Genomic DNA, 1,023,604 nt, shown 5'->3' with positions numbered 1-1,023,604 from the left:
AAACATGTAAATTATAATTTAACCCTGATCATTTAAATCACATGTGTATAACAAAAATAATTGGTGAGAACGGATATTTAAAAAAAAAACTTGAAATGAAATTAACAGTGGCCAGTGCTGGCCACTTCAGCTAAACTCATCTAGTCCAGTGTTATGTTGTCCATTCTACGTTTATCCTACCGTTTTACAAGAAGTCTTCTTGGCCATTTGTTGCCTATGGGACAAAGTGCAGTATGTCCTTGGTCCTTGCTGCCATTTTTCTTTCTTCTGCCTTCTACCAGGGATGCCTCAGGTTTGCTATCTGGGTTGTTGACAAACTACACATGCATTATCTCTATTGTTTGGGTTCCCCTGTAAGCTGTTTCTCTTCTCTAGAATATTCACCCTAAATCTTTTGTTTTGCACCTATTTAGGAGGTTCTCTGGATCCTGTTTTTTTTTTTTTTTACGGTGAAAGAACAGAAACATTAATTACTGCTTTTAGTGGTCTAGTGGGGGCCAATGGCTTACAGATCAAGGCATGGAACAGGAAATGGGTAGGCCACAGGGAGATCTGCTGGCACTGTGCCTTCAGCAGCAACCTACAGTACTAATACCGCCACTGCTTCACTCTTACAATGATGTCACATGCTTCTTTTTGTGCTGTAATCCATTGGTTTCAGTGTGTCTTTTCCGAGCATGCAACCTACAATAGTTGTTTAAGATATCTGCAGATTTTGTATAATTTTGCCCAGGTTTCATTTTCATCCAGTATGTTAATACAGAGCATACACATTGCTTAAGCAGGGCTGGTACTCTTTTCTGTTAGGACTTTCAGCAGCCCAGAGTGCAGAAGCAAACATAAAGCACTTTTCTCCATTTCTTTTTACATTTCTGAAATCCTCTTTTAGAAACAGTCACATTTCCCCACAAATATTCTCAAGTCATTGTTTATTACATCTGAAAGTAGGGTAAGCACTTCTCCTGTGATGCTCATTCTGTTGCTCCTGTATTTTAAGTGTTACACTATAAACATAGAAACAGAAAATACCTATAACCAGCTAACAGGTATGGCAGTCCCATTATGCCTGGGGTAAATCTTAAGCCTGAGTGGCAGTTTGTCTAATCAATAATGTAATTTTCAATCATTGGATGAAGGGAAATTGTCCCTCATTCATGAGATAACAGCAGACATATTGACATGGGACAGTGATCTATGATTTTCCAATGTGACAGACTCGAGTATTAAATTCACAAATCACATCTTTGCAGGCCAAACTAATTCCACTCCTTTTCACATCCAGCTGAGACCTATCAAAAGTTCTTCTCTCCATCCACCTTAACCTCCCCACCCCACTCCCCCAAAATCCAGCCCCCACCCAGAACCTTATTTTATGAAAGAGAGAAAAAGAAATGAATTATGCATTGAGAAAGATTGATCGCATTGATTTTCAGATGGTTACACTTTTCTTTATCACTCAAGTTGTCAACTAACGATGTAGGGTTGTCAGAGCAAACTAAATGTTAGTCTTCAAAGTTTTTTCTTCACTGAGTTAATAAAAGTGATACCAATTATATAGTTTTTTGACGTTAGTATATTGTGCACAATTCAATGTTTGAAAGAAATCCCTGATAAATAGCATTAGTTTATAATCTATATTCTGTGGATACAAAGTGCATATCTGAAAAATGACTTCCTAAACTGAACTTCTTATCTCAGTTATGTATTTAATTTGCAAAAGAAACCTAACAAATGATTCTATAAATGTATTAAATCTTTTTTATTTGAAATAGGCAGAGCCACCATTCCACCATTAAAATGGACACCGAAGGATAAAGGATATCACATGTGATTCCAGTGCAATAAATTCATACTGTAAAAATTGAGCCAATTTATCCTAAAGATTACTTTTCTTCAATGATTTGGTTTATCCCAAATAAATATGTTCTTTGCAACTTCCAGCATTTCATACAAAACATTCCCTTGGAAGTAGAGCTTTTCTTAGAATGTCAGTGTCATTTAACTGATGGAAAAGGTGTGAATCGATCAGCAAAATAAATGTATTCAAGGTGTTTCCACAGAGGAATTCCTAAAATGCACAGAATATTTATTGCTTTGAGTGAACACATGAGAGTGAGATTCATCGTGTCCTTTTGTGTCTCATATCGTGAGAGACAATAATTTGTGAGTTTATTTTGTGACTCAAAAGGAACCATTTTGCCAAGGTGCAAACAGGAACTCAGCCTTTCAAATCCATGGCACACATTCCCTTTTCCACTCCGATAAAAAAATGTATTCAACCAATAAAAGATGAATTTTCCCTGAAGCTGTCCCACCTTGGAATCTCATTAGCTTTCCAAAGGCAAGCTAAGTTGACTGAGAATAGTCTGACCTTAGATGTTGCAGAAACTATAACCTCTGAATACTTATACTACATCAATAATAATGTTTACATCAAGCAGGATACTGACATATACAGCATACATACAGTATTAGGTCTTACAGTGAACACCTCTCAGATGTATTGAATTTTAAGAGCATGCTGTCTTAAAATACACCATAAACCTGAATAGATACTCAGTAAGATACCGTAGATACAGTACATGTGTTTAAGTTATGCTGTGCTAATGAGCCCTAACAAGGACGAACCACAGTCTGTAGCTGCTAACTTTGAGATTATATATGCAAAAGGCAGAATTAGAACTCTCTTTAAGTGGTTCCACCTCCCTCAACATCGTGAAACTGTAAGAACTAATTAACATTCATTCCCATAATTCATACACATTAGGTCAATACACAAGAAATACTGCCACTTACACAGACAATTGAAAGTAAAAAAATATAGTTGTTATAAATGCATGAATTAATTTAGGTAGCCTGTAATTTAAATCAATCATCCAGCTTCAGGAAGAGTAGTTAAAGCACTAATTAAAGAAATAAACAAATAACAGAATTTGTTTAAGTTTCAAGTCATTTTAAAAACTAAAATAACCTTATCTGTAATATACATGGGCCATTTTGTGTTTCTTTTCTCTTGGTTTCAACCAAGATAATAAAGTAATAATTTTTATTTCCACTCAATAAACATTTCACATAGCATAAACGTGCTCTGCTAAAGATCACTAAGTGATCTTGCTGCTATAGCTACAGTATCACACCCTACATGTGTAAACCTGTATATTCAACATTAACACCAGTTGATTTCCCATGTGCTGTTTCACTGGAGTCCAAATAATTAATATGAAAATATTTGCAAGTCGCTTACTGTATTATAGGCCCTTGTGAGACATAATGCTTAAAGTGGTAGGTGCATTAAAATATTTTCATTATGTGCAACCTTTAACTATGCAAAGTCATCTGCATGCAGCAGTTCCATCATTAATAAGTGAGCAGAGAGTTCATGATTTGGGTTGGTAAGTGTAATTGCCTTTTGTTAGTACAAAAGGCTGACCAAAAAATGAAAATATGAACTGTTCATCTTCTAAAAAAAAAAAATAATTCCTCCACAGAGAAACGTACAGTTAATTACACAATTACTCTAATCTCATGACTATCTGCTTTCTTTATAATTTGCATTAGAAACATCCAGATACTGTTTTTGCATACACTACATTAGCTTTTTACTGAATTAGAAAAGTGTATCCTGGGAATACTCCTGTTTTTTTAGTGCTGCAGAAATGCAGTTAGAGCTTTCCTCTGTCAATAAGCTGAGGTGGGGGTTAAAGATTTGAATATGCATTGTATATTGAAGTTAGTACAGTAATGAACATTTATGCTATATCATTTTTAATTGTTTAATTAGCAGACTGTACTACAAAACTATATTATGGCAAAGTTAGATATTTTGACCCAATGTCTTTAAGAATATAAGATGATTTAACACCACAGTGTTATGGAAATGGTATGCTGCACAGCTCCAGGGTCCCAATATGCTTTCTTTCTGGATCTGCTCTTGTGTGGAGTGCCCTGGTTTCCTTGTACCTCTCATAAAACCTCCTATGTTTGCCAGGTTGGCATTTATTTCTGTGACCTAGTGCTTGTGTAGGAGCACTTTGTGTTTTAAAGACATCCTGTATGGGGTTTTGTCCTGCCTTACGCCACAGCTGTAAGATTGTCTGATTGACTCTGTGTTGCTGTGATGCTCAGCAAAATAACCAGCTTTCAGGCAATGGATAGATAAATAAAAGGCATACAAACAATAGGAGGATAATTGGGCCATGCAGATTATCGATTGTTAAAAGATAATTAATAATTGCCACCTCTTGATGCATCCCAAAGTATCACCATTTTGCTATTTGATATTCTTAGGATTCCTGTTGCCAGTGTTGATGGTGAGCCAGTACATGAACCCCTTCCCTCTGTAATTTTTCATTTTAAACCACTCCCCAAGTATGGTGACAAGGGACACTGTACTGGAGGATTTGCTATCCTTAGGATGAAGAAACATCTTTGACATTAATGATCGCATTGAATGTGAGTCCAGAAAGCAAAGCACTCTGTAAAGATGAATGCGAACACAGGAAGAAACTCCACACACAAGACACTATAGTCCAGGACCCAGACATTTTGTGTGAGCATCGCTAATTACAGTGCTGTGGTGCTGTCTGCAAAAAGATAAGACGTCAGTTTTATGTATTGTAGCACCAAACCTAAACTTGCAAAAAACTATTTGCTTCCATAGTGCCATGTCTCTGAGACGATGACTCATGGACAGTTATATCCATTCCTGATAATACATATGATAAGTGGTAGTTTACATGGACATAAACCAGAAGATATATTTAAAAAGGAATAATGCATGACATAGTGTGGTTCATGCTGCAGTAATGATATGCTCAGGTATTTGGGGCCACAGGCGATGGACATTCAACATTTTTAGAAATATTGTTATCCCAGCTCCATGCACATCCTGGAGCGCAGTATAAATGGCTTGTTCTGGTAAAAGAAAGAAACATAATCATTTCCTTTGAGCTTTTACAATGCTTTTGCCATATAACATAGTGTCTGTCTTCCTTCTTGGTTTTGGAGATGGAGTGTGACTCTTTAGATGCTACATGCTATGCCTAGCGATAAAGGTTTAGACTTATCAGAACATCATCTGTGGTGTTATGACAGCATAACATCTTGGATCCATTAATATTCTGATCAATCAGAAACCAGAAATTTCCCCTTGCAATTAATTCTGTCGATGAAGCTCGAGTGGGAAGCTGTTGCAATGTGTGTTGGTTGCGAGGGATTAAGCACAGGTTAATTCCACACTGAAAGTTAAGGAGAAGTAACACAAGATTTCAGCTCTTGAGCCATTTTCAGGTGTGACAACTGGCTCCCACCCGAAGAATACAAAACAGCCGAAATTTTACTTTTTAGTGTGAAATTAACCAAATTAACCAAATTACTTGTTTATAATTCTGCAAATCATCTTTACTGTTTCACTCAGCAGGATAGGTAAAGTGTACTGTGATGATGTCTGAGAGAGAAGTGGGGTAAAAAAAGCACTTTGGCTTGAAACCACGTTTGTCAGCTGATATTTGTTTACTAAACCGCACTTTCACAATGAAAAATGACCAGAAAATAAATTTTTGCTTCCTCAATATTCATAATGTAGACTTCTTCCCATACAATATGAATCTGGGGAAGTCAGGTAAAAAATATCACAGAATGTTTTCAGGGCAAGCCCTTTTTACAAAGTGTTTTAATTTTAAGGTAATTGAAAGCTTATTCAAAAGGGCAGAACAGCAATTCGGTTTCAGTTGAGACATACAGTACTGAGGAATATTAATTTGATATAATTTTGTGTACAAATACTTCCCAGCCGTTATATCTTAAATATTTATTTATTTAAATATTTAATGCTATAGGATGGGAATAATGTTTTTAGATACACAGGATTAATTAATATTTTTTTAAGGGAAGGAAGTGTGCTGCTTTCCTCTCTTTTTGCACCCAGATGTATATAACCAGATATATATTTACATTGTATATATTTTAAAAAGTCCAGCAGGTTTTTGTTTTCAATACCAACAGTGGAGATCAGTTCAACATGTCAGTTAGCTATTAATTCCTTGCTCTTTTGGGCATCAGTAAGTGTTTTAAAAACCTTTGATAAGTAGATATTACAAGATACAACGCTTATTAACCATTAGTGCTTGGCATAGCAAGACATCTCATGTACTTGAAGCAGTGACTTTCTGGGAAAAATATAAACAATTCCATTTTATTAAAAAACAAAAGGAGATGAGGGCCGTCCTGGGAAGAATTGTGCTCTGCTATTTAATTATGAAACAATTTAGCAAAGCAATGAATCCTTTGTTGAAACTTTTCATATCAGGATATGGCATTTGATTTTGCGTTTTTTTTAATAAAAAGAAAAAAACTTCTCTCTGTATGAAAATGGCAGACTTAATAGCTGGAAGTAAATAATATCCAGCATTACATAGTCAAAGATTTAAGACCTGGAAACATTTCACAGCTTGTCAAATCCATTTACTAAACATCTGACCTCACTTGTCATTAACTTTCATCATGGTATCAGTTCCTTCCTGCTTTTATTTCTATCATGCAGTGCATTTTTCCACCAGATGGTGCTGTATGTTATCCGAAAAGGTCTTCAATACACTTTTGTTTTCCATTTTGTATTGAACAATTTTGTTGAGCTGTCTATAAAGCAATGGGAAACATGTCTTCTCTTTATGATGATGATGATTATTATTATCATCATTATCATCATCAATAATGCAACAGTCAGAATAAAGGAAATTTCAGTAAAATAATGTTGATTTTCATGGCACAACTATAGTATGTACAGTAGCACTATGGTCTTACCCAAACCTGCAGTGATAATTGCTGTTTTCCATGTAAGATTCTACAAATTTGCAAAAGATATAATCGCATTTATTTTTTATCAAGCAGACAATCTCTCAAAAGAATCCAGCAAGCAATTAATGAAAAGCAAAATCATATTTACTATTCTATTATTCACATATTGAAGGAGATTAAGACTGTACTGATACAGTACAATGAATTATTCGGTAATCTCTTAGCTGGGTGACTGTTAATTAAAACCAACAATACCATATAAATTGAGTTTATTTATAATCAGTAAACTGATTATTAAAAACTGAAAGTCTGTGGTAGAATAGAGGTTATTTTGTGATTTTCTTTGGCTTCTAAATCTAAAATTGACAAATATTAAAGACAAAATACATCTATTACATTTGGTAAAAGCAATAATGCATTTGTCTTTTTATAAATGCCCTTAATATTGCCAGTAGATGCTGCAGGAAAAGTATTTGTAACTTGGAGGTAGGAAACCCATTTCATCAATTCAATTTATGTTCCAGCAGCTAGTCAGAACACATAAAGATGACAATTCGGGGCAGATCATTGCTGGAATGGCTTTTACAGCGAGTTAAACTTGTGAAAACATAGATAGGTGTTATATGAGGGTATATGAGAAGAGGCCCACTGATACTGAGTTTCCTTTCTGCCAGTCAGCAGATACTGCAGTGAGCACCTTATTTCGAAGCTGACAATGGCTGTAACAGGCTCTTCATGTTTATAAAATGCAAAAGCATCTCAGAAAATTCTTCTGAGGTGTTTTTTTTTGATTGACATAAAACGTTACTTATTTCATACCTATAAATTACATCTATTTTTTTAGTAGATGTTTTTCTTAAGCAGATATATTTTTAAGATTATGAAGGTTGCTATCATGTCACAGTCACAACTGGTTGTTTTCCACTCTTTGCAAGCATTAGAATGCCTGTTTGCAATGTTTCAGAATCAGAGCCAAATAGGTCTGTTATCCTTTTATTTTGGCATTCATTTTCTCAGAAGAAATTCAATAACATCCATGCTATCATTATACCTACCACTTATAGCATACATAAGAGAATAACTGCAAAGCATCTGTGGGCTTTGGGGATCTATTTTGCAATGCTGTTGTTGCTTTCAATATAGCTGGTAACTGTCTCTCCAGCCAGTAGTTTTCTGCATAAAGTTTACTGCATAAAGTTTACTGCATAAAGGTATGCTTTATGCAGTAATGACATTGAAAATAAGGTGTCTTGAAAGGCCAAACAAGCTTTAACTATTTTTGTGGTATACCACTAAGGTTATAGAAGACTAAAATTGTTGTTTCTTTTATACAGTATATAATATAAAACAGAATATTTTGTGGTTCTAATGGATGGTCTTTGTGGTTAATTTTACAAAAAGAAGATAGTATCTGTTAATTGTTTTGTTTTTGACATGCATTTTAGTCTTTTAATAGAGGAAAAACAAGAGTGATTGATATTCTGAAGTCACGATAATGTACTTCGGCACAGTGTTTCTTAGCCCCCGTCCTGCTAACACTCCTGATTGCTCATTCATCCAGCACTTCATTATTTATTTAGTTTTCACTGCTTTGCATCGGAACAATCATCTTCTGGGACCATCACTCAACATTTTTTCTCCAAATTACTTTGAGAATTTGATACAAATCAGGACTACGTTTGGAGTACACAGATAATGTCCATAGATTGTTTCATAAGTGGAATTCTTGTGCATTAAATGAGTTTCATAGCACATTAATGTGAGGCCACACATTATTAGGTAGTGGAAGTCTTCAAACAATAAGTACTAACTGATGTGTAGCTGGTAAATTTAATCTGGCATCTTACAGCGGTAGCAGGAGCATACTGAACTTTGTTTTGGAGAGCATTAAGATACTCAGTTGTCATGTACAGTATGTGAAAAATGCTTGTATAACAGATGTGAGTTGCATGTCATTAAACAAGAGAGAAACCCAATTAATTAATTATTTTCATTGCTGTCCAAACCATATCAATAAGATGATATTGTATGGACTACTGGGCAAATATCCTTGCAGTTAAATCAAATCTCACCCAAGGCCTGTGCTTTATACAGTATTTTATCTCAGCTATTATACATGAAAACGTATTAAGGCACACTGTTCAAAGTAGAGTAGCTTGGGCTGTGATGAATATTTAATGTAGGAAAATGCAAAGCATCCTGTCTTTCAAAATCCCTCTGAATGGGTTTATATTTGCACCTGTCTGTAGATGTTATTATATTTTAGGAAACAGAAGACAGGTTATGGAAGACCTTCTGATATAAAATGACAGCTTTTCCCTTTTTTTGCAGACAACCTAAAGCTAAGATTTATTTTATAAGATATTATTTATTTATGTTTAAGAGAATAAGAAAACCCAGATCTCTGTGCTTTAACTTTTATTCACAGGATTTTATACTTGAAAACAAAGTGTTGTTTTTAACTTTCCTACTGTACAGTACATTACAGTTTTCTTGATGGATGTGAGTAGAGTAGGGTGCATTTGAGGGTTAGCTGCAGAGATGCATATACAGTATAAGGGTTCTGTCCTCAATTTTATTGCACTTGTGTAGTTTTTCATAAACAAAGAGTACATTTATAATGTTGGGAATAAATTTGGTGTGATGCACACTTGATTCCTGAAGTTATGGGTTAGGAATCACTACATTTAAATCCCTGAAGTATCTTTATAGTTGCCCTGTGAGTCTGTATGGTTTTGATAACGTTCTTTTAAAATATTTCAGAACATCAGAATGTTTAAAAACTCTTTGGAGATTAAATTGCTGCATATGCGACATACTGTAGGTGCACAAAGGTCCACTTCCTTTGGTTTTAATCAAACCTTGAACTGCCTAACCTTTACCTTTGATTTTAAGGAAGAGTTACTACTAATGCTACTAATGCTAATGTAGTTTCAAAAATGCAACAAATGTAGGAACTTCCGTCAAAACACTGCAATGCTCTGCTAGAAATATTACGCTGTATTTCATGATTATTGACTTATGGATTTTTACTGCACTTCAATGTGTTAGGCTTTGAAAAGAGAAAGAAGGTAACATTGGAACATGCTTCTACTGCTGTTGAGAATGTCGGCATTTAACTGTTTCAGGTGTTCATCACAATCAAGTGTTATTGCCTGATGCCACTGCAAAAACAGTGGGATCTTCAAAAGTATTTCAATCAAAAAAGGACCTATTCAAAAACTTTATACAGTCAATCTGATCAGCTAATTATGTAAGGGACCATCCTTTACAAGCAGTAATCTCTAATTTAATCGAGCTAACTTTACCTTTTTTACAACAAAATCAAATGAACTAAGCTCTAAATTTCCTCATTTATTCTCTTGTCCTGACACATCATCCTGCACACTGACCTCCAAGAACTTCTGTATAAAGACTCTGTGTCTTTATAAATGTTCTGCACATGTGTTTTTAGACCTATTGATTTTTTTTTCATGCCATGATTCCAAGATGAATACAGCATATTATCTGTCAATTAGATCAGAGGGATTATTGTATTGCACAGACCGGCTGGCTGTTGGACAGTGACAGGGGTCACTGTTGTATTGCAAGTCAGAGATACTGAAAGCAGAGCTCTACCAAATTGTGGCATAACTGGGAACACTTTGAAATCGGAAGCAAGTGACACTGGCCATAGTGACATTTAACTAAAATACTTATACTAGACAGAACATTTTACCAAACAAGTCTCTTACAAATCTATGTATGTAATGTATATTTCACATTATTCCATGGTACAGTAAATGTATTTCTGTATCTCTATATTTCCCAGCCAAATGTACTGTAATTCACCCTTAAAATATGAATTGAATGAGAATTCCTTTCATCTGCTGAAGAACAAGCCGAGAGATCATTTAGATATTTACCAACAGCAAAACATTAATAGTTGCAAAGGAACAAGTAAAGGTTTATTCCATGCTGAAAAGAAAAGAAAGGAAACACAACGTTTCGGCAGTGGAGCCTTTTCAGCATGGAATAAACCTTTACTTGTTCCTTTGCAGCCTGCACATACTGACACAGATACCCACCTGAACTATATTTAATAGTTTAGCATTTTCAATTTTTGATTCATTGTGACCTTCATTAGGGCACTCAAATACCACTTGAAGCAAGCAAAGTCATCACAGCTACTGTCATATCCTTTCTATTGCTTTCCTTGAGCACCTGATCCTGGGGCATAGAGGGATTCTAAGACATTTGCTTCAGTTTCTAGAAGAGTTTTGAAGCTACTTTCTTTTATAATTCTAAAAAGTAGGACATTGAGATATTCATGCTTGATCATACACAAACCCTTTGTTATATTTATTGAATGATTGATGTAAATATATTAAAATGTGCCTAAAGCTGCACATAATTTAAGATTTGCTTAATTAGGATCATATATTTATCCTATAAAGAAATTAACGCTTTGTGTTTTAGTTGCGAGTTCTTTGAATGAAAGAAACAAACAAACAGTAAAGGGATTGTGTCAAGAATCAGTCCTGAAAATGTCACAATATAATTTTTTAAAAGTTTACTTCTGTTGAGTTGTTTGGTCTTTAAAGCTTCTTTAGTTTTAAGAAAGGAGATTGCAATTAGCTAATCATGTTTTTTCAGGAAACTAAATCCTCAAAATCTTCATTAAGTCTTAAATCCAAAACGACCAAGTGATGTCCAAGAATTATTTGTCTATTATATAATTCCATGGAAAGAGCTTTCCCTGTTACTGCCAAATTTGGCAGTTACAAAAGCTAAGACAAAATGAGGGCTAAATGAAGTATTTTTAAAAAGGTAATTATGCTGGATATATGATACATCTTCATCAGTCTTTATTTTAGAAGCTTTTGGTTGCAAATGAATTTAATACAGTATTTCAATTTCTGTAAGTGCTTATGTTAGCTGCTTTTTTATCATGTTATACAAGCTGTGATTTGCGTTAAATAGAAGGCTTTTGCTATTCATTTGAGGAATCTCAACAGCTAGTTTGTCTCATTCAATTCCAAAGAGCTTATTTTCAAATCCAATAGTCTGATGATTTAACAGACCATGCTGTAAAAAGAGTGGCTTACTTGAAAGGCCAAAGATATTTACTCAGCCACTTTGCAAATAAAATCCCTCAGTACCTGTTGTTTACCCAATTCATGTATAAATAAGAGATCAATCATTCTTATTTCTACAATCTGGCTAAATACATTTTAAATAGTATCTAATATTCCCAGTTTCTTGGCAGTTGAAATATAATTTGTCTCTGTTTTCTCTATGCCTATCAGTTGATAGTTTGAAGTTGTTTTGGAAAACATAGACAGCAACTGGCAGTCATGGAATAAGTATTATGCCACCATATGGCCTAAAAAGTAAAATGTTTCCTTGGTGAAAGTGACTTTATTTCAGAAACAGGAACCAAGGGCACAATTGCACAAAGAGAAAATGTATTTAACACTACAAACAAGAGATTTTTTTTTACTCAAAGGTTGAGGTAGTCTAGAACAAGTTATGCAACTATGTCGAGAAGCTGATAACTTTCTTCAAGAAATGGCTGAAAAAGACCTCTGAATCCATCAGCTACTATCAACCAAGCAAGTTAGAATGCACACTTGCCCTCCTTGTGTTTCTAATCTTTCTTATTTTCTCATTTTCTTATGTATTATGCAATTCGAGTGCGTGTTTTTGTTCAGTCCTACATCCACTTTTCTCTAGGACAGTTAGTGAGATGGGTGCTATCTACTCTTTTCAAATGGACCATACAGTAATCACATTTTTAATTATATCAGTAATGCTCAAACCACAGGTCTACTCATCTCCAACATAAAACAGATCATTGTATTACGCGAAAAGGATGGTAAAATGGAATATGTTATCACTTCCATTGGTTAGAGGGAGGGCAAGCTGAGCATTCAGTTTTCTCACTTATATTTAACCCAAACAGTGATAAATGAAGGACTATATTGAATGTGTGAATTAAATAAATCAAAGTAAAAGAAACCCCTGCACTAAAAGTAATTTACCACAATTCAAATATCCATACTTTTGCCCTGTAAAAAAGGAGCAGAACCACTTTTGTCTTTATTTTGTAATAAAGTAATGATCTACAGTCGGTTTCAGGTTCTTCAGGACAACAGTACACGAAAACTAGTACTGCACAAGGCACTTCAAATATTCATCACACTGTATCTTTGCCCCACACTGCAGTGAAAAATATTAAAAGCACAGTACAGCAAGGCTTTTGTTCTAAAAGTTATAATAAATCAGTCTACCTATATAAAAAGACCTTGAAGGGGGGCAAAATATGTAATTTGAACTACACAAGTGGAATATTTATCATTTTCTTTTTGCTACATGTGCACTTACCACCTTGGAGGAAAATACTGTGCAGACTGAGACCTTTATCATAACATTTATTTCCACCACAAAGCTTTGTAATCCAAGCCCAGGATTAGAGGTTAAAGATTTTACTAACTACCATGATATAAATGTTTGTTTATTTATATGGCAATTCAAATTTTCAGATGCCATTACAGTAAATATGCCTAGGTTGTCTTACCACATAATAAGAAAAACACCTGGAAAAAATTATTTCATTTACACAACTGTAGAAAGTTCCAAAGCTATTAAAATGCTTTTTTACTGTTTTAAATGTTTGCATTTACTGTTTAAACAGAAATAAAATTGGGTTCCAAAAATGCTATTTTTTTTATTCTTTACTTAATTAATTTGTTCACAATTTGAATGACATCTGAAGAATTCAAGTGCACTCAAAAACAAACATTGAGCCTTGACATTTCAAGTTTTGTTCTTGTTGGTATGTAAATGAGCCAATGTGAATTGTCAAGAACCCAAGTGCAAAATGTTCAGCTATGTTGTGTATAACCATGGTCATTGGGGATTACTATGAAAATCATAAGCATGAAATGCATGAGCCCTTTTAATTTAGCAAATGAAAAACTACGCATTAATACAATTCTGAGGGGCTCTCTGGAAGCAGTCAAAGGCTTCTCACCAAGAACTAAAACAACATGGAGGCTGATGCAGTGAATCAAATGTCATTTGTGAGCTGTGTTCAGGGCAGGCAAGTGGTTACACTAAAATTGTCTCAAACGAAGCCAGCACCTTACAGGAACACACTCATACATAGGACAAATTAGAGACACAAGCAACCTAGACAATATACGATTAGACTGTGGAAGGAAACCACAGCACCTGTCTAAAAATGGTAGCATGTCATGCCTGAAGGGTTTTACATTGCTATTTGTAGCTGTGACTGCCCTTTTTGATGGCACTGTATCTGTGACAAGTGCATTCCAAGATGGGAGTGTAAGATGAGAAGTACATGACTTCAGAAGAGCAGGGTAGAGCTGACAAACAATGCTTCAGGTAGACAAGTGCTGATTATCACATACTGTACAGGTACAGTAGCATGAATTTCCATCTATCCCATTTTCAATAATCACTTAGTTCAATACACAGTCGCAGTGAACCAGCGCATAACCCCACAGACACAAGGTACAAGGTAGAATACACTGTGAATGAGTCCCTTACAGAGAACACACATGCATGCGTGGGACAGCTTAGAGACACAGTCAATCTAGACAATATAACCACACAGCCACTGGAAGAATGTTTGAATACCTCACAGAAAATAAACTTGGGTGAAATTTGTTTTTGTAAAAAAGTTCTTCTTGTTGTGTCTTTGCTTATGACCATGAAGAAAAATATGTCTGTTTTCCTGGGACTTGTGTTTCCAATCAGGATTACACACAGAGAAACATTTTTTTTTTTGCTCAACTATAAATATTGACAGTTTAATTTAATTGAATGGGTGACATCCTACCTTCCTGGAGAGTTTTAAATGTGAAATGTGACAAAACCCAAAATATCCTTGCTTTGCATTTTTTAACGATATACCCCACAGCTGAGTCAAAGGAGCATTAAAAAATGATATTGTGCTGAGTTCACATATATGCAAACGCCTCTGGATATCTTGTTACAATAAACTTTATAGGCCCAGTCCCAGAGGTGCCACAACATAACACTACAATAAACTTCCATAAAAATGTAAGGTATCAATTTTCTCCCAAAAACAAACAATTAATGTAGGCATATAAATTAAACACTTGATTTTTCATTACTGAAATGGTGATTTTGGACAAGCTTAACCTATTAACAATATTATATATGTCATTTCTATCATGACACTTGTTAGAAAGAAAGACAAAGTGCATGGTTGGTAAAAAAAAATATTTTGACCAGAAAGGGAGTGATGTTCAAAGAAACTGAACATACTTTTATTACAAAAAATGTTTGTAATTAAAAATGACATTCCAAACAAGCATTTTACTCAATTATATTTAAATGTTAAAGTTTTTCATATACAGTATACGTATAATGGTTACTTTGGAAGCATCAGTTATAACTTACATACAGTATATTGATAAATTAATGTGATTACCTTTGAAGAATCATACTTTCATATATATACAACAAATTTAAATCTGTGATCCATATAGTCTATATTGATAAAATAACATTATTTGATTATGTACAAAAGCCACTGGACTATGCCAAAATGTCTCCGTTAGGTTTTCATACAGCATAAAACACAGCAATGAAGGAATTTGATTTGAGAGTGAAAACTCTCACACAGCCTGCCGAGTCAGGGAGCCAAAGGGCATTGGATTAGTGAAATTATTGAAGGACTTGTCAGAAATGACATTTTCAGCCTTGTTAACAATGTATGAGGACCACAGCACAGTACTACAGAACAGTTCTCTTTTCTTTGGTTGAAAAAAGCTAAGTACATATTCTAAGCTTTATCTTATGAAGTGTGACTATCGAGTAACCTTGTATTGTAAAAAACATATTCCCTTTTCAAAAATGAACTTTGATCAAATATGGTAATTTTTAATTTAGTTTTTCCCTAAATGTTTCCTTATATCCATCTGTGATATTAAAAAAAAACTATGCATAAGGATCAGGGTAAAAAAGTTCAGTCAGTACAAGTACTTTTTTCTTTAAAGAAATAATTATTTGTATTTATCAGGGCTTTTATTGTATACTTTAGCGGCTCCATCTCTGTATTAGCTATGCGCCTGCAAGGTATTCTGGGAACAGCTGCCGAGGGACAGGACTAGTGGTCAGTGTGCTGACCTGGGACTGAGATTGCAGTGTAAATAGTTGTAGTGTGTTACTGAGTAACCCTTGTAAATAGTTGCTGGTGTTTATTGCTTTCCCCTTATGTCTCTGTTATCCACCATAGAAATCCGTGCCCCTTCCTATTTGTTACCCTGAAAGGGAAAACCAAATTGTTTCTAGAAAGTTCCAAATTTCCATTATATCTGATGGGCAGAGGTTCAATCAACATGGTGCCTGCACAATAATTAAATCTGAATTTTCATACTGTATGTTCAGCCTTTTGTAAACTCAGACAAATATAAAACATCAGTTAGAGATGCTACAGTATATCAAATTGCTTGTGTGTCATCGTGACTTCTTGAGAACTAGTTGTTGTGTAAATCTGACTGGTAAACCTGACTGATTTTTACCGTATTTTGCCCTTTGGGGAATTCTTACATTGCTTTTTTCGGTGTGCAAATCATGATTTATAAATAAAGTGGTTGCTATGATGCAGCTAAACGGCTCACTTGCTGTTGTTATTGCAGTGTACATGCACCTAATGAATAATAAAAAGCATCCGATCTCATGCTTTATACAGAATCCAAACATGTTTGTGTCACAATCTACCTCAAGAAAGCTTGCAGATGACTCAAAACGTAGGACTGAACCCCATCCTTGACAAATAATGTCAAGAGGGAGATCATTGGACCAGTGCACCGGAATGGTAGCCTGAGGTTAGAGCTTCAGCTGCCTGTCACCCTGTTTGTTGTTTCTATTATCCCCTCACTGCTTTTTTTTTTTCATTTCTATCTGTTTTTGTGTTTGTGTGCCATCCAAGATGTCGGGGGACTCGAGAAAAGTTTGACTCTTCTCCAGCTTCTCCCCCAATTAAGAAGAAACTGAAAGAATTCGACTCTCCTGAGCAAGCTAAAATGGCCGCACTGCTCCTGCTGTCAATGGAGCAGCAGACACTGCTTGTTAAAAATGTTGTGAGCTGTGAGCCGATGGATTACTGTGATAGGTGTGGACTTGCACTCTCTTGCATCAGCTATTCAGAAATTGGTCTTGAAACTGGACTTTGTTTCAGGTGAACAATGGGAACAATAAAGGCAGTGGATACTTACACAGTGAAACTAGAGATGGGTGTCTACTCCTGAAGTATCATCTGTGGTTTCCTGATCAGATATTATACTGAATTACTTATACTGTATGTGGATTTGACAGAGCTATTTTGTTAAGCTTTGAGATTTTCTTATAATTTGTAGATATTCCTGCTTCTAGATCAGTATGGGGTGTATTACTGTCAGCTCCTGTACATATACACACCACGTTTGACCTTTTTTACTTTTATAGATTATACATTTTGGACATCCAATGATATTGTAAGAGGTTTGACCATTCTCTTGACTTTCTCCTGTGGAGGCTGCTGCAGTGGAGAGGCCTTCATCCCTGTTTGCAATATTGGAAGCTATACAGGACATAACAAAGGCTAAATCACCTAGCATTCCTCTGGAATTCTTTCTGACCTATTGGCCCCAATTAGTTCCCCTTCTGCTTGAAGGATACATGCTGCTACTGTGAAAGGCTCATTTTGGAGTTACAATAACATTGACAATTTATTTCTGTTGCTGAAAACAATAATCAAATCATCAAAAACGTATCCCATCTCTCTGATCTTATTTGTCGTATGCTGATGCAGGTTATATATGAAAGTGCTATCATACCCGTTGGAGACCATTATAGCCAAATTAGTCCCTTTCAATTAGACAGTCCTTAATGAAAGGCATTTGATAACATTTGCTTCCTCCACATTATACATGCAGCTACAGAGATTCCCGTTGTGCAATTCTTACGTTGGATACCGAGAAAGCTTTGACCCGTTCTCTTACTTTATTTCTACTTCTTTGTTTTAATATCACTGAGTGGTTTAGTACTGATGCTCCTGTATCTTGGACTCCCCTTTAAAAAAGTCTGATTTGGCTTTCGGAAGATATTTCACAGATCATATAAGGCATAGTATCCCTATTCTTCATACATGTTACCTATCATATACTCTGTATAGGCAAGTCTCCTTCCTATTTTTAAATTTGGAAAAATTCACACTCTAGCAGATAATTTGGTGGAGTATGAGATTTTTCTCCTTCCAGGAATGCGAACATTCATCATGAAATGAAATACCTAACTGCTTTCTTTTTTACCTACATCCCTGGTCTTCAATGTCCCATCCACTGGGCAACAAGGCCATCTACATAACAACTGCTTAATCTGCTTATTTTCAGGTGAAATACAAAAGGATTGGCTTCCTCTTTTTTAAATTTTCTGTTAAGAGGCTTCATACAATCCTTTAGCAGCTGTGAATTTGACTACTTCTTGATGAAGACCTTTGGTGGGATAATGTTTAGTCACTGTCATTGAATGGTTTACCTTTTTTTTTGACAGCGAGTACTTGAAGCTCTGTCATAGAGGCTTCCATGGAAACTTGTTAATAGTCACTTGTGTGTGCTCCATAGGAAGTTAATAACAGATTATTATATGGGATGTGTTTTAGATTACATCCTGCTGGCAAAGGCATCTATCTGGTAGATCGTCTTGATATAATATTAATGGCTAGAGAGGGAGAGTAATTAATCTTTAGAGATTTGTAGTTCAAAAGACATTTAAATGCTGTTGAGTTTGTTAGCAAGATGGACAGATATACTTGCTGAAATGTGCACTGGGTTTTTATGATGATTTGGTCATGAATATACTGATCAGGAAAGTTAGACAAAAACAGTTGAACAACAAAATAATTTTAAATTTTTCACGTTCGTTTACTTTTAGAGTTCGTTTAGAGATTTTTGTTAGGAAAAATAATAGATACAGTAATTGTCAAAAAAGGAGATCAAGAAAAGTGAGAAGAGATTTTTGCCTGCTAACATGGGTGTGTGATTATTTTTAAACAGCATTGTTACAGTCGGTTGCTTCTGTTAAATTTTTGCATCACAATCTTCATTTTTACTCTTAAGAACTTAGAATGTAAATCATGTGCCACCCTTGAAGATAATACTGATTGTGCAGCTACTGAAGGAACTGTTGTGGAACCATTAGAATAATGAAAAAATGGTAATAAAGCTTTCAATATTATCTTATACTTCCCCAGACTAACAAACTGTTTGTGGAAGTATTTAAAACATTAAACTGATTTTTTCTTTCAGTTTATGAAAGTGTTGTCTCCTAGTTTATTTTAACCTAGATATGAATACATTGGCTGTCAATGTTTATTCCCAAAATGCTTAACATTTTGAAGGCAGGAAGTGTATATAAAGAAGTGAATAGTACAGGAGCTTTAAAAAAAAGACAATTAAAACAACTTCGGTCTAGATGAGCCAAATACTTTTTCCCAGTCAGTCTATTGATTTAAATCCTACCCCCAGGATGTTCCAATTTAATAGAAGGCATATGTAGTGAACACATAATGTTTTACTAACACTTTCATATTTTTATGACAGAAAATATTTTTTCTACCCTGTCTAAAATGTGATATACTGTATGTTGACCTTAGCAATTACTACAGTGACCTGTTTTGTTTTCCTTGCTGAACTATTTCTATCTATATAAACTGGTTCCCTCTATACTGCTAAAGACTGCATGTTTTGCTATTAATATAAAGTTGTAATCAGCTGTCTTAAAACAATAAATGTCACCCAAACAAGCAACATTTGGTTCTACAGATAAAGGTCTTAACCTTATAAATTTCTTTCATGTCTGACTTTGGGAGTGGGGGATATATTTTTGTAATTTATCAATTGTTCTACATTGCATCTGAATAAAGGTAAATGTTTTTTAGATCTATGTTTTTAATCCATTCCTAGTCCCTAGTCCCTCAAGAGCCCACTTCCTATAGTACACTTTGCTCTATTTAATCAATTGATATGAGTAACTATTGTTCAGTCCAAAACCATGCTCATCAGAGCCTTAGCAACTTATTTATAATGAGATTAGATGCTGAGCCTCAGTAGATGGTTTGAGTTTCATATTTATTTATTAATCATGCATGAGGTCAGAGAGATAGTCCCAAGGTCAGTTCGCTTTCCTGCCAGAGGAAAACTGATTAATCCTGCTCCACTGCATTGCCTTTCATCAACACTCAGCTGGGCCAATTTATTTTATTTACTCTGTGGTGCAACAATGTGCATGCTTGCATGTTGAGATATTTTAGGCAAAGTAGTTCAACAGGGGATACATTTTCATTGCCTTAGAACTTCCAGCTATATGCAACCTTTTTTTCCCAAAAAACAAGTACTGGATATTACAAATTAATTAGTTTCACGCAGATACTGTAAGTTATGACATCTCTTAATTCATCGGGGAAAAAAGTCACTTTTAATACTATAAAAGCATCAACAGATGAAAGTGTTCTTACATCAGGAGCAGTGTACTGTAGTTAGCAAAATGCGGTACACCATCAAACAGACATTAACAGCTTGGCGTGAATTCGTATACAAACTATACACCTCAAAAGTAGTCAAATATCCTTCAAAAAGAATACGCTGATTCTGAAATAGTTTGATTTTCAAGAAGCATGTAGAGATGTCGTTCATTTATATTTACATATACTGATGTGTGACCTACAGTAATATCCAGCTATTGATTAAAGAAAGGTTACGTTCTGCTTTTAGTATTTAGTGAAAAGACCCCAAGCCAAATGTGTTCTTGAAAACTCTAACACAAAGTCAGAATTGGGTCCTTGGGGTAGAGTTAGAGGGGTTCTCACCCTGGCAATACGGGGTATGATGTATGAGAAAGGGTATATCTGGCTGCAGGACTCTGATAAAGTAACTTTAATCATCTGTTATGAATAACTGTTGATCAGTCCAAAACCATGCTCATCAGAGCCTTATCAACTTATTTAGAATAAGATTAGGCAGTGGGTACAGGCAGTGGTATCTGTACTTGAGAGAGAGATGCGCCGGCAGCTGCCAGTGAACACACTCTGGGACTCGAGGATGAGGAGCCAGGAAGTTGTGAGATGTGAACGTTATGAGCCTGGGTGCGCGGTTGAGGCACTGGAGACTGTGTCATAGTGTTGTGAGTTGTTAGTGTTGAGGATGCAGAGAAAGGATTTTTTTTTTCATTTCCTTGGTTTTTATTTGAGTAAGTTCAGTTTTATTCAGGCACAGACGTCGGCGACTGGAAGCAGACCTGGAAGTCCGAGGCCTGAGTGGTGAAAGGCGAGTGAGCCAGTAGCCATCGAGACAGAAACATCAGGGAGAGGCTCTGAGAGCGATGTGTGAAAGGAGCAGGAGGCTCCGTGTGTGTGGTGTATGGGGGCAGGGAGTCTCCTATACCACGACGGAGACATCGAGGTGCAGGGAAGATGTACAATGCGATCCAACCTCAGTTGATGCCAAACAGGCCCGTCGGGAAGGTAAAGAAGGTGATAAAGTGGGCCCAGCCAAACGGGCATGACTGCTACTCCCTGAAAGTAGCAGTCCACTGCTACTTTCCACTGCTACTCCCCAAAAGGCACTAGAATGTGAGAGAGAACCAGAGTTGAGGTTTGTTGAGCCCAGGTACTGTATCTGCGAGGAGGTTTGAATTACTCTCGAGATGATCTCGGAGGAGCCTGATGTTGATCGCTCAGAGAAACAGTAAGGCACGCCTTGTGTCCTGGTTGCCCAGTCAAGGAGGGCATATAACAACACCACTTTTGGAGGAGAGGACATATAAGTTGGGGGAAAATGTGAGAAAGTTCTCCAACAGGCTGTGAGGGGTGTGTAAGGCACTATGGATGTGCCTTCTATTGTACTCTATGGTGTTTTGTTTGAAATTTGCTGGAACTATTCATTTCCAATTTTTGTTTGGTACTGAATCCTTTTAAATAGCATAAAAATGTTATTTTCTTAGAAATGTGCACTTCACTTTTTTGTTTTTTTATATAGTCAAAGGTTGGGTGAAGCACTTTTTCTAATGGATATACATCAAACAAAAAAGTAAAGGCTTTTCTTCTCAGCACTGAGTGCCTCAGTGTAAGCACTCACAACAGTAGGTCAGGTTCAACAGCCTTTTCAAAATAGGTTAAAATTGTTAATATAAAATAGCATAATGTATGCCACATACAAGCTGTGAATCAACACTTAAAAAGTCAACAAAATATATCTAGAAATAATAATATTGTGAACCACTCCTGGTGTCTAATCATCTTTCCTCTTTAGCACAATTGAGCTTTGAACATCATATGCACAATCACCTAGAAATCTTCATGAATTAGATTCAAATTATCTCTTCAGGTGGTGGATTTGATAGCGTGAATGAAAAGGTAATTTCCATGTTAATAAGAAGGGACTGTATCTGAAAATATGCAAATACCAAGCTAGTGGAGACTGTTTATTTTTGACACGTTGACAGTCAATAAATGAGGACAACATCAAGACCTCACCTTTATTTTCATATTGGGTTCACAGTGTCACATGTCAGTATAGGTTTTTTATGAGGAGGGGGAGGGTGTACATTTATCCTTGTAGTTGAATTAATTTAAAAGAACAGCCCACGAATGTGTGTTGTAAATTAATGTACATATCTAAACCTTCATGGAAGCCTTCACTGAGGAGAAACAGGAAGTCGCCATCATGTACCAGATTTAGCACATGATTTGCAATTGGTGGATGAATAATAATAATAATTATTGCTTACACTTATATAGCGCTTTTCTAGACACTCCACTCAAAGTGCTTTACAGATAATGGGGACTCCCCTCCACCACCACCAATGTGCAGCATCCACCTGGATGATGCGACGGCAGCCATAGTGCGCCAGAACGCTTACCAGTGGGGAGGAGTGCAGAGTAATGAAGCCAATTCATAGATGGGGATTATTAGGAGGCCATGATTGCTAAGGGCCAATGGGACATTTGGCCAGGACGCCGGAGTTATATCCCTACTCTTTTCGAGAAATGCCCTGGGATTTTTAATGACCACAGAGAGTCAGGACCTCGGTTTTATGTCTCATCTGAAGGACAGCGCCTGTTTACAGTATAGTGTCCCCATCACTATACTGGGGCATTAGGACCCACATAGACCACAGGGTGAGCGTCCCCTGCTGGCCCCACTAAGACTTCTTCCAGCAGCAACCTTAGTTTTTCCCAGAAGGTCTCCCATCCAAGTACTGACCAGGCTCACACCTGCTGAGCTTCAGTGGGTTGCCAGCTGTGAGTTGCAGAGTGATATGGCTGCTGGCCATATGCTTTTCACATGTCAGATTCCAACACAGTTGACAACTCAGATTCCAGAAAAGCTGAATTGATGTTTTTATTATTATTATTATTATTATTATTATTATTATTATTATTATTATTGTAATTGACATTCTCAGAATTTGATCTGCTTTGCCACCTTTATTTCTTCAGCTCCATTTTCTGGAGGATTTTCTAATTGGCCATCTTATCAATTAGTTCTAAAAAGATCGATAGTGTGTCCATTAATGGGTACTCTATTTTATGAGACTTTTATGTGCAGATATATATCAGCATCCTATGAAAGAACAAAATCATACTGGGGGGGGAATAAGTAAGTGCATGTGTTATTGAACTGATGCTCACTTTTATAAACTAACAGCACAGTGAAGTTTACTGCTGACTCAGCTGAAGTTTACTGCCTTTCAGCTAAAGGTCTGCACTTTCTTTTTCAGAATGTGAACACTTTGAAAACAGTAAAGAAAGTTATACCATCATATTGTCACAAATCAGGAAAGTTATAGGATGCCTCTTGGTACAAACAATAACTAAAGATCATAAAGGATTTTTGTTGTTGATGTTATTGGACCGTAATTTCTTTAATCATTTTCAAGATATAGTTGAATGAGAACTTGGAATCAACACCAAACACCACAAGAAACCAAATGTACTTGCCTTGTATGCAGACATTATTATGTTTCTTACAGTCTTTACTATTTATTTATGTTTATTTTTATTGTGTTGTGTTTGTTCTTGGATTGTGGCAACTTGTAACAGTTACTAGCTAGCTGAAAAAGAGCCTTTTCAGTGGTCTCCAAGCCCTAGATGACATGCATCATCCTAACTCATCTCAGATACCTTATGTTGAGTGTTGCTTAAGTCTGGCATGTAAGGTTTGCACAACATACCTGTCCCATTTTTATCTTGCAAGGAAGACATTGTAGCTTGAGGTTGTGAGTTGATGCTGTCACATCAAAATGAGTGCAGCAAATGAGGTCCCAGGATTTGATCAATTTGGCACCATACAGTCAGGTTGTCATCAATAAGTACAAGTGAAATTCTATTGCAATTAGGTACAACTGCCTAGGACCTAGGACCTCGTACTGTACTTGGACCTTCCCATTGATCTTGCCAAGGTGTCAGGACTCATGTTCTTCAAGATTGTGATCTGACATTGACAGATAGTGCTTGGCTGGAACACCTTGCCAGGTTAAGATGTATTGGCTGTGAACACAGAGCAAGCAACTGTACTGACTTAGTGTAGCCTCCAACATACTAATGGCAATTCTCATGATAAACAGGAAAAATCACTTCCTTTCAGTGTTTTTCTTTCACCAGGCTTTCACCTGTCAATCTTACTCAACATGTTAAATCTGTTCATTACCTAAGCTCAACCGAACCTCTCACTGATGAAGTGATTAAGTGCTTATGTCAGAGTGTAAGACATTTGAGTGTATCAATTAATGATTGATTAATTTAACTGGTCTCAAAGACATTAAATATATATCCAAAGTTCACATACTTTAATTTGCCAAACATACATAAATACAGTGATACATTTCTTCTGATGTTCTGTATAATTTCTGTATACATACAGCATGAACTGAGCTTCATATTGGAGTCTGGATTATGTACAGCAGGACATCCTGTAAACTAACAAAGAGGTGTTTTCTAATGGTCTGCTTTCATATCATCACATAGCAGCCATCATTTCTCTGCTTCTTTTTAAAATTCATGAAGCCTTGATTTATTTTAGAAAGGTTGCTTATTCCTTTGCTTAAAAGATTACTCTTGGTCTTAACAAAATTCTTTGGTTGGATCTTCTATTCTTAGTAAGATAAAGGAATTATGCTCATTTGTAAAATAGGCTCCCACAAGTTAACATTACAATCTTACACCCTTCATTTACATATCTCTTTGAAGTTACACCACAGCTACCTGGGTAATGATTATGTTTTAATCCCTAGAAATCCCTGAATAACATGAAGAATCCAAATGGAGCTAATATGAAAAGATACGTTTGCAACTAAAGGATTTTTTAAACTGTGAGGACCAAAGGCCCACAAACTTTCCTCGCTACAATGAAAGACATCTTTTAAGCCAAGCCATCTTTGCCAAGTTGCTCTTACCCACAATCCAAGAGATATTGTAGTTATATTAGACTTTAGAATTAATTTACAATTCCTGCCTCAGCTGAATGTCTAGTCAAACACAGGCTTTTGATTTCTTTTTGAATTCGAACACAGTAAGCTTGGGTAAGAGCTGGATACAGGGGAAGTGAAGAAAGTGTACGGCCAAGGTCTACAACCTAAAAATTGCTGTATAATGTTTTCTGCATGCTTCCATTGATCTTAGTCAACCCAGAAAGAAAAATAATGGATGATGCCTCCCTACACCTTATGCAAACAGGGAATATCCCTATTTAGAAAAAACAAACAAAGAAGGGACTTGTGTCCAAAACCTAACCACCTCTGGATATTTCCAAAAGATGTATAAAGGTGTCCATGTTGTCCCCCAGACAGACCATGGAAAGGGGACAAGGGACATCATATGATTTTGTCTACCACTGGTTGAATACGTTCCTTGGAGGAAGTTTAATGGATCATTAGGATCATTGGGATTTTCTGAAGGCAGAACATACTTAATCTCTTCTACTCTCCCTAAAACTGCATTGTCTATGACATTCAAGTCTCAAGTGCTAATAGTAACTGCTACTAAGTGTGTGTATGAAACATGACATAAAATACATAAGTAGAGAAACCCAGGCCCCAGAGGTCAAATGAAATGGGAGTGTAGACAACATTGCCTCCCAGAGGACATCATAAGCACACATTGCAGAATAGTGATGAAGACAATGAAGACCATCCGTCCTTATTAAAAAATATCTGCTGTAATGTGAATGAATCCCTTTACTACTTCAGTGTGAAAAAGAGAAATGGGAGTTACCTGCAAGACATTTATGAAGAGTGAAAAAAAGGAAAGTGGGCCTTCCATGTCTTCTATGATGTACTGAATCTACTGAAGACCACATCTTTATTGTGTAATTACGGGGAAAAAACAATATCTAAAAAGGCATCAATTGTATAAATTACATTTTTAAGTCTGCAGTGAGAAAGCACGCTTTCTCTAAGCAGAGGCCCTGATTCAGGAGTGTTAGGGTTAAGCCAAACAGTGAATGCAAAACTAAAGAGTAGAAATTAAATTTAAAAATCTTACATTCTTCTTCAATACCCTAAGGGGTGAGAGACAGAAGTCATAGACAGAAAAAACTATGAATTCATTCATTTCTATTATAAAGAGATGAGCTTCATGAGAATTGGAAAAATGTGTCTTCGTGTGGTTTTGGAACCCCAGCAGAGGACATGTAAAGATTTTTACAGCTGGTACAAATCCGTGGAAAAGAGCTTGGTGGTCTATTAGTGGCATTAATATATGCCTTGTTTACCATTGTAAAAAGAGTTTGGGAGGCAAAAATTTAATAAATTCTGAAGGATGATTTATGTCCAGCTGAGCAAAAGTCAATTCTTTAACTGAGGGGTTAAATACACACCGTTCATTTATCTACCACACCCGGCTCAGCTTTGCAATTTCTCAGTGCCAGAGTCTGGACTTTCGTCTCCTTCAAATTTGATCTGTTGAAAATGATTCATGACAGTATATGGAACTCACCTGGAACAATGTCAAAATCATCACGTTCCAGCAGGGATTTGGACAGCAGGTTCGAAAATCTGGTTCAAACGCCATTAGGACATAAAGTGAAACATAAACAGTTTATTTGGAATATTGGGTTTCAAATACGTCAGTCTCCCTAATTTATCGCTTACTAAACCCAATATAGAAATGTGATCATTCTTTCGTTGTGCATTTAAAGACTCTTTTGTTTTGCTCTCTGTGAAAGACAATTTTGCCACATAGTTATGTTTATAAGCAAGTCTACAATGTTTTTTCAAATAACACTCCTGTATCATGGCAACATCTATTATTGTCTTTCACAGCAGCAAATCTAAACAGCGAAATTGATGGGAAAATCTAGCCCAGGACATCTTCCAGGACAAAACAAAAAACATTAGTTTTGTGCATTAAAAATCTAATTCAATGTCAAATGGGAACTAATGACTTGAATAACTAAGAAATACATATCAGGTGTTAAGCAAAAGTGGAAAGATGGAATAACTGCAACAAAGACAGAGTTCATTAACAGAATGAAGTTTTATTCTGAACCACAGAAGAATTTATTTTTCCAGCCATGTGACAGGATCATCACGTTCAGTTCCCTCTAAAAAGCCCAGTTGCGGACATTATTCCATCACGAGGGATCTTCCAGCTCAGCTGTCTCACGTTCCAGATTTCCCTGACTTTTTTATGCCATTTGTTCACCTGAGACAAAATCCAATTTGGAGACCCAGCTGTCTGAGATTTTATGTTCTCAATCATTTCAGCAGTCAGTGACCTCTTTGCCACCATTTCAGTTTTGACAAACTACACTTACTGTTTCCACAGAGGAACCATCTTATCCAGTTCTGAAGACTCAAACTCTTTCTATTTTTTTCTGAGCCTGGGAAGGATCAGGAGACAAATCTAACTTCTTTCTTGTCCCTGCCATATCAGACAGACCAGGGTACTCAAGCATGAAGGAAAATGAAACAAGAAAGAAGAGATTGTCAAAAGGAACTCCAAACTTGGGTTACTATCCAAGTATACCATTCATGTAATCTACATGAAAGCCTTTGTCACAAATAATACATATAAAGTTTAACAAGTAAAATATATCCGATCCTAGGTGTACTGGGATAGAAGTTTAGAAACACAGAACATGAAACTTTATTGTTATTCTAGCAGTCTAAAAATCCACATATTACACAGACCTAAATTAAATATGTAGGAGAGCTACATTTCAGGAGAAACTAAAAACAGAAATCAGTCATTTCTGACATTGTATTTATTTCATTAGATACTAAAAACATTATATAAATCTGTTTTAATAAGTAATTAAAAATCTGCTTACTCTTTCATGCAAAATGTTTAGTTTTATCTTCATTGCAAAGCTTAATAGACTATCAAAAGGGACGCTTAAGATATAATTGCTTCTAAACAATGAATGACTTTAAATTTTTGTATCAACCACCGTTGAGAATAATGAGATCATATAAGTTATTAGCCAAAGGTCCAATGAATACGACTGGAGAAATGGTTTGTAATGGTAGGAAGGGTTATTTTTAAAAATAAAAACAAAAACATGACATAAAAGATAGTGGCTTTACAACAGCTGATACATGTACTTCTGTACCTCATTCAGAATCTTTCCAAAGTAAAGATCCATTTCTCAGAATATGTCCAGAGACATAAACAACAACAGATGCCCATTCATTTCCAAATGGAATTAATAGGTTCAAGTCTGTTATTAGCAGGAGTGTTAGTTAAAATGAATTACCTATATAGTTCCTGCATAACAGAGACCTCAATGCTGAGCATAGTGGTGGAAACTACAATGCATCCATCCGTGTTCACTCCGCTTTTCCTGGTGAGGGTCGCGGCTGGAGCAGGTCAAGTAGACCAGCCCAGACTTCCCTGTCCCCAGCAACAGATTCCAGCTCCTCCCAGGTGCTGGAATTGGAATTGGAATTTCTGTTAAATTTAAAGAAGTATGTCAATGTTTTTTCAAAGCAGCACTTACCTTCTGTTTGTCTTTCTTTCTGAAGCACACTAATGACCAAAATGGAAGTATAGCCTGACTATTCTGCATAATTACCCCCAAAAGTTATAAATCCCCAAAAGTTCCTCAGTTTGTCAGCTGTTCTTCACCAGGACAAACCGTTGCAAGTACTTTGCATCACTTCAACATACAGTAACCACAAAGCACATTTAAGAATAACATTTAAGTAATTATGGCCTATTAATGAAATTATTATTATGTATTAATACATTAATATATATATATACAACAAAACATATTTAATAATTCTAGTAATGGAAGATCTATACAGTACATACCTCAGCAATGTTTTCTGTATTTAAGAAAAGTACCTGTTCATTTAACATCAGGCTTTTTCAAAATAGTGTTTTGTAACACTATAGTGTTTAGTAAATAAAAAAACATTTTGCTAATGTTCTCACTTTTTTTTCAGGTGTTCTTCTTACAAAAATAAATGTTCTTGTAAATGATGAAATGTAAATGTATTATTTAGTTTTACATTGTATATATATTATTGTCTTACATCTTACACAGTCTCCAAGGACCAGTTTTAAATTAAATAAAATATAAAAACTTGCTATTAAGAAAAGTACCTTTCTTTCACTGTAACATTATGGAAAAGAGAAGACTTTCTGAAAAGATTCTGGATGTTTGTAGTTATTCTCTGGTTAAAATGGTAATAAACTCTTGGTAGCACTAAAAGCCTCCTCCATTTCAAAAGAATCTGAATTTCTCAAGCAACATTAAAGTTGGGTAGCTGTAAAAACATAAATTAAAATTTGTCATTTTAAATTGCTTTTTTGCTAGCTCCATCAATGCAGATATTGAAATTCTTACTAAAAGCACTTATCTCATCAGGGGTAAAATTATAATATATGAAATACTAATTACAATATTATGAAGACGGCTGAACTCTAGAATGACATTTTATCTCTAGGTTGAATACTAATTTGCCTCCTTTTGGAGACAGAAGCCATGTGTCATGAATAATAGTCTTTTATCGCAGCATTTTTATTAAAACTTTATCTATCTGTAATTTATTATTGTGCATGGCAACACTCTGTAGGGGGCAAATAGTGTATTAATGATTATGTCAGTGTCACTCATAGAAATCCCCACATTTTAAAATGAACTGGAGACATATTGCAATCTTGCATCTAAACATAAATTTCCAAGAAAGTCAGCTTTGCTATCCTGCAGCAGGTGTGTGAACCTTGTTAGGACAGATGTAGTAAAATTATTCTTTGGCATTTATATGTGTGTGGTTGTGGGGCGAGTTGTGTTAGTATCAGATCAATGTGGGGACAAAAATCTAACAAAATATTCCTACAAAGTAACCCTTGACAGACAATGTGGGAATGGAAAGATTTTTCATAAGCCAAACGGCATCTTTAAAATCTACTTTTAAATCTACAAGTGCCAAAAACATTTTCTTTGAAGTCAGTTTTCAATCCCATTTGGAGTTCCAGTTTTGTGGGAATTGCAATTGAAAATAAAATAGAATAAAAGTCAATTGAGAGTCTTTGGACACAAACATACTGTAGGAATATAGTGTGAGTGTGAGTGAATATGTGTTTATAACTAGTTCTATGTTTTTCTATCTATAGTATCTTTGATATCACGCTTTACTAAAGAAAGATTTAAATTACTATTTATACACAAAATTCTGTGCTGAAATAATTTTATTGAGTGGAAACAGAAATATTCATTTGAACAGGAACTGCGACCCTTGAAACAGAGTTTTTTCTCTCTCTTTAGTTTCTTAATCTTACAAATCACATTTTCATTTAAAGTGCAATCTGAGGAGAGAGGAAGAGGTAATGGAGATTTGTTTTTTGAAGCCTGAGGATTTAGAGCCTTTCCAGACTGTATTGACTTTGCTAGGATTAATAAATGGTACGGGGCCCCTGATCTTCAGCCCTGCTGTTCTCTAAAAGAATGACGTGAGTTTTTCTGTGAGCATGAAAGAGACTTGACCTTCAGCTCCTTTCATTGTTACTCAAACACATGAGAAAAACAGTAAACAATACTATCTAGCTTCATGGACTCTAGTTATTGTTTCATACATTTCACAGGTTTATTTGTCTGCTATGAAATACATGAATTGGAATATAAAATGTTATTGAAAACATTTTTGATAAATATATATTATTTGAGATTAATAGATTACATTTTTCTTCTCGGAAAAGCAGAAGAGTGGCATTACTAATTTTTAATACAGTTCTTTGAAGCGCTAAAGGTTTTTGATTTCTAAGACTTAGGTCCCTGCAACACATGCATTGTTTGTTTTTTTTTACTGCTTTCTGGTCAAGCATTCATCTAAGATAAAAAATGACAGATGAGAGATGTGCAAGGTTCATGATTCAACTGAGATGGCATATTAAACAGATTAAAGAGGCAGGATTCTACTGTTGCATAACAGAGCTCTATTGACATTTAACTTTTATTTCTTTACTCCATGAAGCAAATAGCTTTCCTCATTCTTAGGATAAAAGTAGTCGTTTTTAAGATTATAAATCAGAGCCATACCCGTGACACGAAGGCTTGACATTTCAGACATCTTGGTAAATTCAAAGGTGCCATTCAATGGCACTGTTGGGAACAGATCATCCTGCTTTTCATGTACTGTCGCCAAGATGCTGTTGCTTAAAATAAAATTGTCAATACTATAGTTCCTGCACAGAGAGGAACAGGAAATATGAAATTTTGCTTTGCAAACTCATTCCCAATCTGTACAACCGTGGTGAAGTGTCCATCAGTACTTAAGGATGGAATGAATGAAGTGTTGCAATAAACATGAGAGATCATCTCTAGACAGCTACCAGGTAAGCAATCTGCTTATCATAACTAAAAGGCATTCACCATATGAAAGCTTTAAAGCCCACTGATGCACAAATCCTGATCTTTATTAACAAAATTTTACACACGCACAAGCTACACTTGCAGTCACATATCTTCGTGATCAGTAATTGTAAGTTTGAAATTTCTGTTATTCAGAAATTACTGATGGCTATGTGATTTCCTGCTCACATCCACTTTGTTTTCTAAAGCACAATTTAGGCCTCTGAAACAATTCAACTTGACAGGAAAAAAATCATGACGTAATCCTGTCCAGTAAGCAAAGGTCTCTTGATAATGCTGTATATTTCAATGTTATTGGTATTGGAGTGTTAATTTGTAAATCATTACTACCGTACACACCAAAAGGGACCATAAATCTCAAGAAGTCATTAGCTCCTTAAATTTAGATAGGTTGCTTACTAAAGTTATAGGTAATTTGTCTGGAATATATGAGGCATTATCTTCACTGTATGGTACTGTGTTTCCAATGACAGTTTTGACTTTAGTTGGTCTGGTTGACACTATAAATGAATGATTTAAGATTACATGGTTTAACAAAATCCTTATTGTAGGGCTAATTTATATTTTTAACCTTAAGAAACTTTGAATTAGAAGTCACCCAACTGTATTCATCCTGATCATTGCAAGGTGGTATCCCTAATTGTGTTATCAATTCTTCTTTTTGCACCTAAGAAGAACTAAGCAGCAGTGTAACCAGACCTTATACTTAATGAACCACAAAAGGAGAGTTCTTATTGAAGCCAATATATCTTACTGAATGGAGAAAATGTATGTGGTGCTCATTCTCACTTAGATCATTTAATACTCACTCAAAAAGTTGTGAGTAAGAAATTGTTTTTTGCTACCAGCACAGTAAATGTTGTGGGTTCATATTTATTGCACAAGTGCAAGGTGACATACTGCCTTTTAATTTCCTTTTAATAAGCTGAAACTGCTGCAACACTGTGAACTGTAGAGCCACAATAATGACAATGACATTACTTTGTAACATAAACTTTGGATTTCTTGATTTGAACTGAAAAATTGAAACGGAGTTGATACCAAATCCTTACTGAGCTGCCTGCCCATTTAAAAATTCAGGTAATTAATTCTCTTGAACCTCTATTCCAATACCAAGTACTAAATTAAAATTAAACTTTTTAAGTATGCAAAGAGATAACATGAAAGATTAGCCTTTCTGGTTAAAAACCTTGATTCTAGGTACCTTTGTTTTTTCTGCTACCAAGGCAAAATAAAGGTGTTGACCCTGGCAAAGAAAACTGCTGAGACTTGGGAGTAATTTGATAATCTCCTCTTCAGGAAAGATTTCATTTTATGCTCTGATGGCAAATGACACTAGAAGCCTGCTTTGATTTTTAGATAGCACCACCTTTAGCCTCCTAATAGCTTCAGTGTTAATTAGTGGATGTTGCTCTGTAGAGCTACTGTAAATTATTGTTTTATACATTGTACCTGCAATAACACTGATGACAAGTCATTTTTGTATAATTCTTAATTGGCAGTTGCAGAAACTGAAGTGAAAGATGCATCTGTTGTGGTTCCCTTCAATCTTTTTGTTTCTTTCTTGTTTCTTTGCATATACTTTTACATTACACCTAAAATTGTTTTTTCTTCAATATATCTGTATGAATTTATCATTGTAATACATTTTACAGAGCAGCAATGGCATTGCATATTTGTCCTAATTTTATAACTGTATAGAATGTGTGACAGAATATCATAGAAAACCATAGGCTAGTCAAACAATTCTGTTCTTGCATTAAAACTTCCTAACAAATTCTGCTTTTCTCTGCACAGTTACTTTCTCGATTTACAAGCAGATTAGACATGTCCGTCTAAGAGTAAGACACAGATTTTAAAATCACAGCCCCCTTACCCTCCATTAACAAATCATTCTTTAATAAGAATTAAAATGACCCAGCCCAGCCCACACCCACAGGCCCTGTGAATAGACTTCCACATTCCAGAACATTCCAGAATGTTCTCACTGTGGTCGCATGGGCTTTTACTGGGTTCTGGTCTCCTAAAGACAATGCTGACTTTGTTAATTATAATAGAATATTATGTGCTTTTATGTGACTGGCCTCCCATTCATGAAGTAGTCCCAACATTTCTCCTAGGCTTTCAGGTCAGACTATACGTTGCCTCAGCACTTGCCAGACAGACTTTCTAATTATTTATGTTTGGATGGAATATGACATTTGATTTAATCACATTTGAAAGGTATATCCATATAGATTCCTTAAGACAGAAAATAATGTTTCTTCTGTAGTAACTAGTTCTTCATTCTAAGAATAGTATATTATAAATTTAAATATTTTGATATTGAAGAAAACAATGAAGAAAAGTATTTTGATCCACCCTTTAAATGTTGTCAAGATGACAAGAATATCATTTCCAATCTTGGATTTTTTTTAACTCCTCTGTGATCTCCCTCTTCATCTTGGGTGTCCTTTTTTTTGAAAGGCAAATCAAAGCAAATATCATGCAGACACCTGTTTTCACTTGTCTGTAACTCTTTATTAATTTATTAATCTTTTAACGTCTGTCTAAACGCTTTTGCATTCACTGACCTTCACTGAACTCAATATTTACCAACATTAAGCTATAAATTAAAAAAGGATAGAAGTGACATACTACCATAAAGAAATCCATATAAGGTCTTAGCACCTGTCTGGAACAGAGTTATAGCAGTCTTGCTGGTCAATAGCAATACACTCCCTTACATATTGTAACTTTTATCTGTCTAACGTGGCGAAGAAAGGTCAACAGGATGTGAAAAGGAACAGCATGGTTTTCTTGCTCTCACTAACTGTCAATGTGTCACAATCGTGACATAATTTAAGGAACCTCCTGCACTTGTATCCTTTTCTCAGGATGTGGCAAATAAAGAGAAGGTGACCCACTGTCACATCAAAGGATATTTACAGACCCAGATTAAGGCTTATGGTCCTAAATTCCTGGTGAACATAACAAAATTTGTGATGATTCCCATTTGACCTGCTGACTACCAAACAAAGATGGATAAACTTGTAAAATATGCTAACAAAATAATGCTAAGATTTAAAAAAGGGAAAGAAAATGAATGTTACTGGAAAATTGAATACCTTGTCTGGGACTCAGCACATCTGGTTTGCATTAAATGTTTCTGAAGCATCTCCAAGGCTTCTAAAACTGCAAATTTACATGTATATTGAGTTCCCTGTAACAGGAGTTCATAAGGTGATGGGGGAAGTGTATATTTGAATAGTGTTTTAGCATTTTATAGAGGTGATGCTATCAAGTTGAAATAGCATAACTCGCTTATGAGTTTAGAAAGATTAAATTTGTGGTGACAAAGGTTTGGAAATCTATTTTCCATCCCTTGATTACTTCTAGTAGTCTTTTTCTCTGCTTGCCATTCTGTTGAGCATTTCATTTCTGTCAGGTTTGTTTAATAAAATTCCCTAGAGGTCCGTCGTTACAGAACATCACAGTGATCTCTGTTGGACATGACTTCCTTTGCACAGAAAATAATTAAAGCTCTGATTTTTATCTCTCTCTAACTTTTTGTAAAGCAGGACATGCACAGAAATAGCTTACAAGGGATCTGTAAGACAGCACAGAGGATTCAGCTCAACCTCTGTACTATTTTAAAATAATAGTCTGTGATACATTTTGTTTTGAGTTATTTGATTGACATTATAAATTTACAGATTTAATTTTCACTGGTTATTTTCATGTTCACTTCATTTTTGATACCATATTTTTATATGAAGTTTTTAAGACTCATTTACCATCATTTATACCTAAAGTACACATGACTGATTGTCATTTTCTGAAGTGTTAGCTCCAAAGAGATAAACCCAATCATAGAAGAAAACATTGTTTTCTTCATTGTCTACATTGTTTTGTTTTTCTATGGAAATGAATAGCTTTGATTCCTACCACAATTAGTAGAAAGCAGATGTATTCTTTTTTTATTCATAAGAAAATCTTGAATCCCAGTACAAAAATCTGTGATTATTAAACAGAAATGTGTTTTTTTGAGCTTGTGTTTCCAGATCAGTTACGTAAATGGCATAACAGTAGTAAATGGTATGGAACTGGGTTTTTCATCTATAATTCTGAAATGCAGAACTGACAATTTGACAAGTTTACAGAAGTGATAAGAATGTGTGCCACTTATATTTAGAATTGAACTCCATGTGAACTTCTTCAGTCCTAGTAAACACCTTGCAAAGAAAGCTAAAACTGAAGAAATGAGGAATTCTTGAGGAACTGAGGAAGTGTCTTCAGCTATAACACATTAGGCTCTGATCTTGTTAGATCACAGAATCGTAAGAAAGTCTGGGTGGTGGCAGGGTTGCATCAGGAGGTATTCATGCATAAACATGGTGCTAACTTCCACAAGAGACAGGAAGAAGACAGGGGTTGCCTGCTCAGTGTCACTTCACAGTACTCCCCGGTTTCAGCAGCCTATATTCTCAAAGGAAGTTACTCTCTGATTCTTGCAAGAATGAGCCTTTTAAATAAACAAGACAAGTTGTGGTTACCTGTGTGTTCTGGAATGTAACCTGAAACACTCTGAGGATCATTATCGATATATAGACAAGTTCCCTTTGCTTCACAGAGTCCAGTGATTCATTTTGTTGTACAATGCAGGATAGCACCTTATCTAAATCACTGTTTATTTGTAATTGTGGAGTTTTGCCAAGAGAACAGGAGGTGTTTTTACACAAAGAACAGTGGGAGTCCATAACAAACTACCCTGTTGTGTTGTTGAAGCTTGAATCATGTTGGTCTGGCTTCCTTTAGGAAATGACTGGATAAGATCCGCAAATGAAGGAGCTACTAGCAATCATACAAGCTAGGTGAGCCAGATGGTCTCCTCTTGCCTGTAACGGTGTTTTGGGCAGCAGTATATAGCAATGTGTAGGTCACTGGACTTATAATTAGAAAGATGTGGGTTCAAATTCTGGGTGCTCCAACACAGTTGCTGTTGTACTTCATGTAATAATATGCCTTGCTGTACAAAAGCAAACTGACATAGATGAAAACATTAGATAAAATCAAATTTTTAATATGGATTAATAACAATTCTAATGCTCTTATTTTCCTGCTACAATCAGAAGGGGAGGGAGGAGGGCTGTACAGCATATGCCTACACATATAATGATGAGTCATCCTTCTTCATCCACAGGAGAGTTAGCATCGAATGGAGCTTTAATCATACTGCAAGGGGACTGGGGGCTGGCATCTCACCCTTGTGGAGCAGGCTGAGGATACCCTGCCTAAAAGAAGGAACTCTAGGCAGCAGTGGGGTTTAGCCAGCTGTGCACTGCTAACCAGGGCTTCCACTAGCTTCCGATAGGAGCAGAAATCTCAAGCTTCAGTCAGGCACAGTGGAGAATCTATTCAGATTTAGCTTCTAAATTTTTAGTCTCTTTCCGCAAAGTTTTCTAAGGCAAGAGTAGGATTGCATACTTTTTTTCCATGCTTTACAAAAACTTTTTTTTCCAACAATTTCTTTGACAGCACGTGCATTTTATATTTGCAATAAGTCTCTAAATCTAAATGTGTATACTTCGGCTTCCCTCTGCATCTGGGTTCCACTTCTAAGCACCTGTTGCGTGCTATTAATTTATCCTACACTGGTATTTTAATTAATGAGCTGTAGCTTTACCATGTCTTTTCAATTAGTTTTCTGAAGTACATGGGGAGTCTAATGTGAATCCCTGAGGTCAAGAACAAGAAAACCAAAAGGCTTGTGCATCCTAAACTGTTCTCAGTAGTTTGGTTGTATAGAATAATATAAATTCATTCATACCTCCAACATTTAAGAATTGTTCACTTCCTATAATGAGACATTTAGCAACAATACCTTTTATTCCCATTCCTGCTAGTATTTTTTAAATGAACAGAGATCTTCAGGAGCCATGAGGATACCCTGTGATTCTATCCATTTGCATTCATGGCCCTATATTAAGAATTATGTGAAGCAGAATGCATTATGTTTGTGTGTGTAATCAGAGGCACCCTGAAGTAATTCTAACATTATGGAATTAACAAAGAACACATTGCTGCAAAATGAAGGACAAGGTTAATAAGAGCTGGGAGCACAGAATATACTTAGCCCTGGAGTATTCCACTATTTCTTTTCACAAAGAACAATTTTATTTCCCCCATTTTAGATGTATTAAACATTTTTTTTAAAACATCATCTGTCTATGTATCAATCTATCAACCCTACCTTTTGATTAGATATCAAACAACAGCATACTTGTGTAATACTGTACCTAATGGATCCTAACTTTCCTTTCTTCTCAGTCCTCTTGATATTGTACCAGACCTCTTTAGCCCATTAATGCATCACTTGTCAAATAAATGAGTCAGATTCTTTCCTCTTTCTACACGTCTAAAGTAGGACGTTAGTTTGATATGTCCTGAAAAAAAAAATGTTTTTAATCATTTAAATAGACAGAAAGACAGTCACCCTTTCACTGATGGAAATAGTTTAATCTTGTATAAATCTGTTCATGATTTTGTTTTTTTTTCATCAGATCTGGAGAATCTAACAGTCAGAGCTGTTGTCTGTTAAGCATATAACACTAATGCCATATATACAACTGTGAGTCATGTGCAACTTTTCAGTTTCTATTTGTTATTTATGTGTGGTATTTTGGCAGGCTCTTTATCATTATATTTTGTATGTCAGCTCTCCCACAAGAGAGTAGTGCTATTTTCTTTTACGTTTTGGAATTTGCCTCTAAGGTTTAAGATCATTATCAGTGGATTGCTAAAGCATTTATAAATGACATCTCCTGTTGATTTTTTGAGAACATAGATGGTAAGTGTTGAGTTTTGACCCCAGCGTGAAGAAAGTTATTGGAGATCACACAACATTTTTTAAAATACATTAGCACCGCTTAAAATTTTAATTTTAACTGAAATGATCAGATGCCTAAGAGAAAATATATTCATTAAATATAAGGTAGCATATTTAACAGTGCATTACAAAAAGCTAATATTGTTTATTAAACCAAAACGAAAGGATAATTGTGATTTTGATTTATATGAACTTTGCATAAATTCTAGTTTGAGTGGTTGCATTTGGGGATTTAAAGAATTCACATGCTGTTTGATGAAAAGGCATTAGACGTAAAATAGTTAAATCAAAAGCATTTAACCACACATTTATTTAAAAAATATATCTGCAAAGATTTAAAGCTAAGCTTGCATCTTTAGCCCTCTGTCCCTTTCCAGAAGCTGCTTTTCATCTCCAAATAGAACTTATAATCTCATTAAACTTCAAACACCATTCAACAGTAACACCTCCCATGTTCAGTGAACTGTAATTTTGAAATTGGACTGTTTTTTCCTCAGAAGCAATTGCAATTCTGGTTGCTAAACCTTTATACTTCTCCATGAATTTGGAAAATATTCACCATTGTGGGGGTGGAGGTTTGCAGGTCTGGTGATCTCTATGATCTTGTTTCTCAACTCCCTGCTGGGACAGAAAGAGACTCTGAATACAATTAATCCATAATAGTGATTGTTATCCAATAGGTGGTCTTGAAGCTGAAGTGCAATGACTTAATGACATTTTATTTTTAAAGGCAGTTTTCAATTATAAGTCAAATTACAAGGTTCATCACTGGTGTGAAATTAATTGACTGAGATCATTATTCAGATTTCTAACTGTACTGCTGGTGTCCACAGGGCTTATTGTGGTATGGGGCTAATATATAGAGTGTAACTACTTGCGCAACAATTTTAAAAAACATACCCATGCAGGAACTTATTTCTTCAACCAGCCTTAATCACTGTACTCCATCATTCATTGTAATTACAGGCAGGCTTCACTTCAGAAGATCTTGTTTTAAGGTTATCATTTTTTGTAGTATGGAAATGAATATATAAATACAAAGAAATGTGAAGACATTAAAAACTGCAATATATTTGGACAGAATGATTGGTACTGTACACTGGGCTTCTCAGTCAAGCAGAACACTCTACCATTATGATGAATGGATGACAACAGTCCTTTTCCAAGGCCTGCTGTGGCCAACTGGATCCCCTCCTGTCTTTCAGTCAAAAGCTATATCCTTCAGTGGGCCTTCTGTTGAGGCAGACTGCTTAGCATATGCAGCCTCGCCTGCCTGCCTAGATCCGGATAGCTCATAAAAAGAATTAATAGTCTCTTCTCTTTTATGGATGTTAAATTTCAATCTTTCATCATCAGATCTGGATTCCCATGACATTAAGACAGAAGGTTTGTAGGAACTGTAGAAAAGAGTGGCTTCGCTTCAAAATGTTCTCAACAGGATCAGAACACAAATGCAAGCTGATGACGTGTTACATTCTAATATAAAATTTGGATATTACTCATTGCAGTTTAATTAAGCTTTTTCAGGTCTTTAGGTCTTCAATACGTGAAGGCTCTTTCAGGAAAAAAAAGTGTATTAAAGACTGTACTGCCATAATAAAGCTTTGAAACAAAGATTATCTAATGCTCTAACATACAGTATATTCAGATAGCACAGGTGGATAGGTTTACAAAGATGAAAAAGAAATACATTCTGCTTTAACACACTGGTCAGCAATAACATTGAAAATCACCTCATAGGTAAGGAGCTGAGGTCGAACCGCCATGAAAATATTGTATGTCTGGAAATGAGCTCCAAGAACTTGTTTGATGAATTTGGTGGTATTATAAAAAAGTTTATTTGTAAATGTCTTTTATTCTAGCACATTTAAAAACATAAACACCTCCCAACACAGCCAAACTAAATATATATACAAGTAACAACTCCCTGGCCACTTCACCTGACTTGCAGTAGCTCTTTGGCTCTCTCCCATTAGTGTTGGAGGGGGGGTGGTTCCAATATCCTTGTCCTCATGGCCAGGCTGTCATTCCCTCAGCCAAGGAAATCAATATCAAATCTGTACCAAGCTGCTTACTCAACAACCTATGCAATACAGCGTGGTCTGTCTCAAGATATTGAAGGGAATGGTGCCGCTAGATTGATGTCTGAGACTTCTCTTTAATTATCATTATTGTGTAGTGCTTCATGATAAAGATTTTATTCTAATTGCAATTAAATCAAAATGTTTATTAGAAAAGTTAAAAGTTCACATTTGTATTGATTTTTCTTTTATGCAATGTGTTTAGATTCATTTGTGGCAGGTTTTTCACTGTCTTATATTCTACTACGCTTCTCCCCCCTGGTGAAAGTACTGAAAGTATACCGAGTGCTTGCAGGTAAATGTGAAGCTTTTGCCAAACAAACAATTGCTACACCTAATCAAGAATCATCTATCCAGAAATGTGGTCAGGCTTGATACTTTCCCAGTGTTGATTAGTGGAATAAAAAGCCAGCAGCTCCTCCTGTGCCTTGGATTGTAGCCCTGCATGCTAGCAGTGCCATTCCTGACCTCGAGGCTTATGTTGTCAATAGGATTAATTAGACTCAATCATGTATTCTTGTGCTTTTGTCGAATTCAGAAGCATTGTTTTGACATCTGAGCTTGCCAAAGTGAAATATGCTGTTCCTTGGATAAAAAATCTCCAGCTCTTAATTTAACCCCACTCTCATTCCTGTTCTTCTCCGCCAGTGCAGAAAGAGTTCTATACCTTCTTAGAAAAAGTTTGTTTGTTCTGAAGGTCAAGAAATAAATGGAGCCAGAGGTGTGTTAATCTTATAAAAAGCAATCAAGTCATTAAAAAAAATGGAAGATTTTTTTTCAGATTTTGTGCAGACCCTGCAATGAAATCAAGGTATACATTAAGAGCAAAGGGATTTAAAGAGAGGGTTTGCATGCACATTGCTGAATAAAATTTGATATATTTAAAGAGATCAGTTCCTCTTTGTTGACTCACTCATAACTCATAACTGTAATGTTGTGGATTTAAGTGCCCTGCTTCAGACATTGTTAGTATATCCTTGCGTAGGGTACTTTACCCCAGTTGCTCCAGTCCACCCAGATGTATACGTGAGGGCCAATATTACAGGTGGATGATCCCTGCTATGGACCAGCAGTCCATCCAGTGGGGGAGTCATGTGCTCCATAGTCTGCCTAACACTATGGAACACTATGAACTCTGACCTGATGAGCTACTTTGGCTTTGGTATGGCCTTTTATTTCAATATCCTAAAATAATAATGAAATAATTCTAAAATATTGTGGAATGACTGATTTAGATTATCAAAATGAAGCTCTTAATCATTTTGCCTGGATTATTTTTTATCATCAACAATACACAAAGAGGCCTATTTCTTCAAGCATTTTATATTAACCATAGGCCATCCAATTATTGGAACTAAATTTATTTCAAACAAGTGAAAGGTTTTTATGGTTAACAAGCCTTTGACTTTCAATTTCTCTCTTTGCTTGAATCTTTTTGCCTTAAACCTGTGTTTCCAAGGAGGATTGTTGCTGATTAGCACTGGTGGGGTTCCCATTTTTAAACACATTTTTTTTTTCTAGGAACCACAGGTGTATAAATGGATCTTTTTGTACAATTTATCCCACAGGTGCATAAATGGCAAGTTAGCACACTGGGTCTAACTGTCACAGTATATATTTAAAGAAAACTGTATCTCTTGAAAAACATTCACACAGGAAAACAAGTTTTATCATCCTTAAATAAAAATTCAAGGTATTAACGTGCAAGGAGTCACACCTACTGTACTCTACTATCTGTTACCAAGACCACCTTTGCAAAAATTCAGTGAAATGCAATTTATTGACTACATGTATAATTTACAATCTGATCTTCTACCATATTTTGTCTATTTACTCTAGGTGGAGGTCTAAATATTTTATTCAAGACGCAAAATTATTTTATTGGCATAAATATATGTAACAGAATTATGTAAAACAATTACAAAGTAAATGACAGCAGGGTCTTCAACACCATTCCAGCTGTACCTGTTTCAGAAATATTGATTCAGGAGGTGTCATGATTTAATTATGCATGTTTCACAACTAATGGACTGGAATTTTATTATGTATGTAAGGTCATGGAAATTCCATGCCACCTTTTTTTGCCACCTATTGGTGAATGTCACTGCTACAGCACAAATAAGAAAACAGAGAATGAGGCTCCTCAGACATCCATTCCATAAAACATTTCATTTCGAGAATTTTAATAATTTGAAAGGGGATTTTACATATAATAGTTAAGTCTAGTTGTGAATCTTTTTACTTTGGATTTTTGTCAGCATCAGATTAATATTGCTTAGACAAGTGAGTGTGATTGAATGTTGCATACTGCTGCTGTCAATTTAGAAACAGGATTTGTGAGAGTAGAAGTGTTTCTAAAATTTTCAGCAGCAGGTGTCCTGTTGGTATTCTTCAGTCCTGAAAAGCCTTGTGACAAAGAAAAGTGCATATGGTGAAGTATAATGGTCACCAGCACTGAGCTAGCTCGCTACGCTTGATTTTGAATTCGTTTTTGCAATTTAAAAAAAACATTTTCTTTAAAGCAGTGCACACAGTGTGTAACATTAACAGCATGAAAAAGACCTGGCTGCACATGAGGATAAAAATTTATCACAGCAGTCAACAAACAGAGATGGAATGACGATTGATACAACCAGAATTTAAGTAGGCTTCAGAACCAACATGGCCTCTAAAAATGTCAGTACAGAAACACATAGATAATGTGTGTATATGTTGAACTGCTATCAGTGTTTTGCCTCCTTTTAGCCTTTACTCATTATTTCAATTTTTGTGATAAAAAATCTTTTATAATAGATTTTTGAAATATAACTTTAAAAAACGTAATACTGCTAAAGTGAATTGTGGCCATCAATGTCATTTTTTCCTCTACCAAAATATTTTTAATGACAGGACTCAGTGGCACTAACCTTGTTGCAGAAGTAATGTCACCTCTTTGGAAGCTAGACACTGTAGAATTCTCCTGCAACAGATGGGCCGGTCTTTTGGTGTAGCAGAGCTTTCCATTGTCTAAGGAGTGGCACTGTGTGTACTTTGAACAGTGACTGAATCCCAGCAGGGTTAGAGCACAGCTGCACCAGTCACATATACAAAGCATATAAATAACATTTTCTTTAATAACTCTCAGTATATTTTATCTTCCTTAGGCAGAGAATATCTATCAGCTTTTATTTTTAACTCAATTTTTCAATGCTCAAGAAATTTCCAATGATCTGATATGCTTTTATTCTTAAATGAGATCATGCAAAACATTTGCAAGCATATGGAAACAAAAAATGAAAAACAAACCAAGGCTACAGTCTCTGCAGTATAATATTTATATACTATATATAGTATTTTTGCATTTCAGCCAAGGCAAAGTTCTAGATGACCTCAACATCTAGGCAGTAAAATTTCAGGCATAGTCAGAATACTTACAGAATGAAATAGCTATATATAATTTTATCCTCTGGTTATCATTTTTTTTTATGTCTGCACTACTTTTTTGTTCTCTAAAATGGTTCCTTTATCTTAATTCAAGAGTGTTTTTGATAAAAGCACTATAGAAATGACCTACTGTAAAACTGCATGAACAATTATAACAACATCCTTTTTAGAATGTTTCAGAAAACATCTTTCTGTTTGCTTAGAAAACACTGCTTTAATGTGCTTATCTGTCAGTTTTATTTCAAGGGAGAGGAGCCATTAAAATGAACGGGGCATCTCATTGATTCTGTCCTCTTTAACATATGCACAGATCCAAAGTCAAAATCAGGTCACTGCTGACTTGAGCCTGACTAATTAAGGAGCAAATTGATTTTTCAAGCTTTGCAGTGTTGTTTTTATTTAGTCGGAGGATACAGTATGTTACTAACAGAGATAATTGTGTGGCACCTTTCTTGGAAACTGACACTGTTTTTCCAGCTGTTACAAATGTCCTAGGCTCTGTTTCCCCACACATTATTTTCCCAGCTGCCTCCTCTGAATAGGACCTTCAAATGTAAGCAAACGAAGGAATTGCAGCCATTTCTGTTCGCCACTGATCACTTTGTTTGAAGGTGGCCTGTCATTATGCCTTTCTGTCCATGTACATTTCAGATTCTTGAACAGAATGGTAGACAGGAAAGTGCCAATGTGATTGTTGTCACACTCAAAGGGCTCCCTTTAGACTATTCTTATTAGCAACCATGATTGCCAGGAAGACTCTGAATGTGATCAAGGCAACTTCACACTTCACAGGCCTCTGGGAACTACAGAGAATATACTACATAAAGACTTTTAACCTTTTACCAAAAAAATGAAAATGAGATGCACATGCATACCGCTCCCAGGATTCCTTGAAAACTGACTTACCTTTTGTTTCTGTCTAATGAGAATAGCTTGTGGCATCCTGGAGTGTTAAATTAATAATGAAAGGAATGATTCTATAAACTGACTTTTTCAGCATTATGGCCCAAGCAGTTAAAATACTGTTTGCTTTATTTGCCAGTGTTGTAAGAAAAGTAAATGTTTTTTTTTCTCTTAAAGGCCACAGCATCAATTATCATAAATCTTAGAATCTGTACAACACTAATGGCTTCCTTAGTATACATTAGAGTATTGCTTTCTGTTGTACCGAGGGCCTTCATAAGCCTCTTCACTGCAGTTCGTGCTTGCTGGGTTGTTAAGAAATAGGAAATATGTCAAGCAAATCTCTAATATGAAATAACAAAAACAGGCAATTAAAATGTAATTTTCAGAACCATCACAATAAGCTTGGTCCTTTGCCTGCATGACAAGTTGAACAGTCTAATGAAAATTTGTGCTTAACTATTCTTCTACTTTTTCATATTATTTTATATTACTTAATTATATTTTAGAGTAATGCATTCTCTGCTCTTTGTCTGTTAATATCTGGTGTGTAAATAAGTAAACCTTTTAGGTCAGAACAGTCTTTCTTCTCACTACAGCTCAAGTACCTCTGATTTTATGTGGAAGTCTTAGACCAAGAATACTTTTCCTTACTATACAAACTTGTCCTTTAATGGACTGGTGTCTCATCCAAGGTGTATTCTGCCTTGTGCTCGTTGCTTTACAGGATAGATGCCTGCTCTCCTGCAACCTTGAATTTGAACTTCTAAATGGGTTGGATGGGTGGATATTAAACAAACAGATTTTTTATACAAGTCCATTAAAATTCATTATTAAAGATTTATAACTAGAACATTTTTGTGAATAGAAAATTAAGTTAGCCATCGCAGAGCACAGTTAATTGTGAGTAAATTACTTCTGTAAAGCTTTTTTACACAATTGTTACCGTTTCAGTGATAAACGCATTTAAAAAACGTATGTGTATGATTATACTCTGTTGGTATTTAAGTGGTAAATATTTTTATATTTAATATTTTTAAAATGTAAACATTTTTCTCTGGTTAATAATTGTATTACAGAGAAGAGAGTTTGAAAATAATGTTCCTGGCCAGCGACATCCTTAACACATTCTTCTACCGTAACAAACGTTTGGTTGTAAAATAGTATTGCTGTCACAGACATTTTCTGTTTTTTATGTCATCTCATAAGGACCCTTCCTGATTTTGTGGGGGTTCTGTCAATATTGTCTGACTGAAAAAAACTAAATGAAAGATTTTCAAACAGAGTTCTTGTACTATTGAGTTTATTGTTTTTACCTCTCATGAATTTCCTTTCAGTTCCTGGCTTTAATAAAAGATGTACACTTTTTTGTTCTATTACTTGGGCTTTACTTACGCAAGTGCATTGAATGTGTTCCCTATTATCCTGCTTATTAGTCAGTACCACTTTTTCATGCTGGCATTTTGCCAGAAACTCTCTTAATCTGGCCAAGTATTCAGAATAACAGTACTTAATGGAAATCTAACAGGTATATCTAATCAAAGAAAACAAAAGGGAACATTAACTTTGCATGTCATTGATTGAACTTTTTTTCCCTAGTACAACTGTTTATAAATTAGTGGCTTGGGGAATCTTCTATGTTTTCAGGTTTAAAAGAGTTATTGGTATAGCATATCTGAGCTCTGCTGGGAAAGAGAAAAATACCTGTGTTACTGTACTACTCCTGTGCAGTAACCTGGACATTTTCAAAATGTACTGTAATTAGATTTAAGCAGGGATTTTATGTAGTGCTATTTCTGTACAATAAGGATCAGATCAACTATTTATAAAGATCTTTTTCTGTTGTTTGTTTCATTGCTGGGCTTATCTCAGAAATAAATTCCTCAGGATTACTACTTGTGACTGTCACTGTCTCAACCCTGGATTTGTCCACACTGACCCCTGTGTCATAACAATCGGCATTAATTTATCTTAAAAAATGACTGAAAAATATCAGCAAGAAACCAGGAACTGTCATTTTGCCTGTTATGTGACATTTGGTTGGATTATTATACTCTAGCAATCATCACGAAGTGTAAAACGCTTACATGACATATGGTACAATGTGGAACTTGAATATGCCTTCTCTTGCAAAAATGATACAGCGCATGGAGTGACAGGATTACAGGGAAACACTCTGTTCACCTTATCTAATGAGCAAATGATATGTTGACAGCTTTTCAGCTATACAAGATATTTAAAAGCCTCTCCCATTGTTGAAATTCCTTATGCTTGAAAAGTGTTTTAGGATAATGACCTTCCTCTGAACATGTCAACAAATGTGTATATTATTAATTAGCACACTGTGTTTACCTTGTTCATACTACAATTCTTTCATATGTTACTGTGGGCTATATAGTATAGAAATACAAATAGATAAATGTTGTAAGTAGCTGAGGGGAAAGAAGTTCAAGACTTTTTTTGTTTGTTAAAAACAACTTTATTTCTAAATTATATTTGATTTTGGAAGTTTGTTCAATTGTGAGAAACAGCTAAAGCAGCAGCTGAGCTGTATCATAGGTATACAGCTCCTCACAATTAAGAATGAAAATATCAGTATGATATTTGATATGTGTTTTTTTATTTTTTTCGTGGCAGTTCCATATGAAGAACATATTACTATGCAATAATGTAGGAATATTTGGGGGAAGTTTTTTTTTGTTAATAACATTTATGTTGTATGGTATTGATGATTTGAATATCAGTAAAAGGTTTCTATTTGCTGTCCAAGGTAAGATATGTAATGCTACCATAACCCAACGCTCAAATCCCACTGAAAAAATATGAACCCATCTTCAGCTAGTTGCCATTGACATATCGACCTTGTACCTAAATAATAACTGTGATTAGCCATGTAGCTCAGAGTCCGTTCACTGGTTCACAGATAATAGTTGCCACATCCATACCAAAATGAATATCCATGGCACAATTCAAATCACATGGTCATAATTCAGGAGAATTTCTTTTTTATTGAGAATTAGCTTTAAAATTGACAGTACTGTATGTGTGTACATCTATATGTATTGTGTATGGTAGTACGTTGATTAGTTTTGAAATATTCTGAAATTACACTGCCTATTAAAATTAAACTTGTGTGTTGTGCATGTGGTCCAAAATAGCACATAAGAATCATAACCAACCTAAAAAAAACTTTAGCAACTTAGAAACGTAAAACAATTATATCTGAAACATCCAGTGACTTTTGACTAGGACGACAACATTGTTTGGGAACTCAAAACTCAGTGATATTATTTTTAAGATATCCACTTTCAGCTTCTTTTTAGGAAAACCTTCAGTATAGTCGGCACACAGACCCTAGAGTAAGTTCATTTCTCCAGACCTTTGCCGTGACATCTCAACAGTACTTGTGCTGCCCTGGTTCTCTAATGCTTTGCTTGCTGAGAGATTTTACTGTGGGCAGCTTCAAGGATTGTCTGAAAACAGTATCTCTGCAATCACATTATTGGCAATTGGAGGAGAGGATTGTTGTTTATTATGCTGTCTGGCAACAAAGAAAGTAAACAGGTGGATCATATTCTGCCTGGTACCAGAACTGTGACAGAATGAGCAAGTCAGTGAAAGGGATATGTATGTTTAAGTCTCATTTGGCCAAACTGGAGAATGGAAGGGTTGTATTGGTATTGGGAGTGCCCTGAAGGAGATCATTCCATTTTTATTTTGTGTTAATATCTACCAAATTGGTTACCTTAATTGGTTTCAATCAGTCTCATTGAATTTTTGAGGGAACACAGAAGCTGTGACAGTTCTAGTGCACACAAGGACATGCCTCATAACATTATCTTTAAATTTCTGCACTATATTGATCAGCAGCTAATCCTTCGGGTGGCCAGAAAATTAGATGCATGCTCAGCGTGAGCAATTTATATTCTTGATTATTTGCATTATTACACTTTCCTTATACAGCTCACAAAACGTTTCAGCAGAGAGCAGAAATCCATTCAACAGCTGGGACTCCTGAGTTTCTTGTTTTAACCAACCAAGCTGAATATCTTTCAAGGTAGCCATTCCTGTCTGTTATACAAGTCCATGAAAGGGAAACATGTGCGGTGGAGCAGTTGAAAACAAATGCCATGTTTATGAAGCTGATACACTGGTGTGTTGTAAAAAGCTGGAGTCAGATTTTGTTTTCTGTCTGCTCTTTCCTTTACATGAAATCCTTCTGCTGGAACTTATTTTTTGGATTTCTTTACAAGTGATCTGACTCAGTGAAATGGAAATAAGGATAGGTGAGTTTTTCTAGAAGTCTGCAAAGGGGGGCATTTGTTTTTGAGTGGTTTTTATATTCTACATTATAATTCCATTGCTTCAGGACAATCCGCTTGAAGTGCATTTTCTTAGGCTTTTTGGCGTGAGGTTGCATTTTTTATATTTGATCCTGTTATCTGTTTCATATTAATTTCAGAATATGCTAATTTATTTATTTCTCTCGTTCCTGATTTGTTTATGTTACTTATGTCCATTTCCAATGGATTAGATTGTCTTTCACTGCTGTGTTTTTAAACCTCTTTAAATGACAGGCTTATATTGTTATATCCTGCGACATGTGCAGCTTGAATTCACCCATCAAGCATTATGCCAATAAAATCTATTTTACAAGGTTGGGAGGAGAGTGATACTCTTATACCACACTTGGTTGCATTCATTTGCAGAATTTGTTCCTATGGAAAGAAGCATGGCTACATTATATCTTCTCAGTGCAAAATCTGTGACAGCTTGGTCAGATGCTTTCTCTCATTTTCAACATTTGTTTTTGTAACACCCTTGTCACCCCTTTTCTTCTCTTTCTCTGAGCTTCCTTTTTTCCATTTTTTTTAATTTAATTAACAAATTGTTACTAAACACTGAAACTAAGAAGACCTTAAACCTTGTGGAAAGTGTATCTGAATTAAAAGGGCTTTCAAACTGATGTACAACCACACACACACAGGCACACACATACAGCGTTTGAAGTCTGCACAAAAGCTGTAGGAAGCACAGTGAATCTTGGATTATGTCAGCCTAAATAACTGACAAGATTTGTTCTACATGTCAGTTTCCAGGCTCTTTACTAGATGGAGGATTTTCAGATCTTCCATCTGATAGCAGTCCTTGCTGTGGAGGGGCTTAAGTTCTGTCATTGTAAAACCGTTATTGGCATTGTGCTCCAGGATTCAGAAAGTTTGCTGCCTAAAATCCTTTTATGAGACCTACTTGAAGTAGAGGGTGAGGATATCTAAGCCTTTACTAATATATTTTTAAACAAATATAGAACATGTACAGAATTTTTTCATCTCGTAGATCAGACAAAAAATATTACACAAATTATTTGAACTGGCTGTGGCACATTTCATACTATTCAACCATATTTTTCAAAGGTGCTAAAAAATGTCCACATTTCATCGTTTTGCAACTGTAAGAATCAGAGGTCTAAGCATACAGGCCAAAACAGCAATTTAAGCTCTGTCTAACAGTTTCAGCAATAGGTATTTTAACTACCATCTGAATGGCTTTTGTCCAAAACATTCTGAAACAAATTATATTTTAATCTTTTAAACCTTGTGTACAAACTAAAAACCTTTTCTTTTTCATTATTTTAATTTGTACATGCAGTTCAACCTACTCTTATACTGTACATACAGTACATAATCCTTGCAAACTCTCCTTTACTATAAAATGAAATGAAAATGAAAACAATTCTTCTGTCTTTACCTGGTCGCTATCTTTACTATTTTAAATGGCTGAGCTAAAGATAGAAGGATTTAAGCATCAAAGACCTAAAATGCAGTGATATGATGAGTAGCCTTATTACATGTTATCTTGGATTTTTCCTGGCTTTGCCTCTGTCTTAACTTTACATCTGCACCTTTATTCTGCAGTTTATGATGACGTACAGTATAAACAAGGGCATGTAATCCTGGCAGTTCCTTTAGATCACAGAACTCCTACGCAACCAGAACTCTATTTATTAAATCCACACGGCTGCTGGATATCACTTAAATAATTAAGAATTTTCCGGAGCAAGGCTTGTGTACCCCTAAAATATTACAAAATATGCCAAACTTATACTAATACGTGCCACAGAAATCAAAACTGCATAGTCCCTGACCACCATCTGGCGTCTGCCCAAGACTCCTCAGTTTAGACAGCACCTGTGATCTCTCAGCTCTCAGCTGTATCATTCAGTAACCCTTACAGTGTATTGCACTTATGTTTTTAATTTTCAAACTGGTAATGTAATTTGCTAATTTGCTAATTGCACTTGCACACTGTTAACACAGAAATCATACTGCTTGTATCCACACTGTTTGTATATTGGTTTTGATCTTACAGTTGAATTTAGCTTCATGCAACACTTGGTTTGCAATTCTAGCTTTGTTCTAGCCTTTTTGTTGTTTTATTCATTTATTTTATTGTACTTCATATTTTAAGGTAATTCATCCTGGATGTGGATAATTATCAATAATGCACCGAATGCAGCCCTATTTTGGAACTTCTCCTAATAAAAGGAGATTTGTTTACAGGAATTTCCAATGGCATTCTACACACTCTTCAAGAGGGGAAGCAGTTATCTTTATTAGTATTGGTATTTAGTACTCAGGGTCTTGCCCCTGACTTCCACTGCCTATCCCTGCTCTAGAGAGTTGAAAAGGGGTTCATATAAAGTATTCTGCTACTTCCTTTAGCATGTTCTTTGTTCTTATGTTCTTCATTCTTCTTATCAATGATGCCATTTCAAAGAGTTTTATTTTATTACAGGTTTGGGTTTTTTTTTTTTTAACATCCGATGAAGGTCCCTTTTCTAAAATGTCCTGGAACAAATGATTTTTTATTATGTAATAATGTTTACCATATAAGATCTTCCTTTCCTCTTTTAGTACAATATGTATAATCTTGTCTGTAATGACACGTTTGTTCAGCAATAGGATTGCACTATACTGTTCAAGTTCCATTCCTATTGTTCTTGTATTGTTGGGAGTGATCAAGCTTAATGAATTTTACTTGAAAATCAATCTCTTTTTCTAAGTCAGAAATGTATTGCATATCAATATTGGAGGAGGCTGGGTTCAGTTGTTTATTGTACAGTCCCTTTTGATGACTGTTGTGAAACAGACAGGCTCAGTTAATCTGAGAGACCCAAGGCAGTGTTGTATAGTAATAAACGTCAGAAATGCAACAGGGCTAGATAACAGCAATGCAAGTGTTTCCATAGAAGCACATCTGTTGCCTAAGATGTCATCTAGTTTTTTTTTAAGGAAATGCTTATCGGCAAACAAAAAACATCACAACAAAATTCAATAATTGATTCTCGGTGGTCTACAATATGTTTTCATTTAAAAATGAAATAAATTCAAATGTAAATGTGCACAAAATATTTCTTGCTTGAGACACTTGTTGTGACATGCAACACATAGCTGAATTTTGGTTTCACCAGTTTGGTAGTGTTTGTAATTTTCTTATGTGAAACCTGACCAATAATCTTATGTTTTTTAACGCGAAGCAAGGGTGTTGTTGTTCCGCTTTAGAAAAAAAAATATTGATCTCTGTAAACCTGCTGCAAACTGTGTTTTTATTCTCCTTTTTATGAGGTTATCCCCTGGAACGAAACCCTATTATATACTAACCTTTAAAAACTCTTATTGAAAGCAGTAAATATTCCAAAATTGGCCTTAAATCAAATTTACGGAATTTTGTACTGTAGTCAATAAGTACCTTTTAGGATATATAAGTGTTCTGAACTATAAGGCCTGCCCTATAACCATCTTAACTTTTGCTAACCATGATACAATAACCATTAGAAAATTGTCAAAATCAGGTTTTGTTCTTCTGTACATTCCATGTTTGGTTATAAAGTCTTGTACTACAAAACCATACTAAGCAACAACTACAAAGACATAGACATTGAAGCATTATGAAAGTCCATGACAACTATGTCACCTAAACAGATTCTTTTTCCTGCCACAAATGTTTCCATTCTAGCCACCTGAAACAATTTCTCAGCAAATCAAATCAAAGTTCAAATCAAAGTTTATTTATCAAATGTACAACAATACAGTGTGCAGCAGTAGTTGCTGGCAATGAAGTGTCTGTTCCGCGAGCTCACAAAAATCACAACAATCACAGAAACCATAAAAACCACAAAAACACAAAAATCACAAAATTGAGGTTATGAAAATAAGTTTACATAATAATAGATGTAATAGTAATTGAATAAAACTCAATGTGAGTAGAGCTGTTATGTGTCCATGGTGTATGCAATATATACAGTACAAGTAGTGCGGTTATGCTGAATACAGTGAAAACTGTGTGTCCATGTAGCCATTACAGGTGATTTGCTAAAGGAGCTGCAGGTTGGCAATTTAGCAGTCTTATTGCCTGGAGGTAGAAGCTGTTCCGTAGTCTGTTGGACTTGGATCAAATGCTTTGGTACCGTTTACCGGACGGTAGGAGGGAAAACAGTTTGTGCTGGGATGACTGGGGTCCTTGAGAATGGACCTGGCCTTCTTCAGACATCTAGTTGAGTAGATATCCTGGATGTTTGGCAGCTCACAGCCGGTAATGAGCTGGGCTGACTTCACCAACCTCTGCAGTACTTTGCGATCCCGGGTGGAGCAGTTCCCCTGCACTGAGCTGCTAGTGCACTGAGTGTGTGAAACAGCAGTAAGGGGGCTTCAAAATCAAAAAAGGCCAAGTAACAGGTTCTGAGTCTTTCAGCTTTGAATGAAGATCCGTCCATCCATTTTCTAGCCACTTCATCCAATCCAGGGTCCTGAGGAAGCCAGAGCCTGACCCAGCAAGCAATGGGCACAAGGCAGGATATACCCCTGATGGGACACGGGTAAATATTTTTAATACTGTTCCCGTTCAATACTGTTACCAAAGAAATAGTCTCCCTCCTGGCATTAAAGCTTCCTGCTGTAGGAAACTGAGCACATTGTCCTCAGGCCTTCCTATCAAGAAAGCCCAGAAATATTTGCTCCAGGTGTGAAATGAAATAAGCACAAACGGTTATGAGGCTGCCTGGGAATTTCCCTGTGATCTCAGTTGGGTATTTCAGCCAACTCTCTCACTTTATTTAACTTTATTTACTCAGTTGTTAAATCTCTTACCATCAGTCTCCCTTTCAAGCAAGATATGTTCAAAGACAACTTTGGTTGGATTAAAACCCCATGTTTATTTTACTAATGAAATTCCTTGTTAGGTAAACAAAGTCCACTTTTTTTTGTGCTATCAAGCATATAGAATAATTTAGATTCAAATTTAGGCTTGTCATCTTTCTGATGACACGTTAAAGTCCAGACTATTTGGTCAAGGGTAAGGGTGCTAATCCTGGTCTATTAGTTAAATTCCCGTCTGGATGGAGCTTTAGCCTACCTAAAGTTTCCATTAAATTCAGCCGGTGAACCCATTTCACACTTCTCTGCCTGATAAGTCATGTAGTGGAGCTGCTCTTGCTGAATGACTGTTGCTCATGCAGATGCTGCACATCATGGTAGATTAAGAGGTCTCCCTCTATATTTAAAGTTATCTGGCATGAAGGCTTGATGTAAGTGCATTTTAATTATCATGTAACAGGGCCACCATGTATCACTGATACAGATTTCATTTTCACTCAAATTAAATTTTTGTGCGTCTACCTAAACATACAACTATGCATGTACCAAGCCTCTGCACACTTACTGAATGAGTTTGTCCCCCTTAACAAAATAAAATCATAAACCATGTACTGTATTCATGTACGGTGCTCAAAATGGAAAACGAATCTCTCGCTAAACTGTTGCTTCTGTTCAACCATGTCTGTCATTCTTGAAAAATAACTTCAATACTGCAGGGGGATAAATGATTTGTTTAAATAATAAGGTGTCACTGGAACTGATTAATAACACTGTGCTTGTCCTATCTGGTTCAGTAAATGAAAATGCTACCGGAGTGCCATAATTATTTTATTTGAATAATAATGCCTCACACCCAGGAACCAAAGAGAAACAAATGACCATCCATTTGCTTTCAAGATACAATATAACCTGGGTAATCATGGGGGTGTGATGACATGTTCATACAAAACAGTTTAGAACATATTTTTTTCATATTTATTTTCATTTCAGTTTAAAAGAGGCACTGCATTTGTACTTTGCATGGATCATCTTTTCTTCTGCACCATTTGTCTTCACCAGTCTGATTGCACGTTGTGCAAAACTGCAAGAAATGCACATTGTGATTTGAGGTGAAAGCCAATTAATGGGCATTTTTTTTACAAAGTGTAAGCAGAGTTTTAAAAATGGAAACTGAAAATGGTGTTCGATAAAATTGCTAGCCTTGTTTTGAAAAAAATAACACTACATAACACTTCTATTGTAACAAAGCTTTCCATTTAGATATATGGATACATACAAAGTGGTAAAATTAGGCAATGATTATTACTAAATTAAAATAGCATTAGATTTTCCTGAACCTTGTACTGGGAATATATAAATATAGTATATCCAAATTGTTACTTTTGTTTTCGTATTGACGGGGGTTTAAGGACACAGAAAAATTGTATCATTGTATCATTCAGTGTGTGAGGAACCTTAAAAGATGTTTTTTTTCTTCCTGGCTATACTGTATATGTTCTGCTCTTTCATAACATAACGTAACCATGGAAACAAATGCAGCTCCTGTTATGTCAGTCAATATACACAGCACAAATAATCTACATTTAAAATCCTTTTTTCTTTCCCAAAAGTACTGTATGTACAACTGTATTAAAAATGAAACAAGCTTTATCTGTGAAGTAGGTAATAAGAAGACATAAATAAAAAAGAGATGTATTTAAAAAAAGCATTGGCAAAAAGGTTACAAGTTTTCCTCCCAAATCTTAAAATGTGTAACTTATATTACGGTTAGTAAATAATTAATTTTCTCTAGTTATTTTAAAAGGGTTTAATACCACCACTGATTAACCAGGTGGTTTGTCTCATTTTTACTACACTCAGACAGAAGTAAGCTTCAACTGTGGAGGAGAATGAGCGCACTATAAGTCGTTTTTTTTTCAACTATGGGCAAAGCCCCCTCTCCCCACTGACAAGTTCACTGTAGACTCAAGAGCCCTTTGTCATCTCTAAATTCCAGACTGGCTGTGATGGAGGAGAAAATCATCACCTTCTGATGTGCAGCTGAGTTCTACTACTTTACAAATCTGAATGGTGAAAGTAAGAAGTTATAAACTGAAAGGAGGTTCAGAATATCCTACTAATTAATAAATTTGATACAGATAGAAATCATCAGTAATCTACTAAATATCTATTAGTACTGTAGTACTAAAAGTCTCAGAGGGGCTTTATTAACTCAATCAACTTACTGCTGAGAAATTATATTTAGCAATGAAAAGCAGAATGAGAATGCATATCAAGTACAATACATGTATATAACAAGTACTGTACAAGCATAAACTGAGCAGCATTTCTTGAGAAGCCAGATGTCTTAAATATTATTATATATTATTTATTATTGAAACGATACATTTACACAGCATCCTCACCAAATCAATTTAAATGTTTTGTTCTCTTTAATCATGGAAGGTGGGAATAAATACTATTTTTACATTGAAATTTGTTTTTACCAAAGAAGCGAAGTTCTGAGGTGTTTTTTTAGTTTCAATATAAAAAATTAGAAACATCAATTAAGATCAAAGTGCAAATATATCTCCCTATATTTGAGATGCAATACATTCGGGTAATTGCTTTAAGAGCACTTTGCATAAAAATTTGATGTCTTTTTTAATTTTTATTATCTATTATTTATTATTTCAATCTCTCCATGTTGTTTAAACAAATGCCCAAATGTCTCTTGCAGTGCTTTGACTTTTTAAGAGAGTTCACAACTGAAGGCCGTGTAGTTACATGAGCACTGTCTCTCAGTAAGTGCCATTGCTGTAGCTCGCTGAGCTGTTCACTGAGTGTTTTTTTTATCATTCCCTCCATTAAAACTCAAAACTGTTCTCCTCCCACTGAAAAAAAGGTCTGACAGAGGCAAATAAATGGAAATCCTGTGTGTGGCCTTTTGGCTGACAGAAGTCATAATTTCCCTTAAAAACCCACTGTGTAAACTTGTCTGGTGGCTCATACACAACAAAATAACCTTTGTCCTTTAAACAGCAGACTATTTCTATCAGTAATACACTCCAGTACACCGGCCTTATTTGCTGATAGTATAATCTGTCTTACAACAACCACACATAAATTCACTACATCAATAACTGTTTCTCAGGGCTATTTTCTTCCAATCCTTACAACAGTAAATTGCTTTTTTCTCTCTGCCACATACCTAAAGCCTTTATTTTTCCATTCTATTTCCATATAAAAAAGATTTTTGTACAGTTGGAAATCTGTTGCTTTTGCATCTTTGTCGACTTAGTGTTTTTAGGTAACTGAATCTCTGTGACTGTGCCTTGATCATCAATTATTCTCAGGGGAGCCCACACTGAAAAGTACATTTTTATTGCTGTTGTTTTTCTTTTGTTTGTGTTTGGTAAATATTTTAATTATAGTAAATATAATGTGGTAACTACTGAAAAGTACAGGTTATACAGTTGTAGCAATTCATATTTTCTGGGACAGCTAACAGGCTGAAACAAGACTTTGTTTATTAACTTTCCCCTAGTAGAATTATTACAATCCTAACAACTTGACAAATAATATTGTTTTAGAAACACATCTGATGGATGCCTTAAACAAAGGGATTAACCACAGAAACAGCCAAATGAACAGGTAATGGAAACAATTATTAAACTGTAATAAGTAGGACAAGGAGCTTGATTTATTTTGTGGCACTTTAAAAAAAAACTGTCTTTGGTTTGAAGGAGGCAGTGGATTGAGGACAGCCAGCACATACAGTACAGTATATGACAAATCAACAACAATGTGAATCATCCAGACACTGGATTCTCCTTGCTGCTGGATTTATTTTGCAAAGTAATGTCAGAGATTGAGCACTCAATGAAATGGCATAACCCAAAGTGATATTAACCTGACAGCTATCAAAGGGCACAAACGAAATGAGTCCATGTGGCCTCACCCCATGCTCGCTGCATGTAGCTGAGTGTCTGCAATTGGCATTAACTTGATGAAGTGACAGTGGCAGGCTCTGGTAATTAGGATAGAACAGTCTAATATGCTCATTAGCATTGACAGGGGTGCCTGTGAGTAGTTCATGTGCATTAATGAAGTAAAAGCTGTCCCATACAATTGTACCCTGCTAGTTTAGGAATGCACAGCAGCAAGAAGCAAGGCTCTCTAATGACCTATGAATTTGAAAATGCAGTTAAAGATTCAATAGGTTTGCTAGAAAATAGCTTTGTTCAAGAGCTATATATAAATATTATGTGTACCTTATATGTGTTTTGGGCCACTGCTTGTAAATTAGATAAATAAATATTTAATAGCACTCAGTTTGATGTATTATGTTGTAAAAACAGATAAAAATAGAACTATTTCTCTACCTATATAACATGCAATTTCAGTGTTTCTTTTTCCTATGTATATAGTTTGAATATTTACCAGGGTATATTTCAGTTTTATGTGGATATATATCATTTGAGTTTTGTTTCGCGACCTTGAACGATTCCGCAAGGCAAATGAGTTTTCATTTGTATTTTTTTTTCTCAAACATGAGGTCATTCCATTAGATCTTCCTGTCAACATCTAGAGACTTGACTACGAGTGGCTTCGCCTCATACGCCGTAGATGAAATTCTTTGCTTTTGATAGTCCTCTGACATTTTGCAACAACCCCTGAAATGCAAATCTTTCCTTTAAAAAAAAAAATGCCATCACATTTGAAAAGCCAACACTTCTAGCCCTCATACAGCTTTTCTCACCTTGGTAGAGAAATGGCAAGACACAGACCGCTTTTCACATCTGGAGGGTGGCTCTCTGGCCATTCCATTTGAGAAGCAACATTTTGTCACAGTGTTCTTTAGATCTCAGTTTGGGTCAGTGGTGTCTGTGGTGTAGGTCAGCTGTGCCTACTCCCATCTGTGCAGCACGCTGTCCCGCTGCCTCCAGACACACACAGCACACAAGCGACGCTGCCGATAATATGAAAGAGGGCAACGGCAGGCTGTATCATCTGCACTGAGGGCCTTTATTCATCCGTGAAAGAAAAAAATTCCACCAAGGCTAAGCAATACTGCAACAGCTGAGGAGGCAATGTGGGCACTTCAGGGGGTCTGTGCATACAGGAATGCCTCTGTTTATTGGCACAATTAACACCTCCTATTTAACTGAATTCAATGAGGCACAAATATAACTTGTGGGAAACTGGCCCAGTGAGAATAAGCTCTCCCTGGCTGAAACCCTCCAAGTCCTGTCTAATGTTATGGGATTTAACCCTTCAAGAGAATCAGGGATAAAAGACAAAGCAAACGCTTCATTTTATTGTAGCAATACTGCACTAGATCAGATGAAACCAAAACTTTCATGACATTACTGTTAGGAGAAAAAGATCAGTGTTCTGGGGAAAATCAATAACTAAATATGGCCTTCTTCCGTGGTTTTTTTCTTTGTTTTTGTTGAGTGTGCTGTAAAGATGTACAAATGAATGAGAGTCCTTGACCCTCAAAACCATGGCTTGATCCAGATGACCAGTTCAGTCTTTTCATCTCTTTCCAAGACAGCAAAGCCATCATTTCCACCAGAAAGAGAACTGGCCATCTGCAACTGCATGCTTACAGTAAAGTCTTAACATTGCCTGTTGTTTCATTTTCATTGACAATGTCCTTCACAATGGAAATTGATTTTTGTCACACGTCATCACTCGGATTGTTTCAACAACACTAAGCAGGAACACCATTTTTCATTATTACTTGTAAAAGTCAAATGAAAAATATTTATTTTGTCACACATGTCCCACTTCCTCCACAGATGTACCTGGAAACGAATGATTTCACTCAATGTCGTGTTGACAAAATAGATCACTTAATAAAGTCAATATTGTATTATTGTTTTTATTTACTGGTTTGCATAATTTATTTAGTGGTTTGTATTATTGTGTTAGTTCTTGACAAAATAAGGTGGTTAAGGAAACAGAAATTACTGTATTGTACTATATGTATGACTTATACATAAGGAAGATGACTGCTGTGGCATTGTGGTAGGTGTGTGATCACAGACCATCTCAGACAGTTCCTGAAGTAAGTGCAACAGGCAAAAAGACTGCTGTTCCAAAAGGACACCTCTCAGAGACAGAGGAGATCTAAAGGGAATGATGTCCCCATCACAAATTTATTACACATGCACAGTGCTCTTAAAGGAGCACATTCTAGAAGTTTCTTAAGTTGAGAGGTGTATTTCCTAGTTCCCCCAAGTGAACGTGCTGCCATTGCATAAAAGCCTGTTTGTGAGTCTAGGATTTTACATTTTTTTCTTATTGTGTGACCTACAGTAAGTGTTCAACTGTTTCTTGTCAGCTGACTATGCTTCTTCTCTGCCAGAGCTTTAACAGCTCACACAGTCCCCTTCCCCATCGACCGGCAAATTACAGCATTTATTTATTTCTATCATATCTTGCACATGGGTAGTCCCAGATTTGATAATATTACAACATCTTGAAATGCTATGCTGCTCTTGTATGATAGACTCCATTTCAGACACTCTAATCAAGGTGACTCTGCTGCAGTGCTGAAATCGAAGAACTTCCTCTGTTATCTGTTTTGTGCATCATGCCTTTTAATTATTGGGCTGATTATATTTGGCCTGAAATCAGAGTTTTCCTTCTGCTAGAAAAAAAAACCTCTAGAGAAAGGTGCCAGAGAATTTTATATGTAGCAGATGGGACAATTAACAGATACATGGGGCTTTTAGTTAACTAGATGCTGCATGAAAAATAATCTTCTCTGATACCTTTTAGAAATAGGACTTGGCTCTGTGCAACCAGTTGATAACTATGACTGCCACAGTCTTTATTTAAATGAATCTGCAGAGCACAGTAGTGTTTCATATCAAATATGCCCTTTATAGAGGCCTATGTACTTCTCAGTTAATTTATTTTTTTAAGCTTTTCTTCCTAGATGATTTCATGAAAGAAATGTCTCAGGAGGTCTCAGTCCAAACCCTAGTGGGTTATTTGTCACAGCCAGCCATCAAGGAGACGTGAATGAGGTGCCAAGGACTGATAAAGAACATGGTAAAGCATTTTACACAGAATTAGTGAAATACACTGATTCAAGAATAAATAGATATGAGAAAACAATGTTGAAACCCTGAGAAAAATCAGAAGTAATTTCCACACTGAGGCTGTCCATCCAAATCTCAAAAATCTAATTAATCAAGCCAGCTTTTTCTAATGGCTCATACAGTAGCTAATGTGTCTCTGTAATGAGAATACATTTTGCATCTTGGTGTTATGTGACTGAAAATGTAATAACCCTCTCTTTTTCAATTACTAAGTTAAAGAACTGTAATTACCTATTTATTGCAAGAACATATTTGTGATATATGGGGATTCATTCTGTAGTCATGGAAATTCAATAAGAAAAGATTGATCTTCTTTAATAACTTGGAACATAAAAAAGACATTTTGATAGGGTATCTGGAATTTTTCTTAATAACAGGTACTGTATACTGCCACCCCGATGATGTTTACAGTAGGGTCAGATGCATGCCAGTGCATTGTGAGAACATGGGTGTCAAGTTTGAATTAGATCGGCTTTAAAATCCCTACTTCCTGTCATCTTGAGAAGCATAGTAAATTAACATTGACATTCACCTTTGATGTCCCCTGTCTTTTAAGGCAGGGGATATATTTTTAAAGAAAGCTGATGAGGTGTAAAACTGAAATGTTTATATGCTAGAATGTAGAATGACTAAAACTCTTTGTTACTATGGATTTTGTATCTGTCATTATCAATGTGTGTGGTATATTATGTATGCATTTTTAAATTAAATAAATTAAACTGTAACAATCCAGTGCTGTGAAGGAAGTAATTTTTTTTGAGTCAGTGGCCGAAAGGACCTGAGTCCCACTTGAACTGTAATGTATAATTACAGGGAAGTGACTCAGCACACCCTTGAAAGAAAAGAATGTCAATTTCTAAATATATACACGGTGTCACATGTTGTCGACTGGTTGTCATGGAAATTCAAGTGTTTTAAGTAGTAACCTGCTTAAAAGTGCCACGAGGTTTGGCTGTTAAGAATAATTAGAATAAAATATCAAACTTGTTTTCTACTATTACTATTTCTACTATGTCAGTCTTGAGAAAAGTAAGGTTAATTGCAGTAATTGTTGTGGACTAATTGCTTGCTTTGACAAGAAAAGAACCCCTGCTAGAGTGACTGATAAGAAAGAGCCCCAAGCGCAAATTAGTTCTCAACGGGAAGAATCACTACTTTTCAATAGGAATATAAAACCAATTCAAACCCATGCAAGAAAAATTGAAAAAAAAATAAAACACAGGGATGCTGTCATCACAAACGCATTGATCTTGGAGTAAAAACTATAATCTGTGTGGAGTTAAAACTATTACCATTTTTTAATGCTGTTGACAGTTATATGAAATTAATAAGTACTTCCTAAAGCTCTTAACAGATAGTTAACTTGATGCCACAGAAGATCCAGTTTAATTCCTAAATTTGAGAACAGTGCTGTAATTTTCCTTCAAAGTGAGTTTCACACCACGAAGCCACTAAAGCACTGGGAAATCAGTGTAGGGAGAGCTCAGAGAAGCTCATCTTGTGCCTCATAGTTAACCGTTTATGACTTTATGAACCATTACAATAGCTGCTTAAAGAATTCTGGGAAAGTTAATGTCCCTCAAAGATTTTGCATCTGCACAGCAGGTCAATATAAGAAAGGGTGATTTTTATTTACAAAACAACAGCATTACCAAATTGTTTTTTTTCCCCATCTGATGCTACTGTAGTGTTAGCTGTTCTCATGTTTGTTGTAGAAGAGTTATGCCACTGGGAAATTAAATTGTATAATGCATGGATATAGGCTACTGTACCATTGTTTTGTCTTTGGGTTTACCAATAGACAAGATGAAATTCATTATCTATAATTTCAAAACATTTTAAACCATTTGTAATGGGATGGGAAATGTAACAGGTTTGTACGATTTTGTCATGCATTTTGTATTCATTTTTTAAACTAGGGTATAATTAGAAGTATTTGACAATGATTACTATTAATTTTATCAAGAAATCCTTTCATGTAGCAAATCTATGCTTTTATCAAATTGTTTCACAAGTATTCTACCTGTGAATTATTTTATCTTTGCTTATTAAAATTCAGAGACATTTTAGGGAGCTAGAATTTAAATATTTTCATGTTCTGCAAACATGTTCCTTCCAGCACAGTAAAATATGATATTTAGCATTAAACATTTTAATTCAGTCTAATAGCGATTTGCATTTAATTATATGTATTTAGATGAGATGTTGCACGGAATGGTTACATAACTTACAATTTAGAGGGAAAGACAAGACTCTTTGAAAGACAACAGCCCAATCCAACCTGCTTTGCATGGCAAAGAGATGTGTCACATTTTGTATATTGAAATCCCTGGTCCAGGAAATGATGTATTCATATCACTTTGACAGCATATATTATACAGTGTGTCCTGTATAATGTTGGGTAGATTTGGATTATTTATTTTAATTAAATCATTGCTGTAGGAAATTTTGCATTTAGATTGGCTTAGGGTAATTTTTAAAAATCTGGCATGGAGAAAAAGTCGACACCCTGCTGGAATGAACTGAAGCTGAGCCAAATTGCATCGTTAATGAGAAAAAAACTACAAATGTTTTTCTTTTCTTATTACAGTACCATACGTTGGACATTAAGAGAATAGATTTGGGAGGGTTTTGAGGCCTATTTAAAAAACAACATAATTAAAAGCATGATAAACAAAGCGGCATACCATCCATAAAAGCTGCATGGTTGTTGCTGACATTTTAATAATACTAAAGCTTTAATGGTTTTAGGTGTGACTGTAGCTTTGTAGTTCATAAAAAAACTTTTTCTTTTGTTGTCCTTCTGAAATAATATTCAGATGATACATTGTGTTCTACAGATGATTGTATAACCACTTTATGATTGACCAATATCCATGCCACTGTACTACAATATTTACAGAAGCCCAAGGGGCAATGTGCATTTCAACACAGCTTGCTAAAATTCATCATACACATCTTTAGTCACTCATTTCAGCAGGAAGAAACGGTCAGACGTGTGGCACATTTGGGGTTATAGGCTTGGGCAGGATATACAAGCATTCAGATTCATAAGATTTTATTGCAAAGAGAGCAAAAATAGGTAAACATTTGCTAATTTACATTCCTTGTGAAAATTTCCTAAAGTGTCATATACAGTACCTACAAAAAATAAAATATCCCCTACCTTTCAATAAAAACCCAAGATTCAGAATATTAACAAACTATTGTTTCCAAAAAGTGCATACATTTTGTAACCAAAATCAAATTTCAGACACAATTGAGTGGTAATAGTGAATTATGGTTTGCATTTCTAATGTCACATGCTTATTTTAAAACAATTCAGTACTGTTAACATTGATTCCCAGAGAAAGTACAACACATTATCCACTGGTGGTTAATTAAATTGCACTTCAAATTATGCAGTTTTTTTAATGGAGGTTAAACCTACAAATATGCTGATGGAGAGTCGCATAATTTTGGTAGGTCATGAGCCATTCCTGCAAAGCTATAAATCATCCTGTGTTTTCATTTTTTAAACTCAGAATAGCAGAAGCTTTCCAGTCTTGAGACAATTAGCTGCGCTCTTAAAATAACACATCTCAGACCAATGTCTGGGTAACATTAAAAGCGCAAGGTTTAAAACTTGAACATTACAGTATGAGACACAATTAGAATAAAATGTGTGTGGTTCTCTTTGGATTTCAAAAGTTAGTACAATGTAAAATTGTAGGAATGGAAACTGTGACTCGACTAAAACAAATTAAAATGTTTCTTGCACAAAATGACTTCAGTTTCATAAAGCCTTTTGAATACTCTTATTTAGAGATGATAAGAGAACATGTGTTTTATTAGATGAGATATAAGGATTTAGGTTAATTTGCTAATTTTTACAAAAGGTCATAAAATGTTCTCTACTGGAACAGTATTTAAGCCCACAAGTTTCCTGCCCTGGTGGTTTTGTTCCATCTGTGCTTGTTATGTTAAGATGGCTCCTTACTTGCTTTAACAAATTGCTTGATTGGTACCTTTGCAAATTACTTTTTTTGACTCTAGAGTTGGAGATCTTAAATTACTAATAACATGTGACAGTTTACAGTTAATTTCCAACAAATACAGTACAGTATAGAAGTGGACATTGTTTAAAGGTTTCAAATGAATCTTATTATTAGTTTAATTATGTTAGCTCAACCAGACGGGATACCAGCAGGTGTGTAGGTTCTCCAGTGCCAGTATTGAGAACCCCAGTTCTAACCAACCAAAACACATTTTATTGTAAGTTTGAAGGGGATGCAATATAGATCTTTTTTTTGTTGTCTATTTTGAGATCCAATTAATTCATGATTGTCTTTTCTGCTTAAATTTAGACTAAATGTTAAAATATGTAACGGGAAAATAGAAAAATGGATACTTAAACTACTGTACAAGGGATTATACATATATTTCACTTCAGGCTTTTGTGAACATACTGGCATGTTTGACATGAAATATTTACTGCCCCAAATACAGCCATCTTTTAGAGCATAGAAGCTCACTGGCTAAATTGTTTTCCATTTGTGAGTGCATTGCATAATAGCATTTTATGTATAACATTAACACATACGGTAACTGTGCCATATTTCTGGATGAGATTCCTCTGACACATAGATCAAATCTTTGGAAGCACTATGGCTAATATGGAACATAACATCTCCTTGCCATATAATTCAAAACTACTGTGAATACTTCTGAAAAATCTAAGTGTGTTTGTCAAAGAGATTTTTTAAAACAATTTCTTTCATTGGGAATATCAAACCTAAAGGAGCATCATCTTTAAAACTTTGATAATAGGGCTAGAGTTTAAGTGACCAACAATGTAAGATATTACTTAGTTTTCTGCATATCATTATAAACTGTCTAGATATTGAATACATATTATACTAATTAAATTGAGGCAAACTAAGCCAACAACTAAACTATAAATAGATATTCAAAGCTGTAAAATACTCATTGAAAATATTTTAGGATTTATCAGGAATAGAATTTTATGTCTTAATTTTGTGATGCTGGGAGTATCCTCTAAAGTAAAACATATAGGTTTATCTCCTTTGCCACTGGAGATATTACAACTGCTTCCTTCAATATGAAATTGAATCTCATTTCTTCCTTACTCTGCATCTTGGCTAACATAGATACAAGGATGAAAGGCTGGTCTCAGTAAAATTGTCTGAAAATGGTTTTAAGCAACCTTATACCAACTATGATACTAGGTTAGGTAGTCCCGAGATTGAGACTGTCTGGGGACCCCAAGAATACTTATGGATTTCAAATAAGGTTCCCTGAGATCCTTTTAAGAACTGTGTGATTTATTTTTCAAGTTAAATTCACACTGTTGTCTAGGGAAAAGTCTCAGCTTGAGATCAAGTTGGAAGTGTTCCAAACACCTCCAGGCTCAGCTGAGTCCTGTGTAGAAAAAAAAAGAGAACGATGGGATTAAAAAAAAAATCAACACATCAGCAAGTCTGTTCTTTCTGTCCAAAGTGATTTCAATTTCTGTTAACAACTGTAGAAGGGCTAGGAATGTGTGTCAGAATCATGGCTAAAAAAGAAAGCCTTTATTTTTGCACAGAACTTACACATTATGCACTTACACATGCATTTACTTCTCAAACACAAAAACTGACTTCCACTTTCAAACATTTTATTAAAAAAAACTATTTTAGGTAAAATTCTAATAGAAGGTAATCACTATCAACAGAACTATCCAATGCGTGGAAATCATCACTCATTTTTGAAAATGAATTTACAACCTATTCAAAATGAATGGTGGAATGCATCTTTGGTTTGTCCTCATTTATTACAAAATAACAGATGCCAGATTATTTAATAGGTTTAAAAACAATTTAGTTGCCCATATAATATTATCTGTAATCTAATAGTTCATTAATGAGTTGTGATGCCTTTAAATCAGTGATCCAAAAGAAAGAAGACGCTTTGCATGAGTCTTTTCTATGATTCCAAAGTACTGCTGAACATATTTGAGCAGTATAAACCGGCTAACTCATGTCAGACTCCCAATACTCTTTTTAAGAATGCTTAGTATAGCACCTGCGTTCAAAGACAAGCATGCCTGCACCATCACTACAAAACCAGACAGTGAAAAATAACAGAACAAGGAGCCACCAAAAGCTCAGCTGCAGAACATCAGCTGCAGAGGTAGCTTTTTGATGTGCCAATGAATAATGTGCTGCCATTGCACAGGAAAGGTAAGGAATAGGAATGATTATTGTTTAATAAGGTAAATGTGATACTTGACTGTGTTTTAGACAGAACCTTTAAAAAATTAAATGAGACCTCTGAGATTCTTACGAAAGGAAATGGTTCACATTCTTAGAGGTTAAACATAACATAGTATTGAAAGTACAATAAAGGGAACTGGGATTTCCGGATAAATCTGGATTCTTTGCTTGTATTTAATATTAAATTATTCCCATTGCAGAGTTATAGCGAGCTCTTATAAATATGGGAAGACAGGAGGGGAAGTGTGGAACCTCTGAACATCAAAGCTCTAATATACAGTATAAGCTACTAAGATACTGTATATACTGTATGTTATTTAATATTAATACAACTCTCATTTTATGATAGAATGTCCATACCAATTTGCTTGTCTCAGCAAAGGAGACTGGGATCAAAATCCTACAGGAATGAAGTCTCTTTCTCAACAGAAGCACAAAGCTTCTCCACAGTTGCATGGGCTTGTTAACAGGCTGTACCAGGTGATGTAGCTGCACTGTCATCTGCTTTACATGTTAGCCTCCCTTGTTCGACATGGGCATATCTTCATTAATGTAGATTTTTACTGATGCTTAAGGTACACAGAAATCCACTATTTGGAATGTTTCCTTCACTTCACATTAACCATTATTATAATTCAAAAGAAGGGAGTGGGCACAACCTTAGTCTGCCCTTGTTTTGTCCCAGATAAAAGACAATCTTTTACTAACTTATTATGTACAAATTAGACAAAATATATCCTAATTTGAAAACCATGCCCCCAGCCCCTACACTGCAATTTGTATGTATTTTTAATTACAAACTTGGTTGTACAATTTCTCATTGTCTGAACGCCAGGGTGACATTTATTTGGATTATTTCTTGTGTATGACTATCTGCACTAGATGTTTGAAGCTGCTAAGATAGCTGACATTGCTTTTTCTGGTAGAGACAGTCAAATATAAGGACATTTGTTACCAGGATAAGCGAATGATTTGTTACTTCAGTGCATTTTTACTTTGCTATTATTTATATACAGAATTTTAGTAGGCTTCATGCATTTTATAGTCATTATTTTTTATTTTAGGATGTGTTGTGAAAATCTTTAAACATATTGAAGGTGGCTTGCCTTAGATTCTTATTCTTCCAGCTGCTATTACAAGGCAAGACAGTAATCCTCAGTATTTCGTATCCACATTTTAGAGCAAGGCATCTAATCACAGCTTAAGATATGGGTTTTTCATTTGTTATGTTGCACACTGTCACTATGTATTTTCTGCATGTACTAAGGCTTTCAATAGCCAAGACTAAAAACAACAACAAGGAAAAGGAAATGAAGTGCAATCAACCAGTGAAATGCCTCTGAGATTCTAATAATGCTTTTGATTGAGGTGTTTATATATGAATGGTTTCAAACAGCTGCCTTGAGTGTTTTTATTTTAAGTAATGATATTGGCAGATACTTTTTATTCTCAGTTCATAGAACAAGCAATGCCTGTAGATATGCCAAGGTCAAATTTCTAAGATTTGAATTACATATATTTTTCTGTTTGTCTTTGGGGGAGATTAAGCAGACTTTCTAAATGTGTATTTAAATATAGCCAGTGTATCTAAAGAAGCAGTTGGGCATGCCTGCCTAATAAATATTGAGAAAAGAAAATCTACAGGGATCACAGCTGACACGTTTGTCAGACATAAATATTGTACTGTGGTGGATGTGGAAAATAGTGATTCTTTGTTTGACTTTTTGTGGAACAGTTCATTTATGTCTGAGGAATGGCATTATACTGTACTTTTGTTATTTAATGTTGTTTAATGTTATAAAAGCTAGAGGAAAATCTTCATTAAATAAGTCTTCATGTATGTCCCATGCACTGAAATAAGAAAAGAACTAGAAACTATGTGGCCAGGACTAAATTCAGGGGAGAGCTCTGGCTCTTTAGGAAGCTGCCTCAAGCTTAAACATAGTACAGAAGGAGGCTATTTGAATGTTGCAGGAAGAGAGGATTTGAAATTGCTAGAGCTCTCACATCAGTGAAATGGTTTTGAGGGAGGCCAAGGCTGGACTCCAGCCTTCCCTTGCAGTAAGGCGAATTGCATGTAGTGAAGGGTGTTTAGAATAAATGATCCTGAAGGGACTAGTGCACTGGTCTTGGGAGACCCATATGTCTTTGGGTTTGACCTGCTTATTGATTGCATTTTTCTGTTTCAGATATATTTTAAATATGACTTTATCTCCTAAAAAGTAGAGTGGGATTATTAAGTCCTCTAAGATTCAAACCACTCTGATTTACCCTCATGTGAACTGTAATCAAGTCTGTTAAAGGAAAAGGATATGTTTCTAGACAAATAGGGGAGCAAAAGGTGTGAAAAGATTGCATAACTTCAGAGTGCAGAAGTTGTTGGAAGCAATACTGTATGCCTGAAGCAGGCTATTTTCAAAACTAAGGACTCAGTGCAGAAATGGACAGAAATTCTAAACCAGCAGGCAGATTAGTTAAATGTATCAATTAGCACCAGTGACTTTGAGCTTGGCTGGAACAAAAACCGAATGAGACAGGGTTCCCTAATAACTGCTCTACAGTGTTTAAAGGTTTTCTTTTCAGGCTAATATTTCAGCTTTTTGTTATTTTGCTTCAAGTGTTGTTTTGACTCTTAAGTTCAGTGCCTCATTCCACTCTTAGCTGAGACTTCAAAATGCTGACATAACAATATATTAAATCACTCATACTGTATATGGTACAATAAAGAGTTTTTTAAAAATTAAACTGCAAGCCATAAGAGCTAAAATTTAAAATATTGATCAAGTTTTTATTTTGTTATATTTACTTTCATCGACAGTATATTTGGTAATGGTACTTTGCAATAGGCAACTAACTTTACTTGGCCTTTAATAACTTTACTAAAAACCATATGTGAGCTCAAATAATGAAGATGTAGGTATTTTTTTTTAAAGAAATCAATTATTGTGCAGCAGATGAAGGTTTTGTGGTTTAAAAAGAATTTAAAATTATACTCCAATCCAGCTGCATCCTAATTACTGCATTATTCAATTTCTGAAGTTCTTCTTTTTCTTAATTGAGCAATTCAGTTTTAGAATTCAGACAGAAGCACTCATTAAACAGTTCTTTCTGCTTGAGTTTAATCAGAACACGTTTGTTCTTAATTAACACAGCAACATTTTTGCTTGAAAAACAGAAAGAGAGGCCAATTAAATCTCTCCTAAAGTCATAGTCAAACATATTTACCTAACTACATGTTGGATAGAATTGAACTGGACTCAATGTACTCATTCCATGTGTGTTTTTGTTGTTAGGAGTTGTTTTTTTTACCAAAACATTTTAGTGATCTATTATTTAAACTTATTCAGCTATAAATCCATCTATCCATTTTCTACCCACTTTATCCACTCCATGGTCTCAGGGCACACACAACAAACGCAAGGCAGATTACACCCAGGACGGGAGGCAGGGTACACACAAACACAAAAACACACACACGCACACCAGGGCCACTTTTTCCAAAAGCAAATTCACCTACCAGTGTGTCGTTGGACTGTGGGAGGAAACCAGGGCACCTGATAGCACCTCAGGTTCAGAACAGAACCCAGGTTCCCAGGCCTGGGAAGAGCTGGTTTCTTCCCACAGTCCAAAGATATACTGGTAGGTTACTCGGCTTCTTAGAAAATTGGCCCTTGTTTAAGCATACAGTATGTGCGTCTGTGATTGTGTCTGTGAAATCCCTGTGATGGAATGGCTTCTCATCCTAGATGTATCCTGCCTTACTCCCATTGCTTGATAGGATAGGCTCCGGCTTTCCCGCAACTCTGGATCGGATAGTGTTACGCTGGAGACCAGCTAGTTGGAAAGTGATGGATCCTATGCGGGTGACGAGATCACGAGGAAGCCATTAACAGGATGATCAGTGAAATCCAAATTCAACATCTAAAGACTAGCAAAAAGGTCAAAAGCCAGAAGAGAGACAAATCATAAAATACCCAAGACAAGATCCAGAAATCGGTGTCAAAAGACACTCCAAAAGTCCATAAACCAAGAAGCAAACAAAGGAGAATTACCCAATACTGAGCAAGATTGGAGCGCAGGGTTTAAGTAGGCTGGAGAGGGGGGAGCGTGGTGACGAAGAAGTACTAGGATTGGCTAATGAAGTCCGGTAGATCTATGCCTCCTCTGAGTAGATGAGGTAGGCTGTAGTGGTATTGGTGCCCTCTGGTGGCTGGATGCTGGTACTGTAACAGATAAAGCTGTTTGAAGATGGATGAATGGAAGAAAGGTGGGACAGCAGATTCCAAAGTAAACCTACGGTAGCTTTGTCTTAAGTGTCAGCCTGGAAAGTGTGAAAAATTCAAAAACTATTGTGCTGCCCCAAGAATCTAGAAAAAGTGAAATTTTTCTAAAATATTTTCTATGGGGCAATCATTTGCTACAGTTTTTCTAACGTGTGCCAACTTTAGAATGTAACATTCAAGTTATTAGAATAATCATTTTCTTTCCAGAACAACATTGCTTCTCTTGATTTCCACTGTTAAAGTTTTACAGTAACTTTTAAAAAGCAGAAAGAAAACTTTGCTCCGGAAAAAAACTAACTTTCTGTAAAACACACTTATTAAGGTAAGCAAGCCAACTGAAAAAATATTACCCTGACTGAGGAGAGCTAAAACTGGGGTTTTGTATTTCCTAGGATAGCTACTAACAGGGTGCATGCATCACATTTTTTACACATTTAGAGCCCCGCATTTACAAGCCACAAAATTTCAGTCCCTGAAGGAATTCAGTTATCCAACAAATGCAGCAATATCAGTGGTGCACTGCCTTAGCAACCGGTGTTGCTAGCTATATTGGAGGATGAAACCCTGTCCAAGCCAGAAGAATATTTCCACATGGATTCAGTGTACTTACTACATTTTGTTTTCTTATTACCTCTGGGACTTGTATGGTGTTTTGATGTAAAGCCTAATTTAAGGTTGTATATCCAGAAATAGTGTATTTGTCAAAAAGTGCATACTTTTTAGAAGGGAATTTCAAGGCAAACTATAGGTGAGGCATTAATAAACTAAATTCCCTGTAGTCTGGATGCCCAGGGCTATTCCCCTGCAATAGGACACATTGAGACCATAAGAAACTCACAGCTTATGAAAATCAAATGGTTTCAACCATTACATTCACTTTTTAAACCACATTTAAAGCACAGGTAAAAGCAAATATAAATCGCTAGATAAAGAAAATACTTTTTCTATATACTGTATTAACACATTTTAATTGTATTGCAGAAACATTTGAGTTTCCTTGGTGTATGTTGTTTTTTTGTTGATTCAAGTGAAAGTTTGAATTAATCTGCATAGGATTCCTACCAGCTTATAAAGTATGCAATTCTAATGATAACATTTTAATATATATTACATCCATCTTATAGTTTAACTAGACAAGCTATTAAACAGCTTACCAGATTTAGACATCTTCCAGCCAAATTATTCAGAGCATCTCAATATAAACTATATGTTTGTACAACCAATATGAAGTATTGTAGTTGCAAATCTTTCACTTTTACCAATCAAATCTAATTGTCTCCTTGCCACTTGTGCCTTGTCATTAAAATCTTTTATTCTCTACACATCCATAAGGCAAAAAGTCTGTTAATCAAAACCAGAATTTGGCTAAGCTTTAAGGTTAAGAAGACCACCATATATATTTTCTGCATCAAAGTGAAAAACACTGATTAAGAAAGTATAATAAAGCAAAATGTCTAAGACATTTGCAAAGTAGCATAAAAATATGACATCCGTATATTAAAGCAATAAGGTATAAAGTTATATTTGTTCAACAGTGTTGTGAATAGGTGCTGAGAAAGCTGTTTGTTTTACGACTAGTAGCGCAATACAATTTTGAATTAAACCAACACATTTTCTTTCACAGACTTGATATCTTTATGTTTATGCATTATTCTTCTTGTCAATTTTGAAGTCTCCATCTGAAGGCTGAAAAGCAAAAGTGCTCTGTAATGCCTTTTAGAAGACGTGAGATTAGCTCATACATGTTTATAGGTCAACAGTTCCACTTTGAGACACATTTTCACTATCTAAAACTGATGCATTAAGATGTATAATACCTGTGTGTCTTGGATCAGTATAAAATCTACTGGTAGCAGCCAAGCAAGTTGCCTTAATGTCAGTTATCTGCTTACTGATAAGCCTCCCTAGTGGCAGGTCATTAGCCTTAGTGTCAACATCATTGAGACAAGGGATTGGGTTAGCAATGGGCTTCCTTTTATAATGGAAGCAAAAATCTGAACGGCTTTTGACAGGACTCCGCTCATAGGAGCTTAAAACCTTAGAGGTTCAGAACTAAGACACAAAACAGTAATATTGTATTGAGTCATAATGTGGGATGTTACATATCATCAAATCTAGTGTCTAAGACTATATGTTGGAGGTGTTTTTGCATGAATAAACCTTAATGTAGGGTTTAATGTTATTTAGCATGGTAATTAAAACAGAAGAAATACCTGCTGTATGAAAGCCTGGTTTTATAGTTGGATTATAGTCCAGGGACACTCAGAAATAAATATTCCTCACTGGCTGAGAAAATCATTCACAGTTACTCCAGAACATTAATGTATTAAGGTTATGGTCAACGTTAAATCTTAAAGATATTTTATACTTTTACCATTGCAAAAGTAATCTGGTACAAAAGATTTTATACCAGTTTTCCTGGTACACTCTTACTTACCATCTTCTCAGATTTTGTACTCCCGATACACAAAAGGGCAACACTGATTTCAATGGTGTGGATTGTCTCATTCATATTTGGAGTCAATCCTATCTTGATGAGAAATACAGCTAAATTCCAAATCCTGGGAATACTAAATTTAGTAAAAATACTACTGTAAATATATTCTAAATTTACTTTCTAAATCTGCTGTCTACCTTTTAGAAAAAACATTGTCCACCAGACTGTAATGGAAAGAAGGTTTTTACAGAATTACAGCATTTAGGCACTTGACGCCAATCGTCTACATAAATACAAGCAATCCTTCTCATCTGTATCTCTTTTTTGTTGGGAAAAAAATAATTCAATTTTATCCACAGTCTTTAATGTCTTTTTTAAAAAAAAAACTTTGATACCTTTAAATGCACGTGTATGGTTCTGCATTTCAAACATTACACAAGAATCTAGAGGTGGTGCCAGTAACAAATCGATTATAGCTCGCATTTGTGCTTCAAGTAACCTGTTTAATAAATGTCATCGGTGCTGACTTGGGCTGAGCCGTGACTTAATGCAGAAGTGGATTTGTGCATTGACCCTTGGCATTTGACACTGCTAGTCAGTTCCGATTATGAAATCACTGGACCTCTGCAGATTCTGCTACTTGATTGGGACAGACAAGATGCTTGTTATCCTCGCTGATGAACACAGATCATCTGCCTCCCCAGAGCCAGAGGATGAAAAAACATAAGGAAATAAAACCAAAACCTCTAAAGCACGTGTTACAAACACCTGTACACTACAGTAGTTATCCTCTAACTGTATATAGAAAGTGTTTGGTTTTACTGATTAAAAACCTACAACACTTTTTTCCATCATTCCCAAAGTGGTGATACTATCAGATTGAAATAAAGCAATTTACTCTACAGAGATGAGAGGGTACCTGACATTTGGACCTGCAGAATGTGATAATTGTCAGTCTTAACAATGTACAAAATGTAAAACCAAGCCAGCATAAACAAAGAAATTGAGTTGGCCTTAAACAAAATCTGACTTGTACAAATTGAAAAAAAAATGTCAAAAGAAGCTATTACTTCTTCATAAATAAAGTATATCACTGTATTTTATTCATAACATATTGGGTATTAAACCTAGACAGCTTAGCCATAGGAAAGTACAGACATTCTTTAAATAGTTGTGAATGAAAATAACTTATTACTAAGAAAAGCTGCAGCTGAATTTTCAAGAAATACCTTGGATCAATCACCTATTGGTCCATAAATATGTATGATGATCTGAATTTTACTCCTTTCTTTCAGAATGTCCTATTTTTTCATTATAAAGTACGATCACAAGAAATGTTTCTTTATATTTATTTGTCCTCTAGATCACAATGCCCTCTACAGTATATCTTGAGTGACTCTGCAAAAGCTTTCATTTCACAATTTTAAATTACTTTTATATTAATTAATATATATTGTTTATAACAGTAATGCATAAAAACAATTACTCTTTACGAAACAGATCTAAAAACAAAATTAAAAGAATAAAAAATATACAGATCAGAAAATGAGGTGCATTTTCACAATTCTGACACTTTTGGAATGACAGAGTCAGAATGAAAACTTTACAAGGTGTGGACTGGATATGACATCCCTGAGAATTAGCACTATCCTGGCAATCCTGGCCAAGCACAGCCACTTGTTGGACCTTGACTGTTGTTTTCTGTTGACAGTATTGCAGAGCTACAGTAGGCCCACTGAAATTCTAGAGCAGTAGTTCTAAACCCTGTTCCTGTGTCTGCTGCTTTTGTTTCACCATTGCAAATGGATGTATGGAATTGATCTGCTTGTTTGTTTAGACTTTTGCATTCAGCCCTTGATGTCAGAAATGTTCAAGTTATAGTAAATTATTTCCAACAAGTTCAGCAAATATACCTTTATGCTATTCAACTTGCTAATTAAGAATTTGCTCCCTTCTATCTGACTAAAAAGCAATTGACAGGCAATCAATTTACAATGCGTAGACACAGGTGCCAATAACAGTGTGTCAAACACTTTTTCCACAGTTAGCATTTGTTGCAGCTTCTGCTTAAGCTTAATTGGTTACATTTCAGCTAACTTAACTGAAGAGAAGAGTTCAGAAACTCAGCATAGTATAGTGTTATAGTCTATAGTGTTGATAACAACTGCAATCCCCATGCATTTTTTAAGAGCTGAATTTTTTTTTTGTCACTCCTTAATTTGGGAATTAAAATCAACTTGTCAATCATTAAGAACTTGACTGGAGCAAAATCTAGAGGACAATGCAGTCCAGGGTTGGGAATCACTGTTCTAGAGAAAAAGCTAGCCAAGACATTTCTTTTTTTGAAGATGTGCCATTGTAATCCCAGCAATGTGGGGTCTTGCATTGTCCTGCTAGAAAATCGATAACAGACATGTCCACTTTCATTTGAAAATCTGAAGGGCTGTTGGCTCACGGACACCATCAATGTATCAGGAAGCAGTTACAGGAGATTGCTCTCCACAGGCATTCTTGTTTGAAAGGAGATTTTTTCCCCAGACCATAATATTTACACCACTCCACTTAACCAACGCAACAATTAGCATAGTGCTCACCATGATTGCTCGACACATTGTATTCCGTTAGTCTTCATCGCTGAACACAACATTCCACCACTACTGCTACATTATATTTTCTCTGCCCTATAGAAAACACAGATATGTGGTCTCTCTTAGCCATCAAAGTTACTCCTGAATAGCCTGTGAGCAAACAAATAATTTTTCTGCCGATGGCGAACTACATCATCCTGCTGATACTGTACAGTACATGAGCTTTTCCTTGTGCTGTGGCCCCTGTGAGTAGAAAAGTGTTGCATAGAAGGATCAGCTTTGGAGACCCCTTTTCTTGCAAGGACATATCCTGTCCTTGTCCTGTTTTCTGTCTTGCAAGGACATTTCCTGTCCCTCAAAAACTGGGGTTCTCTGGACTTATCTGCTGATTGTTAAAGTCGAGCATCTCATTGTTGGGTAACATTTCTCTTAGACAGGCTGTCCACACCCTGCTGGCAGCAACTAGGCAGTCTTCATCACTCAGGCAGGGCATGATTACATCTTTTGCTGCTCTAGCATTAATTAAATGCGTGTCTTTTTGAATGGCTATTTATACAGATTCTTGATCAACTAATTATGGCAATTAAAAATGTATTAAACAGAAATAACATTGTGTACCGTATGTGCGCAATGAGCTATTGACATGTAAATTAGACTGCTGCATTTTATCAGTATGTATTCTTGTACACTGCACATGGTTTGGTATGCAAGAAGGGGGAATATTTATTTGCAAATTTAATATATCTTTTAATGGTAGAATGTCTATGCTTTAAACTATAAGACGCGTATAACCTTAAATATTGATGTCAGATGTTTTCATTAAACTTCTTTACTACTGCATAAATAGTCTGATGAATTTCAATTTCTATGATACAAAGTTTCTTTTTCTGCATTCATTTTACAAAGATAAAAAATACATACAGCACTATGTTTTAAAATACTGCTGAAGCCACAGTAACTAAACTCACTACTCTACTAAAAAACATCTAACTAAACACACCACAGTAACAAAACTGAACCGTGTGAAAAATAATGACTTTCAGAGAAACCTAATCCCTGAATCCCTCTTTCAGGCAGATGAAAGGCAGATGTCCTGGTCACTGGATTTAAACATATTAAAAATGCACTATCTAGAGAGGCAAAAATGGAATTTCCATTTCAATATAGAAAAAAGACCTTTTCATACATTTCCAGAAATGCTCTGTTTTTTAAATAAATAACTGCCCTTAGAATTAATCAGCAGTTGAAAAGTTAAATTACAGAAAGAGTAGAAAGAGGCACATTTTCTACTCTGACCTTTATGTGTACTCAAATAAAAAAGTAGGATCATCTCAGATTTTCTTTCCTTCACATGCTTGAGTAAAGAAAATAAAGGTGTCAATATGATATTATACAATACTTACATAGTGCATCATATACATAAACTGGTGCGCACTACAGAACATGCTTAATGAAGTTGAATATAATAACTGAATATATATATCTAAGAATAACTGGATCATTGGACATTGTTCTTTTCCATCAATTTCTTCTTCTCTTTTTTCTTCTTATTCTCATTCCAAATTCAACGAATATACACATTAAAAAATCATCAATCCTTCCCAGATGATCAACATTTTCAATAGGATCACCAAGTCTTAAAACTAAAATTATTTAAGTTCTGTCTGTTAGACAACAACCTGGATGTCAGAGCCACAAAAAATATATGGTTCTTTGTTCCATTTTCACATGGTAAGTGTCTACGGTATATGCAACTTAGGAACTCAGGAACTTCATTCTCTGCTTGTTTACATTGTAACACAATATCCAATCACATAAAGACAAATGATAGCACCACATTCCACACCATCTATTGTCAAAAGGCCATGTCAAGAGGAACAGGTGTTGCCTTAGTATGAATCGCATGCTTTGTTGTTCCTAAATTAGTGTTCTGACTGCTGTACAAAATTCAAGGCCATCTGTATGAGTCATTGTAAGTGTTAAATCCTAGTAAGACCTCTTGTCTCAAGTATCCCATGACTTTCTTACTGGGAAAGGTGACTGACTAAAGATGTGCCACATTAAAGTAATAAATCTAGCATTTGTAATAACTTGCCAGATAATCTTAATTATTCAGTATTCTTAAAGCTAATGTTTCTGTGGCCCAATATAGTTAGTTTGAAAATAAAATGCACAACTTTTCTGATTGCTCCATTTCATCAATAAATGGAAACTGACAAGTAGCTCAAAATTTATCTGAACAAAATTTTCCATTATACACCCTTTGGGTGTGAATTATATCCCAGGACATCATATTGTAATCTGTGGTAGAGCTATTCTGTGTAGCTGGAAATAAGAGAATATTGATTTTCATTTTCACATGCACTGAAACTTGTCATTTTATGACTGCCATGAATATGTTCTCCTGTCTCTCCTCTGTTGTTGCTCAGATTCCATTCTGGTTTAATATGAGTATTTTTCTAGCTGTTGAACTGTTCAAACTTTTATCATTTAGAAGATCGTTAATGCAATCTTTGTCTGATTTATTGAAGCAAATGACAACAAATATTCTGCATGGGATTTGGTAAAGAATTATTATCTTATTTATATATTTATTAAATTACACAAGGGTGTTAATTAGATAAGAAGGACACTGTCTGAAATCAGTAAAACACCCTGAAGGCAATCCTATCAAAATATATTGGTTGATTATTTTTCCATTAATGATATAATTGTCTAAGAACAGCTTAGATTTTGTTAAATAAAGTGTGTTTTTCTGCTGAATATTGCAGATACAAAATTAATCAATAGATTGTAAAAGCCTCATTCTGTAGGTGAGGACAAGATGGAGTTTTCTTGTTTGAACCACATTGTCCAGTGAGCAACAGGGAATGACCGACCTGCTCAGTCAGCTGACCAATTGAAGTAAGGTGATTGGCTGAGTGACATTTAAAAACCTGAAAGCAGGTGGCCTTCAGGAGTTTTAGTGTCTAATATGTGACAAAGATGTCAGGCCCTCTGTAATTGGCACCAGAGTGAAAGAAGGGAATAAAGTATCCATCTGATTGACTGACTATAGAACTGTTCACAAATGTGAAGTTTGAATTTGGTGAACAAGTCTTTGTGAGTTTGGATGATTGGAGGTTTTTCAGATTTTTTTTTTAACCCTGTGAGCATCTTAACTGCCTGACTGTGTTTAGAAAGAAGGACATTCAAAGAAGTGTAGACAGAGAACAAAGAGAAATTTGGGGTATTGTTTTTGAATATTTTTCTCATACTGTAAATAAAGGAACACTGTTTTTTACACTTAGCAGATACATTTGTGTGACTCAGTTTCTTGAGACCTGCCTGTCCAAAAAGGTCACCTTGCTCCTGGGTATGGGTATTTTTATCACCACTCTCATAGAAATCTATAAAAATCTACACACTTCAGAAACAATAACATGGCTCTAAAAGGTGAGGTGCTCTGGTAGTGTCTCTCCCACTGCTGTTTCTTTAATGGTTCCCAAGGATATCTACCCATGTTTTGTCACATTCTGTCCAGGTCCCACTTCCAATCCTGACTTCACAATGTAGAGCATCTATTGTGGAGGGTCAAAGCATTAAAGTAGTACAAGAACTGCTCTAGTTTGGCATCTGTTGAACTATGAAATTACACAGTACTTGCCTTACTTCCATCCTGTTGCCTTTTACCAACTTTCCACTGATGGAGAGATCCCCTTTTACTGCCTCATGTACTGTACAGTTTCATGTCATGGTTGTGCCCATACTACCTTCACTTGCTCTGAAAGATAGCAGTTAAATGCTAACAATGCAATTATTTTGTACATTTCAAAATCGGTGATGGTATCTTCACACCGCAAGCAAACACACATACTTCAAAGTAAAGGCATGCATTCTCATAGAATGTCAAGACTGGCAGAGACAGGTGATGACATATTTCTCCTCTGCCATCTTTAGTGGATATGCTCTCTTTTAGAGCATTGCCTTTTTAATATATGTTTTCTGCAGTGATTTCATCTGCATAGTGTCAACCCTGCTGCCAGGACTGAGATTGGAAATTGGACGAAAGCAGGATACAAAGTTTCTGAGCCTTTGGAAATAGCCTGAATGGGAAATGATCATCTTTGCGATCCCTTTAATCTTTCATCAATCATGTCAAAATAGAATGAGACTCCTGATCGTATTACCCTATAGAGAAACCTGCTGCTCCCATCAAAAGACAACATGGCAATTTCCTATAGTATTTCACTGCAAAGAGTGGAGTGACAGAAGACTCTTGAGTAACACATTTATTGAATTATTTGTTGGCAGAAATGAAAAATTAGAAGTAAAGTAAAAATGTATGTATATTCCTAAACAGGCCTTCAATTGCTTAATGCAAATGGAAGTGTTTGTCTTAGGGGATGGTGATATCTTATTGAAGAAGGATGGTCGATCTGATTTGATCTTTTTTTTTTAATTCACTCTTTGGCAAATATATATCCCTAGTGACTAATTCATGCTAAGTGATAGCACTATCCAGCTAATGCATCCTTAAGAAAATGGTCAGCCACTTATTAACTGCAGCTGATGAGAAAAAAAAACATTTATTATTACTGATTATTATTATTTTCATGAAAGGATCACTTCTAAGGGATTTTATGTATCTCCAGTATATAGTTGCCTGTTACATGAAATAAGGCATTATCAAACTGTTTCAGAGCACTTTTTGTAGTTGATAAGACAATATTTTTTTTTATTTTAGCTGTAGTCATACAATAGAAATTACTTAGCATTATTCTTAAGATCTGTAAATGTAAATATTTTTAGGAAACTGCTGATTGGAATTGTTTCTCTCTTACACCATTTCCCTGTCTCTTAACCTTCACATTTTATCATTATTCTTTTTTAAATAAAAAAAACAAATTTCATCATCTTCTGTTCTGTATGAGTTTCCCTTGGCGGACATAGAGGCAGATTTATAGGTTTTCAAAATGGAAGCAAAGAGTCCCAAATGACAGCAATAAATTCATGTAGCATACCTTTAAAAGTTTGTCTTCAAATCATTAACTTTTGCCTAAGCCCTTGCAATTCTAGAAGGTGATACTCCATCAGTATTCTCTGATACAACTTTATAATGCATATTATTACACGTATCATTAAAACTCGCAAATAGTATTTGAGGAAAACACATAACTGCTTGCTTGTACAAATGCAATTACAGTTTTGTAACATGTGTCTCCCTGGGTCATTGTAGTCTCAAAGTGTCATTACTATGTGGTGTGGAATTTCCAGAGTACTATAGGTTTGAGCATTTAATTAATGGAGGAAAAGGAGACCAAACAGCAAATAATTTGGGATGAAAAGAATTTATGGGGCATGTGATTTAAGTCTATCAAAATAATAACATACATTTAAAATGACACTGTGACACTATAATTTAAAATGACACTGTGACACTGCACTATAATTTTTGTTCTTTTCCCCTTTGTTATCTAGCTGTTGGATATTAAACCTCTGTGAATCCAGTAACCTGAAAACTTTCAAAAAGCACATACAAATGAAGACTTCAAGTCTGTACTGATTGTGGGGAAGAACACAAACTTCTGAGGCTAATGAAAGGTAGGAGAAATAACTTTGTAATATGAGTTGTGATCTTGGACTCTCAGCTTATCAGCACACATTTTCAACATCATTGTCAGTGATCTTCTCATACGCTCTGCGGTGAGGTGAGCCATCACTAGTACAGCTGTATGAAAAGGTACAATGCCCCATTTTCCATACTGTCTTATATATAAGACTGAAAAGTTGCATAAATGCATCTCATGCAACTTTAATAAGATAACAAATTAACATTTTGGTAGCAGTGTAAGGATGATTGTGTAGTATCGCTTGCTGTATGTTCACGGCCAAGTGTTGAAGTCAGTACAGTTACTTGGGAAAGGAGACTGATGACAAGTACTGCTGACTCTCGCTCCTCTACGGATTCACTGAACACATACCACCTACTATTCGCTGTAGTATCTCCATTTACAGAAGGGTATTCTGAGCTTGAAGGGCAGTGTGACATGAAGATATGGTTGTTTTTACTTCTTAAAGGAGTTCTCACTTTAAAAAAAATGCTCTGCAGTTCCGCATGTGTAGAGATGAAAGATGAGGTGAAAGAAAAGTTGCCTGACAGCACATGAATAACTTAAAGCTGTGTATTTGATTTTGTCTCTTTATTTCGGAGGATTTTTTCGGTTGTTGTTTTTCACATGACAGTATGAACAAATACGATGTGATAAGAACCGCTGTGCATCTCAGTTGACAGCAAAACCGTGTAGCGGACTGTGTCTGTCCTGTGTGACTTATTGCTGTGATATCCAGGGAAAACCAGGAGTGAAACTGTTCAAAACAGAAAGCCAAGGACAAAATGTTGCATGTTAAAACTCACAATTGAGCCAACCCCCATAAGATTCAGGCTCTGACTCAGCATGACTAAATCATACAAGATTAAATAAACCAGAAGTGTGTATTCAGAATTTTAAAGTCATTCTACAGTCATCTTAGAAAGAATGGCATTTTAATATGAATGTTTATGTTTAAGTGTGGATTCTCTCAACTTTGTTAACATACATCTTGCATAGCTTATAATACAGTATATTTCACTCTTTCTGTATATTCACTACTGTATATTAGCTAGGCATAATGAAGTTGAATGGGTTGCCTGGATCCAGAAACAAGTGCCTATTACTCTTCTGAGATTTTAGCAAGGTCTTGCTTTTGTATTACATTATGGCACAGTATGGTTGCTTTTATGTATGCTCTCCGGCTTGGCCAGAAATTACTATGAAGTATTTTAGGATGTATTATTAAGCCCTAGGATTTAATGAAAGGTGACATACAAATACAAAGCTGATCCACTCCTTCAGGGGTGATAAGACAATACAAAGACCAGAGAGAGGAACTCAGGACAGTTGAGGAATAAAAGGTGCCTAATTATCTATATAATTCAAATTAAGGAAAGAAAATTGGATGCTATTTAAAGAGGAGCTAGCCATGTCCTATTATTACACAGTTGCCTTTAGGCAGAGCTACCGTCTTTTCTGTATTATATGGAATTGCATAAAGACTGAAAATGATATATATGTTTCTTTAGAACTCTCTTTTAAAGAAGAGATTTGGGAAGAAATGCCCTGCCTTCTCCAAAAAGTTGTAACCATATCATCATCATACTGTAATATGTCAGACAGCCCAAAAAAGCAAGTTCAATGAGATGATCTAAAAAAATGTAAAACTATAATTGATAATGTCTGCCCTTTGGTTAAAGTGACAGGAAACTTATAGGAAGGGCTTTGTAAGGGGTTTTAACAAGAGATAACAAGTCCTATGTTTACAAAACAGGAATAAAAGAGCTTCTGGTGTTGTGAAGGGTCCTGCTTTTCCTGGAATTCAGCCATTGGATGTTATTATACTAACAGTGTGTAGTTTGAGGAACAGATTTTAAACTGTGCAGTATGAGGCTCTTTTTGACACCCCCTCCTTTTTTGGCTCCAGATGTTGTAACTAAATTTCAAAGCATAAGCTCCACAATTTAAAGAAATAAGGAGATAGCCTTTGATGTTTCCCAGGGAAGCTTGAAATTAAATGTCTTACTGAAAGTAATCCCTTCTTTATGATACAGTCAAAAAACTCAATTAGATTTCTCTTTTCTGGGGAAATGGTTTTTGATAACAAATCCAAAAGTCATGAAGTGATTAAAGTAAAAACATTAATTTACAGTATATATTATTTAAGGAATACCAAACAGGAAAGAACATGTTACCAGGAAATTAAACCTTTTACTATATACTGAAAAATACTGTATATAAACATGTTCTTTGTTCACCATCAAGCATACTGTATGGCAGAAACGTACTTCATGCTGTTTAAATGCTACTGGTATTTTATTATGAAAAACCTCTTATAGGCTTTGGAAACAAAACAGGACTTTTCTGAGGTGTCATTGCTTTTGAGCACTACAGTAAGTGGGCGTTTCCTTTATCATTTTAGATAGATAGATAATACTTTATTAATCCCGTAGGGAAATTGATGAAATTGATTTTATTAGATGTAGGTTTGTGCTCATGGTTTAAACTTTAGAAAACCCTGAAGGAAATATTCTATTCATTAAAAATAGTTCAACAAGGGTTAGTTCTGCAACTAAAACTGGCTGTGGGCAAAACATTTTCAGTTCTGCAAGGCAAAATGCATTACACTAACTTCCTATCCACATGTAGTGTACGTACTGGGTTAAGTGCAGTAACGACATTTTTAAGGTTAACAATAACCTTAACATAACATAACAGTTGGCATTACATGTATACAAAATGTGTATTCATATACAGTGTTTAACATTGTGATTGTTTGTCAATAAGGAAACAGTATCTGGAGCCTAGGGATTTTTCTTCTGTTTCTTTGGATTGCATGCTTTATTAATTGCAGATTGCTGACCCAAACACCTACACACACACATATATATATATACTCCCACATGGGTCCATTAATAATGAATCCAGTCTTTTTCTCCATTTGCCCATGTTGAGGGATCTTATCCAAATCCCACATTAACAGAATTCTGCTCCCAATTCATTCCTGCAGTTTTACATTTGAAAGAATATTTAACTTTTCACTCACCCATTCACAGGCAGTCAGTGGTAAGACCCTAAGCCTGGCCAAGATTAGCTTTAAGGGATAATGCACTGAATCAGACCCACACACAAGCCTCTGCCTGGCTTCCTTCTTGTTCTCAGGGCAACCAAAACATACTTCCAGGGAAAAGCACTTTTGACCACAGCTTATAACCTTCTGGGGAATTTTGGCATAAAGAATGAGTTTGATATAGCAGAGGATTTAGTAAGAGGACTCACTTAAATGAAATGGACAAACAAAAGCAGGGCCAGGTGGAATAACAAGAGAGCTTTTTCTCCTGCAAACCTACCACACTCCAGCATAATATGATTCCCATTCTCTACATTCCTAAAATAGTTTCCCTTGACTTTGACTTCTAAGCTTTTGGTTTCTTCTTATTTCATCTGTATTTGCCGTGTTATGTTTTAAATTCATCATCTGTGATAGCAATGCAAAATCATCATCTGCCACAGAAACAGTCAGTCAGTTCTAGGACTCTATAATTTTATATATAAATATGCTATAATGTGACATTTGTGTGCACATTGATCAAGTAATATTTTTACAGGTGTACATGAAATTTCAAACAGCAACGTTCTACTGAAAACATGCATAAAGTAAATGTTATACCTTTCTGTTTCAGCACACACAGATGTTCATTCTGTATGATTTGGAGCCTAGAGGGCATGTTAGGTGGTAACAGTCAATGTTTATCAGAAAAGACAGACCTACTGTACCTTTCTGATACAGCGAAGAAAGCAATGTGATAGAAGGTCAATCCGTGCCAACTGGATATGTCTGTTTTTGCTAACTTAGCCTGAAGTTCACACAGTTTGCCGGTTCTCATGTGCCTTATCTGTTCACTTTCACTGGAAAATCTTTGTAACATCTCTCCATTTTAATCACAGTCATGCATCAGTTTTACACAGCCGAAATCATCTCCTACAGCTAATCAAAATGTCTGATTTGTAAACATGAAAATACATTAAATCTTTTTTTTTTTTTGCAGAGATAACAATTGATTGACAATAAGGTTAGGCATGCTCCATTATGTAAAGGAAAAATATCTTTACAATTTAATTTTTATAACTGTACAACTGCACAAGACGTAATTCATTTTATCTCTTAAAATGAAATGCCACAACATACAAGCTACATATACATAAATTAACAAAACTTCAGTCTTGCCTGTCTGTACAATAACTTGCTACTGTGTTAAGAAAAATGTAAATACCAAGTCTCAGAAAGACCCTTGCGCTGATATGATTATGTATGTTAAACACAAAATTGTAGTAGTGGGCAGTTTTACAGAAGCAGAATTACAAAAATGCTATAAATACTGTCTCATGCACTTTAGACATGATTCAAGCAGTTCTACAGATGTGCTAACTTTTGCATTAAGGCTTTATAGACCCTCTGAGTACAGCAGTCAATGGTTCTCACTAATGCATCTTTTCCTTCACTTAGCCTTTGACTTGGCTTTGCAAAGAAATCTCATGTTTCTTTGTAATAATGAGGCTGCACATCGGAGAAATGGATATTGTTTAAACTTGTGAAAACAGAGGCAATGGCAACCTAAACATACAGTATATGTGAATAAAGGTTCACAAAATGTGATGTTCTTACTAGACTGTTGCATATTAACATAATTAAGTCATTTTAATGCATAGTAACTAATCAGCTGACATACCATCAGTGCTAGTATTATGCTTGTTCTGCAGCAACATTAATCTCTGAGGATGAGTAAGTACCATATATACTGTAAGTAATAGAAGACATAATATTAACATCTCGGATTTCTTATTTTAGAGCGTATTTGTTGCACAAGTGTGGATTATACAGCCTAGAGCTCATTGGTAAAGATAACGGTTTGATGACTATTGAATTCCAGATCAAATTTAGCGTAACAATGAATCAGGCGTAAATTTCCTTTGTTCAGTCTTCGGCTATGGATATTCTTGTCATCTTATCTGTGGAAAGCAATCAGTGCATTTTACCAGAACTGATTTTGAATTGTATGACCCCTAATAAATGACTACAGAAGCATACAGAGCTTTTCAGATTTGCATATCATTATTTCATTAAAAACAAAGTCTGACGTTGTATTCCAATAACACCTTTCGTACTCTTCCATGGCACTCAGACTTAGGACTGTTTAGAAGGCACTTCTATTAGGTTGGTGCTCGCAAGGTACGCTGGAAAATCCCCTGAGAGAATTCCACTTTTCTGGTGTACACATTTCTGTGTGTGCAATAGATTGCATCATGAAAGTCAACAACAACACGGAAAACACGCATTCTGCAGAGAGGAAAAAAAAATCTACCGCTTAGATATGGACGCTAAGTGTATTGAGTAGTATGCTTTTTTTTTTACTTATACGTGTATGATTCTGCTGCTTAGGTAGTGGTATACATGCTCTATACCTAAACTTCGCAATTTATAAACAACGGTTCTCTCCCTTAAAATTCAAAGGGGTCAAAATAAGCATTTCACATTCCATTACCTCGCAATACAGCACAAGAAATGCCAAGGACCTGTGGAATACTAACGAGACAATACTACCGGTACGATTCAAATAAGCAGCAAGCATCCACATATATAAGAAATACACGAGTTCATATAGTGATGCATTATTGTAAAAGGAGTGGAAGGAAACCCCGCTGGGAACGTGTGATTGGCGTATGCGTTGGTGAATAACGCCAAGCAGTTGTAAAACAATAGGCTTTTAAAATAAATCTGGACCAGCTCCCCATCGTGACCCGTGCTATTTTCATAAAGAGATTTTTTTTTAATTATCACTAATCACAACACGTAAAGGTGCTTTACACTAGCACCTTAGTAAGATGCAAACTCTTGGGCTTCAAACAAGTCTTTCCAAACACAAACTGAGAAGATACCTGCAGGAGGTCTACACCCCCCTCACCTCAGTGGTACAGGCCAGTCCTCAATGCATGTGTGCAGGCTGTCATGCCTAGGCACTCACTGTGCTGGCTCCCTGCCTCCCCATTCAGACAGTCGGTGTGTGTGTACTGTATGTGTGCTTACTGAAGCATCAAGCATTTGGATTCAGCATTGCAAATTGGGGGCTCTTTGGACAAAACCGAAAACGACCTGATGTGTGATGAGAACCCAGGCCATCCTGTGCATTTTTATTCATCTTGTGGCCGGCTGAAGGAGATAGGATTCCGTTTGAATCCCCCTGCTGCTGTTCCTGCGTCTTTGCGTTTTTCTAACAAGCAAATGATGAGAGAGCCCATGTCTTAAACGCGCTGCAGCCGAGAGAAAAGACATAAAAATAGGAAATAGTGGCGGTGCTTGTGTGAGATATTGCGAACTCTTCAACACCAAGGATACACGCTGGATAAGCCTTCAGAATGGTAAGCTTGTGATTCTGTAAGAGGGGGGAAAAAAGTGCTTATGTTCCTAAAAAAAGGTAGCATACAAGCATCACGCTGCAGATGTTTGCGTTCAGCTTGCTGTAGCATGTACACTACTCAACACGATTCATAACCACATCCATGCAGATATTGCCTTTCTCTCTGTAACCGGAGTGCGACTTCTATCTACACTGTGGTGTGCAGTGTCGGAGGCTTTTGCTGTATGTATCCTAATTCTCCACCTTTCCTACCTGTCTTTTCGGGCTTATTTGAACAGTTTGGAACATCGGAGGGATTTCTAGAGTAGGCAGAGGTCTTGCGAAGGCAAATGCGGACACATCTCTCGACATAGGCAAGTCTCGCAGGCTTGCTTCGAGTTTGTCAAACGGCGATTTATGGGACGGTATTCCGTTTTTATGTGTTGAATCATGCGGTTTTCAGGACAGGTCTCATTTGAGTACACAATTTTCTACTGAAATTACACAGTCGGATAAAATTGAAAATCACGAGACGTAGAATTACACTCCATGGTTGAAATAAGGTGATCTTTCCCTCTCAGACTGTTTTTATTAGAGTAATTAAAGTTTAGTGATCAGTATTTAATGCCATGTTTCATTTCGACGTGTGTATTAGGTTTAATCGCATTTCTTTGTTCTTATTTTGCATTTTGATTCGTAGTAAATGTTCTTAAAAGCTTCCCGTTTTACATAGTGGCTTTGGTCGCCTGGTTGCTGTTGTACCTTTTTCAAAAGGGAATAGAAAATCAAAAAGAAGTCGTAGGCTTAGTCGAAAGTTTTCTTACTCTTTCTCTCTGAATCTTAGGTATTTGTATGTGTTACCTCTTCGGCATGTTTTAAAGCTGACACCAGCTCTCCATATCAGAATAGGAGTGTAGCGTTGAAATCATTAGTTACAAATCAAGTTACAAAATAGATTAAGATATAGCGGGCAATAAAAAGATCGGATTGTTTTATCAAACAAGATTAGTTATAATGCTGGGTCTTAATTGTATCTCAGTTGTACGAGTCAGTTATTTTTAAATAAACGGTACTACTGCTATATTGTTACAATATACCGCAATAGTTTAGAAATGGAAAATTGTTGTACATTAGCATTACATGTGCATAACCTAGTACATTTCAAGCGGATCATTTAATTGGAGTAGTCTTCTACTGGTACTGTATTTTTGTAAAACGTTTGTGAGCGTAATACACAATGATGAGACCCATTTTAAAAGGCAGATAGACTTTACACTCTCGCTGGTGCAACTGAATTCATTTGTATTGGTGGGCTGTTGCACTGTCTTTGGCTTGCTTAAATTGTGGCACTCCAGTGAGTGGTTCGGGAAGCAGGGAATTGCTGCTCTGTTAGCAATTGACTAATCCAACGAAAACCGAGTTGGATTATTTAGAAATCAATAAAACGACGCACCTGTTTGTTTTAAAAAGTTAATGAGTGGATGTGTTATCTCCTTTTCTCTTTTTTACAGTGTGTATCCGGGCTTTTGAGGTTAATACCTGTATTGTCTTCCTGGTGGGCCAAAGTTATGTGCCACCTAGAAAATATTTGTGAATAAATTTGTCAATTGTTTTATTTCCTAAGAACTAGCTGACGTTTCTTTTTCACCTTGCTTTTCTGCTAATTTTCTCAACCATCCCTCCTTTCCTCCACCTAGTCATTGCAATCGAAGTTGCACATACCTCGAGAATCCTGACAAACTTTTTTTTATTAAAAAAAACATTCTGCTCTGATCTGTATTAATTTCATTTTCATCTTCATTACCAGTTTCCTGGTAAGATTTTACTGTAGTTAAGTTCAAACAGCTGGGGACGTTAGTTCACCATTTGTAAAATCGTATTATTTTATATCTTAAGGAGTTTGTAAGGGCGTAATCTTTCTGGAAGGTACTCTACCCTCTCTCAGGTTGCTTTTCTGACATGAATCCACAGCACCAAATTATACTGTAGTTTCAAATGGCGTACTAATATACTTAAATTTTGTTTTTATGTGTTAAAATTTTAAAATGTATCTATGTTTGTGCACCCAGACTTTGATATTCCTTCAGGTTTTACTGTATACATGACAAACTCTGCCTATATCTCGCCTGACTTTTTTCTCACAGTTTCCGCCTGGAGTTGAAAGAAAGTTTTGTGCATATCATTTGTGACAGTTTCCAATTTTCCTCACAAGCTTGACAAACGTGTCACTTCTCTATTTCCTTTGATTTGGCGAAATGCTGGTCTGGAATTTAAACTACCAGTAAGTGTGTGAGTGCTTGTTAGGAAACAATAAGCTTTGTGCTTTCATCCACCAACAGCTTGTACTTTAGTTGTTTTCTTTTCCCTGCCTCCTCTGCATTTATTTGCATTGCTGCCATTTGTTTCCTTGTAGCTTTTGACTCTTAATGCATGGGAATATTATGGGAATAATTGACTTTTTCCAGTTTCCCTCATAGAAGACTTTTTCTTGTGAAGGGTAACTACATGTATATTTGAGCTCTTTCTTCGGATCTGTGGTAATTCACTAATAGCCTTTCAGGTTTAAATAACTGGGCAATCAGCTACTGACGCATTCCAGACTTGAATATTGTTCTCATGTATCCAGGCTTATTGAGTGAATCATGTCCTTTCATAAGGATAGTTGGTTCCATGGCAGATACAGCAATAAAATTCTAGTAAAACATATCCAGTTTTCATCTGAAATGGATAATGCATAAGACATTTTTATATCATGTGAAATGTATCTATATTGTATCTGTCTATATGTTGAGATAAGGTAATTCTTCACTACAAAGTGAATGTGAAATGGAGAATGCATAAGACATTTTTATATCATGTGAAATGTATCTATATTGTATCTGTATATATGTTGAGATAAGGTAATTCTTCCCTATGAAGTGAATGTGAAATGGAGAATGCATAAGAAGTTTTATATATGTTCAGTCAAGGTAATACTTTGCCCTGCAAATGTTTAATTTGATGTTATAAAAGTGGTGATTTCTTTGAATGTTAAATGGAGAGAAGGAGAGAAGTTATACTGGAGTTTTTTTTCTTTGGTTATTAAGCATTTAGCACCTCCTTTGTCTCGATATTTTATTTAAAAAAAATGGAAGGTTTTTTATAAGATTTGCTATTAGAGTACAAAGTACTTGTACGTCAAGAAAAACAGAAAATCTTGTTCCTTAAAGATTGCAGTGGCTGTAGCCATGTTGGAAAATAAGTCTAAAAAGCAAGTTTAGGAGTTGCATATGCTCACTCATCTATCTGTTTGAAATGCAGTGAAATCTGGCCCATGTCACAATATCCTAAAGCTATTCTAAAGGTTCATGCAAATCTGCCTTTTTAGTAGGTTCTTAGTCAAATGCGATATTCCCCCTTCCATTGAGTCACCCTGAGTGCTTTGCTTGAATCCTTTGTATATTATAGGACTCGCAAGTGCTCCAATGGGCTATAGTGAAGACTGTAACCCCCATTTGAAAACAACCGGGGTTAAATCTAATGCAGTACAGAGGCCTCTCTCAGAGGGTATTGAGAATTTTGCAGAGGCAGTTATAGGAGGGGTCTGAAGTTGTTTGGTCTCCATTGAATTTGACCTTTTTGAGTATAGCTCTGTATTCTCTAGCTTGTCAGTGCACAACAGGATGAGTACTACAACACAAGTGATATGCATGAAAGAGCACAGACAACAATCTTTTTATGATCTGAATCATAAACTTAGGGGTGGAATCCCACGTTTCATTTATGGAGTGCTGCTTGTTTCCACAAATACCTCACTCAGGGGTTGTATGTTTGCTTTCTTGTTTTAGGGTGGGGTTGCAAAAAGCAAATTTGAACCAATGAAACAATTCCAAAGTAGAATTTTGTTATCAGTTATCTAATTTACAGAAGTGTTCTATGAAACTGTTTAGCCACATCACAGAATTACAGATCTCGAGAAAGATTGTGTGATGGAAAGATTGAGCCATTTGATGTTGTAGTGACTCTAGATATGTAATGAAAATAAAATTGGATTTTAAAAAGAATAATGTGGGAGCTTTTAGTTGACTTCATTTTATGTGACCGACAGATAAAATGTAACTTAGTTAAGTTCAGCCATGATACGATTACAAGAAACAGCTGGATAAAATCCCTGGAAAAATTAGCTATTTATGGGTTAGATGGGCCAAATGGCCTTCTCTTGTTTGGCACCTTTCTTATGTTCTGCCCACTTTGCTTTCCCCCCAGAAAACTTAATACAAATGTGTTCTTGTAAAAGTATGGGAATCATTTTCCCCAGTCATACAAATGCAATGTTTCTTCCAAAAAGACATTTAAGACCTACTTTTGCCATACATAAAATAGAAACTGTAATAGTGAAGCTAGTGATAAAATCAAAATCTACAGTGAAGTTTGGCTCTCATTTTTATGTATCGCAGAGCTTATAAACCTGGCTCTTCAAAATTTATTGAAAACAGACTCCACTAGACATAGAGGAAAACGTTGAGATCAACATGTTGTATTTGATTTCAACTTTGTTTCTGTGTCCGTGATAGTCCTTTATTCCTGGAGGTTTAGAATCCTTCTCATTGAACACATCTGTTCTTACAGAATCTGATTGACAGGATATCGTTCATTTGTGTGTGTCCTTAGACTTGGGTTGCTGTGAGTGTTTTCAGATTACTACAGCAGTGTTCATCCCAGCTGTGACCAAGGTGTCAAATATTACACTCAACTGGAAACACATGCTTTATTTAAGCACCCATGGTAAGGTGTCATTCTCGCATATCAAAGTTTGAAACTCAGAGGTTGTTGCATCTCATATACAATGTTTTTTCAGCTTCATAAGGCAGACTGTTAGCGCTTAGGGTTTTCTGCTGATCCCTGATGGTTTTCAAGGCTCCAGTGTAAAAAAAAAAAGCTAGTTCTTGAAGATCTTTTAAAGGATATCTTTTAAAAAGTAATCATACCAGGAACCTCATCTAAACATGTCTGGTTTTCAGTTGATTAGGCATTATTTTAAGTTTTTTGATACAGCCCTTCTGATATGCATAATTCGTTATGTGTACTGCATTGAATTCCTCTCCTTCCCATAAATTTATGGTAACAGTTTGGAGCGTGGTATGGATTTAGCTGACATTAGAAAACTAATTTTGCAAATAGATTTGTGTTCCGCTGGCTCTAATGTACCTGTTACAGTATTCAACTGACAGAGCAGAGCGTGTAATCCTATGGTCTTCTCCATATATCAGTGCCACATGAGTTGGGATTCAAAATCTAGCAAGTTGTGCGAGTTAATGAATTGTAAATGGAAATCCGCAATTTGGCAAGTTCATCCTCTCAATTTCTAGTCGATATTTTAAGGAGAGGTGAGAGTAAATGGAAAAAAATACTCTATGTTCTCAGCTGTTTTTCATGTAACTGATGCAATGAATAAATTGTAATGAATAGTGTTATGTGGTGTAAGCCCTACTAGGTTTCCTCTTCTGCGAAGGAGCTGTGGTCAACAGGCACTGCAGAAGCAAAGCAGGTTCAATGGAATGCACACACCCTGATCCTGTTTCTCTTTAACATTCCACTTAAGGCCTGAGTGCCTGTGCTATTTAAGACCTCACCTCTCTTCCTTCTCCGCCTTTGTACCTATTCATCCTCCGTGCTGAAGGCTGAAAGAAAATGGTAATCATGATTAAATGGAAACCTTTGCATCTGAACCTGCAGAGGAGAAATTATATATGCTGATTTCATCCTCTACTTGTCTTTGATAGCTCTGAGCATCAGCAGACAAATGAATGGACTTATTCTTGTGCAGTGCCATTACAGACCCCTGTTGGGTTAGAGATACAGTTCAAGGGAGGTTATCGTCGTAATTGTGCAGAAATTTACCTTTCAGATTTCCAGAACTCCTCTCTGTAGTAGCACAATCTTTAGCAGCTGCTCACATGAGGCTGCAGTTGGTTGCCTATCCTTGCTGGATTGTATTACACATGTCTTCTCACCCTGTGAGTCTCCTGCCCACAGCAGGAGAACAGTAGCTCAATTTTAACAACTGATTGAAAAATAATGACCTCATAAGACTGTCTTTTGGGCTAGCTGTATTGTGATCCATCCGTAATCGTTCCTGAAACGATTTCTTTCAACTGAAATCCAACTTTCATGAAAATATTTAGTGCATGAAATCCAGTCTTGTAATGACTTATTCATTTGAGTCATTGCTCTACAGCTGGAAAACCAAACTGAAGTGGATGGATGAAGAAAATATAAGAACAATATTGGCGCAGTTTAAAAGAAAAAACAGTGGAGGAAGGTTGTGACCTTTTTTATTTTTTCTGTTATGACCTTTTGAAAGATACTTGATACTGATCCCAGTCCTGGCTAGGTCCTTAGATGAATGCTCATTAATATGGAGGAATGAATCAAGCACATTTTCTATGCAATATGAATGGAAAGAAAACAGGCTATGTTCTCATTCTCATAAGTTTGTAAGAATTTGCAAATTCCTTATTGTTTTCTGTATTAAAAATGTCATTACTAAGAATTATTTCATGAATCTTGCCTGTCTGAAAGCAAACTTATTTTTCATCAGAGTGGGAAGCAGATATCCCAAACAGAACAGGTGGGGCTGAAGGTTTATAATTGCTATTCAACTGGTTTCTGCAAAGTCATTATGACTCCTGGAAAATGAGACAGAGGCAATCAGTGAGGCTTTATTGAACCAATCCCTGGGTCACACTGCAAAGACTTTTACAAGAAAACATAAAAGTGCTATGCAGTTCACTTTGCTACCGCTGCAATTTTATTACTTTACCGCTGGGTTTCTTTTAGATATGTGCTTGGTGCAGATGCTGCAAACTATGTGCAATCAGCCACTGTAAAGCTGAAAGTGAGATTAAATAACATGGTCTTCTCCATATCTCAGTGCCACATGCTAGGGGTGGGGAGGCTTTGTGGGAGCCATTTACTCTTCCCACATATGCTTGCCAATATGCTGTTCATTTTAAACCATAAATGGCACAGTAGCATATCAATCACACTTGAATAAAAAAGGTTTGCATATCTCTTTAGTTCTTTCATATGTGCTAATCCTTGATTATTGTTATTATGTAAAATGTATTGTCATTATCGTATGGCTTGAGTAACAGAGCACAGCCAGGGATTAGCTTTAGTCATCTGGGTTTTACAGTGACTAATATAATTAGTAATTGCTTGCGTTTATATAGTTCCTTCATCCTGAAGGATTTCAAACCGTGATACATATAGGAGGGGTCTAGTTCATCCACACCCGAAGAGCAGCAGCCACCCACCAACAACCAATCATGTAGGGAATGAGAAATGACTACAGTAAACGGTTTAACAGTCTTCTCTTTAATGCACCTCGGATTTAATGGACAAAATGTGCTTAAAGAGAACGGTCTGGTCTGTAAAATCAGAAACAACCGTCTTTCCCCACAATATCGAATTGTTTACAATTAATGTTGTTTATGTTTTGCATGCTTTAGCAAATTAAAAAAAAACGATTTAAAAAAATACACTAACATGCTAAGAATAAGTAACAAAAGGTCCGTAAAATGAACACATTATAAAAGGAAAGAATAAATACTTAGAGGGTTTAAAATTTAGGAATATCAATAGTGTCCTGTAGGGGTAGGTCCATTGCTTACAATGGGTATTGGTTGTGTTGCGTATGCAGTTAATTTGATACAGTATATTTAGGACACATGAAATAAAGAGCTTGTATATTTATGGTCAAAAGGAAAAGGATCAATTTTTATTGACTTTATTGATACGTAGTATGTATTTTCTCATATAATGGTTTGTTTTCTGGCTGAAAAAATGTCCCTCATGATTTAATGAGCATTCATCATTCCCTGCTATGAGCCCGTTAAACTGAGAGTTTACTGTAATGAAATTAATGGGAAATTTAGGAAGGTTCGATGGGCGTAGAATTTTAGATACAGCATTTTATACTGTATATGAAAAGTATAATAACACTGCTGTTATTATTTTTTTTTAATATACAGTATGTTTCAAGTGTAACTGTCATTCACCTTATGGGTATTTGCACTGAAATATCCTATCCTATGACAAATAGTTCTTGCAATGATTTGTGAAAGCTTTTTGCCAAGAAATATATAGTTGCTAAAGAAAAATGGTTGATTCAGGGCTTCTGTCAACTGGATACACTTCAAGGTTTTTACAAGTTACACAACCAGCATCTCTTCCTTCATATTACTTCTGAGAAGTTATATTCTGTAGGTGTTTTTGCTGAAATTCTTGGGTAAGTGATTGTAGCAAAACAACATAAAATCTCATGGAATGTACAGATATGAAATTGTGCAGGAGTAAAATGTTTTAAACTACTCCCTTTAAAAAGTGTATAAGCAAATGGATACTGCCGACTGAGTCTTGACTAGAAATATAACTTATTTTCTTTCATTAACCGGATAAAGTCGATTAAAAAAAATCTAATCTACAGTGATGACCTGTATATCAGGGCATTTACTGGATCAATCTTCATGAATTATCTCAAGGTTACAACACCAGCAAGATTTGAATCCACAACCCACTGGTCCAGAATCTATATGGATGGATGTTGTGAAGAAAAATATTTGAAGCCTGAATGAAGTCACCTTAGTTATTGTCGGTCTGTAAGTAGGGCTGGGCGATATGGCCAAAAACATTATCATGATAAAAAATTTCATATCAGTCGATATCGATAATTATCACAATAAGTGTCAAATCATTATTTCTTTCAAGTTTAAAGGCAGATTTTTTCTCCTGAGTGAAAGTTGAAGAAACCAGACAGTTAATTGGTAAATTAAACAACTTTTTATTTTAAGAACACAACACTTGCCAAACAGCAGAAACATTAAACAAATCTGTTAGCTGCCCGGTCTGCAACACGCACGCGCACTCGCGCAAAGCATAAACATATATATCGAACATTTATCGAACTTTTGTTAAAATTATATTGTGGAAAATTATATCGCGATAATTATCGTTATCGAATTATCGCCCAGCTCTATCTGTAAGTTTGACTCAGTGTCATATGCTACTAATGGTCACCACTTTAAGAGTATAGTCATTCCCTAGTTTACAAACCCCAGTTTACTAATTTCTGCTACAATGAAAACACTACATACTGTATATATTTTTTTCTCAAAAAACAAACATACAAACAACATTTTTACTGCAACAAATTAAACCTCTTCAAAGGCTGCAAACTGAACATGGAGGAACATGTCCAGAGGCTCTGATTGTACTAGGAGGCGACCAGCTTGTTGTGTTTATACTTGTTTGTATAGATTGTGTTGAGGTGCGAGCAAGCTCTTTGGTTGTATTTCATCATGCAATATACGTGCACTTGATATCACGGGTCCAAAACGTATAGCAAAATCTCAAGGTGGTGCTGAGAAAGCATTAAAAGCAATATCCATGGCCCAGAAGATGGAAATAATGAAGTGCCTGGATGAGGATTAGTGACCAAAAGTCAATTGTGTTTCAATGAAGCTGGTTTCTTTAACCGTCTGTAAGATCTTTTTTGCAAAAGGACAAGATAAAGACCATGGCAGAATCTGCTGTTGGTGCTGTGAAACTGCATAGCCTTATGACGACAAGAGGTTTCTTCTTTATTTCCACATTTTACGGATTAAATTAAAGCTTGAAAAGTGAGAATTATTTTTATTCAAACGTGAAGTCCCCTACAAAAACGACATAACCTTTCTTAAGGGGTCCAGTTGATATTGAAGCAACTATCAGGAGAGCTTTGTGAAATTGAGAGTTTTCCAAAACTGTTTACAGTCTGCCAATAATGCTTTTTATTATAATTAATATATTTTAATATTTGAAAGATACCTTTTCAGCAGACAGGGTATAATTTACATTCGCAATGTCTTAAACCCCTGCATTGTTAATACTATTTGTCATAGTTCAGCGTTAACAGAAACACAAACTCTTGAACATGGGGCTCTTGAGACTGGTGCAGTTTTGTACTGTGTCCCTAAACTTTAATTTTACACAGCTCTCATGACAGTCACTCCACTGTCAGTTGGATCTCTTAAGAAAGATGACATCATTTTTTTGCAGGGGACTGGGTGAGATGAGCTCTTAACCACTAACTCAGGCTCAGCCTGAACTCACCTGCACAAATAAGTAAAGTTATCCAGCAGAGTAATTATTAACCCTAATTGGTTAATATGATTTCACTGTGTGTTTATTATCAGCTGGTGTCCTAATTTTGGGGGTGTCAAATATGAGTTGGAAACTGTTTTCAGTATACGAGTTAAGTTTGTAAACTGAGGGATGACTGTATACAAGGAATCACTAGAGAACGGTAGAGGTGTTATCTTCATTGCTAATATCCCTACTGAGAGAGTTTCTCATTAATAAATAGTCATTTTGAAAAGATGGGGAAATAAAACCAACAGAAAAGTCAAAAGTGTAATCTCAAGGGTCTAATTTTCTTTGTCTTTTTCTTTCTTAAACCTCCAACATATTATCTCATGGATTTGAAGCTCTCTTCATTTATTAGAGGTCTCTGTTCACATCTGTACAAAGTGTCATGAGTACCAAGCACTTTGAAAACTAATCATCGACACATGACATCCCTTATCTCAAAGGCCGCCTGAAAGGATTTTTAATTTACCAGAGGTATTACTGCTTAAGGCCTTAACATGGTTTAATCCCTGAGTTTCTTGTATGTATTAAATTACAGTCAATTAGTTTTGTTACAGTAAGTGATGATAATATAATGGGCAAGTAACTTGACTTGACTTGGTTAATATTAAGCCATAGGTCACTGGATTCAGCAGGAAATTAAAATGAACAAGTACGCAGTTTGTGTTTAGAAATTAGTGCACTTATTTGAAATAACTATGGTTCAAATCAAGCTAACCCAAGGAAGTGTGAAACAGTATTCACACCCAGTTCTGTTTACTGAGAAGAATTAAGTGGTGTTTTCTCTGCTTAATAATTACTGTTAAAATACATTACTGGGCTCTGATTGTTTAAACTGAGCTGAGCAAATTGCCTGTCTGATGCTAATGTTTTGTTTTTCAAAACCTGTAAGAGATGTCTCAAGTTAATTCTAGGCATCATTAGTCAGAGTTTTTCTTCATAAGAATCTCTACTTTTTTCATATGATGCTTAATAGACAAATGTCTGTATGATGATGGAATTGTAGTTGTTCCCCTTAAGTAGACACCCTGGATATACTGTAATATGATTAGTTTTGAACAATTTTCTTAAAAGTGATGTGATTATACCTGTGTATGAGTATAATGACAGTGACCTTGAACTTTGGGGATTACATTCATATTGGCACATTATTCAGAGATCTGTTTTGTGTGAGTTTTATGCTTTACATTTTCAATGTGTCTCAAATCCTTTTGCTCCAAAGTTGTGGTTTCTATAGTCAGGAAATTGAAATAGAATAGGGTGCTAGTCCATCACTTTCAGAGTGGATGAAGATTACATTCCAAACTATAGTATTACCAGTATCATACAGAAATCAACAAAGTTACCCCTCCTCCCATTAACAAGCTAATCTATACTTCTAAGGAATCAATATCCACTTTGTAAATCATGTCAAATCCACAAACTGTTAATAGTTTTTTTTCTTTAATTTACACAGTTTGAAGGTGTAACAATGCAGAGATTGCAGAGAATAGGTTTGAACACATCTGAGGTTACCCTGAAAGCACATATGACAACTTTCTGTCTAAATAAATCACATAATTTGCATGTCTGTGCGTTGTTGTATGTTATGTTCTGTTTTCACACTGGAGCAACAGTCTTTGTTTTACAAGTTATTCAAATGTGATAAATTTACACCTGCAGAAGCAAGTCATTTTCGTATTTTCAGAGTTAAATGTTTGATGTTTGCTTTTCTTTCTGTTGCATCTGGGTATATCAAATATCAGAACAGCTGACTATCTGTCATATCATTCTATAGCTGTTTGTTTACACTTTATGCTAACTCTTAACACCTTGGCTGCTACTGAAAATAAAATCATGGTTCTGAAAGAATATACAAAATTAAAATGGGTCTTTTCATGAGATTCAAAAGGGTCTGTGCTGCAGAAATATTTTCTAAATATATATTTAGGATTTTATTTCAAGTATTTCAGTAGCTAAAAATGTTTGCAAAGTTAGTAGCAGACAGACCATGTCTAAGCTCAGTCGCAATGCCTGATCAGATAAATCATTATGTCAGATTTGGCTGTTAATTTATTAACCTGCCAACAAACCTCTTACCTCCTCTCTTCACCGTCTCAACATGGAAGCCATTAACAGCAGCAATCAGTAAATAAAAAGCAAATGTATGTGGTGCCCTGAAGCACTATGTTTTGTTGAAGCTGCAGTCTGTCAGTCAGTGATTTATAGAAAGCTGGAGGAATGGGGAACTGTTGTGATTTGCTACCTGATATCAGAAGTGAAAAGCTGGGAAGTTCATGTTCTTCCAGTTCCTATACATTGATGACCCAGTACAGTTGTGGTACTCTACTTTATCAAAGGTATAGTATTGTACACAGAAGCCCCTCCTCCACTACTTACCTTACACATTTCAGATTCAGTGGTTTTTACAAAGTTAACAGTGAGTCTGTATTTGTTGTCTTGCATGAACCAGAACTCTGTCCGTTGTGAAGGAGAGTAGGCAGAAAGTTTTAGCATTCGATAATTGATAATGGTTCCTAAAACAGTGATTGTATACTAGGACGTCACAAGAATATTGTTGAAAACATTTGTCTTTAAATATATTTAAATAGGTTTTACAGTCTGAAAATACCAGAAAACCTGCGTCGCAGTTGGTTGGGACTTTGTGAGGCATTATATAGTACCCTAGAAAACCAGAAGACACATTATTGATATTTAGATAGCAATTGAATTGAAAAGAAAATGTGCAGTTCATATACTGCTCCACCTTTTGTAAATGGCATGTAATCTGTTTCCTGATTGTAGATGATTTGTAAAAAGCCAAATCAAGGAACTTGAAAGCAGTTCCTTTTGGTATCACTTGTAGATTCATTATATCAACAATGTTGAGTTTAAATCTGATTTAATTTCTTTGAACTCTGGTTCATAAAACACAACCCTGTTGGGTTTTAGTTTGCATTGATTTACAAGTTCTTTGAAGTTTCAGTTGCTGTTAGTATTACTCAATGAGAATGCTTTACAACACTTTGGCATAAAGGGCCTGGAACTGTAAAGTTCTCCGGGAGTGTGGATGGGCAGTGCTTTAACAAGAAATGACAGCTGATTGCTTAAAGTCACACAATAGAAGGCAGTTTCCTTCAGTTTGACATTGATGCTGAAAAAAATTACTGAAGGCCTTTGAACACTGTGAAAGCTGTCAAGCGACTGTTTGCTAGGGGCAAAAACTCTCCCAGAAGAAAATAAAGCATTTCCTTTTCCACATTTTGTATTAGACCCACTGTTTTTAATGGATGTGTGACCTGCACTTGAAGGAAGAGTCATTTTTAGGGACTATATGTGTGTCTTCCCTGTGTGTTTAATTTACTTTAAAGAGCTAATGAAAGTATGTCCATAGCATCATAATACAATATAGAATTTCTAAATGTAATATGTCAGCATTGAGTTTGAACGACATGCTTTTAGGTTCAGGATTGTTGTTAGAGAAGGTTTTACAGATTATATACAGTATGGATACCCTATTCTGATTGCCATTGTATTACAGTGTAAACATGGATTGAAACAGACAGCTTTTCAATCCTTTCTTTGAAACATTGGAGAAAATTCCATTTGAGAGTAAAATGTTTTTTGTCCAGTTAGGTATGTTGCTTTCTTGGAATGAAGTTTATTTTAAATATCACATTTGTATCATTTATGTTTTCAATTGAGCTTTTATTTAAGCCTGGTTCTTGCACAGAAAGCATCATAGAACTCTAGTCATGAAATATTAACACCAACCAATTGCTGTTTGTTTAAAAAAGGTACTGTAACTTATAACACAAAGTCACCTTAATGTTTCATGTTATATATCTATAGTATAAACAAGACTTTCATAGCGTAAGCAGCTTCTTCAAGCTCAGTGTTTCCCATTTTGTATCTGTAGTTTGTTTTGCATGTAATGTTTTGCACTTGTGTATATTAAACATCAGTGGGTAAAACTATCATCCTAGTAATCTGTTGCATGATTTTCACCTTGTGTTATCAAAAATATCCTAATTAAGGCTGTATCAGGAGAACACAGTTGACCTTCTCTGTGGTTGAGAGGACAAAAACTCTTCTCATCCCTGAAGGGGAAGACCTTGCAGTGCCTTAAGCAAGTTGAAAGTAAAATGAAATTAATTTGAAGCGCAGGGTATTTGAGGGATACAATACTTCACATTTTTTTAGCACTGTCAGCAGACAGTTTTTAATATTCAGACTTGTTTTTGAATTTTTGTTATAGCAAGCTACCTTTTTTTAATTTGCAAGAATCTGGGTGGGGGGTTAAGTCACGCTATTGAACACATATATTGATTTTGAATTTCCAGATGCTGAAGAAATCTTGGAATACATCTACAAATCTTTAAATATACAAGAGTCAAGGTGACTCTAAGAATCGTTAAAAACATAACTTAATTTTTTGAAGCTTTGGTGATTTTTAAATGGTCTGACAGTGCTCCAAATGGTGAAGTGCTCATGCATTTGAGAAATTAGAATATTTTTAAATTATACTAGTGCAAAACCATTTTATTTGTATTTTACTTATTAGCACAATAGAAACTTGCAGTTGAAAGTTACACTCCTTTATTCTAAAGAGAAGGAATAAATAGCTGGAAGATACCTTAATTTCTGTAGATTTGCTTTCACAGGGCATACTAATGTTCTTTTAAAATTCATGTTTTACACGTTGTGATATTTCAAACCTTTCAGAGAAGGTTTGTTTTTCTTCCCTGCAATCTCGCTGATTAGCAGCCGTCATGTTTTTTTGGAGAATGTTTTTCTATTAAAAATGCTTATTCATTTTTGAACAGGTTCTCCATGTTTACTTATCCACAAAAGATGACCATACGCATCATATTAGGGCAACTGAGTTAATGCTAAAACCCAGGCTTGGTACACAGCAAGAAAATAAAACAATTCTTGACTGTAGGTTTTCATCTATTTTAAGCTGCACATTCAAGACAAGAAGGAACAATGATAATCCATGCAGAAGGAGAAGGTTTAAAATATTAATTAAAGCCTGCCTGGTTTGGAAATATGGATTCAGTCTTGGACTAGTAAAAAATGCATTAGATCCTGCGCTTGCTGATTTTATGTTGCCTCTTCTATTAATATGAGTAAAACTTTTGATCAGAAAGAAAATTAGACTAAGGGGTGCCCTGAGGAAATCGGCACCCATTTTGCTGTATCATCTAATTTATTACATTTGAAGACAGAGAAGTTTCCTGCAGTGTTCAGATGAACAATAACTGCAGGACAAAAGTTTTAAGACAACTGAATTAGCTACTCACACAAGTTTAACATCCTTAAAATGTCTTGTAAGCTACCCAGGTGTTACCAGATGATGGTTACATTTTGATACTGGAGTATCTAAGCAAAAACTCATGCCTTGTCCTTTTATACTATTGTTAATACAGAGGGATTTTATTAGAACACTCAGAGATTTGTTGATTATTGAGCTATGTCCATACATACACAAAAGTCAAACGTAAAGGTATGGATTGTTGTCTGCTTATTATCCTCCCAGGTTCAACAGCATGAAGCAGATCTCCAGGCTTCAGAAACTGTGCAGAAATTGCGCAATTTGTGGCCACGTTCTTTTTCCACTTACTGTTTTAAATTAATTGCATGTGTGACACATTAAAGGCATCAATTAAATTAGACAGTAAATTGGCAGTTTTGACATTTTCTTCCCAGGGTGTTCAACTTACTGTGTGTTGCTGTAACAAATTAAACCTACAGAAGCAGTGGGGTGCTGTAATACATTTTCACACCTCTACAGAGCTCTGCCCTATTAAAATAAACACTTTAACACAGAGATACCAAGCACAAAGCAGAACACACATAAACACAGCAGTGTTTGCAATTTTGACCTTGTGTTGCAAAGGTCCTGACCCAGATGCCCAAGCCTGTTTTATTACAGTGTGTGTGAGGGGGACATTTTCTTGTGGCTGCTTTATGTATATATTAAAAATAATAAATGTGTGAGGATAAACATTGCTTAACCTCGGATATCTTCGGTGTCATTAGACAACGTCAGTCTCTACCTTGTTGTGGTGGGGGTGCTTCTCTTTTTGAATATTTTATGAAATGTTGCTTCTGAATGTAACAGCCCAAGGTATTTTCCATTCACAATGACAAATGTCACCATCAAAGAGCGAGCCTGGGAAATCTGGAGGATTTCAGCCTATGCAGCAAATGTATCATTCTTACAAGAAGCTGCAGAGTTATGTATGAGGGAGACAATGGAAAGAGTCAGTTTCCTGTCATTCCATAAGCTTTGCCATAGTGTTTTAGTTCACACTGGTATTTATTTATTTTTTCTTTTTTCATGTCTAATGGACGTGTTGAATGAGGGATTCTGTATTTTATTGATTTTTAGAAACCTTTCTCCATTCATCCATCAGCCCTAAAAGACATTTATTTGATCTCTTTTTGCTGAAACTTTTAACCCACCCGGTTCTGTCAAACCTAGATGCTAGGGCTCATATTTCCTGTCCTGGGCTGGCAACAGTGCGTGCTTTGTGAACAGACCCTGTGATGTACATGGTACAAGATTTGAGACATGAGTATTTACATGGTAGAAAAATGAACCAAGACATCTGCACAAGATATAGTGGAGACCTCAAGGATTTCATGAGCATTAACTTATGGGTTACAGATTTTGAACCATTTGGGTTAGATAATGTTCAGAAATAATATCTCACCTTCAGTGCAACGGTGGTCTTGCATACAGTTTTAATTACTAATTACAGGTGGTGTACACGTCTAGCAAAAACTGTCTGTGATTCTGCTGTGATTGCCCTTGGAATGTAAAAGCAGTACCTGTTTTCACACTTTACAAAGCTTTGCTTTTGTAAGCAGTCATCTTAATCCTGTAAAAATTACTTTAGAAATTAATTGAATCATCAATACCAGTATGTCCTCAGTATTCACATTCATCCCTTTTGAGGTAGACTATTACTTGATGGTTTAGAAGCTATAGCTTTTTATGCAAATACTTAAAACCTCAAGCACTCTATTGCTAAAACAACAGCAAAGTGGCAGAGTTCTTAAGTGAAGCCCCATGTTGACAGCTTGAACTATACGGTCCCATGATATTTCCTCATATTGCGAGGAAAGCAGTACGAACTAAGCATTTTGGCCTAAGCAATAAAACAAGAGGAAGGACTGACATGAACACAGAAATGTCGTCCTAATGACGAGCAAACTTTACATTATGCTTTCACATCCTATGACAGGCATCACGTGTAGTACTCCTATCAAACTAACAAACAGGCTTTGGAATTTTCTACATGTGTAGCTTTTCCCAGAAGATGTACCTCCCATTTGGTATTTCATCATATGCAGGGTGATCTTATGCAAGAAGGTGAAACGACAGCTGCCTCACTTAATTTGCAGATAATTAAGCTCTAGTGAATTACAGTTGATGGGACAGTACATCTATGGTTTTTATTTAAATGTCAAAGAGCCATTATGTCAGGAAGGTTAAGAATAACACTATTGAGAAGGATAATTGCATACATTTAACGTTTTCTTTTTCTCCAGGTTGAAGACAGATTTGTCTGTTATTGTGGTGTTTGGCCATTAATGATTTTGTATGCTTACATCAAGAAGCATAATTTTATTTGCGATAATGGCAATGTGCTGCACCATATGCGTTTCTCTGAACCTGATCTGATTTTGGAGTAGAAGGCTAAGCAAAGCTATAATAGAGCTAGGCATGGAGATGTAAAAAGCTTTTAGTGGATCTAGAAAAACCACTTTGCCTCCTGATGTTAACCCCATCTCCACACAAAATACGACATCGGTACCCTATTTACTCCAATTGCTCTTTCCCAGTTTTCATCTTAAAAACAGGTAACAGCAAAGTGTGGAGATGTATCTCACTGTTGAAGTACTCCACATAAAGGAAAATTTACACATGTGTACTTATTAAACTTTTGGACTGTTTCCTACAACGGTTTTACAGTTACAGCCTTGAACCAGTAGTATAACTTAAATTATGCTCTGTAGGGCCCCTAAAAAATATTGCAGATGTCTACATAATCTGCCAGTTCAATGAACTTAACCAGGAGGGAGCTCTAACATGACACTCTGAAGGCCATGTGGCAGTCTAGGACTGGATTTTCAGATCTGTTGTTGAAAGGACGTTGGAGGTACTACAGAAACAGGCCTAGTAAGCGAAAAGGCTGATCTCATTTATGCTGTGACTACAACAATTTCATAGTGTAATGTGTCATAATTTAATATTGTGTCATATGTATCTATAATGTGTACAACTGGAAAATAGGGTTTCGCTTTTGAGAATACAAAGATTATTTTACATTTTTCATTATCAGATAAAGATACCATCTTGAAACAACATGAAACGGTGCTTTCTGTGGATTCTAAAATGATTGTGGTTAAATAAACCAATCTTATCTTTCATCTGATTGATTAGAAGATCATATTTATGCAGATACAGTGTACATCTTTAATTACATTATTAGACTTCCAAGTAAAAGTAGAAACCTATAATGATTGTAAGGATTTTTTTCTCCATTTTTGAATCTGCGCATTTGAAGACCAGACAGCCGGACTACTTCATAGTAATCGGATTACTTGGAGAGATAATTTACTAAGAAGTTGGCCTCGGCTGTGTATTCAAAACCCTTTTGAAACCTTCTCCTTAGTGACTAGAATGATTGTTTCCATGATTATTTTTACACCCTTCAGTAGACCACAAACTTATTTCTGTTATTTCAACATCATCATTCATTATATCATTCAAAGGGCTCTTGCTCAAAAACGTTTTGGCCAAGTAACTCCACATCTGGATGTAGGTATGTGGTATTTTTGTTGTGCTATAAATTCAATACAACAACATAGGTGTTCTGTATAAGCCCGGTGTGCCCACTTGACCACCCTGTGTTGTGTTGATAAATATCCTGTACCACAACTTGCTTCTGAGCAAAAACACCTTTACCAATTAAATTCAATCTTTGAAGATATCATACTAGGGCAAATACTATTTCATGTATTGAGAGGTATTAAAAAGGTGACAAAGTAAAATCCAAGGCGAGCATTGTAATAAATTGATTGTATTGAAATTTGGAAGGTTTCATCAATGCTTAAACCTGTTTGGAACTTGATATGGATACGATATGGGTTATGTCCATATCATGATTCAATATTATGAATTCAAATCATATCAGTCAAAAGGCATCCTACAGTGCCTTTAGTTTAGCAGTTTTAAACAAAAAGTGTGTGGCCAAGGAAGTCCTGACTAAGTAGATATTGTTATATTAGCAGTACGATAAGTCTGGGGTAGTTGGTTTTCTACACAAACCAAAATGGATGGAACCTGGTTCAGTTTTCTGTAACACAGGAACTTCATTAGATGCTTTCAAACCAGAAAATGCGATGCTGCAAAATGCTCTGATCCCAAAAGGAAAATAAATGTGATTGTCCTGCTGCATAGTTATTATTATTCTGCTAATGTACTTCAATTATATAGACATCACTGTCACTTAATTATGGTTTGCTTAGATCATCACTGCTCTCTTCAGACTTTGTTTTGTTTAGTGAAAATACTATTCTGTGGTACTTCTCATTTTGTGAAAGTAGTTTGGAGACATTTTTAAAAGCCCTTGGCAAAATGTATGTGCTTCACACGTTTTCAAAGATTGTAAAGATAACACCGATAATATTAAATCTTAAAAATAAAAAAAAACAATTTCTATAAAGTAGACTGCTGATTCAATTTTGCAAAATACTGCAGACTTAAAATTTTGTTGTAGCCAGTGTGATGAAATGTCAGAAGTTACATGACTAAGCTTTGTAGTGAAATACGAGATTTTGAGCAGGAGAGAATTTTTCACATACTGTAAGTGCTAAATCAAAGTACTAAAATTCTTCTCATTAGACATGCAGTAAGTAACACAACTGCAGTATCCTTTATCCATAAAATGTACGATGTGCATGAAATATCTATGTCCATGATGTTGATTTACTTTAGCTTTAAAAGCATCATGGGAGAAGTCATCTCATTTGGACCAGTTAACAATTAAGCAAAGACATTTTGGTTTACTACTGGAAAAATATTTTGTTGATGCTTAGTGTAAAGACAAAATGAGGACCTTATTTTACTTATTTCATTCTAGTTTTTTGTGTGGCAGTGACAATAGGCTTTGTCCAAGCTCGTTTCAGTTCACTTTGTTCTTTCAGTGATACGTGTTAATGATCTTTAATAACGATTGCTTGATTTAGCAAGACAAAATACTGATATCAGCAACTTTTCGAGTAAAAGGAAAGGCTATTATTTTTATTATATGTTACTTAATTTTTATGTTACTTTTTATTTTATGTTTGCTTTTTGCATTCAAAGCTTTTCTAAAAGTCAGAAGTAGGTGGTCATTTTAAGACATTTGAAAAAGGAAGGGTCACTTGCGTGTGCTAATAAGGTGAAATATTAACAAAATGAGATGGACAAGGACTCTGCATGATGTCAGTTTGATACAGACAAGTTGATGTCTACAATGAGCAAACAAGGGAAATAACAAGCAATGCAAAGGCTCAATGGAAAACAATGAGAAAAACACAAGTATAGTGTTTTGTTTTAACACAGACGGAATGGAAGGTACTACAGCTTTAATTGTCTTAGAACCAATTGTTGTCAGGATGTCAGAATGCTTTGTTTATGAGCTGGCTGTGCTGCTTTTGGCAAAGCCGGAGGTAGCTGTGGGCTTCTTCAGCAGCCTGTGCAGGCCATTGTCAGCTTTAGACAACCTTTGAAATCTGCCTGCTGAAATCACAGGTCTGCGAAGGAGAGTGACCCACAAAAATATTTTTCCAGCGGAAATTGGAGTGCGAACTCTGCTCTTCATTTTTCAGGCAGATTGACACAGCTGAGAGATGAATTCTTGTTCTTTTGGGGTGTTGGTGGTAGAACTTGTCAGGCATTGTGATAGTTTCATCCATCTTGAAATACACCAGTTATAAAGAATCTACTCATTATCCATAGTAAACATTCTTTACCACATTCAGATTTATTTCAGAAGGCTGAGCTTTTGGAACAGAGAATGCTGTGAAATGTGTATTGAATTTGTGACGATTCTGCCTTTTGTTTATTCCATATCAAGGTGATAATACTTTACAGTATTTTCCATTTGTGTTTACTTTTCTTCAATCATGTCGTATAAATTAACTTTTCAGAACTCTGGCTATCCCCAGACTGCAGGTACCAATTGTGGAAAAAAGTGGAACCTATTCTACTGTGTATCTACTGTGAGCAAATACTGGATAACCTGCCCTTTTAATCCATTTTTTATATGGAGCTGACATTTTCTTTACAGTGGAAAATGAGGACAAGCTGTACTTTTAACTTGTATGACACAGGATTTTGTCTTTCCTCTCATGCATGATTTCCTTCTTTTCTAAGCCAGGGCTGAAGGATGTGTGCTTACAGTGCTTGTCTTTTGTATCTTAATCAGTACACTGTAATTTTCGGTGCCCTTCAAACACTGAATTATGGCTTCCTCTGAGATGGTGAATGTTGGTAAGTATGGCTTGTCAGATTATTTGAAAATACTACACATCCTGTAGATAACATCATGCAGAGGGCTGCTTTTTTGTGAATGAATGGGTTAATTTATATTGTGCTGTTGTTTGGGTTTCTTTTTTATTTGTTTGGAAAAAGTTGGTAGACCTCCATTCATTAAAAGTTTCACAAAGGGGCCTCTACAGAACGCTATTCAGAGGCTAGCTTGGCATTGTTCCTTTTGATCTGACACTTGTCTGGAATGCACAATCAAATATGAAGATGGGCTTTTAACAAGGCCTTGAATATTAAGCAGGCTCGCAGCTTGAGAGTATTTGTGTTGCAGAGAAACACTACAGATGTCAGGTTTAATAGAATGTCTAATGCTGATTCTCTGAGGCCACAACATCAGAACCTATTGCTGTGAGCAACTCATTTTAATGATGCCATCATAACTATTTTGTATTGCTATGAGTATCCTCTCTAAATTTAGATAATGTATGCAAATGTTTTAATCAGCTCCTGACAAAGGGTTAACAGGTCAAAGGAATGATCAGATTATGCCAGCATTAAATTTCCACCCCTGGTGCTGTGCAATCCTAAAATCCTAAAAGTGCAATAAGCAGGTAGCATGATCAAATGTGCACAAAAAATCTTGAATTAAGCAGAGGTCTCACTGTGTACACAATAAATATACAAACAGTATACGTTATATGTAGTAGTATTAGCTGTATTGCTCTTGGTAATACACATGAAGACAATTGAATCTGTTTTTTTCATTCTTTGGTGCAAATTCTTCCATCTTTTTCATTATTTTTGGAGAATCGTAGCACTGTTTTTTTATTCTTTGGTGCACATTCTTCCATCTTTTTCATTATTTGTGGAGAATCGTAGCACATTTGTAATACTGAGCGTTATACGAAAATATGGTTTATTTGAGGAAGGTAATATCACTGTCCTTTGTTTTCTCTCTTTTCCCATTTCTCTGTGGCGGTCAAAATCTGAAACTACATTCTGTGAGAATACCTTCACTATCATTAACTAGCTGCAAAATAAAAATAAAAACTTTCTTTGTGGCCACAGTAAGCTGGCGTAGATACAGGAGCTTTGTTGAGCTTGCTCTGGGAAGCTTTTTAGAGCACGGAAGCGCTGAAAGAGAGTTGTCAATATCTTTTAGTGAGTATTATGCAGCAAAGTGGACTTTAGTGATAGCACTCTGGGGACTGCCCTTAAGCAGTTTTTCTATAAATATTAATAAGACCCACGGGCTTGCTTTAAAGGTAACTAATGGTTAGGCCCTGTCAGTGACAGTGGTCTGAAATGACAAGCTCTTAAGGGAGAGACACAGGATGACACTTCATCATGCGACTTGTTTTTTTTTGCCATGATTTTTAATTCAAATACAAAATACTGCCTCAAGCCCTATGACCTGAAGTAGAAATGAACTACATTCCTCACTGGAGACATGCCATAGCTGGAAGAGCTTTGCCTTGTGTACCTCCCCCTTTTTTATTCTTCATTTTAGTGAAGTAGTGGACTGTACATGTGATCCAAAATGAATTGATGCAGGAAACCGGAAGGTGGGATGTCATGTTAGACTCTTGCCACTGGTAGGGTTTTGGAATTGGCTGTAATGTAAACTGCAATTCACTGTTCAGTACTTGGCCATCACAGTCAACATGTTAAAAATATTACACATGCTTGCTGTAGATTTCATAACCAGAATATTTGTTACTGTATATTAGGAAAGACTTTGCTTTGTCATAATAAAGCCTAACTATATCAACTTTACTCTAACAATGGTTTGAAGCCTCGTTTTTTGTTTACAACAGTATGACCTTGACAATCTAATATGTTGTATTAAAAGTGCTTTTTTTCCCTAGACCTGCTCATCCCTTTTGGCATTTAATAAAAGTTCTAGTAAATGTCAAAGTCTCCTGAACTTGCGTCTGCTGTTCTTGACCAAAGTGTTTAATTTCCGTATGTGCTTACCTCAGACGGAGCATGAAGTGCTTTTTTTTCTCATCCTTTCAATTACCCACACCTTTGGAAATGTATTTGATGGACTATTGCATATCATGCTTATCTGTTCAAAGGCTGTTTTTTTATTATTCTACAGTGTCTAGACTGTGGGGAAAAAAAGGCTGACTGTGCTGGCCTTGTGTACAACACAAGTTCCATCTTCGAGGTCAGAAAGAATGTGATGAATTGAGTGATTCTTTAATAAAGTACTCTGCCCTTCAGCAAATATATGAAAGACATTGTATAGATATACAACATTCAAATAGTCTGGATCTTTCTGGTATGCAGCTCATTAATATCAAAGTACGTGGATGTTGCCTGCTGAGTTTTTTTCTATTTTTCCAGTCCTTTCTTCAAATTGCAGAATTGTCCCAATGCAAATGTGGCTCGGTTGCCAGTGCAAGTACTAGATTTTAAAGAGATCCTCCTAATTTACACGTTGCCCTTTCACTCTGACCAGTCTTTCCCAAGCATCAGTGAAAGTGACTGAGGTGTGCTGGCCTTGGGTGGGCTCTGCATTCCATATAGCAGCTGTCCACTGGGATTGAATGAGTTGCAGTCTGTTGTAACATTTCAATCTCTGTGATGTTCCAGACACCTGCAAGCATTTAGTGTCACATATATGAACATATTGCATGTACATATGTGTGCCTGTGTATGTTGTAACCATATCTGAGCTGGAGTTATAGAATGGAGGTTGCTTGTGCCGAGTATTGTTCGCATCCTATACTCCCTGTAGGACCGAGATGAACAGCTGGTTTTATGAAAAGGGTGAGACCTAAACCCACCAGAATTCCACAAGCTTTCATTGGGCCAGCTATAGAAAGCCCTTTTTCCATGTTTCTAGTTTAAAAGACTTACGTATGCCTTCAGTTAATAGTGTATACACAGTAAAAGGGTATGTATAGCAAGTCTGGGAAAAGAAAGGGAGAAAGAGAGGGCAACTCTTAAGTTTGCTGCTGGCAGAAAAAAGAAACATGAAGGGTTTGAATGCTTAAAAGACGTGTTTTTTTTTCCCCTCAGGGAATTGGATTTAGTTAACAAGTGCGTACAGTGGTTGGTTGGTGATTGGTTAGTGGTCAAAAGTGGAGTGAGGACTTTGTTTTAAATCTTTCTGTTTGGTTTAATTGTGTTGTGTTTTAACCATTCGATTAGAAGTAAAAATCAAAAGAGTTACAAACTTATTCTTTATCTTATTGAACTTCCTTTGCATTAGGAGATCACTCTTGAATCTCATGACTAAGGAGGGGGGGGGTGATCCCATATTGCCACAGTATGGGTATAAATACTGTACTGCATGTATAGTATGCTACTGTATATAAAATACATGCAGAGAACAAGAGAGAGAAAGTTTAACAAGTTTTGTATTTTGTTTCACTTATTTAGTTTTATAGCTTTCATAAACATTAAAGTATGTGTTATTTTGTATCCTCTCTCCTGGTTTCCCAGCAAAGGCAGCCAGCTTGACTGTTGAGGCTCTTGACATTTTTCCTGCGCAATTCGCATAGCTGGGCAACCTCTTGGTTGCGACGAACATTTGGCTATGGGTTACCATAAAATTCCTGGCCCAAGGCGTTCTTGAGGAGAGATGTTTGTATTTTGAACTTATTTAAAAAGAAAAACACGCAAATGACTACAATACACAAAGCTTAAGATTCAATAGTCATTTCATCTGACAAACTGTTTTTAAAATGCCTCATAATCGAACTTCAATCTGTGTAAACAACATGGACAGGGGTTTAGCCAAACCTTTATAGGTTTAAACATGTATCAGATCTCATTACAAATTAATCCAAATTAAGTACTTGAGTCTTTTGAAGTTCAGATAAAAGTGTGATCTGTAAGTCTTAATTTTGTAAAGGAACTCTGCTTTTTTTCTGTCCATAACATCTTCAATTTTATTCTGTTTTATTAAGCATTATAAATGCATGGCCATCATTGCATCTCCACAAAGTAGTGCATCTTTGGATTTAAACATGTGTTGTAATAAAGAAATTCATTTTTAAAAAGTGTATTCTTTTTGCACTGCAAAGAGATTTTAATATTAATAACTGCATATACAGCACATCAATTCCTTACATTTTATATCCTGTTCTGTCAGAGAGACTATAATTTGTTATCACTAATCACACAATCTTTCTGTGCATTTCATATTAATGGAAAGAAAGAGGAGTTCTTTTATAGATTTTTTTTTTTCAACCACTTGCTCAGTAGCAGGACAATAACAATTAACTTGAGAAATGAAACTTCCTTGTCACAATCTGAATTGTCACTCAAAGACATTCATGAGTTGCTTCACCAACTGAAAAAGAGACATTGTTCACTACTAATTTTTTTAAATAGGTCTATGAAAACCTTATTTAATATGATTATTAAATACAGGCGAATCAGTGTATCAATGCAAATACAGTAATTGTGAAGAACAAGGATCATTTGGATTAAGATTTGTGGGAATGTTGTCTGTAACAGTTTCTCACATCTGTAATTATAGAACACTTTAGCCTGATTAGATCGACATACTGTACATCTATTTTATCTAAGGGGATTAAATTTGGAAAAAGATGGCCTATCCTATACCTCAAATAATGAAGACAATCTTTGAACATTATACTGATATGCACACATGCATTTTTGTCTTAAAGTAATTATCTTTGAGTAACTGCAAGCAGCTGTATGATTAGGTTTTAAGCAGTTGTTTAGCGCCAAGCGCTCAAGGCTTTTGTTCGGTTGATAAATCTTGTTGTTCGAGGAATGTTTCTGCACTTTCCTTAGTTGGCTCCAGTTTGTGTATGCTACATCTGAGCTCAAAAGAAGAACGAAATGACGATTAGTTCAGTGGATAAAAGTGCCCATTTTACAACAGCCCCATCTGGAGAAAAAAAAGAGGCCGTTATTGGTAAAATAATCACAGTTCTAAGCTGACAAGGTCGCCTTTCTTCTGCCCTTGTGAATTGATAAAGCCGTATGCAAATGAGAGTTTGGAGGAAACACATTGAGCTGCATGTGTGGTCCTGTGGAAACCTGCTGTTCTTCTTGGCTTCTTTTTCGGGGGAGTTTTGAGATCCAGCCCGTTTATCTTTTTTTTCCCCCCACCAACTTAAAGGGCTCTTTTTCAAGTGAAAGTATGAATACAAAGTTTAATTGTGTCCAGAACCATTGGAATCACTCTATTATTTGAATTAGTTTTGGAAATGGCGAAGAATAGCTGTTGAGGGTAAAATCGTCCCGACAAGAGCCCCGTTCCTTTGAAAATGAGGGAACATTTAGCATTACTCAACTGGTGCTGCATGGCACAGTGGTGTATCTTCACATGTGAGAAAATCTAGTTCAATAAAGTTCAATATTGTCTCTATATATATTTATTAGTTATGTGGCGTAACCAAAGTGGTGTGTTGCACATTCAGTATATAGGACTGGACATGCAGGAATTGTGCATTTTTCAAGTCTGATGGACATAAAAAGTAGCAACTGAGAACCTCTGAGAGTGGCCGAGTAGGAGCTCCATGTTCACTTCCTGCTAGGGTAAACTCAGACTAAATATTGAAGTATTTGTCTTGTTTATACTATTAATAAGAATATGGGTGGCACACACAGTGTGAAGGAGTGATTAGCGCTCTGAACCTTGAACTGGAGGGTTATAGGTTTAAACCCCAAGTAGGGCCATCCTTTTGTACCCTTGAGTAAAGTACTTCACTCAGATGGTTCCAGTTAATGCACTGCTGTATACATACGTCTCCAGGCCACCACTGGAAATGAGCGTTCTCAATTGACTTTTTTGAAAGAACAAAAAAGGTTAACACCCCTTTTCAGTGTCCCACTTTTTTTTCCCATCTTAAAGCTTCATGGCACTACCATTTCACACTAGGAAAACATAAACATCAACATTTTAATGAAAACACTAATGTGATGTCTTGAGTATATTGCAGCAGGACACACATTTAAGCTCGTGAAAAGTAATAAATAGGAATTTTATTGAGTAAAATAGACCAAATTTATTGAAGTGAAAAAAATGGGCTGTGGTATATTTTTGTTTGAGATGTGTTGTAGCAGCATTGTGATCTTTTATTGAATTTATTGAAGCGCTTCTTTTTGCTGCCAGTGAGTTTTATGCATGCATTTGCTAGTCATATTCTCACCTACACATGCATTCATTAGTATAATACTATCATTACATTCCCATCCTCACCTCTGATTTAAGGTGCATATTTGCATATGCCTGCTCTATCATTACAGCCATGTTGATGGCTAAAATGTCTGTGAAGAAACAATATGGGTATACTAAAACCTGTGACAGCTGCAGCAATAAAAGCATCCCTTTTAATTTTCACTTATAATAATGAACACAAATACAGAAATACAGTTCTCAGTATTTTCAAACTGGTGTATGTCATAAAAAAACACCCACTTTGACAGTGCAGGCAACAGTGGAATAAATTTGAACAGATTTTCACACATCCATATACATCAATCCATCACCGGAAACGGCTTATTCCTGGTAGGGGCTACAGGAGCTAGGAGTGTAAGCCAGAAACATAGGTTGCAAAAAGGGGCTATGTTCTAGGTTGCAGTGGGCACACATGCAGGGGATGTGTCACATCTTCACTGAACATTTCACATTAACAGCGAGCGTGTGTTACTATGGATAGTACTTTTGCAGGCCTTGTTTGACCCCCTCATAGTCCCATTTTTTTCCGTCCGACAGATATTTGTTCCCATTTTTTCTCCGCGTATAATCAAGTCCACATTGGACCAACCCTTGTTGGAGAAGGCTTTACTATACCGCCTAGTCTAGCCAGGGTGTCTCGGGAAGGTGCAGGAAATCGGAGGACTCGGCAAATACTCATGCAAACAAGAAGAGAATTTGCAGGCTTCACGTAGTCCAGACTCCAGGGCTGGATTGAACCAAGGCCTGAAAAGCTTTGAGAGAGCTGCTCTAATCCTCACACTGCCAGCCTTGTGCTGATTTTATATTGGAAAACTCCTATCCCTGAAAAGGCTCAGTCAACCCGCGGATTTTTTCCTTAAGTGTCTGTGTCTCGATCCGTGGTAAAATAGGGCATAGCCACACTTAGGGGCAAACTAGAACAAGCCTATGGACCTGCAATATTTGAAGTGGGACCTGCGAGTCACCAGCCGTCCAGTGAGCAAATGAAATTAAATTGGAAAAGAATGAAAGAGAAAGGAACATCAGCAAGAGACGCTGTATGTTTAGTGCCTTTAGAGTACTCTTGAGAACTCTTGATGTAAAGCAGTATAACAATTGCAATTTCGTGCCTGCTTTTTGAGATCAACAGTTTATTTTATTGAAAGAAAATGTGATGACAAAAACACATGGAGCCAGAAATTCGAGAGCTGCATACACAAATACAGGAAATCAATAAAGCTGCACTAATAGTGCTGTTAATTGATCATTCTTACAGATGACTGGTGAGGAAAGCAAAGACAAGATCTTAACTTTGTGACACCTTTCTGCCCAGAAAACAGTACAGAATAGACATAAAAAATAAATGCGGGACTGCCTGTCTGTACACAAGGATAATTTCATGATCACATTGTATTACATCAGTTATATCCATTGTTATCGCACCTGTCAAGTTAGCTGATAGAACAAGACATTCAGGAGAGCAAGAATTTGACTTCAAAGTGCACACTTAAACTGAACTGGAGTTTCTTCTAGCTCCAAACAAAGATCCCAGTGGTTCTGTCTTGAGCTGGGAAGAGGCTTCAGCAGGCGAGCCAGTGAGTTGAACTTTTGACGAGTCTTCACGACTTTGCTCTAGACAGGCAATCACTTCCTTTAGCTCAAAAAGCAATTAAAAACAGAGAAAGCAACACCAACATGGACAATTAATTTGAAAAGCAGACTTCCTCTGCGGTCTGGTTATTGACCGGGCCTGCTTTCTTTACCCTCCATTTGAGCTTCACCCTGACGAGATGACGAGAACATAGTGACACAAGAGAATATGATTTACTGGTGTTTACCAACTGCATTCTTCAACTCTTAGTCTTTTTTGCATTTTTATTTTCCAGGGTTTTACTTGACTTTCTGAGTGTTTATGTGGCTCAAAGTTCAAAAGCCCTTTTAAGTGTTGTCTTCTCTTTGTCAACTAACTTGCTTTATTGGTTCACCTGTGGAATTTCGCAGTATCTGTGCCACTTTACAATGACTAAGAAGATAAAAATGGGCCAAACTTCTGTGTTATTTTATATTCACATTTAATCTTTCATTCGATAACCTGTTTTGAATTATTTTTAAATACATTTTTTTAACAGAATGCTTACTGCACATAGAGTGAGAGAATTTGAAACATCTCTGCTGTCTGCAGAGAATGAGATCAAGACAGAAAATCTAAGTATTGTTGTGTATATGTCTTTAACCTCTTCCTCTTATTGCAATTCAGAAGTGACATTGTTCAGAATTGTGGTGATTTAATAGTGTGTGGGTGCTTTAGAATTCCCTTTATTGAGCGGAGTTTAATTTAATTTGAAAGGTACCATGAAATCATCCGAAACACCACTTTATAAAGCACAGGGAGTGCATTTGTGCTGAAAACCGAGAAACTGAGTCACACATTTATTTGAATGGCTTTTGCAACAAACCAGAGACTTCATTTTGTTAAAATATTTTCATGTCTTCTTGACTTTTAGGTTTTTGAAAATGGATTACTCAATATGTTACAGCTGTTTGTGAGCTGTAATCACTGGTTCAGTAGAAAGATGTGGCTTTCATAAGCAAAATAACTGTTTTCTACAGTTTTTAAAGATATCGTTTTCTTTTTAAAATGTCCATCTTTTGAAATGCACAAGTAAAATCATGATGACAGAAATGCAGTGACATGTTTTGCTGTCCCTAGCAGAAATCTATTTTAAAGCCATTTTATGTTTTTTATTTCCAAAATCATTTTTAAAGTGCTCTTAAGCTTGACTTTCTCTCTGATTTGGCATGTGATACTTCTGCTTGTCTTAATGTGGTGGAGGTGCCGAGTAAAAAGGAAATAAAGAAACCATTTAATGTGCAGGATTATTATTTATACACCAATTCAGTGTCTCAAAAATGTCATATCCCAACTTTTGGATACACGCTGTGACTTTAACTCCTGCTGAGAGGTGAAATGAAATTTCCCAGGTACTAATGCATTATAGGATCTGAACATTCTCTGTGAATGTAAAGGACAGCTTAACCCCTTTACTTTATGTTACAATTGCCTCACTCTCCCTCAGCCATCAGAAACGTTCTGTACCAGGTAGAGCTCTTGAATGGCACGGGGGGAGACAGGATCACAGCTCTGCACCAGTTTACAAAGCGCTTGGCAGAAGCTGTGGAGAGAAGCTTCTGGCTACACACCAGATCAGTCTACTGCAAATGGTAGGTGGTCTTAATATTGAGGCCTTCCTTACAATTTACAACCCCAAAAACAGTGACAGTCTACTAGATTGCATGAAAGGGTCTCATTGTTTCTGTTGCATTTTCATCTGTAATCATGTCCTTTTGGAGACAATGACAGCTTTTTGCTGGTTCTAGCCCAGCTCTTTTACCTTGATTTTTTGTACAAGTAGATTGTACTTGTGTCTGTGTTCAGGTCTTTCCTTTCTCACAGTGGTCTAAAGCTTATTGTATTCGTTTTTTTATCATGTGTTTGATGATTTCACATTACATCCGTACATATCTTCACAGTGGAAGAATATTTTTAGAAGAAAACAGAATTATAGACCATTATTTGAAACTATTTTTGGTGTTTTTTATGCTACTGTTTCCCCAGGTCCTCCTTGAAAACAGTTCTTAAGCTCAGTGGAATTCTTAGTAAAATTCACATACAAGAATGGGTGAAAGACTGCAGGCAATAATCACTGTTTAGACTTTGGACACCTTTGCGGTAAAATATTTACTGTGGGGAAATGCATCAGCATGTGAACCACAAAGGAATAATTAGTTTAGTTCCACCGTTAAAGGAAAGAAAAATCACACCGCAGCTGTATATTGGGAAATGAAGGAGAGAGAAGAAATATATGACAGAGACAGGGGTGTGTTAGAGAAGATGACAGAACATGGGAGTAATGGGTAAGGGGGTTGAAAAGGAGGTTAAAGAGATGTAAGTGTGAAAGGCAGGAATCTGAAAATGAGAATGAAGATATATTGAAATTATACAGTTGTTGAGTGGACTGATGTCTTTCTAGTTCTCTCTTTTCTCATTAGCTAGTTTCTGCTCTTCCCAAATTTCTATGTAGAACCCCCCCTTCTATCGATTCCTAATTTTCTTTCATGTTTATTACAATACCTCATATTTGCCTAATATTTTTGCTCTTTCTTTCCACACACATGAAAAAAGGTTCACCAGCCAAACACGTCTACGTTAAGGTGCCTTAAGGAATGTCTTGTATTTGCACTCGTATAATAAATTAATCACCTTTTCTGTTCTCCTGACAGTTACCTTTCATTTTTTTTTACTATATTCACTGTCTTCCATCCTGTTAATTAATTTTTAGAAACAAAATCCATAGTAAATGTGGAATATTCAAGAATATTTTGGAGGATTAAGGAAAGAAAGTGTATTTTTTTCCCTCCAATTGAGGAGAGAATCTGTCAAGTATGAAGCAGCGCATTTAGCAACCCTTAAACAAAACTGACATTAGGGCGGAAGACGCTGCCAGCAAAACCAAGTAATACTGTTCTCCTGTTAAAATCTGGCATGTAGATTTTTTCAGGCACTGACAGTCAAAACCTAAAAGAACAAGGCTGTGCCATATTCTGCTTCTCACAAAGCATTGTGAGCATTGTAAACTGTATATCTGAAGTCAGCCAGGTGTGTTTGAAAAGAATTGCTTTTGAAAAACGTTATTATAAATATTGTGAATTTTTGCCTGCAGATGTGGTTAGAAAATTATATTGTTTAACAGGAACTCTAAAATGGTGTATGTACTTTTTATTGAATTTTTAAAGAGCATAAAGCCTTCCATAAATGCTTACTTTTTATATGTAGCAAGTAGTACATTCATTCTCACCACATTATTTTCTGAATGGTAAGTTCTGCAAAGAGACTGTTTTTAAAACTGTTTTAGGCCAGTTTAAAATAGCACAAGATGAAACACAGGGGATAGAAGTGTGAGTTCTTAAGTCTGGGCCCCCCATCAAAAACAGTGATGGTCAATGATCTCAGAAGTGTTTTGCTATCATTGTAATAAGCCAGTAATGCATTTTATTGAACTCTATTATAATGGGTTTTACTTCTCTTTCTGTTTAGAAAAGGGAATATCTGTACTGTATGGTATGAAAACATCTTTAGCAAATCTTCACCTTTATGAGGTAGTGATTTAGAAGAAAAGCCTCATGGTTTTATTTATAAGGGGATAGCTTTGTCTTTTAAATACTGTAGTTAATATTAAGCCAAAAACGTAAATATATGTACTGTAGTACAGGAAAAACAGCAGTAAATGAAGTTTTATTGACTTGTGCAAAATGTTGATGTATGTGTATTTATATCAAACCCATCTGTCATTATAGATATATTATGCATCTGTCTCTCGATACACGCAAGAGATTTCTATTCAAGAGTGAATGAACAAATTAAGGCTGATGGAAAGACAAGCTATTTTAAACTTTGGAATTTTAAAACGCAAAGGCAGAATAATATTTTAAGATGAAACGCATACTTTTATATCTCTACTATGCATTTATAGTTTATATTTCCCTACAGTCCACAATTAATCCAGATTCATGGACAACAAGGTAGGGTTAGAAGTGGGTAAGGGCTCAAAGCACCCTTTAGTAAAGTAAAATATTTAAAAGTTAATATTTAAAATATTAATGATTGCACTGCAGTCTTCTACTGTGGTTGGTTCTGTGGCTACTTGGCTTTGCTCTGTGCACTTTATAGTCCCATTTATCACATTTTTCAGGCTATAAGACTTACTTTTGATCCTCACACAATTCTGCCAGCTGTTTTTTCCTTTAGATACAAACCAGTCAGCAACACATCATCGTGCAAGAGAAACATGTTTGGGAGGCTAGCTTTAGTATAACATTTTGTGAGATAGGTACCACTGCACCACATTTTTCCTGCTAAGGTCAGGCTAATTAATTTCGAGCTGTCAGCAGGTCAACGTTTTATATTCCAGTCTAGTTCAGTACTGAAGAGTGTCCCACAAAAAAATGGTTTTTAACCATGCTCTGTTTCATTGTTTTTAGACAGTCACTCCTTACCTTAGAATTCTTGTCTTTTCTCACAAATTATTTAATTAGGATTTGAAGAAGACCAGTTCCTTATCAACACGTTACTTAGTTTTGTCCATTACATGCTTCTTTTTTCTGTGCTTCAGCAAATGCAAAATTCAATGTTAATGAGGCTGACCTCAATCATTACTTTCCTATCAATCAAATTTCCAGGAGTTGCCCAGTTCTTCATTAATCATCATCTATTACATTGTTCAGTAGAGTTTCTCACAAGAGTTGAAAACACAGGAGGCTGGTTTAAGTGAGTGACAATGAATAGGACTTGAGTGTATTGGAGTTGCAGTATATTTAAATGTGTGTACAAGGCCTGTAAGTTTGGCAGTCAGTATTTATTTTGTGTTTATGTGGCCATGCGTAACTGTGTTTGTCTGTGTATACACAATCATACAGCTTAAAGGAAAAAAAAAAGTTTTTGAGCCTTATGTTTCTGGATTTGGAAAATAAGCTTCCTGAAATGATTCAGTGTTTTATTTATCATTCATTGAAGTAGCAACCCAGATGGACTGTGCTATCGAAGTGTTAAAAGCATTGATATGCCAGTTTTAAACTGAGAGCTTACCCGTTGTGCTTGGCCCAGTTGTTCAGTGATTCTTTTTACCAAGAAAAAAATGCCTGCAATCCCCACATGAGACTAAAAAGCCACGTGCTACAAGTCAGCAGGCTCTATTCACAAAGGACTGGTAAAAAAGCTCTTTCTGTAGAACATGATTCAGGATGCTCCGTTAAATATTCATCAGGAACATTACTGTACATAAAACCACTGTACTTATATATGGTATATATTTTTGAAATCTTTTTTTCATTTATTTTCAATGAATGTCAGGGTTTGGGACATATTTTATTAACCAGATAAGAAATTGTTGTGTTATTTCTAGTTGTTAATAGAGAAATGTGGTATTGGCAGTAAGGTTTGCCATGCATTCGACAGTGTAGCATCAAGGTCTAGTATGTTACTACCAATGGTGCAGAGCCATAGCATTTTGCTTTATTTTTTCCCCCACAGAGATGAGCACATTAACAAGGGCCCTGTAGCACATTTGGCAGTTTACATTAATTGTTAAGTAACTTTAAATATTTCTGTGAGCTGTGGTCATATGGCCTGTGGGATGAAACAAAATGTGTTTTTAACTTGGCAAGCGTTTAGGTTTGAAAAATTCAAGGTAACGGTGAAAATATCCGATTAGCTTTACACAGAGACCCTGAATTATGTTGGATGAATAGGCCTGGTAAAACTATATTAATATTAAGTGATTAATTATTTAAATACATTAATTCAATGATCTGCTTTTGCGTCATTTAAAATCTACACTAAGTGGTGTTTTTAGTACTGCTGTAGTGCCTGGAGAATTGTCACGTTTTGTTGATTCGTATGTTCATTGTCTGCATGTCTTAATTGAATTGTGCTAACATTGGGTGAATTACAAATTTATATTACAAATATAACAAAAGGTGATTTTGTGCTGTGGCGATGTTAAGTCAATACCAAATCAAGTATTTGATATCATAAGTAACAAGGGGGTGTTCTTCGTAATAAAATGCAGTCTCCTGTATTGTAAGCAGTTTTCTTGATCCATATCACCTCGCATATTGGGCACATCAACTGTAGCCTTTATAACTAATCCACCTTGCTTAAAATTCATTAAGATTTTAGATTTTCAGAAAATCTCATGGTGAATCTTGTTTTTCAATTAACATGTTATTGATAATTCTTACCTTAAAGGGCTGGCATGTCAATCTCTTAAGTGCATCCCTTGTCAAACATCACGTTTCTTGTTATGTGAATAAAACTTCAGAATTCTTTCAGTGCAGAATCATGCTTGTGCACTGTGGTCCTCTTTTCTGCAAAATGTATAAATGGCAGCAGTATCTTATTACTATATAATGGGGTGAAGTGTGGGAGATGGCTATGATTGACAAATCAAAAACGTGCTTTTGTAGTGTTGCTCCGGTTCAAGTGAGTGGGAGGATATGTCTCTTGGGTTTTTTTTTCCCCAGCTTTGCCTCTACCCCCACCATTTCTGCATAAACACTCATACTCTCTCTTGAAGGGACAGTGGAAAGACCATCTTCTCCCTTGTTGTTTTACCAAAGCCCTGAATAAATGCAAACTCCACCTTCTGCTTCTGTATAAATATTAGGCATCCAAGCTTTCTTAGGTTGGCTAAGTGACTGAAAAGAATATTGGACGTGACAGAAAGGGAGATATAATTCTGCAGAGAGAGGTTTTGCCATAGAACACTGAGAGTAATGTCAGTAATAATTAGCCATAGGTCACTGAACTTAACTGTGTAGAAACTTGTTGCCTATGCTGTAATACAGTATGTAATGAGCATCAAAAGAAACCTGTCACTCTATGTATGTGTGTTTTTAGGGAAACAATAGATTTTGGATAGTGATTAAATGTTTTAGTCATAACTTGAATTATTTGTTCATGGTGGACAGAGAGACACTTGAGTGACTGTTGCTTAAGCTCTAAATCACCTCATTACTGGAAGAGTTGATTAGGCAGAGGTGAGGAAGTGATTTGATCTGTTGAGTGTCAAGCCTGGTGAAAACACAAACAAAACACAAAAGGAAAACCCACTGTTGCCTTTGGTAGGTTGGAGCAGCACCTCAGATGGTCTCACCAGCATGGAGCCAAGACCTCTTTAGCAATGAATCAAGGTTTTGTGTAGACCACCCAGATGGACATCAGCAAATGTGGCGCAGATGTGCAAAACAGTATGCCAGTTGTTGTACAGTAATTGGTTAAGTGTAACACGCCCATTAATCAGTGGGGAGGTCCATGTATGAGGGTCTAAGCAGGGGTGTCTGGTGGCTACAGAACTAGTGATTAAAGGTAACCCGACTGCGTGTGCATCATTGATCACGTCCTGGGACCACACCTGTTGCCCTTTCTGCAAGTGTATACAGGATTGTCAGCATTTCAGCAGGGGAAAGAGTATTCTCATCCAGCTCATGTATTGTTGACTTTTGGGAAGATGAGAAGGTGATATTTCCATCATCATTGCCATAATCATTAGCCTTGACCATCTGTGGGTTCAGTTAGGATGAGTTAGGGAATCTACTGTAGGGCTCAGTGACTAGGAGACAGCCGATTTGTGTACAGACTCCAGGAAAAGAGTGGTACAAAGTCCCACAAGATAGCACAGTTGTAGATGCACAGCTTAAAGTGCCTATATTCATGGTAACATGATACTAGCTTGACCTTCACAGCAGACCTTTGCTGATCAGCCTTGTTGGTGCCAAATGTTAGCACGCATAATGGTTTTATCTGTGACATATCAGTTCACTTCTAAAAATGATGGTCATTTTGCTAATGATAACATTATGAATTTGTTGCAGTTACACCGTAAGTGTTAATCTTCTTATGATTCTCAGTACATACAGTACTCTATTGCCAAGTACATATATCCATGCTTTTGGCTAAACAAAACAATGAGTATAGCAAGCAGAGTAGAGGAAGGCTTGTAGTGTTTTAAAAATTTAGCTTATTTACTGTAAATTAATAATTTGTTGTTTGTATTTTAAACAGCCTTGTGTTTCATGGCATATCCTGCCGAAGATAAAAGCTTAATCTGTTAACAAATTGATGCCATTTTCTAATTTTCACTGTTGGGAAAAGAGAATACAACTAAGTGACAGTAATTAGGAGGGAACCAGTCAAAGTCACTTTTTACTTTTCAAAACTGGGCTAGTTTTGAAGTCCTATTGCTCTTATACTTTATTATGGCTCTGAAGTTGTGATTAAGGACAGTGTCACTTTGATCTGTGGTTTTTCATTTCCCTTGTTCTGGTGCAGAGATTGCCAATAAATGGGATCATAGTTATACTGCATGAATACATTAATTGTGGAAATGAGAAGTACCTACCATATTAAGACTCTTTTGTCAAGAATGAACGGATAGTCATACAAATTCTCTATACCGTGGATCCCGACTTTTCATATGAGAGGTCTTGTTTCTTCAAGCTGTTTACAATAATTGATTCAGAAAATGTTGCCATTCCATTTGGTGATGTCATTTGTCCATTTCCTGTGTCTTAAATAATTGCACTATTCATTTAAATCTCCTGCTACCTAGAAGAGATCAAGTAAAGTGAAATAGAATTAAATATTTAACAAAGCTTTCCCTGTGGCAGTTTCTTCTCATTTCCACAATTAATAAATGCATATCTGCAAAAGCTGTTATGTAAGCACTTTAACTTGAAGCTAAAGTTCTTGTGGGTTGCTGTTGTATCTTCTATAGATTGTTTTAAGAATGCCTGTAATGCATATTCTTAGAATTCCATTAGAGAACTGAGTGCCATCATTTTCTGTTAAGTAAATTGCTTAAAATTGAGGGAAAAATGGCTACATATCTATACATATCCATTCAACGATATTCAACATTGCTTCACCAAATTGCAAGCAATAATTACTCTGGTCTACATTTTTCAGTCGGTAATAAGTAAGCTTAACATATTTTGGAATTTGTATGAAGTGACTTCTAAAATGAAGCTGACAGACAGTTATTCTTTTTGTTGTATGTTTCCCCTCAACAGCTGTATGTAATATGCAACCTTTGTGGAATATCCTCTCAAATCATTTCATACACTGTGAGTAAGTCCTCAGCTTCATGGACACACGCTTGATCGAAATCAGATACACAGAGCAAGCTGTCGGCAGCCTTTAGTGATCTGCTCCCTCCATGCCTGTGCTTATGATTTGTGGCTCAGCAGGAGGTCATCTTGTATTGGTCTGTCTTCAGCACCATAATCAGAGACATAGGAGGCTGTATAGAACCTCTTGGGTTCATATGTGTCTAATGAGTTGGCATAAAACCCTTTAACTGTATCATCACTTAGTTTCAGATATTACGATTTGTTGTTTATTATATTTCAGTATGTTAATTAGTTCTCCCAACTTTTTTTTTATTTGGTATTCTTTAGGGCTCAGTCTGTTTTTATTTGAACAGAATATTTCATCATTTCCCAAAAACAGGTTGGCAGTGCATAAACAAAGTATACGATACAGCTTGGGTTTTTTGGACTATGGTTGAATTGCTTCTGAAGGCTAGTTTATCATAATTGAATAAATAAGAAAACAAGAAATTGTAAAAAAATCACAGTTAAGATAGGTAGTTGATCAAACTTAGAAGTGATTATTCGCTTAGAGAATGTAATCAAATGCTTTATGACATAGATTCTCGGCATATAATGGCAACTCATGCTTTATTAAATTTTTCTTATTGTGCTAGATTATTCTGTTTAACAGTTATACTTCATGAGGGAGCTGTCAGTCTTTATTATGAAGATTGGTAAGATAAAATACCATAGTATGCTCCTTCACCACTGAGGTACAAAAATAAAAAATTGCAAAGATGCAATTGTTATCAAAGCTTTTAGTGTTGTAAATGTATTCTGAAATGTTACTGCAGACACATTAGTCTTAATCTATTTTCCTATTATGCTCAAATGAGGACCAGAGCAGGGTGTCTGAGTATGATACTCCAGAATTTACAGCAGATGCAAATCTGGATGTGATGTAAGGAGATCTGTTTACTCTGTGTGAGGAAGGATAAGATGGTGTGCTGAGTGCAAATTGGTATAAGTTATTTCTTTGCTTTTACCTGCAGATCTTGTTAAGAGAAAATGAGTCACAGCAGGTGTGCACCAGACACTCCCAGAGCTAAAACTGTCAGTTCAGTACTTGGTAAATCTACAAATGAAAGCAAGCTCTTTTAAGTGGAAGCTGGAATATTTGTTTAAAGAATCAATACAATCTGCCTTAGTATGCAGTTGAGATTTTTCCTAGTTCACATTGTAATATTCCTACACATCTACTTGAAATACAGCTTAGAATGGTGTTAATAAATGCACACACAGCTCAATATCTGAAATTAGCAGCGTGACCCAGTCTACTCTGACTGGGCTCCTAGTATCTCTATATCCCCACTAGTCTTAAATAATCATTGATCCCATTGGGTTATCTGAATCCACTTCTTAAGAACAGTTTGATTGTCATTTTAAAACATTATTATTTCTCTAATTGTATTTTTGGACTACAGATTTTCAGAATTGGGCAAAGTGCCTCAAAGTTGTTATTTTAAAGGTGTCTGTTAAATATCCTCAACTGTAGCACATGAACATTGGATTTGGAAAGCCCCAGCAATCATTTGGTACCTGTTGTGGCCTGGTTTGTTCCACAGGACAAGGACTTTGGGGGAACAGTCTATTGCTGAAACAGTAATGTGGTTTGTTTGGGCACTGTAACAGTTTCAAACTGGTAATAGCGTTTTCCTCTAGCAAAGACCTGTGATGACATTTGCACGGAAACCTTTCCTTTCAACAAACCTTTCCACCATTTATTTACTGTATGTATTAATTTATTTTCCCGTTTTGCATTGCTGTAATATTAAAATGAACTGAAACACTTATTTTTCAGTGTTACGAAACTGAAACTGCTTGGCATTTCCTTGTAGGGAATTGACTACACATCTCCTACACAAGGAGATGATATGTCACAAATTGATATTACATTTTATTATGAGATATTTTAATATAACAAACTATTGAACAAAAAATTGTGGTAAACAGAACCTAAAGGGTGTATTTAGTTTGGGCAGCAAAATGCAAACATATTATTGGCAGGCATGACATTCAGAAGAGCACATTTGCCTGAAACCATAGCTGTGTTCCACTTTGAAGTAGAATGTCAATATGGATCACTGCTATTCTCTGAAGAGAGCCACTAGCCTCCTGCCAGTGTCTGTGAATTCCATAAACAGATGCAGCAACACATTTCTCTCATGTTAACTCTGTTTCCTGAGAAAGAAGCACTTCTGCTGATGTCATATACCAGCCCCACAGCACCCTTAAACACAGACTGAGCTCCAGTTCGGGGAAATAAACAAAATCCCTGTTGTGCTTCACATTATTTTATATGGACACACATGGATTGACTGAAAAACCTGTTGTGTGAGAATTGTGGCAGGTATTATTTGCTGATATTTAAAAATGGAAAATATGAATATTAAAAAATGTGTATTACTTAAAGTGACATACAATATATAAATACTTCCAGAGTTTTTTTTTATCAAGCTGTGTTTCTTCTCCATGTCTTGGTGGCTACAGGCCCCACATTTTCAAGTGTGTCCACTCTAGCTGTTTAGCAAATGGCACGTCGCAGTTTTCTTTTACAGAGCTTAAAAGAAATCACTAAGGAAAACATCCTGGCAAAGTGTGATATCTGCGTCACTGTGATCAGTACAGAAAAATCCCCGCCAGGTTTAGTAATATTTGCTGCAGCCTCAGTGAAAAAATGTTTAAGTAGCCTGTTGTGAAGATTGTGACATTTTTTAACTTATGTATTATTGATATATTATAAATTGGTACTTTTGCTTTTAAAGTCCTCTTTAATGTAGTTTTAACAAACAGTTTAAAAGCCAAAGGATGGAACTTGACAGAAGCAGCTGTGGGGTGGTCATTCCAGTTCCTGTAAATTGGCTACTGATGTCCAAGTTGCTGAACTACAATACTGTTGTGTCTAGTTGATAGTATAGCATTGCAGCTTTCCACTGCCTTCTGCTTTAATCAAAGCTGGTGCAAGCTCCTGTCTTTGCTCCTGTGAGTGATTCTGCCAGGGAATAAGCCTTCATTTATGGCATATGGAATTTACACCTGTCCTTTTAAATATCCTCGTTCTGCAATAGGGAAAATCGTGGTAGAAAGCAGTAACTTACCTTGATAAAAACCACTGAGCACATGCTCAGTGTGTTAAACACAGTGATGGGGTTTTAACACTGCTTGTTTTTCCATGACTTGTGGTTAATTTCCCCTCCCTGCTGAAACTGCTCTTTCCTTCCGGTGTCTTCACATTGCCAGGCTTTACAGCAGCAAGCTGAAAGAGCGGAGACTTGATTGCAGAGCGGCGGATAAGCAGACCCCTTGGGAATCTCAGGTTACCAGCATTGCATCCTGCACCATTAGCAGGGCACTGTAAAATAACAGCCTGCCATCTGGAGCTGTGCTGGGGCGAAGGAGAGATGTCGTGGTCCAATCTATCTTTTGTCAATTAAGTACTGTTTGTTCAGGGACTTTTTTCCTAAGCAGTTTTTTATATGGTTCTTTTAGTTCCCCTTCCATATAAATAATGCCTTCACCAAGCATTCAAACTCTGACACCATGCTTACATTGCAATATGTGGTGCTTTTGCAATTAAGGTATTTGTTCTGACAATGTAATCATTTTCACCTGGTATTTCTAATCTTCCCTTGCGCCGTGTGTATTGTGCCTGCAAATATCTATTGTTTGTTTTCTGCGCTTTCTAGTTCAAATAAAAGTAGAAAAGGGGTTGGCAGCCAAGACCAGGAAAGAGCTCCTGCTTGTGTAAGATGTTATTTTATTAAACAAAAGCTTTGTATGCTCACTTCTGTAAAAGTTGCACAATTACATTTGATCAAATTATTTGGAGTTGAAGAAAGTGAATATGCTCTTTGTGACTCAGTTCTGATCTGTTGCATGTGAAGTGTTAGAACTATGGGGCTGCGTGTGGGTGTAGCCTTGTCTGCAACTCATGCCAAGATCCTTGAAGATCCCGCTTTGATAGAAGAGAATGAGAACATTTACAAAGCCCTTCTTCTTTTAGGACCCTTTTGTGTTTTTTTTTTTTATCCCCAGATTGCTGTTCTGCAGTTGAGAAGAGCTAACCTTTTGGCGCTCTTTGCTTCTTAGGAGGGGGTGTATCTCCAGTATATGGATTTTGCTTTCTATTATTTGAGCTGGTGTTATTGAGGATTTCATGCAATTAATCCATCACACCAGAACATTCTGTGCAACTCATATTTTAATGAAAGTATAAAAGCAGCCTACAGGATAATGAAAAAGGAGTGATAATCAGTATCCTCCTGAGCCATGTCTTCCGACAGCTTCATTGTAGGTGTATATTGTGGAGACGGACATGTTAGATCTTGCATATAATTGGCTCTTAAATTCCTTTTCTGGCCACCTGATTTCTAAAATAAAATATCTGACATGCTACATTTTTAAATGGGTGTTCTTTAAAATATATTCCAGAAGAGCATACACTACTGAAGGTCCTTAAGGGCAGTGCTAAACGAGTTTATTAATGCAAGTAAAGCAGGAGGAATATCCTTGAAACTAATCACATTCAGCCTTGCAAACGGCCTTTTCATTACTGTCCACAGCCAACCAGAAATACAAAGCTCAGACCCAACAGTGCCCTACGCTGTGTCAGATGCATCTTTATGAAATGGTGTCTCTGTTTTCCTTACTTTTCTGTTTGATATGATGTACCTATATGATATGATTCCACCTCTGCATGTTGTGGTTAGTGTCATTAAGTTATTGTTGGTGATTGGAGGCACCACACACCTGTCTGAAAATCCCTATTTCTTTTGTTCCTCTGATGTGATCAGATAAAGTGCCTTTACATTTCTTAAGCAGATATAGTAACCTTACCTGCAGGGTTTTTCCTTAATGACTTTGTAAGAATATTTAGAATTTGCTCCGACTCTGTAACGTTGAAAAACTGCTGACTCTCAGAAGATGGAAGTGGATGTTGATACAGTTTAAGGAATCTGGTATTTAGCAAAACAGGCGAATTTAACTACACCACCGATGGAACCAAATGCAGGACTTTGCCATCTGTTGTTTTTCTGAACTATCCTTGGTCCTGAACTTTTGAGGTTAATAAGCTTTGCACTGGCTGTTGCTCTGTGCACATTTTCTTTATTTGTTCGAACATCCTGACAGGGAGTCGAGGGCCTTGTGTTGGCTCTGTGCACTTTAATTCAGCACTCCCTGTTAACAAAGACAACAGGCGGCTGTGGACTGCTTAACGGCCAGAGACTGATTTCACAGGAAATTATTCGCAGCTGTAGCTATTTCTTTTTCCTTCAAACAACGGATATGAACATAGATTTTTTTGTTATAATTTCAACAGTAGAATATTATTTCATCCTTCCGTAATCCTCAAAAAGACCCTTTCGTACGCATTATTTGACTTTGGTTTTTATTTAGTAAGGATCATAATGAGGACAATTTATTTCATTCAGTGAAAAATAAAGAGGGGATTATTGAAGTAGTTGTACTTAGTTATTTGAAATTTACTTCATCCTCTCTTTCTATTATTAAAATAGAAATCGGAATGCTATGTTATATGGCTGCCAAATTGAAGTCGCTCTGTAGTCTTGTATTATGGAAAACAAAATGTTATTCACTCAGTCAGATTATCTGAAAGGATCTTTCTTTTCCTTCAGTGAAATTAGACTTTCTTGACCTGCTAGACTCTGATTTATCTAATCTGGAATTTGAAGTACACAATTTTCATACACTTAAATATTTTTACTGAACAGCTCTTCGGCTCTTCAAATCTGACACAGGACTCTCAAATTCACTAGTTGTAGTGGGATTAAATGCTGAACTCAGAACTGTTTACTCTGTGTCAGTTTGGTTAATTGATACATTAAGCACCACGATAAAAAAAGACTAAGATAGAGGTTCATGTGGTGTTTGTGGTGAACAAGCTGTGTTAATTCAGTGCAATTTATTACGTTGGCAAGAGAAGAATGTCTTGCTGCCTGCTTGTCGTCTCCTAGGGACCTGCTCAAACTCCATTCCCTCAGCATCACTGGGGCTCACTGAAGTTGCTTCATGTTAAATATTGCTCATGTTTGATGATGCAAGTATGATGTAAAGAACATAAAGGCAGTTTAGATGAGATGGCCATAAGTTTCTAGAAGTAATGACAAAAGCATATCAATACAATACCTTAAGGTCTTCAAATGTAGTAAGATCTTAAAGTATTGTTTATTAATTTATAAATAAATATCCTGAAAATCACGTATTTGGAGACCTTAATCCTTACTGTAATTAATGCAAAGCTATTATCAAGAACATGTATTGAAACAAAGTGAACACTTAAAATAGTCTATGCAGTACAATAGGTTTTCATTGTTATTTGATTGAAGAACATCTATGGATCTAAGTTACTCATAGCCTCTGCCAGAGCCCCTATTTCACTTTTCACTTTCATGTTGAGACTGTGGCAAGTTTCTTATAATCTATTTACTGTGGACATTCGTATGAAAGTTTAGATGTGTGCTTTTTATGCATAAAGCTTCTAGTTTATATGAACATTTTAGGACTGTCAGAAAAAAATGAGATGAGATAGAAGCTACTGCATGTTATGATGTTAGGGTTAGTAATGCAATCATAGAAACGTGGCTAACCAGAGATTTGGAGAGAAATGTAACATTAATAGGTACATTTTGTTCCGGAGAGACAGAGATAGAAAGATAATAGAGGGGAAGGTATTGTACTATATATCAAAAATAGTATTCAAAATAAACTACAGGACTTAAAAGTCTCTGAATCTATATGGGTCAGAGTCATTAAAAACATTCCCAAGGTGTAGTGTTAGGACTATGCTTTAGGTAACCAAATGCAGATGTTGATTATAATTCAACACTTCAACTTTCCCAACATAGACAGTAACAGACCTAGCCGAATGTTAGCAGCAAAAACTGAAATGATAGACATGGTTAATGACTGCTTTTTTTCCTCATTTTGTCAGAGCGCCTACAAGATAAAAACTTGTATAGATCTTGTCTTTTCAAACAATCAAGCAGAGTGAGTCAAACAGGTGAGAGAACGATTAAGGACCTTTGATCATAATGTTTAAAGTGATTAAAATCAACATAGTCCAGCTAATGAAAAAAGTACAATGAATTACAAGTAAAAAAGGATTTAAAAAAGAAGTTTAAAATAAAATAATTTCAGTACAACAACAGCACAAGAGCCATTAAGGATAAAGTATAATCCTATCTGGTACAAAAATGGAAAAGTTTTAGGCAGTGAAAGGGAAATGGCTGATGTAAAAAATGAGTATTTCAGTTAGGTGTTTACTAACAACAACATGCCTCAGGTAGCAGGACAGAATACTGTATTAAGTAGTATCAGCATAGAGGCAGAAGTGTTTCAGATACTAGAAGCGCTAAAGATTAATAAAACTTGATAGCCTGATGGGATCCTTCCAACTTAAGGAAATGAGATGTAATTCAGAAGCCACTGGAGTTATTAGTCTTCCAATGATCAGGCAAAACAGATGTGGTACCCAGACTCTGGGGAATTGCTAATGTAGTACCCAGAGACAAAAAGGCGAGAAAGCTGAACCAAGTAATTGTAGAACAATACGTCTGACAGGCTGAAGGAACTGAACCTTTTTAGTCTTTAATACAGAGCATTGCAAGGGGGCAGTACAAGTGGAAACTACATGGATATGTATTTAAAACCAGTAAAAGAGCTACTTTACATTAAGAGACTTTGGAACAAGCATTTAGCCTGACTTTATTTCAAGAAACCACAGGAAGAGATCGTTGAATCGGTTATCTATTGAGCGTGTTAGGCTTTCAGTGATGAAATCTGTGGAAGCCTTGGATATTTGCATATTCCATTGTTTTGTATGTTGCATTACAACATATTTATACCATATTGGCTAGATATGTCATGCTCGGCCTTGCTGGAGCACTGTCAAACTTGCTGGCATTACCAGGACAACGGTGGAATCACTTCCCACCTATTATCTGGTTGCCTTGACTACGTGTGCATGCAGGAAGTCTATTCCACCTGTGTTCTATTAACAGCCACACCTGTCACATTAGGAATATACTGTCCACGATCTGCCTTGACGGTCCTCTGTGCTCTGTGTAGAGTTTTACTTTGAGCCTCAGAATCTTAGTGTCTCATTTTGCATTCCCTGCTTTGTGTAACTTTCTGGATCCTTGCTTCATTCCGACCTCTCTTCCCAAATTATCCTCTTTGTGCTTTGAACTGTGATTTACATTGTGTCATTGATATACTGTTTTTGTGGCATTTAGGCAGACTGTTACTAGATAAGTGCTTTTCTTGTTTATTTTCAGAACTTTATTTGGGGAAATACCTTACTCTCTACAACACACTGTATATTACAGTTCTCTGTGCCATCCAACAATTTAAGATGTAACACTTTTATCAAACTGAACTTCCCAAGAGAAACTACTGACTTTTAGCAGACATCATTTCCATTTGCTGCTGCCAATGACTGAAACATTCTGCAGAGTAAGCTGAAACTATCCGTCTTCATATCTGAGGGCATTTTCAGTTATAAGATTAAATATTTTCTGCCTGATACTTACGCTTGTTAACTGTGCCACATCCTGTTATGTAATTTACATTTTATTGACTTAACTTTTCTTTCGTTCACTGCTTTGTCATGTGTGCAACAATGCTTCTTGTCCAGGTTATCATTCTAAATGAGGATTTATTCTCAACTGACGTATCTGGTTAAATTAAAGATTATTATTACTTAGAAGCGCTGCAGTTGTCCTTGTTTTACATTTGTATTCTACTGATATTGAATTTCTGAAGATGTTTATTATTCTTTACTAATTTTAGCCTTCCCACATATCGATTTGCCAGTCTTGTTATATATCACTTTGTCATGTTTTAATGGTCAACTGTAGAAATTTTGCATGACAAACCAATACTGTAGCTTTCCACCGGGCATATTTTAATATTAAAATACTTAGCTTGGGTGTTTTTGATATAGAAAGAGATATTGCATGTCTAGCCAGAATGTTTTGCCCTGGAGGTGTAATGAGGTTTCTCTTTTTGCTTTATGTCCCTCATTGGGAGTTTTTTTTAAAGAAATGTCTTTAGGTCAGGCAGGGCTGGATTCCCCTTTTAAGTTCTGGGAATGCATAAAAGGAACTGGGAATTGACTTGAAGATGGAATTGGAAGAAAAATGGAAAATGACCCTCAAACCTGTAATCACCCAGTTATACCTTCACACTAAGCATCAGATAAAAGAATTACAGAAGTACAGATAGTTGCTTATTGACACAAGGATTTACTAACTTTATTCCCATGCTGCTATTTCCACTGTGGTGATCTAAAGTAGAAAACTCTTCATTTACTCCTAAAAGTTACAAAGAAATATAAACTGCATTAATTGTATTTAACAGAAACAGAAAATAGAATGCTTCCTGAATATCCAGTTTATGTTGCTTAACGTGAGATCCAAACCAAATAAATCAGGGATGGAATACTAATGTCAATAGGAATGCATATTTTAAAATAAGCCTTTTTACCATGCATCTGTTTGAATTTGTGCAAGCAATACATTTATTAATTTCAAACATCTCGTAAGTTGTTGATCTAAATAATATCTTTGCTGAAACACCCAAAACTTATAGAATCTTATGGAAATAAGAAAAAGCAGCCGATAACAGACAGCAAGGACATATGCGTGGAAAAAAAGGTTTAAGCGGAGACACATTTAAATTCACAGATATTTGGGTTTAAATGAGATAGACTGTGCAATCTCTTTAGAGATATAAATGGTTTCTGTGGAGACTTGCTAGATAACCTATGGCACTATCAAGCTCATCATTCCTTTCAGAGCTTGGGAAAGAGCGAATGGTTTGTTCCACCCAGGAGGTGCTGTGAGCAGTCTGTGCCAGTGTTACGTATGGAGGAGAAAGGGAGAGCTGTGGGTCATCAGGTACAATAAACTCATAACAGTACACACATGCTGCTAATGCTGTAACTGCCTGCAGTTTTACCCTTTGAAGTTTTGGCTACTTTTGTTCTGGTCATCTCTGAAAGGCTTATTTAGTACTTTTGTCTTTTTGTAAAGCCAAGAAAGGCTCTTTTAATGCACATTGGTGTGATAGTATTTGGGTCCTGTTTTACAAATATTCACAGTGAGAGTCAGGAGGATGGTGTCGATCTCTCTACATGTTTCTGCTTGAATCTTTTTTGTGTTGTCCAGTACATTTCGCTGCTATGTCACTGTGGAAATGATGTTCACCAAGGACAGCCGTGTTTTTTTTAAAGAATCATGAAAAATTCAATTGCAGCTGTTATGCAAGTGTAAAAAGGGAATTACAAGATGATGACATTTTGTGAGATACCACTAGCAGCCAAATACTGTATACAAACATAAATCTGTTGTAAAAAACCGAGGGAGTACCACTAGTGACATTACTCTTTAGTCAAATAACAAAGGTAACTTGGGGCTTAAAATCCTGAAAAAGAAGTCATATCTTACCTTCATTTCCAATGATACCAACTTGAATACTAAGTGACATTTGACTTTAAATGGGTGTTCATTCACTCTCAGCTTAAATATTAGGGTGGCAATGTTGGTATTAGCTTTCTTAATTTTGTGACAGGAATATTACAAACTGATTTAATTAGAGAATGCTTTACATGAGCTAAGCTTCATTTCACATAGGGCTTGCCATGTAACACACCGTCTTTTGTCTGTCAGTGAGCTTTATCTTAATCTTAGCAGTGCCATCACACATAAAAGAGGGTGCAAAATTAAACTTCAGTCTTCCATGTGATAAATTGCTTTGGTGTTTTAGAGATAATACATTTGCTCTGTTTTAACACCAATGTATAATACAGTCCTCTAAATCTTTTGTGACATTTTAAGGTCTGTGCCAGGAAAGAAGAAAAATGGTAAGATCCCCTGTATACAAAAAAAACAAGGAGCAAAAATGCTTTGAACCTGGAAAAAGGAGGATGACTCCCAATTTGCTGGTTGGGTTTCTGTAAATAACCTAGGGAGTACTGTGACGAGTGCATTTACAGTATGATATCTCATCAATTAACTTGACAATCGGGATTCTGTTTGACTAGGGGAGACTAGATTGCCACAGTTGCTGTGCTTTTGAGTCAGATCACAAGTTCTTTCCTACCCATACCCATCATAGTACAGTTCCCCTTGGAAGGAAATTAATTGTAGCAGATCAGAAGCTGCCCTCGAGTCTGCAGACCCCTATTGTGATGGAATTCTAATTAATTTTCCGATACTCTTGGCTGTACCAGCACACTTGCTCCATCTAAGTGGGGCTACAGACTCCCTGAAGTATGTTTCTGGCTAGGAGACATCATTTAGAAACGGCAGCTCCATAGTTGCTGGAATGTCTGAATTGCAGGACTTCGTTCACTGGCATAGTGTAGAGGAGGTTAAGGAATCACTGCAGGGCAATTTGTCAGTGTTCGAACATCATAAATTCAGTAGTACAAATGGCCATTTTTATATAAAGAGCATTATTTCAAGGATTTTTGGTAAAGAGATTCAATGTTTGATCTGCACATGCCTTTAGTCAGAAATAAGGCTAATGAAAAATGATGCATATTTCCATCCATTTTCTAACCACTTCATCCTGTTCCGGGTCGTGGGAGAGGGAGAGTTCTTAAGCCACAGGTACAAGGCACACCTGGTATGGGATGCCAGTCTTATCGCAGAGCAGACAAGCACAAACACAGACACTCACACACACTAGGTCCAATTTTCCCAGAAGTCAACTAACGTCCCAGTATGTCTTAGGATTGTGGGAGGAAACTGGAGCACCCAGAGAAAACGCACAAGAACAAGTGAGAACAAACAAACACCATGCAGATAGCACCCCAGGTTCAGAAATACACACCACACCCCAGCGCTGTGAGTGAGCAATGCCACCCCTTTATGCATTTTTAATTCACTTTTTGAATAATGGAAATGAAAAAATAGTAAAACGATATATTCAGCAATCCAAAATGTAACTACTGAAAATAAAAGTATAAAATAGGATCAGAGTGCAACTTATTCTGTATTGATGGCAAATGCTATAAAAGTTCAGGTGGGGAGCTGCGTCAGCATGCGCAGGCTGCAAAGGAACAAGTAATAGGTTTATTCCATGCTGGAAAAAAAGAAGAAAGAAAACGCAACATTTCGGCCGTGGAGCCTTCTTCAGAGGCTCCACGGCCGAAACGTTGTGATTTCTTTCTCCTTTTTTTCAGCATGGAATAAATGCTATAAAATACCTTGCTAATTAGATCTTTAATTTCTGTGAAGGTTCTAAGCTGTTGCCTTTTTAATAAAATAGGCCTAAAACGATTTTTTTGTCAAAATAAATGTCAAATGAGATTTTGGGGTTAACGTAAAATGCACTGTGTCGTTTTTGATTGCAGCCATGCACCTTAAAGTTCCTGGCTTTATTTGAAGCATATGTTAGCATTTTAAAATCAATATTTTGCTGTGATAATCTCAGCTGCTGAGATTGATGAAGGTAGCATGTTGACAACTGGTCAGACAAATAGAGCCTCTTGTGCATTGCCTGTAGATGTGAAAGAGACCACCCTGTCTGTTTGTTTGATGAGAGGGGTTCTTTAACACTGTCCTCATCAACTCCATGTTCCTGTGAAACCGTATGGCAGATCACTAATAATTTCCAGTTGTGCCGTTGTTTACTTAGTGACTGGGGCACCTGTTGGATATAGTTGGGGAGTGACACGACAGATCTAGTTTCCAAAGGAATACAGTTTTAATAGGTGGAATTAAAATGTGGATAGACACTGATGAGACTAATACGAAAATTTGTAAGGTTCACTAATCTGGATAGGAAATACATTCATTTTACGTTGTTGTGGAACTATCGGTACATTAACAGAATAAAGGCAAAGGCAAATTTCTGGCAACCCAGAACATATGATGGAAGCACAGGGCTGTGACTACACCCTGAATGTGAGGCTGTGTCTAAGTAGATGCAACATACTGTAGATAGAGGTGAATAGTCTTTTTACATTTTGAGCACTGTATGTGATTGGTGATACGTTTTGAAATGAATGCAGTCCCTGTAAGATCCGGTTAATACATTCTTACTAGCCTCCGTTGCTTCCAGGCAAGAATTAATGTTGTGGCCTTTACAGTGCAATGTATTATTCTAATATTCTGGCAGATGCAAATATCAACTTGGCTGTCACCGTGGTGTTCTCGCTGTAATTTCTTCACTGTCTTTTCTAGCTGAATTTCTCTTCATATCCAATATTATTTGCAAAAATAGGCAAGTGGGAAATCTAGTTCCAAAAGCAATGTGAAGTCTGGATCTCTTAAAAATTGTTCAGCAAATTTTATTTTGCAACAAAGATGGTTTTCTTTTTTTGTTATGGAACAATGTTAAAATCATATAGCAAAAATACAAGCTGAGTTTAATACTTTGTTCCGTGCAGAAGGCTGAAGGTTAATGTGTCTTTCGTAGATTTGTCTCTGTTTTGTCCTTTCAAAGTTTACTTTTGTAAAACTTTGAGAAAGTTCTTCCCCGTCTCTAAATGATAACTTCTTCTGTTTTGAATTGTACAGGTTAAAAACTAGCCCAAAGCTTTTAATCCACAGTGCTTTACTGAAGCTGTGACACAGGTCACCAACGTAAAGTTAGTAATAACTGCCACAGTTTAAAAGCAGAGTTTGCTTAACCTGTATTCATTTGTGCCAAATGTTTTGAGTTATGTCAAGAACAGCTATTTTCTTCAGTTCAATTTAGTGCAAAGTGGAAAGGAAACTGATCATTATTTCATAAGTATGGCAATTACTTTTGAGGTAGTAATAGCCTTTTTTCTCTAAACTGTTCTTCTATAATTTAGCTTGTTTTTGTATGAGTTTTACTTCCTGGAAAATGAATTCTCAGGTTTATTATAATACTTGTTGAAATTCTTCTTCTAAAGGCTTAAAAAGAACATTTAAGAACATTTATTAAGCCTTTTGTGATTTGAAAGCACCACAGATGTTATATTGTTTAGTTCTTATTAATCTTATTGAATTGAAGGACTCTGTGTTCAGGATTATTGAATGCTGTTTATGTTGTGCTCAGTTTTTTACTTTGTGTAAAGTACGTGTCACATTGCAGTATTGTTGAGAACATTCTGAAAATGAAAATGCGCTGAAAGAGGCATTAGGACAAACAACTGTTCTAACAGGGACTGGGTGATTTCATCATCCTAAATGTAAACAACTCAACTACTGGATATTTAAAATGAGGAAGACTAACTACGAAAGCTTTTCAAGGTTAAACTAGAACTTCACAGGCAGTTCAATTCAAGGTCTAGCTGTTGTTTTCTTGTATTTGTGAAGCCTGGTGCTAGACATATACACAATTAAGAGGAGGCACATGGAGGTTCTGTTTCTTGGTAAGGTTCTTTTACTTTTTAGCTTATTTGGCTAGTGTATGCAGTCCTGTGGGTTCATCATTACCTCTTCCCTTAGAGACAGGTGTATAATCCGTGTACAGCATCCTGATGAAATAATGTGAAAATTATTACACTTGCCTTCATCAAGCAGGCTTTTCTTCAGAACAGCAATGACAGTAAGAGACATAAAAAATGCAAATGAACATGAAAATCTCATGAACCTTAATGATTTGGAATGAGAAACATATTTAAATGAATACGTGCAAGATAAAATGTTCCATCAATGTTACGAATGTTTTAGGTCAGCATTTAGAATATATATGTAATGTTCATCTTTGATTTTCTGATTATTTTTTCACTCCAGGATAGTTTTTAAACATGGTTCTGAATTTATTTTCGTTTTTTTATATTATCGTGGTGTTCTCCTAAACACAATAAATTATGTGGTAACAAGAATATGCAACACAGTCCCACTGTTTTAGCTCTTAAGATGATGTACTCCCAAGTGTGGAGTAATTTCATTCAGAGTTATCACGCCAGCCCTGGGAAGTCTTGATCCTTTTGAGCAGTGCTGAATTAAATCGACATGTCAAAGGTTACATATGTGGGCCTTCCATGACAGTTCTTCAGCACAGGGGATTATGGCTAGTTGATTATTCCTTAGCTGGATATTAGGATTGGTTTTCACCCTTGCATTTGCTATAAATCAGCTCCAGGTCTTGCTGGTGGTGGATAATGAGCTATAATCACACCCTAATGAGTAACCGTGACATTCGTAATGACCCTTCCATCTACCCACGGTGTCGCATTTTTAAAACAAATAACTATAATCTGAACCATAGTGCTAGGACTCCTTTTTCGCCCCTCTATTGATATTGTTGAGTCAAGAGTATTTATGTCACCCAGTGTAGATTTAGTGGAGTGTGGTTTTTAACATTATCCCCGACCCCTGGCTTACAAAGTTGATATATTGCAACTTTCCATTCCACAGTGCAGTTAGTTGTTTTTTTTTCTCCCTTTCACAAAAGTTACTCCATTGTTATTACTTTTAGCATTTTCCTGAGATCTGTCAAGGTCAAAACTTCACATTACGGGGAAAAAGGAATGTATAAATGTGCGTCTTCGTCCCATTTTTTTTTTTTTACTGGTTATTTCACACGGCATTACCTTCTTTTCCATTTCTGTCAGCCTTTACCTTGAATAGCAGAGTGATTAGTAGCCGGGGAGGCACAGCAGTGGTCTGGGCCTACTTTTGTTTGCGTTAAGGCTTTCTATGGATTCTGTTTTATGTGTGGCAGGATTTCCTTTTGATCCCAGAAGGAGGTGGATGTAGCCTGTGCGTAGTGCCGAACTCCAAGGCCCTGTGAATTAAGATTCAGTAAGCAAGCTATTCAGGGTCTCCTCGAGAGCTTTCACTGCCCTTTCTCTTTTTAGAAAATATACCTTTATTTTGCGTTTTCTGTGAAGGGAGTTATATGAATGATTTCCAAAAGAATGTAGTAGCTTTGCTTCGCTGCTTTGGCTAGTCTTAAAAGCTAGCAGTGACATAATTCTGGTCATGCTTAGGAATTCCTTGTTTTGTTTTTGCTCCATTGTGAGCGTGTGTAAGTAGGTGTGTCAGAGATGTATACCAGTGAGAAGCCTTCTCAACTGAGGCTGGAACTGGGAGTTTTTGAACAGAAAACCCAGAAAGTGCCTCACAGTACTAATTTGGCAACAGATGTCTGTAGTGCCGTTGCACTTATGTGTTGAGGAGCGTGTCATTTATTCGTACTTAGCATATATAGATGGCAGTTGGAAATTGCTATTACATGAAACGGAATTACATTTAAAAAATAAGTAACACAGAACTAGCAAGCACATTTGACAATAATAAGTGGGTGCAAAGTTAGTAATGTTGAATCGTGAGTCAGAGTTCCTGTGTAACCAAGTGGCAAAAATAAAGAACAAAATGATTTCCAAGTACAAGAAAGCAGCACATAAAAGTAATAGGAGCACAACTGACAAAACTTCACATTTCTCCTGGCAAGGGATCGTAATTATTTTCTTGCAAGAAGTGCATTACAGGAGATTACACATGGACTCATTACTGACAAAACCTTGTCTGTAATGCCTTCTGTGCGGCATACTGCTGCTTAATTGCTTTTATTTGGTGTGAAAAATCCAGAAAGACTCAATTTACTCCGTCGCAAGAATCTTCCACCTTGCCCTCTAGTTATTTTTAATGAGAAATATAATATAAAAAAGATTAATTACAAATGTGAAAATACATGGGCCCTGGGCTGTGGGTTGGGATGTTTTTTTATTATTTTTATTATTAAAAGCCAAAATGTAAGAATTCTGAAAGCTCTAACATGCTAAGGTGTTTTTAAGCGAAGTGATTAGCAGGGGGTTGTGACTTAAAAAAAAACATTTACTAGAGTGGAGAGAGGTCAGTGTGTATCAGAGTTCTGCAAGTGAAAAGGTTTCTGTAGTTTGGACTCTGGTGATTATCTCCTCTAGGAATATGCAACAAAATATCAGGACTATTATTTTATAATAATGAAGCTTTTGCTTTAAGAGAGCAAATAGAAGCATCAACTGTGGGAACACAAATTAAAAGAATATGAAATTATTAAGTCTTGGCAAATGGAGTGGATTTTTTTGTACAGTAGTTGTCCTGTAGAAACATATAAGGTATAGTTCAATTTAATTATTTTGAATTACAACATCATTTAATTAAGTATTTTTTACTGTTACGAATTTTTGGTTTTTAGTATTACCTGTTCTAATCCATGTAGCAGCAAGTGCAAATATAAAACCTTTTTATGTTAACATAATTTGTGTCCCAGTACAGCAATAGAGGTATTTCAAGAAAACTGAATCAGAATCCACTGTATTAGCAACTTCCACAAAAAAAGCAAAATAAACACAATAAAACAATAATAATGCTTAATATACTGAACATTATATTGAGAACCTATACAGAAACTTACTACTTATAACTACAATTAATTCACTGTTATTATCAGGATTTTTTTAATAGTAGGTACACTGGCATTATATTGAAGAGACAGAATGTACAGTGCCCCCCCAAAAGTTTTGGGACATGGTTTGTTCTAATATGACTAAATATATGCACTTACCCAAAAGTAGAACATATTGTTCTTATCATTCATTTTAAACTCTTTATTACAAAAACAAACTGGTTGTAAAACAGAAAAGTAAAGTTTTGACCTTGCTGTAATTTATTATATTAACATTTATCATCACCATGGGGGTCTACAGTGAAAGTTACAGGCTAGTACCATTGTAATAGATATACATTCCATATCTGAATTGGGATAACAAGGGCATTCATGTGTACCGGTCAGTCAATGCTCAGGTCATCAGTTCAATGACACCGAAAACATTAATCAATATCTAAAATCTATATACTTTATTTTTCTACATTACATCTATGAGTAGAATATTATTTTTCTTTTGATGCTCAGTATATTTTAAAAAGTGCTGGAGAGTTGTATTACAGAGGCATAATTATCCATGTATATGGTAGAGTGCTTTGAAAATTGTTCCAGTTTAATGAGAAGTTTACAATAGAGAGGAAATTCATATTTGCAGAACAGGAAAAATATTCAGAATGGACTGTAAAGTAAGTGGCCGTGGGAGTAAAAACAGCAGTGGGCACTAAACTGTCGCCTCTCCCAGGAGCTCATAAATAACTAGAAAACTAATTACTTGATGAATGGCTGAGTGCAATTTGCATTTATATAGCACCTTCCAACAGCTTGGTGTGTTAAATCCTGTACTTTTCAAACGTATTTTTCCTGTAGATAATTACCAAAACAACCGCCTCTGGTTCAGCCACCTCTAGGATGTTTTTTGCAAAAGCCATTTTATGCCACCAAGCTTGATAGCAGCTTAATAAATTAATATTATTATATATTAATATAAATTAATAAATTATACTGTTTTTTTAACAGAATGTATATTTGTGCTTTTGTGCTGAAAGTGTGTGGAGTGCAAGTACAGTCTCCGTGTAGCTTGAAACTACCAAAACTCAGCTCACAGAGGCACTACAATTTGGGATTATGGTTTAGGACGTATGGTGTTCTAACCAATGCCAGGACACATTCCCCTTCAGAATAACACCAAACAAGAAATGGAATATTTTGGAATTAATTCAACTAGACTTGTTTAAAACTGCAAGCTTTAAGTGCTATCTTGCTTCATTACTGATGAACAAAAATAAGGCTGATTAACAATCCATAATTCGAAAAGGGAGAGTTTATCTCCCTCTTTGTATGAAGTGGAGATAATCAAAGGAATGAGTATTTGTTGATAGAAAGCACCAGTACTGCTAAATGGATTTTAGATTAAACGCCGAGGAATGGAATGCAGGATTTTCTTATGCCGTTTTCCACCCAATTAGACCCCGTTGAAAGGTCTGCAAGCCAGAACATCTTTGATTGCATTTCACTTTGTGACTCATTAGTATGAATTCCATACAGAAAACGGCCTTTTGCCTATGTCTGTATTTGAACCCTCAGAAATATTGTTCTTGTGTTGTCATGCACATTAAAGATAATTGTGGAATGATCACCTACGGTAAAATATCTTTTAAGAAATATTCAATTCCAGTAATATATTGTACTTCAATTCAAAGCATGATGACTTGATTGCAACTATTATAAAGTGGGTGCATTGATCTCACATCAATTCACTTATTACATTTTTCCTGCTTTTGATGGGTTTGTGACAGCTGTTGCATGCCCTCACTGTATGGCCTCTGTTGAGGTCTTTCATATACAGTTTAGACGCCGATATATTTACTCACTTATTTTCAAATATTTACATTCTGTGAAAGATAATGTCCTTTGTTTCTAAACATTTGCGTTTTTCTATTTTGGTCAAAAGTGTGGTTAAATTCATCTATGTATTGGTTGTTTGTATTTTCTACTTACCTGTTGTGGATCCAGAGTGTTGTCATTGACTGTTTCACCATTTTATGTGAGGTTACAGAGTCTGACTGTAATGAAGGAATACTTGTCAATGAAGAGGGTATTTATCCCTATACTTATAGTGTGTCAGTCTAGTATTTACCTAGTCTGTGTGTATGTCTGTCTGTGGTGATAGCTGATACACACCTGGGGTGCTTTTAGTCCTGCTGTTCTGAAATTGCTAGTGAGAAATTCCGTGGAGAAACTGCAGTCTTTATTTTCTCTTGCTCAAGCACACTTTTAAGTAAAAAGACACTTTATGCACTAGTCTTGTTTATGACTACTGCAACCATCTCAGGTCTTTAGTTACAAGACTCACATTAAACAAAAAAACTTTGCAAATCACTACTTTGTATTTGTATCTGATGACTCCTGTTTTGTTTTGTGATTGACTTTTCTTTGTTTTTGTTTGGGGAAAAAGTCTTACATATATTTATATTTGTAGACTTATGTTTATGCATTCAACAACTAAAATATTTTAGTTATGAAGGAACTAGATGCTCTCTTAGTCTTTAGACATGTGGTACCTCCTCTCAGGGGCTAGGATAGTATATTCTAAAACAGTGGATCAGAAGGATCATCTAAGATTTTATGTGTACATCTAAGATTAATAATACGTCTCTCGGTTAAACATTTGTTTGAGTCTAAGGATGCGCTGCCAGGCTTGCTTGCCAGGCCTGATCACTTTGTTCAACTTGTTTCTCCTCTTCAAGGACAAGGCTCTAAACACAAAAGGTTAGAATGCTCTGAATAAACCTCTTCTAAAAAGTGTCATCATTGTGTTTCTACATTAAAACTTCTAAACTTGCTTAAAAAAATTGTAACCAGAAATTTGTAGTCATGTATTTATTGGAGTGCCATGATTGAGGTGCCAGGCTCAAAGGCACACCAGAGATATCCAGTGCTGGATCTGAATTCACAGCTTTCCAGATAGAAATCTCTGGTTTGTCGCGTAACATTTTTAATGATAAACTTAGCTTAATCTTGACTAAAACAGTGACATTGTTTCCATGTCACTTGTTGCAATGAGCAAAACTATGTAAATGCCTTTTGTAAATATCAGGACAAAAGATCGTCTTACGGTATATTTTAAAAGAAGAGCAAAAAATCGCAAAATGGAAGAAAATACATTTAAAAAAAAAGCTTTTTTAATTTATTGATTTACAGGATCTGCAAAGTCAAATTCGTCAGGTATCTCCTCTAAACCAGTGAAACAGATGAGTTTTAGTTTTTACCACTTATTCCTTTAACATCTTCTGCGATGTGGCACCAAACCAGCCAGTGTTCTGTCACTAACTACAGTTCATTTTTGCAGGACCTGTTGTGCTTAAGATTATGCCTGGTTTTTTACTCTTTTACCATTCAATCAAAAGGGTAGTTTCAATAGAGCTCTTCAACCCATCTCTTGCAATGGATCATGGTATCATACATTTGTGAACAATCCTTTACCAATAAAAAAGGTTTTCTTTCTGTTTTCCCCAATTGAAAGTGTCATGGTTTTCAGTTAAGTTATTTAAAAAAAATGATTAAGTGTTTTGAATTAGTTCACTGGCTGTTTTTGTTTTTGTTCAAGATATGATACAGTATCTGGACTTCCTTTAAGACGTTGACACAAAGTAGATAGCTCTGATTATTTAGAAATTTGTAAGTAACTAGACTGGAACCTTTCTTTACAGCCGAGAGATTCTGCAGGTGAAAGTACATGAGTTCCTGATGTGGTAATTGACAGCCAAAATAGGAATTCAGTGGCATGTATTCAGTAGGAAATTATACTGTTGTATTGGATGTCAATTGTCAAAATGTTTATATTGCCTGTTGCCTTTCTAAAAATCTTGTCCCACAGTTCCCAGGGTCTTTAAGATGGAGAACTGGGCGTACCAACCAATTAAAGCAGAATAAAGAGTATGCTAAGGAGACGTCGATGTTTCAATGCGACTCACTCTTTTGTGACTAAAACAATGTGCCTACGCATAAAGCTCCCTTTTGCCTCTGGTAGAATTTGCATAGGACTGAAATCTCTTGGGCAAAAGGTAGAAAATTAGTAACCTGGAAGCAAGGCTCCCTAAATTACTCCCAACAAAGCTGAAGTGCATTTTCCATCTAAAGGAGAAAAGATGTTTTTGTTGACGGTGGAGGTTTTCTTGTATGGAGGGTTGCAAGTCATTAATCACTGGCATCTTTTCAGCTGTCGATCTGAACAAAAAGGTGACTCCCATACCCCACAAAAGCGTCTTTGTGATACTGAAGATCTTTTTTTTTTTTCACAAGATGGCCCAGATGCAGTTATCCTTGGTGTGCCATTTGGCCCAACAGCATGCATTTCTAAAACTGGGTTTGAGAGATCAACGAAATGGAGAGATTTTTCCCCTCTTCGACAGATTTCCCATTTAGGCAAGCAGATTAATCTAAAACTGAATTGCATCTGAACACAGATTTTAGTGAATTCAAGATTTCCATTTATCTGGACCGTTTTGCACTGCAACCGGGAAGCTATCTTTTATCAGTACTGAAATGTATTTTCATTTTGAGCCATTCAAGTACAATTGAAAATGGAACCAAGATAACCTATGTCAGAAAAAGTAAAAAAGATATGCTATAATTTTAAAAAAGTGCCAGGCCTTTTTTCTTTCTAATCATACTATCAGAAATGGGAATATACGGTACAACCTTTTTTGGTGTCATGAGAATCTTTTCTGAAATTATTCTATTTTAGCCTATTCATATATGACTTTGTTTTAGCCAAAAGACCATTTTAAATATATGACTGCATTTCTTATTAAATTAGTTAGATTTAATGTGTCTGCAGTAATATTTTAGACATATAAAAGGATTTATCCTTTTAGTAACACCACAAAACCAGAAATGAAATGGGTAGGAGGAGACGAGGTGAAAACTTTGTATAGTTATCAGGTTCCCCGATTTCTGATGCAAGCATCAGTGAGGAAAATCCACTCTTACCTTTGTTAAGCCTTTTAGAGAAAACAAGGACCAAAATGCTAATCAAGTTAATAAATCTGCATTGACATACTGTCAGACCACCTGACAGTATGCAAGCTGAGGACTTAGCTTTTGTTGGGCTTGAAATACTACATGCTGCAAAACATTTAGCTAATACCAGTGTGTTTAGAGGTGGTTGCTCTGATGCTTTTATCATCATGATATAGACCGACTAGGGATGGGGCTCAGAACAGAACATTTATTTAAGAATGTCCCGTTTAGGTTTACACTGTGGCGCAGTGGTTAACATCGCTGCCTTGCAGCGCTGGGGTCCTGGGTTCCTGGGTTCAGTTCTGGACCGGGGGTGCTGTCTGTGTACTGTATGTTCTCCCTGTGGTTGACATTGGGTTCTCTAGATGCTCCAGTTTCCAGTGTCTGTCTGCCCTGTAACAGTGGCATCGCGTACAAGGTGTACCCTGCATTGCGTCCGTTGTTTAGTGGGGTAGTCTTCGGCTCCCCCGCCACCACCCTGTACTGGGAGAAGCAGTTAGAAAATGAACGGACGGATGTTCAGGTTTACAGCAAATATCTCCAGCAGTCTCATACTCCTTCCAGAGCAATGAGATGTGCAATATCTACAGTACGTTGTTGTTATTCATTTCTTTATACAAGATACTGCATTTTAAAGTAATTTTTATATTCCTGAAGGCACCTATATTACAGCCCTAGTTTTGAAGTTCTTTCAATAACAACATTTATGTGGAGTTCATAAAAATGTGTGAGGGATGCAAAACTGTAACAGTAAACTTAAGGGCAGACATTTTACCTTGCAATACTTAATTCCAGTTCACTCTGGCAGTTCTGCAAGGACTCTTTTTATCTGGAGCTGCTTTATAAGTTGAAAACCTTTCAAAGAAATTACACAATCACTAATCCTGACAGGAAATGAGATGTGTTAATACAGTCATTTAAAGATGGAGTCATTGGACAAAGGCACACGTCCAGTCCTGTGAAAAATATTGAGTGAATTTTTAGTTTATTCGTTTTCATTAGCTATGATTCTGGTATAGTAAGTTCAGCTATATTTAAAAGAATGTATTTTCTAAAAGTTCTTTAATTGCAATAATTTTATAAGTCTGCGTTTGGCCTATAGGACTACGTTGAGCAAGGCTTACAAGATATCTTTTCTTAAAGTCTTTGGATAGTACTTTCAGTCTATCACTACAAATGTAAATTAACATATAAGTATGGAAACCTGAGAAAAGATGGATTTCCAAAGTACCAAGAGAGCAGTCTGTTCATGGGTTTTAGAATTTTACAGAATATTATAATGACATAGTAATGTGGTTTCCATTGAATAATCCAAACCTCTGCACACTACTTTGTTTTAGACTTTTTTTGTAAACTAATCTTAATACTGAGGGGTGGGACAACATGACCAAAACTTATTATTAAATGTTGAAAGACAATGTACAGCACATGTACAAAACTGTTGAATATATCCTGCCAAATTCATTCATAGAATGTGTTGTACTTAGAATGATTGATTGTTTTGGTTTTCCAAATGGCTTAAAACCTAAAACACCTTAATTGCAGGTTAAATGAAACTTGGCGTCTTGAAAAATAATCTTTGGAGTCTCTGTAGCTTTAAAAAAAAGGGTAGACGTCTGTAAATGCTTCTACCACATTACCTTCAGGACTGCCCCAGAAATTGATTTTAGAAACCTTTGAAGTCTCCTGAGGATTTATGTCAGTTACCCATTGAGCATATCTGTGCTACTTCATTAGGAATCATAGGTATAAAGCCACTGTTGGTGTAATAATTGCATTACACTTTAATTATGGTATTAAAAATTTACAAAGTATTATACTGTACCAATCATATACTGGGAATGTCCTGTAACAAGATATGACAACTGATGATTAATAGATTGTAAATCTGCACCTTCACCAGACAAGAGACTTATTCATTTATTGATATTTATTTCAGAACAGAATATGTTGCTACCAATTTAAATTCAGACTTATCTTTTGTCCTGTTTTACTCAGAAAGATCAGTATTTAAACTACACAACCTGTGCTATTGGCCTGCTTTACAGCAGACTGTAGTGAAGGAGGAATGGATTTTGTACAAAAGGTTTTGAGTTAGTTGTCAGAATGCAGTAATGGAATGGAAAGGTCAGTTACAGCATTATAAGACTTTCGGTTTGAATTGGGCACCTTCCATTTCATTGGGGACGCATGATTTATTGAAGGCATTCTGACTAATTCTGAAGCATGGTATACTTCTGAAATATGAGAGCTGAATATTTTGTTCCTGCCATGTGCCCTCTTCATAGCAAACACAAAGCAAATTGCTTATAAATGCTACTGGCTCTCAAATGACCTTAACACTGTGCTCCGTTTTAACTGCAAGTTAAATTGTCCCTAAGAAATGCAAGTTTTCTTTACAAAGACACTCGACCGTTCCAACAAACTAGCTTATGCAGTGACTTACCAGGGCAGCAGGAAGGATTATTTTTAAAAGAGGCGAGCGATCAGACATGTGCTTGCAACAGATTTGTAGGTGCAAATGTGAATCTTCGAACCCATTTCTGGAGACTGAAGTGCTAGATTTTTTAAATTCAGTGTCACTCTTGGTTTTGTCTCATGCAAAAAAAAATCCATTTGTTTGAAGACAAAAACCCAGCTTTGACTAGAAATACAACTTGTTCTGAAGCTAGAACTGCCAAGTTGACGTTTGTGATTTTTTTAATATTATGCTGCTTGAGCTGCTCGTGATTTTTTTAGTCTACCTCTCTTCTGAGCTATACTGACTGCTGTGGAATCTTAAAAAGCATTTTGACAGCAGCCGTATGGTATTGAGGAATGCAGAATAAATTATTTGCAGTTTGCTTTGACAAAAAGCAAGTCCTTGTGGTGATTTAACTTGAGTGAATATTTTGTGTAGCTCAGTGATGTTATTTATTGGTGTTAATCTTTGCCCATATTCACTGGTTTTCTCCCCATTCCAAGTGCACATGCATGAACGGGAAAAAAATTTTTTTTATTATTTAATGTGCAGGAGGTATTTTTTTTCTTATAATCACAAAACCAAATTAAGTAATGCAGATCAAGGTAAAAATAAAATAGTTGTCTAGTATTTTAAAGGAAATTAGTGACCCCAGGGGACATAGTTGTTTAAACAGTTGGGACTAAATTGTGTGCATGTTAGAGAAGGAAAGGCCATAAATAGCTTAGCCAGGGTCAAGTCTGCAAATGAAGCTTTCAAAGGGTGCATTTAAAGCAACACAGACTCTGGTTTCTTGTTCTCTTGCACATCTGATGGTCTGTTTATCTTCTTTTGGAGAAAAGCCTAGTCTATAGAAGCTTTTCCAAGCTGTGTAGTTGAAGTAGTGTTTACATTGCTGGACCATTAAGCTCCTGTCTAAGTGGATCCTGCCATCTTGTTTATCACTACAAATAAACGATGAGGTCTCTTTATCCCAAACAAGTTTCAGTCTTGGGTTTAAATGTCCCCTTTTCAGTTTTAGAGATGAACAGGCTTAAGCTCTCCTATTTACCTTTTGTGACTTTTAGTTCCTGTTATATTGAAATAAGATCATTTCTAGAAGAAAAATAGGGTTGTTATATTTGTAGTCTGTTACTGTTTTGCTGTTGTCAGTTATAATTTAAACTGCTGCCCCGATTTTACATTCTTACAGTATGAAGCATTACCATTATCGCATAATATTTTCTGATAATCGTGACTGTTGTTAGTTTAGCTGTAGATCTAGACTCTACGATATTTTCATTTTTAACACAATATGAACTATAAATATAATCCAGTTCCTGAAAATTTTTGGGGGGCAAAATTATTGCTTTAGAAGGAAGTATTTCTACTGTTAGCAAAAATATGCATTTTGAGGACATGTAGCACTGATAACATTACCATAACATTAAAACATTAGTAAAATGGCAGTTGTAGACTTGAACACTTATTACTCAATGTATTAATCCTTTAATTTCATAATCAGTATTGCAGTCTCATTAAAAATGCATATGCGCTCTGTTCCTTCAGGGGCATATCAAAGAAATTATTTTTTGTTAATTAAAAAGTCCCTTTACTTATGATCTATCTGTGACATTCGGTGCATTAAATGTCTGATTTTCCTTTCCAGATTATTTTTCAGAGATATCATTAGATAGTAAAGATATCAAATTCAACTGAAATGCAATAATAAGTCAATAATATGAAAGGATCGAATACTGCAAATGCTGCCCACAGTCTCTGAAGCATGCAAGTGAATGTGTTTTTTTTGTGTGAGGGAAAAAAAACAGTTGACAAATGTATTTATTTTTTTCCCCCTGTAGAATCTTTGGGACTAACTTGCCCTTACTGCCAACTTTTAAAGTTGAAGATCGAGAAGAGGCAGCCATGGATGTGAAAGAACGAAAGCCTTACAGGTCACTGACAGCGCGGCGAGACGCGGAACGGCGGTACACGAGCTCATCAGCTGACAGCGAGGAGAGCAAGCTCCATCCCAAATCCTACAGTTCTAGCGAGACACTCAAAGCCTTTGACCAGGACTCCAGACTCGTCTATGGGAACCGAGTGAAGGACATGGTTCACCAGGAGGCTGACGAGTTCGGCAGGCAAGGTAAAAGACCGGATTTTAGCAACTGCGAATAACCACGAGCTAGATGATTGTGCGGACTAAGCTGCAGGCCTCGTCTTCACGAATCAATACCACGTTTATTCCTGTACGGGTGCTGGTGCGCCACTTCCACACTTTCGTTTTTCAACAGTCAGATTGGTTAAACAGTTAGGTAGTTTATTTTGCCGTTCTGTATTATGCTGTTCCAAAACTACAGCATACGTCAAAGAATTCTAGGGAGAGCGCTGGATTTCTGCATGTGGAATACATTTTGGCAGTGACATTGCCAGTGGTACACCTGTTCAGATCTGCTTGTGATCTCATTTGCATTCAGGACTCTGTGTTGAGTGGTTTTAAATGCCTGCCCAGAGGGTTTAGATTTATCTGCCCTTGATGAATCAAACTGTTTGTATGTTGTTTATGGATTAAATACAGAATTTAGCTCATTAGATAAAGGTGATCATTCCAAGTGCAGATGGGATTCCATGATCCAGACATCAGATGTTCGAGCTGGAGTCATGTCACGAGCTGACTGTGGCTGGGATTGTGACCTAAGCAGTGACTTAACACAGTTAGTTCCGTTCAGATTGTCAATATGCACAAGTGCAATGAAATACTTATTTGCATGTATGCTCTGATACAGAGACATTAAGGAAGCACCAAATTTCAAACACTGAACAGCAACAGCAACACCAGCAAAGTTAAATAACATACCGTTTAAATAAAAGTCAGCACAAGCAGTATGCAAAAAAAAAAACAAAGAGCTGATTGTCAATTTTAAAAGAAGGGTGGGGACAATCGTTAGCTCATTCTGACATTGCTTCTAGTGTGTCTAGTCTTTACATTCCTTTGCAGTGTAAAGAGATCAGTGGTACATGATGAAGACAGCAGTGTTCGTAGATTAGCTAGGTTTCTGCTTAAACAGTCTGCAGTGAAGCATGCAATATTAGCAAGTGCTGTTTGATAGTGGTTTGAGGTTATCACCCTACAGTGGAAAATGGGAGGCATCCAAGTAAAACAGCTCTGAAGGCTGCCCTGATAAATCCTGTAAGTCAGCAATAAATAGGTTAATCCGCAACATAATCGCCAATAAATAAACACAAATGCAGCCAGTTTGGCTGAATGAGGTCTGAGGGAGAAAGAGTTTATATGTTTATTGGCTCCAGATATTGACCGTCTTGAGTTCCCTCTCCTTAAAAGGGCAAGCTGAGAAAGCAGTATGAAAATCAATGCATTTCATGACATTAATTGAAAAGACATGAGAATTTCAGCTAATTGTGACAGTCCTCTTTCATTATTTATGAGCTTTCATCATCCATGTTAAATGAAGGAGATTTGGGGGGGCTGCTCCCCAGCCATTAACTTTGATAATGTTGATGTCGTTGAAACAAAGGGAGAGCAAGTCTGTAGATAATGGAAAGTGCTTATGTAGTGACATGCATGTCTAGATCCAGAGTTCAAGGTAAAAAATCAAAACATCATGGAAAATGGTTATCCACCTGTACCCCTTTGTTTTTGTCATAATCAGCTTCAATTTCCCAGTTTCAATTTGAGATTTACTGTAGATATTGTGTTTGTAACATACTGTAAGTCTTGGACCCACTATCAGGTTTGCCTGTCACCGTAATGTTGAAGCCCCGATCTGATTAAATTGGCTAACATTTGATGTTACATGGCACACCTTTTGCAATTTGTTGCAAAACATTTGTTTTTTTTATGAGATAAGTGAGTAAAACCTTGCTTTTCAGAAACCACCATAAGTTAACTTGCATAAAAGAATGAACTTGCATGCAGAAAAGAACACAATGCTTAAGTAAAGCTTTAAATGCAGTATTCTCACCACTGAGGTGTTCTTGTCAGATGTGCCGTGATCGAATAACTGAAACATCTGGAACAACATCTAAATAGATTACATAAATCTGTTAAATGCATTGTGTAAATGTGATTTTGTGAATGCAAATTGTGAATTTGATAAACGAAGCCTAATTTAAAAGCTACATGGGAATAGGTTTTTAAACCTGCACCCATTCTTTGAAACACAATTAAAGAGGACTTACCAATATTTCTTATATAGTGCTCTCTCAACATTTTATCACTATTAATACTTTATCAGCATCAAATATCGTATGTATCAACAGCAACCTTTTATTTCTACAGCATGTTTTGGAACAAGGCGTTTTATAATCATATTAAAAAACAGCCAGGAACCAAGTAAATGTATAAAATACTGTATGTAAATTGAAACAATCTACAAGGTTAGTTGGAGCTAGGAACCAAGTTATAATAATTTGTCTTTAGATGAGATTTAAAAATCAGAATTTGCAGTAGAACTTTGGCAGGGCATGTCAGTGTCAGGTGCATTAACACAAGGACCCTGACACCCTGAGTGTGCAACATGGAGTTTGGCACGAGCTGTAAGCTAGCCACAGAGAAAGCATGGATTGTCAGTAGAGACATAGGGAGTAAGCAGATTAGCAATGTAAGAAGGCGCTGTGCCATTTAAGGCACAGGTTAGCAGTGCAGTTTTAAAGGAAATTCTAATTTTTTCTGTGTCATCGAGAAAATACAGTTGAAATACAGTCATAAGATAAAGTTAGAACAATATTTACATTATAGTGACTATGTTACCTGCTTAAAATTTTTGTTGGGTAAGCCAAAGAGCTTTATTATAAAGCTTAATCACAGAATATGATAATACAGTTTTGTGGCTATGAGTACATGAGCTACCTTTCACCATCTTTTAATGGCAAAAGTGGTCATACTGTAAAAGCGTAGTATTGTACAAGTGAAAAAAGGCTGTCTTTGGAACAGGCCATACATGAGGCTCAAAAGTCAGAAAAGGATCTATGGTATCATTTTTAATATTAGAACAGAATTTGTGATTAGTACTATCTTAACATTGAGGAGTAACTCTCCCCACTTGTTTCTTTAGCAGGTTATTGAGAATCCAGTGTTTTATATTAAGAAATACAATCAGACAAGATGGAAACTGCAATATCAGTGTCTTTTTTAAATACCTGGTGGTTCCTTCCATAATAAGCTAATCAGGGTATTTTTTTATTCTGTATATTAGTTTTAGGACATGTGCACACATTCTTAAACCTTTATACAATATGTTCAAATGTTCAATATGTTCACTCTTAAGATTTCTGTACAGTATGTCAGTTCAAAACAGGTTTTTGTCTGTTGAAAGGTGTATTGATGTATCTTAAGCCCATCTTAAGCATCTTAAATTAGAAATAATGCAAAAAAATGCACGAAGAGAAGAATATTATACCAAAGAAACATCCTTTTGCTCAATGATAGAAATGGGTTAAATGTGTATATAATATAAGTAATTGTTCTATGTGTTTGTTTTTATTTCTTTCTAGGAAGCTTAAGAAAAAAAATCCAAACAAAAGACTAGCCAAATATCCAGATCCTTAAGGAAAAGTGGATGAATTGCAGTCTTGCTTCTAAAAAAGCATACAGCTGTACAGTGCAGAAATGAGAATCCAAAACACACAGTGCTAAGAACACTGAGTCATGCCAAGAATACTGTCATGTAGCTCCAAGGCTTCTGTTTTTCATTGTTTGGTGGCTAGTAATGGCAATGAATTTTTCCTTGTAATTATATGACCTCAAACGTATTAAAAGTGAAGTAGTAAAAGTGGCCCTAAAACATCATTGCAAGGTTTTTAAAACATTTCAATTTACAACAAGTGCATCAGACTCAGACATCTAAGACATAATTGAGCTCATTGTTTAAATGAACTTTGACTTATTGATTGCAAGGAAACTTGAGGTTCTGTTTTGGTAGTTTTTTTAATTATTTTGCATAGAAAAGGAAAGAGAAGAAAAGAAACACAATGTTTCAGCTTTACTAGTTCTTTTGCAGTTTCCACAATCTGACACAGCTTCCTACTTGAACTAATCTGAAGTGTAGTGCTATATTTGATAATATAATCCAAGTAATTCAATGTAATCCATCACACTGACTTCTCAAATATAATGGACACGCTGTATATTTTAAGGTGTTTCTTATGAATAACGTGTTCCTTTCTACACAACCGTTAAGCTAAAAGGCTTGTGAATTGTTTAAAGAAGGATTTACTTAAAACAGCAGACTTTTACACAGCAGAGCATCTTAAGTATGGTGCCATAGTCAAAGAAATTCATAACATATAGCTAATGTGGGCTGCAAAGATAGATTTAAGTCCATTTTATAAACATAAGATGCTTCTAAGTGAAATTAGCTGTCATGCTCTGTTTAAAATTAGAATCCATTAGCTGTCTGAAAAATTAGATTTTCTGTGCATATATTTGTTGTTTTTGACCAGTGTACAAATCTCCCAGTTAAATATTACATGCATGGGAAAGGAGCAATGTAATTGTATTACTTGTAAAATCATCATTGTAAAAACATCAAGCTAAGAGCATCACAGGATGAAAGGGGATTTAAGTTTCAGGTTTTTAAAGTGCTGTGTACTTATTTTTTCCATGGCTTGCTTATGTGTTTTTTCAGGAACAGACTTTTCCCTTCGAGAACTTGGGTTTGGCGAGGGAATGCCTTTGCATGGGACAAGCTACCGGACAGAGATCGGACTGCCTCACCGTGGCTTTTCCATCAGTGCTGGATCTGACGCAGATACGGAGACTGACGGGATCATGTCTCCAGAACACGCCGTCAGACTCTGGGGAAGGAACACCAAATCGGGCCGCAGTTCCTGCCTGTCCAGCAGAGCTAATTCCAACCTAACGCTCACTGACACAGAACACGAAAACACAGAAAATGGTAAGGAAGAAAACACTTGCACTCTCTCCGATGGTTTCGGAATCATCCTTGCGCTGCAGTTGGAGTGCATTTTCTGATTTGTGAAACATGATCTGTTCTTATATGTTCTTTCTCTCTCTCTTTCACGATAGGATCTAAAATGTAAAATGGTTCTGATCTTCTTTTCTGCATATAAAGCTATTTTTCACCATCAGTCAATCCATCTCCTCCATCGGTCAGTCCAAGTAGTCCAAAAGCATGGCTTATAAACAGATGTCATGTTGTATGTCATTATCCTTCATTTTTGGGGGGATGTGAAGTTGATAAGTAAGTTTATAAGAGCTTCAGATTTAGACAGATTTAATATTGATTATAAAATATTTAGAAATCCTTAATGTGTACATATAAAATTAATCAAATGGGTCCAGTTCTTTGGTATTATGACAGCATTTTAGCAATACTGCAAATCTCTTATTTAATCTAGTGTAATGCAGGGATTTTAACTTGATATTGTAACGCTTACGGCCGACAAGCACTGTGTGTAAGAGCCGGCGTACCAGAGCGGGTGACGTCACCGCCCTTCCCTGTGATAGCAGGACCACAGCTACTGGGCTGTGGAGAGATCTCTCTTTAGCTCACGGGGCTAGGTCGCTGCAGAGAGACGCGGAAGTCCCGGGTTCGAGCCTCCAGTCGGGATGGGGCCGACCAGATGCGGCAAGGGCGCCTGCCTGAGCCCCCGTTGCGTTACATTGGTGTCAGAAGCGGGGTGGGATAGCCCTTTGCCGGGGACGGCGATTTAAGCGGGGGAGAATGTAACGCTTACGGCCGACAAGCACTGTGTGTAAGAGCCGGCGTACCAGAGCGGGTGACGTCACCGCCCTTCCCTGTGATAGCAGGACCACAGCTCGGGATGGGGCCGACCAGATGCGGCAAGGGCGCCCGCCTGAGCCCCCGTTGCGTTACAATATTAACTCACTTCAAATATTCTTTCTAAATATAGCAGACATATCACATGCATTCAGTAAATGTAAATTATGAATGATTTTCAAGTTGTTTCATTTAATATCTGCATTTGTTGTCATATGAACATACTGTAAATGAATTTATAATAGATCTTTTATCATTGAGTTTTGATATTTCTTCCACAAATTTCTCTAAATTGTTTTTCTTGAAGCTAAAAATCAATTTCATTTCTGTGAGTGTGCATTGAGATAATTTTAACATAGCTGTTGGGGTAAATATTTTAACAGCTCAATTTGTTTTCTTCCATGTGAATAATTAACTACATTGCTTTAATACTGGGAAGAAAAGTATAATAAATCTTACATGTGTACTGCTTTAAACTACGTGCTGGGGAGAGTTTTAATTACAGCATTTGTTTTAATCTTTGCTGTTTGTTATACAGTATGGGTTGTATTGTCTTCACATGGCAACTGTAGTACTGAACAGCGAAACTGATATGAAGTCTAATATGAAGTATGTTCCAAAGAACTGAAGCTCGAAATATGTATTTATCAGGTGTGTCTACTATGACACTTGCTGGCGGTCACATTAATGCCTTGCAAATGGTAATCATCATAACAAGATCCTCTCGAGTGTGTTGGCCATTTTAAATGTTACCCGAGAGCCCTGTGAGCTCGTGTTCTTTCAGTGAAAGGTCATTTTGAAGCTGTTGGTATTAAGGATGTCAACTGCAGATATGATCAAGCTATGGAGTGAAATACAAATACTGCGCTTCATGCTGAAGAATTAATTACTGTATTTAATTGTTTCTAACGTATGGTATATGTTTTTATTGCCTGGAGAGAAAAAGTATGTCTTATTTTATGCATTAGAAATTTAAAAGAACATCAGATATTTTGCAGGATTAGCTTTTTACGATTCAGTGATATACACAAGGAAAAACATTGATCCAAGAAAATACTGGTGTACTGATCTAACGCATTCTAATGTTTTTAACTAGTTAATTTAATGTAAGCTATAATGATGTACAGTGTGAATTGTGAAATGTATTGTAAGATTTTTACATTTACATGACTCATGACAAAATGTTACATGTAATGTATCATTGCACTTGCTTTTCTTGCCCTCTGGAAAAAGTGCAAAAATAGAACGTTCTGTTTCAGCATGTTTCCCTTGTCAAGTATAAGGGATTTTGTATTTCAGAACAATTTAGGATGTGTTTTAGGTTAACACAAGGGCCCAGGTCCTGCTGCTCTAATAACATCTGCATAGAGCTATTCATTCAGAAATCTGCAGACTTGTTTTCACATTTCCTGTTATGTCATCAGAGATACTATCAACAGATGTGCTAATGGATAATTAAAAGGCTGTGTTACCACCCTGTTGCCTGATCTCCTCAGATCTCCAAAGCTAAGCAAAGCTGGGCCTGGCCAGTAAGGAGAAGGGAGATGTCTAAGACAGTGTTTACCATTCCTGGTTCTGAAGCTCCACTGTGTCTCCTGGTTTTCATTTCATTCAGGGTTTTCCTTCATTAAGTTTACTGAACATTTCATTTAGCTATTTGCTTTTCTTAACAATTTCAGCTCTATTGGAGGATAGGCTTAGAAATTAGCTAAGCCAGTGCCAGATGCTAAGTTTCAGGACTTTTTCCCATTCAGGATTATTTTTAAACAACCAGATGAAACTTGACAAATGTCTTTATGTCACAAACAATGGTTATAATGGGAATATTTGACATGGTGTCATTCCCACCTGTTTCTGTACATTTTTATTTGATAACCAGTTAAGAGGATTTTTCTATCGGAAAGTATGACCTGAATGCAAAATGAGGTAAAGTCAAACAGGTAAATAAATTAGTTATTTGATTTTAATTTAATAATACAATTATAATTTAGATATCAGTTTAAACAAAAAACAAAAGAAAGGTATTCTAGGACCCAGATTAGGAATATCTGGTTGCTGCTGCATGTGGTATTGGTGGAACTGTAGGTTGATCTCTTGCCTCTAAACCTCTTACCTCTTACCTCTGGGCGGAGCAGTGGCTCTGTGGCTCAGGATCTGCGCCTGTGGCTGGATGGTTGCTGGTTCAAATCCCGCAGCCGGCAGAGGAATCCTACTCCGTTGGGCCCCTGAGCAAGGCCCTTAACCCCAACTGCTCCAGGGGCGTTGTACAATGGCAGACCCTGCGCTCTGACCCCATGCTCTCTCCCTATCTGTGTGGCTGTGTGTCTCATGGAGAGCAAACTGGGGTATGCGAAAAGACAAATTCCTAAATGCAAGAAATTGTATAGGGTTAATAAAGTGATGTTAAACAAGCATTTCCAAACCAGTACCCTAGTATGGGGGCACAGTGCTGTAGGAGATGTTGTCCTTTGCATTAGACGTTAAATCAAGTTTCAGATTACTTTGGTTTTTATGATCCAGTGACACTAATCTTAAGAGTAGAGTAGTTAAGTAGTTAACCCTGGTGTCTTGACTAAATTATATTCTAAGCCTGCATAATTACATACCTAAATCCCTTCCTTTAATTAAATTGGTGAAGTATTATTTTTTCTCCTCCTAGTCTGTAGTGTGGTGGAATGAGGTTGAAGTACAGTAATGCAAGTACAAATTCTTTTAAATCTGATTTTCTTAAGTTTGTCTGGGGTTTGATGATAAGAAGATAGCTGTCTATAACATTATAGTACCGTTTCAATGTCCATAAACAACAACATCACAATATTTTTGTTGGAGAACAGTGCTTAGTTATCGCAGAACTCTTCTGCGCCATGCTGTAATTATTTCATGGTATTTTCCAGGTCTCAATGTTGGTGTTAAATTTGTGTTTCCTTTGGAAAAAGGATTCCTCCTAGTTACAGTGGAAGAATGTCATTGTTTTTATTTTGTTCATCTCATTCACTGTTGAGTGCTCTTCTACATGACCAGAGTTCACTGGCCTTGCTTATAGAGAGATGAAAATTGCAGTGTTGATAACATTGAAGTAGTAATGGAAACATGAAGCAAGCTGCTTTATAAAAAGAAAAAAAGCATACAACAAGCAAGTAAATAAAAATGAAATGAGTAAAATCAATTTGGCTTAATACAGACAAGACGTGATAATCCTTGTTATAGACTATTTCAAGCAGCCTTGCTGTATTCGTTACTCAAATGATTATAAAGCTGAAAATCTTGTTGTGCCTTTTTTATTTGCCCCCATTTTTCAGAGTTCTTTGCGTATGAAGCTGGGTTAAGCCGTGGCAATGTGTCCGCTAGGGAACTGACATCTTCAGGTTTCTTCAAGTAGTCGTGAGGTGCTAAGCATCCAGCCATTAGCGATTTTTTGTGTGGATGTCTTCCAGCATTGGTAGATCGGCTGGCCTGTGCATGGGCTGCACCTGATCCCTAAGGGAATGCCCTCAAGAGAATTCAAACACAGCTCTGGAGCAGAGTCATAAGGTTTCTACACAGCTGCATTTGCCGTTGTAGCTAGCTTTCATGTCAGCTCTGTCAGTAAGATGTATAGCTTTATTGTGCTAATCAGACAGGTCTATTTTAGATCCAGACCCTTCCTGCCCCTTTACGGTTTGATTGAAGAGTCATTATTGTTGTTTATATATTTTGGTAAATTAAGATGGATATATGTTTTCTTTTGAATCTCACCAAGGCCCTCACTTTCGAGTTGTGCTGTGAAAAAAAAGCTTACACAAAATCCGTACATGTATTTACATTTTAACATTTATTTGTGGATGTACAAATGTGATCAGCTTTAGGCAGTCTCCATCAACAGAATTAAGATTGGTAAATTGTTTCTCTTTTGTTGTAGTAAGCAAATGACCACTTTGGTTTTAAATTACAGAATGATAATTAAATAATAAAATATTAGTATCATAGAGTGTTAGAGGGCTTGACATTTGTTTCTAATTTCTCACTAGTAAGAAAATATCATTATTTTGCTTATTCAGTTCATTCCATGAGAGTTAAGCACTGTGCAGTGGATTTATTTGAGTAAGAAATTTTGCACTTTAATGTTACATTTCCCTATAGATAGTCCTTCAATTTGGATTGCTAAAAGTGCTATCTTCCAATCTAAATCTTGTGTAGGAACAAGTACATGTTAATTCTGCACTGAGAAAATTTTCTTTCATCTTGGAATTAGTCTTTATATGTTCATTTCCAGCTCACATGCAACTCCCACCTTTGTCTGTCCTTTAAAGATGTTTTTACATACACACACATATGAAGTCTTGTTGGTTTAATGTAATTAGTTAATATCTACAAGGCTTCATGCCGATAATTTTTAGACACACTCTGTATTTAACAGAAGTATATTCTTGCTAATCATATGCAGTCATTATACGAGAAGCTTCATTTAGAATAGATGGTTAATTCTGCTGATCTCATTAATAGTAGCTTCCTCTTTGACCTTGACCAAGAAGCAGTATTACATGAAGGATGATAAATGCAGTCTTGCTGTGTTGTTTGCAGAAGTCTCAGTAATAGTCTTATAGATTATTCTAGTTAGTTTTTATTAATCTCTTAGTTTATTCAAAGAATCCCTTCAACCAAGATTATTACATTATTTCCAATCCTGGAAATGTTTTTTCATGCTCAACCTAAAGACAGTTCCCTTTATACAAAGTTTATACAAATTAATAGATCAACAATGATTGTTTTTGACTTATTATACCTTATTTTATACAAACTGCACTGAATGTGTATTTTACAAGCAAAATACAAACTTGCTTACAAACAAAGGATGCCTTCTATATTTTGTGTGTATGGGATTCAGTGTTTCTTCTTCACTTCCAAAGGGATTTAAAGCTGGAATTACCAGTAATTCAATGTAAATATGTATCATTATTAAACTTTATAATAAAACCACCCTGTGCTTATTTTGTGTTAACATAGTTATTTTCATATTGCTATTCTGTACATCTGTACAGGAACAGTGTCCATATGACTCCAAATTCACTTTAAGCCAGGACAGGATTTGATTGTGCACGTAAACTTAAAGACATGAATTAGGCTTTTGCTGGGATGGAAATTTGTCTTCGATGTCTGTATATAAATACTGGTCGACACTTGCTATAAAATCCAAAAATAATGCTTTTGAACAAATCAACATACTGTAGTTCAGCTGTTTAACATGGTCTCATCTTTGGCCAGAATTGTGAGTCACAGATCAGTATATTAATATATATATATATTAATGTTTATTGGAGTATTAAATTAATAAGGAACAAGAAATAGGTTGATTCCACGCTGAAAAGAGAAGAAAGAAAACACAACGTTTCGGCTGTGGAGCCTTCTTCAGGTGTCATTTTCTTTCTTCTCTTTTCAACATGGAAAAAACCTATTACTTGTTCCTTTGCAGCCGACGCATGCTGACGCAGCTACCCATCTGTATTAAATAATTTTTTTTTTTAATTGAGTGTGTTAAATTATGTTTTAAAGACAACAAACAGGTTGTGTTTATAAACAGTGAATACCTGGCTACAAAGCTATTTGTTTACATTTTTTTACCAATGTTTATACTCTTCCTTGTTTTCCTGATGGAGAAACTATCAACCTTATTTCCTGTAGACCCCAGGAGGAATAAAGCCCAATATGTCTGACAACATGTAATATGTACTGGAGCAATATAGAGCATGTCATTTGTTGTTAAGATCCTGATTCTGTAGAGAATATTTTTTTCTCTTCTGCACAAGCCGCTATTAACTGAATTTCAAAACATACTACCAGATGTACTGTAATTTGCAGCAACAGACTTAGTAAATTTTAAAAAAACATGTCAATCTCCTTTGTTCCTTAGATTTTCTACATATAAAACAAGTTGAAAGCTTTCCTCATGCTGGTGTCTGGAGATTGACCACTGTTTTTAATGATTTTCAGCCTCAGCAAAGACAGTCAGAAATCCCATTACATAAGCTATGACAGTTGTCTGTGGCTGAAGTTTATTGGGGAAGCTCTCGACTGGTGAAGGACTGAGCTTTAAGAGAAAGACAAGTGTAGTGATCAGTGGGGCTCTACCCAAACATATCCAAAATCTGATTCAGCTTCAAGTCTGCTCCACTTAATACTCTCCCAGTACTTTTATATGTGTTTCCAAATATTATGCACCCACGCACGTGTGTTACAGTACTGACAAGAAAAAAACAGAAGCTTTAAGTCATCTTGGCTTCTTAAAAGAGTATGTTTTAATGCTTCTTGTTCACACTGTAGTTGTCATCATTCATTTTAGACATCTAGCCTAATGACAAAGTGGTGGGGTGGTACAATAAAGAATAAAAGTAAAAAATACCCAGAGGAAGAACTTTTGAACTCAGTGTGTACTATATGACAAAATAAATTAACTTTGAGCTATTCCAAAGCATTGTGTTGGAAGGGGAGGTGCATTCATTTATTTTTATTTCCTGTGTGGTCTTAGTTATAATATTCAGTTTATTTGTTCACTTATGACTTATTCATTCATAATTTAGGTTTGATGTATGCTGTAAACTCCAGGTCGTATCTAGGACTGGTTTCAATACCAGCACCAGTTGGCAATAAGAAAATACTGTACACAAACACTGGATTCCTTTTACGTGTAACACCGAAGGATACCAACCACTCCCCTTGCCTCTAGAAGGGGTTCCTCGCCACCCAGATAGACATGAAAGAAAGGATATACCAAACTAGACAGTGGTCAATGGTAAGGTGTATGGAAATTGCTAGAGAAGGAATATAGTTTTTCTCCTAAATTGTTGTGAAAACGTTCTTAAAGGACTTATGTGGGCATATCAATATAATGTTTTTTACCTGTACTTATTTGCTACTGTAGGATCTCCAAATGGTTTAATCTGATCTAGTTCCTTCACATAATTTAGCATTTTGAGAGCATTTTTAGTATTTGTTTATGTGTTTACACCCTCAGTTTATTTCATAGGCAAGCCACCCTTAATCTTCCTGAAAGGACCAAATCCGTGACAGCACATTACCTTGGCCATCCATCCAGCGATCATGCAAATATTAGTAAAAGAAAGCAACAGCCCCTTTATTACAGACCATTTAGTTATATGTACAGATCAGAACTCTGTTGTTTTAGCTTGTTCTCTTCATGGAGTAAGTATATTTTTCTAAACATCTGACATCTGAGCTAAATGTTTACAGGTCTTATGATGCATTTATTTTTTAGGAATAACAAGTGTATTTCATCTCTGTAACAACAGAAGCACACTTATGTTTAGAAATGAAATGAAAAAAATGACATTTAAAATTTCCCTCCAGAGTGGGGACACAGACAAGTAATTAAAAAAGACTCTCTTCTTCAGACTTTGCCAGCCTACCTGAACTGTTTGGAATACAAAAATCATTTTGATGATGATCTGCATAATGGAATGTGTTTACTTTGCCTCGTCCTTTGCCACCTTATTCTATAACAGTTATCCTCACTTCTGTTCCTGACGGAGCAACAGCATAATAGTATATTTTGGGAACTCAAGCTCCTGTATCATCTAATTCATGGAAAAAGTTAAAATAAGTTGATTCAGTTAAGTCAGTAAGAGTTCAGATGGAATGAAAACATGGGAATATTGTTATTCTCCAGGGACAGGAATGAAGATTGCTCTCCTACAGCCTCACCATCAGTTGAAGGCCATGGTAGATTGTGAAACTTTAATCTGACCTCCTTTTCAGACATTTTCTGAGTAGCACATGACTCATGCTTGCTTACGCCATACTTTACAACTGTTGTCCTATAATGGCAGAAGACACAAAGGCTGCATGACCCTCTGTACGTAAACATTTAGTGTTATACTGCTGTAGTTTCAAGGAAGGTGTAGATTATAGATTATAGACTTGTATTGTGCCAGGAGAAATTTGTCAGTGAGCCTTGTGAGTAAATAAAAAATAGACTTTATAAAGATAAATTTGTTACTGCACATACACCTCTTTCTTAACGTTGACATCCCCACAATGGAAATGATACTACACACTAGTGTGGCCTTTGGTTTGTGATCATTAAATGCTATCCGTAATCTCTGTTAATTCCCTCTGCAGTACTTAATGCTGCTTAATTGCTATGTAGTGTTGTAGGTCTATACTACTAAGTATACAATGTACTTCACATAACTGTGACTTTTTGTTAATAATACACTCATTTCAACAGTGTAAATAGTTCAGATTTCAATGTCAGCCTATTTAGGCAATGGGATGTGTTGTTCCATTTTTTATGGAGGCAGTATGGAACCTTGCATTCAGATGTGGTACTGTTTAGAGTGCATTGGAGGTATTTAAAGTCTATTTATTAAAGTTTATTTCCATGCTCCATCATAGTTCATTTCTCTTCTTGTGTTAAGAGTGGTATACATTCTCTTGTGGAGTGCACAATGTAGTTTAAAAGGTAGAAAAACAACACTTAATGTCATTAGAGAAATACAGACTTTGGCCATGGAATTGTGCTTGCTTGTTTGGTGGTACTGCACTTCAACTTGTGATTAGCATGAAAATTCACTGCCTCGCTTACTAGCTAATGAGTGCTTTCAGAAAACATTGCAGAAGATGTCTCATAGGCCATAAAAAAAACAATATGAGCCACCTGCAGTCAGCTGAATTTCATATCCTTCTTATTCAGCAGACTCAGATAAAAGGCACAAATTAGGTTCTTGGGTCTCAGAATTGTTTTTCCTTACCTTATTGGCATTTTTCACTCTCTGACAAACACTAAACAGGGATATCCAGTGTAGTCTCAATTAAATTAAACATTACATATGCAAACTAAAACATTGCCTACTTTGGTCCAGTCCAGGCTTTCCTTTAATTGAAATTACAGTTTATACATTCCATGGTCCCTGAATGCTTAAATCAGCACGTTTTTGTGATCATCAATGAAGTTGGCAGTATTTTTGCCGTAGAAGGAAGGGAACTATGCTTCTGGTCTATTTAAGATCTGAACCAATTATTTTTCGTACTTGATTGTTGAAAGTTTTATTAGAAACCACAAATTAAAAACATTAAACACATTGGTCTTTGCCAATCAACGTATTTCTATATGTACAGTGTATACTGTCTAGTATTATCTTTAGACTTTCGTCCCTAAAGCAATATCCTAAACTGCTCAATAGAAAAAAATATTTTTTTCAGCTGCAGGAATTCACTTCTATTGCTGCAGAAATAAATTGGTTTTCTGAATATAACTAGATGAAGTAAATGTGTACACCAGTGGGACTTCAGATAGATCAGAAAAATAATCTAAATAAAAGAATTTCAATTTCTCATGACTGTACAGTTTGGGTGACTCCTGTTTCAGAAAGAACCTCTGTATTTGCACTTATACATCTGGATGAACTAAAAAAATCTAGATAGGTCAATCTGCTCCTCCAACCCAGAACTTAATATGAATTCTGTGGATGTAAAGTTTTTCTGTTTACTAGCTTAAACACCCTTTTCTATTTCCATAACTATGAGCCTGCTGTAGAACGAATCACATGTTATGCATGGTAAATATGTAAGTAAAACATTCATCTTAATTTCTTCTCGCAAAACTATTTTTTTTTGGCATTCAAAAAGCTGGGTGAAAGGATGCCATGCTGGTTAGTGTTGCTGCCTCAGAGCTCTAGTGTCTTGGATTACAGACTGAGGTTCCTTCTGTGTCGACTTTGCTTGTTCTCAAGGGTTTTCTTTAGGTCTGTCGTTTGCCTTGGAGATTTGGAATGCTGCAGCATTTCCTTCTTTTGCGTATTGAGATGACAGATGGTGAACTAGTGGCTGCCAATATGTCCCAGCAGCCCCACTATGCAGCAGATCAGATGGAGCCGTGCGGCATGAATTTACCATTTGAATGAAGGGGGAACTTTAGGTAGATCAGAATATTAAGCCTAACGTGGATTTTAGCCAGGACACCAGCCAGGGCTAACCACCCCTACTTTTTTTAACACCGATGTGGGATCTTAATTACCAGATAGCCAGCACTCAAAAGATGGCATCTCGTACAGAACAGTGTGTCCAGTCACCATACAGGGGCATTGGGTTGAAATTGTAGTTCAGAGATAGAGTGCTACTTAAAAGTCTATCACCAGCACTCACAGCAGCATCCTCTTTTCCTTTATAGCTCTTCCATCCCAGAAATGAGCAGGCCCAGACTTACTTAGTTTCTGATATCTGATGAGCTCAGACGACAATATACATACATACTGTACATACTGTGTATGTTTACTGAGGTAGGTCAGAGAAGTGATTGGCTTCTTTCCAAACTTTATGATTAAAAAAGACATGACAAAAACCAACATATGCACAAGGTACACAAAAGGCCTGTTCATTTGAATTATGCTTGAATTTGCAGTTCAGTCAAGTTGCTGTTTCATTGAATGATGTTGTAAATGAAATATCGCTTTCTCATTCTAAAATAGCAAAATGGGTCCAGTCAAGCAAAGGAGGAAAATACCAAAAGCTATGCAGTATGTAAAGATCACGATAAATTATATATCTTAGCAAAGGAGATTTATTGTAATAGCTAGGTATTACTTTATATTTTCTATTCTCCTGCATTGTTGGTGTTATCATGTCACTGGCTTATTCAAAGGGCCTAGCGTGGCTTTATTCAAAGATAATGTATGCATTTTCAGAATCTTATTACGGAATATAATTGAATACACAGAAGTAAACTACTTTTTTTAATCCTGACTTTGAAGCTTATTTAAAAGCAATAGAATTCGACTGTAAACCAAATAATTTCCAAACAGAATTCACCAGACCCATATAAATGATTATTTCTCTTTTCTGTTGAAGTCAAGCTACTTCCTTTTGCATTCGTGTCTGTCAGTATAGGTGTTAACGAACCCGATACGTTAGAAAATAAGTGAACATTACGAATTCCTAGATCCCTGCAGTTCCTGAACAAAAATCAATTTAACATTCAGCAAAGCACTTAAGAATGAGCCCTAACAAATTTTAAGCACTACTCCAGTTGCAACTATTCTTACTGTATTAAGTTATAATAAGCCTTTATTTATACAAGTGTGTGTGAAGAAAAAATCAAAGTGCTCTTATTATAGTGTAGCATAGCAACCACGAGAATCCAAATTTATACAGTGTGTTATAAAGCAAGCAAAATAATATAGCATTACAACAAATACAATGATGTATCTACATTTGCTGTCTGAACAGGTGAGTTGAGAAGTGGTGTTATATATAAGTTTAAATGACTTATAAACAGTACATAAATGTTAAAATAATAATAATGTACAATAAATGTTAAATAACATATCCCCCTACATGCATCACTTCTCTTAGTGTTATAGCCAAGACAGGCTTACTAGGATGGCTAACTTAGAATGCTTACTGTAGTGCTATGAATTTGGGCTCAGGTCTATCCTGTACTCTTGTGGGTCAGAGGAGCATACAAACTTAAACACGTGGGCTTTTAGTTTAAGACCACTGTTGTTTGTTTAATTTGCTGTTAGCATCGCTGAAATAGAAACTGACTTCCTCTTATAATAGTTGAATGCTGAAGCGCAAATATGACTTTTTCTTAAAGCTCGGATTGCAGTTCGGCATTACTAAAACCTATCAAGGCTAGCTGATTATCTGCTTTCTTCCCTGGGAGAAAAGAAATGAAGGTAATAAGCTTGATATTCACATTAGCTTTATTAGTTTCCACTATTACTTTGACAGGCATGGATCAAAATAAATAGAAACTAACAAAACTACCCACCCTGAAAATGAATTCCATTGATAATAGTCTTGCCTTGAGCTGTAATGGAAATAGGTTTTATTTTAATTCTGACATAGTTTGGGGCACATTATTCTTATGGTAAAACATAATGTACTTTATTGAGGAAAAATGTTATTTTTTTGTATGTGAACCTTGGATAAGGTTAGGTATAAAAATGTATGTTATTTTTTTTCCATGTCCCAGGCTTTCTTTTATATTCGACATAAAGCTTCCCTGCATTTACTGTCCTTCATATTTTTTCTGTCTTTTTTCCCTGTACTGTACTTCTGTTTTTGTTTCCTCAGCAGGGATCCCTAGTCCTGGTCCTAGAGGGCCGGTACGTCTGTCAATTCGTTTTCAGTCCCACTGGGAACATATCAACCTCTATAATGAACCTATCAGCTCATTATTGGTTTAATTGAGCCAGTTCTCAGTTGTTCTTCATGTACTGGTGTTTTAAAGACAGACACACTGTCACTCCAGGACCAGGCGTTTCTGCTGTTTCAGGAGACACATCTTCCATAACTCTTGCCAAAGTTTGACAGAATTGACCAAGGTTTACATAAGAACATACCAAATGTAAAAAAACCAGAAGCAGTCATTTGGAGCCATCTTTCATGTTTCATTGTGTTTCATAGTACTTCACCTTTTGGGAACTGGACATTATATAAGACAGTTTAATCCACCTGTACTCTGTATCAGGAATTTGCCTTGAGAGGTCTGCTCAGTCAGAATGGAACCTTGCTTCTTGAAAATCGAAAATGGCATGGGAAAATGCCAATGGAAAAATATAAATCTAGGATGAACAGTAAAAAAGGAAATGCCAGAAAAACATGCTGTATATATATATATTTAGTTGAACCAGCTTCAGTTAAGGAGGTTTTCTTATCTTTTAGCAAAGATTAATGAATAAATAAATTGAATGGATGGTCTCAGCCTTATTTTAGTTGAGCATTTTTGGAAACTAAATTTGGTTTAGTAACATTAATTACACGTATCTAATGTCTGAAATACACATAAGAGTTGTAAGATTTATGAATTTTGTCTCTGGAATTGCTTTTAGTTTTTTTTGCTTTCTCTGCTTCAGCTCAGTTTACTACCAAAACTTGAATCACAAATCGTTGGTTTATTGACTTAAGGACAAACTCTTGAAACAGATTCAATGTGCAATCAAAACAGAATTTAACTCTTGCTGCAGGAAATTGTCTGTATCCCGCGCCTGTGGATGTTTTCTAGACGAGTGCCTGATTTCAGAGTTAGAGCAGCTGCTATGTTTCAGGTATGTCTTGAGGCCTAACAAAAAAAAGTGACTGTTGCTGTTGTATTAATGCACTCCATATGCTCTGTTCTTTTAATGGTTGTGCAAAGATGCATTCGTTTTTCAAATAGTATGTACATATTGTTTTGTGCTAATGCAATATCAGTATAAAAGTATTGGGTGTTTTTTTTAAGTAAGGACATGTAAAACAGTTATATCAATTAGATAGTTTCTTTTCCTGGTGAGGTCTGTTTAAAAGTGCTTTTTCAGAGTACTTCTAAAATACAGCAAAGCAAAATCAGTTAAAGAGCACTATAGACAGTACCGAAAAGTCATTACACTACACGACATTACTAGACCATAGACAACTTAAAGCACGCTACAGGTTTTTCCCTGTTCTGAATTATGTACTGTACATAAGTCTCTGTGCTTTATTGTGTCTGCTTGAGCTACAGTAAACTGGGAAAATATGTAATGAACGTTTGGAAACTCTGTCACAGAAAATGCAAAATGAAAAGGACAGGGTCAGCTCCATGTCCAGCATATGTAGAGAAAAGTTGTAAGAGCAAAACCAAAAACAAAGCTATCTTTCAAAGCGTGCTTACAGTGTTTGCCAACTGTGCATTTTGATATGTCGATGTGACTTTGGTATATTCTTTCACCTTTAAAGTGAGAATCTTTGCATTAAACATTAAAAATCTTAGAAATCCTAAAAAAAACAGTGATAACAGGCGTTTTGTAATCATTACTATTTGGTAAAATGTAATGAAGACATGTAGAGTCTTTTAGTAAAGCAGACTTGCATAAAGCTTAAACTTGTATGTCATTTTCAGAAAACCTCCTAATGTTAGGTCTTGGGTCACTTAGATTTGCTGCTAAAATGAAATGTGTTAACTTGAGTAAAGGTAGTAATACATTAAATTACAGTAATGGCAGGATAAGTGTGTTTTGGAGTCAAGAAAATGACCTGTAGATTTTTTCTGCTGAAAATGAAAATAGCCCATTTTCAAATAGACATGTAATGGAACAACATGCCTGAATACGTTATTTTCTGCTACAAATTGCTTAAACCATTTGAATTCTGCTGTGCAGAATGTACTTACCTGGCAGTATGACATTTCTGTGGAGTGCTGTCTGACATGTGAAATGAGTCTGGAGCTTTGTCCTGCAATTACAGCCCACAGTGAAACAGCGCGGTACCACCAGGGATCCACAATCTGTTGCAGAGTTTTTTAATCTGATTCTGGACGCTTGCAAAGGCTTCTAAAAAAATGTTGGATATATTTGACTGATTTCCAGACTAGACCTGAGTGTGTGACTGTATGTGTATATTTACAAGTATATGAATACTTTTTTTGGAAATAGGAATTTGAACGGTGCGTTGCACAGTCCTTTTTAATTCTGGCCTGGTCCTTTTCACAAACAGTGTATCAGTGTATCAAAGGGCTTTTTACTGTTTGTGCTGACAGCATCATTTTAATAATAATAATAATAATTGCTTACACTTATATAGCGCTTTTCTGGACACTCCACTCAAAGCGCTTTACAGGTAATGGGGACTCCCCTCCACCACCACCAATGTGCAGCAGCCATAGTGCGCCAGAACGCTCACCACACATCAGCTATCAGTGGGGAGGAGAGCAGAGTAATGTAGCCAATTCATAGATGGGGATTATTAGGAGGCCATGACTGGTAAGGGCCAATGGGAAATTTGGCCAGGACGCCGGGGTTACACCCCTACTCTTTTCGAGAAATGCCCTGGGATTTTTAATGACCACAGAGAGTCAGGACCTCGGTTTTACGTCTCATCCGAAGGACGGCACCTGTTTTAGAGTATAGTGTCCCCATCACCATACTGGGGCATTAGGACCCACATGGACCACAGGGTGAGCGCCCCCTGCTGGCCCCACTAACACCTCTTCCAGCAGCAACCTTAGTTTTTCCAAGGAGGTCTCCCATCCAGGTACTGACCAGGCTCACACCTGCTTAGCTTCAGTGGGTTGCCAGTTGTGAGTTGCAGGGTGATATGGCTGCACGATTCTCATGGTTTGGTCTTTGAATAATACGAACATATTTTTTTAACTTCAGCAATGAAATCTGAAACAGAATTTGTAACAATTAAGCTGGAAGTGTATTACAGTATTGCTCGGATGAATTCATTGGGGGAAAAAATAGTTTTGGTAAATTGTCAAGAAAACACACCAAAACATTGATGATGAGATCGGAAAAAATTCAAAAGACAGTTGTATTTGATTTTGGATTGTATGTGTGGGTTCTCAAGGAGATCCTTCCCACTTTTGTTCAGTCCGACCTGGGATTTAGAGTAGAACAGTGGAATTGGAGACATACTCATCTTTCATGTCTGCTTCATGCATCTTCAGTAGGGTGCTCTGGATGATAGGCTCTAGTTTCGAGACGTGAATTTATGTAATTCACGGACCCTAATATGTGACTCAGAGCTTAAAAACTGTATTGTTAGTATTTATTTACTTCTCATGGGCCTACAGGTCTCAATGTATAATGCAGGGGTAGCAAAACTCTTAAGTCATCAGAGATTTTAATTGAAAATCAAGTACTAAAGCTGGCCATTCTTGACAATGAACCACTTAACTTAGTAAATTGATCCATGTTTTCTACATCTTTACAAAGTGATGATTTCAGGGTTATCTATAAGACCTGTGAGGTTTCGGCTCTCTGGAGGCAGGACTGGTCACCCCAGTGTAATTCTTAATGTGGGAAGTCACATATGCACTGTGTTTATAAAGGTAGTGTGATGCCTTTCAGTTTCTGGTTGTATACACATAATCGCTTGTTCATACCACAGTTGTATGACAGACAATATTTCCATAAATGAATCATAACACATCTGAGAAAAGGACAGAGAAATTTATCTTGCTGACAATAAGCAGGGAACACAAGTTCTTTGGGCAATCACTTTTTATTAACATTAATTATATATGAAATGCCCTTTCCTTAATAGTCAGAAAGATTGAGAGAGCGTCTGTGTTTCTTTCAATCAGTTCTAATGATAGGGTACTTATCAATACCAAAAAAAACTTTGGATATTGGCTGTGTTTCTAATAATATCATCCAGGTATTATTTCAGAGTAGTGAAGACATTTGTTTTGCTTTCTTATTGTACAACACCAGTAAAAGAAAAAGGCACGCAAATCAAGGAGGGTCATTGTAAAGCTATCCTGTCTCCACTGAGAAATTGCTCAGAATACTGGGTCAAGCTGGGGTGTGAAAAGGATATTGTCACGCTGCAAGGAGGGAACAGCGAGACTAATCACAGACACAGAGGATATTACTAACATGGAGGGGTGAAGAGATCTGAACCTTTTTTATCTCAGAACAAAGAAGACTTCGAGAGATTTGAATGGAAGATCCTGCTGGGATTTGGTAAAGTTAGTCCCAGTCATTTCTTGCAAACCCAACCCACAGACCACGATTATATGACGTATATTATTTATAAGCTGGGCATTGCTAGAAAGGTGGACCCATGTAAAACATTATCAGAAAATGTTTTGCTCCTGATTAATTTCAGATTCTTTGAGTGCAGCCCGGATTACATTCTGGGATCAGTTTACTTGGAATTCATCGTGAATGAGTACAATTCCAGACAGTTTCCTCTTATTTGCAGTCTCTCAGTTCACTCTGGTTGGTCTACAGTATGTTGAAATATTGGCCTTTGATGATTCTAGGCCTTTCCGCTCATCACAAGAGTCCTACTGCCAGCTTTATTGTAGGTTTCCAAAAAGTGAAGTGTACCAATGGAAGGGAACAAGTACAAGTACAACTATATGGTTTTTATAAGATATTGGTTCTGGAAAGGCCAATCATAATTTTAAAGTATTTGTTACATTAACTAATAATTTAAGAAGGAAGTTATACACTTATGTATACACCTGGACTACTATGATAGTGGTATTATTAAAATAATCAATTGCTTGGCACCATGTTTAGAAATTTGTATTGATTTTAATCATCTCAAGTCTTTGTCATGAACATGTGGATGGTTGATAACATGAACTGTCAAAAAGTAATCTAAGCTGTTGCTCGTGAAAGCTACTGAGAACCAGTAGTGTGACAGAGTGAAAAGATACGTTTCTTCTTTAAGTAGTAATTTGGTTTTTCATATGGTTTCTAAAAGTAAGGAGCTTTAGTGTCCCTTGAAGAAAAACTACAATAGTATTCAATATTGCAGCAGTACTAAGCATTGTTATCAAGGCATTGGGAAAAATAGTGTCTCCGTGGCTATGTGGATATCTAACCTAGATGGTGCTAAGAAACAAAACATTTGTAGATGGCTGTTATATTGGTCCTGGTCTGGCTTTGTATTAAATGCAAAGGATGAACAATACCATGACAGCAACAACCTCCCTGAAAATTGATTATATTAATATTGATAACTTTATTAGATTTCTCTCAGATCATTAGGGTGTATTTTTAATGATCAGTTTATCACAAACTCCATAAACAGATGGCCTTGTGTTAGCAGTGTTTACTGTTTGTTCAAACTGTTATTGTTAGGAAGAGTGTAGGAGTTGTAAAGTGTTCTAACTCTGATAATTGTTAATAGCTGTTACCAGAATTTCATTTCAGAATCAGTTCATAACACATTACTTGTCAATACATTTTGGGGTAGAAATAATGAAATATTGTTTCAAATTTAGTTAATATTTAATATGGTAAGTATTCATGTTTATAGGATTTGTCATTTTAATATCAATATTCTCTTATGTGCAGTTTTAGTAAGCAGTTGAACAGATGGCATATTTTCTGTAGTGAAACAGATTGGAGTGCTGTGACTTGTTCACAAGTAAAGTTAAGACATAAGGAATGATAAGAGCAAAAGTGTTACGTGGAACATTAGCTTGGCTGAGCCAGTGAAGTCAGAGAACTCTTGTAATCACTCAGAATAAGCAGGCTACCCTAATCACAGCCTTTCAGTTCACAAAGTACAAAGTATTCCTTTTAAACTTCTTGTGGTTAATGGCTTAATATATTTAAGTGATGCTGTACTGGTTCCAGTGCTGGAAAGATGCTCAGTGCTCAAAATTAAATGCTTGTTATATCATTGCAAATGTAGTTAAATCTATTTAAATGAAAATTCATCTGAAAATGCGGCTATTTCAGAAGTGTGTATTAGATGCTCTACGTTATATCAGACACATAAAATGTAACAAATATCATGTGAGCATCCTTGACCATCTCATGCTAAGCAATTTAAAATGCTGATTTATTTTATTAGGAAAGTAAATTATCAACCTGAAAAGAAAATATAATTTAAATAATATTGACTAAACGATACTTTGAACAACTTACAACAATACAGCAACCACTCTGAACTACATTGTTGTATTGCTTTTTAGCTCTGTAGCATGAAAAAGAATATGTACTGTATGCTGTATTAATAGATGCCTTGGTGGGGAACTGGATTCAACCACTGGAACGTTATCTCTTATTGGTGTGTCTGGATTGTTTTTCCCCTGAAACTATGGGATTCTGTAAATAATGCTGTTTGAATTAATTTGATGTGTTTGGATCGCATTTGTTTTGAGCTGATAGGCATACTGTATAGGCAAATACTGAAGATAGAAGTGTCCAAGATTAGTCTTGAAAGGATGCCTCACTTTGTGGTTGTTAAATGTTATTTTATTAGGGACCAATGTATTTTCCATTTTCTCATAATGGGCATCCTGTCAATAAAAAAGCATTTATTGGTATTTTGAATTTGTTTCTCAACTTTTATGTACATTTTAGTGCCTGTCAAATATTATGCTATTGATCCTCTGTTGTTTTACGGCTTTTGTCAGATACAATTTATTAGTTTTCCATTATACATCCATTCAGTAATCCATTTGTCAACATATTCTATTCATGCGGTTCTATGGCAAGAGATATGAAGTGAAAGAGTCTGTGAAATCATTGGGATAATTCAAGTCTTCCACACATCACTGGCCAAATGTGAACAGCAACCTTTGAGCATTACAATTTTTACTTAGTCATTTTGTCAGTTAGTTGTTGAGGGTATTTCTTTATATGTGAAATCTAAGAAAATCTTAATGTTTGTTTTCATCATAAAATGTAAATGATAATAATCCAATTGAAATATTTTATGTACCACATACTGTGCATTCTTTGGATAAATTACATAACACTCAGCCTCAAATCTTTCAGCCACTTTTCCTATGATCTTCATTTTGATAAATCCCAGGTCATAAAAATCTGATATCTGTTAATCTGATATTTTTTAATTTCAAAACAGCAGACAATTACAATAGCTTAGTTTAGGTCAGCAATAAGCATATGCAAAACAATTTTTTTTTAAACCAGTTTTACACTGCTGGGATTCAAAGTGCTTTCTACAACTCTGTTTCCTGTTTGGGCAATTGAAATAGAATTTATTTATTTTGTGCGTACTATCTGTCAGATTATATCTACACAGGTATTTCATTTTCTCTTATGCATGTGATCTAAAGCAGATTATTTTTTGTTTAAATTGGCTTTCATCTCCTTCCCAAGCACAGGTAAAAAAAACATAAATGGAGAAGCTTTAATGATGAATGAAAGGGGAACTAGTCGTTTTGCCCCCTTTTCAGTTAAATAAGGCTCATATCCTAGATCTTTTAATGCTGAAAGGTAATTTTGGAAGCTGCATAATTTTTTTTAGATTTTTAAAATAAAAAGGTGTTTTATAGATTGATTTGAGGGAAATGTCTGAGAGATCTTGTGTGAAGCATATACAGGTTTGGTTGGTTTGCACAAAGCTTTATATAAAGTAAAGATTACTCTTGGCACTTCCATGATGTGTTATGAATAAACATCTACATAGCAAATGACAGACACATGAAACAAAATCTAAACATCTGACAGATGTTGGGGAGAAAAAAATGTTTGTTGAAAAATTACACATAATTACATAATTAGATCATCATGGAAGTCTTAATAAAGGATGGAGATAACTGAATAATTAAATAACACAATGATAAAAGATACAGTATATATGGATTATTTCGTTAACAAAATTAAAAACCAATAAAGAGTTGAACAAACTTTAATTAAGAAAATCACATAGCAATTATCCTGGTGGTACCTCCTTGTGCAATAATGACTTCAACTAGATATGTCTTATAACTGCTTCTCAGTCTTTCGCATCCGCTTTCATGACATTTTTCTGACTCTCCCTGTTTGAAGTCAATGACATTTGAGGGTTTCTTTGCATGAATGGTTTTTGTCAGGTCCATCCATAGCATTTCATTAGGGTTTAGGTCCAGACTTTGACCTATGAATGCTAAATTCATAATTATGTTCTTCATTATTTTGTGGAACAGTGTGTATGTTTAGAATCATTGGCTTGCTGCAAGAACCACATTTGGCTAACCTTCAGCTGATGAATGGGTAGCCTAATTGCTGCTACAATTCTAAATTGATGATTCCATCAATTATAGCAAGACTTCCAGTTCTGAAGGATGGCAGTGTTCTTTTAAGAGAACATTCTGTTTATTCCTGCCTATTCTTCCATGAAAATAATTCCTCTTCACTTTTTTTTTTAAGGCTGAGGTATGAACATTGATATTATTTACAATGAAAGAGGCCTGCAGATCATTAAATGTTCCGCTGGGATTCTTTGCGACTTCCTGGATGATTTGTCTGGGATTTTCTTGGGGTAATCTTGGCAGGACGACTTATTCTGGTAGAGTCATTCTTGAATATTTTCCATTTGTAGATTGTCTGACAGTTGGATATATGGAGCCTCAAATGTTTAGAAATGGGTCTATAACCCTCTCTAGACTGCTGAACATCATTCTTCTGAGATCCATTGAAATCTCTTTTGATTGTGGTATGATACAGTATCTTTGCACAAAACTCCATGCTGAACATCAAACTCACAATATTCCTGACCATTATATAAGACAGGACTGCCAAAATCAATCCTTCTTAACTTGACTCTTAACTTTACCACTTGACTCCAATGCACCCTTAGTTGTAACTACGTAAACTAGGGATTTACGTATTGTTTAAATACACTGATTTTTTTTTCTCTACTTCGTATACCATTTCATGTCATAAAACACTGACTTGGTAAATATGAACCCTTATTATACAAGGATATCATGGAAAGAAATTGTGATTCCTATAATTATATTGGAGTTTCACAAACCTTTTCCCAGCACTGTTTCTTTTTTATCCTTGCACTGGAATAGAAAGTATTACTTTACTGTAAGATGGAGGAAACAGTCTCTTTGCATTTAGCTGATAAAATAAAAGTATAAGGCAATAAAAGCCATGCAATTACATTAAGAAGCATAATCTGTTCAAAGGTCATTAATTGATCTGGAAAGCAGTGAGGAGGAATAATAAATAACAGGTGAAGCTGTTCAGCAAAACAAATTTATCTTGAAAATAACAAGATGATAAGAACTTAAAAATAATTCACAAAGAAGAGGAGGCCATTTGACTATCCATTTAATGTCTATTTAATAATTAGGAACTAATTGATACAAGGAAATCATCTAGCCATTTCCTGAATGAAGTGAGGGTATCGGCTTCAACAACATGGGTGGATCTTTTGGCATTGTGCTTTGCTAATCCTGGTCTCAGCTGGCCAGTGTCAAAGAGCCGGGCTTGAACCTGTGATCATAGAGCTACAGTAAACCCAATCTTGGGCAATTGGTCTTTACTGGTTGACAACATGTTTACTTTGTCATATATTAGCTTTTTTAAGTTTGTTGCCTGTTTTAATTTAAATACTCTTGTTAATCTGTTACAAAGAAGAGCTAGTGACACCACTTTCTTTCTTTTTTCTTTGACTAGTTCTATCAGGGAATTTTGAAACAAAGTTTTGGCACATTTTTATATACTACACTGTGTGGAAACATTCATTAGAAAGTCACACACTCAAATGGAATTAATATGACTAATCTGTATATACCGTAATAAAATACTTAAAAGTAACACGACAACAACACAAAACCATTCACTGTTGAATTCTGGAATCCTAATGTTTACAATAAATGCAAACTTTAACAGTTGCTAATGAGTGCAAAGTACATGATATCTTCAATTTTCTGTGCTACTTGCCTTTTAAATTTGCAGGTTGTTAACTTAAGCAGTTGTAGTAGGGGGAGGTCTAGATTTCTGAAACTAACTCTGTTAGTTAGCAAGTAAATGCTTCATTACTGTCCAGTAGAGCCATAGCAAAGGATTAAAAATAACATTCCCATTACAGTTCCTTAAATCCTTAGCCTATCCAATTTTAAAAGCTGTTTTATTATGTTGGGTTTTGATGAGTCATGAACTACAGTAAAGTAATACCGAGAAGGATAAGTGCATTCTATTGGAATTATCTGTGTTCATGATTCATTTGTGTTTTTATCTCATTTTGTTTTGTCAAAAACTACTCAACCCACAAGCTTTAAAAGAACTAAAACAAAATCCAATCTCCTCGATCTTATCTGTGTTTATATTTCTTGATCAGTAAACACAGCCTTTTGATGGATTAGTTTACCCATTTATTGAGAAGATAGTAGATATATGTCTACTCATGTCTTCACCATAGCCTACAGTGTTTTAATACATCTATTAAAATAAACATTAAGAATAAATAATATTATCTTTTTAGCTTTCTTTGTGCAAGTCTGTTGCGGTTTCTTTAAGTGAAATGTCAAGGATTTACACTCTACCTGTTATTTTTTGCTGTATTGTTCTAGGGGGTTTGCTATCAAATTTGTGAGACGTACATGACTAGATGAAATCCATTTTCGGAGGTAGATAGTTGTCTTGGTTGTAATTATCTTTTTGTACTTGCGATGCTACAAGACATAAAGGCTGGTAACAGATGTTTTGACATCTGTATTTTGTGATGCTTCAACATACAGTAGCTGAAGGAGGCAGATGCAGGGATGTTTAACTCTGGGTTTTTGTCAGTACTACCACAACAACATTGCCATTGACCAAAATTTAAAACCCTGCCTCTTTGAGCTTTGGAGAAATTGAGTATGCCTGTCACAGAAATGGAGTAAGGCTATTTCCCTCTCGCCCTTACAGCTGAGCACACAGATGCGTTGATGTAGAGAAAGGCCATATTTACTATGCTGTGTGTCTTAAATATATGTGCTCTAGGATGGAAAAATTGTAATCAAACAGACTACAGATTGCCTACTTTTGCTTGACCTTTTTGTATGCATAACTTAATAGAGTTAGAGAACAAATCATAGTGTGATGTTTAAAGATGGCTGGCTCTCCCATGCCAGATAAACCCACTTTGATCTGAACTGAATCCTGTGAATTAAAATGACACTTGGACTCTCACTTTCAGTAGCACTTGTCTTGCTCTCTTCATGCACAGTTTCTCCTGCTGCCCTTTTTAAGTTTTTTTCTAATTTTGCAGACTCTTCAAAGCTGAATGAAATGAAATGGATGCTTTTGTAGGTTTAATAAGCGCTTTAGTAAAGTAAATGAGGGCATCTGTAAGCCATTGTTTACTTGAGGGGCTTCCACTCTAGTATGATTTGTTAAATATTTATATACTGTAACACAGCAGACACACAACATGTACAGTGCCTATAGAAAGTCTACACCCCCCTTGAACGTTTTCTCATTTTATTGTGTTGCAGCATGGAACCATGAAGTATTTAAAAGTAATTGTGTATTCACAAAGTACTCTTAAGTACTCTATAATGTAAAAGTAAAAAAAAATCCAGACATTTTACTAAATTAATTTAAAATAAAAAACAGAAAATAATTGAATGCATATTCACTCCCCCCCCAATGCCTTTGACATTTTCTTATATCCTTGCCCTGACTGGTATTTTACAAGAACCTTGTCTCAGATCTGCTTGGAATGTTCCTCGGTCTTCATGGTATAGTGTTTGGAAATGCATTAGCTAAGTGGGGAAGCTCCCCGACACAGGTGCGTGCATTTGTTCTGAGATCATGTGAAAGACCTCAACTGCACACAGGTGGACTCCAGTCAAGTAACTGTGGGACTTGGAGAAGAGAGTCAGTTACTTCAGAGATAATTATGGTGTGTCAAAGCAAGGGGCTGAATACTTATGTATTCAACACTGACCCATTCTCCACCCATTGTTAGATCAACAAAATCAGCATAATCTTTCACATTGCTTGTCCCCTGTTGATGCATTCATTCTGGGATCAAGGTAATTCACAAGCCCATTGCATCACAAGCCCATTGCAGTCTTACCTTAATCAGGTACCTGTAGGAAGAGTTGCTTTGTCACATGCATCATTGTCAACATCAAAATTGCATTGCTGATCTGGCAGTTCCTTCACCGATGGAATGGAGGAATAACCCTGTGGTCTGTATACAGTTTTATCTATTTGTGTACTGTGCTTTTTTATTTTTGAGCTGACAAAAAATACCCAATAATGATCTCTTATGTTGAGGTAACTGATTTGAATGAACCCTGCATTAAGAGTTGGAAATCTAGTTCATTCTGGTCTTAACATTTATAATGTCTATGGGACATTGCGCAGAAGTCTGCATTATGAATTTAATTTGTGTTCTGTATGGCCTGTTGCTTACCCATTGAGTTAATTGAGCAATTAGTTAGAAATTGTTCAGTATCTTGAACCCGTTGACCACAGGGTGGCACTGTGTACCTTGAAGGTTAAGACACTGAACCTATTAAATTTAAGTATTGGAAATAAACTGTGGCAAAAATAAACACAATAACACATTATTAAGCAGGTTTCTCTCCTTGACCTGTGTGTTAAGATGATATAGAGTATTTGTCTTGACTTGTTATCTAGATTCAACTTCAAGAGAAGGTTGAATGATGAGAGCTGACAGCCTCAATACAGTAAACAATGACAAAGAAACTGTCACATGTATTTCTTGCTGAATGAAACATCATTAAAAATGGAAAGGAGAATTAATATTTGATTTCAGAGCTGAAACTGAATATTAACTGAATAGAGTTAGGTAAGTATCAAAGAGGGAAAGTACTTCACATTTTATTTTACATTCCTGTATATGGTTGGAAATTGCTTTCAGATTTAACTGCAGTATGCAGTCACAATATATGTTTTTACATTTGCTTTATTTGATAAAATAACGTTTAAAAAGTACAGGTGTATGGTCAGTTAGCAGTGGTTTGCCGTATTTTGAAGTTGTAGTTTTCCTTCATAACATCCATTCCAAACGTTATCAATAATACAGTTACTTTTTAAGGTGGTCTAATTCCCCCACCTCCACTACCACCATTTCAGGTCAACAAAATTTAATAATTTGCTGCATGCATTATCTGTATTTTTAAATTAATGAACATTTTACCAAATTCTGTGCTCTTGTCTAATAGTTTTAAAAGAGGCTTTCGTAACCGCGGCACAATCGCATAAAATACCACACACAAAAGCAAATGGATCCTAATGACATAATTTACTGAGTCCCTTAAAAAGCTTCAGAATGCTGGGGCTGTGCATTACTAGTTGAAAGCTTTATTGATGCAGACATTGTTTATTATATTAAGAGCCGATGCTTATTGAATTAGTGGTCGCAATGCCTGTTGTTCAGAAAAGAAGTGAAATGGTCTCAAAATATAAGTGGTCTCAAAATGTTATTATGAAGTCCTTACTTATTAACTCATTTTAATACAGGTGAAATTTATTTGAAAAAACCTTCCAGTTAGACATGAAACCCAAGCCATGGAAGATTTGGTGCTGTGATTTTTAGCATTTGTCCTGTGCTACATATTTGGTTAACTCTCCCAGGAGGCGGTTGAAAGCAGTGAGTAACCATGGATACCGCAGTTCTCCCTACCTGGTAATCACCCTGCCTCTGCCCGTTTGTTCAGTGAGTCAATTAATTAGGTTGGTTATAAGCAGATAAAGCATTTCGCTTGGGGTGTTGGGTTGAATTGGGCCTTCAATCTCAAGCAGTCATCACCGAGGCCAGTATGTTGGGCCTCCAGGGACTAGCTGTCTAAAACTTAAACTAGAGAACACAGTCAGTAGACCTTTAACTAAAGCTCCTTTGCTGTTTTAATATGGTGACTGAAAGTAAAAACAATTACACCTGGCAGTTGACAAAGCTGTTCTGTTCCTCCTAACCAGCTGTTTTGTGAGAGCGTTTAATACAACATGGAAATATATGAAGCATAAGATAACAGGGATTAATTAAAGGCACTCCAATACACAACAAAACTTTTACCTACAAAACCACCTGCTGTGGCAGATCCCTGAAGCATTCAGATTTAGATGTTTTGAGTTAACAAAAATTCTTCTGGATGTAAGATACACAGTCAGCAATTAAAGTCAGCATTTAAAGTAAGTGATATTTTTGGTGATATTTGTTGTTTTTTTAGGTATTAGTCTTATACAAAGTGCAATGCACATGATATAGTCTTTTAAGAAGCACGCAGATTGTGTGGCTCAAGAGCTCATCCATCTATCCATTTTGTAATGGCTTTATCCAGTTCAGGGTCACGGGGAAGCCGGCCTATCCCAGAAAGCAATGGGCACAAGGTGTGATACACCCTGGATGGGAATCCAGTCCATAACTGGGCACACACAGACAAGCACACACTTACACCAGGGCCTGTTTTTCCAGAAGCCAGTGCAGTACGGCTTTGAACCATTTCAAGGAAACCAGAGCACCCAGAGGAAACAGGGAGCACATACAAACTCAGTATTTAATCTTTTCATGGATTTGATTTTTCCTTTGTGCTGCCCAAGTTTCTAGTATTAAGATGATAAATGCCCAATTCTTTCTTACTTTACAGAAGACAAGGACTCTTTGACTAAGTTCTATCATGATATGATGTCTGAATGATGCCTTCCTGACTTTTACTGTCCCTTTCTGAAATTTGTAGATGCTACACAGTGGGGGAAAATGGGGTATAAATCCAAATGCCTTAAGACATTTTTCATTTTTAGAATGAGTATTGTAATCATTACAGGTTGAAGAAAATAATATTTTTCACAGATAAACTGTATAAGGCGCGACAAAAGCATTATTTTATTTTTTATGAAGTAAACAGGTATGCTTTAAAATATTATGAGGTGATGGGGAGAATTCCATGTGAGTTGCTTTCAATCTAAAATTCAATCTAATGACTAAGTGACAACAGCAAGTGTAATAAGTTTACAAACTCAATTTCATAATTGTTTCTGCTTCAGTGCACCGTGTAGTTAGAGAAATGTCAACAAGGTGGTGGAATAATTATTGCTGTTCAAGAATGTAAGAAAGCTTGCAAATTAGATGAAGCCATTTGGCACATCTAGTTTGTTTAGTTTTTAGTAACACAATGATTGTAGGATCTTATCCAGCCATCTCTTGAAAGAAGTGATGGTATCAGTTTCAACACCATGGTTGGGTAGCTTGTTCCAAGCTCCCACAACTCTTTGTGTCTATTTTAAATGTACTTTCACTTCATTTCCACTTAGTCCAGTTAGCATTTCGTTGTTGATTAGGGAGTCTATGAGTTAAGTTTTTAGAGTCTCTGAGACTAACGCGATTTAGTTATTTAAGCCTGTCAGAATGGCACATTCCTTTCAAGTCTGGGGAATGTACTTTATCTGGTCTCTCTTCTCAGAACTGACTCCAGAGCAACACTATCTCTTTCTTTCATTGTGCTGCTTATTTTAGCAGCTCAAACGTGGGGCTTCCCTCATCCTTTTGCAGTGGTGGGGCACAGTATCCAAATGTTAATTACAAATTGTGGAATTATGGAGTGCAGTGATGTAAAATGAGAGATAATAAGTTCTACTGGAGGATGATAGCATGGAATAAAATACTGCAGACCTCACCAACAAAAAAAAAGAAGCTGAGTGATGGATGCATGAAAGAAAATGGAGATTATTTTCTGTTTTGCAGTGAAACTCACAAAAAGTATGATTTAGTTTTTTTTTGTTTTGACAGCATAATGATTTTGTAAATATTGTAATTAGTTCATGTACAAGAGGTAACACTTGATTTTTCAATTATATTGTTTGTGCAGTTTCCTATGTTTCCTTATTTAAAGAATGTAATGTACTGGTACTGTATGACCTTCAGATGAACAAATCTAGCGACATGATTATTTATGTAAATAAGCTTTGTATACTGCTCCAAGTGCTGACTTTGTCACTTTTATAAATGGTAAATGATGGTGCTCAAAAAGAATTTTAATTAACATAAACGGAGACCTAGACTCAATTTGACTGTTGTTTTACTTCTTTGAAAATGCAGACCCAGGGGCACAGCAATTGCAGGAATTTTCTCCATGGTTACATTGGTTCTGCTGGTTCTTTGTCATTTTTAATTTATATTTGTATTTCCCTATGATGAACTGTCTTCCATCTGGCAAGTCTGCCTAAATATTGGCTGTTGTTTTTTGTTGATCTGAATTTTAAAGGCCAGAATTTTAACAACATCTGAATGAAAGATATGTTAAAAGGTATGTTAACAAACATAGACTTAATTCTCTTCAGTAATTTTAAACACAAATTGAACTACAATAGATTTTGGTTAAAAAAAATATAATACATTTTTATTTGATTCCCATTCATTCACAATGCAGTAGGAGTCCTTGTTTCCAGTGGATGTACAATTATCTCCATTGTGGCATTTACATCTGCAATACCTAAGCAGTGAATAGTGCTATTTAAAAAAAATTATTGATACAGAAATATGGTAAGGTGTGATAAATACAATACCCAAGGAAGCTAAGAGCCAGATTACTAAGGAACAGAGTCAGAATCATGTCACACATCAATTGGAAGTGTCGAGTGCCGTGATACACAAATACAATGAAACTTGTTTTAAGAATCATTTTCCAGAGGTAGTTCATCTTTGCAGTTAAGCACTTGATTAAGGGTGGAGTTGCTGCATATTTGTAAGTTTCTCAATGTTAAAATGAAACTAAAGGCGACTGCAGTCGTGACACTTGAATTGCACTCATTTTGCTAAGAGCTGTGGAAACCTGCAGCCACCCCACTCTACACACCTTTAAAGGGCGGTGTGGGAATAGACTGTCTTCTGAGCAGCACGGAGGAGATATGGGCCACGGCCAGAATGAAGGATCCATAGGATGAAAAAAGAAAATATATTTCATATTTCACTACCGTTTTCCAGTAATGTGAACACCAAATTAAAATAATTAGGATCGGTACTGGGTGATGTAAAACATGCCCTGGAGCCTTTGACCGGAGAAGCCACGGTCTCCTGAGGGGGTGAAAGTATTATCTGCTCTGCATGTTCTTGCCTCTGGCACTTTTCTATTGACTGCGGCTGTAGTTGCTGACACCTCCCAGCAGGGGCACAACCATCATAGTGTGCCTGTATTATTGAGGTGTCCAGATTTCGGCAGACTTGTTTGGTGGTGGAATGCTGCATGCCTTCTCCTTTTGAGTTCTGAACCTCAGCCTTGAACCTCGTCTTGCATGTTTTGTGTTGTCTTCCTCTGTTGTGTTCCCTTGAAATGTGTGGTTTATTTTTCCCCTGTGTTGTTTCTGTTTGTGGTCCACAGGTCCTCCCCTGCATTGTTCATCTGCCTCATCTACCCCAGTTGAGCAGTCCCCTTCCCCTCCCCCTTCCCTTGAAGCAAATGAGAGCCAGAGAAGGTTGCTAGGTAACTCTGTGGTTCAGCCAACCCCGGATTCTGACTCCGAAGAGGAGTTTGCCCCTAATTCATTCTTAGTTAAAACGGGCTCTGGGAACCTGTGTGCTCCTACTACTGCTGCAGAAGGTGAGTTGGTCTTCAAACTTTTCTTGCTTGCTCAGTGGGGACACAGTTCTTTCTCATACAGTATTTGCTCATAAGATGTACTCCGCTGTGCCATGTGTTGTAGAAATCCAGGGGAGAAACAAATCGGAGACATCACAGTATCTGCAGTTTCTGCCCCCAGGTGTTTCAATGAGAGATACTCATTGGATTGAGGGGCTAAGTGAATGACACCTTAATTTGGCCAATGAAATATTTAGCTTTAGCCAAGGAAATGTTTGTCACCAAGTGATTGATTTTGCAGGAGCAGCATGCTGACAGGAGGCGAGTAGTCATTTATATCCTTTGTGGGTGTTGGCAGTAGCTTTTCATTTGAGCAGTGAAGATTCAGGTGTACTTGAGAGAAAATGTTTGCATTCAAGTGAATTAATTGAAAAGCCTGTTTTTCTTTTAAATAAACCTCAGAATTGAATGCTAGGTGTCTGCTTGCTTTTTGTATCTTCTATTTTGAGATTAGGAACTTTAGCAATGAAGTGAAAACAAATTCCTCAATAATGACCTATTAAAATCTATTAATCTTTTATATGAGGTGCTTCTGAAATATATAAGAGTCTAACATTGTGCTCATTTTTCATACTAATTACAGTCTCTTTATTTTTATGGGCAACCAAGGTTGATAACACTCTATAAAAATGCAGGTATTGTAAGTGATCCTAAAATTCTTATGAAATTCAAGAGGCAATAAAGTTTCCAGCTAGAACCAACAATTACATTTGAATGGTGCCAAACAAAGGAAAGAAAAAAATCCTGCTTTCCTTTGAAGAGATTAATTTAGTTGTTGATTTAACTAATAGAAATAGAAATGATCATAATAAACTAATATAAATTTTCCCCAATGTTACACAACCAATACGAGACTTTATAACTGCATCCAGGGACTCAAAAGAGTAATACAGTATAGCACTTTTATCACAGTTTTGCAGTGTGTTGTCTTACCAGCAAATTTGCACAAATCATTTTGAAACATTTCAAAACTTTAAACATTTAAACTGGTGTTAAAAAGACCAGTGAAGTGAAATAATTCAAAAGAATCATCCCTTTACCCCTCTACAAAAATGTAACTAGATACCACTCAAGATTGAGTCAGCTTTGTTCAGATTGTCATCCAAGAGTTACCGAGGATGAGAAATAAATGAACATTAATTTGGCAGTTGGGATCAAATTATTATATTTGATTTATTTCACTTGTATTAAACAATTTCTGGTTTAATTTCTATCTTTATATAGTATGTAGATGCAAAAAGCAGTACAATTAATATGTGCTGAACCTAAAGTCATAGAGGCTCTTTTTTAATTAACTGATTCACAGGAGGATAATTCTATGACCCCTGCAATGTTATTGATAGGGTGTCCAATGAACAAGGGATTGAAGGTCCCCTGTGCCTGTAGCCATTTGGCCAGAAACAAATAGACTTGTGATGACGACAGTGATTTTCAATCATTATGTACCTCATAATCATACTAACACACATAATCAATCATACCATGGAGGTCCTGACTCTCCATGGTCATTAAAAATCCCAAGGCATTTCTTACAAAGAGTAGGGGTGTTACCCTGGTGTCCCCCTGGCCTTTACCAGTCATGGCCTCCTAATAATTCCTATCTATAAAATTGGCTTCATCACTCAGCTCTCTTCCCCACTGATAGCGGATGTGTGGTGAGCATATTAGCACACTTTGACTACTGTCACATCATCCTGGCTGGTGCTACTCATTGGTGGTGGTGGATGGGTGTTCCCATTATAAGCATTTCATTGGATTTGTGCCAAACTGAACTGATTAATGGTATATAGTATAGCACTAATATAATGTATACAATAAGATGATGATGATTATTATTATTATTAACCTTTTTCCTGTGACGCCCAGTATCCGCTTACTTTCCATTATCTTACCCGATAAGACATAAGAAAGCTGACCTTAGGAGTATCATTCATAATTTGAAAGAAAGTAACCAGATTGTGTTTGAGATTTTCACAATATTTTTAAATCATTGAGTCGCTCGTCTGGCTTTCTTTTATTTGCAAAATAGTATGTATGGGATCTGGTGTCTGATTTTTTTATGAAAAAGATCCTAATATGGTTAACTCCAAACAGATTAAAGCTCAGAAATCTGCTGTAACTAGAAGATATAGCTATTAGGTGTTATCAGAATATGTTATATCAAAGACATGTAATGCATTAATTTAAAAAGATTTATTTATTTTTTTACTTGTGGTGTTTTTATGAGATTTGTTTTTCTTCTGTTATGTGTTTTGTTTGTACTGTTTATAATGGCTTGAAGCTTTTTGCAAGGCACTTAAAATAAATTGCATTATCATGATGATGAAGAGGTGGAATATGCCCTTTGTTAGCTAGGAATATTTTTTGTCCTAAAATCAGGAAGTTATTTTGCACTTCCATCCTTCTGCTTCTTAGCATAAAAGATTATTTCTTTTACAGGTTTACAAAGTAATTTAATCATATAAGGTAAATGTAACTCTGTAAATGAGTCCTAAATTTCAATTTGATGTACTGCTTTAAGTACATTTTCTTTGTACTCTGTTTACAAAGGTTGATTTCAATGCTGTTTATCAACTATACACATCTTTATTATGATTTAACCACAGAATATTGCTGTAAACATGTACACATCAGAGGTTCAGAAGCAGAAAGATATAAGCCAAGATGAACACATTATGTCTTTCAGACAAATGAACTGAATTATGGATCTGACCCCACCCCAAAAGAACCTTTGTTCCTATGTGATATTTTAATAAATCTATGATCAACCCATTTGGATTTAAGTGGAACTATATGTGCTCTTCAAAATCTAACATGCAGACTGTATACTCTAACTGTAACTAACAAAAAAATATTGTAGATGTGTAATTTTTAGACAAATGTGTTGTGCATTTTTAGTTGGGGAAAATCATCAAGCTTGTTATGTAATACAGCATGTTCCATATGGGTATGAAATGGATTAGCAGGTCAGTACAACACAAGCAGTGATTGTTGTGTTCATTTTTGATGTGATATACTGTATCTTATTTTCCTCAGTGAACATATTTTAACTTGTGGCTGTTACAGCTATCACTTTAAAGAGCCACACCCTTAAGCATCCCTTGCAGGCTTGCAATATGCACAAAATAGTGTAAATAATTGATTGGGCTTGACAATTAATTGAACCAAAGGCTGAATTTAAATCAAACATTAAAGTGTTGCAGCTCAGAGACTGTCAATAAAATAGTGATATTTATAGTATTATGATGCAGGCCAAAATCCCCTTAACATCTAGCCACACAGAGGCTCCAAGTGGATTTAAATGAAGAAGAAAGTAGAGGATGTTCGTTTCTAGGTGTTGCATCAAATGACAAAGGTTCTTATTTGCATCGAAATCTGGGCTGCCTCAAGGCTCTCAGTATGGGGTAGTGGGGGTGTGAGAGAGCTTTTCCTTTCATTTCAAGCGGTTTATGACATGTTTGGATTTTTGTGTGTACTGTACCTCAAAGCATTTTCCGAGACTGTCACGTCTGAGTACAAAAAAAGAAGGCTTCTGACTCGTGGTTCTGTTTCTGTATTCAGACCACCCGATTTTCCTGCTTTCCAGAGGCTGTGTTTCTGCTCGTTTTGCCGGACAGTTGACTGTGCTTCAGGGCAAAGAACGCTCGCTCAGTTTATAAGATAACCTCTGGTCCTGAAAGCAGAACTGGCAATGTCCATGATGAAATGTGCTCCAAAAGAACTTTCACCTTTTATTCGGCTCATATGTAAATAAGCAGGGAATTATGTAAATCGTGCTAGCATAAAGATCTTACACAGTCATTCCATATTGTTTACCAGTTTTACCAGCATAGGACTGACAGCACATAGCCCAATTTCCATAATAATTCTGTTTTTAGTTTTACTACTTTATAAAGGAATGCTTAGTAAGTCTGTGATATACCAATCCTTTAATTACTTCTGTAGTTTGAAAGCTGGTCTATTTATATTCAGTTTGTTCCCTGTTGTCTCCCTTTCTTTGTCCTCTTAAGTGGATCCATTAAATATGTACATTAAGGCATCATGACTTTGATGGTATGGAGACCCCCCCCCCCGGCTAGATGATCTTCAGCTAGATTCCAATTCATTGCCAGAAGAGAACCAGGGAATACACGAGCTGTTCTCAATACTTTGATTAGTCACTGTTACAAAACACTCTGAGCAGGGAGGTATGACACATCTCTTTGAAAACAATAGTGTTAGCTAAGCTTTTGAAGTTTTACTACGTTGCCTGCATGGTATTGTTCACAGCCAACGCTTTGCACTCAAACAAATACCTCTTTAAGGAATGTAGTTTATTTGTGCCAGACCTCTGTATTATGTGCTGTTTTATGATTTCTCCTTGGAATATGACTTTGTTTAATAAAATTGTACTATGGTATCTCTTAGCTTGTATTTTATATGAAAAAATTTCTTAAGGTGAAAATCAGAGAGTATACTGTATGTCTTTACAAACTGTTCCAGTGACTGTTCCGGTGTGTGTACATTGTACAGAAAAGTGAAGGAAGGTTCAGTCTAGTATGAGTGATATCTGCTCTTTAATGTCCCCAGAGTGAAAACATTCTGATCAAAGTTAATCCAAGGCCCTTTTAAAGGAAGGATAATGAATCGTTTAGTTTGCCTGACACCGTTTATAGTCATAACCTATTGAATTCTGACTTAGATGTTGTCAATAACAAGTGAGAATCTTAGTCACCAACTACAGTACAGTACAGTGTTAGCTGCAGATACAGACATACCTTTTCAAATTGAAACATGTAAAGCAATTGGTAAAAATTGTAATTAATTGTTCATCCCTGCAGAGTATAGAATATTTTAAGGATGCAAGTCATGCTCGCTGAAGATTGTTTGGAGGTACTTTAAAATGCATCATTTTTTTAAATTAAAATGCTCTGGCTGTACAATGCAACATTTATTTGCAAATATATTCAGAAGACGGTTGTCCTCGTCTGTGCAACAGCATATGTTTTATTTTTCAAGCCTGTAGTTTTCTCTCCAGAATGTCTCCCCCTATCAAGCTGACAATATTATCAGAATCTTAAAGGTCTGGTCCCCAAAGATTCTTGGACATTCTACAGGACATGCGCTTTCCTGCAGTCCCTGGCTGTCTCACAGGGGTTGGCAAGTAAATCCTTCTAGGGGAATTTAGCCATTGGGCTGTACTCCCCTGCTGTGCAAGAAATCTTTAACACAGCACTCCTCCCATTTTCTGCATCTTTCAAGGGGGTGCAGCATGAAATGAGGACATCGTCTTCCCATTATATGGTGTAGCTCCAAATTAAACTGCCAGGAGATCATATCCTTACTTTACCACATAGGAAAGCAGTCCTTAAAATAAGCTTGTAGACATCTCAGTTTTTCATCTGAAACCTAACAGTCTGGCAGGAAATTAATCATGGCTTTTTTTAATCATCTTGCTTGTTGAGTAAGAAAATAGCTAGTGCATTAAAAAGAGACTTTAGCTAGAGTTTGTTTTTACCTTTCGAATGCTCGGAAATGTGCAGTTCATTGGACAGTTAGCTTTTAATAGTTTTAGTGACTTAAATTTTGGAGCAAACTTTGTTTTTTCTGTAGATCTTTTACAGGACTGAGCGGACTGTGTCTCTGAGAGACGCTGCCAAGATGCTATTTACCACGAATAGTGAGGTGCATTTTGCAATAATTAATGGTGCAAATCAGGAAAACACTATCTCTAAAGCCTTGTCACTCACACATATTGAAAGAGACCAACTGATGCTGAAAATTACACCTAGTGCTTGCTGTTTGCTGTACCTATTACTTTACAATGAAGCCTGTTAAGAAAAGAGGTATTCCCAAATGCACCTTTGTTCAGAAGTACATAGTAGTAAAAAAACTAATCAAACATCTTAGTCCAAAAGAGGGAGACAGAGAGCAACAGAATTTGGCCTCAGCCCATTCTTATGTGCTCAAGGAAATGTACTTTTGATTAACTCTTTTACTTCACTCATTGGCTACATTTACTTGGTGTAGGAGTAAGCAATTCCTTTTAATCAGTTTTGCCTTTTGATTAATTTCCTATTGAATCACCTGCTTTTCTGCTTTGAACTTGTGTCCAGGGCTTTGGCAGATCACTGAATTTGATCAAATGGGTATCTTTTAAATGAGATGGACCAACATCTGTCATTTTGAATAACGTATTCAGAATCCTTCATTCTTCAGTAGACTAGGTTCTGAATGAGTCAGTAGTCGCCTGGCACCAGTTGGAGGACAAGCAGGAAATGGTTTCCCTAGGTCAATATTGTACCACTCCCAAAACAGGTTAATGAAATAGCAATTCGAGTTCTACATACTTCCTAAAAAGAAGCCCCTCAGTAAATTGACACATCCAGTGTCAACTTAACCGAACTCCTGGATCACAGAAAGTGAAAAATGAGTGAGAGGGACCCCAACAATACCAGGAGCAGTGCCGGATTTCCCACTACGGGGACTACGAAGTTTTTAGGGCCTACGAAGGAGAGAAACACTAGTGACTAAGGAAAAAATGAACTGAAACAACATGCTTGCGATCGACTCTAGGTGCTCCAAATCGATAATCACACGCTATCTAGCAGCTGTTCTAGAAATTAGAAGTATCGAAGTGATGGTCGCTCGACTCGCTCCATCAATCACGTAGGTTAGCATTAGAATAGTTTACGGTGCATCATGTCAATCAACGTAATTCAATTGGCATTTACTACTATTTTTGTACATTTTGGAGTGAACGTGCCTAGGGCCTACAAACACCAAAATCCGTCCCAGACCAGGGGAGGCCACTAAGAGTCCTTGGTCCCCAACCAGACATGTTCACCACCCTCAAACACTACAACACTGGCCTTGTGTACAAGACGTATATATAAGGGTAAACAAAGCATCTTCAGAAAATTGTATATATATATATTTACTATATGTGTTTAATAACAAGCTCTTTTGTTTTACTGGATCCCTCATTTTCTCGAAGGTTTGTTGAATCTTCACAGCAAGATCTGAGTTTTAAAGCTGCATAAATTTTCACTGAGTTCCCCCACTTTCCTGCTGGACCTGCTGTAAATGGGCTATATAATATCAAACGGGCTTTCAGTAAATTTATTTGTATTGCATTTCAGCTGCTCAAATGCTAAATGGTGTTTCGTCAGGGCTTGTTCTGCCACTTCTCTCTCTGCCTTTCATCCAAAATAATATTTTTAACCTTGGATTCTGCTAGAGCTTTGCTTTGTCAGAAATAGATGTTATAGGCCAAAACAATTTCACCAAGGGCAGTGGTCTTCCCACTGGAATCAAGCTGAGGCCCTGAAAGTTCGACTGCAAAAAAATGTTAGACCTCCCTAAGAGATAAGAATGACAGAATCTGTGCAATATGTTGTTTATTTAACATTTTCAAGTTTCCAACTAACAAATACACTGTTAGTTGGAACAGTGGTACTACATCTCATACATGGGACACTGAAATTACACTTGTTATAATACCTGTGTTAGATACTGTGTAGAAAATTGTGTTTTATGTGATATGTGATGTGTCTTTCAACTAATGCCTAGATTTATTAATATTAATTCCTCAGCAGAGGTTTTTGCAGTATGTAGCCTTGAAATTCATTTAGTATGTTAAGAGGACCTTTGGGTGTAAGCTTGTATGTAATGATACACTAACAAACATTTTTTACATCAAGACAAATTAGAGATGTACTGGAAGTTCCTGGGTTATTGTGTGTTGTCATGTGCCTTTGTTGCAGTTACAGAGCTTTAAATAATCTAAAGCCTGAAAACAAAGAAAACTACTCATTTATAATCACGCTGCCAAGTAGCTTGGATAATATAACATTTGATAGCGAAATGGAAGCTAGTAATTAAAGGCCAGGCTTGTTTTCAAAATATTGTAGAGGCTGTGTGTTTATTTCCTCAAGAATATGTTCAAGGTGATGTGTTTTTAACTACCTGTCCTGCAGATTCAAGCTGTGAATGCATTAGCTGTAGACGAAAAAATAACGTAACATTTCCTGAACAGGTTTTTCCCTTTTCACAATTGTATTCTCTTGAGAAACCATATTATGTTGATCGTAGCCATAGTCGCATCACACTTAAACAAATTGTCTTTCTTCCTAACCTTATACTTGATGCATAACAAAACATTTCCCTCGACTTGACCTGGAGATCATCACCACTATTGCAAAAAATGAAAGAGGTGTCTATAAACACTTTATATGCCTTTTTGTCCTATGGAGCCAGCTTACCACAAGAGACTCTTTCACTTTGACATATCAGCTTACCAGGCCAGAGCTCTTGAGAATCAATTTCAGAGCTGAACACACTTTGGAAACCTGTCTGTGAATAAACCAGTTAATAGGCAAGCCAATTAGATTTTGTTTGCTCTACTCAATTATTGGCAATCGGTGCTCTAGGTATTCTATGGAGTGGGGAAGGACACACAGGAAAAAAGCTGCATTAGCCCATACAGAGACAGTGTATCTAAATGATTGATGAATTGCTCAGTAGTTATGGAAACAGATTAATGCAATGTGATATTCCTTTCTCCTGGCATGGAACTACAGGGTCTAATGCATATTGCAACATTGCTGCAGTACTCTCTATAGAGGAGACTGTCAGACAAGTCTTTCAACCAACCTGACATTCCTATTGCTGGGTGTCCTTATCAGAACAAAGCAGAAAGTTTCTGTGCCTTACAGACATTTGCCGTTTTTAATGTGGAATCATGCTGTATTCAATCAAGCACACTGTGTTCAGAAAAATTTCTGTACTTTCTGCAGGCCAATATAATGATGCCTTTTAATTTGTCGGGCCGAAAGTGAAAACAGTTTATGCTTCTATTTGCTGTCAACTATAATGCAAATTGCTACATGTTGATACCTGTCTGTAGAAAAATTGCATGTCTTGTGCTAATCATTTTCACGGTCACTGTGTCTCAAGTGTTTGCCAAAAAGGCTGATGTAGCAAGAACCCATGTTAATTGGATTTTACTTTGACACCGGTGCATTCAAACATCAGATATTAAATCTTTTTGAACCTGTCAGAAATACTTGTAGAGTGCACTGTATGTTGCCTATATTGTATTTATTTTTCTTAAGGCAAGTGGAAGTATTTGGAATTTCCTGACTTAGTGTTAGAGGTGTTTCATGTTCAAGTAAGCTTAAAGCTTGTAGCCTGTCTCTGTGGGCAACAGAGTGGCAGTGATAGCTACCTTAGTCAAATGGTGCTGATGACTTTTTAATTTTTATAAATAAGGGGGAGTGGATTCCTTAAGATTTGCAATTAAATAGTATCATATTTTACTACTTCACACCCTGCAAGGTTTCTTCCTATACTGCTCCAAAAGAGAGCCTAGAGGACTATTTCTTTATCTTAACTGTAACCATCTTTTAATCTGATACTGTTCCACTTGTAGTAATCATTCCTAATTACAGTGAGGTCCTCAGGTAAGAGGTATTGTAAGAGCTGAGATGGGGGTGGCCAGGTGTAGGTCATGAACACCACTTGGGCTCCTCATCTATGTTCTTACCAAGCTCTCAGTAATCAAATTGGGCTGTTGAAGTCCTCAGACATAATTCTCAACCTGTCCTGGATTTGAATGGTTTTTTTTTTTATCTGACAATTCAATTATTTAATTGCCACACATGGTAGATTGGGGGTTAGTGGTGCTGCTTCACAGTTTTTGTGTCCCTGAGTTTGATTCTGAACTTCTTTGTAGATCATATTATCCCTGTGTTAATGTGGATTTTCGCTGGCTGCCCCAGTTTCCTCCACCTTTGAAAGATCTGCTGACTGTGTTAAAATGCAGATCTAAATTGTCCCTGTGTGCTTGTGTGCATTTGTGTGTGTGCCCTTCAATGGACTGGCATGCCACACACAGTATAGTTCTGCATTGTATCCTGTGCTTCTGGGATAGACTGGGGGTTGCTGTGACCCTCAACAGGAAATGCATTTTTTAATTGTTTTTGGAACATTAGGTGGGTGGTGTTAGTTAATATTGAGGTTCAGTTACCTGTAGGTTCTATCCTTGTTGGTAAGCATCAGTAGAACTAATAACAGTTTCTTGTTGCCCATATTAAAAGATGTTACTGTGTAGAACATGAATATTTATGGGGTCACAACGATCCTTTAGCAGATTTAGGCCATTGAATTAATGGTTGGTTCCAGCAGGTGATAAGTTGTGGTGATTTCACAGCTTCTGCATCCAGATACTGGGGAAGAGTCCCCACCTCCACTCCACTCCTCAGAAAAAAAAAAACACACAACAAAAAGTTATTTACATTGCTTTACATGGCTAGTTCTAAGGAAGGCACAGTGCACTGTAAAGACAGGTTTTGAATACTTGCTTTGGAAATTGAACTGAGACTGGCCTAGTGAAGTGTGAGAGACCTACGTGCGTAATTAAAATGTTTGGTTTTCCTTAGTGGGAAAAGTCCTTAAAATAAGTTTCTTAAAATATAAAATGCTGATAAAATCTAAAACATAACAATGGAATGTTAAAAAGTGAAACAGTTTGTAACCTAAATTTTTGTTTTGAGTTTTTCAGTAAGAATAATTTTTACATTGACATTTCATAAGTGTCTTACCTTCTGTTTTGTAAATGTGTTGTTCGCTCATCTTATTTCCAGTGACTTGTTTCAGTACAGCAATGATGTAATTTACCGTAGATCATATTGAAGCAAAGTATTTTTTACGTTTTTGGCTAAGATTGTTGGTACATTAACAATGAAAAATTAAAGTTTCAGAGGTCAAATGAGTAAACATTATATTTAATATTTTCTGTATCCATATCTGTAATGTGAATGCTAAATAGCATTTTTATTGACATGGTAAAAAGAAAGAAAGCTTCCCATGATTACTTTCATTTTTCATAATATTGTGTAAAGTCAACAGCCATGAAAGACAGGCTTTATTTTAATTTAAATCAATGTGTTTGAAAGGATTGCAATTCAGGCCCTCCCTTATATCCATTAGTGTAGTACTATGCCCCGTTGTTAATGAATATTTCTCAATAACTTAACTTACTGACAGAATAGTTCTCACTACTGACATTTCCCTTTAAAACGTTTGGACTGCTGTGGAACTACTTCATATAAGGAATGGCGGGCAATGGTTGGAAAAAAAGAAATGCTGTGAAGTTGCTTTTTAGAATAAAGCTCAATATTTTGGGGAAAAAAACACGTATTGAGTGATAAGAGCAGAACGCTGCTCTCCTTCAAAGTTTAATAATGATATTCATTTCCTCTGTTCTAGACCAATCATCATCCTTTCAGAACCATTCCAGGCTGCGGACACCCCCCCTTCCAGTCTCTCACTCACACACCCCGAACCAGCACCATGCGGCCTCAGCCAACTCTCTGAACAGGGGGAACTACACCCCACGCAGCAACCCCAGCCCTGCGCCCACAGACCACTCTTTGCCCCCAGAGGGCCCTACACAGGACTCAGGTAGCGCGCAGGACAACTGGCTACTCAACAGCAACATCCCACTGGAGACCAGGTACCATTACTATTGTCTGGATGAATCTTCGCAATATAGGTGGAGCTAAGTCGAGCCTTGGCTTAAGAGAACATATCAAGTCAATGAGTGTTTGCTTTGGTCCATATCGCTTGTTCTTTTGTCCAATAAAATACCCCATCTATTTCATTAAATATAGCACTCTTATTTACCCCCTTTTCACATACCTTTTCTGCTGATCAAGCTAGCACCCTAGTGCCAAACGCCCTGAATATCTCATTCAAAGAGACCCCAGAGAACTGTGAGGTCTCCTATTATACATGCACTGTGCAGTATGCATATTGAACATGGAATGCTGTGTACAAGGAGACAATAACTTTTTTTTTCTTTTATAGAGTATTCAATTCATAATAAATTCCAATAACACACTCCCTTTTTTGGAAAGTATATGTTCGGACTTTTGAATTGTCTGAGTCGTGCTTCTGCTTCACAGCCTTTTCTAATATTGGTTTTGTCTTTGTATACATTTCCGTGCAGATACGGACTTAAATATAATGTTATTTAAATAGGAAAAGGCTCTGATATGAATTAAATCAGTGAAGTACCCAATTGGGGAAGGATGTCGGTTTTTACTATGTTTCTTTTGCTGTTCAGGCACTGCACTGCCAAATCAATCAAGGCATTACTCTGTAAAGTGAACCAAAAGCACTGATGCTTAAATTAAGATCCAACTGAATCAGAAATGGGTGAGAGAGAGGCCCCAAACAAAGAGAAATGGATTGGTTTAGCCTAGATGTCAACATGCCAGTACAAGCCTTTTCAGGAGATCTGGGATATTGACTACAGGCAGCAAATGCTGTTGTTACTGATGTTGCATGTGACTGCATACTGACCGGATCCAGTCTGATCAAGAGAGAAATGAGCCAGTAAAGGGATCAGCAGTGTGGTTCCAGGATGAGTATGCTCAAAGGCCAGTGATAAAAAAGGTCCTGAACTCCTTTTTTTGAAAATGCTTGTGGATTGCATAACTATTTGACTCATACGTGATCCAAATTGACAAGCGCATTATGGAGTTAATTTAGTGGACAATTACACTATCTACTATATTCCCATCCATTCCACTGCATATGGGCAATGTTAAGAGAGATGGGCCAGTCAAGAAAATGAACATTAATGTTAGTTTGTAGAAGGGCTGTTAGCAGGGTAATGAATGATAAGGAGCTGTACTATGTAAGTAGAAATTATTAATCTCCTACAGGTATTTCCACTGGAGCCAACACCATGCCCTAAGAGGGTGGCTGGTGGCTAAGCATTTCCCCCAGAATATCATTAGTACCATCTTCTCTAAAGTTAAAAAAAGAACAGGTTGATTAGTATGTAAGGACATTTAAATAGCTTTTGTGTATTTGTATCTGACAAAGTTGACTAAATTAAATCTTTAAAAATGTAATTGTAAATGCCATTGCTGTATTTTTTCCCACCACGGTGATCTGGAATTTTGTCTTGCTTGTTTGTTGTCTTTGTCTCGGACATACCCGTCTGACTGAATAATTTCATTATTGAAACTAACGTTTCATTTTCCTCTGTAAATAAACAGACTGCTGCAGCCAGCCTGTCATTAACAGAAAAGAAAAGGTTTTTTCTCCTTTTACTTTCCATGTTCAACCTGTACAGTGTATGTTGCCATTTACCCATTACATTGACTCAGCTTTCTCTTATGGAACAGTGTTCTTACAAAGAATGTACACTGTAAGGTTATTAACAGCTTCACTAGAAAGTCGATAACCTGTTGTACATACTGTTTTGAGTTCAAACTTTTCAAGGGGTTTGTCAAAATGATTTTGTATGTTTTTATTTAAGAAAAAATTGCTGTACAGCTAATTTAACGATACCCGCAGTATCTTTTCTATGTTCTGTGATGGTGTGTATGATAATGAGAACTTGAAGTTCAGGTATGACTGTACGAGGGTGCGTTTTAGTCTCGTTTAATGGTTACATTATCATGCAATGTGAAATTACAAGGGTTGATTAAAGTGATGCATTGTTTTCTTTCAATTATGGTCAAAAAGGAGCCAGAATACTCTTTTGTATATCAGAGAAGAGCAAGACGCATACAGAGAAGGGCAGGGATCATTCAATACAAGGTATGGGGCATTCTGGGAAAGCCCAGTGTGCTCACTGTAGCTACAGATAAGGACAGGTAGCTGTTGATTGTCTCACTAATATGTCACTAATAGTCTAGTTCCATAAGGGTTTTATTTTTTGTATATGTTCTGGCCTTTTTTTTTTGGTGAGCACTTTTTGTGTGTTCCTTACATGCATGTTGCACTCTGGTGTCACTCATCACATCTTTCCATCTGTGTGTAGAAACATAGCAAAGCAGACATTCCTAGAGACTTTACAGGACAACCTCATTGAGATGGACATTCTAGCGTCAGCACATCGCGATGGTGCTTACAGTGAAGGGTATGTGACGCTCACGTTTAATGTCTTGCTACTATCAAATTATTTTATTCGAAAGTAATAATTTAAGAATTATTACAGTTGTTAAATAGGATAGATAAATCAGCATTTTAGTGCAATGTGGTAACATCAAATATCAACAATTTATTATTTTACCTTTATTTTTAATATTGCTTATATCTGTGTAAATATAACCCAACAAATTGTTTTTTTTTTTTAATTAAATAAGATCATCACATGTACGGATAGTATATATGCATTTTATTGATTTGTAGTCTCAAAAGTTAGAATTTTTTTAAGTTAAGTTTTAAGTTAAGAATTTTTTTTTATTTGTCTACATTATACATGGCCTGCCTCTGGTGCCAACGGATCATCAACACCATGCTGAAAAGTCACTACTTAAGACTGGATAAAATCTTTTTAACTGACAATAACAATACAGACCTTGACAAAAATATTCTTTGGCTAATTTATAATTTGGCTAATGTATTCTTTGGTATTATTTATAATTATTGTTGGTTAGAATGTTTTCTCTGAGTGGAATGTCTGGGATGTCAGCACCTTAATTTCATAAGTGGATACCACCATCACCCACGTTATTTTGCCCTTAACAGTCATCCATGATTCATGTTAAGCAGATCCTGATTCTGGTCAGTAAGTATGAAGCCCAGGCACTGATCTGTCTGCCTGACAGCTGAGCTGGTCATTCTGTAACGCGAGCCTTCCTCCTGGCAATCAATGCGCTAATTTTAAACAAACATAATTTAAGCAGTCTTCTGTTTCCCTTTCGTCTTATTGATATTTCAATTTGCATATTCCTTGAGATGTAAAATGATTGTCCTTAAAAGGATTGATGATATATATTTTAAACTGTAACATTATTTTGCATTTGAGGTTTTTCCAGAAGTAACCTCTAGAAAAAATACATTTAATAAAATTAAATACATTTAATTTTATTGATAAAATTAACACTACAAGCCCTTTCTAAGCAGTCCTCTAGTGCTTGTAAATGTCTAAGCATTACGTAATAAGAAATGGTGGTACTGAAAAAGAGTAGTCAAAGTATTATACCAATATTTGTGTAGTGGATTCTGATCTAAAATGGCTTATTGCAGTGTTAATTTGGTGATCCTATTCTGTGCTCCTGGCCTTATTAATGTTTGCATTTAGAAAAATGGAAAAGAGGATTCCTGACTTACTTATTGACAAGAAAAGCTTCTCTTTGAAGTGTAGGAACAGTTGGTTCACCCACATAATTTAACCACAAGGGACCACGTTACCAGTGACGCCACCAGCATCTGGTGTCATTACCAGATAAATTTGAGTATACTGCAAAAGGAGGGAAAAGGGGTGATCAGAAGACACAAAGGCAAAACACAGTAAAAGGATGTACAACACGGACACCTAGATTTTTTTTTGTCTCGCTGTCGGTGTGGCATTCTGAGATTCGAAGTAAAACCAAGTTCATAATAATACCCAGGCTCTGCAACTTCGGTTTTAAGAGATAATGTTCGTTATGACCACCTCAACATGGCACGGCACAGATCACAATTCTTGTAGCGCTGATGATGAACATGTTTAGCCATCCACAGGTGCAGGTTATTATTAGGAGCTGTACATTATTCCAGTTTTGTGATCCATGCTTCACTTAGTAGTTACTGTGCCTGAAGGACAGAATTACTGGCCAGTCAAAGGATACTGCACTAGGTGTTCTGTCCAGTCGTGGGGGATGAAAAGGAGCCGCTCTCAGGAGATGGTGAGGTGACCGTGTGTATTTTGCAGGCACTTCTTGTTCAAGCCTGGGGGTACGTCCCCCTTGTTTTGCACAACCTCCCCGGGATACCCCTTGACGTCCAGCACAGTGTACTCGCCTCCACCGCGCCCCCTCCCTCGCAGCACCTTCTCCCGACCTGCCTTTAACCTGAAGAAGCCCTACAAGTACTGCAACTGGAAATGTGCTGCCCTGAGTGCCATCCTCATCTCTGTCATGCTGGTCTTTCTGTTGGCCTACTTCATTGGTAAGTGTTTTGCGTGTTCTCTAATGAACCTTCGATGTGTTAAAAGTCTCACATTGGTCCAAGACCTCACAGGCAGGCAGATTATATCAATTATATTATTTTCTGTGGCTTGTAGAACCCTAAGTATTACTAAGCCTATATCCTAGAAGCTGTTTCACTTGATAATTTCTTGCTCCCAGTTTAGTCTGCAGACATAGTGTAGAGGCTGACAAAAAGACCACGGTGTAATTGTTGAAGCCAAAATGAAATTCTGATATATAGTTAGTTCTTGATTATCACAGGAGATGCGTTTCTGAAACATACCATGTAATACAAAAAAAGGTAAAACTAATTTACCTTTGATGCAAAGAGGGAGGTGGTCTGGGGTTAACTCCCAACTAGGTTTGTACTCCTAAATAAAAACAAGAGTATTTATTCCTATAAGATGCTTATGTAGTTGTAGTACTGTAAGTCATTTTTAAACTGTTTATGTTTGTTAGATTCATGAAAAACATGGAGGGAAGACTGTTTATTGTGTTGGGTGGTGAGCAGGGTGGAAATACATGTCACATGCCCATAGACACATCTGGACTACACAACTGTGTTCTTTCCATTAACTGTCAGTGAGCTAATGTCTTGGTAATGAAGGATTTGTTAACCATAGGAACACGCGAATGAAACCATGTTCCTTTGTGTGGTTGATTTTATTTAATCGTTTTCGATATCCAATGAAAACAGAATCCCTGTTAAAAGGGGAACCAAAAAGGATTTCGTTTTTTCCTTTCAGAATGTATTAAACACACATTTTGCAGTAACAAATTGGTCAGGATTTCTAAACCTTTCCACAGCGTGGTTGAAAACCCTCACGTGGCTGCTGGTTTAAAGATTTTTTGAAGATTCGTTTGAAGATCTTGACGTAGCTTACTTTGTGTTTAGTGATTTATTGATTTTATTTTAGATTTAGAAACATAATGGCATTTCCTAGATTTATTTATTAGGTGTGAGATGGCAGAAGGTGGTTGGAAGAACACTAAGACAAAGATGGTATTCATTGTGGTGCAAAGCTGGGTACACAAGTACAGTGTACATTGTCTTGAACTCTCTATAAAGCTGCCAGTTCCTGAGCACGGCTGAGTGTGTTACACTGAGAAATGACTTGTCCTACATTTGTGCACTAGAAGTAAAATTAAGAGTGTATAAATGGAGAATTCCCTTTACAACAAAACATGCTGTGAAAAACGGTTCTATTGAGTTTGGTGGAAAATGGTCAAAATAAAAGTTCTCATTTTAAAACGTTTTAAAACCTGTTTAAAATTAACAGAATGTTTTTTGAAGAAGTAAAAATCCATTTCCACACCTATCCTCTTGCACACTGCTGGCGGATGAGATGTTGTGAAATCCATTTGTCTTTCCTTCCTTCTTGAGCTGCAAGCCAGCCCTAAAGAGAGGGGTGTGACGCCTGAGGGCTGGACAAAACACACTGAAGTAGATTGGTTGGGAAAATGTATTTCATCACACCCCTTTGTTGCTTTGCAAAGTGGCAGAAACATCTCCACCTCATGTTAGTGATGTGCAAGGTGCTGTCAGATGAAAGGATTATGTAACTTGCTTTGCACTTTTTTCCTAAGCATCTGTGTCTGGAAGCGCCTGTAGAATAGACATCATTCTCCTTTGTCCTCCATGTGTGAATTTTAAGCAATTGCACTGAATAGATTATTTTATAATATTTAGGTTAGTGGAACAAGATGAAAAAAGGACACAGGTACATATTTCGCATGTGTTTTCTTGTTGAAATACATATATTTGAGCACGATTGTTATCCATTCCCCCAGAATTTTTTTTTTCTGGCAGTTACACGCTGCTGTGCTGGACTTATTTCATGACTCTGTTGTTTCAGTGCCATCAATTTGTGGAGTTTTTGCTTCAGTGTTGTGTTTATCTTACCTGCAAAAGAAATAACTGCAATGCCATCGCAGTGGCATTACAGTTATTATTTTTGCACCTTTCTAAATGTATCACTTGAAAAAATAGAGATACTGTGACTGTAAATAATACTCCGGTCTCAGATATCAATAAGTCTGCGCCAAAAATAATTCATATGATTTCTGCTTTACTTAAGACAGTTTATGCTGATGTTGGGTTTTCTCCAAATTATAATCTAATGATTGCACAGGTGGATATATTACAAATAAAGGGTCCTATTCCAGGATATTTTGATAATAAAGATTAGTAGTAGTGATGGTAGGGGAAGAACAGCAACAGCAGCCAGTAACCATGCATGATTTCAAACGACTTCTGTCTATTGTAGTGACTCGGGTACTGTGTAACTGGTAAGTGGTATCAGCTAGACTTTTCATTGAATTTAAAATCCAATAAGTGGGTTGAAATAGTAGACTGATTGTTGGGCACTGCAGCTTTAAATGGGTCTACTAAAGAGAGGTAATTTTCCCGATATGCTTGAGAAACCAAAGCCTTTCTTAGCTCTAACTATACCTTATACCAGTGTGCCCTGGCAAGATGCCAGAGTTGCCCACCAAGCTGAGACAGCTTAATTACAAAGAGTAATTACTTCTCAAAAATATTAATTATTAAAATTCAGATGATCTCCCCTTGCGCCTGAAGTAAACACATTCAAAACTGAACCTCACCACAAGAACTGGATTTCGAATCAGAAAGAAGGGCCATCTTTAATTAAACGGTGATGAAAAAATATATTTAATTTTGAGTTCAATTAATTATTGAGTAACATAATTGGAAGCTCTGGCTGGGCTGACTAATGAACTCATTTGATGCTCGTAAGTGTTTTGATTCGCCAAATCTGTTTCTGTTCTGAAGCTTTATAAAATAGGTTAATTTTTAGCCATATAAAATTTTAGACATGGTGGCTCTCTCCTTACAGAATTAAGCATCTGTTTTTCTTTATAAGATAAGTTTGAACCTGAAAACACTTTAACGGTCCTCAGCACAGGCTATGAACAAGATATTATTGCAGTTTAAAGTCAGCCTCTTAGAAATATAAAAGTAATAAAATTCTGAAGAGTAAAAATAATACTGTACTACTTACAGTAGTGAAGGGTTTGAATCTTTCCTCTTAAAACATCCATTGCACCTCTTTGCACAAGTTCACATTACAGTAATGTAATGTTACTTGATGTTGTAACAGTCAGATGAAATAGCGTCAGCATTCAGTGGGATTGTTCTGGCAAATTTCGGAAGTGCTGTACTTTAAAAAAAAAAAAATTCGCATTACTGTGTAGTCACTGCTGAAGAAGTGCTATGTCATTTTTTGACAAAAAATGTCAAGTTTGATGTCTCAAAAGACGTCACCACAGCTCCTCAGTGAACTAACAAGCATGAAAAATAAAGGATGTTTCATTAGACATGTCTTGTCACACTTCAGATGTAGAGGCATGAAAGGAAAGATTTACTGTATAACCCCTTAGAGTCCAGTAAAAGATGGACTAAATTTTTTGATATAACCTTACAAACTCATTATTTTCTTAAGAATGCAACCTTAGAAAAATTAGCTATAGCCAGTTTTGACACTTAGAATCATAAGAAAACATGCTGAAAGTTCTGAGAGATAAACATTACAAAGTAAAAAAAAATAGCTCTGGTCTTTGTGAGAAACCATTTTGTTAACCAATTATACTGGAATTTAGTTCTGCAATGTTTAACTAAATGAAAGACATTGAAAAAGTCTTGAATAGTCTTTACAGATTTTTCTTCTTTTGAAAAATATTCATAATCAACTGGCAGATGAGTGTGTTGTGCAGAGAGCCACTGATGAATTTGCCTGGATTACAGTATAGTTGCAATTAAAGCAGCTTGGTCTCATTTAGATTACAAAGCCCAGCTGATTTGGAAGCTGAAAACTGGAAGCTTATTGTGCTAAGAAAATATGAATGGCTGTTTTTATGAGAATTACAGCACCTTATATTAAGATTGTGTTAAAACTTAACTGTCTTTTTAAATAAACGTCCTTTGCTTTTCCCTTTCCTTTTGCAGGAGTTCTCTGGATTACAAATTAAAAAACCCATATTGACTAAAAGCATCTTTAAATTTAAAAGTGTAACCTAAAGCTGTCCAGCAGTGCAAGAAATTGTTGTTGGATTACAGAATTCATAGTATGTGTAGAACAGTTTAAAATGTACACTGTTGATGACGTTTTGCATCAAAGGATCTTGGACAATTGAAAGCCAAAGTTGAGGTTACAAAACACCTTGTGGCCTGGACAGCACACACTACTGTCCGCTAATCTGCCTGCATCGTGCTCAGCATAATAATAGATGTATGACATAGCTGCTTTTATACAGTATGTCCTGCTGGGATTCCGAATATGGGAAGTTTAACAATAAGAATTATGTGCTTCATCCAGGGTTTACACATACATAAAACAGGATTTCTTGCTTTCATATACACAGCACAGCACTATTTTGATGTTCCACTAAATGCACAATGTAAACAATGTAATTTGTGGTGTAGGAGGTGGACAGTTTTTTAGAATGCACTTTCTGGAAAAACAATTTGTTATGCCATTGTCAGAGTCACACTGGAAACCAATAAAACATAACATGTTTTTTTTATAAAATGAGTATATACTTCCATGTGTGTTTTATGAGAAAATCAATCAAAAAAAATATCAATTGGGATATAAAATACTTTATAAGAATGCATTTTGCATATTAAATATCTAAAGCACAAAACAACACTCTTTCAAGGTCACTTGGGTTTAAAGGAGCAGATGTGCTTCTTAAATTATTATTCCCTTGAAGAGCATACTTTTTTCTTAGTATTTTCAGTCTGAAGACCCATCTGCTTTATCAGTAAATGTGATAACTGAATAAATATCATACCATTTCTGTATGTTTATAGTGGATTTGTCTAACTTTGTTAACAGATTAGCTCATTGTGAAGGTGTAGGTGCAGTTAGGTGTATGAGGAACTGAAAAATGCCACCCTCACTGTTCATCCATTCAAGTGACTAAGAGGTATTAATTAGCCATATGTTTGCAAATATGTGGAGTCTAACGACTGGCAGATAAGCAAAATTAATGGTTTGTAAAGCCAAGGCTATGGTTTTATAGACTTAAGAGGATTTGTTTTCCATTAGATGTTGTTTAGTTTGTTTTTGGATTTAAACTATGCCCAATATATTTTCAGCTGAAATAAGAACAACCATAAGACATACTTTCTAATTCCTGTTTTCTGTAAAGAGGTGAATTTGCATTTAATATTTTTGTGTAGATATATATTATTTAGCCAACCTAATATTCAGATTCCATGAGGTGTCTTGAAAGCTAACGGGAAAAAAATAGTGCAAGGGCACCGAAATAGATTAGGCTAAAGAAAAGGGTTGTTAAGAAGGTCAGCACACACAGTCATTTACCATCTTCACTGAAGACTGTAGTCTTTACCTGAATTTAAAACACATTTCTTAATCTAGTCCTTATTTTTAATTTTTTTTTGTTCTAAGATTGATGCCAGCAACTTTCAAAGATTTTTTTTTCTTGAGTGAAATGCTTCACAGGCAAATTTCTGGCAGAGGCATAGAGTATCATGAGGCAGTTAGGCCAGGATTGAGCTCTGCAGCAGAGTGATTACTTGGAAAACTCTGCCCATTTCTTTTTCTTCCTTTTTGCCAATTGTTCAACCAGTATATATGTACTCCTGCTGTCTGCTCTTCCGCCTGATGTAAAACTACAAGAGACCATTTCCACCAAAGCCAACAACATAACAACATTTGAAAACCAACCGATCAATCTCTCATTGAATGCGTTAACTTTTCAAAATATATATTTCAAACTGTTCTGAAGTTTTGTTATACATGTAAAAGGTATTGGACTAAATGGAAATTTTTATTGTTGTATTTTTGTATTCTCATAAATACCATCCTGCTGTTGGTAGTTTTTTTGGGAGGTTTACTCAGGAGAACATTAGAAAGGTACTAAATGATTCTCCACAGACAGACTGGAGTTAAACCCAAGACTAGGTCCCATTCCACCAGGCCAGCAAGACTCACCATTCACTCACTTTCTATCTAGAATCCATAGAATCAGAGTGAGGATGCATTCCTAAGTGTCTTCAAAATGGCTATTGATTTGCTTAGCTGTAGGAAATTATTTTCATTAGTGTTGCAACTGTTTGAAGGGTCTCATAATTTCTAGTCAGTTATTCAGTAGTATTGGGGTCAAGGATTAAAATAGTGTCACGAACAAGGACACATGTAATTAAAGATAAGTTATTCAGTGGAGAACACAATAATGTTATTTAACAAAACACGCCTGAGCCCTCAAAACATTGTTTTTAACTGGGTATTGAGATGCTAACAGTTAAAGGTTTCATGATTTACAGATACAGTAAATGTTGATTTTTAAGGTTCTTTAACTGACTAACCAACATGAAACAAATAGGATAAATATTGTATTCAGTAGGGCTGAGTAAAGCCTACTTTTATTTAATCTCAGGTAAAGCCATTACATCTCCTTCTTATTTTTATAAAAATCATAGAAAATTCTTATTTTATAAAGTGATACAAGTTTAAAATGTTGCATTTTTCTCATTCTTTTTTTATCCTCCAGTCATTCATATCTTTATTTGAAAATACTCTTACATGGTCTAACTATTGTATACTCATGCAGTACATCTATAGGATTGAGACTAATTGTCAGTTTGATACTGTTGATTTTTATAATTGAGTTGTTATTGAGAATTTCAGCAATTTAACAGAGCCTAGCATTGTATGGACTTCAAATCCAATGTCGAAATGTTGAAAGGAATCCACTGTTAGAAATCCGTCACAAGTTTGGCTTGCCAAAATGTCACTCGGAGCTCCCAAGATTAAAGTTTAAAAAAGCAATACTTTTATCTGCACAGTAATAATTTGACAGCTATATAAAATAGTATGTCTTATCAACTCTTTCAACATCCAACGTTTCATGCCAGAGCTCAACCTCTTTTTCCAAAGTCCATTTTTATATCTTACAAAAAGGAATAATACAAAAGTAACATGGACAAAGTTAAGTTAATCTAAATGAAACATAATTATAAAATGATGTTATCAAATTGATCATGTTTTACTGTACATTCAGTTAAATTCTTTACACTATGAATGGAAAATATTATAATAGGGAAGACGGTATAGAGTTTAAAGATTGTGTTTAATAAATTCTCAGTAACCTATACTCTCAAGATTAGCTTAAAACTTAGGTTAGATTACTCTCACAATAAGCTTCTATTATTGTATTTGTAAATTTTCATATTTGAAGTTGTGCAGTGTTGTGGCATAGTTGTTAGAATTGCTGCCTTGCAGTTGTAGGGCCCTGGGTTCAGTTCCTGGGATGGAGTTTGTAGGTTCTTTCCATGTTCACATGACTTTCCTCCAGCAGTCCAGAGACATACTGATAGGTTAATTGGCTTTGGTGTGCGTGTGTGTGTGTGAGTGTTAGTGTCTGCCTGTGGCCTGAGGTGGACTGGTATCACATCAAGGGTATCACATCTAGCTTGCTTGCTGGAAAAGGCTCCGGTTTCCCCACAACCTGTATTGGATAAAGCAGTTAGAAAATGGATGGATAGATATTTTAAGTTTAGAGTCCTAAAAGATGGCTGAGGGCATATTTCTAAGCACCTCCACATGAGAAAAATAGTTATAATTAGTTTATTCTGAAACTGGATAATATAATTTCAAGGAATAGTACGTTGTAAGCAGTTCAGCCATGCAAAAATGACCAATTTCAACTCAGTTGGCTATGGCTATCTCTATAAAGTTGGAATGAAAAAAGGAATTCAGCTACTGAATTACCAGGAACCATTTTTAGGGTTGGTTTTAAAAGAGTATAGGGTAATTTCTGCAGTTGATCTCCTCTTCTTTGACATAAATCTTAATATATGAATAAATATTGCATTTGCTGGACACAGAGACAAACACATTACCTTACCTCGTCTTTTAATCTAGGCACTAATTTCACACATCATAATTGATTTGCCTGGTTATTTATTAGAAAGCCAGGGAGAACCAACAAACCAATAAAAGAGCTGTAATGTGTTTCTGGGTTTTCCGCTGACTGTAGTGTTTTGAGGGCAGCTTATGCTTCACTAAGCTCGTCTTTTCTCTTTTCTTCTTAGCGATCTATCATGGTTACCCCTTCCCCCACTGTGTCCCGCACTCCATCAATCTGTCCCAAAGGGCATTTCTTTTGTTGACCTTGTGAAATATCTTTGTGTCTTTTTCTGTCTTTAGCATTCATTCTTTTTTGTTTCCTGCTGACTATATGATTTCCTTATCTTCCCAGCTGTGGTGTGAATTAGTCAGGTAACAGTGATTAGAACAAAAGTTTTGCTTTAGGGCAAAATACTTTTGTGTTCAGGAGCACTTAAGAGTTTAGCATCCGTGGTTTAAAAGCAACTGGATGCACAGTTGTGGGGTTGTGAAGATGACCCCTTTGACCTAAAACAAGCCCCTTCTCTTGTGTCAGCATCTAAGCTTCTAAGGTTAGTTTTGTTTGATGTTTATGCATATGCATGTTTTTTAAATGTCCCTTTAGTTTACTTCACTTTACAGTACAATTTAGTTGACGCTACTCTATTTTGGTACCTTGGTCTAAAAAAATCAACAAGTTCAACCTGGAGCCTAATTCTATCCAGGGCTTCTATACAACATTTCTTACTATTTCAGCAAACTTTACCTAAGGATAACGTGCAAGTATTTGGTAAATTGTGTTCAATACTGTAATAATTCAATTCTGTCATACATAATTCAGATCTGCATTTCTGTCCATATGCGTTTATTCCCCTTAATCTATTCACGCCTGAACTTTCAATGCAAAAGTTCATTATGTCCTGGATAAACACCCATTATAGACATGCATGGTTTTTCACTGTTTTATTCTATTTGTGTTTCAGCCATGCACCTGTTTGGCCTAAATTGGCACCTGCAACCCATGCAGAGGCAGATGTTTCAGCTTGGAGAAGACAGTGATAGCAGCCTGCCAGTGCCTACAGATATGGCACAGCCACCCCTGGGAAACACAGGCTTAGAGCTGCCTGACAGAAAAGGCAAAAGCCCAGATGATGGTAAGGAGTGTGGAATGTCTGGATGTTTAGCCTAACTTTAAGCATGTGTTGTAATGTAATGTCCCCCTTATCCTCTCCAAAGCCATAATCTGAATAACCAGATGCCAACCTTATATTAATTTTAGCCTTTCAGAAAGCCAATTAGATATTTTTTGTATGAAGAATGCACGTGAGCTAATTTGTTTAAAGCTTTTTGTTTTAAAGTATGTATTGCTTTGTATTCTTTTCAGTCCATTTTCATTCAGATTTGTTTGCGTGTGCTTGTGTACTCATGTGCACAAGGGAATTTATAATGTGCTAATTGAGGTAATTTCTGATGTTTAAGTTACACATGCAGGAAATAGATATCTGTTAATGATGAATGTCTTTAACTGCAAAGTGGTAGTAGATTTATCACCAGGTATGTGCTACTGCACTTGATGTTGTTGAGACTGGTAACTGAAATAGCATTTTATTGTTTTTATCATCACTTCCATGGAGTTTATTCTTGATACTTTGTATACTTTTTAATGCTGTTCCAATATACAGTTCTCTTCCAAAAGAAAGTGCTCAATTGTTTCTTCAGTAAAGTATGTTTAGAAAATATTAGTTTTCCACCAAAGAAAAATAAGGAAACTTCTAAGAGTTAATGACACCAAAGTACTATACTGAACATTCATTTTTATGGAAACCTTATCTCTGTGAAAAAGGAAAATTTAGCCAATACCATCCAGACTCAATAAATGGGTAATAATCCAGCATTTCCATACAGTATATTTTAAAGAAAAGTAGTAATGGGAGAATCACAAGTTAAAGGGGCTATGCTGATTTAGTTCTCTCAGAAAGAACAAACTGGAGTGCTTAATCTCTCATCCAATTTGGAACTGAGACTGATTCCAGCAGCCCATGGCAATCTGCATTGTAATCCAATGAGAAGTCATGACAGTGACTGTGAGTGGAATAATATGATCTGTTCCTGGAAGGAAGCACAGGCAGCTTTGGGGATTCTGCAACGAAAGGCTGGAAGGGGATTAGTTTCTCTGTCCCCATCTAAAGAGAAGCATTCCTTTCATCTCTTAATTTGGGCTCTTTACTGGCAACAGAAGAAAGGATACAACAGTTTGGCACTATCCCCGTGGTATTGAAGGTTATACAGCATGAAAGTTTGCTCAATCCCAGTCTTTAACAAATGGTCTCAATTTGGTCATCTTAATTGCCTCAGGAAGTGGACAAAGGTGCAAAATCAGATCCCCCAATTATCATATAGATTAATCCCAGAGTTGGGTGTTTGCGATACGAGACCGTCAAAGTTTTTTGTAAACATTGGTGATAGAAACGGAAAGCCCCCTGAGGCAGGTCTTTGTGAATGGCAGCAGCAGTTGAAGGAAAATCAATAACTATGGCTTTCTAATTCTGCCATATAGTATAGCTTTGTCAAGCAAAATACAGCAAATCAATTTATTTCAACCCAGACATTTATATGTGAAACTGTGTGGCTCAACAAACTGTGTCTATGCGCACATGTTCATGTTTGCACCTCAGATGTGTCTGTTATCTAGACATTACAGTCAAGGTCACATTATTTCAATAATAATTATGTTGTGGAGGTCAAATTGTTTGGGTGGAAATTAGGCTGAATGCTCTTAATTTGGGAATTTTGGTTTTCTTTAAAATGATGATAATTCTTTGCATTTATATATCAATTTTCATTCTAAAGGATCCCAGAGTGTTTTATTTATAGTAGGGGACCTCTTCATATACTTCCAAAGTACAGCACTGAGATCTTTAATGACCAAGTAGCCAGGACATCATTTTAATTTTTCGTGTTAAGGATGCCACAACCTATGGCACAGTGTCACCATATTGGGACACTAAATTTGTTTAAAACTTCTTGTCCAGAGGGAAGAATGACTCAGGTTACAGGGTGGTTGCAGTACAGTAATTGTGACAGTATATGGACACTATAAAAATCTATAAAAAGACACTATAAAAATCTGTATAGGTAATAAAAAGTTAAATATAAACTTAAACTTAATATAAACTTAAATCTATATACTTTTATATAGCCTTTCAAGAAGATTCTACCTGTAGGTGTCCTAAAATAGCTGTCCAACATAAGTTGATGTTTTGTCCAAACCTTGGTTGATAGATCAACCGATATGTATTGCAGATATGGATTATTTAATTTCAGTACATTTGTAATATATTAAAGAACTCCTCGCTCCAGGTTTAAATGTCAATTCCTTCTAAATTGAATTGGTTATTATTAGTTTTGTATTACATTTGGTATTAAAACTTTAGCTGAAGAGACATGCCAAATATTTAATTATCTGTGCTGAATTACGGACAAGATGTAATTTCAAGATTTGTGAATTTCATTTGGAACTTTAAAAGCTTTTAACTCAAGACAAATGACATTTGCAACATTAACCTCAAAACACTAATTGCTCATTTGCAGCTTAGTTATAAAACGGAGATATCCCTGTGAATATTTGAGTAATCTGTCATATCTAGAATGTGCATTGATTGAGAATTTGGTTTCTCGGGCTTCTGTAAATGGTAGGTGTGCAGGGTGTCTTTTTTCAGGTGTTGCACATCCTAAATAATTAACTATTGGACAGGAGAGAGACTTCCTACCATCTGCTGTAGTTAGTGTAGTTTTATGCCATTCTGTTTCCTAAATCCCATGGGTTCTGTTTTGTGGATGTCTAGTTTAATAGAAATCACATTTAAATTTGGCTCTACTTCATTGGCAAGCAGATGTTGGCATTTCCATGCAGTTTCAATGAGTTCGAGAGATTTTTAAGCATATGGAACTTGCTACTATGCCTTATTATTATTGATATTTGCTGGTAGCCTTCAGAAATCTTTGAAATAAAGTAATGGCACCTTATTGGTAAAGGCAAGTATCTCAGAAAATACCGAACATATTAAGTATGGCTTAAAAAGTTGAATTAAACACACATTTCAAATGAACATTTTTGTTTTTAGGGTATTTATTATCCTGGACACTTTATAAATCAGCTTTAAACCAGTATAATCCAATTTTCAATGACCGGTACAAAAACACATATATGTATTTAGACATGTCTAGTAATACAGTATTCAATATCTGTTTATTCCCATTAGTTCCAAAGCCACCAAGTATTGTCTGTCTAGCAGACGGTGGCCATTTGCATCATTTGGTTGTGTTGTGGTGTTTGACCAGCTATATTATTGCTACAAAATCTACCCATCCATTCATCATGAAAACAAAAAAAATTCTAGAGACAAAGAAGGAAAGAGGAAAAAAAATACTCCAGAGCAGATATTTGAAAAGACAAGATCAAAAGAAAAAAAAACTACAGAGCTGCCTTCATTTTGTTAAAGTAGTGAATTGCAGAAGTTTTCTGATATTCTAAATATCACTAGATTATATTATTTTACATTCCAGGCTTGGATAATCCAGTGTGATTTTGTATCTGAGAAAAAGTTTATAATGCATATGTATACCACACTAATAACCGACTGTTTCCTTTATACCGTATGGCTTTTGAAAATCCCCACAACTGGATCACAAATGTTTCATTATTAATGAATTATGTTAATTCACAGTTAATTAACCAATTACTACTAATTCATAAAATCTTCTGTTACAGTTAAACCTGATGGTATGCTCCCAGAAGACAGCTTTATAGACATGGGAGAGATTGACATTGGGAGAAAGGTCACGCAGAAGATCCCCCCTGGAATTTTCTGGCGATCCCAGGTGTTCGTCGATCACCCCATGTACCTCAAATTCAACGTGTCATTGGGAAAAGATGCTTTGGTGGGAATTTATGGAAGAAGAGGCCTGCCTCCCTCTCACACACAGGTAACTGAGAAACTGCTGAAAGTTTTGGAGTGTGGCAAGAGATGGCTTACTAGGCATTCGATCTAGTAGTCAGAAATGATAGAGTTTGCCGAGCAGAAGACTACAGAAGTTGAAAAGAATGTAAGATTACTACGTACACCTTTTCAGTGACTTTACTAAAATCACATTTACGTAAGAACATAAAACATAGTTCTTTCAAAGTCTTTAGAATTGTAAATTGCGTCCTTTGTTAAAATTTGGAATTCTCCATTTAGACATTAAACAATTAATCTAAAAATAATTGTGCTTGTGCTAATCTGCATGCTTGCAATTTAGAAGTAAAACAATTGTTTTTGTCCTTTTATATTATTTTTTATCTCAGATTTCCACACAGCAAAGTTAATTTTGCATGTACTGTACTCTGATCATTCTGAAAATCCATAAAATTCTTTTCACGCAAATCTGTATTTTTAAATGATAAATTATAAGTTGTATACCTTCACTAGAAAAGGAAACTGAATGAATAACATAATTACAGTCAGTAGTTTAAACCATGTTTTGAAATACCTTTCCATAACCAAGAGTTTTTTTTAAATCAATTGATGTTTTTGAAGGAGTTTTTTTTTTTAGTACTCTGAAAACAAAGTTGTTTTCTACACCGTTTGATGCCATGAGGTTGGGGGGGGTGCGGTAACCTGTTGGGTTAAAAGTAGGCAGACTCAAGACAAGAACACACCTTAGGCAAATTATACTGAAAAAAATAAACAGAAGTCACTTCCTTCTGGCAGTGGTAAAAAGTAACCCCCAGATCAAAGAAGCTGGTCTACCCTGATAAAAAAATGTGTATCACAAAACAAAAAGAAAGTCATCTTGTCAACATGGTAGAAAACAAATAATTTTCTTTTCTCAAAAACTAGAAATATACTTTTCTTCTCAAAGCTTGAGAAATAAATCTAGTCATTTTTCTTTACAGAACAATTCCAATCTTGCCTTCTTAATGATAAAAAATCTATAAATAGCCTTAGTATCTAGTTTTCTTTTATTGCTTTTCTTCTTCATATACATTTACATTCCCCTTTTCTGAATAGAGAGAAAAGCTATGGGTGCTTGTTAAAGTCATTTTATCTTCCTACTTCTCCTGGCCTCTTTTAGTCTCTTCTACAGAGTGATATATACAGGTCTCTTACTTAATTCTTTAGGATTTCTTTGTAGTACTTTGCTCTTCTCTTTTCTTTCCTGTGCTTTGCTATAGTTTAGTTTAATACAATAATACATTTAGTTTTTTAATACAAAAAACGTTTTAATAATAATAAAGATTTAATTGTATTAAATCTTTATTAGTAAAAAATAAAAGTTTTAATACAATAATCCGTTTTTTTCCAACCTGCTCTCTGTATGTTCTTTCACCAAATGAGAATTTGTGAAATCACCAAATACTGTCAAATGTAGTTTGTGTGCAGTAAGCAATGAATCACTTTCCCAGTGTTTCTCTCTGGATTCGAGGTTTATAGGCCTGTTGATAAGAACACACCTCTATCTTCTTAAGTTCCTTGTGGCAGTTTACATCATGGTATCTAAGTCTGTTCCACCATCTTAATGCAGTCAGAAGTCCTATTGAAGTCTGTGACGCTCTTCCTAATGTACCTCCCATTCAGTACACTGCCCCTAGTGGCATCACAATAGATAAATTAAATTGAGACTTTTCTATGAGATAATTTAAAGTCAAATGAGAAAATGTGTTTTTTTTAAATATTAACCTTTGTTTTTACTGTTTGTCCTTAAATTCTTCATTTCCTTTCTTTACAATAAACTTGTTATTACTTTACTTTAAAATAGTGTTGTATTACTTTTTTTGTTTCACTGATATGACAGATATAGGCTTTATGTATCTGGAAATTATTACTTTGAATTACAGAGAGTTATTGATAAATAACAATGGAGTTACTGTTTCTGGTTTAAACCAAGTTTAAAATAGACTTTATAAATCTGGTTTAATAGCAAATTAACTGTAAAAAAATTTCACATAGCTGCCTATTCTTTGGGTAATCGAGGTGATGTTGGTGCATGGTCAGGCCCAAATTTTGCCAGTTGTAAGAGCTGCTGAACACCAATTTGCAATGCAGAAATTGGATTAAAATTTAGCAAACTATTAAGTGAGAATGCTCTCATCTTACCATTTGTCAGAACAGAGTGGGCGGCTCTTTTTTAAAACAACTATACCACCGCACCTGGCATACAAAGGAGAATCTTCCCCGTGATAGAAGACCCTTAAAAAACGAAGGCTTGCCATCTGCGCTGTCTCATGGTTATTTCAATCTTCTGTGTCTTCAGTTTGACTTTGTGGAGCTGCTGGATGGGAGGCGGCTGTTAGCTCAAGATGTGCGCGGCTTGGAAGGACCCCCAGGCCAGCACCGGAGCTTGGTGCCCGTCATCCACCATGACACGGGATTCATCCAGTACATGGACTCGGGCATCTGGCATCTGGCCATTTACAATGATGGCAAAGAAGCAGAGCAGGTCTCCTTCATTACCACTGCCATAGGTGAGGTGCTTGGCCTGCCATCTGCCTGGGAGATCACTTCCATCTCCTAGGAGGTTTTCCACAACTATGATTTTAATTATTTTCCTACAGCATTACTCATTTTTCATTTTTAGTTAAAAAATGTGATTGCTAATGAAGGTTAACTAAGGACCACAAGAAGGCAGTTGGCGGGAATGGTCAATGGTTTTTATCCTCCCTGGTATAGAGCAGTGACTTGGATATGTCTGTCTCATTGTGAACATATAATGTGGTCATTAGCTTTGGTGTCTTGCACTACAGGGATTTCAGGCTTTTGATAATGTGCGTAGAATGTTGCGGCTCGATTTCAATGTCTGTGATTGTGGCCTGCCCCTAATGTTGTTTCAGGTCATTATTTGATCCAATTTTCATTTACTTTCCATTCACAAATCTCGTTTCCTACAGTTATAACTATCAGATTCAGATTTCTGTCCTTTTTGTTGTATAAGGTACAATTCCAAGACTAAAATGCCAGGTTTCTTTTTCAGGAGGGGGGTTGTATACGTTTTTTTTCCGCATTAGCATTTGGGCTTTCACAAACAGCTTTGATGGTATCATTTTAAAGGCAGGTGACAAGCTTAGACGTTTAATGCATGTTTACTGTGTGATTTTTCTCTGTTTTGCTTCCTTTCATTAAAGTTCTATAGCCAGAACCCATCCATGACACAGATCTCTGAGCAGCAGACTGATAGTAACTTTTAAACGTTCCAACACACTCACATTTATTGGAATAAAACCAGCAACCAAAGATGAAAAGAATGCACAGTGCTATCCTACTGAGATCAACTCAGCAATAGAGGGAGATTCAGAATATATATGATTAGAAGAGAGTGGAAACAGGGGACCTTGTTTACTGTAATGCTCAGCACCTCAGCAGGATAGAAGTGAGGTACCTTATGTAGGTTAGTTTTGCTGAACAGGAGTGTACTGTAAATCTTTGAACAAAAAATCAGCCAAAAGCCTGAGTATTCCAGAGACTGCACCAATGAGATGGCTGTCTTAAAGATCCAGCGACAGAGCTCAACAACAGCTGCTGCCTCTGGCCTTGTGGACAGGGCTGATTAGGTCACAGTATACCTTAGAGCAAAGGCAGAAGAAAATGTTTCCCTTTTTGGAAATAGGTCGTTGTAGCAATGTCCTTCAATAGCAAAAAACTAAGCTTGTTATTTTTTGTTACTGAATATTTGGTTAAACAGCATGGTATTTAGCACATTTCAGTACATTATTTGTAGTTATTAAAGATAAGCTCATGTAAATGTGGAAATTCATTAATGTTTTTCTGTTCCATATCAGCTACAAACAACTTTAACCACACACAGTATCATTAGGGGGTTTCTTGGAATATAACCATAAAAAATTGTGTAATTTTCAACAGAATGCATCTGACACATTGGGAATCACGGACACAGTACTTAATTTATGTTACAATAAAATACAGCAACATAAACACAATTTAGACAAAAGACAAACAAATACATTGTTTAGAATATTGAAACCTTATCTGTTGTTGAATATTACCTAACATCTCAAGGCATGATTCCTTTGAACTTCCTACCATTTTTATTTCTGTTGTTGATTTCAGTCATTTTGTTTCTTTATTTGTCTCTTCTCGACCAAGGTTTCTGAACAGCTACACATATTCCTTATTTTTGTGCCTTTTGCACAGCTTGAAATGAAAGACAAAGAACGCATCTTACTTTTTCACTGTTATGGGCCTTCTCTTTACCTTCTTTAGTCATTTTTTTTTCCACTGGTACAATTCATCCACATCTAAGTGTGTTCTGGTGATCTTGTTCCTGTAAATTCCCCTGGAGCAGACTGTGTTTTGCTTCAGTCATCTGCTGCTCACTAACAGTGCCTTCACATGCACCCTCCCAGTGCAGGCAACCTTTAACAGCTTTCAGGGCAGAATGATTTTTAGTCACTGCTGTTTGCCTCCAGCCAGCTTTCAGAGGTGCTGCTTTCTCTGGCTACCACTCTGTTGAAAAACAGAGTTCAGCTAAGATCTTCACAAGCACTTTATAGCTTCAGATGAAGGCTCTCAAATGAAGTTTGATTCATGTTTGCTGGCTAGGAAAAGCATTCAGGGTGGACGTTTTTGTTTTGTCTTAGGTTAGGAGCTGCTTTTTCATATGAAGGAGAGGAAAAGGCAGAGAATGGGGGAAAAGCTTACCTTGAACAAGCCAGAAGCAGTTACTTTTTTAGATATTCATTATATTGCATCAGATTTATTAACTGTATTTATGAATTGGCTGTATTGAGGTTAGCAAAGAGAACAATTACACATAAAATATTGGAGGAATTGACGCTGAAAATATGATGTCCCAATGCTTTCTAAAAATGTTTTTTTTTAACTTAATGACTACTATAATTTATTTTACAGTACCTATGCATTCATATACAGTGGTACAGTTCTAAAGTGTAAAAAAGTACGCTAATTAACGAAGTGATCTGCACAAAGCTTTCTAGTTCTCTCATTGTCCTGCAATGGTCACGGCCATGCAGTTATTCATGGCTGTGGTTAATCATTATTCACCATACCGCTGTATGCATTTACCACAGCTAAACTGATCGTTACAACACTATATTCTGGTTTACCATGGTATACAACATTAACTTTCTGGAATGATTGTGTCTGGTTTCTAAGGCTGATGTGTGTTGAGCGTACTGGTTCGCTTTGGCTGCCATTGCATCACCCAGGTGGGGGCTGCACACTGGTGGTGGTATAGGGGAAGTCCCCTTTACCTTGAAAGCTCTTTAAATGAAGTGTCCAGAAAAGTGCTATATAAGTGTAAGGATTATTTACCAAAGCATTTTCTGATTATTCTGTCTACATTAAAAATAAGATCCCAATTGATTAGGTCTGGGCTTTTGTATTATAGTGTAATTTAAGACATTTTTGACATTTGATTAATAGAGATTTCTACTGTGCTGGATATTGATATGCTTTTGGCCATTTTGTTTTTTTCATCAACCAGATGTAAGTACTAATTATGCAAAATTGACAGCCTTCGTCAAGTTTCAGGTTTGCATGTTTGATTTACTGGTAAACATTGTCACAGCCAGTCATTTCTCTGGTGCAAATTCATACACCCAATTCCCCAGGTCATCTTTGCAACATGCATTTTTCATGCTTATTAGTCATCCTAACAGAAATGGACCAAAGATACAAATACAAACTTTATTATTTTGTCTCATCTTTAACCTTTAATAGATGTAAAGTACAATTTTTTGTTACAAAATGTAAATTAGACTAAGCCATTCAGCACATCTACTACAATGTACTGTATACCAGACTGAAAAAATGTGATTTGTAAATAAGTTGGTTAAAACTATACTTGATGAGATGGCTTTGTATGCAGACCAAACCATGCTGTAGTACAGTACCTAGTGCATGCTTTAAAACAGAGCCCAGCATATTGTTAAGGAAGTTTGTGCTCAGATACATTTCTCTTGAATTTGTACCATGGAGTTCACTTCATAAATAATTCCTGTGTAATTGTATTTCAGGGAGAAAAAAATCTTCTATTGCTTTTGAACTTGTGTTCCCTCCAGCCATTCAGCCTTTGAGCAAAAGCTGGGCTTCCTAGTTAGTTGGTCTGCTTCAAAGCCATCAGGGTCTGGATGAAATACTGATCTCGTTTGAGACATCTGGGGATAGCTCCACGCTGGCCGCTCTCCCTCCATGGCTTGAACTGGAAATACTGGACCATGCCTTTATCAACATCATCACTTTTTCTTCTGCAGCCTGTGTGATGATTAACTCTCTTGAGGATGTGAAAGCACCAGCCCAATTCAGATAACTAGCCTTTGTTTAACACAAGAGCTGCTTTGTTCAATACACTCTGCCTAGCTGCAGGCAGTGGATGAGAGTGAAACTTGTTTTCCATTTAAATCTGATGGCACGATGGCTGGCCTGCTGAGTATTACATGGGGAAGTTTTGCTAACTCCTGTTGTGATATACAGTATTTCCGTTGTTATTTTGTGGTACTACAGAAGTGTAAAGAAAAAAGTTGTGCAGTAGGTTTGTCAGTAGACTTGAGGCTCAAACCTGCTATACTAATCCCTAGGCTTATGACTTTCATCCTTATAATTTTCTCATTTTTTACACAAACATGTACGGAATTGTAACTTAATAACATGTTAATAATGAAAAAGAGCTTGAAACTGAAATGCATGCACATTTTTAAACATTAAAATGTTATGGTGTTTTATATTAAAAATATAAGCAAAATTAATTTATTTAACTTGGTTTTTTTCTGTTTAATAGATTCAATTGACGATTGTCCAAGCAACTGCTATGGAAATGGAGATTGTGTTTCTGGTACCTGTCACTGTTTTCTTGGTTTTCGTGGACCAGACTGTGGGAGAGGTAAAATTTATTTCCTTACTTGATTTGAATTAAGGGAATGGAATTGGTATTTAGTCTGGTTATGTGAATAAGATGCCCTCATATAATATATAGTTAAATTGACCATATACAGCAATCAGTAGATGAAAGATATTGTGGTGTAATACTGGGCTGGCCAAAATGCGACTCACTCAAGCATGGTTCACGGTGAAGTGCTTGGTCACACCTGCGATGCTGAACAAAGGAAAGAAAGTAATACACAAGAGTGAAAAATATAGATAATGAGAAACCCTTGTTTTTGCTTGAAAAAGCTTTCTGGGATTGGTCAATACCCAGCAGTATGAAATATTTTCTGTGTCTCTCTTTGTTGTTATGTTTTTGGCATCAGACTCGGCAGCTTCTTTTGAATTAAAGGAGACTAAGATAGAACAGCTCACAGAATGCACCTTTTATATGTCCTGTTACTTTGGAACATATTGTCATACTGTCATATCTAATGACAGGCACAAAACTCTTTTAAAGATATTAATTGAAACACATGGAGAAGATGCCAGGGCAGGCTAATAATATCTCTTTTTTGGCTAGGTCGTTAGTCTTTTCTAGGCCATCTGTTCCTCTATTGATGATCAATGCAGCATTGATTTGTTCCCTTACAGCTCACCATGTTTCAATATGGTAGTCAATCCAGAAATACATGGTTATGAATATTTTGTGCTTGCTCCTTAATTCCATTTCGGTATTTATGTTATTCTTCACACTCTTAAATAATACAACACTTTTTAATCAGGTCTCCGCATGAGTGTCAATTTTCTGTTATTTTCTTATAGAGTATGTACCTAAAATATTTATGAAAGCAGTAAGAGGTTGTGTTTTCAAGGTTTGTTTGTGCCATAAAAAATCCAAATCAATAAGAAACTGAGCACAGCATACACTAACATTAAATCTTTTACCACATTTTCAATGTGTTTACTCTTAAAATTACAATGATTGTTGCGCTTTTCGTATATAATGGAGTTGCCTATTTAAAGTAGCAAGATAATCTCATCTTTATTCTGCTTGCAACAACGAAAGTTGATAAGCACAGATCATGATAGAAACTGTTATCCCTTAAACAGAATTACATTGTTTTTGACTTGGGTTTCTGCTAATAATGAGCTGCATGAAAGGTCTGGAAATTACTTTTTGTTGGAATTTTTTGCCATTTAAAATGTCATTCACATACTTTGTGCATTGTTATTGATTAGTCTAGTTGCTAATATCTATCATGGTTTTATGGACTTTGAGCAACTCACACCACAAGCCTACAGACATCGGTATGTCCCGTTCACATGTGTGTGTTTTCCTTCTTCAAAGCGTCATGCCCAGTGTTGTGCAGTGGCAATGGCCAGTATCTTAAGGGACGCTGCATGTGTCACAGTGGATGGAAAGGAGCAGAATGTGATGTGCCCACCAACCAGTGCATCGATGTAGCCTGCAGCAACCATGGCACCTGTATCATAGGCACGTGCATCTGCAATCCAGGCTACAAGGGCGAGAACTGTGAGGAAGGTAATGAGTGAATATCATGTACCAGTCTTGCCTACTCTGCACTGCTCCGAAAGTATACTTTTTCACAGAATTCTTTTATAGGTAGTAACTCCTCTTTCGATGGCGTTGGAGAGAATGCTTAAATGAAGGTGTTAAGTGAGAAGTAGTAGAGATGTGTGGCTTCACCGCTGAGTAGTGAACTTGAGCAAATTCTTAAATGTACTGTGCTTTTTAAAAGAAGGCCCACTTATCACATTAGGGGCAAACACACCTAATGTTACAGTTTCTGAAAAGGGATAGCTGGCCGTCGCTTCACTAGAACCAAATTGAAGTTAACAATTTCAACAGAGCTCTTCAAAGCATCATCCAGTACATCCAGATCTTTGTGAATCACAAGTAAAAAACAAATCTATGCACAGAACATTTCTAAAAACCGTGTCTAAATGCACTTTCTATTAAAAGTATGAATGGTCTAAATTCATCATACATAAAGAGCTTCTGTTGGCTGTTAATTAAAATGTAAAAACCTGAAGAAACATTTTTAACTGTATTGAGTTTTAAAAGAATGATTTAATTTTTATTTTTACCCATGACAGATGGCTCGAGGAAACTGAAACAAATGTGTGCATTTGGTAAATGTATCAAACTAAATATTTTTGGAAGCTAGAGAGATAGATACATAAATCACTAAAACAATCCAAAACATAAATGTCTTTTGAGAAATTGAATGTCATTCATATATTTCAATATTTTACATTCTCTTGCAATATTGAGCATATCTATTTTGTAAATGCACATCTCGTCTCACAAAAATAAGCTCAAGAATGACATGGAAGACAATCACATGCATTGATTTTCAAATACCAACCCTAAATGCAATGCTTTATTTCATTTTTGTTTTTACAAATAAAGCCTGTTTTTCAAGGTTCTGGTCCTTCCATTAACAACACAGAAGTATTCTTTTGTTGTCTGAATTCCCATAAGCTAAATTTACGAAGAAGAAAGCAGGACTTTAATCCTTTCACAGACTTCTTGCTACAAGCTCACTAAAAGGATAAGGCAAGTAGAGATGAGATTGAAGTAGCCTTTGTCTGTGACAGCTCTTGAAGACCCTCATTTCAAGATGAAAAATGGACCTAAGATTATGATAAATGGGGTTTCTCACATGCATACCCCTTTATTCTATTTTGGTTCTAGTATTAGCCATAAAGAGAGGGCGGGAGTACAGATGAGGGCCCTTTAAATTTTGTTACCTTTCTTTCCTGCGACCTTCAGCAGGCATGATTAATTGCCAGGAGAGAAGTTCTTGTCAGTTAGCCTGTGATCTTTGTTCCTTGAGCCCAAACCATCTGCTAAGAGATGAAAGATCCTGTTTGCCTTATTATAACGGCCTTTATACCTATTTGTGTCGTCGTAAGAGTAATAGACATGGCCTGGCCCCTCTGTTCACAGTGTCTAGGTCCGAAGTCATCCTATCTTTCACTTGCCATATGGGACAGGTATTGTGTTTTTGGTTTCCCATCTACTGTCATCTTCTGTCCAGCCCTAGTCATGACATGTCTGTTGTCTCTAGGTGACCCTTTATGGAGTAGTCATTATGCATGCCTCTGTGAAAAAGGAGATGAACACAAAGACTGATTTTGCACTCCAACTTTCCAACTGTATTGATGATTTCAATTTCAAAATCAAGACAAACTAAATGCTTACTTAAACTTACCATTGTGCTTCACTATAGTTTACTGTAACTTAATGTTACCAGAAAGCAAGTTAATCAAGGAAAGTTGCAAGATCACTGTCAGCATATTCCATATTTGTCTCTTTTTTAGTTTTGTGTTTCATTTTCATTTTGTATTTCCACATGTAGTTACAGTAGGTGATTTTTCTGTGGAGGGACTTAAAACCAAAATAAGCCAATGTAGAAGACGCACAGCCCACTTATAAAAAAACCTGAAAATCTTTTTTAAAAGGGTACCTGACTGTTTCACAGTTTCTTTTTTTCATTTTACCCTTTAAGCACACATAATTACGGCTGTAGCATGAAACCTTCACTCACTGCAGGGATACAGTCCAATTCAGGCCTTATCAGAAGGAGCAGAATCCTGATCAAACGGCTCAATCTTGCTGAGTGAGAATAGGCAACTCTACTTAAATAATGTCCGTATTTGTTTTGTTTTTTACAGTGGACTGTCTGGATCCTACATGTTCAGGACGAGGGGTTTGTGTCCGGGGAGAGTGTCACTGCTCAGTGGGATGGGGGGGACCAAGTTGTGAGAATCCACGGGCATCTTGCATGGATCAGTGTTCAGGACATGGAGCTTTCATCCCTGAAACTGGAACTTGTAGCTGTGATCCAAACTGGTCTGGACATGACTGCTCCACAGGTGAGATTATGCACTGACAACAGAGTACAATAAAAACTTCCATTCCAAAGTATGCAAAGATTTTATTACTCAGCGGTGTCTTGGCATGGTTTCAGTTCCAGTAATGAAGACTTAGTTGTGTTTTGGGGAGAGGGGTGTAGATTAATACATTTTGTAATGTTTGTTTATATTTCATACACGGTGAAGAGACACAAGTGCAGAATGATAATTTTAGAATGCTGAACAAAATAATATTAGCATACAATCATGAGCTTGTTTCCTCTGAACATGAATCACTTTAGATTCTCGTGTTGTGGAGATATAATACATTAAAGTAAAACTTCAAAAATGGAAACAATTATATTATCTAAAATTGGAGTTCCATTAAAGTAGTTCCTATTCTTTGTTCCATTCCATTTTATTGTAAAGTCTGATAGTCATGTAGTGCGGTGTTGAATGAAAAATAGATGCTTTCTTGTCTGTCGTCATACACAACATTGATGTGAATTCTTTCTACTTCCAGCTGTATTATTATTGATGAAATGCTTCTGAAACTTTATGTCAGATGCCTTGAAAGCAATTTTTAATTTAAAGTTAAATCTGTTTCACAGCGTGATTTAATTGCCTGATGTTTAAGATAATAAGGGAGCCAGCAAGCTGAAAACTTTACAAGAGATAAATATAGTATCTATACTGAAAGAAATCTTTTTTTTCTTCATAAAGACAAAGACTGTTCGTGTGGGTGTGATTGAGCTGTAACTATTGCTAGCACTCAACATATATCAATGTTCTCCATCCTTGGATTTTAAATGACCTTTCCTTAAAGTTGCACGTTTGCAATTTGGAGTAAGACACATCCAGGTAGAATTAAAGTCGAATTTATAGTGTAGTAATGGTACAAAATGTTCCAGGAGAGAAAAACTGTTTTTATTTAAAGTAGTAAGGGTATTTAATTAGTGTTAGTGGGTGGTGCTGAATAGATACCACCTGCAGCTCTTTTTTCAGTGGAAATATCTCAGACATACTCTAGTGGAACCATCCAATAAGGGAGAAGAGGTTTTAAACCCAGACCTCTATTAATAAGGGCTCAAAACATGAGAATTATCCAGCCTACCTGCCCTTAAAATATTCGCTAAAGTAGACTTTTAAAAGGATCCTGATCTTAAACATTACAATTTTTTGGAGGATGTTCTCAAAGTATTTTATTTTTTCACATTTATTTTTTCTCATTATTTCTCCAGCTTTGGGTTTATATGAGCATGTTAATTAGTTAGGGCTTGGTTTATAACTGACCAGTATTTCACACCATTCAAGCTATTGAGGAAAACTGCTTCTGACAGTTCCAAAATTCTCTGTGAATTTGATTAATTGCTGGAAAAAATGTTAAGTGTGTTAATCTTCAGACCAGAAAAACTTACTTTTGCAAAGAATGCTGTGACAGTATATTATTTATTTTCAATGTGCCTTGGATTTCTGTTTTTGGCAGGCTTCTGAATAGTGTCCTGGGAACTGAGAAGGCAGATTCACTTTGTTTTTTTAAATTTATATTTAAGATTTTACCTTTCTGTCATCCAGAGTAAAAGTTTCAGCCTTTCTCTAGTAGAGACATCTTACTATACATACTCAGCATGTTCTCATGATTGTGTCTCACTATAGCAGGAGCAGAATTTCTCCGAGTGTGTTAGCTTCACAAATTTAGATTTTAAGATTGTATAGCATCCATGCCATTCTGTCGTATGAGTGAATCGCAAATTAGTCAGGTATCCAGCCTCCAAAGAAGAAACATAAATGAAAATTAAACCTTGTCTGCTGAAATGGAAAACAGAGTATTCATTTCTTTAAATTGTCTAAAATATCTTGTTTTCTGAGATACTGAAGCATAAAAGAAGACTGCTGCTTTTAGTTGCTGCTTGATTGTTTAGAATGAAGTGGAGATGAGAAGATGAAATACGTGAACTATTTTCTTTTATCCAAAGGAAGGCTTGGCTGCCATTGCTTTAAATATCACATTACAACAGCTGTACTTTGACTGACCTATTAGGTGATCCTGGGTTTTTTATTAAAGTAAATGGCTTTCTAAATATAAGGTTCTCAAGTAAGGAAGTATAGTAATGAATTTGCTTTCCCACAGTAACGTTCATTTATAACCAAGCAATTTGTGTGGTAGAGTAAAACATTTGTCCAGGTAGCTGGGAGTTCTAAAGGAGGAGGCAACTGGAACTGAAACCTGCAGTCTTGCCTCTACCCTTCTGTTGCTCAGTGTCAACTGAACAGCTGTACTACATCTGGAATTGCCAGAGGGTTCGACATTTATACAGCTCCTCTTCTCCTCCAAAAGGGTGTATAGCAGCACACAGCACAGTACACCAGACATCTGCTGTACACTTACTTAGCTCAGTGTAGGACAAATAACAGTGAATACAGCAGTGGAAGGCTGGGTAGTAACCTAAATATATTTTGTAGCCATATCCTGAACCCTATTAAATTATATGAAATTAATTTATATTTTTTATGTCATGGTCCACTGAGCTTTGGCATATTTGGATTGATTTATTATTAATGTATTTTTGATGTTTTCCAAACAATTACTGTTACTAGAGTATTAGTAGTATAAGCAGTATTGGTAGTGTTAATAGTAATGTGTCAGTTGTGTGCATCCTGTAGTTTTTGAATGGCAAATTTTAGATATATATTAAATTGTTTTTAAAAGTTATTTACTTGTAATTGGGTCTGTAGATACAAAGGTGATATAAAGAAAGTGAGCTCTCTTGATGTTGGGCTTCTAATATTAATTTGAATGTGTGAGAAATTCTACAAATCAATAGAAGAGATACAGTATACTTTTTTAAAATTTGAAAAGATAGAAAAAATATTTTCTTTCTTTAATACTTAATCGTAAGTGTCTGGAAGAGTGCTAGTTTAAAGAAAGAAATTAGAAACAATTTATTGCTTTGTTATAGATTGCCGCACGCAAATAAACATGAATAGAAGGCATGTGGTATATAAAAGAAGAAGGGCAAATGTTAAAGAGTTAAAAAAGAGAAAAAAATTAATCTTGATCTTTATCAGATAGAATGCCCTTAAAAGATGCAGAACAAAAAGAGCTTCAAAACCAATTTTAGGTTTATGGCAACTGATATACTGTAAATTTGCATTTTGCATTTTTAAAATTTAAAGCATAAGTGTTAAGAATTGACCTGTATTTGCAACACTCATGTAATGTATGTGCAGCTATGAGGGGTCGCCAGGTGCCCTGGTTCCCTCCCACCTTCTAAAGACACACTGGCAGGTTAACTGGCTTCTGGGAAAACTGGCATATCTGTATCAGTGTCTATGTGTCCCCTGTGATGGACTGGCGTCCCGTCCAGGGTGTATTCTGTCTTGTGCCCGTTGCTTGCCAGGATAAGGCTGTGGCTCTCTTGCAACACTTTATTGGATGAAGCAGTTAGTAGATAGATGGATATTCGCAGTGCTGTGTCAGTTGCACAGGAATCTTACAGTGGCCAACACTACTGAAACCCAGGCAAAATGACAGAGCAGACATGAAGCCATGTGTTGGTTGTGTACATGTTGCACAGAAAAGCTTTCACAGATTAAAAAAAAGGCATGCCTTTAATTCCCCTGCGTAATGCAGTCAGAGCATGGTTCAGCTAATGCTAATAAAATGTGTGTTGTTTCCAAGACTACTTAAAGCAGCTCACAATGAAATGCTGTACAGAAGCATCTAATTGAAAAGTCACATGATGTGAAATTAAGGGCATTAGCATAATTCAAGAAAGCATTATTCAGTAATTACCAAGGCCGAGTAATTGTTGTTTAAGGGTTTTAAATCACTGATCTGGTAATACCATATTATAAACTATGACAGAAAAGACCTTTACTTACTTGATTTAATTTTCAACAGCGAGGAAAAAGCTTAGCTGTAAACTATAGCTGAGTCATTTTTAAGTCAGTTCAATAGACCGCAGTACTGCTGGGATCTCCAGGTCTCTGGCTAGTTAAATAACCAAGACAAAGATGGATATACAATATAACCACAGTACAGATAAATACATAAAAGTGTGCTACATCTTTAGCTGACATTTCAAATTTTACATCAGCTCTTAAAAGATAGAAAAATAGACCAAAGAAGAGAAATGCAAAATTAAAAGTGAATTTATGTATCTCCAAGAGACTTCCAGTATAGCCCATTTCAAGTTGCTATTTTTCAATGCTGTGAGTCACATCTGTTAGTCTGTTTTTTACTGCTATATTTTTTTCTGAGAAAAGCGAGGTCAGTGTGCATTGCTTCAGTGGCCACACAAGGTCGGGTTTTAGGATTCATGTAGAGGTTCTAGGCGTTTTAGCTCAGGAGATAAAAAGCAAAGCAAACTCCAAAAGAACAACATTGTCCAAAGTCAGTCCTTTGTGCCCTTTCCCTGTTAGAATCGCCCCAGACAGCTGTGGAGCTCAGTGATCTCTCATGCAACACTGCTCCTCAACTTTCTGCATAAAAATGCACCTTTCCCTTTGTTTGACTTCCTCTTTCACCATGAACTGTAATTTGGTATGATTGTGTCTCTGATGTTATTGATTATTCTATCTGGGTATTTGAAAACTTAGTCCAGAGTCCAGAGCAGTTGGAATAAAGCTGTGTTTTATTTTGTAATTTTTCAGATTTCTGCTTTATATTTACTTCAATGTCAGAGAGCACATATGGAAATCAAACTTAGCAGAAAGATGTCAAACATGCTTATGTCTTAAAAGCAGATGTTTTTAGAATTGTTTTAATGACGAAAGCTATTTCTTCTTGATAGATCAGCTAATGTTTCATAATCTAAGTGAAACTCGCATTTAGGAAGGCTGTGCGATATTAGCGATGTACTTAACCAGTTTTTAATTAAATCTGACATGTGTTTCTCTTCCTTTATGGAGCCTCAATTGGATTCTTTTTTATTATTCTTTTCCTTCCTAGCTGCACAAAGGAGGGGAGTTACAAAAGAAGGAAGAGACAAGTAGGGGATCAGCCAGCTAAGGCCTTTACAATCCGTGTCCTTTTCTTTGTAATCTACTTATTAGATTCTTATTGTCAAAAAGGATTACTGTTATGAGGTGCAGGAATTTCTTTTCACTCACCCATCGGACAAGGTAGTGGAGCGTGGCCACTTTCCCTGACAATAACTCTTGGATTTGTCTTTCTTTACCTCCCCTCCTCTTCCCACCTCTTCTTCTCCCGTCCCCTCTCTCCCTCTTGCTCCCTTTCTCTGTCTCTCCCACAGAGATTTGTGCAGCGGACTGCGGTGGACATGGCATATGTGTCTCGGGCACCTGCCGCTGTGATGAAGGGTGGATGGGCGCTGGCTGTGATCAGAGGGCGTGTCACCCTCGCTGCAGTGAGCACGGCACTTGCAAGGAAGGAAAATGTGAATGCAGTCCAGGGTGGAATGGAGAGCACTGCACTATTGGTAGGGTGGAAAGAGGGGACTGCAATCAAAGGTGTTTGGTTGGGTGGCGGGGGGAGAAATAAAGGGAAAAGCATGCTTAATTGAATTTGTGCAACTTAGTTTAGCATGAGCGGGTTTGCTCAGGGATCTGAGGCTTGACTTCATGCATTTTAATGTGGGAACGTGCTGAGGTGTCCTTTCGTTTTTCTTCTCGCACTCTTTTGTCATTTCATTCCCCCCCCCCAGGTTTCCTTTTTTTTAAAACATTTGAATGTGAACGGTGCCCACAACGCTCTGAATCTGTGATTTCCAAGGAATTGGGAATTCATTCTTTCAGGAAGGTGTCGGTAGAACGTTTGGAGGCTATGATCATTTCAGTAACCCCATTAGGTATTCATGGGACTTTTCAGAATAGATCCTTTTGAGCAAACAGTCTTAGGACCTTAAAAGTAATTGTGACTACCTGGATCAGAAATACATATTCTCGTATCCATAAAATAGAATGTAAAATCCTGGGTTCGGTATAGGGTTTTCGACTTTATTGATAAAAAACAAAACAAAACTAGCAGACCGAGCAAGAAGAAGAAAAAGAATAAGCGCGAGCCTGCATGCTCTCCTCAACTGTCCACACCACACTTTTCCCTGGGTCAGAGATTAAATAAAACTTCCCTTGCACCAAACAAATTACCACATACAAAACACCGAACATGTTAACCCAAATATGTCTCACATTAGACCCACCGTGGAAAAAGAAACGTCTACGTTTCAAAGTAACATTCCTATAAGTAAACAAAAACATAACCAAACTTTATAACAAGTAACAAATACTAGAACAAAAAACAAATATTAGATGTAAGAACGTTAAACAACATGAAACCACTGAAACACTTTGTGTACATTTTTGTTCAACTTCGTTTTGCTATATAATATCATATTCCTCCTCAAAAACCCAAATATGAGATTAGAATTACATTTACACAAACATAAATGTCTCATCTATATTTTATGGTCATGGATTTCATAATACCATCGATTGCAAGCAAAGGTGTTGCCGGTGCCTTATAGCTGAGTAGCATTCAATTGTAAAGGTCCACATTGTGAAGGGTTTTGAGCTGATGCTGAGCCTCAGGGTTTGCTGAGGTTTCTGCTATAAGAAGTCAGCTGGATGTTAAACTCACTGTGTTGATTAACATGATGCTTTTCTCCAGAAAGGACAGGGAAATTAGAGGCTTGGCTGGGTACTGGTGGGGAATTATCTGCCACTCCATAGGCAGTATCCCACTGGCTTTTAAAAACATTCACTTGAAACTCTCCCATTAATTACCAATTTCAAAATGTCAAGACTATTTATAATTGCTATAGTTAAGTAGCCTCCTATAATTTGTTGACCTATCTAAAACACTATATAGCAATTTATAAAACATAAGGGGGCCTTAATTTACATTTATAAAGAAAATATAAAATAATATACTGAAATCTAACCCTTAATGGGTATCCAGTCAATCCTTCATTTAACCACATAAGTGAGAATAGTTTCTAACTTACATTCATGACTTCAAGCGAAGTAATAAATATTACATGAAGTAATAATAAATAGACATAAATAGATAGAAAAAACAGATTATAACAAGTAGAAGTACAAATCTGCAGTGAGTCAGTCGGTCTTGTAATATACATAGAAAAAATAATCTTAACTTTAGCTGTAGCTTTTTGTATTCATTAGTAAACTGAAGCTTACCACAGAGTATTAGTTTTTAAATACAATTTTAACATTTGGCATTTTAATACATGCTTATGTAAATTCTGGGGTAAAACTGTACTGTATTGAATATGCAGTTTTGGATTGACAGATGAGTCAAAGTTTTAATTTAGAAAGTTTATATCGCTTGTTATTTTAAAGAATGTTGCATTATCTTAAGTTTTCTTAGTAAATTAATTATACTGGGTTTTTTTTGTCTTCATATCAGATGTTTGATATTAATGCAAGCTTTGGTAAAATGAAAGGACATTCTGAAAACTGCACTTCTCCTGAATGCCTTCGAATGTCTTTCCAAATGCTATTCCCTTTCTCTCTGTTTTATTTTTTCTTCCCCAAAAAACTCAAAGTGGTTCTTTGTTGTCCTTCATGTGCATACATGTACTGTAACATTTCTAATTAAGCTGTTCATCAAATTTCAGGATTTGGCTTTCTCAATTACATGCAGGCAGTATATAAACAAAATTGCTTCTTGTTGTTTTCCAGCAAAAGACTGTAGAGTATCTGAGCCATATTAAATACCAGACGGGGCAAAAAAGAACTGACGAATGAAACAATAACAAGCTACAGTATACACTGAGAGCATTCTGGCTGTTAAATTTTATCGTAATATGTGTGCTTTATTGATATTTGGGTTATACTGTATATTTCATATTGGGAAGGACATTTGGAGGAGTACTTCTGTCTAGCAGCAAGAGCACTAAGAAGCACTTACTCTGTCTGATTTAGGTTGTTGAAATGAAAATGCATGTTTAATAAATTTAGCAATCTAACAGACAATTGGCAAAATCTGCAGTCTTTTTCGTATGTGTTTTTTACTTCAGCTACTTTATATATACGTATGTCGCATTGCACATTAGCATCCACATATGACTTGTTCCCATTTTCTCTCATTTTTTTAATCTCCCTTAGAGGAAAAAAGTATTTTATTGTGAGTCCTATCCGCCCTGTCTTGACAATATTGCCTGAGAGATTAAATAGGCGCAGAATATAATATATCATTCGAAACATTCATTGTCCTGCCACTTCTGTGCCAAGTTCTGCTGATCCTAAGATTTGTTAAACAGGAATTGATGGAAATGTTATTTTCCTTTATTGTCTGTCCTTATCCTACAGCCCTTGCTTGTGGTTTGCTTGATGATTGTGGTGCATGCAGTGCATTTCACTACTGCTCTTTTCTTAACCTTCTAGTGTTTTTTTTTTTAAATCTAGCTTGTGTCTGTAGTGGAAACCACATTGTTCTATCCTCCCTTAAATGTCCTGTCTTTTATCTCCCAAGCTCACTATCTGGATAAGGTAGTGAAAGGTATGGCCTTCCTTGTTCCTTCAGTATTTTGGTCGATTCTGTTGTCATTCTATTAAATGTTCATTGCATCCAAGTGACACAATTTCCTCCATTAACACATGGCTTTGCTGGCACAGGTGTTCCACAGCCCAGTCCTTTTTGTTCACATAAGATGTGAGCTATGATCTAAAAAAGCACTGTTCCTGGCAACTCCCTGCCCCCTGCCCAAAGTCCCTTAATCACCCATTGCTTCGAACCAGCGCCTCTGCTCAATTTCCTCTTTGCACTTTATACAAAGTGAATCATTGCTCCTGGCAGGAGTCAGCACAGAAAGGGCATGGTATTATTTTAGAGCACAGTATTTTAAAATTGGTATTTTGACTTTGTACCTCATTTTTCTGCACAGGTTTTTTTTTCTGTAACTTTTTTTTATGACTAATATATAGCAGACCTCACAGCTTCTGGGAGGGACATGAGGTGCTAAAAACTTTTATGTTTCCAATTTCTTTCCATAAGGGAATCTTTCCAATTTGTGAAATCAATGTGTTGCTTGATGTCATTCCAAGCCAAAAGGAATGGGAATATGGAGGAGTAGGAGTGAAGGGTAACTCCCTCTTTCCCCTATCTGTAGTGTGCATTCTTTAATCATGTCCGCTGCCACCAGCAGATTAAGGGAACATCACCATGATTCAATGGACTAAGCAGGTTTTTTTTGGACCACTTTCAGACATACTTTGTGAAAGACCCTAGGGGCTCGTTTTAGAAATGGCTGCCAAATAAATTGAACTGTTGCCAGTATTGGGTAGAATTTTTTAATGCATCCAGCACTTATGTAGCTATATTGGAACATGACAACAAATTAACACCACCTGAACGTCGTATTAGTTCAGATACTCAACTTTGTACTGTTCAGGTGTTTTCTAAGAGCAACCGCGGGAATGTTTCTTCTTACCAGAAGATATTTAATTCTCTGTTGCACGCTGCACATGCTTTCATTCTGAGTTCTTAAAAGCAATTAGGCTGTGTGACTGAAGACCCTTTATAATTTCATCTTCTGTCAAGACAACTGCAGTTTATTTTTCACTTCCAAGTTGCACTTTGCATGTGCCTGATGGAAGATTGTAGAAAGAACAGCCTGCTAGCCTTAGCAGACAAAAATAGGTCAGAATAAGCATTTGTGATCTAGGCATCTTGCTAATGTAATACTGTACATGTCAGGATTTTGCATTTCAAAACTCTCAGGATTTATTCCTTTCATCTCTGCTTGCATCAGGGAAGATTGGATCAAAAGGTAACAGATAAGTGCCAAGGGAAAAGGCAGGATGAAAAATAATCTAGCAGCACGTATGTCCTTGAGAACCTGGAACTCAAAGTGATACTCGGCAACCCCTTAACGGTCTCTTTTTATAGATCTCTCATGAAATGTTCTTCACTGCCATGTGGAGTCTTCTTTTCCCTTATTAAACATAAGATCAGCATCCTCACACCAAGCTTGATTGCCACTTTTGTTTGTGGTTTGACTTTCACTGGGGTTGTAATATTAAACAAACAATAGAAAGTTATCTGAAAATGTACGGCCAACGAATTTTATAAGCTTCACTTTGCCATTTTCTCAGATTCTGAGTGGATAAACTGTCATGTCATCTTAATAATATGTCCAGCTTTTTGAAATTGCAGTTCTGAGTGACTTTACTGATACCATACCAGGCTGTGTATGACTTGATTTTTCCAATCAATATTGTAGCCACTTAAAAACAGGAAAGTTTGGAATGGGGGATTTCAGGAAATACATATTTAGCTTAAAATTTGTTAAGGATTCAGGAATTTCAATAAAAAAGGCAACCTGATTAAAACATATGATAAATGAAATTTTCCTTCAGCTTTATAGGAAATCGAAGATAGCAATTAAATAATGTCATAGAGTTAAATAAAGGCACTAGTATTTTTTTCTTGAGTCTCTACATTCAAAACTTGTTTTTCATATCTGTTCAGCCAGGCCCCATAACTCAAATGTTATTTTATGTCTTAAAAAATGGAGGTTTGGGCTTTAAGAATGCACCTTTTGAAGTTTCCAGTGATACTAACTGCAACAGAATCGTCCTGTGAAAGTTCAATACCCTTCTTCAGTCTTCTAGTGAAGAAATAGCTTCAAAGCCCTGTCCTGATGTAAGCTCTTCTAAAGAGTTGTGTGGATAAAGGTAGTGCTAGGGTGAGTCTACAACCTTGGGTACTGTCATGTGAAATTCCAATATTTAGTAATTTTCCAATTCTGTTGTCATTGGCAGTATAGATAGTTTGAATAGAGGAAGGAATTGATTAATTGATTTTTCAAATTTTGCTGGAGGGACAAGGCCTGGGTCATTATCACCTGTAACCCTAAAAATATCTGTGAATAAACTCAAAATGTATCTAATCTTCTTTTAGTACGGTGTTTCCCAACCAGTGTGCTGTCAAGACAGAAATTGGTGCATCATGGAATTTCTGTCATACCACGGAAGTATTCATAAACTAAATGTGCCATTTTTCGGGAACGTATTAAATGGTATGAAATAAACCATAACTCATATCATTTTAGTTTTTTGCTGGAAATCCTGCTTCCCAACCTCCTCACCACCACTGATCTTTTGTATTTAGTGGCAATGGCTGCGCTCACTGTGTTGCTAGGCAACAGAATGCCGAGAACAGAGCTCAGCTTGTAGCAGGTTTGGAGGCGATTCAGTGAAAAAAAATAAAATTAATATCGTCTGGTCAAAGTTTAGTACTAAATTTGCTGCAAGACTAGAACCCCTGATATATGTTTTTTTTTTAATCATAAACAGGCTGTAAGCCAAACCCTTCATTTCTGTGTTTTCTAAACATAAGTGACTTCATTAAACTTAAGACGGTGAGTTCTGTTTGAACATGTAAAGTCACATTGAGACAAGTTCATTACTTCTAATTAGGCTTGAACTTTTAAGTTTATTAAGTTTTGTCACAGAAAGGTGATTTGACAACATGGTATGAAAACATCTGTATGAAGCACATGCATGCAACATTTGTTTAAATGTTCAAATGTGGAAAGAATTGGCTTTTTTTTGCCACACTGCGCTTTAATTAAAACAAGTAAACAAGTGTGGCTTAGGCTAGAAAAGGTTGGGAAACACTGCTTTGGTATACTGTATGTATCCTGTTAGCATTGACAAGTAATTTTTCAGCGCAGTAAAGGAGTTCTACTTTGTCTGTTACCTTCTTTTGCCTTAATTTCCCCCAAGATTGTGTTCCTTTTGGCAGACCCTGTCCATCAAGAGTCTCATAACTGTCACAGGTCAATAATTGATTTCCTTCACAAGTGATGGCCTTTTTAAACAATCCTGGAATTTTGCAGAAAGCATTCTGAGTTACTGTTGCCAGCATTGCTTTGGTAACGTGCCTGTCTGTTCTGTCTTTGGCTGTGTCTGCACAGAGGGATGTCCTGGACTTTGTAATGGTAATGGCAGGTGCACTCTTGGTCAGAACGGGTGGTATTGTGTCTGTCAGCTGGGCTGGAGAGGGACAGGCTGCGATACATCCATGGAGACGGCCTGCAGTGATGGCAAGGACAATGATGCAGGTAAGAACACTGATAATTTTCCTTCTTGATTTTACTTAGAATCTGGAATATACCCTCTGACAGAACAGGATTTTTAAATGACAATGTTTTTTTTATATTTTCAAGAGATATGTTCGTAGACATGTGTGGATGTGCTTCAATCCATTTAGAGGATCTTTAGTCTTATTTTTTGTGAGATAGATTGGGCACGTACGGTAGCTGAAAAGATTCCAAAAAAGACCCGGGTAAGGTGTTTATTATCACATTGACTAAGAGGCCACGGAGTTTCTGTCAGAGCTGCTCAAGGACCGCTCTATTGGGAGGTGTCTAAATCAAAATGGTCCAGTGGTACTCACGAATCGCACTTAGCAGTAAGCATGCTCAGTTTTGAGAACATGTTGCCGTGATGACTTTTGAAATCATACTGCAGTTTCGGATTGCTTCTTGATGCTGCAGGATTTTTTATTTATGGAGGAGCCATTTATTACCAGAGCAGTGCACCAGGCTTACAACAGCTAAGATGGAAATCTACAAGGGAATTGACTGACTTACGGCAGTAGTTATTTTTAACTTCCATCTGGTATACTGGCTTGTAGAGAACAGTGAGCGATGGAAACTGTGATCTACCATGAACCAATGCAAGGCAAAAACTGTGCTTTAACGCTAGTAATTGATTCGGAAAATTATTTCTAGTCCCACGTATAAGGAAAAAGAAGTGTGATATCCTGTTGCTGAAAGGTGCTCCTTTACTTGCCCTATAAAACAGAAAATTGTATCCAATACAATAAACTTTTGGTATAATTCCCATTGTATTTATGAACTTACAAGCCTGGTTTATGGATCCCAATTACAGTGAAACAGAGTTATCAGGCAAATGGGCATCACACAGGGAATGTAACAGATCGGAATGCAGTTGAACATGGTGCACTGGGATACAGCGATCCATGGTTTGTAGACATTTGTTAGTACTGTCAGTGAGAGGGAAGTATTCTTCATGGGTTCTATTTAGAAACATAGTGCAACAGGTCTGCATACTCTACAGAAGATATTAGGATTTTTGCAGTACTGACGGCTTACTTTAAAATGTAATGAATTATATGAAACAATTACAGCATGAAGCAATTTTATTAAAAATAGTTATTTTGTGCTCAGTTATTTTACCAATTTAAAAAGAAATTGTAGAATGTTTATATTGTGATTTACCTTCCGCAAAGACCAATCACTAGTCCTTCATTATGGTTTATGTTTCATTAAATCCATAAAACAATGGGCCATCTGTAATGTGAGCAGACATCAAACAAAGCAGCAAAATACAAGAATATTTAAATACAGTATTCATTTTGTTCCATGAACATTATTTTGGTTGAAATATTGACTTGTTGCTTTGAAAAATATATATACTGCTGGATAAAAGAAACGCAGCACGTTCTCCTCCACACTCTGGCCCTTCTGTCTGCGTGGAACAGGCTGAAGAGTGACTCATCTGTAGAGAGGACCTGATGCCACTGCTGACGAGTCCATCGCAGCCTCTGTCTGGCCCAAGCCAGTCAGGTGTGATGTCTAGGAGGTGTGAGCAGAGGGCCTCTGACAGGTCGCCTTGCTCTAAGGCCAGCAGCATGGAGCCTCACTGTCCTGTCACTGATGCGGGTGTTGTGTCTGCCGGCAGTTTCAGCAGCAGTATGGGTGGCAGATCTGAATCGATCTCTCAGATGGACCAGTCTGATGTGTCGGCCCTGCTCTGGTGTGGTCAGTCGAGGGCAACCGGATCTTGGACAGTCATCTGTCCTGCCGGTCTGCTGAAACCTTCTCTGCAGTCGGGACACAGTGGAGCAGTTTACTCCATAGTGTCTGGCAACGCTGGCACATGACATGCCTGCCTCCAGCATGCCAATGGCCCTCTCCCTTGCTTCTGGTGACATGTGAGGCATTATGGAATGCACAGAAAACTGACTAAGTGTGGCCTTTTTCTTGCAGTGACTTAAGCTTTGAATTAAGGCTTTTTTAAAGGTGACCTGATGAGGCATTGTTCCACCTGGATCTCGTTGGGTAAAAGTGCAAAATAATGAGCTCTTGTGTGATTGGCTAGTTGCAGTGCCTCACTGCACAAGCTGTATTTCCAGTCAGAGGGCTTAAAACAACTCTTTGTGAAAGTACAAAATAGCTCCAGAAAATGTTGTGTTTCTTTTTTCCATCAGTATATTTTCTCTCTATTCCTGTGTAGTTTTGCTTGAATAGGAAAATAGGGAAAAATGCTTTCTTTCAGTTCGAGATTTGCATTATTTTCTATTGTTTTCTTCAGCCAATACAAAATATACAGTAAAATGCATACTGTACATACTGTACTGCAAGACCACTTTTTATTCACAATGTTATTACTACTAGTCTAAGCTGTTTCCAAAGCACAATTATTATAATGAGAATTGAAGAATAATAATGAATTAACAATTCATTTATTTTGCAAATTTTTTTACCAAAGGTGATTTCAGAAATTTAATTCAATAGTTAATTTTTGTTTTGACCTTCCTTTCACTGGTATAAATCTCTATCTTAATAACGCCCATAAAAGGTTTGTTAGCTTGTGAGGGTGTACTGCATTTTGTAAAATCAAAATTATAACTATATTTTTTTAATCTATAGTATTAATATATATATAATATAATATAATTAAACATACAGACCAGGTAATGATTACACCTTTGTTGGCTGTCCAGTATTAAAACATTTATATGAGAATAAAGAGTGACCATAACAGTGTTAAGTAAAACTTCTATTTCAGCTTTGCCATTAATTTAAACTTTACTGTACTGCAGAACATACAGTTCAATTCACAGTCAATGTGTCAATTCACGTATCATCTCTTGAGGATTGTAAATATGTTGTAAGTGTTAATGTGTTTGTAGTGATTGGTCATATTTCAAGCACATACTAGGTTGTCGCATTTGCAGTTATGCAGTTTAATTTTCTTCTCATTGATTAGATGGGCTAGTGGACTGTATGGATCCTGACTGCTGTCTACAGACCTCCTGTCACGTCACCTCCCTCTGTGTGGGGTCACCAGACCCCCTGGACATCATCCAAGAGACTCAGATCCCTTCCACCCAGACAAGCCTACAGTCCTTTTATGAAAGAGTCCGGTTCCTCTTGGGCAAGGAGAGCACTCATGTCATTCCAGGAGCCAACCCCTTTGACGGAAGGTAAGCCCAGTGTTGCAAAGGGCAAGCAGAGGTACTTCCATGTCAGCTGGAAAAGGATCTAATTTAAAGAGGAGGCGTAATAGAGATCGTCAGTGAGGCATAGAAGAAGGAGAAAAGCTCAAAATGGAGTAATTCTCATTGACACTTGGCGGTGGGAAATAGATATCCAATAAAATGTATAAATTTTTATGACTTTACTGAAATGTAGCTGTAGCTTGTTCCCCAAGGTGGAAGACATGATGTCTCGGGAAAGAAACTGGTGAATGGAAACACTTTCATATTATAGGGTATCATACTGATGGAATCCCAGGCCTCCTCTGACTGTCTCCTTTTCTTCTTTTCCTTTTTCTAATTGCTTTTGAGGATTGATGCTGGCTTTTTTTTTGAATTTGTATTGTTAATAACTTCTCTCCATTTTTCTTTTCTTTCCTTTAATAAACACTGTCAGGAGTGTGAAGGAACAAAGATTTTCACTGCACCTTAATGAGAGCCTTACAAAATGCACATGTTGATTCAGTCAGAAGAACATTTTTTTTTCTATTAAAATAAAGATCCCAGGATTGCCGTAGCATATGCTAATAACTGTAGTTGTCAGTTATGTCTAAGTAAAGAGTAAACATTTTAACCAGTTTGAAACTACAGTATCTCAAACTCCAGAAAGCAGGAAATAGTGTCTTGCAGAAGGAGTTGATGTGGTGGTGTCTCTTTAAGATCCTGCCATTATGATGATGATGGCCTTGCATTGTTAAGTTTCCAGTTTTGTCAGTATATTAATGACATTGGTTGCTAAGATTTAATTTTTTTGAGCAGCTTTTAATTTCTAACATTTAAAACACAGAAAAAATATTTTTAGTGCTGTGTTCTGCAAGGTTTTTTGTTTGTATTTTTTAACAGACAGATATTTGTATCCCAGCAAAGCTAATGACAGATCCCTCGAGTGTAAAGCAATGTTTTGAAGTGTCTGTGCTCCACCAGGATGATTTCCTCAGCTGTAAATTGCTGTATATCAAATATGAACTCTTGTTATTTGTCACTTCTCTTGGGGAAGTGAGGAGCGATAAGTGTTGACTTCATGTATTGATACTATATGTCTTGTTCTGCCTGGTGCTCTTCCTGTAGTTGCTCCTAATCACATGGTGGTTTTCCTTCCGTATGTACACAAGTTCAGACATTCATTTTAAATGCACATCTTAACCCCTCAGGACTATCAAAGGGCTGGCATCTTTGCTCTGTTCGTGAATGTTTCCTTTCAAGTTGATCCTTTCATCCTTAACCTGACTGTGAGGAAAAACTGTCTGTTTTATGATAAATATATATACTGTAGCTAAAAAAGTGAAATGTCATCTATATTAAATGCATCATGTTCATGCAAATTTTGCTTAGAATGTATATTCTTAAGAAAAGGGTAAAGCTTAAAAAATTAATGGCCCCTTAAAGCTTATAAAATAATGGCACTCCTACTTGAGATGCGGTATATAAGAAATGCATAATGTTCAACAGTTCATACAAAAATCGGATTGATATTCAGCATAGTGTTGTCCAGTGCTCTAAACTGAGGGAGATCCCTTGTTACCAGAATAGATGCTTTCGTTTTGTTAAAAGGAATAGGAAAACATGCAGGACGTCCCTTTTAAAAATAACATCTCCCACAGCTCCATCAATGGACTCACTATTACCTCACAAGGTCAATAATTACTTCAAGGGAAAGTCCCTTAGCTCACTGAAATGGAGGAAACAATGACACCTCTTTCCTGTGTCATACCACAGAATGCCCCCCGTTCTTTTTACATCTGGAGTACTGGTCTTCTGTAACTCAGATCAATATTTTCCTTTTCTATTGAAGATTATCAGTTGTATATTATTTATCTACATATTTATACACAGATGACTTGTCTTTCAGTCAGCATTTATCCCACGTCGCCGTCTTTCCTACAGAAAAGCAGCAGCAACCTGTTGTTGGTGCTAGTATGCTTGTCAGTCAACATTTTATATTTTGTGAACTTTAATCTGTACAAGAAATGAAACATTTGGCATTCATTTCGCTTTTCATGAAAATGAAATTAACAATGTCAGTCTCACAGGAAAACTGTTTAAAAATAGGAAAGGAAATAGAGGAGGTATGATGAGTGAGAAAAGATGCAAGACTCAACTTCTTGGCTCACCTAAAAATATTAAAGATGATATATTAGTCATGGTTCAGATTTGCCACCCACATTTAGATGTAGGTGCAGTTATGATGAGGAAGCATGACTGTGGCAGCAAGGAGCAGATTGAGCCTCCCAAGTCAGGATAATGTCCAGATAATAGCGCTCATCCCCCACCCGCCACTTGATCAGGCCTCTATTGATTTCCAAACCACTTACTCATGCTGTTTGCTGTGTTCCTGCACTCTCATAGTTGTCCTTCACCACAAGAAGCAGCACGAATGGCTCTGTGTCAAGTGGTAGGCTTTCCACTGTGATATATGATACCAGGGCTCTTACCATGTCAAAGGAACATCACTGGCTGTTGAGTGTAACATCCACTAGGGGATTTCAATGGAGACTCTGTGCTTTGAAAATATGCTGTAGAAAAAAATATTCAGTTTGTTTTGTGCTGTCTTCTCGGCCTAAAGGCTTTATGACACACAACAGATAAAAAAATAAGGGGGCTAGACTAAAGGTATCCACCCTTCTTTGCTAGTCCAATGTGGCCAATTAGGGTAAATTAGGTAACAAAAACAAAATATTCATCTGGCGTTTTTGATTTCAGCACATTTTCTTTTGCTCTTCATTTAACATCTGGCGTCAACACGGCACAATGTGTTGTGTAGTACAAAAATAAAACTGCATTGCAAATTTGTATAAATTGTGGCTGACGCCTTTATCCAAAGTAGTACCTGTTACTAAAGATATGTTGTTGATTGTACATGGTCATTATCTGCATTTCTTTCCTTCAAAAAGAAGAAAGGTCAAACATTTACCATTCTAATTTTTCTGCAGTTGAAAGGGTGGAGATGGGGCATGCCATAAATTTTCTTAAGGAGAAAAGTAAAGCTTGACTTGGGAATAAGAAAAGATTGTTAAATCCTGGAATTCTGAATAAAACCTCCGAACAGTCTGGAGCTTTTGTCTTTAAGCAAGCTCCATTGATTTTTCCTTTAAGGTATCCTAGAAACTATACAGATACATCAAAAGTCCTGCTGTCCATTCTTTAATATGGCTTCATTCCTCAGTCAGGGGTGTTTGTCTTCTGTGATCATCTTATCTGTGTGTCTGGATGGGGTTCATAGGCCAGGAGTGGAGGAACAGAGTTGATTGCAGCCCGTTTCAGAGTGATGGTACTGGGATGTTGTTCTGGTCCTCGACACACTGTTCCGCCTTTTCTCATCACAAGTTATCGGATAGCTCACACAGAGAGTTAAAGAGATGCAACTGTCATTGCATCTCTGTTGATGTAGAGCAGCTCAAGTTACTTGCTGTCATTACTGATTGAGACATTTTTATTGTTGTATTTTGCTTATAGACAGGAAAAGTATTGCCTTATGCTGAATTAAAATCCAGGCAAAGAAGTCTGTTTACTAGAGCTAAATGGAGTTGTCTAATGCTTATTGCCATTAAGTTGAGTTGCTGTTATCCAATGCCTCTTGTTTATTTCTCTTGAGAGCCTTTTTATAATTGACTAAATGGGATTTTAAGATGCATTTTAATTTCATTCCATTTATTTAATTAAGAATATAGTAAAATCCTAAAAACTACCCAATTTGTGATAATGTGCTTTAAAATAGCTTATTGTAAATGGGCATTAACAAATGCATTTTTAATTTATTAGATCTATTAATTTATTAATATATACACTCAATTATTATTGCAACTACCGTGCATGTAATCTAAAACACGCCAAGCTTATAAAACGTACTTTTTTTAAATCTAAAAATGTCTTATCGAGAATCTATAGTAACAACATAATCTTCAAAAGATGGGAAAGGGGCAAAACTATTGAAAATCATTCATATTTCATTTCATCTTTGAATAAAGAAACACTTTAAAACAAAATGCGCCATTAATGAATCAGCTTTGTTTCACATTGTTTCTGTGTAAACTGCGAAATTTCATATAATTTGGCTGTTTGGCTTCGTCCTGGGGATTTAAGGCCTCCCACAGATTTTTATCATTCTTCTAGATCCTACATGTATACAGACGGTCCCTGGGTAGAGCAACACTCTGCTTCACAAATCCAGCTTTACATAAAAAGTCCCAATTATTTTTGAGATGTGGAAATTCCTGTTAGAGGTTTACGTAGCATAAACGAAGGGATTCTTTTAGGAAAGGCTTCTGGCTGATAAACATTTGAAAGATTGTAAAGGTGCTCATGCTGTGAAGACATGACTTCTAGATATTCTAGAAATTACTCTAGAAAAGATATTGGATATTATGAAACTATACGAAGGAGGCCATTCTCTAACCTCTGTATCATACCGATGTTGAAGGTAAAACACTTGTTCAACAACTTGTGAAAGGTCCTGCACCTATGAATTCGACTGTGAGTGGGACACAGTTGTACGTTATTGTATCAGAAATGTGTTAATCCTCGTTAAGGAATGCAGCAGGGATGTAGGCGTAACTTCCCGCATACTCAAATTTCTGCTTATTAAAGGGTTTGTAAGTATCAATTTATTAATTAAAACTCGAGTGGGCTGTAGAGGAATTTTAAGTGAAGAAAATGATGGTGTAAGGAGTTCCTGTTAGGGTAAAATAATCCACAAAAGGCTACCAAAAACATTAGGTTTATACATGATACCCTCTAAATGACTAATACCAGTTCACTTACTGTGTCCAAGAAGATTAGCTATGTAAAATGTAAATTCATAGGTTTATTTTGATTTCTAAATAGTCTAAATTTTCTAAATTTTTAAACAAACAGCATCTAGTTTTCAGTGCAACAACCTCTAACACCATCACACAGATAATTCCCTTTTTAAACAGCAGTTTAGTATTGCATGGCAGATACCATTGTACCTGCAGGGATATTTCTGTGTATATACAATAAACTATATCACTGCATAAACTAAGTGAATAAACTAAAACTAATTCCAACAAATTCTTCTTTTCAAGGTAAGACGCAGGCTTATACATTCATACAAAATCGAGAAAGTGTTGTGATTTTGTACCTCTCGACAAATTAGTTTTGTTACCAGTCTAATCTGTCTTATCAGTCAGATGCAGTGCGTTTCTCTTGTTTCAGTACAAAGTATAATGCATGCAAAATAAAGGTTAAATAGTACGTAAAACATGTTTCAATCAAATTCCACTTGTAATAACTGTTGAAGTTGAGAAGCTCTGAGGATACCCTCAAAACTTAGAATGGTAATGCTATTTCTGGCTGATTTCTTAAGTTTTTATTAATGGTATGAGTTTCTATTGAATTATTGAAATCTGCTACATCTCACTCCCATGTAGTGGATAGCATGCTCTTTTCACAAAGATAATTATTTAACTCTCCAAATTTAACATTTACCAGTTTATTAATAATGAAAGAAGAAAGCAAATGATTTTGTTTGGCCTCAGGTCATTTGTTTTAAGATAAAAATACTGTGTTTTTGCATAGGTAAAGTGTGTTGTTGTCATTGTATTATGATGAGATTGTAATATCAATCCCAGCCTCATGGAACTTTCTCTAGAGTACTGTAGTATACTCACTATTCCTTATTCCTGCTTTTTGTATTTGCTTTTACAAAGAAAAAAACATGTAAATGTAATTTGTCTTCTTATTATTGAATCGCTCCCATGTTTCACTGTGTAATTTTTTACTGGGCAGTTAGTTACAATTATAATATCAGTTTATTAATTTGGAAAAATGGTTTTTGCCCACAATGGGGTTTTTTAAATCCTGAAGCACAAATTATTCATTTAAGATGGCGGGATGGCAAAAAAGGAAAAGCAACCCCAGTGTCTGCTCTGGAGATAATTTTATGTAAATATACAGAGAGATCTTGGTGTCAGAGCAAAGGGTATTTGTGCTGCCACTTTGCTTGTTTGCAAAGTAATTGTGTTTGGCCAAGGTCTCCTGAAGGAAAAATGCTGACTAAATTAGCAATAAGTTTGGTTCCTGGGGAGTCAAATATTGTGGGTAAAATGATCTTGCCTCAAGTAAGGACAAGTTTACATCACAGAGGGCAGCTGCTTACAAGGCAGAGTTAATTGTTTTCCTGAATGGAGCAAATTGTTCACTCCTAAAGGGAAAAGTTTACAGATTTAATTGTGCAAACAGAGTGAGAATGCTTTTAGGTCCAGCATGGAATGCAAGGACAGCAATGTTGCTAAACATTAATGTCAGTATGAGGATGGCTTTATTGAGTCTTATTAAATTTAGAGACCAGCATTGTTATAAAGAGAAAGTTAGTTATATTCTCATATTAGCCACTGTATTGATGGTTGATCTGGTCCATGACATGCTGTTCCCAATTTTCCCATCATAAGTCTCCACAGTGATTGCACAGACAAGAGATGTGACTGCATTTAGAACAGAGCAGATTGAGTTACATGCTCTCATTACTGATGGAGACATTTTTTATTGTCGTATTTTGCTTATAGACAGGAAAAGCATTACCTTGTGCTGAATTAAAATCCAGGCAAAGAAGGCTGTTTACCAGAGCTAAATGGAGTTGTCTAATGCTTATTGCCATTAAGTTGAGTTGCTGTTATCCAATGCCTCTTGCTTATTTCTCTTGAGAGCCTTTTTATAATTGACTAAATGGGATTTTAAGATGGATTTTAATTTTATTCCATTTATTTAATTAAGCTTATAGTCAAATGCCACAGTATGTGTCAGTAGTTTCAATGTCACTCTATTTTGCTCAACCATGTGACTTCTTTATTATTTTCTACCACAAGGAACTGTACAGTTAGAACCTTACAATCTTTCGAAACCTGAGGAGTGGTATAAAAGATGTTCTTTTCTCAGTAATGAAATACAATTGCCAATTGTCTGTAATAATGGACAAACTGTGATATTCATACAAGTCAGAATTGTTTCCAGAATCGAGGATAGCACCCAGCTTGTTTTCCCCTTTTTCAAAATTGTGATTTCATTTGTGATTGGAAGCCTTTGTAATATGATGATTTCAAAATTGAGCAAAGCAACACATGTCACCGCAGTTACTAGCTGCCTTTGGGTCTCACGTCTACAGGTCTTTCCTTTGCCTGAGATCGAATTCTGCTGCATCTTTCATTGAACGGGTTTGTGTTTTGTTTTGTAGCCATGCCTGTGTGATTCGAGGCCAGGTGGTGACTTCTGATGGTACTCCTTTAGTTGGTGTGAACATAAGCTTCATAAACAACCCAGCGTATGGATATACTGTCAGCCGACAGGATGGCAGGTAAGCACTGTCCCCCTGATCTTGTGTAAGCAAAGCAGCCCTGCCCCCTGACCCTCCTGCTCTTTATCAAATTTATGACTAAGATAAGTAGCCCACCTGACATTCCTAACGAAAAACCAACACATTACTTCTTCCCAATTCTGCATCTCTTGTTGTAGAGCCTTCTCTCTCCCTACAAATGTGAACACAATGCACTTGGTATCCCTCCTCCCAAGCCCTTTTACCCCAATTTTCTGTATCAGTGATGCCTGTCCTGAGATACTGCATCTCTGCAGCTGGCTCTCTCTCTCTCTCTCTCTCTCTCTCTCTCTCTCTCTCTCTCTCTCTCTCTCTCTCTCTCTCTCTCTCTCTCTCTCTCTCGCCATATCTGTAAACACATCTCTTTTTTCCCTATTCCCCCTGTAAACATGCCCAGTCTTCTGCAACTCCCCCTGCAATCACTGTAAACAGGCTCAGCGCACCGTGAAATCAGAAATGCACCTGTTCATCCACTTAGAAATGGGAAAGCTTTCTCATATTGTTTTTATGATGCGTTTTTTATTGTCTAAGGGGCTTAGCTTCAAGATTGCCTCCTTGTCATCTGAAAACTTTTAGCTGGAACAAAAGGCGTTTCTGTAAATTGTGTGCAGGCATCCAGTAGCAGCTTAGCACTCCACAAATACCTTTCACTAGTTTCTCGCTGTTAAGAAGGAAATGCGCTTTTATATGGGTGGTTCTATTGGACATTTCAAATAACAGAGACAAGTAGGAATATGTAAAAGGTTTCATTCATCTAAAATACATTTTAGATGTTGGAATGGCACAATGAAAATGTGTGATGCAGCATTTTAAATTAATCTAGTACACATAAAGAATAATGCAGCATGTATATACAATGTCAATAACTTTTAAAACCCTATTTCATTATTGCTGCAAAAATACATTGTTTTATTTTAAAGAAAACGGTTGGTACAATACTGGCATTTTTCCAATATTTTTTTCCTTCTCGACATTCCCTCATTCCCTCATCGACAAAGCCCTCATTTAAGCCTTTGGCAGTGTCTGTCACATGGGTGGCATTACTACATTTGTTGTCTTTGTCACCTTTGCAAAGCCTGGTTTTGATTGATAGCTACCTGTGAATTTTTATTGATTGTTAAGCCAGCCTCTCTGAACCCACCAGCTGTGTTTTAATTTGCTCTGGCTGGGCAGACCAGCGGGGCAGAAGAACATCTGCTGATCTACATGGTCATTTGAGCTTCAGAGGAGCACAAGGACATAGTATTTACCGCCTCCTCTGCAACCCAACAGCTCAGAGGCAAGGGCAGAATTTGAAAGAGGCAGAATTGGCTTTATCAATCCAGTAAATCTGAGAATGTTGCTGGTGTGTGACTATATATTGGGGCATAGGAAATGTTCCAGAAGTAGCATGATTGGTTGAAATTCTTTTAATTTCCTGCTTATTTTTCTCTTTATTTCTAAGCTCCGCAGTACATACTGTAGGCACAGTCCCACACAGAGGGCAGCCTGCTCTCCACAGAATGGCAAATATCCAAATGTTAATTTCTTGTTAAAAACCACTGTTGCATGGAACAGGTGCAGTTCTTTAGTTGTTGAACCATTTGAGGTATTGCAGGTAAATGAGTCACCGTGAAACATGTCTGCAACTCTTAGGAGTGAGGGGGACAAATTCTTCACAAGCAGTTTCTCATCACAGAGGAGTGTAATTACATTACAGGCCTTTCAGAACTAATGGTTGCTGTGCCAGTGCACCAGCTGTCAAAGAAAAGTACAGCAATTTGAGAGGTTTTTTTGTAGATACCATTTTCTCCCATGAATGAGTTGAAAAGCATTTTATTGTTTAGGTAGATAAAGCTTGTCCTAATATGATTTGGGAGCTCTTTTGAAAAAAGGATAATTTAAGTATAGGTCTGTTATATACCTATTGTTGTTCAAAGTTAATTTATAGACTTTTCTATATACAGTATTTTATAATGCACTGTTTTTTGGTATACTTTGTGAAAGACCTATGAATTATCATTTCGAAATAGTCTGTTTTAATATCAGCAAGACTTATGCAGATTGTGTAAGCTTTTCCTAAGGCAGCCAAAACCCCCTAAAAGAATCCCATCACTTCTCTAAAAAGTGAAGAGACTTCATGAAACCAAAGTCCCACACCCCCTTCTAATCTCTGTGTGGCTCAATTTGAGTGATATCAAACAGAAAAGGCAACATAAAAAAAGAGAATAGGACTATGTTTCAAAATTTTCAGGCAGTAATGATAGATTCTTAAAATGTCACTTTTGTTTTCATTCTAGTTTTGATTTGGTCAGCAGTGGAGGGGTTGCCATCACCCTGCGTTTTGAACGTGCTCCGTTCATCACCCAGGAGCACACGCTGTGGTTGCCATGGGGACGCTTCTTCGTCATGGACACCATCATCATGAGACACGAAGAGAACGAGATCCCCAGCTGTGACCTCAGCAGTTTCGCTCGGCCCAACCCCATTGTCTCCCCCGCTGCCCTCACTGCCTTTGCTGGATCCTGCTCAGAGAGGGGTGCTATTGTCCCTGAAATCCAGGTAAAGGTTCATTTTTCATGCTTGACAGGAGTCGTAGTGAGTGGTAGTGAACGTAGTGCTATTCTCCTTTGCAAACATTTCTACAAAGCCGAATGTTCATATTTCATCAGACACTCTCGCCAGGTGACCCAGCCAAGATTGGTCAAGCCCCAGCTTGTGTCCACACGTCACTCCACTTGATCCACAGGCATCTTAAGTCTCTTTCAGCAGCCTCTATGGTGGCTGTGATGGCTTTCCTTTTGCTCAGCCCAGTTATGCTTAAAAGACATATTTTGGTTAGAATGCAACGATCAGAGGCATGTAATGGAGAAAATTAATTGTGTGTCAAATTAAAGAAGGTCTAAATACATTTGTGACATCTGTAATACTAAGTAACATCCATGGTGTTACTTCATTAAAACCTGATCTTATCAGATCACAGAAGTTAAGCAAGGTTGGGCCTGCCGAGTAGTGGGATGGGAAATCCCCATGGAAGAACTAGTTGCTCCTGCAAGTGGTGTTGGTGAAGTACTCAAATGCCCTCTTCTCTGTAGACAAGAATTTTCAAACCACTCTCCTAGTATGGAAACCACTGTGCTATAGGAGGGATCACCTTGTGGCTGTGATGTTAAACGCATTAGAGATCCCTTGATAGTTTTCACCTGAGCAGGGGTATTAACTCCAGCGTCTTGGCTAATTTCTACTCTATGCTTATACAGTCTGGGCTTTCTAATGATCCCCTCAATGCCGTTCTGTGTAATGGGGTTATTGGCGCATAATGGCTGCTACAGGTCACCTTGGTGGGTAATGCACTTCAGCGTTTTTTGAAGTGGGTTCTGTCACGCCCTCTGCAGCCAGAGGGCGCTCCTTCTCTGTCCTGTCCCAGTTTCCGGTCTGCTGTCCTTCCTGTCCCTCTCTTTCCCTTGGGCTATATATTTCCGGGTCTTGCACTCTGTCCTGGCTCAGCACTGACGTTCGGATGTCCTGAGACCCGCCTAGCACCAGGGCGCCCCACGTCCGCTCCCTGAGGGCATAGGTTTCTATACGGCATTCCTGAACTCTTTGCACTAATGAGCCCGGGTCTTTTTCCCGTCTCGCCGCTACGCATATGGGTCTTTTTCTGCTCTCCTGCTCCCCACGGTTAGTCCCTTTGGACGTCTGTGACAGGTTCCTTTCTTATATGTAAAGTTTTGGGATCCTCTGGGATATAAAATAGGCTTCATAAATGCTAGGAATTCTTAATTATTATGAAATGTTCCTTTCAGCTGTAGGCTTTGGTCTTTTTTTTACAAACTTTGAAAAGAAAAACATGTTGAATCCCAATCAAATAGATTGAATTGTGTTTTTCTGCCTTCTTTCCATTTTCTTAGTTCTCTTAGGGAATGTGATGTTAAATTTGCTCTGAACAAAATAAAGTGGACTGATTGAGCTCAAACACTGGCAAAGTCAAGAGTCAAAGTTTGAAGGCTCTGACTCTCATCATGAGGGTAATTGCAGTCCTCTGCATGCCTGTCTCAGTCTAATTGCAGTTTGTTTTTTTCTGTTGTATGATTAATGACCTACTTCATGGAGTACGCGGTGCATTACATTATGAATCTCACAGACTAACACTGGAAGATTTTCTGAAGCTTGTGCACTTCACTGCACACTACAGGCCTCTCCTGCTGCTCTTTTGTTTCTGACCAGACAAGTAGAGGCTGGAGTCTGCCTCTTCCTCTGCTTATCAGTTCCTTGACATCATATTCAGTTGAGGGTAATTTGATAGAATGAGGCAATTGAGAACAAGTGACTTGCCTATGTTCTTGAGCTGTGAGACAATGGTCACATTGGTCAGGCTATCAAGTTAAACCACAAAGTCGGGGCATTGGAGTCTTATTATGTTTTATTAAGGAAAGCATTTCAGCAAAGGCAGTAATTTGACTCTCTTTGTGCTGGAAGTGGGATACTGGAACTTCCTCACAAAGCTCTGCAGGGTGCAGAAGTTTAACCCAGTACAGGGCTGCAGTAGAAACTTCCCAGCAGTGAGCTCTGTTCTTTTGCAAGCAAGGTAAAAACGTTTTGAAAACAGAAGCTGTGATCCACTCTCTCTCCCCCTCTTCTCAGGCTCTGCGGGAGGAAGTAAACATACCTGGCACTAATATGAAGCTGAGCTACCTGAGCAGCCGGACTCCAGGGTACAAGTCAGTGCTGCGCGTGACCCTGACTCATGCCACCATTCCCTTCAACCTTATGAAAGTGCACTTGCTGGTGGCCGTGGAGGGCAGACTCTTCAGGAAGTGGTTCCCAGCTGGACCCGACATTACCTACTACTTCATCTGGGACAAAACTGATGTCTACAGTCAGAAGGTCTACGGCCTGTATGAGGCTTTTGGTACGTGGTTTTGGTATTTGGTATTGACAGTTACAATGACATTGACGAATGTGTCACAAAAATGTAAAAAGAGCACACAAAAAACAGTATACGATTCAGAGTAATTTATTTTATTGTCAACAAGGGATAAAAGCACTTAGCAGCAGAAGGCAATTACTGATTTAGAACAAAAGATGCTGCAATAATTGCAGAGGCTTCAGACTAAGGATAGTGCCCCCTTTTCAAACAGGATTTTAAATTAGTCCGTTTGAAAACTCTAGAAATCAGTTGTCTCAGTAAATTGGTAGATGCGATCATATTCGTTAAAAGGTCACTAAGATTTTGTTTTTTAATAAAGTTTCTCTTTGGTAGATTATATAGCATTTTAAACTGTTGAGAGATGCTTTTGTCTTCAATGTTGGTGTGTCAGTTGAGCAGTTTATGTAGCATATCCTGTATCGGTTATTTGAGCATTGTTAATTTACTATTGGATTTCTTTCCCCAGTTTCTGTGGGTTATGAGTATGAATCATGTCCTGACCTTATACTCTGGGAGAAAAGAACTGCTGTGCTGCAGGGTTATGAATCTAATGCTTCTAACCTTGGTGGATGGTCACTGGACAAACACCATGCTCTCAACATACAAAGTGGTGAGTTGTTGAATAGTTACAGTTCACACACCTGCACTTATTTTGGTGTCATTTGCTGTTTTGGCTAAGGAAATAAATGATAAGCTACAGTAAAATATGATGTATAGTTGATGTATTAAATTAAATGTATCTCATTACATCATTTTAACTACATAAGCCAGTGTGCATTTTTAGAATTTTTTAGAAATGTTGTGTTTGTAAATGTTGTATTGTATTTCTTGTTTTTTTGGAGTGTCATAAATAAAGGTGCTCTGGTGATCAATTTTTTTAAAAATCATTCAAATGGCCACGTAAAAAAGAAATGTTCCTATATGGGGAGGAGTCAGAAAAATTTCATTATAATATTCTGTCTTGCTGTTGTTTTAAAATGTTATGCATTTTCTATTACTATTACATTACATTACAGTAAATGCATAGGAAGCACTGTGGTACAGTTTTATGGTATTTTAATTTTTCTGTAAATTATTAACCAAAAGTTTGGCCAATAGTAAATTAATTATGCACAATCTATTTTGAATTTAGTGCCTGGTCATTCAGACTGTAAGTCTACCTTTGGGGCGTAATTATTCATAGATTGTCTAAAATTCACTTACAGAGATTCTTCTTCTTACTTCAATGTGACCATAATATATTGCTACGATGGGAGTAAAAAGCTAAGACTTAATATTTAATCATGTGAAAAATTTAAACAATTGTTTATTATCTTTACAGTTGGTTGCTAATCCATTGTCTTTTGCTTTTTATTAATTAACCCATTCATTGTTATTGATAACCCAGAATTGTCAGTCCAGTTGGAAAATGTGTTTGTTGTTGGTACAAGAAAAAGACATCCAAGGTATTAGGGTAGCAGTCAAATGAATAACTTTTGACATGCCATCTAGTAACCCCCCTCCCCAATTACAGCTTCAAAGCAGGATCCTGACAGCACTTTGTCATTACCTTTGCTGTAAATGGCAGTGATTTCTATTGGGAAGCCTTATTTTATTGCCATTGTTCCTGGCAGTTGAGAAGGGTCAATTTTCTTATTGCTGGTGAATTGCCTTTGAATGGCTGAGTAACCAGTCAAATAGAGAGCTTTCTCAGCTCTTGTCAAGTAGAAATCTTTGGCTAGTAGTTGTCAGGAATGCTTCATCAAAGTAAATCAGCCATAGTTAGATGAAGTTGCGTGAGAAGGTATCTGCACTGGCACTGCGAGATATGTTTGAAAGGTCACTGTCCAATCTTGTCCTACTGATTGTGCTAAAATCGCTTCCTAATCTTTTCAGCAGAAGTTATAGTAGGCTGTGCCTGTTTCCTGTCACCGTCAGGTTTATGGATTCACTTACAGTTTTAAAAGCTCATGGTTAATGGGTTCGGATCTCTCTGTAATCCTGGCATCAGACCACAACATTAAAAAAGTAAAACTCAAGACATAAAAAATGGTCATGCACAGAGAAACCCTATATGGCGTTTACAGCAAACAACTCAGAGCAAATCCAATCATGCAAAAAATATTGCTGAAATAAATATTATAGGAAACATGAAAGCATTCAATCTCATTTTTTTAGAAGCTGAAATTTCTTTATATTTCCTTTAATAGTAAATCTCAGTTTCGTTACTGAGGAAGGAGTTGACAGCCTACCATGGCAAAGTTAATCCACTCTCCAAGTTGGTGTGCTTTGCCCACACACATCATTTATTTTCCCCTTCCATCAGGTATCTTGCACAAGGGCAATGGGGAGAACCTGTTCATCTCCCAGCAGCCCCCAGTCATTGGCAGTGTGATGGGTAATGGAAGGAGGCGCAGTATTTCCTGCCCAAGCTGCAATGGGCTAGCTGATGGCAACAAGCTCTTGGCGCCTGTCGCCCTGACCTGTGGCTCGGATGGCAGCCTCTATGTTGGTGACTTCAACTACGTCCGCAGGATCTTCTCCACAGGAAATGTCACCAGCGTCCTGGAGTTGAGGTAAATGAAAGAGAGGAGCTGTTGGTCGGAAGACAGCTTGTCAACACAGACCTGTGAACGACTCGATGTCTGGTTTTGAGCACGGGTCACGAAGTGGGGACGTTGATATCTTTAGCTTCTCCTTCCTTGCAGAAGACATTGGTTCACATGGGAAAATAACTCCCATTCATTCTAGTATTGTACAGACTTGTGATGGTTGATGAGGATTCTTTCAGTTAAGGAAGCGAGTTGTACTTGCAGAGAATCAGAAGTGACACTCGCAGGTAGCTACAACCATAGCTATTGCCTTAGCTTTCACAAGATTAAGGTTCTTTCACAGCAGCATAAAGGGCTCCAGTGGTTTAACTGGAAGAATCTGATTCTTCTCAGTCATTTAATAGGTGAATAATAAACCCTTGTCGAATACTAGGGGTTTCTTTGAGGCTGAAATGAAGGGTGGGGAGGATCACATAGTGTGGAATGATATCTAATAAAAAAGAAACTTAAAATGTGGCCAGTTTTAGAAACAAACTAACTTAGAGATGGAGGATCATGAATCTTTCCTTTCATTTTGGTGTGTATGAACTCTGGTGAGCAGGATAGTCAGGGTAATCATTGCAGTGGGTGTGGTGTACATTGACTAATATTACAATTAAAATGTGCTATGTACTGTATAAGAATAATAAATACTGAAATAGTCTACTTTATATACAGTATAGTTGCAGTATACTAATATATCATGTATGTGTTTAAGAATTTTCATTCCTAGAACCAATATCATAAAGTAATGCATTACAGTACAGAAGCTTCACCATGATTTAATTATTTTATAAACGGTGATATCCATTTTCCTACTAACATCTTCTTTCTTTTTCCCTTTTTCTGCTGCTCTATGGGTATTGTGTCAGAAATAAAGATTTCAGGCATAGGTAAGGCAATGATAATAGACACGATTTTTCATCTCTTAAAAACTATTGTGTATACAGTAGGTATAAACTGATGATCGTGATGAACTTATGTAAGTACTTGAGTTAATTTGGGCAGACATATATCTAATAAAGAGTATTTGGACTAGCTAATATCCTTCTTTGTTATTGAAAACCAAATACAAAGGCTGAAAAATGTATTTGTAAAACTTCCCCCTTTTTAATTTGTTGGTTATGAGATGATTATCTCATCTGTGCATGGTTACCATATTACTCTGCTGTCCTGTAAAACATATCATGCAAAGAAACAGTGTAGCTTTCCAAATGTAAAATTAATTAAAACAAAAATACGCTAGCAAATTACTTAAAATGAATTCAGTTTTGCTGTGCTTTAAGTTTGTACAAGGATTTTATTTAAAGAATCCAAGGCTGTTTGGAAGTGCTGTACTTGGTCTTGATATTTGTCCCTGGCTTACCTTGTATAATACGCTCTCCTGCTGTAAAGGACTTTCTGAGCAGTAACTAATGAGGGAAATAATGCAAGGCTACAGTTTGCACTCTCTCCTGTGCTTCCTATGCGGAATGCTTTAATTCATGCTGATATTATTTACTTAGGTAATGTGATTATGAATGCAGTATGTACTAAAATATTTTATTGAATTATTCGGAGTGTAATTGAAAACTGTAGGTCATAAATTGTACATACAGCATCCATCTATGTGGTAATCATATCAATATGAACTAAAAAGCTTTGCTTTGAGAATACAGTAGTGAATGCAAGCAATGTCTGTATTTTGAAGGTGAAAACTGTCTTTTCATTTATTCTTTGATAGTTTCTGTAGTTATCATGGTAGGCATACTATTAAAGAAAGGAGGTATGGAAAAAGCATCTTAATTTCCAAGAGATAATTAAATATAGAATAGCATTTTAAATGGTGTCTGAGACCAGACTGAAAAAAAGCAGTTTCAGGATCTCTGATGCAGATTAATTGAAAGGAAAAGATGATAGCATTGACAAAGTGAGCAGAAGAATAAATACTGAGTGTAGAGTTTAAACAAGGTGTTGCAAGAAAGGATGCATTGATTTTTTTATATAAAAGCTATTTAGCTGGGTGATGTACCGTCCAATAATATTAAATTGTATTAACGCATTTTGTCACTTTACGGAGCCAAAATACAGGTAGTACTTAATTTGTGTGTTAACACACCTCAGGAATTTATAGAGCTTCTTAATTTAGAATGAATTAGTTCTCACTTTAACATGTGACCAGCAGCAGACAACTTGATGGTGCTTTCAAGACAATATACTGTATGCCATGCGTTCTAAATTCCTCACAATGACTTGGGTGACACACAGACAACTGGGAGATCCCTGTCTTCTGCTCTGTCTCCCATCTCCTCACCCTTGCTAAATAAATCAATATGTCTTTGCTGTCTCAATCTGTACCTTATGTTTATAGTGTAAAAAATCTATAAGAAAATAATGAAACCTCAAAAACAACGTAAGCTGGTGTGGGATAAAACTCTTAAAATAAGCAAAATTCAATGCAAAGATTTTGTCAATATAAAACAAAACATTTTGATTGGGGAGCTCCGTCAGGGTGTCAGGCTGCAAAGGAACAAGTGAATAATTTACTAATTGCTGAAAAACAACATTAATAAAAGTTTTCTTTCTACTTTTTACCTTAACTAACCTTTACTTGTTCTATGATTAACATTTTTTAATCCATGTTCAAATAATTGAAAATTAAAAAAACAATGATGACAAAATTGTCAACCTTAATTTTTAAGAAATAAAATAGTCTGCAATTATATTTTAGCTAAAAGCCCATCTAAAGAAAAAAACACATCTACAGAATAAATTGAGAATTATTTTTGGTTAATAATCTAGGCACTGTCTCTAAGAAGATTTAATCAGATTGTTTGATCAGGATTATATTTTGAAATTGTTTTTTAAACACTGGAGTGCAATCATTTTCTTCTTTTGATCCAGATTACCTTGTAGTAGTACAATAGGATGCACAATTACGATAAAACGCTGCAGTCATTTTTTTCAGGTTTTAAAGATAGTATTATTATTATTATTATTATTATTATTATTATTATATAAAGGTATAAGTTTGAATTGGTCCAAAGTAAACAGCAGATGAAAGGAACATTCAGTATATGACATTAGTTCACAGTAAGTCCGAATGCGCACACGTTGAAACCCATGTTGCAGAAGAGAATGCAAAACTGATGCTTAAATTATAAATATGCCTGCTTATTGCATATTTAAGACAATCTGATCTTCCAAGTAGTTAGCAAAGGTTCTAAAAAGTCTGTAAAATCTTCTGTAACCTAGCTTTGGCAATTTAATTTCTACAATTAAAATTCTTAATTTGCATAGCTTGACCTTGAATGAAAATTGTCACGTTGTTAATTCACACAGGCTAATACCTATAGGACATTTTCTATTGTTGTTTCTGTGTTTCATGGGCTGTATTGTGAGAGAATAAGATTTCCATTTGCAAACAAATGGGTTTTCTAATCATTATTGTTTGCATTCTAGATAAACGAGATCCAGCCGTGACATTTAAGAAATATCAACCACAAAATATAGTATTACAGAATCTGGATCATTTTTAAATACTAGCCCTAGAGCAATTTACAGTCTAGCTAGTACAAGATTTTATCTGGAAGCAGATTTGCCAACTTTTTCAATGGTAGTAAAAGTTTACATTTTTAACATGTATTTGTTATGCCTTTTATTCATACTACTGTTAATACCACTTATTAATATAACATCCTTTTAAGAAAGATAAGGGAGATTTTAATGAATGTAATTTTCTAAAGGGAAAAGAATAAAATCTAATCTAAGCATGACTCCCTTTTGAATTAAAAAAACCTTGCTGAAGTACAAATAGGATTTTCAGGTGTAGCCCATATAGTTTATTTTCCTGTGCCTTGAAATGAATCTGCAGAAGTGAGCTGATATAGAACAGTTCTTCCCAACATGGTGTCTTTTTCCTCTAACAGCAAGCCCATTTCAGTGCCTAGCTGCATGCAGCTAAATTAAATTATCTTCCAGAAACCAGATGTTGTCAGTGTAAGAATATAGATGGAGTTCACAGCGACTGCTGAAGGTCAGAGTGTTTTTCAGCAATGCTGAATACTGTTTAGAGCATAATCGGGTGGTATCTTTCAGTACACTATCGGGAGTGGTGTCATGCATTTAATGGTCAATCCTTTGAAAGCAAAAACAAACTTTGCTGGAAAATAGGTGGAAATGGAAACAGAGAACTCAAAAGATGGCACTTTATGCACCTTTCTCCTAGACCGGAATTCCTGTAACGTCTGTAATATCCCAACACAGAGCAAAGTCTCCTTGCAGCAAAATGCCATCAGTTAGATTTATATTTACACAGAGCTGGCTTGCTGCAAACAGCCCTGATGTGGTTTGAGGAGGTTGTTTTTTTCTTGACAGCTGAAGCCCCTCTAAGAATGAAAATTCAGTGTGACACTAAATGCAGTCTGTCATTTTCAAGTCAATAATATGCAAACACAGGTTAAACATTGAAACACAGCATGCAGCCATCAGAAAAGTTTTAGGCATAAAAATGGAAGACAAATCTGGGATATGATACCTTGGAAAAAATGCTGTAATTACACACCTAAGATACTTAGAGTGTGTTGTCCCTAGAACCAGCAGAAGGTCACTTGTCATTCAATTTAATAAACAAGCAAAACATTATCTAGGCCTACTGGTCTTCTTTCCTTTAACTTGTGCATGGTTATAAGATTTGACACAGAAGTGCCCTGCAGGACAGAACTTGACAGCTTTGCAGAAATTCAAAGTTTTTACAGAGTTTGAAATGTGATGCATTCCTGCCAAGTAGTTCGATAATGATAATCATATTTGGCAGAAATGCACTGAAGTGATATCTCAAACCCTAATGATTGAAGTCATCTTAAAAGTGCCACTACATCATAATACCACTCGCCGTGATTTAGAAGTAGTTTTGCTTTTTCCTGGGCTATACGTTTCAAAGCTGTCAAAGCCAGTGGTTCAGTTTTCTTAATTTTTTCTGGATTCCTCAAAGGTATTTCAATTTTTACAACAAAAGCTTCATTCTCCTTGAAGTTTGCTTGAGAGTAAAGCAGACTGCTAGCTGTCGCAGGAGGAAGCTGTGATTATTGACTGCGAGCTCTTCAAAACTTCACTATTCCATTCCTTTAATGTTGCCCTTTTGTCCAAATAAAAATAAATTGTACACTAAATCAGTTGTATTCATTGTAGACCAGCATTTGAAATAATGCAGAAAGTTCAGTGCACCAATTGTTATGATTGCTTCTGCTTTGAATACACAATGTGGATAGCAGATCATTTCTGAAAAACATTTTTGAAGGTATGCAATGAGCCAGTATTGGTACGTGATATTTCAGCAGGTGGCTGATTTCAATTTTTGTGAGTAATAGAAGACTTTATGCTGCCTCTTTATGGAAATACAGAAGAGCTACTGTGTCAGAATTTGTCAAGTTAAATTGACAGCATTATATTTTGATACCAGCTTGGACTGTTTGTGTAATGGTTGATGGTTTTACATTCAGATGAGAAAAGAGTGTTTGTTACCTGTGCTCAAAGACCACTAGTGGGCTTCCTACAACTGACAGCATGATCCCACAGCTATTTCTGAGCTAATTTCATTTCAGAAGTGCAGACTCCTTGGGAACTTCATTTTATCATAGCTGTCAGAGACAACAGTGTTTCAAAAGTCCTGCAAGAGTTTGATTGTATTTAACTCATGTCACTGAAAACCTAGGTTTTGAAGTTTACTGTACAATATGTACATTTTTGTTAGTTGTTAGTGTATCTACTTACATGGATTATTTATGATAAATTCCACCTATATGTGAGACCAGTATATCATAGCAGAGCAAATGTTTTTTCTAGAGTAATGATATTTAGAAAAGTAATTCTATAAGTTAGGAGTTTTCCATAGACTGTCACTTTTCCATAGATACCAATTTATTTACTAACTCTGCATTTTCATTGCAATTGTTTGTCAGTTTCAGGTGTTTTCTGATCAAAAGTATTCTTGATGGGATAAATCCATCTTTTATGTGATTTTATGCTAACAACAAAGATCTACTCTGGTTGCTAGCCAATATCTCTGATTTCACTAATAATAATTCATTTTTTGTCTACCTGTTTAGCAACAGTCCTGCACACAAGTACTACTTGGCAACCAGTCCCGTCTCAGGTACAGTGTACCTGTCTGACACCAACAGTAGGAAGGTGTTCAAGGTGAAGTCGTTGAATGTGGTAAAAGATGTGGCCAAGAATCTGGAGCTAGTGGCTGGCACCGGAGACCAGTGCCTTCCGTTTGATGAGACTCGCTGTGGTGATGGAGGGAAAGCTGTGGATGCCACCCTGACCAACCCAAGAGGTGAGACTGGCTTCAGTTTACTGGATGTCTTACGCTAGGATGTGATTTAAAAGAAGTGACTAAGGTTGACGTGCTGGCGCAGTGTGAAAGCCGGCAATGAAAAGGTTGTGTGGTACATGAGAACAGCATGTAATAGTTTAAATACAGTATATCAGGAAGAAAAATACTTCATTTTTGTATACACTGCTAAATTCAGAGGACACAGTATTCAACTAAGCAAGGTGCTTTCATCTTCTTTGCTTTCTCCGAAGGTTTAAACACCTAGGCTTTTAAACCAAGGACCCTGATTTTCTTAGATAAAAGCAGAATATAATTTTAGATTTTATGCATTGTGCATTTATAGAGGTTAATTTTGTAAGCTTTTGCAGCCCTAGAAAATGTTAAATACCATAACTAACAGAGGTAATCTTCAGCCAAGACATTGTTTTTTTCTTTGTCATCCTGCTTTTCCCCACTCTTAGGTTCCTAATATCCTTTGTGCTATTTCTTACCCAAATTGTTGTTCAGTCCTCTTGCAAAGTGTATTAGATTCAGATTTAAATGTACTTTTAAAAACATCCTACTGTTTTTTTATGGATAGTGAAAAATATAATCATTGTAGTGTAAGTAAAATGGAAGTTTAAAAATTAAAAATCATTTAAGATGTTTTGTTATTGTTGTCTCCATTGATGTTTTCTATTTAAAGCATTGTGGTTCTATAAAGACAATAAAACGTATTTGCTATTTTAGAGTTTTGGGAGACCTGAAGAGTTGTTTGAGATTGTAAACCAGGCCACTGTTTTGACCTGTGTTGAATTAAGAAGTAGTGAATAATTAGATTTAACAAAACAATCTCACACTTTCAGAAGAGAAAACCAGGGAAAAATGTATTATCTCTTAATACACTATTTCGATGTTTTAGGTTAAATATATATATATATTATGATGTTAGTGAAGCTAAAAATATATATTTTAAATTAACATTGACAAAACAGAATCACACCAGTCGGTCAATTAGAATCGTAGACTGTAAGTGAAAATGTTACAAGTGGACTTTTAATAAATAGTAACTGTCCGTTCTCACAGGTTCTTTGTTTAGACTTGAGAGGTGTTATCTGATCAAGCGCACTGTGATTGTATTGGGACGAGAGTTGCAGGAGGCCAGATCAATGCAGTTCAATTTTCGCACTGCTAATGATATTTTCCCTCTCAGCCCTATTTGTGTCTAGTTCCCCAACATATGGATCTTAAAACTCATAAAGGAATAACTGTGCTATAGTGGCTTTTAAAGGCCTCAGAGTACATACAAATTATTGGTCACCACGCTCAGTATGTAAGAGTGACCTATTTACAGAATAAAGAATATTACAGAATATTGGGCCTGAATACTTAACCGATCTACTCCAGAATACTCATGAAATAGTGTCATGCAGTTTCAAACTACAGTACTTCTATAGTGTTTTAGGAAATAGATTTAGATTTAGAACAGATGTTTTTGTTACATTTTCAAACTTTGGGCTGCCTTTATTACCGTCACAGAATAATGTTGTTTTTTGCTTTTCAGCAATCTGTATGAACTGTTACAGCAGAGTTTGTGAAAAGCGTTCACTAAATATTAAAAACATGGATAATGTTGTTAGCATTCTCAAAAGTTCTTTTAAAATATTGAAATATTTGTATTTTTGAATTAGCATTTACCTCAGGATTCAGGTCTAGATGCATCAGGGCTAAAGAAAGGTTTTAGTTTATGCTGACTTACATCTTGTGACATCCTGAGAAGAAGATTAAAGTCTCCTATTCTACGCTGTTGCTGTTCGATGGCCACAGCTGAGTAAAAAAAGAAGAAAATCAAGGAAAAAAAGAACTGTGTTCAATTGGATCTATCTCATCTCAGACTCCTTCTGTCTTTCTAATCAGGTCTCACTGTTGACAAGTTTGGCCTGATCTACTTTGTGGATGGCACCATGATCCGAAGAATTGATCAGAACGGAATAATCTCCACGCTCCTGGGCTCGAATGACTTGACTTCTGCCAGGCCGCTCAGCTGTGATTCCGTTATGGATATCTCGCAGGTACAACTCTACATGGTCCTGTAATAATAGACTAAACTCAGACAGAACTGTTTAATTCGCTGAAGCATCCGAAAGCACTTCTCACCATAAGTTGAATGACTTGTAGTTTACCAAGGTAGAAGCTGTTAAGCCCTGACAATAACGCTTCCCCTCACAGCACTGCAGCTGTGAATTGCTTGAGCTATTTGTGTTTCACTGTCAGTGGTGATAATGCTCTACTGCGATGTGGACCAACATTTGGTCAGAGCTCCAGGGCTGAGGACATCAGTCCCCAAATGTTCTTGTTATTTCACTGGTCACTTTTCATCAGCAGGCCAGACATAATGACAGCTTGTGACCCAGGCAAGGGCACTCCAAGCAGCTCATTGGTGGATTAAATCGTTTATGGGTTTTAGCAATGCTGTAACTTGCCTGAACTGGGACTTTGAGACGACACTGCCTCAGAGGCTCAGGGTGTACTGCAGCTCTCTTCTGTTTTACTCTGAATTAACATTAATGTCTGCTTCTCAGATTTTTTTTCCGTAGGCCGGCCAGTACTGTACTATGTGAAATCAGCTCAGGTTCAGGAAAAATCTACAGATTTTCATTTCTGCTCTTTCAAATACTTAAGCTCAGCTACATTGCTCCAAAATAATAATAATAATATCAGCAGCAGTGGTGGTGATGGAGATAGAAGTAACAGCAGCAGCAGAAGTAATAAAGGTTTGTTACCTTATTAGAACAGTCACTCATTTGAATATGTACAGTACAGGACTGACTGGATTATGATAATTAGTGTCACGCTATGATAGCTTTTATTCAAAACCAGCCTCTGTTGTCCCATTTTGGATTCTTTAAGGTTTAATGTGTTCTTTTTTTTATTAGCCATGCTCCTCCCCTCCTGTGAAACACAATTTGTAGCATCTGGACGCTACAAGGTTATTTGTGGCTCATGGCAAATAGGTCCAGCAGGGGCCTCAGCTGCCAGTGGAGACGGGTTTTATTTTTGTAAAAAGATGTAGCAGAATGGAGGCAAGGTCCCCAGCACCCCCGCCCATCCTCGGTGTCCTCACTAACTGCTCCCCCCACCCCCCCAGGATCCCTTTCACTGCTACTATGCGACATGAGAAACCGAGGAAGAGAGAATAGCCCACTGGAAATGACAGTTTTTTTACCAACAGTGGCAAAGATCCTCAAACACTATAAGACATTTAGTTTAAACGAGATCTTGTTCCAGTACTTCTGAATCTTAACAGAGCATGCCTAGCTTTTATTTTGGGGGGATTTAAGGGTTTTTATAAAGAGCTTACAGCATTTATAGAAGAATTTTCCATTATTGTGTGGTTATTTTCCTTTAGCATGCCTGTTACATTTGTGTCTCCAAAAAGATACAGCGATGTTAATGATTCAGTGTCATTCCTTAAGGTTATGCTTGGTAGCTACTAAAAGACCTTTGTTGTTCACTGATCTACAGTACCTTTGCAGTATTAAACAAAGCATCTGTGTAGCTGTTCAAAAATAATATACCTACCCCCCCCCCCCCCCCCAAAATAAAACTGTAATCATGAGAAAGCTGTCATCGTTGCATTGATTTGTCTTATTTTGTGTTACAGAAAACTGTATATAGACAACTCAAATGTTTAAAAATACATCACCATGCAGTACATTTCATGTATATGCCTGGATGACTACTCAGTTTTGCTGGAGTCTTTACAATAGCTATAATATGCTGTGATTTTGAGGTTTTAAAATTCTGGGCAAGTTAAGCCGCACTCATTTTTATGGGACATATTTCTTATTTTAATACCCTAACCGGAGATGTTGGGTTTCTCATTTAAAATTGACAGTATAAGCCAGCAGCACAGCAGGCACATTTCAGATGTGAATTTATGTTCTTATTTTTTCTTATTTGGCTAGAGAAATCATGATATTTCAGCACTGTTTCCCTGGCCATTTCACTGTCACTCTCGACAGCCGGTGTGTTGTGTGATTGCACTCAGGGGATCAGTTTCTGAAGGGAATCTTACTCTCTACTGAGGCCGCAGTCCTGTCAGTAAGTTTCAGTCATTATTTTCAAGTAAATTCAATGAATCAATAAAGTATTTTAAAAAACAACTGTGAAGCACAGATTCAGGAATCTCATTTTTTTTTCAAATGTGAGATCTATTGTTTCCCTTCAACACAAGGAAAATTAGTGATAGCAGTTTAAAAGATCAGGGAACTATACCAGAGCTTTTCAGTCCGGTTCCTGGTAGCCCAAGAGTCTTCAGGTGTTTGCTGTCTTTAAGCTGTTCATTACATCCTTAATTGAACTAATAATGTGATTCATGTGTACTCTTTTTTTGTTTCTAGATCTTAAATTGCTAGGAAGTTCAAGGTATTGTATTCTCTTTTCAAGTAACAAACAATCTGCAACTCTCAGTAGTGGGGAGAAACGTAATTAATGAAATTACCGGTTCAGTCAAGTTTTCAGTTAAGTTTGGGAGCTTAGCCTGATTGAAATTCAACAGGAAGTAGGGTCACAAGGTCTAGGATTTGAGATCCCTGGTTTATACTAATAGCCTTTTTTCTTTGTATTTTCACTAACCTTTCAAGAAGTGCCATTGACACAAAACATTCTTGCCATGTAGTCCAGTAACTTAGTATTGCAGTATTCTGAGATAAAACCAGAATATGATTTTCTGTGTATTTAAAAAAATATATTTATTTAATTCCATCTTTTGTTTTAGTTGATTTATTACCGCTTGATTGAAAAATGATAAACTCAAACTGTAAAACTTTTGAAACCACCCTGTACATTAAATAAGATGACTTTAACTCACGTTGCATGAAGGACATCATAGGCAAGTGAAAACTACCATATTCTGCTTGGTACCTGGTCATAACTGTTAATGAGGGTATATACAGAATCATTATTCATAATATAAGTACGCAAAGTAGAGTGTATAGTGCTTTATAGAAATTGTCAAGGAAAACTTAACATGGCAGAGCATTTATGAATTAAAAAAAAACATTTATTGTGGATTTAAGCCAGACCAATCTCTTTCTGCCACTTGCTTTTTTTTTTTTTCCACATTTACTCCAGCATCATTTTGTGAGCCAGGCACAAATGACAGCTGTTACCTTTTTAGAGGGAGCAGTGCCTGTTCTGGCTCCCAGCCTTGTCTTACACAAGGCAGTGGCTGGGGAAATATCTTTTCAGCATTTACAACGGCAAGAAAGCCCTTACAGTCAGGTCCCCAGAGCTGCTCTGGTCTAGAGGTCATGAAATATTTAACTGGCAGTGTTGACAAGAAATGGGTTTTAAGAAATTGAAAATTCCCCTGTCATTCCCAAAGTAAATGCGTTTTTATTTTTTTCTGTTCAGTGAAAGACTGGGTATCTCTACTGTCTCTCTCCTATTAGACGTGAGGCATAATGATATGTTTTATTATAGAAATGACATTGGTTTAATTTGGAGATGTGAACAGCGGAAGCTACTTGAGACAAATTCAACCACAATAGAATGGAAAGTATGATTCTTCTCAAAATTAAATGCAGATGTAGTTGAAAAATCTGCAGTAGAAAAAAAGAAAAAGTGGCATTACTGCGTTAAAGAATATTATAGACTTCAATACAGAAAATACTTCTGTGTGCAAACAATGTTTTCAGAAATACACCACTTTTTAGCTAACGACAAGAAGGTTTGCTTGGCAAGAAGATGTATTATAACTTGACGATGTACCTTTTCATCATATGCTGCTTGAGGATTATTTCTTTCAATTAAGCGGAGTAGCAGTATAAGCAGAGACATTATTAATGTAGTGAAGCCTGTTACTAGCCATTGATTACAGTTTTTCAGACAGGTTGTTAAAAATATTTTTTTTCTACTGGCTGTAGCAGTGGTTTGAGTAGATTTAAAGTTTTTAACCTGCAGTGAAAAGGATTTTGAGAACGAAACGTCTTCTAAGGCAGTTAATATTAGCATTTCAGGATAGGTTTTTACAGTATAGTACAGCACTAAAGCACACATTTTGCATTTGCAGTTGTAACGAAAGACTGAAAATCCACACAAATCTGAATTCAGCATTTTAGGGATTTTAGGGAAATTTAGGGGTTTTGTTCTTAATGAATTATTTAACAAATTAGCTGCCTTTTTAACTTTGTTAAAATAAAAAATACTGTATATGATGCTTGAGCTGGAGATATTGTTCCTTTCAATGTCTTTTTGGATTGATATTTTTATGAAATGGCATGCATCTTTTAATGCTTAATGCTCTGAATAGTATGGTAATAAATATATATTTTTAACGTGTAATTGACAGTCCTTACTTCACATTGTTTCCATGGACAAGTGTTCAGTTCTTTTTGCAGAAGGGGTGTAAAACATGCTATGTACTGCAGATAAACTCCTGAGCATGTCTTTAGCTATACTGTATATATATTAGTTTTACAATATGTTTGTCAGATTTTTTCATTCTGTAAAGATATGTCATACATCTATAGCACATTAATTATAACTATTATTAGTTATTTTAAAAGGCGGTGACATAAAGTAGTGGCTTAGCTGTTAAGACTAATGAGTGACAGGTTATGGGTTCAAGTTCCCTCCAGCAGACACTGCTGTTGTACCTTCGGCGAGGTATTTTACCACAGTAGGTCCAGTCCACCCACCTGTATAAATAGGGACCAGCATTGCTGGGTGGTAGTAACTGCAATGGACCAGTGTCCCATCTAGAGGGGAGTCACGTGCTCTTAATCCACTTACTGCTGCGTCATCTAGGATGAGCTCTGGCCTACTTTGAATTTTTATATTTACACTAATATGACTCCTTTCCCACAGCTTTTAGCTTGGCTGATTCAGTTGCTGTGTAACGTTGTACTGTAGTGGAAACAACCCCATTTGTCAAATAAATAGTAATTTGAAACTTGAAAAATAATCAAATCAATGTTGATTTTTAGCATTGTTTTGTAGAAAGGAAGTTGTTTTCACTTAGTATTTCTTTAATGAGTTCACACCTCATGTATGCATTAGTTTCTTTTGCTATTGCCAAAGGACTGCTATTAAAATCACGCAGCTAGGGTTGCTATGTGGCATGGAAAAGCTCAGGGTATTAAACGGAGTGCAGAAGGGGGTCTGCAACTTGTTTCAAAGCCAATTATTGCTGCTTGTTAAAAGCAGGATTTATTATGCACAGAACAATATGTAATAATTTGGGAGGCTAGAAACATACAATGCTTTCTTCTGATAAGGGTATTCAATTTTCTTTTCAAGGACTTTGTCTCCTGCAGTGTTTTTCCATTTAGAAATTGCTAACTCAAAGGAAAGAAAAATCATCTATTACAAGGATTGACAGATGCTCTCGTATTTACTGTAACTCCTTGCATAAGATAAATCACAGTTGTGCTGGGTTATTTAAGTGATTAAAATAACCTAGTTCTCTTTTTTAAGTTTTTCTATAACTCACCGTTAATTTGTTCATGCCTGACATCAATGTTTTTGCGTCTTGTTTGGTTTGGCAGTGACTGGTGTGTTGCATTTGCATTGTGTAGGGTTAAATGAGGAGTCTGAGCTGAGGCAACATTGATGCTGAGGCTCACATCAGTTGGATAAACGTTTGTCGGTTTCCTGAAGGTGTTGCAGAGTTTAAAGTGTCAGAGTTCACATCATGTAAAATGGTAACAGTGATGTCACCCTGGGCATGTCCAAGATGCTCCAAGGACAGTACTGGTGGATCTGTTCAGTCAAAGTAGGTTTGAAGGGGCACAAATTGCACATTCAGAGGTGTTCTACATGAAGGGTGCCGCTGAATATGTGACATTTCCATATATTAATTAAAATTGCTTCATAGTTTAATTTAGTTGTGTCTTTTAAGATAGAATTCCCTACGCCTAGTCCTGTAGGTTTTGTATGTCACCAGTTTGGAACATTTTTATTGTAATGGATTGCATTGCAAATGATTTGTGAAGTAATTTAAAGATAATTTGAGACTAAAATCCAAGTGCTCCTCAGCCCTCAAGGACCACAGCTGTGTTAGTTAAGATGACTTGCTTAATTCATTGGTCAACATACAGGTGTAGCGAGTTTTTAGAAACAAATGCCCTAAAAGGCTAACTGGACTGGAGCAAAATGATAAATGTCCAAGCATATTCACGTCTCTCTATTTGTGCTATGTGGTGGAGAACATCCTTTCTGATGCTTTTTAAAAAGCAGTAGTAACAAATATTTCAAATTCTCCCTCAAATAACGTTTACTTATTGTTGCCTCGACAGGTGCGACTAGAGTGGCCCACGGATCTCGCAGTCAGCCCCATGGATAACTCTTTGTACGTGCTGGACAATAATGTTGTGCTTCAGATCTCGGAGAACCACCAGGTCCGCATTGTGGCTGGGCGGCCTATGCACTGCCAGGTTCCTGGCATAGACCACTTCCTGCTCAGCAAGGTAGCAGTCCATGCCACATTGGAATCGGCCACGGCTCTTGCCGTGTCCCACAATGGCATCCTGTACATCGCTGAGTCGGATGAAAAGAAGATCAACCGTGTGCGGCAGGTTTCCACCAATGGTGAGATCTCGCTGGTGGCGGGAGCACCCAGTGGCTGCGATTGCAGCGACGCTAACTGTGACTGCTACACTGGAGATGATGGCTATGCCAAAGATGCCAAACTGAACGCTCCATCCTCTCTCGCCGTCTGTCCAGATGGTGAGCTATTCATTGCAGACCTTGGCAACATCCGCATCCGCTATGTGCGGAAGAACAAGCCTTACCTCAACCCTCATAACCTCTATGAAGTCTCCTCCCCGATTGATGAGGAGTTGTACCTTTTTGACACCAATGGCAGCCACATCTACACCCAAAATCTTGTAACAGGAGACTACCTCTATAACATTACCTACACAGGAGACGGGGATATAAGCTCCATCAATGACAACAATGGGAACACTTTAAACATACATAGAGATGCTACAGGAATGCCTCTCTGGCTGGTGGTTCCTGATGGCCAAGTTTTCTGGTTGACAATCGGTACCAACAGTGCCCTTAAAAGTGTTACAGCTCAGGGGCACGAACTGGCCGTGATGACTTATCATGGAAGTTCAGGCTTGCTTGCAACAAAGAGTGATGAAAATGGGTGGACAACATTTTATGAGTAAGTATGCACTGCCCCTTTCTTTGATCTTCCTTATATTAGGTACTCTGCTCCTCAATGAATATAATATTGAGAATCTGGGATACGTATTATTATATAACAGCTGATCCTGCTATCCAATCAAATTACACATATCTGAAAGCATGATGTGCTGATGAAGGTGCATCAGTTTCTGGAAACCTTTTTGTGGTAAAGGCCTTCTGTACGGATGTGATGGACATCTCTGAATGAGGCAGGCTGCTCCTTCAAGGATGCACAAAAAAATTCAGAAGCATTCAACTAGAATAGAGGTGAGGGAGAAGCCAAGGAAACATGGAGTAGAATCCAAAAGAGAACCTTAAGGAAAACAAAGTGTCATAAGAACAGGGGATTTAAAAAAGCTTAAACCTTAAATTCAAGGAGTATTACGACTTAAATGGACAATGTGACTGCAAAATAATTGGAATCACTGTTACATGTCTAAAAGAGAATTGTGGTGATGAACATAACAATGGATACACAGCTTTTTTTGAGACACAGGAAAGGAGGAAGGATCTAGATAGGTTCACTATATATAAAAAAGGAGTAAAGTACACGTACATCACATACTGTAGATGAATCAAGGTTCTCAGCATCACTGTAGCATCAGACTGATAAAAAAGGGATGAGTGCTAGGAAGATGCTTCAGAACACCAATTCAGACACCAATTATCATGCGGTCTTATACTGTCTGATGAAATCACGCATACATGGGTAATGGGTGGAGTGTTTTTGTAAAGAATGGTCAGTTATTTTTGTTAAATGATTGGCTATTCAAAATCGGATGGATATGTTTTTCACTTGGCTCTCTGCTATGATCCCTGCAACCGCACAGTTAGGGAGTGTGAAAGTATCAGCAGATTCTTCCAACCTGCCCACCTCGAAGGTGTTCGTCTTCTAACACACCTCCGGCACCACAGCCCGGTAGTGAAGTTTCGGAGGCTCCTACTGGAGGAGACGCACGTTCTTCACCCCTTTTGCACCCCGCTTGCGGACTCCTGGCCACAGTTGGCTCGTGACTCCAGGCTCGAACCCTTGATCATGGAGCTCAGGCTGTGCTCGTACTGCCTGTACTGCTTGTACTGCTTGAGCCACTTGGGGGTTGAAGTGTGTTTATGGAAGATTTTCAATTTTCCTCACATAGATTGTGAAACCCCAGTAGGGGCATCAGGAGAATGAAATGGTAGATATGGCTGCACACTACTTTCTTACTCCATTTGTTAGACCACCTACCAGAAGGAATGCCTGTATTGATCTATTCTTTTTTAACAATCAAGACAGAGTGAGGAAAACAGAGGCGAGAGAATCATTGAGAGAACTGAGATCCTAATATAGTGCGCTTTGAAGTATACTTTGAACAGTAGAGGTAAAATCCAAAACACAGGTTTACCACATCAGGAAAGCACACTATGAAGGGATTGAGTAGGATGGGATAAATATGCAATCAGTAGAAAATGAATGGCACCAGGTTACTGTAAATACTGTATATATATTCTGCATGATTCATCCTTGATTACATAAATCATAGCAAACCAGTGGTTCAAATGGTTTAATAAATCAATTAACAACAGTATAATGAGAGAGCACTTTATGTAAATTTAAAAAAGAGCAGGGTCCAATTAAAGAAAAGGAATATAATAAACTGCCAACAGGCTAAAAAGTATATTGTCAAGAAAGGTATAGAAAGGAATATTGCAGTAGAGGCTGAAATATATCAAATATTTGTTTTTAATATTAGAACAGCAAAGGATGAAGGGTTTTGAAGTTTTAGATGATAAAAGGGTAATGGCTGATGTATTAAATATTTTTTTCACTGAGGTGTTTACCAAGGAACAAACAGGCAACATGCCTCAGGCTGAGTAAACCCTAAGTTCTATATTAAATAATATTAGCATAGAAGAGGCAGAAGTGTTTCTAGAAGCACTTAAGATAGTCAGACCTCCAGGGTCCAATAGTATTCTCCCAATTGTACTTAAAGAAACAAAAGATGTTGTTCATAGGCCATACAAAATGCTTCCAGCAGTCTCATGAGGCAGAAGTAATTCCCATGAATTGTAAAATTGCCATTGTAATGCTGTCTGTAAAAGTGTGGCAGAACTGAATCAGTGTTTAATATCATTAATAATTATTGGAAACAGTAATCAAATCTAAGGTAAAGTATCATCTGTATGGAAGTAGGTTTCCTTAGAATAGTCCTGTGGGTTCTGCCAGTAGAAAAAGTCAGTGATCTTTGGGCTTCAAAGAGAAGATTGGGAAAATGTTTAGTGAGTATTAGACTACAGTCAAGATGCAGGGTTTGTCTCCCCAAAAATTATTTGAACATAAGCCCACAATATAATGATAATTATCCCTTACCCTTATATAGCGCTTTTTTGCACATTCCACTCAAAGCACTTTACAGGTAATGGGGTCTCCCCTCCACCACCGCCAAGCACCCACTGGGGACGGCAACCACAGAGCACCAGTACGCTCACCACACATCAGTTCTTAGTGGGAAGGGGAACAGAGTAATGAAGCCAGTTCATGGATGGGGATTGTTAGGAGGCCATGAATGGTAAAGACAGGGAATGGTGACACCCCTACTCTTTTCAAGAAATGGCCTGGGATTTTTAATAACCATGGAGATTCAGGACCTTGGTTTTACATCTCATCCAAAGGACAGCTCCTTTTTAGGATATTGCGCCATCACTATACTGGGGCATTAGGAGCCACACAGAGTGGGGTGAATGCCCCCAACTGGTCCCACTAACCAGTAGGTGCCTTAACTCCCCAGGAGGTCTCCCATCCAGATACTGGCTAGTCAACCTGCTTAGCTTTAGTGGATTGCCAGTTGTGAACTGCTGGGTGATGTAGCTGTTGCTACAATATTTTTTAACACAAAAACAAAAATTCAGCTTGCATTTCAAGTTAACCAACTTGAATTCTCTCAACGGTTCACGCATAATTGTTGAAGCAGGCCGCTACTCAGGCTTTTTTCTGGATTGAATGCTAAAACAAAATCTTAAAATCTTTAAACCTGCTAAAAACAAAATCTTAATGGGCTCATCTCACTTTAAACATTCTTATGTTGTTAAAATCTTCACTTGATATACATTTTCACTTAAAAGCATTGTATATCCCCAGTTGATGTATTTGTTTGAGAAATTATCATTGAATATACTATTCATTATTATACAAAAATAAACAGTTTCCTAAAAAAAATACGGCATTATTTTAACTGCAAACATGACACAAAGAACCAAACTAAGAAATCTGCTTGGCATTTGACTTGCTGTTCTGACATGCTGGGTCTGTGAATATTTTAGAGAGAACCTGGGGGCTTATAATTCTCTTTGTGAGCTTATTATAAATAATTGCCGTTTCATGTTGGCAGATCAAAGTTTTAAAGTGAACTAGACAGGGTGCTACTGGTTCAAATGATAATTGTAGTGTGAAAGTGCATCCAAACTAGGAGCGGGGCTGCAAGGGACTGTTACAGATGACATCCACACATCAGTCAGGATTAGAAGCACACACTTCACACAAGCTTTAGAAACAACTGATTTGAGAGTGAGAGAGTTTTGATGCAGAAATGGCAGAAAACATCTAGCAAATTGGTATTGCAAGTCTCCTTCAAAATTGTACAGTGCTCATTTTCATAAAGCTTTACTGAGATCATTCATGAACAGCAGATGCCACATTTGTTAAAAAATAAAACACCAGGTGAGTCTTTAGTTTTTCTCTTTTTTTTTTCCCCAAATTGTGGGGGCATAACGGGAGGATCAGTTGCCATCGGCAAGATTAAAGCACACTGTTCTCTTGGAAGAGAACAATGTTACATTAGTTGATATGTATTGGATTCTTTCTCTAGCAAACGCAGAGAAAAGGCCTCCATTTAAACAAAAACAATACAATCAATGTCATACAGCATTGTGGTGATAATCCAAGCAGAACAAATCACCCCATCCTCCTCCAGTTTCCACGATCATCATCACCCCTTTCTGATTTTTTGATTGACTTTGAGCTGCTGATTTTGAGTTGATTGATCAACGTAAGAACACCTTAATATGAAGTGTCTAGTTTAACATTTTGTTTGACCAAAAGTATTTGGGAAGTCATTTTTGTGGTGTGAAAGCTGTTTGCTGCAGTCTCTATATAAGACGTTATTAGCGGCTACCACATGTGGGAAACAAATTATCCCAGTATATTCCAACAATTTCTATAGTGTAATGCTGTGTAATCTGCATGCCAGCCTACGTGAGATGATTTGACCAGCAGCCAAACTCTTTAATACAGTGTACCAATTATAGTATAGTGACGTGACAGATCCCTACATTTCATCTTCCTTACTCAATTAATGAGTTATTTTCAAATGGTGCTCATCCTTAAGGTAAAGTGTTCTGAGGTGTTGTGCACTGATAAGGCTTTATTTTCTTAACAGTTTTTCTTTTTGGAGTTTTGCTGCTCCTTCTTCGAAGCCTCTTCCCTTGTGAAACCTGCCATATCACCCATGCATTACCTGACTGCTAGTGTCTTGCTCCATCACCATTATCTCTGCATTTATCACTGCATACATTATCTTCGGTGAGATCTTTTTAGAAATATAAAGCTGATGGTTGCTTTTTTTATCTAGTACTGTGGCAGATGATGTCAAATTAGACTTAGCAGCTTATCTGTCAAAAGCCTCCTCTGACTCACTCGTTGTTTCACAAGTTACTCAGGGGAGCAGCAATTTATAGGGTGTCAAGCAATTTTTATGCATTACTGTCTGTCAATCCCTTCTTCTCATTAACACAAATTTGTCTCATGAGGAATTTTAGGTTTTTGAGTCCCTTCAAACACTTGCCTTCCTTCTTCATTATATATTTTGAAGGGGGTTGTTTTTGCCTATTTTTTTCTTAGGATTTTTTATTCATTTTGATTGTTTTATACAACATCCTTTGTGAATTTAGATGTCGTTCACTGGGAATTACTGAATGAATGTTACAAAGTCTGTCGTTGATTGTTCATTATTGTTGCACTTTGTCACGGTCTGCCTTAAAGAAGCCCCAACAATCCATTTCCTTTATAAATGTAGTTGTGATGTGGTGATAACATTTTATCCTGAGTCAACTGTCAGATCTCACATTCCATGCCCAGTACCTGATATCACCTTTATACCTGGTAAATTCAAGAAATCTTTGTTAAAGTTGCCGGGGAGACAGAGTTTGAAATTAGCAGTTTGTGTGCATGTCTGTTTCATGGGTGGGTCCATCAGCTGGTGTTTTTTTGGTTAAAGTAGAGTTTCTACAGTATACCTTTTTTTTTTACTGTTTGTGAGATTGTAATGTAATGTATCCAAGATTTGGATTCATTATACATTTATATTTATTATACATTTGGTTTCTTTTTTTTCTGGACAGCAAAGCCACATACTGTATAAATATAAAATATTTAATTGCATGAAAAATTTTAAGAGTTCCTAAAAGCAAGCGGATGAAAAGTACTTAAGAATGGTTGAGTTTAATCCCACACTGACTGTCTATTAGAATCCTATTGCCATACCCATGATCCTCTAGTTTGGTTCTAATTAACATTTTCATATCTTAACATGCAATAGAAGTCAGGCTTGATGGTCTGTAATTTCTTGGTTTAGTTTTGTCACTGGATGAGCACTACCATAACTAATTTTCCAGTCAGTGGATCTTGCCCCTGTCCTCAGTGACTGTCTGTTGCAATATTTTTTTTAGAAGTCTATGAATAACCTGTTTCCTTAAGTACAAGTTGTACCTTACCATCCAGCCCTAGAAAAAGAAAAAAACAAGACAAGATAAAAAATATTTAAATTAATCATTTAGAGGCACTGTGCAATCTTCTCTTTAGCACTGATATAATATGCATCTAAAGGTTTAAAAGAAAATTTTTTCTTGCAAAATGAAAAAAAAGTCATAAAAATTAAGAATGCTTTATTTTCAATAATTTACCAGGCAATTAAATTTAAACATGATAAATTTCCCTGTAGGCAGGGCTGAACATTTCATGTATAATTTACCCCCATAACAGCTTTTTGTCATTTTTGCTTAATTAGCTTTGAAGGTCATGTAGCCACCTGAGGGTCACTGTCGGAGTTTTGCGATGTGGAACGGAACAGGTTTCCCTATTAATCTCTGTGTGACGAGGTGCTTAGCATTGTTTTCAGGCAGGCAGATGTTCTGTCATACACTGTTGCTGGTCTGGAATTAATTACTATACAATTTATTTAGCCTATGATTGAAGCCTATTTCAATAAATGTAATTGGAAAAAAAAACATAGTGGACCTAGAATAAAGATATCTCTGTTTTGCAGTCCCCACACACGTTATTGAAGGGAAAGCAATGACAACCCATTATGACACGGTCAGCAGCCTAACCTACCTCTATAGTTTTTCCAACAGCTTTGCCAGTGTGTTTCTTGTTGTTTCCCTTTCATTGCTCAACATTTTGTCTTCCTACAGTTTATAACAAAATTAATTTCTGAATCATATTTAACTATTTGAACCACTGAATAAGCAATGTGAATGTATTGTGGATAAACAGTACACTCTGGTGCACCCCTGGAACAATCTGAGGAATATCACAATAATCTTAACGTTTGTCAAATGCGTACTGCATAGTGCATATAATGCAAAATCTTAAAGCTCTCGGTTTTATTCATCGTAACATGCTTTTTTTTTAGTAATGATAGTAATAAATAACTTTCAAATTACTGAATAGGAAAAAGTAATGGAGAAATAAATTAGATGATTTATATATAATATTATAACTCATTGAGAACAAGCATATGAAAAGGGGAGGAAAATTGCACTGACATATTATATATGGATCAGACCTCTGATCAGGCTCTGGGTTTTTTTCCAAGCTCCTGGCAAACTTATCAACGCTACCCCCAAGTCGGTGTGTAGTATCTGAAATTTGCATTATTCAGGTGGATTAAAATAGACTTTAGATGTTCTGAGGTGAAACAGCAGGGTTTATCCCTTCTATACATATTTCACCCCTGCCTTCCCAAAAGCCCTGAAAATGAAGATAAAAGTGTCTCAGTGTGAACAGGTTGTAGCCATTAATACACAGCAGTGGAGGCTGTGGAAAAGCCTCCTCTCAGTCGGTAATTGAGCGACTTTGGATCAGTAATCAGAACAAAGCCCTTCACATTTTTTAAAGCAGTTTCAATTGGGGTTATTTGTGCTTGGTAAGCCTGCTCGGCGTCGTTATGTTCTGTCTGCGGGTTCCAAATCATTTCAGCCCTAAATGCAAAATCATTGTAGGTCATTTTTGTTCTTTCCAAACCATACCTTAGTAACTACATGAGATGTTATTAAAAAAACATTCAGTGACAATTTTCTCTTATGGATGGAAAAAAAAACAACTAAAAATGAACATTCTTCTCTGTATTTTTCCAGAACATTCTCTTTAGAAGAAATTAGGTGAATAGCAAATGCAAAAATTAGGTTTCCTTACAAGCAGTACATACTGTACATAGAAGAACTTACGCTTCTAATCAGTCGAAGGAAATATTAAGCAGTGACTTTGACGGTGCAGGAACAGTTCGGGAACTGCGGGAAATCGTGGGTATTGCTTGATGGCAGCACAGCAAGCAGGAGTGCTAGAGGAGTTTGATTTGTGTGGACAGGGAGAAGGGAGCCAGTGGGTGGACTCTTCCTTTAAGCCATCCAGCTTTGTAGCTGTTTAGAGAAATGGGCTCCGCTGGGAATTAAACCTCAGTCTCTTCAGTTGAAAAGCTGCTAACATTCCCAGAGGGATCTGATGCTTGGTGGCCATTGTTGTTTTGTTTTCCTGATGGTGGCTTCCAGTATTTGTTACTTTGTGGTGGGAAACAATAGTATATTCCTTAAGCATTCATGTTGCTTTGTATATGCAGAAGATAGTATAGAACTGCCCAATTTTGTGGCACCTAAGTTCCAGCCTTTTTATAGTTAAACACCATCTCTAAGGGCGATATTTAGCAGGGGTGATTTTCCATTTCTCCTTTAGGGTCCAATTGTCTTTTTCTGAAAATTGATTTTGCCATACTGTCTCTTGCCCCTTGTTTATATGTACTGTAGTGTGTTGACACCACAGCATGAGCCTAATTGCCATAATGATTGTCATAATATTTCTTTTCAAATAAAATAAAATTACTTTTCTTATTTTACCTGAAATTGAAACAACTCTGAGAAATTTCTGTTGAATCTGGCCACTGTGCAGAGGACTTAATATTCCATTCCTTGAACTCAGAAGCGCCTGAAATGAGAAAATTAATTTGACTGCTTCTCAGAATGTTCTACTTCAGCTTTCTGATGCAAATTGTTCATGTCATCTGTAGTTATCACTTGTCATTATTTCTGGTACTCAATAAATTATTTTCCCACTGTTCATATAATGGTACCAGGATCTTGCCCTCTGTAAAATTGTACAGATTTGTTGAGGTAACTGTAATTTTTTGTAACCAATATTAAACAGCATGGCTGTTATTCAAAGTATACGTCTTTGATGACATCAATATGTATCTTATTCTTATTTCCAAATTTTAAATGCCAACAGTGTAGCCTTGGCTCTGGACAAATAATAAGAAGCAAATTGCGACTCCTAAAATAATGGTTGAACCTCATCATATTTCTCAGAAAACGAACTTAAATCATTTTATGTTCCCAAAGAAGCAGGCAATTTGTGATCGGGAGATTTGTAAAAAAAAGAGAATAGTTGCACACACTGGCTTACTCTTGGTCTTCTCTTTGCCCTTTCAGGTTCGACAGCTATGGCCGGCTAACCAACGTCACCTTCCCAACAGGGCATGTCAGCAGCTTCCGTACTGAGGCTGACAGTTCAGTCAAGGTTCAAATGAAGGCGGCCAACGAAGAGGACATCACCATAACAACCAATCTCTCTGCTTCGGGTACCTTCTACACCTTAATGCAAGGTGAGTTCACTCCAGGAGGCTGAAGAGCAAGTGCTGGAAAGCTATCAGTGTCTTGTTCACAGCTCATTTCACTTCCTTCTCTTTGACATATATCTTATGGAACTCGTTTCTTCAAAATTATTTGTGAGGGTTCATGACACAGCTCGTAACTTTAGTTTGACATAACATTCTCGGGGCTACGACAGCACAGATTTTCCCCTGAAATCTGCAGCTTCTGTGGAGCGACACAGTAAGTGCATTTATTTGGAACTTCAAATCCAAGCTGGGTTAAATTACTTCGGCAACCAGCTCCTGTCTGTGTGCCAAAAAGTTGTAGAAAATTCTATTCAGGCAGTGCTCAAATAGTAGAAGAGCAGGCCTAAAGAGTTAATATCAACGTTTATAAATTTGTATGATTTAACACAAATATACAACACAAAATAAAATATTAATATATTACCTACAGTAATTGATTAACTGCAGTCAAGAGCGGCAGTTTGACAACCCCGTTTTCTATACAACCAAATATACTGTACCATGCACAAACTTGTAGAAACAGTGCAGCTGTGATACGTAATGGTAAATATTGCAGATTGATGGATCTGATGAGTTGATGAATCTGAAGATGGAAGACTTCACCGTTTTGAATGTACTATTTATATTCCAGTTCTATATACAGTATGTGCTTATAACATGAGAAATGTGAGACGTTTATCACGCACCTCCTTATAGACGCACATGAATAAAATTTAATGAGTCAGACACATTAGTGTTGGCCCAGAGTAAACGCTCTGAGATAAAAAGTAATGCGAATGCTTGTGCTTCAACTTTCTCCAAATATAGCGGTTTGGCTTTTTTCAAAGCAGTTGTCAATTATAAGAAGAAGTACTTTTGCCATGCTGAAACTGAAAAGGAAGAAAGAAATGCAGAGTGTGCAGAATGTGTGGGATTTTGCAAGCTGCATCAAGACTCTTCCTTGAAAATTTTGAAAAGCAGCTGATGCGTTGCACTTTATTGAGTGAAATCTCATATGGTCCATCAGGTTTTGAAAAACACCCCATACCTTTATATCAATAAGCTTAACTTGTATTTTATAACATTCTTTACTTTATACATGCTTGAGTTGTAGTCTATAAATGTTCAAACAGACTTGCCCTGTTCAGTCCTCCCAGTTTTCAACGTAACAGTATCGTTGCTGGTGTAGGGTATCATCATGCTGTAATTGATTTTAGATCAAGTGATTTTTTTTCTACGCAGATTACTAAAATGTGCTCCTACAGGAGGAACCTTGCAAGGAATATCAGAAAACTTCAGCTGCAACAGGCTATGAAGCACCTCACATGCCCTTTGCAGTTGTAGAGTTTTATTAAATTAGCCCTTGAGTGATGCTTCAGATGTTCTATTATTTTGTTATTCAAACATGGTAAATGGGGACCAGCAATTTAAAAATAATTTGTCATGGGCTAATGCATGATTTCCAATAGAATTCAGATCAAGCAGAAATGTCTTTAACATCTGTTTGTGATGCACTCAATACTAAGCCCTTACATATGTTTAGTAAAAATGTTAAATGAACAGATGCATGTTTTATTTAAAAAAACACAAGTATTGAATTCGGCCATTCTGGAAAAAAACTATTAATGCAGACTGTAATTAGAAGCTGACATTTTCGAAGCCGTACGATTTATTGAACCTTTGGGTTTTCAGAACTTGAGCAGAATGATGAACCTTATCCACACTAAAATGGAGTCAGAACTGAGAAGTGAAATCTTTGAAAAGCACCCATACATTGTCTCCTATTAATTAATATTCAGGTTTTGAAGTTACCTTCACAGGTCTTCAATTTAGGATTTTTCTTTTATGATGCTGCTGTATAGCCAAAATTTTAAAAAAGCAGCATTTCAACTGATACAATTTCATCAAGAATCTTGAATGAGCTTTCTATAGGAATCCTACTGCAATTTTTAAGCACCGAATAAGACTGAAGAAACATATTCCTTTATGACTGAGTTTGTAAAGGCAGATACTGTTGTTGCATTTTTTCTTTTCTTTTTTCTTTTCAGAGGTTATATTTGCAATATCCTGTTTTGCCACTGACCAACTAGAATATTGACTACAAATTGATTGCTTTGAACTCTTGAGGACTGCTTCCAAAGAGTCTGCAAAGATTGTTTTGTTATTTTTTTTCTAGTAACATTTTATTTTAAAAGACTCCCCTTCCTCCTCTATTGATTTTTTTCTTCAGCAAAAGTTGTACTTGAAAGTGAAAATGACAACCCGTGTTGCACCATATAATTGCCTGGGCAGCCAGTCACCCCAGCTGGATGACATTGTAGTAGACTGAGAAACCATGCCGCATGCGATTTGGAGTTAATCAATTTACCATCAACTACATCATAAGCAGACACCTAAGTCATTACATGGCCTAAGAGTGTGACCTTGCGGAGTGTTCAAGCCTGAAAGCAGTATGAGGGTATTGTTCATGGCAAATGTTCTAATTGTCTAATCTGTCTGCTACTTTATTAGTTAATGCCAAGATGAAGTAAGTGCACAAGTAATTTTTGAAATGTTAGGGCATGTGACATTTAATAAGCTCATGCATCAGCTTGAAAGAATTTTGGTTTATGCTGATTATTCCATCATTCCTAAATGCTGGGAAGCATCATTTTTTCAAAACATCATTTCACTTTTACAGTGCAGTGAAACTTGCTGTAAAATAAATTTTTCCAAGTCATTTATTCATGAATGTATTAACATTTTATGAAGTCCCCCCCTTTTTAAGTGATTGTTATTCAAAGATTTTTTTTCTTCACCGAGAAGACTAAAACATTAATTCATAAATACTTTTTTAAAGAAATCTGAATTGAACCAAAACCGGCATTTGACATTATGCCCAATCATGGGAGGTTGTTGGGTCCCGGACAGCTTTGCTTAGAGTGACTGTTCACAGAAATAAGGGTGATACCATAAGGTGAACTGTTCACAGTCAGTGCATTTCTTACAATTGAGAAGCTCCACCAATTGAAAATGGGAAATTCAGCAATTTGTGGAGAGATTTAAAGAATTCTTAAGTAAAATGTTATTTCCAGAGGCAGGGGAGCAAGTAATTGAGCAGCAGAGGGTCAAAATGATCATTTAAGAAGGTAACCATTCACAAACAATTTGTTGTTGGGACCTAGAGGAAGGTTCAGTGGAACTGCAGCTCTTGGATCTTCTCTTATTTAACTTCTTGATTCATTAGAAATTGCAGTTGTCAAGATGATTGTACCCTTTGCTCTTATTACACTTCCTCTGATTGAGGCTCCTTTTTCTTACATGCAATTTAATAATTATTCACCTCTCTGGGGGCTCATTAGCTCACAATTGTGCCTAATGAGGGTAATATTTATCAAGGGCTATACTCATTTTTTGACAGCAGGCCGATAGACTGACTTTGATGAATTTGGTGCTCATAGGAAGAATTAGACTAACTGTTCTGGACCTGAAGTGTTCTTTATAGGCACTGAGGGATGATGATGGGCAGACGGTTATTTATCTGCGTTTAAGCTGCATTTGTCTGACTCTGCCCTGGTCTGAGGGGACAGCCAGACTTGACAATGTAATGAAATTTGATTGTTTTCTTTTTTATCCTCGTGTGGTTTTGTTGTTGACAGCAGTTTTTAATGTATTTCCCCCCCCCCGCAGATCAAGTCCGAAACAGTTACTACATTGGCTTGGACAGCTCCTTGAGGCTGATTCTGGCCAATGGCATGGAAGTGTCTCTGCACACTGAGCCACACTTACTACCAGGCACAGTGAACCCTACAGTGGGCAAGAGGAATGTCACCCTGCCCATTGATAATGGGCTCAACCTGGTCGAGTGGAGGCAACGAAAGGAACAGGCCAGGGGCCAGGTTACTGTGTTTGGACGGAGGCTCAGGGTGAGTTACTTTCCGGCAGAAGCCCCTCTGCTTTTTTGCTGTCAGAAGTGACATCTGTGTTTTGCTTTGTCAAATGGGATAGGGTCCAATTTTCAGAAAACAGTCCTGTCACAAAGGTAAGAATCCAGGAGGAGCAGTAGAGTACAACACTCAGCGAGTGCTTTATTCTTCTTTTTTTTAGCCTTAGTTTTGTAAGTAAGTCATCCACTGGCAAAGCTACACTGGGATATTTCATTTCTTGATTACTAGCCTGCACTTCAAAATATACAGCCTCCTTCCTCTGCTCTCTCCTCTCTCCAGTCTGTTTATTCCCTTTTACTCCACACTCTGTGCACCATGTAATTACACCTTAATTGTAAGCTTTCTAACTTCCACTCATCAGTCAGCAAGCCAGTTTGAAGTAACTACTTGGTAGCAGCTGGCCACTGGAACATTGAAATCGATTTTTTGCAGTGTTTAAAATAATTCAACTTTCACAGGCACTGAAGATTTTTTTGACAGATGAATTGATTGTACTGCAGTCGTATTTTGCTGAGGTGTAAAGGTCAGGCCATATCCCGGTTATGGATTGAAAACATGCAACATTTCATTATAAGAAAATTATGTGTTAAAGAAACCAAACAGTTGATAATTGTCTGCAATTTATATGTTAATCTCTCTGTACATGTTTGTAATTATATAATTTGTTAGGTTATTTGCTGGACCAGATGCTTTCTTTAGGGTGCTAGGAACAGCTCTATAGAAGTTTTCACATTACCAGTTCACAGTACCACATGGTGGCTGAATATTGCTATTGCAGTGCAAGAGTTGTGAAGAGGTAATGGCTTCACTGGTTTTAAAAATAACATACAGTACACTGTTCAGGAATACATTGTGATTTAAAATTTATACTATTATAGCAAATCCCTTTAGATACATGATAACCAAACCAATCAATACAAATGACCTAGTTGATGAAAAGCTCCAGGAAGGCTGGCCTTTATAATGACACCAGGCTCCAGTTTCATATGGGAAATCGCTCCTACTTTAAAATGGAACATAAAGTTCAAATGACCTATTTTTTAACTAAACAGTAAAATAGGAAGAAGCAGTGTATCTGGGCTTTCGAATGCTTTAGCAGAGTAAAATCTGCATTTAATCTCAGGATTGAATGTGGTCAGACTAAGAGAGACAACAGCACAGCTAATTGCGAGGTGCCACTGTGTCTGTCATTGGTTGTTCGTTTTAATACCCTTCTCATCTTCAGAAGTGAAAGCTTTTAATGCATTTAACAGCCAATGGCCCCAAGGGTGTGACTGGAAATGGGGCAGTCTAATGGTAAAACTGAGGGATCAGCAGATGGAATCCCAGCCCAGAGACTGCACCACTTGGTGACCTTGAGTGGAGTTTCAAATGATGTTGTGCTCTCCATACCCTGCAGCAAAACTGGTCAATGCCGAGCCTAATTCACAGCGGCCCCTGCAGATTGACAGCAATGTCTGTTATGTTGTCTTCTGTGCTCAATATTTAGTTATGTACAATTTATGAGTATCAAAATACAGTGTAGTAACAGAGTTCCCACATGAGGTTTTAATCCCTCATGGCTTAAGTGGGATCAACTCTGTGTCTTTTATTCTGCAATGGTAGTGCATCTTAAATTAGTGTTAATTTAAAAGGTTGATTTCTTTCATTTTGTGTTTAAGGGTAGTGTCTGGTAAAGAATGTCACACTGTTTGCTTTATTTTTAACACATACAGAACATAAAAAGGAAAACAAATTCCGTAGAGCTCAAATGTCAGACTTACAGCTGAGAGATTGTGAATTTAATGTACTGTTCTTTTTGTGAATTTTGTGAAAAATCCACTAGGTTAAAATAAGATAATTCATTTTCTCTGGTTCACAATCCTACTGGCTACTACTCTCTGTAACTAGAGCGAGCTATTACATTATTGAGTAATAATCTACAGCTTTGAACAAACCTTAGTTATATTTTAAAGAAAACGTTTAAAATAGAATTGTGAGACTGAGCAAATATGATTTTAATATTTTCGTCATGTAAGCAGGTGGAACACATTTAAAATGTAAAATCATAACCAAAGTAAATATTGGTCAGGAAACATAGGAATTTCATTATTTCCATATAATGAAATTGACAAAGATTTATTAAAACAAGTATCATTAAAAGTGTAGAGAATGGTGAATAAATTATGACAGCATGCATAATGTATGTATTAATGATGATTGCAAACTTGGCTCCAAAAAAAGAAATCTTCTTTAAACCAATGTAGAATGCTAATCCAATATTCCAGGTTCCTTACTCTGATAAAGACAATATCTTTGTTATTACTATTATTTAATCCAAAGTTAATATTAGTCCATCTAAATTGATCTAGAAATCTAGATTTAACATTTGAAATTCAAAGTGCTGAAAGGAGAAGAAAGAAAACACAATGTTTCGGCTGTGAAGCCTTCTACGGGTGTGAGTTTGAAGAAGGCTCCACAGCCAAAACGTTGTGTTCTCTTTCTTCTCTTTTCAGCGTGGAATAAACCTATTACTTGTTCCTTTGCAGCCTGCGCATGATGACGCGGCTACCCACCTGAACTACTCAAATTTAAAGTATCTAATTTAACCTGATCTGTTTTTATTTGCTTAAGCAATAGTAACCAGACGTGCCATGAAAAGCAATCTACAGTATGTGTTGAATTTTTACAAATAATCGCATTAGGAATGACTTGCCTTAACTAGTTGATCATTTAGCTCTAATCTTATGAATAATGATTGAAATGATTGATGAATGTTAGGATTTTTTAAAATTAAATTTAAATTTTGAGTTTTGCAAAAATGAACAACTTTTTTATCCTGTTACGTATGCTCCATACATAATGGAGAGTTTTTTCACAAGTTGCTCAAGGTTGAGAAAAATCTTATCTAATGTCCTCTGTGTGCCTGTCTCTTTGAAAATGTTGTTATACCAAGAAATACGAATAATGCCATTATTTGTTATTTCTAGTGTTTCCATACCTGAAAATCGAAAAAAAAAAGAATATGATTGGATGAAGCAAAAAAGGAGCTTTGAATTTATTTCAATCTCCCCCGAGATCCAAAAGATGAAAGATACTCCTTGTATAGTCTATTGTTAGGGTTGGTATTGAATAGGCAGATGTTCATGTTGCTGATTGATTGGCCTCTGTTAAATTATTTTTTTGAACTTGCATCTTTTATGTGGACTGCTGTGCTGCCCCCACCATTAGGCCTCTGAAAGTACTTAGAGTTTCTTATATTATACAGGTCTTAACCAGGAAATATCCTTCCCATTGTGAAGCAGACTTTTATTCTCCTTTTATTCTACTTTTATTCTACTTTTATTCTACTTTGATTGCACTTTCATTGTGCAATGACCATGCTTCTTCTTGTGTTCCTGGATCTCTGATGTTGTGCTGTTTGAGTCAATATTGAATATTAAATTAACAAGTATTTTTTTTAACTTTCAGCTCTAAGAATAAAATATCTATTTATCTGTAAAATATATCTATAAAATATGCAGCAAGAAATGCTTCTTTTGTGAAGAAGTATTGCAGAGTGTTTAGTTTCATTTTTATAGCAGTAAGCCAGCTGTTTAAAAAAAACCCAAAATAAATGTTTGCACAAAGTGCTTAAGAATGCCACGCAGGTCATGAGGAGGTGTGTAACCTGTGGAATCTGCTGTGAAAACCAAATCAATGATGGCTTCACCACTGTGAACAGAGAGGGCAGTCCAGGGGACACATGCCATCAGAGCTGGCATAATATGAAGTATACAATACCGTAATTTACAATACACCTTACGCTAAAGCTACAAATTAGCGTAGGGGGCCAGAAGACATTAGTGAAGGATCAAGTTGGGGGAAAAAAGTCTATTGACTTAAAACTCAACAGCAGAATACCATCTGAGCAGAAACTGTAAAAAATACATATTTTCGCATAACCTTAGGAGACATCGATTCTAGATAACCTCCTCAGCGGTGTTCTTATTTAGTGCTCTTGTGATCCTTTCCCGCTGTTCAGCTTGTTTCAAGTAATAGCAAATACAGGGGAGGATAAAAGAGGGTGTTTGATTAATTAATTTAATCCACCATCAGAAACTGTTGCGGCTGATAATCCTTCATTCCCTTCTTGCACTGTTCCTACAGAAACAGGAAAATCCAATTTATAGTATTCCTTCTGAGTAAACGTACACTTTTTAGCACTCCAGAGTGCTCTTACCAGAAGAGGTTTTCCACCCTGTTGTTGAACCAGAACATGGCATGGAGCTTTGTTCCCACTTCCTCTGTCATGTATCAATTAGAGAACGTTGTTACAGTTGTTTTATTATCTAAAAATCTTACACATCTGGAGTAGTTCCATCTTCATCCTTTTTTAACTAATGAGGAAGACTACAGTGTTTTACTTTTTCAACGTCCCTTAGAAAATATTAAATATTTGAGATAAAATGAAGTATTGGTAATAAAAAGGCAATTTTTTGGCTGGTGTTCCAAGTGTTTGATTCCCATTTCACATTGAGTGATGTAGTGATTATTCCCCAAAATAATTAAAAATGTAAGCATCTTTTGATGTTTCTTCATCCTCATGCTGTGGAACTTCCTGTTGTGTAGTGTAATTGCCCTGTCTGCACTGCCACAAATTAGTAACTTTGCCAGCTGGCTTGAGTTTGATATCAATAATAGATTATAAAGCCTGAAATTCCAAGGATTTGATATTTAAAAATATGGAAACCTGAAATTGAAAATCTCTTATTTATTCATCACCACTGTTTCCATTTTAATATGTGCAAATATACTCAACCCTGTTTCTAAGTACCTAAGATGCTGGCTTGTATTCTTTTATAGAATATAGGGTCCATCCTGTATATATTCAAGCAAGACTGATGATTATCATGCAACCCAGACCACAGATGACTATTTTCAAGAACAAAACACATAACTATCAAACTCAACTGGAGGGGCAGTGTGTTTGTCTTAATTTACTGTGATCCAGTAGAATACTAGGAAATGTCAAAGGTAATGCAATTTTCCTAACCAAAATTCCTGATCTATTTCAGTTCTTTGTTGGTTAGAAATAGAGTTTGTGTAGACTTTTAGCTTCCATATATATATACATATTTTTATAGTCTTACAAACATGAGCAGTATACAATTACACCCTCAAAACAGTTTGTGCACTCCTCCCACTTCAGTCTCTTGTGCATGAGATAAAGAAGATCATAAGAATTCTGCTCCTAATTCACTCAAATTGGCCTTGCTGTTCATGCCCAATGGGGAATTCTTTCTTATTCATGAACTAGTAGCTTTCAATGTAAAATAATCCTCTCAATTTGGTATTAGTGGCATTAATTGCCCCCAGTGTAACTGTTGTGTCTCAGACAGAAAGCTTAGACAAACTCCTGAGAACAAGGAGTACATTGGGAGGAGGGTCACATATTTCTTCTTCCTTCCCATTCTCAACATTAAGATTCCAATAAAACATTGTCTTAAGCTATGGTCTATGCTTAGACGCCTAGCCTAAAATGATCCAATCAGATTCATCCATTTGATCTCTTAACCAAAAGAATAAGATGAATAGGTTAGTTGAGAATTTCATTACAGCGACATACCATCACCCAAATCAACAAAGCTCTCTTGAAATGTGTTCAGTCATGCTTTGGATGCTAAGCAAGGGCAGACTGGGTCAGTACTTTTAAGAGAAATCAGTTTCTTACAGGAAGTGGAGTAGGTTGATAAGAGGGACCACTCTTCCTTCTGGACTTGAAATTCCAGAACAGTGTCACAACATGGTGGCAGGGGACATTGTGTTATAATGAGTACAATCTTTCAGATGAGATCTTAAGCTGACACATTCTTGACTATTTGTGGTTAGTACTGTAAATATACCATGGCGGGGTGACACAGAGGCACAGAGTTTAGCATTGCTGCCTTGCAGCACTCAGGCACTGGGTTCAATTCTGGACCTGGGGTGCTATCTGCATGGAGTTTGTTCACATATGTTCTCCTCGTGTTTGTATGGGTTTCCTCCAGTGCTCCCACAGTCTAAAAACATCTTTGGAAAATTGGCCCTACTGCAGGTGTGAGTGTATACATGTCTATGTGTCTGCCCTGAGGTGGACAGACACCCTTAGTGTGTCTGCTCATGCGGGATGTACCCTACCTTACAACTGTTGCTTGTTGGGATAGGCTCCGGCTTCCCCATGCCCTTGAATTGGAAGAAGCTGTTATAAAATGGATATCCTGTATACTGTTCCATGGCACTGTTTGAAAGAAACGACTCAGGTTTTCAGTGTAGCCTGAATCCACTGCAATGTATTTGTCTTACAAATTGAAATGATCACGTCTCCTCATTATACAGCTGCATATATAATTGATTGATATAGGCAAATTTGCATAAGAATTAGAAGATTCGCAGTGAAAGTGTAAGAAGACACTGCATCAAAGTAATTGAAGAAAACATTTCTGTTTATTGTAGTATCACAATACAGCTGTAAAGTGTAGTATAAATGATAAACTATTATATAAAGTATAGCATTTTTTGTATTTAAATTATTAAGAGGTTAGAGTGAGGAGCTATGTCAGTTTTAGGGCTTCAAAGGACTCAACAAGTCAGTTATTCCTTGGCAAAACAGGAAAGTGAACTACACAACATTTTTAAGCTGTTGACATTTATTCAGGTAAAACAGAGTCAAAACCTCACTCCTTTTTCTTAGTTTTCAAGATGGATCATTATCATTATCTCTGCTTCATTCATGATCCTATTTTTAAGCACTTGGGACAATATTCTATATGTTTCTCATACATTTGGTTTATATTTTAAGTAGTATATATATTTTAAGTATAACATACACAGTTATTCAATCCGATTTCTAGCAAAGCACTCTTTTCTGCACCAGCCTGGATATGACCTTTAGACACCTGTTTGCAAACTATTTCTCTTCAGTTGTGATCGCCGTGACCATTACAGTCAATACTGCTCCTTATATTATAATGTGCATTTGAATATATAAATAAGATATCACTCAGGCAGAATTTTATAGCCTCAATGGAAGTAGGAGGAGTGTATAGGAATGGAAATGATTTTCTTTTCTTTTTAGAAAACAGGAAAGTAATATGAAGTATTAAAATGAAATTCATCTGTGTGAGCCCCTGTTTTCTGAAGGCATGGAAAAAGATTTGATCAACATGCACATTTAGTTATGCTAAATCTAATAGATGGCAGTTTCCATGGTAAATGTAATTTTCTGCATTAAAGATGTTACGGCTGTTTCCCCCCAAAAAATAAACTTTGTTGTTTCATTTCTTCTTTGTTTATATTCTTCAATGACAAAATGCTCTCTTCATGGTAAATTAAAACACATAAGGAAACAGGGATAGTATAATAATTATAATAAATGATAATTAATAGTGATAATATTGATAGGGTGTTTGGGTTAAATCCTGAAGAAATGGGAATTTAAATGCTCACTAAAAGAAATTAAAAGGTTCCATATGGTACCAAAAATTTTTTTTCTTCTTGTGACTAAATTAATTCTCCACCATTTTCTTGCCTTTCTCTGCTTCCTCCGTCCTTCTCTCTTCCTTCCTGCTTCCCTTTCCTGATCCCTCCTTTCCCTCTTCTCTTCCCTGTTTCCCTCTTCTCCTCCCTGTTTTCCCCCACTTCCTTCGCTTCCTGCTTTGATAACTAGGTGCACAACAGGAACTTGCTCTCCTTGGATTTCGATCGCATTACCAGGACTGAGAAGGTGTACGATGACCACCGAAAATTCACCCTCCGGATCCTCTATGATCAAGCAGGACGTCCCACTCTCTGGTCACCCAGCAGTCAGCTCAATGGTGTCAATGTCACCTACACAGCAGGAGGGCACATTGCCGGCATTAAGAGGGGCACCATGTCAGTACGCATGGAGTATGACCAAAATGGCAGAATTGTGTCTCAGATTTTTGCTGATGGAAAGTCCTGGAGTTACACTTACCTGGAAAAGGTAAATCTCTTCTTTCCTGCAATGTTTTACTTTGGATCCATTTAACCAACCATGTTGTCTCTACCTAAGCATGCCTCCCATTTTACCATTTTTTAAATTAGGATTACACTCTTTTCTGCAAATTATTAACAGTCTTGAATACAATGAGAAGCATGTCCTGTTTATAGTTTGCGCAGTGCTGTTTCTCTGCTGTTTTGACTTCACCCCTAAGCATAATTTTTCCAGATGTTTTTGAGAATGTCACCAAAAATGGATTATTGTCTAAGACAGTTTTCCAAATTGCAATCTATTAGGCCAACATAGATAGGTTTACCCACAATTACACCCAATTGTGTTTTTAATAACATTAATCAGTGACAAGAAGTGAAATATGACTACTCTTTGATTTTTTGACCCTCAGATCAATTGTCTTCATTTAGGGCTGTTTATTAGATAATTGTTACCATTTTATTATAAACTGCCTGCCGTGATGGATTGTAGTTCTCCACATATCACCTTTTCATTATTTCCCTGTGCTTTGCTGTAATGTGGCATTAAACTCTTTGTTATGCTCGGAAAAAAAGACAATAACAAGCAGCTGTACAGTAACTCAATACAAACTGTAAGGGGCAAAGTTAAGACTGTGTTGGTATTTATTATGAGAAGAATAGCCTTCAACTTTGCGTTTCCTCTGTAAAGTAATACAAATAATTTTTCAACGTAAATATTTGTTTTTCAAATATAGAATTATAATGCAGATATAGAGAAGGTCCACACACCTTGGGAAATCAGTTAAATGTTCTTTTATAACTAGATGATTGCATTCCTATGACCTCTGTCAGCATGACATGACTAGAAAGGTCCAAGTGCACTGTCACCCTCCTGCTGCTCTGCTCTGATCTGCTGTCCAATTTCATTAGTCCAAGATGAATCACTGGCATTTCAGAGTCCAGTGACATTTGGACCAATTCTGATATGCTATGTTGGTTTTAATATATTTTTAAAGAGTGGGTATAAGGGGTTAAATTTAATCTAAAATAAATTCAACAAAGATTAAACCATTACTGAAGATAATAAATGTCAACTCTACCATTAAGCAACACTGTATTTAATTATAAAATTACTTTTTTTTCTCCCCCCCCCCACCTCCAGTCGATGGTGTTGCTGCTGTACAGCCAGAGACAGTACATCTTTGAATTTGATAAGAATGACAGACTGTCCTCTGTCACAATGCCGAACGTCGCCCGCCAGACTCTGGAAACCATGCGGTCAATTGGATACTACAGGAGCACATATAGACCTCCAGAGGGCAATGCCTCAGTGTTTCAAGACTTCAGTGAAGATGGGCAGCTCCTCCAGACAGCCTACCTGGGTACAGGTCGGCGAATAATTTATAAATACGGGAAGCTCTCCAAACTGTCAGAGATCCTTTATGACACCACTAAAATTGCTTTCACTTACGATGAGGCTGCAGGAATGCTGAAGACGGTAAATCTGCAGAATGAAGGATTCACCTGCACTATCCGCTACCGGCAAATTGGCCCACTAATCGACCGGCAGATATTCCGCTTCAGTGAGGAAGGTATGGTCAACGCACGTTTCGACTACAACTATGACAACAGCTTCCGAGTCACCAGCATGCAGGCGGTTATCAATGAGACCCCGCTGCCCATCGATCTGTACCGCTATGATGATGTGTCAGGGAAAACAGAGCAATTTGGGAAATTCTTGGTCATCTACTATGACATCAACCAGATCATCACCACTGCCGTAATGACCCACACCAAGCACTTTGACGCCTATGGACGTGTGAAGGAAGTGCAATATGAAATATTTAGAGTGCTCTTGTACTGGATGACGGTACAGTACGACAATATGGGCCGAGTGGTGGAGAAGGAGCTAAAAGTAGGTCCCTATGCCAACACAACACGCTACTCCTATGAATATGATGCTGATGGGCAGCTTCAGGCAGTTTCTATCAATGACAAGCACCAGTGGCGCTACAGCTATGACCTGAATGGAAACCTTCACCTGTTGAGCCCTGGTAACAGTGGTCGATTGATACCTCTTCGCTATGACCTGAGGGACCGGATAACCAGGCTGGGGGATATCCAGTACAGGATGGATGAGGATGGCTTTCTAAAGCAGAGGGGCAATGACTTCTTTGAGTACAGTTCTGGGGGCCTCCTGGTCAAAGTCTACAACAAGGTCAGCGGCTGGAACATCAAGTACCGCTATGACGGCCTAGGCAGAAGAGTGTCCAGTAAAAGCAGCTTCGGCCATCACCTGCAGTTCTTCTACGCTGACCTGTCCAGCCCCACCAGGGTCACCCACATATATAACCATTCCAGCTCTGAGATCACCTCTTTGTACTATGACTTGCAGGGACACTTGTTTGCAATGGAGCTCAGCAGTGGTGATGAGTTCTATGTGGCATGTGACAACATTGGAACTCCCTTGGCTGTCTTCAGCGGGAGTGGCCTGGTGATAAAGCAAGTTTTCTATACAGCCTATGGGGAGGTGTACATGGACACGAATCCCAGTTTCCAGCTGATTATTGGCTACCAAGGAGGCCTTTATGAACCACTCACCAAGCTTGTTCACATGGGCCGGCGGGATTACGACATCCTTGCTGGCCGTTGGACCACCCCTGATCACAGTATCTGGAGCCGTCTGAACAGCAACAACATTGTACCTTTCAACCTGTACATGTTCAAAAACAATAACCCAATCAGCAACAGTCAGGAAACCAAGTGCTACATGACAGGTAGGTCAGCATTTGAAGTGAGTAGCAACCGTTTTGTTTCATGAGGGATTTTTCTGGTGTTTCTTTGGAGGCTTTCCTTCTTGAAGGCATATAAAACATGACAGAAATTTCACAACTTTAAGCCTGTGTATACCAGGTGATAATGCAGTGTGAAGAACAGTTCATGACATTAGCAATTCGTAAACACTTTTAGAAACTGTAGCAATGAATGTATTGAAAAGTTGTTTTTTTTCTTCTTAGCTTCTGTGTCCTTGTTCAGTGCATTTTTCATGCCTTATTTTGCTTGTTTGTTCTATGGCTTTATTTTGAAAGTTATCTAAAGATAAAGGTTCATATAGCAGATTCTGTTCTTGAATCATCTATGCTTCCTTTACTAGTTACTAGTAACAGAGTGCCTTAACTGTAAAATCCCATTGTTCTGTTTGACTGCAATTAAAGTGAATGTAAGTGGCAGTACAGTGCATGGATTCTCAGTGCAGCACAGACACAGTGTGGGCTGCATGTAAAGGGGGGCTTGCTGTAAATGTTTTACCAGATGGAGTTGAGCTAGATAATTGGATACAAGAAGCAGGAGAAAATGGAGATTGCGTAGAACAAATCATAGTGCTAACACTGATGATTTTCTCAAAACCGCAAGCAGTCAAAATGACATTATAAAAGAATTTTCGGATGTTGTTACGTTTTTGGTAGTGCATTAGTTTAATTCAAGTGCAATGTCTATAGAAATATTTACATGGGTAGGTCATTAAGAATTAGCATGGTAATGAGAGAGCATCTGTTGATGGTGCTGATGTTAGGACTTGATGGATTTGTCTTGTTTTTTGCTTTGCCTTATATTCAGTATAACCACACAATCACATAACAATTCAGGGTAACCATTTTTCTTCCTCTTTGTATGCATGTGATGATGTGAGTTAGCTGAATTTATTACCAAGCTAAACACAGTGCCGTTAAGCTGTGCTTTCTACCATTACTGCACTGTCTGCGAGGCTGAATGTTAAACAGACTTTTAGGTACTGTGCTCTAAAGCATTGCACAATAGCAGCCTGCTCCCTGAATTGTGATTGATGGGACTGACATTTGCATTCCATCTCTCTGAATTAAGAATGTCTTGTCATTGTCCCTAAGCAAATTTATTTTTTTAAAGCTTTGTTAAGTATTACAAAGCAAAATAATAAAACAGTGACAGAACTTCACAGTTGTGTCAAAGTAATTGTTGACGTTCTGTTAGAAATAACTTTAGTGAATCCAAAACAGACATTTTTCAAAAACCTCCGAAGGGTATTGGATAGGTATGATGAGAAAGCTTTTTTTCCTGTGGATCAGGAAGAAAAATACAATTTACTGAAAGCAACAAGATGTGAATGATTAAGGCCGAGGGACATCATAAAACTGTATGATCTGAAAAAGGGCTAATGTTCAATGAAATGATTCACTGTAACGGCACCACAGTGAAGTCTTTCCTGCTTATAAAACACTTCAGTGACATTAATTCTATAGAGCATGATTTTAAAATTTAAATACGACAGCATCTGCAACATTAATTAAACAGTTCAAAGCTTTTGAAAGAAAAAAAAATTGTGCTATGAACCTGGCTTAAACACAAATGTTGCTGACTTGTGAATTCCAGTAAATTCTGGTCTCTTAAAGCCATTTACCCTTCAATCTGAAATTGTGTGGGAATCAGCAATCCAGTACATTGACCAAACGTGACTGCTTTTAATTAAAATGAGCTGATAGTTATTAAAAATAATTAAACATTTCAAATAAAAAACGTTTATGATGATAATGTGATCCAAAACATCCACGAAATGCCACACTGCAGAAGGAGAGACTCTTGTTCTGATGTATTCTGATACATCATGCCCACTGCAACACACTACATAGAAACACTATTCTCGCTCTCAGTCGTCCATATAGAAACACTTTGGGCTGGAAATAACTGAGGGCAAAAGCAGCCTTATATATGTATAGGCAGAAATATTCTGTGTTGGGTATCATAGTGGCACAGTGTTTAGGTTAGCATCCCTGCTTCACAGCACTGGGACCCTGTGAGTTTGTGTTGTATGTTCTCTCTGTGCTCACTGGGTTTCTTCCAGGTGCTCCGGCTTCCTCCCACAGTATAGGGACAGGCTGGTAGTTTAATTGGCTTGTAGGAAAAATTGACCCTGACGTGAGTGTTTGTATGTTTGTGTCTATGCATGCCCTGCAATGCACTGGCATCTCATCTAGGGTGTGTCCTGCCTTTGGCCCACAGCTTGGCAGGATAGGGTTTCTCTCCCCTGCAGCCCTCTAGCTACCTTTAACTAGTGGGTTGGTACAGTATATGTCAATATACATGTTATAACATATACATGTTATAACTAATATATAAATTAAATTTTAGTAGCTTAGATAATGCGTTGTACAGTACGATTGTTTATGGCAGCCCTGAAATACAATGGCCTAAAATAGGAGTGATGCCTCAGAACAAGTACTGTACCTTTTCATCATATACAAGCAGAAGTCATCTTTAGAGGTTCAAGAGGTGGCACTGAGCAGACTGAATTTTGAAACAGGCAGTGTAGCATTACAGAGATGTTCTGAAGCTTCTGATTGTCATATATTGACATATTACATTCAGACTTGCAGTTTGGTGTAGTTTGATTTTTGACACTGAATTTTCCCTTTACCCAACAATACCAACAAAGCACTTTAACATGCTTCAGTGTGTGCATCTATTCTTGTATTCAACATGTCATAATTACTGCAATAATTTATGATACATCTGTTTTTCTTTACCGCCTGTATGTTTTAATAAGATTATTACTGCAAGATTTTGATTTCCTTTAAGATATTTACATTGTGGATTACACAAGCATTTTTAATGTGTTTTTTTTGCAGAAAAAGGTTTTTATCTGCATGATTCATATTAGTAGCCTCTAAATGACAGAAAAGGTGTATGAATATTCTGTCATGTTCTCTTCTCCATTCTAAGTGTTGGTGCTGTCAGTAACACCTCAGCTGAACTTTAGAAGGTTTTATTTGATATGCATATTTCCCAGGAGCACTAAGCTTTGAAAGAAGTGTGTCAAGCGTTTTATACCAAAGAACTCTTGACAAATTGTGACTTCCAATTCTCAATTAAGTGTGAATCTCAAGTAACATATAAAATAAATTGTAGATTTTTTAATATAAAGATTATACTCCTAAATACCACCTAATTTTGAATAAAAAATATATTTGTTTTACATAAAATTAGAATAAAAACAAATTCCTTCTCATAATGCTCTAGCTGGCAGATTTTGCTCTGCCATATTTTACTCAGTGTTAATCGCTTAACAGAATTATCTTTCAGATTCCTGAACCATCTTATTTAAAAGTGGCGTCACACACACCCTAACCCCCACCATTTTTTCAAAAATTCTCTCTCAGAATGATGTGACTTGCTATATGCTGTGTATGGTGACTGTACACAGCTTCCTGAAAATGATGTCACTCTGCTGAGACTGCAGGGCTTGCCGTGAGCATATGGCAGACATTTTTGTATTTATTGCCCATTTACAAATTGCAACAAAGCAAACAAATGGCACAGGATCTCAGTGCTAATGAAGAAATTGAATAATTGAAGTTATTTTTTAAAGCTCTATTATGCATGACTCACAGGTCCTTTAATCAAGCTTTTTTCTGTTGAAATTTCTGATGGTACTGTACATAATACAGTAACCAGCAAGTACTTTTCAGTAAGCATCTATCAGCTATACTACTGTATACCGAACTACATCTTCTGTTAAAATTAAAGTGTATATATATAATTATATATATATAATAAAGTGCATGTAATTGGGCTTCGTTTACATGGTCATAGTTAAAAATAGTTAGTTATTAAAGCATTGCATTAAAGCTGCTTTCATTCTGTTTTATATCTTGAGGAGAATGATGTATTCACCATCTAAACCTAAGATGCAACATCCATGTTGTCCTTAACATCATATGTTCTGATAAGCTCCACAAATGTTCAACAATGTAGCACTAATAGTATTGAAAATACAGATGTCTGTGGCGTTCACTGATTTGTGCTTCTTACATCTCTTTTTCTGCAGATGTAAACAGCTGGCTCCTTACATTTGGGTTCCAGTTGTACAATGTTATCCCTGGATATCCCAAGCCAGACACCAATGCCATGGAACCATCCTATGAGCTCATCCGCACGCAGATGAAGACCCAGGAGTGGGACAGCAGCAAGGTGATCAATATGTCTGCCTGCTCCATTCCATTCTCTATTAGCAGAAATTAAAACCTTCTCTTACCAGACTCTCATGGGACCAATGAGGAGCAGCTGCTATTGACAGAATGTAACCTGTGCATGAGTTTCATTCTTTGGTGGGGTAAGAGGGTCAAAGGAAAGTGTGCCCATCAACATTCTAGTACTTACAATTTCAAACCACATCCTTGCTCTTTAATAGTAATATTCTATGGCTGAAGACCATATTCCACGCTATTGATTTTGTTTTGCTTTTCGGTGTTACCCAAAGTCTACCAGGCAACCTGCACACTTGATGCACACATTTACCTACCTTTTGAGTCACCTTTAAGCAATCTGAATAATTAAACAGATTGTATTCTTTTGGATTCACTTTTTGTAAATCATGTGGCTTCAGTACAGCACACACCAACACAAACACAATGCTGTTATACAATAGGTGTCGCTCATTGTTATCAACAAATTATTGTTCTGGCTTCTCACTAGTTCTGACAGTAGCAATGATACAAATGTTGCAGAAGATGACAAGTGTTTCCAACTCTGATTTCAGAAATGATTGTTGAGGCTGTCAAGAGCCATGCTCAGTTCGTTTGATGATGACTATCATCGTGTGTTGCTGTAGGATACTGACTTTATCATATTCCAGATCAATGTTAAATATGTTTATAAATATGTTTTTTAGCAACTTGTTCATTGAGGGGATGTAAAGCAGAGGTATAATGCCTCACTCAGGTGGAAAAGGTAATTTAATGTAAGACCCAAATAAAACTCACACCCTAATGAGGCCCTTGACTATACAACTTGAAAATGAACAATCATGCTTTTAAAGGATGTTCCTCACCATTCACATTTAACATAGTTGATCCAGGTTTTTGGAGAAATAGGTATAAATGCCCTTAAAGCACTAATGTTCTATACCTGGGTCTTTGTTCTTTTTTACTATACCATCTCCAACAACCTCCATTAGTATCAGACATTTATATCCAGGCGCAGAATATGACCCATGAGAGGACTAGGCAATTTTACTGAAGTAACTGCAATACTCTGTACCCAACAGGGATAGGCTGCTATTTTGGTAGAACTAAAAGTAATTTGTCCAGTAAAACTCATCTGTCAAAGTAAAAATTGGTAATCAGTTTCATTATTTCAGTGGTTACACTTCAAATTTCATAGTTTTTTTTCTACTTCCAACAAATAACAAAAAAACGCTTAAAAGACCAAAACAATAAAGCAGCAGAGAAACTAAAAGCATTCTAATAAAAAATGAAAGCCTTTGATGGAAATGTAGGATCAGTGTTGTAGGGACTAATACAATTTGAAGCTCCTCATTGTTGCAGAAAATTGTTTTCCATGTGATGTGGGACAATCTATGAAATCAGGCGCTGTGGTAAATGTTTTTGTGGAATAATATTCCAACACAGGTTCTTCTTCACAAACGACACGTACTGTATGACCATCCCACTTCTACTTCTCATCTCACTAGCCTTTGGAATGCTAAACTGTTCGCTCTCCCGTGATAATCTCAAGACTGCCAGATGCTTCAAGTCTTGTGCTAAGCCTGGTTGTAAACTGTGCATGGTTGTTTCACTTACAGTGAAACCCATACATTCTGAATTAAAATATGGCAAAAAAAAGAATTACATTTGACTGCATTATTTTGCAGGACGCTCCTTTGGGAAGCGCCTTATCACAGCTCACAGAGGACATCTCCACTCTACAAAGAGCCTTTGGTGCTCTGTGGGGAGCTCCCATACTTATTCTGTTGTGCATCTTCAAAGCCGACACAAAAAAGGCAAATTTACATTAAATTCAAAGATCTTCGTGGTTATTTCCATTTCAAATTTTCTTTAAAGCAAAATGATAGCATTTATACGGGCACGTACTCTGGACAGTCGCTTTTAAAACGTGTCTTGATATTACCTGTAACTAGTGCAGGTACATTGCTTGATTCTTATAAAAAGCCTCTCCTGCATGATCTATAAACATTATGCTAGTAGTTTATCTTGTTCATTCCTACCTCCACCCCCCACCAACAGCAATAACCCTCCTTGCTGGTGAAAGACGTAAGGCATTTAATTGCATCCCAATTCATTGATATTTGGCAATGTAATTTTGAGGTCACTTGTGTGCTTTTAACCTGATGTTTTGTCAAATGAGCTCACTTCTCTTCGCTCTCCCAGCACTTCTAATGACATTTAAAATCCAATACTCGTCATGCAAGCAATTTTCTTACCAGTGAAAAGGGCCCGCAGTGGATTGTCTGTTCAACAGGATCTCTGTTATTGGGCAGCTTGGTGTCTCTGGCCTTTGGAATATTAAAGGGCTTGGAGTACAAACAGAATATGAGATGATCCCTCTCATTCTCTTGTAGGGTTTAATGGAGAGCACTGCTATGACAAATCCTATTGCTTTGGTGCTGCATGTATTGCTATAGAACTGCGCTCTGAAAAGCAGTGTTTGTGCCCTCGTTGTTACAGTATAGAGGATTCTGTACTGGCTGACAGAGTTGTCATCATTAAAGTACAAATAACAATATTCAGAAGAAATCATTGTGATCTCTCTGCATTTTATTCTCAAAGAACATATCATTAGTTTTTGTTTTAATTCTTTACTGTGTTCGGACCAGTAATGGAAAGAAAGAGTTGTTCATCATTTTAAAAAAAGAAGACGTTTTTGGAAAACGCTGTTCCATTTTAAGCCCTTAACATACTGTAAAGTTCAAGGCTTTTATGGCACAAAAGTGAGTGTCAATTGCTCATTGCTTTTAAGACATTGATGAATGATGTCTTAAGTGTCCCCAGGATTCATTTTTAACTTCAGAAATGCTGAAGGCTGAATGCACACCAAGCCGATCAAAGAATTCCTGTTGTCATGTTAGTGGTATCGGCACGTCTTGAAAGAGTGCCCCTTAAAATACTGTGCTCTGTGTTTGCATGGGGATGAGAAACCAGTTCTGCGGTTCTGTAGACAACCTCTAAGGGGGCCGGTGGTGTGACTTAACCTTGAGGCAGGCTCTCTTAGCTCAGCTCAGATTGCAGTACAGACCCGTGTGTTTGCCAATTGTAATACAGGCAGCTCCAGGCTAGCGGAGGCTTAGGCAGATTAGTGTACGTTGAAAGAGAACGTTCCTAAAAAACAAGAATTTTCCTAAAAAGCTTCCAAGTTCTTTTAAGATTAAGATCATCATAAATATGATGTGACTTATTGTCCATACAAGTCCTTTTTTCTAGTGAGAGATGTTAAAAATAAATCTTTCCACCTTTTCAGCTACCCCTACGTTAACTCCTTTCTCTGTATGGGGTCCTACCTTCATCATCTTGCGATGGGGTGGTTGACCCTCACCCAAGTGGGTTAAGACAGAGTTTCTTATACCTGACTCTACAATAAACATTTGTGGACACATTTTCTTCTTTGGTGATGTTATTCCCTGTGATTAAGGATGTGTCATGCTTCATTCTGTTTGCAGCTGTAGCTGACTTTGTTAAATGCATTTCACTCCCAGAGATGCATCTCTTGTCAAGGAATATTACAGCTCATGATGATGTTCCACCCAAGAGAACTAAAAATCCACGTAATAGCACCAAACAGACAGGGCTTTCTTTTCATTCATGTGTTTTCCTGCTTTCAAGGTTGCCAGTTAATGTTCCAACACCAACATCAACGTTCTAATCTTTTTCTAAACTTCCAATGGTAAACCTTTAAGCACACTTATTAGCAAAGCTCAGTCTGATTTGATCAATTCTAAAATGCACTAAGTGAATATCCATATGAATATGAGTGAGTATTTTAAATAGAACTCTTTCAATGTGCGTTTGCAACATTAATAGTTTTGTGTGTGTGATGTTGTAATGATACAAGTTGCCAGGCTTTCTGAAATGATTGAGTTTTGATGAACCGCCACCAGTTCTGCTTAACATCTGTGCAAGAGGTTTGAATTTTACAATATTCCTGGAGGAAACACTGCCTGAATGTATTTGTAAAATTGCTATGAATTTATCAACAACATCCCAATGGGAAATAATAATGCTTAATGTAAGATTTTTTTTTAGATTACATTACAGTAGTTGTGTGCTCTAGCCTGCTTCATGTCGCTAGATGTGCCTGGGATTTTCCGAAGCAGTAGCTCACAATTAACTGAGAACCAGCAAGGCAGATTTAGAATTTCTGTCAGTTTAATGGTAAAGCAGCGTTGTTCTCATGGCTTCCTGGGTACCTGCAGGTTCCAATAGGTGCTGACTCTCCTGTCAGCCACTGTGAAGCTTGTTACATGTCAAATGACAAATGGCTCTGCAGGGGGGGTGCTTCAGATGAAGCATGTCTTCATGTTTTATTCTGTCCCAAGCGGGGTTTTGCAGCCTGAGAGCTGAGCTTTAAATCAATTGGCATTTCAAGAATAGATGGGGTCATAATGAAAACGTAATTAGAAATTCCGTTTTTTAGTTATGTTTTATCATCTGGTACATAGTGAGCAGGCAGCTCCTTACCTAATGTTTTTTAGTGACCTTGGAAAGCTGTATTCCATTGTAAAGGATCTTTATTTGTTGTTGTTTTTTTTCTGGAAAATCTTAGCATGAATTTTCATCAGTGAATGAATCGCACCATAGATCTAAAACTATAGCAAACACTAGCAGAGCTGTTTTTCATTTTAAAAAGGGAACCATTTAGCAGTGACTATCCGGAGGGAAAAAGCAGTGCTCCATCATCTTATCTATAGCTCACAGGGATTCTCTGAAACCCTCATTTTGATTTTGTTGAATTGATTTGCTTAATATGTTTCAGATTATGTTAAGCACTCAGTTCAATTATAGTTTTGCAGGTAAATATTTATCTTGGGAGAATATAAATCCAACCAGGAAATTGAAGGGTTATATTTATTTAAATTGAATTATACTTGGAAGGCAAAATAAATATAGCTCTGTATGTTATTGCAATTTCATTTTCCATTCAACCTGCCAGTGAAAGTCAGACTGAGTTTCTTTTAACATTTAGCTGTGTTTTCTGGGTCTACAGTAATTTATCCTTACTACTTTTTATGAGCATTGTGTCAGAACCAAATAGGTTGGGGTTTTTTTTTTTATTTGCAGCCAGAAAAAAACAACTTTCCCTAGTCGTATTTTAAGAAGAAAAAAAAAACATTTTGTAATAAATTAAAATGGAAAACTGTTATTTTCAAAATGCAAGAAGAAATGGTTAGGTTTTTTTTTCCCCAACAATACAACTTTGAAGTTTTCTGAAAGCCTGAGTTGGTCGTGAACCTTTTTTAACATGAGAACATATAGTTTGTGCTGCATAGCCAGAATTCCAAAATTGAAATGTTTGAAGTGTTAATGGAGCAGCATGATTCTTACTTTTGAAAGAAAGTGCATCTGAAATTTTGGTAACAAGGCAGGTTCCTGCTGCGTATTCCGAGATAAGTAAGATTTTAGGACATATGAAATATTCTGCAGAAATGAGAACATGACTATGAAATGATATGGAGATTGGATGTAGAGATCTGAGGCTGCAGTACTCAGCTATTTTTATTACTCTTGATAGCACAAACTGTAAGTAAACTTTCTGTATAAACGTAAAATATTTCTGTGCATTATAGCCTTAAATGAAAGAATACGTGCAAATAATGTTCCATTATTCTGTTCCTGCAGTTCTGGAAGGTTGTGCCCGACAGGTTCGTAACTTTATTCTCCTGTCCTTTTCCAGTCAGTGCTGGGAGTGCAGTGTGAAGTGCAGAAGCAGCTGATGGCCTTCGTTAAGCTCGAGAGGTTTGGACAGATCTACAGGGCGAGTGGCGCAGGATGCCGCCAGTCAGAAGGACAGGCTCGCTTTGCCACGGTGGGCTCCATCTTTGGGAAGGGGGTGAAGTTCGCCATCAGAGACAGGCGAGTCACCACGGACATCATCAGCCTGGCTAATGAGGACGGACGACGGACAGCGGCGGTGCTCAACGACGCCTACTACCTGCAGGACTTGCGCTTCACCATTGATGGCATCGACACCCACTACTTTGTGAAGCTGGCCCCGGTTGAGAACGACCTCGCCCTCATTGGCATGACGGTCGGCCGAAGAACTCTGGAGACGGGGGTGAACGTGACCGTGTCGCAGATGAACACAGTGCTCAATGGCAGGACTAGACGAATCACAGATATCCAGCTTCAGTACGGGGCTCTGTCATTAAATACTCGGTACGGGACAAGCATAGACGAGGAGAAGACACGGGTGCTGGAGCTGGCCAGGCAGCGGGCTGTGTCTCAGGCTTGGGTGAGAGAGAGACAGAGACTGAGGGAGGGGGAGGAAGGCACACGATCATGGACCGAGGGAGAGAAGCAGCAGCTGCTGAGCAGTGGCAGGGTGCAAGGCTACGATGGCTACTTTGTGATCTCCGTGGACCACTATCCTGAGCTGTCGGACAGTGTTAGCAACATTCATTTCATGAGACAGAGCGAGATGGGTCGGAGGTGACATGAAAACGGGGAGCAAGAGTGACAAAACTTGGACAGCGTTGAGGACTACTTGCCAAAGACAGCTGCTTATGTGGCCACTTTTTTTGACTGTGTTTTACTTATTTTTTTTATTGAAAAGAAAAAGTTCTATACAGTTGCACTGTATTTCAAAAAAGAGTGCCCAATTCTTTTCCATTTCTGTTTTTTTTGACTCTTCATCCTTCAAGAGGAACCGCGAGCGGATGGGTTTTTGTGATCTTTAGTGACGTTTTTATTTTCCGTCCCTGTTGGTGTTTCTGTTAAAAGGAATCATGAAGAAGTGGTGTAAATGCATTTATATTCACTGGTTTCTTCTGCCTCCTGTGTGAAACAAAGTGTGATTCACAAGCTTGTTTCATTCCAGCCTTTTCACGCTTCAGACAAGAAGGAAGAAGCGTTCTGGTTTCCTTGCTTCTTTTTATACTTGAAACCCGTTTGCCACTGTAATGGAAAAAAAAAAAACATAGATAACCTGACTCAAATGTGGTCACTTGTACTTTGCATTTCCTTATGTCCATGTTTCAGCTGAACGTGTCAAGCTCTGTACTTCACTGTAATTTCTTGTAAAGTTTTTCAAATAAAGATTTGCCTAAATCATTTGACAGAGACTTGCGAATCTCGGTCCAAATCCAAGCTCCAAGAGGGCTGTGGGATGCTATTTTACGGTTCACAATATTTTGGTTGACATTAATTGTCACCAAATTTGACCAAATCACTTAAACAGGGGGAAGACTGTGACCTGAAAGACTTCTAAAAACATGCCTTTTTAATTCATTCTTGGGGGAAGGGTGGCAAAAATAATAGGCATATGATTCAGTAAATTATTGATTGTTTTATTTTTTGGTCGCAACATAAATCTATTATGAATGCAGACTCCAATGAATCCCTGTGAAACAGAACTGGAGAATTATGAATTCTGTATAAAACTCATGAACTTTAATTTCCTCAAAAAGAGTTTTGAATTTAAAAGCTGCGGTTTCTTTTTTATATATATAAATACAAGTATAACAAATGTGAATTCAAAATGTGAAATATTGTCCCTTTTATTGCTGTTGTACTTGAACAATATTTAAGGGTGTTTCCAACACATGTGAAATAAAGTATAAACATGTTTGGAAGTTTTTTTAATGCTTTATTTGTGGAAAATTACATGTAAAGAATGATTTTTATGCCCTCTTTAGGCCAGTATTCACAATGTGTTTTTTTTTTTAGTAATGTGCTCTTTTTTAGCTGTTTTAAGTCTTAACTGTGAATCATATGGCTTTGAATGTGCCCTCTCAAGTTACAAAAAAAGAAAGTTGTGAACGCTTTCAAAAATAGCACATTACTAAAACGTGTCCTTTCATTTGTCAGTACCTTGTTAACACATTGACTGCTGCTTACCGTTCACCTGTAGGCAGGTGTTAAGAGCTGTAATGGTAAAAAGCCTCAGGCCTCCTTTGGGGGGTCGGCCTCTCAAGTGCTTGGATTATACCTACTGTAGCAGTAGTCTTATCAAGTCCCAGTGCACAAAGAAGCATTAAACCTTAAGGTGCATGCATGTCCCCTTCAGGGAAAAGCTTTAACATGTGCTCCCCTGCTGATCTTCCACAATTAACCATTTGCATAAAAATTACCGAATGAACAGACAACGCTTTGAGTTTGTAAGTATAAAATGGTAACTTGCAGTCAATGTGTTAAAACACATCTGGCAATTGTTTGCTTGTCTTGAATTTTAAACTGGTCATAGGTAAAGGGGGGCAGCAGTGACATGTATCTATTTCAGGTGTGACATGGACATCTGATTTTGCACTGTTACCTGCCTTGTTAACCACTTACACTCCATAGAATTCCTGAAAAAAATAGTCCTTAAATGGGGAAAAAAATTACCTAGTCAGGTGTGTCACAACCTTTTAAAATACCTTTCAAGCAAAAACACATTTTTGTTGAATTTTTTATGTTTTAGGTTTGTTTTTAATTACTCTGTACTTTGTAAGCATTATAAATGCAGTTTAAAAAAATTAACAGACTTTGTTCGAAGACGAACTGCATTGTGAAAACCGCACTGAGAACTTTTGCGTTATTACGCTGTACTTTTTCTAAAGTTTTGAATTCATTTTTTGAGAATTGTTTTTTTCGACACATTGCGTTTCTAACACTGTATTCTCTGACCATGTAAATAAGAACAAAACAAGAAAATGCTGTAAATAAAATGCAAATGTAGATACCTTCTAGAGCTACAGCAGTGACCCTGTGTAGTCTTTAGTGAAAAAAATAAAAGAATATTTTGTGTTTACATTTTTTTTCTTTATAGTTTTGTCACCCAATTCAGTATAGGAAATCACAGAGATACCAATACTTAGAGGGGCCTAGAATATGGCTAGTGTATGCATTTACCTGCTAGTATTTGAGTAATACTGTATTTTTGGTCATCTCAAAGAAGGAAATAAGGCACCTTTTTAGCATTTTAAGTTCATAAAAGCCAGCAGTGGTTATCTTTGAAGTGACATTTTAAGTCTTGTATGGGTTATTAAGTGAAAAGTACTGTGGGAACAGCTTCAGTCCTCAGAGCTGTACGGGTATCCAGAAGGAAAGAAGAGGGAGTTACTGGGAATGTGTCTTTACCTCCAGAGCTCCCAGCAGTAAAATCGCTCTTTTTGGGAAATAAGAGCTTTCCAAGTAAGGTTGACAATTTGAAGTGCAACATTACCTCCCCATGTATGTTTCTCCTTACAAAGCCATTGGAAATTACTTAATGGTTAAATCAAAACTTTGGATGACCCATCAGCTGCAAACAGTAAACCAAATACTTCATGCATTTGGTTTTTTGTTTCAAGAGGTCTTGCCAAGGGAAAGCCGTAATAAAGTTATGGGTTGCTAAATTGGTGAGTAGATTTGATTTAATTTTGGCCCCTAGATATGGACTTTTATTATTTCTCTGTTTTCTTCTCCAACACCCATTAGCAACTGAGTATGATACTAGGCATGAAATGGATTATTTATTTATTAGAAACAGCATGGAAGGTAAAAATCAGAGCATCTGTGTCCTGTTTTTAGAACATGAATATATGTTGAATTAAGGCTACATTATTTATTATTGCTTAATTAAGTTTATTACCCAGTACAAGATGTGTGCAGTGCTTGGAGCTTTGTATTGCTCGCTAGTAGTTTAGATTAGTGGTAACTGGCAGAGGGACAGTGAATAGTAGGGGATTTCTTGTAATATGAATATAAACTAAGGTTTAAAGTAAATCCCCATAGGGTATATCGGTTACTTGCAGCATCTCTGATTGCACTCTGGTGTGTTTATAATTTTTTTAGTTTATTCATAGTGCTGAAAAGGCAGCCATTCCATAATATTAGTAATTCTTTATTCAACAATACTTTTCCACAGATTGCCATTTAAAACAATGACCTGACCAGAAGCTTTTAACAGTGATATACATAAGACAAACAAAAAGAGAGTGGGGATAATAAAAAATAGCAAAAAAGGACATACAGTACTGTATCATAGTATTATTAACATTGTGACACACACATCCCTGGTAGTTTATGAATTAATCTGATAAATCAGTGAAATAATTTATACTTAATGCTAACATAAAACTCTGATTTAGTCTGAAAGCTTTTTATCCCTTAAGAACTTTTTTTTTTCCATTTAGACTAATTCCTAATTGAATGTCATGTACAGAGTTAAAAAAGAAATGGCTTGAAACATCTTGCAACAGATACACTTCATTAGAAGTGAGCATTTGCCAGAGCCTGCAAATGTCCACTGGCCATGTCCTTGATATGGGTTCTTTCAGCTATAAAAATTAAAATAGAGCTGTGTAGCTTAGCGGTCTGTGATGTAACAGTGGAGATGTAGTTTGGTTACATTATGATTTAAAGTACTGTTATGTACGTACAAATGCAAATTATGAAAACAATGTTGGAAATGTTCAAGGAAATATACAGTACCAGTTTAGAATTTTTAATAACCCTCTTTTTGTGGGTTTGAAAAAGAAGACCGTTTATCAAAGATGTTTTTCAAGCCACCTACTGTATAACTATAAAATGAGAACAATATGGTTTCTAGTGCTCAAAGTAATTTGTTACTTTATGACTGGTATCACAATTAAAAATAGGATCAAAGTTAAAAGAACTGCCTGTTGTGCTTGGACGTTGTCCTTTGAGCTGAAATGGACTTTAAGTAGTATCAAGGCCAGCCTTTATGAAATAATATTAAAGACAATACCTCTACAAGATGGCTTAAATAATTATTGAACTAAAATTATTTAATAAAAAATGGTCTTAAAAGAAGGTAAATGCTGACGGAATTTTGAACAAAGAAAATGATTAAAGATTCTAAGTACCCAGCTTTTTTTAATAGCTGATTTTACTAACCTAGAAGCTGCTACCCTCTGGGGCCTGCAACAATGAACAGAGAATGCTTCAGAATCTCAGAAAAAAGTTTGTTTATACCAAAACTATTTTAAAAGCAACATGTTATGTCCGAACATGTAAGGACACCAGCAACAATGGGAAAACAAGAAGAATGAACCCTGACAGAGGTACAGAAATATACTCTGTGTTAACACTTACTGTAACCAACAGCTTTGGACTGTTGCAAAGCCAGTTCTTTACACAAGTGAAAATTAAAAAAAATTGACTATTTTTAGTAGGCTAAAAACAGTAAATTAAAATAACTTCCAAATGTTTTAAATTGAAACACTTATTTGAATGAAGAGAAAATGAAAGCTACATGAGGAATAAATGCCATCCCTACATTTAATGAAGAGAGACTGGAAGAATGATTCACAGAAGGTGTTTTTCACATGGAAGAGCACATTTGTAGTAAGAATATTTTTATTTTTTATGCAGTTGGGCATCTATAATATATATATTGTATGTGTGTATTTCTTTGCCTACAGCTAGAAAGCAGAAAGAGCTAGCAAAGGAAGATTCTCTTGACAATGATACACTTGCACTGTATGTGGGTGGGCTTATGCTAATTTTCTTTGCTTTGAATGTTTTTCAAGCATCCCTCTGAGCGCAGGAACTGCATAAAATCTTACTAGTAAGAATGCCAGTGACAAAAGGAGTGAGGAAAAAACAGTTCACGGGGTAAGTTATGCTGCAGAAACCTGGCAATATAAATAATATTTCCTCGAAGCTAAATTCTTTACAAACATAGTCAAATTTGGTTTTCTTCTGAAGGATAGTATATTAAATAAAGTTTTTTTAAATACATTTCAAGATTTTCCTCCTTGTTCCCTATCAGACTGGTAAAAAAAAACTAACAGCAAAAGAAACTTTATTTCAAAGAAAAACATTTCACCATACAGTAAGTACACGTGCTAACAAAATACCATTAAATAAAAAACTTTCCAAATGAGGTGATTGTCCATTATCAATCAGTGGAAGTGGATGCTGGGGCCAGATTTGCGCAATGAAAGAGTCCCTCCAAACCCTAGCACTTGCTTTTGTCCATTTTCCTGTCCTGGCTCTGAAACTGCAGAGCAGGAGCTCAGGGAACAGGGATTTGCACTTTCCTTGCTGGATTTCCTTTTCCTCGCCGTGGAAAAGCCCTATTTGGCGACATGGTGCTTCATCCTCCCTCTGTCATGATCTTCATCCCTCCTCTAGAGGGCGCTCCGGCCCTTTTGTATTTTAGTTTCAATATCACGTTCACCTGCCCCTTGTTCGGTCTGTTATTTAAACCCGGTCCTCCATAACCTCAGGGCTCTGCATTGGAAGACGGAAGCCCAGAGGCCCGCCTAGCATCAAGTTGCCCTACATCTGCGGCTTGAAGGCATAGGCTTCTGATCGACGTCCTGACCTTGCTGAGTCCGGGGCTCGGAGCGCCAAGCCTTGTCACTCTGTTTTTAATTTCCTTGTTCCATGTGGATTCCCTGGTTTGGGATTTTGGACTGCGCCCCGGATTTCCTACATTGGAATGTTTTTGGACTTGTTAGCCTGTGTTCCCCCTTGCACCTGGATTCACTGTCGGCACCGCCCCCAGTTCGCCATCCCTTCCATTCCTAACCATGTTTTCCCTGTAGCCCTTTTCCAGTCACTTCCAGATTATACCATCTGCTCAGGGTCCTAAACTATGCAGGACTGGCTCCCGTTACACTTGAAGGTCCGCAAGGATCCTCTCCTCCAGCTCCCTCGCTCCCCACTCGGTGTTGTGCTGGATGAGAGTGCTCCTCGCGTTCCACAGTCCTTGTTTTGTTAGGGACACCAGCAGCCTATCAGATTGGTAAATATGGGAACTGGTAATTACACTTTTGATTATACCTTTATGTTGGGGAGCTATTAAGTCACGCATACAGTATGTAGTTCAAGTACTGTAGGTAGCTGCGTCACCATGTGTAGGCTGCGAAGGAACAAGTAAAAGTTTTTCCATGCTGAAGAGAGAAGACAAGAAACCCAAAGTTTCGGCTGTGGAAACGTTGACACACCCGAAGAAGGCTCCATAGCCGAAACATTGCGTTTCTTTTCTTCTCTTTTCAGCATGGAATAAACCTTTACTTGTTCCATACAGTATGTATACATCAGTTGTAAGTGAAGTTTGTTAATGATCGCCAGCACATTTCCTGGTGTTATCTTGTACTGTACATTAAGTCGTTCTATTAACATTGAACCCAGTTCTTGCTTATAAGGAAGAATATGTGAATTGATATTCACAAAAATGTGGTTTGTTTCACAAACATATTGTTGCTCTTTAACCAAAAGCAAGCATTTTGAATCTTTTTCAGCACCTGTCTAAAACACTTCTATTCTTGCTGCTTTTGTAACAAAAATTTAAAAAAGGGATGAAAAATCCCCTTGTAAATGAAGAAATCTGGATATCTGGCTATAACCTGGCTGTTGCTTTCATTGGAACCCCATGTTCCCACATCTCCATTCACTGAACTTCAATTAATCAAAACCTACGGTGAAAAACTCCTTTAATGCAGAGACTGTGGACCACATGGATGGCCTTAATTTACATCAGTGTCTTATTTTTTTTTGTCCCCAGATTGTCACTAAACCCTTTCAAAGTACATATGATTTGATGTCTGAATTAGTCCCCGTGCTTTTTTATGTACTGTATTTTAACACAATTGCAAGAAAACATTACTGGACATATTGCAGCACATAAAAATCCAGCTCTCTTAATGCAGGCTTGTGTTAGGAGTCAAACCTTCTTCTTAATGCACTGCAGCATTTGACTCAAAAGAAATTCCATTTTAATAATTAATGTAAGCAATGTGAGCAGAATTCATTGACCACACACTTTATTTAGAAATGTTTATTTAGATAGCGGCAACAATGATTTTGGATGACTTTTTAAAAATCTAAACTAACAACTAGGGAGTCGGCTGTTCTCAAAAGTTTCAGAAATACATTTTGAATTCGTTAAATGAAGTTGGGGATTTTATGTTGTGCACCATATTTAAAGCTTTTCTAAGTTTGCTAACCCCTATTCTGTAGAGAAACGTAATGGTACACTTAAATCCATTATTGTTTTAGGTTTAGCTTTTAGTTTCATCTTCAGTTTTGTCATTGTATCCTATTGCTGGATTAAAAAAAAATAAAATCGGGCTGAATACTGGAAAAACAGGGATTTGTTTTGTTTGTTTCTGTGGCAAAAGCAGTTTTTCCCAGTGTACTAAATTGAATGATGATGTTCCATTTCAACTGCTGCAACAAAACATATTTTTTAAAAGTGTCTTTCAGTTACCAGTAACAAAAATGTTTTATAAATATTTAAATATATTTTATATAAAATATAATTTAAATATGTTTGATATTTAAAATATATTTCTATATTTTTTAAAAGGTAAAATATTTGCCAGTTTTTAAATATCTGTTTGAATAATAGAACATTTTGAGGACATTTGTCAGGAATATTACTTAATGTGGATTTATGTGTTAGAAATATTTTTAGGCACTACACAGCCAACCGGCACCGATGTCTGTCTTAATTTCCTCCATTTCTCTGTGATGCTTTGATTTACCATCCAAGGAGTATTGCAGACATGTCTGTACCTAGCAACCAGGCTCATTGCCGATCAGGACAAGCTTTTGAATAAGAACCGAGGGTTTGCTTGACTGAGAAAGCTTAGAGAAATGTTTGAAACTAACCCAGAGTGGTTGAGAACTATCAAGTGAAACTTGTGTTTCGATCATAGGTTTTTATTATCTGGAGTGTTACAGATGTAAACCTATTTATTTCATTCTCATCACTGATTTGTAAGCGCAACATAAAAAGATCTAATCAGTTTTTCACAAAAAATGTTCAAATTCAGTCTTTTTTATGCTGATTAGTTAATGAAGCTGGGTTGTACAAGGAATGACAGGGAGGAGAGAGGATAATAATGTGTCTGAGTTTGAGCTTCATTGGATATAACTGTTTCTCTGAGATACTGAAATGTAACCAGCATCTTAATAAAGGAAGCAAAGAATTAGAAATGATCATCATGAAACCCTGCTTTGATGTGTAGTATTTAAAAAGGTCAGAAAGATGTCAGATTGGTTTTGCAGCACGAAGGAATATGTCGGCTTCTATTTGAATCAGAAGATGGCATGTATACACTGTAACACTGTAGATACAGATTCCATTTGACATATTTTCCTTAAAGGGAAAGAAAAATTTGGATCTCATATTTTTATTATTTTCCTTCCAGCTAGCTTCCAGATGCAGATAACAGAGAAAGTGCCATAGAGAAAGTCCCGTTTTGCAGTGCCCAGTTTCAAAAACAGGCTCAACCTCCCTTGATCAAAGAGGACTACGAAGATATGCTTTTCAAATCAGGTCCCACATCTCACTTAAGCAGAATGATTTTGCATTATTTTCATGAGATTCACTGAAAAACTGATAAAGTACAGCTTATTTTTTTTAAGCCAGATGTCATCTTGACCTGCATTACAATTTTGAAGTGTGCAAGCAACAATAAAAATCACTGTCTACTTCAAAAGTGTAGCAACACTGCAAGCGTCTTCCAATATTCTGATATTCCAAAAATGCTTGTTTGTATTTTGAAACAATACTACATGCAATTAACCTTACAGCACTCAGATTTGACAGTGTTTTACATTATTCAGGCCAATAAAACACGCAATTTGCCAGTGAGATGCATATTTTCCTCCTCAACTGCAGTCATTTCACCTACACTCCACACTGCAGTATAACTGAATATACTCAGTAGTATACTCAGTAGTACAGTGTATAGTGTGTACACTGTATAGTATACATTGTAGTATAACTAAGTCCCTGTATTAAACTTTAGACTTGTGCTTCTGCGATATCAGAGCTCTCTCATTATGCTTTCTATTGGTGAGTGTAAAGGATTGAGCCACAAAAATGCCTTCTATGCTTTTTTAAGCAAGATAGACACTATTCTAAAACACAGTGGAACCTACCCATGGAAATGCAAATCATGTAGACAGCATATCCAATGCTTTATTATTATAATTATCCCTAAAATCTATCTGTTGACAGAGATTAGATTTCTTCGTAGCAAAAAATGAAACTAACATTTTCTTTTGATTTGCGAATTCCCCTCTTGAGATCCAATTTCTATCATGAAGGAAGAACTGTCAAACTCTGGATATTCTTTACGCTTGTGATGTTTGTCAGCATGGTTTTATCCCTAACTGGCTGTGTTGTTATTATTTTTTCTGTAATTTTACTGTCAAGAGTTTTCTATTCCCATTCCTTGCACTGAGCTAGGAATGCCGAAACAGAGAAATATTATATTATTTAAATATATCTAAATCAAGTCAGTCAATAAGTAGCATTGTAACATTTCTCAAAAACAACATAAAACGGTCGTATAAAAACTAAGTCCAAAGCCGGTACATCATTCTTACCATAAATGACTGATAAAAAGCATCCCCTTTGAATTGTCAATAGTTATAATAATTTACTTAAATTAATGAAATGTTAAATGTAAATAAAGTTTTAAATTTAAATAAAGTTTGGGTAATTGTTGAAAAGTATACATGTTTGATTGAAATTCAAGAATATACTGTATGTTTACAAAAAGACCTTTTTTTTTTCATGTTACGAGCTCCTACAATGAAATTGCACTGTTGTTCAGAATCATCCATTTTGATCAATTCTGGTAAACAGTGATTATCCAGCAAGGGCCAGAATAAAAATGTATCTTTCCTTTCATGTTCTGCATGGAGATGTTTATTTTCGTTAGTGTCAAAAGGAGACACATTCATATTTCAATGGCACGTGCCGCAAAAGTGACCATTTGGCAGTGGGCCAGCTTTGAAAATGTATAAAACATAATAAAGTATCTTCTGCTTGGATTAATATTCACATTCATTATTTTAGGCTTTTGCTTTCAGGGATATAGTTTTCATCTCTGACTTTTATAAAGTGACTTACCATTAAAGTTCAAGAACATATTACATCAAAGACCTTCTATTCTTTGTGGCTTACACCACTGAAGTCTTTATATATATAAGACGTCAGCCTTGTGCTCGTGGTTACTTAGAACTCACCAAAACAACTGTTAAGGTTGCTTAAGACTTTACCATTCTGCAAATTATCAATTAACATTAAGTCTGTTAAGTGAAGTGTATGTTTATGGTGTATTTTGATTGTTTATACATTATATGCAGTGCTGCCCATAGGACTGTTTCAGATATACTGTATATCTATTAATTTCTGAATTGCTTCAAGCTTCTGCTCTCCAAGTCTAAAATAAAAGATAATACTATTCTACAGCAAAAGACCAAGGGATGGACATTCATTGAAGAAACAAATTTAATAATGATATGAAATGTATCCATGTTTGAAAATGAGTCTTTTGGTATTAAGGTCAGAACTTTCAATGGAACAGTTATGTCTTAACATGTTTCCACTCACATTAACAGCATTCAAATATAGCATTTATGTATAAAGAAATAATGTATAAAACACACTACTACCAATAAAAATATAAAATATAAAAATGTTCATATGAAACTTACTTTATCAAATGTAATTCTAAATTATGATTAAAAAAGCTTTATGATGATTTTTTTCTTTTAAAAAAACAACAAACCTTTCAAATCAACCATCACTAAATAGCATTTTAAAAAGAAAAAATGTTTTTGACAATATGTAGAAATGCTGTAGAATTCTAAGCTCACAAGATTTTGTTTTCCAGCCCCAAGGTTATTTATTGAACAGCTTCAGCTTTCAACACCTTGCAGTACAGAAAAACATCCCCTCCTTTTTTTGTTATTGAATTTTGAAATTCTCATTTCTCCCTTTATAGCATCTCAAGATCTTTGGGAAAACAGCATTACAACCCACTTCTAGGAACAGTGTATCCATCAGTAGCATCAGGATTCATTTGCTTTTACCTTTTCCTGCATTCATTCGAAGCATTATTGTTCCTCCCTGTTCGAGGTGCTCACACTGTAAGGGCTTCCTTTTAGGCACTTTGGCAGACTGCGCAATAGCAGGCACTTGTAAAATGATGCAGGTACTTAAAAATCTCATCCATATAGAACACTGTCTCTACATTACTGCTTCCCAAAAAGGACGACAGTAAAACAAGGACTCGAAATGTACATATCAGTCATTGGGGTTTACAAAATACCCTGCTCTTAAAACAGCCTGGTCAAGATAATAGAGTGCTTTTACATCATTTCTTTTCTAGGAAGCAACATTATGCAACACCTTACAATTAGCTGAGTCTTAGTTAGTGAAACAAGATTATGGTGGATAGCACACTGATGTTTTTTTTTCTTTCCTTCTCAACGTTAAGGCGAAGGAAACTTTGGCTCATCCACCAGTCAAAGGGAGCGCTAATTGCATAAATTCAAATAAAAAAAAAACAAAATGGGTGCATCTATTTTATGCTTTTAACTTTGTTTATTTTTGTTATATAAAGAATGCACGGTGATTTGAGGATTGGGTCAGCCTGAATAGCATAAGCAGAGGGGAAAATAAGGCAGTAGTGAAATGGGCATGTTGTAAACAATCCCTTCAAGGGTTTTTATCTGTGTTTCTGAAGTGAGTATGTGGGTGTGCTACTAGAATGGTAAATGGCACTGACTCAAGTACATATGAAAGGTGGAGAGGTTACCATCACTGTGAGAGCTCTTCTAATGCTGACTAATACAGCATCAGGAAAACAAATAAATTAACTGCCACGAAAAAGCTCATCTGAACACAGCACGGTGAGAGCTAAAAGTTTCTCTCTCAAATCATTGGAAGGTTTCTTTTCTCACTGAGATCCCCTGAGAAATACTTGGTGCCATTTCCCATGGACAGGGCTGCACTATATAGCTTAATTTGGCTTTCTTCCCTAGCAACCATGACCCCTGCTGAGAAGACACCTGGTGAGGTCAGGTAGAGAACCACAAAATTCAGCTGCCTCCAACTAAGTCCAGGAACTGCGCCAGAATCTATATGTTATATACCTTTGTTCGGATGTATATCCTTTTTATTATACCATACAAACCGATTCTTTTCTCTTCCTGCTCCCATGTGGGTTTTAGCTTTGAGATGACATACAGGGCAAAGAATCCAAATTGCATATTAAGAGCATTGATGTCCATTTCAGCTAATGGCTAACTGCTGTGCTGTTGCACCATTATATGGTTTGTTAATTTTGCTTTTCTTTGGTGACACAGACAAGAGCCTATAAATCAATTCTCCCCACAAGTGTAACTGGATATTTAAATGAATAATGTATAGGGACATGCTTCTTTCATTGAATTACTCAAAGCCTAATCTACATCTGACTGGGTCCTATATAAAAAGCACAGGGGGTTTTGTCTTTTTTTCAGCTAGGATTACTGAAGAGGGGTTACGTGTCTTTTCACAGTATGCTAATTTTTCAATGCATGGTCATTAAAATATTGAAATAAAATATTTCCTTCTGGATCAACTGAAATTTCCATTCTATTTATATGGCATAGTGTTTACAGTACATGACAACGCAACCTTCAATCCTGTATAGTATTGAATACTGCAGCAATAGGAGACTCAGTCTTTTGGCATAGAGCAGTTCGCTGCTTGTCTAGATAGTAGTGTTTTGCAGCTCAGAATCCAAAAATGCCTGTGAGAGCCTGTATCTGAATCCCAGCAAGGGAAGAGATGCACTTGTCATGGTAGCATATACAGTAGTTCATAACAAAAGACATGTACTGTAAAAATCAAGCCAGTTTGATTTCACTATGGTAACCATTATAGATCACTAACAACATGAAAACCTAAGAAAAGAAAAGCTACAATTAAACAGTGGAGTAACCCGAGATGATTCTTTATTGTTTCTGTAGTTCAGATCACTCCCAAAGAAAACTAAATTCAGAGCATAATTAGAAAGAGAGAGATAGGGTCAATAAGGAAAGTTAAGGGGGCTGTTTCAATAAAACTGTGAAGGGTACATTGTCAATGATGATGCTCACATACAGTATTGTAATGACCATTACCATGATAATGTCAGACTTGGAAATAACAATGTAACCATTTCAGGCTGTGATCTACTGACATTCTAAACTAGAGATATTGCACATAAAGTAAATTTGGAACATTATAGGCTTAAAACTGTATTAATTTTGACTGCAATAAGCTAGTTGGAAATCCAGCTAGAGCAATCACTTAACACTTTTCACAAAAAGATAATTTTCTGTGGTAGTATAAGCTCCCCTAAAGTATATATTATGCTACTGTAAAAGTCACACAATCAAAACTCATCCATAACTTCACAATCCATTGTCAAAACAACTTTCAGTGATTAAAAAAAGAAATGAGAAAGCTAAGCAGACCTTGCATGATAAATGTCGGGATAAAAAAATAAATCAGCAAAGCTCCTTCTAAAATCCTCATGAAAAAATGACAGTGCTGGCATTATTTAAATGATTTTTCCTTCTGTGATTACTTTTGAAAGCTATGTATGTATATTCCCAGACACAACTAAAAGAGATGAGGCTACATTGGACAACAGAATGTGGTTTATCAGGAAATCTGCACATTGTGAGACTTTTGGTACTGTTATTTTATCAAACTTAAGCAAACAAGAGGCAGAATTGATTCCTGCAAAGCAAAATGAAGCTATATTCCCACTAGAATTGCCTTGGGGATGTAGGATTTGTCTACCTAAGCTCATGAAACATTAAGCAATGACAATTCCAAAGTTCAATAACCAAAACAAACCTTGTTAATTTGTGCAACACACTGAGCCTTAAAGGAACACGTGCACCACAAGTGAAAGTTGATTTGGGAAATACAAGTGTTTCATATTACTATGACAGATAGAGGATACTTGTGCTTTAAAGATATAAATCCAAACCCAGCACATTTGACTGTGTACAAATTTGTTTGTTTTAACTTTCCTGAAGTTTGAAGTCATTGGTAATCTGCAGCATTTGTATTTTATCATCCGTCCCGGAAAAGAACATGGTCTCTGTCTCAGTATAATAATGTAGGGGCCGCAGTATAGCGTCTTCATGTAGTACTTCTGTCCAGTAAATGAATGCAGACAGGTTTCAAATTGCTTTTTTTATATTTATCATGCTAATGTAAAAGCCGTTACAACTTGTAGAACCTGCAACTTTCATTATAGAACTAATACAAATCCGGTAAATAAAAAACAGTTATGAGGATGTTTTGAAAACTGAAAACAGGCATACACCAAAAGTCTGGTACACACTATTAAGTAGTAGTAGCTTTTTAACGACTCTTCTGAAAGCTGCGCTCTTAAATGGTGCTCTCTGATCATGCTGAGCTCGAAGCCTTTAAAAACACCGTCTCTGTCTGAGCATCTTAATCATATATTGATTGAAAACAAAGCAATGGAAACAAATAAGGCAAAAGACAGAAGAGCAAAGTGACCTTGCTGTTCAGAAACTGTAAAAATGTGCAGAGCATGTTGTTAAAGAGAGATGGCCCAAATAAGCAGTTCCAGAACTCCAAATGGACTTCAAGATAATACAGGATTTTGTCTGCTATGCAGATGTTTCTTTAAGAGCATGGCAGGAGTGAAAAATAAATAAACGTATTCTGCTTCATTATGGACAGTAGCCTACATCCTGTGTATTGTTTTGAGTTCGGGTATATCTATCCATGATGCACATCTGATTCTCTGTATACTTTATTTTGATTCTCATTCTAAGACGTTATAAGAACATTTTCTGTTTTGTTTACAATACAAATCACGAAACATGGTGTCCTACATGCTACAGGTTTTGTGCATCATTTGTTTGTTTTTCTAGATTTCTTCTCAAAAGAGAAGAGGCACAAAGTTTATATTTATAAAACATAACACTACAAATTCAATATGGGATGACAAGCACTGAGCATTGAACACAAAAAATAAACCTACAGTACGTTACACGATACAATATGAGCCTCGACAAAAGACAAATATCGGTGGGTTTTCCGCAAAGTGGGATTATGCAGTATGTGATGTAGCTGTTGTTCTTTCAGAGTTCCATTTGATTACATATGCGTTTACACAATGTCCTGGCTTTCAGAAAATAATGAAAGTTCTGAAAAGAAACTGACTTCTAGAAAATAATTAATGTCTAACCTATAGCTCTTATGATAAATAGAAAAGAAAGTAGACAAAATACAAAGTTGTAAAACATTGTTCTAGGGAGCTCTTTATTGTTGAGTTAGCTTGCCATCTGGTGGCATGACAAACTCAGTGCTCTGAGATTACTGAGTACTTTAGTGGTGAATCAGGATGTACAGCTAAAGCTCTTACAGTCATTTTCAAACAAAAGTGGGCAGCACATTGGGAGGAAAACAGCATTCAAGTGAGTCTGAGAAGTCTATCTACTATTAAGGAGGAATAAAGATTGATAGTGGAGCTACATTTGTGGCAGCTTTACATTACAAGAGGAATATTTTTGCAAATGATCATGTAATTTAAGTTGAGCTTTGACATTCATTAGCAGTTTTCTGTTAGGACTTTAAAAGTGGAATCTTTAATCCAGACCTCCACATTTGTTAAGGTAGATGCTCTGTGTTGGTCTTCTTTGGGGGGGGGGGGGGGGTTCTTCTCAAAACGAAACACGGATGAGCTCTTATCAAAATTTAAATCATACATTGTAAGTTTCTGAACAACACATAAAGGTTAAGAAATACAATAATGCTTTGTATGCACTTCCACATCGTAAGCATTAATGATGGCAGTAGCTCAACTGGTTGACTGTGACAAGGAATAAAAGAAAAATGCTGATCTCTATCTCTAAACTCCAGCAGTACTGTACAAGCTAAATAGCTTCATTCCAATGGAGATATTATCTGTGTAAAGGCTCTGTTGTCCTTTCTACCATTTCTGTAATCATTGGAACAGATGCATTGAAGCATACTTTCACCTCTACTATAACACTTAATGGGAAAAAGATGTCTTATTATTTTTTATTCACATAACTATGATGAATCATTTCAGCAACGTTTTTCATTTACACTACCCTTGGGCTAAGACTCATAACAATTGGAAGCAAACCAGTCTTATATTTTCCATATCTTGAATCCAGTTTCTCTTTATTCCTTTTAAGGATGAGTCTGGCTAAATTTAGAGCCCTCTGAGGATGGCATAAAATAACCCCAGTTCAGCATCAGTACAAAGTGGATTTTCTGATTGAAGTCATTCGTTGGGCACTAATCGCCACAAAATATATATAACAACTGTTCACATGTATTCTACAATTGATGATAAGGGATTAGCTATCATAGGAAGGGCAGTTAAACTAATGCTGGCTATCACACAGAAGGTGACATTTTATATTCTGTTGCAGTTGGAACCAATGTCACAAGCCAAAACTTTGCAAAGGGCAGACAGAGTTGCAAAGAGTTGACAAAGTAATATTTTCTGTGTCGCACAACAAGATAACTGAGAAATTAACAAGGTTTTAAAAAAGCTTTTCATTAGAAACACAAAAAGCGTCCTGAATAATCTCACATCTTTCTTCCCCTGTAAAATCAATGAGAATTACCCTAATTACTTATTGATGGTTTGCTGCTATTATATAGAACAAGTTCTGGGTTTAATAAGATACTGTAAATATGGGTTCATAAGGTCATGACCTTAAGCCTCAGGAAAAATGTAAAATATGTCTTGTTTACTGTTCTAGAAAGGGATGGAACACAATCTCTTTGTTGCTATTGATTATCAAAATTCCAAGGATTATTTTTTTCACTTAAAAGTATCTTTTTTTTACCTAACCTTATACAAGAGGTGACTATGGTTGAGTGAGTTTTACACATGACCTGCCTTGATTGTGATATTTTAGTTGTTACTTCCAGCCTGATGAAGTGCAACACACGCTTCAGAAAGCCTCTGTGTCACCTACTGTACATGACTGTGGGAAACAGCTCTGACACTGTTTGCTTTTCTTTGTAAGCCTGCAGAGAATACATATATCGAGAACCATTGTTGATAGAAAAACTGCACTCTAGTTCAGCAATGTGACCTTTTATGACTACATAATTTTAACTATATCATTTGCTAGGAAGACATAAACTAATCTAACATTCATATGACACCGACAGTATTATTACTCTTGTTGTGTACAATTTTACCTGGATTTCATTACAGTGCATATTAGATAAAATTGCCATATTTACATAAACAAACATAAAATGATTTCACTGGGACCTGCTGGTCCTCATTAAATGCGAAAATAACACTGGCACCATTAATTGTATATAACTGGTATGCCTGCATTAAGAATCAAACCATGTTTTTTAAAAACAAGTGATGTGATTAAAACACACCAAAGTATTTAACATAGAATTATTTTCAATTTACATTTATAGAAAAATTAATTTGGACATTTAAGTAAAGAAGTGCTACAGTGTAATATGTCCTCAGACCGTACGCATTTTGCTTTTATATACTATATTTACAGGGATACAAATTCATTTTACACACTTCTTCATGGCATCTGAAAGGCATGCTTTATTTATGGTTTTATTTTTTGGTTCAGATGTGTGAAAAATAAGTGAATTCAATATTTTATTTTCTGTAATATTCTTCTTTTCGCTTCATGTTTTTCCTTTCTGGATCATCTAACTAACAGACACATTGTCATATGGACTGGGTGTCAAAAGTAGGAGTTATTATTATTATTGATTATAATAATAATAATAATAATAATAATAAATACCCAGTTAAAACTAGATCTTGATTGTCCTAGAAATTTATCTGTCTGTGAGACAGCCAAAGAAACACACAGGGAGCAACAAAAAGGAAAGATTAGGCTAAGCACATATTTTGTCGTTATAATATTTGTTGTAGGATGTGGACAGAATACGTAATCATACCTGTATTAAGTATATTAATACATACTGTAATCAACAAACAATCCTTTCCATCGGCAGCTACCCGCTATGAAACTACATTTCCCAGCATGCATTTAGACATCCGCTTGACTCCTTCCTTTCTTCCCGATTGGTTTAATTCACGAATCACAAGAAACAGAGTAGCCAATACACTGCGTATGAAACGGGAAGTAGTTCGATATCAGGAAAAAGGGGAAAAGGCATGAATGTTAAAAGTGCAAAACGAATACTGGTTTCGGAAAGAATTGAAATATCTCTTCGTTTAAATACATTTGTATATTGAAGGCGTAGTTTTTTCCCCCCAATTTTCATGCGAAACCGAACATAGCCAGTATCGGCTTTCATTTTGTTCTATATCTGGTACATAACCTTTGGTACTGTAGTAGTTATTGAAATTTAGTAATTAATTTCAGATGTTACCAATCAAATTCTTACATTTATGTATACGTAGGTCGTGCTTTTCTAATCGTTTAGTATCTAATTGTAAATTTTACTGCCAGAAATCATCTTCAAAAGTGAGAATATGTCAAGTACTTTCAAGTCAGGAATTTGGAAAAAATGTACAAATTCAGGTAAGAGTGTTTATGGCAGGTATTATTAAATAAATATATATTTATCTACTATATTATTATTAACAAAAGAGGCTTTAAAATGGAGGTTATGACTACTTATAAACAAGATCAAAATGATTGCTTGTCATTATGTTGCGAGGTACCTTACCGTTACCGCTGACGAGCGAAGATGCAAGATTCTTGTTTCCCAGATGATGAACAATATTAAAAGTCAATCAGATTTGTTGGGGGGAGTACAATTCTGTGATGTTGTGCTGTAAGTGCTGTAGTGAGGCTTAAACAAGTGAGAGTGTTCCAGATACTTTCCCATGGAATTACTATTTAAGAATCTTTTTCCACATGGCCAGTTACTTCCTTGTTTTCCCTCTCTAGGGTTGGGTCCGTTCTGTCCGATCCCAGAAGGAAATTCTGTTTCTTCATGTCAACGATGGGAGCACTCTGCAGAGTTTGCAGGTTGTAGCCAATGCAGAGCTGTATAACAGGTATGACTTGGTTTTTACTATTACTTTCAAATGAAATTTTACTTCTAAGAATACGAGAAAGGTTAGAAGCGAGAGGAAGCCCTCTTGAATCACCTTCACTGGTCATTACTAGCTGATTGATATGAGTACTTCATCCAGCTTTTTATTAAAAAGATCCCAAGGAAACTTCTTCAAACAAGATGTGTAGTTTCTGCTGGACATCTACATCCCTTGTTGTAGATGCCTAGAACCCTTTTACAGAACACATGATACAGTACTGATATGATGCACTAAATACAGACTCTTTCACTTTCAATTTCCTTATACTGTATCACTAATAACTCCATACTGTGTGTATCTATGTAAATGCTTAATGGTGATGTAAAGATACAGTTTAATGATTTTGCAGAAACATTTATGCAATTTACATAAACTAATCTCACTTTGTACCGTAAGGTGTAACAAGTTTACAGTCAGATATAGTCACAGTGCAATAAGTACAGTGATATAAACAAGTGTATAACAGTATAATGATATGAACAAGTGTTGTAACATGCCCAAACAAGAACAAAGTACAAGTCAGGCTACAGTTGACTTAAGATTTAAGAGTTAAGAAAACTTCTAAGGAACAGCATGATAGTGTGATCAAGAGAAATAGAAGTCATAGTAATGTCTTAGGAATTTAAAATAAGAACACAAAGATGAATTTAATATACAGTACAATGGTGAAATACAGGTATATTATTAAAAATCGTATTTTTTATCAAACAAATGTGCAGACCAGTACTAGCTTAGAATTTGCATTTTGTTTGCACAGACAGAAAGGCAAATATTTGTGTGTTGTGTACAGAGTGTGGAGGGTGATGGCGCGTGAGCAGAATAAAGGATATTCCGTGCTTCATAAGCCTGTGAAATAGTTAATGTCAAGACAGTGGTCTCAGCATTTCAACCAACACTATGATCAGCTTGGCTTTCTCAGTTTTGACCCCTTTAAAATCTGAGAATTATGAGCCGTGAAAAGTAGTTACTGACGAGCGGCAAGAAAGTGGATTGCGGGTTATGCAGTCTTTCCCGTTTCATTATGGAAATGAAAACTCGCTCATCCATAATGTTTCCAAATGTTGGTGTTCCCAGCAATACTCTGCCTGGATAAACAGAGATACTGAATGCCGCATTTTATCTTCATAAATACAACACGTACATCTCACTGCATCTGTTTTTTTCAAAATGGTTTTGTTCAGCTCAGGTCTTTCAGCCACATAACATCCATCACTAAGCTCTGTAAGAAAACAAAAAAGGTTTCTTTTCTTGTCCACAGAAGAGCATTATTTTTCTCTTCCAGCCTCAGAACGTTTTAAAGTATTTGGGAACAACCATCCATCTTCTAACTGCTTTAACCAATTCAGGGTCACAGGGGCACCAAAGTCATTCCTGTCCATTCCGGCACATGGCACACACAGCCACAAACACGCACACTGAGGGCCAATTTTCCAAGAACCCAGTTAAGCTGCCAGTATGTGTTTGAACTGTGGCAGGAAACAAACTCCACACAGATAGCACCACTGGAGTTGAACCCAGGCCCTCAGTACCATGCCACGGACTTGGTAACATATCAGTAGTGAAATTAATTTGAATTTGGTCAACTTTCTTCACACATACAGTAGATGTTCAATTTTCATTTATGAAGCAACATTTGTATCTACTTCATACTACATTGTACCTCTTTCAACCTTTAATAACATAGTTTTAAAAAACATAATCTACAATTTTAATAGCATAATTACAAAATACTAAAGGCAAAGTTACATTTCAGCAAATCCTTTATATACGTTGTCATTTTATCCACTGAGTACAAATGTTTTTTGGACCCAACTAGGTTTCCCTGTGTTTCTGGGAACATCTGGGTTAGTTTCTGGGAATCTCCAGTGTTTTGCAGACAACTGGTTGAAAACCACTGTTTTGTGGAATTTTTTCTAATTTGCTTTTACAAATTGATATATATCGTACAGTACTCAGATGAATTACTGTATATCTTTATTTGTATCATTTTGTTATATAAAGGTGTCTTACATTTGGAAGTGCAGTTAAAATCTCAGGAACCCTGGAAAAAAGCCCACATAAGAAACAGCTTGTTGAACTGCAGGCAGACAGCATCCAAGTGATCGGAGATTGTAACCCTGTGGTAAGTTGTGTGCCAAGCACTTCCACTAACTGATGGATTACAAACCTCCTCTGTTTTCAGTAACCTAACCCCAGGTGGAACCTTGAGGTTTGAAAGTCTCACAATGAACGCCAGACAATCTGCGCACATATTACCTAGTTTTTAATGTTGTACATTGGGTGTATTTGTGCAGATTAGTGTTACATCATTTTCCACACTCAAAAAAACTTTTCTAGGGCTTGTGGTGAATCCAGAAGCTGACTGCAATCTTACTACATGCTGCTCCCCCCATAGACCTGGTCTTGGGCTGAATCCAGAGGGGATTTGGAAGGCTGCAGCAAAGTGGTCCAATCAAAGCACAGGGCTTAAGAGAAGAACTGTTCTCCTGTGATCTCACATAGCTTAAAGTATCAATGGTTTTCCCTCTAAGCCCCCTGTGTCCATGAAGAAACTGCTAAGCAATTCACTGGATTGTAAGTTATGAGTTGCTCTCAGATTTTCTTAAAGAAAGACATTAAACAGCCTTGTTCTGAACTTTTTTTTCCCTGATATTGCCTTGGCTTCAATATAAACAAAGCATCTGTATTATAAAATGTCATCTGATAACAAAGAGATGGCGTTACGTTTTTGTACATGAATTTACCATTTTAACACACACATTTTTTTTCGTATAGGTTCATTAAGGTTTAGTCAACCTCACAGTCTCCATCTCTCCACATACTGTCGCTGCAGCATATTTAATAAAGAAACCTTCCTATGTTTGTTTTAAGCTTGAAAGGGATTTAGGGACTTTTCGAAGTACTTTATTGGAATACCCACATGTATTTGTCTTTAATGAGGTGGTTGTAGCCTGCAGGCTTAGCCTACTTGTATATACAGTATGCATTTCCTTTATGGTATTTAGCAGGTGTTTCCCCCCCGTGAGCACCTGGAGCATACTGGGGGAATCCAGACACTTTTCATACTGGCAAAGACAAAACATTCAGCTCACATAATAATCCATGCCTTTAAATAGAGCTGATCATCCCACAGCGCATTACCTGCAGAAGGGAATCCACTTTATTCAAATAATTGCAATGTTTAGTTTAATTTAATCATAAATGAGCTCTGCGGAAGATACCTGGTGTGATAGAAAGGAGCAGAATGGTGCCTTCAGGTAAGAAACATGCAATCCCTTTCAGACCGAAATGTAGGTGGTAAGTTAGGTTATGTCAGTGCAGTGGAGCCGTCACCTGGATGACATTTGGCAGCCATTATGCTAGCAGCCCCACTGCACAGCAGATCAGGTAGAGAAGTGAGAAGTGACTTAAGTGACTTGATTTAAGGGGCAGCTTAAGGGAAGATGGATTGGTGTGGAACCTGGGAGTGGGCTTTGGTGAATGAAATGTTTTTGATGTTCCTGCTAATAAAGAATATAACTATAGAAAAATGATAGATTTGTTAAAACATACAGTAACTATACACCACTGCCAAAGTGTGGAATAAACTTTACCCTTTGAAGTGCCATTTTCTTTTCACAGAGTCACAGAGTCAGGTTATTACTTGTTTTCTTTTATTTTTTCATATGTACACTATTGATGTAATGTAATCTCGGATGCGTGTTCGAGAAAATCAATAAAGAGGAGGTTCAGAATTATACCTTACGTAAAAATACGCTTTGATTTCAGGATTATCCATTTAAAATCAAGGAAAGGCATTCACTGGAGTACATCAGGCAGTTCCCACATCTACGCTGCCGGACAAAAACATTCGGTTCCCTGTTGAGAATACGAAGTGAAGCTAGTACAGCCATTCAGTCCTTCTTCAAGGTAAGACCTCAGTGACTCCCATGCCCTTACCACTGCTCAGCCATGTCTTTGAGATCAATGCAAATACCTGTCTACATTATCCTGTTTCCATTTTGTATTCATTTGCTAGAACGTAGCACAAAACTGTATTAGACATTGGTGAAAGTAAGCAGACTAATAATAATAATAATAATAATAATTGCTTACGCTTATATAGTGCCTTTCTGGACACTCCACTCAAAGCACTTTACAGGTATTGGGGACTCCCCTCCACCACCACCAATGTGCAGCCCCACCTGGATGATGCAACGGCAGCCATAGTGCGCCTGAACGCTCACCACACATCAGCTATTAGTCGGGAGGAGAACAGAGTAATGAAGCCAATTCATAAATGGGGATTATTAGGAGGCCATGATTGGTAAGAGCCAATGGGAAATTTGGATGGGAACCCGGGGTTACACTCTTACTCTTTTCAAGAAATGCCCTGGAATTTTTTTAATGACCACAGAGAGTCAGGACCTTGGTTTTATGTCTCATTCGAAGGACGGCGCCTTTTTACAGTATAGTGACCCGTCGCTGTACTGGGACATTAGGACCCACATAGACCGCAGGGTGAGCGCCCCCTGCTGGCTCCACTAAAACCTCTTCTAGCAGCAGCCTTAGTTTTTCCCAGGAGGTCTCTCATCCAGGTACTGACCAGGCTCATACCTGCTGAGCTTCAGTGAGTTTCCAGTTGTGAGTTTCAGGATGATATGTCTGCTGGCTAAAGCAAATATATGCATTTAGAACCAAGCATCAAAATTCAAATAAACAGATGTTTACAGTATTTGGTACTTAAATTAGTAGATGCAAAAGATTGCTATAATTTCAAAACAATAACACTCATTCAATAATAGTTAAAATAAAAAAAATACACTAAAGGTCACACTTTTACATTATAGTTAGGCATTTCATAATAAAGTTAAAGTGCTACACAATTACATTTTTTTAAGAGAATTTTGAAGAGAGTGTAATTTTAATTTAAGATTTTTTTGGTCGTCTTGACAACAGTCAAGAAGTTTCCACATTTATTTTGCCTCATACTGTTGTTTCAAAGTTTCTAATTGAAACTCTCAGGACAGTTTTTCTTCATAAAACAGTACTACTCTGTAACCACAAGGAGGCAATGCATTTCACTGTGGCTAGATTATGCCAGTGTCCCAATAATACAGTCTTTTAAAAATGTATATATTATGTTTAAACTGAAGTATTACACAGTAATGTATTTGCTTAAATGTATTCTTTCAGGTACACTTCCTGATAGAAAGCACAAGACCCAGGATCTTTGGGGAAAAAATAAAGAGGAAATCTAAAATCTAAGCATCAGTTTTTTATTTTTCTATTTTAGGATAATGGTTTTGTGCAAATTCATACACCTGTGATCACCTCAAACGACTGTGAGGGTGCTGGTGAACTTTTCCAGATTGAAGTAAGTGCAGATCCCAAATTATTAACTTAAATGTTCTCTTAGAGAACTTTCACGTTTTGAAGGTGAAAAGACAGAATAGAGAAGAAAATCCTCTGTAGAGCTGTGAAAGTATAATATCTAAAGGGAGCATTTTTATTTTGACGAAATATGGGTATATAAATAATAATATGACCTATTTATCACACAGATGTTTTAAACCTCTTAGCCATCTATTCAAACAACGGAAATGCTTAGTTTAATTCAGTCATAAATTAAATCTGCAGCAGATATCTGGTGTGATAGAAAGGGGCAAAACTTTGCCTTCAAGTCAGGAACATGCAGCCCCTTTTAGAGCGAGATGTAGGTGGTACAGTAAGTGCATGGAGTATGTCAGTTTCCTTTTCCAAAGCAACTGCTTTTCCATAAACACTAGGGGCTGTAAGTTGAGCGTGTTAGTACATTATTTGTGACATCTTGCCTTGCAGATTTAGAAAATGACTTGGGGCTGAATGAAGATATCTGCTTAACTGGTGATGTGGAAGTACCTTAGGAGAATTATGTAACACGATTAAAGTTTCATAGGGTGTTTATAGGCTTGAAAATCCAAAGAAAAAATGTTTAGCATGCATTTCTTAAAGTAAAACTGCTGCATTCTTCTTCTAATTTTGTAAGTTTTGTTTATTTCAATATTATTTCAAAATTATGTGTAAAAACAAGTAATGGCCTTCATTTTTGTTCATACCCTTGTTGAGGAAGGAACAATAAACATTAAATAACGGAAATCTTTACAGATAGGATAATGTTTCTATCCTAGAAATTCTAAACATGTGAAACAGTCATCTTAAACGCACTGCGCAGAGCAAAGTCAAACTTTTCATAATTAATGAATTAAGTACTTACTCCATTTTTCATTAAAAAATGAAGTAAATAAGTAGTACTTAACATGGGCAGCTAGCATTTGATCTGATTTCAGGCATATCTGGCCACAGTGTCAGAATACTTGCCACCACAATGGATCAAATAATAATATTTTATTTTATAATCATGAATAAATCCTTTGGAATGATGAACTTTCCAAGTCTGTACTACTGTAGGTCCTTGATTTTAGATTCTCCTTTTCAGAGAGACAATTGCAGAGTTAATGTCCGACTGAAGATGGATGGCTTCTGTACTATTTCCTTGTCCTTAGCCTGCAGGCAGAGAGCAGGGCGCCAGCGAAGATGAACCCCACTTCTTCTCTGTTCCTGCTTTTCTGACGGTCTCGGGACAGCTTCATCTAGAGGTCATGACAGGGTGAGGAATGCAGTTTTCTTTGGTTTGTTTGTCTTCCTTTCATCTAGATCTCCAGGGATCCTGTGCTTCCTGATATTTTGAAATCACCTCTTTTTCCTTTCTTTTTGCTAAAAAACCCTTCCTTTGAGAACTGTCTTTTTTTGCTAAGTCAGAATAATCTGTTTTTATAATTCATCTGTGAGGCTAATGCCCTGGCCTTTTACAGGGAATGGCTGGAGGAGATTCTGACATGAATCTGCAAATACACTGGTCTGAATGGCCTTCTCACATTTGTAACATTCAGTATTTATCTGATATTTGGTTTTATTAGGCAGTTTCTAGGTGAGTACTAGTAATTAGTCATGAGAAAAATGGATGGCTTGTGTTATTACAAGTTGTGGTGTAGTAGAGGAAGGTCTGACGTATGTTTTTCTTGGTTTCTTGTGCCATGTAGTGTCTAAATATTTGTTTTTAGTCATCCAAGAATGGAAGATCCTGAAACAATCACATCTGCATTCTAAAAAATGTTCAAAATCTTCACCTTTGAAACTGTTGCCCAATTAAATTGAAACGTGGACAGTTTAACCACCCATAACTGCTTCAAATATGCACCTCACAGGTTGCTACAATTATTTTGCAGCCTGTATCGGGAACTATTCCTGTTAAAAAAACATTTGGCCAGTCACACTTTGCACATTCTCGTTCTAGTGACAGTCCTTTTAAACATGGCAAAATACGGTGTCTGCATGATCCAGGAAGACCACCTGACTGCCATTTAGTTTTTCACCCTCAAACAGACCTCCGGTCGATAAACTTTATATATTAATTATATATATTAACGGTATGATTTATATATTAATTATACGATTTAAGTTTTCAAAAGCTGTGGTCTTGCATAAGAAAATGGCTGGATCTAACTGGATCGAAGTGTAAACTGCAGACTGCAACTGTCCAAATGTGATAGGTGTCATCGTAAGGAATGTAGAGTGAAATGTTGTGGATTGGTACTATTTTTTACCTTTCCATGGGTCGTTTCTGCCCTCTTGTGGTTGTTTTTTAAATTGAAACATTGTGATCTTTCCAACAGCGGAAGACATTTCTTCCCAGGTCAAGATTTTTGAAAGACGTATCTATTTTTTTTTTACACTTACAAAGAAACCCTTCCGTATAGGTGCTTCATGACTTTAATTATTACCTTTTCTTAATCTGGCTAATATGAGTGTAGTTAATACAGTGACTCGGTTAGAAAACACTACACTACTGAAGTTTGTTTTTGTGAGGGTTAAGATAGTGTCCTTGGAGTTAAGTATGTTTCTCAGAAATCTCACAATCATTTCTGTTGTGAGTCCAACACCAGTTTCTTTAGAAGTGCAAGTGAATTAGATGTCAGTGATTGTTACTGAAGACACAAGTAATTCTTATGCCCTGTGCTTTATAGCTATATCTAAATCTATTCTATAGAAACTTAACTACTGCATTGCTTTACTAGAGTATTTATATAACAGTGCCTTTTGTTGGTGGATATGGTTTTCAGCCATGTTATGGAACCCGATATCCTGTCTTATTTCACAAAAGACTGGATGAGTTACTCAGAGCTACTAACAACCAGGTGATCTTAAAGGGCCAAACGACCCCCTCTTCTCTGCAACCTTTCTTATGTTCATATTTATGAAACCATAGTAAATCATTTGTAATCATTCTTTCTTTATTATTAACATCTCCATAGCAACCAAACTGCCACTTGGTCTTTCTGTAGTATTTCATTATAGTGGAACAAGCCTCAACATGATATCATAAATTAGCAGTAATATATCAGATGATTTTCAGATGTAACACCAAGATTTAAAATCAGCTTTCTTTCATTGGCAATTCTTTTAGGGCATTCCCCCTTAAACAGGAAGGAAAGAAAAATTAGAACAATAAATTGTGTGCCTATGAAGTTTATTGAATAAAGGATTGATAAAACAGAGTCAGAAAATGATGTCACTTTAGCTTACTTTGTGCATATTGGTTTTCCATTGACAACAGCAAGTCAGTCTTGCAAAATCAGTTAAACAAATTCCAATTAAAAATCAACATGTGCCTCATTTTAAATTAAATTATGCGTTGAATGGGAAAATCAGAGAGTAACCAGACTAATTAATATACTATCAACAGACTTAAAACAAGAAAGATGTTTCTGTGCGGTCATTGGTTATCTTCATTCCAGATTATGAGCACAGACCTTAGTAAATGACATTTGTTTGAGGAAAAATACTGTAATTTTAAAACTGAACATGGATTTTGATCTTGTTATGATTTTTTGTATTTTTTAAGGGCATTTCCCTGTGTCTACACATTTGGTCCCACCTTTCGAGCAGAGAACTCTCAGAGCAGAAGACATCTAGCAGAGTTTTACATGGTGGAGGCTGAGATTGCCTTTACACACAGTCTGGAAGATATAACAACGGTAATGAAAAAAAGTGTTTTCATGGCAAAGAAATATTGAGGAAGCATGATTTTCTTCCAAGATAGTTTTTAGTTCACTTTAATTGGATCCTCTGCTTGTTTAGTGAATGTTTAAGTATAGACGATGTTGAGGTTTTGATTCACTATGAAAAATGCCCCAAAACTATATTATTGAAGGGGTCTAATAACAGGTATTTGCTTCAGATCTGAAGCTATATACTGTACTTGTAGAACCATTGTGCATTATTTTACTTCTTCTAGGAATCTCAAGAATGGTGTCTCTAAGAATCGTAAGTCATTTTCTCTGTGAATAATCTAATTAGCTTGTTACGGCATCTCAAGAGAAACCATGCAAACATCCTTAAAGTATCCTGAAAGAGAAGTGTGTTTTGAGGTTTCTTGAACGGCTGCCTTGTTGGTCAGCTGCTTGTTCATTTATTCTTGTTTTTTTACATTGTATTACCACTGAGGTTTCTGTTGACATCCTCTGAACACAAATAAAGAAAATTGTAAAGTATTCCGTTAACAAAATGAAGAAGATGTTTCTAAAAACAGGATACTATTTTTGTATCTGTTAGCTCTTCTTTTGAACAAAGGAAATTTGTTTCTGGCTTGTCTGAGTCCCGGTCTAAGCTGACCTAATTACATGTAGCCGTGCCTGCCGTGTGAAACTGTTGCCAGTGGTACAAAATAGCAGTTATCATCTGGAAGTTTTCCCTTCCGTTACATCTGTATTCTATCCTACTGAAAGTCGTGCTAAGGATCATAACATCCGCTCATATTTATATTGAACAGCAGTGTGTGGTGGTAAGAGCTCTGAACCTGTAACTTCAAGAGTTGATGGAGCTATAAGCGAGCAGCAAGTGGTTATGTATAGCAGTGTATGAGATTTCGAGTTAAGGGCTTGGAAGTGAGCTTGGAAAGAACTAGGCTTTTGTCTTCAGGTTTTCCATGGCTCTTGTTCAACACTGTAAATAAAAGCACTGTTTTTCAACTCTGCTTCTGTTTCCAAAGGCTTCACATACTTAAAAGCACCCCGACACAGCAACACCCCACGCAGTGTCAAAATGTGTATCAAACATCGTTTCTCCACAATGCACGGTTTTCACATTATAGTTGTCTTTGAGTAGGCAGCTAACTTTCTAAACACTTGGCATTCAGCTAGCTCCTGCAGTGTGTTTATAACACAAATATTTGGAAAAACACATCATTATTTTCCTTATACAAGTTCTAGTTCAATATAAATATATTTATATAAATGTCTGTTTTTTCACACAAGTAAGATGTACATGTACTGTTTCCCATCTTAGGTTATGGAAGATCTCTTCAAAACAGCTACAGAATGCATTCTTTCCAGGTGTTCAGAAGACGTAGTGCTGTATCACAAGTATGTTGCACCAGGACACATGGTAAGGGAATCTAAAGCCCGCCTTACTATATCATTCACGCTTATTATGTTTTATAACTTTTTGTTTTTTTTTGGCACTCAGGACAGATTGAATCACATGCTGAAGAACAAATTTAAGGTGTAAGTACTTAATCCCAAACCTTCCGGTTTAAAGAGTCGTGTTTTCTTCTCTTTGTCCTGTAGGTAAAATATATTTTCCTTGTCGTTTAGTATTTCGTACACAGAAGCAGTAGACGTTCTGAAACACAGTCAGCAGAATTTTGCCTTCAAACCAGAGGCAAGTACTTCTGATAAGTAACCCGTTCACAGTTTCCATTTGTTTTTTTTATAAAAGCTGATACACAGCTAGCCATGATTACAGTACTGTACCTCAGATATGGTGAATATGTTTCTTTATTAATGTCATACTAGAGTTGTCTGGGATGGGCAATTCTAGTTCACAGGAGGCCTATGTGTCTTCTAGTTTGTATTCCACTTCTGATTCCTTTTACTTGATTGATTCAGTAATTTGAATAAAAAAGTTAAATTGCCTAAGTCTGTAGGTATTGATAAGCTGCTACTTAAAAAGTACCTGTAAAGACTGTGAGAATCTGACCACTGAGACCTGGAGTTGCCCATTCCTGATGAATAATGAGGATATGAAAATAAGTTGTTTAGAGATAGCTTGGTTGCTTTTTAAATGTATAGATTAAATGTCAGAGATATTGATTTTATTCATATACACAAATGTGAGCTGTTGAAACTTTCTAATAAAGTACTTCAGTGACATGAGATGTGGTATGATTTATGTTTCAATCTTGTACTACATTACGAACACAAATGACTCAATACAGGAAGTTAAATGACATTTGTGTCATGATTCGTCATTGGAAACTGTCCTGCTCTCTTTCGGTCACACACCTTTAATAATTACTGACATATTACGCCAGGAATGATACAGAGCTCTTAAAATCCGTTTCCAAAAAAGAGTTGGGTGTTTTGCTTGTTTTGGTATAGCACATTTTGAAACTACAAAAGGCAGATGGCATTTCTTTATACTGTATTACTAAACTACAAGTGACTGTTAGTTCTTTGAAACTCTCAAAGGTTAAATGATAGATTTGAAACCTGTCTAGCAGTTTGACGGTTCATATTCGTGATTTTTGTGTCATTGAAAAGATGTTTTTTAATTCATGTCTGTGTTGTGGTTTTTAGTGGGGCTGTGATCTTCAGACAGAACATGAAAAATACTTGGTACAGCACTGTGGTAACATCCCACTGTTCGTCATTAACTACCCCTATAACCTGAAGCCTTTCTATGCAAGGAACAATGAGGACAAGCCACAGCACACAGTACGTTTTATTTGTATTGGTTGTAGGATGTGTTGCAACCACCATATTGAGAGTGAACGAAAAGAAATGAAAATGTATTTCGACAAATAACATCAGTCAAAAAGGAAAAACCCTGTAGTGGAAAATAGGCATTTCAGCTGTACTGTTTTTGTCTAATATCTGATATTGATTCGTTTTTTAGACATTTTTAAACATTTCTCATGACCATATTTGATTCCCTGAATATAACTTTAAGGAATGTGTTTTACAGTACATCCAAGTTTGTAAACTCTGATTTTGAAATTATCCTGTATTTGTTACTTAACTTTCTCTCAACTGGAGATGCAAGATATAATAATAAACATCTTATGCTCTTGTGATTTTTGCAATTACCAAAATTCAAAAGAGCTAGATGAACTAAATGCCCCCCTCTCATTAGTAAACATTCTTTTCTTTTTTAGGATTAAAAGGGGCATTTAGCTTGGCATACAGTTCCTCGATAAATCAGAATATTTCCTCTGCGTGACTCCACCCTTTTTGAAAACCCTACCCAGTCCAGATGCATGATGTACATTAAGCCTTGATTGTACAGTGATCCCCGAGGAACCACACTCACAGGAAGGGATGCTGTGTATTTTATTTGTGTTTCCCAGGCTGCTGCTGTGGATCTCTTGGTGCCTGGAATAGGAGAGCTGTGTGGAGGGTCTCTGAGAGAAGAGCGCCTGGAGCTGCTGAAGTCCCGCCTGGAGAAGTAAGAATGCACAAACACCACCTGTCCTTTCCCATCTGTCACCTCAGAATTGAGCAGAGAAATCAAAAAGTTACTATACCAGGCCTGTACAGGCCACCCTTTCCAAGATAATTTGAGATTTTTTAAAGGGTACATCCATTCCAGGAGGTCGTTGACCTTGGCTTCCAATTTGGGGAGGGGGTGTATTAGGTTAAAGAGGCACAAATTCTGTTTTTGTTCTTTAAAAATGGCCTAGAGCATGAGAGGCGAAGGGCTTTGTCATAAAACTTGCGCTTATGATATTCTACAATTCTCAACCCTCTTCCATTGCTACCTCCAGCTTAATGTTCCTTGCAGGCATGTACAGTATAATATAGCAAGCAACACTATATAATGACAGTAGTAATTAATTTCTAGGGATATAGGCAATTCTTGGAATGTAGAGCCATTTTAATACCACAGTGCACATTCACAAAATTATGACATTTTTGACATCAGTTAATTACCTTTTTTTAAAATAGTTGTAGTCATAGTGCCCATGACAGTCTCATCTTATTTTCAGACACTGTTTCCCACTGCGTACAGACTCAGTGAGGGAGTCTTGCATGCACATGGCTTATTTACATGTTCAATAGAGCAGAGCAGCGATCACTGCAGTCCATTTAAAAATCTTTTTGTTTTTGGTTAACAAAGCAATGCATTGTTCTCACGGGCTTTTCACTTTCGGTACTTTATAAAATGTCGTAGTGTGTTCCGCCCAAATGGATATACTTCACCTCTTTCATGTACTTACTACAGTATTTCAAGGACAATAAAAATAACCCTGAGCCACAGGGTTTGAAAATATTTTCAGGATTGTATTACTCGTTAAAATACTGACACTTGTTTCTGAAAAATGTGAACAGAAGTCATTCATTGTGTATTTTTTCTGCATTATTCTACTATACCTTAAAGCTATATTGGCTTTTGTTGTGTTTTCCTAGGACAGGACTGAAGGATACATACCAATGGTAAGGCCACCCTTATTATTTGAAACAGCTGCATTTTAGTACAAATTGATATATAATCCTGTATGTTTTATTTCTTGAAAGGTAACTAGTATAAATTGGTAAACAAGTCTCGTTTACACTGCTGTATTTTTCTCAGGTATTTGGAGTTGAGACAGTTTGGCTCAGTCCCTCATGGTGGATTCGGCATGGGATTTGAACGCTATCTGCAATGTATCCTGGGAGTTGACAATATTAAGGATGTTATCCCATTTCCACGATTTTCTCATTCCTGTGTACTTTGAACATAAAACGTACAGTATTTGAGCTAATGTATGCAAATGTACATGAATTGGGTCCATTGCTTTTGCCTGTCTTTTTTAAAATAAATTAACTCTGTATTATAGCCAGTGCATTCACCCCAAGATTTTGTTGATGAAAATTTCCTTTTAGCTCCTTACAGTTTGTGTCACTGTATGCTGTAGGTGAAAACCTTTGATCAGAGAGCTTATGGTATCAGGTTACAAAATAGTTGTGAGAAACATTCTCCAGCTCTGTAATTAGACCTAATTACACTAGAGAGATTTGAAAGAGACCACAGGTAATCAGATTTCTTAGTAAGTAAAATTAACTTGGCTTTCTTGCATTGCTGATTCCCAACAAATCAGGTTTAACATTCTCTAACAAAAAAATCAGTACACACTTGAAGCCGATTACTTGGATGGTTGTCCAACCAGTGTGTTTTTTTCTTTAAGCAGTGTATCACAAAATAGTATTTAACATAATTAGAGACTTTAGTCAAAAACTTTAAAATTGAATGCAATGCCTTGTTTTTTAGGGGAAGTGTGAACGAAAGATGTAATAATGTTTGTTTCAAGCTTACTCAACTTGCTCAAAAAACAATTGACATTTGCCGTCTAAGGTATATTCTACCAGAAAATCACAGGTCACAGTGGGTAATCCAGAATCAATGCAGCCCAATCTACAGTCTTTTCAAGAGGGATTCAAGTATTAGTTTATTACTGTTTCCAAGACCAATATTTTGGTGAGCAGCAGCCAACAAAGTTACCATGCCAGTGCATTGCTGCTGTACTTGTTTTTTACACTAGATGGCGTGCTTCTGCATTAATTCTTTTGCTTCTGTGATCTGTGTGTGCTTCTCCTATGTACTGTCTCACTGGTTATGTGCTTAGTACAGGCAATTAGGCAATTACTCTGACTTGATTTGATTATAATATCCCTGCGGATGGTACCTCCCAACAAGATGGTCTAATTTCATTTTGTTTACTTCAATATGCTTTCCATCTAATTTACTTATTTTCTTATTATTACTGCAATTGTTTTGCTGACTTAACCTAGTAAACAGCCTTATGTAGTGTTTCAGTCACAATCAATGTGTGTCAAATTATAAATCTTAACCTAGCATATCGAACAATCTCTGGAGATCTTAGTGTTGACCTTTTGCATTTTTCTCTGGGCTGTTTTCTGTGTACTGTTGTCTACGACAATCCTGACCAACTATTTACATTAGGTATGTTAAAAATCAGGTATTGATCAACAACAAAGGAGGGCACACCTGAGATTAAGGTGAAAGAAGTTGAGCACAAACAGCATGTGACATATTTAACAGTAACAGATAAAATATATTACAAAGAGAGACCTTCCTGTTTCTCCTGCCATATTTGCTTCCTACACAACAAAAAATATATAAATTCTAAAAAGAGCAGGATGCAAAGATGTGACTCTGTTAATAACCATAGTTATCAATAGACAATGTGTGGATATAACTCTTAGATTAAAATTACTTTTACACATTTTCTTCCATATAGAAGCAGTTTCCACGTCTTTCTGTGAGGGAGGACTCCCTCTGTTGTTGAACTCCCCCAATATGTTTGAAGGTGACCCATGTTACAGATGTGGATCTTTAAGGAAGTAGCTACTGTCCTTAGTTGTACAGTGATCGACCACTGGGTGTTACTGCTTTCCAATATGGACATACAGTTCCTTCATTTCACAATGATTTAAGATCCTTATTCAAATAGGCCCATAAGAGAGATGCAATTTCTTGATGACCAGATCCTGACCAGCCTTCTCACTACTTAACATTGCTGAATTCCGTTTTGATATCTCACTTTAGATATAAACCTCTGCAGTTTCTCTGCTGTGAGGTTCTGACTGTAGGCTGACTCCCACTCAGCAAGGGAGTGACCCTGGATTGAACTTTCTCCAGTCTCTTTCTGTGATTCTGCTAACTTTTTCCAGTATCTAATTACCGTTTTTCCTATGAAGTTTTTTTTCCCTTTGTGTTCGCCACATTGTATCATGAATTGTGTTATACATCTCTATTGCACATAACTATCATGGTATTAAAAAATCACAACACAGCAGAACAAAAAATCCAAAAAAGTGCAAATCAATAATTTATTACATGAATCGGATGCTTATATTGTGAGCTTTAAATACCACACTGTACCTTCCACAGTGTTTTCTGTCTTAATCTGTTTTGCTGGTCTTCCCTTTAAGCCCATCCTATTCAGTGCTGTAGGCGTGGTGAGTACTGGAAACAAACAGCAGACTCTTTACTTCCTACAAAACGATAGCTGGTGTTTGCCAGCTATCGGACAGGGTTAACTGCTGTCAGTGTGCAACTGGCTTGCGCTTCGCACTGAAGGGATATACTGTACTACGCGTTCTATAACCGAGAAGAAGCATTGTCCATTGTTCGCTGTCCTGCAGAGTTGGTGGTTTGTTAAATGGGGAAGCAGATTGCACCAAAGCGTGTGTGATATTGATAGCACTGCATTCTCCAAGCCAGCATGAAGTAAGCAGGACCAGAGATTGAAGGGGTACAAGTCTCTTGCGCTGAATGCTGTAACTGGAACCAAGCGCAAACTTCAGGCATTCTCATCAGGATGAGTGGAGGAGAAATTATCTGTCAAGGCTGGTTGCGAAAGTCACCACCGGAGAAAAAATTAAGAAGATATGTGAGTAATTAATGCATACGTCTTTGTGTGCCTCTGTAATTAATGCATACTGTATGTTATCCGAATATATGCACGTTAGTATCCTTTATAGAGCTAATGAAATAGTTGTAAAAAGGCTGAAAATGTCAAGTGAGCTTTGATCTCCTACTCGTTAAATAGTTTGAAGATTAATGGGCATGAGCTTTATCGAGAAGAATATGCGACGTTTTAGTGATTAAACGTTTTATTGAGTACATCAAGGTTTTGGAGTTAAGGCGCCGGCAGGTGTTTCTCTATCAGCAGTGCTGGCAAGTTGCGTGTGTTTTGTTGATTCCCTTTCCAGCTTTGTTTGCGCCGCTCGTTCAGGGGCAGCAGAATGAGACATTGTCTCCACTTGTGTTCGTTGCTGTTCCCTGGGTTTGCCCTGATGTTGGTCGGTGGAAACCTCATACCGAAAGTTTGTTTCGGGCTTTTTACTGCCTTGTTCCATTTCTAATCTAACAGTAAAACAATCATAAAAAGTACAACCACCGAAACCCCAGAACCAAGGTACAGCAGCAGCTGAACTCAAGCTAATGGGGTCATGAAGATCGGCAAATTCTATCGAAACTCTTAAGCCCCGGGTTTTACTGTTTTACAAGCTCACTGGGGACTATTGTTGTCCGCATTGCAATAATCTTATTGAAAGCAACCCAACGAACGACATTGCGAACCTTTGTATACACGTATTATTTAACAAGTGTTCTGTATTTTGACAGCAAAAGACGAATCCCGCGATTTACAATTGGTAATATCCCTAATGGAACGAGGGTGCTGGCACTGTGTACAAATCGTCAGCAAAATAATTATTGAATTTTCGCAAGCTACCGGCAATCAATTAGTCGCAAAAACCCCATATGGTTCCTTTTACAACCTTTTATGGTCGTATTTACAGCAAGAAAATACTTGTTGTCTGTCATAGATCAGCTCCCTGTTTCAAAGTTATGTAAATACTGATGTTGTGACAGGGTACAGTTTTAACATTTTATGTTGCTTCCAATTTAAGTCCCCCCCCCTCCCACAAAAAAAATAAATCCGGAGGTCTGCTGTAGGTAAAGGAAAGTGAGCATGATTTAATTGTTTAGGATTGTATTATTTTAAATATCACCATCTGCAGCTTGTTAAAAGCGGTGGTAAATTCTTCATTAGGAGTGGGGGGGATTAAAGATTCTATGTGGTCATTACTCCTTTAATTTGTGCTTCAAAATTGCTCTGGATTTTCATAGCCATTTCCATTGGACTCTTTGGTAATATCCTTTTACACTCATTCCATGATGCAGAAATGGCAAGTACTGTACATTGATACTGGCCAAAAAAAAGACTTTCTTCTTCTATGGGCAGACTGGGCTGTGGTTACATTATAGTCCCCTTTTTATCTCAAATTTTTAAACATGGCTTTGCATCTCACTAATCATTGTCATATTTTAATTTCATTCTAATACTTTAAACATACAGTATATTTTTGAAAGAAGAGACAACATATGCAATATTGGTACAGTCTCTACTCTTCACAGGTGTGTTTTTATAGCTTTTTGTTATGAGCTAGAACAAGTTTGTTGAGGCCACAAAATATTTAATCTGTGATCTAAACTATATTTGAACCCAGACCTCCCAAGCTGAAAGGCTGACATTTTTTTGCTGTGCCATCTGGTTATTTTATTATCCATTTAAGATATTATTGGTGGTTATCGTCTTGAGAAGGACAATATTTCAGTCCAAGTTGTGAGACAGGAGAGGACACTGTAGTTCAGGGCTGCTGTGCCAAGGGTTTTTAGCTTTCCTTACAAAACATCAGGAAATGTGAGAAGCCACAGTGGTAAAATACTGAAAGTCATGAATTCACAGTGTATATAAATACTGCTGACACTTGTTTATCTGTAAATCGTAATTATTGAAAACCCAGTATATCACAGAAGTAACCCATTTTTGCAGTGTCTCCCTTTCAATTTAATGGGAAGCACACTCCTCAAAATCCTGTTGCAAAAAATGTGGAATCAGCAAAAATGATGTCTGCTTTACTTGACAGCCCTGGAAACATCCCATTGTCACTGAATTAAAAAAAAACAATTGTCTTCAGCAGTAGAAGGAAAATGTAATTCTTTTAAAGTGAGTATTGAGTACTGTTGAATATACTGTATGAAAGAAAATATGTATGTAGAAACCTCATGAGGATGTGCACTTTATTGTAAAACACAGCAGTTTAAAACAGCATTACTTTTTGAGGCATTTTGCAGTGGTTAGCATTGGTGCCTCACATTGCAGGGGCCCTGGATTACATTCCTGGAGTGCTATCTGTGTGGAGTTTGCATGTTCTCCCTGTGTTGGTGTGGGTTTCCTCTGGGTGCTCTGGTTTCCTCCCACAGTCCAGAGACATACTGGTGGGATAATTAGCTTCTGGGAAGATTGGCCCTGGTGTGAGTGTGTTCATGTCTCTGTCTGTGTGTGTCCTGTGATGGACTGATGTCCTCTCCAGGGTGTGTCTTGCCTCACACCCATTGCTTGATGGGATAGACTCCAGCTTCCCCTTGACCCTGTATTGGAGGAAATGGTTAGAAAATGGATGGATGGACTTTAATAATCAGTTGGAATTCAGGATAATTCCTCTGTTCTTTTATGTCTTTTCAGTAAGGGAATTATCAAAGACTGAAAGTAACACTTTGGATTCATTAGCAGAAGGCTCATACTGTATGTACTGTTTTTTCTGCATCCTTTTTCAAAAGTAATGATGTTAGATGTGGGAAAAGCAGACATACTGAATAGAACACAAGGCAATCATTCTGTGTATCGTTACACTCACTTTTTTAATTAGTTATCCTTGCACATTGGTAACCTATGTCATTTGACATCCCTGAGAACTTACTAAAGAGTTTAAAGTGATTGCACAATGTTTCATAGTTGTTTCAATTAGACAGCAAAATAATCGTATAGTGCATCAATATGTAATCAGAGATTAGTATTTTGGATGATTTTCACATTTAGGTTATTTTCTATGGTTTTGAATTTGATTGATTGTCACATTTTGTTATTAATTAATGTTATTTAGCTTCTTTTTGCAATGCTGCAAAGTAAGAAAATAGTTGCGTCAGACATTATTAGTCTTGAAAACGTGAGTTGGAAAACTATCCTGTTTTGAAACAGGCTTGTGTCTGACAAAGAGAACTCTGCTATACCTTATGTTGTGAAAGTGCTTTCAAAACGTAATTCTTTATTTATTCATTTAATGATAATGTTTGAATGTATGGAATAGAAAATTGGTTGTGTTAAAATAGTTTCTCTTGAATACCTATAATCTGAAGACTGTAAGGGTCCAGCATGTTTGGCTCAAGGGGTTTAAAACTTGAATTATACTGATTATATAATTATATTGAGTAATACTGTGATATTGTGGACATCATAGCACAAAGATGTTTCAAATTAATAATTAATACATGTTGCATAAATAACAGACAGCTAAGTCTTCAAGGCAACAAATGTTGTAAACAAATGGGTCAAAATAACACAAATATCTCTTAGCAACATCCTTTAAAACATAAACTTATTTGTCTTTACATTACCTGTTTTACTTAGGATTTTGTACAACTGTATCTGTATTTTCAGATACAGATTTAAAAGATGAGATGCCCCAGTGTCTGTCAGATTGACAGGAGGAAAGCTCTTTCATTCTTATCTTTCAAAAAGTCATTGTTACCTCTCTGAATAAGGTACAGTATGCAAGGCTTATTAAGGTCTTGTCAAGGTCAAAGTCTATCTCACTCTTCATTTGAAGTTCTCTTTTAAACTGGTCAAGTTGCTTTTCATTTGCTATACAGCTTTAAAATTTTTTTTGGGTTGGTGTTGTCACATGACTTGGACCATATGTTACTGTACGCTATTATTTGCTTTTAATTTCTAAGGCTGATTTTTTTCTGAAATATTATTTTACAACACTTATTTGAATTATTTTATTGTTTTTTTGTTTATAGAAGTGATTTGTAAGAATTAGTTCATGAACATGTTCCCAGGAAACAGCAGCAGTAACAGTGGTTTGTTTTCTTTCAAAATGAAAATTCCCTTCATGACTCGCAGCTGAAAAAAATATTTCAGTAAAAATATTTAAAAAGTTAACGAAGTGTATAGCCCCTTCCTGGATAATGCAATGGCAGCCAAAGTGCGCCAGCACGCTCCCCTATCAGCTATCAGTGAGGAGGAGAACAGAATGATGAAGCCAAATCATAGATGGATATTATTAGCAAGCCATGATTGGTAAAGGCCAGGGGGAAATTTGGCCAAGATAGTGGGCCTGTACTCTTTTCAATGAATGCCCTGGGATTTTTAAGGATCAGGAACTCAGTTTTTTGTTTCAACTGAAGGACAACGCCTCTTTTACAGTTTAGTGTCACCATCACTATACTGGGACATTAGAACCCACTCAGACCACCAGATGAGCCCTCCCTACTGGTCCCAGTAACACCACTTCCACCAGCAACCTCAGCTTTCCCAGGAGTCTCCCATCCAGGTGCTGGCCAGGCTCTCACTTGCTGAGCTTCAGTGGGCTGCCAGAGTGAGTTACAAGGTTATGTAGCTGCTGGCAATGCCTGCAAGAAATTTCTACGTTGTCTTGATCAAGATATTAAAGACTGAGATTTAAAAAAGTACACAATACCTAAGGGAACATTTTGTTAGGTCAATAAGGAATTATTTTCTATAATTCAATGTGAAATGTATTCCTCTAGAAGTGAACATTCTGGAAGTGTATCGATTGGTTTGATGATATGTATAAATAGAAATATTGCTTGCAACGCTCAATTCTTTTAGTTGAAAAATGTTGGCATTCTGTTGTCTGACATTGTGGGATATTCTTAAGTATAGCATCACCCCTGTTGCCCACACATGAATTGCTCCTTTGTGCAAAACACATGGTGGTGTGGATCAAAAATTCTGCATCATGCTGTAGTGCACTTTGTCTGCCACGGATAGGTTTTTTTTTCTGCTCCACTGATCTGTTGAACACACTGAAGATGCTCAATTTGAAGTCACTTCTCAGACTTGAAATTAGCTACTGGACTTGTTCATGCTCACTGTTTCCTTTTAAACCTAGGTTTTTGTTTTGAAATTTGAAGGGGTGTTGCAAGCTTTTACCACCAATCAGCTGCCACTTGGATTGGACCTGATCCAGGTCTTTTTGTTATTGTTCTTTTTTTTTTTGATAAGAGTAGCAAATGTCTGAGAAGTGATGTCACAAGAGCACTCTCTTTGCATTCTTTTTTAGCCTACTGCCTATCACAAAGTAGTGATAAGATCGCATCATTTGTTTACTGGTCACAGAAGCGTTTGCATAATAAGGGAACTTTAATTTTGTGATTGGTGACATTAAGCTCCAGTTGCTGTCTCGTCACAGGAACATCTCATATAAAAACATTCTTTTCAGCACTTCTAGCTTTTCATGTACAGTACTTGCTTTTCTATACTTGAAATGCTCAAAGGGGGAAAACAATTACTGCATAACAAAGAGTATGTGGAAATATTAAAGGTCATCACTGCTTTTAGACTTCTTGTTTGGAACACCCATTTCTTCACTTTAACAGTGAGATGCAAATCACATGCAAAGGCAGATGCGCACAGTAATAGCTGTTGGAATTTGGAGTTGTGCAACAGCTTTGGGAAGAAGGAAATCAATTAAATTAAATTTAGGGCAATTCACATTTCAGTCTGCTGAACCTGTGCTGTCAGCTTATCCAGAGTTTCATATGGTGTGTGTGGGATTTTATCTTATTAGACTGTGAACTGCTAAAATAAAATGATTATGTCTAAATAAACTTTATTGTTTATAGAGAATCATCCCTTTGTTTTTCCCTTTCACTGAGCTCCTGCTTATTGGATGTTTTTTTTTTTGCTCTTTGAGTTTGTTATGATGAGAAAATGACTTCCAGTTTCTCAGGGATATAAGGATATATCAAAGAAATTGACACCTCTATCCGCTGTTGAAATCTTGCACAATCACTGTGCAAGATCCTGTAGCATATAGAGTATACAGGATCCTGGGTTCCTGTTCAAGTTTTTACTGCGGTTTGCCATCACTGTATCTTCCTTCTAGCATAGCCTTTGGAGTGTGACCCATATCCAGGTCTTACTGGAAAAAATGCCATTTTTATACAGCGATAAAGGAAATAAATTGTTTTGGGGTTTTTATGAACCTAAATTATCTGATATGTGCTAAGCCCTTTACATCATAATTTGAAGATTTGCTAAACATACTTTAAAAGTAATTACCATCTCTTAAAAAAACTTTATGCCTAGGTGTTGTGCTAGGTTTGGGGAGGTTACCTAAGTGCGTTCCCAGGACTTAGCAGACTGTGTCATTTGTTTGGCAAAAATAAGTGAATCATTTGTTTTGAAGTTGGCTCTTTTTGGTCTTCATATCCCAAATCAAAGGGCTGTCTGTATCTTGAGATTTAGAGATTGCTGAGGCAGAAAAAAAGAGTTGTGCAAGCGGGAGCAGTCAGGCCGTCTGTGTCAAACACTTTCCTGCATAGCTGGGGGAGGACAGACAACTGACTGAGGCACTGCATGTCTATTTTTATAACAGAACTTCATTTAATTAAGTTTAATAATTACGAGCATGCTGATATGATTAGTATTGTATTATAAAGCCCTTACTCCTTACAGTTTTTTAAAAGGCTGAGTTTGGAAAACAAATGATAAATTTTAATTTGAATTATTGGTATTTGATATTAATTACTTACTTAATTGAAAGTCGTGTGTGCTTTTAAAATGTTTGTGAGAAATAGTTTAAGTTTGTAAGAAACTCGTTTAAAGAAGGAACTGATGTTTTTGCTGGCCAACCCTCTTTACTCGGGTCCTAAAGCAAGATTTCACTTTCCACTCTGCATACATTTCTGTACTTAAAACAAAATAAAGTGTGAAATCTATTCTGCAGTAATTTCCCTCTGACTGAAAAGTACTCTACTCTTGTATGTATCTTATTTTTTTCTAGAGGGGAGAAATACCCTGAGAGAAAACTGAATTAGTAACCACTTTACCAAAACCAGTGGAATGTCATGTCCATATGCCTATCTTTCCTAATGTGATATCATTTCCAAAATATTTGTTTGTGTAAACTAACGTAGCATTCCAGATGGATCGTGTCTGTACAGAGAGATAGCTGCCCATCGTTATCCTGGTGTGGGTCTGGTTGTTCTGTTTGCTCTGTGTCCTGTGAGTAAGTGATGTCCCAGTCATCTGAGACCACAGCTAATGTCTGTGACATGCATACAGCAGCAGTAGTGCTAATGCCATTGGCTGGGCCCTCTGCTGTTTTCGGAGGGTCTCGGGAAAGGCTGTGCCCTGGGAGGTCAAAGGCAGTTGAATGCACCTCCCAGTTCCTGCTCCAACAGACACTAGGCACACAAACACCAACCTTTTCCTTGTGGTTTTGTTTTGAAAAATGTAGACTTTTGCTTTTCTTTAGAACTGATGAGCGGCATGTTTTATGATGAAATAGGGCAGCAGAGTTGCCAGACAATTCCTTTATGCTTTTAAACAGCTGTTTATACAATAATACTGTACTGTATACAGTATGTATTTTGTTAGTTTTTGTCTATTCATATAAAGTGTTATATTGATAATGGAAAAGAAAGAACACCAGAATAACATATTATTATAAAGTAAATGTGAGGACAAAGCAAACAGTCTCAAATTGTGTGGCATTTTGAAGATACAAACAGCATTTGATCATCAGCCAGGTGCCAGTTGACCCAAGACTGGTAATTCACTTAGAACTGAGTTAAAAATCCACAGTCCTGATATTTTACATTTGCATTGCAAAATATGTAATTTGTATCTAAAAATACAAAATATTTCATTTGTAATGTATGAGGTTCTATATATTCATTTTCTTTAACCTAACTTTCCTTTTCTTTTGTATATTGTATTTATTATATGAATATATTTGCTTTCCCATATGATAATTCATACACTGTATATTTACTGTACATTAATTTTATTTTTTAATCTCAGCAGGAGGATGAAGAGTACAATATGTTACATATGTGTATATTTTGCTTGTATCACCTTGTTGTTTTCCATTTTACTTATAATATCTTCCCTCCTGGTAGATGTTGTGGTACCTGTTTTTATAGTCTGCTGGGCATATTCCGTGCCTCACAAAGACTCTCAGTCCAGATCAATTCAATGGTTGTTATGGTGACCAATTTGTCGTCCTGAAAGTGACAAGTCATGAAATTCAAACATGTCTTTTGGCATTTTTTTAAAGAATTCTAGATTTACTGTTCTTTCAGTAATTTTCTAAACAGAAAAGCTAATTTACCAATAACAGGAAGGTCATATCTTGTTCTACACTCAGTTGAAGATAGAAAATTACCTGGAAATATAAAACACTGTTGCTTTAATTTCTTTAATTGTAAATTTTGTTTTTATAAAATTATTATAACAGTCTGAGATACATTTTTGCATTCTAGCACTATGCCAACATCACATTTTTTACCATAATATTTCAGCATAAGAATCTGTTTACATATATACTTCCTGCAGGAGATGACAGAAGTCCAGTGTGGGTGGAATGTCCAACACACGTTAAATTATAGATAAAGTTCTCTTCCTTTTTGGCTTCTCAGGAATTTCAGGCTGAAGTGTTCTCCTAAATCAATAGCAAGTTAAACTCCAGTCATATTTAGACCACTATCCACTATTATTGTAATTCCAAATATTCAGAGGTTGTAATATGACTTAACACTTTACAGAAAATACCAGAAAATGGATACCAAGCCTACATTTTGTACTTTTCTAGACTGATCGGAAGCATTAACTTGTAGCAGCCTTATCCTAGAATAGCACCCAATAAGTGTGAGTACAAAGGCTTATTTTGTTTTGGTGCCAGGCTCCAGAAAACCTGGGACTGTATTTAATCAGCATGTGCTTCATGCATGAGAATAGTATTCAAATCTCAAATGCAGGTTAAATGCAGCCAACTATTAATGTACAAATTTTAATATTTCAACAGAGACGTGCTTAAGGGCTTTTTTCTTCTTTAAAGTCAGCAGTTTGTTTTCTACTTAACCATTTCATAGTATAAAGTTAAAAAAGATCATGCAAAAGAATTGGGGGGCACAATCAGGGATAGTTCAGCCACCTGTTTTAGGTCAGTGTGTTGAGGTAACACTGAAATTTGACACCATTATGAAAATATGTTACATTCGTAACGTAGTTACTTTCATACAGTAACTTTCATAGCTGGTGACTCTTGTCCTTACCTTATTGTGATATTTAATTTCATGGTATTTGCCATCTCTTTCACGTGCTAGTGGTAAACATTACCTTACTGTACTTAAAAAGTCGAAAGGTTGTACAACGAAGAGTCACTCTTTTTGAGAGAGAGAAAAATAAACCATTTCACTTTGATGTTCCACCACTGTAATATGCCTATACTACTACAAAAATACATATAAAACCTCACTACTGGAGAGATTATGGATCACCTCGAGTCATCAATTTCTAAGCACTTGGAACATTTTGTTTTGACCACTGAGAGCATGTGAGAGTCAAGAGATCATTTAAAATGGAAGTACCAATACCCTGTAGCTCTCAAGGACCACAGTTAGCAAGTCCTGTTTTACCGGAATCAACTAATTTACTACATTGATTAAAAATAAATGTGATAAAATAACGAAAGTTCGGGAAGGATGACAACAACCAAGTTCAGTCAGACTCAGCTGTCAGGAGCTCGCAATCACTGCTGACGTAATTTCATCACCTAACACCATTATAAATATTAAACACCATCCCCTTCTCTCCCACACAGTTCCTCTTTTTGCATCCCAATTCCACCCCTTGGGCATACCTCACTCTGCATGGGGGTCCTAGTCTCCTCATCCTATGGCCAGGAGGTTAGCTCTCAGCCAAGCGGGTTAAGCCACATTTTGATTTAACACTCTATAATACTGTACTTTGAGTACACTTAACTCTTGGGTGGTGTTATTATTCGTGAAATTAATCAATAGCAAAATTGAACTCCTGTGCATTCAAAGTCTTTTTAAATTGGTAAATTTAGGGTGGCCTACAGCATAAGACCTGCTTGAATGTACAGTGCCTTGCGAAAGTATTCGGCCCCCTTGAACTTTTCAACCTTTTGCCACATTTCAGGCTTCAAACATAAAGATTTAAATTTTTTATTTTATGTGAAGAATCACCAACAAGTGGGACACAATTGTGAAGTGGAACGAAATCTATTGGATTTTTGAAACTTTTTTAACTAATAAAAAAATGAAAAGTGGGGCGTGCAAAATTATTCGGCCCCTTTACTTTCAGTGCAGCAAACTCACTCCAGAAGTTCAGCGAGGATCTCTGAATGATCCAATGTTGTCCTAAATGACTGATGGTGATAAATAGAATCCACCTGTGTGTAATCAAGTCTCTGTATAAATGCACCTACTCTGTGATAGTCTCAAGGTTCTGTTGAAAGCGCAGAGAGCATCATGAAGACCAAGGAACACACCAGGCAGGTCCGTAATACTGTTGTGGAGAAGTTTAAAGCCGGATTTGGATACAAAAAGATTTCCCAAGCTTCAAACATCCCAAGGAGCACTGTGCAAGCGATCATCTTGAAATGGAAGGAGTATCAGACCACTGCAAATCTACCAAGACCTGGCCGTCCCTCTAAACTTTCAGCTCAGACAAGGAGAAGACTGATCAGAGATGCAGCCAAGAGGCCCATGATCACTCTGGATGAACTGCAGAGAACTACAGCTGAGGTGGGAGAGTCTGTCCATAGGACAACAATCAGTCTTACACTGCACAAATCTGGCCTTTATGGAAGAGTGGCAAGAAGAAAGCCATTTCTCAAAGATATCCATAAAAAGTCTCGTCTAAAGTTTGCCACAAGCCACCTGGGAGACACCCCAAACATGTGGAAGAAGGTGCTCTGGTCAGATGAAACCAAAATCGAACTTTTTGGCCACAATGCAAAACGATATGTTTGGCGTAAAAGCAACACAGCTCATCACCCTCAACACACCATCCGCACTGTCAAACATGGTGGTGGCAGCATCATGGTTTGGGCCTGCTTTTCTTCAGCAGGGACAGGGAAGATGGTTAAAATTGAGGGGAAGATGGATGCAGCCAAATACAGGACCATTCTGGATGAAAACCTGTTGGAGTCTGCAAAAGACCTGAAACTGGGACGGAGATTTATCTTCCAACAAGACAATGATCCCAAACATACAGCAAAATCTACAAAGGAATGGTTCACAAATAAACGTATCCAGGTGTTTGAATGGCCAAGTCAAAGTCCAGACCTGAATCCAATCGAGAATCTGTGGAAAGAGCTGAAAACTGCTGTTCACAAACGCTCTCCATCCAACTTCACTGAGCTCGAGCTGTTTTGCAAGGAAGAATGGGCAAGAATTTCAGTCTCTCGATGTGCAAAACTGATAGAGACATACCCCAAGCGACTTGCAGCTGTAATCGCAGCAAAAGGTGGCTCTACAAAGTATTAACGCAAGGGGGCCGAATAATTTTGCACGCCCCACTTTTCATTTTTTTATTAGTTAAAAAAGTTTCAAAAATCCAATAGATTTTGTTCCACTTCACAATTGTGTCCCTCTTGTTGGTGATTCTTCACATAAAATAAAAAATTTATATCTTTATGTTTGAAGCCTGAAATGTGGCAAAAGGTTGAAAAGTTCAAGGGGGCCGAATACTTTCGCAAGGCACTGTAGCTCTGCAGGACCAGAACTGACCACACCTGGTATATATTATTCAACTGATTTTCTAGGAGGCAGCAGGAGTGATGAATTTGGTTGAGGCATCTTAGTTTTCCTTAAAAAGAAATGTATTTCGAGATCTCAAGGAAAATTTTAATTTATTATTGTGCGTTTCACCGTTTGTGTAAAAATCCTGTCCTGTTAATTTTCTTTTTCGGACTTTGTGAAGTCCATGTTTTTGATGTAGAAATATGCAAGTAAATTTCCAAAATTCCTTTTAAAAGTCGTCACGCGATTTTTGGAGAACATGGTTCATACTTGTAAGTTGTTCCCACTCCATCTATTCTGTGTACAGGATATTGTATACGTGTTAAACAGACATGTGCAGAACAGATTCTTATATATAAATGACACCTTTTCTGTGAGAGACTTGTAAAGACTATTATTGCTCCACAATGTCAAAAAGGTAACAAAACATAGAGGATCAAATAAGGACAATGAGATGTAAATAAGGCTAATTTGACTGGAAGAGAGAGGAGAGATGAGATGGGGATTTATAACTTAGTACTGTATATATTATTATGCTGTGGTTGGGATATAATCATATAATCATGTGGACATTATTTCTAATAAATTGTAAAATTGTTTTCTGATGCCTTCATATACAGCACGTCTTCCACAAAATAATCTAAATCAATTACATGTATGATTATTTCTGAATCTATTACTTTTAAATGACAAAAGAATTATGAGTCCACATTTCATACACAATTTTTTAGTAGGGAACGTAATGTGATAAGTTTTTAGTGTAGTGCCCTTTGTGCTGCTTCTCAAGTAATTGGCCTGTCACAGACTTTGCACATATCATATTGCCTATTTTAGAAACTAATTTATTGCAGAATGACATTAATTTGGACATTAAGCATGTATCACTGAGTTAACAAATTTGTTAAGTATGCTAGCTGGTTAGTAGCAGAATAGAAGGCACAAATGTAATATAAAAAGTATGAGAAGCATTTAACAATTAGAGAAGCTTATAATGTGGAAAAGATCATGCTTTTAAAAAACAAAATCTATATAAAAAGCAGACAGCATAACAAGATATTTCATTATTGCATTTACTACAGGAAAGAAAAAAGAATAGGTCATTTCAGTGCAGTTTCAGTGATTGAATCATGATCTTAAAATACACACTCTTTTTTCTTGTGGTCCAACCCTGATTTGCACTGAATAATAACCTGCATTATGGCTATGTCACAGGCTATGAGAGGTCTCTTTAAACGAAGGCAGAATAAACCAGAGAATTAAGGTCTTGGCTAGGACAATGCCGATTATGTGAATATCTTAGAGAACATAGCCTTCCTTCAGATTATAGTTGCTGTTCCCATAAGTGCACTGTGCTGGGTACATTTATTTACAAGTGTGCCCATTGTCAAAAGACCCATAGAAATGTTGCAATAAGCCATAGTCCTTCTCTAAAACTAAGTCCGTGCTCGAACTCTTTGCTTTGTTATTTATCTGGTTTAAAAACCAGTCCAGAAAGCACATGTGACTTTTCAAAAGTCTGCCAATTTTGTACTTTTGAAAATTGAAGCTCGTTATCAATAACATCTTTAGGTTCTTGAATCTTGTGCTCGTAAATACGAATGTAACATTTCTCCCACAGAAAGTTATTACAATGGTAGTTTTTGCCATTTTTTCACTCAGTGTGGAATTCTTTGATATCATGTGCAGTAAACCAGATTTTTTGACAAATGATATGAAAGATTTTCAGAACCAATCTTTTCCTGTTTTATTTTACTTAATCGTTTTCCTTAACTCAGACATTTGACTTAATCTGTTTCTCATCTAGCTGTAGATATCCCTAGAAATGACTTTTTGAACTGAACAGCTATGAAGGGCAGAAACATACTCTTTACTAGCTCCTTAGCTTGTCTCTGGGAATTTTGATATTTTTTCACTAACTTGAGATGTAAAATAAAAGTTACAGGTACAAATAGTCAGGTGATTTCGAATGGCTGTCTTGTCCATCGTGTTTAAAGTGTCACAACACCCATGAAAAAAGCGTTTTAAAAACTCTGATGTGGGCAGACTTTCTTTTAATCGATGTGATCTGAGAGGTGTAAAATAAAGTACTGGATCACCAATGGATTATGTTGAAAACAGACACAGAATTTCTTTAAGGAAATGCAAAAAGGAAGAAAGCAAACACAGAGCTTTTAAATTCTCCTTATTATACTCCTGTTTACACATACAGTACGTAACAGCATTTGGCTCACGTGACTTCACATTTCCCACAAAAAGGTGAACACTTCAATTCTAATTAATTTGTTTAGCAAAACTGCTCTACTACTCTAATTTAGTTAAACCACTTTTCTGAGAGTGTTCAGATTCCTAAAAACTCTGGTGTCTGGCTGAAGACTCAACTTAATCAACTATCTGTTCACTTATCACAGTTTTTACTGAAGATGTGACTGGCTTGGTTTTTATGTTTGTTTTTTTAAAGCCCTTCAGTATCTTATTCCACCTGCAGTGGGAAATGACTTGGGTGAGTGTTTAAAGCATATGTCTGTTAGAAGGAGTGAGTGTGAAAAAGAGAGAGAGGGCGGGAGATTGAAAGCAGACAGCAAATAGTAAACAGAAGGATTAGCGAATACAGCAACTGAAGCCAGAGAAAACACACCCACATCCCTACCTCCACACTGCTACTCCAGGCCAAACAGAATACTGTGTGCAATAATGTGTCTGGGAGTTTCCCAACTGAATTATTGGCTGAACAAATAGCACACTACAACAAATAGCACAGAACAGATGACAGTTTTTTTTTCACATCAGAATCATTCCTCTTGGTAGACAAGCTAGTATGGTCTAATGCTAGGGTCATTTCACAATAAACGGCCACAGTCTTTATCTGCCTATAGACATATGTATATACACAGGAAAATTAAAAGGAACATTTGACACATTTGGGTGTCTGCTGGAAGAAACCACACCATTTTTTTCCCTTTCTTTTGCAATTGTTTTAAGAATGTGGTGTGGGCAACACACAATGGGATTTTGAAATATCCTTCTGAGATAGGGTTTCTTTATGTTGCTGGAGGAGTTTATATTTAAAGTGATATGTTTTTTACTATACTTACTGGAATTAAAGTAAGTATTGTCATTCTACACTTGATCTACAAATGTATATATGCTGTGTCAGTACTTGCCTGACTGAAAAGTTTGTTGCAACATCATTGAGGAAACAGTGGTCAGATGGTGAGGTGATGATAAATCAGACAGTAGTCAGGATGATATAAACTGGTTCACAAGCACAGCACTTTCCAGTGGATATTTTTATCTATTTCTTGTGAAAGAGTTGTGTTTTGACAATGCTGTCATGCAGAGATGTTACTTAGGTTCACATGACATGGAAGGTATTGGAATTATACTCCTTTTATGGCTTTATTCTCAGCTACATTAGGTTTGACAGCTCCATTGTAACAACAATCATTCTGTTTTTCATAAACCCTACGTGTAATACGTTATAAAAGATTAATTGTCATAGTGTTGCTGTTTTTGTCCACAACTCCCCTAATATGTTACAAATTTAAAAGCATTTGATTTCAGCATATAAAGAGATGATTCAGAGGCATATAAGATCACTTTATTGGCCATATACAGTTTCTTGTATTAGGAATTTGTCTTGTCATATACCCCAACTTGCTCTCCATGAGACACACAGACAAGGAGAGAAGCTGGGGGTCAGAGGACAGGGTCAGCCATTTATACAGTGCCCCTGGAGCAGTTGGGGTTAAGGGGCTTGCTCAGGGGCCCAACGGAGTAGGATTCCTCTGCCAGCCACGGGATTTGAACCAGCAACCTTCTAGCCACAGGCACAGATCCTTAGGCACAGAGCCACTGCACCACCATTTGTGGAGGTGTATTAGAAGACTGCTGTTTTGTTTAATGTTTTGAAGAATTTACCATCTTGAAATTATTTAGCCATCGTGTACACTGGTGGCCAGGTGGAGGATGTGGCACAGGCTGTGTTCCTCTCCATGTTCAACCATTCCTACCCTTTGCTGTAGGAATGGTTTGTCTGGTAGGTCATTTCAGACCTGCAGTACTCTTTCACCCTTAATCGCATTCAGTTTGAATGTTCACTCTGAAATTTGTTGTTGAATCTGAAAGCCAGTTTTTACCATTCAGGCTTATTAAACTTGCCTTGCTTTGTCTTGTGTTAAGTGTTTAGGTGTGTGATCTACGCTCCCTTAAGAGAATTTGCGATGATAAATTTGTGGTTCCATGTTTTCTCCATGCTTAAACATCATTTTCTTTGCCATGGTTCCCACTATTTGTACTAAGCTTTATAAGCTTTACCGCACCTCCCTCTGTTTAAATGTCATGAACATTATTAAGATTGTTCAAGTGTTCACTAATATAAGGTTTTATCTAGACATTTATTTTAACTTCCTGGTCACTACTACATACAGTATATAGCTTCTAGTGGTCAAACTTTGAATGGAATTGTTTGGAAAAATGAATGTCTGTATATTCCAGATAAATTTATGACCCTTTAGAAATATACATATCTGAGAGCATTCAATTAAAAAAGTAAACTCTACGAACACTGCTCTCTACCTGTTTTCCAAAGTAATCAAGGAATAAATCTGTTTTTACCATAGAAACCTTGATGGATTGGGATGAACAGGTATTGCATCCCAGAGGTCCATGAAGACCTGAGGTGTCTTTGCTAAATGGGTTTGAAAACCTGCAACAAGCTGCCTTCTGGACACTGCAAGTACTTAAGAGGATGTGGCAAAAAGTGTTTTGAGTCAATTGATGGTTTGGCTAACCACTGTGTGCTCCACACTGTATGCACAGGCTGAACAGACCCACTGTACATACCAGAGACCATGCATGTTTATGTGTGTTTCGTCTGGCTAAAAAGATGCAGCACCCTTTCGGTTTTGACTTTTTTAAGACTAAGTTCTAAATGCCTATCTGTTTTCTGAAAATAGGTTTTACAGCTCCTAATATTTATGAAGTAATTGCCTAATAACAAAACCTGATTTTACACCCTATGTTGCACAAATTGGTGTTTTCGACTAATCCAGGTTAGCAGAGGATGGTTGCTCTGGAGAATTTTTACACCTACAGTAGTTATCTACTGTTTTTTTATGAAAAGAATGTACTCAAATATCATAAATGTAAAGGAACAAGTAATAGGTTTATTCCATGCTGGAAAAAAAAAGAAGAAAGAAAACATAACGTTTCGGCCGTGGAGCCTTCTTCAGGTGTGGATGCATGCTGATGCAGCTACTCACCTGAACTATTATAAATGTAGCTAGGTACCTCATTAACTTTTGTTTGTTTGCTTAAACAAGTCTTAATGTCTTAACGGACCGATTTCTTTCTGTCAGTGCTTTTTAAATCACTTAATTATTTGAGAAATATGCTCTCTCTTATTTATCTATGGTAAAAAATATACTGCACTGCTTTATACAATATGCTCACCTTTAAGATATTTGTCTCTTCTTTTGACAAGATTCTGATATGCTGTCCAAAAGTTCTCTTGTAACTGAATGCTTGGGCTACAGTATACTGCATAAAGATGCACTGTCTCAAAAAAAAAACCATTTGCATCAGAGATGACAAATACAGAAGCATCCTTGCTCAAATGGCCTCCTATCAACTTTTTTTCATCATGTCATATATGGGGACTTAAGCATGTAATAAAACATGCACAAGCTGATTTCACCTCAGTGATTGATTCATTTTAATAAAGGGAAGATCACTTGGGTCAGCTGCTTTTCTCCCCTTTAAATTCACCAGGGAATTGTTAAACGCAATTAGCCAATTGGGTTTGGAGGTGACCTACTATTACAGAGGAATATTTTTTATGAGAAAGCCGCAGTCAGAATTGTTCTTTTGTTTTGACAGCTGAGGGCTCCCCTACAGATCATGTCACAGTGTGTGCGAAAGGCAGGCTTCAGTTCATCGATGACTTTATGCTTTGATTTTCTTTTTTGTCAGGGCAGATTAAAGCTGGGGAAAAAAAAGATACTACTTGTCATGGTTAAAGAATTTCGAAAGACGGAGGATAAAAATATTCAGATTTATTTTACATTATTATTTTTACCGGTTCAGAAATGAAGTTAATTCACAGGCTCATAGAGTAGATGTAGGACTATGCATTCTCAAACCGACACACCATGCAAAAAACTAAAAAATAAATTGAGTTTACAGAAAGACCAGTAATGGGAGTTCCTTGGCTCATGCGCTGTTGAGCAGGAATGTAAACAAACAGAGTTGCTCGCAGCACATTTTTCATGTGCCGACCTGGAGCGGTTATTATTTGCATATTCCGTGGGTAGAATTTTGTGCCTTGAAAACCTGGTAATTGAGACACTGTGACTTTCTTTAATGGTGCTGGGAACCCTGCTGTCTGTAAGGGTCATGTATGAACTCCCAATATGAGCACAGTTTCTTTTGTTAAGCAAACATCTTTTATTAGTACGCTAGCACAGTGATGTGCAGCTACAGTACACATAACTAGTAAAAGCTAGTTTGGTCTTGGAAGTGTGGGTGGAATGTCCAACACACGTTAAATTATAGATAAAGTTCTCTTCCTTTTTGGCTTCTCAGGAATTTCAGGCTGAAGTGTTCTCCTAAATCAATAGCAAGTTAAACTCCAGTCATATTTAGACCACTATCCACTATTATTGTAATTCCAAATATTCAGAGGTTGTAATATGACTTAACACTTTACAGAAAATACCAGAAAATGGATACCAAGCCTACATTTTGTACTTTTCTAGACTGATCGGAAGCATTAACTTGTAGCAGCCTTATCCTAGAATAGCACCCAATAAGTGTGAGTACAAAGGCTTATTTTGTTTTGGTGCCAGGCTCCAGAAAACCTGGGACTGTATTTAATCAGCATGTGCTTCATGCATGAGAATAGTATTCAAATCTCAAATGCAGGTTAAATGCAGCCAACTATTAATGTACAAATTTTAATATTTCAACAGAGACGTGCTTAAGGGCTTTTTTCTTCTTTAAAGTCAGCAGTTTGTTTTCTACTTAACCATTTCATAGTATAAAGTTAAAAAAGATCATGAAAAAGAATTGGGGGGCACAATCAGGGATAGTTCAGCCACCTGTTTTAGGTCAGTGTGTTGAGGTAACACTGAAATTTGACACCATTATGAAAATATGTTACATTCGTAACGTAGTTACTTTCATACAGTAACTTTCATAGCTGGTGACTCTTGTCCTTACCTTATTGTGATATTTAATTTAATGGTATTTGCCATCTCTTTCACGTGCTAGTGGTAAACATTACCTTACTGTACTTAAAAAGTCGAAAGGTTGTACAACGAAGAGTCACTCTTTTTGAGAGAGAGAAAAATAAACCATTTCACTTTGATGTTCCACCACTGTAATATGCCTATACTACTACAAAAATACATATAAAACCTCACTACTGGAGAGATTATGGATCACCTCGAGTCATCAATTTCTAAGCACTTGGAACATTTTGTTTTGACCACTGAGAGCATGTGAGAGTCAAGAGATCATTTAAAATGGAAGTACCAATACCCTGTAGCTCTCAAGGACCACAGTTAGCAAGTCCTGTTTTACCGGAATCAACTAATTTACTACATTGATTAAAAATAAATGTGATAAAATAACGAAAGTTCGGGAAGGATGACAACAACCAAGTTCAGTCAGACTCAGCTGTCAGGAGCTCGCAATCACTGCTGACGTAATTTCATCACCTAACACCATTATAAATATTAAACACCATCCCCTTCTCTCCCACACAGTTCCTCTTTTTGCATCCCAATTCCACCCCTTGGGCATACCTCACTCTGCATGGGGGTCCTAGTCTCCTCATCCTATGGCCAGGAGGTTAGCTCTCAGCCAAGCGGGTTAAGCCACATTTTGATTTAACACTCTATAATACTGTACTTTGAGTACACTTAACTCTTGGGTGGTGTTATTATTCGTGAAATTAATCAATAGCAAAATTGAACTCCTGTGCATTCAAAGTCTTTTTAAATTGGTAAATTTAGGGTGGCCTACAGCATAAGACCTGCTTGAATGTAGCTCTGCAGGACCAGAACTGACCACACCTGGTATATATTATTCAACTGATTTTCTAGGAGGCAGCAGGAGTGATGAATTTGGTTGAGGCATCTTAGTTTTCCTTAAAAAGAAATGTATTTCGAGATCTCAAGGAAAATTTTAATTTATTATTGTGCGTTTCACCGTTTGTGTAAAAATCCTGTCCTGTTAATTTTCTTTTTCGGACTTTGTGAAGTCCATGTTTTTGATGTAGAAATATGCAAGTAAATTTCCAAAATTCCTTTTAAAAGTCGTCACGCGATTTTTGGAGAACATGGTTCATACTTGTAAGTTGTTCCCACTCCATCTATTCTGTGTACAGGATATTGTATACGTGTTAAACAGACATGTGCAGAACAGATTCTTATATATAAATGACACCTTTTCTGTGAGAGACTTGTAAAGACTATTATTGCTCCACAATGTCAAAAAGGTAACAAAACATAGAGGATCAAATAAGGACAATGAGATGTAAATAAGGCTAATTTGACTGGAAGAGAGAGGAGAGATGAGATGGGGATTTATAACTTAGTACTGTATATATTATTATGCTGTGGTTGGGATATAATCATATAATCATGTGGACATTATTTCTAATAAATTGTAAAATTGTTTTCTGATGCCTTCATATACAGCACGTCTTCCACAAAATAATCTAAATCAATTACATGTATGATTATTTCTGAATCTATTACTTTTAAATGACAAAAGAATTATGAGTCCACATTTCATACACAATTTTTTAGTAGGGAACGTAATGTGATAAGTTTTTAGTGTAGTGCCCTTTGTGCTGCTTCTCAAGTAATTGGCCTGTCACAGACTTTGCACATATCATATTGCCTATTTTAGAAACTAATTTATTGCAGAATGACATTAATTTGGACATTAAGCATGTATCACTGAGTTAACAAATTTGTTAAGTATGCTAGCTGGTTAGTAGCAGAATAGAAGGCACAAATGTAATATAAAAAGTATGAGAAGCATTTAACAATTAGAGAAGCTTATAATGTGGAAAAGATCATGCTTTTAAAAAACAAAATCTATATAAAAAGCAGACAGCATAACAAGATATTTCATTATTGCATTTACTACAGGAAAGAAAAAAGAATAGGTCATTTCAGTGCAGTTTTAGTGATTGAATCATGATCTTAAAATACACACTCTTTTTTCTTGTGGTCCAACCCTGATTTGCACTGAATAATAACCTGCATTATGGCTATGTCACAGGCTATGAGAGGTCTCTTTAAACGAAGGCAGAATAAACCAGAGAATTAAGGTCTTGGCTAGGACAATGCCGATTATGTGAATATCTTAGAGAACATAGCCTTCCTTCAGATTATAGTTGCTGTTCCCATAAGTGCACTGTGCTGGGTACATTTATTTACAAGTGTGCCCATTGTCAAAAGACCCATAGAAATGTTGCAATAAGCCATAGTCCTTCTCTAAAACTAAGTCCGTGCTCGAACTCTTTGCTTTGTTATTTATCTGGTTTAAAAACCAGTCCAGAAAGCACATGTGACTTTTCAAAAGTCTGCCAATTTTGTACTTTTGAAAATTGAAGCTCGTTATCAATAACATCTTTAGGTTCTTGAATCTTGTGCTCGTAAATACGAATGTAACATTTCTCCCACAGAAAGTTATTACAATGGTAGTTTTTGCCATTTTTTCACTCAGTGTGGAATTCTTTGATATCATGTGCAGTAAACCAGATTTTTTGACAAATGATATGAAAGATTTTCAGAACCAATCTTTTCCTGTTTTATTTTACTTAATCGTTTTCCTTAACTCAGACATTTGACTTAATCTGTTTCTCATCTAGCTGTAGATATCCCTAGAAATGACTTTTTGAACTGAACAGCTATGAAGGGCAGAAACATACTCTTTACTAGCTCCTTAGCTTGTCTCTGGGAATTTTGATATTTTTTCACTAACTTGAGATGTAAAATAAAAGTTACAGGTACAAATAGTCAGGTGATTTCGAATGGCTGTCTTGTCCATCGTGTTTAAAGTGTCACAACACCCATGAAAAAAGCGTTTTAAAAACTCTGATGTGGGCAGACTTTCTTTTAATCGATGTGATCTGAGAGGTGTAAAATAAAGCACTGGATCACCAATGGATTATGTTGAAAACAGACACAGAATTTCTTTAAGGAAATGCAAAAAGGAAGAAAGCAAACACAGAGCTTTTAAATTCTCCTTATTATACTCCTGTTTACACATACAGTACGTAACAGCATTTGGCTCACGTGACTTCACATTTCCCACAAAAAGGTGAACACTTCAATTCTAATTAATTTGTTTAGCAAAACTGCTCTACTACTCTAATTTAGTTAAACCACTTTTCTGAGAGTGTTCAGATTCCTAAAAACTCTGGTGTCTGGCTGAAGACTCAACTTAATCAACTATCTGTTCACTAATCACAGTTTTCACTGAAGATGTGACTGGCTTGGTTTTTATGTTTGTTTTTTTAAAGCCCTTCAGTATCTTATTCCACCTGCAGTGGGAAATGACTTGGGTGAGTGTTTAAAGCATATGTCTGTTAGAAGGAGTGAGTGTGAAAAAAAGAGAGAGGGCGGGAGATTGAAAGCAGACAGCAAATAGTAAACAGAAGGATTAGCGAATACAGCAACTGAAGCCAGAGAAAACACACCCACATCCCTACCTCCACACTGCTACTCCAGGCCAAACAGAATACTGTGTGCAATAATGTGTCTGGGAGTTTCCCAACTGAATTATTGGCTGAACAAATAGCACACTACAACAAATAGCACAGAACAGATGACAGTTTTTTTTTTTCACATCAGAATCATTCCTCTTGGTAGACAAGCTAGTATGGTCTAATGCTAGGGTCATTTCACAATAAACGGCCACAGTCTTTATCTGCCTATAGACATATGTATATACACAGGAAAATTAAAAGGAACATTTGACAAATTTGGGTGTCTGCTGGAAGAAACCACACCATTTTTTTCCCTTTCTTTTGCAATTGTTTTAAGAATGTGGTGTGGGCAACACACAATGGGATTTTGAAATATCCTTCTGAGATAGGGTTTCTTTATGTTGCTGGAGGAGTTTATATTTAAAGTGATATGTTTTTTACTATACTTACTGGAATTAAAGTAAGTATTGTCATTCTACACTTGATCTACAAATGTATATATGCTGTGTCAGTACTTGCCTGACTGAAAAGTTTGTTGCAACATCATTGAGGAAACAGTGGTCAGATGGTGAGGTGATGATAAATCAGACAGTAGTCAGGATGATATAAACTGGTTCACAAGCACAGCACTTTCCAGTGGATATTTTTATCTATTTCTTGTGAAAGAGTTGTGTTTTGACAATGCTGTCATGCAGAGATGTTACTTAGGTTCACATGACATGGAAGGTATTGGAATTATACTCCTTTTATGGCTTTATTCTCAGCTACATTAGGTTTGACAGCTCCATTGTAACAACAATCATTCTGTTTTTCATAAACCCTACGTGTAATACGTTATAAAAGATTAATTGTCATAGTGTTGCTGTTTTTGTCCACAACTCCCCTAATATGTTACAAATTTAAAAGCATTTGATTTCAGCATATAAAGAGATGATTCAGAGGCATATAAGATCACTTTATTGGCCATATACAGTTTCTTGTATTAGGAATTTGTCTTGTCATATACCCCAACTTGCTCTCCATGAGACACACAGACAAGGAGAGAAGCTGGGGGTCAGAGGACAGGGTCAGCCATTTATACAGTGCCCCTGGAGCAGTTGGGGTTAAGGGGCTTGCTCAGGGGCCCAACGGAGTAGGATTCCTCTGCCAGCCACGGGATTTGAACCAGCAACCTTCTAGCCACAGGCACAGATCCTTAGGCACAGAGCCACTGCACCACCATTTGTGGAGGTGTATTAGAAGACTGCTGTTTTGTTTAATGTTTTGAAGAATTTACCATCTTGAAATTATTTAGCCATCGTGTACACTGGTGGCCAGGTGGAGGATGTGGCACAGGCTGTGTTCCTCTCCATGTTCAACCATTCCTACCCTTTGCTGTAGGAATGGTTTGTCTGGTAGGTCATTTCAGACCTGCAGTACTCTTTCACCCTTAATCGCATTCAGTTTGAATGTTCACTCTGAAATTTGTTGTTGAATCTGAAAGCCAGTTTTTACCATTCAGGCTTATTAAACTTGCCTTGCTTTGTCTTGTGTTAAGTGTTTAGGTGTGTGATCTACGCTCCCTTAAGAGAATTTGCGATGATAAATTTGTGGTTCCATGTTTTCTCCATGCTTAAACATCATTTTCTTTGCCATGGTTCCCACTATTTGTACTAAGCTTTATAAGCTTTACCGCACCTCCCTCTGTTTAAATGTCATGAACATTATTAAGATTGTTCAAGTGTTCACTAATATAAGGTTTTATCTAGACATTTATTTTAACTTCCTGGTCACTACTACATACAGTATATAGCTTCTAGTGGTCAAACTTTGAATGGAATTGTTTGGAAAAATGAATGTCTGTATATTCCAGATAAATTTATGACCCTTTAGAAATATACATATCTGAGAGCATTCAATTAAAAAAGTAAACTCTACGAACACTGCTCTCTACCTGTTTTCCAAAGTAATCAAGGAATAAATCTGTTTTTACCATAGAAACCTTGATGGATTGGGATGAACAGGTATTGCATCCCAGAGGTCCATGAAGACCTGAGGTGTCTTTGCTAAATGGGTTTGAAAACCTGCAACAAGCTGCCTTCTGGACACTGCAAGTACTTAAGAGGATGTGGCAAAAAGTGTTTTGAGTCAATTGATGGTTTGGCTAACCACTGTGTGCTCCACACTGTATGCACAGGCTGAACAGACCCACTGTACATACCAGAGACCATGCATGTTTATGTGTGTTTCGTCTGGCTAAAAAGATGCAGCACCCTTTCGGTTTTGACTTTTTTAAGACTAAGTTCTAAATGCCTATCTGTTTTCTGAAAATAGGTTTTACAGCTCCTAATATTTATGAAGTAATTGCCTAATAACAAAACCTGATTTTACACCCTATGTTGCACAAATTGGTGTTTTCGACTAATCCAGGTTAGCAGAGGATGGTTGCTCTGGAGAATTTTTACACCTACAGTAGTTATCTACTGTTTTTTTATGAAAAGAATGTACTCAAATATCATAAATGTAAAGGAACAAGTAATAGGTTTATTCCATGCTGGAAAAAAAAAGAAGAAAGAAAACATAACGTTTCGGCCGTGGAGCCTTCTTCAGGTGTGGATGCATGCTGATGCAGCTACTCACCTGAACTATTATAAATGTAGCTAGGTACCTCATTAACTTTTGTTTGTTTGCTTAAACAAGTCTTAATGTCTTAACGGACCGATTTCTTTCTGTCAGTGCTTTTTAAATCACTTAATTATTTGAGAAATATGCTCTCTCTTATTTATCTATGGTAAAAAATATACTGCACTGCTTTATACAATATGCTCACCTTTAAGATATTTGTCTCTTCTTTTGACAAGATTCTGATATGCTGTCCAAAAGTTCTCTTGTAACTGAATGCTTGGGCTACAGTATACTGCATAAAGATGCACTGTCTCAAAAAAAAAACCATTTGCATCAGAGATGACAAATACAGAAGCATCCTTGCTCAAATGGCCTCCTATCAACTTTTTTTCATCATGTCATATATGGGGACTTAAGCATGTAATAAAACATGCACAAGCTGATTTCACCTCAGTGATTGATTCATTTTAATAAAGGGAAGATCACTTGGGTCAGCTGCTTTTCTCCCCTTTAAATTCACCAGGGAATTGTTAAACGCAATTAGCCAATTGGGTTTGGAGGTGACCTACTATTACAGAGGAATATTTTTTATGAGAAAGCCGCAGTCAGAATTGTTCTTTTGTTTTGACAGCTGAGGGCTCCCCTACAGATCATGTCACAGTGTGTGCGAAAGGCAGGCTTCAGTTCATCGATGACTTTATGCTTTGATTTTCTTTTTTGTCAGGGCAGATTAAAGCTGGGGAAAAAAAAGATACTACTTGTCATGGTTAAAGAATTTCGAAAGACGGAGGATAAAAATATTCAGATTTATTTTACATTATTATTTTTACCGGTTCAGAAATGAAGTTAATTCACAGGCTCATAGAGTAGATGTAGGACTATGCATTCTCAAACCGACACACCATGCAAAAAACTAAAAAATAAATTGAGTTTACAGAAAGACCAGTAATGGGAGTTCCTTGGCTCATGCGCTGTTGAGCAGGAATGTAAACAAACAGAGTTGCTCGCAGCACATTTTTCATGTGCCGACCTGGAGCGGTTATTATTTGCATATTCCGTGGGTAGAATTTTGTGCCTTGAAAACCTGGTAATTGAGACACTGTGACTTTCTTTAATGGTGCTGGGAACCCTGCTGTCTGTAAGGGTCATGTATGAACTCCCAATATGAGCACAGTTTCTTTTGTTAAGCAAACATCTTTTATTAGTACGCTAGCACAGTGATGTGCAGCTACAGTACACATAACTAGTAAAAGCTAGTTTGGTCTTGGAAGCACAGATATGAAGAATTGTGAATATGAAGAATTGTTTCTTTGGAAACGTCCATTTGTCTGACTTGATCAAAAGTGTCTCCTTGCGGGGCCTTCTGAGTGGCTAAACATGTATAGGTGCTGGCCTGAGTGCAGGCTGAACTCTCTGGACTTACGTGCGAGCCTGGGTCACTAACCTGTGGCTAGGATTCCCCCAGCAGTGGCAGTGCGCCACTGAGGGCAGGGTGAGATAAGTGAGCCAGGGCTCTCTCAGCTTCATGACACAGAGACCCCAGTGGCCTGTCAGTCAATTCGCTTCAGTGCTGGATGTGCTTTTTCTCCAACAGCCAGTAAGCCTCTGGTCCAGGGCTGTGCTCTCTGTCATTCTCCCCCGTGTGCGATGGCAGGGTTCGTAGCCGCCAGCCGAGACCTGAAAAACGCAGTTGGCTATTCCAAATCAGTCTCGTGTAACACAAATAATTGTTCATTCTGAATCTGAGAGAAAGGTTCTATGTGTTGATCACCAAATAATGAATTCTTAACCTGTCAATGTAAAGGTAATTACAGAACACCTTATGGCTACTATGAGCAGAATTTTTGGAAACGTTTATAAATACAAATTCATAAAAGCAATGAAAATGAACGTATGTGAAAACCCGATGTTTCTTATTCACTCAGCAGAATCCCTCATGTATTTTTCTGTTGAGTCCTGGTTTGAGCATTAAAAAGCTATACTATATTAATAAGTTTCTATAAGAATTTTCTGTTCTGATATATTTTAGAAACAAATTAAGAAGCCTGGAGTTTGGTTACTAGGCTGTTTTAGGCAGATAACAGGACAAAAGCAGAAAATAAAATTGGAAAGGAGTGGAATATCAAATGCTCTTTCTTAGGTTAAACATGGAAATGCTGTTTTGTGATTTATGGCAGAAAAGTAGGCAGTGAGATGTGTATTTTTGTAATTAAAGGTACTTTATAAAAGTCAATAAACATGGAAATGCTGTTTTGTGGTTTAAGGCAGAAAAGAAGACAGTGAGATGTGTATTTTTGTAATTAAAGGTACTTTATAAAAGTCAATGAAAGTTTTTACAGATTAGTTGGTGAGTGGAGTACTGTTCGTGGACACTGCCACCTTTTGTCTCGGATGTCATTCTGTCAATTTGAGGAGATGACCTACACTTCTTGGCACTATTAAAGCCAGTCAGCAATCAAACAAAGAGCAGTGTGTAGTTTGTATGTTTTTGTCATGCTCATATTTTTCTCAGGGCTTTTTGCCAGCTCATAAAATAGAGAATGTTATTGGTCTCTTTTGGGAGTCATGTACACAAAGCTAATAATTAATGACAGACAAATGTAATAGTCTTTGCGTGATACAAGGCTGGTGAAATGTACTGTGTATGTTCATGTATATGTAGTGAAGAACATGGTATTAATATTTTTAATTGGGGTATAGTCCTTCATTAACTGGAATTGTAAGGCTCTTTGAGACTTGGTAATCACACACTGTTCATGTAAATGCACAGTTTAAGAAATTATAATGTATGATAAATGTATTTAATCCTGGATTTTTAAAATTTGGATTCTATTTTGAACACACGAATTGTTGTCAAGGACAGCAGTTTTGCATTTCTTTTGCTTATATCTGTGATTAGTCATCTGTGGTGGTGAACTTGACTGCCAGGTTGCAGATGATGGCTAATTGCAGTTTGAGCAGAGAGAGAAGGGCATTGTTTTATATACTTTGTTTGACTTCAGTGCCGTTGATATCTCTGTATTGGAGCACACAGGGAAGAGAGTCACCTGCCTTCTGGATTTGACACGGAACAGGTCCTTGACAGATCTTCTGAAAACAATAGTACTGCCCTGAGGCATGACTGTACGTACATAAAAGGTCACCTCAGGGGTATCTGATTTGTTGTTGTGTTCTCACTCCCTGACAACCATAAAGCATCTTGAAAAGCTACTTGAAAAGCTACAGGAAAAAAAACGCTGGTGTTCCCTTTTATATTGTAAAAAAAAATGTAAATGTAAAAATGTAAATTTTATAAATGTAAAAAAATCTCATGTTTTTGCATGTTACCATAAAGTCTTCATAACCCGTTGTAAAAAAAAAAGACACCCTCCAAAGAAAGGAAAAACTAAATAAGCTGCGATGAAAGAGCAATAATTTCAGGTACTTTACAGCTGAAAGAAAACAGATGCTGGAAGCAGGGGAAATATTACAAAGAGATGTGATTACAGACCATGGTCTTTATTAGCCACACTGCCAAGGCAGAGTCTGCATGGCAGTGAAAAAAAAAACATTTTATTTAAATAAGCCTATTCAAGAGGGGGGAAAAAACAGAATGTTTAAAATGATAATGGAACCAGACACCCCTAATTGAAAATTCATTATTGCTTATTGTGTACATGTATATCCTCCGTGCATTTCTGAGAGTGAAAATATTTTTTGGTGTCTGTGTGTCATTTGAATCATTCCACTTTTAGTTTCAGGGTGATGTCGCCTCTGAGAAGACGCCACTGAGATTAGGCAAAGGGGAAGGAACCTCTCACATACCTCAGCATGATGATGCTCTATACAGGATTCTCAATTGCCATGATTTTTGTTTCTTTAGACTTGAATATGAAGTCTGTCTTCCTTTCTCAATGGCAAGATCAGTGTTTCAGTCTTGTATGCCTTCATATTTATCTGAAATTGGCAGTATTCATAGGATGCTTAAAATATCTACTTCCTCCATTTGAATGAACATTCCTGATGCACTGTAGTGCATGCCAATTTATTATAATTTGTGGGTTTATTCGTTTTAAATAACAGCATACATCCCAATAAAACTGCATTCTGTATGAAGCTGTATGCAGACTATACTGTAGGTCTGACCAGTTAGATTCTCCACACCTTTCGTTTTACGTTTGTAAATTATTTTCTTCTAATACAAATTCTCTTGTACTCACTGTGGTTCACATCCTCCTTTTAGGGAGTTGTCCTTTCATGAACCATAAATGCCACTGCTCTGTGTGGGTGAACTGGAGGATGAGGGGTCTTATCTGGAAATGCTTTTATTCACAGATGAAAGCTTTCCAAAGTCTCTGTTTTGACTATTTGGAGACCAGAGAAGTATAATTTAAGTTTCAGCTAGGCTATTGTGCCTTTATCAGAACATAAATGATTGCAATGTTCCTTTAAACTTGGTTAAAAAGCATGTGTGGTAGTATGTGTTTATTTTATGAGAATACCTACTGGTGGATTTTTGAATAGTACATGTGTCTGGGAAATTTCAAAGAAAGCAAAGATGACATTTTAATGGCGTAATTGTGATGATGTGTCATATTTAATTAACGGGTTTTTGTTTTTGTTATTGGTTTATTAAGCAATATATATGTAATAGATTAAAATTAACATAGAGCACACACCCATGAAATAGTGAAAAAGATAAACCAGACCACACTAAAAAGTGTGTTCCTCTGAGCAAAATTACTATGTGTCCTCTCTGGATAGGACCCTCTATTTTATGACTCAACTTGACAGCAGTTTTCAGTGATTAAACTCAGGCCCCTTAAGAAGGCTGCATTTGCTGTCTTCTATCTGAATAAAATCTGCTGGCTGTCAGATAAATGATTTAGAAGATTCTGAGTGGGATCTGAAAAAAAACTCTCTGCCATTTAGTATTTGAAGCCGAGCTTTCACAGTGCCTGGTCACATTCTGTCAGAGATCTGATAATAAAAATAGTATTGATTATTAAAGACAAATAAAAAGAACATGTTTTTAACCCATTTTTGGATACAAATAATGTTCTCTTTAGGCAACAGAGGAATAGTCAATTCTAACTAACCACTAAAGCTGACAGTCACACTACTGGCTTCAATTCATTCATCACGAGCAAGAGCTGGTTTGGAAGAATGAGCTGTCGTTGTCCCCAGCAAGAGCGGATGGCATTCCAATTGACCTACTTATTTGCTGAAAGAACTGTGCCTGTCCTGTTTTAATGAATGGTGGCAAAACACAATTTGCAGCAGCAGTACCAAAGCAATGTCAGCAGGCATCTGCAATCATCTAAACCACACACCTTCTGACTGAGACAGGACAATCACCAACCTGCAGAATACAGCTGAATGCACCCTACCTGTAGATAGCTGTGACTAGATTACTATTACCATTCCTAAATTAGAGAGGTCTAACAGGCAGTTGACATCAATTTATGAACAAACCCTGGAGCTTTACAATTCACAAGAAGGAGGAAGAAGTAGCCAATCTATTACAAGGCTAGTTGCAGTCACAGTTTCCCTTAACTTTTCTCAAGCTCACCACCCTTGAAATTATGCTGAAACGTGAAGTATATTCTCACACAGCCTCTCTAACCTCTTTATCTATCATTCCCAATTTAAGCTGTTGAACTGGCACTAGGAGAAGTTGGCACATTACTTAATAATATATGATAAGATACAATGCAAAACTGAATTTCCTGTGGAATGTTCCACAATATACTGTATAATGTTGCCTGGTTTTGCTATTTCAATGGTACTAAATAGCATCTAAAATCTAGTAAATGTTTTGAAGTATTTAAAGGTATTCTGTTGTTAATTAAAACTTTATTTTAGTCTCAATTCATGAGCAGCATGTTCTATAAAAGAATAGTCATGATTACATATAATAGCACAGTAAGATATTGCCACGACAAGGGCCTTATTGAAACCTCTTCCTAATCCTTTCATTTCTTCCTGACCAACAAATTAAACCCCATAAACTACTCTAAAGCCTAGTCTGTTATTAGTATGAGGAGTAGTCAAGTCATTATATAATGAAAGTCTGGCTTCCTGTCCAATTTTTTGCTACATTCAACTAAAATGTAAGTCAATGTACTCATATGCAGTGGAAAGCATCTATATAGAAATCAAGGGTAAATCATTGCTTAGATGTTGTGAAAAGAGTGAATCAGAATTTCTTGAAAGCAATCCGGCTGTGTGATGGTACTGTACATGCTTGAAGGATAGGTTTGACTGTACAGTTTTAAATTAATATGACATATTTGGTACGTTTATCTTTCAAGCAGTACGTTCCGTTTCTGTCCTGTAATAACCAGGGAGTCTGTGAAATGATATGCAGGGTGGACTTTCTATTTAAAAAGCCTTTTTCTGTTTTTAATGATATAGACTTTACTATTGTGCAGGGAGGACTACAAGTGTCCACTCCTGACTATAAGTACCATACAATTTGTTTTATATTCCAATTCATCATCCATTTAACATGCAGAGTGACTGTTGCTGTTTTGTAAATGAGCAGGTTACTTAATCAGCTGTGTACTGCGCAATTGTATTTATGTAGTATCGATATAGTGTGATAATTTGCTTCTCTTAATCTTCTCACTACTATTTTTTACTTTTTTTCTTTGAAATTGATGAAAGGTGTCTCAAGTGCACCATTTTGTTTTTTCTTAAATTTCTTCAATTTAATCTTTAATTTATTTTCCTTAAATTTATTTTATTTCTTAGCATTCCCAAGGCTCAGCAGCAGCATATATATGATATTATTGAGAGAGATATTAATGGGGAGATAGCCAGGAGAGAATCTTGAAATAAGACTCAATAGAATTATATCTCACAACCATTTTTTTAAGTTGGCCTACTATTACTTTTCTGTGGGTGGACAGATGCACTTTAGAACAAACAGGAAATTCAGAAAAAGTCACTCACAGGTACTTTTTAATGATACTTTGATTTCGTTATAATGCTTTTCTATTCACAGCAATCACACCAACAGAAATATGTGTACAGTGTATACGTGTATAATGTGCATTTTTGTCATTCAGACTGTCATCAGTCCTGTTCAGTTCACTGGTGGATAAAGACCTTCCCAAGGTTCCTCCATAAATCTCAAGTCTTTCAGGAATTTGCATCCACGTTGATCCTGCAGGCTCCTTAATACCGTCTTCCCCTCTTCCAGAAGGCCTCCCTGTTTGTCTGATCTTTTCTGTAGACATCCAGTTTAGAATTTTCTGGGGCCTACACTGATATCCTTGCCAGTTTGGTTTATTCAATCTTCCATTAAAGTCACAGGCTCTTGTTTGCCGTCTTGTCGCTGTCCCCCTCTGCCTTGTTTTTGCTCACACAACCCCCTCTGTTCTTCTCTGTGTTCACATTTATTGGTTTTTCCTTCTGCTATCTGGTTTGCCAGCAAATGAGCTTACAGATACTGTACACTTTGCTTAAAGTTGAGGAGGTTATAGTTCATAACTTTTGACCCACCTTTACAAACTACTACTGTTCTTTTCTTGCTTTTTCAGTGTAGTTGACTTAAAAGGTTTGAACCTTACAAACCATACATGAAATTATTCTTTCCACCTTACTTTATAGATCTGCCCATATGAAATTATTTTGTTGCCCATAGCAATCACCTCAAACTCCATATACTCCATCAATTTCCCTATGGGATTAATAAAGTATTATCTATCTATATTCAGTATACAGCCCATATGATGTGTGACAGTGATAACATGGCTATGCCAAGCTGTTTTTGTACTGTTGTATTTAGACATTTCAGGCATATATTGGTTTGTATCACTGCTAGGGCACACCCTTATGTACAGTATCATGTTCTTTGCTTAAATACTGTACAGTATGTACATTTCCATGTGATGCAGTGCTCTTTTTTATTTTATTCTTTTGAGATCGCTACATTGTTTTCTTTACAGTTCTTTACAGAGCAGCACAAACTTCTTCAGAGGCGTCAAACTCTCTAAAAAATGCTTGAACATCCCAAAATAATATTTTTGAATGATATAACAAAAAATTAAGGCACACGTTTTTATTTTTTTACTCTTTGTAATTCTAGCTGGAGGTAATTCTTTAAAAATTCTGAAACTATAATTGCAATTTGTGTGTTGAGGCAAATGGTCTCCTGGCTGCAAATGTGATTTTAAAGGCAGTTGAAATTCATGCTTTATTTTTCTATCATCCTAGATGAACCGGATTTGGCTCAACTGTTAGCTCTCTCAGTCTCTCATTAATATGTGTTTGTCACAGGCTTAGGTAATCTGAAAGCTGCAGTGACAGAAAAAGTCTGTCTTTGTTCCTTAAAGTGACTGCCACAAGGGTGTCAGTGTTTGGTGGCTTGGCCTGGACACCTGTCATTGTAAACACTGGCCAAACTCCAAGCTGCTGTGCTGCAGAAATGTGTGAACAAACTGCTACACACAGCTGGAACTCTGAGGCAATACAATCAAGATCTAACACCGAGTGCAGTGTTTTCTTCCGGCTCTGATAAGGTGACACAGCTATGCCAGCACAATCAGTATTTTCTTTCGAAGTGGTAGTCACCAAACGTAGCTCAGGGTTTCTTACACTTTCATTTTGTTCTGTCTCAGGTAAGATTTGCTTTCAGATTCTCAACAGCATACAGAGAAACCCAGTGTATTGTATTTCAAAATATTTTTAATGGTTTACTTGTTAGCGGGATAAATGTGTATCCTTGCATGTCGGTTTAAGCTGGATCATCCTTGATTGCTTTGATTTCAACTTCTGAGAAGCAAGTTTCCTAGGTAATATTACATCATTATCAACCAGATTTATTGGAAAACACATTCAAACTTCCCTTCAGAGGCATTTGTGCGATGCTGTTTACATTTCAGTGGAAATTTGCTCATTTCTGTAAAGGCCCTTTTATATCAAAAGTGTCTTTGGCTAATACAGAGTTTTGTTTTGTGTTTTTTTAATGAAGGATATACAGATATGCAAGCTTTCCTGCACTTTACTTTATATAAGTATAACTGACCAAGTGCCAAGACCAGTGATTTGCAATTTCAGTTGTATTTGATGATACAGTACATCTACTAGGAAATTCTTCTGTTCCTGGAATGTATCACATCATGCGACACTGTATTGATTACAATTGGATATGCTATGCTGTAATGATCTGCAGTTGGTTTTCCAGCAGTGCTCTGCTCAGAGTTCTTACAGTAAACTGAGGATGTAATCTAAGACCCACTGCATCAGAGGCCTTATTTATTAGAGTATTTATTAGCTGAAGATATGTCTACATGATAATTTGTTTAGTTGTACACATGGTTACCTTAATGCTTAGCAATATTTTACATAATATTTTATGTAAGTATAAATGCAGCGAGATGTATACAGTATACTGTATGTATGCACTTGTAAGATATATACTGTCCAAAAGAGCTCCGTGAAGTTGCCCCCCCTAAAGACAGCACAAACGATTAAACCCACCTCATTCGTTTTTGCTACGTTTGTGGCGGTTTGTGGCGTTGAAAGTAGCGTTTGTGCTGCTTTCGTTTCCGAGATATAGCGCCTTGTTTTTTCGAGGTCGTGAAGTCACCCAGCCCCAATACAATGTCGTAGGGAAACCAAACCGGTCTCATTCGTTAGTGATACTTTTGTGCCGGTTTGTGTCGCTGTAAGTAGCGTTTGTGCTGCTCACATGACTATCTACAAGGACGTTTACATCCTTAATAAAATCCGTACTTGAACTCCTGATTGTTATGAAAACAATGGGGCCAATCTGTTTTCCGAGTCTGTCTGGTCGGGTGGGGTGGATGTTTCAATATAATTCAAAATAGCGCGTTCTTTTCCTGGCTGTGATGTCTCTCTGTGACGTACAAAACAGCAAAGACACGACTACCAGATCTTTCAGTTGTGATCTTTTGATCAGTTGACCCCAGACTTTGCAGCCTTTACACGAATAAACAGTCTTACATTTAGAGAGGAGTTACTATATTAGTTCATTGGGTTAGGTGTTTTCTTTTAATTTTCAACCATGTTCTAGAAAATGTATTGCTTGTGTACTCCTTTCATTGGTGAAGAGACACCAGTTTCCAAATTACCGCTGGTACAACACGAGAGCCCATATTCACATTTTTAGTTTCCAGATCGATATAATTTAACAATAAAAACCAAAATTGAAAGCACGATCATAATAATATAATGATCATACACTTTGCATTTCTATTCATTTTTGAAATACAAAGCAGATCTGAAGGTGTTTCCCCTACCTCAAATATACGATTAAAATTGTTCAATACCATGTATTCATTACAGAAAGCAGCGGAGACAGTTATATTGCAAATAAAAATGTATTTATTTCGAAGAGTACGGAATCATTGTGAATCAATAAAGACGTGAGTGTGTTTTTTAAAAAAACAAGCCGATGTACTTACTTAGCAAATAAGTAAAGCATGTTAAAAGCAGCTTCTCAATGACCGTAACCAAGCCGATCCACCTGGCGCTGCCGGCTTGAACAGCTCTCAGACCCGTGATTGGCTAAACCCCCGAACAGCTCGGGCCGCGATTGGGTGAAGAGTGAGAATCGACACTCTGATTGGGTCAAGCGCCACAGCGGAAGTTCCGAGAACATGTACTGTAGATACACAGGTGATGGATGTTCTTCCTGGTCCAAAAATTGTAGCCCCGGTTAACTGTGTGTGCTGTATGAACACGCTGGATATAAAGTAACACATCCATTGGTTTCCTATTACTGATCAATCTAAGAGAAGTCGCACTGAGGTCAATACTGAATAGCAGACAAATAATGTCATGGCATCCACAGCGCGTTCACGACCCCGATTGCATGTCACAATAGGAGTGCACGCATCACGATCACAGCGCGATACCCACTGCAACTGGCGCATCACTGTCCATAAATCGCAATATAATGCCCCGACAAAACGCCCCCGTCCCCATGTCCCGACATGGAGCCCACATATTGCGATATGACAGACGCACCTGCACCCATGTCGCGACATGAAGCCCGTATATCGCGATATGAAATACCCCGACAAAATGCCCCGCCCCCCATGTCGCGACATGAAGCCCCTATATCGCGATATAAAATACCCCGACAAAATGCCCTGCCCCCATGTCGCGACATGAAGCCCCTATATCGCGATATGAAATACCCGACAAAATGCCCCGCCCCCATGTCGCGACATGAAGCGCGTATATCGCGATATAACCCCCCCCCCCCCCCCGACAAAAATGCCCCGCCCCCATGTCGCGACATGAAGCCCCTATATCGCGATATGAAATACCCCGACAAAATGCCCCGCCCCCATGTCACGACATGAAGCCCCTATATCGCGATATGAAATACCCGACAAAATGCCCCGCCCCCAAGTCGCGACATGAAGCCCATATATCGCGATATGAAATACCCCAATGCCCTGCCCCCATGTTGTGACATGGAGTCCATATGTTGTGACACGTCCTATCTGGGTATATCGTGTCCTGATATGAGACCTTTTTGCAACAGCGGTGCCAGGGTGGCATGGAAGCAAGTCGCCAGTCGCGATACACGTTTGATAACAACGTGTCACGGTAGGGTAGGGAAAGTAAAAGGAAAACGTGCCTTAGAAAATAAAAACCACAGATCTTACAATCACGGTGATTTTACATACATTACAACCACAGGTTTGTGTCATAGATGGTTAATGCGTCATGTCTTAGTATTATTCACATCTAAGAAGGCTCATATGTTTATGGATATTGATTGTCTTTACAATGTTAAGGGTACGAGCTGAACTGTAACAGAGCGCTTGAACTCGGCAGACGGGGTCACTGGAGGTCAAAGTCACCGTGCATGGTCACGTGATCACCGGAAAAACAAGGCGTTATTACTTTCAACAGCACAAACGGGTACAAACGTAGCACTAACGATTGAGACCGGTCTGGTTCCCCTACAACTTTGCAAGGGGCTGAGTGACGTCAACCCCCCCAAAAGAAGGCGCTATATCTCGGAAAGAAAGAAGCTGGGAAGTTACTTTCAACGACACAAATGTAGCACTAACAAATGAGGTGGGTTTCATCGTTTCTGTTGTCTGTAGGGGGGCCAACTTCATGGAGCTGTCCTAATGGTATGCTTTGTAAATTTGGCAAATATGCAACCCCCAAAACAATGCATTCATTTTTTGGGGGGTATTTAGGTGTGATTGATGCACATTATCTGTGGTCAGTTTCGGCTCATTAGTAACCGATGAATATTAATTTATATTTAGATTTAGTAATTAGTGATAATAGAGTCTCCATACCAAAGCCTTTTAAAGCCGCTGAGAAAAAATATTACGTTTAAATAACAACATTGCGTGTTTAAAAGCAATACTTATAGGGTTAAAAGGAGATAACATTGCATTTAAAAGCAAAACGTATTGAGTTTGAAGATAATATTTCGTTATGACAAGATTACTTAAGCTTCTCCAGCAACATTACTCCCTTCAGAAACGCATGACTCATTTTGGCTACAGCAGCAACTTACGTGCTGTCCTGGAATTGTTTTTAGTTTTGTTTTCCGTTCCCGAATTTCATTACATTCATAGTTTTTCAGACCGACACAGAAATACTTTTCCTTCTGCCTCAACATGACACGTTTACTGTGTAATTCCAAACTCAAATGTATTTTGAGGTAAGCAAAAACCGAAAGCTTTTCGTGTTTTTTGTGCCTAGACATTCAACGATCTAACACTAAATGTTAACCGTAAACTAACAGCAGGTATAAGTCTTACTTTGAAGTCATGGTATATCTATTCTGTTCAGTGTTTAAAGCTTAGGCAACAACCAATCTACATCTTTCTGCAGTTTTACATAAAGAATCAAATACGTTTGTAAAGCCGTGTCATCTCAAATTTTTACAAAATTGTCAAAATCATATGCAAGTAATTCAGGAATGCCGACCAGCAGTGGGTTCTACTTCATGTATACAAAAGACAGGGCATGAATAATTCATTTGCACAAAGAGGAGTGTGACGATATTCTTTTGCTCTTCATGAAAATGGTGCATGGGACAATATTATTATATTGTAATAAGTATTGCATTTAAATGCAATTGGTTTTTTTTGCTCTTTGCAGCTAATAGGTTTTTGTGGTCTCCCCTGACTTAAAAAAATGTTTGAATATTTTGTTTCTGCGACCATGTGTATCATTGTTTATAACGATTACTATCAAAAGGCAGATAGTAAAAGGCCTGGGAAAGACACTGAAATGTTTCTGCATTATGTTATACCACAGACATTTGATTTTAATCATGATGTGCACACATCTGGCTTACAAGAAGTGAGAAATGAGTGTGTATGAGAAAAAAATAACCTCCCATTTTCCCATTTACAATTTTATTTTTACAAAAACCAAGTTTTATATTGTTAGTGTTATGTGATGGATCAGCAAACTGGAGTTGTCCCTTTGTGGGTGGTGGGCATGGGAGTCTAAGAGTTTGAAATAGTCCAATGATTGCAATTTAAAAAGCTGTCTTACGTTTATAAGATTACAGAAATAGTAAATAACATCAAATTGCCAGTCTTCAAGGGGGACTTGCATGACAGCTGTTTAGGCAAGACCTCCATGTTGTACTTTGTAAAGTCAATGTTGGAAGTTTGAAATCCTTTGAAATGCACTTTAGTTTTCAAATACAAATACAAGCAGATACAAGGGACTTGTACTGTATAAACAATTTCTGCAATTTATAGGGTTTGCAGTTATTGTACATCTACTATATTGCAAAATGCATTAGCTTCTACATGCCTTTTCAAATGTTGTTTAAATGTTTTAAATACAGTAGGTTAAACATTCAGGGCATAATGTACCTGTATGTGACCTTACAATGATAAAACCTTTTAACAGTGGAATTGTTGTGTTTTATTTGATTTGCGTAAGGAGGCTGATATATGTATATGTACTTATACAAAACATTCCATTATTCTTAATGTAGTGTACAGTATGTGCATGTGGTTATCATTTGTTGAAATGAGAAGAAAATAGGGATAATTAAAAAGTAACTGTTGATAGAGAAGCTCTAAGTAAAGCTTAAGAGTTTTTAGTATAAGTAATTTAAAATTACAAGTAAATGATAAGTAAAAAAATTACTAAATTACATTTTTAGAATGAGGTTTTAAAATGATCTCTTTTTATGTTCAAAGATCTAACCTTCAAAACCAGAAAGAAGGTACCACACCAATGCACAAGCTTGGCATTGTTGACTAAAAATGGTTTGGTAATGAACCAAGAGACATCACCTCTGTTTTTTAAAATTAGGAGAGACATTTCAGGTTAATACAATTTCCACTCTTTGGTTTTTCTGTAACCAAGAATACTAATTCAATTGCAAAGCAGCAGGAAAGTGGCTGTGTTTGTCTTTCATTTTGATCAATTCAGAAGCTCAGCTGTCTGTTTTATAAAGCTCTGTGTACCACAGATCTCTGCAGGGAAACTAATGCAAATTCCATCATTAAAGATATCTTGTTGAATGGTTTTAGTAGAGCTTGAACTAACCTGTAGTTTTCCATATACAGTATAACCATGTTACTGGGCTCTTTCTATAGAAATACCACAGGAAATGATAGCAAGAGTAGATGTGAGCCTTCATCTCTTATCACAGCATCTGCTCACTGAAGGCTTCAGGAGTAGTGTTGATGTCTGATGTTTTGTTTGTTCAAAATTATGTATTATGTGCGATATCAGAACTCCAACTCATTAAAGTCTTCTAACAAAAGTTGTTCAAGCAGAACTCCTGTTCACAATAAAAAAAATCTTTACAATACCATATATATTCAGATATTATTTGAATAATATTCTTTTGTGGACTGGTTCGGATAAGGTACCTTTCATAGAATTTGGCAAAAACTTTTTCTTGTGATTTGAAATCCACCTGACTTACAGTAAAAGAGGCTGCTTCACACGTATAGTAGAACAAAAGCTCTAATAAGGTGCTTTAGCTATATTGTGAAAACAAGGTGTAAAAGGCGTTTGAGTTGTTCTATATTATTGGCAAAGATTATTCTGAAACTGAAACAGTAAGTCAAACAAGAGGCCATGGACAACAACTGAGAATTACTTCATAGTAGCTCCAGGCTCCTGTCATTATGACTGTTTGCTCAGCTGGATAAATACTATAACACAGGTAGATGTTTTGGAGGTGGAAGGACTTGATCATAGCTGGTTTGGTTATTTTGACCACACTGTTATCCCATAAAGCAGGAAAGTTCTTGAGAGTCAACCATTCTTACAGAAGGCCACAGCTTTTAAGTTCGCCCTGCACTCTGTTTGCATAGCATGTTTATCCATCTGCATGTAATACCAGAAGCTGACTGAGGGTTATCTCCCAATATGTTGACAAAGCATTCAGTTGTATATTTTAATTTTACTCTGTATTAACAAAGGAACAGTTAATTTCATGAGGATTGATTAAAGAGGCTGACATAATCTACTCATAACTGCTGAACTGCTGTAGGTGCAGTGGTGTGTCTGTGTGATTAATTCAGTTATTGTGCTATATTCACAGGGAGGCTTTCTTGTCTTAACCCATAGATGTATGAAACAATTTTTTCCTTGTACTTGCATCTGGATTAAGATGATTTAACCAAATTTTTCTTAACATTTAACATGCATTGTTATGTACCAGAATTCCTAATTCCACACCCTTTAAAAATATTCCTAGCCAATGAAGTTCCATATGTGAAGCGGCATTCATTGTCGGATAGATACCAAACAGCAGAACCATTTTGGGTGGGGAGGTATAAATATAGAAGCAGAGGTAATAGGGAATGTTATTCTTGATGCATGCTGAAAATGTGCTGAAGTGCAATTGGACTGAGCTTTGCTTTGTAAAAATAAATTGAATGATTATCATGCCAAGGTTTGCTTATGTACAGTACCTTGAAGAATGCCATATTTTAAGTAATACTGTGTCTGCATTCATTTAGTACTGTAGTGAATCATTTTTAAATCCCCTTTTCAAATTGAGAGTCCTATAAATATCCACAGAAAGAAATGCCCTCAGTTTCATATTTCATCACCTAAAACAGGATATCAACTGTTGTACAGAAGTGTTCTTTTGTAAACAGTCTGATTTCCTATTAGCTAAAGGGTTCTTAATGCGGTTTTTAATGCTGACGTAGAATTACGCAGGCAGTCTGTAACTTTATTATTACTCCGTATGACAGATAACCGTGGTGTGACACTCACTTTCAAGGCCAGATCATTTTTCTGGACATGTCATACCGAAAACTGTTTGTTTTTACAAGGCTCCTACAACTATATGGATATTAGAAAAAATTACAGTTTTCTCTTACAGCAAAAAGAAAAACGACACTTGTATACAGTGGGATAATCTTCAGTTAGTTGGTAGCCTGGTAAACCTCTTTTCTTTCACACTCAGTCACACTCAGTGACTTTCTGATAATTTCTGCTTCTTGATGGTTCTCTGTGGTTAGGTGGCACCTTCTCCTTCTCGAGAAGAGGTCATAGTTATAACAGCAGATGCAGACAGCAGAGTTACACCATAGTAGCCTGATCTCATCATTAAAACCTAAGCAAGGTTGAGGCTGACTTGTACCCCAGTCAAATGGTGTTGGTGGACCAGTTGGTGGCACTCTTTCCTCTGGTCTGGAATTTCCTATCCAGTGCCGCAGTGCGAGACCAAAGATACTGTGCTGTAGGAGGTGTTTTCCTTTGGATGAGCTCCTGACCTCGAAAGGTCCACTATTCACAAGAGCAGGGCGGTTAACCTGTAATCTGGTTAAATTGTGCTGTGCTTGCACTACATGGCCTACCTAAATTTCCTCCTTAATTCAGTCAGAAATGTTATCACAAATATCTTCCTCTGATCTGCTGTGTAATGGAGCTGATGGCACAATCAAAATGGCTGCCGTGCATCACCCTGGTAGGCACTGCACCTCAGTGGCAAGTGAAGAGTGTCCCTACATGTAAATCATCTTCTATGTATAGGACATTTTGGAATCCTTTGATATGATAATATACAAATGCAAGGAATTACAATTTTAAATAGTGTTTAGTAATGTGGTTACAAATTAAGTTTTTTCAATATTTCACCAAGCTATTTCAAAGGTATCGAAATGGTTCTTAACACCCGATGCTAAAAGCTCCTTGTAAATCTGCACACACACAGTATTATTGCATTCATTGTCTAATAAAACACTGTGTTTCAGTAATTGTAAACCTATCCAACCTGTGACGAAGTGGCTTAAGACATCTTTAAAAGCTCTGCTTCAATTTTATTGTCTGATGATGGACATCATTTATTAGATAGAGCTACTTAAATTATGGTGTAGGGCTATCAGCTCTACAGTGTGGAGAGCATAGATGCAAGTTCAGTAGGTATACAAAATATTTACAGGGAACTTAAAACAAAGCTCCAGTTATCTGATTTTTGAAAACCTCAGATTAGTATTTACTGTAACTTGAAGTGAAGAAAATTCATGTGGAATCTGGTTTCAGATTATCATTTGTTTACTTATGTATTTCTCATTTGCTGCCTCTTTATTTAACAATTTTCTCTCATTTTTAAAACACTATGCTCTGTGAAATTCTAATGACACTTTGATTCAATATGTAAAAACATGGAACTAAAAACATTTAACATCATAAAAGAATAATTGTACTAAAATGCTTGGCAATCACAGATAAGGAGATTTTCATCCATTCTTCAAAATCTCATTAGGTTTATTGTTAAAACATGGTGGACATATCATCAATTTCATGCATTGCACGTAGGCAAGCTCTTTAATTGTCATTTAGATTTAAAGAATTTTCAATGTTAAATACAAATGCATACAAGTGCAACATTATCACCTCACTTGTGAAAAATAATAACTAATATAATAATAATTTCGGTTTTCTTTATATAGCCAGGTTTGTCTATCTTATGAATTATGATAGTGAAACACTATTGAACCACAGCAAAGGAAAACATAAGTAGCTAGAACTGAGGTAGTAAAATAATCCTAGCAGAAACAGAAGGGATATGAGTATTATTCTTGTACTGTGAAAAAGTTTTAGAACTTGACAGCAATGACTCATTAATCCTAATTATTATCCCAACATACAGTACAATGTCATGTTGCCAGGGTCAATATGCACATCATTGTCATTTGGGCTGGCAGTGTTGTGCCTGAAATCGTCTCTTGACTTGTTAGTTTTACTGATTTTTGAAGAAGGTGTTGTGGCTGAGCTTTGTAAATCAAGCCCTTGTGAGAATTTCTAGAAATCTGTTTTTTTTTTTTCAGGCGTACAATATTAATATGTGATAATTCTATTACTTCTGCTACTATTGTAGTAGTAATAATTAGAGAAGACTCATAATGAAGATGTACTTTTTTTTTGCATCATCCTAGTTTTAAACAATTTTGATCACTGCAGAGAACTTATCTGACGTGGAATTTTCTTCAAAAATAACTTACACACTGGTACTAGTGGAAACCAACATACACTCCAACTCCAGCATCTGTTCCAAGGATACCATAAGCCTCACTAAGGGATAAGGATGTCAAAAAACAAATTAATAGCAGCTTACTGTAGCTGTCCTGAAGATACCTGGAGAGAATGTTTTTAGTTAACTCTGATTTGTTTTTCATTCAGTCCTAATAAAACACTCTTACAGGCAATCACATCATTATACTATAATTATTTAGTGGTATTTATGTAATGATGCAGTAATGTGATGACATAAATTGTGCACTGTAATTTGACAATTTTAAACGTTACTTAGTGTCTCTGGTTCAGACACAAATGTGGAGTGATCCACACTGCCTTGTTTCCTGTCCAATCTGATTTGTATGGAAACTTATCAATTGTTTCAGTCCCTGCGGTGGGAAAAAAAAAACAGAAAACAAATCAAAAGACAAAAACAAACATCTGGGGTCTTAATTTAGTAGGGGAACCCAACCCAAAACCTGTCATGTGTGTCAAAGCACCTGCATTAGCCAATGTGTGTCTCTATTGCATCATGACAACTACTGCCAAAAACAGTCTGGTTAATGCCACTTTTGGTCTGCATACAAAACAGCCTCCGATATTTTTGGTAGTTAAAACATCAACAGTTTGTTTACATTCTCCACTTTAGGTGTTGATTGTTCAGGGGATCTGATAAGACATGCCATTCAAGATACCAGAAATAATGTACCAGGACAGAACTAACCCTTCAGGATGGGTGACATTGGTATTTGCAGTATCATTAAATTGCATATTCCAGTCTGAATGGAATACAATGTGCATATACTGTACAAGTAATCTGAGCCTCTTCTGAAAGATGAAATCTGTTACTTTGCTTGCATTGACTGCTTAACAAAATGTTTCCCATTTCTTTCAGAAGATCTTTCATGATCTTTCAGAAAGTATTTGAAAGTTGCCATTGTGTGTGATCCAATGCGATTTTGTGTACATGTTGTCAGTGAGAAATGCTACATTTACATGTATAAATTTCAGTATGCCTTAGATGGCTGAGACTGTCAGGTACAGTACATTTTGTCATCTTATTTCTCTTTAGTTGACTTGCAGGTGTTGGCATTGCTGGTTAGGTACGGCACAGGGGAAATGGAAAGGTTTGGTGCCCGCAGTTATCTTCCCCAGACAGAATGCCAAAAAACTTTAAAAAAAGCTGTTATGTGGTTATTTCCCCAAATAAATTCCGGGTTCTGACATCTATGTTTGCTTTGTTAGACATTGATTATATTTCCCCTTAAGGACTTTAAGCTAAAGTGAAAAGGGGAGTTATTTTCTATATTTAAATATTATATTGGTATATCGATTCCCTAACAATACAGTATGTGGAAATATATAACAAAGTTTCTTCCACTGACCTTTCTTTAATTTAAGGGTATTTAAGCAGAACTTTAGGATATTTTTTTAGGAGAAAAACAAATTCTGTACAGGACTATTGACTTTTGATCCTGCTCATAACAAGTCAGAGTGCACTTCCTCTTGTGAAGGAGGTAGAGCATCAAAATGTATTGCTTTATATTTTTCCATTTTGCACAAGCCAGTTTGGAAGAGGGGATTTCCAGACCTTTTTCGGTAGTCGTTTTCTGTCACCAGTCAAACATAACCGATTACTATGAGCGCAGGGTGTGTACTGAAGGGTTTTTTGACACTCTGGGCTCTTCTATAGATGCTTCGATGAGACATCTTGCTTTTTATCCTTTGTTGAAAAATTGTGTTTATTCTAGACAGGTGGTGCTTGTAACACAAGAGGTGATCTAGACTATTTTATACAACTTTCACGGTGTAAAAATAACATTGCACTATTAAGAGCGGCTGGCAGCAGACTCATTCATGCATATCTGCCATTTGCACCTTCTGCGCATACCCAGCGTGTATCCTTGGAGCTTATTTTAAGTGCACCTGGGCATTGACAAAGTGTGAGATGCTTTGCTCACTCTATGGGCCTGCCAGACCATTAAAATCATTTAGCCCGAAGTCCTTGCCATTTATCAGTCTGGCAGAAAATGACATCGAAATCAACCTGCTTCACTGCCCAAGATGCTCTTTCAAAAGAAAATAGAAGCAAAACACACTCTGCTAGCTCCTGCTGCATTTTATACCCTCAGAACATGTCGTTTTCTCATGCTGTACTAGTCTGATGTGAAAGATTATGCAGTACTCTGGCAGATTGCTGAATGTGCTAGCCTAATGTGATTTGGAACAAACGCACATAATGGCACTGTCATTGTGAAATTACTGTTTCTGAAATGTACTTCACATAAACAATGATTCATTTGAAATTATTGCGATACAAAAGGCACCTGTTCAAAAGACCATTCAAAGAAATAAAACAAGGTTTTTGTAGACCTTTGTAGACATTATAAATTTACATTTATAATGATGTTTTATGATATGACGTATTATATGGTGTTGTTTTACTGAGCATAAATGATATAATCTGAAAGTAATTGGTAGTTTCTTAGTTATAATATTTTTGCATTTGCATGGCATACTGTATAGGAGGAGACCCACGTCACCCCTCACTGAAGTGCAGTTCCCACATGGGCGATATGCAGCAGACGTTTAGCACCAGCAATCCCACTACACAGCTCAGATCATAAATCGGAAGAAGTGAGAAATTACTTAACCAATCGAATTAAGGAGGAAATTCAAGTAGAGCCAATTGTGCTAACCCAAAATGGAATTTAGCCATATTGTCTATTAGTACAATGTTTTTCAAGTATTGTGAATTATGATGTCACTGCTCTTTAAGAATGTTATGTAGAGTTATATGTACTGTATATAGTGTATTTTTTATACTTCTGAATTTTATTTTTGTCATGTTAAACAGATTTGATAAAAAAGCAAATCCTCTTCGGAGCCAAAAATTATTGTCCCTTATCATCCACTGCTCTGCAACCGTTTTAGGGGTTTGTACAAATTGATTTGTTACCAGAGGGGTTTTACTGAAAGTGAGTGTGGCAAGTGGGAGCTTGCAGTAAGTAATGTGTCAGCGTTACTTATGTTTTACGATTACGTAAAGGAAATACACCACAAGCCCATCACTGTGTGCAACCCTGAGCATGTCATCTTTCTTTGTTCCATCTAGCTGCAAGAAAAAAAAATTGTACACTTCAGGAAGTCTTATTTATTACTGCTGAAATAATCCGGTGTTAAAGGTTGTTTGGTATTCCTACACATGAGCCTGCTTTAGACTTATGGTACCATGCTTGAGTTGGTGGAAGGAGGTAGCCAGACAGGCACCACAGCCGGCAGAATCCAAAGGTTTTACCTCATATGCTATTTCTATAAATTTGTGTGTCAGGTCAGAATCTTCTAATGGGAAACCTCACCTCACACTGTTTTTGGCAACCGGGGTTTAACTGCATGGGCTTTGTTTCACTGTGGTGGGCCCTGGCTTAGCCACCCCTCCCTTTGATCTTTGTGCTGATTGAACTACATGCAGTCCCTGCAGGTGTGTTTGCCACAACTGGTTCAGTTGTTATCAAGGAAATGCAAAGCTGTTGTTGTCGCTTGTGCTTGGACTGCACTGGCTCAGTTGTAATCAAACCGGTATTTACGTCAAGCAGGAGGGTTTCAGAGACACCTGCAGAAACTATTCCCTCACTTCCTGTTCGTGCCTGTAAAGCAAATCTTTATTTTTGTGAGCCGAGTAAAAAGCATGCGAGAGACAATAATAAATCATTATTTCTCACCTCGGCAGCTGCTCTGAAAATACTCAACTGGGGTTTTGCTTCAGTATACATAATTTCTAGCTTGCCAAAAAAGCATCTTCTGTATGACACTAATGTTACATAAAACCTTGTTTTTTCCTTAACACACTTCCCGTTTAAAGCTGATAAAGGAGTAAAAGTTTGGTTTAGAAAATATTTTACTTCATTTTCTTAACCCCCGTCTGTCGTCTTAAATTTGCATGTTGTTTGTCCAGAATCTTAAGCCTCTTGTTAAAATAGCGTGATTAGAGGAGCCAGTAAAAAAGATAGTGTTCATGGACATTTGGTGAGAAACACAAATGTCAAAGATATTGTTTCCAGATGGAATCATTGTAGTTTCTATGGAAACTTTGACTTAACACCTTAAAAGTTTAAATATACTTCTCCCAACGGATTATTCAGATGTTATTTTCTGAATATGAAGGTTTTTCCATTATTTTACTGGTGCTACCATGTGCTTCAGTCATGAGTCTCATTTCTTGCTTTGCCTCGGTCTCCTTGGTTTCCAGGCCTGGAAAAAGCGATGGTTTATCCTGCGCAGTGGGAGGATGAGTGGAGACCCAGATGTGCTGGAGTACTACAAGAACGATCACTCCAAGAAGCCAATTCGGGTCATTGATCTGCATTGCTGTGAGCAGGTGGACGCCGGGCTGACATTCAACAGGAAGGATTTCCAGGACAGCTTTGTCTTTGACATCAAGACCTCCGATCGCACCTTCTACCTGGTGGCGGAAACAGAGGATGACATGAACAAGTGGGTGCGTTGCATCTGCCAGATCTGCGGGTTCAACCAGTCCGAGGAAAACAATGGTAACAGCTGTTCGTCCACAGAATCGTCTGCCTCTCTGAAGGCTGTCTTTCAAACCCTTCTATCAATCCCCCTGCCTTGCAGATGCCGGTGTTCAAACAGTGTAGTGTTTTTTTCTTACACCGCTTGGAAAACGTTTTTTTATCAAATTAAAACCAAATTTGAATGATCTGAACTGGGTGTTTTGTCCGATTATATTTTTAATTCTTTTAGCGAGCGTTCTAAGTCTTATAGAAAAATATTTTAGTACATAAAATACTAGACAGGTTTTGTCAGAGAACCATCCTACTGCTGTGTAATAGTGGTGGTTTCGGAAAGTGTTTATCAGAAGAAATAGTGGCTTTGAAACATGAGATCGTTTCAGGAGACTTTTTTTATTTCGATATGAAAGTAAAAAAAGAATCATGCCTGCCAAATGGAAGCAGCGTCTAATAGGGTTATTGATTTTTTTGTTTCTTTCTTTTGTTTTGTTAAAGAAAGAGCTGAAATCTCCCCATCATTTCCAGCACAGATGCAATGCCTGTGTTTCAGAGGGACCTTTTTGTAACTGGCTGGCACTTTAAAAATACAAAGGGCACTTTATTTCCCAGAATCATGATCATGCCTATTTTTAGAGTACACTTAAATGTATTTCAAAGAAGAAACAAATAATGTTCCTCTCCAGATTACAGTAAGGTTTTGAAGGTAAACAATTTTTTATGCCTTTCTGTTGATGATGACAGTGTGTGAGGTTAACCTCTTCCACAGTTGACTTTGAAGCCATTTGTATGGCCCTGTTTAGTCTAATAGAAGGAATCGTATACTCCAAGCTGCTACAGTCTAGTCTAATTTCAATTCCTTTTCAGGTTATAATATAATTTTTTAAAAGAGGAAATCCATTAATCGTTAAATGCAATGACAGTACTTTTTTTCAAAGATTTTTAAAGCCACAAAAAAGGCAGTTGGATTTCTAAATATTGTTCTGATTGAAGTTGGCTTTTAGATTGCTTCATGTGAAACTGGAGGTCTGACTTGTTTGTATTACTGGAGTTCATAGGTGTCTTTAAAAAAAGAAAACACTTTTAACAATAGTGCAAATGGGCTTTTATGTAAAATGGTTCCTTCATTAATGTAGCCCAACCAGTTGTGTTAAGGCTAAAATAATCAAAGACACAATTAGGATACCTTAAATAAAGCAGGTCTCTTCTCAATTTAAAGACAATATTAGCAGTTTGATTTCTGCTTTTATAGGTAGTACAAATTGCATTTCATTAGGAAAACCTTGATTAATATTCCCTTGTCTCCTTTACTGCATTAGTATACTGTATCTAGGAGTGAAATTGGCTTTTGTCCTAAGATTTGAACAAAGCGCATTAATAAGAAGGGAAGGTACTGTAGTCCCTTCTGTGAAATCCTGTAAGTCATGTCTGAGACTCTCATTATGGCACTGAGTACTGAAATTGAAAATCATTTTTCATTACACGGATTAGTATTTTTAGTAAATTGATCTGCCATATTTTAATTAAAAAAGGTTCATTCTTGCTGCTTCAGAGCACACCTCTCACTGATTTGACTTTCAGTCGTCATTTTACCTTAGTCACGCAGGTCTCTCTCTCTCAGCCACCAAACTACAGGAACTGTTACTCAGGGATGGCCCTACCTCTGTCAGTCTTAGTCAGTACCTAAAGTATGAAAGTGGGTCCATCACACGAATAATGACTTATTTCATGCTGAAAGGAAAAAAAGAGACACAACGTTTTGGCTGTAGAGCCTTCTTCAGGTCAGATCAGTCTTCTTCGGGAGCCTGAAGAAGGCTCCACAGCCAAAACATTGTGTCTCTTTTATTTCCTTTCAGCATGGAATAATCCTCTATTCCTTTCAGCATGGAACACAACCTCCACCAAAATCTCCTTTGCAGCCTACACATGCTGACACAGCTATCTACTTAAACTTAAATAATTACTTAATCCAGAATACTGCAGTAATTACTTTTTAAAAAGAATATGGGTATTTACAGCATTTCTGGAACTGAAAACATTCAATCATGAGAATTAAATAGGTACAGAAAGAAAGGAGAGTCGTGGATATACTGTATGCTTAATTATAATTAATCATGTGTTGCTGTTATTTACCCTTAAAACCAAAGAGAAGTAACTGTTTGCTTAGAACAGAATGAAGGAGGCATATACAGTAATTCTACCATAGAGAAGATTACGTGAGGATTTGTGGGGGCTGTTCCTAGAGATATTGCAAATAAGACAACATGACCTCTTGGCTTCATGTCTGTGGGGAATCCAGCTCTTGCTCAGATATTTGCCATGCATTTTTTTTATTTCAGAGATACATCTCCCTAAATCCACATCTTTTAAATGACAGTTCAGTAAAAGTGCATAGAAAAATTGGCGTTCCGGATTGCCGTACTAAAATTCCAAACGGGAGATGAGTTTTTCGCTTATCATTGTATGTATTGTTTCTGTAGTTGTGACATAGCAAATAAGGCTATACTCATGGAATGGGAAAAATCGCTTTCTAGCAAGTCAAGACATGTATTTACTTTTTTTTCAAATTCACTGAACCTTCAAACATGGGATTTAACCCCAGTCCTCTGCACACAGCTGAAACACATGGCAGTCCTTCATCATTTTAAACCTCAGCCATATTCCAAATGTAACATTATTAGAACCCTGCAAGAAAGCAGGTATCTTTTTTTCTCCACATTTGAAGTTTTTTGACATTTTAGCAGATGACAGATCAGATTATTAGTTTATTAATATGCTTTAATCTCTTAAGGGCATATACATACAATTGAAGCAGCAACAATTACTATTAGAAATTCTAATTAAGAAGGTATCTTTTAGTTGTTATAGGTACACACTGTATGTTTAGTGCAGGTGGGCACAATATATTGTGTTTTGGTTAAGAACATACAGTATAAACATCTTTACTGAATGAAAAGCATTGATGGGTAAAGGCGTGGCTTTGTTTTTAAATCCACTGAACCTTTTCAATTGGTCTTACACCTTGTATACTAATGTATAGTATAAATTAATATAAAATTCATCATGATTGGTTTTGTGCTTCTACATTTCTTACATGAGTTACTGCATATCTGAAAATTCATGCAGCTGGTAAGTTCAAAGGTTGGTTAGGATCACAGCTCATTGCCTTCACATTTCATTAAATCCCTCCCCAGCTCTTTGCTATGTCTTCTCAGGGGTTTCAACAACAAAAGCCCTTCCCTCATACTTAGAAAACGAGCTGTATTATGAGGGAGGTTTAATGACATACTGGAATCTCATAACTGACCGTGAGAAAGCAGCACTGGGCCCTGGTGTGGTGATGAGAAAATCATTCCACATGTTATTGGCAAAAAAACCACAAGAACAGAATTTGGCCTGACCTCCACCTCCACTGAAACTCCTCAACTCACAGCTGTGCTCATCACAGCCTCTGCAGTAGACACACCTCAGTCATGTCACCATCTCGGACATTTTCCAGCTCCCTTTGACTACATCTTCTTTCAAAAAAATTGAAACCATAAAAATGTACAGGATAAACTAACTGCTATGACTTAAGTAAAAACCCATATACCATAAAGTAGGCTTGTAATGTAAGTGCTTTGCATGAACTGCCATTTCCAAATAAACATGGAGGAGACTTCAGTGCGGAATGTGAAAATAAAAAGCTGTTTGCTCTTTTGTGCCTGTGTTTCCCCAAGGCTGAAGAAAGTAAGCTTGGCTGTTGTGCCTGGAAGGCAGTCAGGAAATGTCTAAACCCACGTTGAAATTTGTAAGAATTTGTATTTGTGGGAACAAAAGAAGGGCATGTGTTTTTAAGGTGGATCAGACTTGACAGATGTAGGCTGACTCTTTCCTTCCTCAGAAACCCAGCCTCCAGACATGGGATCTAATCCCAATGTGGCAGTCCTTCATCATTTTACACCTCAGCTCTAATTCTTAGAACACTGCAAGTAAGCAGGTATCTTTTTTTCTCCACATTTAAAGTTGTATTATTTACATTTTAGTGGATGGGTGATTGGATGTGGATTCTTCATTATGATTATTGATAGGCATCTGTATTTACTGTAGTTGTCAACCCAGTCCTTTTTTGCCACCGGGAAAGCGAAATAGCTGCCAGGCAAGCAGTGAGCCATCACACGACAACACCTATTTCCATTTTCTTCTATCACGTCTGAACACCTGTTTACCTCTGTCTCAAAACATTCCAAATAATTGTGGTATGGGAGAAACATCTCTGTGTTATTATTCTAAAAGAAAATGTTTAAACTAGTTGTTCTATAGTGCTGTTGCTCTGAGGGTAACTGAGCTCCAGCTTTACCAATGTTTGTATTTCTCTGTTTTATTTCTTTCTGTTTGTATTTTGTCTGAGACAATTAGTATTATTTTGCTATATGTATCTAGCCGTCTTTACCAGTTACAGATTATAAAACGACACTTCTAATAATTAACTCAGGTTCAATGAAGTCCCTGTTAGATTATTAAAATGGATATATTAGATATATTAATGGGCCATTCCTAGTGAGGACATTAAGCTAGCGTCTATAGGAATGGACTATAGCATAAATACGAAAACAGACAGAAAAATAGAACAAACGGGAAAAAGGACAGACATCATCATCCTCATCTTCATCAATAACTTGAGCTGAGATAGAGCTCCTTGAAATCTGTCTTGAAACTAGATTCTTTCCAGCTAGTCTGCATGCTGAAAGAATACAGGAGTCTGAGCTTTGTTATACAAGATAGCTTGCTGTTTTGTTTATTTGGAAATCTTGATTTCCTTTATACACAGGGTAAAAACATCTCTTATTATAGTAATGTCTTTATCTAAAGTAGGGAAATTAGTCCCCATTCATTTATAATTGTTTGTTTTCAGAGGCAGATTTAGTTCATAGTATGAAGTATCCATTGTTTAGAACTTTAGAAGGCAGAGCTCTAATACTTACTGTGCTGTTAACATCTGCAAACAGTAATGAAACTTTTGTGTTGTAAAAATATTTGTTCTGTTTGGCCTTTTTATTGCTCAAATAAATACAATTATTTAAGTTGCCCCAGAGAATAAAAGACACGTTTTTACCTGAATTTAATTAATTTAAGGGATTTTAATACCATACATTTCTGAAAACCTGTTTAGAAAGAAAGGATTTGTAACAGTCAGACAATGTTTACAGGCCTCTAGGATCACTTAGTAAGATCCCTGTTTTTCTCAAGTCGATAGTCTATAGTTCAGGTTTTTTTTATAGAAAAGGAAAGAGGAACAGGGCGGAAGGATATCTTACCACTGCTGTGCAGAAACACATGCAGAAAAACTGTATCAAAGTATCAAAGGTAGATAATTTATCTATTTTTAATATTAAATCTGTACCAGAACAATTTATTCACCTGAAAAAACACATGTTGTGGGAGGGAGGTTAGTTACCTTGAGGGGAAAAAAAACTACCCACAACAGCGAACTTGAATCATGTTTCTGAAATCGTAGATAAGAGCTGCAGGAGGAATGCTTCCAATGCTGTTTAAAATCAGACCGTTTACAATGCGCCGCATTTTTATGAACATAGTCTAAATAAAAGCACCAGGATAGCCTAAATAATGTTCGGTACAGAAAAGCTTTCCACACAGCCCAGTTCTGCTCCTCCTTGCAGCCTGTGGTTATCCAGCTCTCTTTCCATGTGTCTCCCCCTCTCAGGTTGGTGCATGAGGGGCGGCTGTAGCTGCCCTGTATTGGTGCTGTGATTTTCTCCATCAGTTAGCAGCACTATGGGCTGGCAGCAAGCTCCTGGGACGCTCCACAAGGTTAGCCAAGGGCACCAGAACAGGCCAGCTTGGCGCTGACAGGGATGGGTGTTTTACCGCTTGCATGGGGTTGGTTTTTTTTTTTTTTTTCCGATTTGCCCTTCACAGGCATTGATTTTTTTTGTTAAAATAACCGAGACGGTGTAATGCTTTGAGGTCAGTCTGCCAATCCCAGCTGCTGTTGCTCCATTTTCTGAGCTCCTCCTTCTCATCTAGGGATCAGGCAAGGGAGGGGGGGGCTTGCAGTGGGCACCAGCAGGGGAGGGGCTGAGTTATCATGTCTTTTAATGAAGCTCGTATTTCAAAATGATTTTTAGAGCCATATGCAAGACCCACAAAGTAGGAGATGGGCATTATTAGTGCAAGACGTCTCTGCAGGAAGGTAAACATAGGTGTCGCTAGATAGGGATGGAAATACTGTAGCTCACTGAACAGTTTTTCAGGTGTCTGAGCCTTTTATCTGAGTTTTTATTTAATATCACCTAGATCCCAAGGTCTACAAGGTTTGAGTAGGAATTTTTGGTATAGTGGAGGCATTAATGTTTTCATTTACAGTTTCATTCTCATGTAGTTTGACTAGAATTCTAATGATGGAGCCTTTTTATTTGTCTGGAAACAGCTGGTGTTGGAGCTGAAAAATAAAAACATTTTAGGTTCACTGTACTGTCCTTTTTCCAAAATAATGTGTTGTATAGTTATTCATATTTTTTTTCCCTTGATCAAGTTTGAACTGTGTAAGGTTATGTAGCTGAATATTGGGGTGGAGCTGACTGGACAACTAAGAAAAAAGCTAAATGTGAATCCTGTACTGTCAACCATTATTTTTAAGCATATTCTTATTAGGACTTTGCAATGATTCAAATCGCTGCTGAATCTTAGTCCTTTGACATGTGCATTGTGTTCAAAATTCTTATTCAGGATTAAAAGGTTCACTTCTTTTAACCTGTCAGTGTACATGTAGGACACACCTTTGAGCTCAGGAATGCATCTGGTCACTCTTCCCTGTACCTCTTCAGTGCAGCTATATGTTTTTGTAATGTAATGACCAAAATGTTTCACAGTATTATTAGAACATGGTATAATTTTAATGTAAGATCTCTTGATTTAAACTCCACTCTTTCTAAATTTTAAACTGTAAGTCACATTCCGTATTTGTCAGTATGGTTTTGTGATTCTTGTCAGGAAATGTGTTTCAAGTATGCTGTTACTCTCTTTTAATAGGAGTGTAGCCAACTAGAGCATGTTGCTATTTTTCTTTTATAATGTACGTTGTGTATATTGAAAGAAATGGAACCCAACTAAATGAGCGTTACAGACAAATTATAAATCCCCTGTGACAGAAGGCTGAAGATTTTAATTCAACATCCCTCGGCCACCTTGAAATCTGGCTGCAACCCTGACATTGGACAGACTTTCTGGATACCAATATGGCACACAGTAGAGGTAATTTTGTCTTCAAGGTACTATCACCAGTAGCTTGGCTACCGGACATGCTGTAGCCCTTCCAGATGGCTTGTGGTTCATTGGATGGGAACAGTACTGGCACGAGTGTCAAAATGACTCATTAGCCCACATGTCTGAGCAGAGGAGTTAAACATGGTTCCATTGAAGGATAGCTCACAGTGTTATTAATAAAGACCCACACAAGCAAATCACTTCAATCCAGTCCTTTGTTCTCTAACTTCTAGCTGCTGGTGGCTAGCCTCCTGCCTCAGCCTTGATCTTGGCATTCATATGCACAGATGACGTTAAGTGAAGGACAGAGATTTTTTAACTTGCTACAGTTCTGCTTTTTTATGGTCGGTGATCTTTTTATATGCAAACCTTTGAAGGAGCTGAAGTGTTTTGCAGCTGTTAGTTTGGCCATCAGGTGCAGAAAAGATGACTGTGGCGGGAATCGTTCCAGAATTTCCAAGAAACTTCAGCTTTTTCTTCAAACAGAAAAAAAAAAGAAATTGGCCTCTTAAATATTTAGCAATGACTTCAGCACCCTTGGGCCATTACAGCTGGTTAAGAGCTTATTTTCAGTTTGTTGCCATTGATATTTTTTGTTACTGTGCTTACTGCATGCGTGTCTTCAGACTTCAAAACTTTGTCCGCTCCACCTTGGATTGTTTTTGTGTCACATACTATCCAGAGAACCATAAAGAAGAGACTTGAGAAAGCACACCACTATCATTTTTGTTAACTTGGAATGAAAAAAGAAAGATTCCAAATATCTTTTGAAGTTCTTGAACAGGGAGTATGAATACAGCCCATTCCTGTAGTTATCATTAGGGATGTTTTGATCTGTGTGGCTTTCCCCATCAGATTCCTTTGTGCTTTTAACATCCTCAGCAAGGCTTGCAAAACAACAAGATAGAAGATATCAATAAGATTTGAAATTCCTATACTACTGTATGAAATGCCTAGTACAGTAATTCAAGAAGTACCAAGGACAGTATCACAACATCATTCATGTTTATACTATTCACCTAAAATACCCTCCAAAGGACATAGGCAGGACACACATTGATTCTTATATACCAATGGGGACACTATTTAGTACTTGAAAACCATTGGGAAAAGATGTCTGCCTGTTAGTAGCCAGTAATAAAAAAAACACACTTTAAGTTAGCACTCAGGCTTTTTTTTCCTAATGGGAAAGCTGTGGAAGATGTCTGTTACTAATGCCCTAGGCTAGCCTATAATGCATTGAACCACCAAAGCATCAATGCAATTAGCACAGGTTTTATGTGTTAGTGAGACTTTCTTTTACATAACTGTTAAGGAAATTACCGTATGTGTTTGCATAACTGCAGCATGTTTTTGTCTTATTTTAAAACATTTTCAACTTTTGAGAGAGTGTAGTCAGGGTGAGAAGGTGAGGAATTAACCCCTATAATTGTGTAACACTTCACAGGTAAATGAGCCGATCGTTAAAATGTTTCCTAGATTAAAACAACCCTATTACACAGCACAAAATACACAAAATGAACAGGCAGGTAAACACGGTGTTACTAAAGAACACTGATAAGCTGAACATAAGATAAACGGATACTGTAAGCATTTTCGCTGTGGTAGTTTAAAACGTGCTTTTGTGGTGCTCATCTCCAGAAAGAATTCATAATAACAACAGACGCTGGAGTACATCACGGCATTTTTCTTCCAGCAAAAAGCATTTTGGCTCTCTAGCACTGTATAAATTGCTTCACCATCACGAGATTGATCTTTTATCCCATTAGCGTCAGTGACGAGACATGATAGCTACCGCGAGCCACTGCTCTCTTTTACTCTGCTCTACTGTAATGCCGTTTGATGATGGGACTGGAAAGATGAGTCCATTAACTGAAAGTATTCCATGCCTGCAACCCCTCCCCCACCCACTACTTCGTTGTTAAAGCTTATCATAATGATGTAGAGATCTCCCTAGCCTCGTGGAGGTGTGTTCTTCGACCACAAGAGAATGCAATCTCAGGCCTAATGAAGCAGATCAGTTTCAGCAGAAGAAGCTAATGCTTCTCCAGTGCTCTGGTCAGAACAAGAGGAGCATCATGGCGAGTTTTTTTTTCTAAATCAATACGTCTGTCATTGGATTGGGCTCGCCTAGGGAGTTTAGGGCTTTTACAGGCCTTCTGCAGAGAGTGTAGCTTTAGCCTTGAGAGCAGCAGACAAAGATAACAATAGAATAATTTAGCCGAGATCAAAGAGCTTTTCTCACTAAACAATGTCCCCCTGACATGAAACCACTGCTGCTGCAGATCCATTCACTCTCTCATGTCCATGGGGTATAAAGTCTAATCCCAGTACAGGCCCCTCTGCCTCAGGCGAGCCCTAACCTAATTTGTCATCCTTCCTAGGGCCTCGATCATCTTGTCATGATCGTCCTTTTTGTGCTTTGCAAATCAAGACTGCTGCTTTCTGACCTTAGCAATGACCTATATGTACAAAACATTCTACTTAGCAAAGCTATTTCACAAAGATTCAAGTGCTCAGTTCTAACAATATTATTAATGCTTTAGCATGGCTTGTCACAAACATATGGCCTGATGTTCTTAAAGCCAGTTTATGTAGCCTTTGAGTCTTGATGCTCTTACGTGATCTCTATTATTTTTGGAGCACTACAGATCTGTTTTTTGCAGTTACCTCCCTGCAGGTTTGGATGTTGAAATGTTGGATTTTGCAGGCACCTCTTTATTAAGAAAGTAGCGATTATTTTTTTGTTGTTTGGGACTGTGAATATGACTGCATTAAAGCAATTCCAACTTTCCACTCACCCACACAGTGTTCACCATGATGATGTTGAGTTTTTCTGTGGAACTGTGTTATCCCACCCAACCTCTTAGGGAGTAGAATTTTTAACTCCCAGTGTTGTATTCTCAATTGTTTCTATCTATGATGTATAGACCCACAATACATGAATCAGCAGTGATAAAAAAAGAAAACAGTGCTCATTTGTCTTTGGCATCTACTTGTGTGAAGATGTTATCTTGAATGTTGAGCCATTACAGTACATTCAAGACACTAAACAGAGATGTACAAAAATGTAAAAATTTTGGCGAGTTTCTTTATGTGCTGAAATACTGTACTAACTTAAAAAGACAGACAGGGATATTTAATTAGGCTAAGCTGAATGTTACTAGGTTTTGATAATATCACACAAGCCTTATGTCCTTAGACATCTAGCGCTCATCTGGAACTGAAAAAATGTCTTGTCTTGTCTCCATTGATTGAGTTAAGAGGTCAATTTGAAAGATATTGAATGAAGTCAGATTGGAACCCGCATTCTAAAATCCTGAATTGAATTTCCCTGCCCTTTGACTCCATTGATCCTGGTGGGAAATTACTGAAATCAATTGGATTATATCGACTTTGGTACTGTAATACTCTGTAGTAATGGCAGAAAATACAATACAGTATTTACAATAGGTATTCCAATCTATTTTTAATTTTTATTTATGAAGTTTAGTAGGATGCTGTTTGATAAACTGTTAAGAACTTCCTTCACTGACTAAACATATTGGCTGTATTTCATATCAGTGGGTAATTTTAGTTTTAGTCCCAGAGTCTTGAGGAATGATATTTGGAAAGACCTTCATTTGACATTTTACATGGAAAAGGTTTGTTACTTGTTGGCATTTCTCCTTACGATGCAATAACTGTAGCGTTTGACTCGGGGAAAAAGAAAGTGACGTAAAAGTGAATTTAATAACACAGTAGTTAAGAATGACATTTGAAAATGCCATTGTTTGGGAGTGATTGATTGCCTCTTAGTAGCAAGATCATATTTTCAGTTTGGTTGTTTTTTTTTTTATGTGCCTTTCTGTTGCAGATTCTGGAAGATCCATGACAACAAGTCACACTCCCCGCTCCATGCCTGCTGACCTGAGTGGCTCTATTGCACCGCTGATTGGACAGCGCAAATCTTCTGCCCCGTCCCACTCCAGCCAGCCGGTGCTCTTCACCTTTGACGTGCCCGAGCGTCACTCCCACAACACCCTGTCCACCAGTGCCCCCCAGGACTACCTGTTTCTCCACCAGTGTATGAGCAAGTCCAACGAGGGTGCCAGGTGAGAAGAGATCCAGGCCATCCAAGCACAGCTCTCAAGCCATGCCAGTAATATTAAATGGCAATTTTGATATCTAACGCCCCCATCAGATGTCACAAAAAAACTAGGGCTTTAAATAAACATAACTTCCTAAAGAATTCTGAATGTGAATACCTTATGAATGTTCTTTTGAGTATGACCAGTTCACAGTGCAGTAAATACACAAAATGTATTTTCTTCTTGTTACTTTTATTTTTGGAAATACTGAAGGTAACCTGGTAAGGCGTAGTAGGGGATGTGGGTAGTCATGCTATGTGTGTGTTTGTCAGAATTTATTAGAAATCATTGTCACAAGTTTGAAAGAGTGATTAATTATAGGTATCCCAGTGTGCTTGATGTCTCATTTATAGTTATCTGTACCTGCAGTATGGGAATTAGAGGACTTTTGTGCTTCAGCTTTCAGTGCTTCCCAGAATACTATATCCCTTTATACTTTTTCAGTCCTAGAGGTAACGGTACTTCAAGAATAGTTTGTTGCAGGGTCTTTCATCAGCAAGAAGATTCAAAATTATAAAAAGTACTGGAAAGAAGTCCTAAAGCAAATCATCACAGCCACCAAAAAACACAATGAAGTGTTACCATGTTTTTTGTCTTAATGTGAGACCCTATAACCCTATTACAGTCACATTTTTTTTGTTGGAAGGCCGATAGTTCATATTTTCTACGTCGACTTACAGTGTTTCTTACAAAAGATATTTTGAGTATAGGAATAAGGTCTGGTCTCCCTGCCACTGACTATATTCTGTTCACATTTCATTAAGCTTCGCTGTTCTTTTGCTAAAGGGCAGATTGCTTGTACACGCTGTATTGTGAGTTTTTCAACACTGTGCGAATCACAGAAAAGCATGCCTGTGTTATTGACTTTAAAAGATTAACCTTTAACTCGCCTGGGAAAATACCAAGGTGAAGGGCATACAGTTCATGCAAAGGATTCTGTATTTTGTTTCTGTATACATGGGATAGAAAAACCCGCACAGCAATTCAAAAATAGTTCTGTATCTCATAGTTCAGCAGCTATAGGGCAAGAGGGCAACATGCTCTTTCTCTCTTTAAAGAATTTTGTTGTTTAATTAAAGTCATTAGGTACTGCCTATTGTAGTGACGAATTGCAAATCTTTTGTGAGAAAGCTTAAATCACATTAAAAGTCTAAAATGATTTGTAATGAAGGATGAGGTTGTTAAAAAGAACTCCAAAGTCTCACTTCCTATAATTGGTGTTCCTATAATTTCCTCCTTCAAGGCCCCACATTTAAAATGTGGAAATGGGTTCTCCCCAGAATTTAGACCTAGATTTATACAGTAGGTATGTTGGAATATATCTTAGTGGAAGACAGTCTATTTTTTTCCGTTTCTCAATGTTAGAGAATCTTAGTTGTTAACTTCCTTCTTATGAATGAATGTAAATGAGAAAAGAAACTAACAAATAAAAATACGTTCACCTAGAAATGTTCAAATGCAACTAATGCTATTGTTTCCGGTATTCATTTGTTGCATTTTATGGTGCCCGTCATTATAAGCCTCATATTTTTTGTGATATATATGTACAGTATAAAAGGTGACTATTATACTATACTAAATAAAAGTCACCATTAAAAATATTACGAAGATAGATATTATAAAGATAGCTTATTAAAAAGACAGAAATCCTTCACAATAATTAGAAGGGGTATGTGTAAGTTTTTATTCACATCTGTGGCAATGATGGTTTTAACATAGCGTAACGTAGCTCAAAATCTCTTTAAAAATTGTTTAAGACACTTATCCTGTTTGTTTTTAACTTGTTTTCTTATTATCTGTCATTGTCTTAAATCCAAAAGGATCTGATGCACACTGCCAATTTGCGTGTAAGAGTTACATGGAAGTGTCAGTAGAAAAAGAGCATATTATAGCTTGTATTGCTGGTGTCAGGATATCAGTCCTGAGTGGAATTGTGTATCGTGTCTTCCATAATAATATTCCAAAGTGTGGTATAATGTTAAGACATAGAAACATATAAAATAAACATTGAGAAATATAAAACAAGCATTAAACCTTGCGAAGGCCATAAAAGGATTAAAACACAAACCCAAGAGTCCCTGATAGTTTTTTTCCTGTTGTACCGTAATGTGTTGCTCATTAGTAGCAAGACCCTAGCAGACATATTTCATTGTGCTGGTAAATCAGTCTGGTCTATCCACAAATGAATGGGAAAATACAGAGAAATACAGACTCTGTTCTGGTTAGTCATTGTTTTCTTACAGCTTTTTTGACAACTCATCACCCTTCGACTGGAGTGCGAGTTGATAGTTTAAACTTTGCCAAATTGGGATAAAGCCCTTGTCCACAAATAAAGAGCTGATTTGGTTTTCTTAAATATTTGCAAATGATTTTAAAGTGATTGTCACTTATGACACCATTTACATTATTAAAATATAAATACTGCTGTGATGTCAAAGCATAACATCACTAAGGAATATTAATAATATGCTGAACTCCAGTCATAAAATATTTTTGTGTGATCTAATGCCTCATTTTGTTAATGTCAAGGAGCAATTTCTTAAGCAAACATTTAAAAGTGGAAAATGCTTTTGGTTAAACACTATTTCATATATGGGAACGAGCCCACTAGTATGAAGTGTAAAATCCTTGTGTGACAGTAAAGGTTTGTAAAGTAGGTTTTTGAAACAGCACCCTATAAATCAAAAGAAATTACACTTCAGAATGTATGTGAGTTATACATCTGCTAAGTTCAGTTCATGTGGGTTTAGTGTACTTAGCATTAAAGGACAAGAAATAAAAATAGAACAAAACACAAATGAGAAAAAAAAAGTCTTGTCTCCCTGGACATCAGCCAGAATGTGGTTGGTGTGGGAAAGGGAGGTAAGCTTTCCTCTTTCTGAGTTAACTAATGCTTAGCCTATGTTTTATTGCTTAGTTGCATGGCTGTTGGTAAAGTTTTAGTGGTAGCCTTGGTAACTTAAAACAAAATAGTTAATTTGTTAGAAGATAAATCTAAACGGCAGATTTGGACAGGCAGTGTGTGTTTGATGTCAAAAGAACTGTTCTATAAAGGCAACACCAGGTCATATCATTTAGAGAGCGTGCTTCTAAAGAAGCAAATAGTTTCACAGTAGTTTGTTTTATTTATTGTATTTTAGGCATTTTAGTGGTAGCATGGAAAGTGGGGAGAAATCCTGCTGCGAGCTACATCTAAAGTGTAGGCAACATTTTATTTCCATTCAAATTGTTAGATATTTTGTAGCACATACAGTACATGTCATATAGTATTTTCAATGCATTTTCAGTCCTCAGTATTAAGACTGTGTCTGCTGTCACCTTGTGGTATTTTGATGTAGTAACACTTCTTTACAGAGGATAGGTGTGGTCTAATGATGGATTCTTCTGTTTTCTGAACAAATGTTCTGAACAAAAAAGGTTTTAAAAACCTTATAATGTATATATGTCATCTTCTCTCCTCTTTATTAATGCATAGTATATTTTTTGCAGTTATTTCTCCACTGCTATGCTTCTCCCTTGTATTAATAATATGTTTTTGAAGTGTTTTCATAAAACTCAATGTGCTATACAATAGCTCACATGTAATACATTCACAGATGGAAAAAAAAGAATGCAGCAAATTGTCCTGGTAAAGCACTATAAACGATACATTCAAATAGCTAGAGAGAAAGATTTGTAAACAAGTTTTACTGATGTCAAAAGTTGCATAGTTTATAATGAATTATCATGATAATTTAAGGACAAACTTAACATTTTTGTGTCTGTGGCTGAGAGTTCATTTTGGTGTTTTTTGTGAGGTTTTCTTTTTTGTGCAAATATGTGCTAGACAGACAACTTAAGCCCTCTGGTTTATACAGCTAGAAGGATAATCCTGTATTATAAACTAAACCTACAGTAAACACACAAGTAACTTTGGCATTTTTTCATTATGCCTGAAGTATCTTATGATTGCTTAAGTAACTAAAGTGCTTATGATTTTTAATTATTTCTCAGTGTAAGACTTTGTTTAATAGAAAATTCATTTTGATTAGGTGTGGTCTTAAACTTGCCCACATCCTGAATTAAACCTTTAAGGCATACAAAATATAGCCCCCATAGGAAAACCAATCAATTTAATCTGATGAACTAACAGAAAAAAATGGATTCAAAGAAAAAACACTCTTGTTATATCATTTAGAGAGCATGCTTGAATCATATGAAGCAAATATCAGGCACAATACTTCTTTTTATTCATTTTATTTTATATATTTTATTGGGAGCATATAAAGTGAGGAGGAATCCTGTTGGGAGCAGAGAAATCTAAAGTGTAGGCAACATTGTATTCTTGTTCACATTGTTAGTACATGTCACATACAGTACATTACATATAGTCCCCAAAGGTCTATATGACATGAACTGTATGTGCTACAAAAGGCAGGTTTCCTTTCTTCTACTTCATATTTTTTCTTTTATAGCTGAAATTCAGGGATCAGCCATGAGAGTAACTCATGATCAACCACACAATGAATCGGAGAACGTGTGAATCTTTTGTAAGGGACTCAGAATGCCCAGCCGAGGGTGAATAGACAGAGCTACTTTTCCAAGATAAGATGACAGTGACCTGCTTAGAATGCAAACTGTTCCGTTTTCTCGGGACTCGCTTGTGGGAGAACTACGGCCAGAGAAACCAGTGCTGTCAATTAATATAGCAGGAATGATTACATGTGAGTGTAAGTTCATCTGTAAAAACAATGTGAAATTGGCGTGGCAAGTCGCTATATTTCTCTATACAAACTTGATCACAAACATCCCCTGCTTTGTTTACATAGTCTGACTGTGGTAGTTTTCCACGTGTCACCTTATTTCAGCAATAACAGCAAGGATTGTCTGTGTTCTCAGGAGTGCCAGTTTCTCCCAGGCCACCAGGGGCAATCTTCTAGTGGGCAGTGATTCAGCAGTTCAGAAAATTTCTCATGGGTTCTCCCACTGCCTTAATGGAATGGGTGCCCAGCTCCATACCTTCTACAGCTTACCCAAGCCTGGCAAGCAGCAACAGTCTTCACTTGGAGACTCCCCACGGGACAGCTCCTATGACCTGCCTAGGAGTTATGGTTCGGAGGGGCATGTGTGTTCCAGTCTGCCAGAACTGGAGCTGGAAGCCGACGAGGTGTACACCTTCAAGACTCCCAACAACGCCCCAGCTGGCCCCCGCAGTGACCGCTCACCTGACAACTGTGACTTCCACGTGTCCGCCAGCTCCTTCTACCACGTCCCGCGGACCTTCGACAAGAACCACAATGCCCTGGCGCCGGCAGGCTCAGAGTCCCCTGGCCTACCTCCTCCTCGGCCCCCCAAGCCAGGCCACAGCTCAGAGGTCAAGTGGGGAAGCCCAAAGTCAATGGGAGCTCCCAATGGAGAGGCGGCCTCTGTGTCTGCCATCCCTAGGAGAAACACCCTACCAGCGGTGGAGAACATCAGATTACACAGAGGTACAGTACCTAATCTTCCCATCCTCTTCTCTAAAGCAGGGCTTCAGCACAGCAGTTTCTCTTATAAATATAAAGCTTTGGACTGTGATCCTAGTCATTTTGACAGGTCATTCCTGACTAGATTAGTTATCACTCTGTGTAACAATTCATATCTACTAGACACGTTGAAAATGTTTTACTACTTACACACAAGCTGTAATTTCTTAATAATACTGATTATTCCTACTAATCTGAATAAACTTTAAAGTGATTATTCATAAATCCTGTTTAATATGTGGCAGAATCAGTGTCAGTTTGCTTGGTTTATCTTCACTTGTCGTCGACTGAATTCATGTACTTCAAATTACTTTCCTTTTCGATCTTGACTTCACACACGTTTGCCCTTAATCAAAAACAGAGAAGCAATCTGGTCAGTACAGTGTTTGAAAGCTAATGAAATTCAAGCCATGCATAGTGCTTCAGGGTGACTTGTTCCAGGCCGATGAACAGTAAAAGAGGCCAAACATCATGCTCCCAGACGCAGTCTTCCTGATTTGATCAATGCTTAATCCAGGCAGGGCCAAAGGGGCCAGACTTCAGCCAGGCCAGTGTCTCAGCCAGAGCCCAGGAAATCAGCTGTTACAGCAGCTGTTATATCTGACAGCTGCCATTCTGATAACAGATTCTCAGACCTAGCTCCCAGAGAACAAAATGAGAAGTAGCAGCGTGTTAAAAGCAAGCGCTTTAAAATGTCACCTGATTCCAGTTTATACAGTGTAGGGATTACGTGTAATGTTTCTTATTTTTCCGAGAACATTTATCATATGTTCAGAATAGACTACTGGTTCCACCGATTTAAATAAAGATTTAACTCATTGCACCACTTTAAAAAATCCTTCAGCCAGGAGTTATTTTTTTTAGCTATTCATTGTATGTATTTAAATTGTCTGTGTGACTAATGGCACTGGTCTTATTTTATATTGTTAATAATTAAAGCAGTCCTGGCTGCCTTCTAGTTTTGGAGTCCCTGGAATGGCCATGGTTCTTAAAACACTACAGGTAGCCAAGCTGCCTGAAGGGTCGAACTCGTCTTGGGGCCATTGAAGGCCTCCACAGCGTTGAGCTGTAGCTCCCACTTTTGATCCTGGGACTCACTCAGGGGTGGGTGGGCTGATCTTTTCAGTTGATTGAATACCTAATCAAATAAAGAAATCGCTCCATTATAACCTTACTACTTATGAACCCCTTCCACATTTTAGAACCAAAAACAATTTCAAAGTTGCAAATTAGTCCTGTTGCTAAGTCACCTATCCAACAATCCACCCCCTTTCTAAACTCCTTTACCCAGTACAGGGAGCTGCGGTGGAGCCGGAGCCTAACCCGGCGAGCAATGGGCAGAAGGAGGGATACACCCTGGACGGAACACCAGTCCATTTGCAATTATTAGGTCAATGAAGGGTTTAATTATGTTATTGAAAGCTTGACTGCAACAGAAATCAGTGTTTATTCCTAGGTCCACACTGGCTGTGTTTTGGATCCTTGTTTACTGGCTTCAGGCCTTTACAAAGAAATCAGTTCTGATCAGATATTATTGACTTTTTTTTTCCTTTGCATGTTTCTCTCAATACATAATTACAACAGGTGAAACAAAAAGATTTGCAGCACAGTCTGGTCTTTCGCAATGTGATGTGGCGAAGCGTATTCTCTTAAGTTATTCTTTTCAATTTGTTTTCCTGAAAAAGGCTCGTCTTTTGAAACAAACGACCATCATAAACAGGCCAGCCTCGGCAACAACGGCCAGTCTATGGAGTCAGTCAATGATGGTTTCAGCTCTTACCTGGTGAGTCTCGAGGTCTTCTCCACTGCGCCTTACTTAGAGTTCAAAGATTTTTGCTTTAACATTCCTAGAGTTTTTATCAACTTTCTATAGAGATGCAAAATAATACAGATGATTATACAATGAGAATATAAACAAATGAAAAGTGTGGATGGCATGGCTATTAAATCACAGTTTTTAAGCTCTCCCTATAATCACTGCCTTGTAGATAAAATGGAATAAGAATAAGTGCACAGCAGGTTACTAAAGATGACTAAAAATGTTCATTTGTTCAGGAAAAAAGCTATGATCGCCATGATCAGACCCGGTCACCTGGTTGTGTTACAGAGAACAAAGGCTCGTTCAGACAGTGGGGACTCGGAGGACAATTATGTGCAAATGAACCCGGGCTCCTCCTCTTCGCCCTTCAACTCCTCTCTGGCTGACAGTTCCCAGAATGTCTACATCCAGATGAGCCCCGGGCCTCATCACTTTGACTTTCCAGGCTTCTCTGCTACCCTGCCGGCCCGGAAAGGCAGCACCGCCTCCCTGTGTCACCGACCGGGGCGGCTCAGTGACATCACTCCTCCCCCTGTCAACCGTAACCTCAAACCTGACCGCAAGAGTGAGTGCTCCCCCACACCCACTGCTCGCTGTCAAAAACTCGCCGAATAAAAGTAATAATCGTCCACACTGACCGTCACCGACGCTGACATCTGAAAATCAAAGTTTGCTCTCACTTTCCCTTCCATCTGTGAGCTTCTTTCGCTGCCTAGCCGAGACTGGAAGCACACGGTCGTTTTATAATTGCAGTTTTCTCTAGTGCTCCACGGCATCATTCATTCCACAACCACTGCGTCGAGTAGCTGTGTTCACACGTACTTTGAACATTTATTTTCATCAACTTCCTTAATCCGCTACAGAAATCAGATAGAATTGCTGGCTATGTCATATTGGCAGAAGGGCTGTAAAACCATAAACATGAAAAGAATTAAAAAGTAGGTTTTCTCTTTCTTCATGCTCATTCTCTTCTTCATTAATAGGTGTTTCTCTGTGTGTGTGTGTGTTTTTAGCAAAGCCAACACCGCTGGACTTGAGAAACAATGCTATTATTGACGAGCTCCCATTCAAGTCCCCTGTCACCATGTCTTGGACTAGGCCCATGTAGGTATCCTTGTTAATTTCCTCCACTTCTGTTCTAACCAGGAGACTTGGTCCCAAGGACAGGACTTCAGAGGGTTCGCTGCCAGAGGAGAGGGGGTCATGGAAGAGTAATGCAGGTTGTGTTTTCTCTTGCAGGCCGGTCATGAACTCGCAGCACTGTCGACCCATATCCACACAAAGCATCACCAGCACGGATTCGACAGAAAGTGAAGAAAACTACGTTGCAATGGTAAGATGAGCTTGGGCACAGGAGGAAATGCATGGAGGGCATTGAAAAACCATCTTAGATTGATCCCATGCTGCCCGTTTATCACATTGCTGATTCAGAAAAAAATCCAGCCCCAAAGATTAGGCAGAAGTGCTAGATGTAGACATACAGTACTTTTCAACAAAGAAAAGGGTATCTTCTTATGTGTATTACACTCTGTAATCTTTTTATAATTGATCTCAGGAGCTACTTAAACTCATGGCAGCCAAAGCTTCCATTAGCATGGGCACTGACGGCTCTGTGACCTCCCATCAGTGCCATGTGTTGCTAACCAAAGCTTTCATTTGCTCAACAGCAAAACCCAGTGTCGACCTCTCCAGCAGTGAGTGGCACGAGCAGCCCTGCACCTAGGAAAAGTGGAAACGTTGACTACCTTGCCTTGGACTTCCAACCGAGTTCCCCCAGTCCACACAGAAAGGTACAGAGTGTTTTGATGGGATACTGTGAAGCATGGAAGCCCAGCATAATGACAAGGAAATATCAAAAACATCTATTTTTTGTATCAGTTAAACATTTGCATGGCTGAAGAATTCAAATCTTTGGTGGAATAGAGCTGTATCTGAATTTCATTTCAAAATCAAAGAGTAATGAGGCATTGAGGGACAACATTAGATATAATTTCTCCTTCACTGTAACTGGGTGAGATTTAAGTGTCAGTGGTGTGTCCTAGGCGAAGCTGCATCAGAAAGGGGAAAACAAAAATGACGATAAACTTATAGCAGGTAACTCTCATGCAGGAACATTGGAACATCATAGAAATCCTGTCACCCTTAACCTACACCTCTTCACACGATGATTAGAATGGGTTATGAACATGTTTTTGTTTTTTATTTGACATGCAAATTCAAGCATTTGTTATTCCCTCATTCTTATACATGAATGGGTCAATTCCTTCAGCTTTTGTCATTCTGTCCCTCCCCCCTCCCAACAACAGCCTTCCACGTCCTCCGTCACCTCTGACGAAAAGGTGGATTACGTGCAGGTCGATAAGGAAAAGACACAAGCGCTCCAGAATACCATGCAGGAATGGACAGATGTCCGCCAGTCAACAGAGCCGGCCAAGGGGGTCAAGTCTTGACAGTAAACTACAACTAAAGTGAAAGATACAGCTGTTGCTGGAATATGACACAATGTCACAATGTTCTCACTTCAAATAAACATCCATGTTGCCATGACTAATTTATACTGTACCTGGTACGTAAAGAAAAATAATATAATGACTGCTGGCTGTTGCTCACTTTTGTAAAAGATACTTAACAGAAGCTTTGACAAGTGCTATTTCTCATGAGTCACTAATGCAACATCTTCTCTCACTGTGTTCAGATAAAACAATGCAAGACTACAGCCTGGATGCTGCTTTCGGGTACTTAAAAGGTGATCCTTTGCAACAGAACACATTGCCTTTTAAAAACTGTTCTGTACACTACTGTATATGCACTATGCTCTCTTTAGTTTGGTTTCTAATAGATAATGCAATAGATTAAAAATACAGTGCAAATGTCAGCTAACAGTTTCCAAAGTTAGTTTGCATGTATACAAATGTAAACAAAGCTTGAATGAACTGAATTCTAAATTCTGATGACTTCTGATATGATATTTAGAAAAAACAGCAGGTCCATTTTTTAAACAAAAGGCAATGTGTACAGTATATGGCATACTCAGGCCACAGATATCAAGGCAGAATTTTTTCAAGTTAATGTAGTCTTTCTTTTAGAAAAAGGAAGTCAGGGGCTTCGGTATTCAATTATGAATGAAAACCATAGAATTTTAAGAACATTAATAAGTAAGCCATTTTTTTAAAGACAAGCCGAACACATTATGCATGTGTGGAACATACTAATCTGAAAAGTGAATAAGTAAAAGTTCCTGTAAATGAACACAGACTTACTTTCTAAACTTTTTCTAAAGACCAGAGCTGTCTTCTGCTTTCAGAAGAAAACCTCCATAAGCTGACTATAAGTCATGTTTCGTTAAAAAATAATCAGTTTGTAGCAGAATAAACCCATTCGTTGAAATAACATTTTTGTTGTTTTGTTGATATCGAAAGGTAATCTTTCCAAAAGAAAGTACATTTTATGGAGATGGAGCAGTAACCAACTTGTTTGCACCACACATGAAGCTACCAAGTGCTTTTCAAAAGGAGAGTCTGACTTGCATTTGCACCATTATTAATGTGTCACAAAACCTGAGAACAGGCATTGCTTTTAGTTTTCGAGGAAAAAAAACGAATTCATTCATAGAACTGGCACACCATATATCACTCTTTATCAATCATTAAATTATTTTAAAATAAGGCACATACTAATGTTAATTTAATGTATTCAGAGATTGTATATCGTAAAGAAAATCCCCCCAAATTGTGAAATTTCAATTTTAGGGGAATGTATATTGCAAAGAAAATTATGATTTTGGTACATTTAAAATGCGTTTTTAGATAATTCTTTAAAATGTTTCTCTGTTTACAAAACTGTTTTGTTTTGCACTTTTTTAAATTCCCATGAGGACCGATACATATGCTTCTGAATGTACAGTATGTATGTGTGATTATATATGTACACGCACAGCAGTATGTTCAAAACAAGTCTCTGATTTTGTACTTTTTAGAAATGTAATTTGATCAATTAACCAAAGTAGAATCATTTTAAATATATGTTAGTACTAATAAAATCGTGTTATATGAAGTGTGAGCATCTTACCTATAAGGTAATATGTGAGGGATTTAGAATATCAATAATTACAATTTTCTGATAATGGCTCTGAGATAAGGTATATATTTTCTTTGCTTTGGGGCCATATTTCAGAGACATAGTCCTCCCAGACCATCTTGTTGATTACAAAGTTCATTGATCACTTAGCTATTTTCCCAAAAATGTGATAAAAAAAATTCTAATACAACTCAAATTGCAATTTGGTTAATAAAGCTTTAAACGGTATCTTTAAATCTAAACCTATAATAAGTGTTTAAGAAGTTGGGGTAAATTCCGTTGAAAATTGCTAAATGAATTTTTCTCCCTTGTAATTTAATTAGAAATTCTTAATGATCATAAGTGACATTATTGCCATCTGCTGCAAAAAGAAGCGGGTGACATTGTACAAAATTATTCTGCACAATGCAGTCAAATATGGTGAAAATGTAAGTCAACCAGTCTCTTGAGAAGCCATTTATATTGGTTTTGCAGCTATAAATGAATATAAATGTTTGATGTCCAAAGAGAAAATATTCCTATTTGCTGAATGCAGTGTAAGTTTACTGAAATAAGAGCTATTATTAGACTATGTGAAGTGTATTCAAACTGCCACTGTTTTTCTATGCACAAGGACTGTCAGTTTGAACCAGCATGATGACAAAATAATACATTTTAAACTAAAAGTGCTAAAGAATGGTAACTCTGTCAGCTAAGCCTTTTCTTTCCAAAACGTGTATCTATCCTATGTTACAATGCATTTTTGAAAAAACGAATTTCAAAAGTTGTGGGAATAATGATAATACTATTTATGTCCCATTTGCCTATTTTTATGTAAAAAAAAAACACAAAAATGCATTACATCAATAAAAAACAAGCAGTTAGTTTCTAGTATTCAGACTGTAGGTAAGAGAAAGTAAGACAGCAGTTGATTAGAAATATTATCTTCACCACTGTGATAACTGATTTGGTCCATCTAATTTTAGTTGTCAGCAGTTTTCGGAGGATATGGTCTAGATCCATCCAAATCTCCCTTTCATCCAAATGTTCCTGAACATAAGAACGTTTACAAATAAGAGAAAGCAATTTTTCCTACCTGCAGTACCTTGCTTGGCTTTTAGTAGCAAATTGATCCAAGTATTTAATTCCACCAGTTCTTGAAAGAAGCTAGGTTATTATCTTTGACAATGTGGCTGGGTATGTTAGAACTTGTACATTTAGTGTGAAGCCAGAATACCGTGATGAAAACAACTGAGTAATTATATATTTTGTGCTTTAGAGGATGAGAAATGCACTCTCACTCAGTGTACACACCATTTAGAACTATTTACAGTACCTGTTTTAATTGGAAACTCAGACACTGCTTATTTATTCAGGAAAACTTATTGTAGCAATAATAGTTTTCAGTTGTGGTTTATTTGGGGTTTCGTTGCAGCATTGATATTTGTCTGAATCAGGTCCAGTATTTCTAAGTGGGCTGGAACCACTAATACATCATTTTAAATTTTTTAAATGTGAAAAGAAAGCATTAAGGCTATACTGTACATTCCATTTTGCTTACATTAGTATGTTTGTTTTAAAAGCTTCAGTTTTGACTTTGTTTTTTGTTTTATATTTTAAAGTCTGTTTTTGTAGGAGTGGTAAAAGAAAATAAGGTTACAAACAAGAGGAAGCCATCTGGTCCATTTAAGCCTTTTGTTAGTAGTTAATTGATCCAAGGATCTCACCTAGCTGTTTCTTTAAAGAAGCCAAGGTAAAGCCACTTTTTATGTGTACTAAAGGAAAAGAAGGTGTCTCAGCTGTAAAAAGGAATGAAATGGTGATTTTATGCTAAGTGTACGTTATGCACGTCAACCTTTCTTTTGGTCTTAAACTAGCTTTAATAATCCAACTCATCCAGTGTACTAAATGTCTAAAGGCTTAGTGCACAATGGATATTTTCAGTAGGAATCTTTATTTATTTAAATGCCAACCTAAATGTGCATTAGGAAGACAAAATGCCATTTTTTCATGGAGAAAACCAATACATACAGTATACAATTTCTTTTAAAAAGTCTACACTTCCTTCAGTCTTCTTTTGAATGGCACTACTACACTGGCTTTGACACACTTGTTCTGTGGTTCAGTGTTGATTCTTTGCAATTCTAAAGTGGTTTGGTAAGAATTGGAAATGAGATTTTTTTCAAAACTAGACTTCTATGAAAGCGTACATATCCTGGCTAATGCATGAAATGCGGCATGACTTGGTTACTTAAGATGTGATAAGCCAGTAAGTTTAACTCAGGTAGTGTATGGTTGACTGCAATAGAAAAATGATTATCTTAAGTATGGAACAAATTAGTCATTTAATTTTGTTGCATACCATAGAATATTCAAAATCAGTAGCATCTATTGATACTCAAATACACAAAACTATACAACAATTATGTATCACCTTAAAATTTAGTAAGCAATCATGGTCCAGGGTTTACTTAACAGGAATCAAATTATTTCACAAACTGCTGAAATCTCTATTGGATGAGGTGGGTTATTTAATAATGAAAAAAATGTTTGAATTGGTTTGTTTTATGGCTTTATATAAAGGTGAAGTGATGTGACTTTTAAACATAGCTTAATGTGTTAAAAAGAATAGTTCTAGGTTAAATGAAAGGTATGTGTGTGCAAATGGACTAAGAAATGTAGCACTGTAAAGTTCCATGTTTAATTGGTGAGGCCAGACAGTCTAAACTGGGAAATCTGCTCAGACAGGCTGTGTTCCTAAACCCATTACTAAATTGTTATTTGAGTGATGTACATTTTTATCATACTACTGTAAAACATTTTTATCCAGTTGTGGATAGTTAGTGAAGTAATTTATTAATTTATTGTGTTTTGCATTTATAAAAATTGGAAAAAAAATGCTCTACTAACTAATTTATGCTCTGTCTTGGTTTTTGTGAAGCAATATGCCACAATAATACCATGGTAATAGTAAAATAAGGTACACTTGGGATACATATTGCTTAATTGTTATTCCTGTATCATTCAACAAATGAAAACAAAAGAACCATAAATAAATGACTAAGTCAACTGCTATGTTTTGAGTTTCTTCACTGTTTACACATATGTAAATGATGCTTTGATTGACAAATTTTAAAAAGTAAACACCAAGTCAAAATAGCATGTTTTATTTTCACATTTCTTCAATATACAGGAAACCACTTTTTATGTAATAAATAACAGTATTTTAAGCCATGTAGCTAGCAGGTATGTGTTCTCTTATAAATATTTTAACAATAGTTAATATACATTTAAGAGCAGTAATAAGCTAGGCACAATGTTTGCAACAACCAAACCAACATACCAATATACCGATAAAGGCACTCTTAGCACTTTGCAGTATTTTTCTTGGCTAAGTCCTCTGATTCTCCAAAGTAGAGAGGAACGGTTCTCTGACACATGGTGAGGCTTCCCGCCTTCAGGAGTGCACCACTGGAACTGAATTTCCAGGCTCCTCCTCCCAGCTGCGTCTTCTGTGGAAGCAAGCTGCAGGTAATGATTATGATTTTCACATAACACATCATTTTTGAATTGCAGAGAACAGTAATGGAGCTAAATGAGAAATAAAATATCAAACAAGGCTTTTCCATGTTCCTTCTGTCATTGCTCATGTCATATTGACAAAGTATGTGATATGTGGAACATCAATAAATGCTTCAGGTGAATTAATGGGTATACTGGTTAAAATACATTAAGATTACAGCACTGACTTAGACAAAACTCAAGAGCAATATTTACTTTGTGTGTCCTATTTTCTCATCACGGCTTCTGGGTCTCTTTAACCACACAGGTGCCTCTGCTGATGAGGGGGACAATGCAGCTCTGTGTCTTACTTCTCTCTCCTGTTCCTGTATAAAATACAGCTTGTTATACTGAAGCATTTTAAATACCATCTGGTCTGCAAACATCTGAAGGTGAAACATATACTGTACCACATTCTTGTTAATGAGGTTTTTTTTCATGCATTATACTGCTGTTTAAATCGTAAGGAAAGAAATATTAGTCTTTTAAGTTTTTGAGATTTTTTTTAATGGGAAATATCTTACAATCTATGAAAGGTCCTGAGTTTATACAGCCTACAACAGGCAGTGTGTTGGCTGTGTCCAACTGACCTGGAGCAAGGTTAGTTTATGTTCACCTTTCCTACAAGGTTCCAGTATAGCAGATAGGATAACAATCTCGATTTTTCTAATTGTGGGTACTTTAACTCTATGCCTTATATGCTGGTATATCTCCAAGGTTTCATTCCAACTTGTCTTTTAATAACCTAAAGCTTTTCTTAGCTTTTCAGGTGACGGTGCTTTAAACAGATCTTAGAAACCTGCAGGCACACCAGCCCTTCACGAATCAAGTTATAGTACCCTGACCTGATTTTAATACAGAAACTAAACAAGTCTGAAATCACATACATAAAGTGTAGTTACCTTATTCAGCTCACAAGCTCTATAAACTAGATTGACTGGAAAGAGGTCAAAGGACACCATCTTACCTGTAAATGCAGTGTATTATCTTTTGTAATTGCCTCACTCAGTTCTTTGTGAAGTGACTCTCCTACATGCAAATTATCAGCAGCTGAAATGCATTCTCTGTCTGCCTCCACATGCTGAGATGGCCTTAACCGGTAGAACATGACATAGGCTGTGTCTTTGGGAAAATAAGTGGTCACGTTGCTTACTGATTCAAACGAGGAAAAGGAGACCCGCGTGTCATTAAATAAGAACCACTGGTTTTCGGCAGTGGGCTGTTGACTTGAAATGTGTGCCCCAGTGTTTGATTGTTTCTCCAAATTCCCATAGTCACATTCCCTTGCATAGCAGTAATAGTGTCCACTCTCTGATGAAAGTCCAGAATGCACTACCACGCTTCCCAGGTCATAGGTCATGGAGACATATGCACTACCTTCCGTGCTGGACTCCGGATACAGTTTTCCAGCTTCAGCTGACGCTGGGTCTTTAGAGGTAACCCGGATGGGTATTTTTAAAACTAAAGGGATCGACACGTTGTCAAGGATCTTCTTTCTCCTCATGGTCACTACATCAAAGGAAAACCTCAGTAGGGTCAAGATTAGGTAGTGAGGCCCTTCAGTCACCTCAACTACCTTCTCAGCATTCTGCAAGGAGGAGCACCTCTGGCAGTGGTATTTGTTCTCCCCTGTCAGCATCTCAGGGGATAAAAAGAAATTTATGAGGTCTGGAACAGAAAGTGAAGCTTCAGAACCACTGATGGGTTCCCCGGAAGTACCAGGTGAAAAGGACTTGCTATCAACTTCTTCATTTGAATCCAGAGGAACAGCTTTGTCAATGTCACAGATGGTTTCCACAGGAACAACTCTTACGCCATGTTCTTCAGGCTTCTCCAGCTTTTTGTTTCTTTTAGGGGATGGAAGTGTTTGGCTTTGGGTCTTGGAAGGAGACAGGCTTGACGGTCCAATCACTTCTACCACAGGAGGAGATGGGCTGATGATAAAACTCCTCTCGGGGCTGTGATCGGGTGGAGGCAGGGCCAAGGACAGGTCAGTAAGTGCCTCCTCTCTCCGGGAGATATTCTGACACCGAAGGCAACGGATTCTAGTCACCATCTTTCCACCAAACATCTTCTTGATCAGGGTTCCATTTTCCTCACTCCCAGCAAGTGAACCTCTTGTCTTCTGGTGGCTCCTCTTCTCTTCTTCATGAAGTCTGCAGTTAAAAACAGATAAGGGTGTAAAGTTACTTTGCTTTGCCTTCTTTTACTTTATAAGCAAAATTTTTACCATCCTATCCCATTACAAAGAAAAAAATAAGAACCACAAAGTCACTGTGCACTGCTGAAAATGAATGAAATATTGACTTATAAATGGGGTCATTATTACTTTATATGAATAGATAAACACATTTATATCTACATATTCACAGGCTGTTAAGAACAAATACTAACAGCAGCTCACCTGTCAAGCAGGTATTTGAGGTATTCTGAACAGTCCTGCTGAGTTCCTGGAGTAAACCATGCTGGGATAGATGCTACCAGAAAGCTATCTGGGGAAATTGCTGGACGCTTAAATAAAAAAGGAAAAAAAACACATGCCCTGATTTATCTTCCAGAACACCAGACAATCTGTTTTCAATGTTGCTTTTAAGGTCTCTCACACAACAAAGCTAAAATCTCTTACAATTACATTTTTTCCACTATTCGTCAATAAAGTGTTGCAGTCTAGGAATTGCAGTCCAAAAATTATGTACTGATTAAATCGCCAGCAGACCAAACAAGTACAGAAGGCAAAATGCACAAGACCTATACAGTATATACAGTATTTACACTAATGAGCCACATACTCTACCACAAACAGATCAATTGGATGTAAGGTAAAAATACAAAGAATATATCTATATTTAAGCCCAGAATCAAAGTGACATCCAACCACTTAGATAACTAAGTCTTCTTGTTTGTTAGGTTTAATGAATAATGTACTCAATGTATATTATGTCAAGTGTGTGAAATACTAAACTTAATCACTTTAAGTCCTTATACAGGGTTAGGCATTATTGCAGTAATGAATCCATACATTTATAGTACTAAAATCCAAAGCACTTAGCTCGTCTTTGTAGAACTAGTTATCTGTAATAAGCTTACCTGACTATGTTCCAAAAAAGCAAAGAGCCGTTGTAGGTTTCCCATAAGAGGCAAAAGGTCACAGTTTTTTAAAGACATTACTCCCCTTCTGAAACTAATACAGAAGACACAATAACAATACATTACCTCTTTTATGAAATTTCTTTATAAATGTATCAAGGTGAAGCATACAAATAAAAATAATAAATTTAAGAATATAAAGTTGGCAATACAACATGGAGTAAACGGGCATTTAAAATTTCAGTGTCAACAAGAAAGGTAAATTTGAAGGAATGGAGCATATTAGCAATTTACTCATTCATATTCACAACTTCCTGATCAAGTGGTTAGATCTGGAAAGGCAAAAAGGTTATTTTTAGTAACTAACCGCAGCAATGAAACAAGTCTATTATTGGAAGATGACATGACTAATTGCTTCTAAGTACTGAATCTCATCAGTCATTTTCAGCTAAAGAGCATCCCACATCCAACTTCTACTTAAATAATTCAGTACAATTGCAAGGATGCCATATTGTCAGATATACTGTGATTTTATCCAATAAGAAGACTGTACCAAAATCCAAATTATGAGTAAAACAAGTTATCAGTGTCCAACATCCATACTTTATTATTCTAAAAACATACATTAACATAAACAAAGTGGTAAATTTCTTTTGGTGTCCACCATATATATAATGTCCTCCAGAGTATTTCATACCCTCAGTGTAACAGGAACAAACAATTTATAACAGGACGAGTTACAAATTGGATAATGTGTCTTTTTTTTAAATATTGATAAAAATGTCAAGGTGTAATTTAAACAACATCGCAGAGAGCAAAGTCATATTTGTCATAAGCAATTCTAGACAACACAAGGGTCACACGTATTCATACAGTACCTCCAAGTATTTCTATAAGTAAAAATCCAATAAAAATCTATGCTAACACTATACACTTTGGAAGCGTAATGGAAGCCTGCAGAATGATATACAGGCCACCAAAGGTTTCCAGTTTCCCTGTAGTGTGAACTGGCGTCCCATCCAGGGCGTACACCGTTAATGAGCCCGCAGCTCGTCAAGATGGGCTCCAGCATCCCCCGCGACACAGAGTTGGATGGCTGGAGGAAAGGCTAGCAGTATAGTGGCAACCCTGCCAAGATGTGGATGCTATTGTATCTTGTCACCGCAGATGTGAGACATCTCATCTTGGCTGTCCGACAAGTGCGTCAGGAGGCAACCGTAAAACTGTACGTCAGCTGGAGATCTCCAAAACAAACTGGCACCTTCAGGATTCTAAGTGTTGAAAACTACCACTCAGCACTGCCTGCTACATAGTTCACAGCAGAGGTGCAAAGAAGAAGACTCTTCTGAGAGCAAATGACAAAATGTGATGACTCAAATGTGCCAAACTACTGTACATCTGAATGACAACTGAAACCATTTTTAGGGTCAAAATAAAACAATAACTGAGTTATCTGAATACGCTCATTCAAGGGAACCAAGAGGTCAGAAGTGCACTACTCAAGGCTCTCTGTCTATGAAATTCAGGCTGGAGGACTATTAACAAAATACTCACTACAGTTATACAGTGTGTAAAAATGTGACCCTCACATTTTCTGTACTGAAATTAATTATGACTTTTGCTCTTTGTAATGATTATAAGATAAAGAATTACATTGTTTTATATTGACAAATTATGTAATCTGTAAGTCATTCTGTTTCTATATATTTTTTTAAATCATCAGGGTAACAATACATCTGGGGCACACTATATTCTTTTAAACATTTGCTGATTAAGCTGAATGCTGAATGCTCTCAAACTAAAACATTTCCTTCATTACGAGTATATAAAATCCCATGTCTCTGCGGTAGTATGATTTCTGTCTTGGTATTAATGGAACTTATAAACTACCGATTTTACCTTTTTAAAATGCATATAAAATTAAGCTTAAGTTTGAATTTAACTTAACATTTTATTATTATTCTGTAATTGCAACTGTTAATTACAGGATATTTTTGAGGCAATGAAGAAAATAAATATATTTTAATAGTGGTGCTTTGAAATGTACACTAAGAATTAATTCAAAGCACGTACTGTATCCATTGGTAACATGTAACCCACCTGGGGCTGTATAATTAATACAACATATAGCTCTCATGGTAAACGTCAGAAGCAGTAATATGAAGATTCTGCCTGCCTATCTAGGAGACTCCACAATGTGTAGATCATTATCTATTGGCAACAGGAATCAGTAGCTTAGCAACCCCAACTGGTGATAGGCATTTGACGTCTGTTTGCCTGTTGCTGGAAGAAGGTGTTGGTTCAAAAGCATTTTACTTATGACAACTAGATACAGATGGATAACACCCAGATCCTACATTCGCCCTTGGTGCCATACTGCTTTTTAGTAGAGTATTGCCAAAGGAAAATATCCCTGCAAAAGTGAAGATACAGTAAACAACAAGACCCAATAGGCTCTGTCTCTAGGGCATTCTTTCCTCACTAGGATATACTGGTATAATCATATGGAGATAATCTATGGCTGTCCCCATTATTGTTCATTGTAAACCTTTTTGTCTTTTACAAATAGCTGTGATTGCTGGATCTGAGCTCCCATGCAGTTGCCAACAGCAAATAACAGACTATAAAGCACAACAGACTATAAACCACAAAGAAATTGGAAAATATGTGAACAAGATCCTATCAAATAAATGTTTTTAAATGTGCAGTACTAAAATGAAACAAATGCAATAAATTATATCTAGATGGATAGGTCTGCTTTCAAGGCATTGTTTGTGATAAAACTCAGCTCATGCAGAGTACCAGGAAGAAAGATTGATGAGTACAAAAGTAGTGTCTTAATAATGCTTAGTATCTGCTGACTTGTTATTAGAAAAAAGTGTTTTGTGTTATTTGGGTATTGGCAAACAAAATAGTGATGGATCTCCATACATGCATGGCAAGTGATTAAAAACCAGTCTGACTTGTATAAACAAATTCTATCCCTTAGAAGTGCAACTTCGGGGAAAGAAGAAAATTATTCACTCCATTTTCATCATATTATATTACACTTATCTTTGTTAAAACAGAAACAGTTACTCCCTTTCTTCAACGCACAGACGGAGACCAATGATACTACTTACTCAGAGGCCATGAAAAGAGCCTGAATCACACTGTTCATGTAGCAAGTGTTTCCCAAGTTCACCAGACCAGTTTTCCCTGTCTGGGACTTGGGGGCAAGCCTGTGACAGAAGGAAACCTGCTCAGTCTTCTGAGGTGCCCAAGCACTCTGTCTGAGCAGCTGCTTCATCCGTTCCTCATTGGGGACAGGCAGATCCTGACACAAGACAAGTATCTATTAAACCTAACTGATATGTTGAATGTGAAAATGTAAAAAAGTTTTGAAACACACAGTACTTCAAAGGCATACTGATAAAGAGGCAATCAGGTAATATGTTGTTCAATACGCTGAAGTGTTAGCCTGATCAATATACTAGTGATACAATGTTGTGGAATGCAAGTGTCCTTAATGCAATTCAGTAATTATTTGTCAGTTGTTACTGTCCATCATTACAAATGCTATTGAAGGTTTCTGTGTGGTTGATAACCTAAAAACTGCAGATGAAATGGCCCTTTTATAGGATTTTGTTGTACAGATTGTTGTAGTTAAATTATAGCCTCCTGAGAAAGAGAAACTATAACGGATAATTTAAAATCACCCAAAGAAGGTTTTGTAAGTTCACCACTTAATATAAGATGAATGGAAATTTCCCTATGCTAGAAAGTGATGCATTGCACTGTTCTTGGAATAGACTGCACTAGAATGACTGATGATTACAGAATCATATTCGTTTCAGATTTACATCACGAGTCCACCACAAGTGACCCCGCAAGATGTGCAAATACTGAATAAAAATTCTGGATCGACAAACCGCAGCCAGACAGCAAAGCCGATTTTTCATCTCTCTGACCTTTATAAGCTCTAAGACAGGTTGGTAGAGGTCTGGGAAGCCAGAGAACCTGAACAGGAGGCAGTGTGTTAGCTCGACCATCTGCGCAAGGCAATGCCTTGCGGAGTCCGACTCCTCAGCAGAGAGAGCAGAAATGAGCTGGGGAATCTGCGGAAGCAGCTGAAAGAGGAGAAGCAGGAGACAGACCATTGTATTATCAAGTGGTTCTCCATTTCCAGTAAAGTGGCTCTACAGTCAAGCGTGACCAAGTCTCCCGTGCAGAAGAATGATGACTGCCTTTAGCTAGAAACTAACCATCAAATTTCTCACTGCATCACTGCTGTTAAGGTTGATCTCTTCTCATCATTTTCTGTTTTTTTTTTAGGGGTGGGGTGCTACTCTTATATGAGACCTTAAAAGTGCAAAATAACTGATGAGTTAATTTCTCTGTAATAAACTGATTTCTAATGGAAATCCACATTTTTTCTATTTTTTTTTCAAATGGATTCCTTGAAATGCCAATGGGTTAAATGACAGGACTAAATGACTGCTTTTTTTTTCTCCTTTTATATCACTACAAACTACTATAAGCTGTGGTTCAACATTTCGAGCCTGTTAGCAATTGTAGGTCTTTAGTTACCAAGTGAAAGGCTTCAGGAGACTGTTGAAAACTGAGCAGCAAATATGACAACATGGACAGCGCCCCCTCTCGCACAATGGGGTAGAACAACTTTGAAAAAACCTGCAAAGGGATTGTAAAAACAAAAGAATGTGCTTATAGTGCAGTCCGCTTTACAAAACATCTAATTACAATAAAAATAACAGCATTGTATTGTACTACAGAATATAGTTAAAACATTATAGTCATATAAACTATAAATATCTAAAATGACACACTACATGAGTTGTATATGTTTTTTGTTTTGTACAAAAGCCATCATTCAAATAGGTCAATGCTGTGCTATAGAGAAGGAGCCAGACTCTGCCTTCTCTACCTTTCCAGAGAACAAAACATAATTATGATTTTGATTCTGATTTCTCTGCCATCTGGAATATTAAGCCCATTTAAAATATTACATGCTGTAGAAATGCACTGACCTCCTCAATTTTTGTGAGAGTCACTTCAATCAGGATTGCACACTTTTTTACTGCTGCCACACCTTTCATTAGGGCAATAATCCATTTGTCTATGTTTTTCGTGAATGGCCATGACAGCCAGTCCATCATTCTAAAAGAAAAAGGGAAAAAGGCACTGAAAACTTCATTATTGGCTGTTCCATTTTATCCCCAGTTCACCATTCTGTTGCATTTTATGCTGAATTTTACACTATTATGTTAACAGTGTTTCTGCACAAGCTGTACAGAAGCCTACTCATTAATGACTGTATATGTTCGAGAATGGATAAGAACAATTTTATTATAGAAGAAATCAGGATCTTCCCTTCTGTTATTAGGTTTCCTAGGCTGCGAGCTTTGTGTTAATGAGGGTCACTTGCCTATATTATTATTAAAAATATGAATAATATTTACATTACAGTAACTCAACATATCCTCACAGCCATGGCTAGTGGCACCTTTACATTTGCTGAGCATGATTAATTTTTTATGGAAAAAAAGCTCAGCACGTCACTGTTTGCTGTCTCCACCTACCTACAGATGGCTATCAGCATCTGTGCATCAGAAATATTCTTGTCATTGGTGAGATTTCGTACCACTCCCTCCATCAGTTCCAAAGGCACGTACTGCACCACACTGGCCAGAGCGTTGGATGGAACACTGCCCCCTTCTGCTGTGGAGACAACAACTGGAACTCTAGCAAACATAAATCTCATCTCACTTAGATGCTACGTAATCTGCTTCTTATGCTCGTATCACATCAAGGCTAATTTTCTAGCCAAGTGTATCACATACTGTATATACTATGTAGGAAATGTATAAATAAAACAAATCAGAATTAGATATTCACCTTGACAATCCCAGACTACTTCAGAACCCTGCCATAATATATTGTGAAATATGACAAATGTTTCTGTAGATATCATATTTGCATTCTTTACTTTGTCTTACTTTGTACAATGCAGGTAGGATTTAAAGTTCTCCCGATCATCTTTGTCTATCAGATATCATTTTCTTAAGAGCTTTTATATAATGGGAGTATAGAGTGATACAAGCAGTGTTTTTATGAATGGAGGCATTTTTTGGTTATGTGTTCTCACACCTGCTGGAGAAGAAATGACAATGAAGAGCTCTTTGAGGGAGGGCAGGATTGTGGCCATGTTGGTTCTCCAGACGCTCTGCAGCATGCCGCTGGTTTTGGTCACATGCTCAAGGAAAGCGACGATGTCATCGTCCCCATCGCACTGACACTGGAACAGCCTGATGGTCTGGATGAGCTGCTGGCAGAAGACAGTCTGCAGGTTGCCACTGGGCACACACTGAGGGTACTGGTTCAGCAGCTTGGCGATTCTAGCACAGAGCTCCGGGCCAGGTCTCTCACACACAATCCTCAGCACTTCGATCTGCAGGAGGTGAAAGAGTTCTTCGGAGGAAGGGCTCTCTACAATGTAGCGCAGCCCCACTTGGAGGTAGTCAAAAATCTGAGGGCTTCTCTTGCCCAGCGTAGCATACCCCTCCTGCAGGAGGTCTAGGATAAATCTCACATTGAAGAATTCTTCAAAGTCCTGCAGATGATGTTGGGCAAAAGCCTCCAAGACTTCCCTCCCCACATCTTGTTTGAACTGAGATTCACCCAGCAAAAAGAGCTTGGTGGCCACATCGAACATAGCCATACATTGTGCTCTGTCAAGCGGCTGAGGGGCAGAGCCTATCACTCGCCTCACCATCCCCTCTTTCACCGCTCTAGAATGTGGCGACATCATCACTGCTTCCAGGATCTTGTCCATGTTCATCTCTCAGTCTGAAGTAAATGAAAACAAACATCCTACGTTTTTATTTTCGCTTGGCGGGATCCACACATCTCCCATTTCTAGTTAATATTAATACTGCCTCATTATACATTCTTATTTTACTATAATAATAACCATCAGCATCTTAATTTTACGTAGTATCTTTCACGGTACATCACCTCAAAGTGCTGCATCATTGAGAGCTCACTCGATTCCGAATGGCTAGCTGTGACATTGAGATAATACAACTGAGAAAACACAAAGCCCAGAATAGAGCTGACATAGACACATCCTCTCCTGTATTTTAAAGGGCCCAAAACAAACAGTATTAAGGATTGATTCAACTTGTATCTGTGGTGCAGACGATTTTACTATCTTGTGTTCATTCTATTATAATTGTGTGCAACATACAGTACTGTAAACAGGGTGCCTGCAACACTGTCTGATACTGTATATTTAGAAATGACTTTGAATGTTGGAAAGAAGTAACTGCTTATTTGTAGTAACTGTGTATTCAGACAAGAAATTCAAAGACTTCTCTTAGAGAAACATTTACATTTAGAGATACATTTCTCTTAGACATACATTCAAAGACTTCTCTTAAAGATAAATTTACATTCTCTTAGAGACACATAGAGATACATTTAAATAAATAAATCATGTCTGCTGTGGCTATACAATTATATTTAAATATACAAGTTTCGACATTAGCAAAGCAACTGGTATAAATTGCTGGGTTAGCGATTTTCTTTGCCGTGACTTAATGTATAGAGGTACAAGAAATGGACTGACTGGCATATAAACATTTCGTGTTGTTTAGATTTTGGATTAAAGCCTATATAAAGAAGCAGTGGGGCATATACTGTATTTTGTACATCGACCTAATCGAATGAGGTCAGGTTTTTTACACTTTAAGCACATCTCATAAAAAAAACAATGTAATAGTAATGACCTGTTTGGATTTTAGGAAAGAGTTAACTAAGGTCTAAATACAAAAAAATCTTGTACTTTTATTCAACTACAGCGCAGCGAGGGTCTGCTGACCAGGCATCAGTCACCAACAAAGATACAAATAAAACATCATACTAACAGATACAACCGACGTTTCTAAGCAGTTAGATAAACAGCAATAGTGAGGGCAGAATGAACAGCTGTGCTATTTCATTAACTTTTACCCTCCTTAGGAAGATGCGCTCGTTACGCCCTGCAGCAGAACGAATGCATTCTTATACACGGTATTTAAAATAAAAGCAGGTATGAACATCGCCCTTAACAAAAAAAAAATCTCAAATTGTCTCTCGGGTGAAAGCGTGCACAACCCTCGAACCAAGTTTTTAAAAATGAACTGCGATCAATACTCAAGCGTTTGATCGGATTTTCCCAGCAATTTCAAACTGCGCAACTGTATGCAGCTGGGCACCGTGAGTGAGGCAACTATTTCTGTGACGTTACTCAAAAAAGACAAAGTCATTTCGGCGACTGTACATTTTAATATAATTTTAAAGTCCATAACTGCTGTTCAATTTATTTAAAAAAAACAAGAACAAGAAATATGACAAGCGCCGACTGAAAAGAAAAAAAATATCAATTATATAAATGCAATCATATCTGTATTCCTTTAGCAAAAGCCACATAAATGAAACCACAAAAATCCCGTACCTTTAAACAACACGCTCGTTAACATGATAGACATTATGTTCCTCTTTGCATCCAAGCAATTCAAGAATGGTCTTATTTAATGTCATTCTTGGAATAAAGTGTCACAGGTGCGTTACCGTTACATCTCACTTTTTCAGCGTATGCCAATGAATGATTTGCTCCAGGCTATCCTCCCCACTCCCCGTCTCTTTCTCACTTCTCCTCTACCGCCTCGTTCTTTCTGGTGCGCTTCGCAAGTGACATAATAACACCGTGACACCACTACTGTATTCTCACGCCTCCTGGAACATTCCTGCCCCAGCAGACCACCCACAACCCAGGGCCAACCAATAGGAGATAGGAAACGAGGAACGCCTTGGGCCATAGTCTGGTTGTTGGACGGATCTTTTTAGTAGTCGGACCACGTCTGGTTCTGTTGCCAGGCAGCCATGGCAGTGGCGGAACTTTTAAATTTGTGTTTTCTAGTTTTGTAGTTGTTTGGTTTTTAGGTAAAGTGTCGTTATTACTAGGTTATTCACGAGGATTGTGAACGACGTTGAAGCCCATAACGAACACAGAATACAGTAAAAAAAAAGATGATTTGCATTTTATTTACAGCGAAAACGGTGCCTTTTATGTTTAGTTTAGGCAAAATATCACTAAAGTTTTATATTCTGCAGTTCGTTAGTGTAAAAACAAGGGCGTTTAATGGTGACTGTTGTAGGTAACGTCTGTAAGAAGACTGAATTTGTGGATCTTAATCATGTCATTGAGAAATAATTTATAGCAAAGCATAAGTATTCAGTACTTATATTAAATCTTATCAATTATTGACAAAGGCACAAATGAAATAAATAACTTATACGATTTTTAGCTTCCAGATGTATTTTTAATGGTTTAAATTATGACCTAATGTGAAACTGAAACCTTTCGGATCAGGGGCAGAAAATATCGCAACACTTGCATCCTAGTTGTTCATCTTCAATGACGTTGAGCAGGAGGCAAAATGAAAAGGTCAAAAATAGACACGAAAAGGAGATTTTACATGGGACAACACCAAATAATGAAGAAAAAGAGGTAAGTTAAATGTCTGATTTACCGTCTTCGAATGCAGTTTAACTACTTGACTTGGCTAAGTTGTATGACCCCAAACCTTATCTGCAGTTTTCTGTGTTTTTCTTTATAAATGAACATTATTTTGTGAAACTGCCATAATGCATTTTGTGCTAATTCCATATAATTGACTTTAATATCATACAGTAGATAGATACCTTAATAACAGTGTGAAATCTTACATATTCCTGTTACATAAAAATGCCAGCTGATCTTAGAAGACTTAGATAACTTAATATTATCAAATAGATTTGTATGGGAAATAAGATCACATATCCTTTTCTGCCTTTGATTGTGATTATGCTCTCTGATTATTTAAGTAACCGTGAAGCTAATGCTGAGACAATGGCACCACAGAGTTCAAGTCGCCTACAGCCAGCAAGACATCTCCATTGTAAAGAAATAGAAAGCAAAGAAAACAATGGAGAAGCTTCCCTTAAAGAGGTACGTCAGCATTGTTTTGACACTGCTTCCATGAATTTATGTATTTTAACTTTTGGCAAATTCTAGTCTTTCTCTTAATGTTTCCCAGACAAATGTACTTGTGTATTTTTTTAAAGCTTTGGTGGTAAAGGTGTTTTGTATTTTTTTTTTCACAAATAGCATGCTTTGATTTTTCATTCTGTCTTAATGCGTATACATGTGATTCTTTTAAGACAACACCAAGGCAGACTTGGATTGGTGATTCAACCTTGGCTATGGATGAAGAGCTCTTACAAGCCCTGGATGCATGTGTACCAGTTACGACTCCATTGAGTCAAAGAACCAATGTGGTTTTAAAATCAAAGGACCTGGATAGTTCTAGTTATGTGACCAAAACTGACGATGCTGATCCTGAAAAGGGAAAAATGAACTTCACCAGAATTAAAAATAAAAGCAATACAAAATCAGATTTTGGAGGCCAAGCTATAACAAGGCATTTCAATCAAAGAACTATTTTAGACTTATCGGAGCCAGAACCATCTAAAACTCATTCAAGAGTTTCAGAAAACAGCAAGGCCTTGGCTAAAAAACTGTTGTTTAGTGAGGACACAGACAGCGATAAGTCTTCTTTTAAGAGGGATCACAGTACTGGCAATACAGAAAAGCATGCAGCTAAGAAGAAAAGAGAAAGACCATCTTCTTTATCAAGCCCGGAGTCAAGTGATTCAGGAGGTCCATCATCTTGCAAGCGAGCTTCTTTGATTAAAAAAAAAATCACCAGAGCAGAAACCTATATACATGGACAAAATCATCGGCAGTGGACATTTGGAAAAAAAACACTTGCTGCTGATTCTCAGAATGTTAACACATCTCTGAACACTTCAAGGGACGACTACATTCTCTTCAGTCCCACACATATTGCTGCTGGTCTCCAGAAGAAGTTACAGTCTCAACAGCTTCCAGTAGCTAATCTGTCAACCTCTGTGCTAACACCTCCTCCTGGGCTGGATTTTAGCAGGGCGAATTACAGCACTCTTGATAACACTCTCACAGGTACAGGTAGGGCTAAGATTGTATTCTGCATGAGAGTAAAGATTTGATCTGTGTGGGTATTGCCATGTAAGTACTTTAATAAGTAACACTGTGGTTGTTGTAGTAAAATCTAAGGATATTTTTCAAACTAGAATTTTTTAGATCGTCTCTCATCCAATATAAATAATTCTGATACTAGATCTTCAGATTTTGAATCTTCAGATCAGGAAAGGTACTTTGCTAATTTTATTTAATTGATTTTATAATAAAATGATCAAATTAAATTTATAATTTAATTTATTTAATGCAGAAGACTGACTTCTTTTTATTCCCTTGACCTTAATGATCAATCAAAATAATAATATGTAAAGGACTTAAGTGCATTGTGTTTTTGTTGTGTAAGCTTAATTCACATATTCACAAACAGAAGTCGAGATGGTTGTAGTTACAATGTATCATTATGTAGGGACAAACAGGTGAAGATCCTTCGCAATTTTCTTTAACCTTGCTTACAGGACAAAACATTCATGTGGCTTTACCTGCTGAGCAGCTGGACAAGCTGTTGCTGTCAAGCTGGGGTCTTCCTAAACCTGTCCTGGAGAAGTACCAGCGACTGGGTGTGGTCCAGATGTTTGAATGGCAAGCAGAGTGTCTCACTTTAGGACAGGTACTGGAAGGCAAGAACTTGGTCTATTCAGGTAATTCTCATAAATGTAATTTTTAAAATTAAAATTAGTCATGTAAGACGTTCATACCTTATACAGTATACCTTTCCATTATCTGAAAAAGTTCTGTTCTGTAGGTATTATCAACCCAAGACTTTACATGTATTTTCAGGGTTATAAAGTAAAGGCTTATAGTTTTTTTTAAAGTTAATTTAGGGGAGTGGTTAGTTAATGAGAAAGTTAATCTAGTGTTGCTGATTTAATTAAATTATTAGGAAATTACGTTCTTGCACTGTCATGTTATTTTAACACAATGTTCTATGAAAAATAATAAAATCCCTAATTATTTATAAAGCCCATCCAAAATAATGATTATACACATGCATAGTAATACTGGAAATGAAAATAATGAAGTGAAGCCTGCCAAACAGTAATATGTGTTTTAGATCATTCAGTAGTATATATATACTTTGCCTAAAGACAAGAACTCATGGTCATTGATAACTGGTTCCTTTTCTATCATTTGATTCAGCTCCTACCAGTGCTGGGAAAACATTAGTTTCTGAGTTATTGATTTTGAAGAGGGTTCTGGAAACAAGAAGGAAGGCTTTGTTCATTCTTCCTTTTGTCTCAGTGGCAAAAGAAAAAATGTATTACCTTCAGGTCTGTTTAATCAATTTACTTTCTGTTAATATCACAAAGGGCATAAGTAAAGTTCATGATCTTTCATGAATTTTTGGAGTCATATGAGTCATTTGCTAGACCGTACCTTTCGTATCTAAATGCACCATGTCCTTCACAGAAGGGCAGACATGGATTAATGTTTGTTGTTCCATTTAACATGGTTTTAGAGGGGTTTAAAGATAGTTTGGGGTACTTTTCCTTCAAAGTATTAATTCTGTTATGATCTTAAGCTTTTTTTTTCACAAAATATGTAGTTTGTATACATGTGTAATGCTTTTTTTTTTACCAACAATGATGATGAATTTGTTGTTGGTTATTTTTCTTGATATTGTATATTGTCAGCTCATTGTTAAATTTCCTTATAGCAGTTTGTTACCTTTGCAAAAAATAATTGATTGATGGTTATTTATTTTTCCTGTTTTTTATCAGAATATATTTCAGGAGGCAGGTGTTAGAGTAGAAGGTTACATGGGCAGCACTTCTGCCGCTGGTGGATTTTCTTCTCTCGATGTGGCTGTGTGTACAATTGAGAAAGCCAATGGGCTCATCAATAGACTTATTGAAGAAAACAGAATGGATCTTCTTGGTAAGAAGCCTATATTATTTTCTCAGGAAGAACAACAGTCTTTCATGATCACATTTTCTCATCATCTGCAGAGAAGTAATTTAATCATTATTATTTAATCACAGAGTAAATGGTATGAAGTGGTGGTTATTTTTTTAATATAGGATACAAAAATGAATAGTATAGAATAGTTCTCTTGCCTTTTGGTATCTTGTCTTAATTTACCTTACTCAATTATCAAATGACAAATCACTCTGTAATCTTAGTCTTAAAGGTCTTGCCTTCACAACCTGCAGGACCGAGACAGTCCAGGGTCACACTGTAGGTTATTCTGTGTTTCTGTGTTCCTCACGGCTTAATTGATTTCACTCTGTTTAACTATAATTTTAGGAATTGTTGTGGTTGATGAGTTACATATGTTAGGGGACTCCGGTCGAGGGTACCTGCTGGAACTATTGCTGACCAAGATACGTTATGTAACACAGAAGACATTGTCCAGGTAGCTATTGTTTGCCCATGCTTTTTATGGCAATCATGAATAAGTGTCTGATTTCTCACATTTCTCTCCATATATGTACTATGTGCAATTTCTTACAAATTCCAAATTATTCAGTACCACAGTCCTTCATTTCTTGAGTTTTTTTTAATCTATTATGAGTCGCTTGCTAACAATACCTTATCTTTTGTAGAGAGTCCTCCAAGAGCACCCCATCCTTCAGAGAAGAGGTGCAGATTGTGGGCATGAGTGCTACTCTACCGAACCTGGATCTATTAGCCAAGTGGTTAAACGCAGACCTCTACCACACTGACTACCGGCCTGTGCCGCTGATGGAGTGGGTGAAGATTGGGAAGAATGTTTATGATGGCTCTCTGGCTTTAGTTAGGGAGTTTAAACCTGCTCTTCAAATCAAGGTAAAAATGGAAAGAATGATTTTTTAAGAGCTGCAAAAGTGAGAAGGTTTTGTTTATTTTTTTAAGGTAATGAAATGGAGGTGCTAGCAATTTTCTGAAGTTGCTATAAGAGGTTATAAACAGGTAGGTTAAGGTATATGTGCCCTCACAAACGTCCTGGTATAGGTCCTGTATTTTTTGTCTGTCTGTATTCATCAGTCATAACTAAAATCTATGTTTTTGATTCTATCCTTTCACATACAGGGCGATGACGACCACATAGTAAGCCTTTGCTTTGAGACAATTCAGAGTGGCCACTCTGTTTTGTTGTTCTGTCCCTCTAAGAACTGGTGTGAGAAGCTGGCTGACAGTATTGGCAGAGAGTTCTATAATTTCCACCGGAGAGCTTTAAAGTCTGCTGAAGGCAAGGATATTAATTTGTTTTTCTTTCTTTATTTGTTTTTATCATTCTGCAGATACTTCAAAGCTATAGCAATGGTACTGTACTTTACAAGACTATATACCTCGCAATGATTACGTTAATGCCAGGTTGACTTTTTAAAAAAACGTAAGCTGTTCCTGTAAACCTAGTTGGTAGGATTTAGTTGTTTTTTTTTACTGTATCACTGCCTGTGTATAAAACTCCTCTGGTGTGCTGTATGTATGTTGTTGGTCATTGTCCTTTACAGGGGGGGACAAAAATGCTAGTGTCCCGCCACTGTCCCTTGATGAGGAAGGCCTGCTTGATGTCCTGGCCCAGCTGAAGCGCTCCCCGGCAGGCCTGGATTCTGTCTTACAGCGCACAGTGCAACTGGGCGTGGCTTTCCACCATGCAGGTTACCCAGCACAGCTACAAATCTCACATTTATCCTCACTCCCTGAAGAGATTTAGTACATTTTACTATTTGATCCTGAGCACAGCGTTCAATGTCATTTCGATTTGGCGTGACTTCAGAACTGCATTCTGGTAAAAGAAATAATAAAAAAGATATCCTTGCATAGTGATACTTGTATATCACATATAGTGATAGTTGTGGTTATAAGAACTGTTACCAAGAAAAGCTTACTATTCAGTGGGGATACTAATTGGTATGTGATTAATATTGTTATTTTAGAAAACTGGTATAGATTCTTATATACAATTGTCATTGTATCATTTTAAATTCCCCAGGCCTGACTTTTGAAGAGCGGGATATCATTGAAGGTGCGTTTCGGCAGGGCTACATTAGAGTCCTTGTTGCCACCTCCACCCTTTCTTCAGGGGTAAACCTGCCTGCTCGCCGTGTCATCATAAGGACACCAGTTTTCAATGGCCGTCCGTTGGATATGTTGACTTACAAACAGATGGCAGGGAGAGCTGGGCGCAAAGGTGTTGACAGTATGGGTAGGTTCAACTATCTGAATTCTGTGAAGGATATATCTATATTCTGTGAAGAAGTAGCAAATTACTTGTGCGCTTTTGAGATTTAAAATGATATCAACACTGCATCAAAATGATTATTGGACTAATTAAGTTCAGTAGAATTTCTTCTGTTTAGGAACAAGTAATAGGTTTATTCCATGCTGAAAAGAAGGAAGAAAGAGAACACAACGTTTCGGCCGTGGAGCCTTCTTCAGGTGTCTGACACAACACAAGTTGTGTTTTCTTTCTTCCTTTTTTTCAGCATGGAATAAACCTATTACTTGTTCCGTTGCAGCCTACGCATGCTGACGCAGCTCCCCACCTGAACTACTTCTGTTTATGCTTCTTTATGTATTTTGGTGAGTCTGTTCTTTTGAAGATTAATTTTGTCCCTTTAGGTGAGAGTATCCTTGTGTGCAAGGAGTCTGAGAGAACGAAAGGAACAGCCCTCTTACAAGGATCCCTGAAGCCAATCCGCAGCTGTCTCATCAAGAAGGAGGGGGAAGGGGTTACCACTAGTATGATCCGAGCAATACTTGAGGTAGCTTTATTTCCTGTTTCATTAAAATATGAGTTGCCATTTTCTTCATTTTATAATAGCTTTCATACAAATGAATGACACCCTGAGGAATTATTACAATTAGATGCATTACTTTCTGGTTTTACTCACAAAGCAAACCTTAAAAAAAGCATATTTTCAAACAACATAGCTTTTGAAAGGTGATACATTTTTATTTGCTAAATTTAGTGCTAGATCTCTCATAATAATACTTCGAGCTTTATATATTTGTTTTTAATCTAGGGAAATCTAGTGTATATTACTGTTTGATTTTAAGGTTTGATTCTTTATATAGTAAAACACAGAATTACAGATAAATCAGGAACTTGTTGGTATTCTGTTTTTTATTTTGAATTATCTTACGTATAAAGGCCAAAACATTACAGGTTTTTTTTTCATTTGGATATCTTATTAATGTTTTACAGTATTATACACACTTCACATTATTATTTCTAGATCATTGTTGGGGGTGTTGCCAGTACTCCTGGACATGTGAAGATGTATGCTTCTTGTACGCTGCTGGCTGCTAGCTTGTCAAAAGATGTTACAGAATTAGGATGCAGTGAGGGAGAGATGAACATGGAGAGGACTGCCAGGAAAAGGAAGTCAAGCAAGCAGACGAGCCCTATCGAGGCATGTGTGGATTGGCTCATAGAAAATGAATTCATTCAAATTCAGGAAGAGGGAGACAAAGAACAGAAAAGTGAGTCTTCTGGCTTTCATATGAAATTAAATGAAATACCAGTATTTGGAAAACAAAGCCCAAGCAGATAAGACAAGTCTGTATAAAGTCAATTTTCAAAGGTTACAGAAATCCCTACATTGGTTTCTCAAAAATAAAACAGGCATACAGAAAACAGACATTTGGATCTGAAAACTAAACTGTATATAAAATGTATTTATGTTAAACAAGATATAGAGATATAGAGCTTAACATTATATGAAGAATGTTTTTTAAACGTTGTATGTATTTTTATAATTCTTGAGTCCATATATATTTGTTAAAGAGGGTTTGTGGCATTTTTTCAGTTTAATGTTATACATATTACCCCAGATAAATGTTTTGTACGGTATTTGTCAGGCTTGGCGAGTGGTTTCTAAGTGGGAAATACTACACATTACCATGCTGTTTTAAACACAGAAAGAAATACACCGCTGATTGCTAGAGAAGATCCTTAGACCCTGTTTTGAAATCGAAGAAAAACGTTTAGTTTATGAAATGCAAGTATTTTATGTGATACATGTAGCTTTCAAGCAAAAGAGTGTTGAGCAGTCTTGTAAAAATATCAGTTTATAAAATGAAACTTGTCAAGATGTTGCATAATTAACTTCAGTGTTAAAGATTCTTTTTTTTTTTCTAGTTGAGAAATACTGTCCCACTCACTTGGGTGCAGCCACCCTCTCCTCCTCCCTGTCTCCTCCTGAAGCGCTTGGAATATTTGCAGATCTCCAGAGAGCAATGAAGGGCTTTGTGCTGGAAAATGACCTCCATATTCTCTATCAGGTAACAAAGCAAATATTTATTTATGTTATTCTGAAAAAATGTTTATTTTAATGTGGTTTAAATAAAAAATCAATAGTATCTTAGTTGAACATCTTTGTTTAATGGATAAATATCGATTCAAAGCATATCAAGTATTTCATGGTTCTGAAACATTTTTTTTTATTAAGATTACCCCAGTCTGTGCAGATTGGGCTACAATTGACTGGTACCAGTTCTTCTGTCTTTGGGAACATCTGCCTACTTCAATGAAACGTGTAGCAGAGATGGTTGGAATTGAAGAGGGGTTCTTGGCTCGTTCTGTTGGTGGAAAAATAATAGCAAAAACAGAGCGACAGCACAGGCAGATGGCTATTCATAAACGGTAATGGGACGATATTTCATTTCTCAACCATTTTTACCTTTAAAAACAACCTTTAAATATTGTCTTATCTAAACACCTAATGATACCCTTTGATCTAATCTTGTTACTTCAAAGAAATTAGGCTATTCATAATATTAACTTGAGCTACGGTTCATTAATTGTAAAATGCTAATGTTTTTAGTTGATTAAAACAAGATAATTGTATATTGTTGTCATCAGCTCATTTTCCCTTTTCTTGTATTGACCAAACCAAAAATCTTTATTTTGCTGATCTTATAATTTATAGTTTAATTGTATTTTTTTTAATGATATGGCATATATAAAAATTCAGTAAAAAATTCTCATATTATATCACTATGTGAGTAACATTTATTGAAGTGAGCAAGTGAGCAATTCTCAAAACTTATGAGCTTCTTTTTCTCACTTTAGATCAGTTGTGATATTGTAAGTTTCACGGCCAGACAGAGATTGCTCTTGAAAGTTCCATTTTTAGCCACATTTCATTTTTTTTCCTCCCTCCACAAATCATCTTTATTCTACCTTACCCTTCCAGCTTTTTTACCAGTCTTGTGTTACTGGATCTGATCAGTGAGGTACCACTTGAAACTGTTGCAAAGAAGTACAGCTGTAGTCGAGGACAGCTTCAATCTCTGCAACAGTCAGCTTCTACATATGCTGGTGAGACCTTGGTTTGCTGAATGTGTGCCAATAATTAAGCCTAGTGACCCTAAATGCATTCATAAACAAATGCTGTGTAACTTATGTGAAGTTTTTCATCTGTATTGGTAGGTATGGTCACAGTGTTCTGTAATCGCCTGGGATGGCACAACTTAGAGCTCCTCTTATCCCAGTTCCAGAGCCGACTCAGTTTTGGCATTCAGAGAGAGCTGTGTGACCTTGTAAGGATCTCTCTCTTAAATGCACAGAGGGCCCGAGCGCTCTACAATGCTGGATTCATCACTGTGTCTGAACTGGCAAGAGCCAGTGCTGCAGATGTGGAGATTGCATTGAGGAAAGCAGTCCCATTTAAAAGGTAATCCCAAAGAGAGATTTTGTAATAAGTCAGTAATAGTTCATGGCAACCACAAACAGCTTTTCTCATCTTTGTGATGATGATGATTCCTGTATATGTAAGAAATAGTCATGTCCTTATGGTTGTAATTGTCATTATAAACAAGCATCTGTAAGGAGGAGGCACCATAAGGAAAATGTCCTTTTAATGGCATTAAGTATTTGTACATCATATTGAAAAGTGTATATATATTATATATACCTTATTTAAAGAGGAAATAAATATAATATATAAACTGTTAATATTATGTTTTTTTTCCTCTGAAGTCTAAAAGTATTTGCCAGAAGTCTTAAGCCTGCTTCTCTGCATAGACTTAGCCAGATTAATAGACTTCAATTTTCAGAATGTCTGTATGTGCATTTTATGTGTGTTGAGATCTAATATATACCTGCCATACCATCTTAAACTAATGTTTCTCTTATTATCTAGTTCCCGTAAAGCAGTGGATGAGAGTGAACATGAAGCCCAGGAGCGCAGGGACACCCGCTGTATCTGGGTCAGTGGGAAGAAAGGTCTGACTGAAAGAGAAGCAGCTTTGCAGATCGTAGCAGAGGCAAGAAAGCTCCTCCAGCAAGACCTGGCCCTCCTTGGAATACAGTGGAACCCAGACTCCCTTACAACAGAGAGTCCGCAAACTGCTGCCGAGGATGGATCTGATGAAAAGGCATCAGGAACTTCCGCGCTTTCACAAACCAAGGGAAAGGGAGTTTTGCTTTCCATAAAAGATCATCTGCAAAAAGGAGAACTTATTCTGAGTGAAAACAGCAGAAGAAATTACAAGGAGCAGTCACCTTTAAGAAAGTCATTTATTGTCATTGCTAGCAATGAAAAGGGTCCAACCAAAGAAAAAATAAATGAAACTAAGGCTTCTGTTGACACAGGGTGTCCTGAAGACAAAGATTCTGCTGTTTGTCTCAATTCCAGGAATGCTACTACAAAGAGAGAGAAGAATGCAAAAGACTCAATTTTGCTTGATTCTACAGGGATTAGGGGGCAGGCCTCCACTAATCATGTTTCTGCACCATGCAAAGTTACATGTGAAAGATCTTCAAATTCAAATGCAAAATCCCACGGAGTTGGCCAACATTTAAATTCATTGTACTCATCCATACGTCAGAGGTCTGATGAATTTGCAATGAAGGATGAAATGAATGTAATTGTAGGGCCAACAACTGCAGATATAGACTCTGTCAAAATGACTACAATCATAAATTCCCATAATTCCCCCAGGAAGGATGACACCTCGAATGTGCAACTCGAAAATCTTAGCAAGCTTGCCATGAACCACGTATCCAAGCGCAGAAAGACTGGAAGTTGTGAAAATGTGACTGTTGAGCATAATGAAATCACTGCTGATGATTGTGTCACTTCTGAATCATGTGTGAGTAACACAATGGAATCTGATCAAAGAAATTGTTTAGTTGTTTCTGAGTACAGTAGTGCACCTGGCACTTCAAAGACCCATTGCATTCAGAAATGTCCACCTAAATGTAAAAAAGCTAGGGAAAAAAACAAAGTGTTGAGTTCTGAGAGTTTCCTTAAGCACAAGCATCTTGGAAACAAAGGCAAAAATGATCTGCCAGTGTCCATGAATAATTTCCCATCTGTCAGTGGAAAAAAATGTAAGGATAAGTGGAACCATCGCAACATTGAAAACAGCTGTGGGCTCACTGCGTCGGAAACTGAAATTGAAAAAAGTACCAATGAGGCTATGCTTTCAAGTTTGCAGACACACACTGATATAAAGCACTCAAAGACACAGAACAGTAAGAGTGTTCTGGAAGGATGTGTATCAGATCCAGTTCCAAATCGGAAAACTGAACAAAATCCATGCTTTAAAGCTCAAGAAATATGCAGATCTCCTGATCTATATGCAGCAGGTCAAGAGGAATTTGAGGAAAGTTTTCCACTGGATACACAGACAGAGAAAATAATCATGCAGCAAGATTCTGTTGTGATATCGGTTACTGATCCCAGTTTACATGCTGTGAAACCAAGCTCTCTGGGGACGGAAGCTGGAAAACAAATTTTTGCAGAAACCTCCAATAAAGTTTCAGATTCTGGGAACATAAAGTTGTTGGAGAACTGCTCAAAAAATGCGAGTCAAACTAATACCACTTTACTGTTAGAGAAATGTCCAATCAAAGCTGTTCCTGAAAATCTGATACATGCTGAAACTCTTTCTAAATATAATGTCTCCCTGACAGACACCCAGCTAGGAGATATTCTGGACGACTGTACTCCTGCTTTAGCTCAGCCGGTTAACTCACCAGCACCGATACAGAAAATAAGTGCACCGCTGAATGGGATCCAGCCTACAAAAGGAAATCTTGAATCTTCAGAAGTTCCTGTTGATAACAGTCTCAATGGAAGTTGTAGTTTCTTATTTGACAGTTCTTTCGAAAGTTCCATGAATGCCATGGAGGAGAAGCCCTTACAGGATTTGTCTCAGTCTTTCAAAGAAAGAGCTGAGGTTAATGAGCTTCCTCCTGTGCCTGTAAGAATAGAAAATGAAAACATACAAGCTGTTTACCAAGAGCCTATGGAATGGGCAGAATCATCCTTTAACATATCAGACCTGGGAGATTCTTTTCAGATGGGCGAAGCTCTCTTTGTTGAGAGACTGAATGCTGTATTTAGCAGTGGTGATGAAATGACATCAGAACAAACCAGATCATCAAAAAATTGCGTTACACCTGACATGAAAATAACTCTAAACAAAGAAGCCAAAACCAACTCTCAAACAAAGACTAACAGAACCTCCACCTCATTTCATTTAAGCCCAGGAATGCAAGACATTCTGGATAACTGGCCAAGTCTGTCTGGTAAATGTACAAGTAGCCATGAGGTGCATGTAAAGAGTGAAACAGCCAAAAAGCCTGCTGAAGTCAATGCTTTTGTAACGGTTGACCAAGACAAGAATGACATACCTTACAGAGTGAAAGCAGAACAACAGTGTTTAGCTTTTGCAAATCAAATATCAAGTGAAGTTGTTTCCCCTTCCCTTGATCGAGAACTGGAGTCAGGACCAGGTCATAATGAACTTAGTCCACCAACACCACAAAGTGAGGCTGTCTCTCCAGCAATCAAAATGGCTTTATCTGTTAGGAAATCGGATAAATGTAAAGAAAAGGCTCTTTTGAGCAAAGTCTCTCCTCTTTCACATGTAGATCAGCCTACATCAAACCTGGATGATTCTCTAATTGATAAAGGCTTTACACTGCAGTTGTCTCAGGATGTGTCACCTTTGGCTTCTGTCCCTAGCAGTATGGAAACTTTTACAATCATTGATGTGGCGAGCAATCTGACTCTTTTCCAGACGTTCATTAAAGAATGGAAAACTAAGACAAGGTTTTGCATTGCCATTGCTTGTGAAAAAGGAGAGCATGTTCTGTCCACTCACTCAGCAATAGGAGGAAATTTCAAACCTAGTAAGTTATTTCCGTCATATTGCACACATTCTGCATTTTTTCCATCTTCTGTTATGTTTCCACAGTTGTACTGATGTTTATTTAGAAACTTTAACTGATACATTTTGCACACTGATGTACTTTTCACGCTACGTGTGGTACTGGGATGCTTTATGTATCCATGTTATTTGAAAGGACAAAACTCTGATCATTTCTCAGAGGTTTGCTGGAACTGGAGTGAACAACATACATGCATTATGAATAGCTTTTTTCCCCTAATCATTCAAAACTCTTCAAAAACAGTATAGCGGTTTCTTTTTATTTATACTGTATGGTTTTTTTTTCAGATTGCTCTAATCATAAAAACACTCCAAGAAAAGATGGGTTTCCAATAAAGGGAAATGAAGATCTTGTTGTCACTGGGATATCTGTGTGCTGGGGAGGAAGAGATGTCTATTATATATCATTGCAACAGGAACAGGCAAACACAGGTAAAAGATCCTATACTGGATAATATGTGCAGTATGTATCATGGATCATCTGTTGTTGTACCCTCACTGTGTACCATGCTTATAGCTATTTACTAAAAACAAAATTAAATTAATTTCTATTTTGTTTTTAATGCAGACATTAGTGCAAGTTTAGTGCCCCCACCTCTGGATCCGAACCTTTCAGTGAAGGAGAGACTGCATCATGTTCAGTCCTGTTTGAAAAGCAGCTCCTCCTTTAGGTCTGAGAGAGTCATTATCGCATATGACTTCAAACAGCACTACAAAGCACTTCTATTGGCCTGTGGGCTCACTCTGGAGGGAAGCTTCGAAGACCCGAAGGTGAGCACGTGTGGATTAGATTGTGTGTAAGGTGCAAATGTATTAGTTTGCACAGTTTTTGTCTTGCACAGCTGCACGTTTGCTGTTCTTAGAATATTCCATTGTATATTGATAACGTTGGCAATAAGTTTGGACCATTATGTTTTTGTGCAGTGTTACGCAACTTTGATTTAAGTATAAGTTTATTTCTTTATGTCTATAATAATTTCATTCAAATTGTATTCCATTAATATTTACTGTTTAGGTCGCATGCTGGTTGCTAGATCCTGGGTCTAAGGAGCGGACTCTCCACAACATGGTCACCAACTTTGCTCCCCAGGATCTACAGCTGTTAGATGGTATTGGCACCGGACAGGGTGTCCAGAGCCTGGGCATCAGTGGTAACCATGAACACCCGGGACGCTACAGAGCTGCCATTGAGTCTGTACTTGTCCACAGCATCATGAGCCAACTCGATGTACAGCTGGAAAAAGACAACTTGCAAGGTCCTCTAAGTCTCTTTGAGGCTTTTGATGTTAATTCAATTAAGAATATCACATGTAATTTATGTATTACTATAGTGTGCAGCAACTAATAAAAAAAAATAAGGGTAAAAACGAGCTGCCTTAAAGTGGCAAGAAATTGTAATTGCCCCTATATTGTAATTGCTTTCTTGTAAGAAAACCAAGATGGCATTGCAAAATCTAATTTCATAAAGTACTTTTGTGTACTCTTTAATTCCATGAAAGGGAGTAAGTCTTACTATATTCCAGAATTATTTTTTTCTTTCCCACTGTGGTTTGTTAATTTTTTTAAATGTGTCTTTTTACTTCCAACAACAGATGTGTTTCGCAACGTGGAGATGCCAACTCAGTACTGTCTAGTGTTGCTTGAACTGAATGGTATTGGGTTCAGTACTGCGGAGTGTGAGTCACAGAAATATGTCATGCAAGCCAAGCTTAGTGCTCTGGAGTCCCAGGCTTACCAGCTGGCTGGACATAGCTTCTCATTAACTAGCCCTGAAGACATTGCAGAGGTAAGACAAATACATCCTACATCCTATCAAGAAAGATCTTATTGTCAATTAAAAGCAAGATTAGAATAAAATAATTTTTCTAAAGCCTCATTCTAAGCATACTCATTGTCTTGCTGATACATGGCTCATCGTATGGAATTAACATCCTTGTTTCACTGTGCCAGCATATATGGTAACATCAAAGTCAGAATATGCCTTACATGTAATCTTCTTAGAAGTGAGTAGCTATAGTTTTTAGCATGGAAAAATGGTTTTAGAGTGTCTTAGCTTGGCAAATCCTTACCAGTGTTCTGCAGCAGGTGGCTCTGTTTCACAGCTTTGAATGCTATAATATTACTGATCAAGAAGGATTTTATGAAGACATTACGATAACAGGGTTCATATTTAAGATTTATTAGATTAAAAATGGTGTTCCTGGCACTGTTCAAAAGATTAGGATATTTTCCCAGCTTTATTTGATTTCATTTACCAGATACCATCTTTAGGATGTTTTGTTCATCATTCACCTTGATTTATATTGTTTGAAGGTGTTGTTTCTGGAGCTTAAACTTCCACCAAACGGGGACATAAGTGGCCAGAAAAATAAGAAGACTTTGGGATACACCAGGAGGAACACTGCCGGAACACGGGTCAAAATAGCGAAGCAGTTCAGCACCACAAAGGTATTTTATGTTTACAATCTCTTAGTAATCTACTATGTAAGTATATGTATGTACTATGTAAGTATAAGAAAATAAGTAATTCGTAGCACTTATTTTTTATCAAAACATTGACTGGCGATTTACTACTACAGATGTACAGTAGTTCTGCACCTTTTATGTGGACATTAAGAACTAAATTACCCTTAACTTCAGATTTTCCCCTTTAAATTAATCCTTCAATTAATTAGTCGAAAATACTTATTTTTTAAGACTTCTGATGTTTATTAAACTAGGGCCCAGAAATTGTTGTTGTTTCTGCTAAACAGCGGGTTCTTGTCTCATTTCGTACAGGATGTTCTGGAGAAACTGAAGACATTGCATCCTTTACCAGGCATCATCCTGGAGTGGAGAAGAATAACCAATGCCATTACAAAGGTGGTCTTTCCTTTACAGAGAGAAAAACGCATGCATCCCAAGCTTGGGGTGGAGCGAATATATCCCATCTCCCAGACACACACAGCCACAGGTACAAAAGCCAATAAAATATTAATTTATTTCCATGTTTCTTAGTTGTATCATAATTCCGTTTCATTCCATTACTTTCAAAACATTACACTGAGTTTGTTAATATTGTTTGGTCTTGGGTACATTTTGATTATCCAGGCAGGGAATTTTTTGTCCCTCCTCATACTGGTGTCACTCTATCCCCACTGTTATCTGAATTGCTTGATAGATGGTAATGTTTTGATGTTTGCATAGTTCTGCCCCTGGATGAATGGTGACACCATGTGTTGAGATTCAAACTTTTTGTATCTAACTAGCCAAGCTCATATGAACAAAACTATACTTAAATGGTGGACAATAAGGGAGAAGGAGATTTACGCACTGAAGGGACTTGGCTTAACTTTAGGTAGCTTAGATATATTTCTCATATTTGTGGAACTATTTAATTTACATTCTTACTGTTTGGATGCACTTTTTATATAGAGAGTGATGGTTCATTCCTTTAGCATCAGTTTAATGTGTGGGCTTATCAGTTGATGATTATTTTCAAGCATTCTTACTATCCAATATAGAATTTGTCTTGGCTGAGTTTATCAAGAAACAGTTTATCAAGAAATCTTGATAGCTGATTATCAAGAAATCCATGCTTGTTTCTTCTATTTCTTCTATTCTGCTATTTTAGGAAGAGTAACCTTCATTGAACCCAATATTCAGAATGTGCCAAAGGATTTTGCGATTGAAATGCCAACTTTAATAGGAGAAAGTCCCCCATCTCAGGAACGAGGCAACACACTTTTTTCAAAATCAAGGTGAACAAAATGTTTTTCTAAGATATAATATTATATACTATAATATAATAACTGTATAATGTAGCCAATAACCCTAATTCAGGAGCTCATATGAATTTTAAAAATAAATGCTTCCATCTCTAAATCGAGCACTCATTTAACACCCAGATCTGACACACTGTGATTTGTGATTTAGGGTTTAATGCGCTGTGTTGAACCTATGACTGGCAAAAGCCTTTTATCTTTAACTTTATTTTTAAAGGAGTCGAAAATCAAAGATCTCCCGAGATCCGGTGCCACCAGTCAAAGCAGATGGAGAATCACCAGAAAAAGGGATGGCTTATTCTATTAGCATGAGGCATGCTTTTGTGCCTTTCCCAGGTAAACCTTTTCAATGAAAAACTTTAGATCTAGGCATAAAACATAACTATAAATTAAAAAAAACAACCTACATAAATTTACTAGACTTCATATTCCATATCTTACACTTGAAAGTGATGATTTATATGAGTTTACATGCAGTGTTCTCTATGTAGATTGCCTTTGGACCAAGCTATGAGAGGTTATATATCACAACAACAGACAGAAGGTCGCATGTCTTTTATCTGGTTATTATGGTTTATAGACTAGTCTGGCCTTTTCCTCCTAACTGTTGTCAGCTGTTAATACATTTTTTACATACAGCCCATCTGAGCTATACCATTAATCTGTCTGCTGTCGTTTAGAAGCAGCAAGGTTGGAGCACAGAAATAGAATGCTATTCTGCTTCAGCAGTACTGTAGTTCCAAACACGTTGGCAATAAAACATAAATGGAACAGCTAAAAGATAGTATTGTGTCTATCTAAAGAAAATAGCTCAAATGTTCAAGACGAGAAATATACACTAATGACATACTGTATATTGTTTGATTTCTTAAGCAAGATATTGACCAATTCATTAGCGTACTAATGAATGTTTTAAAATGTTCAGTGACTGAATTAATACGAGTTCTATGTACTGTACGAACTAGTAGAAGAAAGGAGATAGGGCTGATAAACATATGGGTTATTTACGAAACTGAAGTATTGGCCTGCCATCCTCTCAACTGATAAAGCAAGCATGTGATTTATTCGTCATCTGACAATATCAGTGACTTGACTGGGATACCCAACTGGCTGCGCACAATTGGCTTAATGCCATCCTGGGTGGATTGGATAAGTGAGCCAGGGCTTTCTCGGAGATCTCTTGTTGCTTCCTTCACCAGTGCGGTCTGTGAGCGATGCGTCTCTCCTCCCGTCTGCACTGAACCTCTGGTACGGGGCTGTGGTGCTAATGATGTGTTAAAAGACAAGTGGTTTGAAGGTGGAGAGGTCAAAGGAGACTGCCCACACTTCCTCTTTTTCCCCTGTTTGCAATTGTGCGGCATGAAACTGCAAGCCGACACGTAAAAAAACACAAAACTGGTATTTTCAAATTGGGTATTTATAACAAAAGTAAATAATTATTCTAAATTTTAATAGAAGGAACTAGAAATTGCCTTAGAAACATATGTAGTGTTACAAACAAGGAGGCCACTCGGACCATCTAATTGGTTTGATATGCCAATCTCAACTACAGTATTTTTGTCTGTAGATGTAAGAATATGTGTTTTATTTCTGTTTGACCTTTGCTTTCCCTTTTTTAATGAAGGAGGCCTCATACTGGCTGCGGATTATTCTCAGCTGGAGTTGCGGATTCTGGCTCACCTCTCCCGTGACCGACGACTCATCCAGGTCCTCAACAGTGGGGCTGATGTCTTCAAGAGCATTGCTGCTGAGTGGAAAATGATAGACCCAGACTCTGTGGATGACGTTTTACGACAGCAGGCCAAACAGGTGAGGCGGTGGGTGAATCGGGGAGCTAGAATATTTGCAGTGGTTTTTATTAAAGGAGAGCAGTACAGCAAATACTTTCCATTAGCTTTTTGTTAAAAAAAAATAAGCTGATGCTACCAAGATGTTCTTTATGTTGATTTGTACTTTCCAGGGAAAAGTAAATATGACCTTTTTTGACTCTTAGATTTGCTATGGAATAATCTATGGAATGGGAGCAAAGTCACTTGGAGAACAAATGGGAATTGATGAGAACGATGCTGCCTGTTACATTGAAACATTCAAATCCAGATACAAAGGTAATTATTTTAGAGAACATTTTGTTCTTGCCGATGTAGAGGCCATTTAATGATGTGATTTCAAAGGTAACAACAATAAATGTATTTTATATAAGGTAATTGGAAGAGGTTTTCGAATTCACAATTATACAGTGGCCTTTTATTGAATTGTAAAAGCATTTTCAAATGTGAAAAAGGATTATTGCAATTATTTTTTAACCCTGTTTCATTAAATTTCAAGAAAAGTGGGGGGGGAGAAAAGGGGCAAATAGTGTACTGTATAAAAGGATTCAGAACATGTTTTCAAAATGTTTTCTACTCTAGGAATACAAGCCTTCCTCCGAGAAACAGTAAAGAACTGCGTCAAAAATGGATATGTTCAAACAATACTAGGGAGGAAGAGGTTTCTTCCTGCCATCAAGGACCCAAACATTCACATAAAAACTCATGTATGTACCTATTGTATAAGACCATTTTAAATTTTAATTGTTGAAGTGCTGACACATTCATTTCTTGTTTTTTTGTATTTGGATGATGAATATTTTCCGAGCTACTTGGTTCACTTTTTCAAAATAGGTACCTTATAATATTCCAGAACAACTAAAAATTAAGAAAATACATTTTATTTTCAGCAGTTCAAATCTGTTATTAAAGAACATTTTACAGATTTTTGATCTGGAACAAATGCTTTAGAACATTTTTATGGCTCTCCTGCAGTAAAAGATTTGAGAGAAGGTAAAGTGTTTCAGTTATTGTTCTTAAATAGATTTTAGCTCCAGGGGTTTCTGCTGAAATATCTCCCAGGAAAAAAAAATAGAGAAACCTATTTGACCTTAAGTAAATGCACTGAAAACAGTTATGATTTATTATTCAAATAAATACAAATAATATCCGTGTTTTTTTTTTTGTTCTTCAGGCTGAACGCCAGGCTGTAAATACTACTGTTCAGGGATCTGCAGCTGATATAGTAAAATCAGCAACAGTAAACATCCAGAGACGCTTAGAGGAAGCTTTTCCCCTAGCTGCTAGATCTCATGAACACACAGGAAGTCAGGAATATTTCAAATATGCAGGTATCACGTTCAGAACTTTTATTTTCTCTTCTTCATTTTAGCCCGTGCCGCTTTTCTTATACAAAATTAAAAACAGAATTTCTAACAACACGGTGGTTAGTATACTAATTAGTTTCATAAAAACTTTAAAAAATGTTTTAGGCAGTCACTCTTACTATTACAGAGTAAGTCTGGATTTATTACGCTTCAACATGTTTTAAAAGAAACGTGCAGTAATTAGATTGTCCTTCAGTGTTTTATTGTGTACCTCTCACATTATTTTGCCCGTTTTTGTTTTACAGACAGAATAAATCAAAGAGGGAACTCCTGTCCAAGCAGTGGAGGGTTCTTTGTTCTTCAGCTACACGATGAACTCTTTTATGAGGTTGTAGAAGATGATATAATTCAGGTGGGTGAATGCACACCAAAAGATGAATGCACGGTGTTCTCAACTTTGAAGTCTGAGAGATCATGTTTTACATTTCCAGTTGTGTTAAGTTATAGGTGAAATGTTGCATCTTTACAGGGTTATAATGCTGCCAATATTTTTATTATTTACTACACAGTACTATTTGCATGTTTAAAATGCATTGATGGTAATGAAGACATTTAAAGAAGAAAATAAAATCCCTTTTCACGTGTTATTCATTCCTGCTTTTTAATGCAGAAACAAAGACTCTGGTTCTATCGCAATTCAGAATGAAATATTTAAATACACCATAGGTTTGATGATTTTAAAATTTGGCTTTGAAGCACTTTGAGATGTTTCTGAGTACAAAAAGACATTTATGGTATATATTCCAGTATTTTGAATTTCCTTCTCTTTTTTTATCTTGTCAGTCTGATCAAAATAAAATCCATTACACTGGTCAGGTATTGTATCAGCAAAGCATGTTTAAAAAACACTTTACCTCTTTTGCTCTTCTCTCACAGGTAGCTCAGATTGTGAAGAAGGAAATGGAATCTGCAGTTAAATTATATGTTAAACTTCGGGTGAAAGTCAAAGTAGGTCCAAGCTGGGGAAACCTCCAAGACTTAGACATTTAGTGAAGACTGAAAACCACATTTAAAATGATCAGTATATCGGCAGTATATACTGTCAAGAATATTCCGACTTTTCAGTGTCAGAGGAACAGAATGCAATGTACATTATTAACCCGGAAGGTTAAAGTAACAAACTTTTGTAGTATTGTATAATTTATTTCATGAATGTTATAACGATCAAATTAAATGATTTGTGTACATTTGAAACATATGAAATATTAAATGCTATTTGTAATTAGGAAAATTAAAGACTTGAAGCAAATAGATTCTTTCATTTAATAATAACATTTCCTCTACCATTTTCTTAGAAAAACCACCTGAGAGTCCTGAAAGTAAAACAGATCAGTGTAACAATGTGCTTGTGCACAAATCATTTGAATTCTTAAATGTAAAACTCACCTTTATTACCACACCACATAATAAGGAAAGGAATATGATATGTACTGAGGAGCACTTTGAATGCATTATTTCCAAATAAAAAAAAATCTTGATGTTGCTGCCAGCTATGTTCTTTATGAAAAGGAGATGTCTTATCCCACCAAGCACCCATTGAAATGTGGCTTATTTTGACCTCGTTAAGGTATTCACATGTGCAGAAATACCAATCTGATATTGAATGTGTAGAACTGTGTTTTAGTGTGAAGAAAAAAACTAAACGTGTGCTCTTCTTGTAAGATTTTTGTTTATTTTTTGTGCATCATAAACAGTAATATTTCCATAATATTTCAGGTCAGGAAAAATGTTGGTTTTTATCATTTAAGCCTATCATTTTTTACATTCTAAATTTTAAAAATATTAAAAAGCATATGATTGAATTTGGTAAATTACCACTGTTATTTAAAATAGTATAATTACTTTTCATCAATTCGATCAGATTTTTATATTTATGCCGTGATTCAGAAGTATTTTTTTAACATTTAGATACACAATTAAAACTTACCAAGGACTTTTGCATCTACCTATATTATACGGTCACTTTGAACACAGGGTTTTCAGCTCGGTGACCTCAAAGCCGTTTCAGGACATAAGTCTTAGGAGTGTGCTTGTATCTGGCTATTGGGCTCCATTTTCTTGTATATACTTAAAAACATCTTCCTCAAAGATACATAACCTTTGTATTCACTGCAGCTTTATAAGTTCTTAATTCAAAGCCCTTTGATCTTGTTTATATCCTTTTTAAAATATGATTTGCACCCTTTTAAAGGACTGAAGATTAAAGCCATTCTAAAATCCTATTTGAATCCCATTGTACAAACATGAATATCTTGTTATAATCCCACTGGGCAATTAACAGACAACCAATTTTCTTATGTCTCTTGAAAGTAATTTATTCACTTTTATTTTCAATTTTGTGTTGTTGTAAACTTACACTGATTCTGAGCAGTCTAAATAGTATTACTTGTATATAATCTGTGGTGTACTGTAGGTTCTTATTAGCAGATTAGAGTCGCCCCTATTAACTTTATTTTACATAGTGCCACTGGGTTTCCTAATGGAGAAATTCTCCACTAATTGCGGCCAGGCATAATTAGTGGTCAATGGTCAGAGGTTGAGGCAAGCTGTAATAACCCAGTGTTTGGTTTAGCTTGAACTAATCTACAAATAAATGAATTTCATATGAAAAACAACAGGAATTTAAAGGATTTCAAAAAGATACAGTATATGATTTCAAATCCTTAAGTAAAATGTATTTAATATGTATTTACAAATCTGAATTTCCCCATGATGCTTTTTATTAATGTTTATTCATACATGCAATTAATATATGGAAATAAATACAGTGAAGGCTCAGATTATGGTGACATCTTCAACCTTACTTAGAACTGAATTCCTACATCTGCACTCAAATCACTGCATTTAAAAAATGTTGCCCATTTCAAAGAAAACATGTAGCAAAATTAGAGCGAAAAAGCACAGAAATTGTTGTTGAAAACTCTATTGTTAGAACACTGTAAGCGTGATATGTATCAAGGACCCTGAGTCCACAACAGCAGGCCGTCTCCCTGGAGTTTAGGCAGCTGGCATCATCCATACAGCAGACTGGCTCCTAACAAAAGCCCAGCTGAAGTTGAGAAACTGATTGAGAGGAGGATTGAAAGCATTCAGGGAGTACTGGAGAGGCTGGAGGGGTGCAACTGTGGGAGTGTTGTGGATAATGGTTTACTGTTAAAGATTTAACAAAATTCTTCAGAGTATGTGGAACTTTAATTGCTTCATAAATAAGAGGGTAGATCTTGCAGAATTTATTCTCACATACTTTTTAAATCAATACACCTACTATTTCTTAGTTGCATTTTCTGTAGCATTGTCCAAAGTCCCATATTTCTTTTTTGCCAGGTTAAACAATTCCTCTACCAAAAGGCAGTGTCTGATTATCGGAATTTGAAGCTTTAAACTGTCAGTAACGGTAACAACAAGTAAGATGTATCGCCATAATACCTCATTATACAAAGTGTGTGACCTTCCAATTCCTGCATTACGGGGACCACAAAAACTAGTCCAAAGCCTTTCTGGAAAACTGCAGTCTCGTTGCTTTCCGCTGGAGGCTCTCTTTCTGCCGAAGTCGCTTTCTTTGTGTAGTTGCAGCCTGGCTCCGCTAGAGTCTGCAAATGAACGCCTTCTTTCTCGATCTCACACATTGAAAAAAACACACAATGAGACACTGTAATGCCTCCGTAATCTCCGTGCAATGAGGTGGTAGTGTTCGGGCAAACAGCTGACTTCAGGCTGTAAGGGAAAAACTAGAAGCGATTTTTTGACTCGCCACCTTGCATCTTTTGATAGTCTGGATCTCTTTCGGAGCTAATGATGAAAGAAGAGGGAATCTCCGCCGTCTCGGGACAACTACAAATAGAAAGCAAAGACTAAAATTCTACCGTGAAAGCTGCTGGAAGTTTGTTGGATCAGACACTGTGTGCATGGATTTTTGGGGGATATTACGAAGTTTGTGTTCAGAAAAATCGGCGATCTCTTCACACCGGGAACGGAGATTGAGTGCTGCGTTTAAATATTTCTTTTCCCAGAGAGAATTTTAAGAAAGGCATCATCCTGGCAGTGTAGGAAATGCACACCAGTTTTTAAACCTAGATGGGTGTTTAAAACTGCGTTTTTTTGCTCAGTGTGCATTAGCAGTTTAGTTTTTACAAATCGTTTTGATTTACAATCACGTTATTGTATCTTTCCATAATTTTTCCACATCGGATATTTAACTTTTGTCTTCGTTATTTTTTCAACAAAGTACTTTGTAAAATATGTATACAGATAAGACGTCAAAATGTGTCTTATTTCACTGTTTGGTCATATAACAGACTTGATATTTGGAATTGTGTCCACATAATGTGTCTTTTAAGCAGTGACAGAATTCTTACAAAGCCATGCAAGATCTAAACCCTTGGACAAAATGCTTTTACTTTTGCATCCTGTGTGATACATATTTCTTTTTACTTTATTAGGCTCACTTTACAATTATCTTTGTCCTTTTTTAAAAAATTGCTTTCAAATCGTGAATAGGATTTGCTTGCGGTCGTGGGACTGAGAGGATGGGGGATGCAGGTCCACAGCCGTCGGCGGGTGGATTCGTGCCCATGTTAGGTGTTGGCATGGTAGGCTCGGTGCCAGGTGCTGTGACCGGGCCGATCTCTGGTACCAGAGGATCTGCAGTGCCCTTGCACAGTGCCATCGTGGAAAGGCTTAGGGCACGAATTGAGCTGTGCCGGCGGCATCATTCTAGCTGCGAAAGCCGGTACCAGCGCGGTCAAGCGGAGAACTCGGACCGAGAGCGAGAAAGCACGCTTCATCTACTCAACATAGTGCACCAGGGGCCAGGAAACAGGAAAAACAAAAGCCACAAAACTGCAGCGCAACAGCCCCCAGAATACAACAGCAGAGTAAACGGAGAGCAGAAATCCCAGAACTCAGCGGGAGGCGAACCGAGGAATTCTACGCGCATAGCAGTAAGTAAAGTTTCATTAGCTTAACACATGCTCTACATTCAGATGTAGACCTCGAGCATCACTACGCGGAATCCGGGTGGTTTGATGTCGCTTTTCAATACGCGTCTTCGCTGAAGCATCTTTGCCCCCACTGTTTCAAAAAGTTCCCACTCTTTTGTGAGCCTTAATAATGACTTTCTTTCTACCGTACCAGGTTTTGATTTGACTTAGCTGATTTATATCTCTCTGAACTCCCGACCTATGAATAAAGCGGTTGAACGTTGTCACAAGCTTGTTTCATGCGCATTTGTGGTCGGGTTCCCCCCTCTTTTTTTTTTTTTCACGTTGGCTAAAGTTTAAAGGTTTCACATTGTTACATCATTTTCTTGCTAATTTCTGCATGACGTACAAACTGCACACACGGCAGAAAAAAAAAGACCTAGTCAGTATCTCTACGCAGAAGGCCCCCCATGGATTTGTCTTGGTCGGTTTCGGGTGTCTCAGCTAACTCATAGAAGTTACATAGTGGCAGTGCAGGTTAGCATAGACTTCTACCAGTACAAGAATCACACCCCCTCCGCCCCCGGCCTTATATAACGCTTCTGAAGAAGCTTTTTCACATATTTTTTTTCTTGCAAAGCTTTATGTTCTTAAAATGCATGTATACATTTCCATTTGGAAGGTAGGTTTAAGAAGTAATTTGAAATGTGACACAAGACTGCACTTCTTTTCTAAAGGTTGGTTCATTGGGCCATTTCTGGATGTTATTAAATGTATGATATGTATATGCTGAATACTGGCCACAGTCCATATCTAATTTTGATCAAATATTTGATATTCTTATCTTGTCAGACATCTGAAAACTAGGAAAGTACACCAGGTTACTTCTTTGAAAATTATTACATTTCCTGGATTGTTTCCTCATTTCTCCCTCCTGCTCCAGCAATACTGATTTTTTCTTTTTTGCCAATATTCTTAATTACTTCTTAATTGCTTCAGAAAAACTTTAAGATAGTAATATGTATTTTCAGACATTAAAAAGCAACACAGCGAGCAATAACCAAGTACCATTGGTGTAGCCTTAATAGTCTTCAGCCTTCAAAGCCAAAATGTTATGCGTTTTATGGTGCTGTCTACTTCAATAGTAAGACTTAATCTTTTAGTAAACGATTTCAGGGAATTATCTCCATTTAAAGTTTGAAAAATCTCGTAGAGGCAAACCTGGTATGTTACAGTGGTTGATTTCCTCCTACAATGGCCACTCCCTGATCTTATTTTACAAAGAAACACAGCTTCTTTTGAACGACAGTGATAACTTGAATTCGAAACTTTCCTCGTGCTTCATATCCAGCGCACATGGCCGTGAGAGCACAGTTGCTAAGGTGGTAAAAATACATTTCCTGAACCAGAGCCCCCACAGACTTATGAAGACTACAGTGCGTTTTCCCATGGCTTTGTTATGACCCTGCAGAGAAGCACATGTATATGACAATTGTTTTACTTAATGCAAATTTGCATAATGATAAGAAACATCTGTTGTGTGGCTTCAGCATCTCGTTCAGTGGTAGAGGAAGTCATGAAATGAAACAGGCCACAGAATTTAACTGTACAGTCGAGTGCCGTTTTTTTACTCATAGCATTCACTCAATTATAATTTAGTACAGTACATCTATAGTCTTTTTTTTATTAATACGTTATTAAATTATTGGGGGGTTTCCCTTGCCACTGCAGAAGTTCTACAGCAATCCTGCAAAGGTGCATTCAGAATAAGAACACATAATGAATAGCCTACCCTTCTTTCTTACTACATTACTGTGTTTGTGACAAGCAATTTACTAAGTATGCTAATAAAAAAATGTGTTGAGTCAGTTCGATACACATTTGTCCATTTCTAGGATATACTAGATATATTTGTTTGCCTTCAAAGCAAAATATCAGAAATCTTTGATTCCCATTGTCACACGTTTGAAGTGTGTAGCAGAATATGCACCTGGTGTATTTTCAAAAAGTAGTTTGGGAACCAAACAAGGCCTAGTCCAGATCATCTGGTTTCAATTGAGGCAGCTTTGCATTCTGCACATGGAAACTATATCATTGTGCTGTAAAAACAGTTTCTAGATAATTGTTTTTTATTCTATTTCTTCACCTAGGGAAACTAAGGAAAAAGTAGTCATAACGTAATGTCCATCATTGTAGATTGCAGCTATGTGCCATGACGATCTCGATTTTTTCTGCTATGCCTGGGCTATTTCTAAGACAAATAGAGGCAAAGCATCAACTATAGAAATTGGCAGTGCTCTTTTATTTAACATTTGTGTTTATGACTTTAGAGTCAGATAAATAAAGAAAAAAACAACCACAGCTTGCTCTGCAAAGGTGCACAAAACAGTTCTGCTCCAGTTGTGGTATCATAAAGGATCACACATAGTGTTGTTTTAAGAAAGATCAGGTAGAGTGAAATTCAAGACATGCTGGATGTTTTGAGAGTTAGTAGAGTTAATATGGCTGGTTTGTAATGCGCTTGGCAGCATGCAACAAGGGCAGATCCAGAGAGATTCAGCAAGATTTTTGCAGGATTATCATCCTATCTCTGTGGAGTACAGGGGACTGAAGTATTCCGTATCTAAAATACTGTAAAGAATTGAGTTCAAACGGTATTTTATCCAGTAGAGGATTTAATGAAGGAATTATACCATCACTTGTACAAAGCCTGCATGAGATCTTTAATGTTTACCAGATTGATGAGGATATACAATAATATAGAATAATAAAAATAAACTAATACATAATTTTTAGGTGTTCATGTTTAAGTGTAAGACTTGTACTCCTTTATGCCACTTTAAATGGTGATATGCTAGACAGTACGGTGTCGGTACTATAAAACAGGTGAAAGTATAATGCAAATTTTTGTATACAAACAGCTAATGCATAGAGGTATTACAGACCTGACTTACATCAGTGTAGTAGCTTATAGCTCCCTCGACCTAGGAATACCACTTACTGTAGGTATTTATACAGTAAGTGTCTAGTACCATGTTTGGAGAAAAATAAATGGTTAATTTCTCTGGCAGATAGTTTTAATTATAAAAATTAAAAGAAAACCCAAACTATTATCCTGTAAGTAATGGGAAAATATAATACAGATAATAGCAGGCAATATATTTTATAATCTGAGATGTGATATATATTCATTGTTATTTTCTTAACTTTAGCACATTTTTAGGTAAGGTATCAGGTGTATCTTTCACCGGAATCAAATTGTTTGCTTTGTCAACGTGCATGTTATCTCAGTAGCATGTGGGCAGCACAGACTAGATGTGATCCACAGGTTCTGAAACTGCTGAAGGCAGTTCTGGCAGGACATTGTGTCTGGGAGATTTTCTGGCTGTGTAGGGGTGGGAGAAGATGTAGGTGGCATAGTTTACACTATGTATTGTTAACCAAGAGATGCTTCACTAGTTCTGGTCTTCATTGTCTGATAACTGCAGTAACAATCTACAAGATTCATATTACAACTGAGCTGCATGAAAAACTAAAGTAGAAAACGCTTGTGTGTGGACTTTAGCTCTTTAGCTATGCAAGATTTCAAATTACCTTGGACTCAGTTCATTCAAAGAATCCCCTCTAATGTATCACTGCAAAAGTCTGATTCAAAATGAGGAGTTCTACAACTTCTGCATATAATCTATTTAGTCATGTTTGTTTATCTGTATGTACAGTATGCAGGAAAAGTAGGATAGGGGAAGGTATTGTACTTAAACTTGTGTTTATGTCTTCTGCAGTGAAGAAAGCAGTAGCTTTGAAGTTCACAAACCCTCACCAACATTAAACTGACAGTTCTGAAACTACTGTAGAGCAGAGCTATCAATTTTTATACTATCTTTCTGACAGTAGCTCTTAGAGATTTGCTAGCTTCTCTGGAGAAATTGTTATGCTCTGTGATAACCTGCAGATGCTGCATATTTAAAAGAATAGATCAAATATTAAATACAAATATCTATTGCAATTAATATTACTACTTATTAATTTAGAGGTCTGCAGAGATTCGTGTTAGAGTTTTAATCAGTATTTTCATTTACAGCTTTTCACTCCTGGATGACTGAGTTCCAGTCCACATCAAAACTGACATAAACAGAAATTGTGTGGATAGTAAAGCCCAGAATGTTTTTACATCATCATGATGCTTTCTGACAATACAAAATACTGGCCTGGGGAACTGAATGACCTGAAAGAATGGTTTGGCTTGTACTGAGGTCCTTTTGCAATTCAGTGTATACTCAATGCAGCTGCCTGCTTTGTAGGTGGGTGAGCAGCCAACAAGCTCTTAAATCAACATGAACACAACAAGATCACAAGCTACTGAGAACAGGAGTGGGATTAACAGTGGATGAGGAGGCCATCTGAGTCTTCTACATATTTCCAGCACTACAGTGCAAAAGACCTTGAAATTGTAGTTTTTTAAATAACTCCTGAGTTGTTTAAGTTGTGTGCATTGGGCTAACGAGTTATCTTATTACCAAAGTAACAGATCTGGGAATAGATGGTATATGGTGTATTCTGCTGGGAAAGGAATTGTTTGTGTTTTATTTACAGATTGAAATCCTGATGTTGAGATGGAAACTGGTGGCAGGGAATGAGCTAAAAGCAATTTTAGTGACTATAAATGTCTCCTTTAATAATGCCGTAGAGACAGCGAGTCTGGGTCAAGTGGCATAGACCTCTGAATAGTTTTAGTCACTTAATTCTTATTGTACTAAGCTTTGTGTAAGTAGTTTGGCTTTGCCACATTTTTTGAAGATCTGTAAAAATACAGTTTCTTTATCATGTATCAGCCCACCGGGCACAGGAGGAGTTGCTTCTCTCAAGAGTAGTGTTACACATAACTTCATAATGCATTGTCTGAGAGTTTAGCATTTGTCTAAAGTTTTACCAATAAAATATCCCTAAGACTGCTTTATTGTAGAATGTCATCTGTTTTGTCTTTAATTGCTAGAATCATGCAATGCACTAACTTTTAACTCAATATAAATTGTCAAATGTTTAACTTTAGCCAGAAGCTACTTTACTGGCAATCCTTGGCAAAAAAGCTTGGTTAACAGAAATGTGCAATATCATTAATTTGTAGCTGTAAGTCTTCTAGCTATTTAGTGACACTTGTGTTATATGGGAATCAGAATGAATTCCATTACCTTAATTTGGTTTATAAATTAAGGGCTTTTCCCAGATATGAGCATTTCAAATAATGCTGGACTAGTTGAGATTGCATTGACTACTGCTGTTTTAACTAATTATTCACCATACAAGTATAATTGAATTCAGGACTTTAAGAAAATCTACATTTTTCTAAGGCTTTTTATTGACTTCACAAAATATTCCTTGTTGTTTTTGAGCTGTTATTTACTAGGGGGAAACTTTTAAAACGGAATGTTCTCATTTTTCCCAGGGTTGAAGAATATCCTGTATTTAAATGGTAGTACTGCAGAAATGTTTTCCAGTGTTCCACGTTCTGTTTTGAAGTTGCCTGAATTGAAGCTGGAGGTGGCTTGATCTTAGCCACGCTCAGCTTTGATACAGAATAATTAGTGCAGGTCCACAGGGGCCACCCACAATGAAATGCTTAGCTCTGCTAAACAGGGGGAAGCAGTGTGGATCGAAACAATTGTTTGCTCTGCGGATGACTCTGATGTTGTCATGGAAAAGCCAAAGACTTTGGGGAGCCTGTGTATTCTTGGGCAAGATGCCAGAGAGCTCAGTCTTGCTATGACTCTGTGGCAGAAGTATTAATGCAGTGCTTTGTTATGATGAAGGTAATTTAATCCACCAAAGGGAAAGAGGTTTTTATTCTAAGAGACTGTTGAGGAGGGGGTGGTATACAGTAACATGGGTTCTGTGAGCGTCATGAATTTGTACCTCACTAGAATGATATAGTCAATATTGCAGAGACGGAGTCATGTGTTAGACTTGTTGAGGTGTGATAATCAAGATATACCAAGATATACTATAAGTAAGTGAAACAGAAGTTCTAGAATTTAATATGTATTATTTTCTTTGAAAGTTTTGTGATGCAAACTATAATGTATACCATATGAAGACTGCCTAGTAAGTTACGTAGTACTGTATGGAATGAAGTAGTCTTGTACAGTATGTTATCTCTGGGAAATAACTAAAATAACCATAGCAGTTTCAGTAATGATCGTCTTCATTTTCTCTAAGTTTGATATGGATACTTAACCATCTCTCTGATTGACAAAAATTGATCATTATTTTTTCACTTATGTGATGTGTGTTCGTTTTTCTAGTTACATTATTTGCTTTAGCTGTTCATTCAGCTGCTTTTTGTGTTTTCTGTTCACATGCAGTTTTTGTGGTCGTTTTAAAAGTTGGAATCTCTCAGCTGGAAGGGAACACTAGACACTTTATTCTCCATGTTAAGGACCTGTCAGGATCACTATTCAGCACTGTTAATGGCCATCTTGAACAGGTATCTATCAGCTGTGTGTAAGACAGGGTTTTCATAATGAACCAATCATCTGCTTTCATCCTGTGCTGGCTTTCCCTTACCTGTAATACATTTTTTTATCTCTTATGCAATTTTAAAACAATACTCCATTTACAATGGCTTTGCTCATTCATATTGCTTTGCCTCTGTGGCATGAAATGCTTCAAAGCAGATTGTTATAATTTCATTAAAAGAGAGGAAAGACATTAAATAAAGCTTTCAGAAGACTTGCTAGACAGAGGCACTATTTTTAAGCAAGATTGCAGAACCGCACTTCAGTCTTGTGGGCATGGGAGATATGATGACACATCACTGAGTAAAAAAAAAACAGCCACCCCCCACCTCACAAAACAACTACGTGAATAAACCAAACAATGTGATAGAAACATCATACGAAACCTTAGGGAAACACGTAATATCTTATTAAATTACAGAATCATCCATTTTAAAAGCTATATTGGATCCTTAGTTGCAGTGGCTTTACAAAACGTTCCCACTACCAATTTTTGGGTTCTGTCCTTTGGTTGTGTTAGGCGTAGTATATTGAAGAACGCTGAAACCATTCCACCAGAAGCAGTTTGTCCTTGATTTTTGTGGTAGAGTGTAATATCTGAGAATAAGTGCTTAAAGAAACATAGAATTACCATCCCACACGTCTAAGAGCAGTACTGTCCTGTGGTCTGGGTTATGTGTGGTTTTAGTTTGAATACCAGTCATGACTTGAATGCCTTCATTTCTGCAGCAGACATTTGGTAGCTGTGAATTGAACTCTGTTACCCTGTCTTTTCATTCAATGGCAAGAAGCAAGTCTCGGGCATCAGTAATAGTAGGCACTGAATTCAAGGTCTAAAGAGCATCTCCGGTGCAAGACAGTGAATATGTGCTGCGTTTATCCTGATGTTCCAGACCTTCTGTATAGTACAACGCATCCCTTTTCTTCTTTGGACAAACCACTGCACCAGAAATTGTGGGCTTCTATAGAAAGACCCCTTATTTATTATACAAACATATACTTGCTTGATAACGATGACTGAGATCTGTACCTTCATGTTTTTCTGTTCAATAAATTACATGTTTTCAATAGGACCTCAGTGCATGTTTGGGAGAATATTCCATTAAGCACCAGTCAGACGGCGATTCAACATCAGTTTATTAGTATAAGAAGACTCAATCGTCTCTATTATTTTAATGTCAGTCTGGATGTGCTGGGTAATGCACTCTGGTATTTATAAACTACTGAATTCTGAAGACTGTCTATGCTCAGGTAATACATTTTTAATCAACTATTACAATATTTGAATTTGAAAACTCTTCCCAAGCCAAAGTAAAAGGGTTTCTCAGTTTGGATTTGATGTAGTTACATTTTATGTGCAGTTTTTAATCATTTGTGAAAATGTACACAATAGTGAAAATACAGTATACCATTTTGAAATTATGATACTGCCCCTTTTAAAGTTCAGATGTATGTTTAGGCTGATAAAGAGAGCCTTTTCAAAACAGATAGTTTTAAGTTCTTGCACATAATAAACCTTTCTCAGTCTTTTCTTTTTGCAAGTAAGCTCCTGCAGTAAAAATGAAATGTGTTAGTTGAATTGTAGATAATGATTAGATCTAGCTAATCACATGAGCAAACAAGCCAGAAAATGACCAACAACTTGGAAACATATGAAGTGGAAGTAATGAAAAAACCTTGGAGGCCTCTCTGAAACTTGCATAAACATGTAAATATTTTATTAGCTGTGGAATTGCTGGAGTCATTTCACCAACTCTGCACGTCTATCTGAGCAACATTTGAACAGCTTTGCGTGTCAGTGTATTATCAGCAGATTTCTGACAAGTAATTTGACAGGAGATACTAAAGAGATTAATCTTAAAAAGAAAAAAAACTTTTTTTTTATTTGACATGTAAAAATATCGTCACCACATTCCAAATTATAGACTATGTTTTGTAGAATTAATACAAACCTAATGTAATGATCATAACTTAAAAACATAACACATTTAACTGTAATATTAAATTAAGTAAGCATTTATGGGTTTATCAATACAAAATTCAAATTCATTTTTTAAATGTGCCTATTGCTGTGATTAAACCACTACCCACTTCTACCCACATCTGGCTGATCATACTTGTAGTATACAGATAAAAGAGATTTCATTTTTTTCAGTTTTTGTTTCTAGGTAAGTGCCTTGCACAGCTGATACAGCTTCAGTCCAGCCAGCAAAAAGTTGACAACTTGGGATAATGTGCACAAATAGAAGTATGTTGGTACGTTAAGTGCAGGGTCACATTTACTGAAATCCAATACAATCAAGAGCTTGGCTGCTGACAAAACAGTACTATCATCAGTTCTAGAGATCCTTGGATCTGTACCTTTTCCATAATTCTGTTTATGACATGTTAAGGAGCTTAATAGTTCAGTTTTGGAAGGGACACAAACACAAAGCCCCATTGCAATGCATCATTTTACTTATGGCCCAGCCTGTGTCTGTCCACCTCCCTTATTTCTATCACGTATGAAACATCAGGAAGGTAAATATATTTCCCAACATGCAGCTGTTTAACCCAAATCTGTTTTACATTTTGTTTCTTAAAAAAGGTTGGCTGTTTGCTTCTGTAGTCTCAAGGTCATTACCGTTTCTTCAAAATGGATTAGTGTTTCATTTAAAATACGTTGCTTCCTAATCAAAAATTCAAATTGAGAGCCCCATTACAAAATGTCAGTATAGTTTTAGGGGTTTAGTATTTTAACTCCCCATGTCTGAGTTGTACTCAAAATAGAGCATTGCAACAAGAATAGACTTACCAGATCCTGTTGTTAAATGCTATACAAAACCCTACAGCTTGTAAAACCTGGAATACCTTAACCTCCTATAGAGTGTGGGTCTTGTTCCATGCCTGAATTGCTGAAAAGCCAAAGGGAGAGACTGCTTTATTAAAATCGAAACTCTGGGGAGAACATTAGAAATGCATTCTCAAAGTGGATAAAGCCAAATTCAGGGCATTTTATTGTCGTGGTTCTGTGGACTTCCAAAATAAGACAAAAGTGAAAGAATCCTGGCTCTTATTCAGGGATTTTTGCAAGTTATAAAAATGAATAATATATACAGATTTTTTCCTTTGTCTTTTTTCCACTGGGTGGTATTGTTTTTTAACAGTCTAGTGGAGTTTTATACACATTGAATTCTTCAAGGGCCCCATACAGACACAAAATAACTCAAAAGAAATAGATCTTTTTAATTAAAACGTATGTGCTAATCTTTACCTTGGGTGAATATGGCATATGTAATTAAAATAGGTTTCTATGAGTTTAGAAGAAACCGAAATGTTATGAAAATGTGCATGGGTTTGTACCCTCAATCTGTGAAATTTCTTTCAAAAGCCTGAGGGGAATGTTTTATTATTGCCTGTACTGTAATGGGGACTCCCTTCCACCACAACCAATGTGCAGCCCCACCTGGATGATGTGATGGCAGCCATAGTGCACTAGTTGGCTCCCCACACATCAGGTATCAGTGGGGAGGAGAAGAGAGTGATGAAGCCAGTTCATAGATGAGGATTATTAGGAGGCCGTGATTGGTAAAGTCCTGGGGGAAATTTGGCCAAGACAAAGTAGCCCTGGACAGCACATTCCTAATCTTTCTGAGAAGCGCCCTGGGATTTGTAATGACCACGGTCAGTAGTTCCTTGTTCAAACATAATGTGTTACTACATGATATATATGATTTTACATCTTAAAATACTGCTGTTCGGTGTCGCAGTAGTATGAAGTAGAGCCCGTGACCACGAGGGTAATGGAATCGTATTGCAGGTGAGGCACTGCTATTGTACTCTTCACCAGCTTCATTCTGATTGCTTCAGTAAAATTCCCAGCTGTATAAAAATGGTTACAAGCCATTTTGAATAAACATATTTATGGAAGCCCGTTTCCGCCAGGGAGTAAAAAAAAAAACGCGCTATGGTATCTCAGAATTCCGACTTAGCATCTCAGAATTGCGACTTAGTATCTCAGAATTGCGACTTAGTATCTCAGAATTCCGACTTAGTATCTCAGAATTGCGACTTAGCATCTCAGAATTCCGACTTAGTATCTCAGAATTGCGACTTAGCAACTCAGAATTCCGACTTAGTAACTCAGAATTGCGACTTAGCAACTCAGAATTCCGACTTAGTATCTCAGAATTGCGACTTAGTAAGTCAGAATTCCGACTTAGTATCTCAGAATTGCGACTTAGTAAGTCAGAATTCCGACTTAGTATCTCAGAATTGCGACTTAGTAAGTCAGAATTCCGACTTAGTAACTCAGAATTCCGACTTTATATTTCACATTTGCGACTTCGAAATAGCCATATTTCATTGTCTGTCCTTTTGTTATAGTAATGGATTCGGGTTCTAGGGCTTGTGCCCTCGCCGCTCCCACCCTAGTTCGTGCCTAGTTCGTGAATTCTGAGTTACTAAGTTGCAATTCTGAGATACTAAGTCGGAATTCTGAGATACCATAGCGCGTTTTTTTTTACTCCCTGGCGGAAACGGGCTTCCATACATATTAATCCAATAAATTAACAATTGCAATATTAAAACAGTAAATTGGATCTAAACTTGTTGGTATTAATTTCCCTTCTTGATCAATAAAGTCTTATCTTATCTTATCTATTAAATTGTAGCCTTCTAATACATTTTAGGTTTTCCTAGAATTGAAGTCAACAAAGGTTATAGTTGAATTGTAATGGATTAAGAGTAAAAATACCTATTGTGTATTTTTGTGGCTGGAGCGCAGTGTATTGAGGGCTAGAGACACTTAATCTTTATTAAGGTGGGGAAAAAAAATATCAGGGGAGGATTAAAGGTTTCCATTCATGCTTGATGTGATTTTTCTCAAAGCTTTACTTGAACACAGAAAACTTTAGAGGTCTGTCAGGTTTTTCCTGCCTAACCTACATAGAGAGAACGACAGAGAGAGAAGGGTGGCTGAAGGTTTTCGGTGTCTTACGACAAGTAGTGTGCTTTTGCAGATTCACTTGAAATTGGAACCCTGTGGGAACACAAATGTATGGTAGATGTGTTTAGTAGATTGGGAGTGTAGGCCGGAGTTTCAAATTTAAAAAAAGACATATTTTTGCAGAGTGGCCTCTTTACCGTCTTTGTTTACGGGCAACAAGTATTAGGCCTGAGATGCCGTCATAGGTCACTTGTCCTTAGCCAAAGTGACCATGGACAGAAAGTTCTCATGATATCGCTGATGATACTGTAGGACACGTAGGACAATTGTTTTTCGGATTTGTGCGCTAGCTGGTGGTTTTCACTGATGAATTGTGTGATGAGCCTTCATAAGGAAGGGGCTGTTAAGTTATGCTTGTCACTTTGTTATTTTAACTTCAACAAATTTATGTGGGTATATTTTATGTTATAGAGTTTTAAGTCAGGGCAAGGAGACCATCATAGAGTTTAAATATACAGTAAAGGAAAATAAAGAAAACAACGTTTCGGCTGTGGAGCCTTCTTCAGGTGTATGGAGCCTTCTCACACCTAAAGAAGGCTACACATCCATAACATTGTGATCCTTTGTAGCCTGTTCCTTTGCTCCTATTCATGCTGACACTGCTACCTACTTGAACTAAATACTGTATACAGTAGTTGATCAGAACACACTTTAAAATATTGGCTATTTCACTAGGTTGATTGGGACATTGGTGGTTTAATATCCTTTGAACAACAACATTCCTGTCTTCAGGAATTAGAAAATGTATCTGAGATATCTTGGTGTTATCCTTGTATCATTCAATCTAAACTGTATATAAGATTTTTTAAGGAACACAGTTATCTAAACAGATGTTTGTATTACACAGTTTGACTTGTGCAGTTGTGTAAAATTGTTCTTTACGTACAACTGCTAAAAGCTTAGAAAAAAACAGCCAGTCTGACGTTATCATTTGATAATGATTCAGTTATGTCTTTGTCAAAACACAACTGATAATTAAGCTTCATAGTTTTCTGTACCCTTCTAATTAATTACTAGACTGAGTGGATTGTCATCATATTTCTTTGTTTATTGGCTTTTTAATGAACTTCAGAAACAAAATGTCTGTGACATTTAATTAAAAAAAACATAATCTTTTTCTTAACATAACATCTCTTTGTTATGGCATATGTGAAGTACATGTAATATGTAATACAACTACTCAAGTGAAATAAGTCATTTTGGGCTAGATTGTAGTTAATAAAGGCTTCAGTGTTCCTGTGTCATCAGACACCTTATGCTGAACACAGTCCCACAAGAATGCAAGAACCCATCTTGTACTGTGCAGTGGAACCAGTAACAAAACACTGAACATTGGAACTTCAGACTGAGAAGACCCACCAGCCTCGCCACAAAATTAAAACCTGTGCTCCCATTGTCCTGGACAGACAACATTTTGACAGGCACTCCTCACTGCCTATTTTCATGGAACGTCAGGCTTGTTAGGAGAGTGTTCCTAAGATCAGAGTTCGGACATGTTTACAGTGCTGCTCAGGATGTTTCTCAGAGTGTGTGAGTGGTGACACACCAAGACATTTTGGGCTCGGACTTTTGAGCAGCATTAGCATATGGCCAGAGATTGAACCACTTGAAGACCTTCATCCTCCATTTCGAATCAGTTTCTGAGCATAGAAGGAGCTCAGATTCAGATTCATACTTCAGTGACGTTCTTCTGGATTACGTACCTTTTATGCAGTGGCTTGGCCCCCAGGTTTAGGGGTTTTTTGGGTTGGTTTCAACAGGCAGCTTCAGCAGTATCTTCTGTGTCACTGAAAAACGAACTGCAAACATAAGACGTTTATTCACACTAAGTGCTTGTAGCATTTTAGTTCTGCATCGTTAGAGCCATGAAATTTGGTTTTATGGTCCTATACATTGACCTTCATGCCTCTGATGTTTTTTTTTGGAAGGAGCTTGCCAAGCCCTTGCGTGTATGGCACCCTCACACGAAAGCATATTTATAAAAAATACGTAATTTTAACACGTCTCAGTGCATGCTGTCTTTGCTAATAATAACTGTTTTACTCTGTGGACAGGAATACAGGCATATTCCGGAGTTTCAGCACATGTCATTGTTACTAAAATTATGTGTCCTACATTTGTTGTATAATGATATCATTTGCAGATGCCATTCCCACTATTTTAAACCAATGGAAAAGTAGGATTCAGAGTATTTTTAATTAAAGTACATGTACAGGGGTTCCAAAAACTGTTTTGCCTCTTTTCCATTTTCCAGCTATGCTTTATATTCTATAATGACACGTTTTCAGCAAATAAATGTGTGAATGTATATGTGATTAATAGAGCAAATTAATGTGTTGCAATTAAAAGCACTTGATTTGTATATGTGTTTTGGATTATAAGCATTAATACGGAAATATTTGTTGTTATATATATGTTGACTTTTTACACCTGACAACTGAGGACTGTATGTAGCAGTTTAAAAAAATCAATCTATCATGAGAAATACAAATAAAGCAGTCCTTCTATATCTCAAGATATAGACTGGAAAGATTTTATATGCAGACTTTTGTGTTTAGCGAATCTATATAGTTTTAAAAAGTCAGTTGGAGAATGTTCATGCCTGAAATCGGATGAAGAGGGTTCATATTTATGGCATTTTTGACCATTTGAGCATAGATGTGGTCTTTTTTCTCCTCACTGCCTATTACCTTGTAACTTAGTACCAGGAGTTAGACTGGTAAATCATAAGGAAAATTTGCCAGGAGGACATTTTTGCATTGTTGGAACCTGTCTTGATTACAACTACAGATTTTTTTTGCCTCTTTGGCAACATTACATTCAAAGCTCCAAAAGTGAATTGTTTTCTTTTTTCTTTTTGCATTTCAGCATGGAGTTAACCCCTGCGTACTTCTTTGTGCCTTGCACACTGATACAGCTCTCCACTCTATAATTTATTCATTATATCATAAGAAAGGCTCAACAGCTTTTGTCCATTCAACTGATTCAGGTCTTATACAGTATGTTTTTGTTTGAGACTGCAAACTTGTGGGCAAAAAAACATTTGACATGAACCTAACCACAGGCAGTTTTTGGTTTCTTCATTCTCATTGACCATGTGGCATTTATATTTGTGGATAATAATTCTCCCTATGGAATTAAAGAACAGCCATTTCTCTAATAAATCTACCCTTTCTGTCACATCAGTAAACTACAAATATTGAAGTGGCATCCATGTAGATTTCCCCAAAAGAAGTGTCAATTTCATCCATTAAACTAGTGTTAAAAGGCTGTAGTCTGACCTTTTTAGAATTCATAATTATCCTAACAGTTAAATAGTGCATGACAGTGCTAATTTAAAGCTGTTTACACAGAGTGGGATATGTATACAGAGCTTCCTGCTTGCCAAGGCCTGGAACAGATTGGAAGAGAAACAAGCGTTATGCTCTCTGTGCTGCTGTGTTTTTCCAATGTTTGTGTCTCAGAGACCTTTAAAAGCTACTTGTAACCTCAAAACCAGACAGTAATCTTCCCATGTTCTCCAGAATCACATAAACTCACTTTTCACCATCGGCTATAGCCCAGATCTAACATAATTCTCAGAAGCTGGCAGGGATTTAAAAAGAGTCCAAATGTTTTTTTTTTCTTTCTTATTTATTCTATTTTTAAATAAGGAATTGAAAAATATCAGGGAAAGCAATACCATAAAGTGAAAATCAACCATAAAACAATATATGACCATGCATGTTAAAGGGACAAGTATAATATTACAGGGTTATACACTTTTTCAAATATCCACAAATTTCCTTGCTGGAGGCTTTTTTAGCAGTGTAGAAACATTCATCCATAGCCGTGTGTTTTATGTTTTCATGTAAATATGGGTTATTTGGGAGCTATAGTCCAAGAAAGTGGTAGCAAGCCAAAAGATTAAGTCTTCCCATATAAGACTGTTCACAAAGGAAAAGATCGATGCGGATGGTGTACTGTTACAGCATCAGCCTAGGGATTGTGCTCACCAGAGGACTTTAGTAGGTGGAGTGCACCATTGTGTATAAAATCCTGATATAGATATTAGAGCTCTACCTATTCACTCATAGCACCTATGATTACTCTATCGGACTTGTGGAAAACAAACTCCAATTTCTTTTCTTCACTCTTTTCGTTCTGATTATGGCTGAAATTTACCAAAAGGGTTTGATAGTGCTGCCTTGTTTCTTCAGCATTTTTTTTTTTTCATTTCCAGGTGAACCTTTTTTAAACCTACTTCTGCTGCCGTATTTCATGAAACATTTTCTGCTGTGGTACACTGCACACTCATACTTGTACTGGCAGAGAGTCACTTTCTCCTAAACTCTTCTTAAGGAGCTGTGCAGTATATGGGGAAAAAGACAATTTTGATAAAGCCCTTATGTTTATTTCTGGGTCTAGGTAGCAGTTTGCATATGTTCCCTAAATGTTCCTAACATGCTTTTGAATCTTGTAGAAGATTCATGAAGCGTTCCGGCCTGTTTTCTTGTCTCAGGTTCAAGCTTGTTCTGCATTGTGAGTGGATATCCAAATCTGAGATACTTGGTAAAAAGAAATGTTCCCACTGTGGCAATCTAGTCTTTACTATAGGCACAGGCCTCAGCTTGCGAGTGTAAATATTTGTGTTATTCAGCTGGAGTGTAACTATGAAGTCTCACAGGCTTAAAATTGAATGTGACAAACTACAAGGCAATTGATTTCATATTCCCAGATCCTGATACGTGCAGGAAAATGGTAACAGAACAATAGAACTGTTGTTACAGAGTCCAGCAAGCAGAGAAGAAAAGATGTGAAACTTTCTGCATTCATAAGACACAGTCTTTTCTTGCTAAGCCAGCATGACATTCTGACACATTTCAAAGTGTAGCTGGCATTACGCATTTGCAATAGTACAATCTCGTTGTCACACGAAGCCCATAGAAAGAGCCAGCTGCAGGAAAAAGGATAATGCTTGCTGTCACCAACCCCCACATCCGTATTCTGTTTCTGTTTTTTTAAGAACTATTTTTTATGACTATTGAGTCTACACGTGTTGTCTAACTGATGTTACATTTGTAACGTATTGTTTTGCTAACCATGTATAACTCTTCCTCCAAAGCCTTGGACAAACTATCCATGGATGGGATGTGTTGTGTCAAATGAAATGGAAAAGGATACAATCACTGGAATTGCACATCTATTTTACTTTCTCATTCCACTGAGCAGCATTCTGAAAAAATAGACATGGGCGGCCCTGATTCCGAGGGTTACCAATTCATAATTCAGGCAGTCAGGTTACTGAGTGGTTGTTGAAAGGAAACGTTTGGGCTATATTAGAGTGGGGAATGAGTAACAAAGGTGTTAAAAACTCTGTTTAGGGCAGGTTGGAGAGAATCAAATTTTTATATATCCAGATTGTAACGCAACAGTATCAAATTGTCATAAAGTTTTATTAAGGGTTTATGATGTGGTAATTTTAATGCTTCTGTCTCACAATTTGTGTTCTCCTTTGTTCTTCTGCATTTTTTCTCATTGCTGTTTCTGGCCCCTGCTTAGAACTGAACCTCTTCTTTCTTTGTGGTAAAGGAATTTGGAGCCCTGAAGCAGTTCACCTTTCTGTACAGCTGTGTGAGAGTGTGAGAGACAGACAGAGAGAAAAGAGAGAGCAAGCATTCCTTTCTCACTCCCACTCTCCAGTACGCCCCCCTCCTGGTCTCTGCTGCCCCACCCCCAGTTTCCTTCCTGTTCTTTTTTTAGAATCCTTTGCATGTTTTTCCCACATCCGGCAACAAAGAAAGTCTTGTGCCATTTCTGAACAACATTTTTTTTGTGGCAGACTCAAGACTCAAGACAGCAAGGATCAAATGTGATGGTTATTTAGTGTAGATATCCCATTCATCACGTGCACAAAAAACCCCAAAGACTTAGCTGACTAAAAGAGTTGCTCTGAAAACTTGAGCACGAATTAAAGACTCTGGAGGATATCGGTTTTAATTGACAAGATTGTCCACCTGTTGGATGAAGGGAGGCCATATTTTTTTTCATTCTCTCAGGTACACTAAGCATTGTTCTAGTATGTTTTTAACATATTTAGTTATTTTCACTACTCTTGTGTATGCCTCCAATACATTTCCTTTGTTTGATCATCTTTGGAATCCGGATAAAGGAAGCTAAAGCAAAAAGCTGAGGAGATCTAACCAAACAGGGTTTCTGGAGTCTAAATAATAAAGAATGGATAATTTATTCCGCTTGATTAAAGAGAGATCCAGCTGTATTGGAATATGATGTCATTGTTTCTATTCATACATCAGATTAGGAGTTTTCTTTCCTTTTGACAACTGTGTTTTCATGCATATACTGTAGTTCTATACAGTGTATTTAATTCTGGTAGTATAAATTCATTTGTAGGAACAGGTCAAGTTTATTCCGTGCTGAAAGGAAAAGATAAGAAACACAACATTTTGGCTGTAGAACCTTCTTCAGGTGTGAAGCCTTCAAGGCTTCAAAACGTGTCTCTTTTCTTTTCCTTTCAACATGAAATAAACCTTTACTTGTTTCTTTGCAGCCTACGCATGCTGACGTAGCTACAGTACCTACTCAAACTAAATTAATGTGTAGTTTGCAAATATACCTACTCTTACATTTCAGTTTTATCTTTGTCTCCAGATGACACAGCAGATGGAAGTGAGGCATAGATGACCTAAAAAATGTCACCACCACACACGTAGAATACAGACACACACCCTCCACCATATTCACCAGCACATACCAAACAGCAGTAGCACTGCCCCGTGGAGTTGTTTAGAAATCTGGTGACAAAATGATTATAGTATAGGGGCAACACACAGTTATGTATTAGTATAGTAGCCTGTTAAATACAGAAACTGAATTGCTTTTTCTCTGGCTTCTAGAAAGAACGATAACCGTCAGTATTTGCTGTATTTGGGAAGGGGAATTTATTCTGAGGGCTTGTGTATCTGCAATGTATAATGGACATCAGAGATTTATCAGGAGACAGCTGGTTTATACTTTATGAAAATAGTGGTACAGTAATTGAATCTTTATAAATTTTTAATTCCCAGCAATGGAATTGAAACTAACTTGTAAATAATTAAATTTTTTGTAGCAAACACATAAAAGGTAAAGCCTTATTTTAGTGTGAATGTCAAGGTGTTTAAAAAAGAGTGTTATTTATTTTTTCATCATGATCTTGCATGTTTTTCCATCTACTGGAGAATGTTAGCATTTCGCAGTTATGGATTGAAACGATTGATTCCCTTTTTTGGTAGTTGCTGTTTGTTTGTCAGTAAGGTCGTTTATCCAAAGAGCTGTGGTCCTAAACGTTATCTTCCGAGGTGATGGCCTAATCTTCAAAAATATTTTTTTAACCATGTATTTATTAAGCAGAAAAAAAAATGATAGCTGCTGAAATGAACTGACACATTAACAATATTAATATGTGATGGTGTGAGTAGGCAGTCATAATTTAAACCTGTTTTGTCAAGGTCATTAAAATGTAGTCGAGTAATAACTGGATAGGCTTCCTGCCACCCCTGTAAATGCTTGATGCTTTTTTTCCCCATTACTGTGCAGCTGAAGTAATCAATTTGATAAGCTTTCCCCTACAGAGAGTAAAGGAGATGCTATGAAGGTAAGAACAAGAGCGATCCTAGACTGTAAGAACTGTGGAGGAATGTGAAACGCTACCACACAAACTGCTTAAGTGTGACATTCAAAAGGAAATTTGATTTTCAGCAATTAGCTGTTGTGGAATGTTTAGAAACATATTTTTGGTGCAATAATTTTAATTCCAGCACTGACTGAAAAACACTGTAGCATGTACTTTAGTCTAATATTTTCTTTTTCTGCAGCCAACACAGAGCTTAACACCCATTCTGGCCTATATGCTGTATACACTTTAGTAGATTGAATGCTATGTATTTCAGTTGGCTATTTCTTGCAGGTTATTACTTGTTTTCTTTACAGTGTGGCACAAAATATGACAGGAGATATTTAGTTTCTGGGAAGGATCTTGTCAGATCGTATTAAATTATTGGTATACAGATGTGAACATCGCTACATTTTATAGCTGGCCAGCCCTCAGCTAGACAGATCTTTGAAATGTGAAGTGTCAGGATTTACTCAGGCCTCATCTTAAGCAGTTTCATTCTCCTAATATACTGCTACTTTGAAAAACCTCTCAGAGCTTATTCATGTGTAGCAAACCTTATGAATGCTTCTGTTCAGACTGATCAGGGAGATATTAACAATAAGGAACTTACCGAGGCAGTAATATTTCCTGTAATAAATATGCAGATTTCAGTTAATTGTGAGTCATGTTTTCTTGTAAGCAATATAGTTGTTAGCAATATCAAATATGACCAAACTCGAGCGGTACGAAAACTGAGGGTCAGGGAGTTGAGAGAAGATGCTACGTTGTCTTGGTTAAGCAAACTTCCTGTTTTGTATGGATTTTGTAGAAATTAACATAATTAACAACTGGTAATATAAGTTACCAGTTGCAACCTTTGTAAGAAAACCACAGGAAGTAGTCCTACCCTTCATCCTCACTAATCTTTGTAACACATGGTTGGCTGCCCACCTAACACAGGCTTTACTACTCTTTTTCAATGTGCCTTTTCTTAGGTTGCCAGTGGGTTGCTGTCTGTGGGTTGTTAGTGTGGATCAACAAAAAAAGGATATTTTCTCAGACTGCAGCCTTTATTCAGGCAAGAGAGGTGAAATCACCCGGCTTATTTGGTTTACCACATAAGACAGAGACTGGTTAAGCAGAGACACAGATATCTTCAGCAGGATTGTAAATACTGTGCATTGGAAGACAAAGAGCCTTAATGTCTAATGATTTTATATTCGCAGTTTTAAGTTTGGACTGAAGCAAAATGTTTAAATTAGAATGGAGCATTTCCAGATTTTAAAGAACGAATGTTGCTAATGATTTTATTGAAGAAGAAGATGCCCTGATAGCACTAGTGAGTCTTGCAGTAACTTACCTATTAACTTTTCATTCTATAGAGCCATCTGTAAAAAGAGAAGCTATCATGTTATAAAAGGCAGCAAGTGTTTCTTACTCTCACTTGGGGCATGTTTCTGGAACTGTGGTGGTTACCTAATGTTGTGGCTGCAGTGCTAGAAATTCAGTTTCTTCAAATTGCTGAAAATAGTTGTACTGTATTTGTTTGTTTTTTTTCCCTCTTGGTTTATGAGACCACCTTTCATTTGAATATTTTGCAGAAGAAACAGAAGACCCTCTTTCTAAAGGGTTAGCAAAATGTTTAATGTTTTGTTTCTTTTTTGACTATAAAATGGTTTGTGGGAAAAAAAAGACTTAATGTTCTCTTAATATTTCTAAACGTATATCGTTTCCAAATTTCCAAAGTTTCCAAGGTTCTGTTTAGCTGAGATGAAAATTAACTCCTACCCAGAGGTCAAAACGAAAAGGTTGTTTGCATGTGTAGCAGTAATGCTTTGTTAAATATTTGTGTAACTATCAATTTGGTAAATTGCAAGCTACGGTATATAAAAATGGAGTTAACGTAGAAAGTGAGAAAGTGAGTGGCTCTTGCTTTACTGTAGATGGAACAGAAAAGGAAGATAGATGTTTTAGTCTAAGCAGCTTAATATTCTTCTATTTGTAATTTCCTTGATAGAAATAGACTGATCATGTCAGGATTATAGTGTATGAACTTTCCAACTGTATGATGAAATCTCTTAATAAATGAAGTAAATGTCAGCTTCTTAATGCTTTAAAAGTACAAAAGAGGTGTAAAGGGTTGTGATGATCACAGCAGGCTGGAACCTATTTCAGAGCCATAGGTTGTGAAGAAAGACTAAGAGCACACAGCTGCTCTCTCCCTGCATAGTTCCAGGATCATAGAGAAAAAGACCATTTCGAACACAGGTAGAACAAACAGGCTAATACGGTGCTGACCAACACCCATACCACATACACACCAAGTCATAAATAACAGTGATACAGAGTAAAATTGTCTGAATTCCTTGTGTGCTTTTAAGTCTTGATTGGAAAATGCACAGTAAGTAATTTCTAACCTTGTTTTTGAGAAGGATGCGGTCCACTTCACTGCAGTGTTTCTCGTAAGGGGCAAGATCATGTAAACATACTGTAGGATTCTAGTAATGTTAGGCAAATGCGTAATGATGGAAACAAATTACAATTACAAATTCTGACAACAAGTTGTTTTGTGTTTACAGATTTCCTAAAGGAGTTTCTAAGATGTATTCATGGATATACACTGTGGTACCTTATTACAGGTTTCAGTTATTGAACTTTTTTCACACTTACCGAAGCTCTTTCAGATCTTTAGTTGGACACACTGTAGAAAAATCTGTGAAAGGAACAGTAAAGCCTTTGCATTATTCGCAGAAGCTCTGAGAGCAACTAGAGAAGTGGAATAGTAATAATTTGTAACATCTGGAAATCTTCTGGAAAGGGAATAGAACAGGCTGTACTCTGCCATTTTACTGTATAAATCAATACCCCCTATTTCCACTGTATTGTGCCATTTTATGGTACAACACCATGTATTCTCTTATCTAGTGCATACTGTAGATACCCATTTTACATTTTAATGGATTTTAATTTGAAATTGTAGTATTGTACAGTATTTATCAATAATTTTGTCAATGAATATTATTAAATTTAAATAATTTGGAAACAACCGTGCAGTACAACCTTTTAAATTATAGTCTCCTAATTCTTTAAGTTTACACTGTTTTGCATTCATAGTGTTTTATATCACTGTGATCTAAACATAACTGTCGAAGCTTTCAAAAGTTTCTTCAACAATAATTATTTCATTTGACACTAGGATTAATTAAACTCTATTAAATAAAATCAATCTTCCAAATGTTGCGCTAGAGATGTACGGTATGTTTTCAACTGACAAAGTGTCTAGGAAATCAGAGAAGTGTACACATATTAAACATTGAGTAATGTACTTGGAATTCAGTTATATGAAGTATGTACTTTGTACATCGTACTTATGTTTCCTTCATCACTACTCTATGTGAGCTCAACTAAGTTCATCTTCCTAATTGCTTTTTATTTCCAATATAGAGTAGACTAGTATAGTAGATGCAGGTTTTTATCTCTATTTTCAAACCTGCAGTAACAAAATATTCAATTACAGTTTCAAAATGAATTCCCTCATGTATGTTTTGAGTCATTTCTTTCTACATTTTACAACTTTAAAATTTTACTTAGAAAAAATCCCAGTAAAGCAAGGCATGCCAAACACATCTACATTAAAAAATTAAATCCATCCAAAATTTTCACTTTATTAGATGTTTAGCCACTAGGAATGTTTAAGGATTAAAAATATGAATTAAATTCCCAGCCACATAAATAATAAATTAATAACAGCAATCATACCAAGTTTAATTACAGTTCTGAATATAATAATAATATCCCATCAACTATAGTGGCCTTTAACTACTGTTCAGGTGTTCCTATGTTAAAGCTATGGTATTTGGAGGAATTCTTTTTGTTTTTGAATGTTTTTAGGATACTAGATCTTTCCATATATAGCACTGTTGGCAAACATTCAGCTCATGAATAATGTAAAAAATGACGTAGGGATATTGCTCAGTAGTGACATTAAGTTGGATGACTAATGAAACAATATCTTCTGGTAAATCTTTTGCTGCATCTAGCACTTTGAATTGTTTTCAAATATACATAAAACTTTAAAACTAATTCCAGGGTGAAGTTGTTCAGTAATTTGTTTTTAATGGATGTTTTGACATTGTCTCCTTTAAATTCTTACAGCTGTTTCTTAAATGTTGGGTTAGATGTGTAGTTCATGTATGTGCGTCAGATTGTGTCTGGCCAGTCCCTGACTCATCGTAGAAAATGGACTTCTCAATTCTATTGATACTATTTCAAACCCAATGGATGGTATGTTGCCATATGAAGGAGGAACAGCCTAGTAATCTGATTTCTGCAAAGAGAACAGCATGGGCAAACAGCTTTTTAAAAGAAAAATCACAATATGAGGTCATTCCATGTTGTCTGTGTGTGGCCCAAAGGCCACCTAAGCAGGAGGCAAAGATTTCCCCAATCATATTTTCCTGATCTTTACTAAGTAACATTTAATAGTAGCCCTAACTACTAGTAGCAGAAATCCAAAAACAGATGCTTGAATATTATAGCCAAACCACTGTGCTTCTAAAAGCGCGCTGACCCCTACCCTGAAGAGCAGTTCAATTTAACTTGGTTTCATAGGTCATTGGTAAGGAGACGGCAATTGTACAGAAAGCTATTAGATATAGGAATTGCATGAGTCCTTGTATAGTCTGCCAGATGAACTCTTCATCTGAAAGTGTGATTCCCATTGAGGTATTCTTGATCTGTAATACTTGTAAACCACAAAGAAGCCATTTTGAGGTCCCAAGATTAATGAGCATCGCTGCGTATTTGTAAGCCTTTTCTGAAGGTATTTCTCGCTGTGCAGGAAGAAATCTTAACTGCCAGCGTCAGGACAGAAGGTTTATGCATATTAGACTTTCCTTTCTACTATATCTAAAAATACTGAAAAAATGTGCTTTGAAAAATTAAGAGGAATTTAGTTTGTGGGCATTGTAATTATTTTCTGACATAACATAATCACGAAAAACAGTAAAAAAAGCTGCTTCAGTTGGAATTATTAAATAATTCCAACTCAATGTAATCAGGGAATCACATTAAAATGTTCAGTCCTTTAACATTCCAGTAATGCCTGCAAGATACTTTGACTATAGGTAGATTTTCAAACCAGAAAAAGCTCTTCAGTTCTTGCTTTATTCTTGTGCAATGTACCTCATAAACCATAGAATATTGACTAATCTAAGAAAAACGAAACACAACAAAAGCATTTTTTAATTCTGTTATGTCTTTAGGAGGCCTGTTTTGTCCTTTATGGCTACATGTTTCAACAGAAAATGAAAATGGTTTTAGCAGTTATCCTGCTAACTATTGAGAAACATCATGTGGTTAGATTAGATGTCATTTTCCTGCTAAAGTGTTTGCTTTCTCCAGCTGCAGTTTTCAAAGCAAATAGAGTAACACTCCGGAAAAGCACGGGCGCACACAGGTAAACCTGCACAAACACACCCATCCTTTGCTTTTTTGAGTTTCTAGAATTGAGCATATTTCCCAGTTCCATGTTAGTTTAATTCTTATTTCTTCCCAGAGTATGGTACCCTTCAAATGTCTTTTTAAGTCAAAAAACCAAGTGCATATCCCAGAGTGTTCCTTAGCGTATACTGTACTGTACATTATATCCTTTTTTAGTCTGAGACTCTGTTTAAATGAAACTATTACCATTTTGGCTTTTCCAGTTCTGTCTCCTCTTGTGACGAGGGACACTCTTGTGATCGAATGTAAAAGTCAATGACTTCCCCTAATAAAGCAATGTTTATGCATTACCTACACATGAAATTGTACGCTGTGTTTTTCCTACAGTGCATTCTTGTCATAAAATAGAACATTTTGGCTGAGTATCTTATTATCTTAAGTAAACTCAGACTGAGATCCTGATTTTTAAGTGCAGCCTCAGAGGGGTTAGGTGTTGGCATTGTTACATGATGTTAGTTAATTGCCACTACTTTTATCAGATCACTGCTTTTGTCCAGACGTGAGTTGGAATGATCACAATTAAAAACAGTACAATTATCTCTCCTTCTTCTATGGTGAAATGTTCTCTCCATTTCCTGGTAGTCTGCTTTCTTACTGAGGTTTAAAGTGTGTCCCCTTTCTGTTTTGTGAAACTCTGAATTGTCTTATATAATAAGAAAAACAGTAACATTAACCCCCAACAAAATGAGTTTATGAGTTTTCTGAAGTTTGTGTTTTATACCCATTCATAGCTTCCTCAAGCGTTCATTTTCCTTCTGGTTTCTAGTCTCTGGAAAATATCAGGTTGACAGAAAAAGGAGTTTCCATGCCCTGTATTTTTTTTTCGTGCTCAGCCAGAAAAAAAAAAAAACTTTTTCTGCAGTATTTTGACTCAGCGCCTGCCAGCAGCCCAGCATATCCCTTATTTGGAAAGTCGGAATTGAGTGGGAGTTGAGCAAACTTTAACCAAAGAACATTTTTTTCTGTTTTGTATAAAAGGAGTGAGATATGAAAGAATCATGGTAAAATACTTTGGTTTCTACTCCCTCTCTGTAGTAGTAATTGTAGTAGTAGCAGTGGCAAGAGTAATAATAGTGTAGGACCTTACAGTGCTTAGAGAAGCCTTGTTGAAACATTACTCATAAGAAAGAGGAAACATTCTCTAGCACCAACACTGTTCTTTTTTTCCTCTTTTTTTAAACCAAATGGAAAGCATGCACTGTAAAATCGTTACTAATTTTACTTGGTCGCTTGTACTGAGAAAGCTGCTTTACAGAAACAATCAAGTCAAAACTCACTAATGAATGTTTTGTATCAATTTCAGAGTGCAGTGACATTTAAGTGCACAGAAATGAGATTACAGAATGCAGCCCTGATGGGGCCTTTAGAAATTACAGCACTGTGTAAGAGGCTGACACCCACACCAAGTAAATGGTTAGGTTGATAGCAGATCTTATAGTGAATTACTGTGTATTTTAGCCTCTTAGTAATACTATAGGTTACCATTAATTAAAGTTGAGGTTAGTATTTGCAGTCAACAACATTTTGTTTTTCTTCAACTAGTTTTGTAGTAACCAGTTCTGGCACAAATGTGTGTCTGGGTGTACTGTTTTTCCCTGTAACCACTAAAGTATTTAATTTTAAAAAGTTGAGCGTTTTAATTCATAATAATTTTAATAGTTGGCTTCACATCTCATAACAGCTTTGCTCTCCAGAGCTGGGTTTTTGAGGTCCTTAAATGTAAATCAATGTAAGCAACTTCCTGGGATGTTAGGGTTGTGTCCCTCTCTGGTCCAGTCTGCACTCCCAAGTCTTATCATTCCTTTACTGCCTGACTCGTGTCGTGATTTCAGACAGGAAGGTGACCGGTCATACCATTGCTTTGAGTCGTGTACTGAGTAGGTCCGTCTGTGTCCTTTCTGTGCAGAATTTGTGTTAATAGCTAATTACTTAAAAACTTTCTCTCCAAGGAACATAACAAAACTTAAGATCCTTTCAGCAAATGCCATACAACTCCATCTAAGAGAGGCTATCCTGCAACAGTTAACTCAGAGGTATCATTTCACACTAATCTTTTGCTTTCACAGCTGAGTGTTTCCCAGGTTTCCGTGCCCAAGTTCTCACTGCCAGCTGGCGTAGAGTCCTTAAAAGTGCTTTGCGCATTTAACGCCTTACTTCCTAGAGCAGAACCCCCCAAAAATGATTTGCTTCGTTGTGGGCAGTTTAGGTTATGATATGAAATTGGATTGTAGTTTGAAAATGTCTAATTAAAGATACCATTGTCATATGTGCTCAAACACTGAGCACCCAGGATTTGTACCCTGTTATTTATCATCTTTTTGCAACTTATCATACAGAGTTCGTTGAAATCTTCTGACAGCTGGAGATGTTTGATGTCAAGAAGAGCAGAGCGATTTCACATCAGTATCAGTGAAAAAAAACAGTCACGTGTAACCTTTTGAAAAAAAGCATTTGAATCTAGCAATGTCATCTTTTTTACTACAAAATCCATGACTAAAAATGATCAATTCTAGAACTGAACTAGCAGTTCTTCATTATACAGTTCATAACTGTCTTTAACAGCAAACAATGGCAACTTTCGTCAAACGCCATTCCATATGAACTGTTGATCAAGTGATATACACCCTGAAAGAACATGCATTTTAGTCTTACTGCTAATGTAAAGGTTTGTTTCTGGACCAAAGCGTTGAAGAGCTTTAATTCAGTTAATTTGCTTTTGATTGTCCTGTTGCTGTTCATGTTTTACTTTTATATATATGAAGTATAGGTAAATTCAGATATATGTAAAAAAACATTTAAAGACAAAAGTAAGGTCTCTTTTCTCATGTATAATTTCTTGTAAAGGCTGTGTTTTCTTTTGGAGTTTAGTGATGTAACAGTGGTTCAGGAAAGTTAAGTGAGGGGAGCCAGGGACAGGATTACTCTGATCACATTTGCATGCTGAATTGGGTCAGGTCTAGCTAGGCTATACAGTAATTGCTGTTGAGGAAGGCTGGGTAGGGGAGAAAGCACGTTTAACAAAATCGTAAAATGCTTAAGCAACAGCTCGAATAGGAACAGGACTTTTAACTGAAAATTTCTGGGGTATGACTCACGTTTGCCTGCTCTTTGTGTGAATCACTGGCAGCTTTGTTCTGTCACTTGCTTTGTTCTGTTGCTCATCAGGTTTCTGAACAGTGAGAATGGCAACGTGCTGCTGCAGGTAATAGGCCGGAAATCTAGGCAGCTTAACCATGAGAACTGGTTGTTTTCTGGGTTCATTGAAACTGCTGTCCTTCACACTGTGATTTTCTCATAGCAAATGTACAATTTTTTCACCTTCTGGCAGAAACCGGAGTCTCTTGGATAACGCAAGTACTGTATCAGCACTCCATTAACCCTGTGGCTGATTTTCCCATGCTGGATTAATTGCAGCCTGATTACCATGACTAATTATAACAAGCGTACTATTGGGAGCACTTTGTGTAAAAGACTAGAAATTGCAGCACTGTTCTGATTCAGCATCTCACTGTATAATGGCATTAAAACCTCATAGCCCGGTTGTAGCAAATCATCGTTTCCATTATGTTGAAAGCGGAACCCTGAGAAAGTCTAAGGAAGTTCCTTCAATTTGACAGCCTAGAAATGTCTTTTTATGCTTAGAGATGTGTAGTTCTGGAAAGGAAAACAAAATAGTGTGAAGGTTGTTTGTCCTGGATAAAGCACTGACCTTGTTTCTGCAGCATGCTTGAACCCTTATATTGAATTTGGTCTGCCACTGTGCCTCAAACCACAGCAAACTCCTGAGATATCACTTTTCGCACACTGACAAGTGGTTACAGTACCTAATCTGGGATAATCATTATCCTGATTAAATCAAGTCCTTTGGTAAATTGATCTGGAGAGAAATCAGTGATATTACAATGTATTGTAGAAAGCAGTGATTGTAATGTTACCTTGAAAACTTCTGAAACAACTGTCACTCACAGTGCTACAGTGACTATATTGTTATTTTAAGACATTTTTGAAAATAATAGTCATGAACTTGCATTCTTTGGTTCTGAGCTGTGAAATTAAGCAAAGTAAAATAGATTGAATCTTTAGTTTTCCGAAGTGGAAAGTGTCACTGAAGAAGCAGGAGGCCAGATGCCATGGTAACTACAAGGGATTACAGTGCAGGGAAAATAGAAATTTTGGGTCAGAAAATGTAGATATCATGATATCTATGTTTTGGAATTAAAAATGTTTTCCTATTATTTACTGGAGTGTAAATAGGACTGATTAGAAATGGTTATGAGGATTTTTTATTGTTCTGAGCAGAGCTCTGAATGTCATCCTGGGTCTCCATATACAATACTGATGGACTTTTCTATTTTGTTGTTTGATTATTATCTTTACTGACCTTTGAGACTACAAAAATTAATTCATGTCAGGGCTACTCCAAAAGAAGAAAGAATCAGTGAATAAGACCTCTTTCACACGAGTGTCATTGAGATAGATTGTTTACTGGCTCATTCCTTCATTTATTCAATGGAAATTACATACTGTATACATCCTTCTGCATTTGGGTGTTCAAGGTGCAGGTGATGAGCTCTGCACCTTCCACTAAACAGCGGATTGTAGGATTGTAAGAATGACTCATCACGATGGGAGGAAGCCAGGAGGAAATGGGGACAGCCACAGGAGATGAGAAATGCTGATAGAAATCAGTGCCAGGGTTCAAGAAATTCAGCAGCTCATCTTTTGCAGCTACAGTACATGAGACCCAGTTGAACATATGGAGGTATGTAGGCCATGGAGACGGAGTGGGTGTGAGAAAGTCACTTCATTTACCTCACCATTTGAGTTGGGCCTTCTAGCAGACGTAATCATCTTGTACCCTCGGTTGTTAACAATGTCACCTGCAGTGCGTTCCTGTTTCAACTTTTCTGTTTTCATTTCGTCCCCCGGAACTTTTATTCCACCTTTATAACTACTACACTCTGTCAATAATTTGTAGAACACTGACTGTGGTGCACCAGCTGGGGCCTTAGTTGATCATCTATTGAATAAGCAATGAACGAGGCTCACGAATGCAGAAGTGAAAGTGACCTTCTGAATGATTTAGCATCTTAGTTTTCAATCCGCAAAAAGACAAATCTGAGAAAGTAAATTTACAAGACAATGAGCAGATGTGTTGTTGTACTCGTTTTAAAATCCCTGAAGGTCTTTATTATTAAAAATAAAATATCTGTCTCATAATGTTTACTATAGTATCTGTTCACTTGATATTTTAGTACATTGCAGTTGAGAACTACTGTATTTATAGACCAAGGTATGGTTTCCACCTGACAGTGCATAATTTGAACTGTAACATTTCAAAGAGCTGGCACAATAGTTGTTCAGTGTTTTAACAAAACAAGACAGAGAGGTATTGATTGCTGTCTTAGTGCTGCAGCAGACTGTAGGAGCAGTAGCCAGATGTTGAAGATGGTGAAATAAGTTCCATGTGCAGGAAACGGGGAGTCAGACAGCACAGCAAGCCATATGAATCGTCTTTGAGAAGGAAAACAGGAAGATAACTTCCTCTCTTACTTATGGGCCTTTTCCTGTTGCTGGAGCAGGGCTGTGCTTTTGTGTTTGACGTTGACTGGGAAACAGGTACACACTGGAGAGACATGACCATGTATGGCTATAGAGGCTGTGAAATCTCCACTACACGTGCAGCAATGTGTAGCTTTCATAATCCCACAGCTGCCCTAAACTGCCCCCACTAACAAGCAGTTTCCTGCAATCTCCTGACCTATCTCTTTCAGCGCTGGTTCTGTTTTAGACGGATGACATCATGTCAAAGTAGGCATGGGCTGTTTCAGTTTACCTGCTCTGAAGAATACTGTCTTCCTTTTATTATCATTTATTCCATATGCTGTGTCCGGATGCTCTAAAAATGGAAATCCCCACCACTGGCTGCAGATGCTAGCACTTCCCTGTTCTTGGAGATTAGCATACGTTCAGAGTGAGCACTTGCCTTTAGAATAGGTTCTGTCACTGGGGCTTTGCATGTAGTAGTATTTTATTTGCATTACATTGCAAATAAAAGAGCCTGCCTTACAGTGATCTGAACAGTGACCTCATGACTTGCTATCTAAATATTCTGGTGCTTTTAAGACCTGTTTCTTTTGTTATGCCAGCATCATTATGTAGAAAGTAAATAGTGGAATAAAGAAAATCAAGGGGTTAAATAAAGTGCACCAGTTTATCCCTGGTGTTGAGTGATGGGTTCAGGCCTTGTGGTCCAACCGTTAGCCAGAAGCAGAATTTTTTTTTACTCTGAAACCCACATCGAGCTAACCTCAGCTAGTGGGTTTAATCTGTTGCTTCCTGATCTTAAAAGAAGAGAAACCCTACGACAGTCACCTCTCTGATTGTATCTGCCATGGTTCCTATGACCAGAGCACTGCCTGGTGGCAATAATTAAGTTCTTAGATGCCTGAAGGGAATGAAAGCAAGAAAATTGCTGCTTCATCAGGTTTTTGCTTAGCGCTTCCTTCCAGGAAACTGTTCAAATATGATTTACATTTCCTCCGCCCACCCGCTCAGTCTGGCTCCAAGTTTCCAGTAAGACCTTACTCTCTCTCTTTCTCTTTTGCACAACATTTGTATTATTATTTTGCCTTATGTGACAAGAAGAAGGAGTGAGAAAGTTATGAAAAAACAAGCTTTGTCCTGTAGGTTCAATACACATGAGTAACATTTTTGGTTTTACAACTGTGTAATATTAATTCGGATTGCAGTGCGAGTGGAGGTTAGTACTCTCCTTGTCTGACTTTGGGGGTCCTTTAGTAACGTTTACTATGAATCGTGGCTTGGAACCACTCCAGAGTGGTAAATGATGGCTATTTTTCAGTTTTATCCAGCTTGTGATAAGAAAAGGCGGGGGCATTTAATTTCCTTGTCTAAGGGCTGATGGATATTGTTTCCATTAAAAAATAATTATCAGTATAAGCTGAAAACAAAGGAACAGAACACCATTCGTCTGAGTCCAAAATTGGAGAATGTGATATGAAAAAGTGTCTGTTTTAACTTGAGAAAAAACCTCAAGCGTTTACACTTGGTAATTACTTTTTGCAGCTGCCCTCTTGTTGTATTGTAAAATATCAAAAAAGTCAAGATGAGTACTCCCTACTCCAGCATCTTCTGTTTTCCCATTATGCTCAGTTTGTATGCAAATCCCTGTTCACTCAGCTAAGCCCTTGTGATATTAAAATTACAAAAAGAGATTATTTTTCTTTCCAAAACAACTCTTTTTTTCCCCACTGGCCACAGGATTCATATTAAATGCACAATCTATTTTTTGTCATAATTTCAGTATGTGTTTTGTATGCAATAACCAAAGGCAAAGCAGTGAACATGAGGTGACAGCAGTGTCAAGTGCTCTGTGAGCTGGGCAGACATGGTGATCTGATGTGACAGCCTGTCACTGCAATAGCAACAAGCACAGTGTGCCACCAGGGTCTCCTCAGCCTGCTGGTATTCATCTGACATAGGATCAGAGTTTAAGCACATGTAGCATGTGACCTGAATGAAGAAGCACATTTTATTGTAGCTATTACTACTGAACTGTAAGCAGATAGCGGCTAAAGATTTTTTTTTCTGCAAGGCCTTGATTTGTTTCACCTAAATTTATTTAATGCCTGCTACATTTTTGTAGCAATTACTCCTCTAGGTTGTTCCATTGATCCATAATCAATAATGCTAACATATATCTTTCATTTATATCTCAGTGCCAATGTCTCTAAGCAGTAGCACATTAACTGGCCCATTACATATGAAATTAATCCTGTATTTTACCATTTTCTACTGTTACCATCTCTTGAGACTGTCTTTAGAAGAGCAGAGTATTTCAAGCATGTTTTTTTTTTCTAATTCAGCATTTAACCCTTAGCATCCTCGATGTTGCAATACTATAATCATGGTCTATTAACAGAACTTGGGGGTTAAAACACTCCTCTCTTCAAAGAAACACCCCAAACTTTCCAATTCTGGTCTATTGAAAATTTCACTTGGAACAAACTGGTTAGTGCTCATGTTTGAATAACAAGACTAGCCTTGTTCGAGGTGTTGGATTGTAACACACAATCAGACTTGCCTTTGCTGCCAAGATTAAAAATAGATGGAGAATCCTATTTTTTGTAGATAGCTGCACCACATCCTTTGGAACTTGTGGATGGATGTAGATGAGAAGTCACTGTATTTCTGAGATGGGAAAGGCCAGTTTTAAATTAGATATAATCTTACAGTAGGCTTTGTGTGAAATTTTACAAATTCAGGGCCAGATTTTGAGGTGCACACAGTACTTCAATACTGTATATTAATGTATTTGCTTTAAAAATCTGGAAATGTGAATAACTAATGTAACATTAAATTTTACATAATTTTAGGTTTATATTATTTTTTAAGTAGAATTATAATTTATGCCCATATGAATCAATAATATTAGAAATGTTCATTTCCCATATCTGTTTGCTGCTCTAACACATTGTCATGTTTTTTTTCTGTAATTCTGCATTAATTCTTAATATATATTGTGTTTTGTTTACTGATCTGTACTATGCGGAACATTGTAGAGTGTATTCTGCTAATCTTTTGAATAAGAAGAAGCAGTTGTTCTGCTGATTTTTTTCCCCAGAGGGCAAAAACTGTCTTGAACAACTGTGTTAGGAAGTTTTGCTGAATTTGCCAGTAAACGAGCAAGAAAATCTGCTGATGAATGAAACTGCTTCAGTGTTGCACTACTTATTCGAACACTATTTGTCTAATTACTAAAACACTCTGTGTTCATTGCACAATATGAGAGCTCAGCTGGGTATTCATTAATAAGTAAACAGGAAAGTCAGTATGGCAAGCTTTCAATTTTTTTTCTTAGTTTAAGTATAACTTGAAAGTTTTCTTCAGCTGAACATGTGTATCTAGTGTGTGCCAAAAGTAAAAGTTTTAAAATGGGGGTAATTTATTTCTGCTGTGTTAAGCAATGGGACCAGATCTGCTAGGACATTCACTGAGCAATCATGTTTGTATTAGTGTCGAAATACCAACATGATTGCTCAGTGAATGTCCTAGTAATGTCCTAGCATTTGATGGGCTAACAGCCTCTTAAAATTACCATTTTCTAACAATTTTTACCATTGTGGTATATGTGTGGTGGCTTATTAATTATAAAAAAGAAAGTAATAAATGTGCAGTGTGTAGCCAACTGTCAGCATCTAATGTGAATTGACTATTCCTGTGCTATACCTGCATCTACCTTGGACAGATTATATTCAAGGCCTTTCCTGCAGTACCTGTAACTGTTGTGTAAGAAGGCTAGCACACATGAATTAAATGAATAGGTAATAGGTTTGTTGGAAAGGCTGACCTTCTATAGACGTGATAAGAACTGTAAGCCTTTTAGGTAGCTTGGTTTAAGGATGAATAAAATACCCCCATTGCGACCATACTCCTGGATATTGCTGTGGTTGAATGTTGCACAATCGTGAACTAGGTCAAGAGCAAACCCCTCAGACAAAGTTCTAATATATAATTTCCAGAGATCTTTAAAGACAAAGCACAAGGAAATTCCAAGGAGAGGGGTGAAGTGTGTCTGATGAAAGAGGTGGCAGACCCGAAGGAGAACTATTCTCAATATACCATGTCCCTTTCTTACACAATTTGTACTCTGCACAGATAATGCCACTCTCAGAGTTCTTATCTATTGTTACATATTATGACAAAGTTTTGTCTGGTTTAGTAGCCTCTAACCTTTAGTAATAGGTTTAGAGCTCTATAAAAACCGACAGAATTAATTATGCCCTGGACAAGGGTCAGAAGTGATTTGTTTTAAGGAGATATTTAACCGTTACAATTCTGTAATGGCACATGGTTTTCTTTAAAATTGTTTAGTCAACTTTGATTCATTTATGAGCAAAGTGAAGTGAAAATGTATTCCTCACCGTGTAGAAACACTCAGAAGGTCCTGATCTTGTGAAAACAAAAACAAAAAACGTTTGATTGAGTCAGTGAAGAAGATGCACCTCACATTTTTAACAGTCCATTTCGAGCATTCAGGTCAAAAAGAAAAAATTCTGTTAAAGCTGAATTGGGAGACCAGACTAAAATCTCATCAGATTCTGGCAGTGGCTCAGAACATGATGTGGGAAGCACATCAAGGCCAGAGTCATTTTACTGGAAATAGTACTGGTACTCATTTGTTTATTAGTCTACATGATAGGTTTCTAGATCAAATCAACTGTTAGATAGGTCATTTCTATATCCGAGCCACCTTCGCCTGTTGGGCCTGGGCTGATCCTGGTTTCCATGGCATTGAGTGCGCACGCGGGTGTGTGACTTCTCCCCCTGGGGAGGACACCAGTCTATCGCATGGATGGACTGGAGCAATGGGGTGAAGCATCTCACTCAAGAGTACACTGTCTGCAGCAGGGGTACATGCTCTCATGTGTTCCCAAGCCAGAGACCTACTCACTAAGCTGGGCTGACCCTCGACTGGTAGGTGAAACAGCCCAATGATACATTAATGATTGAAAGAAGCAAGACCCCAGGAAATCAAATTAATTGTATCTCCTACTGGTTTAGCCAACAAGAAGAGCATGTATTTTGCTAAAGTTAGTATACCAAAAAGCATTATTTGAATACATCCTAGTTTCTTTATACCATACCTGTACTTTCATTTTTTTAGGGAAATAAGGGATGAAATTGTCCTTTTTAAGAGTAAAGAAGCTTGAACCATTTTTACTTGAACCATTCTTTTTAGAATTAATTTCTTTTCATGGCACTGAATATATTTTGTACTTCTAGACAACGGAATACTTGAGCTAAAATGGAAAGACTTTAGAATCGGCAGACAAGACAAGAGAGGCTAAGAGGATGAACAAAGGTTCTGTTCTTTTTCACAACCGCCTCGAGCTACTGTAAGAGACCAGCCCATACAGAAGCTGTTAATGGCGGCCTGGATTCAGACAACGGAACTCACAACAGCCTGGAAATGTGCTTTTTTATTCTGAACTGCTCTCCAGATGTCTGCTTTCTCTAGAGAGCTACCACTCGGTCTGAGATGAAAAGTGCTTCACAATATTACAGAAATCACAAGACTGTAATCACAAAACTTGAAAAGTGCACACCAGCCTCTTAATGAAGAAAAAACTTCTCATGTACCAGAACAGTATGTGGTACCTGAAAATTACATCTATACCTTAAATGTCCACGCGTTTACAGAGAGAGCTGGTGAAGAAGTTTGACAGCTAAAATTGGAAATGATGCCCAAGGCTTTGTAAAGGTGACTTTTTATCGCTATTTAACTTCAGCATTTTAGACTACGTCCCTATTTAAACTACTAGACTGAATTTCTGACAAAGTTGTGTAACATTTGGGAACAGGTTTGTCATGAGCCTTCGGTGTAAAGAACATAAAACAGCAGTTTGTTTTAACAGTTACATGCCTTTTCTTCAGTAATGCATTTATATTTCCTTATTTCAAACACAACTGTTATTTTATTATTTACCTATGTTTGTCTTTCATTAAATCTTTTTAATCTCCAAACCTAGTAAATATATTAAGGAATTCTGAAGTCCAGTACTGAAACAAATTTTAATTTCATATAGACGTTTTGGCAATTACTAAGGAAAATGCAGTATGCCGTAACAGACTCAGATTTAAAGTAGAACTCCCATATCAACTCAAAAAGCAAGATTTCTGCTTACAAAATCAATAAATCACCTCAGAGCCCTGTTTTTCAGAAGATCTGTCAAGCGTCTAGTAGATGCTATTCAGGTTTACCTTATAAACAGCTTCACTTCAGTCTCACTGGGATACGAGCAAGAGTTAAGCAGCAGTTAAGCAGCAGTGTGGAATAATGGTTAGACTCTTACTGGTGAGACTGTGTGCTTGCTTCCCCAGTGGGACACTACTTTTGTACCCTTGAGCAAGATATTCCACTCAGATTGTTTCTGGTCGATAAGCAAGTGTCCAGTTCTTCATTAGAAATGAGAATTTGTTCTCTGTTAACTTACCAGTTTAAGTAATTAATGGATATAAAGGTTAATCTAAAGCCCAATGCGTTCATCTGCTGTTTGTGTTGATGATTCAGTTGATGCTGGTTCCTTCCTGGAGTTTTTTTTTATCACAGATAAAATGTTCTGTTTCTCCCTGTTATTTACAGGATTTCCTCCGTCTACATAACTTGTTAGAATGAATATGAAATGTACACATGGCAGACAAGAAAAAAAGATACGGCATTGCTCTGCTATAAATCCTGATCTGGTGTGAAACCTTGACGGATGCACGCATCATTACACAAATATGGAAGTATTTTAATAATCTGTATTACATGTCATTCACAGTCTTATTACACGACTAGTTGTTTGTGCATAATACATTGAGGGCTTTGGAAACAAATAATGTTTAAATGATGCCTCTGTCATGTTTGAGAAGACAGAACTACTTTTTGTTCCAGTTTAATCAGGCTCAAATTTAGCCTCATAAAAGCAATGGATGCAAAGGGCTTGATCAGTCTTTTTTTTTCCGATTGACACCATGGCAACAGATAGGAGTTTGAAAGATTTGTTTACAGCTTTGTAACGACAAAGGGCATCCATAACAGTTCTTTACAGGTACTTTGTAAAGCTAACGGCACAGTGCCAGGAAACTCATAAATTATTGTGTGGCGATCTGCAAATTGTGGATGTGTCTGTGGCAGATGTTTTATGGAATTAGAAGTGCTGAAAATATTCACTTACAAAGACAGAAAGCATAAAACATTGTCACAAGCTGCTTTTGTGTCAGACCTGTTTTTTATTGTGCAGCGTTCAAATTCGTATCCAAATACAGCGTATGTTCTTTGTATGCCCAGCATTTATAAGATTCCAAAGCTTTGTGAGTCTGGTTATATGTAAATTATGTACTGTAGATGCTTGGGTATTATAACAAGAAGATCATAACAAGAACCAGTACTATAAGTGCTCATTAACCTTAAGAAACTCAGTGAGATGAGCCCTTACTTTCAAAACTTTCAGCTTATCTTCCTCATTTGGTAGTCTGAATTAGTCCCTCGAGGTGGCCTATACCACAGTATATTATATATATATATTTAAATCTCCCCTCCATCTTTTTTTATTTAAATTGAAGAGACTTTCCCTTTAGCTGCCTGTCTATGACTGAGATTTTGAATCAATTTTGTTCCTTTTTTTCTTTAATCCTCTAATCTGAGGACTGCAAATTAATATTGATATTTGAGGCTGTGAGCTTTTGCTTGCAATGTCGCCTGTTGTGAGCTGTTGTTGAGTCCAGTCGCTCTAAAGATGTTGTTCCGGATTTATAGCAACAAAATATCTGACATGGCAGTCTTTCTGGGATGTGACAGGCGTCTCATTTCAGTTTCACCTGGCATCTGTTTTTTGAGGCTCAATTTCTGAGTACTTGATTGGTTTTACCTTAATATGACTTCAGAAGAGCAGTTAATCTCAGTCAGATACATTTGTGCTTCAGCAGTAATTGCTAAAAGGGTTCTGGTCTGCATTTCATCATATAGTATCTTCTTATGGGAAAAAAAAGAACAGATTTTGCCTAATAGCTATATGTCATTAATGGATTGTTTACAGTACAATTTGTATTTATGTATATTATTATGTATAATATGTATTGCTGATATTTTATATTTTCTCTTTAAAATGAATCCTTAATATTTATTTTTTAATTCTTAAACCCAGATATGGCCATATTGCTATTCCCATAACTTTCTACAAATAAGTTAGAAGATTTTGTAGGTTGTTTTTTTTCCTGTGGGCACAAGGGACATTTTCAGGCTTCTGAGTGCTGTTCTCTGTGAATTAAAAGTTGGTCTTGATGTGTAGATATAATGTATCACCCCCACAATTGAATAATTCCACAGAACATTTATGTCTAGAGAAACTGTACTTACCTTACAGTGTAACGTAGTTCATTTCTGGTTCTCACTTAGTCTTTTCTGTAACACTCATTATAATGGGATTTAAGACAGTTTGGCCAGTTCCAGCTGTCTTCAATGAGTAGAGCTTTGTCATGTGCAGACAGTAACAATATTGCATATTGATTCTGTTATCATATTTTGAGCTGGGAAAAAGACTTTGTAAAAAAAATGTGAAAAAAGTGTAAATATATGAAGAGGCATCATATTGAATTTACTTGAATTTACTTTATTTGAAAAACACAGAATATTGTAATTTACCAAAACTGAATCTATCATAACAGAAGATTGCTATATACCTTTCAGTTCTAGATTATCCGTTTATTTTTATGATATAATCAAACACAAATGCTGATATTTGCTATACCTTAATGGGGAAATGATTTTAGTTGCAGTATATATATTGCAGACAAATTCAAAGGTTGTTGGTTGCTCCAGGTTTGACAGATGCTGCCAGAATCCTTATTAACATATTCTATTCCATGTTCACTCTGAGCTGTTTCGACACTGTTTTAATATCAGTTGGCTGCCCTCCTTGCTAACAGCAGTTTAGACCTACTCCCCATAGGAAGAGACGGCTACTGTTGTCACTCTTTGGTGTTGACAAGAAATATAAAAGAGTATAGTGAGGTAAATCCTAGCAGATGTAGTGGAGATAGGAAAATGCATTAGAACATTGTAAGGCTTAGAAAAGCATGCATTTCGGGTTATTGTGGTGAACTGTGTTACTCCTTTAAGCCTCGAAGAGCTAGTTTATCCAACATGTTTAGTTACAGTCTCAAGGTGTCCCTGCCTAATGTGGGTTTCTCCTTTCTTTAGATCTCTAAAGGGCTTGAAATATTTATATATATTTATAAATAAATATTTATTTACCGTACCCCATCTTTGCTTTGTTGTTTCACTGAAGACATTTTATTTAGTTTGTACCTTGCAGTGAAAATACTAGTTTGTACATTGCTGTCCAGAACATTCAAATCCTATAATGACTTGTATATCAAGTAACTGCTATTTAAGACTCCACAGGAAGGTTTTATAATTCCAGATGGTTACTGGCTATTGTTTAAAGCAGTGAAGATATAAACATTGACTGTAAACAGTTTAGAAAAGTTCTCATAGAATGCATAATTATATTATCTGAGCAGCAGTGGACCTCTGTATAGCTGTATAGCTCATTATCAATAATGTTTTACGCTGTACTCTATATGACCTTGTGAAAATCTATGAAATATTTGGATACATCGCTATTAAAAATAAAGCCTTGTGGCACATACATCATCCTAACCCAAACACTGCCAGTATGTCATCTTAGTTTTTCATGTTTGTGGTCAGTTTTTGTCATCCTAGCTCTTTCACATTCCTCCGGGGAGACCTCTGGTCCTCTTCCTTCCAGGTTCCTCTTCATTTGGGTCTGCTGACACAAGTGACTACATTTTCTCTTACTTCAGTCTTTGTCTTCAATATTCAGCAGGTGCTGAAGATGTTCGTTGAATATCTTCAATTCAAGCCTTCCCAAGCACCAGATCTTCATAACAACCAGTCACTTGGTTTCCTAGTTGATGGTATTTTGACCAAGTCACCAACACCAACACTCTCTGTCTCTTTGTCATCAACACTTTCATCAGCCAGTTTGATATTTTCTCTCTCACATCTTGTGCTCACATCCCATCCAGACTTCTCTCTCTCATTTGTGGGGCGGAGATATGCTGCTGTATTACCCAGTGATGCCCCACTCCTCTAGGGTCATCTGGTTAACCCTGGTCCTCAGCAGCACACTTCATCACCAGTGAGCCAGGCAAATATATATATATACATATACTCCTCTCAAAGTGCTTTGCTGGTAATGGGGACTCCAGCACCACCAGTGTGCAGCCCCACCTTGATGATGCGACGGCAGCCATAGTGCGTCAGAACGCTCACCACACACCAGTTTTCAATGGGGAGGAGAACAGAGTGATGAAGCCAATTCATAGATAGGGATTATTAGGAGGCCATGATTAGTAAAGGCCAATGGGTAGTTTGGCCAGAATACCAACACCCTTACTCTTTTCGAGAAACACCCAGGGATTTTTAATGACCACAGAGAATCACGTCCCAGAGAATCAGAGGACCTCGGTTTGACATTTCATCCGAAGGACAATAGAATGAGATTTGTTTAGGTTACTGCTGTATCAGCATACATGTGGTTATCTATTGTTGAACATTGTTTTGATTTCCTTATTATTTGTAGCAGTACTTATATATGTATATGTACTTATATGTTATATATGTAAGTATAAATTAATCAGTAATCATCGCGATGGACCTTGTTTTCTTGAAGAAGAAACATCTCTACTCCTGTCTCTGGGACGCCTTTTTGGTAATGCTAATTTGAAATCTGTTTGCGGGATGTGCATTTTGAAACAGCTCATCTTTATCCAAGGCCATAGAGATTACCAAATCATTAAATGTTCATTATAAAGTCTATTTTCAGATTACATGGATCTGGTGGTAATAAGAGATTTGTGTCTACCGGATACAATTAACTAGCAATGTGTCACTTCCAAAGAGACTGACATACATCTTGTTTTTTTGCAAGGTTGAGTATTGACCCTATTCTAAGTTGTTCTTATAGAGCAGGTGTCCCAATCTAGTGAGCAGTGTAACATAGCAGTGTAGTGTACCATCACTGAATGTTGTTTTTCTTAAAATGATGGTTTTTGAGGGGATTCAACCCTTTTGCATTTTTATTTGTGTGATGAAAGTTTGAAGATTTCTGCACATTTCAGATGTTTTGCCATACATTTTTAAGCTGTTCCCTTTCTCTTTTGTTTAATTTTTGTACTGCGCTGAGAAATGTTTGCAATGTTTTTTTTTTCACTATTTGAAAGTGCAGTTTTCTGCTTTTACTTTATCCCTGACAGTTTCTAAGAAGGCTACACTCATAAATAAGAGAAAGTATGTCAGAGCTCCAGACATTTACATGTCTGTCTTCATTTACATTTTGAAGAAAACAGATGTCAAATTGTTTGTGGATCTGATCTATTTTTAGTGGGCTAGATATTTATGAAGATTAGTGGGTGAGTGACTGGAGACACAGGCAGATTAAGTTCAGATATCTGTCTTTTTTGCTGTTTTGTTGCTTCATCATATTCCTTTTGTTAGTGGCCTATTTTATTCTTGTTTATAAATGTTGAATTATAAAATGCAGGAGATTATTCAAAGAAGTAGTTCCTTTACGTGATTACTATACTGTGGTCATTCAGTGAATGTTAACAGATGGGAAATATTTGGGTTCTGGCTATCAGAGTTGCTGATTCCAAAGGACTTCTTATTTTGAATTTGGACTAATGGAAGAACTAGCATATAAAGAAGGATTATAGTATCAACCTTTTTTACAGTGCCAAGTTTTTCTCATGTCTTCTTAAAGATAGATAGCATACATGGCCTTACATCATGAAAGACAGGAGCACATTTTTCTAATTTGTAGAGTAAAAAGATTCTTGGCTTATTAAAGCTGTCTAAGTCCATTAATTAAAATGTGATCTGACATCACCTGTTCTGTTTTTCACTATGGCAAAGTAGTTTTCATATGTTTGCGAGAAGAGACATCTCCACATTTTCACACAGTATCTGTTCCAAAGATACCAGTCATAATCATGAAGCAGAAACAAAATCACCTGCATGCATGTAGAAATGTTAACAGGGCCTTTGACATATGTACTAGTAAGATTTATATAACGGTATTAATGTACAGGTTAACAGGCAGTGCTCTCACACATATTTGAATAGATGCTTAAGCACCACTGTCAGCACACTCTTGGTAATTCCCATGAAACTGTAGGCAAGCCAGTTATGAAACCATTTGAACATCATTGGCGTTTTCTGCCAACGTTCCTCTGAATTTGTCATTAAACATGCAAGCACTGAAAATAAGCTGAGAAAATATCTGCAACATCTCTGATGTACTTTATTGCAATGTTTGATGTGGGACAATGGAATGGGTGGCAGTTTACCATAAATAATCCTACTCCCATGGTATATATAGTACTTCTGGCAGTGAATATCGCATCTTACTAAAAAACACTGTATTTGTATAATGGCCTTCCAAAAGAAGAGAATATAGAGGATTACATTCAAAACAGAATGTGCAGGTTTCCAAAGCAATATAGACTTGAGAACATAAGAGGGTGGCATTCAGTGCTTCTAGCTTTTTTTGTTTAGGGCTCTTAGAATCTCATCCTATCACTTCTTGAAAGTAGCAATGGTATAGGATTCAAAAACATGGCTGGTTATCTTGGTCCAGATCCAGCGACCCTTTCATATTTTATTGTCCTCCTCTAGTCTTGATGTAAAGTAAACACTTGTTTGTTCTTTTTGTGAAGAACCATTTGATGACAGCGGATATTCTCTACATCTGATAGTTACATTAAATTTAGTTTGATAACATCTTTAACATATTCTGCCATGTGACTGCCAACAGTCCTCAATCTGTAAAATATTTTTAGATGAATAATTGTTTGTTTTTTTTTAGTAGGAAAATATACCAATAAAAATACGTCTTAGACAGGAAACTGTTTTATATATAAAAGGATATGCTATCTCATTAAAGAACGTGTTAGAACCTACACAAATTAATTTGTCTTTGTTTCATGTAGTAGTTAGAATCTGTTTCATGCCAGTCCTTCTTGAGCCAAGGGTATGGCAGACAGGAAGAAACTGTTGTGAAGGGAAATTCGCAAAGTCTGTAGTGAGGTGTGGCTTGAACACTGTTGTAGACGATTTAATATCCAGCAGCACCACAGCCTGCAGTCTTTAGTGTGGAGTATCTATGTAGAATATGTAGCTAATTTGTGAAATGGTGTCAGGTTAAAGTTCAGTATGAGCACTTCTCATATGGAATCTTGTCTTCAGTATCTTTGATCTCCCTCTGAGGATATGAGGACCTGTTCCTAAATCTCTTGACTAAAAGCCATAATTAGTGAGATGAGTCACCTGTATCATTAAAAGGTAATTAGTCATGAAGGAGGCTTAAGATATTGATGTTATTCTCACAGATTGTAATCCCAATGGCAGGAGATGATAAATATATCACCCAAGTATTATAGGAGAAAATCACAAGAGAATATACCTACTCTATTCAACTATCTGGAAAATGTGATCATTTAAAAAGGTATTATCATTGCTGCATTTAGGACTATGCTACAAGATTTATTTGATGCCTGAGCTGAGTTGTTTTTGACCTTGAATTAATCCTTGGTTAAATTCCTTCACTGACACTCCCAGGTTTCAGGGATTAACAAGTGGTATTAAAAAACAGTGTTTTTTATTATTAAATGCAAATTACACTGAAAGCATGATGCAAGGTTTTTTGTGCACTTAAAATAAATGTTAACTTGATATTTTTCCTTTGTTTCTCCAGCACTTAATATTGATCCATTGCATACAAATCGCTCACTTTGCATTATGATTCACTGTGCAGTGATTTTTTAAGTAAGATATGTAGGATCACAGGGACCTAAGGAACATTTGCTTTGATAAAAAAGACGTTTAAATTTGATTCCCTCTTGAAAACTGCATGGTAGACGGAATATTAGAACAATGAGTAACTGAAAATTCTTAAATGATTCTTTACATTCTTCTATAGAAGCATACAATGATAAATACTATACGTTGCCTTTATCAATGGTGACAATTAAACCATGTTTGAAAGGAGCTGAATGTATTTGAAGGTTTCAAGAGTGGAAAATGGTTCTAGCTGCATTGATGTGGAGCTCTCTCTGGATTGGGGGCACTTGTTTAAATTGTTACCCTGTACATTTTACAAATACCATACAATGAATTATCAATGTGTATCAACAACAATATTGAGAATCGGGGTTAACCCACTTGTTTAAGTGGTAGTCTCCTGGCTCTAGGATAAGGATGCTTGGGCTCCTGTTCAGAGGGGTTAACCAAGAAGTAGCTGCATAGGTGAAGACGTGGTCGAGGCAGAATGAACATGACAAAAATGCGGAACAAGATGTGTGCAAGGTATATATAGCTAAGTCAGTAATGATTCTGATTTATTACAGCTAGGGAAAACTGGCTTTTTGTGTCGTTATCCCTGCTGAACCTCAGTTAAGAACCTCATTTTAATGTTTTCGGAACTGGTATAAGTTAGGAGTGCATAAAATATTTTTATTTTTATTTTAAAAATGGAGCCCTTGCTTAAAGGTACATCACTTTTTTTTACTGCTTCATTAAAATTATAGACGGAAAGCTCTGGGTCATACTTATGTCGAGAGTTACCTCTCAATCAGCTTGATGCGTCAGTTTAGTTACAGGGAGCATCTCTTGATTGTGAGCATTATGAATGCATGTATTTTGTATTATATATTTTTATGCTGTCAGTATTATAACCAGTCACACTTGGTGACTGAATTGTGGGAAAGCATATATGTATGACAGGATTGTAAGTAAATACACTACTGAAAGTTGCACACTTCAGTGCCTTTTGAACACAAATTACAGTATATTTTGCTGCAAGGAATGTGTAAGATCATATGCCTTCACTGAAGTCCATGCAATGTGAATAATTGGGTTTTAACAACTAAAGGAAATTAATTGTATAAATCTTACAAGTATCATGAAAAGCTTAGTCTTCCATTCTTTGTTGGTGAAAGTTGGTTTCCCCTTGATCTCTGCTGTAAAATAGTAGTTAAAATCCTAATTTGAATCTGGTACAAGATACTCAGTGTTAAAAAGAATAAAAACCTTGAAACTTCAATTATTAATTTCTTCAGGCTTCTCTGAGCACTAGAAAGACTTTGTGTAGAAGCCCGAGTAGCCTTGAAGCATATTACAAAATTAGATGAATTTACATAAAGATAATTGTTCAAGGGTTTCAAAGTTTTTATATCAATATTTTGAAGAACCATTATCATTTTAATAGAAGGTTTAACAACATCAAAGTGTGTTTCTGATATTAGGTCATTAATTATATACAGAAGAAACTCTCCTAATATTAAACATAGCTTTTCTTCAGGCAATACTTAACTTAACAGTCAGCTTTTCCCAAGCTTTATTGTAGAAGTTCAACAAAGAATTTCATTACTCTCAGCATAGCTTCATAATAGTAGGGAAGCAGTTTCAAGCACAGGAAGGTTAGTGTATTCAAATATCATTAAATATCATTAAGCTTCTTTTGCTTGCCCATTTTTGTTAGTGAAACATTTGTTAGCAACAGTTACTGTACTTTGGCATTCTTAAATTGTCTGGATGGAAGAAAAAAATGTTTGAAGTACATTTTCTCTGTTTTCCTGTGCATATGTTTGTTGTTCGAACTCTGCAAAAGCGTCCATTGAAATGCTGCTTTTTTAGTGCTTGTTTTTAGTTTTTCAAGGACTTCTTCCTTTCTGTTTTTACAGCTCCAGGGATCATTGAGGAGAAAATTAGAGGGGAATCCACCAACAGGGTTTAACCCAAAACAAAATGGAATTTCAAGTGGAGCTTTTAATGCAGACCTTAAACGGTTGCGGGTCGATGCAGGTAGTAGTTTACGACAAAGTGGCTGTGTGTTCAGCAATGGGCAGTCACAACCATTGCAGGGCACTGAGGGTATGGGCCATGCCCTTCAAAGAAAAGACAATAGCTTAATGGCCCAAATGAGTGGAAGTGATCTATTTAGTCTAACTCTCAAGGAGATGAAGAAGGAACCAGGAGAAGTTCATCCATGCAGCCAAACCTCCATGGACAACAACATGATGACCTTTGATTTTAAAGATGAATCTGGTTGTCAGATTGATCCAGAGCTCCAGGATCTGTTTGATGAACTCACCAAGTCTGTGCCCTCTCTAAATGACCTAGAGTTTGAGAAGATTCTGAAGCAGGATGCTGATTCCTTCAGCTTGGACCTGGGACGACCCAGCTCAGCTGGGATGAGTAAGCCTTCTCCACAGATGGAGAAGATAGTCATCAAGACTGAGTACTCACCCGGGTTTAGTCAGGCTTCTGCAGGGTCACCCCAACTGAGACCAGCTTCTGCAGGACCGACGTTCTCTATAAGCACCTCATTATCATCTTCTCCAGTGACTTCTACACCTCAGAACCTGAGCCAGGGAGCGCAGGGCTCCTCTAGTGCAGCTAGACCTCTGACCAATTGGCCTGAGGTGTCCCATGCTGAGCAGCTGAAACAGATTGCTGCAAACCAACAGCCAACAGCAATGCTGCACCCGCAGCAGGGCCAGTCAGCAGCGATAGCCAGCTGGTCATCTGCAATGTCCACACACTCGTCTCCTGGACCTTTTGGGCAAGAGAAAATCCCAAGCCCTGCCACCCTTTGCCAACAGAGGATCAGCCCCCAGAATTCTATCCTGCCCCCCATGACCAACAGCCAGACCAAAGGGATGAACAATTGCCTCTTCAAATTGAATGGCAACAGTAGTGCAAACCACATGGGCATGAAAGTGCTGAACACCAAGCCATTGTCTCACTTCAGCCCCAAGGCCATCAGCCAACCGATTTCCTTAATGGGGGACTCGCAGAACAAGTCTCCTGTTCTGCACTATCAACAACAGCAGCAGCAGCAACAAGGAACATCTGTTCAGACACAGCCACACACTCCTCCACATTTCCAGAATCATGCTCTGCCACGACTTCCTAATGTGCCAGTATCCCAGTGCCTGCAGCCCAAGACTCTGCCACAGAAGATGCAGCTAAACCAGCATGCCCCTGGGCTTCCATACAAGATGGCTCAGCAAAGACAGGTACAACCCAAATTTTATTTTTAGTCTTTTTTTATTTTCAATTTTCAATTATTATTTGTAGTCTTTAGTATTTTATTATTGTTTCAACATCAACACATTTCAGAATTCCCTTCGTGGTCTCAGATATATTGTGCTAATGATGTGAATAGCTTTGTGTTTATGTGTTTATCAAGGAGTTTAAAGCCAAAGCAGATCTCCTAGAAGGAATAAAGCTAGCAAAAGCTTCTCTTTGATGGCAAGAATGCAGTTTATTTCAGATTCTAGGAGATCTGTTAAATTGCCACTGTATGACTGTTTTGTTTCTTTGATAAAAGAGACTGTTTCCTTAAAGTCATTTCTAAAAGTGATCCAGTGCACTCACCAGCAGAGTAAGTTAAAATGTCACAAGCCTCTGGCTGTGAAAGTGGTCTGTCAACTTTTAGGCAGTAAAAGTTTACATGCTTCCTGCTGACATCTCAAGTGGCATTTTAAAGGAGAATGATACTAGTGGATATAGTAGTCCTATGTCCAAAAAAACTGGAATGTGGACAAGGAATGCAGTGGTTTGTTGTGCTGCATTATTACTAATATTTTTTTCAAAGAGAAAACATACTGTAATAGCTTTTGATTTAGCCATTTCACTCAATTGACTTTATGGTTGAACTGTTCAACAAAGGATTATCCTTTTGTGTCAGTTTTAAGAACTGTTGGTGGCAAAGTCACTCAGTGCAATATGCAAAGACAAGTGCTTTTGCTGATTAGAATGCAGAAGGCCGACACTATTGTGAGATCCAGCCACTGTCTTTTCTTAGCATCCTGTGGCTCCAGCATGCCTTGGGCAGATAGGCAACAATGTTTGACTTGAAGGAACATTGCTGTGGTAGCTTTTCTGTTGTAGCCGTTGTTGTGCTGATGGTGAGGTTCTTGAATATGCATATCCCTGAAAGCAAATTTGAAGATGACAAGCATTGCCAAGCCTTGGTAGATTAACATGCAGCACTTCTAAATTCTCTGCTTGTCACAGTCACTTTTCATCAGAGCGTAGGCTCGCACAGCAGGATTTGCTAATTGGAGGTTGTTAGCCACCAGGGACAAGTTGTGGAAAATGACAGTAATCTGCTTAGCTTGTTACAGGAGGCTGAACGACTGATTCGTTATGATTGGAAAGATATAGAACATCTTCCCCCCCTTTGATTTTTTTTTTCTCTTAAGAAGTAATATCAGTGTTGGTCTTTGTAACAAATTGTAATGTAAGCCACACAAGATGATCCTTTTAAAACAGTGAGAGAGAAAAAAACATCTACAAGATGAAAAAAGTGACTCTTTCTGAAGTGCAGACATTTGTTTTATGGTACGAAATGTCAAGCAATTAGTTGCAAGCCCATCAACCTTCTTTCACCAACAACAGCTCACTATTGAAATGAAGTGCTGATTAGCAAAGACTGATGATATGCTAGAGTGTACCCATTTCTCAAGGAAACATGTTTTTGGTGTTTGCTTGGAGACCGTTGAAGGTTTCGAAAACAATCGAAACAAAATTCTTTGGCAGCTTGTTTCCTTTCCCTTGGTTATTAGAGATGGAACTAACAGGGGTACTGTGATTATATGAGCTAAATACCTGGAAAGCATGGGACTAAATCCCTGGAAATCTATAGTTCTGGTCCATCAGGCAGCTCAATATTACTTACATATGCATCAGCAGAAGGTCAATTATAGTCATGTTGTAAGGCAGTAACGGGTGTAGTGTGAATGAAAAGTGAATCAGTGTTGCCTAGTCTTGAAATCATTATAAGCCTTCTTCTTTAAGTGTATTGACTTTCTGTACAGCTGCCTGCAAAATAATAAGGACATACGCCATTTTCTCAGTCATGACTGCAGAGCCTGTGCAGAAACAGACAATTGTGTGTAGGTGTATTTGTCGCCAAGCCAAAGGGGATGAGGGGGTTAACTCTTAACTGTACTTCCAGTGTGGAATGGAATGCTAGTCTGCTTTTGTGAAGCAGCAAACACTGTTTTAGTCTCTTCCCACAGTCCCCTGAATTAGTAATGCCTTGGAAAGAAAGGACCCAAAATGGTGTCACGATCCCCACTGGAATGCTAGCAGAACCGTTAGGAGATCTGAACTCCCTCCCACAAAGTTCGCTGGCAGACAAGTTGCACAAAAAAAAAATCAGTGTTCTAAAGTACTGTGCATGTATGCTATTAATGAGGAATTGCTGTAATAATGCTCTTAGGTGGCCTGTGTTGCTGATGGAATTTAATACAGCTTTAAAATAGTTTTTTTGTGCAATAAAATGATCAGTATGTCTCCCTCACAAAGCAGCACTTGTGACAGAATAATAGCCAGTTATATATATTTATTGAGGATGTTACTGGATGACTTTTCTCATGTTTATTTCCCTTTTCCCTTTGTATTTTTGAATCATGTTTCAGGTACTGAACTGTAATAATCCATAGAAAAATAAAGTTTTGGTTCTTTAGTTTGACAAGGCTAGAAACCGTTAAATTTCCCTCTCCTTGCAGACTCGGTAGGTTCTTTTTCCTGTACCGTTACTGCAATATTTTCATAGCTTGAGCTCCAGAAATTCAGGAAATTGATGTCTCTATCCAATTTCAAAATAGTTTTTTTCTCAACGGAAGAAAACAAGGGTTAACAGTATTGCAGTGTTGTTAAAAAATTGAGGTTGAAGAGGTAAGGTCATGAAAGAAGTTAAGCCTGGGTTCAATTTAAGAAGCCTTGAGGAAATGGTATATTTGCAACTGATAAGCCCCTGGAATAGGCCCTAGGTTATCTGTCAATACTGGCTAAAAGTGTTAATTGATTTCGCCAAAACAATCAAAGAAAATATTGATGACATTCTTTAGCTCAGTATCTTCAGATAGAGAACTGATTCTTACTAATGGCATTGTTGTCTCCAGAGTAACTTCAAACAATGAATGGTAAGAACTCATCCATTTCTTAATTCCTTGTGTTCTATGAATATAATGGTCTACACGTGTATTTATGGTTCAAAGGACAGATTTATGGCTTTAAACCTATTAATATAAGATTAGGTACCTTTACTACCCAACATACTGAAAATATTTTTACTTAACAAATGCACCCTGCAGATGAATATTCTCAATTATTTTAAAATATAATGTCTTGCCGCTCATGTTCAATAAAGAAAGCTATTGACAACAACAGAGTACCCATCTACAGTACATGGTGGGATTTAATAAAAGGAAATCGCGCAATTTTTTGGAAAACAACTCAATCAGTTTAAACTTTTTGGGGATCCAAAAATCAAGCAACTACAGGTGTTTAATATTAGATTGATTGGGTTGCATAAGTCTTTTACATGCACATTTGAAGATTATCCAACTTTTGATTGCACTGGTTAAATGCCAGCATGAATGATTTGTCAGTCTTACCATGTTGAAAAATGAAGTTTTTTCAAAGTAAAACGAAAGACTTCATAGCAGTGGAGTCCGTTTATCTAACTTTCCCAGTGGTTACATTGCTGAATGGAAAGTAAATGTTTTTGTGTGGCAATTCATTTTTCAATCACAGAACCTAAAGACGTTAGTTTCAATGCTGAAAACCCACAGCATTGCATTAGGTTTTAGCTGTAATCGGAAGGTAATTTTCAAGAAAACTGAGGGAAACACAAGAAAGATAAAGATTAGAATTGACATGGGATATATTTAATCTCAGTAGGACTTTCACTGAGATCCCTCAAAGTGGAAGAAAAGAGTATCACGAGTTCCCCTTTTTGCAAACAGACCTTTTCTAAATACAGAAGGCCGACAGGGGTGGGGGCAAGGAGCTGTGGTAACGCGCTGAACTTGCAGCTTGGGGTACTGTATGGAAAATTGATCTCTGTGAGACGTTTTACCCCTCCCCCCTTGTACTCTTACTCCTCTGTGCTCTGAGTGTCGGTGGGTTAAGGAAATCATTGAGATGGATGAGAATTTTGCCATGTTGTTTAATAGCGCTGTGAACAGAGTGCTTGTTTCCTGGGAATGGGATATCCTGCCAAGTTCAGATGCCTAGGCCTTCCCTTGGGACTGCATCCTGACTCCAGTCTGCAGGAAGTGCAGTGTGAGAGTCGGAGGAAGGGCCAGGCTCACTGTCAGGCTGTTTGAATGTGAGTGGATGGGAGACTAACTTACACTACTTCTTTATAGAGTGGGGAGCACATGTGGTATTCATTTAAAACAAGCAAGCAAAGGCGAAAGAGAAGGATGGAAAATAGCTTCATGCCTAGCCAGAATGACCAAGAAAGGAGTACCTAGATAGAGATTTAAATTCAGTTGTGTAGCGTAGCCCAGTTCATTCTGGGTTTCATGAAAAAGGGAATGGCGTGGAGCATTACTAATGCAAACTGAAGAAAATTTGGCTTTTCCTCAAAATAGCTCTCTTAATGTTAAGGGATTCTCACAGTCCCCTAGTTAATTAAAGACAGTGTTTTAAAGCTGCATTATCCAACAGTCCTTTATATTTAAACCTTTGCTTTTGTAATGTAACACATCCGTTGTTTTTTGTCATTGTTGGAAGACTTCATGGTTGCAGCTCAGCTGGCAAAAGGGTGAAGTATTTGCACAACTGATAAATCCAAAACTAGCACTTAGTGACAGTTCTGTGGAGACTCTGTGACCCTGTTTGAGGTTATTTTTAGACTATTTAAAATTGCATTTTATTCAGTTACACTAGGGTGCACCTTATAAATTCATCTATGGAATGACTACAGTAGTTAGTCATTGTTTTCTATTACAAGGCTGGGTTCTAATCATTACAGTTGTTTTAAAGTCGTGGTATCTTCACATCAATGGTATGGAGTATTTGTAATTGAATATAGAAGCCATTTGTGTTTGAATGGATGATGGTCTATAATGGTTTGAACTCTACAGCACAGTACATGTAGAGCAGAGTTAAGAAATGCTTATTCAGTAACCGTTTGACTTTCTGATTCCTAAGAATCTGTATTTGGGATTAGACTTTATCAAGTTTGATGTTTCTGAATTCTTTTTACTCTGCAGTTATTAAACAAATGCGACTCCTTTCCCACCCATGTTTCTTCTTGAGTTTGCATGGGGTTTTGAAAGATGCTCCACTTTCCCGGTGACCTGGTGTTTAGTTTAACTGGTGTCTTTTAATTGCACTTGTGCGAAGGCAAGTTGTAAATGACTGGCATCCTATTCAGTCTGGAAACCTGCCATGTGCTCTGTGCTTCCAGGTTGCCATGACCTGACTAGGAATAGCCAGGTTTCTGATAATGGATGGATGAGTTTTAGCCTATGCTGTCTAACGTAATTAGGCAGTGGATATGTTACTGCAGGAACCAGACTGACTTCTTTCTCTGCACTGCAAAACACTCTCCCTGCCCATTCTTCCAATTCTGTGCAATACATTTTCCATGCCATCCTAGATAGGAGTTGAGACATACCTCTCTTCTTTCTCTTTCAGCAAGCTGTCAGACCTCAGAATTCCTTCCATGAGAGAGTTGTGATTTTTTTTTTTCATTTTTGTAATGGGAGGGTGGAGAGGTTTGGAGGTTGAGGGAAAAGAGAAGTCTTCTGTAAGGCATCTGTTTCCAAAGTAATAGCTCTTAATAATTGAGTGAGCTGCTGTCTAATCCATTCTGTGCTGGGAAATATTTTGTGTCAACACAGTGATTGATGTTGTTTACGTGCTGTGTGTTTTCTCGGATATGCTGTGCTTTAACTCTTTAGTGACAAATGCTTCCCAGGGCATTGAGTGGTACAGAGAGCTTAGCTTAGCAAGAGACTTAACTCAGTGATGTTACCTTCTGACAGGCAAACTTTCTGGCCTTTTCTTAAGCCTGCATTAATTTCCCTTTCGTTCTGTCTGATGCTCTGAAACAGTCTACAGGCATTGGTATATAATTTTGTTTCCCTTTCATGTCTCTGATTAAAATCAAAAGGTCGCTTTCGCTCCAGGTCCAGGGAGGTGTAAAACTTCAAAGCGATGGAATCTGATGACTAACTTCCTTGCCTTTCACTTCCAAAAACCCTGCTTTCAAAGAGGTGTTGGCAAAAAATTTTTTTAACGAGACCATTGTGATGTTGCAAAATGGTCCCCCAGTTTGCCAATATAGATTAGTTGTGGGAGACCAGAAGAAGGATCTTGAGCGAGCTGTGAGGCTCAAGCATGAAGCATGAGAGCAGCTATCATCATGCCTTATCCTAGCTTGTGCAGTCCTGTCTTCTGAAATGTTTTGAGCTTCACATTTTGTGGTTTTACCCATTCAGACAAGAAAAACACCTTAGAAGGGGAAACAGTATCCAGTAGCTCTCCTATCTAAACAGCAGAAAAGTTTGATAAAAACTCAATTTTACATGGACCTAGTTAAGAGATTTTTCTTCTGTATGACTTAGGTTATCAGCCTCTTTAATTTAATAGGCATATAATTTAATTGATGATAAATACAACACAAGGCAGGAGAATAGACAAAAGGTAACTAAGAAATCAGTGAGGTGGTCCTAGTATCTGGCCCTGACTGCTGGACAGAATAAGCCTCGAAAACTCATCCATGAAAAGTCAGAGGGTTGTATTTAAACATTATTAACAGCTTAGAGGGTTTAATGTTCATGCTGTTCCCACAGTCCTGTGTTGCTTCCACAAGTTTTTTTTTTTTCCGAGGGAGCAGAATGGAAGCCTTTTGAAATGTATTCCCTGTTGGCATCATGTTATTTTTCCAGAACAGGTCTATCCTTTTCTTCTCCGCAGAAGTGATGAAAAAAAAAAGTTTGTATTAGACTGGAAGCTGCTGAGACCCAAATATGGGAGGGGTGAGGGGGTGGTGGAACCAACATCTGCAGCCCATGAAAAGATCAAGGAGGTTTTACTGTGTTCTCTGGGGAGAAGCCAAGAGGCAGATACTGTTTAATTCACCTTTCTTTCTTATCCAGAAAACAAGGGGATCTCTCTGTTAACTGCGCTGGAGGACGATGTTCTATAAGCGTGCCATAATTGATTAGCCTTTTTGCTATTGCTTGTTGCAGTATTGGTCTTCTCATTTTTGAAGAACAATAATAAATACCAAGGCCATTTTGTTATATTTTTAAGTACTTAACTGTAGGATAAGGATAAGCCCCTACAATATGTTCTTAACATCTAGTGTGGTCTGCGTGGTACAATATGATGTCGTTCATTTTGTTTTGTTGTACTCGAAGACTAATCCCTAGTAAACTGTAAATTATAGTGACAGATTAAACATAAAAGCTGATTTAGCTTCATTCTATTCTCTGTACATATAACATTATGCACACTACAATACCTTACAGTAGAGTGCATCTAAATACCCATAAACATTTATATTATACATTTTGTTATCTGATTTAAGTTATATGTACAAGGTAGGTGATATAGGTCAATTTTAATTCTGTTTGCTATATTTTGATAGGCAGGACATTTTGTGTTTTATAACTTCTCAGTACCATTATTGTTCTCCAGGATTTATACTTTTGCTTTTGGTTTATTGGTTTTGAGTCACCAGGTGTTAAATCTAGCAATGGGTCAATCTCAGTGTGTATGGTACAAAAGTGAAGTCCTGTACTGTGTGATATATTCGGTCAAAGCTTTGTGGTATTCTGTTTGAAGACAGTTGAAAAACACTTCAGGTGTTTGGCCTTACTGATGGAAAGTAAAAGTTGAGAGATCTGAAAGAGGAAGTACCACAGAAGTGCTTTCTGAAGAGCCATTATGATACAGTAGGTGCCTGAGACTGTACCATCATAGCATTCTCCCTGGAGCTCATCATTAGGCTCTGCTTAGAACCCACAACCATTGGAGAAAGTGGATCTGGAAGTGTGTCAGAGACTGAGCTAACAGTGACTTTCTTGACTTACTCTGGTAAGCAGCAGGCTTGGTAAGCTACTCAAATACAGTAAAGCTATGGTGGTTTCCAGACTAAAAGATAAGACTCAGTAAGCTTTGAGTGCCAATAAATATAATAGTGAGCTTTTTCCTTAGGTTTATCAATTTCGTGCTTTCTGTGTATAAATAGTTTATTATGAAGCTTCAATTCAGAGCAAATTATTAGGAGATAATGCTTTCCATTTTTATGTTGTGCAATACCAAACACTAATCTAATATGCATAAAAAAGACAAAGATTTGAAAAGTGAGACTCCTGCTGGAGAACCAGGGTATAAAGTACAGTGCAATGGAAAGGTTTTATAAACAGTTCATTTAGATTTGTTACATTATATAATATATATATATAATTATATGTTTATTTAATTTGTGTAGATAAACTGCAAAGGAAACTATATATATAATCTAGCAAATAAAAGTAACACAAATAGGGGGTGTTTGAAATTATTTTTCATTCTGAGTGTTGATAATTCAGACTCTCTCTAGAGTCTCTTCAGTTATGGTAAGTCACGGCCATATACGTGGTTAAAATTTTAAGACAACAGTTTTATTTATGGTGCATGATAGGTTGAGCAAAATGTGAAAAGTGAAACTATCTGGAAATACTTAATGCAACCTGACATTTAGAAGCATTTATTTCAGAGTTTCCATTTTCTGTCTACATTTCCTACTACTTTTCCCCTTTTTTTCTCAAGTTGTCAACTTTTTTCATGGCCTGTTGCATCATGTCAGCATGTACATGATACTGGGTAAGACTGGTATTCCAGAAAAGACAAGGACTATAGCATTGCAGACACACTTTTAGAAAATTAACTAAAACCTTTGGGTCTAGAATCCGTCAGCATTAAAATACAGTGCCCTCTAGATGTATTCATACTCCAGCTGAACTTAGACCACAGAATGTCATAAAATAGGGTTACAGATAGAATAATGTGTCACGCTTCAAACAATTCTAAAAATGTAATCAATCATAATATTACTTTCACAGTGGAAAGTTATATTTATTATACAGAATTTATTGAATTCCAGAACTCACGGCTGTGAAATCATTCACCCTAAATATTCCTTTAAGTAAAATAAAAAAGAAACCTATCTACTTGCTCTTTGGAAGTGCAGTGCAACTATATAGAGGCCTCTTAATGTTTCCTGTTTCCCTTGGGTATAAAAAGAGGTAACATATAAGAGACATGACCATGCCTCATCATGATTAAACTCAAAGAGCTCTCCAAAGATTTCAGGCAAATGGTCATTCGCCTCCACAATCTGGGAGGATAAAAATCCCCCAAAAGCTAAATCCGCTACTTTTCCTTTTTCATTATCGAAATTTTTATGGCTACTGGTATAGTGGCTATCCCTAGCAGGAAGAGAATGGTTTTATTGGACATTGACTGTATAAATCCAGACAGGAAAACTTAGTGACATGCGGAGATATTCCACAGGCAGACTGTATCCCTGGGTAATTGCAATGATTAAGACAAGGTACAAGGCATTAAGAACACTGCGAAGAGCTCTAAGCTTACTCTTGCTTTTTGTCCTTCTGCTGCGGTGGCCAGGCTGTGGGCAGCAATCGGGATCCCATAATGCATCAGGTAGCTGGGCGGGAATGGAGTCTTGGCATATCTCTCGGGCACACAAGCCCCCTGGCATAGCCTAGTCAAGAATACAGGCCTATATTCAGGGACGGCTTGCTTTTTGAGGTTTGAAAGAGCTGATCTGTTTCCATGGTTACTGGATCTAGAAAAATAGGAATACAGAATGTGATAATTATGGCACTGTAAAACACTGACCCTTTATTCTGTAAGAATAAGGACCATTGCTTAAAAAAATCATAGACTAATGGTAAATCTAAAGCCATTAGATTTATTGGTACCTTCGGCTTTACATAGGGCTACTGATACTGTGGTTGGACTGGATATAAAGAGCCTCCATCATTACACTGTTTTGTTTCCTTATAAACTTGCTGCTTGTTTAATCAGCTGCCCAGTTCAGGGTGGGTTTTCTAAAGCAGCTATCAAATACTGGAACTGCCACCTCCTTTTCCAAGCCACAGCCTGCTGCGACTGTGACCCTATTCTCTTAGAGAAAGGTACTTGTTCCATCACCTGAGGGAAGGAACGCACAAAGCTTTCTGTTCAGTATTGGAAATTGTGTTTTAAATGGTACCTCTAGACCAGAATAAAAGCTGTTTGTTTGTTTTTTGTTGTTGTTGTTGATGATGATGATATTTATTTTCCAAATGTCACATAATTTGGAAAATATCAAAGTAGAGACAGGTTTAGTCGATGTTCACAGCAAAGCTGTATTATCTTTCTTTATTAACTCAGCTGCCGTACAAAAGTTAAAAGTGAAATGTTTTTTTTTCCTGTGAGGAAAGTGTATAAACTGTGATTAGTATCCATAGACTGAGGACACGCTGACAGCTAGAAGCCAAAGGAAAGAGGCCAATATGGATTGTAAGTGATGGGTTATCACTTTTTCCAGGGCACTTTATGGATGGCCTTTCACTCGCCTACTTTTTCCCAACTACTTTTTTCCTTAGAATCCCTGGCTCGTACTGTAAAGCTGGCTATGAATTCATTGGAAAGTCTTTTTCAAGCGTCCTTTTCTGCAGATGCTCAAGCAGTTAAAAAAGCAGGCACGATTGTGATCTTGGCTTTTGTGAGTCTACAGATGGAACACGTGCAGGAACAGAGAATCTGAAAAACTTAATGATTAATCACGCCAACCTTTGTTCTCCTTAAAGGCGGGATTGTCGGACGAGACTGGTAACGAGGCTTGGTTGCTGGGCCTGTTGCTACGAGATTGCTCTGGCCCAAGAAGAGCCTGGCTCATAGCCCAGTGTCATGGATCTTGGTGGAAAAAAATATTGACGCATTAAGCAAGTTTAAGACCATCTCTTTTAAAAATCAAATAGCTACATTAAGTCCAAGGACTTACAGGAGCTTAAAAGCATTTACCTCTTTTTCCCCTTAATGTTAAGAATGCAATCACAAAACCCCTGCCTCCCAATTGTCCATGCTTTGCATTTCCTCCTTTTTACACCTTCAGTGAGACAATAGCTGATGTTATTGTCTCTGAATACTAAAGGATTGTTCAGACGTTTTTTAGGCTGTGGTTTGTATATAATAATCTTCAAAATAAGAAATGAGTGTTTAAGAAGACATGTTTATTTAGATTCTTTGTGCATTCTATTATGCTGATCTTTAAATTAATTAATGTATCCCCTCAGCTTGCTGTGCCTGTGTCCTATGAAATGATATGAGAAATAATTATAGCTGAACTCTGATAAGATGTGTCCCCTAAAATCTGTCTCTAAATCAAAATTTGAGTTTTCACTCAACTTGAATGAGTTTTCACCTTATGAGCAGATTTCAAGGAATGAATTAAGCTCATTTAATGAGAAATTTCTATAATGAAATAACAATAAAGTTCTTGTTTTAATTTTTGAATATCTGAGGAAACTACCAAACAGATTTTTAATTTAGTAAACCATGCTGAATTTTAATTGAAACTGGTATTTGGGGTAGTCAATTAAAAATCAATACACCTTGTAATTCGACTACAGTTAGTGATGTAAAAATTTTCTTTTTAACATCACATCACATTTACAGTATATACATAATAGTCAGACTGTTAGATACATGAAAACAACATTATATACTGTAAAGCTCTTAAAAGACGGGTATGATAAAATGCAGAACAACTAGGTAGAATGAGATGCAAATATCATACAGAGTAATGAAAACCAATTAATTTCTGATATTTCAGTGTGATTGTCAAAGTCTTGAGACTTTCACATAGCCTGATTGATACTAATTTTGGATTGCCTAATGCTAATCTATGTAAGACAGTCTAAGACTGTGGCTAATCAGGGTCCTTAATGTTCAAACTGGCTTGGCTGATAGCACAGCTCCCTCACAGTTTTTGGGTCCTGTGTTTAATTCCAGGCTTGAATGCCTTCTGTCTTGGACCACCATAACAGCATTGAGGCCTGTCAATTAGCAGCCTAAACAGCACATAAAATGAGTCGAGACTGAAATCTGTGATGAAGGGCAAGAGGGACAGGCTGACCTGAATTACTTTTATGAGCCACTCTAAAATCAATCTAAGCTCTTTTACCCAGATATTCAAATTCACTTCTGTGTTCAATTTTGGTGGAGGAAGCCTACTAGAGGAAATCTTTGCAAAGGTCTTCTTTGGTTAGTTAGAGAAAGCTTGTAATTATCCATGGGGTCAGAAAGACTATTTGTCCTGCTGCCAGTATGACTTATTAGATGGTGTTGAAAATTTTCCAAAAGGGGCTGAGTCAGCACTAGTTAAAAAAAAGGGTATCCATGGTTCTTGCTGTAAACGGTCCGTACAACACAGCTTCTGAAATAATTTAACCAGAATTGTTTCCACCACAGTTCAAAGTCTTGTACCATGACTGTCTTGCCAGGTGCAAAAAATGCACTATAGTGAATGCAAATGCTGCCCTCTTGTGTAAAGCTCTGGAAATTACAAAGCACCGGCATCTGATCGAAGCAAAAGTATATTTTATGCTACCTGTTGTACTATGCATATATTCTCTTCAAGATCTTATGAAGCACTGAATGAATTCTCACATGACAGCTAATCAGAGATACTGTAGTTAGTAAGACATTCATGACCTTTTTTACCATTCCTTTCACTAAGTTTGTTTTTTTCATAATGACTAGTTACGCTAGAATAAAAGCAGAAACAGATTCTTGTTAATCTTTCAAATTACTGGTTTTTTGGCCACAAAAACAAAGAAAATGACACTAGCCCTAAAAACCAGAAGGGCATAAACTGCATTAAGCGTCTCAATAAAAAGAAAGCATACTAATTCTAAATTAAACAATCTTTGCTTCGATAAGTCATATTTTTAACAAAGTTGATCTTAGATCAAAGAATTTTGTCTTCTGTTTGTAATCCTAATGTACTGCAGACCATGTGAGTCTTATTTTGTGGAACAGGAGTTTGGCTCAGGCAACACGTTATGTATGAAGAGAGGTATCTTAGCCCTAAAATGTTCCATCCATCTTATTGGAAAAAAAAAAGAAACCGTCAAGGAAAGTATGGTTTCTTAACTTATGTAAATGACCATCTTAAAATTCAGAACAGCACTGAAAAGGCTGATTTGCGACCACATTATTCTAGACTGATGTAAATTGAATGGACCAAATTTAATTTATTGCAGATTTTATGCCTTCGGAGAAAAAAGTATTTCCTATCTTCTGTTACGTGTTTGTAACACCACCAAAGCCAAGGCCCCTTCAAGTGATGTGGAAGAAATGGACGATTGGTGGAAACTAGAGTGTAATCCATATCCTGATGGTTTATAATCTTATCCAGGTTCCAAAAAGATGCATCAATACAGCTTTCCATAAATAATATTTTCCAGGTTCTACCTCCCGGGACCCGGCTACCTGTGAGCAGCAGCTTTGCAAACAGCACCACTCAGCCTCCGCAGCCGCCATCTTTGACCAATCAGCAGAAGACCATGGGAAAGAACCAGGCCATGCAAAGACAGATGGTTTTACAACAGCAAATTCTCAATGAGGGAGTGAGTATACACAACACTCTGATCTACTACAGTGTAGGAGCATCAGTCAATAGATAGTGTCAATACACAGATAAATGCATTGGTTAGTCACAATCAATAAATCAAACAGTCCATGAATAATTCTATCACTTCTTTATAGGGTCCGTTCTTTCTTTTGTTTAATACAAATAGGCATCCTAGAATTAAGAAGCAAGTAAAGGTTTATTCCATGCTGAAAAGAGAAGAAGCGAAACACAATGTTTCTTCAGGTGTGAAGGCTCCACAGCCGAAACGTTGTGTTTCTTTTCTTCTCTTTTCAGCAGGGAATAAACCGTTACTTGCTTCTTTGCAGCCTACGCATGGTGACGCAGCTCTCTACTTCAGTCCTAGAAATAAGACACGTGGAAAACTATAACTTTTCACGAGAGCCTTAAAATACTTTTTAATGATTTTTTAACCTAAAGCTCATGCATGTAATGTGACAGGTTAAAGTACGTGTTTCATTTCATTTTAATATTATTGACTTGTTGTTCAGAGGTTTTAGCTAGCAAAACCCCAGTGACACTTAAAGAAATAAAAAAAAATGTTCAGGGAAAGAAGTTCACAAATGACAGTAATTGCATTTCAGTGTTTTGCTTCATGACAAACACCAGAATTGCTTTTGAGCAGTAGTATTTAGTAGAACAAACTTTTGTTAATGTTCAAAACACCGTAACAAATTCCTTTTTGCATTTTCAATTAATTTTAGGACAAAATGAGTCCACAGGATCAGTTAAACCGCCGTTTAACCAGGCCGCCTCCTGATTACAAAGAGTCAAGAAGAAATATGGTTGGAGCACAGCCGCCAACAAATCAGTACCCAGGTAAAGTGAAAAATATTCACATTTTACTTTTTGTGTAGTGTGCATGTAGTGTTCTTAAAAATAGCAGAAGATGCTCTGAAATGTTAATTTTTAATAATATATTCACAAATACATACTATATGATAGAACAAAGTTGTTATAGTACATAGTCATTGCAGGGTAATCCTGTCTTGAGACTTGATCTGACCAGCGTTTAATAAGCTTTCACATTAAGAAAATGTTAATTTGTTATTTATCTCCAGGTGGTGGGCTTTCATTAGGGATGTCCTCGACCCAGACATTGACAAACAATGCTTCCAATCAGAGTGGTCTGCAAGCCAACTCCTGCCATCTTCCGTCGGGCCAGGGAAGCAAGATGGCACCTACTACCAATGAAAGGATATATGGGCCTGGAATGGACCCTCAACAAGGGGGTTATAACACACAGAATGGTGCAAACCAGCTCCAGCAACGTGGCAGCCAAAATCCAATGGGAATGAACCAGAATAACCCCAGATTTCAAGGACCTGCCAGCATGGGGACTAATTTTGGGCCTAGCTCTGTGACAAATGCACAGCACATGAGGCCAGCAGTAAACCAGGAGACTTCAGGCATGCCTGGACACAGACTGGCTGGTATGATGACGAATTCCACTATGGTGCCACCTAGCTGGGCACAAGGCTCTAAACAGACTGCAGCTCCTCCTCATCCCCTCGGAGTCAGGAGATTCCTGAATACGCTACATTCCCATCAGGAAGTGGGCAGCCGTCACTTTCCACACAGGTCTATAGCACCACCAAACCAAGTAGCTCCAGACATCTCCATGCGCCCTCTCAACCCAATGAACCAAGCTGTTAATGGGCAGGCAGCTGGGACAGCTACCGGACCCGCTCAGAGGCCTGGCCAGCCAAGAATGCCCACTTTGTCGACCATGACAAATATGAATCAGCTCTCACCTGCGCAGACAGCAAGCGCAGGCAATTTCACCGCCTCTGGTCATAATCCCCGCCCTTATCAAAGCAGCAGCAACAGTGGTGACCTGACCTTTGATTTTCTCCAGGAAGGAGACAACACAGTTCCAGGGATAAACACTGACTCAGATTTCATAGACTCGCTGCTGAAATCTGGCTCTGGAAATGATGACTGGATGGAAGATATCAACCTGGATGAAATTCTCGGCAGTCATTCTTAAAATGGCAGGTGGCTGTAGACACATACATGTCTTATAGCTACATGTCTGAATGCTACATTTACATGTCACATAGCTGCAGATTAAAGAGCCAATTTCCAATGGGCAGTACAAACTGTATATGCTTAATTGTTTAAATGTGTACATTTTCCAGTTTTATTCCCTAAAAGGGATGTTATTGGTTTGGGTTTCATAGATAATGTGCTTAATTTATGAATATTCATTTCACAATTATTGAACAATAGTGGCCTTTGTTTTCTACCAATGATGAAAAATGTGTTTTATACTTTCCGAAATATCAAACAACCTTGTGTTGACAACTAGAATAAGACAAGATTACATCATTTAACTTGTTTAGCCTTGCAAACTATCGGGAGTTTACACCTTGAGCTGTTCGATATAATTTAGTGGTGATGCTGAAGGCCACATTATTTATGACAGATTGCTTTGAGACAATTTTGTTTGTTTCAGCACTTGTGATCAATTAGCTGTACGTGACAATTATGTGTATTTTGTTCCACAGTTTTTCCTTAGTTCTCTCTATTTTATTACTCTTTTGTACTTCTATTTTAATATACGTGACAACACTACTCAAGATCTCTGATATGTATAAAGTCACTGAGGGGGAGCTTAAATGCTGAAATATGTGGTTTATGCCTATTTTCTCTTTAACAAGTCTTGTTGTTTCACAAGTTGTTCTTTCTCTTCAAATAAGCGGTTTGTCCTTTTCTTATTTTTAAACTCTGGCATTACTGGACAAATCAAACTGAGTCAGTCATGATCATTATAAATCTTCATGTTTCCATAAAACGCATGGGACTGCTTGTCTACGTATACTTTATGACAAAAACTGTGCTGTATAAACTTACATTTCTATCCAGACTTGCAATGTTTATTCATCTTTTTGGAAATCTTATAATGAGGTTTTGTTTTGCCTAGGACCAAGTTTTGTTTTGTTTTTTTTCCCCCAAAAAATAAACCTCTCTGTATCTGGTTTGCAGCATCTGTTTGCTCTGACAGATTTTAAATCTCTGCACTTGTGTGTCAACTATGAAATGTACAGATTGTACTGCGCTTTGTAAAGAAATGTAAAGTATGTTTTGATAAACAAATCATATGCTTCAGAAGATTATATTTATACTTCTGTGAATTAAAATTTAGTAAATGTTATATTTTGTACTGAAAACTTGTTTCCTTCTAAAAAATGTTTTGTTCATTTTGTTGCGTGTTGAATGTGGTGTATATTTGGTGCAGCCATGTTAGCTTCCCAGTACCAACAATAAACAAATTAGACATTCAAGTGTCTGCTGTCTTAAAGAAAAAGCTCTATAATTCATCTGAAATGCTGTCCATGCTGTGCGTACCCTTAGTAAGACTATATATGCGCTTTTGTCTTTCGTCTTTGGGAACAAGCATTTGATGCAATGTCTGAATTAGGAACAGAATGGGAGAAAGTTCAAGTAGGGAGCTGCGTCAGCATGCGTAGGCTGCAAAGGCACAGGTAAAGGTTTATTCAATGCTGGAAAGAGAAGAAAAAAAACACATTGTTTCAGCTGTGGAGTCTGTCACACACCTGACGAAGGCTCCGCAGCCAAAACGGTGTGTTTCCTTTCTTCTCTTTTCAGCATGGAATACACCTTTACTTTTTCCTTTACAAAATGGGAGAACCAGTTCCATTTGATATCCTCAGGTAGTTTCTGTTGTTCCTATTTATATCCACCTTCATTTCATCATGTTTTTTCTTAAAATGTGCTTTTGCTAAATGGAAGTTGTAAGCAATAACGACAATAACACGTCCGTCTAACACGGCTCTACCTAATCACCATACTAACGGAAATTAGCTATGTATACATTGAACACAAACACCTGAGACCAGTTGTGTCGAGCATTCTTTTCCCACCTTGCAGATACAGTACCCCTTTGGAGGGTTCACCCCTTTGGAATGGGGTCCGAGCCTCCTTGTCCTACGGCCAGGATAATACTCATTAACCACGCGGGTTAGGCCAAACCTGTCTTCGCCAAGTATTACAAACATTCACAAAGCACTGAATTCTTTGATGTTGTCCCTAGTGAATTGGGTTTTGCATTTCAGTATCGCACTTTGCTCCCTGCAAGCCACCTGACCTCATTGATTAAGTCCTGCTGCAGCAGACTGTTATGAAGGAACTTCATCCAAACAATTTTATGTCGCATTGTTTTTGTTTGCATCATGAAGGCATTCCCCATGTATGGCATTGCTTTTAAAATGCATCGCAGGTTAAGCAAAACCCAAACAAAACCACTTCCCTCTTATCAACACTGTATGGCAACATTAGCACAGCACGCCTGAAATACAGAATGCTGTCAGAATTCTTTTCACTAAACTACGTTCGCCTGTAGATCGAATGTAAAAGATATGATTAATCACCATTGCCCTGAAAATAACAGGTGAAGACTTTTAATATCTTAACATTGAGATCAGTCAGTTAAAATTTAAGATTCAGTTAAAACAAAGATCATTTCCAATCTTAATGCATGAACAACAACCCAGTCCTTCGATAACACTTCGAGGCAAATGTGAATCTGGGGTGGGGGCGATTATTAGTTTAAAATCCATTGTAACACTTTCAGTACTTTAAATGCACACCTGACCCACAGCAGACCTCCCTATTAGGGATATATCTTTAAAAACTGGCGTACATTTTTGGGATTTTTTTACGACGTAGCCCTGCCTCTTTTTCGCGTTTCCTCCTCTGGTGTTACTGACTGGGAGAGCATTAGTCCAAAAGCCGAGCTTAGAAAAGTGAAATCCGCATTGATGCCTGGCGCCTCGTGGGAATTTTAAAACTCTCGTCTTTCCTTTGGGAATTTCAGCCCTTCATAATCTGTCCTAGTTATTTCCAGGACTTTTTTAATTGCTTGACAAAAGCCTTTTGAGAAGATAACTGGCAGCTTTAAAAAAAAAAACACTGCAGCTGCACATTTATGAAGCTTTGGGCACTCTCGGTCTATTTTGGACATATCTGAATAATAAAGATGAAAATCACTGTGTTCTGTGTCTTCGTGGCAGGACAGTTGGCGATTTGTTTTTTCGTGTCATGCGGTGAGTAGGCTACCTAGTATTGTTGGCGATGGGAAATAAAGGTTTAGCATAGCCTATCACAGTCCGAATGAACGAATTATGTAAATAATGGCAACATGTTTATGAGCAAGTTGACAAGCATGAAAATATTTTGTCTTGGTTTGTTTGCTTGCTACCATTTGGCAGCGGCGTTTTATGTCAGAAATCAACAAGTGTAAATGCACGGAGGGTTTTACTAAATGTCTTCGTTGTGTTTGTAGGAAAATATCGCGGCCTGCCAATTTCTTTTTTTTTAAAGGAAGCTAATAATTTAGGCCCACGACATAGAGAATGGAGATGCTTTAAATTTAAAAGCGTGTACTGTTCCCACCGAATTGTAACACGTTGTTATAACACAGATCTTTTACCACTTGGGGAAAAAAAGTAAGGTATTTATCTAGCGTATTAATAGTGCTTCGTTGTATTATTTGTTTTTCAGTGCAACTGTAGTGTGGTTCTGGTTGAACCTGTTTTGAACTAAACGCCCAGGTTGTCACATGAAATGGGGACGAAACCGTGCCTTTATAATATCATAGTCTGCTCCATGTAACCGATTTATTCTTTCTCTTGAAGCAAGTGATTTATACAGCACTGCAGCCACGGGAAGCATAAACACTGGAACCTGTTCTAGGCTAGTTCAGAATTTCATTGTTTTCTCTCTGCAAATCCATGCAGTGATCCTGTTCAGTATTTGGTCAGACATGGCCAGATGTCCATTCCAGATTGAACAATATTGTGTAACATTTTTTTTCTAATTGGAAATGCCTGGTATAAAAGATCGTAAGTTAGCTTTGTATTGTGTGATGTGTTAAAGTGGCAGTTACTCTTTGTCTTGTGCTTGCTTTAGCAGATCATATGTTGTTTAATGTCTCGAATTCAATCTAATCCGTCTCTTCTTTCCAGCATCAGATCAGTGCTCCTCATTGACTGACTGCCAGTCATGCTTGAATCAAACCAGTTGTACCTGGCTGATTTATTTAAATGAGTCAAGTAAGTATTATTCTGACCATAGCCTGTCATCTCAGGCTCATTTTGACATAACTGCTGACTTAAGGTGACTTTATCTTGCCTTTATTCCATCTAAGAAGAAACTTGAATGCTTCAGGAAATAAAAATCTTGTGCATATTTATAAATATGCTCTAAGCATTTAGCCATCTGGTTTCATTATAGGATCCAATAACACTTAATTTCTGATTTCTCTGAATTCTTTTTTGCTTCCAGCTATTTCTTACATGCATAGAAACTTACATAATATATGGACAATTCTAATAAACATTGCTATAAATATTTAACAATGTATATTACATAAAATACATCAACCCATACATAGTCATTGCTACCACCCCTGCAGGAATTCAAACAGCTTAATAAAAGTTGTAAGCTTACTTTATCTGGTTTTAGAGGCAGTCATAAATTGGGGGTGTTAGGTGGGATGTGCACATTGCCCAGTTCAGAAACAGTCTGATATTCTCAGAATTACTTAACACAATCAAGCTGTTTTACAGAACCAGATTAGCAAAAGTCTCAGGCTTGCTCCCCTAATTTAACATTAAGTGGTTCATGATCAGTGATAATTAGGTCCTCTGAAACCACTGGGAAATGTAATGAGTATTGGATGGATTTCTGTACCTTTTTTTCATGTTTTCTATTTCTCCAGTCAGTATGTGCCTTTCATAGGTACATGGTGCTCTGGAGCTTTTGCTTGATAAATGTCATCATTAAAAATAATTAAACCAGCTTTTCACATGTTTTGGGGTCTTTTGGACTATGCTGACAAATGGTTCCGGTTTGTTAGCTCTACCATTGCATATCTGTATCACAAAAGGTTTAAATTTAAATAATTAAAAGCTTAAAAATATTTCTTACATTTTTTCATTTTTACATTTCTTACGTGCATCTGTAAACACAGTTCCAATGAATAAAAACTCTTTACGTTGACTTAATTTTTATTCAAAAACAAATGTTGGATCAACACAGGATCCAAAAACACGTCCCAGAGATAGTGCTGAAAGACACCATCCTTTGTTATTTCTGAAAAAAGCAATTGTACAAAAGTATATAACCAACGTATAGTTAATATTCCATAGTTTCTTAAGGTACGCAGGTGATGTACAAGTAAATAATAAAAATATAATAATAAACTATTTTATATAGCACATTTAAAGGTGGCTTCTCAAAGCACTTCATGGAATGATAACAGCAGTAAAAATACACAAGATGTGCACAATAAAACTACACAATGAGAGCAGATGGTAGATGGGGATGGGGTACTGAGTGCAGTAGGAGCAGAGAGGTAAAGAACAGAACTAGTTAAGTAAAACCCCTTCTAAAGGAGAAGGTTTTGAGTCTAGATGTGAAAAAGTTTAGGGAAGGGAAGTGAGATTAGATCTAGGTAACAAATATTCCATGTGTGTTAGTGCTCCTTTTAACTCTGCGTCTTATATCTTTGTAGTTGTTAAAGGATGAATGCCTTGTGTTAACAGGTCCATCCTGTAAGAACTACACCACCCCTGATGGGAAAAATCAGAAGTGTACAGCTGAAGGCAAGTAATTGAGAGAGAATTCTCTGTTCTTCTCTGCTTTATCAGGTGTCCTTTTATCATCTTTTTAATACAAATACATTTTCAGGCATGTATGCAGAAGCTGTTAAAAGATGCCTTGAAAGGTTTGCTTGGCACGTGTCATAACATCGACTCAGTCAGCTCTTACTTTAGAAAGCAGCATTATTGGTTTTTATCAAGAATCAAGAAACTCTTTTTTTTCCTTTTTGAGTCTTGTTAATATACTTTTTTGTTTCCTGCTGCCATACAGTGTATATTGAAATGTCAGGAAATCCACATCCTGTCAACATCTTTATCTCAGGAGGAAGCTTTTGCTTTTTATTTGCAAAGATATATTTGTAGGTGTTTTTCACAGTCTGAAAACTGTCTTTGATGACAAGCTGTGTAGTGACATTCTCACTCAATACATGTATTAGGTAGATAAAGTTATGGATGTGCTACACAGGGACACTGTGTAGGCGATATTGGAAAAAGGTTGTTCAACAAGTTACACTCTCAGTTACAAACTGTGACATTTTTGTGGTTTTTCCAGCAGTGCTTTTGTTTTGCACAATTTTTTAAGTTACTAGCGTTCACAAAATTTGTCACATAAAAAAAACTAAAATAGTGTACTTGTGAAATTGTGGTTGTATACATTATGTGTATATGTTATATTGTATGTTATTTAGTATAGTTTATTTTCAGATTTTAAGAGTGGAGAAGTTAGGGCTGTGGATTGGAACCCTGTTGATGTACCTGTTAGAAAAAGCATTTTATCCACACTGCTCCTGCAAACCAGCTCTATAAATAAGATAAATTAGTCATTTGTATGCTCAAATTCTCTGTGGTTGCCCTTTTTGATTGTTTTTTTGACTCTAGCTTCAGAAATGTTCATATCTGAGTCACAGAAAAAAAACCCATCTTGGTTTCTCATTTCTGCATTGAATCTTTCATTTTTACACAATCTCCAAAATCTCATTCTTTGTCTCTAACCTCAGTTTATGCATTTTTTAAATTCAAGACTTTTGTCAGTGTTTAATAATGAATATTTTGATCAGGGAGAAAAAAATAACTTTTGTAGCTATTTGTTCTTCCTTTGTGCAGTGTGTTATGGTTGTAAGGGTTTTCTGCACATTAGTGCACTTTGTGTTTAGATAAAAAAGCACCTGCTGAATCTTTTTTTTTAAATAGGAATAAAGTAGACAGATTGCTTTTTCCAAGCGCAAAGGTGTTTCTAAGGCTCTCATCCATTGTCTTTGGAAAAAGATTTTAAAACAATATTCACTAGAAATGAAAAAGTGCTGAAAGTCAGAGAAAATAAATGTGTACAAGCCGAAACCCGCTGACAGACACAAAAAGAAAGTGTACCATTATGTATTCTATTACAGTCTGACCTGTTTTTATCTCATCATTCAGGTTGCAAGAGTTGGTTCCAAGTGTAAACCTTCAACGTCATTGAATGCCTTCAGTCCTGTCCTCTCATTGTTTTAACTTTTAGCATTTTCTTTACCTCCACACCTTTATTCTCTATACATAAAGCTCATTTTTCTCTAACGTAGTTTTCTTTTTCTGAAGAAAGTGCACTTCACCCTAACTTTTCTGTAAAGTGTTTTTGTGGGCCAGGACAACCAGTCGAAATCATGAAGTCTGTTAAAATCTAGTGTAAACTACAGGAAGACCCACTATTGCAATAACAGAAACATATGTAATATGTTTGTAACATGTATTTAAATAAATATTTAATTTATTTTTTATATATCTCTTTCTTCCTAGAGTGCATTACCCTTTACAGTATGCAACTTCCCAAATTCTGCTTTTTTTTAAGTAACATATCATTAAAATGACTTTTTTTTTTCAGATAAAGGAGCAGCTTTGAATTTACTAGGTGAGTATTTGAGAAAACATGTTTGAAAAAAAACTGGAAGGTGGGGGACTTCTAGTGCAGGTGTTTGTATGATATGGGAACTGCTTCTAGCACTTGTCAGTGATGATTTAGAGGAGTTACCACTTCATAGGGAACCTTATGGGTGAGGGATGAATGCTCCAGTTGGGGGTAATGTTATTAGTGATTCTAGTTAATAAAGTTGCATTGCAGTGAATCTAAAGAAAAGCAATCAGTTTTGTTTCTGGGCTCAGAGGAATGTGCTATTCTGACAGGTTACAAGAACTGAACCCTCAGCTACAGCATTACTTCTTTCAAGACACGGCAGGATGAGATCAATCAATTTGCTAGCTAAGTTAGATAAGCTAAATGACATTCTCTTATTTGCAAGCTGTATGTTCTATATATAACAATAAACGTTTTCAGCTTCTCTTTGATGTCTGTAAGGGAAACGGAAATCAGTGGAGTTTTTTTTTTGTTTGTCTTGCAGCTCCTAACAGCACAGTGACGCAGAGTAAGTATTATCTTTCAGAATTTCATGAACTATAATTTCCTAGACAGAAATCTAATCCCCCTGAAGCCATTTAATATGTTTTTACATTTTCTTTGGAATGTTTATGAATTGTAGTCAGGCATGTCTTAATTATTTTTCCAGCAAGTTCTTCTGGAATGTTATTTTTAAGCATTGTTCTTAAATTAACATTACTGCAGCTTTTGACAGTATATACATTTGAAAGTGGCCTGTAATAGTTTAACTTTTGTAATTGTAGTTTCTGATTTGCAAAAGATCTTTTAGAAATGACTTTTTTTTTTGTTTATTTGTTTTCTTAAACAGCTACGACATCTGTACAGACAGCTCTGACCAATATTTCTAGTGCAGTAGGGAATACGACAAGTACCTCTACCACTACCACAACTATGACTACCAGCAGTCCTCTTAACACCTCTGCAGGTAAGCCTTTTTTTTAATTTTCAAGTGAGCTCACACCTGAAGAAGGCTCAAGAGCTGAAAAGTTGTGGGTTTTCTTACTACTGTTCAGCATGGAAATAACCTTTACTTTTTCCATGATTCATTTACTTTCTGCAAGGCTCTTGTTTCAAAGGAAATTTATATCAGATTTTATTTATTCTTCTTTCTAGCTCTACCCAAAACCACAGCTGTCACTTATGAAGGTTCCAGGTTTGATGCTGGGAGTTTTGTAGGAGGCATGGCATTAGCCCTGGGCATGACCCTTATTCTGTTTTTGGGCTACAAGTTCTCCTGCTACAGGGGAGAGGTACAGTACCGCACCATGTAAGTTTCACTTGTTTTAATTGCATTAATGAGAATTACCTTTACATGCAGAACCTAATTTTGCACAATCATTTTCTTTTCATTTAGCGTTGCTCAATTTAAAGAATGCATGCATTTTGTTTAATTTTGTGAATGGCCACTGATGTTTCTTAAAATATGATTTTCAGCGAAGAGCACGATGCCATAATTTAAGAAAGACTCACAAAGGAGAAAACGCCGAAGATCTTTTTGAGCACCTTACACCAGGCTTTGAAGAAGGACGGTCCTTTTATGCAGTTACAGAAAGTCTATTTTTGATTAGAATGAGTGAAATGAGTCTTTTAGTGTTTATGCACTGTTGTTTAAATGTGTATATACTTGAAATCCAGTGTATTTGTTCCAAAAGTGCACTGGTACTGCAATGTCCAAATGTGCTATTTTGTAACTTGTGATTTCATTGTAACATAGCAATAGCTTTTCAATGGGGCAGAGTTGGGTTTTGCTTTTTTTTTACACACCAAAAAATATTTTGTATATTAGCCCTATTTCATTTAAGTAGTTTTCCGCCCCTCTCCCTTCATGATTACTGTGGTGTTCAGCTCCACAACAATTTTAAACATCATTTCTGTCACGACTTATACTTTGGTTTTTCACCACATTCAATTAATTAGCAACATTTTGAAATCCTGCCTAAAGTGCTATTACAGTTTTGTAGTGGGAGTCCTGGTCTATTTTAAATCTGAGAAAGTGGATGATTCAATAACTCCTCAAATGCCAGCATTACAGTAAAAAAATCTTATATGTTTTATGAGGTATAAACTCTATATTAGAGATCTGCTGTTTGCTGAAAGGTTTATGATGAACATGATATTAAAAATCCTATACAATAATACATTCCATTTACTATACAGTATATATACTGTATATGGCTCTTAGCCTGTCATTGTATGGTAGTTTAATAAGGTAAAATTGCATTTCTGTTACACGTATAAGTATTACTCACTTGAGTTTTACTAGTTCTCCTTTGAGTGTGAATATAATCTGCTGTTTGTGACACAGGTTATCATAAAATGCAGCATTTGGATTTGTAAACCAAATGCAGACTCATTTCAATCAAGTCTGTTAGTGTGATGTTTAACAAGAGCACAATGCCCAATAAACATCTCCAGCTGTTCCAGAGTTCTTCCCATCTCTTCCTTTAGTGCGATTAAAAATCGTGTTCTACATCATTGATAGACCTAATTAGGTAAGTTAGACTTTCTTCTGCTGTGGATATTTTCAGTCATATCTATGCCCAGTTTGGTTTCAATGAAGGGCTCTTTAATGGTTGTTCAGTTTTATATTTGGAAATGCTATTTTTGGGAACAGTGAGATAGTGCAGTTAGTTAACTAAAAGATAAAACAATATTGAAGTGTTTATAAAAAATCAGTTTTTTTTTATATTGAATCTTAAAGGATTGATTTGATCTAATAATTTACCAATAATGACCATAACAGAACTTTCAGTTATCCAGCATCATTGTGCCGTATAAGGGATTTCTTTTTCATGCTTTATGAAACACCTGGTGCATTTTAATGTCCAGTGGATTTGAGCCTGTTTTTGCACAAGTACTGTGCAACAGTGACGTTTTGTACAGTTAATATATACAAAATGTGACCTAGGTCTCTAAAACGAATGTCTGTCAAAGCATGCATTTCATACTGAGATTAAAGGGCTGGTGATGATTTCTTCTCCACTCAAAAGAGTGAAATGTATTTTATATTTCTACAGTGGTGAGGGTAAGAAATCTTATTTTAATGTAGAAGAAACCTTGTATAGAAAAAAGGGAAGTGCAACATAACTGAAAATGTTCCAAATATAAATATAAAAACCTGCTATTTTTTCCAGTGTGAACAGAAGTGGAATGGGTTACCGCATCTTGGACTGAACGGTTTTGTCACGCTTTTTGTCAGCACATTCAGATCTACTGAAAATTGAGACAAGTGTGATTTTTGAATAAGCAGTTTGACAATCTGTATATTGGTGAAAATAAATAAATATTGGCTTTAAATATTGCAATCAAATGTTATCACATTTTGCCAATAAAATGTTTTAAAAGATTTGTTAGCTTTGTATGATTTTTGTGTTGACTCATGTCAATGATTTAAACCACGTGCAGCCTGTAAAGATGCTAATATTCCTTAATGCTTAATGATAAATCTGTTTATCTAGTGTTCAGTCAATTTATTTCAAGGCACGTTTCCCGAGATGGAAAACGTACTGATTGTGTTTCTTTCAACAGCTTTTCACAGATTTGCAGGACATTTCCTTCCTCTTTTTGTCTCATTCTTTTAGCTGTGCTCACTCAGTCACTTTTATTGGGTTATCGTGCCTTAAAAATTACCCTAATTTTATTAAGTGTCTTTCTCTAGGAAATACTGCAGGTAAGCAGAGAACTGTTTCCGTGCATTTAAATGAAATCTAAGGAAATGGTGTGCAAAAAATAATTGTGAACCCAAATTAATACCATACTTTATTCAAGCCTTCTTTAAAAACCTCCTTGAAATCAATGAAGTATCTCACTCGGTGGTACAACAGCAGTACCATCCAGTTCAACCTTATGGTTATGAGTCCAGAGCCCATACCAATTTCAAAAAAGAAGCACAACATACACTTTGACTTAAAATACAACTGTCTGAGAGTGATGGTCTCCCTCCTCCTCAATGTCAATTATTTGTTCAAGCTTTGATTGTAATGTTGACTTTGACAATGAGATTCTTCACAATAAGTCTATGCAGTACCTAGTCCTACAGTGTTGCACATTTCCAATTTATTATTTGGGAAAATAGTTAAGTATATATAAACCTTTTTCAATTGGCTTGTGAAGGATGATTAAAATGTATTTAGTTATTAGTTATTTGTGGACATTTTGTGCACATGTAAATATAACTATTAATATTCCTCAAGAAAGTATTATATGCCCAGCTTTTTTACTGAATTGTTTCTTTTTTTTTTAGTCTGTCAGTGTCTTTCAGTGGCTGCAATTAAGATAAACCAATCTTCATTATATTAATTCATAATTAAATTGCCCTATCGGTACACAATATCAAAGTTGTGTATCACTATAATATTGTCAGTCTCTCTGAATCCTGCAGTCTACAACTGAGAGTAACATTTCCTCAGGGAATGTTTATCTGCTTCCTTTGGTCAATAGCATTGTAGTCCAGTCTGTGAGTCAGTTTTCCAGATATGAAGTACATAATGAGAACCAGCCACAATGCCAACCTTGAAAATGTTTTTTTTTTACTGGAATGCATCAGATTTAGAGTGATTCTTATTTTAACACTATATATATATAATTGGTAGAGGCATGCGACGAGGAGACCGATACTGTAATTGTAAACAGTAGTAGCTTCTGTATTCACTTATGTTATGTGCACAGCAGTTACGTTAGATTGTAAATGTATTATTTATTATTAAAAACTGCACTTCCTTCTTTTGGTCTGATGTGAGTCAGCCAGTTTGTATACAGGAGTAAAACAGTTTCAATTTGTCTTTCCATGGTATGCTGTATGACTGGTAGAGGCAGTGGTCTGAGATGTTACGCCCTTTTGAATGGCTGCATGTTATGACCCGGAAACGTTCCATTCCCATTTTCATGAGCATCTAGAAGGTTCCACGTGGAGCAAGACCCACATCTGAAGCAGGATGTGAAAGATCTCGGAATATACTTTCTTTCTCTGCTGCATCTATCTCTCGTGTTTCCTTTTGAGATCTTTGTGGTTGCGGGAAAAGTACTCTGAAGAACATGAAGCTCTCAGAATAGTGACTCAATCTACGCTTTGCACGGTAAGAAGCTGGATTTCAAATATTACTACTAGGTATTTGTAAGTGACTAATTTGGATAGTGAACTAATTTCCTTGTTTACATACAGTACGTGACTCACATCTGGTTTATTTTAACAGCTGTGGTGTATACTGTAGTTGTGAGCTATTGTGTTCCGCGTGCTGGTGGCAAATAATCGCAAAATAATTATACCGCTCTCTAGCAAAACAGCCATCTTGTTTTATATTAAGCTGTAGAAGACTGCTTGCAGGACAAGATGACCATACAAAACCTACAAATGCAATGTCCCGAACCAGTGTGCTTTCCTTTTTACTGTCCCACCGGCAGAAATAAATGTGTAAAGGCCACGTGTGATTTAGTCATAAAGTAGATGAGTATTTCCACATTCACAACTGCTTTAATACTTGTTCACCAACTTTACAAGTCTTGAAGGATTATAATGTGAAGCAATAGACGCCGATTGCTGAATGTGTGCAAGGCCCGTTTTTCTTTTAACGTATTAACTTTAACATTTGAAAGGCTGCCATCAGGTTTTCATTATTTGAGACACAGCTTTAGTTTATTATGGAACATGGCTCTTAATTTTAATAATTGGACATTCAGATATGCTTTGAGATGTAGCCCTGCATACTTAACATAATACCCAAATATCTGTACTATAGTACAATTAATCCACTGCAAAGGCAGTTCTTTTTATTAATACTATAAGAATGTAACCCTACATGTAGCAATGCTGTATGCTGCATTATTCCTGTTCATACTTTAGGATTTTTGTTTAATAAATTGCAAATGTTTGAGTGGACCTTAGAACACATTGAGAAAAAAACATATTTGTGTTAAACTGTATATAGCTGTATGAGAATTAGACATGCTCCGACATGTTCTGTGCTGTGCAAAATGTAAGCGCGCCATTTTGCGGTCAGTATGAAAATATACAATATGTTTGCAGGGAAAACAGTGCAAGTGCAAAACTGTAAATTCATCATAACAGAATGGTGTGTTTTGAAAAAAATGTTTGCAATGTTTTAAAATACTGAATCAAAAATTGACATGGACAGCTAAAATATCTAATTATATCAAACTTATTTGACTGGATAGCTTTGGATTTAATCAACTTGAGAAGCTATACAAAAAAAACATCTCCCATCTTACACCTCAAAATTTGAGATTGACAAAAATTGAAGTTTGATGCTCCCTCAAGAAACAAAGCTGTTCCAGAATAATTGTAATTTACCTTTTAACCTGGTGTTTAACTGGTACTCTAAAAATGCTGATGAAGGCTTAGGTGTTATGTAACAATGGGCATCATGAGAAAAACCTCATTACAAATGGAAACAAATTTTCAATGGTTTGTATTTCCATCAGATCACTTCAGTTTTCAAAAACAGGAAAATCAGATGCATTTATGCATTTTAACATTTCTCATAGTATATTTTGTATTTACATTACCTTATCACTGTGTGGTGTTATTTTAAAATAATGTGATCGTTGTAAATTTGGAATAAGAAGTGCTAAACACCGGTGTTTAACCCGTGTTAAACACCGTTGTTGTACCCAAGACTTATACTTGCTTATACTTATATAGCGCTTTTCTGGACTCTCCACTCAGTGCTTTACAGGTAATGGGGACTCCCCTCCACCACCAATGTGCAGCATCCACCTGGATGATGCGACGGCAGCCATAGTGCGCCAGAACGCTCACCACACATCAGCTATTAGTGGGGAGGAGAGCAGAGTAATGTAGCCAATTCATAGAGGGGGATTATTAGGAGGCCATGATTGGTAAGGGCCAATGGGAAATTTGTCCAGGACGCCGGGGTTACACCCCCTACTCTTTTCGAGAAACGCCCTGAGATATTTAATGACCAGAGTCAGGACCTCGGTTTTACATCTCATCCGAAGGACGGCGCCTGTTTACTATAGTACCGAGTACTGTAGCTGGATTGCTTAAAGGGGAATTACAACGCTATTTTTATATTTCAGGGTTAGAAAGAATCAGCATTGATGAATGCATTTCAAACCGCAATAAAACTAAAATGTAGACGGTAACTTGTAAAACCTCCAATTGACTTTACAAAATAAACAATAGATCATGTTGGAGCATTTATGTGGTGAAATATCTACTGCACAACCTGTATGTATTTGCTCCTACATCGCAGTACATTAGTCCTCACAGTGACTAGTGAACAGGAAGGGCTGCTATATGTCACAGTTAACACAAACTCCACTCATGCTTTACAAATATCGATAAATTGCTTTTTATATTAGTATTACACTAAAATATTCATCATGGTCAGATTTTATGTATTGCGCATACAATATTACACAAATATGCTACTGGCAAGTCATTGTAAAAGCCAACTTGTACCCAGGGGAAATCTGTCTCAAGACAGGGCTTCCTAGTACTGTTTTTTCTAATTTCTGGTTCCCACTCCTAGTTTCTGCCGATTTTCATTCGAGATGGACTCTCAACTGCTTAACTAAAATTAAAACTTCACATTTTTGTGCTCCTTAAAAAGGTTAAATCGGGAGTCCAATTAAGTAATAAAAACAGCAACAAGTGTGATCTTATGGCCCTGAAATGGATGATCGTGCATAGAAATGTCAGCAGCAGGGGGCAGCAGTTAACAGCTTTGTAATTGAGTATTCTGCTACACTCCCCCAAAAAAACCCTGATACATCAGCTAGTTTACCACCCAATGACACTTTTAGGAAATTACTACAGACATGATTTGTATATAGAATCCCTTTTCAAATTTGTAGTTTTGCTTTGGTGTTATCTGTTCCAACAGAGCAAGGGAATATAGGTTCATTCCTGGAAATCAAAATGTTTTGTGGACTTCCGACACCAAGTGTTTGACCAATATCATGTATTCTTACCTTGAGACCGCTGAAGATTTGAAATCTAGATGATTAGATTCCACATGAAAATACAACATATAGATCAAAACCAGAAGGAACTAAGAAAAGGTCTATGCAGTTTTTAACAAATGTAATTGTTTTTAAAGAAATGTAGCATTCTGCATTAGTATTAAAAAAGGTAACTACTGTACTTCTAGCAGTGTTGAGGACATGGGTGTGATTTGGTATGTAACAGTAAATGGGTAACAAATCAACCTCTAAATCAGATGAATCAGTGTAATCTTTTAACAGTAGACTCATGTGTGTGCCATTCTGGCATGCCAGGTAAAAAAAAAGCACATTAGTGTATCTGATTCCTGGCACACACTGTTTTCTAAATTGTAGGTAAAGGAACTGAGCAGTTATGGAAACCATACTGGTATTCACCTATTTTTTTATGCTTTAACAGCACAGAGGACTGAGCTGTTTGATTCGTTTCCCAATGCCAGGGGATTTCTGTCAACCACTTTTCCCAAAACTTCCATATTTGTTTTCCCTTTCGGATTTTAAAACATAAATCTATGTGTCCGGCCTAAAGAGATTCAAAAACATCTTAAAATATTTAAGGTAAGAACTACAGAGATCTCCCTTTTTACAATTAAGCAAGAGATGGATCACTTTTTGAAACTTAACTAAGAATTTTAAGGACCTGTAGCCAAAAACGCAAGAGGCTTTATGATGACATTTTACAAAATCTTCCTTTTGAGTTTCACTAAAACATGGCAAGAGGAAATTGCTTCATGCCTAACAGTAGCGCCATGCAGCTTCTCTCTCTTAATCAGTGTCCTTTGAATAAAAATATCAAATACATAAAACAGAAGTGCAAGGGATTAACTATTTCTCCAAATCCCTATGCTTTAACAGGTAAAAAGGCAACACAATACTGTTGGTAGGTAATTAATGATAGACAAATTATGCTGATAAAAGTCAAATCAGTTATGAAAACTTTTATATTGTCAGAATGATTTCTGTCTCATACTGCAAATTACATTAGACGAGCTCTTCAGGCTTAAGGGCTCCCATAGATGACGGTGACATTCCAAAAAGTGCATTGCTGATCCAAAAGTCCTACAAGTACTTAGGAGTACACCTGGATGATAAGCTGGAGTGGTCTGGTAACACTGACGCCCTGTACAAGAAAGGTCAGAGCCGACTATTTTCTTAGGAGGCTCGGGTCCTTTGGTGTGTGTGGAACACTGCTACACATTTTTTATGAATCATTGGTGGCAGCGGCCATCTTCTACGCTGTTGTGTGCTGGGGCAGCAGCATCATGACAAGTGATGCAAATAGTCTCAATAAATACATCAAGAAGGCTGGCTCTGTGTTGGGGCTGAGACTTGACTCCCTGGAGGTGGTGGTGGCCGAGAGGAGAATGCTGACCAAGCTCACAGCCATCATGAACAACGCCCTCACCCGCTTCATGGGACTGTTATTAGGCAACGGAGCACTTTTAGCAACTGACTGCTCCAGCTACGGAGTACAAGGGAACGTTTCCCCAGGTCTTTCCTGCCGGCGGCTATCAGGGTGTATAACGCTGCCCTAGGTTAGGACTGTTAGCCCTTTATTGTACATTTTGTATTTATTTTTATTTAATATTTATTTTGTACTACCGTACGTATTCTAATTTTTTGTCTATCCTGATGTCTGTTTTTTTTTTTGCTTGTCTTGGGTTGCTGTAACACAATCAATTTCCCTTCAGGATCAATAAAGTCTTATCTAAAACATTAGATGGAAATGCTCAGAGCAGATGAAATGCTCCTGTCTCATGTACACATGATATGCAGGAGGAAGAATAACGGCTCCAAAATATCTTTGCTGTTTTGACACCGAGTCTCCAACATACAATAAGCATAGCGTCTACTGCTGTACTATTGTTTGCTAAATCACCCCATGTCTCTGTATTATAAACTCATTTATGCTTTCATGTAGATAGTGAAATTACCAGTTTAAGAGGCTTGTTGCAATTTTGTATCTATACTGCACAAATACTGTAGCTACACATCTTAAATGAGCTAATTCAGCAGCCCTACTACAGGACAGCACATAAATACCTAATTTAGCAATTTGTGAGTTTAATCATGTATGGATGTGAAATATTAGGACCGGTACATTAAGACAGAAAAGTACGAACTGTTCCTTTTACAAGCCCTCTGCAAATGGGGCATTTGCGAAGTGAAGGGGCACATTCTTTGCACACAACCAAGTGTCCACAGGGTATGAACACAATATTGACTTCCTTGTCCATGCACACTTTGCACGTGCGCTCCTCTTGAAGTCTCCTTAGCTGTTCCTCCATGGGCAATTCTACAAAAAAATGACAGACGATGACACACCTTTAACACAGACTTACTCCAAAGTGCTAGTCCTGAGAGTTTATGGGAACCAAATCTATGCCTAAATCTCTTCATAAATCTAAAAAATTCTGTGATATTCAGTCAGTGTTTGCAGGTAAAAAAAAGAGAAATGACTATAATCAGCATGTTCAATTATATCTTATAGTAAAAAATTGTGCAACAGATACCTGTAAGTTCTGGACTCGGTGAAGAAGGTTCATTTGACTGTGCTGAAATTAAGAAAAAAACAATAAAAATAGTTTACTTGTTAGGCACAATTTATGTTAGGAGTCTTTTAGTAATGGCTTAAGGACATTTTTGGTAAGCATATTTCAAACGTTTCAAAAGTCTTCTTTTCAAAAGGGTGACTTTCAGAGAATAAAATTATGTTAAGCAATGATGGAAAACAAAAATGTACAAAAGCCTATAACACTTTTTGACTGAGAATATGGGTTGGGATTTTTTTTATTTTGGTATGTATCATGTTGCTCCAAATGACCTATAACCCTGGTCTTGAAATGGACTTAAACCAACTTTAACAAGACATTTTAGACCATTGGCAACATTTTTCCGTACGTTAGGATGAAGAAAAGAAAACATTACCCATTAATTCTCTTAATAAGTAAACATCATTCTTTTGGATCCAGTTTCGGAACACTTCTGCTGCTGCATTCCCCTTTGAGAGCACAAGGTCAATAAGCTGGCTTGTCTGCTGTTTGACAGAGGTGCAGCTATGGATTGTGTCATACTCTATTTTGTGTACTACAGACTGCTCCAGTAAGTGATCCATCAAACTCTGAACACTCTTCAAGCGCTGTGTCAGAGCAGCACGATGTTTCTTCAGAAAAGTAAAGCCATCTGAAAAATACAATTTTAATATAAATAAACACATGAAGGCTCCAAAGGCTATCAGTCTTCATATCAGCTAACCCTAGCACTTATCATCAATGAGAACTGTTAAACCTAGGCAAACTAAAAGACTTGAAAGGGCTAGCCATACTGTATTTAAGTGCCTCTTGAATTTTTTTTTTGCTTATTAATAGAGAAAGTCAATGTGAGCGACAAACAGAAATTAATTCTTGCTACCCATTTCATGGTTCTGAAAACAAACTGGAAACCATTTTAAGCACAAAACATAAATTTTAAAAGAATTTAGTCACTTCATAATGCAAAGTGCATTGAGAACATACACCCTTTGATTTTGATGCATTTGTGTAGGCATTGTGTAAATAGGAATGAGCATATTTCATAAAGGATGTGCTGTATATGCTTCAAAACATTTTCTTCAATCATACTTCAGAAAATAATACCCTAGTATAAAGCCAAACTATAGTCTGAAAGCAAGTTAAGTCATGTATCGGCAAATTCTGCAGATTTGTTTAAAACATAAATCACTGGATTCATTCTAATTGAAGGAGTTGGGGAAATTTGTAAGATTTCACAAGGTAAAAACATTACTCTTCAACATGACAGCATTTTCATTTCATAGCTTACCACTTAAGGATGTTTCAGCCCATCTGAATTAAACTCCTGGCCTGCCCCTGACTTAAAGGACTGTGAATATTTGTTTTGCTATTGGCTGTATTCAATATGTCATATTTCATTTAATAGCTGAATTTACAGTCAATTAAAAAAAAAATACAACAAATTTATGTTCCGACTGCAGCTCCAAAAAGTGAAACTTATGAAGCCATTCTGATTCAACTACAAACACATACTGAATCTAAAAAGAAGTTCTATTTGACAGGATTTACAATTAATTAATGAGTAATTAGATATAAAATGTGAAGCCATTAATTTAAGTTTCTATAAAGTATCAGCTTAAGTTTTATAAATAGTAATCAGACAAATCTCCCACTATGTGAAGTTTCCACAGACAAGGACTATAAACCGATACCCAAAGCATAAGAAAATAAAATACAGGAAGTTAGAGCCTATCAAAAGACAGAGCACACTGGGGATTTCCATGGTGTTTACCAGAGTACATTCACTTCATGTGGAGGAAATGAGAACACTCAAAATTAGGCTACAGTTCAGCTAACTCCAAATAAATTTCCTATTTAGTCACAGCTTTGTCAGCTTACTCATTTATTTCCCAAGGAAAAACCACCCCTGCTTTATGTATGAATAAGGAACAAGTCATTTAGACTGATAACTCTGATAAAAAAAGCAAAGTTTCTAAAAGTTTCATTTTTTTAAACAGACCCATTTTTTTTTTTTAGAAAATGGGATGGAAAACGATTTTAATGAACTACTGGTAAATCTAAATACGTTTTATATGCTCAAATTAAACTTTAATAAAAGAGAGCAGATAAACCACTTCACCATTCTTAAACATTAAGCTTTTAAAATTGAAAGTTCCTGCAGAAAAAAAAAAGCTTCGTTAAAATATGGACTTCACCAGAATATTTTGGGGCTATCTGCTTGTCTAAAAAGTGTCTAAGGCAGTAGAAACTGTTGTAGTGGTAAACAGATATACTGTCAGGGGGTTGAACTGAAGCTACTGGGGGCAAGGAAATGTTATTTTCTCTTTGGTTACAGAAGAGAGCTAGCATTCACTCCATAAATCCTGAAATGATTTGCAATTTACACTGCAATAAATCACTCCACTGCCATGACCTCCTGCTCATGGATCCATCTTATTCGTAGATCTTCTTATTTATATTTTACAGGAATGCTGTCAAGGTAGAAGTGTTCCCCTAATGGGAGAAGAAAAAACTTGTGATCTATTTTGTGGTAAATTAGTCATTGAGATTAACTGTATATGTTAGAACTATGGTCAGCTAACTTGTGAAATCATGAGCAACCCAAGACTGAAGCTGGCATCATCTGAGGAGTTATTTCATGTGCTTTATACCTGAAGCCAATTCTTCGGCAAGTCTCTCTTTCTCCTCTTCTCTTTTCTCATCCTCAGCATTTAGTAGATCGGACACAAGCTCCTGCACTGTTTTGTAGTTTTCTCCGCTGGTGAGGATTTTGCTTTGCACTGTTTGTTTCACAAGTGTGCGCTCAAAGCCCATCTCCAGGGCTGACTTCACCACAGGTGTGTTCATCATTACAGCATCTTCAGAACGCTCCTCTCCAAAACCAAGATGGACCACTGATCACGATACAGGTTTCCATTAGTTAAGAGACAAGCAAAAGCCCTCGGATCTCACTCATACTTTCCAAATACACTTACTTCAAATGTTGTTCTTCACAAAACGTAGTGAAACCTCACATATTAAACAGGCTTGCAGAGTGGAATAGGTGACATTTTCTGCCAGGAAATGTGCCAGATCAAACTGGCTGAAGCTCTATTAAGACTAAACTGTTAAATGTCATCTTAAAAGTCTCACATGACAAGCTAAGATGACTGCTGTAATCATATGTCCCATCTAAATTGATAGCACATGATGAGCATACTGTAACCTTTTAAACTTGCAAAATTGAAATGCTGAGAGAAATTTTTATAAAAAAACAGATTAGTTCTTGAGAAACCCAAAGTCTATTTCAAAACCTGGTTTCACAGATAATGAAACAAACCTTGTGCATAAACGAACAAAGAAAACAAGGATGGAAATGAAAAAACTGGAAATAGTTGTTTTACTTTACTCATGTATAATAAGTATGTGACTGACATATTATCCATTTATGATAGATAAGTTTGCTTATGTTAGTCAACAGTTAATTCTTAGTAAACAGCTTCTTTATTGACAAGAAAGTGAATTTAGTTCAATGAACACTGAAATAACCTGTTTCAGAAATGTCCTGGGACCACTGACTGAATAAAAAAAAACTCAAAAATTAAAACGGGCTAAAAATATTTTCAGCTGTTTATGGGTTTCTACTTACACCAAACTATATAATTACACTGGTTTTAAGCACTGAAGATGTAGATATAAATCCCTTACACAACAATAGACTGCAGTCATTGGCTCACATGAGTCAAGGAAATTTGAAAAAACTGAACTAAGTTACTGAAGTACAGAAAGCTCTGAGTACCATCTCAATTGAAAACGAGAAGCTTACCTAACACTACTGCAAATATGACAGTACGTTACTTCTGGAAAAGTGTATCCATCACTTTTTAGATCAATGCACATTAATTGGACACCATGCTTTGTTATTTAAACTGCTGGATCTGCAAATGACAGTACGAACCTAAAACTATTTTCAAAGAATGTACCGAGAGTGAACTGAAAAACATACTAGGTACTTTTTTAAGCGGGGAGATTAATTTCTGTTTTGTAGTCATTACCATCCTATATATGAACTGTTAATTCATTCTTTTCTATCACTTTTTCTAAGTTGGAAATTTTCCATTATCTTTCCCCTTAACAAAATCATGACTGATCTGGTAAGTTAATTTTTTTTAACAAATGCCCATATTCCTTCTACATTTGATTTATGTACCACATACCTGGTGTTTCAAACTCCCGAGCATTGCCCCCAGTATTTGTGATCAGCTAGAAAGAAAAAAAATAAAAACTTAAGTTTCTAACTCAACATTATTAATTTTAATATTGATCTGAAATAGTTGCTTACCTGCTCATATAGACGAGGAAACCTAACTTGAATCTGGTGGACAAAATCTTGGCCTTTTTCTTGCAAGAGGTACTCACACCTGGAATTAATACAAGACAACATGGGGAATGTAAACCTTAGCTCTCTTTTAGAATCAGTGGATATTGTTACATTCATGAATTAGACGTGTTCTAAGAACAAAACATCTCACCTTGGAAACCACTTAGCATGTTCTACCCATGGGTCATCACCCGATTCCCAACATCTCAGGCCACCATCACAACAGAAGCACTTGACGTCATCATTTCGACCTGGGCAAAGCATACATTTCACTTCTTAGAGATTTCAGATCTACAGAAGACTTATTCATTCCATTTACAGTAATCTTCAATCTCCTTCGGATTACATAGAGTTAAATATCAAATTGTAATAAAGGCATAACAATGCACAAACTGTACATTTTCACTTTAAAAACTAAGTCTTAAAAAACTATAAAGAGCTGCATAAAACAAAGAAAACATACCATAAAATTCCCTGGCATACCTCCTCTTTAATAAATGAATGTATGACTAGATTGCTTTATAATGTATAAAACACCATTTGTTTCAAGCTTTTGTTCCCTCAAGATGAGAAACAAGCTTAGGTAAATCACACTGTCTATTTGGTGCTTACCCACGTAGTAAAAACCAGCTTTTGCCAGCTGATCAGGTCGCACAGGAATCCTGGAAGGCCAGTTAACAAAGGTAAGAAGCCTCTCCTCACACAGCTGCATTAGAGGGTTGGACACATTGAGGGGTGCATTGGAAGGGATGGGCACGTTTTCAGTCCTGTCGCCTCTCACAAAACGGCAATGGGGATAGTGCCTCTGGTGTTCTGACAGGGCCCTGTCCCCGGGCTCCCAGTTGCTCAGCTGACCCCCACAGGTAAAGCAGGCCACCCGGTCGGCCGGGCCCAGGTAGTAAAATCCAGCCTTGGCCAGCTCCGAGGGGGTGATGTTGGTCAGGTGCCAGCTCTGGAAGGTCTCCAGCCGGTCCTGCTCGTGCCGCATGCTAGGCTTATGGCACAGGGGCAGCCGCTGGTGAGACAGGTCTTCCACGCTGCGGGTGGTCAGAGGGCTGGAGGAGGACAGGCTGCTGAAGCTGTGGCTAAAATAGCCCACCTGCTCCTCCGTCTGCAGCAGGGGTGGGGAAGCGGAGGTCTGCAGGGTCTGAAGAGGGGAGAAGGCCGAGTGCGAAGAAGACAGGAGGCTGGCGCTGGATGGTACGCTCTGGATGAAGGTGCACGTGGGAGACATTCGTCTGTGCCTCTCGGTGGGGCATTCACCCAGCTGCCAGTTCTCTGCCGTCACATTGCAGCGAAAGCACTGCACCCTGTCCCCGACACCAGTGTAATAAAAGCCGGCGCGAGCCAGGCTCCTCTCTGGGACAGCTGCGTTGGGGGGGAATTTGGCATAGGTAGAAATCCGAAAGAGTTCAGAGGAGTTGTCATAGTGTATGTCTGCTGGAGAACTGCTTTGCCACAAGCCCTTGAAGAAAGTGTTGTTTTTTAAGATTTCCATTCTGAAGAGAGCTGAAAAGGGATGCCCTTTTCCAGGGAGAGAGTTGTGAATCAAGATAAAACCCAGGGACTAGTAAAGAATACAGAAGAATGAATGTCAAAAGACATCTCTAAAAGCACTACACAGAACAAATACTCAAGCTGACTAAGAATTCCACAGAAAACAAAAATTGTTGTTTATGGATAATCTACAATTATCAACAATAAAAGCTCTATAAAGCAAGAGTTCTCTGAATGTATTTTGCTTTTACCTCCAAAGAATAATATGAACTTAAGGAAATAAAAGATGGGCCTTTCTTTCTGTGATTTATGATGTGACTTACAGGAATGTGGACAAAGCAGAACATTACACCTTACCCATCAAGCAAACAGCACACAAGATGACTACTGAAAAACAAAACTAAAATCAATTTAGAAATACGGGTTTTGATTCCTCTTAGAAGTGGCAGACCTAGTAATTCACCACAAATACAGCATGTTGCCTAACCTGCAAACATAAAATAAGCAAATGAAAGGACTGACTTCCTTAGTCAACCTGGTTTGTCCTGTGCTTTATTAATCTTTCTCCTATTTCTGCATCTCATACTTAATAACCTATTTTCTGATTTCATTACCATACTTTGACATGCAATGTCAAAACTAGGTACTATTTCAAAATATGCTGCAACCATAGCAATGTATTTAAGTACAAATGAAAACTACTAGTGAACAAACAGATATAACATCTTTCCCTGGGTTTATGGATTCAAAACTCTCTCCCAGAATTGGACATCCCTTAGTATGGTGTTTAAGTATCCATGATAGAAATTATTTTCAAATAGAGAAATTGTAAAATTATAGTTATTTTTAAAACAAAAAGGCTTCCCGTGAAGAAAAATCGATTGTCCTTCTGATTTCAGTCTTCCCAAAATCTGCTGAAAGGAAAAGGCAAAACTTAGTTAAAAACCATTACACCCAAACAATTTAGGAAACTGTCACTTGTAGACAAGTATAAAAAAGCTTTAAACTCTCATTTAGTCTGTTTACTAGGTAAAAAGTCATGAAAAAAATAAAGAAAAACAACTGTTTTCACAAGGGGAAAGGAAAAACAAAAACAATTCCTTAACATCGATGTGTTCATAATTATCAACTGAAATGAATTACTTTACCGTCTGTATATGGACCCACGGTTTTCCGTAAAATAATATTAACTCTACGTTCAGAAATGTCATTTGAAAACCCATTCTGAACAGTCTCAATCACACACCTCTGTGTAAAACGACACAGCCTTTGTTGCCGTATTTAATCATTATTTACGCTTCACATTACACGAATATTGTTTTATTTTATCGTCAAACACGGTTTTTAGTTATGTTACAAAGGTAAAACGTTAAATGAAATCAAGGATGCCATCATTACCTTGATGATTTTACAAAAAATCGTGAAGCTTAGTTACTTTAAACCTGACAGTCTCCCATAGGGAGAAGCCATGGAATTCGTCATTTATACGCCCAGCTACATGTATTACCTAATCCAAAAGCTTGTGAAACACAAATTCTTACATCTCAAATTTTCCCTGAGTGTTTTATAATTATTAGTTTTAACAGAACTACCAGTAATCAATCTCTGAATTTAGAGAATGAATACAACTGAAATGAAACAAGGTTTCGTTTTGTTTTTTCGTGCAAATAGGAACCGTAGCATATACATAAATTCAGTTACACAACACCAACAATCCCCAAATCTCTGGTTTGGTGTTCTTAAACGCGTAATGTGAAGAACGGGGTTTTCGTATTTATAACCGTTTATAACAAACCTTTAAATTTATTCATACGTGTATATATATAGGTTTCGGTGCCTATATATATATATTATTTCCTAACAGAGGAAAAAAACAATTAATTTTAATTGAGTAAAATTCACTTTACCCCAAAGCCAATCCTTCCTGCGCAACAAGGTTGAAGAGACAAATATGCAGCTAAACTTAAAAATGGCTACCGGAAGTAGGTGGAGCATTATTTCTAGCTGTTGTAGTCATAGCGCAAAAGCTTTTTTACTTTAGGTTTTGTTTTCTTTTAAACTCACCTTGCAAAGAAGTGAAAGCGGCTCTTCAGAATAGCACTGCGGCAATCTGAAGGACCAGCAATATGCATGTACAATCTGCTACAACGATACACTTCCTTCTGTGAAAGCAGAAGAAATGCAGTTATCTGTACATTAAAACTTATGGCCACCCAGACGAGAGAAAACGATTGTGTTTTAATATAACTGTCCAATCATTTCAATTCCTTTATTTACTAAATAAAATATTACCATGTTTCTATAGCATGTGACATATAAGAAAGTGCGTTTAAAAAAAAACACCCCACAAACAAGATGGGGTTTCGCCTTTAAAAGGCGAAATATGTAGTACTTACTTGCTCTGCTGTAGTTGAGTTTAATTCAGAAGGATCAGGCTGTAAACTTTACAAGAAGGAAGAATTGCAGCTGAAATTCACTTCGGTTACTGGAAAATTCGTGCTTCCTACGTTGGGACACGTAAGCAAGTGCGGTAGACCTAAATTTGTCGATGGGGATTTCCGTTGTTTCTGGGACTTCCCTATTGAATGGGTGGTCTAAGTCCGGTGTTTAAAACCCTTCTTATTACATTATTATCTATTTAAATAAAAATAAAAAACCTTTGTAGTATTCTATAAGCAGTAACGCACTGTTCACCCTTTTATTCACATTTTCCCTTCCGTTTAACGACCGGACGATGTATCAACAGTAGACTTGTGTCAAACCTGTTGTTCAGTTCGGTTTGCAGACAAAGCGTTTGTTGTACTACTACTACGCTGGGCAAATTCTTCCAGGACGGGGGTACCGAGAAGTTTTGGCGCACCCTCTCTTTGAAGACCTGGCCAAATATGAAGGCAGTACGTCCGGTTACAATTCAGACTGAATTAAAAACTACACATCCCAGTTACCATGGTGGCGCTTGTGATCATTGCGTTTAACCAATGAAACGGGGCGGAAAAAATCAGTCACATGACTTTGGGGCTGAGTTTCGAAAGCTTAACCTATCGGCAACAAAGCGAAATCTACACGATAAACTACCTCAAACTGTCAGTTACACGACTGTGTGTGTCGCTTAAGCCAATCCTATTTGGCATTTTAGTTATGGAGGCGGAAAGACGCCCCTCTCTCTGGGTGCCTGATTTGTCGCCATCTTTAACCGTGCCGTGTCCGAATCGCAGTAGGTACACGTACGAAAAATAGTTCATCCCAGCTACAATACATATAGATTTCTGTGGAAAGAGGGAGCAAAACATCAGTATTTACTGCTAGTAATTAGTGTACGATTTATAGTTGAAATCTGAGCCTCAATATAAAGTTAAAATCGTGACAAAGCAATGTAGGAAATGCGCACACAGAAATACACAGAGAAAATAAATCCTTTCTGACATCTAAAATCAGCTTCGATCAAGGTCTCCAAAATGAACAAGAAAAAGCATTTTCAGAGGGCAATTACGCTGTGTTTATGTGGAATAAGTGATTTATGAGCAATCTAATTTCTTACTACTAACACATCAATAACTAAGAATAATACAGCTTCGAAGGCTGTTTTACAGAGCAAATAAAAACTCTAAATTACAAACTGGTTAAAAGATATTTCTACATGGGCGGCAGAGGCGTGATACCGGGCAAGGAAAGGCTGGATTTAGGCACCATAAAAAGGCAGAATAAAAAAATATCTCAGATTAAGTATTGGTCTGTTATATCGCTTAAAGTAATGTGAAACAACAGTGCCGAATTGTAAGCAATAGGAGAAAGTTAAATTAAACTGAATTTTAAAAGCGACCCAAGGGATTTTTCACAGGACAGGTAGTTCGTTCTTTCCCAGCTATTAATTAATAGTAACGTAAAATTCACCTTCTTAATATTCCTTCTCCCGTCATTCGATATTTTACTCACTGGTTTGTATTTGTGTTAAAAATCAAAGAAACAAAATTGCAGTTAGCAATGTCTCATAAACAAGGTCTCATCCAGTCACAATAAATAAAAACGGTTACACCTTTCATGAAAATTGCATTTACTTCGGTCGCCATATTGTTGGATTTTTTACAACATGGGTCTGTTCGCTACGTAATCCCAATCCGTGCTGTTGGCTACACAGAAGCAGTTTATGCAGGCTCTGAATCTCACAATAACAAATATCCACTCAAGCAGCAATATTATTATGGAGTGAGACAAGTGACTTTGATAGAAATTTTGACAAGATAATCTGTAACAATCCACGCTGCAATTTAAATACGGAGTTTCGTTTAGGAGTTTGACTGTACGTGGAAAGTAACAAAACTGTTAAAATTAGCAGCCATATCACCCTGCAACTCACAAGTGGCAACCCACTGAAGTTAAACAGGTGTGAGCCTGGTCAGTACCTGGATGGGAGACCTGGGAAAAAAATGAAGGTTGCTGCTGGGAGAGGTGTTAGTGGGGTCAGCAGGGGGCGCTCACCCTGCGGTCTGTGTGGGTCCTGCTGCCCCAGTATAGTGACGGGGACACTATACTGTAAACAGGCGCCGTCCTTCGGATGAGACGTAAAACCGAGGTCCTGACTCTGTGGTTATTAAAAATCCCAGGGCGTTTCTCGAAAAGAGTAGGGGTGTAACCCCGGCGTCCTGGCCAAATTTCCCATTGGCCCTTACCAATCATGGCCTCCTAATAATCCCCATCTATGAATTGGCTACATTACTGCTCTCCTTCCCACTGAGAGCTGGTGTGTGGTGAGCGTTCTGGCGCACTAAGGCTGCCGTCGCATCATCCAGGTGGGGCTGCACATTGGTGGTGGTGGAGGGGAGTCTTTGAGTGGAGTGTCCAGAAAAGCGCTATATAAGTGTAAGCAATTATTATTATTATTAATTTATTAGCCCACACACTGTATTTTTGTGTTAACTGAAACATTGTTCCAAAGGCTTAGAATCTGCTTTAAAGCATGCTAGTCTGTGGAGAGATTATGCCCCCATCTAGTGGTCACTAACGTTTATGAGAAGCTTGCACACTTTTGAACTCATTTCACGACAATCTTTTTCATCCAGAACGCTGTCAAGGATTTGAATTTAGGGCGTTATTCATGACACGTAAAGGAAGATTAAAAAAAACTATTTAACCGTACCATTAACAATAACATAATACACCAACAGGGCTGTAGTTTTTCAGGTTAGGCCTGACTGCTGTATTCAGAATTACCCTACATACCCTTCTTGGTGTAATTGAGATGAAAATAAAACTAGTTTGGGAAGATGGGAAAGAATGTTATTTAACCAAAAACAAACTTCCTGGAACCTCTTTAAATCCACCTTCGTAAGGAGCCTTATCTTCAGTTCAAACATGCATTAAAAATGTTTTCCATAACTTTCTCAATCTCTAAATCACTATCATCTCAAAGGGCAAAATTCAGAAGGTGAGTAACTATATAGCCACCAGGTGGGGCCCACACACAAACAACACATTAATGGCATGTATACATTTCTTATCAATTAACAGTACCTAGGTACTGATATTAGCAATGTTAGACCCCATATCTAAATTCACAAGGATTTTTAGAAGCCATAAGTTTAAAACTTGTAATTCACCCTGGAATCAATTGGAGAGATTTTCTACTTTTTAATTAACCCAGTAACGTGTGCATTCAAATACAGTCTTTTTGTTGGCAGTGCATCAGTGAAAACCATGCCATTTTCAACTCTACATGGTCTTGCCAGTGGCTGTATTGCTAAAATATCGGAAGGTTCCTGGTCCTTTACACCAATTCTTGTCCAAGGTGCTGTAGCAAAGATTAAGGTTACCTTGTCTAGACAGGTATGAACGAAAAACACAGTATTTATGAAGATGCATAAAGTAGCACTTGGCCTTCAAAGGCTGACAAAACCGAAAGCAGCAGATGTAGGTAAATGATTATATACATTTTAAGTTATAGACATTATCTCTCTCTTAACTAGAGGGTGATCCGAATGGGGAAAGATTAGAGAGGACAGTCAACAGCAGCTCAAAATGGCAAGAGTAGATAGCTCTTTGAACAAGCAACAGCAGCAATGATCACAGCGTATGAAATTTATTTAATAAATTTTCAGAAAAAGTCACCATTATTGCATACTCCATAATTTACATGCAAGAGCCATTCAAGTTAGTGTACTGTACATCCGTTGATTCAAGAGATCAGTAGAGCACCACAGGATTCATTATGACCGCTGCACTTCCTTATTTATGCCAGTGATCTAGGTTCTGGCATAGAGTATGAATTTGTGAAGTTAGAAGAGGATGCCAGCATAAGATAACTAAACGCTGCAAAGGAAAGTCAAGAAGAATAAAATTCAAGATTGGGCTGACACCAGCCAGATGTCATTCCACTTGCAGACAAGTGCAGACTGCAACATGTTTGCCTGGGGTTTTGCCAACCTTGCAAAAGACAAAGAGGCGCTGGCTAGGTTAAATGATACCACTAATTTGTCAGTGTGGTTGTGTTTTGCTTGCATTGGAATATACAGGTGTCCCCCACCTAGGGTATTCCCACCCCGTGCCCTGTGTTTCTGGATCAGGCTTCAGTTAGCTGTGCCCTTCACAATGAATCTATAATGGCCATCAGAAAAAGTGACAACATAAACCCCCGGATGAACAAATTTACTCTTGAACACAGAAAATCTGATACAGAGCACCATCAACCCATCTGACTTCTTTAGAATAAAAAAAAAAACAAAACAAATCAGAGGACATGAGGTGAAACTAAGGGGAAGTCATTTAAAACAGAAAGCAAGAGGCTCAAAGGCATTAACAGGTATACAGAAATGTTGTCAAAGCCGATATTCCAGCTTCTTTCAAGAACTGGCTGGATGAGATCCTCAAATAATGTAGGTACTAGCAACTGAATGAGCAAGATAGTGAATGAACTCCTTTTTATTTGTAACCTTGAAATTCATACATTTGAACATACTACTGTTAAACTTGCTTCAGTACGAAACTATGGGATAGTTCAGGATGTGTTGGCTAGATTGGATGTGTACACTTATAAAAGAGGCACATTGGTTCACTTCACCCTTTTTACCTTTCTTGCACTATTTACAATGCCAAGTCTCAGTGAAAGTTGTCAGCAATGCTGCACGAAGACAGACATGGGCCTTCCATCCATCACTAGACTTCAGTAGAACTACTAAATACTGACAGAAAACACTGTGACTGACTCAAAATACAGGATTCAAAGGAAAGGACAGAAAAAAAATTTGCTTCTGAATAACTAATACTAGCAACACAAATGGGCCTTGCAAGAGATGCACAATATTTATCTTGCATATGGGATTGCATTTGTTTTAGTACTCAAGAGTACAAAAACACAGTAGCAGAAGAATCACAGAAGCCTCTGATTAACAAAAGCAGAGTGAATTAGCATTAGCTCAAAGAAATGACCTTTTAAACTCTGCTCTCTCATTGTATTTTGTTCTAGTAATATAACCATGAAAAGGAATACATGTAAATAGCAAGAATCATTACCACAAAGTATATATTTTATTCCACATAAAGAGGCCAATTTAAAAAGTATTATTATATAAAGAGATAACGTAACAATTTATACTTCTAACATACATGCACGTACATCTATTAAAAAAAATCAACAGATTTTCGTTATTGAGTATAATTTCAATTCATGTGCATTTAGGCATTCCTAAATACCAAATTTTTAAAATGTGTGATTAGTACAACCCTCTACATACACGACAGATCAACAGTTATTACATATGCTGGCAATTACACACTACTACGCATAAAATCATGCTTAAGTGACCAAAAATACCATTTAGTAAAAGTACTGTAGATATGTGCAAAGGCAGCACTGTACAACCAATTGTTCAGAAATCGTTTTTAGTTGCATTGTTCAACTCCAACACTGACAGGTTTTTTTCCTTTACCGCCACCAATACTATCTTTAAAACCCCCTTTTAAAAAAAATCAAAATCTTAATGCTAATACAAACACAAAACTGTCACTCAGACTTCCATTGTAACACTGGATACTTTCTCAAATCTTGTAAGAAAAGTCACTGACTATGATCAGAGTCCTTAGCTACCATTTTGGTATGGTGGATAGGTGAAAAAAAATTGGACAAGGTTTCTTTTGTTTTGTTTCTTTAACAGAAAAAGAAAGCAAATTGCACAGGAAAAGGTCTATATAGAAAGGGACAGACTTTGCCCTCAGTATGTTTTGATATAGGTTCTATGACCTTATTAGTGTTTTATGATTATGTAAACATCAGACTAGTAATATGTAGCATTAACAGGAAGCTGTGTTTCTTTTTCCAATTAGTGTCATTTTACAGTCACTGTAGTGTTTTCTTGATCAAAAACCATGTAAACGACAGACACACGAAAATATTTCATCTGAATCGCCTACTTACTGCCTCCAAACCCCACATTCTGAGCTCACAGGGTTAAATACTTAACACCTCCTATCCACCACTATTCCTACAAAAGCACCTACACTGGACAAAAAACCCTACATCATTTAGCTTATACAAAAAAGAGGTTGATTACACAATTATTTTTGTTGCTGTTGCTCATAAAGAAAAGAAAATACTCTTTGGAAGCCGTGACAAAAATTCCTGAATATACTGTTGCTCTTTTTATACCTACTGGCTAAAACAACATTTTAATAAAGTCATTATCACCGTCAAACTCCAACTAACTGCTACTCTACACTGATAACCTTTTCTACCTGGACACTTAACCATCCTACACATTTCATTACCATCTTCTGCGAGTGGCTTAAGTTTCAGCACAACACTGGACAAGTGTTTCCAAGAACTGGTCAGAATGTATACTTTGCCAAGTATCACAAACCACACAATAACAGTCAATCCATCTATAGTACATTTTAGTAGTGTGAAGTGTCTCTCACCATCCCTCGTTTATAGATTGAAGGCATGAAATAGTGCCTGCAATTTTCATTTTTTTAAACCACCAATGAGTGTCAGTGGCATGTTTTTCTAATGCTCTAGCCATTTAAAAGTGTAAATTTTCACAATACAAGCTAAAAGCCTGAAAAATGTATGCATGTATAAAAAAATAAATAAGAAAAACAATGCTGTGGGTCACACAATGAAACCTGACAATTACATCACTTGACAAAGTATGTCAGGAACAAATCATAAACCTGGCCAGTTGGTGCACAATATCCATTTAAGAAAAGTGGAGTGAAACATCAACTTCAATCTCTGGGAGTTACTCCACAGCTGAGTGATGTGCTGAAAAGTAGCCCAAGACTTAAAATTTTATTTATCTTTCAATGCTTTTAAAAAACAATAAAAGACTAAAACAAGACTATCTTAGCTATTATATATGTTAATCTAACAGCCTATCAAAGAAAAATAAAATAAAAAACTGAATGACAGATCAGACTTAAATAAGACTATGTAAAATAAAGACACTAGGGTTCATTACAAAAAAAACCTAATCCCCATTATAATATAGATTTTTCATAAAACCATTACCTTTAAACAGAAATATATTTTGATTATTGATTTCAATGCAGAAGAAAGTTTGTGGCTGATCTTCTCAATACATTTTACTCTATATATTGATTTAAGTTGCAAAATAGTAATATAGTGTTTTTCTTTTCTCACAAAATACAATTGAAGGCACTTGATTGACAAGGATACACTTAAAATTGCTGGCACAGCCAAGCAGCAGCATCCAAAAATACTAAGCCCCCCAACAGAACCTCCCCACCCCAAGGCAGTGAGCTTTGTAAATAAAGCTAGGCCCTCTGTATTGACTCCAAATCAGTACTGATGAGAGTTCCTTTGTAGCTTTTCAGATACATCATTTTTGGTTTCTCAAGCTCACAGATAAAATACCAAAACTGAAAAAAAGACATCTGAAGACACAGCAGTCCCAAGACAATGACTGCACAACTTTGCACTGTGGTGCAAGAAGTGAGGCTATAGAGGTTATGGGAGATTAACGATGGATGCAGCGTATCTAAGGACAACGGACAAATGTTCACTCTGACACAGGCCCAGCACTGCTCTGAAAGAAATTTAGGGTGGGGAGCAATACTTGAACCAGAGAAGAAACTGAAGGTGACAAAAATAAAGGCTTCTGGGGACCCTTAAAAAAAACCGTCAATTCATGGGCCAGCCTTGAGGACGAGAAAAAAAAACAGTGAGGAAAGTTATATTAAAAAAAAGAATACTGCTGCCACATATTGCTTTGTTTGTCCTTTCAGTAAAGTCCTGAAAAGTAGCTGAAATGTCTTGAAAAAAAAAAAGAAAAGCATCTTCACATCCTTCACAGATTTTACGTGGCAGCAGTCTTGCAAGGACACCCACACAGTCCAGTACATGAGGACAGGGACAAATCCCGGTCCTCGCTCTATAACCACGTGAGAAAACTCTCCTTGTCAATCTTGGTAGCTGCCAGCACAGACTCCATGTCATTGAGTATGTCAGAGCTGAGGGCCTCCTGCAGGCTGGGCATGAGCTCCTCGCCCTCCACGGCCATGCTGTCACCCTCCAGTGTGCCCAGGTCCACATTGGTGCCGGGAATTGTGTCCAGATAGTCAGGGAAGCGGCTGGGCTGTGTTGCCATGGAGCTAGGACCCAGGGAGTCACCTGGAGGAGGAATAACAATTTAAGGAGTGAGTTGGAATAGGGGAAGAGACGCTCATCAATTTTAGCATTCACAAATCCATTCAGCAGTTCGAAATGATCAAACGGATATACCGCATGTGCTCACAAACAAAATACGATTCTTCGAAACTTGGGCTAGAAGTCAAGATGGGGCATTTGCTTAAAACCATGTGTGTGGCACTTTTTGTGTTGCTGTCCTCTATTACAACTATCCTCCTCAAGTGTCACTGTGTCTCCACTTCTAAACTCGTCACATGCTAGTTGGCACAGTTGTGCAGAAAACCTACACCCTTTTTCAGACATTCATCAAGGTTTGTTCGTTTATTTAAATATAAATTGTCAGAAATAAGCTTAAATCTTTGAAAAGGGGCATTGAGCATACCAGAAGTATTATCATGTCATAAAAGTTTCTGGAGCTGTCATTACAACATCATCAGTAATTCTGTCTTCTCCCCTGTTCCCCACAGCGTCCATTTCAATTCCACAGGTGCTCCTCACTCCAGTCCTCTTCTCCTCCCAGAGGACTCCTCCTCAAGGCTGCAAATGGAGAAACCCACCTGTGTCCATTTCATCTACACTGTTGAGGAAATCGTCTGGAGTGCGGGGCACGCTGTAGCTGCTCATGCTCAAACCACTGTCTGTGCTCTCGTCTCTTGAGTGGTAGGTGCCACTGGTGAAAAAACAAGATAACAGAAAAAGGCTCAGTTTCACCCAGACACTGGCAAGTCACATGGAATGGCACAGTGGCACACTCACTTCTCTGCAGCTGCCTATTAAAAAGCCCAAATACCAGCAATAACAAATGTGGGCAGCTCGTGAACCCAACAGGTCCACTAGCCATTGACTCTTTCTGGTGCTGCCCTCGTTATTTGACCTGCTCAAAATCACTTGGCCTAAGGTAGCCAGAATGATACCGAATGCTAATTGCATTGCCAGTTCCTGTGAAAGATACAAAATGAAGACATTCATCTAATTAATGAGATCTGTTCTGATCAATGCAAATGTCTCGGGCTCATCAGAGCTACTTTTCTATTTTTAGGTCACACCAATTCCAAATCATTGAATCATGGGGGAAGTTAGACGTAGGGGCATATGAAACACAAGGAGATGGTTTAAGGTGGTCACAGGATTAAGACATAGGACTTATGATTTATTATATTATGATATTAGCAAATATTTGTTTTATTGACTTGTGGTAGATACAGTACCTTTGCATTTCTTTGACATACTAAATTCTATGAACAGAAAAGTAATATAATTACTTTTTGGCATTTTGATCTTCCTCTTCCCAAAGAAAAAACTAAAATGCATTAAAATATAAGGTAAGATCTTTTCCATTAGATTTGAGCCAGAAATCACAAGAATCCAATGCTCCATATCCAAAATAAATAAAAAAACAATCAATTGAAGGATACAATGCCCAGTCTCTAACTTGAAGTCTTTCTATATAGTTGGCCAGCTAATTCCTCTCGTCCTCGAATTCCCATCTAAGGGTTTTGCATATATCCAGTTTTACCGATTCGTTTACGTTACACTTTGGCGCCAAACGCAGCGCCATTCTAGTGCTGGAAACCATCCCCAGTGGGAATCTCAGAATAGCCTGCCTCTAAGAATAGAACCCCTTTATTTTCCGTTGGTGGAATAAACAAGAGGGAAAGAAAGGAGTATTTAGGTGGCACTCCTGCGGCCTGTACTAATTAGCAGAAAGTAAAATATGGAGGCAGAATGTGGCAGTGCTGGCTATGAATAAGCCCATTGTCAGATCCAGGGGCTGTAGACTGCAGTGTCTGCTGTGCGTGCCACATGTTCTCACAGTCCGTTCACTATTCAGCCCTACTTATCCACATCAGCTAGTAGTCTGGAAAAGCAGTCTGAGCTTCAGACTCTGCATTTCACCACCCACAGGCCTAACAGCACAATAACACACTTTCCACTATATAAAAAAAGAACAAACCTCTTAAAAGAAAAGCAGTTATTTAGTAATGCATACTTATAAATACTGCAGGACTGAAAAAACAAAACACTATGTTCAGTATTTGTATAAGACAGCGCTTCTGTCTTGTACATTGTTTGGGGGATGAATCTGTAAAGGTGAAACTATTGAATCTGTCAAGAGTTAAACTACCATGTTCTTTTCTGAAAAGCTAAACTAGACCCTTGCTGCACATTTTAAACCATAATAATGTGTTCTGCAGTATATTAAAAATACAAATCAGTTTGATTACTTTAACTAAGCGTCTATTAATTTAAGAATGTTAAAACAATTATCAGTTTTTCCTTCCATTAACTTCATAATTAGGAATAACTAAATAGAAAAGACCTCCTGTTTAGTCCTACAGCGCATTGTCATCAGTAAAATGATTCACCCTAGTAATATTACTCTCTTCCAAGTAATACCAGTATATCATACCCTGGAAGTCTCACAAGAGGGGGTTGGTTCTGCAGATCTCATTAGAAAAACCCTTTACTGAGTCATTGCCATGTGTTTACTGCCATCTCACTAGACAACAGGGTTTTTAATGTTTCTTGGACCTACACTCCTATTTCCTCACAGAGTAAAAAAAAAACTCTGATGAGGGTTTCTGCCGAAATGGTTCTCAGTTATCAGAAACCTTTTCTCAACATAATTGTTCTCCCTGGAAAGACTAAAGCACAGTCTTCACATTTGTGAACTGTGAACAGTTTAAATCATCGAATTACAACTGAACCAGATTTTTCATACAGCAGTTCCTGTGAAGAGTAAAGTTAAACGCAGCACCCCCCCACACACACTCCATCCCTACTGCTTGCATTTCATTTCTTAAGCATGATTTCACTTTCTTTAAAACATGAATCAACAACCCCCACCCCACCCCAAGAGCAGAGATTCCAGCTGTGTAACAGCTGTGTGCAGCCCTCGCCTTTCCTTGTGAACGCCTTTCAGTCCCTCTCTTAAATGCTTCCTCCTGCTAATCAACACAGAACCAACAAACTGAGAAGCTACAAACCACAGGACAAAAAGGGATTTAGCTCAATAGTATCAGCCTAACTGAGCTGGATGCCTCGTCTGAAAGGCTCACAGAGAGACAGCTAATCACGTATAATACCTTTCTTCCACACACTGTAGAACCCAAAGGCTTCCCAATGGACAGAATGACAAAGGGCCTTCAAGCTCCACTCACCTGTTGAGGAATGGATCTGAGCTGTTGGTGGTCATCGTTCTCACATCCTGGGCCATGCCAGGGGAGGAAACCACATTCTGGGTGCCTCCATCTTGCTCCATACTTGTGGGAAGCTGATTCCGCAGTGCCAGTTCCTGGAATGATACATACATTGTCTGTACAGAGTCTCAGGAACCTTTACATGATTGAAGTGAAATGACACAAAGATGAGCTGTAATGATCAACACAGCTCTTAATCCTCAACTGACTGGAACCATCAAGGTAATCCAAGTCCATTGAAGTCAGAAAAAAAGATACAGAACTTTTTTTTTTGTTCTAAACAATTAAGTAACGAAGATTAAGTAATGCAAAGTTTTACCTAAAATTTAGAAATAGACACTTTAAGATATTTCAATTTGCATAGTTTCGCAAGCCAGATTAGCTCCTATGAGTTTCCTTGTCCTACAAAGTGGATCTAGTTTAAAAAAAAACTCTTTATGGTGCTAGGGTGTAACAGGTTACAGACACGGCCCTCCTGCACAATTGATGGATATACCTTTAATTATTTTTGAGAGCCACAGGAGGGAAAAGCCAGACTAATTCCAAAACCTCTGCATTCATCTGGAAAAATATTTAAACATGCAGATCTCAGGATATGTGTTCAGTCTGTGCTGAGGCCAATACAGACACAAACTTGGTGCTTTTTTGTTCCCTCCTTTATTTGTCCTTGCTTTTCCAAGGGGTCTGAGAAGGAAGCAGAAATAATTGGCTTTGGGATCACACAGCAGCCTCTTCTTCTCCAGCTTGTATTCAGGGCTGACAGGCCTTCTATCTAAACAAACCAAAATCCCTCATAAGAAGAAATTGGCTCCCAAAATTGCTTAGCCTCTTAAACATATTTTTTTCCGCTTTCCAAAAACGGATTATGATGTTTTTATCAGGCACGTAATACTGAACCCAAACAACCCTGTGGTTTACGAAAATGTTCACTGGTTGAGGTTGCGGCTAATGGACACAATGTTCCAGTCTAGAACACACTGCTCCTATTGGCTGTTTGGGGGGGAAAAAAGTCAGTTGCTTTGGCTGTGAAGATATGAACTGTTAAAAGTCTTATTTCACTTTTAGCAGACTGCCAGGATTTGTGACATAATAGTCTGACTTTGCTTTTTTCGGAAACCCTACTGTGTAAAGTTTATTCTTTTGGTACAAATTACTGAGTTTATTAATGAGTCAGCAGACTAACACTGTTAATAAATAAAGCTTGTTGCAGCCCAGCCTTATGTTTATCATTTAGTAATAAACATCAGGATGATTTTGTAACACAAGAGCTACCTTCAGATAGTCTCTATAAGTTCTACTGCAGCATACTCAGCTGTTAAAAATGTTTGCTTAGCCCTGTACTGTGGCATTTCAGAGAAGGGAAGGAATTACAAAGAAAGGTAAAAACTCATCAGAAAACTCCCTCTATGAGCACAGATCTCTGCTCTCTGGTCAACGAGTAGCTAAATGACTGCATTGAGCCAGGGGAGAATGTCAGGTAACCTTGATCTTATTTCTGGGATGCAGTATGTACATGAAGTGAAGGCTTTGCTCAACAGTAATTCCCTTAACAAATTTTAATATCAATATCAATGTTTTCCGATAGCTTTAGGTAGATTTCATTCAGTTGGAACAATGTAGAAGCATTGTCCTCCTCCATTCATTGTTCAGAAGAGTACAAGAAGTTATGACAAATACCTTCTGTGGTGTCAGCTTTTGACATTACAAAGGGCTTCACAAAATAAAGATTAAGATTGAAAGAAAGACAGTGCAGTCTATTCGGGGTGTTCCAGATAGGCCATTGACAAGGACTGTTTATAATCAAAGCTGTCTTTTACATAAACTATGTAGATCTTAATGATAAATAAAGTGATTTAAGGTGACTTTATTCCTCCAGTAAATAGGTAAAATGTGATGTTTTTAATCACTGTCATCATTTTGCCTTAGAAAGTTTTAAAACGCATGTTTTAAGGGATAGAGGACAATGCAAGCAAGACATTGTCAGAAGACAAGCCACATACAGGTTTGATAAAACTGGAGTGTTCAACATCTTGCAGTGGTGTGTTAATGTTTCGTTCTACTCTGGGGTCTTGTTTATTCATTTCCTTCATGATTCAGCCTTCAATGCACTCCACCGCTGAAAGAAAGCAGTTTGTTTACATTCCCCAGAAGTTGCAGCTGGAGAGAAACAAGCATCCTCCCTGAGGAAGCTAGGTTGGGAGACACCATTTTACTCCCCTGTCTATCATTTAAGTTGGCTTTTATAACCTGCAGAACAAACAGTTTTACACTCTGGGAACGTAAAAATGCTCTAAAGGAAAAGGAAAGATGGTTTTGCTGTTACTTTCCACCTAAAAACCTTCTAAAATAAGTGCAGCTTCTATTTACAGCCACAATCTTTGACAAACAACAAAAAGCAGTTGTATGCCTGTGTGGGTGGCACAGTCCAGCTTTAATTATAGGTATTTCATCCAAAATATCAAGCGCTCAGTCACACCGTCTCCAGTAATACTGATAAACGTCCTTGTGTTATTGTCAAAAGGGGGCAGCATGAACGTATCTCTTGTGTTGATTAACTGTGAAAAGAATGATAGGAAATGGTAGATTACTTGGCAATCTTGGCAAGACAGATTCATCACGAATCAAGAGGCTGACCTTTTAAAATGTGTCTTATGCAGATTTTGAAGCTTTGTTTCCAGGCTGATTATCATTAGAATTCCAATCTCGATTTGTCTTTGAGCACTTCTGGAACAGTGGAATCGTACAGGCACCCCCCACTCGTTCACACAGGGATGGACAGACGCACAAAAAAATAAGAAGAGAAAGTTGGATTCTAACCTGTGGCCTCACCTGCCGAAGCAACTCTTGGTGCTTCAGTCTCAGCCTTTCTTTCTCCATTTGCAGCTGCTGGAGTCTCATCTGGTTATTACCACCCAGAACACCACCCTGGGGGCTCTGGGAAGGCAGCGGAGAGGCCTGTTTCACAGGGGCGCTCTGGGTGATCCGTTGCTGATTCAGGGCTAAAATACAAACGCCACAGTTGTAATGACCATCCTACACCACCAGGGGGCAAACACAAAACCACACAAACTAGCAGCCCAGAGCTGGACTTAAAATTACAAGGTAACCTTAGAATCTTCCGAGTTCTTTCCAGAACAAACATCTTGTTTTTACACAGGTTTAAACATTTTTGTTTCCAAATGATCAAACTTCTTAACTCCAGCCACTAGACCTTGTCCTCTGTTATTCTTGATGCATCCGGCTATCCACTAAAAGGAGAATTTTAACAGAATCCTGTCACAACTGAAGAACCCAGATTTTTTTTTTTAAATAAACATTTAAAAGATGGTTACAAATACACGTGGAAATTATTTTTGCTTTAAATTAAATTCAACACGTTCACACTGTAGAATAATTAAAACTACAACCCTTTCCAAAGTTAAAAAGAGCCGGGCACACTACATGCTCACAGGCAAAAACAACTTGCAAACATAGTTCAACTGTTGGGGGGAAAAAAGGAACAGATGAGAAACTAAAATGTTTCAATATGTATTTTTTCTCATTTCGGAGTACAAAATCCTTAGTGTGCCACCTTACAAAAACCTTGTCCTATTCAATCTACTCGGCAAAAAAAAAATTAAATGATTCAAATGGCTTCACATCTACTTTCCTACACAGTATTAACACTCTAAGGGGAATGATTTTAACGGTGGGTAAACTCTCGATGTTGACATTAACACTTAAAAAAAACACAAGAGAGAAGGATAGTATAAGAAAACATTTAAAAATCCTTGAAAAACACAAACCCTAGCCTCCATGATTTGGGGGGTGGGGGGGGGACCCCTCCAGGTTATACTTCCGAAATAAAATGATTCAATCTGAGAAAGATTTGAAAATTGTACCTAAAAAAGTTTTGTGGTACTATCGGAATAAAAACGAACAGCACATTTGAGAATGTAATGTGGGCATCTGATATTTTTTTTACCTGTCAACCACTACACTGAAAGACACTTCAGTATCTGAACTTCATCATGTTTATGCTGCCTGTTGTACTTACTGCTGAACTTCCATAAGGGAAGAGCTAGATTTGAAACAAAAACACCACACACACTGAAGTGTCATCCCACAATGTTTGCATTTCAAAGTGCAGTTTGATTGTAAACTACTAAAATGAAAGACTTCACAAATACAGACATACAGGCACCACCTACACCTTATCCAAGTGGGAGAACTGAAGCTCCTGTTGTAGCAATTGAAATCAATAGTTTATCTAGACATGAATGCTCAAGGCCTGGTTACTTTAAGGGCTAGTCCATGGCCGTAGACTCATTGTTTTAGTGCAGACTTCACACATTATTCCAACACAGTCTTTCGGCACCTCTCCTGACCACCTGCTATACAGATTTTAATCCCTCAATTAGTTTTAAAGCGCTACCTTTCAGGACAAAGGCAGCTGATGATGCTGCCTTTTTAACTCTGTAACTACTGTAGATGGGTACCTTTTAAGAACTGCCTTACTCTTCTTAGCAAAGTGTCCCAGCCTAATGCTGTAAAAGGGCTCCTGATATTAACATCACAAAAAAAAAAGAGATAAAATAAACAGCTCAGCCACAGGGCTGTTACTGTAATTAAGCCAATAAGGGCTGTTGTTTGCTTTTGCGCTCTGGCAACCAATGAAAACAGGGCCTGGCTGTCTCTGCATTCATGTGGCGCTGCTTTCATTCACTGTGCTCTGGTGCGGCCTTTCTCTTCATCACTATTCAATCACTGACGGGGCACTGTTTGTTTACACTATCTCGATTGTTGAATGAGACACAGCCCAGGGCTCTGTAACTCAATGACTGTCCCACCCTGCCTCCACCATGTCCCCACCTTCCACTCTGGTGGTGCTACCACCCCCTCCACCCTTCCCCCTACATCCCACTTTGCTCTGTATTCAGCTGCCTGGACTGATTTTTTCCTCATTTAAAAAAAAAAGAAGAAAAAAAAGACCTCACAAGAGTTCCTTGGCGCTCAACCTGCAGGGGGAACATTAGCAGTTCTCAGGCAACAGGTTGGTCGGAATCAGTAAAATTACAGAGCAGCTTGCTACGGCTCAATGAACAAGGCAAGGCGCAAGGTAGGCTTGTCACCGACGCCTGTGAAGATGCTCATTTCAAATCGCTACGCGAGGGGAGCGGGTAATTGCTGCACCACTCACATGGCAAAATCCTGTAGTTTTCTGGGTGAGTCCATTGTTAATCTCAGTCACCCTAACCCTGTGCCACTCTGCGGTCTGCGAGGGAACTATTTCTGCACAATTACACCACCCAGGGATCTTCAGGCTTCCCACACTGATTCTGGGGCACACTTGTTTTTCGCCATTGGGAACATTTAATCCCAGCCAACGAATGACACATTAAGCTGAGTAAGGCGCAAACGACTCTTTTCCCACAGTTTCTTAGTGGCTACCCAGGTGAATATACATGTTGACACAAAAATAAGTCAGCCCAGAAAAAAAAGGGGGAGATATTCCAGTTTTCCCATATTACAATTGAAAATATCCTGGCCTTTAACACCAATATTTTAAAGTCCTGGTGAAATGTGAAAACAGCTGTACCCATGTCTTTCTACGAACATTATGAAAAGAAGAAAGACGTTTTAAAGTGGTCCAGGAAAGCATCCAAAAATCTTTATGGAAGCCCTTCACTTAAGATTCTTTACTCTGCACTGCCCCTATCCCTTTCCTCTACAACCAAAATAAAACCTACATGCACAACTGTGCAAAACGCCTCAGATCACGTCAATATATCACTTTGCCAAAACCGACCGAGAGGAAACGATAAGTACAGTTCACTGCTAAAGACGTCTATACAATGTCAAGTCACCTGAGACCACCTGGGAACAAGAAAGGCCCTCACCTAAAGGTTAGGTGGCCAGGGAGATAAGATGTAGGCAGAAGCACAATGCTGTCTGCCATTTAGCTCGGTCACGGTTCTTTGCGATAAAACAAGAAAGCAACAAGAAACCCTATCTGAACATCGTTTGCAAGCATCCGCAAGAAAGAAAATCTCATGCAGGCGAAATTCAGGGTGCGGGCTGATGTTAAGAAGCCTCCTAAATAGTCTGCCGGGTTTTGACGGAGAAGGCATTCCAGCCAAGCTGCATATTTGTTAGGTGTCAACCCCACCAGTCGGCAAAAGTGTTTTTGCTGTGTAACCAGATCCAGAGAAGTTTGGAAAGAAAGCCACGCAGGAGGGTGATGGACAGCCCAAGGCTTATCACTTGAAGAGAATAGATCAGCTATGACTTCAAAACAGTCCTTGAAGTGACAGAGACGGTCCGGTCCCATTCAGAGGAAAGAAAGCCTTCTCAAGATCATGAATCTGTATGTGACCAAACGTGCCACGCAAAACGGAAAAGGAAGAATCTATTTCGCAAAGATTGAAGCACACTGACTGAATAGTTACGCCTTGCTTCACAATAAAACAGATTTGAAACAACTCTATTTTGCCTAACTTTGCAAACTTAAAATAAAAAATACACAAAGGTCCAGATAATGGTGTTTATTATTAAGCTATGTATTACTCCTTATTTTCCCAATGTACTAAATAACCAGTGGAAAAACTTTTAAAGCAAAGGGAAAATGATTTGTGATACTTCTTGAAAAGCTCTGTATCACACCTGTATGATAAAACTAACCTAACAAAATAAAAAAATAAAAAACACAAGATGCTTAACAGTTCAGAACCAGGAGCTGGGTGAAGCTTCTCATGTGTTTGTGGAAATACATCTAAAAAAACCTGGAGTAACACATAAAAACCTAGCATTTTCATTAGCTTGTCTGTTGGTGCGTCAGTGATGACACCATTGAACCTGACTCATTCCTGGCACAGGAAGCCTCTGGAAAAGCTGAAGACTTCAGAAGAATGACATCAGGCAGTGCTCACAGGAAAGAGTGCCAGCTCCCCCCCCCCCATCAGGATACACACGCACTGAGGGCCAGGTCATTAAGAGTTTGGCACCAAACGGAAACCTGCAATTTTCAAAGTTAAACGTTCCCAACTGAAGTCAGACTTAATTGCAATTTTAGTGGATTTTTGCATTTAAGACGACGCTTAAAAAATAACTAAGGGGCGGTCTTTTCATTGTTTAGTACCGAAATTTCATGGGGGGGGGGGGTAGAGTTAGGAGTTCAGGATTATTTTACACGACTTCAAATTGTCCAACTGTGAAATCAGGTGACCATTAAAAAAAGCTCTTTGAAATACCTCCAACATTGTGATTTGCGTTACAAAACACTTAAACCTATGAGGGGGAACATGTTTGTTACCGGCAGGTTTGCTCCAGTAAATTCATTTGGCATAGATGTGCATCAAATTAAAAGCAGTACATAAACCCATGTCTGGGTGACGTGTGTGGTTTCAGTCTACTGGAACGTCCTGCCTCTTGCCTTTAGCAGAGGTGTGAGAAGCAATACTTTGAGCACTCCTGTCCAGGGCTGGCCTGCCTCGTTTTGAGCTGAACCCCAGTAAACCCGTAGCTTGTTCACCGCTGACCGCCTTCGGGAAGCTTCAGAGGAACGCATGCTTATTCGATTGCCTTCCTTTCTTTCCCTTTCTTCCTAGGTTGCCTTCCCTTCCCTGCCCCCACCTCTCCACTCACACTGGAGTTCTTTGACTGAAAAGGTCTGGAACAGATTAAAAGCTCGACCACAGAATAAAGAGTGCTGGCACGGACTCAAGCCTGTCTGGGATCCACAAGAGAAAAAGGGCTCAGCCGGCCCTGGGCCTCAAGCAGGGAAAACCAGCTATCGGCAGCAGTCTTTTAAAGGCGCTCGGCTCCCTTTCCCCCCTGCTCCAAAATTAGCCTCGATTAATGCAACTATTTGCCTTAGATCCAGACCTGAGATTGCAGCTGGCTTTTACCAACTTCTGCTTTCAAAATATGCCGAATGACCCCAATCCGTGCCCATCTCTTGAAATGCATAAATGAAGTATTTTGTGGTCGGGTGAACGCTGAAGCATACTCCTACAACACTGCATAGTCCATTTCTTTTCCAAGGCATGTATCAGATTTCTGAGAAGCACAATGGGACCCATTTTTAATGTGTTCTTTCAACCAATTAGAGCCCAGTTAAAGTAAGCACTGACACTGCAGGTGCCTTACAATGAACCCACTAAAATTACATACAGTACAAGCCACAGGCACCTAGAGCGTTTTTCTTCTATAAAACATTGAACTAATCAGCCAATTGTACAGAATGCAGCAGATTAACAAAAATGAAATTGAACTGCTTCAAATAAAATCTATGGACACTGAAAACAGAACAAGTAGATAATGAAATGATCAAATTAAACAAAACAAGCATTATCTTTATGGAGCAGCCTGCCTTTAATAAAAATATTCAAATTTGAATGGAATAGAAGCAGATGTCTGATCTAACCTCTGTGTGATTTTGTTTTTGAAACATACCTCATTGTTTTTTTTAGAAGTAAAAATTTCAATTGAATGTGTCTAAAGTTCAGACGTGCCCCCCCCCACTGTGTTTTTACTAAAGTATATTGCCACGTCCTGGATGAGTACAGTTTTATTTGCGCAGTTACATTTGTCAAGTCATTACAGGCCTAGGACACAAAAGGCAGGAAGAGAGAAAAGAGTACGAACATAAAAACAAGCAGTGATAGCCATTCCCTAAAACAACACTGTTTCCGTTTCTGGCATGGAATGTGTTAATATCTTACTCGTCTCTCTCATGCACTATTCTCCAATTCAGGGGCCCACCAGTCTTGTTAGTTCAACGCTAGTAAATCTTCAAAGAGTTTAACCCATCAGCCCCTACCCCCACCCCAGCCAGGCCTACTCACTAATCTCCATGCTGTTTCTGATTTAAGCCAAAGCGGCCTCAGTTGGGGATGAAATAAGAAAAACATGTATGCCACCTGCAAAAATCTCATCCAAGAACCTGTATAAAGTTCTCCTCTTGAAATCGACTCTAAGAAAATAATCCTCCTTTTTTTAGGTTAGCTTGAATCCTATCTCCTCTGAACTAGGAATTCATCCAAGATGGGCAGATTTTTTAAAAAAGATCACAACTGTAAAGGTCTTCGAAAGACTCTCTGCAACATTGGCATACGCCTTGTTTTCCCTCTATGAACATGCAGGCAACCTAAACCTGCATTTGCAGACGTCACAGAGACCATTACCCATTCTGTGCGTTTGAATTTTATCTTTTGAGGTTTCACCTGAAATTTGCATGGTCTGCCTACTATAAGGCAGAATGACCAGGTAAGATAAGTGGAAAAAGTCAACCAAATTGCAATAGTCCAGTGACTGATCCCTTTTGACCCATGGGTGTACAGTAGGTTAATCACCAAACATACAGCATGATTAAATCACAGCTCAAAATTTAGTTCACCCGGTTGATCCACAGACGATTTCCCCCTTGTAAAGAACTATACATTTTCTAAAGGAAGGTTTGACCCCTACACTGTATATAATTTTATGCTGTTGAATGTCTTAAAAAAAGTCCCTAAAATGTACCATTAAAGCAAGAAATGAACCAATTCTTTTAAAAATTGCACTATTTTTTGCCACATCAAAGGTCCTGGCACTTGCAGCTGACAGAACTGCTTTAGCCTTTTAAATTATCTTTTTCCTGAGCTGCCACAATTTAGGGACTGTATCAGAGTATTTTGAAAAAATAACTTTATTGAAACACATCAAAAGTAACATGGTTCTTCAGCTGGGGGAACAGGTAGAGACGCAGGTAATGGCAAAGTGACAACAGCACAACACACACAGAGCCTAAAATACACACAACCCGTAATACACAAACTGGAGCAGTTCCTTTCACATCTTTACGTTTAATGTGTTTATGTATTTAGTTGATAATCAGAATATATCTTGGAACTCTACTGAATCATTGGAGTTACTAGGACGTGTTTATTTCAAAATATAAGCAGGCCTATTTTTTAAGTATTAATGTAAGTCTCGAGTTGATATAAACTAATCAATACTTTGCAAAAATGTATTCATTGTGAATAAAGGTGCTGCTATATGGCCAAATATTCAAGAAAGGTTTTCATCTTTGACCTACATGCCTTGAAATAATTCCTGCTTCTACCAAAAAGATTAACTATCTCATGTCCAATGTTCACCATAGAGCACAGCTCATCCTTTTTCCCATTATAATACAAAGTCAGGATATACTGACAGCTACGATCTCATAAGGACATTCACACCAGTTTACATGAAGCACTCCTAGGACAAAATCTATACCTCAACATTTCCTAAGGCACTGTGGACAACATTTGACAATGAAGAAGGCAAAGTTTCACTACAGTGGGGAGAAGACTGGAAAACAGTTGGATGCTTAATTCTCTGTTATTGCACCTTTTTCACCACAGAGAACATTTTCTCCTACCATAGCGTGGGTCAAGCCTTGGGTCCAGCCAAGAGGTGGTCTTGTTCTTATGGTTGATGTAGTAAATCTCTCCATCGGAGGTAATGGCTTGTTCCCAGCCTTCGGGGAGTGGGCCTGAATTGTGAAAGACAGGAATTTATGAGGGGGGGGGTCTCTGTTCTAGTTAGCCTCAAAATACACACAACAAAAGTGTAGCTATTAAGAACAAGTGGTACCAGATGTGCATAAGAATAACACAAACAGGACAACTGCTTCGGGTGCGAGGGTGGCAATAAATTGCTTTTAAATTTAGATAACACTACTAAAAGGCTGGCAAGGAAAGTTCATATCTAGTCTGTAAGATTAGCTAAGTCATTTTTTTTTAAAGATGAACTCAAGTCATTCACATTGAGTCATCCTAACCTTTTCCAGTTAAATCAGATTAGGTGTACTGTATAAGTCTCTGTTGATGACTATAATAATGCTTGTCAGTCAGTAAGCATGCACAAACTTTTAATATTATATACCACCTTAACATGTTAGTAATTTCTTTTTAAAGGTCAAGGCATGTGGGTGGAATGAATTTACAATAGAACTTGTAACCATATTTAAAATTAAGAATGTAACCTTTTAGTGCTTCACTGGGTATCGAATCAAAACAGGCACACCGTCTTAAAAAAGTCCAGGTTTACTCTACCACATCTAGTGTAAAGGTAAAAGAATTAAAAACAAGTTTACCGTTACATTACATCTCTACATACTGTATCATATGCATTACATATGTACTCAAACTTAAACCCACTGTTGAAATCTCAGATCAGAAACCATGCTTTCACCTGTAACTACACACTAAAATCTGTCAGCAACCCTTCTCTTGTGTATAGCTGGATATTGTGAATTTATGTCATACATACATCTCACTTGTTCCAAAATGCTACATACGAACAGGATTCAACACATCAGGAATTTAAGTGCTCTTAACATTTTCTCTCCTCCTCTATACCGCATCGTCTCCTCATCCAAGCCTGAGCCAAGTGAGGCACCTTCACTCACTTACTCAAAATAACTCAAATGAGGTTGAGTTTTTCAGAATCCAGAGGGCTCTCTCATGATTCTGGGGTTCATGGACAGGCTAGGCATTTTCTGATCTCCTAGGATCAGGTATCAGCAACCTTACAGCACACATACCATTACTGGCAAGCAAAGGGATTTTTAATGGCATGTGCAATGAAAGTCTAATAAACAACAAAAATAAGCTAAAAAAAACACACTATGTTTGACTGTTCTGTAATTCTCTGCAAGAGGTACAAGGTATTTGCAAGTATCAAGTCAGTTTCTTGTCCATCTCATAGTCAGTTATCAACCAAACACTCAAAAGCCTCACAAGGATCAGACTAAATGATAAGATGTGCATATTTATTAATTAAGTTTATATATTATATTTTAATATTACTTATTTATTCATCAAAATGTAAGTAGGGCTATTATTGACATTAAAAAAAGGTATCAATGGTGTGCAAATCCATAAAAACAAGAGCATGAGCCTAATCTTAACACACTCCCTCTTCAAGGTTGTGACTCCTATCCTAGACCAAAGTGACTTGATAAGCAACCTAAAGGCTTCATCAATGGTCTTAATTTCTAAGGGAGGAAAGAGGGCCATTTGCCTTTTAGGTGCTAACTGATACAATGATATACTGTATACCTGTACCTTAGAGCTAGACTCAATGTATTCTCCTACAGGTGGCTGGTTCATCTTCATCGGATAGGTGCCAAGCACATTCCCAAAGCTAAAGCGCATTAAAGTGAAGTGGCAGTCAACCTGGCTTCGCCAATAACAGGTGTCTGTTACTGCTGCACAGGGAGGGGGCAATGTGCAACACCCCCATACCGGATTTTCAAACCCCAGAGCTCATTCAGCATGCACAAGCCTGTTTTAACACATGCAGCCTCGGGGGAGAATGACATGGGAATGCGATTACAGCCATTTCCCATATGAAGAAATTGTGGGATCTTTGACAACGTACAAGACGAACAAAAGTCACAGATCATAATGTGTTGTTTACTCGGTGAATTATTTCATTGAAGTATCCCACTAGATTAGGCTCAACATGGTTTGGTCACTCAGTACCTATGTGATTTTCTACTCCTCACCTCACCATCTTTATCGGGTTCTGATCTCTGGTTTGTCCCCCAAGCTCCTTTATATTCCCTGGGTGACGGTTCCCGAAGCTCTGGAATTCAATCCCCAAGGATATACAAAAGTCACCTGTCCTGAGCACTTTCAAATCCAGACTCCAAACCTTCTTCTGCAGAAAGGGTTTTATGTAATTGGTGTCTGTGTCTGCTCCTTGCACCTCCTACTACATTTCTAATCCCCTGGTGCTGATCTTGTTAGCTCCCATCTTTTGTTTTTTATAGTCAAGTGCTTTGAGACAAGATATTTAGAGGTGTTATATCAAAAACTTGATGTAATATCATGAATTGCCTTGCAGAGGAAAAGGAATAACTGAAGTTAAAAATGAAGGTTCTTATTAAATCAAGTATCACGGTGAACAGCAACCATTTTCCTATATACAGCCAAAGAATAACGCTAGTTTTAAAATTAGATCTGTAATAATCTTGAAGATAACACAATATCTTCCATATATTTATAGTGTAAACACTACTGCTTTCTCATTTTACAATGGATACAATTGAGGCCTAAGATTTAGTTCCAATTTCTACTGAAGCCATATCTGAATAAATTTCATTAGCATAACCAGCAGATTACAGGTTACGAGTTACATTTACATGCCCTATATAGTGTGAGTGCTTGGGAGTAACAAGCAGAAAACAGACATTGCATTCTGAATTTGATGTCTTTACTCTCCATTTGGATGTGCTATAGCTATATCATATATATACTCCTTCTCGGCTCATTTGCAACACAAAAGCACAGCTGAAGTTCCTGCAAGTTTAGACATGCAGGTACAAGCAGGGACTAAACCAGGTACGCTCAACACTCAGATGACAGTCATACTTAAGAAGGAGAATTCTCATCCAACAAAGTGCTCACATTGCATGTAAAAGGTAGTGGCACTAATGCCCGCATTCTCCAAGTCTGAATCGCACTGTGGGAGTATGGAACAAACTGCACCTCCATGCTGTTGAAACTGATATCCCTGGCTTCCTTCAAGAAACAGCTGGATGAGATCCTTGGAATAATTAACTACTACATACCAAATGGGCCAGATGAGCCACAGGGCTCGCTCTCCCCTTTTAAACTATTCTTTTCTTATGACTGTGGTATTTAAAGATAAACTTTAGTAACACCAGTATTTGCAAAACAGGAGCGAACTGCGGGACTAATAGATATTAGACACTTTTTTCTTGAGACATAAGAATCTACACCAGAAACCCAAACTACTTACTAAAACAGGTAATTATAAGGGACGACGTTTTTGGAGGGTGGCGTATGCTTTATGTTTGTAACTATCGTGTTTTTTGCTAGCATTTGTCTACAACAAACATTTTTCAAAGCAGACAAAAAAAATCTCAACAGCTTTTCCATCTGTTTTGTACTAGAGGCACAGCATATTCTTTCTTTTTACAGGGGCTGTGAACAATCACTCCAGGTACCAATGTGTACAATAGGAGGTGTAAAATTTGATAATCAATTAAGAAAAGCTCACGTGGAGGACGGAAACAGTGAACTCTAAATCTTTACTTATTTCGTGCTGAGAAAAAAAACTTTTATCAAGCAGGCTAGATGGCCAGAATGACCGTCTCGTTAGAAACCGGTCTAATATGCCTGCTCCGTTAGCAACAGGCCTGACCAGGTCCGACCGGGTGCAGGAGACAGGGAGTAAGGGGTGAGAAGTGTGACCCTCCTTCAGCACCAGTGTCACAAGGTCTTTGGAAGGTGGCACCTGTCCCATCGAGCAATAGGAGGGCAGGAGAGAGAGAGAGAAAAAGAGAGAGAGAGAGAGATGGCTCACCGGAGGTGGAATTCATGATGTTCTGCTGTACAGGCATGGGGCTGGCAGGGGCTGCGGCGTTCATCTGGGACAGCATAGCCTTCCTGGGGTCCTGCCAGGTGGTGGTCTGATCCATGTGGCTAGAGAAAAAGGATAAGAGCATGTCATTTCGGCTCTCTGCCACTCTAATCGAAACAAGCTGCTGAAAACAAATTACCTGGAGGCAGGAACTGATCGCACGCACCATTCACAAGATCGGTATATTAATCAATTATTGCGAGTACCAAGTTAATTCCCACAAAAATAAAAAAAGGGAATTATTAATATTCTATTCATAGAGATACAACTAAGTTATACATCACCAATAACCAAACTAGAGAAATGCATGTGTAATAACGGTTATTTACTTCATTCTCTGACTTACTATTATGGTAAAAGATGGCCATTTATTATGTAGCCGACGTCTTTAACCTGGCAAATCTTTTTTGAGACATCTAAAAGCCCCATGTATCAAAACAGCACAAGTATTACTGGGGGGAGGGTAACAAAATACTACACTTCCTGCTCCATTCTCATGTAGTTTCCTGTGTTCATGATTGAAAGCAAAGAGCAAATCAGAAGGTGGTGTATTTGCAGCATCCAGTCCAGACCAGACTCAGGAAGCCCAGGGGAGAGTTAACTCTAGAGCTGCTTATTTTGAAGAACTGAGAGAGTTTGCACACCAGATGCTTCGTGGCACATGGTCAAGTTTTCAGAAATGATGGCTTGTGCCACTTAATTTCAATGCATTTTGTCTGGTAGGCTAAATATAGAATGTCCCATACAAGAGTGTATTTTAACCAAATTTATGACTGCTGGCCTCAAGTTTTTAAACTTTGCTTACTTCACAAACTGCTGCGTATAATGCTAACCACTAAAACACAGTTGCAAAAATGTACAGTACATCTTAAGATTGAATTAAAAGACCAATCGCTTGCAATCAGCACTTGTCCAAACAAAGCTGTTAATATAATGTTTCCTTTATCCAGCATTTCACAGAATATTATTTTTTTCTGAATTTTCAAATTTACCATCTGAAATGATGGATTGCTTCAGTCTGGCAGTGTTTGGAAAAGTCCATGGCAATATTAAAAATCTTCCCACCACTTTCTGAATGGCTGGTTTATACAATTATGATGTGACGAGAGGACTCAATTTACACTCAAAAGAAAAGGCATTTCTGTTGGTTAATGTTATTAATAACAGTGACACTGACAGACTTCAAAATTAACTGAAAACGTTGAAAATATGCTTTTCAAAAATTCCACAAAATCAAAGGTTTGGTTACATTTTCCTTGTCATCCTTTTAGCATATTAAAATTCTCTACACATACAATTAACTGAAATGATCAATTTAACTGCATAGCATACTTATTATTCTGATTCACTAAATTCAATGAGACATGGTTCAGAGTTTGAACGTTAAAGGCAGACTCATAAAAAAAGGATGTTACTCTTTTAATGCACACAAAAGTAAGACATGGATGATTTTTGAATTCTAAGAAAAGTACCGTAATGTTAACCAGACTGTAAAGTCAGGGGGGGAAAAACAGGCTAGACCACACATATACAGACACACAACCCTCTCTTAGATCCCAACACAGTGGCCTCCTTTAGTGCTTCTGCTTGAAGACACCCCTCAACAAGCCCTGACAGCATTTGCTCCACTGTGGTTTACTGCCTCCTCATTCCTTGTTTTTACTTTTCCTCATACTCAGGGGGGTAAGCAGTCCATCACACATGGGGGAGGGGGTGGTGGAAACAAGACCTTCTGAATTTAAACACCAAACACATGCACAGATCAAAAGCACCTCTGCCTTCTGGATTTCCTGCTCAACAACGTTATCTCAATCTGTATGGTCTTCACTCATACATCATGTTCAGAACTGAATAACCCAGCACTGCAAATATTTAAAAAAAGATATTTTTACACCTCAAAACATTGCATAAACCCAAGTAAACGGATATCCCATTTCGTTCTACATTTCCACCCTGAAAGGCGTTTAGACTTTTGACTATTCTATAAACAAGGGTTATTAGCTCTTTGTTGATTCTGGTTGCTTAATTGACTGTCTAACTGAAAGATGATACAGGAAATCATTTTTGCTGTCAATGAGACCACGTCTCTATACTTCATGCAGGGGATCCCCTAATCATGGAAGTAACTTGGATAGGATAGTGTCGGGACTGAAATGATCCTATGCTAAGTCCATAAAGCTCTAATGTGCTTGTGAAGGTGTGGGTCTACAATGGAAAACCCTTGTTGGCGGTCTCAAAAGTCTGTATCTAAGACTTTCGATTTGTCAGAACACTCCCGTTTCACAATGCGGAAACTCAGTTCTGTATCTCTCTCTGTACAAGCATATCTCATGGCATCTAAAATATCAAACCAGCAAAACACCCAATGAATCCGACATTACATTGCTTGAACATAATATCTTACTTCGAATGACAAATCTATATTCCATTAAGAGACAACCTCTCATGCAAACGATTCTCAGAAAATATCCGATTTATATGTTTTCATATTATATGTAGGTGATGTACTGTATTATCAGCTCATGTACGATACAATAGATACCTTAAGGATAATGTTTATTGTTTATAGAGATTTAAACTCAAAATAATGAAAATGAATGAAATACAATGAATTGTGCAGATGACAAAAAACATTATCCTTAAGGTATCTATTGTATCGTACATGAGCTGATAATACAGTACATCACCTACATATAATATGAAAACATATAAATCGGATATTTTCTGTGAATCTTACAATATACAGGGTTAGTGCTGTCGACAGCTTTGATATGTATGCTTTAGTTTGAAACCTTTTTTGTCACAGTAACCCATGTAATTTGTAATGAACTGTCAAAGTTTCTAACGGTAACCTTACAATCCTTCACCGTCTGTGGACGAGAAAAAACGCGAGTAAAATAATTGGTATTTATACTTGTCGACAACATTGTGACTAACCCTGTGTAACAATCAGAAATGAAATGGGCTTTTTATACACAAATACACGAAACAAAAAAAATCAGACAGTGCCCCTGTCCGTCTGCAGAAATCCCCGTGTGATTGTCTACCCTCCATCTCTGCAGAGACGCACTGAGTCAGCACTTCCATCTACACAAAGCCACCCATTTGCTTTCAAGCCTCTCTTGTTTTTGCTTTACTGATCAAAGGAGCTGCCAAATCCCCCCCCCCCCCCCCATGCAACCACCCCCCCACATCACTGCAACCCAGGGAAAATGGCTCCAGTCCAAACTAGTGGGGCCCCTTGAGAAGGTCACAGGAGAGGGAGGAGGGGAGGTCGGCACTCTGATGGAAAAAAACTGCAGCGGAAGACTCTTCGATACCATTGGCTGCTTGTGCTGCCCTTCTCCAGTTTCACTTCATAACCCACCCACTCCCTTTCTGCACTGGAAACTATGACATATAAAATGGAGGAGAAAGGGGGTGGCGGTGGGGGTGGAGGGGGTTAAACACACTACAGCTGAAGTTTGCGATTACACACAGGGTGCTGACAGTCCCAAGCTCCCTAGCAAACAAGAACGAGTGGTGAGCTCTCCTCCGAGCTCAGTGTTTAATTAGAGTACAGGAAGCCTGGGGAGGAAATCTCTGCTTTACTTTCAGTGTGAGCCTATTTCCAATTACCTGGGAGGAGGGCTGGGATTCTACTTCTGTGAAGAGATTATATACTGCTGCACAGGTATTTGTTTAATGTGTAGTGAGTGGCTGCTTTACCACAGATAGCTGAATCAAACTGTGGCTGGCAGTGTCAAGAACTATCCTAGCTGAAAGATGAACCCTGAACCCCCAGAACAGAAGAACACCAAGACAGGGAACTGTGCAAATAACCCATTTACATGAGTAAATGAGGGACTAGAATAAACCACTGGCAAAAAATCATGCACAGTGATCTTTAATATCAATGATCAAAACTGTAGTCATCTCGGTGAATACTAGAAATTTTAAATAATTTTGAATAACCTTCGTCAACCCCATAAATTGCGCTTTGCTGAAAAACCTATAACAATAATTTGAGTACTTTTATCAAGAGTCACTGAAAAGTGATGCCTGGCAGCCAGTGTCACTGGGCAGATTAAAGCAACTGGAATAACAGCTAATTAAGAGTGAGGCCTCCCCTGCTTTCTCCTTTTGCCTCTGGACTGTTAAAACAGTGCAAGACGAATGTAACATTATAACCTTTAATGCCAAGAGGAGATTAGGAACCTTTGGTAAGGCATCACTGTCCTGTTTAAAACCAAAACGTATAATCCATTTCTAAAATCAAAGAAAGTCCAGTCAAATTTGAAAATGAGGCAAAAGCTGAGAAGCCAAATCAAATTTAAAAACTATATGGCACTAGATGTAGCTTGAGAATTATTTTAACAGTACAATTTGACATAAACCTATGAATGCATCTACAGATTGCTTTGCTTAAAATACTTTCACTTCGCATTAATTACAGAAATTGAACATAATACATATTGTACATAAAATCTTACATCAGAAAGAATAAAAAAAGGTCATATTTGTTCACAGAGCATGAACATACAGATGTAGCCTGACAATCACTATGTGGGCAAACAGCAAATTATAATTACAAAAGAACAGTGGTAAATAATCTGATTGGTGTATTATCTTTGTACAAAGTCTAGAACTTTTTCTCAACTTGCCACACTGCGCCACAGTGAAATGGCTAAAACACTGAACAATGCCTTATGGCTGTATGCATGTGTGTCAGCTCTCAAATGAGCATCTGGGAGTTGATGCCAAAATACTAAACTTCATTCCATAATTGAGGCCTTGTCAAGGCTAGTATATGCAACTGCATTATATATAGATCTACATGTAATAAACTACAAATGGCATCTGTTCTTTTGAATTCCCTCAGGCTATGTTTTTTCTTCTTTGTGATGAGAGATAGAGTGGTAACATTTACACTACATCCCTAATTTGTCCCTGGGACATCTCAGAATACTACATTTCTTTAAAGAGTATTCACATTGATTTCTATTGATAATGAAATTTTAATAAAAACTTTGGACCTGGAAGGAAACATCCAGTTTTGCAGGAACTTGTACATTCTGACTAGGTTTTAATCAGCAACTTGAGCAATTGCTCCAGAGGTTTCTCAACACTAGCAACCTTATATCTGCAGCCCTGTACTAAGCTATTCTAGGAATTTTAGCATTTTTAATTATACAAAAAAATGACATCCTGTGAAACAATTGACTTGTTGCTGTATATCAGAATTTTGAATGAAAGCTTTCAACTTGCATCAAGAATCTCAATTTCAATGTATTACATTTAATTAAAATTCCAGCAATGAGATTCTCAGTCACTACAAAAACAGCTCAGAAATAAAATGCATCCATACTCTATCCCTGGGGGGAAATGATAACCAATTCAGTGGCATAGACAAAAGCTGTTCTTATCTAGGAATGAAAAAGTAATGGTTTAGTCTTGAAATCCAGGAAAACCCAGCAAGATTATGTGCTAGTAAATAATTTACCAGCTTCTCTCATTCATCAACATGTTTCAACATGTTGTTCCACTTCAAACGCTGTTACACAGGCCTATTCATTCAATGTCTGCAGAGTCTCGCAACACCACAGACGCCTGCCAGAGTGTAGTTATTTGGGAAGTAGGTGGTAGCTTGTATTTACATAAACATAAGCAAGGCACAAGAACAAAAACGTCACTTATTTGAATTTTCTGATAAGTGCATACAAAACTAGAAAATTTTCTTTCTTTTGTGTCTAAAAACTAATGCTTGGCAAATCCTGTGTTCACTGAAAATAAGCAGATCCTACATTATGAGCTCATACGTGCAACAATGACCTATTACTCATCAGACCAATGGTGATTAACGTTCCCACTGTATCCTAGCCATAGAAGAATCATCCAGCATTCTTGGGGGTTATATGAAGCAGATTTTATAGAGTGGACAAAAATATCCCTGATAGACCCATGGCCTCCTTTCTCAAAGCTTTTCTTCCCAGCATACCATTTTAATCAAAACTGAATCTTCAGTGTTTGTGCAGATTAATGACAAAGATCCTCAAATTTAGGCACATTTAATGAAGATTAAAATTAAAATGGTTAATCACCTCCTCCTTCCTCTCCTAACGAGGCTCTGAGGTTGCAACTCATTCTTCTTTTGATTCTGGATAGCCAATATGAAGTGACACTTACAAGGGTATGGTACAAACAGGACACTTTTTAAGGGGCAGAAAGTGGGAGAGTTTGTTGCTCTCTGTATTTCTTGAAACCACTGCGACCATTTCCAAAGTGTTCATGAGAGAGCAGGGAACCAAAGAAAGCTCAAAACCCACCCAAGTGGCCGACATCCCTAGATTGATGGCCCAATTATCAGCCCTATGTTTATTGTGCCAGCGTTATTTATAATGCCACATGCTGGGCTCTGGGCAAGGGTTGGGACAGTTCACATGTTGGCTAAACCTGACAGCACTTAATTGATTTTGTGCACAATGCTTTCACTGGTGTGGTAATCCCCTTTGGTGTATTTATAAAGAGATGCGACTTCTCCGTTAAAATAAAAAAATCTTTAAGCCCTTATTTTAGATGACGCAAAAAGATTATGTGCAAGAACCTGACCAAAAATGCTTTAGAAAATGCTCTGCAAATAACCTCCAGTCCCCCATCACAATATGTTGGATTGTAATGACGGACAGGAGCGACCAGAAGGCTAATGAAAGGCTAGCCACCACCCCAATGGATAAGGGCTAATTATCTTTACTATTATAGTCATTTCCTCTGAGCCTAACTTTAAATTACTCTCAGGTATTACCCCCTACTGTCAAGAAAAAAATAAATCTTCGGATTACACAAGTTAACTGCAGTGTTTGTATGATGTTCTGGAAGCTGTTGCTCACCTTAATGGACTTCCGTTACTACACACAGCTACCATAGGTCTGTGTACCAGCTCAGGCATTTGAAATAAATCAATTGTTTAACCAAGGGAAAGCTTATCAAGACAATCTCGTTTATGAGTCCCATAGGATAATAAAATCCCGCCCCCCATAAGATCAATTTTCCATTCTTGTCAGCCAAGATGGGAAATTCCACATTTCTAATGATTAAACAAGCTTCTCCAGTTCTAAAGCCTCTAAAACAAAAAGTTGAGTTCAGAACTTGACGATGCTGAATGAGAAAAAAAGCAAGTCAGGGTTGGTGTCTTGCAGTGAAAAACAAGAATACCATTGATGGAGGTCAGATCTAATCAGTGTAGCAAGAAATGAGAACTGGCACCTTCATCCATATTCCTCCTATTAGGTATTGCTTGGTTAAGATGACTGATTGCTCTTCTATCAGCAGGACATCATCAAGAGAGATTATTGGTCAACCTCCATGACCCCAGAATGGATTAAGGTTCCTCTTTGAAGGAGAGCTCATATCTCCAACCACACTAACAAAAGCAACAAATGTGAGGGGGGGGGTGACTGGTAGTCAGTAATTTACAAGCCAAGATTGCTCATTCAGAAACTATTCTCCTATAGCAAGGGAGGGTCTGATAAGGGTATACCTCTTTCCAGGATAAGGTGGAAGTGATTTATTTAGGGTAATCATTGGTTAAACAGCACCAGATCCAACATGATACTTGTTGAGCAAACTACTAAATTGATGGTTGCCTCGATGCTTTATATCCATGTGCTATGTCAACCATTACAGCTCAATCAAAGATGTTTCCTGATAATGTGTATATATACACCCACCCATATGAAATAACCTATATGGTCTTAATTTTCCAGTCATGCTTTCTGAACATTATGAGGAGGGAGGTGTCACAGCACAAATGGTTGTAGGCCTTAAAATATTTGAATAAATGCATAAATGTTATTGTAAAGTATAAGCATTTATCAAAATAGAGGCTTGATGAACTTACCTAAAGTGTTTCTTTTCCCCTACAGATCTGTTTGCAAAAAGTCTGAACAGTTCTGCCCAAATGCTGACACTGACTTCAGTTTCAGACATGTTTATGTAATCCACAAATCTCAAATTCAAGGCCTCAGGGTTGTCAAGGACATGTTGGGGAAACATGGGAGAATTATCATACAATTTCTGTTAATATGCCACCCTACGTACTTTTGTACTAATTTCAGCAGTTACTAAAATGACTTTATGCTGGCCTAAATCTTATTAAAGACAATGCCGCTTACAATCTAAGCATATCCGGATTTACATTACTGTCTTTATTCAAATTCAATGGGGAAACATTTCAGCATTTCTTTTACATCTGTATGTTACGGTAATGCAGACAAATGGCTAATTTTTCAATCATCTGTCATGCTTGTCAGTTTTAGTGACCGTAAAAAAAATACCAAATGCTTTCAAAGACGGCATACTGCATTTCAGTATTGGGAACTGTAAACATACTTCCAAAAGCTATTATTCTGAATGAATGTACTGTATTATACCCCAGTGGTCCTCTTGTGACAGAAGGGGCATTGATGTCCTGCAGAAGAGGTGTTAGAATGAGACTTTGGTAAACAGTATACTGGCTTTCTCACAGTCCTAACTGTGTACCAAGCTGACATCCTGCAGTTTTTATGGGGATGGGATGGTCCGTGGTCAACAAACAGAAAGCTCAGCAAACACCAACGAGTCTGAAAAGGTTAAGGTTTCACATAAATGTTCAAGTTTAGTACACACCTAAACATGTACCTTCCCCAGAAAGCACAGATACTGTAAAATGATTGAACTCCAAAGTCATGTGTTTATTAGCTCAGATTTACTTGGCAAATAAGATAAATGAAGCCTGCAGGTATGAACATTTCTCAGATCTTGAATCCAGCCCTAGTATAATTTTAAACCAAACACAAAATTGACACATTGGAGCCTTCAATTAAACAACTTACAAAAACAAAACTTGAAATGGATATTTATTGGTGGTGGCTATGTTACATAAAATAAGAAAATTATATATGTGAATGTTTTGAGTTTTTTCCTCAATGACTCATTGATAAATCACTTTTAACAAAGGAAAGGATTCGCTCTTAATGTGGGGCACCATATCCATCTTCATGCAGATGTTCACCATCTTTAAACCCACATTAACAATACAAAGGGCAGCAACCAGTGGTTAATGTAACATTTTCTCCAATAGTTCGCTCGGAAAACAGCACATACCTCAGTACTTGACTACCCTTTGACTACCACCTCACCATACCCACAGAAAATATTTTGCCCTGTAGTGAAAGATACAATAATGTAAATGCTGTATGCAGAGTTCCTGTTGTAATAAAAAGTATATTTTAAATCACTTCTTTAGGTTTTAAACTTTAATGGACAAGTGTCATTGAAAAAAAAAATTCTTTTAAATTATTTAATCAAAAAGAGTTTGATTGAAACCCCACTTATGAAGTTAACCAAAAAAGCCAACTATGTAAAAATGGTACAACTGGCAAAACTTTAGAATATTCATCTATTGGCTCTCACACAGTTTTGGGTCAAAAACTGAAAAGGTAAAATTTAAGTTCACATTCAGTAACCCAATCATAACCCTCATTTTCTTTTTCTGGTGCACAGAAAGCTGAAGTTATCACACACAGTGAAGAGAAGCAGTGCTGTAGATGTATAAAAGACAGCTTATGTATGTGCAGTGGACTAGGACTTAAGCCAGTTTTTGGTTATTTATGATTACTAGTAAATGTTTAACTTCATGCATTAAACCAAACATGCTAATGGCAAACTATTTACTTCTTTTAAGTGGGACTAATTCATTGAAATCTTTCCCGGAGAATGACCCTCGAATAGTTTTGAACAATCAAGTGCTGAAGATACTTCATCAAGATGCCAATTAAACAGTGTCTATGTATAAGGAGCTCCTGTAGTCTTGCAATCTATCAAGCCATCAAAATCTGTCTACACAGGTAATGAAGAAGAAGTGCCACAGAGGTCTTCCAAGAGTCTCCATAAGGATACCCATCACACTTACAGCCGGATCAACAAGTCTGTGGGTGATTCAGTCCATCTTTAATTCCTCCCCCTTTCTCAAGACAGTTGCAAAAACCCCCTCTACACACCTATTTCGTCAATCCACCAGTTTTAGAGTAAAGAGCAACCAGTAGCCATCTTTGAGAGCTGCTGTGTAAAGATGCCAGAGGATGGAAGCGTAGGTGGAGTCATAACTTGTCAACAGAGCTGATCCTGTGTTGCTACCTGGCGCCGTCAATCACTGTTGACAAAGGGGAAAGAATTAACTGGCGCTGTGGGTCACCTTAGCTATCACAACGGGATGTTCACAAAGATCTTATACCCAAAATAATAAAAGGGCAGCGAAGGGGGACAATTTTGCTCATGTCTTAGGTTCAATCCAAATGGCACAAGGCTTCAAAACACTTCTGAGGTCCGGATAAATCTTTTCGGACTGTCTGCTTTACCTCTGCAACCTCTTTCAAGCTGTCTAGCAAAGAAGTGCGTCTGAGATACTCATCTCATCCATCATGCAATGATGGAGCATTCAGACTGCAACACAGTCATCCTGTGTAGAACACAAATGATTGATCTCTCTGGTAGATGCTTCTCGTTACAACTTTAGCAATGACTGATTCATTCAGAGAAACATGGAGATTTGTGGTTGCTCCTATTGTTTTACAACTTTAGGGATCATTAAATGCATCAAAACTAATGCTCTGACAAAACCCTGGAAATCAACAGGACAGCCTCCAAAAGCAAATGAAAGTGGAGGAGAAAACGTCGCCCCCTGTATGTCAACCCAAGATCTTTTTGAACAGCCCTCACAACTTTTCCCAATCCTGCCCTCAGATAACTCTTCAGTCCACATTTTAAGAGCTAAAAGCTCTTCCTGCACAGAATTGCTTTGATGTGCTTAGAAAGAGCTCATTAACTTTGAACCAGAAAGCTTCAGAGATTTCGGAATCCAGAGGACTGGATTGGGAAGACAGTAAACAGTTTAGTTATTTTTTTTTAACGAAATCAATATGTAAAAAATGATAAAAAGTATACTATGCTTAAGTTGGTGGTTACAGAAAGAGTGAAATGCTAGTGTTTACAACAGGTATTCTGAAGTAAAATGTATTATGTATTACATTTGGTTTTGTATGTAGGGCCATAGCAACTGGGTAACCTAATATTTTATGTACAGGATATAAAAATGAACCACACTGCACGTGCTAAGCGTAGCTCTTCTCCTTCATTCCCACACAAATCTATATAATCTCTCCCAGGGTTATGTATGAGTGTCTGTATAGGACGTATTTACCATTATGTAGTATGCACTTACATTTTTCATAACCCACATGCCTAAGTAAATCAACTGTGACCAAACCCATGTCACACTTCGCAGCCTAGCTTAGGTTCTATCCATGGTATTTGCTGCATCCTGAACATCTGTTTGCAACAGTTTACTTAGCCTATGACTTTCGCCTTTGCTAAATGTTTTAACAAATGCTGTCCTTTAAACTACAGAATGGTGCTTGAGGCCCTGGAGGTGCCTCAGCCATAGTTAATATTGTACAGCGTACACTGCTGTCAACAACTGGAAACAAAAACAAACATCTGAACAGCTTCAAAAACCCTTGGCACAAAAACCCACTGGCCCAAACAGTCATATATATGCTATATAGTAATATATACAATGTTTTTATTCTGCAGCCTACCCTTACAAACAAATCTATATTGATTCAAGGGGATTAATACGCAAAAAAAACCTTTAGAAACACAGGAAAGAAAATGTATTGCAAAAGTACAGCTGGGTAGTTATGTGACCTCCATCCACCTCTAATCAGCTCCATCAGCAAACTTAACATCTCTCTGCCAACAAACTTGAGGTGCCAAAGTTATATTAACTACAACTGATAACACCAACCAGTTCTGTGAAGTGAGTGGCTGGTCTCTGCAGAAAACAACTTAATACGTGCCCAGTAAGGCCTATTCCTACTGTACGTACTGTCGACTCGGACAACTGTAAACATGGGGAAAATAAGGCAGTGTTTTTTACAGCTTACTCATAATGGCACAATGCAACCAAAGGAAATGTAAAGCTATTTCTGAAGTAGTAAGCTATTTTAGATTTAAAAAGAGGTGTGATTGACTTAATGGATTGATTATACAACTAATGTCTTTCCTAACAAATTAAATATATTACTTCACCCCCACTTCAATGCAGACCTAAGAATGAAGTCAAAAGTCCAGCAATGTTTTGCAGACAAAGCTCCGTTTCCACGACGACTGGCATGGTTGACATGCTGTGTTCTGGTAATCATCATGCCTCACATGACAGATTTAAAGGCCCAAGGCCACAGCTTGAAAACCAGCAGCTCTTGAATAACATTAATAACAAAAGATTAACTTTGGGCAGATACCGAGACTAAGAAAAAAATAACTTCTAGTTTGACAACTAACGGAAATGTATTTCCTGGAAAAAAAATAATAAATTAAATCGTTCAATTTTGTGGATGAACATACTACTTTAATCAAAGTGTTGCTGACATGTTTTCCTAAAACTGGCAAGTTGTGATGTTTATAGAGCTGTAAAACGTAGCCAGCATATTTGCTACGCACGCCAGAGTGGGGAGAATTAGTCCAGCTTGGCAGAATCAGAAACACAGTATTTACAGAAAAAAAAGACACCTTTTTAATCTGGAGTCAAACACACCACCTGACAGTTTTTGTATTCTCTAAAACGGCCTGCAATCTAGAGGAAAGTGGTGGGAAAATCCCAAAGAAAATGGATGCAGTCTCCCACTCCCCTCTACAACACTCCCTTATAAAAAGCATTCAAATTCAAACATTTAACCACTCTCTCCACATGTAATTTATGAGGGCTTCCTTGTCTTTAAGCCATCAGGCTACTTCCTTGTACAATAATTACTCTCCCTCCAGTTTGCAATACCCAGAAAAGGGACACAAGTGCATACAATCAGAAAACATTAACTAGAAACCTGAATGAAGCAAAGTGAATACAGCTGTAAATCACTACCATGTCTAAATTGGCTTCCAAAAGCCCATTTGAAAACCTTTCTGAAGTAAAGAGAAATACTGCTTAGCACATATTTCACTACTGCATCTTAACTGCAATCCTTTCACTACTTCAGGACTTAGGACACCACAAACACCTCCTCTGGTGTATGGCTCTGGGAACTTATTAGCTCCATGTTTACTTGTCAAAAGATTGCCCCTCCCACATCAGGAGACAGGAAGTTAAGGTGACAACTTTTTTTTAGCTTCTCTTGAGAGGGATCAGCAAATGAGCTGGATTTATTTGGAATTGTTAAAGCCGGCCTTTTCAAAATCGGCCGTCAATACAAACCAATTTCTCCATCCAAACTTTTTCAAATTTAAAAATCGAAGCAGTGTGGCGGTCGCTGAACTTCCCAGCATGCTTACAACCAGCGCTACCATCTGATTATAGCAAAAACGGAGTACAATCTTTTTTTTTTTTAAAACAAAAAGGAAAACCGGAAAGGTCTGGTAACAGGAGCTGTGACTGTCAGCCTCAATTTGTTGCTGCACTGCTCCAGGCAAAGCAGCTCAGTTCAGTTAGTAATATACCAGCTCTTCGAAACGGGCAGTTCCAGACTTGAACTCTTTCAGTTTCTCGTGTTTAAAGGAGCTGCAGGGTCTGCATTAAGGATCTGCTTTCTTTGTATAAAGACTTTGGCCACGGTTACATTTAGACACAATTGGTCCCTTCGCTTCACCACGACAAGGTACAGACGCATGAAGCCAAGTGTCAGAAATGTCACCCAGGACTACAGATTATTTACATACAGAGTTCGGTCTCGGTTTCCCTGCTCTGCGGCTTATCTTGCTGAACGTGTTGCAATAACAAAGGCAACATCACACCTCCTATTGCCGGTCACTGCAAATTCATTCAGTATAACTCGCGTCACAACCACCATAACTGGAATTTTAGTGTCGCAGTTCTTAACACTCTCAGGGTTTCATAAATCTCATTTCTTAGTATAAATGTACACAGGGTGGAGAGTTACGAAGAAAGAAGCAGGTGGTTACTCTGGATAAATCTTAAGTCACAGGTTTTGATTGGTTCAAGATTAAATGACTTCATAGGAAAAACGGAAAAAAAAAGAGTTCCTGTAGTAGAACCCACTCCACTTTCACATGAGTGATCAGCTAAGTGAAACGTGAGCCTTCACTGTACTAACAAGATCTTCTCTGGCCCTGGGTTTGTAGCACTACTGTTTATAAATAGGAGCTTTTCCAGTGATTCTGCTGAGCCCGCTGTGACTACTTTAACTATGAGATCAAGTGTCCAGGCTTTGATCTGCAGCAGGTAGTGGGGTAATGTTATCTAGGCCATCTCAGCCCCTTTTGAGTGCCTGTTTGCGCTTTAGCTTTGCAAAAGGGATGAACTTCAAGCAACCCAAGCCATGCTTTAACTTCCTTTCTCTACTTGAAGGTAACAGATTAGGGGATCCATGCTAAAGCATTCAGCCCAGTCTTCATTTCCCCTTTATTCTGCGAACATGCCTGGATTCCTGGAAGAGGAATCTCTAAACGTCATCATTACCCCATTATCTTCACTAACACAACTACACCTTCATCCTGAAGTCCAAAAAACAACGGCTCCTCTCCACCTTGATTTAATCATGGAACCAGTTTAGGCAACCGCTCGCTGCCTGTGCTCATCTATAAAAACAAAAACTGTGCAGATCTGAGTAAATCTAATAGCCCTGTATAAAAGGTATTCAGGCTTGACCACACATCTGAGCTTGAGACAGTGAGTGCCTATACAGTATGTTTCATCACAACAGTAACTGTTTTGAAATACTAGCACTGATTATAGAAAAATGTTCAAATAGGACCTTTTCATTACCCTCAATACAAAAACAAAAGCATGCAGTTCACGATAATGTCATTCTGAGCTGGTTTCCAGACAGATAAGTCACAACTGGCACTCTTTAGAAATTCTTAATTTAGTTCAGTTGACTACAGCATAATTCAACAAATTAGGGGATCGTAAGGTTAAAAGAGGCTATTTAAGAAATAGAAACTTGTGTTTAAGAAGACAACTCCTTTAAACCAGCATGCATCATCACACGCCAATCCACAAGCTTGTTGCCAACAACACCAGCAAATGTAAAAGACCAGGGCTTAAATCCATAATCATTACACTTTTGTATTTTAGCTTTTTTGGTTAAAGAAGCAATCTGAACAGCACTCCATAAACGTTACTCTAGAGCTACACAATATACTGGCAGAGTCACGTACCGCCATTCTTTGTGTTTGACATGCTATGAAGCCACTGCCAGTGCAGGGGAAAAGGCTTCTTGAACAGATTATCTGTCATTTTTTAGTCGAAGGGGAACAAGTATTTTAAAATCTATGTAATGGCAATCTCTTGGAACCAGGGGAAAGTTTTGAGTGACTACTTTTAACAAGGCAGATAATGCACCTAACTCAATTAAACCCAATTCAAAGGGAAACGGCAATAAAGGCTGATAGGCAGTAGACTTCTGTTCTGTAAATCTATCCGTAAATGTAAAAACTTAAATGCGTGAATTTTCCTAGGCAAAGACTGTCATACTAGAATTAATCACAGAAACATTAAATGTTTCCAAAAAACGCAACAATAAAATAAACTGCCACATACTGTCCTGTAATAACCTTATAATATCTGAAGACTCAGAAAGGCTTTTTTCTGAATCAGCCCTGAAAACGTTATTGAGAAGCTCTTCATCATCTGACTCCCATGAGTCTTCGTTCACTGGGAAACTCCACCTCCTCTCAGTCCATCTGCACAGATACCATCACACACATTTCGGCTCAATCCTAACCACAACCTCATAGAGGAAGTCATCGAAAAGATCATAATGAAAACTAGGAAGTTGTTGGGGGGTGGGGGGGATCGCATCCTGTGGGAAAGGCAACCACAAAATTGGTTGAGGTCAACAACAACATGAAATGAAAACCACTATTTTATTTCATATTTTGTTTTCACTACAATAAATGCGGGTGAGGTGGTGGGAGTTCAGGGAAGTTTGGTTTTCCTGTAACTAATCCACACTATCAGTGCTCAAAGACAATGATCACAGATCAAACAAAGCCCATGTAGACACAGACTTAACTAAGAAAAGTGTGTGCTTCCAAGCTACAGTGTACACAAGAGTTAACAAAAAACAGACATGCTGCCGAAATGGCTATTTATATCTTCAATGCCTACAACACTGATTTTCTTTTTATCCTTATTTTGGTTTCAAGACAGTCTTGTCTAGAGGTTTTGTCCTAAACAAGGATATCTGAGGATTTAGGCTCCTCATCAAGTCTTATCTAGAAGACTGATTAGAAAACCCAAGTGAGCTAAAGTTCGCAGCATGCAACAACCTGATATTTGTAGATTCTTTCTTCACCCCCTACTTTTGAAGGACTGCCCCTAGTACAGCAGATGTTTCACAGATGTTGCATCTGAAACATCTGTTTTCAAATGCTTTTTTTCCTCCAAGTAAATTTGAGGGCAATCATGTTTGCCCATATCCGATTGGTCACCAATTTTAGTAAACTGCCTAGAATACAATCTGACAAAAGAACAACATTTTTTTCCCCACTTCTTCCAGACAGTTTTTCCTCTGGAGTTACCACTTACACAAAACAAGAACACGGAGATCACAAAAATGAAGGCCCAAGACACCACAGGACCATGATTACAAGTGAACTGATCAGATTTTTTTTTTTTTTAAATCAAGCAACTATAATTCCAAAAGCCTCAATACTCTCAGAGGCCTTAATGTCCCAGGTTAACACCTCACAAACCAACTTAGTACTCTTGCATGCTTCACACAACAAGCATCGGAACTGTACTTCTTTTAGCAATACACATACATTATCTAAATGATACCAGCCGGACCCAATAACTAAATTCTTATATATCTGTGCTAACGTTTCCCAAATAACCCAATTGGCACTTACATTGAGTTTGATTTGAAAGAGTGACAATGGAGATGCTCCCAAGAAAAAGTGACATTTACTGCAGAAAGGTTTCATTTTCGAGTGAAAGACGTAACAATTATTTTCCTGCTGCCTGCCCACGGTTGTACACTGCATGTAGGAATTTGTTTAATTCCACCAGACAAGGTGACATAGGCATCCACGCAGTTATCCAACTTTTTATTAATACCAAACATTCCTTTATCTCTCTTACCAACTTTGGCTAAAAGCTATGAACAACTTTAAAATGTGCCATTATAAAGAATCAGTCCACAAACAGCATCTCACATTAACAGGGACGCAAGCCATGCAAGGAAAAATAGATTTACTCCTCTTCTACAAACTACTTTCCCCCCCTCCCAATTCTTGAAATAAACTGGTACCCTGATTTATTTTGGAAGGCTTGTGAGAACCGATTAGCTCAACCCACTGGAAGAGCCTAGTATGCTGCAATGGCAGACTTCTAAAATGTGCCTTTGTCCTGCTTGAAATCTGACCCTTTGAAATGGACACCAAACACACCACCCCAAGGATGAAGAGGGGAAAGAGGGATATTTTCAGTCTGCTTTAAAAGCCTGCAAACGTTGTATTTAAGAGTTTACAAATGAGTGCTTTGTGTTCTAAACTTATCTGTGCATACCTTTATTAAACAAGTTTGAAAATGGCCAAATAATAAATGTCAGCTCACGGGCAACAATACTTTTGTCACACAACTTAAAACAATTTTCTGGGAACTGCTAAACACGTATGATGCATACATATACACTGAAGCTAATCTGGCAAAGCTAAATAAAACAAATAAATAAGACTTGGTTTGAGGTATTTCAGAGGCTTGAAGAAAAATGTCTTGTGCTATTTAAGCAGGACATCTCAAAGAAGTCTGTGGAAACATCGAAACCAAGAAAGAAGACATTTACACAACGCACTTACACTAACTCAAGCCACAAATGCTGTCAGGCTACAAATACAAGATCTAATCAGAAAAGTCAAAACACAGGTATAACTGGGCTGCAGTTGCACAACTTGTTTGACAGATATAACACTTGAAAGGGCTACGAGGTACTGAACAATGACTTAAAGGGTGCGTGCCAATCAAAATAAATGTGAATTGACAAAAAAGGTTGTGCTAAAAGCAGCAAAAATGCTTTTATATGAAATTCTAACAGGTTTATGCTTTTTCAATAAGAAAATCCCTAACCTAGCTCCTATATTGTATAACCCAAACTTTTCTACACCTATAAACAAGAGAAATACATATACCAAGTACAATTCACCCCCATATGTTTTGAAGATCTGATAATTAAACCTTTATTACCACGTCGAGTCAGGGCATGAACTTTAAGAGTATGCAACACTGTGGAATGATTAGTCAATCAGATCACCCTAAATGAGGCCCTAATCTTCTGCAGAGCATTGCTCTTCTGTTAAGTTACAACATGTTACCATGAAATCATACTTGAGCAGTCCATTTTGCAAGCAGCACCTGCCTTAAACTTACAGTACTTGAACAAACTGTTCTGTGGGTCAACAAAGTCAGTTGGCGTCTAAAACCTATGAAGAACTGAGCTGAAGAATCACAAGGACAGCAGGAAAAATAGCTTTTTAACCCATATTCATGAACTCAATCATTAAGTCCTGGTTCAGTTCGGAAATCAAACAGGGGAAACTTGAAGAATTATAAAAGAATAATGTCATTCAAGATGCACATTATGCTGTTTGATTCCCTAAATGTTCTCCCAAGGACAAAACAAAAAGTTACATTTACACAAGCACAGCAAGCAAGAAAAAGAAAAAAACATTGAAGATTCAAAAGCTATTCTGTATTGGGATACAAGTTTGCATCAAGACCTCACTTAAGATTTTTGCACAAACCTACTATAAAAGCCATGTCAACTGCCATAGCATACTCTTCATTGTACTGTAAAGCACACATGTATCAGTAAAGCACAATATTGGCTGGCAAAAGGGGATAGAAATAGCAAAGAATTCTGAATTGTATTAGAATGCAACAGATAATCACTTTCATTCAGAACGCCTAAAGCACTTCACAGCTTTAACTGCACAATTTGGGTTTGGGTTGCTTGACTTAATCCACTTCCAGAAACTGAGCCACTGCAAAGAAGTGTCATCCAAAAGAGACTTCTTGCTTAGTGATCAGATCAGGAGTACAGAAGGACTGGGGCATTCATTTCACATTAGGCAATGAAATCTAAATCTTTATCCTAAAAGGGTAAGGGTACTAAAACTACATGCTGCCTAAAACGGTAAATGACTGGCATTAATCCCTACTGGTCAAACCTCTAACCCATTAAGTGCACAACATGCAGACTAAGTGAAGTTTCCGCTGTGATTACAGTGCATTTTCCCCAAGCTCTACTAAAAGATCAACCATCAGCAAACCTTTTTTTGAAAAGTACCCACAGATTAAAAGCTCGCAACTTTTCTTTGTGAATAAAAGTGCTATCAAACGACAACACTATCTAGATCTAGTTGGGGGGGGGGGGGCCTGCCTGTACAAACAGGAAGTGACCGTGGCGCCGGGCTTGTCAAGGAGTGGGCTGCACTGATTCAAGGTGGACAGCCGATTTATGAAATGGCCGCACCTTGAAGGAAACAAAACCGAAAGGGGGCCCCTGCGGTGCGGTGGAGTGGACTGGACTGGAGAAGCATCAGGAGCTGTGTGCGACACTCACTTGAGGAAGTATCTCTGCCCAGAGGGGGTCTTGGCCATCTCCCAGCCCGGGGGCAGAGGCACGTCGTCAGGGATCTCGTAGGAGGCCTGGCGGAGGTGCTGCGGGGGCGCCCCGGGCGGGATCACCCCTGCCAGGGAGCCGGGAGACACGGCGTTCAGCAGCGAGGCGGGCGAGGAGTGCGCTCGGACGTGCTGCGGTGCCAGCGTCCCAGCTGTGCCTGCGTCCGTGCTGGCCTGGACAGGAAGGAGAAGCACAGGGGAAGGGATGAATGACAAGTTTGGGAGGGGAGGGGGCAAGGGATAATTGCAACTTTCAACACCTCATTCCCATTTCACAGAACTGAATTAAATTTCATCATATTGGGGTTGGCAAGACGCGTTAATACTTGCAAGCTTTAAAAGCTGGGAGCAGGTCATTATACCACGACCTTGGTCATAATTCCAGTGGAAGATAGGTTCACAAATGACCTATTACACAAGTACTTTTAAGATGTACTCGCACACACGAATTGCATTTCACTTTAAATGTTAGAGAAACCGAATATCACATTAACTCCCGATTCCTGTCTGATCATGTAGTCAAGGTTTCCCTATTAACAACTCAAACAGATCATATTTTTTGTATACAAGGTTTCCCATTGTGAAAGCCAACCTTCCACGACACGGAAAGCAAGAATGAACTTGTGAAGAACTTTGCAAGCAGTGGGCGATGTGGATATAGAAAGTTGTGGCCCAAGGCTGTGTGCACTGTTCCACCATTCCCTTCAAATCAGTGACTCACACTGAAGAGTCAGGGCAGCGCACTTGACAAGACTGCGAGATCCCAGTGAATATCAAACCAGTTGTGTCAAAGCATTAAAATAAAGAAACTGACTCAGCGCGGAGTCGCGAAGATTAAAGGTGTGATTCTAAGGGGAAATTCATACGAAATGTGTCAGTAACACTTTTTTTTAAACACGAAAACCTAGCAGCTACCGTTATTTACAAAGCTTTAATTTTTTTAAAAAAAAAGAGACCTAAAGGTTATTTTTTAAGCTTGTGGCATGAAAGAGCACTTCAGACACTGTTGTCTTTAAACGTACAACAGATGAGTATCCCCTTACTCAATCTCTAAGGAGCCTACAGGAATATACCCCCCCCAACCCCAGAGAGCTCAGTCAGAGCAGAAATAGAGGCCTTCCTTGATTTATGCGCTTTAATCTTCCCCGGGTTGTGTGTGCAAGCACCACACACACCGAAGCCCGGCTTGGATGATGTATTCCAAACCTTTAGGCGAAGTCAAAATACGGCCCACGACTTGTTATGACAGTCTGTTTTCCATTAAAGTTAAAAGGTAGGCTCTCTCTTACTCGACATGATACGGTACAAATCAAAGCTGCCCGAAGTCAGCCCCATTTGTTATCCCAAAATATTTGTTTTTAATAATATTTTTACTTGAAAGATGTTTTTTTTTAAAAAAAAAAATACCAGCTCTAACAATTTCTGCTTGTGAAATGGATTACATTTATCAGGGTTTTCTCCCCCCCACTCCCGGCAATCCTCCTTCTTGCAGGAGAGAAAATTATTACGTGGGTACCCACTTGTACGTAGCGAGCCATCCAAGCTACAAATATCGGATACGGACCACGTATTAGGAGGTCTCCATGCTTAAATAAAACCGAGGCGCTGCCCGGACTCTGCAGAAAAAAAAAAACAAACCCTAAGCATGGCGACCTCTGCTAACAAACTACATAACACATCAGGAATTTGTTAAAATATATAAAGAAAAAAACTCCCATCCGCTTCTGGTCCAGATAAAAAGCCTTTGAAATGCCAGCACACTTCAGCCTGAACTTTTGGACTACAAGGAAAGAGAGGGGGGCAGGGAGACGGAGGGGGGTTGGTGGGGGAAGAGAGGGAAATCTTACTTGTCTAGAGTGCGACTTTGGCTCGGGCTGTTTGAAGAAGGAGTCGGGAAGTTTCCTCAGCCTCATGGGGACTGACGGGGGCACGTTGGCACTTTTCGGGTTCATGACGGCGTTGAACAGCGCTTCCAGGTCCGTCTCCGAATCGCCCCGAACATGGACGATCGGCTGGCCGGCGGGGGGGTTGTGCTGGCTTGGATCCATCCTTCCCAAACACAACAACAACTAACAACAACAACAAAAAAAAAAACCTTAGGTGCCCGAAGTGGGGTAACCCCCCAAAAAAAGAAAAGAAATCAATCCAAAAACATGGAAAGCCCAAGTGTTGCAATGAGTACCCGGATCATATAGACTCTGCAAAGCTTATTCCAAAAAGCTATTCCAATTCCTCCGTTGTATTTTATTCTTGTATTCTCGCGTGTTATTTAATGTTTCTTTTTCTCCCGAATAAGTTCTTTTTGTTTCACTTTGCAGCCGAGAAAGGACGCCGAGTAAAGTCACAACGACGTCCAGCCAGTTTCCAGTCCAAGGCAGCCGTTACAGTCGGGTCGGCTTATAAATGTAAAACTTGTTGATCGTCAATAATCTAAAACATACCTCAACACCGACTGCCTCCTGTAAACAAAAGTTACAGACCGTTTTACTTAGGTTACTTCTAAATCTCAGAGGGTTGGTTTATATTTCCCCCAGCGAAAACGAACCGCCGAGCCGCTCATCGCAAATCACTGCCTTTCCAAAACTACTAAGTTTTCCTAAACTTCGTCCGAAACTTTGGCTGGGACATCAAACTTTTATGACTCATGTGATCGCTGAGTCAGAAGCAGGCGGAGCTTGGCATCATTAATCAGGGAGAGTGGGGAGTTTAAAGACGCAACATCCCTTTTTATGTGGGATAACTTTCTCCCTAGGTTAAACCTGAGTCCAGGGGCGCTTAGAAAATAGCATCTTCGACACGCAATAAATATTGAATCCTTAATTGTTGTTGTTTTTTTCTCATTTCGGAATATTAGTACGAATAACACTACTTCTACATATTTTATTTACTGTACAAAGTTGGTTCATTTAATTTGAGTACCTTTTAGAAAATGTAGACTTAGAATGTAGATTTTGTCAACTAAAAAATCTAAGGTGGCTTAATAAACATTTAATTACACGTTAAGTTCCCAGTTCATCTGGATGCTGTTGACTCCTACTGTTCTACCAGTGACACGATTGCCAGCATAAATTATGATGATAATAATAACTAAATGCCAATTGATACTTTGTTTTTGGACACAATTCTGTTGTTGCTCTCTAGTTCTACATTCTTAAAATTAATTTAACTTCCGTCCTTTTCCGCTGTACAATTCTAAATATATTCTCTTAACTACGATCTAAATATTCTATTTTTTTTTAAAAAAGGCTTTGAAGAATGTGAAGAAAACGGTAAATTGTATCCTGATTTTGAAGAGAATAAATATATTTCTCTAGAGAATGGTTCTCAGTAAATATTAATCCAATTTATCTCACATTAAAACAGAACCGTGATTGTAAAATATAGGCTCTTTATTAAGAAATAATGTTTTTCCTCTACAGTGCCAATGAAAGCCATTTCTACAAGGTTCCCATAATTGTTATGCAAATCATCCTCTTCATTCTATTGAGAAATCATTTTGTCAAGAATCCGCCTCAGTGATGTATAGGAACTGTTTCTGCCCCTTTCCCATACACCAAGGCACTGAATGATTATGGATCTTTATTAATCCTCTTTCAGAGACTGTAAAACCATGAACAATGGTTTCAAAAGGTTACTTTGCATCTTCCCTTTTAACACAGTCCCAATACTTAAGTTTACATATGCTGTCATTTTAAAATATATACACGTCTGTTATGAGAAACAGCCCACATATCTGAAGTTTAACTTTCTACACATAAAACATATGACAAATTTCTATTTTACGTTCAAATGAAAATTCATGTAGAGGATTCAACACTTGTCTTTACACTGGCATTGTTGTTGTTTTAGAAAATAAAACATTTTTCTGAGCTTATATTTGATTTTTGTTGCGTTAAAAGAGTTTTTTTTTGGATCCATTAATGTCTTGTTTTTACTTTCCCTGCAATACCCTTTTTAAGCCATACTGATTGTTTATTAAAAGAGAGAAAATTATAGATCATTATTTTGCACTTTGAATTATATTAATCATTTAGGTTATATTTTTCATTATTTATTTTTAAAACATATGAAAAGTATATTTTCACTACTACAACCTTTTACTGAAGGTCAGTCATTGGGAGGAAACCCTTTTCTTTTGGCTGATTGGAAAATGTGTGCTCTTAAATGGTCAGGGATTATGAATGCCATCCGAAAGAGTAATAAAAGGGCCCACATTGTAAACTGGAGGCTTCTGTCTGTAAAAAAAAAACAGGTACAGCCATCACAAAGTGTTTTTCCTCATGTGCCTCTGCCCTGCCCTGAAGGGACCACCCACTTAGGGGGCCTGAGGGTAGTTTTAGCTTCCATGCTCTTATGGCCTTTAGCTTCTCATCTCAAGTCTTCTTACAATTGTTTTATATTCATGCTGCTTTTGTGAGGAGCAATACTGCTTTATCAAAAGGCAAAAGGCAACAGTTAATCTGTCATGCCATCACGAGCTTGAGCTGAACCTGCAATTCCACTTTTGCTCAAACTGGAGACCACTTTTATTTTACACCCCGTTTGTTTTATGTGAGCAAAGGACCATTGAGGCATACTGTCTTTTAGTTTACCATTCCATAAAGACTATTGAAGAGACTAAAGTTAAAAATGTTTTATGTTTATTTAATTACTACAGATCTTTCATATTTATGTATTGTATATATTTTATGTGTCAGTGGGATTCTAGAGGATAGTCGACATTGATTTAATCTTGCTAAATTATCTTGTTTAATGGAACAAGTAATAGGTTTATTCCATGCTGAAAAGAGAAGAAAGAAAACACAACGTTTCGGCCGTGGAGCCTTCTTCAGGTGTGAGCTAACTTATTCAGTTTCTTTAAACAAGCAATAATAGCACAGACTTTTGATAAAGTTCCTCATAATTCTTAAAGGTACTAGGCATTGAGAGATAAGGATTCAAACTGATGTGAAGTAATTAGGGGAGTACTACAGCACAAGGCCTGTATTAGGACCTCATTCTGCCTAATTTGTAACATTGATTTAGTTGATGGCACAGTAAGAAAACTAGTCATATTTGACTAGTGTAAACCAATACCAAAATAGGAGGATTAGCAAACGCTGTATAAGATGAAAAACAAATGACAGACAAAAATGAAGACTGGGCAATCACCTGGTAGATGACATTTAATGTAGTGAAGTGCAGAGGGATAAACGGAGATAGCAGAAACATTAATTATAAACATAAGTTGGCAAACACTAAGCTTGAAGAAGCTGAAAATGACTTTATACATATATAACAAAATGTTGTGATATGTAATTTTAATCAAAGGATGCATTGGTAAAACCAGTATACACAGAATATTAAGTACAGCTTTGGTCACCATGTTACAAGAAGATACTGGTGCTCTTGACCCAGTCTAGGAAACAGTGAACAGATACATTCTAGTCAAAGTCGACCCAACAGACTTCCGTACAGTCAAAAGCAAAATGAACCAGAGGACTAAACACAGTAAAAGCTTAGTTAAGGTCTATACTCAACTAACTCTGTGAACATAGATTTTCATATTGACTTTTCTTAAACACATTCAACAGGTGTCAACAGCTAGTGTACACTGCTGCGCTTTTTTTGAAAGTTAAGAAACTTCTTTACATTAAATATCCCTATCCTCTTGAGCTACGGATATTCTTGTGCCCCCTACAGTACTGAAGTAAAATAATGACATTAATACAGAAGTCTAAAGCATATCCGTATAACTGTAATCAAGAAAACAAACCAGAATGTTAATGTTGAACTTTTAAACCCTTTTATTTTGCTTCTTTCTCAGGCACTGAAAATAATCCAACTCCGAAGCAATGGTACAGGACATATACATGGCGCTTGAAAGGGTCAACAATCAAGTAGGCGAAGGTCTGTTCTTCATCTTTACATGAAGGATAACACAAGCCAGAGTCATCCTGCGGACATTTAAAAGAACACTTGGTAAAATGCTCACTTCATTTTTGTATTTGTTTCCTTTAGGATAAGAGGTCCTGTAAACTTTTAGAAAAAGAAGTTATGAATGAGAAATAATAATATTAAAAAATGGCAATGCATATAAGTAGGAATATGTCTTAGGCATATGTTTTAGGATATGCTCTTTAAAGAAGTCTTTGGTGCCATTTGTCTTCTTTTTTAGTGTATCCGTAAATATAAAATTATTAAATCCACTTTCTACATCCTAGAAAGACAGAATGTTATGCAATTCATGAATTAACAATAATCTTTCAAAATACTGTATAAATCCATAACTTTCTGTTAAATGAAAACTGTTACATATAGTCAGAATTTCAGATATTTAGTCTATGTAAAAAGACTAAATATAAAAATACAGTATTGTCTCATTCTGTCTCAAATATTTACCAAACTGAAGGAACTTTGTAGTGGAGAATACAATTGGTATAACGTTTTTGGGATCAACTATATTAAGAAAATGGAAGATGATGTCTCTGTGGTTTAAAATTTGTAATTTGTCACTTCACTATTATAAAGTAACAACACCATAAGAAAAAAAAATGTACTTACATAAGCAGAGACTTTCAATACAGTAGAGGTGACACGGATTTCTTTCATTTCAGGGTCTTTTTGAACACTATGAAAAACATATTTCAGTTTCACAACAATACATGTAAAGGTACTTCATTTTTCCTTTCATAGTATCAATACAAAAAATCAGTATATACAATTTATTAGGTTCCATAATTAAGAAAAGATTATTTATTTGATTTTATTTATCTGATTTGTTTTTTAAGTTATTCATTGTTCTATTTTTCACCAGGATAATAAGTCATAGACATAGATGTCTTGTGATACTTCTATATAATATTGATGCATACAGACTTTCTTAGACTATAAACACACTTACATAATGGCAATATTACCAGACAATTGTTACTAAAGGCCTGTTGTCTGAAATGCATTGTGTATGGGCTTACAACCTCTTGCATTCTGTATTGTCCACGTAGTCACATACAACAACACACTGAAAAGAAACACTGGTTTACATTCAAACAGTATAGGAGGAGCTACACCTTATGGTTTTGAAAAAATATTCCTTTTTTTATCTGATATATATTTTGTGTTTACACTGTGCTCAGTTGATATACTTACCTGATAAGGTCCTTGTACACAGACTTTGTAGTCTCTATGTAAGGATCGACAACATCTTCATATTGGCAAAGCTCCCCCCCCAAGCAGAAATGCTTAAAGAGTCGGAAAAGGAACTCCTCACGATCTTCCCGACAAATTATCTCATAATTATCAGAGTCTTCAATTAACAGCATCTTTAGTGTAAGAAAAGACAAGTGGATATAGAAAGAATAAACAAGCATCGGAAAGATAAAAAATATAGTTTCCATTAAGAGGAATTAATTTCTCTCATTAACAAATGACACAGAATTAAAGTAACCAGATATAGAAATGAGAAGAGTAAACAGAATATGGTTTAGTACAAGATGTCATCCATTCATGCATCTTTTTCCAACTGTTTCTTCCAATGCAGGGTCACCGGGAAGCCTGAGCCTAATCCAGCAAGCAATGAGTGCAAAGAGGCTAAAATATAATCTATTACGTTGAATTCAGGGCATTATTACCACAGTCAAATAAACATTATGCAACTATCAGAGATATTGTAAACACAAATGGGTAGCTAGTAGCATTTGGTGGTCTGCAAAACATCTGGAAATTAAAAAGGGGTCCAAATATTCAGAAAAGACGAGAGTCACTGAATTACAGTACACCTAAATAAAGTACGCCTCAGAGCTGTTAAATGTAAGTTGTGAGTTCAATACTTGACATATGAATAGGGCTCAACAGCATGAATGTTGTGTCCTTTCTACTTTTCAGGGTGAAATAAACCTTGATGGTGGCACAGTGGTTAACATAACTTTCTCACAGCACTGGTGCCCTGGGTTCAATTTTGTACCTCGGATGCAATCTGCATGGAGTTTGTATATTATCCCTGTGTTTGTGTGGGTTTTCTCTAGGTGCTCCCAGAGTCCCAGAGTCCAAAGACAAAGATGGTGAAAATGGATGGATATCCTTGACCTATTACATTGTAGCCCCCCACTCATAACTTAACAAAATGAAGAAACTTTGCTGATTTTGGTCATAGCATCATTATATATATCTATCTTTTTTCAGAGCGATTTGTCGTTGTAAGATATAGACAATCCCATCTAAGACCCGAAGTTGTCCTACATTTGCCAAACAGAGTCACTGTACATCGAATGGTCACTAATGCTGGACTGTGAAGACTATTTGGAGTCAATGTATTTATATACTGTAGTTACAGCCAATGCAAAAACAAGGAACTTCAACACTCACGTTTCGCAGTTCATCAAAATCTGCATAAAAATCATGGAAGCACTTGACAATGTGGCCTGAAGGACGTAAGATTCCACATGAATACAGAGCATCAAAGAGATCCATTGAAGTCCTGGTGCATGGAACAGCCTCCACATTTACTTTGGTTATCTCTGAGTCTGCAAAACAGAACAATTAAAACTAAACTGAAATATACATGCTAAAAAAAAATCTTCAAGAAACACAGTTACTAACAACTAAACAAGCTAGTTAGTACAAATTACTTATTGTCTGTAGCTTTTTTTCCGTGTTATCAAATAAATTATTTTGAGCTAAACCAAATCTCTATTAACAATACTTCTAAAATGTTTGTTAATCCTAAAAGTACTTATGGTAACGGTATTGTTGCTTTGCACATTAGATAAATGTTCTTTAAGCAAGGGGTTTGTCAACAAAGCTCATTTTGCATGTCCATAGAAACACATAAACACTGTGAAAGTTAAATACAGTATGTGCTGTTCCAAGATTAAAACACAAAGCAAGTCATTCACAAAAAATCAATACTCTACCTAAAGCCTTCCATAATCCAGAGGCATCTAACACTTTCAAATTGGACTTCACACAAGGGTCTTTGAAGAAATCCTAAATGTTCAATAAATACAATTTATCAATCAGGTTATAATACATGAGATATTAAAGCATGCAATACACATAAGATTGATCAGAACCTTTAGAATATAACAATATACACGTATGCACCAACACAAGAACTTATTAGAAGAAATTTACAAACTATTTTCGGGAAATATCTGTACACAAAGTGTTTCTTAAGTATTGCATTAATACTCAGGGTTAAAAAAGAAAAATTCTAAAAGCATCAACAGAAAGAAAACAGTGTTGTTTCACTTACTAATGCAAAATCATGTTTTTTGTAAGGGTGGAAATACTGATCGAAATTGAAGGCTTGTGCTGTAATCCTTCCTAACATGGACCTGTGCACGAAAATGAAAGCAAGAGAGCAAAATATAGAGAAACAATCTTTATAAAGGCAACAGAATTCTTAAGAAACGGGAGCCACAAGCATGAATAATATTGCCATCTTAGCCGACGAGTTTTTCTGTTTCATTTCTGCTATAAAGTATCTTTATATTCAAGGCAAATTTCACAATTCGGTGGCCTTGAACCAAACTGCAATTTATTTTGATGCTCCTTCACAAGCAAAATAAATACAATGGAGACAGTGTGCAGAAGAGCTCTATTACAACCAGCTTTGTTGCTAACCATAAAGTTGCGCAAAACACTCTTAAGTCGCACACTCTATTGTTATTACGGCTGTGAATTCTCAATAGCGAATAAAAAGGAAAAATTACCATTTCATAAAGAGTTCGGAAGTATGTCTGTCATGTAGAAAAGAAAACCTTTTATTAGAAAGCACATTAAAAGAGTATTTAGTTTCATGCCCCTGTCTCTCCGAAGCCATGTTTCACGGACAGTCTTGTTACCACGGCAACAAAAACAAGCTTTCCCAACTCCACCTTCCGTTACCTGCAGCGCAAAGAATTGTGGTCATTTGGGTTCTTAAACAATGTGGCGGCTTAGCTGCTCTCATATAGTTTTACAGAAGAGTCTGGGTTTTTAAATCATTTTTAATGCGCATCTTAAAACTCCCATGAGCATGTAAACATTTGGAAAGCATGCATAAGAACATCAGGATGTTGCTAACTGTGACTATTGACAAGAGGCTATGCTAGTTAATGCCTGATGTGTTGAAGTATTGTTAAACACAGTAAAGGTTTACAATGTTTTGAATTAAATCACAACAGATTTGAAGCTTTTACAAGCAAAGTGCATTTGTTTTCTCCTGAAAGGGCCATTTGAAGTAAAGAAAATGTGTTATTACAGTCCATCTAGTTATGTGTACATAATCTGTTGTTGCTCATTTTCTTTGTTGAGGATGAATAGCATAAAGGACTTTAATTAGAATGGGGACATTGGGCCCATGTGCTTTTTGACATATTTTGTCCTTTTAGGGAGAGCAAGAGTATTTGGAGCTGAAATGATAGGCATATGTTTACATTTTTCAATCAATCATTTAAAATCTACTTACTGAATGCATTAAAAAAAACAATTGACGCAGATAATATAATTTGTGGAGTCTGACAAATACATAAATATATTTAGTATTATATTAACAGGTTTATATCAACTTTAAAATTAACATGCAAAGCCCATGCCTTAACACTGATTCCAGCGCTCAGTGCAACCTGAACTTGGTCAAGTCATAACAGCCTTAGAAAACTAAACTGTGTGAAAAAAAAGCATATCACCAAAAAATAAACATCAATAAAATATTATCACTCCATCTTCAGCACAAACTAGATACATATGAGAAAACAGTGAAGATCCTGACATTTTACTACAGGCAAACATTTAAATAAGAGATCCCCCCCGTGTGAGTTATTGCAATATTACTGTGATTATTAAAAAGTGATGATTAACATTTAATTAATTATTTTGTTTTGCACAATACTACTTGGAAAACAATCAATTTTCTTGACAAATCCTTGGTATGACTCAAGCAGTGAGAGCTGTACCTCATAAGTATTACACAAAACACAAACTTCCTGATTCATATACCAAATGCACAATAGTTCAGAGGGTGGGTGTCAGACATCCCTGGGAAACTAATTTAAGGTTAGTGCAGTAACCATGTCGGTTTATTGTTGCTCAAGCCCACGCCATGTTCACACACCCATTGTCACGGAACGGGGGCTAAACCTCAAGGCAATTTTGTCTTTAACACGTACTGAAAAGAAAAAAAACTTGATTAACTTGAACTGTAGGGTAAATTTCCCAACTGAAGCATGATGTCAAACCCTGAGAACCCTGACAAATCAAACTTTAAATGTCATTTTAACCTGCTGTGTTTTTCAAAGTTGATTGCATGTGTCGTATTTACTGAAAAAAGAACAAATATCTACCATATATGAATCAAAATTATGTTCAGGTGGGTAGCTGCGTCAGCATGCATAGGCTGCAAAGGAACAAGTAATAGGTTTATTCCCTGCTGAAAAGAGAAGAAAGAAAACACAACGTTTCGGCCGTGCAGCCTTCTTCAGGTGTGCACAAGAACCCAAGTGACCACGGCCGAAACGTTGTGTTTTCTTTCTTCTCTTTTCAGCATGGAATAAACCTATTACTTGTTCAAAATTATGAAGTCTACTTTGTAGTCCGTAATGGCACCATAATTAACCATAAAAGTCCATGAAAGCACTGGATTGAGGGTGGCAGGATGCATGCTGGTCCAGGTGTCAGCCTGAAGGGAAGGCACTGAAGTAACTCTGAAGATCTCAAGAGGTTCACATCACCTGCGGGGATATCAGACTACTACTGGGAAGATTCTTCTGGCTGCTGCTCACCCACCCTAACACCCCCACCCCCATTTCCGACAGCAACCCCACAGCAGCTTTGTATAATTTTACCCCGAGGAATAACAATCATTTTTGTAACATACTGTATTCTTTAATGTCGAACTTAGAAGTCTCTTTAATAACAGAGTGGTGTGGCTAATAAGTCTCTGACAGTTGATATTTCCTTTCCTCCTTATGGATGTTACTGCTGTAGAAAGGAAGATTAGCCATATGTAGGAAACAACATTGCACTAAAATCCTCTTGCTTTTACAACCACACTATTATACTTTGGCATATTGCACGCAAGGGGAGCATACTGTGCACACAGGGTTGATGTAACGCTGGGCAGAAGAAGCTTGGTGTTCTGGCTAGGGGTCAGAGGCATGGGAGGAATCATCTCAAAACCTGCTGCCAAGTTTCACTGATAAGAGATTACCTTTGTGGTTGAGAAAGATCAACCATAAATAACTGCTGTGTACTGCTTCAAGCCCAAGGGATTCAGAAGGTGTCACATCCAGTTAACGCCTACTTTAACCACAAACAAAGCCAAGTTAAGGGACACCCTATGAAACAAATGAAGTGCAAACCACTAATGTCATGAACTGTCTGACCGGTAAAGCCTGATTTAATTACGTGAACTGCTGAAGTGGCACAGAGAAACCCTGAGGACATTTGTAATCTCACAACTAAATCTCCAACAGCTAAACTATAATCAATAAAATTATCCTTACAACCTTGACTTCATGATCTGACATATCAAATGGTGTGGTTACATTCAGTTATCCGGTTATAAGTTACATAAGACTAATGAAGAGATTTGGGCAGATGGTGATGTGGGTATTATTATTTTTTTACGGTTACTGAAACACAGCTCAGTTCTGTGCAATAAGAAAGAAAAATCAAAGTAGCCAGCTGAAGAATAGAAACCTGTTTTACAGGTGTGTTCATGTTGCCTTTAAAAAGTTTCATCATAGGCGAGAGAGAAAACACAAGCTAGATCTGAAGTTTTGGTTGTGTCTCCTCCGCCTTCAGCTACAAGTCAAGGCAAGCTGATGAGGGGCCATAATTAGACTGCTGCTCTGAGAATTGTGACATCTTTACAGTCACTGATTGCTTCTACCTGAGCTGGGAAATCTTTAACCACTGTGCTAGTTAATGATGCATAGTAAAGAAGACTTTATGGACAGAGCAAACTAGGTTGGGCCTGAGCCAATTAGTGCTCAAGTGCCAATTTATACTCTGATTGAATCTCTGTACAGGCCATTATTTGCTGAAAATAAACTTCTGAGAGCCTTAATCTTATTAACCTGTAATTTAGAAACGGAAAGAAAAGAAACAAATATGGGTGGTAGACATGCTTAAGTAACAGTTACTGGAAATTGTACTGAGTCAGCTCGGTGTCAAAAATAAGGTGGAGCACAGAGGATATGCTTCAGACTCTGTCCATGAAAAAAAAGAAAGATCTCTAGTTAGAAAATGGACAATGTGAGCTGCGGAGAAGTGACTCAACAAAATAATGAACAAAGGATGTAATTTAGCTGTTACATTAAAGCTGAAACCCTAGAAAGAGTTTTATTTTTCTGCTGGTCCATTGTCCATGTTCACTGCAACCAGGTAAAGTCGAATCAAAAACAAATGATCCCCATGCAATAGCTACCATAAAATAAAAATTCCAAGGCAAAATAAAATCAAACATTGAAGGTGGCGAACTACATTAAGGATGTGCAGAGGGGAAAAAAAGTAATTTTGTATGGTATACAAGTTTTGTTACAGAAATATATAAAGCTGTTTATTTCTTTGGTGAATGAAGACAACATACAGAGCATTTAAAATATTTGCATAGGTAATATTTTAATTGGTATATGTTTTGTGGCTTTTATTACTCTTTGGCTGTGTACATGTAAGTTTTCAAAGACATTAAGGCAGGGTCACAAATGTCCTGTAAAATGAGGGCAGGCTTTACAGAGACTTTACAGAATCACCCCAGGTGGGACCTGACCCTCTGACCTCTGCTGGGGAAGAGTAAGTGTCCTGCTGAGACACCAATAAACTCCCTAATCTTCCTCAATTGTCCTTCAAAGGAAAACACCCACATTCAATAATCAACTCGATTAACAGGCAAGCTAACTTTCTTACTGGTATCAAATCACAGGAAATTATTAAAGTCATACTTTAATAAGATACATTATTACGTCTGACTTCTTGGATCTGTTGTCTAGTTATAAATGGAGCAAAAAAGCAGAGTATCAGTCCAGTTTTGTTATATGGAACTCCCAGTCTTTCTCTCTGTACAGTATATGCAGTTCATCCACATACAAAATGCAGTGCTGTAAAGTAGTTTATGAGATATGATAAATATATTTAAGAAGTTAAACTTTAGCAATATGTCAAGATAAATTCACAACAGTCCAAGAGTAAACCAAATATTGTGTGCCAAAGAGACAATCTATCTTGGTGTTCCAAGATAAATGAGGAAAGAGCATTACAAAACTAGGACAAAAGATTTGAATTCTTAAACATAAAGCATTAGAGATCTGTGTGACCTATGCCTCTGACAGCCTTCTCCTAGCTTTTAGCAAGTCAAGCTCTGTGGAAAATAAATGATGTGAAAGAGAAAACACTCAAGTTGAATAGTGGGTGGGGGATACAAATGAAGTAAATGAGATCTTTTATGATGATTTTGGGAAGTAAATGTTGAGGATGAATCAGCAGAAGAAACATATCTAACTTTGAGTCTGAGAAGGTAAGATGAATAGATCCATGTATGTGACTTAAAGCCTTTGAAAACTACCTGGCATGACTTCAGACACCAAAAAATGATTCTTCAGCAGGTAACCATGCCAGGAGCAGCCAAGAAATAATATGAAGAAAATGAGAAAAGAAAAGAGGGAACACAAGACCCCAACCCATCTGATTCAAATTTAGGTTAAAACTATCCAAAATGCGGCTGAGATTTTTTTTAGTTTTGCTAGTTCTTTTTTTCAGGGCTATAACACACACAGGAGTAATTGTTATATTTTGGGTAAGATATGTAGGCTGAATGTTAAATCCATGGATGAAATAGAACCTTCTAGATCTCCTGTGTTTTTGTACTATTTAATTCTAAAAGTATATTTAACGCTTTTCACTATTAAAAGAAACAAATGTATATGTAAGAAGTGGATGAGACTCACTTGCCAAAAGACAGAACTTGCCAAAAGAAGAAGAAAAAAAATCAATTAATCATTGTCTTTTACATAAGGATGTCTTTGTTTGTTTTGGTGAATTATACAATTTTTCATTACTATTTTTTTACAGTATATAGTAATGCAATGTAATTTTAAAGGGAATAGTATTATATTAGAGGAACACAGGGATATATATTTTGTCCAACATAAAAAAATTGGTTCTTTATTTTATACGTTCCTAGTTTTAAAATCACATACTGAAGGATTTTACATTCAATATGCATGAATTTGGCGATTTCACTTAAGATCCAAACTACCCTTAAGAAACAAACAATAATTATAATTGCTTGCCTTTGTATAGCAGTTTTCCTCTCAAAGGATGCCCAAAGGATCCCAAAGTGCTTCATATTTGTGGGTAAGAAACCACGTCATCCATCACTGAAGTAGAGCCCCCACTTGTGGACGTGTGCTGGATATTGCTTAGCAAATATGACAGAGAAATTAGACATTTCTTAACCAATTGAATTAAGATGTAGAATTTGGGAGGCTAGATTAGCCAGCACAAAGTAGAATTTAGCCTGGATACCAGGGTTAACATCCCCAGGGAGAACAGTGCTTGGGACCTTAAATGACCAATTTGTCAGGATTTTGGTTTAAGGTATCATCCACAGGACGCTAACTTCCACTGTACAGCGTCCCCTATCACTATACAGAGGCACTGGTCTAGAAATTCTAATCCAGATGGAAAGTGCTTCCAACAAGTACTCCAACACCACTTAGAGCAGATAAAAATGTTTTTTTGTCACAGGTATTTCATCTCAGTATTTACCAGGCCCAAAGGATATTGATTTTTACTATTTCCTATCTGAAGGCATTTGCCCTCACCTTTTACAACTTTACAACCATATCTCTTGAGTAAACACAGCACAAGGAATTAGAGACTCTTCTAGCAAAAACCAGCAAGGTGATTCCCTTCACCTTCCTACCTTAGTTCTGTGGTATAAACTAGATTACAACTAGATTACAGTATTTTATCTTAAAAAACTGTAATGCTTTTGTAAAGATGAATGAAATATTTAGTATTTGATACCTGTCAAGTATAACTGAAAAATATTAAAGATGGTTTAATCCATAATCTGGTTTAAAATGTATGTACATACTTTTATTAATTATAAATTATTTTCCATAGAAAATCTGTAATTACTTGCACTCATACAAACATTTAACATTTTAATGTTAAAAAATTAACATATAAAACTTTTAAAACACTTCCCAAAATAGATTTTCTGAAAAATATAAAAATATAAATGCTTTTCTTTTTAATTAGTATATAAAAAACAAACAACATTTAACAAACAAATAAACTACCAGACTGAAATCTACCTTGATAATCACTCCTGCACTGTACTCTATATGATACACACTTATAATTAATATCACACACACTATAACTGGATTACCTTTAAAAAACAACCTCTTTGTAAAGAGATCAATGAAAACTAGTGGCATTCAAAAAAGTCATGACACTCGAGCATTAATTTGACTTTAAAGTGTGAAAGTTTTCACTCCCATAAATAGCGTACAATACATTTTCATTTGTTTTTCATGCTGATAAGGATAAACGTTTTCACACAATACAATCATCAAAAGACCTGGCTAGAGTTTTGAAATAATAAGAGCTTTGAGCAAAGAAAGATACTTCTCTTCCTTCACAAACTCATGTGCTATGCCAGATCTTACTTTGAATGCCACGATACTACGATTGAACCGACACCTTAATTGAATTTATGTTTGGGTTTGGTCTAAAGTTTCTTCGACCTCAAACTGTTTTTCGTGTTTCCCATATCACCTCATGCAATGAAAAGAAAAACCGGGCTTATGCTACACTTTGTGTAACACACAGCAGTAACACCCTCACACTCGTACAATTTGAGTGAAAATGAAAATATTTTAAAGACTCCAGCATCTGCTAGAAGTAAGATTTTAACATTTATTTTCTTACTAGATAATTTACAAACGGAAAGAGGTGCATAAACGAAGTAAAGTGCTTAATGCAGGTATTCATGACAGCACACTCAAAGAAGAGGTGACCACTGGAGGTAAGCTGCAGTGAGGGGTGGGACAGGAGGTGTCAGAATCGTCTCTGGGAACGGGATCGACTGTCAGCAGAGGCACTGCGGTACCTGTGCTGAGCCCCCCCTGCAGAAGCCTCAAGCAGTCGGGAATGCAGGCCCTGGAAAGCAACAAGGGAAAATGAGTTCAGGTGGGTAGCTGCGTCAGCATGCATAGGCTGCATAGGAACAAGTAAAGGTTTCAAAACGTTGCGTTTTCTTTCTTCTCTTTTCAGAATGGAATAAACTTATTACTTGTTCCTTTGCAGGGAAAATGAGTGTTTAATATTCGGAGTAGTTCAATAAGATACTTGAAGTAGTTCAGGTGGGTAGCTGAGTCAGCATGCGTAGTCAGCAAAGGAACAAGTAAAAGGAATAAGCCTATTACTTGTTCCAATAGGATACTTGTTTTTGTTTTTAACAGAGACTGCCACAAGCCTAATGTCTAAGTTCCCTGTTTCTCGCACAAAGTTAAATATTAATTTACCAACACAAAACACTTTTTAACTTTATAGAAATTCATTTTTGACAAGGTCAATGTTAATGTTTACAGCAAATGGTTCATTACCACAATTTGTGCATCTAAGGCTTTTTTCTTTTAATACAATTTACCTTTGTTGATAAACTATTTTGTGCTGTATACATGCTGGCTGAAACTGACTATGTGTCTGACTGAAACTGATTTTTTAAATTTGCTATTTAAATTGTACAGTGCTTTAATAAATAGAACACATTCCATCATACTGAAACAGAAACAAAAATCAACTGTTGTTCCTTTTGTTACATAGTTAGGAGTGACGTCAGATCTGAACCTTCCCTTTTTTCCTAATATTGAATATACCAGTAAAATCTAAAAGGCAGTGGTAACAATAGATGTTTGTAGAAATCATCTGAAAACAACCTAATATTCTTTACATTAGACTTTTGTATCTGTCTAAGATATATATGCTATGCATTTCTTGTTATTTTGATGTAAGCCTTTGAAACATGCTACAGTTTACCAGTAACAATCTCATTTATAAAATTCCATGGTTTGGATTATGGAAGCTGTATTGTACTTACTCAAGACCCAGATGACAAGAATACTCACAAAAGGAGAAGAAATCTGTAAAACACCTGTAGCAGATGGATTCCCTCCAACAGCTTCTTGTACATCTGTAGAATATCAGGCAATGATACAATGTTAAAATACGTCTGAATTTCATGAATGTGTGATGTATTTTCCCTTTGGAGATGAATTTTTAATATTTTTGTAACTCTTGGTAGGTAACAACCTGGGAAGTTTGGGAAGACCTAGTTTGCAAATACATTTGAAATGTAATTGCTGGCATCATGCAGGCATATTCTTCTTGAAGTAGAAGTCATAACAAATATATTTTTAAATATTTCAGTTTAAATATTGTCTAACCAATATGCACCAGTCCTGAAAACATTAGTTTTTAAACATTCATTTTTAGCAACATTCACAGACTCCAGCTCAACTGTAAATCTCATTTGTGGATAGCATATCACACCAGAACAAGTGCACATCGGGCGAACAACAGTTATGTAACTAAATGCTTGACAAGAAATATTTTTTTGGCAATCTTGATAACAATATCCCAATAAATACAATCAAAGCAACAAGTCAAAAAGCCAAAAGGTCAAAAGTTTGGCATTCCGGACGTTTTTACAGCACTGATGAAGTTAGACGTGTTCTTATAAACAAACATTAGAATCTGATGATCCTGAAATAATGTGCAACTCACTGTTTTTCATGGTATATTCTTTAAGAAGGTTAAAAGGTAAAAAAAAAAAAGTTATTGTTTTAAGAAAGGACTGTTAGTGGCAACTCAAAAGATTCCATGATTAAATACTGTATATTTACTGTATCATATAGATTTTACTATATAATGCCAGACTTCATACAAAATAGCTCCTCATTTAGTAGAAAAAAGTAAAAATAAGGACAGTAAGTGAAATAATGGTCAACTATGACAGAAATACAGTACAGATATAGACACCTATAAGATAGTTTTCTAAATTAGTACCAAATGGTGGTATGCTGGTATGCATTGCAGATGTGGTCAAATATTTTTTTATTAATTAATTTAAACCAACAGAAACAAAACCTGACACTTGCAGTAAATTCCTAGCATCATATTGGGAATTGTCTGGGATAAAAACAAGAACATATCTGCCAGAATTGTGCTTTTTATTTGTAAAATGTACAGAAATGGCTGAGGACAATGGTTCCCTTAGCTGCAGTGGGTGAGTGAAAGCTGTCTTACGCAGCAGTCTGTGATTGAGGTGCTCCAATGAATGTAGCAGTTTCTGTTCTTCCAGAGAGAGAGCGCTGAGGCCAAGGTGCTGGGCTCGGTTCAGCAAGAAGGTGTGTTTCTGCGAATGCACCATTTCCATAGCTCTCAGGATCTCACTGTCAGAGGCTGAGGTTTCAGTCAGGTTCTCTGCCAGGAGGAACTGGGCCGTACTCTCAGAAACTGTCAACACCACAGAACAAGATACTTTAGAAAACATTAAACACAAAGACAGTCTGAATATACAATCCTACAGACACCCATTAAGTGCAATTAAGTGCACACTTTATAACAGGGCTTATCCACTATTTATGCTACAGACAAACAAATATTAGAAATATTCAGCACAATACAAGCTCCTAGCCACTGTACACTTGTGAGAAAACTTTGCTTACAATGATCTTCCAAAGACAACATGTGACATTACAAGGGCTACATATGATCCATTCTGCATTGTTATAGTTTGAAACAGTAATATCATTTCACCTAAATATTATCAAATACTTTTAGTATAATGTAGCTGAGAAATTATATTATACATTAGTAGGTGGAATTGTTTTCAGTTTTTAACTTTCAATTTTAAATGGATTTTTTCTTAGGTTTTTTTCTCATAATAGGATGTATTTGTACATTAAATGTTCTATTTCCAAGTATAATTCTTTACATCAAATTCTAAGTAATGAAACACAGCTAAAACACAGGTTAATACAGTTTCCCAGTTACTTTAAATACCACCTGTGAAGCCAACTCTGAAAAGTGAGATCATGGTTTGAAATAATCACTGTCTCACAAGTATGAATTTCTACAGTATAGATAGGAAAACCCATGATATCTCCCTGAAATCTAAAGGATGGCAAGCTCCCATTTTTAGGCTACCTAAAATTTTTTTACCTCCAATTTTACCTCCAAATAAACAAAATTCCAAAAAGATGTACTGTACATGACACATGCAGTTGGTTTTCATTGATTTTGCTCACATAAAGGAGAATGAGGAGCTCTTACACACTTTTTTTCAAGTGCACATAATGTGAAGTGCACTTTTCAAGTGCAGTGATTTTACAAACTCAGCAGTATAATTTATTAGATTAGATTTTTAGTTACAGCTATAGTTGGCAGACAAATTATCTTATTACACTGAATATTATTTTTATTATTATAAAGCATAATATGTGTCTATTCATAATTACCTTCATCTGAGGGCATTTGTGCTTGTTCAGGTTTACTTGGCAATGGACTGATCTGAACAGTGCCCTGAACAAAACAAACAATTAAAGAAGCAGGTATCCAGTTTATTAGCAACTGAGAAATCGGTGAAGTTTAGCAAATTAAGCAACACAAAGTATACAGTGTTAAAAAGAGCTAACAAATTATTTTTTAGTATAGCTTCCAACCAAGGGATGTGACATATGTATGCAAAGGTTTCATTGCTACATTTGATTAAAAAAACACTTGATTTGAATTCACAAAACAAAACTAAATATACTGTGGAACTATTAAGTAAAGATAATCCGTTCATTAAGATAAGCAAAGTGAAGAAGAATCTATTTGGTTTATATTTATCAGTTTCATGCTAGGTAATTTGAACCAGGACTATTCTATTGTGTGCCTTACAAAAAGACAGATAATATTCTTTTTTTTTCTGTGAATAATCAACTTATACATAATTTGTTCCACGTTGTATTCCATGCAGTATTACTCATCAGTATTTAAAAAAAATGGGAGAAGAAAATGAGAAGAATCTTTCAATTACACTATGAAAAAACAAAATGTTTGTGTATTAATTAAAAAACACTTTTGAGATATGATTTTCTTTTTATCTTCAGTGCTGTGTCATGTTAATGCTTCTTTGTGGATTTTATTTTGCATCGCCTTTTGTGTTAAAATGTAAACAAACACAGCATTTCTTGAAATACCATAGGCAAAACAATATTTTTAACAAAAAAACACAACCAACAGTCAAGGGATAGGTAATGGTAAGTTTAGCAGAGATAGCTTTAAAGAGAGAATTTCATGTAGAAAAAGAGTCTCTCCTAGAATTTAGTGCCTGACTCACAACTGTACTGTTTTTCACAGATGTGATATGAAACATGCTCTGTTGTACTTTAACCAACTTATGCAAGCTTCATTCATATAGCCTGTATTTCATTGGAAAACTACTGAGTGCACAATACTTTTCTGCTATTTGCAGGTGTAACACCATGATAACAGTAGAGTATTTATGCTTGAACTTGCTCTTGACATCTAAATCTTGCTAATCTGACATCATATTAAACTACTGCTGAAACTAAACCATTTAATTTCCCTGCATAAACCTGTCCATCATGAATAAAAAGTGTAAGTATAAAATAACCAGACACTGAAACACAAAAACATATACTGTGACATTCAATTAAAACAAGTATTCTGTTCTAAATAGAGAATTTATCATTGAGCAGAGAAAGTCTAATTGTGTTATGGGTATCTTTTCATTCGCTTCCAGGGAAAAAGATTTGAATGGGTGTGTACCTCTGATGCAATCACAGGTTTCCTGGATACAGAGTCTGTAGCCTGTCTCCTCTGTTCCAAAAGAGCCCTGTGCTTTGCTCCATTACTGTCCAGGATCTGTTTCCTCCTTGCCACATTGAAGGCTGCTTTAAGAAGAGACAATGTTAGGATATGATGAAATCCAACTTCAGAATGGTTTGAGCTGACATAGAACACTAAAAGCTCAGTGAAAAGTATGCAGACTTAAAATCAGGTTACGTGAACAGCAAAGAGTATAAGAACATGCATTCTATAAGCATGTGAATCCTGTAACAATTTCTGACAGTGTTTGGCTCATCATAATTATCTCAGAAAAGAGCACCCTGTGAAACAGGATGATTTCTGTAATATTTAATTTCCTAGTAAAAAGCTTTTTCGAAGTCAGTGTAAGCAAACATTTTAAGAAAGTTTCACTACTCTTTTAAAGCTTTACCTAAAATTAAGCTGTTAAAACTGAACTGTGGTCAGCTGCTTTGTGACAACAGTATATGTAACATAAAAATAAGTAGACATCTATTGTAATGAGAAAGACTGACCATGTGAATACTGTTTTAGTCATAGCCAAAGGCCCTCCTCAGATGGGGCAAAGACAGCAAAGGAGACATTTTATTTGAAGGCCAGTGAAGTGAAGAATTCGGTCATTTTAATAATACTCAGTGACTATTTTTCTTTTTTTTCAAAATATTTTTATTCTCTGAACTGTACAGCTTTTTAATGAGCTTCTTAGCTTCTTTGGCCCCAGCAGATTTGGAAATGAAAATGAACCACCAATAAAGTCCAATTGAGAAGCCTTACCATTCGAAGGTGAAGCAAAAAATCCACCCATTCTACTGAGTGATTTGACACCACCGATCAAACTACCACCGTCTATGGTAACATGGGACAAATTGGCACGGGCTTGAGGCACAACAGACAACAGACCATTGTGAGTAGAAATGTTTCGGGAGTCACCTAGGTCCATAAAAAAGAAGAAAAATATTTTAAGAATTTAATCTGTTTTGGATTTAATTCAGTTGCCAGATTTTTGTCAAACATATATGAAACAAAGTCGTTTTCCCCAAATACCTATTCCCAGATAAAAAAATATGTAGGTATCCCAAAGGAAATACATACTTCTTAGTAAAAAGGGTCAGTTTCTCCAAAATAATAACCCCTTTATAATGCAGCAGGTTAGAATTTAACAGTGACTGGAACACAGAAGCAATGAAAGCAATGGCTATAGATAAAGCCTCAGAAACTTTTTAAACATTTAAAAGAGTCTCAGTGAATACCCAAACTATAGTAGCAAAAATGGAACTGCCAAATACAACACTTATTTACTTAGTAAAAGTAATTTTGTTTTAGTTAAGCGAAATATTACATCTGGTACAGCTTATGCTATTTTCGGGTCACTTGGTTCTTCAATGACGAATCTTCTTCTCTAGCAATAATAATTAACTTTAAAAAACATAACTCCTTAATCTTTTTTTTTTGCATTTTAGTTTCATGTTTTTTATAATCTTATTATGGTAAAAAAAGTGAATAATTAAGAGTTTTAATGAAACGAAAAAGGGTAATTCTGCAGGATCTTGGGTTCTACAGACTTTGTACATGAGTACTTTCCTTACTTTAACATTTTATTCAGATTATTCGCTTACGTTATAAATTCAGAATCTTCTTTTAGTTCACCCACGTGATTTGGACTACCTAATTGTTTTTAACACCTCAGCTCAGAGTTGGCACAGATGGCACAGATCGGACAATGAAGGAGTGTAAACTGCTTTGAACCACCTAGCTCAAACATGTCACAGGAACAACCGCCCTGTACTGGAGGGTCAGTGCCAACCAGGAGGAGAGGCAGACCTTTCAGTGACAGCACTGCATGCTTGCTATCCTACTCTACCTTCAGTGTGCTCAGCCAATTGTCACCATAGCTTGGAGAATCCATGTCAATGCTGGCTAGTGAGATGACCTCGGCTTGGATCTGACCGTGGATCTGACCAATCCATAACAGTTGAGCCACTCCTCCACAGGAGGCCAACATGGATTATTTTAACTCTAACACATCAATGGAAAATGGGGACAAAAATAATGGAAAAACAGACATACAATACATCCTGCTAAAACAACCTTCATCTTATAATTCATGACATAATCTTCAACAACAAGTACCAAACAGACAAATTAATTAACTTGAGGTTGAAGGTAAATCTGTATATATATTACCATCCTTGGTCGCCAATGCACTGCGAACTCCGTGCCACAGTTGCAAGATCTCCTCATCAGTGGGGGTATGGTCCAGACGCAGACCATTCTCTCCGTAGACAGGACCTCGTCTAGTGGTCAAGGCCTCTTGTCGGTCTCCGCCCAGGATACTGTTGACAGTATAAGTGGCCTTCGTGACAGTCTCGCAGGAGGATAAGGTGTAGGAGGGTGGGAATGGTGTGAACGTGACACTAGCTGTGCTGAAGGAACTGCCCTGAGGCAGAGCACAGCCATCTGGAATGTCTTTGTATGAAGCCTGTTCCACTGGCATGCTTCCCTTGCTGAAAGTTTGAGTGTCGTTATAAAGATTCCTTGTTGGACGCCCAACTGTCTCCTCATTGCTGCTCGCACTCTGAACTTGCCTGCCTTGAGGAAATATGGGTCTGGGAGGAGGGCTGGGTTTAATCATTTTCCCCTGGGATTTCAAAACATGATTAGCTTCACTTGCAGACTGTGGTCTGATTATGGTACCCCTTCTAGTCTTGCTGGGAGCAGTGCCCAATCGAGCTTTAGCAGATCGCACTCTCCTAGGGACCCTTGGCCTTCCTTTGCGTTGACAGGCATTTGCCAATTGTGACTTCATACCTTGTTCCTGCAGCTTACTGTCCTGGTGCTCGAAGTCCGCCCAAGCTTGTTTCGTGAAGTGATAGCCAGTAGAAACCAAGGGGGTTGTGACCTGTGTAGTCTGGGCTGTCTTGGAAGCCCCTGGGGCACTTGGCGTAGCAGAAACCCGGAACTGGCTCTCTTGACGTTCTGTTGAAATATCTTTTATATTATTTTTAACTGTTGATTGATGAAATAATTTGCTCCTTGCTTGGTTTTGCTTGTTTACCTCATCAGATTCATTCAAGCCAATCTCATCAAACCACCGCAGCTTCTTTTTAGTCTTACTGTTATCTAGATCTTTGTCTTTCAGCTTTGTCAATTCCACGCTATCCCTGATAGACTTTGCCACCTGTTTTGTAAAATGGACACTGCTGGAAGAAAGCGCAGAGCTGGCATGACCTGATGCGTATTTTGATTCTTTTTTTAATATCCCTTTAACAACGTTAATGCCCTTTGTTCCACCAACAGAAGTAGATGGTGGGTCTGATAGTTTTGCGTCTGAAAGTTTTTGTCTCTCTTCCCCAGGAGTTAAGGGAGTTTTGGAAATACTACTTTTAGTCCTGTGAGAGTCTGTTACGTGATTTGACGATTCTACATTAATGGATTTTTCACTTTCACAATTTTCGCTTTTATCATTGTAATTCTTGGAATAAATTGGGTCGATTTGATTAGTCCTTGCACAATGGCTGCATTTAGGATTTTCAGTCAGGCTCACATCAAGGCAATCTGGTTCTGTACAACTCTTGTTTAGAATTTTTAGTAAAGTACCAGGAGATGCAGACTTATTGCTCAAATGTTCTTCGCCACTAATCTGGTTAGTAGGTAAAACAATCTGAGTTGCCAATGGCTGATTTGAATACCTATCTGCTGGATTTTTCACTTGTTGCCTAGATTCATCCTCTTGAGTGGAAAACTGTATTTCCTTTGGTGTAGGATCAGGAGTGCTCCATGCTTTAGATGGTATAACTTTAGGACAATTGTCACTAAAATCATCATGAGTTTTATCACGGCTAGTCTCATTAGATGAAGTATCCACATTTTTATTCTCAGTTAATGTATTCTGGCTACTCAATGTGGCTGCATTTACATTAGCTTCTTTTTCACCCTCAAAATATGCCTCATTTGTGTACTGCACTGTTATTGCTTGCTGTGTGTTGTTCAGATACTTAGTGCTCAATTCCTCAGTTCTTTTTGACATTACATGTGTCTGAGAATTTGTATACATCATACTGTCTTGGTTCCACGGATCATGGCTAATCTTCTCAGCTTTAAGGAAGTTTATTTTAGCAGCAGGACATGTGCCATTAAAGTGCTTCCTCTGCGACTGAGGTTGAGTGCAGTTCCTGGGTACAAACTCATGTGCTGAAGAATAGGTAACATTTTTTTTACCAGCTCTAGGGATTTGATCGGACTGTTCATTCTCTAAACTGTCCAGGCTTGACAAGCTTTCTGAACGATCCAGCTGTCTAACTTCTTCTTCAAAATCCTAAAATGAAACATAGTTTTATACACTTACAAAGAACATAATTTGGCCAAAACATTTCAGCTCAATGTTCATTTCAATTCCTTCTAACAACTTCATGCTCCTTAAGAAAAGTGAGTCGCAAAAAGCTGATGTAGGATGCTTATTTTAGGTTTTCTTTTGAGGAGCACTCTTGCCAAAACATAACAAAAGGAAAACCACAAAAATCAAAAATGGTTCTGCATTTTGAAACATGCAGGATGTTTGACAAAAGAAGAAAAATAGATTATATACAACAAAGAACTGTTTTTTCATTGGCAAGACTTACTAAACTTAAATAACTATTTTTTCCAATTTAAAGAAGAAAAAGTTAAAATACACAGAAAATACAAAGTAAAAGTAGTAAACAGGATAACTATGTTATGATGTACGAACGGATATTTCACTCATAAGGTGATCTATTTCCTTTGTGTTTATCACCGCTAAAACATTTTAACCAGCTAAAGTCATTTTAGCAGGCTTTATACATGAGATTAATTTAGCTGTACTGTAACAGCTCAGAAAACATAATGACCCTTTTAAATTAAGAACCCAGTAAAATAAAGAGTATCTCTTAAAAAAATCTACAAGGACAAACTGTGCTTCTCTGAGGCATTACAATAGCTAAGCTCCAGCAGCAGGTAGCACAGTTAATCTTAGTTAGAATCAGCTTTAAAACTGATCTCTGGCATCTTAAAATCTTAAGAAGATACACCTTTAAGTTGAATGTTATAGGATTATCCACATCAAATATTTATTTGCCTCTAAAGGGATTTACAACTGGTCTTCTGTGATATTTTCAAAAGGGATATATTCAATTAAAAAAATTCCAGAAGATACAGGTTGCACTTATTTTGCGACAAATGTGCATCACACTCCACCATATGTTTCTAATAAATTATATTTTTTAAATGTTTGAAATTTGGTAGCAAGGGAAAATGATTATGCATGGAGCACATTTTTCCTGCACAACTTTAAGCTTTTTGGAAGTTACTCTCAGAACAACATAGTTTTTTATCGATTGTCACATGGGGAAAAATAGACTTTCAATGTGTTCAATAATTGCCACAGTGCTTGTCCATAGACACTGATCATATTTTAGACAATTCTAAAAATATGAAGATATGTAAACCAGTCTTACAGTTACAGAGGAAAATAAAATACAAATGTGATTTTAATTGCATATTTCTCTTCATTCTCTTTTGGAAAACATTTAGGAAAATACAGGTTTTTAAACCATCATGTCCATTAGGCTGTGGGATATGTATTTTATTCTTAACGTTTCGATGATGTTTATCATTCAGAATTGCATAACAAAGAAAACACTAATGTTTAACTTGTGCAGCTTATACAGTACTCCTGCAAAGCCAAAAAGACCAATCGAACTCACCGCTACTTTAAGGCTCTTGGTGACTGAAATTTATGATCCTATATTTTTTTGAGTAACTACAGTACTTCAGAGTGTTTTAGTGTAGTCCACTTATGCTAAAACAAAATGTATTTATTTCTGGATGGACTTACTCCTTTGACATCCTCTTTATCTAATCCGGTTTTTCTATTACCTTGCTTTTAAAAAGGAAGACGCATTTCAGTGAGATTATAATTCTTGAGTATTTAAAGGGGATTAAGTGCTGGACCATGACAGGTATAGGCGACAAAGTAGAACTGTACTCCATTATACAAAATCCAAGTTCTCGGAACATACTGGTTACACTGGAATAATCACTTAGAGGCATCTGTCTCCCAAATCAAAAGATAAACTCCCCAAAGCATTTCATGACTGGAGTCTCATGTGAAAGGGACCTGTGTTTGCAGTACTAATCCTTCAGCAGGTCCTGGCAGGTGGAGCTATGGGCTAAAATTACAGACTGACTTTTTCTGAAATGAAATTCTTTCCTAACAAGCTTTTAACTCTATACACAAAGTTAAGAAAAAGACTGACTGTGCTTGGTTAAAGGCACTAGCTTAGTCTGTGTAATTGAGAGTGTGCTATTACCAGATGTTTGTTGTGAAATAGGAGCAATATGCATCCAGAAAACGGCAAACAATGGCTATTGTGATTAAAGCATATTAAAAGGCTCCAGAAGGTAAGACTTTTTGTAAAGAAATGTATCTATATTTATCTATATTGGCACCTGCACTTATTCGTTTCATTACCTGATAGTGCAAGGTAATATTGTTTAGAATGTTAGACATATTTTATTCACATAAGGAAAAGAACAAATACAGATTCAAATTCTGGAGCTCAGGCCTTTTGTCAGAGACTTAAATAAGTATCAATGTCAAACTGATCTGGCATTTACAATCAGTGCCTCTCAGTATTGAACTGTTTTAACTACTAGAATGCGCTGTTTCAACGTTCCCAAGGACATGTAATAAAGAGGTGACATTAACCGAGTAAGCATAGTTTCAACACTCATTTCCCTTTTTCTTCATCCACAGTGTCCAAAAAGATCAGCACTTTTTATTTTCATTACTCTGCATGCAATACAGCAACCTATAAGGTTGTTTCTTTGAGAAGAGACCTGTTAAATAAGGTTTACTTGCACCTTTGATGTTTCTAGTGGTGGAAGTAAAAGCATAACACACAAAAATGTATTTCTACAAGTTCTGCTTAGCACCTTCTTCAGTTCAAATTCAAAAGTGAACGAAGTGGGGCCCAGCCAGGGGGAGAAGTGGTGTTTAGTTTGTTTTCTTTACGAATGACAGTAAGCTGGCACCCTTCACTAAGTAAGACATAAATGTATCCTTGAAGAAATACAGCACTGGCTCAAAGAAACATGTCAACTTTGGGCAACATAGATTTTAGAAATGTTTACTACAGAAAAGAAGCCAATTAGCTGGTGTGTAATGTACATAATCGGCTATTTATTTAAGTGACATTAAATTAAAGGCTAAAAGTCAGTTTAAATAAACATCAGAGTAAAAACTACAAAAAGATACACAGGATCCCGCATCTTGTGATTGTGAGAATTCATGCCGTACACACCCACACAAACTTTCCACAGTCTGAAGTTATTATTTGATGTAAAGAGTGGTTAAAAACGTTGGTGGTAACACCGTTTTTAAAATTAAGCGACTCTCCACTCAAACTCGGGTATTACATTACTGACACAGGATAGTGTGTGACAGAAAGACCAGGATATGTTTGTGTGAGAAGTCCTACCTGCAGGCTATTCATCTTTCTCTCCTCCAGAAGGCGCTGTGTCTCCAGAAGTTCATTCTGAAAGAGCATCTGGCTGCTCTTGAGATTAGTGCCACTCTTCTCCTGCATCAATTTGGCATAGGCTACTGTGGCAGACAACTGCTTCTGGTAATGAGAGGCAGTGGAACTTGCTGAAGAACTTGGAGAGGATGTGTAGGTCCTGTAGAAACAGTGTTATATTAGGAGGTCTGCTTTTGCACACCTGTCGTGTTATAGTTAAACAATATTAGCACTAAAATGTGACTCAAGGACATACCTAAAATATCTGCAGTTTTGGAAATGTGAAAGCATTGTTTGATTTTGATCATATAAAATAAAATCATCCTGTCTTAAATAGCTTCATCTGCCTTGAAAGAATAAGGTATAACAAATTACTCCTCATGAAACAAATGAAAGTGGCTATTAAAATTCATTTGAAGTGGGTGGTAAAACTTCACAAGAGCAAAGCTTTTGCTTCCTTAACTCTTTAGGAAGAAAAATTCAATAAAAGACTCAAAGAAATTGTGAAAACCTCTAAATTCAACAGTGCCATCTGTTGGCTCCTGTTTGTCTTTTAAAATAATAATTTACAATCCATCTTGTGGACACTAACTATAACTGCAATTCCCAATTTACTGAGGTGAATATATTATGATTATCAGAAATTACTATCATTTTACTGTATCATAATTACAATACTTAGGCTTCCATTAAAAAAAATCACAGTCTTAAAAATTTGGAATGTATTCAAATAACAAATATACTTGGAAAAATAAACAGTGCAGGTCCAAAGTTTTACATTTTTGGGGGGATTCTCTTAAGTGCTTGTGTACAATTAGCTATCCAAAAACTAAACTGTGGCAGCTTTTTATACCTGTTGCTGATAGGGCTTCTGGAGTAGAGCGAAGAATTGAGGGCTGAAGAACTGAAAGAGGGTTGAATTTGATTCAAAGCTTCTTCTAATCGAGGGGTTGGATTTCTGTAAACTAAAAAAAGAAAAAAAAAACTTCTGCCTTAAAAAACTTCACGTGCAAAGTAAAGTATTTTATTTTCTTACATTTCTTAACTGTTCAAGGAGCATTTCACATAAGAATATCCCTCGTTGGACTGCAATCTTCCAGAACTGGATTTGTTCCTCTCCTGAGTTTTACAAGTGCATTTAGACTTGCAGGAAAAATACCTCCAGAGATTTGAACATGTTTAAAACAACGTTTTTTTTTTTCATAATAGCGTAAGATCCTGGAGAGCTTGACAGCAATTCTCTTGTCAGCTAAGGATGAAAAGCATTCTCAGTTGGGCACTAACAGTTGGTAAAAAGACAAATTGATGGCAAAATGCTCCAGTGTGAGAAGAACGTCCCAGTGGCACAAATCAGAGAACCACTTAATACTGAAGAAGTGACAATGGTTTCAATACTAGCAATACGGCCATAGCTAAAATCCTATTCTGTACTGTGGCAATACTAACACTCTATTCTGATAACATCAGAAATGAGCAAGTGCTGTATTCAGTATGGTTAGCTCCAAACAGCGTGGACATTTAGGTAATTTAACTGCAGATCAGGTCTATGTTTTCCCACCTTGTCTATTTCTTTGTGAGGGGGGGAGATGAGCTCTCTGAAACCTCTCGGTTGCCTCCTGCACTTTCTGTTTGCGCTGCTGAAGTATGTCCTCCCTCAGTTTCTGCTCCCTGATGTCCTCTTCCCTGCGTTTCTCCTCCAGAGCTCTGCAGGAAAATGTAAAAGGTATATACTGTCATCAAGGTACAATTAACAAGCAGGACAAGAAGAAATTAGCGAAACCAAGGAGAAACTGAACTACTTACAATGAGAATACATGAAATAATTATGTTAATTAAATTAAAACAATCATGCAAATTCAATAAATTAACATCCTGAGGTACAGAATGCTAAGTTTGCTTAAGAAAGATCTTCAAACGAATCTTAAACTTCAGTACAGTCTACCTTAGTACAAACAGAATCATTTAATCTTACATTCTAAGGTGCAAATTTACTTATCATACCTGAATCTTGTCTTGTTCTTAAAATGCAAAAACTTTTCCGCATCCTCATTAATTATTCAAACTCACTACTCATAGCCACGTTTTAGAAGCCAGACACAGGACAGGTTCTTTGAACATACAGGTGATAGTAAGGCTGATCACATAAGGTTCCAAAGTATTCAGCCTGGATGGATAATCTTTAGAGGCTTTGTTCAAGCCATTAAAATAACTAATAAAAGTTTCTTATACTAAAAATGTATCGATCTCAACTGCCTTATTGAAAACAGCAATACAAACAAATTGGTAATACATAATTGGATATAAAATAAATAACATAATACTATTTAAATGGTCGTCAATGTGTTGACTATCAGTTTTAACATTTCAACTATATATTCTGTACAGTACCATTAAGATATTACAGAATAATCTGGGTTAGAGATTTGTAACAAAAATTATAAATTGGGATGGAAATGTATTTCGATCACTGTATTGTAATGAAATATTATGACTATTGCTTCTTTCAACACAATATTGAGATAAAAAAATAAAAGACCATATTTGTTTTGGTGACAAATGCAACTCAGTAGACGAACTCCAGCAGTTAAGTGTCTATGACACCAGAGATCCTACTGTATATTAATACAGGATCTTTGCAGTATACTGTATTAAGGCTGATGTAATTAATAGTTTTTTTCTAATTACAAATAAACTTAAATTTCCAACCTGACAGCATTCTAACAAAGACAAAGGGGTTAAACCGATGTCCAAGTTCAGTATAGAATGAAAGTAAATACTAAACTGCAACTACGACAAAGATAGCAATTTGAATCTATTCTTAGAAGCTGCACAAAAATACTTCATACATGTCTTCTGAAAGTAATCGGTTTGTAGTATTTAGTCTACTATCATTACATACAGAACATTTTATTTTAATCTCTTTCCAGGAGCTGCTAAAATGCTGAGATTTAGTAGGTTATTAATTGTCTGAGATTTGTGCTTTACCTTGGGATGAACTCATTTTAAGCAGAACACTTCAGTCTAGCCAATCTAATCTTGGCTCTTATAAATTGCATTACCGTTACCAATTAAGAAATCTAATTTCAGCAGACGAAATCCTGCTGGCAAGTGAAGTATTGAATAACAGGATCTCTCCTTTTTCCTTCAAACCATTTTCACTGACTGCTACAACTGTTCTGCATAGGAAAACTACACCATCAGCTGGATTGGTGGCAATGTACAGCCTCATAATTTAACATTATGGGATTCGTGCGAAAATCCCCATACTTTTTTCTTATATGTTTATGTGATATTAATGCTTATCTTTAGTGCTATAATAAAAAAAAACTAACAATTCCAGTGCTTCCTGCAAACACATTAAATGTGATTGTCAATTTCTGTTCAAGTTGCCTCTTTTCTGTTAACAGATGTTTTTTAGTACAACTTTACGAAAAGTTTTCTACATGCTGTATGCTGAAAAACAATGAAAACAGTCATGTGATTTCGGAAAAATGCCACGTACTCAGTATTTGATACCTGAATTGGATTAATTGACAAAATAAAGTGATTAAGAATTAGTATCAATAGCCATTCAGAAAGTAATTAACAAAAATGCTTTAATTAATGCAAAGAAGGCGTCTTGTTTGAATAATGAGGACTGCTGGCTGATGTTGGCATCGCTGTCCATGAAAGGACTTGTTAATGTGTACAGTAGCCAGCTTTTTCTCCTGATCTGAGTCCCATAGAACACTTGTGGGAATTATTCACCCAAACCACCAATAGAAAAAAACACAACTGGCCAACCTTCACCATCTGGCTGCATGTGGTGCAACATCCCATGCACAGTCTATTCACAACTTTCAGGTCAACACTGCCAAGATTGTCTGAATGCTTAGGGAGGTCAAACACAATACTAACTTTTTAATGTCTTCATTTTGACAGTATGTTTAATACTGAAATGGTCTCATGATTGATCAGCTCTGTATGTAGTGCACAGTTTTTGAGTTCTTGTTATGATATATATTTTATTTAATCCAGTAGATCATAGCAAAGCATTTCTTTTCTGTATGAGTATAAATTATATATTTTTGTGGATACTGCAACTGAATTTAACCTCTTGAAATACAAGAAAAAACAACATACAGGACCAAACATACCTCCTACGTCGATTGGTTTCCAAGGAGAATTTTCGAGCACGAGCTCTGCATGCCTTCTGTTCCTCAACCAGAACCTGACAGTCATCTTTCAACGGCCGTTCTAGCTCTGTTTTTATATTTCTAACATCAGACAACGTTAAGGAGTTTCAAGGCATGCGGGTAAAAAGGAGATCTTGCCTTCACCAGTTGTGCAGTAGTCCAGGAGGAAATGCACATTAAAATATAGGCCTGTCAAAGAAGGGTCTAGCATAAAAGTTAAAAATAAAAACCCACAAAGAGCCAGCCTTTAATGAGCTGAAAAGGGAAGCTTTTGTGTTAATAGTACACTACCAGTGGTCCATCTTTATTTACCACAAGGAAAACAATAGTCTGCAATACCTAGTTTCTAAAACATTTGTTGGATTACTGCAATTTCAGAAAGTATCCAATCTGAATTAAGTACTAGGTGGGGAAATAAGGAAAAACTGAGTTTTCAAAGGTCATTACATTAAATTATGAAAAAACTGAAGATAAGAATCCATCCATGCTATCAAGTGACTGAAAACCATTCACAAAGCTGGGGAAAGGCTTTTCTTCTTGCTTGTTTGTTGTGTTATGATTGCCAAGTGCAGCGGTCACACAAATTATGCCACTCCCTTTTTACAGTGCAGTACGGTGGTCGCTATAATGGCAAAGGAGGTAACAGAGCAGACAAATGTAAGACACTATGAAAAGCAGCAATACTGTATACAGAGGTATATATATCTAAACAATTTTTCCTTGTTTTGTAACTTAATTGTCGTTGCTATACCTCTTACCTCTAAATGATCTCTGTCAGCCAAAGGCCAAAATACTCAGATCAGATTGCAAAGTGATATGACTTTGACAGATACACATAGACTCATACACACACGCATCTATATACTGGCATCGATAGCAGGTGAAGATACTCATAAGGAAAAATACAAATAAATTAGCTAGCTAGTCCAAAATGAGGAAAAAAAGGGTAATACAGTAAGTGAATATTCTGTGATGACTGTCTATCAAATTTGAAGCACACTTTCTGAAAATATTTGGTCTTTTAATGAATGACTATACAGTACCTACACCAATAGTAATTGAAGGTGGTTAATAACAACAACAACAACAACAACAACAACAACAACAACAACAACAACAACAACAACAACAACAATATCATAAAAAAACATTTCTAGAGCTAGGATCTTGAGGTAGCTTCTAGCAAAAGAAATAGACTTATAACTAAACAGACATCGATTTAAGGATACGAATAGGAGCTGGCCCTCTGGACGTGCATCCTGAATCCCAGGATGGGACGACGTTGAAGAGTTCTCCAAACTGGTCACAATCTTCATTCAAACCAAGTTCAGCGATCGTACACGTATTTTAAGAAACGGATTATCCCAGCCTGTATTCCGAACTGCGCTAGCCGGCTGTCCTCCGCTTCACGCCAAAATAAACCCACAGTTTGTGTGTGAACGAAAACGTTGAAACTGCGGCGCGATGTGCCATTGTAGTCAAGCGCTCGTTATGATCTTCTGTTGCTTCTCATTATTTTCTTATTTCCGAATTCAGCGTTGACAATTTGACTGGGTTTTCCAGCTAAGTAAAAGTTTTGCTCTGCTGAACCTCTAGATTAATTAGCCCCGCCATGTTGACAACCAGAGACGCCGCTTCCTTGACAACGGAAACTAGGCGCAGGTTGAGAGTGGGGCCGAGAAAAGGAGGAAACGACGGACGGCAGGAGAAGTCCGGCAGATTATAGCTGTTATCGCAATTATAATTCTTATAATAATTATTTATTCTAATAAATAATAATTTATTCTTATACATAATTATTTATGTTTACCTATCCTACTACTACTTTATTATAACTGCAATAAACATGGACACAATTTGTCGATTTTACACACTTGATGATGACCAGCGTACTCGTCTGTTTTAGGGTTAGGGTACAAAAAAACTAAGGCATAGACTTGCTTGATCAAATAATTTAACTGACATTTTAATTCGGAGCTCCTCCGAAAGAATAACAATTTATGTTTTGCATTTCGGCAAATGTGTGCTACTGTTCTGAATTTCTGATGTCAGCTAATATTTCATGTCTTTTCAATAATTACGATCTTTTTCTGATTTCAAAATTATTCTAAAATCCCTTCCAAGGCACAATATTATGCCTTTTGCTTCACTGAGCCTGTTTGCCACTACTCAGTGAAACGTGTTATTTACTGTTGGGTGTGTGGTCTTCCAATAGGCTAACACTTCAGATTTGTAAATACTGTATGAAAACTTAAGTCAATGAACATACTAGTCTAGCAAACATATTTCCGTATGTTACATATTGTACGTAATTCTTTGCAGATGCAGAGTACATAAAATCTCACTTTACAATGTGCTCCCCCTGGTTTTGTCTATAAAACCTGAAGGGCAAGGAATTTATGTGGAGCTCCAAGTGTGAACAGATGAACCATACTGCAAAATACTATGCACATTACAGACACAGAATTACATTCCATAAGCATCTTGTACATACCAGTGGTTGTAGGCAATCTTTCTTCAATACTGTGGAATTTATATACACTGTATTTTTTACTCTATTTTTAGGAAAATAACAGCAAACGTGTGCTGCTTTCCAAAGAAGCTGTTAAAGGGTTAAAGTTGCATTTTGCAGAAATGTTATTGTTTATTTCTTGGTAAATCTGAATTAAGAAACAGTGCTCAACATTTTTGTCTAGCATTTCGCTTTGTGATATGCCTGTGCAATACAAAACTAAACAGAGCTAAAAGAACACAGCAGTGCACAACATTTAAATTGATTTGACACAGTCCCAAATCATATCCTGTCCTGAAGGCTTTCAGCAGTTGAGAGAAAGTCATTTGTTTTGGCTCTTTGCTGTTGTGCAGATGCCAGCAGAGCGTCTTGATTTCCTGAAGCTGTGGTACCGAGGACTCATGAGACTCAGTAAAGCGACCAGCACATTAGAAAACGTCTTCCTAAAGGAAAATGAAAAGGCTTTTCTTCCCAGTTTTGTTTGTATCTGTTCTCCATGACATCCAGACAACATCGACCAACTCTGTGGTATGTATTTTTGTTAGATATCTTAAAATTGCTATTATTTCCTGTACGGAAAAAAAAAACTGAACCAGAGCACTTGAATTTAGTTCTAAATTGAATTTCAGAGTTGTATGTGCAGTATTCATGTGTTTTAAAGTTTGCATTTCTTAAAAAACATAAGATGCATGGAACTGTTTGGTTACATAGATGAGCTACATACATACATATATGCATCCACTGTACATGTTTAAGGAGACATCTGTGATGTAAAATATTTTCAATCCCTTTTTACTTTTTTTCATTCTTCAAGACGTACATTATGAGTGAATAGAAGGGACAGATTCACATTCACACTTAGGGTTGCCTCTAATGATTTAAGCGTTAATTAAATGCACTCTTAACTCTAAACAGAAAGCAACCTTTGAAGTTTCATTGGATTTTTGTACATAGAGCAACAGGAAACAGCTTGCATGTCTCTGTTCAACATTTGATAATTAATTCCAACCTTAACAAACTTCAAATTCTCCTGGAGTAAAGAGGAGAAACATAACAGTTGTTCTTGGTATATCAGCCCAGTCTGTAGTCTATTGCATCTATAATTGTTAGATATTTGTGATCTGTTAGATTTAAAATTAGGAAGAATTTGCCACAGTATTAACTATGATCATTTATATGCAAAACACATTAGGAAATTCTAATGCAATGTCACCATTAAGAATCTACCTTAATACTGAAGCTAATCTCCTGAGAAGAAATTGATTGTTTCTGCTTCCAATGTGCCATGCTAATGGGTTTTCCCCATTCAAGTATTGAGGTCTTGTGGTTTATGGGGTATATTCTTTAAACCAAAATAAAAAAAAATGTCAGTATGGTGTTATGGGTGACATTAGTTCTCCTTGTTTGCTATTTGAGGAATGAGATATTCAGTTCTATAATAAAAAGATAAACACAAACTAGGGGATACAAGAAAATGCATTCCTGCCTGGGTCCTGGCAAAAACTTATTCTTGGCCAGCAGGCAAAAAGTAAAAATATAAAACAGTGTTTCCAGAGACATATTTAAAGATACAGCTCACATGAGGAATTAAGTTAAGCTGAAAAAAATATTAAATCCACTTATGCACTGGCTAAAAAAAATAGTCTACCTTTTGATATTTTATTAATGTCTTAGAAACAAAATGAAAAGAAATAAAATGAAAAATGTGTTTCATCAGTTCATTATTTTTGGAGGTACAGAAGATTTAGCTAATCAAAAACATAAGAAAAAGAGTTCACTTGTTTACATTTTAGATTAGCGGGTAACTATAGAACTTTATAAAATGCATTGGTTCAGATGATTTAACATAAGCCTATGTGATCCCGATCAGTTTGGCATGATTGAAAATGTTTTCTTTGTCTGCTAACAGGAAATCAGTGAAAGCAGTTCAGCTATAAATCAGTCTACAACGACGAAGGGAAAATACCATGGTGAAAACATGAAACCCAGACTCTCCAAGCCATCAAGAGAAAACAGGCATGAGACCTGCCTTACGCAATGTGAAATGTCAGCAAAGCTCATGAAGGAGGAGAAACACCTGATGTGCAGTACGTACACTGAGGACTGTGGACTTGACTTTCTGTTTTTAAAAGTAAAGTGTACACGGAATGGGTTTGGCTTATATCCACGACCCGTATACCCTGAATTGATACCACAAATTAATGCAGTTTTATCTATCTTTTTAAGGAAACTTACACCATTCTCTTGTTTCCTACACGAGGAGCACAAGGAAAATGATTAGAGGCATGATGGAGGATCACCAGAAATCACTGGAGTTTCTTTCAAGCCAGGCAAGCTATAGCGATGTACATTTTCTTGCATGAGATGTGTGGCAGTTAGGAATGGATAACAGCCTCAAAAGAATCCAAACACAGTTGGACTATTTTCGTGGAAATGTAATGACTTTTGCCATTTCAGAAGGTACTAGTGACATATGAGAGTGTTTTTTGAGCTTTTCTAGTTCTAAAACGAAAACTAGTTTTTAAACAGAAAGCAAAATGTTGACATTTTTATTCAGAGCATTCTTACCTTTTGTATTTAGAGCTCTAGGAGGAGGAGGAACATGATTCCCTAAAGACTAAGAGAGCATTTAATTCCTTTATACCTAAAACATTATTCAATTGTGGAATAGTGTTTTCTGGTAGGGATCTTCTTCTTCTTGTTTTATGTTCATTATGTTTATTTATTGTTTTTTTGGGGGGGAAAAACAAGTCTCTACAAGTTAATTGCCTATTTTTTTCATCTTATGGTAGGAGAAGAGTTCTGATTGAGCGATGTTGTTAAATGTTGTTTTGCATTATGGCATTGTACTGTTGTTGTTATTGTATAATCATTATAAACATGTAAAGTGTTTATGAGTTCTTGATATGCCTGAGAGGAATTGCCTTAGGGGCAATAAAGATTAAATCAATCAGTTTTATATACACCTTGAACTTTGCTTTTATTTTCACAGGTAAGGGAACTGATGAACAAAGTTCTGACGCTCAGTACAGAAGTCTTAAAGAACAACATTGAGCCATTTCCACATAAGCCAGTACAATCACATGGTAAGGTCATACATTTACCTCACTCATGTTAAAGCCTAATTTTTTGTCTTTTCTACACTGGTCACTGATGTATAAAGCCAAATCATTGCCAAAGCTCTTGACTATGAGTGTAACTACGACTCCTAAACTGGTACCAGAAGGTATTTGTATTTGTGTTGGAATATTGATATAATTGTTGTGAGCTATGGAACTGTGTATGTTATTATTGTGTAAACTGGCTTTCCCAAGAGACTCACGCAGGGCCTCCAGCCATAAATGTATATACTGTATGTATAAATGATATACTTACTGTATCTATCTGTATATACTACATTTCAAGAAGATGACTGTAACGATCTTTTATGAGAAATTATCCCTAAAGGGATAATTTGTGTAGTGTTTTTGTTAATTAAATTATAAACTTAAATAGAGAATAAAAAGTGAATATAATAAATATATGGTATGAGAGGCAAATCTAAATGTTATTAAAGTGGAAAACAAAGTTAAATGATTGGTTGATTATTTTTTGTCCCACAGGTGGAAACATCTTTCTGTGTCATTTACAGTCTGATTCTGCTAATATTTTCATGTTGATTACTGTTTCTAGGGCGTGATTGCAGTGATATTATAGATACAGTACAGTCCATTTCCAAAACTCCAAGTGGTATTTACATAATCCAGCCAGAAGGACTTGACTATCCATTTGAGGTAACAAATAAACTATGTTGAAACACACAAAATGACAAAACAGACAAAAACAACAAAAATGTATTGGTTTATTGGTTACAAATTCATTTGAGCCATCTAGCCCATTTAAGCTGTTAGTAGTTAATTGATCCAATTATCTCATCCAGTTGTTTCTTGAAAGAAGCCAGGGTATCGGCTTCAATAGCACGGCTGGGAAGTTTGTTCTATAATCCCTCAATCCTTTGGGTAATGAAGTGCCTTCCATTCTTAGTTTTAAATGCACTTCCAGGTTATTTCCATGTGACATAAATTATGTTAATCTATTTTCTATTTAAAAGTTAGAGCCCTAAGTTAACAATTATTTTAAGTTAGCTCTTAAATGAGTAGTTGGACATAAGTGTGCATTTCTACCCGTTTCTGTTTTCTTAAGAATATTTGGACACATAAGATTTGCTTTTGTACAGCCTCAGCCATCTCACAATGATTCAGCTTATCACAGCAGCCCACCTTGTACAGAACAACAAGCTGTATCATTCTTACTGAAGTCAAAATCAGACCTTATACTTCTGTCTCAATAACCAGTGATGTTCTTTAAAACTGTTCATTCAATTTTAGGCAGGCCTGTCAAACATCTGGTTTTAAATATTAGGCGTTTGGAAGAAAACTAAAAATAACTAAAGCTATTTTTTAACTGCAGGTGTTCTGTGAAATGGATTATATGGGTGGTGGATGGACTGTAATTCAGAGGAGATCAGATGGCCTCATTGACTTCAAAAGAGAATGGTCAGAGTATATGGATGGATTTGGGCACCTACCTGGTAAAACATAATAACTAAAGTGACAGTAGTCATAGCATGCTGTAGAATAAGATTACATAAATTAGATTTAAACCGTCACGCCCTTTACACCTAGAGGGCGCTCTACTTCTGTTCAGTTCTTAGTTCCCTGTCATTATTCATGTCTTTCTGGTGTGTAGCGCATTTACTTCCTGTGTCTGCTCTGCTCCTGGCTCAGCACTGAGGGTACGGATGTCCTGAGACCCACCTAGCAGCAGGTCGCTCCTGTCCATGGCCTGAGGGCATAGGTTTCTTTCTGGCATTGTCTGACCCCCTGAACCTGGGCTAACCCTTGTGTTGCCCCTTTTACCGCTGTGCATAGGGTCTCTACTGCTCTCCTTTTCACTCCACGGCATGCCCTTCCGACATCCGTGACATAAACATAGCGATGTACAGATTCATTTTCCGAACTGAAGCCCGCAGATCAGGCTGAAAGAATCCATGACAAAATAGCTGGATTGAAAAAACGTGCTAATGTTACAGGAAACTAGCTAGAAGGTGATCGTGTCTCTGTGTAGGAGAGCACTGGCTGGGCCTTCGCAAGGTCTACCACATCGTGAACCAAAAGAACACAAACTTCCAGCTGCACGTGGCCCTCGTCTCCGATGACGACACTTCCTCCTACGCCTCGTACGACAACTTCTGGATAGAAGACGAAACCAGGTTTTTCAAGATCCACCTGGGCCGATATGCAGGGAGTGCAGGTGAGGGGAACACTGTTCTTTACTCACGATTTGCACATTTTCTTTTTCTTTATTGCTGTATATACTGTATCGCAACGGGGGTTTAGGCAGGCGCCCTTGCCGCATTAGGTCGGCCCCCCACCGTCGGGGGCTCGGACCCGGGACTCCCGCGTCACTCAGCAGGGACCCAGCCCGGTGAGCCAAAGAGAGATCTCTCCACAGCCGTGGGGCTGTGGTCCTGCTATCACAGGGAAGGGCGGTGACGTCACCGCTCTGGTAAGCCGGCTCTTACACACCCTGATGGCCGTGTGCGTTACAATACTATAGAAGTTGCTTTATTTTTCTTTAGTTGTGTTATCTCATCCCGAATACAATCCACAAGACTGTTGTCATTTTTTTCCCCTCCAGGAGATGCGTTTCGAGGATACCGCCAGGAGGAGAACCAGAACTCGATGCCGTTCAGCACGTCGGATGTTGACAACGACAGCTGCCATCCCTTCTGCGTCTTTGATGGCCAAGCCGTGGAGAGCTGCAGTGCCAGAAACAACGGTACAGGCTGGTGGTTTAACCAGTGTGGAATGGCCAATCTCAATGGCGGTGCCCCGGATATGGAGCGTGCCATGCAGCCCCATATCCACTGGGACACATGGACTCTCAATGGAGTCCCAGTCAACATCAAATCTGTAACCATGAAAATTAAGAGAGTCTACAGTCCCTTCTTCAAATAATTCTGAGTTACGGTCAGCTGCTGACTTGATTGCAATCCCAAAGGGAAATCAGTAAACAAATAAAAATAATCTTCCTCAAGTTGGCCAGTTTCTGTTTAATGGCAAAGTTAAAGCTAAAAAAAAACGTTTTAGCCTATGACAGGGTTTGAAAATACAGTATGATAGCAGTAGTAGGAACTGTCTTTGTATTTTGGGATTTTTTTTCTCATCAGGTGAAATTACAGGGTCTATGATGTTCTGGTTTTTAGACCAGACTTTTAAAACAGCGGTGTCTTTGAAGTTTGGTCATATGGCAGGATATTCCAAAGGTGAGGAAGTAAGATTCCTTTCTGCTAGAACAGTGGGCTAGAGAGAGCTGATGACAAATACTAAAAATGAACACGTATTTTATTAAATTAAAAATCAATGAATGCAGTTATATTTGACTAATATATGCTCTGTTTTCTTTCACGTTTGCTCTTTTGCTCTTGAGTGCTATGAAATTTAATACCATATGCACAGTCTGTAATAGGGAGGGGTAGTTGTAGTCATAGTTGAAAGCACCACTTTCCTCTGATCACAATGCCTGACGTGGCAGAATGAATGTGGGGAGCATATGGAAGCGTTTAAACTTTTCTTTGGCTCCAGGTCCCCTTTCATTTCTGAGTTCACAGGGGGATCATCAAGTCAAGGGGACTACTGGGAAGGAGGCCGTCAGATCTGATACCCTTATTGCAAGTCTGGGTCGCTATCCCTTAATTCGATAAAGTCTATTATCTCTCTCTCCCCATTAAAGTAGTCATATTAAAAAAAAAAACCTAAAGTGAAAATTATAATCTTTAAGTTCATATGGAAAGTACGACGTCATTAGTATTAAAATATGGAATAGTTTCTTAGCCTGATGTAATTTCCAAATGCCCTGGTGAATTCATCAGTGGCTCTTGGCGTTGATCGTACTTTCTGTATTCCTGAGAAAGGGACTTTTAAAGTAGCCGTCAATATGAATTTTTGTATTGAAATTTAGTTGTAATTTATTTTGAGAACTTAAGATATGATGTAGCTTGGAGCATTCGAGATTTTTAATAATACTGTATCTTAGTCTAAATGAAGATATTGACCAAAAATAATAAGCTGTGTCTCTCTGTCACATGAGAAAACCCCCAGCATCCCTCAGACACCAGGTACAAATGTAAAAGTATTTGGTATAGTTAGAATTTTCTTGCTGAAGACTTTGAGGAATTAAGCATGCTTTTTCATTTGAAAAAAACAGCAGCAAAATAGGTTACTAATACTAATAATGTGCACCCAGAAAATTCAAGTTTCATTTACCCCCGTGATTTTTTTTAAATTTGCTTACGGGTCTAGTTTATCTGTTAAAGGTTGTGTCCATGTGCTAAGTTAACAAAGTAAATCTGAACACTTGAGAAAAAGTGTGACTGGAAAGCTTTTTCTAAAATGAAGTTTGGAAAGGGGGAAGGTCAGTGTAAGTACAGTAAATGTTTACCCGCTCACATTTTTACATAATTTAATTACCTTGAAAACAAAAAACAAATACAAATTACCTACAGTCCATTGTATACAGTATTAAAAAAGCTCCACACTACCTTTTGTATCCATGAAAAGGGATATACAGTAAACTGGCAAGGCAAAAGTGCTGCAATTTCTTTTTAAGTCTGCAGGGGGCGTAGCACCACAGTAGTTTCTGAAATACTCATTGAAAGCTGGATTGTTCGTTATAAGATTTTATTTCAATGGTACATGTAGATGACTTCCAAAACTACACCGTTAATCTTACTAGAATTTTATAAACGTTGACTATTTTTAAATCTTATGATTATTGTATCCCAAAACAATTACTTTGTAGTATTTTGCAAAATGTTAAGGTTCACTTTGACATTTGAGAACATTGTGTAAAATGTTAAATAAACATTGATTTGCTTTCTGCAACAATAATTTCACATCTATACCCTACTGCTGATTTAGAACCCATTTTAATTAAACTAAATATACAGGAGGTTGGCATTGGAGTGCATTGGGAAGCCTGGTTACTTCACAGCACCAGTATCTTTAGGTTCAAAGCTGGCTCTGTGTGGAGTCTGGACTATGGCATTTGAAACTATTGTTTTCCAATAACCTATGACAATATTTCAAGATGATCTGTGTGAGATCCCAGACTTAAATGATAAATCAATGCTTGCTGTAATAGCCACAATATAATTTGCAGCTCTTAAATGCACAAGTAATGGGTACCAGTAATGGTAAAAAATCCATTAGGCTTCTACAGAATAGCTTGGAATGTTCCATTGTGTTATTTTGTATCACATATTTTTATTCATTTAAGATGGGCATTCTTTCAGTGGCCTCAACATGTTACCAAATTTACTGAGCAATTTGCGAATATATATATATATTGAATACACTGTTTGTCTGTTTTGCTGGAAGAAACGTGCTGCTTTCCCCATAAACATTTCTCATGAGGTTGAGTGCTGAATATAATATTAGATAATCCATCACTTTTTTTCCTCTCTAGTTGTCTATCTGCAGAATATGCGGCAAAATAAACACCCATCTCAGAGTTAGTAATGAGAGACCTTTCGTTCTGGTGTCATGCTGGTAATGTGGGCGAATCATTGTTCCTTCTGATAGGCATTGTTAGTATAATTAATGTACTTCACACAACGGTATAATTTTGCAGATGCTCATAGCTTGTAAGCACCAGAGAAATGACCCCAGTCCACACCAGTCCTATATTTACACATATTTACACAAATTAGAATCTTCATTTCTGTATCTATTGTAAATGTAAAATTACAACATGGACTTGTGGCGGCTGTTTGTGTTTTAAAGCTGGAAAGCTCAGCAGCACACGTGCTCTTGTAAGACTAAACACAGAACAGTTACTGCAGAGGGATTAAATATAATTGCACTGATCCATGTAAGAATGACTAAGCAAGTCAAATTGCAGTGTTTGCAAGACAATTTAAACAAAATGAACAGTTAACCAAAACCAGGGGAGTCATGGGAAGAAACTATCATGTGCAGGATGTCGAACTGACAAGTTGGTAGCACGCCAGGGGCAAATCAAATAAGAAAATTTAAAAAATAATCACAAACTGAGGTGTATCGTGTTTACAGTTCAGTTAAGGTTAAAGTGAGTAAAGGGGGAAATATACACCTTAACAGGTACAAATAAAAATGAAGTTTACATCACACAAGCTGAAAAGAAGAGGTCCAATAAACAAAAGAGACACACACAAAGTAAGCCCTACAAGTAACAACTAATATCTCTCACGTCAGTAAGCCACTTACACAATCTTAGAAATGACACCGTTAATTTGTAATGATAGATGACATTTCACAGATGAATTTTGATCTTGTATTTGAAAAAATAAAAAAAGGCGCAGAAAATATGGCTTGTAGGGTAGCAACATCATAATGGACTGAAACTGGAGCAATTTTAGCTCTGACGGCTCTCCCTGAAGAAAGGAAATTACAAGATGGTTTGCACAGAAAATGGAGATTTAACTTGATTTGCTCATTGTTTACATGACTGTGTAATGCCTGCTCATTATAACTGGGTTTGGCTGCTAATTGGAGTTCTGTTGTCCAAGTCAGAGCACACCCCTACTCTCTTTAGATATGGTTTCTCATTCAACAAGGAGCTCAATAATTTGCAAATACAACTGAAATGCTTATGTCTTAATAGATAAACTCCAAAAACGTCTAAGAGAAGCAGGTTTCTTGGAGCAGAAAATATTTTATTTTGATAATAGAAGTAGCTACTGTACATAACACACATTTCCAAATTGATGTCTTTGTGTTATGTCCAAAAGTAATTATCTCACATTTTAAACAAATAATATACCTCTCAAAATAAAAGCACTAATGATAAATAAACCATTGTCAGGAAGAATTAATTACACTAATTTGTTAATTAGTTTGGTAACTTTTGACATACTAAGTCTCAGAGTTCCTATACTATTTCTGTTACAAGTGAAGGTTTAGAATAGATGAATAGAAAAAAATCTCAGCTTTTGAAAAGAAAAATATGATTTTTAATAATGTTTTCTTTGCTGAATCACTCAAAAGTAACGTTTGAATTTTCTTCCTTATACTGTATGTACTTCTAATGTCCTACTTAAAATCATCTACTGTACATATCTGAAACTAAACTGCCTTTTAATACCCAACACTGAAAAAGACTCAAAGACTCAAACTTTATAGTCATTTAGACAGAATTTGATAAAAAAAAAACTTTTGCATGGATCTAAAAATATGAAAATATTCTTGACATGCCAGCTTCACATTAATATTTTCTGTTCAAATATTACTTCTGATAAAACACTTGCTCTTTCTGTTTGTTGGTACAGTATATAGCTTTCAGACACTTTATCTTCAAACAAATGCCTTTCATTGCCTTATTTCCTTATAAGCTAAAAAATAATCCTTTATGCAGTAGGGTTAAGATATTATCAGTCAGCATATGTTTGAAATGAGAAATTGTAAACAGCAGCTGCTTTGAGCCCTTAAAAGGCCTGTGAATCTTTTGGCTTTAAATCCCTAACATTGTTATGAAATTTCCTCCAATGTACTGGAAATCTCAGCTGCATAAACAATTACTTCACATATTTTTCTCAATTGCATCAATTATTAGAAAACATACTTTAAACTGTGTCCAAACTGTACACAAGGCTCTTTCAAACACTTCATTTTTGAAAGTTTGATTTCATTATAATGCATAGAGTACCATCACTCCTTTTGGAGTTCTCGAGAATGGCTTACAGGTTACACAAGTTTGAGTGAGCTGCATCTTACCCTCTTCCTTGTGTTTTATAAATGATTTAAACTGTAACTGTTTCGAAATGGGATGTCAGCAGTTCAGGTTCATTTTGATGTCAGCAGTTCAGGTGCTCTGTCAGTTCTATTCCTCGACAAGAAAGACATGTATAATGTTCAATTATGACAGCCTGGGCCTGGCTTTTAAACAAAACAATCATGCTGTATTCAAGGACGCTTTTACTGAAAACGGGGCGATACTGCATACATAATGATACATTCATAATAATACCTGATACATATTGAATGCGCAGTGTGTGGATTATCTCTTTACGTAATTCTTTCTGGCTGTGAGAAGCAGAAATGAATACCTCTGGGCAGCTGGTCTTTGGCTGAAGATGTTATGCTGTGTGCAGGAAGTGGGGATAAAAATAATTTGCTTGCATCTGCAATGGCCATCAATTTTTGAAGAAAATAAAAACAAAAACAAATCCAAATGGTGCCTTCCCATGACCTTATTTCCACCTTACCTTTGACCCAGTGTAATGGCAGCACCCTTCCATGGATGTCTGAGATTCTCCTGGTCTGCAGAATTTAAGCATTAAGAACAATATTATGGTTAAATCAAACAGAGCATTTTTTTTTTGGGGGGGGGGCTTGTTTTTTTCTGTATTTGTGATGTAAACAGGGCAATCTGGGGGCTGTGTCATTGTTCTAATTATGTTGCTAGTAAATGAGTTTTCATGCTGTTATCATGATCTCTGGAGCCAGTCAGCTGGAAATGATTTATCCACACCATGCTTTCATCCAGGTTTTAAAGAGCAACAAGGAAAAGGAATAAGGTCTCCCATTTCAAAGGAAATCAGATTAGAAGTTAGTGGAAGGATCAGGCTTGGTAGATCTCAACTAGTCAAAGAAGGCCATTTAGAGTGTTTAATGATAGCAAGATCAAATACAAATCCAAGCACATTGTCAAATTGAAAGGGTAAATAAATCCGATCAGTAATTTTGTGTTTACGCCTGTTGCACTTCTAGGCCAATTTGACCAGCCTACTTCTTTTGGGGTGGGCAGTCAAGAGATTCATAATTATTGACATGGCCTAAGTGAAAATAAATAAGGGCATAACATCATACTGAATCACAGCATGGCAGGAAATGGCAAGGAATTAAAAGAATGATCAGTGGCACATAAGCAGAGTTAGGAGAAAGAGGGACCTGATTAGAGTTCATTCACCATAGCTTGCTAAAGCCTGAAATGCAATAGGTTATTTAATGATCATGTCATGGTGGTGTATTTTGCCCTTCAGTAGATATAGTGTTTTTTTCCTCAGAGTTTTTCCGTAGCAGTATATATATATTCACTAACACCTTTTTGGAGCTTTTGTTAAAACCATAATTCTTTAAATGGACCCATGACTCTAAAACAACAGGAAGCACAGAAAAATGTTGCTAATACATGGAGTGGAGATTCTGAGAGATATTCATGATATTAAAGTGGTAAGTACATACAGTCTTGAAAAACAACTGCTTCTATGTACTGTGTTATCTGAGTATTTTACTGTCATAGCTGGGAGTATTTAATAAAAATACAGAATACAGTGGTGAATAAACTTAAACCTGATATTTTTTCAGTGACTAAATAGTTGTCCTTTAATCATATAAACAAAGCTTTTAAGAAGCCCACAATTAAGTTTATTTTTCTAATTCTACATTTCTTTGACACAATTTATAGGATTAGCTGCCATTGATAACATTTTGTTATTTCTATAAATTAGTGCACTTTTTATGTTTCTCATTAAATACTGCTTTCACCTTCTGAACAACACAGAAGAATTTCCCCAGTACAGCAGAAGTAATGCAGCCAAAGTTTATGTTTTGTGTGAATATATGGATCTTACCTGGGTACTTAGTGAGCACTATATTATATATATACAATATATACAATAACAGTCTATTATGAACTTGCGTTTGGGATATTGTATTGGGCATGTTTCTATGAAGGACAGAGATACTATGTTCCAAATAGTTCAGGTGGATAGCTGCGTCAGCATGTGTAGGCTGCAAAGGAACAAGTAAAGGTTTATTCCATGCTGAAAAGAGATGTAAGCTTACACCAGAAGAAGGCTCCACAGCCGAAACATTGTGTTTTCTTTCTTGTTCCTATGTTCCAAATGATTAATGTCGTAAGAACTCATATATCATAAGGTTTGCAATTGACAAGAGGCATTTTAGCCCATTTATCTCAGCTGAGTTTTAGTTTCTAATTGATTCAAACTTTAGCTTGGGAGAGGCTGGGGTATCATCTTTGACAACATGACTGTGTCTTCTTTCATACTCCCACAATGCTTTCAAAGAAGTGACACTTATTCCCAGTTTTAAAAATACTTTCTTGTAGTTTCCACTGGTATCCTCTTGTGATTCACTGTTGATTATGAGGAATTTCATAAGAGGAAAATTAATTTTTCAGTTTTTTTCAAGAATTGTAAAATGTATAAAAATGTGGCCCTTTTTCATAGTCTAGGGAAGTCTAAATTAATCGGAGCAGATTTCTCATTTTTCACACTGAATTCAGTATATTTAAAAAAATCTACTTGTGTAAAATATCACAATGAGTTTTCTGGCCAATTTAGTGCATTCTCTGTAATCAGTGATCTTATTAGTACAGCAGTAGTAAATGTGTGTGTTGTTTGCTAGGATTACACTGCTCTATAAAATCTTTTCTGGCTTATATGTATTAAATTATCACAGTTTTTCCAGGAAAAACTTCAATTATCCCAATACCAATACTTGTTTGTTTTCCTATAGTGTTTATTCTGCAGGAGCTACACTCAGCCTAGGTCAGAATGACTGAAAGCAAATTGTACTTATTAGTATCATTGGGTAAGGCAAGTTAACAAGCCATGTATTGCAGAATCTTGCACCGACCCAGGTATACAGATTCACATTTTAAAACTAAATATTTAGGGCACACTTTGCAGTAAATTTCTCTGTTTTTTCTGTTCTTTATGGACCATTTGATTTTGTACAAATTACTATAACAGATGGCGGATGGATTAATTTAATAAAATCCTCTGACGGCAAAACTCTCAATAAAAATGTTCCATGACGTTTCAAAAAGTATGTTCAATCTTTTCTTGAAACGACGTAAAATACAGACAGATTTCTACACAAATTAAAAGGAATAACCTGTTTTGGGGGGCTTTTTCCTGCATAGCATTATCCTTGACTGATATTGAAATAAAGGTTAGGATAATGAAGCTTGCTTCGAATGAAAAGTTTAAGTGTAATTATGAAAAAACTCAGGAATGGTTTTCAAAAGCCTACCTTGGTCTAAATGTTATACTGCACTTATAATGAGGTATACAGTCTATTTATGCTACTTGTGTTAATTTTCTTTTTTGTGCAGTCTTTATATTATCATAAAATCGTCTGTTGTCCAACAATCAAAAGAAATCTTGAGGAAGTGCATTATTGCATTATCACAGTGCCTTGTTTTGACGTAACTCTGTTTTGAGATCACCTATCCCACTTTTCTGCACTTCAGAAACATTTTACGCACTCAACTATGATTGGTCAGTTTTTGAATGGGCTTTCATTAGGGTAATGCATAGCAGCAATAGGACACTATAGAGAGTTCTTTGCTCACCTTTGAACGCGCCAATTAAAAAAAGGTTGTGTTGCACATGGAGGGCGCCCCCTGGTGGTCGGTTGCCTTCTTTGCCTAGCCCCCTGAGAGTCAGCGTCACACCATGAAGGTAGGGCTTAACCATTATTCTGTTTCAGGCATCCCAGTGAAGTGATATTAGACATGCGGGCCAATTGAAAAACTATTTTAAATGGCTGTGTTATGCTTCCTGGCTGGTGTTCCCATCCATTGCATTTGGCATTTGACAACCAGGGTGGGTTCCCACACACACAGTTTTTCACAAGACCTCCAGACAACCCCACAGGAAGAACAACCCCAGTGGGGCTGCAAAATCTACTGAGTTTAAATCCCACAAAGTCACAGGAATCTTGAAGCTGGAGTTTGTCATTTGTTCTTCAATTACTTAAAAATGCCAATGCAAAGACCAGACTGAAACAGTATTCATTATGTGTCTCTGATTAAGCCTGAAGGGAATATTAAATAAGGAGACCGTTTATTCAACACATCATGTTAAACTACTAAAAGAGAACATCTTGATGTTGTTGTTTTACAAGAGGGATAAGATGTGTAGCAGAAATACCAAACCTTAGACTTTCAGGGAGATAAAAAATAAAAACTTTATTGCTGTAATATTTCAGTAGCCTAGATTTAATGCAATGAGATGCTAAGTTCAGAACTACACAAAAAATGTAAAAATCAAGAACTGGAATACATACATGTTACATGTGCTTACATATTGTGATGATAATATATATAAACACAAAATCTTTCCATATCTTTAGTTGAATTTTAAAAATAGATCACAATGTCAAGAAGCTGGCAAACTCATTTTCCTTTTCATTGCCCCTTGAATGATTTTATTTAGTCATTATTATTTCATTTTTCTTTGTTTGATGATGCATTCATGATTTTCAATACGTCACCAAAAAATAAAGATAAATTAGTCTAATTAGTGATCTTGTTTTCCTCTGTTCTACTCTCTGTTTTACCTCACAGACCACTCTTCTCTGGAATATTTTGAAACCAAGAGAGCACTCTGCGGGCTTTTCTGGCACAAATTTCCAATCTGTGAAAAAACTACAAAAAAAATAGTGAAATTATTAAAAAATGTTTAATTATCCTACTGAGGACATCTTGAATACCATTCTGTAGATTCTTATGCTACTGTATTAAAGTGATAAGGCAGTTCAAATATCAGCTATAAAATATACAGGGTTAATTAAAGACGTTCTGTTGCTGAACCTAGAAATTTAATCATTCAATTATGTAACCTGAACAGTTCATTCTAAAAACCGCTGAAATGTAGATGTTCTATCATAACTGGAAAATTGACAATATTAAAAGAACTTTTATGGATTGTGTCACTTACGTCTTTTAAAACTGCTTTCTCAGCCCTTTTTTCCAAAGTATTTGTACAATTCAGAAGTGACCCTGTTTCCACTATTAGATTAATGCAAAGACCAGACATATAAAAGGGTAGCTATTACGTGCAATTTGGATTGCTCACGTATTAAAATAAGTATACAAGATATACCATGATAAATAACATTATTAATCGTTATGATTCCAATTTCCTATTGAAAGATAGTCTTACACCATTTCTTAAAAAATAGGTTCCTTCTCCTAGAAGGGTTTCTGGCATTGACTATGAAAGATATGTCAGCCTTACTGGAATAATATTAAATATTAAATATTTAAATTTGTTATAAGACAGGTAAGCAATAATGTCAAAGGGTGGGTATATAGTTTAAATTTGATTTTAGACAGAAGTTATTTGCCAGATGCCTCCACATACCAATGAACTGGTGTGAATCCTCATTGTTTCTTCATGTAAATACTTGGTTCCCAAGAGAAATAGTTCTATCCCTTTCAGGACTAAACATAAACTTCTAGTAGAAGGTTCTTAAGCAAACAAAATAAACCTCTATAATGAAATAGTGAGCTGGGTACAAGGGAGACAGATCTATTAACATTGTGTATAATATCTGTATAAATAAATCACAGCAGTTTAAGGCCTCATAAAAATAAAATAGTGAAATGACTAATGACATTGGGGTTGTATGGCCTTGTGAGTAAGTCAATATAATTACTTTAAAAAGCTGGTTTAAAATAAATGGATACTATTAAGTCCTCATTCACATTTCTTGCAGTATATTTCTGTTCAAGTAATTGTTATCAGCACCAGCCTATTACAAAGCATTTATTTTAAGATGAATATACCTTAACAGATTTGTTCCAGATTATACCATGGTGTGCTGTTTTGGTTTTTCTAGCTATTGACAAATATGTCTTGTGAGTACATTATATTTTTTGAATTAAGCTTCACAAATTCAAATGAACACTTCCCTATAATAGAGAAGCTAACCAGAGACAGACTTTCTTGAGCACATTTTCATAAGGTGTTTATTTTCTATTTGAATTATTGATTAGCACATCCTTTTAACAGTGATTAAATAAATTACATTCTATTTAATTAACTATTGTTGATTAAGTTGAAATCCCTGTAATGACCTATGACGTGAGCATCTTGTGGTTAGCCAGCACTGTTTGAAACATGCAAGTTATTGTCAGAAAACGTCAAAAAACTTACAAAACTTAAAAAATTTGAATTTTACTGTTATTTATGAAAATAAACAATAATTTCTGATTAGCAAACCTTTGAGCTAAATGTGCTTTCATTTAATAAATGTCTGAATCCTGGAGTAAAAATAAAAGCAGATGATTCAACTTGGGTGACTTTCAGCTTTAGCCAGTGGTACAGATGAGCTATAACAAAAACTAATCATTGACCTTTTCAGATCCCATCATAGTTGTGATTACTTATTCTTTCATCCAAAATGAAACGATCTGGAACTCTCTGGTTCAAATGGCAATGCCTAGCATTAATTCATTAATAAAAATTAATTACTAATAATTACATATTTCTTAACAGCACAAAGTATTGCACATGCTTTCATTGCAATTATATAAGTTTACAGAACGTATTTTATGTACTCTTCCAGAAATGGCTTGCTTAAAAAGGTGCCTTACATATATTTATTGTTTAGATCCAGAAAAGAGCTCTAATTGGCTTCATTACTCTGCTCTCCTCCCCACTGATAGCTGATGTGTGGTGAGCGTTCTGGCGCACTATGGCTGCCGTCGCATCATCCAGGTGGATGCTGCACATTGGTGGTGGCGGAGGGGAGTCCTCATTACCTGTAAAGCGCTTTGAGTGGAGTGTCCAGAAAAAGCGCTATATAAGTGTAAGCAATTATTATTATTATTATTATTAATTCTACAAAGAGTTCAGGAGAGGTGTGCAGAACCATTAAAAAAGCCTGATAAAAGTCAGCAAACAGGCTCATATTTCAGTGAGTCTGACTTGATATGCCTACATTACTATATTCTGTTTCGATATATTGCCAAGATGTTTGTTTGCAGGACAATGTAAGCATTATTTTTACAGTTTTGCTATACTTCTTCAGTTTACTGTGTACTACTTACTGTGTCTTAGCAGAGACCTACAGTATCACTAGCAGGCAGGACAATGGGACATTTCTCACAGTGTCTCAAACCTCTAGTTCAGATAATGCATGCAGTTTGGAGAAATCAGCTAAAAATAAAACGTGTGAATGGACAGGAGAACATCTTTCTGCCAGTCTGAATGAGAGGCTTGCAGAAAACTTGTCACCTTAATGTGCTAAGCTACCCAGGCAACCTCAATAGCAATGGAGCAGAAACAAGACATTAAGGATGAAATTAATTAGAAGAATGCTACTGCCCATCAGATATGTAAAAGTCATAAACAGAGAAGACAACCTGATCAGCAATTGGCAGGAAATGTCTTACAAATAAATGGGATGGATTGAGATGGATGCGTGCAAGTAAAATGGAATTTATGAAATGACATAACTTTGGAGATGTTTTAGAAGACACACAAAGCAGTGAAACAGGTCTTAAACATTAATGAGGTGAAAGGTTCAAGTGTTTTTTTCACGGTTATGGATGTACACGAGTTGATCCAGTCTAAGATCATCTAAATTGAAACTTACTTTTAAAAATCTACCTTGGGATTTGAGGATGGCAATGGAAAAAAAATCTATTCGTACTTACTATTCATTCAATTACTTACGTGTATGCAATGTGTTTAGCTAGCTGTTGCTAACTAACAGTGTAAAATAGAAATTAACATTAGCTGTAAAATGTGATCTGTGCAAAATGAAAAATACTGTTTTTTATTATATATATAATCAATTATATATAATACAATATTTATGTGTGATGTTTTCCTGGATATCTCTGAAGTGACCAGACATCTTAAGTAACCTTTTCTCTCTGAAGAGTTTTTCCTTATGAATTTTCATTTTATAAGGCGTATTAAGGCTTGTTTACTACTATGCACACACTTTTAACATTTGGTTAGTGGTAAAAAAAGAAGAGCTTGAAAAGGCTGAAACACAGACACACGTTTCGCACTTCACTGTATATTGTTACAGTTTAAAAAATAATTACAATATGTAGACTCCAGTGCTGACTTTCCAACTTCCGGGCGGTTTTGGTCCAAAACTTCTAAACCAGGCAATCCGGATAGATACATTTAGTTGAAAATTCAATTAGACTGTGCGCATTGTGAATCATTATCTTATTTGTAGGTTTGATCACAATTAATTGCAATGCGCACTTTTTTAATTTTAAACTATAATGATAAAAAAACAGTCTTTATTTTACAGCGCAAGCAGAGAATATAACATACAGTATGCACTCAAGAGCATATTCTTCAATATCGCCATGTGATACTCCTAGTGTGAATTAGAGGTGGTCGCTGACTGCATGAAACCCCCCACCTCTCGTAACGTCACATGTGGACTGGGATCCAGAGGAGTCCTGTCTAGTCACTGGGAGCAATGAAGAGGAGCCACGAACAGTGCGCACTACTGCGCCTTGGTTTTAGCAGATGTTAAGGGTCTTACGTGTGGGTAGTTTTCTGTATTTCCTGCGATTTACGAGAAATGACCCAGAATAAATCTCATCTAGCTGAGAATCACAGTGCCAATATAAATCTTTGTCTTGGAAAGAGAAACAAAAGCCAGGAATCTCTACTAATGAATACAGATTTTGGTGAAGAGAGCTACGCCAATTATCAAAGAAATTACCATGCGTGAGTATTTTTTTTTACTTACAGGATAATTGTGACGATAGAAATATAGATTTATTTATTCACTTCAGAGCTACTGTTTATTGCATACATTAAAAAATCAATTTGTAACAGTCTGCTCATCTCATATTTTGTAACGGTTATTAAAAAATTAAAACAAATTTGCAAAAGTTTTTAACAGTTTTTTTTATTTCAGGTGTATAAATCAATAACTTCAGGAGCATTCTGTAAAAAATTGGATGTCTTCGTCCAAATACACTGTTTCGTGAGCGTTTGGAAAAAAGTTTTAATTTAAATCACGTTAGGCGTAGTGTTTGACATTCATAATAGTTAGGGAGCGTTAACTGTGATATTCAGTGATATTAACAAGGCATAGCAGTGCAAAATGTAGAAAAAAATACATGTATACAGAGGTTAGGTTTATCTAAGCAGAAATTTTTAAAATCCCATGTTTGGAATGAACACCTGTTTCACTTGGTACCCTGCGCAGCACTGGTACAGTGTGAAATGGTGCAGAAATGCAATAGCGGTCAGTAGATGAGATTGGTTTTAAAGACTGCTGCTTGTTTCTGCAAATAATGTACAGTATATGAGGTAGTTTGAGACACTGTGTGTTTTTAGCTCTTATTGGCTCAGAATACACCACATACTTTCAGTACGATTCATTATTTGTGATTGTTCACAATGAGTCTCTTTGCTGTGAGGTGCAGACATTTTTTCAATGAGCTTGAAGGCATCCCTTTATTTGTACACGGTCTTCTGCCCAAAGAGGAAAGTTTGATTTTTTAAAAAGATGTTATCCTAGCTTTAGTGTTTAGCTCCTATTTCAAGCAGTAATCATAGGGAAAGTAAGGCAGAGTATTTCAGATCAGCCATCATTAGTCAGTCTTTGCTTGACCAACCATCAGAACCATGAACCTTATTGGACTACCCAAACAGACGCACTTCATCACATGGATTCTGATTCAGGCATCTCAGGACGCTATATGCAGGCATAGGACATCCATAATGCTGACATTATGAGAGTCAAAAATTCATACAATCCAGTCAAAGATTTACAAATACAGCAAATATTATATGTCATATATTATATGGAAATAAATTCGTTCGATTTATATGTTTTATCCTGCAATTAAAGACACTGAAGCAGACAATTCTCATAATCACAACTTAAGACTCATCAAAAAGTTGTTCACCATGTTCAAGAATCATCTTTAACCATCTTATCGTAAAACCATGGAATAATCCAATTATTCAATGATGGCATGTGATTGTAAGATGGTAAGGTTATGGATACTATTGCTTTTTTTATTATTAAGAAAATCTGCTCAAATTCTTTATACTGAGTAAAGCCTTAAACAACGATGTTGGTCTGCACTGTTCTGTAGTTTTAATAGTCGCATTCTTCGTGCACGCAATACTTACATTCCAGGAATTCTGGATGATCAGGCACTAGAACAACACTGGTCACCATAGAAACCAATTTGACTGTGCTGTCCTTGATACTGCACTTCAGAATATGAGTCACATTGTGTCCTCAAAGTCTGCAAACAAGCAAAACTCTGAGACAAGTGAGTTTTTTTTTCTTTTATTAAAAGAATTAGTCACAAGTTATTTTTATTGAAACCCACCCTATATAGAATAGTCATCTGTGTGTTTATCTGTGTGAGGTGCTTGCATCTCTGAAGGCCAAGACTGCACACAGGAAGAAATGAGGATGGAGAAGTCTAGGCAGACTCTTCTTGCACTTACTTCCGAGCCACTTGTATTTTAACATGTGACAGGCAACATAATCCCCTACTGGAGGTTCAGTTCGAACTGGAGGAGAGGCACGCCCCTCACCTACAGTACCATATGCCTGCAAGTGCCTAGGAGGCCTTAGCTAACTGAACCCACTCTACTCTCAGCGGAGTTCAGTCAATAGTGCGTTGCCACTTGGGGAATCACAATAACAGTAAGCTAGTAACAGGACTCGGGGTGAAACCTGCGATCAAAGAGCTCAGCCTGAGTGAACACCTTTACAGGTTGAGGTACTGACTATTTCCCTAGATGTACACACATTTTAAGCACTACATTAATTATAGCACTGACGCCTTGGAGTGCTGGGGCTCTGGGTTCAGTTCTGGACCTGGGGTGATATCTGTGTGAAATGTATATGTTCGTCCTGTATTTGTATGTTTTCCTCCTGGTGGTCCGGTTTCTTCCCACAGCCCAATTCAATACTGGTAGGTTAATTGACCTCTGGGTGTGAGTGTGTGTTTGTGTGCTCTGTGCTGAGCTGGCAGTGTGCTCTGCCTTGTGCCCATTGTTTGCTGCGATAGCCTCTGGCTCGCCCCACGAATCTGAATTGGCAGGAGTGGTAAGAAAATGGATGAATGGAAACATCAATTTATTGATTTAATTCCTTTAGTTAGGAATTGAACAAAGTATTTTATTCCTTTTAAGAATCCTGATTAACCCTCTGGTAGTCATGAGTGTGTGTTCACCAACATCATAGCCGTGTTAATAGCTTAGAGGGGATCTTTTACAACCCAATTAATCGATTTTGCAAAAACATTAAAAAACCCTTCAAGTATGTTGCACAACAAACCCCAGTAATAAAATTAACTCTTTTTAATTTCAGTTCCATGTCATTGACACTATAGGTTATAATAAAATGAATTATCTGGAATCTTCTAAAATATAAAAAGACAGCATTTCAGCAGTTGGGTACATAAGTGTTAAAATTAGATAAGAAATAGTAATTGTTTTTGTGCACAGACCTTTCCATAGAAGAAACTGCTGTTTAATATTCCGTCAGGCACACTGCAGTAAAATTGAGTGTCAAAATATGTAATTGTGTAGTGTCAAGTGTTGTAAACAAAATGCTATCACTCTGCAGTGGAGTAAATGCTTTGCAGAATAAAGTGGATTTTTACATGTAAATGGTCTATCTGAACTGGCAAAGTATATATCAAATGTACATCTGGTGTGATAGGGAACCTCAGATATGGTAGGTAAGGCTCAGCTGGCCTTCCTGCTAAGCATTCATCTGCACCACTGAGCTCTGAAGCAGGTTTAGTCTCTTCTTGTATTGGGAAATACATTTTTTCTATCGCATTTTACTCAGAGAAATCCTTCCAAAGACTTTGCATCATGTGGAAAAGACTGGAAACTATAATAAACTCTGTGGCAATTGAGTAATATGCTTTTGTGTGTCTGTGGGCTAACGGATACATCTCTTCCTCTTTTAATTATCAAGACAACATGGCCACCTGGGACCTGACAATCTAAACTCAATTCCCATTCACCGCCTTACAGATTAACTGTGTGTACCATTCCAGATGCTGTGTACTATTTTAGTAGCTCCTTATATAATTCTGCAGGCAGGAGTCAGGAATTGTTCACTAAGGTGAAACAGCACAAGCAAAGAAAATACTTTCCTTGTAGTGTAGAAATACAGTTTTTCTTGTTTAGAAAACAGCTGACTTCTTGGGTCCTTGTGTTAAAGCTACTGTATTTTACAGACATCTTGTGTGTTTCCTGTGTAATTAACGTCAGGGAAGTTAACAAGCTCTTGTTGTATCTGGTCTTACTATGTATCATGTTTTATAAAAGACAAGTTTTGTTGGGGTACATAAAAATATAAGAAGGTTACAGTTTAACCTACTGTTGTTATCTCTGAAAATGGTAAGGTCATAGATAAACATGGATAGACTGAAGTATTGCCTAGTGTAACAATGTAACCATGTAACAAAGAAAATAAGGGCCTACTGTCAATCTGTATAAAAAAATCAACATGAAATTAGAAATAATATGTTGTCTCAAGGGGATATAATAAAGACAGTTAATAGGGTCACTGAATTAATTAGGATGGAATGAAGCTACAGTGTCTTCAGCTGGGGCTCCAATTCAGACTTCCCTGAAGGTTTCAAGAGTCATATAACCAATACTGAGAAACAAGGATTTTTTTTCCCTATATAATCGCCAGCATGTGTATGTATGAGTATTATATTGTTACAAATGGTGCAACAACAGGAAAAGTATATGCCAATATTTAATTGTGAACAAATTGACAAGAGCATCCATTGTCTGTCAGGTAAAAGCAGTCATGTACAGTATATTGGTGTCGTTCATTTTTAAATTACATATTGAATGAAAACTGATATAATTTTAATGCCACAATATTTACAAGATCATAGATGATAGAAATGAGGCTTAGGCTGGGATACAGCACTCAAATAGTCCTTCTGGAATGGACTGGAATGGATGCAGATCTGCCTAATTTCAAAGACTGACAAAATTAAAAAATAAACAAAGTGTAATGTATGGAACTACAGTATATGCAAAATGAGAGTCAGAATGAGGATAGTAACGTGTGTCATGTGTCAATGGCCATCAATGAACACCTGCTATTATACAGGAGGTGATCCATAAATAGCTCCTAAACATGTAATATCAATATCATTACTATTTAAATCAGATCTGGTGGACACCCTATCTCTCTTTAAAACTTTGAACAGTGGAGAATTGAAGTTAAACATGTAAAACATGACAAAAAAAGTGTAAACTAAGACCGGATTATTACACTACTGTATTTAACACCATGGCTGCCAAGTGGCCTGGGTCATGCTAACTCTGAGCACTGTGTTGATTTACAATTCCGTTATTATGAGGCTGGGCTTGCTTTCTAGATCAACTCAAAATATGGCAAGGCATTTCTTTACATGCCACTCACTTGATATTAATGAGTTATCCTCAATTCCAGGAACCGTCTGCTGCTTGGTGGGTGAAGTGTGCAGACATTTTAAAATGCTAAATGCTAAACAAAATGTCATACAATTATTTATGACGACCGGAAAGAGGTGAATTTTTTCTTCTATGTTTATGAACCGGCAGTAACTGTGAACAACCTTTTAAAGCATAAATAAAACTAAATGGCAGAGGCAAAGGGAGGACTTCAATTATAATGCCTAAACATTAATGCTCAGGCTATAAGAAATATATTGCTGTGTGTGTAAATTATGATGGTTAATGCGTAAGAATTTTCAAACTATAATTAACTACTTTATCATTGCATGTTCTAATCACAGTTGGATTTTGTGGAATGGATGTGCTTTGTTTTCTATGTGATAACCCGAAGAAATGCCGTCTTTCCATTTTTACAACCATAAATGGATTTAGGCAGGCACAGTCACAACCCTCACCCCCCTTCGAACAGATATTTCACAGATTTGCCAAAACTGCCATTAGTAGAGTTTAATAAAGATGAATGTGAATTACTCAAGGTGTGTTTGTGGACAGAATATCTAGCATATTTCTTTGTGGCCACAGGTGTTTGAATTACGGCAAGATTAAGCAATTCTCATGAAAACCATTATTAGCTTTTTTGAAGTGGGGTTAATATCAATTATTTAAAGCTGGAAAATATAAAAACATAAGGTCAGAAGATTTGTCTAGCTGTTTTAAATATGCTTAACATTCTTTAATGAATCTACAATTGGCATTTTTGTTTCAGTTTTAGGCTTCACTTACTTTTTTCAAATACAAGTTTTTCCTTTATATTATATGCATTTTCACGGCACTATAACACCTTTAGAATTCTGTTGATATGTTTGTTTTACATCCATTTTATAATTCATTACACCAGTTCACTGCTCTGCTGTAGTAATGAACTATAATCAAATTATTTTCATCTATACTTTTGTAAAGAAAAATCACTACAGGAAATAGACTGTATGTTCTCAAGTGTGTTTTGTTCTGTGAAGTTTTCTCTAGCTCTTGTCGTTGGCTGTGTTCACACAGTTACTTGTTCTTAAGTGAAACTAGGATGTTTTCCCCAGGGACTTTGACACAAGGCTTAATCAGACTTTTTTAGTTAATAAAGTGGGTGTTTATGTATTCATATCTTTCATGATTCTTGCTCTACAGCTTTATAAGGTTTCTCAGCACTGTACTGTGTGCTTAATAAGAGAATGTACAATAAAATAAATCTTAGAACTGTGTATAATTTCTGAATCATATCCTTAATGTGGTTGAGGATACATTCCCAATCACAATATCTATGAAGACAGAAATGATGTATGAGTCCTGAAACAGCCCTAGGCAAGGTTGTTATTCATCTTTTAGTGGCGTCAGACACAAATTCTTTAGCAGTTCTACTGAAACAGTGAACCATAAAATTCATTTTTCCTGTGATACATACTTAGCATTTTTGGTCCTTGGTGTAGGTCTTGTCTCCTTGAAAGAGTAAGGAAGAGTATTATATTTTCAGTGGGTTGGCCTTTATTGGCATCCCATTAGGCTCCATTCTGAAACCTGTTGTGTTAAGTATATCTTGACTTGGCCAAATTGAATACATTTTGTTATTCATCATGTTATAAATTTCTGCCTTGACACTGATGATACTGATTTATTTGTAAACCAAACCTGACAATTTGAAGTTTATGTGTGTGGCTGAGGTTACACTTTAGATGCAACAAAACACTTTGTAGTTAAACATTAATAACTCTGAGGTTCTACTTAATGGATTGTCAAAGATTGTTTTATAAAAACTCCAGAATGTGTTCAAAATCTAATTCTCATTCTGCAGAACACACAAATCCTTAAAATCCTTTTGACGGGTTTCTCTTAGAGTTTTAGGATATACTTCTGGGTATTAATCTTAATTTTAAGGTAATAAAGTGGGCCTTTCCCCATCATATTTCTAACCTCCTAATAAATTAAAATCCTAACTGTGTTCTTCATTTTTTGACGATGGTTTCTTGTTTGTATCCTCAGATTACAAACTAAGAGTGATAGGGCTTTCTCCTATCAAGTGCTGTGGAACACTGTCCTCTATGAGATCATTAAGTCAGTTTTCTCATATCTCACCTTAAAATTGTCTATTGATGTATTGTGTATTTTTGTTTACATTTTATATTTTCTTTTTTTTTGTATAGCACTTTTGAGATTTATTATGAGAGCTTTACAAGATGAATTTTAGTTACCTTAAGTGCAAAGAAGTAATAACCTTTTTCATTTGCTGAATGTCATAAATTTTCTTTCTTTCCACAAGGGGTTTATAAGTCACTTAATTTATGTGCATAAATACAGTAGATCAAACTTTGAGCTGTGAATGCAGGACCTTGAACTGAGTCCAGAATTCAATATGAAAGATGAGCAATTCTGATCTTGAACTAAACGAATGCAAATGAATGTAAATGGTGTCATTCAAACATATAAAAATCTGAACACGTGAATATGTGAATGCACACATGTAGTCTAAATGGCAATATGCTGGGTTACATTAACAAAGTAATCACAGGGTTACCTCAGCAGATCGATGTGGATTTGAAAGGCCTTGATGCGCTGGAGTCATCAATTCCTCTAATTTGAAACGAGTTAATTTATTCTGTCAATTAACACAATATACAAATTACACTGTATGTCTCGGGTGTGCTGTGTGGTTTGCATATATCTCAGGTTAACTGGCTAAAATTACAATGCAGAAGGCAGTTTCCTTTGTTTTACATTGTTAAATATTGGCAGCCCTTGACATCTAGAGTAAAGAGGTATAGAAATAAAAATCAAAAAGTAGCAAAAGTACTTAAAATAGTTGGGCCCTGCTTGTTGAAAAGCAGAAAGACTCGAGTGTTCCACTTAGACCTCAGTTATTTAAATAGTACTTGTGAATATGAACATAGGGAAAGTTATAAATGAGAAGAGGTTATGTGGCCCATCTAGTGTGTTTGACTGAGTGTAGCGTGTAGTATTCTTGTGCATGTGTTTCCTACATCTGTCTTGATGATACGTGTGGGCTTGCTGTCTGTGTGTGGGGAGCCTTCGGAGCCTGCAACTTACTTCTTTCAAGTCATTCCTCTCTCCCACTGACAGTATAGCGTCTAGTTAAGGATTTTCCTTGGAAATGGATTGAGTTGTGGAAAGGATGGTGATCCTTAAATAAAATGTGACTGTCCTTAATAAGATCCAATTACAATATCTCAATAATACAACGTTTTGAAAATCATTTTTGTGTTGACCCTCTCTCAAATGCTATGCAAAATGTAAGACTAGACGGAAGTGCGAGTTTTGATAAAGCGATCTATGTGATATGAACCAAAGAAAATTCCAATTTACACATCTCTGTTTGTCATCGTTACCTCCATTTAACTACTTTTGTGATATTCTTCTTTTCAGGTTAATTTAATTTAACAACAATGTATGGTCCGTAACTTAATTTAACACTATATCTTCATTATCAAAGGCTGGCTTGGCGACATGGTTTTTAGCACTCCAGGTCTTGGGTCCTGTGTTTGGTTCTAGCAACTAGTTGTGTTGTCTTTGTGAAATTAAAACAATTAGTTTTTGCCAGATGCTCTGGTTTCCTCGAACAGTTTAGATATATTATATAGGTCGGCATCTCTAAATCGTCCTCCATGCGTGTGTCCTGTGACACAATATTCTCTATTGTTTCTGCAATTCCAAGACCACATTGTTAAACAGATGGGTGTTTATCTTTTTAGTAATAGATAAATCTAGTTTTCTCAAAAAAAATGATAGCATAGGCATCTGAGATGTGAGAAGCATTATAAAGGGATGTTGAAGAAATCTTATTAAATTAAAAGAAATCCACCCGGAGCCTTTCGTTAGAATTTGGCATGAATCTAAATCCTTTGTCATTCCCAAACACATGTATGCAAAAACTACTAAGCAGGTCTGGAGCAGTGCGATAGGGAAACATGAACAGGTGTTTGTCCTTAATGAACAGGCAGAGGAGAAAATAAAGTGGGTGAGAACATAAACAAGTTTTGCTTGTCGTGTAGAACGCTTTGCTAGCTCTGAGTCATTTGGCTGTTCTTTACCATTCTGAGAGCTCTCCTATCTCTATTTATCACTGTCCTCCTTTCTCAGCATTTATATCATCCTCACCTTTACACCTCCACAGGCAGGAGAAGGCCCAGCAAATGTCAGTTACAGGCAGCCAGTCTGCCATTTACTTTTCTGTATTAGGGTGTCTGTATTAGGGGTCCTGCTAAAAGTATTTTTTCTAAGTAAAAGGAAAATCTGTGAACTGCATGAGTTATTTTGGATACCTGAGAGTGATTTCTCTTATTTACTACGCTTTTACAAATAAATGTGAGTCCCATGTGATTTCACACTATGTGTTTTTGGGACTCTGTAAGCAGTGGGTTCCATTGAATGATAAATGACTATATATTTTCTTGTTTTTGTCTGGAAAGCATTATTTTGTTTTCTTCATTGTCCAGAGTTTTCATTTTGTGGCACATAACTGATTATCAACAGCAACATCTCTCACCAAAAGTAATAATTTAGAGGAAGTATCTAACCTAAAATGCTCTTATTAATGATACTTCACAAGGAGTATTACAGTGTATTTTTAGACATATTATTCTATGGTTGTTTCCATCCTGCTCTTTCAGTCCTCTTGTCCTGGTGTGGGTCATGGTCTACTGTTGATTATTTCACAGTACTTCAGAAAGGTTTCCATTTAAACCTAGGAAAAACAGCTACTAATAATGTTCTCTGAAAGAGAAGAGATGCTTTGCTAACAAGATGATTTCTTCCAAAGTATTTATTGAAAAAAATAAAGTGACTAGAAAACAGCCTAGTTTTTTTAACTTTCCTATTTCATTTTAAGTCCATTTAGAAATATTTAGCAGTAGTCCATAATAAAATTAAATATTTTTTAATGGTTTTACAAAGTATCAGAAGCCACAATCGAAAATTTGAACGAAATTATATTGTGCTTTGCTATAATACAATACTGTATTTTATGAATGACAAAATATATAATTTATTGATCCAAGAGATTATGATTCTTATTTTTTATTTTTTGAAAATTACTCAAACTCTTAGCATCCTTTAAAGTTTGGCTGTTTTTTTCACAGCTGTGCATGACTTTTAAAGTATGAAAACTCCAAATAAGGCGTTTGCTGTTTCAGGAGTCAGAAAGAAAAGTCATGCCTTCATTAAAAGTATATTATCCTTAAAAGAAATCAAGGTTTTCGAAAGCTGCCTTCATGGATAATGTAACAGAATCTGGGATAAAGTAACTGTACTGTGTATATAGTGTGTGTAAGTAGTGCTGCTTCCTTATACATGAACTATAACAATTCATTATTATTAGACATGCTGGATTTTCACTCATTGATTTTAGTGAACCGAATTACAGATAATTTAATTATAGCAGAGCTTGCACATACTGTATATTGTACATACCTGTAAACACAGTATATACTTTAGATGAAAAACAAAACATGCAACGACTGACAATTTATAAATTACATCATGTTGTCAAGTTCTAATCAGTTTATACCAGGACAATGCAATTACAGCTTCTGTTTAACAAATCTTGTTAACTTCTGACTCAGCACGTCAATTCACTTAAAGTCTGAACTTGGCACTTTCAATGCTGAAAAACTGGCACACAGCCTGTTATCCTGCATCAGTGAGGTTAGTTTTAATTCAGCACTGAGAATGGTTATTGAAGCTCTTACTGTATTAATTGTTAGAATTTCAACTTGAGGGCTAATGCAAGTGACACAAAGTACTGTATAGTTAACGTTTAGTCCTTGTTACTAATTGGATTAGACAGGCTGGAAGTTAGTTAGGTTTAAGGTAAAGGAGATAGAGAGGCCTGTCATTTGCAAACAGGAGTTCAGTTATTGCAATGTTATTGTGTTCAAACAGACAGAGCTGTCATTCTGTCAAAGGAAAATAAAACAAATACACCGCATTTGAGAATCAGTGCTTAATAAAAAACGTGCAGAAACACAGTACAATAAAGGCTATTTTAGCTTTATCAGTGTAAAAAATGTCAGGAAAAGGACTAGCAGAAATTAAATGCATTTCCATTCAATTCAAAGAGATTAAAAGCCCTTTTTGGAAATGAAGTCTAAGTTATATCATTTTTATATTTCACAGAAGAAGCAATGGTGATAGACATTACAATTTGTTGCGCCAGACCATGCCAAAAGGAAGGAGACAGGCAGTCCGAGGACCAGCATACATGTTTAATGCCCGTGCCAGCAGTCTCTCAGCAGAGGAAGAGAGGTTCCTGGATGCGGCGGAGTACGGTAATATCCCTGTGGTCCGGAAGATGCTGGAAGAGTTACCTGGACTTAATGTTAACTGCGTGGACTATATGGGTCAAAATGCCCTGCAGTTAGCTGTTGCCAATGAGCACCTTGAAGTCACGGAGCTACTGCTTAAAAAGGATAATCTGTCTCGGATTGGGGATGCCCTCCTATTGGCCATTAGCAAGGGCTATGTGAGGATTGTGGAAGCCATCCTGAGCCATAAAGCGTTTTTCAATGCTAAAAGGCTGACCACCAGCCCCAGCCAATCGGAGATACAGCACGATGAATTTTTCGCCTATGACGAGGACGGAACGCGGTTTTCTCATGATGTCACCCCGATTATCTTGGCTTCACATTGTTACGAGTACGAAATTGTGCACATACTGTTGGCAAAGGGAGCCCGCATTGAAAGGCCACATGACTATTTCTGCAAATGTACCACATGCAGCGACAACCAGAAACATGACTCCTTCAGCCATTCAAGGTCCCGGATCAATGCCTACAAAGGGCTGGCCAGCCCCGCTTATCTGTCCCTGTCCAGTGAAGACCCTGTGCTCTGTGCTTTGGAGCTGAGCAATGAGCTGGCTGTACTGGCAAACATTGAAAAGGAGTTTAAGGTAGGTGATGCTTTCAAGTTTTGAGTGATAACATAACTATAGTCTTGGGTCCAGTTCTGCACTTGTTCATAAATTCTTGCCTGAAGCATTGGATCTTGAAACAGCTTCCTCAAGCTGAAATATTGAGGTGTAAAATGTCTTAGTCTTGTGTACTATTTCTGTGTCCTTTTAGTGCCATTAGAGATACTGTTCACAATAAATATGATTTAGAGATAGACGGGATGCAGCTCTGTAGAAACATTTGATAAAGATCTCATACTCAGTTTTTCCAGGAAGCAATTAACATACCAAGCAGATTTTGTTTGCACCAGAGCAATTTCATTTTAGCAGCCAGATCACAACTTAAAGTACCCAAAGGATTTTAAGTCATTCGGATAATGATCAAATCATAGTAAAGGAATAAAACCCTGAAATCCCCGCAATAAAAGTCCATGACATTGGACATATATAAACAGATCTATTTTAAACCTACTTCCTAAGTGGGCCGCACAAAAATTGTTATTCATACTTCATCTAGCAAAATTGCAAAAAAACACAAATTATCAATAATAATGATAGTATGAATATGATAATGAATATTGATAATCAATAATATTGATAATTTCTGCCAATATAATTTCTAAATATATAATCTAAGAAGGGTTGATGTGTAACATGTTTAGAAACCATTTTAGTTTTTTTGTCTGGAGTTTGACAACACTGAGCCCAAACAGTTGTATTTGTTAAGTAACTTTCCATAAGCATTGCCAGAGAAGGTTTTTAAGAAGGTTTGATTTATGTAAAGGGAGAATAAATAGAAGGAGCAATTGAAGGGGATGGCACGCATTGGGCATAGAGGAGTGAGACAGATCAGTGAGGGACAGGGTTTTTTATTCATGCAGTTTTGCACAGAGTTGATTTTCTGAAATGAAATGCATTACCAAAAAAAGCAGCTCAACATGAATTATGTGGTGTCCATGATTGAATGGCTTGTATTTTAGTCCTCTTATCTTGATTTTATTCATCTCTTAACACCAGATTCACATGGCTGACAAGGAATCTATATTGAAAAAACTACAGCGGGCACTTTATTTGCTTTGACTCGGGGGTAAAGTGCTTTTTTTCTGATTGAACAGTATCACATCAATCAAAAACAGAAGAATTTATTTTGGTGTGTGGGTTATATATATATTTATGCAATACAAAACTATATGTTTATTCTTCTGTTTTGTTCTGTCAGCAAAACATCTTGGGTTTTCCTTGACAAGTACTTGCATTAAGGTGATGGAGAGCAATAGTTTATGTGTGTATACTGTGTATATACCTATATATTGGATATAACACTGGGATAGGAATGCTACTGTTGTGTTGGGTTAGGGTTATATATCTTGTTCAATGTTAAGTTCCAATTTTTACACTTTAATAACTAGTAATACAGACATTTCAGATAAAAATTTCCTTGCAGGAAAATGAGATTAGAAATATCCAGCTGAACTGCTTTGTAGTGTGAAGATACTTTTAGATGGAATGTAAAAGAAAAAAAAACATATTGCTGAACATGTACATAAATTATAGGACTTTGAGGATTTCATGTTTTCCTCAAAGAATCCAAAAACTACTTTTTTTTTCTACAAAAACAGCAGAAGGATATTAATGGGGAAAAAGTTCAAATGACTAGAAAAAAATCAGAAAAGAATTGTATAGAGTACAGACAACATTACACAACACATACATGACATTCCAAACTATACTAAAGGTATATTTTTTTGATCTTTCATTTGATCAATTATATTTTCAGTTGATTTGGGTATGAATAATATTTAATGGACCCATTAACACAGGGAACCCATTGAACATTCCATTAACAGGATGCTTTTGACTCAGAGGCAATCCAAGCAGATGTTTTCAGTCAGTATGAGGTAAGAAGATGTGTGTCAGTTACGTAATATTATATCACTACAAGCCTACTCAACAGTATTATTAATAAGCTCCTTTTTAAAATAGCTACCTTCAGCCAACTTGTCTGGCATTGCTTCCATTTAATAATAATTATATAGTACTGAATTATATTTAATTAACTTGGACATCTTCTCACAAACAGAGAGCATGCTTCTGGGTGAATCATTCATAGAGGTAAAATACCTAAAACACTCAGGGGCACAGTCTGAGCTACAAAATTAATTATTACGTTATTTTGCTTGACTTTTAAACACATTTTTTATCTATTAAAAAAAACTATAGACTACTAGTGATACACTTATTTAATATATTATACAATTCACGCCTGTAATTATCTGTCCAGGTTAACAGGTTGACTTATTTAATTTGATTATTTATTCATATTTAACATAGGGCAGTTCAACCTTCCAACATTTTTACAGACATTGTTGTGGAATTCAGAGACCAAATTCAGATTCTCCAAGGCTCTGGGGGACTGAATAGTGTATGGAAGTACTATTTGGTCTGTCTGCGTTTAAAATTGTGAAGCTCCCTGTGTGATAAGAAAAAATAATGTTCTAAGGTTAAATGAAAACTGTTTTTAATAGGGTACATTAAATGTATTATAATCTTCATGCATTTTTTTAGTTTGCTTTAAAGTGTAGCTTTTCTTTAATTGTTACAAGCATTCTCAGCCTATGAAAACATGTGAAACCTTTTTCTGTTCATTTTAGGAGAGCAGTAAGTGAATTCTAATTGTAAAATAATCTGTTTTTCTCCAAGAATGATTATAAAAAATTATCTATGCAATGCAAAGATTATGTGGTGGGACTTCTGGACCTATGTCGAAATACAGAGGAGGTTGAAGCCATTTTGAACGGGGATGTTGACTTGAACCCATCCAGTGAGCAACATGGCCGCCCCAACCTCATACGGCTAAAACTTGCCATTAAATATGAGCTTAAAAAGGTGAGTACATAGGTTAAGGAGCACCGACACAGCAACTACATAAGATAGTTTAAAGTTAAAGTAAAAGCATATGCAATAACACCAGATAGAATTATTGATATAATTCACTTTTGGGCGGCGTGATGTTGTAGTGCTTAGTTTTGCTGTAGTGCAGTACTGGGGCCCTGGTTTCAATTCTGGACCTGGGATGTTGTCTGTATGGAGTTTCTATATCCTGTTTTGGGTGTTCCTCCTACGATCTAAAAAGATAGTGGTAGGCTAACTGATTTCTGTGAATAAAGATAAAAAAAAGATTTACTCTGGTGTGAGCACACTTGTGTTTGACATCCCATCCAGGGCATACCCCACCTTGCCCCACACAAAGACACACCGGTAGGACAAGAAAAGCACAGGGAAACTAGGAACAGGACAGAGCAGGAGTGTCCCCTAGATGTGGAGGGCGTGACAGTACCCCCCCCTTCAAAGGCGGCTCCTGACGCCCAAAAAATAAATGAGCTGCACAGCACTGGGGGGAGGAAAAACCTCATTTAACTGAAAGGAAACCTCTGGGAGTCCATGGCTGAGAGCTACCCCTTCCTCCAGGGTAAAAACCTTTATTGTGTAGAGGAAGGGGGGGGCCGGGCGGGGTTCTGGGGGAGCGTGACAAAAAAACAGACAAAACACGTAAAAAAGCACCCACAACAAAAAATAAACCTGGGAGACCAGGGCAAAAAAAAACACACGTAAAAAAGACTCACAACAGATATGAACCAAGAGTCCAGGGAAACAGGGATCAGGGAGACGGGAACACAGAAACCTGGAAGTAAGGAAACCAAACACCAGGAGTAAAAGAAAAAGTAACAACAAAAAACCCGGGAACAAAAAATAGAAAAACACCGCTCGCTGGGGCAAAAATAAACTCAACATTCTGTCATGGATGCCGGGAGTAACTTCCCGTGGAAAGCCAGGTATTTGTACGAGGATGTCAGGAAGGCATGCCACTGAATGACCTGCTCACAGGCACGGAAGTTGGGAGTGGCATCCTTTGACTAGAATAGGAGAACTGAAAAAAGCACATAGCGATGCGGGAAAACAAAAATAGAAAAAATGCCGCTCCCATGGTCAAAAAATGGCTCAGCATTCTGTCACGGATGTTGGAAGGGCATGCCTGGAATGACCAGGAGACCAGTAGAGACCCTTTGCGTAGCAGCAACACGGAGGTTAGCCCAGGCTCACGGGGTCAGACGATGTCAGATAGAAACCTATGCCCTCAGGCAGCGGAAGAGACGACCTGGTGCTAGGCGGGTCTCAAGACATCCGGACCCTCAATGCTGAGCCAGGAGTAAAGGGAGACCCGGAAATAGATAGGCCCACACAAAGACACGTTGGAAGGAAAAGAAAAGCACAGGGAAACTAGGAACAGGACAGAGAAGGAGCGCCCTCTAGATGTAGAGGGTGTGACAGCTCTGGCTTCCCTGCAACCCTTAATAGGATGATGCTGTTAGAAAATGGATGATTAATTGTCATCTGTTTGAATTAAAAAAGTTCTTCATACAATACTTCAGTCAAAGGGTAAAACCTTCCACTATGCTGGTATAATGGCAATCTGACTGGCACTAAATCAATCTCTTTTCTATCTTCTAAAAAGGCACATTGCCATGCTTTGCTCCTTCAGGTTGTCATAATTAGGATTAACCTCTTAGCTAACATCTTGAAACCCAAAGGAGTGATGTTTACTGTTGCTTGGAATAAATCCAAATCTTTCTCAGTTTAGGAGAGCAATTAATTTTAGATTAAGGCAGAAATACTGAATTTTTGACAATACTGGATTTTTAAGTGAAAATTATGGTTTAGGAAGGTAGCCTCAAAAATATCAATACTAGTCTTGCTTTTATGTAGTGTCCACAGCATACAAACATAATAAAGGTTTCAAATGAAATGGATGCCATCTAGGATTTGAAGTTAGTAGCTAATTCCAAAGATCCAAAGATCTCATCCTTCATTTCTTGAATGAATGAATGTTTATTTTCAATGTTTCAGCATGGTATGAACATATTGTGATGGGGTAGACAGCACATTTTGTAATTTTGGTTTTAATTTCCTCTGTTTGGTTATGTCACCAGACCAGGTGTCGTCACTTCCAAAAAGAAAACCACCTTGCTGTACAAATGTACAAATGGCGACTACAAAGTCAAGGATTTCACAGTTTCAGAAATAACATTAAAACAACTACAATAAGCTCAAAGAAACTGAATTGTATTCAAAGCGTTTTCTGGTACGAAAGAAGATTTCTCCAGATTCTGCTTTTAATGTAGAGTCATCATCGTTAGCCACAGGTGCTGCAGTGGGTTCATACAATGTCAATAACATGTCTGTTTTCACCCATGTTCTTTCTGTGTAGTTTGTCGCCCATCCCAACTGTCAGCAGCAGCTCCTCTCCATCTGGTATGAGAACCTCTCAGGGCTGCGTCAGCAGAAGACGGCTGTGAAATTCCTCGTGGTTCTCGGTGTGGCCATTGGGCTGCCTTTCCTGGCTATGATTTACTGGATAAGCCCCTGTAGCAAGGTCAGCTTGCTCCCACACAAACTGATTTAGTGCACTCACTGTCTCCCCATACACACAGCACATCAATACAGGATCAGCATTTGTTTAAACAGTTTCACTTTGTTTTTCTTAATGTCTTCTCTGGTAACCATTCAATTGTTATAATAATAGAAAGATCAAGTTCCTTATCTGAACCTTTTACTGTCATCATGGATGCTCACACCCATCAGTGATCAAAAAAATATTTTTATTAATGATGGACTTACATGCCATGTGAGAAGTGCTGAGGACTGATGCTTATTATTATAAAGGCCAATATCAGGTGGTTTATTGCTTCACATTTATTTTTTGCAGCTGGGGAAAATCATGCGTGGTCCCTTTATGAAATTTGTGGCACATGCTGCTTCTTTTACCATTTTCCTTGGCCTTCTTGTCCTGAATGCTTCAGACCGGTTTGAGGGGGCTGCACCACCATCAAACAAGAGCAATACTGACAATCAGCTCTACAGAATGCAAACAACCATTTTCACCTGGATGGAGATGCTCATCATTTCCTGGGTCATCGGTGAGCAAATGACCTTGGTCAACAATTGTTACAGCATTTCACACTGCCGGCTTTACTTAAACCTAGGCGTCACCCATTCTGCAGGGAGTGCTGCAGGGGAAACTGTTGTCCCAGCTTTTTTGGATGGTAGCAAACCTACTGTCACTACTGACAAAGAAGTAAGAGTAGCCAATTAACCTCTACCTGCATGTCTTAGAGAAGAAATGAAAAGTTATGTGGAGAAAACTTGAATTTTAAGGGAGCATGTAAAGTCATGTTCGGAACGTGAAAATGCTAACATTAAACATTTATTACTTCTCTAGCACTTTGATCTTTAACTTAAAAAACGATCAGGTTTAATGTAGTTTGCAATAAGCCTTCTAGAGTCTTCAAGAATTGACAGGCTGTTTATTTACATGGGGAAGATCAATAATATTGCAAGAGAGCATCTGAAATGTAACCACATAAAAAATCAAAGGTGTGTGTTATTGAGAGTTTGGAGGTATAAGTACAGAATTGAATTTGGAAAATTTTAAACAGACTTTAATGTGTTTGATGCACAAGCAGCTTACATGGAAGGTTGTAATAGTTTTTGTTTTGAAGTCATTGAGCTCAGTGATATATTAGGTTTATTGTTTTTTGGACATACTTATGGGGATGAACAAAAAGCATTAAAATCCCAAGACACATATTTTGTACTGGTTCACTACTGGATTTATTTACCCTGAGTTAATTATATAAGAAAACATCTTTTTATTCTGATTTTTTTCCTTCATCATTAAAATGAAGTTCCCACACAGCAGTATTTAGATAACCTTCTCAAAGGTCAAGGACATGCTTGTTTTAGTCTGTACAGTTTGCATTCCTATCCACCATCTTTGACAGGGCATCTTTTAGTGGTTTGGTTCTTAAGTGCTTTGAGAAATCACTTATTCAGTTATCTAAACAGAAACTGGCAAGACTGATATAGATTGAAATAGGTTTTATATTAATTTGAAGTATTCACACTGATTTTAAAAAGTGCAATTTATTTCTTCTTCATGCCAACAAAATCTCTGCTTTAAACATTTACTGTATAATTTGAGCAACAGAGAACAAATAAAAATTTCTTAAATGCAACATTTTCTAAAAAAATAGCCATTTTCTACAATTTCATCTGTGATCTGAGGTCTCAGGTGTCAGGTCTCTCAGGTCTGTAAAACTGTACTTTTATTAATATCTTGAATGGCCCATTGAACAGTAATCAATTGAAGGGTGCTGATGTGAAATTGTGTTAAATTTTATCATGCTGTGTTTCTACCCTTTTTTAACACCTGATACTGTGGAATGTTTGAATCTTTACATTTCATTTGCAACAATTGTTCTCTTGCTGTACTTAGACAACAAAATATGAGCAACAAATTTACAGTTGAACTGCAAGCTGATAACATGAAAAAAAGGTGTTCAGTTATCCTTGACGAATACACTTGGCTGACAGAAAGTCAGCTGTTTTGTGCAAAGGTCTCATGCACGATGCACATTTACTTTTTAAAGCAAGATAAAGAAAAAGTTAAACTTTTTTTTTCGAGTTACTGCATAATCTCCTTTAAAAGGAGTGCTTCTTCGTTCAAGGTTCTGTTTTCAGAACTGGAAGTGTGAAGAATGCGAGTTCACAGTGGGGGCGGAAGTCTTTAAGTCATAAGCCTTTATTTCCTGTAATAGTCCTGTCATAACACTTTACTATAAATAACACAGTGGCGCTGTTCTGTTTTTCTTGCAGGGATGATATGGGCAGAATGCAAGGAGATCTGGTCACAGGGCCCACGTGAATACCTGCTAGAGCCCTGGAACTTACTGGACTTTGGAATGCTGGCCATCTTTGTGGCATCATTCATCGCAAGGTTCATGGCCTATTGGCATGCATATAGGGCGCAGTGTTATATCAACATGAACAATGTCGAGAATCTGACAAATGAATCTGACAAATCTCTGCCCTATGAGATAAAATACTACACATTTTGTAAGTATGAACAATACTGCATTCAACCATCCTCAAACTCCAGATGAATTAATTCAATAAGAATACAGTCTCACATCCCTGGAAAGCAAAAACTTAGTGACACCCCAAAAAGGAACCTTTAGTAAACCTTTTGACCATTTTTTTACATTAAAAATGAAAACAGAAGACAAAGGGCATATTTTAGATAGACTTAAAATTAGATTAAATACTAGTGGTTAAATACTAAAAACCCAAAATGCTACAAAAAATGGTAGTCTCTCATATTCCAATAATTTACAATATGTTTAGTTTTCTTGTCCCACCACTATAGGGAATGAATTTGATATCCTGGGTCAGTGATGTAACAGAGCTTAATTTGTCTTAGGTCTTTTATACTTGCATTTATTAATGGTGACTTTACTTCAGTTAATGGACACTTGTTTTGCAGTTACTTAATTTTTATGTCTTGTGTGACTAAATTAATTACTAAAAAATGACTCATTTTAATTAAACAGATATTATTTTCTTTTTTTTGTATTTCAGATCGTAAATATTGGCTTCCCTCTGACCCACAGCTCATTTCTGAAGGCCTCTATGCCATTGCAGTGGTCTTAAGCTTCTCCAGAATTGCATATATCCTGCCTGCCAATGAGAGTTTCGGCCCCTTACAGATCTCTCTGGGAAGGACGGTGAAAGATATCTTTAAATTCATGGTGATTTTTATCCTGGTTTTTTTGGCCTTCATGATTGGAATGTTTAATCTCTACTCACACTACTTTACAGAAAAACAGAATAAAGCCTTTACCACGTAAGTATACATAATCCAAAACACATATGATTGTATGGATAAGAAAAAAATAGAGTACCAACCGAGATATTCTGTAACATATACAGTAATGACATCAAGTGGGGAATGTACAGTTCAACATTACTGAAAATAATTTAACTGATAATGCAATTTATTTTATTATTTTTAATAAGAGTAATTTTTATCAATCATATAAAAAAACATCTCTATTAAAAATGTACATTTTTCCACAGTTGATTTTGTTCCTATCCAATGATTAAGCTGTCATTTCGGTGGCTTCTCAATAGATGCTAATGTCCATGACAGAGTAACAGATACATTTAAACAAGTTTCTTAAAAAATAGAATTAACAAGTAAACTGCACAGCCTTTTACTTAGACACAGAGGCATCTAATCTATTTATGTTGCCTTTTGCAGCATATTCAAGTATTTAGATAAAAACTTTCCAATTCATGGACAATGGAATAATTAATTTAATATGCTAGACCCAAGAATATATATATGCAAGTATATCGAGAGGCTCAGGAAGTTTACACCTGATATTAAACTTTGTAGTTTTTAAAAACTTTTACAATACAGTATGTCACAGTTTGTGCCAAAAACATATTAGGATTCTTTGTTCTGTGTTTTGGCCACGTTGTGATTTTGTTTTATATATTTAAATTATGTGATCAAATCCATTTTGACCTGAGCGTTACATTTTTTTTGTGCACCATCATGGGCTAAATCAAAAAGGTGCAGGACTATCTCGTTTGTGAATTTTAGCTGTTGAATTTCAATTAAGAGCAAATATAAATGATGCAGTTATCTCTGGCAGTGACGCTGGAATTACAAATCCATAAATTAAAAAAAAAACTTTTCTTCCACCAAATATAAATCTGCTGAATTCAAGAGTGAATGAACTTATACTGTACATGCAAACGCATTCTTTAAATATAGGAAATCAATTAAATGTGAGTGAAACTGTTGGGTCAGACATTAGTGTGCTTATCCAGGTTAAAAGTTCATCATGTCAATTTGCATATAGATCACAGTGATCACAAACCTTTGTGCACACTTGGAGATAAGGAACAAGACATTTAATTCGAATGACAACAATGGTGTCTTCTGTATAATTTCATTGGTCCAATGCATGATAAAACATATGTAATTTATTTTCAATTATCATAGATTCCTTCCTAGAAATGCATTATGAATAACTAATTGGTTATTAGTTTGAAACTTTTTTAATTTCCCTGATAGGATAGAAAAATACATTATACAATATATAGGAGTTTTGCATTATGTTAGTGTGTATAAAACAATATGTTATATTCTGCGATCAGTGAAATCTAGTTTTATAATATCAACAGAACAGCCAGACCTTAACATGGTCTTTACTGGACTGTGTTTAGTCAAAACAAGTTTTGGAATGCTTTTAAGTAGAAAATAAAGGCAATCTTTAATGGTCAAATATTAAGAGTAATTTGTAAAATGTTTGAGGTTTTGAATATATTTACAAATGAGTAATTATTTCACCTGAATCTAAAATATGTATGACTATGAAATTAATCTTAGGTCAGCTGTCACCCTAATCTTTCAACTTATTTGGATTCTGATATATGATGTGGTAGGAATGTAGGAAACTATACAGTATTTTACTAAATTATGTGGGTATTTTTCTTTTGAGTATTCTGAGTGTAATTACAGTATTGATACTTTATATCAAAGTTACAGTGCAACAGTAAAAAAGAAACATCAGGGAATGAATGAAATTGATACTGTGTTGCACTGTGTAGTTCTTCTCCACTGAATGTCAGAGGTGGTCATATATCAGAGATTTCATCAGGTGTGCATTATGTTTTAATAGCAAATTGTTCAGCTTGCTAATAGGCACCCAGTGTTATAAAAGATTACCTGTCTGTGAAAAAAGTCCCCTCTAGTAGTTTGGTCTGGTGATAATGGGTTACTACATAATTTGTTTTGCACTCTGGATCAATAATAGAATGTATTTTTGCTGAGCTTGGAAATGAAAGGAATCACCATTGAGATGGTTTACCTGTAAACTGTGTATTACTTCAAAACTGTTTGCAATATCTTCAAAATGATGCTACAAAATAGCCATTCTTAAGATTAGATGATTGCAATGCTGTTTTATTTTGTTGCTTCATGGGGAAGCTGTGACACATATGCAGAATGTTCTCCTCTCCTTATTGCTATGGAGTTTTGTCTATTTTGGATTATTTTGATGTTAAATGCATTACTCACATTACTGTAAATACTCTACCAGCAAAAAATACTGTTCAGTGTTGACTCCCTGCTTATGTTCCCAAGACTTGTGTAACTAGTTCTGAGGATTCTGAACATAAGAACTAGAGGTGTTGTGACATTTGTACAGAGTGCTGAATTATTTCTGTGAGCCTCTTGTATAATACGCAATTAAAGTATCATTTACATGTTCAGATTCAGTTCAGTTTGAGTTGTGCCATTAACTTCACCTTTCACTTTTACAAGTTTCTGTATGCATTCAATTCTTGCTTGTGTTTGAGGTATGACCGACTGCTTTTAGATACTTACAATAGACATCATGGGAATTCAGCATCTTTATCTTAAAATAGTTTTAAAGGACTCTTCAACTGATAGCGTTGAATTTTAGCAGGGCTTCAAACAGACCAAGAGTAGCAGAGGCCTACCCAGTGTCCTGTGTGGACAAGATGGCTGGATTTTATTTCCCTTCCCGTGGTGAGACAGTCCGTGATTCCTCCACTGGGAAGGTGGGGGCTGAAAAAGCAGATCTGAGGATGGCTTGGCTGAACAACAAGTGGGTGGGTCCGTGCAAGGGCGTTGAGGTGGGAAAGGAGACCAGGAGAGAAAAATTCCCATTGTCCAAGCGCACTTTGATGGACGGTCCCCTCTAAGGAAGAGGACCCCCAGAGCTCGATAGTCCCAGCTCCAGCTGATGAAGACCAGGCCTTCATTGTCGACTTACGCCAGCTACTCACTGCGTACTTTGGTCCTTCCCAGATCCCTTCTGCTCCCAAGTCCTCAGAAGACAGTCAGTCCAACTCCAGGACTTCAAAGTCTCTCTCAGGGATGAGGAACATGGTGGGGGGGGAGTGAAGTGATCCAATCCCCCCCACTGTTGGGCTGTCCCCACGATCTCTGCCCTTATACCCCAGGTTCACCCCTTTTTTCCCCTCTATCCCCACTTTTTAGCTTTTCCCACTTCTGCGTACGGGGGATGTGTGCTTTCTGTCTGCTTTCCTAGCTTTACCTGCTCCATGACTAGTGGGAAAAAGGGCGATAGAACAGTGTTATTGATACTCCAGTTTCTTTGTCGGCAGCGTGGGGAATGACTGGCTGGAGAGGACCGTACAGAATCACCGACAGTTTTATTGCCTGTTTCATTATTTAGTAGTGTATGCTAATCACAGAGGCAGAGAGAGCAAGTGCAGGCTTCTTCTGGTTGCTGTAGGTTTGTGATTACTGTTGTTTCTTTTAGTTAATAATAATAATAATAATAATTATATAGCAATTTTCTGGACACTCCACTCAAAGCGCTTTACAGGTAATGGGGACTCCCCTCTACCACCACCACAGTGGTATAGTGCACCCACTAACACCTCTTCCAGCAGCAACCTTAGTTTTTCCAAGGTCTCCCATCCAGGTACTGACCAGGCTCACACCTGCTTAGCTTCAGTGGGTTGCCAGTTGTGAGTTGCAGGGTGATATGGCTGCTGGCTATAGTTGATAAATGTTATATTAAATTAACTTAAAGACAATGCATTAGTACTTTAATGATCATATGAGGGAGGGTTACTTACTGTATGTCTTTTAACCATACATGCTATATACTATAGTACATTATGCAATTTAGTTATATAATAACTTTATATATAACTTATATAACTTGGTTATATGTGAATTTGGATATTCTAAGCAGTCCCTACTTGAATCTGTCATTGTACTGTATCTGTCTGACATGTATCTGTCGTTGAAAATAGACACCAACACACTTTGTCACTACTCTTCTGTGTGAAATCCAAGATAAGATAAGATCACTTTATTGGCCATATACAGAAGCTTGGGGTCAGTGCGCAGGGACTGTCATTTATACGGCGCCCCTGGAGCAGTTGGGGGTTAAGGGCCTTGCTCAGGGGCCCAACAGAGTAGGATTCCTCTGCTCGCCGCAGGATACAAACCAGCAACCTTCCAGCCACAGGCGGAAGCTACAGAGCCACCACACCGATGGTTGTTATTTCGTAGTACTGTATAGGTTATACTTCAGTTCACAACATCTGAGTTAACTGAGGTGTTTAACTCAATCTACAAAACCTCTTTGAGTGGCTCATAGAAAGAAGGGAAATTATGATGTTGATATTCTGGCCACAAATGCACCATTTGTGATATTTATTTTTTCTGTCGCTTTAAAATATCAATTCAGTTGAAAAAATAACCAGAAAATAGAAAAATAAACAGAGGACAGCTTCTGGCACTGAATCACTTTAAATGGATTTATGTTTTTGTAGTGGCTACATTTTTTATACAAAGTTATGATACAAAATATTTAACATAACTTATGATTCAAACTATTTATACTAATTTATATTAACTGAAATAACCACATCCAGAGTGCACATATATCAAAGTCATTAATATGTCAACTATGAATAATATCTGTATTTAGCAATGATTTGTTTGTTGCTTTTTTAAGGGTCTTTAAAATGATTAGATTCTGTTTTCTTTTTGTCTTTCTGTTGCAGAATTGAAGAAAGCTTTAAAACATTATTTTGGGCCATATTTGGACTATCTGAAGTGAAAACGGTTGTTATTGGTAATGATCACAAGTTCATAGAAAACATTGGCTATGTCCTGTATGGAGTGTACAATGTGACCATGGTCATTGTGCTGCTGAACATGCTGATAGCCATGATCAACAACTCCTTTCAGGAAATTGAGGTAAAAGCACAACTTATTCTATCTGTCTTATAAAGTATATATACGATGGTCAATCTTAAAAGCTCGGATGGTTTCATCATTAAAGAATTTTCAGAATTCGGTAAGTTTTCAAATGTCGCTCAGTGGTTTGGTAGTGAGCAGTGTTGCTTCGCTGCACTCGGGTGTTTAGTTCAGTTCTGGGCTAGGATGCCCTCTGTGTGCAGTTTTGTTTTTGTGGGTTTTCTCCAGCTTCTCCCAGTGGTGTGGTGTGGGGTGAAGAAGAGAGTTCAGAAGTTTTCATTCCATCACTAATTCAGCTGGGAAAACAAAACTGGGCTTGTCACAAAGAATTTTGCGATCTTCACTGTGACAAAAAACAGTGAAGCTCAAAACATCTAAGGAAAGCAAAATCCAAATTATTTTCTGAATTGTCTATAAAGAGTAAAATGTTTAACATAGCTATTATCTGTAAATGTGGCTGATTGGATACAATTCAATATGTGTGGCATTGAGCAGAATCTTTCTTCGTATCACATTAAAAGACAACCATTGTCAGCCTTTGCTTTCTCTCTTATGAATGTAAAAATCACTCAATGTGCTGTATGATTCCTGCTGTCTGTTCCCTCATTGTTGAATGCTCGGATGTCCTGCATTGACCTTTTTGGTGTCGTGCCTGAGTAGAGCACCTTATTACACATCAGTCACATCTGTTACTAATTCATTTTGCAGTAGGTTTCTATTAATTGAACTGTTTTATTTTTTATGTGATGCCATTTTTCTTTAAGGAAAGAGGAACAATGTCTGGTTTGTAAGAATGTGATTTTACCACTGAATGGTTCACAACTTAATGTTAAATTAGATTAAGTGGTAAGAGTGTGGAACTGTTGAAGCTGATATCTTAGCTTCCTTCAAGGAAAAGCTACAGCAGATGAGATCTTTGGATCAGGTAGCTACCAGCTACTATACCAAATGGGCTATATGAGCCCAGTGGCCTCCTCTCATCTGTAACCCTTTTGTGTTCTTAAATTAAAGTTTTGCAGTTTTAAATTAATGCATTAACTGATTCAGTTTTACTATGGTATCATGTCTGTTCAGCTTCTTCTTTTTATTGCAAAAGAGCACCTTTTTATTGTGCAGTGTTATCGAAATAACTGCTGTTATTCTTTCTCTATTCACTGCTGCAAGATTATATGCTCTTCAAAATAAATTAAAATAGAAACAAAGGATTTTAATCTGTAGACACAAGAGCCCTAAGGACAATAGTGCAATGGACGTTTAATTAAACAATTATGCATTTACTATTTAATGGTGCTGTGGTATTCAATCATCAGCAGTATCATTTAACTGTGACATACAAGGTCGCTCTTGGAGATCATTATTTGTATATTATCTCTTTAAGTAATTGACATTAAGAGAGATGTCTCCCAAGCAACAACCCTTCTGGAATGTAATTGAAATGAAATGAAAATGGCAGCAAATTGATAACTTTTGTGTACAGGCCTTGTACAGTATTCCTCCTCACATTCCATTCCAGGCTTTCAGCTGTGCAACAGCTGAGTTAATGAGAAATATACTTTTTGCAGCTCGGTTTTGGTAGTAATATACTGTCTGAATGCAAAAGTCTGATTTCTTTTTGCAATACAATGCCCTTTCTCATAGCACTTATTTAGTTTGATGTGCTTGAATTATAAGTATAATAAACTACTCATTTTATAGTGTATTTAAGTTTTAAGTATTGAAGACAGAAAGCATAAATTGAACAATTGAAGTCCATTCCAGATAATATCACAGTACTGAATGTCACTCTATATTTCATTACAGTCCTTCTTAATACACTTTTTTTTAAATCCTAAATAAAATTAGATTTATGATCATTTATGATTCTTTTGCCAAATTTCACTGCAGCCAGGATATGAAGGGTACCTAAAATATTCAGTTTTCCCTGAATATCAGAATCAGTGTTTTTCTTAGAAATACTCAAAAACCAAAATATTGCTGAAAATATAGAATATATGTGAATGTAATTTCGACAATTAAAATCGTCTATATTCATATTTATTTCCTGTCCTGTTTGTGGCTGATACAGGATGATGCTGATGTGGAGTGGAAATTTGCCAGAGCTAAGCTTTGGTTCTCCTATTTTGAGGAGGGGAGGACTCTGCCTGTGCCCTTTAACCTGATTCCCAGCCCCAAGTCCGTGGTCTGCCTTGTTTTGAAGATAAAGCAATTCTTAAAGGTTTTGTTGCGCATTCAGAAAACTGATGCAAACGGAGATGCTGAGTTGAACGAGGTGAGTTTGCCTCTAATTAGTTGCCACTAAATTGATAGATCTGATTTACTCTAAATCCCATTGTCAAACTTAGATTGTATGTCAACTTCAGTTTTAGATTGATATTACTATTCATATGAAATATACCCAAATTACCGACAATTACTGTGATGAGTTATTTCACCCGAGAGCCAAACTAAATACTGACCATGTGACTAGTTTTAAGTTCAAGTTCAAGTTTATTGTCATTACACTCATATACATGGAATATGGTATAATGAAATGCTATTTAGCTAGCTCTTGGACATAAGTAGTACAAAGAGAAAAAAACAACAACAACAACAACAACAACAACAATACAATTGTGTAGCAAAAGAAAGACAGAGACAACAGGCAATGTGCAAAACAACAAAAAGGTAACAGGAAAACGTACTTGCAGTAATTAAATGCAGTTATTAATGTTTTTGGTCTGACTAACCCATATGAAGATAATCTTTGGAAGCTGTCTTTTCACAATCCTACCACAACCCCCAACTAGCTAATTTGCAATGAAAAAAAAAAGTGATTTTAACTGTATGGCCTAGCTAGTATGACTGACAATATGATGTGGTTAAAGGCGCCACCAAGTGGCCATATGAGAAAAACGAAAAAACCCTTCTGGGAGGAAAAATAGGAGTATCGATTTAAAAAAATGATCAGATTGTTTTCAAAGTTCACATCTCTCAAGTCCTAATATTATTTGATTTCCACCTAAAACAAACCTTTTTTTATTTCATTTATAAAAATATATTTCATTTATATTTAACCATTTAAATGTGGTCCTTACTCTCAGTGATCATTAAAGATCCCTGGGCATTTCTCGATAAGAGTAGGGAGTTATCCCAGTGTCCAGGCCAAATTTCCCCCTTCGGCCTTACTGTAGCCTCCAACTTGTCCCCATGTTGGCTTGCACTGGCCCTGCGATGGACTGGCTCCCAGTCCAGGGTGTACCCTGCCTTGCGCTCGTTGCTTGCCGGGTAGGTTCCGGCATCCTGCGACACCGTATGGTATACAGCGATTTGGGAAATGACAGGACATTTAAATGTGGGCTTTAAGGTTCAGCAGGGTCTCTGCTCTGAAACGAACTGACGTCTCTTCAAGGGCAGGGTCCTTCCGCCCTGTGCTTCTAGTATAGACTTCAGCTTGCCATAGCCCTTGCTTACAGTATAATACTGGTAGATCACAATCGTACAATCAGGGTACAATTCAAATGGCTACAGAAAAAAGGTGGAATGCATTAATATATGTCCTGCTTCAAGTACATTTCCCTCACCATCTCAGTATTTCAGTACTCGCTGTGGTTTGTATTAAAATATAGAGTACATAGTAGGCTTCCTTTGACCTCTTTACATATAGCAGGTTTCTAAACAGAGAATGTACTTAACTTTCAAGTATATTGGAGGAGGGTGTTTTTCAGTACCACGTATGATTTGTGTTCTAAGTTCAAAACCGTTTTCTTTTCCCAAGTTTCCCCAAATTATTTCCTATCCATCTTTGATTTAGACAATCAGGGCATCTAAGCAGCAAGTCTCTTACAAAACAAACTAACACCATTTCGGCTCAAGGGCACATCGGAAAATTACTTTAGAAATTGAATATATTAAAATGTCTGCATTGTTCTAGGTGGTACTATAGTACCAAAGACATTTGATAGAGTAAGTGTTAGAGTTAGAGAGATAGGATGGCAATTTTATAGTTCCATCTTTGGCACATTTCGTAGGTTAGACTTTTAACACTTGGACCAAAGTTCCTTTGAATACCTAACCCTCTTCAGAACAGATTACAGGATTTTTTGATTAGACATCCGTTATTGACAGAAACAGAAAGCTGTCAGATCTTTTGAAGACTAACAGTTTATCTTCTTGTCGTTTAATTTCTAGCTGGGCTCAGACATGCATTCAACTGTTAGAAGTTCTAGCTCTCCAACACGGTACCAGGTAATATTATCTAACAGCAACAATCAACAACAGCATATGATTAAAAGCTTATCATCTCTTGCACTGTTTAGAAGGTTAGGTGGTTAAACCACTTACAAATCATTGAATAAAATGCATCATAGACCACAGTACAGTACAAAATTAAGCAAGCAATGTTATGAATATTAGTGGCCTGCTAATTCTCTTGACCATTAAATAACCTATTCACTCTGTAACCTTCCTGTGAGTCCTGCCATTAAGGGTAAAGAAAAACAACAGCATTTTGTATGTTAGGCTTTGATTTGCATAAGATTATTAATTAATCAACAAATCGGGCCAATAATCGAGTCTTCTAGACCATTTCATATACTACTGATGCTTATATGTGTGATCATTTATAAATGCCAATATTTTACATTTTACAGAAGATAATGAAACGTCTCATCAAGCGATATGTGTTCAAAGCACAAATTGATAAAGAAAGCGATGAAGTTAATGAAGGTAAGGTAGAGCTATTTGATTATTTGCTCCAACTCAGAGAGGCAGCTTGCTATAGTCTTCTCTGTAGCAAATTGTATTTCAGTTAGGATTATGACTTATGCTTAAGTCGATCTGCTGAAGTCAATCTTCTCCATATTTGCTTACGACTTCGGTGTTCAATCGGGAAAAGAACATGACCAATGTCTTTCACTTTCTGCACTTTCTAGGTGAGCTGAAAGAAATCAAGCAGGACATTTCCAGTTTGCGTTATGAACTACTTGAAGAAAAATCCCACAACACGGAGGACCTGGCTGAGCTGATTAGAAAACTCGGAGAGAAGTTATCAATTGAGACAACACACCAGTAAATAGGAGGATATATTTAATATATTTTCAGAGCAATTTCAAACCAACACACTTTTATTGCTGTTGCCTTGAAATATCAAAGAACTAAAATCACACTCTATGGCTGATGAGGTACATGGAAGAAAATAAACTTATCTTACGTTTCTCATGTTTAAATATTTAGTCTGGCAAATTATATTTTTTCATTCAAGTTCTCAGATTTTTCCAAATGCCCCAAGTTAGTGGCACCATTTCTCTCGCTGGCCTTTTTGTAGTTTTACTTGGTAGTGCCAAAATGGCTGAACTTAAACCACAAAATCAGTCTTGTGGACTGGCTGCATAATCAGGTTTTAATGATGTCGGTGCCCTCTTAAAGCAGGGCAAAAGCAAATAGTGAAGGCACTGTGAAATATTTTGTATTTTGTATGTCTGTTAACTTATGTTGCTGAAGCCATATCCTTCATATAATTATGCTAAACTTCTCTGAAACACTCCTACCTAACTGAACAGGTTCTTTTATCTCTCTAATGTAAATCTGCAATAAAAAATAAAATAAAATATTTAAATAAACGGGCAAGGAATATGAGAGGTTAGGGAAGGTATGTTATAATTACAATTTGTTAGTCACTAGACCTTCAGTGAATTAGCTTATCACACAAAGTTTTTCAGGATGATTTTTGTATAAATTCAGTGCTGAACTGTTACAAGCAATTCAGTGTCACATTTTTTTCATTGCATGTTGCATTATTGATAATCAAGCACTGTACTGTATTTCAAGAACCTTGTTCTGAAAGGTTTCAATCTGGAGAAGCACTTCTTTGGATTCACAGCTAATTGCAGGTCATGCATTAAGCATACTGTATTTGCAAACAATATATGTATAGAGAGCACATGGAGGCCTACCAAATATTGCTTTTTTTTCCATTTTAAAATGGCTTTCAAGTTATCTATGAAAGAAAACTGTCCTGCATTTTTGACAGGGTTGTCACTCCTTTAATAGTTTAGAGTTATACAGATGGCATGTCACGGTGTACAGCTTTATACTTCAGTTATGCAAAACATCATTTTATGTATAATTTTTGTCTCTTTTTTCCCCTCCCTTCTACCCTACAAAGACATCACCACTGCTGTGTTTATAATGGATGAAGTTTATGTAAACACAATTGTTTTTATTAATAAAGCTATTATTTTGAAATATACTATACCCGTGAATCACTATCATAAAAAAAATATTAATTTCTTTCAATGCAGCATTGCTGCTTTTTACCCATCTTCTAACCACTTTTTAATTCAGGGTCGGATGGGACCCCAATCCATCGCAGCGTAGACACACACACACTGTAGGGCCAGTTTTCCCAGAAGCCAGTTAACCTACCCTTATGTTTTTGGACTGTGGGAGAAAACCAGAGCACCTGGTGGAAACATACACCTTCCACACAGATTGCACCCCAGGTCTGGAATTGAACCCTGGGCACAAGCATTTTGAGGCAGCAATGCTAACAATGCCTCTCTTGCTAATTAAATTAATAGAAATTACAAACCACATGCAGTTTTTAGATTTAGAATGTTTGCCTTGCTATTGCTCGTTATGGGAGCAGAAATCCATAGCAACACTGAAGTAAGGCGGCACACTGGAACTTCATTAAATAGAACTGCAGAAGCAGCCAAGAGATAACACTGAGCAAACAAGTCTTTTCTATCCATTAGGGAATGGTGATACTCCTATTATTTTTCAGTTTTCTTTATACAAGACAGAAATATGCATGCCTGTTTACAAGAAAGAGGCAACAAACTGGACTGGTTTCTACAACTAGTACAGCAGTCTAATCACAGAAATAGTCAAGCAAATTTTACTAAGGCCCCCACTTTGCCATTTATAGAGTATGTGTGTAATTAGGGTTGATTGATGGCTAATGATCCCAATGAACAAACCCACATTCTCACCCTTATTCTTACTTAGAGCTCTGTTTCTTTCAGTGAAACAAGGTGCAGCTGGCCTACCTTTGAAGGAAAATCCTATTGCAGGAGCCAACATTAAAGTGGATTTTTATCATAAATACCTTTGAAAAAGACACTATTATATTGTTGTGAAGTAAGACCTTGGCTTATTTACAGATATTTCATGAAAAATTAGAAGTGCCTCAGCACTCCTAATTCCTACATTTAATATATATATATAAAGACTGGAAAAGCTTCAGTATGTTTGAAACAAATGTCATTAAAAGATGAATCATATGGTCTGAGGCAGTAACTAAGAGCTCTGGTTTTAGATATCTGGAAAAGTGTAATAGGAGATCCAGTCACATGGGGACACTGTTGTCTAGGTTTCCTCACCATTATCCTTTATCCATATATATAAAAAGTATTTCCCTGTCTTTAGTACAAAATATTACAAGGGAAAGTAAATAACAGATACTGGAAATACATATGAAAATATATTTGCTTTCAGATTTCCATTTCACTGACCAGGTATCTTTTGTTTCTTATGCCTTTTTTCAGTATTTCTTTTTCAGGTTTCAGGAAAATAGAGCACTTTCCCAAGCATTCAAAGAGAGGATTTGTGTACAACCTGTACAAACCATTTATTTTATTAACATAATTATTTGAGTTACTTAATAAAGTATCTGGATGAATCAAAAGCTTATAATACAGTACATTCCTAGAAATAACAAATATATTTATGAGAAATAAAATATAAAAAGTAAAAATGTGAATGCATAATATTATATTACTAAACAAACATACAGTAGCTCATATCCTCAGTGTCTAAAGAATAATTAAAAGCCAACACATATTAATGCAGTTTTTAATAATGTTTTCAATGAAAATTCAGGAGAATGTCAAACCCTAATCTCAACTGCTTCTTTATACTACATAAAAATATCACAGTTCTAATTTGCTTGCTAGTGCAACGACAGACCTCTTCCTCCATCTGCTGAACCAAAAACCAAACCTCAGCACTCACAGCGACTCAGCAAGCCACAAAATTTGGCGGAATATCTTCTGGGTATCTCCATAAGAGCAACTCTGATCTGACATCACTCCTGCCTTACTTCTCACTCCTCCCAGCTTTCACACAAATCTCCCAGTCTATCACTGGTCTGTCACCATCCAGCCACAGCAGTCCACTCTTGCAATCCCCGAATCCGTCATCCAGATCTTTCCATATGCCATGGACAACCACCTACTCACCAAAATTGCAACACTTCCTTTTACCCCAACCTGTCCTGATCACATCATACTGTACATCCGTGGAGCTCTGACAAAACTCAACTAGACTCCTGGGGTGTCTCTCCTCCTTTCCTCTCTTTTCATCTTCTTTTTCGTCGCTGGGTGTCACCTTTGGCCTCGGCGATGCTTTCTGCGTTTTAACTCTTTCCATTCCCCCTCCCACCTCTTCACACTGTCCCACAGGAGACGGACTGACTGAGGACACTTGCCCGCCTTTCCAGCAACCAGTCCATGGCAGGTCCTGACTTTTTGTCCACAGCCCTTGCCAACCCCACTTCTCACACTCTGACCCTGCTTCCTTGTGCGTCCCGGTCACAACCCAGGCAGCAGTGGTGAGAAATCCTCCTTCCTTCCCTCTCTTCCCCACTGGAATCCTACTGTACATGGTGAAGCGTTGGCCCCTTGACCAATTATTATCCTCTGTAAAATCCTCTAATGTGGTTCCTTATCCTGGTCCTGGTGACCTACAGTCTGTCACGGATGTGTCTCAAGACATCCGATCCCTCAATGCTGAGCCAGGAGGAAAGGGTGACCCGGAACTATATAGCCTTATACGAAGACACACCGGAAGGACAAGCAAAGCACAGGAAAACTAGTAACAGGACAGAGTAGGAGCACCCTCTAGCTGTAGAGGGCGTGACACATACCTGCTGGTTTTATTGCATCCCACCTTCATTAGATAGCTGAAGCCTTACTTGAGCTAAGAAGTTGCTTCAAATGAATATTTGCATTTTGTTTCAACAAGTAAGTGGGTCAGCAGGACTGGGAATCACTGCCCTAATGTAATCCTCCATTCCATCACTTCCTGTAAAGCTACTGTATAAAAGGAGTAAACCATGTTTTCTGTAACCCAAACCCTACACAGGGAAGAAATACCCCATAATTTCAGGATTTTTTTACAGCATTTTTAAGCTAATTGAAAACTTTTTTTTTTAAATAGTTTTGATTGTTTTAGATTTTGAAATCTGATGACTGGAGGGCTTCAGAGACAGATTGCATGATTGGTCTTTTGAAGCCCCAGCTAGGGCTAGAGTTAGGATTCCCACACTGCATAGACATTTTTTACCCTCAGCGCTGGATTTTGTGTCCCATGGGAACTTTAGGACGAGTGATAATTTGCTCCTATCTGTATCTTTTTTTGGAGACTTTTTGCTGCCTATGTTGTGTATGGCAGTGTCCAGTAATTGAGTAATTCTATCCTAAAATTGAGTCAGATCAAAAGTTGTAAGAAAACCTGTTCTCCCAGGTAAACTCTCTTAATTTTGCCTTTTAACGTGCAACTAGATGTATAAATGAAGTCAACAAATTATGGTTCTTGTAATCTAAACCAAGGAGTAGCTGCAAAAGTGGAGATTGGGTGGGGTGGGATGCAGAAGAATGGAAGCAAGGAACAGAATGGCTTACTATGGCATAAATACAGTACATCTAGTTGCACATTAAAGGACCAAATTAAGAGAGTTTATGAAGGAGAACAGGTTTACTTACAACGTTTGATCTGACTCAATTTTGGAATACAATCACGTAACGATGCATTACAAAACATAGGCAGCAAAAAGACTAAATAAAACTTGCAGATAGGAGGTTGATCGTCTTCAGTATTGTGTCAGCTGAAAAATGCTGTAAAAATGATGGGGGTATATCTGGACAGTAAAAAGACTCCTTCATTTCATTTCATTTCCAGGTGCATGACCTGATGCCAATAATTTGTCTGACTTCTCAATAAACATTTCTTTTCTTATTGGGTGTTGTCACTCTCCCTGGAAAGCACATTAAATATAATATAAATGGGACAGAAGCATTGCATTTGAATCTTTAAAAATCTTTATTGGGCTGTGTTTAATAGAGAAATAGATAAACATTCTATCAGAAAAGGTTGAGTGATGATGAAAGACCTTTATACAGGACTGTATACTGTAAATCTCTTAGTAATGAGACATCTGAAAAGAATGTAAACAGTACTGAAATTAATTATTACATAGACAGATAAACACAGCTTGAAAAAAGTGATGAAACTAGTACTGGCGTCAGACTTTCACAGGGCAGGTCAACAAAGTGTCCAACCTTGGTCCTGGAGGGCCATTGTGTCTGCAGGTTTTAATTGCAGCTCCGCTCTTAAGGAGCAAAACCAGCTGGTTCTTTGCTCTGCTTTAATAGCTTCTCCCAGCTCCTGAGATGTAGCTGCTTAAAAAAAAAACCTGGAAGACCCGCAGTCTCAGGGATAGGACACTCTTAAGATGCAGTAAATGATACATTTGTCCAGGATTATTTAGTTTAGAAAATATGATATCATTCAGGCCACGTCTGTCTGCACAGCCAATGCTTTTATATCACCCAAAAAATAAAATAAACACACCTTACTTTACATTAGACACAGATTAGCTCATCTATCAACAGTGGATTCCAAGCTCATCACTTGCTGATTAACTTCCTGCTCACAAGAAGCTTGTATGTATTCAATTGAAAATCACCATTTTGGGACTGAAATTTCCATCGGGCAGGTGAGTAGACGTTCCGATTTGCTTGTTGAATGAACATGTTCACCTTCTAAAATGAGCACAACACAAACTATTTTTCTCATACCTCTAACGTGATAATATTACCTACCTTAATTCTCATGTGACCTGGAAGAGGCCAGGCTCACTGTTATGAAGCGTAAATCAGGACCCTATGCAGACGATAGAATCTGGAAGCGAGTGCAACAGACACAGGGAGGAGACGGCGAGGAACTGGGCAGGTTGCCGAACAGGGAGGTGTGACGATGGTGCCCTTGTGCTCGGGGGGACATGCTCCAGGCGAGCTAGTCCAAAACAATCTGAAAGGGAAACCAGGAAACAGTCCAAAGGTCCAGTACCGGGTGATCCATCCAAGACAAAACAAGACGAGGTTAAAACCCGGACTCAGCTGGGTCAGGACGCTGACAGGAGGGCTATGCCCTCAAGCCGCGGGCATAGGGTGACTTGGTGGTATGCGGGCCTCTGGGCGTCCGTCTTCCAATGCAGAGCCCAGAATAGAGTGAGCGTCTGGCTTATAAGGAGGGGCTGGATTGGAAGCAGATGCACATGATCAAGTAAAATGTGAAAGAGCCGGAGCGCCCTTAAGAAGAGGGATTACAATCGTGACACTCACCTGATATGCCCGACTACTTAAAGCATAGATTTTTTAAACATTATCTTTCACGTTATTTAATAATGAAATCATCATTAAATGGGGGATCTTCCATTTTGTTGAACCCAAAAAATCTTCATTGTCAGAGATGTTTGGTTCTAGTCCCAAACAATTACTGTAAACATTATTCCGATAAATAGTAGAAATTAAAAACATGACTTTGAACTGTGCTCTTTCTAGAGATCAAAAAGTCTGTTGGCATTAATTCTTGTGACTATAGTACAAAATTATAAATACTTCACCCAAATTGTCTAATGGAACACATTGTTCTTTCCACTTAAATAGCACAGATTCTCAAGTAATAACCAGCAGGGACAGTTGACAGAACAGGCTGACCTCTCTGGCAGACAGCTTTGTACATACCTCACAGGAGGGCGTGAGCACACAGACCATGAAAGTGTTTGAAGAGGAGCAATTTCTGAAGCTCTACTGTAATATAATAAAGTACATGCGTCAACCGGCACTGCTTACAAGGACAGGTTGATAGGGATTAAGAAGAAAGTGACCTTAACCTTATTTTTTTTTGTTCTGTGATGTATTTAACAACACAGAAAACAACCATCATTAATGAAACTACGGCACACGAACATATCCAAACTGGGGAAGTCTTTTAGTTTTAAATCATTCAGAGGCCTTCAGGAACTCATTTGAACTATTTCAACTTGTTTTTATTTTCATTCTTTGGGTTTGTATTTTCTTTATGTGTGAAAGACAGGTCCCTGGGTATGGAAATAAAACTTAAAATATTTGGAGTACATCCACATTCACACGCCTACACAAACTTGCACAGATAATGCAAATAGAAAAATCAGTGGTTTGTTGGCTGTGCTTGATGAAATGGCAGTTTGTGTTGGTAAGCTAGAAGGTATATTGTTTCAGAAAAATCTTCTTAAGTCTAAATATGTATGCAATCACAATATTTTACTCTTCAAAAGAGCCTCTTTAATAAACGCTCCTAGAAGTAATAATAATGGCAAAAATAAATTACCAGATGAATTCCAGAATGATTATAAGTAGGTTATTACTATTGTTACTGCAAACTAAATCAAAACATAATGTATTTTACATTATGTCTAGTCTTGTCACTTTGATTGAAAGAATCCTCTGGTTGTCAGGGTTACAGAAGAATCAAGACTAAAAATTATTGTGGTGCTCAGAGATGTGACACAAAAAGACAGGAAATACTTTTCTTCTCTTTGGTCATCTTGACATTCGTTGTGTAAATCTGGCACTTCAACAAAGGACTCTAAGGAAAAGTACTGAAGGTTGTAAATGAGACAACCTTTTGAATTAAAAGGTAATTTCAACCAATGAAAGCCCCTGAAATAGATGTGCTTTAACAAGAAAATACACAATTCCCAGAACCATTTCAGATTTTGTTACGTAAGAGTTTAAATCTATACATTAATTAAAAATTTGGTTTTTCATCCTATCATGCAAACAGGCACTAAACTTTAATATATAAAAAGGTGAAAGCATTACAAAATGTTGTGTTACATTCAAGAGAGGTTTACCATATGTTTCTTAGATAAAACTAAGGCAAAATATGGATATAAGAGGAGAGAGAGGCACTGAACGATTTCAAGAAGTAGATTTATTGTGAAGACACATTTATATTCTACTATGTAGCTTGAACATTAGTGTCCATTGAATTATTTCAATACTTTTGCATGCTGATCTGTTTAACTGCTGGGTGAACATTAGCATCCTGGTGTGCTGTCTCATTTTTTAACAGTTTTGCTTCCTTTGTTACAGCTGTCTTGTGGCAGAGTTAATGTGATAGGTGTAAACAGCATCCTTCTCAGCATGACAGAAGCTGATACAATGTCAGTGTGACAGTGCATGCTATGAAGGGCAGTCATTTAATCTTGTGACAACAAAGGGGGCTGCATTACCTTCTTTTGTATTATCATTTAAGGCCTAAAAGAATAAATGCAGATAGAACACGGACATTTTCAACATTTTGCTAGAGCAGAAATCTATCGTGATAAGGCAACAGTGCAGATCCTTTAATTGCAAAACAAAAATAATCCAATTTATACACTTTGCCAAAATTACGTTTTGCACATTCTAAACTACTTTTTTATTTTTTTCCCAAATATAATTTCACATATCTGCTCTGTCTTATTTATGTTACATTTTTGTCTTTTAATCAGGATATAACAAAATATCTGCATTTCAAGGCCACACTAAAAACACAACTGCAATATTCAAGAATTGTGAAAAGAACAGTGAACATGCTCTTATAAGATTTGTAAGAGCTCAAGATTTGTATACTTTATTAAGGATGTGGATATTTGTATTAATTTTAGAGTTTTACTTCTCATGGAGATGTCTGCTACTTACTTTCTGTAACAATGTCTTTGTATAATATTTCATTATTTCACCTCTGACAACCATGATCATACTGACTTCTCTGTCTGCATTCTCCCAGAGGGATTTTCGACTCTCTCCCACACCTGAAGAAGGCTCCACAGCCAAAACATTGTGTCTCTTTTCTTTTCAGTATGGAATAAACCTTTACTTGTTCCTTTGCAGCCTACGCATGCTGACGCAGGTACGCATTTGAACTTAACATTTCATTATGTAAATTGGACTGCCTGTGCATTTTATAGCTGATTGTGAATAAATGATATACAGTATGTTCCTTTATTTCTCTATGGTTTCCATACTGTTTACCTGCTAAGTTTAATCCTTTCTAAAGGTCACCCCACCAATTCCATACAGATACACTTTTAATTTGGCTAAAAGAGCTGCTGTTCTATAGCCAAAGAAAAGTAATGCATTACATCATGTCTATTCATAATTATTCAAAGACTGACAAAGCAAACCCCTGCAAGTTAGGCCAATGAAGGCATTAATATGGCACTATGACCTAAAATGTTTTTTCTTTATTTACTGTACGTGTGCTTTAGTTCAGTTACAGAAATAGAAATATGGCATACCACAAATAGGAGTTGGAACATAAAAATAATTACAGTCTACAGGAAATATTATTATGCAGCTTATCTCATTGAACTTTTACTCAGGAAACTGGCATGTTGATTTTAGCATAGGTCAAGTTATTGCCAGGGGTTAAGGAAGCTATATCCTTTGCCTTTACTAGTGTAACGCTTACGGCCGACAAGCACTGTGTGTAAGAGCTGGCGTACCAGAGCGGGTGACGTCACCGCCCTTCCCTGTGATAGCAGGACCACAGCTACTGGGCTGTGGAGAGATCTCTCTTTAGCTCACGGGGCTAGGTCGCTGCAGAGAGACGCGGAAGTCCCGGGTTCGAGCCTCCAGTCGGGATGGGGCCAACCAGATGCGGCAAGGGCGCCCGCCTGAGCCCCCGTTGCGTTACACTAGCTTATATTCATGAAGAACCATTATTCTCACAATGTTTGGTAAATGCTAGATCCTTTTAAATCAATTAAGTCTGTTATTTTCAACAGGAAAAAGTGTTGTCAAAATACAGATAAATTACCTGAATGCATATCTCCATTAAGGATCCATTAAATTCTCTTTTCAGAGTATATACGTCTTACGTATATGTAAATCAAGTGCTTCATTGTGTAGCTGGACAGTACATCTCTGGGGCTCTATAGCCAGTCTGATAAAACAGATTTTGACTGTTCTGAAACTGTTGTACAGAGCTGATACCCTCTAGCACCATGGGTTCAGCAAATATTATATCAGTTCTGCAGCTCTCGTACAATATTTATAAGAACACTGGATAACTGTCAAGGGAAGGTTCTAAAGGTGTTAAGGCTGCTTTAGATAGACATACTGTATATGAAAATTTTACTTGCAGCAATAGCTCAGGGGTCTTGACTAGAACATAAAGTTCATTTGTAGCTGCTTAAAGCAGGCTGGCTTACTGAAATGGAAGCAAACTGGAAGACAGTGGAGTGACAGCTTTATCTTAACTAATTCATGGTAATTTCATTTTTACTATTGTTTTCCATTGCATTTTATGCTAATTTGTGGCTGAATTAGATCACTGTTTCAATCACAACTATCAACAAAACAAGCTAGACAGGCCAAATGTTCTTATGCTTATTTTCACTGTGCTTTTATTATGTTTTACTATATACAGTATGTTTCCTTGTACTGTACTGTACATTGCTAGACTATGCCATGTTTTCACTCTAGTAAATCTGTTTGGAGGTAAACCAATATATGATTGTGTTTTAAATAATGTGTAGAAGTTTAGTTATAGATCTCTCACACTGGATATACATAGTTGTTCATAAGCAGATGAAAACATCTTATAGACTTTTTGTGGCTGGACATCAAACTGCCAGAAAGCTATAACAAAAAATGCATGAAAGTTGAACGTTGTGTTCTTTTGTTACAGCACAAATTTGTTTGCAGTAGCTAACATTGAAAAAGTAAGAGAAATATAACTTTAGAACTCTTTTATAATGGCAGTACTTGTTTTGCATAATTTACAAATATTTGAGAAGCATCCACCTAATAAACTCATATAAATCGATACTTTCCAGGTGGAACATTAAAAGTCCAAGGAATAGTGGAGTTATCTCATGGCAATCCCCAATTCTGTTTTTGATTAAAATGTCTTTATTTTATATCTCTGTCAGTACATGCCTGTACTTCTGATATTTGCAGTATTTTACTTACATCAAATGCTTCAAAGTCCTCTTCAGAAGCCAGAGTAGTGCTGTAAATGTGCGAAAAGAGACTAGACTTTGTGTCATGAAATGACTAACCTGCCTTCAAAGTCTCTTTCATGTTTTGCTCGCGTCACGATTGGCATAACTTTCTGAAATCCATTGATTCAGGATGAACAATTAATTTGTTAATTTCACGAAACTAGAAGTAAAACAGAGCATTGCGAACAATCTGTTTTCCACATTCAATCATTAAGTAGCATTCCAAATAGAAAGCTTTTAACTTGAAAAGTCCATATTTCTCTTGGCCAAAATGTGTATACTGTGCTATATGTTTCTCATTTATCATGAATTTATGCCTGTAAAAAGTTGAATAATATTACACATCATTTGTGTGGTGTATTACGCCAGCAGCCATATCACCCTGCAACTCACAACTGGCAGCCCACTGAAGCTAAGCAGGTGTGAGCCTGGTCAGTACCTGGATGGGAGACCTCCTGGGAAAAACTAAGGTTGCTGCTGGAAGAGGTGTTAACCCTGTGGTCCATGTGGGTCCTAATGCCCCAGTATAGTGACGGGGACACTATACTGTAAAAAGGCGCCATCCTTCGGATGAGACATAAAACCGAGGTCCTGACTCTCTGTGGTCATTAAAAGAGTAGGGGTGTAACCCCGGCTTCCTGGCCAAATTTCCCATTGGCCCTTACCAGTCATGGCCTCCTAATAATCCCCATCTATGAATTGGCTTCATTACTCTGCTCTCCACTGATAGCTGATGTGTGGTGAGTGTTCTGGCGCACTATGGCTGCCGTCACATCATTGCTGCACATTGGTGGTGGTGGAGGGGAGTCCCCGTTACCTGTAAAAGTGGAGTGTCCAGAAAAGCGCTGTATAAATGTAAGCAATTATTATTCTTAATTAAGCGGCATGCTGTGTAACAAAGCAGTGAGAGACGATCTGTTCTTGTTGACTATGTTCTCTTAATCTTTCAAAATCCTTAAAGCTGTTTAAGTCAATCCTATAGTGTTTTTTATATGGTAAATTCGTTTACCTAGATTAAAATATTTTCTTAGGAAACTGAATAGTGCTGCACACAAATAATCGATTAAATGATTGTCTTTCTTTAAATAGAAACTGGAGGTATTTGTGCACCTACAGTACTGCAAAAGACATTTTATGCTGTGTATCCTAAGTTATTAATGATCTTTGCCAAATATTTTATATTATGTCATTGCTTACTGCAATAACAGTTTCTGACTAACAGATAGGATAGGCTTGGAATTTCATATCTAGTCTTTTTGAAAAAGCAATTGTGTCAAATCCTTCGTTTTTTATGGTTTCAATAACAAAGACAACCTAATCATAACGATACAAATTGTAGGTGGTTGAAGTGAATGTCAGTACACTAGACTATTAAGAAGAGGTGGGTGTTTAACCTTTATGGTTTGAAAAAAATATTTTGGGTTAGGGACCTTAGTATCATTTGAGTATTTTAACGTTTTTCTTTACATAAGTACAAATATTAGTCTTTTCCGCCATTGCGATGCTGCTCGTTTTGATCGGGCGAGAAGTGAATAAAATTTAAACGGTGAAATCAGGAGAGATCATCAGAATAAAGAAATGGTGGGTGAAATAAACCTGGCACAGAAAAAGTCGAAACATGATTAAAGCATTAATTCCTAATAAAGCGTGATACTAAGATTAGGAAATAGTTATACCAAGCGCAGGATACAGAATTTATGGTTAGAGGATAATTTATCTGCAACACAGGTGTTATAGAATATCCACATTTGTGAGGAACTTTATCACAACTGCGATTCAGTTCAGGACTGAAACGGTCCTGAGGGGTTAAAAATTCTCCTTTTGAGTTATTATGTCTTATTGTTCCTATAACATTTTATTTTTCTGTCTAACATTTCGTAAATCATTTGGAAATAGCGGAGTTTTAGGCTCTTTAAAGTATATGGAAGTATTGTAAAAGTGGGTTTACGTCATTAGTCGGTCCACGTAATTTAGACGTCATTTCTGTAAAATGTCATTACAACCACTGGCACTTCGGAGTGGGTATAAAGTACTGGTTCCTATGTGTGTTATCTTAGTGATACAGTATTTCTTCTTCGGTTCATTTTCAGAATAATCGAATAAGCATTTTCTAATGGGCAGTAGTAATATATTTGACACATTTTGTAGATCAGCCCCTAGCAATGAACTGAAGATTTTGGGAACGCGTTTTCTCCAACTGACAGAAAATAATACATCCGATTACAATGCAAATAAGGAATATTCCTGCTGTCTGAGTTCGGAACAGCTTCACACCTTTTTCGTTTTCATGGCTCACCAAAACACTGGAATGAGCATGAACAGTAAACCGAAAGACAAAAAGGAAAACCTGTTCACTGCAGCTCCAACGTCTCCAAACCCTGACGCGGAATCGGTTACAAAAGCGTGTGGTTTCGTCAAAGAATTCACCGATTCCATGGGCAGCTACGTGGAGGAACTATTTAACCAGGCACAAGATCCGAATTACGTGCAGGTTTTGGACAGCGCCGCGCCCTCTGTGCGTACTGCTGGAAATCATCTTGGCGCACCTGCGTTTGCGCCTAGTACAGGAGGTGAGAGTACAATATGGAAAAACTTTGGCGCTACCGAATGCCCAGTAGAAGCCGAGGACCTTTATGAAAACATGGAAAGCTCCACCAGCACAGATTGCACATTCTGGCCAGAGACGGCGTTTTCTGGTAAAGCAACTCCGTGTAAGGAACCCATGTCTCGTCCTGCTTCAGAGATAATACCCCCGAAAGAAAGTTTGAAGAAAGCATCACCTGGAGTCAACCAGTTTTTTAAAGACGAGCACCGACAGACGCTGATGAAGGCGCCTCAACTGCCGGAACTTGATCTCTACACAGTGAATATTTTGCCGGCGAGTCAATCTTTCGCGACCGCAAGAACCCAGCAGTTGGAAGTCGCCGGAGACCACGAGTCCTCTCACTCCATCTCTTCGACCAGTTCACACGGGTGTTTTGACAGCGCTCGCTGCTTGCCCGAAGCAAATCTGGATGCACCTGTAGCTCACATCCCTAGAATAAAGTCTGACCCTTGCAGCTCGGACTCTCTCAGTGGTGATGGAGTCCTGGGGTTTCTGGATTACGCACAAGGATCACCTCAGCATTTAGTCATGTATAAGAGCGAACTCTCCATTCCAGCTAGGTCTTCAGAGTCACAGCCGTGGTACCAGTCTCTTGGTTTTCACGACCACCAGCAGCAAATTGCGTATCCTAGTCCCAGCGGCATCCAGAGCGCCCGCGTGATTCACGGTTATCCGAATACATACAGCTCATACCTAGGGTAAGGCACCGCATTCCTTAAATTATCTGGGAAAACTCGTCCAGACGTATCGTATATTATAGTGAAATATAAATCAGTGTTGGAAGTTCTTAATAGCCTGGCATAGAAGTAGCCTTGATAGAAGTTCTCGTAACCTGGCATAGGATGGACCTTTAAATTGAGTAAAAGTCAATTAAATTATATTGCTAACGTTTATTCGTGTCTCCAAAAAAACTGTACTTATTAAAAGTTCAATAAATCGTTGAAAGGTGGACATTCTTGGGCACTTATTTTCTTTCCGCCTGTATATGGATAGTACAGTAAATGTGCTTGTGAAATCGACACAATGTCATTCGTTAAAGTGCATATGTTACTTGCTGGATATAAGGCGAATGTGTTTTTTAGGATGACGATTTATTTATTAAGTATAATCATCGTTTGGCTTTTTCAACGCAGTGGACATATTTAGTTTGGGGTACCACTTTTTAATTTGGCTGTATTTGGAAAAAAACTTTGTTTTATTGTAAGAGTCAAACTGGCTTGTGAGTACCATTCTCTAATTGTGTAACACGGATACTGTAGCTTTGGGCAGTTTGGAATAGTTGCCAGTACACACTGTTCTCTGAAACTCATGTTATTTATAAGAGTGAAACATGAAAAGGTACTCCAAAAAGTCAACAATTAACTTTGTGGTTAGTTGAAACATGAGGTAAATTATTATTAAGTGGTCTTCTGAAGGTTGCAAATGATCAACCCCATGACTGCAGACAACAAAGTGGCTGTTGGTATAATGAGATTTTTATTAGCAAAAGTAAACATAGCTATTGTTTTTTATAAAAGAGAAAGTTAATCTGTATTATTCATTATTGGGAGTTAACAAGTAACTGATTCTCTTTGAAAGGGTTCGCATATGGCACAATCCAATAAGAGCAGGTGCAAATCTTTGCCACTGCAAAAGAAAAGGATTTCACAATGTAGACAGCATAATGTAATCCCATAAAAGTTCAACAGTATCATAAATCTCTCAGTAATCTATAGTGTATTAGCTGGAATAAAGAAAAAAAGTTTTTTCACAAACACAATGTTTTTGCTGTGGAGCCTTCTTTGGGTGTGGTAAACACATTCTTCGCACCTGAAGAAGGCTCCAAAGCTGAAATGTTGTGTTTCTTCTCTTTTCAGCAAATCTTTACCTCTTCCTTTGCAGCCTACACATGCTGACGCAGCTACCTACTTGAACTACTGTACATACTGTAATTAAAGTGACTCTTAAGCTAATGACACAGCATCTAAATTTCCCTTAGGTATAGTATGTCTACAAGTGTTAAGATGGCAAAAGTATCCACAACTCTGTATGTGTTTCTAGGGTGTTGCCCCAGAAGTTATGCATGATCTGTGGGGATGAGGCATCTGGATGTCACTATGGTGTTCTCACCTGTGGAAGCTGTAAGGTGTTTTTTAAGAGAGCTGTAGAGGGTGAGTAAAATATTCTTAGTGGCTGTTGAAAATAATCGGACATGGACCTTAAAAGTTGTTTATACTTACTGGAACAAGAAATTATTAGAAAGCGCATAGTAGTGGGTCACTCTAGGAAAGCCCATGTCACATGTGTTGAATGGCATGCTTTGTATTGATCACCATTATCACTCTTCTCTGACTTAGCCCTTGTAACAGTACAATCATGGATTTACTTGTAAAACAGGATCTTCTCTTGGTTTCTTTAGTTTCTTCTATTTCTAAAAATGCTAAAGCAATTCTGAAACTGTAAACAATACAGTTTTATATGTCCTTTGTATGTACATCTACCTTAAATACATACATACATATATATATAATTTTGACAGCATTAAAAACTCCACTATAATAAAAAGCATTTCTTGTTCATTTTCATGTAACTGTAAGAAATGCCAAAATGAAGTACAATTCATTTTTTCCCTCAGCAAATGTTTTTTTCCTTTTTTTTCCCTGGCTTTACTGTTTTTTCTGTTTCGATTCATGTGACATGCTCTTCTTTTTTGGAACGTTTAATTAATATGTGAGTCACTCATCACAGCAAGTAAGTACACCCTTTATATTTTATTGTAGAGCTGAAAGATGCTTGAAAGAAGTGTAAAGTAAACACGAATGTCATGTTTGCTTATATATATGCATGAACGTATTGAGAAAACTGAACCTCTAATAAAAAGCAACCTACTTTGTTAAATAGTACAGTATGTTCTCCAACCCAATGTCATTTTTGCTGATAAGAATAAATTTACATAACCTTTCCCGAACATCCACCAAAAAGACTGACAGAAACAGTCATTTATATTCTTTGAAACAACAGAAAATTATTCATTTGACCAAATGAGCATGGCAATAAGAAGTATATTAAACTTTTAATGCAAATGCTCTTCTCTTAAAGATTTAATTAATTAAAATCCATGCTGACATGATAACTCATCTTTCATGACTGACTTGTATTTAAATTTTGAAAAAAAGTGTTTCTGCTCAGTATATGTGTCAAATGTAATCATGTCTCCTCTCCTATTTTTTAGAACTTTATCTGAAAGCAACAGATACGTGAAAACCTTCCGATCTGTCCCTGGCAGTGTCATCTTGTTCTTTTAATTTTCCTTGAATCCAAACCTCTTTGCATGAATGAAGACAAATTATTTTCTTGTGTATTAATTAAGCACAATCGATAAAAAGAGTCATCTATTTTCCTCTCAGTACATTCGGATGGAAATGAGTATAGTTTCCACCATTGCACATACCTCTTCAAAAATAATAAGCTAATATGATTTTACTGAAGCATGTTGTTTCTTTCATGTTTCAGGTCGTCATAACTACCTGTGTGCTGGGCGAAATGATTGTATCATTGATAAAATTCGAAGAAAAAACTGCCCTGCCTGTCGCCTGCGAAAATGTTACCAGGCTGGTATGATGCTTGGAGGTACTGAGTTTTATTTTGTTTCACATTTGACAGGAAGACGTCGTTTATTTTCTTAACTTTAATAAGAATCAGTGCTGGCCTGCTTGATGATCAAAGCTCTCATGTTATTCCTATTCCTCAATGTGATTATAGATTGTTACTGAAGAACCATTAAAAATATAAGAGCCATGCACAGTAAAGCCAAGGACTGATTAAGCAGCAACGTTTTAAATAAGTCGATTACAACAGATGATAGGATGGATAAATTATTTTCTATTAATTTTTTTGCTTCACTTGGAAGGCTATTGGCAATTTTCTGTTCATGTAATCCTTTCTTAAGTATTAATACTTATTATTTATTATGGATTAAATGGTAATATTCCTACTGCAGTGGGCCAGAAAAAACCTTGGTGCCTATTTGACGAATTACAGTAAAACTGAACGCTTAGTGTTACGTTTTCCACGGGAAAATTATCAAGTAATATCAATACCACATAATACATCAGTTAAAAAAAGAAATTCAGTGTGGAGCCATACTTTGTTGAAACATCTCTACAGTATCTACAGTAAATTCTGAAGTTACTTTGAGAAAATACAATTTAGCTATCTTTCTTTTAATGTTGATCATTATCATATGTTTTGTAAAGTTTTCTTGTGATGAAAATATGAGGTATGTAAACTATACCTTTTCAAAACAATACCTTTCTAAACGATACTTTTTCAAAGTATAGTATTACTACGTATATATACGTTTTCTAAACTTGGTTTCTGCAACTATAGAAGGTTGCAGGAGATACATATTAAGCATTATAAAAGGGCTTATTCTTTATTTCTTCTCCAGCTTTTGGGAAACTTAAGTGTTCCTTAAAATGAATCAGAGCTTGTTGACCGAGATTATTGCAGAATAGCTTTGCTTGCCATTTTTGTGTTTGACATGTTCTCCGAAACAGTTAAGAGCATAAGAGGAGCACAGTGACCCAGCTGAAGTATAAAACTCTAGTAGCTTGGCAACTAGAGCAAATACCTTTTTTATTTCAGAATCTACCACTGAGGTTTAAGATGACATAGTACAATAACCTTGTAGAGCTGAACAGAATCCATCCATATACTGTATATAACTATGCTAGTATGAAATTAATAGCTTCTGGATTACACAAAGGCAGCACTATCTCTTCAGTGTGCTTTTTGTGAAATCCCAAACCATAATAGCATGCTAATTGAAACATTAAATGGAAACTTTAGCCATTTAAACCTGGCTTGATTACTCCTTGTAATGTTGTTTTGGTTGAATTTAAAACAATAAAATAAAAACTTAGAGGAATTTAAAAAAATCAAAGAGAATTGTTCCCATTATATAAAAATCTACAGTATACAGAAATAAATATGTGATTTTGGTGAAATGTTGCAAGAAAAGATTTGGTAGTTACATTAAAATTCTGAGGAATTTTGCTCAATAATTCCAAACAAAAATAGTCTTGTAGAGATACTAATTCTAGAAGCACAGTTAAAAAAAACAAGACAGCAATGGATGTGAACTAAACAAGTAAAGAAAATAATCATTCTTAATTGTGTAAGCAAAGCTTAATTATTCTCTACTATTATACTTTAATGTATATACCTACTATTAGTGTACTGTATATGGATAATCAAGTTTGCCAACAATTTTGCAAGCTGCTTCTATGTAACTGCAGTATATAACAGATATCATTCCTGTAATGTTCTAAATGATCTTTTTGGTTGACTGTGGATGGATGGATTCTTAATCCATATGGAATATAACAATGAGTAATAAAATGTTTATGCAGTGATTCAAAATCAACTTCCGAAGTTGTTTGAACAAAATTGTTTGAACTGCATATATTCTGAACACTACTATTATGCGTTACATTAGTTTTGAAACTTTTTTTAATACGATTTGTCATTTCCTTTAGGCCACATTAACAGTAGATATACTGCAGTGATTCAGAACTGATTAGCAGAAGCTTCCATATTTATGAGACCCTTCTTTATCTTTAACATATTTCGGGTTAGCAGAGAGATATTGATCATCACCAGTCTTAACACTGATTCCAGTGAAAGGCACAGCAATGTTGAGACATGGCGCATTAATGGAAAACTATTTATATTCTGTTAGGTCGGAAGTTTAAAAAGTTTGGAAGTCTGAAACCTGTGGGTGTGCGACAGCCTCTGGTCCTACGCTCCCTGCAGCCTTTAGTGACTGAAAGACAGGACGTGGCCTCTCTGCTATGTGTGCCCCCAATTCGCGAGCTTGAATTGACTCCACAGATCTCCAGCATACTCGAGGCAATCGAGCCTGAGGTCATTTATGCTGGTTATGACAACTCCCAGCCTGATACGCCCAATGTGATGCTGAGTATCCTGAACCGTCTCTGTGAAAGACAGCTGCTGTGTATTGTAAAGTGGTCAAAGTCTATTCCAGGTAAGAACAACGAAAACAGCCCGCACAATGGTTGAATTATCACAACAGATATGCATTCAAAGTTTAATTTTTTAGCAATATAAAAATGAAAAGGTCTTTGTCACACTTTTACAATGAAAGCAACTTAGTTTCTCTTCTGCAGGACTAAACAAAGTTTTACAATGGATTCTAGTCCACATCACATTGCCACTAGCTAAAACATGTTATCCACTTGCATTTTCTTTTAAAAGGATTCCGCGATTTACACATTGATGACCAAATGACTCTTATTCAGTACTCCTGGATGAGCCTGATGGTGTTTGCAATGGGGTGGAGATCATACAAAAACGCCACTGGCAACACACTTTACTTCGCACCAGATCTCATACTCAATGAGTAAGTATGGAACGGTCACACTGCACTTTCACCTGTTAGAAACCTCCTGAGTGTCTCAACAGGCACATGTGCTTGCTCAAGAGAAGGAGGAGCTCTGTTGTCATGCGTTCTAGCAGGCATGTAATGCTGTCGGCGAGGGAAGTAACTCTCCTTGATTTAGTGCTGAACCTCTGGTAGGGAACTGTGTTATCTGAAATGTGTTAAAAAATGAATGGCTCAAAGGTTGCCAGTTTGTAGCAGTCTATGTAGTCCAATATGGCTAGATAAGACAAATGACCTTTTCTTCATTATAAGAGTTTTCCTCTGCTTGGAACTGTGGGCCAATATGTTGAAAAGTCCAGTGGGCTTTTCCAAATTAGGCGGCTACAACAAAAATAACTGACGATTTCAAATGAGAAAAATAACTGTACAGCTTACAGGTAATCTTACATACCACATGTTCTCAGTACCCTAAATAAGTAATATACGGTACAAGCAAATGAAGATAAACATAGCCTTAGCACTGCAAGCATGGAAAAATGTTTTATCAATGTATTTCAGGGAGAGAATGAAAAGGTCTCCCATCTATGACCTGTGTTTAGCAATGCAACACATCCCACAAGAATTTGAAAATCTCCAAGTGACGAAGGAGGAGTTTCTGTGCATGAAGACCTTACTGCTACTCAATACCAGTACGTTTTTACATCATGACTGTCCTGCAACACAGCAAATGTACAGTAGATTCTAATTTTCATAGTTTCGGATAAGATCCGTAGATCATGAAGCCTTCCATATTTGGTCTTTCAACAGAAAAATAAATAAACCATAAAAAACAGCTAATAGACGACATGCTGTGCTGTCAGTTCTCTGGGTGGTCAAGTGACTAGTGTGATGAAGCACTAGCATTCATGGAGAATCAGCTTTTAATCAGAAGTGGGAAACTCCAGTGTAAGACATGAGTGATTAATGCTGGGAGTAATTAATCAAACAACAATTTTAAAAGCAAATGTTGTAATTTAACAGAATTTCAGGAGGAGGTTAAATTCTAATCTCACACTTCTCCTCACACCTCCTATGTATAAAAACTTGCTGGCTGCCCACAACTCTGCTCGCAACTTTTCTAGCTTTTCCTCCCTTCAGACACCTGCACTTTTGATGCTGTCTCCCTGCTTCATTCCTCGTAGGTGAGGGAGGATGTGACAGCGCTGATCTTAGGCCAGTGTATTCATTTCTTCAACCAGATGAATTGATGCCAGACTTTTAAATATGCTAATTCTTTTTATTCATTATATTTTTGTGCTGTTTTTTTTAATTTGACCATACTACTGAAATCAGAAATATAAAGTACAATAAATGTTTAAAAAATGTTGTTTAATGATATCTAGGGTAAAATAGTAGAGTGTGACTTCGACCAGTGGTTCTCACAACATTTTCTCTAGTGGACACAATGTGTAGACACCTGGCAGCACACTGTTAAATTCAGGGTCATGTTGCGGGCCAGATTTCTTAAGAGCTTTCAAATGCCCATTTTAGAGAAAACACAGATTTTGCCAAAAAGAACACACACTGAAACCTCACTGATATTGATAATACATGAACTGGTCAACAGCTGCTAGTGTAAAGCTTGTAGCAGTGATTCAATCATGATTGTTTGCTGGCTCAGAACAGACACAGAGCCACTTATCTAGACAGCAAGGAGCAGGTCCTCTGCTGCAGAATAATTCTACACTGCCTAGGTTTCAATGCGGTTTGGAACTTCTGTAATATCCTGGGTGCAGTGAGTCCTGTTACTCTCCGAAAGGGCTTGACAACCTGTCTTTCTTCAGAGCTATTTTAAATTATCTAAAAGCATCCCAAGCTGCATGTAGCTATTCTGTATTTTTTATAAGGGTATTTATCTTTAATAAATGAAGTATTAGATTTAATTATTATGTATAAATGCATACATACCTTTGTTTCAATGAGAGGCATGCCACTGCGGGGTTAACTTGTATGCCGTTTTCCAGGTGCTCATAACTCATACTGTACATCTACCAAACTTTTACCATTCCACATGTATGTCTCTTTATGTCTCTTTATGTCTCTTTAAGGCCTCAAAAAAGTAATTTGATGATTTCCATCTCCGGGATTATAGACTTGAAATCAAACAGAACACCCATCTGTTCAGAAATGTCATAGACTTTCACCTGAAATGAACAAGACACAGGGCTCCAGCTGTACAAAATCACTGAATTTGTTCTCTAACTCCTGACCACACCTGGTCAGGCGATTATCGTACTGCTCAGTGTCCACAGCCTCTGTTGCAGCTTCATTTCCTACCTTTTTTCTGCAGTTGTGGAAGAAAGAGGTTAAATTTCAACTGGAAAACTCACTGAACTTATCATATCATTGACTGTCCTCTCTTTCTCTTTCAACTCACAGTTTGGAGCATTTAGTCATTGTTTTACATCAAATGCCAAATCAAGCAACTATACAGTGTCTTTCAACTGGACAGTATCTGTTTCTTGACTCCATAAAAGTTCTGATTTCTAACAAAAGTGAGAAACTACCATCCATCAGTGACCCTCTGACCAATCAGTGAAGATTTCCAGGGCCAGAACACAATTTTCGCGGAGGTCACCAATGTATTTCTATTCTTAATATGTTATAGGGGATCTACAGCGTAATATGTTGCCCAATACAAGATAAATCTAGAATCTTAACAAACATGAATTTATACAGTACATTAACTACATTAACCACAGTTCCTGAAGTCTTTTTGATGTGAAAAAACATTTTGTTTTTATTACATCAAACGTTCGCCTAATTTAGATGCCCAGGTTTGACAAATTCACCTTCAGGTTGCTCACAACATTGACATCTGTACTCATGAGACACTTCAGTTTCCTCAGCGTGTGAAGAAGAAAGAGAAAACATTGGTCTGTATTAATGTTCTCCCCCATTGAATTCTGTAGTCATTGACCTTGCGTTGTTGATAAAGCAGGGATAAAGATATTAAATGTTTCAATGACTTTTCTTCTTTCCAGTACCACTTGAAGGCCTAAAAAGCCAAGGACAGTTTGAAGAGATGAGACAGAACTACATACGAGAGCTCACCAAAGCCATACACCAGAAGGAGAAGGGGGTGGTGGCCAGTTCTCAGCGCTTTTACCGCCTCACTAAACTGCTAGATGCCATGCATGATGTAAGTTTTCTTCCCACCGCTGTTACATTCAGTGCCATTCACTGCAATCTTATATCGGAATGGGAATATGAAAAAAAAAAAGATCTACAGTAGGACCGCAGCTGTCATACTTCAGTGCCCGTTGTGTGTCACAGATATTCATCACAGAGTTGAACAGGAGCTACAGTATGTAAATAATGCAGAGTTGTTCTCAGAAATTTAAAGTTCTTGACTTTACATTTTATGGAGTTTTTAGACAAAAATCAGGAAGGAGGTCAAGCCCCAATCTTGCCCAATTTTGCCTACCTTTGTATAAATATCACATTGCTTACTCACTTGTATGTTCTGTTTTTACATCCCTCCCTCAGCTCCATATTGGCCCTTATATATGTGGCTGCTCTCTGGTTTATCATTCATTAAGGGGTGGGGGGTTCACAGCCTCTTCCTTATGGATGGGTTGTTCTCAGACAGGTGAGTTGCCAAAATAAAGATCACTATTCAAATCACTCTTCTTCTTCACATTAGTTATGGTTTGACCATAATTCTGGTATTTGACTTCTGCCAACCTGCCACATCTGGGCTCCACTGACAGGGCCTCAATAATTACTATTGTCCCCTTTGCCTTACAGCTAGATTTTTTTCACTCACGACTCTCAAACATCCTTTTTGTCAATGTCTTTTTGTGATGCCAACATACAGTATATGGAAGAAAGAGATGCCCGAAGTTTCATAAACCTATAATTATGTTTAAAATCCTCATCTCAAAAGCTGTATGGGTTGTCAAAGGGCCTTCCTTAGGGTGTGGAATGACAAGTTAATGACCTACTTCTATAGCACTCCACTGTGCTATGCTTTCACCTGTGTAAAAGGACCATGACTCTGCTGTATCATGTACCGTAGGTTTACAAATATCGACCTCAAACCCAGTAATTCCAATGCAATATGTATTGACCTCAAATGTTTTAAAAGAGCAAATATATTTCACTGCTGGTAAAAGCAGTTTTTAAGCAAAAACTCTTATTTATTTAAACTCCTTTACCCACAGTACATAAGGCTGATGGAGTTATGATTTCTTCCCCCTTTAAAACACACAGATTGTGAAGAAGCTGAATCTCTTCTGCCTGAGCACTTTTATCCAGGCTCATGCTCTGAGTGTGGAGTTCCCAGAGATGATGTCTGAGGTGATTGCCTCACAGCTGCCCAAGATCTTGGCTGGCATGGTGAAGCCACTCCTCTTCCACCGAAAGTGATCCAAACATTAAGTGAAGAAATATAATATTCTAGAATCCTGATTGGTGTGGATTTCGAAATACTGTATCTTCCTGGGAGATAACTGAAATATTTTCCTGGGAGGATGTACAGTATTGTAACTAAATAATTATGACATATACAAAATACTATAGGTATAGGATTTATTGATTAAGTTTTTTTTTTCTATCTGTTGCTTTGGCTGTTCACCGTCCCATCACAGCATGCATGAGCCAGTTTTGTCTGTCAACAGCCAATTAGCTCCAATATTGCTTTGCTTATGTGTGTGTTGTGTGTTTGTTCAAATGAATTTTGAAACTAATGATGATTCCTCTTGACGACTGTTATTGTATTGAGCTAAAAATTAATTCTAGTAACTTTCCTATACTGCTGTTTTATTTGTTTTCAGAGTAATTACCATTGGCATACAATATTCTGTATTAGATACAGGATTTGTTGTGGTATTGATTTTTATAAAGAACAAGTGAATCAATGGATCATAGCCTGAGTCCATGTGCTTATCTTGAACTTTCAATTCAACAACTTAGCCAGTCATCAAGCAGGGCTAATGAATAAAGCATCACTTCTGGGTTTTCTGTCAAAAGGGTTATAACTACTAAGTCATGAATGGCAGTTGTGGGTCAAAACAGATTCATTTGATCTATTTTATCCTTAATCCCTGCATATCTGTTTCTTTTCCAAATAAGAGCAAGAACGAGTCCTCGTTCAGTTGTGTAATTTTTGGCATTCACGTCACTACTGCAGACACTAGTTTCTGATAAGATTTGGAGGTCCTTGATAACTTTAGAAAGTAAAATACAAGTTTAACTGGAGATTTCTTTGATGTTACATCAACGGCCCTGAGAACATTTCTCTAAGAATATTTCTCTTTCCTGCACTTGATTTGCTGGAAATTCTTGCTCAAAATACACACTTGATTTTCTATTATTTTTAACTTTATGTTTCCCAGTCTCATTGCAGCATATTTTTCACCTTTTCTCAGGTAAAATTAAACATGGTAAAAAAATTAATACAGCAGTTAGCACTTTATCATATACTCATACAAGCATTTAATGATGCAAAAACCCTTTAAGTTAATATGGCAGCCCTGTTTTCAAGATAAATGAAGCTTACTCCTTAAAGTAGCTTATGACGTACTTGCTATTTTTTTATCCAGATCAAAATGAATAGAAAACTTAAAGTACATCTATGTTTAGTAAAAAAGTAAACTTTTAAAAGATAAAAAGTGCACAGTAATTAACAAAAAGACCCTATGTGTATATAATAACTTTACCTTTTTATGATTCTCACATGGTAGTAACCTTTTGAAAGTTAACGCACTGAAAATTTTTCAGTCAATTTTCTTAAGGTTTGTATAGCATTTTGGTGCGTCTACAATGGTGTATTAATTGCTATAATGCACCTAACCAATATCAAATCTGTATACCATTTTTAGACAAAACTAGTAATGTATTGGTATCAACACTTTAATTGTTAAGGTCAAGGGCTAATCAAGGTCATTCTTTTTATTTAAAGTTAGCCTGGGTTGTTTTAGAAGGAGCAATGTTGTTAAAATACACTAATTGCTCAAAATGTTTTGTCTTGAAAGGTCCATAAAACATTGTACTGTTTGGTAGTAATTGTGATAAAGGAATGGCATATAAAAGCACTCCATTATTTATTCAACAATGAAAGCTGTTTTTGGTGCATACTGTATGTGTAAGTGTGAAGTGTATTTGACTGTTGTAGACACATGAAGAATAACTGTATTTGGCTAAAGTTTTGCTGCATTATTATTTATTTTGTACAATGTATTTAAATATGGGACTATTGGAGGTTTCATGGGCAATTATGCTGGTTCCAATTTCCTTTAGTACTCCTAAACTCATCATGCAGGGCTTTAACCTGGTACATCTCCTTTAAATAATCAGTTTAAGAATTGAATGCATACATTTGGCTCCTAAAATAACTTTAACTTATAACTGAATAATACTACTCACATTACCTCCTTAGGAGTCGTACCATAAACAAAACTTATCACTCAGACTATCTCACACAGTTAACTGGATAACGTACATGTGTCTAAAGTGACTACAACATTATTTAAAATTTGGTATTGGTGTAAAATACAGTTCAAAGCACAATACTACAGTACCTATTAAGACTCTTATTTAAAAGGACTATTTTTTTATCCACAACAGAATATTGTATCTTAAAATTAGGCTGAAATATTTTGCATTAAGAGCTGGGAAAATAGCTTTACTAGACAGTATGTTTTCTTGTTGTTTACTCGTTAAGATATAAAGAGAAGTGCTCTCAAACTTAATTTTTAGTTCTAAAACCAGTAACAAGGAAGTTGGCACTTCTAGATGGACAACACACAACAACTACTCTGTCTTGAAAATAAAAAGCTTTAATGTTTCAAATTTTGCTACACCCTTTTAAAACTTTTCCTGTTAAAAATTAATAAATGGATTTCCTGATCTTGTGTTAACTTATTTAGAAACATCCTCTTCCTTAAAAAATCCCACAATTCCACACAGAAGGAAGTATCATTCCTGCATCAGTGCTGAAGGTCACATAACATTCTTGTGTATTTATATGGAAAGAACACACTGGACTTGGCAACTGTTTATGATTGTAGATAACTCAGACATTACAGTTTACTTCAGAAAGTTACATTTCCTTTAAAAACAGCTTTTACAATTCTAAGAAAACCATTTTCCACAGTAGACACTGAAAGAGTCAAGAAGTATTTTGCACAACATCATGTCTTCCACCTGTATGTTTACTTAGTTTCACAGGATTACACCAAATTATCCCCCAGATTGAGAACATATTTCTCTGGACTAATGACAACTGTTCTAATACCAACAATTTCCTTATTGAAAGCACATGGAATACAGTGTCATTGTTCAAACAATGATTCTTTCCTACACAAAGCTTTACAGGAAGATAACACAAAAGGGTCTAGAATCTCACTGACAATGAAAATTTGTAATTCTGTGTTGAAATTATTCATACAAAAGGTTGAATCCCTAAATATTAATTTGAGCCACCAAAATGTGAAAAGCTGCATTCAACGTCATAACCTTTGTCATATTTGCTGTGATGTGTTTGCTCTTCCTCCTTAGCAAGCGAGGCAACACGTCCTTGTCTAAAAGTTCACTGCGGTTGCCCATTGTGGTAAATGTGGTTTATAAACGACAACGGTTTTTTTTTTTTACAAATGCGGCTGCAATCTTGGATCCTTCTCGGGGAATTAAGCCTGTACAGTACGTACTACAACCGAAGTTGAAACAGCATGAAGATATATCTTTCCTCTTCACTTTGCCACTGTTATTAAATCTTTTTTCTGAATGCTACTTTTTGGCCACTGCTATTGAACAGAAGAACATTTTCATGATACTATTACTAAGACACCGCTATTTTGAAAATACTTTCTTTTCACGCTACTACTTATAGGTCACTGGTTTTGAAAATAGAAATGGAAATAGTGACCAGCCGCTTCTTACCACGGAGTTTAAAATCAGACTGACTTGCCTTTTTGACGTCTGCACTTTTATACTGGTTTACTGGATCCAGGAGATTTCTGTTTTATTCTAATTCCCAGACAAGGCACCTCTTTAGCCTAATTCCTCACCCGGGCTTCCTAATTTCTTCACCTGATCAATTAACTTCTAAATTTTTAGATTGGATTTATGCCCTCTGGTGACTTCTATCGGAACTACAGCTCTCTTTTGTCATACAGTACTTTACATACACTGAATTTAGAGCACAAGGTCTTGAATTCTAAGATTTGTTCTTTTTCTTTGACGTTATATCAGCTAGTTTTTCAAAGCACAATTAGATATTTTTTAATTTTAATTTAAAAGGATGAGTGAATCACATAACGCAGCCACGCAGAATGCACCTGTAGTGCTGGACGTTGCGTTATGTGATTCACAGGCCAAAGACGATCAGTGTACTGTATGAAAAAAAAGGCGAACATGCAAAAACAACAACTTATAATCTCTTCCTTGACTCGAATCTTCGTTCTGCATCCTGTTAAATCAAGATCAAAATATATCTAATTGTGCTTTTTAAAACTGATGTAATGTAACATCAAAGAAAAAAAGAACAAATCTTAGAATTCAAAACCTTGTGCTCTAAACTCAGTACTGGTCAGTTCAGTGTGTGATTTAATTTGTCTTTTAATTTGAATGCACTACACTGAAAGAATGTTAGCCTAACCACATAGACAAGGTCACCAGAGGGCTCAGAAGCAAAGAAATGGATTGCACATTACCAATAGCAAATTATTGAATTGCCAAAGTACTATTCCTTATGGGATGCTGGCATAAGTGGGGACAAACAAAAGAAATTTGGCACAAAAGAAAGCTGCAATTTGCAGACAGGCAGCTTCACTGAACCTGTACAAGGTTTGAAGGTTTGGACGGGTAAAAGGTAATAATAATAATAATAATAATAATAATAATAATAATAATAATAATAATAATTGCTTACACTTATATAGCGCTTTTCTGGACACTCCACTCAAAGCGCTTTACAGGTAATGGGGACTCCACCACCAATGTGCAGCCCCACCTGGATGATGCAACAGCAGCCATAGTGCGCCAGAACGCTCACCACACACCAGCTATCAGTGGGGAGGAGAGCAGAGTAATGAACCCTATTCATAGATGGGAATTATTAGGAGGCCATGATTGGTAAGGGCCAATGGGAAATTTGGCCTGGACGCCGGGGTTACACCCCTACTCTTTTCGAGAAACGCCCTGGGATTTTTAATGACCACAGAGAGTCAGGACCTCGGTTTTACGTCTCATCCGAAGGACGGCGCCTGTTTACAGTATAGTGTCCCCGTCACTATACTGCGGCTTTAGGACCCACACAGACCGCAGGGTTAGCGCCCCCTGCTGGCACCACTAACACCTCTTCAAGCAGCAACCTTAGTTTTTCCCAGGAGGTCTGCTAGGTAGGACTGTGGATACCTAAGCAGAGTCAGAAGATAGCAACTAAGGAAAACTGTCGGCTGAAGTTCAAGGCCAGGGATTTGCAAAGAAGAAGACAGGTAATAGGGAAAACAGCAGCAAGTGAGAGACGTGAAGTAACAAACAGTGCTTCTACCAGGTCATTACTTGCCTGTCTGACAGGACGAGGCTGACGAAATCCCTAAAAGAAGTGAGCAGGACCTCCTAGCGCTAAAGCAGAACTCTTGAGAATTGCGTTTTGTATAAAGCAGATGATGTCACCCTTTCACGGGACTTTCTTTTGATTTTCAAGCTGTGGCCGAACCATTGATACTAAGTATGGCTTCAAGCTTCCCCAATTTCCTTGACAAACATATCTCATAATTTGCACAGACTTATTTTCCCTTGAAACAGCCAATGGTATAACGTCTCTTCCTTTTCTAAGGATTTTTTTCTTTGTATAAGAACCGACTCTTCTACTCTTGTCCAGTTTATTATACGGTCATTTCTCAGTAGTTCTCCATGACTTGAAATGTTCAATCATGTCTCAACTACAGATATACATGATCTATGTGTTGGGTATAAAATATTTCAATCACTTGAACAGTATGAGTCTGAGTAGCAGAGAGAGCTGTAAGAGGCAGAAGGTTTTTCAGGGTAAAACAAGTGACAGCAAGTGATCCAAAGCAGTAAGCGGTATAATCCTGAGGGGCAATAGGTAAGGTAGGCATACAGCAGCAGAATCATTGGCACATACAAACAACACTGAGAAAGGACTTTGTGGCCTTGCTCTTAAACTTCAGTTATTAACTCCAGTTAAAATCACAAAATGGACTTTATACTTAGACAATCTCTTATTTTTTATTAATACAATTTTGCACAAGGAAAGAACATTGGCTTTTACATTTTGAAATATTTTACATTTATTTTAATATATAAAACAGCAAGTGCTTAAAAATACAGTGATAACAGATTAAAATATTAAATATCAAACTCATTCATAAACTACTGACTGATCATTTTTGAACGTTAATAGCTAATTGTTACAATAATACCATACTTCCAGTACACCAGTGTACCAGGATAATTAATTTAAATGAAATAGATATATAGAAAGTGCCATTTTGTCATAGTAAAACACTTCTATGGATTAAAGCAATAAACACAGCAATGATGCAGAGGCAACACATTTAATCTCCAACAAGCCATCATTCTTCATTTACCAATCATTTTGATACCATATTACGGTTGTTTAGGTTGATGTTTTTTTTTTCCATTTCATTTGATGGGAAGTTTGTCACAGTACTTGTTCACCTTAGTCTAGGAATAATTAACACATACAAACTAAAAATAGTGAAGACTCATTTAGTTAGGTACAAGATTGATACTTCCACAAATCTTTAAAATTTGATGAATTCCATTCTTGGGATTAAAATGATACATACATGGTAATAGAAGGAAAAATACATATGTTTAAGCACCATAAAAAATTGAATAATGGACATGTTGTAAAGAGGGACTATGCACTGACATTATTTTCCATGCACTGGAAATATAAATGTTTATTTCAAAACTAAATCTGCTTAAGGTATTCTTATTAAGGCACATACACTCAGCTTTGGTGCAGCATGTTGAGAGACAAAGAGGCTAAAAAATGTAACTGTGTACCACAAGAGTAATTCAAAGTGCACTTTCACCAACACCCTGACCGAGTGGGTAAGTCATAAGCTTCACAATCTGTTAATGATTCAGGAGTTATTGGACCTTTTTAGTGGCATATCTGATTTACTCCTGAGCTATTTGGACCGCAAAGCCTAATAAAGCATTACTTTGCTCCACTACCACCCTTTCTGACAAATTTATAAAGTCGCCACGAATTGTTTCCAATAGGCTTTTAATCACCACTTCAGGCAGGCCTACTTCATTTCTCTCAGTTAAAAGTGGCCGGGGCCACAAGTTAATGAAAACAGGTGTACACATGGCTAAACACTGAACAGAATGGAAAACGACAAAGAAGAAGTAACGATCAAATGTAACAGTCAGAAACAGCCCAACACAGAAGTGCTAAGTGAGAAGTCATTATCACAGCTGTAGGGTATTTATGTATCCAATTTTAATTGATGGAAAAAACACATTTGCAAAAATATCACCTAACATGAAAGGCTGTTATATTTGCCAGAAAGGGTATATTTTAATGTTATTTTAGGGTTAACTTGGCACTGACACTTCTCAACCCAGTTTAGATTAGATTAGATTAGATAAGACTTTATTGATCCCGAAGGAAAATTGATGACAGTTTCCAAATATGGAAAGTATTATGCCCACCTGAATGCATATATTACCAAACTAATATAATCTATTGTTGCAACAGCATATCATCAATGCATGTTTGACAGGTTCAGCCACATAAATTTAAAGCTGCCTTTACAAAAATCACTGTACATGATATTGTTACCATGGATACCATGAACACGTACTGCTCTTCCCTCAAATTTCATCAGAGAAAGACCACATAATTTTCAGGAATTAGACCAGTTTTGCCTTCATATGTTGCTTGGAGCCAGCCAGGTTCCACTGAAGGATAGACTGCAGAAGAAAAAAACAAAACAAAACTTATTTAAAACTAACAAACAAAACAAAAACATATTTAGTATTCCATCTAGTGTGGTAGCAATTTATGTTAAATCCATATTCGGCACTAACAAAATAAGGAATTTGATATTTTACATTAGTTTCTATAATACACTGTTTCTGTTCTTTTTACAAACATTTCAAACTGTATATTGCACTTCAATCTCAAAAAGATCAAATTCCCCTAATAGTTACACACTTCAAAGTTTGCAGTTGATTATATTTACAAAAACAAACAGACTAACCTATACTAACTTGGCAGACTGAGTTCATTGTTCTGAAAAACAGACTCAAATCATACATTCTCAGGGAAGTTCAGGATGTTCTTTTAAACTAACTCTGCAAAATATTCTACACAAATATAGATCTACTGCCAAACTCTCTTTGGTCATGTTCTGAATACATCATACCAAACAGCTCCAGACAGGGATAAGTCTTGGGAGAGGTAGGTGGCTCTCTGACAGTACTGGCATGGGAGAATTAAATAATCTTCATCATATGAATTTTGCCAGACAATCTAACAACCCAAGACTTATGCTTCAGGTGGGGGTATGACAAAGCTAAAGAGCTTAAATGAAAACTCTGGTAACAGATGCACCAGTAAAAGGTCAAGACAAATTTTTGGTACATTGCCTCCAAAAAGACAAATCAATGCTCACATATGGAATTCTATCCTGACTAAGACACAATCACAAATGGAAATCAGTCATTTTGGGGTAACCAAAAAATCTTTGGCTACAAAATTTATTGTATCGCTCTGCTGTAAAGCTGTATTTTCCCCAGTGGTAAATGACAGTGAGGAATGAGTGGGAGAGGAAGGTAGAAAGTTATTTGGCCTTTTTAAAACTTCACAGGCTCATCAAACCTTTCTTTTTTGTAATTACACACATCCAGCATATATCCCCCGGTAAAGCTAAAACAGGCTGTAAAACCCGCATGTTCTCTGTAAAATAGGGTTTGGGGGTAAATGTAAGGTGTGGAAGGTGATTTGTAATGAATTATATGGAGCATTAATCGAGACAATCTGTAGTGTGTGCTTTATGGTGGCCCAGTTGGTGGGTGTAGTGGTGGCACTAAGGATCTGTGCCTGTGGCTGGAAGGTTGCAGGTTCAAATCCCGCGGCTGGCAGAGGAATCCTACTCTGCTGGGCCCCTGAGCAAGGCCCTTAACCCCGACTGCTCCAGGGGCGCTGTACGATGGCTGACCCTGCGCTCTGACCCCTACCTTCTCTCCCTGTCTGTGTCTCATGGAAAGCAAGCTGGGGTACGGAAAAGATGAATTCCTAATGCAAGAAATTATATATGGCTAATAAAGTGATCTTATCAGTTCTTACCGTTTGAAAAGACCGCCCCCTGGGGAAAACTGAGCTCATGGCTGTGCTCTGCTTCACAGGAATACATGGCTTTTGCTTCCCTGAAACACAAGAACAAAGACATGGAATTCAGATGCATGAAGGATAACAGACTGGGCCGGTTTTCTTAGAAGCTGTGCACAGAGCTGTAGTTATGTAGTTATTAAAGGACTGGAATTGAGGACAGTGTTCTGTGATTAATATAAATGAGCTCATTATAAATAATCAGTAGATAAAACAATGATTTTAAGAGCAATCATTTGCACAGGGCGGTACTACAGATTCATGCAACACGTTCTTTTTGTAGATTTCCTTTAATCAACCTTTTCCAGTAACATTCATTCAGTTTAAAGAAGAGTGGATGGTATTTCACAGGTGGGTGGTTAAGAGCTATTCTTTGAAATTCTCTAGCTGAAGGAAAAACTGGATCTTTTTTTGTTGCTTGTAAATAGTTTTTGCTTCATTCAAGTTAATTATTTCCTTCAGCTTTAATGACTAAAAGTGGCTTTGTATTACCTTTTTCCCCAGACTGGAATTTGTTAAGATCAAGGTGAAAACTGGTTGTACTTGTCTTAGAAAATATGCATCAATAAATGGGCGTAGATCAAACATCTATTGATAGATTAATGCAGTCCTTCAAAGAATACTATCCTTGTACTAAATTTATTGGATGAACTTCTTTTAGGCTATGGCTGTAAATTTAAGTCAAGTCAAGATTTAAACAAAGGAGACAATGATGTTGAATACATTACCTTCCTTCAGGAGCAGGCTGTGTGGCAACAGCATTTTCAAACAGCATAGCCTTTGCAGCCACCCTGGAAGTCACACAAAACGACTTCAATCTTTCCATTGATATGCCAAAAGATATTTAAGCATTAAATTCCTGATATGAATGAGTTGTTTTACAAAACAACATCTTTTTCAGAGCAGTGCTTCTCTTGCAAAGATATAATCTAAATACAAATCGTGATCCTAATAAAAGCTGCCTAGACTGAAGGTAACTTTTGTTATGAAAAAAAAGGCCATTCTGTCATACTAACCTTTCTATTGGAAAGCATTCCAGCACATTATACAGTATGCCGGAGTAGTATTGTAGGTGAAAACTTCAATGCACTGGTGTGCAGAGAACCAAGTGTTTTTGCCTTTAATTTACATTGGGGGCTAAAGTAAGTCAAAATGAACTGAAGTTACTCAAGTGCAGGTCTGAACTGCAATATTTAGTGTCCAGAGCATTTCTCACTTGAACACTTCTCCTCTCAGTGTTTCTAGACCCCCAGAGGGGGAAGGCAACCTGGGGTTACCACGGAAACACCCAGTTCCACTACCGGTTGCCTTCGTCTCCCTTCTGGGACAGACAGTAACTTTTCCTGTCCTTGGCTCAACGTCTACAGCCACAGGGGGCCTTCCTGCCAAACGTCTGGTGGGAAAATGGCAAGCGCTACTATATTTTACTTTTTTTTTAAGTATTGAAATCCATTGCTGCATGTTAGATTTTGCTGTCTTGGAGGCAGTTAAACACAAAACAAAAAACAGATGCTAAACAAAATGGCAATCCTTTAATTTCGACTCTTGTAGCACATAAGCTTTTGCCAGGTAAGGAAAACAAAGGCTGGGATCAACTTTGGATACTGTGTGCTTTTCGCAACGAGCAATTTGATTTATTTCCACTACTTGACAAGTTAAATAAACCTCTCATGGGATACGCCAGAAAACTCTAGGTCACCTCAACCCTTCTCTGACTCAGTCACTAATTATAGCTGGCTACTGCGTAGGGGAGCTGCATTGAATCAAAGCTCATATTTTGTAGAAAGATTAGATTCGAAGGTTTAAATATTAAACAGGAAATATATATAAATTGCTTCAGGTGGTAGAATTTCAAAACTCGAGTCAGATTTGCTCATGAAGTATCACAGTTATAATGCAAATAGGAACCAATGTTTATTATAAGGAACAGATTTCCTTACACGGATCCTGGCCTCTGGTAGCCGTTACTGGCTGAGGTTTCCAATCTGCGTCTGACTGTCAGCTTGGCTGGGAGCTCTGGATTTGGAATAATATTGGGGGAATCTTTCTGCTCTGTGGAGGTGAGGCTTTGCACAGATCCACTGTAGCTTCTTCGGCCTGGGAACGTGAAAACGCTTCATTAGTAACACCACCCTTTCTTTTGAAATAAACCAGACAGACGCTGGTCTAGACAGATGTTTTTCTGATCTTCTCATCACAATATCTGTTTTTCTCTTTCTTATGGAGCTAAAGAAATTAACAGGCAATAAAAAATTAATAAGGCCTGTTTATTTTAAAGATACAGTATTGCTTATAGTAAACAGGCACATTATCATGAAAACCATACGGTCTCTTAACAAAACAAACCTACTCCTCTGACAGGATAAATATGCGTAATGAAAGTGAAGCCTCAGCCCGCTAATTGTCGTTGTACACTGGGGTTACCTTCAGAAAGGTGCAGAGATCTCAGTGAAGGGGCAGCAGAACGGCTCAGCTCTGCCGATTTCAGCTCTGCCACTCCGTACGGGGTTTTCTTCGGCAGCTCTAGAGGCGGAGACCTGTTCCCTGTGGTGGTGGTGACGGAGGACAGGCTCTGTGTGTCAGACTCCCCATCGGTCTTGGCCGTGTCCTCCTTGGAGCTGGAGTCGGGGCTGGTCGTGCAGGCCGAGCTCTTCGGCCCATTGGACGACGTCTGGGAAGGCGTCCAGCATAGACTGCTGCCGGACTTGTCCTTGGGCTGAGAGGAGCTTGTTTTCGACGAGCTGTTCTGCTCAGAGGAGTGCGAGGACAGAGACTCAATGCTGCCCATGGGGGTGCTGCCGGGACTGCTGCTGAACGTGTCGCCTGAAGAAAGGAGAGGACAAACACACGAGGGGAGCAATTTCTACTGGCCCCTTAGGAGGACTGTAAATGAATGCCCTGCAAATGGACAGCCTTTTTACGGCTCTGACTGAGTCCAATATTCATTCAAGGTCAGATGACCTTGATGTAAAAATCAGTCCCTTGCCAAAATAAACAATGAATAAAAATGCAGGCATTGTCTTTTTGTGTCTTTAAGGTCATAACCCCCCTGTTAACTCTTCATTATCCCGAAGCACCCTGGTTAGGGCTCTGTCCGTCAGGACTGGAGGGTGAAATCCCAGGTGGGATGCTGCTCTTGGTCCTTCCTCAGATTCAATTACTCACTGTCCGCATCTGCCAGGCACAGGGTAGGTGTGTAGAGGCCTTTCGGTCTCCGGGACCCAGTGGAAAGACAAATGGCTCGACTTCTGCGGGAGCTTGACCGGGACTGCGGCTGAGGAAGGGGCACGTTGGGGTCTGGGGCCTCGTGGAATATCTGCGATGCCGAAGACACAGTCAAAATTAACACTGTTTCGAGTGTGACAAGTTATGTTTATAGATATTAGAAATCATATTTCTCCAGTAGTGAGAAGATTCTTTTTTCTGTCATTACTTTTATTATATATAAGATGTACAAATGTCTTTTGTATTTATTTTTTATTCAGAAGCACAATTCTGTGGAAATCTTTTGCTTACATTTTAGCTGTTTTGACAGATCTGTATTTTGCGGTATAATAAAGCAGCCTTTTAGCTTTAGGGATCTGTACAGAGGAACAGATGATGTTAGTGTTGAATGCTTAACAGTGTGTCAATAACTGTAAATCTGATTGGCAAATGGATTGGCTACTCTATCATTTTATATTAGCTTCTCATATACTGCACTTTCTGTATCTTCAGCTCTGGTAATCAAGTCACTGATCAAGATTAATGTCCATGTGAACTAAAGGTTGCTAAATGACAAGCTTGATTTCTTCTTTGTCAAACTAAGCTGTATTAATAACAGCCAAAGCTGTTAGAACAACAGAAAACACAAAACCTTTGATAAAACTACAAGCACCAACTTTACACCTCCCGATCCTATTTAATAAATTTGCACAGCAGTATAGCAGTATAAAGCAATTTAATGGCATATATTTCTTAATGGAACTAATTAATTCAATGGCTTAAATGTAATACCATACATTTAAGTAAATTATTATGAATATGGTCAAGAGCAATACTTTTTCCGATTAATTCACTTATAAATTAGTAAATGGCGCCACCTGCTGCCAAATGCACAAACAGCTGCCACATCTGCGAAAAAGGAAATACATTGAAATAAAATGTAACAATATACTGTTTGTATATTAAAGGAAGAAGTCTACATTTTCAAAAAAAATCACAAGTATGTTTAGCACAGTACAGTACATGTAACTCTAAATCAAATGGCCAGCTCTGATCTATGACATAGAGCAACCGAGTTCCTGATGTGCCTCACCTTCTCGTAATTCTCAATTAGAATTTCTACTACGATGTTCTGGAACTTGATGTTCATCATGGCTGCTACTGTCTCCTCCTGCGATCTCATGAGGGTTGGGCCAAAAATCACCCCAAGGTTGGATATTGTCATCAGGTTTTGTTGGCTGTGAGTTGACACCCTGTAGAGAGAGCCATACAATTCACCCCATGTGAATAGCTCATTTGTAGCTCATACATTATAAACTCATTTTTTATTTTAAACTCATTTGATGAGTTAGTGATGGATAAAATGTCGCCAACAAGACCTACGTGACCAGGTGCTTTATTAGAATCTCAAGCATCTCCTTGTTTCTCTCTGGCAGCTTGTGAACCAGGGCATGGACAGCACGAACCCGGTAATTCTGATCATCAGACTCTGAAAAATGAAACAAAATCGTGATGAAAAACATACACACAGAATTCTAGGTCATAGTCTGCTCTTCACTAATGTTTTTACCAGAGAAGAAGAATAATTTGTGAACAGGACAATGCCTGCTTTAGGGCAGTATATGATTGCTAGGCCTAGTGCCAACCCCAGAACCTACAGGGAGCCATCTTATAGATGTATAGCTCATATTAAGATTTGTAGCGACAAGGGGGAAAAAGGACACCTCCCTTTCTTGTGAATTGATGACTACAGCCAGACAGTTGAATGCTAGGGCATGACTAAATTCGTAATAAATTAATAATGACCAATGTATTAGGGTAAAATTGAATTCCCCAGTCACAGCCCAAGGAGCCTCTTTTTCAGCTCTGTTGCTGCATAAGCTTCCTTCTACATCTAGTGAAAGTTAACACACCTAGAGAAGGTATTATGCTGGTATTAGAATGGAGAAAACCCAGAGGGAGCTGATAAGGTTACCTTATTTTGACTACCTTGTGTTTGTCTTTGGATCTATCTCCGTCTTTGTGAGGGGAAGAGATCAAAAAACTAACTTTGCCAATTTGCCAAAGACTTTGCAACCACATAGGATATACAATATACACTGTTACACGAATCTTCCGAATTCTGCAAAAATACTTTTCAGTGCTCCCAGCACATAAAACAAAGCATCTCCTCTCTATCTGCACTATGTTTACTTCTGACCTAACGAGAAAAAAAATAATACTGTTCATCTAAACAGAGTTCTGGCAGAAAACAATTTTAAATTTTATTAATGCCCACTAACAAGTCAACCCAACAGAATTTATTTAAACTGTTTTCAATTAGCAGACTTTTATAACTTACTGACAGCCATGATGAAATCTTTGTGAAACTTGTAAGTCATCAGTGGCTCTGAAAGGCATCTGGCAAATATACAAATTAATAAAATAAATACCAATTCTGAGAAACAAGAGAGAGAAATATGCAGGGAGAGCTACACACTTAAAATACCTAAAAAGGTCAAGTTTAACATGGGATATTCTCTAAATGTTTGATCTTTGAAACAAGACTGATAATGTGCAATAACCATACTTACTGAAGATACTCTGTTTATAACATTGTTATAATGAAAAGTAGTTTACATTCCAGGGGACAGTAACCTGTATCCTTCATACATATATTTCAGAAGCAATGAACCTGAGATTGAAAAGACATTCCTTATTTAGATGTTGTACACAATCAATAACTGTTGGTGTCTGTTTACTGAATCGGTTATTTAATTCCTGGTGTAGATCTAGGCATGACTGGTGTACAGGTATAGACTCACCTGAGGTAATTCTTCAGCCCACTGGTGACTGTTTTGTTGTCCCACATGTCTGGATCCAAATCCATGTCTGATGGAGCTTTGTTTCCTTAGAAATGTTGAAGATGCTTTAATATCAGCTCTGTGCAGTAAACATACTTTATATAAAATTCAATATATCCCTGCAATTAGTTTAATGCGTTTTAAGGCAGGAATTACAATGTACAGAAAATAACGTTGCTATAAAATACACAAATTCAAATTTTACACCATATTAGTAAAGGTGCTAGGTTTAAAGAGCAATAAATCCCATAGCCAGCTTTAAGGGCTATTGTTCAATCAGGATGCATCATAATGTAAATATCAAAAAAGCTGAAACAATAATGTGGAAATGTGCTGCTTCCCAATTGGATGTCAAAATAAACAAGCACTGAAAGAGATCCAGAGAAGCTATTTGCACTGTGTAAGAGGAATGCCTGGTGATTAACATCTGTGTTTAGTCTCCTGAACACTTGCGGCTGCTGAAAGAAATTGAGAAATCACCAAAGTGAACCAGCTAATGAAGAAAACATATTTATGTAACTTTCATTCATTAGGGAATCCCTGAAATTCATTACGTGTCTAGGTCAATATACTGGAAAATGAACTGAGAAACAAAACCGTTGGTATACCAAACACTGCATTCATCAGCTTCTGGACCTTAGAGTTCACTCCTCCTATTCTGTACAGTCCCATTGTGTTAATTCCTACAAAACACATAACATAAATTAACATGAGCAAAAAAACAACACCAAATATTCCCTCAGTTAATTTTTATGTTTTTACTTACATTTTTAATTTTCACTCTATTTCAACAAATTTGAGATAACCTCTTAAATGATCCTTAAGAGAAACACAACCACCTCATTCTGATTCTATATTCTGATTTTATTCAATACAGGGTTATCTATTTTAATAATGTTAAATAGAATGTTATATCTATCCAGCAGGCACTTTTACCACTGTTTGCTGTGCTCTCTTGTGGGCACTGTCCCACTGTCCACTTCACTGCCCATCAATTTGAAAGGCAGGTTTCCACAGTAGACAATTAGGTAAATTATACTGTTTCCAAGCATTATTAAACACGTGAATCATTATCATCTCCCCCCAATCATAACAGCACTGCACACTTGAAGCATGAATAATCACAAATTATGAACCTTAACAAACTGTGCCTAAATTAATTTTAATAGTCCCAGTTTCTGCAAAACCAAGATGATCTCCAAAGCTAAAGCTGATACCTGGGAGTAACTAATTCTTCTGCTACTGTATGCAGGACTGAATGGAGTGTACATTAAATTTTGTTTCGCTATGCAGGACCCAATGGAGTGTACATTAATTTTCGTTTCACTATGCAGGACAGAATGGATTGTACATCAAATTTTATTTCTTCTAGGCTAAATAGCCTGAAGAATGATATAGTGACATATACATCACACACAATGATAAAAAGTGCACCAATAAATTGCTTACCCCTTATCTCCACCAGGTGTATACACTTTTTCACAAAATTAAAGCCTGCTTCATTGAGGAACACTGCAAATACAACAGTGGGCATTAGTTACACTAATTAAAATACATTACTTTTCTAATCCCTACTAGAAGGACAAGAGATAAGATCATAACAAGAGTAAAGGAAGACTGAAAACGTTTTGATTAACTGCAAGGAATTACAATTGTGTATCAACAGCAAAGTATCTGCCAATGTCGGTTGCTTAAAGAATCTTTAAAGGGAGTCTAAAAGCATAAGAAACTTTTCATTTTGTGCAATATCCACAATTAAGAAGTCTTTAGTTCAAAACTTACTCTCTTCTTTCTTGCTCAGAATAGCTGGAAGAGTGTATATCTGAAACAAAGCCAAACCCAGAACATTATTGCCGTACATCATAATAGAAACAAATTCATAGTAAGTTTAGATTAAGCCTAGCCTGTTAAAAATGTAAAAAAGCAAACCCAAGTTACATTATTCTTATCCTTTGCCTTCCAAACCCTTGTGGGTGTTATCTTTGAAGCTCACAGGTCAGGTAGAAGGGAATAATAATGCATCTGTAAACAGAGTTCTTGCGCACGACATGCTAAGAAAAGAAAGGTCAACATTACACTTCTGTACGGCTTGTGAAAAAGTAGACGTACCGGCTCTTTTCCGTCCATGGCCTCCAGCCAGAGCCTCCGGTTGGATTCGGACAGAGCCTGCAGGGTAATGATGCCGTGCCTGTTTGCAAGAATCAAAAACCTGAGTTATTAGAGTTTTACCAGGACCAGCTGCTTCTCCTTGCAGCACCCCAGAAGACTTTTATAATAGTCACCTTCTTCTGGTTTACCCGGTTTTTCATGATTATACACTGAGCCCTTTTACCTAATGAGCTGAGTCTATCTTTTTGGCATCTCAATTACTGCCCACAGCCACCACCTGTCGTCAACATTTTGAAGTAAAATAAAAACCACTAAAAAGCATAACCACATGGCATTCTGTGTTTATTTTCCCCATGGAGAATGTCTCTATATCCACAGACCACTGTACAGTACAGAACACTGTGTACCGATCATAGTGAATGGGAGCTTGTGGCAGTGGTATAGTGAAGTTAACCCGCCAAACCATGACAGCAAAGAATTAAGACACTTTCTGTGGTTTCCTAAACAAGACCATCAACCAGCACAAAACAAGTTAGCTGTAAATGAGAACATTTTAAAATTGCTTGGCCCACTCCAGATACAGTATCTTTCTGTGTTGTAATTTTTAAGTGATCCAATAAATCTGTTCTATGATACCTCGTTTTACTTAGTGGGCATATCATAGTGATCTCATAAAATGTGTTGTAAAATGAACATGATAGCTTATCCAAATGAAATGCAGAGACCCAAGAAGAAGCATCTTCATATATCATCTTCAGACTGTAAGCGTTAAAAAACTGTACTGTCACAACAAAGTTAAATAAGACATGGACAGTTCACGTTCCCATGCATGTATACAAAAACAGCCTGGGTTTGACAAAAAAAAATCCTGTTGTATTTCTTTTATAATCATCTGCTCAAACAGCATTATTCTATAGCTGATTTTGTTTTATCACTACTCAGAAGTTACAAAACATAGCTTAATTGAATTAAATGTATTTTCTGAACTGTGTAATTGGCATGGTTTCAGAATTAATAAAAATATATACACATTTTATTTTCACATATCTTAAGCAATGTAGTTAGTAGGGCTTCAGCATAAAGGCATATATTGTATTATTTACATTTTTGATAAGGTACATCCAATGATCTTTGCAGCACTATACTGCTGAATAGTAAACAGTACTGGCAAATGTCTCACCCCATAAGCAATGATTAGTGTAAGCACCTTCTGGACATTTTTCATATGCAGTCACCTAATTATCCACCATGCAAGCCTGCAATAAATGCTGTGGAAAGACGCCGTTCCAAGTCTTTGCAAGAAGAGTGAAGGTGACAAATTGTCTCACAGATCCTTCTTTAGTACTGTAGTTTTCTGTGCTTCACAGGCAATTTTTAACAGCATGTGGTAACTGTTCTTGGCCCTGTACAAATGGATATGCTAGATACTAAGGCTAAAAATGCAAACAGTATACTTGAGGTTATAGGTTTAACCCTGTTAAAACCCTGTTACAAAATCTCTTTTATTATTATTTTATTATAATTTTAAGGACTGAGATCAGTCTAAGAATGAACTAATGCATAAATAAATACATAATGATTCATTAATTAACAGAAAAAATACTAGATTTATACGTGATTTAAAGTTTCTGACTGAAGGTTTATAAAATAAGTCATCTTCGAAGTGTTATTTAATTATTTTACTGTTTCTTCTCTTAAAATAACCCAGCTGAAACAAAAAAAATATCAGTGGGTAATGTCTTTTTAATCAATTTGTTACATACTGTATATTGCATGAGACATGCAATACCATATTTATTCATTTTATTTTCATATGTGAGCATTTCATTGTGAGTCTGCATGTTTGTGAGTAACGTCAAAGCAAATGCAAAATTAAGAGAGTGTGCAAAATACTTTCTGTGAAGGGCTCATCCCTACATGCAATGATGATTTTTCTTTGCAAGGATAAGGATTAGGAAATCATATATTTTCTAAAGCAGGTTTATTACCAGCACACATGCAAACCCATGCAACTGCTCTAGAAAGATACTTAGCTGATAACATACCGGGATTTACAGAAAATTTGAAGAGGTCTGAAAAGATTTCCATGATATTGGGTATTTCTACATTAACATGAAAACAGAGAAACAAGTAGAGAAAGTTTGCTACTTAGAAATGCCAGTCACTGGTATTTACATATAAAGGAACATTGAGATCATGCAGGAAGCAAACTGAAATGAATGAATCTCATTCACTATGGCTATTTTTATCACATGTTATACTGTAGGTCTACTAATTTCTGAGAAGAAGAATGGTAAAATCCTGAGTAACATTCACCTTACTTTGCAACTTCTGGTTAACTTTTGGTCAATTCAGTAATTGTTTTACTTGTATTTTATATGACACTGAAAATCATATCATATGCCTTTCTGAAAATGGCCTTTGTAAAGAGAAACCAAAGTTTAAACTGCACATGAAGTCTTATTTATTATGGTGGAAATACTAATGATGGGATAAAGCTATAAGTTGTACGATATAAAATGAATAGAAGCAGCAATATTACACTTTGACTCTACGGTTGGATGCTTGTGCAAAGTATTTGCTCACAATGCCAGATTTTAATGGCTTAAGTTAGTAATACAAAGTGAAACAAAAGGTGCCACAAAGCAGTGAATGAAGACTTGAAAATCCTGGAGGTAGAAATGGAAAATGTGAAACTGGTCCTCTTCTCAGAGTAAACAAATAAATAAATGCAATGAGTACAAACCTCTCTACTACTTCTATGTCAAAACAGAAACGCTTGTCAATGGAATCCGTCTTCCTCCTGATGCAGGACTTCAATTTGAACATTTCAGGGGGACTTGCGACCAGGCCATTCTTTTGAAACAAAAAAAAAATATATGTTAGCCATCAAGCATTGTAAAAGGCAATGCCATTTCATCCTAAAAAGACAAATGAAGATCTCAATACAAATGGCAAGGGATGCTCTCCAGTCAAATCTGTGATGCATGAGCAGAAGTGTCATTAACAACTATTTATATGCACTTACTGTTGGATATGACAGAAACAAATAATGAAAAAAATGCTGCTTAATGACTAAATTAGAGACATGTCTGAAATGCAACATTGATGAAGTTACTTTCAAGTGGTTAACTCAGAGATACTCTTTTGGGTTAGTTTCAGCTAAATATGTCAATCTGTGTTCCAAACAATGAGGGGAATCTATGAGGATTTGGGGGATGTGCCAACAAACCATCTTAAAAGTCTAAATACTGCATATAATATTTACAATATAGATAAGATATTATAGCATTAGATATTGGAGCTGTGTTGTACCATACAAGTGTCTTTTTTAACAATTTAAATGTGTGGCTACTCTGAGGCCACAGACCTGGAGAACTGCGTTTGCAGTCACTGGTGCAGTCAGAGAGTCTGGCAAGACTCCCTGAAACAGTACAGAAATCAAATCCATAAATGACATTTTTTGTACTCTGAATTTTCAAAAACTAATGAATTGTTTGTCAGTTCTTTTTTTTTCAATTTAAAGGCTTTCTGACCCTATGATTAAGCAATTCAGTGTATGAACAGCTGAGATCCTGGTTTGGCATTATCCGGCTTGACTGAAGGAACAATATCCCGGCTGTCAGGATAAAGGATGGCAGAATGTCAGCACTAGATGGACAGAGCCAAGGAGCTGCGGTAAGGGTAGTGAAGGGGTGGAAGACATTGGCACTGATACAGTATGTCTTCTATGGAAGGGAATTTCATCATCTGCATTCATACTTTGCTGGGTGTGGTAGTGGCTTAACCTTAGTTCCTGAAATTATGATCAAACTAAAAAAATAAAGCTGCTAAATGTATGCTAACAAGGCAAGAAGTATTCTTCTTTTTCTTTCAAGTAATTTTAGAACATTTGTCGCTTTTGTCCTTTGAAACACATACCATTTTCCCACCCGATTTGATATCGGTGTTGCTCATCGTGAAGGTTTTGCTCCCTTTCTCATATGTACAGTAATGTCTGATCCACGTGAATCCCAGGGGTCCTACAGTAAGAAGAAAAAACAATGCATGTAATGGCTGCAAAGAGAAATTCTGCTGGTTCTTGGCAAGATCAGTTTTAAATTATTTGCAAACTCAGAAATGCCTAAATAGGACTAAGGAAAAAGGACAAATGTTTGTCAGAGTAGATAAAACATCTCACATAATCAGAACACTGCTTTGGTAGATAAAACTGAAAGTAAAAGTGAAACTACATGCTATGGTGAAGAAATCAATTTGATGGAAACATTAAGAGCAGAATGGAGACCGCACCTGTAGAAGATTCTGTAGTGTTAAAACACATAATCAAAATGGTATGTAATAATACTAGGTATTCTTCAAGATTTTAAAATGTGATTTTGTGAGTGGAGATGCTTAATGAAAGGATCACTAACACACGTACGCTTTTCTTGAACATAAAGGTATCCCTCCATTGTCCACTGGCCTGGTGGGTTATAGTCTTGGTCAGCAGATTTTATCCTCTTCATCAGTTTCTCCACTTCCTGCCTGGTGCTCTCAAAATTGTTCCTTGTCTGTAACAGACAAATAAGCTAAGAAAACAAAAGTACTCCTACCACAAAGACAAGAGCCATACTTGAAGTAAAATAAACACACAGTTATGAAACAAATGTCAAAATCACTTATCTAGATTCAACCAAATTATGGTTGATTTTTCAAGTTAATGAAACTGAAAATTGCAAACTTCACAAATTACATCAGCAAAGGGAAAGTCAGTCATGCTGTATGTGCAGTCATGCTATTTGCTATATTTAAATGCTGAACCTTTAACAAAATATGAAATTAACAGGTACAAAGATCTACAAATAGCACCCGGTAGGTACATTAAAAGTTTGAAATGTTTCACATGCTTAATAATTAGAAATTTACAGTGTAACACATGAATCAACACAAAACATCTGAGCAGAATTTTGCTTCTAAAACAGCTTCCCTTAATCCCATCCCGTTTTTATTTCTTTCCAATCCTATTAACCCCTTTGACACTGCAGTGAGATGGGAGAGCAGCACTTACATTCTGTAAATTGAACTGCAGCTGTTGCTTGTAGGGCTCAAACTCCTGTGCCAGCTCGTAGCCCTCATGGTAGAATGTAAACAGGCCTTGGAGGAAGGCCAGCAGCTGTGTGGAAATGAGCGCAGGAAAAATCAAACAAATTAGACACGTCAAATATGTAAATAGAAATGTCCTGAAACGAGGAGCGCAGTGATGAGTTATTTGCTTTAAAGTGGAAACATGCCGCGCAGTAATTCTCCTTTTAACAATACAGGTCCATTCCCAGAAAGAGAGTGATCTGTTTCCGTTACACTTTGAAGAATAGAAGATTTTAGAGGTGTTCCACAGAAGCCAGTGATTTAATTGTATTTCAGTATGAGATCTTTTAAAAGCCAGGCAATATACAGTATGATTGGGGGTTGATCATTTCTATTTTCTGGATACTTTAAACCAGAGGCATTTTTTTAACTGGATTAGATTACTAGTGACAAAAGGCAATTTTTCTTGATTTTTTTAGTCGGTAGATTCAGAGATAAAATCAGATTTTGAAGCCAGAATCTGGGGCTGCAGTTCTAGAAGAGCGCAGCACAGACTGGTGCAGAAAGCTTGAAACTGCCTGCCTTTCTTCTACATATCGACAAGAGTAAAAGAAGGCAGGCATAATGAGAAGCTGCATTACAATTTCCCAAACTGCATTTTTTCTGTGTCAGATCAAGGTATGCGGAGCTAGAAGCTGGGTAATTGCTTTTGTGTTTCTTTCCAGTACCAGTGTTAGTTCTAAAACGCGCTGAAGGATTTTAATCTTGGACAGATTTCTGCACAATCACTGTCAGAAAAAGGCAACTCACACAACATACTTTTATATACTGAGAGTCAGCTATGAAAGATTTGAGTAAACTCAACAAACTTCTTGTATTTTTAACATCTATTAGTATAGAAGAAGTCCTGTTGTGAAGTGGAATTATAAATTGCAGGCCATGGTATAGGTAGTAATAGCACTGTACTGCAATAGAACACTGGCTGCTCTATTAGATCCCAAATGCCAGTATCTCATCCTTTATAGCATGTGCTCCATATTTTTCCTCTTTCCCTAGGATGTGTAAATGTCACATTTACATTTTTCCAGCTGATGTTTTCAAACTCATCAAAATCAGCACCTTCTCCTTATCACCTTTTCGATGATGAGTCGTATAAAAAACACTTCAGCACTGTCAAGAAATTATGAGTGTTTCCACTTTTTTAAACTCTTGTCAAAGCCAAATTAAATTAATTTAGAAACATTGCAACCACAGTTGTATGATGTTTATTTTCAGATCCAGTCATAATGACATCCTGTAGATTTTTGAAGCACCTCTGAATTTTTCATTTCTGTGTAGGGTTCAAAGAATTGACCTTAACCTGTGTTCATAAAGCTCTTTACACACAGTACTTCAGTAAGATAATTAGCTTTTTATTTGCTTTTCATTTTCCAAGAGCTCCATCTGTTCTTATACATTCCCACATCAATTCTTCAAAGCAGTAAACAATTTGCCTATAATTAAAAAAGAAAATCCAATTTCCTTGTAGAATTATAAGTACCACTTACAGAAACTCCAAACATTGAAACAGAAAGAAAACGGAATCCAACCCAGCCATGAATTATGATTCACTTCCTTAGTAAATAACCTAGCAACAATTAATTCTACATTTCATGTAAGTGCAATGTAGAAGATGCCTTTTTATGTAGATGTGTGTGAACCTTTCGTCTTTTAATTTTGAGTGTTCTCATCCTGAAAAATATTATTTCAAAGCAGGGTACTACACTACTCACAACAGTTACAAAAATATATAATTTCAGTATGTCTCATCATTTAGCAGCGTTCATTCTGTATATTACTAAATATTTCTAAATATATACTGTACGTACAGTATATGCGTATATTCTACGTAAGTGTATATCTTGATAAAAAATAACTTGGAAATTAAATATTTTAAGAAGTTCATTCCTGTTACATCACAGTTACAATTATTTTAATTGCTAATTAAAAATGCAAAACAGATGGTGCGATACTAATTTTTTACACCAGAAGTACCATTTAACCCCTACAAAACAATTGATTTCCTTACCTTAGGAAAGAAGTACAATAATGGGAAAGATCTGAACATTAAATAACAAAAACTGATATTGTATTTTTTTAAAGTAAACAAACATTGATAAGAAACATGTATGAACGATTGCTTGCCCACATATAACTTACTGGTTCTACAAATTCAAATTTCTTTTTTTCTTGAACTTCTTGGATTTTGAAGACGTATTCAAGAGAGGCATCGTAAAAAAACTGGCGTTCTTTATGAATCTGGGAATCAGCCTGAAACACAAACAAATTTGTGACTAGTTTCTTGGATGCAAAATGGAAACTCATTATTAAGTGTTAAAAAACTTCATCCTTTTAAAAATATACTTTGACGGCTTTATGACATGTATTCACCACTGTGATGTCTTACGATCATGAAAATATCAAACAATGGCAGAGTAAATAAATAATTAATACCAAGAAACACAAACAGAAACAAAATACAACACATTTAAACACATTATGGAAATTTCCTTCTGGGATATCATTGCATCCTAATGCAATATAATATCTCATATTATAACAGCATTTGAAACACACCTGTATATTTGCTTACCTCTTGTAAAAAAGATTCTTTCTTTTTAGATGATAAATTCAGGTGCTTCTCCAACACTGAATAGTATTTCTCACTTTCTTTGTCAAATTTCTTTTTTCCTTCCTGTAAAATATGTTATATATTACACTGTATCTCTTCAAAATACAATAATGTTAGTTTATGATGAAAATGCATTTTTGTGTAAAATAAATTCAATTAAATCATTTCTTATTTATTGGCCTGCATGTCTGGTTTTAGTATTTTCTAGGGCTAATAGTAGCATTGTTTATAACAACTTTTGAGTTTTTAATTTATTTGGAGGTCCCTGTTTTAAAGAAGGGATTTCTTGGAAAAGGGCCTTCCAATTAAAAAAAAAGAAATTAAATCAGAAACAGCTTAATCTAGATTAAAAGTTATACTTTATATTCAAACAAGCAAGAGAAATACTGTAGGGGTTAAACTCCTACTCTGCATATAAATTCCAAATATTTTAATGCCTATAGCCCAATGTATCTAAATTCTGTGATGTGCCCCAAACACTAGCATCTGAAAATCAATGTTTCGTGCAGTTTAATGTTAAACCCACTAGATGGTACTCTATTTCTGTTTTTCCACCTTTGTGTTTTCAGAGCTGTCAAATAACACTTGAGAAATAAGTGCACAAAGGGGGACTTAAGAATCATCACACAAGAAAGCCTTAGAAATAGTAGAAAAAAATATCCAATTTACTACAAAATATCAAGTACTGCAAAGTACTACAGTGATGGTTCATAAGGAGATATATACTGAGCATCAAAAGAGACTTGTCATGTATTCATGGATGCATGTCTTTTAGGAAAATGGAAGAGTATACTTATTTTGAATATTGTCATTTCGACTAAGTGATTATTCATAACTGACTGTAATTGACAGTCAGAATTGAACTGAATGACTTTGTTGCATAAGTACTGAATCACCACATTAGTGAGAGAGTTGATTGAGGGCAGGGGGTGAATTCTGTAGCAAGTGAACAGAATCCTACAGGACAGGATCTGCACAACCAGAGGTGTACAGCTTGCATTGCTTCTAGTGGTGTGTATATACAATGCTACTAACTTGTGACTCTCACAGTAGATCTCCTCTTGATCAACCCTGTTGCTGTCAAATGTTAATCGAAACCTGTCATCTTCAGCAAAATGTCAGTGCAGCTACTGGAAAAAAAAGATTATTGTTTTCCTGGTAACACTGTGAAATTACTGCAGTTATTGGCTAACTGATGTTACTTTTGATACTCAGTATATATTGAATGGTGTAGGTTGAATTGCATTGCATAAACTAAAAGACTGAAAAAAGATTTTGTATTGCACAGAGGGATTAAATAACTAAATAACTTTTGCTATCTAGATTTGGTTATAATAGTTGCTAATATAGAATGCCCCCTCACCTTACAGAACAGAATGGCCCAATAGTCCAATATATTGTTAATAGTAAGTTCCTACACAAGCACTTTCTTTAGTTTACACAATTTTGCTCCATGCCCAATCCACTGCCAATTCTATAACTAAAATAACCATGTCCAATTTATTCAATCCAGCATGAACAAAAAAAAACCAGCACAATAAATATATCAGCAAAGCATTTTTATTTTCATTAAATCAAATTCACTGTGCATCTGATCCGCATTTCTAAATATATTCAAATTGCACATCATCCCTCTGCACTATGAAACCCATACAAAAATGCAGGAATGTTTTTCTTTCCCTTCAGTCACAGTTTCCCTTTATCAAACAGCACACCTGCTGTCTAAAGCACTTCCATGGCACGTGACTCTATGGCTTGATGAGCCAAATATGGTTTGTCAGGACTGGAAATATCTGGAATTGGACATGTCATGCCTGCAGTTAGAAAATTGTGATGCAGATTTAACATTTCTACTTACAAGTCTCACACAAATGTTTTAATGAAGCTTTACTGAATCAGAAACTACCTTTCCTATACCCAGCTGCAAGACACATAGGGGTTTAAGAACTATGCATGGCTGGTTTCACTGCATTCTGACTGAGCACACTTCACTAACACTTGCATATTTGGAGCCACACAAGGAAAGTTTTTTTTTTCCCTGAAGCGGAAGAAGAAATTAGATCCTGGTTGTTTATATTCCAGTTTGGACATAAACAAAACCCTTCCCATGACCTTAGAATTAACCCTAACTCTTTAAACTATTAGCGACTTCTGCTTGAGAACCGAATATACAATTGGTTACTCACTTAACCTGCCTACCACATGCTGGTAATTAACTCTATATGAGGGTTTATTACAGAAAAGTCTTCAAAAAAGCTCTGCCACAGATTTACATTGATTGTAATTAAGGTCGATTATTGTTTAAATGTAGTCAGATAAACTCCAGCTGGAAAATGACTTTTCTTCCAAACCTTTTCCCAGAACCCTTCTGTGTAAGTCATTAGTAAACTGAAATCAACATTCATACTAACATTATTTTTCTCCATTGTTTTGTATGTTAGATATAACCCTGAAAAAATGCTAAAGTGTGAATAGGTAGTGGTATAGGTACTTTATATTTTTTACTTTGTCCCACAGATGATAAAAAGCAAGTCACAATAAGAAAAGAAGGGGAGCATCTCTATCACTTTCATTCAATATATATTTAAAGACTGAAAAATCATAACAATCCTAATGTCGATATTCTACACAACAAAAATGTCTTTTGTGTTTTCTGATTGGAAAAACTCCACAGAACCTGATGATTGTTTCTCATAGGGCATCTGGGAGGAGGCTAAGGGAAGACTCATCTCAGAGGTCCTGGTGTGTGACCAAAATACTTCATATACAGCCCTGTAGCAATTGTGCACAGTTCTGCCGTGTGGAAAAACAGCTAATAATTTGGCAGTTTCCAATCTCGGATGAAATAAAGGTTGACTGAAAGCAAAAAAAAGGCACAGAAGACAAACAGGCAGGCAAACAGACAGATGCAGAGCAATATGCAGTGTCCTAGGCTTCCAAACTGATGATATGCTGATGCATAATGTACGGTATTTGTTGGGTTTTCACTGTATCATGTTTTTATAGTAAACATTAATCTCCATCGTAAAAAATGAAATACAAATCTATTAATCTTTCTCGCAATTAAGGAGAAACGGAAACAAGCTCTGTTAGGTAATGAAATATCTCCCCCTTTGAGGAACCATTTACTGCTTTATCCTGCTGAGAGATATGGCCTTGTTTCCTTCCAGCTTTTATTGTGGTCATTCCCCATTAGGAATGTTTTAAACTGTGCAACTACACACGGGTGGATCCTGGTAGAATGGTTTAACTGTGTTATAGAAAGCTTTGAAGCTGAGCAGCGTGCCTTAATGAAGTAACTGTGGAATCTGTCTGCAGACAGAGTCTGTTAGGAGCCCTGAGAGGATTAGAATTCCGAACAGGAACTCGTCTCAATCCCATACTGAGAACAAACACCACCAGACAGCCAGTAATGGATGGGTAACAATGCCAGACATACCCTATCATTAGCCAACAATATGCATGTAGACATCCAAATGCATCCAAAGTTAAAATTAGATAAACAAATATCACCATTGTGCCTTAATTATAATTTCAGTGTGACTGTAAGCGGGACTTTAAAGTAGGATCCACTGAAGGATTGCCTTGAAGGCAGTTTGTTTACTCCTCCATGTTACTTTTAAAGCAGCTAATTATAATCAACACTAGAAGAAATGCCAACTAATATCCTTATGCAATGTGTTCCTCAATTTCGTGAGATTCTTGTACAACTAGTTGTACACTAAGAAGCAAGACTGATGCTCAACCACTATTTTGCGACCAGCATTTTCGTTTGCAGTTACTGATATTGAATTTGGGAACGTTCCGATCTGAAAAAAGAAATATGCATGAAAAACAAAAAACAAAAAGGTATGTTTTTAAAATTTAAGGGGATTACCACAAAGTTGCAAGTGGAATTGTTAAATTGTTAATGTTTTCTTCTGATACGTCAAACAAGATCCATCTACTTAAATTACTTTTTGGGACATTCTAAATTTGTATAACCTATGAATAATCTGTTATATAATTCAAAACTGCCCCATATAGGAGGACTATGGGTGCCAATATTTGGGGGGCTGATCGCAAACTAAGTGAACTGAACACCATGTCCAGAATAAACACACCACTGTAGTCACATTACTATTTGTAATGCTTTCACATCACACAAGCTGTTCATACTTGCACAGAGCAAAAAACAATTTGGTGAGGTTCCAAACCTTTATTAAAAGCTTTATTTTTTCCCGAAACTTCTGTTTGTTAAAAATAATTTCCTACTAAGTCCAGCTGCTAATAGATATTGGATCATTCTTAACATCTGTTCTCAATTATTCTACAAACAACAAAAAAAAGTACTACAATCATAAATAATATGATAAATTATTAACTGATTCTTGTTGAATACAGCCATGAAAGCAAGCATTTCTTTGTGGGAGGCAAGAAAGTAGAATATTGGTATGGTACCCCAACAATTTTGTAACTGCCATTAAAGAATTTAGCATAGTTTGTCTTGGAATTCTAGCAATTAATAATATTTGAAAAACAACCTTAAAGCTCTTAATATAAGTCTCTATTTCAGATATTTCTCTAGTTCTTTAAAAGCGCAGAACTGGGTATTATATAGAAAGGTACAACAAACTGTAGATGTTCTCTCCTGCAGGCCCCAACATGTTAGCTGTCCTACTACCAGACACTGTCATTGGGCTAATGAATGCAGCCTGTACTTTGGCATGTCCTGATAGATCCTAGCTGCTTACTGCAGTGGGTTCCTGAAAACCTACAATGACGTCTTTTGATGCTCTGTTGAGACAGGCTGTTCAATGCCATTAAGCAAGAAACCTGTGGTGTGTTCCTCTGCAAGATAAATTGGCTCGATCAAGCTAATGATCACACAGACTTATTAATAGCACTTAAGGACATAGCTTTTGCTGTGCCTTACTAGATTCAGCCTTCCTTCTACATGAAGATACTAAATCACATGCCTTCTATTGCTCAGGCTATTTGGACCTCCTCTTCACTCTAGCTATGCAGGTTTGAGACCCCCATAAATATTATTATTACTACCCATAATGAAAAGAGAGGCTTCCGTTTATGAAGCAGTTCTCATACCAAAATATTCCAAAGCTCTTAGGAGTTGATCCACTTCCTCCACCGAAAAGTGCAGCAATTGCCAGTGCAATGCCTGGAAGCTATTATGTGCCTGAAGCCCCACTATATAGCAGATCAGGTGGAGAAATGAGAAATTACTCCGCCAGTGGAATTACAGAGGAAAATTAGAGAGGCCAGATATCCTGAAGTGGGCTTTATGAGGGTACTGGGGTTAACACCTCTCCCTGTGCAAACAATGCCGTGAACTCAAAAGTATGAAAACAAAGCCCTGGTATGCAGATTTGGCTATCATTATATTATATACCAATATATGCATAGCAGCAGCAAAACGCTACAAACTGTAAATGGGGGTGTTAATGTTCTAATTATAGACATGAATCCAGACCCAGAAAACAAGCAATAATGAAACTGCACACCATCTGATGGCAGCATTACTAGACTGCTACACTTTACTTATAGTATTATGAATTATGATACCTTTTAAATGTTAATAGGGAGCAATTATTTAACAAGAAGATACTAAGACGATTATGTCCTCATGACTAGTTAGTTAATACAAATCTACAGCAACTAAATGAAATATGATGAGAGAGGGAATAACAGCAGATTAGCAATGAACATTGCACTCTTAGTTAATAGGTATATTTATCAGAATTGCACTACTTGGAAATGACTGGTTTCTTCTGATTAGAGAAGGATCACCTCATTGCTGAATTTTGCTATTTATTTTTTAGTCATTGCACTAACTCATTTAAGACTTTAATCTGTTGCTTAAATGTTGAGTGATATTTGTATAGGGTCTCTCTCTCAATCACTAAATCTTTGAAGTGCTGCCTCTTCATTCCTACTGTTAGCTCCGCAGTCTCGTAACAAATATGGTCAGACCACTGATGATGAAAGGAGTCTGAGTGGTTATGCATTGTAATACTGTTTAGAATGTGCATTCACTTTCCAACATCTCACTTGCTGTGAGTACAGAACTCAATTAGTTCTTTCGGAAGACTGTTGTGTTTCTTTGATGGGAAATCTAAGGTGAACACAGAAAAAAAACCATTTTGGATTCTTTCTTCATGCTGCATCAGAGCTGGTTTTAAAAGATTCAGAATCTCAATGTTAATAACAATTTTGAATTACCGAAAAAAATTGGGGGGAGTGGGAAATAGAAATGCATCTACCTTGTTTTTTAAGCTTCCAACAGCTTAGTGTCAGAAAGAATGTACAGAAATGTAAAAGAGGAAGGGAATACTTCACATTGCTACTGGTAACAGGGATAATTCGTATTAGGCTTAAGACTTATTATGTCAGAAAAAAATTTTTTTTGTGCTTACAGTATGTAGCACTAGACATAGAAAACTGCAAAAGTATGTGAGCATGCTGCACATTTACAAATGTACAGGTTTATTCTCATTGTAGCCTGAATCTATACACCAGTGAGGGAAAAAAACATTTTAACCATATATTGCATAATGGAGTTTTCATGTTCTGAATGACGACAGGTTATTTATATACAATCAGTTTCTCTTTTTTGGTGTGATTTAGGTTCTGGCTGAAGATCTAGCTAGCTTATGTCACGGATGTGATCATAGCTTTGTACCACAAGGTGGGCAGCATTATGTCTTAGAGGAATCAGAAGTTTAAGGAAGCCACCACAAATTCCCAGGAAATAAGGGGTGATTCTCATAAAGCTGCTCCAGTCAAATCATTGACACTCATTACTGTTTTCTTAAGGCTGATCTATTTCTGGAACTCCTTCGGGGCAATGACGTGTGTGAATGAGTGGTGCTTTATATTGTGGTAGAGTGAATGCCAGCAGGAACAAGCAACCATCTGACCTAAGAAAACATCTAAGGAAGTTAGGTGAAACAGAGTTGCAAGCCAAGTCTCACATTTTGAAATGTTTATTTATGTTTTCTCCCAGGGGCCAATCGAATTCCATAGTCTGAAGTACCAGCATATAGTTCTTCAGGGTTTTTGAGTCTGTGCTCTGTTTCCGAATGGGATACAGTCTTTCAAAGTAAAGAAAAGGAACAGAAACAAAAAGGGGCTTAGGGCAGGATAGGGGAAATAGGGAGCTAAGAAAAACACAGTTTACTTTTGCATTTCAAACGTCAAAACCTGAGGAAAAATATCCACACTGAAAATTCAGCTAGTGTGTAAATACACGCACCAGAAATCATTCATCCTTGTCCACTGCTATATCCCTACCTTCTACATTTTACATTTATCCTTAGCTGATATAAAGATAACTGTTGGGATTTTCTCTTTTCAGTTTATGCAATGGTCCATTATGGTTGTTAAAGGACATAAAGAATGCTTCACATTTCTGATGCAGAGCTAAGCTTTCCTATCAGTTTACTACCCTGAAATGCTGTGGTCAGATTTGCCAGGAAAGCCCTATTAGAAAGAAAAAGGGATTTATCGGCGCTATCTTACATTCACTTTGCATTAACTACCTGGGACTGCACCTCCCCCTATAATAACACAATAGAAAAAATAAATCATACAAAGCGTTCTCCTAAAAGAAGGATGGAGGAAAAAAAAACATACTAAGTTTAAACATCATCACAGATATGTACTTCAAAAATGCTTAGGTTGATCCTGTGAAAACTAGTAAGAAATAATGATTTTGACTAATTTGAAAAAGGGGAGCAACCAACTATTTCTTTCATATCCCAGTTATCAGCAGCTTGGTGACTTTGGTGACTTGCTCAGCTTAATTCACAACTGAGTCCATTGAAGGCTACAATAAAAGTCAATGAACTTTAAAACAAATATTGCTTAAGCATTCCTAATGACTTATCTGATGGAGGTAGGAGGGAAGCAGAGAGAGAAAAAGTTTCACTTTGGCCCCGGCAGACAATACATCAGTGAATGACCTCACTATCAGAAACAGCTGGGGAGCAGGCAGCCACAAAGTCCAAATAAGGAAAGTTGTTTAATGCCTCAAATCCTTTCCCAGTTAGCTCATTTGACTTTTCCCAACATTCTGAGCAGTAATTGGAGAGGTCAGACTCTGCAATTCATCAGGATTCCCAGCGTTGAGTAAGGCTGGGCAGACCCCTTGCGATCTCACTCTTTTATCTCAGTCTGGTAAAAAATGTTTATCCAGAGGGGGCTGAACTATTAGTAGGAAATGGTTCATGGAAATTAAAGACCCTAGCAGTGACAAAGGCACAGACTTTTAACAAGCCATGTTATAAACAGACTTCTTCAGAGATGCATTGTGTAGGGTACTATGGAGTTTGGCACAGTTTTCATGTAGCCAGATACTGTATACTGTACATATGCCTTGCTTTTCACGGTGTTCTATTCATACTTAAATGTGTTTTGGATTCAGTCTTAGAAGTTAATTTCATAAAATTTATTTGCTTTAGTTTCCAAATTACTGTCATTTGAAAAAAAAAACTTTACATTGAATCCATTATTTTTTAATATTTTCTTTAGGAAGCTAAAGAAGATTATATAGGGAATATAACCCCATATGTGCTACACAGACACCATTGTCAGTAAGAATGTTAGAAATAGTAAAGAAACTCTGTAGCATTCAAGTAATATGAACTGAGGGCAGACTTTTCTTTCTGTAACTAAAACATAAATCAGAGAAAAATTAGTAATTTGGCTAACATGAATTAAAATGTACATCCGTTTTGGAGAACCCTGCACTGAATCACTGCTAGTTTCTGGATCTCTGTCTGTGGGGAATACTGTGTGAAAGGAGCCTGAAGACGAAACAGGCCAGATGTGAATAATCTCACTCCTCCAAACAGTTGACTGCAGACGGCTGATATTTTAACGTGACCGAATCTTTGGTTTTGATTAAAATTAAAAGAATTGATCAATGAAAAGTAGAAGACTTCATAGGTTAAGGGAAACTTTAACATATGTAATATCAGTGCATTATAGATGATTATAGATGATTGTTGGTCAATTTTCTATTGCAATTCTAGTTCCACTCAAGTTTTTTCAGTTTTTTTTAGTCTTGACAATGGGGCAGAACCAGGGCATGTGTCAGAACATTATAATATGTACAACATCCTTGTATGAATGGTTAACGATTTTGTTGTAGCAAATATTGTGTTATATCAGCTGACAATTGCATGGATATTGAAATTAAATTTCGACTTATGGCTGATAATGTACAGTACCAATCCCATTAGAACAGTCACCATACAAAGACGATATTTACTTCTTTTTAAGTGAAGCTTCTCTGAAGAACTGAAAAGATTTTCTCTTTTATTATTTATTCCAACTCCAGACTGCAAAAGGAATACTCAAGAACTCCTATAGTAACTGCAAAGACTGAATGTAAGGCTACAGAGAATTTCAAACAATTTTCCTGCTCAGCGATCAGCACAGTGATGGGTATCTAAGCTTGCATTCCTGGAAATGTATTGTTTGCACAGGTTGAAGAAAGACATGTGCAATGGTCCCAAGGTTTGCCTTACTTGGCTATACTTCTTATATTTGTACAAGTTTGGATTCCAAGATGACAACTGATAAGATTTATTACAGATCTTAACAACCACAGTAAAACCCACATATTTCAACTTCTTTTAGTTAATTAATAAAACAGATGTACCAGAGACGATTGATTCAGAAATGTCATATACAGTATTTATATGAACGTTGTGTATACATGTTGTCATTTTTAAATGTCACATTATTAACTAATCAAAAAATGTTCACTAGCGAGTATCTGAAAACATAGAAAACATAACAAAGGAATGTTAATAGAAAATGATAAAAAAAAACTTTACTTGAAATTCTGATCTACAGTAAATTGCTATCTAGTTATAACTACTATAATTACTTTACTTAAATGAAATAGAAAGCAAAGTCACATTTTATACTCTGGGAGAAAAGAAAAATCAGAACTAATGTTATTTTGGTGAACTCAGATCTTATATACAGTTATAAATAAAAATTGTCACTTCGTCAACATATGTTTCCTTAGATAGCTTGGGAAAGTTCAGCAGAGATTTATTATAATACACTTCAAAATCCCATTTAACTCAGACCCTGGAACTGCCAGGTTCCGCTGCATATAGGATCTCTATTTATTACAGCAACAGGATTTAAATAAACCGATTCAAAATGATAAAGCTTATATCAATAAGTGACTGGGCACAAGCTATTTCCATTTTAAATAGGGAACATATTGGTTTGTTGATTGGAGTGGTAGAATTAAATCTGTGGAGAATGAGTTCTGCTTCAACAATCTGCAGGCTAGTCCAGGGAAACCAGGAAACTGGCTGTGTAAGGGACAAGCCATATCCTGGTAGACATATGTCCACCACTCAAGCCCAGGACTATCACATCCATCTGTTCCATTTGGATAATTCTTTTCATCCTTCAGTGCCAATAGCACAGGAAATTCCAGGAAGAACTTGAAGATCTCTGTACAAATCAGCATGGCAAGAAAGACCTTCACACGTAAACTCAACTTTAATACAGGCATAAGTAAAAGTCCAGGTGCTGGTCGTGGCTTAACTGATTTTTGAAAAAGAACAGTAAAATAAAACACTCCACTGTGACTGTCACATATTTTATAGCCCTGATAAACGTGGCAATGCATTCAATTAAATGAATGTTAAAATGTAACAAACACAGGGAAACTTGAGTTATACAACACACTTCAAGTTTACACACTTCAATACACTTCAAGTCTTTGAGGCCGTGCTAAAGGCGGCCTCTGGTGCTTGCCCTAGTGTCACTACACCTCTTCATAGAAAAATCCTTCACATCACGCATTAGCAGAATATCTGTAGTGTGGGCTGTGTATGAAAACAATCTTAGAGGCTGTTGAGGAATAAATGGTGGGTGTGTCTCTGACTGTGGAGCTGTTCAAGCCATCCAGTGGGACACTGTAAATGTGAAATGATATATAGAGGGGTCTTGTTTAATACAAAAATGCCTTTGGTGCAGATGTGAGGCAACCTTACTGCCCTTAAGAACTTGAAGAAAGAACAGCTACGAATGAGAGAGCCATTTGGTCTGTATTTTATCCAAGGATCTCAAAGAGACATTTCTTGATAAATGCCAGAGTACCAGCTTTGATGATATACTGTAGCTTGGTAGTCTACTACTGACTCTCATATCAGCAACATACAGAAGGTGACAATTGTTCCCTTCCCGCAGGCCAGTCCAGCATGTTGATTTGACAGCCGGACAGTGCAAGACAATGAAGTGTTAGGATTACAATAAAGCAAGTCGAAAACAATGTCTTGGTATGACCAATTTTTTTATCATGACCTGAGTCCAGTTGAACACCTGTGGGACAAACGTGTCAACATCATCGACAAGAGACAAACAGCTCTGGACAACAGGCTCCTGCTGGCTGCAGCCGAGCAGGAAGTGCGACGGAACATCCCACAGTAGTCTGTCAGAGGCTGATCAGGACTGTGAGTCAGCACGACCTGTGTTTTATTAGTCCACTGGGAAGTAATATCTGATACTGGTTTTGTAATGTTTTCATTTGTCAGTTTGTCATATTTCATAAAATAAATTTAACGTGTATTTTCTGTTATTTTGTTTCATACGCCTATTTAAAATATTTGGTAAAATCCATTAGATCTGATTGATGCTTTTTGTTCCTTTTAGCATTTCCAGCCAAGATTACCTTTCCAGGAAAGATATTTTAAAATATTTTTTCTTAGATGCTGGGGAATGTTAAAGGGGCATCAAATTAATATTGTAAAATCCCTGTCCATTGGTGAAGTATCATGTTATCAGTCTTGTCAGTGATGAATATAAGGAACTTCCCCAAAACAGTTAGTCTTAATCTGTCTAGCAAAGACTTTGCAGAAGCTTCTTTTCTCCCATGGGAAAAAAAGCAGAAAAACAATAACAGATAATCCCACTTAACACTGTAGGATGTGTGACCATTTAAAGTATATTTATGGGAATACAACTACAGTGTTAAAAAAACAGATGAAAACTTGGTTAAAGCAGCCAATCTAATATTTGTTATTAAAAAAATCCCAGCAGCATTAAATTCATCCTTCAAAGAGGAAAGTTCATGTGCGAAAGTTCTAGAATTTAGAATGCCACATAGTTCATATTCGACATATTGTATACTGTGCACATTCAATTAAAACATATCACAGATATTATTATGTTTAGAACTTTGTCTTGATAAAAGTAGTCATGACAGATTATTGAAATCTGTTTGGTTGCAGTTGTCTATTTTAAATACCTGAACAAATTTTAAAAAGCACAGCATATATACAATATTCTAGCAATATTTTTGATATGATTTAATTGAGTGTGTCCTGTATATGTAAGTAACCTCAAGAGGAAATTTGAAATTCTGACTGACTATGAGAGATTTCATCACATGCAATGCTATTCAACAGGAAAGCAAGACAGCTTCAAGAATGAAATATGTTATACCCTGTCAGTCATGACAGACATTATCTTAACAGAGCCTGACAGAAATTACAGTTCATAAAAAGACAGGGTGAGGCGACCAGAACAACAGCAACAGAGTTTTAACAGTAAAGCAGTGTTTCCTTGTATCTTTGGAAAATCACACAATTTTCAGAGGCGCCAATTATTACCAATGAATTGATAATTTTCACCTACTGTAGAAACTAGAAAAATTAGACAACAGCAGAAAAAAATATTGCTAGCAGTATGTACTCAGTACAATTGAGTACTCAGTGTACTGAGTAAAATGTACTCAGTACAATTTATTAATTAAAAATCATGTACTTACATGCAACAATTACATGTGATTAACACATACAGTACCTTATAAAATATTCTTCCTATAAATTGTATACACATATACAGAGTGCACCTAGTCCTTTTAACATTTTTAACAAGAAACAGTGGTAACTTACTTTTGCTGCTCCAATTTGCTCCTTACGGAACTTCTCCAGTGGAGTGATCAGAACATCATCTGCATTCTGGACCTGAAATCGGAGTAACATTTGTCAATGTTCATCTACTAATGGGACAAAAAAATCATCAGAATCTTAATTTTATTTAGTTCCTAAATACAGGGTTATTGATTGAAAGTTTAACATGTTACTTTGTTGTGCAGTGAACTTTCATAATCGGAGACTATAAAGTATCAACCAGAGATAAATTTCACACTAAAAACTAAAAATTAAAGAATAAAAACTCATCCTCTTAGTTATGGTGAAACCACAGTTTCTAAACCTAAATCACACACCTGAAGTAGGTTTTATAGCTGAAATTTCTTTTTAATTTTTTGGGGAACTAATTTCTACTTGTCCCTTATATATTTTTTATATTCGAGTCCTGCCTATAGGTGTACAAAATAGAGAACAACCACATCATAGTATCAAGCAGAAATGAGGTAACAAAACAATTTCATTAGCACGGTGAGTTCCCTTATTTCTACGTCACGAAACTCTTGGTGTGGTTACATTATACTCACTCACTGCTAATGTTACAACTTGTTGGGATGTGGTGAAAGTTTAAAAAAATGTATATTTGCATAGGTTTCATCTGCAGGCACTTGGAATGTATCCTCTATAGGATATCTACTCCCAATTTCTTTTCCTATACAAACTGCATTCCAATAAAAAAACAGGTGCTCTAATCGGTATATTGGGAAATCAGCAAAAAGGTTGTATCCCAGGATGCAATAAATGATAGGAGTAAATGGCCCACTTTTTACAGGGTAAATATCAATCTTGCCTTACCCACAGGAAATAACATTTATAGCAGTAGAAGGAAGAGCTTCATACATTCGCAGAGCATGTTTAAATTTAGATAGATGGAACCATATCTCAGTAGATGTTTCTAGAGAAAAACATTGAGTAAACGCAGAGCGCTCAAAAAGGGTCATGGAGGATTTTCACAGACTTGCTCGGTGCTGATGAAGATAGAAGGTGAAATATTGCATCAATTACTGTGGACAAACTGCCGCGCCACGTAAAAATTCAAATGGTTTATTAATCTGCCTGTGGTGGTTTTTAGATAGACTCTCTGATGCCTCCTCAGAGATCAAGTGCAGACAACACATTTGTTATGCAGTTGCACAGAGCTGTCTCAAGTGACAGAGCACTTTGGCTGATTTAGTGAGTGATTCTGTATCGGGAGTGCAGGTGATAAACTGGGACCCGAGCTCTATAATACAGCAATAATAACAGTTCTAATTTTAGAGGTGCATTGGTCTTATGCAGTATCATTTTCCTTGCCACCACCCTCTCTGCTTTCTCAAGTGCTTGTTATTATAAATGTGGATTACCCAGACCCATAAATCACAGCCAGTGGATGTTTTCATAGTTACAAAATACCTTTTCCACTGGATATCTAAACGTCTGCCAGGATTACATTTCACTTTTCAGGCTCCTATCCAGAGAATGTGATTATAGTTGATCTGCCCGGCCATCAGATTTTTAAACAATGGTAAACCAAAACTCTTGTTTTTATAAAGCTTTTTTTTCCCAGAAATGACAGGGTGACCAGATTTAAATTGGCTTAAACTAAGTCAGACTTGAATAGACTGTTGCAAATACATTGATGAAAACAGTTTAAAACTGGTTTTCTAGCAGAAACCTTTGCATATCATCATCTATGTCCAATTCTGCTTACATATACTGTCCTAAAATTGAATGTCCCTCTTTGTACTTTGAATTACACATCCAAATGAATCACATGTAATTCAATTACACAGTTAAGAACTGAGAAGCTCAAATCCAGGCTTGAGAACAGGAGTTGAGGTTTGTGATGAAAAAAAACGTTTCCGTAAAACAAATATTTTTTTCAATTGCTATTCTTAAGATCATAAAGACAACATTACTGTACAGTACAGCATAAGATAAAAAGGTATGATTTTACAACAATCATACAGTTTACTATGTGATAGCTTCTTCACTGGTCTGTTTTACTTAAGATTTTCTAAATCTCAGTGAAACCAACGCCAATTTTTCTAGTATATAACGTTATAAGTATTTATCTGTATTTTACTGTAAGTGTTCATGTAGGAAAATGGTACAAACCTTTTATATTTTATTAAAATAACCAGAGGCAACAACAACAACTTCATCTTGTTCAAGGAACAAGCCAGTACTGCAAATCTGTGTCTCTCTTTAGGGCCTAAATCAAGGGTCTCTCAAACTTTTATCTCTTGTGGACCTCTTTATAAGAGGTCATTCTCAGTAATAACTTCCAGTTTTAGAACAAGGTAAAATTAAGTTAAAATATATTACTCTTAGAAACAGGATATTCAAAGAAGCTCTGTCCATAACAGATCCACTATGTGAGAGTGTTTTACACATTGCTGAGTTTTGTGGTAAAAGGTTTTGCATTGTTTCAGGGGACCCCCTAGGTAGACTCTAAAGACCCTCTGGGGTCCCCAGACTCCTGGTGGAGACCACTGGTCTAATAGCTTTTGGAATTTAAATCTGTTTTCGGGAGACCATTACCTAAATAACTTTCAACTTCCAAATGACTCCAAGTAAGCTTTCATACATACTACACTATGTAGACTCTGTCCAATGAATTACACAAACAGTACTTAACAACAGCCCTTACTTTTTTTACCCTGTAGGGGAAGAAATGTAATGGTTTTCAGTTGTGCTTCTGTTAGCTTACCCAGTATGAGGTTATATGCAATGTTGTGAGCACAAATTCAACGTAGTTATTTTTAGAGTGACTGCCAAGAATACAGAAACTTGTCAACTTATATTCAGATAGAAAGCTGCCGAAATGCAAACTTACAGTACAACACACACATTTCTTTTGTTAAGAACAGGTTTATTATTTCTTGGCCACATAAATATGCCAATGTTTAAGGAAGTGAAATTACAGTCTTTCGACAGCTGTCTCAAAATTACAGAGTAGCCAAGTTAGGCGAATAAGCTATAAGATAGTGACAGTGTAGTTATACCCATCCATCATGCAAACTATTGAAATGAATTACAAGTTGTAAGGTATAAGAGAAGTGTCCTTTCAACAAAACTCAGAAATCACTAGCAAAGTGAACTATGCATTAACTTTTATAAAAATCAATACATTTTAGTAAGTTATTGTTAAATTAATTAGTAAACAATGTTAACAATGTCAGGCGTATCTTTCATATCTAAATACAAGAGTAATAAAATAAGCAAAAAAAAAAACTCAATAATGAATGTATAAACACTTCTGTGGAACCTTGCACTAATATGTACAACCAGAATATCACAACAAAATATTGCTAGTGACCCACTGTGAACAATTTCATGTTAACAATAAGCAATAGTTAATGAGGCACTGTAATTGAGGGGCTTATAATAAAGTCCTAAAAGGGAATAAATAATTTATTCTGTGTGACATATACTAAACTATTATACTAAATTTTGGTATATACTATTAATTGATAATATATATTTAATAGATACTATTTAGTATATACTATACTAAAATTACTCCTATAAAAGAGTAAATAAAGATTGGATTGACTTAAAGTTTATTTGTGGTTCTAAATTTAAAAGTGGAATCATATATTCACACTGAATAACAGCCAAGTTATTTTTCGTACAATCTCAGGCATCTGTAACCAGTTAACTAAAGCCTAAGATTAACTGAAAACTCACTTTCGGGTTTGATGACCAATCAACCATTTTTAAATAAATAGGGATAAATCAAAACCCCATGGTTGTATTACCTCACTGTTTTGTGCAAATAAACCCAAAACACAACAACTACTGGCAAACACTTCAAAATTCAGAACAATGGACGTTTATGAGAAACAAAAATATTTTGCCTTTGTAAAATATTTTCCATTTTTTGTGAAATCTATTCGACACAAAATGAAATCTAACACAGAATGGAGTTTGTCATACCTTTCTCTAAGAATGTACTGGTGAAGTATTACAAATTCCTCTTCATTTGTCTGTTAAACACAGTGAAAAGCATTGGGCCTGCTCACAAATTCCCCATGATGTTTTGATGTACATAATTCACCTCCTTTGTTCATAATTCATGAAATGGCATGACAATAAAACAGAAAATCCAAAGTTCTAAAAAAACTATCCAAAAATGGCAAGGAGCTGTTCACGCAGACAAAAAAAGTAACCTGATCAGACTGATCTGCTGACTCAGTCAAGAATGTTTAAAGCATTTTCTTGAATAGCTCATATATATTTATTTCCATAGTTGCTAAAATTCAGGTGCATACAATTATCTAGGTAACTGAAATGATTAAAATTTAAAGTTTTCTGCACAATATGTATAACTCTGAAGTGGACTGTTCACTAATGTTCACTGAATATTCAAACTAGTTTTTCTATATGCAGTTTTCTAAAACACTAACTTCAAGAAGAGATACATTTGTAATTCTGCGGTGAAGTTCTTTCTTCAAGATTATTACCGTCATTTTGCTGATATAATCAAAAATAGAATTTCAGAATACACCTAGTTATCAGACCATCATTATTAGAGCTAACAACTCTGGCAAAAATGGAAGTCCAAAATGACCCAAGTCGTTCATGACTAAAACATCCTGAAATCTGTGATTCTACTGAATTTGTTTTTTAGCCAGAAAATCAGTACAAATTAAAAAGATGCTCATCAAGTAGCAGAATGAAATTCAAAACAATATGAAAGTGAAATAAAAACATACAAAAGTGTTTTATACTAATATCAGTACTTAGTATTTTAATTTACAAAAGTATTACCTGACATTTGTTTCTATTAACAAAATCCTTTAAAGATTGTGCTCATGAACATAGTTCAAATATATGTTACACATTGTTAATTAATTTATGTACAGTAAGTAACCTTATATGAATCTAAGGTAGACAGATTAAGGTATGCAGAGTTTTACAAACTGTTCAAAAATTCTATATGACACTGTGAAATATTCTTGAAGAAGCATTGACACTGACAAAGAAAATGTGTCAGTATGAAGAAAGGGGGTTAATTTATTTTCCTTATCCAACTTAATAAGAAAATAAATAAAAAATAAAAAGCTCAAATCCCGCAAAAGACACCCTACATATAGTTTACCATATGTTTTTACCAGTAGTTTTGGCAACAGTACATAAAATAACATTCTTTCGGAGGAAATGCTCTCATTTACTATAAAATAATAATGCTATAATTAGCAGCATTCAAAAGCTAGCCACGCAGATTAGAAAAACATATTATTATATACACAAGTTCCTTTTATATACTTTCCCAGGAACTTAAGTGCTGGCTTCGAGTCACATATAAGAATTACCAAAAATAAGTTCCACATGCCTTAACTGAGCTTGTTGCTTTTCTTGCCAAATTCAGTCCAGGCTATAAACTTAAAAGGCCAAGTCCACAGATGTCAACCAACCTTCACACAATGGAATTATACACGCCTAAACAGCTCTACATGTGAGGTCTGTGATCTCGCCGGGTTTATAGTATTTAATTCAGCTGCAGCAATAGCAATGGTTACAGGTGTTTGTTGAGGAGAAGGAATGTCTTGTTTTTCTCTATATATTTAATTTTGTTTTTCAGATATATTTCTGATTTGCAGGATTTCATTTTCCCCCCTAATAAATGTCAACGGTCTGAAAGCAGTCTCATTTTTCATCGAGACACTTTACATTTAAGGGCAGATCATGTATGAATAACATTTCAAAGATTCTGAAGGTCATTTTTTAGTGGTTCAGTAGTTTTTAGTATCATTCAATACAATAAAATTTGGTTAGACAGCCCTGCAATATCACCCTGCAACTCCACAGCTGGCAACCCACTGAAGCTCAGCAGGTTTGAACCTGGCCAGTACCTGGATGGGAGACCTCCTGGGAAAGCTAAGGTTGCTGTTGGAGGTGTTTGAGTGACCAGTTGGGAGTGCACACCCTGCAGTCTGTATGAATCCTAAAGCCCCAGTATAGAGATAGAGATACTACAGTATATTGTCAAAAAGGTGCCATCCCTTCAGATGAAATGTAAAACGAGGTCCTGACTCTCCATGGTCATTAAGAAAGAGCAGGGGTGTCATCCCGCTGTCATGGCCAAATTGAACTGGCTTCTCTCTGTTCTCCTTCCCACTGACAGCTGGTGTGTGGTGAGCATACTGGTGTACTTTGGCTGCCGTTACATCATCCAAGTGGGGCTGCACATTGGTGGTGGTGGAGGGGATCCCCATTACCTCTAAAGCATTCCGAGTGGAATGTCCAGAAAAGCACTATTTAACTATAAGGAAATTATTATTGTTGTATAAAAACCTGCTAATTCAATGCCAGTAATTGGTAGATGTGTCAGAAATGTGATGTTAAAAAATACATTTGTCCCCAATCTCCCTATTTTCCCAACTTCAGTGTCAGTCCATGCTTAGTGGTTTACAGAAGAAGGGCTGCAGTTATTTAATGTGCCACAATTCTGTATTTTATTAATAATAATGTCAGATTACAAACCACTTCTTAAGTGCTCATTCAATTTCTCAGCCACATCAAGATCAAATTCTCTCTGGTATTTTCCATCTTAAGGAATTTATATTACAGAGAAAGGGGTGTTACCCAAATTTCGACAAGCTAACACCAAATTAAATCCTTTCCCTCCACAGTCTGTGGTCATTGAACCATCTTTACTAGACATGGAAATAAGTTCCCTAACTACTGGTTCTGCAATGTTTTTTGCAATATACTTCAAATTATATTTCAGTAGTTTGGTCAAACTCAAATTGATGTGTATTTATAGTGTATTTAAAGTGTATTTTGCAAAATTCACCTGGCTGAGGAAACAGCAACCTGACCAAAGTTATACACCTCACCTCAAACACACTCTGCAAAGAATGAGCCAGGGAGCTGTTTCAAGAGTGAAGATAAGGTGGTGGGAGGGATGTGAGAAAAATGTGCAGAAGGGTGCTCAGAAAGAGAGATATCAATGTGTAAGAGAGTGGAAGTGGAAGAGCCTGACGCCTTTTCAAACGTCTGTGTAAAAACTAATGTGAGGTTAAAAAGGTACCGTGAAGCACAAAATGCAGTAGCTTCACTAAAGCTTTATAAATATACAAGGGGGACTGTCCTTTGAAGAGAAATGTGTTCACTGCACAACAGAAGAAGGAGGCAGTTCTGGCAAGTACAAAGCTAAGGAGTGGTAAAACTGTGGCTTTTTAGAAGCAGCTCTGACACTTTCACTGACACTGAAGTTTTTTTTTTAAACCTTGACATAAAAAGAGCTCAGGGATGTAGGGATGTTTTTAATTGAAGCATTTATCATCCTTAAGGGGTTTGACAATGTCACCAGCAACTGTTTGGAATTAGCAAAAAACAACCAGTTAAAAAGTCAGGCTGCAGCTCTCCTTTGTAGAGATCTTTCCCCAGTGTCTCATTAACACAGTTCTTCTAATCTCAGGAACAATCATTTCCTTTCTTTACCTTTGTCAGCTTGCTGATATTGAATGTCACAGGTCAGGCCTAGTAGTAAAATTGATAGTAAAAAGTACACATTGTAATGATGTAACATCTAGGACTAGGGTTAGTTATTGTTTCTCACTTCCACTTTCATTTGAAACCAATTCCATATTCCAGTTCCAATTTCCATTCCTCTTTTGATTAACTGATGAAAAGGGAACAGGAATTGTTTCTGGGAATTTAATTTAAAAAGGAAATGGGATTAGAGTATGAAAGAAGTAATATAACCTAACAGTGGTCACATCTATCCACACAGAAGTGATAACAGGATTACGCAAAACTCATGGAAATATATACATAGAGGAATTAAAATGCAACAAATGTGTTTTCAGTAGCATTTATTGCATGTAATGTTTTCAAGTATATTTAATCAGTTTACAATCCTAGTAAAAAATAATCACTCATTTTGATAGCTCAAACAGATTAAAATTTCTTTAAATAAATGATCATCACCAAAAGAAACCACATTAATGATATGTATTCAGATATGTTTATTTTTCACAAGAACATATTTACAAGGATTTGCATTAATGCATCCACAAATCATTTCATTGTAATATATTTTTTTTAATATGTCATTTCATTTTAAACCATTTGTCAACCTTGCTGTTATAGTTTCAGAATGGGTGTGCCCATGTCTTGCAGTAGTTAATGGGTTGCACTGGTTGGTGCCTCACTGACCAAATCAAATATGAAGTCTGACCTAAGCATTTAAGATTGGCATTGAAGGCCTCTGGCTCAAACTGTGCTTGGGTTTAGATTTGCATTCAAAGCCCAATTCTAAATCAATTATTTTCTAAAAATGCCCAAAGAAACTCTCTGCTCATAGATGGCCTTGGACTTCACACTGCACCATCAACTGATAACCATAGCAACGACACAACCTTAGATTGAAGTTAGACTGTTTATCTGTTTCCACATGTATTTCTCTAATCAAAGCTAGCCTCAAACTTGTAAACATCTGCTTTCAAAGGAGGAAACTGATGGAATAAAATTGCACATGCTGCACATTAACCTTCATTTACTGATATACAATATGAACATACAGTATATAAATTATTTTGTATGGTTTCTTTTTTATTTCACATAGTTTCTGCTTGCTGTTTTGTTTTTGCAGCACATTAATAGAATATGTTCGTTCTTTACTTTTGTAAAACATTACTACTCTGGAAAAGAATGAGTTTTTCTACTATTTTCAATTATACAGGCTGCACTGTTATGTGTCTTTGCAATGGAAAGAGTCTGGTTGACAAACTACAGGTGAAGATGAATGAAGTCTTCCATAGCTGGATAGGGTGTGTAATTCTGAGTATTATGGAGAACAACAACTTGATATATACTCCTCTTAGGAAGCTATTAAGTGCAGAAATCAGGCAAAGGAAAACACATTTTAAAGGCTCCAACTTCAAACGCATTCCCTTAAGTACGAGAACACTGCCACTGCTATGACCAGAGGCTCTAGGATGTCATCAAAATGTTTCTGCACAAAACATTTTTAAATCATGATGAATCCTTGCCGTTTTCCCTGCTAAAGAAGCAGTCAACAAAGGAATTTACAAAGCAACTCTCGGGATAGAGGTATTTAATAAGTCTCTCCTAAAATAACACTCTTGGGCTCCTGGCAAGACAACTGCAATGCACACCCGAGCTGGAATGGGATTCAATATCTGGCAGGCAGCCAAGGAACATACAATAAAACTCTTCATGCCTGACAAATCCCGCAGATTTTCTGTTACTAGCATGGCAAATGCATTTTTTAATAGGCTGGTAGGCCCCTACCTTAAATATGTTAGTTAATAATCTTCCAAATAAGCTTGGGGTTTTTAATTTGAGACACATGGATTCCTGTTCAGGAGCAAAATGTAAACGTCACTGATCAATTCATTCACTTAACAAGTTTTTTGTTTTCAATATGCACAATTGAATCCAGATGTCTGACAGGAGTTTCAGTTCCTATAGCTAACTGAGCTGTCAGGAGGTTCAGGTTCACACCGAACGGTGACGTAGTTCACATCCTGAACAGACAGCGTTCTCAGCAAATTTCTCAATCATCAAAATGTCATTGGTCTCGATGTGCTGCACAGCAAGATGAAATTGAATTTCCTCTTGATCCAGACTGGAACCTGTGATGAGTGGTTAACTGGGTGTGTACCTGTCATAGGCATATGTCATTATAGTCCCTACCACGTTGCAAAAAGGACACGAAAATCCATATTATCTGTTATAATACTAATAATGTTTTGTCACCTATTTGTACTGGGAAAATGGGAGTCTTTTCATCTTTAACTGGATAACTGAGTGAGTCTGAGAGCCACAAAGCCAAAGGGTGTTTGAAGCCTATCATTTATGAAAATCAAATTAGGATCTTCTTTATATCCATGACATTTAACCTTGTTTCAAATGGAAATGAACTGTTAACACACTTACTACCACCTATACAACGGAACAACTATTGTATTTTCCTAAGGTTATTTTTTGATGAAACAGTTCTGAGCTCTTCCTATATTGAAATCTATCAAACCAGAAGGTTTCACTTTTAATAGTCTATTTTCTCCCCAGAAAAATGATTTTTTACAATTGCTTTTTGATAATGAAAAGGAAAGAGAACTAAGGTAACATAAAAGATTAGAAGTGTGCTGAAGCCTGCCAATGTAAATGATGGTGTCTGGAAAAAAGGTTTTTTTTTTCCATTGAATTAATCTTTTATACGAGATTTCCATTTTTTATGTGGTGAATCTTTTTTTTTGTCACCTGTCTGGATTACATCAAGTAGTGATTAAAATCTCTAAGGCTAACTATGCTTTACTAAAGAAATCAAACTAATGAAGCACAGATTTCATAACTGTATCTCTATAGTTTATCTCTTGCATAGAGGATTTTTTAATCAATTACCACTATTTTTGTGAACATATTTTCAGTGTCTAAAATAAAATGAGTACGGCAAAGAAATTATGCATTGTGATGTACGAGGCTCATCTTTTGTAATGCTGAAAATATGTGACAATCTGAATTAAATAACTTCTCCTCCCATAACATGCAGGCCACATATCGATCATCACCGAAATGCAGTTAATGTGTATGCTATTATTTATCAAGCTAATGGATATGATAAGCCAGATTTAAATCCTGGTCACATTCTGAACCAATAAAATGGAATAATTTGTTTAGCTGGTATAGGCTTAACTGGTTACCCTGCACATCTGTAAACTATTACAATGCAACTGCATGAATGCAAATCACCAATAATACATAATATTAACACAAAAAGTTCTTCATGTTAACCATATATTGCTGATATCAGAAATTAGAAACAAAATATACTGAAAACAAAATGCAAAATCCAATGAAGAACAAGAGAGTTATTCTCATTGGTCAGACCTCAAGTTATTAACATTGTTTGAAATAATATTTTATACTTTAAGAAGCTTTAGAGAACATACAAAGAGCAAAGTGAGAACGTTGTTTTAGTGAACTCTTTTTTGAAGGGTTGGAGCCAGTGTTTAATTTATTCTTGAGCATGCACACCACGTAACACACATTTACAAATAGCAAATATACTGTACTGAATTCAAAGAGATATGGAAAACCCATGCAGGAGCCTATAGTAGAACACAAAACCAAGGATCACAGTTATACATCTCAGAATGGATACCTGTTGAAATCAATTCTCTCGTGAATTTGTTGATTAATTCTATTCCCAAGAATCTGATAAAAAGTCTGCACACAAACCTTCAGAGAATTCCTGCAGGGCCCAGAGCAAAACAGGAAGAAGCATTATTAGCATTCAGTTACCTTGGATGCGATTAGAACTGAAGAGCATAAGAAAGGTTACAAATAAGGGAAGGCCATTTGTCCTGTCTAGCCTGTATGTTAGTAGTAACTTAAGCTAAGTAGTTAGTAACTAATTTATCCAAGAATCTCATCCATCCTTTTCTTGGAAGAAGCCAGGATATTGGTTTGAGCAACATGACTAGGCAAATTGTTCCATATTCTTACAACCCTTTGGGTAAAGTGCCTTCTGTTTTTGGTTTTAAATGCACTTTCATGTTGTTTCCACTTGCGTCCTCTGGTTAATGGTTCAGTGTTCATTCTTGGTTGATTTTTTTTTCTGGTTCTATTTGTTTGTTTTTTTTGCTGCATCTACAGTACAGTGTTGGCTAATTCTCCTAATTTGGTATGGTCAGCAAACATGACTAGTTTTCTAACTATACCACAATCTAGATTTTGATAAGAAAAGCATGCAACCTAGTACAGCTGCCTGTGGTACTGCACCAATTACTGTGCATCACCCCAATCTGAGTATTCAATACTCAAAATGTGTATTTGAGCAACTGGCCACATTGGGCAAACTTCAAACAACAACATAAAGCAGCACACAATACATAAAATTATTCCAGAGGGATGAAACCTATTTGTCCATAAGCAACTAAGTATTCAGCTGTATATATAAAAATGCAAAGCTCAGCAGCAAGGGTCAACCCAATTAGTTTATCATTATGATAAATGCATTTGTCATGGAGAAAATGCCTCTCTCTAGTGGCAATCTGGCTTAATTAAGACAACAGCCATACAAACTGAGGTAACAGTAAACTTTTTGCCTCCACAGTTAATAGTGCAGTAAACCTCCTCTCAAACACGGGGGGATTGCAGTATGTTCTTCCAACATTGAGAAAGGTAATTAACGATAGGGGAATGTGGCCACACAAAGTCCCCCGTTATCACTATAAAAACCGACTTTTTACGCAATATTTTACCAAGAGGCTTTTAACAATTCAAGAATAAAAACACATTCAAAAGCATGTATATCTGATAACAATGTTGCATAATAACACTAAATCAAGCATACCCAGTTTGTTATTCACCTTACTAAATACTGTAACGAGAAAACAAACTCAGTGCAGCCACGTGAATGTCGACGGGTGCAAAAGTTGTTTGCGAGTGCGGACTGGGCACTCATGGACGCCGAGGCGCTGACGCTAGCATGCACAGTGTTTTCTCTGAATTGTTCGCCTGGTAGACTCAAAAACCCCATTATCCTGACCGAGTGAAGTTGGCAATATCAAAATCCCAAGGTCACCAGTTTCCGCTGTTTTCGCTTTCAGTATCACCGCTGGTTGATAACGTGATAACTTCAGTAGACACGATGAGGGGATAACACACTACAAATTGTAACAAAGACACCGAAGTACGGTGCAGTACTTGGCCTGTCGAATCCCCGTGAATCGCAAGAGTAGCGAGAAAGTGGACTGGGAAGGCAGTAGACGCTGGCAGCAACATGAAACTGCCCGGGAACGCCGCGGGAAAGCCCAGATATGAGAAAAATGCTAGACCTTGACCGCGGGCATGCAGACTGGCGGAATCCATTTCAGTGATCAACCTGCTTTATAGAGCTCGGGATATTGTTGGCCACGTTTATTTCAGCGCGTTATAGCGAAACCATGCTGGAGCCGGACTTATATTCACTTCTCAATCTTTTACTAATAATGGCACAAAATATTATCAAGAGATCACAGTGTGAACCCGGTGTTTTTAAGTATCCTTCAGTACCTGTTCTGCCTTATCTATTCGAGATTCTTCATTGTTATTATTTTGTCGGGAAAAACTAGAACCTTGTAGGTCTAGCTGCATGTTTAAAGAAATAACTACAAAATAAAAAGAAAGCTGTGTACCTTTCAAATTCCACATTACAGAGAGTGAGCTGACCCTTGTTATACAGTATCTGACCTACTTTCTGTGTTTTTTCTTTATTCTGTTCTCTGCTTGCCCCATTAGCACTGACAGAATGCTCCCCGCTACCAAAGCTTTTAAAAGCTGGCTCCTTCCTACGAAAGACAAGGGTGAAATGCCCATTCTTGGCACTGCAGCCGAGATGAAAGCTTGCTCTGTGCTCCAGTTTGACAAGTCAGCAATCTAATGCCAGACTGAAACCGAGTATTTAATAAATGGATGGTACTGGAAGAGAGTGGAATGTTTTTCTTGTTCAAAATCCTGTTTGTTTGCCGTTGTGCTCTTGAGGGGGGAGAGGGTACAGCAAGGGTGGGGAGGCATTATTTTAAAGCTTGCCACATGTTCTTGCTTGGAGGTCATGATGCCAAATTTAGCATTTCCGTGGAAACTGTGTTGCAGAATGAACTTTTACTTCATAATCCCCTCTAATGGTAAAAAGTGAAGAGAAAAAAAATCCCAGTTATGTTAGACTATACGTGCAGTTTGTCATTATTCCCTGCAAGAGTACTGACCCTTACACCAGCATCTGTTTTCTGAAGTTCCCTTTCCCATAACATTCAGAATCCACAATTGCTGAGATGCAATCTTCTGTAATGGACTTTCTAAACTACACACAGCAATTTCAAAAGCCTGTAAATTCTGGTCAGTTTGCATTTTTCAAAATGACAAAATTTTACATACTGTACGATCATACCAAAAAAGTGTCGAAACCCAAAACACTTCAAACTGATTTTTTCCTTTTCTGGGTATATGATTGACAGCAAATTAAATTAAAACAAAAGGCACCGTGAAATGAATCCTGGACGGCAAGCAAATTGTCTTCTTCCTTTTTAAAATCATATCTTCTTTTAAGTGCAGAACTATTTGTATTTGAACAAACAAACCACAAAAAACCCCTCAAAATATCAGATTGTGTGGAACAAAATGAAATCAAAATGCTTACCAGTCTCCTTCTTTCTTCTTCTACTGTATTTAAAAGCTGAGAAAATTCTTTGAAAGACTGAGCTGGAAGATAAAAATAGTAAGCTTTAATTAGGAGGTTTGCACTCACATAAGATCAGAGTGATATCTAGAGTAGTTAGTGTTCAGTGGGGCATGTTTTCTCAGTTCGTAACATCACAGTTTTCTTAATACAGTTTTCTTTGTATTACTTCAGTAAAGGTCATGCTGAGATAAAACAGATTGCTTGAATATTTATTTATAGAGATGGGAAGCATTGAGATTCAGTGGGAATTTATGAAAACTTTTAGCCAAAAGTCTATGAGAGGATGTCACCATCACAAGTGATAAAAAGGAAACCATCTTTAGGCACATTGGATTTGTTGATAGCAAGCAATGTGTTTATATACAATATACTGTATCACAAAAATGAAAGGAGATAAAAGCAGATCAGCCATCCAACTAGCTGGGATCAATTTCCTGCATCAAAGCCTGGCAATGCAAACTAGAAGGACAAAAACGATCTTTAGCCCAAACAAACTACTTGCTTTTCTGCCTTGGTGGTCCAGCTACCATTAACTGAAATGGCCTATGAGTCAGGGATGGAATGAGGGGGCAAGATAAAAAAAAATGTAGGGAAAGTCATTTTGGAAAATAATAGGATTTCTTCTCTTTGACAGAACGACAATGCGGACAATTGTTTCCTTAATGGTGAAATTTTAGACAAGAGTTTCCTAAACTGTTGCCCCTGAAGTGAACAGAAATGTGTTATATTGCGCACACTCCTAAGTTATACAACAGACTTCCTAGCACACTGGACACATTATGAATTCCACCTACATTCATTGCTGCATTAAAAAAAATAAAAATAAAATGTCCGTATTGCTTTGAAAAGGTACCCGAGTCCATTTTCTATTAATAAACAAAATGATTTTTATCTCCTTACATTTGTTATCACTAGTTTCTTCTATTCGATCACATTCGGAGTAACCCCACAATATCAGATATACTACTGTATAGTATTTAAAATGTTTAAGTTTTGTATACTGCAGTGGATAGGATTTTTATCTGATGCTGAATAAAATATAAAGCTTTGCTTGCTGTTTGAAAATGAAAACCTTTTCTATTGCTGAACAAAAAAAGGTAATCTCTTGTTCCTTGCTTTGGTAGCTTGTTCTTAAACATCAAGGCTAAACACCCTGATGACTTCAGCATTTTCAATTTGGCCATTTGTTGAGCAGTACTGCTTATTTCTGTTCACGCAGTCAGACACCTAGAAAGTCAGAGTACCTTAAGTTAAAAGTTGCAATTGCTGATTTGAAATTATAAACATTAAACAAATGACCTATTGTTATAACAGCATTTTGTTTGTGCTAATGCTGTTTTTGTATTACCAGGAAGACGCCATTACTAGTATCCCTTTCCTGCTGCCAACTAGCTAAAACTTTCCTGCTCTGTGACATTGTAAGATGTGTCTGTACTATGCGCCTCCTATGAGGAATGATCTCTGGCTTTGATGCCTCACTGTTTTGTTAAATGAGAGATCAGATAGGAACCCTCAAATGGCCAGCCTTTCAGTCCTTATGCAAAGCAGCCACTTATCAGACTTACTCACAGGTCTTAATGCCAACTCAACAACATCATTACAGGCAATTAGCCAGGCTGGCACCAGTGCCCACACAACATTTGAAAAACAACTTTTCGTTATTTGTACTATGAAGTTGGAAGGAATGAGCAATGAATATGCAGGAGTGAACCTACAAGTCACTTGGCCTAAAACCAATTTGAGATCTCCCTTTTAAATTACAGAAAGGTCATGTGGAGGGGAAGGGCCAGAGATGGAATGGTTGCTGTGCCAAGATTAGACACTAAAGACAGGAAATGGTAGTCCAGCTGGATTACTGTACGCATATAATTTACAGGCTAATGGGAAAAGTGAAGTGCAGTCCCTTGATGTGATTTGCACTCTCAGAACTTTAAAAGCTCACAAACTATGATATCGTTACCTATTGGGGTTTACAAAAAATACTGAAATGACCAAAATAGACCGAGCAGGATAATCAACATGTAAAATTATCACAACCCATCAGACTGTAAAGATTATGCCAACAATATACCCGAGCAGTTGGTATGATTAGAAGCACTCAGATGTTTGGTCTCTAGGTCTCTGTTTTTGGTGAAAACAGTAATAAGTCAGGCACACTGGGTTAAACAAATATTTATTAATAATGACAATAATGCACAATAAACAACAACACAAAATATACGACATACCAGTTACTCTACTTATAAACAAGACATCTCAGATGCCTAAGCCCTGGCCAACCAGAAAAACCCAAGACTGCTACCAATTATTCAACAATCCAATATAACACCTACACAGGCCAACAAGAGAGTTAAACCTGGCTTCTAAAATAAACAGAATATGACCTACAGTTAAATATCTCCCTCTATAAATATGGATGCTACAAAGTGAATGGGAAACCTATCTCCATATTCTAAAAGTGCATTCACTAACCAGGAGATGCCATTTTTGACCTAGGGATTCTCCATATAGGAAATAAGAATTTCCTAAAAGCAATAGTAGGGCACGCTCTCTTAACAAGGTTCAAATACTTAACTCGAACCTGGTCTTAAAAATGGATTAGAACAAAGACCGCTCATCTGCCGCAGGCTTTCTGCTCTCTCCTTGTGTCTTTCTATCTCTTCCAGTGTCCTTCCCTCTCTCTGAGTCTACCTGAATCATTTACCCGGAACTTAATTAACCAAGGCAAACTAGATGATTCATTTTAACAATGTGTCTCAGACCCTCTACAGCTCAGCAAATCCTTCTCTTCCCTTTTTTGTTAGAAGCTTCCCAGAACTGCAAATGTTGACTCCAGCCAGGTGTTTGACCATTGTCTCTAAATGCTGAGACACCTCAACAGCCCCTTTCCAAATGGTGTAACAATATATTGTATCAGAAAACGTTTGATGATGCTGCATCTACAGTACTGCCAATCTCTGTCATATTGGTTTAAGGCAAAGGATAGTCAGAGGCCATTTAGTTTTTTAAAATCTGTGTGAATCCAGGAGGTTTTTCTCTCTTATTCCATATAAATGTTATTTACAGGCTACTGTATGTCCAGGGGATACAATCTATCTATAACGGAAAAGCTGAGAGCTACTGTAGGCTTTTCACTGGCCAGACAAAATGAGTACTATAGCAGATGTTTATGTGAGCTCTTCCACATGGACAGCACGGTATAAAAAAACACTAAGAAATTTACATCTCTAAAAACAACTACCACACTGGAAAACAAAGGACTCTTCTGAACACAAGAAATAAACTTTGTTGTTTTCTTTTTATGATTAATGTTTTCTATTCCCATATCAATCTTGTTTACAGATTGATTCCTAGACAGGTGGCGTACTTTCTGAATGTCACTGAACGAAGTCCCAGGAAAATCAATAAAAGGTCAGGTGAACTTTTCTTGAAACACAGTTATGATAGTTGTGTTCTCATTGTACATCTGTAGCATCAAAGTAGATTGTTTCAATCGTACATCAAGGTCTTCTCAGGGTACAAGAAGAGTACAACCAGCTCACTTTGGAAAATTATTTTTATTGAGGAGCAAACTGGTCTTTGTAGACAATAACTGTTTTTTTTAAAAGTAATACTGACTTTTTAAATATTGTGCAGTAAGAGTTGTGCTCTGATTTAAAATAGTTTTCTATGTTGACTTAAGATGTCAACAACCTTTGGGGTAGATAATTGTGAATAAAGGTCTAAGGATATTTTGGTTAAAAACTGTGAACTGTTCACTCATATATGTTCAATTTGTTGAGCAATGTATTTTGTATCACAATATTTAAATGTAACCAGAAAGTTACAGTATATGGAGCAAAGAGCCTTTATGAAACTAAGAGATTTGTTTTTGCCTGTGACTTCCTCAACGGCTTTCTTTGAACTAACAACATGACCGTGCTTTTGTCATTGTCATTGCTTGACAAATCCATGCATCCATCCATATTATAACTGATTTATCGAAAACAGGGTTGTGGGGTTACTTAAGCCGATCCAGGCAAGCGATAGGTGCAAGGAAGTCCAATGAATAGGAACCCAGTCCGTCGCAGGGCACAACACAGATACAAACACACACACCAGGGCCAATTTTCCCAGAAGCCAATTAACCCACCTGTATATCTCAGGTCTGTGGGAGGAAACCGAAACACCCAGAGGAAACCCACGCAAACATGGAGAGAACAAACAAACTCCGCGCAGACAGCACGCCAGGAATTGAACCCAGGGCCCCAGCACTTTGAAGCAGCAATTCTTATCACTATGCAGTTCTACTACCAAACTGTGTGAATTCAGAAATGAATCTCAGAACATCAAAGATAAATCGTAGAACCTCTATTTTATCCACTGGAGTGATTTTAAACATGTATTTTTGATCTCTAGATAACAGGGCCTTTGACATTTAAGCTCTCTTGCCAGAAAATTAATTTTCATCATTCTTGACAAGATGATTAGATCCCTTGCCGTGCATCGACAACACATGCTTAATTGTAAGAAGATATTTTCGAGATTTTCCACGCATTGACCACGTTAATGAACTTGAAGTTTAGTACCAGATGGCAAGCTGCGGTTTCCCTGCATATCCTGTCCCAACATGGCTGGTACTGAAAATTATCTAACCAAATTCATCTGATGGCAGGTGGGCAGAAAAATGCAACAACTGTTAGGACTCAGATTAACAGCATTCTTGATTAAAGGCCAGAACAGAGATGGAGCATTTCAAATTAAAATCTGTTTAATCATGATGTGGTACATTTCTATTTTTCATGCGCATAATTGCCCCTGCTTAACCCAAAATGTCACTCACCATCAGATTCACTCCTAAAAAAAAAACTCACAATACTTGGTCACTTAATGAAAACGGAGAATTTGTGCCAGCCCATAAAAAGACAACCATTCTGTGTAATTTTGGTGAGAAATCTTTGGATCCAGATGGTTTGTGACTCAGTTCACAGCTGTGTTGAGGCTAGAGGTAGGAATGAGGATTATGAAAAGTGAAAGATTGGAAATTTATTAGAGTAGTTTCCGGAAAGGTCATTGATAAGACATCTTTTCACTCTGTTCAAGCTGCTTTATTATTCTTCAATAACTGGTGATCATTACTGTACCCAAAGAACTCTCCCAAAGTACACTTGGAATGCTTTCATAGGTTATCACAGGAAATCCAAAAGATTAACATGCAGGCAAACAGACTCATGAAGTAGCATTCAGAAATTAACTATAAGAGATGCATCCTGACAGCTAAAGGAGAGAAATTTTGTCAGACTGTGTTCTTTTCTTAGAATTCAATAACAAAAACATTATTTTTGTAAGTGTATATTTAATCCCTACCCAGTGGCAGGTGTGAGTAGCACAAATTGAGCTGAGGGCTTTTGTAGCATTCATCTGTTATAAGTCTGGGCAAGACAACTTTAAGAGGCCCAGTTACTGACTGAAGAACACTTGCGAGGAAATAAGTATGAGGTGTTTAGCTGCAGTACAGTACGTTGACCAAATTAGCAGAAAATTAGGTTTCCCTTTATAAGTGCTAGTTCTGCAGCAATAACATAAGAAAGGTTACAAAAGAGAGGAGGCCATTAAGTCTGATTAGTTGCTGTGATCTGAAGATTTCATCTAGCTACATCCTTAGAGAAGTTAGTTTTAGACTTAAAAATTTTAGTTAACACCTAGTCTGAATGTCAGTTTTATATGCACTTCACAACAGTTTCCACTTGCATCGTCCGGATTGGTGTTTCATTATTGCTTCGGAATAATCCAATTGATTGCCAATGTCTTGACGGATTTTCAATATTTGTACCAAGTCGCCTTGTAATTTTCTCTATTCAAGACAAAAGGTTCAGTTCTTTCAGCTTGTCTGTGTTGGACCACCAGTGAACATGCAGCTAAAAATAATTATAATGCGTTGGATCGAAAACACTTACCAATATTAATCTCGTCATCTGTTTCAGCATCGCCTATACATTCAAACTGGAAATCTTGAAGTGACTGAGAGAACTTCTGTACAGCTACAGAGAGATCTGCAAAACAGGAAAAAAAAAACAGCCGAACATTTTTAGCATAATGAAAATGTTATTTGTTGTATAAAATCTCAGTTGGACCCAATGTGACCCACATAGGGTGGGAGTGTTAAACTGGTGAGTTACAGATGTAGCTTGTTAGTGAATAAAATAACTTCCTTTAAATGAAGGATTCTGAGTGATTGTGGTGTTTAACATGACACACTTGATGATAAAAGAGTTAATGAGAAACTTAAGGTGTAAATTTAAAAATAAATGTTTGTTCCCAGTGAAATCATGTGTATACTGTATGTACTTCATTTTAAATATAAAATGGCTTAGCTATATGAGATGAAGTTTGAAGCTTAACCCTTGACATTGTTTATTGACACATTGGTATTTATCATACTTCATAAAACCTGTATTTAAAAAAAACAACTATAATAACAATTAGCACACGTGTATCATTAAAAGAGCACTAAACTGAACAACAGGATTTATACTACTTAATTTGAGAAAATATTTTACACTTAATGCATAGTGTGCAAATAATTAAATAAAAAGTAAATTTAAAAAAACATATCCAAAATGTAGATTCTTTCAATGTTATTTTAACAATTCTGCAGCTATGGAGAATTTCTTTTTTATTCTGGAATCACAAATTGTTTTACACCTGTTTTACACAGGTGAGAAAGACATTCACCTTTTGACACGATGCGTATGTGTACGCTCCACAGCGTCTTGACAGAAGAGTCAAGACAAACTGGGGGAGCACTGCATCAGTGCAGGCCAGCAGGCGCCCAGCAGGTGAAAGAAGTTGCTGTTACTGCCACAGACATTACCGTGACCAGCTGACACCCATCCAGTTCCACCGACAGTCTGCTAATCATGTGCTACTGCCTAAGAAATCAATATCACAGTTGGCTAGTGGCATGACCTAAGATCTGAGCGATAGACTTCAGTCCTAAGCAAGTGCGTCTACTGTGTGACCCACATGGGAAACGCCACAAAGGGTTTTCACCCATAAAACAAATAAAGAGGCTGCTCCCAAGAGGAGCTGATAAATCACTGTGAGCCGGGCCTTGAAGTGTGCTTAAACAATTTCTTACGTGGTAAGTACTGTCTAGACCTGACCTGAGAGACTTGTAGAAGAGTCAGGAACAGTGGAAAAGTTCAGAATCCAACTCAAAGGTCTCTCCAAGATTTTAGAAGAGCACGACTTACAGTAGGAAATATTGTAAAATGTGACAAAACACAAAACACAAAAAGGTATTTTTACCTCAAACTAAGAAATGACAAACATCAAACAGTATATCATACAGATATACTGGATGATATAGAGTACAGTATAGTACTATAATTTAGGTTCATACAGCAATCCATGTTTTTCATAATAACCCATATTTATACATAATTGATCCTCGGAAATAAGATTATAAATTACTGTTTTCACTTAAGTGCCATGGGTCACTGCCATACTACACACAGACAAAATACAATTATAATAAAAGTCAAGCTGTATTTGGTGCTAAGCCACCCATGAAGCCATGTACGCCAGGCATTTTAGATTGTAATGACCTTATAAATTTGATTTGTTCTATTCTGTACATGTACTGAAATTTAAAACCATCCTTATTTTCAAACACTGAAGCTCAAAGGTGTTCAACACTGGTTAAAAATGACAGCATTTTTAAAAGGGGAACTGCAATGCTGTTTTTATATTTCGGGTTTAGAAAGAATCGGCACTGACGATCAAACCACAATGAAAGTAAAATGTACACAATAATATGTAATTACATAACAAAATAGACAAAATTTCCAGGTCTGCGCAGTGGCATATTCTGCGATTCAGAACGAGGCAACTAAACTTCTGGTGAGGTGAAGCGGCCCTATTACATTGTAAGCAAGCAGGTTTGTGAATACATCTCTTTAATCCAGTAGAAATACTGCTCATGACTTCCAGATGGTTTTGCCGAGAAATACAACTTACTTGTTAACTCTGCATGCAGATCATGTTGGAACATTTCTGCGGTGAAATGTCTGCTGCACAACCTACTTATGTCTACTTATTCGCTCCAACTTCACATTACATTAATCATTACAGTAACTAGTGAGCAGGAAGGGCCACTTCTTGTTGCAATTTGCACGAACCCTCAATGTCACCCGTGGCGAGACCAGGGGTATGCTATAAGATGGCGACTATACAGTACTTTCAAAAAAGTTCACGATTTTGTGCTTAGTTTGGAATTGGTAAAATTTTGTGATACCACCAATTAATTTATTTTGTTACTGAGGTTTAATAACCGGTCTGAGATATTGGGACTGCAGTTTCCCTTTAATTCTTGATATTAAAGGGATTTGTCTTGATATAGCTAGAAGCAGGCTTAAAAAAAGAGACATTTTAGATCATTGTTTTTTTTCCTTCGATGTTTTGTACTTCTTGGCTATTGCAGCAATACCAAAATTGTGGCAGCACAGGGTTCATATACTGCTACAGCACATGCTGCTTATTTATAGAAGATACAGTTTTTTTTCAGAGTCATAAGAAACATTCTGCACTGGGAAGCAGTTTTGTACAGGAATAAGTTCAGACTGACAGCTCTATCTATTCTTGAGCTAGAATAATGATCCACTACTCTGGATTAGAACACAATCTGAACTCATCCTTTTGACTTCTGCTTTCATTATCAGAGATATTTAGGTGATGTGAAAACTGCTACACTTAACATTACCCAAAAATGTATAGTAAGAAAAAAAGCCTTCATGATAAATCGTTCAAGAAACTGCAGTCTCTTATGTAAAAAGCACATTCATTATTATGAGTTGTATGATGAAGGGGTGGACTCATTGCTAATGGTAGTGGAAGCAGAATAATGATGGCTTCAAGCTCCTTGTCATGATCTGACATGGAGGCAGGTGGTACAACAGGGCTGTCAAGTACTTGAGCTGAGATGCAGTAGAAGTGTATTTCATTTGCTCTTACTGCAAAAGAGCACCCTTTCTAGGATCCACTCCGCTCACCTGTTTTGAGAAAGGGGCTAGAAAAGATACCCTAAAAATAGTCTGTCTCATCACTCTTAACAGGATAGCAGCACCCGGAGGTGCAATATGTAGTTGAAATACACAGTGGAGAGTTTTCTCCAGAGACAACATCTGCTCAGCCTGCCAGAGAGCATACTGTTCCTATATTGGTCACCTCCGGATTCAAGGAAGAATCAATAAAACTGTAGCTTTCCTTTATTATTACATATTAGAGAAAGAACTAAAACAGAAGTGTTTTAAATCTGGAATAAAAGGAAAGTCCTGAGTGAAAGTTTCTTCTCTTTGCTGAAGTTTTCACTTCTCTATTGCCTTAAAAGAAAACACACTGACCTTTACTTTGGAACATTTTCTTCTAAAATTATTGAAATGCCCAAATAACTAGATTTTAAATATTAGCAGATTGTCCTAGTTAATATAATCAGTTTCTGCAAAGAGCTGTACAGAGAGATTTAGGCTAGACAGTAGGAAGTACATACAGTATGACTCTGGGAAAATAATTTAGCTTTCTATAGCCTAAGGAGCAAACTTATATAGTTTTTTCTAATCTTTAATAATATCTTGGTCTTAGAAAGGGCAGATTTAAAAATATCTTAGCATACAGTGCTCTGGGAATATATCCATTTGTATGAATGTTTAGTTTAATGCTAACCATTTATCAAACATAATACTATTTAAGAGTAAAGTGCTAGAGAATGAAGAAAACAGGAGGCTAAATGCATTATAAAGCGTCATTTTAGCACAACACTCTGTAGTGCTCTTACAGGAAAAGAATAATATACCACAACTTTGGTTTTTACTAAAGATAATTATGTTTTATTTTTGCTTTAGTTATAAAATACATAATTGGAAAATTACTTCTCATTAAGACTTATTTAAATCTACACAGTGAACTTAATGTATAGAAGGAAAAGAGAGTCAGCAAGTAATGTTCGTTTTTTAATTTAAATATAAGATCAGAATTTCTGTGAAAGCATAAAAAAGAATATTCTGATTTCTGATTTTAAGTTGTATTTAATTTCACCTGAATTGTTTTTAAAAGAATTAATTTGATTTTCATCTTCTATCACATCAAGGGCTAATTAAATGAAGAATTGTAGCTGAATGCTGTTCATTATAATCAATGCTGTAAAATTATAGATTGGAAAACAATACACACTTTACTTTGGATATCCACAGGTCTAACTACAAAAACATTTTCATCCAGTTTGCCTGCTTTAGTATCACTGGATTAAAACGTTTTTCTATTATCATGTGCCCTCTCTACCTGTGCTAAAAATGTAGAACAATGCTGATTGCCGGCAGGAGACACATCAGAAAAGAGCAACTTCTATCTCTCAAAGGTTGCGATTGCTTTTTTGACCAATATAAGGATATTGTTAGAGTTGAATAGTTGTTATTGTGATGATTAACTCATTTTTTAATTTGATTTCCATTCATTTGAATCTTTGTAACAACCATTTTTAGGTAGGAGCTCTTTCCTTTGAAACAGAACCAGTTTCAAAATCCTCAGTGTTTGTGACATTTCTTGACTTAAAAAACATCTGTGTTCAAAGAATATACAGTAGATATAGAAATCTAGAAATACATCTGTTTCATAGATATTTTTCAAAAGTTCCACAACACAGTCATATTTTCACTTGTCTGTATCGGATAAATTGAAAAAAGTGTTCTGTTTTTCTTTATATCAGTATCCCACGCAACATGGTATTTGATGTAAGACTAAAAATGATTTTTAAAGGTATTTTAGAATTTTATTAAAGTACAGCAAAAACACAGTAAAGTGTTGACAAGGACTTAGTTGCAGCTGCATTGTTGGCATATGTAATTATTGAAAGAAAATACATATTTTAATTTGTAGTCTATGGTTGTTCTGGCTAATTAAAAAGAAAGTAGCAGACATTTTAAATAGGATGATGTTTTTGAAGATGAAGATTTCAGACTGAAATGTTTGATGATTTGCCAAGAAGCACCCTGAATGTTGGGTGATAATCAGGCAGTTTAGGAGAGTCAACACTTAAGTCTTCAAAGAAAACAAGAAATTACTTTTAAGGGGCGTTTAGATCAACATGATACTGCAAAAATGTTCATTAAGACAATTTCAATATCAATCTAAAAAGAGTGTGTGTTAAAACAAGCTTGGAACAAATGTAGGAAACTACATACAGTAAGATGCGTGCCATGAAAAAAACTAACAATATTCTAAATATAAGACCACTTAAACAGCACATGCCTTGGAGTCATGTCAACTCATTGAGAATTTGTTTTTTGTAAATAAAAGGTTAGATCAAAAGTTGCCTGAAAGGCATGCGACATGATGATTACAAAACCTCTATGACAGCACTTTCTTCACCGCAAGGGTGCTCTGTGCCCATGTGCCTTCAGGGTAATTGCAGTTTACAGCAAAATTTAGCACAGATGATCTCTATCTTAAAATGGGACAAAAAACCAACCTTTCGGCCTCAGCATCTACATTTTCCAGAACATTCAGCAGCAGATTATATGTTGCCTTACATGAAGTAATACTTAGCATTGGTATTAATGAGGACAATATTATGTACACAATCAAAATACATAAATAGGAAGCCATCTGTTCAGTGTTGCAAGACAACTGATTACTGAAATAGACATGAGCTTGGACTGAAACTGTTGCAAATATGGATGAACTTCCACCATCTGGTGGAATGGCTTTAAATGTAGTCCTCTGTTTGGTTTTTGTCCCTGGATTAATGTGAGATAGGAAGCTTTTATCCTTTTTTCTGCTTTGCTGCTGTCTGGCATTTAGCCTATGATGGTGTGTAAAACAGAAAAAAATGTAGGTATGTTTTGGTTGTTAGCCACGTTGCAGTGTTGTCACTTTCACTTCTTGTCAGTTAATTCCAGATTTCTTTCATATTCAGAGAAGCAAGGCTTGTAATTATTTTACTCAATGTATTCCATCACTGGCTTTCAGACAATACATTAAGTCCATACATTAATATGAAAAGTATGTCCCTAATTCTTCATAGAAACTATATAGGTCAGCGCAATTGGTGATTAATAAACTAGATTAAAATGACACCCAAGATGCTATGGAGAGCCACAAAATTAGGTTTCACTGTTTGACCACGAGCTTGTAAAAAAACCAACATCTATGCTGAGCCCTGAACTAATAATTAGCTTTACTTTTCTACATATTCCCAATTATCCTGAGATAACTGAATTGAGAATTATTCTGCTGTGTGACCGAAAATTCTGCTGTTAAGTTTATTTTTGTTGAATGACTTATCATCTAATTTTAAAATGCTAACCACTGAATTTCTGTCCATTTATTGGAACCTGTTAATTACACGTTGCATCTATATAAATAAATGGATGTCTAGTTACAAACTAGTGCTTTATGTAATTTGGGATTAATCAAAGGTAATGGGTTTCTGATTTTCTCCAACGATGGTGTTTAAAGGGATTTAAAAAAAACACCTTGAGAAAATATAATTCATATCCTTTGCTTTCTGCATTAGTGAGAGTGAGTAACCTTCTGTGCTGGAGAAGCTTCGTGGAATGCTCAACTGAACATTTTTCCATAAAATTGAAAGATAAACACCATCTGAGGAATGGTGACCAATGATTTAAAAATGACAGTTTCAATTTAAGAGCCTATTTTGTTAAAGTTACTTTTAGTAAAGAAGAAAAGTATCTACAAATATTTGGCACTCAGCAATTACCGAGGGTCTAAGGCAGATGTTAGAGATTACGTTTGCTGGGGGAAAAAAGAAACTGCTACTCTCAGGTTCTGAGGACTAGTCTAATACTGTCTGTGGCTGATTTATAAGCCTCATTGTCTGCTTTGGAACAGAAGCTTTTCTGATGAAGGGCAAGAATAAAAGACTGGTGTGAAGAGCAGCAGTTACTTGGTTATGAACCTTTTAAGATCCTTGAGCAATAGCTTTTGAAGTCCCTTTCAAAAATAATGATGATATTATAGTGATTTATCAAACTGCACACTGGTGAAGAGTGTGTTTTAAAAAATTAAGTTTGGCCTTAATTGTACCTCTATAACCAATAGGTACAAGAATCTAATAACATTTATTTTATAAAACATTATTTTTACATCAATATCTAATCACTCTTGCTATGTTAGACATAAAAATCCTCAATGGCAGTAAATCACAAAACACATCAAAGATAGAATTTCAAATAGAAAACTGATGCAAAACTAAGTCAGTCTTAAGTACCAGGCAAGAGAATGAAATGACCACGTCATGAATTGTCATTCGTGATTCACTTAAGTTAATACACAGCAACACGCTGCTACTAAAAGCCATAACCAGAGTGAAAAGCTGTCCTCACACTCTCCCATTTCTCATCTATAATTTGCATCATCTGTCAGTCATAGCACTCAATAAAGAAGCATAATACTATATTGCAACTTGTGCTTTTTATTACACACACAATGATTATGAAACAGAAGCCAACAGTGCATAGTGTCTACACCAGATTTTTCAAAATTGTTTCAGATTACACCTTTTTAGCAATCACAAGGAGCACAGAATGTTCTCGGCATCCATTATGGTTTCTAAATTTGTAGGTACTCATTCACAAAATCACAAAGTCAGTTTTTCTGTCAGGACATGGAAAATACCATGCTGAAGAATTAATTCAAATATTCTCAAGAGAATAATTATGAAAGGCATTAAAAATAAAGACTTTCCTTGTATAATTATTTTTAGTTTTAAAATCTCTTTGAATCCAAGGTTTAAGTTCTTATCTGCAGACAACTGTCAATTAAATCTTAATCTTTGCCACTCTTTTTCCTAGGTATTGTAGATGCAATTATGACAAACATTCAGGCCTAAATAGGTATTTCTGATATTTAGTTGTGGTCTTAACTTTCAATTGAAAGAAAAGATGCACTATATTGCACACATGTAAACCTTTTTTCTTTAGCACTGTGTTGAATTATATTTATGAGAAAAACAACTGGAAATAACATAAATGATAATGGATTATTCACAAATGTCAGGTGTAATAAATGTACAGATAAAAGCACTATCTGTATTGTAGTCTATACCAACTCAAATGTTTCACAGACATTCAGTTCATTACTTGTTAATTAAGAAATAATAATCGTGAAAAAGTTTCACTTTTAATTAACATTAGGTATTGAGGGGAAACATACTGTATGAAGAAATGTCTGGATACACTTATGTGAACTGATAAGGTAATTGCTTTGTGTCATTGGAGCAGCAGCATGAAACATGACAAAAAGGATAAAAAATTGATATTTTGCACTCATATAATGTGGCTAATGCTTCATATTATTCATAATTTATAATCCTCCATTGAAACATATTAATGCACAATCTCATAATGACTGTAATCAGGAAAAAATCTATATTTTAATAATACCAGACAGTGTGAAAAGGGGAACAGCTTAAAAGCAGTTCAGGATGTGAGACGCAAGGAGCAGCACTGATCACCACACACAGTCTTTCAAGCTGAGAACCACAAATGTCACAAGATGTTTAGTAAAACAGTGAAATCTACAGCCCTCATCTCAGCAGACCTTTTATTAGTCACAGCAGGTAAACTATAAACAAAGCTTGAGCATTATAGAGAGAGTTCAGTCACACTAAGTTTGTTTCAAATGCAGTTAACTCTAATGGTCTCAGTGTATACATGGTAAGTAGATTTTGAAGGAGGAAATCCTCCATTTGCTCATGACTCTGCACAATGTATGAAAATCAATACCCTGGCCAAGAACCTCATATTTCCATTGCAGTGCCACTTTCAGTAGAGAGGAGGCTCCAAAGTTTGCCTTCCCTTTAAAGGTAAACTTTGTATGGCACTGTTCCATGGACCAGAAAGAGTGGTCAAGGGAAGAAACTTGTAATGAAAGCTATTGCTTTGCTTATTTTGGATGAAATTAATTGTAAAAAGAAAGGAAAACATATTCAAAACCGAACCGGGGTTTTACAGTTAAAGCCAGAGATGTTCTTTGTATAAATTAATGAAGTAACATTTTTCCTAACTGTCTAATGCTAATGAATGTAAAACACACAAATGTTGATGCTGAAAACTAATACACATGTACAACTGTCTCATATTTAAATTTCATAGAAATAGCAATGCCTGCTGTTTATTTTACATCATACTAACAGAATTTTAGAGTACTCTATTTGGTTGCATTACAGGAAAAAAAAACACTGTCACATATTGGCATGGTACTTTTGTCTTTGGTTGTAATTACATTCTGTGTGACCAGAACAGAAACAGAATGTGAATACATGTTGCTGTGTATGGAAGGGGTTGTGTGAGAAATCATTTTCTGCCAGTGCTCCCTTTGCAAAAGCCTTCTGGGTAAACAGCATATTTATCTCTAGGGATATATCATTCCAGAACATTCCATCAGCAGCATATTTATCTTCAAATTTTACAGCAATTTACTGGAAACTCAGTGATTGAATTTCCATAGATTTGACACTTTGAGCTCTAGATTGTACCAAAAAATACTGTAAAAAGAAAAGTCAAAAAGAAGGGTGAAGAGGCTGAAATTCTCATCAGTTGTTCACATCTTTCTCTTATCAGTTCTGTATTTCAAATGTTTATGTCAAATCACAACAAAAAGCTTATCACCTCCCCGTGGGCTTGAGCATCACACTCTTGATTTAAACACTGATTTGCGATAATACATGCTGCAGCTTCCTTGTTTGTTTATTTACTTTACCTCAGAATTACTAGATGCCCTGCTCTTGAACTTCCTATGTCACTGACAGCAAGAGAAACACCCAGTATTTCTAAATTATCTTTTGATAACGGCAGCAGGAAAAGAGGTCCTGTATTTTCCAATTGGGCTAGATGAGTCGAATGGCCTCTACTGGTTTGTAATCATTCTTATCTTCTTAAAAAACTACATGCACTTGACAACCACAATGAACATGTATCGTCCATAATGCCTTGTTAGCACTGCTTGTCTATTTTCTTTGACATTTTAACGCTTCCCTGATGGAAATCTTGTGGGATCATGTAACTAAAAGAAGGATACCATTCAACAAAGAATAATCAAAAATACTATTTGAACCTTTACAGAACAATAAACGAATTATAAGGGAAAGAAAAAGGATTATAATCTCCCAAATACTCTACCATAACAATAAAGTCATTGTTTCTCAATTTTAAATAGATGCACTGCCAGTATCAACAATGATCATGTTTTTTAATTTAAAACTGATGAAAGATGCCCAAGAGGTACTGTAGGTTGACGCTCAAAATGACTTTGCGGCATTGAAAAAAAATTAAACGGGTAATTAACAACGCATTCGTTGACTTCTGAAAAATAACATGCATAACAATGGAGTGAAATAACAACGTGGATAAATCTGCAAAGCCCAGAAAACTGCACACGTACAGCACAGCTGTATGTTAAAAATGTTTTATTCTACAGCTTCTTGCATGCAGAAATGAAAAGTTGCACTTCAATAAATTGTACTCTTGGGATCTCTGTGGGCTGTTTCCCCCGGTTTCAGAGGGCTGCAATACACATGATTAGAACGTGACTGTGATCCCTCAGGCAGCCTAATGCAAAATGATGAAAGCTGTGTGAAAACCATCACCTTCACTGTCAAATCTTTTTGAGATATAATGCCAGCATTGACAAGTATGAGCACTTTAAGACAAGATGCCCTGCCTTAAAAAATTCTCTGTTGTAAGCCCAAGCATGTTGTGAAATGCACTGCTGTAGCCAATATCTGTGGTTAGTAATGTCTTACCTTAGAAGAAACGTACCTGTACGCAATCTGAAAGATTGAAAGATTACTTTGATAAAGATATAATTTATCTTTTGCTTATTTCCATTGCAATCATGTGATTCTTGGCTTGCATATTTACTGTATCTACACGGCACATATACATGCACACAACAAACATTAAAGAGAAACAACTTAGGTTTCCTGCTTCCATTTATAGGACATTGTATCTTCTCACCTTGCATGAGGCAATTAGTTACTGTAGCTGTGATAAATTATGATTCTGACAGTATTGTTTGTTGTTCTATATGGCCATCTTCACTGCATATCTTTTCCATTTCACTACCTTGATCAGCACCTAGTTTAGGTCAACCACAGACCTAGACTGGGTTTCCCTCCTGCCATAACATAACCAGAACGGGTTGGATATTCCTCTTCCATCCTTATAAGGGAACATATCGAGCACCACCCTAAACCACCTCCCACAGAGGCAGTAGTTTAGTTTGTTCTGAATATACAAAGCACACCCTTTTATTTTCATACCATGCCATTATGCCAGTAAAATACTTCTAGGACAACTTTTGTTTAATACACAGTAGATATAATTCTTTTAACTGAGTGCATTTGCTACGGTTTAAACTATCATGTCAAAAGCAATAGAAATCTACAGTATGTAGAAGCAGACTGATATAAAATATAATTGTATTAGACCTCAAGAACTCTAGTTCTAGTAAAGTATTCTGTAATCTTAGGACTGATGATGAGATTTGTTAAAGCAGTGTCTATAGTATAACATGTCCTGAACATATTACTCAAAATATAAACACTTTCAGGCTAGTTTGCTCCACCTGACCACTATATGGATTAAAAGGATTCTGTAAACTGCCAGCAACACAGTAATACTATTATTTTAGTTTTGAGGTGAGTTGCACAGGGATCTATAAGAATCATGTTTCAATACTGCAACTATGTTCCCACAAGGCCTGCTGTATATTTGAAACCTGAAAACGTACATAAAAGAAATAAAACATCTAAATCAAAATAAACATCTTTCAAGACATTTCTGACTGGAAATGAAAAGCTACATAAGCTACCTTTTACCAAGCCGAACTACTGGTGCTTTATAATGTAATGTAATGTTTTATAATGTTCTTTATTAGCCCTATACAATTTCTTGCATTAGGAATTCATCTTTTCACATACCCCAGCTTTTCTCCATGGAGACACAGACAGGGAGAGAAGCTTGGGGTCAGAGCAGGTCTGCCATTGTACAGCGCCCCTGGAGCAGTTAGGGTTAAGGGCCTTGCTCAGGGGCCCAACGGAGTAGGATTCCTCTGCCAGCCGCAGGAGTTGAACCAGCAACCTTCCAGTCACAGGCGCAGATCCTTAGCCACAGAGCCACCGCTCCGCCCCAATCACTGAACACAATAACAGTATGATTACCTTTGTGGTGTGTGCACCAGTATGAGATTATGTTAGATGAGTGGACCTTCTTAGAGATGCAATTAACTATAACATATTCACTGCATTTTTACAATTGAAATAAAATGATATTCATGAAATAAACCAGCCTTCAAAAATAATCTTTTTCTTTACAACATGGCAGAGAAGCAGAAAAACGATTTAATTGGGTGCAGAAACCATTTCTCACTTTGAGAAGTACTTAAATGAGAACCATGCTCAAGGTAGCCACTTTTACACCTGGTATAAAGACAATGCCTCATCAGCACCGCAGGGGGGATGTCTTTAGAACTATATTCATAGCTCACAACCTACAACTGCTTTGTTTTAACAACCCCAGATCTAACAAGAAAGTTGCCCAAAATTATTCACATTTTAAATGAGGAAGAGGATTCTGATTTTTTTTTCATTTTCCTAAATAGGAGCTGAAATTTCTAAATTGATTCAGTGAAACTGTTTATGTGCTTTTTAAAAGATGGTTTCTTGCTAGAATGTTATAAATTACATTTGACATGACAAATTACTAGGGGAAATCTCACTATAATTGTGAAGTAATTCAGGATTAACTCTTCATTCCAGATCTACCTTAATTCAGGAGGAAGACTCTTGTGTGTGACTGTATTGTGGAGAATCTGTTGCACAGCAGATTTTGACAGAATGCCACCCTAAGCCAATAACATGGTGGCCAAGACGATTGAAGGTGTCAGTCCACAGCAGCTTTCATCTGCCAAAACAGCCATTGCTGGGCTGACATACCAGTATTTCTGCCTCTCCTGCTGTACATCATCTTTCTGCCTCATGGCTTCTGCTCAGATCCCTGTTTGTGGGGTATGGAGGATGCAGAAATACTAACAGGCCTTCATGGTGACCAAAGTGGCTCCAGGACAAATGCTTGCACATTTCACCCTACATTACTCAGTTCCAGAGTGATGGCGGAGCTGGAGAATAGTTAATGGAACTCAGTTTGGACCACACAACTGTAGTGATCATTTCACGCGGAAAATTTGAATTGCACGATTATGGGGCTATTCATTCCTTTTATTTATCCAGATATAAAATTTCCTTTTAATTAAGTTTCCACAGTTTTTGAAATTTGTCAAAAACATGCCAAATAACATCTGTGCATGTATACAAAATTAATTACTTTTCCTTTATAATAGCGCATTACACTTGGCAGTTTCATTTTAATTTTTGATACCAGGTATTACAACCATAAAATGTAATTTTCTGCCTGTTTCACAAAAAGCTTTTTTTTTTCTAGATAAACCAAATTATCTAATTGTTTCACAAACTGACATACCTTGATCTATAATAGAAAAGATTTTAGCAATTAAAAAATTACTTATATGCACTTCACACTCCAATTTATGCCTTTTTTCCTCAATCAAACCTTACATTTCTTTGTAAAAGTACTTGGGTGGGAGTAATGCAACTAGAACATATTAAGTTTAAATCAAAAGAGGTTTTTGTTCATCTTCTGTGAAATATTCAAGGTTTAATTAATGAGATTTTGCTCAAAAGAAAAGCAGAAACACTGTACCTACCCATGAATGTAATGTAATGACCCATGTTTCAGGGAGGATACCAATGCTGCCTGGAGCTTTTGGACTTTGCATGTTCTTCCCTTGTTTGAATGACTGTTTTCCATTCACCTTCCAAAGCAATGCTGGCTAGGTTAATTCATGTGTCTGAACCATAACGCTGCATGTATACCCTACGCTGGACCGGTATCCAAGCTGTAGTCCCATCCTTTACCCTAGGAATTAGGACAGGGACCAGTTTGTCATGAATCTTACCAGGAGAAAGTAACTTTCTGATAATGGTTGGATGGAGGAAACAAAAGCAGACAGTGTGCTTACACACCGCAGCTATTCAGTTTAATTGGCCACCATTCCTTTGAAAAAGCAAAAAAGGACTGCAAGTTTCTATAGAGCGCTGTTGAGAAATAATATGCTACAGGAACCCTGTCTCACTATATTTCAAACCCTATATTTAAACTATCAATCAGTTGCTTCAAAAATGTTTCAAGAAAAAAAAAAACAGGGAAAAAGAAACTGCCAGCAAAAGCAAAATACTCCACATGCAATGAAAAACATTTCTCTTCTCTTAAACATATATTAGAATGTTACCAGTCACCAACAGAAAGAAGTGTGCCCCAACAGTGGAGTCTTTGTATTTTATCACTCATTTTGGATATTTTTAGAAAGGGCATGACTACACATGTAAACATAACATTATGTACTGTATAGATCTCATTGTAATCCATTGTCTGTGTAACATGACACCCCTTGCACTCTGTGGAGGATTAAAGAGTGGGTCTCTGTTAGAGACTATGTCAAACAGTGATTGTGTTTTTTAAATAATGATCATCACTGACAATTAGGGTCTGTTACATCAACAATAGACTTTCTCATATGTTTCCCAACAGAATTGTGAGGTCATCTTCTGTACCGATACCACAGACACAACTGCTTTCAATGAAAAATGAAACAATTTTTTGCCATTTCTTGCATCAAATCTCTGACCTTTTTAAAAAGAACTCAATCAAATTTAACAATAACATATGAACTTTTAGGTATTTCCATTATTAGAAATTGCATTAAATTAAACACTTGCATTGTTCTGATATTCTTCGAATCGATATTCTTAAATCGAATCTAAGAATCTTAAATTCTTTAAAGCAATTCAGGTCCAGGGACAAAATTTCCAAATAACTAAAGCTCAGTGTATAAAGACGTTGTGTAATTGACTTTAAACTATTGACTTCTTTTATCAGAATTTAATGTACTTTCTTCATCACAAAGACAAGTACTGGATAATTTCTTCACAGCAGGATCTCTTGGAAAATAGAAAGCCGTCATGTGACATTCTAATCTTCAATATAAGGAAAAAGGTTCACTAGAAGATTGAAGTAAATTGTACCTGCATGAGCGGTAAAATATCTTTTGCAACAAAGTTGTGTTCAAACAACTGAAGTGACCAAACAGCTGTTCATTTCAGTGAACTGCAAACTGTGCAACACTGTGATAACTACTACAAGACAAGAAAAAAGTGAGCCATTAATTTAATAAGAAAGTGACCAATCATGATTGGTTACAGTGCAAGGGGAAAAATACACTTGCCATTTAGTTACATATTAAAATCATTGTAAAAAAAACGTGATCATTTACAAGTATTTTCATTAAATGGTGTAGGTGCATGACTGGTGACTTACGTTATTCTCTGCATTCACTGTGATTCTCACTATGAATTAAACCATAGTTCGAATGAAGTCAGGTTGCGGTTACACAATCCTCAAATGCTGACGACTGTTTATAATCAATTTCCTGTGACAAAGCCTCGGGAAGATCTTCACTATTCACACACACTCCCAGTCCACAGAAATGTTTTTAGTTGACAGCTGGCTCACATGTGGTTATTCTTTCAAAGGGAAGCTTGATAAATTGTATAATTGTAAATAAAAGGAATAGTTACATGAGCAGGGACTCTAACCAATCAAAAGCATTTGGCTGAAATGATGGCTCTGATCAGCTTTATAAAAAAACTAATTAACCATGACCAAAGGTTCACTTTATACCCACAGAGTTTACCCCCAAAGCAACAATCTTCCTTTACTTATTTTAAAGTAGCAAGAAGTTATTCTTGCCCACAGAAACTGGCATTGCTTTTTTTTAGACTTACATCTCCATTCTGCAAAGCTGGCCTGTGATGTCCACTGGGGCTTGTGGTTGTTTATATACTATGTCTGCATGTATACAACATATCTTTCTAATATAGGCATCATATAACCACTACTATTGGAAACAGAGGCTTGAATGTCCCTTAAGACAAGCCTGTTTCCTGGGACAATATTTGGAATAATACAAATTCTGCATCTAAAAATCCTAACCTTCAAATACTTAAACCACTTATATTTCCTTTCCCAGAGTTGTTTGACCCTTCTTAGAGTAGGAGTGTCACTCACCACTATGGCACATATTCTCTGATCAGTGTTCCTTTGAAACCTCGAAAATCCAGACGAAGTCGATGAAACACAGCACCCACAACAGTAGTTCTGTCACTGAAGAAGTATACTCTTATTTCCTCACTCAAATGAATTAACACCAAAATATTAAGTATCCCTTAATATTTGTCATCAATTATTTTATATTTGTCATCTTGTCATGTTAATTACAATTGGACTAATGAAAAAAAAGAATTGGGCAATGGATATTAAGTCCATCCAGTCATATGCTCTATCCAGTCCAGTTTAAATGATTTTTAATCATAAGCAATTTGTTGTAAAGACAACATTTAAATACAAAAACATTGTGAAAAAAAATTTGTTTTAAAAACACTGTGTTTCTATGCTCTTGAAAGGTTTACTGTATTAAACAAATTAGGGATCCTATCTTAAAGCCGAAGGGTGTCTTCAGATAAAAGGTTTTTTTTAATGCCTTTTTTGGCTTGTGAATGATTTCTTAGTACAAAAGTATTGTTATCGTAACACATTAAAAAATAAACTTCCTGAAATCATCACTACACAAAAAAGTGATTACACCTTTCTGAGCAAATTCATTGGATAGATATCTCCTCAGCAATAGGTAACGGCTATTTTATTGCAGAGTAGGAACCGTCAACTACTTGTATCACTGACTACAGTGAAATTGTCAAGAGCTTGCTACACAACCTCATGTGTTGGCCATGGCCCTGGTCAGTCATTTAAAAAGCCATTAGACCCACCAAAAGCATTACAGAAGTGATTTGTTTTTTAAGACTAGATGAAGTGATTGTAAGAAAAAGGAATGACCAGCCACTATAGGTTTGTTGAGGTTCCAAAGCACATGGGCAGGCAATGAATGGCAGTAGGCTGCTTAAAAGCCTCACCAGCACCAAAACAGGATGTACACATCCACCCTCCAGAGAAGAGAACATCTTGAGAGTAATTACCTAGCACTGCAGAGTAGACAGACTTATTAATGCCCTTTACGGGTTCCCTAGAGCTTACAAATCGAGGCCAGCTCTATTTGAGCACGTAGCAAAATTCAAAGGGAAAACAATTTCCTTCAGGAATTTCTTGCATTACAAAACTAATGAACATATTTAAGACAGACTTGTTTAACATGAATAAAACTCTGAAGCTTTTTTAAATCAATAATCCATTTAAATGAGAGGATATGCAGCCTATTCCCAGGGTTGTTTTAAAGGTACCGAAATGTGTTTAAAGATATTGCCACCAAATTAACTCTGTACAGTGCAGACAGTCATCACTATGTAATTAACAGCAGGAGTTTTGAAGCACACTTGGAGTAATGAAAAACTTGATAGTCAGAATAAAAATGATAATAGGAGAGAATAGCCAGGCCTGCTGCAAGTTACCACAGGATATTTGTTTAAAGTTGCTCATTATTGAAAAGCTAGGTCTACATAGAGAAGAATTAGCAAAATGCACAGAGATCAGGGTTATTATAACTTGAGGTCTACAGAGCACTTCATTTTCTGTTAACCAGCAATGCTAGTTGAGTTAATTTAAAATAGTATCTTAATACATACCCATTTAAAACAGTATACAATGTGCATACTTTTAAAAATACAATACATTATTAGAGTTCAATGAGATAAACATGCATGAACATGAGATTGGACTTTTCCATACAAGGAATTACATAACAATTTTTACAAATGAAGTTTTAGTTCTGAGATCAAATGAGCAGGACAGGCCAGGTTCAGGCATTTTCCTCAATGTTGAGGGTTTCATTGATAAGCAGCAATATGTAATTTCAGATTCATCAATTTCCCTACGGGATTAATAAAGTATTATCTATCTATAATTCAAGAGGCGACAGCAATGGTAAGTTCAGTGAAGGTCATTTGTGTCTAAATGATGTAAATGGTTTATAATTAATATGTACAGTACATTTTATACCCCTCAGTTGTTGTACCCTCTACATCAAAGCCTGTTTTTCAAAAGTTTGTTTTTAATAAAGATAAGTAATTCTTCTTCATAAATCACTAAAACAAACGTTTACTATCAGTCACTACCGAGTTCTAAAACGTGATTCTATGCCCTTGAAGAAATGTTCTTCACTATCCTTTAATAATACCCTTTAATGTGTGTATTTTGGTAATCTACTAATGATATCCATATGTCTAGAGACTGACTGCAATACTATAGCTATAAAACCCGTGTGCTGCCATAAATCACTCCATTTCCATACACCAGCTTTCTTAGTTATCAGAGATATGTTTTAACTCAGAAAAATAGAAATATAAACAAAAAATACTAAAAATCCAAGTATGCAACATCTACTATAGAACTCCGAAATTACTATCATCTGTTTCCTATACAATGTTTGTCTTTTATAAACCTCAGAGTAGTGTTTTCAATGTGTGGTAACTATCCTAATCCCACAAACATTTTATTAGCATAAGGATTGTGATAACTGTCAGTTTTGTAAGCAACACAATAAGAACATTGCTGTATTTTATCACAAAAGAGTATTACAGTGTGGGGCTTTTCAAAAACATCCCATGTAATTGAACAGTAGAATAGTTTAAAAACAGCGTGGGAATTAAAGAATAGCAACATTCTGGAACTGCTTCTCAGATGCTACTCAAAGATAACTAAGGGCAACACTCAGCACTAGGCAGCTTTAGAACCTACAGCACAGCCGCCATCACATCTTATTCGACTTTGGGTTTTAAAAAAGTCAATTTTCAACTACATTCTAGTGCTATTACTATAGATTGAATTGAGGAATGTAACTTTGCCCTCTAGGTCAGTCCTTGAGCTGGTATAAACGAAGGAGCAGTCTTTGCATTTTCTACTTGGAAAACGAATAAATACTCAACCACAGACACATCAAGACAACGCTAAGTATAAAACACGAATGTAAAAAGTCTTACTAAAACTTTTAATTTGTTTTTGTTTACGCTTTACTATGTTTTAGCCTCTAAAACTGCAACTCTTGGTGATAAAACTGTTTCGGTGGTAAATATCCTGTTCATATACACTTCAGAATGGCTGCAATTCGTTCATGTATTGTATACCGGTTTTTGCCGTTGGTTAAAAAAAAAACTAAACCAAAGGCTATTGGAAGTCTCAAGTGCTTGCAACATAATGAAAATGTATAACATACAGGCAGAACAAGATTCTAAGCTGCAGAGATTTTACAGGGATGTCATTCTGAATATAACATCCCCCATTCCGTGTAAAAGTCCATTCTGCCTATGAAGATGTGGTACATAAAAGTAAGAAAAATACAGCTTCAGCCCACTCTCAAGAATCATTGTACTTTAAAAATGTTTATTTTACAATTAAACGCATCTACAACTTACGTCATAAAGTAAACCAGTTTTGCGTTAGCTATGCAACAAGGAATGAATGGGATCTACAGTAACAGATCGCCCGTACTGATTTGTGGTTCAAGAACTAAAAAAGAAAGTAAAAAAAAAGTTATATGTAAGATTTGAAATGCATAACATGATCGAGACATTCTTCTGGAGTAGTTTTCAATCAGTATTTAAATGTTTCACCCTTGCCTTCTGTTAAACTGAGATGGTATCCACGACTCCCAAGACTTTTACGGATCCCGAATTTTACTTACTTTTCAGCGCAGAAATTAGCATATTCCCATCTTTAATGAGCTCTTTAATGAATTTGTTCGTCCTTTCGAGTTCAATTTCATGACATTTCAGACGTTCCCGAAAGTCCGGACTATCCAAGAAGGAATCACTGAATTCCAGTGTAGGCAGCCCCATTGTACATATGGGAAAGTTAAGCAAAAAGAAAAAAAAATACGTCCCAAGGCTCACCCAAAACAAAACGTTTCTTAAAATTTTCCCTACATTAAACGTTTTTTCAGGTTTAACGTTGACGTTATCTCTTCTTCTAGAAGAGTATATGTTTGCGTCAAATATTCCGATACAGTAAGTTACATTGTAGTTCTTGAAAAGTTTTCCCCCTTCTCTTTCTGCACTTCCGGCAGTTTGTTTCTTCTCTCAGTCACTTTTACTTCAGAAACTTGTGCGAGTAACAGCTATTGAACCGCCAGTAACTGTGACTCCTACCGGCTATCTTTAGTACTGTTGGGGTGATTTAGGGCACGTTTATCGTCTACAAATCCATTTTCAATCCACCTGGATGAGGTTCGCGGCGTGCAAGTTTATCAGACCACTGCCTTAGAATCTTATTAACCACTTCTGAACAAAAGGTGTGAAACAGTGATTAGCAAAATAAAACATTTTGTATAATTCCGTCCTTGATTGCATTTAGCTACTCCAGTCTTTCTGATAAGGTGTCAGTATACAGTACTGTATTAATACTGTATATATTTACTGTATTATACCAAGACTCAGAAAGTGATAGAAACGACTAGGAAAATAAAGTTATTTTAAGGCTCCTAGACTCCTGCCTGGTGGTTTAGTGTAAATACAGAAACCATGTACAGGCACAATGTAAGTAATTTTGAATACAACATGTCCAGAAATAATGTAAAACAATGATAAGGGTTCTATATCGTAACTGGAAGGTTGTGTGTCCAAATCACACGTGAGACACTGTTTATAAACCAGATTGGTCCAGGAAAACACCCAGCTGTGTATAAACTGCTGCAAATGAAAGCTGATTTGAATAAAAACGACAGCTAATTATTAATGTATTAATATATACAAGTGTTCGGAATGGACCAAAATCGAGAAACTGAAACATGCAGGTCACTGAGATGCGTGGCCTCCAGACTGCTGGTACTACAACGCGACTGTAAATTTGGACAAAATAAATGCTGCAACATTAACTACCTGAGATTGAGTTTCATTCGGTTCAGTCTTCCAAACCCCTCTGAAATGAAACTTCATAGAGGACGAGATTTTTTTTTTTTAAAGATGCCATTTGATAATTTAAAAATGTATTTTACATGGTGGGAACGTGAATAATTCTCAGACGTACTGTAACTTGGGGGGCATTTTCTCACATTTAGTCCCTGCGTTGATGGTAATGCATGACGACTGCGTTCTGAACATAAGGTCTCAAACATCATAGTTTATTTTTTGGAAATTTAGGTTAATTATCCTCTTAAGAGATCATTTGTAAATTGGACTGAATAATACATCTAGTAGCGTGCTGCTTGATAGAATGAAAAACAACCATGACTCACTGTTCTGCAGTTACCTCCTTTTGTCTAAAGAAGACAGACTCCGTTTGTCATCTTTGACCTTCAGAGTTTTCTGTTTTGCATGGCTGAAGGCAAAGGCCAGTGGGAAAGGCTGGAGTTTTATCTTTGTAAAGTTTTGATTGGCTGCAGTTAGAAGAGGATTTTCTCTAGGGCTTTCGCAATGAAAAAAAAAAAACTTTTTTTTTTCTCCAAGCATATTGAAGGCAAAACGTTAATCCAATTTTTTAATCAAAACAAAATACAGGAAATCATATAGATTGTATCAGCCTTTGAATAACGCCATAACTGCTGGAAACCTCTATTAGTAAAGTACAAAGTTCAAAACAAGGTCTGCATAGAAGATATTTTTTTCCTGTAATTAACTCTGTGGTGTGTGTTTTATAATACAACATTTGGTATGTATTATTTAATCGCAGCTTTAAGCATGCGAACATAAAGTGAGGAGTATAGTACGTTTGTTGCACGGCTCTGAATTTGGCTACCTGTGCGTCATTAATAAGTTATCAAGAGGAAATGGCAGATGCTTGTTAGTGCGTGCACAGCAGTTTGTTCTCTGTTTCCTTTTTACATCTTATATTCAAGATTAAAGGATTTAAAATCTGTATTGTTCTGTTTATTAGAATACTATTTGGCTTTATATAGTTTAGACCAACAACAGTAAATATATATATATAAATTTGCTCGTTGCAAAGTCGTTACATCCCCTAATTAATATTATACTGTATATTTCTTTATACTCTTCACCCCAGATTTGTTCATTCACTCTGTTAGGTGCAAAAATGCGTCATCCCATCCTGATTTTTTTACATGACAAAATTGTTTTCACATTTGTTTTCATGTGAACAGCAGGCCCCTTTGTTGATTGAATCTGGACAGTTTCTTGGGAGGATGCATTGTAGTGGCAAAAGGGCTGCTGCATATCACCCCAGGGTAGAGACATTAATATGATCCCACAAGGCATTTGGAGATCTTGGATCCCATGTGGGCTCCAGGTCTTCAAAAGTCAACTTATTTGTGCGAAACTAAACCATTGGTAGACTAAATAGTTGCTTTCCTGTTTATAAATACTGGTGTACTGCATCAAACATTCGACTTCTAGCACTGTGGCTTCCCACATGTGTGTGCATTCCCTATTCAACAATCTGAACATATTGGACCACAGGGTTCACCATGTTTAAAAGGACAAAATAATATAAGACCCTTTAAAATGCTTTAAACTTGCTCTGGCGCTTGGGGGTTGGTGTGTCCGCAGGTTTTCTTCCTAAGCCACATCTAAATGCGCTCATTAGACAATTACTGGCTAAATTAGACCAGTTTAACAGTTTTTCCTTTCTTTTCAGTTACTGTTAGATCAAAAACAGTTAGAAAACCGTAAAACACACAGGACTGGATATCGGCGCCCTAAACCATATACTGTACCTTTGACTGTATCGTCTGACATGGAATGTTATGTTTATTCATTTTAACCCATTCATTTTTTATACAGTATTTATAGACTACTTATTTACCTTTCTTTTAAGTTGGTGACAAAGACTAATACACATTTTTTACACAATTTGTTGACCTTGTCTTGTGTTCTTGGCTGTTCATTAAGAAATGTACTAATTCTGAAGTACAATATTCATTAAATTTTTTTTATATTCCAAAATTGCAGATTCACTTTCAATATTGAAATCCTACTAATTCAAAACTATATTTTTAAGATTTTCCAGAATCAAACATTTTAAACAACTGTGTTTTGCATATGGTCTTCACAAGATCTTTAAGTGCCAAAGGTTTGCTGTTAAGAATTCATATTAGAGATACATTTCTGTTTTTAAAATGTTAGTCATGGCTGGAGATGTCTGCGTGATAACTGGTCTAAAATTATACTCCCTAACCTCATTTTAAGATTAGAGAATTATTTTGGAGATCTACAGTATTTGATATCTGCTCTGTGCAAAAACAGGAAACCAGCATATCATCATCTGTGAAAACTGAAATAGCTAGTTATATGTAGTTTATTACAACAGTTTCTTACTAATTTCTAACACCCCAAACTAAAAATACTATAATCTAAATTGGATGTAATTTTCTTCACCTAACATTTCTTCTTATTTTCATATTACTATTTAGAAAATATGGACAATACAGCAACTTGATAAGAAAAACTATATAAATAATTATTTGCACAAATAAATTAAAAGAGGAAATCACAATAGCTTTACCATAACTAGACATCCAGCATTCCACATTCAGCAAAAGGATTGTGTGAGAATGGAACAAGCTGTCCAGCCATGTTGTTAACATCTTTCAAGAAACAGCTGGATGAAAAAATTGGATCAATTAGTTATTAAGTACCATATAGGCTAGATGGGCTCAAGGGCCTTGTCTTATTTGTAACTTTTCTTAAATACTTAGGGCTGTATTCTAACTGCTATTTGTTTCTAACATTAACGTTAACGTTAAAGTTTAAGTATAATTTAATGTCTTCCAAGAACATTAGTTGAATTATTTTAATTGCTATAATATATAAAATATTTCCCAAGCATTATGGAACAGAATTGTATTTGAGGTACAGGTCAGACTTTGCAGGTCCAGATTATTGTATGTAATAGCATAGATCGCCACCTAATTTCTCTTTGTAAACTCCATGTCTTGTGTTGTACTGTTTTTGAGTGCAGCATTGTGAATTCTGGTTCTGAAATGGTTTTGCTTAAATCCTATTGTTTTAACTGATTTTTTTTTGTTTGCACCACTCTGTCATGCTCCATTTTGGTTTTTAATTTGGGTACCACTTATTCGCAAGATTGAATTGCATCCCATTTGGATTTTTGAGTTCTATGTCCAATGAGGTTGTCTGTTCATACAAAGGTAATCTCTTGAGTTTGATCCTCTTTCTGTGTATTCCTGGAAACCTTACAAAATAGTCATTATGACTCCAGTGTTAGAAGCGAGACATGGGCAAAGATTTCTTGGCTTTTCAAATAAGCAAAAAGGAAAACAAAGACCTGCTGTGGTTTACTGTGATGTGAAGGTGTATTTAGACCCATAATGTTTAACAGAATGGATATGTGTACTTAATAGAATATTACAGTTCAAGAGGTTATAGCTATACTTATTTGCCGTTTGGCATAGAACAATCTGAAGATTCCACAGCCTTAAGGATCAACAAAACACTGGAACATATTCCCACAAATCACTGAAAAGGAAGCTGTGGTGTCAGAAACAAATTAAATACTTAGGAAGTATGAGTTTACCAAGGCACTGCTCGCATAAATGCTGCTCTTTATTTGATTTATTAATAATAATTGCTTAAATGTAATAGCACTTTTCTAAACACTCCACTCAAAGCGCTTCACAGGTAATGGGGATCCCCTCCACCACCACCAGTGTGCAGCCCCACCTGAATAATGTGACGGCAGCCGAAGTGGGCCAGTATGCTCGCTACACATCAGCTATCAGTGGGGAGGAGAACACAGAGATTAAGCCAACTCATAGATAGAGATTATTAGGAGGCCATGATTAGTAAAGGACAATGGAAAATTGACCAGGAAGTTTGGGTAACACCCCTACTCTTTTCAAGAAACATCCATTTAATGACCATGGAGATTTAACGTCTCATCCAAAAGACGGCACCTTTTTACAAGTATAGTGTTCCCCTCACTACAATGGGGCATTAGGACCCACACAGACTGCAGGGTGAGCTCCCCCTAGTGGGACACCATTTCCAGCAGCAACTTTAGTTTTTCCCAGGTACTGACCAGGCTCACACTGGCTCACACCTGCGTAGCTTCAGTGGGTTGCCAGTTTTGAACGGCAGGGTTATATGGCTGCTGGCCAGTGATGAACTGTATCAACCAGAAAACACCAGGACAGAGGTAGCAAAATCATCATGGGGAAGGACAATCTATGTAGGTTTGAGGTTTGATACATTTCATGCTTTGCTTGCAGTTAACAATGCCAGGAGAGCTTGCCAAAGAAACACTATTCAGCCTTTGAGGATTATGAATATTTGAGTGAAGTCCCCTCTTAGCCTTCTTTGTTCAGGGAAAAGTGGTTCTTTTATTCTGCTAGTTTAGGACATTTCTTTGAGCCTAAGAAGTTATCTGGTCACTTGTCTCTGGACTGATTCCAAAGCATCAATATTTGTGTAATATGATCACCAAAATTACCATAATATTTTCTGATATTTCAACAAAAACACCTTGTGTTTTTATAATGCATGTTTTTGTCACCTGCATGCAATACTCTGTACTGCTTAAATTAAACATGATCTGCCAATGATTAGCTACCACTTTCTTTTGTACAGTAGTTTCTACAGCATTTGCTGATGGTCTTATTTTGGTATCATCTACAAATTTCACTAGTTTGTTATGTATATCAGAAGCCAATAAATATAAATTGGGAAGGACAATAGTCCTAATGGAGATCCCTGCAATATTTTACTAATTAGATCCCAGTTCACCCTTTGGTTGTGCTTGCTGTACTCCCTCTTGTTACATTGAATGCCTACTGCCTGCAATTTTAGAATTAATCTTTGTAATGTTATTAATCTATTAAGCTTAAAATTAAACTTTGCAACTTGTATTTAAGAACAAATATTCAATCTCCTTCTGAAACAACACAAACTTTTAAACACTAATGTTTGTTGTACTTTTCTTTGTATTTATGCATAAACATTTGAACAGCTGTTTGTACACATATTAATGTATACACTGTACATATGTTTGTACACACTGGATTTATTTTGAGTGTTTTCTCAACAGGCCCAGCAGTGACAGCAATAGTAAAACATTGTTCTTGTCATTAAATTCCTGGTGCTGGAGAACAACAAGCCAAAATACATTTATGAACTCACTGGAGTTAAATACTCAATCACTAAATACACATCCATCCATTTTTAACCACTTCATTCAATTCAGGGTTGTGGGGGAGCCAATCTGAGCAAGCAACAGACACAAGGGAGGGTTCTTCATGGGTAGGATACCTGTCTATCACTGGGTACACACTTGGACTGGGTACATCTTTGGACTGCAGAAGAAACCAGAGCACCCAGAGGAAACTCACATAAACATGGGGAGAATAAACAGTACAAACTCCCTGCAGACCACACCCCAGGTCTGGAATTGAAGCCCCAGCACTGTCTGCAAGGCAGGAATACTACCCGCTGTGCTACTGTGCTGGCCAAGATGCATACCTTTTATTTTAAAATCTGTACCCATTGCATTCTAGACAAAAGAGAAACTTTCTGAATCTTGATGACTTGTTTACTGTGTGGTCCTGCTGACTGCTGTTGCATCTATATGTACTGTAGATTAAGCTTACTTCATTCTTCAAGTCATAGTATCATACATTACTTTGTGCTTTGTCTGTGCTATATCTTTAGATATAGTGCACTACATGGTTACTGAAAATAGCAGAGATGTAACAAACATTATTCAGCCTTAAACTGCTGAAAAATAGAGAACTTGCTTTCTGGATCCACTTGGTGTTAACAGAAGGATTTTAATTTTATTCTCTCCACTCATTATGGACTACTGACACAGGATGAAGAATAGACAAGGAACAGAACAATTAGAATACTGTAACTTCTATCTGAATAAGTAGTTGCATCTGTAAAGCCTAATACTTATGGCTTCCATTAAGTATTCAAAATGCTATTGATTGTGTGCCACCTTAACATTAGGCTAAAGTTCTATATGTTCCACAATGGTTTACTTTCCTTGCTGACAGAGATCTTCAGTAATTAGCAAGGAAATAACACGGAATTCTTAAATACTACAATTTTCTATTGCAAATGAAATGTTATCCTTATATTGTTGATGTATTTGATGTCTGTATGTAGGGAATAGTTATGATTTTGTAAATCATACAATGCAATATACTGTACATTGCATGCAGATTTCTAAATTCCAGACTAGCAAACTACCAATATTTATGTTAAAATAGGTATTGATTCACATTAGTGAAATACACATAAACACAAGAAAAAAAACAGCTTCAAAAATAGCTCTGCAAGTATATTTTTCCTAAGGCAGATTAGGTACCTAATGTACAAATAAGACTGAGATAGATACGGGAAGTTAAATCTCCAAGCAAATGCAGAGGCATGTGTTTTTGAACTAGGAGTGATAATAATTTGTCAAAATCCTGTGAAAGGGCTGAAAAGAAAGGACATAGGTTCATTACCCCCAGGATTCATGTGCTGGAAGACTTCTAATGCAGTCTGGTTTAGGTTTCATTACTTTTTGAAGCCTGAGTGTTTTCACTAGCCATAAACAAACAAGACCAAAAACCGATGTGTAAATGGATGCAGTCGTGTTTCTATTATCAAAAGAGAAGGAGAGTAAAAAACAACTGTAAAAACTTAGATGTTTTCTAAAAATGTTTTTTCAGATTTTAACACTTTGCCTGCAGTTGTTTCCATTTCCCCATTGTCTTTTCAGTGTTGTTGTCCAGCATCTATTTTCACAGTTTATCAAAGTGCTAAAATAACACTTTTTTTCTCCCCTTTTTAAAAATACCCACAATTTATAGACCACAACAACAAAACTCCACTTGCAAGTTTTAAATCTAGGTTCACAGTATTGCTTGCTTAAGTTTAAGATAGTTTAGTCATGTTGAAAAGATACAGAATTGGCACAATAGGAATTGTAGTTATGCAGTTTTACAGTATATACACAAATAACAGAAAACAAACCAAAGATCTGTTTGACAATTTGATCTGTTAAAGCTGCAGATTCCCAATTGTTCCAATGGGTGGTGAAAACTAGAATCTAACCATTGATCAATGCCTGTTGGGAAAAATGGTTAGATTTCAGTTCCAAAAGGTTTGGGAGCATTTACTGTTTGTCAGGCTGTGTGTAGATTTAACTTTTTTGAGGGTCATTGCTCATCAGATGCTTCAATGTCAGCTGAGAAAGCCAATTGTGTACTGTCTATGCTTATAGTTTGCAGGGAAATGTTCAATCAGTTTATTCCTAAATCTTTTGTTGAATTATTATGGTAACACTGTTTTTAAGAATCAGGAGAACAAATTTACTAGACCTTCCTTAGGAAATTATACACTTATCCATGTTGCTAAATTACATAACAACAGTGCTCACAGTATCTTCTTCTTCTTCTTCTTCTTTTTCACAGCCTTAGTCCCAGACTGTCCTGGGGTCAGCTGCTTTGGTTGCTCTTCTCCATTTGTCTCTGTCGAGCACATCTTCCTCACTCACTTCACATACCTCCATATCTTTTCTCACACAATCTATCCATCTCTTTCTAGGCCTGCCTCTTCCTCTGTTACCTTCCACCTCAAATTCCATTACCCTCTTTGTTACTTCCTCAACGTCCCTCCTCATGATATGTCCATACCACCGTAACCTCGCCTCTCGCATCTTCTCAACCACATCCACCACCCTACATCGTCTACGGATTTCTTCATTTCTGATCTTATCCTTCATTGAAATCTGCAGAATCCATCTCAACATCCTCATTTCAGTTCTTCTCATCAAGTTCTCTTCCCTCTTTCCAACTGCCAAGCATTCAGCTCCATATAGTAGTACAGGTCTAATCACAGTCTTGTACATTTTGCACTTTAACTTTCTGGGAATTTTCCTGTCACAGATTATTCCAGTTATTTCTCTCCACTTGTTCCATCCAGCTTTCACTCTTTGTTTTACTGCCTCCAGTGTTTCTCCTCCCTTTAACAGTTTTGATCCAAGGTATTTAAAGTCATCAACTTGTTTCAGTATCATCTTTCTAAAATTCAGCTCTCATATGCTCAGAAACAGAAACATTAGGAAATATCATCAAATAAAAAAGTTGCCAGTGTCCCTTCACTCATTGATTTAGACATAATCTTTATTAAAAGATTGTTCTGAAGACATTGGTATAATTTCATTAGGGAGTTACGTTGTTATAGTGTCTTGTTACTTTTTTTGATAGATTGTTTTAGAGGTGGAACTAATGAGGATATAAAGATGTTGAACTTGAAATTAATACCTTGTTAAATAAAGTAATTAGGTTTCTGCTTAATTGAAGCTGGTATGATCAGTCCTAATCTAAAATGCAAAACTATCATAATACTGTAATGCAAGCAGGGGCAGGACCTGTGCTGGCAAGATCAAACAACAGGAGGGACCTAAAAGAAGCAGCCTCAGACAGAATATATAAGGTGATACCAGATGGTTATTAATTTTTTATTTACACAGGCTCTTTTCTTAAGGGCAAATGAAATCATCAGCAATTCCACATGTCCCTTCGAGGATTTCGTTTGTTATTTTCCCACACTCTCCCTCCCCAAGCTCAGGCAACCTTTTCTACACCCTCTCTCATTGAGTACCACGCTGGGATTCTGCCTTTCACTTTGCCAATGGCGTGTTAAAGTCCAAGTAATGGAGTCTTTCTTCCTTTATTCATTCAGCTTCCCAGTCTTCACCTGAGCACGGCTTTCAACTCCAGTGTGCTCTGGCTTCCTGTTTATCTACTGTAGGGTCAGGTCAGAAGGGAGAACTCTGGGCTCTCTGGTTTTGCAGGAGTGCCCTTGTTTTCTCCCTTTCGCAAAAACTATGGTCAGCTGGCTGGGGATGTAGTGACTGTACACAACCTCAAAGCCTTCATGCACCACCTTGAACTTGTAATTAGCTTTTGTTGGATACTGAGAAGTGTCTTGATTTGTATCTTGCACATTAACTACATGTTTAGGAATTAAAAACAAGACTACCATTTGGATCCCATTTTCAAGACTGAATGTTTTCATCAAGATGCCATATATTGGCACATTCTTTCAATTGATGTGACCAGTTCTTTCAAATTAACCAAGGATTATGATTTGGCAGACATGCCCTTTTTATTCAATGATTATATTTAGGTTTTCTCTGAATTTTCTGAATAAGGTTTTCTCCATCATGCCCAGCACAAATGTGCCATTTGCCTAGATGCTTTTATTTCATGAAAGGAAAACTGCATTAGGGTTGACATCTGTCCTGTGATTCAACAGTTTTCTGATTGAAAACTCCTATCACGATCGTATCACTAATGGAATCCAGCCTCATTATACATAAGCATGTCCTCTAATACCTTATATGAAGAATAAAAATAAAATGTATCATAATTTTATTATAATACTTACCAATTGCTTTTTTCTTTCTCGTAAGCAGCTTATAATTACTTCCAAAAAATGACTCCTCACAACTGCATTTCCTTCACCTTGATTTTCTGTAATATGGAAGCTCCATTTGGTTCTTTGCCTCATGTAAACCTTTGGTAAAACCCTTTATATATAAAAAAAAATTGAATATTGTAATACATTATTTAAAAAAAATGATACATTGTACCTTCTTCATTACTTTAACATGAATTGTTTACCTTTCAGTGTTTGTGTTGTTTAGTAGATAATGCCCCCTGGTGTCCATGCATGGTGATGACTTTGATCTCAAATGATCAATTATAACCTTAATTATTAGTCATATTTATTAAAAAGTACATATGGACATACACAGATATAAAACAAATGCTTAGTACAGTATATGGTATTAATCCATGTGTAGCTTTCATTACAGGAAAAGTGGTAATTTGAAAAGTGATAGTATTACAATTTTGCAATATTTAGGTTTTATAATCATTGCCTGCAGCAATCTGTAAAAAGTGGCTTTATAGATTTATAGATTTACTTTATACAGTAAATATATCCATATATCAAGGAAATACAGAATATATTTACAAGACTCTTTTTAAGGGTACCTTCCCTAGTTTTGAAGATGCAGATGTGGAACAAAGTAGTCAGAGTCCTGAAGCTGATGGATTCCACTGATGGATGAGACCACCAAAGTCATTTCCCTAGTGAAGTGAAGGAAAAATGAATCCAGCCATGGAAGGATGTTAGGAATTACAAGGTAACTGGCTCAGGCATTTGTCTCAATTTAATCATGGTACGCATAATTTAATTTCTTAAATTTATGTTCTGTTGATGTTAGATTTAGCAAAAGTAAAATAAAAAAAAATCTTCAAATTAATGTAATTTCTTTCTCTGATTATTAAAATCAATGAGTCTTTCCAAGTTCCAAGTTTGTTCTCTGTCCTATTCCATTCAGAATGTACCTGCAAAACACAATCTCAATCTTGTTATAAACATCTTGCCTCGTAATTATTACTGTAAGAATTCATGTTTAGTAGATAGGCAATAGATGAGTTAATGAGCTGTAGATTAAAAATTGTCCCATATACAAATAATTAGAATAATGATAGAAAATTACTGGGACATATTTTTGTCCTATATATTTAGCGGAAATTAATTCAGTGCATTTAGAGTGGTTTCTTAATTCAGACATTTTGATTGCAAGCATTGGGTGTTTACTAGAATATTATATACAACCTTTGTCATACAGGTAGATAACCGCCAGTCAGGCACTTGTATTTATGCCAAATTCATTGATGCAATGCTTTGTATTAAGTACATTGGGCTTCAGGAAGAAAAAAGTTAGAATATCCAATTCATTAAGGAGCAGCATGCCCTGGTTAACAGAGAATAACAAGCTAGATGGCTATGATATATTAGTTCTAGGCAGCAAATTCATCTGTCATCTGTTGTAAAATATCAATAGGCCATGCAGTGAGTTCATTGATTAGCTGTTGAAATTGGGAAGGTCATTTGTGAACCAAATCATTTTTGATTAGATTTCATAACACATAAGTTTATTACTGTGGGTCACTGTCAGTGTGCATGATGAATTCTGCACTCTTGCATTAGGGTGATTTCTGATGCACCCATGCAGATTAGAGCATTGCACACAGTGTTCTTCTGTATAAGCCCTTGGGGTACGATTTGTCTCATCAATGTAATGAGCAGAACAAATACGATATATCAAACAGAATTCTTGTGCACAGTTTTGATGGCCATGTATAGTATTGTGACTATGGAGCAACATCAGCTAACATATAAAGTAAAGCTCAATGGATGGGGAAGTGTGTGCATGGGGGGTTTCTAAAATAATTAAATTTAAAAGCTCTGATTTACATTTAACTGCAGAAGAGCTGTATCTTTGAGATGATTCATAGCTTCAGTTTTTGGTGTATACAGTAAAAATCTTTAGACAAAAATCCCCCACATGTTGCAATACAATAGTCTATTCAATAACCATGAATCTATGCATTCCATTCTATGATGACCGTTCTCCTAATGATTATAACAGGAACACAAGAAGATTCACGAATACACTGTAGTATATACACTTTTTATATGTCTTAGTGAGATCTACACAGCTCTTAAACTTGTCCAAAAGAAAACCCGCAAAAGTGTTTTGAAATGAGGGCTTCCCAAAAACTTTAAAAGTTGACCGCACTGAAAAGTCTCATGAAGGCTGGGTTTGAGAATCTGGTCACAAAAGTGTCCTTTGCTGGTCTAACGTTTGCCTACACAGCTACGAAGGTCTGTCAAGTTTGAATAAATAAATAAAGCCTTTTCAGACCCACGATTATCTCACAACTTCTCACTTCTCTATCTCAGAAGCTGTGTAGTGGGGCCGTTGATGCATAAGGGCTGCTGTGTGTCACACAGGTGGGTGCTGCACTTCAGTGCTGAATGATGTTGGTCTCCATCTTTATGTAAAGCACTTTGGGATACTTTGGGTTGAAAAGAGCTGTATAAATAGGATGAATTATTAATATCATTACTGATGCAAAAATCATAAATCTATGTTATCAGACAAAAATTAATGATGACTCATTTTCCTTTTTTATGATACTCACAGGCTGATAGTAATGATTTCACTTTATTTTCACAAAACACAATATCATATAGTCAGGGTCCACACTTGAAGTACTGCAGAACCGATGATGTGATTTTATGTCTTTTTCAGCAGCAGATTAATTACCCTCATTTAGAATACTTTTTGGGGGAACATGAGTCTGGCATTTTCCATTCTTGTCTTCATTTTAATTTTAAAAGGCAGTTTTACTATCCAGAATTAAAATCCATTTACAATTAATACCACAACCATACAATTTTACATCATCACAAACTCCTGAACGAAGAAAGCCTGATTAGAAGGATATTTGCTTCTTACATTTCAACCATGTTGAGAATGATGTCCTCTGGAATGCTCGGGCAACACAGGGGACAAGACCTGATGATGCTGGAGCACTGTGGGTAATATATTAGTTTACATAGGTTCATAGGTTTATTTAAAATAAATATTCAGTTCAGTTTGGGTATATTGAATTGGTTATATGTAGTACACCCTACAGAAGATAGAGCTTAGTCCTGATAATCAGGGTAACAGGGTTGCATATAAAAAAAGGATAATATTTTTAGAATTTGAACATTTTATCACTACTCCTTTTTGCATAAAATGTGTAAATTGTTTTGGCCCTATACCATTTAAGCCTGTGCTTAAATTTCCAGTCGTCTGATAAACCAGTTTTGTGATTTTGAGACAGACTATTCACTTCTAAAGTCTAGTTACTCAGCAGATGAAAAGCAATTCACAGGGGAGGTAAAAAGGAATGTTTTTTTTTTTTTTTTTGCTGTCATTGTCTTGTTAAGACCTGCAGAGAGAAGTTAGCTTTAGATGATAAATTACAAAGCTGCCTCTATGGCTTGATCAGCAAACCTTTTGTCTGCTGTTGGGTTTTAATTTTAATTTTAACTCAGGGGGCACTCATCTGTGTTGTGTACTGTGCAAAATGATAAAATACTTGACAACAGCCAGCATGCTTTACTCAGGTAATTTAACAAATGGACCGAGACGTTTTAAAGGATACAACTGCTGATGTGGCATTTCAGGACAAAAACTGTTAAAATGGTCCAGAAAATCTGAAAGCCCAAATATAAATGTTAAACATTCTAGGAGTCATTTTAACAGTCTGCACACAGAGCTTTCACCATTAATAAAACAGATACAAACATATAGGGTTACTAGACATGTTATGGGTGGCCAACTTTGAGCTTTGAACAGAATCCAATATTGTTTTAACACTTTGCCAAGACGTACATTCTTTTGATGAACAATTGTCTCGGATTGCACATCAAAAGTGGACTAATAGAAATGATATGAATATATTTATTCTTTCGTCACAATATACGGTGCATCTCGTATCGCAACAACTAAAAAAGTACACTTGTAGGAGAATGGAACTTCCAGCCCCACCCTGAACACATAATCAGTGCCAAATAAGCAGGTTCTGAAACTGACATTTTATAGAGTACATTAGGAAATACAAGAAATTTCTCAGAGGCACAAAACTCTGTTCTTGTATTTCTGACATTCATCCTTAAAGGTATTCCACTTTAAATTCTTGCTTCCAGTTTCCTTTAAAAACGCTCCTCCTTATGAACACTGAAAGTTTTACATAACAATGTCTTTAAATTTTTAATTTCTATACTATTCTGTAAGGTGGGAATATGGAATTGAAATCATGGTGTTTTGTTGATTTAATAATTCATGTGTCAAGCATGAATGTAATTGTTGAAGTCTTTGGGTTTAAAGTACATCATTTGTGCTTTTATTTTACACACACAATACTCTGAAGAAGATTAAACATTTCAATATATTTACCAGTGCTTGGTGTTCTCCCAAAGGCTTCTTCAGAAAAATGAGCTTGTCATGGCGTGTGAAATTATGGCAATAATAAACAAAACATTATTGGCATTCATTATGCAAAAGTATCACTCAGAAGACACTTTATTGCAGTCATCTCAATGTGATCAGGGGAGGGAGCAGTAAAGCAGTAAATGTTTTCATATTTCCAATTCAACCCAAATAAAGAAACTGAAACAATCCCGTATTCTCTTGAAATTCACCTGGTAACAGTACTGGGACTGGTGGTGGATTGCACATTTGAAAAGCACTATTTAAAAAGTGACTAAATGATGCATTTATGGAAAAGAAGAAAATAAAGATTTCATTTTGGATTGAGAGTTTGGGTGAAATATCCAAACATATAGATTTGCCCAGTTTCCATAATGTGTCTGTTTTTTGTTGATTGTTGCCTGTTGATTTTTACACAACCTTTTCAAATGCTAAGATGTACTGTACTATATGTTAATATATTTACCCCAAGGGGGCACTATAACCTCTTACTAGCAAGCAAACCTTGAGAGAGCACACACACACAGGGGTAGGGTACATATCAGATCTTCAGCAATCACCTAATTCAGCAAGTGTCACTTTAAAATTCAAGTTTTCTTTCTTTAGTGATAGTTGTTTACAGCTCTTTATTTCTGAAATTTAAGTCCCACAAGCAATTCCAACCCCATTCGGACCCCCCAGAACTTACTTATAAAGCTCAAGTGGTTCGTATTTTACCCAAAACTTTCTGAGTTTACAAATGAAAAGACCTCAAAACTGAACTTGACAACATAACCTTTTCCCTTCCAAATTTCTTGGTGAGCTGACTTGGTGAGTTTTTTGTAAGCAGAAACCTGAGCTGCCAGAATATGCTTGGGTACCAATATGTACAGTATATAAATATTAAAAAGCAAAACTGTAGGGCATGAACACTAACAAATAAGGAACATTTGACACTTTTCATTGCATTTTTTATGAGGAAGTGGGTAAGCCATGTCAGATCTAAATGTCAGAGTCAAGCTGTCTATTTCTCCTGAATACTGCAGATTCCCCCTGATTTACAGATTTTTACATCATTAGAGTGTTGTTGCCTTCTCCCCCTCACCCCAGTACAATTCACCATTGGCCTATTGCTGTTCAGATTCAGCATTTGCATAGAATATTTTGTGGCAGCACCATTTTTCTGTCGAACTAGTATTCATAATGCATTTTCCAGTTCAAAAATGAAAATGGTTTCATCCTCTAGACATACTCATTTGAGTCTTTACTTCCTTTTCCTTCCAATTTTTCCAAAAAAACAATTCCTGTATGTGAGAAAGTCCAAAACCTGGTAAAAGAACCTGTCATTCAAAACTGAGAAATATGTCGCTTCTACTCAACTGATAGTAGTGCAGCCCTGTAGTGTAAACCCACTTTAAATTTCAAATTTGGGCTGAATGAATGCCTAGTGTAAATATAATGATTTGGAAAGATTAGGGTGATGACACTATGTATCTCCATTGCAAAACAACAAGGGGCCATAAAGAAATAAGTCAATCACCAAACACCATCATCTTTATTGATCTACACACTACCTTTGTGTGGCAAAATAACTTCCATTGAGGAACATGAAATAGAATCCATGAACACTTCAGAACCATGCTGTATGCAGCTGCATGTACAGTATATATTTTTTTTTATTCTTTCAACTGATAAGGCAATTTTCTCTGCCAATCTAGGACACTGTAGGTGGCTGTAGTACTGCAATTTACTTTAAAAAATCTTGAATGGATGTGGAATTGCTGTCACAGAAGTAATATGTATAATCAAAATATTCAAAATGATTAAGAGCTTCCTTCTCTTAACAAATGTACAGTAATTCTCAATAATAAAGTTTAATTGTGAAGATATAAATCAGAAGCAGACCTGCCTGGCAAAGTATTGAGTCAAAAGAGATACTTTCAGGATTTTTTTGTGACAGTAACCTTCCCAGCTAGTCTATTTAATTATTTTCTATGGTACGGCACTCATCCTAGCCATTATTTCCATCTTTGGTACACATACACATGTACAGACATCAGTGTGTGACATTAGGGACTCCACTCCAAACCGTCACTGAAAAAAATCTTACAGTCCAACCTTCAGCTACCAAAATTCACTCATCAAAAAGTTTTTAGAAGGATGCATGCAAGTATTACAACATGAAATATTGTCCAATAGAGTATTCTTGTTAATTGTTTTTTACACATCCCAATTTGCAATAGCCAATTGTCAGACAGCCCAGCTCAGTTATGTGACTTTTGAATCCTCATGGAATGGAGAAAGATGCTACAGTACTGTACCTCCAAAATGTGCACTGTTAGTGTAAAGCGTTTGTCTTCACTGTGATAACTCTACTCTGAAGAAACTGATGCAGCTCTCTGTGACAGGCCCGGTAAATTTACATGTGCCCTGGCTAGCTCAAATCTTTTTTTTTGTGCTGGTGTTTGGCTAATTGTGCACTACTATGTAACATTACTCAGCTAATGGCATACAGATAGGTCAGTCTCAAACCAGCTACTGTAGTTCAGTGTCTGAACTAGGGGAACAATGAAGGAATTTTGTTTACACTGAAATGTAATACACAGCAATGGAAAAAGCAAATTACCCTTGTGCTGTGAACAAAAAATAAATACAATGGCAATGTATTTTTGTCCAGTGTTTATATAAAGCACGCATGACAAAACAGGGTTTTGTGGCTGGTGTATCAGTTAAATCAGCAAGTTAAAACAGTGAAACAGTTGAGTGATTATCAGCCTTACAAGGCTTTTGGAATTTGACTCCTGCAGATAAGCACAGGAGATTCAGCAGGAAGCTCAGCCGTCAGATAAACTTGTTTCTATAAAGAGTCTGTTGTAAAGAAAATGTGCCATTTAACAAAAATGGATTTCAGGTCTAAGAGCTATTCTGGCACATACTGTACATAAACTCATCATAAGCATTTCATTGCACTTGAGTATATGACAAATAAACTGAACTGAATTTGATCAACTACTCTTGCTCATTAGCTTGCTCCCTCGACAGAAAAGCATAGTAATGTAAAACATGAAAATATAAAATATTACTTATACGGGCAACAAATTAAGAAAGTTATTATCAAGAAAAGCGCAAAACCTTTTTATAGCAGATGCACACTGATGTTATTGTGCAGACACAATGTAGGAAATTATTACAATTTGTAATCAACAAGGTTAGTCATCAGGTCAACTATAAAATGGACAGACAAGAAGCATTTGGCCACAGTTGGAACCATTAGAAGCCATGGAACTGTGATTTATTCTTTGCACCAGGCTGCAGATGCCGTTCTGTGGGATCCTGTCCAATTTCTCTTTTAGAGCCTGGACAAGCATGCACAGTATCTGTTCACTGGACTCTGAGCTGAACGCTGAACTGAACGTAACCATATACAGTACTCGATTTCAAACTAAAACTTTGACTTCATGAATTGAGGGATCACTTTCAAAAGTATACACTTCTTCAGGATTGTATAACACAGAAATCATTTGTTCAGTCCTGTAGACCCTGTTCTTAGCTGTAGCTTTGTTAGCTCAGCTTCGGATTTTGAATGTTATGAAAAGGGAAGCTGCTGGTGCTGGGGTGTGTGGGAAGAAGGTTCTTTGTAGCTACTGGAAACTGGCAAATGACTGCAAGGCTGGTTTTTAAAATGACCTAAGATATAAGCTCGGAGCTCCAGGCTCATGCCTAAGGCTTGGATTTCTGTAATATGTAGAAGGCTTGCGTTCTACCATTGCAGGGGGAAAATGTGCACGAGAGACTTCAAATCTTGCAATTACTAAAATCATCTCCACAGAATCATAAATAAAACAGAACACTAAAGATTAGGAGAAGAAACCATGGTAGTATTCCCTACAGCTTTTGCATTTTTAAATACTATTATGAATTAAAAATAGTTTGCTTCCTTTGTAGACCCTAATTAGGGCCTTTCAAATTGCTTTTCTGAATGAACATAATACAGTCCACGTATTGCGTAAATCTAAGCTTGAGAAACATTACTTCTTTAAAACTGAATTGCACTTGTGTTTTACTTTAACATATACATGATCTTAGTGCTTTCCATGAATGCATTTTATCTGCAACATACTGTAAAATACAAAACATACCTGTACATAGTGCTGTGATTTTAATACCTTACAATATACAGTATATAAAGTATAGACACAAGTTATTTTACCATACCTGCAATTTCTCTTCCCAAAGCTTTTTCCCCAAACCTTATTTTTAACTATACTTTGCAAAAACAAAGACAAAATTTGAACTGAGCAACAAATCCCGTCTTTGCTCCCCTCTAAGGAGTAATTATATCTTTAATAGACTCTTGGAACCTTTGGTTACTTTATGATTCATTTACAGCATGAATGTGTTTTGACATGGATCCATGGGGTGATGTATTCAGACAGAGAAGATTCATAAAAAAGCTTCTAAAACTACATGATATGTTCATAGCTACAGTACAGAATAAATCATTGTTTTATTCATCGTCTTAAATATTAGAAGCCTGCCAGATGAGCTTGAGTTCACTGGGTTCTTACCCATTGCACTCAGGTAAGCTCAGTTTTACTTGTGTTCAAGACTGTCTTTCCAATACTTCAGGGAAAATGATGCCTGTTAAAAAACCACTGAGGCACTGATGGGCAGGGAAAGGTTGCTAACGGGAATGAATGTTCACGAACAACATGTTGAGAGCATAAAAAACAGCCAAGCAGAGAATTATCTAATGATTTCCATTACACAGCTGTAAGGATGATCAGTTACAAGAAGAGACTGAATGGCAGTTTACAACCCAAAAGCTTATATTAATTAACATTTTGAACTTCTGATGAACATGAGTACCAATCGTATAAAATGTTAAATGCAGTACAAATTTCTTGAACTTATTTTAAAAAATGATAAGTGTCTTATCCCCCCTATTTTTATAGTTTAATGTGCTTCACTGTTAAGGAAGCCTTTAGAAATTCTGTTTGTCTGGCCTGTGAAAAGATTAATCTTTATTCTCCTGGGAATTAAACAAAATTATGTTGTAAATTCATTTTTTAATGTATGCCTTGTATTTTGGATTACTTTCACTAAATATTTTTTTTAACTTGAGGTAGTTCTTGCCCATACAGTTTAATTCCTTTTCCTCCCCTGAGATGATTGATCCACAGAATAATCACACTTTTTCTATCCCTACATTTTCCACAGGTTACTTATAAACAAGATCTGGATTCAAGTTTAAACTCGTTCAGCCTATAATGTGTAACCCAACATTGTGGAAATGATTACTAAACATCATAAACTCGGTTTCATCAGATCCATTGGAGAGATTCACTCATCTATATGCAATTATTTTGCAGCTTTTTCTTGACATTCATTCAGTTTTATGAACACTAGTGACAGTTGTTTTGTTGCCTTTGAAAAGTACAAGTGTTTAGAGCTCGTTAACGTTAAGAAAACCTTCAAAGTCACTATGCGGAAAAGCCAGGTGTTATAATTGGAGACCATATGAGCTCTTCACTCTCCATGTTACTGATCAGAAACATCACAGTCCACTTGATAAGTGATAACAAGCAAAGTATCTGCCACGGGGTGACAGCCATTCTTAAGGCTTCCCATTAGACAAACTGGCTGCTTCAAAACTTTGTTGAGAAGAAACTTTAACGTTTTGCTTTGGTCAGACTTAGAACAAAAACATTATTCTATCTTCAGGGAGTGCAATTGATCTGAACACAAAGAAAATGATCAATTGTTTAGATCCTCTGAAAAATTTTGAACAGATGCACTCACAGCTAAAACTTCATTAGAGTTTTTATGCTACAGTAAGTAGCACAAACGTAGCGTAGAACCATCTGATTTGACATACTGTAGTGGCCTTTTAACATAAAATAGGTACTTCAGTTTTCAATTAGATATAACTGTAAAAAAATCGATGTCTGAGTTATTCTATGTATAAAAAGACACAGAGTATCTTTCTTCTATTATAAATTTGATTTGAGTTTAACTATCACCACATCCACCCATCCATTTTCTAACTGCTTCATCCATTTCCAGGTTGCAGGGGAGCTGGAACCCATCCCAGAAAGCATCAGGCGCAAGGCGGAATACACTCTGGATGGGATGCTAGTCCCATTGCAGGGCAGACACAGACATGCACACACTGACACCAAGCTCAGTTTCCCCCAAAATACAATTAACCTGCTAGAACAGTATTTCTTTGGACAAAACTGGAGCAAATGGAGGAAGCCCACAGTACAGGGACAACATACAAACTTCCTCAGAGACAGCAGGCCAGGTTCAGAATTGGACCCAGGGCCTCAACGTTGCAAAGTGGTAATGCTAATCACTGCACCACCATACTGCCCAGCTATCACCTCATTATATTATATTTCATTCAGCTACTTATTTTGCTTAGAAGAGTCTAAAAAATGACAAGACAGCAATCACCACAGACCATAAACAACATCTCTGTTTGCAATAGAAATAGTTATTTTGGCATTTAAGACATTCACAAGTACAGTAATATGCGCCATGTTTATGTTATGGTTTAAGCAATAACCTACTACAATTCCTAGGAGATAAGGAATGTTAGTTTTTAGCAGTCTTTTATGACATTTTCATTTGTCTGTTTTCTCCATGCAGTGCTTGAAACAGAAACATTTTTCACTTTTCTTCTGAAGACTTCTTGATGACACTTTCTAGAAGAAGGTGATGTAAACTCTGAAGCATGCAACAGTCATCAAAACCACAAAACATGTTCTGGAATGAACAACTACTGTTAAAAAATAAAACTTTAGATCCAATTCTTACATTTAAAAGAACCTCCACTTCTTGATCCTAAGCTACCATTTAGACAGATAACCTCCCCAGTCTTCTATTGTAGCTGACCAATGCATCAAAGCACACATTTGCACATGAGAACCACCTTATTCTGAAAAAAAAAAAACACTCTCTTACATATTGTACGTACAAAATCACAGCCCAAATGCAATCATAATCTCATTTTATACTAGAACTTATCCACAAGTGAAACACATTTTACAGTTTCTCTAAGCCACCTTTTAGATCATGGATGTCAAACTGCTGGAGGGCCTCGTGTCCTCTGCTATTGTTCCACTCAAGCTCTCAGTTATATAGTTCAAATATTTAATTTGCTGCACAACTTTAATATTTCTAGCTAGGCTCCAAAGTGTTTTACAGACTGCACCTTCAATGAAGCAAATGATTTTTGCAAAGTTTTAATAAGAAACCTATGTGTCTAACTTAGAAAATAATCAGATCAATTGTTTGATTGACAATTCAGCTTGGAGTAAAATTCAGATGTGCTCACACCTCCATGTACAGTTTGAGACCTCTGGCATAGATAGAGGAGGATATGGGCAACATTCTTTGATACAATGTATAGTATGCAGTGCAAAAATAAAAGAAATAAAATATGCATATCTAAATACAACTACAGTAATTGGTAGCATTTTGACTTCTTTTTCCTTTGTTGTACTTATTTTTATTAACTATTATGATGGTGACAGAATAAGTATAAAAATCACTCTCAGATCTTAATGACATACAGTAATATACTGGTCTTGAAGCCTTAGTAAACATTCATTTAATACTGTTTTTTTTATTTGTGTCTCTTTCTCTAAAAATACCTTAAGCTTCTTTGCCATTTAAGTCCTCACTGCAGCTTCAATAGAAGTTAAGAATAATTGCGTCTTCTGTGATATCTTTACAAGGATTAGTTTCATAGCTTGCTCCATCACAATGGCCTCAATCTGTGTAAAGATCAAAGACTTAAGAGCCCACATGCTGTATGGCATGCAATTACCTCAGGCTAGACACTGCTTTGAGGAGGTGTGCTTAATGGTGTCAAGGGTTATGCAATTCTGGCTTTAATTGATAGAGCTTTTTAGTTGTTTTATATACTTGTAGATCTACAGTGTGTCTGTTGAAAAACAGTTACATTCTCATTTGCATTCTGCAACCATTCATAAAATACTGTACAAAGTATGAAAGTATTTAAAAAACTTTACTGGGACAACATTTTTACATTGGGGGAAAATATTCTGTGTTAGTTACAGATCACCTTAAATTCCAATTCCAATTCTGGACCTGGTTTGCTTGTATGTTCTCCTTGTGTTTGTATGGGTTTTTGCCAGCTGCTCTGGTTTCCTCTAATATTCAAACAACATCCTGGTAGGTTAATTAGCTAGGGTAAATTAGCCCTGGTGAGAGTATGTGTGTCTGTGTCTGTGGGTGCCCTGCCCTACCTGTCCATGAAAGAAATCTATTAAGTGGTAATACAACTCATAATCATTCCTACACTACTTCAGTCTGCAGCATTACTCATAACTCTAGAAGGAAATATATAAAATCCATACATATATACTCTAGATAGAAATATATAAAATGCGTTTTTTAATGAGCTGGCTTCCTGTCCAGGGTGTATCCCGCCTTGTGCCCTTTGCTTGCTGGGATAGGCTCTGGTTCCCCCGTGACACTGAATTGGATGAAATGGGTTGAAATTAGATGGATGAATTAATCATCATAACATTCAATATCAAAGCAAGTCCACACTGTGCTTGGACACGCCCTATATCTCACTAGGAGGGCTCTGCCTGTTTGGTATATGTTCTTATCTGAGCAGGAACTTTATGGGTTGTGTTTTTTCATTAAAACTCCCCCAAGCTGTACTATATAGGTTTTTACTATTGGGCCAGGAAGATGCAAAGGTTCCATTCTTCCACAAGTATTCATCAATGATCTGACAACTGCAGTAGGTGCTTTATGCTATGCAGTACTGTATATTCCAGTTCTTTTGTCTCTGTTTTCCTTCCTGATTACCAGCACATACATAATGAAAAAAAATATTTCTCAATGTACATACTGTATCATGATTTTTAAAGTACAAATATAACGCAGTGAATTATTGTATCTTTTGTTCACTTTTTTTCTGAAAAGCAAAACCAATACCAGGAGGAACCCCCATCCACCATTGACAACAAAGAGAAATACATAAAGTAAAATACATTTTGTTTTGCTCTCAGCTTTGTTTTCTAAATTTTAAATAAATATTAATCCAGGAAGCAAGTTTAATAAAGTTCTTACAGCACTGCTGGTTCCCTAAATGGGATAAGGAGTTAGCTTTTAATAACACCCTAACATATCAGTGAGGCATTAGTAATTTGAAAAGCAATCTCTGTTTTGATATGGATGCGTGTGCTTCTTTCATGTGTACCTTCCCGGAGAAGAAAATTAGAAAGATAAGAACCGACTGATAATAATAATATTCTAACAGACCTTATCGTTTCAAAGAGGATCACTGATGAATTTCTTCATCCTGCATTGCCTGCTAAACCAAAAATATCCACAGGATGTGGAAAACAAGAAACATAATAATGGGAATAGAATCTTTACTAAAACAGTGAGAAATATTATTCAAATGATGTGACATTAAAACCATTATTAATAACAATAACAACAATACAATTTTATTTGTAAGTCCTTTTCAGAAACTCAAAGAGCTTTTTGAAATTACCCTGAGTGTCCCATGGACTGCTCTACTGTCTATTCTGTGAGAGCGTGATCTTGTATAGTAATAAAAGCCTAGGCATAGATTAAGATGCAGATGTCACATTAAGTGTTAGACAGGATTCATGTAATAAGTCATGAATTCCTGCTCACTAGTCGCTGTAAACAAATGAGAAATGTGGTATCCTGACAACATTAATCCTTTTTTGTCTTTTTAAATGATGCCTCATTGTCAAGCATTTGGTTGTTCAGAATATAGTGGTCTCACACAGGACAGATGATCAGATCAGTCAAACTGTTTCCTTTTCCAAGGGATATTCAATTATCCAAGAGATGGATAAAAAACATGGGCACTGATGTTGGTCCCTTTGACATGTTTCTCTACGAGATTCAGTGTGACGCAAGATGGAATAAATACAGTACAGGTTGTACAATACATTTTTCAGCCCAGAAATGTTTGAATGTGATCTGCATGCTGAGTTAACGAGTCAGTAGTATTTGTTGTGTAAAACCGTCTCAATGTCGATATGTTAAATTCAATTCAATTGCACTCATTTAAAACTGCTGTACAGGTGAAGGCACAGGCAAGTCTTCCAAAAATATAAGTCCTGCTAGAATTTTAGGTGTTATAAATAGCCACCAATGTAAACAATAGAGCACTTTTGCACAACTTGAAAATGAATATGAGTATATTTTAGTAGGTTGACGGATTGCAATACTTTTTTTTGGTGGGAGGTTTGTTAGCTCATTCTGAATTGCAGATAATTACAACAAGATGGCACTACACATACTGTACATTGAACCTTTTTCTCTTTTGTGATGTGGCTTGGAAGTTATACTCATTACCACGTACTTGGTAGTTTCATTGTGGTTTGAAATGCACTCATGATTACTGATTCATTATAGCCCCAAAATGTAAAAATAGCTTTGCAGTTCCCCTTTAAGTAACTGTGTAAGTATGGTGTTACAGTAACCTAATCTTTCTGTTAGTCAAAAAGGAACCAGGCCAATGAAAGAAAATGCCAGTGATATCTACAGAATTTTCCGTATCCAGTACTCCAGTAGGATGCCTAAATTAACAATAAGAAAAGCTTCACTTAAGTCCAGAACAAGAAGAACATCAGGTGGCTCAGAGTCAGAATCCATCAGCAAATCATTACCTTAAAAAGACTGATTCAACACTGTGTATTTAGACCCAGACAGTAAGGTTAAAAGAGCTCATTAGATGCCAGATTAGATTTTAATTAAGCTGCCATGGCCTGTTCCAGAGTTTTTGTGAGAAAAGCCCAATTGGAAGCAGGATGACAACTGTTAAGTACTTGTTAAGTAGATTAGATGCTAGGGTTTTTTAAAAAAAGGTGTGATAGCAGCAGATTTTAAGAGGAATTTATCTTTGAGTACAGGTGTAAAAATAGGTAGTACAGTAGGTTTCATTTAACCATGTCATTTTCATAAGCAGCAGCAATGGCAGTGAAATGAGAGTAACTCAGACTTGTGAAAGTAAGAGTGGGTGTAGTTGTCATGACTTCAGAAGGGGAGATCTGGCTATTACTATTAATGTATTGTGCTGTGAAAGAGTTACTGTACATAAAAGCACTGCATTCTAAAAAAGCAAATACTAATAGGTTGAAACATTTTATTGATGGTGGGAAAAAAGGACTGTTACCCCACTCTGTAGGACAAATAGAAGGAGGGTCTGGCTGCATTAAAGACATCCCTAAAGAACCAATCATTAGTATTTGGAAGCCTACAGATGAACAGCCAGTTCCGTCTCAAAAAACACTCAAGGCATCATCTTGTTGCCTTCACAAAACACAGCTAATTTGTGTACCAGGAGAAGACTAAGTAAAACAGACAGGTTTTCTTAGGAGCCAGACAATCAATAACTTATGTTATGGTCTCATTGTAAGTACAGTAGCAACAGGATCCTCAAGAAAAACAGACTGAGCTACACTGTGGAGTTTTCCTCCAAACTAGCTGAATTCACCCAATCAATAAATATCTTAATGGTGCATTTTATTTTGTACTGTATTGACTAGTTTGTTTTTCACTGAATCAATGCTTATAAGCAGCAATTATTTGCAACAGATTAATGCTAAGATACACTTTTAAAAAGGATGAATTTACATTGTTCGTTTGTAGCAGAACATATTACCTACTCTAACATCCTCGGTAGTGTAAAATTATGCTGAATAACTCCTGGCTTATGTTCCTTATTAAGTTGTGATCAATTCATTATTAATAAATGAACAATCCAATGCTATAAATTCTCCTTTACAGTAACTTTTTCTGCACAGTTTCCCAGATGTTATTGTAAATGAGCCTTTGAGATGGATCACTACTGTGGCAAAATCCCTACTCAAGCATTTCTATAAGGCATTAAATATACAAATTCTTGCATTTTTATTTATTATCTTATTGAACAATGGTAAAACAACCAAAGCCTTAAAGCATGTCATTGGATAGAAATAATTTTTTTAAAGATACATTTTGCTTTTTCAGGAACTAAGAGTATTCAAAGCTTCCCCTATTAATATAGGTAATGAAGGATGGCACAACATTGTCATTGACTTCAGTCTATTCTCAAGTACAATACAGTAAGCAGTCATTATTATAAACTTTTACAGCAGTTCAGCAATCTCAGAAAATGACCCATGGTACCCACATTACTCCTTAAATAAAACAGCACCACTCTTTGATTCTCCTACCAAATTAAACAGATAAAACTGATTGAAGTACAATGACAATCTCATATTGTTTCAAACCTTTTTTGGGTCTGGCTGTGAACAAAGGCACTCAATTTTCCTTGCCCTTGCACTGTACGTAGATTAAAGGAGGTGCTTCAGTTATTGAGTAATGTAGAATAGGAGCCTTTATTAATATAATTAAAATTAAAGCCCTGTTTGTTCTTCAACTTTTATGTTCTTGTATTACAATTTGTGTTGGAGCTTTTGATCTGGGAAAGCATGTTGGGTTTTGTCTGAAATGTCTGATCAGTGGACAGTATATGTTTGAATCCTACAGAGAAGAATTTAAACGTACTCAAAGAATAACTACAACAACATAAGTAAGAATACAGTTTGTTTCCTCATTGTTTTCAATTAATATTATACAGTAAATTGAGAGGTTGAGGCCTATCACAGAGGGCTGTTTTAATTAGCTTTTGCTGCTGGTCATTGGTGAATTAATAAAAAAAACAGGACACATTTGTAAACAAACCAATTAACCAAGGGTTATTTACTCTGTGTTTTACTGTAATTGTATTGAGTGTGTATAATAAAGAGCCAATGACTGGGAAAATGCCAACAAGAACAGCACAGAGAGAAAGGCCAGCTGTTTTGTTTGCTGTTGTTTGGATAAGTGCAACAGAACTGTTGGTAGAGTAATGCTGAACACGGATCAGTATCAAAGCTATCCAGAAATTTTGTAATATTATAGCCACTTGGGAAGATAAAGCTATGCTTTAGTAAGTGCGATATGAATACATACCATTTTTATCAGCTCTGAAGAATGATTATAGATTAATTTAGAAGGCAAAGCAGTTCTGGAATTCTGAAAAGCTAATAGCTCAGTAAATAAAGAGTCCTATTATAGGCTAAATTATTTCAGCATGACATCTACTAGAAATGATGAGTGTGTAATATTTATGCTGTGCAAATGTAGCAATGTTGTTTCTTATTATGCAGAAGAAGATGATGCAAGAGACATTTATTGAAAGATCTAAGCTCTCCCTGTGATCCATAATACTTGACAGATCTCCATACAGAAACAAAATGTGAGACGGCCTAGTTCATGTAGACACTGGAAGTTATAACACTTTGCTACAGTATGTGTAATTTTTTGCAAATGCCCTCTTGAATACCACAGAATACCCTTCAACTATTGATCGAGAAATCATATACTCCTAGTGTATCTTTACTCTTATGTAGTTTCTCACGTCTCATATCAAGTCTCCCTTGCTATTGTGCTGTACATTTCATTATTTGTAAATAAAAATAACCTCTTAAGGTGTGCCAACAGTGTTGATTAAGTGGGTCTGATATTTTTATTTTTCTAAGGGTTTTAAAAACGATTTAGAGAGATCAGATAACTTGAAGTCGTCCATAGCTAAAAATGTACACATGTTTTCATTCAAGAAAGGGCTTCCTGAAAGATTTAACACATCTAAGTGCCTCATCCTTTGTTAGAAAATATTTCAAACTCCAGTTTTTCAGGGTTAATCTAGCCAGTTACTAGCACATCCCTTAGTGTGAAAAAAAAATCCAACAACACATGAGTAATAAATAGCATGACCTATAATCTGTTCTACTTAAATAATTCAAAATCAATCCAGAGCACTGCTTCAGTTGGGAGCTGTATTGATGAATAACAGAGTAAGAGGTCATCTTTATTATAATTTATCATTGTGCATTGTTGTAATCCATCTTTGTCTGTTTCAAATATGTATTAAGATAAAAAAGGTTTCCAAATTTAAACAGTCTAAACAGTTTTCAGATAGAGAATAAACGTCCACCAACTACTGAATTTATCCTTTTTATGCGTGTTTGGTGCTTAATGTGCTTCTCCTCCAAGATGCTTATAAATGAAATATTTTTATCCACCATTTCTAGACTTTAGGTATTGTTATGTTTGCAGAAATTAATCAATAAATCTTTCATTTCATCCAAACCTCTTTCATTTTTAATGGATATCCAGTTTGACTAGTATTGGATTTTGTCAACTTAATCTTATGTAAACATACATGTTTTGTTCAGATCGATACACCCGAGAGTTACTGAGTATAGTACATTATTAGAACTCCAAGTTCAACTACTGTAAATCCTTAAGAAGCCTTCGCTCACATAAGGTTGAAGGTTCTATAATTCTGTTATTACCTGCCCAATCACTGCACATGAAGCCCTTGGAGCACATTAGAGCACACTTGGACCAAATTCAAAAGTCTGTATCAGAAGTCCAAGCTACTTAATACACATTCAGTGAAAGAGGAGTGCTAGTCATGTTTATATTATGTGCAATCATGGTTCTGACATAATAACACCCCATACTGCTAGTGCCTTGGTTCAGGAAGTGACACAGAAGGACACTGCTCCATCTCAATTTATGAGCCATGAAGCATTTTCCCAAATACATCATTTGTTGTAGAGCTAAGCACGCTCCTCACCAAAGAAAAAAGTAATTTATGAGGCATAAGTCAACAAAGGCTGAGCGGAATACAAGACATGGGAAAAAATGGACGCATGAGCAAGAAATTGTAACAATTCTATTCAGCATGATCAGAGTAGAACAGCAGTATTCCACTTTATATGTGGGTTTCACTGTTTGTATTATCTTTCGTGATTTCTTTTTAGGTACATTCTTCAACAGCACTCACTATTATAAATGCTTTGGCAATCTTTAACCTCCAGGCAAAGCACTGAAGCTATTTATGGAGATTTTATTTTCAAACACAAACAATTAAATGAAGTGATGCAATATAACTTAACCTAACATACACTGGTGGCCCTTGCAGTTGAAAGAGAAGAAAAGCAATCTTGTTTCAGAATTTTAGTTCCGTTCTGCTGAGTTCTGTATTACACAAACAAATGATGCGGCACCTTTTCACAAATTACAAACTCAAATTTTCACTAGTTGCAATAGAATGTAAGTGCACTTGAAACCTTACATTAGGTACAGGTCATCACAGTAAAATATTTAATTTGTGAAATTAAGACCCTTTTTCTTTGAAATGTATCCATGATGTCAAAATGTATTCATATCTTTAGTTTTCCATCTGCTTGTTCTGGTTAGATTAATCAGAAAGTGAGTGTGAGAATAAAAAGGAAAGTATATAGTACAGTGCAGTATCTTTTTGAGCAAATTTAACCACTGCTTTTTATAATGCGCACACTGTATAAGGTGTTAAATGTTAACAACATTCATAAATGAATTTGAAGTCAATAAACTATTTAGTTCTATTTTTTAAATTTGATAAAATCAAGTACCATAGTAAGATTGAATAAATGAACTAGTTATTCGATTCTGTAAATTAATATTGTTTTAAAGATTGTCTGTGAGCTTCCAACTTTCTTCTGTACCTGTCAAAAAGCTTTGTATCTGTGTGCCTCAGAATGTCCTCAGTTTAACATGTTGCAAATCTATTTTTTTCTACATTTCCACAGTGAAACTGAAAAATAACACAGTTCTTTGACAAAGACCCATTATATGTCTTTATCAGCTGTGCCTTATACTGTATGTTAGTTATGGAAAAGCAAATCACATTAATCATAGAGGGCAGCGTGGCGGTGCAGTGTTTAGCATTATTGTCTCGCAGTGCTGGGTCATGGGTGGTGTCTGCGTGGAGTTTGTTCTCCCTGGGCTTGTGTGGGTTTTCTCCTGGTGCTCTGGTTTCCTCCCACAGTTAATTGGTTTCTGGGAAAATTGACCCTGGTGTGAATGTGGGCATGCTTGTGTCTGTGTGTGCCCTGTGACAGACTGGCATCCCATCCGGTTTGTATACTGCTTGATCCAGTTTATGTTCTTTAACTGGACAAAGCACATATCATAGTTTAAGCCTGTCTTGGAATTACTGGTCAGATTGTCAGGTTGTAAAACTCAGCAGAGTGCAGTGTAAGTGGAACATCAATTAATGTTCTGATTTAGCCGGTGTCACTTTGCAAATCTAGTTTTCAATTAAACACATTCCTTCAAGGAAACTTAAAAACCTACAATGAAACTATTACAGTGATACATACAACACTGGACAAACAGTTTATTATATAAGTGTAAGCAATTATTATTGTTGCATTAATGGTATCGCAAACATTATTACCTGTGTTTGTATAGTACAGCACGCTTTCAGGGAAAAGCCATTTGTGGAGAGTGTGCAATCTGTAACAATAGTCTTAATATTTTATCTTTGACAGCTAGTTTAAAGATCAAAACATATATCCAGAATATGCCTTGTGAATTAATAAACTTCTAACTTGTGAACCAGGTTAGAGTGAAAATGTGACACTATCTAAACATGTCAGATCCACAATTTATATCAGTTCAACCATAAGATGACATGACTCATCTGAAGGTGTGGAGACTACAGGGAGCTTGTTACTGTATCTCACGATTGAAAACAGACAATCTGTGCTGAGAAATCAGCTATCCCATTCCTCTAAGTAATTTCCCCCTTCTCATAATATAACAAGCTGATGTGATACAGAAAGATTGTGTTTTAAGATTTTTAGTGTGAAATCTGTATTATACAGTAAGTGCGCTGTTGTACTTTTCTTACTGTTGCCATAGAATTGAGTTCTCTTTGTATTCCATATTATTAATGTGTATTTTTGTTTACATCCACCCAAAATGATTTTCACACCAAGAAGCTTGGTTAAGAATTTGACCCATTTTTGTGTAAAATAAATAAATGGACTAAGTCATTCATTAGGACCTCAAGAAAAAATACCTCAGTATTTTCAATATTTTAATGAAGTGCGTTGTTTTGATCAGTGCTTGAAATATTAAGGTGCATGAAATGCTGAATTCTTGGAACATAAAGGTCTTTTACGCTAATCAAGCAATATGTGTGAAAAGTTTTAGCCCATGGCTCATTAATCTCCAATTGGATTTCTTTTAGCTAGGCTATAAAGAGGTGTTTGCACTCTGGATGATAAACTTTGACTTGCCAGCCTGTTAGAGTAACTAATTCCCGATTTGTCAGTACTTCTTATGTGAATAAACTCAGTTTAAAACCATGTCCATTTGGTACCATTTGAGGTGTACATTACTTGGTTAATACATAATTACAGCAGAGAGACTTACCGTATACTGTCAAAATAATTTTAAGAAGGCAGCTAAAATTGTTTAAGGGTTTCACTTGTTAGCGTCTGTTGAGCATCTTTGGATTTTCCATTACAGACTAGATTATTCATTAATTCCTTACACTTACACTTATATAGCACTTTTCTGGACCCTCCACTCAAAGCACTTTACAAGTAATAGGGACTCCCCTCAACCAGCGCCACCAACATGCAGTCCCACTTGGATGATGCAACAGCAGTGATAGTGCACCAGTACGCTCACCACACATCACCTATCAGTGGGGAGGAGAAAAGAGTGATGAATGGGGATTATTAGGAGGCCATGATTGGTAAAGGCCACTGGAAAATTTGGCCAGGACGTAGTGGTAACATCCCTGCCCTTTTCAAGAAACATCCTGTGATTTTTAATGACCACAGAGAATCAGAACCTCGGTTTTTATATCTCATCCGAAGGAATGGCGCCTTTTTACAGTATAGTGTTTCTGTCACTATTCTGGGGCATTAGGACCCACACAAACCACAGGGTGAGTGCCCCCTATTGGCCCAACTAACACTACTTCCACCAGTAACCTTAGTTTTTCCCGGGAGATCTCCCATATACAGTAGGTACTGACCAGGCTTACACCTGCTTAAATTCAGTGGGTTGTAAGTTATGAGTTGCAAGGTGATATGGTTGCTGGCAAAACTCAGGAGAGAAAGAGAAAACAGTTTCCCACTAACAGAAGTTATGCAGTCGAGATTCCCACATTTGGGGAATTTGCAGGGGTCAGCACAGTTGGAGTTCAATGGCTGAGCCTCACCCTGGGCGAGCCACCTGTCACGCCCTCTATAGCTTGAGGGCGCTCCTACTCTGTCCTGTTCCTAGTTTCCCTGTGCTTTGCTTGTCCTTCTGGTGTGTGTTTGTGTGGGGCTATGTATTTCTGGGTCACCCTTTCCTCCTCACTCAGCATTGAGGGTTCGGATGTCTTGAGACCCGCCTAGCACCAGGTCGTCTCCCCCGCGGCCTGAGGGCATAGGTTTCTATCTGACATCGTCTGACCTCCTGAGGCCGGGCTAACCCTTCATTTTGCCACTATGCATTGGGTCTTTATTGCTCTCCTGGCCATTCCATGGCATGCCCTTTCCAACATCTGTGACACCACCTACATGATCATGATATCGCCCCTTCCAGGTAAGTAAGATTATTGTCTTTGAGTGTTGTCCAGGCACTAAGCATAGTAAGAGGTCTTGCTGTGAATGTTGTGTTCACTTATTACATTATTCTGTTTGTATCAATTACACACTGACAATAGCCATTTTAGATTGTTTGAATACTTTCATTTGTTCATTTTGTGTCTTGGTCTTTAATACTTCAAAAATCTAGAATGTGGGACCCACCTCCTATGAATACATCTTCATCAACTGTTCAAAGGAAATATTCTCATAAAATTCAGAATCTCAGCAATATTTATAACAAGAATGATGGCAAGCAGCTTCACTTCTTAAAGTTTCGTTTATTTGACTATTTTTCCTCTATTACAATATAACAATAAATCCCTCTTGATGAAAGTGTGTCTGCATGGCACTTGTCTTCTAACCATTCAGAGTATCAAATTTCTTCTACTCCGTTATACATCTTATGGGATTTATAAACTTCTTTGACTTAACAAATGTACATATATATTAAAACAATTGTGCAATAGAAAGTGAGCATCTGAAGATTTGCTTTAATGTTAGTATTTATTGCTACTGACATCTTAATATTTCATTTTAATTACTAAATCCGCAGACATATTTAAATTTTGCATTAGACTATGTCTCTAATACAGTAATCTTATTAAAACCACACATTTAATCACTCATTTCAGACACATCTACATTTGTGAAAAACAGAAGAGTTTAATATAAACACTTTCAATAAAAACTGAAATCTTCTAAGATTTGTATATATTATTTTATGGATTGATAACATAATTAAGGATAGAATAAATTGTAAACTATTTTTCTTAATAAGACAATATAAAAAACAACTAATTATATACTGTATATCCATTTAAACATATGAAACACAGTATTATGAAAAAATAAATAAGAATAATAAATTGTGTTTATAAGTGCATTACCTCAAAATGATGTACAATATTGTACAAACAAAACACTAATCATACTAATAGTAAAAAAATCCACAGCAAAATAACCTAAATAAAACCAATTCTGAAAAGATTTAAAGCAATTCTAAATTATAATTTACATAGTCTCTATACCCAATGAACAGTTGTTAATAATTTCATGTGGTGTCGAAGTTATTGAGCTAACACAAACACTGTTTGAAGTGATGAGGGACTAGAATCTTACTGTGATGATGAAGAAAATCTAATACATCACAATAATATTATTTGTATGTTTTTTAATATCAGCATTTTCATTACCTCTTTCCTTAAAATTCAGCAGTTTTCCTATGTATGCCCTCTAAAGCTGTAATAAGTATGTTTTTATTCTGCCTGCCCCCATATTTGGAATTATTTTTTCTTAATCAGTGAATTGGTTTCACTTCTTCAACCTTGTTGTAGAAATGCTGTCCTCCAAAATAAACTTTTGTCAGAGCCATTCACTTTATTTTACAGCATGGACAAGAGAGTTACAGTAGGATCAACTGGAATAGTGATGCAGCTATCACAAGCTCACAGATACTGTACCTTCCAAGCCACAAGGGTCACAGCTGCTTAAAAAAACAACTGAGGATTTGCTGCTCAGCTCATACTCTCCCAGACCTGCTACTGTTTATGCAGCTGTGAGCTATCGGTTAGAGAGACTCCCTTCCACAATAGACTAAGAACATATGTGACAAGTGCAGTTCTATTCCTGCTGGGTGCCAATCACAGCAATTCACTGTCACCTCTGGCTTCAGAACCATGTAGCACCATTCCCCAGTGGAGAAAACCACCTCGCTATCCAGTATATAAGGGGTAATATCTATCAATAATAGCATATAGCATACTTACAGTATACTTTTCCAAAGTAGAAGAGTGTAGAAAAAGTTGCCTTTATTTGTTATGGATGTAGTGACCTATTCAAAACATAAATCGCTAATATTTAGCCCAATAGTACTGTACATAAAAAAGACTTACATGAATGAGACAGGACATCGAACCGTGAAACTGGGAGAGGTGTAATGGCACTCACATCGAATGTATGTTCACATTTTATGGTACAAAAGTATTTTATGGTACAAAATTTCCATCGCTTCATTTTCTTACCACTTCTTACAAATCAAGGTCGCTGGGAAACCAGAGCCTATCCAGGCAAGCAACGGGTGCAGGGCAGGGTACACCCTGAATGGGATGCCAGTCGGTTAAAAAAACTTTCATTTTATACATTTCTAGAGTTAAGACTAATGCCTGAGACTGTTGCAGAATGGAAGGATTATGAGTTGTATTGGTGCGTAATAGATTTCTTACATGGATAGGTAGGTCGATAAGCCCATTTTTCATCTCATAATAATGATAAACCTCAATTTAGAGGCTTTTAGCAGATAAATAGGAAATAGTACGGTAGCACAAAGTCATTTCTAGCCTTTTATACAGGGCTACTGTAGTGTAAAACTGAAGCAATGGTATGTGTCAAGAAGTCAAACATTTTGGATTTGATGGTCTCCATGAAAGAGGCCTGCGTTTTCACATTACTGAGATTCTAGATTCTCTACGCTAGAAAGAGTAGGTCGCAGCTGACTGAAACACCCCCCAGGCTATCAATGCTCGCAATTCTTAAAAAAGGGATAAAATGGAACCACAGCAGTTACCATGGTTTCCCATTTCTCTTACCAAGTCAATTTAAAATAAGCTAAAAAGCTCATGCAAAATGTCATAGTTTTCATTTTATGTTACTGTCTCAAATGGGGATGCATCTGCAGTTAATTCACATTTTAGCTCAAAAATACCCATGACCTATTGCTCAGAAAACAAAACAAGAATCATCATCTGAAACAAATATCTGCCTGCTGGGCATTATTGCAGTACGGTGCTCGCAAGGGTCATTGATGTTGCACCACTCATCTCGCCTTCAGAAGATTTTATCTGTTATACACAGTCAAATATGTACCAGACGTTTCGTACTGAAAATTCTCTACTGGAATTCTTCTTTCCATTCATGTGTGAAATATATTCTGTTTTTATTTAATTAGTAAAGAAACATCAGGGATTAAATGCAATCACAATCACAGTGAATATCGACACTTTGAAAGTAAACACCCATTCCACCCTCTCATCACACATTTGTTTCTGTCTGTACTGTGTTACTGATATATTTATATTCTGCCTAGATTCAACAGTGCACTTTGTTTAATACCCCGTGTCTGCATTGAGCAAGCTGAAAGTCATAGATCCCTTTGTTTGCTCCTTATATTTGATATATGGGTTGCAAGCAATCCAGCAAAAAAGGTTTAACAAATGTGGGAAGGACGATATGGTGAATGTTTATTTTTCAGATTTAAAATAGTGGTACCATATGTAAAAGCGAGCTAGTGCTAGCAAGTCTATATATGTCAATTTTTTTCATCCTAACATCATAATTCACCTTCTTTTCACATCGTGGCAAAGATTCAAGGCTGTAGAGGCTTGGGCATGCCAGCTGCAGATCCACAGTACATTTTTGTTCTTTTAATGCAAAACCCAGATACATGACACAACTTACCAGCCATTTTTTTTTCCGCCACTGTTATATAATCAGACAGTACTGCAAACAATGTGTCACTGTGTAGTTGATTGTTAACTTTATGATAGGAGGCACTTTGACGCAAAGCAAGTTACAGAAGTACAATAAGTGTTAATTATGTACTAACAACTGCTGCTGTAGAATCTCTTTCAAATGGTACAGCTCGGCTAAATAACATCCGCTCCCGGGTAACATACACACATACTGTATAAAAATCCCTGTATTTATTATGTTTCTACACATTTATGCATCTATTTATTCCTCCAGATGTCTGCTTATGATGGACAAAGTAATGTCACAACAGCATCGGAAAGGAGCTCATTTTGATATAGCAAAACAAGTCTAATTATATTTTTCTAAACTTGCTCACTGAAGACCTCATAGAATAAACTTAAGGACTGAAATGACTTTGTAACTTTTGTTCCATTCACGCTTTTATTTCTAATTAACAACTATATTCTGCATTTTGAGATTCTATCCAACTCTTTTCTAAATGCTTTAGAATTTTGAAATTCTGAGGAGACTTCCAGTAACAGTCTGGCAAGAAGAGTTAGAATAGTGATCAGAAACTTGCTGATATTTTAAGAGCTGAGTTTTCAAGATCAAAAATGTTTCTAAATGAGGCTCTTGGTTACACCTGAAATGGAGCTTATTATTATACGCAACGATTGAATTCTCAAGTATTTGCTGCTTGCACTGAGTTCTGGATATCTTTAAAGCTCCTCATAATATTAAAATATATGCCTAATGCATTAAAAAAACGAATGCACCGAGGTCTGATGTCTTTTTGTGACTCGTAGTCTTTCCAATAATGTTATTGAAGTGAAAAGGAGGGAACAGAAAAAAAAAACAATTTCCCCTTTCCAGTATAGGACAGGTCCAATCTTCAAGGGGACACATTAACATCTGGCTAAACTAACAGATTGTTACGATGCAATAAAACCAGCCATGTTGATGAAGCCAGTACCCTGGCTTCTTGCAAGAAACTGCTGGATGAGATTAACTACTATCTACCAAATGGGCTACAGAGGGCAAATGGCCTCCTCTCATTCAAAATGTTTTTATACTCATATCACCTCTTTCTTGAGCCACCTCTTTCCCGCCTCCTAATGCCTTCTTCTCTCTGTCTTTCCAGCTGCTCTGATCATACCATGAACTCATTAGTTTCAGTGGTAACCCTATGATAACCCCACAACTCTATACCACCCTGAGAGGAGATCTATTCAGTATTGTGCTAAATCATTTAGGAAGTCTTCGGTTTTTGCACAAGACTCCAAGGTTTTTTTTTAAAAAGACGTTTTGGAGTGGTCTGTTTTATTTGTGCTGGGCTAAAGGTCACTTGCTGCAAAGGGGTTAAGATGAGACATTCGAGCCCCATGCTTTCTACCTTCCCTGCTGAATCTCTGGGTTTCCGTTATATAACATTCATGGATGCTCAAAATGAAGTAATACAGTATGTCATGGTGACAACAGTTCCACTTTGGTCAGGAATGAAGGTACAAAAGGCAAAGCAATTAGCCAGGGGGGTGCCTAGAACACTCATGCCTGAAGAACCAGAATTTACTGATCATTATTCTCCTACTGTTAAAATCTGGATGTGGTGGAAAGTTACATCAACATGCAGTAGGTAATCGAGCAGAGCTAAGTTTTATGGAAAAAGGCTGCACTTAAGGGATAGCTCATAAGGCTTTTTTTAAAGGCCAAAAGGAAGAGTAAGACACAAAACTATAGGGACCTAATTTAGGAGTAAAAAAGCAATTTAGGTCAGTCTTGTTGTACCAAATGTAATAAAACCACTGAACATGTTATAAGCGAAGGCCACTGACAGAGGTGCTATAAATGTGGTTGTGACACGAAAGGGAGACAACAGGAGAAGATGGATAGGAAGAGGAATATTTTTTGGCAATATGGACACTGGCTTTGTAGCTGCAGGCTTTCTTTTCCATAATAGCAATTACGATTTTCTACAGCGATATCAAAAGTAGGACTGGTAATAGACGTGTAGTAGAAATCAGCATTACAGTAGCTATCCCTTTGAAACTTTGATCTCCGATTGATTAATTGTTTGGATACAGATTTTGCAAGAACATACAGTAAGTATAGTAAAGATGAATCAAAGCAATTTGGCCCATCTAGCGCCTGCCTGGTAGCTAAAAGTCCATGGCATCCAGCTGTTTGGGTAAAGAAGTGCCTCATGTTTTCCCAAATAATGAACGACAATGGCACCAACTGGGCTAACAAAACGTGGCAAGATGCGTGGAATAATAACAACCACAGACTGAAACAGTTTATCAACAAAGTATCTAACAAACCCACTGGAAATGACCTACCCAGACAAGCCTGGGTCAAGCTGAACCAACTAAGAACCGGACATGGACGTTTCCGGGCCACCCTACACAAGTGGGGTCTCACTGATTACCCAATTTGCGAATGCGGCGACGGCAAGGAGCAGACAGCTGACCACGTCCTATACTCCTGCCCTCGCTTCAGGTGCCCCGGCAACTTCACTGATTTGGTTGAGGCACCTTACTGTGACAATATAACTATGTAACTTCTGCATGTTAAGCTCATACGAATAATCCATCTCAGTCATGAGTTACAACATAATTAAGGTAACTTACAGTACAACAGAGATTGTGATTAAATCATTGATTTATGTAGTCCGTCTACACAAACAAATGGAGATTTTTCTACATACAAGGTACGAGTTGAATTCTGGAGCAAGTTTCCAAAATTACACAGCAGAAAGCAGTAATGTGCAAACAACACTTAGAGCTCTTTCAAAGGTCTGAGAAAGGACCAATTAGCAAATGGTCAATCATGTTGTTTGTTAACTTCCATTTGATAACTTCTAGTCATTTACACTATTAACAGAAAAAGGTACACAAAATAGACAGTATATTGTACTCCTTTATAATTAAACTTCAGCTTTTTATTTATGCATTTTAAACCACTGTAATTGTGGTGGCCATTTAGTAGACAAAGAAAATGCCTGAAATTACAGTTTCACCATTAAGGAACAGGTTTCCAATTTTACATTAGTGGGTGAGGACAAGTTTTGATTTATTTTTGTTTAAGGCCTGTCACCAGCCAAGTGACCAGGCTTGGCTCAAAAGAAAATAAACTCCCACAAGCAGTCTTCAAATGCAAACAAAACTGGATTTATTGCCCCCCAAAAATAGGGATAACAAACAAACAAAAAAAAAAACCCTCACAGGAGTACTCTCCACACCTTTCCTCCAAGGCACCCTCCTCCATACTGAGCTCTCCCAGTCCCTTTTATAGCCCCTCATATCCCAGGGCAATTCTTTCTTAAAGGAACTTGCTCATATCTGGTGGACAATTTTTAAACAAATAAAGTACTTAATACAAATCCAGAGTAACCTGTAAAGTTTAACAAAGTCATGCAACAGCTTTTATACCTTTAAACCAAACAAATAATCATACATTAGTTATTAATAGATGGCCTACTAGAAACCTTTCCCTTTAAGATCAACGGTGTTTTTAGTACTGCTGATGTGGCAGTGTGGGGAACTACAAACTACAAACAGAAGGTGACTGGTGGCCATGTTGTCCAACACAACACAATACTCCAACAGGGAACACTGCAGTGATTTTAGGGGAACAACAAAAAGGGTAAGTATCATTCACACTTCATTTGTATCACATACACTCTCTCAAGCATACCAGAAGGGTAGAGGGAAGTATTGGAGTATTTCACATTCAGAAAGAAAAAATAACAAGCACTCTGTCACAAGACCTGATCGAGTTATTTTATGGCACATTTACAAGAAACAGAAAAGAGACTTTTAGGATGCTCCATTTTTCTACTTCATGAAAACCTGCCAGAAAGAAATAGGTACTCTATGTACTTAACAATTAGCGGGAGAGTTAACATTTTGATTATGTGTAGGCCCTAGCAAGTTCTTCAAAGCATTCCATCAAATTTCCTAAATGAGTGTCAATTGCAATTAGTGAAAATACAATTAGGGATTAAAGCATGAAACAACTGTAATACTTTTGCTCAATCATTCTTGATATTTTAGCTGTGAAAGAAATTGAATAAAACTGCAGTACTAGACACTGGTTTAAAAAAAAGTTTAAATTGTAAATTAAACATTCTTCCTACAATATTAAAATGTAGTTCCACCCATCCAATGTAAGAAATAATTTCCTCCTGGACTCCATAGGCATGAAACAAATGTAAAAAAATATTTTTTAACAGGAAAAGACTAATTGATTTGAAATCTTCCAAGTGACCTACTGTACATCTTTTTATTACTTATAAATGTTATTTTACACAAATTAAATTGATTAATATAATTTCATCTGCAAAGTTAATAAGCACAGAATGGAGTAGAGGCAGGGATATTTTTCGCTGTTTTTGTTTCAGGTGGAAAGATAAAAAGGCAGGCAGACTTCCAGCTGTTTTCGCTCTGACTGGAAGTCACTCAAGAAATAAAAAAGTAATTCAAGTGTAGAAGTGTAATCATGACATGAGGCCAATAGTGAAGAGTGATGAGCAGCATGGAGGTGAGGTGTATGAGGTGCACATATAGTGATACTATTTTTCTTGACAGTCAACAAGGGCTCTGCTGAACAGATTCTTGCTTGCCTATCTACATTTTTGAAGAAGTCACAAAAGTATGCAGACTTGTGGTGCTTAAATGACAGTGTGTATCTGGATTTTCAGAATGCCTTTTCCCAAAAAACAGCAGGTGTCTCTGCTGCTTAGTGTATGTCTATGAGTCTAGAGCTGGATTCAGTGTAGGTCAGAGGGAGCAAACGTAAGATAGCAATAGATGCTGTCGATCACTACTCTTCCTCATACAGTTGCCATTTCTATAAGATTTGGAAGAAGACAGATAACGCGGTTTTGCATGTGTGTTGAGTAAGGATATACTGTAATACTTCATGAGAAGTAGAATTTGAACGCACACAGAAACTGTAGTAGATTTATCACAAAAGAAAGTTGAATGTTGTACTTTTGTTTGAGATTTGGTTAAGCTAAAAGCACATAACCAGAAAAGCAAGCAAACTGCGAATGAAAAAGGTAAACCTCAAGGAGCATCCTAATATTCATAATCATCAAAGTTACTGTAGCTGAGAGACTGAACAGAAAAAAAAAAAACAAAAACCTAACTAAATGCTAAATGATAAACTAAATGAAAAGCTATGATACTTTTTAGCAACATTAAATATACAAAACAATTTATTTAGATAATAATTATATCTAAAAGGATAATTCTATATTACAAAATTAATTTACTTTGCAATCCTGTGAGAAAAACATTTTAACAGATTTTCTTCTTTCAATCCAACAGCGATTCGCCACATCTTCTAGATGTCTGGTGGTCAATATCAAAATCTGTAGAAATTGCTGCGAATACAATACATTGAAATTCCATACTGAGCAATGCACAAGATTCAGTAAAGTTCCCATGTGAGTCATTATAATAGTACTAGTGATGTGTGTCATTAACATGAAGTATGAATTAAGGAATACAATCCATTCTCTAGGTGAAAATCTATATAAAAACTATCATATATAAACAGGGAAAATATTAATAGCATATTGCATATATTGCTAAAAAAAAGAGATTTTTATATTTTAGCTAAAAATATAAAAATCAAGTTAAGTGCTGTATCAGAGTACACAACTCCTATTTTGTTGTTCTTTTCTGCTTGCACAGTCCAAGCAGCTAAACAAGAATAGAATCAGAATATGTCAGAAATCAAGCATGTTTAAATAATGGATCAGTAATACATGCATGTGTATTTTTCTTTATTCCTGTTGCCTGCAGCTCTTCAGTAACCATTGCGACTTCTTGCTGTTCAAAGGTACAAGATTTGCATTAAAATGCCAACGACTACCAACCCTTTTTTTTACAATGGACTACAGCTGTTTGATACACCCCTTAATGCTCCATACATTATTTAATATGGATACACATTTCATTCTGTACAATGATGAATGGAGAGGACATTTTTTCCATTTAGCAACAGCAGAATTTCCCGGCTTTCTGAACCAAGTAGGTACTATTGCAAGATGCACTGCCTCTTAGCATAATTCAGCTGAACCTATATCGACATGCACAAATAACTTCACCACTTGTGATTGGATAAATAGTGCTGAAATCAATGATCTATACCAGAATGAAAGTTGAAAACAAAATTAGATGTTTGTGCTTGGCAGTAAGTGATCGTGTCCCTGGTTATATATACTTCCAAATATTCCAGTCCTCTGATTAACTGTTAGACTCTGGACTTATAAGGAAAGCAAGTTTTCTTCCAGCACAAGAAGACCACAGGTTGGTTTTTTCCATTAAACGCATTAGAAGGTAGTCCCATCTAAAAGCACAAGAGCAGCAAAAGAATTTCCATACCATATTTAAGGGTAATGCCTGGGGAGGTAGTTAAAATGTGGGGCAAATAAGAAAGTCATTTTTTATTTTCTCATATGGAGCTTTGTTGAGGCGAGACAATGCTCGAGCTACTCTGGGGTTACTTAGCACCTCCATATTGACATTAATTAGACTAGCTGCAAATTAATTTAGACTTCATCTCGGTAGGGAACTGAATATTCTGGGCCAAAGTCATAAAAAAGAAAAGAGCAAATGGTAACCCAGCAACGCCCTCAATGAGAATGAAAAATACCAGTTTCCGTATTCATAGGAACAATCATTATTAATTCTCATAATACTACATCATGCAAGGCTCCGGATGAAGCAAAGTCCAGGTTTTCTATAAAAGCACAGCTGCTTAAGAGAAAGAAGGGAAGTATAAAATGGATGAATACTGTGCTTTCATTGAGTTCATACTCACCGTTACCTTCAGTAACACAAAGCTTGTTATTACAGTGACGGTCAGTACAGTGATGTTGCTATTGATCGCAAAAAAATGGTATTCCCATGATGACTGGTAATATCCTCATGCAATATCAACATTTTAGCAATAGAGACAATATTTCATTTCAAGACAGTCTCTAATAAAATACTATTGGCAATTTGCATTCCAGTAAAATAGCTCAGCTTTTATCTTATTATTCAGGTCACTGGAAAGGACACAATTTCAAAACGAAACCATCAGCCTCGAGAGACCAGATGAAACAACGTTGTGATTGGTTGAACTGCAGATCAGACTTAATGATCATGGCCTGCATATGCCTTTCACTTATATAGCTCTAATTTAATAATGAAATGGATTGCTCATTGCCATCAGAGTCACCGAAAAAATGCAAACGTCATCACACTGTTATTTTCCAGTTTTCCTTCTGTTTCACTTTAATGAACAGACAGACCATTATGCATTAAAAATATACATCACATTTATTGTTTTTTTAATCACCATTAGAGTTGCCACAGAGTCATTTTGTCATCTTCTAATAATTAATTTGGGCACTACAGGTAAGAGCCTGTTATCTATCTGGTACATACAGCAAGTCTCCCTGTCTTCACCTAGCATCATTGTTGGCTATAGAAAAACAAAAACGTTGACATAGCCGATACACACATCACTTTTCCTAAAGGTAACACAAAGTACAAAAAGCAGATCTTGAAATAGTAAGACTCTGATACTATAAAAAACTTTTGTCCATAAGAAAACAATGCACTTATTTCTACTGTACTCCTCTTGCTTCTTCTTTCTTATTAGCAGCTAAGGGGAAAGTGATAGAAATAATTGACAAAGAGAACCAGTTTAAAAGAAGCCCTAGTTTAACAGCCACGATAGCTTAAATGGTAAACACTCCACTTACCATAGAGCTTCAGGTTTAGATGAATATTTTAAAATTCAGTAGATGGCAAAGTTCATGGCACAGGAGCCCTGTTAGCTGGCTTAAAGGAATGAATGACTCTTTCCCCACACTGTACAATACAATACTATAGTGATATTGGAAAGACTTGGAAAAACAGAACAAACTAAAAAATTAAAATGCATATTTTCAATCCTTCCTTTTTTTGGGATGAGCTGTCCTAATCACCATGTCTCTGGGTCTGTCAAAGGGATAAGGCCAGGCAAACCACCTGTTTTCAGATAAAAAGTTCAGCTCCAGCAATATCTGAGGAGCTTGTCGTCCAACCTCACCATGGAGCAGAGGGGATCACTAAAGCCAGGAGTAATGTTGTTGTCACTGAGCATGTTGATAGACTGTGAATGGATCTCTGGTGGCTTTTAGCTCTGACACCTGAAGAGGGGAAACAGGAAAAGAAAAATGTCTCAGTCTAGTTGAAAAGAAATAACAAAAATAGAACTTAATAGCATTTGTCATTTGACATACTGTACTGTACATGTGTATGAGTATGCTTTCCATAGTGATAACCCTAAAATGGCTTAAAGGTCACATTCTTAAAACCCTTTTTGATAATGTCAGTTGCTACAGGACTTTCAAAGTTTACTTGTGTTATTTTGCCTAGAGTTTAAAATATTAAAAATGAGCACATCAATGCATTCCTAGGCACAGTAACATATTTTATGGTTATATTTGATGAGTTTTTTTTTCAATTTTCTTTGCCTGCATTATACAGTACATTGATGCATTGATACCAATTACTGGTATGTCTTTAAGATAATGTCTGTTGGGAAGTTACTGCTGTGTTTTCCCATGCTTGCACTTTGTAGATGATTCCTGAAATGAAAATATTGTTTCCCAATAACTGTGCTGCGGGAGATGACTCCTGATGTCTGAATAAATGTGCAAAGTTTTCTGTTGTCAAAAATCTTGTAACTATCATCTGGTGCAGCACAAACTCATGTTTTGTGTCTATCAAGCTATGTAAATGAACGAGTGCTTTGGGAAAATCTTTTGAATGTGATAACTTTACTAAATTGCCTGTTAGTTCTGCAGTAACTGTGATGGTAAACTTATAATTCATCTTGTCGTTCAAGGCCAGTGGCAAACCTAATTAGCTGTGGAACAGTGTAGGTGTGCACCAGTGTGCTAATTAAAAGAGTATTAAGTCCTGGTAAACTTGTTTGTGTAACAGCTGTGGTAACTTAATTATTACAGTATGTACCACATTTACAAAAAACGCTGGTAAACATTTCATTAGCCCTACAATACATGGTGTAACATATTTTTAAACGGATTATTGGTATTGCATCAAAGGCATATTCTTCTCATACAGAAAGCATATATTGTGATTTTTTTCATGAATCAAGCTGAGTGTTACCAGTCATTTGCAAATTCTCAGAACCTTATCTGAAATATGCTCAGTACTGGAAATATTCACAGAAAGAAAGGATACTATATATTTTTTTCAAGAAGAAAAAACCTGTATCCATGCTTAATAATGAAAGTGATTTTTTTTTCCTGTAACGACTATTATTAATGTATTTGGGAAAGATTTTCTTCACAGATGTTGACATGTAGCATGTTTGAACAGCCTGTCATCTGTGAGACCTGTTGAAAAGGGACCTGTGAGTTTCCAGTGCTATATACAGCATGAAATATCATACACAAAGGTTTACAGACAATAAAGGTAAAGGATGTAAATATCACCGGTACAATTAAAGGTCATGAGTAAGAGACAAACTCCTTTCACCTGAGGACTTGAGGACTCTGATTTGTGAGCTGGCTGTGCTCTCTCCCCCTTCGCTGAAAGCTCGCACCTCAATGATGTAGGTCCCACCATCTGTAAGAGACAATACAGCCGAGGGACTGCTTGTCTCTATCACCTGACTGTGGCTCCTGCCCTCTTGACGAAGTAAGACCTGCAATGCAAATTGCACAAACGATGCCAATGTAAGTAACTTCCTGTTTAATGACAAGCCATGCAATGACATTCAGAAATTATGTCTAAAGTAGCTTCAGCGCGTTTTCAAGGCTAAAGTAAAGTATGCATTGATACAGAAAAGAAATGCAACACTCGCGGATTAATGGATTTTATTAAATATTAAAAACAGAGCTGTCAAGCAAAATGAAACATAAAGTGAGGAAATAAAACATTAAAGTCAGTACGAGCTCTATAAGAATGAACCCAATCCTAGCAACATTGAGACACAGGCCTGATCAGCGTCTGGATAGAGAGCTATGGGATGCTGTAATTTTGCTCAACTCAAATACAAGTCCATGAAGTTTTTAAAATATTTTACCCTTTTGGCTTGCTCTTAGTATTTAATTTTGGCAAGGAAGAATATTGTTACAACTCGATGTTAACAAACCTGCAGTATCTGCTCATTATTTGAAATGTACATAACATTATGTACTGTATATGCAAATGAGTTATTGATGGTAGGTTAACACTATTAAGTTTTCATCGTCCATGACTATACAAAACAAGAACAGGCATGCAAGAAAACATGTTCTTTCAAAATCTCTAATGTTTACTTTCCCTAGATGTTGATTATTGTCTGCTATTTTCCAGATTAAATGGCACTGCAAAAACGGTCACTTACAAGTCAAAAAGAGCTACTAGGTTCCTACCAATCTTAACAGCACAGTACAGTATATCTCAGAGTCTTTGTCTCTCTTCAACATCATTGGTGAAGTCCCAGACTTTAAATGTAACAAAATGTATTCTAAAGGTAATAAACTCACCTTGTAACCCATGACGTCAGATTCATTATCAAGTGATTTCACAGGCTCCCATCCTAAGGACACATTATCTCCATCCTGAATCCACATGAGATTGCTGGGTGGTTGACTTGGAGCTAAATGACAGAAGCAAAATAAACCAATGGATGCATTTCTCTTTATTTGATGGAGTGTTTGAGGTGGATAATTGATTAAGGACGAAGGACTATGCTCTTAAAGTTCAGAATTTCAGAATGTCACTTTTGTGCTTTGCATTTAGGGATTTTCACAATTTACTTTCTGCATTCTGCAGGCTCGTATGTGAAGTGATTGAGCTAAAAACTGAAAATCGATCCACTAGGTTTATAAAAAATGTGTTGTGTCACTGAACAACATACGTGATTTCTTGGTTTTTGCACGAACAGCAGTGCTTGCAGGGCCTTGGCCGATGTTGTTGTAGCCCTTCACTGTGATGTGATACAAGGTGTTTCCCTCTAAACCAGTTAATAAGATGGCCGTCTCATTTCCAGGAGTTTTCAGCTTTTCCCCTGATTCTTCCTGCTCCATATCCTTCCAGAAGTTCACCTTTCAAAAACACACATGGGAATATTCACTTCTGACTGACAGAAACACTTTGATCGATTCATTGTCACCAGTTAACTTCCAAACAGTACTTCACACAGCTGAATATATTATATACAGTATAAACATAAGCTAGTACTAGAGAAGCCTTGCAGTCATTAGTGAAAAAAATGTCTTTAATCTAGCCACGTCAGTGCTAATTATTTATAGACATGTAAAATTCAATAAAACAAAAACAAACAAAAAAGTCAATTACTTGCTCAAAAAATGAAAAAGTCAATGGATTAAAAAAACAGTTTCACTCCTATAGCAGGGGCTGTGTTGATGGAAGAACTGAATCCCGCATCTGCAAATAGATTTGGCAGAACACAGGGAATTTTTTGATGTGTGAAAACAACGCAACAACACATTTAGTGATTGATTTTCTAAAGATAGTAAATATCCTTGAGCAAGCATGATCTTTAGAGGGTTTTGACTTTTATGTTACATTGACAGTCGTGGAGCCTATAAACCAAAAACCCACAGATACTGTACAATTCAGTACACTCACATGCAGAAACTAGCTTCTCTTATTTTTATTGCACATACTACCTCATATCCTTGGGGTCTTCCTGGACCAGGAGTAGGAGGCCTCCATGCTACCTGGATCTCAGAGGAAGACACACTGGCTGCCTTCACTTCAGAGGGGGCTTCCCTGGGCTCTGCATTAGAAAGCATTATACCGTACATCACCCATCAAACACAGGGGATGGGTGAGTGTCAGCCTGGCAGTGATGGAGTCAGTGCTTTTGCTTGAAGGAGTCAACCTCCTGTGATCAACTTTTAATGAAAATAATGTCTCAGGTTTCCAAGAACAACTGTACATCAAGCTGGCAAGGGAATTATTAAAGTCCCATTTGAAATTTTGTTACACTGGCACAGCCACTGGATTTGTATTTACACATATCCGATCATTTTATAAACTTAACCGAGTCTGTTCAAAATGAAGTAAAGTGTGTTTGTGCATGCAAAAGTGGTAGGTGTTGGGGACAGAGAGCAAACATAATTATAGCAGGATTAAATTGCTTAACATTATGTTTCATAATGCAACAAATTCTAGCATCTTTTTTATTACCCATGATACATGACTATTCTCTTGCTATGGTCAAGAAAAGAAAGTCAATCAAAGCACATACCTCCTTCTGCAGAGTAGACAGTGACAACTTTGCTGAAGGGCCCATCTCCTTTGTTGTTATAAACTCCCACCTTCACTTCAAATGGGGTTAATGGAGGGAAGGTCTCATCACGGTATTTGAAAGTGGTGGAGTCAGCTGACGTCACCATTTTTTCTTTCCAGCCTCGAGTCCCATTGGCTCTGAAAGCCACAATGTATCCAAATCCCTCCCCATTCTGATATTCTTCTGACACTGGCTACAGAGAAATACCATAGAAGAACGAAACTTGAATATAGTATCGCTTAGACATTACTATAGTTATCCTGGATCTTATATGAATACAACTCAAAATTCATACTGTACGTTGGTGAAATGTTTCTACTTTTATTTAATGAATGATATGCATATTAACATTTTTTAACAAAAAACAGGAAGCTAAATGTTGATATGGGGAAAAATGAATTAAGCAAACCGCTGGGACTATGTAATAGAAGCAAAATAAATCCTTGTGCAGCATCATTGTTTAAGATTTTCTGTGATTTATAACCCTGAACCACAACATCTCGATGAAATTCTGCACGATTCACGGATACACCTCTAATTCTACAGATATTTTCATGTACTGATTACACGTAAATGGATAGTTTGCTAAAATAAAGATGCTCAGTCTGGCAAAATGATGACTAATGTTTCTACAGAAGTGATATTAATAGCTCCACAATTTTAATAAAACACCTTTGCAAGATTTTCAATTAAATCTAGCACACTCAGCTTTGAGGCAGCAGAAAGCATAGAAATGACATTTGTATGGTTCTAAAACTGTATTCATATCAATTTGCAGCGATAATTTCAGGGAAATAGCATCTTAATTGGCATTGAGATGGGATTACAATGGGAAAAGGTTTGTTAAAGCTAGATGGGCTCACAATATGGTCTTTGACCAGTTTTAATTTAAAAATCTGTCAAACTAAATTGAACACTTGAGGGGGTATATCTTAACTTAATAGGAGAATAAATACATGATATATCACACTTAATAAGCAAAGACCTCTGTACAGGCTTTAGCCAGTAAATTCTTCTCAGAGTTCAGAAATATTTTGAAATCTACTGAGGAGCATTAAAAGCTCAGCAAAACCTAGTGGTTCCAAATGCTCATCTGTTGCATTTTCTGATGTCTCTAAGTATATTTCTGTAGAGATGATCTCACAGAGAATCTTGCAAACACGAAACACCACTGCTCGAAAAGTGGTATTTACATGAAAAATGTAATACCACTGCTCGAAAAGGTTCAAAGCAGTGATTCGGAACCCAGCTACTAGGTAGAATGGGCACAGCCAGGTGCGGTAAAAGGCAGACTAAATCTCGTCCAGGTCCAAAGTCTGGATTGAAGAGAAGCTCAAAGCTGGAGAGACACAGTGTAAGGCTCAAAAGGAAATCAACAATGTATCCAAAGGAAGACACCAAAGGAAGGTTCATAGCCGAAAACTTCACAGTTCAGAGGCACTAAGGCACGTCCAATAGATGAAGTCAGAACTCGAGAACTAGGGAAAAAGCTAGGCTCAGTGCAGAATGCTATAACTGAGCCCAGGGCAGACTTTATGTCGCCTGATCCATCTGAGATGGGAGTGGTCATAAATTGCACAGGTAGAGCAGGCTTACGTTCTGATAATGTAACCCCGGCTACAAACAGTAGCCTGCTAGGTGAGTGGACACGTAGCTGCCTGCTATGGTTATTACCAGGTAATAAAGCTTGAAAAGATAAAGTGTGTTTCTGAATAGAATCAAAGTCTCCAACACTGCGCTACTGGCCAAAATATCCATGCATATATATATATATGAGAATAATTCCAAAGGCACTAAAATTTACCATGCTGCTAGGCCAACTTTGCAACGCAACTGCAAAGAGCACACTGGGGAGTAATGAAGTATACATTATCTACTTTTAATAAATTTGTATCCTGCCAAATGAGGTGTCTCTAAAAAATAAACTAATCTTTAATCATGTGTTTTTATTACAACATCTCAACTTTATATTCAAATTAATATTTTCCTTAACATCTCCCAAAATATCAAGAAGTTGAAGAAATTGATAGTGTAACTACTGTATGTAGAAATGGTTCATTTTTGTCTTAATTCTGGTACTGTGTATTATGCCAAATTCTCAAAAAGAGACCTTAGTATCTCTCCACACTTCATATTTATTATCTTCTCGTCATTTAAAAGCCATTACAGTTTGGCTCATAAAGGTACTAATTATTGTACAGATTTATGACTTCCAGGCACTGTGTTATTGTATCCTTTGGGATTGGGATGTTGGCATTGGAGCATTTTCGGTATCCGCTGACAGACCTGAAGACAGAAAACAGAGCACTCAGCACCTGCTTCCAATTCAATGGGTCTACACTCAATTTATCATGAAAGAGAGAAATTGATTTGAAATGAGCAGCAGGTTGTAAATTTTGTGCAAATTTAATAAACCTAAAACACCTGTACGCACTCACCTTATGTCAGTAAATATTATGTTCATAAGGCAATTCAAACAATTTCATTGGGCATCAACATAATAACCATTCCCTCTTGCAGTCACCCAAATTAGCCTATTCTCATGAACAGTTGTGGTAGAGAGATGTAGCGTACATGAAACTCATAGGAGAAATTACCAGAACCATTTAATTAACTTATGAGATTGTTCCCTGAAAATAAATTACTTTCCATCACATTCTCATTATTAAAGTTGGCTTGGATTTTTTAAAAGGCTCTAGACCATGTTAGTTAAAATGTTGCTGCCAGGACAGGTACTTAAATTGGAAAATAGAGTGGAACATGTACATCTTAAAGATCTAATTTTTTGAGAGACCCAAGCTTAAATAAAACTGATTATGTCCCAGAAAAAATGCCCCAAAGTCTCTAGTGTTCAGCCCACTGTAGCTGTTCAGCTACACTGGTAAGAACAGCTAGGTTTCTAAAAGTGCTCTTTGGTTCAGACTGAAAACAGTCACTCATCACTGCCATTAATGAGCTGGGCAAGTGGATCCGCACAGGCTGTTCAGTAATTCATCCTACTTAATAATTAGACTCAACTATTGCAGACCATTTTGATAACCATCCAGAGATTGGAGAGGCAGCAGTCACCTATGGACGTGTTCAGACTATTGATGACTACGGATTCCTGCAGTCTTTTCTAATATTAATCTCTATCCTTCATTGATTTAGCATTTATTCTGTAAAGCACATTTCACTAAAATGATCGCCTTGACACTACATACCTTGTCTGATGAAAAAAATGCAGGTAACTACGCATAGCTGTTTATAACAGTCAAACAGACTTCTGTGCACTTTCATTCAACAAGAAACAAGTATGACAAATACTGTATGTCAAGTATGACAAATACTATGAAAGAACATCAGTCTGCTTCCTGTGACATAATTTTATAGTTGACAATTGTTGCAAGAAAACAGCTTAAAATGACCAGCATTGAATGTAGCCCTTTCATCTCTGTCAGGGCAATTCTTGTAGCACTGCCAGGGCATGGATCATAATCTACACTCATATAGTGAATCTACACATTTTATATAGTGTTTTTTATTTAAGATATATTCAAAGTAAATATATATCAGTAAGTACCTTCAACAGACTCACAGATGATTATAACATGTTGGATAAAAAATGTTAAACCAGTGTTAAATTGCACAAACAGAAACTTAAAGAGGATTATTCTAACTCTTCTCACTCCAAATGAGCTTTAAGACTTATAGTACTGCATGATTAAAATTGCATGTAATTGCACCTGTTGTAAATTTTCAATGTGAACAAGAATGATTTATATTCTAAATGCTTTTCATAATGGGGTATTTCTTACTTTCTTGTTCCAAGACCTATTTTTAATTCACTGTTGTCACTATTTAGTCTCCATCTTTCAACTTTGATTATACTTTATAAAGATAAGCATCACATTAGAAATCCAATATAGTTTAGTATCAGTAATTTGAAACAGAAGTAAATAAGCATCAGTTCTGCAAGGAACAGGAAATTCATATTCTCTCCATTTAGGAAACACTAAAAAAAACATTCGCCTTTGTCTCTGATAAGCTTGCTTAGCTTTCATGGGTCTTTGGGTTTCTTTCAAAGCATTCAACCATGAAACGTTTAAAAAGGGCTTCATAACATGTCTGTGTATATAGAAGTATAAAAAATAAACCTTTTTAAGTATGCACAGAACACCTGAGTCAACAGAATGACAGGAATGAACCTGTGCTGCTTAATACATCATGCATTGCCTGGAACATAATTGACCGCAAATTCAATACCTCTGCTAAAACAATGTAATAGGTACTATTTGGTACACTGGTACTTGTTGAACAAGCCTTTACAGCTCCTTGTAATTGAGCTGTCACTGCGAATACAGAATCTATTAAAATTATGGTTATTCCATACTTACAGTAATGACTTGCTTTTGCTTTAATGAACAGCACATACCAACAAGGCCAGCACTCACCCCATCTGGAAAGCACCTTTTTTCACCACATAATGCCACACAGAGGTGTAGTTCACTTTAGATGAAGGTTATTTTCCTAGTGACAGTTAGATCTCTGCAGTTAATATCTGCAAGGATAACCATCAGTAACATCCACATCTGTTCCCCCATCCCAAGCTAATAGCACCTTTAACTGCTCCTCATTTGAAATCCTCAGGCTTTATTCATTTACCTTATTCATTTACATGAAGCAACCCCTGCAACAGCATACAAAGTCAAAGATGTTCTCTCCATAGGCAACACATCTTTCACCTCACTATTCTCCTGATGCTGGAGAAGATTTATTAAATATTTCTCAAACACCATAAAGGATTGAATTATGAGCAGATGTTCTTAAATATGTCTTGCTTTACAAGTAGCACTTGACTGACACTTTATTATAAATCACACTTCCCCAGTAAGGAGGAATGTGCAATTTATTAGAAAGGAGAGGGTTTTCTAAAGCTGGTGCAGCCTTTTTATGCCCCATTTTAGATTTTCAAAATTGTCACTCTGCCTGAGTCATCGTTACCACCTTGCATCAGTAAGAGAAAGATGAAAAGACTAGACAGAAGCCCTTTGAGGTGTGCACAGCGAAGCTGTCAGCTTTTTTCCACACCACAATTCCAGAATACATATCCTAGCCAAGCGCTATCTTTCAGCACCAAGCCAAGAATCCCTGCTGACCGACTTGTCCCACCAGAACTCGCCCAATTGCTCAGATACTATTAAGAACTACAGACAATTGTCAGCAAGGAATGCTGTGGACTGGGCACCTTGCAGCATCCTACAAGTTGTAAGTCTACTGCACCTCAAACAGCTTTTCTCAGACTTTTGTCAGATGAATAAAACATCAGGTTTTCTGAGCAGTTATTAGCATGAAATGCAATATACAGGACAAATACACAGCCAGAAATAAAGAAACTATTCTAGTCCTGTCTGAAGAGTGCATGTGGAAAAGACAAACAATGAGCACAAAAACAAAAACAAAACTAAAACAGATTTTAACTCAAGGGAAATACCATTTTAGTCCCTGTCTGCCTCGTAACCCAACACAGATAGCTTTTAATGAAAAGCTCAATTTAATAACATCTGTGTTAAATCTAAAAAATCTCGTCAAAAATGTGACTTCTGCTGGGATATTAAGCAGGCAAAGCTCTATGGGATTGTTAAGGCCTTGTGGTGGCCCCTACAGACTTTATCTCCAGTGGCAAACAAACTCTTCTCTTTCAGTACAACCAAAACATGACAATGCTACCGTCTGGTAAACACAAAGGATATTATGAGATCAAAATTACAGCTTCGTTTTTTATGATGCCCTAAAGACAGACTCAGAAAGGGCATGTATGTAATTTCTCAGCTCCTCTGAGCAAGCCATCTGATCTTGCATTGACCTGCTCTGCATTATGCATTGATTCAATTACCAATTTGCTTCGGTAAACTATAATTTGGCCCCTCAAAAAATGCAAAAATCTGAAGGCTTTACCTGTTCTCAGGAGGGTAAAGTCATTTTCATCTTTTAGATTATCTCTCAGAATTATGATCTTTCATTTACCATAACACCCAAGTGAATTTTTAAATCTTATTATAAAGTTGTATTCAGAGGTGGTAAATACGATTCAGTAGATGCTTATGCTAATAATACAATTTTGTGTGAGCTTTTCAGGAAATTAATAGGGCTCCACAATAACACAGCACAATAAACAACTGAAGAAAAAAGAAGCTGAAAAAAGCCCAATTGCATAGTCTACAATAGATTAGTGCATTAATTCCACAGACCTGGTGCTGCACACAAGAATGTATTACAATAGGTCAGAACCAGCACACCTTTGCTCAAATGCTATTTGGTTCTCATTCAGTAATACAGTACATAAGATAACTTGGTGTGAGATCATTCAGTACCTTGTGTACAACAAAGATACAGAGCATCTTTAGTTAGCACAAGGACCACTGAATTCTAGACATACTGAAGCTCAATTAAAAACATCTGATTACAAAGCACCCTATTAGATAAAGCATTACAATTGTATAATATTGATTAATTAAAGACTGGTGTTAATATTTCTGTTAGATATGTAAAGCAAGGGTTCTAAGTAAGCATCATTGAGAAAGCAGTGCAGCCCAAATTTCTGATGGTGAATAGTCAGACCAAGTGGTCAGTACTGTCTGTGTAAATACTAAAAGGTAAAGGTCCCAGCACAGATCTCTGTGGATGTAACAAAATCAGATTTTAAACACCTGAGACTTACAAATTAGGAGGGAAGGGAACTTCCCAGTGAAGGGAAGGACATTCACTGGTGATAACTGATCCAGAGTTAGAAGCCATTTACAAATTGTTAACTACCTTCACAAGGACAGTTTCAATGCAATGTCTCTCTCTAAACCCTGGCTGAAAAGTTTCACAGAACTTCTTAAATGCAAGTCTTGGGGGATCCTGGCCATTTTTTTAAAAGCAGCACTTTAAACCTGTACGAACATGGTCTTATGGTAGAACTGAGTGACAAGGGTTTAGAAATAAGGTCCTGTACACGGGCAGTAGGTTTAATCTGAGCTATCAGATCCATTAGACAGGCAGACATACAGAGAATACTGTGAAGATTCATCAATCTAAACAGGCTAAGCTACATTAAATTGAGTTTTTGTGATATTCTCTGCAAAATTAGATGAATTCAATACATGCAGTCTACTGGAGGTCATAATCTGTTAAATCTTAATAGGAGGTGGATGGAATGTCAGATCTAGTAAAACAGATTTATGGCCAGAGTTCCCCAGTTGAAATGCTTGAAGACTGGATATTTGAATGCCAGAAAACTAAAATATTCTGAATGTCCATGTTTAAATGCTGGGAAGGTGATTTACTGAGAAAAGCCAAAACAATTCAGATTGGGTAGAAAATCAGCAGTAATCAGTTGTGAATTACAACAAGGTTGATTTAATTTTAATTTTAATTTTTATGGGATGACAGACCTCCCTTCACAAAAGTAAAAATGGAACTCTGGCCACATGAGGCAGAACCACAGGTAGTCAAGGCATGGAATTGCTAACATTAATACACAGTGCCACCTAGTGTTACACCAAAGTTAGTCCTCCACCCTACATCATGTTTCATGATCCAAAAAGAAAATCTACTTTATGGTTAGCAATAAGCCAACTGAGAAACACAGTCTTGTTGCTTAAAAACCACATATTAAAGAGAGCTTGGACAGTGGGATATTGCCAGTTAAAACAAATGCAACCAAAGACAGCTAAAACCAATGCCTTAGACCTCAAGTGAATGCTGACGGGATGAAATGGAACCTCTACTGAATATGTGACCAGAGCCCCTGTGCTGATATGGATATATGTGCAGAATTCACGAATTACGACAGTGCTCAAACAACTCGCTCTGTGTGGAAGCAAAGGGTGTGAGGGGTGGCAGACTCAATAATCTCAAGGCAGAGTAAAACATCATGATTACTGGAAGGAAAATAAGCAGACTGAAGGATTAAAAAAAATGAACTGAAAAACAAAAACATTATTTTCCCAGTTTGGGGAAATACAGTGTTTTCTACAGACAACAAGTAATGCCTCCTCAGACCAAGAAGCTCAAGAAAATTGTAGAGTAGCAGCCAGCAAATAATCCAGCAATGGCAGTACTGTAGACGCAGGACACAGCACATAACCGGACAGTGAACCAAGGGTTGTTGCACAAAAGTGGTGGGTTGAATAGTGAAACAAACGGGCAAAAAACATCACAGTATCAGGGACCACACGACCAGAACCATGACTAGGGAAAAGAAGCAACGCAGCAGACCGCAACAAAATCAGGGAAATGGCAGGAACAGCAGAGACAAAGTTCCCAGCCAACCATGTCAACTACTGCAGAGCTTACCGAAGGCAGAGTCAAGAAATAACAGGTAAGAAAAAAACTGAACTAAAAAAAGAACTAAGAATAAAAATGAGCAAGAAGCAATAAACTAAAACGACTGATGGAGAGCGTCTATGAAGTTGAGAAATAAGTGGAAACACGCAGAAAGTGGGCAGCAAGGAATGCCAGCTATGAAATCTATGATAAATATGCCAAAATAAAGCAGTGTGATGAGAGAACAGGTGTTTTATAAACATAATTCATGTCAGAGGATATATTGCAAACTTTGAAACCTTATAAGACATTATTCTCAATTAATGACAAAAATTCAACTTTTTACAAGTCTACGGCTGGGAAGTTTGGGGAGAAGAGGAAAAAAAATGACAAGAGGAGATGTGCATTAATTTCCAACTAGTGAGAAGTGAATGATCTGAATTGGTGTTAAAACCACGAAGCACTTGTTTAATAGCTGCAATTACTACCTTACATTAAGTACTGTAGTTATATGGATTTCAGGACATTATAAGCAGTTAATAGGTGACAAACTGTCTGAATACTGCAGCATGTCACTTCCATTACTTTCACACAATCCCTCAATTAGGCCTTAGGAGCCAGCAGAGTAGCAGGCCTTACCTCCCACGATATAACCAGTTCATGTCGCCGGCCACTTCCTCCACTGACATTTGCTGGGGCCACTGAGGGAACTGCAGAGAAAAAAAAGGACGTCTCTAACACGTGATGTCTTCGCTATCATTTACACTCTATTAGCTTTATTATTCAGGCATTATGAAATTAAAACAGGAAACGTCTGTAGGTCAGGATTTCACTCTTCCAAAACTACTTATGCAAATAAAATGCTATTTTTTAAGAACATGCAAACTTGCTAAGCCCATAGGATGGATATGGAAAATCAAAGACACAGTATTTTACCAGACTTGACAATTGTCCGAAACGGAGTTTAAAACAGATAGAAATGAGACATAGTTTTACTTGTTGAAATTGTTGTATTGTTGTATTACTTGTTGAAAAAAGGTAGACAATTAGACACAGAAACCAGTCATTTTCCAAATAAGGCCTTTGGAAATTTTGTCACATTAAAGTGCCTTAATCTCCTCTGCAGCAGGTAAATGAGACATTCTGATTAAATGCAGTGCAGTGCCAGGAGTGTGTTCTCCGGGAATAGATAATGTAACTGGTTCTAAGCCTCAGGGTGAAAGATGCCTGGCTGTGTTAACTCAAACACCCAACATGTTTGAATTCATGTTACCAGCTCATTTTCATCTTCTCAACCAATTAAAAATTTAATAGTGGTAGATAGCTGGGGTATAATGTGAAGAGAGGGTGGCAGAGCAGGACTTTTTCAGAAGTTCTATTGAAAAAAGAGAGAACTGAATAATTGCTTTGCCAACTACTGTATATTAAAACTGATCGAAACAAACTATAGTCACTGTATACTGCAGATTAGCTTACATTTTCAATCAAAATCAATCAATCAAAGGCACCACCAAACAGAAAAGAAATTCCCTGCTAAATTGCCTTCATTTTGCCCATTCTTTCAGCTGCTATTGCTGCTTTTCAGGTACTCATTTTTTTTCTACATATAATTCTTGTCTCTGTGAAGAGCATGTGTGAAAGCTGATGGAGGTCAGATGATAAAAACATCTTTCTGACAATAGCTTTATCTCATGAAATACTGTAATCAAACACATAGACATTACAAGATGGGCTATTTCTGAATGCTCTGACGTTACTCCTGAACACAGAAATGAATAAACTAGATTGAATATTTTTATCTTGCACAAGAAAATTAAAAACATTGTTTGGCTAAAAGGCTGAAGGATGTTTTTAAGATTCAAATACAGAGACTGAGCTACAGAAATCAATACTCTGGGACATTAGAAATGTATACTCTATATAATCATAAGAGATAATCTACTTCATCCTGTCCTCCATCTGATGCTACAGTACTTCTTGCTTTAAGCACTGTGGGGCTTGCAAAGTGAAAATTATTGAGGACTTGTGCTTGGCTGCCTGTGCCAGTTCACTGACAGCTCGTGCTTCCAAACAGATGAATACGAAATGAAACGTTAAGATTTCAAAATTCTGACCGAAACTGTGATATCACAGAAAGATGCATACAGACCACAATCTGCTATGAATGACAAATTGCAAAGATCCTGCACCACCTGTAGCTAAGTAGTACTTTTTCATCATACTCTTTTGTAGCATCTGTTTAACCAATTAGTGAAATACCAAAATACACAGAAGTTCATATTCCATACAGAATAGTTACATATGCTACATGGATAATTGTGTTTTTCTTTTTAAGTAATTTACAGTAGGTGGCTCATTAAAGATTTAAAGATAAAGAATGTAATTTCATTTTACATATGTTCAGAGTTCATCTGTACTTGAAGCTGTTTTATGCACAATGATGAAACATTCACATTTATTTTTTTAAATTAAAAACAAAGGGAACATCAGATCAATTAAAATATATTACACATGACAGTAGGTTGCATTAACTGAACAGCTGGATGTGTTACATGCAAACTTTTTAAATTAGCACTGAAGTAATTGGTTAAAAATGATAAATACTTTTCAGTTTACATTCATTCTAAAATAATTTGGAGGAACATTCTTGTAAACTTGTCACAAGTGAAATAATAAATATTAAATCTCAACAAAAAACAAAAGGCATGGTGAAAATTCCCTTAAACTCCTTTAAGGGAATGATATTCTGAACTGACTACTAAAACAGAATGATAGCAAAAATAAATATTAAACACGTCTTAAGGATAAATGGGCTGATTTCAAAAGAAAGGGAAAAACTACAGAGGAAAATGAATATGTACAAAAAGCTTTGATAGCATGTGACAGTATTATGTCCCAGGATACATCAGTTCAGTGATAATTATTTAAATTAAACTGGGCAGGTGTTAAATATTAATGCCAACCGTTCTGTGCAAACCCAGCCAAACATTAATGTTGCTGAATTTGCTTGTGTGCTTAGAGGCATTTATCTGATAGATTTCACTCATATCTATTGATTAAACAACACTAGGAGTTCCATTTGTAACTCTGTAATTACATTTAACAGCTATTCATAACACTTTCCATTACACGTGTAATTCCAATCTTAGTCTTACTTAAAACACTTAAATTATTGCCATTAGGCTACCTGCATAGATAATTGTTTTACATAACTACTGTAGATTCTGTCAAGTCATTCCTAAACACAAAGGTCATTATAGCTACAGTATTTAAATGTGCATAATAGATAGTTACAATGCTCTTGCAAAGAATATAAGTTTTGATATTCATTTTGAACAATGTCCTTAATTATGTACACTTTAACAATGCACACTATGTATACTATGTATTTTAGGATGCAAATGCACTCTCACATTGATTAGGAAAAATGTGTGGAACAGTAATACATATGTTCCAAAATTTTGGAATTACATTTTCTATTACATACTGAATAAACTGAGAACTTGCAGACATGCTTTTTTAACACATCCACCTGTCGGAGACAGTAAACTTTTCACACGGTAGCATAACCACATTACAGGACATTTAGCTCCAACAGGAAGAATATTGCATCTCACAGTGATGTAAGGGCACCCTTACAAATGGTCTCAGGTCACAGGCACCACTGTTTCACTGACAGGTCCTGGCCACTCTACACACACAAGGCTGTTTTGTTAAAATCTGACAGTCCATTCACCTCTCACTAAGAGTTAACAGACTATGACCTTCAGTAGATTGAATTAACTTTGTAAATAATTGCACATCACCTTTCAGGGTAATCTGTGCCACATTTGACTCATGACATAACCCAGGCTTAAATTGATGACATCTTGGCCATACAGCTCAAACTGTACTATCAGCAGGAGGTGCTACAACTTGAGCCACTTGGAAGCCCAATAAAATTGTCTGATACAGTTTCTAGTACATTGCTACATATTAATACAATATGTAACAATATAGGCCACATGTCTTTTTTATGTGAACTGGTAAATACCTGCTTCTTTTGTCCTGACCACCCTAGAAGGGGCACTAGGGTCTCCTGTTCCAATGGCATTGGTTGCAACCACCCTGAATTCATATTCAACCCAAGGGTTCAGCTCGATAGCCATGGCAGATTCCATTTCACCAGTCACGGGATCAGGATCTGTGTAAAAAAACAACTAGAAAATCACCCCTCCAAGTCTATGTACCAAAATTAAGTACTAATTAAGTACCAAAGGGTGTCCTTTAACAAGACTCATCCTCCAAGATTGTGAACTTCAACCTTCAGTTTCCAGCTTCAGGGCCACTGTGCAACCTGTTCCCAGATATTACTTGTCCGTGAAACACGTGGTGTTCTATTCATAAAGACCTTACCTAAGATACATCTGAAGACACCATTTAAATAGTGCATCCGTTTATTTTATTTTCAGAATAATTAGCCCTTTTTTGTTTGTCTTTTTGTTTGTCTCAGAATAAATGTCAAATGTTCCACATAAATGTAAAAGTTCAGTTGACACAATACATGCTCTTTTATAAAACCCATTGCACCCAAAAAAGGCTTTTTCCTTTTTCCTGGGACTTACTGATACAGACATTTTCACACCACAATTAACGGACAACAATTTAATACATTCTGGTATTGTCCCCCTGTTTGTGAATAAAAGTCCCAAATAACCTCATTGTTATCTGACATCACCTGCTAGAATATTCCAACAGATCCAGATGCACTTTGTCTCATTGTTGAAATCAACAAACTCAAGTACAGTACAAGTACAAGTAAAATTTTCTGTTATTATCACCCATATAGTAAATACGGTTATTCTGCTTAATTGGAAGGACAGAAGCAAAATGTCTTTTTCTCAATGGTTCTCATTAACGGTAGACAACCAAAAGCTGAGCAAATCAATAATGTCATTCAAAAACCAAGAACTTGAATTTAAAACAATTTGGAACCACTTCATTGGCTTCCTCCAATTAGGTTGAATTGTTATCTAACTTCATTTCCATGCATCGGTTAATGACCCATTAGTCATTAGTCATGTATTTATTAACTTTATCAACTTTGTCAGCCCCTCTACTACTCCCTTGCTAAGACACACACTACTTAAGCAGTCTATATTTTTATTTCTCAGTACATTGGGTTAATTTCCATCTATTTTATTAAGCTCATGTTTGTTTTTTATTGGTGTGTAAAATGCAGTACAAGTATTTAGGTATATATTCTGTATTTAAATGTTTAAATAAATTAAAACCATAAACAAAAGAGAACTGAAAGCCCTGTCCCTGTGAGGTTTAAGGCATGCACAGGAAACAGAGAAGAATAGCCTATACTAGACTACATTTTTCTAGCATTGCAGAGTCTTTGTCCGCAGAAAGAATAGAGAAAAAGTTTCTTTTAATTAACAGTACTTCTACACTGTTTTATATAACTGACATTAGTTATGCTTTTTTGTCTTGACCAATTGATTCTACGACTCCTTTCAACTGCAGACACCGTATTTATTTATACATCCAGGCCTTGTTCTTGTCTTGTACAAGTGGAGCTCTTCTGTGTAATTCTAGCATTAGCCCACCACATGCCATAGTACTAAGTGGATTCATTTTAATGGTTCATCATGTGTAATAAAAGATGACATACTGTACAGACTCATTAGGAATTGTCTGGTACCGCATATTTTAAAAAGCTGTACGAAAAGTTTCCAAACGGAAGGGCAAAAATGCATTATTTAGTGAAGTCATCAAGTGAGACTCAAAAAACATAATTCCTTTCAACCTCTGATGAAATCCATAATCATATGTTTGAAAATATATTCTAAAATGCTGAAATACAGTAGGTAAGGCAATTCTGTGATACAGTATACAGTAAACTGTATGCCTATGCAGGTCTTACACAGTGGTTAATCCTACAGTACATACAGTATACTGTACATGGCATAAAACTGTTCTTGACACCTTCAGATAATGTATTTAACATTTTGCTTTGTTTGATGTGAGAAGTGTGAAGAACATCAACATTTTATCAACTGATGCATCTTATTAAAGCATCTTGTGAGTCTGCCACTTATTCAAATTAATTTGACTATTCAAATATCAACATGAAAACATTGTTTACAGACACTAACCTAAAACCTTTTCACTTGTTATGTAGGCTCCATATGCTAAACTCCTTCAGAAGCTTGTTATGGCATATGGTGTTGAAATCCAAATTGGATTTGATTAAATTTGAAGTCATTACATAATTGGGTTGAGTGTAGAAAATGAAGAAGGTGGATCGTTCACCTAGAGAAACAAATCATTGCACCCCAAGAATGTCCACTTGCCAATATCCGACTAAAAGTATTTAAACAAATTATGTATGCTTTTAAATTTCATAGTCTCTACTCATTAAATGCTTAAAATGGATGGCATTGCTGTCATGCCACAGAGAAATTAAGTTATTAGTCTTCTGACAGTCCACAAATCCTCCATTGGGATAAAATAGTACGTTGTTTTAAAATCCTCATTCTAATGATAAAAACAAACTAATTAGGGGAAAAAACGTCAAGTTAGTTCTACAAAGAATTAAAGTCACTGACATTTACTATGATCACTGAAGAAGCTTAATTGAGCTCTTTTAAAATATCACTGTACAATAATACAGCAGGAACTTTGAGTAAGACCTAAATTATTGCACAAGGTGATGCACCATTGGAAGATTAATTTCTAAGATTAATTTATTTTGTACATTGGTAGATTTTTAAGTGCCCAATTTAGCCTAATCAAAAGGGTAACCCTTCTATAAGCCACAAATCTAATTATACCTGAGTAATGAACAAAGAGTCCAGCTGTATTTCTGAGCCACACTGAAACACTGAGTCCACAAACTAGGCTTCAACATACCCTAAGAGGCCATGCTTCTCACCATGACATTTCCCTTGTGCCAGCCAAACTGTCTATACCCGAAGGCTGTGTTTCTCTGTATTGATTACCTGTTTTAACCGTCTGCCATCCTAATGAAAACGGGCTCCTTGCCTGCAAATTATAGGTAGTGATTGGACTGTGATTATCCACTCCACGACTCCAGGATAGTGTTGCTGTGACATCAGTAATTTCCTCCACTATCACAATTCCTGGAGGCCCTGGGGGACCTAGAAGTGAATAACAATACGGACAAAGAAAAGCAATTTTCATTTTTTTTTTATTCTCAACTGCTTAGTCACCAAGTCAAGGGCTTATGGTGAACAGAAGGAGCTCAAATATATTGTTTTTTTTTTCCTTTCCTGTAATCCAAGAATACGTCTCAAGTCTTTGTCGATTGAGCCTTTTCTGAGATCTGGTCACATACTGTACATCACAAGTGAGTCTCCTGAAAGGAGCAGCCACCTGATCCCAAGGACCTGCCTTTCCCAGGCGAGACTCAAAAAGCAAAATGTTAGCATGAGTTATATTTTTCCCCCAAACTACTCACTGTAAATAACTAGTTTTGTGTCATTTTCTGCTTTAAATGTATTCAAGTTGGAGTTGCTCACAGGGTGGGCAGTGTGGGGGCACAGCGGTTAATGTAACCTTCACAGCTCATGGGTTCTGCATTCAATTCCAGTTACAGTAGGTGTGCATTCTGCAAATTCTCCACATGGCTCCACAGAGTTACTGTACAGTAGGTGCTCCAGTTTCCTCTCACACTCTGAAAACATACTAACTGGGCTGAATTGTGTCTCTCAATTGGCTACTGTGTTTGTGTTCCCTGTGAGGGACTGGTGTATTGGGGTTTGTGAAAGGTCAGACATGTGCTCACTGCAACACTGAATTGAAATAAGTGGTTATTGAGAACAGATTCAGAGTCCATATCACTGCCTTTCATTCATATACAGTATATTTTTGGTTTTACCCATACCAGTTTAACCACAAATGGTTATTCACAAAACATGTATTCCTATACACTCTGTATTTTAAAAGTTTAAAATGTATTTCAACAGATAATATACTGTTAGAACGATACAATGATATGTCAAAGAATTCATCCAAATGGAAGACTTCACCTCTGAAGGGAAAAAACAAACAAACTTTCTGGTTTTCTTAAAAAGCAGGAAACCAAGTACGCCACCTATGCTGCGAGTCATCCAAAATACTACAGCAGACCTTACACTGTTTAAAACCACTGAACATATGTTTATTTCAGCCATCTGAAAGAAATGAACCCATAGAAATCTGTCACCACTGCAAATATGCAATGGCTCTAGAGGAAACAGCTGCAAATGAAAGGCAGACAGCTGGTATACCTAATGAAAACCAATGCACTGTGACCGCTGGAAAGGAAAGGTACTGTGCACTTGGTCTACACTTGCATTAAGCTACATTAATACTGTATCTGTTGCAGATCACAATGGGGAGAAGCAAAGTAAAGCCTTGTTCTTTGCCAAACTGTGTGCAAAAGCCTTCAGTACTCCATGTGCAATTTCACTGTATTAAGAAATACAAAAGCAGGCTAATGAATTCAGAAATAATGTTTACACAACTCTTTATAAAATATAAGATGGAATATTGTTCCCAAGCAACAGCCTAGTGATAGAAATTTTGGTTTCAAATCTCAGCCAGAGAGCTCTGAGAAATTGTGCTGTAAGACTCTGTTGAACAACTCCCACATAAAACTGTATGACTAACTACAGTATGCAGTGTGACTATCCTAATGGTTAGGTGTATATTCACTCTTTTTCATCTTGAGGCAGTCTTTTCAAGTGACCCTTATTTGGAATGTTGGGTGGTCCTTCAAGGAAGGAATATGATGAAAGGAAACCACCAAACTATGTAATGGCAGCAACAAGCTCACCTCTGACAAGCAGTTCAGCTTCTGTGTACAAGGTATCGGCACTGGTTTGAGCCCGGCACCCATATTTCCCAGCATGCTTCAGGAGGATGTTTCTAATCATTAGATCTGCTGTGGATGTCTGCTACAAATTGAGAAAGAGAGGAAAAAAAACATGGCCAATGCTGGGACCTTGCCTTCTGGGTAATACAACATTTTTAAAAAAGAAACCATTAGAAGGTACAGTCTAAGAAATCCTACCCAATTTTGATACAATTTTGTTAATTTAAAATAAGAAATACCACAGGCTGTATTAGGAATAATTCATTATCTACAGCAACTGTTTAGCACAGCAAATTATTAAAATTGTGTGCTATTTTATGGATGAACTACTGTGTCTACACAAATTCATTAATTTACAAAATACAAAATTTGACTAAATTCTGTGACAAACGTAGGTATGAAGTATCTTTTTAAGAAACTTAATTTGGATCAAACAACCAAACTGAAGCTGGAGGGGCCAAATAGCTTCTTCTTGCTTGCGGCTTTTCTGTTGTCTTGTCCTCAATGACAGATGACTGCCTAGAAATATCCAGCTGTGGCACAGAATTGATTGAGGTTTTTAAAGGATTGGTTAGGGTAAGCCTGACTGCAGCTCATAGACAGAGAGTCTATGTCAAGATACCTCCAAGCTCTCTGTCAAGACATCTCCATGTTAACATCTGTATGTATTTTTACTTTGGGTTGGCAGTTCAAAAAGAAGCTTTCAGCTTATTGGCTGTACAGTGTGAGAGGACATCTGTGTGTGCATACCTGTAAGTGCAATGAAGTGCTGGATTGAACACTGAAGGCCAGATCACAGTTTGGATATTATATGAAAAAAACTAAGCTGACCAACAATTTTCATGGCTAGCAAACCTTGTTTTCCATCTCTTGCTATTCCCCCTCACCTCTGCTCAACACATCTGCTTGTTCTTCCACTTTGCTGAATTGCTTCCAGGCAAGGGAGATAGAAGGTTAGCTTCTAAGTGGATCTATCACTTTAAATCTCCAAAGGTTCTGTAGCCCTATTTCCTTGTTAGTAGAGGTCAACTGGAGACAGAGAATGGCTTAAGATAACATGTTCCTAATGGTAACCTTTGTGCTGTGGAAAACCACAAAGAAGAAAGCCGCAATTTAATTATGCTTTCCAAAGTTCTGTTTGCAGGACTTAAGGAAGCAAAATGAAATCCATGTTCTTAAGGGATTATACTAAATTAATTTCTTCAGATGTAATAGGGTTCAGACTGAAAACTAAAGGTGGGATTTTTTGTGTAGTTTTTGTGAAGTATTGTGGTGCAGCGAAAGCATCGTTTTAGAGCTGTACTAACTATACACATTACTGTCCCTAAAACAGATGGTAAATACCCCATGGTCACATACTGTACATAAGTTCATCCATTAGCTGCAAAATGGCCCTTTTGGGCACATAAGACCTTCTGATCTGTTAAATGAGCATTTTATAGTACTATCCACTACTCATCTCATTTGTATGCCTAACCTGTCAAACTTTTAAAATGAACTATGTTTTGCTTTAAAACCTATCAACACTGTTAGTAGGGCTTCTTCCAACAGATTCTCCCCCTAACCTCTGAAGCAGAAGTCTGCTCTACTCTGTGAGACAGATGGAAAGTCTGCTATCTCACTGTACTTATAGCAGTAGTGAACTCAAAGGTGACATCTTGCTCTCTGTTTGGTACCCTTGCTGTGTCAAGGACCTCAACCATTTATTACAACTCTTACTTATTACAGTCTTATTACAAATCTTATTTTGATGGATTACTATACCTTTCTTCTAAAACTAATATGAATATCCCCACGTTACCAGCTGTTTTCTGCTGTAGATGGTGCCCTCTACTCTGTACCCCTTTATTCTTTTCATCCTGCTTATTTGTGTTTGCTTAACTGTGTGTCTCTCCCTAGCACCTACCATCAAATGCATGATCTATTTTCCCCTGGAATCAGAGGCTATTTTCTGATACGCTGCTTAACAAGGTTTCAAGTATCTCCATCTGAACAAATGCATTCAATCTTGAACACAATCCTACTGGGTGAATGCAGCGCTTAGAGAGTACATTGTGCTGACTGTCAAGGCTGTTTGGTTGTGACATAACCTATAGACAGGGCTCTGCAAAATAGGCAGGAAGAAAGTTTACAGCTTAGAAAAGCTGCAGTAACCTTGAAGCCTAAGCATATTATTTTTCATGTAAGAAAAGGCCTTAGCTTACGGTAAACAAGATTTATTCTAGAAGGAGTCGTTTATTGTTCATGTGGTTATGACCACCTTCAGGTGAATGCTGTTATTATTTTGTTCTTCTCAATAATTCATATCATACAGGAGATCAGAAGATTTTTTTGAATGCTGTTTCTTTGCACAAAAAAAACTTCTGTGTTCAGTTTTGTACCTCCTCTTTTCTAGTGCTGCAGTATAAATGTTTTCTAATTGAAGAAAAGCACAGTACTGTGGAACAGATCAGGAGGAACTAAAATAATTTAAACCTGGAGTTAGGCCAAATTAATTTTTAAGTTTAAAAGAACTGAATTTATGTATTCTTTTTTAAGATGAATGGCTGTTCATGATGTGCTATGCTATATAGTGTTTCATAATGAAGAAATATACACCACATTTCCAAATCAACACATAAAGAATGCATTTGAATGCAATTTAAACATTTTCTATAATCAAAATAACCAGTTTTGGCAACAAAAGATAAAAGGCAGCAAGAGAATCTTCTTTGATGGTTTGTGCTATCTTGTCAAATGGCTTCAACTTAGGTCTTTCCCCAAGTTTCATTTTATATTCTTTATTTTGACTACAACTACCAAAATAGTTTAATATAGCCTCTCTTTCTATGAGCAAATTTACTGAGACATTCCAAACATGCATTTCAAATTAATTGTGAGTTAATTCCATCTTCACCTCACACGACTATTATCTTCATTCATAAAACAGTGCACTTGCACATTATTTAAATTCTTATCACTTCCGTCCCCTCAAAATAATTAATATTACCAGGGTTAATACAGTCTATGAACCCTACAGCATTTGAGGTATTTCAAAATACTTTTGGACTACCAATTATCTACTGCTTTGTGGCTGCTCCTTAGCTGTGTGTTAATAAAAGTATCATAGATCTTGCCTGACAGGATTACCAAACAACCAACAGGTAGATGAAAGAAGCCTATTTTTTATCTGAATGCACCACTTATGAGAAACAATGAAGTAGTGGTAAGGAAAAACACATTTTTATGGAGTTCAGAGAAGGAGTATGTACAGTAACGTACTCAATATACCTTTGCCTGTTATGATCTTATTGAAACTCAAATAGAACTTGAGGGTGGTGTTTAATCATGATAATAAAAAGTTTTTCAGTAGACCTTTTAAACTGCTCTTTTAATTGTGAGAATTCCACCTTTTGTCAACCCATCATTTAACAAACAAGACTTGAAGTGGCATAAAAAATTCGGTAAAAGTTCACATTAGCATAAACAGTTTGTTGCTTGAACTGAAACTGTGTCACTTTAGATCTGTAAGTGTTACCAGGAAATTAATAGAACAAATAGAATCATAAACAACAGTAAATAGCATTTATAACATGGGCATGTTTTTCAGAAGGTATTGTATGGAAGAAATATAATCTTACAAATACTTACAAATACAATATAACTCTTGTTTAAACAGTGGTGTTTGTAAGCCTTGATAAACATTATCAATGGTGCTCTAATTGTAGAGGGACCTGAGGTCTGATAAACTAGAAAAGGACTCATTTAAGTTTAAAAAAAAGGATAATTGCTAAAAACATTTTTTATGTAAATACTTACTGTCCTGATGTATTCGAAATGTCCACCTTCTTGCTTAAAATTAATGAGCTGCCTGTTCAATAACCAAAGGAATGACACTTCCAAAGTAGGATCATGGAAGGCCTTGCAGCTAAGAACAACGCTTTCTCCCACCGTGACCTCCACTCGGACAGGACTGAGCTCCAGGCGCATGGCTTCTGGAAATATGACAAAGCGCAACACAGGTCCCTAGTATTATCATTGTTCCTTAACATCACATGCACTCTTGGTAATATCACATAACATCACATGCTAAAATCTCTTAGCTCATTATAATTAAAAAAAAGCTCATGTACAATTTTGCACATCTGTTTCCAAAATGGATAGATCTCAGCAATGTCTTGTTAGTTATTTACACTCATTTTTACTGTTATAGTTACGGTATTTATATTACTCAAGATTTGGCATTTTCATTTATCATTTGAAGCGTGTAGTGTAACGACTATTAAACGTCAATCATTGATTTATGCCATCATGACCAGATACAGACACCAGTCCAAATGATGGAATTGTAATTATAAAATGTAAACATAGAGCAGCCAAATGAAGACAGCAAACTAACAATACTGAATATCGCTCCGTTGTTAATAAATTGAATTAATACAATATGAAATATCAGTATAAGTACTTTTTTTTACCTTTAACCCATACAGTGGTTGTCATTTCAGCACCACCAAAGCGATTCTCTGCATGGCACACATAGCTGCCTTCATCAGATTTAGTCGAATTCACAATCCTGAGAGTGTTATTCCTCAGAATAGTGATCCTTTGAAAAAGAATCAATAGCAATCCTAAATGATAAATGTACACATAAAAGTTCTAATCTGAATTCTTAAATGGGCATTCACAAAGTGCAATCTTGTCTTCACAGTAAGCAATGGATCAGAAATGGTATACGCACGACTGAACTTATTTTTGCAAATATTTTTCACATACATAGTGAAGATGTTCCAAAGCATTATATCTGCATGTGTGTCCACTTTCTTGTGTGTGTCTCACTTGGCTGAGTGTGTGACAGTTACATAACTCCTGGTCCCACACAAACAAATCAGCTGGAGTGTGGAGATCTCTGGTCTCCCATCGAAGATACCGTCACCCTGCAGTGTGGCTTACTTTGACGTCCGATATAGTATTTAAATAAAATTAGAGCACAAAATGTTGTTATGCTTTCTTATCCTTTTTGGTAGAGCACACATAAAATAGAAGTAACTTTCCCAGCTGCACACTGGTTTTATTCTAATTGGGGCTCAACAGTGCATTACAGCCATGTCCTGACTGTGCTTTTGTTGCTGTTTAATCCTTTGTTTGAATTGGCAGCTGCAGCGACTGGAAAGAATGAAGACACCCAAAAGACAATAACAGGGCAATAAGAGAAGCAAATGTAGAAACAAGACACAGACTAAAATAGTCCAAGGTTATAAGAATTATTAATGAACTTAATTGACATTTTTAGCTATAGCTCAAATTAATGAGTATGAGCACAGAAAAGTGATAGAACAATATGTGCACTGTCCACTGTTCAGTTCGGTATTTATTTAGTATTTTACGGTACTGGTACACATAATAGCTTTTCTAATATTCCTGCTTGACCATCTAATTCTGTGTAACCAACTTAAGAGGTTTTAAGTGAATGTCTGGAAATGTTTACTTTATTTAAATATGAAGGAGGGGGGGGGGGCATCTTGCAGAATTAAGTGTATGAAATGATCACTTTTTGTACCACAGGTCTTGAAACTAACGTGATTCAGTATGTCCTTCAGAATAAATGATACTCTGTCAGCTGTTTACAAAATCCCTATTTATTGTATTTACCAGACTGGCAGAACAGTTTCTACTATGCCCTTAAAAATAATGGGATTATGTCAATACAGTAATAGAATCTCATTACATCATGCTGAAAGTGCTGAGATGCTAGCAGAATCATTTAGCGTTTTGCCAAGTAATTGAGCTATCCAGTCACGCAAGAAGATAAGTCAGTCAGCACACATTCGTCTTCCTTCATTCTAAAGGTGTGAAAGAAACGCTGGTATTGGTAGTGGTGTTTGTAACTTGCTTCTCTGTTTTGCATCTCTCCTGCTTCTATCTTTCCTCATGCTTTAGACTGTTCTGCACTTACAAAAACAAGCAGGCATTGAAATTATGAAGTTCTGGATCAGACAAACTGGGTCAATATTATCTCATTAAAAAAGTAAGAGCAATGATCTTCTTATCAGTTTTCCAATACTGGTTGCTTTAAGATAGTTTCCTTATCTTTTGCTGAAGGAGACCGCTGAGGAAACAGAAAAACAATAATAGAACATTCTACAGCTTCAGTTCTATAGAAACCAAATATTAAAAATAAGCCTTTTCTTCCTATATAGGAAGTCTAGGTTAACTGAAGCCTGATGTGGGGGACATACCTGTACATAGACAGAATGATATTCTCCACTCCAAAAGCACATTCATTACAGTATGGAGCACATTCATTCTTATACAGACAATTAAATGGTCTTAATTTGATTACCCCAATTGTGTCAGTAGTGTGTTTTCAAAGATTTCAACCATTTATTTTTTCTTATTTTGAATGGAAATAAAGGAAAGGAAAAAAAGTACACATATCATAATAAACACTGGCAAGCAAGTGTCAGTACATGAAAGTCAGGAAGTCTTTAGATCAAAGGACAATCATGTATTTGTCTGAACTTTAAACAAACTGGTCAATGTCTTGACTAAAGTGTGCAAATAAATGGAAATACTGTATTGTTCTTGAATGACAAAACCACATTTTTGCTTTAGGACTATAAATACAGTACATACTCTTTTCACATGAAATTATATATTGAAATATGCTTCAAAATATATGATTATCTGAAGGATATAGAATGTGGTAATTTATCTGTGTATATGGTTCTTCTTAATTAAAAACAGAACAGAGACCTAGACATTAAAAGAGCATTATTTTAAATGTTCAGAGAACAAATTTTGTAAAAGACAAGAAAAAGAAAAAAAGTCATATTGTCTGAATTAATGGCATGTTCCACCACACATATTCGAGATACAGCAGGGAATTTTGAAATCTATTTTGAATGCTTTGTGTTCCACATTTGAATTAAAATCTTCAGACAGTGCTTGCATCAATAAGCTTGTCAGACATCCAGAAGAAGAAAACACTATCGCAAGAAGACATTTTAATGAAAGGGGAGTCATGATTATATCTGACACTGGAAAATATATTAATATAGTAGACAGATGAGGGTTAAGTCCTTCGATCTTTTCTTCTGTCACAGAACTGAAATGTTTTTTTTTTATTAAATTAATGCATACATGAATCATTCTGTTTTTAATCAATTGCAACTAAAGCCCAGTATTTTTAGTTTGAATAAAGACTGGAACTTGTGTCAATGTAATAGTTTTAAACTGGGATGCATTCACATTAATCTTTTTTGTGGTCCAAATTCTTAAAACGTCATAAATTAATTTAGTTATGCAAAATAAACTTTTAAAATCTACTGTATTAAGGCTGACAATGCCCAAATAACATTTTATAGGTTGCAAGGATATTACTATACTTAGAAGATGCAGTAACTAAGTAAGAAAATTTAGAATGCATACGAAAGGATGGAGTGCACTTAGGCTTTAGATTTGTTTGGATCTGCAAAGCACATTAAAGATTGGGCGCACTGTTTCATTAATGAAAAAATCTGGGCATACAAAATTTATGTATTTTATTTATGTAAATGTTGACAAACATGACCATTTTCCTTTATGGTTCTGATGCACAGCAGTACATGCCTCCCAAAGGAAAAAAAAAAAAACAGAAAAATAAGTTACCATAGACATCAAATCATGTCAGAAAGGAGGAAACTGGGATGAGTGTGCAAGTCAGAATTTACATTTTCTGCGGCATGCAAATATTACGTCTAGTTTGTACATCTTTAAAGCAGAAAGCTTTGGGTTTTAGTGCAGGCTACAGTGTTGTTTAAAACTAATGGGATTAATACTTTCCATTTAGAAAACAAAAGCCCTGAACATTAGCTGAAATCCATGTTAATTACAAACCTTCATTAACTCAGCACAGCTGTCAATGTCAGATAAAAAGGCTGTGCGGAGCAAGACATCAATTCAATCCCTGCTCTTCCAGTTATCGACTTCTAATTTAGAGCTGACTTTCTTGGCAACTGGTGATATTTGAAAATCCCTATACTTAAAAAATCACCCAGGCAACCAGGCAAGTACTGTATTACATCCTCAAAACGCATGGAAGTGCTGTTTATATCCTACAACCACAATTATTTTTTCCATTACTCGGATCTACGTTTTTAAAATCCTCTGTTCTTATTAGCTCCTTGTTAAAGTAGTCCCATAGATTTATGAATAGCATAATATACCATCAAAGGAAGTTAGGCATAAACTGGCCTTTTCAGAAAATTCCATTTGTTTATTAGCAATCAAGCCATCTGAAATCATGCCAAACTGATACACATCCAAACATTTCCAGCATTTCCAATGTAATCATAAAATACAACATTAAGCCATTTGCACTGATAATAGAGTCCTGGCAACACATTCCTAATTTCAGAAATGTATTTTACACATTTTAATAGAGCCTGGAAGATTAAGGTTATTTATTTCACTTATAGCCTACACTTATACTGCAACTGGAGTCATATGCCCCTACACACCAGCTGCACTATTTCAGCAGACCTAAAAATATATAAAAATTAAACTTACAGATATTCACTTCTAGTTAGTAAGGTGAGAAGAGGAAAAAAGCAAAGAAGATTGTTAGTGACTTCACCTGAGAAAGAATAAAAATGGTAATAAATTTAAGCCTATGAAAATATGTAACGAAATATATCTGATTAAATTGGTAGGCTGTTCATTCATCATTGCCTTCTCATATGGAGTGGCTCTCTGGACAGTTTCTTCTCCCCATCAATCAAAGACTCCAAAGATCGACTAAAGGGAAGGGATTAGACATCTGACATTTAATTAAGTATATATTGCTTTAAGCCACTATTTATAAACACACATAAATCATATACTGTACTACAAAGGAGAAAATGAAATTGTGAGGTTCAACTTTATAAATGATCCAGTGGATGGCTAAAATAAACAGATTCAGGATAGAACAAGTGCAACTTCACAGGCTGTGCTGGAAACAGGATCTGCCATTCATTTTCTACCAGTATGACACAGGTACACTGTTGTAGGAGGACAAAAATTTTGATTAAACTACTGATTAGTTAATTAAGTTTCAATTTGTCAGCTGATCATCAATAAAGTCCCCAAAAAATTGTAATTACCAAGAAGCTAGTGTACAGTACATCAGAAATCATGCTCTTCTACATATCACTCTAACAGATGCCGAACTGTGAAAACTGAAGATGAAGAATTTTGGCAATTGTATAATCTCAAATTGTCCGAGGAGCAAACTTGTAAGAAGCAGCTCAAGTATGATTTGAATGATCAGATGTGTGAACTATCAGAGCTTTTGTTGTTTATACATTACCATTTAGCTATGACACTTTAAGAACAGAAATCTGAACGGTTATTTTTCAAAAGTAAATTGCCTACAATGCAGTAGATACAATGTCAGCAGAAAATTCTGTAAATTATTTCTGTGTGTACAATTTCAGGCACACCCAGTGATAAATAACAAGCCGTTCTGGGAATATGGATGTCATGGAACCCGCAAGTAAAGGCATTGAATAAGGAATAGCTGCTAAACGATAGATTCTTAACCCTGTGTGTATTCCGGTTGGACATCCAAAGCTTATCCTGCCTTTATTCCCTGCCTGGGGCAAATGTTCAGATTTTGACAGTATTTTAAACTGAAACCAGTAGAGCTGAATCAGGGACTTTGACTAGAGAGGTAGCTTTGCAGCCCAAGTTTCACTGCGATGCAGATCTCTAATGATCCAGAAAAGCTTTATTTAGAAGGCAGCATATGTTCTTGTGCTTTGGTTTGTCTTAAAATAGATGCAGTACATCAGTTTAAACATCTTTTTTTTTTTTGAAGTATAAAAAATAATGCTTTTGCAGGAGATGTAGGCATTATCATCATGCCATCAAATTCAACAAGACCTTGGAATGGGTAAGGATCCAACTACTTCCACTAATATTGATCAGTTTTCAACCCCTTCAAACACTTACATGCTAATGTATTATCAATACAATACATGACAACCATATTCTCCTATGCTCTATTTTCCGGGATATTAGACAAAGTCTTGGTCTTGGTCTTGGTCTCTAAAGGTCCCGTGTCATTTTATGTAAGACTATAAGTGTTAATCCCTGTCACCTGGCTTTGTTCAGACCAGCCTTCCTAAAAAAATGCCCCTTCATTCAGTTGGTGGACTGGTAAAGGAACCTCACATGCCCACCTGTTCTGTTATGTAGTGCAACTGTGGGCGCATAGATGTTGTGCCACATCCACGTGGTGGCTGTACTTCAGTAATGGATAAAGTATGTCCCACGTCTTTTTATTGCAGTTTTTAATTATGTATGTAATTATACCTTTTTTCCTAATTTTTAATTGCTCAAATGATTACTTCCCTCCTTTCTTGGCCCATAGCTACAAAGTTAAAACTAAAAGCTGACAATACATTTTGTTATGAGCCAATTATTTTTTCTGAGTTGTCAGCCAAGTGCTGCTTTAATTAAGGAGATTTGGATGGTCCCCTTGTCTTGGCTGAGAATTTGTTTTCACTCATGCATGTCCAGTGGCTACCAAGAGCATCCTCTGTTGTTTTAGCGGGGGGAAGGTTGTGGGCAATTTATTCCGTCATTTTTGACACATGGACTGCTCTTTATTTTAGCTTGCAAGATAGCAATGGCTAGCGTTAATCTGTAAACTTTGATAGGTAATTTACCCCAAAGTCAAACAAAAGAGCACTTACTGTCTGCATTTGCAGAACAGAGTTTCTCCTCATAATAGTTTGTTACTAGATTTTATATTATATGCAGATTCCTGAAATGAGCTTTTCTGCAAAGCCGCTAAATGTTCTGGATTATCTGCTTGTCTGAAATTACTAATATTTTAGCAAGATTAACAATGAATAAGTGGTACAATTCTGATTCTTTAACATGAGCAAATATAGCTTAAATGACAACTGCTTTATACCAGGGTAAATTTCATTTTCAAAAGCGAAAAAATGCTCACAATTAACATATATCATAAAAAAACAAATTATTAGAAAATAGCATGGACGCACAAATTGTAGTGAATACAAAGACAGTTTAGTGTACAGTCTACTGCAACAAGCTTGCATACAGTAAAAAATTAAATATTGCAGATTATGGAAGTGGTGGCTGTTATCTTCCTGAATAATCATGCTATATGTTTTGAGGAAATATCTATACAGTATTTGATTTATATAACTGTATATATTTTAATATGATGTCTGGAGTTGTTGCTCTGTTTGTCCTGCACTCACAATTGGCCCACCATCTTCTTCCACTGCCTCTTATTTATTTTCATCAGTTATTTACTGTTTGACGTGATACTGTGTGGGTGTGTGTTATTGGAAATTACTGAGCCTGGTGAAATGAGCATAGCTTCAGGAGAAGGTTAGGGCCACTCATGTACAGCCTGGACTTTTTTTTTCCTTTTTACAGAAAAAACATAACAAGCATTCAAATTTCCATTACAGCCTTGTCAGTGCTAAATTAGTACATGATCATCACAGAGACACGGATTGTTCAAAAGCAAGTGAAGTGTGAAATCAGAATTAGACAAAACACAAAACTGAGTGCGAATGCAGACAAGAGTTCAATTTCAAGCACAGAGGTGTCAGCTCAAACACAAAGAAGTGTTTATTACTGATGAGGTGACTCAAAGCAATACAATTGTTGAACTACTTCTTTCACATGTGGAGGTATTTCCAGGACTGTGTAGAGTCATAGCATGCAAAAAAATCTGCTTCTTGATGTGAAATTGTCCAAATTGGAATTTAATTTAGCTAGCAGCCATATCACCCTGCAACTCACAACTGGCAACCCACTAAAGCTAAGCAGGTGTGAGCCTGGTCAGTACCTGGATGGGAGACCTCCTGGGGAAAAACTAAGGTTGCTGCTGGAAGAGGTGTTAGTGGGGCCAGCAGGGGGCACTCACCCTGCGGTCTGTGTAGGTCCTAATGCCCCAGTATAGTGACGGGGACACTATACTGTAAACAGGCGCCGTCCTTCGGATGAGACGTATAACCGAGGTCCTGAATCTCTGTGGTTATTAAAAATCCCAGGGCGTTTCTCGAAAAGAGTAGGGGTGTAACCCCGGCGTCCTGGCCAAATTTCCCATTAGCCCTTACCATTCATGCCATCCTAATAATCCCCATCTATGAATTGGCTTCGTTACTCTGCTCTCCTCCCCACTGATAGCTGGTGTGTGGTGAGCGTTCTGGGGCACTATGGCTGCCGTTGCATCATCCAGGTGGGGCTGCACATTGGTGGTGGTGGAGGGGAGTCCCCATCACCTGTGAAGTGCTTTGAGTGGAGTGTCCAGAAAAGCACTATATAAGGCTAATTATTATTATTAAATATCCAAACTGCATAACTTAAGTTTTAGCATAACTTCCAGGTAAAACTAAGGCAAATATTTCCACTTGCTTTAGTATAGAAAACTAAATTTTAAAGCCCAGATTAAATCGAAAGCTCTTCCTACCTGCTAGTCGCAAATTACAAACCAAGTACTTAATGATACAGTAGGTGTTTGTTTGCCAGAGGCTTCATGCTTTTACACATTGGAGACTGGCTGTGCAATTTTGTTTTCATTTTTTAATTTGCTGCTGGTGGGTGAGTTAAGGTTTTGATCTAATCAAACCATAAACTCAGAAATGTATCACTGCAATTTAATTAGATTGACAAGGTTTTGCACCTAAGGCCTGTACCAAGGAAAAATCTGGAAAGAATAAAAGGTAAGTAGAATCAGATTTGGGTAGTAAATTAGAAAGGCAGCTTTCTCCAGCTTGCTGCTGTATACTATTCATACAACAGACTCCTTCAAAAAAGCATAAAAAATGTACACATAAAACAAAGCAGTTCACATTTAATAGCAGTAGACTACTCTCCTATGAAACTGTTTTGCAGAAAACAAAACATCAGCTTTTATCCAGTGTCCACCTAAGTCAAATCTTATTAAACTGAGAATCAATTACCACAAAAGTAATTGACATAAGCTTCGGATTTTTTTTCTCCCAAGCCTGTGACTATAAGGGTTATCACTTCACATTCTTCAGAAAAAAAGGTCTTATGGATGTATTTGCAGAGCACATCTGATAAAATCGCAAGTATTGATTATTGACTGGCTTTGCTTGTTGATGAAGAACAGGAATGGTCCCTGAAATTCTGCAGATAAACCAAAGGTATTTTTCTTAACTAAGTTAGAAGCAAGTACACTTATAATGATTGGTGCTATTTTGATGTTGCAGATACTGGACACACAGTATATGCTTTCATATCAGTTCATGGTCACTGGAAATATTTTCCTTGCAAACCAACCATTTCATGCCTCATTTAGAAAACTGGGTAAAATTTACTCACAGGGTCTCAGCTGGTTTTGCGTAAAATTAGAATGTAAAATAAGTAGCATAGTGCTCTGTACTGTGCTTGATGTTGACAACTTCATCCTTTTACTTTCAATCAGTTGCTTGTATTTTCTTAAAGAAAAGCATTAAATGGATTGCGTCTGGACTCAGAAGAGGTACTGTACAGTACATGTCAATCATCTAGTGCCATTAAGCTAAAGTGTATTAAGTTTGCCTTATGGTTTCAGGTGATGTCTAAAAATACAGCTGTATTATACAGCAGTATAATGCACTATGTTTCTGTTAGGTTCAATGACCAGAACCATTTAGGAGTACAGAGACCCAGACAAGTCAAAGACGGATTCCACAATAGAAGACATACTCCACACTCTTTAACAGCAGTCAAAGATCCAAATTATATCAAAAGAACGATCAGGATTATTTCTGGGGCTGTTAAGCTTAGTGGCCGCTGAAGCGCTCAGGTATGACGTACCTCCTGCTTTGCTGGATTTTCCGTTCTCCTTTCGTCCAGATAATGCTTGGCTTGGGAGATGCTTGGGGTTTACACTCCAGCAATATGTCTTTACCCACAGTACCCATAACTGTTTGCCTTGCAGGGCCTGGCTCAAAGCTGGGAGCTGCGGCTGTTAAAAGCAACACATGCACAGCACATGCAAAAAGTGTTAAATCCAGTTATGAATTCCATACAATATCATCATTCAAACCCGGAAGTGAAACTTGCATTTTACTTCCCATCTGTTATTGAATCTGGGCTCACAGAGACGTACAGACTCAATAACAGATGGAGAGTAATCATTACTTCTTTAGACACAGAATATGGTGACTGATTACGTTTCGTGTGAAAATGTACTTCTTTTCATTGCATTTTAAGAAAGGAGAAACACCAAGAACACCAAAGAAGATTGTTATCAATTCAAGTAAAATAATTTTAAAGTGGGCAAGGTTATTTATATGTCAGCGATTCAGTAAATATACATACTGAAATGAAAAAAAGGCTAAACCAAGTCTCTTAGACCTAATACAGCATTAGGTAGTGTCCCTAAGATTGTGTATAATAATATAATTAGAAATAATTAATTGATTCATTAATAATATGAATACTATTAGTAATACTTGCTTGCATAGATATAGTTGTTTTAGGAGCTTTACAAGTATATGTGAGCTTAACTAATTATAAGGTAATATGAGACAGTCAAAAGGAGGTACTGTAAGAATAGCATATAAAATAATATAATTAATATGTGCACCAATTCTTTGTGCAGTGCTGTGATGTTGCCTATATGGTTGCAAGCATTCTTAGTATAACATTTTCGATTCTGTAACTAAAGAGAGTCTGTTACTGTATAAGTAGAGTGGTTACCTAACCTTCCTGGAGAAAACTGCTATTCCTTTATCTAGCGAAATGTTACTGAAAAATCAATTTAAAAAAGTAAAAGCAAAACTTAGTTTTTCTATATACAGTTACATTTATATTGCATATTCTAGGGTATGAAGCGTTATAGTAATTGAATTTGAAAAGTATATGGAAATGCAGTTTTCTATATTAGTGTTGTTTTTTTTTTACTTGCAAACTACAAGAGGCTAAATGAAATGAAATGGTTCATTACAGACTGGCAAAGAAAAATTAAACAACGAGACACTGCCATTTATTTCTTAGCACGCTTAAGTGAATCCAAGTAATTTTATGTGAAGGCATTCATTCAGCTTTTATTGCTCTGATTAGTTGCTTATTTGAAAAATAAATAACAATAATACAGTGGTGTTATTCTGCCTTTGAATTAATTTTCAAGGGCATTCCTTTCAGTTTTTTGTTCTCAATAAGTAGGAGGCATCATTATGTGCCTTATACATGAATATATGTTTTTTACCCAGACTTTTCTGCAATCACAAATCAACAAAATGCAAGGGCAACTGAACATCATTTATGCTGCATCAAAAAGTCTTGAAACAACCTATGACATGCAGTCAAAACTGAATTCACTGTGCATATCAAGCATAGACGTTTGAGGACTCAGTTATGCCACAAGGCTTTGTCAGTCCTGGTTAGTCAAAGTTGAGTGATGTTTTCTAGAGGTCATTAACAAGTATTGCATTTTCAGTTAACAACAACCATGTTTCATAATTATAAAACAGACACAACTCCTTAAGCAAATTAAGTAATGATTAATCATTATGTTACTACAGGATATACCATTTAACAACGCTATAACAATATGCATATTTAGAAATGCAAATGTATGACTTTTTTAATTTTTCTAAGACATAAGAACATAAAACAGTTACGAATAAGGCCATTTAGCCCAACTAATTTGTTTGGTAGTTGAACCAAGATGTTGTAGTGTCTTGAAGGAAGCCAGTGTATAGGATTCAATATAATATAATACAGACCAAATACTGTATATTGTAAAAACAATTCCAGAGGTTTTGGCAAAAAAAAAAAAAAAACATGGTTGTTTATATTTGAGGAATGTATTTGTTTGTTTGACCCTATAAGTGCAATATGTACAGGTATAGTAATATGTTTCTGAATGTCTACATACAAACAAGTACAGTATAATAATTCCTTTATGAATATCTATTTCATCACACCCAATGTTACAGTGTCAAATGTGTATATCTATGAAATGAAAATGATAAAATTCAACTTGTATATATATAACTTATTTCTTAAATAATGTTTTTTTTATTTGTTGACTTATTTGGAAGTCATATTAATTGGTTCAATTTGGATATTTTAAGACAAGCTCTTTGAAGGAGTACTGTAATGCAATCAAGTGTGAGTTATAAAAGGATCAATGTGTAATGTGAATATGATCAAATTCAACTTTTTCTGCTGATTTGTGTTTTCAAATAAGCTGCGGTGCAGTAGAAAATGCTATTGTAATATAGACATCAGTAGTCAGCTCAGAGGGCTAAATTACTGGAGACTCAAATCCTTCACCTCTGAAGGTCTGTTGTCATGTTCTGTATGGCTACAGTGACAGAGAGGCCAGAAGTTGTGGCTAAGCCTCCAGCAAATTCCATTCATGTCTCCATCTTGAAATAACCATGTGACTTGGCATTACATTAAATCTTCTGCATATTTTAGTCGTTGCAGAGGTCAAAGTTTTAAAAGAACTAAGAATGGTCATTCACTCTGTGGTAGGGATAACATTGAAAACAATCATTTATCTTAATGTGGATGAAACTTAGTAAAATTCTATCCTTTTTGGTAGACAAAACTGGAACTCCACTTTATAAATGTATTTAAAATGTACATAGCAAAAGAACACACACTAATTTTGGTTGCGGGACCATAATAATGGTATGCTTGGTATGGTACGTTTAATCTTTGGAACTGTTTTTTTTACAGTATCTCAGTAAAGTGCAATTGTATGCGTATTTATGTATGTGTATTTTTAGGAGAGGAAAAAATGCAATTAAATCTTTCTTATCTTGTGTGGCTAACACCTGTCACAGATGTGTGTGGAAGCTACACTGATGTAAAGTCCTAAAGTGACATATGTAAAATCTGTAGTTTAAGTTAATTTGGCAAAAACCCAATCAAGTGATTTACAGTATTCTTTTTTTAATTTGGATGATTTTAATGATGCTGAATTAATAAAGGTAAAAACATTTGCCAAGCTGTTGATTGTTTTAGTCTTATTGAAAAAATAATATGTACCTTTCACCCCTCCTGAAAATCTAATAAAAATCAAGCATTAAAATAATTATGATGTATTTGCTACTTACCAGTACAATGAGTGTAGATATTGTTTACATTTCAGACTGTTAAAAATCTTATTAACAATAAAAGGAGTTTATAACCCCCCCGCAAACAAAAATTTTCAAGGACAGAGACGACTGTATTGACTAAGATATCTGTCAGAAAAATTAAAATGACAAGGAGAGAAACGAACAGAGTAAATCCGTAGGCTTGTGTATTACTGGAAGCGATGTTTATGGCACAATCTTTTACGCTTGCTTAAGAGCGTGCTTTGCTCATCAGATGTGGAGCCACAGGAATCATATACATATACAGTAGCTGTTTTTACTAATCTCCTGCACTGTTTCCTTTCTTTCCCCTTAGTTTTCATGCTTCAGTTCTTTACCCTAAAGCACACCCCCTGCCTCTTCATTTGTCCTTCTCATGGATCTATAACCAAAACTCAGAATTCCCCTCTAGTCTATGATGCCCTATGCAAGGAGACATCTCATTAAAAGTCTTATTCTTTAATTCTATTAGCAATACACAGTGGCACTTTGGTTACAAGACGAATGATGGATCAGAAAATCAGCAGACCCACGGTTTTGCTCAGCTGTCTCTGAATTCTTTTATCCTCCTTTGCTTTCAGCCACACACGGCACACAGGGGTGAGTGACTCCTTTTTTATATGCATGAAACAAACAGCTGATGACTCGTTCAACAACACCTAGCAACATAAAAAACATGAAGTCTAAATGGTCTGTTGTATCAGCAATGCTTTATTCTAAACAGGCTAGGTGCACTGCTTTAATAGCATGAGCAATTTGAGTTAGGTACAGAATTGGATAACAAGTAGTGTCTGAAAAACATGCAAAACTGGATGGTCAATCCCTTAAACCTGATCGACAATAATAAATGCGAATCAATTAGTTTGCGATGTATCCAATGACTTGACTTTATCTGAGACTCTTACCACTTGGAATGAAGGTAATCTAGGAGAATTCAAGAGAGTCACTTACAATATGCAAGAACACTAAGAACAAATACTAGTCACAAATATAGCCTCACAAAACAACTGAGATAGCAGCCCTATTTATTCTTCCTTTACATTCTGTCCTCTGTGTTTTGAAAACTTATCATTAGGACTAAATTCAAGTTTAGGAGAGGATCAATGCTCACAATGGTCTTGAAATACGAGTTTCCATGATCAGAAAAAAAAAGATGAGCCATTGATTAAAAAAAATATGTTAGTCAATGTTGTATATTATTTCTTTTTGAATCAGATGCTTTCTCTTTTACAACGTTTGGAGAGACAATGGTTAGAAAATTAACATATATGCCTTTTCGTTTCAAAAGCGAATATTAGAAAAATACCTAGAATTTTCAGCTCTGCACTAGAGTAAATGGCTCCATATTTGTTCTCTGCAATGCACTGGTACATCCCAGCATCAGACTGGTTGACATTCCGAATAATCAGCTCTCCATTAACCATCTCCATTCTGCTCTGTAACAAAATGAAAACACGTCTCGTCATTCGTTAAAATTTCAACACCATTCGCAAAATTAGATTTTTATTTTTAACTCAGTTCAGAAGTATTTTCATGTGGTTCTCTTCTGGTCCACATACTGTATATGTATACCCTTTGCCTGATCCATAGTTATTCAGGAATTATTAAGCATGACAGAAATAATGTACTGTACTAACTTGTTTTCCTGTGTCTCCGCATGTATGTTTACACAACACTACTCCTAGCAGGATCCAGTTAAGTTGTCCTAGTAGTGATTTAACTAATAAGATACAAAGTGCCAGTAATTATTGCTATTTCTCCCTTGGTGTTTGACAAGTCTGTAATGTGCAATAGAGCTGATGAGCACTGTAATGGAAACTGAATTTACCTGTATAGACAAAGGAGTTCCATTGTGTAGCCAGCGGTAAGTGGGTCGTGGCTTTCCTGTGGCCTTGCACTCCCACTGGAGCTGCTCTCCACTGTCCAGCTGGGTGTCATTAATCATCCGGATCCACTGGGGATAAGCTAGCAAAGAAATCCAATAAAAGTCCTTTATCAGCTAAGGTCGCAGACTCTGCTTACCTGACTGGGACCTTGGATTTTTAAACAGGCATTCGCGATTTAAGCGCAATTTCAAAATATCAAACACAAAACACACTACTGCGTTCTTCCACAATATAGCGTACAGCAGAAAATTCATTTAGTCTTGGTTTGCATTGTCATTTTACATCAACTTTGGCAATATGTGGTTCAGCATTTTGTTAGCCGAACAGTACCTGTGCATTTTTCAAGACAATATGCACCTTGTAATGAGGTTACCTCTGAGGAGATTCACACTGCCGAAGCTTAGCAGTGCAATGGAAATGGAAATGCAAGCTTCCATTTTAAATCTAGCTGAAAAATGAGTGAATAAATATTCCTTAATTTGGATTAGATTTACAAATAAATATGATGCAAGGTTTAAAGTAATATCACTAGCTGTTTATACCACATAAGTGCTAATGAGGTGATTCTAAATATTTAGAATTTTGATATTATTATGAAAATGTGTATCTGTGACTTATCTGCTTCATGCAACAGGCAGATATTGGCATGAATGTGCAATCCCATACTTAACAAGACTGACAGGCTGGTACTCAAAAGCAGGTGTAAAGCTTGTATTCCATTGACATTTCCATTCCACAGAGGTCACCTCTGACGGTAATAGCAGAACATTACATGATGGAACAAAAATTTTATTACAGTAGTTCACTTCAGAACCTCTTTGGGGATGATAATGGAAATCCATTACAGCTTGAAATGACGATAGTAATCCAGGTATCTTTTTATTTTCTAAATAAATGCAGTTTAGTTATTTATGTTGGAAACTTTTTTTTTATCTAGACAAGTGGACACAAAACATCTTGTCATATAACCAAAACTCTGGACAAGCAATGTTGCTACATTGATTAAAAGTAAGAATTCAGCTCTGACAGTGGATACCTGTTAAAATTATTGTACGTGGGATGGCAGTAATGAACAATTTTCAAATCATATCTAATAATTTAGCTTTTTTCCACTTTTGTCCCCAGTTCATCCAGTCTGCTCTTACAGAGAGAAGGATGATTGACGTAACCTTCAGCAAAAGCTGAATCCATTTTAATTATTGCCCTTGCCTGTGATAAAAACCTCTGTCCGCCTGATATCAAAACATAATATCCTAAGGCACGAGTGAACTAGTTAAATAATTAGTGTGAAAGGCCTTGGAATAAAAGTCTGCTGTAGGTATATGATCTAAATCAGGTTTCAGTCTGTCAGTATTATAAAACAAAATAAATATATGTATAGAGAGCCCTGTGTAGAATCCAATTTATATAGGTCACTCTGGTCTGTGAACCCTCATTATGAAAAGGGTCTTCATAATAGTAATCAAACTACAAGAAAACTATAAAATGAAATCATTATACTAAAGGCAGCATGCAATCAGTGAAAAGCCACAAGATTTGCATGCACTATAAAAAGGGTGGTTGGATTAGAACTCAGCAATATAAACCACACACCCTGTATTCCTGACAGGGAACTGTGAACCCACTGCTGACATTTTTTTTACTCCACCTGAATTTTTTCTGTTTTTGCTACTCCCTCAGCTTGTGGTTCCATATGATTTAACAATGCGTTGTCATATATAAGATGTCTAATCACATTCATCCATCAATTAGAGAAAAGAGGTCTCAGTTGCTAATATTGGCAGAAACACAACATACAACAATAAGATAAATTAAGACAATAGGCAGTGATCAGAAGAGGTTGCATTATAAAGATGGCAGAACTAAGAGGGACAGATTCAAATCTGTTCAAGACAGAAAACTGATGATATACAGTATGAGAGTTGATATAAAGAGGGATGACAGTACACAGCCTCAGTTAACAAAATACATCTGAAATAAGGCAGGATTGACATACTGTTTTGTGGTATTGATATACCCTCTGATTGCATGGAATAGACAATATTTATTAAGTTACTGGGATCTCTCTTCATAAAGTTCTAAGAATAGATCATCCCTTTTGATGATCCCTGAAACTCTCAGAGCTTCTGTTTTTCTGGAAAAAGTTCTCAATAAAAACAAGGAATCACAACATTTGTCTTAAAAGGAAAGCAATATTCTGTTGAGTGTGACAGGAAAATACACACTTCATCCTGAGAGTTGGCACAATCTTTTAGACTGGACAACAGCTGAGCCGTGGATACAGGATGGCTATCCTGTAATGTCAGAAACACATCCTCACCAAAGGTGACAGTGAGACGGGGGTCAGGAAAAATACAGGGAAATGAAAAGAACAAAAAAAAAAGTTTTATAGGTTGTCAGGTAGTTTAGTACTTCTACCCATAGGTAAAATAGATATTGAAACATATACATGACTGTTCACAGTCACAATTTCCAGTTTAATCAGGGGGCAGAAACTTTAATCACCCCCTAAGATTTCTGAAGAATTATAGAGAGAAAACCAGTGGTGTCTTATTTTGTGTTACCACTTCTGTCTTTACAACTTTTTGATTAGATGGGGTGAAATTCATCAAGCTTGAGCCCCACTCTTCTCACTTCAACCGAGTTCAACTAATTATTGTCACTAAAACATATCAAGATGGGATCTTGTGTACTTACTGTTTAATTCACAAGCAAGGTGAAAGCAACTGATTGCATATTACTAGTACAATTACAATTGATTTAACAAAAAAAGTAAAGTAAATGGTTTACAATTTACTGTATTTAAGATAAGATCACTTTATTGGCCATATTGTATACAATGTCTTGTATTAGGAATGTGTCTTTTCGCAAACTCCAACTTGCTCTCCATGAGACACACAGACAGGGAGAGAGAAGCTTGGGGTTAGAGCGCAGGTTCAGCCATTTATTTGGCACCCCTGGAGCAGTTGGGGTTAAGGGCCTTGTTTAGGGGCCCAACGGAGTAGGATTCCTCTGCCGGCCACAAGATATGAACCTGCAACCTTCCAGCCACAGGCGGAGATCTGTAGCCACAGTGCCACTGCACCGCCGTGCAATACCGTGCAATGCCTTGAAATAACTAAATAAAAAGTAACTCAGGTAATGGATTTCCTTTTTTAAAAATAGCAGTGTACTGTATATACACTTACTGTACACCTGGAGCTGACCCCGGAAAGCATTCCCTCCTCTGGAGTTCTCAGCTTTGCATTCATAGGTCCCAGAATCCTCCAGCTGAATGTTGGGAATCTCCAGAACAGCCTGTGATTTCCGCAGCCGTGCTTTTTTAGGGATGTTGCCATTCAGCTTTCTCCATGTAATTGTGGGGACTGGACTGAGAAAAAAGTGGTCCAGTGTGAGAAACTGAACATCAGCTAATGGATGCAATAAGCCACATGAAAATAGTAAAAGCAGTTGTACTTCATTATATCGCTAGGCATTACTAACAAAGTGGGTCATAATGGAAACACAGATTCATTTAAAGGTAATTGAACAATGGAATGATTCTGTTCATTGCCTGTTATTTAGATTTCTGCTGTGAAGCTGTTTTTAACTTAGCTGTAGCAGAAGACAAGGTTTTAAATACATCCAATGTCAGGCACGGACGGTGACATCTGAACATATTTGCTTGGCAGGGCTGTTACAATATATTATTGACAGTATACATTTTAGTAAGAAAGAGGCTTTGAAACTTCAAAATGAAAGTTTCTCAGTCTCTGCAGCAACCGAAAAACAGTAATTAACTATTTCTGCTAAAAGAGTGGCCTACTTTCAGTTTTTTTTACATCTTCTCAAAATACTGGTAAGGTTTCTCCTGTAGGAGAAACAAAAACAGGAAGAAAACTATTTAAAGAAAACAATTCAATGAGAACAGATTTCTGACACTTTAAATTAAAAACAAACCTCTCAACAGATTTGTTACTGAATCACTATCATCCTTTATTTAACCATATAAGCCAGTTGAAAATCAACTCACATTGGCAATGACAACCTGAACAAGTGCCTTACATCATTATTGAACCAAAAAAGCAGTGAAAGAAAAGAAAAATCAATATAAATAACATAACGGTACGTTAGTGTTAACAAGTGCCAGTGTCAAGCATTAAACATTTAGTCCTACGACTGAAAACGCCCTTTGATACACATTTGGATAGTTTCAGCTCATTCTGCAAATTGTTCCTCGCAATGTCAGAGGCAAATTAAAATGATGCACTCAGCTGCTCTACTTGATAAAAGCATCTTAAATCATCGGACAGTACAGAGAACTACAATAAATTTAGGTGTTTTGCCAATTAAAGAGTGTGTACACCTAGAGGAGTAGATGAAACGTGATTTGTAGTGATAAGGAAACCCAGAACTAGACTGATATTAGCTTGTAATTTATTAATATGAGTTTATAAAGACAAAAACACTTTCAACTTTATTGCTTGTAGTGGCAGCAGCAGAGCTATCCACCTAATCAGATTCTGACTGATCTTGTCAGTTGTCAGAAGCTAAGCAAAGCTGGGCTTGGTTTGTACTGAAATAGGAGACCTCAAAAGAAAACCAGGTTGTTACAGCAAGCAGTGTTGGTGGCCCAGTTGGTAGCACCCTTTCCCTATGAACTGCAGTTTTCAAACTAGTACCCCAGTAGGGTGAGCAGTGACTCTGTGACTTCCGGACCTGTTATTAAACTGAAGTACTGACTACTTGTTCAATAAAGATCCCAAGATAGAGTCGGGTTGCTATTCACTGTTTTATGTCCAAACTTCTTCCAGGGGTTTTGGAATCCTGTCTACCTAAGGCGCCATCCTTGATTCAGTTGGTGAAGCAATTTCTCAGTTCTTTGCCAACTATTTGCTATGGACTGCTGGTGCACATTGACCAGGTTGGTGTGTGACCGTCTGGTTCCGCGCGGGCTTGTCCCCTCGCCACTCCGCCCTGCCGGTTCGTCCCTCACTACCTGGGCGCAAACTCAGGTCTCCGTGTCACGCAACAGAGAACCGGCCGGCGGAGCTAAAGGAGACCACCCCCAGCCCAGGCGGCTGAGGTCCCTGTTATACTGTATGTAGGGAGGGCGGTGACGTCACCGCGCTGCAACCAGCACTGCAACCTACACGTGCAACACTTAAATAAAAATAAAATAAAATGTAAATAAAATGCTTTTCCCTCCTGTGTATAAGGAATTCTGGAATCATTTGTAATGAAAGGCTGTTATTATTATTATTTTTATTATTACAGACAGAATTTAGTTTTATCACAGTTTTTCAGAAAATGCAGATCACAGTTGAAGTGTGCAATTCACCATCTGAGAATAAAATGGTGTTCTCAGTACAGAGGTGGATATGCAAGTTACCAGTTGTCTGTGCTACTTTGATAATATTGATGGGGAAAAGTGTAGGCCACTTCACAGAACCATGGTGGACTCCTTTAATAACTGGAAAAGATCTGAAACAAATCTGTCCATTTTTACACATTGCATATGGTTTTGTATGTAATTCTGAAACCATGTGAGGGAATTCAAATCAATATTATGCAGCCTTTTGAGAAGATCCTAGTGTTCCACAGCATCAAAAGCCTTAGATAAATCTATAACTGTACCGTAGCCGTACAAATGTGATTTTAGTTGAGAGCTATTATAACAAAGATAAAAATATTTAAGGCTGCTGTTAACACATTCATGCTCAGGATCTTTTGGACTGCAGTTTTGGTTAAGCGTTGATTAATTTTTCATTTCCATCTTGGAAAGAAAAAATGAACTGTATATGGGTCTACAACAGTTCGGGTCTGACTTATCAACCACTTTCAAAAGAGGCAAATTAAATATGGGCTTGCAGTCTATTGAGATTTCAACAGTTTTAAAAGAGAGATTGAATAAGTGAGTCAGTGGATTATGGTGATAATAGAAGTAAAATCACCAGGCGTTTCTTGAATGTGAAAGTGGATTCATCATAGTAAGTGAAATACGTACATTAATAGATTAAGTTATATTGTTCTCCAACCCCTAGAGATAAACAGGAAGTCCTTAATGCCACCTTGCAGGATAATAAAATAACAACAGTGCCATCTTCTTTGAGAGCTTCTTATTTCAGGAATACAATGATTCATGATTTCTGCTACCACATATTGGAAAATGGCAATTTTCACATGCGTGCCATGTCTTAATATGGCATATCTGAAAGTGAGAGGTATAAGATGCATTATTACATATTTAATAGTGTATATTAAGCATATCGAGGCAGTGAAACTAACAATGAAAATGTACATGGTTGTGTTTTGTCTCCCCATCTTGACATATATCTATTTTTGAACAGCACAATGATAATGTAATCCTGTCACATGTGTTGTACCTGAAAAAATCAACTTCCCAAAGAGATGGTGTTTGTCTAGAGTTTGCATAGGCTCTGACTGAGCTTTGCCTAATAGGTTTCCTAAAGAGGAAAACAAGACGTGTATATAGCAAAAAACCTTCCTTTAACAGATCATGTATCCAGCTCTAACTAATATCCGTTTGTTTTCTTCAGTTCAGTATTCAAGATGACATTGATGTGAAAACAATTCTGTGTATAGTGCGCCGAGCCTCATTGCAGTTAGAGACAGAATCTCCATTACCCATAATCCTGACTCAGATTAACAGCTGGTATATTTAGAACAACCCTTCAAGGTTAGAAAAAAGAACGTGACACATGTTTTACTAGGGGAAATCTTACTAAAGTGTTACCAAGGACATTCTGGCTAAATTAAAAATAAATTAATGTAAAATGTTATATTTCAAAGGCAATTATCTCTTAGGATAGATTAGTATTTAGTAAACTTGTGTATTTCAAATGATTTGATGTTTGGGACAAAGGAATAATATAATAATTTATATAGTAATATAGGGGACAATCGTTTTCAATTTGCATGGTACCGTACAGTATATATAGTATGTTCCTGAAAAATGATGTGTAATTAGAAAACGAGTAAATCACAAAACTAATTCTCCAGGAGAGCACATGGAAATTGGTGGGATAACGTTCCACAGTTTACTCCCAGCCAGAAAAACAACTACATATATTCGCTCATGTAAGTTGTGTAGCTGTACTATAAGTCATTTCTAAACTAAATTTGTGTTAATGTTTAACTGTTTCATAGAAAATGTGAAGGGAAGACTTGTTATTCATGGGTAGTCAATGGTGTCACAAATCATGAGTCACCTGCAACCCTGTATTGGTTTAGAACTGATGGATGAATTTATTACATGCTTAGACTTTTCTGATTGTCCTCCATTATTTTTTAAAATGATTTACTGTAGCAATGTTTCATTAATAAATTCTTTGCATTTAATTTAGTTTTTATTTTTTTTACAGACTGCAACAGTACTTTGTTTTATCTCACAGCGTATATTGTCTCGAACACTCCCTCAACTTGTCTGTTGCTGACTGTGGCCAAGAGTGTTAAGGTGAGAACTTATTTATCCTAAATAAAGAAAGTGTACATATTTTTGAGCTGTGCCAAATTCGGAGCACATAAATAAAGAAATGCCTGTACTGAAAAGGAATAAAATCATTATTTTATGTTAAGGAGAAGCACTTTAAGATATCGCATGTGGTCGCTGGAATATTGACATATTTCAAGGGAGTGGGCAAGAATGTACAGTAGTTAGGTGTTTTGAGATGGGGACTAGCATCATAAGAAACAGGATCAATTTTTGCAGCTTTGGAATGATAGAATGTATATATTTTCTTTTGCCAAAGTAGAAAATACAACAGTAAATTCATCAATAAAAACTCAAGGGCAATTTGGCTTTGTTTCTGCTCCTGAAAATAAGGTCTTATAATGTGAATAAGCTTGTAATGATGCCTTAAAATACCTTGAGTCTTCTCTAATCCTTTTCAATTATTGTTCACCTACGATTTTCTGACAGGCCTCAGAGAGAAGTCATTATCCCCTTTCATTCAGAATACTGCATGCAATCAAAGAATGTCCTGCAGCTAACATTTTTCTGTTAAACTAAAACTCACTCTTAAAGCACTGGAATCCTCTAGTTGCACAGCTTAACAATTGAGCTAGGTTTTAAAAACTTAAACAGTTCTTGTTATTTCCTGATGTTAAAGAAGAAATATACCAATGTAATATGTAACATTTACGAATCGGGTGCTGAATGTGAACATCTTTTTCCCTATGAATAATACCTGCTGTTTGTGCCTTGATTTGAATTAACTAGGGATGTGAATCTTTCATTTACTGTATACAGAGCCAAGTCATATTACAAAAGGCAAACATACTGTACCAGAATTTTGCATTCCTTTCTAAACAGTCACATGGCCCCTATTAAAATGATCTTTCTGTGTGAACATCTGCATAAAGGCCTGTACTATGGTGTGCACAGGCCATGTTATTAGGTACAGCTATGTTTGCCTCCTGTTTTGTGCTTGGTGATGTTTCATATGCATGCAGTATGTTCTCTAAGTGGTTTATGAACATCCATTTGCATAGGCTTGCTAATCTGCAACATTTGTACTTTTCCTGCATTCAGGATACCACGACAAAACACTGACCTTTTAAACACAATTATATAGTAAAAAAGGAAGATGGGTGGTTAACAAATACTTTCATTTTCAGTGTTATTGGTTTAAAGGTGAAGAACGTGTTTTAAAATTGTTAAGCCCTAATTTATGGATAGTTTAAGTGGTCAAAATAAGCAAATGACAATGCCCAACTTAGATTTAGAAGACCAGTATTTTTTTCCACAATATTTTGTGGTTAACAAAAAATTCCTAATCATATTCCAAACCAAGCATTGACATGCAGCATAAATTAAAAGTACTTGTACAGGTACTGCAGCATAAATTCCAGCCTCATGAGTCTGTGTATTAATTGCTCTCAATGTACTGCATCCTGATAACGTGTGGGGGTGCATGTCAAAAGAACAGCCCTTTGACGGGCACCAGAAACAACTGCTCATTTCCAGGGTCTCCTGCAAGCTACAGGGAGCTCTTGTCAGACCTGCACTAGATCATTATTGTCTGGTTTACCAAGGCACTCCACCTTCTTCAAAAAGAGCCATGCTTTTGAGAAGAAAGGCTGATTTTGGAGTCACAAGAACTTGTAGAATACACTTAAATGCTAGAGCTAACATAAATGGGACCAGTTTTTTAACCTTATAGTCTTCCCTTCCCTGCATTGCTAAAAAATAATAATAATTACTTTAATACAAAGTGCAGATGGTCACTTTTAACCTAAGCACCGTTCAGATTATTTATGTCAACTGTTTCTGCATCAGCAAGAGATTTCACTCACTAACTGCAAATGTAGAATAAAAAGATTTTTTAAGCCTCCTTGAAAACACTTATGTTGCAAATGTATTGAAGGATTAGGGACTTGAAGGGCAAACATTAAAATCTTAGATTATAGAATAGATTACTGTACTATCACAACTTGTGCTCTTAAGCAGTTTCTTTAAACAAAGCACTGTCAGTCTCCAACAAGTTTAGAGGATAGTCATTCAGATTGATAGACAGGTTGAGAATGACCCCAATTCTATCTTCATTCTCAGTACTTAGGGAGATTGACATTTCCTAATAAGGTGTATTAATAAATCATTAATTTGCAAGCAAAGGAGGAACTCAGCCAAGAATATAAGCCAATAACATTCTCAGACTTCAGTCTCAAAGGCAGGATGCCCAATTCTGCTTGGAAGTGCAAAAAGAGAGTTAAGAGCCACATCAATCTATGTTTTTTTATTCAGTATCCAACACTTTTCAGTTTAATTTAAAATGGAGAATAAATATGCAGCTTAATGTCTATAAGTTGAAGTAATGATTCATTACACTAATGAGGATGGTTAGTTGTAAATTGCTTTCAGTACAAACAGGTCCCATTTGGAATCAAGGTAAACAATTTAAGTTGTTTAGAAAGAAAAAGAAAAGACTAGACTAGAAGCACATTACTTTCAAGGTAGATCTTAATGCTAAATAATTCACATAGAAAAAAAAGCAAAAAATAAAGTCAAAGGAAATGAATATATCCAAGATATACTGTAGAGAACATATTTAAATTGTGGGTTCTGAACATTTGGTGCAACATTTATGCTATACTAACAAATAGTTAATAATTACTTTCTGAATACTAGAATACTAGAGACATAATGAAAAATCTTCTTAGTGAACAAACCTACTAAATTGCCTATGCAATATGAAAAGACAAACTCAACAGACATGCTTGTTGCAGTGATGGTTCAGAAAAAATGTTTCAAACACATTTTATATTTTATATTTTAGATGTTATATTCTATACTGCTTTTCCCCTTACTTACTTTTTCCAGTAAGAGTACTTACTTACTCTTACTCTTACTTATTTACTTTTTCCAGTGATATTATATTTTAGTAATATCATATCTAAAATAAATCACTGACACATAAATTATTTTAAAAAGGCACACATTCTTATACACATCATAATTTCCCAGACCTCTTTGTTAAATTAAATGCATTGTATGACATTTGTCCAGTATATGCGTCAACATACGTAGCACATACAATAGGAAAACTGCTCGTGATTTAAATTACCATTTCTTAAAAGAAAACTGCAAGGAAATCATGCAGATATGCATCTGCATAAAGCTAATGAAAATCTGCTGGCTGTTCATGATATTTTTTTTTAACATTCTGATGTCTGGGAGTTTTTGCAGTCCAGGCTTCAGGCATGGAGAGAAGTCTTTCTGAGACTATTTTTCAATAGACATGGTTTTACTCACATCTTTATTAATAAGATACAGTACATGCACGTCGTACTCCCCATTTAAAGCATTCAGATATCAAGCCACAGAAAATGCACAAACTGAAATGTACTAAAATCTCACTGAAGTAACAAGATTCACGCAAGCATAAAGAGAATTTAGAGACTTCAGCGAACAGGGGCCATTTTGTAGATGGACACAATGCTTCAGGGCTCTATTGGTAGACCATGACTTAAGCTTTACCAAAGGATCCAAATGTAATATACAGTTATTACTACCATTATTGCACGGATAAAATTTCTTCTGTAGCCTAAGGCGCTACATTCTACCAATTGCTTTCAACAATGAAGTCACTGTGGGGTTTATCATGTTTCAGATTTGATTTTCTTGTGACCAAAATACATTAAATTAAAACAATAATCAGGTATAAAGCTCTGCAGAACCATTTACTTTTATTTTTTCCTACCTTATAATTAATAAAGATTATCACTCATTACATTTCAGTTTAGGATTTTAATCTTCCTCATCTGTTAACTCAACAATTAATAGTTGCGTTTTGCCAAAAAATAAATTACAGGTCATGCATAATGCATGGATTCTGAGATTATTTTGATGTTTTCTGCTGACAATGACTAATTTCCTCATTTAAATCAGTGTGTTTCCAAAACTGTTTGGAACAGTATTTCCTATTTGATCATGCACTTGTTATTAATTCAGTGTTTTTCATTGCAGTTCTCATGAGAGATGATGCACAATGATGTAGGCTACAGAACACCATCTTTTTGTTTTAGTCTGGATCACATCGGTCTGAGGTCTGACTACAACTATTTTCATATAAGAGCACAACAAGCTCTTCTGTAAATCTGAAATAAAATGGACTTATCACATTAAGAAGCTAGAGCCCTGTCTAATCCTATCATTCAGCATGTGTTTGATATTTTTCTTTGGTGTGAATACATTTTTCTTTCTTTGAAATTATGTAACCCAGGGTAAATCACAAAACAATATCAGCACTAAATGGTTCCCTTCTCCAGTTACCAGCTAAAGGATCCTCACGCCACACTTACGACAGCTATGATAGGATGTCAAGGATGTCAAGGCCATATGACACAACGATCTGCCACCTCAAATATACTGATAATGCCGATCACATATAGCACCAGTCCTCAGACCAGAATGGACTTTTGTCAACGACATGTTGGACAACATTGTGTGAGGTTATGACAGGTTGGGAGCAGGTACTGTATATTCAAAAGATCATCATTCAACGGCAGACTTTAATTAGTGCAAATCTTTTCAAAGAGCATATTAATTGCACCCCCACTACACATTATTAGGAGGGGCAATATCATCAAATGCTGGTATCCATGGAAAAAAGCCTGCTAGAAAAATTCCAGAGAATATATGCATGACTGAATGTATAGTAATAGCACATGCCAGGTTTGCTGGCAACTGACCCCCGAAAAGCATGCAATATTCTGCTGCTAAATCTTAGCTTTTTTCAGTGTCTGCTTCTCTGTCTATGCTACTATTATCACAAGGTCCTTTTCCCAAGCACCAAATTTGTTTTCCTTTCTTTTCCTAGAAGGACCTGACTTGTACCACACTTGTTACAATGTTCAGTGCCTTTGGAAGTTCATTTAATAACAGCATAATACAAATCAACACGACATAATAAAATTGTTCTATTCTCTCCTGAAGAAATTTTCCAGACAGCTAAAAAAAAAAACAAATTAAAGTAGATAATGGGCTGGAGTTGCAGGGACAAACATCTTTATTATTAAACAGCAAGAGGTTTCTTTTGTATGAGCTGCTGTTTTTGCTATTTTTTTGGCAAGTCTTACCTCAGGTGTTATTTTTTCCACAAGAGAACATTTTTCTGCGTACTTACTTTCCCAGTGCAAAGCACTCCAATTTCACTGTTACTCCTTTGGCAGCAGTAGCTATGAGAGGAAAATGCACCTCGATTTTTGGCTCATACTCTCCCATTATACCTGAGAATAAAAATGCAACCAAAAAATAAATAAGAAATGGTTAGAAATCCAAAACATGTACAAGTACAGTGGAGATAAGGTTCATACACATACAGTATTCTGTATTTTGTTGAGATGCAGATTAATGAAGTTCTACAACAGTTAGAAGCACCTATAATTTACACACAATAGTACTACTGCACACTTCTGCAGATCTGAAGGCAGCATTTTAATTATTAGCTGATAGTGTACAACACAAACTGCTGTGGTATACGATATGCAGCACCTGGAGTACCGTGGTGTCAAAAAGCCTGCAGAGGCACAACTCTTCTGGTTGGCAGTTATATCACACTAAATCATTCAGCTAATGAGCCTGCCTGTTATTCACACTATCTGCGTCTGCTGACTCTGAGAATTCCATCTTGTTGTCTCTTACCATTGGCTCAGATGAACACAAGCTCATTAATAATGTGTGTTAAGAGATGCTCCGGTTCAGACTAGGGGAGTTGCCTGTTTGTGATCCTTCAATAAATGAGTCAAGTTGCTTTCCAGAAAGAGCTTTTCTTTACATACTGTATGGCTTTGTCATTTTAAAAAGGTCCCACTTCAAAGGTTTCAAACTGGTCCTGAAGACACAAATTTAAACAATTTATACCTTACTAGAATACTCAGTAACTTTCATTGCTTTTGGAGTTGATTTTTCTTGTCATTGTTTTCTATGGTGTGCAATCATGGACCTGAAGCAAATCCCAGAAGGAAGGAAACAACTTGCTTCTACTCAGGTGAACATCTGTTCAATAATAACTCCCATTCCATGTAATTTGTGCAAACTTGTAGATTTGTATGTAGATATTTCCTATTTGAAACCGTTTGCTAAAGAAAAAAAAACTATTGAAGCAGATTATAAATACAAAGATGCTAGAAATAAAAATGTGATGTGTATAAAAAGTGGATGTGTATAGAATTAGCCTCTCATCCAAGCCTATTACAGTTAACCAGTCTCCACTTGTCATTTTTAGCTGACAGACAACACAAATGTCCCTAAGGCAGAACTGTCTCCCTTCTTCAGTAATCTGTTGGGCACTTACATTAATTCACAGCATTGCAGAAAAAGTTCTGTAAGTGGATCCTGGTGCTGAGGTATGGCTGTTTACTCTTAATGAAGCTTAAAGTGATGCATGCTCTGCATCTATTGAACACCATGCAAACCAACCTCTTATCTAAAATAATGTTAGAATTAGCCTACAGAAACCAAAATGAGCAGAGACAGGGACAACATTTTACATGGATAGTATATGTAGCATGACAAAACCTAATTGACCCCATTAAATACAGCACTGGAAAAAATGCCATGTCGGTAGTAGTTTTCTGTAGGTCTTAGCAGGAGGATATGCTTCCATTAACTGTCATGTTTTTTACAAAAAATCAGTATATCCATTTTGAAGCAAGCAATCATATAATTTGGCATTGTTCAAATAAACAGTCCTGGCGTATAATGTGCCACTGCATTGGAGCCAGTCTTTCTTCTTTCAGAGGCCTGTTGGAATTATGATAATGAATAAGATGAGCTTGATGCTTATTATTTTTCCTGTAAAAATACAGCACAACTTCTTATGTACATACATTTGATGATGTAAAACACGTCAGTAAACAATTCCAAAATTGCTTACATTTTCCATTATTCCATTGTCCATCTAAGCATCACACAGCTGTCAAACTGGTTGTCTAAATCCTTAATTGCCAAGTGCATGTTCTTCACAGTCTACAACACTCCAGTATTTACTGTACAGTTATCAGTGTATCATGTACAGTATTACACACGGTTAACATTGATGTTGCCATCATATTCATTTCATTTTCATCAATGACGCAAATATGTGATATAAGCATAGTGTGTCCTGTGTCACTGGAAACACGTGATTGCACTTACATATTTGATGTAGTTTTTGTATCATTTAATTTTGTTATTTTTTCCATTTACAAGCTCCTATCATTGTCAAACAATGTCTATCATTGTTTCACGGTAAATCCAGTAAAAGTACCATACAGGGAGGTTTTAAAATTTATTTTTTCAATGCAGATTTCACCCTTCCAGTCCCCTTCTTTAAAGCAAGTGTTAAATATTTCTACTTTCACAAATTCAAGGAAAGATTTAGTATTAAAATAGTTTAGAATGTAACACATTCACAGAACATTATTCACAGAAGGAATAGGAATTCTGATAGGAAAACTAACATGAAAATAACTTACCTAAATACCTACTTATTCTCACAACTACTGTACTGTACATTCAGCACATTTATTGATGAAAAAGGAACTAATAACAGGTTTTCATACAGAATGCACATATCTATTCCTTATGTATTCAAATGAATGTAATGACCTTAATTGTATGCATGTATTGAGATTTTCTATTTTTTTGCATTTCCGTTATTTGTAAAACAGATGTTGTAGATGTAGGATGACTTCACTAATTAAAAAGAAAAGCTTTTAAACTAATTCTGGAGAATGTAGCCATTATTTCAGGTATGGTTTTCACATCAGCAGTCTAATGGAACTTAGAGACTGAAATACATTTCAATCTGGTAGTCATTAGTGGAATACACTGCTTTTTAATGCAGACTTTTAAAGTATATACAAAAAAGGCAACTGATGTACACTGTGAAAGAAGTTATTTTGCTTCTCTAAATACTGTAAAATGATACATAATATTGCAGTGAATTTCACATATAAAAGATTAACTACTGTGTCCTGTTATTTTTGGCTTAAAAATTGCCTTCCTATTCTTACCAAGATTACCTCCACTGATAGCTTTGGAAAATACAAATCTGTCTTTTCTGTGACAAATTAAAATTGTATTAGTAAATGTTTCTAGTTCTGCCCTGCCCTTCAATACAACATATCAACCAAGTTCCATCATTTTTCAATTTAAACATATTTATAAATAAATATATTTAACAGCAAGTAAAAAAAAAAATATATAACTCTTCAAACCTTTACAGTGTGTCATACATGTTTTTACCTTCACTTTACAGAGCTTATCTTACACTAATGTTGAACCTGAAGATTTTGCACCACACTTAAAAAAAAGTTTAAACGTGGGAAATAAATATGCTAAAACATTGCAGATTCATACAACAAACAGTTGTTTGATATAGCAGGACATTAAGACTGCTCTAGTAATCTGTGTCAACTATAAACTTGTTTGCCCTTCAGTTTGAGTTAATTATAATGCAGCAAATTCTAATAGCACCATTTTAAAAAGAAATTATTGGCAATTTCTCTCTGAAAGGCTAATAAAGTTTTACAGTCTGTGCCTATCTACACCGCTGGAATTCTAATGGCAACCACAGAAGAGCACCTTTCATTCGAACCATTTTTTAGCTTTGGCTATGCAGCATCAACGTATGCATGAATGTTTAGGAGCTGAGAACAGCAGAAATGTTCATGTTGGGGAATCATGCAGCACTGACTAAGTGTGGTTAAAGCCCAACAGCCAGTTGTGATGGAAAGTAAAGTACTGTACCTGTACCTCTCTCCACAGCAAACAGCGATAATATAGCTATGGGGTCATACAATCTTATTTTCAGATTATTTGCCTATTGACCAATTTTCTTCAATTATCTTCAATTTCTTCAATTTGAACTGCAGATAAACGTTGTTGGTTGCATACTTCTATGATTGGTTAAAAAAATCCATTAATCAATTGTGACAGTGACAGTGACAGTGAGGGAGTATGTTATTATATTTTACATGCTAAGCTGCAAGTGTCAAAAAACGAACTTATAAAAAAGAAAACTTCAATCTGTACAGTATGTAATTTTAAATATAAACACTATTAATGATAAAAAATGAATACAATGATATACAAAACATCTATATTAAAAAAAATGAATCTAATTGTTTTAAATGACAAATGTTTTGAATTAAGTTTAAATTAACAGCAGCATCATCAGCATAATCAACAGCTCTAGCAAACTGTTAGTTAAAGATTTCTTAAGCTAGGGATTAGTACAAACAAACCTCATAGTTTTTAAAAACAGAGTTTGAGTTACAGCAGGACACATGTAAACATGCAGCAGTAACAGTTTTTATTTACAGTTTAATAATGCACAAAGGCACACAATGTAGCTATAAGACCCAGCCCCGTTATGAGAGACCCACCTTAACTTAAGAAGCAATGTCATATAAAACTTGTAAGGCATTTTTCTCAAGGCTTTTGCATAAGAATACAAAGGAGAAGCAAGACTGGTTAATAGGCACGTGTAATACCATATTGGCCTTTATTTCCCTTGTGGGCAAAATGCCCATTACACACGTAAAACCTGCTCCATTGTCTTCTAAGGATAAAATCTAATAAATATTTTCTGCATATTTCTGCAAATATGTGTGCTATCATTTAATTAAACTTTTTGAAGCCGCATTCATTGAGCAAATTCCAGTGTTCTTTGCAGTATTTAGATCAACCTCTAAGACCCTCATCTGCTTTACTGCAGATACCTTTTCTCTGTTATTTATTGTCACTGTACCTGACTCTACAGATATAGGCTTGTTAAAAGATTTAGTTATTTGGAGCTTTCACAAATGAAAGGCACAACACAATTCTGTATGGTAATGCCTTTTGCAGCTAGCTAGGTCTCCCAGAGGAGAGCTTCTTGCAGTGGGAGAGAGGTTATGTAAATGGTGAGGAATATAAAAGAATGCTGGAGGGGACATGATTCTATTGTAGCAAATAAAGGCAGAATTCCCTGTGAGGATACTGTAAAGGCAACTGGAGTTGTTTGGGATTCATTTCACAAGCACATTGGGAATGCCATTTAAAGGGCTCTGTAACATTGTCATTGACAAGCACCTGCAGGACAGATGATGGACCATTCTCTCTGTAATCAGATGAAAAGCTCTGAAATAAACCCTGTATTTGATCTTTACAGAAAGAATACCATCTCAGCTCCTTAGAGAATATTGCAAAAGAGCAAAATTCCAAATAGACTGAAGACTAATGATTCTATTTCTATGCTGACAAGGTGCTCCCCTGTTCTATGAAACAGTTTAAGCTAATTATTATTTGTTTTCTTAGCTGATGTTCTTAGAGTGGCTTACCAAATGCATATGACAACACATAAAGTAAATACAAAAAATAAATACAATAAAAAGCTGAAAAATAAGTAAAAATACAAATGACAAGAAAAACAGGCACATTACAGATGCAATGCCTGTGTAGTGCAGAGAAGATCAAAAAATGTCCATCAAGCAACAAACAGCGTGAAAGTAAAAAAGCAGTGATTGCAGTAAAGAAGGGATACTATTGCGCAGAAATGGTTGGTGGTACAAGATAATGACAGAATGAAAGGGATCACAAGACCTACTGTACTGCATCTAAACAGATGTGGAAATGGAGAGGAGGAAGAGTTACTGGTAGCTAACAAGTGTTTCATAGGGAGCAAATGGAGGGATTGGTGCAGTTCTGTGGCTTCAGAGAAAAGAAGGAGGTAAAAAGACCTGGCTAGCATCAGAATTCAGAATGAGTAAGAGAGGGTTAGTAGCACTGGCTAGGAAGGCCAGCCAGGAGGGAGTTATTGATCAGGAAGAAGTCACAGAAGTGAGAAATATGATGTGACACAGAAGACAGATTCAAGAAGAAGGAAGAAAGGGAGAGGGGGTTGGAGTCCATTGCAATAGAGATGGAGAGGTCAAAGGAAGAGGCAGAAGAAAGGAAGAAAAGGATGTTGGATGTGTAGAGTTTAAGATGATGGTAATGCTGGGTGACAGGCATCAATGTGGGAGCAGACAAAGGTATCAGAAAGAGTAGAAGAAAAGACAATTTGAGCATCATCCATATAGAAGTGGTATGAAAATTGTAGCAGGAGAGCAGAAGTCTCAGAGGGTGGGGTTAAGAAAGAATAGCAGAGGCCCAGCAGAGAGCCTTGTGGAACACCAGTAAAGAATGAATGAGGTTCAGAGAGCAAGCTGTGCCACAAGATCCAGGAAATGTGATCAGAAACATAGGATGAGAACCAGGTGTAGGCCATGCCAGAGATTACCAGGTCAGTATGTGTTGACAGCAAGGTAATATGATCCCTGATGTGAAAGGCAGTAGAGAGGTCAAGGGGCATTCAAAGAGATGAGAGTTAGAGTAAGCAGTGTGAGCTGACTGAAGGACATCAGAAACTGAGAGAAGAGCAGTTTCAGGAGAGTGCTGGAGAATTTAGATTTGTTGGTCATCTACAGTAGCAACAAATACAATAGTAAGCATGGGAAATTTGGAGTTGGCACTATAAAGCATAGTGTTGGAGGAAATCCGACCTCTATTTAGTGGCTTTGATCACATTTTACTTTGCAGACATACACTTTATGTTTGCAGCTTATCATTTACACAAATAACTTACTAGTTTTGAGGACCTAGAAAACCTTATAAACAAGACTCAACCTTGCTTTTCAAGCAATAATCTGAACATTTGAACATTTACCTTTTATAGCAGTTATTTCTTTCATTTGAATTGAATCACTAATGTAATATCATTTTGGCAGAGAACCATAAACTGTAGTTTGCTTTTGTGTTGGCTTCAAAAATGGAACCAATCAGTGCAATCAAGTGATTGAGACCATACATACTGTATCATAGCCCAGAATAATCCTCAGTCTTAAACAAATTTTGAAAAACTGTCTCATGTCAAAAAGAATGAGCACACTGTTAATTATTAGGAATATACCTGTAATAAGAGCAGTGTTAATTCAGTATAACCATAATCAACAAAACAGACTTCAGACCACAGGCTAGATATTTTACAGTACTTTGAAGAGCTGAAGACAGTTTCTTAAGAGGCAAAAAAGGGCAAGCCCTTACAATAATGAGTTCACTTCATTTCTAAGGAATCGTTTTGGTTTAGAAGAACTATGAGCATCTGTGGGAATTGTAAGGTGTTTTTAAAAGTTGTGAAAACTGGCCCAAATGAATGTCAGAACCTCACCGTCTGCTTTCAATGTCAGTGGTGTTGGTGGGCTCAGGACCCTCGCATTCGTCACTGTGTTCTTCACCAGACAGATGTAGCTGCCAACGTCTGAGGGCTGAACCTTGGAGATGTAGAGATTTCCAGTTTCCTGGGAGATGAATCGCCTGCTATCCTCTGCCACAAATGAGGGGAACTCATTAAAAACCCAGCTATATGTGATCTCTGAAAGAACAAGAAAAGAACAGAGAAAGGTCGCATTGTTCTCTTGTAATACTTTATACTGTATATTTAATTAGTTATTCTGGTATAGGAAGGTACCTGATACCTAATTTAAATATAGTTTTATGTACCTAACTGTTTTACTAAAGCTAAACTAAAGCTTTTTGGTCTTTTTATTTAATTGTATTTCATTTAAGTAAAATAATCTAGAATAAGAGTAATGGAATAATAATATAAAAAAAACAGCACGATAAATTTCTCCATCTTCCATTCCAGTCCCTCAACTGCCTACTTAGTTCTGCTCTCCCATCTCTCTTCCTACTCCCTCTCACACCTCTCAGACAGAGTATGAGTGTTAGTCAGAAGGTCAGTGTCCACTAGCAGCTGAGTAAACTCACCTAGTCATTTAAAAAGTGAGGCAGAGTTAGTCTCTTAGTACATGGTTAACACCATGTATATTGTGTACATAACATTAATACTCTGTTCCAATCCACTAAAATCATATATATGTAGTCAGTTTTGTTTTAAGGTGGTGACTATCATCCGAATAGTCTGTAAAACAAGAGTGTCAGTCCCGCAATCAGTGTGTCAGGGCAGTGTCTGCTGTAATAACAGTGGAACTGGATGACAAATATATGCCTATCTACACAGACAGAATCTGTCTATCTGCAGTACAGTCACCAGCCATCCCAAAATCTACCTGAACAGCAGAATATCAGTAAGTCAGTGTTGTTAATGCTCAGTGACATAGATTGGCTACAAAATACAGTTTGGTTTAAAATCCAGTCCTGCCTCTCTCAACCTTCTTGTTAAGATGAGCTGGGATCTTTTTCATGGTTAAATTGCTGATTTTTGCTCCTAATCTTTCTGAATTACAGGGTTCTGGTGAGTAAACCCCGGGAATGTACTGTGAAGGAATTAATACCATGAACAATTGTGTGGGATGAGGTGGGGGGGTTGTCATTTTGGCAATTATTTGTCACTAATATTATAAATTTTTTTAAAACATCTTTCAGTACAAAAGTATTCAAAAGACAATTAAACAGATATACAATCCAAGCAGTAAAACAAACTGAGCAACCATAATATTAATCATTATCTACAGCATTTTTTGTTCTTCGGATAACCTCTTGGAGATTAGTCTTGAAGTATAACATGATATTAACAACAGTTACACGATGCTATATAGCATAACTCCACAGCAATAAAAAGTTATGCTGGATAAGTACGTTTTATGTTATTGATTTGAAATTGAAATCTCTAAAAATACTACTCTGATTTTAGAGTCTGGAAACCTGCTTTAGGTAAATCAGTTTGCTGGAGGCAAATGACACAATTGTGTGTCCTACTTTATCATACAGTACAACAGAAATGAAGTATAGTGTCAAGGCCAGCTGATTCAGAGGATGACATTTTGACAAAAAAAGATCATCATTAATTGTGTCTGCTTAACTCCAAGCTGAAGTCAATTTGCCTGAAGCTAGATGGCAGCATTATGAATACCAGAAAATATGTCAACAGAATATCAGGTGAAGAAAATTAAGTCCTACAGCACTGACTTGTCATCTGTCAAGTGTTCCAGGTTTCATTAGATATAAAATTAAGAAAACTGGCAGCAGTATAAAATAACAGGCAATCTTTAAAGTTAGAATGCCTAAGGAGTCCTTGAAAGATTAAAGAGTAGAAGGAAACATCACTGTGGACATCAACTTCAATATACAGGGACTGCACTATAGAAAACATTTCATACTAACCCCTAATTTAAGAATACAGAATATGATAAATGCAGAGGATTGGTGAGTTCGGAATGGTTCTATTCTGTGCCTGTCATACAGTATTTAACATCATCCATCAATATTACATTCAAACCTTTTCACATTTTAGCTGAATTGCAAAACAAAATCTTCCACTGAATGGTTCAAAGGTTAAAAAACTAGGTTTATTAACCGGTATCTAGTTTGTATATTTGATGCAAAGACACTCTTCTCTCCTGAATATTACAAGAACATTCTATTGGAAAATTGCATTTCCTTCTCTAGACATAATTTCATAAGTATAATCTCAAGATATACTGTACATGTCACATATATTGAAAAATACATTGTTAAGATGGTTCTCATTTAATTTTTAAAAGATTAAAAGAATGTAACTTGTCATTCATAGTAGAAAGATACCACATCAATTCGAACATAGAAAGCTAAATATTGTCAGACGTTTTAGTATTTAGACTGCATTGCTGGGATATTTTAGGAGAAAGCCCCAAACATGTCTAAATACCCGCTGCAATGGTGTGGCCGTGAGCCAAGATGGCTGTCTGTTATTGAGAAAAGCTGCAGAATGAGGTATAGCTGGTCTAAATAAAACATTGGCACTCAGAATGAGCTGGATTCCATATGAGGGAAAGATGTTATCAAGACAGACTCTCTGGGCTAATTAAGAGATTTAGTCCAGACCACTATCTTGAGCTTCAGGCCTGGGTCAACTGATGCATTATGAATGTATTTAAAGCAAAATGCATCATTGAGTAATTTTAAGCTACAACTGTGGTTGCAATCATCTTTTTTCGTATTCCAAACAAAATATATTGAACCTTTAGATGAAGGGTATAATAATGTTGATAAATTGCATGAGGATACTGATTTTGATGGCTTCCAGCCCCAGTCGTCAAGCAGTGAGCTGTCTGGGGCAGCTATGAATATTTATCTTATAAACAAAACTCCTCGTTTGTTTCTCTTGTTTGGGAATGCTCCTAATTAACTGTCAGAAGATTTTAATTACAATAGTGCCTTTTTAGTCTTGTCCTTTTATTGTTTAAATTGGGGTTCCTCAGGGATCTAACTTTGACATATCAGTTCTATTATTAACCAAGATAGTTATCCACAAAAATTCTCTGATGGATTAAAAAGTCTAAAGCTGATTTCCTTATGGAATTAAAAACCTGTCTTGATCGTTTTCTGAATGCATGTTCTATACTAAACACAACATATTCTCTAACAACACAAGTGTTTACTTCTAAGAGGGAAAAAAACTGCTGCTGTGACAAGACAGCTCTGATGAATCAGCACCATTAGTATTGCTCATTCTTAACTGTAATTTTATAATATCACCTTGTTTCTTCAGTTAAACACTGTTTCCCACTGTAAATTGTTCCACTCTAAGTTATCATTTACATGTTGAAATCATTAATCCCCTCTTAAAAGTTTGTGATACACATAGAGTTTAGAAAGTTTACTGTAACACCAATATAAGAATCCAATTTTCAGGTAGTTCTTATGAGCATCATCTCCGGTTGGGTAGTTCATTTGCTATTTAAATCTATTTTTTCCTTTTGATCATTGCCTTCATTTCCAATAGACGCGTGAGGGGCAGGAGGTCTAAGAAAAAACAGGGCTTAGGTGAAATGTAAGCTGTATAAAAAGTTGCAAATTTACACTAAAACATCACATTATTTACACACAAACATCAAATTATTGTCATTTAGTGTATTTGTTTTGTAATACAAAAAAGGAAGACAGTTGCATTTCTTTTAAGGTGGTGCTACAGACAGGAGAGAATACAAAAATATGAAAACAAAGCATTCTTAAAACATGCATGTGCTACAAAGTGTACTGTTTACAATTTTGTTTCCAAAAATGATATTGCTGCTGTACAATAATAATTGCTTACACTTATATAGCGCTTTTCTGGACACTCCACTCAAAGCGCTTTACAGGTAATGGGGACTCCCCTCCACCACCACCAATGTGCAGCATCCACCTGGATGATGCGACGGCAGCCATAGTGCACCAGAACACTCACCACACACCAGCTATCAGTGGGGAGGAGAGCAGAGTAATGAAGCCAATTCACAGAGGGGGATTGTTAGGAGGCCATGATTGATAAAGGCCAATGGGAAATTTGGCCATTTTCGAGAAACGCCCTGGGATTTTTAATGAGCACAGAGAGTCAGGACCTCGGTTTTACATCTCATCCGAAGGACGGCGCCTGTTTACAGTATAGTGTCCCCGTCACTATACTGGGGCATTAGGACCCACATGAGCCGCAGGGTGAGCGCCCCCTGCTGGCCCCACTAACACCTCTTCCAGCAGCAACCTTAGTTTTTCCCAGGAGGTCTCCCATCCAGGTACTGACCAGGCTCACACCTGCTGAGCTTCAGTGGGTTGCCAGGTGTGAGTTGCAGGGTGATATGGCTGCTGGCACAATCAAACCTTTTAGGTCTCCAACAGGGACATGATCGAAGTATATTCAAAATCCTCAAAGGATCTGACAAACTCAAGCCAGTGAACTTTTTCACTATCAACTTGGAATAAACTTCCCAGTCATATTGTTGAAGATGAAAAACTGACATCTTGTTCAATTAGCTACTAACTACTGTACCAAACAAAGCAGATGGCTTGCTCTACAAATGGCCTCCTCTCATTTGTAATATCTCCTATGTGTTTATGTCAACCAGAATTCTTCCTTTATGAGATGTTGATCCTACAGTATGTTACATGATACACTAGACAAACGTTACTAAAAACTTGGTATCTACAGTCAAGCTTTAGTTTTAACAATGAAAGACAAATAAAATAGCCATACCTTTCCAACATCCAACAACCCCTTGAATAATTTACATTGCTGAACCCAAAAGATGAGATCCCTTTTAAAAATAATAATATTACAAAGAGACTATATACTGTACATTAGATACTATGGAGTGTTTGCACCAGGGTTCTGATAAGGGCATAAAGTGGACTGTATGTCAGATTATGCCATTGTATATAAGGCTCTGGCTAAAAAAACTTCATTCTAATTATTTTCAAGATGATTTGAAGTATGAAATTTAAGAACATTTTACATTCCACTGCCTCCAAATTGTTTCCAATTACTCTCCCATTTTAATTATCTACTTTTCTTAGTCAATAAACCATATTAATGTGAATAAACCCTCCTACCACAAATGAGATAAATAAAAGATAAATAAAACCCCAGGTCTCTTTTCTATTCTCTGCATCATTTTTCATGTTGCTTTTTTGTCTGTCATTATTTCTAAATACTCATTAATCCTTATGCAAATATTTAATGGAGGTCATTTATTACCACAATATTGTTGCACACCTTATGAATGCAGCATTTAATTGGTATATACGTAGCAGATTATTCAATATTTATTTTGCTTCCATTTTGACTTAGGGATTATTATCTCTTGTTTACTTTTATTCACTTAATATTGTCATGATCATATACTTTTTTTTTAAATGGTTGCCAATCCTGGACCTGGAGGTGCACACACCTGCTGGTTTTCATTGCAGCCAAGCTTAAATACTCATTTGAAGAAAAAATACGTTGCTTGATGGAAACATTAGCAAATATTTTTTGGTATTAAAAGTTTGGAATGACATAACAGGTTAAAAGACAACCCCCAGCATACCTACACTTGAGAGACAATCAACTGGTTCAAACTAATCCCATTATTAAGTTAATTAAGGGTTCAATTGTGTTTTTAAGAGATTGATTGACCCTGGGTGAGAGGACCTCAGGACTACATTTAGAAACTCAAATCTTAGATGACTGGTATTCTACACAGCACAGAGAAATACTATGGGAAGCACCCCTGCTGTACTGAGACATGTACATGTACATGTGCTGTATGCAAATTGCCTTCCCTCCTTACATGTGCTGCCAATCACAAATAAAATATTTCTGTTAGAAACCTAAACCCGGAACTAGTTCTCATAAGCAGTAGCAACATGAAGAACAAATAGCATGATTTTAAAGAAAATATGCTATTTGTTATTTACTCCATTTCTTTAATACAAGTATTTCTTTAAAGTTTAGATTAGCATATCTATCAGACTGAAAAAATATTTCACTTGCTGAACATCAGTGTCTCATCTTGAAAGCTTCTCAATTGTCAGTATAATAACTTACTGGGTACATGTTTAGAATTTAGCTAACAGCTGTGCAGTAGCTTGTTTCTGTTAAACATACAACCATAGAGATATAGTTGCCAGTGGGGGGTCTTTCAGCTACCGGAAACTCTCTGAACATTTCTAAAGGAGGTCCCGAGGGAACTATACAGTGGTTGAGCAACAATAAGACAGACAAAACGTGAATAATTCTTTACCTCAGAAGCAGCAAAGATACAGGATATTAACTCAAACAAGCCTTGTCTGTAGCATTTTCTATTGATGGTTAATGTGCAGTTAGTCTCTGTTGAACATGTACAGTAGGTTCATGGTATATATATTGTAATATTCTGTTTAGATGCAATATATATAAAACAGGATATTACAATGATAGGTGTATATTATCAAACAGCATACACTAAACAGAGTAGGGCTGATTCCAGCAAAAACACATATGCAAAACAACATCTACAGTATACATGCCCAAAGGTTTTGTCTAGCAATCTCATTTATTGCACCACTTGCAGAAAGTGCCTTTCATTTACATTAAGTCCTTTATTTTATATTACATCAGTGAAAATGAAATGAGTAGTTGGACAGTTTAGGAAGGGGATCAGAGCAGTGAGGATCAAAGATCTCTTTGAGCCAGTAGTTCCCCACATTAATGCACGGTACCTCCCCTGGTCATAATTACACTGACCTTTCTGTCTGCACCTATTCACAGGGATTCCAGGACATCAGAAGTCAAAATTATTTTTAAACTATGTTCACACCTCCTGCCGGCTCTCAGTGATTGATTCATTTATTTCTAGACTTCATTCATTTACAGACTGTCTCCCAGAGTTCCATTTCATTTCTCACATCCCCTTTGTGCTCTGTTTACCCTACTCTCTGATTCCCCCCTTTATTCTCCCACACACCAGAAGAAGCCACCACATTTGAACTTTTCAGCACAAAATTAACCTGCACTCCTTCCAGAAACACATACTGTCTCAAAGGTATAACAGTATTGTCAAAACTGAGATGCATTTTATCACGACACATGCAGTAACATAAGGAATTGAAGTCCAAAGAAAAGCTAGAACTGATGCTCTATTTAGAAAACCGAAATCTAATTCAGTCCTGCCCCTGATGGAATTTGTCCCCAAAAAACCCCAAAATTGCCTCACGCAGTTACGATGTCCTTACAAGACTGTATGGGGAAATTAGGGTTTCTGCAGGCATTAACATGGCTATTGCTGTATTAATGCCAGCAGGAGGCACAAAGTGATTTGATATGCAGTAAAATAAACTGTTTTTGCTTTGTCTGAACCATTCAGCAATATGCTGAATCAGTAAAACACTTGTACAAGAAAAGAAAAAATCTTTGCAGGAAGACTGTTGTTGTAAAAAGGAGAAGTGAATGCACAGTGCCGTCACTGAGTCTACCTTTACATACAGCAAGTTGCCATAGCGAATAAAAGTTAAAAGCCAGTAAACTGTTGTAATGCACAGTGAGAACAAGGTAAATGCAGAGTGTATCACGTACCTGGGGAATGCGGAGGAGGAGAACACATGAGAACCACACCTTGCCCTTCACGGACTGACACAGCTCCCCTTGTCCGCCCACTGAAATTACCAAGGTCTGCAAAGAGAAGGAGAAGCCAGACCTCAAACCAAAATATTGAAAAGTCTGTGTTGCATTTTTATTTTTTTAATTAAAACAATGTAAAAAAACAACAACTCTTACTCTGCCGATGCAGTAGCTATACAGTCAGATATTATACAGTCAACATTTTTTTTCTCTTTCAACTTGTCAGTGTGAAATTAACTTCTACTTGTTCCTTATTATACAGTTATACTATTAGGATGTAGAATATTAATGCTGGTTGCAGGAACAAAGGGAAGCTGTTTGTTCAGATTCTGCTGGTACTTCAAACAGCACAAAACACTCAGAATCAGCTGCACAGAGTGTAATAAAGAGACTGTAAACAGAGTCCATAAGGAACAAGTAATAGGAACAAGTGTCACACCTGAAGAAGGCTCCACGGCCGAAACGTTGTGTTCTCTTTCTTCTTTTTTTCAGCATGGAATAAACCTATTGCTTGTTCCTTTGCAGCCTACGCATGCTGACGCAGCTACCCACCTGAACTACTAAGAGTCCATAGGTGCTCTTCTGATACACTAATTAAATCTATCACAACATCCAGCCTATAGCTGAACTTGAATGTTCTCAGGTTCTCCAACTTCAGTACAATACATGCCCTGGCAATGCACTAGTAACTCTTTGTAAAATAAAATCCTAATATTAGTCTGAAATTGGCATTACTAGTTTCAATACATTACCAGTAGCATTGATAATTGGTTCTACATTATTGATTCCCTTTAAAATACTGAAGACTATAAATTATTCAGTTCCTTCTGTCCGTCCTCATAAGTCATCTTTTTAAACCCTGGATTGAATGAAATATTGCTCTAATGCAACTTGATCCTTTTCATAAAGTGGGAAACAGAATTGCAGGTAGCACTTTAGATGTGGTCTATCACTTAGTACAACTGCCATCTCTTGGCTTGTATTTTGTATTACATTTTGTGCTATACAGAACAACCTTCTCTTTGTTTTTTTCAGTTAACTGGATATTACACAAAAGAACGGTGATAATTTCCTTTTGGCATTATAATTATTATTTAATAAAACTGACTAGTCATTTCACAAACTTAAAGTTGCTCATATGGAACAGAGATGATAAAATATATTTAAAATCAAAGGAACAACCAGAATTAGGATGTACTAAATATCAACACACCTGTCAGCTGTAAGATCTATATTAATAATTACATTTTCTTTTCAGATATGAACTTTTGTTGAAGAAGGATTCACACCATCTTAAATGTTAGGCATAAAGCAAGATATATGGATTCAGTGTGAATTATTCAACAGTGATATTTATGAAAGTTAAATGAATTCTAAGGTTTTTTATTCTATTGTATTTTTGTCTCACCATGGTCTATTTAAGACAATATATATCAGAATTCTCCCATTCTAAAGATCAGTATATCACATGGGATAGACATTTCATATAATGTGTTTCATTACATTTCTCTCTCTCAGAAATCACATTAATAATGAACAACTTTGGCAAAACATAACTACGTTCCACTTTCTGCACTGCACTGCAAGGAAGGGAAATGCAGTTGAATAAAAATGCTTTTAAGTAATGTCACACCCAAGTACAGCACATAATTAAAATACTCGAAATATAAGTACAGTATAGAGTAAATTGCTTAATTCAATCAAGGAGACGAAAAAAACACTTTAACATTAAAATGCCTTCATTGTTCTTAAAGCTTATTGTGGCATGAGAGTTTTATGAACTTTGGAATGTTGCTGCATTAAAAGTAATCTGCAAATATTTCAGTGGAGAACTTTCACTATCACTCATTCTTAAGATTTTTAAAATAAAATAGACCTTTTGAAGCTCAATGAATTTTGACCATATTGATGAAAACTGGCTCCTGTGATTTATACATCTTCGCACTACACTATTTTTGTGTTAACATACAGTACCAAGAACTGAAGCATGTATTGTCAATACTGGAACAGACTCAGCCATAATAATTACAAAAGGTAGTTTTTAGATGTTGAGAGAGAGATAGCAACACAACAGAACCAGGAAATTGTTTTTTGCCTTTTGAAAATAAAGTTAAGGAAATGTAAAGAGCTGCAGGATTAATATGCTGTGTTCGGATCTTTTGAGCAGTTGCTGTGAGACTTCTCTGCTGCAGAGCTATTTCTGGAAAAAATCCAAACATTGCTGATTATCCCTTTTCAAGTTAATAAGGGCTCTTTTAATTTCCAACTGCAGCTCTGCAATACAATAGAAAAGAAATGACAAAATGTCAACCTGGGGCAGATTTCTGTGTTCTGTGTAGTTTTATTCTATCCCTGTGACAGCAGAATATTTCATTATACCAGAATGTTTGATAATTATACCTCACAGCACTTTAGAAGCATTCGTTTTCTTTTCTCTCTCTTTCAGACATGTTGAGATAACACCAAAGTTCAAGTCTTCATTTCCTAATGGAATACATAAAAATGTTTTCCTAGGGAACTATTTTTTGTGAACTTATTAGCATCATTTATAGTAGCATAATAATAAAAAAACAAGAAGCATGAACAATTGCAACCATTTCAACAGCTATAGCATTCCATTTAGCAACAGCAATAAAGGTCACATGTTTAATCCTTCCCTTATAATACTGCTGATATGATTACTTCACTATGTCCTCATTCAGTGTCAGTTCCTGTGTGAATATTTCAAACAGGAATGGGGCGGAGAGGTGGCTCTGTGGCTAAGGATCTGTGCCTGTGATTAGAAGGTTGCCGGTTCAAATCCCACGGCCGCCAGAGGAATCCTACTCTGTTGGGCCCCTGAGTAAGGCCCTTAACCCCAACTGCTCCAGGGGCGCCGTACAATGGCAGACCTGCTCTGACCCCAGGCTTCTCTCCCTGTCTGTGTCTCCATGGAGAAAAGCTGGGGTATGTGAAAAGACAAGTTCCTAATGCAAGAAATTGTATAGGGCTAATAAAGAAATATTATTATTTACTTTTTTACATACAGTATATAATTTGTCCATGTATTGAACAGTTTAATTTGATTGATTTACAAAATCACCACCACCGAGCTACCAATTCATCATTTATTTTCTTACTCATTTTCCTCCCATGCAGCCCATCTATTGTTTCCCTCATATTGTATTCTAATGAACTCGGTTGGTTCCACTCCACATGTACTTGCAATTTTGCAAAGTTTCTTTTACATTTTCCAGATTGCTTTTATTGTAGATAGCCACCAATAAAGGCATAAGCCAAAAAACAAAATCAGTCAAAATATACCTCAGAAAACGATTATGCCTTCACTATGCCCTGTAGGAAGACAATACTGAAGCATAATTACCAGGGTTCTCTGGAATAAGCTCTGACCCTTTGGCCCACGTAAAATTCCAGGGACATTAACAGCCTGAACTACACGGGATTAATAACATATTTCAATGTTATGAAATTTTGATGTCTTCTCTTAATTCCCTCATGTCCTTAGATGACACTTATTATGGCATGCATTTTTCAGTAAAGGCACTGCTGTTATAATATTAGAAAAAAAACAGTCATCAGTGGCTGAAAACTGTGACTCTAGATAGGCAGAATTAAAAGTCTCTTTGGACTGTTTAGTCCTCAACATTGTGAAGCAGCAAGAACTAATTAATATTCATTCCCATAATTCATAGCAGATGTCTGCTCTTAAAACACACCATAAACCCCAAAGAGGTTTCTTGTGAGATATCTATCACCAAACCTCTTACTTCTCTTCCTTACTCATCATTTTTCTCCCAGAATTTATTGATGGGCATATACAGAACACTGAGAGCATTACTGAAGCTGCCCTGTTAACTATTGCTTCCTATGTCATATACGGTATACTTGTTGCATCACTAGTTAAAAATACATTGCTGTTTTATTCCTGAACTGTTTTAGTTTTTTTTTAATTCATAATGTGCCTGAAAGATGTTCCTTGGAAGATATACAAGGGAACAGTAGTTAGGTTTCAGGACTAACTAGAAAGGTATTAAATTCCAGATGTGCACTGCTGTTGTACCGTTCAGCAAGAGCAAGGTAATTATCCGAATGTTTCCATGAATACGTAGTTATATACATGGGTGCAAATATAAGTCATTTTGGAAAAAAGTTTCAGCCAAACGAATGAGTAAATAAATCACACATATATAATATATATCACATATTAATATATTAGAAGTGTTAGTGGGGCCAGCAGGGGGCGCTCACCCTGCAGTCTATGTGGGTCCTAATGCCCCAGTATAGCGACGGGGACACTATACTGTAAACAGGCGCCGTCCTTCGGATGAGACGTAAAACCGAGGTCCTGACTCTCTGTGGTCATAAAAAATCCCAGGGCGTCTCTCGAAAAGAGTAGGGGTGTGACCCCGGCGTCCTGGCCAAATTTCCCATTGGCCCTTACCAATCACAGCCTCCTAATAATCCCCATCTATGAATTGGCTTCATTGCTCTCCTCCCCACTGATAGCTGATGTGTGTTGAGCGTTCTGGCGCACTACGGCTGCCGTCGCATCATCCAGGTGGATGCTGCACATTGGTGGTGGAGGGGAGTCCCCATTACCTGTAAAGCGCTTTGAGTGGAGTGTCCAGAAAAGCGCTATATAAGTGTAAGCAATTATTATTATTATTACACTGGTCAAAGCTTCCTGCATTATACTGAGCCTGAATGATAGTGGAACAGCTGTCTGTGGTTGCCAAACAGCATGTGTATAAAGTGGAATTACAAACCTAGCTGTGGTTCTGCCTCCTCATAACTGTGAAACGGCTAGATGGATAATGAGCATAGAGTTTTGCTCACTTGGTTACAATAAAAGCCCTAATTTATTGATAACTAAATGAAGGGATTGTTATTGGAGTGCAACAGCTGGCCCAGGCCTAAGGAAAAGTGAAAAAAAAAAACAATCTTTGTGTTTAGTGCTTTTTATTAGAAAATATAGACCTGGCCAGGTCATATTTTCAACAGACAAGCCCATCATCAGGGAGAAAGCCTGGTTCATTAAGCTCAGCCAGAGGAAGGTGATCTGCCCTAACGAGCTGTCAAACGTGCAATGTGATGGAACGCCCAGTAAACATGTTGTCACCAAGGCAGGTATTGATTTATCAGTCCCTGTCGCTGTTGCCTCCTTGTTCTCTATGTCAGCATCCTGACACAGCCACTCGTCAATTCAAAGGAGACATATGAATTATAGCTAATCAATACCTTCTCCTGTAGTCCAAATGAGAAAATAGATTTTCTTCTATTTTTTGTTATGCACAGAAAAAAAAAATAAAGACGGAAAATGGAGCCTGACAACCTGGATCTTGAAATTGCTCCAAGAGGCGAGCTGAGGAGTTGTGGGGATAGGGTTGTAAATTGTTGAGACAGGCTGCACCACTAAAAATAGGAGTAATTTATGGATGTGTCATGGATGAAGCAGAGGCGGCTTTTGTGAGGTGTTGTGCCATAAAAGCAAAATAGAGACAATAAGGCTGTCAGGTGTAAGTGTCAGAAAAAGAAAAGTTTGAGTAGGTACAGTGGACATTCTGCTGTTTGCATGTATCTCCAGATGCACCTTGAAATAAATTGTAAAAAATAAAACAACTCAGTAAATACGTGTTCACATTTATAAGCATCCTCATTAGTAATATTAAAAACACCCCATTGTTGAAAAAATGAATTTGGATACTTTTGTTTTTCAACAACCGAGAGAAGCATTCAGTAACAACAATTAACTGTGTGAGTAAACAGTGTAAATGAACAGTGAAAGAAACAGCTTCAAATCAGACCAGGAACCTCACTATTCAAGCCTTTTTTCTAATAAAACTAATAAAATAAAATAAATCAATTTCATAGATATGGAAAGTGAGTATAAAGGAGTTACTGAATCTTACTGAATTTGCAAGAGGCAGTAGAGAGAGACTGGTATTTGAAGCAATTCATGTAGCCACAGAATTGGACAAAAGCCTTTTTACAGTATGTTTTGCATATTTGTTCGGTTCCTCATGCAGTAGATTTGTAACGCCCATCCATTTATGTATAGTGTTGTACTGGGAAAACAGCTAAGCTTGGGGTGTTAAACTGCATACTATATAAAAACTTTAATTACAGCTAAAGTGAGCTAGATATTTGTTCCATAAAGTCTTTTGTTGGTGAATAGAGCTCATAAAGCCAAGAACCAACCTGGATCTTTGTGTTACGACAGTATCAGTGTATTTAATATGCAGATATTTCCATTGAGACATCTAACCTGGAGCTAGGATCTTTCACAATATGTTATGGTTCATGACTTAAGGTGTCCAGCAGACCTTTAAGAGATATTATGAATTTCAAAGCTTACGTATTAAATAATGTTTATGATAGCATTGTTTACTGTCGGCATCCTACGGTGCCAGCACTAGGGGGGGGGGAAAAACATGTTCTCAAATTAAGAAAAATAAGTGCATGGTTTTATTGAGATTTAATGACAGAGTAAAAACCTTTACAGTTCTAGGTCTTGCCACCTGCTTTTGCTATCAGAATTTTACCTGCTGATCTAAACTAACATAATAAGAAACACATTTTCATAAATAAAAGGGAAAAGGCAGGTGTGTAGGGTAACCATATCTTTTCCATGTCACTGAACTGCACAATTACTGTACAAATGGTTGTTTACAGCACAGCACTGCCCTTGGTGCAGTGCGCATTTGCCAGCAGCTTTTCAATATGCAATAGACAAACACTCCACCTAACCTTTTCCATTCACCTGTTGGTCTTGAGGCTGAAGAACACGGCAAAGGAGATGTTGGGTGGTTGTGATCACTTTAAACTGAACAAGGAGGTCAGACAGAAGGTTGAAGACAGTAGGTTCAGGCCCAGAAAGGGAATTGCAAGAACATTTACTTTATTAATAGATTTGTACTAAAAAAATCATGAAACATTAAATATAGGTACAGTATAGTGATGGACACAGATATTATTTTGATGATAACAAATATAAAAACTATGTATTCTCAACTATATTCAGCCTTAATTTTAGAAATAACCTTAATTTTAGAAAATAAACTTGAATATTTTTTAATAATAATTCATGTTTTTCATTCTTATTGTCATTCTGGTTTATTGGATAGAACAAGCTGTGCACAATTACAGTACTACTATGTAATATTTCCTCCTCACTTTTCTACTTCTCAACAAATGTAATATATATATCATAAAACAATTTTTAGTTGCAAAGAAGGTAAAAAGTCAGGAATAGAATGAGTTTATAGACAACTGTGAAGCACAAATGAATTAATCTATGAAAAATATTTCATAGATAGTGTACAGTATATGATCTATGCATTGCTGTGGTGATGCAGAAGATTGTTGTTACTGGCTAAGCCAAAGGAATAAGAAAATGTTTGCACTCCCATGAGTTTGGATGGGAAGGAAAGTCACATGGGTTTAATTTGCCTTGTCATTCTACGGCGACATCTACTTAGTAGGTGAGAAATGGGGACATAGTGATTGCCGGGGTTCAGCTTAGATCAATAGCTCAGCAACATCTGCTTATTAGATTTCCAGTTTGAAAAGGGAAGCTGGCTGGTGGGCTACATCCTAGAGCGCACGCCTGCCTTCTGTCTTCAAAGTGCAGGTTTCAGCAGCGAATGGAAGTTTAAATTTAACCTTCAAATAAAAAAAAACAGTCTGTGTGGGGTTTGGAGGTGTGATTTCTATCGATGCTATGAACTGCTAGATCCTAGACTGTTTTAAAACAACGGCAGTGTTATTTCAGATTCCTGCCAGCCTGGCGACCATGAGTATGCTGTTCAAATTTAAATTGATAAGAATTGGCCTTTGGTTAGTATTTCCCTTATCTCTACAAGATGTGGATTCAGCTACATCTTTTTCTAAGAATACTGGATACTGAATCAATAAGCCCATGTGCAATACGCTTCCTAGACCGGGCATTTTGCCAACGAAAAACACTGTGTCTTCCACGTGTTTTGTCACAGACACCCAAGAGTCCAAAGCTTTGGGGAGACCAGGAGGAAAAAAAACGATCACAACAACAACAAAAACCCTTTCCCACTGCCTGCTAACTGTTATTTGTTATTTCATCATCTCTGATAATGAATCACAATGACAGAGGTCTGGCCTGTACATTGACAGCTTTCTTAAATTTGTCTACATGACATTTCTTAAAGTGGGAAGCACCAGAGCTCTTCAAACACCCTGTAGAGCTTTTCTCTACAGCAGGCTTCTACAGCAAAATTTTTTAAAAAAATGAAAACATCAAATAAGAAACAAATGTAGGCAACCGTTAAAGAAAGGCAAAAGCTATAAAAAAACAGTGGTGAGAAGAGAACAGCAACATTTACTATTGCTAAATAAATTAATTCGGACAACTGCAGTACACATCTTTAACGAAGCCATTAACATGATCTCATTAGATTTCAGAAATATGCAATCTTATAAATGAATGGAACAAATCATTTCTGTCCCGAGTTTCAGATGGTATACGGTAGACAGAATCTGAATGTTTTTCTTTCATTCTGATATTGCATTAGAATACAGTCGAGCTGTGATACAGTTCAACGAAAGCAAAGCACACGTAAACATGGTACTGTAAGCAATAAACAGACGAGATGTAAAATTAATATTCTAGATTAGATAAACTGAGTATCGCCAAAGTGTGTATCACTGATTAATATAAGATTAGTAAAAAAAAACACTCTGTTAAAAATAATGTACTAATAAAAATACTATACTGTACAATACATACTGTGTGAAAACCTTGGATTAAAAGGCATTAATGAATCAGAGTAATTTCTAACACACTAGTAAAGAGGCCCCTCTGCAATTTCAATGCCTGTTTCTATGCTCTTTTATTTACCGCACAGAAGTCATTGTATGGCAGTGGATAAGCAACACCGACAGGGCAGCTCTCAGTGTACTGATTTCTGTGACCTGTGTAGCTCCAATAACATGAGCTCTGGGAAGGTACATCGAATGGGAATAAAAGATCCAAGTTCTAGCCAAAGCCCGAAAAACAGAAATGCTAAAATGGAACTAAATAATACAAAAAAATATAAATGTATGGCTTTGACTTTGCAGTCCTCGTAACGTACATCTCGCTTGCACTGTGCCACTGAGGCAGCAATTTCATGTTCAAGTTTCATTTTCAAGTTTAGTCACATAGCCTGATTAAAACCGAGCTGCCCGTAGCCTCAACTGAGCGGGTAGCAGCATCTGTTGATCTCACTGGACAGCCTGTCAAAGCAAGATTTATTTTTGCTTCAACCCCTTTTTAACAAGATGGGACTGTATCAAAAAAAAAAAATTAATGACTTTTGCAAAATGAATTTAGACAGGCCTACAGTTAATGAACTGTCCTGAGATTAAACAAGGTTGTATATATTTTATAATGGCTGTCTTTATCCAATTTAACCAGACATTTCAAAGAAACAGTCTCTTTAGATTGGGTTGTCAATACTGTGCTTAAAATGTGGACTGAGTAGAGGCTGAACATGAGCATTGTACATAATACAAACATGCTTATTTCTGAACTGCTGTGTCACTCTTGCCTTTTCTGGTGGAATGTGTGCAATTTTACATCTACTATTTTTGAGTGATATCTTTACAGCTCTTCAATGTTATAGCACATGTGCTATGGGTTTTAAGTGCACTTTTAATTATATTTTATTCTGGAAACAGATCAGTAAAGCATTAATGCTTAAAGGCATTCAAGCATATGTTCCCTGCAGTCATGGCAATAAGGATGACATAGCCAACTGCTTCTAGGGAAACTGCAAGCAAAACTAGCAATACTTTCTCCACCAACTGTTCTGCCCCTGGCCTGTCTGTATGCTTCGTTAACTTGTGATGGTTTACTGGAAGACAGCCAGGAGATAAATGGAAAAATTAAACAATGTTTTGGACATATTTAGTGCTGAAGCTTTGAGTAAAGGCACCTTTGTCATTAATAGGACACATACACAGAGTTCTCTACCAGAGCCTCACCAGGATGGACCAGCTTTATGTTTCCTGTAGCCAAATTGTTGTCTGTCAATTTACTTTGATTTTTGCTACTTCGATTTAACTATTTGTAAAATAGTCAGTTTAACTACAGTACCTGTCAAAGCTAACAAAAATGATTTGGGAGCTTCATATTCACTTTTGCAAACACTTCTTCAAACAAAAAAAACAAAAACAAAACAAAAAATACCATAAAAGGTTTCATTGCAGCATTTATGTACAGTAAGATCAATACCATATTCAAATGTAGCCTAGAAATCCATTTATACAGTTACATGAACAGTGTTCACATTTCACCCCATTTTTAGACTAGTTAAACACTATCACCACCAAGCAACCTACAGTATACAGTGAGTCACTCACATGCAAATTGCAGGACAGCATCCCTGCTGATGATGACACCAAAACTGTTGGCTGCCAAGCACTGATATCTCCCAAAATCATTTGCTTCACTGGGATTGATGATAATCAATCTTCCATCTATCAGGCTGTAATGGTAATCGACGCTGATGTCTATTTCTGTTCCATTCATCAACCACCTAAAACACAACAAAATAATATTTATTGACTGTATATTCATGCCTATAATATGACCAAAAGTAACATGGCAAAAAGAAAAAGTCCAGAGGGTCACATTTTCATCGATCCAGTTTTTATAATCTGTGGATCCACCTTGTGTCAGCAAGAATATTTTGGGCCCTGATACTGGACAGCAATATTTGATTGGGAGTGGTGAAATATAGCTCCCATTTCTCCATCTAGCAGTTACAGGTTTATGTAGGAATGCTTGTCTGATGGCTTTTATCCACAGGCAGCATTTTAAAGCATCCTGCTGTCCTTCACTTCTCAATGACACTGCCCACAGTGGATACCGTTTTGCCAAAGGTATATGTCATACTGTACATGTGGAAAACTACTTTGACAGAACACCCAATGGGCATTCCCACATAATGTCAATCAGCTCTTCAACACAAGCATGCTGAATATAACAGACTTGGCTAGGAGTAAAAATAACTTGAATAGCTATTTTTACATTATTGTGCTTTTGACATGATGGCGCACCTGTAGGTGGGTGAAGGGTTTCCTCTGGCTTCACAGTTCAATGTCGCCTTCCTCTCATCAGAATCCAAGGCAAAGATGACATTGTCTGGCTCTTGAAGAAACACGGGTCCAAATTCCACACTTTCTAGAGAATTAAACAAAAAAAAATCATAATTAAAAATGTCATTCAAGATCGAAAAGTCAAAAAGATGTAAAGATGCTTTTGATAATATGTAGTGAAACCATGCTGAATTGTTTTTTAGTACTCTTTAACTTGTTTCTGACTTTTCTAGTTTCATGTGAAAAACAGTTTTGTTAACTCATGCAAGAAGATGGAAAAAAAAACCCTTTCAGAGTAATGGCTCTTGATGATAATATTGTTTGGATTAGAATTTTAACTATTCTAATATTCCAAACGTGTAAATGCTCAAGATGGATACCACATCTGCCATTGTTTCAGCATAATAGTGCATCTGCATTTCAAATGCTCCCCGACTCTTCCCATAGCAATGTCATTCATTTCACTTCAGCCATGTTCCAGCCCGCAAGGCATGTTCTCAGGCATCCACTAGAGTCAGTGTGAATCAATCCAATTAGTATTGTAATGAGGTAGTCCCCATTGCTGATTCTCACTATGTAGATGGGGTAAAGTAAACTTGAGTAAGGTTTAATGGCTTCTGTGGGTGCTGGGAGGATAAAATAAAATAAATACAATCTTCTGTGCATAAATTAAGCTATCAAGCTATCAAGCTACAATCAGGTTATACAATTATCAATGAAAATGAAATTTAACTCTGGTATTTAATATTGTTAATCACACAAAACAAAGCATTTTTGTCAGCCAAAAGCAAGCAAACTGAAACAAACTTTCATAATGTATATCTGTACAAATTTAAAAGACTCCATGAATGTATTCTCTACGTATGACCTTGTATTCTGTGTTAGGGTAGATGTTTTCTTGAGGGCACGTGTGTGTTCATGTGAGTATGTAATAAATCTCCTGCAGGACCTAAACTAGATCTTCTTTACTTCCAAAGGTCATTCCTGTTCCACTTAACAAGGTAATCAGTCATTCTGAAGAAAATTAAAAATAATGTAAGTGCATGGAGGAGAGTCAGTGTAGGAGATGAATGAGCATTGAAACCTGATGAATTCTCATTGTTTCTTATAGATGATTATGTGACATTATTCTGAGGAGAAAAGAAAATCAGGCTGGCATTTTACAGTATAGCTTATTTATTATGTTTGTAAATAGTAATATCTAAACCAGAGATTACCACATGGCCCATATAACAGTTAGAAATGAATTTAACAGTACATCTCATCCAGTTGTTTTTTGAAAGACGTTAGTGTATTGACTTTGATAACATGGTTTTGATAACAAGTGCGTCCTGTTTTTTGTTTTAAAAGCATTGTCATGTGTTCACATTTCTCTTGAATCCTCTCTGGACTGATTCCAGAGCAGATAAGATAAAATTGTCAAAATATTGTAAAAGTAGATGTACAATTTTAACATGACATTCTTTGATTTCCATTCAATGCTCTTAACTACACATACTAACATCTTGACATTTTACTTTCGTTTATGACTGCTTTTCAACATTGTCTAAAATATGTACAGTAAATCTTACTGTATGCTTGTCGTTTTCATTAGCAGCCTCTTCTAACGTAATCTTTTCCATGTTCGATCTCTTGTTTGGTTTTACAACAAATCCTGCACTTGCTTTGTTAAATGTCATTTGTCAGGTGTTTGCCCATTCTTGGATAGAATCTTAATCTATTTGAGTTTCATTTGCTTTCATTTGCTAATTCTCCTTAATTTGGTTTTGCATACAAAGCTGACTAGTTTAATAGCTATGCTAGAATTTAAATCACGGATATAAACTAAGAATAGCAGCAGCCCTAGTACAGCTCCCTGGGGTACTCCATTAATTACTTTGCCCAAATTGGAGCATTCACTCCTTATCTGTAATTTGTTTTCTATACATTAAGCAATTCTCTATCTAAACACACGAATTTCTCTACCACTCGTAATCAGCTAATTAATCTTTAATGAATAACTTTATCAAAAGACTACTGAAAATCTAAATACATCATATTGCTGATGTTATTGTACATTTCTTGCCCAAAGAGTTCTAACAATTTGGTTAGGTAAGACCTAACATTTCAAAATCCATGATGACTACTCCCTAGGATCTTCTTTCTATACAGGTGATTATCTACTGTAGTTAGTTCAAACTACAGTATATTGGTTTACATTTACTGTATACAAGTATGTCACCTGGAACAGCCCATTAAAAAAAATACTCCTACAAAACAACCGGAAACATCATGCTTCCACACCTAGTTTATGATCTATCATAGTGAGACTATGAAGAATAATATACAGTATGTGCTAATTCCTGTTTGGCATCTATGTAAGAATTTAGGACAGTTTTACATTCGAAATATTAAAAGTAAACAATTAAACATTCAGCAGTTATTCAGATGATCAATTTGTGTAACTTTTAGTCCTTGACATAAAGACAGACTCATCCTAAAACTGTACTATAGTTTGTTTAAGTGAAAGTTTTACATCCATGCCTCAGAAGCCGTAGCGCTATTTAAATAGAAAATGAAAGGATTAGACAGGTGAATTAATAACATTCCCTAATGATTAATACTAATAATAACTAATAACTAATGATATTTCCTTGTGCAGGACAGGTTTTATAATGCCCTTTGGGTTTGTAAAACAATTGTCAGGACAACAACATTTAGAAATATTCAGCAGGACACTTTTGTTTATAGTTTATGGCATGGATAATTAATTGCTTGTAAAAGGCTACTTTCCTATGTCTTCCCATCTTTTCAGTTAAACTGTCCTGACAATTCTACTGGTGCCTCTTCTTTAAAAGTCTCCACACTTTATTGTTATAGTGTGTAAAAGAAGGGCATATTTCAGGCAATCACATTATGTACTTTTCAGTTTGTCCTTGCATTACCATCTGCAGAAAGGAACTGGACACTAAAGTTATTTGAAAAAAATAAGCACAGATGAATGGATAAGGAACCTTCAGACCTAAAGTCTGAGAGATTTAGATTTCTGCCAGGTAATGCTTGCTCATGGCTTTTCATGATTGTCATTTTTTAATTAAATATACCAATCAATTTGTTAAGTGCATCACAGCATCCTAGTCCTGGCGTGAAAAACTGAATTTTGCAATATTTTCACTGCTTTTCAGAAATCTTACACCTTCTGAGATTAAAGAGCTCTCCGCTGCACAAATACTCCCACACATCCACCATATGCTTGATAGTTTGCTTGCTTCTCTCTAGCGGTTCCAACTACAATCTCCTTCCTTCCTGTGTGAATAATTTACACTCTTTATGTCATTGGAATTTCTTTCAAGTAAAACTGGGAAACATCTAAGCTGAAATAAAGGGTTTCTTCCACATAGCATGCCACTGCTCTCTTCTTTTGGGAGGTGTTAAGGGGAATTGTATTATTAGCATGGAAAAAATAATAATTTATATTTTATTTTTAGCATAATGGTCTTCAGATGCTCATTTTTTTGTGTGTTTAGTTTTATTTTCATTTGTTCTGGGATACTCTGTATAATGCTTTGAAGTTCTTCAAAGCCTCCTTCTGTCAGTCTCAGCAATGTAGAAATGGGCTAGCAATGCAATGCATTTCTGGAAGGCTTTCTGTGAAACAGAGTGTCACCTCAGTTTGTTTCACATTGATAACAATTTATTTCATAGTATACAGAAGCAGTTAGCTAGGAGAAGGGGAAATTATAGAGATACCAATTTTAGTAGGTGCAATTTCCAACGATTTGTCTTTTGTCAAAACCAAAGTCTTTTTTAAAGAAACGTTTGACAACAGCCACTAGCAAAAAAAAAGACATACCATTTAAAACTTATTCTTAAACGCTTATGCTATTATGGTAGTAATAAAAATAACTTTTGAAACGGAAACGCTTTCCCATCACACGAAGAAGAAAAATAATAAAAAGGACAATGTTTACAGCTGAAGCCAATATTATCCCTCACCATTTCAAAATGACCCAAAGACAAAGGCCATGTCACCTCTACAAGTTCACCCTCTTGTAATCTCATCTCTGGTCAGCAAAATACTTCTCCACAGGGAAATAAAATGCTCCCTAGTATTATACATAAATCATAAGTTTAGAGCAAAAAGGAATAACAATAATCTGTCTGTCTCCTTGATTTCTACATTCTCCAAAATAAATCAATGCTATTTTTTTATAGTCGCAACGTATCCAGAATTATGAAAACCTTTTCCTCAAGATTAAAATATATTGTCATGCTTCAGAAAAAAATAAAAACTATGTTGAGTCCTTCTTTGCTGCATTTTTTTAATTTGAATCCAAAAAAGCAGCTTTTGTAATTTAAAGGTCTCACATACAGTACCACTACTCTATACTGAAAGTAAGACACAGATTTAAATTGCCAAACAAATGGTGAAAATGACAATGTTTTCCACAGTGTTATAAAAAAGGCACTGTAATCCTTTGTTTTTGGGCTCTTCTTAAAAGGACTTCATTTGAAGTCAAATTCTAAACATTGCATTATGCATACACACAGGTGTAAAAATGCACTGGTAACTGCAAATGTGGAGATGGCGCAGAAGGATTTGTGAAGGACAATGTGGAAGAAAGGGTTTTGTGTTCATACTGTACTGTTTTTGTGTATATTCTCTATGTATTCATATTTTAATAATGCAGCGCTAATAAACAATTAGAACAACCAGGGTCACTTGATCAAGTAAATGCCAGACTTTATCATCAGAGTACCATTTCTTAATTCTCTGTAACTGAGTTTAGATGAATTGACCACAATCTCAGATTTAAATGTTGTACAGTGTATTTTAGGAACTACAGTAGTCTAAACCTATGCAAAGAATTCTAGGGAGGTTACATCTGGACAGGTTATGGATGTCCTTTTAGCTTTTCCACATACAGTAGCCTGAACCACATTTAAAAATGCTCCAGATACTACAGTATACAGAAAGAGTAATGAGGTTTAGCAAAACTCGTTCCTTAAAGGGATAGTGTTAAATAAAAGCATCAGTTCGCTGAATATGGGGCATCATAGTTGTTTAGACAATATATGTTTCATTTTAATCACTTCCAAGGCATGTGGTACTGATTTAATGCATTCACAAATATTATCTATAGATCTGTGTTCTACAGAGCCCTAATTCAAAAACCTGTGGACAGGCATAGCACTGATCTTTATTTCACGCAACCATGATCCTACTGTGTGGTTTCTAGAAAATAATCCAGTTTTCCCGCAATGCTCCACCACTATAACCAGGACATACATGTTTTGCATAAGATTCTGTTACTGGAGATAAGAAAGACACACTGGAGGCTGTCACTCATGCTGGAACAGAACTCCCATGTTGTTTTGGAGGAGCTGGTGTTAGCTCAGCTGAGTCTATCTGAGCATTAGGGGGAAAGCAGCATGTATCCAGCAGCCCTGCAATCTGATAATTGAAACCACAGAGTAGGGAGGATAAAACCAGCATGCCTAGAATCTTTGCTCAGGACCGTTTAGTGTAAGAACTGTCTGTCTGTCCTCAGGGATGTTAATCTTGCAGCCTACATATATATCAATGCTGTGTAAGATGAGCAAACCACCGTAGGCTTTAGAGCTAATACTTGAGCCCATCCAAGGTTACCTTGGATAAATGCATAATAATAAGGATAATGGGGTGTCTGTTTGACTGGCCCAAGCTTAGTTGACTAAGCATTGGGGGGAAAGGATCATTCATGCGATCTGATAATTGATTATTGGTAACAGAACAATACACAATTACTCTGATTATTATTAGTAGAATATAATTCTGGGCTATCATCAATGCAAAATCCTTTAAGAACATACAGTATATAGGAAGCAACAACAAATATACTGTGGATATTGTACAATAAATTGTTGTTCCTTTTTGTATACAGCACATACAACACATACAGTACATACAGTAGTATACAGGCAGCATTACACTGTCTTCTATTATCTTACTTTAATACACAGAAAACAAACAAAATTAATGGGTTACAGAAGTTTTGCATTATCCAAGCTTATCTGCTATGTTTTCAGTTCATACTGCTGTAACCAGTTCTTTTCACGACGATGTCAAAAAGCCCTTTAAAGTAAAAAAAAAAAGCTTTGGAACTGTCATTTCAGATGAAATCTCTTTTTTATATGCACTATATTACTGTTGTAAATTCAGAAGCACAGATCACATTATCGGTATGTGGTACTGGTTTGTACTTTATTTTATAGTTTAATAATGTCACTTTAATAATTTATTTGACAGTAACATTGCAATTCTGCAGGCACACTGAAGGCCCTGATTCAGCATCTACTTTCACCTTAGTCAGTGTACATTTCATATGATCTAGCGAGTGATGTATGCTTGTATTCAAGCTTGTTAAAAAGATTTTTACAGAGATCATACCACCATGTTAGGGTGGTGCATCTTGTTTTCTGTCTTACTTGATCCATCATCTGCAAAATACTAATGTCATTTTTTTCTGTGAAGCAATTGGGAATGGAATCAGTGGTGGCACAATGTACTCTTTTGCACTAAGTGTTTGAAAGAGTTTGAATAGATAGATACAGTAGATAGATAATACTTTAATAATCCTGTAGGGAAATTGATGTGTTACAGTAGTCCAGCCCAAGACAAGCAAAACAGACATCAGAATAGTTATAAAACAAAAGACAACAAAATAAATAAAAATAAATACATACTGTAGGTGTGTGCAAAATGTGCTGATCATAGTCACTGTAAAAACAATAAAAAATAATAATACTCCCAAGAAGTCAACTAATAAATAAAGACCAAAATAAACTCGTATACAGTAGCTCATCAAAGTTCATCCAGATATGAGATACTGTTTCATCTTTGAACAAGTGCCTGAGGGACAGATCTACTGATATCCTAGGTGGGATGCTTCTGTTGTACCCTTGAGCAAGGTACCTCACTCCAATCTTTTCACTAATAGCCCTGCTGTATAAATGGGTCTCCAGGTCATCTTTGTAAATAAAAATATGTAGTAATTAGACTTGAAAACAATTAAAAAGGATGAAATAAATAGAGATACAAGGTGGTTTACAAATAACTAAAGACCAAAACAACCCATATGGCCAGTCAAAGTTCAACCACTTATGAGAGACTACAGTATTTTATCCTTCACCAAGTACTTGAGGGACAGATCCAAACATTGATATCCTATTCTTTTAACCCTCAAGGCTCTTGGTACCAGCATTTACTTCTTGCTCTCTATGTTGAAGACAAACTGAAGTTTCAACTGGGCTGTGAAATTTTCAGTTAGTTGTCTCTGCAGCCACCTTTGTTCAACAAAGCTACTGGAAAACACCTCACCTCTCCAGATAAATTATTGTGCCCAAGGCTCCTAATTAATTTATCTATTCTTTGCAAGTGCAGAAAGATATACTTGGCAACTCTCGCACCACTGCAGGAGGCAGAGAGAAACTGTGGGGGCAGAGCTACTTATTACAGCTTTGGGATAATATACAATCAGGCTATAAAAGAGGCACACAGCTTTTACATACTACTGTATATGCTAGACCAAAAGCTTTCTCAGTTTCTTGATCACTATTGATGTACAGTATGTAGCAATTCAATTTTATAGCCAAATGCTTCTATACACTATAATATCACCCTCCGTGAAGAAAATCATACACATTATTGTAAGATAAGAGCTGTTTTCCTATTGTTTATTAGATGCTAAATAGATTGTTTCAAAATAGGATGAAAGCAATGCAACCAACAAGTTGCAGTGTGTGATCCCTTGCAGTTAACATTCTCTGAAATCAAAATAAAAAATAATTTCATTTGCTACAATTTTTCTGGCAGAACATCAAGGTTGCACACACATCAGTGAAGAGTCCAAAGCAACATGTACAGTGACTGAAGAGATAAGAAAGAAGGTAAAAAAATACCTCACTAGGATTTATTGTTATGGGACAAATGAACACAGAACACTGTGCTATAATGACCCTGTGTACTCAGGCTAGAGAATTACTTGGAAAAAAAATCAATTTTAGTAATGAATTATGCAAGATTTTCAAAAGGGTGCTATATCATCAAGGAATTATACTTCTGTTTTTAAAAATCCACTATATACTGTACCATGTAGGCCAGAGAAGATCTTTCCTAAATCAAGATTTAATCATACCGCAGAATCTGACCTTTCATTATTTTCATTGTTTTGCATATAAAATAATAACTATTTTGAGCATTTTAAACAAAGCCTACTGTATATATTTTAAAAATAAAACCTGTTATCCTGCTATTAAAGTATTTGGATGAAATCTTCCAGAATTCTCAATTGAACAAAAGAGGGTTATACTGTATATTTTAAATAAGCCTTTAATGCTGGTGTGTGTGGAGGACAATGATAGGAATTTGTTGAATTTGCATAAAAAATGTACAGGATATGTATTCTTGCATCAGATGACTTAGGCTTTATTGATCTTTTAGCTCCTTTTAGAACAAGGTAGTTTCTAAATCTGTGCACAACCCTATAGATAAACCACCAGATGGTGTTGTCCAGACAAAACCTCGAGAGTTTTCACTGACCACATACAGTATATTGGGTGGAAAGAGAGTTGAAACAATGATGAAACATTAGCTACATCTTAATGTCCAGTGCACGTCATCATTCAAATGGAGCATTCCAAATCACAGCCAATGATGCCCTTTAAGAAAGTGGAAGACATCACCTAAGGCAAGAGAATAAGCATTCAATATGAACAAATGCTGATCTTTATAGAATTGACTCTTATTTCCCCAGAAGTGCAACCAAGGTCTACAGAGGTAAGAGTATGCAATCTGAGACAGATTCTTAAGTGACTACGTCTGGTGTCACATTTAATCTTTTTTTTACAAAACCCACATTAATGCTGGTTTGGGAATAGTTTTGACAACCACTGGCCATTGTGTGAAATGATTTATTAATAAGAGTAGCAGTCATTGATGTTCCCCTGCTGGGTTGTGAAAATGAATCTCCCTTTTTAACAAATGTATCCATTAAAACTCTTGTATCTGTATTGACAAGAGCCAGGGGATTTTTAAATGATGAGAACACCACTACCTTATGTCCTGCATAAAGGGCAGTTGATATTCAAACACTAAAGACATTACTCCATTCTTCAACTCTTCAGCTGGATAACAAAATTCCACAGTTTTCTGGTGTAATAGGTTACTTAAATATACAGTATATAGAATCATACAAACATGCTTACCCTACCGAAAATGATGTACATGTTCTATTTCCTTTGTAAAAGTAACAGGGAAATAATACAAGGAATAATATTAGGCTTTAGGCTTGAAATTGAATACATTAATTATGCTACAACATCATCATCCATTCTATGAAATGAGTATCACCACCATTACCAATGAAAATAATGTATAACCACTTTACCCAAAGCTTTAACAAATGTGCTCCATGTGAATATCAAAAACAGAATCTAGAAATATGCTATTCCTTTTCCTATGGTACTAGAAAATTCCCTTATCTATTGATCACAGTGCCAGATCCTTGATAGAAGATTATGGAAGCTCTTTATCACACTCTAATAGCTGGGCAGTTTCTGGGTCTTATCAAAATCAAGACTTCTATGATTACTGTAACTGTAATTACAATGGATGAATGGCATTATAAATAATAGTGGCCAACTGATTTTTGTGTGTGTACAGTTTAAACTTTTTTTCACCATGTTATGGTTTTAATAATTGAGTATATTTTGAATTCTGCTTTCTTTTCAGGTTATTTTGAGCTTTCTTTATGGTAAGCAGCTCTACTAGTTAGGAGTTCTGGTTCTACAACCAACACAGTTTCAAAAGCAACGGCAGGCTTCGTTTTCAGCATGGTTCGATTCCTCATGGGTTCTGTCTCAGCATATTTAACCCACTCTCAACAATTCTTCATAAAACTCACATGTTTTAAAATGTTATTTTCCCAATATTTATATGAGCACTTTAAAGCAGACAGAAAAACTGCAGTATGTGCCAGAACTGCTGAGCTGCTGTGAGCATTGTGGCAGGTACAGTATAAGGGTTGCCGTATTAAATTGCAAACACCTGCAGTCATAAAATGTTTCTTCCTGATCCTGGACACATTTGTTATGGTTTTCCTTCTAACTAAGCACTTAATCAGCTAGGTTAATTAATTTATATGTCTTGGTTAAGTCCTTTTTTATGACTTAAGAGGTTGGATAGGAAAAGTACTGTAATTACTATCAACCATGACCTAAATTCTTGGATTTGCATCTCATTGTTCTTTAAAGTACAGTAAAGTTGTTAAACCAAGTGTTCTGGCAGCTAAAATTCACTCCGGATGTGCATAATCTGGCTTTCCTAAAGTTCACCTTAATTCCTCTGGTGAAGTAATTTCTCACTTTTCCACCTGGTCTGTAGTGATCACTTGTCACATGCCAACAAGGAAGGTGCTGCACCTACAGTGTAGGATGATACCGACTTCATTCACAATTGTAGTACCATAGTGAGAATACAAAGGCTAGTAATTATTAATTACCTTTAATTGTCTACCAGACAAATAAGAGTTGCCTGAAGAGAAATAAAGAAATAACCACTTAATAGGTAAGCTGAAGAGAGAATGGACTGAGAGCTATGCTTGCCAAATCTGTACAACATGCTGCATAGTATTTCTGAAACCAATATATTTTTGAAATTTATATTAAATGCAAAGACTATTTTAATACCCACAATACTCCTTTTTTAAACACAATCTCTGCCTGTAATTTTTTCAGATGAATAGAATTATATATTTAGGTAAAGACTCATTTATGGATGCATGTAAGATATATAGTAGTCTGTGGATCATACAGTATTTGTAAAAAAACACTACTGTATAAACAGTATATGAATACATGTTCTATTCAGGATTATGTTAGATGAGCTCCTAAAGGCATAGCTATCTGGAACAAATTTTCACCAGATTAAACAAACTTCTTAAAAAAATAAATACATCTTACCACCTTTCCTGAAACTCTCAGTTGAACTAAAGATACTCCTTGATGCCAGGTACTGATGGGAAAAGTCTGGCCATTCGTGCAATTTTGAAGACCCACTACTGGAATGGCTGTATCTGGGTCTGTTCTTTGAACTGAGCAGAGATGATGATGAGCTGTCCGGCTTAATTCTTAAAATAGCAGCATATGAAACAGGCCGCCCAGCAATAGCTTTAGAAATTTCTGAAGAAGAAAAAAAAAATGACAAAGAAAATGTAAGCATTGTCACAGATTATAATTCTAATGCAAACCTACTGTAATTAGGTTGTGCCCAAATAATACCATTCACTTTGTGATTTGTTAAACTGATCAAAGGCCACAGATCACATTCCATAATACTGTATCTACTGCAAAGGGATTTTTTAGAGATGCCAATCAAGTCTTACTTGCATGCCTTTGAGAGACGCCGGGGGGGCACTGGAGTCTTCAATGAAAACCCAAATGAACATGAGTAAAACATACGAACTCATAGACAGGCACCCCAAGCTGTAATTGAACACAAGACCCTGGAGCCATGAGGAGCTTGACTAACCATGCGTGCCACCCCCTAAGGCAGGGAATGAATAGAGAAGACATTACCGATGACAGGGGAGGAAGTGGTTAGATTTAGGGTGTAAACATGAAACGTTAATATAGGCACACATTCTATTTGTGTAAATATGTAGTAAGCCTATACTGTACTTTAGAAAACTTAGTTTAATACATTTTTAATTAACATTCGTTCTATCTTATCAAGGGACTCAAAATCATTTTAAATTATTTTATGGACTGATATGCTGATGTAGAAATGGGAGAGTGAGCCTGCAGTTCATGCCATGCCATGTTGATATAACCAGCTTAAGTTTATCTTCTAGGTCAGATGCTTTATTTTCATAACACGTTTCACAGGTTGAAAAATTGTGATGTGAGGCATAATGTTTCCACATTTATATAATTAGTTTAATTAAAAATTTGTTTTGAGTTAACCGTCTAAAATCTGTCTTCCTGAAATGGAACTTTGTAGCTTCTACTCATATTACAAACAGGAGTTCAAAGGAGAAATTACTGCCATAAAATTTATGAAGGGAAGTTGCTCGAACAAAAAAGCTCTTTACTTGTCTTAATAAACTTGTCTGTTGGTACCTCTGTGTGTCAATCTTACACTTTAACAGCTTCAGATGGTACTACATCAAACCTACTAGCCAATTTAATCCCCAAGTGAACAACTTTAAATACACTACACCATAGGTAAAAGCAAGCATTTTTTAAGGGTCTTCTCTGTTCAACAGAAAACATCATTTATATTTTGGCTTTAGAGGAAATAGAGGCTAACTGCTAAATGGGGATCAATTTCTAGGCTGCATATGTCTTTTTCTTTTCATTTTCCAGACTAGCACTTGGGCCAGTTGAAAAGGTTCATTGACATTTACAAGATCCTAATTAAAAGCTACCTTATAATACTTGCAAATGTGACCTTCACTTGTGTATTTTCTGCTAGCCCTTGCATGTTTAGGGGAAATGTCATTAAAGACGTCTTGATGGTAATTCGTTTTCCAAGTGTTTCAATAGTATTGCTATACATTAAATATTTACCATATTGTTTAGAATTCTAAACCCTTTCCTTACACTTTGTAGTCCCCTCACTTCTAGAAAGAAAAAGTATGCAAATGTCCTCATTAATTTTTATAACTAAAAACTCTAAGGGACAGAATATCTTGAAGATGTGAATTTTGCAAGCTTATTCAGAACACAAAGTTCAGCAGACTCCATGAGAGAGAGGCAAGTATTGTAGCAATACCAGAAAAGGAAAGTAAATAAAAAATGCACCTTCATCTTGCACTGTTAAGCTTTGGGCACATGTCTTACAACAAAGAAACAATACCCTCCAGGATTGCTTAATGTTATGTAGTACCCCCTTCTAGTCTGTGTGATGTTATTTCCAGATGTATGCATCTTCAATATGTACTGTATACAAACTCTCATCAGTATAATTTAAGTTAGGTGTAACCTGAAAAGCTTAAATGAGAAAACATGCTGACTACTGTGTTACTGCTGTTCCTAAAACAGGTACAGTATGTAGCCTCATTTTATGACATAAAATATGCGTAGCAAGCTAAATTTAGACTATCATACACAAGAAATACAAAAGCTTAATAATAATTTTTAGTCACATTTTTTTCTAAGAAGTTTGCTCTAGTGCTTTATCCATTTCCTGAAAGGGTTAACAAGTGTTATAGAAAAAGAAAAGATTTGCTGATGTCTTCAAACATGCATTTGTGTGCATGACCACTGAAATTTGCTCAACACAGAGTAAATGTTCAAATGGTCTCTTAACATACAAGTCAGTACCAGCCATCATTTTCCTTCTGTTTGTTCTTTAGGACAACTCCAATTTTATATTAATCCTCCTAAGGGTCACTCCAGGGACTGGGTCTGAAATGGATACCGATACAACCTCTGAAGACAATATATAAATATATAAAAACAGTAAAAAATATTTAGCATTTTTGTAATTCTCAGAATTTACTTTGAAGGCTTTTAACAGCACATGATAATAACTATTACTATTTTCAATAGCTCCTTTCATGTCAATGTACAATAAATCAAGAGAGACAGGCGTGTAGAAATAAAACACCAATTACACTTTCATACTCTAATTTAGGTATTTGGTCTTTTATGTCTTAGGTTTTAAATTTTTGCAATCTAATTGAATACAACACTATGAAGTTTTACAAAGCGTCCCCAGACACTGATCTTATTCACAATATAGACAAATGAAACAGTTTAAAAGCATGACAAAATAGTATTCACATCATTTATGTTGAATGATCTAAAGTGAGAAGAAATATTATTAATTCATTAAATACTATGCAAAACTAATCTGTAGAACTTAAAAATCTTTGTAATGAGATGTAATCTTGACAGAAATAAACATCATAATTGATAGTAGGGACACAATTGACTTTGCTGCAGTAATGGAGTACTGTATAAATCAGTATGGTTTAAAGAGAAGCTAGCCATTGGACAAGAATATTTTAGCCAACATAGAGAAATAATAATATATCTTAGGGATTGCACAATATATTTAAATGTATATTTTAAAAATAAAAATATTTATGGTATTTTACTTCTGCATTACTGGATTAGGTTTTTTTCTTCTTTATCTATAATTTATTAACTACTTTATTCTTCCACTGCCTCACAGTGTGGGGGCAGATGCTTCGGACAAAATCAACCATTCTTCGTCCATCAATAGGAGCGTTTAATGAGGACAGTGTGCTGATGTGTCAAACCAAAACCCTGCAGATTTCCATCTGCAACAAATCAATCTTTTAAACCAATCCACTGTTGCCGGGAATCAATCACAATAATGATAGAGGGACATGAACCGAGTGATGTAGAACAAAACTATCAACAGAAAGGGCTTAATTCAACCTTTTTTCCAAAGGACAACCCTTTCCTTTTCTGCTCTGTCTGCCTCCCATTCTTGGTAAATTACACAGTGAACATGGGATTGATTACAAAATGCTGCACCTGTTTGGAACAAAGGCAATATATAGTGTTTGCGGGTGCAAGGTTATGAATTTATGCTAATTGTATGTGTGATTTTTTCCCCTTATTTCCATTTTTCCTACCAAAATGTCATTATAAGGATCTGATGCTTCATCTTCTATCTTATCTATTGTGAAGTTAGTGCTATGCTCTTATCTTAACTACATTATTAATACCAAAATGAAACAAAAACAGATGAGAAAAATTGGTCCAACACTTAATACAGTTTTAAAATGAATCGTTTATTTCTTTAATAGTGCAGTCATATTTCTTCTGATTGTGATCCTTGTCACAGCTGTTAGTGAGTATTTAACACAGCAGGGAAATAAATCATAATCTAGAGATAGGGTGGTGGGTGTTGTGGAGAAAGAATAATCAGTGGTATTGCTTAAGCATACGAAATAGAAATATTCTCAAGACAAAGCATGTGAACTGAAATTGTGATAAGAAAGTAAGAATCAGGTAAGTTAGGTGCCATATTGTAGGAGCAAAATGAAACAAACAATTAGGAAGATGATTCCTAACAATTTATACAGTAAACAGTAAATCATGAAAAAACAAGAGAGCACAGTCCAAAATATTGCACTTATTTATTTATGAGTGACCATATGCATCCATCCATTTTCTCATCTATTTATCCAGTACTGGGTCACGGGGGGAGCCCCAGTCTAACTCGGCAATCAACACACTGAAGGCAAGATACAACCTGGATGGGACTAAGTCCAAAGCAGGGGCACATACCAATACAAACACACACAGTCACACCCGGGACCAGTTTTTGCAGAAGCTGATTAACCTTCCAGCATGTCTTTGGATTGTGGTAGGAAACCGCACCACCCAGAGGAAACCCATGCAAAGATACAGTAGGTAGAACAAACGAACTCCACACAGATACTGTAGCACATCATCAACTAAACCAGGGGCCCTAGGGCTGTGAGGTACAGTAGCAATGCTAACTATTGCATCCCTGTGCCGCTCTGATCACCTCAGACAAAATAAATCCTTATAATACTGTATATTACCAATGTGGTTTAAGATCAATCAAATCCACATTGTAAGGGCTCATTCAGAACACATAGCCAGAGTGTGTGACACGCCAAAAATGTCCTTCTCATTAAAAAAAGACGCAGAATTAAAGTCCCACAGTGTTACGTCACTAAAGAACCAAAGGATTGAAGATTTAAGCCCCCAATTCAACTCTTTCAACATTCGTGGGGTAGAAAATATCCAATGTGCAGCCCAGGTAACATACCTCTATGGATGAAATAAAATATGCCAAAGCATAACATCTATTTCCAACAGCTTCATCCAATTTAGGGCCGCAAGGGAGCTGGAGCCTACCTCTGCAAGCAATGGGTACAAGGCGAGATACACCCTTGAAGGCTCAGGGCAAACACAGACACAGACATGCACACACTCACACCAAAGAATAACATGATCATTGACAAAACATTTGATGGGGGGAGGGAGAGCACTTTTAAATGACTAATATGAGAAGGTGATACAGGCTGCTCTGTCAGCTACACATTATGATCTCTAAACTAAATTTTGAGTGAATTGTTCAAGCCTGACAACCTGTACTCAGCTGAACCTTTAATAATAATGCTAGCGATGCATACACATTTTGCTGACCCGGCATCAATGTGTAGCCTTCAAACAAAAACTGTGAATGCTACTGTATGTGCTTTTATTTTGGTTTGGGTATCTATTTGTGAAAATCCACAGAGCCAATTGAAAATAGGGTAGTCATACTCACAAAAAAAGATTCTTTAAACGCGTAGTTTCAGGATCATATTCAAATCTGATGACTGGATGACTTCAGAGATATACTGCAGGATTGCTCTGTTGAAACCCCAGATAGGGTTAGGGTTAGCATACCAACACTGCAAATACAGTTTTTACACTCAGTGATGGCTTTTCAGTCCATAGTGAACTTAAGGAAGATCATTTATTTACTCCTATCTGCACCCTTTTTCCCAAGACTTCTGGCTGATTACTGTATGTTGTATATTACAGTGTTTAGTAATTGTATTCCAAAACTGCATCATATCAAAAGTTGCATGAAAAGCAGTTCTACTGGGTAAACTCTCTAAATTCAGTAATTTAACGTGCAACTACAGTAGATGTAGAACTGGAGTCAACATTTAATGGGTCTTGTAATCCAAACCCTACACTGGTGGTATGTTCACCCTCAACACCACTTTTACAGCAATTTTGAGCTGATTGAAAATTTTTCTAAGGAAGACAAATTATTGAAGGTGATAATGTTCCATGTGCTTTTTTCAGAGGGCTTGATTGTTTTAGACTCCTAAGTTTTGGTTTGAGAAACATTTTTTCAAATCTGATGACTGGAGGGCTTCAGAGATCGATTGCAGGATTACTCCATTGAAACCCCAGCTAGGGTTAGGGTTAGCAGTCCCACACTACGGAGGCATTTTTTACACTCGGTGCTGGATTTCTGGTCTCAAGGGAAATTTAGGATGAGTGTTAATTTGCTCCTAACTGCAACTTTTTTTCTGGAGTCTTCTGGCTGCTTACTGTATGTTGTATATTACACTGCTCAGTAATTGAATTCCAAAACTGCATAATATCAAAAGTTGCTTGAAAACCTGTTGTACAGTACATGGTGAACTCTTTTAATTTGTCAGTGAACATGCAACTAGATGTACAGTATACCCTAGATTACTGGCATTCTAATTCAACAAATATTTTATGCTAATATTCAGTCTTTTTGAAATTGTAGAATATTTTTTTCAATTTGTTGATTTAAACAACAACTATGTATTTTTATGCATTTTTCGTGGTGCAAAGTTTTCTCACAGTTACAAAAATAGTACAGTATAACAGTTTTACTCTGGAAGCATGAAAAATAATCTGAATGTAGATGTTTCACTTTGTTTATTTTAGTCTGTCAGTTACATTCACTTTGAAGCAAAAATAACAAAATGAGACCCTTTTTATTCCTTTGGGAGCCTGCTGTTCAGTTTCAGCTTTTCTAAGTGAACAGATGTATATTGAGACTTATGGTAATGAAAGCATATCTTGTAGAAATCAGCAGATTATTCATTTTTGTATTCAAAAGATAATTTTATTTCAGTAAACATCCAAGCCATACAACAACAGATTTCTTCCAGAAGTGTACATGTGATGCAGTGCCATTTTGAGAGATTCAACTCCCATGCTGAGAAGGTAATAAAACACTATTAAAATAAACAAGTAAAAGGTTTATTCCATACCTAAAAGAGAAGAAAGCTCAAACCCAAAGAAGGCTCCACAGCCGAAACGTTGTGTTTCCTTTATTCTCTTTTCAGCATGGAATAAACCTTTTACTTGTTCCTTTGCAGCCTACGCATGCTGACACAGCTACCTACTTGAACTACTATTAACTATTAATTCTTGTCAGTACTCAATTAATACAAACTGTCGAACCAAATCTAATTCATTATTTCCTGACTTTGCTGTTATAGTGTAAAACAGAATTCACTCCAACTTTGAGGTCTCCAGTGACTTTATATTCGTTTTCAATGCAGAAATTGTGAGCACACTATCTTGCTTTCCAAAACATTGGCTTCTAGTTTTACACACTTGATTTCTCATCCATGATTCCTGTTTTGTTATTGAAGTAAAATCACCCAGAATTCTGTCCATGAAACTAATGAGTTTTTATTGTGACTGTTGATGCACAATAAAAAGATGCCAACCATCATTATTATCATCATCATAATTAATATTTGAATTTTCTTGGGTATCCAGGGTGATTCCTGAGCAACTTAACCATGTAAAATACAGCTGGTATTTTGCTTATTGTATCTTCCTGTCATCACTTTTAAGTATCAGAGTTTTAGTGTTTTTAAAGAAATGGAAACAACACATTATTATAAAATGATATAATTATATCCATGTGGTTTGCTGTTTGATGACTATCTGTGGTACTTTTGGAAATAACAGATTTCAAGAATATGCATCCAGTGGATTGAACCTAAACTCACACACGTGAATTTTAATAAGAAAAATTGGTTTTAATTATCAGGGAAAGGTGAAAAATGCTGGCAAGTTATGGCACAGGAATGTGATTAGCCACAGTGCATTATGTTTAAGATTAATGGAGATAAAAAAGATTACATCAAGTGAGGCAGATTATGCAAGAGACTGGTAATTTAATAATACATCTTAATACTGTAGATATCCAACCCATTTAGACCATGTGTATATTCTGTAGAGAAGATAATCTTACTTAAACCAGGCTTGGATATGTGGTCGACTGTACTTTGGAACAATATCAGGATCCTTAAACTAAACTTGATGTCCCATATAAAAGTTGATTTTTTAACATGCTTTTATATTCAGAATATACACTGTGGTTTCTCAAAATCCAGCCTCAATTTTATAATGCACAGTACTGTTCTCTGCTGTTCATTTTGTAGCACCAGCATGGATGGTTTTGCCCTGCATAAGCAATACTAGCACTCCTGAAACAGGTAGTGTTTGTGCCTTAATTTGATTGAAATCAATATTTCGATTACCAGCTGTTGAGTGTTTCAAAAACAGCTGTGGTCTAGTGCCTTAAGTAAAATATACATAACAACACATGATGTGTTTTTCTGCAACATGAAAAGCATAATTTAACAAAATGGCAAGTCCCATTGAGGGCCTTCATTAGCTATAACTATCAGGACAAGCAGATATAGAAAGAAAAGTGAAAAAAACATCCGAAAATATATAACGAAGATATAAGGGGAAACAGAGAATGTGCTGGATTTTTACCTCTGCAGAAAAAAAGAGAACAGGATAAGGGGGAGACGCCGACAGATATTTATAACTCACTTATCTTTCCTGAGCTTGTATGATGCAAAATATATGCAGCAATTCTAATCTCAAAAGACAATCGCTGATATCTTCCAGCTGCTTCAGGCTGACCCGGTAGGAGACATACGGTATGGAGAGCATGTGGAGGGGGTATTTGCCTGTAGCCCTAAAGGTTTCTCTTGCACTAAAATGTTATCCTACGGGCTCACCCCTGTGTACAGTGGCTCATACAGCAAGAATGACCCAAGTGACTTACAGTAAGTACAGATTTAGAGCAGGGGAACACATTCTAAACTCATGACTAAGCAAAAAGATAGAGCAGGGCTTTCCTGGTACATATGAACATCTTAGTAACCCGGCAGATACCGATTACACATGTGTAGCAACATACACCAGCACCCAATAGGCACCTCTACATAAATATTACAGAGACCTGCTCTGTTAGCCTGCAAACAGAATCTAGTGACTACAATAACAATTACACCACAATTGGGTTTTCTAATTAGCCCAAGTTGGCTTTTGACTCATGATTTCTTTTCAGGTTTCAAATTGCCTCTGTTCATTGTCATTTTCTTAAAGAGAATATTGAATCCTTATTAGTTGTAAAATGACTCCCAACTATGCTTTGATTGGTCACACTATTGGTTTGCTGTTGATATTTTATAAACAGGGGCCATAGTCTATCCATGGCATACAGTGTAAATTTCACCAAATATCTCAATAGGTGTCTTTTTCCTTTTAAATACTTGTGTGCTCATAACCCCTTTTATAATGCATGACTCCTTTGCCCTTGTTCCAAAAATGATTTCATGCATCACTCATCCTTCACCCCATATTTATATCCCCCACAACATACATAAAACACGGGCATTTAAAAAAAAAAGATTTAGGCTGGGTACAAGGTGAATAACAATTTGATGCATCAAATTGCAAATCTACTCAACAGATGAGGCTAACCTATGCCACAGATAGTGTCTTGTTTTTTTTATGGAGAGATAGACAGACAAACTGTCTCATTCCTCATTAAAATGACAAAAATGCAAATGTATTTGCAAAGCCAGTATGAAGATGAACATAATGGAAACTCTGGCAATCTCTCTACTGTGGCAGTTCATCCCTGACAGTACATTCTGTGATAACCCAAGAGTGCTAGTTGGTGAGAATTTACCCATATGATAGTTCAACTCCACTTCAGTGCTTTCCTTTAAAAAAATACATTCCCATTACAGTACATTGACTGTTAAGAAGAAAAGCTTAACTGTAGAAACAAATATATTCTCAAATTCATTTTTTAGGTACTGTATATGGAAACATTATTCTAGAGAGATATGTCTGAGATGTCTATTACTGAATAATTAAATACACTTAGAGAGGTATCAATTGGAGCTTGTCACGTTGGGGCAAAACTATTCTCAGAACTCCTTCTGGCAAGAACAGTATATGTCCCCTCATTCATCAAAATTTAGAGATGGGGTCCTACCAGCTGATTTTGATACTGTATTGACACATCTCATTTGTAAGATCTTATGTAAGAACAGTAAGATTATGTAAAATGCTATCCTCTGATTTGGTATACTTGCCCAATGAAGTTATTATTCATTCATTAAGAATTGAAATACAAGATAGCCTTTTTGCAGCATCATTTGTTAACACAAGATGTTATACTCAGATAGAATTTTATTAATTCTTGGAACATGATTAAAAACAACCAAAACTTGTTTCAGTAGCTGTTGGGTACCAAGGGTTTCATGCGCATGCAATTTCTTCTGGTTCACTGCAAGAGACTAGATATACTGCTACCGCATTTTATCTCACTGGGGCTTTCCATATGTGTAAATAATTTACACTACTTTAACTTTTTATGTGGTTACTGCTGTAATGCATTCTATCTTAGCCAGAAGGTTACCCCTGTAGTCCCAAATACAGTATACTGTTATGTGACCAAATTCCAGCAGGTTTCTGGCTCACTGAATTACACAGCAGACATATGGTAATGTTAAACACATCGAGGAGATAAATCAGCTGCACAGTCTGTATTTAGCTCATTTATGCAGCGCATGTTTACTTGTGTCTTTTATGTTATTTTACTGGTTAGGAAATTTATTTTCAATTTTCACTGAAATCTTGATTTCAAAACAACAAATTAATTCTCCGTTCTCAGTGAAAAATAAAATTCTATGTGAATAAGAGTTTTATTTTTTTTATATACCACAGGCCGAAAAGACTAGAAAAGGTTCACCACTTGTTAGGTTAAGAGGCATTTAATGATTTATAATAGTGGTACTATGATAGCCTTCTTCTGGAGGTATAAATTCATCTATTTCAGCTACAGGCCTGTACTCATTAGAAGTGGATAAAGACATACCCAACTGCAAGCTAGATTTGACATTTAATTTGGGCCTTCCTAGATTAATAACGCAGCATGAAACTGTTGATGTTTGAGTGATGGTTGAAAATTAAAACCTATTCAGTGATCCGATAAAGCTGTTTGAAACACACCCATCTAAAATTAGGCAAAAGAGCTCAAGGGAGTGTCTATTTCTAGATGTCTATTTCCCTATTTCTAGGGAATTAATTTCTTTGCAGGGACAAAAACACAGGAGGCTACACAAGTAAAAGGCTGTCACAAGCAGTCTACTACATATGTTAAAAAATACTAGTCACTTTTTTGTACAAAAACTGTATCTTCAAAACTCAAAAATAATAAACTTTACAGATGTTCAGTGAGTTACGGATGCTTGTTAGCGCCACGGAAAGAAAAAATCCAGTTTATACGAGAAAACTATTGCATTTCAACGCAATAGTTACGTTGTTAACAATCTTGCCAACCATATTAATACTGTATATTGCATTATACTGTACAGTATATGCAATACAGTAGTCACTTTAACAACACTAGAATATCGTCACACACTTCTTGATGTGAAGCTGACTGTCAAGTCATCGTAAATGTATTCCGTTCAATGTTGAAAGAGCTGGCAAAAACCTATGTACAGTACATGTTTCTGCAGAGTCACATCAAGAACATCAAGAAGAACATACATTTGTCACAGAGATGGCAAAAACAATACACGGTTAACCTGGGAATGCTCACTGACACGGTGTTGTACTTCACGTATATAAAATACAGAACATGTGCTCCTTTAGATTATTTTTTTCCAAAAAGAGGAGTGTGACAATATTCTACTGTTGTTAAAGTCAATGCTACTTTGCACGGGACAATATTATTGCATATACAGTATAATGCAATATACAGTATTAATATAGTAGGCAACATTATTCACAAATTAACTTTTGAGTTTAAAGGCAATCATTTTGTTGTATAAACGCAATAATTTTCTCATAGAAATGGGATACGTTTCTTGTACAAATGCAATACTACCTCGTATAAACAATATATATAAACTAGATTTTTTTTCTCTGCACTAATAAGCTTCTGTAGAAAGCAGATATTTTCCTGATCGAATAATTTATTTATTGGCAATTGAAGACACAAGGAGAACACTGTTGTACTCTTGCTCCTTAATTCATGTATGTCTTAAATGAAATGTCCCCACCCAAAAATGTACTCCATTCCCCTTGCTGACTTTGGTGTCCAACCAATTTATGTATCTACTGCCTATAAAAATGTTAATGCTCGACATTAATCTTATAAATGTTCTTAGGAACTGAGATGGTGTCAAAATACTGTACCTTAAATGAACCTAAAAAACTTTATCCTCTGATAAATTTAAAATGACTAAAGTTTCAAAGTGGTCTATGAGGATAGATCAAAAGGTGTTTTAAAAAGACTGCAAACTGATGAGGTATAAACACCTGCTTAGATTGCACCCTCTTTTTAATGTTAAGTGATTTAGCACCAACAATGTTTAATCACAAGTTGGAATTTCAGTATTTAATAAAAACTCTGTACTCTATGCTAATCAAAACTGAACACTCGCAGAACATTCAAAAATGATCAGACAAAAACAGGAATAACAGGTACTTGAGAAATAAAGCATTACACAAAACTGATAACTACAGATCTGCGACCAGATAAGGAAAGGCCTATAAAACAGCTGCAAATTAATTGTACTGAACATCTTACAGGTTCACACGCAGTACCTTTGTATAATCAGAAATGAGGATATTCATCATTTTCTTGCATAAAAGTTAAGAATGTGCCTGACATGCCCCTGTTCAATTAAGTAATGCCGAAAATAAATTCTAATCACTATCTAATACTCTTCATTCAAGGTGTTATCTATCTTAGCTGTCTTCAGTAATGAATGCTAAGTTACAAAATGACAGCAGTAGCATGTAAGCACATTATGCCTTTCCTAAATTTAGAGCTGCACTGAAAAGAGGTCAAATAGTTCAAGATACTGAGATGTAAGCTGAATTGGTCAATATACAGTACGATTTGTATTCAATTGCCACAAATTTGCAATGACACGTGTTCAATTACATGAAACCATAACTTGCTTCTATACTGTAAGACTGTTACACATACAGACACAATTGTTGTTGGTTCCTGGCCAAGGAAAACCATGATACAGAAACAATAAACTCATGCACAACAGTCAGCTAAGAGAAACCATGGCTATAATTCAGAGATTACATCAATATTTTATCACAAATAAGAAATTTTAAAAAATAAAGGTACAGAGTAACAAAAAACTGAAGAGTCAAAACAGTTTATTTTAATTAACTCTAATCCATGAAATCTGCCGTTTTGTGATAAGACAGTACTGCTGATATCTTCCATATGTTTCCAATGACAAAATCATATACTTTGCCCTGTAATGCTGTTTAAATAATATATACAGAGATAATTAACACTGGCCATTAAGTCACTCAAGGGATGCTTGGCCTCATTTCAAACACTTGGATGGTGCCAACATCTTGTGGCAGAGAGAAGCAGGTCTGCAGACTTGTAACAAAAGCATTTTCATGTGTACAATGTATGCTAGATTAATCTTACCTCACAGTAAACTTTCAGAAAGCATGCTGGTGATACTGATTACTGTTATTTATTTGTGGATTTTAATTTTTAAAGGGCCCTGAGGAAAATCAACTTTAAAACCATATTTACTTCTGTGGAGATATCATCTTGGGATTGCCTTAATCAATATTTTTTCTGTTCAGTACAAGGCAATTAAAGTGAGATTTGACATTAATGAAGTCTCCTCCTTGACCCATACGTGTGATTATCTTTAATAACACGCACAAGTGTGATGTAAATTGCTATGAATTATATACAGCCGTAGTCTTTCTCATCCCTCTAGCAAAAACATGGTAAACCTGAGAGAATGATCATGTAATATAACAATGATATAACAATGCCATCTCCAACAAAATTCCACAATTAAAAAACAAGGCAATTGACAATCTGCTCATATACTGCATATGTAATGTAAACTGTAAATATTTGATTCATTTAAAAATCTTAGACTTTTAAAGTCTTTTAGAAGTTTCAAAACACCTTTATAACTGAAAAATGAATATTTTGGAATTCGGCAGGACGTTTGAACTTCCCAGGATAAAGAATACGACAACCACAGAAGAAAATGTTGGTTTCAGTCGAAGAATAAGAACTTTAAATACTGCACAGGCCCAACAGGTACTAGACACTTGACATGTACAGATAAAGCTGGCTATTAAACCAGAAAAACTGCTGATGTGCTGTTTCGGTTCCACAGGGGAAGGTTTCCAATAGATACAACTGCTTTCATTATATGACTGCATCCGTGGCCAATATCATCACAACTGCAGGGCCTATCTATGAGGGGACAGAGGTTACAGAAGACAACTGAACTGTTGGGGTCATGAGACCCACTATGCCTCTACCAGCCTGACAGGCCTGGCATTCAAAAAAACGAAAATCAAGCCAGATCATCTAAAAATAAAATAATCCCTTGAACTACAAATCTTATTGCTGTTCGAAGTTTTAAGTGAAAAAGAGTGAAATAAGGCAGAGAGGGGGAAAAAAGGCACGAACTGCCCACTGGAATAAACAAACAAAGCAAATGCTGTCAGCTGCAAATAACTGCAGCTCCTAGCAATGGATAGCCACGATCAAAAATCAATACAGAGAAATGGACTAGGCAAAAACAAATTAACTGTACCAAGAGCTGAAACCTGCTTTGTAAACGTGGTGAAGATGAGCTTAACTCTTTAGAGGTACCCATAATATTGAAAATAACCTAAAAAGTTACAAAAATACAAAGAACCAAACCATGGAATGGATTAAGTTTTATTTACTGTATCCAATAAAGCTTCAATAAATAGGGGGTAAATAAATAAGTAAGAAGACCTCCCATAGTTAAAAATAACACATGATGGGCTAAAAATGAGGGGAGGCCTTTAAGCCTATCTTGCTTGTTTGGTAGATAAGCTTGTTTAGTTGTTAACGATTAGACTTTCTTTATAAAGCTGTTATATTGACATTTTTATCAAATGACATCTTCAAATACCTGTAAAAGTACTGATTCTCATAATAAATGCACTAAGGACAGCACACCAGTCTGCTGCATTGGTGTCCAAAGATTCTTGCCCTTTTGTCTTATATAAGAGAAAAGGTATTGCAAAGTAGGGTCTGTAGATGATATACTGTATAAGCTCTCATCTCTGTTTCTTTGACAGTTCTTTCACCAAAACCCCTCAATGCTGGAGGTACGTTGCTTTTCTTTAGAACAATATCAGTATAGCTACAAAGAAAAAATTGGAAGTGAATATCGAAAAGCTGTATAGTCTGAAGGTGCTTATGAATTGTTCCTTTAAGCGTAAAAGTGATGTAAGCCATTTTATTACCAAACAATTTTTTAAAGTAATCTACTGCTCAGCATGATATTTGTTTGCCTAATTTTCTTTTTTCAAGCTGCATGATACCCTAGAGGTTTTGGTAATCAATGAGGCAGCTTTTATAGAGCACATTCCCTATTATGTTATTTTTGTTGGCTGTGCTGTACCATTCCATTTGTTAAACAGCTACTGTATGCTAAATAGCACATGCGTCTTCGATGAGAGAATTGAAGTGAGAGTGAAGGCAAAAATAGCATGAAATAGATGTATAGATGCTACAGTACATTGCAAGCTTATAATACCAAAGTAAGTGATGACAATGTGGAGCTTTCGATTGATAGTTTTGGGCTGTTTTTTCACTGAAGATAATATAGTCATGAAACAAACTAAAAACTTGTAGCAGTATCTTAGTACCATTAAAACATTTGAATAAAACCTTAACTGCATATTTGACCCAAACCTGTTATTAAATCATAAACTTCAGCTAATAATGGCAAATGATAAACCCCATATCTGTGATACGGTATACAGTATAGTATGTCGCTTAAAGCATAGCTCACATGTTTTGCACTATTGTATCTTCACATTTTCCCTTTCTGTATTAAAGGTATTGTGTGCTTAAACATGCGTAGTTGCATGTTGGTAACAGGATAATGACATGTTAATAAATACCTTTTAAAACGTGATTTGTAAAACTGAAGGGAATTTTATTATAAAAAGAATTATTATAAAAATAAAACAGTTGGATCCTTGTTATTATTAGTAATAATATTATTATTACTTATTAGTAGTAATCCAGTTAGTTATAGGCCTTGCACATTGACTTGGAGATGGGGTTTAATTGAAAGAAAAGATTTTCTCCTTGCAGGATCCCCCAAGAAAAAAAAATGTGTATCGTGTTTTTCAAGGGTGTGCTCCTAGCCCTAATCACTTTCACTGCTGTTATGGGAATTCCAGGGGCTTTTATTATTAATGAGTGAAGATCTTATCAGCTTGCGAATAACGTATTAGTTTTTAATTCCCATGGATAAAACGTGAATCAGAGCCCGGTTTCCACAATTAGAAGGTTACAATTTAAATGGATTTGTGTTTAGTGCTACTTCATGAAATGCTCCTTTGCTTGATAACCTTGATAAATTACAATTCTCAGTATAAGCAGCATTATATATGTACAGTATATAGTATGTGAGATGAAAATGCAAATTTTCTTTCAAAACGAAATGTTTTTATTGTACAATTATTTTCTTGCGATTGGTTCAGTCTAATGCCTATGATAAATACAAGTGGTCACTATTCATTGTTTAGTTATACAGTAATCTCCTGACTATCATAAACAAGTACCTAAAACCTACAATTTATAGTACCTCAGGTCATTTTTCAAATCCTCCTAGTAGAGAAATCCAGGAAACATTACCTTTGTAGTCTATAGTTAATGTAAGGACAATTAATTAACTCGATCAATCTCACAAAATGTCTTCTACAGTTCACCCAGTGCTGCATACTGTATACCCTGGTCATGGAACATTAAGTTATCCAGGAAAAAAACAAACAATCAGTAGCATATACACATTATGCACATCTAGAACGTCACTAATGTTCACACATCATTCCTTTTAGTATTCATGCAGTTCTTCATTTTAAGCAAGGATGGACAAATTCAGTCCTTGGAGGCCAGAGGCCTTAGGTTTTCATTCTACCACAGGTCATTAATTAATTGAACCAATTGTTTAGATAATTGGTAACATTAACTACTTTTTAGTTCTGCAGCAGTTGGTACTTGAAAGACACTCATAATAGCTTGAGGAATCCACTATGGAGGACTTAAGTTACCCAACCCTTTTATAGTATTTCCATCAAGTAATCATCTTTTTCTTCACATAAAGCACTAATGAAAATAATTTATGAAGGAAATGCATAACCAATACCATCTATTTTAATGTTCAAAGCTGCCCATGGTTGAAATAGTTCCTCACTGTAGTGTGGTTTACATAGGATGTAATGCAGAAGGAAATAAAGGAAATAACGCTCTACTCCTCTCTCACTGAACAGACAGCAAATGCGCGAGGAAATGGGAGAGGAGCAGCAAAGTAAAGAGGTGAACTGCATACAGACAGTTCTCCAAGTACTTGTGGTGAAACCTCATGTCAAGATGATCTGAAATCTTGTTTATATACTGTACTGTATGAAAATTTCAACTTGGAAGAAGTCAGTTTCATAAATCTAATTTAGTACAAGCTATGTCAAAGCAGGATACCATTGGAAGAACTAAATAAATATGGTGGTAGCTGATACAGTATGTATGAAAGAAAATCCAATTTTAATTTGCAGTTTCTGAACATGCAAACCTTATTATCCATTCAGCTTCCTACTGCTTAACATTACAGCTGTCAAGACTATGGCACCTTTGACTCTTTGTTTTTATTACAATAGCAGCCAAAAAGGCTTTTGTCAATTTAGAATGCAATTCATCAGCTCAATTGTCTGCAGACAATGGTGGAAAAAAAAGCTTAGTCTCATTAGCTACATGGATTTCAGTTCAGCATTAACTGGAAAAAGACTTGTAATTGAAGTTTCTTCTGCAGCTTCTGAAAGATCCCAAGGAAATGTGAATGACTTCATGTCATTTCCATCCTTTGTGAAGTTTGTACAGTAAAGCCTAGGGATGTAACAGCTGTCAAAAACTCAAGATGGACTGGACATTTGCTTCATTGTTTTTTGGAACAGATGATACGTTCCCAGTTCCAAAAGATTTGAAGATTTCTCTGGCACTTTACTAGGCTTAATCTAACTCCTCCTTTGCATTTTAGCGTTTTAACATAAAGTAAAAGTTTCAGAAATTAAGATAGCTATGGAGTATGAATTACTGGGAACTATGGAAGTAACTACAGTATTGTAACGCTTACGGCCGACAAGCAGTGTGTGTAAGAGCCGGCGTACCAGAGCGGGTGACGTCACCGCCCTTCCCTGTGATAGCAGGACCACAGCTACTGGGCTGTGGAGAGATCTCTCTTTGGCTCACGGGGCTAGGTCGCTGCAGAGAGACGCGGAAGTCCCGGGTTCGAGCCCCGGAGGGTGCAGGGGCCGACCAGATGCGGCAAGGGCGCCCGCCTGAGCCCCCGTTGCGTTACATTGGTGTCAGAAGTGGGATGGGATAGCCCTTCGCCGGGGACGGCGATTTAAGCGGGGGAGAGTGTAACGCTTACGGCCGACAGGGCGCTGTGTAAGAGCCGGCGTACCAGAGCGGGTGACGTCACCGCCCTTCCCTGTGATAGCAGGACCACAGCTACTGGGCTGTGGAGAGATCTCTCTTTGGCTCACGGGGCTAGGTCGCTGCAGAGAGACGCGGAAGTCCCGGGTTCGAGCCCCGGAGGGTGCAGGGGCCGACCAGATGCGGCAAGGGCGCCCGCCTGAGCCCCCGTTGCGTTACAGTATTTTTGTCACTGAGTGAAAAATAATGGCCGTCTGGAAGTTTGCCCGTTATGCCTTCCGGTATTTAGGGACAGTAACATCCTGTTGCTGTTTCCGTAACATTAGTTTTTTTACGGGACAGGGTTGTTAGCCTTGTGCCCAACCTCCAACATGGAGGACCCGGCGCCCGACGTGGGACACAGGCCCACTACCCTGAGATTATGGTGTCTCATGCTCTACCAACAGAGCTAGTCGGGGCCCGAAGGGCGGAGCGGTGGCTCTGTTGCTAAGGAGCTGCGCCTGTGGCTGGAAGGTTGCCGGTTCAAATCCCGCGGCCGGCAGAGGAATCCTACTCCGTTGGGCCCCTGAGCAAGGCCCTTCACCCCAACTGCTCCAGGGGCGCCGTACAATGGCAGACCCTGCGCTCTGACCCCAAGCTTCTCTCCCTGTCTGTGTGTCTGTGTCTCCTTGGAGAAAAGCTGGGGTATGCGAAAAGACGAATTCCTAATGCAAGAAATTGTATAGGGCTAATAAAAGAAACATTAAACATTAAACATTAAAGGGTGTCTGGGGCCACTGTCTCTGTAAGGGTGGTGCATTTGTATTTCCCGCCTCAAGTTCTTAAGGTTCCCATTCATCCAGGTCCTCACTCGATCATGAATCCCCACACAGTTCAGAGGTGACGTGTGGGCGTATGAGACAGGTTTAACTGTGCCTGTGACCACGAGAGGGGCTCAAGACCAGGGTGAGAATACACAACGCATGGCTACACCTGGCTACCGGCATGCAGCCTGTTAATCAAGAGCCCTGAACAGTTACCTAAGCCAATATCCAAGACACTATCAGGACACTTCCAGCCTCACTGGGGATGAGTCACGAGCCCCGTATAGGGGTGGGGGGGCTTCAAATAACCCTATCAGAGAACTCAGAACGTTTGGAAAATTACATACATTGCAGCAGTTGGACCCAGTAGAAGACTCGACTTGGATACCAGGGACTGAGAGCAGAGAAGTAAAGCCCAAGCATTATCTTTCTCCCCTCTCTAACCAAAACTGGATATAGAGACAAACATCTTAGAGGGGGGAACGCCAGAGACACCTTGGTAAGGATACCCGGGACTACGAAGGATGCTTGGAATGTCATTATTTCATCGCTGTGGCATAAGGAGGCATGCCAGGTTACTGACTGGAGCTGGCAATACCAGATTGTATTGTTTGGGACATCTTGCTCTGGTTAATGGGAGTCTTGGACTGCTCTATGAGTAAGTGGTGTCATGTGTTCTGTGAATTGGGTGGGCAGTGATAAGAATTGCTGTGTTATAGGGTTACATTTGTGTGATAGGAAGGTTGAAAAACAATAATAAAACGATATTATTTCTGGTTTCTGTATTCTGTATCATCTTCCTTTAGCATTATACATGAGTTACTTTACTTATTCTAAACCATTATTGGTTCACTTTAATGAATGATTTTCACCTTTTCACTATAACATTAGCAGTGTCACACTTTGCAGAAAAAGACATGTATTCTGTATTCTGACTCACCCTTTTAAGAGTTAAGTGAATTTTTTATTGCTTTCTAAAAAATGAGCTTACACATCAGCTGCTTACAGTCTCTAATGAGTTTTTAGAAGTGTTAAAAACTGTCACAACTGAAACAAGTCACGTTTCACTGGGAAAACGAAAGAAGCTGCTCATTAACGTGATTGAACTAAGGATCTAGAGAAAAGCCATGCACAGCAAAGGTACAAATATTCAGTCTGGTCAATCATTATACTAAAGAAATGGAACTTCAAGATGCATACATTAAAGTTCAAAAGCACAATATTTATAGCTCTGCTGAGAAAACAATCCTTGTTTACTACTCGTACTACTAATATGCCTCATTACCATATTTTAAATGAGTCAAGATAGTCCTACAAAGTGAGTCTGTGCCCTAAAGGAATCAATTTTTTAAGTACTATATACAGTACGTTGTACTGAATAGGTCTGGGGAAAGTGCAAGATTAAAGTATTAAAGTTCCTTTATAGGCATAGGCCTGTAAGATATAGTATAGGAATGAGAAAAAAAACAGATATCAAAAATACTTTACATTTTAGAATATTTTTAGCCAAACATGTAAATAAGACACTTCGAAGGTTCAGATACATTAAAATTGCTATAAATAAATTTTACATTTTGTCCATCATGTTCACATTAACTCACTGATGGCAATTCTCCAAGTATTGCCAGCTTGAAACAATTCTATACTACTCATTTACAGTATATACGCCAGTTATGCTTTCTATACAGTATGTTCATAGATGCCTGCATGTTCTACCCAGAATTCCTGTTTTGCGTAAATGCCCAACGTAACAAATAACACTGTTGCTTTGCAACCACCAGAAAATATGTGGTCTAAATCTAACTTTTCACTAACAATACATATTGGACACATCTAAATCTTTACGATAGCGCAGTGAATTTTAGAAAGCCCGAGACTTCACAATATCTCTAACATAGTAATGTTTACACCATTGTGTCAAGAAAATCTGGGGTGTTTCCTCTACGTAAAGTTTGCCACAAAAGCAGAGGTTCAAGGATGAAAACTAATTAATTTCTCGTGGAAGTATTGTATATATCCTCTTTGGTGACATAATTTGGAGGACTGTTAAATAAATCTGGGGTTTTACAACAAGTGACCACATTCAAATGCTTTAAAAATCTTAATGTTATGTACATTTTAACAACTTATTTGTCAAAACACACGAAAGTAACATAAATGTTCATGTTATAAAGCAATTACAACTTTTATTTCAATAGGCATATAAACATATTTCTTGTTAATGAATTTTCCTCTTCTGAATTAAATTATTAATACTGCTTATCTCTTCAAAGAACAGAGAAAAAAATGCTTATTGACTGGCATTGATATAAAGGAGCTCTAATTACATAAAATAAATACTTCAGCATATTTTAAATTTCTTTCTTATTTGGCTGTAATAAAGGCTATATTTGAACCTTCTTTATGAGCAATGAATATTTAAAAACAGACACTAATGAGCTGCCAGTCTAGTAGGATCCATTATAAATAACTTTTTTTACTTCCAATTACAGCTCATGTCTGTTCAGCTTTTTTAAAGTATTTTGTATAAAGAACAGTTAATTTGGAAATTTCACTGTTAAGTTAATGCTGCACTTGACTGTCATTACTTTTTTATTTACTTTTCTAATTCCCAAATTACCATAGAACTGTTAGCATTGTAAAGCTTGAACATAATTATAGGACTATTTTTTCCTATACTGGAAAAAATTGCATTAAGGTATTTTTCATGTTTTATTGTTTTCACATATTTGGTCTTACACTCTTACACTGGTTCCTATTATCTCTACAGATTTTTTTTATATTTTCTATAGGTATTTAATAATTTGGCCAATGGTTATTCAGTATTAACTCATTCTGAAAATCTAACTGAAGCTCCACTGCTTAAACGGAGGTTATGGTCACACATCTTGCTGGGTAGATTTTTTTGGTGTGCTCAACCACAACTAACAGAGTGGTGGTCATAGTGCAGTTTGTATAATGTATATTGCACATTAAAAAGCAATTGCAATATTCCATCATGATCTATCTATCTACCTTAGCCGTGAAAAAACTCACAAAACACTCTCATCAAAATCAGGAAATTTAACATCTCTAGGTGATTTCATTAAGATGCTTTTGAAGTTCCAAAAAATCCATATCGCTGGTAACATACAGTATCTGTCTGCTTTAATCAGAAAAGAAAGCGTTGGGTCAAAAAGCTGGGAATCCTGAAATCTGATAGAAAATCCCGATACCAGTTCTGGCACGGAAAGATGAGGTGTCTCAAAAAAAAAAGGCAAGTTTTGCAAGAAAAGCCTTCCACATTTCAACAGTTTGATGTACACTTTGCAGATGGAGGTTGAGTTCATTTATATGCGTGGTGATGTCGACTAGAAACATTAGTTTTGCATCCCATTTTTCATCATGCAGTTCGGGGTAGTTTTGACCTTTTTCTGACAACAGATCTTGATTGCATTAAGACAATCCACAAGCATGCCAAAAGCATGCCATAGTTTTACAGCGTTTGACTTCACAATTAAGTGTGAAAAAGTTGATCAGCGGCATGGATTGCGAGCTTTCCTGCAAAAGCTACAGTAGAAAGGCTAGCCCCACTAAAATAGATGCAGTTGGTGAACCCAGATGCAGTTGATATACCCAGTGTGTCATTTAATTCTACATCAAAGAGCCCTCATTAGGTAGCATGTTGTAGAGAATTACAAAACATTTAAGCATAGTTTTTATTGTTTTTTAACTTAATTTCTTTGTGGCCTATTAGACTCCCATTGTGAGGACCATTAAACATCTAATTGTATGCCAAAAATTGCATGTTTGCCGACTCCTGATCTTCACTTTACCTTGATTCATCACTTAGGTGGGCATGATCCCACCTCTGGTAAGTCCACCTAAAGTGCTGCTCTAACATTCTAGTGGCACAAAGGTATCTTTTTCTTGCTAAGCATGGAATCTTTCTGTGTTTTTCAATCAACAGGTTAAATCACCTCATCAACTGTGCCTACTCAACACACTTATGATCTGACTTACTGTAGTGCATATGCAACAGTGAAAGTCACTCAAGCGTATCATGTTCACTGATGACTTTAATCATTAATCAATTAATCAAAAATACACCCAAGCATGTAATCAAAATCTGTATACAAAAACTCCATCAATAAAATGATCCATTTCTTGTGATGTGCCATATGATGGAGAGAGACCTGAAGCCACTTACTGGCTTGAAAGATAATTCTGTGTACCAAACATTCCTGTTTATAATGCACAAATCACTTTGTATTTTAAACATTGCCAAATACAGTAGGTTTGAGACAGAACAGAATTCTGTCTTTACACTTTGACAATTTGCAAAGTCTTCTTGCAAATTCTTTTTCAATATTTGGAAGTCGTACAGGATTGCAAAACTCATATTAAATGTTAGCAGCTCAGCACAATGTTAAGAAAAGACTAAACATTTTTAAGATTTTCAGACCAAAAATTATATAAAATGGCAATCAAGGACCTTCAGAGCTCTTGACTCCATTTCAGCTCTTTTTTTGTTCTAGAAAAAGGTCCAAAACAACATTTGTAATATTAAGCAAACAAAAATAATTGCATAAGTGATTTCATCCACAAGATAGTGAGGGTCTATATAATTAGTAAAGGTTTTTCTGCTAGAAAGAAAACTAGTTCTTACCTTTAAAATCACCTATCAAATTAAGTCAGACATAGTAAAACTGTTAAAGTGTTTGATGAAAAAGTCATTTTAAAATGGGCAAAAAGAGGGATGGTAGTAACAGGTTCTATAAACCATTAGTTTAAAGAGCAACACATTTAAATGGCTTTGTGAAGTAAACACTGAATTTTCTCTCCAAGTATGCAAGGTGACCTTGGAAATAAGTTTTGTCAGTTAAAAGAAATGATGAATATGCCTCATGTGAATGGTATTATTAGGGACTGAAAACTATGTAAATCAAATGTAAATTTTTATATTGATTTCAGAAGAATACCTTGAATGCTCTGCTGTTACAATCAACTGATAACCTTTAGAGGTCTGGCAACAAGACAATGACAGGCATCATGGGGTACAGAAAATTAGCACAGCTGGAGACTAAAATCATTTTAATTAAACTGGATTTCTGACTTCATTGCTCACATAGTGAACCAAAATATTTTGCATACAGTATATGTATAAATTTTCAGTGTCTGCTTTATAATTTGATTAATTTTATGGATAAGCTCTCAGAAACTGAAACATTCAGTTTCTCTTCTATTTGTCCTTTGAATCCTCATCTAAATGTTGCACTGTATATTTTATTTAGTTGTCAGTGTACCTCTATTCAAAAATTTCAAGGAGGGAAAATTATTTAAAGTCACAGCTGAATCTGGTTGCTATGGTTGCCACTATAAAATACAGTATAAGCATAGCTTATCAAATCAAGAAAAAGGGATAAATGGAATCAATTAAATTGTATTTCTTATTGGTCTCGTTTACAAAAAACATGTATTTGCATTAATGGTGTTAATACATGAAATTATTACAGTGACAAACTATACAGTAAATGAAATCATCCTCTACTACAGTATATAGTATATCACTAACAAAAAATTATCTTGATTAAAACTAATCTTGACATTACCCTGAAAATTAACCCAAACCCATACCATAGGATAATTTACTGTACATCTCATTCCATCTAAAATTATTTAGTAATGTTCGAACAACTGGGTTTTTATCCATTTATAAAGTGTAATTTTGCAAATCCTAGACTACATTACGGCCAAAAAAGATGAATTTTGTTTCCCTCCAGACTCTGAAGGAGCTTTATGGGAAATCATGCAAGATCAGTTCTACAAGGGAAATCAAAACTTAATTTGTCCACTACATGTATTGCAGCATTGAAGTGATTTAGTTTGACTGCACCTAAAGTAATTCATTTTTTCAAAAACTATTCAAATATTGAGTTTCTACTACTGTACATCAGGGCCCTCTGTATCAGAAAATGGTTGTTGAATGATGCACAAAAAGAAAAAAAAACATTTTATATTATATAACATTTTAATATATTACATTTGCCAAAACTCCATGTTCAGGCCTGAGTCATGGTGATTCCTTCAGAGAACTCTTTGCGCACTCACATGATGCAAGGTCAAACAAAGCCCATTTAGATTACAGGATATTTTTTTATGTAATCCCAATTGGAGAAACTGCAACAGTATTTAGATTGGTTCACACTAGTTTTTTAACTTCTTTTATCATTTTCCACGAAGTTTCACAACATCATCAGTCTCTCATTCAGTAGTGTTTTTTTGAACCTGTACAGGTAACTAAAGAACTGTCTCAGCTGTAAATTAAAATGGAATTATTCAAGCAGTACTGCAATACTTATCCTTTTCTTTTGATTTTCACTTCAATATAAAAAGAATATACTGTAAGACATTGTACTAATTCACCAGCTCTTTGATTCCATAGCTTTATACTAGAAAACTAAGGACTGGTATGCTTATTTTACATCTTTACTCTATCAACCAGTGGAATTACTTTTCAACTACCCTGTAAATAATATACCTTGCCTGAGCTTCACATTAAATTTTTAAAAAAAAAACACAGAAGCATTTTTTATGATTTTGTGTGTGCATTAATCAGACTGAAAGACAGACCTTGGATTGATTCTCAATCAAGGCATTGATCAGACAAAATTGTTCTAATTTGGTTTCTAGGCAGAACATGTTGAAGACAATATCATAGTCCACTTCAGTGTGATTAAGCTATATCCATGCAAAGCACATCTACGTTCACACTTTATTACAATATAATGCTGCTTAGAAATCAGAATTCAAGTACAAATGAAGTTCTTCAGTAGTGTGAAAATATTACTTTTTTAAACATTTTTGCAAGAAGTAAAACGTGTTGGAAAAGTAAAATAGTATGTTGAAGAACAGTGAACATTTTTTTTACGAATCTAATAAAAACACAGAACAGGAGATGACCAAATCTTTCTATTTGTTAAAATTATTTTAAAACGTTACTTAAAAAAACATTACAGTTGAATAGAACTAAACTTAAACATGATATAAAGGCCAGCTTTAAATCACAAAACTACAGCCATTTTTCCATGCATTAGAAACGGTCTGATTTCAAAGGACATATTGAAAGTTAATTGAAAGGTTTCTGAGTCACTCAAGCAAAGACTTATTTACGGTGTCTAATCAGCAAGGTCAGAAGTGAAAAGTGAAAAGAAGTGAAACTTAAGACTACAGACAACCACATACTTTGTTTTTCATTTTTGAAATGAACCTCTTGTCCTTCCCAGTATGTATCTGATTCTGTTTCATCATCTTCTTCTAGGATTAACTTTAAGAGTAAAAACAAAATGCATATTTCAGCACCAGAGAGTTAAATTATTCATAGAATTTCAAATACAGCAAGTCAATTGTTCCTTGACTCTTGCTTAGATTGCCTGCAAAAGTACTTAAATGACTATTCTTACAGTACATCACAGGCTGTTCTAAACACAGTACTGCTATATATTATATGGAACTCATACAGAATATAAATAATTTCAATAGTATTTCCCAGTTTTGATTGCAACCATCACTTTTAGTCTGATTGAACATAAATTTGATCATGTTATTACCCATACTTCATTTTTCAGATGTAATAAACACATTATGCATAAATACAGAATATACAGTAGGAGTTTAATTGTTTCCCCCATACTATGAAAAAATAACTCCATTATACATTTTTTTATACTAAACTAGATATTTCATTCCAGCATCCATAAAACGATCAACTATATTCTTCATACAAAGACAAAATATCAAATGCTACACAACAGACACAAATCAGCAGCAGTTGATATAACATGCTAATAATATGCTTAGAAAAATATGAAAAAAAGCATTTGTTCAAATAAATAATTCGATAAGGATTACCCTTCAGGGTAAAGCAACTTAATTACTTTTGAATTGTATTTTCATATACAAAATGAAGGGCTTAATATAAGTAAACATGTTTAATGTACTATAGAATATAAACCAGAATATAATTAAACAGTCCATTTTTGGATGTAATCCTTGCTCCCTGAAAGATGGCACCATTGGTGCACAATCCAGGTTAGCTCACAGGTAGACTGAACTGTACATCTTATGGGATGTGTGGTAATGCAGTGTATGCAAGATTATGATAAATACACACAGTACAGTATGTTCTTCTTTTGCTTGTTAAGCTATGTTGAGCTCACAAAATACCTACAGTAAATGATTAGTGGCCACTTTTCTCTTTCAGGGAACCAGGTTTACATTCATAACCAGACATTATTTTTACTTTAGAAAAATGGTCACCGCCAATAAGAACTTAACCCAAGCTAACACAAGCTACTGTAGGTCACAGTAGCATTGACAATAAATGGGTCTTGTGCTGTACACCAGTGTCAGTTGCCGTAGATCCTATGGACACTGAAAAAGAGCTTAACGCATTGTTACACCCTTTTGGGGAAACTGTGAAGTTGTACATGGTAAACTAGTTAGCTTCAGCATAAATGGCAGACAGGAGGCAACATGGGGGGTAATGGGAGGCTAGCACTGCTACAACCTAGACAGTAGGTCCACAATCGCGTGGACACGCACTGATTGGATGAAAGAAAAACTGGGCTCCAGCACAGGAACCACTGCCAGTGAACATTGTGAAAGTGAGAGAAAAGAGGACATACAGTACAAGTGCTTCACCCAGCCAAAAGGCCAGTAAAGAAGTCAAAGAGTAGAAGTGGTATCTGAGAGAACCTGAACACAAAGAAGGACAGTTGGTACAGAGTGAGAGGGGAAGGGGAATGCTTTCTTTGCCACAAAGAGACTGCAGACCAATTCAGCTCTGCAGAAACCATGTTTTCTAACAAACAAAATCCACCCGGCACCGCCAAAGTAGTCTCAATAAAGTTCTCAGAAGTTGGAGGTACAGAATTGAAGTGTGCAAAATGCAATCATCAGTTTCTAGAGACTAAATAGTTTTAGTGTAAGTGGATGCACATGCACTCAAAAGTCTCAAGAGAGGAAGAAAATCTACATTCTGCCTACAGCCATGAGACAGCAAAAGAAGACAATCTGTGGGAAGTGTAGTTATTATATCCTCAGAGGAGGCGGAGTGTAGTACACTAATTCCCACAGATGCCTTCAGCAGCTCTGATATACAGTTCAGCCTATAGTCAGCAATGAAAGAGAACAAAAATGAGTCTAGTCCAAATTAATCTATAAGCCAAAATAATTTGCTTGGTTTGCATGATAACAAATGGATTAATACTGGATTCAAGCATGAATTGGAAACTTGATATACTCGAATACATCCACATACTGTATTCTTGCTGTCAGGTGAACGGTTTAGTTCCTCTGCCTTGGTTTGTTCATGTTTGAATTTAAAAGGCATGTGGCTTTACTCTGAATTTGAATACATTCTTTTTTATTCCATTCCGTGATTCTGCATTATAAGAGCTATTGTCTCCTCCTATCATGCACTTGCTGACCTGTCTCTTTTCTTTGCTGAACAAGAAATAATATGCAAGATGTGGTTCAACCAGCTCTATGTATTCCACAACTTTGGTATGTAATCAGATTTTAAATTTTAGCAAGCAAAAAGAGAAATTAAGCTCCTTTACCTTATTTCTGGAATGGCAAGCAGAGACACAAATGTGCAACTTCAGCTTGACAGCTTTGCAAAGCAATGTCAGAAACAAGGGCCAAGAGCTGGAATGTTTCGCTTATTGCCTGAGATAAGGATACATTGGTACTGTAGGGTTGTATGTATAGTAGTTGTGTTGGCAGGATATTGCTCTCCAATACTTTTCCAAATTAATTTTATTATTCAAAGTAAAATGTCCAAAATCTGTCGTCTTTGTACTCAATGATTATGTGCAGTTAAGGGAATGGATAAATATTAAAATGACCCGACATATGCCTTATAGCAACATTTTAACTTGCTGTAGATTGCATGACCATAGCGGTTTTAAATTAACTATCAGATGCACTCCACTAAAAAGCCTACCTCTTCAATTATATTGGCATTCAAGAATAGATTCTTTTAAGACAGTCAAGCTGTTTTTATTTTAAACACAGGCAGTAAGTTACAGTGAACCTGTCATTGGGGATCAAGGGCATTCAAGACACTACTGCAGCATACAGGATTGTCAAAGGCCCATAAATTACATTTGTTTTCAGGTCTGTGAAAGCTTTTAATGAATTTGCTTTTCAGCAATGAGTTTCACTATTATGGGGTGACCAAATGAAATAAAGAGTGACAGTCAATCTTACCAAATAAATGGAGCCATAGAATTTCACTCTGGCCATTAATACGGGATAGTGAAATATACTTATAAATGGTGCAGTGAAGATGAAAAACAAATAAACTAAGTCTGATTGTTAGCTTAGGAGATCTGAAACATCAGACTTGCTTAAAAAATAAATTGAGATAAAGTCTATTTGTGAATCATATTGGTGCTTTCAATAAAGAGAAAATGATAGCAAAGGATTATATGAATATACAGTCCAAACACTTTAGCTGCAATTCAAGGACAAGCACACTTTCTACTTTTTTCTATGCCTTTTTCAGATTTTTTATTGCATTTGAAACGCAATGAGCTCACTTTTTATTACTTTTCTTACAGTATATATCATTATAAGAAATGGTACTTTATAAGAAAATAACAATACAATCATAAATCTAGGATGCGGAAAATTTAGACCTTATTCAGCAACCACAGAAGAAAAATGTTTATCATTAACCAGTTCTGCAGCAGACCATAAATGACAGTCCATCCAGTGTCCAGTTCTGTATCCAGTGCTGCATACAGAAACATGATAAGTACGGCAAAAAGTTCTAGTTGTTTTTAGCTCCCTGACTTGTGATTATATCAGCATTTGATATTGAGAGCTCATTCTCATTCTTGATGTACAGTGCTTTACAATGAATCATAGCCAGGCTCAGTGCTGCTCTAACAGTGAAAACAAACACAAAGAGAAATGAGGTTAAATGCTGATTCTGGTCAGTACTTTATGCTAATGCACAGAGCTACAAGGCATGCGGGAGAATTCATGTCAGAAGGCTAGTGGACATATTTTGAAAAATGTTCCCCTTTGTTTAGATTTCAAGAAAGAGTGCTAAAAGCATGTGTCGTAATTATGTGACTGAATGCTCAGTTTGAACATTAAATCAGTTTAACCATAAAATTCTAAATTCTAAACTCATTATAAAGGAAAAGTCAATTTTGTTTTGCACTTTTCCTATTCTGTCTCCTTTTTTCAAAATAAAATCAATGTTCTTTCTTTGGTTTTCTGATCAGCATAACCTCAATACTTTAACTTATTTTCATACCATAGTACTCACTGGGTTCCACTGAGACAAACAGTAAGTAATAGTTCAGGCTATAGGACCAAACCCTTTTGTTTTAAGGCAAGAACTATTTTTTGTATTGGATTAAGGGACAGATTTAATTCCATATATGAAGCCTTATGATCTGTGGCTTTCCTGGAAACAGTTAATATTTTAGTTGGTATTAAAATAAAATATGGATTGGTCTTGTTTCAGCATAACTATTATTGCTGCCACACAAAAAAAGAGGTGACAAAGATAACACTATACCCCCTATCCAGGATCCTTACTGTTAAGATGTCTTTGACATTTGTTCGAACTGCAAATACACCACACACTGTGCTCACTAGCGGGCTAATTCTCCTAGGGCAGTGAACTATCTCTTCTAGTCCAATCGACAGATTAATTTTAAATCTCGGCAGAAGTCTCAGATGGAAACATTCCATTTCTAGCACCTTCCCTTGTTATTTATTCAAAACATGACAAAAAAAAGAAGGCACAAAAAACTAGTGACCCCCTGCAGACAGATGAAAATTAAATTTCATTGTGATTAATTGCACATGGCGCATGAAGTTGGAAGGAAGTGTTTGATAACAGCTGACTAGGGGCAACATATGAAGACAAGCCCACACATCTCATTCGGGGTTCTCTTGGACTAATACAACCAGGGACTTAACGATTAAATAAGGATAGTGTGCAGTTTGCAGGGAACAAAGAACAACCCTTTAGGTTACACAGGTTAAAATTTAAAACCTATGTAATGCTGAGGGGTTTATGAGTTCTATTTATTCTGTTATTATTTTCATATCTGATATTATGTAGATTATTTTCAGCTAGCAGAGTAGATTGTTTTATTAACCTTTAATGTTTTAAAATTATTATGAAAAGTGACTCATTTAAGAATCAACTATACAAGAGCAAAAATACATTCTGAAAATATAGAGTTTATTTTTGTTCTGACTTGGTCAGACTTTTGTTAGTGACCACAGGTAACTTTGCATACAGTATAAAAGGTGACCATTTGATTATGATTTGCAGCTTTATTAAACAACTAGTGCTAATATTCACACCCCCATGACATGCATGTAGGAATTTTACACTTGTTTTGTGCGTACAACGCCTTTTGCAAGCTCAAACCAAAATCCTAATTCCAGTCATTACAAGAAATGCTCTGTAATCATACTTCACTTAACTCTTCTATGTTTTGGTCTACAGGCTCCAGTAAATGAAAAAAGATAATGAAATAGCTCTTGACATGGATTAATATGTTTATTCTAGCCATATGAGTCCCATTAACAGTTCAAACAGTTACAGGATTTCTCATTTAGCGCAGAAATAAATAGCAATACTATTTTTGTATTGAAAGTTAAAAATCATTCGACCAAGATTCCCTGAAACATTTAGTCTTCCATTATACAAAACTGAATAGATTATAATGATAATCAGCTTTACTTCTGTAACATTCCATAAAAATGCTTATTGTGATTATTGGTGTAAAAATTTAAATGATTTTCACATGTATTTTTATTATTATTGTTTAACTTTCATGCAATGCAAAATACACTACAAGTCAGCAAAAACACACAAAAAACTAGAAATGTTTGCTACAAGAAAACAGCAAAACAAAAACTTCTACTACTCTGACTTCTACTTTTAATAGTTCCCAGAAGATTGTTTCAGATGCTTGTGGAATTATAAAAATAACAAAATCTTAAAACTGCTTAAAAGGTCACAAATGTGAGCCGAGCTATGGTCCCTTTGGTATTACTTGGTGTTTAAAACCTTCCATTCCTCTTGAAATAAATTTAAAAAAATCCGTTGTAGCCTATTCCACAAATATGAGTGAACTGGTTTCCTACCTGAAAGGCCACTGATGATTGACAGGAAAAGAAGTGGTTTCCATGGTGACCCCATGCTTGGTCTTCAGGGTATTGTGTCCCCTTTGGTGAGATTGTTAGCAGGTTTGACGTTTCTTCATTAAAGCTGAGCCTAGGAAACACACAGCACAGGTCTCAGTTAGAGCAAGTAACTGCCTGTAATCTGATGGTCAATCTGGTGGGCTGCCTCTTGATCTTTGAGGCACTAGGTGAGGTGGAGGCACTAATGTAATATGATGGCAAACACACCTGAATAGCAAGTAGCTTCCAGAAAACTTCACTCTGCAGTTCTATGATAAGCATCTTATTTTAAAACTTTATACAAAAATCTACAATTGTGTATATAATTACTGTATGTGATGTATTAAAAAATAATTTAAAAGCTAAAACATTGTGTTAAAAACGTTCATTTGTTTTGCATTCCTGGCCTTATTCAGACATGCACAAAGGAGAGATGAACATTAATTTACAATGATTCAGATTAATCAAGTATTATACATCTCTGTGAAAGAAATCGGCACCACAGCTGGAAGTGGTCAGAAACTGTGAATAGAATGTCCAAGGATCTATGGGGAATCATTCTCCATTAATTATTAATGACACTTGCCTTTTCTTCACCTCAATGATATTCTGCATCCCCCTGTTGCTCCAGTTATCTCAGCACAACATACGCTGCCATGCATATTGATCTCTTTTGTCCAGAAATCATATCATTATAAGAATGAATTATACCGTTTTCATCTGCCTCTTGGCTCCTGTTTATCCAACAATAACAAATATTTCTATATTTTACTTTTGACGCAAAGTGTCTTAGAGATAAAAAATAGCGAATTTTCAGACAATGACAACGAAATGGTTGTTATTACAGTATTTATTAAAAGAACATTTTACTCAGGCGTTAACCAAGGCAGAAATCAACAGCTGAGGCAAGGAAACATTCTGTACTAAATGATATTTCCATAAACGAGGCAGAGGTATTATAGGACCTAGGAGCATTAAGTACATGTAGGTACAGGGAGATAAACCATTCTCCAAAAACATATGGTATTCTACCTACTGGACTCAAGAATACAAAAGAGATTAGTCATAGACCATTAACAAAACAATTCTAACAGTCACTTAGTTCAGGGGTAATACCCTTTTACTGGAAAACTGATATGCAGCACCTATCTATAAAATGGGTAGCAATTTCTACAAACTAATTCTTACTCCTCTTACATGTTACATTTATAAATGTGATAACTGAAACCAAACTAAAAGATCATCAATTTGATAACATTCTAGAAGACAGTCAACATAAAAGCCAAATCGTGCTTAAATAACTTATAATAAAGTTCTTAGAACAAGCAAATACTCAAATGGTATATTCTGATTTTTGAAAGGCTTTTGCTTAAGTGTAGAAAGTGAAGTCCCAGGATGTGATCAATCTTCAGAGGCACATGGGTAGACCATAACACTTACTGACCTATCATTGGTAAGCTGTGTTTGGCTTGAACATCTTGTCAGGTTGGAAGTTCCTGGTTGCGATCACCCCAGACAGTGAACAGCAGTGCTCTTAGTTACATACTGATGGCAATAAAGTGTTCTCTCAACAATCATAGCATATCAGTTCCATTCTGTGCTTTTCTTTCTTGATTTTCACCAGGTTTATCATTCAACAGATTAAATCACATCATAACTTACATGCAATCACTTGAGGTGATTTACCACCTATGCAACATACAGTAATCATTAAAAAGTACCACTGTCATTCGTGAATGATTAATCAAAATGACATAAAAACATTCTCAGTATATGAACTTAATTATTCCAGTGTCTTTTCTAAAGACATTTAATTTTTTTTTACTGACTGACATAATGTGCCTATAGTGTTGATAACTGGTGAAATCACTGAACATGATGTGTGTATACAGAGGAGACAGCTTGCAATCTCCATAGCTGAATAAAATGACATTATTCCTTTGATATGAAAGATAAAAATAAATAATTGTTAAACCTTTTTTGAAATATAATGCTTCTAAATGATCCTATAGAGAAAAACAGCTAGTTGCATTGATGACATGATTTTGATTGTTCGCTTGATGAAACCTAACCACAAGAGACAAACAGGTGCACATGAAATGAGATTACCATGTATTTTTTTCAGATTTGTTCCCAAGCAGGGAAATGAGCCATTATCAGGGGCTACACAAATCTGTAGATTTATAAAAACTGGTTCTGTGTCAGAGTACATGGAATATCGACAGAAAAGTAACACACGCCATGCAACACATGCAGAATCTATAAATTAATTTAATTAATTATCCAGTGCTGCTTCAGGAACACTATTGAAAGGCAATTACTACCAAGCAAAATACATGCATACACTGTACTGCAATTTCTTCTTTACTATAGTACAAGACAATTTTTTTTCTATTTAAATGTAGAACCAAAAAAAAAATATTTAAAACTGTCACGTTCCCTCCAGTGTAGTACAGCCAGTTCTTATTCAGCCTGGGAAACAGGAGGAGACATTTTTTTTCCAGAACATGTATACTGCCAAGCCATTCTCCTTTTTGGATGCACCCTGCGATTCTGGAACACAGTCAAGCTAGAGACTTTACCCAAGGGCGAATCAAGCTCTTAGGTGACGATGTTCATTCCCAGAGGCACCTGGCATATGAGAAGGGGTCACTGGTGTGCAGAAGGCCAAAATCTACCGGCTGCAACTATCCACACAGACTTGGCAGCTCTCAGCACCACACTGAGCTTAGGCCATGGCCAACAAAATGGGCACAGCCTTGAATCAAACTGCCAGCATCAAGGATAAGACACTCGTTCCATATTCCAGATGGGGACTTTCAATTTTATGAGCTGCTCAGGGAATTCATTTAACCTCTTTTTAATATGATTTATCCACCCATCAAAATATATATTTTTTAACAATAAAACAGATCTTTTTTATTATTACTATTAAGTGATTCCTTTTAAAAAACAAACTACATAAACTAGCAGTTAGAACAAGATTTCACAGTGTGAATCTGATTCTAACTAAATTGACAATAAAACGTTAAGGAAATATTTCAAAAGCGCCAAAGTTAACCCTAAATTACGACTAGCCACTTCTTCAAGAAAATATGTGAACCACTAAAGGAATCTTTTGTGGACAGCAAATGTAGAGAGACTTGGAGGGAGGAAACATGATCTGCTGATAAAAGGAGTCTTGGCAGAAGGGAGTTGCAGTAGTCCAGCAATCTCTGGGAAGAGGTCAAAGTTCAGTGTGTGGTCAGGAACAGGCAGACCTTTCGGATGTTGTACAGAAGGAATCTGCAGGGGTGAGGCACAGGTGAGATGTAGCGTGTGAACGTGAGGTTGTGGTCGACAATGACAGCACCAAGGTTCTCAGTAGTCTTGGTGGAGAACACTTTTGCTATGTTCAGGGTCATAGGGCATTCAAAATTAAGTGAAGGCTTGACCAGAATGTGAATTACAGGGAGCTCAGTCTTGAATACACTGAGCTGGAGATGGTGGGCACTTGTAAATGTTTTTTTTTTTTACTTTTTTGTGTGTCATAATTCTTAAAGCAGAACTAGAGTTGTACCTCACAATTTATCCCTCCTTACCCAAAAAACTTAAAGTACCTCTACAAGAAATTCAGTTTTAGGTTCTGTGATTTTAAGTTACTACATAAAATATTATTAGGTTCTAAATATATGTTTAGGTTCTGTTAGACATTTAGTTTAAGTATTTCCATTCTATTTAATAAAGAAATAAATGTCTGTTATATATAGTAGGATTTTCTCTTCACCTGAGAAGCAGTATTATATTAAAAAAAAAAGATGAATTGCAAAAGAATAAAAAATATATACTAGTCACATTATGTGTGACAAGTACAACCTAATTTGATTTGAATTAGAAGCACATCACTAGAGTGTCAGATTAAATCATCACAATCCCCATTCCTTTCTTTACTATTTTTTAGAAGGTAGTAGTGCCACTTGAAGACCAAAGATGAATTCAATAAATTCTAATGATCTTATCATCTGTGTTTCAAAAGCACTGAACTAAGTTGAAAAAAAAACACCGGAGTAGAACTGTCTTTTGAGGGTTGAGGGAAGCAATCAGTTTCCAGCAAACTCAGTATGTGTATAGATGAGCATGAGAGGTCAAATACAGGTATGTCATTTCAAACTGTTCTCCTCATGTTCACCTTGCAGTTGAGAGGTTTCCTAAAACTTTAAGTAATTAATGTACTGTATATATTCAAATTTGTAGACAGACTGACGTTTATTTTGGAAAAATCTGTCCACAGTCTAATCAACGATAACAAAAATGGAAATAATAATGTTTAGCAAGTGAGGGGAATTACAATCTATTCTATCCATGAGGAAGAAGACAAAATCTATTGCTTAGAACAATGTTTTTATTTCTATTTCTCTTTTCTATATTTGTGGAAAGCTGTATCTCTGTACTGTATCATTTTCTGCAAAAAGCATTATACGGAATTCACTGCATACTTCTTTGCTGTCGATTATTTTTGTTGTAAACGGTTTTAAAGCTGCAGCCTCCAAATATTTAATCAACACACACGGTATACTCTACTATATATACATCCGAAAAAAAATGGAATGAGAATACAAAAACCCAGTGTGAAAGATACTTAAAGTGAAATGAAAGTGTGAATTATTTTACAAGTTCTTTTTTATCAGGGGTGGGGGGGGGGAGAAAATATAGCTGAAGAGTTATTGGAATTTATGTTGCAGCCATTTCCTTTGCATACTTCTATGGATGTGTGCAACAAAGTAAAAGGGAAAAAAATCGAGATACCGTACATTGTGGGAGAGAAGGAACAGCACCTGAAAATTTAATAAAAAGGCAATAAGTTGCCAAGGGTTTGTTAATAGATTTTCAAAGAGCATGTTATTTTCCCAAAGGTAACTGTAAAGAAATTGTATTTCCCAATCACAACAACAAGCAGATTACTTTTACTTAGCATTTTGAATACTAATATTCACCATAGCATATGGTAGATTCTTGATATGAAAGAGTAGCTGTTCTCCACCTGAACTGAGATTATGAATTAAATTACATCTGAATCACAAATATTGAAGGTTTGAAAGGATTTCCTCTTCTACAGGAAGCTGGTACTTAAAAATCATAAAGCTACATGTAAATTATTTCCCAAGATTCTCTTGCTTTTAGATAAAATACCTTTTTCATTTCATAATACAAATCCATTCAAAGAAGTATTCAAAATGGGTCATTATTTGGAGAAAATTATATTAAATTCTCACTCTCTGATATTATTATATTAAATAATATTATATTATTTTGATAATAAAATATTAAAACAAGTTTTCATAACCAGAAAACCTATTTCATTTTGAAAAAAAAAATGCTATGCTATGCAGTGAAGCTCATATTTAAGACATACTGTATGTACTGGGTTAAGGAATTAGCAGAAGACTACAGTATTACTTCTAAAACAAAAAGTACAAACTTGAAGACAGGTGTGCACTTAATTTGTTGTTAAACTTTAAACAGTTGTCAGACTAACAGATTTACAGATCACCAAATGAAAGGGAGTGTGAACTGTTTAAAAGAATATTGAAACAATATTTCTAAGCAAAGACAGATGGTGTGACTCCTAGACTAATGTCTGTCTCACTTCAGTCCCACATAACTGTGAAGCACCAATCCAACTTCTTATGAGTTGTATGAAAATCTACTCCCTTATGGATAGTACAGTGACCTCAAAAGGATCTTCAAGAGTAAAAACTCTTAATACCATTAATTCCATTATCCCCAGTACCTCTTGCACTTGTTTATACAGTAGCTGTTTTTCTGATATAATAAAAAAAGTCACCATCAAAGTCACCTTTACAACTCAAAGGTTTTAATTCAGCTTTAAAAAGTCTATCCATGTTACTTCTCACATACAAACCTTTTTTAACCATTTGAATGATACAAGAAATATTTAAATGTCATGCAAATTTCAATTTACATTGCGTTTCTCTTCTGTAATGCTCAGCCATGTAATAATACAGAAAATCTATTATTATATGGTAGGGAATTCCCAGAGCTCTGAATTTTGTGTGAATTGGAGCAGAAACTGTTACAGAAACCAGCAGAAAAAAAACTAAGTGTACCACCAGTGTGCCTTAATTTGTGCATTATTTTAGAAGTTTGCCTGTGGTTGGATCATAATTGTACCAAACGGTTAGGTTGCTTTGTTATATTTTCAATGAATTTTATATTAACTTATCAAGGTATATTACACTTTACTCTGCTTTTATCCTAATACGAGTTGACTCCTGTAATAAATGTTTATATGAGAAGTTTGGTATTATCAAATAGTTTATATCTTGGTTAATAGAAAGTTTAGATTAATTGTGTCTTCAGGCTGCTAACTTTTGGTTCTCTGGAAAAAGGTAAAGGAGTGCATTTATTAAAGCTTTTGCAATCATTAACCTACATATATTGGAGGTCTGTGAAAGAGTTAGAAAATGGGTAATAATAAGAAAAGATGATGATAACCCTAAAACAGTAGGAAGAAAATGTAGTCTAAATATTAGCATCATGCTGGTGAATAACATTCATTTTTCCAGAATGCTTGAAATCATTGCCTGTGAAAAGGAAAACATTTTCAAGCAAGAGCAATTTGATAACTTTTTTGTTTCAGACCAATAGGTTTAATTGTCTTCTCTGCCTTCTCTTTTTGTTGTTCCCATTTTTCACATCCTCAAACTTCCTGCTTCATCTTCAATCTGCAGCAACACCCAAACCAGGTTTGCAGTCTGTCTGGCTACACTTCATCTCACTTGACTAGTCAACATCAGCATGCCAGACTGCTAGACCTGTCAAACTAGTACTGCCTGAAGCTACTCATTTCATTGATATGCTGAGGTCCCACTGATGGAAAGAACACACCAATTTCGGATAGAACTAATCATAAAAAGGGGATTTAGCCTTCTACGCACAAATCAATCAGTGTAAAACTGCATGAAGCTATAACAGCAACTCACTGAAAGCCACAGAATGTCTGAGAAAGTTTAATTAGATCAATGAGTCATTTCATTGACAGGCAGCCTCCACTATATTCTCTTCTACAAAAATGAAAGAAAAAGGCACCAGAATATTTCTGTTGTAAACGTGTACCTCAGTTTTGTCAAATCAAAATGTTATGAAAGTACAAAACCAGTGTTTGTGTGTGAACAGTTAGCTTCACAGTTTCCACTCTGAACTGTTCCAGTCTGCAGATTTTAAATTCTGTGCCAAGCTGCTTTTAATGTGCTACAAAATTAAGATTTCAATTTGGCGATAAAGTTAATAAGAAAATGCAAGCTAATTGATCTTGTTGGTGTTTTTTCTTGCACTCTTTCTCGTCTTGGCTTTTGCTCATCTTCAAGAAATAATCTATAGTTACCATCACAGTCTTCAGATTAGTTCATAGCAAATGTAAAAATTCCTTATACAGTAAGTCCTCTAGAGTTCAACAGATCCTTTCTGAAAAACATTAATTTCTTGGTCTTGATTCACTATATGATGGAAAGGAAAGGTAGAGGCAAAAACTAAATGTATGGATGAAGATGTTTGGAAATAAATGACTAAATAAAAATATTCAATTTGTCTTATATCAACATGTACAGTATGCGGAACCCTGCTATTAGATGGCTAGAGATTTTTGTGTCATAAAGACTGTACTTTTTTGGTGCATTAAAAAAACCTCAGTGTGATTCTGTTAAAACTGAAACAGTGAAAGGTAATGTCACTACATTTATTCTGCTTAAGAAATTGATATTTCATGAAATATTGGTAATCTGGGTTGACAAGTTTACATGTTTATATTTTCAATATTATGGATTCAGAGCATGCCAGAGGAGATTACTTTGACGTTCTAGTTACATTGGCTCTGAAGCATTCAAATTGAAACCGATGGAGAGGTGACAGCCACTTTGGTTGGCTTACATGCTGTGATAACCTTGGAAACCTTTCATTTGAAGCATTAAGAAATGGGCACTGCTCAGGCTAAACAAAAAAGTCTTCTATTTCTATTCTAGTTCTATTTTTCTCTCCATGCATGCTGAAGCTGCAACTTGACATAAAAGTATGAAAGGCGATCAAGTTGTAGCAGTTCTGCTAATTACAGTAGTTTAAAAGCAATGGTAATTAATGTGCATAGCAGAATTTGTTAAATGAAAATAAATACATTCTACTAGTTACGGAATGCAGAGTGTTGGTTTTGAATCCTTAATTAAAAAAGGCCAGATCAAATGTAATCTCTCCAAAGGGACAGAGATTAATATGGTCTAGATCAGAGACATGACCAAGGTAAGGAGCCCTGGGGAAAAGGAACACAACTTAAGCCAGTGTGATCTCCGTAAGGACTTCTAATATGAACAAAATCAATAAAATAGCTTTCAGCTTTCCAGTGCTCACCAATCACAGCTGCTGTCACAAACCAAACAAAGGGTGAACCAGGCTTCAAAGTCTGTCCTCGTTAGGGGAATTCAGTTTCTCTCAACTAATCAGTGCCTTTGCCTATGTTTAAAAAGGCTATGAACTGTAGAACAGAAACACTGATTAAGACAGTAAATTATCATCACACTGTCTGTCCTTGCTTTAGTGAGTCTTCCTCTGTGTTGAAATATAAAACCAATGTACTATACAACAACTATGAGGAAAAAATGGTGCTCTAACAACTAGACTATTGACTGTATAGCAGACCTTTTAGGAATATCACATACGTCAGAATATGATGCACTTGGATCAGTCGGGGTTATCTATCTGTGTTTCCACCAACTCTCATTTTATCTTTAACACCCATAGTCTATTTGTAGAGATGACTTGTGTTAACCTCCTTGGCACGTATCAGCTTGTCTGCCTACACATTCTGCTCATACCGAAATATTTTTAGTACTTGTTAAGCAAAATGGAATATAAAAATATTTGTGAGGAATGCAGTATTAACCCATTTACCATTCATTGTTCCTGCAACAAAAGACAATCCAGTCTAAACAAATGTTATAAAATATAATGAAAAATAATTATGTTTACTAAGCTACGGTATTGATATACAGTTCTTTTCTAATTTTAATAAAAAAGAAAGCATTTTAACCTTGTTACAAAATGCTTCACAACTGGATGTTATTTTGAAAAATATCCCCAAACCCCAAGATATACCAAATTATCATTCTCCTTTTAGGTTCCTCTAGGTGTAATCTAAGTAAAACTTTAAAGCTTTTGATCAATCCAACATTTATCAAATTGATGGATTCTTCGCCCTAGTATCTTGTCTATTTCAGATGTAAGAAAAGACAATTCAGTAAGCTTTACAGAGGGTGCCCATTGAATAAATGAAGCTTAAAGCAGTTGAAAATCTTTAGTGACCTCAGGACAGAACAATAAAATCATCATGACTTATAGGAACCTAATATTTCCAATAAAAAACAACAGTAATAGGGGCACAGTGAGGTACTGTACCTGCACCTACTGGTTATTTTCTTTATATCCAATTCCAGCTTAAAATGTGTTTAAAACAAATTGCTTTGTGTGACAGGATAACTAACAGGGGAGCTCTGTGGAATTCTGAATATAGTTTTAAAGAGGAGAGGTTCAATACTTTTTCATTAAGATTAGGAACAAAATGCATCCTTTGTAGAGAAGATTAGTCCTTTTTTAAAACACAATACTTCTTAGCTTAAAGACCTTTTCAGAAAGGGAGACTATTCAAAAGGCTGCAAACAAACAAATGACTTGAACAGCTATTGAACAAGTTGCGGCACCATCATAGTCTTTAATTCCTCAATTAAGTTCAGCTTAATTGCAGAAATAGACAATTGTACTGTAGGTAGGAATGTGCATTTGTAGCAAAATATGTGAATCTTAAGGAAAAAAAAGAATATTGTTTTTTTTACCTGATTATTAATAAGATCCTAGGAACATACTGTAAGAAGGATTGCAAATGAGAGAAGACAAATCATCCCACCTTGCTTATTCAGTGTAGGCGCAAAGTGAAACGTTTTATCCACAGAGTTCTTATAAAAGCCCTGCGTTTGTACTGTACCTGAACCACCTTGCTGGAAAGTCTGTTCCACATTCTCATAATTGTTTGTTTAAAGGAGCACTTCTTATTCTATGACCTACAGTACATTCTCTTTTAGCTATCAACCATGGCCTCTTATTTCATTATTGAGAGTGAAAGTGTTGCTAAGGTTGACCCTATCAATATCTTTCATTTATCAATATCTGATTTTTTATTTATTTTTGTTCTAGACTTAGCTCCCTTAACCCAGTTGCTAATATGGTGTCTGTTTGTCTCTTGTTATGTTATGTTGGGGGTGTGCTGTAAAACAAATTTCCCCAAATAGGACAATAATGCTTGAATTGAATTAACCTGGCTATATACAGTATGACAAAGAATTATTACCAGAAAAGTCATTCTGTTTGCTCTTCCTAAGACTTTTGTTCCTCCTTATTTGTATATGTTCAGGAATAAGTGGCTTTCTAATGATAGACACAGAATGTTACTAGTGTATTCCTAAAGACCCACATGAGTGGAGAGCTGTTCAAATAAATATTTGAAAAACTATTTTTATTATCGGCAATGTTCTACATGGGATGATGTATAGTATATGGCTTCACACACAAATCAAACAAATATTGAAAACATTAGAGGAAAAAAATGCTAAAAGCTCTTACACTCTACTCAGAGTGACTGAACACCTTTCAAGAGCTGGATGCTTTGCTCTGCTGTGCAGTTATACTGTACTCAATTTGAATGCAATGGCACATTTTAAAGCACCCCTTTAATTTCACAAATGTACTTTACTTAGTCACTCACAACAGATAGGCTGAATGTTCTTAAGCTTTATCCCGGCATAATTAATATTGACAAACATACCAGCCACATAACGGCTCATCGAAAGCATAATGACTCTATTCATTTATGCAAACAAGGTTAATTACAGAACAATTTTCTTTTAACCCAAAACCTTATGATTAGGAAATGTATATTTGCCACAACTGTTTGGATACAGATATTGGAAGCATGGCTATGGGGAGCTGCATGATTAACTTCAAGCAATTGCAAACACACAGTGTGATATGATACCATGGACACACAGTAACATCTGTTTCTTTGGAAATCAATTACACAGGCAATTTTTAGGATGCTAGTTCTGGCAAATATGTACATACAAATTCACAATGTCTGCCTGCACAGTCCCACAAAGCAATCCAAAAATGCTGGCATGGTTAATTAAAGAGTTAGAAAAGAATGTTTATGATTTATCAGGATATGATATTCCATGTTACTGCATCATAAATAGACAAGGTGGCAAGAAATTTAATTCTTAACCAAAAGGTAGGCAGCTAACACAGAGCCAAGTGCAATTAAATAATTATACTTTCCTCATATATCTACAGTACTGGATACATGGATAGCAAAAACCATCTACCTGCTAAGAATCTGATAGCTATTTTTGGAGTAAGTACAATATGATTAATCTTTCCAATGTTCACTGTGAAATACTTTATAGTTATGTGTCTAACATAACTATATTTATGCAATGCTTTGTTTGATGTACTGTAGGTACTGTATAAGGTTCCATTAACTGCAGTGTGGAACATCCTCAACATGCAAACTAAGCTGTGAAGTGGTGTGGTGAAATAACACACCCAATCTACTGGCACCACAATATTTTCTACAGCGTGGCATAACGCAGCGGCGTGTTCATTTTGGAGGCAGAGCCCTGGATTAAGGGCGACACATAGCCTTGGCAACCACAGCTGTCCTGGCTAATTAAGGATGAGCCGCAGCTGTGAGGACCCTGACACTCTGAGCACCTCCCCGGAGGGACGAGCAGACCCCCGCAAGGGGAGAACATTCCAGTGATAATCCTGGAGTGGATTGTGACGCGAGCGTAAGGCCGTCGTTTTTCTTCTTTTCATTTCCTTGTCTCCTGTCCCACTGTGAGGATTCACCTGGGCAGATTGAGTTTTCTTTTGTTTTGGCCTCGTGCTCCCCTTTTCTTCCACTTTGGAACCTGCTAAATAGGGATAGTCCAGCCTTGATGCCGCTGTTTAAAGTGGTGCATTTTTCTTTTTCCCTTTTTGTGATCTTGCTAGCCTCACAGCGGTACCTCTGCCCCTTCAGACAGGGCCTTAACTTATTCCGGTGTTTGCTTTGGCTCCTGTCACTAATGCATTGTTACAACAGCAAAACATGCTCAAACTCCTAAAACCACATTATATGTACGTAGATCTAAAAAAGTATAATAATTTGTAACACAAAACAAGTTTGCTCTCAACCGTATTTTCAAAAGCACAAGTACATTTGACAGAAACCCACATGGGAGTTGAGAGAACTTACCGTTACTGCATTAAGGACTTACTATACAATATTAAGTGCTTCTTTACACAGATTTCGGAATGTTAGAAACAGGCTACCCTATTATGTTGAGGTTGCTTCTTTGAGATCCTTCAGGAAACAGTGGGATACATTCCTTTGATCATTAAGCTACTAACAACAAAAGGAGCAAAACAGGCCCTATTCTAATCTGTAAAATATTTCTTGCATTTGCATTCTCTGTATAAACTAAAACTCTTTAGTAACATTCTTCTATCATGCAAGTGATGCAGACAGATAACTGTCCCAATATGTTCCATAGTTTAAACTGTGACCTGCGTCTGAAAAGTAATCAGGCCTATTCTACAGGGGCCTCAGCAGCTTCAAATTCATTTCATCCCACCTTTCAATTACTGTATTGATTGAATGCTGTAAATAAGCATTTTCCCTAGAACTTAATTAGGTGATCACAACTGCCAAAGCTAACATCTGACCTGCATGCTTTCAAGACATTGACTTGCAGAATAATATGTGCTTAACATTTTACTATTCTTGAACAAATATAGCTAGTACACATAAAAGTGTTGTTTTATGTAACAAAGCTGAAATTTACCATTTTCTTGCTATGGTATTCACAAAATGTCTTGGATGTGTACAGTACTGTACATAAGCATAGCGGTGCTTTTTCTACCCTGGAAACATTATCATGTTCTAATTACTTTTTGTCTTCCTGTATGGTAAGCAATGAAACTAAATGACACTGCCATAGACCTAGTTCTTTAGTTTTGATTCCATTTCCACACTCTTTCCTAAACACAATGAAATACTTTGGACAATCAGATATCCTCATAACTACTGTTTGGCATCCTAGCCCCCTTTCAGTTTCATTACCTTGAAAGGAAACAACACATCTGATCAGAAACAAACAAAACGCACAATGACAGACCACTGATACAGTACAAGAGCATATAATTTATGGGAGACGAGCTACTGTAAGTGGGATGTGTGCAATGTGCAAGGATAGACAGATATTTTTGGGCAGGTTTTGTGTGAGTAGGTTCAGTGGGAATATGCATTTGTCTATCATCTATTGTTGCAGCATTCTGTTGCACAGGATTTGTGGCATAAAAACAAGCTTAACATCTCCCATAACAGATATTTAGCATTTAAAGTATTTTTTGTTTACAAGCTATGTTATACAGTATATACAGAGAGAGATTAAAGAGATTTTTTGTGATGAGTCAGTATGTGACAAAATGATTTTTCACTGCATTTCAAATCCATCATGGCTGTGGCAGAGAAAAAAGTTAAATTACTTGACAAAACCAAAAATGTAAAAAAAAGTAAGCATCCAGGAATAAAGGGATATTCATTGTTAACAGGGATATCACATCCATTTTTAAAACCTATGCATTATGATCTGAATTTATCACCTTCCTAAAGCCTACATTTTATCTGGACTTGAAGACCCTTAATCTTGCTTTTTCCTCGTCTTCTTTATCAGAAACATTGTTCCAATTATTTTGGGTCAGTTTGTCAGGGAATCATGCCTGACAGGGCAGATTAATGAGCTGGGGGAGCCAGGCTCTCTTCTTTGTGAAATGCCAAAATTTAGAGCAGCCAATTAACTTACCAACATGTCTTTGGGGAGGCGAGAGAAAACCATAGCACTCGGAAAACATCCAAGCGACAGAAGGGAAACTCCACACAGAAAGGTGCCTTAGACATGGCTTTTTTTTTTGCTTGTGTTCTTGATTATTTTTTATGAAGCTACGATAAAAAAGCATTTTAGTTGATCAAATCTGTGTAGGCTCAATGCACTCTACTAAACCCTCTCTAATAATTATGGTAACACTGCAAAGCCAGGCATCCATGACAAGGAACAAGCAAAGGTTTATTCCATGCTGAAAAGAGAAGAAAAGAAATACATTTGGGCTATGGAGCCTTCTTCGGAGGAAGGCTCCACAGCAGAAACATTGTGTTTCTTTTCTTCTCTTTTCAGCATGGAATAACCCTTTACTTGTTCCTTTGCAGCCTATACATGCTGATGCAGTTACTTACTTGAACTTATCCATGACAAGGTATCAATAGATAAAATTTAAAAAAGAATTTAAGTCAAGTACTGTGCATACAGAAACATACCTTTCCAGTTTTATTACTATGAAAAGACTTTCACTAAAGCACTGTCACTTTTTTGTTAATCAAATGCTCATTATTGTCTGAAGACATGGAATTAGAGTTGTGTCATTTCCACCCAGAGTAATACTATTTTTTCCTCACTTCTACAAACACTTCATTTCTCACTAACTGTTCTCAGTGTGGGTATGTGTTGACAGCATGTCAACTATATCTCAACAGGAATACTGGCAGATCATTTAGATTTCTATAGACTGTTATTTTTTTTACACCACCTCAGTAGAGTTAAAATACATATGATAGCAGGTAAAAGAAAGAAAAAAAATATATGCCCTGTATTTGCAGAATGACTGTTTTTCTGTCTACCTGGAGTTTTTTGGAATTCACAAAAATGGACATTTATTTTCATCAGTAGCGAGTTATTTTAAAAATGAATATAAGCTGACATACATTGTCACAAATAAAATTCATTATTTGTGATTTTGGAGATGCAGGCTTATTTCTAAAACATAAGTTAAATAATATCTTCATCTACTGTTCATATTGGTTTTTGTACCTCTCTGAAATATACTGTAAGCAACTCCTTTCAGTTCACTTTTACCAGTTTCACCTTAGAGGATATCCCATGTTTTTAAAGAAAACACTGTTGGATCTACAAAAACAATTTCTCAGCACCTTCCTAATTTGTCTTATGAAAGAGGTAATACAATTAGGGGTGCATTGCTCATTTTTGTTGAACTTTCCTCAAATTTAACATCCTTCTAATGGCTGCTGTCAAAGTCAGCCATAAAACAACTGCCATTCATCTCAACAAACAGGCCTGCCCTGTGAGATAACAATTAAGATTCATTCCACATTTGTGTTTTTGGTTACTTTGCCACCTCTATTTAGTTACGGAGTATGTAAAGGTTTTATCTGACATTTTTACAAGGATTTATGTTGCCTTTGTTCCACTCCAGTGTTTTTTTAGTGTTCTCAAGCAACCAGGCTTAAAAGAGCATGACTGGCCTGATTTGGCATTTATGACTGGCCATATGCCACTGCAGTTTGTTGCCCATTTTATTTAGATACAGTATATTACATGCTTTGCTTTAATTCAGGAATCTTGGTGTGATTACATTAAGTTTGAGATTCCTTGTTCATCACAAGCAGCATGGCTGAACTTTAACATTCATACCATCAAATCTAACATCAAATTATATTTGATCAATATCCTTTACATTTCACTTTTGTTGGAAAACATCATCATTCTGTGAAGAAATCTCAACTTGAATTAACACATCTTCCTACCTAAATGTCTTTATTTTAAATTCAGAAGGAATGACAGCAGCTGAAGATTGTGGAACAGTAGAATTGTTTATTGGATCTAGTGAAACCTTGGTTTAGCCTGCTTGACTAGAACCCCCATGCTTGGTGAAAGGGCAACCAAGGGTTAGCTGCAAAATGATGGAGTGAAGGAAGGATGCAAAAATGAGTGAGGAAGAGGAGAGGGTGATGTGTGGCATACTGTATATGGGAACTGAGGCAATTACATCAGGATTAGTTATGATTAATCAGCTGAGCTTAATTAGTTTGGCTGCCTTCATCCCTCCTGAACTTTCATTAGAACTCCATTTGAAGAAATACCCCAGGCATAATTTACCCTCGAAATTCTAACTTTCTATACACAATTTGGGAATACAAAACTAAAACAATTTTCATTTAAACAGTTTCCCAGGACGTAGCATTTGAATACATTTTCATTTACTAAAGCAAAACGTAGTATGAGGGTACACAAATCTGTCTTCTGAACAGAACACTACAGTATCTCAGATTTTGTAATCCCTATAAAGTACAACACCATGTAAGGTCAATACTTCCATTTCTATAATTTTAAAAGAGATTATGTTTTATCTTGTTCATTTCCTCCTTGTTATGATGTTCCTCTTACTGTTCTCATCACATTGCCCTTGTACAACTTTATAAAAACCACGAAATACAGTAAATATGACAACACTGCAACCAAGCACAGTGTGCTTACACATTTGCAGATATCCATTATTTTCCATCTTCAAACTCTCTGAGAACAAGCTTGGTGATGAGTACAGCTGGCTATCTTTAAATTACAAAAAGGGTAGCATCTGTTACTAAATCCAAAGCAATCTACAGACCCTTTAATCCAGTACATGGGCAATATTATACAGAGTCAGATATTTCCAATAGCCTTTGGTTATTAAGTTAAAACCTTCTTCAGTGGTAACAGTAACACCAATCTGTTGCACCTTCAACAGGTTGGAAAGCTCAAGTCAAGTCACAGGTACTCTCAAGTCAAAGGTACCTGGTCTTAATATGAAAAATACCTAATCAGTAAAATAACTGCAGTGACTCATTTACTGTATGTTGAAGGCAATTTTTAAACAGCCCAGCATTCACATATATTTTTTTTCTGATTTGGCACTGAGAGACCTGATATACTGTAGCCTTTTGAAATGTTCAAAGCAAATATTTTTTTACCAGTAAAAACATGTATTCTCTTTATGAAATAAAATACTAAATTTCTAAATGAGCTAAACTTCTCAATAGTCCAAGTCTTTCCTGAGCATTAATCTAATCTAAATTAAGGCTTGGAATCTGAGCAAAATATAATTTAAGCAAAGGTCTGTGCTCCATTGTAGAAGGTGTATGCAACTATTTGTAAAACTGGATTGCATATACCTTCATTGAATTATAATAACAAGACTGTATTGTATTTTTTTTTTACTTTTCTGCCCAAGGGATACAATCATTTAAGGTAAATGCTGCATGGAACTACTTTGTAGTGTTTTGTGATCTTGCATTGAACCTTTTCCAAAAGGGAATACTAGTAAACTACAGACTGTGAAATACTCTACTATAATTAAGAAAAAGAAGACACAGGACTGCCGCAGTTTATTACTGTAGCTGTTTATTTTTTCAGTTTCCTAACAGGTTATACTATAAACTTCCTCACTCTTCACATCCTAGCTTTCTATGTAAAAAAGACATTTAAATAGTGCTATTCTAACAGTTTGTGTTGTTTTATATCAGAAAATGTCTTTTGGACTTTACAGAGGGAAAAAAATAGCACCATTTACTTTCAATATAATCAGAATTACAAATTTGGAAAAACAATAAAAAAAACATATCTATTGCCCTTAGCTTTTGGGAGAAGCCTGAAATTCAGTTATTCAAATGCTTTATTCATGTTAAATTATTCTCCCAAGTCTTTGCAGTATTTTGTAGGCTGTTAAGCTCTTTAAGATGATTTTGTGTTACACCAACTGGAAGAATTAATCCAACTGCTCCAAGGGATAAACTTGGAAACGTGATAAACCCAGGATTACACTCAATATCGCTTATCACTTGTTCGACCTCAACAGAAGCAAACAAACACTATGTTAATGTGTGCTTCTTTCCAACCTTATTTCTGTGCTCAGTCAGGCAAACATTTCCTTAGAGAATACTGATGGCAGTGTAAAATATACCAGGAAACCTAAAATGCCATCATATCATGGACAGTACCAGTCAAAGAGATAGAGAGTTGTATTATACCGTAGATACATAAATGGTGCTGGGGTTTTTCCCAATAGTAGTACAGAAATTATAAGGCCAAAATACATCATACATCTTATAATAACCCCACATAATTCTATTACAGGAATGGACATGCTAGAGCATGTACTCTATTAGCATTTCATAAATTAAATAATATCATCAATTGCTGCATTTTATCCTAAGTCAGGTCCCTTGGCAGGAAGGTGGATATGGCTTGTAAGAGAATTTTATTTTGCAGATGACATTATTGATTAGAATAATTTAATGCTATGGTAATGCATGGCTGCAACATGAAGTAGGCACGTTCAATCAGATTTATAGCAGTGTCATGCTTAAAAGGACTTTTGTATGCAAAACACAATCAATCCAAACAAAACTACAACAGAGGAACTAATCAATGTGGATAAGAGCCTAAACCTGGCCCAGTGTCAGATTTGAGGAAACCCTACTGATCAACTGCCGACATTCATTGGAATCCATCAAACAGTGTTTTGATCCTCCCTCCACATTTTAAAGTAAACCTTTGAAATGATAACTGTGGGCAAACTACTGAGATACCCAGGGATCACACGAACAAAGACTTTGTTCTTTGAAACATAACAATTCAGCTCAGTTCATTCCCACTCAGATACAATAACTCAAAATTAGAAACCACATCAGATTCAAAGTGCTCTCTCAGAAACAAAAGCAGACCAATTCACTTCAGAGCAGACCCGACCACTTTTCTAACACATCATATTTACCTACATTTCAATTAACTTTAAAGAAAAATGTAAAGTACATTATAGAGCATGCATAGGTTATACATACCCACATACATAAATGAATCTAGTCAAAGTTTACTGACAGAACAAAAAAGTTGAAAGTGAAATAGAGAATATAGCTAAAATCTTCTGTTTTTGTTTTTTCACTACAACATCAGGTTTTGTATAAAGCATTTAAACTTTATATTGTGAAATGAGGTTCAACTAAATCCATCTACAACCAATATTATTTATCTCGAGTCTCTATTTCAAACACTTAAAACATATAAAAATATTAACAGTAAAAACTAAAGCTCAACATAAAGATCCACAGGCAGCATGATGGCATATTGATTAGCATTGCTGCCTGTCAGCACTGGGGCCCTGAGTTTAATTCCTGCTAGGAGTTTGTATGTGTTCCCTGTGTTTGCATGGGTTTCACCTGGTTGCTCTGGTTTCCTCCCACAGTCAAAGACATACAGTACAGTACTAGTAGCTTCTGGAAAAATTGGCCCTGGTGTGAGCATGTGTCTGTCTGTGTCTGCTGGACCCTATGATGGACTGGTGTCCTGTCCAGGGTGTACCTTGCCTTGCACTCATTTCTTGCTGGAATAGGTTCTGACCCAGACCTATGACCCTGAACTGGATAAAGCAGTTAGAAAATAGGTGGATGGATACCCACATAACTATTTGTACAAAACTCAAGCTGAATTACAGCTTTTAAAAATATTACAAGGAAGAAAATGCACACTGTCAGGAGGGCTGCAATATTTAAGTTTTCTTAATTTCAGTGCAATGTTTAATGACAAAGTCTTCACCTTGTCCGTATACTGTATAGGCAAGCAAAGTAATGTGGTGGAGGTATTATGTGAAATTAACCCTTGAAGCCATGTCACCAGCCTAAGCTATATTTTCATCCTTGAACAGTCCTTTGCTTGTACAGTGTTTCTGAAACTAGTGTCATTCTCTGTGGATAATGTGGACTATAAAAACCTTGCAAATCTCCATTCTTTGTTTTGCATATCTTAAAATAATTGTCCTACAAAGGGAGAAATCAAAAGGGCTACCAACAAGGGACTTTAAACGATGGGTTGAAGAAAGATTTGATAGACCTCATTCTACTTCAGAATCTTCCCATCAAAACCCCTTATTACAATCCTTCTATTATGGTCTTATTATAGTTCTGGATGTAGCACAATAATCTGCTTTCTGTCAGCACCATGTTCTTCTGTTAAAATTTCCAGCACTAAGCTAGGATGGCTGCTGTCAAAATATTTAATGTATGCTGTCATTTTTAATTCTGCTTACCCCCCTCCCTTTTATTGTGGACATTATGAAAAGGGTTTCATGTGTCATTTTCAACTTTCATATGATTGATTTTTTTATATTTCCATCTTGAAATGGAACATGAACATCATTCTTTTAATTATAGAGTAACATTCTGAGATTTCAATTCAGCAAAATAAAACTCTATACATGGTGCAATATAAAAAACACTTTAACAAGTAAGTTTAAAGGAAAGTGCTGCTTATTGCGCTGTACAGTAGTTACTGTTAATATTATAACAATTAATACTGTAATAGCAAGGTGCATTTACCAAATTCCATGCAACCAGTTGTTAAAGCAATGAAGTATTGAATTAGAATGCAGGTGAAAAGGGGGCTATTTTGCTTCAGGAATTGTATTATAGTTTTCTAAAACTGTAAAAGATCTACTGGAATAAGAAAAAAAATAATTAGTAGGTCAAATACAGTACTAATACTGTGGTAATAGCCACAGAAGAACAAAGCTCTAGGTGCTATAGCAGGGATTAAAACATAATTGCCACCTCTTTCAGCAGAGCAATTGCTAGTATCGGCCAATGCTTTATCAGCCAGGTTTAATAACCAGCACAACAACAAAGTTTCCAGACTCTGCTGTGGTAAAAAAAAAAGTCTTTACCTCACAGCATGGAACTCAGACCTCAGTCTCAAGGGTTCCTCGTGCTCAAAGATATATATTTTTTTCCATTTTTTTTGTTCCTTGTTCATGCCTTTGTCTCTGCCAGTAATTTTCACCCCTCACTGCCTTGATTGTCCTGATGACCTCAATCAAAAGACAATTACCCAGGCAAGGGCAGGAGGCAATTATCCCCATCACACTGAGATTGAACACACCTGAATAGAGCGTGGCAGCATTGGCAGTGGTAAAATTATAAGTGTGACGAGGGAGTGCTGCTGTGATGAAGAAATGTGCAAGAAATTTGTGACTGAAATGCTTATCTGTCCCTAACCTAGCATGCATATTAAAAAGCACTAAAACTTCAAAAGAAAAGGGCTAGAAACAAAAGCTCTCAAGCTGCCTATAGTTTCCAGCAGGTAGTTTCATCAAAACTGTTTTGGGTCTTGTCATCTTAAGAAGATAATGCATATACAATAGATGTGCTTTTACAATGGGCACCAGAGTTTGTTCGTTTAAAGGACTTTGCACTTTGGGATGGGGAGCAGTGCACATGAACTCTATTGGGAGGTCTAAGTAAAAATTATGGCATTTGGTTACAATGCTGGGACTAATGTTAATTTCAAATTCCAGTACATTTTATGCTGAGAACAGTTACAGTACCTTTGCTTGAAAATTAAGAGTACTGAATTGTGTCCATACAAATAAAGACGAAGAAACTCTCTCTCAGATTGCCCAAATTAATCCAAATCATATCTTAAATCCAATTATTTTAATCTGAAGAAAGTTAATTCATGTCTTTACCTCCATTTATTTTGTAAACAAAATTCCTACAAATTGCAGCATACTTCGTAAAACAAATATTTAGTAAGTAAATGGCTAAGTAAAATGTGCTCAATACAGAAAGAGTTGACAGACGGTGTCCTCACAAAGTCACTCTGGTTTATACAACTGTAATTCAATTTGCTTACCAAGTTATGTTTCTGTGTTACTGTGAAGAATCATTTACATGTTGCTCAAGACTGTATTTTAACAAAAAAAAAAGGGAATTCCCCCACGCTCAGTGAGATATCCTTTCTTCCAGACTATCAAAGCAATGAAGCCAAGTGTTAAAAAATAAATTTAATTGCATTGATCTTCTTTAAGCTTAAATTTGTAATCTTTTAAAATGCATGGGTCAAATTATATCTTGAACTAAATCCACAGGTCACTACAATATGTGCAATAGACTACCTTAGGTACAAGCACATAGAAATGGGCATTATAATTTTGGCAATAAAGCATACTTCTTCTAAGGGTGAATCAGATAAAAAGGTTGCATTGGAAAGTCTCAAGCCTCCAGTCTTATTTTTTTATAATGATGGACAGAAACCAGTTATTGATCTGTAAAAGAACCTCCATGTGTTTCGTCTGTTAACTCTACATTTCTTAGGGGGCACTGCAGGGCTCTACTGTCCAAAATACATCAGCAGACTACTGAGGATCCAAAGCTGAAAGAGAATGTAGGTCAGACTGCAGATGTATCATGGACAAGTGCTGATGCTACAGTGATGAGACTATCTGTGTTTTCTGAATGTGTTTGATTCCATATGATATTTCAATTTCGCTGCTGATAAGGTACTTTGTGTACAATACAGTTCAACATCCACTGAATAAATAAATCAGTCTATGAGAATGCACATTTCTATAGTTCCTAAAACAAGGAAAAAAAGGATTAAAATAATTGAAACTTTTTAAGCTAATTAAAGTCAAATTTTGTTTAGACTCCCTTTTTTCAAATGTTTTCGTTTTTGTTCTTTTACTCCCTACATAGTTACCTAAACAGTAAATATATCTCAGTAGCATTCCTAAGGGAGCATAAATTTGTTTGTATTATGACATTTGAAAAATGGTTCTATACTTGTACTCTTTGAGACAAGGCAAGGGCAGGACTTGTCCATTTAAAAGAAAATTGCATAACCCTGTACCCTCTCCAACCATTTTTTCAAAGGAAAATATGCATTAATATAATAGGATATATACGATCAGGACGATCAAATATCCCCAAATACAATATAAAAATAAATGTTTTGTACAATTTTGCAAAACTCTTGTGCATGAGCAAGAGAGATGCATTTCCATTTATTAAACATTTGTAGAGTGGAATCATTTAAAGTATTATTAATCTCAAGATTCACTAAATATTCTGAAATAAGCATATTATCAGGGTGTGATTCAGAGCTGCTGTCTGTAAAGTATAAGGACAATGCTATAATAAATACAGTAGATTACAGCTTTTCTGCCTAAGGCTTGTTTAACTTTTGATGCCACCCTCCTACATCTGTTTGTTGCTCATCAGTGAGTTTAAATCATAATTTATTAATTAATTAAATACAACCTTTCATGAAATTTAATTGAGATACATAAAGAAAGAGGGAAAGAGAAAACTGCTGTAATTATTTAAATTGGCCTATAATAACATGGATATTACAAAGGCATTGCAATTTTACAGGACAGCTGTCCTTTTTTCCCTGGAGAACAATGTCATTTAAACCAGGCTCCATACTGATATAAATTGCTGTGAAACCATAGACATTCTCTCGGTATATATACACTAGTGTCTTGTTTTTGCCCTTTATGGTTTACTGTAATGTTTTATATTACTTTTTTAATATCACTTTTGATTTTGGACATCTGTCAAGAGTATCAGAAAAAGACTGGAATACACTGACATCTTCATCTGACATAACTGAATCGTTAGAAATTGGGCAAATTATAAATCATTATTGACAAAAGGCTGTCCAAGTTTTATCAAAATATTACTTTTAATCAAACTTGTCTAGAGATGTACCAGGCATAAACGATTTTCAAGTGAGATTCCACAGGGAAACTTACTGTAAGAACTGTAATTTCAAATAGAGGCTGAACAGAACTAAGAATATTTAAATGTTTTCAGAGACGAAAAAGATTACATTAAATAATTATTACATTAAGAATCTAGCAGCCTTAGCTTAGTAATAATTTGCAAAGGAGAATGGCATTATTTTTCCATTCATTAAAATAAATAAAGTACACAAGCACAAAATTAGAACTGTGCTCCATCAACACCATCGCCACTACAAAGTATTCTAAGAAAATCGGTAGTTGAACCATTAAATGGATCAAGATACCCAAATTAATAAAAACAAGAATTGTGCTGCAATCAGGTATAATAAATTAAAAACCACAGACCTGCATCCTCAATCCAGTTCTGAAATAAATACAAAATAGAAATAGATGTTTTCTATCCATGCTGACCTGAAAACCTAGTACTAAAAGGATGGAACATAATTGACAGCCATCTGTTTAAACCACATGTAGTTCTGGCTTAGCCCCATCTTACGTAAAGGCTTTTTAATCAGTAGTATGATCAGTTGATTTCTCTCAGAGTACTGTATTTCTATATTTCATAGAAGGAAAGTTTACTAGACACTTTAGCTTGTATAGGAGGATGAAAACATTCTGTAAGATGTGTATCATCTACTGCAGATGCAACAATCTCAGGGGAGCTCAGAGTCATTAGAAAGTAGCTGAGAGCATTATTTGACTCATTTTAATTGGATAAGGCTTCTGGTGAGAAGGAGGAATCAACATGAGATAAATAAGTACCAATTAGCCTATTTCCCATTTGGAGGTACAATTTACATATGGGGCAAAAATGAGAGAAACTGCAGTCAGCTTTGCTTTGCGAGTCAGTGACTTTATTACCTTTTCCAACTCATTGACATGACTGCAGAGCTCATTAATTCAGAGTACCCAATATATTGCACCTTTTATTTAATGAGAAAGAAAACGTGTCTGTACGTCACATTTTCATCCAATGTGAAAACTGGCTTGTCAGAACTTCATTGCAAAAATATAACAGATTTGGTCAAGCTTTCTTGTAGACCAACAAAGACGGACCTGTACAAACTCTATAAAGGTAAGAAGCAGGAGGAGAAGAAAGTCATGTAGTAATGTGCAGAAGCCTGTGACTTCTTTCGCTAACTTGCTACAGTAGAAGAAATGGTTGGATCAATTACAGTGTAGCTACTAATTATCAAATGGCTTATAGTGTATGGGCCAAATTGATTCATGTTGTTTGCAACCTTTCTTCTACAATGATGTTATTTCAGTTAATGATAAATATTTTATTGCTATGAAATTTATCCTAGTTGGGGTAACTTGCTTTTTTTAAAGAAATCTGGGAGTCTGTGAGTGTTCGGAATTGTAATATTTCTTCTGGTTAGTCATTCTAATTTAAAGTGGATCTAATCAAGCTTAAAGCGCATGTCTCTGTGTAATACTGTCACTGAACAACACCTCAGGGAGTTAGTCATAAACTCTAAAAAACACTGTTATCTGTAGCATGCATTTAAATAGCTTATAGGATAGATCTCTACTTTATGGAAGTAGCTACAAGATATCTAAGGCTTAAAAATGACAATTCAAATGAACAGTATAAATGCAGTCCTTAAACGTTTATGACTGTCCATATCATATCTACATAATTAAGACTATGATTTCATGAGTAAAATTTAAATCAGGTAAAAAATATTCTGAACTTGTCGTACAAGCCATTACATGACTTACAAATACAGAATAATGAAGCCTACTGTACGTCCCAAGGACGACAGAAACATCATCATGATGAAGAAAGCCTATTAAAAATAAAGGACACAATCCACGTCTAATAACAAAAAATAAAGATCAAAGCTACACAATTCTTAACTAACTTACCATCTACTTTCCAAATCAAGCCTACAGATTTTATCATGTCCTTTATAGTGCTTGTAAAAATTATTTTGATATTTTTCAAAGTCTATACAGTAGTGTTTGGAGTCAACTTAAAATTTTTACTTCATTTTTGGGAGGAGCTGGTAGAGGTCTGGAAGACAAAAGCAAGGACAAATTGTAAATCCTCCTGAATCTGCAAGGTTGTTGTATAATAAGGATAATTTGTGCTGCCCGTTCTGCAGTCTCAAAGAGCTAGGTGTATTTATTTTGTGAGGACTGTATCCCATGCTCAATTTCTCAATGATGGTGTTGTAACTAGAAATGTTCCCTGTGCTGTGAATACTCAAAACCATTTCACAGGCCTGTTGAATCACTGTTTATGAAAATATTGATAAAAAATATTGTACAGCAGAATAGATATGATATATATATATACACAGTATATATTATATTTATATCTGTTATAATCTGCAGTAACTGTAGTTAAATATGAATGGATTGCTAAGACCATGTTGAATTTCCAAAATATTTCTGATTTCAAGGTCATAACATCTTGTGTTTATTATAATAAACACCAAAGGATATTTATTACACCTTCATGATCTATTCTAGAGAAAATATTAGGACAAAGGAACATTTAGTTTTAAATGAAAGCTCAATCCAACTTCTAATATTTTAGAAAGCTTACATTATCAGTTTGATTTCTGTTTAGTTTCTCTGGTCTCTCTTACAGTAGGTCCAAGATATTCTGCTGTCCAACCCACACTCACTATAACAAATACCTGGGTGTCTTTTATAGGAAAACTTAACTTTCATGACTTATTTGATTCTAAAAACTTCACACTTTGAACTTTTGTTTTTTTTTCTGTTCACAGAAAGAAGACAACATACAGTAAAAGCCAACAATTTTAGTAGGTTTTACAGGGTGTTGTGTACTTTCAGGCAAATATCCTGTTTTCAATACCCTGTTTTTGTAGTCTTCAGTTGTCCATTCTGGCACACACATATTACAATATACTATACATTAATTTACATTTTGATAGATTAATGCTCTGCTTTCCCAGTGTAATCCACAACCTAGAATAAATCAGCTATTTTACATGCAAATCAGGAAAATGTTCCAGCTCACTTATATTTTTCAAAGGTAACCAAGTGTTATAGCAGGTTCAAGCAGCTGGAATCAAAAGCTATCCATTCTTGGTACTTTATATTGGGTCTGCAAATTACACCCTTTCACTCTCTGTCACCTTCCTACAGGTAACATTAAACTGCAGTCATTCCTCTGATCTAAATTGATGTATATGAACAAAGGTTGAAGTACTCCCACTGAGTTCTGGTAATATAAGGCAGTTCAAAAGATTGAACCAAGCTTTCACAACAAAAGCTTATAGAGAAGAAGTCAATACAAGGAATGTTTTTACATGGTTACCAAGGAATGGTTCAGTATTTAAATATTCCATTCAAAATAATTTGAATTGTATAGTTAACCATCAAATAGAGAACATCCATCCATTTTCTAACAACTTTAGCCAACACAATGTTCACGGGGGGAGCTGGGGCCTATCCCAGCAAGCAAAGGGTCATGTCCTGGACAGTACACCAGTCCACTGCAAAGCAGAAACAGAGAGCATTAAACCATAAATATGAATACCCCATGATGATGAAAAAAAGCATAATGAATGTTCTATTGAGTAGTCTAAAAGTATATAGATAATCATAATTCCACTGAAAATAGTACAATAATCCAGCCATCCACACATTATCACAAAGCTACTTGTCCTGGTGAGGATCAACCAGGAGCCTATCCTGGAATCAGTGGCCACAAAGGACAGACAGACTGCGAAACTTCCCCAACCTTTAAAGAACGTCTGTCCCTCGCAGGGATACAGATTAAAGAAAAAATCTGAATGTCTGATCAAACCTAGTCAGCGTGGAACAACAGAAAAAAAATGAAAAAATGGGGAAAACGTAAATTCCACAAAGGAGGAGCCCCAACTCACAACAGAGCCCAGTCTAAATTCCTCTGAAGCAGCAGGGCCAGCCACCATGCTACAGTTCCATCCCGACTAGCAGGCTAAGGTGAGGACAACGAAGGAACTTTCCGGAGGATCCTGAAAAAATGTTGATCATCTACTGAAATCAGCTTCATCCCAAACAAAGGACTGAGGGTTTCAAATACTGGTTATAACAGGTTCAGTCCTGCAGTCGCATACAGTACATCACCGGCTATGCTTAAGTGCTTATAAATCCATATGCTATTAAACAGCTCGTTTGAAAAAGTAATTTCACCAGACATGTGAGTATGTAAATGTCAGGAAAATGCCAAAAGTTGAAGAGGTGTCAGAAAAGAACCCATCACGACAAAACAGGAGCCTGATGGAAAACAGTGTTGTAATTAGAGAGAGCAATGTGAGCCTTTATAACTTTGATGCTGGGAGATTTGATGTGTCACTTGATGACAACATCTTTCTCTCAGAGAATGCATGGCTCCAAATACAGTTATTGTCCTTGAAGCACCCAGCTCAACATTTAAAACCTGAATAAACTGTTGTCAACATTTTCACATGACAGATATGCTGCTCCCTTCAGCTGACACTCATCAGAATACTGTCATGCCATGTCTAGGCCTTCTGGGAAGTTACTGCTGCTCCAAACAATGTTTTTTTTTTTTTAAATAAAGCATATCAGCAGAATCCAAATGACTTTTTAATTACGAACATTTTCAAAAGGCTCCTTTACTCATTATTCCCCATAATGACATGCTCTTGTCAAACAGCCCCCAGAGAATGCAAAGGTGTCAAGTAATTTTGGATCCTGTATCCCCTGTGGAAGCAAGGGCAAGAAACACAGTGACCTGAGCTGGAAACAACTGCCTAAATACATCCCGTGAAAGCTTGCATGCATTTGAAAGGTAACATTAAAAATGATTAATCTCCATATTTTAGCAGGCTCCCTAGTGTGCATGGAGCTGGCTTGCAGATCTGCTCTCTACAGGGCACAATTATTAGACATCTTACTTGACCGAGTGAAATATATGTAAAATTAAATGGCAGTTAATTATTGGGCCAGACATTTTTAAAACTGCTTTAAAAAATAAAAAGGTTTTTGCTTTACAGGATTGCAAACCATAATAGACAAAAAAGAAAATAATGAAAACGTTTTAAGAACAGCCAATGTAAAAAAGGCAGCAGCAATTAATACAGCCTTAAATACCAATTTACATTGTCTCTTCCTAGAGCACTGGTGCATACTGCATGTGGCACGTAGTCAAGGTAACCATATATGCCACAGTCCAGCATAAAGACTAAGTGGAGTGAAACCTTAAACCTAGACCCAAGTCGTTGCCTAAGCTGTAATTCTAAATGCAACCCAAACTGTCAAAAGATCACATCACTTAGTATAAAAAAATTAAATTGATTTAAGGATCAAAATATAAGAAACAGAAATGCAGAAAAATATTTAATCATAAAAGTCTTTATCCAAGGCCAGTATCAACCTCATCGTCCTGCCAAACCCCTGTGCTAGCCAAACTTCCTAACAAGCTGATACTAAGGTTACAGCAGTGTACAGTATCTCACAAGATCAGTAACAGTGCAGAATATTAATAATCCTTAGATCAGCTTTGGTATATATCAATTTGTGGTGAAGAAATTGCTAACAATTCAACTCAAAGTCCACTGTACATTACTTGACCAAAGTCATGACACAGGCATTTTACACCAGCTGAAACTTTTTTTTTTATCCTGTGTGTACTGTATTTCTTCAACCTACTCAATAAATACAAAAACATTTCTCTCTGACAAATTTAACAGTAATGGTTTTGTTAAGTCCCAAAATTTAGACAGTGATGCTTAATCTTTGGTGGTGGCTATAAAGCAATCAAAAATCCATTTGAAAAATACATATATATTTCAAATATACACAAATAAATGTAGCTAACTGTAATATGATATGCGCTCTAGGGTTAAAGAATTATCTTTCTTTAGAGCCACATTTATTCTGCTCCAGCAATGTTCAATATGTAAAAGCAAAGTTAATTGAATGTGATTTCTGCTTGGGGATACAATATCTTTATTGTAGATCAGGATTCTGGGTTCTCCACATGGTGCCTGGATTCTATTGAATTGTCATCTTTCTCTATAACAGTATGCTGGAAACTGATGGATTGGAAGGTAACAAGCATGGCTGTGGGGAAAAAAGCCTAATGTATATTTTAAAACATCACGTGGAAGCGAAAGGAATTAACAAACTTGCACTTGTACAAATTATGCATACTAGGAAGCAACCATATTTTCCACACAAGATTAAAGCTCAAATTAAATTTAGTACTTCCCATATTCATATCATCGCTATGAGCATAAATGTTAGAATAACAGACATGCCAAAAGCCGAAAGAATATAAAACAGATCTCCCCTTCCCAATAAACTGTAGCTATTTTTAGTTGAGGGTATAAATCAGCTGGCAGTAGTGATGTAATTTTATCTCGATCAACCATGCCATTAAAAAACAGAATATGCACCAATTTTAGGTCATGTTCTACAGGGTACAGTTAAAAAAGAAGCAGATAGGGTTAAATGACTTAGAAAACAAAACTCTGTGAAGGAAATTTTATATACTTATCCTGCCATGCACCATTGGAGATCTAGAGCAACTTTTGCGCCTGTAGGAATTCACAGCTGCAAAGGCTACACTCCCAAAAACAAATAAACATATATATTATGACATGGCTTTAAGTCTATCGCTGAAGATATCATCAAATAACCCTGCTTGAAATCCAGGGCTACATCAGCCACCTCTTCCATACAGAGAGTCAAGGTGGTAAATTTGTTTCTTCATTTAACATGTAAGGACTCTGCAAGGAGTCTGAGCATGATTAACCTGTATTTCACTTGTTACTTTCCGACTGTGAAGACTGTTGTATTTCATTACCTAGAGTACATGTTTATTTTATTCTGGGCACATGCTTTGTGTTGAAAAAAAGGGACAATTCAAGCAGAAAAAAACACAAAAACAGAAAACACCAATCTAGGGGGACTTACTTCACCCACTACTGAGGTTTAGCCCCTAGTTGGATAACATGCAGAAGCCATTCTGTGCAAATGGAACAGCACAGCAGATCAGTGAAAAGTGAGAGAAGAAAATATAAAACAATACTTTGTCATAACATAAGAAACTTTTTCCCTACAACATGGTTTTTATATTACGTGGCTTATAAAGTTCAGCAGTGTTTGACTCTGATAAAATGATTAAATTATTACTTATAATTTAATAAATTATACATTTATGATGAAATAAAGCGCATAGTTCTAGTCAATAATCTGCTGTAGGCTACTGGAGTCCTCATAATTATATAAAAACAGATATTTGTGCGCATTACTCCTCCAGTCAATAAAACACAGTTCATGAAGGTTAAGAGACAATTTAATTCATGTAGGACACACACCAGAGATTCTGAGTATTATATGGATTATGAGATAAGACATACAGCTGAATAACTTATTAGGAGAGCCAATGGAAATCTCTGTCTACAGATTATACTGCTTGGTTTGTCATAGGAACCTACAACTCTTCTTCTTTCAGAACAGACACTGTAAATCAGTTTCACCAATATTTAAGTAATTTGTGAATAACCTGTTATTCACACTTATACAGTATACATACAGAACTTTTAGGTCCACACGTAAATGGTACAGTATGTAATCAGTAAACAAAGTGTGGTACTATCAGAAATTTCCTTGTAAAATAATTCTATTTGTGTAGCCTAAATTGCACTTAGAGCTTGCAATTAAGTATAAGCAAAGAGCTTCTATTAAAACAAATATCAATAACTTACCTAAAAATAAAAAGCAATTTATATTACAATGTGAAGTTGATATAAATTCAGTACATCCTATCCCATGAAAGCAATGTGAAAGCAATGTAACATTAAAAATTCAGAAGCAAGTAAGCTCTGAACGTTAAAATAAATGTCCACAAATTGAACAGTTTATAGAAAGTAAAAGGAAAAGAAGAACAAGCAGAAAACAATAAAATAGTAAGGTCTCCAGGGAAACTTACAGTAGCAACTAAAGGAAAACTTGTATGTTTGCTAATAACAGCATAAACTGTATCACAAAATAAACATGGATATTTTAAGTGCTAGTGTCAAAAACAAAATAAAATCGTTTGAGCAATACAAACATGTCAGAGATCAATTCTGACACTCACTGTAGACAAAAAAAACTGAATGTAAAAGCAACCCCCTGCTGATGTGTTGTGAAGGTGATATCCAGAAATACAATGCTAGGATACTGTAAATCTGACCTTTCTGTATCAGGTACTGTAAGTTAGGAAATGATGTGAGAGATGACTCACATTTAAGTGCCTCAGACATGAGTTACCAAGCATGGTGATTTTTCTAAAGAACTGTATGAAGAGCTGAATTTGCCCTTCTATTAGGTGACAGCTTTTATAGCATCACATCTGCATTTAGCTCTCTGGGTCAGGGTGCTAAGTCTATCAGTGAAGACTGCAATAAACCTGCCCCAATGAAGAATTGCCTGTTAATTCTCACCCTCAGAAATCTTCGTTTTTTTAACCCCAGGGTCCATCTGTCCATCTTTTTATATAATAGTGCTATTTCACTTTGATTTCAGTTTTTCTGTAAAGAATACTGCAGGCAAATGTGTTTAAATGTGTTTTTATTCCTCGGTTTCCACCCTATCTTCTCCACTGTCATTGATTTCTCTACAACTTCTTTTCATCAACCACTTTGCAGACAGAAAAATAGATGACAAGGTCTTTTCACTTTGAGTTAAACCAATGCGCTTCCAAGGATTTCTGGTGTTTCATAGATGAAAAATAACAAAAAAGCATAGAAACTCAATAGCAGTCAACTCAATAAGATGCATCTATGAAACACTATCTATCAAAAACATTTTTCTTTATCCAGCATTTCAAAGAACACACAACTGAAGAAATAAAATACTTAATATCTGGTTAAAGGTCCCACATTTTTAAAAAAGACCATGACATTTTAGCCTTGCTCTTTTTACTTCAGAGGTTTTGCTTAAAATGATTATGAACAACTTTAAAGATAACATTTATCTACAGTACAAATAACAGATCTAATCCTAAAATATACAGTACAGTATGTAATTTTAAATTTGGATGCTCTCAATGATTCGAATGCATAATGTTCAACTGATTTATATTCAAACCAAAACCATTTAAGGATGTAAATGATCAAATGCAAAAAATAACAGTTACTGTACTGATCAACATTACTGCAGATGTTTAATTCAGTTTTAAAAAAGGTTCCTCTAAGTAATAGCTTCTATGTGTTCTGATTCTGATGGTGAACCATTTCATCATCCTTTGCCTGCTTGAACTCACAGATTTAATTGTTTCTAGCGAGCCTGCTTCATGTCTGGAGTACTACAGCCTTCTGAAGAAATGGCCAGGAAAGCACTGTAATACACTCCTCATCAATAATATGTGCTTTGTAATGAGCAGAACTGGTCAAGAATTCAATATATATGCTATAGCTTACCAAGACCTTTATGCCTCCCCCATTGATTGGGTTGTGGAAAGGAGAATTGAACAGTGGGGCTATGGCACAGAGCTTTTATATTGATTTCAGTTCAATCTGACAGAAAAATGAGGAAGAACACAGGAGCTACAGACTCTTTCATGACAATGTGCTTGTATCTCTGATTTAAATATTAAATTCATTAAGCATAGTATTTTTCTTTAGTCCCTCACTAACCCCTCCCTATAAAATTATTTTTTTCACAGACAATGACAGACAGTTCAGTTTACAAGAGGTAATAATTAAATTGTATTTGCAAGAGCCATCTTTAGGGTCCGAATCCAACTGCACTGCTATGGCACTTGAAAACATTGCTGTAATATGATTTTAATTCTGTTAAACTTCTGTCACAAGAAGCAGGTCAGAAAAACCTAGATATAAAAATATCCAGTTCACTCAGTATGGTACCTCTGTTAAAATTATAATCTATAAACAAATCAGCAAAAGAGGGAACTTTTAGACCATAATGTTTAACATTTGAATTATTTAACATGATTTTACTGTCATTATTTTCTTACATTAAGGAAGATGTGAACTGTTTTACTCTTTCATACAAGTTGCTGCCAAATGTGCTGGCACACATCTTAAACCTTTCATGCATGAATTACAGAAAACAGCTGACAACAAAACAAGCATCTGAAATCCTGTAGTTTGTGTTTTCCATTGCTTTAAATGGGAATAAAATGGCATCCTCATCTGAAGGCACAACACAACAAAAGTAATTCATGAATAGACTTTTTACAGCGCTTAATTACAATAAAACCTGAGGCAAATTTCAGAATTTCAGAATTGTGGAATATATTGTATGATAAAATGATAATATCATTCATAAAGCTGATTTGTTTAATTTTGTATCTAATCTGGCATGCAGTTGTGATGTACAAAAGGGTTAATCAGATTTTAAATGATGGTAAAAATAAATTCAGGAAAGAGACTGCACAATAACACTAAGATTAGTCATTTAATCCACCATTCTTCAGTTGACAAAGATTTAAAAAACTGTCTTCTGACTCATGACCTGCTCCTTATCTTTTTTTTTCTGAGAAATACTTTAGCTGTCATCTCTGAGTTCAAAATGATGGGCCATAGACATTATAATAACTAACTCTTGTCTCAGTATACGGCCCTAACCAAAGAAAGTTTGCAGTCACTGCAAGAGGAAAATACATTGACAAGACTATTTTGTCAAGCCACTAAGCATTTGAAGACTCTATTACCATGGAAATAAAATTCTTTATTTTTCCATTACCCGACATATTTATGTGTATTTATGATCATGAGTTATGATATTGTTTGTTGAGATGAGGTTAGCTGCTTCAGTACTGTATCACATATACAAAAAGAGTCTTAACAGTATACTAATAATTAAACAACTGTACACACTGTGCTACAAAGTTACAGTAGATCCCAAAAGCCACAGCTACTGTACCTTAAAGGACACTATAGAAAGTTTTGAAGGTTTAACATACAGTATACAGTACCTTGAACAAAAAGAAAGTGGTCAAGAGACTAAAAGATACACTACAGATTATTCACACAGTGAAATTGTTAAACAATATTTACATACTGTATGAACAGTAATAATAGAAGATGTAAATACTAGTTTCACATACTTTTTCAATGAAGTCAGGATTTAAGGTTTTGCTTTGTCAGATTTTCTGCTACAAAAGCATAGACTATACTAGTCATAACCTATTTTTACAGTATTCAAAGAAACATGGGAATTTCTTCTTTCCATGGACATTATTTCTAATCTGTCCACTACACGTTATGGTTAAATGTCTCTACACTCCGCAAAATTAGTAATTCCAATTTTATCAGTTGGTTTTATCTATCATATTATTACCCCCCATAATGATAACACAGCAGCACCACTTCAGTCAAGCAAAAATTGTGTTCCACCTGCAATAGTACTTATCACAGGCACTCACTGCATCTGGTCTGTGTATCAGCTGTTTAGCGTGCTGGGTACCATTAAACAACACTGGCCACAAAGTCAGAGGTGATACTTTTTAAGTACTTCACAAGGTGCTGGCAGAACAGAGGAAGGGCACCTGGCTTAATGAGTCGACCTCAATTGCAATGAAAATCTAGCAATTCTGTGCATCAGCCGCTCATCACTGATTTATTTATATCAGCGCATCCCACCTCCAAGCTCCGTTCAGAGGACAAATTAGCTGAGCAGATGGTAGAAGAAGAGGGATAACTGGTGCTGTTAACCTCGTATCACAAAGCCCTCCACTCATATCTGTACTGCTCTGTGGGTATCTGTTGCAGAGGAAGCAAAACGTTTCTATTTAGCTGTACAGCATCCTTATTCATTTGTTCAGCTTTCAGGCTTGGGGCTCGTCTTTCTACAGTATATCTCAACTGAATTCTATCTTTAAAAAGGGCATGTGCGCATAAGGTTGCAAACACTGCATTTAGGACAGTACTGCTGAAACGGGGCTCAGACAGATTTCACTGCCATTTACCCATGCTTTCTAGATGCAAGCAGCAAAGAACTGTACATGTGTTTTGTTTTGTTCCTTTATTTTTCAAACACAGCAGATTTTATAAATGCTGTGCTGAATGAGACAGTTGTTGTGGAAGGTAGTTTTCTAACTACCCCAATTCCAGTTCTAAAAGCAGGGAACACAAACGCAGAAACACGCAGTATTCTGAGTTAAAATAATCTCTCTCAAGACTTCCACGAAGAGAACCAACTGCAGTAATAGATTCCCTAATGCAAATGAATGTTCTTCATGTCAATCAGGAGCAGATTTTTTGTCCAAGCCTACAAAATATTGTTGAAGCAAAAAAAAATTAAAGTTAATACTGGCTGTAGCGATGTAGTATATTACAACTAAGCTCAAAGGAGTCAGCTCTAAATCAATGTAAAACCAAGCCAAACATCTCACTAATTTAATAAAATGATTTGGGTCACGCCACCTCAGCTTTTATTTCATATTGGAACTCAACTTTGTTTTTCAATCTAGCAGTTGAATTTTTTGCCAGTTGCTTTTTATTTTAATTATATTAAGGTAAAATCCTGTGAATAACAAAGCAGAAATGAGCACTCTGAAGAGGCAGATACAGTAGTGCAATATTAAAATCTTCACATAAAAGCCTGACTAGAGCCTTAATTCTCCAAAACATTATGAAACTGATCTACATTAAAGTGATACTGTGCTTAAATTTTGGCTCATGCCTCACTTTTGATCATCTGTTTTTTTTTTAGCTTCAGTCTTTAAATATGGTAAACATAATTATTCTGCTAGAGTGAGCAACCAAATATTGAACCTGAAACTAAACATGCAGCAGAGAAAATGTAACCTGTCAACTTGGTCAACATATCAGATATCTTGACGTCCGGTACTTATGACCCTTTTCACCTTCAAAACATCTGAGCAGATGTTACTCTTTTAAGACATAAATGATACATTGCTAACAGACACATGCAAAATGTCTGTTTTACCATGCTTTGCCTTTCTCCAGTAAACTGTCATCTTCTAAACTTTGACACTTATTGAGTGTAGCATATGTCACTATACAGTATGTAAATCCCAGTGAGGGATTTTACTTTCTAAAAACTATATACTGTACAGTAGTAGTGGAGTAGCATTGTGCTTACTCTTCTGCACTAAATGGTTTAATTAACTTTGTAAAATAAACGACATATCACACATATCTGGATGGCAGTTGTTAAGTTACAAAATCTGAACATGGTCAAATTACAACTCATTATTCAACACATTAAGAACCCAAAAAAATACAGCCAGTAAAAGTTTCTAAAATTGCATGTTCATGCAAAATGAATTCCTAGAGCCAAGGGAAAAGCAAGCAAATAGACAGCATTCAGCCAAGAGCATTAACATTTGTGAATACAAGATTGACAAATAAAAACTCCTGGGGTGTAGCCAACATAATAGTCACAAATTAAGGCATCTCATGTCCCATAATGTCAGTGTCAAATTTTTTTACTATGATAAATGACACACATTGACATTTCCCTTGTGGTTCTTGCAACATAATGCAATCTTATTATTAAGGAGATCATTTTGCTCCTGCAAATGAGAGTGGACACGAATTTTTCCCATATGCAAAGCAAACAAGCTCTCACATACATTTATTGTCCAATCTATTGGCTGATTGTGATCCCAAGGCTGACAGATTTGCATGCTTCTCTCTTTCACATTAAGGGAAGAGAGAGAATGCCACTTCCTGTGAATGGATTAAGGCATATCATCCCTTTTCCAGCTGCCACATAAATGCCAGTACCACAAAGTGCTGCTTAGGCTATGCCATTAATCACGAGAGGATTGTAGTTCTCCATTTACAGTGCAGTGTGATTTTATTTATAACACAAAGAGACTGGCTCTTAACTTCAGAAGTGCGATGGTTGCAATGCAAAATAACCCACTTGAAACGATCTGCTCTTTTTGTAACCACTTTACAGATTGACATATGCTGTTTCTCTTTTCGCTAATTGAATCAAATCTTTAAAAAGTCATTGCACTTTCCTATGCACATAATGCCATGCTTCCTTTGCTGTGGGTTTTTGTAGCATTTGGTTACATTTTAGTAATCTGTGTCATCTGTGTCTCAGAATTATAAAAGCCTTTCACACAAAGTTGATAGAAACCAAACCATCCAAAGATCTGCTGTTTTACGTGCGAGTGTTTAACATAAACAATCCTCTGGAGAAAGGAAACAGTAAGAGGAATTACCCACCTCCACCTCCTTTTTCGTGACAGTGCTCCAAATGATTTTAAAATGAGAAAATCTTAAGCTACAAATCTTGCCATTTTGATAAAATATTAAAAAGTGACAGAAACGACCAGCATTTTCTTAAAAGTTTCATCCTCCTGAAATTCCCCCATTAGAGATTTATAAAACATAATAAAAAAGAATGACATTTCTGGGACAGGTGGATAAGTGAACATTCATGGAATTATGCCTCTCATTTTGTTCTGTTAATGGGATTATGGTGAACATTCAAAGTAATCATCAAAAGAAGGGCGTAACGCAATAAAAGGCAAATTGTACTGAAAGATTAAGATGGTCACTTTCATTTTTCTTTTTTATTTCCTATTTTTTTCTGTTGGACTAGTATTTTTAATCTTGCTTTCCAAATTAAGTTGTGTGCTAGTACATTATCGAGGTTTAGTCCTTCAATTTGATCTCCATAACTCTGTTGCACTTCAATTTCCAACAGCAACTGGCAGTTTTTCAAAAAACTATTGTAACAGGCTCATTCATTCCTTTTTGTTTCTAGTGTTAACTATTCTTCACATTTCTATTCATTAATTAAAAAAAAAATTCTAATTTTCATATTTGAAGTGGTTTAATTTTATTATTTTCATGATTCTGAAACTTTTAAAACAATGTTACTGTTTTTTTTTTTTAAAGACAGTGATTCATATTCTCCTGTAAACGGCATGGCATGACACTGGTTTTGATTAATCTAGCTTGGCAGACTGTTATGGTATCATTTATTTTGTGGGCTAAATAACATTCACATCTCTTCTCTAAAAAGGCATTGTCTGTTCGCTATCAAAAAGCAACATGAGCAGTGAGCTTTAGGCAGTAGATCAATATGTTTCTATAGCCTGTAAATAAAACAAAATTATTTTAAAAACACTTCAGAATTTCTTTTCCTGAGAATATAGATAAACCTGCCAACATCTACAGTAAAATATAATGAAAATCAAAATATTTTTGGGAAAGACACTCACCCAAGCTTTTATTTGTAAATCTGAAAAGTCACAGTTTCTTTATTTTAGAATTCTGACAGGAAAGCAAGCATAAATAAAGCAGAAAAAAGGAAATTCAATGGACACTGCCAATTAAACAGGTTTCATTAGACTGCAATTATAAATTAACGTCATCATTATACATTATCAAATCTACTTAATGTTCACAATAGCTTGCTTCATCTGGTATTGAAGTAACCTTTAAACAGAAAAGCATAGCTCCCAAAGATTCTAATTAAACATGTAAATGCTATGAAGGCTTAAGGAGAAACACACCTAAAACAAATATTTATGGAAAATATCATTGGGATTGAAATTCAGTAATTTACCATTTTTAAAAATATTTTGTTTTTATTTTATTTAATATTATATATTCCATACCCCTACAAAAATAATATATAGATTTTAAAATAAATATACTGTATAATACAAACCATTAAATAATTTATCACACTTACAGGTACTACGGGTATAGTGATGCACAATGAAAATATAAGCTACAACAATGTAACTGATTTACATTTTCAAATTGTGACCAGAAAGGTTAGATTGTTTTAACAGATAACTTGAGATAACTAAGCTCAAGTTGTACATCCTCATCCTCATTCTCAGGTGCTTAGTTTTATCTCATCTTATTTTCTAACTGCTTTTACTGTATATGTATATAATCTATACTGTATATACTGTAATTATCATTTTCTATCAGTTCAATGTAAGTTCATATAGTTACAATGATGACAATGGCATGAGTCAATAGGACATGGTCGGATTTTTCACTCCACATACAGTATGTGGAAAGAACTTGCCACCAACAGGAGACCACACTCTTTTTTCAGGTGACTGTAGCGGCACAGTAAGAGTGATGTAACTTACCACAGCAGCCCGTCCAGACGCTATCCAGAAGTTAATCAGGCATGCGCGTACACCAGGACTGCATTAAAGCTCAGGAAGGCAATGTCTGATACTACAGTAGTTAACATGTTAGTAATGTCTGCACTCTGCATTTTAGTTCAAATTTTCTGTACTTCTAATTGAAAACTGTTTAAACTGTTTCAATAGACCTGAGTGTTGTGTTTCTTTCATGTATAAGAAACATGAATTTCATGTATTTGTAAGTATATAAGCTGTACATGTTATGCTAGTAAAAATATCTTTAAAGGTTTGTTATACCTTTTTATAACAAACCATAAAATACAATAACTTCTAAATAGGAACAAGGAAAGGTAATGAACTGATTTGCATTCAGCAACTGCCTCAGCTGTTGAACGTAATTGTGTGAGTCACACCTTGATTGCACCTTACTTCTCAGACAGCTCTTGCAAAGAATGCTCTACAAACATGATAAGCAATGGAATGTAACAGGGTTTCAACCAATGTATGAAAAGCTGTGTTCTCTGCAAGGCACAGAACTTGAAAGACAAATTATTTGTTATTTAAGTGATTATAATCTGATTATCAGGTCTTATGATACAGTAGCATTCTTTACATACTGTACCATAAGCTGTCTATTCATTTATAGTTGTCAGTAATACCATTCAGACAGGAGATTAAAGATCAATCAATCAATCAAAGTTAATTTATCAAATGCACAACAATACAGCATAAAGCGAGTGGTTGTTGGCAATGAATAGAAGTTGATAGAATTAAGGTTACAGAGTAGAATACAATAAATTATACAATTTACAAATTTACAATTTACAAAATTTATGCAATGAATAACATAAGGAGCTATGGTAGGGATAGGAGGTGTCAGGGAAAAAAAAAACGTAGGTACACCTTATCAGTTTCAAGTGGACTGATTCGAATCAGTGGTCGTTTGGATAATTCCTGATGGCTGCCATGATTGGCTGTTTAGCAGTCTTATTGCCTGAGGGAAAAGGATGTTTTGAAATCTGTCTGATGCATCAAAACGTAAAGTAAAATGTCTGATGCATCAAACTAGCAACCTCCCATCACTTATCACCAAACCATTTCCAATCCAAATATCACTTCAAACTGCAAAAGATAAGTAACAGTCCACTTTCACAAGCAATCTGGCTATTCTAATGAAGTACTGCATGTTGTAGCTATTTAAATTCTATTTTGTTGTACGTTTTTCAGTGAAACCCTTTAATGGTAAGCATTATGAAAGCAGTTAATATAAATGTACTCTACTGAACACACTCAAGACTAGCTCCACTCTTCTTAAAAAGTATTTTTTCTTGAAACATTGTAAGCCTAAAAAAAGCCTACCACTTGTGGTCCTGAATCTTGATCTACAATTGCAGATATATACTGTTTGTCACTGAACTATAAGAAATAATGGAAGCACATCTATTCAGCCAAAGGGGTTTCATGTTAAGTGCAATTGAAGAGATGAAGATGCTTCTCTACCTTAATTTAGAGCTACCTTAAGGGAACATAAGCAAAACAAAACTGTGTCGGTTCCTTTTATGACAATGAAAAAGAAGAGTGAAGCATTACTGTTTTGTGTAAAAGCTCATATTTTGTAAAATGCAATAATATTCATCATATAAGCTCTTTTGTTCATGCAATATTCTGTATATTTATATTTGAACCAGAAAATGAAAAGTCAGAAAAAGGCATGGATTTGTAAGGAAAATAATACAGTAAAGTAATGCTGAAAATTAAAGATCACTGGTGTGACCAAATGGCTCAACAACTAAAGGAGCACTTCTGGAATGGAGGTTTATTATAGCAATATGAACATAAATGGATTCAATCTGGGCTAGAACATAATCAGATGGTGATTGGGGTCCCTCAGAAGGAAGTGGTAGAACAGTCATACACTGCCTGGGTTAGCAAGGGTATCATCAGCCAAGGCATCTGTGAGCTTACCTTGTTATCAGTGAGAATAATGTCATTGCAACACTCTTACGATTGATGCTAACTGCTCTGTAGACACTGAGGTGCACGCAGTGTGAACATGATAAGAAGCAGATGGCTTCTCACTACATCTTGAAGGTTATAATACGAATGCTGTGTTTGTGAGCAATGACAGATTTTGAAATTGGGGTGCATAAAGCAAATGAATGGTCAGTCCAATTAAGACATATAAACTCACTTCCTTCACCTAGAAAAACAGTACTCACACTAGTCGGTTCCAAATGAAAATTCTATATGACCTGCTATTGCTTTTTAAATGACTTTGATCAGATAAGTTTAAACATGACCTGATTCCCATTGATCATCATTGAACGCATGAAGAACAGTTGCCCAAACTGTAATCACAACAAACCTAGTGTTTAAAATACAGTACCACTAAATATTGTGGAATTTCTCTAAAGTCTGGTGCATTGTTTTGTTCTTGTATTGTAAATGAAACCTCCATTTTTTCTTCCTTTACATCTTTCCAGAGCAACATTCTAAGGTAATAATGTTAGAAATGGGTAGAAATGGGTGAACATCCGAGGTACAATTGAGAGAAGAGAACAAGAGCCTAAAGGCTTTCAGAAGCCTTCCAAAGGTAAATATTCCACTCACAAACAAACGGCTTCCAGGAAAGTCTTAGTTTGTTAGATAAATGACCAACATCCCCCCAAAAATGTCAGTGAAACATGACATTTACGTCAGATTTTTCAAACTTGAGATGGATAGTACATACCTCAATTACTCGCCATTGTCCGGACAGTCCAGGAAGAGCAGTGATTTATAATCTTTTGTACATGACAGTATGCCATGGAATGCAAAGTGTATGAATCAGACGTGATTCAAGCTACTATAAATTTCTTACAAGTTATCCTAAATACTATCACTTTACAAATACTGTATATACTGAAAGAAAGTGCCACTCCGAGTTCTGGTACTCCGAGTTCTGGTAAGACAGTTTGATAAGCAGTTAGAATTTAGAATGCTTGTTAAGAATGCTTGGGGGGGGGGAGAGGGGGAGGGATTTATTTTTTTTATTCAGGCTCTTCATGCATGAGAGGTAATCATCCCAGAGATGAATAATAGTAGAGATGGGTCTCACCAGGAAAATACTGTTCAGCATTTTATTGAAACGACTTTTGATTCATGTTTTGTAAGAGTCGACGCTTACAAATGTACCTCTTCTTTGTATCCTGAATCCATGAATCAGAAGCATGAAGAGACACAATAATATTTGGAGTTTTACTTTAATCCAAATCTTAAAGTAACATACGCATCCCTCCTAGGATTCTGGATAATTTACAGAAGCATGGTAAGCAACTCTGGAAGTGTCCCTTCATCTTGGAGAGGGCTTGACTTAAGAAAACTGAACTTTTTTGTTTTCCATGAATACACATCCTTCTATATGCAATGTTGAAAATGTTAACGAGATCCTTTCCACGACCTAAAGTCTCCTTTTATCAATTAAAAAAAGAACCTCTTCAAAAACATGCCTATAGTTCCACAGGTTCCACAGTTAATCAGGCACTTTCTTCCCTCTCTCCATTTGGTGCAGCACGTCACACGATCTGATTAGACATCAAATTCAGATTAACACTAGAACCACTAACTGGTCATTCATTCCGCGCTGCATTCTGGGGCAGGAGGTACTCAAAAGAACCACCTTCTTGTCTCTATCTAATATCTTCTTACCAAATGTAGAAGTTAAAATATCTTCAAGAAAGCCTGGATAGGTATAAAAATGACTACTATCAATGACCCTAGCTAAAAACTATATTAAGACATTAAAAGGAAATGTTGCCTCCAAATATTTTTTTCATAATGACATGTTAACAAGCTTATGATGTTCATGCCAAAATCAGGAAGATGTGACACAGAATGACCCTATACAATCCTGTAAAGACTCTACGGATTGATCCTATAGACTGTACAGAATCTGCAACATCTTGTACAATATTCAGCAGGATCCTCAATAAAATACAGGTTGCGAAAAGCATCGAAGTGCACAGAGATAATCAGAGATCTCCTTCTCCTTCTTCTAAGTCCCGACTTTCCTTATAGCTGTATGAAAAATGGTCAAATGAGTCAAATAAAGCACGAGACTAATGTACAGTACAATAAAGACACCAACAATCTTGCCATAGACCAGTCACCAAACTCCTGGCAACAATAGCAGCTCACTTATTTGACTCTTCAGGCAAGACCACTAGGTTCTCATCTTGATTTAGTCATATCCAGAGCTTTCATTCAATGTCACTGCAATCCGATTCAAATGTAAGGATTGACATAACTGGGAGGAACTAAAACAACAATGGAAAAAACATGTTTAAAATGTGCTTGCATTCAAGCAAATAAAGCAGGAATTTACAAATGAATAGTAAGATGCATTGCAAGAAAAATGCAACCACTGGTGTTAGTACAATTTAAAAAAAATCATAGTCAAATATTTAAAACATATAGAGGCAATGAAATTACTAGCCCTTGACCTGATAAAAAATGGATTCTAAATCAAGGTCCCTTTAACTATAAAATATCTGCTGCCGAAAAATGACTGTCATCTAACAGGAAATGTACTGTTAAATGAACCTTGTATTTTCTATCAGACACATGTTTTTTTTTCTTTAAACATTTGTAAAGCTGGGTGATCAACAAGAATGAAATCAGCAGCTGAATGACCCAATTTATATTTGATGCAGGTTACCTGCACACTAGACCATACTGCTAGTTCAACCTGGTGTCTCTTGCTCAAAGCACACTTTATGGGATTTTACAGCTCCATATAAAACGTCTTACTCTCATTACCAATAAAACTGTGATTCAGCAATTAAATAATCTGTGATTCAAGAAGGCAACCACAGACCCATTGTTGGATTTGTACAACACATTCAGTTCAATGTGTACATTTATAATTATAATAATAATTGCTAACACTTATATAGCGCTTTTCTGGACACTCCACTCAAAGCGCTTTACAGGTAATGGGGACTCCCCTCCACAACCACCAATGTGCAGCATCCACCTGGATGATGCGACGGCAGCCATAGTGCGCCAGAATGCTCACCACACACCAGCTATCAGTGGGGAGGAGAGCAGAGTAATGAAGCCAATTCACAGATGGGGATTATTAGGAGGCCATGATTGGTAAGGGCTAATGGGAAATTTGGCCAGGACGCCGGGGTTGTATGTCACAAGATCTTTTATACAGGTCATGAATGGCTGGCAAGTGATTTGAATCCATATGATGCCATTTCTACCCTTGAGCCTTCTCTGCTATGTTAGAGTTTTATGATGGAGTTTTGGTAGAAAACCAAACCTGATGTTGAAAAGCAACATCTTTTTTTTAAACAAAGGGAAACAAAGCCTCTTTCCAGCAGGGAAAGCAAGCTTCTATAGATAATTCTAAATTTGAACTTACAATTGCATACCCATCTCACACACGAAGGGTAATGAACAGAAACTGATTTCAGCAAAGTGTGCCGATATAATGGATATCAAATACCAAGTGTTACAAAAAATTACTAAATTCAAGAAGAGTAGCAACAATGGTGTCAACAATAGCTACATGCTTAAAATCACATGACCCTGTTCCCTCTAAAGTATTTAAAAAAAACTCATATTTACTCTGGGTCATATTGAGTATGATTCAACACAGCAACTGTTTAATATTTATCTGTCCTTTAAATATGAAAATGTATATATAAATTTGAAATTAAAGAGCAACTTCTATATCTGTAAAATCATTTAATTTGACAGATAAAAGGATTAATTTCTACTTATTAATTTTCAGTCTGGGAACTAAAGATAACATGAAAAGCAAACTATTAAAAATAAGCGTTGTGACATGCTATAATAATGGGGAAGGCAATCTTTATATTTCTAATTCATTCCATCACAGAACTTTGCTTTTGCCATATTCTTAATTACTATATTTCAGTGTCATAGATAAGGATTAATTCAACAATGAAGGAGCTAGTTACAATACAGTACTGCAATGGAATGGACTGGATTTCTCACACTGTATTACAATGCCATTAACATTACATCTTCATTGAATACTTTTAGTAAAGCTAACTAAATGTGTATATACAGTACCATACTGTATGTTGTGCTCTTTCTTTCAGAAGTATAGCAGGACTTTTTCACTAGAATGTCATGTTCTGTCAAAAACCAAGAGACAAACCAGTTATAGTTAGTATATATGCATCGTCGATGATGATCTGTATGAATTTAAGCTCTAACAAATCAAATATGAAATATCAAATATGTGAAATATTGTTATATTGTTCAATCATCTAATCAATTGCCCAGACTGCCCATTCTCATGGCAATACTGTTAGGCAGGTTGTCAATACTACTGGCCAATAATTAAGAAATAACTTTTATTAATTCCTACCCCACTGACATTACAGTGCTGGGTCTTAGCCTTTGCTCTATGACCTGGGGTTGCATTTTTTCGTGCTTACTCTGTTTCCCACCCGTGTTTGTGTTTGTGTACCCCATTAGGGCTTTGACCCTTTGCATTGTTTTCCTCAACCCCAATTTCTGGATCTCCCTCTGGCTTTGCTTAGTCTTCCTTTGCTTGACCTGGACTGCCTGACTTGGTGAACTTTCTCCAGTGTTTGGACCTCTCGCCTGCCAGTCCATTCTACTTGGTAAGTTTCTGTACTTCTGCCTTTCATCTCTGCATGTCAAGCTGTATTCAGTAATATGAAAACATATTACAATATAAGATTGACTACACACAATCATATATAAGGCTTCTCTTTTACTAGAGAAATAACAGGAGGGGATATTTTCAAGAATGAGAACAAGCATCACTGGAAATGGACAATAACACATTCAATAACGCATTCAATAATCTGAATGCGGTGAAGCTCACACCGATTTGAAATCCCATTGTAAATGACAGTCGGTGTTTCCCCTGAAATTTTAATTGGTTGGGGAAGCGGATTTGCTTTTATCTAATCAATAAGTGCTCTGAGTGGGGTATCACTTATAGTTGCGGTGCTTCTGTTTTTAACCTCAGCATAAGCTTTAATTAAAATCAAATCCTCTCCTATGAATCCTGACAGAAAAATGGGGATGTACAGTGAGTTGAAATCAGCCATGATTATGACAGAATATTCAACCTGCAATATTCCTTTTTGGCGCAAGTTATTTATTATCCCAGCTTTCTTAATACTACAGTATACATTGTGTACAATATTTGCTTTGTCCCACATCTGTTTTCCTCACATTTTATAACCTGTAAAATCTTCTACACTTCTACACAAAAAGAGGTTCAAATGGTTCAGGGGGCCTTAGAAGCAATTCATGCGTCGTTGCCTTTCTTGACGTTTTTTTTTGAAGTAGTCTGTTTTACTAGTATAAAGGACTTATTTCATATTTCTGATATTAGTGTTATTTTTTACAGTCTTTTTTGACTCTGTTATTTTAGTAAAAAATATTCAAAGCATACAGTACATAAATCATATACATATAAAATGGTTACATATTACTCAAAATGGACATTATAGAAACTTTCCAAAAAACATGCAAGGTACAGTACATTTTCCTGTTATTTTCTGGTCTAGGGCCTTTAAAATAAAACTTTTAAAAGTAAATTTGGGCTGTGTGTTTTAAACTCCATACCTAACTTTACCTTTATACATGCACACATTCAAGACGTTTTATAAACCGGTCATTATGTAACATACAAGGCTGTGAAAAAAATCAACAAATGAATTTCTTTATACATTTAAAAGCACTGACTACAAATCAGTAAGAGCTATCCAATTACAGATGCAAGGGACCGTATATTATATTTTTACAAAGCACTTCCAGATGTGACATAATTCATGATAGGCATGAAAAAAAGTGATAATAGCTCACAGGAAATAATATGATGTGCAGGCTAAGTGTTTTAGAATTACCACTCCTGTTCTTTTTCACTAAAATGAATTCCTGACTTTAATTTTTTTAAATCTATCACTTCCCATTCACTGACAAATGGCTCTTCATTTCCTTTTCTCTCTCCATTAATTTTTGCCCTTTTCCATTATCATTTTCTGCCACTGTTCAAATGCTTTTCACTCCAGCTGCCCAGCTGATGTCGCAAAATCAAGCAGAAGAAGATAAATATATTCATTCACAGCTTTCCAATTCTAAACAGATTCCAGTCTGCAACTGGTATGTTTCTGAAATCAGCCTAAGGTTGTCTTGATCACAAGAGAACCACACTCAATATAATATTTATTATCTTACAACTTACATGATGCATTCTTATTAGATGAGCTTCTAGAAGCCAAAAGGTCAGAATCAAGTATTTCTCCAACATTTTGCTTTAGCATTTAAGAATTACAGTATAAGCTTAGAACAGAAAATATGCTGACCATACCAGTCCTGAGTGGTTAAGTAAAGGGCTTATAAAAACGCTATGGGGATAGCTTACTTCAACCCTACTGTGAAGCTGGACTTCAAATATCCTGCAAGAGATCTGACACTGAACCATTTACAAACTCTATCAAGTGTTTTTTTTCCCCAAAGATTTCCAGGTGTTTATTTTTATTTTGAAAGAGGTAAGCAGATAGAATGATATTCCACATACTTTACAACATCAGCCTTTACAATAAACAACAATACAGTACGTGCCTTCTCAGTTTAGCACGAGAACATTAAAACAGGTAATAAATAGCAAGGAGTAGCAAAAGTCATGCAGATAAATAAGAATCAGTCACGCAGAATAATATGAATAGATGAGAATTAACACCGCGGATGTATGTAAAAATCATTTGGTTAGATAAGAATGATCAATTGTGTTTCAAATATTTAACCTGTTCATAAAAAGAACTTTAAACTTATAAAGACTCCTTGCATCTCATTAAAAGGTGTTGAAAACTGAATTAAATTTGTTTTCTTGTTTGCACTGTTACAGTAACTTCCTCTCCAGCAGTCAGTACTTTCACGACCACATTCTCTCATGGCCTGTCAGCTTGCATGCGGCTACCACTGCTGCTGACATGGATACAGAAGCTTCTCGACTACTCTACACAAATGGTTTTACAATACATCCAAGACCCAGCAACTCAAGTGCTCTGTTTGAGCAGCTCCCATTTTCCAGAAGGACCCCCGATGCCCCAGAAACTTGAACCCCTCTTGTCTACACCTGTCTTTTAGCTACAGTATGTGTTAAATCTCCAGATGATGTTTCTAATATTTATGTTTAACATTAAATTAAAATTTTTAATGTGGAGAATGCAAGAAAGAAGTACTGTGTATGCTACAGTAAGTCATGAAAGAAGAAAGAAAGCCTGTACTTCAAAGAGAAAAATGTATGAAAGAGGAAAAAAAGAATTTACAATAAAAAGAAAAGACTGCTTCTTTTAATGTATGTTTCTATTAATTATATTTCTAGATCAGGTAATGTTACAGTATATGTGCCAGGCAGTAGCAGGAGATACAGAGCAACTGTACATGTGCTATAAAAAAACAAAATCATTCTGCAATTGTAATCAGATATCGAAGTTGTCAAATAAAACATTTCTAACAAAGACCACATAAGAAACAACTGATACACTTTAAATATTGAATACTGTTTCACATTTGTGTGGAGATGGCACTGAAGTTTTCATTTTCCATCTGATTAGCAGTATATATATATGTGTAGTGATACCTGACTTCCCCTTGCCTGTTCCTCTGCTCGAATTCCCTGTGTAGCCGAGTGTTTTGCTTTCTGCTGTTGCTACTCAAGAGACTGTGTCTCCTTCCTCGGTGGCAGCCGATAAACACCGAGTACACATGGGCCAGCATGTTGGGTGACATCAGCAGGATTCCTCCAGCACGTTTCAGGGGTCCCCAGAGGTGAACAAGCAGATGCGACTTTGCTGTTCTGTTCTCCTTCATCATGGCCAAATGAACAAGTGAAGTCTGAAGCTGTAAAGTTCATGTCTTAACCACTTAAAGGTTGAAGTATGTCCCCATTATAACAGTCTTATCCATAATTCAATTCTGAAATACTACATTCCAATGGAATAAACAACCAGAGATTGCTGGCAGTGCTAGAAGGAAGCCCAGTTTTCAAACTGATTCAATGGATATATTCTAAAGGTTGGTAATACTTGTTTTTTAACTGTATCGATGGGTCCTGTGGTGCAATATTAAACATCAAGATGTTCTTCTAATAAATAAGGGATAAATATGCAATTTAAATATTAATGCAGTGACAACCATCTGAGGAAAAAATACGCCCATTCTATAATCAGTGTGTTAAAACATGAAGCTTAACTGAATAAAACCCTTCAGCAGATCACACACAACAAATCTGGTGCAAAAAACACTTCTGTGAATAATCAGACAAACCAAAACCTCGCCTTGCACATCAACCTGTGACTCACAGGTTAAGTGATAAAACAATGTAAGAGACGAAGACCACAGTAGAGACCAGATGCTAACAAAAACACACTGTCAATTGCTGACATGAGGCATTTTCTTTGTATTGTAGATCCTCTGAGGTAGTGCCAGCACCTGGGAAACTCAGGAAGAACAGCTTGCAGAGCCTCAAAATGTTTATTGCTGTGTGTGTGTGTTTAAAATTGATATTATGCAATACAAAAAGACAGATTTATTATAGAATTATCCATACCAGAGATGGGATACAGATTCAGTACCACTAAAAACAGAAGTTTGATTTTTACTCAAAAGGATGAGTTCATGGGAAGATCAAATGAGATCAAGTGTGATACTAATATACTTATATTAAATCAATATTTTGAGTCCTCTGCCAATCAAAAAATTACAAATCCACGACCTGTGTTTTTTTTTACCATTGAGTAGAATGAAAACTGGCAAAAACCTGAAATACTTAAATTTACCTTTGTATCTAACATGTAGAGCATAATTCTATTATAATGTTAGCTTAAATATCAAGTTTTGCCAAAACAGCATATTTTCCCAAAGTTAGTCAACATTATCTTTATTTTAACAGAAGAATAGATTAAAACAATTATATTTTATAATATAAATAATAATTCCCTATTTTCAGCATTTGCCATAATGTAATGTTAATTATTATCCGGAACGCTATTTTAGAATGTTCACCTGACAAACTGAAAACAAATATAAAAAACGTAAGAAATGATCTGTTTCAAATATTAATCAGTAATACTTTGTTGTACTTCGTGATGGTTGCACATACACTCAAGGGGTTAGGACAGGGTCAGACAAACTGTCCAAAAGTAAAGGATGACCATGGCACATAATCAGTGAAGAGAACAGGAGCTGGTAAATTTATTGCTGCAACAAAGATGTCTTCAAAGGTTAATCCTCCTGAGTGTTCAATTTGGTCCTGGCTACTATTAGCTGGTTTGCAGATTGCAGCAGACTTAATCAGAAGCAATGAATCACCATGACACCATCTGTTTAAAAAAAGATGAAATTCCCATTGACACTCTTTCCTAGCCCTGTACTGCCTTTTCACTGAAACCCTTAATCAGTCGTTTCTAATTACTGAGTGGTAATACACCCATTACATGCAATTTGCACAAGCCCTAAAACTTTAACTACAAGACTTGGACCCTTCTGTTGAAATGCTCATTTCCTCGCAGTATTTAAAGAAGAAAGTCAAGCAGATGCACTGTATGATGCCTTACCCAATATGCATGTGCTAATATGTCACAGGGCGGAGCAGTGGCACTGTGGCTAAGGATCTGCGCCTGTGGCTGGAAGGCTGCTAGTTCAAATCCCATGACCGGCAGAGGAATGCTAATCCGTTGGGCCCCTGAGCAAGGCCCTTAACCCTGACTGCTCCGGGGATGCTGTATGACCCAATGCTCTGACCCCAAGCTTCTCTCCCTGTCTGTGTGTCTCATGGAGAGCAAGCTGGGTTTGTGCAAAAAGACAAATTCCTAATGCAAGAAATTGTATAAGGCCAATAAAGTGATCTTTTCTTATCTTATAAATACATTCTATAAAATCTAGTCATATACTTAACATAAAAAGAAACCAATCAATTATAAATGCAATTAAGTCACAAAAGCCAGTTTAAGGACACTCTTTGCCTGACATTTTAGTGAACAGTTAGTCATTACGCTGATTAGCATTTGGCATCAAAAGGATTGATCAGCAGGGGTTCTACTCTGAAAGTCACAAACTAGTAGTGTAGGGCAAGTCAGGCATTCGCTGATAGCTGACACATTAACATCTCGCAAGACACAGGCAACATGCGGACCTGTGGTGTCCTGCTGGAATGTTGTCACCTCAGGATTGAGCCCACAGGAGGGCAGTAAGTGTGCTCTCAGGACTTTATCAATGTAATTCTGTGCAGTCAGACTGCCATCAATCACTACAGGTGGAGTAATGTAGCAATTAGACACTCCTGCCCAGACCATCACACTTGGACCTCCGTATTGATCTTGGCGAGTTACCATGACTCGTGGTTGCCCAGATCATGACCTGTCATCAATGGGTTGTGTTTAGTTGTAACATCTTGCCAGGTTAGCAGATGAATGATCAAGATGGTGAGCAATAATGCATTCACTGAGCTTCACCTTCAATATACTGATGGCACCATGGCATTGTTCTTTAAATCAGAGGAGAAAATCAGTAGCTTTCTGTTTTTTCTTCCTTGATTTTCACCAGGCTTGACAATCGACAAGTTATATCATCTCACTACCCATGCCCAATCATCATCACAACTGAGGTGATCTAGACTTAAAACAACCACTAAGCAAAACACCATGTACAGTAATAGGCTGTTTTTACATTCAAAAACACCCTCCCAATACAAAATACAGTAGATATTAAACTGACCACATGTGTTAGCACAGTGAACCTCATGTGATGAATTGTGCAGAGCATGCTTTTAACATTATCGGAAACACTTTACAGTCAACATTGATAGCCTAATTAATTTATAGCAAACATAAATGTAATATTTTAACCAAATATTTACAGCTCTGCCATTCTTTTCCTGAAGAACTCTGGTGGAGAGGGTGAGAAATGGGAGATTATTATTGTTCTCTGTATTTGATATAATCACATACCGTACAATTAATTCCTTTTTTTTTACACAAATGACTGTGAAAAAAACATATTCCAATCCATTTAGAGCATGATCCTGCATTTAACATTTTGCTTTACAAGAAATGCTTATTTACTTTGGTCGTGCTGCTTGATTTCTCATGACTGTTTTCTTGTAATTAAGCATTAAGGCGCAACAGGGGGTACGTTAACACATGGTAATGACACACCTTGGGGCATAAAAAAGGTTAATACACATAGAGATTTTTAACCCCATAGGGTGTCGTTATTCCCTGCCAGTATACACGCCTGGGGTTCTGAAAATGACATTACATAATATCTGAATTAACAAATATATTTACATTATGAAATTTACTATCATTTCCTTGTTAATTCAGTTTGATTCCACAGAAAGGCAACAAGCACTGGGAAAAACACAATCGTATGGATGAGAATTTAAATGTATACAACATGCCAGTATTATAAAATTAAGCATTGACTAGTTTAGCCAAGTGAATTCATAAAAGCCAATTTCTCCTATGTGGTGCACTATTATAAATGATCATATTCTGTTATTTGCAGCTGAATTAAAAATGCTTTGCTAATCGATATGCTAATATGACCATATATCTGCCTTGATATACAGGAGGGTTTCTCATCATTTATGAGTTGCTACAAAACCATTTACTGTGTAGCCAGCAGTTTCTGCAAGATCAGCTGTTGCCTAAATATCAATTTCTTCCTTTGAAGAAAAGGATTCTTGGATGTAACTATCAAGGGATGTGTGTTCTTTTTTTTTAATCCTTTAAATCTACAGTATTTCAACTGAAACCCACTCAACACACATACTGTAAACGAAATAAATTACAATACAGTATTATTAGTGTTATAAGTAGACAGTGCGAACTACACTTGGAAGAGCATTTACAATTTCACAGCATTTCTACACTAAAAATAAACACAAATGTTACAAACAATGTGTTTTGCAAATGTCACCACTTTCAGAAGTCCAAAAGGATCAATTTCTGTTTATCGGGTTTTCTTTATGTTATACCTACAGTTTGGTTTGTCCTTACACTGCTGACAACATCCTTTATACTATAGGTCCCCTTGTACATCTGATGTACTGTACATACTGTACACTTCCTGGAGTTCCTCCAGGACAGGAGAGTGGAGTAAAAAGTATTGGCAGATTATTGTAAGTGGGGTGTGCATTTCAGATAGTGGACTACGTTCTGTCCATACATTCACATACAGCAGCACAATCACCAAAACATCAAGACCAGTCTCTTTCCCACTACAGCAGGTGGTATGAGTGATTCTCAAGTGACTAAGTAAAATCCTGAAATGCCACTGCCCACTCTATCATTAAAATCGCTGTACTTTGATCACACATTAAAAAACAGACTATGAGTTTAAAGCTTTTAAAAGACTGCAAAGTGAGTAAAAGCAAATGATATTCTACACCTTCTTGTAAAATTCAATACATAGTTTAATGCATGCTTGATCCCTGAGCAAAAAGGGAAGTATCATACATGTTAAGCAGTCTTAGATTTAAAACTATAAAGTACCCTTTGAGAACTGTAAGCAATTATCATCCTGTTCTGATCTGGCATCCAGACCTAGAAAAATATATCAGCGCTTTAAAAACATATGCTAGAAAACTGCATACACAGTTTAGTAATCCTGACTCAAATAGTATACTTTAATATGCTTTTACCACACAGTGAAGGTCCCGTAAGTTGAATTGAATGAGAAATATATACTGTAGCAGTATGTAACACATTTGTATAATTAAATAATTATAGTACATACCAACTGTATGTATACAGTAATTTAAAAAAATCTGAATTAAGTTATGGAAAAGTAGAATTAATATACTGTATATATTATAAGTATTTTTAAATCTATGTCACATTCACTGAGATCTATTCAACTTATGTGCCTTAAAACAGACTTAAGGAGCACTGTTGTGATAATTTTTAATTCATACACTGTAATTCTCCTTTCTGTCCCAGAGGCTGAAAATAAAATTTCTAGGTACTGTACATTAATTCAAAAATTCATTATTTATGTCCTGCAGGTTCCAAAGAAGTAAAAGACAGTTGCTGTTGCAATATGGCACAAGTAAGCTTTTGTTCAAAGTCTTGGGAACAAAACTAAAATCATTACATTGGCAGTACACTAACAAGCAGATGTTCTACTTATAATTCTTACACCTGTAGGTGCCAGTAGACGGCTATTCAGCTGTGAGATAGTCATGCAAAAGACACTAACCTGCCTGCAGTGTTTCAGAGCGTGTGTTTGGAATGAGTCCAGAGCCTGCTACTATTCAACAGCAGTGATTCTGCAGGTAATAACTGGAGCTGGCTCCAGTGTATCTTCAGCTTTCACAGACAGCACACTGAAAACATGGTTCAGCATATGCCTAAAAGTGGGTGGAACCCTGGCTCACAGTGAATCAGTCTGAGTGTGACAGATTCCTCAAGGGTCTGGAGGAAAAAATCCTCTGGGTGTTAATTTAGTGAATTTGCTTTGTCTTATGCACTCTCTCTCTTATTCTCACTTGTGCTTTCTTGAGGACTGCTAGTATAATTATTCCATATGGTCCAGCAGGCAAGTTCTCTCTGACAGTGCATTGTAGAGGACGATAGATTGTGTACCAGTGAATTAAAGAAGAGCTGGGGGAATGTAGAAAACAGGAATTAGAAGGTCAAAGTCTTTTTTTAAGTGAATGTCAGAAAAAGATATCTTCTTTTCAAACATGTACTTCTGAGTTGGGTACATTTGCAGCATCACTCAGCTATAAAGCCTTAACAAAAGAACATAATTTTTTCTTCATAATCTCTTTGTTTTCAATTAAAACTGCCTCATCCAGGTCAGTTTGCATTTACATTTTTAAAAGATTAATGTTCTTCAGTCTGCTTGGAATTTTTCCATTTAAAGCTGTGGATTTAAAGATGTTATCAATGTACACAAGACAGTAGTAGATGTCTATATCTCCAAAATGCATTGAGAACAGAATGTGACGCAAGCATAGATACAGTAAATTTACATCTAACTGTAGGCTTGTCTTTAGTATTCCATTCTCCAGTAATCAAGCTCATGCATGATAATCATCGCATGCAATGATAGTCAAAAGTAGCTTATTATGTTAGCCATTCATCCATTATAGATATTCTTGTTATTTAAATTAATTTGTCAATAATGTAAATGTGATTTTTCTCCAACAAGTCATATTTGCTTAAACAAAACAAACAAATCGAGACAAATACAGAAGTTAGTATCAGTGGCAAGCACAAATTACAGGTGGAATTTAAATAAGGTTTTAGGTTCATCTAAGAAAAAAGAGAGCCCTAGCACATACAGTATCTAGCAATGACTTGGTAAAAATAACCCTATCCTGCAGTATCATGTTCACTACAATAAATGAAAGTGTTTCTGACAGTGAAATACAAAAGAACAACTATTACTATAACCAGAAAATATGATTAGGAGTGCCCAAGCAGCTGCCAGTCATTGCAGGATAAATAAAATCTATAAATTTTGACTCCACAGAGAATTGACTAGTAGTACACAGACACAGCAAAAATCAACAGACACAAAAAATTACAGACCAAGTACAAAAAGCCAGGTTTGTGTCACAAGCCAAGGTGCCTTTTATCAGTTCACTGCATTTGTATGCATACTGTATAATATTTCTGTCATGCCATACTGTACCACTGAGTTCTTTTGTCTGCCCCATGCTTTCTTTAGACTCTGGATTCCATTTTGGGTCTTCCATATTAACAAGGAATGTTATTCTATATAAAAAAGGCATTACTTGATAAGGGGGACATAGAGTGGGTATCAATTGTACGTACTGTATCTAATGACTAATCTAATTGCAAATGTGTCATAAACACTGGCATGCAAGGTCCAGAAATATGGTTTAAGTTACAAATACATAATATGCTGTAGATAATGTAGCGTGATCAACATTGAGGGTACAGGACTGATACACCAGCAACAATTGTAAACCCTAAAGCATCTTTTTTTTCACTGCTCTGCCACTTCCAATCCCATGCATTTTGCTGTTGCACTCTATGATACAACATCTCTTTGGTATTGGGTATTTGAAGCCTGAAATTTGGCAATCAACTGATTTTAATTACAGTAGTAGTCATACTGTACTTGTTTCATGTACAGTAGTAGTTCAGGTGGATAGCTGTGTCAGCATGCGTAGGCTGCAAAGAAAGAATAAATAGGTTTATTCCATGCTGAAAAAAAGAAGAAAGAAAACACAACATTTAGAAGGCTCCACGGCCGAAACGTTGTGATTTCTTTCTTCTTTTTTTCAGCATGGAATAGACCTACAGTATACTTGTTTCATGCCCTGTACATTAATAGTTAATGCTCTCTTCTTTAGACAAGGAGACATTTTTAATTTCTATATTAGGGTCATTTGAAGCAGAGGTAAACTTGATATATTCAAATGCTTTTAAATATTTAAGGTAAAAAAACGTTTATTTTTTCTATGACTTTTTTACCTTATTTGTCTAAAGCCCTTTTGGACATATCATTCTGGTAACTAATATGAATGGCATTGTGAATCAGTAGACTGAAGGCAATTGAGACAAATACCAGACATCTATTGTACATTGGTAAACTGTATATCTTGATCTAGGGATAGACCTGGCAGATACTATCTACGTATAGCTGCATTTAATGTTTTTGCTGAGTAATCTTTTCCCCAATCAAGAGCTAAATCATACTCCATTACTCCCATACTCTTTTTTGCCTCCCATACTCTTTTTTTCTGTGGTTCACAATGTGGAAGTTCTATACATGTTGCTATCAGATCACCACACCAGTATCTACAGATTGTTTGAACTGATTAATAGGCTGCTCATGTGCTCTACAATGGCTTTTCATTACAACACTACCACAAAATTAGATGTTTCAGACACAGGTTTCAAGCTGAATTGGAGGAAATTCTTTATTTCAATGGTGGCTTGTTTCATAAACTTACACAAATTCTGGGATGCAGACAAAGACTCTAAGGATAACTAATGAACTTGCCTTACAACTGCCTAAATTTCACCTTAGGAAGTACCATTTCAAGAACGGGTTCAGTTTTTTTCTCATGTTACTGCATGGGACATTAACCTCACTAGAAAAGTTTTAAATTCATTGTTTATACATTATACCAAATGTCCTAGGCATAGTTTTAGATAAAATTATGGTTTTAATTGCAGGTGAGCCACTTACTAGCTTTCACATGCTGCAGTAATGAGTAATGTTTTGCAGTTACTGTTATTCCAGCCTTTAGATTGGCACAAGTAGAATTCTGTGCAGATAAACTCAACATTTAACATGTTGTACTCTAATTTATACAGTTCAGACATCCAATTTGATCAGGGGAAGTGTACACTTTTTCTCCAGTCTCTTCATTTGCCTAGTCTTATTCCTGTAGAGACAGCTGTGCTAAAGGTGCTTATATCCCTTTCTGATATAAAAGCAAGTGGTTTAAGACATGATAAAATAAATCTGCAGGCTTTGATAAGAGTCCCTCCTTAATTTTATCTGACTTTTTGGGCAAAATCAGATCCGAATATGCTTGAATGAATATAAACATCCATTAAGGAAGATTCTTTTTAAAGGGATGATAATATTACAGGTGGTATTGCCAATACATCCCTATTACAGAAAAAATATAAAGATCCAACACTTTGTGTGAGTTACAGTATCATTATGTATTACTGATTTGCCCAGATGCCAATTTATACACTATAATGCTTTTGTACAGACTGAAAACTTCAAAATAGTTTCCCAGAATGTAATGGACTTTATTAAAAGTCGTCTGACCTCTGATAACATTTACCAGCTAGTCCGCCTTAAACACATGGCTAAAGACATTGACTCCCCCTTGCCATTCTGTTATTACACTATGCAGAGAGGTTTTTTATCAACTTCATTGATAATACTGTACTGTATGTATTGTTAGTTCTTGGGTTCAGGTTTCATTAATCCAGTTAAAATATTGCTACCTCCTTCAGCTATGTACAATATGGCTTTTATGGCAGTTTTCCATGTAATTCCTTAGCAACTGTTACAATCTGGAATAGAAACTTCAATGTCACTGATTAGGCCATTTTCTGGGACAATATTTGAGATAACACAAAATCTACCTCCAGTAATGCTAACCACTGAATTATCAACAGAAATTTCCTCCTTAGACCATACCTGGCCCATCACAGTTATTTGATGCTACTGTAGCTCCTGTTCCTCTGTGTACGCTGTGTCTGGGGGGCACTGTGGGCACCTTTGTACACATTCTGGGAGTGTCTAGAGGTGGTCTAGAGGTTTTGGAAATAGGAAATAGGATCCGTGGTACTCCTACTGGATGAGGATCTTAAAATGGATCTCTGGCAGTGACAGAACAGAGCTGGTTGACTGGAGCTAATAGGTTTTTGGCATTGGGATGCTCTGCATTCTCTCTTCTAGCATCACTGGATTCTGGCCCATCTTTATGTTTTTTATTGCTGTACATTTATATGCAGGGGAGCTGCAAAGCAGTTATATGAAAATGTTTGAGTATTAGGTAAAAACTTGAAGGGAGGTACCACTGAGGGAATGTTATTTTCTTGCCTTTTAAAAAATAAATACAAAATGATAAAAACAAGCTGATAGCCTCATGCAGCTTTATCATGTATAGGAACACTGCCATACTATAAACCTAAGCTGCATTTCTAACTCCCTGCATATTTCTCCTAGGTTTAGGTTCAGAAAGTCAACCCAGATAGTTAAAGTGTCACGGATCTATGAGATTGCAGCATGTCAATCAGAGATATGAGACAGGCAGACAATTTAAAAGGAATATTACAAAGCAATAAAACCTCATGGCTAAAAGCCAGAGGTAAATTCACTTCAGTCAGTTTTGTTACAGAACATAAAACTGCAGAGAGACGATAGCTCTTGAACAGATAGCCATGTTCATGGTATGTGAGATGTGCTTATTTGAAATGACTTTTACCCACATTGTTAACCATGTGTCTAACAACATGAGCTAATGAGGGGGAAAAACAGAGAGGTTTCTGGGGCAGTAGAACATAAGAAAATGATCAAGTATACCCACATGTCCTAGGATTGCATTATTTTACAGGGATAATTTGGCTGATTCTATATCCGTGCTCTTCATCACCTCAAACAGAACCAATGCTCATTACAGTATGTCTATAGGTGTAAATGAACACATAGTTTGTGAACTTCAGTGCACAGTTTTTAAAGTTTAAATCTAGAACAGTGAAAGTAATATGAATGGCCTGTGAACAGGCTAAATAAAGAATAATGCACTCATATGTGCAGATTGCACAAATTACCTTTTCAGTTTTGCTTGATGAAGATCTATTTTTAAGGCAAATCCAGTTTTTGTAGAAGTGCTGTCCAATAAGCAAGACTTTAAAACCCCTTAAGATACTGTATTATGCATCATCTTAGTTGTTGTGTATTATTGTTTTAAACATATTTCTCATGTTTCTATTGCTTCTTAGTCATCTAGGGAGATGTAAGGTCTAAATGGAAGTAGGTTAAAGTAGTTATTCTATGTTAATTAATATAACTACAGCAACATATTTTTCAACAAGAAAAAACCTTCTATGCAACTTCCTGCAGCTCATACGTTTTGGCAGCACTAAAATGTTCTTAGTAGGAAAATGGTAATTTCTCTACTTTTGGTTGCGAAATACACATTCATACTATATTATGAAGATATTGCACTGCAAACTACCTGTTTCAGAAGGCAAGAGTGCCACGTGCATTTATGAAGTGCGTAAATTTAAACGGAATTTGTTTTAAAAAGTAATGGAGCAATTTTACAATAAAAGCAGTCTGACAGGATAGAGTCAGGATCTCAATTAATTTAAAAGCTTTTATCTGCCTGTTGCAAGGTGTGATGAAGTATCTAGTTTTGGGCTATCCAATTTATCCTGTCCTTTGTGACATTGCACAGTTGAAGAGAAACGCAATTTAATCTGGAGTATCCAATGAATATTTTTTTCGCATTTTCTTACAGGCATTGTTATCCTGTAATAGGCACAAGTCAAATGAGGCAAGAGGGTGCCTGTGGCTATTTCAGAATGATATGCATGAAAGCCAGATAATAAAGTGAGTGACAGGGGAATATGAAGTGATAGTCAAGATCAATCTTGGGAACATCTGAGTTTATGCAAAATAACTGTGCAGTTGTGTATGAGAAAAAAACATCTGAATCAAGTGAAGTTTTAAACACTCCTATTCTTGACATTTTAGAGCTTTTGTGGATGTTAAAGTAGCATTTTCCAAAAATATTCAACTTTTTAAAGTCAGCTTTGCTTTACTGTGCTCCTCCTACTCTGCTCATCTACATTAACCAGTTGAGCATGCTTTGAAACTGCTTTGAAACCCCCAATGAATTACATTTATATAACTTTTGAATCCCATTGTTCTGCAGGAAAACATGAAAAACTTCTCTCATACATTTATGTTTTTTATTTGTATTTGTATTTGTATTTTTTGTACTTACATCTCATTGATCATTCATATGCTTCAGGGCTGCCGCAGCATGGAAAATCTTATCTAGGGTTATGGAATTTCCAAACAACTTACTGTAGCACCATAACAATCATATCCTGCCACAGGCATCACAAAGGAGAAATGTCTCAGTTTTTTGGAAGTAATCGTAGTTGGAAAAAGATTTAAAGCTGCTTTTGGGCAACCAATTGGCAAAACTGGACCTGACAGATCATCTAAATACAGATAATTTTTTACTGATAAGGTATACTTGTATTGTAGAAGAAGTCTTATTTGTCCAGTTCAGAATGTGTCAAACCCTGGGCTCAAAGAGCTCACCTACAGTAGGTAACCTTGAAATCAATCTGTAAAGGCCTACAACAACTTATCAGTGATCAATTAAACAAGTGGCATGTACCATACACTTAAGTAATTTAGAGATAATTTGAAACACAAATCAAAATATCCATCAGCCCTCAAGGACCAGCGTTAACTTAATTGAAACATTACCTGCTTAATTTATCAACTAAGTGTTCTTAGTCTTTAAATAACAGGTGATTTAGGGTGACTAAAAAGAATAACTGGATTTGAGTTCTCCTGCAGAAGGGATGGAGATCCATTATCTATATGGCTAGAGAGCACTGGATCTAGAGCAGTGCTGGTGAAAAGAATGTTCTAATGTTGGGAAGTTTATGTTCAATACCAATGGTTTCAGAAACCATAATTACTGTTCTTTTTAAGTCCATTGAGTTACGTGGAGAAATGTTCCACAAACACTTCACATTCAAAACTGAATTTTAATTGAAACACAATGCTCAGCTAGCTACTATCAACCCAGCAAGGGTGAGACTGAGTGGTATAATCATGATGGGTTGTTGGAATGAAGTGTTTCCAGGTAAAATGGAGCTAAGATATACAGACCCAGACAATATACAGACAATGTTCATATTTGAAGGGTTCTAACTAAACCCCAAAATTAAGCAATAATTATGTTAAGGTGGAGCGTTCTGTGGCACATGATTGCATACAGTAGCAAGTAGAAGACCTACTCCACTGCTTGTGCAAACCAGCTGCAGCACCATGAGCATTCTGTGTTGAAACTATGAAAAAACATCCGCTGCTAATTATGTCATCTTTAGTGCAATAACATAAAAGGGTTCTAGTTTTGAATAAACAAACAACCTTAATAGAATTAAAACAAACCCCCCCAAAAAGAATCTGTACCACGTTTGAAGACATTCCACATGGGATATATACTGTACTGTATATACAACTCTAAAAAACGGATGAAACACTACTGTACATATTCCACAAGTAAAACTGAACCAAATTTCAGGTCCTTGGCTAAGTTTATGTTTGAAATTCACACTTGTTAGATGGACAGAGTACATGGAACATTCTAAGTTAGCGTTAAAAATGTGAGACCATAATGCTGTGTAGAGCTTCATACTTAGGATCTGTTGAGCCTTGTCAAGCTCTGACACAACCTCAATAAAGAATAAGATTTTATCTTTCATTAAACCTGCACCACTTAGCTTCTCTAAACATTAGACTCAGATGATTCTATTATCCTAAATGTGATCACTTACAGATGGATCTGTTGAACATTTTATTTAATAGCATCACACAATGGAATACCTTAATATGATTTTAATAGCCTCTTATATCTCTTTCACTGTACAAATGCAATGAGGAATTCCTTTCCACACCTCTAGTTTAATAGTTTTTTTCAATTTCATTATTTGAGTTTTACTTCATAAATTCATGTTGTACCCATTATAATAAACATTTATAGATGGCCTTTAAGTAGGGGCATGGCCTTAGTATATCAAAGTCAAGTACTGCAAAGCCACAATGATCGAGATACAGATTAATAATACTAATAATTGCTAATAATTCATAATTGCTTACAATTATATAGCGCTTTTCTGGACACTCCACTCAAAGTGCTGTACAGGTAATGGGGACTCCCCTCCACCACCACCAATGTGCAGCATCCACCTGGATCAACATTCAAGATGTTATATTGAATCAATTCATTTAACCTGGGCAGTTTTATGAGTCATTAAGCTTATACAAATTATTTTTTTAGAACATAGATTAGCCTAGCTTTAAGGCATCATAATGAGATACTTTTTCCACAATAGAATAATGACAGTTAACTTATTTTGTATGTCTCCACCTAATACATTTAACAAAATCAAACATGTTAATCATATTCAATTAAAGTACATCACACTATACTGTATATTGCTGCAGTTCATGTACAAAAACCCCATGTCACATTCAATTATTAAAAGATTATAATCTGTCTCGTAGGAAAACAGATAAAAAGGTTTAAGAAAGAATGCTCTCCCGTTTCAATTCAGAAACTCAAACTCATCCTGTCAATATGTCTGTCATGACCTACAGTACAGTATATTACTGTGTGTGGTGTTATTCATCACAAAGATCAACATGTACACATACTATTTTGCTTTTGCTTCAAGGAAGATTTACTAATTTGCCTGTATCTATCTGAGACCTTTCAGATTTCTCAGTCACATGGTGCCTTTTGAAGGCAGACAAAAAAACTGATAGGAAAACTTTCAAAGCTTGTTAAGTGCCAGTAAAACATTTTTTTTACATTTTATTCCAAAGACCTTTGGGTTCAAATACATGTAACAACATCATTTATACCACATAAAAAGAGCAAAGACATAAATGAAAATAAGTTGGATAACCTACACACTGAAATGTCAACACTGTCAATCCAACTACAGCGTTGAAATGCTGTTTCACCTCCTTCTCTTACTTTGATACTTTCAGTGACTGAAGTGTCAAATACTTTTAATGGAACACATTATTTGTTTGATTACACTTTTTTCATGGTCCTCAACTTTAAACGATTTGGAGCTTTAAGGCAATGCAGAACATCTTCAGAACAGACGTTTTCTAGGACTTGGTCTTCCTTCAATGTTTAAGAGAACCCGATCGAATATTTTTCAGCTAATGCAGTTTAAACTTCACTCCAGCTCTGCTTCCTGAAAATGGGAAGCAAATTTTATGCAGAAGTGAAAACCCTTGAAAATCACCCCCGTGAAATTTATCTTCTCCCCTGGTTGACTGGGTGGCCACATTCACAACAGTTTTTAGAGCATTAACGTCTACATTGCACACTCTGTTGCTTTCTGGAAACACTGTAAGAGACCTCTGACACATCAATCTTTGCTTTTTACCACTTCATCTTGAGTTCTTCAGCAGACAGAACGTAGGTGAGAAAAACGCATTATGTTGAGGAAATAGGAACTCTCTTACTGTATATCAAAGACTACATACTTTCTCAGTTCACTATCAAGAAAAGGACAGGAACATTTTAAAATTGTATTAATGTGATTGAGAACTGAGTAAGCATTCTTAATTTATTTTTTGTTCTTATATTTCAGTTCCTTATTGGAGCACAGAAAATATTTGACACTACCTTTGTTCTACTAAGAGATTACATGACCTCTGTCAACATTGTTTTGATATTTTGTTTGTTTTTATCTACTCTGTTAGTAAGAGTTCTCTGCATCAACCCACCAGCCTTGAGTCTCTAGTGTATCGTTTTTCACTATGAAAATCAGAACAGAAACCAAAATAAATGAGAGAAGTCAAACTGTGCTGAAATCAGCTCTTCGTATTCTGAAATACAGTTGCAACTCCCTCATTAAAATGGAAACAAAAACTTTAATTGCTGTAGTGTATGTGATGACCCAATTTCAGTTTTACAACATACAAAAACTGTTAGGAAAATTAACATTTAAAAATAAGTGACTTGAAGTGCAAAAATGAATGATAATAAAAGTACATTTACAGAAGATTAATTTATTTTAAGAGCTGATGGCAATCCTTAAATACATTTCCCCCGTAGTTTAGATGTGGGTTAAAGTAACTGACCCGCCAATGACCTGGCACACTGTGAAAGAGATAATAAGGCATAATGAAACCTCTGACACCCACCTGAGAACACTCCATGGCTTTGCTTAAGGGGCAAAAACGTCAGACAAAGGTACAAGATGAAGCTACCCATAAATGAGTACATATATCAGTATCACTGACAGCCACACAGGGCTCACTGTGCTTGTGCATCAGATTTCATGGATGCTGCAAATCTTCAGGGCAATGTAGACTAATGAACATCTGATGGCAACCGATCGTTTGATTTGAACTCTTTCTATGCAGCAAAACTCTTCCTATTTTCTTCTGACCTCACACAATCTCTAAGGTTCAATCAACCAAATCCCCAGCGACTTCATCATTGCTATATAGACTGAGTATTTCTAAGTGCTTGCCTTTCTTGTTCTGGATTCTGTCTCCCAAGAACCAACTAAAAACTCTAAAGCTTAACAGAGACCCTCCTGCCATATGTTGTCCTATTTAGAATGTAGCTAGCACTAGCTACCTTGCTGAAACTGTATTATCTTCAAAAGGATGCTGTTTCCCTGTGGCTTGCTTTAAAAAAATCTGCAATAAATCACAGCTCCATTATTCTGGAGTGCGCTTTAGTATAATACTGAGAGTGATACATAGACTATAATGTTTATTTTTCCTAAAAGGACTGATTAATTTATCTTCACACATAGGTAAAGTATACCTATGTATTAAAGTATTAAATGGTGTATAACACTAACACTTAGAAGAAGGTAGGAGAAAATGTATGTTCATACTGCAAAGCTTTTTAAAACTTTTAATTATACAGTATATAAAATTAATGCTAATTACATAATTATTGTGGATAGATTGGAGTTGCCAAATTATAGTTTCCAAGTGAACTATGGTAAAATTACACTGTATTGTTTTCCTGTTCAAGGCTGTGTGCACATACATTACTGTCTGGATGCCAGCATAGTTAAATACACATTTTGGTCAGTTAAACAAACAGTCCTTCGTAGTCTGTATTTCTCGTCTTTTTTCAGCATATTATTCTCATACCACTCAGTGCAACTCCCTGAGCTCCCACTTTTGTATGCTGTTTTTTCTCTCTCTCAGCCAGAATTGCAGCAGTTTTATTCAAGTTCCCCTAGGGCCAGCCTTCACAGAATTTGTCACTTTCAATTAGATTCTTTCCCATGCCTATTGGCCCATGTCAATAACCCTTAAATTGTGGGAAAATGTTTTCTGAATGTCATAACTGAGGAAAAATGTTTTCAGGGTGTCATAACTGAAAATGTTTCTCTTTACCTTCATTTCTGTACTACTTCACTTACCTTAAACAGAAACTGCAATTCCACTCTGACCTTGAAGGTTAACATTTTAAAAACATACAGAAATACCTTAGAACCTAAATACATTTCTAATCAATCATTAGGTTGTCACTTACACAAGAGAAAATATAGATTCATTAATTCACCTTTCTTTCAATTATTCTCCTAGACTACACAAGTGCTTGATTTACAATATTTGTTCATTGTTTTCAGTTTGACTTTTTCAGTTACAGTACATGTTCTATAGTTGCATGTACAGTATAGAAAGATATAGTTCATTCTCATGTACAGCACATGCAAGCAGATTCAGAAACATAAGATATCTTCTTCTGATGAACATGAACACATTCTGTCTAATGGAGTTGGCAATAACACTTTAAGTGGATATACACTGGATTCAACCAATCACCCTCTCCGTCCTCCATGTAATAAAATATTTTCTTCCCAGTGTTCTCTGCACAACAACCATCAACCAGCCTGATCATATCTCTCTTATAGCAGCCCTTTGGCTCACTCAGGGTGGACTAGATCCCATCTAAACACCCTTAATCAATAAATCCAAGGAATGTTGTCTATATCTCATGAACAGCCATTGGAATAAAATAGGTTCTACTAGAAAATAATCCAAACTCAGATTTGCAGCCATGTGATCTAAGATAAGATTATTTTACATTTTAAAGTTTTAAGATTCTCTGCAACCTTAAACTGTCAAAAATGGAATTGCTAAGCTTCTCTTGAAGGACAATGTCAGATAACATGCATGACTAGCAAGCCATATGTATGGTTATATATACTGTATCTCCACCAGTCTTTGTCTGGAAAAAAAGCATTACATATTTTCAATATTATACTGTTTGTGATCTTGGGAACAACTCTTAATTGTAAGGGTAATTGTAATTCACACATTTACATGTTTTTAGATTTGTATTTGATTTCTGTGGCAATCTGAATTGCTAAAATATACAGATCCTAGGTCTGTATACCATATGTACATTGTATACAAACTTCAGAACTTTAGAATTTCTTTAGTTTGAAAAAAAAGTTCTGACAGCATTAACTGTCTTATTCTTAATCATATCATATTCCATTAGCTTCATTCCATTATATTCAAACACAGACCCTTACAGTTTACAAAATGAAAAATACGCGATATAAATTGCAGTGCTACGTTGCAATAGATGTTTTTTTGAATTCAAACATTACATACTGTACACAATGTAATAAGATCATGAGGCTTAGTTCAGTGCAGTATATTTAATATGGAAAATATCTGAAAATTGTCTGTCTGTCTTTTAAACAGTTAAACTCTGTTTGCTTTGCAATGCATATTACAGTATGTAGTAGAATGATACTTTGAGGGTTTAGGAGTGGTGTTTAAACCTCAATTTAAGGTCATTTGTATCAAACTTCACAGTGTCCCCCAAGGACTGAGGGCAATTTCACTTAGCTTTTGCCAGAAGCTGTATCTGACCTCAGATTTGACAGTATTTGAAACCACTCTGGACTGCACCACCAATTACAGTGTAACATGCCAGGTAAACAGACACCCTGGAAAAGATACTGGGTCACTGAGAATTTGTGATATTATAGCAATATGAATGCATTTCTAACAGTATTTTATATGAATCAGTAATTTATATTCCCTCATTGGCTTTTTTAAACATGCATGACTATACTCCATACCACACAGATCCAATTTGCCTTCAGTGTTTGAAGAAAATCCAGCTCAGCTGAGAAGACTGCCAGTTGGCTTCAGTTCAGTATAAACTAATAATGGGAAATGGAGATACTGTACATCATTTCCTTGAATTCTTTTAAGGTAGAGAAAAATTAATTCTAAGATGAACAATTTTCACTTATTACACCCTAGTACAATTCATAGGCCCTGTGTTAGTTTACCAAAATAAGTGTGACAAGAGATCATGCAGAAATAATACATACAGGTCCTGAAAATGTGTGTATTTAATCTTTTAGAGTTGAAAGGTGTGAGGCAAAATGCCAGATATAATACAAACAAAATAATGTGACTGTCATTATCTTCCAGCACTACCTTTGCCTCTATTGGGTTCTGACCACTACACAGGCATGCTGCTGATCACTCTTTGTTTATTAGACAATTTTAAGAGATCATTCAACTGAAAAAAACACTTATTCCGGAAACAAAAACGTAGGAGGACAAAAAGAAGATAATGTAGGTTTTCGTGTTCCACATCAAAGAATACTTTAAGACCATGTCCCTTGTCCTAAACCCCAAGGCCTACTGTGACATAGCGCTATTGTGGATTTAAATTGCATGAGTAATCAAGAGGGCATAGTTATAAAACGTGACGTCACTCGCTGTTTATACGGCTCAGGGTCATAATATTTTCTGTTGTTGATGCCTTCCATCAACCTTCCAGTCGGTAAGTGCATGTCGGCAGATATTTATTTTTTAAAGAATTTCTCATTCTCCGCTCACAGTCTGATGAAATTGAATTTCATCTTGTCTATCCCTGTACAAAAGTAGTGTCACATCGTGTTCATTCATGTAGAGCAAGCTCGACTCAAAACAGGCATTTCCTTTGTAAACTAAGGAAAACGTGTGAATATCGCTGTTCATTCAAAGTTTTGTATTACTGAATGCATTTCTTCTCGTCTGACCCAGCACAAAAATGTCAGTACAAGGATGCGTTCATTCACGTCCATTCAGAGTAAACAAAATGAGGTAAACTCGGCAATACCTAAAGCTTTGTACTATTAAATACGTGTACTGTTAAGTATTCCGTGTACAAAATACATCGTGGATAAATGAATATTCATCAGTCAAAATAGGGTGACGAAATAAAAGCTTCTATGACAAAACGTCGTACCTAGAATACATGGATTATTACTCTAAAATAGTAAAACTGTTAAAAAGTTAAGTTTGACTAACACGTGAATTCTCCATGGCAACTTCTCTTTGCTGTGTTAGGTTAGAACATGAAACGTCAACATTCCGCAAAGGATTGGGGGTAACCCCCTTCAGTGGACGGATAAGCCCGAAGAAGGCTCCACAGCCGAAACGTTGTGTTTTCTTTCTTCTCTTTTCAGCGTGGAATAAACCTATTACTTGTTCCTTTACAGCCTACGCTGCTGACGCAGCTACCCACCAAAATCCATGTACTGTATACCATCTTACAACAAGTGATCTCACTGCTTATTTTCCATTAAAAGGAAGGCATCTAAAAATGAAAACATTCCCTTCCCCTTTCACAGCCCAACTCCAAAAACAAAACAAAAGCTTAAAAAGCAATTTTTTGTCAAGAAGAAAAATATGGAAGCTGTTGTTCATAATATCCAAATAGTTAATAACAGAAACTACTTTCATATTATCATAAAATGTATTGATACATAAAGCTGCTCCATAATGAAAAGTATAGGAATGTGATTTGCAAAGTGCAGTGCTGCGTCAGCCATCTTTTGCTCCAGTCCACATAAACAAAAATGTAAATCTAAATAACCCCTGTGGCCTTATATTTATCCTTTTATTAAACACACAAATACTCTCTCTGTCTCAAACACAAAACAAATGGAAAGTATGTGGTCTTTCCTCATGGTCAACACTAATGTTGTGTTATCAAAACCAAGACTTTACATGACGCCTTCACTCTCATTAAACCTCACCATTTGAGCAACAATGTCATTTGAGTTTTCTTTTCTCAGGAAGAAGTAATTAAAGAATAGTTGAAAGAAGCTGAAAATCAAAACTTTGTTTCACATGGAGTCATATACAGTATGTCTATAGTTGCACAGGGTTCCATGAAAAAAATCAACAGTGAAAATAAATCACCATGACTATTAGCCATTCAAGGCACACATATTGTGAAAGTGATAAAAGAGAATGGTGTTTTAAAATGAACAACACATGGTATTTAATTCCCCTGCCTTTTATAATTACATTTTAATCTGTGGAGTGCATTATGAATGCTTACTCTCACTACCCTGGGATTCAGAGAAATCTGCAGGCAGTAGTCCTTTCCACTGCGCTTTATGTCCTGTGTCCATTAATGTTTGCTTACAGTACAGTGTCTGCCCTTGCATGAATATCGAAGCACTTGATGTTTTCAATTGCCTCTTGTTACATGTTCCTGCAGAAAAAAACAAAAAAAAACAATGCAGAATTCAGGACTAGCACAGTGTACAATCTGAAGAGGGCTTTCAATTGAGTATGAATACCCAATTTCCAGGTTAATGTTTAAATTTAAATTATAGATGTCAACATTTAAGATTTCTTTACTCAAACTGCAGCAAGATAAATTTAGAAGATGTGTACAGTGAGTTATTTGTTTTGAAAACCTGTCTTTTTTAGACCCATATAGTGTAAATGAATGGGATCACATTATAAAATATATTTTAACATGATTTTTGCTAAGAATGAACATTCTGGGAGAATAATATCCACATAATGTTATACAAATGTGAGTTTTAAAATGCAAAATCTGTTAGGATCCATATTTAGTGTTTAAAAGGCCTGTAGTCAAGGCGATATTACTGTACATAAGCTGTATGAAACTGCTGGCCTTCCCTTATGTTCAAATAACATGTCAGTGTTTTTTGCAAGAACATCATCCCGGTCAGCTCAAGCTTTTAATCAAAAGAGAGTCTGTCTCCTTCTGAGTTAAATTAAAGTGGTTACATATCGGGAGTCAAAGAGAATGTCAAGTGTCACAAGTGTCACAAACATAAAAACCAGCAAAAAAATTTACTTCTAAATTAACATGTTACATTCTTTTGGAAAAAAATAAAAGCTAAAACTAGATTCTACTTTCATTCCCAGGGTCCAGTTAAACAATTCCTGACCCATTTGTACAATGCTGGAGGCAGTGTTTGGAAAGTGTTTGTACAAGGTCACTGACAGGAGCCTATTATGGTTTACGAACAAGGATTGTGAGAAATGCTGTACTTTTGACAAACATGGACTCCAACAAACTGGATGATCTTGAAAGCATAACCTTACTAGGCAAAAATACAAATTTGAATTACATAGTTTGCACAGTAGATAATGACCTTTCAGGGGAGATGAAGGAGATTTTTTTCAGATTTTATTTAAACAATAACTTAAAGTAAAGCACGGTTACTTCTAAGAGCACTCAAGAGCTCTTTGGTTCTATTGCAACAGTGCAGTTCATGCAGAATCAGGTAGAATATTTCTGGCATACTCATTTAACTACCAACTTAAGAGAAAATTTTAATAAGAATGCTACAGAAGGTAAGAAACTTTAAAACCATAACAGGCTGGCTAATCTAGAACGCATTATGAAACAGGGCAAGTTCATGTATGGCCGAAGTCGAAACAGTAAGCACAAACTTAAGATCACACTTATATAACCATTCTGTTTTGATAGTGGAAAAATACAGTACAACAACTCAGGATTTGAAGATTCACTACATCAGCGGTTCCTAACGTGTGGTCCACAGACCCCTGGTGGTCCGTGATGTTAGTACAAAGGGTGTGTTTTAAAAGTTAAATGGTAAATCACAGCACTGGCCATCTTATTAAGTACAGTAAGTTACCAATATGTATACTGTATGTTCACACATATGCACTGCTATGTTTTGTAAATATATTTGCTGGAGAAGTGAGAAAAACAAATCACTAAATTTTGCACTGCTTAAAAGCAAAGAGGTTGCAGATGATGTGCGATTGAGTGGGCTCACATTCTAAAGGGTAGCAAAAATAATCAGCTAAGACCTTCCAGAGGACAAATTCACAGGCAAACACCAGAGAAGAAAATAGGTGGTTCAGATTTGTTCAACCCCTTGCTGCACAGTTTCTTTGTTACAAACAGCAACTTAATGACTGAATTAAATTCGATTTAGCAAACTATTAGAGGTTCTGGCTGTGCCAACGGAAAGCACTGGACTGCTGCTGACCAGTTGTGAAGGAAGAAGAGCAGAAGGGTTCAACTGCATAACTGTCCTCAGCTGGAATGAAAAACACCAAACAGTGGGGTCATGAGGCCAAGGGCTGGAGATCCCTGTATGAGATATCACCGCATGTGAGTTTGCTAACCAGATGTTCCTACTACCTCTGAAGACCTGTGTTGTCTTTTTTGAAGTGAAAATAAACTCCTCACATAGTGAATCTTACAGTAACCAATCACCAAATGCCAGCTAAAACGATTTGAGCTAACACATTTTTTTATGTTGGTTTTCAAAGGACAAGGTGTCAGGGGATACTGGAAGGCTTGCAAGAGGAACCCCATTTTACAGAGATTTTTAGCTTCCTGCAGCAACTGTTAAAAGCGTATCTCCAAAAAATGCAATAGTTTAAAACACTGTTTCCTAATTCTGTGCCCCTGTGTCTTCTAGTTTTTATTCCATTTGAAATGTGTTAGTTTGTCAGGCTCTTAAAGTGACAGTTAAAAATCAGTCACTTAAATCAGTTTTTAATGCTTAGCCCAGTGGTCCCATACAACACTAAGAAGGGTTATCGTATCTGTTAGACAATGTTATCTCCATCTACTGTATACATCATTAGTTCATAAACAATAAGAGTTGTTTAGAAAGCTACAGGGGAACCACAAACAAGTTAAAAACATTCAGTTTGTTGGATTTGGGAGACTGAGTGCAGACAACAGTTGTTAATCAATCAATGTTTTTGATTAAGGGCTCACTAAGTTGAATCTACTGTATTAAAAGTTCAGTTGAAATGAAAACCCGAAGTGACAGTGGTACAGCTGAATCAGGATTTGGAAAGCAGGTTTTAGAATAAGATCCCCAAATCATGTCCACATCTTTCCTTTATTGTACAAAAAATAATATTCACAATAATTTTCAATTTCATTGTGAATAGCAATCTAAGTAACCAAAGGTTACATTATAGTTGAGTACAAACTGGGATAATCAAGATGAGATTCAGTACTAGTCAAGCAAACGTTAATTATGTTTTATGTAATAACATTACGAGTGAGGACTTACATTTAACGTAAGCTTACAGTGACTGTTTTAAAATAAAAAAATAAACTTTGTTTTTGAGTAGTGAATTATCAAATACAGCATATTGAAAAGAGACAGGATAATTACAGCAAAAAAACAAACGATCTAATTATGAAATTTATCAAATTCAGTTTTGTATTTTAATGAATGCCGAAGGATAACTGTACATTTTTTTTTTGTTTAATAAGAATAAAATATTTCACTTTTGTTTTTAGACAGCAGCGATATTATGATACTACAGTACTGTAGTTCTCAATGGTGGCAGTTACAGGAGACTAAGAAATGAGACTGTTGTTTTTATTATATTTTTCAAATAAAAAATGGAAACGAGAGGGAAAATTGATAAACCTTCAGATGCCTGGAAATTTTGTCTACTGAAACACAGAAATACTATCTACTTAGCCCAAAGTTTTCTTTCTAAATAATTTTGAATAATGTCTGCTGAATACATATAGAAAAGGGTAAATGATTTGTGATGACAGTTTTTGTCCTGGTTTTTATTACTGTTATTGCAATATTACATCAACATGGAATACCAAATGTCAATCTTTACCTAAATCCAAGAGGTCTTATCTTACTTAGCCTAAGCCATCAAAGTGAAAAGCATGATCTGACATTTAAAGATCTGTAATTCATCATCTGTCTGCATGAGAGTCTCAGTTATTATAAACCAGTCTCTCTATTTAACAGGTGACCTTATGTGAGATAACATTTTGATTTGAAACGACAAACTGGCCAAGAAATATTAAAAATCATATCAACAAGCAAACCCATTACAGATCACACCACATTTATTGAATTGAGATTAAACCCTCAGACCGCATAGTTTTACTAACTGTAATATACAACATAGGGTTGTCAATTATAAGTCGTTTCGATTTATGTTTGAAACTCCAAGAGCGGACCAAAAACAGGTAGATTTCAAAGTCATTCTGCAGGAGAGTTTCCGAGCTGTCAGTAGCAGCAAATTCAAATGAAATTCTGCCGGAGGAAAACACAAACTTCAGGGAGGCAAAGCTTAATTATTGCTTCCAAAATTATAATGTGAAGCCGCAAAAGTTAACACATTCTGCAGGCGTACTGGGAGTTCGCAGTTTTATATGTAAATTCACAGAACTGCTTAAGGTACATCTGTGGCTAAAGAGGGCCAAGCAATAAAGGAACACAATCGGGATGTGGTACCCAGTAGCAAACCTAACTGCAGAATGACGAAGAGCATCTCCAGAATCTTTGGAGCTTCTCTGTAAATAACATTACCCTACTTCTACCACAGACGATTTAGTCGTGTGTGCTTATATTAAACTCATATATACATATGCATATACTCATAAAACAAATGTACAACGTGATTTATTCCACTAAAAAAAAAGTTTAACTTCGTCTTCTACAAGAGTCGATGTGATAGACGTGCTCTCCGCGAATCCCCCACTGAAGGGTGTAAGTTTATGATGATATAATAGCTATACTGTAGATGCAATCCTTTCACAGCTACACCATATTTACGACTACAATACAACCAACCCCATCTGAATAAAACAGAAGCCCGTCTGAATATTCTAAATATGCGTTCAATATCTTTAAGTCGGTATCAAATGTTACAGAATAGTAACATTGACAAAAAAAGACAAAGCTCATAAGGTATTTTTCTAACACTTTTCAATGTAATAAACGGTTACAGGTCAGACATTTAGCTGTCAACCCTATTCTAGTCTATTTAATTTTTATTCTTAATGTTAACATGAAGTCCACAACGCCTGCTGTACTAATTGGCCCAATTAAAAACACTTGATAGCCAGATCCCAGTTAATCATTCGTCAAATTCCAACCCACGTCATTCAAACGAATGGCAAATATTAATTAATCCAGATGGTACAGTGATATGCGCTTTAAACGTACATGTATATTAAAATAAATTGAAATAGTGAGTACTATAATTAATAACAAAAAGGTGCTGATGATGTGCTGAACAAGTTGGACAACAACCTGTTATTTCCGGCTTTCACATATCACCAGTTCCTTAATGATCTCTAATCAGTGTTTGCATTGAGGCTAAATCTTGTCACATATTTTAAGTCAACAACTACATGAATAATAATGCAGGCACCTCTTTTCGCAGAATATTTTTTTCAATCGCTAATACAGTGTTTCTATTGAAAAACTTTCACGAGAGTAAAATAAAGCTGACTTAAAATGCTCCGCTCCTATTGTAAAATACTGCAAGTCCCTGCAATGATCTTCTATTACTGATTTTTCCATATCCACTGTTAAAATCATCTTATCAAAATACACTGAAAATCGCATCAAGTGGTCCAAGCACGCGTCAAAGATGAGTTGTTATTCGCTTCAATTACACTTTTCACCCAGAACATTTGACTTCACCCCAGGAACAGAAAAAGATGGAAACAGGCGCAACTCTTGCGATACTTACCGTCCAGCGGAATGTAGACTCTTTTCTCTCGACTGTCCCAGTGTGTCGTGTTGCCAACTCAGATGATCCAGCGATCACAAGCCCAATACGCCTTCAAGCCTGGTGGGGGATACGGGATGGCAGAGTAGCCTTTTATATCCAGAGGGAGTCCTCTGCCTCTAACTGTCGAGCAGACGCGTGCAGTACATCCTTCGATTCAGAGCCCTGTAGTTTCCCTCTGCTGTCTTGCTAGCTCCCTTTCTTTCACTATCTGATGCTGTTACAGAGAAAGAAAAACTGCGATGGCAAGTGTTCATCCTATTAGCTTCACTTGTGAAGAGCATGCCCTGCTGTTAAGCAGTCTGCTCCACTGTTCTCTGGCTACGGTCTCTCGCTTTGTATCGTTGTGCGTTCTGGAGCTGCGTTAAGTCCCTCAGAGCTCTTGTAGCTAGAGCGTTAGTCGGATGAGACTGCCTGAATTCCCCATTATTTTGTTTCCTCTCTCTCCCTGCATTGTATCAGTCTGGATGCTGTTTTGGATGGAGGAGGAGGTGGGGAGAGAACGCACAGATAGTTCAGCTCCTATACTACTGTACCGTTGCAGAGCAAACAGAATTTATATATCAAACCTACTGTATTTATTCACTTCAAAACATTTCCGTATGTCTCATGCCAGTCACTTAGAAGTGCTTAAATTGTATCACCCGTTAATCAATTTACTTGAATTTGCCTGATGAAAACCATTTTCTCTGTATAGAGTACAGTACATGTTTTTAGTAATCATCTATTCGCCGTGTCACCCAGGAATTCTAAATGATTAACAAAAGTGAACTCAATGAAATCCTTTAGATTGCTTGGCAAAATCCAATCGAATGAACAAGATCCGCCGTTGTAAAACAATAATATAACACGTGTGATGTCAGTTTGAACATGTATTTCACCAAAATATTCAAGTTTGTGAGAACTGTAACACAAAAATGTAGTATTTTAATGAATATTGGAAACAGTCGATATAAATACCTCTGTTCAGAATGCACAGTATCTGAATAAAGAAGTGTAGCAGCAAGTTCCTTTGGTATAAAGGAATGCTTAACAGAATAAAAGGTTCTAAAGGTCAGAAACTTTAAAGATTCCCTTAAAGAAGAAGAACTTGTGATTATGAAAGAAGTGTAAGAAATCTCATGCAGCTAAGAATAATATCAGCAGGTCATGACCTCAAATTTTAGCATAGGACCCTTCAGGGCAACATTG

The 1,023,604-nt window shown here is 36.5% G+C and overlaps 16 protein-coding genes and 1 long non-coding RNA gene across 50 annotated transcripts; 10 read left to right on the top strand and 7 right to left on the bottom strand.

Moving 5' to 3' along the window:
- Positions 1-88,362: 88,362 nt before the first annotated feature.
- On the top strand, positions 88,363-311,313 carry tenm4 (teneurin transmembrane protein 4). Of its 10 annotated transcripts, none has more exons than XM_088639067.1 (32): positions 88,363-88,767; positions 153,947-154,233; positions 158,735-159,004; positions 189,348-189,566; positions 200,856-201,102; positions 203,428-203,526; positions 205,306-205,541; positions 214,422-214,592; positions 218,210-218,424; positions 220,735-220,945; positions 225,235-225,336; positions 226,669-226,863; positions 229,023-229,223; positions 234,461-234,646; positions 237,661-237,687; positions 241,109-241,255; positions 244,212-244,428; positions 251,666-251,785; positions 254,083-254,344; positions 256,427-256,694; positions 257,179-257,322; positions 259,018-259,267; positions 260,155-260,175; positions 265,369-265,601; positions 267,498-267,652; positions 273,884-274,758; positions 283,518-283,690; positions 287,354-287,589; positions 295,277-295,573; positions 296,705-298,319; positions 302,402-302,544; positions 308,260-311,313. In XM_088639067.1, the coding sequence occupies exons 2-32, from the start codon at positions 154,011-154,013 to the stop codon at positions 309,016-309,018; spliced, it is 8,517 nt and encodes a 2,838-aa protein (XP_088495193.1). In that variant the 5' UTR covers positions 88,363-88,767; positions 153,947-154,010; the 3' UTR covers positions 309,019-311,313. The 10 variants fall into 10 exon arrangements, with proteins under 10 accessions (XP_088495193.1, XP_088495195.1, XP_088495201.1 ...); XM_088639069.1 differs by lacking the exon at positions 203,428-203,526 and adding an exon at positions 203,130-203,204; XM_088639076.1 differs by lacking the exon at positions 88,363-88,767 and adding an exon at positions 203,130-203,204 and having other exon boundaries at positions 153,952-154,233.
- A 16,141-nt stretch (positions 311,314-327,454) lies between these two features.
- nars2 (asparaginyl-tRNA synthetase 2, mitochondrial) lies at positions 327,455-342,283 on the top strand. Its single transcript, XM_088639066.1, has 14 exons — positions 327,455-327,866; positions 328,239-328,348; positions 330,389-330,509; positions 332,156-332,296; positions 333,663-333,743; positions 334,912-335,015; positions 337,311-337,443; positions 338,753-338,851; positions 338,933-338,970; positions 339,061-339,127; positions 340,045-340,182; positions 340,815-340,912; positions 341,875-341,901; positions 342,038-342,283. Exons 1-14 carry the CDS (start codon positions 327,708-327,710, stop codon positions 342,180-342,182), a joined length of 1,461 nt encoding a protein of 486 aa, XP_088495192.1. The 5' UTR covers positions 327,455-327,707; the 3' UTR covers positions 342,183-342,283.
- A 136-nt stretch (positions 342,284-342,419) lies between these two features.
- gab2 (GRB2-associated binding protein 2) lies at positions 342,420-418,779 on the top strand. Of its 3 annotated transcripts, none has more exons than XM_088639063.1 (10): positions 342,420-344,861; positions 392,653-392,953; positions 404,052-404,289; positions 409,204-409,793; positions 411,515-411,612; positions 411,937-412,213; positions 412,662-412,752; positions 412,888-412,981; positions 413,316-413,438; positions 413,955-418,779. In XM_088639063.1, exons 1-10 carry the CDS (start codon positions 344,790-344,792, stop codon positions 414,096-414,098), a joined length of 2,028 nt encoding a protein of 675 aa, XP_088495189.1. In that variant the 5' UTR covers positions 342,420-344,789; the 3' UTR covers positions 414,099-418,779. The 3 variants fall into 3 exon arrangements, with proteins under 3 accessions (XP_088495189.1, XP_088495191.1, XP_088495190.1); XM_088639065.1 differs by lacking the exon at positions 342,420-344,861 and adding an exon at positions 381,671-382,001; XM_088639064.1 differs by lacking the exon at positions 342,420-344,861 and adding an exon at positions 382,342-382,605.
- A 76-nt stretch (positions 418,780-418,855) lies between these two features.
- On the bottom strand, positions 418,856-431,129 carry LOC148658075 (ubiquitin carboxyl-terminal hydrolase 35-like). Of its 7 annotated transcripts, none has more exons than XM_088639061.1 (12): positions 430,847-431,129; positions 428,500-429,198; positions 427,932-428,070; positions 427,380-427,509; positions 426,922-427,023; positions 426,303-426,461; positions 425,475-425,668; positions 422,353-422,446; positions 421,670-421,776; positions 420,419-421,421; positions 419,482-419,591; positions 418,856-419,229 (listed from the first exon to the last, which is right to left on the bottom strand). In XM_088639061.1, exons 2-12 carry the CDS (start codon positions 429,188-429,190, stop codon positions 419,070-419,072), a joined length of 2,889 nt encoding a protein of 962 aa, XP_088495187.1. In that variant the 5' UTR covers positions 429,191-429,198; positions 430,847-431,129; the 3' UTR covers positions 418,856-419,069. The 7 variants fall into 7 exon arrangements, with proteins under 7 accessions (XP_088495187.1, XP_088495188.1, XP_088495181.1 ...); XM_088639062.1 differs by having other exon boundaries at positions 418,856-419,216; XM_088639055.1 differs by having other exon boundaries at positions 420,233-421,421; positions 430,847-431,128.
- Positions 431,130-431,234: 105 nt separating this feature from the next.
- On the top strand, positions 431,235-453,005 carry polq (polymerase (DNA directed), theta). 2 transcript variants are annotated; one of them, XM_088639054.1, is made up of 32 exons: positions 431,235-431,902; positions 432,259-432,382; positions 432,595-433,414; positions 433,909-434,091; positions 434,591-434,721; positions 435,172-435,328; positions 435,698-435,806; positions 435,997-436,219; positions 436,463-436,622; positions 436,888-437,034; positions 437,370-437,582; positions 437,999-438,141; positions 438,616-438,862; positions 439,521-439,663; positions 439,831-440,024; positions 440,578-440,702; positions 440,814-441,057; positions 441,526-444,527; positions 444,854-444,997; positions 445,134-445,336; positions 445,581-445,821; positions 446,158-446,351; positions 446,879-447,013; positions 447,344-447,518; positions 448,179-448,305; positions 448,547-448,665; positions 449,954-450,138; positions 450,323-450,434; positions 450,738-450,862; positions 451,330-451,486; positions 451,768-451,874; positions 452,399-453,005. In XM_088639054.1, exons 1-32 carry the CDS (start codon positions 431,832-431,834, stop codon positions 452,510-452,512), a joined length of 8,574 nt encoding a protein of 2,857 aa, XP_088495180.1. In that variant the 5' UTR covers positions 431,235-431,831; the 3' UTR covers positions 452,513-453,005. The 2 variants fall into 2 exon arrangements, with proteins under 2 accessions (XP_088495180.1, XP_088495179.1); XM_088639053.1 differs by having other exon boundaries at positions 432,595-433,420.
- Positions 453,006-455,121: 2,116 nt separating this feature from the next.
- Positions 455,122-520,487, top strand: maml2 (mastermind like transcriptional coactivator 2). Its single transcript, XM_088639052.1, has 5 exons — positions 455,122-456,462; positions 502,415-503,752; positions 517,016-517,177; positions 517,905-518,019; positions 518,262-520,487. The coding sequence occupies exons 1-5, from the start codon at positions 456,049-456,051 to the stop codon at positions 519,188-519,190; spliced, it is 2,958 nt and encodes a 985-aa protein (XP_088495178.1). The 5' UTR covers positions 455,122-456,048; the 3' UTR covers positions 519,191-520,487.
- A 1,418-nt stretch (positions 520,488-521,905) lies between these two features.
- On the top strand, positions 521,906-530,083 carry tmem123 (transmembrane protein 123). Its single transcript, XM_088639050.1, has 8 exons — positions 521,906-522,269; positions 523,191-523,277; positions 524,772-524,831; positions 526,687-526,713; positions 527,201-527,224; positions 527,546-527,662; positions 527,851-528,004; positions 528,172-530,083. The coding sequence occupies exons 1-8, from the start codon at positions 522,203-522,205 to the stop codon at positions 528,194-528,196; spliced, it is 561 nt and encodes a 186-aa protein (XP_088495176.1). The 5' UTR covers positions 521,906-522,202; the 3' UTR covers positions 528,197-530,083.
- Positions 530,084-531,600: 1,517 nt separating this feature from the next.
- On the top strand, positions 531,601-555,065 carry LOC148658070 (uncharacterized). The gene is made up of 2 exons (XR_015940026.1): positions 531,601-531,812; positions 554,212-555,065. It is a non-coding gene; the product is annotated as an uncharacterized LOC148658070 (long non-coding RNA).
- Positions 536,768-546,027, bottom strand: birc2 (baculoviral IAP repeat containing 2). 5 transcript variants are annotated; one of them, XM_088639039.1, is made up of 10 exons: positions 545,505-546,023; positions 545,173-545,270; positions 542,224-544,022; positions 541,763-541,862; positions 541,573-541,651; positions 541,448-541,493; positions 539,903-540,145; positions 537,649-537,903; positions 537,234-537,275; positions 536,768-537,016 (listed from the first exon to the last, which is right to left on the bottom strand). In XM_088639039.1, the coding sequence occupies exons 3-10, from the start codon at positions 543,107-543,109 to the stop codon at positions 536,823-536,825; spliced, it is 1,845 nt and encodes a 614-aa protein (XP_088495165.1). In that variant the 5' UTR covers positions 543,110-544,022; positions 545,173-545,270; positions 545,505-546,023; the 3' UTR covers positions 536,768-536,822. The 5 variants fall into 5 exon arrangements, with proteins under 5 accessions (XP_088495165.1, XP_088495166.1, XP_088495170.1 ...); XM_088639040.1 differs by having other exon boundaries at positions 542,224-544,019; XM_088639044.1 differs by lacking the exon at positions 539,903-540,145 and having other exon boundaries at positions 545,505-546,027.
- On the bottom strand, positions 550,608-593,633 carry yap1 (Yes1 associated transcriptional regulator). 5 transcript variants are annotated; one of them, XM_088639046.1, is made up of 9 exons: positions 593,437-593,632; positions 592,843-593,064; positions 590,937-591,169; positions 571,288-571,406; positions 567,329-567,442; positions 559,762-559,943; positions 556,906-557,039; positions 554,302-554,414; positions 550,608-553,726 (listed from the first exon to the last, which is right to left on the bottom strand). In XM_088639046.1, exons 2-9 carry the CDS (start codon positions 593,041-593,043, stop codon positions 553,488-553,490), a joined length of 1,335 nt encoding a protein of 444 aa, XP_088495172.1. In that variant the 5' UTR covers positions 593,044-593,064; positions 593,437-593,632; the 3' UTR covers positions 550,608-553,487. The 5 variants fall into 5 exon arrangements, with proteins under 5 accessions (XP_088495172.1, XP_088495173.1, XP_088495171.1 ...); XM_088639047.1 differs by having other exon boundaries at positions 559,774-559,943; positions 592,843-593,632; XM_088639045.1 differs by having other exon boundaries at positions 592,843-593,631.
- A 3,124-nt stretch (positions 593,634-596,757) lies between these two features.
- cfap300 (cilia and flagella associated protein 300) lies at positions 596,758-600,859 on the bottom strand. Its single transcript, XM_088639038.1, has 7 exons — positions 600,688-600,859; positions 600,228-600,309; positions 599,887-599,959; positions 599,339-599,496; positions 598,124-598,296; positions 597,539-597,605; positions 596,758-596,931 (listed from the first exon to the last, which is right to left on the bottom strand). The coding sequence occupies exons 1-7, from the start codon at positions 600,795-600,797 to the stop codon at positions 596,782-596,784; spliced, it is 813 nt and encodes a 270-aa protein (XP_088495164.1). The 5' UTR covers positions 600,798-600,859; the 3' UTR covers positions 596,758-596,781.
- Positions 600,860-607,112: 6,253 nt separating this feature from the next.
- cep126 (centrosomal protein 126) lies at positions 607,113-627,111 on the bottom strand. 2 transcript variants are annotated; one of them, XM_088639035.1, is made up of 12 exons: positions 625,787-627,111; positions 624,519-624,638; positions 621,941-622,086; positions 621,236-621,347; positions 620,344-620,542; positions 615,032-617,162; positions 613,622-613,777; positions 612,809-612,933; positions 611,491-611,554; positions 610,277-610,486; positions 609,097-609,161; positions 607,113-608,128 (listed from the first exon to the last, which is right to left on the bottom strand). In XM_088639035.1, exons 1-12 carry the CDS (start codon positions 625,813-625,815, stop codon positions 608,027-608,029), a joined length of 3,459 nt encoding a protein of 1,152 aa, XP_088495161.1. In that variant the 5' UTR covers positions 625,816-627,111; the 3' UTR covers positions 607,113-608,026. The 2 variants fall into 2 exon arrangements, with proteins under 2 accessions (XP_088495161.1, XP_088495162.1); XM_088639036.1 differs by having other exon boundaries at positions 612,809-612,930.
- angptl5 (angiopoietin like 5) lies at positions 625,819-633,147 on the top strand. Its single transcript, XM_088639037.1, has 9 exons — positions 625,819-625,882; positions 627,423-627,597; positions 628,979-629,156; positions 629,296-629,399; positions 630,062-630,155; positions 630,742-630,842; positions 631,519-631,639; positions 632,176-632,361; positions 632,749-633,147. The coding sequence occupies exons 2-9, from the start codon at positions 627,523-627,525 to the stop codon at positions 633,066-633,068; spliced, it is 1,179 nt and encodes a 392-aa protein (XP_088495163.1). The 5' UTR covers positions 625,819-625,882; positions 627,423-627,522; the 3' UTR covers positions 633,069-633,147.
- A 4,155-nt stretch (positions 633,148-637,302) lies between these two features.
- On the top strand, positions 637,303-678,187 carry trpc6b (transient receptor potential cation channel, subfamily C, member 6b). 2 transcript variants are annotated; one of them, XM_088639034.1, is made up of 12 exons: positions 637,303-639,320; positions 657,512-658,283; positions 660,984-661,169; positions 663,550-663,714; positions 664,048-664,258; positions 665,997-666,236; positions 666,759-667,023; positions 671,766-671,961; positions 674,027-674,230; positions 676,129-676,185; positions 676,590-676,665; positions 676,872-678,187. In XM_088639034.1, the coding sequence occupies exons 2-12, from the start codon at positions 657,555-657,557 to the stop codon at positions 677,009-677,011; spliced, it is 2,469 nt and encodes an 822-aa protein (XP_088495160.1). In that variant the 5' UTR covers positions 637,303-639,320; positions 657,512-657,554; the 3' UTR covers positions 677,012-678,187. The 2 variants fall into 2 exon arrangements, with proteins under 2 accessions (XP_088495160.1, XP_088495158.1); XM_088639032.1 differs by lacking the exon at positions 637,303-639,320 and adding an exon at positions 646,326-646,609.
- Positions 678,188-690,034: 11,847 nt separating this feature from the next.
- Positions 690,035-703,920, top strand: pgr (progesterone receptor). Its single transcript, XM_088639026.1, has 8 exons — positions 690,035-691,342; positions 692,685-692,794; positions 694,137-694,253; positions 696,367-696,672; positions 696,903-697,047; positions 697,588-697,718; positions 700,053-700,210; positions 701,284-703,920. The coding sequence occupies exons 1-8, from the start codon at positions 690,153-690,155 to the stop codon at positions 701,437-701,439; spliced, it is 2,313 nt and encodes a 770-aa protein (XP_088495152.1). The 5' UTR covers positions 690,035-690,152; the 3' UTR covers positions 701,440-703,920.
- A 3,322-nt stretch (positions 703,921-707,242) lies between these two features.
- On the bottom strand, positions 707,243-779,682 carry arhgap42a (Rho GTPase activating protein 42a). 2 transcript variants are annotated; one of them, XM_088639024.1, is made up of 25 exons: positions 779,273-779,682; positions 759,388-759,483; positions 753,410-753,471; positions 739,234-739,305; positions 726,266-726,367; positions 725,833-725,943; positions 723,617-723,721; positions 722,990-723,119; positions 722,491-722,591; positions 721,316-721,425; positions 720,615-720,671; positions 718,570-718,648; positions 718,243-718,282; positions 717,910-717,972; positions 717,069-717,143; positions 716,422-716,506; positions 715,959-716,017; positions 715,001-715,106; positions 714,711-714,870; positions 713,579-713,729; positions 712,838-713,236; positions 712,354-712,510; positions 711,142-711,204; positions 710,372-710,451; positions 707,243-708,993 (listed from the first exon to the last, which is right to left on the bottom strand). In XM_088639024.1, the coding sequence occupies exons 1-25, from the start codon at positions 779,424-779,426 to the stop codon at positions 708,905-708,907; spliced, it is 2,706 nt and encodes a 901-aa protein (XP_088495150.1). In that variant the 5' UTR covers positions 779,427-779,682; the 3' UTR covers positions 707,243-708,904. The 2 variants fall into 2 exon arrangements, with proteins under 2 accessions (XP_088495150.1, XP_088495151.1); XM_088639025.1 differs by lacking the exon at positions 720,615-720,671 and having other exon boundaries at positions 779,273-779,681.
- A 43,967-nt stretch (positions 779,683-823,649) lies between these two features.
- Positions 823,650-1,022,946, bottom strand: cntn5 (contactin 5). 5 transcript variants are annotated; one of them, XM_088639030.1, is made up of 24 exons: positions 1,022,375-1,022,946; positions 946,618-946,747; positions 914,281-914,499; positions 903,262-903,385; positions 902,563-902,738; positions 892,141-892,236; positions 884,521-884,724; positions 877,471-877,573; positions 868,033-868,214; positions 864,787-864,923; positions 864,265-864,394; positions 859,678-859,828; positions 850,320-850,447; positions 849,664-849,839; positions 845,827-845,944; positions 843,989-844,147; positions 841,033-841,182; positions 837,639-837,709; positions 828,666-828,900; positions 828,082-828,191; positions 827,307-827,493; positions 826,933-827,045; positions 825,938-826,106; positions 823,650-824,580 (listed from the first exon to the last, which is right to left on the bottom strand). In XM_088639030.1, the coding sequence occupies exons 2-24, from the start codon at positions 946,670-946,672 to the stop codon at positions 824,477-824,479; spliced, it is 3,297 nt and encodes a 1,098-aa protein (XP_088495156.1). In that variant the 5' UTR covers positions 946,673-946,747; positions 1,022,375-1,022,946; the 3' UTR covers positions 823,650-824,476. The 5 variants fall into 5 exon arrangements, with proteins under 5 accessions (XP_088495156.1, XP_088495153.1, XP_088495155.1 ...); XM_088639027.1 differs by having other exon boundaries at positions 845,827-845,947; positions 1,022,375-1,022,943; XM_088639029.1 differs by having other exon boundaries at positions 845,827-845,947; positions 914,284-914,499; positions 1,022,375-1,022,943.
- Positions 1,022,947-1,023,604: the final 658 nt, after the last annotated feature.

This window comes from Lepisosteus platostomus, chromosome 7, assembly GCF_059453375.1.
Source record: "Lepisosteus platostomus isolate fLepPlt1 chromosome 7, fLepPlt1.hap1, whole genome shotgun sequence".
NCBI classification, from domain to species: domain Eukaryota; kingdom Metazoa; phylum Chordata; class Actinopteri; order Semionotiformes; family Lepisosteidae; genus Lepisosteus; species Lepisosteus platostomus.
This window is presented reverse-complemented; position numbering and strand designations above follow the sequence as displayed.

Excerpts from the sequence above, each read along its gene's own strand:
- yap1 (XM_088639046.1), bottom strand. The coding sequence starts at position 593,043 with ATGGATCCAAGCCAGCACAACCCCCCCGCCGGCCAGCCGATCGTCCAT. Across the intron at positions 591,170-592,842 it reads CAAAGTCGCACTCTAGACAA|GCCAGCACGGACGCAGGCAC; the intron begins GTAAGATTTCCC and ends CTTCCTGTCCAG. Across the intron at positions 557,040-559,761 it reads TTCGGCAGGTGAGGCCACAG|GAACTGGCACTGCGGAATCA; the intron begins GTTAGAATCCAA and ends GTATCATTCCAG.
- polq (XM_088639053.1), top strand. The coding sequence starts at position 431,832 with ATGAAAAGGTCAAAAATAGACACGAAAAGGAGATTTTACATGGGACAA. Across the intron at positions 431,903-432,258 it reads CAAATAATGAAGAAAAAGAG|TAACCGTGAAGCTAATGCTG; the intron begins GTAAGTTAAATG and ends TGATTATTTAAG. Across the intron at positions 433,421-433,908 it reads TAACACTCTCACAGGTACAG|GACAAAACATTCATGTGGCT; the intron begins GTAGGGCTAAGA and ends CCTTGCTTACAG.
- pgr (XM_088639026.1), top strand. The coding sequence starts at position 690,153 with ATGGGCAGTAGTAATATATTTGACACATTTTGTAGATCAGCCCCTAGC. Across the intron at positions 692,795-694,136 it reads TTTTAAGAGAGCTGTAGAGG|GTCGTCATAACTACCTGTGT; the intron begins GTGAGTAAAATA and ends TTCATGTTTCAG. Across the intron at positions 694,254-696,366 it reads GGCTGGTATGATGCTTGGAG|GTCGGAAGTTTAAAAAGTTT; the intron begins GTACTGAGTTTT and ends ATATTCTGTTAG.
- cntn5 (XM_088639027.1), bottom strand. The coding sequence starts at position 946,672 with ATGGGGTCACCATGGAAACCACTTCTTTTCCTGTCAATCATCAGTGGC. Across the intron at positions 892,237-902,562 it reads TGCTGTCCTGCAATTTGCAT|ACCTTGGTAATTTCAGTGGG; the intron begins GTGAGTGACTCA and ends TTCTCTTTGCAG. Across the intron at positions 884,725-892,140 it reads TCCTCCTCCGCATTCCCCAG|AGATCACATATAGCTGGGTT; the intron begins GTACGTGATACA and ends TTGTTCTTTCAG.
- gab2 (XM_088639063.1), top strand. The coding sequence starts at position 344,790 with ATGAGTGGAGGAGAAATTATCTGTCAAGGCTGGTTGCGAAAGTCACCA. Across the intron at positions 344,862-392,652 it reads AGAAAAAATTAAGAAGATAT|GCCTGGAAAAAGCGATGGTT; the intron begins GTGAGTAATTAA and ends CTTGGTTTCCAG. Across the intron at positions 411,613-411,936 it reads ATGGTTTCAGCTCTTACCTG|AGAACAAAGGCTCGTTCAGA; the intron begins GTGAGTCTCGAG and ends GTTGTGTTACAG.
- trpc6b (XM_088639032.1), top strand. The coding sequence starts at position 646,461 with ATGACCCAGAATAAATCTCATCTAGCTGAGAATCACAGTGCCAATATA. Across the intron at positions 666,237-666,758 it reads GATAAAATACTACACATTTT|ATCGTAAATATTGGCTTCCC; the intron begins GTAAGTATGAAC and ends TTTGTATTTCAG. Across the intron at positions 676,666-676,871 it reads AAGCGATGAAGTTAATGAAG|GTGAGCTGAAAGAAATCAAG; the intron begins GTAAGGTAGAGC and ends TGCACTTTCTAG.
- nars2 (XM_088639066.1), top strand. The coding sequence starts at position 327,708 with ATGTTACCAATCAAATTCTTACATTTATGTATACGTAGGTCGTGCTTT. Across the intron at positions 332,297-333,662 it reads CCATTCAGTCCTTCTTCAAG|GATAATGGTTTTGTGCAAAT; the intron begins GTAAGACCTCAG and ends TTTCTATTTTAG. Across the intron at positions 338,852-338,932 it reads ATGTTGCACCAGGACACATG|GACAGATTGAATCACATGCT; the intron begins GTAAGGGAATCT and ends TTTGGCACTCAG.
- tmem123 (XM_088639050.1), top strand. The coding sequence starts at position 522,203 with ATGAAAATCACTGTGTTCTGTGTCTTCGTGGCAGGACAGTTGGCGATT. Across the intron at positions 522,270-523,190 it reads TTGTTTTTTCGTGTCATGCG|CATCAGATCAGTGCTCCTCA; the intron begins GTGAGTAGGCTA and ends TCTTCTTTCCAG. Across the intron at positions 528,005-528,171 it reads GAGGTACAGTACCGCACCAT|CGAAGAGCACGATGCCATAA; the intron begins GTAAGTTTCACT and ends TATGATTTTCAG.
- arhgap42a (XM_088639024.1), bottom strand. The coding sequence starts at position 779,426 with ATGGGGCTGCCTACACTGGAATTCAGTGATTCCTTCTTGGATAGTCCG. Across the intron at positions 716,507-717,068 it reads GCTGATGAATGCAGTGTTTG|GAAACAAAGCTCCATCAGAC; the intron begins GTATACCAACGG and ends AACATTTCTAAG. Across the intron at positions 713,730-714,710 it reads TAATTGAGAATTACGAGAAG|ATATTCCACGAGGCCCCAGA; the intron begins GTGAGGCACATC and ends TCGGCATCGCAG.
- cep126 (XM_088639035.1), bottom strand. The coding sequence starts at position 625,815 with ATGCACGTCCAGAGGGCCAGCTCCTATTC. Across the intron at positions 621,348-621,940 it reads CTCACAAAGAAATAGACAAG|TTTACAGAAATCCAACCCCT; the intron begins GTGGGAAAACAT and ends TTCTTTTTTTAG. Across the intron at positions 620,543-621,235 it reads AGAAGCCCTATCAGCAACAG|GACCTACACATCCTCTCCAA; the intron begins GTATAAAAAGCT and ends CTGTTTCTACAG.
- tenm4 (XM_088639076.1), top strand. The coding sequence starts at position 154,011 with ATGGATGTGAAAGAACGAAAGCCTTACAGGTCACTGACAGCGCGGCGA. Across the intron at positions 260,176-265,368 it reads AATAAAGATTTCAGGCATAG|CAACAGTCCTGCACACAAGT; the intron begins GTAAGGCAATGA and ends CTACCTGTTTAG. Across the intron at positions 287,590-295,276 it reads TGTTTGGACGGAGGCTCAGG|GTGCACAACAGGAACTTGCT; the intron begins GTGAGTTACTTT and ends TTTGATAACTAG.
- maml2 (XM_088639052.1), top strand. The coding sequence starts at position 456,049 with ATGGGGGATGCAGGTCCACAGCCGTCGGCGGGTGGATTCGTGCCCATG. Across the intron at positions 503,753-517,015 it reads AGATGGCTCAGCAAAGACAG|GTTCTACCTCCCGGGACCCG; the intron begins GTACAACCCAAA and ends AATATTTTCCAG. Across the intron at positions 518,020-518,261 it reads GCCAACAAATCAGTACCCAG|GTGGTGGGCTTTCATTAGGG; the intron begins GTAAAGTGAAAA and ends ATTTATCTCCAG.
- angptl5 (XM_088639037.1), top strand. The coding sequence starts at position 627,523 with ATGAAAAGGCTTTTCTTCCCAGTTTTGTTTGTATCTGTTCTCCATGAC. Across the intron at positions 629,157-629,295 it reads GGAGAAACACCTGATGTGCA|GAAACTTACACCATTCTCTT; the intron begins GTACGTACACTG and ends TATCTTTTTAAG. Across the intron at positions 631,640-632,175 it reads TGGATTTGGGCACCTACCTG|GAGAGCACTGGCTGGGCCTT; the intron begins GTAAAACATAAT and ends GTCTCTGTGTAG.
- LOC148658075 (XM_088639055.1), bottom strand. The coding sequence starts at position 429,190 with ATGAACATGGACAAGATCCTGGAAGCAGTGATGATGTCGCCACATTCT. Across the intron at positions 422,447-425,474 it reads GCTCTTTTCATGGCCTCTGA|TTTCAGAAGGGGAGTAATGT; the intron begins GTAAGTAGTATC and ends CTTCTGTATTAG. Across the intron at positions 419,230-419,481 it reads GAGAAAATAGGACACACAAA|CTTGCTTCCACAGAAGACGC; the intron begins GTAAATATTGCT and ends CATTACCTGCAG.
- cfap300 (XM_088639038.1), bottom strand. The coding sequence starts at position 600,797 with ATGGCTTCGGAGAGACAGGGGCATGAAACTAAATACTCTTTTAATGTG. Across the intron at positions 599,960-600,227 it reads AAAAACATGATTTTGCATTA|GATTTCTTCAAAGACCCTTG; the intron begins GTAAGTGAAACA and ends TTGAACATTTAG. Across the intron at positions 596,932-597,538 it reads TATTGAAAGTCTCTGCTTAT|GATGACTCTGGCTTGTGTTA; the intron begins GTAAGTACATTT and ends AAATGTCCGCAG.
- birc2 (XM_088639039.1), bottom strand. The coding sequence starts at position 543,109 with ATGGAAATCTTAAAAAACAACACTTTCTTCAAGGGCTTGTGGCAAAGC. Across the intron at positions 541,652-541,762 it reads CATGCTAAGTGGTTTCCAAG|GTGTGAGTACCTCTTGCAAG; the intron begins GTGAGATGTTTT and ends TATTAATTCCAG. Across the intron at positions 537,017-537,233 it reads ACCGAGTCCAGAACTTACAG|AATTGCCCATGGAGGAACAG; the intron begins GTATCTGTTGCA and ends ATTTTTTTGTAG.